Below are 977,383 nucleotides of genomic sequence, written 5' to 3'. Positions count from 1 at the left end.
TACCACTGCTCAGGTGCTACCTCCCAGGATTGGACTGAACCAGACCGCTGGAGATATGTGCTGTCTGGCAGTGGATATGGCCTATTTGGGTTTTTTTAGCTGAAACCATGACCATTCCAAGATAGAATAACTTGTGAGCCGCCAGAACTAGAAACTGAACCTATAAACCAGGGGTGGCCAACCTGAGCCTGAGAAGGAGCCAGAATTTACCAATGTACATTGTCAAAGAGCCACAGTAATACGTCAGCAGCCCCCCATCAGCTCCGCCCGCACCACTCCCAGCGCCTCCCACCCACCGGCAGCCCCGCCAATCAGCACCTCCCCCTCCCTCCCCGCACCTCCCGAGCAGCTGTTTTGTGGCGTGCAGGAGGGAGCGGAAGGAGCGAGGGCGTGGCAGGCTCAGGGTAAGGGGTGGGAAGGGGCGGAGTGGGGGCAGGGCCTGTGGCGGAGCCAGGGGTTGAGCAGTGAGCCCCCCCCGGCACATTGGAAAGTTGGCGCCTGTAGCTCCAGCCCCGGAGTCGGTGCCTAGACAAGGAGCCGCATGTTAACCTCTGAAGAGCCGCATGTGGCTCCGGAGCTGCAGGTTGGCCACCCCTGCCATATGCCATTGGAAAGCCGGGCTTACATACTGCCCAATGGGGCACAGCATCAGTCTCTAGGTGTGGTGCCTTGTGGGATGTCAGACCCTAAAATCACCTGTATTTGTAGCCTACGCAGGCATGCCTACCCGTGCAGGATGGGATCCTGGCCTGTGACCCAGACCTCTGCTGCCTTGTGCAATCTCAGCACATTGACTGTAGCAGCTCTGTAAGCAAAGCTGGGTGAAACACTTGAAACTAAACCAGAAACCACACCAACACCTTTTGGTTTTGTTACCAACTCAAAGCCACTGAACAGTTTGTTGGGTGGGGACTGTATTGCACAAAACAAAGTCTTATTTACATATAGCCTCTGACCATATATTATAACCCTTTAACCAGCTACATCTAGCTAGGAAATAAGATTTTCCTCCCCAACACGGTCCTTTTAGCTGGCAGGGGAGATATTTTTTACTCCACCTATCACTTGTTTTAACTGACAGTGAGGTGCAATGCTTGCAGCTAGAAGCAGAATTCTTATTACCCACCGGAGGGCACTTTTTCAACCCAAGCAATAGTAGTTTTCCTTATAAATGAAAAGATATGCTATGCATCCGATGAAGTGAGCTGTAGCTCACGAAAGCTCATGCTCAAATAAACTGGTTAGTCTCTAAGGTGCCACAAGTACTCCTTTTCTTTTTACGAATACAGACTAACACGGCTGTTACTCTGAAACCTGTCTACATAGAATACATTTCATTGCAGCCTTTAAAAATGTCTTTTTTGTGCCCCAAGGTGCTGGACCTGTAGCATCTTTCGGCCTGCAGTCATTCCCATGACTCTGCTGTATTGCCAACCCCAGTGCTCATAAATCAGAAGTCGGGGGTCCCCATAATCATGAGATTGGTGTAAAAATCGTGAGATTTAAAGGGGGAAAACCCCACAATTCATTTTGGGGTTTTCTTTCTTTCCCTTCTGGTCTTTGAGCTTTTAGAGTTCACTTGGATCGCATTTTCAAGGTTTTATCTGCAACCATGAGGGCGAGAAACTTACAGAGCTTCTCATGTATTCACCTGAATTCAGGAGCTGGGGCTTTTAGAAAAATACCAATATTGCAATACTCAGGATCAAATTGTGGGAGTTAGCACCACTAGTGTCAGGTCTGGCACACCATGCCAATGGGTGGACAGGAGAGTGGGGTTAGGAAATGTATCTCTCCTGTCCTGGAGCTGGTTTGGTTCTGGGCACATTTAGAGCAGCCTTCAGGATATAAGTTGTACAATGACCTTCTGCACAGGGAATCAGTTTCACTCACTAAGAACAATCTGCTAATCCAGGCTAACGCAAATCATTAATGGATCATTTGTGAATAATTTGAACTAATGAAAAAAAAATCACCCATTTTGCTATCTGTTTGTGGGGAACTCAAAACAAACAAGGTATGTCAAATTATTTCCTAAAAATGGCTCACCCATTTCTATGGACAGTCCTGGAGTTCTCAGTTTATTCACAGGGCGTGGCAGCCAGGCAAGCTCCCCCAGATGCTGTCCCATCAGTTTGCCAGATACTAGCCTTGGAGGGATCACCTCCAGGAATGAGAGAGCAGTTGAGTTTCTATAGGCCATTCAGTCATTGGCTTTTTGTTGAGATTGCTAAAGTACTGATTGTGATGGTGGCTTTTGTGATGTTGACACCTGTCCATTAAGAACTGGACTGAAAACCACCAGTGCATTTCACTTTGGTCACTGAAAAGACATCAGATGCTAACAACTTTCAGGCACTACCTGCATGGTTTGGATTTTAACCAGTGACCTGGAGACTAACAGACTTAGATCCCTTTACCAATCCCACGAGCCATTCTTCCCCCTTCGCTCTATTTGCACTTATTTCTCCCCATGCTTGTCTGGCTGCTATAATGCAGCCCAAGTGCTAGGAAACCATTGCACTAAATGTAGAATATGTTTAGTCCCTCTGCTGAGAGGTGGCAGATGTTTGGGCCTTGCAAGTCAGCTTTCCACTGGAGGAGAACTCACTGACATGGAATCTGGGTATATTCTTGGTGCAACTTGTTTATTTTGCAGTAGAGACACCAGCCCTGGAACAGAGGTGGTCACAAACAGCACACGAGCAATCCCCTCATTCAGGAATCTTAGCCAAAATACCAATGCTTGGCTCCCAGGAAGCAATTCTGCCTCAACATTGACTCTAGTTACAGAGATTAAGGGAGACAGCAAATACTGTTGCTGTTTGCCACAGTTATCCCTCCAAAAACGAAACATCTTCACAACACTAACAACCATATAAGAATTTCTTGAAAGACTGAATATTGCTACCATGCTAAGAAACAGCCGTGGAAGAGTATGTGTAACGGTGTCATCTGGTGACCCCTGCCATAACATTACATTGACATGTTGAAAGCTTAGGGTCTTTTTGCCCAGTTGTGCTGCTCAAACATTCACCTTGAGCTGGAGCTTCGTGTTTTAAAGCCAATTGCTTGTATGATGCCATTTCTGTTACCAAGGAGTCTGCCACTAATTTTTGGCACAGACACGCTACAAACCATTGAGCAGGTAGGAGGGCAAAACTATGCCAGGACTCATTACTCTTTAAACTAATTCAACTGTGTTTAGCAAGCCAGAGGTGCAATAAATATTATGATCTAGATCTAAATCCACACATAGCACAGAAAATACACACAGAAGTAATGTAATGGATGGAATCAGAACGGCTCAAACAGTGTGTCATAGGCCCTATATTGCTAGCAGCTAATGGAGATTCTTCTTTAGTTCGAGTAGCAGGAGCCGGAGTTTTTGGAGAAGGACAATCTGAATTCTGTCCTTGCTATTGCTGAAATGTCCCAAGCTGCCGTGCTGTGCAGCATAGTTACCGCCATGAAGACTTAGGTAGCCCATGGAACTGGTACAATACTTACCCCGTGTGTGTGTTCCATAGAAGGCCAAAGCACCTGGTATGTGGAGTACACAGTTACAGCCTATTCAAAACACAGTCGTGACATCAGATTTTTCCTGAACTTGGTCACGCTGCAATTTTTTCAGCCCTCTGCTTTTGCTGCACTGAGGCTAACCAGAAAAATTCTCTGCCTCCCTCCTCAGCTGTCCTGGCTGTCACATAGCGACCACATCATCCTCATCAGATCAGCTTCACCATCCAGTTAACATGGAGCGGAAGGAAGCACAGAAGCCATGTTTCACCTGTAGTAGATTTGCTGGGCAGACGGCAAGTTCTCCGAGAGGCAAAGGCCACCAGTAATCAAATTAATGGCTAGATAGGTAGATTGTCCTTGTAAGACAGGTCTGAGGACCTGGTGGGACTATATGACAAAGGAAGGGCAGGCCCAAAAAGAGTCTACATGAGCTGCCACTGTGTTTGGCGCGTAGCCAACCTGGGCTAATGAGTTCTTGCATTGAAGTCTCCCAGAGTTTATTTGCCACCATCTGGAAAACGCTCGCCCTTCCATTGGGAATTGTGATGATTCAGACAGGAGGGCGGATTATTAAAACTTCAGGAACACAAAACCCCCATCTGTTCAGCTTGGCAGGGTGGGGAGCGCTGCCTATTCACTCAGCCCAAGTAGCAAAACTCCTTTAAAGCACCTCTCCGTGACGGCTGGCAATTTGAATGCAAATAGCCGTATGTATTTCAGACCCGAGACAGACGGCTCCCGCATGGAGCCGTGAAAATCCTGGAAAATGGGCAGGCAGCAGCTGAGGCCTTGACAGAGCCAGAAATCAGGCCGTATGAAAGCTGGTGACAGTCCCCTGCTAAAATGCAATGCTCAGCTATAGCCTCTGAAACGGCATGGGAAATCTTCATCCTTCAGAGCCCCAAAGACAGAGATCTATCTCCTCACACAGGACCTGATTCCGCAGTCCATCCATATTCCGCAAACCATATTCACCATGTGCTTCACTTCAACGGGATTTAAGCACATGCTTCAAGTTAAGCCCACGTAACCCAGCATGGCTTTCTGTCTCCCTCTAGTGGCTAGCCCACCTGTAGAGGGCTCAGAGAACGTTACAAACACGCATGGATTTCTCCTCAAAACACCTCTGTGAGGTAGGCATTAACCCCGTCTGATCAGAGGGAGACCCAAGGCACAGATGGGTTAAATCACTTGCCCAGGGAGTCAGGGCAGAGCTAGGAATTGAGCTCCTGGTCTGTGCTTTGTCTGCAAAACTTTAATCTCTGAATGCTCTGCAAGACACTACTTGGCCTCAGTGCCTCATACTTCCCTCTTCCCCCGCAAAGCATTGCAATCCCCCTGAGCCATGACCCCTGCCAAAGAAAGGGTAGGTGGCATTGCCTCCTCAAATGCAGTTCCAACCCTTCCCCAACAACCGTGTATGAAACTGACTAAACTTACACCTGTGGTCTTTACACAGGTAGAACAGCACTTGTTCCATTTCTGTAGCCTTTTTCATCTTGCGGAACCACACAGCATTTTGCAAACCGGTATGTGGTTGTCGATAAGCAAAAAGAGGGAACACCCGGAAATGCAGCCACCCTGAGGTGGGGCAATCGCAGTTCAACTGCATATAGCAGTTTAGGTCCAGGTGTGAGGAATACAGGTTGGAATTGAAATTGCAGGGGGAATTTAGGTATGTAGAATGCAATGACCAGGTTAGAATCTTGGGTTACAGGCCAGTCTTCGCTTACAGACATTCCCCCAACCTGAAGCAAATACTCTCCAGCAACCAAACACCACACAACAAAAACACTAACCCAGGAGCCTTGCAACAAAGCCCGATGCCAACTCTGTTCACATATTTATTCAAGTGACACCCTCATAGGACCTAATCACATTAGCCATGCCTTCAGGGGCTCGTTCACCTGCACATCTACCGATGTGATATATGCCATCATGTGCCAGCAATGCCCCTCTGCCATGTACATTGGCCAAACCGGACAGTCTCTGCGCAAAAGAATAAATGGACACAAATCTGACATCAGGAATCATAACATTCAAAAACCGGTAGGAGAACACTTCAACCTCTCTGGCCACTCAGTAAAAGATTTAAGGGTGGCAATTTTGCAACAGAAAAGCTTCAAAAACAGACTCCAACGAGAAACTGCTGAGCTTGAATTAATATGCAAACTAGATACCATCAACTTGGGTTTGAATAGAGACTGGGAGTGGCTGGGTCATTACACATATTGAATCTATTTCCTTAAGTATCCTCTCACCTTCTTGTCAACTGTCTAAATGGGCCATCTTGATTATCACTACAAAAGCTTTTTTCTCCTGTTGATAATAGCTCATCTTAATTAATTAGCCTCTTACAGTTTGTATGGCAACTTCCACCTTCTGTTTGTATATACCTATCTTCTTACTGTATGTTCTGTTCTATGCATCTGATGACGTGGGCTGTAGCCCACGAAAGCTTATGCGCTAATAAATTTCTTAGTCTCTAAGGTGCCACAAGTCCTCCTGTTCTTTTTGTTAGAATCTGAGCAGAGCCCTGGAGTTGACACCCCTACACTTATGAAAAATGGGGGATTGGTGAGAGAGATGGGGGAGGGGCACTGGTACATATTTCTGGGTTCTCTGCCACATAGGATACAGGCCCTTGCTTATTTAAATTAGGACTCTGCCTAGAGATGGCTTTGACAGATGATTCTGGAGGGTAGTTATCCCCACACATCACCTGGTGGGGGCTGGTTACTTTATCTGCTTTGGAAGGTAAACTATTTAAAACTTGCATGCAATACTTCTCCCTCAACTGCTCCAGATTCCTACCCAACTGTGCACTTTTATGGTCCCAGCCCAGCAGCTAACCTTCCTGACACTAATACCTTTGTGAGATCGAAAAGTATCCCCCCTTTTTTAGGCCTGAGACAATGGGCCCTTCTTTGACTTGGCCCAAGTCAAATGGGGGGGCCATGGCAGGACCAGGAATCGAACCCAGAACCCCTGCAGGCTAGCTCAGTGCCTTAATCACAAGCCCATTGTTTCACCCCACCTCCATCTTCCCCTCAGCGATTGCCAAACATGTCAGATCCAGCATCTCCTGTGCTCCAGACAAGACCTTTTCTGACCCAGCGAGACTCAAGTGTCCCCAGAGCCCATGATATTCACCCCCAGCCTCCCGCTTCTCATTCATTGCGCTAATCTGGCTACTCAATATGCAGCACTTGATTCCCTCCCCCCACCAACCTTTCAAGTGCTTTGATTGGGAGCCCTGTGCTGCATGTTGAAGAGAAAAGCTGGCTGATAGCAGCTGATAACATTATCACTGACGGCTGCTCGATCCACTGGAGGAGAGATGAATAATCAGAACAGTGCTGTTTACTGCATTAAGCTGTGGAGTTTAAACTTCTGCAGACGCCTTTGATGGCGTGGGGCACAGGATTAAGCAGTAATTATGCATCTCTAAATAATCTTCAAACATCTCACACTCGCTGCGCTTTATTAACATCTCAGCATGTTTCAGTTTCACTATAAGACTGATTGCCACTCACTCGGCCCCCACAGCCAGAGGCTCAGGAAGGGGGTAGCGGGATTCCACGCTTTGCGTTTTTGCACATGCGTGGCATTAAGTGAGAGCTTTTGCTGAATGGAGCTCCAGCGTCTGTGTTTGGGCCCTGCCACCTTGCTACTCAGCCCATTCAAATTCACCGTAGTCCTCGTTTGCCAGAGCTGGTTGAGCCAGGTGGGACAAAGTGGGTCGGTCGTTCCACGTACCTGCATTCGTTTCCCCAAGGCGTAGCAGCGCCCCTAGTCCAGTGCGCTTGCTTGGTCAAGATTTCTGCAACCGTCTCTGTGTCAAAGCAACAAGTCTGCTATTTGGACATGCCCGCTGAGAGGGCCGTATGGCTGATAACGGGATATGAAGCCTGCTCCCCTCTAGGACATTGCTTCAAATCTGGCCCAGGTTGTTACCACCACATAGCTGAAAAGAACGGTCTCTCTCTCCAGCTCCTAATGGACAGGTGTCCAGGCGCCCGTGGTGGAGAGGAAGGGCCCAATTCTGCAAGGCTTACCTGAGTAATCCCATTGGTTGCAATGGGATCGTGTGTTGCGTGCCCATCGTACCCATTGGATTCACAGCTGGATAGCACCATTCACTGAAGGAAACGGAGCGTAGCTGCCTTCATGGAAGTACTGGAGTCTGCAGAGGTCTTGGGTCTGTGCTGGGATGGAGGCTGGTGGGGATGACCACTGTCCCACCTCCTGCCTTACAGGTATCAGGATATAAAGATCATCCAGTCCCCAATTTTGTGCAGAGCGTGCTGGGGGCTGAGGGTGGGGAGAGACTTCTAGTGGCTGCCACACCCTGCTTGCCCATTCGAGGGCAGGGGTAATATGTCCCTATGCAGAGATGGAGATGACCCCTAGTGATGGGCCTTCCGGATGGTCGGGGCAGCGTGGAGGAAGTTTGCACTGGGGCTGCTGTTGCCACCAGCTGATTGAATCTCGTATTTCTAATGCACCCAGGGTCATGCATTGACTCATGTTCTCACAACCCTACCTCCCTTGCATCGTGGCTAATGATCCTTTGCACTTCTGTGCAGTTTGTAGTTGATGATAACCAAAGATACACGGCTTGTGAAGGACAGAGGTATTGCTCTGGTGAGTAACTTAAACAGGGCCAGCAGCGTGCGTGAGATTTCAAATTGGTAAGGTCAGGCCTGTGCCAAGGAACAGCAAACAAAGTGTAACTGAATCCCAGCGAGGGAGAGAGGGGTTGGTGTTTGTATAGCGAGCCCTTTACTGTCTCCTAATTCAAATTCTGTCCTTTCCAATGTATTTCTCTTTCACAAACCAGAGAAGAGGGGGAGGAAGAGGAGTTACCTTGGATTTCCCTTTGCTTTCCGGATAATCTAGTCGCATTTAAAGAGAGCTCAATGAGTGTCTTTCTTTTGAAATCAGCTGGGTAAGAAGTAATCATGCAAATGAGGGACTTTTATAGTTTATGGCTTCTCTTCTAAATGATTAATCAGCTGCATCTCAGTGACATAGGCATGGTTATTAATAACTCATTCAGGGGAGGTCTTGTTCTCTGTGCACTAAGGGAGAAAACTGGGTGCAATGTATTGCGGGTGCAATATATTATCAGGGCTGAAGCCCAGCCGGGTGATAGGGTTACATGCGGCCGAAGGGGTGTCACTCAATAGCCAAGCAGGGAGAGTTAAAGCGTGACCCATGATGCAGCCCTTGCGTGGGATAAAGAGGTGCAGCCTGAGGACACAAGGGGCCCTATCGCGTATGCCCCATCTCGACAGGAAGCACAGGCTGGAACGACAGCAGTCAAGTTAGCGTAACAACTGGCAGGAGTTGGCCAACACAGGATTCGCACTGGGGACCTCCACTGTCACAAGCACAAGCTGCTACAGTCTGAGCTAAAGAACAATCTTCTCTGCCGCTTTGTGGCAGGTTCACAGCCTTTGTGGCTTATGCACAGAGGGTGACACAGAACACACTGACCAGTGGGTTACACTAGTAAACACTTTTGCACGAGCATTTCCCATGAAATCCCTGGCTGAGACAAAAATGTAAGTGGGAGGAGCTTCAGCCAGAGGAGCTTTCAGGTGCACAGTACTCAGGGAAAAGAGATGCTGTGACGGGGCATGCCTATCCCACGCTAGGTAGGAAAGGGTTAATCCCACATTAGGGGCGGCAGAAGTCCCGTCCCTTAGCCCAGACTGGGCATGCTCCAAATGCTGCACGAGTATAAAGGAGAGCCGCCCAGCTCATTCTGGGCTGATCCCCAGGGGAAAAGGACGCTGGGTGGAGGCTCCGGCTGCCTGCAGGAATCAGAGAGCCAAACCGGGGACCGGTCGCCCACAGCCAGTCGACAGGAGTCGGAGTCCCAATAATCTACCTGCGCCCAGGAGCTTGGAGACCCTGACGACAAATAGACCCCCCGGCTTCAGGACTCACAGTCGGACGTTGCCCGGGGGGTGGAGTGAGGGGCTCCTCGCACCCAAGGAGGGTCAGTGTGTTGCGGAAGGATCCCTGCTGACTGGGTGGGGACCACGCTCCTTGCTAACAGGGGCCGGGACCTGGTGGAGAGAGAGGGGGTGGGCCCCCTACTCCTCCCCCCGCCGCTGCCACCCACTCCTAGGTGGTGGCCCACTTCTGTGACTCTGGCCCCTGGGCCGCACAGCCCTGACCCCGGGGGCCGCCCTTTTGAATCTGACCATTGTGCCTTAGCGTGGTGAGGCCCAAACCAGTCGGGTAGACTGTAACCACAGCGTCAGCACACCCATCATCCACTTCAGCCGGAGACGGGGCATACAAACACTGCCACAGGGGCACATACCCTCGCTTTTCCTCGCACCGTCCTATTCAGCCTGGACAAAGAGAGGTGCGAGCGAGCACAGTGACAAGAAAGGGTGTGAATGGGCAAGGGAGCTCATTTTTCCAGCACTTCTGCATCCCAGTGAAACCAGAGGAGTGAGGCTCATTCATTCATTCATGGGAAGGTTCCATTTATAAATGGTTTATAAAGGGTTAACAAATGATGATGAGCTGTTATAAGGCTCAAGAGGGGTAGCTGTGTTAGTCGGGATCTGTAAAAGCGGCAAAGAGTCCTGTGGCACCTTATAGACTGACAGACGTATTGGAGCATAGGCTTTCGTGGGCGAATACCCACTTCGTCGGATGTTATAAGGCTGTTGTAGGCATGATAGCACGTGTTACATGCATAGCACTGGAATGGGTTATGTGCATGGTTATAAGCTACAGTAATAAGCATCTATTTGTCATTTTAACCCTTTATAAACTATCTATACATGGAACCTTAATATAAAACGTGACCTGATTTTCCATAGGAATTGCCATCCTGGATCAGAGCAATGGGCCAGCAAGTCCAGTCTCTGACACTGTCCAGTACGAATGAAAAGTGGTTCCCATCGGTGGGCCTATGTAACCTTAAACCCAGTACAATCAGGAATGATGGGTGACCGTTCTCCTTTTAAATTCAGTACACTCCCGTTTATCTGAACCTCCGCACTATCCAAACCCCTTCCTTGGCCCGCGTGTATCTTATGCTAGGGGACAGACAAAGAAGGGATTCGGAGAACACAGAGGTTCAGATAATAGAACAGAGACCCGCCACTCCAGCCTGGATTGAGAAGAGGATGAGGGGACAAGCCCCCAGCCATGGGGGGAGGCCACCCTGCTGCTGAATGGCACCTGTGTCCCAGTCCAGCTGCCACTGGGGTGACAGAGCAGGGCCAGAAAGCAGAGCTGCAAAGGGCTCCATGTGCTGTCACAAGCCTGGTGACTCCTGCTCCCTGCAGGCACGAGGTGCAGGGAAGGCTGCGGTCCTGGCCGGGCAGAGCAGAATCCTGGCCGAGGGTCTCCGCTCTGCACCCAGTGCATGCAGGGATCAGTGGTCACCAGCCCTGCCGCGGTGCAGGGAGCCCTCTGCCGCCCTGCTGTCACGGGAGTGAGTGTGTGGGGCAGAGCAGAGCCTCCTGGCTAGGAATGTGAGGCAGACAATGAGCCCCAGCCACAGGGGAGGACACCCCGCTGCTGAATGGCTCCTGCCCTCTGGATGATCCGAACTCCCGTTTAGCCGACTACAATCCGTGTCCCCCCTGCTATTTGGATAACGGGGCGTACGCTGTGTTTGTTCTTCCATCTTTGGTGTAATGGGGCAGAGCCGCTCAGCAGGGCCAGGAGATGCAGGCGGAGGCCAGCTGGCGATTGTCCCCTTGAGATGCCACAGAAAGAGCGGAAGGCAAGCTGCGCTCTCACAGTGATAGCCAAGCTGGGCAGCAGTTTGAGCCAATGCTTGATCCCTGGGACTCGCGGCGTGGGGCCTGTGGTCGCCAACTCCGGGGGTGCTCCGGGGTTGGAGCAACCACGGGGGGAAAATGGTGGGTGCTCAGCACCCATTGGCAGCCCCCTATTAGCTCCCCCCAGCGCCTCCCACCCGCCGGTGGGCCCCATGGATCAGCACCTCCTGCCCGATGCGATCAGCTGTTTCATGGCGTGCAGGAGGCTGGGGGGGAAAGGAGGGAGGAGCGAGGATGCAGCGCGCTGGGGGAGGGCGGGAAGAGGTGGGGCGGGTGGGACCTTGGGGGAAGGGTGGAGTGGGAGCAGGGCCTGGGGCAGAGCAGGGGGTCGAGCACCCCCCTGGCCCTTTGGAAAGTCCGTGCCTGTGCTGGGCTTTGCCTGTAATTTTAGGAAAGCAGGCAGAGGCAATCCTGCACTGATGGAAGGTGCTGGAAGCCCTGTGGTTAGGCGCTGAATGGGTACAGCCGGTGAAACTCAGCTCTGACCACTACAGCCCTAAAAACCCAGTTAAGTGGAACTTGAGTTGCGCAGAGGCCACGCATAGCAGCAGGCTGCTCCACAAACACACAGCCTCATTGCGGGCACCGCTGGGGCTGGTCGGTCTCCATGGCCCAATCCGTTCCTGGCTGGTGATTCTCGAGTCTCCCTGACTCTGGCACAGAACACAAGACCGGGCATAAAAAGCTGGCTTTGAAGGTTTAAATCAATCGTTATTGTCCTACGAAAACCTTCCAAAATAGCAATGGACGGAGCACTTCGGACTCCGAGCATTGAGGCAAACACCTTCTCAAAGACATTGATTTACAAAGCGATTACAAACGTAGCCAGCTCTCAAAGAGACACTGTAAGCAGAGCAGATTTATAGGAGGCCTTGACACATCGATGGCCCTTTGCAACTGCACAGCCCTGCCTCCTTGCTGTGGCAGGGTGCAGCGAGTGACCGCTACAAACAAGGTAAAGAAGTGCTGAGCAGGCCGGGGCGCGCAGGAGAACCCCAGACCCTGCCCAGTTATTCCTGCCCAGTAGCAGGAGTGAGGTCAATGAGGGGAGCCTGGAGCTGAGCCCTTCCTTAGCATGAGCAGAAAACTGCTTATCCAGGTCCTGCCCATTCTGTGCCCATACCCCGCCCCTTTCTACCCTGAGTCCTTGCAAGTTAGGCATGGGTGTGCAGGGGGCTTGAGACCTGCTGCTGCTCTGTCTAATACCGTCTATGCCGAATACCTAGCCTGCACTGGCCCACCTGTGGCTTCCACTATTATTTGTGCGAGAGCACAACCACCTTGCTGTACAGCTTAGGGCCAGCAGCACAACGGCCAGCAAGCAGCTGTGTCGTCTGACTGCCGTTCCCCGGGATGGCGCTCTCCCTGCTTGCCGGGCTAGGGCTAGGGCTCATCTCCTTATCTTACAGCTTTTTCTCTCTTTAAACCCCTACCCGAGAGCCCTTTGCTCATAAGCTGAAGGTACATCTACTGCAATAAAACACCTGTGGCTGTCCCATGTCAACTCGTGGGGCTCAGGCTGTGGGACTATAAAATTGTAGTGTAGACATCTGGGCTCAGGCTGGAGCCCAGGCTCTGGGATTCTCCCTCTTTGCAGGTTTCCACTTTTTTTTGTAGGATTTTTGATTTTCAGGTCATTAAAGAGCTCCTGAAGGAGCCACACTGGCCTCTTAGGGCTTGTCTACACTACCCGCCGGATCAGCGGGTAACAATCGATCCAGTGGGGGTCGATTTATTGCGTCTAGTCTAGACACGATAAATTGACCGCTGAGCGCTCTCCTGTCGACTCTGATACTCCCAGAACGAGAAGCGCCAGCAGAGTCGACGGCGGAGCGTCAGCTGTTGTCTTACTGCAGTGAAGACACCGCGGTGAGTAGATCTAAGTATGTCGACTTCAGCTTCGCTATTCACGTAGCTGAAGTTGCGTATCTTAGATCGACCCCACGTTGTGGCGGTTCAATGATGAGACAGAACACAGATTTATTCAAGCAAGCAAGCTGGTCAGCTGAAAATGGGCTGCTGCCTGTCAGCTTTCCACCTTCTCCTTTATTATATTTCTCCCCCCTGCAAATTACCTACTTTCACCGCAAAGGAATGCATGACATTGATTAATATTCTTGTTTTTCAGCCTCTATCTACTTCATTCCTAATTCTCAGGCCTTAAGGCCAAGCCAAGGAAGCTTCCCACGATTACTGTCCTTTAATCAAGTTCCCAGCTTTAATCAAGTTCCCAGGGTTCATATCTGGTCCTCGTCCTTGGACGGAGCAATGTGTTGCTCCTCACAACGGTCAGGGTGTGCCCTGACTGTTTGCAGGTGGATGGACCAAACATGAGCCTTCATCTCCCCCTTTTTGTTTAATTATACTCGGCCCTCTCATGGGAGCCGTCAATTTGCTTTTGCGAGCAATTTAACTCCCAAATAGGCAAGGACATAACTCGGGGAGCTTGCCAGGGCGAATCTCTACAAAGCCTTAGCAAAGAGGGAATACATTGTACACAGCAGCAGCAAAAAATAAGCCCAATGATTATAAACACAGCATAACCAAAAAATTGTCGCAGCCAGCCTAGAGATGGCTTGTACTAGTACAGTTAACCACACGCGCACAGGTGACATCGTTGGCCCCGGCCGGGTACGGTGTGTGGAGGGATATAGCCGTGTGAGGCAAGGTATAGTAGGCCGGGCCCCAATTAGCCATGCCAGAGTACTGGGAAGAGAGATTCGCGTAAGCAGCGAGCATCGTCTCATTCCCTATCTCCTCAGGGTGATGACATACTGGAATAAGGCATGTACCTAACAATTCTCCGGCTTCTACAGAATTAGACAAACAAAAGTGGGTAACATTTGCTATTGAAGCCAATCTTTCCCATATGTTATATGTCATTCGGGCCCGTAACGGGGGATGCGCTTCCGAGCCAACCCCTACAGGAATTAGCAGGCACAAAAAGCATACAATCAGTACAGAGTTAGCAGTGATTTGGGCGAGAATCGCCACGAACAAAGTCTCAGGAGTCTCTGGCTGTTGGTTTGCTGCCAGTCTTCGTTGAGCCGCCGCGACCAATGCTTTTACTGCTCCCCATGTCACGGGCTGGCTTGGGGCGCTACACCTCTTCCGTTTCCGTCCCGCCGTTGTTGACCCGGGAGGCACCGCATTCTCCTCCAAGGTCAGCTGAAACTCCGGTATGGGGTTCGGCAGCCCCTGGCGCCATGCCATGCTGTTTCAGTGCCGGTCGCACACACCGGGCTGGAACCCACAACGGTCCTGCAGGGAGAGACACCGCAGCATATCCCCGACCCCAAGTGATTAGAGGTACTGGGCCCAGCCATTGCGGATCAGGCAGCTGACGGTAAAAGACACGCGGTCTTTCCAGTACCTCAGATTTGTGAAAATGCCGATCCGCGGGGGTCTGCTGATCTGCATTCAGCGTTAAATTGTTTAAAGTAAACAAAAGGATATGCATTTGTTGTTGAATGTCTCCTAAAGTTCGGAGACGCAGCTCCCCTTGTTTTAATTGTTTATCAAGCAAGGTTTTGAGCGTGCGATTGGCACGTTCAACAATGGCTTGGCCCGTGGAATTATAAGGGATCCCGTGTTTAAGACGGACGTCCCATCGGGCACAAAAGGTGGAGAGGGCTGTGGAGCAGTAGGCTGAGGCATTATCTGTTTTAATCTGGCTTGGGCGACCCATAACAGAAAAACAGGCTAGCAAATGGTGAATCACTTTGGCAGTGGCTTCCCCACGCTGCGGGGTTGCCCAGAGAAATCCCGAATAAGTATCAACAGAAACATGTAAAAAGGAATAGGGGCGGAATTGTGGCACGTGAGTGACATCCATTTGCCACAGCTGATTCGCTGCGGTACCTCTGGGGTTAACGGCATAAGAGAAGGTAGGGGCAGCAGCGGCACAGTGGGGGCAGGAACGAACAATGGAACGTGCATGATCAGCAGGAATGTGAAACTGCCGGGCCAAAACTGAGGCAGACTGATGAAAAAAGGCATGGCTTTCAATGGGGTCAGAAAAAAGGGAATTTACCTGACCACGTAGCGCGCGATCGGCGCGCGCATTGCCCTCAGTGAGTGACCCAGGCAAAGGGGTATGACTGCGAATGTGAGCAACAAAATAAGGAAAATTACGAGTGGAGATAAGATATTGCAAAGACAAAAATAGGCGAAGGAGGTCCGCATCGACCTGAGGGGTAATGAGGGCAAGGGGTAAATGATCAATCACTTGATAAACATAATGGGTATCCACAATTAAATTAAAGGGACAATCAGCAAAAAGTTGAAAGGCCAAAATAACAGCAGCCAGTTCCGAGCGCTGCGCGGAACGCTGAGGCAGTGTAAAACGAGAATGCCAGCGAGGGGGGTCACCGGATTGATAGGTGACAACACCTCGATGTGAAGAGCCATCAGTAAAAAGAGTAACAGCAGAAACAATGGGTTGAGAGTGGCTAAGACGATGAACAATTAGAGGCACCTTTTGGGTAATTACCAACCGAGGATCTTTTGGGGGATTATAAGAAATTTCTCCCACATAATCACAAAGAGCAACCTGCCAAGCCAAAGAGGTGTGGCACAAGGAATCAAATTCACTACGGGACAAGGGGAACACAATATCAACTAAATCAGTGCCAGTGAGTTGCACTGCACGGTGGCGGGCTTTACGAACAAGATCAGACAGGGCATCTAGATAGGGGTAAATATTCCGAGGAGGAGTGGAGGAGAGGTACAGCCACTCTATGATAGAGACGGCTGTATTCGTACGGGGTACAAACAGAGCCGCAGTGGGCGTATGAGGGGTGGCAAGAAGAATCAACCGTAGGGGACGGACCTCAGGGGGTCTGTCCACAAACTGCTGACTCAATGCTGCATTAATTTGTCGAATGCAGGCAATGTGCTCTTCAGTGATGGCAATAACTGCACCCGGTGCCCGGGCTCCACGTAGGAGCTCGAACAACGGCTGCAGCATTGAGGTGGGGAGACGAAAATAGGGCCGAATCCAATTTAAATGACCCAAAATCTGTTGTAATTTAACAAGGGTTAGGGGTTGAGGTAGAGTTAGTGCCGGACGAACCGGAGCAGCATAGGTTTGTAAAACCTTATGGCCGAGGTAGTGGTAGGGATAAGAGCGTTGGATTTTTTCTGGTGCCACCAACAGGCCATTTTGGCCGAGAATTTGAGACAAAGATTCAATCTGTTGTTCCGTGACCTGGGGACCACTAAGCAAAATGTCATCCATATAATGGTAGACCTTTAGCGTAGGGTACCGGGCACGAAAAGGGGTGAGGGCCCGATCCACAAAAAGCTGACATAAGGTTGGACTATTTTGCATTCCCTGGGGTAAGACCTTCCACTGATATCTTTGAGAGGGTTGCTGATTATTATATTGTGGCACCGTAAACGCGAATTTTTCGCGATCTTGCGGGCAAAGGGGGATGGTGAAAAAACAATCTTTTAAATCTAACACACAGAGCTGATCGGTTTGAGGAATTAAATTTGGATTTGGCAAGCCAAACTGCAAGGGGCCCATAGGTTGGATGCGTTTATTTATTTCCCTTAAATCATGTAACAGCCGCCAAGCACCAGATTTTTTCTTAATAACGAACACCGGGGTGTTCCAGGGACTAGTAGAGCACTCCAAGCGCTGTGCCTGCAAATGCTGCTGCACAAGCGAATGAAGCGCTTTCAGTTTTTCTAGAGGGAGGGGCCACTGGTCAATCCAGACGGGCTCTAAGGATTGCCATACCAAGGGTAATGCGGAGGGCAATGTGGGTGAGGGAGGGTTTTGAGCCATCAGATATTAATATCGAGGGTGGTGTCCAGCTTTGTAAGTAAATCACGGCCCCAAATATTGAGGTGGACAGGGAGCACAAAAGGGCGGATAGTAGCAAGGGCACGGCCTCCCGGTTTAGAGACCGTGACCCAAGACAAACTCTGTCGCCCGGGTTTACTACCCCCGATCCCCCACAACTCTTTAGAAGGAACCGTAGGCCAACTAACCGGCCACTCCGGATCACGAATCACCGTAACGTCAGCTCCAGTGTCCACCAGCCCTGTGAAGGGAACATCATTTAAGAGAAGTGTTAACTGAGGTTTCGAGGGGCGGACTGACATTGTCAGAGCAACAAGTGGAGAGGACGTGCTGTGAGACGGCGAGTGAGACAACGTTGATCCAAAGCCGCCTCCGCCCCGAGTTCGATCCTCGGCAGCTGGCACCTGATAGGGGACTAAAATCAATTGTGCAATTGACCGTCCACGCGGGAGCGACTGTGGAAGATGAGTCCACACCTGAACCTTAATAATGCCGGTGTAGTCGGCATCAATGACTCCGGGGATGACAAAAAAGCCCTGTTTCCCAGCATGAGAGCGAGGGAGAACGAGACCCACAAAGCCGGCAGGGAGAGGTCCCGTCACCTGAGTAGGTATGGCGCAGACCTCCCCTGGCAGCCGAAAATCAGTGTCCTCCTGCATGATCAAATCAAGCCCTGCACTTCCAGCAGTCGCCGCCCTCATAGAGTCAATGGATTTTAAGGCAGAGGAACGGTTGTCTGAGTGGGAAACACCCCCGTTTGGCCCTGGGTTCGGGGGGAACCCGTCGCGCGGTTTCCCGACCCGCTACGACACTGATTAGCCCAGTGATAGCCCTTCTGACACTTGGGGCACTTCTTCGAGGGCCGAGCGGGTGCCTTTGATGAGCGGCACTCCCGCTGAAAGTGACCCTCCTTACCACAGCGGTAACAACGCTTCCCTGCCCTCCCGGTTTTTCTCAGGGCGGCAGCCAGAACTCCAGCCGTATGGGCTTGTGTGCCGATGTTCTGGCACGCCCGTAGCATGTCTGAGAGCTCTAAAATGCCAGAGACTTGCGCCGTCTGGAGAGCACGGCGGCAATCCTCGTTCGCATTCTCAACCGCCAATTTTAACAGGATCTCCTGAGCGGCCACAGCATTATCCACCTGTCGGAGGATAGCCTCCTGCAATCTGTTGGTAAAATCCAGAAAGGACTCTGATGCACCCTGACGGATACTGACAAAGCTTTTTGTAGGCTTGCCTGAATCCGGGACCTTCCGGAAAGCATGCTGGGCGCAGGTGGAAATGATAGGGAAGAAGACCTGAGGGAGTTGGGTCTGCTGCTCAACGGTAGCAAACTGTCCCTCCCCTGCCAATTGCTCATAAATAACATTAACACCTGCTGCTCTATGAATCTGGGCCTGACGGTCCGCCTCCTGCCGATACTCACTGACCCAAATAACATACTGACTGGGTGACAACATCATGCGCAACAGCGCCTTCCAATCTTCAGGGATCAAGGAGTACCCACTACCTAGCCCTTCAATGAGACCACGCACAAACGTGCTAGTCAGACCGAACTCGCGAATCGCCTTCTTTACCTCTCTAACCACCGAGTAAGGCAATGAAACCCAGGTTCCCACCGGGTTGCCCTGGTCGTCATTCTGCCAGGTCACCGGACAAACTGAGACCAGCTCAGCCAGCTCCTCTGCTGTAAGATCTGAGCGAGTCTTCGCTGCGTGAACCATTTGTTGCACCAGCGAAAGCCTCTGAGCAGATGCAGACGACCCCGTGGGGGGCCCCGAAGCATGGGGTCCTAGGGGGGGAGGGTAATCACACACCGGCTCCGGCGGGGAAGGTAAGGGAGGCGGTGGTAAAAAAGGCACTGGGGGCGAAGCAGGGAGAGGGATGGCTGCAGGAGCCGACGGCGGTGGCGGAATTGGCAGCCCCTCTATTGGCGCGAGAGAAGGTTCTTCCGAGGCGACACACTGTGTTGCATCGGTAGGAGGGGGGGTGACTGCAGGAGCCGACGGGCGTGGCGAGATCACCAGCCTCGCGACGGAGGGCCTGTCCGAGGCGACACGCTGTATCGCATCGCGGCAGAGGTGCCAGGCATGTAAAGCCTGCACGGGCGCCCGAGGTTCTTCATGCAATGTCTGGCCCAAACGCTCCCAGTCCGCTAGCTTAAGGGTTCCGGCTTCAGGGTACCACGGGCACTGGGCACTCACCTCCTGTAACAGGAGAGTGAGTTCTCGAGTGGGGCAGACATGCTGAGCCTTACGCAGCAAATACTGTAGCTCAGTGCGATGTTGCACTTGCAAAGCAGAGAGGGAACTTCCCATACTTACCACAACGAAAAATACTCACCGGGATCCACGAAGCGGATGAGTGACGCGTCTGAAACCCTTGCCGGGCGAGGTGAGTGCTGAGGGCCCCACGTTTGGGCGCCAGTTGTGGCGGTTCAATGATGAGACAGAACACAGATTTATTCAAGCAAGCAAGCTGGTCAGCTGAAAATGGGCTGCTGCCTGTCAGCTTTCCACCTTCTCCTTTATTATATTTCTCCCCCCTGCACATTACCTACTTTCACCGCAAAGGAATGCATGACATTGATTAATATTCTTGTTTTTCAGCCTCTATCTACTTCATTCCTAATTCTCAGGCCTTAAGGCCAAGCCAAGGAAGCTTCCCACGATTACTGTCCTTTAATCAAGTTCCCAGCTTTAATCAAGTTCCCAGGGTTCATATCTGGTCCTCGTCCTTGGACGGAGCAATGTGTTGCTCCTCACAACGGTCAGGGTGTGCCCTGACTGTTTGCAGGTGGATGGACCAAACATGAGCCTTCACCACGTGGTAGTGTAGACAAGCTCTTACTATTCTTATCTTTCCTTTGCATCGGAATAGTTTGCAGTTGTGCCTTTAATATTGTCTTCTTGAGGGACTGCCAGCTCTCCTGAACTCTTTTCCCCCTAGATTTTCTTCCTGTGGGTCCTTACCTACCAGTGCTCTGAGTTTGTTCTCTGCTTGGTTGAAGTCCATTGTCCGTATTCTACTGCTCTCTCTCCTTCGTTTCCTTTGAATCATGATACATGATTCATGATCACTGTCACTCAAATTGCCTTTCACCTTCAGATTCGCCACGAATTCCTCCCTGTTCATGATATGATACCTGATTAAGTTTTTGAATGTTACAGATTACTATAAATGGAAGGGGTGCGTCAAGTTGTTTTGCTGTCATTGGCAAAAAAAGAAGGGCGTAGGGGTCTTGGTTATCAGCTTTTTTTATTAGGCCAAAAGAGTTGCAATGAGACACTGGTTAAGCTGTCAGCATCCAGCCAGAAATTACTGGCATCTATCTGCAAACGGTACGCACACAGTTACATAACATACGTTCCATAACATAATTAATTACAAACCCAAAGTAATTTATTGCAAAATCCTTGTTTTTACTTTGGTCTTGATCCTTTTTTTGCACCAATGAAGCTGCTGCCTTCTACTGCTTTCTGTGAGACGCTACTCAAGACTCTGTTTTTTGTACCTGCTGCTGGGGAATAGAATCGCAGTATTTCCCTCAGAGATGTGTTCCTATCACTTGTTAAAAGCCGCCATGTTACTGGGACATGACACCACTGGAAGGTTGGCTGACAAGACCAAATTATTTTACTGGAAGTCATTCAATTCAGCCTCCAAAGATGCTCTGCCTTGCTCACTCTGAAGGTGCTCGTAATGGCTGAGACTGTCACTGCTGAGGCCATAAATGCACTGGAGGCATTCATATGCTGAGTTTACCATTTGAAGACCAATGTTACAACACAGAGCTACATTGGTGGGTGTTTTCCGAGAAGCAGACACATGGAGAAAAATTGCCACCAGCAAAGGGTGCATTTACACCAGCTCCCAAGAAGGCAAATGATCAAGCAATGGGATGGCTTTGGGATGATGGCGCACATCCCAAAGTATCCTCCCCTACTGGGCGTGGAAGGGTGTTGGAGGCTTGTGTGTGAAATATCATGCGTTCCCAAGTCAATCCTTCAGCTAATCAAATGCTCGTGCAAAGACCAGATGCTCACCACCCTGCAGACGTTTGGCCAGCAGCCCATGTTTTATGGAGATGTGTGAGTGCAGCATGGATGAAGATCAGTGTGACAATGTATCTAACGATGGTGCCCTACGAAGGTGACACTGATGATGACTTTAATGAATACATTTTTTTGGTCCTACACATATGGCTAACTTCCCTAGGATTAGCAAATATCAAGCAATGTATACGTGTATTAAATCAAAAAACCCATAATTTTTAAACATTTTCTCAAATATATTTCTGTTGTCAGTAGACATGTATGTATGTTCGCTCTGTGGGATGTCCCAGCTCTGTGCAGATAGCCAGCTCAACAGACCTCGATAATATTATCCAGGAAGACCACAGACTCAGTCCAGTGGTGAAGGCGCTCAGCCAGGTTTATTGTCAACAAAACACGGTCCTAGTGCCCCATATGTGCTACAGATACACTACCGCATGTATGCCCGCCATCAGTGGACCATCTCAGTCAGCAGCGAGGTTTTCTGCTGCCCCCTAGGCTGGACAGAGGTAGCCCTCCTATGATTTCTGTTTTATACATTGATAGAAACAAGTTACGTATCACACTCCTGATGTGGTTAGTTACCAACCCACACCTGCTGGTTCAGACACAACCATTCATTAGTCTGTCCTCCCATCATTGTCTTACTCGGGGTCCATGTGTTCCTGTACCATCTCCCAGGAATGTGTTTATATGAATACCCAGGACCTAGCAGTGCCTCTGTTTTAGCAACGCTTGCCATACCTTTGTCGAGTTCATATACCAGACAGTGAACTTGTAAGCAAGCATCTGCTTTATAACAGGGCCTGACTTTGGGTCACAGCACAGCTTGGTTTTGCTGACTGTGGTTTTGGCCTAGGGTTGCTAACCCTCCCAGTTTCGCTGGGAGTCTCCCGGAATCAGGCTTTATCTCCCAGAGGCTACTGAAGCCAAACTGGGAGATTTTTAGGCTGCTAAAAGTCAGGCGGCGCAGTGGGGCTAAGGCAGGCTCCCTACCTGCCCTGGCCCCGCGCCACTCCCGGAAGCAGCCGGCATGTCCCTGTGGCCCCTGCGGAGGGCAAGGGATCTCTGCACACCATGGCCAATGGGAGCTGCCGGGGCAGTGCTTGCGGCGCGGGCAGTGTGCGGAGCCCCCATACTCCCTACCCAGGGGCCGCAGGGACGTACCGGCTGCTTCCAGGAGTGGCGCGGGGCCAGGGCGGGCAGGGAGCCTGCCTTAGCCCTGCTATGCCGCCAGTTGGGAGCCACCCAAGGTAAGCACCTCCCAGCCGGAGCCTGCACCCCAACCCCCTGCCCCAGCCCTGAGCCCCCTCCCAGAGCCCACATCCCTCACTCCCTCCTGCACCCAAACTCCTTCCCACAGCCCACACCTCTCACCCCCTCCTGCACTCTAACCCCCTGCCCCAGCCCTGACCCCCTCCCCACACCCAAACTCCCTCCCAGAACTTGCACCCCCTCCTGCACCCCAAGCCCCTGCCCCAGGCTCAGCCCAGAGCGCCTTCCACACTCTGAACCCCTCGGCCCCAGCCCAGAGCCCGCACCCTGACACCAGCCAGGTGAAAGTGAATGAGGGCACGGGAGAGCGAACGACAGAGGTAGTGGGGATGGAGTGAGTGGGGCGGGGCCTCAGAGACGGGTCGGGGCAGGGAAGGGGCGGGGCAAGGGTGTTTGGGTGTGTGTGATTAGACAGTTGGCAACCCTATTCCGGACTCAAGTCTTGCACCAGGCCCAGTGCTCGGCTCTCTCTCTACTACAATAGCTACATACCTTTTCTAGGTTTGTCTTAGAATATCAGGGTTGGAAGGGACCTCAGGAGGTCATCTAGACCAACCCACTGCTTAAACCAGGACCAAGCCCCAACTAAATCATCCCAGCCAGGGCTTTGTCAAACCTGACCTTAAAAACTTCAAAGGAAGGAGGTTCCACCACCTTCCCAGGTAACACATTCCAGTGGTTCACCACCCTCCTAGTGAAAAAGTTTTTCCTAATATCCAACCTAAATCTCCCCCACTGCAACTTGAGACCATTGCTCCTTTTTCTGTCATCTGCTACCACTGAGAACAGTCTAGATCCATCCTCTTTGGAACCCCCTTTCAGGTAGTTGAAAGCAGCTATCAAATCCTCCCTCAGTCTTCTCTTCCGCAGACTAAACAATCCCAGTTCCCTCAGCCTCTCCTCATAAGTCATGTGCTCCAGTCCCCTAATCATTTTGGTTGCCCTCCCCTGGATGCTTTCCAATTTTTCCACATCCTTCTTGTAGTGTGGGGCCCAAAACTGGACACAGTACTCCAGATGAGGCCTCACCAATGTCAAATAGAGGGGAACAATCACGTCCCTCAATCTGCTGGCAATGCCCCTACGTACACATCCCAAAATGCCGTTAGTCTTCTTGGCAACAAGGGCACACTGTTGACTCATTTTCAGCTTCTCGTCCACTGTAACCAGCATGTTTGGTACCATTGTGTTTGTGGGAGAAAGGGCTTTGAAATAACACCCAGCTCGACCCATTTCTGACAACACTGTATTATCAACTTTTCCACCAACCAGAGAACCAGGAGCTGGGAGCCCCTGCCACGCTGCAGAGGATAGCACCACTGAAATTATGATTCTGTAGATTTTTATGAATCCCCTACCTTTTTACTGCTTTGGGGGAAGGATAGCTCAGTGGTTTGAGCATTGGCCTGCTAAACCCAGGGTTCTGAGTTCAATTCTTTGGGGGGCCGTTTAGGGATCTGGGGCAAAAATTGGGGACTGGTCCTGCTTTGAGCAGAGGGTTGGACTAGATGATCTCCTGAGGTCCCTTCCAACCCTGATATTCTATGATAATTGCCCACAGCATGAGATTATGCTCCCAGACTACATGGATCAACTGGGGCCAATGGCTTTTGCTTCCTCCTCTCTGCCCATACTTTCTTTGCCTTGTCTTCCTGTGTGCTTCAGAATCCACTCCAGGATCACAGCTGGGCTAGCCTTCTGTTGGGCTAGCAGCTGTTTTTGGACCTCCTGTGTTCCAGGATTTCCCTAGGCCAGAGCTACCCCATAATGCATTGTGCTTTCCTGACATCAGGCAAGGCCCGGAGTGCCTGAGATTAGATGATGTCAGTTGTTTGGACAATGGGAGGGGGTGCAAACTGGGAGATCTAGCAAGTGTTGGGGCAGCAGCTGGTCCACGTAAATAACCTTGCATCAGCGTGGGCAGAAGATGGGGGAGAAAGCGACAGAGATGTAACCAAGCCTCAAGCTGTTCAGCACTGGGGGTGGAGATTCAAGCCACTTTTAATTTTTTCAGGACAACTTTTCCCCATCTCTAGTTATCAGACACACAGCGATGTCCCGGGCATGAAAGACCAGCTAAGCTGCGCTTGTACGGAGCCGTAATGGAGGGAGTAATTTGTCTGTGCCAAATGTATTTCACGCTGCAACTCAGTAGAGGAAATTACCAACCCTGACATCCAAGGCCCTAACAGTCCTGTCTTGCCCCCTGACTGCCGTTGTGCCGGAGTCTAGTAGAGTAGATAATGAACACTGCTGCAGCGAACAGCCCAATAAATTGCTGCTGCTGAATTTCACATCGGTCATCCCAAAGCAAATTTAATGACTATACGCTGGCAAGAGCCACCCGATCACTTTTTCTTTCTTTCTTTCTGTCCGATCCAATCAGCAGAGGTGGGAACGGAAAATCAAACAAGACACCAGACTACCAAGCCCATTCTCGAGTCCGTGGTGGGAAGGTAAAAACTGAGCTGTAGGACACCTGGGGAAAGGTTTTCAAGCGTGGATGCAGAATGCTGGAAAGGCCCCTGGGTGAGCTGGTAGAGCCTGGCGCGGGGTTTATTCCCAGCTCTGCCACTGACCAGCTGCATGACCTGGGATAAGTCACTGCATCTCTCGTTCCTCTCTTGCCCCTCCCATCCTTTGTCTGTCATGTCTGCTGGGACGGTCTCTCACTATGTGTATATGTAACCCACACACCTCCTGGGTGCGGTGCTCTGTTCCCTCTAGTGGGACTGAGTCAGAGATTAACGAGTCTGCTACAGCCTTAGCTAGGGGCCAGGTGGCTTTTAGCTCATGCAGTAGAGGCTCATGCACTTAGCTCCAGAGGTCCCAGGTTCGATCCCGCCCACTGACGACGGGAGTCTCTCCGTGTTACATGTACACAGAGAACCTGATCTTGCTGGGGGCCTCTAGGAGCTACTGTAATATAAATTACACTCCAGAAAACTGTGAAAAGAACATTAAGATTGTTAAGTCACGCACTCAAGAGTAATGACGTGCCAGAATTACAGATTCCTGTGCAACTCTATGTAATTTTCTAGGTTTAAAAACAAAACAAATGAAGTGAAAAAACAGACATGCTATTATACAGAACCACGCTGATCCCTCACATGGGTCACCAGCTGGACTGGAGGGGTTAGACCCATGGCACAGGGCTGACATGTGAGCAGATGGAATAACTGGTAGCAAGTTGTCATCTTCTCTGTGGACAAGCCACTCTGCCATTGGTTTCACAGCTACCTGGCAGCAGAGGAATGAGGAGGCATTTGCTTTCTGGAGCTTTTCTCTGCCTGCCCCTTGCATTCTAGTCAGGCAGCTTTCTCCTTCTCCTGAGTGCTGGCAGCGAGAGCATTGAGAATATAGGAAAGACGGTCTCCTTGATCTCAGTTCCTGTGCCTACTGCCCCGGGCCCGCCCCCGGCAGCTGAGAAGAGCAATTGCAGGGAAATTAGCTCTTACCACTCAAGAAAGAGACCTTGGAATTACCGTGGATGTTTCTCTGAAAACTTCAGCTCAGTGCGCAAGCGGCAATCAAAAACGCTCACAGAATGTTAGGAACCATGAGGAAAACGATAGAAAATAAGACAGAAAATATCATAATGCCACTATATAAATCCATGGTGCACCCGCACCTTGAGTACTGTGTCCAGTTCTGGTCTCCCCATCTCGAAACTGATACAGTGGAACTGTAAGGTTCAGCAAAAGGTAACAAAATTGATCAAGGGTATGGAACGGCTTCCAAATGAGGAGAGTCTAAAATGATTAGGGCTGTTCAGCTTAGCAAAGAGATGGTTAAAGGGGGAACATGACAGAGGTCTATAAATCATGAAGGGTGTGGAGAAAGTGAATAGAGAAGTGTTATTTACCCTTTCCCACAATACAAAAACCCAGGATCATCGAATGAAATTAACAGGCAGCCAGTTTAATACAAAAAAAGTAATTTTTCACACAATGCACAATTCATCTGTGGAACTCATTGCCATTGGATGTTGGGATGACCAAAAGTATAACTAGGTTCAAAGATGAACTAAATAAATTAATGGAGGACAGGTCCATCAATGGCTATTAGCCAAGATGGTCAGGGATGCATCCCCAGGCGGGAGTGACCCTAAATCTCTGACTGCAGAAGCCAGGGGAGACAGGGGTGGATCCCTTCAACTGTCCTGTTCTGCACACTACCCCTGAAATTCTAGTACTGGCCACTGTTGGAGATATGCTACTGGGCCAGATGGACCACTGGGTTGACTCTCAGCCCCTAAATATCCCGTGCTGAGAGAATTTTCAGAGAAAACTCTAATGAGTCACTACTGAGCATGTGCAAACTGCATTTTTTTTCCAGAAGCATCTAACATGACCAAATGTAGATGGATGTTCATGGGCACATCTCTGACACCAAGGCAACACGTTTCAAGGCCCTGCTGCAAAGCAAGGAGGAGATAGAGCTTCTCAGTGAAATGGCTGCAAGCTGTTTTTAACGTGGGCGAAACTTATTTTCCCCTAACCTCTTCTGATAAACAGCTGAACAGTTTTTTGCTGAAGTGTTCCCCAAATATTCAGCCTACGGCAGACACCCAGCATGGGGAATTTCAGCCTGAATGGTTGGAGCTTGGCAAAGTTATAAGCAACTGAAAATGGTTTTATAATGGAAAGTGTTAGACAACCTTAATGATAGGTGGCACTATCAACCCTGCTCAAAATAAAACAATCGAGTTAGACGCCGAACTCAGCCTTTGGGTCTGCCAGGGGGAGCGATGGGTGCGCAGCGCATCTGACAAATCAGGCATCTTTTTGTTCAGGTGTCTAACTTGATGCATCCGGACCGGAAAATTTGGCTCAGGTGGGTCTGGCAACTCATTAAACGGAGACAATAGAGCATTAATGTAACCTGATGTCTGTAGAGTCAGAGTGCAGTAACTACTACTCCTTTGCCCTTCTACAGCACCTTTCACCTGAGGCTCTCTCAGTGCATTGAACACAATGTTTAAGCCTCTCCATATCCTTGGGAAGAAGAGGAGTACAGTGAACATTTTACAGATTGGGAAACTGAGGCACAGAGGCGGAAAGTGATTTCCCCTAAATCGTCCAGTGGTAGAGACAGAAAAAGAACTCAGGAGTCCTGGAATCCCATTCCCCTTATTTCCTAGGCATCCCTTCCTCTGAGGAGGAGATAGAACCCGCAGCAAACTCAGGCCCCAATTCTGAAAAGCACTTAGGCCTGGTCTACACTGGCAAATTAGATTGATTTTAACTATGTTGGTCAGGGGCGTGAAAAATCCACGCTCCTGAGCGGCGTTGTTAAGCCAACATATGTGCCCATGTAGACAGTGCTAGGCCGATGGATGAGTTCTTCCACTGACCCAGCTATGACCTCTCGGGGAGGTGGATTATCTATGCAGATGGGAGAATCCCTCCCATTGGAGTAGGTAGCGTCTACACTTCGCCTTCTCAGAGTTTGCGCCATGTGCCTCAGGTGGCACGTAACCAGGATTCATCACTGAATTTGGTCCGCTGGTTGGATCGTTAGCTTCCCCGGCTTAGGACAGGAACTGCCAGGGAGCACGATGTAAATGCTGATCCATGCCCTCCAGCATCTACACTGAAGCACTGCAGCGGTGCAGCTGTAGTGTTAAGTGTCGACACACCCGTAAGCATGTGCTTAAGTCCCACTGAAGACCGTGAATGTGGTTAGTGCTTTCCAGCACCGAGGCCGGAATGAAGATTAACACAGAAAAGACCTTGTGGTACTCATAAGAACGTCCATACTGGGTCAGACCAAAGTCCATCTAGCCCAGTATCCGGTCTTCTGACAGTGGCCAATACCAGGTGCCCCAGAAGGAATGAACAGAACAGGGAGTCATCAAGTGATCCATCCCCTGTCGCTCATTCCCAGCTTCTGGGAAACTCTTTGGTCTCTTGCATAGTTTGTCACTGAAACAAAAGCAAGCTCATCTGTGGGGAGGAGGGTTAAGTCCGCTGAAATGAGTGGGAGGTGATATGTAGAATTCCCATTTCACCTTCCCAATCTGGCCTCAGATCTGAGGGTGACTAGCCGTGCGACTGTGGCTAACGCTTGTAACTTACCTGTGCTTTTGTTTTTTGGTACAGAAAATGGTAAATGACCAAGAAGAGTCCAACTGTACCAAAGCTGTTTAGAATCAGATTAAAAATAATAATCTTGCATGCTAATTTCCTCTTGGCTAGCCTTGTCCTGTTCGTGGCTACATACCACATTGGACGGAAATGTGCAAGTATGACCTGTGAGAATAAAATAGCAACCGATAAAACCATATGGGAGGATTTCAGTGGAGCAGTGCCTTCCCGAAGAGTGTTTTCCCTGAGCGCCTGTGTCACCATCATGTGTCTGGCAACATATGAGATTGGGACATCACATGGGGGTTATTTTTTGATCGTTGCTATGACACAGGCTGGCTTATTTCAAACTCAATCAAGGGAGAGTCTAGGGGGAGGGCTGCCAATTAAGACATGAGGCTGGAAGGCATGTGAGTTATTTCCCTTCACCCGCCTCTTATGGTATTGTGTCTGGCACTGGCTTTGAAATAATGTGATAATGAAGACCCATTCAAAATTACGAGGCTGTAAAAAGGAAATCATGAAACCCCCCATGAACTTTTATAGCCGCAGTGAAAATATTTCTCTCTGCAAGCTGGAGGTGTATTTTCTTGCCCCTTTAAGCACCAAAGGCTCATGTCTATATATGATTACTCTTTGCATACTGGCTGTCCTGGCAGCATTTCATGTTGCCTGATGAAATAGAAACTCCAGGTCTTGTCCATAAATTGATATTTCTTTGCGGTAGCGTGGCAGGGAATGCAGGTTTCTGAATGCAAAATTCATCGGAGTCACATAACCTGGAGATGGCTGTTATTTGTGGTCTCATAAAAAGAGAATGAGAGCATTAAAATCCTCCCTTCATCAGGAGAACAGATCTGGCACAACAAACTTACCCCCTGCGTATCTGACTCAGACCTAATCTGAAAGGCTCATTTCTAAGAGGCTTCTGACTCAATGGCTTTTTCAATCGTTGGCACCTTTGTGCAAACTCCAGCAAGGGCATGCATTGGAAGGGTGGGTTTAGTGACACGGGAACCAGCCACTGAGATTTCTAACATATGCCACATCAGCCAGAAAACTGCTGTCAGAATAACTCAGTTGACGCCAACTGCCCAGGTCAGTGCCACTGACCTTTTGTGCATTTGGAAGAGCATGTTCCGTAGGTGTTGTCAGGGAAGCACCCAAGAGGCTGGGTTGAACATTGCTGTCTTTGAAGTGGAAATGTTATTGCTAGGGCCCTACCAAATCCACAGCCATGAAAAACGCCTCATGGACCGTGAAATCTGGTCTCCCCGCCATGAAATCTGCTCTTTTGTGTGCTTTTACCCTCTACTATACTGATTTCACAGGGCAGCCCAGCATTTCTCAAATTGGGGATCCTGACCAAAAGGGAGTTGCAGGGGAGGTGCAAGGTTATTTTAGGGGGTGGGTCACAGTATTGCCACCCTTACTTCTGCTCTGCCTTCAGAGCTAGGTGGCCGGAGAGCGGCGGCTGTTGGCCAGGTGTCCAGCTCTGAAGGCAGCATCCCTGCCAGCAGCAGGGCAGAAGTAAGGGTGGCAATACCAGACCAGGTATTGGTCTTCAGAGCTGGGCTCCCGGCCAGCAGCCGCCCCTCTCCAGCTGCCCAGCTCTGAAGGCAGAGCCATCACCAGCAGCAGTACAGAAGTAAGGGTAGCAGAACCGCAACCTGCCCTCCCCCCATAACCTTGCAAACCCCCCCCCACCCCCAAACTCCTTTTTGGGGCGGGACCCCTACCACAACACCACTGAAATTTCAGATTTAAATAGCTGAAATCATGAAATTTAGGATTTTTTAATCCCATGATCGTGAAATTGACCGAAATGGACCATGAATTTGGTAGGGCCCTGGTTAGCGCATGTGAACTGCGGGGCTTGGTTGCAAGGAGCAGAACATGCAGCCCGCCTGTGAAAGCCAATGAGAGCGCTAGGTGCTTAGCGCTCCTGAAGATCAGGGAGGGGGCCGTGTGATGGGGGTTGCTCCCCACACTGGCCCTTCAAGAGCTGAATGGGGCCAGGTGGGCCCAGTCCGCCAATTAGGCTGCAAATGGAGGAGAGTGAGGCTGGAGGCAGCTGATCAGAGAGCAGCTCACCCGTGAGGGACACGTGTGGCTTCGAGAAAAAGACAGAAAATTGGAAGGGGGGGGGGGGGCTCCAGGGAAGGAGTCTCCAGTCACTCCCTGGGAAGAGGGAGGTCTGTCTGGGGGGCTGCAGAGATGAGCTGCCTAAAGTTACTCCCTGGGAGGAGGGAGTGAAGAGACTTGCAAACCCAGGGCAGTGGGGAAGGCCACAGGGTGATGAGACGTCTAGATATTATCAGGTGCCTATTACCTCCCACCCCCATCCCACTTTTACACCCTTGTTATCCAGTCAGCATAGAAGGCCAGGAGGTATGGAAGTGGCTCAGGGAAAGGCAGCAAGGTGCAGGGGACGGACCTTGGCTGCTGTGTAGAGGTGGAACCCGGAGGAGAGGGTGGGTGCGGGTTCCCCGCCAGCCACTGCGGGAGTGGCTGGCGGGGCAGTGAAGCTGAAGACTGAAACTGCTGGAGAGCAGGAACCTGGATACACTCTCCACCCCCCTCGGAAGGGGAACCACACTAGTGACCTGGCCGGAGGGCTGAGTCATGAAGACGACGCTGCGAGAGAAGGGGCTGCAAAGGACTGAAGGGATGTAACCGCTGGAAGGGGCATCAGCCTAACCGAGCTAGTCCCCACAACCACCAGGAAATGGTGCTGCCCAGTGTAGGGTGACCACCTTTCCAAAAAGGAAAACCCGGCCACATGCAGGAGCTTCGCCCGCCCCTGCATGGGCCCCCCCCCCCCCGCTCCTGCTCCCCCGAGGACCAGCCCCTTGACCAGGCCAGAAGCTGGAGACAGGCCTCGATAAGAGCTGCCCAGAGAGCCCGGGACGCTATATGGAGCCCTGGACCTTTCACCTGCCCTGGGCAGGGGTCAGGGGGCCTGAGAGCAGCCCCCTGGCCCATGTCCCTCGGGGCACATCGCTCAGGGCAGTTGGAGGGTCTGGGACTCCCATCAGAGGCCCAGGCTAGCTGGGCAGCTCTTACAATGGCCCGGTACTGGCGGAGCCTTGGGGAAACAGCAGCAGGGGCAGGGCCTTGTGGCGAGTGGGGGGGCTAAGGCCCACCTCAGCCCCCCTCACCGGGAAGAGGCTGGCACTGCCCCTGAGCCTCGGGCAGACACTGTTGGGAATCGGAACAAATCCTGTCCTGGCGGCATTCAGCCCGGGACCAGGACTTGAACTCTGCATTTCAGGACTGTCCTGCTCAGTTCAGAACAAGCGGTCAGCCTAGTCCAGCGGTGAGTAGAGCCACCGGTAACAAGCCTAAACATGGATTTAGGAGCCTAACTTCATGCTCCTGCTTTTTAAAATCTTGGCCCCAACGCTGAACTTTCATAGTCCTTGTCTGCAAGAAACACTGATGCATTCGAAGGCTGCTGCTCAATGTAGAATATTAATTAAAGATTATATTAGTGACAGTGAGTGGTTATTTCCGATGGCATCTTCTTATGATGCAGAAAGAAAGCCTGTACTGTGGAGTGCCAACTAGTGGCTAGAGCAGGATATTTGCAGTCAGAATTCCTAGGTTCCCATCTCTGCCACTGATCTTCTCTGTGGCCTGGGGCGAGACTGTTAGCCTCACTGTCCCTCCGTTTGACCACGGCGTCTGACCATAGGAAGATTTTATGGGAGGATTAACACCACCACCACCTAGCTGTGAGATCCTTGGGTGAAAGAGGCTAGCAAAGTACACAGCATTATCAGATTGTCCATGGCACATACCCTGCTCCAGCGCAGGGGGTGGGAATAGGTGACCTCTCATGGTCCCTTCTAATCCTACTTTTCTATGCTGCTGGAAAACGTCCCATTACATTTTCTCTCTTTGAGTTCTTGAAGTTGTGCTCTTCTACCATATGAGTCAGCAATTTCATTGTATTTCTGCACAGGGAGAGGAGCTGGAGCTATAATTGTATTTTACAGCTCGTGGTGACATGAGCAACGATGCAAGTTGCAGTTCAGAAGAGATTCTTTTAAGTGATTTATTTAGAAAGAAAAAGGTAGTCCCAATTTTAGAATTTCCGTGATTTCATGCAATCTGTCAAGGCACCAGCCAGCACAGCTACTCGGTGGATGGAAAATGTGGACTCAAGTCTGAGATCAACCTGGAATCGTAACAACAAGGCAGAGTTTCAGATTACTAAGCAATTTTTTAAGGATGAAAATAATCCTTAAAAATCCCTGTACCGGGTTTGAATCAAGCCTGCCCTGTCCTCCCCCAATGGACTGACGAATGCTTACAACAGCCCATAACTTCAAGTTCAAAGCTTCCCACACATCACCTCGGTGCATCAAAGGGTCTGAGAACCCAGCAGTACATGACTGAAGGAGTCCTTTTCCATCCCTCTCCTGCTTTGAATGATGAATAGTCTCTTCTTGGGCCCGTCACATGGGTAACGCTATCAATGCTCTCAAGTTCTGTTACGTTGTCAAAGCAAGGACGAGCTAAAGAGCTCTCCTTCAGGGAGAAGGAACTACATGCAGTCATGATTGGAAATTAAAGACGCTTTAGGCTACACAAATGGAAGGAAGGGAGTTGGCCTCTCTGAGGGTTACTAGAATATGGCAGAGGTTCCAATAGAAGAAATGTGTCTACAAAGAATGTACCTAGTTAGGGGTAGATCTGTTGGGCACTGGACTATGACTCAGGACAATTGGCTTCAATTCCCATCTCAGCCACATCCTTCTTGTGTGACCTTGGGCAAGTAACCGTCTCCCCTGGCCTTTAGTCACCCATCTGTAAAATGGGATAATACCGGCCTGACAGGGGTGTTGTGGGATAAAATCCATTGATAATTGCGAGGTGCTCAGGTAGTACAGTGGTGAGGGCTATGTAAGCACCTACACTGACTGATAGGACCTCATATTTTATCTGGCTATACTGGTTGAAAGGACCCCAGATGTAGCTCACTGGACACCGTTTAGACTGTAAGCTCCTCAAGGGCAGGGGACCGTCTCTGCTTATTTGTCCAGCGCACTTTGGCTGCTGTGGGGGATATTGATCCTTGCGCTGAGCCCTCTGCACAGGGATAAATGTCACCCTACATAAATAATCACATTCAGAAAAATGACTTTAAAGAATGTTAAGGTTGCTTAATTTGTAATGAAAGAGGTACCGGGGCTCAAGCAATTTTTTTACTTTCATAACTGACGCGGCAAGCCCAGAGGTGCCGGAGCTCAGCCCTGGCAAAGCCCGGCACAAATTAAGCACTGGTTTGCAGTTGTGAGTGCTGCCAAAAATGAGGCACATAGAATTAGTGGCCATCTGTGAAAAATTTGGTTTAAGTGACTTGCCCAGTTCTGTGGCAGAGACAGGGATAGAATCTAATTCTGCAGAGTGGCATTTGATTGTGTTAATCTTGAAACATCCTTTTTCTTCCCGTAATTCCCTGTCTCATTTACTACACATCTTCCAATTTCTGCAACAAATGAGGCAGGAGCCCTACGGACAAGCCTGATTCATTCCCAGAACCTCACCCATCCTGTGCACTGAATATCTAGTCTCTTAAATTGCTACTGAGCATGTGAAATTGCAGGTTTTGGAGGCTTATAACTTGGGCACATTTGGGTGAATTTTCATGGAGTGAAGTTCACATAGGAACTTCGTGGCGGAGGAAGGGACAGAATCCAATTCTCCAGTGTGGCACTTGATTGCGCGAACCTTGCGACCACCCTTTCTTTTCATGGGGACACAAAAAGGCACATCCCTAACACCAGGGTGGATTTGAAAGGTCAAGCATCTACTCTATGGCCGGGAGGCACTAGATCATCTCAATTCAACAGCTGTAAGAATTCTTCTAACGTGGTCAAACCATGTATTTTTCCCTAATCTTTTTCTGAGAAACAGCTGAACCCTTTTTCTTTTCTTTTTGCTGAACTTTCAAATATACGGGAGCCTGAGGCAGCCACCCGGGATAAAACTTGAACCATTCAGACTAAAATTTTCTACCACGTTGTAAACAACTGAAAACGGGGTCTTATAATTTAAAGTTCCAGGCAATCTTAACTAGAGGCAGCAGTACTGGCTCCACCTAGAACAATAATCATAAAATGAAACCAAGTAACAGTTATTCCAGTGACATGCTTATGAGGGCTTATGCAAGTGAACACATATAAGAGGCTCCTGTTATTTGTGGACCATTGACACTGAACTTGTATCACATACAAAATTGCTTCTCTAGCGGGTGTGTTAAAGATCATTCAAATAAACTAACAAGGGACAGATGGAAAATTAGAGGCTGTCGACACCATCCCTCTCACAGTCTGAAAGTATCTGCTGGGGAACATCCCAGGCTCATTGTCTGAAGTAGTTGACATTGAATTTCTTTGGCAGACTACTAGGGCTATTAAGAAATCAGAAAGACACTGTTATCTAGTGGTTAGAGCAAGGGTCATGGTGTCTACGTCTGGTTCTATTTTACTGAGTGATCTTGGGCATTCCCCGTCACCCTTCTGTGTCCCCATTTTCCCCATCTGTACAAAGCTGGGAATACCTCCCACGCAAGGGTGATATAAGCGTCATTTAACCTAATTGTAAAGTGCTGGACAATCCCTAGGTGCCAGGTGCTGAGCAAGTACAAAATAAACACTAAGATTTATAACAATAATTTAAAAAACCTCCACAACAATCTTTAAGGATTCTTAAAACATCCTTTAATTTTCCAGTTGTTTCAAGACAGCTGCTGCAAAAGCAGGTTGCAGGACAAAGAGAACACAGCCCGGGACATGACACCAAACCTTGGGTAGCAATTTCACTCTCAAAAATATGAATACAATGCACACTTTGTATTAAAGATTGGAAGAAATCCATCAGGCATGATGAATAAGGATCCTCTTCCAGTGTGGGTGACAGTAGTGAATGGTGGAAGGAAAGACAGAAGTGATGCTGCAACAGATTAGCATGGTATTCCAGAAACTCATCTCAGACAGGTGGGCCCTCGTAACCTACCTCCTCCTTCCTTCCCTGCCCATTACTGTTGAGTACATGTCTGCTACAGTACCTGTGATGTGAATCCGGGTGTATCTTTCAAGCAGGTGACTGACACAAGTGATATTTACGAAAAGGAGAGTTAAATGTCTGAAGAAGTTTCCCTGCCTGTTAAAAAGTTGAGTTGGCAATTTCCGCCTACTTCCACCATTATCTGGAACAGGATGATCTCTGGAAACTGATGATTCATGGCTCTGAGGCAGAGGAACTGTGGAAATTGAAATTGATGACCCAATGTGTTGCCTCTAATGATATATGAATTGGCTCAACACCATCCAAAATAAAAGCCAAGTTCCATCAGTCGGGAAACTAGCAACCAGTTCTCTTTGCAGTGGAAACAGCGAAGAAAAAAGAAAAATCAATGCACCTACACAGCATTGTACAGAAGAGCAATAGTGTCAACAGAGCTCAAATCAACAAAACCTTGGGACAACAAGACCATCAAGATTTCACAAATTAGATCGAGATCTGCCCTTGACGGTCATGGTGCTGTTTCCATTAGTGATAGCTGAACTTCCATTTATGGTATCAGACAAACAAAGAGAGAATCCTTCCCCTCACTGTCCCCCCGCCCCCCACAGCTGGCTGCCCCCTTTAGAACTCAAGGCAAAGCAGCAACAGCTCAACAGAGACAGCCCGATATTTATTTGCACCTCTATCCCCCCCCCACCCTACCCCTATCCAAATTTCATCTAGGTTAAACTTTGTAAGTTCCTCTTGGTGAAGGGAGATCAGTGCAAATGCTCTCAGGATAATACATTAGGGGAGCTTGGCATGATTAAGTGTAAAAAAACCCAAACCTCAGACTGTATGTCCCCTTGCTATTAGTACAGTACAATACCACCCGTAACCTACGTGTTTTATCAATAGTTACTGTAGATTGCACAGCAGGGGAAGTGGCCCATGCTGCTCTGATTCTGCGACATGATGGCATGGATTACACTGTAGTGATTTTCTTGTCCTTGGTGGCCTGTTTGATGGCAGCCTGCTCACAGATGATCTCTTTCAGACGCTGCAGTCTCATGTTCTGGGTTGTCTGGTCCCCGACGCCAGTCTGGCTACGGTGCAGCAAGCTCAAGGCGTAGATGTACTCCAGCTCCGTGTACTTCACTCCCTGATCCACCACTACGTTTAAGAGCTCATCCGCCGTGTTGTACAGCATCTCATAATACTGCCTGTAAAGCAAGCAAGGAAACCAACCATGAGCATGATCCCAGGTGCTTTTGAATCAATACATCCATTTACAGTATACTGTAATTTATGTATTATTGGTATTACGGTAGCGCCTATGAGTCCCAGTCATAGACCTGGGCCTCCTTGTGCTAGGTGCTGTACAAACACAGAAAAGACAGTTCCTGCCCCCAAGACTTACAATCTAAGTATAAGACGAGAGACAAAAGGTAATACAGACAGATCATAGAATATTAGGGTTGGAAGAGACCTCAGGAGGTCATCTAATCCAACCCCCTGCTCAAAGCAGGACCAACCCCAACTAAATCATCCCAGCCAGGGAGTTGTCAAGCCAGGCCTTAAAAACCCCTAAGGATGGAGATTCCACCACCTCCCTAGGGAACCCATTCCAGTGCTTCACCACCCTCCTAGTGAAATAGTGTTTCCTAATATCCAACCTAGACCTCCCCCACAGCAACTTGAGACCATTGCTCCTTGTTCTGTCATCTGCCACCACTGAGAACAGCTGAGCTCCATCCTCTTTGGAACCCCCCTTCAGGCAGTTGAAGGCTGCTATCAAATCCCCCCTCACTCTTCTCTTCTGCAGACTAAATAACCCCAGTTCCCTCAGCATCTCCCCATAATTCCTGTGCCCCAGCCCCCTAATCATTTTCATTGCCCTCTGCTGGACTCTCTCCAATTTGTCCACATCCCTTCTGTAGTGGGGGGAACAAGACTGGACTCAGTACTCCAGATGTGGCCTCACCAGTGCTGAACAGATAGACAGATGAGGAGGACATCCCTTGCGCCCCTCCACATCTCACACCATTCATCCACAACTAAATCACACCTCTGTGCCATGGGAACCTACAGGGAAAATCTTCTTTAGAAGTTAGTAACAGCAGGAATGTTATCTTCAGACATCTGGTCTCTAGAGGGCAGTGGGACAAGTACAAGCCAGCCAGCACATTGCAGTTCATTTAGACTTTCTCAGTCCAACCTGGTCAAAGGGCAGAAACCTTCAGGACTGGAGGGGTTCAATTAACATGATAAGAGCTTATGCCCTTGCCCCAACTAATGGATGCTAATAGGAAGTAGGGTTGTCAACCCTCCAGGATTGGCCTGGACTCGTCAGTAACTTCTGTGATGAAATATCCAGGAATACATCCAGCCAAAATTGGCAACCCTAATAGGAAGCAGAGTGGATCTACAGGCAGGGCCCTAAACTCAGAGTCAGTCAGTGTCATTGTAATTGCCCAACATTTGAAAAAGAAATTCAAATAATTAAAATGTCTTTCAGATGGGTCTGGGTGGCTCTTGGAATCAGTTAAAGCCGAGACGAGGGTCGTACAGAAGCTGCAGATCTGGTTAGTTTCAATTAGTGTTAAATGTACCGAATTAAAGAATGAATTTTAAAGCTGTGAATTTAAGCAAGGAGTCACTTCAGTGATGAAGGTGTCACTTTCCAAGGGGGTTGATGGTGAACAGTCTGACAGTTAAGCACCGGACCATTATGGAAAGGTTGTGCTTTGATTGGCCTACGGATTGGATTTTATTCCTGTGTTCCAGCCAATCAGAAAGAAGCGATTACACTTGCCTGTACTTTTATTGGATTTGTGGTAGGAGACTGGTTGAGAGGTTTTACTTTTTCCGCCCCCTTTTCTCCTAAGAATAAACCTATTTAATGACAAGCTCATTTTAATTATTTGTAAAATCAGGGAACGTCAGTGATCTCTCTAGAAAGAGGGAGTGTTGTCTAGTGGTTGGAGCAGGGGACTAGGAGTCAGGACACTGGGTTTCTTTGCATGGCACTGTGTGGCCTTGCACAAAACACACAGCTTCTTGGTGCCTCATCTGTACAATGGGTAGAATAATGCTTACCAAGAAGCTGCCAGGAGTCTGAGGTCCAGACTGTGCCATGAAGGGAGAGGCCAGTGTGGGGGTGGGCTGGAGCGCCCCAGGCCGGGGGCGCTTTGGAAGCATTATGCCTTAGGGTGCTGTTGGGTTATTCCCTTTAGGAAGCAGCATTTTCTTCCCTCCATGGCTATCCTACCCTTCCGGCCAGTGTTGAGGCATCGGGGCTCTGGCTCCATCAACCCCCAGTCCCTTTAGCGGTGGCAGGTGCTGCAATTCTGGGCAGACCCTGCTAGGAGAAAGTTCCTTGTACACTGCTTTACTTGTGGAACTGCAAGGCTGGTTCTCCCAGGTAGGTGTTGAGACCTGGCTGCTGGGTCTGCCTTTCTCTGGGGGTGTCACAGGCACAGGGAGTATAGGATGGATGGATGGATAGATAGATGGAAAATCTCTCTTTGCCAGTTAGGAACCAACTACCCTTTTTCCTTTGTACGGATCCTAAAGAAACAAGGGTCTTAGAAGCTCAGGACAAAGATCCATTTCTCTTTGCATGCAGCATATTGCAACAAGAACTCATTTCAAATGAGCACCATGACCCCTGTACGTCTCCCAGCTGCAGAGCAAGGGAAGGCAGGAACGCTGCAGTGTGTCTGAAGGTGAAGTCGGTGTTGTTTGTGTGAGCTCTGGCAATGGGACGTGGTGGAGTAAATAATTTAAGCGCTTCCAGGGGTGACCCAGGAAAGCTATCACCTTCGGCTCCTCTCCGCTGTCTGAATGCATTAAAATGGCAATCTGAGGAGCCACTGGAAAGCGGTGCACTAAATATTACATTCCTCCGGTCCTTTGGTGTGCAGGCCTCAGGGATGGCCTAATTGAGAGACCACACTGCCTGCACACAGTATCCAGCATACAAACTGGAGCACTAATCAGTTTTACAGATGGCCTTGTCCAGGTGCCGCAAAGCTCACATTGTGACTGGCTAGATTCTCACACTGTGCTGGTCTCGCTACAGTCCAGCAGAGATGTTATCTGTCTCTGTGTCCTTCAAGACTTAATCCACTGCTGCGGCTTGAAGGATTTGTTCCCGTAGCTCGAGTCTGTTCCCAAGTTATCCTCATCCTGAGCCGGCTGGGAGGGGGGGTGGTTCTGACGGCTAAATGATGGTGACACAAAACTCATCCCCAATTTGGAGCACAACACAGGATGGGTGATGGACAGGAGTTCGGGTGAGCTGCCCGAGTGTGTGTGTCAGAGGCGGGGTGTGCAGGGAAGGGCAGAGGAAATAGAAATAGAAAGAAGCTCCTTAAGAGCGTTCCACTGGGTTAAACTGAAAAACAAAGAGAGCTGGTTAGTTTCCAGGTTAACGTTACAGTCAAGAAAGTTCCGGGAGCTAGAGAGAGTCAAAGGGCCAGTTCACTGGTGAAGTTTCCGAGCCATCACAAGACATCCCCTGAGAGTTTGTGATGTTGCTGGTACTGCAAGGCACTATCCCCACCAGAAACATAGGACAAACGGGTCAGGGAATCTGTGATGATATTGAACAGTGGCTCCCAAACTTTCTTGTGTCAAGGACGCCTTTGGCATCTGCCTAACTGTCCCCGATCACTTTTATTTCCGGGGCTACCGTAACTCCCCCGCCAGCAGGGGAACGGTGCGTGAGAGGTCACACAGTGTGGAGGACACCATTTTGAGAACAACCTGGTGTTCTCCACGCAGAAAAAGTGCCGGAATGCTGTTTGGGTGAGTTCCAGCCCTGGGTCAGGGGATGGATCCCCGCATAACCCTCAGTGGATGAAATCCACCCATTTCACCCAGAACAGGCTTAATAACTATGCCTTTTATAGGGCCTCTCACCTCAAGGAATCCCAGTGTTTTACTGGCTATGTTATCTAGAGCACTCACCTGTTCAAGAGTGTGTGTGGAGGGGTGTGAGACAGACAGACAGACAGACAGACAGACAGGAGAGATCTTCTACTGCCCTCTAGTTGCTGCGGTCTGGAGACGTTATAACCCCTAATACTATTTCAGCCACACACTCCTGGGCAGGTCTGCTACTCCATCGAACATCCAAGTCATCCATGTTTTCCTCACTGATTTCAATACAGAATGATTTTGTTCCTGTCCTGAACTTCGTTACGTCAAGCCTATATTAGCAGCCCTATGGCAGCTTCCATGGAGTGAGCCCCCCGAAAAGCTAAAATGTCCAGGGGCAACATTGGATGTTCTAAGATTTTATTGCTGTATTCTTTTTAGCAGCTCTTTCTCTGTCTCACTCACTCTGACTGGGATGTGCTGAATGAAACCAACGCTATTTCAGACGGTGGTCAAAAACATCTATTTTTCCCAGGTGAGAAGCATTTTGTAAGGCTGAGACTGCCCCTCTAAGAGCACGGCCCTGAAATCTTTTATGGAACATTTGTAGAGCATCACTGGGGAAAGCTAAGAAACTTTGGGACCAAATTTGCTTAATACTGCACTAAAATAGCGAGAGACCAAGCCTAACTTTGTCTCCTACGTGTCCTGAAATAGACCTGTCTAACGCTGGTACTATAATCCCAGCAGAATGACAAAGCCTCAGCACTCTGCTGATAGCAAAATGGATAACAAAGTCCTGAGAAGCCCTTACTGTGGGGCAAAACTGTTTAACTCAGGAACCCATCATGAAGAAGCCAACACGTCTAGCCAACCATACTAATGGATCCACTATTCTTTTAGAGTCAGATCCTGCTTCCAGTAGCGTAGCTGCGGGGGGAGCAGCTGCTCCCCCACTGAGCACAAGTGGTGCCTTTTTAATTTTTTGGCACCTTTTAAAATTTTTACTCACCCGGCGGCGCTCTGGGTTTTCGCCGGCCGGTCCGGCACTTTGGTGGCGGGGCCCTTCACGCGCTCCAGGTCCTTGGCGGCATTTCGGCGGCGAGGGCCTTCAGTACTGCTGGGGACCCGGAGCGCCGCCCGGTGAGTACAAGCGGGTGACACCTTTCTTTATGTCCGCTCCCCCTGTTCGCTCCACCTAGCTACGCCACTGCCTGCCTCCCCTCCCATGTTGGTGCACAGGAGCCAAAAACCTCCGCAGACCTTGGGCAGGTCCAGGTTTGTGGATGTAATGGCAGATCACAGAACGGGGCATGTTCCCCTTTATAGCCCCAGGGCTGCCACAAGCTGTCTCCCAGCCAGCTGCTTGCAGCTCAGCCAGGTCTTCAGCTAAGCAGTCAATGGGAACTCTGGTCACAAGCAGGGGTAGCTGAATAGCACGAATAGCTTCGCGGTCAAGTGGGCTAAGCATGGGACTAAGGAGCACTGGACTATTGATTTTTATTCCAGCTTCCTCTTTTGACCTTAGTTAAGTCTCTTAACCTTTCTTGCCTGAGATTCCCCATTTGCAAAATCCTGTGGCAAACGGGATGCTGTGATGATAAAGGCGTAAAATCTGAAAGATGGCTCTCTAAAGTGAGGCTCCTAAATCCATATCGAGGCACCTAAATAAACGGTCTGATTTTTCTGAAGTGCTGAGCAACCAGCAGCTCCCATTAACCTCCCTGGGAGCTGCTGGCTGCTCAAAACACGTTGGAAAATCAGACCACATATTTAAGTGCCTAAATATGAATGTAGGAATCTAATTTTAGAGTAAGTTTGAAAATCTTGTTCAATGTGGTATTACCTATACCCCTCTTCCCCATTCACCCTCTACATTAAAAAAACAGTAAGGTTGTAAAATCAAGCACTCAAAAGTCAAAAAATGCCTGCCCCCTTTGGAGAACTTAGCTGCAAAGCTCAAACAAATTTCTACTGAGCACGTGCACACTGAGATTTTTCAGAAGTTTATAAATTTAGCCAGATTGAGGTGGATTTTCACAGGGATGGCAAAAGGCATATCCCTAACATAACAGTCACTCCCCTGCCAAATTTCAAGTCCCTGCACCAAAGCATGGGGGCAGTAGAGCCTCTCAAGGAAAAGGTCACCAGAATTTTTGTCTAACATGGGCAAAACAACCTATTTCCCCTTAATCTCTTTCTCAGAAACGGCCGAACCATTCCAGCTGAAACTTTCCAAAACAAGCCAGCCTGAGACAGACACACAGCCTGAGAAATTTCAGCCCAAAGTTTGGTGAAGTTGTAAGCAACCAAATTATAAGCAACCGAAAGCGGGGTCTTACCCAGGGAAATGTCAGGCAGCCATAATGCTAGGCTGCACTATAATGTGCTAAAAGCACACACAAAACCTTCTGGTGCTCTCCCTGGCCCCAGCTCATCTGGACACCTGTTCTTTTCAAAACTTTCTGAAATGTTTCAAACTATGCACAGGCAGCTGGGTCACACATCTCTTTCAGCAGGAGGCTGGACAAAGATGTCCACATCCCTTTTATTTAGGGTGACCAGACAGCAAGTGTGAAAAATCGGGACAGGAGGTGGGGGGTAATAGGAGCCTATATAAGAAAAAGACCCAAAAATCAGGACTGTCCCTATAAAATCGGGACATCTGGTCACCCTACTTTTATTTGTCTGTCTGTGGAAGCATTTATGTTACACTGACCGCCCTGGGATATGAGCTCCTGGTTTTGGGGTGCATCCTAACAAATCATCTTGCTGACCCTCCCTAAATCTCCATGTGATCAATAGGTTTGAGTTGGCACCGGGGAGACAGAAAAGGTTCACAACCTTGTCCAAAAATGCTAACACTGGCCCTGCCTTCACCATTCTTTTACCATGACGATGCAGATTGCCTCCTCCCCCCTTCCCCTCTGTAACGTGTCCTAAACCCTCAGTTTCTTTTGCAGTAGAAATCGGCAGCTAATCAATTCAGGAGTCACCTGTCACTCTTTTCAGAATCAGATTATTTTTTTAATTAAAAATTTCCTGCAAAGAAAAAGAAAGGTATGCATTTTTAATTGGGTAAAATGAAAACTCAGCCTCTCTGGCATTGCATCGCCTTTGGCCAAGCCCGATTTGTAGGAATAATTATTCACTGCGTTACTGAGTCTGCTCAACTTTTCCTCCCTTGTCTTTGAAAGTATTAATAAATATTGATCAGACACGCTCCTGTTTGCCTTTGCCAAAGCAATTCTAATGGACTCATCTCCTGATGTTATCAAATAATGAAATATGAAAGAGTGAGTGGAATTAATCTCTTGTTCTGTGATTTTTTATTTAGGCTCTTCATTTTACTTTCAGAAATGCGTTTGTGCTTGCCACTACAAATGTTCTTTTGATTGTCAGAAGGGGAGGACAGGTTATGGAGAGTTGTTCTGCACTCAGTGGAACTTCACAAAATACTTTGCTTTTTAATCTTGCCATTTAAAACGTAAAAAAACCCAATTAACATTTATCAGAAGTCTCTTCCACCATCTGATGAGACAAGTTAATAAATACTAATATGTATTAACACACCTAACAAAAAACCCCTAATGCCCTTGGCCTCCAATCAGCTTCATTGTGACTGTGTTTGGGTGCAAGCGTCCACCCCTGCATGGAAAATCAGATCTGCCGGGCGGTCAGATACACAAAGACAGGCGCAGTATCAGAACCTGTATAGAATGGAACAGATTGGAGCCTGATCCCACAAATCTTTCGCACCTGAGGAGACCCACTGAAGTCACGGAGCTGCTTGAGAGAGTAAGGACTATTTGTGTGATTGTAAGCTTGTTGGGAGCAAGGACTGTCTCTTTGTTCTGTGTTTGTACAGCACCTTGCACAATGCAGTCCCGATCCATTACTGGGGCCCTTATTATTACAAATAAATAACAACAACTGTGTGAACACAGGTTAGACTATGATACTCAGACCTCAGTGGTTCAGGAGCCAAATTAGTGATCAACATTAGCCAGAAGAGCCACAGTAGTGTGAATTCACTGTTTCATTTCCTCTCTCTCTCAATATATATAAAATGTCGCAGCAAAATGATTGACCAAGTATTCTACAAGTGGTTAATAATGTAGTAAAAGCATCCTGATTGGTTAATAATTAATTCACACAGTGTTTTACTATCAAGTGCTATAAAGAGCCGCAGGAGACACATTAAAGAGCCACTTGCAGCTCCCAAGCCTCAGTCTGAGTATCACTGGGATCGATTCGCTCTCAGCTGGGTCTTCTCTGCCAAGAGCCCATGACTTTGCAAAGGATCTTGTGATCACCCTGAGTAAAGTTGCAGCATCTTCCCTGTATCGAGAGCCTTTGGGAAATGCCAGTCGGGCTAATCTCAGCATTTAAAGGACACCATAGGGCGCCAGGCTGTCCTCCAGGCCCTCTGGCACTGCCACCCAAGGCATTAAATCCTGTATATGGGTGTTGGTGCCCAAACAAATCAGGAAGGTTTTTGTGACTCTGAGGGGTAAAAATACTAATCAGGCCTCTGCTTTGTGCACCCTCCCCGGTAAGAGAAGAAGGGGCCATGCAAAGCAAAAGATAGGTCACGTTTAAAACAAATAAGGAATTGGTTCTTCACACATGGTCTGACATTGCTCTCCCTTACACACTCCTGTAAATCAAGAGGAACTCCATTGTTACACCAGAGTAAAAGTGGTGATCAGAGCCAGGCTCACACTGTGTGATCAGCTACTGTCACATACCATCTCCAGATCTGGAAAGGACTGGATGATGTTACAGCCAATACGAAGAGTCTGTGGCAGTTACGCATGCTGAGATACAGGTAATCAAAGTTCATGCTTCAGGTGGTAAGCCAAGCGTGCAACCACTATGGAGAGGAGCATATCCCCACTCCAGCTTTCTCCCATTCTGCTCATGTCCCCCTCAGTGCAGGAGCAGGACAGATGCACTCTCAGAGCGGGTCCCTCCAAGCCACTGGCAACGTGGCTTTAGCACTGGTGGGAGCTGATCACTGCAGGGTCAGGAAGAAATTCAACCTTCCTGTTTGCACAACTGATCAGCTGGGGACGTGGACCTGGTTTGATGGCTCATTGGCTTGACCTGGTATGGCAGACCTTATATCTGTACATCTTTTACAAGTTCTTAGAATGGATTACTCCTGATGTCAGGTGACAGTAAAAGCAATTACCTCCTTAGGAGAGGAAGGAAACAACTAATTCACTCCCTTCCTTTTGCTCTTTAGAATGGGAGAAGCCGGAGAGGGTGACAGATGCCTCAGGACCAGCCCTCTCTGTCTATATTCACCCAATACAGAGGCTTATGGGGGGACGTGGGAAGGGAAGTGATGGAATATCTCAGAACTTCAATGATGGTTCAAAGGACGACCCGGGGGAAGCGCTTCAACAGCTGGTAATACAGGCAGCGGAACCAGCCTTGTCTTTATGACATGAAACCTATTTGGAAAACACAAGGCTCAGTCCTGCCACCCTTGCTCGTGTGAGTGGTCCCTAACTCATCCCATGGAAAGCCCTGGGCCATTTATTTAAGGCCTGTTCACCTGTCAGGGCTGGGGCATTGGGCCCAAAGTGTCTGAATTCTCTGGTGTGTCCTAAAATTCTTATGGTAGGATTTAGGGTAAGAGGATAAACACCATGTCTTGGTCTTTAGAGCACGTGGAGCTGGATCCAATGCCCAGTGAAGTCAATGGGACTCTTTCTGTTGATTTCAGTAGGCTTTGGATCTGGCCCATGAAGAACGACTGCTGTAAGTGACTCCCTTCTGTACTAACAACAAATGGGAGATATTGATATCCGTGTCGGACACGATGCTGGGATCAAATGAAGACACGCTGAGAACAAATCTGAAGAGACGGAACAAAAGAAGCCAAAGACCAGAAAAGAGGGTTGTGTTTTCAAAATGATGGTTTCAAAACAAAACGTCCAGATCCCCAGTACTGAACCCATTTAACAACGCTGCAGTTCTGAGCACGTTTATTAGACATAAAAACCTCTTTGTAAAAATGATCGTCTCTTGAACTCTCTTTTTTGGAGGAAAGAAAAAAAAGAGGGTTTCTCACTTAAAAATTTTTTTTTTCTGAAAAGGCAATCATGATGAGACAAGCTCCTTTGAGAGCTATTAATACGACTCTCCATTTAAATGCTAATGTTAACCTATAACCCGGGACCTGCACACAGAAAAGTTTTTCAGAGGATGGTCAGGTGAATTCAAAATTCAATCACGATTTTCTTAAGAATGATTTGCTCTCATCTTAAGAGAAAGACCTTCTGATTTCTGCTGTGTTATTTTAGAATAAGGAACATCACTTTTATTATTCATGTTTTTACATAGATGCCAATTCTGTAACAACGCAAGGCAGTGAGGTATGGATTCCGCAGCTACAAATTCAGCTCTGAATGCTGGCTTAGCAAATATAGGAAGTGTTCTTCCCATTATATCCTCCCCTTTTTTTGTGCATACCCACAAACATGCTGGGTGCTGTACAAAGCAAGTAAAATGACCTCTCTTGAGGAGTTAACCACAAGTGAGAATAACAAACAATAGGCGGTCAAGATGAAGAAAGTGAAAGGTTGCAGTAATCAGTCACTTAGTGTAAGTACGTGCAAGATCTTGGTGGTGCCAGTAAGTTATATATTCAGAGAGCGTGTGAGTGAACGAGTAAGAGCATATGTATATATGTGTCCTTTAACTCCTGAAACTAAAGGACAGTATTGGCACAAGAACAAATGAATATATATTGGCCATGAATAAATTTAGGCTGGAAATTAGAAGAAGGGTTCTATCTATCTAAGGAGTAATGTGCTGGAACAGCCTCGCAATAGGAGTAGTAGGGGGCAAACAACCAACTGTTGGTTTTAAGTTGATGAATAGGATGTGACGTGGCTGCCTGTGATAACGGGACTGGACTAGATGAACCAGGAGGTCCTTTCCAGTCTTTTGTTTCTAGATCATTTCTTGTTGGCCATATGGAAGAAGGTGGTTTGGGGAGTGATTTGAATGGGGAGACAAGAGGGTGATGGACTGGCGAACAGGGATCGTGGGGACATTATCTGTAGGGAGCACAAGAGATAGGGGTGGGAGAGGAAATCTAACAGGTTAAAGGTGGGTGTCATTAGTGGAGCAGTGGGGGCAGGAGAGAGATGAGGTCTAAAATGTTGGCTGCTGCAGCATTGTGCAGGGCCCTGAATGCAAAGGCAAGACTTTTAAACTTGATACACTGGCCAAAGGGGAGCCCATGGAATCCAGTATTTCTCAGACATTCCCATTCTTTACAAAGACAACTGTGATTTTTGCATGCTTTCCAATTATGTTTGTTTTAAAGCAAGTAGGAGCCTACAAAGGTGAGTTCCTGGTCCTTCTTTCCCACTGGGAGCTCATGAGAGCATAAAAGCAATTAGAAATGGAACACTTACTACTGTACATCACAGAGTCCATTCTACCAGATGTGCAGGATCACTTCCTACACTGTATTCTCTACGTGCTATGTCCAGTCATGGTCCCACTATTCCTCAGAATCCTTTTAAAATGTTCTTTGTTTAACTTAATCCGGATTTACATTCTTTTGGGCCTGTTCAGACAATGATAGCGATCCTCATAATGATCCTTCATTTCAAAAGAACTTTGCAACCGTACAATTGATCACTTCACATGCTACTGACATGCAGCCTCTTGTCAGAGGAAAGAAAGACAGCAGCTCTGTAACAGGGCAGTGCAAGACTATGTAGCAATTCAGGACAGGAAATGAAGAACACTATCACCAATGCCTTCCTGAAGTAAAACAAGAATAAAGTATATAAACAATTTCACTTAGGGGAATAATGATGGAAATTTTCAAGAAGTGAAATGGTGTGTTAAAGGAAATATAACTTGAAAGGAAGAAATAACAGAGAATTTATAAAATAATGCTACTTTGCACTCCTCTGAAAATCAAAACATGTTATAGGCTCTTTAGACTTTATGGCCAGAAAGGAGCATCATGATCATCTAGTCTGACCTCTGCAAATCACAGGCCACAGAACCTCACTCCTGTAATAGACCCCTAACCTTTGGCTGAGTTACCGACCTCCTGAAATCTTGAGTTAAAGACTTCAAGTTACAGAGAATCCAGCATCAGCAAGTGACCTGTGCCCCACTCTGAAGAGGAGGGTGGAAAAAACCCCGAGGGTCTCTGCCAGTCTGACCTGGGGGCAAATTCCTTCCTGGCCCCAAAGATGGCAAACAGTTACACCCTGAGCACGTGGGCAAGATCCACCAGCCAGACATCTGGGAAAGAATTCTTTATAGTAACTCAGAGCCCTCCCCATCTAGTGGCCCATCACCGACCGCTGGAGATATTTGCTAATAGCAGTCGCGGATGGGCCATATGCCATTGTAGGCAATCTCATCATACCATCCCCTCCATAAACTTATGCCAAGCTCACCAAACTTTTATGAATTAAGGTTTACAACCCCCTCCGGTGAAGTGGGGGTAGTGTGAGCTCCTTTTACAAATGGGGGAACTAAGACACAGAGAGTTTAAGTGACTTGTCCAAAGAAAAAGAAACAGTGGCAGAGATGAGAATAGAGCACTGATGTCCCATCACCCAGATCTGTACTTGAGCCTCCCTTTGGGGACAGACTCCAGAGTCCAGGACTCTAACCTGGGGGCCAAGCAATTTTGCCTAAGAGTTTTTTTTAAAGAAGCCTAAAACTAAACTTCTGAATCCATATTAAGGCATCAAAAAAGACCATTCAAACCTGTTAAATGATTGCTCATAAACAATGTCTATGACACTCCTGGTGGCTTCACATTGACTAGCAAAATGAAGCGAAGAACAGAAATTCTCACTCTCCAAATGGAACTTTATAGGGTATTAAATAAGCACCCTCAGCACTTATCTAAATCTTTAATTAGTTCTATAATACACTGATGATATCAAGGCTAATTAAATTTATACAGATAAAGAGCAATGAAATTCTAGCCAAGTGAGCTGGAAAGTACATATTAAATAGTAAATTTAATGGTTCAAGCAGATAAGTGCAACTTTATTTAAAAAAAATTCAATTCAATTTACATGTTGTACTCAAATTGATTCTGAGTGTGCAAATGATTGGGAAAAAATCTTTTTGAATATATCAGTAAAAGTCCTCATCCGACTTGTTTAAATATCAGTTATTAATGCCTGCATTTGCAAATAAACCACGCACATTTGCATTTTTACTGCATATGGTAAAATATTACCTAAACCGTATGCCAGTTTATAAAGAATATGAAGCAATTTTTCCCCCTGCCTCATGTGTAAACGAGGGGAGACTTGGAAATGAATGCAGCCCCGAAGAGGAGAGTCAGCAGTTCGAAGGAAAGTACTGCAAAAACTGCTCCAGTCAGCAAAAAAACTAATACAATTCTAGCTACCCCTTGGGAACGACAATTACTGTGGCTAAAATCCTGCCATATTTACAATCAACTGATTCAGAACTGCACAGAAAAGCCTGATGCTGTAATCAAGGGGAGGCGTAGTGGTGCGCATTTGCAAGTGTTTAATGGAAATAGACATTAATATTATTGGTGTGTGAAGGGCACATCTTATGGGATCACGTCATTCATTTATAATCAAAGCAAAATACGTGGCAACGTGGGAAAGGCTGTATCAGATATTGGATCCTTCTAATCCAACATCCTGCTCTGGCAGCAGTCAGGAGCTGATGCTTCCAAAAACCTTTTAAACTCAATATAACTGACCAATTGCCTAAATTCCTGGTTCTTGAAAAGGACCAGCTTATGCTCTGATTTCACTCATGAATTCTCTTGGCTTGCCTACTTTAGTGGCTGCCAATGCTGGTAACTGGACTTTTATGGGCAGTGACACACCAAAATCAGAATGTGGTCTTTTGCCAACTGGACATGTGGCAACTTCCACTGGGTCACCACTTTTTAGATTCTTTGCTTCAAGGGCAAAGCTATTGCCTCACATAAGACGATGTAATGTCTTTTTGGTGACATCAAGGTTCAACATCATCACGTTGTGTGAGCCCTGAAGATTCTGGGGGCTTTTGGAATGGTCTGCAAGTTCTTGCTTGCTGGACATGGGACAGAGGACTATCAAAGTCAAGACTACAATGAAGTATCCTAAGTATCATTGACTGGCCCATCAGTGAAGCACAATTAACACCAGCAGAGAAGGGGATTGAGTGCTCTGGCCCTCTCTCTGGGGATAGACGAATGGTGGGATGGAACTGGGGGCACCTAAAAGGCTACTAGCAAGGGAGAGAGCAGTGAAACACTAGAGGGTTCTTGGATGAAGAAAACAAGAACACTGTCCAGCCCTGGTTGTTCATGGATCCAACCATGAGAAAAACCATGGATGTTTGCATCTATCTGGTAAGTTTTGTGTATAGTATGATGCTGCCTCAGAAGAACATAAGAAGACGTGGGTATATATTCAGGATGGAGAGCTCGAGAAGCAGGTTACTTATTTCATAACACAATCCCCAGTCAGATTTCCAGCTGAAGCAACAGCAGAAGATGCAGAGTGGCTTCACATTCCAAGCTTCCAGAAAGAAAAAGGTACTCCTGATTCTAGAAAAGGACATGTTATCAGCACCTGAAACTGCCCCTTCTGAACCTTCCTCTTCATTCACCTCGGGGGTCACTCTCCATAGTGGACTTGATCCTTTGCCTCTTTGCTGAGATGCAATGCCAATTTTGCTGGTGGCTTTTGTGATGTGGCCACTTGGTCACTAGGAAGTGGATTCTGACTTGCCAACCAAATTCACATAAGCCACTGAACAATGAACAGATCGTAAAAATGTAGTTATTTACCAACCTGCGCTGGATTTGAACAAGCAACCGAAGAATCACATGGTACCATATTGCATTACCAAGGGTATCTTTTACAACTACCTTTCCTTCAATAAGTAGTGAGCTATTTTCCATGATAGCACACAGCTTCATCACTATTTGTACCTCTTTTCCTCTTCTCTCTCTTTTTGTGTGTGTGGGGGGCATAATTTTGTATAGAATTATAGAATATCAGGGTTGGAAGGGACCTCAGGAGGTCATCTAATCGAACCCCCTGCTCAAAGCAGGACCAATCCCCAACTAAATCATCCCAACCAGGGATTTGTCAAGCCTGACCTTGTATCTGATACATATCTTAAATACACTCACAAGGAACTTACTTTAGCTTCAGATGTAATGCCTTTATGTGCTATGATATCTCATTTGAATTTTATATCCATGATATATTTGATCTCAGATCTGGAATAAAAATTTTTCAATTCTAGGCAAGGTTTGTAGCCTACAATAATGTCTGAGTAAGAAATTACATGCTGGAGACTGTTTCCTGAAAAGAATATATCATTCTTATAAATCAACATCATACATGTATGTTCAAACACAGCAATTTCGATATAATTATTTTAAAACTGCTCTTAAAAACCAAGACTTAAGGTTTTAAATATCTGAATTCACACTTTTTTCTTGGCTAAAGAGCACAGGATCATAATGGGACGAATTTAATTGCCACATCAGAGTTTGTGTGTTGAAATTCTACATCTGATGTGTGAAAGTTCAGGAATGACAATCAGGCATGTTGCAGATGCCACTCTGCAAAATTTTCTCAGACAGTCTCCATCTGCCAGATATGTTAATACTTGCGTTGAATCAATAATTCACCTCCTAACTCCATGTTTCCTGCATCTTAGTCAGAATTGTCAATGTCTGCTTCACCGGAGGATCCATACTGGACACATAGGAGTCGCCTGGCCTGCATCTCCCATTAGGTTGGTGCTGTACTGTACCCAGGAGCCAGTCACTTTCAGTATTGCAGGGATCATCAAATCCACTCAGCTGTTTCCTAGTTTACACGTGAGCTAACAAAACCAAGATGTGCCACTTTTTATTAAAACACATACTTAGCGACTCTAATTCATCAGAATCACACTTCACCATCCAAAAGCGGGCTGAACCTTTTCTGAGAATTAAAACTCTTAGCATTTGAAATACTAAATAAAAATCTTTGATCTTTCGCCAAAGAACTCAGATTTGGTTTTGGATACAGGAAAGATATAATCGACTATAGTACTTTGGATTTACAGCCTACAGATCACACCTATCAAGTAGGAAAATACTATAATGAACTCACTGTACATGCACATGCTGCTACTCTCTGCTAGATGGAATCAGAATTGTTTATGGTGTGTCCCTTGCACTATACAGCTAACTGCTAATGGAAAATGTCCTTTAACTCAGATGGTAGAGTCCTGTCGTTATGGAGCAAGAGGACCTGGGTTCCATCCCTGAGATTACCATAAAGCTCCAAATAGCCTCATTGGGCAACACAGTGACAAAACTGAAGCCCTTGGTGGCCACATATTAATTTATTGCAGTTCTATTATCCTTGTTTTACAGCATGAAAAAGAGACACAGTGCCTTAGAAAGACCCTGCTCAAGATCGCTCCGTGAGTCCACAGCAGATCTGGGACTAGAACCTGTGACTCTCAGCCCTTTGCTCTAACTGAGATTACAGTACGCCACATAAAATGACTTCCCTCTCATTAGTGGCAGCTATTCTCTCTGCTCTGAAATTTCTGGCCTTGGCTTAGCTTCCCTCTCTCTCCCCCTGCTGCCAGAACTTGCCCTTCTGCCGCTGCCACACCAGACATGTTCTCTGGAGCAGTCTGCTCCTCTCGCCTAACCTGTCTAGAACCAGCCACCGCTCCACCTATCCCCCACGCTGGGGCTAACACCAGTACTTCACACCTTTCCACATTGGCTGCTCCCGCCTGCTTTTGTGCCTTCCTATTTCTGCCGCCATAATGCTGCCGCATTGGCCCGTAAAGAGCTCATCTCCTCGCCTTAATTTAATTAAAGGAGAGACATCTGCGAAATATGTGCTTTAATGGCATAGAAAAGTGATGAGTGGTGACCCTCAAACATATTACACAGCACAAATATCTGCCACATTCTAGCAGATTACTGGGCATGAAGCATTGCAGTTTCTAATGAGATCTGACGGACGGGGTAAACCAATCCACTACTAAAGCACTTGAGTGCATTCCCTCCTATCTGTGGGGGTTTGTGGTAGAAAGAAACAGCCGACACTGAAAGGAGCAGGACATTTTTTCTAATTGCTTCCATTTGCAGCCTGAAACAAAGCAATGGAGTTACACTTCAGGCTGACAATCTAATATTTACTTTTTGAAACAATTTGTAGACAAATGTCCAGATAGTTGTTCTTCACACACTGAGGTTTTTTCCCCTCCGTGATTCTTTTTGTCTTGTGTCAATTTTTCTTTTCAAAAACCTGTCCCTCCTCTAACACCTGTGTTTGCAGATCGCTGACACCTGCGTGCGTAAGTGGAATTTCCTTGCAGGCGAGAGTTAGCACAGGGAGGGCATCATTTTCAATCATTGGCGCATAAAGAAGTTTCCTAAATGCTATGTTTGGAGTCGCGGCTCAGGAGGTAAAACAGATAATTGATGAGTCTACGTAGATCAGTTGAGTGCCCAGATATGGACCCCACATTTGAAAAGAAAGCTTCCAGGGGAGTCTGTCTCTTGACCCATTCAAAGTGGGATGACCCTGAAAGTTCATTCCCTTGCTGGAGTCCTGGGGCCTGCTTCTGATCCCAGTTACACCAATGTAAACCAGGGGCAGCTCCATTTAAGTCAATGGCGCTATCTCAGTGTGAAATCAGCATCTGGCATCAAGGCTGCCTCTGTTACATTACTTGGGTGCTACAGGAAATGTAACAGGCAATCTGGAGAGTTCCTTATTTGTTTCCCATCCCTGTATTTCTCCAGGCTCTCTTCCTAATCAGACATTTCTCAAGGGGATGTAACGTTTATGCTTCCCCCATCACCGTGCAAGCCTCCCTAGCTGAGCTTAAATGGTCCTCCTCTTTCCAGCCACTTCCCCTCCCTTCACTCCTAGGCAGACCCCTCCCCAGGACAGCAGGCATCTCCGAGTGCTAGAAGGTAAAGAGTGAGTAAAATCAATCCAGACAAAGAGTCAATTCTACAGATTCTGCTTGATTGCTATTTGCTGGCCCTCTGGAGTTCCTATTGTTAACGAAGAACTTGGTTTTTACAAAATACATTCCCCCTCCCCCACATTCTCCCTGGATAGCAATCACCTTGAAAACTTAAAAAAATACACTGTACTGCCCTGTGTATGCTTCTGTCTGGAGGTGCTGCTGTCACATCCAAGGTTACAAAAACACATCACTGTCCTCCCACAGGGCTACCGAAACCTCAGAGACAATCTCTCTATAGCCAACATGAATATGTAGGTCCCATGCTAACAGGGTTCCTGTCAGTTTCTCCCTCACACTTCTCTATAATGTGCTAACCTTTGCTACCAGCTCTCTGATTCTTCCCCTGCCCTACTGGTCCCCAGAGGGATGTTTTCAGGCATAAGTATTACATGCCCTTTTTTGGCCACACTGTTTGCTTCTTGAACTGAGAACATCCAGCTTCCCATTTGCAGGAAAAGAAACAGTCCCCAGTCACTGTGGAAACAGAGTGGCAGTCCCTTGTAGTAGCTGCAGAAGCCAAGCAACAAGAAGCAACTGCCCTTCCCAGGTAACCCTCAGAAGAGCTGCCTGTATGGTGGGAGGAAAGGAGAAATACTACATTGCCTTTAACTCGGAAAATGGATGGTACCTTTGCTTTGCTAATGGACACTACTCCGTGTGTGAAATTTACTCGTAAACCCTTGGAAACGGGAAGCTCGGAATATTCCTCCTTTCTTCCCTACCTGGTGTTTCTGTGTCCTTCCACGAGCCCTGTGATCATCTGCTTTCTCTCCGCTCACAGCATAAGGGTCCATTTTATGGGCTCAGCTTCCTTGTGGCAGGAGGATTGGACAGAGCTGGATTAATACTACTGTCCATTCATCTTCCATGCTTGTATTGTCTGCCTACTGCTTCAGCTGTTGCCATGGCTGCTATGATCTCTATGCTTTGTATCATCGAGATCGTTCATATCTGAACCTGTTGTTATTATGGGAGCCTGTTATGCTCTGGGTCTCCAAGAACCATAAATAAAAGGCCTTCTAGAGGAGGGGAGGTGAAAGCTGTCTTTTCCTCAAATGGATCACCCTGTGTGACTGGCACCTAAGGATGGGACAAAAGGGTGCAAGTTTATACTTCCTTGGTTTGGAATGATATATGGATCATCCTTTCACCTGATGCATCTTTATTACTCCAAAGAGGATGACTGGGCCCTATGACCAATCACCCGGGGCCTGTACTGTATGGTCACCCACAGGGGTTGAGTAGCACTCTTAGACTGATTCAGGACACCTTAGGTCAATGTTAATTATTTGTCCTGCATTATGACGTAAATGTCATGATGTTGCACAAGCCCCAAGATTATTTCAGTATCCTTTAGCCGCATGGAAGAGAGATTTGCGGAAGACAGGTGGTCTTGCTGGGTCAGGGTTGAGGCATGTTGTACCCGTTCTCTTTATAAACACACTCAGGTCTCCAGCGTTTCAATCAGCACATTTCCCCAGCATTAAATTCACTTAAAATAATAAAACCATTATGTGTATTTTAAAGTGTCACTGACTAGCAGGTACTGGCAAGATGGCATATGGCAGGGCCTGGGAAAACTCACTCACATTCCAGGTGGGTGGCATCCTGGACTCGTTTCTCAGAGGATAAAGCCTCCCACTGAGCCAACACATTTCAGTGTCCTGCTGAGCACAGAAGAACACCACTGGCTGGGAAAAACCACTGTGCTGGCACCAGTCACCTGGAAGAGGGCGATCCAAGGAAGGATATGTAAGAGGGCTGTTAGGTTCCCGCTTGCATTTTCCTCCCAGCTCATCTTGCCATGATCCGAGCAGTATTTAACTGGGCTGTGCATCTGATTTGCTTCTGATGCCACAACAAAAACGGGGGCTTATTCTTGAGTGTCTGCCTGAAAATCTGCCATTCTGTCTTGGGCTAAGAAAAACGGTGAGATCCAGACCTGGCAGGCCTGGGCCTGGGCCCAGGCCCCCTCCCGCATCTTTCTGGACCTTACCCAGGGTTAGAAACAAATAAACAAAAATCTTTCCTGGGTACCTCATGCTCCCAGATGTCATTTCACTGCCATCAACTATGACAGTTCCTCCCTGTGATCACCCAGGATCTGGACTGGCAGTGCCTCAGAGATGTGAGACGGGCTACAGCATCAACCAGCTTCCCACAGGTTTGAAAATAGCTTCTGACCTGGCCATTTAGCCACCAGGGAACTGTGGAAGCTCAGAGGCTTGGCAGTAGGGTGGTAGAGAGAGCTCTGCAGGATCTGGGATGGAGGCAGACAAGACTCTCTGATGGAAGAGTTAAAGAAAAGAACCTTAAAACCATCTTTATGGCTGAGAGCAGAAAGTTCACTGGTTCACAGGGTCACTGAGATTTCCTATTTTATAGGAATCTGCAAGCTAACCCTCTGAATCTAGCCTACTGGCCTCCATGAAGAGTTATTACATCTATGTTATTGGTCCTGGAGGTCTAGATGAGACATGCACTGCTTAACTACAGCCTGACACACAACATCAGGGACACCCCAACTGTTCCGTTCCTTTGGGGGGTGCGCTGCGTGGTGCCCCAAGAGGCATGCCTCACCCACCAACACTGGAGACGTCAACCTGAGTCTGCTGACAGAAGCTGACGATACCGTTAGTGCTTTGGAACGTGAAGCACTTTTATTCCGACAGCTTTCTAAGCAGCCATGGTTCAGGAGCTAGTCCTGGGGAAGAACAATTCCCAGCTCAGTACTGCATGAGTGTTTTCACATTCTACAAGCATGGGCTGGAGACTCTCAGTAAATGTGCTGGGGAAAGCGTTGCTGGTGGGGAATGTCAGCCAACAGCCTTTCTGCCTTTGTTTCAGGGGAGTGATTCCCAGGTTTGGGGGAACAAGTAAGGAATATGGAGAGGGTTTGTGGCAGACAGTGAGAGAACCTGTTGTAGAGAAGGGGTACAAAAATGAGTAGGTTGGCAAAGAGGTGACCCTTCAATTCCATAACAGCATCAAAGCCCCAGGCCTAACTGAGGCGAAGGACTGACAGTGGAAGCTGCAGACTGGCACTGAATCCAGTGCAGTAAAACAAGCAACACCACCACTGCAGGGTTTTCAGAGAGAGTCAGTGAGCTCCCGTTAAAGAGAAGACTTTCTGCCTGATCAGACAATAGCCTGATGTTTCTGCTATGAAAACCTCGACCATTTGGGACTCTATTATCAAATGGTTTGCATATGTCAATACTACTTTGCAGGTGCAAATCAGGACCTGTGTGCACTCATTTTAGAGTGCATGCTCTCAAAACCTGGTCTGTGTGATCAATCGATATTCCACACCCCTACACACTACAGACTTTGCCAAATACTGTAGAATGATCTCTCGGACTCCAGTGGTACTGTCAACAATCTCAAACTGAGACCCTAGTCTCAAAGTAACCTCAGTCATACAAGTAAATAAACACCAGCTGTGTATTCTTACATGGCCCCTGGAAAGTCATTGAACATAGCAATTCCAAAACAAAAGTTTTAAAAAGAAAGTAATGCTTGCCTTTTAATTAACATTCAAAGTGCAGCAGGATAGAAAAAGGGACTGAAATAGACAGACAAGTACCCACACTTCCAGATACAAATGAAGGACTCAGGAACATAAAGTAATTAGTTGGTATTTTTCACCCACATTGAAAAATATTGTTAAAAACGGGTATCAAGAAAAGACGGTCGCTTAAGAGAGAAATGAGGAACTTGCTTGTAATTTGATTTCTAGGAGGACATATCATGAAGCTGTCAATGCAGTCGATAAAAGTGCTTCAGCACCGAGTCTAAAACCAAACCCAAAAAACCAAACCAAATCAATAAATATTCATTCAGCACCTTCCTTGGCCTTATTTTCTCTGGGAGAGTGAAAGCAGTTTTTTTGCCTGTTGAAAAGTTCATCCCATTGATTCCCCTCCCCCCCAGCCACAATGCTGAGTGCCAGGTAAGGAAAGTCAATGAAGCCCCCCTTCGTTTTTCTTTAGTCCATTTCCAGCTTAGGAAAATGGAATTCAACTGTTTACTTGGAGGAAACCAAACATCCATATTCAGGCAATAAAAATCATTACTGAGGCCACGAAAACCTATATCTTTAAAGGTCATAGCGCAAAGATTAAAAGTGCCTCCAGGAAAAACTGAAATGGCTAATCTAAATACAACCTTTGAGTCAATAGGAAAACTTCAGCATGGCTAGAGAGAGAGAAGGTGCAGCAGCAGTGAGATGCTAGATTGATATTTTAAGACGATTGTCTTGCTTTTCGAATAGTTATATGTGAACGTTATAATACTGTATGATTACATATGGTGCAGTATGTTCAGGCATTACCAGACCAGATCAATCCACAAGTCTAGCTGATACAGCATCCTGTCTCTATCAGTGGCCAGTACTGGCTGCTTCAGAAGAAGGTATAAGACCCCACGAAGGACAATTATGGATTAAATTGCCCATAGGGGAAGTACTTCCTAAAGTCCGGACAGCTAGTGTTAAGTTCTAGCTATTGTTTGCAATGTTGTAGCTGGGTCACTCCCAGGATATGAGATAGATAAGGTGGGTGGGGTAATATCTTTTATTGGACCAACCCCCTTGTCTTGGTCTATCTGTTTTAACTTTGGATGTTTTTGCTCCTTATATAATGTCTCATTTTGTTTTTCAACTCTGCTAAACTTGTAGTCTCATTAATATCTGGTGGCAGTCAGATCCCACAGGTTAATTATGAACTGTGTAAGAGAAGTACAGCCTTTTCCTCAGTTGGAAATTTGTCATCTTTCCATTTCGCTGGGTGTCACTGGTCATGTGTGATCCAGGGAGCTCCTGTTGCCAACTGGCAGAGGGCACAGGAGGTGCATAGGGTTTTATGGGGATCCCCTGGGTAAGAAATATACATAACAGTTCACCGAAGGGTGGCACGTGAGGTCTCTACCAAGAGCCCATAACCCATTGGTCATCATTATCACTGAGAAATGTATGTACACATAACATTTAAGGAGTTATGGATCTATAATAAAAATTGTGTTCTTAAGATCTTGGAATTAAGACAGGTGGCCAGGAGGTGACATACCTAAGCCATGTATCTCCCTGGCTGGCCGCTTGTGTATTGCATGCCTCACAATGCCTGCATCGTTTGCATACTGAGCCAGGTGAGGGCTGAGATATAGTGAAATGTACAAGAGAGGAAATCTACAGGAACAAACACCCAGTGGGAGGGGGTGTCCTGTTTATGTATAAGGATTGTTCTGGTATAACGTGGAGTGCAAAGCGACACACTGATCCCTTGACTTAGGAGGCAAACTGATATTGTGCTTGTCTCACAAAAGAAGGCTCACTGCCAGCCTGGCTGTAAAGTACAAGGCTTTTGGGTGAGCAATACTCTACGAGACATGAGAAGAAAAGGAGGACTTGTGGCACCTTAGAGACTAACAAATTTATTTGAGCATAAGCTTTTGTGAGCTACAGCTTACTTCATCGGATGCATTTAGTGGAAAATACAGTGGGGAGATTTATATACACAGAGAACATGAAACAATGGGTGTTACCACACACACTGTAAGGAGAGTGATCAGGTAAGGTGAGCTATTACCAGCAGGAGACCGGGGCGGGGGAACCTTTTGTAGTGATAATCAAGGTGGGCCATTTCCAGCAGTTAAGAACGTCTGAGGAACAGCGGGGGGTGGGGGGGAAATAAACATGGGGAAATAGTTTTACTTTGTGTAATGACACATCCACTCCCAGTCTTTATTCAAGCCTAAGTTAACTGTATCTAGTTTGCAAATTAATTCCAATTCAGCCGTCTCTCGTTGGAGTCTGTTTTTGAAGTTTTTTTGTTGAAGTATTGCCACTTTTAGGTCTGTAATCGAGTGACCAAAGAGATTGAAGTGTTCTCCGACTGGTTTTTGAATGTTATAATTCTTGACATCTGATTTCTGTCCATTTATTCTTTTATGTAGAGCCTTGGCCAATGTACATGGCAGAGGGGCATTGCTGGCACATGATGGCATATATCACATTGGCTCTGAAACACTGGCAGACGATAGAAACGATACCATCCGTGTTTCTCCCAAGACATCCACTGTCGCGGTGACAGAAGGAGAATGCGAGACTAGGATGCAGGGAAAGGTTCTGGTGAGATTACCCAACGATAATCCAGCATGTCCCCTTTGCGGGGATCATGTAGGGAAACCAACTGCTCTGCATGTACATCTTAAACGTCACCACGGAGGGAAGGATGTTGAATTCCAATGTTCTTTGTGTGATAAGATCGATCCTAAAGCACACAGCATCCTATGTTACATCCCTAAATGCAAGGGGCTGACATCACAGGAATCAGCTGGTGACTGGGCTTGTGAGGTTTGTGCCAAACAATTTGGCACCAAATCAGGCCTCTCCCACCATAAGAGACGGGCCCACCCCGTGGTACGAAATGCAGAAAGAATCCAAGCCAGTCAACCTAAACAAAACTCGCAGCGTGGAAAACACAAGAGTTGTTGGTAGGCCGAGGAATTACAGGAGAGCTCTACGGCTGAAGAGTTTAGCAGCTCTTCCTTGTGCGTACTCTGACATACCAAGGGCTGAGAGGACTTGCTCGTTGATTTTGGACCATTTTCCTCTCGTGCCGAGAGGGAAGCCAAAGTACTTGACCTTAGTGGCTCCAGTTAGTTTTCTGACTTCATCTGTCAGAGATGCATAGTGTTGGACTTTCTCAGCCGCCGCATCAGAGAAAGTTTGGTCTTTGTATTCAAAGCGTACGGTGACATCGACCACCAGGGCTGTTCCATCTTTGACAAAAACAAGGTCTGGTTTTCGTAGTTCCTTATTGGCAGTGTGCAGATGTGGTTCTTGATAAATTGTCCACTTAAGTTTACGGGCTTCTTGTGTGAGTATTACGCATAACTTGTTATGTCTGTGGATACGTGCACCTTGAACTGCCGGACATTGTCCCAGAACATGAGAAAGTGATTCATATGAGGCATTACAATGCCTGCACTGTATGTTGTGATTGTTTTTGCCACGCCCTAGGTATTCCCTGGTGGGATACACGTTCGCTCTCAGTTTACATGATTACATGAGATTACATGAGAGTATCTTGTTAATTAAGTCTAAGCTCTAGAATGCATGTTATGATTTTTTTTATATGTGACCATTTGTCTTTGAGGTTTCTACTTGTTACCACTTGCATCTTTATGCTTTGTTAAATACATGGATACCTGATTTTGCTATCACCATATCGACGTGCTGTGTGTTAAGTGGAGCAGTGATCTGAGGTGGACTGGTGAGCTTGGATGTGCTGTTTCTTTGGAAGCAGTGAATCTGTGAATATTGCAAGTGTCCAGTGGACCAGGCGCTGGATGCTCCAGGGAGATGCTTGGAGGCTGGAGTGTGCCATTCACTAACCTGCAGAGAGAGAGCAGGGCCTCCACAGGACTAGTGGGGAGGGCTTATGGCCACTGGAGTTGGGAAGCTGACCCATGCCAGGCACAAACAAGGCTTCCTCATGCTCAAGGCAGGTGGTAGCGAGATGCTTCACAGCCCTGCTGCTCCCGGGAAGCATCGCAGCATGCTTTTAGCTATTTCGTACCTCTGCATGCAACTCCCTTCTCAAGGCATCCTTAAGCACCAGCTCTGCAGAATGTACATTATTATACTGCCTACTATCTCAGTCATATGCAGATATGTTAGCAAGTGCCCCAGAAAACACCGCTGGCCTCCCCACTTCACTCAGAATCAATTCAGAATGAATCTGTTTGGTTTTTAAAATGCTTGATGGATTTGCTCCAGCCTAACTCAGCTCACCCACTTTATTCTCAAGTCCCTTCAGAGCTCTTAGATCTTACCTGTGTCCCAGTGACTTATTGCTCTTTATCAGTTTGTTCCAGCATCTCCCCCTCTTTCGACACATTACTCTCCTTGCCTTATTTCTATCTGTCTAGTTCTTATCTTCTCCACTCTTTACTGCCTTTGCTTTCTGTGTCATGGGTACAGTTAGGCCCCAACCCAGCTCAAGTATAGTCCCGTTGATTTCAATGATTCACTGGCACTACTCATGTGTTTAAAGTGAAGCACCTGCTTATGTGCTTTGTTGGACGCGGGCCTTAAACTGTAAGTTCTTTGGGGCGCCAGGAACCACATATGTTCTGTTTGTCAGTGAAGTGCCTTATGCCCTCCAGACACCTACAGTAAAACAATAACAGCAGCATAAAAACCCCTTTCTCCAGGGGCTTGTAATCAGGAGAGACAACAAAGAAGAGAGGAAAGGGAGCTACACGTTATTGTTAACCTGTGACTAAGTCCCTTTCATCCAGCCCTTATATTCAAGTGCTCACATTTCAGAAAAATTACTTAAGGACAAACATCAGAAATATCCTCCCCCAAGAGTCAGATTCTTTGCTTTAGAACTTCTGGTGTTTTTGAATTTCTAAACATGGAAAATCAGCACCAGGTGAGATATTTTTCTGATGCATCTGATGCAAACTCAGAAACAAAACTTCCCAGGACTGAGGCTATGGCTACACTACAGAGTTTACAGCTGCGCCACTATCATGCTGCGAGTGTACACTCTAAGCCGACAGGAGAGAGCTCTCCTGTCGGATTAATTACTCCATGCCCCGCGAGCGGAGGAGCTATGTCTGCAGGAGAAGCTCTCCTGCTGACATAGCTCTGTTCACATCGGTGGGTAGGTCGGTGTAACTTACATCGCTCGGGGGGTGGCTTATTTACACCCCTGAGCGACATAACTTGTACCGACCGAAGCTGTAGTGTGTACAAAGCCTCAGTCCTGAGGGAGAGCAAACATGTTTGAAATGAACCAACAGTGGGCACGCAGGTGGTGAGCTGAGAGTACTACATTTACTGTGCAATGACTTGCTTGCTTTCTCATCTTGTCTTCCCACATCTTGATGGTTGTCTTATCCACCTGTTACATCTTGTCATAACCTAGATTGTGAGCTTTCTGGAGCAGGGACTGGATTTTTATTATGTATCGGTATAGCATGTATCACAATGTGCCTTGATCTTTGATTGGTGCCCTCTAAGTGTTACTGGCATGCAAATACATAGTAAGAGTTTCTGATGCAGTTTTCTGAATACAGCAAGTAATGAGTGCCTTTCACCAGATACTAACATTTCAGCTGTTCACCAGTAGGTGTTACTTGACAACTAAAGGAACCCGAGAAAATTATGTATTTTTAAACCTCTCCATCGTGTGAATAAGAATATAAATTGCAGTCACATTAACTGAGTGAAAATATCACTCCTCAACTTTCATATTTCATAGGGCATAAGATGATCAGCAGCTGGGGCAGGGTACAAATTTGCCCTGTGCTATAGTTCTGCACAGTTAGCTATGTGCACTGAGGGATGTGTGTTGGTTTGTAGCCTTTCCTCTGAAGCACTGAGAACCTCTGGACATAATAAATTGGACCATATGACCCAATGGGGTATGCATTCCAGTGTGTTCCTACACACGCACAGATCCATCAATGGCTATTTTTGCCAGAAGTTGGGAATGGGTGACAGGGAATGGATCACTTGATGATTACCTGTTCTGTTCATTCCCTCTGGGGCACCTGGCACTGGCCACTGAAGGAAGACAGGATACTGGGCTAGATGGACCTTTGGTCTGACCCAGTATGGCCATTCTTATGAAAGCAACTGTCCCTAGTTCCCCCACTGCACCTGTGTCATGTGAGATGGCCAGTAAAGAAACACGAGGGGGAAAGCCCATTCTCTGATTACCCAACACAAATGGGAAAAGCAATCAAGTGGAGGAGTGGTTTTTAATCCTCTGCAGTTAGGATATTTGGTTAATGCAGTGAAACCACTAATTACAGCTAATTTAAAGCTGTGCTGAGATCAGAGCTCAATGAAAACTACAGAGGGAAAAAACAAGAGACAAAGAAAGGAAAAGGAAATATTTTTGAAGCCAAATTCTTAATTGAAAAATAAAACAACTTTTTAATTAAAACGAGCAAAAGCAAATCTGGGGCAATGTTCCATAAGCACACAATGTTGGTCTGACTTCACAAGCATGGAGATAACACATCTTTCCCAGGCTCCAGATAGGGGACTTTCAGCCTGGGAGAGCTTTCCTTACAGTCGATTCTGCTTCTGGTTCCTTTGCAGAATAACTCCAGTAGGGCTCAGTTCTGCAAGGTGCTGTACATCTTTAACTCCTATAGATAGCTGAGGGCAGAATGAAGCCTTTATGGCCAAGTCCACTGCTTGGGTATGAGAACAGGTCATCCACAAATGGGAGTCTTGTGAATGCACCTTGCGGAGTGCACTTAACCCTTGAACTGCCACTCGGTTTCATTGTCAGCCGCTGAAAGCTACTTTCCTACACATCAAAACATATATGGCCGCCCCATTTTTAATGACTTTAGCCAAGGCAGAGTGATTGAACATTTGGGGATCTGTGACGGTTCTTGGGGAGGTGGAGGGCAGAGAGCACTGCCAGAACAGGGACCCCTAGAATCCCGACCTGGAGGAGCAGGCATGTCTCCCGTCAACTGAGGAAATGCACTGCAGCTGTATCTGATCCAGAGGCAAGGCTTCAGCTATTCTGCTTATTCAGGTTCTTACACTGTGCCCATCAGCATGGTAAATGCTCTTCCACGTTGCATATTACAACCAGTAATATGACAAAGCCCTGGCTGGGATGATTTAATTGGGGATTGGTCCTGCTTTGAGCAGGGGGTTGGACTAGATGACCTCCTGAGGTCCCTTCCAACCCTGATATTCTATGATTCTATGATTCAGTGCCTGATGGGGGATTGGTCATGGACATACCCTGCTCCATTACTCCCCCGCCACTGTGTCCAATGCAGACTGTCTAGCGTCACCCACCCAGCTCTCCCCTGCCTAAGTATGGCAGAAGAGGCTCCCATGTAGGGAGGCCCTGGAAAAAACAGGACTTGAGTGTGCATTGTACATTGTGTTAGGATCACAGAAATCAGAAACGGAAAAAAGATTATTAGTTCAACCAGTCCTTGCCCTGCTCACATCCAGCTACCTATAATATACTTTCGCGGAGTTTGCCCACTCTGGTTTTACATCTCTCCTGTGGTCAGGCTTGGTGGCACACCGTCTGATATAGCACTGGGTGCCCAGGCATGCCCATTCAGGCAGCATCCTCTTGTTAGACTGAAGTCCCCAAACACACATCCCCACTGAATCAGGAGCCACGATAATATTTCCCTTTTGACCTGCACGTTTTTATCCCGTTCCAGTTACAAGTGAAGTGGGAGTCTGGGGGAGCTCTAGCGAGTATCACAAAACCACCACAGGAGAGAGCTAGGTCTGGAATAAGCCCCGCCAAAGTTGCGTAAGGCTCCAGGCTAGGGCTTATTGCTGCAGGTTGACATTAAGGTACACCGGGTGCAGGTCGGAATTGAAGCGCATCCTCAGAATTGTGTTCAGTTAGAACTTGCAGAGTAGCTTCCCGAACAATGCCTGTCTCTAGCTATTTCCACAGCCTCTTAGATTCACAGGCATCAAATGTGCTTGATTATATATTTATTAAGAGAAAAAGAACAAAAACAGAAAGATAAATAATATATTTACCCCAGTGTAGCAGTAGCAATCAAACCCAGACTCAGTAGCTTTGGGAGGATCACATTTCAGCAGCACAAAGATTTCTGAGGAACCTCAGTCTAAAGCACTCTTGCTGTCCAATTCCCACTGGATAACTCCAGTAGATGGCAGCATGTTACTGCTAATTCCTAGTGGTCTGATGGCCACATGCAGATCAGACTCTGGCTTCCTACACAGCCAAACAAAATATCTCCAACCAAATAATCCCAGAATAAAAGGGGCTCTTGGAACCCAGCAACCTAAATGGCATTGCAGTGAGGAATTAAAGCCTCTCAGAAATCCCATTACTGAGTCTGATCCTGCTCCCACTGACAATTATTTCAACACAAGCAGGCCTGCATCCTGTGTGACTATCCTACCACCTCTGTCTATATGTCACTGAGGACGCTATTTATCCACGACAATTTTTAGAAACAATATCAGTTTAAAAGAAAATGCATGCTCTGGAATGATTAACCAGGACCTGCCCAGAGCAACTTTAAAAATGTTAAGGGCCAATTTTTGCCCGATTTAACAACAGATCAAACAAATGACAAAGGGAGCCTTTTTGAAAGGTGAATGGTGGTCAGCTTCCCTTGGTCCGAGGGCAATGCTCTGTGGGAGTCAAAGGCAGCTAATGCTCAGCGTGAGTGGCTTGAAAACAGCAGTGTAGCCTCTTAGGAAAATACAGCCTAGCCTGGTGATGTCTGGGAAAAGAGATTTGTAGGTTTGATTCTGGGAGTATGCATTTAATTTTCTTGGGACATTAGTGATTTCCTACAAACCATCGGGGTGTCCTCACTACTTCTAAGCCAACATGTCTGCAGTCGTTATCTCGTCTCTGAATCCACTGCAGACAGGACATTCTCTGGCTGAGTGGGTGGTGGGACAGGAATTACCCCTTAGAATATACATATACCAGCAACTACATGTATGTTGGAACATCATTATGAGTAAACAGCAAGTAGCTGGATGGCCACCTGCGGAGACGTACAATGACAGGAGCAGCAACAGCAGCTGCATTTCACTGCGAAGCAGAAGTAAAGGTCTTTATCCTTCCTGAAGGATAAAAATTCAAGATGGTCCTTGCGTACATACAGACGGTGCTGATTATATGCACGTGAACTACACTGCAAGGGCCTATTCATGGCCAATCTGTGAACAATGTCTGGAATGCTGATAGCTTGTTCTGATACCCTTTTCATTGGGCTTTCTCTAGGACAGTCTGGGTTTGACTGCAATGGAAACATACACTCCACATCTCTTAGAAAGATGCCTTTAAATCCAAGAGCCCAGTTTCTAAAGTAGCAGGAACAGGATCTCCAAGAGTCTGCAGGACCCGTTGCCTTTCATCTCTTGTAAATTAGGCCCCACATTAGAAAAGGTTCCCCCGCTTCACCACAAAAGATTTGCTATGCATGTGTTTGTCTCCTGGCCAATTAGTCATTATTACTCTCCTTTAACATGGAGTTTTATTTTTAGATGCCAACTTAATATCTTCTCCCACCCCACAGAGTCCTCTAAATACTTAGAGTAATCCCTACGCTCCCACTGTAAGCCATGTGTGTTGTGCCTCTCTCCTTTCCAGAGGAGGAAAAGATTACCTCCTGTCAAATCCCTATTATACTGGAAATGAACTGGCCAGAGTGATCAATGCTGGGCAAAAAACAGATGGACCTGATTAACTAGTGCTCCCAGCACCAGCTAAACTGTGTGAAGGTGGAAGGGGCAGAGAGAGACCAATCTGAAGCCAAACGTGTGCCCTAGGCATGGCTGTGTAGCGCATTAACCATTCAGCTGGCCTCCTGGCTCAGGTTGGAGAAACAAGATTACATCTGATTCAAAGACAGTTTGCTCATTTCATAGGAGTTCTACTGATGTAAGGAAGTCTGATAATATCCTTATTCCCTCTAGTTAATCTGCAATTATCTTCCAGCGCAAACTAGCCTTTCAGACCTAATAGCGAACAGTAGCAACTCTCAATCCACCTGATGCCAGAGAGGTCAAAATTACATGCTGTTTTAAGAAATTTAACATTTTCCATCACTCTCTCACGCCCAAGTCAATTAACTTCCTGGAAGAAGGCAGTATTACCATCACCCTCTGCATCGGAATGAGAGAACAGCAGGATGGCAGAAGAATAAGGCTTCCATTGATTAAACCCTCTAACAGTGGAAGAACATTTTATTTAAAGACATGTCTGAACCAGAAATGGAGATCTGGACACCTTGGAAGATGTGCGTGTGCGCATGGGCACATGCGTTTCAGACCTGAATTCACATACACATTTCACAGCTAGTCTTTCATTTCTACAATGGCACAAACCAAAACCCCGGATCTGAAAGTTTCAGAACTTTGGATCCTTTGAAATACAGTCCCAGATCTAAATTTTGCAGCACATGTCCTTTTTAAATAAAGAATTACTGTAGGAGGAAAACCCTTATTATTCATTTGTATTTTGGTAGCACCCAGAGGCTCCAATCAGCGATCAGGGCCCTAATGTGCCAGACACTAGACATATGTAATAAAAAGGCAATCTCTGCCCAAATCCCTGAAAATATTAATATGAACTTTAGAAAACCGATCTTTATAGCTTTTGTAAAACAGAGAAATGCACAAATACTGCAGTCAGTTATCTGCATCATTTACACCTCCTCTTATGTGACTGGATACAATTATTTCTAAAGCAGTATGAAAGTTGGCAGTTTCACTTTTTGCAGGGAAACAGAATCACAGAATCTAAGAAATGTAGGACAGGAAGGGATCTCCAGAGGTCACCCAGTCCTTCCCCAGGTGCTGAGGCAAGACCAGTATACCTAAGACCATCGCTGATAGAGCTCTCTATGACATGCCAACATTCCCCTTGGTGTGCTTTTCCTCAGAGTTCCTCTCCCCCTCCCTGACGTAACTTGGAGCAGAGGGCGAACCCAAAACCTCCAAGTAAAACTCATTTGAAATGAAATCTCCTGCATCATATTAAAACCTCACAAAGCAGTGAATTTCACAGGATTCTGATGTGAACTGCAGGTTCACAAACGTTTTAATAAATGTGGTTGAAATTGCAAAGTCTCACCAGAACCAGGTGAGTATTATGTGGATTCAGGTTTCAGTGAGAATATCCTGCATGGCTTTAACTTCATAGAAGAAAGGGCTTCCCACTCACACTTCCTTATGGAGGTTTATTCTGCTTTAGGTTGCTAATAAACTTCCAAAGGGAGCCACTCCAGACTAGGCAGGGTAAGCAATGCTCTTCAGTGCTCTGTACAAACCCTTGAGGAATGTAAAGAAGAAAAAAGGACCAACACTCAGAGAACACAAATATGCTAGGTTCCCCAGCCCTTTCTCAGGTGGCACCAGCCTCCACTGTAAAACACAACACACCAGAGCTCGGATGTGTTAATTTATAGAATAAATTTACAGCCTAACCAGCTGTCTTGTTCCAAATTTAAAACATAATGTGAAGAGAGCTGCATATTAACTTTTAATAGTATTTGTCTGTATATTGAACTCTAGACTTCAAGCTCTAATGGGCAGACAAGCAACGACAGGGCGAGCGAGGGAGCTAATATCAGTACTGAATGCCTAGCCGGGGAAACATCAGCCGTCCAAATCTGAATGTGAATTACAAAGACCTTGTACAATAAATAGTCTCATGAAAACTGGAATACACCTGAGTTTTTTTTCTGTTGGAAACAATTCAGCTCTTCCTCCATCTCTATTGATTCACGAAATACAGAACTATTTGAAATATGTAACATATGCACTAGTCACAATTTCCTCCCCCCTACCCCCCGCCCATCTCATAGGAATGAACTATGGATTATTTTTCTTCAAGGCTGGTTCTTCAGAAATACAGGGGTTGCAATGTTTCACAAACTGGATTAAATGTGGTTTAGGAATACTCAGTCACATCCTACAGTCACAGGTCATTTTCCCCAGTAGCAGCGTTACTAGTTAGCAGATGGGACTGGGAATCAGGGACTTCTAGGGTGGCTCTACTACTAACAAGGTGGGTGACAAAAACCTCTCAGTGACTCAGTTTCCCCATTTATAAAATGGAGGAATTGATATTTGCCTACCTTTGCAGAGTGCTTTGAAATCCTAGTATGAGAGGTGCTATAGGATCACTGTCAGTGTTACTGTTTGCTCTTTTGGTATTGTTATGTATATTTTATATTTACAGGAGGATTTGATTGCTGGACCACTAATTGGGCCAACACTAAATGTGTTTGGATAATTGCAAATTCAGATCAGTACGTGTCAATGGAACAGGGATGTCATTAGCAAGGGAGGTTCAAACAGTGGAGATCCAGGTACCTGGATTCCATAGTAATTTGAAACTCAAAGGGATGTAGCATATCACAGAAATCTGCTCCAAAAGAAAGAAAGAAACAATACAGCCATCAGAGTTGTCAAAAATGCTCTTGAACTTGTACTAAGGGAGGAACTAACATTTTCGATTCTAGCCCTTCCCAAGTGACACACAGTGCGGCATTGAAAGGCACAACTCCATCGCTATTCAACTAGTGCCTCAAATGCCTCTGCAAACAGCTGATGGCCCAAGGATGCCAACCTCCACTGGGGCTTGGTCAACGTTTCATTATTTGGATTCCAGTTACCATTAACACATCTTCAAGCCTTGCTCTGCCTGCCAAAAACCTGGACTAATTTACTTAACATTTCAACTAAAAAAAATCATTTAAAACGGATGATTGAATTTGGGAATTGTATTCCTCAGAGAATTAGTGATGGATCTCTCTCCCTCCTCAGGCCTCAGCACTCAGAACTACCCCATGTCAGTGTTATTAGGAATAGACTAATACAGTAATGACACCATACCCCAAATGAGTGCCCAAATAAATGAAGCACTCAGTCATACCTTAATCTGAGTGAGTCAGATTTTCAACCTAATTCAGGTTTCAGAGTAACAGCCGTGTTAGTCTGTATTCGCAGAAGTGTTAGTCTCTGAGAGAGATGGCCAAATCATGACAAAATCCACTTGCCATTATTTGTGGATTGTTCTAGTCTTGGACAATTTTTTTTGCCTTGCACCCACCCGTGCTTTTAGATTTCTAGCCCCCCAAACTCTTCCCTATGAATATTTCATGTGTACTCAGCTGCCTATTATTGAAATGGTCACTACCGGCCTCAGTGAGCCAACAGATCTGAAACACCAGTTCTCTTCTTATATCCATTTGCAAAGCCAATGCACTTCTTCGTGTGCGTTTTAACATTTGCTTTTGTTAACATGCTCCATCTGCTTTTTGTGAAATGTCTATTTGAATTCTCAGCACCTGGGAGCTGGAGGTACAATTGTAAAAGGACTGAAAAGCCAAACTTTCTCTCTTTAGAGAGGCATGGTCTATAAGTCTAAGCACAGGACTGGGAGCCAGGAAATCTTAGGATCCAACTCCAGCTCTGACACCATCTCCATTCTGTGGCCCTGGGCAAGTCATTTAATCTCTCAGCCTCACTTTTCACATCTATAAAATAGGGATATGACTTTGTTGTACCTTTTGTATGCCTTATGGAGCTTTAATGAATACCTGTCAAATCCTGTTGCCTCTTGACTTCTGCAGAGGCAAAGTCTTCAACTTTTTATTTTATGCTAAACACAGATTTTTATCACTGGGTTATTAAACAGCTCAAGCTATTTGAACAGGAGTAGGGCATTAACCTCAGTTTAATGGTCAAATTCCAGTTTGGGCAACTATAGTCTGCCTACCTAAAATTCCCTCTTAGGTTTCAAATGAATACAAGATTCTTCTTCGCCTCAGGGACAAGTGTCCCATTAAATCCCAATGTGTGACCTTTTCTGGGCGAGTGGGAATATTTTTGTCAAGACAATGAGCTGTCTCTTTCACAACTGCTTGCTAGGGCAGGTACGACTGGCAGAACGCACTTGCAGAGCTGCCAGAAGCATTAGCAGCAGCGTGATGTTCTTTTGATTTTAATGGAATGTCTTCTGAGCAGTAGCACAGAGACTAGCATGGAGGACAATAAGTGAAGCAGTTAAATAAGGACAAACAACATGTACAGTGGATGTTGCCTTTCTCCTGCATCCCCCGACCCCCACCCCACCAAGAGCTGTAAAGGGAGAGAGCATTCTGGGACTCTGATCTTGCCACCTAGCCATACATTTTCAAGGGGGCACTACAGGTATCAACCTTCAGCAAACTCATAGCATGTAGCAACTGTAATGTAACTAATTTGGTGGAAGATAAGCTCAAAGGGACTTTCATTCCATTGAATGATTCTCTGCTGAGTCTGCTGAATAGCGGAGGGAGAAGTGGATGGCATTTCAAACAGTTCTAGGGTTTTACTCCATTGATCAGCTTATTCAGTCACCTACACAATTGATGGTTTAACCTTTTAAGGCTACTTCTGTTGTCACAGCATTAACAAACAAGGGGCATGGTTTCCAACACACCTTGCAAAGTCCAGGTCGGCCTCGCGCGACATGGTGATGTTGGTCAGGTTCTGCTGGAGGATGAAGATGTTTCTACACATTTTCTTGATACCAGATTCGCTGATGCGCTTGAAGTACTGGGCGCCATTGATGAGAATACAGGAAATCAAGTGGCCCAAGCCTGGGAGGGGAGATAAGCCAAAGAATTGCAAAGAGGAAGAAAATGTTTAGCAAGAGACTGCTTTCTAGTCACCGGCCACACAAACCATTTAAACAGGTGCCTACTCTTAAAACATATCTGTAATAGATGCTGCTGCTCACGTTCCTAAGGTGTTTCTGAAGTTGGCCTTTACCACCACCCTCAGTGTGTTTTGAGGTGACTTCCCGCCAAAGGTTCTTGATTCATAAAAAAATTGGACACACCAAAAAAATGGCATGAGGAGCAGAAGTATCCACTATCTGTGAAATTTTCACAGCCACGGATATTTCAGGACCTTCAAATGGGCACTGGTGGATTATAAACAGACCTAGGCTAATTTCTGTTCAGCTCCTCTCGAACAGAACATCAGAAGTGTTTATAGCATCTTGTCACTGACCATTTCTACTACTCCACATATCTACTGCGTCACAGCAGCTTAATCTACTAATAAAATCAAGTTGGTTTTTTTTTAATGCGCTGTCAGCCCAGCAAAGCAAATTTCGCCGGAGAAGAGTGAGCTGCCCTGCCCTGAATTCTGCCTCATGCGCCATCAGCCTCAGGTCAGGTCTAATTGCAGAATCATCAGGGTGGGTCAGGATGCATGGAGTAGAAAAAGCACGCTGTGATCTCCAAATAGAGATCCTCCAAGGCAGGTGGCTAGGAAACAAATCTGGTTTTGCTTGTAAACATGGATATATATGCCACTTCCAGAGACTAAGCACAGGAAACAACAAGATGCTATCTTTACAGAATCATATTCTGAGCATAATTGCACTGAGGCCTCTCTCCTTGCCTTAAGCAGACTGCCAGAGTCATTCCAACACCAGAACAGTCTCATGGCAAACAAATTTAAGGTCAAATTCACCCCAGCAAAAAAGGCTTGTGCAAACCGCGAACTGAGAGAATTCACACCTGAGAGAGAGCAACCGCAAGGCCTATGTATTGCTTACATTCAATGTAAATAGTCAAAATATGGATAAAGAAGTGACCGGGCTGTGAGTTGGCTCTCTGCAGAGACAGAAATTTCACCCTATGCGCCGAAGTAGCTCACAAATGGTTCACCAGGCTTTGTGTAGGGTCCATTGCTATGAGGTGAATTTCCCTCTTTTTGAACACAAACGGTCGGACTTACGCAGCGAGACAGTTCTTTTCCATGGGATGGTGTTATCACAGCCTGCCACAGTATCAGAAAGGTTAGAGATACCAAAGACCTGTTCCAGCCTGTAGTCCATCCTTCTGCCAGTGAAGGTCTGTGCCTGGCAGAGTCCTTCATTATATATATATAGTTTATTTGATATTCTAGTGCTTTGACTGGTGTGGTTTCAAACGTCTCTGTCCAGCCCAGGGGATTTGTGTACTAAACAAATAGCTATCAATGGTGGGAAGAAATGGGGGTTGGGGAACTTTACGGATCTTCAAAACTTCTACTAGGGGATTCAAATGGCATGGAATCTAGGGAGAACCAGCACTGTAAAACCCTGTTTTTGCGCCCCCTTTTTCTGTCCAGCACATCACATCAGACACTTGATGTGATTCACAGTACTTTTCCTGACCTTGTACAATCTGTTGAATAAAACGATGCACCTTATGGCTACCCAGGCCTTTAGAATGGTGTGTTAAAGCCACAGAATATAGATGAGATTAACTGAAACATGATTTAGATTCTTAAAGATCTTTAAATCATTAGAGCAGCTGAAATTCTCCCAATTTAATGTTAGAAACAGAACAGTATTAGGTTCTAACAGTGACCACTCCATAACATATTGTAACACCAACAGACAGCGGCTGTCAGCACGCAGGATCAAACCTGGGACCTCTGGAGCTAAATGCATGAGCCTCTACTGCATGAGCTAAAGCCACATGGCCCTTAGCTAATGATGTAGAGCAGACTGATTAATCTCTCAGTGGTCTTGGTGCTACTAGAGGGGACAGAACACCACATCCAGGAGGTATGCGGGCCACAGTAGCTATGTTTGTAATATATAAACACTCCTACATGGCTTTCCTGATGAAGATCCTTGCTGCATGTACTTAATCTTATATTTCCCCCATTCAGTCTGAGCCCATTCCTCCCAGTTTATGGATATACACGAAGGAGTGGCATGGAGGCAGCAGGGCTGCCATCTGCCTGCACAGGTCTCCTCATCAATCCGGAGCAGATGGCAACCATTCTGCAGTCAGTCTTAACCAAACAAGAAGGTTTTCATCTTCAGGCTGAGAAAGACCAATGATTGCCAGGCTGATCCATACCGCAGATAGTTTTAACGCTGATGAGCATATCCCCAGCCCCCACCTTCCTCCCAGCACATCAACTGAGCACACTGGCAAATGCCTGACCTTCAAAGATATACTGGAACTTGTGCTGCTGGAGGCTGGCACTCATAGCTTCCTCAACGGCACTGATGTCTTTATTTAGCCGCACCACAAGGGGGTCATAATCCATACTTTCCACGTTGGCCACTATGGCATAATTCCCTTGTTTAGCCAGTGGGATCAGATAATGGAAGCAATGAACTCTAGAAGACAGAAGGCAGAGAGTCACTACGGAGAGAAACACAGTAAGATGTTAACGTTTGCCCAAATAAGATACTGACCTTACTGAACATGGCTTTGGCTGGGAAAAATAACGACAACGGGTTTTATTTTCTCATGTACCCAGACCCAGTGGGAAGAAAAATAAGTTTTCCCTCCTTTAAAAAATGTGCTCGGGATGAATTTGCTGCTGGTCTAAACATGCTGGATGGACAGCTGCATACCCGGAAGTCCTCTCAGGGTGGTCCAATTGCCACTGAGGCCAATGGGAGACTCTCTCCTTTAACGGGAGCTGCATCAAGTCCTCTGTGACGCACACAGCAGACGCAGCAACAGGGAGCAGAACCACCACCGTGATTTGGAGGGGCCACATTCAGCCGCCACTGAAACTGCTAACAAGGGTGACAATTCCGGTGGCATTTCTCTGTGGTAAAAACCCTTCTCTGGAGCTAGACTGCGACCCAAAAATTCAGTCCATGTAAATCACTGCGTAATCCCCAGATAGTCGTCACTTTTGACCCTTGCTGACCTAAGCTGGCTTTGAACCGGTGGCCTAGCAGAGAAAGGCTCTTTATTTCATTACTGCTTCCCTGAAACTGTCCAGGGTCCCCAGTTCTTCAGTAATTTACACTGTTTTTAGTGTACTGGCTGATCCCAAATAGAACTGATTGGCAATATTTTGTTCGCAATGTGAAAAGGGACTGAGACTGCTACAAAAGTGAAATAGAAAGAGAGAAACAGGCTTTTTTCCCCCTTCAAAGCACTGGCATGTTTGTTCTGACCTCAATATGACTTTGGCATTAAGATTTTCTGAAAACATTGCTGATTGCACAGCAGGAAGGTTGATTTTTATAAAGTGCATATTTAGGATGTTGCAGTGCTAGGAGATCGCTGCTGAACACACTGGAAGGCCTCCTGAAGGTAGATCTTTTATTTAAGGAAACTGCCTGATAGAGGTGACATTATGAGTGTGCCCTGTATAAAGTGACAGTTGAATATTTTCCTTTTAAAGTTCAAATAGGTGAATAATAATAATCATCATCATAAAAACTGGGCTGGTGACTTTTACTTCCAATATATCTACCGCTCAGCATGTCATTTTGCTGCATTCACAGACAAGCACAAAGGTAGTCAAGCACAGAAGAATCCCTGGCACAGAGCTGGCCCAGCTGACTCCATTCTATCACTCCCTGGCCCAACCAATGAAAGGGTTGTGTTGCGTGGGGATGGGAGGGAATGTGACTGAAGTGCCCTGCCCTCTGGTGATCCCCACTAGCAAAACATCCCCAAAGGGGCCCTTACAAACTAGTACAATTCAGACCAGCCCTGAGGTGTCTCTAACTTGCACAGGGTTCCAGTTGCCCATAGGTGGGGTGGAGCAGAAAGGTTGTGGCTAAGCCTTCTTTGTGCCCACCTCTATACACCAAGCACTGCTCCGAGCATTCAGCCAATAATCTTCTGTTACTTTCTATAGGAGGGTACAAATAACCTACAGAAAAAAATATATATATATTTTCTGTTACATTCTGTCCTGAACAGGAAGGATGGAGCTGTAGTTAAGGCAGAAGACAGGGAGTCAGATGACTTGGATTTTAATCCCAGCTCTGCCCCAGACTTTGAGGGTGAAGGAGGGCAAGTCATACGGTCCCTCTGTGCCTCCATGGCCTCCTCTGTAAAACTGGGTTAATAATGTTTCCTGGCCTCTGAGAACTGGTATGAGGCTAAATAAATGTTTTAAAAGCACTTTATGATCCTCAAGCAGAACCAAAGAAGTGCAAAGCACCATTATTATTTTTAAATGGGATAACGGTTAATGACCTGTGAATCTCAACGGGTTTGGTTTAGATAAGCAGCTACAAATTTGAGGGCCAAATTCTGATCCTACCTATGCTGCTGTAAACCCAGAGTAAATTCACTGACTTAAGTAGAATTACATTGGCTTTACAGTGGTCCCTGGATCATTTTCCCACACGGTTCCAGAGAGCTGTGAGGCCCAACTAGTCAAACTCCGTAGTGTGACTGCATCTGGCAAAATCTGGAAGCGAACAGAGAGCCTGAGGAGGGAGAAAGCAGAGAGGAACTGATGCTTTGGCATAAAACCCTGCCTGGTTGTTCGCTTGCACCCTCTTTGAAATGGAGCCGGTGCTGATAAATTCTCAGTGCAACTCCATGAAGATGTGCCATGAAGGCTCATTTAAAGAACAGGTTTTTGTGAATGAAAACACACTGCATTATACAGCTGGACAATTACATGAATTCTGGGAGCTCACATAGTAATTTCAGAGAATCCCGCTATTCACAGCCACCAAAGTGACGGCTATTTTTTCTGGTGTTACTGCAGGTGGTTGCACAACAGAGTGTGATTAATAGGGGGGAACTCTCACAGAGACTGGGTGTTTACTGGTCATTAGCACACCTTCCCTTCTCTCCCTTCCACTCATCCATGCAGAGCAGTGGCGCTGGAAGAGTTTCTGAAGTGGGGGTGCTGAGCTGCACTCCCCCCACCCCCCTTACCCCGTCCATGCCCTTTGGAGCTGGGGTTGGCAGCCGGGACCCTGAGTGGGACCCACGGCTGAGCGGGACCTGGGACTGGTGGTCAAGTGGGACCCAGGAAGCAGCGGGCCTGGTGGCCAAGACCCTGGGCAGCAGGGGCGCGGGGCTGGGTGCAAAACCTAGGGGTGCTGCAGCACCCCTACTTCCCATGCCTATGATGCAGAGCATTACACAACTGGCTTGGTGTATCTGCAGCATCAGACTGCGGCCATCAGTAGAGACAGGATGCCAGACTAGATGGGGAATGGTCTGCTTCAGACATACGAACATAAGAACGGCCATACTGGGTCAGACCAAAGGTCCATCTAGCCCAGTATCCTGTCTGCCGACAGTGCCCAATGCCAGGTGCCCCAGAGGGAATGAACAAAACAGGTAATCATAAAGTGATCTATCCCTGTCGCCCATTCCCAGCTTCTGGCAAACAGAGGCTAGGGATACCATCCCAGGCCATCCTGGCTAATAGTCATTGATGGATCTATCCTCCATGAACTTATCTAGTTCTTTTTTGAACCCCGTTATAGGCTTGGCAAAGAGTTCCACAAGTTGTGAGTTGTGTGAAGAAATACTTCCTTTTGTTTGTTTTAAACCTGGCGCCTATTAAGACAAACCCTGAACTCCTGAATTGCACGTCACACTTGCCACTACTCAAAACTCAGCTGCCTGGTGCAACAGAAAACTACAGAGGGTTTTTGTAGAGAAGCCCATTCGCTCTGGTCCATTTACAACAGCAGTTGTAGGGTTAGTTTTGGTGTCACCCAGTACTATACCTAAACTGGAAAAATGTTCTATTTCAATAACTTAACTATCTGTACCTTAAATTCCCTCAAGTGCCAGTTCTTCTGAGATGCCTACAATACAGTGTCCAACTGAGAATGGAGAGTAGGTTGAGGGGCTACTGACAGTACATGATGTGAATTTATTTATTTTTAAAAACTATGTAATGTAAATATAAATAATGGGACACATCCTTCGCTGGTATAAATTGGCATAGCTTAAATGGAGTTACACCAGTTTACACTGGTACAGGATACAGCTCAGAATCTGTCACAACAGAACAAACTGCTGGTCCATCAAATCTCATACCCTGACACTGGCATGAGCTTAAACCTGATGCCTTAGAGAAAGGCAAATACCAGCTATAATACACCTGGCTCATATTGTGCGTAAGAGAACAGTTCCTTCCCAACCCCCATACCAATCAGCTGATGGCCTGAAGCCAGAGATTTGATTATCTTGATCTTTGCATTTGTAACCACATGTCATAAAATTATCCAGCCCTTTAAAAAAAATCAAGGCAGTGCCCTCATCCTTCTCCAATTGTATTATCCTTTCAACAGTTAGCAACAATAGGTTCCCATTTGGAATCCAGAGCACAGCAGATGATAAACATAAAAAAGCCTTCAAACAAAGTAGCGCAAAAGAGCATTCTTTTGGAGGTTCATATGGAAAAATAATTCTTCCTGGTGATGTTTCCAACACACAAGGAGACACTGGAAAATAATTCTTTTCTGTTTAAACAAAAAATTCTTCCCTAATTTTTCCATTTCTCTTCTAGAACCCCATTGAAATCAGGAGATTTAAGCTTGTGAAATTTGAGAGGATTCACTAAACGCTGTCAGGTTCACTTATAGGATAGGGGACCCTATCCTGCAAAGGAGTGACTCTGAGAAGGACTTTCAGGTCATGGTACATAATCAACTAAACATGAGATCCCACTAGGACACTGTGGTCAAATGGGCAAATGTGATCTTTGAATATATAACCAGCAGAATATTGAATAGGAGATTACATTATCTCTCTACTTAGCATTGGTGTGTTCACTACTGGAATACTATGTCCAGTTCTGGTTTCACAATTCAGGAAGGATGTTGATAAATTAGAGAGGGTTCAACTTCAGAGAAGAGCCATGAGAACGATTAAAGGATTGGAAAAAATGCCTTATAGTGATAGATTCAAGGAGCTCAATCTACGTAGTTTAACAAAGAGAAGGTTAACGGGTGACTTGATCACAGTCTATAAATACCTACACGGGGAACAAATATTTGATAACTGGCTCTTCAGTCTGGCAGACAAAGGTATAACAAGAGCCAGTGGCTGGAAGTTGAAGCTAGACAAATTCAGACTGGAAATAAGGCACACATTTTCAATACTGAGGGTTATTAACCATTGGAAAAAATTCCCAAGGGTTGTGGTAGATTTTCTATCACTACAATTTTAAAATCAAGATCGGATGTGTTTCTAAAATATATACCGTAGTTGAAACAGGAATTAATTCAGAGAAGTTCTATGGCTTGGGAAATCAGACTAGATGATTACAATGGTCCCTTCTGGTTTTATGATCTATGATCACATCTCTCTCATTGAGAGTAGGGCACCTACTAGAAGAAGCTAATCTAATTACTAAAGCTTTAATAGTAGCCTTAACCTCAAAAAGTTCACATTCTAGATTCAGATGTTCTATGCCATACCTGACTTCCAAATGCAGAACCAGCAAGCAGCGGTCAGCCATCTCTTGGAAGGACTTGGCCAATTCACTCAGCGTTTGCATGATCTGTTCTGACACCGGTGGGAGGTCCATATTTGCATGGCTGTCCTGACCAGGTGATGGCGCTGATATAGATATGTGTGAGAGAGACAGTGTCTACGTATTAACAGTTGGTAATATATTTAATCAAACAGCTGTGTTTTAGCAACCATGTCATGTCATTTATTTCCACCATATGCACATGCATTCTCACAGGTTTAGCTAAGCAATAATGTCTAAGATCCTGGAGTATATGAAGCAACAAACTGTTTCTGCAATTGATTAAACTCCAAAGTAAAGCTGAGGCATTTAATCAACCACCAAAATCATTTGCTTGCAAGTATATTGCAACACAATGGAGGTTTCTGCTCCTGGAAGACAAGGGAACATTTACAGCCAGTCCATCTCTCAGGGTACCTCTACACAGCGGCTGGGAGGGTGATTCCCAGCTTGGGTAGACATACATGCACTAGCTCTGCTTGAGCTAGTGCATGTAAGTTTATCCAAGCTAGTGATTAAAAATAGCAGCGTGGCTGCAGAGGCATGTGCAGTAACTCAGGCCAAAGGATGCACTAAGGGGACAGGTGGGATTGTGCACATGGTGCTGGTCCAAGCTGCCCCGTGGCGCTGTGGCCACACTGCTATATTTAATGCACTAGCTCGAGCACCCACATTAGGTTTTGGGCCTTTTGTCCTTACCTGTCTTGGGGGTGGAATCTTGCAGTTCTTCCACTCTGATACTTGGGGTCACTATCCCATGTACACCAATCATTTACCACTAGGGTAACCAGATGTCCCGATTTTATAGGGACAGTCGATATTTGGGGCTTTTTTTTTAATATGGGCTCCTATTACCCCCCACCCCGTCCCGATTTTGCACACTTGCTGTCTGGTCACCCTGTTTACCACCTGCAGGTCTGACTGGGTTTCGGGCACTGCATTGCTTCCCTTTGAGAACCTGTGACCAGTCTATAGTGACCAACAGCCTTCTTAAAACAAAGTATGTTTAGGTAATAGTAGGAATGAAGCATTAGTGAGAAAAACCGGATTTTAAAACAAATCACTTGTGCACATATCTTATCTTACCTACTGTCCCATAATGGCCACCCAGCCAGGACTAGCTTCTCCAGACACCCCTCAAGGCTCCTGGGTCTGAGTTTCTCTCAGTCTGGCTCCCTCCAGCATCCCTGCGAGAATGTCCTTATAAATCCTGCAAGGCTTCTTTGTCCCCAGCCCCTTTTACAAGTGTTGGTGGGCTTTGGCCCTCCCTGGTAAAACCAACTCTGTAGGCTGCTGGGGGACCAAGCCAGAGTCATCAGAGCCAAGAGTGCCGGCACTGTCCCTTAAGCACTCATAGGCAGAAGCTGATTAAGCGACCACCTTGAGCCGTCTCTTTCCTGACTAACCCATTCCAGATGGCCACCTATTGGGAAGTCCTTAATCAAAGATATTCGTATAGAAACCACCATGACAGAGCCAGGCCGGCATACAGTCTTAAAGTATTTCTATTTGTCACACCCCTCGTTCCCGGAACACGAAACCATGCTACCTTTCAGAGGAGTGTGTCAATTAGTATTTTAGGCTTTGTCTGCACCAAGACCTAGGGGTGCAATTCCCTTGCTTGCATACATATACTCATGGTAACTCGATGTGCATATAAATAGCAGTGCAGCCACAGTAACACGGGCAGTGGCAGCGAGTACAAACCCGCCTGAACACAGTGGGTATGTACTTGGCATGGCTCAGCTGCCCGGCCCGCGCTACCTTGGCTACAGTATTATTTATACCCCTGCTAGCTCTCATTGGGCTACCATGAGTATACGCCCACGAGCAGGGAAATCACACCCCTAGGTAGCAGCAATAAAAGGCTCTTCTTTGTCCTTCAGTAGACCAACCACTAGTGAAAGAAATCACACACACACACTGCTTGGGAAAGAAGGCGTGAGTGCTAGAGTCACCAAGAGCTTAGTGAAAAGACGGGGGGGACTGATTCATTTAAAGTCTTCTATTGCCATGTAACAAAAAAAAAAAAAAAAACCTTCACAAAATGAATCTACTCTAGTTCTTAAGCTTCTTCATAAAATTAAAAGAGCCCCTGAAAATGTATTCTGTAAAGACAGCAAGTACATGAAAAATCGCTAAAAACGTCAAATGACCATTTGTAAGTAAAAGAGATCAAGATAAACACAGAAGACAGCAGCAAAATTAAAAAGAAATTAGCAACAACATAACGAAAAGGACTGCACAAAGCACGCAACCGAACTGTGCAGCTACTTTTAGTGTAAGCGACAGCAAAAGAAAAATGTGCACATAGTGAAACAGCATCAAAATGGGGTGTCTCTGGGAAGACTGCTTTATGAACTCTCCTCTCAGCTCAATGAAATTTATGAAGTCTTTTTACCAAGGAGACAGTCGTGAGTAAAGAAAGTCAGAGCCCAGGAAGCAAAGTGACAGTAATTAACTAGCTCCTAAATGTCAAAGGGAAAAACACAAGGAAGTAACCCTGATGGAATCTGCTCACGGTGATGCAGACAAGGCTGGGAAGTGTGCGCATAACACACCCACCCACTAATCTTTACAAGCAAAATACAGCATATTTATATATGCAGCTCAATATACTCTTTGAGATTTTAATCAGCTGGCCTGCTAAGTCCCTATCTCAGTATAAGCACGTTAATAGGTGATTCCAGGAAGGGTTTGGAAAGACAAGTTAATGCTTTTCCATTTAGGACCCGACCCAGTAACCTGCTGAGTACTCTCAATTGTCATTCATTTCAATGGGGGAGGGGGCCCCCTGGATCTTGCAGGATCAGGTCTGAGGTTATTTATTTCATCACAGTTTTAGTCAGAAAGTCTCTCTCCCTCCCTCCCGTCACCATGCACAACTCTCTTCAAAAAACCCACAATTTTCCATTCAGTTTATAATAAAATATTCCTTAAATCCTATGGAAAAAGCTCTTGGATTCAGCTGCTCCCTGAGTCGCGGAGCTGCGCCCGGGGTATTATAAGTGGAAGAATCATTTTCCTTTAATCAGCTGAAGGTGATGGTGGGGCAGCAAGCTACCTAAGAAACCAGAATGGCCTGTTGCAGCTCGCTCTGCTAGTGCCTCGTTAGAGGGCAGGGAGATGGATGGCCGTGTCATCTGAAATACAAGACTCAGCTAATTTCCCTTGCAGTGGGTTTTTTTGTGTGCACAGCTCTTCAATTAATTTGCAGCAGTTTAAGTAAAGATAGAATTACATTTGGTGCTGGTGGGGAGATGGGAATGGGACAATCTGCTCTTTATTTAAATCAAATGTGGAAAAGTCAATTTGGGCGGCTCATTACACCAGGCCGGGGTGGGGTGGGGTGGTGGGTTGGAAGGCCGGGAGGGGGGGAAGGGGGGGGAAACGACTCCCAAAATGGTAGTTGCTGCTCTCAGAGGCTGTAGATCGATTCCTCCCATTTTAAGTCAAGTACTGCACTGCAGTGAGAGGCGGGTTTGGATTTCTACAGCTGGACAGTCCTTCCTGAAGACGTCTCTTTTTTCCTTGCCACAAGGGGGGGAAGACATTAATACAAGACGAACAATCAAATTAGATTAAATCTGCAAAAAAAGCTATGTAAAATTATGAGATTTTTATCACAAAAATATCCAGACCCTGGATCACAGAGAGATTAAGTGACGTGCCCAAGGTTGCACAATAAGCTTATGATAGAGCGAGACACGGAATGAAGATTTCTTAAGCCCCAGCCTAGTGCCTTAACCACAAGAACATCCCCTTCCTTCCAGAATCCAGGTCTCTATAGCAGAATCTATTCCAGCTTGGCCTCCTTCCATTACAACAGGGTCTTAAGATACACTGTTTTGCATTTTCTCCAGCATGGTGTGCAACCAACTTGTCAATGCAAGTACCTTCCTTCCTCTTCCTCGTCTTGTGACTGGTGGAATAGTTAGTTCAGCAGCTGAGAGCCAGCCACTGAGCAGATCCCCTGCTCCCCCAGCTCTTGCTCTAGGTACCAGTAATTCCATCATCCCGTACGTCCTCAGCAAATGTGTTCATGGAGAGCGGGTGGGGTAAGAGATACCCAGGGCACTGAGGGCCTTAAAGGTCCTGATCAGAGTGTTTAAATAGGATCTGGTATAGGAGAAGGAGCCAGTGCAGCTTACAGAGCACAGGCTGATGAGCTTGTGGGCCTGTGGTAAATGTCACCCAATGGCAGGTGAACCCCACGCTGCCTTTTGGGGACAGTGCACAGGAGTGCTCTTCCAGAAATGCAATAGGAGACGCATTAGCAGGCTGGGCAGGCATCCATTTCTTCTGCTACTTGGTGGCACCTACAAGGAATCTTGGCCAGATGGTCAGTTTTCTCATTCAGCCAAAAGTCAGACCTGCTGCTCAACTAAATCACCCAGGATTTTTAAATACTGTCCAGCAATGTGACTGCTAAGCAGTAAGTAACCAAATTTCATTTGTCTGAACTGGGTTGGGTTGTCCTGCTGGCCGAGAGGATTTTCCCTAGCCTGCTCCGGGTGCTGCCAAAACAGAGAGAAAAACAAAGAGAAGAAATGTTTCATTCCACCAAACTTAAGAAAAATAAATCCAGTATGCTGGTTGTCACCAATGATTTCAATCATTTTGTAATTCAAAGCGATGCTGGTGCCTCTTGAAACACTGTGCCTTGTAAATCGATGGATGTAAATTACAAGTCCTCGGGAACATTAAACGTAACCTGCAATGTTCCTCACATACAAACCTATGTAACCAATCAACACCTACATTGCAAGCGCTCTGCCCGCTTCCTGCTTGATCAGAATGACTACTAGCGGATTTGAATGATTTAATAGCATTGGGGAGCAAATCAGTTTGGGATTATAGGTTCTGATTTAGCTGCTGCACAATCTAACCCTGTGAAGTAAATCTGGCGGGTGCATGCATGCGTGTTTTCATCTATTAGATAAAATGTATTTATATAAATAAATGGCTTCTGTTTGCATTTCAAAGGGGAGCTTGGCTGCCAGTGGGTACAGAGCACCCACTAATTTTTCCCCGGGGGTACTCCAGCCCTGGAGCAACGTGTCTAACGTCTGTCACATATTGTTCTTTTACCCTCTCCCCAGGGGTGAAGCATATGTAGTGCAGTATTTTGTTTGGAGCTTTTTCATATGTTACATTAGAGGAGGCAAGGACAAAAAATATGCACTTAGAGGTCTACGATGGTCCTTAGCTGCTACGGGAGTTCACTCCACAATCCTGGGGCCAGCAAGACTTACTCATTGTCAGATGAAAACAGCAAATCACTACAAAGTGCTAACTACAAATAAACGCACGAGGAAGGATACTCTTGTGGTTACTGCTTTGGACTAGACCTCTGGAGGCCCTGGTTCAGTTTGTGGCTCTGCAACAGACTTCCTGTGTGACCTTGGGCAAGTCACTGAATCTCTTTGTGCTCCAAGTCACCATCTGTGAAAAGGTGCTAATATTTCCTTTGCGTGCCATGGCTATTTAGAGTGTGAGCTTTCTGAGTCAAGGAATGTCTCTCACTGTGTTTGTAGCTTCTAGCACAGTGGGACCGGCGTTGATCTCACTTGGGGCCTCTGGGCACTCGTGTAATAAAAATAAATAAGAATAAACGGTATTTGACAGAAAACGCCTTGTAAGGAGTGGGAAGAAACCAGACAGACTAGCAAATGTTTGCTTTCTAAAGAAGCAAACAGGTGGAGCACACACAAGTATGTACAATGGGTATGTGTCAGATCCGACATCAAGGATTTATTTCAAGTAGATTTCTTAGGGAGAGGCAAACATCAGGAGACCTCTACGTTTTGAAGCCAGTGACAGGACAGTCAGGAGATGTCTTTTTACAATATCACAATTAGCAACGCCATCCTTCTTTCAGTTAAGCCTCAGATCTTCACGCCCTTTGTCAGTCTGGGTACAGACTTGGGTACAGGAAAGAAACGGCCCTGGGTGATGTTGGTACATGATTGCTTCCTGGGGATGGATGAAGAACAGGCATCCATGCTGATGCTCTCCTTGCGCTGCATTCCTAGAGTGGGGTGTAGGGCAACAGCTCATCATCCAAAGGTGCTGTTATATGGAGTTCCACAAAGTTAGGTTGTCTCCCCTTCTATTCAACCTGTACGTGGCCTTTGGGAGGGACTATTAAGTGGCACATTCTGTGGAGTTTTCAGTATGCTGATGTCCCTCAGATCTAATTCTCTATCTCACCCGAACAAGTCAGGAATCAACCCCAAACATACAAAATTAAAAAGCCTACATAACCAATAAGAAATGCAAAGTTTATCAACTTAAATGATTTTCTCTCTGTGGGAATAACAGCTGGGACACTGCTCTCAAACAATTCTTTTCTTCTTGTGCTTACGCATTTTTCCTTCCACTTTGGTCTCTTGCAGTTGTTGCAATGCAGTCTGGATCTAATTTAGAGTGTAAACTCCAAGAAGCAGGGACTTTGTCTTTTTATCTTCTTGCAAAGGACTATGTACACTTGTGGCACTTATGCTTATGCTCAAATAGATAAACTAATAAATAAGCTTATGCTCAAATAAATTGGTTAGTCTCTAAGGTGCCACAAGTCCTCCTTTTCTTTTTGTGGCACTAAAGAAATAATAAACAACAACTGTATGCAAGCCATATGTCCACCTAGAATCATAGGACTGGAAGGGACCTCGAGGGGTCATCTAGTCCAGTCCCCTGCACTCCTGGCAGGACTAAGTATTATCTAGACCATCCCTGACAGGTGTTTGTCTAACCTGCTCTTAAAAATCTCCAATGATGGAGATTCCACAACCTCCCTGGGCAATTTATTCCAGTGCTTAACCACCCTGACAGTTAGGAAGTTTTTCCTAACATCCAACCTAAACCTCCCTTGTTGCAATTTAAGCCCATTGCTTCTTGTCCTATCCTCAGAGGTTAAGAAGAACAATTCTTCTCCCTCCTCCTTGTAACAACCTCTTATGTGCTTGAAAACTATTATCATGTCCCCTCTCAGTCTTCTCTTTTCCAGACTAAACAAACTCAATTTTTTCAATCTTCCCTCATAGGTCATGTTTTCTAGACCTTTAATCATTTTTGTGCTCTTCTCTGGACTCTCTCCAATTTGTCCACATCCTTCCTGAAATGTGGCGCCTAGAACTGGATGCAATACTCCAGTTAAGGCCTAATCAGTGCGGAGTAGAGCGGAAGAATTACTTCTCGTGTCTTGCTTACAACACTCCTGCATCCCAGAATGATGTTCGCTTTTTTTGCAACAGTGTTACACTGTTGACTCATATGTAGCTTGTGGTCCACTGTGACCCTTAGATCCATTTCCGCAGTACTCCTTCCTAGACAGTCATTTCCAATTTTGTATGTGATCCACTGATGATTACTCTCTGGGAACAGTTTTCCAACCAGTTTTGCACCCACCTTATAGTAGCTCAATCTAGGTTGCATTTCCCTAGTTTGTTTATGAGAAGGTCATGCGAGACAGTATCAAAAGCTTTACTGAAGTCAAGATATATCACATCTACCACTTCCCCCCATCCACAAGGCTTGTTGCCCTGTCAAAGAAAGCTATCAGGTTGGTTTGACACGATTTGTTTTTGACAAATTCATGCTGACAGTTACTTATCACCTTATTATCTTCTAGATGTTTGCAAATTAATTGCTTAATTATTTGATCCATTATCTTTCCAGGTACAGAAGTTAAGCTGACTGGTCTGTAATTCTCTGGGTTGTCCTTATTTCCCTTTTTATAGATTGGCACTATATTTGCCCTTCTCCAGGCTTCTGGAATCTCTCCTGTCTTCCATGACTTTTAAAAAATAATCGCTTGGACTGCTTTCTGCTGCAGCACAATCATTTGAGGCTCTAAGGTGTAGATCACTCACGGTCTCAATCTAAATTGTCCTGTTTGGCATCTTAGGGCTACATCTCTAAATAAAATATTTTGACTCTCCGAATGCCGAGGAGATATTTGGATATTGATTAGAGCTAGATGAATTTTTTTCGATAAAACTTTTTTTCACCAAAAAAATGCAGATTTAGGTCAACTGAACTATTTAACAAATTCCTGTTGCATTTTTTCAAATTAAAAAACTCCAAAAAAGTCTGAAAAAAATCAAAACGTTTTGTTTTGACATCTTCTAAATGAAACACTTCAATTTTTCAATTTGAAACGTCAATTTCATTAGAATTTTCTTTTAAAGGGTAAAAAAAGTTAAAAGTCAAATGAAACACGTCATTTCAGTTCCAACAAAACGTTTTATTTTACTCAAAACAATTGGTTTCCTACTTCTCCATTTTGCCAAAACTTTTCATTTCAGGTTGACCTGAAACAATTTTCCCCCTTGGTTTTTCAGGTTGGTCAGCTATTTGCACCGCTCTAATAGTGGGTTTTCTGTTCAGCCTGTTGTAGAGATATGGGAAATTGTGAGCTAAATCCAGATTTGGATTACGACACCCTTCCCATTCATAGTTAGGGATGTTTAGACTAAGGGTTTGAGACTACTTTACACAGGCACGACTACTCTACAACTACTTGTCTAAAAAACTTGTCTTCCTACTGACCACTGTTTCCATCTTGTCCTGAAAAAGCAATAACCCCCCCCCCCCCCAATTGACAAAAGTTAAGCACTGCAGGTCAGTGCTCTGGCTTTCACTTCCGGGGACCTGGGTGAGGACATCTGTAGAAAGATTATTTAGTTCATCTTCTTAGTCCCTGACTCTGCAAACACTCATACGTGTATGTAGCTTTACTCAGTTGAGTTGCCCCATTGACTTAATTGAGACAACTCATGTGAGTAAAGTTCCATATGTGTACGTTTGCCTGATCTTTAATGTGCAGTTGCTCAAAGGAACACGGGGAGAGGGAACATACTTTTGAACATTTCAGCCACCATTCTTGCTGTGGGTCAGGCTTGAGTTTCATTGGCCAAAGCAATTTGGGGCCCAAGTGTGGAACAGCAGGGATGCTGCAGGTCAGGTCTTAGGTTCATTGGTGCAGCAATTGTTGTAGGTATGGAGCTTGCACAGAACCTTGAGTACCTGGTTTAAGCACCCTGCACAGTAGGCCAAGCCTTGTTCAAGTTGGCACTACGACTCTCTATGCTATCGTGAGCATCAAATACAGACATCATCTCTGAACAAAGAGTTGCTCTGCTTCTCCAGTCTGTGCAAGGCTCCAGGAATATTTAACACACACGTGCAAAAAGAACAAGGGACTGAAAATGACTAACCCAGATTTATCAAGAGAAAAATGAAGTGAAGAGCATGGAGTCCGGCAAAAATAAAAAGGCACTTCTTTCCTGCATGAGAGGAGGAATTTTAAGGGCCAGTCCTGGACCTCACAAATAAAAGATCAGTGTAGGATGAGATTTTCTAAATGCTCTGCATTGGTCAAACTCAGCCCTTACTGAAATCAATGGCAAAACTCCCCTTGACTTCAATGGCAGCAAAGTTAGCCCAACATTGAGTGCCTTGAAAATCTCACAATTTGTGAGTGAATTAAATACTCAGACAAAGTCCATACAGGGCAAAGGAGACAGCATGTTCAGCCTTTGAATGGGGAACGTGTAATTGGCCTACTCCGAAACCTGTCATTAACAACAGCGTCCATCTAGCTAATTAAGGAACAGCATCCGGTCCTCAGCCAGAGGGGACCATGACCATAATGAAAGGTCTTCCAGATAACTAGGGGACTCTGGGGTGAAGATCCTCGGAGCCCCTAATGGCATGTGCAAGGAAAGAGAAGTGAAGTACAGAAAGTGCTAAGAGCAATGGAAGCTATGAGCTTCCTCCCATAAATCTGTGTTTCTAACTACAGGTTAAAACTAAAGCAAGGGAGGAGAGAGGAAGGCCAGCCAAGCTGAAAAAGCATCGCAAACTCATTTGAGATGAGTAGTGATAAGCTGGCCGGGCTGCAGCCCCCATCAGTTCAGTAAACACTAATGATGAGAAGAGTGCAGACTGTCACTGGTGATAAAGAGCCAGCTAAACACTCTATTAGTTTTCCATTTTGCGAATTAATGTTCTTTATGGCGTGTGTACACTCGCCGGCTAATGAATTGTCTCGTTAGAACGGCCTGTGGTGCTCCTCGGCTGCCTCTGCTGGCAGGCATAAATTTCACATGGAAATTAGCACTTTTAAAAAGGCAATAATTCCTTTAAAAGTGGTTTGTTTTCCATTAGTTTCTGCAAACACGCTGCCTTGAGAAAGGGATTATCAGGGAAAAACACACCTCGGAGTTTGAAGGGGAGGGAAGAAATAAGAGAGAAGCAGAACATCCTAGCCCTGGGGTAATGCAATCCATTGAAGGAGAAGATACCCTCAGACTCACTGGACATTTTTTGAATCAGAGCTCCTGGTAGAGGATGGAAAGAAACAAATTCCTGTTCTAAACAGAAATGAACCTAATGGCATACAGAGTAGTTTTCTTCACTGGAAAAAGCCCCCCATACCTTATCTGCTCCTGCAGTACATGGATTTTATAGTTCTAGGGTTTGGACATGCAAGACTCCCATTGCGCAAGTCCGTTTGCTCTTCTAGTGCATCACTAGGCTAAGATGCACTCTGCATTCTAACTCCCCTGTTTTCAGTCACTTATACTGTCATTTCCTGCCACTCCCCCCAAAAAGTTTCCTCTTGGCCTGAATTCTCTCATGTTTGGCTCAGAGATGAATTGGTTTGGAAAGCTTAACAAAAAATCCATTCAGCCGCTACTGAGTTATCGGAGGTATTTTTCACCTGTTAAATGTTCAACACCCTCCTTCGTGTATGCTTGGCTAGCTCAAAAACAGATGCAGGCTTCACCTGGCTAATTCACACCAAAGACTAGGGTTGAAATCCTGGCTTCATTTAAATCAATGGCAAAACTCCCATTGACTTTACTAGAGCCAGGATTTCCCGGAAGAGCTCATTCCTTCCCTCACTGAACTCAATAGGAGTTTTGTCATTGATTTCTATGTGAAGCAGAGATGAGGCTCCATTGAGGGTTGTCAAAATTTGTGAACAAATGCACAAAAGTGATTTAGAAAAACAAAGCCCAAGGCTACTGCTTTATAAAATGCACCTTGCTCATTTAGTTTATGAAGGGTACTTTAGTTTTAGTTGTTTATAGCAGTACTTCATAGCATTCAGAGTAAACGTACTATATGTTTCATAAAATTAATGAAATTTCAGTAGTACCTGACCAACTGACAGCACTATCATCTCTGCCATGAAATCTTCGTTAAGAAGTGGAGTAAGAATATTGGGTATTTTGAGAGAGCTAAAGGATTTGTGAATATGTGAATTTTAGCAAGATTCAGTTGTATGCTGTCTTGGTGAATTGCACTAGATACATAAAGAGACAGGTACCGGACCCACATGCCACTTCAATTCCAGTCCTGATCTTCTAAATGCTTACTACAGAGCATAGCACTCACTACTGGGAGCAGTCTCCACTGCCATCAATGAGAGCACACTTTGTAGTGAGCACTGTTTGCAAGATCTGGCCCCAAGCAGGATACAAGACAGTAACAGATGACAAACAAGGGGGTTGGGACCAGAAGAATGAGGACTACAACAGCAAGAGATAATGAAGATAAAAAGAGATGCTTTAGTTACATACACATCTTATTGATTTATTGCTTCCTCTTTAGAGTGTATGCGATTTTGGACATAGTAGTTTGACTTATTTATTTAAAAGTTACTAAATTAGTTTGAGAGAGCTATGTCCACGAAGGTGGTAGGAATGGTGGAAAGGAGATCAGTGTTGGACGACAAACTGAAAGTAATGAGTCTTTCCAGGAATGATCTGGAGAAGGAGGGAGATTGAGGTGTATGTAGGGCTTCTGTTTTGGGGGGTTTATTAATTTCATTTTTTGAGGGGGTTATTTTCAGCAATTTTCAAGTTTTATATAGATGTCCAAAAATCCGGGTGTTTTGGGGCTTTGTCTTTGTATATACTGTAATGAGCAATGCACATTACATTATATCGTTATATATTATAGACATTACTCATTAAGAAGAATATATTGCAATGTGTAATCTTTTTGTAAAGTTTCTTAGTGAGCTTTAATGTGGTACTCTTTCAGACAGCACTGTGTTAAAGCACACTAAGGAATCTTTAGTGCACCCCAGCAGGGTCTACACAGACGAATTAATGAGCAACGTTAGTGTGCTTTAGAAATCACACTCCTGTACTCAGCATTACTGCTCTGTGTAGACAAGCCCTTGGATACAAGTAACCATTTCTGGTATTGTTGTTCTTTTTTCTTTAATTGTGGTGTTTCATCAGTGTTCATCAATTAAAATCCAAAACCAGAAGCCCTATATGAATGCTACAGAGAAGCAGGGAGGATATTCCAGGCCTAGGCGGCAAAATGGGACGAGGCAAAGTACCACCCATTGGAAAGGAAACAAGGGAGTTACAAGGTCTACACTAGGTCAGAAAAGATTATGCCCCAGATTTATAAGGAGCAGTGCAGGCCCAAAGTCACAGGCTGACTTTGCCACCAGCACGAACTGGAATTAAAGCAGAGTTTACAGTTTTTTGTTTTTCCAATTCTCACGAATATAAAGCGTGTGCACCCAGTTTTACTGCATCAACACTATGAAATGACCCTTTGCTGACAATGGCTATTATCAACGGGTCCTCCTGGATCCCCACAACTGGGTTTGAAAACTGTTTTGACCCATCTACACCAGCAGTTAAATTGTTTCCAACACCAAATGAAGGAGGGTCAGGTGGACTAGCTGCTGCTGATCTTTGACACGAATGAGCCATTTTACTAGTAACCGACGGACAGCTGAGCCTTATGCATGGATTGAACTGGATGTAGTGCATCAGTGGGGAAGAGGCTCCCATATGGTGCAGTCCTTGAAGCTGGTGCCATGAAGATTGGCCTTGCATTCCTGGGGTCACTGACGAGGAATCTTTATGGGAAGACTGTTTGATTGCGCTGCTAATTAGGTCACTTCTTTATGTGACAATCCCCTGTGCTTCAGGGGGTGAGGGGGAGGAAAGAAACTGGAACAAGAGTAATTAATATCATCATAACTTTAAGCTAAAAAGCTGACCCCCAAGATACCAGATCAATGCCCAGGACTGTGTGGCACAGCAGTATACATGTTGTCTAAGAAGAAAAGCCATGAGCTCTGTGGATCTGGGTCAGAAAAACAACTTTCTAATCCTCTAGCCATTAAATATTTGATGCAAATGGTCAAGGGGGTGATGGCACTATCTGCTAATCGACAAGGGCAGTTTCTGCACAGAAGTATCAAGAAAGAGCGTTAGGGCACTGAATGAGGAGGGAAGATTGCTCTCAAAAAAAGAATATCAGGACCTGGCTAACACAGCTGGCTGGAGATTGGGTGCCCGATTCCCAGTGGTCCAGAAAAGCAATGAGTCGCTTGGATTACGAATGCCATAGAACGACATGTGCCAAACATTTATGCAGTCAGATGCCAATGGCCAAAAGTTCTTCCGCAAAGAGCAGCCACAGCCAGAATAAGTGACTGTGTTAAAATGCCCCTCTTCTCCTGATAATAGCTCATCTTAATTAATTAGCCTCTTACAGTTTGTATGGCAACTTCCACCTTCTCTGTGTGTGTATATATATATATAGATAGATAGATAGAGATAGATATAGATATCTTCTTACTATATGTTCCATTCTATGCATCCAACGAAGTGAGCTGTAGCCCACGAAACCTTATGCTCTAATAAATTTGTTAGTCTCTAAGGTGCCACACATACTCCTGTTCTCCTTCCCACTCAGTGTATCTGCTCCCTTCATGCATGTCAAATATTGCCTGCTGACTTTACTGTCACAGACAAGTTTTCACTGCTTTTAGTCCTGCAGCGCTAAATCAGTTATGGGAGAACCAGCTGGATTCTAGCCCATCAACCAAACGGTCAGTTCAGATCTGCTGTTGGAGGTTCACATCCATAGCTTGGTTTTCGGATTCCCCAGGTAATTTTGTAGTGCTGGCAGTTAGAAAAAAATCCCAGTTTGATCCTTTAAATCCCTCAGTTTGGTCCAAAGCCCAGTGAGACAGAATGCATCCAGAGCCCTGTAGGGCTGTTTCACAGTTATGGTTCTGATTCCACAGCACTTTGATGAAGCCTTTTGTACTGTTTAATGTTATAGGCAATACTATCTGTAACCAGTATCCAACATTTGAGCCCTCCTCCTTGAGATATGGCCTGACAGGAGTCTGCACTCTGACACCATCCTCCTTTTAGGGCTCCTACCATTGACTGTGTGAATGGCTCAAGGCAACCAAGTTGTGGCCATTGAGCACACCTCATGCTCTGTGAGTCCGAATCCTGCCCAACAGCTTTCTGAGACATGTGAATTCTGCAGGGGCTCCTTTAGGAAATTTTGGGTGAGTTTTTGGCCTGGTTTATGCAGGAGGTCAGTATAGATGATCATAATGGTCCTTTCTGGCCTTCTAATCTATGAATCTTTGTGTTTTAGGGCTCCTAGCAATTATGCTTTTGCTTTGGGGGAACCTTACATGATAGAACACACTTCCCCATGACACCTATATCATGCCCCGTTTAAAACAACTGACCTGAGTGATGGTCTGGAGGGTAGTGGTATCAACAGTGATGGAGGGAAAAGGGCATGGAGAGGCTTTCAGAGAGTGTTTGGACATGATGAGTTTAACTTATTTGTGTAATAACCAAAAAGGGATGTCAGAGTGACAGGCTGAGATGTGAGATTGTCTGGAGGAAGACAAGTAGATCCCTGAGTCATCAGTGCAGATAAGGTAGCTGAAAATCTGTGAGTGAACGTGATCAATCAAAGAAAGACTGGCTCAGCAAGAAGGGAGCCAAAGTGAGGACACCTGGCCCCCCTATGGGTAGGTTCCTATCAAATTCACGGTCCATTTTGGTCAATTTCACGATCATAGGATTTTAAAAATAATAAATGTCATGATTTCAGCAATTTAGATTTGAAATTTCACAGTGTTGTAACTGTAGGGGTCCTGACCCAAAAGGGGGCTACCTGGTGTGTGTGTCGCAAGGTTATTGTAGGGGGGTTGCAGTATTGTCGCCCTTACTTTTATGCTGCTGCAGGTGGCACTGCCTTCGGGGCTGGGCAGCAGGCTCGGAGGGGCTGCTGCTGGCTCGGAGCCCAGCTCTGAAGGCAGCGCCTTTGGCGGCAGCAGTGCAGAAGTAAAGATGGCATGGGATGGTACTGCCACCCTTACTTCTGTGCTGCTGCCTTCAGAGCTGGGCCCTTGGCCAGCAGCTTCCACTCTCCGGCCACCCAGCTCCCAAGGCATCAGAGCAGAAGGAAGGGTGGCATGGTCTGGTATTGCCACCCTTACTTCTGTGCTGCTGCTGGCAGGGCGCTGCTGTCAGAGCTGGGTGCCTGGCCAGCAGGCGCCACTCTCCGGTCACCCAGCTCCAAAGGCAGCGCAGAAATAAGGGTGGCAATGCCACAACCCCTCCTACAATAACTTTGCAATCCCTCCCCTCCCCTGCAACTTCCTTTTGGGTCAGGACCCCCAGTTTGAGCAATGTAAGTCTCCCTCATGAAATCTGTATAGTATTGGGTAAAAGTAGAGAAAAGATCATTTCACTGTCCGAAATGCGTTTTTCACGGCCGCGAGTTTAGTAGGGCCCCACCTATGGGCAGTGGAAGAGGAGGAGTATGTGAGGCCATAAAAGTTATGAAGAGAAGAAACAGAGGAAAGCCGAGAATGGATAAAAAGTTGAGAAGGAGGGGTTTTGACCCAGCTTTTAGTATATATAGTAAGTGTACCATTAACTTTTTAAGTATCCTGACTTGAGCTGAGGAGCGGAATGGATACTGGAAGACGGCGAGACTGCTTATGTTGCTAAAAAGGAAAACTCTCATTTAGTCTAAGTTATGTCTAAGCAACAGGAATTCATCAGAGAATACAAGCACTCAAAATTCAGCACTTTAAGCTAATGGTAGATGTTTCGCATTAAGAGGAGATTTACAGCATTTTCTGTTAAAAAATCCACATTTATTGCACTAATGGAGCAGACACATTCGTTAAGTCCTCCTGTTGCTGTTGGAGGTCAGACAGACATTTTGTAGTCTTTCATTATTCTGGCTTTTAAATAAAGTTATCTATTAATAAAAAGTCTCTAAGGAAAAAAAAAGGTCCCAGTGAATAATCGATTCAGTGAGATGTGTTACAAGTTCAGCAATGGACAAAATAAGCTCCATCTTGGGGGAAATATACCCACATTTAAGAGCTTAATTCAGTTAATTTGAAACGTTTGGGTTAAACATAAAGACCCATCTCAGCAGAGCAGCGCAGGCTGACGATAAAGAGAAAGGCATCAATTCTAACACCTCATCGGGCTTCATTTTCATTCATACTAAGGTTCCTTTACACCACCCTGCCAGCATCAAGGTGCCCTAAAGTGGGTGTAAAGCATGTGCCCATTTACACTGGAAGAGTGGTATAAAGGAGCTTTATAGTGTCATTTTTTAAGGACATCCCTTTGTCAGTGATGAAGGGTGCTTTCCTTTAACAGTCACAGCTCTCTGCTTAGGCAATAGTAGGTATATAGCAATTTGCAAAAAGAAGGCTAACACCCTGCGCTGTAAGTGGTCCAGCTTAGTCGAGACACTGTAGTAGCCTTACTCCGCAAGCTTTGCATAGTGCTTTGAGATCTATGGATGGAAACTGCTAAGTAGTATTAATAAGACTGTGCCCCATTGACAGACCCCTGCAATACCTAAGTACAGTATCTGGGACACCTCCGTTACATTAACATTTTATTTCTACTTTGGAGTAAATTTTGAATTCATAAGAGGTGCTGTCTGAAGCCTGCACACATCTACATAACAAGTGGAGACAGCATCTTCCTCATACTGCCCTACCAATATGCCTCCAGTTCTGGAGCGATCGCCTGTGGTAGGAGGAAGATCACCTGACCTGGAGAGCCCTCACATAGGGGAAAGGGACAGGTCGATCTAAATGGCCTAATCACTCCTGGGTTGCTCTGTAAAGACGCTGACACCCTTGCTGGCAAACCTAATCAGATGGTCACCTTTGTTATGTGGATTCCTGTTCGCTGCAAACTGTCCTGGGAACCACCAACTCCTCACACGGGGGTTTCCAAGGGATGTGCTGAGTGGCTCTTACATTTTAATAAGGGTCAAGTTCTGCCCTGATTCACATCCCAGTTTAAGCCCGACATAATTTGGACCTAAAAAATAAATAGACTCCCGGCTTTATATCACCGGAAAACCAAAAACTTTGATTAAATGACTCGGATACAACTGATAAAAAGAGCAAAACATGACAGTGGTGAGTATTATAGTGCTATGAGAAAATCTGCTGGATTCCAAAGTAAAATGGATGAGAGCAATGAACTATGAGGCTGTGTAGACAGAAGCCAGGGTGGTGCGCTGGTTCCATGACATTAGGAGTAACTTCAGACTGTCCAGATGGGTGACAGAGGAATCAGGAACAAAAAGGGAAATACTTTCTCAAGAGGAATAAGAGGCTGTGCTCACCTGCAGGCAATTATCATAATCAAGTCCTAATTACATGTGCATTGGCAGAAAGATATAGTCAGTGGAAGGATTCAGCATCCTTTGGTGGAGATGCTCGTCCATCTCCAGCTGACTAGGGCTAAGGAATCTCCTCTTTTCCAAGAGGGAGAAAAAGCTGCAAGGCGAAGCCCTTCTTGGAAAGAAGCTGATACTGCAGCAAATGCAAAGCCCCTTCTGTGTATGTGTGTGTGGGGGGGGGCGAGGGGGGATGTTTCCACAGCATGATGCTATACCTTCCATTAAAATCTCACGTGTGGTTGGCTTGGCCAAACACAGTAATTAGCTTCACGTCTAATACAAAACACTGTACTGCAAGGTTCACCTATTCCAATAAGCAATTACAAACCACATCTCTGAAATGGCAAGCGTGTAGATGAGGGAGTGTGCTTTCTGAAATGGGTTTGTTCTTGACAGCTGGGAGTTTGGAAATGTTTTTGTGGTTAGTGGTGTAGCTAGTGCAACCTCTGGGCAGGGAGAGGTGCAGCCTTCGGGTGGGGCAAAGCCTCCAGGCAGTGTAGCCTGGCCTTGGCAGCAGTCTTCCGTAATCCAATCTACAGCAATACCAGGCTGCCCATGCTGAGCTGGAAAGTTTGATCCCAGATTTGGATCAGAACTTTTCCAGAGCTCAAAGCTGTTTTGGGCCAGACTTTTGGCGCGTTCCACTCCAGACACTGGATCAGCTGTGAAGCTGATTAACACCGGGCTGTGGGGAAAACGTTAGGAATTTCCATTTGAATGTCTGGCTCCCTGGTTATCAAATCTCTCTCTCTGCCAATCTCCCCTGGAAAACCTGCTCCTTCCCAACACCCTCCTGCCCCAGCTCCTGGGCTCTCCCAAGCTCCTTGGACAGAAAAAGAGAGGATCTCCACTTCTGCACTCCTTAGCAGGTTTGCAGCTTGGGTAGACACCTGCCAAAGGAGCTTGGAGCACTGCTGGAAGTACCTGCCCCAACAAGTCCACTGCCCCTTCCCCCCAACTCCTCTCCCCACAGCTTCTTCCCCCCCAACTCCTCTCCCCACAGCTCCCACTGATCAAACTACTGCCATCTCTAAGGCTACGTCTGCCCTACAAGGTAGGGGGAGTGATTCCCAGCTTGATCAGACATACTCGTGCTAGCTCTCCTCAAATCTGCCACTCACAACTGCCCATGCGACCTTGGAATACAGTACTATTTTTAGTGTGCTAGCTCAGACGAGAGCTACCACCAGTATGTGTACATGAGCTGGGCATCACACCCCAGCTCCTAGTGTAGACATAGCCTAAATCTCCAATAGAGCAGCAGGGGCTTCCCTTTTTCCCATGCAAAGGCAGCACGGTTAACTCCACCCACAAGGAAATGAGATCCCCCAACTCCTTCTCTTTGTCTTCACTGAGTCCCAACTCTCCAGGCTCCACCATGTGCACACAGCTGCTCCCTTCCTTATTACACATAAGAAAAAGCCCAACCCCCGTCTTAAGAAGCTCTCAGAGGTACACTAGCTCCTCACATCATTCGGGTCAGAATATGCATTCTTGTTAACCAAACACTCCATGGGCTTGCTTCAGGCTCCTTGACTGTGTCTCTCTCTTCTGCAAACACTGGCCTCCTCTCTGTCCCTCTGTGTGCTCTTGCTACCGTTGCTTTCCCCTCTCTCCTCCTCACTGACTCTCCATCCCATTTCAAGCCTTTGTTGAAAGCATTGTACAGTCTCTGGGCTCTCTTCTAGTATCACTCTTTTTCTTATTATTTCTCTTTGCGTTCGTGTTATTTAACTCCATAAAGTATTTTCAAATGCATTTTTATGAGGTTTCTTGCCCTGTTTAACTGTTGTCACATTTCACTTTCTCTCTCGTATCTCAGCATTGTCAACCCCAAACATTCAAAAAGAATGAGCCCTCACAGATGAGACTGGCTTAAAGATCATGAGATTTAAAATAAAGCCAACAACTGTGGGGGTTTTTCATTTGTTTTCTGGTGTTTTAGACTTTAGAGCTCATATTTTCAAGCTTTTCTCCAGACCCATAAGAACTAGACTGTTTATAAAAATGAAAGCAAAGATTCTCATCTCATCATGTGACTCCAAGAGCCAGGGCTTCAAGAAGAGCACCAGCTATTGCAAGATGCATGATCAAATCATGAGCTCTGGCTACACTGGAATATTATTAGACTGTTTTGAGTTTCTCCCTTGTTTTCAATGTTTTTCCAAACTGTTACTTCCTCTCCTGTCATACCTCTGATCCACATAACCTCTGCTTTGAAGGAACATGGGGGAACCTGGAGTATTCATTTCAAAAGGGAATCTCCCTTACAGGGAGTTATTCAAGTATTGGAAGCAATTCTTTGTTTAGAAAATGCTTTGTTAACATCTCACTGCAGAGTTGTTTTATGCTGCTTTTTCTCTTTTCTACAGCAGCTAGTGCAACGTGAACATTCATGGGTTAATCTGCTCTTTGGGCATCTGATGAACTTGTGTAGGATCCTGGGAGCTGTTACTGTTTCATCATTCCAGGGAGACTGTGGGGGTTTCCTTTAAAGCTCCTTCTGAAGGTTTTTCTTCTGAATGTTCTGCTGTTTCCCCTTCGGTACCCACTGGGAAGCAGCATACAACAGTGATGGACGGGAAGCATCCCAATATATGAGCCAAGTCTCAAAAAGTCCAGCCCTTGAGTGTACATATCCTATCCGTGGAAACATCATTCCTACTCCTGGTTCATTGGGTCAAAACTATTCCAAGTCAGACAGACAGAATATTTTATGGATCTTCAATCTCTTCAGCAGTACGATCTCTGGATGGGGAAATGTGATTGAGATCTCAATGTGTGGCCTTTCCTGAGAATATCACTAGGATGCTGTTCTTCCAGCTGAGGAATAGTCAAGGTATTACTCTAATAGAGTCTGAAAAATCTTCCTCTACAGAGACAAGAAACAGAAACCACACATAGAATGATAGATGATAATGGACCAAGTATATCCTTGGTTTTACACAGGATTATATATCTATATATTTTTACATACACACAGGTACATTGTACAAATGTACAAACTTAACTGTACCTGAAGTAATCTCTCTAGTGAAGAAAGGCAATTCTGTCTTTATGTTATCTCAGTCCCCAGAGTCTCTTTAAACTCAACATAAGTAACTGCTGACTGTAACAGTCCAAAGTCACTATATGCAAAACAACCAGTTGAATGTAAATTGGTGTCTCCAAGGTGTTAGGCTAATGTCATTATCTTCCATCTTCACACACGCACACAGTACACAACCCGTCTTCTAATGCATCTAGGTAAGACTACAACATCTTGTCTTCCAACTTCATCACTGTGCATTATAATTCATTTCTGCATAATATTCAGAGGGCTTCCGAAGGATAGTGTTCTAAAGAGGGAATGGAGGATTGTATATGTTATATCTACATACAATGAGACGGAGAAATAGAGGGGGGAAGAGAGGAAAGTTCCACTTCCATTTAACATATAATCTATTTAAAATTTGCTTGACTACCTTGGCTAATTCAGTCATTTCCTCCAACTTTAATCCTTAAATGGTGATTGTTAAAAAGAAGTTTGTGTTCCCTTAAAAGACAAGAGAAAAAGCAAATGGCTTTGTCATATCTGACTGGTTTGAAAAATATAAAATCCAATTCTGAAGAAGTGCAGATAAGGGGAGAGCTATGGAAGTGCCATCAGCTTAGCAAACACTAAATAATGAACAATGCAGAGACTGCCCGGCATGATAAAACACTCTATTAGCAGAACTGTTTTTAAATGAGTGATAATTGTGACACATTCTCAGGGAAAGGTTATTGAATTTTTATCTGTAGTAAGGGGCCTTTTGACAGTCTAACCAAAAAGTCACCTACATATAGTTCTTTCTTTAGTGGAATTCATAAAAGGCTTCCTTAACCTCCTCCACCCCCGGTTCCCTACCACATTTTCTTACTCAACCAACTGTAAATGTATGTATGCCATTTTCTGTATATTCATATTCACGTAACATCTGCTATTTCATTACACGAAAAAGCTATGGGCTGTCTATAGGGGAAGGCACCCTAAGGAGGGACATGTGTCTGTGTGGTGGGGAGTTGAGGGAGCGGGCTAAAAGAAACAAATTATGGACATTTTCCAGTAAATGTACTTCTGATAATACAACCAAGGGTGAAATCCTGGCCCCACTGAATTCAGTGGGAGTTTTGCCATTGACTCGAATAGGTCCAAAACTTCACCCAAAAGCATTAGCACAGGTCAGGACCCGTGGAAAAGAACAAAAACCTGGGCTTCATCATGCACACGCACACACACGAATGACAATCCTTTCTTGTAAGAATGGGTGGACACAGAGTGTTGGGAGGACACGCTCCAAGAAACAGCTACGAAGGGAGACACAGATAATAGCAGGTAAGAAGACAAGTACCAAAATAAAACAGTGATATCATCAAGATGCACAGAGTCTCATCTTATTATTGTGGCCCTTTGTTCCGTACTCTTCTCTTCTCCCTTGTTGTCCGTTGCTCTCAGTTGTTGAATCACATCTGAAAGGAGATTGTATGTTCGTGGGGACAGGGCCGGCTCTCATTTGTTCTGTAAAGCATGCAGCCCATACTTGGTACTGTATAAATAATACCAGTCACTGAATTTGATAGCTGAAGTTTCTGGACTATCAGAAACTCACGTTCCCATTTCTGCTTCAAAAGAAGAACCTGGGTAAGTGCTTTTATTGACTCGCAGTGGTTTCTCCTCTCTTTTTCTTGAGTAACCAGTCTGAATTTTAAATGCAATGGGATTTGTCTGTTGATTCAGGGGGATTACAACTGTGGCCTACAGAGAGTCCGAAAACTGAAGGCCAAATCACTAGTCTGACTCCCTCTACATCAGAGGTTGCCACCACCACTGAGCACCCGCACACCAAACCCAACAACTAAAATTAGACCAAGTATTATAGCCCACATGAGACTAGACTATAATGTGACACAGGCAGGAAATAGGAGGGACTGAGACGCACCAACGCCTGAAGCCCCGACAATGGCAGGGAAATATTTAAGTAAGCTATACCCAGAGAATCCTGGAAAGTGACCCGCACCCACATGCTGGAGAGGAATGTGAAACCCCCCCAAGCTCACTGCTAATCTGATTGAGGAAAAAATCCTTCCCAACCACACACATTGTTAGACCCTGAGCATGCAAGCAAGAGCCAGCCAGCCAAGCATCTGAGAGAGAGAATGCTCGCTGCCTCCTCCGATTCCTGGCCCTCCCTGTGCAATATCCCATGTCTAGCCGTGATCATCTCTGATGCTTTAGCTGAAGGAGATTAAAAACCCCAAACCCCGGAATACAAATGGGGTGGGGGGAGAGGGAGGGGAATCCCATCCTACCGCGGCAGGTGGCTGGCTGAAACCCTGCAACATGAGCTTTGAGAAACATGTGACATAAACCAGAAATGAGCCCCAGGGCTGCTGAGCCCTGCCCCTGCGCAAACCTGTGAATGGAGGATTTTCTATCCTTAAGAGAGGAAGAGGAACCAGCTGGGATTGAACAGCCTATAGCCGCCAAGGTCAGCCAAAAAGGACTTCGGAAAGGCAGCAGACTCTGTCCGTATCTGTGTCGCAGACAGGAGCATAAACAGGCTCCTCTCACCTTTTAGGTCCTGTGTAGAGCGACCCCCTGCAACAGCAGTATTCTCCACATAGGAAACGTACAAACATTAAGCATATAATCCGCACAGCAGTGCTAAGAGGGGGCTACATGCTGGTGACCCCGTTATACATAGGAGGAAAATGCTCGCAAGGGTGGGATTTTCAAAAGCACCCATGTGACTGAGAACATGTCCCATTGACTTTCAACAGGATTTGTGCTCCTAAGTCACTTTGGCCCTTTTGGAAAATTCCTCCCCAAGTGGGAATTTCCTGGTCCGAAGCTGGAGAGTCAGAAGAAAAGCCCAGAGTTCCTAGTTCCCCGTCCCATGTCACACCGCAGCAAAGCTTTCATTTTCTCATCATGCTTTTTTACAGGTAACACTCAGGCCAAGCATGTTTGGCCCCAATCTGATGGCTAGTCCATAAAGGATAAGAGCCTACAACTGTTACCGCCTACTGGAATTACTGCTGTAGTTCAACTGACAGAGGCTCTTAATATAGCACCTATTCCAAAGTACAAAATAAGGCTGAAGATGGACCTGTTCAGAAACAGAAGATGACAATGACTATCATGCTGCCCTATAGCTCAAAGTCAGCCTGCTAAGACAGAGGGGTAGCCAGCACTCTATAAACTTGGCACAGAAATGATGAAGAGGTCTCTACACACAGATTACAAAGAATCAAGGAGCAGTCAGTCAGTTGCATTTGCACAGAATCCGCAGGTTTCAAATCCGCAAATATCTCAAAATCGAAGTGACAAAAGCTGAAATTGAGAATGACTCTAGGGGCTTGGGTCAGTTTTCCTAATGACTGCAGAGCTCATGACCTCTGTCTTTAGCATCTACTCTGTCCGGCAATCAGCCAGAGCTTGAATTTGGACAGTTTATGATGGGAGACACCTTTATTTAGCTTATTTATTGCCCCATTCTCCTTTGTGCATGGTGGACAGCAGTATTTAGGTGCTAAGGAGATGAGTGATGTATAAGTATCTATCTAGAATCGAATAAATTGTGGCACAGGTAAGTTTTATGGCACTGGTGTTGTGTGAATCGCTAAACCAGCCAGATCTGGGTAGTTATAATCCCGCAGGAGTTCAGTATCCAGTTGTTTCAAGCACTTTCCAAGTCAGCCTAGGATTTATTTATTTATTTGTTTTTGTTTGTTTGTTCTCCTGTGCTGATGGAATGTAGGCAGATGCCTTGTCTCATTTCTCCTTTGTTCTTTATTCTTTGTATCCTTCCCCAAAAGAATTTCACCACCACACTCTTCATTGTAGCTTGGCAGATTTGTAAATACTTTTGACACATGCCATCACCTCTGCCCCTTCTCTTCACTTTTTATTTCTCCTGTATAGATTGCACTTGGCTGTGTTGACATTCCATTTATGAGTCTCATCCCACCAGGCTTCACTTCTGACCATTAGGTCAATAGACTCCATCGTTTAGTAACACCGCTAAGACTAAAGCTGAGATTTTTTTCAATTACAGTTAAGTATTTGGATACCTAAAGGCCATTAAAGTTAATGAGAACTGGTTACCCATCACCCTTCAGTGTTTTGAAAATCTCAACCCAGACAACTGCTTCACTGCTACTTGCACTGGTGTGACTGAACTGAAAAAGTGCAGTGTGTCCACACTAGGCAACCTGTTTCAGGTGTCCTGGTTACATTTCACTTGTGTAATTCCATTGTCTACTTACAATTTCCTTCTCCTCCTTTCCTGAACTGTGGTGTAGCGTTACAGTTGACAGCTGCTTCACTCCACCCTAGAGGCAGCCGATTTAATACTGCCATTGTCTTCTTTGCAACGGTGTTGATGCATAATGACTGTAAAGCACGTTCGGCTCCTCAGATGAGAGGCAGTTAAAGAAATGCAAAGTCCCGTAACAAATAAATGGCCACTTTGTAGTGGTCACTGCCTTGCACCCTACAGCCATTTGGAACGTCAGAGCAAAAGTAAGGATTGAACTCATCCCCTACTGCTCCAAAAGAACACAAACCCCTGCCATTTGAGTTAAAGGAGAATCTTCATTAGCCATTAGTAGCATAGACTCTATGTCACACACAGGAGCAGTTTTAATACTGGTAAACATACACACTAGCTAATTCATTATAGTGTTACCTATTAAGAAATAAACCCTCCTTCCATAAGCAACCACAGTAAAAAGGACTGCTGCTATAAAGTCTTTCTGCTATTCAAAGGCTTGTTTACAATGAGATGGTTAGGAAGGGTGCCAGTTGAGTTAACTGATGTGCTGAATGTCCCTCAGTCATGTAAGGAAAAAGACCTGAGAGTCAGTACTTTTCTAGGCAATTATAGCATGCTTTGGAGAGTGTTATACTATGAGGCTGATAGCTCAATGGTTTTAAACTTCCAGAAGTGTAATAATCACCCTGAGATGTACCAGGCAGAGCATGTTATTGCTACAATGAAATGACATAGGGGACACTATTCGGTCAACGATGTCATCCTCTGCATAATGGTGAACATTACAGGCACAGGTCTGTCAGCATCAGTCGTGTCAGGGGACTCAGTGATGTACAAACAACAGAAATATGACTAAGTTGCAAGTGTAGTATTATTCCTACAGCATTTTTTAAATAGCAACTGTATTTTTACTATAGCTGATTCATTCATTCAGAAAGAAGGAAATCATGGCTGAGATCAATTTGTATTTCCGCTGCATAATTGCTTTGGCCAAGAATCTCTGTGGGCAATAACAATAATAATGCTAATAATCAGAGCTACCACAATCATTTGCCTAGCATTCTTCATTCATAGATCTCCAAGTACTCCACAGATGAGGGTACTATCATTATCCCCAGAGAACAGTGTTGCAGGGAAGTAGAATGATTTGCCAGAGGTTATGCAGCCAGAAATAGAAGCTAGATTCCCAGTCCTCTACGCTATCTGTTGGACCACAATGCATCTCAGTATGAGGGGGGCCACTGCCAGCTCAGTAGATTTATCATCTGCCAATGTAACAATGCCACAGTAATAAGCTGTTTCAATATATAAACCAGGATGTCTCTAGTTAAAAGAGAATCTCTCAATCATTTTTCCTCCTAAGCAGGCTTTTCAGCCTCAGCTCAATACAGAGCAATTTCCCGGCCTCCTGTACTGTAACCTGGGGAACCTGAAATGGTTTGAACTGCTTTCCAATGTGGATCTTTCATAAAAATATGTTCTTTCCCCCATCTTTCATGCTTTGGAATAACCAGAAGAAACAAGAGGTAATGAAGGCATTTGGGAAAGTGAAAAGACAGCATTCTCTTCCTGTTATATTGTATGTCATGCATCTTATAGAAAAGAGGTAAGTTTTCCTATTTCTCTACTGGATCCATATAAAACTGTTCTAAAATATCTAATGATCTAGCTATGCTTTATTTTATTCAAACATAAAAAGTGTCCCGATGGCCCACTACTAATATCTGACCCTATGGAACCTCATTAGCAGGAGTTGTTTAAAATTTTGTGGCCAGGATTGTGTCTGGCCCTGTGTGCATATACAAGAGAAGGATGGGGGCAAGATACCATCTTCACCTGTTGGTTCTGCATGCAGAGATTGCCCATGGCTTGTGTTCCCAGTGGTGCTGGTGCCCCACTATTGTGAGGAGTGGGGTTGTAGGACTACTCCCACACAAGCGAGCAGAGCTGGCACCGTGCAGAGGGAAGCACATACTGTGCTCTGTAGAAATATGGAGATGCTTTGCCTTGTGCTTCTTCTTGAGCCTTTTGAGGAACTGCGCCTGCCTAAGGCAACTTGCTCCAGTTCTACCACTCTGAAGATGCGTCTCCACATGCCCTATGCTCCAGGGCTGCTCCTTAAAAACAGCCTAGTGCTGTATGAGTTGTAACCCAGCAGAACCTATGTCTGCAGGTGGATTTTAAAACCCCTTGGATCTAGCCTGTAAGAGGTTCTCCTCTCCAGTTTCATGACACAGTTATTCGTAGGTTTTACCATCAAGACCAGTGTTTCCATACAATCAAGAGACCCATGACAGCTACTTACTCTGGGCTGTTGGAAGGTTGGAGAAGGCTGCCTTTGTCCGACCAGCTAACCACTCCAGGCTTTCATGCATATTGGCCAAGGCCTTCAGATCACTGACATCACGCAGGATCTCCTGCTGCGGGATTAGTTTATCTCCCAGGTTCCCAATGAGAACTTCTGACTCTTTGCTGAAGGCAGCCCTGAAATGCAAACACAAACAGGAATGTTAATATATCACAGAGTCAACAAGAGTGGAGATGGGCAAGGACCAGTTCGGTCATTTAGAACAGGGTTTCCCAATCCATGGTTCGGCACCCAAAATTGGGTCACCAGAATGTTTCAGAGGGTTACATGGCAGCTCCTGCGGGCCTTGTCCCACAGGGCTGGCTGGGCTCCTCTCCCTGCTCCAGGCACTGCAACCTCTGGGGTCCCAGAGCTACTCAGGTTTGGCTCAGCTGTCATGATGACAGGAGTCCGGGTAGGTCAAATTTGAGTAAGCGGCACTTCAACCCCATGAGCCAGGTCACAACTCCACTCGTACAAATTTGGACCAGTCAGGATGGTGGGACCAAACCTGAGAGGTGCTGCAATCCTGGAGGTTTCAACACCCAAGACAGAGAGCCAAGCCCAGCCAGCCCCACAGCACAGGAGCTGCAGGAGCCCCCTCTGTGGGGTGAGTGCCAGGCAGGACCCAAACTCCCTCCCCAGGGGCCATGACCCAACCGAAACAAAGCCTCCACCCACAGACTTTTTACTGGGTCGTGATAGGCCATAAAGATTTACAAATAGGTTCTGAGCCCAAAAAGGTCGAGAACCACTGATTTTGAACATCCACCCTTGGCCAATGTAAGATTGCTCCTTACACTCAGCTCTTAAGAGCTATGTCCACTCTAGTTTTAAATATCTCATTTGTTGGAGCTTCTATCAGCTTTGTGGACACTATCCATTTTGGGAAAAACAATTCCACTGCCCAATTCATCTCATTCTCATGGAGTTTTCTTTGATATTCTGCCTGATTGCACTCTTTCTACTTCATCCCATTACTCTCAGTTACTTCTCCTGGCATCACTCCAAACAACTCCAGACCCTCCTTGGCAAATACACCTTTCAGATGCATGTATAGCTGTTTTCATGTCTCCCTGTAGTTGGCATTTAGACAAGTTACACATATTTAGTTCATTTAATCTTCCCTTGTAAGTCAGTCCCTTCAACTTCTGAATCATTTTTCATACATACATACATCAAATGAAACGTACCCTGGAGCTTGATGGCTCAAAAGAACAAGGAGGCAAATAAACAGCTTTGAAAATTAGGCTCTGCATTATTTTACTAGCACAGATGTAGTATTTGGTGAAAAGTGACAATCAAGACAAATGTGTTTACGTAGCACATTGATTTGTACATAAGCTCCAAAGAACTTCTTCCAGGGGTCATAAGAACATAGAGGATATGAACATAAGAATGGTCATACTTGTCAGACCAATGGTCTCTCTAGCCCAGTAACCTGTCTTCAGACAGTGGCAAGTGCCAGATGCTTCAGAAGGAATGAACAGAGCAAGGTAATTATTGAGTAATCCACCCCTGTCATCCGTCCCAGCTTCTGGCAGTTGGAGTTTTAGGGCCACTCAGAGCCCAGGGCTGCATACCTGACCATCTTGTCTAATAGCCATTGATGGATCTATCCTCCATGAACTTAGCTAATTCTTTTTTGAACCCAGTTATGCTTTTGGCCTTTGAGAGCCACAGGTTGTAGCCTGTCAATGAATTCCACAGGCTGACTGTGCCTTGTGTGAAGAAGTGCTTCCTTATGTTTGTTTTAAACCTGCCACCTATTACTTTCATTGTTCTTCAGGTTTCATTGTCTTTCAGGTTTGCGTCACAATCATCTCCTGCACTCTATTTTAGCCCTCTGCCATGCTCTTCTCCGTAGGGCTTGAGAGGACTAGCGCAGCAAAGTCCTAAATGCCAGATTCTAAAAGAATCTTGCCAAGTTTACCTGCACGTAAAACCACCACTAAGCACTTACACAGGTTGAGACACACAGACCAGAAGGGACCATTATGTTCACCTAGTCTGACCTCCTGGATAAAACATAAACCAGAGATTTTCACCCATTATTTCCTACATCTAAACTCAATAACTTGTGGATGAACTAAACCGTATCTTATTGAGACATCCAGTTTTGAGTTGAAGACTCCAGGTGATTGTGAATTTACTACAGCCCTTTGTAAGTTGTTCCGATCATTAGTTACCATCACTGTTAAAATCTTTTTCCCAGCTTGAATGTTGCCAACTTCAACTTTCAGCCACTAGATCTTACAATGAGAACTCATGCCACTGAGAATGATAGATGAATAGCTGCGGGAAAATAATTCCATCAGTAAAAAGAACAGGAATACTTGTGGCACCTTAGAGACTAACAAATTGATTCTAGCATAAGCTTTCGTGAGCTACAGCCCACTTCATGCATAGAATGGAACATATAGTAAGAAGATATATATATATACATACAGAGGAGGTGGAAGTTGCCATACAAACTGAAAGAGGCTAATTAATTAAGATGAGCTATTATCAGCAGAAGGAAAAAAACTTTTGTAGTGATAATCAAGATGGCCCATTTAGACAGTTGACAAGAAGGTGTGAGGATACTTAACTTAGGGAAATAGATTCAATATGTGTAATGACCCAGCCACTCCCAGTCTCTATTCAAACCCAAGTTAATGGTATCCAGTTTGCATATTAATTCAAGCTCAGCAGTTTCTTGTTTGAGTCTGTTTTTGAAGCTTTTCTGTTGCAAAATTGCCACCCTTAAATCTTTTACTGAGTGGCCAGAGAGGCTGAAGTGTTCTCCTACCGGTTTTTGAATGTTATGATTCTTGATGTCAGATTTGTGTCCATTGATTCTTTTGCGTAGAGACTGTACATGCACATTGGCCAAACCGGATAGTCTCTACGCAAAAGAATAAATGGACATGAAAGCTTATGCTCTAATAAATTGGTTAGCCTCTAAGGTGCCACAAGTCCTCCTGTTCTTTTTGCGGATACAGACTAACACAGCTGCTGCTCTGAATTCCATCAGCGGTCTTTTAAACCATGCAAGCAGTCACACCGCCAGAACCTCAAACCAGATGTGCTTAAGTAGCTTCACTGCACTTATTTTTGATTTATTAAACGACATATAAATCTGAATAGGGTTTAAAATTTTAAACATTTAATTAAAATATTTTAAAAAACCCCCAAACCCTTCACTTTCAGGGATTTTGGTTGAGAATGTAAAAAAAATAAAGCTACATCCCTCAAGGTGGTGCTGTAGAGCTGTTGTCTCTGACAGTTTGGTCTGAGAGGAGGTAGCATCTGTTGGCTAATGCTGAGGATTGGGAGGTAAGGGGATGCCTTTGACTTCAGTGGAAATACACCAGGGTTGAATTTGGCTCCTTTTTTCTCTACAGCATGTGACTGATTTTAATCAGTCTCATGGCTGTTTGGAATTGATTAAATCCCCCCAGGCTCCTCCTATGGACAGGCTGGGCATTGCTAATAGATTCCTGGAAGTTGTCATAATGGTACTTACATTTACCACACCAGCTGTGCTCCCCATCCAACACACTTTCATGGCTGACAGAGAAAGCGATCCAACAAGATTGATCATAAGGGCAGACAGTTACAAATTATATTATATCTTTGTCTCCATCTTAGGTACTTCTATGCCCCCCGTTACCCTAGCATCTAAGTACCTCCCAATCGTTAATATGTTTATGCTCACAACACCCCTGTGAGGTAGAGAACAGCTGTTTTACAGATTGACAACCAAGGCAGAGAGAGACTAAATGATTTGCACAAAGTCACACAGGGTGTCTTGAAGCACAGCCGGGAATAGAACCCATGTCTCCTGAGTCCCAGGCTAGCGCCCTAACTGTCCTCTGTATTGTATGCTCCTATACTTAAGTAACTTGTCAAACAGCAAGGGAATATCTCATTTCAGCTCTGCCATGGTAGGTAGTACAGATGTTCTTACAATGTCTTCTGGAGTGTACCACATCTTAATAGCGGGTACGTCTCATCGACACCTTCTCCTCTCCCAGGTGGACCATCATTTGCCCCACTTGCAATGGCAGGAAGTTGAAGCTAGACGAATATTTAATGGTGAGAGAGATTAACTAACAGTTTGCCAATGGTCGCAGTGGATTCTTCGTCCCTGACAAATTTTAAATCGAGATGGGATGTTTTTCTAAAAGATCTGCTCTAGGAATCATTTTGGGGGAGTTCTATGGCCTGCACTGTATAGGAGGTCAGAGGAGATGACCACACTGGTCCCTTTCAGCTTTAGGGTCTATGAATCGAACAACACTCCTATGGCAACTACAGCAACTTTTTTACCTGGCAAAGTAATAAGAGGAAATACTTAATCTATTTTTAGCTTCTTTTAACTTGGTTTAGCTGCTGGAAATAAGGAGCGGAGTTAGTACAACGAAAATGTGCAGTTCTTCACAGACCACAGTTTGCGAAATGTTGGATTACGAAACACTAGTTTGCCATTACCCAAAACAGTGATTACAATGTAATTTGTTCCCAAAGGACTCCAACTCTTTCCCAAAACAGTTTCTACAACACAAAAAGCAAAGAACAAAGTTTTATTGGCACTTGTTTGGGGTGACCTGCATAGCCATTACATGAATCATTCGATCATCCCAAACTCAGGTTAATAAAATCTACATCTCGCACTATTGCATATTTATTATTTTTAACACGGGGTGGGAACAAATGTATCCCTATCAATGAAATTATGCTCCTAATTATGATTGGCATGTATGGGAAACAGTCTTTTATTCTAAGAGAACAATGGTTTAGTAAAAAGAAAAGGAGTACTTGTGGCACCTTAGAGACTAACCAATTTATTTGAGCATGAGCTTTCGTGAGCTACAGCTCACTTCATCGGATGCATACTGTCATCGGATGCAGTATGCATCCGATGAAGTGAGCTGTAGCTCACGAAAGCTTATGCTCAAATAAATTGGTTAGTCTCTAAGGTGCCACAAGTACTCCTTTTCTTTTTGCGAATACAGACTAACACGGCTGTTACTCTGAAACCAATGGTTTAGTAGGAATTTATAGCAAAAGTACAGCAAATATGTTCACTTGTTTTCTCAAATGTATCTATTTGGCCGCAGAAATCCAAGCTCACAATTCCATCCTTACACACACACTGAAATCTGCAATGAAGATAACCTTCAACAAGCAACTCTGTCTTAAAAGATCACTTTAAAGTATCCCCAAGGATCCCCAGAGTGGGTTTTTTTTTTTCTTTTTTTACCTTCAGTTAACACCCAGCTATATGAGGCAACTTACTTTTGCTGGTCTTTTGGGTGGCTGCTTAGGGCAGGTTTCACAATACATATTAAATGCAATCCCCTATAATTCCTCCCCCTCTACATTAATGGACTATTATGTTTGCCCAGCTAAGCATTTAATAGTAAGGAAATACTAAAGTTAAGAGTGAACATGCAACCTTCTTGTTTCCCATAAAGATTTGCGTGTGGGTCAATAGGGTCTACTCTTAATCTCCTTTTTGCCAAAGAATGCAGGTCTGGTCTGATCAAGTCATCTGACTAACAAAATATCGCTTGTCTAAGTATCATTCTGTTTCCCTCTGCTGTGTCATCGCTATTTCTATAATATTCTTTCTCTAATACCAGGATTGGCTTTAGATCTGTTCTGTTTTATTGGATACTCTGTAACATGCATAGCCTGTTCTTAGCATTGCACATATAGGGATACACAGTGGAAGACAGTGCCCTCCACCTGAAATGAATATCCAGCAGAAAGAATGGGTTCTCTCTCCTCTTCCGGAGAAGCAATATCTATGTTTTTCAGGGGCTGAGATGTTAATAAAATTAAATCACACATTGACTTAGACTGGAAATACGTGATCTGATGGTGACACGAGGCTTCCCTCTCTCTTACTTTAATACTTACATAGTGAAAGGAAAACAAGGGCCAACGAAGGGCAGACATGACAAATCAAGATCACCTTTACTATGTTAAGGCATTCTGGCCGTGTCAGAGCAGGGCTGAGAACCAGCCAAGTATCCACATCAATACAAAACAGTGACGGAATGAGGCCTCCTGTGTGCCCTTGGCAACAGCTTTACATTCGTTTACTGCTTCTCTCCCTTTTCATGGCCAAGGAATTAACTTCAATTATTCCTTCAGCAAATGATGAATATGAATCAGTTCACTGGGAGAATGTGTCCAGGGAGCTGTGCAAACAAGAGGGACCATTTGAGTGTCACACTCCCCTTTTCCCCTCTCTAGCCCCCCAAGGGCAAAATTACAGAGGGGAAGAGGAAAAATTCCCTCAGGAGTGAATTTACCATTCTGACAAGGTCCCTTTTGTCATTTTCCACACTGTGCTTTGAAGCAGCTCTTGAAGGGCTAGTTTTTCAGAGTGAGAGTCAGATGCTCTTAGCTGATAGGCATCACAGTGAATTCAAACTTCAGTTAATAGCACTGTGCGGAGCTTGTAGCCAGTGGTCCAGAATATCAGGGGCCAGACAAGAGGTGAACGTATGTGTGGTGCCCCGTGGAAAGCATAATACAGAATAATAATATTTATCACTTAGGCGGTAGTTCTGCAAACACTAATTATTCTTCACAACCCCTGTGGTAGATATTTCCCCACCTGACAGATGGTGAAACTGTGGCAGAGAGCGGTTAAGTGACTTGCCCAAGACCACATGTAAGAGCACAAGAGTTTCTGGATCCCAGCTCTGAGTTAAACCCACGAGACTGAGCTGCCTCAGAGTAAATATACATTTGTAATTGCTATGCTTGGCGGCATCCCCGATACCCCTCAATTCTTGCAGAGTATACGGTACACCAGTGAGAAAGAAGGATTTCCTTTGTGTGTTGAAAAAGATGCCCCACCGTTCCCTCAGCATGCTAGTTAGAAGGAAGGCCAGGCTTCCCCCGCTGACCAACTGTATAGAAAATTGCCTAAAATCACACAGCAAGTGCAGAATAGAACTTTGACTTCCTGATGTAGAGCTCTATGCTTTAGCCACAAAATCAACCTTCTAGCTTAGCTCTGGCTGAGACTTGGAGACTACATTTAAAAGCTTTATACAAAAGTTACCAAGGCAGAAGCCTTTCACTTGAATTGAAAGAAACAAACCAATAATCCTACAAAAATATTGTTCTTGTTTATCAAAAAGAATTTAGAAAAAAGGCCCTTGCTTCACTTTAGTTGCCTTCCCTGTTCCAAAAGTTGTCTGAGGATCATCAAGATATTGTCCAAACACCAAAACAGAGACCAACAAGAGTGGGTGTTTTCTGCCAAAGGAATCACTCTAACATGACTCTCTGCAACAAGACCAATAAAAGCAAATTCAATAACTTTTTACAGAATTTGTGGTCTTGTTTGTTGCAAAGTAGTTGCAAAGATTCAACTTGTGAGGACATTTCTCTGAACTTCTGCACAGCAATACAGTCGAGAAAAATCAACAAAGCTACGCCGCTTTACACTACTGCGGATTCAGCCCTCTCTAATGCTGACCTAAATTGGAGGGTCACTGAGATTTGAAACAAATATCTCACTTGATCCCAGGGATCTGTAAGAGAGAAGAGCAAGATTAGCACTGGACAGCTGCACATCTAAGGGGTCACAAGACCATAAGACAGTGGATCACTAATTTATTCTTAAAATAATAAAATAAGAAGAATAATGCATCACATGATGTTCTTTGTTCATTTCCTGGACCAGTCTAATTCAGTTTCAATTATGTTGCCTAATGTACCATTGTGTATTAGCAAATGTCTTGTCGTATGCTGTGAAACAGTAACAAGGCTTAGCAGAGCCAGGACTGTTTCTAAGTTCATTTCAATGGAGGATGCATCTTGCAGGAGTAACAAATCTGAAAGTGGGTGTTCAATTTCCTCATGCCACAGCCATTTCTCTGAGGGTTGAATCATGAGTCTATGTAATCCACAGAAAGAGGGAACAAAAGACACTTCTCTGCAATCACAGATCAAGTGCAGCACAAACAAATTGTCGCACCTCCGTGCTTCAAACGGAGGGACTGTTCCCTGAAGTTGAAGAGGAACTCAATCTTCCAGTGCCCATTTAGTTCTAGGCCTCAATGCTGAGATTCCCAACAAGGGGATTTTTCTGATGCAGATGTTTTCCACGGGGATTGGACAGAAATCCGCAAACTAATTTCACATAGGCCACTCAACAGCCATCAGATGGTAACAACTTGCAGCCATGATAGACCTAGGCTGCACACTGCCTAGCAAGCAGGAGTGCCTCAGCCTGAGCTCAGACAAGGTGGGTGAGGTAATATCGTTTATTGGACGAACTTCTGTTAGTCAGAGAGACAAGCCTTCGAGCTTACACAGCTCTTCATGTCTGGGATCAGTCAGAGAGTCTAAATGGTGTGAGGAAAGAACCCTAACCCACCCCGAAGTCAGATCCCTAGATTTGTCCTGAATCCACACTGCGTAATCACAAAGGTCACTTTTCAGCACCACCAAAAGGGCCCTTACATGCCAATTTTAGTACAGCTGTCGCTTTAGGCACATAGGAATTGTCATTGGGCCATTTAGTCTGCCATCCTGCCTCCCGCTGCACCACAACAGATGGTTGTGTCAGAAAGTCACTTGATTCCTGACATTCTGGTTCAGGACTGGTCCAACTAAATCTGGCATCCTGCCCCTAGCACGGGCCTGATACTTCAGAAGAAGGAAACATCAATAACTAAACATCACCAAGTGTGCATGTTGCACATGGATGAGAGGAGGAAAAAAGGAGGAGAGATTTATTCCTTGACCTTTTGCTGGCAATCAGCTGGCATGAGGTTTGAGTATCTTCATCATTAACTCAGCTTGCACTGGTAAAGATATTAACGACCACTACTCTGAGATCCACCTCCGCCACAATTCTTAAGAAATCAGTCAGTTTAAGATGGCTACATTCAGGACTGTTAGCATTTTAAACATCTATAGTAATAACAAATTGCAGATGTATATTTGTATATAATCATTATAGTGGAGCAGGAGCTCTGTTATAATTAAGATTGAGAGTTTAAAAGTCTACTATTCTAAGTGCTCTAAAATCCACGCAATAGCTCAGATTGTTTTTCTCTGCTTCATGGTGGTGCGGGGTAGGGTTAGTGGTCCAAATTTGGGGTCTCTTGAGCAAGACCTTTTCAAGACACTGCCCCTTCAATATGTGTTTACAAAAATTACCTCTGTTCAAATTTTTTTGTTTTGCACACACCTGGGCTCAAACTATGGCTCTAATCATCCCCAAACTGATCTCATCCACTTGGGATTTATTTCAGCTACTGCATGACACCTCTTGCCCCTTTGGGGTATGTGTTTGTGTTATAGCGAATAAGTTACTCAGGGTTAATTAGGAACTCCAGAGCATCAGTAGTTCAAGCCAAAAAGAATGAAATGCTCATATAAAGCAAGACTAGGGCTCTGCTTAGAGTGAAAGGATGAACAGACTGTCACGGTAACTGGGTGCCTCAAGGTGATAGGCTGTGACCATGTGAGCCCTACCATTGGCAGTTTTCAGAAGATGTGTGTGGTAAATGTTCTTTGCTCTCTGCCTGCATTCTGCAGGGACTCCTGTTGAAAGTTTTGCCTGGAGACAGAAATGTCCAGTTTAAAAGTGATATTTCAAAGTGCTCTAGAAAACCACAGGCAGACTCAGATTTTACTTTAGAAGTAGAGTCCAGGAAATTAGCATTAATTAAATAGAGGGAAGATGAAATACTCCAGTAAGCAGTTACGGCCACATAATCAATCCAAACAATGGAACTGAGTGTGATCAGAGGAAAGCAAGTCGCAGGGTCATTCGGTCAAGCGGTTCCTGAAACACAGGCGCCCTAATATGTGCTGGTCATAACATTTCCATATGCTTATAACATTCTGGGTGCAGAGCTAGGGAATGTGGGGGAGGGGTATTAGAGCAGTGCAGGAGGTGTGAAAGTTGGCAGAGTGCAGGGAGAGGTTTGAGGGGGCTTAGGGGGTAGAGACCCCCACCTTGCCTATGCTGCCTCCAGCAGTAGGGAAGGGATTCCAGGCTCATACGTCCCCTGATGCTATTTTTTCTAGAGGAAAAAGGGAAGTCAAAGAAGTGCTGGGGAGTAAGAGGAGAAATGGTACAAGTCAGAGCTGTATAATAGGGGATGCAGCGGGTGCTTCAGCTTTACCCCACAAAAACCAGCTCGCTTTCATAACTTTTCTGTCCCCCATTCAAACCATGCCCAACAGTACCGAGACTGGGACGGAGAGCTGAGAACAGCCATGCGTAGTGCATGGTACTGGCCCATAAGCTTGGCAGCTCAGGGAGGGAAGATGAGAACACCCAATGAGATGAGTGGAGCAGTTCACACATCGCAGACCTACTGTTTCATGCCATATTCATCTCTGTGGGGTGGCCTCATTCAGCAGAGAACATCATCTCATTGAGATGAATGGATGACTTCACACCTCTCTGAGCCTGCTATGCTGCAGATGGGTGTGTAGAGCCCTTCCCCATACACTAGATATAGATTAGGGGACTCTGGATCTCCACTCTCCTGCCCCCTCATGCCTCCTGCTTGTATTTGCACTCTTCACTGTCCCACCACCTCCCATTGCCTGTCCAAGCTTACCAGGGGCATGGAGGCAAGGAGGAGGATGGAGCTGGTGTGCGAGTAGGGGGCTCAGAGCAGCGGAAGCATGTGGGCGGTCAGAGCAATGGGTGTGATGGGGGGAATGCTGGATCAGTGTCAGAGCAATGGTGGTGTAACACCTTTGGGACCAATAAAACCACACTTGGCACAGTGGGAAATGTGTGTGGGGTGTTGAAGCAGTGCAATGAAGAGTGGTGTAGAAAGGAGAGGGTCAGATATGGAGTGAGGGTTGTTGTGTCCCCAAATTCCCCCCACCCCCAGGTCTGTCACCCCATCTGAAAAATGCCCCTACTTACTCCATGCTAGTCTCTAGACTGTTCCTGCATCCTTTCCCCAGCTCCTCAACCTGCAGGTCCCATTCTAACACCCATATCTCTACAAGGAGGGTGTTAAGGAGGGAGAACTGGGCTGTGGTGGACAAGCAGAGAGACAGGAGATGATACAGAGGCAGTGAAGCAACTGACATGCAGCCAGTGCATTCTGTGGGCTGGATAATCATTGCCAAGGAGTCAGACCCAGTGGAGGGGGAGAGTTGGGCTGTGGTACATGGGGATGCAGAGAAATACTTTAAAGAACAAACCAAATGCCCAAAATCCTTGTTAACACACAGTTAGCTTGATGGTACCTTGTGCCCTTCGGGAACATTGTGTTCAGCTAACCTCAAACCTCTGAAAACCATAATATACAGAGTTATGGTTCATGCCATACCCACAATCCATCCTCAGCTCTGCCCTCTATGAATGATGCGTCAGTACACCAGTAACACCTCCCGCCCCCCAGCATTCTGTTTTTACAGATGGTGGGAGTTGAGCGCATGGACAGATTTCCCCAAAGTAACTATGCAGTATATTCAGATAGAAACTATACATAGAGCGATCAGATGGGCTCATAAAGGATCAGATTCTCCCTTACTCACATTGAGTAGTACCTTATTCAGTGAGTAGTTGTAGTGAAATGAAAAGGGCTGCTTGGGAAGTAAGGCACTACTTGGCCAGAGTAAGAATGGCAGAATCTGGCACTTTTCATTTAGTGCAAAGCTATAAATCAGATCCTAGTACAATTAACTGTCACAGTAAGAAGGGCCAGATTCTCAGCTGGTGGAAATCGGCATAGCACCGCTGACTTCAGTCTGAGAATCTGGTCCAAAGTTAGGAGTTCTGACTCCAAAACAAGACCATATTGGGAGGAGTTCAAGTCACCCAATTATCCTTATTGTACCAGCAGATTTGTTACTTGAGATCTGCAGCCAAATACATTCTGCTCTATCACCATCTCCATCCTGGAGAGCTCCTCAAACAAGCTCAGCTTGAGGTTTGCAGCAAAATGATTTTCACCCTGTGAACTCCCAGGATGCTGGGATGAGCAACGCGGGTGCTGCTTTCTTTTTCACAGCTCTCCTAATACGCGTTGCCTCTTTAATGTAGTACCCTTGCCACCCCTTGTGCTACAGAGCAGCTGCAACACAGAAGACTGGGGGGTTTGCTGTGATTTGCCAGTGGTCAGATCTAACATTCTTTTCTATTCTTTCCACTCAAAGTTAAGCCTGGAAATAATACATTTTTGGTTTTTATCTCTAACGTGCCTGATTCAGTAATGAACCGAATGCTAACCTTTATACAGCAAGAAGGACATTTTATTTCACATCCAGCCAAGTGCCAAATAGCCTTCCCAGCTTCAAAAACTAATTATATCAGGAGAGGCATGACTTTTCTTTCCTTCCTGTCCTTGCCAAGTTCCAAGCTACTATAATATGCTCAATCAGGTCTCTTTTGTCTATCCAACCACACAAGAATATTAACGGTGAGATTCACCCACTCCCTACCCTGACTTTTGACATCTAATCACAACAGAGATAGTGGCAGGTTAAAGACAACAGAATCAATCAGTGTTAACAGAGATATGCATGAGGTTTTTGTAAGGACACTATTTTGACTCTTCACTCTAATTAAGCTAATGAGACACCGGAAACCTAAGGAAAAGAAAAAAAACTAACAGTACTTCCCCCACCCCACCCCACAATCCTCCACAGACTAGTGTTAAAACTACAGGACATAATTGAATTAATATACTTAAAGGGATATTGTCAAATAGTTTAAGTACAACTGTGGCAGGGTGTTGCTCCCTCCCCAGACTGGGTGCCTGGCACGGCCATGCCTCAGTTTCTTTCCTTTCAGTCAAAATGCTACACAGCAGGGATTGGGTGGAGGGTGTTTCAAATCAGACCTCTACCTCTGGGATCTGATTTATTAGCAAAACATTCACCTCCACACAACTCTTTCTCCAGGTTCCAATAGTCCACCCAACGCTCTCCCCGGTGCTTGCTCCCTCACTGCGCTAACATAGTCCTAACATCCCATGGAGAGTTTCATAGGAGAGGGCTCTTCTTACCACACACCACGCTGCCCTCCTAGGCAGAGAGAGACAGACATCCCCTTCCTCCCAGCTGACTCTGCCCCCCCTTAGTGCACCCCAGCTGTGGCCTTTCCCAGACTTAACTCTTTCCCTGCTAGCTCAGGAAGGTCTGTGTACCTTGTAACAATATATGAAGACGGTTAAATAGCAAGGTAATATGCATCTTTAAAATATCTTGGATGATTAGATAATGGACAATTGGACCTAGCAGGCTCATGAGTCAGAGAGAAATTAACCTCCACCTCAATTTCTGTGGGACCCATAAAACCAATGTTTTGTTTCCCCCGGCTCTGCAGAAACAGTTAGATAGTGAATGTTATTCCCAGAGTTGCTCTCATATATCGACAATACCAAGGTGCAAACAACGACAGAAACAAAAATCACATGAATTTGAGCTCTCACAGTAATGGTTAAGAAATTAGCTAAGTGGGAAATTAGGACAAAAACCGGAGAAAGAATTAAATGTTATTTTCCAGCTTTCAGGAGAAATTAGACATCAAATAGCTTCCTAAGGAAAATTTATAAGTCACATTGCTTATGAAGAAATCTCAATCAATGGATAATAAAATTAAAAAATAAGAAAAAAGAACTGACATTAAGGTTGAAATCTTGGGGGCACCACTGAAGCTGATGAGAATTTTGCTACTGATTTCAATGTGGCCAGGATTTTATGGTAAGACTTCAACTTTGATCAGTATGATCCAGCGCCCCCCCCGCCCGTCCCCCCGCTCCTCCCTTGCCTAGGGTTACCATATTTCAACAATCAAAAAAGAGGACCGGGGGGGGGGGGGGGGGGAGGGGGAGGGGCAGAGAGCGCCGCCCCATCCACTCCCTCCCACTTCCCACCCCCTGACTACCCCCCTCAGAACTCCCAACCCCCCTCCCTGCTCCTTGTTCCCTAACTGCCCCCTCTTGGGACTCCTGCCCCTAACTGCCCCCCAGAACTCCACCCCCTACCTAAGCCTCCCTGTTCCTTGTCCCCTGACTGCCCCCTCCTGAGACCCGCCCCTACCCTAACTACCCCCTTAGGACCCTACCCCCTACCTGTCCCCTGACTGCCCCAACCCTTATCCACACCAAGATCAACCAAATAGTGGAAGTAAAGGAAAGATGTTAAGACCAGCTTTAACCCTAGCTGTAGGAAAGGAGGGATAATTCATGAAGGTTAAAACCACAAGAATTGCATGTTTACTTCACAAGCAATACGTGTTTTTCTCTCCCAGACTCCCAAATATCAAATAGGATTTTTAAAGTGCACTGATGCCAGTGCAGCGTGAGCAAACAGTTCCGCAACTACCCACGATTTATGTTGTTAATCATTCCTTTCTCTAAACTGCATCATCTTTATCGTTCTTGCATTCACTGAATAAGTAAAAAGATAATTTGGGTGAATTAGATTAATTTTAAACAGCCTCACTTGCTCTTACAATATTATAGCTAAATGCCAATCAAAGGAACGATGAATAGTGATGGGAAAGCACAGGCTTGCGGCTAACCAGAAATGTAAAGATGACTGGCTTCTTCAACATAAGCAGGGTCGGTGCAAGGATATTTTGCGCCCTAGACGAAACTTCCACCTTGTGCCCCACCCCTCCCTGCACATTGGTTCATTGAAGGGCAAATCCCAATGAGCCTTTATAGACCCCAGCGGCCAGCTGTGCCCAGGGGCTGCTCCCCAGATCAGGTTCCCCCCTTCCCACCCCCTGAACTCCCCTGGAGGGTGCACAGCCCCCGCGCGCAAGCCCTTCCCTTCCCACCCTACCCCGAGTCCACTCACTGGCTTTGCTGGGCTTGGGCAGCTGCAGCGGCTCGGCAGGGAGGAGCCGCCTTCCGGAGGCATCGGAGAGCCAGAGCGCCCCGACTGTGGCGGCTGCGAGCCCCAGCCGTGGAGGAGCCGGCGCGGCGCAGGGGGGCACCAGCCCTGCAAAGGCGGCGGCGGCACTAGCAGGGAGCAGCCGCGCCCCCCCCTCCTGCCCAGGCTGCGGCCCGGCACCCTTCCCCCCCTCCCCCCCCCCCGGGGCTCCTGCAGGCTGCAGCGGATGCACGCGGGCGCCAGCCCCCGTGCGCCCCCCGGCTCCTCCCTTGCCTAGGGTTACCATATTTCAACAATCAAAAAAGAGGACGGGGAGAGCCCTGCCCTAGCCCCGCCTCATCTCCTCCCTCCCACTTCCCACCCCCTGACTGCCCCCCTCAGAATCCCCAACCCCCCTCCCTGCTCCTTGTCCCCTGACTGCCCCCTCCTGGGACTCCTGCCGCTACCTGCCCCCCAGAACTCCACCCCCTACCTAAGCCTCCCTGTTCCTTGTCCCTGACTGCCCCCTTCTGAGACCCCCCCAACCCTAACTGCCCCCTTAGGAACCTACCCCCTACCTGTCCCCGACTGCCCCGACCCCTCTCCACACCCCCGCCCCCTGACAGCCCCCCCAGAACTCCTGACCCATCCAACCCCCCCGTCCCCTGACTGCTCCAACCCCTCTTCCCACCCCGACCCCTGACAGCGCCCCCCAGACCTCCCGACCCATCCAACCCTCCCCCGCTCCCTACTGCCCCCCAGCTGGGACTCCCCTGACCATGCCCATGGCGGTCAGACGCTGGCTCCACGTGGAGGCAAACACGCTGCCGGGCTGCCGCGCGCACAGCCCCTCCCCTGCAGAGTGCTGAGGCAGCAGGAGGGGCAGAGGCGGCTCATATGCCCGGGAGCCGCAGAGTCCGAGCACGGTGAGGGGCGAGCCGGTTTGCTAGAAGCTAGGAGGAGTCTCAGGATATGTTTCCATTGAAATTGGAGGTGTGATTGCAACCCAGGTAGTGTGGCTAAAAATAGTGGAGAAGACACTGTGGCATGGAACCGGGAGCGGGCTAGCAACGTGAGTGAGTACGCAGGGTTCTGGGCAGGCATGCAAGCCTGTGCTGATCTTCCACTCCCGAGAGCCAGGCGGGAGGAAAAGAAAAGGAGTGAAATTCTACCTCTGCCGGGAGCCCTTTGAACCACGACCGGAACCAGCACAAAGGGAGCGTTGGGTTCATGGGAAACAAAAGGGGCGATGGTCACAGGACATTGGGGGTCACTGAAAGGGAAAGCTGAGAACAAGTGATGATGGGGCTGCAATGAGGGCCAATACGTTACAGAATGGAATGGAATATGGAGGAATGTGTCTACCTGCAACCAAAGGTGTGGTTGCAGCTTCAGTAGGCATAGCTTCAATCTAGCTAAAATAGCTACATAGATCTCCACTTCCTCCTCTCTCCATCCTGGCTGTTAGGAAAGGGATAACTAAGGGCAGGTTTCTCTGCCCACCCAAAGCAAGCAGAGCACATGTCGATGGAGCTCAGCAACATACCAAGAAGTATGAGATTCCTGCTGGTGACCTGCTTCAAGACTGCAATCCACAGAATAGGAATCATTACCAAGTATTAGGCAGTTGCATAGGGATTCTTTGTACTGTTACACCCCAGTTCGGCAAACCACTTCGGCATGTGCTTAACTTTAAACTCATGCTTAAGTCTCATGGAATTAAATGGCACTTAAGTCCATGCTTAAATGCTTTGCTGAATAAGGATTGACTTAAGCACGTGGGTAAGTGGTTTATGTTCTATGGTCATAAACACTAGCCAAACTTTAAAAAGAAAGAGGTAATTTGTATAACTATAATCCATTGTTCTTACTGTAGCTTCAAAGTGTATTGGAACATCAGCTAAAAAATATGTTACCTTATAAAGTCTTCCTCTTCTTCTCTCTTTGGTCTGAGTTGCTTGGGCTGAGCCATGTTGATCCAGTTGGGCAGAGACTTCAAGAGCCTGGTGATGTCATCATCTTTTGCCCAGGATGCACTGATAACCAGCTTTTCATCTGACTGAGCAATGCTCCTAAGTGAAACCAACAATGGTCACGTTAGGAAAAGGGCATGTCTTACTTCTCGTGTGGGTAATGGCTTCACAGATATTTGACACTTTCTCCTTTATATTATAAAAATGTACAATACTAACGAATAGTTCCACGAGGAGGTCAACAAAGAGTGTAACTCTCCATTTGTCCACAGGACGGAAGCAGTACGGGCAGCCGCAGTGCAAGACTCTCCACACTGCCCCCTCTATTATGTTCTTTTAAGGGACAATAGAGGTCAGATCCTCGGATTCCTTGAAGTTAATGGCGCTATACTGATTTACACCACATAAAGAGCTCATCCAGAGCTGAGAGAAGAGCTCAATTGTTTTGGTGGCTGAAATGGAAAATCCCGCCAAATTCAGTTAGTTTTGAACCTAAACAGATGTTTTTTTTCTTACCAAAACCCTCCCCCAAACAAATACAAAAACAAAATGTTTCAGTCAACCCAAAATGAATTTTTTTCACTTTTTTGTTTTGATATGGGTTTTCCCACTCTTTTCTGGTTTCCTTAAAATAAACATAGTTACATTTCAAAACACAGTTTCAAAATGAAAAGCTGAAAGGGATCTTTTGAAAATGCTGAAACAAACCATTCTGACTTTTAAAAAAATCCTTATTTTTTTATACGACTGAAACAATTCACTGAATTTGACCCCAACTGCATTTTCAGCAAATGTACTACTCAACCAATTTTTTTTGCTCATCTCTAATCTTGTCTAATATGGGCAGAGGGTGGTGTAGTCCCCCTGGCTCATTTGCTTCCTGGAATTTCTGCTGCGATCGCTAACTAGTGCCAACTCTGCCATGACCTCATGCCATATGGGTATCTGTCCAGCAAGCTCATACCAATTGTCAGGCAGCTAGCCAATGGTAGCAACTTTGGGAGTACATATGAAGCAGCGGCTAGGAGACTAATGGTTCTGTATCCTACTCCCAGTTGTTTGAGTCATCTAATATGAGATATATCAGCTAAACAGTTTGTGTAAACCTGAATCAAAGATTACACTGCATTCTAATTACAAAGGCTTTCCTGTTTAACATTTTTGGCAGTATAACGAATATCTATGCTCTTGAAAATCATGCTGGAAATTCCAGGTGACAGAAGGGACATTTCATATAAAGGTGCTGATTAGTGCCTCTTTTCCCAGATGAAATTACTCAGGGATGAATAGCAGCATATGACCTAGCACATGTAACCTTCCTAACTGTTCTCCACTGACCACCAGTGCCCCAGTGGAGGAAATTAAGAACCATGCATCGGTGGGCCTCACTTCCTGTGAAGTGGTCAGTAGTTTGAAAGGAGCTGAGAAACCCTGCTCTAGTGGTTAAAAGAGGGGAGTGCGAGTCAGAGTTCACAGGCTCACGGGCTGTGTTCCGGCTCCATCACTGACTTTCTGTGTGACCTTAAGCATGTCCCCCAACCTTTCTGTGCTTCTGTTTGTCCATCTATGAAGTCTGTGCACGGTGAACAGCAGGGTTGTGGACGTGGCGGCTATGTGCAGGGCCCAGTAAGATTAACAGCAAGGTAGTGTGTGTGGCAGTCAAGCCCCCTGTGTACTCACTCTTACTCTGAAGAGCATGGGGTAGGTAGAAAATGGGCAGGGTATGAGGGGAAAGGAAACATATTAAGAGACGTGGGTTTAACCATGATCCTCCTCCTGCTGAGATGCTGAGCTCCAGATTAAAGCTGAATCAAGTTCCCCTCAGCTCCCTCCATAACTCATCACTTTTTCCTTTGTGATAACACAAGATTCCACACCTGCACTGTGCCTAAATGAGAATACCACCACCTACCCAAGGGGTAGTAAGAATCTAATTAATGTTTGTAAAATGTTTTGAGACCCTTATGACGGAAGGTGCTAAAGAAGTATACCTGTTATGTTCCTTATTTCCAGTTAGTGCAATGGGAACCCTAAGGATATTTGCCTCAGACCTGCCAATGGCTGGTATGGCCTTGACACAAAACCCACCTTGTCTAACACCAACTTAAAATACTTCAGTCATTAACCAGGAGTTAGTGACTAACTGGTGATTTTTGAGACGCTTTATGGTGTGTGGAAAAGCCACCCTTATTTTAAATATATTGAAGGTATGTTATGGTAAAGGAATGGGGATAAAAGAAATTAAATTCACCAGTGTCTATGAGCTGCTAAAAGGAATATAGTGAAAATGGCAGTGAGGTATCATGAGACAACACAGATTTACCTCTAAATGGGACAGATTATCTTCTCTCGCCACTAACACCCATCAACTGATTGTACCTTTCAAGCAACACCAAGAAGGCAACCTGAAATTCTCAAATACACACCATTTACGAAAGCGAATCGCTTTCTGCTTGTCACATATACTTGCAGATGAGCTTCACTTTTCTACCTAGATATTTCGTGTTTAATTTGCCACAGACAAAATGAAGCACTTTTGTTTTTTCAGCAGCACAAGATCTCAATGTCTGACTATCAATTTTACCTCCTACTGCTATTTGGAACTTTGCATTTTTTCACTGGTAAAAATGGAATCTAACTAAAACCTTATTTAAAAACACTCCACAAACAACCTGACAACAAAGCAAAAATGCAGGTAAAAGTTGTCTTGAACAAAAATGCCGCACCATTGTATACAGAGTCAGAAATCAATGTTTCATATTAATTTATTATTACTTTATTATTATTAGACATTTGAGATAGAAAAGGCAAATGAGGTCATTTCTGCCCATCTCCCTGCTAATGCAGGATGACTGTTCCCTATCCTACATTAGCCAGTGCTTTGTCCAGTCAAAATTTAAATGACTGACGCAATGGAACTACTACTACTTCCTTGAAAGTCTATTTCACAGTCGAACAAACCTAACGCTGGGGGAAAAAACCCCTGGTACAATGTCTAAGTTTTTCTCAGCTTAATTTTATCTCATTACTCCCAGTTACATCCATTGTAACAGCCTCAATTCCTCACTGCCCTTACGGTTCACACTCTTCAATTATTTATAGACCGTTATCATACCCTTTCAGATGCCTAGGATTGAATGCAATCTTCGGGAGCATTCTCACCAGCATTGTAGAGAGAAAGACACAGTTACCTGTCTGCTTTACAAGGTGAGACATCAGCTGCTCAAAATTGCATTGGCTTTTTTGTTTTGTCACTGCTATACTGAACTGCAAGCTCAGCTCCAACGTATTGTCTGTTTATTCTTTTCCAGCATCATGGCCTTTCAAGAGTCTTTCTCCTATTGTTCTTGATTATCTGGATTCAAAAGCATTAGTATGTATCCTTCACTTTTGCATTATATCCTGTTCATGGGGCCACATACAACTGGCGCTTTAAACAGAACTCTCATGTGTGCGCCTTCTGGTTTTGTTGACATTCTGTTTTTACTCCATTTACCCGCTCATTAGTGGAGACGTTAAATAGGATCGGAACTAGCACTGATCCCTGTGGTAACCCACCAGACATCCAGCCTCTACCATCAACTGCATGGCCCTTTACCAGTACCCTTTCTTCGGTCTTTCATCTGGATTTCAGTCTACATGGTAACTTCGTATACATGTTGGTCTAACTTAGATCTTTAATAACACATCATAAGACACTATGAAAAGCTTTACTAGAGTCCAGAATAGTTATTTACAAATACCCTCCCACACCATGAAAAACCCTGTGCAATGACTCTGCTATGGTAATGGGGTTAATCATTACCACCAGTGCCATAATCTGCTAATTAATTCCCAGCTCAATGGGCCACAGGCAGTGCCATCTGTGTGGCCGTTTGTACCTAGCTCCCAGGAGGGGGCAGGAAAATAGGTGTAACACTTGAACAGGTGATGATGCACCGCTGAGAAGGGCCCACCCCTCCATAGCTCAGCGAGTTTTAGTCATAAAACATCTGCCAGTGGTAGTAGCCACAGACTCGCACCGTTTCCCCTTTGGAGCAGTTGTGCAGAGTGATTACTAACGGTCCCTGGACACAGCTGGGGTGCCAAGCCGTTTCATTAGGAAAACAACTGGGGGCCAGAGGGGCTAATTGGATTCAGCTATTTCATGACAAACGCAGCCAGGAACGATGTTTTCTTTTGCAGGACCAAGGTAGAAGCTACTCCGAACTCTAGGAATTGGCGATTCATAACCGTTTCCACGCTGTGATTTGTTCACGCTGGTGCGAGTTTAGAATCTATTATTAATGTGAGCCAAGGACAGGCCCCTTCCCTGAAAAGCTTACATATCTAAACAGACAACATACCAGCTAAAAACATACATAAAAAACAGTGGGAGAAAGAAGCAAATAACAGCCACTGGTTAGGGCACCAGTCTGAGACTCTGGAGACCTGGGATAAATTCCTTGCTCAGCTTCAGACTTCCGGCATGACCATGAACGAGTCACATACGGTACGTCCACATTGCAACTGGGAGGTGTGACTGCAGCACGTGCAGAAATACACAAGCTGTTCTCCTGGTCCTAGCTAGATCAAAGCTAGTTTGAATAACAACAGTAGTGAATCTGCGGCGGTATAGCTGACTGCATGGGCTAGACCTGCCCACCTAGAACCTTGGGTATGCAGCTGAGCGGCCCCCATGGCTTTACTGCTGTTGTTACTTGAGCTAGCTTGATCACAGCTATCTTGGCTATGTGTCCACATGTGTTGCAGTTACATCTCCCGATTGCAGGGTAGACATACCCTAAGTCTCTTTGTGCCTTGGTTCCCCATCTGAGAAATGGGCTCAGCTACAAGGTGTTTTTGGTGGTACAGCAGGAATCAGTCTTTGAAAAAAAAGGTTGTAGGAAATTAGTGGACTCTCTGAGGGACTGAGGGTGAGTTGCCTGAAAGAGTTAGAAAAGGAACTCTGGCAGTTCTAACAGGATAAATCACCAAGAAAAGCTAAGGTCAGCTATCTGGTTCAAAACAGAGCAAGGTTCGTTTGTGGTGGAAGAGGAACATGGTGAGAAACTAAAAGAGGAAGGATTGATTGGAATCAACAAAAATGGGCAGCCATGTTGATGTTGTTAGGTCTTTTCTAGTTCCTAAAACATCGTATTGTTCTTTACTGCTATCCCCCAGCCCAGCGATAATCCTTTGGCAACGACTGATTCGAATCAGCAAGAGACCATATTATTGATCTGGCTATGTCACCTATACCAGGGTAGGGGAAGCTGGCAAATGTTTTTTTAGTAACATTTCACCCCAACATTAAAAAAAAAATTTCACAAATTTCACTCTGGATCATTTTTTGGTCCCCAATTTTGCTTTCCATGAAACACTCGTGAATGGCAGTTTTTGCATCCAAACATATGAATTTTCAAAATGCTGTTTTTCAGGATGAAAACTGACCTTTGTTAACATGAACATTTTAAATTTAAGAAACGTTCAAGGAACATAGGATTTGCCAGATTGGATCAGAACCAAGGTCCAGCTAGTTTAATGCCCCTTCTCTGACAGTGGCCAGTATCTGATACTTTAGAAGGAGAGGTCAGTGCCCCACAATAGGCAGATATGTGATAATGTGTTTGCCACATTAGGGCTCTTGCTGATTTCCAATTGCCAGAGACTGACTTAAACCCTGAAGCACAAGGCTTAATAACCCTGCCAAAATTTGTTCTCTTTAATTATGACAACATGGGGTCTTCTTGATAGCTACATACATATCTAGGCTGTTTTTGAATCTTGTTAGGTTCTTGTACTCACTGGAAAATTAAAATAAAACTGAAATGGAACTGGAAAAGCCTCAGATTTCAAGTTTCTGGCATGATGTGAACATTTCACATGGTCTATATCAGTCCCCTCTACCAAAGAATGAGTTTCACTTTCAGGATTCATGCAACCTTTGTCATACGGCCACTAAAAACCTGGGTCCATTCCTAATCAGAAGTCTCTGGTTAGGAATGGCCATGAATAAGTCCAGTGCTCCATACAGTTCAATTTTGGTCTATACCCGCTTCGTCAGATGAAGGGTTAAGAAATGCTGCAGTGTACAGTTAGGATTCTATACATCCAGGGAAAGTTTCTTCTGAAGCTCCAGTTGTTGGAGGTTGGGGCCTATTTCTGAAACCACCAAAACATCACTATTAAACAATAGCTATTACATGGCTGAAGCTGAAAGGATTCAGGATATTGGTCATCTGGAGCACAGCAGATTCACCACGTGAATAGAGAGGACCATATGGGCTATTTGAATTATTTTTCCCTATTAGAAACACACATACACAAAGCCAAGCTAACGAACCAACTGGCCACTGCACAAGTCTTCTATTATTTACCTTTCTAGCTTATAAAGAGCCTGTCAACATGGCATCTCACTTTGTATACTAGTTAGTAAGACTTGCAATGTTCATATTTGTGGTTTCCCTGAACTCCAAAGAAGACGGTAGCTATCTTATACTGTCATTTGCTGCCCACCATCTCTATCATGCACACACAAAAACTTCCTTCCCAGAAAGCCCTTTGACTAAACCTTAGTGTACTACCACTTACAATTTACGCTGTAAATTTGTAGGGCCAGATCCTTAGGTGGAATTCCACCGATGAAGTGAGCTGTAGCTGAGCTTATGCTCAAATAAATTGGTTAGTCTCTAAGGTGCTACAAGTACTCCTTTTCTTTTTACTGACTTTAAAGGAGCTGATTTTCATCAGTTGAAGATTAAGCCTTAATATTTCCAAAGTTGGAGGGGGAAGGGGGCCAATAAGACTAATTGTTGGTTCACCTCTGCCCTTCTCAAAAACCTTGGGGGAAACCATGGTTCACAGGGCGAGACTGCACAGAGCTTTGGCAACATGAGAGCTCCCAGCAGAGGGCATTGCTACCTTATGGATTTTATCATCTCTTTGGAATATCTCAAGCTACTCACACACACACGAAAACAGGGGCAGCAGAATTTCTCCTGTCCCTGTTATGCTCTTCTGAATCATCTGAACTGTATATAGATTTCTATTTCCGTCAGTCATTTGCTAGCAGCAAAACTAGCACACTTCCTGTTTTTCCTCCTGCTGTAATCAGGATATGGTAGTCCAAATTAGTGCTGCCCTAATTACTCCTCAGCAGGTGTCGAAAGAAAGAAAGAAAGAAAGAAAGAAAGAAAGAAAGACAGAAAGAAAGAAAGAAAGAAAGATCCTTTATTAAATTCGACCAACAGCTGTAAAGATATTACTTTCTACTGCCTGATTTCGCTCCATAAGGTTTATTGAAACAGGCATAATAAAGGAACATTAACTGTAATAATAATAATACATAATATAGATGTATATAGACACACCCACCACATGTGTACGTATATGGTGTTAATAATATTCCCATAGGTAGCCCATTACCAGATGAAACTTTTCTGAATGAAATCAGGCAATAAGAAATAATTTCTTAGCACTACTGGTTGGAACACACAAAGGGATTTTACTACTTTCCCTGCTACCACCAGCTTCAATTAGCTCTTAAAAGGTACTTTTTATGGTACTAATATGGCCCACATTACCACAGTACCTGAGCACCTCACAGTCTTTAGTGTTTTTATCCTCACAACACCCCTGTGAAGCTGTTATCCCCGTTTTACAGATGAGGGAACTGAGATACGGGGAGACTAAGTCACTTGCCCAAGGTCACAGAGGAAGTTGGTGGCAGAGCAGGGAATTAAACCAGAGTCTCCTCAGGCCCAGGCTAGCACCCTAACCACTAGCACATCCTTTATTTCCGAGCCTAGGTTCCCATGTGGTGGTGCTGTTAGCTGTTAGACTTCAGCCCCAGATCTTTAAGGATGCATGAATGCAGTCCTGTATGTAAAGCATTTTAGGATCCTTTGGAGAAAATGGTGCTATAGGAATGTTAAATGTTTTAAATATTAAATAAAATCCTGTGTATACTGTGCATATATTATAGCCACAAATTTCAAAGCAGTTTAGGGGACTTAAATGCCCAGATTCATTAAAATGAATAGGAATTGGGCACTGAAATCAGCTGGCTTTAGAAATCTCATCCTATATATCTTGAGAACTTGTAATATGAAAGGATTCAACTTGTTTTCTCACTGCATGTAACCAAGTATAACAGAGCTGATGCGATCACACGGTTATGGAGATCACACTTTTCCACCCTACTTTCCCTGATTAATCCATCTCTCTGTTTAAGAACAAGGACGTGTCTCTTTTGATTCTACCAACCACCTGCATCAGTGTTTTTGGAAAGTATGCATATGGGTGTGAGAAGTCACCGGGTCTCCCCAGCCTCTTGGATGGCTATTACCTCAGATTTCTCTCCTGCCCACTAACCAAGCAGACAAGCTTTCCAAGAGGAAGTAACTCCATCCTGCACATACTGAAATAAAACAACACTTCAGACCTACACATCTTTCATCTTAATCCTCCCCAACAATTTTGTGAGGTCAGGCTCATTCTCCTTATTGTATAGGAGGGTCTGGCTCCCTGGGCTAGGCTATACCTGTAGGCAGTAGTGCAGGTTTCCTTGTAGTCCTGGAGCTTCACACACACCATGTTGAGGAACTGATCTGAATAAGCACTCAGGTCATGCATCAGGTTCATGAGGTCCTGGACTGTCTTCTCCACAATTACTGTACTCTGGAAAAGAAAGGGCATGATGACACAACATTTTTCATGTAACCAATGGAAGAGGATGTGGGGAACAGGCAAGAGAACCACAGATCCTGGAAGGGATGGGTGTGACAATCTGCTGGGGAACCATTGTGTTACTCTTCTCAGCCCCAGCAAGTGGGAGGTTTCCTGTTGCTAAACTATGTGTCAGCTCCTTGACACACCAACCTATGTGGCTTGTCAGCAAACTCTTAAGGACTCTCCTAGTCCAAACCTTGTCTCGCATTAAACAATCAGTGCCCCCCAATTCTTGAATTCCACAGAGACATCCATCTGCAATGCTCAGCCCCTCTGACTGTAGCACCTATAAAATCTTACCAACTTTGCTGCTCCTTTAAAGAGACAGTACACAAGAGCTTATGACCTTAACTGGGGTTAACACACCCTCTATTTCAATCAAAGCACGCATTTGGTTCATGGTAAAAGTAAAACAAGTTTATGAACAAAATGACACTGATTTAAGCGATATACAGTACAAGCATTGAAATAGTTACAAACAAACAAAAGTAAAAATACTTCAGTAAGACTTCAGTCTAGCTTAACAGACTAGAGCCCTTTGTTCAAAGATGCTTTTTTCACCAGTCTTTCCTCCAATATGGCTGACTAGGCCTTTAGCTCTTCGGGTGAAGGATGATTTCAGGGTTCGCTCCCCCCCTCTTTACAGTCCAGTAAGCCTTTGAAATGTAGCCTTCTAAAATGTATTCCTCGATAAATTTCCTTTCCCCTGCTGGTTGTAGACGCCATGCTGGTCCCTCCCCTCCTGGTGATTTTTACAATGCAAATTATCTCTTCCTGCAATCTCCAATACAAATGAATAGCCCACTGAATTTGGCCCTGCCTGGTCTGAGGTGTTCACCTCTTTCCTTTGTCTGAAGAAAACCCATTTATCAACTCCCCTGGGCCTGCCTGGTTTAAACACATTTTAGTCATATATTTCGAGCACATCTGTAAAGTTCTTTGTGGGTTATCCATACATACATCATGCAAGAAAATTAAGATAAATGAGTTATTAGTTTTCCAGTGATGTGTTACAATGCCACCTTTTGGGTAAATATCACGGCAACAGTGTGCCATCTGGCATTGGGGTAGTCTTAAGGTCACAATGATATTGACTGGCAATGGGTTAAAGAACATTTCAGTTCCAGGATACTGGTTTATATCGGATTGGGTTGATACTGGCCCAAATTAATCATCATACAAAGACCTTTCAATGAGCTGTATCAAATGAGATGAGGGTGCTAATTCCAGTTGTTAGCAGGCAACTGACCACACCGTAAAAACTGCCATAAAAATTAGTGCTCATTGGCAGCATTCAGAATTCACATGGACTTTTATTACTTGGGTTTTGAAGTTGTTAAAAAAAGGAAGTAAAAGTAAAGGGTTAAGCACAACCTTAACTTTGAATTTCCTGGACGTCGTTAATCTGTATTGTGGATCCAACCTTACAGCAGAAACCCACCAACTCCCATCACTGACTTGAATTACTGAACACTGTGGACTACTGAGTGATGTAAAATGGACTGATAAAAGGAAAAGCAGAAACTGTATAAAACGGTAGCATATTGGTCTAATTATCAGGTTTGAAATCCCTAGATTTTTTAGAGCCAGAGGCCTGAATCCTGGCAGGGATGACTCAGCCATTAATCTTTCCAAAGTTGATAAACTGTATGATAAACTGACTATCATACATTTTAATGGACAAGACTGAACCCGTAGGGCCTAATTTTCAGAAGTGCCAAGCACTTGCAAGTTCCCACTGACTTCAGCTGGAGTGTGGATACTCAGCAAGCCTGGTCACTACATCTTGACATGGGTGGATCTCATGTAACTTTTAAGATTAGATTTGGCCTGTTGTTTTTGTCTCCAAATTCGTCTCCCTACCATTGTACAAATTGCTGTGTGTTGGGGGACAGCCACCTTCCACCCCAGGCACGTTCTGCTGGCAGGTATGGTTTGAGAAGTACTTGGGATCCTTTTGATATGATAGGCACTATATTTAAGTAATATGAATGAGGCTGTGAGTCTGTCATGGAAGTCACGGATTCCGTGACTTTCTCTGACCTCCGTGACTTCTGCAGCGGCTGGTGCTGGCTCAGGGGCTGCCCAGCTCAGGCAGCATCAGCTGTTTGGGTGTGTGGGAGGGGACTCAGGGCTAGGGGCAGGGGTGGAGGGGTATGGGGGGCACTTACCTTGGGGTGGGGGGCTCCCCAGCTCCCACTGGCATGGCCCTGCAGCTCCTAGGTGGCGGAGGGACCGGGGGAGCTCTGCGCCGCACGCTGCCCGTGCCTGCAGGCCCTGGCCCCGCAATTCCCATTGGCTGCAGTTCCTGGCCAATGGGAGCTGCGGCAGCGGGCGCTGGTGGCAGGAGCTTAGGCAGCCCTGGCTCTTCCGCTGCCTAAGAGCTGCAGGGATGCGGAGCTGGGTAGGAAGCCCCTGCCAGCCCCACCAACCGAACCCAACCCTGCCCACCCCCAGCACCAGCGGGGTTCCTGGGCCATCTCCCGCGGCGCCCCACCCAAGTTTTAGGCACGGCGGGTATTTTTAGTAAAAGTCATGGACAGGTCACGGGCCTGTGAATTTGTGTTTACAGCCCATGACCTGTCCATGACTTTTACTAAAATACCTGTGACTAAAACATAGCCTTAAATATGAACCACAAATGGGCAAGCTTACTGCTTTAAAATTCTGTGTCATATCCCAAAGAACAGTCTGCAGGAGCAGGGGGCACTGCATATCTAACAACACATCTGAAGTCTGTAGAGTCGCTGCAAATTTTGGGATTGGGGAGTTATCTCAAGGTGACTCAATGAGATTTCCTGCATTTGTAACATAGCCCTGGGTATTTCATTTCCTTGTTTACAAACCATGGGGATGGAGTGTTACAAAAATCCTGCAATATATAAAATGAGTTAATAATAGGCTAGGAGGGAGCTTGAAGGATTATTTCTGAGCTATGCACACAGGCAGAAAAAGAGAAAGAGAGGCTGAAGCATTTGCCAATCCTTGTTTGGTATTATGGCTATTGGGGTAAATTCATCTCTGGGGTAACTCCACTAACTTCAACAGAATTACATCAGGGATTAATTTAGAACTCAGTCCTTTGTTTGCAGAGCAAAAATCTCATCGAAGCCCACAACACAGTCTCTGCAATATCCCCACAAGCCCAACTTCGGTCTCTCCATCGATTTTCAGATTAAAGAACTGCAACGGCACCCAGCTCCATAATCCTGTTCCTCCATATTTACCTATGAGTGACAAGAATTGATTCTGTTTTGCTACTTGTCTGTGAGCTGATAAAAAGATTCAGAAAACCTCACCCTCATTCAGTACCTGGGTTATTCCTTAACCTGTACAACGGGATCTTTAAACGGAGCTTTGCACTAAGCGTGCTTTGTGGAGTGTGCTTGGCTAGCAATGTACTAGAGTGACAAACATCATTTCATCTCCTCTTACACCCAAAGTTGAGTTTTTTAAACAAACCACACGAACAAGGTAATTTCTAATATAACTAGCTATATTTCAGCAATAGATGTGTCCAAACAAAAATATACCATTTTCCAGGCATTCTTTTTATATCGCCTCTGATATCTTTTATTACAATTATTTATACTATACAGTAGACACATGTCAGTAGCAACCTATCAGTGCCCTTTTGTTATGTTGCCCCTAAGAGGCGGTTGCTGTTATGGGGAGTGTCGATAATTCACATTAGGGAAAGCATTCCCAAGGGAAATGTTGCTCGTAAGCAGCAGTTTTTCTTACAAGATCTTGCTGCAAACAAGCACCTACTGTAAAAGCTATTAGAGACTCAACTACAGAGAGGTCCCATTGTGCTAGGTGTTATACATACAGACAGTAAAAAACAGACCCTGCCCCAAAGAGTTTACAATATAAATGACAAGTTGTAGTACGTGGTGTGGGGGTGAATTAAACAAATGGCTGAAGATAGGGAGGATGGGATAATAACAATAAGCAGACATTTTAAGCACAGACTAGCTGTTTGCACAATTGATAGCCAATCAGTAGCAGCAGTAATCACAGTAACACCAACTGGCTCTTTGCTTAGTCATCACTTATCTTAGTTCCAGAGTGCCACTCGCTGCAGCTTCTAGGTGTTGAACATGGTAAGAGGGGATGCAAAGAGGTTAATTTAAATAAACCAGCCAAATCTCACTAAAACAGGATTGTTGATATGAGACCTTTCACATTTGCAAAAAATCAATGTAGATGCCGATATCATGATGAGTGAAGTATAAAAACTATATAGAGTAGATTATATAGATTAAATCAATTAGATTAGATATATTGAATATAGAATTTGACATGTGCAAATCCAGCATCTTGCTTTTGGCTTTGGTCTAGGTCTGATACTTCAGTGACAGGGGAAAAAAATAAATGCATATGAGTAATTATCCAACGCTTTACATAAAGGGAAAAATTTCTTCCTGTCCATGCGGCAATCAGCTAATGCCCTGGAGGATGAGTATGATTACCCTCATTTTATAATGTATAACTACAAATTTTATTATAGTGAATGACATAAAATTACCCAGTCCCCTTAGAAAAAACAGCTACAACATTAGATTCTTAGCTGGTGTGAACTGACGCAGCACCACTGACATCAATGGAGCGATGCTAATTTACACCACCCGTAGGATCTAGCCTTCTGCATGCCCTCCATAGACTGATCACACATCATGTGTGGAAGTATTTTCTTTGTATTTGATTTACATTGACTTGTTTCGTGAAATGACCCCTTGTTCTCTTACTTTTAGACAACATAAAGCAATTTAACGATTTTAAAACAAAGCGTATACATTGAGAAGAGAGAGCAAACAATGGTTCTCAAAGGTTTCTGACAGCTGACAGCTCCTCTCCACCAACATTAAAAACACAGTAAAGTTTTAAAATACAAATTTGGCAGCAACTGAGTCTTGTGTCTCTCTAGATGCCCTCTGCTACTCATCCTGATTTTAATAAAATGGAGAAATACTATATGAAAAAAGACTGCACTGGATATGTAATGGCTATTTTTTGTGTAACATTTTAACCTTTTGTGGATGAATCCTAACAAATATGCATTTGTCACTAGGATTACTGTAAATGCATTAGTCCACGTTAATACAGCTGGATTTGTTAACTGGCACTGCAAAACATCCATCTTCCATAACTCTATGGAAGAAAATGAAAGGCAACGCACGTACTATTGGAGAGTTACAGCTTGGATGCTGCTAACCCATCTGGTTCTGTTAACATTAAATGCCTATGATCACAGTGTAATTTTATGGCAAGACACTTCAATGAAGCCTTTTAAAAACACACTAACAAGGAAATTCATGCACGGACCAATATTAATCTCCTCCCACTTGAAACCCGTGTATGGTGCTGAATTTTAACATTGTGCCACAGGTCTAATGCATTGCTTTTATGGCACAGTAAGGAGGCTTTGAAAGAAACTTAAGACTAACAAAGAGAGGAAAAAGCTCCTGTTAAGAATCACTCACCAATAGCTACTACTGACGTAGCATGATAAGAAATAACAACACTCACCACTAACGTTGTGTTTTTCCTTCTAAGGTAGGTCTACACTTACAGCTGTGCGCAGAGTTCTGACCCTGCACACCCAGCTAGCACGGGCATAAATCGCTGTGCAGCTGGTGAGCCACTGCTTAGGCAAGTAGAACACAGACACGCCAGAACCCTAGATAGCTCTCCACATGCCCACGCTGTGCCTCCCATGTCTACCCCACTATTTTTAGCAGCATAGTGTCCCTCTGCCTCCCAGCTGTTGGAGCTTTTCCCTGCCACAGTGAAAGGCTCTGGCAACTGGGAAAGGCTCCCTCCCTCGTGCCACGTATAGCTCCCTCCTTTCATTGCCACTTATAGCTACACCTCGCAGTGTGGATACATCCTGCCTTTTACTGTGGTGTGTAGCTGCACATACCCTACAGGCCGCTGCAAATGTAGCCAAGTCCTTCGAGTATTTTACAAACTAATCTAACAAACAAGCTAATTAATCCTCAAGGGGGGGTCTGATTCCCGCTTACCTTAAAGCCTCTTTATACCCCTCCAGTAGTGTAAAGGAGCCTTAAGGGGAGTATAACCTACCCCAATTTATGGCACCTTTACACTGCCAGAATGGTATATAAATAAGAAAGAGGCCCAATAGTATTAACATCCTCATTTTACGGATAGGGAAATTGAAGTAGAGAGGTTAAGAGAATTGCCCAAGGTCAGACTGCAAGTTATTGTCAGAACCAGGATTAGAACTCCTGTACTTCCGGTCATGCCACTGCACAGGGCCTCTCCTTTGGAAGCCAGAAATTGAAATTTGTTTGCTTACCTATTTCCCCTCTTCAAAGATAAATATATTCAGTGATTTGTTATCTATATTACTTGTAAGGGCTTGGCTGCATTCACTGGTTTATTGCTATAGAACCATTCAAGAGAACTGATCTGGCACTGTGGGGTCAACTGTGAGCATTGTTTGCACTGGTTTGTCACTGCAGATTTAACCATGAATGCCAGGCCTGACACATTAGCTTGCTGCTGTAGCTTCACTCACAAGGACAAGAATGCATATAGCGTGCTTGTCTGATTCTCCAGGGTTACTTAACTCCCAACATTATATACCCTTCTAAAAATACTACAGTATTCTACAGTGCTGATCCAGCCACACTATGTCACATTACTGAAAGATGAAGTGTTTTCAATTATTACTGCAGAATATTGTAATATTTTAACAGGTCTATAGAAAAAATTGCATAGACATTGCAGACAGACCAAAAATAGGTCAAAACATTGGGTCCCCAACCCTCCTATCATCTTTAGATTTTAGATCTGTAATTATAAGTTATGTAAACTCTGAGCTAGGGAATATCAGAAGAATAATCTCTGCCCTGAATGTATTTCACAGGAACTGGGGCCTCTTTATAGTTTATGGCTGGTAACATACCCTCAGACACCCATGCATTTACAAATTCTTGGTTTTTCTTTTCTTAGAGCTGGTAGATAGAAGAAAAAACAAAACAAAAACAAACCAGGGACACAGAAGTCTTGTCACCACATGCAATATCTTCTCCAAAATGCAGCAGAGAGGGGGAAAGTGACTTTGGCATTCTGAGGGTTGCAGATTATTAGTAAATTATTGCCCATCATTTATAAAGAACCTCAAGATGTCTTGGCAATAGAAGGTGCCAGATGAGTGAAGGCTGTTGCGGCTACAAGGAAAATAAATATAAAGGTTTTTAAGCAAGGTTAGAGCTGAAAGGCAGAGGTTTTTAAGGTGTTATGCAGAGTGAGGCTGCAATTAAAGGCACAGTAGGACAGGTTAAAAGGTTTTCAACTCACATTTCTCCCACTATTGATCTACAGTTGTGGGTTTCTAGTGTATTTCAAAGCCCCAGCAGACTAAAGGTTAAATTCCATAGAAATTGGCATCTGGACATATAGTGTTTCCTTATTGATGTATTTTTTTTGTTTTTTAATTACATCTTCTCAGCTGCCCCCCTTGATGCCCAAGAGCTGTTAAATTCACAACATCAGGCTTTAAAAAACATTATTCATTCTTCTTCACAGCACTGACAGGGTCTTTTCAGCAGGGGGCTCCAGTGACCCATGATGGGGCACTATTCATTAGGGAGGAGCTGCAAACATATAAATCAACATGTCAGAGGAAGAAGCCCCGGCCTGACCCAGCAGGAATGCATGATACAAACAGATTTGTTCCGCTCTATGCAGCCTCACCTGTCTTCAGTAGCATACACCATGTAATAATCAATTATGCTGACAAGCTTCCCTACAAATCCATGCAGCTTCAGTTACTCATGTGCGTCGGAGGTGAAATGCAGAGAAGGGGGCCTGGTCAAAGGACAGTAGGAAGGAGGAATAAGCTCCCTTATGAGGTGGCAACAATTCAGAATCTTGGTAGTTAAAACCTATCAGATCACTGATTCCATTCACTCCTGCCAGGGCAGGCTAGATAGTCTCCCAACAGAGGACACGGATATTAGTCTGATTCTACATTCAGGTCAAGAGGGGTATGAAGAGTCACAAATCTGGACTTCCTTAATGTTCACAGGTGTTTTGATCTAGGGTTTTGATTCACTGCAATACAACAATAAGGGCTATTGTTGAAATTTGGTTCTGAGTCTATATCCGTCTGAACTCTAGCAAAGTTGGGGCTATTTAAATCACAGGATTTTGGTTTGGGCCCAGCTCTAAACTAGGTCTTAGCCAAATGTGCAAGACGAAGTTGCAGCTAGACAAATCTAAAATCACATGCAAAGTTTCCTCTCTTTAGCAAGGCTGTAGGATGTGAACAGTTGCCAAAGATCTTTTTCGGCTCTCTATCCTATAACCAAACATATCCATCCTTCATTCCCCTCTGGACCCGTTCTCCATATTACAGCGCTGGCTCTTCCCATATTGTCTCAAAATCTCTTCTAGGGTAACTGCCAAATCGCTACACCCGCGTGCCAACTGCAAGCATTTTAAGTGGCAGAGCAGGCTTACATGAAAAGCTTTTACACAGTCCCAGGGCATATGGGACATTGTTTGTTTTTTCTGTTGTCTTTTAAACAGAAAATCTCTGCTCACAGGTCCAAAGCTCGTCTGCTTCCAGGCTGCAAGCTGCTTACTCTGCCTGAAAACAGGAGGTTTATGGGTTGCTCAACATTTTCGTCATTCAGAGTAGCAGCCGTGTTAGTCTGTATCCACAAAAAGAAAAGGAGTACTTGTGGCACCTTAGAGATGAACAAATTTATTTAAGCATAAGCTTTCGTGAGCTACAGCTCACTTCATCGGCATGCATCTGATGAAGTGAGCTGTAGCTCACGAAAGTTTATGCTCAAATAAATTTGTTCGTCTCTAAGGTGCCACAAGTACTCCTTTTCATTTTCATCATTGTAGCAAAAGTACGAAGAGGGTATGGAGCGTGTTATAGACTGTCAGAGCTTGATTCACTACTGCATTACTGCCACACTAGACTGGTATAACTCCACTGATTTCAACGGCATTACACCAGTGCAAAACTGGAGTAATGCAGGGAGGAATCAAGTCCTTGGTACTATTATTAGATATCTGCCTCAGCTGAACATTTCAAATCGGAAACAGGACATGCACTTCCCGAAAGTTCAAGGGTGTTCTGACCTGGGATTTTTGGTTCAATCTATTTTTGAATATAATAATAATACCTGGTTCTTATATAGGGCTTTCCATCAGCAGATCTCAAAGTGCCTCACAATCTTTAATATATTAACCCTCACAACACCCATATGAGGTAGGGAAATATTGTTTTTATCATTCCCATTTTACAGATGGCAACAGAGGGAAACTGAGGCACAGAGAGGCTAATTCCAAAGTCTCACAGGAAGTCTATGGGGAAGCAGAAAACTGAACTCTGGTCTCCCAAGTCTTAGGCTGGTGCCCTAACCACTGGACCATCCTTCCACAGTGACAAAGATCCATTCTGGATCTGAACTTCCTCAGAATTTCAGGGTGTTTAGATTTTGGTTCAAATCCATTTTTTTAAAGTAACCTTTATTGTTACTCCTAGGAATAAAGCACTGCATGGTAATTAAGAAGGGAGGCTATTTGAATCCTTATAGTCTTCCTTTTAAGTTGATACCTACAGATAAATTTACAGGAAGAGTGAAGTTTTGGAAAATGAATTTCTCCATCCGGTAGGAGCGTACTGAGGGCAGAAGATACAAATACAGGTCTCTCCTATGCTACTCTTTTTAAAATGATCACAGATGTCTTCACAAGATAGAGAATTTCTGTTCTTCCTCTCTCTCAGATACTCGGCCCCCCTCCCATTTTCCCTGAGTCCCTTGAATGTATTATGACTTTATACAAACTGACAGGGTTTCAACAGCAGTGTGAGCTTTGCCAAAAATGTACCTTAGGCAAACAGCTTTGCATCCAATCTGAAACATTAAGCTGCGTCTGTCCAACCTCCTCCCCATCGCAACCCAGACTCCGCCACCTGGGATCTAGAAACCCGCTGTTTTCTGACATGTGATGCTCTGCAATGTTAGGCTGCCAGTTGCCATTTGGATACTCTGTTGTCAATTAATAACAGTTTGTTATTCGGCAGGTGGGTGAAGCATAGTGCTGTGTGGTGCTCTCCCAGCACATGATGAGGTTTTCTGGTGTTGGGGCAAGGGAGGCAGTCGCAGAAAACAGTCAAGCTGCTAAAAATCTGGACAGGCTTTTGTGATCCAGTAAATATCAAGTGCTCCTAGAGCCTTGAACAGCGAACAGTTCTCAAAACCTGCTAGAGATGTACATGTAAGCACCTCCGCTCGCTTTGCCATAGTTCCAACAGTCTTACCAATGCCATGTAACTCTATCCAATTATAATATTCACTTGGCACGATGGTACATTTCTGGGATGCAAGGCTAGGACTAGGAATATGCGGGTGTCACCCTATACGTTATTCAAGGGAGGCTGGGCCTAGCAGTTTGGTACATGTCTGGGGGTGACTTGCATGCTGGAGGCTAGGCTGAGTGCCAGTTCACACAGCAAAGCAGGGCACAGTACACACCAGACTGGAAAATTAAGGGGGCACAGTTGTCCTACTGTCTGAATTGCACCCTGGGAGATGTCACACCCCCATCTCTCTTTAATTATATGTGAATGGAAAATAACTTCTTTTTCTACCAGGGAAAGTGTAAAACTTTGCTGACCCATAACTCAAAAATAGATGAACTCCAATCAAAAATACAAGAATAGATATAAGAACTTTCTAGCCACGAGTACATGTGATGTCTGTGTATGTGGTATTTTGTTCTCATTGGCTTTATCCTGTGAGGGGCTGAGCACTTGGCTCCTCACTGAAGTAAGTGGGAGATAAGGATGCTCTATACGTCTCAGCTCCTCTAAAACGGAGCCTCATTGGTTCAGACCAATGGTCCATTTAACCCAGCATCCTGTCTTGCAGCAGGGGCCAGTACCAGATGCCCCAGAAGGAATGAACAGAACAGGGTAACCATTGAGGTAGCCATCCCCCGTCATCCATTCTCAGCCTCTGGCAGTTGGAGGTTTAGGGACACACAGAGCATGAGGTTGTGTCCCTGACCCTCGTGGCTAATAGCCATTGATAGACCAATCCTCCATGAACTTACCCAATTCTTTTTGGAACCCAGTTATACTTCTGGCCTTCACAACATTTCCTGGCAACAGGTTCCACAGCTTGGCTATGTGTTGTGTGAAGAAGTACTTCCTTCTGTTTGTTTTAAACCTGCTGCCTATTAATTTCACTTGGTGACCCCTGATTCATGTGTTATGTGAAGGGGTAAATAACTCTTCCCTATTCATTTTCTCCATGCTATTCATGATTTTATAGACTGCTAACATAGCCCCTCTTAGTCGTCTCTTTTCTAAATTGAATAGTTCCAGTTGTTTTACTCTCTCCTCACATGGAAACTGCTCCATACCCCTAATAATTTTTGTTGCCCTTCTTTGAAATTTTTCCAATTCTAATCTATCTTTTGTGAGACGGGGTAACCAGAACTGTACACAGTCTTCAAGATGTGGGCGTACCATGGATTTATATAGTGGCATTATATTTTCTGTCTTATTATCTACCCCTTCCCTTTCCTAATGGTGCCCAATATTCTATTAGCTTTTTTGTCTGCCACTGCACATTGAGTAGATGTCTTCAGAGAACTATCCAGAAAGACTCCAAGATCTCTTTCTTGAGTGGTAACAGCTAATAAACAGAATCATAGAATATCAGGGTTGGAAGGGACCTCAGAAGGTCATCTAGTCCAACCCCCTGCTCAAAGCAGGACCAATCCCCAATTTTTGGCCCAGATCCCTAAATGGCCCCCTCAAGGATTGAACTCACTACCCTGGGTATAGCAGGCCAATGCTCAAACCACTGAGCTATCCCTCCCCGCTACAGACCCAATCATTTTGTATGTATAGCTGGGATTATGTTTTCCAATGTGCATTACTTTGCATTTACAACATCGAATTTAATGTGCCATTTTCTTGCCCAGTCACTCAGTTTTGTGAGATCTCTTTGTAACTCTTCACAGTCAGCTTTGCACTTTAGTATCTTGAGTAATTTTGTATCATCTACAAATTTTGCACCTCACTGTTTACCCCTTTTTCCAGAACATTTATGAATATGTTGAACATCACTGGTCCCAGTACAGATCCTCGAGGCACACCGCTATTAACTTCTCTCCATTGTGATAACTGACTATTTATTCCTACCTTTGGTTTCCTGTCTTTTAATCAGTAACTGATCCATGACCCACCTTCCCTCTCATCCCATGACTGCTTAACTTTGGTTAAGAGCCTTTGGTGAGAGTCCTTGTCAAAGGCTTTCTGAAAGTCCAAGTACATGATATCCAATTGATCATGCTTGTTGACCCTCCCTCAAAGAATTCTAATAGATTGGTGAGGCATGATTTCTCTTCACAAAAGCTGTGTTGACTCTTCCCCAACATAATGTGTCTCATAATTCTGTTCTTTACTACAGTTTCAACCAGCTTGCCTGGTACTGAAGTTAGGTTTATTGGCCTGTAATTGCCAGGATCGCCTCTGGAGCTCTTTCTAAAAATGAGCATAACATTAGCTGTCCTCCAGTCATCTGAAATAGAGGCTGATTTAAATGATAGGTTATATACCACAGTTAGTATTCTGCAATTTCACATTTGAGTTCTTTCAGAAGTCTTGGGTGAATACCATCTGGTCCTGGTGACTTATTACTGTTTAATTTATAAATTTGTTCCAAAACCTCCTCTAATGACCCCTCAATCTGGGACACTTCCTCAGATTTGTCACCTAAAAAGAATGGCTCAGGTGTGGGAATCTCCCTCCCATCCTCTGCAGTGAAGACGGATGTAAGGAATTCATTTAATTTCTCTGCAATGGCCTTATCATCCTTGAGTGCTCCTTTAGCATCTCAATTATCTGGTGGCCCCACTGGTTGTTTAGCAGGCTTCCTGCTTCTGACGTACTTAGGTTTTTTGTGGTTAGTTTTTGAGTCTTTGGCTAGTTGCTGTTCAAATTCTTTTTAGCTTGCCTAATTATACTTTCACACTTGACTTGCCAGAGTTTATGCTCCTTTCTATTTTCCTCATACAATCATAGGAGATGAGGGTTGAAAAAGACGTCAGGAGGTCATCTAGTCCAACCTCCTGCTCAAAACAGGACCAACCCCAGCGCAATCATCCTGGCCAGGGCTTTGTCAAGCCGCGCCTTAAAAGCCTCTAAGGATGGAGATTCCACCACCTCCCTAGATAACCCATTCCATCTATCAATCCTCAGTGGGATTTGACTTCCAATTTTAAAAGGATGCCTTTTTGCCTCTAACCACCTCTTTTCCTCTGCTGTTTAGCCACAGTGGCATTTTTTTGGTTCTCTTACTGTTTTTTGAAATTTGAGGTAAACATTTAATTTGAGCCTCTATTACAGCATTATTACAAAATTTCCACACAGCTTGCAGGCATTTCATTCTTGTGACTGTTCCTATTAACTTCTGTTTAACTAGTTTCCTCATTTTTGTGTAGTTCCCCTTTTTGAAGTTAAATGTTACAGTGGTGGGTTTCTTAGCTATTTCCTCCTCTACAAGGAAGTTAAATTTAATTGCTTTATGAACACTATTACCAACTGGTTCAGATACATTCACCTCTTCCACCAGATCCTTTGTGCCACTTAGGACTAAATCAAGAACTGCCTCTTCCTTTTTAATTCCAGGACTAGCTGCTCCAAGAGGCAGTCATTAGTGGTGTCTAGAAATTTTATCTCTGCATCCTTTTCTGAGGTGACATGTACCCAGTCAAGATGGGGATAGTTGAAATCCCCCATTATTACTGAGTTTTCTACCTTTGCACCCTCTATTATCTCACTGAGCATTTCACAGTCATCACCACCATCCTGGTCAAGTGGTCAGTATTATATTTCTGTTGCTATATTCTTATTATTAGAGCATGGAATTTCTATCCACAGAGATTCTATGGTACAGTTTGATTCATTTAAGACTTTTACTATATTTGATTCTGTGCTTTCTTTCACATATAGTGCCACTCCCCACCAGTGTGACCTACTCTGTCATTCCTATATATTTTATATCCTGGTATTAAGTGAATGCATATGTAAGTTATTATTTAGCTGTCATGTTTGCCTTGTATCAAGTGATCCAACATGCTTTTGCTCCAACAAGCTGCAATACTGATGAAGAGTAAATTGTACAGCTCTTTAAGATAGAACATGTACTGTGAAGATATGCATATTACTCTATTACCTCTGATCATGAAGCAGAATTGCTTTCTTCTTGTCAAACTACATGCACACATATTTATTTATTTAGCTTTCATAGATACGTCCACCCTATGTTCTAGGCACAGTACATGATTTGAAACACATGGCTTTTTATTACACAACCAACCTAAAATGAGAAGGACTGAAAAAAAATCAACTCTCCCCTCTTCTGCTACGATCCAATAAATGGATAAACACTACTTCAGAGTCAACGGTATCAAAGGATGCTGACAGATAACATACTCAGCATGGATATATGATCTTCATCCACTGATGCACGGTTGACCACCAATACCAAGCAAGCCATTTCTGTACTGCAAGTAGGCGAAACATCAGGATTGAGGCAGGCTGAAGAGGCATGAATACCTCCAGGTATTTCTGAATGACATTCTTCTTGATATTCTTCCCCCAAAAGAAGAGATTTGAGATGGACAGTCTCTCCAGGTACCAGCTTATGTTAAATAATCATTTTCCTCAATAAGGGTGTGACAACTGTTGCTTTTTAAAAACCTGGCACCTAGCCCTTTCTCAGCACATCACTGGCACTCATCTCTGGCAACAGCTTCACAGCCTCCCCATTGACTTTCACCAGCCATGTGGGTCAAGAATCTAATGCACAGCTTGTTACTCGTACGTTCTCCAGCAGCCTTAGTGAACATCACAAGCTGACACATAGCGAAGACTCTTTATGTGCGCCCCTGGGAACCAATTCCGCCACCACAGAATAATAAAGGTGTGTCCTGATATGAGCAATCTTCTCTACAGATTTCTAATCCTTCACAGTGAGAAACAGCCCACTCTCACATCAGCTCCAAGCAGCCCTGATTACCCAGAGTTGTCAGCTTCCCAGAACAGTTCCACTGTTCAGGCCTTTGCCGATGTAACCGTATATATGGAGAAACTCCACTTGGCCTCCTGAGTTGCTACAGCATAAGTTTAAAGGTCTTTATTTTATTTAAACGCTTCAGTCTAGCAGAAAATGAAATCCAATGGCTGGAAGCTGAAGCTAAACAAGTTCAGACTAGAAATAAGGTGCAAATTGTTAACACTGACAATTAACCACTGGAACAATTTACCTAGAGATGTGGTGTATTCTCCAGCACTTGACATCTTTAAATCAAGACTCAATGTCTTTTTCAAAGATATGCTGTATGGGCTTGAGGCAGAAAGTTCTGGGTGAGGTTCTCTTGACCAGCGTTTCTCAAACTGAGGTCTAGGGGGTCTGCAGGCCCACTGATCAACTCCTCCCCCTCCCCCCCAGCACCTCCTGCACACCAGGGAACAGCTGTTCCCTGGCATGCAGGAGGTGCTGGGATGGAGAGGTGAAGAGGAGGGATGGGGCAATTGGGGGAGGGGGCAGAAAGAGGCAGGGAAGAGTAGAGGCAGGTGTGGAGTGGGGGGCGGGAAGAGGTGGGGCCTTGGGGGAAGGAGTGGAGTGGGGTGGGGCCTGGGACTGAGCGGTGGGGTTTCGAGCACAGCAAAATTTTAAATCAAAACGGGGCTCCTCAGATTACTAAAGTTTGAGAACCGCTGCTCTACACTGTGTTATACAGGAGGTCAGAATAGATGACCATAATGGTCCCTTCTGGCCTAAAGATCTACGAATTTACTTTGATTTTAATCTAACAAACTCCATGCCAAAGGATGCCCCGATAGACATTTAAAGACACAATGCCACAGGAATTACGAAACATGAATCATCTAAAAGCAGCAGAAACACTTCTTCCTCCAGCCCTACCACAGCTGAACAAATCAGGATTCACTAGACCAAAATGGTTTAATCCCTCCAAACCTCCATTGCATTTTCCCATTAGACAGAAATCCCACTTTCAACAGCCTCAGCCGTCCACCACCACCCGCTCAAAGAGATGGACTTGCCAGCATGCCTGGAAGGCACAGGGGCTACTTTAAACCCAGGGGAACATAGAGGATCACATTCCAAAGGAAAGGGGCCTTCCTGGAGAGCATCCTGCCCTTTGTGTACCAAGGTGGACTGAGCTCAATCACCCGTATTTACCTCAACTATGGCAGAATTGCACCTGATCCAGTTCAGAACAAGACTATGGCCATTAGCACTATAGCCATGGGTCACCTGAACACCATGGAACTGAGACATGAGCGTTCTGGAGACACTGTTTGAAAGGCTAAGGACAAAAGAAGTAAGTGTCCCACCATATCATTGGGAGAGCGGACAGTATTCTCCCTCTGAAACCCACTGGGCTCCACTGCTCTCTAAGATGGATCATCAGAAAAGACCACTCACTGCTACAGAAACTAGTGACCCTGAGAACAGACTGCTATAAATCACATAGAAAAGAGGTCTAAAATGGTTTAGATGCAAATGGATGACATAGAGCCAAACAGAGCCTGCCCATAATATCTGCATAGCCCATACTTGGGTCCACTAACTAAGAGCTGCATAACTCCCTAATATTCTGGCTATGCAACTATGGACATACTCAGGGAAATCAGTAGACACTGGTGATTTCATCTTTTTCCTTTAAAAAACACACACACACAGCAATTAAATGCCAAAGTTAAGGTTCTCATAGTAATTTTCCTGCATTCTCTCCCACAATGCAAACATGAAATATGCACATAAGACATTTAGAAAAGGGAAAATTTAGGCTGAATGCCAGGGGAAACTTTCTGACAGAGCAGTGTGTTCTTAGGTTGTGGAATACTCTCCCAGGGGAAGTGGTGGACAGGCCATCATTTGGGACATTTAAATCATATTCATGCAGCCACAGTATTCTGAAAGGGTAATTTTCCTAGCCATCATTATGAGCATGTCACCCTTCTCTTTGCATCCTTCCATTAGGTCCCTCTTTTCTGTCATATCAAACATAAACTACTTTTCTTCAGTTCCTAGGCCCTTCATGGCCTAAAACCCACTTTACTTATCGTCTCTCACGGAGTAGCACAAGGTTGACTTCTACTTCCAATCAGCCCATGAGGCCAGCCTCCATCACCCACTTGGTAAGTTTTCAAACAAAACCCTTCATGCTTTCTCCCATTCTGCCCCTCACACTTGGGAGAAGCTCCCTGTAAACACCAGCAAAACTAATTCATCATCTCCCTTCAAATCCTTCCTTAAAACTCTCCTTTGCTGTGATGCCTACAAAAAACTCGGTAATGGTTAGGCTGCTGGTGTGCTGAGACCACTGTTGATCATGCTGACCAATACTGTCGCATTGTTTCCTTGTACTCCCTTGTCAATCTACCTATTTCCACCAGTTGTCTTTTGTCTTATACTTCGATTGTAAGCTCTTTGGGGCATGAACCGTCTTTTTGTTCTGTGTTTGTACAGCACCTAGCACAATGGGGGTCCCAGTCTATGGCTATGGCTCCTAAGCACTACAGTAGTACAAATAAATAATAATAGTCTGAATGATACTTTAGTAACTGTATAAGGAACACTGCTGCTCCTGCAGGGAAATGGACTGGACAATCTAATAGGTTTTCTCTATTTCTCACTTTTATGATATTGCTGAGTTCTGCTGACTATTATTAAAGACATTTTTTAAGGTATTTTAATTTACTCCTCTAAATGGATTTCCATTCATTCACTCCTACCCAGTGAATATTGTCAGGGACATTAGCAACATGATGAAATAGCTTTAGGCTCATGCTGGTTTTACTGTGTTACATACACAAGAAAAGTCATTAGCTTTTACCCTTAATGTACCCTCTTTACTGTTGCATAACTGTATATCACTCAAAAGTGCAAGCACAAGCCATGCTCTTCCTTTATTAATCGATACTTATTTGTGCAGGGTCGTATTGAAAGGCCTCACGTCTCAGTTGTATCACACAGAGTTCACGTCTCCGGGAGCTCAGGGGCTACTACCGTGCCTTTTTAACCTAGCTGAACATTCTCATCAGCAGAAGTGGCTCTTTTTAGGATTTTACACCACTGTTTCCCAATTTAGAGACAAACTCAAGGCAATTAAACTATTTTCCATCTAGTGAGTGGCACGCTTCTTTCTCTTTTGTAATATCTGCTTTACAACATCATTACCACACGGCAGCATGGCACAAATTGAATATGGCCCATGAAATTAATGATGTTAAGAGGCAGGACATAAATTCTGGGAGTGGAGTGAGACTTTTTGAAACATGTTTTCATACTGGTATCTCAGTAATGGAGAATGAGGGAGATGGCCTGTACTATTTTTTAAAACTATACATGTACCTCAGTTTACTGGCTCGATGATATTCTTCCCTTTGTCTACCGGGAGCTGAATTTAAAAGGCTGTTATGAAGAACAAAGAGGAAGCAAAACAATGACTAGAGATGACATATATCCCTGGGCAAAATACTTCAAGTATCCTCAAAAAGAAGATTGGGTGGGCTATTAATTGCGAAGCGTCTACCTACCTCCCTACCTCCAGCCAGGTAGCCAGTCTGTTTTTTCAGGGTTGGGAGCATAAGACCAAAAGGACACTAAACCAATAACAAATCCCTAGCTAGAAAGGAAGGGGTGTGACAATCAGAGTCCAGATGCTCCAAAGGGAGAACAGAAGGTTTAAACCCCCAAAATGAGCTGTTAAATCAACTGATTTAATGCCAATGTGATGTTTTGGGGACCACCGAGACCAGTAAAGAGTTCTTTCACTACCTGCCTTGTAACGTTGGGGGCCTTTGTGCTGTGCAGCTCTGGCTCAGATCCCAGACACCAGTAGCCAGACTGTAAGCATAAAAGTCTCCCCATGGCTCCCACCAGCCTAATTAGTCTTTGCAGGGTGATGCCAACAGCCCTTCCAGTCCTGAGTCTCCCCAAATCCGTCCTCCCTGAGTACTTATCTACCGAACACTCTGACCTCTCCCCTCTGGTTCGTCACCCCGAAGGCATGAAACCAGCCTCCCCTCCCAGATACCAGCTTGCTTTGATGTGCACACGTCACACAGTTTGCAGACCAGAGACCTGCTGCGTGGAATAAAAGTAAAGAAAACATTTTTTTTTAATAGAAAAATCAGAGATTCAAAGATGAAACAGCAAGGGAAAACAAACATATACAAGTTACATAGAAAACAGACGTAAAGACACAACCTTGGGGGTTACACTTTCAAATTAGATAATATCCTGTAACCCAAAACAAAGAAAAGAAAATAATAAACCATAGCTTGCACTTTTATCCCTCACTTTTCAATCCATTAGGGCCTATTTTGCAAGTGTTTGGAGTGCAAACCTCAGTTCACTGAGTCCCCAGAAGCTGCTCAGGAGGAGAAACGCTGATGGAGAGACACAAAGAGGCAGAGAAGGCAGAAGGGTCGGTCAGTCGGTCTGAGACAGGCCCTGCAGGATATGTCTGAGGCAGCTAGACTCGCCTAAACTTTGAGAGAAGCACTGACCTTTAGGCAAGACCTAGGCATGCAGTCCTTCTGGGGTTTTAACCCTTGATGTGCTTGCAGTGCACCTTTGGGTGAACACTCAATAGACCTGTTTGGAAGGAGCTCTATTCTGAGTCACTTTAATCAGCTGCTGGCAGGGGTGTGCACAGGAATTTCAATTTTACTGCTTTTGCGGGGGCACCAGTGAGGGACGCAGAACTCCTCTGGTGGGGTGGGGGACAGCAAACTTGACACATGCACTTGACACAAGCTGGCTGATGGCCCTGTCAGTTCATTGTACCCTTTACAGCCAGAACACCTGATGGAGCCAGGGTAGGGTTTATCTTTGTACTCAGGGAGTGCAAAAGTCTCCGTCGATTCAGATTTTTATATGGCTCCACGAATGCAGTGTCTGAGCTCCTTTCATGTATTTACAGTTTATCCTCAGAACACTTCTTTGAGATAGGGCAGTGCTGTTATCCCCTATGTATGGATGGGGAACCAAGACACAGAGAGACTAAATGCCTTGCCCCAGGTCACAAAGAGAATCTGTGGCAGAGCCAGGGATTGAACCCAAGTGCCCCTGAGTCCCAGTCCAGTGCCTTAATCACAAGGCCATCCTTCCTCTTGGCTCTTGTGCATGGATGTACACAAGGAGAAGGCTCATTGCATCCCCTCTCCCTCTAAGCACAGGACCAGCCACGACCAGGCCCAATGAACAAAATGGAAGACCCTCAACCTAATGTTTAACAGCAAGAAAAACGAGAGCACACTGAACAATTAATCATACATACAACACACACACAAGAGTCACAAGGACACTACTACTTAGCACATGCACAGTGCTTCGTTTTTTAAGAGTGGAAAACTGGAAAAACAGAATGAGAATGTGTCACGACAGGGCCTGGGGCAAAAAAGAAATGGCTGCTACCTTGTGAGATGCATGCACCCAGACAGGCACCAATACAAAGGCCTAGAGAATGACTATGATCCAGCTTCAACCTGAAGCTAATTGAAATTCAGAGGGTGAAAGATCATCTGAAACAAAATGGCAAAAAGAGAATCTATCAGTTCCACCCAGCTCTAGAAATTAGCCCAGCTGAGTTTTGAGGTCAGTAAGAAGCCACCTCCCCTAAATTAACAGAGATCATTTGTCAGGTTTTGGAGAGATTGTCAGTTATCTTATTTCAAAGAGTCTCATTTGTAAATGCATACTCTTGGGTGGACAAGTGAGGATAAAGTCACTGGTGAGGAAGGCTGGATGGACCCTAGAGGCACAGGTCACTCAGACTTCACCTTACAGCTGGGTGTTTCAATTTTCTGTCTATCAAGCCTCTTAATCTTCATTAACCCAAACATGCCTCAAATACTGTTCAGTGTTTTGAAGTTTCCATGTGGGAAGGACTCCCTCTGAGGGAATGGGGATAGAGCAGAGCCATACAAGAGGGTCCTGGGATGGTAAAAATGGATTCAAATTACAGTGGGAGACCCTACAAAATATCAGCATTGGCATCTGCAATGTAGTTATAGCCATGTCGGTCCCAGGATATTAGAGAAACAAGGTGGGTGAGGTCATATCTTTTATTGAGACATTTCTGTGATGTTTTCTGTATTTTGATTAAAAAATAACAAAGACCACAGTACATTTAATCACCACAGGATGTATATGTTGATATTTTTTAAATGGCAACCACTCGAAAAATGGCTTTGCGCAAGAAGTCTTAATTCGTTTATAAAAAAAGCAATAAACAAAAGAGCGATTACAATAGCTCAGGGCAAATCTGCAGTAGTCTTTCTTTAAAATGAGGATGTCTGAGAGGAGAGAAAGGAAAACAAGTATAAAGATACCCCAATACACTTTTCAAAAGCCAAACATCAGCTGTATTCTCTGGATACAGATCTATAACTCAGCAGACAGTTACACTTTTGCCAATCTCTTATTACAATTATTCCAGTTATAACATGTTGCCACACACAGTCTGGTCCTGTCAGAGTAGGGCCTGGAGATTATCATTGACAGCTATGACTAATGGGCCATCAACAACTAACATTTCCTGGAGCGTCACCCTCAGGTAGGAGCAGTTGGGTTCTACATGTTTATGTTGATCTTCATTTACACCCCAGTGCCCGCAAACAAAGACAATCCTAGAGCTGACTGGAGGATGACAATTCCATTTTGCTGAAACTTTTGAGGTTTCAAAATTAACTTCTCGTTCTGCACTGGATCAAAACCAAAACCTTGCAAACGTTTTCACAAAAACTGAATTGTGTCAAAATGTCTGTTTTCGGACCGAAGCATGGTGGGTGGGTGTCTGCTTGATTTAGAGCAGTTTGTGAATCTGAGTCTCCCATACCCCAGACCAGTGACCTATTTGTGAGGCTATATAGTGTGAGAGTCGGTTTCCCCACCCCACTCCCTTCCTTATGAAAATGTCAAAACCAACAGGTCTGTGAAATGTTTCAGTTTCAACAAAACATGGTCTGACCAGCACTGGACAGAGCTCTTCCGAATGTAATCAGCAATACTTCCTCTGTCCTTTCCATGCACGATTTAGTTTGTAAGTAAACAGAGAGGTTACTAAGTAGTGAGCAGGGCTGTACAGTTCTTAGCGTAAAAAGAAAAAACATATTACAAAAATACCAACCCAAATTCCCTTAGCCTTGTGACATATTCGGGTGTTAAAGCTGTCTGCATTTAATTCATAGATTTTAAGTCCAGAAAGGATCACTTTGATTCTAGTGTCACCTCCTACATAAACAGGCCACAGAACACAAAATTCGTATAGACTTTTTATCATTTATACCCTTTGTTGACTTTTTGCATTTCCCGCAGCTAGGACAACGGCAAGTTGGTGGTGACTGTTTCTAATCAGAAAAGGAGGACTTGTGGCACCTTAGAGACTAACCAGTTTATTTGAGCATGAGCTTTCGTGAGCTACAGCTCACTTCATCGGATGCATAGCACGATGAAGTGAGCTGTAGCTCACGAAAGCTCATGCTCAAATAAACTGGTTAGTCTCTAAGGTGCCACAAGTACTCCTTTTCTTTTTACGAATACAGACTAACACGGCTGTTACTCTGAAACCTGTTTCTAATCAGCTGCACTTGCTGATGGTTCAGGGAAAAATACTAGCACAACTTGGCCATCCCTGGGTTAACAACATACCAGATGGATTTTTAACATCCTAACACTCTGCCAAAAAGTCATGGAAGGGGAGAAAAACTTGTGTGCTGGTTTTAGGGATGAACAGATATGAAGGGGAATTTACTCCATACATGTAGTCTGGTGTTCTACACATTGAACAACCGAGCAGATCATGATTTTCTTTGCATTTAATTACTGGATTATTTTGTGAAAAAGGTTGACAACAGTTTGCTCGGACTATCTCATAGCCTGTATTCAAGCTGCATCAGTCAGTGATGCTTGGTTACATAACCCACATGGTGCTCCTGTTCTGATTCAACGAACATAACTCTTATGATCGAGAAATGGTACAGAAGAAGCCACCAGATCTTATAGTAATTACTACTGCTCCCTAGGAGACTGTAAGATTTATGGGGTATGTGCAGAGTTTAAATGGTATTTTCTCTTGCCACATATATACAAATGGTCAGATTCAGCAAACCTTACTCACATTGAATAGCATATCACTCCATAAGTGATCCCATTGTGGGACCATTTGCAAAATAAGGTGCTTCTCAGTGTGAGTAATGGTATCAGAATCTGGATCAAGATAAATGCACGTGCATAAGCCATCCTAGCTGCGAAAAGGTGTGGATATAGAGCCTTCTCTGGTTTACTCGCGAACTATGCCGGATCTCTGGCAAGGTGTTTGTGTTAAGAAACAAGAGCCATCCCATATAAAATATGTGATGCATTTATGGTCTGTAATTTTCTGTCATCAACATCAGCCACTGACACAAAGCAACTATGTGTATGATCAGTCCTAGATCCCTGACTAGTGCATTCAGGTCATTGTCTGGCTCATTTAATCACCTCTGGGCCAGAGCTCAGGTGACGAGTTCTGGGAATGCTGTGCCATTGCTGTGTTAATTAGCAGGGTGCCATCCCATACAAGACATACTCCTGCCTTAGAGGTGAATACTTGAATGCACAAGCTTAAAACTGTTGGTAAAACTCAAATCTCTCAAAAGTTTGCTGAAAAATTACTACAAATGGGGCATGAACCCTGCTGAAACAGATTTATTGTCAAATCGGCATTCAAATTGGAGATGAGGGGAGGAGAACTCCTTCAGAAAGAAAACAAATCTGGTTTGGAGGAAAACCTGTTGATAAATGTTTATATTAAAAGTCAGGTCATTTTTCTCAGTTTTGCATGCTAAAAGTATACACACTGAGAAACATTTCTTACTATAGATAAACTCTGAACTAGACATGTAATGGGAACTTTTTTGTTTCATTCATGTCTGCCCCCTCCTCCACCCGCTCGTGACAGGATGGATAGGATGTTCCAGAATGCTTGGTGGCATCCATCCTGATGTCAAGACAGACATTATATATGATCCCAGCAGTAGCGGAACTGCCATAAAAGACCAGACAGGAACTCTTAGCCCAGGGGGGTAGACAGACTGGGTCACAGGCCAGGATATGAAGCCACAAGCACAGAACACAGCAGACAAGCCTCCTTCTTAGTGGAATCAAACAATTTACTCTCCTCCTCTTCCTCCCCTGCATTGCAGGCAGAGAGACGTCCACCTCACGCCTACCCTCCACAGAGCAAAAGCCTCTAGTCCTCTCTTCTAACCACACTCTCTCCTCTCATAGCATAATGGATACCGGGTTATACTCTTGGACACAGCACCCCAATTACAAACTATGCCACTCTGTCAACAGGATCTGTCCACAGGCTCAGAAAATGCCCAAATCAACCAAAAAAAGAAACCAAACCATTGTTCAATTGCAGTTCACAGTGTCTACCATCTAGTGATGAATGTTCCTGTGTGAACTAGCTGCAGTGAATAAGAATGATTGGAAGTCAGCTCTTACGCTACAGTTTAGTTACTATCCACCGTATAACCCAGAGTGAAGAAACTCCAAGGGTTGCATGCTTGTAAACCCATGTTTTAGAAATATTCATAAGCTCTGCTTGAACGTGTGTAAGAGGTCGGTCTTTTCCCCTCACCCTCTTCAAAGAAAAAATTTCATAGAAATCAGAGATGGAAGAGACCTATTGGGTCAATTCATTACAAGCCATGTCTAATAATGATGGAAATTCCATTGCTCAGGATACTTAAGACTTGACTGACCAAAGCACTGGAACACATGCAGTCAGGGGCAATCCTGCTTTTATAGGAGGATGGGCTGAATAGATCTTTTTCCATCTCTAACTTCTATGATTCCCTAACAGTCGCCACTTCCAGAACAGATGGCTCTCTCCAGTATCTTTTAGAGTTCTCCCAGGCAGTTATGGATTGCACAAAATAAGCATTTTGTTTTGTCTTTTGCTCATCCATTATTTCCCCCATGCTAATGACAAGTCAAGTTATTGTCCTGTGAATAAATCCATTTAGGTCTAAGCAATGCCGGCTGCAAGGGAGAAATCGAGAGAGCAGGGGAAGCCAAACTTGGCGCCAGCAGAGCACGGGTACACTCATCCACAAAACATTCATCCATTAACCAAACAGCAGCATTTCCAAACCCAGCAGGGTCACACCAGAGCCCTGCTGGGAAACAGAAATTAACTCAGAAAGGAGACAATTTGTCTTTAGCCTGCTGTCATATTTGCAAGGACTCTCTGGCAATGCAATGCTGATAAGGGCAGTGATTGCTCCAACAACCGAGTCACATAAAACAAAAGCTTATCAGGGAGCCAGGTGGCACTCAAGATTGGTGCAACATCTTCCGACCTCTGGGACATGTACTTCAAAATGAAACAAGAGCAGAGGAGAAATTTGCCTCTCTCAGCAATGTGCAGGTGAAAACAATGGTAACAGATTTAACTCAGTTCAACTGATGAGTATCAATTATGCTAACTCAATGAATTGTTTGGCTTTTTTAAAAAGGGTATTGGAGAGTGCAGCACTCTGGCTATCCAGAGAAAGACAAGGCCTGGATGGAATGCAGCATTGATGATGAAGAGGCGATGAGCTTGGTCAGTGCTTTTTGGGAGTGGGACACTTGGGATGAGGGAAGAGAGTTGACAAAATGAAGCAGGCCAGTTGACTCAATTTCTGAAGTTGAAGCAAAGCTTAAAGCAGTCCGGTGCTGTTGTTGGGTCAGAACAGAAGGTAACGTGTTTGTACCAACATTAGGGAGGAAATAGTTTGTTTAAAAATGCTTATAAGAGCTTAAAAGGATCAGGAGTTGCCAAGGATGTGTCATACAAAGCACCATCACTTTGCACTTGTGTCACCTTCCATCTAAGGATCTCAAAGTGCTTCACAAATTGACGAATTAAGCCTCCCAATGTGCCCGTAAGGCAGATAAAACTCTATTTGACAGATGGGGGAATGGAGGCACAGAAAGGGTAAGTGACTTGCTCAAAGACATGCAAGTCAGTGACAGAGCTGTGGGAAAACCAACCCATCTACCAAAACATGGGAATCCTGACACCTAGTCCTGTGCTGCAACCACAACACCCTCCTTTTAATACTTCGCATCAGATGCGGAGTCGATCCCATTGTGAAATGGCGTTTGTCAGTCAGCGCATGCAGACCCTGAAAGTCTGCTCAGGAACGGGTTTGGAACAGCGATCCATCAGAGTCTGACAAGATGCTCCTCAAACGGCAGTACTGCCAAACCCAAGACTTCAAAAATAAACAGATGACAAACAAAATGTGTGTGTGAAATTTATTTTCAGCCTGAAACGTACCCATTGTATTACAGAAGCAGCAAGGGGAATTTCACACCAAGGACACGGCCTAGTAGGCTAAGCAGAACGGTTGCAGCATGTTGTGCTGACATTTGAAGGGCAGAGATCAAGATGAAGCGTGCTCCCTTGCTAATAGGAGAAGCTCCTAGGGGTGCAAGCTCTGCACTGAGGAGAGTGGAGGAAGTGCCTGGTATCCCAAAGGAGTGAATCCCTTTCCTCACTGTGCCATTGAGGAGCTGCATCCAGCCATCTTTCAACATACTATAAAGAGCGTCAGCTCAAAGTGAGGTGTAAACTGTGGGAGGAGGGGTCTGAATAAAAGGAAAATATTATTGTTCTCCTTCCAGAAAAGCCACCTCCTTCACTTCTTGCGGAGTGAGACCAATATGGGGGAGGGGGAAAGCCAGTGAAGAGAAATATGGTGACAGTAAGATGGCCTTACATTTTCAAGTGTCCACTGGGATCAGAGATTCGCTTGCAGGCCCAGAGAGCAGAGCAGTGTTTCCTAACTAAAACAGTGGACAACTACATGGAAGGAGTGAACTGAATTCTGCCAGCTCCAATTGCCTTTCCCTTGCAGTTTTATCAGGTGTGACCAGAGTGGGTCAGATCTAAACTGAACCTCCTCTCTTATACTCCTTTCTTTGCTCCCAGGCTATAACAGAGCACGGGGAAGGCAGATTCACTTGAGACAGCCTCACCTACCAGGCGCTGAATGACAGCATCTGGAAACAAAGCCTGGTGGAGGAAGAGATTGGGGAGAACACATCCATACCCCAGTGTCAAATAATTCCCGCCTTCACCCTGGAGTTTCCCTTTTCCCAGCTGTCATCTCGCTCCCCATTCACATTCAGACTGAGAACTTCAAAGCCAGGAGGGTGCAGCCTGAACAGGTTGGTGCAGAATGGATGCAGCGGAGGTTGAGGTCTTGAAGGAATCAATCACGAAAACAAACCAGACCCTGTGATGAAACTGTGGATGTTTGCCATTTATAGTTGCTGAGAGCACCACTTTTGTGGCACAGAAGCTGCATAGTGGCTGCCAGTTAGTCTGAGTCCTTTGTAAACAAGTTCTTCTTATTGCTAAATAAATATATTTAGCTCCCAAAGGCCTAGGACAAGGTCTTGCACAGGAGGCTACTAGTGGTCATGGAACAAGAGGCGAAGTATTGTTATGGACCAAAAAAGTGGGTAGGAGCCAGAAAGCAAAGTGTAGGATTAAATGGGCAGTTTTCATCATGGTCAAAAGTTAATAACAAGCGCAGTAAGGTTTGTACTAGGTCCCATGTTGTTTACTACATTTATTAATGATCTGGAAAAGGGGTGAGGTAGCAAAATCTGCAGATGATACAACATTATTTAGGTTAGTCAGGATTAGAGGGGACTATGAGGAGCTTCAGACAAACCTAACCAAGCCAGGTGAATGGATAACATAATGGCAAATGAAATTCAATGTCGATAAATGTGAAGTAATGTACAGTGGAGGGAAAAAATAAACTACTTATACACCTTACAGGGTTCTGAATCAACTGTATCAGCTCAAGGGACTTGTGTCATTGTAGATAGCTCAATGAAGATCTCTATTCAATGTGCAGCTGCGGTCAAAAAAAGCTAACGATGTTAGAACGCATAAGGAATGGGATAATGAATGATATGACAATACTATTCTGCTTTTATACGTGGTGTGGCCTCACCTGGATACTGTGTGCAGTACTTTTCATGCCATATCAAAAGGATATTGCTGAACTAGAAGGAGTTCAGAGAATGGTGATAAGAATGATCAAGGACCCAAGAAAAATCTCATATGAAGAGACTGAAAAGACTGGAATTGTTCACCTCAGAAAGCAGTCAAATAAGAGGGAACATGATAAAAGTGCTTAAAAATGAACGGAACAGAGAAGACAGATGAGGAAAGTGAATCTGATCCTCCCTGTCTCAAGAAATAAGGGGATATTCAATACAATTAAACAGTGGGAAATTCAAAACTGATAAAAAGAAATACTTTTCAACCCAGCATGCAGTTAGATTGTGGAATTTACTGTCACAGGAAGTCACTGAAGCCAAGAATTTAGCAAGATTCAAAAAGGGTTTGGACATGTATATGGATATCAAGAATATCCAGAGTTGTTATAATTAATAACAAACATTTCAGCAGTGATATTAAATTAAATCTTCTGCTTCATGGATTAAGCCAATCTCTAACCATTAGAGACCAGGATGAGACCTAATGTGGAGTCGAGGAAACATCTTATCCCACGTGTGCTACTGTGAGGTTCATCTGAAGTATCTGTTACTGGCCACGGTCAGAGACAGGATACCATATTAGATTGCGGATCTGATACAGTATGAGAATTGCTGTGTTTCTAAATGCTCTACTTCCAGTGAGCTTAGATGTCACCAGGAGGGATGATAATTATCAGGGGTCTTTTCAGGAGCATTTTTGTCACATGGATGCACCTGTCACAGACTGGGTGCTGCTGCTGTCGTTCAAAACCATTGTTTGAAAGTTTAAAGACTGAATAGGAGCAAGCAGCAGGACACTTACCTGAAAGGTTTCTAAATGTAATGTACTGATTTTCAGAGGTGCCAAGTGCTTGCATCTCCTGTTAATTCCAATGGCAGTGGTGGGTGCTGATCTCTTCAGAAAGTTATCCCCCCAGATTCTCAGTAGACAACGGCCCAGTAGACAATGGTGCGCTAGGCTGCACCATTATAAGTGACACTGAACTTTAAGTGGCATCATTTAGAAATGAGCAAAACTTATATTTTTCTCTTTATCTTCTATTTTGATTGTAAATGAACACATATAAAGTAGTAGATCTTTCTTTTTAAAAGAACAGGTAAATTTAGAATGGCAGTTGTATTTCCTTCTGTTTGTTCTAACTATAACTTCAGGCAGTGTAGTTGGCCTGAGGAAATCATTACACTGGAGATCAATCCGTTACTGCGTGGAGTTTTCAGGTAGGGGAAAATAGAGGAATCAAATTTCAGGCATCAGCATAAAGTGTCCTTCGAATGCACAGAACTTTCACTGTTAGCCAGGAACATTGTAGATTTTATCATCTTCCTCACTGGCCACTCTTGGAGGAAGGATACCAAACGAGATGGATCTGTTGGACAATTTAGTGTGGCACAATACTGCACTAACCGGACCAATGGTCAGACCTTGCTGGTAGACAGTCTGTTCCTAGACATTGAAGACAGAGTAATAGGCCAAGTGTATTGAAGCCCTGAACTGTATGTCTCCACTTCCCCAGGAATCCTTCTGAATATCCTTCACTGAGCCCTGAAGATTCCTTGGGTAAAACCCCGGTGCCACTGAAGACAATGGCAAAACTTCTGGTAATAAAGGATCCTGCTATTTGAGACAAGGATCCTTGGCTGCCCTCGTGTCCTATTCTTGTTCAAAGAATGCAACAAAGTAAAACCTGCTTTTGGCAAAGATGCACAGAAGAACGTAGGTTCTATTTACCAGATGGAGGGCTCTATCCTGGGAAGCAGTGACTCCGAAAAAAGATTTTGGGGTCATGGTGGGTAACCAGCTGAACATGAACTGCCAGTGTGCCGCTGTGGCCAAAAAAGCTAATGTGAACCTGGGGTGCATAAACAGGAATTTTGAGTAGGGATAGAGAGGTTACTTCTGCACTCGTGTGACTGCTGCTGGAATACTGTGCCCATTTCTGGTGCCAATAGTTCAAGAAGGTTTTTGATAAATTGGAAAGGATTCAAAGAAGAACCATGAGAATGATCAAAGTGATGGACTCAAAGAGCTTAACAAAGGGAGTTGTGGGGTGGGGGCGGGGTGAGAACTCGATTACTGTCAATAAGTATCTGCATGGGGAACAAATATTAAACAATGGGCTCTTAAATCCAGCAGTGAAAGGTTAAATACAATCCAATGGCTGGAAGTTGAAGCTAGACAAATTCAGATGGGAAATAAGGCATACATTTTGAACAGTGAGAATAATTACCCGTTGAAAATCTACTGAGGGTCATGGTGGATTCTCCATCATGGACAATTTTTAAATCAAGACTGGATGGTTTTCTAAAAAAATCTGCTTTAGCAATTATTTTGGGGAAGTTCTATGGCCTGTGTTATAAAGGAAGTCAGAGTAGCTGATCACAATGGTCCCTTTTGGCCTTGGAATCTATGAATCCAAGAAGAAGCACTTTTTTGTTTGTTTTTTTTTGAAACAGGTTAGTTATAAAATTAAAAGAAACAAATAAAATAGTGCTTATTAGTACTGAACCAAACTGGAATTAAGCCTATTATTATGTACTACGATAAAAGCAGAGGGATTTCCCTAATGCCAATATCTAAGTCTTATCCACATGTTGGTAAAATACATTAAATAATAATCAGTCAGAATACTGCAATTCTTCAACCCATCACTATAATTTTATGGTTGCCTAAAACAGAGACCCATAAAACAGAATACATTTAATCTTCTATCGCTGGCACACATTTGACTTACGCATAAAAGATGTACGGGAGATCTGGAAATCTCATTATTCCTACGTTAAGAGAGAGTGAGCGTGTGTGCTCAGGAAAATATTATTTATAGCCATGGTAAAAGCCTAGCATAGCACAGCAGGCATTCTGCCAAATTCCTTCACACATCTGCCAATGCATCTCAATCTTGGGCTAGAACATCTCCTCCTGTTCCAGTTCTGAGCCTCTCACAGAGCTCTACCAAAGTACCTCAATCCTAACTTCCAGTGCTGGGCCCTTCACACAATTCTGCAAAAGCGCCACAGTCTTGATCTGGAACATCCCACGCCAATGGCTCAAGCATTGGTTTTTAAATTTAAAAAAGGTATAATTTAAAAGTTCTACACTCAAAGCAGCTGCTGTCATTTTCGAAGTTTTACAAGATTTGCTTTTTATTTGAAACGGTTTCTTTGGGTACGTCTTCACTACCCGCCGGATCGGGGGGAAGTGATTGATCTATTGGGGATCGACGCCTGTACTCCACCTCGGCAGGAGGAGTAAGCGGAGTCAATGGGGGAGCTGCTGTGGTTGACTCGCCGCCGTGAGGATGGCCAGGTAAGTCGAACTCAGATACTTCAACTTCAGCTACGTGAATAGCGTAGCTGAAGTTGTGTATCTTAGTTCGAACCCCACCCCCCCCCAACAAGTGTAGCCCAGGCCTTTGAGTATGTATATGCAATGCAAAGCCTTTACAACTTCTAAAGCAGCCGCTGCGATTCCGTGCTTTCAGGGGGGAGAGCCAAGACAGTGGCACATGAGCAGTGGGCCAGAGACTTCATCAATCCCCAATACTTTTCAAGTGACAGCACCTACATCACAGAGTCTGTATTTCTCTTTCCTGGTTCTTTATTAAGAAATATATTTGCAGGAACCCAAGATCTTGTCCTTAAAGAATTCATGTGCTCTTGGTGGTGGTAATTCTGTTCTTTGTGTTACTTTTACTTATACACACTTTTCCTGATTTCCTAACTTTGTCATGCACAAAACTGTCTGTACACACTTAAAATAGAGGTCAAATCTTGAAGTTGTTTCCTCTTCTCAGTCTGTACCCTTGCAAACCTCCATTGAATTCAATAAGTGAGAGCTGATTAAAGACTGAATAAGGACTTGAGGATTTCACTCTATATTAGCAGCCGCTACATATTTTACACAGAACACATTTATAAAAGCCAATCAAGGAAAATCACTGCAATCCATTTAGGTGAAGGTCTAAGAAAAGGGCAGCAAAAGGGTCAAACAAAAACATGCTTTTATTGACCAAACCTTCCTATATCATCTTATGCTAGCTTCTTAGTCATTCACTAAGCACAGGAAAGATACATAAACATTTTGCTGCAATAAACTGAAAAAATAAATATCATCTATATTTAAAGGCTCTGATATTTTTCTTCCTACAGCAGCTCTCTAAAGTTGATTGAAAAAGCAATTACTGTACTCAGTTTTCTATGCCACTTCCATTTTCATTTTCCTTTCATAAAAGCCTGGTTCGTGAAAACAAACCAAGAAGGAGTTGGAGGCTACATTTTATCAAGCATTTATGAGACAGCCAGGAGAAAGGAGCTCTTGGTATTGATCAAAGTGAGGAACAGTGTCAATCACAAAGATCCAAAATGGCTGAGATTGTGTGATGACTGCTGTTATTTATTATTATAATAACAGTGGGAATTTACAAAAAAATGCAAAATTACAGGAACATAAGCAAAAAAAAAAAAATCACGGGGCATGCATTGACACTTATAACCACCTTTATATTCCCATTGTTAATGATACTAGGCGAAGACTGGGTTATAAGCAACACAGGAGTTGCCTCTCCAATGCCTAATTTCTGTACAATCAACTTGGGGCATGAAGGCAAGAGGGCTTTAGAGAGGTAGAACTACTTTATGGGGTTAGAGTTCTCACTGGAGGCAAACCTGCCATTTGTTGCAAATCTGGTTGTGAGTTGCTGCTAAGTGCCCTCAAGTCTCATGGGGTTGAGCACCCCCCCATGAAAGTGCTCATCACATTACAGGGCCGAATCCACTGTTCTGATCTCTGGAGTCACCGATCTTTACCAGCCTGTCATACAGCCCAGGATTTCTCTTTGCAGCTCGAGTCTCTCTGTGAGGTTTGCTCATCTGTTCTTTACTGTCATATCTATTTGCCTACTTACACAATTCTTCAGCAGCCAAGTGTTATGGATAATTCCACAAAACCCTCAGAATCCAACAAATGTCCAGACCTACCATGCATTATATGGGCAAAACAAGTGCTTTCCTATCCTCCTTTTATTGCTTTTGTGCATTAAACTGTATGAAGACGCCAATATATGAAACCAGGTTAAATTAACTAATTTCTGTTAGCTATGCAGGCATTACAGTCAGCACCTTTACTCCAGTGCCAAAAAAACGACAGGATTGTCCTGACGTGGTCTGACATGAGAAACTGAGCTGTTAATCCATTCAAGCAGACACCTGATTCCAGCTCCTTGACTACACTGAGCTGAATATTTTGACTGGCTATCTGCTGATTTTGCAAGGGCTCATCCGCGTCTCTAGAGTTCAGTGCTCTGGCACCAAGTGCCCTGCATAAAAGATGTGGGGAGAAGAAAGAGAGCAAGACTCCTCATCTCTGCCATATTATTGACAAGGATGCTTGACACTTCCTGAGCACATTTCACCTGAGGATCTCAAAGTGCTTTGCAAAAAGGAGGGACTACCTCATGATGATGATAGCGAGATCACGACTACCATATCATTTTGCAAATAAGTGAAGAGACAAAGCGAGTCAATGGCAAACACAGAAATAGAACACAGCTTTCTGGGCCCTGCATAATTCAACTCCCTCCCCTACTTAACCACCCGGGTCTGTCTGCATGTCACTTCTGCTCTGATAACAATGCTAGTCTTGCAGACACCATCTGTCCATTTCCAACACAACACCTCAGTATGTTCTTCTACCCCCCACTCCTTATGTATAGACCATCCTCCCTGACCTGGTCTGCTAGGTCACTACCCTCCCTTCATTCTTTGAGGGGGTCAGCAAACATGGACAAGGGTGGTCCCGTGGATATAGTGTACATGGACCTTCAGAAAGCCTTAACCAAGTCCCTCACCAACTGCTCTTATGCAAACTAAGCAGTCATGGGAGAAGCAGAAAGGTCCTTTAATTGATCAGTAACTAGTTAAAAGACAGGAAACAAAGGACAGAAATCGTCAGTTTTCACAATGGGAGAGGTAAATAGTGATGTCCCCCAAGGATCTGTACTGGGACCAGTGCTGTTCAACCTATTCATGAATGATCTGGAAAAAAGGGGTAAACAGCGAGGTGGCAAAATTTGCAGATGATACAAAATTACTCAGAATAGTCAAGTCCAAGGCAGACTTTGAATAGTTCCAGAGAGATCTCATAAAACTGGCTGACTGAGCAGCAAAATGGCAGATAAAATTCAACGTTGATAAATGAAAAGTACCGCACACTGGAAAACATAACATCAACTATACATACAAAATTATGGGAACTAAATTAGCTGCTACCATTCTGGAAAGAGATTTTGGAGTCCTTGTGGATAGTTATCTGAAAACATCTGCTCAATGTGAAGTGGAAGTCAAAAAAAGCTAACAGAATATTAGGAACCATGAAGAAAGGGTAGATAATATAAATCCATGGTATTCCATGGTACTCCCATATCTTGAATACTACATGCAATTCTGGTCACCCCATCTCAAAAACGATATATTAGAATTGGAAAAGGTACAGAGAAGGGCAACAAAAATTATTAAGGGCATGGAACAGCTTCACTATGAGGAGAGATTAAAAAGACTGGGACTGTTCATCTTACAAAAGAGATTACTAAGAAGGGATATGATAGAGGTCTATAAAATTGTCAATGGTGTGGAGAAAGTGAAGAAGGAAGTGTTATTTACTACTTCACATAACACAGAAATCAGGCGTCACCCAATGAAATTAAAAGGCAGCAGGAACAAAAGGAATTACTTCTTCACACAATGCAGTCAATCTGTGGAACTCATTGCCAGGTGATGTTGTGAAGGCCAAAATGATAACAGGGTTAAAAAAAGAATGAGATAAGATCGTAGAGAATAGGTCCATCAATGGCTATTAGCCAAGATAGTCAGGGATGCAACCCCATGTTCTGAGTGTCCCTAGCCCCTGATTGCAAGAAGCTGAGAGTGGATGACAGTTGACGAATCACTCGATGACTGCCTATTCTATTCACTCCCTCTAACACAACTGGCATTGGCCATTGTAGGAAGACAGGATACTGGAAAAGGTGGACAATTGGTCTGACCCAGTAAGGCTGTTCTTAGGTTCTGATGTTATGTTCAAATCCCTCTTGAAGATCTACTCCTACCATGATGTTTACAAGAAATTAGCCAATTCAGTAACGGCAAGTATGGGCGTACATGGGGATAGTCTACATATCTAATTTAAAAAAAAAACCTTGATTTATCAATATTGTATCATCAAATCATGACCAGTCATCATTGGTAACTTGTATCCCTTTTCCCCTACACTTTCTACATTTCATCTTGTTAGACTATAAAGTTTTCCAGGCAGAGACTGCATCCTGCTTTAGATGTAAATCACAATATAAGATAACCACCACACTATACTTCCCTGGGCTCAGCGGCTGTCTCTCATCCTGAAGCCAAGCTGCACCTTCAAGCTCCATTTGATTATTAACAGCAAAGCAGACGAAGAGGCATGACAGAATAACCCAGAGAGTGGAAATTAGAAGCAAAAATGAAATCAACGAACCCCACGTTTTCCACTGCCACAGTATGTTCAGGACGAGAGGCTCCCCTGTCATTATTTCATTACAGCAATTTCAACACTTGCTCCTGCTAAGTTATTAAAAAAACATTTAAATCATTTTCCTCATCACAGGCACAACAAACTCTCTCATTACCCAAACGTGGAGCAGCGCCAAATTATATGGTGAGAAAATTTGCTTTAAACCCCCCCCCCTCCCCCAACATAACACACACATGTACATCCATAAATGAAAGAGCAAATAGTTCAGAAAAAAAGGCAGGTGATTTGCTGGAATTGTGGCTCTTTGAGTGTACTGCCGCTGCAAATCCCACCTCACTGTGAAAGTGAGCATTTGGGTGAGAGTCTATACAAGGACCTTGTGGCGGCAGGCTCAGCTCCACTAATGGGGTGCCAGAGGCTACCACACAATTTTACTCCTCACCCTGTAATAAACCCCAGGGACTGGTGAATCTGTTCATTTGTTTTCCCATTTAAATAAAACCGATTTCTTATAACCAAGGGACCAAAACTCTTTATCTGAGTCATTCAGTTGGATCTCTACTGTCCCTGGGCGTCAAGGCTCAAGATTCTGTGCAACACCCTTTGTCTACCACCAGATTTCCATGCCATGCCCAGTAAAGCATGTAAAGAGTACTGGTGATGGGGGATTTAGCAAACTAGTGGACGGAGGCTTTCTTTTACATGCGAAGAGGCAGGAATCTGACACACACAACTCTGCCAAGGCCATGACAAAAAGGGAGAAATTCTGATTCCCCAGGGGCCTCAAGTTACCATCACAATGCTCTGCTCCACATCACCTGGTGTTGGAGTTTGAGTGGTAAATAGCATACATGCTTTGGAAGTGTCTCCCTGCCAGTGCAGATCTGGCAGCACTGACAGCCCTGATGCTCCTCCCCTTTGATACTGTATCATCAATTCCATCTTCAGATATAGAATGTAGGCATTACTCTAGCCTCAGATTGATCGAGGGGTTTGTACCTTTTTAGTTCCATTAGTCCGATTCCTTTTCATCACCTATGAAATGTTGTCAGACTGAGACTGGTGATCGGCAAAACAAATGCGAAGCTACTGATAAATGTTTTTCGTCTTTCCGAGGCTCGATTATTTATGTTCAGGAGCAATTCCTCCTGCTGCATCTAGAATGGAGCTTATTCAGGATGCAGCAGCTCACTTCATTCCAGACACACATACCCCTGTCTGAGCATATTACTGCTGTTTTAAACTCTTGGCTTTGGCTCCCCGTCAAATCACATTTTGCTCTGAAAGTTCTTTTCCTCTCCTTCAAGGTCCTAAATGTCTGTGGTTCATTCACCTGCCAGTTCTCTGTTTGTCTTTTGTTCTGTTTCTGGCCAATTATTAAGGTCAGAATTAGCAGGATATTTTGTTTTCTCTGGTTGTAAACTTTGATTCACTGGGAGCCAGGATACTTGGCAACTATGCACCCCAGCTATGGAATGTTGTGCCTAATGAAATAAAAAGATGGGCTGTCCGTGTCATAGGTTCAAGACCAGGACAAGGAAATACACACATAGGTACACATAATCAGTTCACTTCAATTAAATGAGACTTTATTGCCATGATAAGCTGTACAAACGTTGCCAGAGGTGTGGTGTTGTTGTTGGTGTGTGTGTGTCTTTCTGTGTGTGTGTTTTTTTTAAAAACCCTCAGGTATCTGCTAGATAATTAAGATCCACCCACAGCTGGACTATGTAATATGGGGGGTTTGATTCCATGTGGCCATTTATCAGCAGGACCCCTTCCTGATCTAACAGCAGATTGCTACGTTGGATGCTGTCATCTCTTTCTCTTTCTCTCATGCTAATTATAGGTTATAACTGTCCCAAAATGCTGATTATTTTATTACTGGAGGCCCTGGCATTATTGTGAAGGATTTGACATAAATGTAAGGTATAGTGATTGCTGTAGTCCAGGAAGCTGCGAGAGCTTCACCATGCCCATAAATGTTCAACACTGCGTTGTGCAGGGACATTTCTTAGAGGCAATGTGGTCGAGTGGTTTAAATGGGGAATGATAATTAGGAAGCCTGGGATTTATCCCCAGCTCTGCCACTGCCCTCCTCTGGGTCCTTGGGTAATCTCAAATTCTGTCTCTTAAATCCCCCCCATCTGTAAAATGAGAATAACAACACTTATCTACCTTTCTAAAGTAATTTAAGATCCTCAGATGGAAAGCACTATATGTATGTTTGAAGTATTATCACTCACTCTTTTATGCCTCTTGCTCGTACTGAGTTTATGCACTGGAGCCTGAATTTGGGGCATGTGCCATCTTATTCTATGCAAACTCCTACATTTCGTTTCATCACACAGAGCATGTCCCTAGGCCCATGAACACAAATTCTTTAAGAAAAAACTACAAAGATCAGTCCAAATATAGCAAGGATATACTAAAAGAAACCACACCAAAGCTCAAAATATAATCTATCAAGCAAAAGCCTGACTGTACAGATTTTACACCATGAAAACATTTCACCAGATTTTACGGATGGACTTTAGACCATTCCCTAAGGTCATCAGACTAATGCCCAGAGCCAAAGTCCCTCCACTGAACACCCTGCTAAAAGCCCCAGATGTTCAGCTCTAGGGAATGACAAGAGTGCCAGCTCATTTCAGATATTTTGGCAATGTGCCCAAGTAAACTGGTAGCTTCTCAAGTAGTGACAATAGGACTCAAAACATTTAGAGATCAACCCCTTGAAATGCACCCAGAAAAGAACATGGAGACAGTTCGGTGCATTGACTTAAAATGCTCCCTTAATACACACAATTCTCTACAATTCTGATGCTTCCAAGTGATTAGCACATGTAGAGTGCATTGCAATATTCCAGGCTGAAGGTCACACAACCACAAATAATTGCAGCACTGTCCACATCTGAGAGATATGATCGCAAACTTCAAGACAAATGAAGATGAAAGAGAGAAATTTCTGTCTATCACAGTCACCTAGAACTCTGCGAGCAGTCAAGATTCCAGAAACAAACCCAAGGAAGTGATCTCTGCTGACAAAGTGGGCAAGCCAGCTCAGTCATGGGCAAAGATATGATCCCTGGTTAGAGTGATTCGTTAGACTTTTGGGGGCCCAGAAGCTGCTGGAGAAATTTGATGCAGATCACTTTGCTTCCCTTAAGTATGACATGAAATGAGAGAGCAGGAGCAAACATGAAATACAGCTGTTTAAACCAAAGACATGCTTTTTGGCTTGTCATGCTCATTTCCTTTTTCACACAGTTCCCCACATCACATATTCGGGGAGAGATTTTCAAAGGCATAAACAGGGCAATTAGACAGCTAACTCCCGCTGATTATCACTAGAAAATGGCTTGTCCGGTGAGCTCAAAGTGTTATGATTCACTCCTTCATAGGATCATAGAATATCACGGTTGGAAGGGACCTCAGGAGGTCATCTAGTCCAACCCCCGGCTCAAAGCAGGACCAATCCCCAATTTTTGGCCCAGATCCCTAAATGGCCCCCTCAAGGATTGAACTCACGACCCCTGGGTTTAGCAGGCCAACGCTCAAACCACCGAGCTATCCCTCCCCCCAAAAAGGTACATAGCAGAGGATGGTTGCAACAACAGATACATTAAAATCTATGCCAAATTGTTTTTTCTTTTAATTACATGGGACACAAGCAGTTATTCAGGCTGAAGTTATTCATACAAACAGGAATCTGATGCAACTGTGCATACAATCCTTTTTCGCCCTTTAAGCTTAAAAGGACTATCTTTACTCATTATTTAGAGTTAATAGGATAGATCTCATCTCATTTGCACTGGTGTAAATCCAGTGTACCTCCATTGACTTCAAGGTCAACTGAGATCAGAATCTAAGATATTGTCTTTAAGACTCGGATACGCTTTAATTCTCTCTACCTTTTACAGGAACTACAATCCACGGTAAGTTAACAGAACATTGCACTGGGCAGGATTCTGATCTTTTTATATCAGTTTTACATGGCTTTAACTCCCTTGACTCCAGTGAGATTTTTTCAGGTTTATAGAAGCATGAGATTCACAGATTTTAAAGCTAGAAGGGACCATTCTGATTCATACCTTCTGTATAATGTTGGTTTCAGAGTAGCAGCCATGTTAGTCTGTATCTGCAAAAAGAACAGGAGTACTTGTGGCACCTTAGAGACTAACAAATTTATTAGAGCATAAGCTTTCGTGGGCTACAGCCCACTTCATCGGCTGCATAGAATGGAACATATAGTAAGAAGACAGATATATATATACACATACACACACACACACATATATATACACACACACACAGACATACAGAGAAGGTGGAAGTTTCCATACAAACTGTAAGAGGCTAATTAATGATGTATGGCAACTTCCACTTTCTCTGTAAGTCTGTATATATATATCTTCTTACTATATGTTCCATTCGATGAAGTGGGCTGTAGCCCACGAAAGCTTATGATCTAATAAATTTGTTAGTCTCTAAGGTGCCACAAGTACTCCTGTTCTTTTTGTATAATGTTGGACAGAGCATTTCACCCAGTGATTCCTACATCAAGCCCGTAATGATCAGAATCAAGCCCATCATGCATGGTAATACATGACAATTTCACAATGTCAACTTGGGGCAACACTGGAAAATATCTTTTATCACAAAAGCAGATCGTTTTGCAAAAATTACCATTCTGACAGGCTCTTCTGTGCGTGAGAGAGAATCAGTAATTTTTAAGTGAAAAGGTCTATTTACAGACTAGTAACGAAAGGGGAAACTTTAAATTTATTGCCTTCTCTGAATTGTTTCGGATGTAATTTAGAACATTATTAACCTTTAAACTGCTAGCAAAGTTTATACACTTTCGTAAGAACCTTTATATTCCCCAAAGGGGAAAAAAATCCATAATGCAGAAATGAATACTCTGATCACAGCACTTGAGGGTCTATTTTCCTGCTTTCTATTCTGCAATTGACAAATCCACTTCTTCAAAACGGTGGCAGCCTTTCTGCCCTCGCTCCAATGAATGCACCTTTTCAGGAAGGGGCGGGTCCTGACGTAAAGTAGCTTCTTTACCTTTTCCATTTAACAATAGATTAATCTCTCTTTTGTTCTCTGCAAGAGGTAGATGTCACATTTTGAAATATGCTTTTACAACAGGTATAATTAAATGTCTAATAGGAGGGATGGCGCAGGAATTAGCGGTGGGTCCTTTACAACTCGAAAAGGCTAGCACATGGTTTCTTTTCCCCCCCACTACACATCTGCAATTACATTCCACTGTGAATAATGTAATTATAAAAATGGAATTAAAAATGAGTGTGTTGTAAAAGGATTAGTTCCTTTGAGCATTTGAACATTTCAAAAGGAGAATGGATTAATGCTGACAATTCAATAAATTAGCCATCAATTATTTAAAACACAGTGGCTTTTCTGATTGGAAAAACATTTCAAAAACTAGAAATTATAGTGTGATTCTTTCTGAGCGAAATGGTCCCAGACTTCAAAACACAGAAAAAAGAATGCACGCTAATGTAAATGTGACTTTCCAATCAGCCTAACAGGAATGTAGGAAAATTTATTCTCTGCATCGTATCTTGGGGTCCTTTATAAAAAGTGTATCACAACTATATGTTTGTAGTGTTGTTGTAGTCAGGTTGCTCCCAGGATACGAGAGAGAAAAGGTAGGTGAGGTAATATCTTTTACTGGACCAACTTCTGGTGGTTGAAGGGACAAGCTTTTGAGCTTCACAAAGCTCTTCTTCAGGTCTGGGGAAGGTAACCAGAGTGTCTGAGCAAAATATAAATTGGGACAGATTCTTACAACAGAAGGGGGTGTAGCGAGGCGATGACTCACCAGTGCGGCGCCTACTGCTGGTTGTCTCAGGAATTAGCTCTTCCAGCCTGGAGCGCCCTCTGCAGGCTGGTGTCTGGCCTGCTGCTGGCCCCCGTGTTCCTCCCAGACCCTGGTGCCCCTTTACCTTGGGGTGCTGATCCCTGGCAGTGCCCCCACACTCTGGGTCTCCCCACCCAGAGGAACCTCTAACCCTCTATCCCCACCTTGCCTGAGTGGCTACTGCCAGTCATCCTCTAGCCCCCACTCACTGGGGCAGACTGCAGTCTGTCATGGCCACTCATCATTGGCAAAGGGGGTTTGGACCAGCTGCCTCTGCCTAACCCCAGGCTACACCTCTGTAGCCTCAGTACCTGCTTTGGGCCTTATCCGAAGTCTCAACCTGGGGAGTTGCCAGGTTGGAGCTCCCCAGCTCCTCTTGCCTGTCCACAGCACTACTCTACTCAGGTACCCTGCTCAGCTCCCAGGCAGCCAGATCCTTCTCTCTCCACAGCTAGAGAGAGACTGACTGCTCCTGGCTCACAGCCCTTTCACAGGGCCAGCTGTGGCTGCTTCCCCAATCAGCCAAGGCTTTTCTCTCAGCCCCAGCCCTCTCCAAGGGCTGGCTTTAACCCTTTCCGTGCCAGAGCGGGGTGACCGCCCCGCTACAAGGGGGTTCACACAGGCTGCAGGAGACCACTTAAAATGAAGAGGGCAATTAAGGCTTAGCAGGTAGTAGGTGTGCTACAAATTGTTGGAATGAGCTATAAAATCAGTGTCTTTATTGACACCACGGTTTTTAGTGACTAGCAGAGTTATGAATATAAGTTCTCCAGCTCATCTTTTGAAGGCACAGTGCAGATTTCCTTTGAGGGCAAAGTCTGAGAGGTCAGATATGGAGTGATGGCTTTGGGAAAAATGTTTGCCCATGGGTGATACAGTGTTTTTGCCTTTTATTATTTTTCTCTGTGAGTTCATTCAAGATAGTAGTGATTGTCTGGCTTCACCCACATAGTTGTTGGAGTATTTGATACCCTGGAGGAGGTACACCATATGTTGTGATCGACATGTGGAGGATCTATGGGTAGGGCTCTGTGTGTGTCATGGAAGTCGCGGAAGTTATGGATTCCGTGACTTTCCATGACCTCCGTGACTTCTGCAGCGGCCAGTGTGGTTAACCCTTGGGCTTCCCAAGCAGCTGGCCCTGAGGCCAGCTGCTCAGGTGGCCCCAGAGACAGCCACACTGGCAGCTGCCGGAGTGGCTCTGCAGCCAGCTGCTGCTTGGGCAGCACCTGACAGCTGGCCCCGGGGATCGCCAGAACAGCAGTCAATGCGGCTGGCCCTGGGGACCGCCAGAGCAAAAGTCCTGGGGACAGCTGGAGCAGCTGCTGCTCGGCGGCCCCCAGCAGCAAGCAGCGGGGCCATGGCCCATGGGATGGATGCTGCTCACCTCCCCCTAGCAGCGGCTCCCCCACAGGACTGCCCCTCAGCAACACTTCCCCCCCCCAAGATTTAGTCAGGGGGTATTTACGGTATAAATCATGGACAGGTCACAGGCCGTGAATTTTTGTTTATTGCCCGTGACCTGTCTTTGACTTTTACTAAAAATACCCATGACTAGACTGTAGCCTTACCTATGGGTCTTGCTCATTGTAGCAGTGGAGATATGTCTTGCAGGTTTTGCATCTGTTGTTCTGGCAGGGACTGGTGCCGTTTTGAGTAGGTGTGTCCTGGACTATGGGGAGTTTACTCTTGACTATGAACTTAATAAGGCTGGGGGGTGGTTTGAAGGCCAGAAGAGAGGGTTCGGGAAAGATTTATTTCAGGATGCGGTCCCCCATCAAGTATAGGTCGTAACTGTTTGACGATACCCTGTATGTATTCCTGTGTGGGGTGGTGGGTGACAACTAGGAGTGTGCTGAGAGAGGTTTTTTTTTTTCTTTATTGAAGTAGGTTCTCCCAGGGTATTTGGGTGGCTTGTTCCACGAAGTGACCTACTTCTCTGGGGGAGTGTCCTTGTTTAGTAAAGGCAGTTTTAAGTGTGTTTTGGTGTGTATCCCAGACTTTCTCTTTGGAGAAAATTCTGTGGTATCTGAGTGCCTGGCAGTAGATAACAGATTTCTTGGTGTGTCTGGAGTGGTTGGTGGATCTGTGAAGGCACGTATGGTGATTGGTCAGGTTTTTAGATATAGTCGTTCGTAAGGTTCCATTGTTGAAGCTGTTCATGGTGTCCAGGAAATTGATGCTCGGGTGGAGTTTTCTAGAGCGAGTTTGATAGATAGGGGTATGGTTGTTGAATTTGTGCTGCAAATCTTTGTTCAGGTTGTCTGTCATGACGATGAAAATATCATCCATGCATCTCAAGTATATTGTTGGTTTTGTGGCGCATTTTTCCAGAAATTCTTCCTTGAGATGGCCCATAAAGAGGCTGACATATTGGGGAGCCATCCTAGCACGCACGGATGTTCTCAAGGTTTGGACAAAGTGTTTGTTGTTAAATGTGAAGATGTGGTGGATGAGGATGAAATGGATGAGTTTGGTGATGTGTTTAGGGTGGATTTCCAAACCCTGTACGTTATCTTGTAAGTATTTGAGGTGGACAGCAATGCTATCATGGTGAGGGATGTTGGTGAATAGGGAGGTGACATCCATGGTGGCAAGGATAGTGTTTTGGAGGAAGTTTTGATGTTGCGGCACTTCTGGAGGAAGTTGCTAGGATCTTGGCGGAAGCTGGCCTTTTGTGTGGTGAGTGATTTGAGGATGGTTTCTATGAGTCTCAATATTCCTTCCATAAGAGTGCCATGGCCAGATATGATTGGTCTGCCTTGGTTCCCTTGTTTGTGTATCTTGGGAAGCCAGGAGAAGGTCCTGTGGGGGGTTTGTGGGGGATGAGATTGTAGGGTTTTTCTTGCAATAGTTTGAGAAAGGATTTCATGCATGACCTGTCTATTGGGGTCTTCCTTGAATTCTCTAATAGGGATTCAGAGAGTTGTCTATTGGCTTTGTTGACGTAGTCATTATGATTAAGGACTACAATGGCACCCCCTTTGTCTGCTGGTTTGATCGCTATTTGGTGGTTGGATTTCAGGGACTATTTAGCTGTCCTCTTGGTGGTAGAGATTGTGGTGGATCTAATGTTCGTTGAGGATCTCACAGTCAATATTTTTCCTGAAGCAATCGATGTAACGATTCAGTGTGAGGGTTTGTCCTATTGGGGTGTCCAGTCACATGATTCCTTTTGCTTATGACTGTTGATAGGGATTTGGTAGTTGTGTGTGGTATCGTCTTTGTTGTGAAAAAATTCCTTGCGGCAGAGTTGGTGGAAGAATTCTTCTAGTTCTCCACATGTTAGCATGGTATCAGATTCTATGGTGGGGCAGCAGTTTAGTACTTTGGAGACTACAAATACTTCTGAGTTAGCCTTGATAGGTTAATGATATTGGGGAGTCATGTAGTGTCCATGTGGTGGGTCCTAGTGTTGTTGCTTCTCCTAGAAGTGGCGTTCTATGGAGTTCTTGCAGTTATAAACACACTTAAAATATGGACTCTCCACCAGAGAAGTCAACTGCATCATGGAAAGGGCCACCCAAATACTCCAGAAAAACCTGTTTCAATGCAGACAAAAAAAACTTCGCTGACTGCACACCCCTAGTTTTCACCTACCACCCCCCACAGAACATTTACAGGGTATGATCAAACAATTACTTGATGGGAACCACATCCTGAAAAAAATCTTTCCCAAACCCCCTCTTCTGGCCTTCAAACAACCCCCCAACCTCACCAACTTAATCATCAGAAGCAAGTTCCCCACAGACCAGGATGCAACAACTGAAAACAGTGACGAACGCTGCCCAGAACAACAGATGCAAAACCTTCAGACATACCACCACTGCCATGAAGATCTATACCTTCCATGACACACTTTTTAAGATTTACATATCCTACTCATGCCTATCACAATGTATGACGCATCTCATCAAGTGCATCAAATACCTCACCAACAACGGTGTGGGTGAAACTATGTTCTCTAATGAATTCACACAGAAAAATGATAAAAGACAAAAATATCGTATAACCTGTGAGAAAATACTTTTCTCAGTGTGATCACTCCATATCTGACCTCTTAGTCCTTGTCCTCAAAGGAAACCAGCACAATGCCTTCAAAAGATGAGCATGGGAATTTCATAACTCTGATAGACATTAAAAGCTTGTCGCTAAAAGTCAGTGTGCGTGAACGCTCTCTATCGGTATTTTGTTGGCACTTTACTTCAAGCGCTCCTGCTGACAAAGCCACGTTCACACTGCCACTTGCGTTAGCAAAACTTGTGTCTTTCGCGGGGGTGGGGGGGCTTTTTTAAGTACCCGTGAAAGACAAAAGTTTTGTCGACAACATCGCAGTGTAGACTTACCCTCAGACACTGTGGCTACTTTCCTCAGACCTGAAGAAGAGCTCTGTGGAGCTCGAAAACTTGTCCCTTCCACCAACAGAAATTGGACCAATAAAATATATTACTTCACCCACCTTGTCTCTCTTACGTCACACTATATAGCATTATAAATTGGACTTGGGATTCACATTCTAAATTAGACTTGGGAGTCACAAAGCATACTAATTCTGCAAACAGAAGAGGCCAGGGCAACAGAACGTTTCCGCGTTGCCATGATACAGAGTATTAACTTTGGGTTAATCAGTGCACAGAAAGTCCAAAAAATGCTACAGATCCGCAAGTATGAGTGCCAATTAAGCTTTCCTAGCAAAAATGGGGGTAAGCAAGAAAACTCTAGAGTCTTTCTGCTCACAGAATGATGTGTTTCGTTTGAGTGCAGTTTATTAGCATTTGCCTTTGTAGTTATTTGTAAGTGAATGCTAAGGGCATTCTGGACACTGCAGATATGGACATCCATCAAAGAAAAAGCCACAGCTAAACCGAAACATCAGATTAAAAATGAAAAAGTATATAAGAAAAAAAGGGAGCTGGAAGGATGGATATGTGTGGTGGGGATTATTGATGCAGTTCTAACTAAAATCCCACATGCACTTTTCAAAAGATCAGTGCCAGCACTGATGATCAGTTAACGAGAAGGCCCAATCTTCCTCTGCATCCCAAACGGCAAGGCTTTAATGGCAAGGCCCTTGTGTATTTAACGAGGTAACAAATAAAATGCACAATCTTCAAATAAATATGAGCACGGCCAAGCCAAATGGCTTCTACGATGGACATAAGACGACGGCAGCCATTGCTGACACCAACCATGTGGGCTCAGCGGAGGAGGCAAAATGAAGATTTATGAGTGCAATATTTATCCTGTGAAGACAGCCTGTCTGTGCTGTTTTACTAATTAAAATAATCAATCAATGCCTATATCCAAGGCTGGGGCAGATGAAAAGTTGGGGATAAACCAAATGTCAAAAGCAACTCCTAGAAAAGCCAGAATGTGAGAAAAAATAAATAAAACGACTTATGAGGACATTTTAGTGCTTTTACTGGTCTAGTGATTGCTCAATGCATTGCCACTAAAAACAGCCGCTCAATCTGTGGTGAGAATGTATATTGTAACTGCTGCTGCAGCAAAGTCCTCATTAAGGGCTTAATCCTGCAATATACTGAGTCCTCGTCAAGGCCCAATCAAGTCAGCGGGAGCTGGTGGTGCTCAGCATCTCAGGAATGTTTCATACCTTACTGATTAAGCTCCACAGTCTCCATCCTTAAGCTGTTGTGCATATTAAACTCCCACCAATTTCCAGTGAAGCCAAAGATAATGGTGTACACGCAATCGCTACAGGATCACAAAGGTACAACCATATAAATAGACCTGGGAAGGATCCAGAGGAAAATGCATGTCGAGTTTCTCTAGCTGTTCTAGAAGGGAATATCAACAGGCTAGAGAAAGGCTGGAGTAACCCTCCCCCAGTCCAGTGACCCGCCCCCCCCCCCCCCCACACACACACCTCAGTGACTGCACCTAAGAAGCAGAGACCTTAAAAAAGCAGAAATGGGGTTGGGGGAGAGGATGATAGTGACAGTTGATAGACTTGCTCTGCTATAACTGACAGTGAGGTGCTAAATTTGTAGGCCAAAGAAGAGGGTGATGGCTTTTTTTTTTTTTTTTTTGCAAAGCCATCTCTGATGCGTGACAAGTGGAGTGACAGACACTCCCTCTGCTTTGGTTACTGTCTCCAGTTATGAGATGAATTATCAGAGAAACAAGAGAGTCTCAAAATTCACCCAGACGCAGTCCTCCCTTCATGCTCATACTAGCTCCTGGGGTAACCTCACAGGTTTAGCACTTTTGCTACTCCCTAACCACAGCCGTTCCTGCTGGTTTCAGGTCTGGAATCCAGTCATTTCCCCTTTCTTGACTGACTGCTGAACATCCTAAGCAGCACTGAAAACTGAAGATGCCTTTGATAGTGAGTAAAGTCAAATATGTTTCAAAAAAGTCAGCTCTTGAAAGATCAGATTGACAGAGTGCTAATGAAGTTCAGTCCCTGTCAGCAGATGTGTCATAAACCATTACCTCTCTCCTGCTTATTCACCAAGCAGTCCTGCAGCAGAAAGATCAAAACAGACAGCAACCAATCAACACCCTAAAACATCCCCTGAAAATGCAAAGGTTGACCCTGTTCCAATCAAGGTTTGCAGAACACCGAAAGCCAAGGAAACTGTTCTTTTCCAACTCGAGGAAGTCAGATCCGAACTATGTTTAAATTAATGATAAAGACCCGACTCAAACCCACAAAGTTAAGGTCGAGAATCTGGGCTGATACCGTAAATTGTGCCATCATAAAAAAATTGCAAACATACTTAATGCCATCAATTCATTTTAAAGTACTAGTATGAGGCACCTAGAAACCAAACTGGTTAGTGCACTATAAAATACACAGCTTTAGAGAGACAGAGAAATCATGTCTGTGGGGTTAGAAAAAGAACCTAGAGATAGCAAATTTAATAAATGCTAAGTTGCATTTTCACGTTGTCACCTGTAAAGTGGGGATAATGATACTGATTTCTTTTGTACAGTGCTTTGAGATCTATCGATGAAAAGCCCTATAAAAGACCTAGGTATGATTATATTACTATTATCATTAATAGTGCTGGAATAATTTAAATCAGAAATCCAGACACCACAACATCCTCTACATGGGGCAACATATTAATACCATTTGGAAACTTACGCTAGTGCAGAATGTGGTTACCTGCTTATTAAGTGCTGCTTCAAACACATCGCACAGGTGCTACAAGTGCTACACTGGTGGTAAGTTTTACGGTTCCATACAAGCGCCTTGGGTTTAATTATGCACTTCATGAAAATTAAAATAAATATGTGAAATAAATTAAGAAGCTTCTTAAATGATAGGATATCAGTTAGATTGGGTAAGGAAATATTTAGAGAATTCATAGAATCGTAGGCCTGGACGGGACGTCGAGAGGTTATCTAGTCCAGTCCCCTGCACTCAAGGCAGGACTAAGTAGTATCGAGACCAGTGGTGGGCAACCTGTGGCCTGTTGGGGTAATCTGCTGGCGGGCTGCAAAACAGTTTGTTTACACTGACCGTCTGCAGGCACAACTGCCCGCAGATTCCAGTGGCCATGGTTGTTGTTCCTGGCCAATGGGAGCTGCGGGAACTGGTGGCAAGCACATCCCTGTGGCGCACTGACGGTTACTTATCATCTTATTATCTTCTAGGTGTTTGCAAATTGATTGCCTGGTTATTTGCTCGATTATCTTTCCAGGTACTGAAGTTAAGCTGACTGGTCTGTAATTCCCCGGGTTGTCTTTATTTCCCTTTTTACAGGTAGGCACTATATTTGCCCTTTTCCAGTCCTCTGGAATCTCTCCTGTCTTTCACGACTTTTCGAAGATAATCAAAAATGGCTCAGACATCATCTCAGTCAGTTCCTTGAGTATTCTAGGATGTATTTCATCAGGTCCTGGTGCCTTGAAGACACCTAACTTGTCTCAGTAATTTTTAACTTGTTCTTTCCCTATTTTAGCCTCTGAACTACCTCAGTTTCACTGCCTTTCACTATGTTTGACGTACAAGTGCTACTAAACTTTTTGGTGAAAAAAAAAACAAAAAAAGTCATTCAGCACTTCTGCCATTTCTACATTTTCTGTCCCTGGTTGCCTACCCTGTCCTTGGTCTTCCTCTTGCTTCTAATAAATTTGTAGAATGTCTTCTTGTTACCCTTAATGTCTCTAGCTAGTTTAATCCCGTTTTGTGCCTTGGTCTTTTTATTGTTGTCCCTAAATACTTGTGTTATTTGGTTATATTCATCCTTTGTAATTTGACCTAGTTTCCACTCTTTGTAGGATGCTTTTTTGAGTTTCAGATCACTGAAGATTTCCCGGGTAAGCCAGAGTGGTCTCTTGCCATACTTCCTATCATAGAATCATAGAATATCAGGGTTGGAAGGGACCTCAGGAGGTCATCTAGTCCAACCCCCTGCTCAAAGCAGGACCAAGCTCCAACTAAATCATCCCAGCCAGGGCTTTGTCAAGCCTGACCATAAAAACTTCTAAGGAAGGAGATTCCACCACCTCCCTAGGTAACGCATTCCAGTGTTTCACCACCCTCCTTTTGAAAAAGTTTTTCCTAATATCCAACCTAAACCTCCCCCACTGCAACTTGAGACCATTATTGCTTGTTCTGTCATCTGCTACCACTGAGAACAGTCTAGATCCATCCTCTTTGGAACCCCCTTTCAGGTAGTTGAAAGCAGCTATCAAATCCCCCCTCATTCTTCTCTTGCGCAGACTAAACAATCCCAGTTCCCTCAGCCTCTCCTCATAAGTCATGTGTTCCAGTCCCCTAATCATTTTTGTTGCCCTCCGCTGGACGTTTTCCAATTTTTCCACATCCTTCTTGTAGTGTGAGGCCCAAAACTGGACACAGTACTCCAGATGAGGTCTCACCAATGTCGAATAGAGGGGAACAATCACGTCCCTCGATCTGCTGGCAATGCCCCTACTTATACATCCCAAAATGTCATTGGGCTTCATGGCAACAAGGGCACACTGTTGACTCATATCCAGCTTCTCGTCCACTGTAACCCCTAGGTCCTTTTCTGCAGAACTGCTGCCGAGCCATTTGGTCCCTAGTCTGTAGCGGTGCATGGGATTCTTCCGTCCTCAGTGCAGGACTCTGCACTTGTCCTTGTTGAACCTCATCAGATTTCTTTTGGCCCAATCCTCCAATTTGTCTAGGGCCCTCTGTATCCTATCCCTGCCCTCCAGCGTATCTACCTCTCCTCCCAGTTTAGTGTCATCTGCAAATTTGCTGAGGGTGCAATCCACACCATCCTCCAGATCATTTATGAAGATATTGAACAAAACCGGCCCAAGGACCGACCCTTGGGGCGCTCCACTTGATACCGGCTGCCCACTAGACATAGAGCCATTGATCACTACCCGTTGAGCCCGACAATCTAGCCAGCTTTCTATCCACCTTATAGTCCATTCATCCAGCCCATACTTCTTTAACTTGCTGGCAAGAATACTGTGGGAGACCGTGTCAAAAGCTTTGCTAAAGTCAAGGAACAACACGTCCACTGCTTTCCCTTCATTCACAGAGCCAGTTATCTCGTCATAGAAGGCAATTAGATTAGTCAGGCATGACTTGCCCTTGGTGAATCCATGCTGACTGTTCCTGATCACTTTCCCCTCGTGTAAGTGCTTCGGAATTGATTCCTTGAGGACCTGCTCCATGATTTTTCCAGGGACTGAGGTGAGGCTGACTGGCCTCTAGTTCCCAGGATCCTCCTTCTTCCCTTTTTTAAAGATGGGCACTACATTAGCCTTTTTCCAGTCGTCCGGGACTTCCCCCGATCGCCATGAGTTTTCAAAGATAATGGCCAAGGGCTCTTCAATCACATCTGCCAACTCCTTTAGCACTCTCAGATGCTGCGCATCCGGCCTCATGGACTTGTGCATGTCCAGCTTTTCTAAATAGTCCTGAACCACTTCAGAGGGCTGGTCACCTCCTCCCCATGATGTGCTGCCCAGTGCAGTAGTCTGGGAGCTGACCTTGTTTGTGAAGACAGAGGCAAAAAAAGCATTGAGTACATTAGCTTTTTCCACATCCTCTGTCACTAGGTTGCCTCCCTCATTCAGTAAGGGGCCCACACTTTCCTTGACTTTATTCTTATTGCTAACATACCTGAAGAAACCCTTCTTGTTACTCTTAACATCTCTCGCTAGCTGCAACTCCAGGTGTGATTTAGCCTTCCTGATTTCATTCCTACATGCCCGAGCAATATTTATATACTCATCCCTGGTCATTTGTCCAATCTTCCACTTCTTGTAAGCCTCTTTTTTGTGTTTAAGATCAGCAAGGATTTCACTGTTAAGCCAAGCTGGTCGCCTGCCATATTTACTATTCTTTCTACACATCGGGATGGTTTGTCCCTGTAACCTCAATAAGGATTCTTTAAAATACAGCCAGCTCTCCTGGACTCCTTTCCCCCTCATGTCATTCTGCCCATCAGTTCCCTGAGGGAGTCAAAGTCTGCTTTTCTGAAGTCCAGGGTCCGTATTCTGCTGCTCTCCTTTCTTCCCTGTGTCAGGATCCTGAACTCGACCCTCTCATGCTCACTGCCTTCCAGGTTCCCATCCACTTTTGCTTCCCTTACTAATTCTTCCCGGTTTGTGAGCAGCAGGACAAGAAGAGCTCTGCCCCTAGTTGGTTCCTCCAGCACTTGCACCAGGAAATTGTCCCCTACACTTTCCAAAAATGTCCTGGATTGTCTGTGCACTGCTGTATTGCACTCCCAGCAGATATCAGGGTGATTGAAGTCCCCCATGAGAACCAGGGCCTGTGATCTAGTAACTTCTGTGAGTTGCTGGAAGAAAGCCTCGTCCACCTCATCCCCCTGGTCCGGTGGTCTATTGCAGACTCCCACCACGACATCACCCTTGTTGCTCACACTTCTAAACTTAATCCAGAGACTCTCAGGTTTTTCTGCAGCTTCATACCAGAGCTCTGAGCAGTCCTACTGCTCCCTTACATACAGTGCTACTCCACCACCTTTTCTGCCCTGCCTGTCCTTCCTGAACAGTTTATATCCATCCATGACAGTACTCCAGCCATGTGAGTTATCCCACCAAGTCTCTGTTATTCCAATCACATCATAATTCCTTGACTGTGCCAGGACTTCCAGTTCTCCCTGGTTGTTTCCCAGGCTTCTTGCATTTGTGTATAGGCACTTGAGATAACTCGCTGATCCTCCCTCTTTCTCAGTATGAGGAAGGAGCCCTCCCCTCTCACGCGCTCCTGCTCGTGCTTCCTCCCGGTATTCCACTTCCCAACTTACCTCAGGGCTTTGGTCTCCTTCCCCCGGTGAATCTAGTTTAAAGCCCTCCTCACTAGGTTAGCCAGCCTGCTTGCGAAGATGCTATTCCCTCTCTTCGTTAGGTGGAGCCTGTCTCTGCCTAGCACTCCTCCTTCTTGGAACACCATCCCATGGTCAAAGAATCCAAAGCCTTCTCTCCGACACCACCTGCGTAGCCATTTGTTGACTTCCACGATTCGACGGTCTCTACCCAGGCCTTTTCCTTCCACGGGGAGGATGGACGAGAACACCACTTGCGCCTCAAACTCCTTTATCCTTCTTCCCAGAGCCACGTAGTCTGCAGTGATCTGCTCAAGGTCGTTCTTGGCAGTATCATTGGTGCCCACGTGGAGAAGCAGGAAGGGGTAGTGATCCGAGGGCTTGATGAGTCTCGGCAGTCTCTCCATCACATCGTGAATCTTAGCTCCTGGCAAGCAGCAGACTTCTCGGTTTTCCCGTTCGGGGCGGCAGATAGATGACTCCGTCTCCCTGAGGAGAGAGTCCCCGACCACCACCACCCGCCTCCTTCTCTTGGGAGTGGTGGTCGTGGAACCCCCAACCCTAGGACAGTGCATCTCATGCCTTCCAATCGGCGGAGTCTCCCTCTGTTCCCTTCCCTCAGATGTATCATCTAGTCCACTCTCCGCATTAGTACCTATCTTTCTTACGCAGTGGGATAATTTGCTCTTGTGCCCTTAATAATGTCTCTTTGAAAAACTGCCAACTCTCTTGAACTGTTTTTCCCTGTAGACTTGCTTCCCACGGGATCTTACCTGCCAGCTTTGTGAGTTTGTTAAAGTCTGCATTCTTGAAATCCATTATCTTTATTGTGCTGTTTTCCCTCCCACCATTCTTTAGAACCATGAACTCTACTATTTCCTGATCACTTTCACGTAAGCTGCCGTCCACTTTCAAATTCTCAACCAGTTCCTCCCTATCTGTCAAAATCAAATCTAGAATAGCTATCTCCTAGCAACTTTCACCACCTTCTGAAATAAAAAAATTGTTTCCAATACATTCCAAGAACTTGTTGGCTAATCTATGCCCTACTATATTATTTTCCCAACAGATATCTGGGTAGGTGAAGTCCCCTATCACCACCAAGTCCTGTGCTTTGGATGATTTTGTTATTAGAAATTATTAGAAATGAGATGGACACATTGGTAATCTCTTTGAGTCATAAATTCAAATCTTTCTGGGGCTGGAATTGGCCAAAAGTTATTACCATGTGACACACATTTGGTGGCCTAAATAAAATGAGATGGTGGTGGAACCTAGGTAGCTAATCAAGTATCTCTAGACATTTCATTAACTGGCAATCTCATGATGAGAGTCAGGACTGAACGGACAATAGAGACGGACCTCTAGATTAATTCCTACTTCTGTCCGCTTTTGGTCAAGTTTGAAGCACATTAGTGGGATGGTTTGAAGAAGCTAGAAGCTAAGAGTACTGTTATGGAGGCGTGGGTGGGAGGCAAGAGGGGGAGGGGAATGTTCCTATACTGGGGATAAAGAAAATAATTCAGCATGATGGCATGCCATGCCAGTATGTCCACATAAATCCTTATGAACTTGTCAACTCAATCCGTTCTCCCATCTATGCTTTACTGAATATGCGTGTGAACTTGTTTTTTTAAAATAAAACAAATCAATTGTAACATTTTGCCTTAAACTAGCAATAGCATTTAGACCATGCTGTGGTCACATGATCTGTCTCAATGCAGAGCATAAATGCTTCCAGAAGAGATAGCAGTATGTTGAGGGAGCAAGAATCAGTGTAAAGAAATACTCAAGTGAATAGGAAGATTCTCCATTGAGAGGGAATTTTGTCTAGTGGTTCAAACAGGAGACTGGGAACCGGACTCCTGGATTCTATTTACAGCTCTGCCACTGTTCAAAATGTGACCTTGAACATATTTCAACCGCTTGGTGTCTTAGTTCTCCCATCTGCAAAAATGGATGCCACCTGCCACACAGGGTGTAACTATTTGTAAAGCACTTTGATATTCTTGAGGCACTGTGTCATTGTAAAATATTATTAGAATTTATTGATTAGAATCACAGGTGCTTCCTCAAGGGTTATGTTCACCCTCGAAACCAAGAAATTCAATTGACCAGCCACAGTTGTAGCCTAATAGATTTTGATTACTGCTGCAAGTGGACCTTAAAGAAGACTAATTTGTTTACACTAATAATAAAGAAATCCACTTTGAACCAATGTGTGCAACAACCACCACAGCTGAATGCCACTCACTGCGATCATTCTTCTTACTAACATGCCGTAATTTGACAGGATGAAAACAATGTGCCATTGCTGTTGGTAATGTTTCCTCAGGAAAGTCACAAGTGATCCTGGCAGTGACTCAGCTTAGCGTGCGAGATAATCAGTCCAGGCAACGGGTAATTATCTCAAGCAAGTCATTATCCAGCAAGCAGCTGTGCACTCAGATTTCTGAATGAGACTTTAACTAGATTTTCAGCAATCAGCCCTTTGTCAGAAACTTTTATGCCCTGCCATATATGACAAATTATGCTGCTATGATACATGGTAGTAAATGCATATGCCTTAAAGGCCAATTTCAGTCTGGCTTGTACTGTATAGCCCAGGAGTTGTAAAGATCAAACAGCAAGAAACACTTTTCACTGGGCATAAACTGTGAAACACGTTTGAAACTGCATTTCCAAAGTCATTGTTGGTAGTGGCCACCTTGCTGAAAAGATCTATAATTTTTGATGTTGACAGCATGGGAACAGGATGTAAGAAGTTGTCAAGCTGTTTTCAGCCTGATTTAATACTAATTTAAACAACTGTAGCATGAACGTTAATGCAGAATATTTGACAACAATTTAGTTTTTTGTTCATGACTGTTCTGGCAGTATTAAAAAGGGAGTCATTAACAAAATCTTCCATTTGACTATAGAATAATGGCTAAAAAGTACTTATGAGGCCCTATTCATAGTTAAGTGCAATATTTTTAATGGGCTACTACAATGTTTTTAGCTTAATCATTGTAGAATTACATCACTAATTTGAGAGGGACATGATGGGTTAGGATGGCAGAAAACCCTTCCCCTACGATGGAGGTCTTTGCTTCAAACATCTCAAGGTGAACTATGCAAAGGGAGTGGATGGTTCTTAATAGTTCTTAAACCAGTTCCTAGTGAATGTGTGTCTACATCATAAAACTACCACCATGACTAGCCCCTTTGCGTACATCTTCACAGCAACTAGACACCCTTGTCTGGCCTGCGTCAGCCAACTAGGGCTCGTGGGGCTTGGGCTGTGGGGCTGTTTCACTCCTGTGCAGACTTCTGGGCTCAAGCCAGAGCTCGAGCTCTGGGCCCCTCCCACCTCGCAGGGTCCTGTGTCTAGTTACTGTGTAGACATACCCTTTGTGGCAAGCCTCAATAAAGGTACTAAGGATTGACAAATTATAGAAATTGAATGAGAAATCACAATCCAGTCCATCTCTTCAACCTCAAATGGACCTTAAGCAAATTCACACAGCTTCAGAGGAGGCAGACATATATCGTATCATCTTGCTAAGAATCCAAAACAAATTTGGAAGGTTAACAGCTTTAATGGCCCTGATCCAAAGCCTACACTCTGATATGATCAAATAGAATTATCAGCTCTTGATAAGGTCATCTGCTTGGGCAGACTGATTTGGGTTTCTTATCCATTCTAGAGACTAACCAATTTATTCCGAAAGCTTATGCTCAAATAAATTGATTAGTCTCTAAGGTGCCACAAGTACTCCTTTTCTTTTTGCGAATACAGACTAACACGGCCATTACTCTGAAACTTATCCATTCTAATTCTCACAAGCAAGTTACTGATGTGAAAGAGAAAGAGAAAAAGCAAGATACTCAAGGAATGCCCACAACAATAATCTGCATTTTTTCCTATACAACTCAAATGGACTTGACTGGTGATGCTGTTTCAAGCCATCTAGTCTTGAACTTAAATCACTCTGCCTTGTATTACATCTTTTTATTTCAGTTTTAATACAGTTTTTCTGCCCCTGAAGCAAGCAGACCAGGCTTGAAATGTGATTTTCCACTACCGACTGAAAGTCAAGTCTCAAAGGATTTCACTGCTCACAACCAACCATGTCTATTTCCTCTTTCATTTGGAACCTGTGAAAGTGAGGAACTATTAGTACCGGAGACAGCCATGGGATGAGAAAGTATCATGCAAAACTTCCACCAGTGCAGATACACCTCACTGTTGAACTATACCACACTCTGGCCAACCCAGATCTGCTAATGCTTTTCATGGATTCCAAGTTTCCAAGGCCAGAAGGGACCCTTGGGATCATCTAGTCTGACCTGCATAATACAAGCTATAGAACTTCTCCAGAATCATTCCTAGAGCAGATCTTTGGGAACAAAATCCAATCCTGATTTTAAAATTGTCTGTGTTGGAGAACCCACCACAACACTTGGTAAATTGTTCCAATGGTTCATTACTCTTAATTTTAAAAAATTACTTATTTCCAGTCTGAATTTGTCTAGCTTCAATTTTCAGCCATTGGATCATATGATACCTTTCTCTCCTAGATTGAAGAGCCCGTTACTAAATATATGATCCCCATGTAGGTACTTACAGACTATAATAAAGTCACCCCTTAGCCTTCTCTATGTTAAACTGAATAGATTCAGCTCCTTGAGTGTAACACTATCAGGCAGACATCCAAGGATCACATTAGCCCTTTTGGCCACAGCATTGAAGTAGGAGCTCATGTTCAAATGATTATCCACCATGACTCCCAAATCTTTTTCTGAGTAGCTGCTTCCCTGGATAAAGTCTCATATCCTGTAAGTCTGGTCGATGTTCTTTGTTCTTCTATGTATACATTTACATTTAGCCATATTAAAACCCATATTGTTTGCTTGTACCCAGCTTCCCAAGCGAGCCAGATCGCTCTGCATCTGCTTCCTAGTTCTGATCTATAAAAACTCCTACTAGTCTAATGGAAGGTTCTTCACACAACTCTGTTTATGTTTCATGATCCTGCCTTGCAGCTTGCCAGCTATTGCAGTCCTGATCTGTAACATTTCTGCTATTCCAAAGCTAGGATGAGATTCACCAAAGTTATCTTCAGCTCACGTAAGGATCTGAACTCAGAAGTCCAGAGGTAAAAAGCTACTCCAAAGGTGCCCCTGCTCCCCGTCATTTTCCATATGCTCATTTAACAATCACGGCTGCTCTTTGGCTGGAACAATGGTATTTTGTGACATTATATATGAGGGACATGTTATTGATAATACATTAGGTCCCCTGGTCTTGCAAATGGAGGCTGGCAGGTGACTGTAAAAGATTCACATTGCAGGGAAGAGAAATCCATGTTAAAAACCTAGGAGTTTGGAGATGTTGTGCTGCCCCAAAATATTCTACTGTGAGGAGGAGAGTTTCCAAAGCAGCTAAGGCAATGTTTCTGAATCTTTTTGAACCAGGGACCGGCTTGCTGCCTTCCTAAACTGTGTCAGGGAGATCTCAGGGACCCACCAGGAGGCTGCCTGCTCCCTTTCTAAACTGTGTCAGGGAAATCTAGGGGACTGGCAAGGAGGCTGCCGTGGACTAGCGCTGGTCCACAGACCGGTGGTTGAGAAACACTGATCTAAGGGACTTGCACGCCTAAATCCCTCTAGGCACTTTTGAAAATCGTTCCCCTGACTCTAGCTTTCATTTGTTTGTGATAGTTTAAATATATTCTAAACTTGTTGGAGATGCAGCAACTCAAATCCATTGTACTTGGATCAATTGACTGGTGGTATTTGTCTTGAAGATCATTAGTATGAATAACAAAACATGAAATATAGACTGCTAGAGACTGTTTTCACAATTAATCTTTTCTAAACTAAAATATAAATTGCAAATACATGACAGTGACACAGATTATGTAAGCACTTGGACAGCACTTTTGATCTTCAAAGAACATTTCAAATGTTAGTCAATCCTCAAAATACCCCTGCCATGTGCAGGGGTGCTGGAACAATTTGTATAGTGGGGGTGCTGAGAGCCATCAAACCAAACTGTATACCTTGTATATAATGGAAACCGCTTCAGGTCAGGGGGTGCGGCAGCGTCCGCTGCATCCGTAGTTCCAGCACCTATGGTCATGTGGACAAGTAATAATATGTCCATTTTATAGATGGGATAAGTGAGGCGGAGAAGTTAAATTACTTGAAAACGGCCATGAGAGGAGTCAATATCAGAGCCAGGGTTAGAACTCAGTTCTGGCCTCCCAGTCCTGTGTACTAGACATCACACCAGACCTCTCAAAGGGCCTCCGTAGTATTTCATTATCACCCAACGAAGGAGAAGAAATAGGTTTACTACAGTCCCTACTAGTCCTTATGAGACTGATAAAGAACTGTTCCAGTGAAGCATTTGTCCCATTTAAATATTGTAACCTTTAAGGCAAATTTCTTAACAACAAAATATTGTTTAGTCAGCTTGAAATGTTCTAAGATTTGCAAGCATCCCCAGTTTCCAAATGTCAGACACAAGATAATACTGTATTAAAAAAAAAACCAAAACCCCTTGTAGCAAATGTTTTAAGAAAATACTTCATGATGGATTTACTGTTGTTTATTGGATGATTACATCATCTGGACTCCTTGTGAAAGTGCCACGCTATGGCCCAGGAAGAAGAATAAGCCCTACCACCAGATTAGTGCACTATAATGGGTGAGATGCAATTAACTGCAGGGTTGCTGGTGTGATTTACCCTCCTGTACAGGCAAAACATAGGTGTAACTTGATGGGTGGGTGTTGGAGACAGTAGGAAAAATGCAAGGGGAGCAACACAGGAGTGAAAGCTGGTTTCAGAACAAAGGGGAGGTAAGGAAGTCATTCAAATCAGAGCCAGGTGTGTCAAGTAACAGTCCCTGCGAAGGAGAGAGCTAAGGACGAGGAGGGAGAGATTGTGTCATGTTTGGTTGCCTCCTCCCTCCACGCACCAATGCAAAAGTTAGGGAGTACAAAACAGTAAATAGGTAAAAGCCACCAAATTAAGGGGACTTAATATCGGAGGGCATGAGTAGTTTGCAAAACATCTCTCTAAAAAACAAACTGCACACTGCTTCTGCTGCCAATACAGCCACAGGCATGGGACAACAGAAAAACGCTGGCGAATCGCTCAGCTTGGTTACCTGCAGAAGAGGCCGTTGCACTCCTAGCATCTTCATGGTGTCCGCATTGGCCAATATCTTCAGGGGGTCAGATGCCTTGGTGACACCTTCTATCTCTTTGTTGATCTCTGCTAGGACTTGATTAAGGAAGATGTTCTTGATGTACATGGTGAGGAACTCCCGGAGCGGACATTGTTTGGTTGGGACAAGGCCCAGCGCATGCTCAATCTCCTGAATAAATCTAAAATATAAAAAGGGAAATCATACTTAGTCACACAATACAATTACCATGAGCTACACACTGTAACGTCCCAAGCATACAGCTAGTGGGAGAACATAGGGTCAACCATGGGAGCTGGCGGGGAAGAGCTGTAAGATTCAGAGGCAATGGAGTTCTAACAGAGTGCACTGGACACAGGCAGGTCTCCTGAGTTTATCCCCCTGCTATGCCCTTGACTGTACCCAATTTGAAATACCTTAAAGGATCCTGATCCTCAGAAAGGGCTGAGAATCCACTTAAAATGGAGGCACCCAAAATCATTAGTCACTTTTGAAAATTCTGACCTGCATGTGAACTTGGGCAAATAATTTATTTTACCTACCCATGACTCAGTTTCCCTTTCTGTAAAATGGGGATAATGATGTTCCACTTTATTTCTAACAATAACAATCCCTCACTCTTAAATGGTGCTTTTCATCAGCAGATCTCAAAGCACTTTACAAAGGAGTTTAGTATCATTGTTCCCATTTTATAGACAGGGAAAGTGAGAAACAGAGAGGTGACATGACATGCCATGCCCAAAGTCACCCAGCCAGGCTGAGAACCAGGTATAGAACCCAGATCTCCTATGTTCCAGTTCAGAGCTCTATCCACTTGGGCACAGTGCCCCACCTAATGCACTGATTGATCCCTGGAAGCAAAATGCTGTATATGTGCTATGTATTATTATTTTATTCCAGGAGAAGTGATTGGATCACATTCACTTATATGCATGCAGAAGGCATGCTACCTTTTTCCAAATATCCCCGCCGCCCTTAATGTCCCACCCTCCTAAAAAATTTCAGCATCTCCTTCATCAACACATCTGTATTTCACTGAAATAATTTGCTTGGCCACGTCAGCCGCTTCTTCCAGGAACCACCTCCTCTCACATCAATAAAGTGACACCCTCAAGGCAAAGATGGTTTATTGGATTTACATCCAAAATGACTGAAGTGAAAGTCATTTTTTTCTTTATTTCTTGAAGTGATGAGGACAATAACAACAGAAGTCACAATTAACTGATTTATCAATCTCTAGTACTTGTATGGCTCCCACTACGGCAGTATCTGAGCACCTTGCAGGCTTTAATGTATTTACGCTCACCACCCCCTGGTGATGCAGGGCAGTGCTACTAACTCTGTTTTGCGGGGGGGGACGGACGAAATGATTGGCCAAAGGTCACACAGGAAACCTTTGGTGGAGCCGGGATTTGAACCTAAGTCTCCCAAGTCAGTCCCTTAACCACTGGGCCATCCCTCCTCTGCATGGGAAGGATTTTTTGAACAGAGGCATTTCTGACATTTCCAGCATTTATCAGTGACTTCTTAGCAGTTACTATGCCCCCAAACAGATCAATATGATTTTCTTAATTGTCCATATTTTCTACTTCCACATGTAGTTCTCTAGGTGAGGTAACTTCTCTTAGCAGGATTGATGGAGTGTCCCCTGTCAATTTCAGCAGCATGATTTCTATCAGATTTAAACCATTTGTTCCCTAATGCTTACACTCTGCTGATTTCATCAGTCTAAAACGACACATACGGGGTGAGGCACCATCTGCATGGGGACCCATTCACTCTGATAACTTCGAAAATTCACTCAACTGTCAGAGCTGCAGTGCGACTTCCTCCAACAAAAAGCACAAGGAAAGAAACACAAAGGAAGGCAACTCCCTTGTTTGCACAGATTGATAAAGCGAATAAAGTTATCCACCAGAGAAACTGCAGAGTCATGCAGCGAGAGAGAGGCAGAAGAGGCCTATCTCTGAAATAACACACCCAATGTCACCAACTTCTGTGGACCGACATTTACGGATGTCTTCAAGCGGATGCTTGTCAAGATTAAACTGTGACCTACTGTGTCTTTATATTTGTTCCCATATCTATTTGCAATGTTCATATCACTCTTTATATGGATACCCTTCTTTATACAGGGCTTCTTACAGAGCATTTCTGATCTGGAAAGTAATTTTAGAAATAAGAATTAACCTTCCCAATGCCCCTAGTTGTATCCCTGTTTTACAGATAAGGAAAGCAAGGCAGAGTGCCTTGTTCCACAAATGCATATGCGCATGCTAAGCTTTAAGCAGATGAATACTGCCATGGAGGTCAAAGGGACTACTCACATGTTTACAATTTGAGCATGTGCGTAACTGTCTGTAGGATTGGGGTGTAAATGACTTGCTGAAGGCCACAGGAAGAGTTGGTATCAGACCCGGGATTAGATGCAGAATTCTTGGCTCTCAGCCTTGTGCATTAATTTCTATCCCAAAACTCTCCTAAGGACTCCCACTTCAACCACCATAGACCTTGTCTACACGAGGAAACTACACCAGGTTAGGTAACCATGTGTTCTAATATTATGTGATTTCTTGGCACAGATAGGGCGAGAGTGGCTCATTATCATTCACTAAGGACCAGAAGCATGTCCACGGTGCTTTAAGGGATTTGTATTTTACTTGACAGGAACTGTAAAGTAATCACAGTGCATGTGAATGCTGACAGGCAGAGATGATTTAGGGAGTGTGAAACTTAACGACTGCTCAGCAAAGCTTCCAAGAACAATGGTCTAAAACTAAGGAAAGAAAGTTCAAGCTAAATATTAGAGAAAAGTTATTAAGTGCCAAAGCAAATACTCAGTGGAATGGATGACTGAGGGATATGGTCGAGGAACCATCACTGCAAATATTCAAGGACAGTAGGATTAAATGATATTAAACTGAAATTTTCACTGGTTCAAAAGACTCCATTAAAGTAAGTGGGGATTTTGCATGAGAAAAGACTGAGTAAAAACTTAATAAGGATGTCTGAATACATCTCAAAGGGAACAGCTAAGCAGTGTGGGTGGATGCTATAAGTGATTTTCCCCTGCCCTCACTATTTATGATCTCACTAAAAAACTGATCTCATGGAAAATATATGACACACAAAACCCCCTATATTAAAAGAACATTATTAAGGTTGCTAAGTCAGGCACTCAAAAGGGAGGAAATGTCAGAATTAAGGTTATTTGTACAACCTTAGTTTGGCCCCTCCTTCAGTGAACGGGATGGCCCCCCTCTGGGAATGAATCAAGGTCGTGTACTCAACAGCAGGGTTGGAACCTCAAGCTCTGCCACTGGAGTTAATGGAATAACAGATAGCAGTAGTTGGTTGTCATCCTCTATGTGGATCAGCACTAGCGAGGGATGGGGCACTTTTCCAGTGCATTTCACAGATAGTTGCTAACAGCAGAAGAATGATGAGACTCAGGATCCTTGGGTTCCCTTCCAGGCTCTAGAGGGGCATGTGATCTAATGGGTACAGCCTTGTCTGCCCACTGCCCCCCAAATGTGATCCCTGCTACCCCATTACCACCAATCTGTCCTTGTGACCCAGTCTGGTCACTTTCACACCATGGCTTGTCCCAGGCCCATTCTCCTTACCTAATCCAGCCCCAATCTCAGACTCCTTGCCCAACAAATCCTCGGTCTCATTCTTCTGGACTCCCTGACCCAGTCCCAGTCTCCACCCATATCTAGTCCCAATCTCCTTGCCCCACCTACTCTCTGTTCCTGCCAGCTCCCCAGCCGCTTCTCCTCAGTCTCCATGCCCAGCCAATCCCTTTTCCTCCTCACCCACGTCCTTAATTGATCTGTCTATCTCACAGCAATAGGGTGGCCAGGTGACCAGTTTCTGACAGAAAAGTCTGGTAGAAAAGGGCACCTGACCAGACATCCAAAGTCTGGTTACTGCGGGCGGGGAGGTGCCGGGTCACCACCCCCACCAGCTCCTACTCAGCCGGGGCTGCCTCCTACCTGCATTGGGCGGCTGCAGCTCCCAGCCCTGGCTCTGCAGGCTAGTCCCTCCTGCCCTAGGTAGAGGGGAGGGGGGAAGAGTGGAAACACAGCGAGAGAGGGGAGGAGGGAAGAAGAGCGACGGGGCCAGGGCCTTGGGGGAAAGAGGAGGGGCAGGGGTTGGCAACCCTACCCAGCAACCTGGCCACCAGTCACCCCTCCGCCCACTTTCCCTGTCCCCCCGTGCCATTCTTCCTTCTGACCCTTCTCCATTTGACTTAGGCAGCTTCTTCCCCCACAGACCTTGGCCCAGCAGGGGTATGTCCCATTGAGAGCTCAGGAAAGAGAGTCTTCCCGCTCTCAGTTCAGATGGCTGGACCTGAACAGCTTGAAACAGCCAAGAGCTGCAATTTCAGGGAAAGTCCTATTCAGCTCCCAGCCTGACCGATAATATTTTATAGACAGACAGGCATGTATATACACTATTATTTATTTCAGTTTAAGACAATACCTATCTGAACTCTAGGCACTTTCTGATCTTTACAACAGACATGAGACATTTGACTGAGTGACCATCATAATTAAATAAATATCTTCACAAGAATGCCTTCCAAAAATCCTCGTCACTCAACTTACCCCCTCAGTCATCCCACCCAGAGAAGAGGACAAGAAATGTCATTTTGAGTGAAAAACTCACCAAATATAAAATGGTTTAAAAATTAAATCACTGAAAACTTCTGACTCTGGATTAAAACCCTCAAATGAGGCACAGTCGAGTGTGTGATGCACACATGACTGTGTGCCAATGGGCCTCTGGAATCAGATGCATAAATCCAAATAAAAAAACCCATAAGAAATCATCTTGATGGTGAAAATGGCTCAATGATAGATCATTTCAACAGTCACTATTTTCGTTTTATTCTCCGAAGAGTGAGATTTTAGATACACTTTGCTGCCAAACAGGACCATAAAGAAGGGATGAAGCCTCAGAGGAAGAGGTTTGATTCAAATGGTCTGCTTAGATTGTTTTACTAGAAAAAGAACCCTTCAGATGCAATTTACAAGGGATTCAAGAAACACTATCAACAGCCTCATTTAAAACCATCTCTCACTGGCACATGAAAATTGAAGAAAAACCCATAAAGGTTAACGCACTGTGGGGTGCATTCTCTTGATGGGTGAGAATAAGTCATATGGCGCATCAAGAACATTCCCCTAACACTTGGTAATTACACTTACTTAACATAACTGCATTCCTCCTTCTGTAAAATGCTCCAAAGCTTTCTCCAAATAAAAATGCAAACCAAGCCCACCATCAGATGCTGGACCATGGTCACTGCATATACTCCAGGTTAATTGTCCAAAATCCTAATGAAGCTAAGTGGGATTCAACTGATCAGATATACATTTTTGTGAAATGTCTGCATGGGATGGAGATCCTGAAAAGATGAGGAAAAAATGGAAATCTGCATCTCATATCCAATTCACAACCTGCACTTGCAGAGTAATATACAAATTTAACTTGTTTTATCTCTCTATGAAAGCATTTGAGGTGATTTGTGACTACAATTAAGTGTTCCCTGTAGACAGAAAAGCACTTTAGGTAAAATGAAGTGCCTTTTTACAAATGACAGTCGTTTGTATTTTTTAAAAAAGCACATCATTTCAGAATATTTAAGTCATTCTAACTCCCAACTTTGATGGCTGCCTTACCTATGCTGTATGTGTTTTAAAAAAAAGATTGATTCAGAAACTTATATCATTCTTCTCATTCTTAGGTGTTTATTCCTTTTGTTATTAAACCTCTAATAAAAAGAAATGTAATTAAAAATATAGAAAATGCCTCACTGAATTCCAGTAACACCAGCAACTTCAGTTAAGCCTACCCTGATTGAACTAATGAAGCTATTATCCGAAAGTGTCCCCAAAACGAACAACTGGGTTGGATTTTCAAAAGCACCTAAACCACTTAGGAGCATAAGTCCCATTGAAAGTCAATGGGATTTGTACTCCTAAGTTACCTAGGTGCTTTTGAAAAACCTGCCTATTATATACTAGCTAATCCCCACTCAACTACTCCAGAATCATTTCATGTTTATTTCACTGTAGACTATTTTGTATTATTATAATTAATAATGATGTACGGTAGTTCCCATGATGTGGTAGATGCTTTTCATACATTCAAGAAGGGACAGCATCAGCTAGGAGAAGATCACAATCTAAGGGTAGACAAATAGAACAATTGACAGTACATACACAAATCTGTTCAATTCACTGTATGCAACACAGCAGAAGAGGGGTGTTTAAAAAGCTTTTCATTGTGAATGGCTTTCCCAAAATCATTTTCCAGCCTTTAAGGTAATTTTAGATTGATTAGGAGGAGGAATTAATAAACTGTGAAGTGTATGAGGCTGTGAAATAGGCACCCCCAGGAAGTGGTGAAAGCTTCATACTATTCAGAACAAGACTGTACAATGCACTGGAAAACATTCCCTAGGGACCAATCTTACAACAGCATAGTGGATAGACTAGGTGAGCTGGTAGAATTTTTGCATCCCTGATTTTCTGTACTTTCATTTCTACTTCACAGGTTGACACTTAAACTGCTTCCCTGTCACCCTGTGTACGTATTTATCTAATAACAAAATAAAGTTTTGAAGTTTAACCCTAAAAACTGAAATAAGAGATGATTAAAACAAACTCGGTTATTCAGTCAATCCCCTTGCTGGTGCAGAATTGTTCCCTTCGTTACACGGTTGAATACTTTGTCTTGTCTACATTTTAATATCCCAAGTGGTGGGTGTTTTCAGCACTTCCCTTGATAAAATATTCCAAAGCTTGATAGATCTCACTATTGGGAAGTTTTCTGTGATATTAAGCCTAAATTTCCTTCTCTTCATTTCATCCTGTTATGCCCCTGTGCCACCTTACACAATTTTTTCTTCCTCCTGGGTGATCACACCCTTCAGATACTTAATACATTATAGAACCTACACAGAGAACATCCTGCCAGACATCCTCTCTCCTTTATAACTAGGGAGACTCAGATCAAATGTCCCTGTTGACTGCAGCTATGACAGTATGGCATGGGGAGAGAAGTGATTAAACAACATCCCATGAAACTGGTACTACGGAGCTGCTTATAATACACTCTGCTTACAATGAAATCATTGGCTTGCTTTTTTCCATCCCCCTAAATAGCTATTTCATGTACTAAATTGGTTGACAAAACAATCTGGTTGGAATAGAACTCAATTCTCAACACAATCCTCATTCCATTTCATCCTCCCATTCCTTTCTTTGCTCTTGAAGTGAAATCCCATTAAGGCTCTTGAAATGTCAAGTGGTTCTGATCATTACATATGTACGTTGTATAATAAATACAATAAATATAAAACATCCACCATTGTGGGTACACCAGAGATCATTTGTCATTGAAGACCCATCAGTTGAGTAGATACTAAAATGATGGAATGCACAGTATTTCCACAGAAAAACTAGACCATTGGGAATTATTTTGATTACAGTATTAGCAGTTACCATTGAATTGATAGATCTCTGAGGAAGGTGCTAATGATAAATACCTTAACCATATCGAAGATAAACCAGCTGTCTACATGAAAAGACTGTGTGAAGGGAATAGTACATAGGAAATGGAAGTCCAAGCTCCCATCTAGATGACAGAGCACAAGCCAACAGAAGGTGTAGGCACAACTCCTTACTGGAGATCCGTCCATGGCGGTCGTATTTAAAGCTTGTCAGCTTCCTCTGAGATAAATACTTAAGTTGACGTCAGTATCTGAAGGATTCCCTGGACTAACTATAGGATGTACCCAGGCAACGTGGCAAAATGTTGAGGTAACAGTTATTTAAGAAAACTGGCAAGCTTTAAGGGGAGACCACTAAATCTTAGGCATCTGCCATCCAAGTAACTAGGTGTCAATGTAATGTAAGTTAACTCTTCTGTGTTCTAAAGTAGTAGAGAGTGCAGAGACTTATCTTCAAATCCTGGCTGAGGTCACCAGCTTCTGCCCATATCCCAAAAGCAGTGCACATTTTGGCTGGGTGGCTAATCTCTGCTCAGTGCTGGGAAAACAGAGTTTGCCAGTCAAGACTAAAATACACCTGATAGAGAAGTAAGGGAGAGGCTTATATACAGCATTTGCCCCTGTAATACATTGCAGTACCAGTTGGAATTGAACTTATGTTCAGTGAAACATGATGGGGCCGAATTCTGTAGGGTATTTTAGGCAACAGATTACCGTAATGGTCCCTTCCAGCCTGAAAATCTATCAAATCAGAAGTCCCTACTCAGGAAAAACAGTCACTGACTTCAACAAGCTTTTTGGATGAGTAAAGACTTCAGGATTTGTCCCTATAGCAGTATAAGGGAGGAAGGATGATGGTCTTGTGACTAAGGCACTAGGATCCAGGCAGTTTGGATTCCATTACTTGTTCTATCGCAGACTCCCTGTGTGACTCTTGGGAAAGTTTTCTCTCTCTCTGCCCCCATTTCCCATCTATAAAATGGGGGTAATAAGACTTCCTATCTGCACAGGGGTACTGTGAGGATACATTTGTTAATGTTTGTGAGGTACTGAGATATTATGGTGATGGAGGCCACGTGAGTACAGAGAATAAAAGGTGTATTTTACAATTAATTTGTGCTGAATCAGCTATTGTTTAGTAACTAGCTAATTCCTGCAGATCACAAGTTTCTAGATTAGTTGAAATGCCTCTACGATAGAATACTGTTTCTTATATTGAATCAAAGTGGGGAGTATTGTTAGTGGTTAGAGCATAGGATGATTAGCCAGGGCTCCTTGGACCCAGGAACTCTGGATGTAAAAAGAATGAGCATTTACTGCCTAAGCTAAAGACCCCATGTTCCATAATTCAAAGGCTGTAGCCGATTCATAAGTGTCTATATGTGGACTAGTCACTAGAGGGGTACAGAAGTCACACTATGTAAGCATGGGTTATACTCTCAAAACCATAACATACCTATAAACCGTAACGCTACGCAGGTTTTGCTGGCTTCTCCCAGTTATTTCTACAGAGCCACAGGCATGAGCTTCACTTTACTGACACAAAAAAAGGTCTCCGCTCATAAGGACGTCATCCAACTCCCACTGAAGTCAATGAGAGTCTTTCCCATTGAGCCCTGAATTAGACATTGTAGATACATAGGAGAGGGGGAAATGATGTAGCAAAAGCATCTATTCCCCTCATTACCTGGCTAGCTCATTTTAACAGCAGTACTGCATTACAACAAAGTCCATTTCCAGTTTTAAGCCAGAGGGCCTAATTCTCATCTCTATGCAATCAAGCCAGTCCCATTTACTTTAATAGGAAGTAGGCATGTGCATCCAAGAGACGAAAGACCCTACTAAAAAGGAGGGCTATGCTATTGTAGACATTAGTTTTTGGTCCACCTGGTCTGGATCTCAGCAGTCTCCTAACACAGGAAATCTTCATTAACAAGCTTAGGCATCAGTGAAAATATCTTTTTGCTCTGATTCAGTTGAGTTCAGATTCATTGCTCCAAAGCCTCTCTCCCTCTCTTTTTATTTTAATCATGTTGGAGGTGGATCTCATTACAGAAGTAATGATTTCCACAACAAAGCCTGCACAGTGTAATTAACGTATTGCAAACATTAGCAAGATCCAGCCTGATAAAAAGTTTTGGGAAAGGTTATTTGACTACCACTCAGATCACATATTATCTATCCTCTAATATCTTGTGAGGGCACCAGCCAGCTTCAGGAAGCTGCTGCATATCTCCGAGTTGTTTGGCAGCTGCCAGAACTTAACTGATATTCAGAGGTGATTCTTCCTAAGGTGGTAAACTGAAGCAGTTTTCTGACCCTCCATAAGGAAGTCAGCTTTGTTTCAAAAGCAGCAAGACAGAAGAACTGAAAACCATTATTGTGTAAGGAAAGCTGTGAAAAGGATATAAATGTCACAGTCGGGGCAAAGCACTGGAAAATATATCATGGAGAATGTTGGCAGAGGAATGGATTTAAATGACCTAACAGACACTTCTTTTCTGTCTCTGATTTCTATTATTCAGATACTAGCAATGGAAATTTGGGAGAAACTCCAGGGTCATCTGTGCCAGATTCTGATCCCAGTTACAACCATGTAAAGCTACTGGTTTCACAGGAGTTCTTCCCTATTTCCACTGGTGTACCTGAGAGTGGAATATGGTCCTGTGAAGTTTATAGCATCCAAAGTCTAACTTTATTCCATTTCTATCGCTAGATACTATTACCATGTTACTTCTCCCTACACCTGGTGGAAGAATCAAAGCAATAATTGCCTGGTAAACATCCACCACCACAGAACTAACAGTTGACTTGCCAACACCAAACTGTTTCGCCATAAATCTGTAATAAACCAGGATAGCCAGCTTCTACTGGGTATAGCAATTCATTCTGGACTGGTACAATGTCTCTCATCCCTGTGTCCTTGCAGGACGAGGTGAGCTCCTCACACAGCTCCAGGAACAAAGCCATCCTCCTATGTAAATTCTGGGCCCATTCCTGGTCAGCAAAGGTCTACATGATAATGTAGTCCCACCATGTTGTGCTTGGGGACCTAGACCTCTGCCACCACTCAGTATAAGGGAATGTATCTGCTATCAGAACCTGCACCCACTGTCTCCACTCCTTAAGGAGAGCTTGCACAGACCCTTTAAGGAAGTATGCTGTATCTTTCTCATGGCACCAAGCCATCGCCAAATCATACACAGCTGCGTCTTGTGCCCCACTTCTTCCTCCTTTCCCCAAAATGAGACTTGCCCTTGTGTCACCATTCTGAGCTGGATCCATGCCTTTCCACGCTGGCAAAGAGTACAGTTACCCAGAACTGGTTAAATGTTGTGATTCGCCTGGTTCGTATCATTTCTGCCCCTGACCCCAGAAGGGCAGACAAATTCTCTCACACGATGCAAGAGCATTCACAGAGTGGCACAGTTAACTGTGGCAACTATAACCCATGGGATGTGTCTGCAGAAGTCTTAGTGCCAAATGAGTACAGGGCCAGTGTGATTGCAGGACATTGCAACCACCTCCGCATAACTCAGCTGCTATTTTGCAGTGTTGCCACTCTCCCTTCATGACCGGCTAACATGAGGGAAGTAACTCAGGGTTGGATCACTTCAGTTAATTCAGTAGTGCAGATGCACCCATCATGAGAAATGACTGTATTTCCAAGCTCTACAAAAGCAATTCACGATGACTTCACCACTAGTGCTGGGTTGTGTAGCCTGCTTTACATTTACTCTCCACCACGTAGGATTCACTGCCAGCTGGGCAACTTAACAACTTGCTGATGCTGGCACTCCTTTTTCCTCTCTTTCTGTGTCACACTGCCACTGTGATGCCTCTCTGGGTGACTATTCAGAAATGACTGATGATATTGCTCTAATTCACCGGTACTAGGCTTTTTGATTATTCATGATGACCAACATACAACGTACTTCTTTACTGGCAAAAACAAGCCAGGGACACCAGTGAATTGTGACACGGCTCCCAGCATCAAGTTTAAAATCATCCCAGCGGAGCATATTTTAAGAAATTTGCATTGGAAGGCAAAGCGTTAGTAACAGAACTGGGAAAGGAGGGGACTTCTCAATACTTCACAAACAAAGTTAACCCAGCATTCAGCATCTTCATTCTTTTCTGAACTCCTGCTAGGGTTTTTGATTTCAAAAGAGCTAACTTTAAAAGATTAAGGTAATTAGTTAGGGAAGTGGATTGGACTGAAGAATTTGTGGATCTAAAGGTGGAGGAGGCCTGGAATTACTTCAAGTCAAAGTTTCAGAAACTATCGGAAGCCTGTATCCCAAGAAAGGGGAAAAAATTCATAGGCAGGAGTTGTAGACCAAGCTGGATGATCAAGCATCTCAGAGAGGTGATTAAGAAAAAGCAGAAAGCCTACAAGGAGTGGAATATGGGAGGGATCAGCAAGGAAAGCTACCTTATTGTTAAAGGTCAGAATATGTAGGCATAAAGTGAGAAAGGCTAAAAGTCAAGTAGAGTTGGACCTTGCAAAAGGAATTAAAACCAATAGTAAAAGGTTCTATAGCCATATAAATAAGAAAAAAACAAAGAAAGAAGAAGTGGGACCACTAAACACTGAGGATGGAGTGGAGGTTAAGGATAATCTAGGCACGGCCCAATATCTAAACAAATACTTTGCCTCAGTGTTTAATAAGGCTAATGAGGGGCTTAGGGATAATGGTAGGATGACAAATGGGAATGAGGATATGGAGGTAGATATTACCACATCCAAGGTAGAAGCCAAACTTGAACAGCTTAATGGGACTAAATCGGGTGGCCCAGATAATCTTCATCCAAGAATATTAAAGGAACTGGTATACGAAATTGCAAGCCCATTAGCAAAAAATTTTAATGAATCTGTAAACTCAGGGGTTGTACCATATGTCTGGAGAATTGCTAACACAGTTCCTATTTTTAAGAAAGGAAAAAAAAAGTGATCCGGGTAACTACAGGCCTGTTAGTTTGACATCTGTAGTATGCAAGGTCTGGGAAAAAATTTTGAAGGAGAAAGTAGTTAAGGACATTGAGGTCAATGGTAATTGGGACAAAATACAACATGGTTTTACAAAAGGTAGATTGTGTCAAACCAACCTGATCTCCTTCTTTGAGAAGGTAACAGATTTTTTAGACAAAGGAAATGCAGTGGATCTAATTTACCTCGATTTCAGTAAGGCATTTGATACGGTCCACATGGGGAATTATTAGCTAAATTGGAAAAGACGGGGATCAATATGAAAATTGAAAGGTGGATAAGGAACTGGTTAAAGGGGAGACTACATGGGTCACAATGAAAGGTGAACTTTCAGGCTGGAAGGAGGTTACCAGTGGAGTTCCTCAGGGATTGGTTTTGGGACCAATCTTATTTAATCTTTTTATTACTGACCTTGGCACAAAAAGTGGGAGTGTGCTAATAAAGTTTGTGGATGACACAAAGCTGGGAGGTATTGTCAATACAGAGAAGGACAGGGATATCCTACAGGAGGATCTGGATGACCTTGTAAACTGGAGTAATAGTAATAGGATGAAATTTAATAGTGAGAAGTGCAAGATAATGCATTTAGGGATTAATAACAAGAATTTTAGTTATAAACTGGGGACGCATCACTTGGAAGTAACAGAGGAGGAGAAGGACCTCGGAGTATTGGATGACCACAGGATGACTATGCGCCACCAATGTGATATGGCTGTGAAAAAAAACGAATGTGGTCTTGGGATGCATCAGGTGAGGTATTTCCAGTAGAGATAAGGAGGTGTTAGTACCGTTATACAAGGCACTGGTGAGACCTCATCTGGAATACTGTGTGCAGTTCTGGTCTCCCATGTTTAAGAAGGATGAATTCAAACTGGAACAGGTACAGAGAAGGGCTACTAGGATGATCTGAGGAATGGAAAACCTGTCTTATGAAAGGAGACTCAAAGAGCTTGGCTTGTTTAGCCTAACCAAAAGAAGGCTGAGGGGAGATAGGATTGCTCTCTATAAATATATCAGAGGGATAAATACCAAGGAGGGAGAAGAATTATTTAAGCTCAGTACCAATGTGGACACAAGAACAAATGGATATAAACTGGCCATCAGGAAGTTTAGACTTGAAATTAGACAAAAGTTTCTAACCATCAGAGGAGTGAAGTTCTGGATCAGCCTTCCAAGGGAAGCAGTGGGGGCAAAAAACCTATCTGGCTTCAAGACTAAGCTTGATAAGTTTATGGAAGGTATGATATCATGGGATAGCATAATTTTGGCAATTAAATGATCTTTAACTATTAGCGGTAGATACGAACAATGGCCTGTGATGAGACGTTAGATGGGGTGGGATCTGAGTTACTACAGAGAATTCTTTCCTGGGTGTCTGGCTGGTGAGTCTTGCCCACATGCTCAGGGTTCAGCTGGTCACCATATTTGGGGTCGGGAAGGAATTTTCCTCCAGGGCAGATTGGCAGAGGCCCTGGGGATTTTTCGCCTTTCTCTGCAGCGTGGGGCACAGGTCACTTGCTGGAGGATTCTCTGCACCTCCAAGTCTTTAAACCACGATTTGAGGACTTCAATAGCTCAGACATAGATTAGAGGTTTGTTACAGGAGTGGGGGGGGGGGGGTGAGATTCTGTGGCCTGCGTTGTGTAGGAGGTCAGACTAGACTATCATAATGGTCCCTTCTGACCTTAAAGTCTATGAGTCATAAAAATAGTGAAGGGAGCTGGGCCTTTTGAGGCACTTATTTATTCATCACGTAGTACATCTCATCAGATAAATCTACACACACACACAGAGGCCTTTTCCCTTATAGCACTTCAGTGTGAAGAGAAAATTCTGGCTCTGCTACATTTAGCGCAGTATGAGACATGAAGCCAATGTACCACGCCGCTCCCCCCACATAAATGTTCCCTTCGATTCATCCTTCTAAGCACGTCATCCTTCCAAGTTACATAAATTGAGTTCCATGCAGTTTACTGGCCGGGAGAAAGGGGGTGGTTTGGCATCTTTCAGATCAGGCCTTAAAAGCCTTAATAGCTCAGGTCCTTTCTGAGCCTTGTGGACTTTGACTACACTGTGCCACGTTCTATAAGAATGGGGTCTTGCTCTTGGACATTTCTTCTTTTCCCACCACTGCGTAGTATGCTGTCTATTTATTAATCTCCACCCGGTGCTGGCTACATTGTGGTACACAGTATACACTTCATATTTAATATGCAGTGCAGTCTGGGAGCTTTTGGAATGAAAGTGCTGCATCAGTGTAAAAGATTTTTATATGGCGGCTTCTGTAACTGGTGCCATTTATATTATAAACCCCCCCCATACAACAAATTGTGCTGGATTCTGGGCACATAACATTTACTCCCAGAAATGTACCCTGATTCCCTGTATGCATTGTTCCTCCTTCTGGTCTCTTTAATAAGCAGGTGAAAGGTTCCCTGGAATATTAGCTAGCACATACAGCTGGGTACCAGGAGACTTGCTAATCAAACCCTACAGCTACCAACAACTCCCTGGGAGATCTGGAAGGAGTCACTTCTTCTAGCTGAGCTTCAGTTTCCCCTTCAGTAAAATGGCATTCATATTTACTTCCTTTGCAGTGCTGTTGTGAGCCTTAAGTGATGTTTGTAAAGTGCTGAGAGCCCCTGAGAGGGAAGGCACTGTAGAAAAGCAGAGTATAATTAGTATTATTACTCGTGTCAAGGTAAAAAGAGTTTTCTGAAAAATGCCCAGCACTCTGCTTCTCTGGTTTTGTTTCAGCAAGCACAATGCTTGGCTAATGGGGAGAGCAGAGAGCTATAATGCAGGGCAAGATAATATGAACACTCAGAGAAATACATTCAGCCTTTAACCCGATGCCTCACTTTGATTATCTGTATGTTTTTTATGATCATGGAGTTGCTATTGAAAGACATTTTGTTTTTATGCACTTTGAGGATCCAGAGAACTGAAGCAAGGTGCAGAGCAAGCACACCCAGGGCAAGCTTCTCCCTGCACTAGATATCAATGCTGCACCGCATCACACCCCACTGCAACTCGTATTCCAATCTAAGCCTCCACCTCTCTCTGCCAAGGCACCACGAACCCTGACCTGCAGCACTCCGAACTAGTCCAATCCTAGCCTGCACTTCAACATAATAAGAACATAAGAATGGCCAGACTGGGTCAGACCAAAGGTCCATCCAGCCCAGTATCCTGTCTGCCGACAGTGGCCAATGCCAGGTGCCCCGGAGGGAGGAAACCTAACAGGTAATGATCAAGTGACTTCTCTCCTGCCATCCATCTCCACCCTCTGACAAACAGAGGACACCATTCCTTACCCATCCTGGCTAATAGCCATTAATGGACTTAACCTCCATGAATTTATCTAGTTCTCTTTTAAAACCTGTTATAGTTCTAGCCTTCACAACCTCCTCAGGCAAGGAGTTCCACAGGTTGACTGTGAACTGTGTGAAGAAGAACTTCCTTTTATTTGTTTTAAACCTGCTGCTCATTAATTTCATTTGCTGGCCCCTAGTTCTTGAGCAAAGCCTGCCTGTTGTGCCAAACAGCCCTCTGTTTCACCGTGGTTTTGTGATGTTAGTGATTATCCAAAGAGACGGCTGAACTAAATTACCTACTGCTGCTCCAGGTACAATTTAAACCCAAGACTGCAGAAGCAAAAAATTAATGTACTAACTATGTCTGAAAGAGGCTCTGCAGTAAGTTTATTTACAAGAACTTAAGGTAGATGCAATGGGTGTGAGCACAGTCTAACGGTCAGAGCAGGGAACTGTGGGTCAGGTCTCTTGAGTCCTATTGCCAGTTCTGCTGCTGAGTTGCTATGTGACTAGGGACAATGCCTCAGTTTTCCTGCCTATAAAATGGGTAGAATATTTTTCAACTAATCAACAGTATATTTGGCACTGTAAAAGAAAGAAAATACACAAAAAATGCAGGTAGTCTCTACTTCAAAGAGCTTACAATTTAAGCAAGCTTGCAAATCTATCTATAGTAATCCCTGGCTGATCTACAGAGGTGTTGTGATGCTTAATTAAATGGTGTGTGTAAAACACTTTGGGCCAGATTTGTAAAGGTGCCTAAAGATGATAATTGGCAGCTAGTGGGGTATCCAAAACGGCCAGTGTGAGTATGTGCATAATGAGGCATTGCTCAAAGAGGGCAGAGGAAAGGTGGTGTGGGCAACCTTGTTTCCCCGCTTTTTCTCCTTGAATAGAGTTAGATGGAATGGAATCCCATGGGCAAGAGTGATGGGTTGTAAAAGGAGATGAAGAGCTTGTAAATTTCAGTGACAGTGGAGTTGGCAGAGTAAAACCATGTGTGTGTGTTAACAAAGCATATTGGGGTACTGCTGCAAGTGCAAGTGTACGACATACCACCAAGCAACCTTCATTCTACGTTAATGTAATTGTTTCCCATTGAATGGGAAATCCTCCTTTCCCCCCTTGAATGCCTTATTAAATGAGATTTGTTGATGACCGTATCTAAAATGCATAAAAGATCAAATACTTCATGCTACTTTCTGAACAGAGTAGCTTTTAAAAATTAATTATTTTTAGTATTATTTTTAAATCTAATCTGGTGGCACATTCTTGCATGTTGAAATCCTACAACTCCTCAGTATGGACTCCTGTAAAAGATAGCACATGCTGACTATAAATCTTTAAAATGGCTCTATTAATAGAGTGGCTGTGGTGACAGCTTTATAAATGGGCACCATCTTTATGCAAACTGTGTTTTATTAGATTGCATTATAATGATTTGTAATAAGAATGCAAAGATGAATTTAAAGACGATGGAAATGCAGAAAGAACTCCATTTGGCTGGGGGTTTCAAAGCCTATGAATCTGGCGTGGCAGACTTCACGCCTGCAACAACAGACATTATCAGATTAGCTTTGCTACAGTTCTGTGCTCCGCCGAATGCTTTTTCCAATCAGATAACAACAGACTAATAACTGGCTTTATGTCTGTCAATCCAATTACTTCCTATTTGGTATGTTGCTGACACTCCATTAAATAAGCAGACAGATGGCACGATCTTTCATTATCATCCAACTGATTTATTAGCCTCTAGTGCGCATAACCAGGGTGCAGCCAATCAATTATATCAAGCGTTTTTAGTCCGAAAACTCACCAGGGTAAATAAAAGGGCTGATACAAATGAAAATAACCTAAGACTCCATCAGTGGATGCCTCAGAGACCAATCTATGCATCCATCCATCCAATGGCACCTAGATAATTACATTTTAAGGTAGTTATCCTCCCAACAAACCTGAGGTATTATTATCCCCATTTTACAGATGTGGAACTAAGGCACAGATAGATTAAGGGCCTGCCTCTGGTCACACAAGTCTGTGGCAGATCAGTGTCTCCCAATTTCCCAGCTAGTGCCCTAATCAATGGGCCATCTTTCTGCCTTTGCTATAATCCCACCTCCCATACCTGCAAAAGTGTAGTTTCCTCAAGTGTATGGGGGGGGAGGGAGAGGGAAGGAGAATGGCCATATTTGACTTGCGTGACTGAGATTAACTATTGCACCGTGTCTCCATGCAGGGGACACAAGCTTCATAAAGCGTACGATGGGTGACTCAGGGAATGTTCCACTAATAAGCAAGGAAATGCACAGAACAGGCAGGGAAAAAGAGGAATTATAAACCTAACAGAACCCTTTTACAAGGAACTCCGATTAAAAAAGCAACTCTAAGTGATGTGGAAGGAATACCCAGATTGTTTCAATGTACACAATGCAAATCTGGATCTGATTAATCTTGGTTTATTGGAAAGCTGTTTGTGTGAGTGGGGGGGGGGGGGGGGGGGGGGGGTCAAGTTTGTGACTGATGAAATTCTGTGGCTGGGGGATCAAGCCTATTAGTTTGGGAAGGAAACATGACGACACTCCTTTTAAAGATAGGGAAACCAAGGTGCACAGAAGTCATTGGATCTGATTTTCAGAAGTGCTGAACATCCAGCTGCTCAGTAAAGTCAATGGGATACACAGGTGCAACAGCATGTCTAAAAATGCGGTCCTCAGTGCCTTGTCCATGGTCACAGCGAGACAGTGACAAAGTCAGGAACGGAACTCAGAAGTGCCTGGCTGTGCAGACCAGCAGCCAGGACCTTTTGCTCAGCGATGAAAGAGTCAGAGCAACGGAGACAATGCTGGAGTGACTTGGGTGCCTCTTAGGCTCTCCTCATCACCAAGGATAACAACTGGTAGCTTGAAAGGGATCTAGAAACTCTGTCCTCTCATTATGAATAATAATGCCCAGAGGCAGCAAATCTCAGCCTCATAGTTGCAGAAAACAGAGGGGTCATTGCACTAAAATGCACTAAAAGGAAGTAAGCATTAGTGTGCTAAGCCACTCTAAGCAGGCAACTTACAGCTCTTTAATGAGGATTATGCTTTTACAGTCTTGGTTTGAGGAAAAAACATGGTCATTAACTGCAGTACCATCTTTCCTAAATTATTCCATTCCTTCCTGATTAAGAAGCATCTATATTCTGCAGCATGCCTATCTCTGCCTATTCTATCCATCTACAGAGAACAGAAGAGATAAGCTTAGAGCCATGCCAAAATTAGGGAAGTTAAATAAGCTTTTATGAAGCCAGTATACTTTCCTTTGGAGGTTTATTGTCATTTATCAGCCAATCGTAATGACTGTCTGTTACTCCGCAAAGTGAATTCAGAAGAAAGGTGTCGTTTTGACGGCTCTGGAGAATGGAGTTTCTTTATTGCCACAAAAAAGTATAGTATGTATCAGACACGTGAGCCTCGCCTGTGCGAATATGCCTCCGTCTTGACCCAGAGAGACTTCATCCAAGGGGTAAAGGGCAGTTCAGTGCGCATTGCAAATTAAGTTCTTGGTGTCTGCTGCTAAAGGGATCACAACTAGTGTCAAGAATAGGGGTGATTTTTCTGCGACGTGGACAACTGACCACAAGGAACCAGACTGGAGATCACCAACTAATTTTGCAAAGGATGTGGGAAGTGACGAATTTCAGTCACTACCAACCTGGGTTTTAATGGGCAATCTAACCAGATAAAATCTTGCCCAAGTGAGTGGTGGCCAAAATTCTTTACTGCCTGAAGTAACCTTTCTTTTCCTATGAGAAGCACAGGGCACATGAAGAGGAGAGGGGTGCAAAAAAACCCCCCCAAAACCATTCATCAAAACAAATGATCATTATTAATAAAATACCTCCACCACCACCAAAGATATCATGGCAACGGAAGAGCAGGAAGCACAAATGGAAAGAACTTGGCTCCTCTTACACTTTCCTCATCTGATCCTGCCAATGGCTGAGCACCCACAACTCCCACTCACACTGAGTTCATGTACCCAACACTGCACAGGAGGTGCTCAGCACCTCACAGGATCTGGCTGTAAATGTAGCCATGTGTGCTCTCTTGCTGGGCACTACTGAGTCACGGCTGTTGTGTGTTGTTAGGAACACAATGAAGGGGTGCTAGAGACAAATGCCAGGCAAGGTAAACACAACGTATGTGTGTGAACCATAGTACAAACCAAGCCAGCCTATGTTCAGCCATGTACCATTTCAGCCTAATCAGATTCATTATTAGGCTGGCAGAGAAACTCAGCTCAATGGGACCAAGCGATATTGCTCTTTAAGGTGAAAACAAAGTGATTGAAGGCAATCAGCTGTGCTCCAGACTGCAGCTATTCACAAGCATGTGCCTCATCTAAGGAACCGAAGACAACGGAAAAATGGTGTAAAGCTTACCATATGCCCTAGGAGGTATGTGCAAAACCAATAGGTTTTAGAATTATTTCTATAGTCACTCCTTTAAGTGTTGAGACAAGGTCCAGTGAGCTCATTTTATTATAAGAAGGAAGATTAATCAAGGTAATTTTCTTTTAACAGATTCTGAAAAACACAGGCAGAAAAACAGATCCATTACAGTATCAGAGCTGCCCCAGATCAAAACATTGTTCATCACGTTCAGCCTCCAGCAGAAGATAATACTGTAACTGATGCTTGAGAGAAAAGAGGACTCCCATGATAATGACCCATGAACCAATCATGCAGTGCTCCAGGAGGCATGGAGTTTCAGATGAGTTAATACAACTGAGGGTTAGGTCATTAAGGAAGTCTCTTCTCACAAGGATGTTTGCCCTCATGTCTTAGCCAGTTCCAAACTTCAAGAACTACAATCTGCCTACTTCAATTCCCCCTTGCAGTTTCAATCACATTCACTATCTTTCTCTACCTCCTGCTCTCAAACTATTGCGTGGGTGTGTTGCTAAACAAGTGCTGAGTTCCACCCCAGAGGCAGCTGCTTTCCAGCTGTGGGTAGATTCATCCGTACAGGGTCTATAATTTCTTAGACTGGGAAAGCTCATGAGGAGACCTCAGGATGCAAGGCACAGTATAAACGTAAGATGATTTTATCACCTTGGGGAAAATTCTTTCTTACCCCTGGCACACGTTCAGCTCATGTCCTGAAGTATGAGGTTTCATTACCCATATAATTACCTTAGTTTGCACAGATACACACAATGCACTCAGGTATCTCTTGGCTTTATAAACATCACATCTCATAAGACGCCACTGCCAGCGCCGTCTCAGAGGCTGATATCTGAACACTGCTGACTTTGGAATAGTCTACGTCATTCACCAAGATTTTAGGGACCCAGAGAATCGCCTCCACGCACACCTGCAATGCAGGAGAATGTAATGCAACCAAATCCATTGGGGATGCTTTATTCTGAACTCATTAGTTCATGGGATGAATTCATTCCTGACAGTGCAGGGAAGTACGCTCTGCCCCTCTCTTTGCCCGTGAGGCCCCTTGTGACACAGTGAGTTGAGGGGGATTCTCCTCCAGGGGTTGGCAGGCACAGTCTCCATCATTATTCACCTTTTGGGGTTTCCCTAGGGAGGGGCACCTTTTGTGGATGCTTGTGGTTCTACAGGAACCACACTAGCTGAGGATATACAGGGGATGTGCTGAAGCAATGCATTCCCAGCTACTCCCCTCCCCCAGCCAGCGCCACCCTCTTTTTGGGGTATACTGGCTGCTGTAAGATTGTCGCAGCTTTCTGAAAACCCATCCTCCCCAGTTAGACTGTCCACTGCCAAGGGCCATGTGCTGTGGCTTACAGCTGTAAAGGCTGGAGCACACCAGGGGTGAATTCAGCTTACTGCCAGGCTGTGCTTTGGAAATGTGAATCACTCCCCAAGTCCTATGCATATTATTGTGGTCTTTAAAGTACCATGCACATATTTTGCATTTCTATATGGCACAATACATCTCAGCCCAAATTCAAACTGTGCTTGGTGAAGCAGAGTTCAAAGAAGGGAATGAGTGGAGGTGGATTCTCAGTGACTAGTAGAGCTGTCAGTCTTTATTAGGGATATATTAATGTATTTTCATGGTATAAAATACTGTCATCATAACCACCTCTATTTTAAATTTGTGCTCAGCTTGTTCACATTCTATTTCAAAAATTCCCTACATTTTTTCCCAATTACTTTGGGTAGGTTTCTCTCCATTCTAGTCCCATTTCTATCTAAGAATGTATATTCTATAATAGGCTCATTTACGGGATTACAGCAGTTTCAGTGCATGCTCTTTGCCAACAATTCTCTCTTCCTGTAAATGAGTTTTTGGTTTTAGGGTTTTTTTAACACTGCTGTAAGAACCCAGCTATTCAGACAAAGGAAGCAACTTGCCTAATGCTTCCAGCACAAGAGTTGGAGTTAGACAATGTGGGGTCTAACGCCAGCTCTGACTTCCTTTGTTTCCTTGAGCAAAATCATTTCACCTCTCTGTATTTCAGTTTCCTCATCTATAAAATGGGGATACTATTGCTTATCAACCTCATAGGGGAGCTGATAAGCTCCATTCATATACGTTTACAAAGGCCCAGATTTTCAAAAGTGCATGCTGATTTCGAGTGCTTCACTTTTTGGGGTGCCCAGCTTGACACCCCTTAGAGGAGCCCTATCTTCAGAAAGTGCTGAGCACCTGCCCTCTATAATCAGAACCCTTCGTAGGATACCCATCATGAGAAACCATAAATTGAGGAATCCCACATTATTAGTCACTTTTGAAATTCTAGCCCAAGGCGTCCTGAGAGCCTTCGATAAAAGGACAGACTGATTGTTATTCTCTTGGCAGTTAAAAGTCTCATCTCTGTATAAAGATGTCAAGGTATTTGCCCATTATGGCTTTGTCTACACTACCAAAGGGGTATGTGAAAAAACAGCCCCCAACCGACATAAGTGCTGGCGTGGACAGCGCTATGTCAGCAGGAGAGGCTCTCCTGCCTACATAGCTAATGCCGCTCATTGGGGGTGGTTTAATTATGCTGGCAGGAGAGCTCTCTTCTGCCGGCAAAGAGCGGCTACACGGGAGACCTTAACTGTGCCGCTATAAGGTCCGTAGAGCAGATGTAGCCTGGGGAAAACAGCCAGATGAACAGCACTGATAACTGAAGTCTCCTATTATCCCAGTACAGCCAGAAGCAGTGCGAGTTCCCCTACACTGCTGTGCCAATGTGCCTCAATTGTGAGCTGATAAACTGACGAGAACACTTCTAGTGCTCAGTGGGCAATTCAGTCTCCAGACCTATACAGCTCTTGGCCTCGCTCCTAAATGGTGATTTTGGGGGCATTTTCAATCTCAGGGATGCCTTATCTGAGACTTTCCTTTGTGCCTCTCAAACACTGTGTTGATTGGATTCCTCTCCATTTATACAAATGATGAATATCTTATTCCTAGAAGTCTTCATTTCCGCTCCAGTAGTGATAAGTCAGCACAAGCAGCTGCCACGGCTTGACTTAGCACAAGAAAGAGCCTGAGGTGGGACTGCTCTTATTGCAGCAGAGCAATATCAGATTTCAGAGCTGTGTTAGCAAAACGCTCATAATTTACCCACGAGGCAGACAGCCTCTGAACCAGTGTCTTCCAGGATGTACACCACCAGCTCTGACACATGACAGCCCTGCAGACAGCAGGTGCTGCTGCTGGCTCTGTGGTTCAATCGTGAGCAGTGGGCTCTCCTGTAAGAGGCAGTCCTTTGGGCATATTCCGACATGGTGCTCGCGGGAGACACATTTTGGAGGAACCGGGGGATAGGGGTGACAAGAGTAGTGGAACCTGCGTTAATAGCTGTATGCTACACTATGGAGAGCTTGAACATTTTTTACAGTGTGCACTAGGCACAAGATTCATGTAAACATTTGAAAACAAATGCCTTTGAGTGCTGCCCCTGCAAGGCTGCTGAGCAACTGGTTGCCTCAAAGCGAGGTCTTGTTATATAGGAAAGCCTTCTAAGCTAATTCAATTCTGGAGCGGCATTGCCATGAAATATTGATTGCACGGAGCTTTGAGTTTTTCACTATTATGCTTCCTTATGAATACAGACTACTTCACCTGAAGAAAAACCTCAACATGCCCTTTTGCTCCCACATGAGTTAATCAGACCAGCGAATGATCGACAGAGAAGGTGAAAGAACCATGGCGTGTGGCTTCACACAGTTATGTTTTAGCCTACTGCATTCCTTGAGAAGCTGCCGGAGGTGAATTCAGCTGTGGTGAGAGGACTTGATGATGAGGTCCTCTAGCTCTTCATTTCTGGAGACCTGGATGATGGTCTTGAGTGAAAAAGTTGGATGATCTTATCTTGAAGTCCTTGTGGGTCACTCTGACCAGATCACAACCACCACTCGGCAGCTGAGCTGCCTCTGCTCAGAAGACATACAGAATCAGAACAGTGAGGGGATGTTGCGAGTCAGGAATGAAGCCCACTAGCAGGGAAGAACTGTGATGCCCATAATATTCATAACGTGACTTAGTGTTACCAGTCACCTTATTTTCACAGGGAAAGAATGTGGGGAATACACTTATCCAAGCGTCCACATCTTCCATGGTCTCTTGGATTTTATACTTCTCAAGATCGTGTCCCTCTGACAATTTAAAAACAACAACAACGGATACGCAGTATTGCCAACCACAAATGTTCAAGAATTATAAGCCGGGTCTCAAAAACTCCTGAGACTGGCTTATAAAAAATAGGTGTTTGTTAAAAAAACAAAATCAAAAACATTTGGATTATTTTTATTTGCCTTCTGGTGTCTTAACCTTTAGGGTTCATTTGGGACATATATTCAAGCTTTTCCCCATAACCACAAGGAAGAAAAACTTACTTTTTATTTTTTTAAATGAAAGATGAGGTTCTCACAATCACTTTTCTCCAGGAACTTGCACTTTAAGTTCAACATCAAGTACTATAAGACTCTCAGTTCAGAGAGATATACTGGCTGGTACCCTCAGACCCAGTCTGACCCTTCAGCACTGAGAGAACGGAGTTCCAGCCCACACTATTCAAAAACAGGCCCTAAACTAAAGCCAACAGTTTGGAATTTCCCCACAGTTCCTGAGACCATTTCTTCTTCCTCAACGGCCATGCCCCCTGTCCCAGAGTTTTATTTTAGAAAGAAAACTGGAATGGGGGGCGGGGGTAGTGATGGAGGATTCCCTCAACAGCCTTAAAAAGCTGGTATGCCCAATTACAGTGACAATATAAGATCAACTGATTTGTTTTCCTACCGTCTTGTTAGATACTATTTTTTTCATTTGTAAGGGACCAAAATTTCACCAACACATCTGCACAGAACATACTGTTCTATTTCTGGGGATAAAGCAAATGCAGCACCTGGTAAATCTTTACTAAGCACAATTTAACAAGACATAAAGTCCATTAAAATATCCTTTGATTTTGCAGCCTCTCTTTCTCATCATTGTTGATTACAGCTACAGTATTTGTGTATAAACAGAAGAAGTCTCCATTAGATTTACTCTGCCTCCAGCCCACTTCCTACAGTGATCAATTTAATGTCTGCAACATCACAAAAATTGGATCGTGGCTTCATTTAATAAATCAGGCAGGAGGAGGAAGGCTGGTTATAGAAGAGAAACAAATTGGGAATTGGCAATGATGAGGAAGGAAAAGTATATGATTAAGTGTTGTGGAATACACTAGCTATATGTCAGCAGAATGTGTATCCTGTACTGCTGAACCTGTAGGTGCTGTCCTGATGCTCCATTGACTTCAATGGCATGTCTTAAGGGCCTTTGATATAAGAGACATTAGAGCAGAGGATAGGCAGTAAAGAGCTGAACTGGGGATGAGATAAAATATTGAATGTTTCAGGGTTTGCAATTTTGTTTTAATGAGGTTATGGCAAGAAAACTGCCTGCATATAAAAAATGGCACCTTCTTGCTCCATAGATCTGTTCCCTATTTGTTTTACAATTACATATACTTTCTTCACTTATGAAAACAAGCTTTTATCCCATTAGTCCAGCAGATCAGATCCAACATATCTATGGGAGAATGAGTTGGATTCTATTCTGTCTCATGCCTGCTCAACCAACTTACTAAGTAAGGTCCCACTATAGAATCTTTTACTGGTGATAACAGAAGAGGCAGAAAGAACCAAACTTGATTTTCAGATCTCAGGGGGAGACTGAGGCATGGGGAGTTAGAAAATTCATCTTCTGACATGTAAATTGAGTTGATTTGACTGGGAAGCCATGGAGAGGGCTAATTTAATCTGGCACTCCATGATTTCATTTTTACCGAATATATGTTTCATGTATTTCTCCACTTTAAGGAGACACTGTCAGGTTTAAAACACTACACACTTTGAAAACACAAGTTTCTTTAGTTACATTTCTGACACCAATATAGATGATTAAGGATGAAAGAGCTACACAAATCTAGTTTTCTTATCACTACTTATGCTGTTTACTTTTTACAAATCTCTCAGCCTATGTAAGGAAAATAGACTAGCCAGTTTCAACTTTATTTATATGCAGTTTCACCACTTGCCTCTCAAACACTTGTAATGATTTCTTTGGGGCCACTTCAGGGTAATAGATAATGCTTAAAAATTAACAAGCACATTGCTTAAAATGAACACATAGAGGGGTGTGTGTGTGATCTTATGGAAACATTCCTATTAAGGTTTATAAAAGGCTTTTTAAAAACTAAATACTGGGGCAAATTTGACCTGACAGCTTCACCTTAAGAGCTTATTTTAAACCATAACATGCTTACCAGCCTACTAATCTTCCTACAATGTAACATGTTCAGGTGGGTTTAAAACAGCTTTCCTGGAGGACTAGCTCTTTTACTACTGAGTAACACTTTCTTCCCTTTAATGGGATGTTTTAGCCTTCTGACTTTTACACCAGATGCATTTAAGACTCAGTGATGTCATTTAATTACAGACTTAGAAGAAATCTGAAAGCATTATTATAGCCAGCCTGTGCTGTCAGCTCTCCAGATGGAGTGCACAAACTATGCCACATTGCTCTGGCATAACCCTACCGAGGGAAGGGGGTAAATGGAAAGAGGAACCAAACAGCTCGTTTTCCCCAAACATTTACATTCAGTACTAAAACCTTCTGATGAAAGGATGGCTAAGGCCTTCCTCTTCTCAATCCTTCCACTATCTTTACATAGGTAATCATAAATATAGATATACAGAGAGAGAGCTAGCTACACACAGACGCTGTATGTTTCAGTTAAAATAAATAGAAGATTCTGCTAATTCTATATGCACTCACTGAACTTTTGTCTATATAAAAACCCACACACTGATTAAGATACATAAACTGTAATTAAATAGCTACTGACTGGCCTGTGTTAAGAGCAAAGTGCACAATCCCAGACACTTGTAACTGTCACCAAGGGTAGTAAGAAAAGGCAAATGTGGAAGAGGGACATGTGAGAAAGGAAGAGAACAGGAAGCAATTAGAAAGGAGGAGCAATGGAATGGTACTCTTAGCCCTGGTCTACATTAGGACTTTAGGTCGAATTTAGCGGCGTTAAATCGATATAAACCTGCACCCGTACACACGATGAAGCCCTTTATTTCGACTTAAAGGGCTCTTAAAATCTATTTCCTTACTCCACCCCTGACAAGTGGATTAGCGCTTAAATCGGCCTTGCCGGGTCGAATTTGGGGTACTGTGGACACAATTCGACGGTATTGGCCTCCGGGAGCTATGCCAGAGTGCTCCATTGTGATCACTCTGGACAGCACTCTCAACTCAGATGCACTGGCCAGGTAGACAGGAAAAGAAACGCGAACTTTTGAATCTCATTTCCTGTTTGGCCAGCGTGGCAAGCTGCAGGTGACCATGCAGAGCTCATCAGCAGAAGTGACCATGATGGAGTCCCAGAATCGCAAAAGAGCTCAAGCATGGACTGAATGGGAGGTACGGGATCCGATCGCTGTATGGGGAGAGGAATCCGTGCTATCAGAACTCCGTTCCAGATTTCGAAATGCCAAAACCTTTGTCAAAATCTCCCAGGGCATGAAGGACAGAGGTCATAACAGGGACCCGAAGCAGTGCCGCATGAAACTTAAGGAGCTGAGGCAAGCCTACCAGAAAACCAGAGAGGCGAATGGCCGCTCCGGGTCAGAGCCCCAAACATGCCACTTCTATGATGAGCTGCATGCCATTTTAGGGGGTTCAGCCACCACTACCCCAGCCGTGTTGTTTGACTCCTTCAATGGAGATGGAAGCAACACGGAAGCAGGTTTTGGGGATGAAGAAGATGATGATGATGATGAGGTTGTAGATAGCTCATAGCAAGCAAGCGGAGAACCGGTTTTCCCGACAGCCAGGAACTGTTTCTCACCCTGGACCTGGAGCCAGTACCCCCCGAACCCACCCAAGGCTGCCTCCTGGACCCGGCAGGCGGAGAAGGGACCTCCGGTGAGTGTACCTTTTAAAATACTATACATGGTTTAAAAGCAAGCATGTGAAAGGATTAATTTGCCCTGGCATTTGCGGCTCTCCTGGGTGTACTCCCAAAGCCTTTGCAAAAGGTTTCTGGGGAGGGCAGACTTATTGCGTCCTCCATGGTAGGACACTTTACCACTCCAGGCCAGTAACACGTACTCGGGAATCATTGTACAACAAAGCATTGCAGTGTATGTTTGCTGGCGTTCAAACAACATCCGTTCTTTATCTCTCTGTGTTATCCTCAGGAGAGTGAGATATCATTCATGGTCACCTGGTTGAAATAGGGTACTTTTCTTCAGGGGACACTCAGAGGAGCCCGTTCCTGCTGGGCTGTTTGCCTATGGCTGAACAGAAATGTTCCCTGCTGTTAGCCACGGGGAGGGGGTAGGGTTGAGGGGGTAGCCACGCGGTGGGGGGAGGCAAAATGCGACCTTGTAACGAAAGCACATGTGCTATGTATGTAATGTTAACAGCAAGGTTTACCCTGAAAGACTGTAGCCACTGTTTTATAAAATGTGTCTTTTTAAATACCGCTGTCCCTTTTTTTTCTCCACCAGCTGCATGTGTTTCAATGATCACAGGATCTTCTCCTTCCCAGAGGCTAGTGAAGATTAGAAAGAAAAAAAACGCACTCGTGATGAAATGTTCTCTGAGCTCATGCTGTCCTCCCACACTGACAGAGCCCAGACGAATGCGTGGAGGCAAATAATGTCAGAGTGCAGGAAAGCACAAAATGACCGGGAGGAGAGGTGGCGGGCTGAAGAGAGTAAGTGGCGGGCAGAAGACAGGGCTGAAGCTCAAATGTGGCGGCAGCGTGATGAGAGGAGGCAGGATTCAATGCTGAGGCTGCTGGAGGATCAAACCAGTATGCTCCAGTGTATGATTGAGCTGCAGCAAAGGCAGCTGGAGCACAGACTGCCACTACAGCCCCTGTGTAACCAACCACCCTCCTCCCCAAGTTCCATAGCCTCCACACCCAGACGCCCAAGAACGCGGTGGGGGGACCTCCAGCCAACTAGCCACTCCACCACAGAGGATTGCCCAAAAAACAGAAGGCTGGCATTCAATAAATTTTAAAGTTGTAAACTTTTCAAGTGCTGTGTGGCATTTTCCTTCCCTCCTCCACGACCCCTCCTGGGCTACCTTGGTAGTCATCCCCCTATTTGTGTGATGAATGAATAAAGAATGCATGAATGTGAAGCAACAATGACTTTATTGCCTCTGCAAGCAGTGATCGAAGGGAGGAGGGGAGGGTGGTTAGCTTACAGTGAAGTAGAGTGAACCAAGGGGCGGGGGGTTTCATCAAGGAGAAACAAAGAGAACTTTCACACCGTAGCCTGGCCAGTCATGAAACTGGTTTTCAAAGCTTCTCTGATGCGTACCGCGCCCTCCTGTGCTCTTCTAACCGCCCTGGTGTCTGGCTGCGCGTAACCAGCAGCCAGGCGATTTGCCTCAACCTCCCACCCCGCCATAAACGTCTCCCCCTTACTCTCACAGATATTGTGGAGCACACAGCAAGCAGTAATAACAGTGGGAATATTGGTTTCGCTGAGGTCTAAGCGAGTCAGTAAACTGCGCCAGCGCGCCTTTAAACGTCCAAATGCACATTCTACCACCATTCTGCACTTGCTCAGCCTGTAGTTGAACAGCTCCTGACTACTGTCCAGGCTGCCTGTGTATGGCTTCATGAGCCATGTCATTAAGGGGTAGGCTGGGTCCCCAAGGATAACTATAGGCATTTCAACATTCCCAACAGTTATTTTCTGGTCTGGGAATAAAGTCCCTTCCTACAGCTTTTGAAACAGACCAGAGTTCCTGAAGATGCGAGCGTCATGTACCTTTCCCGGCCATCCCACGTTGATGTTGGTGAAACGTCCCTTGTGATCCACCAGAGCTTGCAGCACTATTGAAAAGTACCCCTTGCGGTTTATGTACTCGCCGGATTGGTGCTCCGGTGCCAAGATAGGGATATGGGTTCCGTCTATGGCCCCACCGCAGTTAGGGAATCCTATTGCAGCAAAGCCATCCACTATGACCTGCACATTTCCCAGGGTCACTACCCTTGATATCAGCAGATCTTTGATTGCGTGGGCTACTTGCATCACAGCAGCCCCCACAGTAGATTTGCCCACTCCAAATTGATTCCCGACTGACCAGTAGCTGTCTGGCGTTGCAAGCTTCCACAGGGCTATTGCCACTCGCTTCTCAACTGTGAGGGCTGCTCTCATCTTGGTATTCATGCGCTACAGGGCAGGGGAAAGCAAGTCACAAAGTTCCATGAAAGTGCACTTACGCATGCAAAAGTTTCGCAGCCACTGGGAATCGTCCCAGACCTGCAACACTATGCGGTACCACCAGTCTGTGCTTGTTTCCCGAGCCCAGAATTGGCGTTCCACAGCATGAACCTGCCCCATTAGCACCATGATGCATGCATTGGCAGGGCCCATGCTTTCAGAGAAATCTGTGTCCATGTCCTGATCACTCACATGACCGCGCTGACGTCGCCTCCTCGCCCGGTAACGCTCTGCCAGGTTTCGGTGCCGCATATACTGCTGGATAATGCGTGTGGTGTTTAATGTGCTCCTAATTGCCAAAGTGAGCTGAGCGGCCTCCATGCTTGCCTTGGTATGGCGTCCGCACAGAAAAAAGGCGCAGAACGATTGTCTGCCATTGCTCTGACAGAGGGAGGGGCGACTGACGACACGGCTTACAGGGTTGGCTTCAGGGAGCTAGAAATCAACAAAGGGGGTGGCTTTACATCAAGGAGTATTTCAGGCAGGACTTCACGGAGGGTTCCAATAAGAAATGGTGCACCTAAGTTATTGTTCTTATTGGAACAAGGAGGTTAGCCTGGCCTCTGATTGATACATGGCTAGATTTACCTCGCTGCACCTTCTCTGTGAGTGACTGCAGTGTGACCTAGAGGAATGAGTCCCCTAGACAGGGGAGAGGGGGAAGCAAATGAGTACAAAACAAATCTGGTCTATTTCTTGTTTTGATCCACTCCATCTATCTTTTACATCTTTGGCTGGCAGCAGACGGTGCAGAAGGACTGCAAGCCATCCACATCTCATGGTTGCTCGGCAGAAGACGGTGCAGTAGGACTGCTAGCCATCCTCATCTCTTGCCTGCCCGGCAGAAGATGATGCAATAAGACTGCTAGCAATCCGTATTGCCTGCCTGCTCACCATAAGATGGTTCAATAGGACTGACTGCAGGACTAAAGAGAATGACCTGGTCAAGTCACTCCAAATTTAGACCCTGCGCCCATGTCTGCCCAGGCGCTCTTGGCCGACGTGGCCAGGAGCACCTCGGACATGACGATGACAGCTACCAGTCGTATTGTACCGTCTGCTGCCACAAGGCAATGGGTTGCTGCTACTGTGTAGCAATGCAGTACCGCGTCTGCCAGCACCCAGGAGACATACGGTGACAGTGAGCTGAGCAGGCTCCATGCTTGCCGTGGTATGGCGTCTGCACAGGTAACTCAGGAAAAAAGGCGCGAAACGATTGTCTGCCCTTGCTTTCACGGAGGGAGGGAGGGAACGGGGGCCTGACGATATGTACCCAGAACCACCCGCAACAATGTTTTAGCCCCATCAGAGTGCTCCATTGTGACTGCTCTGGACAGCACTCTCAACTCAGATGCACGATTGTTTGCCGTTGCTCTGACGCAGGGAGGGGCGACTGACGACACGGCTTACAGGGTTGGCTTCAGGGAGCTAAAATCAACAAAGGGGGTGGCTTTACATCAAGGAGTATTTCAAGCAGGACTTCACGGAGGGTTCCAATAAGAAATGGTGCACCTAAGTTATTGTTCTTATTGGAACAAGGAGGTTAGCCTGGCCTCTGATTGGTACATGGCTAGATTTACCTCGCTGCACCTTCTCTGTGAGTGACTGCAGTGTGACTTAGAGGAATGAGTCCCCTAGACGGGGGAGGAGGAGGAAGCAAATGAGTACAAAACAAATCTGGTCTATTTCTTGTTTTGATCCACTCCATCTATCGTTTACATCTTTGGCTGGCAGCAGACGGTGCAGAAGGACTGCATGCCATCCACATCTCAGGGCTGCTCGGCAGAAGATGGTACAATACGACTGCTAGCCATCCTCATCTCTTGCCTGCCTGGCAGAAGATGATGCAATAGGACTGCTAGCAATCCGTATCGCCTGCCTGCTCACCATAAGATGGTTCAATAGACTGACTGCAGGACTAAAGAGAATGACCTGATCAAGTCACTCCAAATTTAGTCCCTGCACCCATGTCTGCCCAGGCGCTCTTGGCCGACGTGGCCAGGAGCACCTCGGACATGACGATGACAGCTACCAGTCGTATTGTACCGTCTGCTGCCACAAGGCAATGGGTTGCTGCTACTGTGTAGCAATGCAGTACCGTGTTTGCCAGCACCCAGGAGACATACGGTGACAGTGAGCTGAGCGGGCTCCATGCTTGCCGTGGTATGGCGTCTGCACAGGTAACTCAGGAAAAAAGGTGCGAAACAATTGTCTGCCCTTGCTTTCACGGAGGGAGGGAGGGAACGGGGGCCTGACGATATGTACCCAGAACCACCCGCGACAATGTTTTAGCCCCATCAGGCATTGGGATCTCAACCCAGAATTCCAATGGGCAGCGGAGACTGCGGGAACTGTGGGATAGCTACCCACAGTGCAACACTCCAGAAGTCGATTCTAGCCTCGGTACTGTGGAAGCACTCCGCCGAGTTAATGCACTTAATGCACTTAGAGCATTTTCTGTGGGGACACACACACTCGAATATATAAAACCGATTTCTAAAAAAACGACTTCTATAAATTCGACCTAATTTCATAGTGTAGACATACCCTTCGATTCAATGTGCCAGTCACCTAACCGCAGAGGAGGAACTTGGGGAAGGGGAATTAGAACCTTGAGAATTATCCATCGAACACAAACAGAACACTTCAAACTTCTTCCAAACACCCACAGACTTTCCTGATAGATGCTGCTTAGACAACTTCTCCCATGTGTTCCCTCTATTCATCAGTGAGAAAAGGAAAAGACCTATCAGATCATCAAGCATATCCACCCTACAGCAAGAACAGGTTATAGTCTCCCAAGACAGCAGATGTCAATATATTAGTGGTGATATTAAACTGGTATGACACTAGACCTTAGGGAAACAGGTCAAGGTAATGGAATGTGGTACACATGCCATCACCTTAAAGCAAGAGAACAATACTGTGTGAAGCTGATTCTTTCCTCAACCTCCTTCTGGAAAATACATAACATTAATATTATATTTATAAAATTAACTAAAAGATTGTAAATTGGAGTCACGTGTATTCATGGATGGTTTGGGAATTGGTCCCACGTGCAAATGTTTGAGAACCACTACATGGAGGCTGGTCTGTAATCATGAATCCTGGACCTGCTCAGGCATCGTTAGATTCGGCCTTCTTACCTAGTCTACAACGAGTTTCTGGAAAGGAACAGAGGATGAATTTGAGCCCTTCTACCTACAGTATTTATATGACTCCATTACCATAGAATCTGGGCGCTGTAGGGCAGAATCCGGGTGCTGGAGGGCAGAATCCACAAGGGTTGGCATATTATTATATCCAAAGTTTAAGAGAGAGCAGCATGTAACATATGTTTAACACTTTCTGTAAGGATAGCTAGGCTTTCTTGTATGATTTGTAGAGCTTCCTGTTTTACGGTCCTAAGAATTTAAAAATGGCCATACTGTGTCAGATCTTTGGTCATCTAGCCCAGTATCCTTTCTCCGGCAGTAGCCAATGCAGAATAGGGCAATTATTGAGTGATCCATCCCCTGCCGTCCACATCATCTGGCAGTCAGAGGCTTAGGGACACCCAAAGCATAGGGTTGTACCCTGACCATCTTGGCTTATAGCCATGGATGGACCTATCCTCCATGAACTTACCTAATTATTTTTTGAACCCTGTTATAGCTTTGGCCTTCACACCACGCCCCAACAACAATTTCCACAGATTGTGTGTGTATTGTGTGAAGAAGTACTTCCTTTTGTTTGCTTGTTCTAAACCTGCTGCCTATACATTTCATTGGGTGACCCCTGGTTCGTGTGTGATATCGGGCCACTGTAAAACATGTGCATTTTGGTATTTTCACAGCATCTTGGCACCTCCAATTCTTTGCTGAAAGCAGAGAAACAAGTGCAGATGCAGGCACAAAATTATATATAAACAAAAAAATTTCCCAGTGTTTTTAAACACTTGCTCCTAAAAAAAAAAATCAGATTTGGTGTGATTTGAGTTTGGAGTATAGATGAGCAGCAGGGGAAAATTTTGCTGTATTTTATCCAGTTGGCTCACCCTTAATCTCAGGATCGTAGTACAGTGGGTAGATATGTAGAAGACCAAACAGATGATACGTCAGACATTAAATGGATGCTGACACTTGACCTTAGCGAAAAAGTCTTCTTCATCTCTTATTCTATTAAACTCCATGTTAAAAGGTAGAGAGGTGTCTGGACGAAGCCTAAAAAAGTTAATTTAAATTGTAACAACCCCCACTTCCTATGTTAGCTCCTGAGCTGCTCTACTCTTTCATCTTATTCTCCTTCTGTGACCTTAATGATTTGATTGTAGGAGAAATTAAGTTAATGAGAAAAAGGTGATTAAAGACATACAAGAAAAGCGCTCTCACAAAATGCTCTTCACTCCATTATTCTACCCCTTTGAGAACAAAAATAATTATGCGCTTTATTCTCCCCAGCTGACGAGTGTTATGGCATTAGAACCACCACCATTTTCTTCTCATCACTTGGCCAAACTTTAAATAATGTTTCTGAGTCTTATTCAAATGATGGAGTCAAAATCTCTGCAGCACACGCCTGCTCATAGAGTATTCTGCCTGGCTGTGCTGGCGACCTGAGTTCCATTCCTAATTCCTAGCTCTCATTCCCAGGCTAGCGATGGCACAGACATGGCAGGATCCACCCCCTGGCTTGCAAAGCAGGCAGTTGCGTGGTTACAGCTGCCATCCAGGGGCCAGAGACTTTCAAAGGTCAAACTCTTGGGTAAGTGACCACACTCTTAACCTTTCCTCAACAGCAGGAACCAAAGAGGAGCAGCCGCCCACCACCACTGGAACTGTCATTCACGAAGTAGGAGCCTGTGTGGCCTCATTGCAAGACATACAGTCTACCACCACAGCATGACAGCACTGTTCATTTAAAGACACAGGACCAATAAAAGAATAAATAAATAATGCTACCAGCTTGCCATACTTCCTTCTAGAACTCGTCTTCACCAGCTCTGACCTTTCCCACAACACAAGCCAAACACAACATCCAAGACGGCTGCCAGATCTTCTAACATCTGGCACATCCTGCTAACCTTTACCCCCATTGCTGGATAATCAACATAACCCCAGTTCTGACAGGAAGAAACAGACACCAGAAACATCCACCAACAAGGGGAAACAACAATGAAGTACCTAGTAACTACATTCCATACACTTCCACCTTCATGGCCTGTCACAGTAAGCTCATGGATCCAACTAAATTTGAGAACATCCTCAAAAACATCATAACTACACACTGAGCATAAGCAGAGATGTCCTGGCATCTAAACACCACCTTCTCCTTTACCATCTCACATATCACCATAGTTCTCTGATGACTTGCAATGAATGAACCTAAAAAGGAAGCAAACTCAAATGCTGATGGCAAAGATCCAAGGCAAAGGCAAACTTCAACACAAGAGTTTCCTAGATTCTTGCTCCATGATCATGATAAAAGTGAAGAGATGATTCTTCCCTTTGGTTATTGCAGCTGCTAAATCATGAACTTTCCAGGATGGTTAATCACATGTCATCTAAAACTCAGCATTGTGAAAACTGCCAACCGTGTTTACAGAGATGAACTGAATCTGGGATGAAGTTATGCCACAGGAACCACATACCAACCCCACGACTTCCGCCTTTCTCAGCCTTGGTCCCAGGCACATGAGAGAACCTCAAACAAGCAATCTGAGCCATCATGTGCAATTCACAGCCCTGCCCCTCATGCTTAGTAAAAGACCCAGACTCACCTGAGGCTAGTTCAGTCTCCGTGGTTCATTAGATACTCAGTGTTTTCTACTGGAGCTGTCCCAAAAATGGCCAAACAACATCAAGTGCCATGTCCAATGAAGTGAGCTGTAGCCCACGAACGCTTATGCTCAAATAAATTTGTTAGTCTCTAAGGTGCCACAAGTACTCCTTTTCTTTTTGCGAATACAGACTAACATGGCTGCTACTCTGAAACATGTCAGGGATAGTGGTTTTTGTGATGTGAAACATTATTCACTGGGAGGAAGACTGAGAAATACAAGAACCATTTCAAATAGTTCTCTAAATCACTAAGCCGCCATGAAATGCAAATAGTTTTTGGTTAAGCACATAAGAACAGCCATACTGGGTCAGACCAAAGATATATCTAGCCCAATATCCTGTCTTCCGACAGTGGCCAGTGCAAGGTACCCCAGAGGGAATGAACAGAACAGGTAATCACCAAGTGATCCATCCCCTGTCACCCATCACCCAAGGCTAGATCTGAGCAAGCTAAATCCCTCAGCCATCCAAGTTCCTTAATCTCGCCACTCTTGACCGTGTGTGGGATTTTCAACAGCACTTAGCATTGGTCTAACTCTGCTCTCCCTGAAGTCAATGGGAACACTCCAATGACAAGCCAAATACTGAATAGTTTTGAAGATTGCCCTCCTGAGTTTAAACAATTTATGCATTTATAATTTGCCCCATTATATATCATCTAGACTAAATTTCCCATGCACTTTTGTAAAAAGAGAATTTTTCCTTCTAAGGAGCTGATACCCCGCCTCCCACTAAAAAAATCAAATACAAAAGGGTACATGTAGTATCAGAAAATGGCACGAATAATCTGTAAAGAAGCAATTTAAAAACAGAGAAGACATCCTGAGAATGTTTCCTTCTCATTACAGCCCAGTGATAAGAGACCCAGCTACATGTGATGTGCTACTTTGGCACAGTTCAAAGGGTGTCAGATCCACTTGTTCGAGATAAGTGGAGCTTCAGTCAAATTAAGTCTATACCTGTTCAAAGGCAGTTGCAGCGTTCATGCTGGGGTGATGCTGCCTTCCCTCAAAAGTTACATGAAAGTCACTGTGCTGGTCACAGCAACCCTCCCAAAACCGAGAGGGAGAAAAAAAAAACTACCATTGTTTCCTGCTTAAACAGTTAACAGTTCTATGATTCTGCTCCAGGACTTCCAGGAGTTGTAGTGTTCCAAAGGAGGACCATTTGGGGTATTGTAATGCTACCCAATCCTAGCAACCAGATCTCCAGTGCTTCTCCTAACTAAGGCACAGAAAAAATTATTTCATGCATATCGTGATCAGGTTTAAGCCATTTAATTATGACTGAAGAAACTGAGATCCTATGTGCTTTGTTTTTTTAAAAAGATGTGTAAGGTGCCCAGATAGTACGTAGATTCTTTCGACAGGTTTGACAGGAACCTCAGATACCTAGATTAAACCTAAATCCTTATTGGCTTTTGTCTGATTCAGTATGCAATGTAGTTGTAGCCATGTCAGTCCCAGGATATTGGGGAAACAAGGTGGATGAGGTAATATCTTCTATTGGACCAACTTATTTTGGTGAGGACTGATAGGTCAGAGTGAGACACCCTCATATGAGACATCCTATGACCTGTGCATGAATGCTTTTCACAAAACCATCACTCTATGTCTGACCGATCAGTCTTCAAACTCAAAGAAAACCTACACAACACTTTCAAAAGATGAGCCTGGGAGCTTAAATTCATAATTCTGCTAGACACTAAAAATCATGGACGGAAAAGACACAGTGGATTTATGGCTTATTACAACAGGCTGTAACACACTAATGCCCTCTCTTTGTCCTATAACTGCAGAGGTGTTAATTTCCCACTCTGAATGGTCCCTCACAATATGTGCTAACAACTTATGCTAAACAATCTGCTCCACCTTGCATTTAGCTGTGACACTCAGGCTATGTCTACACTAGGCACCTTTTAGCGACAGAGCTGTGCACGACAGCCATGCTGCTAAGAGGTGCACAGTGTAGCCGCTCTTTGTCAGCGGGAGGGAGCTCTCCCACCAACAAAATAAATCCACCCCCAACGAGAGGCGGTAGGGCGGTCCACACTGGCGCTTTTCGTCGGTAAAACTTCTGTCATTCGGGGTGCAGGGGGTTTCACATCCCTGAACGACAAAAGTTTCACCGACGAAAGTGCAGTGTAGACAAAGCCTCAGACAAAACCTTTTCAAGACCTGAAGAAGAGCTCTGTACGGCTCGAAAGCTTGTCTCTTCCACTAGCAGAAGTTGGTCCAATAAAAGATATTAGCTCACCCACCTTGCCTGATCCAGTCTGAATTCCGACCAAAATCCCCCAAGTCTACATGGAGCAGCATTTGCATGGACAGAGAGGGATACAGTTCCCCTAACTGGCATTCCTTTGGCAGATTGGGTTCATTCTCCATAGAAGAAGCACTGTATAGAACATGTTTTAAGTGACAGAGGAACAGACTGTCAGCTAGTGGGTTAGAGCAATGGGAACTGGGATCCAAGATTCCTGTGTTTTACTCCTGGCTCTGTCACTGACCCATAGTGTAACCCTGAGCAAATCATTTACCCACTCTGTGCCCAGTTTCCTATTTGTAAAATAGCCAACATTTACCTACCGAAGCGTATTGTGTGGATTAATATTTGTGAGCTTGCTGTATGAAACTCAAAAGGGCCTGATCCTGCACAATCCAGGCACTGAATGTTGTGCAAATTGAGAATTGAGTAGCAGAGATGGTGCAGGGGAACCAGATCCTGCATTCATGAAACATGGCTGTGTGTTTGCCAAGTAACTCCTGCCTACCAGCAGGAGAGAGACCTAAGAGGGAAGCAGACAGCTGAGTGCCTCACTAACATGAGGAGGATTACACTCGTGGCCGTGTCTCTTCAGACACATACATTCTCCACCCATGCCCCACTCCTCCATCACCTGCATTGCATGTAGTCTGCCCTGGTGATGGAGTGCAAATACCACAAGTGACTTGCAAAGCACACTGCAAGAACTTTCAGAATCAAGATCTATACAAGTACAGTACTATGTTTCTAAGAAAACAACACTGACATGATATGTAGTGGACTCACCACCAGTTCCTATTCCCATCAGTGAGAACTGTGGCTAGTAACAGTGGATGGACATCACTGATATCTTAATTCTATTTATAAAATGTTGAATCACAAACTTCCCCCTTTTATTTTTAAAATGAAATCCAGGCACAGCTGCATCCCAGAGAGTATGAAAAGCTATTCCTTGTGTACAGTATACAGCACTGATTTCTGCAGCAATTCTGTGCTGTAAATTGTGCTGATGAGATTTCTCACATAAATCTTACCATTTGCTAAAATAAAACCCCAAATGGGTGGTAAGAAGACACACAGAGTTTGCTGATCGGTCTCTAAAATCAAATCTGTTTTGGGCTGCTTTTTCAGTTATGTATTTAGTTGGTTTCTTTCTTTTTTCTCAAAAAAGTCTGTACATTTGAGCCACTGGGAAACTAAAGAAAAAAGGTGAAAGTCAGTGCTATTGAGTAAGCCATTAAAAATCTAGTTTTTATAGACGGGGACATTAAAAACTTTGTATTTAAGCTTTTCGCTTGTACAATGAAAATAGCAACTAGATATAAATTTCATGGTCTCTAAAAAGCAAAACCCTGTGGCCTATGAAAACAAAATTATCTTTGTAATGCAACTTTGGAATGGAAATTTAAACTCCAAAGGTAATTTTCCATTGAGAGTGCTCACTGATGCATGAATTATACTCGCAGGGATGTGTAAATAGGATTTGTTTGATGGCTTCATCATCCCTCCATTATATCAAATCTTCTAAAGCGGTAGGAGACATCATAGGGATGTTTGTAGATTCCTTGTCTGAAGACGCAGTGGGGGCAAAATCATATCATCCCTATTGAGGAACAGGGCCTGACCATGAAATCGAAATTAATGCCGTAACAATCTACTTATAAGTCTCTGAAGCAGCCTGGATGAGGATGAATGAGAAGCAAAATATTGTTAGCATTTTATTGAAATTAAATAAAAAAGTCTGACATGACAGAAACCACATTACAGGCTAATACGGGATTAGATGAAGCAATTATAGCACCATTGTTTTGGGGCCACATGATGCAATAAGAGATGCAAGCTTTTGTCAGGATTGCTTGCCTTGAGACAGCGACTCCCAAACTCTTCAAGTAACTGCCTACCTACTTGGTTTGGCTGAGATAGTCTTAGGTTTTGAAAGTCAACCCACTGATCTATCCTGGCCCAATGTCCCGTTGCTGGCAGACTCCCCTCCCAGCTGCTCAGTGGTCTCACCTCTCAAAGGTACTGATCTCAGGCAGCTCCTGAACAGGTCGACAGGCAGCAGCAGATGTGTGGAGCCAGAGGATGGTTGCCTGCAGGTGAGACAAATAACCAGGGGAGGAAGCCACTGAGCAGCTGCCTGTATGCTACTGTAGGAAGAGAGATTCAGTGTTCATGGTAATAAGGATGAATCACAGAGAGAGAGGGGCAAGGGAAGCCCTGGAAGAGAACAACTGAAGGCAGAAAAGGGGTAACATTCTCTGACTTTTCAAACAAGGCAAGGATCTGGCAGGCCCTAGAGGATTTTATGTGCCTATTAGTAAATTTTAGATTATTCTTCTAAATAGAACATACTCTCAAAGTCACCAGAATGAGCACAGAATTGTCTGGCAGCCACCAGACTCCCAGACTATTTGGCGAAATGTCCTGCAGGTTGGTTCACTAGACTAAGTTCCTAGCTGTATGTGCTTCCTGCACTGCTGGTGTCTGAGCTCCTTTTCTCCATAGGGTTTCTGCTATTTATCAGTCAGGAATCAAAAGGCTGATGCTTCATATGGAGGTGCAATTAGTTGTCTCACCGTCCAGTCCACCCACTGGGCCACTGTGCTGAGCTGCACTTATATAAATGGATGCTCAAGGATTCCACCTGTTACACCCATCAGCACAGAAGGTGTGTCGTGCTACAATCGCCTCGTACAGTAGGCAGCAGTCAACAGGCTCTAAGTTTCTTGAGTCTGATTTTGAATTGGATTGTGAGTGCTAAAGACACACTTGCCACACCGGGCAATACTCCCAGACAGGGCTGGACTGGAAGATTTTGAAGCTGATTACTCAACGGTAAGAAAAAACAATGAGACAAAGTTACAATCACAATATTCGCAAAAAGACAAGGAGTACTTGTGGCACCTTAGAGACTAACAAATTTATTTGAGCATAAGCTATTGGATGCATTTAGCTGTAGCTCACGAAAGCTTATGCTCAAATAAATTTGTTAGTCTCTAAGGTGCCACAAGTCCTCCTTGTCTTTTTGCGAATACAGACTAACACGGCTGCTACTCTGAAACCAATCACAATATTAATAGCCTGCACTGTATATACTGATTTAAACAACATACGTGGAGGATAGGTTTGAAACTCCTATTTTCATGTACTTAACAACCAGGAAAGATGAACTGAGACATAAAGCAGTAGTGGTATGCAGTATTTCCCAATCTACTAACGGGTTATTGTAAGGCATTACATGCCACATTATCTCACAGTAAAAGACAAAGAGTTTAATAATGCTGTCAAAGGCACCAGAACCAGATCAAAATCTTGAACTAATTTTGTAAAATGATATATATATATATATATATATATATATATATATATATATATATATATATAGGTTATGCTATTATAAACAAAGTGCAAAGCTACATGATAGGGAGAGTGTGGTCTAGTGGTGAAAGCAAGGAACTAGGAGTTGGGACTCCTGGGTTCTATTCCCACTATCTATGCCCTATAAGAAACAAGGCAAGTAACTTCATATCTCTGTGCCTTATTTTCCCCAAGCTGTCAAATGGGAATAATAGAACTTGCTTCACAGTATGAAGCTTAATTTGTTAATGTCTGCAAAATGCTTTGAGATTCCTTTGATGAAAAGTGCAATAGAGATGCAAAGCATTATAGCCTGGCTTAAAACTGAAACCAATGAATGAGTGACAAGAATGAATCAGAGTTATTCTACTGATACACAAGAAGAAACCACCTCCAGCTCACTCTCTCTTAGCTCTGCAAACCTAATGAGGACAATGAAACATCTAAACTGCCACTGAAGGTATCATTTGAAGTTAATGGGATCTCACAGATGTAACTGAATGAGAACATAATTAGGTCTGAAAATCCTTCATTTCTGGTGATGATGTGTAAGGAGGAAAGAACCCAGTTTGACTCGTAGTCCTTAGCTGGAATGGGAGATAATCCAACATTGTTATTGATACCCAAACATGGAAACCCACAATGATACTTTAACAATCGCTTTTCAGAGCAGAACTGCCTTTTAAGGTCAGCATTTCTAAAGGAAATGGGTAGCTAAGCAAAAGCTTGGTTGGCAAATATAACAATAATTAGTTGAACTATATGATAAACCATGAACAGGAAGATCTTGAGGGTCTAGCATAAGTCTTCCTGGCAGAAGGTCTCTCTGTGACTGAGCCTATTTGGTAGGACATTGGTCTTGTTTGTAGAAACAGCTGAGAGGAAGAATGAGGTGCCCAGCAACTTGGCTTCCAGAATCATGTGGCTGCAAATAGTTCCTCCTGTTTTACTGGCATAAGCCACTGAATCACGATGGTCACAGAGGACTGGCATATGCTGTTTTATTAAGACGCCATATGGATGGCTCATAATTCCAATGTGTTGATGCCTATTGTCCTTGTGCTTCAGCCAGAACAGAAGAACTTTGGCTGAAGTTATGCTAAATGAGCACTCCAGCCCTTAAGAATGACATCAGCAGCAACAAATCTCCAGCATGAGGTACAGTCTAAGCATAGGGCCAGCAACCCACGAAAACAGAGTTCTAATCCAGACCTTGACCAGGTCTTGCTTTGTGGTCGTGGCAAGTCACAACTTCTCTGTGTCGACTTCCCCATCAGTAAAATGTGAGCAATACATCTAACAACCACACACAAGGGCTGTGAGGATTGATTAACACATATAAAGAGCTATCTGTTCTAAATCTATTTTAGGTATGTCTGTAGGCCCCATTACCTTAGTATTTGAGCACCTCATAATCTTTAATGTATTTATCCTCACAACACCCTCTGGGCTAGGGAAGTGCTATTATTTTACAGACAGGGAACGGAGGGACACAGACACTACGTGATTTGCTCAAGGTCATACAGGAAGCCTGAGGCACAGAAGGGAATTGAACCTGGGGTCCGAAATCTCAACCTGCCCTAACCTATCCTCTATTTATAAATATCATTACTAAACCTGGGGCAGTGAAGAGCACCCAGTTCTTAGGTCCCAAAGGACAAATATCCAATGAAGGCAAATCAGACATGTTCTTGGTTATGGTGATCATAGCAGTTGCCCTTATTCTTCATGACATACAGGAACCATTACTGCAGTCATGATCCACAATGTGTAAAAGAGAACCCAGAAGCTGCTGGAAGATCCTAGCACTTACAGCTCTTAATGGGTTGCTTTCTTGATTGCCTCAGAGTTGGGTTTTAAGTTACCAAGGGTCTAGACTCAGGCTGGATTTATTCTGAAGAGAGAGAATTTAATGCTGTGGTGGAGGGAGGTAACAGGGCAATAAGTGTAGCAGGGTAAAATGTAAAGTATTGTTATAAATTTAATATAGACCTATGACTTGCACATGCAACAACACTCTGAGGACCTGCACTTGGGATATCATTGGTTGTGACATCCTAACATGGTGTCTCAATGGAAACTGTTTAAATCCCAACTTATGGGGCTCTGGAAAGCCTTGTCCATAGCTCTTGAATTGATGCTCCAGGCCTGTTCATGTGATGGAGATATTTCTTGACCTGCCCCTAAAAGCTGAGGGTTCAGCCCTCTCAGGATCAGGCCCTTTATTTCTAGTAGGAAGAAGGTGGTCTACTTTCATTGGGCAGTCTTTTGAGGGGGGAAAGGTGAAAAGAGAGATGGGATCAGGCAAGAACCTCAGGGCATTTGGATCTACTAAGCAAGTAACAGAAGAATTACAGCCATTCTTCTTGAAGTATGGTAGGAAGTACAAGAAATTGTTGGGACTTAGGAATTTCTGAGGTATATTTATATATACACATGCACACCTGCATGAATGACAACAAAATTGCCTTCCCATTCTAATGGCTTGAGCCAAATCCCCTAAGGTAATAACGTCCTTGTCCTGCATTGCTGGAACAGTGGAATGTGACTGGAAGTGATTTGTGGAACTAGACAGTTCTTAATGTTATAATATGTAAGACTCCATGACAGGTAACACATACCCTGAGAAAGAATGAGGTTGGGAGGAGCGGTGTGATGTTCCTAAATACTACTAGGAAATAATATCCCTCTCTGCCTGCCATGGAGTATACACAAAACAGCCTGAAATGTCAAGCACATAGAGAAAAAGGAGTTAAAAGGGGCCCACTTGCTGGCATGCAGGGAAAGGCTACATTAATTGCCAAATTAACACTTCATATATTCATAGTTAATTTTGGCAACTGATTTCAGTTGGGGGAGGAGGGAAATTCTCCTGTCCTTCAAGTTACTAGACATGTATTAGGAATGACAGCCTATGATTGCTGCAGACAGCATCTAATTAACTGTCATTATAAAACACATGTCAAAGCCTGGGGCCTATGCTGGATCTGCTGCCTAATTTAGCTCCAGAATATTAAAGGCCCCTTTCAAACAAGCTGGTGAATGAATTTTGTTGTCTTATTAAACAACCTGGTTTCCTCACAAGCCCCCTCTCCCTTTTGGTGTTCACGTTTCAAACAAGTGATGGATTTAAAACCACTTCCTTGCTGGCTTCTTACTACTCAGCCTTAGAGAAGGACTGGAACACAAGTATGACATGAAAGTAGAAGCTGTCTGCAAAACTATTAGCCATCTAATGAAACAATTATATCTAAATAACAATGACACTTACAGGGCTTATTTTCTTACTACTACATCACACAGTTAGATCTTAGCTCTCTTTTTTATTAATTAGAGCGAGGCATAAATTAATCTCTCTGTGTCTCAGTTAGATTTGTTAGGAGGAAGCAGTGCAACACATAGGATAGGAATTGATTAGCATTCAATGATAGAGGTACCTTGTACCTCTTCAAGCTGTGAAGTCACCAAACGTGACTGCTAGGGTCAGAATATTAGTAAAAGGACTAGAAAAGAATCTTCTCTCAAGAGGAGGGTTGAGGATGTCCACATTTGGGATGGGAAACTGGGACTCTTTCAATATGAATAATCTGACTATGGATTTCTCTCAATCGCTCCCTCTTCTCAGATGAGAAGTCTACCAGAAGAATAGTATAACTCCAGTATGTTGTAGTAATGTGACAAAAGCTGCACAGAAATCAGATCCTGGTAAGAAGATTTTAATACCAGAATCCAAAGGTTCTCTATTATGGTTGCCTCAAACATCTAGATTTTGCCTAATTCTTCATAAGTGGCTACATCATATGTCAACATGTACAGAATAGGAAAAGTGTGATTCTCCTAATCTGGAAATTAACCATCTTAACATAGCATGTTTGCGTTGTGGAAGAATGAAGTCTCTGACCTATGGATATGTACAAAAAGTCTCTCCAAATGAGTTCTTTTTACACAAGTGTTCAATACTCTCCTAGATCCACAGGATGGTATAATGTGTCCTTATCTGAGCTGCGCATTTTAGGGTCTGCAGACTGATTTCAGAAATGGAATGAAAATCAGATACAGCATCAGAATAGAAAGGAAGAGCTGATCTCTCAAAAACTACTGGTTCAGGGAATCTTTGAGAGGGTTCATTAATCATTAGGACTTGAAGTTCCCTTGGTCTATTCTTTGATTGGTATTTGTAAATAGAGTATCTTACTTCACTTAACTTTAAGGGTTCAAAAGAGGGGTTAGAGCTTTGAGACTATTACTGAAGTCCAAGTCCCTGAATTTGCATTTTCTAGTTAGTCGTATGTCACCAGTTTCTCCCCTAGACACCCGGGGCTATTCTTTGTCACATGTTCACCCTTGTGACACAGATCCCTTTCACAGGTGTCCAGGGTTACACCATCACAACAGTTCAAATGCCTTGGCTGATCATGAACTTAAGACAAGGAGACATTTTAGTTACTGGGGCTGTGATCTTGGAAAATGGTTCAGTGATTAGGGCACTAGCCTAAGAGCTGGGGGACCTTGGTTCAATTCCCTGATCTGCCACAGACTTCCTGTGTGGGAGTCAAGGGGCAAGTCGCTTGGCCTCTTAATGTCTCAGTTTCCCATCTGTAAAATGGGGATAATAGAACTATCCTACCTCAGAGGGGTGTTGTGAAGATAAATGCATTCAAATGATTGTAAGGCTCTCCAGCAGCATGGTAGTGGGGACCTTATAAGTACCTCGGATAAACAGGTCTGTCTAAAGTGTTCATACTTAAGTACCCTGAGTTGTGCTGAATGAACCCCCTTAAATGTTGCAGTCAGAGTTATATGAAGCTTATTTCCACTATCTACAAAACTAAAAACTAAATAGAAAGCATGTCCGGTAAAGTGAAATTTACAGAAATCCCATTACTGAAAACAAGCTGGTAGGTTCTGACAATACCCCAGTAAGCTTAGCTACAAAAAACAGGTAAAGAACTTAACATTTATAAGTAATTCTGCTGGAAAGTGAAAGAGGAGACAGTATAGATTTTACATAGGTTTTTACCTGCCTCCTTGGCCCCCGATCTCCTCTGGAAAAGTAAATTTTTATCACAACTCTACTTCCATTAAAACAAAGGCTGATATACAATCACCTTGCTAATTTAATGAAGCGAATTACTCCCCATTACCTGCCATGTTCAGAGAGACTTTTGGCACTAAACTGGTGAAACTCTCCTTGAGTTTTAAGCATTTTCACACCTTTGTTAACTACAAATATTCCGCCAAACTCTTCTTAGTACAAATCTCAACATAGTGGAGTGTTTAAATTCAAATGTAGAGACTGGGCATGAAATCCGGCCTTATTGAAGTCAATGGGAGTTGTGCCATAGACTTTGATGGGATCAGAAATTTACCCTGTGGGTCTAATTCTTCTTTACCCACCAATGTCACAGCACTAATTTCATTACTCCTGATTTATCCTGGTGCAAGAAGAGAATCAAGCTCACCATTTTCTTGAGTGCACCACTGAATGTCACAGGAAGCAGGGAGCATATGCCTTAGTGCTTCAACCAGCGTAGAGACTGATGATGGTTGTGGAAGAATTTTTGAACTTCCACCATGTTAGGTGTTATGACATCTTCAATGAGTTTTAAAAGGCGTGCCAGACACCTTTATGCCAGACATGTAGGAGGACTGCCCCAGAAAAGTTCTCTTGTCATCTTCATTTTGTTTTTGTTGTACAATGAAATGCCAAAAACCACCCCTACCGACCTTGTTATACTGTTCTCTGCATTCTGAAATGACATCTTTGGTAACTTGGGACACAATATCCAATGTATTTCTTTTCAGGTGTAAAATCAACAGCAGTAAATCAGAATGGATTTTCAACGTAGACATTACCAGATTATTTTTTATGACCTGACCAACCATCTTGCATTAATGTCAGAATTGATTCTCGTAGCTCTTTTATATCCCCCCCTTCCCCTAATTCTTCTCTTGCAATACATAGTAGTAGACCCGTGAGCTTAACTCTACCTGCACAAGTATATCAATCATTTCCTTACACTGTTAATTTTCTGATACACTGAAGGTGACTGTTGCTAACATAAAAGTTTTATCAAAGTTTTGCCCTGATTCAGAAAATTAATCCTATTCTGCAAAGCACTTCAGCAGATGCCATTGAAGTGCTTTGTGGAATACAGCTGGAATTATTATTATTATTTGTATTAACGTCTGGGAGTCCCAATCATGGACCAGAACCCCAGTGAATGAATAGGGATGCTAAATATGGATGGACTTAAGCATCTACTTAAGTGCTTTCCTGAACTGGACCCTTTAAGCCTTTGCCTTTCAGTTGGTTTTGTGGCACACTCACTAATTGTTCTTTCCCATTTTTAGGTGATGGAAAACAGATACTGATGCTGAAGAACTACTGAAAGGTCTTGGAAACACACTTAAATTATCAGTGTTGCTACATTTCAATGACTACAATGGCATCAAAATGTCTCACTTGTGGGGTCAAACTCATTAATAATCTGCTTTTCCACTGCAACAGACCAAAGTTTCATTCAATGGCACATTTGATCTTGAAAAATCCAAGAAACCAATTACTTGCACTCGTTGGATAAGAAAGAATCCTTTCTATCTTGCTATTTAATCTCTTGACAATGTTTATGTTTTGCTTTAGAAGAATTATCTGTTACAGATGTTTCTATTACATCAGTCCACTCACTTGCTTGCTTCTGACTGCCTTCTTCAATGTGAGGCACACTGAGTTAAATTCATATGCTTCTCTTTGATAATCACTGAACACTAAACACTAGTTAGCAGTACTGATCAGAAGCTCACACACTTACTACAATTAAAATGAAAAAAATTATCTAGAAAACTCATTGCTGTGAAGACTGAGCTTGCCAGATTTACACAGAACCGTATCATCAGCACTTGTAACGTCATTCAGAAGTTACTGATTCTAGCGAATCAAGCATCCCTTAATGGTTTACCTCTTCATCTCCTCTCCTCTCTTCAACCTCCAAAGTTTGTTTATTCCACTCTATAGCTGTTCCACGCCCTCCAGTTACCAATGACTCCTCCCTTCCTCATACCATCTATGATTAAAACAATCCTAAAGCCTTCGTATAATCTCCTTATAGGCATAATAAGAATCTTGATATTTCCTCTCACTTCCCTTTCACTTTTTAAATTAGCTATCAATTTTCATTCACAGATTGAAATCAGAGCCTAATGGGTGTGGTAGGAAAAAGTTTTGAAATATTTACAATATTCTATAGTACTGCATTTTCAAAAAAGATAGGAAAACACTGAAAACCTGATAAAACCCTCAAATCCCACTGAGTTTTTTGTGTGTGTCTGTTTGTTTGTGTGGAACTGTTGCTCTGAAGCAACAATTAAAACCAAAATATTTTCCCTTCTGCATCTGGAAATAGATCCAATGGGGTGAGGAATAGGAGTCTGATCTAATTTTTTAACGGACAAAGAGAAAAACATCTTTGTGCTGAGGTAGCAAATGGAATGTGGAATTCTTCTTGCTTAAAGACCAATTAAAAAATATTATGTTAAATTCCAGTTAGTCCAAACTGAATTTAGTCATACTAAAAAACCCAACATACCATTTGACAAAAATGGCATATCTATTCTTTCAGAAAGCACATGAAATCAGTAATTTAATTTAACTAGGAAGCATGCCGCTTAACTGAAAAGAATTACACTGTTGATTATGTTAAGCAAATAATAATTAACGCAAGTACATACAGTTCTAATTAGCAAGGAATTTAATTAAACAAATATGGCAACATAACAAGATGCATGACAAAGTAATTGTACTAGATCTTGCCAATGTATTCTTTACTACTTCAAAGTTTTACACGGTGATTATAAAGCAATTTCAAGAGTCTCGAGAACACAAGATCTAAAAAGTAGGCCCCATGTAACCCAACTGAAATGAACAGAATCCAAACAAAGCCCAGCCAGGATGAGGCTTGTTTGTTTTTTTGAATGGCTTGATTTAATTTGGAGCTTTTGGTTCAGCAACCAATACACTTACCAAGGAAGTAAACGTATTGGTTGCTGAACTCCTTCATATCTCTGCTTCTACAAACAACTAGAACAGAACTTGGTACTGATTACCTCGGGGCAGGAGGGGCCACATGAATTTATTAGCAGACCTGGCCTTCAGGAACTGCAAAGGAGAAAAAGTTTTCTTTCTTTTTTTTTTTTTTAAGTAGCAAATGTCTAGCCCTTTTTCTTGCTGATACAGCCTTTAAAATAAGTGATTGCTAAGATTGAAAGGAATATGCAGCTGGGCTCCACTCCTGCAGCAGGAAGCTGGGGAGACCCTACAGGACATCCCAATGCATGCACTATTACTGGAAAACACGTCTAAGTTTGAGCTTTCTTCTAAAAAAAAAAAATAATAATACTAATCTCACTGAGCATCCCCAACATCTTTGTGCTGGTCCTGTGCGCAGCAGAGTACTCATAACAGATTGAAAGTGGTTTTGTTTGCTGGGCAGGGGCCATAAAACTGTTTCACAACCCATCTCCAAAATACGAAGTCTCACTCTGCTTATTCAAATCTTCAGTACTCTCTGGGGCCCCGATCCAAAGCTCATCGAGATCAAACTGACTTCAGCGTGCTTTGGAGCAAGCCCTGAGTGAATCTACGGTCACTGCAAGGCTGCTCTGCTCCTAAACGGTCTGAACAGTTTCACAAAGATCAGGATTTCTGACATAATAGCTGTTGCTTTTGTGAAGGACAGGATCTCTGAGTGGAGCTCTTGCACCAGTTTCATGAAGACCAGCATCCTCCACAGAGTAAAGAGTCGAAGATCCTGTACTTTGCAAAACTGTTACACTTCTGAACAATTTCAAGGGATACTGATTTTGGACGCAAACGCTACTCCCTAATTGAAGATCAAATTATTGGACACACCGTAAATGCCTCTGGACCAGCAAAATCTATTTCCTGTGCACCATGTTTAGCCCCCACTTTCAGACGTAGGGAAAAGAGCTGCGGGCATATGACAAAAAGCAACGTTATATTTCTCTCCTACGCTGCTCACAAAGGGTTCCAAAAACCATGTCAGGGACAGGAAGTAGCTGACATAAATCATGTTCCCCATCAGCTAACTGCAGTGAATAAAAGATTCAGCTATGACAAACAACACTAATAATTTTTTCTTTGAAACTAACCAGATCACTACCTAACCAGCAAACGCTCTACGTACATACACAGTTTTGTCTTCCTACAAGTTTGTATTTTTTAAGCCAAGAGGACTCAAAAAAATCATGAGACTCAGAACGTGAACGTTTTTTAAGGCCAATTTTCAACTGGACACTAATTAACAAACTTGCTTGAAAATCCTCAGGAAATTCAAGCTTAATTCAGAAATTATGTGCTGAAAAATTGAAGCAGATACATTATATTTTTCATACAAAACAAAGAGGTTGAACTCTCACTCTAAGTGCAAAATATAACCGAGTCATAATATTAAATATATTTATAGTAGGGCTGTCGATTAACTGCAGTTAACTCACACGATTAACTCAAAAAAATTAACTGTGATTAAAAAAATTAATCACGATTAATTGCACTGTTAAACAATAGAATACCATTTGAAATTTATTAAATATTTTGGATGTTTTGCTACATTTTTAAATATATTGATTTTTATTACAAGACAGAATACAAAGTGTACAGCGCTCACTTTATTTTATTATTCTTTATTACAAATATTTGCACTGTAAAAATGATAAAAGAAATACTATTTTTCAGTTCACCTCATACAAGTACTATAGTGCAATCTCTTTATCATGAAACAGTAACTTACAAATGTAGATTTTTTTTGTTACATAACTGCACTCAAAAAACAAAACAATGCAAAACTTTAGAGCTTACAAGTCCACTCAGTCCTACTTCTTGTTCAGCCAATTGCTAAGACAAACAAGTTTGTTTACATTTATGGGAGATACTGCTGACTGCTTCTTATTTACAATGTCACCTGAAAGTGAGAACAGGTGTTCGCATGGCACTTTTGTAGCCAGCACTGCAAGGTATTTATGTGCCAGGTATGCTAAATATTCATATGCCCCTTCATGCTTCGGCCACCATTCCAGAGGACATGCTTCCATGCTGATGATGCGTGTTAAAAAAATAATGCATTAATTAAATTTGGGAATGAACTGCTTGGGGGAGAACTGTATGTCTCCTGTTCTGTCTTACCCACATTCTGCCATGTATTTCATGGTATAGCAGTCTCGGATGATGACCCAGTACATGTTCGTTTTAAGAACAATTTCACAACAGATTTGAAAAACACAAAGAAGGTACCAATGTGAGATTTCTAAGGATAGATACAGCACTGGACCCAAGGTTTAAGACTCTGAAGTGTCTTCCAAAATCTGAGAGGGATGAGGTGTGGAGCATGCTTTCAGATGTCTTAAAGGAGCAACACTCCGATGCGGAAACTACAGAACCCGAACCACCAAAAAAGAAAATCAATCTTCCGCTGGTGGCATCTGACTCAGATGATGAAAATGAACATGTGTCGGTCCAGTCTACTTTGGATCTTTATCGAGCAGAACCCGTCATCAGCATGGACGCATGTCTTCTGGAATGGTGGTTGAAGCATGAAGGGACATACGAATCTTTAGTGCATCTGGCACATAAATATCTTGCAACGCCGACTACAACAATGCCACGTGAATGCCTGCTCTCAATTTCAGGTGCCATTATAAACAAGACGTGTGCAGCATTATCTCCTGCAAATTGTAACCAAACTTGCTTGTCTGAGCAATTGGCTGAAGTAGGACTAAGCGGACTTGTTGGTTCTAAAGTTTTACATTGTTTTATTTTTGAATGCAGTTATTTTTTGTACATAATTCTACCTTTGTAAGTTCAACTTTCATGATAAAGAGATTGCACTACAGTATTTGTATTAGGTGAATTGAAATATACTATTTCTTTTGTTTTTTACAGAGCAAATATTTGTAATAAAAATAAATGTAAAGTGAGCACTGCACACTTTGTATTCTGTGTTGTAATTTAAATCAATATATTTGAAAATGTAGAAAACATCCAAAAATATTTAAATAAATGGTATTCTATTATGGTTTAACAGTGCGATTAATCACGATTAATTTTTTTAATCACTTGACAGCCCTAATTTATAGATATAATCACATGCATATGGACACCCAACACACGTCCCTCTACAAAAAAAAATCAGAAAAATTAAAGAAACAGAGAATGCATATAAACTATTAAACTACGACTTTGGGAGGGACTTCCATGGCATATACTGTGTAGAAGACTCATAGGCACCCTTGAAACAGGTAAACAATACAGAAACTGCATCACATAATATCATCTCTTATGAGTGTCTCAGATGCTGTAGCAGAAATGATGTTACACAGGCTAATTAAATCAATTCATCTGTGTAACTTTGCAATGGTTGTACTTCTTTCAGAAATGCGCCTTGGGGCATCTTTTGTTCACTCGTGGTCCCTTCCTAAATTACAGAGGTAAACAACAACAACAAAATGCTAATTTCTTGCACGACACTCTGTAATCAGGGAAGGTCTGTATCCGAATGGATTTATTATTAATACTAAATTCTCTCTTCATCAGTTTATTTTTAGCCTAAGGCTGAAAGCCAATATTTTGCAGTATGTTCCCTATTATTATTTTATTATTTGTATTACTGTGTTGCCTAAAGGCCTTTGAGCGCAGCGTTTAATTTTTTGCTCTTGCCGCTAAAAGGAAGGATTGAGCTTGACTGCTTTACATATTGACATAGAACTGCATGAATCAGGGCTCTAGAAAGTCTACTCATAATTTGGCATCAGTGGCACTGTGCTTTGCTAGAGATGCTATCGGTGTGTTCCCCCCCCCCGAGGATATTTTCTATAACTGTGTCAAAATGTAAGCATTTGCTTGTCAACATCTGCAGCACTAGAATCATAGAATCATAGATTCTAGACACTAAAACGGCTGCTACTCATTTTGTAAACTGTTGTCTGAGTTTTGATTGTCACATTTATGTCAGTCAGTTTCTCCTTTTGTTATTAAAATAATCAGCGAGTCTGTAAGTAATTTAAACAAACAAATGTAAAGGGAGAAGGATGGTCCAGTGGTTAGGCTGCTAGCCTAGGATTTGGCCTTGCTTTGTCAGAGAGTCCATGTGACCTTGGGCAAGTCACTTACAGTACATCTGCATGGCAGTGGGGAGGTGTAGTTCCCAGCTTGGGCAGACATACACATGCTAGCTTTGCTTGTGCTGATGTGCTAAAATTAGCAGCATGGCTATGGCCACATGGGCGACAGCACGTTAGCTGCCTGAACTCAATTCTGCCTGACCCTTTGGGTACATACTTGGGTGACTAGCACATGCTGTCATGGCCACACCACAATTTTTGGATACTAGATCAAGTGTGTGACTACCCAAGCTAGAAATTACAGCTGCCATGTAGACCTGCCCTAAGTCTCTCCATGCCTCAGTTTCCCATTTGTAAAATGGGATTACTGACCTCATGGGAATGTTCGAGGAAAAACACATTGTACTATCTGAGTGCCTCACAGCCTTTAGAGATGAGGGCCATATAAGTACCTAAAAAAGAAATAGAAAACCCTCATGACTTGAAGAGGGACTGTACACGCACAAGTCTTCCCAAAAGGATACTGAATTACAATATACTCAAGCAACAAAACTCACAACAGAAGCATCATCTCATCAGAACACTATCTTGACTCAACATTTCCAGGAGCACCTGGGAATAGTTATTGTCATTCATTTGTATGAAGGTAGTGCATGCAGAATCCAATCATTACTGTGGCCCCATTGTGTTAGGCATTGCAATACATGCACATCATAATAGACAGTCCCTGCCCCAAGGAACTCCCAGTGTTTCTGTTTTAGACTGTAAGAATGGATGTATTATTATCCCCAGTAACAGGTGGGGAATATGATGAAACAGACAGGTTAAGTCATTTGCCCACACACACAGGGAGTCTGTGTCAGAGCTGAGAAATTAAGCTAGATCTCTTGAATCCCAATCCAGCACCTTAACAACAAGACCGTCCTTCTGTATAGCTCCTATTGTTACAAATGGACCTTTCCACGGGTGTGTCATACACCACATATACTCGTTGATGTATACTTTTTTAAACATTAGGTTAGACTCAGTGAATTTCATCACAGGGCAGGTACTCTCACAATTTGACAAGGATGAACATTTCCAACTGGAAAGGCAAGCTATGGTGGGAAGCAACTGGTATGGAAAGCCTAGGAACCCGGTCTAGGGAGCAAGAAGGGGCAATGGGAACCCAAGTAATCGAAGGACACCAGATTCTACAGAATCAAAGCTTTCACTCTTTTTTTTAAAAAAAGCATGCATTCTTTTCAATGACACAAATAGACATGAAAACGTAAATGCAAGCGCTGCTACCCCATTAACCCAGCCTTGCAGAAACATGTCACCAATTAAACCACAGCACCAGCAAAGATAACAGTATGAGCACATTCACCCTATTTATCTCAACGAGCTGTGAACTTAAAAGCCTAAATGAGAGCATGTTAGAGTTAATATTTCTGAGCACAGGCAATCTAAGAAAAACTCTCTGATGGAATTGCTCCACTTGGAAAACATTGACTTTGTGCTCTCCCTCCCAAACCTTCCAGCCCAAGCAACTCTGAAAAGAAGACTCATCGGACTCAAGGTAGCGCACAGGACAAGAACTATTTGGGGAATCCCATGGTACCAACATTCAAAGCTGAGGAGCCAGGCCTGAGCACAGATTCAGCTGGCGCCTACAACTCTTCGGCTGGGGGAAGAAAGGTGGTGAGTAAAAGAGCAAACGGGACTCAGCAGTTCGCACGCCAGTGTCCCAGGACCCCGCTGTGAGCACTCTCCAGGGCTCCTTATTATGGATGTTTCCTTGGAGGCCCTTGCAGTTAGTGGCACTGGCACCAGCAAGGTACCAGAAGTGAGTGCCAGACTGGCCTATCCCCATCATCATTACCCACTGTACCGGCAGAAGCATGGAGCCCTAGTGACTCCAGATCCAGTAGGATCATTCTTTATGGTGTGCTATCAAAGCATTTTGGCTTCAAGAGACCCCTCCCAGCCCTCAGGGAGCCAGGGGCAAGTCACCACATGACCTACCAACAGCAGTCAAGTAAATCTGAACTTCTTTGGAATTCTAACCTCTGCTTCCATCAGTTTTCTTTACTCTTGCCTGCTGTGCTACGTCACTACCCTCCAACCTATAGTCAATCACTCCATGCTTCTCCTCCTTTTTTGCCTCTATCCTTCCCCTGGATCTTCTCTTTCTCCTCCCATCTCCTCTGCTCCCAACCCTTTCTCCTCCCCCATTTCACCCCGACCTCCTACATGCATTACAAGAAATATGATGTCCGTGACATGTGAATAACTAACCAAAGCTACCACTTAATCTCACTGAGGTGAATCTCGTCCTCCAATCCCCAGGCCCCGCTCTCCACTCTCATCTCCCCTTACGTTTTGTGTATTTTTAGATTACATGCTCCTCAAAGAAGAAACTGTGGTCAAAAGGTTCAAAACTGGATGGTTAGGCACTACTATTGCACTGGCCAGCACAGCATGGGGAGGAGGTGACCAGCCCTCTGTGGAGAAAGAAGTGGTTCGGGACTATTTAGAAAAGCTGGACGAGCACAGGTCCATGGTGCCGGATGTGCTGCATCTGAGAGTGCTAAAGGAGTTGGCAGATGTGATTGCAGAGCCACTGGCCGTTATCTTTGAAAACTCATGGCGATCGCGGGAGGTCCTGGATGATTGGAAAAAGGCTAAAGTAGTGCCCATCTTTTAAAAAGGGAAGAAGGAGGATCCTGGGAACTCAGGCCAGTCAGCCGCACCTCAGTCTCTGGAAAAATCATGGAGCAGGTCCTCAAGGAATCAATTCTGAAGCACTTAGAGGAGAGGAAAGTGATCAGGAACACTCAGCATGGATTCACCAAGGGCAAGTCATGCCTGACTAATCTAATTGCCTTCTATGACGAGATGACTGGCTCTGTGAATGAGGAGAAAGCAGTGGATGTCTTGTTCCTTGACTTTAGCAAAGCTTTTGACACGGTCTCCCACAGTATTCTTGTCAGCAAGTTAAAGAAGTATGGGCTGGATGAATGGACTATAAGGTGGATAGAAAGCTGGCTAGATTGTCAGGCTCAACGGGTAGTGATCAATGGCTCCATGTCTAGTTGGCAGCCGGTATCAAGTGAAGTGCCCCAAGGGTAGGTCCTCGGGCTGGTTTTGTTCAATATCTTCATTAATGATCTGGAAAATGGTGTGGATTGCACCCTCAGCAAGTTTGCAGATGACACTAAACTGGGAGGAGAGGTAGATATGCTGGAGGGCAGGGATAGGATACAGAGGGACCTAGACAAATTGGAGGATTGGGCCAAAAGAAATCTGATGAGGTTCAACAAGGACAAGTACAGAGTCTTGCACTTAGGACGGAAGAATCCCATGCATCGCTACAGACTAGGGACCGAATGGCTCGGCAGCAGTTCTGCAGAAAAGGACCTAGGGGTTACAGTGGACGAGAAGCTGGAGATGAGTCAAAAGTGTGCCCTTGTTGCCAAGAAGGCCAATGGCATTTTGGGATGTATAAGTGGGGGCAAAGCCAGCAGATCAAGGGATGTGATCGTTCCCCTCTATTCGACACTGGTGAGGCCTTATCTGGAGTACTGTGTCCAGTTTTGGGCACTACACCACAAGGAGGATGTGGAAAAATTGGAAAACGTCTAGCGGAGGGCAACAAAAATGATTAGGGGACTGGAACACATGACTTATGAGGAGAGGCTGAGGGAACTGGGATTGTTTAGTCTACGGAAGAGAAGAATGAGGGGGGATTTGATAATTGCTTTCAACTACCTGAAAGGGGGTTCCAAAGAGGATGGATCTAGACTGTTCTCAGTGGTAGCAGATGACAGAACCAGGAGTAATGGTCTCAAGCTGCAGTGGGGGAGGTTTAGGTTGGATATTAGGAAAAACTTTTTCACTAGGAGGGTGGTGAAACACTGGAATGCGTTACCTAGGGAGGTGGTGGAATCTCCTTCCTTAGAAGTTTTTAAGGTCAGGCTTGACAAATCCCTGGCTGGGATGATTTAGCTGGGGCTTGGTCCTGCTTTGAGCAGGGGGTTGGACTAGATGACCTCCTGAGGTCCCTTCCAACCCTGATATTCTATGATTCTAACTCCATATTTAGGCACCTACAATCAGTGGGTTTGATTTTCTGAGGTGCTGAGGAGACTTAAGTGTTTAACCCAAATTTGAACACTCGGGCATGTCTCTTTTGTTCTGTAAAGTACTGGGCATGCTTTGGACGCTATATAAACAGTGATGACCCACTGAGTGAGGGGGCCCCCCGTCTACCCAATGGCTCGCTTTGCCTTCTCCAGTTTCAAAAGGCTGGGGAGCTGGAGCCATTTCACAAAAGCCTTTTTGGATAGAAATCTGAAAAAAGAATACACTGAACTGTGATTAAGAAAGGAAGACATGACCATCTATCTTTATTTGCATCCCTGCCAATTTCAGGCAGTTGCCTACACTGAAGAATCTTTATGGCACCCCTGTGAACTTCTAAATCACAAAGCAAACACAGCCTAGGTCACAGTGAAATGAGAAGCCTCATCTTTCTAAAACCGTTTTCTTCTCCCTTTTTCTTTCCCCATCGAAGAAAAATTCTGAGCTGCTTAACCACAGCTATAAAATGATATTATGTTCAATGACTTACATTCAGTGTCAAATCCTTTCTCAACCATAATCTAAATCTAAAGCCAGGATTCCACTATCCTTCCATGAAAGCAGCACACATGGGAAGAAAGACAAGCCTCAGCCATACTAAGTCAGGATGTTAACACTTGCTTATCCTCTCACACACACAAAAAGAAATCTCTAACAGGCAATTTAACACAGATATGTTTTAAGAAAATGCAAAGATGGCTGCTTGGGAATACCTTTACTGCTTTATTTTATCTTTTATAAGTAAGCAGGCACATGCTTTAAGCACATAGTTAAAGAGGCCTTTTCAAGGCACAGTTTAGATTCTTCCTAAAAAGACAGCGGACATGATCACGTGACATCTAGCCACAGGGATGGTTTAAGCTTTTAAATAATACATTAGTAACAATACTTACTGCATGTGCACACACCAGCTTAGCTCTTCAAAGTGCACCATTGACATTAAGTTATGGACAGAGACAGTATCAAGTAGCTAAATCCAATACTAGGGTCATGGATATTCGACAAGTACCTAGATATTGTTAGACTTTGTACTCTTACTTTATCAGTGATCAAGCTACGCGAAGTCTGGCTAGGCTGTTGTTAGGGCCACTGGAAATCTTCAGGAAATTTTGCCTAACATTCATAGCAAGATCCAAAATCTGTGCTAATATGTGGGGTTTCTGCAGCATGTAATTTCAGTGACACTGGTCATTACATGGACGAGAGACCACGAAGGAGACCTGGATCTTATTGGAAATGGTGCGGTGGTGCTTTTCCCTCTGAGAAAGTACTAATCCAATGCCCCCACATGATGTAACCGGGTGCTACACCGCACTGCAGCAGAGGCATAACCATGTTCAGATTCAGTTTTAGAATTATGGAACCCGAAGCTTAGAAGGGACCGCAGGAGTCATCTAGTCCAACCTCCTACCAAGATGCAGGATTTGTTCTGTCTAACCTATCCAAGACAGATGGCCATCCAGCCTCCCTAGGCGGGAAGGAGCTTCCATAACCTCGTTAGGCAGTCTGTTCCATTGTCCTACTGTCCTACTTACCATTAGGAAGCTTTTCCTGAGATATAATCTAAATCTGTTATGTTGTAGTTTGAACCCACTACCTTTTGTCCGGCCCTCTGTGGCAAGAGAGAACAACTTTTCTCCATCTTTTTCGGCAGCCTTTCAAGCAATTGAAGACTGCGATCATGTCCCCCCTTAATCTCCTCTTTTCCCGACTAAACATGCCCAGTTCCTTCAGCCTTTGGTCGTATGGCTTGCATTCGATCATCTTTGTCGCTTGCCTCTGGATCCTTTGCAGTTTCTCCACATCCTTTCTGTACATTGGTGACCAAAATCGGACACAGTTCTCCAGCTGAGGCCTAACCAGCACTGAGTAGAGCGGTACTATCACCTTCTGTGACTTGCATGCTATGCCTCTACTGTAATTTTTAAAATTACAAGCCCTAAGACAGGGCCTAAACACTCCCCTTTTTATGACCTTTGAGGACAAGCATGAAGCCACTTTGCAAGTTCCACATGACCCACCTATACTGCAAAACTAAAACGTGTTTCAGCTGTGCTGGGGAGTAGCATACTGTGACGGGGCACCCTGACAAAGATATATGTGTAGTGGAGATGGCCCCACGCTGAGTGACCACAATGTGGAAAAAAAAGCAAGCCTATGAGATCACACCTAGGTGATATTATTCCCTGACAGCATTGATGTATTAAAATACCCAGCACGGTGTCTACACTATAGCTTAAAGCATTAGTGATACCATTCCAGCATTACCCCAGATATCCATGCAGGGAAGAATAAACCAAGTTATATAACAGAGTTTGTTCTCACGCATGGTTATTTGTGAAGTGTGTAGAGGGCCCAACAGTGAAGAAGGGGATGTAAACAGCACACACAACTGTTTGGAATGGAATCTCCGCACTTACCTCTCCAATCCTACATACACAGACTTGTCTACATCAAACTTTTCTTCTCAAAATTTCCCGCCTTTACTATTCATGCAGAAAGAGGCATCTATTGAAGATACTTAAATGGTCCCCATTACTGTAGTACCAGAGCACCTTGCAATCCTTAATGCATTTATCCTCACAACCTCCACTTGAGGCAGGGTGGTGCTACTATCCCTATATTACAGATAGAGGAATGAGGCACAGATGGCTAAGTGACTCGCCCAAGGTCAAATAGGAAGTCGGTGGCAGAGTAAGGAATAGAACCCAAGGTTCCAGAGTCCCAGGCTAACACACAAACCATTGGACCATCCTTCTTCTTCCTATCTCTCTGGTACAGATGATGGGAGCAAACAAGCCACCAGTGTTCATTTTAACCACCAGGTCATGCAGACTTGCTCTTATCAGGGTTGACTCTGTGGTACTACACTGCTGCTCCCTCCAACAGTAGCAATGGTGGAAAATTGGGAGTAAAAGATAAACAAAACCATAGACTTCTGTGTTACGGAATCCAATCTAAGAAATCTGGGGAGATCATTCTGGAAGGAAAGCAGGACACCAGGACGCTTCCCTCATCACCCAGCTAGGTGAAGACTTTTGCAGATGGCATCCAGGCAAAGCATGGAAGAAAGGAAGCTGCAACCTATTCTGGGCCTCTTGGGTTTTTTCACCCCCACTGCACCCCAGATACTTAGCTAATTGGAACTGCATATTTTCAGCTTACATCTTCAGCTGTAATTTGGTGCAGCTGTTTCGCACTGTAACTAGGATCTGAAATGATTTAATTATAACATGCAGGCATCAGGAACAGCAATGCAATTACAAATAACCACCATAGAAATGTTAATAAATGTCACTTTATTGGTAAGGAGAAAGACAAGAGACTACTTCATGGGAGCAATTAAAGGCTCCTTTGTGAGCAGGAAAACGAACTGGCCTTCAAAACATTTTGATGGTTTTATTTGCAGATGAAACGAAGGTCTCTAAAGAGGTCTGCCAAACAATTTGAAAAAAATATGCCATGTGACCAACTTACAAGAGTCATGTTTGGGAAAGTGTAGGAAAATAAACTCCAAAGAGCTTCACTGTATGGCAGTCTTATGTTCAGTACAACTTTCACCGGTTTCAAAACCACACAGGGCTCTTTGAAATCCAAACAGCTCAAGAAACTCAAGATCTTCTATCCACTTTCAAGTGAAAGCTTTACAGATTACTGCCTAATCTGTTGGGTTCTCAAGGCCTCACTCTGTTCTCATTGTAGTCCAATGTCTTTGATGGACTTACTCCTGGTTTACACCACAGAAAATTAGACCAGAAACAGGCCCTGAAAGCTGAATAATGGATCCTACTTAAGTTAGAATTGGGGAAGGGGACAAGGTGCCTATCTTGAAATTTGTACAGACCAGACTGAAAAAATTGAGGCCTTGATCACTTGTAAGCATTATTATTATTTATATCACAGTGCCCAGGACCCCTATGAAATCCTATGACACTTTTAAAAGTATAGTAGAATTAATCCGCATCCTGCCCCAATTCTAGGTAAGGTAATTTATACTCCACCTAATTAAATTCCCCCTGCAATTTCAACTGTATAAAGTGTTCTTCATATATGCTCCAAACTGACAGTGAACCTACGCATTACTGAACAGGTGCAAGATTCCACCTTAGAGGAAGGTGCATTCTAGCAAACATATCCCTGTGGTTTCACACTCAATCTAGTTTGTATATGCATTTATGGAGCACTTGCTGATGCTTCAGCATGAAAGGCAGTAAATAAATTTAAGATGTTACAGTATTTACTTTGATAAACCATGATCATCTAGATATGTGATGGGTTTGGATTGTATTTATCATTATATTCTATGTGACTTTAATAAGTGTGACACTGATATCCCCTTTCTTGTGCTTATTTGGTAACCTTACACACCACTTTAGAAAGACAAGAGCGTGTCTCTCTCTCTCCCTGGACCACAGACCGTAGTATGTTCTGTGTTTCTAGTGCATGATCCTTTTATTAATGGCAGAGTAAATACAGAATTATCTGATCTGAACTGTTTTGTTAGAAACCACCATTGGCTAGTCTGCTACATCAAAAATAATTGCACCCCGCCTATTATGAACCCAAGCCTTTCAAATGTTCAGACACCATGGCTGCCAGCAGGGATAGGGCTAAGAAACTTCCCCTGCTAATTCAATAATTTATAATCAATTTCCATTATCTGATAGCAATAGGACTTTTATCTTTCCCTCTGGTTCAGCCACTAGGAGAGGATGTGATCACACATCCTTGAGCCACTGTACTACACTAAATGTTATGGTCAATCCCAAAGCTAACAATCTCTGATATAAAGAGAGGAACTGGGATCTGTTTTCAGCATTAGGAGAAGGTGAACAATTTGATTTAAGACAAATATTGCCACCCACACACATGACTTTTAAAAAAACCGGCACAACTATTGTGTTGTGTCCAGCTTTCTGCATGCCGTTCAAATGCTGTCCCCCCAGGACCGAAACACTTTTTTCATTTCTGCCGCTAGTGCTTTGGTGTCATTGTATTGAACGGACCAGTGGACACACACAAAGGCCATTTCAGAGCAGCAGTGGACTGTCAGCAGAAACGTGGAAAAGTGCTGTAGGACAAGCCTACAATGGAGCTTGTTAAATAATTTGCTGCCAGTTGGCTGCTGAGGATCCAGAATACTACCCTGTACACTCAGAAAGATGTCTGGGGAATGAAGGGGTTGAGAATCTAGAAAGCTGGTTTCCTCTGTTCCTCTGTTTGTGTATGCAACAGTCTGCCAGATGACAGCTGGAATGAATGTACTGAAATCACGAAGGAAAATTTTTCAAGTGATTCAGAATATGAAGAGCAAATTGAAGTATCATCAGTTCCAAAAAGGTATATTGTAGTGTCTGCTTAAGTGCCTCCATGGTCTACTTCCTCACTCTCTCTCCAGTATTGTAAGACATTATTTAGGGAACAAGCCTACACTGGCAGAGGAGTGGCCAAGATGACCTACGATAGGACACCTCTCTGCCCTCCATCTCTAATTGGTATGATTCTATGAAATCTACCACAGAAGCAACCACTTTCAATGCTGTCAGGGAAGAACATCTGTAACAGTTTCCAACTATCAGAACATTTCCTAAATTCGGCCCTCAAACTACACAGGTAACATAAGCTGGATGTACTTTTTCTCCCCAGTAAGAACCCTCACGCTGCCTTTTTCAGTTCTATAACAGATGGTGGGAGGTGGCCTCAAGAAAAACAGGTGCTGGGACAATATCAGTGTCACCCCATCTAAGACATGAAGACAGTCCTTTGTTGCAATGGGACTGCCACAACTTGAACAACAGACAATAAGAAACCCAAAAGAAGTAAATATTTATTCTTGAGTAAAAACCCGAGGCTACTTCTACCCTGAACCAGATTTCCTAGATGAACCAAGCCTTAAGATTTCAGGGCTTGGTGAGGGCAAGCATAAAGACAGGACTCTTGTTGCCCCGGTGATGCTAAGACTAAACATACCTCGTATAGAAAGTACAAGCTTCTGTCACTGCTACATTTGTTTAAAACTCAAAGACAATTCTTCTGCCAACACAAAAGAATCATCCAGGAAGTACAACAGTCCCACAATCAAGCAGCCATAGAAAACGAAAAGGATATTTTTATGTGAAGGGGATATAGAGACCTGAGAACAGAAATCCTGTGTCACTGGAGATAACAAGGAGGTGAATTTGACCCATTTAGATGGGAGGTCCTAAATGTTCAAAACCAGCACTAGTGATTTAGAATATAATGGGTTTAGTGATTATTTCCACAATGATTTCTGGGAGATCTGGTTTCTCTCACGTTTGACCACCCAGAATGATGGAATTGATGTTATGAGCCCTGAAGCCAGGAGAGAACATGCTGCATAGTTCCCCTGCACCTCTTAGCAGACAGCACATGACAGTATTTCCATCTTATAAAGGAGACTGATGTTTCAGCACATCTCTTATGTCAAGTTGCAAATAGGGCGTGGGAGGGCAGAGGAGATGACATCCCAGAAACCAAGGGATATAGGTATGTGAAAGCCATACAAATCATACTGGAACAACTCCAACATCTTGAATCACCACCATTGCAATGTTCAGTCTGTTATGATCTATGCTGGTGCACTAGTGGGGTGAAGGAGGACTAATACTTGGATGCATTATTATTATAATTCAGTGATTTACTCCCCATTCCCAACCCAAGCACCGCTAATGAATACACAGAGTAACAAGACTAACTATCATCTGGAAAGTCTAGGTCACCACCATACAGCAACTCAGCAAGAATGGAGCACCAGAAAGCACTGAGCCAATTTTAAAAGCTGCCTTGAATCTTGAAAAATGACAAGTAGCTTCTATATATTAAAAAAAATAAAAAACCCCTCCACAAATAGCTAAACTCTGACTGTTCTTTGTGGGCCTTTGCAGGGCCTGGTGCTTTTACAGCTGTATCTACCAGCATCCTTCACTAACGCTTAAATTAATTCCAACACTTCCTACACAAAAGCAGAACTTCTGGAGAGAGGGTAAAAGAAAGTGTGATAAATTCAGATATTACAATCTCTTTCTTTTCCTTTCTCTCTTTTTGTAAAAGCTAGGGTAAAGATCTTTTACGGAGAAGAGCACATTCTGTTCAGGGCCAAAACGGAATAGTGTGGGATCCATTGCTGTCACACCACCAGCATGAATAATACAGAGGAGAGACAGGCTGCATTTCCATGGCTTTGAAACGTCATAGAGAAAAGATGAAAAGGGCTCTGCATTCCTTTTGAATTAGTTCAAGTATTGGTCTGTCCATCAATAGCTTTGCATTGCTTTTAGAGCCCAACCTACTTAGAAAATGAGATTCAGGGATACGAGAGCCTTGCGTGAACCCCAGAGTGACTTGCAATTTCTGTGGGGAAGCGAAGACAGTGCAAGATAATGAAACACGTCTTTGCTGTGTTTGAATATATATGTGTATGCATTTAAGGTAGACTTTCTTTACCAGTCTTACCAGGTAAGGACTGATGGGTCCCTTCCTAGTATCGAGGCCAGGACGTGATAATGTGTGGTCTCGTTATTGGCTGGAACAAATGACTGACAGGAGAATCCCAGGTTTCATGTTAAGACATAACCTCTTTTTGTTCAGTAAATCCAGTCTGGATACAAGGCAGAATACCTTATAGAGTGAGCTGATGCTCAAAATTCCCCTCTGCAAATACAGAGGAACCTTACACTGAAGTGCCAGGGAGAAAGAATTTACTTGTGAGAAAGAGTTTACACATGTACGTACACACACACACACACACACACATAGAGTGAGAGAGAGCTGGGTGAGCATTACCATGTGGGATCTGCCAGTCTTGCACCATTTTTATCACAAGTGATCATCAGATTTGAATACAGCAGCAGTAGTTAAAAACAATTAGCCAGGTCAGGGGTATGAACTATGACTGCTTCTTTCAATACCATTAATGGGTTAATACATGAGTGTTAACAATAAGGTTCTAGTCAAATTGCAACTATAGTTTCAAATCGGCCCCTTATTCTTCTTCCTCTTACTAGCTGTGGCGTAGTGTGTTGCTGTGAGCTGTTAACTGGTTGCTGCACTGTAGCACAGTGGCAGCCCTGTCAAGTGACCTCTGGAACAGAAGCCCGTCTGTGGGTGGTGGAGGCTGTCAACCTCACCTCCAGCCCAGAGGGCTGGGGGTAGGAGTTTCTCTTACCACCCCAGGAGAGGGCTGTGCAGGAGCGGGGGTCTCCGTACTGTCAGCCCTCTGTTGCAGTAGCAGGAAGGCCCGCACACCGAGAACCCTCTGCAGTGTGGTTGGACGTCAGTGGAGGCCCTCAATGTCGGTTTTCAGGCTGGCCAGGGCCTGCCTCCTTCTCAGCTCACTGCTCCCTGTCTTTGGGCCCGCCAGGATCTAGCTAGAGGAAAGGAAGTCTTCAGTGCCCCACACAGGACTCTGTGGCTGCAAGTCTCCCCCGCATCTACCACTCTGCAATCTCAGCAGAGACCTTTGCTGGGATGGCAGGAAACCGAGGCCTCCCTTGGTTTTGATGGATTTAGCCTGCCTGAAAAGGAGGAGTGATGGGCCAGGGAGAAGGGAAGCGATCAGCACACAGGAGCGGAAAGGTGGCAGGCTGACTTCCAGACTAGCAGTTGGTCCTTGTGTGTGTGGTTCTTGTCACCAACTGTCCAAAAGAATGGGTGGGACACCAGGTGTCCTATGTGGAGTTGTGGCTACGGCCCCACATTGCTTTAATCAGCCTTGGCCGTTATTGGGCATTACTGTAATATAAATATAAAATAATAACATAAATCCATGGGTGCAGCATCAGTCATTAGTCTATGGGATTCAGCAAAACTCCCCCGAACTTCCACAAATGCTCAAGCCAGTACCTCTCCCCAAAGCACTAATGAGAGTTTTGAGTCCCTGGGTTAATGTCAGGGAAACTAATACTACAGGGTATGGAAACAGAGGACATCAAACAGGTAAAAAACAATGGCACAGCTGTTAGCTGGCACCATCCAAATCAAGCCTATTCTTTCCCTGCCATCCTGTAAAGCCCCCTTTATGTGCTAAAACAAAGAGCACTAATTTTACTTCCTGCTCGGCTTTGTAGAATTCTGACATGTCCTCAGTCAAACAAGATCCACTCTTTCAATCATGCACCATTTTTCTTGAGACGTAAGAAAAGAAGGCAGCTAAAGTAATTATTGAAAACTCGTAAGCAGCAGCTTTAGCCTAATTACCCTGACTCTCTTTTTTAATTTTTGTATTGATTGCCTCCTGTGAATATACAAGTATTGACTGAACTTGCAGAGTTTTGTGTGGCTCTGATAAGAAGAGCAGCCAGTGAAAAACAAAATGCAATTAGATGACCAGATAATCAGCTGCACCTTTGCAAAAATCACACTTTTCTGTATTTCACAATCTGCCATGGACTCTTGCTCTGTGCTTTTGAGCAGCATCATTGCCAAAGAGAATGCCACTTTAGCACAGGTGCTTGCCTCAGTTTTGGCCGTCGGGCCTCCCCACAAGGGGGCAGATAGAACAGAGGTGCAATACATTTATGTCTAAGTCTCAGGTGTGCAGCCCATATTTAACACCATTTACTGTACACAACAAGGGCCTGATCCAAACTCATGGAAGAAAATGGGAAGATTCCCACTGCAGTAACTACAATGTAGACTGTAGTAACACTGTTGTCAGATGCACAACTAAATCATTTGTCCATGCCCTTATCTTTTGCCTTGATTTCTGAAATCTCCTCTCTTCCCTGGTCTTCTCAGCATTGAGAAGTCCCATAGCTATCCCATCCAATTCATCCAGAATGTGTTACAGCCAAAATTTTCTTCGTTGCTGGATCTTACCATGTCACTCCCCTCTTTTAAACTGCTTCACTTGCTTCCCTTGGACCCCATATCACATTAAAAATTTGTTGTCTTTAAGGGTTGATCTGAAAATCCAACTGAATTTTGAAAAAGAAAAGGAGTACTTGTGGCACCTTAGAGACTAACCAATTTATTTGAGCATAAGCTTTCGTGAGCTACAGCTCACGTCATCGGATGCGTACTGTGGAAAGTGTAGAAGATCTTTTTATACACACAAAGCATGAAAAAATACCTCCTCCCACCCCACTCTCCTGCTGGTAATAGCTTATCTAAAATGATCACTCTCCTTACAACTGGATTCTGCCTCTCACACCATTACCAGAAAATTTAAAAAAAAAAGAAAGTCTGAAATCAGATGTAGTGGATCGTAAGACAAAAGAGAATCCAACTCACTTTCCCTTAGCTACATCTGCACATCAAGCAGGAGTATCATAGAATCACAGAAGATTAGGGTGGGAAGAGACCTCAGGAGGTCATCTAGTCCAACCCCAACTAAATCATCCCAACCAGGGCACTCTCAAGCCAGGCCTTAAAAACCTCTGAGGATGGAGATTTCACCACCTCCCTAAGTAACCCATTCCAGTGCTTCACCACCCTCCTAATGAAATAGTTTTTCCTAATATGCAACCTAGATCTCCCACACTGTAACTTGAGATGATTCCTCCTTGTTCTGTCATCTGCTACCACTGAGAACAGCCAAGCTCCATCCTCTTTGGACCCCCCCTTCAGATAGTTGAAGGTTGCTATCAAATCCCCCCTCAGTCTTCTCTTCTGCAGACTAAATAAGCCCAGTTCCCTCAGCCTCTCCTCATACGTCATGTGCCCCAGCCCCCTAATCATTTGCGTTGCCATCTGCTGGACTCTCTCCAATTTGTCCACATCCTTTCTGTAGTGCAGGCCCCAAAACTGGATGCAATACTCCAGATGTGGCCTCACCAGTGCGAAACAGAGGGGAATAATCACTTCCCTCGATCTTCTGGCAATGCTCCTACTAATGCAGCCCAATATGCCATTAGCCTTCTTGGCAACAAGGGCACACTGCTGACTCATATCCAGCTTCTCATCCGCTGTAATCCCCAGGTCCTTTTCTGCAGAACTGCCGCTTAGCCAGTCGGTCCGCAGCCTGTAGCAGTGCATGAGATTCTTCAGTCCTAAGTGCAGGACTCTGCACTTGTCCTTGTTGAACTTTATCAGATTTCTTTTGGCCCAATCCTCCAATTTGTCTAGGGCACTCTGGACCCTATCCCTACCCTCCAGCATATCTACCTCTCCCCACATCTTAATGTCACCCGCAAACTTGCTGAGTGTACAATCCATCCCATCATCCAGATCATTAACGAAGATGTTGAACAAAACCGGCCCCAGGACCGGCCCCTGGGGCACTCAGCTTGATACTGGCTGCCAACTAGACATCGAGCCATTGATCACTACCCATTGAGCCCGACAATCTAGCCAGCTTTCTATCCACCTTATAGTCCATTCATCCAATCCAGACTTTTTTAACTTGCTAGCAAGAATACTGTGGGAGACCATATCAAAAGCTTTGCTAAAGTCAAGGTAAATTACTTCCACTGCTTTCTCCATATTCCCAGAGCCAATTATGTCATCATAGAAGGCAATCGGTTTGGTCAGGCATAACTTGCCCTTGGTGAATCCATGTTGACTGTTCCTAATCACCTTCCTCTCCTCCAAGTGCTCCAAAAATTGATTCCTTGAGGACCTGCTCCATGATTTTTCCAGGGACTGAGGTAAGACTGATTGGTCTGTAGTTCCCCGGATTCTCCTTCTTCCCTTTTTTAAAGAACTTGGGTCCTTATCTCATAGCCCATACGCAAGCAAACAGTCACCCTGATTTCAGTTACACTCACATGGGTAAGGACTATTTGCATGAGTAATGTTTGCAGGATCAGACCCTTGCTTTTGTCAGGGAAGTCAGAAGGTATGATTTGAAGACATACAGGGATATAAGAGGCAGATTTATTGAGTTAAAAAGCACCAATGCACAATCAACTTCTTTCACCATAACTCCCCTTCAACAAAGAGCTGGTAATTAGTTTAAAACATTTAAATATTCTTTTTAAAAACATGTATTCTTCTCATTTAGAAGTAAATATGGTTTCCAGGCAAAGAAAAATCATCAGTAACAACATGGTGCTTCTGGACCCATATGGACTTTGACTGGTAATCACTTAAAGATCACTATGACAGAAAGCCAGAGAAAAAAATCAAATTGTTGTTAATCTATTATAAAAATCCTCAAGTATTAAACTAATGCCGCAAAAAGAATTCTAGGTTGTGAAGTGTTGCACAAAGCAATGTACTGCCAATCCTAAAGTCCTAACAAGAGAAGTAATGATCCTCTACATTTAATTTTTCCTGTGTTCAAGTACACTTGCATTAAAAATGAGTCATTAACATCTCTAAACATATTGATTTCCTATTTGCTGGTACTGTGAAATTTCATTTCTTTCTTGGCAGTCTACGGACAGCTTGTTCTCAGTGACTTAAGAAATGGAGAGGGAACCAGACAACATACTCCAGGTCAGACGAAGTCCAGGGACATTGAAGAGCCAGCAATCCCATTTCCACAGCATGGGATCTACACTTTGCACTCACTACTCAGTTGGCTGATGAATCCAAAAAGGACTAAGACAAAGGCAGATGCAGGCGAAAGGACAGGTGCTAGTGAAGCTCAATTAGTGAGTGACAGGTAAGGATTCCATCAGAGAGAGTCTATGGGCTTCAAAGACTACTTGTGTCCTGTCACCCCAGGCCAGAAGGAAGTGAGTGAAAGGTCATTACTCAGGGCTGGGGCATGGAGAAAATAAGATCATACCTCAGTGTTTTGACAGGGACTCAAAGACCCTCTTCAACCTCACCATGCCCTGCAGTCAAACCAAGACGAACAAATTTCTGTACCTCGGGGCCCATGCCAAAGGTTACTCCCACAGCTGTGTGTGAAGAGCTTCAATGTTTCAGTTTCACACGTAGACTTAAATTCTACCAGTGCTTGTTTAAATATAAAGGAGAGAAAAAATGCTTACTTACCTACAGTAACGGTTGGTCTTTGCGATGTGTTGTGCACACTTGCATTCCATTGCAGGTGTGCCTAAACACCCAATGCGCTCAATTTGGAGACTTTTTCCAGCCACTAGGTAGCACATGCACCCCTGCTCTCCTCATGTGTTGAACCGAGGCCATGAAAGGTGTGTGTCCATCATCACCCTCTCCATTCCTTCTCACTGCTTGTGAAATTATTGTCCAAAGTAGCAGGGAAGGTGGGAGGGTCGTGGAAGGTATACGTGCACAACACATCTCGAAGAACAACCATCACTGTAAGTGAGTGTATTTCTCCTTCGAGCGATTGTGCATCTATACATTCCAAAGCAGATGACTCTGCAGTGGTTCCCTTACAGGTGGAGGGACTTCAGATTATCTCAACAGAGATGGCAATATTGACTTGCCAAAGTTGGCATTGCCCTGAGAGGCCTAAGTGATGGCATAATGTCTGGAAAAGATATGTACAGGTGACCATGTTGCTGCTTTGCAGCTATCTGTTATGGGAACATTGCTCAAAAATGCTGAGGAAGTGGACTGAGACGTGGTGGAGTGAGCCATTATTTTCAGCAGAGGACACATTTTCACAAGATTGTAACTAACTTTGATACAGTTAGAAATCCAGCATGAAATACGTTGAGCTGTCCCTGGTTGGTCATTGAGTCTCTCAGCATAGGCTACAAAGAGCCTCAGAGAGGCTCTGAACAACTTAGTTCAGTCAAGGTAGAACACCAAAGTTCCGCGGACATCCACAGTGTGAAGTCTTCCTTCAGCTTTGGAAGAACGAGGTTTCAGAAAAAGCACCTGAAGCTGCATAGATTGCAGAAAACGTAAGGATGGTCAGTTAGTACAGTAGTAGTTGTAGCTCCGAAACTCTTCTTGCAGAAATAATTGCCATAAGAAACACAACTTTCATAAGAAACACAACCTACTACAGGACAGGCCGAACAAAGAAAATAACAGAACGCCACTAGCCATCACCTTCAGCCCCCAACTAAAACCTCTCCAACACATCATCAAGGATCTTCAACCTATCCTGAAGGATGACCCATCACTCTCACAGATCTTGGGAAACAGGCCAGTCCTTGCTTACAGACAGCCCCCCAACCTGAAGCAAATACTCACCAGCAACCACACACCACACAACAGAACCACTAACCAAGGAACATATCCTTGCAACAAAGCCCGTTGCCAACTGTGTCCACATATCTATTCGGGGACACCATCACAGGGCGTAATCACAGCAGCCACACTATCAGAGGCTCGTTCACCTGCGCATCTACCAGTGTGATATATGCCATCATGTGCCAGCAATGCACCTGTGCCATGTACATTGGCCAAACTGGACAGTCTCTATGTAAAAGAATAAATGGACACAAATCAGATGTCAAGAATTATAACGTTCAAAAACCAGTCGGAGAACACGTCAATCTCTTTGGTCACTCGATTACAGACCTAAAAGTGGCAATTCTTCAACAAAAAACCTTCAGAAACAGACTCCAACGAGAGACTGCTGAATTGGAATTAATTTGCAAACTGGATATAATTAACTTAGGCTCGAATAAAGATTGGGAGTGGATGTGTCATTACACAAAGTAAAATGATTTCCCCATGTTTATTCCCGCCCCCCCTCCATTGTTCCTCAGACGTTCTTGTCAACTGCTGGAAATGGCCCACCTTGATTATCACTACAAAAGGTTTTTTTTCTCTCCTGCTGGTAATAGCTCACCTTACCTGATCACTCTCGTTACAGTGTGTATGGTAACACCCATTGTTTCATGTTCTCTGTGAATATAAAATCTCCCCACTGTATTTCCCACTGCATGCATCTGATGAAGTGAGCTGTAGCTCACAAAAGCCTATGCTCAAATAAATTGGTTAGTCTCTAAGGTGCCACAAGTCCTCCTTTTCTTTTTGCAGATACAGACTAACATGGTTGCTACTCTTAAACAACTTTCACAGAGTTTGTTGTTAGAGGTTCAAAAGGTGGGAGGGAGCATCAACCTTGAAAGAACTAGGTCAGGGTCCTGTGACAGCAGTGAGTCAGACGCTGGTGGATAGACATTGACTAGACCTTTCAGAAATCTGGATACCAGAGAATGAGAGAAAACAGAAAACCCCTCTATTGATGGACGAACTGTAGATCTGAAAGCCAGGTGAACTCTCGGAGAGCTAACCGAAAGGCCAGAATGACTTCAAATGCAGTAAGTAATCCAGTATATGGCTAATGTCTGATCAATGGGGTGATAAAGGCTGAGATCATGCCTGCATGGAAAATCTCTTCCGCTTTGCTATGTATGTGGCTCTAGTGGAATCCTTCCTGCTGCTCACTAAGATACCGGGGATGTCTCTGGAGCACAATTTTTTTGCAAGCATTTAACTTGTGAGGTGGAGGTGAGATGGAGAGTTTGGAGGATGGAATGCAGAGACCTGCCCTGGTTCTGAGATAGGAGATCCCTGAATAAAAACAAAGTTATAAGTGGCCTGATTGAAAGTTGGTGTAGATCCCTGAACCAGTACTGTCTTAACCAGGCTGGTGCCACTAAAATTAATGTTGCTTTGTTTGTTTTCAGCTTCTGAGTATCCTTGGGATGAGATGGACTGGAGGAAAAACACACAGGAGAGGATTGGTCCACAGGAGGAGAAATGCACCTGTTAAGGAACCAGGACTGCAGCCTGCCCTGGTGCAAAACCTCTTGCTGTTCAGGTTGGTAGCCAACAAGTCTATTTCTGGGTATCCCCACTGATGGAAGATCTGGAGGAGGATGTCCTTTCTGAGTGACCATTCTATGTGGTCTACAAAATTGCTGCGGAGGGAATCTGCAATGGTGTTCCTCACTCCTGAAAGATGAAAAGCTCTCAAGGTAACTTTGTTTCTCATAGCCCTGGCTGGGATGATTTAGTTGGGGATTGGTCCTGTTTTGAGCAGAGGGTTGGACGAGATGACCTCCTGAGGTCCCTTCCAACCCTGATATTCTATGATTCTATCTATAGCTGAGTTGCACCATGACACTGCACCCCCTGAGTGTTGAGAGAAAACATGGTAGAGGTATTGTCTGTAAAGACTTGCACCACTTGGCTCTTCCTAGTAGACATAAATGTCTCCTGGCCCAACACAGAATTCCTGCACATTTATGTGCAGAGGGGCCTCCTGAGATGACCACAGAGTTTGCACAGGAAGTTGACCAAGGTGGGACTCCTGTGCTTTGGAAAATAGGCCACCATGGTTATGGTGTCGAAATCTGCTCCTATGAATGTTACATGCTACCTTGGCAGTAACTTTGATTTCTCTAAATTCAGTTTGAGGCCCAGCTGTGTAATAATGAGGAAGCTGCTATGGATGCTTGCAGCTCGGTACACTAGCCAACCATCCAGGTAAGGGAAAGTTTGGACACCCAAGTGGCATAGGTGGGCTGCTACGACTGCCATGCATTTTGTGAAGACCTCTGGGGCCAACAACAGTCCATACGGGAGCACCGTGTACTGGTAGTGCATCTCCCCTGATATAAAGCAAAGGTATTTCCTCTGGTCAGGAAGTATTGTCATGTGGAAGTATGCGTCCTACAAGATGAAGACAATAGATCAATCTCCAGTGTCCTGGGATAATGGAAACAAGGGAAACCATCTTGAACTTGATTTTCTTGATAAAGTGGTTCAACATGCTGAGGTCTTAAATGGGATATAGGACACCAGTCTTTTTATGAATTAGGAAGTAACAGGAACAGACTCCTTTACTTCTGCGATAAGAAGGAACCACGTCTATAGCTCGCTATTGCAGAAGAGACCATACTTCTTAAAGCAACACATTTTCATGAGATGGGTTACTGAAAAGGAATGGGGAAGGTGGGTTGGAGAAAGGGAGAGGGGGAACTGGATAACATCTCTCTCCTTTACAGTGCTGAGCACCCACTTGTCTGCTGTTATTTTGTTCCAAGTGCTGTAAAACAACAATAGACATCTTCCAAAAGGTGGGATAAATGGTGAGATTGGTATGCTGTCCTCAAGGAGGCAGTCAAAACGATTGCTTACAGGGTGTCAATGTACAGTGAGAAGGAACTAACTGAGACAAAGCCATCCACTCCCAGTCTTTATTCAAGCCTAATTTAATGGTGTCCAGTTTGCAAATTAAATCCAATTCAGCAGTTTCTCGTTGGAGTCTGTTTTTGAAGTTTTTTTGTTGTAATATTGCGACTTTTAGGTCTGCAATCGAGTGACCAGGGAGATTGAAGTGTTCTCTGACAGGACACCATTAAATTAGGCTTGAATAAAGACTGGGAGTGGATGGGTCATTACACAAAGTAAAAGTATTTCCCCATGCTTATTTTTCCCCCTACTGTTACTCACACCTTCTTGTTAACTGTTGGAAACGAAAGAAAGAAAGAAAGAAAGAAAGAAAGAAAGAAAGAAAAAGAAAGAAAGAAAGAAAGAAAGAAAGAAAGAAAGAAAGAAAGAAAGAAAGAAAGAAAGAAAGAAAGAAAGAAAGAAAGAAAGAAAGAAAGAAAGAAAGAAAGAAAGAAAGAAAGAAAGAAAGAAAGAAAGAAAGAAAGAAAGAAAGAAAGAAAGAAAGAAAGAAAGAAAGAAAGAAAGAAAGAAAGAAAGAAAGAAAGAAAGAAAGAAAGATTCTCACACTTGAATATTTAAAGTCTTCAGATTTTTCATTTGTTAAAACTGAGATTGTTCCAAAAACCACGTATAGCGTCTGGAGAGTGCATATTATTGCGCAGATACATTGGCACAGTTTGAAATAGCTGCATTAAATCACAGTAATTTCACTAGAAATATTGGCAACTTGGCTTGACAAGCTGCTCTCAGTCAGTGGTGAAGAACTGATAAACAAAAATATTGAGTAATAACTAAATTCTGGCTCTTCTGGGTGAGAAGGAAACCAAATGTGAACTCATGCAGTGCTGTGTTCCTGACTCTGCAAAGAGAGTGCCTGAAATAACAGAGAATTCTGAACTGCCTCCATTCATCTCGCTGTGGTGTACCTCTATCAATTCAGTTCATCATCCTCACAATCTCTTCAGCAGGCCATATCTACACTTGTTTCTTAGCCACTAATGAAAACCACCAGCATAGATACAATTTACATTATTGTATGGTGATTTGAACCCAGTACATCTTGAAACCAGCCAAAATTGACCAAGGACAATTAAGGACAAGGCCTGAATTTTGCCTCCTACTATAGTGGCTAGGAGGTTTTGTCATTCCTTGTTCACCCCAAACCTTCTGTGCATTTAACAAGTAGCAGCTGCATCAGTCTGCTGGCTAGTGACCTACGGAGATGATCTGTCAAGAGTTGATTACAACTGTATAAAAACCTTGAGAATACACGATAAGTAACTTGTATTGTCATATCATATTTTCTGTCCATCTGAGCAGAATGTCTACCCTAGGAAAATGGGTGTTTACACAACTAGGTCTATCAGGCCAAACATTTGCTTATAAAAAGGGGGCTGGAGGTTAGATTCAGATTTGCATAATAACCTTCAGCAAAACCTAGGAAATGATTAGCGTCAAAGGCATAAACAGCAACATATTAACAACTGCATGACACATCAGATCAATTACTGTCTCTCACACAAACTCAATCAGTTTCAAAAATGGTCCAAGACTGTTTTCACTTAAGAAGCTGTCACCAAAGCAGCTGTCAGTCTGTCACATCAATTTCTGTAAACCTTCAAAAAAGAGACTGTCTTTGTTTTTTTGAAAACTAGCACTGGAAATAAATCCACACACAAATACTTTAAAAAATAACATTAGGGGTCAGGATAACCGGCAATAGTTAGAAATTTCAGAGTATGAATTCTACTTGTACCCTCTAGGGAGTGCACTGATTGTCAGTGGCTGTGGCCAAAGTGTGATGCACAAGATCTTTGGGGTGGTTTGGGGACTTTTAATATTATTAGTCTTGTGGTACTGCTGAGGAGCCCCCCTTATGGATCAGGATCCCATGGCTAGGCGCTGTACAAACAGAGAACAACAGAACTGTCCCCTTTACCCCAAAGAACTTACATCCTAAATATAGAAGGAGACGGAACAAGTGGATGCAGACAGGCACGGGAGCACAAGGAATCAATGATACCATATCGGTTGGCATGATAGGCAGCAGTCTCACAACATCAGCTGACTAGCAGACTTTCAGCTCCAGATTTTCAAACACAGGCCTACAGTTTTATCCTTGTAGCTATCAGGAAGTACAATTTAGACCGCTTATGTAGCTATGAACATGTTTTGCCAGTGCAATTAGGTATGGAGGTGCCTAAATGTACTAACCTGAAATTATTGTGGGGACGAAAACAGGGGCTCAGTTAAAAGATGGGGTCAGTATTTCCCCGGGGGTGAGGTTCCAATATTCAGAGAATACACAATACATTTTCCCCTTTATTGGATTTGTTGTGCTTAGAACTCATCTGGAATAGAAGTATCTATTAAATACTGACCATTCAATAAACTATGTGGCTTATAGGATGGGAATCACCCAGTAAGAAATAAAAGGGCATAGACCTACCCCAGGTGCACCTGTTAAGAAAACTTTCAAAAACATTTTCAGTAACTTTCCAAAATGAAGACATTTACAGTGAGGGAGGCACTTCTTCCCTGTTTACATTAGGGGAGCCCCAAATTCCTTTCCAGATGAACTTAGTAGTGTAGGAGAATACACCAGTGTAGGAGAGAACATCAACCATGGTGAATATTATAGCCTTTTTTTTCCTCATCATATACTATTCTTTCCAATCTGATTTAAAATACTGAATTCAACAACTCTCTGTAAATTACTCAAACAGGAGAATCTCAGGAATATCTGGAATTAAATCCACAAAATGGGATCTACAGTTCCCTGGGACCCGTCCACTCCTTTGCACCCTACAACCTTTCATTTGGCACAGACATTGAATACATTTTTTCAAATGCTTAAGGAACCTAAGTCCTCTTTTTCAAAAGGGATTAAGTCACTTTAGAGCTTATGTCACTTACGTGCTTTTGAAAATTTTACCCACCAACCCTCATAATGCATTTTATATATGATCTGAGTAATGAATTCATTAACCAAGGTCCTGCATGTTACTTATACACACACACACACCCCTTCTACACACAAACCTCAGGAAAGTTACTGATTTGGTGGAAGTATCACTTGTACCTGCAGAAAGATTGGGAAGTTGTTAACCAAAGATTTTCAGAACCTCCCCTTCCCTACATTCTCCCCCACCAACTGTGCAGCAATAAATGTTTAATGTCACGTTTTAAGGCCTAATGAAAAAGTTGTAAGTGTTGACTTTAGCTCTGGCTCCTTCTCACTCGGGGCTGCTCCGCTGATCCACAAGGAAAGTGGCACTTCAGAGGAGATTCAGAATGGGATACAGCAGAGCTAGACAACCTCAAAAACCATTGAAAGGAGAGGCACTAACAGAACCTTAATGCACGGTGTAAAACGGGAAGGGGGCAAGGATGGCACAGCCTTTATTTGCCGCTGTGCACAAGTTTGCTGTTCGCTCCAGTTGTACGTGGGTACTGCGCTCTGTCGTTCTGTGACAGGATGGTAATACAATGCAAGGTGTTCCATCCACACAGTGTTTTATCCACACAGAATAGAAATCAAAAATAGAAAGGAGTCACTGCGTTAAGTCAAACTTGTCCCTCCACCAACGCCTAATGGTTGCATCTACCGTTAGGAACTCCAGCAGGACAATGATGCACTTCTGCAGACTCTGTGAGGTGCCGAGTGTCTCATGAGACGGGTTCTGCTCTTTACTACTCCCATTACCCAGCACCTCACAGGATCCGACTCTGAACTGGCAAGAAATCTAAAAAGATACTGCTCTTCTACCCCCTTTTATATCAATTTGGAGGGGAGCAATATACTATCAATGCAGTCACAGCAGTGGCATTTGGGCTGCTGCCTTAATAACTGAACCACTGGGTGAATTTAATGCTGGGGAAAGGTGCCAGCCTGTTCAATAGCTGGGATTGGTGGCCAGCACCCATCAAAGCAATGAAAGGTTGATCTGCTCAGGTGAGGAAGGGGCCACAAAACCTAGAAATCAACAAACCACAGGGGACAAAAAATAAAAAAAACAGGGCCAAGTGCACGGCTCCACACCGACGGCTCCACGCTGACAGCTCCAGAAACGAAAGACCTCTGATTACTCACGGGCCAGGTACAGCACTCCTACAAGCTACTGACCATGCTCTGGGAATAGGTCTCAACTCTGATCCAGAAAGGCCCTTTCCTAGGCAATGTGATTCCTGTGGTCCATTCTGTCCTTGGCTCCTCTGCTGAGATTGGCAACAAGGGGGAAGATGAAACACAAGGATAGTGGTAATTTTTGAGATGCAAATATCCATCTGTTAGAGAATGGAATGAGAAGCAACAACTTATTCCACATAGGTCACCAAAGTATGCTGCCTTCAACTTGCAATAAATCTCTCAATGAGGATCCAACAGCTTTCATATGGTAAAGTGGTAACATATGAATTCCTAAACATCTTAATAATTCATTAGCATTAATGTAAATGCTAAAGTAACATTTGGCTTATAAATAATACTCATAAAGAAAGGAATCACATGCTCTAAGGAATAAGAATAAAAGCAATCTGCAAGTAGATGATCATTGACCTAGGGAGAGGTTAAGAGTGCTCTTAAATAATATATGTAAAGCTGCAACTCAGACCGACACAAAATTCATTTTTCTTGCTAAGACACTCACATAGTAATAACCCAATCAAGGAAACAGAGTTTGTGTGTGGAGCCATTACTTAAACTAAGCTGGCTTGGTTTAAAATGCAACAATTTGGGGCAATTTGGAGAAGTGATATTATGTGCTATTTTACATCGTGATTGGTGGCAAAATTCTACATTGATTTTTAAATAACACGCTTGGTAAAATGTTGATAGGTCATGGATTTTTTCCCCCTTTTCCCCTTGACCTCTAAAAGCTCCAAAATGTTGTGTTAAATAGTCCAACAGTTATCATCTCCGTTTACTGCAGCAGTTTTATTATCAATAAAGGCAACATTAGCAAGCCCTATCAAAATGCTGGCTGGTGATAGGAACACTTAATTACCAAAATCATAGCTTAACAATACTGCTATTCCCTTTTAAAATAAGCATCTTTTTTCTGAATACATTCAATTGCTGGTTCCTGACATAAAACTAGGCTGGACAAACATTAAAGAAATATAAGGTAGGGAACAATTCACTGAGAGCAAGGATGAGCTTCTAGTTAAGGCACAGAACTGGGACTCAGAAGATCGGGGTTCAGTTCCTGAGTTCAATCCTAAATCACATGATTAAAGGGGAACAGATGTGGAAGCAGTTTGCTGAAGCAGGGCCAGAGTGCTCAGCACCGTACAGGATCAATCCCTTTCTCTCTCTCTGCCTTAGTTCCCAATCTGTGAAATGGAGATAATATTACTGTCTTTCTCTCACCCCTCGTCCCTCTTGCCTATTCAGACTATAAGCTCTTGGGGGCAGGGACTCCCTCTTACTATGTATATGCACAATGCCTAGCAAACAGTGGGGCCTCAGTGGTGGTGGAGACCTCTTTGTGTTACCATAATAAGTATAACAAATAACAACAATCCTGCACTGGCAGAGAGGTGGTATGGATGATCTAATAAGCCTTTTTCCACCTCTAGCTTCCATGGTTCCCTGTAATGAGAAAAGGGTTTAAACTATCTCCATTTAGCAGGTTTTGCCGTGCCAATTGGCACCGGGTAAAGGCCCTAAACACCACTGTGACTGGACAATAAATACGACGGCAGAGATTCTGTATAACAGCATGAATCTAAGAACACAGCAAATTCATGTGAAATCCACTCTTGTAAGGCAAATAGGTTTTCACTGTTTAATGATTTCCATTTGAGTTTCAGAAATGCTGTTTCACCTGGAGAAAAATGGCTGGTCTCTAGAGGTCTCTAATGTGTCCTTCAGAAGGCTGCAGGATTCAGTGCACACACCGGCACCATGATTCTCAAGGGCAAGTCGTGCCAACGTGAAGTTGATTCATTAGAGGATACCTGTTTTTCAGAGATTAAGATCAATTCCTGGGTTGTACTGTTCCGTAAAGGAGCTACTGGAAATACAATTTGGTGTCAAAGGATGCAAAACGAAGTCACCTAAGCTGTCTCCGGAAAAGAATCTAATCCAGATGCCATCTGGGTATCATTGTAAGGCAGTAGAAGAGACAATCAAAGTGAAGTGAAATCTCTGGGGATTTGTCTAGAAACCCATTTGGTTTTGAAGCAGCAGTGCTTCTTATCAAATTTTGCTAGGTACAGTGTTATTTATTAATATTCAGATCATGTTTGTGGCTGAAGGCCCCACTTACTGTACTTGCACCAGACTTTACAGTGAATCAACAGCCAGAATATCCTTGGCTATACCAGCATCAATCTCATGATGCCTTAGGCTGTGCTCATGGAAGATGCACTGAACTGATAAAGACCATTTAGACAAGTCAGGAAATCATTCCCTTAAAAACACAAGCTTTGTGCCTCACTGAAACAGAGAATCTACTGCTACAGTCCAAGGGGCAAGAATTCCTCTGATCCCTCAATTTCCTCCTCTGCTCAACTATGTCTGAATGAATGGTACTCCCCTTACAGTACAGCCATGGAGACTTTTGGTTACAACCTTTCTATGGAAAGGTAACATTATGGAATATTAAAAAGACATTTTAATTGTATGCTCAATTCTGCAGGCAGGAAGGCAAGTGAGTCGGCAGTAATGATCCGTTGTGGTATATTTGAGCCAGAACCCCAGGTGGTGTAAATCAACATAGGTTCATTAAAGTCACTGGACCAGATCCTCAGATGATGCACACCAGGCCGGAGTGGGAAATGAGAAACCAGGTGAAATTGCCTTGTGCAACAGCAATACAAACTTGTTTCAATTCTGGCGGGTGGGAGATGATACCTTGTTTGTTCTAAATAGGGATAATAAATTCTCCCAAATAGGGAGACTTCTCAAAACCAGTCCTAGTGAGAGAAATAGGTTATATAACTGCTATAGGCCATATCTTGACTCCTTGCAGCTGCTACGTTGCCTCACCATTCCAAGACACAGCCTAAAATAGCAAAAACAAAATACTTTGCTTTAAGAGTTGATTGCACAAAAACCTAAGGAACCTAAGGCTAAGAAGCCAGGGATCTCTTGCTTGTGTTAAGGAAACCTTGCCCTGCAGAGTCCAAGCAGCATAGAGATCCAGTTCCTTCTTGTCAGGGATTTTTATTCCCTTCCTCACAACCCCCATGTGCTCTGAGCTGCAAACTCAGATGATGGGAGGAATTCACTTGCATGTCTCCTCTTTGTGAGGGGTAGGACAGGAGAGCAGAACAAGTCTTTTGTTCTCTTTAATGTTCCACAATAGCACATCTGGTGTCCACCAGGATGTAACACCTTCTGCTAGAGATCAACACTTTATTTAATCTCTCTCCTGTCTGGTGAGTGTCACAGTCACAGATGCATACAATACAAATGCTTAAATATTACCTTACCACTTGGGATATGGAATTGGGCTTGGTTTTTTAAAAAAAGTTGCTTAAAATGTTATAGAGTTGCGGGTTTTGTACTTTTTGGCTTCTTCCACTTCCCTTAAAAAAAAAAAAAATTCATGCCCGCACTGCTGATTTGTTGTCCTGACTCACTCTGTGCATCTGCAGTGAGGAGATGCCGCATGCTGGGTGCACACTCCCTGGCCCGCCTACGGACACGCAGCAGGAGGGGCGGGTGGCTGGAGAAGAGCTTACTATATGATGGTGCGCAAACTTTTCCAGTCAAACCCTGCAGTACTATTAACTGAATCTGTCCAAGCCCCCCTCCATTACTGCACAGACAAGGCTTCCTCAGCAGCAAAGCTTGGGCTGAAAGTGTAGCTGGGAGTGGAACTGAGGATGGGGGAGGTGCTGGTCTGGGGGTGGAGAGGGAATGGGGGTAGAGCTGGGGGCAGAGTGGGGTTGGGGGTGGTGTGGGCCTGGGTGCAGATCTAGTCTGGAGACAGAACTGTGCCTGGAAGTGAAGCAAGACTGGGGATGGCAGGGTGGGTCTGGAAGCATGGCACTCCCTCCCTGCCCCCCATGGGGGCTAGCCCGGGCTGCAGCGCGTGCCCAGTGAACGTTCTTCCACGCCACCCTCGCAGGGCATGCCCCACAGTTTGAGGACCGCTGCTATATGGGATACAGATGTTATAAGTGCATACAGCAACTCACAAGCATTCAATAAAGTCTAAACACTAAATAGATTCTTATATAATCTCAATACCTATTTTAGCAATACTAACATAAAGGGAACCAGACTGCTTCCAACCATGTATTTTATCACTGTTCAGTTGGGACCTGGGGACCTTGGCATGAGCTGGCACCTGATCTGCTGGCATCACAGAGACCAAAACCATGCAAATGTTATTAATGAACTAAGGGGAAGGGGTCCGAATGGAAGGACACAAGGTTTGGGAAGATAAGGATTCCTTGTAGGATAAGCTGAATAAATTGATAACACGCTACTGTTGAGACAACAAGTGCAATAACTAGAGACAGAGTTCTTCCCCAAATGCGGGGTCAGGAGATTGAAGGCTCGAGTTGTTGTTGGGGCTATTTCACAGAGGTTGCTAGAACACTGGCACTTTGAACGACTCTCTTGGATTAACTGATTGAAAATATGCCCAAAACACAACCCTGGGAGCAGAAATCTGCAGTGCTGGGGATCTTTAGAGATGCTGGATTTTAACAGCATTGTATCCCTCTCTTTAGAGAGTCAGATAGCATTTTCAGGATGGCAAACAGAGCTAAGAGAAAAACACAAACACTAAATTGAATTTTGGAGCCGTCATCCTTGATGACGGCCCTTTAAACTGCCATTTTGAGAATCCCAGTGGGTAAAAATAAAATAAAAAGCCTCGTACTTGGTTACATTGTAAAGTCTGTCTGCATATAATAGACTCCTGCGAGCACAGAGAACACCATAAATTGCAAGGTGATGGAGCAGCAGATAAATGTACAAAGTAAGGCTGCCTCTCTTAATCATCATGCAGAAAGCAAGCCAGGCTGCTGGTTTCTTGCCTGCATCCAAACCTAAGGCTGCACCATTAATACTGAGACAGGAAAAATGTCCTTAATGCATTATCAGTTCCATGTATCCATCCCTCCATTTGCCTTTTAATTGGATCCCGCTGCAGGACAGACTCACAGAAGTGTAAGAGGAAGGGCAGGAAGGCATTTCTTATTTTGATCTAGTTTCTCCTTTTGCTGGTTATTTACCTTTAAAATACGGATGTTCTCTATTTTGTTCTCTGCTGAATTCAATTCCAGCACTAAGTGTTTCTGTCCTCAATTACCAGCTTCATGGGAACCCTTTAACTTAGACATACTTTTGTCAGAGTTTAAAAAGTTCTGCATGCGAAGCAGGTAAGATGCCTAAAATGACAGCAGAGCAGCAGGGAGTCCTCAAACAGGGACTGCTTTAGTTTCCTACAGTTTTCTCTAAAACGATAGCCTTTGTACCTCTATTCTCTACATTTATAGCACATGTTTTGAATGTCTGAGGGTACATCTACACTGCAATAAAAGACCCGTGGCATGGCCGTGGCTGGCCCAGGTCCACTAACTTGGGCTCGCAGGGCTCAGGCTGTGGGGCTATAAAATAGCAGTGTAGATCCCCCAGTGTAGATGCTCAGGCTCTGACATCCCACAATGGGGGAGGCTCCAGCCTGAATGCCTACACTGCTATTTTTAGCCCTGAAAGCCCAAGTCAAGTGACCCAAGCTCTGAGGTTGGTGCCATGGGTTTTTTAACCACAGTGTAGACATACCCTGTGCTAACAGAATGCAAGGGGACTCATGTCATTTAGTAAAAATGGACCCAAACAACGTGGACTGTTGAGGCGAAGACTGTGTGTATACGGGCAGAGTCCTGCATTGACTCTCAATCCCTTGTATACACACTCTAGGTCGCGGCCCAAAACCTCAGCTGCCTCGTCATGTTTTTGCCTTTATTCTTCACTGAACTATCAAAGCCCTGAGACAAAGTGGTAGGAGCGTTGCCAGCACATCGAGGGAACTGATTATTCCCCTTTATTCGGCACTGGTGAGGCCACACCTGGAGCATAGCGTCCAGTTTTGGTCCCCCCACTACAGAAAGGATGTGGACAAATTGGAGAGAGTCCAGTGGAGGACAACGAAAATGACCAGGGGGCTGGGGCACATGACTTATGAGGAGAGGCTGAGGGAGCTGGGCTTATTTAGTCCGCAGAAGAGAAGCGTGGGGGAGGGGGGCGAGGGAATTTGATAGCAGCCTTCAAGTACCTGAAGGGGGGTTCCAAAGAGGATGGAGCTCGGCTGCTCTCAGTGGTGGCAGATGACAGAACAAGGAGTAATGGTCTCAAGTTGCAGTGGGCGAGGTCTAGGTTGGATATTAGGAAACACTATTTCACTAGGAGGGTGGTGAAGCACTGGAATGGGTTACTTCAGAAGGTAGTGGAATCTCCATCCTTAGAGGTTTTTAAGGCCCGACTTGACAAAGCCCTGGCCGGGATGATTTAGTTGGGGTTGGTCTTGCGTTGAGCAGAGGGTTGGACTAGATGACCTCCTGAGGTCTCTTCCAACCCTGATATTCTATGAATGTATACCAACAAAACTTAAAGCTTAGTACAAGCTCCTTCACAATACTCCTGGTCCCAGCCATACATCCTTTTCCCCTCCACTCCCCACTTACCGGGTTTCAGAGCCTGGGCTGCAGCCCAAGTGGGAATGTCTATCCTGCTATTTTTAGTCCCGTGTGCAAGCCCATGCATGCATGGGAGTTGACCCTGGGCTCTGAAATTCGTTGCCACAGGTCTTTTTTGGTGTTTTTCTTTTTTTAGCGTGGCCGTACTCTGTATTTCCAAGCTGAAGCTAAAGAGACCCACCTAGTCTGTTTGTCAGGGTGAATTAGCAGAACAGCTTTGTACTTTCCCATAAAACCCTGAAGTCGGACACCTGACCAATGGGGGTTTCGGACTCAAGTCTGGACCTGAATTCTGCAAATGACCCCTATCTTTATTATGGGTCTAAACAAAATCTCTGATCTTCGGGGTATTCTAAATCTGGATACTGATCTAAATTATGAAGTATCTGTATAACATCTGCTGGTTTACCAACAAACAAAATACAGTTAGGACTTAGTGGTTACTGCTGCTGAGCTCAAGAGAGGCACTAAAGGGGGGCGGGGGGGGGGGAGCAGGATGGATGTGTTTTTTATTGGCCTGAAAAACCAGTTATATGGAATGTTGTAGCCATGTCGATCCTGGGATATTAGAGCCACAAGGTGGGTGAGGAAATGTCTTTTATTGGACCAGCTTCGGTTGGTGTATTTAGTTGTGACACTCACTACGTTTCACAGACCTGAAGAAGAGCTCTGTGTAGCTTGAAAGTGTCTCTCTCACCAACGGAAATTGGTCCAATAAAAGATATTACCTCACCCACCTTATCTCTGACAAACTACAGGGTATTCAACAAAAGGAATGTTGTGAATCCAGTCCTAGGACTGAATATTTACTGGGATGAAAGTTAGGAAATTCAGAGTTGAGGATTGAATTAAAAGATTTTGCAATCTGAATAGTGCTTTCTCACTGAAATGATGTGTGGGCATCATATCCATGATCCACACTGATTCAGTTTTCAGAGTAACAGCCGTGTTAGTCTGTATTCACAAAAAGAAAAGGAGTACTTGTGGCACCTTAGAGACTAACCAATTTATTTGAATATAAGCTTTCGTGAGCTACAGCTTTCATCTGATGAAATGAGCTGCAGCTCACGAAAGCTTAAACTCAAATAAATTGGTTAGTCTCTAAGTGCCACAAGTACTCCTTGTCTTTTTCCTGATTCAGTGTGATACTGAGGTGAAATTCATGCTAACGGGAATGATCCTAGAGTCAGGTATAGTGCAAAATGGTCCTATGGGCAGGATTCTTTCACACAGTGCTGCCACAACACTTGAGTTTTCATCTGCATCATTTCCAGCCCAGGGTCTCACCTGGACCAGTACTTTCAATCATGACAACCTATGTAGTGGCTTTGTGATGTGAGAATTGATCATGTCTCAATGAGAATCAGAACCAAGGCTGCTAGGGGTCTCGAATTAGTGTACTAACCCAATGGATCATCTAGATTCAGAGCAAATTTCTTTTTTTCCCATTGCCTAATTTTCACACTGAAACTACTTGGGGAAAAAAATTGACTTCTGTCATCTAAAAATGACAAATATTCTTCAATGATCAAAGTAATCATCAGTTAATAATTTGAAATTACACATAAAACTGTCATTTTGGTTACACTGCACAGACCTAACTGTACAGTACAGCTACAAGAAAGCGTTGCTAACTTGGAGTACTGGATGGTCAATTCTGATTTTCAAACAATTAATCATTGTCTCGGGTATTAATTTCTCCCCTCAACTGTAAAATCTGGGATTGCACAACATGCCAAATGGAGCTACTTGCTTAACAAGACAAATGGATTTTACTGACTTAATCAAGAATAATAATAACTCGATATCTCATTTCTTCATAGCTGGCGAGTACTAGCCCTGGGGGATATGAGGAAGGGGAAAAGGATGTAAAATACAGTCCATAAATTACGAGAGTTTATTAAAGAAACTCAAAGAGAAACAGGTTCCAGAATTAAAGGCCTAATTTCTGCATGGTTCCTAGCAAGTAGGAAAATATTGATCTATAACAAATGAGCCAAGCATTCTATAGATAATATTTCAGAGGGAAGTCCATAATTCTCTTTAGACTGATGACATTATTCTGCTACAGTATATTTTAAGGAATAGGAATCAAAAGGTGACCGCTTTTATTTTATTTATTTGTCCAAGTGACAGTCTGCTATGTTTTGTCATGATGCCATAATGTACATCTTCTATAGTCCACTGCTCCCCGGGGCCAGCTGGAAATGCTCTGGAAGGAATAACCCAGCTCCTAGGGGGTGGGGTGGGGTGGGGTGTCTCCCTAGGTATCATCTTGCCCTCAGCATAGACAACATGAGTGTTTTCAGGCAAAGGGTAAACAGGAGGAACCCGGCAGTCCAATCTGCCGCAAATAATTTACAATCTCAACTACAATGCAACTTCCCTTGTACAGTGGTTTACACACAAACTAGTCCCAAAATGCTTCACAGAGCTACAAAGACAGAGGGAGCAACAAAGAGAAAACTGTTTTCTGATGAGATATGAAATGAGATGCAGAATGACACAGGGAGCCTGCCTATTTCCTACTACGAGGAGCTTATACCCTCCTCTGATGCATCTGGTGTTGGGTACTGGTTTAGACAGACCATCGATCTCATCCAGGGTGGCAATTTCTCCGAGACTAACAAATGGAGAGAGTTAACATGGAGAAGGCTCTTGCATCAACACCTGTCAGGTTGTGAGAAGGTAAACAAAGGAGGCCAGGGCTGACAAGTGGTATGGAAGGCTGAGAGATACAATGTTAGTGAGCTAGGTATGCTGGAGCGAGTGGAAGATTTTAAAAACCAAAGGGGGGAAATTTTGAACTACAAATTACATTAATTAAAGATCAGCAACAAAGCTATAACTTACAAAGGCTGAAGAAGCTTCTGAGAGACTGCATTCAAAGCCACCTATTCAGATCTGATTTTATTTTATTGATCTTCATACAGTTATTAAAAACCCATATACTGTGGGCATGACAAAATAGAAGTATGTGGCTAAGACAGACTAAAGAATTGCCTCTGATGGGTCTACAATAATGCATGTAAGAGAACATCAATTCAAAGAGAAACAAATTTACCTTCCCTTCATAGGGCCAGCACTTCAGTCATTTCAGGTGCTGATAAATAAAAGCAAACCCAATATTTTAATTGGAAGTGCAAGAATCACCAAATAGAAATAAAAACAGAGCAGGATGATCCATGTCAGAGGTAGCATGGATATTATTACCATGCTAATGGGCCAAATTCTTATGATCAACTTCTATCAGGAGACGGATTAAGATTTTTAAAAGTCCTGGGAGGGCTGATGTCTCATGGGATAGATGACAAGATACAGAGATTTTAACCTCTGGGGCACTGGTTTGCATCCACCCCAGCTTGGTACTGAGTGAAAGCAGTTACCCCAATGGATGTTTTATGGCTTGAACACATTATACAAGGCAGCATCCTATTCACTATTAAGTGGCACCCCTTGTGTTGGGACTGCCAGCAAGGCCAAAGGCTGTACGGGCCCCACCCCACCACTGCCCAGGGACAGAAATTTTGGTGACACATTGGGAAACCCATACTGCTACTTCCTGTGCTGTTGTATGGACACGGAGAGGACTTCAGTTTCCTCTTCACGAGGACCACTATGCACTTAAGAGGAAAGTTGTTCTGAGACAAGCCATGCTCCTTCAAGTGTGGCCCAGGTGAAGCAGCTATGATCAAATATCTGCTGTCATTACCAGGAAATGGATGACCTCCAGCATAGCTTCCACTCACCCCTCCTTGTTCCTGTCTTCTGACTGCTCCCCGCTGCAGCCCCATGAGTAGGGTTCTACCAAATTCATGGGCCATTTTGGTCAATTTCATGGTCATGGGATTTTTAAAATAGTCAATTTCACAGTTTCAGATGTTTACCTCTGAAATTTCATGGTGTTGTAACCATGGGGGTCCCGACCGAAAAAGAGGATGTGGGAGGAAGGGGCCACAAGGTTAGTATAGGGGGCTCGTGGGATGGCCCCCCTTACTTCTGCGCTGGTGCTGGCGGGGGCACAGCCTTCAGAGCTGGGCAGCAGAGCAGCAGCGGTTGCTGGCCAGGCACCAAGCTCTAAAGCCAGTACCACCAGCAGCAGCAGCAGCGCAGAAGTGAGGGTTACTTGGTATGGGGAGGAAAGTTACCAAACGTTTGGGTTTCCCGGGCAGCCTCCCGCCCGGGTCGGGGGCTGACAGCTGGGGCCGCAGCCTCCCGCCCGGGTCGGGGGCTGACAGCTGGGGCCGCAGCCTCCCGCCCGGGTCGGGGGCTGACAGCTGGGGCCGCAGCCTCCCGCCCGGGTCGGGGGCTGACAGCTGGGGCCGCAGCCTCCCGCCCGGGTCGGGGGCTGACAGCTTGGGCCGCAGCCTCCCGCCCGGGTCAGGAGTTGACAGCTTGGGCCGTAGCCTCCCGCCCGGGTCAGGAGTTGACAGCTGCCTTTAAATCTGGGCTCCCAGTCAGCAGCCACAGAGCTTCCTGCAGCGGAAGGAGGTTGCCAGAGGTGGGTCTGACCCTGCTCGGGGAGTGGCCCCTGCAGGGGAAGAGAAAGTTTTGTCCCTCCCTAGCTGGGCCAGGACTATCAGCTGGAGCCCAATGCATAATAGGAGCCCCTGGAGTGGGGCACCACCAGTCATGCCCCTCCCTTACAATAGCCAGATTTCATGGTCCGTGACACATTTTTCACAACCGTAAGTTTGGTAGGGGCCTACCCATGCAGGGCAGCCTGTCTGGTGGCAGGATTACAGCATCAGAGGTAACTCTGCCCCTCTTATTCGTTCCATTCTCCACATTCAATTTCCAGGTTTCTCATGAAGACCACAAGGAAATCCCATTTCCTTGCTGCTTTAAGAATCTGGGAAGTGGATTCTTTGACCGGCAGGAGAGGGAAAATGATCCCGTGATTAAAAGGTACCACATCCAGAAATAATCGCAAAACTCATCTCTTAGACACAGATTCAAACACACAACACACCCTCCTCTCTCTCATGCCCTCTATAATTAATCAACTTACTTCTCTTATAGGCTAGGAGAGATGAAAGAGAGATTGTCATTGCGAAAATGCTTAGGTAGCACTCAGGCGATGGTGGCCACAGAATTGGTGGTGTTCACCAATATATGCTGGGCTAATATATATACACATCATATTATCAATATGTATTATTCACATCACATATATTAATGTGTAAAGCACACAATATCAGGATAAAATTATATTTCATATATATTTCCAGCAGTTACCTGGCCTGAATGAAATATATTAAAAAAACCATTAGTGGTACCGTACTATTTTATGATTAGGTTATAAACATCATCTCATAATACCAATTAAATTTATTTTGAAAAGCTCAGAAAGGCCTGTATGTTATAAATAAATATTGCTGTCACGATAAATAATTCAACAGCAAACAGAAAACTTTTTTGTTTTTATTGATTTATTAAAGGCTTTTTGTTTGAAGAAAAAACTGCAGGCAAAAAACCTCAATATTAATGCAATGGTAATATTAATAAAATCAACTGTTTTAGGGGTTTTTTTAAACTTGTTTGCACCTTTCTTAAATATGAAAATATAGTAATAGGTATGTTATAACCAAAATGTTTAAAAATATAATATATATATATATATATATATATATGATGTTTAGTAATATTGCAAAATGTTAAAGCTAACCAAACAAATTTCAACAGATCGCTACCTTTGTCTCCCATGCACAAGCAAATGTCATAAATTTATCACCCTCAAAATGTTTGCATAAGTCTGCATTTAAACTTCATTTTACTTCAATTTCATACTATTTTTACTGTGCTATGTTTAAAAAAAGTTTGGTTATTAAAGTTTATGATTAAAATTTTGTTAAATATTTGGAATCGCTACCACAAGCAAAACTGTAAAAAGCTTGAGTAAAAATTCTGTTGCCATCCATCTTGGTAAATGATATTGCTCAGGAGGGGAGAACAATACATCTTCTGACAGAAGATTGTGAGCATTTCTCTTAGCAGTCAAGTACTATATTTATTATGGAAACTAGTCATGTACAGGTTAAGGAAGTAAAAATGAATGTCTTTATGCAAAAACTACAAATGCATCTAAACACATTTGGGGTCGGGGGCGGGGGGAGGGTTTCCCTAAAGAATGGAAAAATCAGAGCAAAGAACAAAAATGTATTTTAACAAAGAAAAAAATAAAGAGTAAAAAAAACCAGGCCATTCTTCCAACTTATGCTGTACCAAAGCACAGCTTGTATAATAAATGTCTTGGTCCCTAAAACATGTAAATAAACTAAGTTCATCTGTGTATAAATTCGGGTTACTGAAAAAACAAGAGAAACGGAAAATAAAAAAATGCAGCATGTTAACCAATATGAGCAGATTAAGAATGCATCCCACGGACTAGAGACACCAGAATAATCAGTGCACACAGTCAAGAAACCTCCTGGTTCCGGAAGAAGAAAAGACACAGTGTGTTATAAACAACAGACTGGTCAGCCACACTTCAACCTACTATATCTGGACAATTGAATATGCAATTGACCATAGACACATTATAAAAACCACTAGCGTGGCCAGGAATAACTGTTATTTAAACTGTACATTATTAAGCAAAGTGAGTTCATGCATATACGTGTAGTTTTAAATCTCTCTCATTGGAATGTGTCTAAATTCGTTTTTTGTGTAAAAGTCTATGTATCCTTGTATGCTTCTTTGTTAACTAATATAATAGCATCTTATCAGGAAGGATATGATTCAGTCCCGGAGGTCAGTGCCGCTCTGCTCCCAGACCAGCTCCGCCCCCCAACTCCATTCAGCCTCCAGTCCTGCTCCACCCTCAGTCCAACTCCACCACCAACCCTGCTCCGCCCCACCCCGACCCCCATCCCTGCCCTCATTCCCTCTCCGTCCCCTGACCAGCTCCGTCTCTAGCCCCAGCTCCTACCCCTTCCGCCCCCAGCTCCACCTTCAGCCCAAGCTCCACTGCTGAGGAAGCCTTGATTGTGCAGTAATGGGGTGGGGGTGGGGAGGCGGAAGGGTAGGGCAAGCAGATTTCATTAATGGCAAGGGAGGCATGACTGGAAAAGTTTTTGCACCATTGCTCTAAACCCACGAATCATGGTATCGAGGGCCTGGTTAGTGAAGAATGATACATGGTGTACAATATGCATGACATTGCTAAGCTGTTTAATCAAACAAGTAAAAATGAATGAACTAAATGCAGTAAGCAATTTGATGGCAAGGGAAAACCATGTTGGTAAGGAAATGATCTGTACCGCTTTTGAGAATTATGTTTTAACTGCCATAACCATTTCATTATGAAATACTGAAAAAGGGAAATTACCAGACCTTATAAATGAAGAGCATTTACTAGGTAGAATTGTCCTCTGTTGATAACAACACTATGGTGAATTGGCAATGCATTAAATTATGCAAACAAATCCCCTTTAGCACAACTTGTAATTAGGGTCAGTGACACCGCATCCTAACTGAAGCTCATGTTATTCAAAACAATCTTACACAATGTCTGGTTCTTTAAGGTATCTTGACCCATACAAATCTTAACAGCAATATTTAATAAAGTAGCTACTGTCCATTCAGTAGATTACCTGGAAGAGAGCATCTACAAGGAATCTCTGAATCTACCTTAGCTACTGGTGCACCACTCAATAATGTGAACCTAAAGGATACTACATACAGCTTGCCATTCCATTAAGGGATATGGATACGTATGCTGATGCGATGTTTTTGACATCATGTGTGTGTGGCCATGACGGCTTGAACCAGTACAACGAGACAGAGAAGCTAGCCGCTCCTGTCTCCTACCCAGTTAATCTTACCAGATGGTGACAATCAACAATAAGAGTGACCTATAATATGGATGGACAGTACTGTGTGGTAACTGATTACAAGAAATGTATATATAGAAACCTCGTTTGTAATGTCACTACTCCAAATTTTTGTTTTACTCATGTACGTAGCAATGTAGGACACACCATAACAATGCCTACCCTAGTTTTCCCAGAGTAAATCCATAACACAAAGTGAGCCCCAGTACAGCATAAAAATAAAAAGTATCTATCAGTTTTTAATGTGCATATTGACCCACTTACCTTAAATTTTAAAATATTATTAAATCGAAAAGACATACTTATTCAAAATTAGCAACAACATGCACAAGGCAAAAACAAGCTTTGATTCACCTTATCCATGATGGGGATTTTAAAATATTGATTTCCCACACCTGGACAGAAGATGCATTTAAAGCTTTGCATGAAAATGTATTAGTTTTATTTGTGTTGATTATATATTACCGCTTGCGCAGCGTGTTGAGACATAAATCACATATTAATTGTATAAATATGTTTCTAGCAGCTATGCAACCTCAATTGGTGTATGTCTTTCTATAATTCTGTTCATTTGTGCTAAGTATCCCATAATACTTTGCAAGCCTGAAGTCAGCTTTTGCATTAGAAAACAGAAAACTTGTCAAAGGCAAAATACATTAATGTTCTGCTCTGGTACAAGCTGGGGAGGTACCTTCATGGACCAACACCTGGAATGCTAGTATCCAAAACAAACATAAGGAAGGTAATCTCCTTCTTTGAGAAGGAAACAGATTTTTTAGACAAAGGAAACGCAGTGGATCTAATTTACCTAGATTTTAGTAAGGCGTTTGATACCGTGCCACATGGGAAATTATTAATTAAATTGGAAAAGATGGGGATCAATAGGAAAATTGAAAGGTGGATAAGGAATTGGTTAAAGGGGAGACTACAGTGGGTCCTGCTGAAAGGTGAACTGTCAGGCTGGAGGGAGGTTACCAGTGGAGTTCCTCAGGGATCGGTTTTGGGACCAATCTTATTTAATCTTTTTATTACTGACCTGGGCACAAAAAGTGGGAGTGTGCTAATAAAGTTTGTGGATGACACAAAGCTGGGAGGTATTGTCAATACAGAGAAGGACAGGGATATCCTACAGGAGGATCTGGATGACCTTGTAAACTGGAGTAATAGTAATAGGATGAAATTTAATAGTGAGAAGTGCAAGATAATGCATTTAGGGATTAATAACAAGAATTTTAGTTATAAACTGGGGACGCATCACTTGGAAGTAACAGAGGAGGAGAAGGACCTCGGAGTATTGGATGACCACAGGATGACTATGCGCCACCAATGTGATATGGCTGTGAAAAAAACGAATGTGGTCTTGGGATGCATCAGGTGAGGTATTTCCAGTAGAGATAAGGAGGTGTTAGTACCGTTATACAAGGCACTGGTGAGACCTCATCTGGAATACTGTGTGCAGTTCTGGTCTCCCATGTTTAAGAAGGATGAATTCAAACTGGAACAGGTACAGAGAAGGGCTACTAGGATGATCCGAGGAATGGAAAACTTGTCTTATGAAAGGAGACTCAGGGAGCTTGGCTTGTTTAGCCTAACTAAAAGAAGGTTGAGGGGAGATATGATTGCTCTCTATAAATATATCGAGGGATAAACACCGGCGAGGGAGAGGAATTATTTAAGCTCAGTACCAATGTGGACACAAGAACAAATGGATATAAACTGGCCACTAGGAAATTTAGACTAGAAATTAGACGAAGGTTTTTAACCATCAGAGGAGTGAAGTTTTGGAATAGCCTTCCAAGGGAAGCAGTGGGGGCAAAAGATCTATCTGGCTTTAAGATTAAACTCGATAAGTTTATGGAGGAGATGGTATGATGGGATAACATGGTTTTGGTAATTAAATATTCATGGTAAATAGGCCCGATGGCCTGTGATGGGCTATTAGATGGGGTGAGATCCAAGTTACCCAGGAAAGAATTTTCTGTAGTATCTGGCTGATGAATCTTGCCCATATGCTCAGGGTTTAGCTGATCGCCATATTTGGGGTCGGGAAGGAATTTTCCTCCAGGGCAGATTGGAAGAGGCCCTGGAGGTTTTTCCCCTTCCTCTGTAGCATGGGGCACGGGTCACTTGCTGGAGGATTCTCTGCTCCTTGAAGTCTTTAAACTACGATTTGAGGACTTCAATAGCACAGATATAGGTGTGAGGGTTTTTTTTGTAGGAGTGATGGGTGAAATTCTGTGGCCTGCGTTGTGCAGGAGGTCAGACTAGATGATCATAATGGTCCCTTCTGACCTAAATATCTATGAAAAAAAAAAAAAAGGTACAGAACAACAAGTTAGTGAACTAGTACGAAGTGATGGGTTAGATTTTAGAGATACGTAATGAATTTTGTAACTTGTAAAATCATCCTATAAATACTTCTAGCTGAAATGTGTCACTTTGGAAGCAAGCCTTCTGTGTAAGCTGAATTCAACCACACTGCATGAGATGACTTCCCAGAAACTGGCTTCGTAATGAATCTTTTTTTCCTGCACTAACCTATTATTGACTTTTAGCAATAAACCTGACTGATATTAGTTATTTGGTTTCTTGTATATACTTCATAATGAAACAAAGTGTGATCAAGTAATTGCTACACACTTTACCACCAGTAGGTAGATTAGATAACAAGAGTAGGAGTTGAGAGATATGACTTACATTCCCACTTATGCCACCGACCTACAGCAAATTTAACCCTTGCGCTTCAGTTTCTCCATCCATAAAGCAGGAATAACTAATCCTTAAAAAAACTCATGGGGGTGTAGTGAAGCAAAATTAATTAACATTTGTCAAGTGCTTTGGGATCCTCAGATGGAAGGAACAATGGAAGCAGACTACTCCCTTGAAAGATTAGATGCAAAATGTTATTAATTACTATCAACTGATTATTAGCCTATCCATTGCGTTTCCATCCTTAACACACCCCTGGTGATTCTGCATAACAGACATTAGTTAGTGTATGCAAAGTTCTTTCAAGAGCACTAAGTACAACCTAGGTTTAGACAAACCCCATGGCCATGAAAACAGTACCATGTAACAGAAAGTGCATGTCAGGTTAATATGAATTCAGAGTTCCACACAACGCAGAGGGTGCTTATCAATATTCAACTGAGAACATTTTTACTTATAAGCACCCTTGAATTGCCTAGCACCACAAACAGCTATGAGATATTCACAAGTCAACCTGTGTCTTATCAGAGGATTTCAATGTGTGCAATGCCTTATAGATAAAGCCATGAAGTTCTCAGCCTTCTTTCTCACCCCAAATCATTTCCCTCTCATTTTAGGCCAAGCATTTCAATCCAACTCTATAGGTAGCAAATTGAAATGTTTAGTGGTCCATCAAAGACAGATTGAATCTGAAAAGAATACAGCAATAAGAATGAAGCAAAGCATCAATATCATAGACTAAAGCTCTCGCCAATGACAGCAATGATGTAGAAAGAATGAACGAGCATTTGTTAAACTTCTACTGTTGTGAAAGCAACCTATTATTTTCCTGGCTGTTCTCTGAAATGCCTCAACCACCGACAGAACCAGTGAGTGAGAAATAATAAAGTTCATTTTCTACTGCTTTTGTTCAATAGACACATTGCTGCATATTGTATCCTCCATTCTGTTTCATCAACAACATGGCTAATATTTTCCCCTCACTTTTTTTTTTTGATAGACTGATGGATGCTCCATTTAAAAATCGTATGTGTCTTTAAACAGACACAATAATGTCCTGTAACATGACCAGGTTTTCAATGTAGTCTTGTGTACAAAAAAAACAATGTTACAATCTGGAAAGGCTATAAAATCAGCTGACAAAAGAAAGGAACTTCAGAGCTATGACACACTGATGTGTCTAAAGATCTCAGCACAGCAGTTTAAGAGCACTAGCCACTCCCTTTGGAACCCTGGATTCAATGCCTGGCTGATGCCACAAGTTGTTATTTTGATGGTCTAACACACACTCCCTAAGCAGATGCAGGGTTGGTCTACACTGCAGCTTGGAGAGAGCCTCCCAGGCTGGACAGACAGATTTGCACACGTGGGGGTCATGTTAGCACACTAAAAATAGCAGTGTGGACATTGTACCTGAGCTTAGACCATCCAACACCCTAGATCGGAGCTTGGGTGGCTAGGACGAGCCTCCGCCAGTGCCAAAAAGTCCACGCAGGTATTTTTAGTGTGCTAGCTCAAGTCCTGCTAATGTGAGTCTGTCTACCTGGGCTGGGAGGCTCATTCCCACTGTAGACATACCCATATCTACATCACAAAGGCCCCACGCTAACTGACCCAAGTTAATACATACTGCTGCTCTTTCTGCGCAATATGAACTCAGGACTAGAATAGCAGGGTGTGCTACAGGTCAGGATTCAGATTTAAATGCATGTAAGAAAAGAACCAAACATGGAGGAGCAACAGGTCGAAAGTGAGGTGTGCTGACACACAGCTATTGTGATATAAGTCACCACGCACCTGCCAGGACTTTGCCTGACTCCAGCCAACACTATTCGGCCCCTTAGGATATGAAAACTAAAACTAATGCCCAGCCACATGCTCCTCCCCATCATGAAAGCAATGATTCAAAGTTACCCAGTAACCCAGTATCTCCTTATAGTTATTCATCTTTTAATTCTTTTGCATTTTATTGTATTAATGCTTACAGGAAAAAAAAACATTACCCTCCTAGAGTGTCACATGCAAAACAAGATACTTTAATCATGCAGTGGTTCTCAAACTCTTGTACTGGTGACCCCTTTCACATAGGAAGCCCCTGAGTGTAACCCCCCTTATAAATTAAAAACACTTTTTAATATATTTAACGCCATTATAAATGCTGGAAGCAAAATGGGGTTTGGGGTGGAGGCTGAAAACTCATGACCCTCTGTAATAACCTCACGACCCCCTGAGGGGTCCCAACCCCCAGTTGAGAATGCCTGCTTTAATGTATATGGATCCTGGAGTAAGCAGGCCATTTTTACTTTAAAAAGGAATGCTCAAAAGCTCAAGAGATTACACTGAGGAAGGTGCTCAGATACCACATTTATGAGCATGTTATGGATGCTTAGAATATTTATAAAACAATATAAAACAAACCCTCTCTTTATGTCCAATCGCCACTCTCCCATGTTCTGAGTATCCTCACATCATTTAATGTGCACAACAAATACCTTGATGGACAGCTCAGCCCACTACCCCATGCCAGCAATATACGTACACATGACCCAGCAGACATAATAATCAAATAAAGAAAGATGAGGTTGGATGGAGAGATTGGACGGACAGACCAGCTGGCAAGAAATCCTCATTATTGGTACAGCATTTGAATCCAGAAATCCTATTTCCATTCTCACCCTTCTCATACCCTTCCCCTACAGACTTCAGCCACAGCTCATTTTAAGAAGCTACAATGGGAAGAATAATGTGTGGTCCAGGGTCCCCCCTCTCATTGTAACTGCAGGAGGACAAAATTCAACCACTCAATTTTTTGAAACTGGTGAGTCAAGTCATCTCTCAAAGACTGTCAGAGTACAAGGGAACAATACAAGTGTATTCATTTTGTTTTAAAAATATCTATACAGAAAGGCATGTCTATATTACTGGACGCCCCACTTCGATTCCTGGCCAATTGCCTTTGCTGCCCCTCAGTGTCACAAAACATTGGGTGCCCTGGAACCAGGAGCGTTGTGCCTCCTCTCTACACACTGTCTCAATGTGTTACGCTACAAAGACAATGTGAATGTTCTCTCTCCCTTTACATCCAATACCCTTACCCAGGACTCTTGTGATTCTCCCTGTAAAGCCAATATTTTATTGCTTTGCTGCTGCTGCATTCACTAGCTCAGCTTTTGTTTACTCCTCCATCTGAGCACAAGTCTGACAGCAGAAGGTTTATGAAGCCCCTTTGGGGGCCCAGTAGTACAATAACCAGCTAATGTGCACGCCAATCATTGTTTCTCTTTTGTATGAAGATAAGAGAGCAGAACTGGGTTTTATCTAGTGCCTTTCCCAGTCAAAAGTATCCCAAAGCGTGTGACAAATTAGTTGGATAGAGTTTAGAAAAACAGGGCAGACACTGGGCGGATCCTCCATGGTGCTAAGCGCCCTCAGCCTTCAGGACTTTTTGGTTTGCTTGTGTGCATCACAGAAGAAGGGAGTCTTTAAGAGGTACCTTAATATGGAGCATGGCGACTTGTGAACAAGGATGGATTAGCATGGAAAAAGACACAGCGACAGGAGTGGGAAACAGAGACCGTGCAATAAGGCTACTGGAGCTGAGGATGTGACATGATGTAAAATGGAATAAGTGAGGTCAGCCAGAGCCAGGTTGTGTAAGACCTTGAAAGAGAGGACAAGTTTCTTATATATCACCATCGGTATTCATGCTTCTATAGATAGCGGTTAACATCTCTGGAGGGCAATGAGTCATCACAAAGCGTGTTTGTTATCTGATCCAAAACAGCGGTTCGGGGATCTCAAGAAGGCTGTGAATGCATTGTGTTTTGGTGTGATCATCAAAATGGTAATGATTTGCTGGCAACGGAGCGAGCAGAAAGTCATTTCGTATGTCAAGGGCATTTACCTATGGAGAGATACCTGCACTGGATTTAATCCAGGTGATCAGCCACCATTACAAGGAGCAAATTCAGCATTATTTATTTTTCAGTCTTTTATTTTGTTGACATGAAAATAAGCTCCTGCTGTTTCATCATGAAGATTCACAGGTTTTCATGATCTGTCTCTGGAGTCCTGCCTGGATTCAGAATTCCTCTGGCCTTATTATGTGCTAAATACGGAATTTTTACTAGTCCAATCTGCTTCCAGTTAAACACAAGCCTTTGATCCAGCTTTAATATAATGACCCATATGCTCCATTGCAGCTGTCTTTTATGTGTAACTCACACAGCAGCATCCAGAGTTTCTCTCAACACAGAAATATGGTTTCCCTGAAATGGGAAAGGGTTCTTACAGCCAGAAAAGGCTCCAGTGGTGGAAATCAAAGTAATTCCACTGCATTCAGCAAAATTGATCTGGGTTTACACTGGTGCATCTGATAGCAGACTGTGGCCCTTCGCAGTAGTTTTATTTTGGGGGGGGGAAAAGTTGGGCACTGCAGTTCGATATCATTGCAAACAGAGAAAATGAATGATAGGAAATGGAACAGTTCTGTGGTTCTGTAGATTAAAATCTAGAGGATGTTCAGAAAATAAATTGCTGCACGGTCAATGGTTGTATCTTTTCTTTGTTTCTGTTTGATAGAACGATGTTTGTCGTTGTATTAGCTAAGTAGCATTCTAAATTCACTCATCCTACCTTTCAGACAGGAGTCTGGGTACAAAGCCTATCAAATTACATGTTAAGTGAGTCCTAAAGCTTAATTTCTTACTTCAAATTAAAAAAAGAACAAGCACAGAAAAGGCCCTTGGTACAATGAACACTTAATATGGCCTGGATTGTCAAAGAGATGAGAGGTTTCAGAGTAGCAGCCGTGTTAGTCTGTATTCGCAAAAAGAAAAGGAGGACTTGTGGCACCTTAGAGACTAACCAATTTATTTGAGCATAAGCTTTCGTGAAGCGAGCTGTAGCTCACGAAAGCTTATGCTCAAATAAATGTGTTAGTCTCTAAGGTGCCACAAGTCCTCCTTTTCTTTTTAAAGAGATGAGAGTTACTGTATGACAAAACCGTTAATCTCAGCTGCAGCTTGGGATTGCTTTTGCCTTAAATTTGAAGCGTTAGATAAGGAATTCAAGGTCTAAGAATAGAATTTTTAACCAGAAAATCCAGGTGGGTGAGGCAGACATGCCAGTGCTCTCAAACTGATCACAGGAGTTGTGATTTATGCATGAAATTAAGCCTCACTCATGATCTCAGGATAGAACTCTCAAATGTCAGGATTTGGTTTTTTTTAGCAGCAGCACAAATGTGTTTCCAGTCCCACAGGAGTCACCCCATCCTAAACAAAGGAATGTGGTTTCTCCACTGGGCAATCTCCACAGCCAATAAACAAAGCAATCAAGCTAACAAGTGGGGAAGAGACAGCCTGGCTACCCCCCAGCAGTGAAGAGAAACTTCATCTGACATATAAAAGAAATGGAGGGCCAACCCTCAAATAAACAATTGAATCGACTGAAAAAAAAAATCCTGACATTTGAGAGTTCAGGCTAAGGCTATGTCCACACGACAGACTTTACAGAGGTACAGCTATACCCATACAGCTGCGCTGCTGTAAGATCTCTCGAGTAGTCGATCTATGCCGCCAGGAGAGAGCTTTCCTGTCGACATAATTAAACCACCCCCAACATGTTGGCAGGAGAAGCTCTCCTGCCGACATAGCAATGTATACACTACTGCTTATGCCAGCAAAACTTATGTTGCTCAGGGGCCCGTTAACACCTCTGCAGTCACAGGACAAAAAGAGGGGGTTAGCAGGTTTTTGTAATAAGCCATAACATATCTTATAACATGTGCTAAGTACTTATGCTAAACAATCTGTTCCACTTTGCATTTAGCTGTGATGCTGGGAGCACCTTTCCAGACTTGAAGAAGAGCTCTGTGTGGTTTCAAAGCTTGTCTCTCTCGTCAATCAAATTTGGTCCAATAAAAGATATTACCTCAAACACCTGGTCTCTCTAATATCCTGGGACCCACATGGCTACACCTACACTGCATAACCAGAAAGCATCCATTTAGTAACTAACAGTGGCCTCATCACCTTGGAATTTGGGCACCACACCCAGAAATTATCTTCAGTTTGACAGACCCTTAACAATAGTTCGTTGCTACAGTGTTTAGCAATGGTTGTCAGTTGCAAGTCAAACGTATTACAGCACAGGTCAGCCTACCCTTTGTGGATGAGGCCAAGTCATATTATAATTGAGCTTAAAAAATTCCCTAACTCCAGGCATAGATCTAGAGCAGAGCAGTTTTTGAAAATGATCATCATCTAGTCCTGCACAGAACAGGCTGAATCATGCTAGAACACAAGAAAGCTGCAAGAGACTTTAACAAATTGGCAAATTCTGTTTTTTGCCATGTAGACAGTGCCATAGTTAAGGGTCTGTCAAACGGATGCAAGTTAGAAATAAAATCTTAGACCTCAAACATTTTACAATGCTAATACTGCTCTTACCATTTGTGCACTTTAATTACTTCCTGCCATGCTCTCAAATTGGACAATGAAAAATAAATCAGTCACTTCTATTTTCAGTCATGGTCTAGTAAATTTCACTTTCCCATTCTCAGGCATTAACATGATGCAAAATTTGGGTTGCAAATGGTGCAGGAGAATATTTTTAAAAACAAAGTCATGGAAACTTTTCTATTTGTATTTGGTTTATATACAAAGAGGCAGACTAAAATGCTCAAATTTGGTTAGTTAAAGATAGGCATATAACCTCTACATTTAAACATGTAAATAGAGGTGGCCTGATTTTCGGCACCCTGATGAATTTTCTGGAAGCCAAATGTCCTCAGCACTTCGGAAAAATCAGGCTAATTTTAGGCACTCAAGTTTATAGAGAAAATCTAAAAATACGGGGCCAAATGTGACTGATCTCTAAAACAACAACAACATTCATTTCCAAGAATTTATAAATGGGTCCTAAATATTTGGTGAGGGCTCTCACGCTACATTAAGATCCCTACAAAGACTGCTACTTATGTACTCGCTTGCTTTTGGAGCTGTGATACCGCTTGGATCTCAACCCAAGCACTCAAGAACACTCTGGATGAGGCTACACTCATGCTTGTCATGTTGTTGCAGGGTTGGCAGGCCAGAAGCTTCCTTACAATGCTTGGCAACTTTATCACGCCAATCGTGGGTCCCGGGAATTGGCACAGCCTCTATAAGCTACTCACAGCTTTTTAGGTGAAGGATAAGAAGATCAACCCAAAGAGATTTAAAAACCAATCAAATTCAGATCATTCTTCAAGTTTTAAGGATGGGATTGGGAGTGTGGCCATAGATTTAGCAATTGATGGCAGTGCACATGGGGTAGGAGAGAGAAGGTTCAAAGCTTTGGCAGATAAGCAACAGAGCGCTCTTGCTCCAAATCCTCCTTGGTTATTGGAGTGAATGATCAGTAATTTTTGAGCTTAGAGGCTGGGCAATTTCTTGCCAGTACAAAGGACCAAGCTAGACTGCTGGCAGCCCAAAACCACATGTGAAGCGCTTTATGCAAATGGAACAAAATACAGTTGATTAAAAATTAAAAAAAAAAAAAAAAAAAAAAAAACCCGACAGGCAGAACAGATCCTTTCAGCTGTGGGAAAACCATGCACCTGATACCAATAAGAAAAGCTCACTTTTCCTCTGCTTTGTAGTAAGATATAGGTACAGGCCCACGCTTAGGGCCCCAGCTCCTGGAGTCATGTGGTTACATCACAATCTTTGCTTTCATTAAAAAGAGATAAAAAGATTCCAGCTCTTCAAACCGCAAAGAAAAAGCTTGAAAATGGGACCCAAGTATGACCCTGCTCCAATGCCTGCCTCAGTCTGCAAGGAGCCTGAGATGTAAACTGCCCCATGCTTCTCAATGGAGGGTTAACACAAAGACCTGTGGGGCCCCCCACCAACACCACCCCAAGCAGAGGACTGCGTGTGTGGCAGGAGACGAGCACAGTCGGCTTGGCCCCCCCACGCACAAACTGCAGCTGCTGGGGGAAGTACTGGAGGTCCCCGCTGCCACCCTTACCTCTGCAGAAGTGGAAAAAAGGGCTCCTGCCGGCACCACTGCTTTACCTGAGGAGAGGGGTGTAACGAGGCTAGTTCTGGCAGGACCCAACGGAGAGAGCCAATTCAGGACACACTGCTTCAAGCAGGGCAGTTACAACCCAAGGCTGGGGTTTCTATGCACACCAAGGCAACCCAAACCAGCCAAACAGAGAAGACTTTGGTTTTACCCCACTGGCTCACCACAAGTCACACCAGCAATTCCCTTAGACACTCCAGTTTCCCAGCATCACCACCAGGGCCACTCATTATGGGGCCGAATGGTTATGAAAACCAAGACCCCATTAAAAGAAAAAAGGTTCTCTCGATCCCAAAGGACCAAGCCCCAGACCCAGGTCAATATACAAATCAGATCTTGCCCACAAATCACGCTGTTGCCAATCCTTTAGAATCTAAAATCTAAGGGTTTATTCATAAAAGGAAAAAGATATAGATGAGAGCTAGAACTGTGGAAATGGAATCAATGACATACAGTGATGGCGAAGTTCTTGGTTCAGGCTTGCAGCAGTGATCAAATAAACTGCAGGTTCAAATCAAGTCTCTGGAGTACATCCACAGCTGGGATGGGTCTTTCAGTCCTTGATTCAAAGCTTCAGTGTAGCAAAGTCCCTCAAGAGGTAAGAAGCAGGATTGAAGACCAGATGGAGGAGCTGCAGCAGCTTTTTATATTCTCTTGCCGTGTGGTCTTTTTTATTTTGTCCCAAAGACAAGCTGTCCATCACATGGCATGGGAAAACCTCAGAGTTCTGTCCATAGGCATGTCCCTGCATACCTTGCTGAGTCATAAGGCGAGTCTGCCTTCTCTCAATGGGTCAGTTGTGTAGCTGAGGGTCCTTAATGGGCCATCAAGCAGGCTAGGCAGAGCAGACACCAACTTGTCTGGAGTGTTCCCCAGAAGCATAACACAGGTTTGAAATACAGACCATTATAGAGCCAATATTCATAACTTTAACTATAAAAATGATACACACATATAGACAGCATAATCATAACCAGCAAACCATAACTTTGTCTTAGACACCTCATTTGACCCCCTTTATACAAGATTTGGTGCCACTACAGGACTTTGGTTGCAACAATGATCTATACGGTCCCAGCTTATGTCAATAACATCACAAGGGGGACCTCTGCTGCCATTTCCAGACAGGGAGAAAGGGGCTCCATGCTGCTAACCCTGAATCTCTGGGAGGATGGGGAGGACCCCTGCCTTTGCCACTCCAAGTAAGGAGCGGGAGCATGGCGTGGGGGCAGTGCCATGAAGACCCTATATTGTGCTATGCCTAGGGCCCTGGACTGCCTTAATCCAGTGCTCAGTATGCACCTCCCATACCAATAAATGTATGGGTTGCAGGATACATTTTGATTGGAATGCTGGGGTCCCCACACCAAACCAATCATGGGCAGGTTTCAGAGTGGTAGGTACAGTGTCAGTCTGTATCAGCAAAAACCACGAGGAGTCCTTGTGGCCCTTTAGAGACTAACACATGTATTTGGGCATAAGCTTTCATGGGCTAGAACCCACTTCATCAGATGCATGGAGTGGAAAATACAGGAGCAGGTATAAATACACGAAAAGCTGTGACAATAATGTGAAAATCATGGACAGTTGCCTTTCATATACATATACCATTGGCCTACCCCATGAACCAACCGTAGAGACACATTGAAAAGCTACAGTCTGTCTGTGAGGGCATTCTCCGTCCCCTCGCGCAGAGAAAATAATATAATAATTTTCAAAAATTCTTGGCATACCATATCTCAATAAAAACAGAATGTGTTTCAATAACTGACCTTGCATGAATAAAGAGACTTTGATCCGGACACATCCCAGAGCTTCGTATGAACTTTATTAACTGACTGTACAAACTACATGCATAGGAAAGACTCCAGTCAACAGTGAATGCACCTCTCTCCGGGCTGGAATGCTGAACCTATTTAGACGTCACACAGCAATGCGACAGAACAGTTTGTAATAAGCAGTGAGGAACCTCATCTCATCTCATTCAAACTGCAGTGGCAATTTAGGGATGTAATTATCCAAAGTAGAATCTGACCAGGAGATCAAGGTTAACACCTCTCATTCTTGCAAAAATAAAAAAAATGCCTTTTTTATGACAAAGCCATTAGGATATTACTTTTACAGACAAAAGACATCTCCAGCAATAAGTCTGCGATACTGGGATTTTGGTTCAGTACTGCATTCATGCTTTCCCTATAAATCTTCCATCCAAGTACTGACCCAGTTTACCCTAGTCTATGAAGTCAGATGAGATCACAGATTGAGCTAGTAATGTTGCATAAATTGATTGTCTGCTGAAAAAGAGGATGTTAGGCTGATAAAGGTCAATAATATTTCTCAAATCTATGTTCTTATCTCACCAGAAGAAATGTTATAATTTAATTTTAAGTATTTTTACTCCTTTCTTGTGCAATGATTGAGAAAAAAGAAATGGTGCCAGCAACTATCATTGCCTTTACCAAAAGACATGCAATTAGAAGTTGTTGGGTGAACACAGTGTGTGTGGTAAGGCAGATTAAAGGATTTACAGCGCTGAAAAATGTAGCACTTCATCTCTCCACAGGCCAAACCCAGTGTACAGGACAGGCAGCTATTACTTTTATTTATTTGTTAACTAAGATAGAGCTTGAAGTCATGACCTGGATTTAAGAAGCACATACAAATTAACATGAGCAACAACATTAAAAAGCTCACAGCACACCCTGTACAGTCCTGTCTCGGAAGAAAATGCAGCTTTGGCCCTCTGACACCATATCACCTGTGGGTGAACACTTTTCACAAAACCATCACTCTATGTCTGACCTATCAGGGCATGGCTATACTTGCAGATGGAGAGTGCTGTGAGTTAAACTCGCCTTCGGAGAGCGCAGTAGGGAAAGCGCTGCAGTCTGTCCACACTGACAGCTGACAGCGCACTGGCGTGGCCACATTTGTGGCACTTGCAGCGGCATTGGGATTGGTGCCTTATGGGCAGCTATCCCAGCATGCAAGTGACTGCAATGTGCTTTTCAAATGGGGGTGTGTGTGTGTGTGTGTGACAGGGAGTGTGTTGTGTGTATGTGGGGGGAGAGAGAGTGGGTTTTTGGGGTGCTGAGAGTGTGTCAGCACGCTGTCTTGTAAGTTCAGATACCCACCGCCTCTCTCTCTCACTCACTCAAAGCAAACAGTAAATGTTTGCTCTTTCTCGGAGCTGATAAGCAGCCAGCTTCTCCGAAACAGAGCTTTGAAAGGGCATTTCCACATTCCTGCAGCCGATTTCACAACAATGACAAGAGTGGGGCATTTCTGTAGGCTGATCAGAACGCAGTAAAGCAACACCTCGTTCACACTGGTGCCGCGGCGCTCCAGTGGGAGCGCAGCAAACATTATTCCACTCGCCGAGGAGGAGTACCAGCAGCACTGTAGCCGCGGAGTCAGAGCGCTCTGAGTGCCTTGCCAGTGTGGACAGGGAGTGAGCTAGTGCGCCTGGGTCTCCTTTATTGCGCTGTAACTTGCAAGTCCTCAGTCCTCAAATTAGATCTGCACAACACTTTCAAAAGATGTGCCTGGGGGCTTAAATTCATAACTTTACTAGCCACTAAAAATCATGGTCTAAATAAAGATACTGGATTTATAGCTCATTACAACTATCAGTAACACACTAGCCCCCTTTTTTGTCCTATGACTACAGGGGTGTTAACAGGTCACTTCACCTTGAACGGTCCCGAAAATATGCTAGCTACTTATGCTGAACTACCTCTTCAGTCTTGTACTTAACTGTAAAAAGAACAGGAGTACTTTTTGCACCTTAGAGACTAACAAATTTATTAGAGCATAAGCTTTCGTGAGCTACAGCTCACTTCATCGAATGCACAGAATGGTACATATAGTAAGAAGATATATATACACATACATACAGAGAACCTGAACATGTGGAGTAAGAGGCTAATTAATTAAGATGAGCTATTATGACACTCTCAGTACCTTCCTCAGACCTGAAGAAGAGCTTTGTGTGGCTTGAAAGCTTGTCTCTCTCACAAGTATTGGTCCAATAAAAGATATTACCTCACCCAGCTTGTCTCTCTCTAATATTCTGGGGCTGACATGGCTACAACACTGCATACTTTGACTTTCAGTCATTTTAGAACATGATGGTTCATATAACTGATTAATGATAGTGTATAAATACAGCCCTTCTGAATATCATTTTACTGAACAGGTTTACAGACACATACTTAATTCACATCAGATTATAATAGCCACACTGAGGTCTGTATTCTGGAGGAAAAAATGCTGAGTAGACCCAACCGTGATGGTATTTTAGCAAAATTACTGAAGGTCTCCTGTTCTTTGCAGCCTTTGCCAGAGCTTCCTTTAGCACCACCACTATTTCCCTGAGTTGAGAGAGGTCAGTGGGTAACCATCCTTCGCCTGCTGTTGTCTCCCACTTTACAAGGCCCAGGTCCCTTCCACTAAGGTCAACCAGGCAGCAGGCAATCAATCATAGGTGCCCTGGACCCTGTTTCCTCTTAAAGGAGCCAGTCACCCTATGAGACCTGTATTCACTCAAAACCTTTCAAAACCTCTCCAAGTTTATAATGTACATAAGAAGTCTCTGCCACTAACTTACTGTGAAATTTCAGGTAAATCACTTTCTCTCTCTCTCTCTCTCTGCCTCAGTTTACACAAGTGTGAAATGGGTATAATATTGGTCTAGCTCACCAAGATGGCTGAGACTTCATTCATCAGTAGTTGTAAATTTCTTTGACGTCAGAAGTTGAAATAAAAAAAATTACTATTTTTCAAGTTTGAAAAAAAAAAAAAAACCAACACACAACCACTTTGGGAAAATTCTCCTTGGTCTCGATTCCAATATTCGGCTTCCCAAGTAGTCTGCTTTCCAACACAGGGAACAGAATGAGAGCACCTCATAGAAAGAGAAACACGCAGTAACTGTTTGCAAGGAGAAAAGGAGTACGTGTGGCACCTTAGAGACTAACAAATTTATCTGAGCATAAGCTTTCGTGAGCTACAGTTCACTTCATCGGAGTTACTGTGGTATGCTTCAGGGGCAGAGGATTGTCAGTTTACCTAGGGCAGCAAAATCTTCAGAACTGGTCCATACCCTGAGCTCTGTGCATGTAAAAGGAACAGAAGATCAGTCAAGACCAGAAACTCAGATCTGAGAGAAAAATGTTTTCCTTTAACCATGTGTGCTCAGACGCTACTGCACAAACTTCACCAAAGACTATAAAAGGGGAAGTCAATAATTTTTCGATCAAATTGACTAAGACCAGCATAGAGAAATATAAATCCCGTGTTTAATAAAAAATAACAAGATGTATTCAATCACTCTCAAACAAAAAGAAAAAGAAACAAAATCTTAATTTTAACAGTTTCATCTTTCTCCAAAGGTAACTTCATTAATTTAAAAACACCGCTCAACTCTGCCCTTTGGGCTCTGCAACCTGCCGCGCTACTTAGAGCAACCATCTCTGCACTGTCATTGCTAAGGCCAACTACTATTGCTAATCCACTGGGACGCAAATTAAAATGCTGAGAGAGCTTGTTTTGCTGTTGCTCCCTCTCTCTTTCTTCACTTTCCCTTTAGAAGATACATTTCTCCCTTGCAGAAGTTTCTGAAATTTTATTAAACACAGACACAGAAACATGAAATAGATTAGGCAGACCGACACACACACACAGACACACCACTTTCTCTGAATAGCCTCTGTTACAGGTTAACCCTGGCAGAGACCTAATGCAACTCTGCTTTGTTGAGGTCCATTAATAAATTGCATGGTTCCCTGAAGATACTACTATGTGTATTATTTGGATCCACGTTAGAGGGAAAGCAAATGGTTCTACTTGGATACATTGTTCTCAAACATTCGCTATTATAACACAATGTATTTCACATGCACCCATTGCATTTTTGGTAAAGCTAAAGTAAGGAGTGAAATAAAGGACCTCAGTTAGTGTAAACCAACAGAGCTACACAGACTTCAATGGTGACAGGTTTCAGAGTGGTAGCCATGTTAAGTCTGTATCAGCAAAAACAACGAGGAGTCCTTGTGGCACCTTAGAGACTAACAAATTTATTTGGGCATAAGCTTTCGTGGGCTAAAACCCATATCAGATGCATGGGGTGAAAAATACAATAAGCAATATAAATATTACAACGCGAGGAGATGGCAATATTTATACTGGTTACTGTATTTTTCACTCCATGAATCTGATGAAGTGGGTTTTAGCCCACGAAAGCTTATGCCCAAATAAATTTGTTAGTCTCTAAGGTGCCACAAGGACTCCTCGTTGTTTTTACAGACTTCAATGCAGCTATATCAATTTACATCCACTGTGGATCTTGCTCTCAACAGTCAAAAGTGAGACTATAATAATATTTTAAATTTAAACCTTGGACCCTTTGCACATTTTAAAGTTGGTTTAGGATGGTTATTCCATTATGAAAGTAGGATGGAAACTGGTTTCTGATTTATGTCATAGGGGTTCACACATTGTCCCAGTGTTGCAAACAACATTTTTAGCAACAAATGCAATAGGTTCAGGAATGCCATTTGAAATAGGTGCCAATTGTAAACCAGGTCCGCTGGCAGAACACTATATGGTGTCAGGAATGGAAAAGCAGGGGGTAGTACACATTTAGATGAAAATGTACAGAAAGAGCCTGGTGGGGTCTCCTTACCGGGAGAGGATCAGACACTGCAGGACAGGTCTGTGGTGGATTGGCAGCACCCAGTGGAGCGTTAAGATTAGTAGTGAAGCAATGAGTGTCCTGACAAAGGTTCCACAGACAGCGCTGCACAAGGCTGACACTTCACTATGCTTGGCTCAAGCCAGTGTTAGGACTCCCTCACCTTGATGAGCACTAAATTAGTTAATGTTAAACAAAAAGAAAAGGAGGACTAGTGGCACCTTAGAGACTAACCAATTTATCTGAGCATAAGCTTTCGTGAGCTACAGCTCACTTCATCAGATGCATTCAGTGGAAAATACAGTGGGGAGATTTATATACACACAGAACATGAAAAAATGGGTGTTATCATACACATTGTAAGAAGAGTGATCACTTAAGACGAGCTATTACCAGCAGGAGAGTGGGGGGAGGGGGGGAGAAAACCTCCCCCCCCCACCGCTCCTCAGACATTCCTGTTAACTGCTGGCAATGGCCCACCTTGATTATCACTACAAAAGGTTTTCTCCCCCCACCCCTCCTGCTGGTAATAGCTCATCTTAAGTGATCACTCTCCTTACAATGTGTATGATAACACCCATTTTTTCATGTTCTGTGTATATATAAATCTCCCCACTGTATTTTCCACTGAATGCATCCGATGAAGTGAGCTGTAGCTCACGAAAGCTTATGCTCAAATAAATTGGTTAGTCTCTAAGGTGCCACTAGTCCTTTTCTTTTTGCGAATACAGACTAGCACGGCTGCTACTCTGAAATCTAATTTTAAACAGTGGATGTTGTTACTCAAAGTCAGCTAGTGTAGGAAGGAACTAAGAAGTTTTGCCCAATCAGACAGACAATCTTCTTGATATCTGAGATAACCAAACTTTGAGTCAACCAGAGAAGCAAACACAGTCTCTGCAAATCAGTGCTCAGCTAGTTAAATTCACAAGAATTCAGACTTGGGATAAACTGCAAATTTGGTATTGATCAATCACCACTCTAGCTAAGCAATCAAAGAGAGCTATCATAGGAAACAAACCTGTTGACCTGGAAGAATTTGCACCAGCACCCACACAGATTTTAGTCACTCTAATCTGTCTGATAACACTAACAAAAGGTGTCAGCTAGAATGAGCCAGATAATGCAACTCCTTTGGCAGCAGCAGGAGGAGAAGGAGGAGGGAAGCATCACAAAGGAAGAAAGGACAGAGGACAGAATAGAGATCCACAAGAGAAGGGAGCGAGAGAGGAGAGAGAAAGGCTTTAGAATTGGAATAGAGCAGATGACATTCAAGAGGGTCACAGTGCTCAGAAAATGAACCAGGAGATTGAAGGGTTTTGGTGGAAAGGCTGACTTTGAAAACATTCCTTGATCTGTTTTCCCCCCATACAACCGTTTTCTTCACAAGGCCAAACCACCAACTATTTAAAGAATGGGAAGTATCTTCCAGTGAAAAGGAAAGAACACACATTTGAAACACACACAAATGATCCCCTCCTGCAAGCCCTCAATTTTCTGGCATATTAAGGTGTTTCCTATGACTATAATCTATAAAATGTTTAGAAAATGTGGTGCATGGTGAAGAGATGGCCATGGCACAAATTTCTTTTTAAACTTGCTCAGATTATAAATTTCTTACACAAAGTTTGTTCTCTTTTCTAATATAATATGGAATCTGGCTCAACATGTTCTTGTACTCTCCAGACCACATCCTCAGCTGGTGTAAACTGGTGTAATACCAATGGCTTCCGTGGAGCTACACTGATTTACACCACCTCAGGATCTGGTCGTAGGTTCCCTTGACAACGATTAAGATATTAAGCCAACAGGGCAGCCCTAATGTACCCAGCCAATAGCTCAAAGGCAACTTTGCACATCAAAATCCATTTTAATGAAGGGAAAGTTGGTCAGGGATTATCTCCAGCATTAGAACCCCAGAACCTTTAAATGCCACTTGGACAGCAACCACCAGAGCAGGGTAGAAGAGACCCTTATTTAATACCTTTTACCATGCAGCATCCTCACCATGGTAATAAAACATCCACACTTAAGCCTAAATTTCAGTGTGAAATCTGAAGTCATAACATGTTGGCCTACATGGCAATAATGATACAAATTGAGCCAGGCTGTATTCCAGTGGGAAAATGGGATAGAAAATTCTTTTGAATGACTGTTCATGGTACATAAGCTTTTGATTCAGGACCCCAATTCTCTCCTAACCACTCCGTTCATTCGCTTAATTGACTTATGACTTTATTGAAGAGGTGTGGTTAAATCCCCTGAAAATCTCAAGCTATACGTTCTTTCATGATGCCTTTCACCAACGGCATATCTACATGGGGATATGGATAAGAATAGCTATTGTGGAATAAACTATTCTACAATAGTTATTCTGGAATAGCTCTTCATGTGGACACTCTTATACTAGAATAAGAGCGTTCAGACCGGGAGCTATTCTGGAATTCAGATCATACCTCACCTTATTCTGAAATAACGTGAAGAAGCTCTAGCTGTATGCTAAACTCTATACTTATTCCCCTTTCCAAGAAGTCTAGCTATAACATGTCCTCTTACCATACTGTGTTTGTTTGGGTTTTCACTGTACTGCATGATATCTGCTTGGCTATTAGTCAGTCAGATATTTTGTGCCAAGGATAAAATAGCCTCATGGTTCAAATCAATGAGTCTGATGTACCATTGTGTTATTCCAGTTTTATGATGGTGTAATTTCACTGAAATTAAAGCGGTGTTATACCAGAGCAGTAGTAAAACAGGCTCGATATCTCCAGCTCTGAGCAGTTAAAAACAGATCCGCCTAATGTATATTAGACGCCGTATTACAACACTATGCTTATGAACTAAACACACGAACTACTTATACATAACAAATAGGCACCAAAGCATCTGATTCAGCTCCCAGAGACACCCATTAACTTCAACAAGATTTGGATCAGGCCCAGAAAGGTTCTTTTTATAATTACCATTTCTCAAAGAATTATTTTGGAAAATAAAGTTAAATAAAATCAATAGTATGAACATTATTTTTCTAGGCTTGGCAGCATATTCAGTTAACATCAATCATCAATAGGGGAGGGGCGGGAAGTATGAGGAAGACTCATGTCCATACTCAGAGATTGATTTCAAACCTAAAATGCCTGGCGCTCCACCAACGGCATGTTGTAACTAACAAACAAGAATAATAATAGAACCAAGAGGACACCTGGCAAAACCAATTAAACTTTAAAGATATCGGGATGTCAAATTTTTCCTGTAAATCTTGGAAATCTTAGAACAGACTATTAACAAAATGATGGCCTCTATACCTAAAAATAAGGGTAAAAAATGCATGAAGGCATTAAATGTATGAAGACATGGGTAATGGATGGGTTAGTGAACACATGAATAACTAAAAATGGAGCAGCTGTCTTCATTTAAACTGAGGTCGATCAATACAGCTGTTTATTACAGTTTATTACAGTGGTTTTTATAAAAGCCTCTAATACTTTTCTTCTTTATAGCACGCAGGTACTACAGAGGTGGGTGTCATATATTAAGAAGAAATGATGCCACTCATCTTGTTTATCTGTGAAATGCTTTAACATGTGCAAGTGTGAAAAGTTCATCCAATGCTTCCATGGTTAGGAAATAAAATATATTTAGGCAAACAGTCAGTAGGATTTAGAGGTCATTTGTGGGTCCATGACACAAATATGCTTTGAAATCCATCCAAGGCTTGGTAGGAAGTTTACTCAATTATATTGAGCTTACAAGGTGGAGGTGAGGGAAGAATCTTTCCATGAAAATGAAGTCAGAGTCAGGATTCCTGTAGATTGCTCTAAAGTTCCTAAAAGTAATTGTTGTAGGTCCATTTTTCAAATTGTATGTCCAAGGAATGTACTTTCCGTGGTTTTCTGGGAGATTTATGTAAGGTAATAGACGTTCTAACCCAAGAACACGTGAACTAGTGACCACTCAACTTCTGCAGGCTGGTTTATATTCTTGTCTTTTCATGCTTTGTTTCATATATACACCTCTACCCCGATATAATGCGGTCCTCGGGAGCCAAAAAATGGTACCGCATTATACGTGAAACTGCGTTATATCGAACTTTCTTTGGCCTCAAGCATTTCTGTTATTAATAGTCACTTCCCGCCCCCTGACTGACCCCTCAGAACCCCCGACCCATCCAACCCCCCCCGCTCCTTGTCCCCTGACTACCCCCTCCAGAGACCCCCCCGCCCCTAACCACCCCTCCCAAGACCCCACCCCCTATCCAAGCCTCCCTGCTCCTTGTCCCCTGACCGCCCCGACCCCTATCCACACCCCCACCTCTGACAGGCCCCCGGGGACTCCCAAGCCCTATCCAACGCCCCAGTTCCCTGTCCCCTGACCGCCCCACCCCCAGAACCTCCGAACCATCCAACCCCCCCTGCTCCCTGTCCCCTGAGAGCCTCTGCCCCTTATCCAACTCCTCGACCCCCGCCCGGCACCCTTAACACACCACTCAGAGCAGCGTGTTGGAGCCAGACACACTGACCCGCCGCAGAGCGCAGCCCCGCCCCCCAGAGCGCTGCTTTACCGCGTTACATTCGAATTCGTGTTATATCGGGTCACATTATATCGGGCTAGAGGTGTTTATAATAAATAGTACATTACTTCACACACACACACACACACACACACAGCCAAATATCTGTATAGATAGATAAATAAATGACAGTCAAATGCTCTTACTTTCTTCTCAGTGGTGAGGTGTAAAGACGGTCTTTATTAAGCCCCCTGTGAACTCCCACATTCCACCTGTTCTCCACAGTGAAAGTTTTGTATCAAAGCCATCATCTACCTGACTGCATCCTGTATGCAGTGTAGTTGTAGCCATATTGGTCCCAGGATATTAAGGAGACAAGGTGGGTGAGTTAATATCCTTTATTGGACCAACTTCTGTTTGTCAGAGAGTTTGTCTCTCACCAACAGAAGTTGGTCCAATAAAAGATATTACCACACCTATCTTGACTGCATACTGGACAGATAGAGTGGACACCAATGAAATATTAACTAACAACACTTTTCATACCGTATTATGTAAGACTCTATGGAGATATTTTATTCCAAATGTAGGAAATCATCAAAGCCAACTGAGATTCAGAGAAAGACACGCACTGAGTTTACAATATCTCAGACACCATCTCACAAAAATTGTCAGTAGATGTTGATGGCAACCAATTCGTTGCCATTCAGACCCCATTAACTCCATTCCTCCACCAGCTATAGAGAAACTACAAAACATATGAAGTTACTCCTGGTGATATTTTGGAAACAAAGTGCCATAGCCTCAGCTTTTCATCCATTGTTACTTGGCATAACCAAACATTCCAAAATATTTTTCTTACCAGAGACATTGTAATTGAAGTGCAACTTGACTGAGTTTTAAAAAGGAAAGGTTTCATTTATTCCTTCATCTCCTTCATTTCATTTCCAAAAATCTATTACGAACTGTGACAGTCTGTACCCTTTAACAAAACTATAATGGATTTTGTACAACGTTGCCTTCTGAGGTATCACCTGAAAACTCATAACATGCTGAATACTATTGTCCTGGTAAAACGTGTGTGGCAACATTGTATGTAAAGTTACAAAATTCTGATGTCTAAGACATGTTCCAACTCTGGGGAAACAACTTCAAACCAGTTCCCCACAGACAAAAGGCTATCCAACACCTTAGCCAGGTGCCAGCACAATCAAATGGACTATCACCACATTACTTCTCCTTTATCTCATGCCACCCTTTAACCTTGATTGTATTACCAGATTCTACACCTTTGAGCAGGAAGGCCTGGGAATTAAACCAATTTCTCCCACCTGGCAGTGGGGCAGCTCTTGCTGCTGCATATTACATTTTTTAAGCTCACAGAACGTACTCTGTGATTTTACAGTTTGCTGCCCCCAATGAGGCAGTTCCTTGCAGAAGCTCAACAAAAAGGTAGTCCTAAGGTAGTGCAAACAGCATGGTCAAAAATGATACATCCCTGAGTGGCCAAAATGCTGCAATTGAGAATGGCCAGAATAAAGTGCCTTTTTGTTTTTTAAACAGGAAGAAGACCAAAGGGGTGAGAATGACATGACTGTAGGATGAAAGTTGTATGAGCTTCCTAATGAGGGGAAAGGAGGAGAGGGATTGAAGAAACTGGTTCCTCCCCCATCAAGTCTATTCTTATTCTTCCTCTAAAAACAGACATGGCTGGCAATGGCGCAGCATAAGACGCCCTTTTCATCTCCTCTGTTTCAGCGCAGCCAGTAAGATCCTGCTACCCAACTCCTCCCTCGCACACATTCTAGGACACCAAGAGAAGGCACCAAGTATGCTCTTTGTGTCCCAACAGCATGCCTAGAAGACAATCAGATTGGATAGAGTCTGTGATCCCATTAATGAGACCGAGGCAGGTGCAGGCAGCCATGAATGCTGGAATCAGCATATTATAGCTCGTTCCAAGGAGGCTATTCAAACCCCACCCCACACCTCCCAGAAGAGTATACAACCTCAACAAACTGAGGCCTACCATGCCTCCGAGGTAATATGGGTGATCCTGTGATTCCACCAGTTGGACACCCCCCAAATACCACCCATCATAGAGGCTTTCTACAGAGATAAAAGAGAAATTATTGCCCAGTAAGAAGCAAAACTGATCTTAGCAGACGCATCTGTCTGGTCATAATCCTCCAGCAGCAAGAGACTTCTTTTACTCAACGATGTGTAGCAAGGGCCGAAGAGACCTCTGCAGTGGTTTTGCTGATTCTGCCTAAAAATAGCCAACCCAAATTATTTCTGCAAGATGCCTTTCATGTGCTGTATGAATAGCGTGTGTGAAACGGCTCCTATATACAGAAGGACAGAGACAGCTCTATTCTCACATGCAGGAAATGATTTATTTAGCCAAAATGAAAAGAAATTTAACAGACTATAGACAACTGGGAATTCCAACTGTCTGAGTGAGATGTAAATTACATTTCTTTTTATAGTGTGGGCCCTACTTGGAAAAGGGTCTATACAAAAATGGCACCTTCTTACTCAACAGATCTGCTCCCTGGGTGTATTCTATCTGATGCTTAGGCTGGTGCAAAATTTTCCATCAAAACAGTTTTTGATGGAAAATAGGATTTTTGACTAAATGATTTTTTTCCCCTAAAAAGTGGCTGCTTTCCACAGAAAAATTCTTTGGAAAATTTTTTTTTGGAAAAGCCAAATGCCCAAACGTTGAAATGTTCAATCTGGAAATGCTGCTGTGATGTTTTGTGGGAGTTGTAGTTTGGGTGCTTTGTTCCCCCAATTCTTCTCTATGGGCCAGATTTCCCAGATGGATTACATTTCCCATCATGCACCCTGGTGACTCAGCAAAAGGAAGAGACCATTGGGCATCAATGAAAATGTAGTCTAGCCAGGAAGCTTGGCCCATAAGGAAAATGGGAGCCTGAGGGCATATAAACTACAATTTCCACGAGGCACCACAGCACCAAAATTATCTGTTGATGGACAACATTTTTGATTTTTTACCGAAAAGTCAACATTTTCCGGGGAGGGGGAGAGGCGAGGGGAGCGGAACGACATCATCATCTTTGTGGCTAGCTCTATTGCTGACACTTCTCTGAAATATCAGTCTTAATTTTCAGGTTTCATAGCAGCCATGTTAATCTGTATCCGCAAAAAGAAAAGGAGGACTTGTGGCACCTTAGAGACTAACAAATTTATTTGAGCATAAGCTTTCATGAGCTACAGCTCACTTCATCTTAATTGTGTTTCACTACTGCACAGTCAATACAGCTCTGGGAGACTGAGGTGGATTCTATTCCTTCTTGTGCATCAGTTACTGAATTATTTACTAATCAGCTATACCTGAGGAAACCCACTGAACGAGGTTGAAAGACATTACTGAGGGAATATTTTAAGACAATATTGCTGGCATGGTTGTAATTAAGGACATACGATGGCCTACAGAATCTTTTTCTTTCTTTCTTTTTTTTAACTGATGACGGAGAGAAGAAGTAAAGATTCCAGGTGCAGTTTGCAGGGCTGGCAATTAGAAGGAAAAAAGGTACTTTTTTCCCCCACGAAAAATGCTACCAGCAATACAGACAGGTTAAAAAGAACATTATTATAAACAAATTCCCTTACATGGGTTACTGAATTAGATACCTTTGATTATTATAAATATTAAATTTTCACTTTTTTCACTATTTATGTATTTATTTCTGCACTTCTCTCAAGCTTGGAGAATGAAAACAGAGAACGGTTTCTAGCCAGTTTCACTTACTATCTCTCAGTCATTAAAACAATGCAACAACGTGTGCGCTGTATCCAAATATAATGGGGGCCTGCAATTCTTAATGATCTGCCTTGCAAGTGCAGATCTACTATGAAAACTGTCTGTAAAAGGAGGATGTCCCAGTTGCAGGGCTTGCTGCCTTTCTGTCCCCTTTCTGGTCTCTCTGACTGCACCCAGCTCAGGTCTTGGGCCTCTTGCCCTTAGCTGTGTCAGTGAGGACTTTCGCAATTCTCCCAATCTTAGACTGGGACATGGATCAGGCTATCCCAAGCATACCAACCGCTTACTACCCAGCAGATCTGATTCGGTTTGGGGCACCTGTGATCAGAGAAATAGTGACCAACACAGTGTTCGTAAAACAAACACGTGCAAGCCCGAACAGGCAACCTTAACTCTGGCATTTGCTAACTTCTTGATTTTCAACCTTAATAAAATTTTAACATAGATTTGTATATATAATATATATGGGATATATATAAACACACACACCACACCTCCCCTTTCTCTCTCAGTCTTCATTTATGTGAGTTATGGGTACAGTTCTATTAGCTAAATCTTGAAAACCCCAAATTAGCCTTCAACAGCAGGTTTTGGACAGTAAGATATACAGGAAATATATAGCCCTGAACCTCCATTTGCCATCAAGGAAGGAAGACGTGCAGGCTAGCGTTAGATCTCTCAGTTCTAGCTGCCCAGACCTCTGATTTGAGGTTGATTTGATGTTTTCAGATTTAGGTAATGTGGCTGTGCATTCCCCACACCCAGTCTCATTACATTCAGATCTCAGCACTAAGCACACTGTTAAGCATTGTAATTCCTTCTTTATTAGATTCATGTATATAAATAAGATCCCAGGGAGCACTGTGAATTTTGATCATTATTTCTGTACTCGAGCTGTGTTCATCTGCCTACTGAGAAGATGATCACTGACTTACCCCACACCCCTGTGGGACCCATTATTTATTACATTACATTTTATAGTGCGGAGTAAATAAATAGCATTAAAGTGCTAAATTTATTCATCGAAATGAGTTGTGTTCATATACTGGAGCCATTCCTTAAATCAAGTAAATGCTATTAACAGGTACTCCATAAAGATGCGGAAAACATTCATTCTAATAAGGATGTAATAAAGCAAGATGGCTACATAACGATGAAGACAACGCACATGTGTGCAGAGGGGCAGTGCCACTTTGATAACTCAGCTGGCTGATATAGTTCTCGCTAACGGACGGTATCATTTCTAGGATAGTTATTTCAATCATTATTATTGTGTATGTTTTAAAATTGTTATTATTTGAATGGCTAGACAGATGGGAGAGGCAGATCCTATGAGTTGGGAAATATAAATATGATACAACAGTCTTCACCTTCACCAAAGTCTTTTACAGCCATTACCTAATTATTTGTTATGACAAACATGGGACGGAAGAAGGTATGTGGTAGAATCTTCATTTAGTAAAAGGATGAAATGGAGGCAGAGAGGATACAGATGGTGTCAGTGGCAGAGCTGGGATTTGAGCTCTGGCGTTTCTGGCTCCCAGTCCTTTGCTCCGAGGAACCAACAAAAAAATGACACTGAGGAAGTATCTTGCTCAAGATACTCAGTGATTTATGAACTAAAACATTTAGGTTTCTCAAAATTAAATTGGTTCCAAAACCACAGGGCATACCCACCAATGCCTTGATCCTGCTCTCACACTGGTCTTACACTGGTGCAACTTCCCCCACCTTATTAGCTATACGTGATTTACACCAGCATAAAAGAGTCAAATCAAGCCAGTCCTCCTCCGAGTCACTGCTTTCCAAGACAGAGCCACCACTCCTCTAGGTGTAACCTGCACTCTTGATTCCCAGTTATATTACTTTGCCTTTGGTTGTATTGCACACATTTTTTGGGGGATTGTGATCACTTACAACCAGGTCATTCAGATCACTGTACAGAAGTGTGTCTAAGTGGTCAAGTCAGCATGGCAAATTGCTGGTTACTATGGTTCAGAGACCCACGCTATTGAAGATTCCCTGTTCAACCAGCTGGGGACAAAGAGGCTTCTGGGAAAGGGCAGGAAAACTGGTGAGACAGCTGGCAAAACAAGCCAAAATTCTGTCCACTACCATGAGGGAATGTGGCATGTTCAGTGTGTCTGATGGCCTTCCCATTAAAGCAGTTGACAGGGAGGAGTGGCATAGCAGCATAGGAAACCCTGCTATCCTTACCTACTTGATAAATCTTTGATTGCATTAGGTTCTTTATGTGGGGACTTTATGGAGAGCATTCTGAGGCTTGACTTGTAGTTTCCCTCTCCAGTTTTGCCTGTTTGATTTTTTTTCCTTTCTTGAACTGTATTAATGAAAGTAAAATTAAAATTCCAGTCACTCTTGAGCCTCATCAGGGATTACCAGACCCCTACAGTGTGGTCCAGTACAGTGTGGAGCATGAGTCCATCTTACAAATGCTGCCACTCAGTTCCTGAAATAACTTCCCTAACCCATAGGGCTGACAAAATATTCATTCCTCCCCCCCCCGAACACACACAAACACCCCTGTTGCAACAGGTGGCAGCCTAAGGAGTCTCTGGGGTAAGAGAAGGTCAAGACTTTTTTACTTGCTTCATATACTTTCTTCCCAAACCCAAAATTTCATCATTCGAGACCAAAATCCACTGAATTGAAAGGAAGCCTTTCCACTTATTTCAACAGGCTATGAATCAAGCCCTTAGTGTATAGATAACATTGTGACAGGCACATTATAACTACTTACATATCACAAAGACAGATAAACAGACAGCTAGATTAGATAAGGATACTTCAGATAGAAGCGGCTTTAAATATGCAACTACAAAAATGAAAAAGCCAGAGATATCAATCCAGGCCCTAGGAAGTCCTCTGTCTCTTTGAGTGAAAAATAATTTTTCTCTCAACATCACACACTAAAATAAACGCATAAATGTTAATAAAATTTTTAAAAGGTCAGGTCACTACTTCCTGTAACATACGTCAGGGGGAACACAATACATCTCAGTATCAGGTTACCACAGGACAGCAGTGACATTAAAGAAAGGAGGACCTGGAACTCTCTTCAACTAGAATTAGTTAGCTGGAATCATTTTGTTTTTGTCTTGGTTGCTCTGGTGTGGCGGCAAGTAAAGTTAATGGGAAATTTATCATTGCAAACCATCAGTATGGCACAGCCGTCTACTTTGTACCAGAGAAGTCAGGCATGTGGGAAAGCACAAAGATATAAACTGCTATTAAAAATAAGACCAAGCATGCAGCAAAGGTGTTTAGAAATTCCAGTAACTGAAGTCTGATGCTGGGTGGTGAGGAAGTCCTATTAGGGGAGAGAGACTTGCATTACATACATATGTAGGCTTAGGCTTGAATAGAGACTGGGAGTAGCTAAGTCATTATGCAAGGTAACCTATTTCCCCTTGTTTTTTCCTACACCGCCCCTCCCCCTCAGACGTTCTTGTTAAACCCTGGATTTGTGCTGGAAATGGCCCACCTTGATTATCATACACATTGTAAGGAGAGGTTTCAGAGTAACAGCCGTGTTAGTCTGTATTCGTAAAAAGAAAAGGAGTACTTGTGGCACCTTAGAGACTAACCAGTTTATTTGAGCATGAGCTTTCGTGAGCTACAGCTCACTTCATCGGATGCATAGCATATCGTGGAAACTGCAGAAGACATTATATACACACAGAGACCATGAAACAAAACTTCCTCCCACCTCACTCCCCCGCTGGCAACAGCTTATCTAAAGTGATCCTCAAGTAGAGCCATTTCCATTTCCAGTCGGAGAACACTTCAATCTCTCTGGTCACGCAATCACAGACATGAGGGTCGCTATCTTAAAGCAAAAAAACTTCAAATCCAGACTCCAGCGAGAAACTGCTGAATTGGAATTCATTTGCAAATTGGATACTATTAATTTGGGCTTGAATAGAGACTGGGAGTGGCTAAGTCATTATGCAAGGTAGCCTGTCTCCCCTTGTTTTTTTTCCTGCAAAACCCCCCCCAAGACGCTCTGTTTAAACTTGGATTATTGCTGTGCACATTGTAAGATGAGCTGTTGCCAGCAGGAGAATGAGTTTGTGTGTGTGGTTTTTGGAAAAGGGGGGGCTGTGGGGGGGGGGTGAGGAAACCTGGATTAGTGCTGGAGGTGACCCACCTTGATTATCATGCGCATTATAAAGAGGGGTTTCAAAGGGGGATGGGCTGTTGCCAGCAGGAGAGTGAATTTGTATGTGTGTGTGTGTGGGGGGGGGGGGGGGGGGAAGGGTGAGAAAACCTGGATTTGTGCTGGAAATGGCTCTACTTGAGGATCACTTTAGATAAGCTGTTGCCAGCGGGGGAGTGAGGTGGGAGGAAGTTTTGTTTCATGGTCTCTGTGTGTATATAATGTCTTCTGCAGTTTCCACGATATGCTATGCATCCGATGAAGTGAGCTGTAGCTCACGAAAGCTCATGCTCAAATAAACTGGTTAGTCTCTAAGGTGCCACAAGTACTCCTATTGTAAGGAGAGTGGTCACTTTAGATAAGCTATTACCAACAGGAGAGTGGGTTTGTGTGTGTGGGGTGGTGGTGGGGAACCTTGATTTGTGCTGGAAATGGCCCAACTTGATTATCATACACATTGTAAGGAGAGTGATCACTTTAGATGGGCAATTGCCAGCGGGAGAGTGGGGTGGGGGGAGATATTTTTTCATGCTTTGTGTGTATAAAAAGATCTTCTACACTTTCCACAGTAGACATCCGATGAAGTGAGCTGTAGCTCACAAAAGCTTATGCTCAAATAAGTTGGTTAGTCTCTAAGGTGCCACAAGTACTCCTTTTCTTTATACACATGTTTAAAGCCTAGAATCCGAGATCACCCGGTTCGAGATGTCAGCTTTAAAAGGACAAGCAGCAGTGCTTTCAGGGTTCATGGTCACGCACACACTGCAGTCAGAGTAATGGGCTGTGATCGTTATGTTCACCCTTCTCATCTCAAATCTGCATCTCAGGGAATTGTCTCATCTCAAATGGAGTTATTTTTTGTTGTTCAGAGGCCTTCAACGGGTGAAGATGATATGTACTGTCAACAGAGGATGTCCAATGAGTTAAATATCTTCTCAGTATTTGAGATTGTAAAGCTGAATATATAATACATGCAGGTCACATTGGCACTCCATGAATTTAAAATGTTACTTTGGACATTTATTTGGAGTTTGGATTATTTTGGTCATTTTAGAAATTTCTGACAGAAGGTTAGTCCACTCAGAATGCATGCTTAATTAACCCTTTAACAACTGCACTCGTGTTTCATCATCAGAGACCTCTTAAAAACATCCCATCTGTATCCTTTTTCACCTCCCAACATATTACAATCAGATTTCTAATAACCTAAATTGAGGTGAATATTAATAGGATCTGAGTATAGAAATGCAACGATTCACATCTGGATGAAGCAGATTAATAAAAAAGAGCTGATGATTTTTTTTGGCTGTGAGGGATTTGCCAATGCCATCTTTGCAAAGCCAATTTTTTTGTTGCTGTTGTGATATACAACCAGCAGTTGTCAAAAGTGTCAATCCCCACTTGAATAAGTCATACTTAAAATGTGTTCACTGAACCTTGTAAGAATAGATTATTAAAGCTTGAAGCTACTTAATTTTTTGACACTTAACACATTGCCTGTAGAACCCTGACAGACAGCTGGGAAAGTGTGCAAGCAAAACTTAATGGCTAAACATCTCAAGCAGTCACAGAAGTTAGAGATGGAAAAGACTTTCTGGCTCATCTACTCTATTTCTCTGCCAAAGCAAGACTGTTTCCTGTCGTGTATTTTAAGAGTGTTTTGTACTGTCTGGTTTTAAATGACTCACACTATGGGGCTTCCACAACTACCCCTGGAAAACCATTCCAGAGTCATTTGTAAAATCATTGATATACAGTAGTAATTTTCTTAATCTTTGCTAGCTTTGAGCAATATCAATAATATTAGTAATTGCACTTGTTTTCTAAGATCCATGAATATTCCAGTGTCAACACTTGGCTTTGAAGAAAAGGCAAAGAGCTTTTTGGAGGTTTCTGTCTATCTAGGTTCTTATATGTCCCCCACATTCACTTTACTATCATAATCAAGTGCCTCATTAGAAATGACAGCTGGCAACTGAGTAAGAAGCGTTTTCATGGCTGTCTGCATAGATTAAAGTAAGCATCATTAAAAAAATGAACATACACCATATTCAGTGGTGAAATTTAATAGAGTGTTCCCATTTCTTAGTATAGCACTGCCAATGCTCCAAAGAGGGTAAAACAGATGATCAATGCCCATTTCTTTAAAGATGTACATTGCAGTGATCTTTTGCAGTTCTTACAATCATACAATTCCTGTTGCCCAAAAGATCACATTTAGATAAAACCATAAACTAGTTTATCACCACATGATGCATACAATAAAAAGTTTTTTAAAAAGTCAGTGTAAGTTTTGTTTTGTTAAGCTCATTTTTTTTCAACAATCTTTAAACTTTTTCCACAAATTCTTAAACTCATTTCAAGGCTCCTTTGCATATCATTAACATTTCAGTCTATTATTTCTAGCTCTACATAGACTGACTCATCAAACATGCTTTACTTTTTGCCCTTGAATTACAGGCAACAAAAGAAGTGAAGGAGTAAGAAATGGGATTAATAAATTTGAAGTAAAAGCTAAATATCCATTCATGTTTCAGAAGTTATGATAAATTATCCTGGGACTGACACAGTATAAGGTTAACCAAAGTTTTCTTAAGGTTTATCAATATCAGTAGAACCTTCTGAATGAATCTTTGACTATACCTAGGAGATATTATTTTGCATATCATATAATTATGAGACAGACATTCTACCTTGTCTTCTGTGACTGCCAGTATTAGGAAATTCTGAGCTGAATGACAAAATTAGTGATTAAAAAAAACAACCCTGAAAGACTCCATGCAGAGGGGAAAAAGAAAAAAAACTAAGATAATTTGGCATGTCCTTTCTAACATTTGTTTTAATAAGGAGAGAGTTAGATGATGCTCTCTACTTTATATGAGTACTTGTGGCACCTTAGAGACTAACCAATTTATTTGAGCATGAGCTTTCGTGAGCTACAGCTCACTTCATCGGATGCATACTGTGGAAACTGCAGAAGACACATCTTCTGCAGTTTCCACAGTATGCATCCGATGAAGTGAGCTGTAGCTCACGAAAGCTCATGCTCAAATAAATTGTTTAGTCTCTAAGGTGCCACAAGTACTCCTTTTCTTTTTGCGAATACAGACTAACACGGCTGTTACTCTGAAATCTACTTTATATGCAATTCAGAAGGTGGAATATATATTCTTGCTAATATCTACCAGCATATCGGCAAGATATTTCTGATTTGTCACTATATTTGATATGCAATGCAAGGGAAAATTTCTCAAAATTGAAAAATACACAGTTCCATAGTTATAAACATAGTAAGGGGAATGTGCAGCTTCTGTTGTCAGCTAAGCTTTGCCTTAGACAGAACACAAATGAAGATGACAGACAATTAATAACAAGATATCCCCTTGTTCACACTGACTCCTGTAGAAACATTTGTTTCTGGTCCCATCTACTGGTTCAGTTGAGTCCGGACACCCACCTGAAGCCCATCAACAGGGTAGAGAAAGGGGGAGAAAGAAAGGAATATAGACATAATTGTAAATGTTCTCTAAGCATGAGAGTTTGGGCTTGAAAACCTGCATTACCTATACTTGCTTAGGGCAATTAATTGTTTTTTGTGTAATCAAATTAAATTGCTCATTCGGTGTCCCAAAATTTTCACTATGTTCATCCTTGTGTAAAAGCATAGACAAGCAGATTCTGTGTCCGGCAAATTTTCATGACGATTTGGCAAGTCTCCACTGCTGGAAGTCATTAGACTAATACTCGGAGCACATCACTGAAAACGCTGGCTAGTATGAGAAAGAAAGGTGAGTCAATGCCTTACCTTGCAAGCCGTGGTATCCCTAATAATACTAAAACTACTGGGATTGAGGCGAGTGGACAGCACCTGTCCATGATACACTCTGAAATAAAGGGTATGAAAGGCCCTGTCTCCTAGCTGTCCCTCTGTTCTACTCTTTCCATGTAGTCATGGACTGGAGCAGATCCTCGGTGTAAATTATCACAGCTCCCTTGATAACACTGAAGACAATGGAGGTATGACAGTTTAAGCCAACTGAGAGGATCTTTCCCAGTCTCTGTCTCCAATCTTGCATTGATTTAGGCCTACTTATGGTAGTTTCTTTTGTCATTTGTGTTCTTTTTCTAATCGGGAACTGCAAAGGCAATTTAACGAGGCAAAACAACACGTAACAAAGATCTGCAGAAGGAAAGTCATTTCTGTGACACTCTTCCTGGAAAAGAAATCACTGCCTTCTCAATGCCCTAGAAGATGTTGTCTCTGAAATACTTTGAGGACGGATGACACTGAGGACTGATTTTGTAGCAACGCAACAAGTAGCATTGTAACATGATGATTTTAGGTGACAGTAGCCCTGCACTTCCTGGTCCCTGGCTGTACTTCCTGGTCACTGGATGACGAATTGTGGGATAGGAATCCAGAACAAGTTAACAGCGAGATTCAAAGCCCAAATAGTGTAGTGTGCCACCTTGTTCCCTCCAACACAATCCCTATAGGACTCCTTACACCCAACAGCTGTAGCACTGGATTGCTGCCACTTTTCCACCCTTTGGGGTATACAACAGGACTTGGTGCATGTATTTTGGAGACATTCTGCTGTGTGCTTTATAAGTGAAACCGAGAGATTATATCAGCATTTGGATATCGCAGTTACTGGTGCTATATATAAATCAGAGATCAGATACTTTTTGCGTTCTCTCTTTTATCTTGTACTTCCTTTAAAGATTTCATGGCTTCCTCAACATAAGTGACAGGTTTCAGAGTAGCAGCCGTGTTAGTCTGTATTCGCAAAAAGAAAAGGAGTACTTGTGGCACCTTAGAGACTAACCAATTTATTTGAGCATGAGCTTTCGTGAGCTACAGCTCACTTCATCAGATGTGATGTTAGTCTGAAGCTAAGACAATCTCGCTGGCACCTGACCAAAAGGACCAATGAGGAGACAAGATACTTTCAAAGCTGGGGGGTGGGGTGGGGGGGGGGGAGGAACAAAGGGTTCTCTCTGTGTGTGTTTTGCTTTTGCCCGGACCAGAGCAGGAATGCAGGTCAGGTGCCAGCGAGATTGTCTTAGCTTCTTAACCCTTTACAGGTGAAAGGGTTTTTCCTCTGGCCAGGAGGGATTTAAAGGTGTTTACCCTTCCCTTTATATTTATGACAGCACTGTATATAGAATTTTGTACAGAAATAGCAAAAAATAACAGCAGCAGCGCTTGAAAAGTGGCAATGCTTTCTTGCCCTGGATATCGGTATACTACTTACCACGTGACAAGTACTCAAACAGAGAATAGGCGTAACTTTAATTAAAGCCCAATAAATCCGGAAAGACAGCAGTTTTCCAACTGAAGTATGTCGACCATCGTTGCTAGCTCCATAATGCAGCTTTGCAAAGCAACTGCCTTAGGACAGCATGTGAACCTTTTCCTCCCACTGCGTAGTGTGCTCCAGCATGAGCTAACCATAATTCCTGCCCCAGGGAGTTCACTTGAAGCACCCCAGGCTTCAGCCATCTCTAAAGAACAAGCATTTCCTATTAAAACCAAAGTGACACTGAAGCCATGTGTTACTCACCAACAACTCAATACAAGCCCCCTCTGGGCGACTGGCTTTTTCAACACGCTACACAAGAGAGGAAGCCTCCAAGCACAGAGCTTCACAACATTTCTTCCCTCCCGGCCCCATCGATGCCCTCCAAGATAAATCTCTGTAGAGTTCAGTGAAGAGAAGAGGCAGCCACGTTAAGCTATGTAATGACGAACATTAATGGCCTGTGACAAAATGGGTGGCTTGTCATGCGAGGTGGGAATTTTCCCCCCTTTTTGTAATGACATGGTTATCAAAAATGTCAAAAGATGTACAGTAGAAGAAAGAATCTTCAGGCAAAGGTCAAGGTGATTTTCATGATCTCATGGTTATTTCCTTCCTTCTTTTTCCTCAACAAATCTTGCCTCTCACTGATCACAGTAGAGTCACAATTTTAAAACTAAGCTGCATTATATTTATACATATTTTTAAACCTTTTCTCTAACAATGCTGTGACTATGCTACACATCCACACAACCAGCCAGTTCTCATATCATCGGCAGACATAACTAGAGCCCTGCAAATCAGTGGGTATCCGCTTTATATCTGTGGACCATTTTTGCGGATAGCAGCGCGGATGCGGATAAAAATTTTGTATCTGTTTATGGCTCTGACTGTAAGAGCTGGGAGGGCAGCTGTAAGGAACCGTGGCACAGACCCTCCACCTGCCCTGGGCAGGAAGTCTGTGGGGCAGGGACAGGGGCTGCTCAGGCCCCCCACCCAGGGCAGGTGGACGGTCCGCCGTGGCTCCCCACAGCTGCCCACCCAGCTCTTACTGTAGCCAGGCTGTGGCACCAAGCCATCGCCAGCCCCCCCACTTCGGAGCCGGGTCGGGGAGAGCCGCACTGGCAGCTGTGGGTAGCCTGGGTCCCTCCACCTGCCCTAGGCAGGGGGCCTGGGAGCCAGGGCCACTGGGCAGGTGGCCTGGGGGAGAACAGACACGGGGCGGGGGGGGCTGCAAAGGCCCGTGCCCAGGGCAGGTGGAGGGTCTGCGGCGGCTCCCCACAGCTGCCTGCCCGGCTTTTACCTGAGCAGCCCCTGGCCCTTGTCCCTGTCCCCCAGACCTCCTCCCGCCCAGGGCGGTTGGAGGGACCCAGGCTCCCCACAGTTGCCAGTACAGCTCTCCCAACCTGGCTCCAGCCAGGGGAGCTTGGAGCCGCAGCCCGACCACAGTAAGAACCAGGCAAGCAGCTATGGGGAGCTGCGGCGGACCCTCCACCTGCCCTGGGCAGCTCTACAGATTACACCCCCCCGCCCCCCAGTCCGGCCAGTGCGGAGCCCGGCCAGGGAGCCACGGCAGACCCTCCACCTGCTCACAGTGCGGGGGTGCTGAGAGCAGCCCCCAGCTGTGTCCTTGCCCCCTGGACTCCTCGCCTGGCCAAGGGCAGGTGGAGGGTCTGCGATTCTGTGCGGGCTCCTCACAGCTGCCCATGTGGCTCAGCTCTCCCCAGCCGGGCTGCAGCGGGGTGGGAGTGGGGGTGTGCACATGCGCACCAGAGCCTAAGTGGGGCCCTGGTGTAGAGCCCTGCAAATCCGCGGATATCCGCAGATAATTTTTGTGGATGCGTATTGGATGTGGATACTCATTTTTGTATCTGCCAAGGGCTCTATCTGTAATATCAGCAGTTTTTAGAGTAACAGCCGTGTTAGTCTGTATTCGCAAAAAGAAAAGGAGTACTTGTGGCACCTTAGAGACTAACCAATTTATTTGAGCATGAGCTTTCGTGAGCTACAGCTCACTTCATTGGATGAAGTGAGCTGTAGCTCACGAAAGCTCATGCTCAAATAAATTAGTTAGTCTCTAAGGTGCCATTAGTACTCCTTTTCTATCAGCAGTTTTTGTTTGCTGCCTTTTCTGCTTCAACAACTATTTCCCACTCCTGTACCTTTCTAAAACTGACATGGTACCTCTGATTGTTCTTAGAAATTGAAATACAACCTACACTCTACAAATCATCTCCCAGAAAGCTACAAAACACAGGAAATGGGAGAATGCAAATATCTGCTCTGCATGTCTTAAGCAAAGAGAGCTATGAGTGACTGTGTGTGTGTGTGTGAGTGAGAAAGAGAGAGAAGATATATATACAGAGAGTGAAGTACAGTAATAACAATCAGAAAACAGCAATTAGCAAAAACCGAAGGAGTACTAAAATGTTGTGCTTAAGAAGTAATTCTGAAGTAACTAACATGCCATTTGAATAGCCAGAGGTACTGAGAATTACAGCAGCGGTAAAACCCTCATTTTTCGACTGATTACAATAAAAAACACTAGGGGAAAAAAGAAATGTCTTCCACTTTGTCCAGTAAAACCTATCATGCCTTATGAACCAAAGGTAAAACAGGGTGTGTCTACTGAACAATTAATAATACTAAATAGGCAATTCTACAACACCCTGCATCTGAGGAACCTGACATTTTACAAACATATAAGACTCTCAACACTCCTTCAGACAGATAGAAAAGGAAGGAAGGATGAAAGAGAGAACATCTTAAGTCTTTCTGAGCTTGAAAGGATTTGGCAGTGTAGTTCTACCATAGGTATAGGTATACCAGCAAACGTCTCTAGCAGAGGCACGGTTTATGCTGGTAAAAGCGTTTTTAGTTTTAACCATTCCCCGAACAGAGTTATCATCGGGGCGTCCCGTCCATACAGGCGAACTAGGCGGTCGCCTACAGTGCCAAGTTAAATGGGGTGCCAAATTCGAGGAAAAAATCAAATTGGAAAAAAAAAATGAAAAAGATGAAAAAAATACAAATAAAATAACAAAGATGTCATTATTTCAATTCCCATGCGCGTATGGAGGGAATATGAATTATAATTAATTTCTTTACATTTCTGAGAATTTATTACCAAGTCAAATCTTTTATTTACTGCAAAAATAAATAATATTTTAGTGATTTTTTTTTTCAATTTGTGACGTCACAGCATCAGACTGATATGGAAGTGGAGAAAATTTATTCACCTTCAGAGAGACATACAGAAATTTAAGTAAATGAAGTTGAAGGAAGAAAGGATGAGGAAGTTACAAACAAGTTACAGTATGGGGACCCAGCTTTATGGCCGAGATGTGATGACAATGTGCGGCAAATACTCGCGGAACATGGACCAGAACAAGTTCATGAATTTCCCTTCTCTAAGGATGGGAATAAACGAAAATTCTCTGCTCAGCATTACAAGAGGAAACTCATTAATGGGGAAGAAATTCATCGAAACTGGTTACAATATTCAGTGTCGAAGGACTCTGTGTTTTGCTTTTGCTGCAAGTTGTTAGAAATCAAGGAATTGGTACATCACTTACTGAAAATGGTTCGAAGGACTGGAAAAACATATCTTCAATTCTCTCTTCACATGAAAGTAGTACAGAACATTTGGAGTGTTTTCAAAATTGGAAAGAACCTGAATTACAATTGAAAAAAAGGAAAAATTATCGATGAAGAAAATTTACGTGTGATCAAGGAAAAGGAAGAATATTGGCAACAAATATTAGAGCATCTGATTGCTTTAGTGAGAGTTCTTGGTGGGGAAAATTTTGCATTCCGCGGACGTGGTAGAAATGAAAAATTATACACTCCAGGTAATGGAAACTTTTAAAAATTTGTTGAATACCTACCTTTGTTTGATCCAGTCATGAAGGAGCATCTATGTAAAATAACTGATCATGCAACACAGGTTCATTACTTAGGAAAAAATATGCAGAATGAAGTGACTCAAATCCTAGCAAATGCCATTAAAATGAAAATTGTAGAAGCTGCCCATTCTGCAAAATACTTTTCAATAATACTGGACTGTACACCAGATGTGAGTCACGTTGAACAAATGACGATGATCATTTGTTTTGTGGCTATGGAAAAGTCTTCAAATGAAGATAATGTTGAAGTGCTCATAAAGTAACATTTTTTGGGTTTCGTACCATTGAAGGAGACAACTGGAGCATTTATGACTGAAACTATTCTACAAGAGCTTGAAACAACATCATTATCTGTTGAAAACTTACGTGGCCGAGGCTATGATAATGGGAGTAATATGAAGGGTAAAGACAATGGTGTGCAAAGGAGAATGATGGAAATCAATCCTAGGGCCTTTTTTGTTCCTTGCAGTGTGCATTCTCTGAATTTGGTTGTCAATGATGCTGCTAGATGCTGTTTGGAGGCAAGCAGTTTCTTTGACCTGCTGCAACGTGTTTATGTGTTTTTCTCAGGCTCAACACGCCGTTGGGAGATTCTGACTCGCCATGTGAATTCTCTAACTGCGAAATCACTTAGTCAGACAAGATGGGAGAGTTGCGTTGATGCTTTGAAGCCTTTTCGCAATGAACCTGGAAACATTTATGGTGCCCTAATTGAAATTTCTGATACTACCTTTACTGGCTCATCTGGCAATATGGCACATTCAGATGCAGAAGCTCTTGCAAATGGCCCTTCCGAGTTCAAATTTGTGACTTCACTCATTTTGTGCTAGAATATGCTTTTCGAGATTAACCTCACTAGTAAGCAGCTGCAGGAAAAGAACCTGAACATACATTCTGCTATTTAAAAACTGCAACAAACTAAAAATATTCTGGAGTAATTCAGAAGCGATGAAGGGTTCAAAAGAACACTGGTAGATTTTCTCGAGCCTGCTGAAGAAATAGACTTTCCGACAGAATTTGAACCAGAGCCAGTTTGCACTCAGCAAAAGAAACAGCAGTTTTTGTATGAAGGACGAGACACACCCATTCAGAACCCAAAACAAAAGTTCAAAGTGAATTTCTACTTTGCAGTCTTTGATACTGTTGTTATTCACTCGGTTGACTGCAGCAGCTAGAGTCAGTATTTGGCTTTCTATACGATATCCACAGCTTGCAAAAGAAAACAGCAAAACAGATAAGAGAATTTTGTATAAAATGGAGTTGGCATTGACTCATGAAAATTCAAAAGACATTGACGCTACACATTTGTGTAGTGAACTTCAGCCTTTTTCAAGACGATTTAAGAAACAGTCCACTCCTGAAGACGTCCTGAAGTTTGTTTGTGAAAATAAACTCAGAGTTTCCCAAACATTGTTATAGCTCTACGCATTCTTTTAACTTTGCCAGTTTCCGTAGCTAGTGGGGAACGTAGCTTCTCAAAGTTAAAATTGATAAAAACATGTCTGCGTTCAACAATGGTGCAAGAGAGACTTGTTGGACTTGCCACAATGTCAATAGAGCATGAAATAGCTGGAAAACTGGATCTAAAAGAACTAGTGATTGAATTTTCAAAACTTAAAGCAAGAAAAGTCATGTTTTAAGAACACAGTGTTTTTTATTCAGTGTTTTGTAAATACAGGTTAAAGTTAATTGAAGAGTTTTCTTATTTCTTTCTATATTGGATGTGGTGGTAATGGCAGTTAAAGCAAGATAGTGTAATGGATGATTTTGGATTTGTAATAATACGAATTATAATTAACATTTTTATTTGAAATCAGACTGAAATATCATCTAGCTGTCATGTATAAATCCATTCTGAAAATTGCATGTCTCTATTTTATCTGATCTCGGAAACATTGGTTGGACAGACGGACAGACAAACCAAATAATTAAGCCTCTGTTTAAAAAAAAAAAGCACTTAAAAAAACATTAAAAGGAAAAAAGGGGCAAAATATTTCTGTTCACCAAAAACCTCAGCCTAGATCTGCCCTTGGGTTTGGGGGCACCGATTGCATGGTTCACCTAGGGCGCCAGTTGCTGGCAGCTAGTCTATGGTGCCCCTGGTTATCATGTGCTGCCACAAGGACTTTTACGATGAGACAACTACATCTACACTAGGTGCTTCGCCAGCATAGCTATGTCAGTCAGGCATGGGGATGGAGGGCGGAAGTCACATCCCTGATTGACTGAGTTAAGCCAGCAAAACTTAAGCGTAAACTAGGCTTTACAATACTGTATGATAATGTCTGATAAAGAAAATGGCTCCTATATAACCGACACCAGTAGCAACCCAATTACTGAATGATCTCATCACAAGTGATGACAATGTCCCACAAGAAGCCTCCCTATTTACATCCCAGTAATCCCTCTTGTACTCTGAACACCTCTCTCTTTCCTACATTAAATTGTCTGTCTCAATTAATAATCAAAATGAAACTAATAAGAAAATAGGGGAATAGATCTGTGGAAAAGATATCCACTTACGAACAGCCACAGACAAATGCCATAACTTCACGTTTGTTGCAGTAAGGTATAAACAGCAATAACAAGAATACTCAGCTGTTACACAGCATTTTTCATTAGCAGATCTTAAAGCAAGTTACGAAAGAGGTAATAATATTCCCATTTTACAGGTCGCATGACTTGCCCAATGTCACCCAAGAGTGACTACTGTTTGTTTGTGGGATTTATTCAGGCAGGTGACAGACCCCAAGATACCAGTGACTGTTAAGGCAGCCAGAGAGAGAGAGAGGATGAAGAGATTAAAGTTATCTGTATACGTTCTACCTATTAGCATTTCTAATTGTCCTATTACCGTAGCATCTTGGTACCATATTAGTAACCTGTTACAGTGTGTCAGAGCCAGGCAGCTGAACTCCAATGACTGCTGTGGGGGAAAGCACATGCCTAAAGCACCATGCAGAGTTACATAGACACTCCTTAGACTGTACATCTGTTGATTGATCAAAAGTTCACCCTGTTCCCAAGACAGAGTGAAGCAATACATTGGGAAACAGATCACTCACTGCCCAGTCTGTTGATTATGGCACACAATCAGGATCACATAGTGTGTTCTTCTGGGGAGGGAAGCAACTAATTCAAGACTAATCTGCATTAGCTAAAGAAAATATCTGTGCAGTTTTAGCTCCTTTGTACAGTGGTAACGACTATCGGATTGTGCATCTTGCACATCCCAGAGGAGAAAAGATAAACGTGTGGTGAAAGCAGAGAAAGATAAATCCAGCAATCTGGATTCTATCCCCAGTTCTGTCACTGACTTTATATGGGACCTTGGGCAAGTCACTTAGATTCTGTGTTCCTCAGTTTCCACTTCTGTATGCTGCAGATAAAGCAAAATGTTGTCCTTTATCTGCCAATATCTGTTCTCAAAGAAGGCACATTTTCTCTGATTTGCTGCTTGGGAGTTGGGTCCACTCTGCTATTTGGATGGCAGGCAGCTAGTTAGGTTTGTAGAGAGCTCCTCCCACCAATTTACTGCCAGATGGGTAGGATGCCAAGCAGGCAGCTGGGAGCTCTTTTTGCACAGGAACAGTCCAATTAGCTGAGGAAGGACCCAGCCCACAAGGAGTGAATCAGATGACACGACCTTCTTGAAGAAGAAGAATACTTACATCTCGGCCCTTCTCTCCTTTTGTTGGTTTTGACCTATCATGCTTTACGGCCAAGTCTACACTGGGGAAAGAGGTTGTATTTTTAATGTGTGTGAACTAACATGCTAAAATCCCAGGGTAGATAAGACACTGTATCCCTAGGGACTTGAGGAAATCTGGAGTTGAAGGCAGGGAGTGGCAAACGAATTTTTTTTTAATTTAAGATACCTGTGCCCCCACCTGAGCATCCCAAATCTTTCATGTATTTAGTCTCACCACCCCATGAAGTAGGGAAGTGCTATTATTCCCATTTCACAGTTGTGGGATTCACAAAGTAATCTCTCTCTCTCTTCTCTCTTGTACATAGATGTCAGAGCTATTTAGTCTCACCACCCCATGAAGTAGGGAAGTGCTATTATTCCCATTTCACAGTTGTGGGATTCACAAAGTAATCTCTCTCTCTCTCTTCTCTCTTGTACATAGATGTCAGAGCTCAATATCCAGGGTCCTGGACCAGAAAAGTAATGATTTTCCACCTCCCATTAATCCAAAATCCAAAAAGCTCCACAAGGGTTAAATTGTATCTGTCCACACACAATGTTAGATTGCCCTAGTTACTTAAGGAAGAGGGAAGGGGAAAAAAACATTCCGCTGAGATTCCAAGGGGGTGCAACAGTGATGGTCTGTGAAGTGACAATCACTAATGACTTTTGACAATTTGACTTGTTTCTGTGTTAAGCTGCTGGGACCAGCCACAAAACACAGGGAAGTCTTAGCTCATGCCCATGAGTGACAATGACATCCTCTTCTCCCCAAGCCAGGTTTTCTGTGCCTGATGCTAATTCCAACAAGAGAGGGATTTACACCTATTAAGTTCTATACAAATGTACTGTCAGTCCCAGTTATCTCAGTTTGATTTTGTATGGAAGGGGAAAAAATAATTACATTTAAAATTTTGTTTAAAATAAAATTCACAAGGCCAGCTGAAATATACACATCATGTCTTTCAAAAGATCTACTTAAATATTAGAAGTTTAAAACAGTCATTTAAAAACACACACACACACACACATAGTGTCATCTTTAGAGGCTTTACTAAGGAAGAGAACAAAATCTGCCACTTTTGATTAGTTCACAGGCGATCTTTATCTCTTTTCTCAATATGTGTTAAATTAGATGAACAAGCATTTTTTTAAAATGCCATTTGTTAGCTAAATTTCATTTAGTTTGTGACAGTACAAATCCCATCATCAGAGCCTACACGCATGCCACCCTTCTGGAAAAAATGCTCATTTTTTGCATATATTTAAATACTTTAATTGAAGACCGACATTTAAAATAAAATAGACACCAAACATCCTGTCCTTCACTCATCTTACACTTGGTGTTCCACTAATATGAATACGTCTCATAGCCAAATGGGCCTGGAGACCAATTAATTCAGATAACGATGCTTTTATTTTATATCAAGGTTTGCAACACTGACAGTGGAAAGAACGTAAACAGGATAGCTCACTGTTGTTAATGCCATCAGTTGCGATCGATTTCTGTGGTGCTCGTGCAACTGCATCATGTCCCTCCATCACATTCAATTTAACTAATACCACATTTTTAAAGAATTTGGGGTATTCAACATTTCACGACAAAGTTACAGAAACGTGAAAGGGCACTGGTATGCATGCTGTCAAAAACAGAGGTCAATGGTCCGATGGGCAAAAACGTACACGAGAAATTGCACCAGGCCTGGAATTGAGCCAACTGACTTTTCTGTTCAATTGCAAAACTGAAAAAATAGTTTTAAAAAATGGTTCGCTTTGAATCAAATTCTTGGTTTTTTTAGAGTACCAAAAATGTGTGCGGCTGGTTTGTTTTGTTTAGTATTTTTTTTTAGAGTTCCAAACCAAAATAAAAACACCCCAAAACACATAGTTTGGGTCAATTTAAACTGACATTTTGTTTCACAAATGTCATTTCAAAGCAAAATGTCTAGACAGTTCATCGTGAAAATGTCAGAATGAACTGTTTTGACGTTCCCTCTTTTTTTCAGCCAAAACAATTCACTCAATCTGACCCAAACACTGAACAAAATTCACCAGCTCTATCCAAGATTATGCACACCATGGAAATGATGGTGCATGCACATCTAGTAATTCTACATCAACATGGCTAGGTAGGAATCAATTTAGTCATTTGTAGACACAGTTGAGGTGGATACAAATTGGAATATCTGTCCCATCTATGACTCTCTACCATCAATTTTGGTAGACATTTTGGGACCACTCTACCTGAAAAATCAGCTCTCTCCTGTCTGAGACCACCACAGCTGAGATCAGCGGAAGCAATGGAGGTGGAGGTCCCTTACGTGTAAATGGAACGAAGCTCCCTGTAGACTGTTTTCTGCAGATGCCCTCAATTCTGAAACTCAAAAAGTACAAGCATAGCAGCCTGAAATAACTCACATTCGCAAACCTTGAGGGCATGCTTCATGGCCTTTCTATTTCTCCTGAGCTTTTGGGAAGATTTGAAGTCATAGGGAGAAAAGATGGGGTATTTTTTTTCACATTCTCTTGCTAGTTGGTTTGATTTTAATTTTTGAAGGAGGTCACATTTTACTTGCTGTGCAAGTGTCTAGGATTACTGGGAGGCCAATTTTTGTAACAAATATATATTATAAATATAAACAGAGAGATTGAGACTGAGTACACATACACAGTAAAATACATCCCAGTGTATATTTTAACTACACACTACCTGTGATACCTAACACATGGTAAGTGCCTTTTCATGGTGACTCTGTCATACTGAATCCTGCCCTTAAGTGAAGTCTTACATTCACCAATAAATCAACATAGCTCTATCTGCCACTATAAGCCTTAGCCATTCTTCTCAACAGCTACCATTTTCAGTTCAAAGTTCTTACTAACATCATTTTAAAAACCATACTCAAACATCTTAAGAGAAACTTGGACATACTGATAGTACTTTATGAGAATGAACCATACAATGCATTGTTCTACCCTTAAGAATGACAATCACCAACTAAACCTGCTGCTGTCCTCCATCGAACTGAGTGTAGAAGGACGACGAGCCATTGCTCTGTCCATACCCCAAACTGGCAACCACTATCCATTTTTTGCAAGTAGCCTCCACAGATTTGAGCCCCAAGGACAACAGTCTTTTTTCTTTTTTAAACAGAGTACCGTAAGTGTACATGGTACTGTTAAAAACAGTGCATTAAAAGTTCTGTCCTGAAGAGCATGTAAACACAAGGATGAAGCACATGGAAACAATGGCTAGTGGTGTCTAGACATGAACACAATGAATGTATATTAGAAATATGCCAGGATTAATTGTGATAATCAGTGATAATCAGACCGTCACTGAAATCAATACTGAAAAGGTTTTGTAAAGTAGTGGATTTTAAGAGAGGACTTAAAGAGAAAAGTGGGAGTGCTCAGTGAGTCGGAAACTGCTCCAGGTCTAAGGGGTGGTATGAAAGAAGCTGTGAAGGAGGAGACAAAGGGAAGATTTAGGAGAGAGGATAACAGAGTAGTATGAGGCATGGAAAGAGGGTATAGCAAAGAAAGCAGAGTACAGCAACTCCAACAATCTATAGATTCCTTGTAATTAACTAATTTCTATCAGAATGCTACTTCTGAATAGCAATTTGATTTTCACCTTGGAGTAATGATTTATGTGAGGCAAGGGCTCAATCTGATCCTCATGGTGAATTCCAAGGCCAATTTTCATGAAACTCAACCGTCTGGTGTATTACTAGGGATGATTTATCCATGATGAACTAATTGCAATGATTAACTGGCGGTGCCTCATAAATACAGATGAACAGTGCTTCTGGACTGCAGAGTGGTGAAGGAACCCCATCTCCATTTTTTGTGAAGGTGAAACAAGGATGGCTTATTTCCTCCCCCCTCAGCTTTATACAGGTTCAGAAAATGTAAACTTTCCTACTCTGTGCAGCAGAGTTTTGATCTTCTCTGCTGTGATCTATCCATTGCCTGGACCCCAACTAAACCAGGGCTCTCTGAGAATGCTGTCAGTCATTTTCATTTAAAAAAAACCAAACTGACAAAAGGATGATTTTTCACCTGAAGCTCTTGGGACCTATTTAAAGAAAACCAAGTCTGATGGTTCTTTGGATCTTTGTTCCTTCTTGTTGTTATTTGTAGAATCTCTGAGTTACCTTTATAATCACAATAACTATATCAATGTAACCTATCTCTTGTCCACTGAACTAGTTACCTGCCTTATCCAGAACTAAAAGGCACCAATCCAAGTATCCCAAGCACGATGCCTCAGATATTTGCTAGGAAGCTTGGATCGGAGCCCTTATCTTAGAAGGGCTATAACATTTTATGGAGTGCTAGCATATGGAATCATTTTTTTTTTCTTTTAAAATACTCACTTTCCCCGGGATTACTGCAGAGATAATGGGATTCCTAAAAATCTCCAAAATGATGAACACGACAAAGCAGCAGAGACAGTGTTTGATGGTGAGTATCTTTTACAGGACATACAGCACCAATAAAACACGTTTGTTGTAGCCTTTTCATCCTGTGAGAAGCCAACCAGACCAGCCTGCGCAACACCTTAATAAAAGACGCACTTCTCTGTTCAGAGGCATTACCACATCATTCAGTGCCCCGGAACAACCACTCCATTAGTTTTAAGAACTATTACAGGATTGGTGCTTTAGCCTCCATAAAAAAAAAAAAAAATGGTAAAGCTTTTAGGTTCTTCTATCTTGCAACATTTATTTCACAGTCACTGCCGAAAAAACAAAACACCAGTATGAAGATACAAATAGGTCTAAGTCCCTGACATTAAAAGGCACTATTTAGCTTTCAAGACCTCAAGTTGCCACTATCAAGAGGAAAAATTGAATTTAAAGGGTCCATTTCACAAATTAAACTCTGGATGTATTTTATTGTCCAGATTTTTCACAGAAGCAAAATTATTTATTGGTGCCCATACCCTAAAATAAATGTCTACGGTACTCAAACCATCTGTGATTCACTGGGAATGCTTCAACAGAAAAACTACATAAAACTCCTCTAATTACACACTGTCTATGAAAGGAAATATACTTTCAACTGACTATAAAACAAAAGTAAAAAAGGCAAAATTAAAATAAATTAGCACTTAGATAGGGTTATCCCTCTACAGATCACAAAGTGATTAACAGGAGAGTAAGTATCAGTATCCCCATTTAGAGATAGGAAAACAAAGGCAAAAGAGATTAAATGTGTCAAGATCACACAACAAGTCCAGGATTAGTACTAATCCTGTGCTCTCTCCACTTGACCATTCTATCTCCAGGAGGGGGAAAGGTTAACCATCAAACTGATAGGAGGCCTTCAGAGTTTGCTCCATGCCCAGAGGCCTGTGTGACATTTTAACATAGGTTACAACTGAAGAAGAGAATATTGGAACAAGCCAGTATAAGACTCATACCACTGGATTGAAAAGAATGCCTGAAAATACGGACAGAACCAGTACAATAGAGCTAAATTATATTTACTGCCTTGGAAGAGGCATTATGGTGCCACCCAAATAAGCACACATTTGCGCTCTAGTAGTATTAATATGCATCACTACTTTGGCTGAGACCAGATACAAACACACAATCCTCTTACATAATCCATTCCTACTACAAGAAAAAAAAATCATCTCCGCAAGAGACAATGCAGAGAGACCACTGTTGGATATCAGAATTAAGTAATGTCATAAGGATACCTGAAACCAGAGAGACAAACAAAAGAGAGTTCCTGCCCCAAAGGGGTTCACTATCTTACTTCAGATATAAGGTAAACAATAACCACTGTAAAGGGGTGGTGTAAGGAAATAGGACAAGAAGGCTTACAACAACGAGATTATGTGGTTGGCTTTCGCGCATTAGGGTACACGTTGATATGGGAGAACGTGTGCATGACCATGAGGACTACACCCCCTTGATCTCTAGTTCATACCTAATTGAACTCCTGTCATGAGTTCTCTGTGACACTTCCAAGTGGCTAGAATCTGTCTACGGGTATTGTAGGATGTGCTTATGAGCACTAGCCACAGTGAGTGAGTATGCAACAAAACATGGCTACGTAACTAAACACGCCATGGCTGTTCATAGGGATTCAAGCAGTGACCTTCAGAATCAAACACACAGATTTCTATCACTCGCTCAGTGATGACCAAGGTGCGTAGATAGATGCAGTAATGGTTCATTATACATGCACATGAGGCAAAAGTTACTTCACTACTAGAATACTAAATTAACAGGTGTCATTGTATCCCATTTTATAGATGGCAAACTGAGGTACAGCGCAATTAAGTGACCTGCCCAGAGTCACACAGGGAATCCGTTTTAGAGCGGGGAACACAACCCAGATGAATGATCCCTTGTACTAGCCTTCTTTGACCATCAAACCACACACCATGATCTACCTTTCCAAACAGAAAACACTTGACACATTGGGGAAGAAAATCCATGGTAAAAACGCTCATGTAATTTGCACAAACAAACAACTACTCAAAGAACTGCCTGGTAAGGCTTTAATACAGATGTGGGACAAAACAGAGAATTCATCTGCATTTTATTTCATTCACACAAATGTTGATCAGAAGTATAGCGAGAAAATCACAGACAAATGACTGTTGCTACCAAAATACCAAATATAAATTATAAACATTCAGGTAACAGTGAGTTCAGAACTACTGGAGCATTTTCCATTGGACATACCAACACAAAAACCTCCCAGCCATCTGCTGCTAAAAGCCCTATAACTTTCCTCTTTGACTTCTTCTCTCCCAATATTCTGTCCCATCTAAAGTTTAGTTTTAAAAGTCAAGATGGAAGAATTCAGTTGCATTAAAGAAAAGAATAGATATTGACTTCAAAAGATAGTTAATTAAGGGGCAAAAAGAATCACATTTGCCTGCTGCTTTTTCCCCTCTAATACTTGACACTATTTTGATTTTGCTGCAATCGTATCAAGGATATCGGCTCCAACAACTCCTTAACCAACATATCAATTTCATTCAACTACCTTTCCAGACAAACCAACAAACAAAAAAAGTACATAAGAGCTCCGGCTTCTCGGCACTGGATTAAAAAAAAAAAAAGGAATGGCAGAAAATGCTCTTCAACTTGTTATTTTGTGAGCACTATTAAGTTCAAAGGAATCAAAATCCAGAACAAGGATGTCCCTTTTCCTTTCATATCCCCACCAGGCCACCTTGCTTTAAAATTCATTTAAATCAGGCAAAGAGGTGGGAAGAAGAGCAGAGGTGCATTTAGAGGCAAGAAAATTGCATTATTTAAAGGAACCCAGGCACAGATCAAAAGCTGAAGTGCATTTAGCTTGAGTTTGATCAAATGGCACTTTCGATCATACGGCCAGTTGTCATTTCAAAAACATTTACAAGATGGGAAAAAACAGAGGATTGCATAATTTTAATGTAAAATCCAGCATCTATGTGCAAGTTACCATGGGGTTATACCTTATTTTATGCAGTACTAAATTCTCTGTGAATAGCTTTATAAACAGAAAGAAAAAATACAGGTCCCTGTCCTGAAGAGTTTACAACATGGACAAATGCTATCAGACTTATATGGCCACCCATTACCATCATTTTTGAGCACCTCACAGACTTTAACGTACTGAGTCTTACCACACCCCTATGAAGCAGGGAATTTCTATTATCCCCATTATTCTCCCAAGGCAGATTAAGTGACTTCCATGAGGTGGCACAGGAAACCTTGGACAGAGGACTGACATCTCCCAGGCTAGCACCCTAAACATGGGACCATCCTTCTCTCTTCTGACAAAAAGAAAAGGAGTACTTGTGGCACCTTAGAGACTAACAAATTTAATGCTCAAATAAATTTGTTAGTCTCTAAGGTGCCACAAGTACTCCTTTTCTTTTTGCGAATACAGACTAACACGGCTGCTACTCTGAAACCTGTCTTCTGACAAAGATGCAGGAAAAAGGATGTGACTTTTTAAATAATCTGTAGGGAATGAAAGGATTGACTGAGGGATTGTGGGTAAAAATGAGACTTTAGGAGTGATTTGAAGAAGGGGAGAAAAGCTTCCTGGAGGTCATGAAGTATATTCACAAAACTTCCCGTGTGAAAGAGCTCCTGTATGCTAAATATAAAATTAAAGGAAGCTATGTTGTCTAAGAGAGAGAACTCTAAAAGCTATGCAGTACTGTGGTCTAGTGGTTAGATCAGGGGACTGAATATCTGGATTCTGAGCACTGGCCTGACTCTGACGTATGTGTCCTGGGGCAAGTCAGTTGGTCTCCTGAAGTGTAATATTCAACAAATTACCTGAATCCAGATTATCCAAATTAAGATTATCTGATTTTTAAATAAATCCCAGGAATCCAAAATCCATACAGAAACAATTCCACCTGATTATCTGAATGTTTCAGATGCCCCACCAACATGTCAGATAATCAGGGTTTACATGTAGTGAGGTGTTGTGAGGTTTAATTAATTGATGCCTGTAAAGGGCTTGAAAACATCAGGTGAAAGGAGTCATGGAAATACTTAGTAATAGTATGCAATTACGACTAGGGTTGTCGATTAATCGCACTTAACTCATGCGATTAACTCAAAAAAATTAATCATGATTAAAAAAAAATTAATTACGATTAATCGCACTGTTAAACAATAGAATACCAATTGAAATTTATTAAATATTTTTGGATGCTTTTCTACATTTTCAAATATCGATTTCGATTACAACACAGAATACAAAGTGTACAGTGCTCACTTTATATTATTTTTATTACAAATATTTGCACTGTAAAAAACAAAAGAAACAGCATTTTACAATTGACCTCATACAAGTACTGTAGTGCAATTTCTTTATCATGAAAGAGCAACTTACAAATGTAGGTTTGTTACATAACTGCACTCAAAAACAAAACAATGAAAAACTTTAGAGTCTACAAGTCCACTCAGTCCTACTTCTTGTTCAGCCAAACGCGAAGAGAAACAAGTTTGTTTACATTTATGGGAGATAATGCTGCCCACGTCTTAATTAAAATGTCACCTGAAAATGAGAACAGGCATTCACATGACACTGTTGTAGCTGGCGTTGCAAGATATTTACGTGCTAGATATGCTAAACATTCATGTGCCCCTTCATGCTTCGGCCACCATTCCGGAGGACATGCTTCCATGCTGATGATGCTCATTTAAAAAAAAAAAGTGTTAATTAAATTTGTGAATTAACTGCTTGGGGGAGAACTGTATGTCTCCTGTTCTGTTTTACCCACATTCTGCCATGTATTTCATGTCATGTCATAGCAGTCTCGGATGATGACCCAGCACATATTCGTTTTAAGAACACTTTCACAGCAGATTTGACAAAACAAAGTACCAAATGTGAGATTTCTAAGGATAGAAACAGCACTCAACCCGAGGTTTAAGAATCTGAAGTGCCTTCCAAAATCTTAGAGGGACAAGGTGTGGAGAATACTTTCAGAAGTCTTAAAAGAGAAACACTCTGATGTGGAAACTACAGAATCCAAGCCACCAAAAAAGAAAATCAACTTTCTGCTTGTGGCATCTGACTCAGATGATGCAAATGAACATGCATCGGTCCACACTGCTTTGGATCATTATTGAGCAGAACCAGTCATCAGCATGGATGTATGTCCTCTGGAATGGTGGCTGAAGCATGAAGGGACATATGACTCTTTAGCACATATGGCATGTAAATATCTTACAACACCAGCTAAAACAGTGCCATGGAAACCCCTGTTCTCACTTTCAGGTGACATTGCAAACAAGAAATGGGCAGCATTATCTTCTGCAAATGTAAACAAACTTGTTTGTCTGAGCGATTGGCTGAACAAAAAGTAGGACTGATTGGACTTGTAGGCTCTAAAGTGTTACATTGTTTTATTGCTGAATGCAGGTTTTTTCTGTAAATAATTCTACCTTTGTAAGATCAACTTTCATGATAAAGAGATTGCACTACAGTACTTGTATTAGGTGAATTGAAAAATACTATTTCTTTTGTTTTTTACAGTGCAAATATTTGTAATCAAAAATAAAAATAAAGTGAGCACTGTAGTCTTTGTATTCTATATTGTAATTGAAATCAATATATTTGAAAATGTAGAAAACATCAAAAAATATTTAAATAAATGGTATTCTATTATTGTTTAACAGCACAATTAATTGCGCGATTAATTCTTTTAATCACTTTACAGCCCTAATTACTACTAATATATGTGGTATGCCATTACTTTGGGACCCAACTAATCAAAATATAGGACCATTCCTTTTCTGCAGAATTCAATTATAGCTACTTGGGGCTTTCCATAGCATAGCTAAAATTTCTTAACAGAACTGAGACAACAGCTGGTTGGAAATTTTCTGTCAGAAAATATTTCAGACAGAAAATGTACCTTCCAGAAAGTTGGAATGTTCTATGGGCAAATCTTGATTTTCCAGAAAGTTTTCAATTTTCCATCAGAAAAATCAAAATGAAAGATTTTGTTTTGCATCAGATTGACCCAATTCAGATTATTCTGTTGTGTTGAAATGACCTGGAATGTTTCATTTCAAATCAGCTCAATAAAACACTGCACAGCATTACTCTATCAGCACATTGCCTAGTCTAGTTCAGGCCCCCTTTCTTTATATATAATATAAATATAAATATATATGTACGTACACACATACACAGAGTATAAGTGTTAAACAAACAATTTAATACTGTACACAGCAATGATGATTATGAAGCTTGGCTGAGGTGGTGGAGTCAGAGGGTGGAATATTTCCCAGGGAATGCCTTGCTGCTAAACGATGAACTTAGCACTCGGCTAAGCCCTCAAGGGTTAACACATTGTTAATGTAGCCTCACACTCTACAAGGCAGCACAAATGGAGGGAGGAGACACAATCGACGCATGGCAGTGGCTGCAAACACTCCCTGCAGAAACTGAATGTGATGATGAACCCACGCTATCTCACTGGAGCGCACCACTCCCTCCACTTTCCGAAGTGCCGGGTGGTGTGTGTGTGTGTGTGTGTGTGTGTGTGTGTGTGTGTGTGTGTGTGTGTGTGTGTGTGTGTGTGTGTGTGTGTGTGTGTGTGTGTGTGTGTGTGTGTGTGTGAGAGAAACACACACGCATTGCCCCTTTAAATATGCTGACCCCACTGTAAGTACATTGCCTTTTTAAGTAGATTAGCAAGTTGAGACAGCAACTGCTGCCAGCAAGCTCCCTCCGTCCTGAGCCCTGTCATGCCCACCTCCCCAGCTCTGTGGAGATGGGCTAGAGAAGCAGGGGGAAGGAGTGGGGGGAGGGAGACACCCTGACATTAGCACCCCTCTTTCCCACCCCCCACCCCTGCACAGCAAGCAGGAAGCTCCTGGGAGCAGCTCCAAGGCAGAGGGCAGGAGCAGCACAAGGCAGTGGGGGGAAAGACACCTGAACTTCCTGGCAATTGATAGCCTGCTGGGCAGCCGCCCCACAGGGAACTTGGGGGAGCTGATAGGGAGGCTGCCGGCCCACTCTGGTTCCAAGCCCCCACCAGCTCGCTCCAACGGACTGCTCTTTCTGCAAGCAGCGGGCAAAGCAGGCAGCTGCCAAACATTGTAAGGGAGCATTGCACACCTTTAAATGAGCATGTTCCCTAATTGATCAGCGACGTGTCAATGAAACAACATTAACCGGGACGACGTTAAGTGAGGAGTTACTGTATATCATGGGAATATAACAGTCTGGCCAGGGAGCCTGGCCCAAAAGAGCGACTGGGAGTATCAGGCTTCCAAAACATAACTCCCATCAGGCAATGCACCACAATGGGAAAATGCAGTTTACTGTTGAAGTGACTGGAAAAGAAGCATTTAGGGTCAATTCAACAAACAATGAAATAATGTTTCATTTTGATCATTTCAACATTTCTGAATCTTTTTTTTAATTTCCATTCAGTAAAAAATTTCAACTTTTTGTTCCAATTTGGGATGAAATCAAATGTTGAAATGTCAGAATTTTCCCCACCATGGACATTCCGAATTTCGTTCTGTTCTATTCAAGACCCTCCTAATTATGTGCAAATAATTCAGAACAATGCAGCTAAAACGAGCACAGAGGTTTCAGAGCCCCTGACATAAATTACTTGAAACTCAGAATTGACATAGTCATTACCTAAACTTTTCTTAGGGTAAAAATGCCTGTAAACTATGCAATTCCAAATACATGAAAATCTGTGTTCTGGTTTTTTCGGATCCATGATCTCTATATGTTTACAGTAAGAAGAAAATACAAGTGGTATCCCTATTCAGTGTTTACACCTTGTCAAATTTGGACAAAAAGCAGAAGATATTTTGCCTTTACTTTCATTAAGAATCTGGTTGTGCCCCTCTCTGTCCCTGAATCAACAACTGAAAGAATTTTATGGAAGACATCATGTGTTCCCTAGCAAGGTGCTTCAGGATATTCTAATATTTAATACATTTACCGCACTGTAGATTTTCTTTCTTGGATCTACTCTATTCTATTCAGGCTCTTATAACACCCTCTTCATCATATTTTTTGAGCAGGTTCCAGAAGTGCACGCAGGAACATGACTACAATTTGTCACATTTGGTTCTCTCCTTCTCTCTTTTCTCCCCAAGTGAAAAATTATGTGAGGTTCCATTTTTTAAATTTTATTTTCTGTTGTGCTCTGTATATTTATTACTGAAGTCAAGGACAAAGTAAAGGCCTTCCACTTGGAATGAAAGTTGAGGAGGATTGAGGCAGTTCATAGAATCATAGAATATCAGGGTTGGAAGGGACCCCAGAAGGTCATCTAGTCCAACCCCCTGCTCGAAGCAGGACCAATTCCCAGTTAAATCATCCCAGCCAGGGCTTTGTCAAGCCTGACCTTAAAAACCTCTAAGGAAGGAGATTCTACCACCTCCCTAGGTAACGCATTCCAGTGTTTCACCACCCTCTTGGTGAAAAAGTTTTTCCTAATATCCAATCTAAACCTCCCCCATTGCAACTTGAGACCATTACTCCTCCTTCTGTCATCTGCTACCATTGAGAACAGTCTAGAGCCATCCTCTTTGGAACCCCCTTTCAGGTAGTTGAAAGCAGCTATCAAATCCCCCCTCATTCTTCTCTTCTGCAGACTAAACAATCCCAGCTCCCTCAGCCTCTCCTCATAAGTCATGTGCTCTAGACCCCTAATCATTTTTGTTGCCCTTCGCTGGACTCTCTCCAATTTATCCACATCCTTCTTGTAGTGTGGGGCCCAAAACTGGACACAGTACTCCAGATCTTAGTACTCATGGGAGCTCACTCCAGGGTCTTGGACTGGCTTCTGAGAAAGCTGTCTCCTGCACAGGTAGTTTGTGGTGGACAATTCTGTTGTGCCTGAAGAGCAAAGCTGATGACCATGGTCCTCATCCTGGTGCTTCAGACAATTTTTAGGTACCCTGGGTCCAGACCATTGAGTGACTTGAAGATACGGACAAAACTCTTGAATTGGACTCAGTGAATCTCTGATTTCCCTCCATAACCTCTTTCCACCATCTTATATGGTGTGTCAACAAAACTTTATCCACTGTCCGATCTGCAGATTAATGGTCATGTACATGCTTTAAGATAAAAATAATCAGTATTCAGAAGGCACATGAACACCCATTTCACTAGTGTTTGGACTACTAAGAGGGAAAAACAGCTTGAATTTCCTGGTCAGTAGCATACAGACTACTGCAAAAAATATTCCAAACGTCACGTTTACATGCAATGAATAAGAAAGCAATATTCTGTTACAATTCTGGAGGCATATTTCTACTACACCAACCTGCATGAATTTGTCTCAGCCCTGACTTGGAGACATGATCCTCTGGAGATAGACGAGGGAAGTTTAGTCTCCAAACACCTCAAACATCTCTAACCTAACTTACTGAGACTGCCAATAAGGGTGACAATAGGTGATTACAACTTACAGCTGATCCAAGTTGGTATGGGAAGGTTCAGGTTCCTTTTGAAACAGTGTTGGGCATCTTGCGAATCATGCCTACCACCTGTATCCTGTTCTGTTATGAAAGCTGGAACTAACTCATTTATCCAGCTAGGTTAGGCGTTTTTTACACACCAGTCGCCACTGTAACCAGCTCCAAGCATGGAGTGGTGTAGTTAATAGTAAGAGCATTTCCTTGCCACAGATGTCTGTTTTATGTAAAGTCACACGAATCTGTTGACAATATGCTCACATTGGCAGAACCCATTTTAGTGGGTTTGCCCTTGTGAAAAGAGGAAGAAAATGTGTGAGGCTTTGCATAGAAAGAATGTTGAAAAACCAAGGAGTCACAGACACATTAAAACCTCTTCAGGAAAGAGGCACTGGGACAACTCCTTAGGGATGGAAAGTGTGCAGAGATTTCTTCCAAAGACTATAGCTGCTGGGTGACAGCATGCTCACATGGGGCAAGAGAGTAAGGTCCGGTGTCTGATCACAGAACTGGAAGCCAGGAACTGCAGAGTTCTAGTTACGTTTTTCCCACTGATGTCTTCTGTGGCCTTGGGCCAGCCTCAAATACTATGCCTCAGTTTCCTCATGTGCACATTTCAGTTACCTTCGTCACAAGGCTGCTGTGAAGATTTGCTGGTGCCTGTAGAGAGCTTGGAAGATGAAAATAACTACTAATTGCTAAGTATTAATTAACAAAAAATCTGTAGGAGTAACATGTAAAAATGGTTTCATACACTTCTAACAGGTATTCGCAACAGGCAGGGTTGAAAATTGTGAACAGGACTCTCAGCCATTCTGCACAAGTAACCATGTGTGTCAAAATGTGTACGCTGTTGAGGATCCCACTGATTGTGTTCTGGGGGGTAGGAGGAGCTGGAGAGATGTGAAATTTATGACAGGCTGTCTGATTTACAGTATGGACGAAGCATGTTTGCAAACTCAAAACTCGACAGATCTGATGTAGCACCTTCTCTGACAGACAATATAAGATGAATGTATCACATATTAGGAGCTTTTTGGTGTGCAAGTGTGTTTGTGTGGGAGGTGGGGGCACTTTATTTGCTGTCAGAGGAAATGAACAGCCTTACCTTAAGGTTTTTATAAACTGTCATCTTTAATCAGACGCACAAAGCAAGATTGTCAGCTCTCATAAAGCATTAAAAAATGGCAGAAGTTAATAATCTCGCCCCCACTCACACACACCATTTTTGCAGTGACCTGAATCAGAACTAACCCTCTTCTTAGCAATGTCACAACAACAAGCTTTTTGAAATGTGTCTTTGTAATTCAGCTACACAGACTTTATGAGAGCCTGTCAAAAGAAAGAGAGTTAGGATGTGCCTGCAAGAAGCATTCATTCCTGCTGTCAACAGAATAAAGAACTAAATGTCAATAGCAAGGGACACCTCAACTAAATGTCTTCTAAATACTCATTAAACCACAGGGAGAAAGATTCACTAGGTGGGTATCAACTTGCTCACTTAAGATTTTGTTGCCTGAAATCCAGAGGTCAATTGAAGTAAACACCTAGTCTAAGAAAAGTTGCATAAAACATTCACCATATTCTAGAACAAACATTAATGATTCCAAAATAAAGACGTGGGCATTAAACATCATTGTTATTATCGGAATCAGGAGTCAAGATCTCCCAAGTTCTAAATCCTATCCATCACTGATTAACCATGCAGCTTGAGTAATTTCCAGTCTCCTGATGTGTGAAGTTTGGACAGTACCTGCCTTGTACTATTGGTGTTAAGAATAACTAGCTAAATATTTGTACAGTGCTCTGAAGATATAGAATGGCTATAAGCAATATGTCTTGATACAAATTAAAAATTCTTATTCATGAAAGATAAATAGTTACATTTTAAACAGGGTCTCTGATGGTTTGATGTGTTTTTTTGGGCAAATGTTTAACAATTCCTTATATGTATAACTAACATCATCTTAAATTATTACATTTGAGTTTTTAAAATCTACTTTCTCTTCTCTGTATAAGCTACTTGGTTGTTTTCTGAACATTGTTCAGCTTGATCCCTGAAGTAAGAATGGTCAGTTTCATTTTGAGTTAGAGTAATTTTCATTATCTGATTCCCCTGCACTAGCACAATACCACTTTGATTCACCAAATATACAGAGGATTTTTTAAAATTTATTAATTTTAAAAAGATAAAAACATTTTTATTCATATATATTTAGTAAAACCATAGTTTTAGGCCTAAAACTATATGCCATTGTGCATTTAATTTAATAATCACATTAACATTTAAATTATTAATGTAAATATATTTTCCTTGCAACTTATTTCAAGATTATTTTAATATGGTGCAAAGACAATTATATATATTTAATATAAATTAATTATACATATATATTAACACACACTATATACACCAACCTGTTCGTTTTCCCATTTGCATGTTTCATATAATAGGAATGTAAGTAATATGAAATACGGAAGTAATTTTGTAGTACTTCTCTACAGAATTTTATAGCACAATTTATGATTTATTGAAAAACGCTTTTTATAAAACATTAACTAGTAAAACTTCATAAATATTACTTTTATATAAAGTGTTACCAGTAAAGTACCTATAGGTTGTGTAAGTGGATTCTTTCATTTGAATTATTTACAGACATACATTTAGAATCACACCCAGACTGTATTTGCAGCTGACATTTTCAAAGCTGCTTAGGAAATATAGCATCCAAAACCCTTAGGCTGCTATTTTCAGTCGCCAAAGCATTTAGTAATTGCTACATTTTAACGGAAGTCAACAATGACCTTCATTTTATAAAACACCTATCAAAAATTAAAGTTTGCAATGGTTATTTCAAATGCTGCCAGGCAATAGTTACTAAGCAAATATACATATGTATATTTACATATATATCATGCATAGTATTTACGTATATGTAACAAACTCCCTCATGGATTATCAATGGGATTTGAATCCCAAACTTCAGCACCTTAGCACAGACTGATAACACTTGGCTGACAAAGTAATTCCAACAGGCAGTAGAGTAAACCATTATCCCCTAGAACCAGCCCCTAGAGGGGGACAAAGCACATGCTGTCAGTATGTTATATGTGTTCCCTCTCTCTCTCACGCTCACACACACTCTCACACACACAGACACACAGACACGCAAACGGCTTTTCTCACTGTTTCAGCAATAGAATGGATGAAAGAGACAGGAACTTTCTAAGCTGCTGTAAGACAAACACTGCTATTTTAGAATTATGGGAGTTAGTTTAATGTGGACCTAATAATTTAATTTGTTAAATTAACCTCGCCCCCACCAAATTCAAAACAATACAAAAACTTACCTTTCAGCAACTGACAGGTGTCTCATCATTCATGTATTTAACTGTTGCGCTGTGTTTCCTGTGTCTCAAACTATATGACCAGATTATCAAGATGGCAGCTTCCTGTTTTTAGTCCCTTTTACTTTATGTAAGACAAACTCTCTAACTACTCACCCTCTGCAACTGGATGCAGTGATTAGAAGATCAGCGATATTACATTGCAATTTTTCCTTTCAAGCAGCTGCCTACTTATCTGACAGAGACTACCCATCAGACAGACAGGTAAACTGGGGTGCCAAGACAGTTTAGTTTTCCCATTCCATTTCCTGACATGGATACAAACTTGATAAGAAGCAACTGCTTCTTTCAGGCTGATGAGCAGCATTTTTCTGTCTGTGCCATCCTACAACTCTTAATTGCGGTCTGATCCTAATAAAGTGTGGCTGATATTAATAAAGAGATACCCCCTTGAGGCCCTGATACCTAATATCCAAACAGTGTTCAACTGCATTAGGATCAACAGGGTTTTCACAATTTGAAATGTTATCCCCATGTCTCCAGCTCCTTCTCGTCCATCTCCCCCTTCCACACACACAGCCTCAAGACTGCAGACATCTGTTCTTCAATTGTCTGGTAATAAACATACTCCATAAAGCATATGTAAAATGATTATTACCCTGAAGAGCCATGTGCCTTTCAAATGCCAGCTGAAACAAACAAAGAAAGAAGAACACCAAACAAATGTTAGACCAGACTTGTCACTCAGGCTGTTAAGATTCCACAATGCACAGGAGTTTGGATTTGGTCCTCCACATTGTCTTCCGCCAATGGGAGTCCACACACCAATAACACCTTCTGCCTGTTACATTAACAATGCAAGCAGATGCTGGTTATCAGTGGAGGATGAAGAAAGAAACTGGACTCTCATTGTGCTAACTTTTATACTTCAACACCTCCCACAATATGTAATTAAGGAAAATCAGATGTGTATTCCTTTTCAATTTGTAAGTGCAATTAGTTTTCATATGCTCAAAACCTGCTAGTAAAAATCTATTCCCAGGAATCATCTCTTTTTGAATACCCACTTGCCTTCTGAAAATCCATTGTTCATTTATTACTTGTGGGGTGGTATATCATTAAGGGCTGGTAATTAATCGGGGGCGGGGGGTGCATCTTATTTGTCCTAGTGGAAATTAGGACCATATCCCAGAGCTGCATAGCATTTCCCTTCCCATTTCTGGCTTGCTACACCACATGAATTCTAAGGCAGGCACACTTTGAAAACAGTTCACATATTTGTCCTCTTTGACATTTTGAAATCATAAGTGTTGTGTCTGGAGTAACAGTATGTAAGAGTTCAGAAGCAAAATAAAAAACAAGTGCATTTTTAAAGGGTGGTTTTATTCTGACAAATGGCTACATAAAAAAAGCACCTCACTCAACAGATCTGCTCTCTGTGCACATTCACAAGCATTTTGCTGACTTCAGTGATTAAAGCAAGTGTTTACTGCTTTTAACTCTTTATAGTTTCGCAGAGCCAGTACAGTTACGGAAAAGTAAACTTCATTTTATTGCTTCTTGTGAATCCTCAACAGAACTGATTATTAAGTTCCAATGTTGTTGTAGCAATGTTGGTCCCAGGATATGAGAGACACAAGGCGGATAAGGTAATATCTTTTAATAATATTTTAGGTAATATTTTTTTAATCTTTTATTGGACCAATTTGTGTGGGTGAAAGAGACACCCCAGACCTGAAAAAGAGCTCTCTGTAGCTCAAAGCTTGTCTCCTTCACTAACACTAGTTGGCCCAACTAAAGATTTTACCTCACCCACCTTGCCTCTTTATTAAGTTCCAGTCACTTCCACCCGGGCAAACCCAATCAAGACAATAGTGCACAGGTAGAACCTATATTACTGGGGATAATGGGGATAATCCAAAGCCCAGTGAAGTCTACGGAAACACTTCCACAATCTTCAGTGGGCTTTGGATCAAGGTTTGATCCGTGTGTGCGAAAAGGACAGATCCCTACTTGATTTTCAGAGCCCAAGATGTAAGTCAGAAAAAAAATCTGAGCATATTTTATTGGGAAATCACAGACACACAGAAAACATGGAGCCCCAGGCTATCATTTAAACAGCTGCTTTTCAGAATAGAAACACAAAATGAGAGAAAAGGAGTACTTGTGGCACCTTAGAAACTAACAAATTTATTTGAGCATAAGCTTTCATGAGCTACAGCTCACTTCATCGGATGCATGCAGTGGAAAATACAGTGGGGAGATTTTATATACACAGAGAACATGCGCACTGTAAGGAGAGTGATCAGATAAGGTGAGCTATTACCAGCAGGAGAGAAAAAAAACCTTTTGTAGTGATAATCAAGGTGGGCCATTCCCAGCAGTTGACAAGAACGTCTGAGGAACAGTGTGTGTGTGTGTGTGGGTGGAATAAACATGGGGAAATAGTTTTACTTTGTGTAATGACACATCCACTCCCAGTCTTTATTCAAGCCTAATGTAATGGTGTCCAGTTTGCAAATTAACTCTAATTCAGCAGTCTCTCGTTGGAGTCTGGTTTTGAAGTTTGTTTTTTTTTTTTTTTTTTTTTTTTTTTTAAGAATTGCGACTTTTAGATCTGTAATCGAGTGACCAGAGAGACTGAAGTGTTCTCCGACTGGTTTTTGAATGTTATAATTCTTGACGTCTGATTTGTGTCCATTTATTCTTTTACGTAAAAACACTACAAAAGGTTTTCTCTCTCTCCTGCTGGTAATAGCTCACCTCACCTGATCACTCTCCTTACAGTGTGTATGGTAACACCCATTGTTTCATGTTCTCTGTGTATATAAAATCTCCCCACTGTATGTTCCACTGCATGCATCCGATGAAGTGAGCTGTAGCTCACGAAAGCTTATGCTCTAATAAATGTGTTAGTCTCTAAGGTGCCACAAGTCCTCCTTTTCTTTTTGCGGATACAGACTAACACGGCTGCTACTCTGAAACCTGACAAAATGAGAGATTAATTCAAACTCAGGACCAGGAAAGCTGGAAGGTTCTGGTTTAGACCACTCCACACAAGATTCAACGCAGCAGGACATTAAGTGACAGCACACTCGGCTAGCAAAACGTAAGACAGGAGTGTTATATCATTAGAACATTCATTGGAATTTCAGTGATCCTGAGGCAGCTCAGTGTTTCCAGTCATTAAGAGTCTGAATAAGCAACAGCTAGTATCTGAGGTATTTTTAAAACTTTCCTGTTAGTGCAAAAATTTAACCAGATGAAGAACAGAAAATATTAGTTTGCAGCAAGCTAAGGTGTGAATCCACCCCAAATTACCCTGCTGCACACTAACTGTCCATGTGGATCCCACTGACGTACATTAATAGTTCATTAATGTACTTTTATCTAGTGTTTTGGAAACCGGACTAGACAAAAGGGTATTAATGAACTGTTAATGTGTGTCAGAAAGGGCCATGCAGACAGGCAGCCCAGCGTGGGGCAGATTTGCATATCAGCTTTCAACAAACTAGAAGTTCATGTAGACAAGCCCTAACAAATAAAAAAAAGTAAAAAATACGCTGGTCTAAAGGAATTCTCTCCATAATAGCTATGCCCTTAATACAAGAGTGTATAAGATACAGTGTTGTCAAAGGTCTGGCAAACACGCACTAATTGCAAGATTTTGCGCTGTGAGTTCTCCCAAATGTCAACATTATTTACAAAAGTCCATCAAATTCTGCTCTTTTCATCCAAAAATGACATAGTAAGGCCAGTTAGTTTTAAGGTCAGTGGCTAAATTACTGCCTGGGTTATATCTGGTAAACCAGTACATTGTCAGGAATGTGTTCAGCTCCTGCTATTTTGCCTTATTTCTAGTGGGTTATTATTGTTATTTATTTAAAAAAAATCAGTGCTACCCTCATCCCACAAACAGTAGCGTTGGGAACCAGTTCTGTCCATGTCATGGCAGTTCTCAGTTGCAGTTACGGCAAGAAGGCTTTCATTGTAGCAGAAGATATTCTTGTTAATTACAAACAAACAGCCAGGTCTTCTAATCTACACACCTATTTATTCTCTTGATGGGTATGGTTAGTGGCATTATGCTAAACAAATCACATTACTAACAACTCTCCACTCCCGAGGCTCACCTCACTGTAGAGTGGGGTAAGTAAAATGATGATTTGTGCCACAATGCCATTTTTTCTCTTCACAGTTATTGATGTGCTACTCCACAAAAGTAAGTTAAAATGTTGCAAATGCCATCTTTCTCACTGTGTGACAAGCATATTGCATGCCGAGATCTTTCAATCTTAAATCTTGTTGTAACGGCTTTTATGACACAAATTATTTCCACTGCCTACCCATCAAGCTGGTAATGAAACCAGAGGGTGTCATGAAAATTGCTATTCAAAATGCATCATCTGTGTTGACTGGGGCGGGGGATGGGAAGGTGGGAGTGAGAGAAGAGAGAAAAGGGGTAAAGAAGTTTTCATTTACCTCACACACTTGTAAAGTCTGTCAGCAATAAAGCAATATCTGATTGCTGTGACAAGCCAACAGAGTCACTAAAGATGAACAGCCAGAACTACATGCCATGGTAAAGTGGTCACTTTGTATAGCACATTATAATAATAGTTGTCTTTCTCTGTCATAATAAAGTGATTGATGACTTTATGCAACATGCTTTCTGGAGCTATTTACACAGTAGTTATTAATTGCCAGTAAATTCATTAAACAAAGATTTTAATTGAAGAGCAAAAGCTCCTTGTCAAATGAAGAAGAAAAAAGTACAGCATATAAATTAGCAATCAGTGTTTCTTCCGATGTAAAGGAGACAGGGGAAATAAAATGTTGTTAACAAAAATAATCTAATTCATTTATTGATATTGGCTCATACAGTATCATACAGTAGTAATTTGAATATATGTAGCCCCTTTCATCCAAGGATTTCAAAGCACACAACAAATCTTAATTAATATATTCTTGCCACATATAGGGATTTATTTTTTAAGACTTGTAAAGATAGGCTATTATAGAATCATAGAAATGTAGGGTTCGAAAGGACCATGAGAGCTCATCAAGCCCAGTCCCCTACATTGAAGCAGGACCAAGTATACGGAGACCTTCCCAGTCAGGTGTTTGTCTAACCTGTTTTTAAAAGCCTCCAATGATGGGGAATTCCACAATCTCCCTTGGAAGCCTATTCCAGAGCTTAACTATCCTTATGGTTAGAAAGTTTTCCCCAGTATCTAATCTAAATCACCCTTGCTGCAGATTAAGCCCATTACTTCTTGCCCTACCTTTAATGGACATGGAGAATATTTGATCACTGTCCTCTATAACAGCTCTTAACATATCTGAAGACTAACCAGGTCCCCACCTCACTCTTTTCTCAAGACTAAACATGCCCCATGTTTTTAATCTTTGCTCATAGGTCAAGTTTTCTAAAAACCTTTTATAATTTTCGTAGCTCTCCTCTGGACTCTCTAACATGTCCACATTTCTTTTTTAAACTGGTCCACCCAGAACTGGACACAGTACTCTAGCCTAGACCTCACCAGGGCAGAGCAGAGCAGGACAATTACCTCCTTTGTCTTCTTACATACAACACAGAATGATATCAGGCTCTTTTGCAACTGTATTACACAGTTGACTCATATTCAATTTGTGGTCCACTATAACCCTAGATCCCTTTTAGCAGTACTACCACCTAGCCAGTTAGTCCCCATTTTGTAGTTATACACTTGATTTTTTCTTCTTAAGTGTTGAACTTTGCACTTGTCTTTATTGAATTTTATTTTGTTGATTTCAGAACAATTCTCCAATTTGTCACGGTCATTTTGAATTCTAATCCTGTCCTCCAAAGTGTCTGCAAATCCTCCCAGCTTGGTGACACCTACAAATTTTATAGGCATACTCTCCACTCCATTATCCAAGTCATTAATGAAAATACTGACTAGTACCAGACCCAGGACTGACCCCTGAAGATATGTCCTCCCAGTTTGACAGCAAACCATTGATAACTACTCTTTGACTATGGTCTTTCAACCAGCTACACACCCACCTTATCGTAATTTCATCTACACCACAATTCTAGTTTGTTTATGAGACTGTCATGTACGATTATGCCAAATGCCTTACTAAAATCAAGATATATCACATCTACAGCTTCCCTGTTATTCACTAGGCCAGTGACCCTGTCAAAGATATATTACTTTATCTCCGTTTTATGGTTGAAGAAATCGAGGCACAGAAACATTATGTAATTTGCTTAAAAGCAGTTAGCAAGCCATCTGCAGGGAGGAGAACAGAACTCTGGAGTTTACTCCCAGCTCTGATCACTAAACATGGCCACCTCTCTAGCGGTAGGAACACAAATTGAAAACAAATATCGGCGTGTTAGCCCTCCAGGGCAAGGAACATGCTTTACTTCATAACTCTGACACTGAGAAATAATAAATGCCCACAGCACTCAAACTTTTATGGCAATTGGGGGGTTTCAGTTCCTCTTATGATGAGGCCCAATGTTTATAAAGTGCTGCAAAAATTCACATTAACATCAGTGATTTTTAATAGTAATATAAATAATGTTAAGAGATGGTGCTATTCTGAGGTCTGGTCTGCGACTGACTAGGGGAAAATCAGGCATGAGAAGGGGGAATCATGTGAAAAACTAGAGGTGGAAGACAAGTTTGTAGGCTATAGCACGGTAAAAGAAACCTCATATTATTCTGCACTGACGATAAAAAGAAAATTAATCACAAGGTGGAAAGGGTGAGATTAAAATTGAACAGCGCTGCAATAAGCCTCCTATTTCTAACTAAGTCAGCTCAGATATTTTAAAACTTCCAACAGCCCTTGATGAGCTTTCAGCTGAGAATTTCTAATGTATTTTAATAATTGATGCTGCATCCTAGACCAGGGACTTAATTTGCAGCCCGTAAGTTGTACCTGTTTATTGAGAAATTAACTTACCATGCAGCACAGAAAATATTCCTCTGACTTTTATTAAACATAACGGACAATGAGTGATCAACAATTTGCCACAAGCTGTGATTAAACTTTTCCCAGCCCTGATCAATAAAAATTACATTGTTTGATGCAAAAGGGGTCAAAACAAGCAAGTAAGCCCAGCAGGAGAGCTATCCAGCTTTAAGAGGTGAAGTGCACATCTGCTTTAAAGCCACCTAGAGATTTTTTACAGAAGAACATAAGAACAGCCATACTGGATCAGACTAGAGGTCCATCTAACTCAGTATCTTATCTTCCGACAGTGACCAATGTCAGGTGCCCCAGAGGGAATGAACAGAACAGGTAATCATCAAGTGACCCATCCCCTGTTGCCCATTCCCAGCTTCTGGCAAACAGAGGCTAAGGACACCATCCCTGCCCATCTTGGCTAATAGCCATTGATGGACCTATCCTCCATGAACTTATCTAGGAGAATAACTTTACTGCAAGAGCATCAATACATCATCACTGCTATGGTATTTCATCTCAGAAACAGAAACACCATTCCTCTCTACAAAACAAAACAACCCGCAAGACAAACACAATTCAGGAAAGCACATTATTTTAACTTGCTCCATTTATTTGTATTTATAGATAAATATATATATGAAATCTTACCTGAGTAATGGATGGAAGATGACAGTAATATTTCTTGCGCCTGGTTTGCAGACAAACTTTGATCCACCACCTTCGATTAAATTATCATCAGGACCTCCTTGAAAACAAAAACACACAAGAAGAGTTTTCTTACAAGATCTGAATGTACCCTTTCTAAAATTCATTAGCATCTTAAAATGATTTCAGGCTCCTCCCCTCCCTCAGCATGCATCATGAAAGGTCTGTAATTAAATGAACATATTTCAATTCTTCTGTTCTATTAGGATAAACTGGGCTTCTAATGTGTTACTTCTGACCAAAAGACGAAATAAAGACATGAATCACATCACCATTAGTAAACATAAGAGACTGTATTCCTTCCTGGTTGTTAGCAACAGTATGGGTTGAGAGTTGGCCTAGAGGACTGAGCACAGAATTAAGCATCAGTTAGACCCAGTTTCAATTCCCATTGTTGCATCTGAATTGCTGTGTGTCCTTGAACAAACCATCAACTGCCCTGTGCCTCACTTTACCCACCTATCTTTCTTAGATACTTATATGGCCCCCATTACCATAGTTCTGAAATGATCAGATATTATAAATGGATTCTATCCTCACAACACTCCTAGAAGTATTACTCCCATTTACTGATGAGGAACCGAGTTAAAGTCACTAGCCCAAGGTCACACAGGAAGTCTGTGGAAAAACAGCAAATAGAACCCGGGTCTCCCAAGTCCCAGGTTAGTGCCCCAACCACTGAACCATCCTTTCTCAAAAGAATGAGTGTCTCTGTTGCTTGAGCTAACAACCAGGCTCTGGTCAACAGGGATAACACCACCTACCTTTAAGAGATATTTGGAAACTTAACTATAATGTCTGGAAAGTGCTTTTGATCCTAGCATGAAAGGCTCTATAAAAGTGCAAAATATTATTGCAGGTAGGGACCTTCCACCCTGCTGCTGTTTGTTTCCTTAGGAGCTAGCTTGGTTTTTATATTGTGTAGCTTATGATAGCATAACTATTGTTCCTTTTTATTTCGTTTTGTTTTGTGTAGCTCCATTGATTTTTTTAGATCTCTTATAAAGTCTTTTAAGAGTCAAACAGTTTCCCACATTGTTTGACTCTTGTGACTTCTCTGCCGAAATTCCAGGTACAGTACATGCAAAATCAGTGTTTTGCAGATATAGCAGAAATAAACAGATCTGATCTGGCACATTCACTTGCATCAGTTAATCAATCCAAGGCCATCTCTTGGAAGGTACAGTATACACATACTTAGTGTGATTTACAGAGCTGAAATCTGGACTAAAGATCTTAAAATCAGAAATGAAACACCAGTCTTGTGTCATTACATCTGTACCAAAGTTACTGCCACAGATAAATCCCACTATTATCAATTGGCTTTAAGCACAGATATAGAAAGAAAATAATGGTAAACTGGCATTTTCTTACTTGACAGAGCCATTCATTCTGTGTGTCATATCTCTTGACAGTAACAAGACTGTACTCCTGTTGACCCTAAACAAAACGATGGGAGAGCAAGCTGGAGTCTATTCTGCCTCAAACGTGAATGACAAAAATTTCTGACTGTGGAATCTTTGATCATTCAATATATTATATTACCCTATCATCTTGACCATTTTCCCCGTCACTCAGCACTGGTCACTTTGTGGTTGATAATGGAGTCTTAAACACAACCTTTTCCCCTTTTTTACTTCTAAGTGTTAGGCTCTAAGAACCTGGGCTGAATCTAGCCCTAAGCAATCTAAGTCAGTTGGGTTATGTTTGTACGGATATTTTGGTGGTATTCTTGTAATGGCACATAATACACATGAATCATTCATTAATTAAAAATAAATAATAAAAAGCCTAGTCACATTATTTTGATAGCCTCTTTCTCATCTACAATACTACAATGCTCTTTGACCTTCATATCTATCTCCCATGAGATGGAAGGAAGACTGAATCTTGAAATGAGGGGGGAAAGGTGAGAACCAATGAATAAATGACTCCCATCTTCTTTTCAGAGTGAAGTTTACATGCCTCAGTCCTTTGCCTAGTATTCAAGTCATGCAAAAGCTCTACCACAGCTTGATCTATTTGGTCACTGTGTTAACAATCTTAGTACAGAGATAAGGGACTAATCAGGTGAGAGATGCCAACTCCCTTTCCACCCTAGCAATGGTCCCTCCAGTTCAGTACTGTTATACAGAACAGTGTTTCTCAACCTTTTTGATACCAGAGATCGGCTTGTCACGGCTTCCTAAACTGCATGAGGGAGATCTCGGGGACTGGCGTTGGTCCACGGATAGGTTGTCAGGAAACACTGATATAGAACAATTTGCAGTCCTGATATTGATTCAAAGAGATCCTCACAATACCCCTATTAGGTAGGTAAACGTTAAAATTCCAATTAAATACATAAGGAAACAGAGGGCTTGTCTACACTTCCAGCGCTGCAGCTGACCTGCTGCAGTGCTTCATGAAGACACCACCTATGCCAACTGGAGAGCTTCTCCCATCAGAATAAGTACTCCACCTCCCCGAGAGGCAGTAGCTATGTCGACAGGAGAAGCTCTCCCATCAACATAGCACTGTCTACACCAAGAGTTAAGTTGCTATAACTGCGTCACTCAGGGGTATGGATTTTCCAATAGTTATACCGACTAAAAGTTTGTAATTTAGACCGGGGCTGAGATACACAGAAGTTAAGTGATTCTGAGTCAAGGGCAGAACCCAGAGCAGACTTCAGGACTTCAAGTCTTGACCTCTAGGTTCCACTACACAGTATTTCTATGATGAAAATCTTTGTCAAAGATATTTCTGTATGCTGTATTGCATGTTTTTTTATGAGATCATTAAAATGGCTGGGTGGGTAAATGGAGGAGTGAATTAACCACATAAACCAGGGGTATTTAGAGTTACTTAGAGTACTTTGACAAGTAAACTCAGCTCCCCAGATGTGTATATAAGTATTAACAGAAGAGTTAGGGCACATTAAGACATATGAAAATTTCTGTGCTAACAAGAGGATTCAATGAACACACACAACTAGCTAAGGATACACAGTTCACAAATATATTCTATTTCCAATTAAAGAAAGGACAATTCTCAAAACATGAAATTGAAATGTTTATGCTCAAGCTAACTTAAAAAAACCCTCACAAATATGACAGAATTTAAATGTAGAAAGGAGAAAAAAAGTGCCAATTATTCATCTCTCCCATTAACGTCTGACTCTGCATTTTCCAGTGGCGTCTGTCACTAACTGACTTATTGAAGAACTCATCCAAGCATGAACTATTGAGGCATGAATTAGGAAATACAGGCTCAAATTAAGAAAAGGGTGTTATTCTTGTTACGTCAAGTCACCCTACACTAATCAATATTATTGACTGGGACGAACTTCATAGCAAGGAATAAAACAATCTGTCTTATCTGCTTGAGCACATTATGCAACCAGAACTCAGGCAGAAGGCTACGCTTTTTAATCTTCTCTGCTCCTAAACTTTCAATTAATAATAATAGATGCTCTGTGCGTAGGTGGGAACTACAAAGAAAAGTAATTTTATTTATATTAAAATATTTTACCGGAAAGATACAATGATGTCTTAAATATACAAAAACAGGCACACCATTGCAACAAACCTTCCTATTACAATATAACCTACAACTGTCCTCATTCCCTTGGCCTCTCCTTGTGCTGTGACCTCCCACCTCTACTCTCTGTCTGAACTTAGCTGGAGGCCAGCTATCAGTATAGATACAACTACACTGTGAAAAACCGTGATTTGCACAGAAGAGTTTATTCCTGATTCCAAGCAGGAATAAACTACATGGGTGCATACTGTGGCTTTCGGCTTTTTTGCCTGCATACAAAATGGGTACTCTTAATGCAGACTTTTTGTCTGCCTATACAAATGGTGCAGATGTGCAGTGCCTGGCCAATGATGGCTGAAATCCCCTGTTAGACAAGGCCTTAGACTAAGCTCTTCAGAGCAGGGACGGTCTTTGTTTTGTAATACACTATACGCATCGCTGTGCCAACACAGTGTCCCATGCTCCTGGCTGCTCCACACCAGCAGAAGGTATCCGGTCATCCATCCTACAAAGGGTATGTCTACACAGAAAAATAAACCCAGGCAGCGAGTCGCAGAGCCCGAGTCCACAGATTCAGGCATGCACCACAGCACTAAAAATAATAGAGCAGATGTTCTTGCTTGGGCTGGAGCCTGGGCTCTGATACCCATCCCCACCCTGGGTCTCAGAGCTGAAGCTCCTGCCCGATCGGGAACATCTACCCTGTTATTTTTAGTGCCATGGCACAAGCCTCACAAGCCGAGTTGGTAGACTTGGGCTCTGAGACTTGCTGCGGGGAGCGGGGGCGTGTTTGCACACATACCCAAAGAAACCAGTGGCCTCCCAGTGGAATCCCTGACTGATACCAAGTTTAGGAAGTAGACAACAGAGAGAGACAAAACACCCACTCCCCGCCCCCCAACATGTTAGCATGATCTTTGGTTGCTTTTTTTAAACTTTAAAATAGTTTGACAGGCAACTGCAATTGCCACATTTTACAGCAACCAGGAACGCCTTAAACGTGTTGCAGCTGTTAAAAGAAATGCAACTGTTGCACTCATTTCTTCTCATGAGCACCAGCTTGCTGATTTAATCTGCTGAGTAATAAGCTACAAGGGAAAAACACTTGAGGTGAAGTGAAATTTTTTCAAAGTTAATGATATCCTCATGCTGTGCCACCAGTGAAGTGAATATCTTTGTGGGTGGGAATCAGAGATGGGTCTGTTACTAATGTACCACATGGTTCCGTAGTGGAGCCTGAAATGTCATGCTACACAATGAGCAAACACAAGGCAAGAGCAGATGACTAAGAGAGCGAGAATCTCAGAGTGCTCTGATTCTTCCTTTCTGCACTTCTCTTTTAAGTAGCAGCTCCCATCAGGCATGTCCACTTCCAACCCCCGGATCCCATGCTGCTTGGGTCTCAAGAGGATTTATCTGGCTGATCACTGGGAAAGTCTCTATGTGCCACAGTAACTCAGGGACCTCTTTTACTAGCCAGAGTGATACAGACAGAAAACTTCTTCCTCACCCATTCAGCAGACATGAGGAGAGAGGAAGAAAGGCAGAGGAGAAATTTTATTAAATAAAAGGAGTAGCCAAGATCCACTAAATCATATACCAAATTCCTGACATGGCCTGGAAATATTCTCATAATCAGGTTACATCAGTACACGAGGAGCTCATGCTGTGAAGACCCATAATCTCAAGGCAACGTTGTGACACTGTACCATGATTTCAGGGCTCTCTGCAACTCAGTTCTTTAAGAAGCAGTTCTCCAGCTCATCAAGATGGAGTGCCACTCCCCTCAAAGACTTACAAGTGTATGCACCCACTTAATGTACAGTACATGAGCAACACATATTATATTAATAAACATTATGATAATGCCTATGCTTAGCTCTTCTATAGCACCCTTCATCCAATAAACTCAAATGTTTTGCAAATTAATTAAGCTTCACAACAATCCCACACCTCTTGTCATCTGCACTTTGTGTATGAGAACACTGAGGCAGAGAGAGATTACTCATTTCTCCCAGGTCACAAAGGAATGAGAAGTGGGAACAGAACACAGATCTAGAGTTTAAGTTATGTTCCTTAACTACAAGACCGTCTTCCCTTAACAGTTAAGAAAAATTATTTCTATACTTTGTACCTTTAGAAAACAATTGCTATTGTCTGTATCATGATGAGAAAATTGCAACACCTGATTGTCACTTAATATTAACATTATTTCTCCCTATTCCAGGCTTTAATAGCCACAAAAACTAATCATGAATAGCCCTGGTAAGAGCAAAACAATCATTGTCAGGAGGGAAAGTTTCCCAATTACAGCCTACTGACACTCCTAATTGCTGACCTGTAACACTGCAGCTATTCTAATACCAGTCATCTCCTGAGCATGGATTGCCGGTTGTATGGTAGATGTGAGATCTGAACACATAACAAGACAAGAGCAGGTTGAAACCCTTGATCTTATTTCAGTGGTGTAATGCTCTACATTTGAATTCAAGCTATCAAAGCTGAAATGTTGGGGGCAAAACTAAAACTAGACGTTCCTAATTCTGGGAGCTGCTAGTTCACTTATCAGTACCAGTATTTTTAGCGATTCTCTGCAGGTCTTCCTTTGGAGGGAAGATTAGCATTACAAGGCTTAAGTAATGACAGGCAGGAAAGTGTGTTTTTTTTTCTCTTCCAATCAGCAGAAACTGGACATCCACCAAAAATTATCCTTTGTGTTGTACTGGATTTGCTGTTCTTCAAATTCATGTTGCTTTATCATTTATATTTATTCCTTCCCTAGGCAGCATGGTCCAGGGGATAAATCCATTAGTCTGAGATTCAGGAGATCTGGTTTCTATTCCCAGCTCCACTAATTATATGCTGTGTAAACTCGGGCATGCCTTCCCCTCTCTGTAACCCTGTCTCCTCCCACCCTTTGTCTGTTTTGTCTATTTAGATTGTAAACTCTTCAAGCTCAAACACAGGAAGGTATAACATGATTCAATGGCTGGAAGATGAAGCTAGACAAATTCAGAGTGGAAATAGGATGTAAATTTTTAATGGTGAGAGTAATTAACCATTGGAACAATTTACCAAAGGTCTTGGTGGATTCTCCATCACTGACCATTTTTTAATCAAGACTGCTTGTCTTTCTAAAAGATATGCACCAGGAATTATTTTGGGGAAATTCTACGGATTGTGCTACACAGGAGGTCAGGCTAGATGATCACTGTGGTCCCTTCTGGCCTTAGAATTTGTGAATCTAAGGCAGGGACTTGTCTCTTACCATGCATTCGTACACCAGCTAACAAAATAGGGCCCTGATACTGGCTGGAGTCACTAAGCACTACTTTAAAATACAATAAATATTAAAATTAATACTAGTCCTAACATTACTAGAAATAAACCAGTTCTTGAACCCTCCCTCAAATGCCCCCATATAAAGTATATTTTCATTCTAGGATCTTTCAACATACTAATAACAAAGCTCTAGATTTTCAAAGTCTGTGTGACTTACTAGCATTTTTGCTCCTAAATCACCTAGGCTCTTTAGAAAACCCTACCCTTTTTTCTCTGCTAAAGGCAAGAAATGTTTCCCAGCACTGTGAAAAATCAAGGATGGACAAGACCCCTTTGACTAGAATGTTCATTCACACTGTTTCCTTTGATCACCTAGCTGACTATTTCCTGCAATACAATTCCTAGTGCTTTGTCCACTTGTTTATTTCGATACTTTCAAAGTAAAGTTTAGAGGCTCCTTTAATTAACTATTTATGAGTGTTAAAAATAGTAAATACTTTCATGCCAAAATACTCATTTTGATTTGTTAATCCCACAATTCAATGTTCCAATTGCTTCCTGACTTCTCTCCTGACACTGTCGCTCCATCTCTCCAGCTTTATTTGCATGAATTACTGCATCCATCTCTCTCTGATATATTGCCTGCCTTAGGATATCATTATTTTTGAGCACACTAGCTAGTTTTTGCTTGCAGACCTATGGCCTGATTCTGAGTACCTGACAATGGTTTTAAACCACTTCAAATCCAGTGACTGAGTTAGCACTGATTTTTACTGGTATAAGTGATATCAGAAACAAGTTCCTGCTATCAGCTTAATAACCTCTTGGTTATATGCCTACTAACAGGGAACACTGTCTCATACTTTACCATTGTTCTTATTACCCTACATTTTAAGCACTCCCTATGGAAATTGTCTCGCCAGGTATATCTTAACACTGGGCTGATTGTGTATGGGTCACACGTGTATATTTCCTTCTACATTTATTTACTTATTTCAGCATATATAACTCCTGCTACGAGAGAGCTCCAGGCATCCTTGATAATCCTTGAAAATATATAAATAAGCAAACAGGCCTCCTACAAAACATAATGCCCCAATGCAGCAAAATTTACACAAAATTCAATCTCCCAAAAGAACCTTCCACCCCTACCCAACCTCACCCATCTCCCCTCTCCCTAAAAGCCAGGGAGCAAGGATGAACCTTGCAGCATGCCCTGAAGTTCAACAAACTTGGTCTGTTTCAGACCCAAAGCTGGGGAGGGGGCATGATTTCAAAGGCAAGGAAATCAAAGAGACAGTGCCCTACCAGCTGTGGCTTTTCTATTATTCCAAGGAAGCCCCAGCTCAAGCAACTCCACTGACCACAATTACAGCAGCAGGGCATCTTCTGTACTTCGGTCCCAGCCATTTAAGGTTCAGAGTCACACCAATACCTTAGAATCAATCCAGAGTACAATAGGCAGTCAATGCAGCTCAGGCAACCCACGTTTAATATATAATGTTGTTCAGCTATACACCCAGATTCTAGTCCCAGGTCTGCCACCAGCCTGCTGCATGACTTCAGCAAGTAAGTTCAGGTCTCTGCTGTTTAGTTTGCCAATCTGTAGAATGGGAATGATGATTCTTATCTTCCTTTGTAAAGCTATTTCAGATCTATGGAAGAAAAGCACTGTAAAAGAACAAAGTGTTATCATACTGGCGGGGGGGGGGGTCGGGGGGGAGGTTATTACTTAAGCCTTGCAACTTTCTGCTCTATAAACAATATGTATGAGCCAAATTTAGCAGAATGAGAGCTGATAGCTTGTTTGAATACATCTTATTCTGATCGCCTGCCTGCAACTCCGTGGGGTTCCTACGCATATTTTGACAAAATGTTATCCTCCATTACTAAATTTCTGGACATTATTGCAAGTAATGGATTCAGATATGGTCATGCAGTTGATGCCCAGACATATTGTTTTGCTCATGTCTCCATGCCCAAACCTACTTAGACTCCCCAGTACTGCCTTGTCTGAGATCCAGCACCATATGCATTCAAATAAGTTGCTCTTTAATGTTTCAAAACCTGATTTATTAGTTTCTCACACTCCATCTGCCTTGAAAAACTGCAGTGTGCCTTCATTTTCACAGGCTGTACAAAAGGTTGAGGTTCAGTTTGACTCCACTTTATCATTTGATCAGAGTGTCAGACGCATATGCAAAGTCTCCTTTCAGCTCCATAATAAGTTTAAAATTCATGGGGGTTTTTTTGTTTTTGTTTTTTAAGTTCAGGACTCAGAAGCAGGAACTTTGATTAATGTATTTGTCAGCTCACATATTTACTACTTTTGTTGGTCTCCCTAAAATTAATGTCTACAGACATAATCCGTTCCAAGGATTGGGTGCAGTACAAATCCTTATCTGAAACCAGAGAACGTGCCAGTGCTAATGAAGTGTGATTACTTACCCACATGCCACACTGCCTTCAGTTTAAGATTTTTTTCCTTTCACAGCATCCTTTCACTATCTTATCTCTCTAAGTGGCAAACAGCTCCTATCTAGAAATTTTGTATTCCTGACATGTTTCACATTCAAAGTGAATGTCTGAAAAATAACTGGAGAGAAAGAAAGAGAGAAAAAAAGGACAAAGATATTTCTAGCCATATAGTTATCTGTTATTTTATATTCTTGGAAATTGCTCACATATCTTCCCTAAAAGAAGGTCACAGAATCAGAGAAGATTAGGGTTGGAAGAGACCTTGGGAGGTCATCTAGTCCAACTCCCTGTTCAAAGCAGGACCAAAGCAGGTCCATATTTCATCTACCATAACTTAACTTAGCTTAATTCTTACAGAATTTTTAAATGAAGGAAGCATGTGTAGTGGTTGGAGCACAAGCATGAGTCAACAAGGCTTTGATTACTCTTTGATTACACAGACTTGCTGTGTGACTGTGAGAAAACGGCTCAATTATTCTGTGCCTCACTTTGCCCATCTGTAAAATGGGGTTATTTTACTTGCCTCTCTCATGCAGCTGTTGCGAGGATTAATCAATCGATCAATGCTTGTAAAGTGCTTTGAGGTCATATGCGGGAAGGTACTATAGAAATACAAGTTACACACATACACTCTGTATATTCACGTGTATGTATGTATGTGAGCACCTTCCTTCTTCATGTAAAACAAAGAAAGCAGAAGATTTAGGAACCTTATACAACTGGATTTCTGGTGCCTAAGATACCATCCAGGGGACTGTGGTATATTTGCTTCCCACGTTTTCATGAATGAATCATTTCTAATGCAGATAAACATGTCAGCTCTTTGACAAGTTATGAAAATATTACTACTCAGGAGCATGATCTATATGTCAGGCAGTGCTAAAAAAATCATCCTACATGGCGAGTCTGCGTTGTGATGTCTCTATAAATTTGCAACCATAAAAGTGTGCCATTTCTTCTCATATGTACAGAAACTAGTTTGAATTAATTCATTTTCCAGCAATATGCAAAAAGATCTGTGCTAATAACATGGATTTTCCCACGGGGAGCCCTAAATGGATTGTCCATGCCAGCGAACAAAATGCACAAAAACAATTCCTGGCTCGAGCAGAAATTATGAGATTGCTCAGAATATGACCTGTCAGACAGCATTTCTCAACCTGTTCATCCATAATCTTTTTTAGATGGGTTTCCCCACCTCCGCATCCTCCTTGCTTTGTCTTGTCTGAAATTCAATCAAAGATGAATTAGACATTAGAAAACATCCAACACTCTGGCTCTCTAGTCACATCAGAAACTCTAGACCCCTCTGTTAATTTTGTTACAGTTTTTAGTTCTCCCATTTCAATGCAAAACTGCTTCCCTCCAGAGACTGCCACTGATATTGGCAAGAAAGCGCAAGGGGCAATAACAGAAATCAAGCACCAATAACAAGCATGGTAATTCAACCCTCAGCAGACATTAGCAACTGCGGGAAAACAGCCAGAACTTTAATCACAATTCTTTCGAACACAGCCAGGGATTTGGAAATGCTGTTATTCCAGGATATGACCCTACCACAGTGCTTAATCAAAGCCAATGGTAGCATAAGAACAACCTGCAGACTTTAATAAAAACCAATTTAATAAAAGTCAGTGTGTCAGAATCATGCTGGACCTAATTTAGCAAATCCCAGGGAAAAAAATGAATAGACCTTTCCATATGTTTCTGTATGTTATAGATGCAGTGAAACACGAGATTTCTCCTATGTGAAGAATAGAACAGTTATTACCTACATCTTCCAGAATACTGTTAGGATTTTTTCTTTCTACTTTTACACAGATATTTCAAGGCTGAAAAGCACAGAACTCAATGTCAGAAAAATCAAGAAGGTAGACAGAAGCAATAATTGTCAAATTGTAATAAAAAACAGCTACTTGCAATAAAATGGGGAAATGAAGGTTTGAATTTCACTGTAAAAATTAAACCCAGGTTTCTTGCTGACTCGTCAGCCTCCACCCCCCATAACCGAGCCTCTGAACAGCATTCATCCTGTGTTTTAGAACAACTTTTATTCACACTTTTATGAGCACTAATGACAGGTGCTTTTGATTCTCAAAATGCAGTAAGGAAAAGGATATACATTATTATTATTTGCAAAAAGAAAAGGAGGACTTGTGGCACCTTAGAGACTAACAAATTTATTTGAGCATAAGCTTTCGTGAGCTACAGCTCACTTCATCGGATGCATTCAGTGGAAAATACACTGAGGAGATTTATATACTTATGCTTATGCTCAAATAAATTTGTTAGTCTCTAAGGTGCCACAAGTCCTCCTTTTCTTTTTGCGAATACAGACTAACACGGCTGCTACTCTGAAACCTATTATTATTATTAAGTGTATTGCAGCAATACCTAAGATGCCCAGCCATGCCTAAAAGACCCAACCATTGTGCTAGGTGCTGTACAAACACAGAACACAAGTTATGAAGATTTACTCCACAACACCCAAGACTACTGTTCTCCCCCAATGCCCTGACTAGTGATGTGATAAATCTCAAGGAGGTCTACATTTAAAAAGCTGCAGCTGCACCGCTGCAGTGCTTTAAGGAAAACACTCTAAGATGACGGGGGAGAGCTTCTCCCATCAGCTTAGTTAATCCACTTCTGTGAGAGACGGTAGCTATGTTGGCAGAAGAAGCACTCCCATCGACATAGTGCTGTCTACATCAGGGGTTAGAGGTTGGTAGAACTACATTGCTCAGGGGGTGAGGATTTTTCACACACCCCGAGCGATGTAGTTATGCCAGTGTAAATTGTAGTGTAGATCTGGCCTCATTCATCTACATCACTGGTGTGAATCTGATCCCGCACATCTAAAGCTGGTGGTGGCCAGTCGCTAATGTGAACAGACTTGGATGTCCTTAGCTCGGTTCTGATGTCTACATCCCAAAGGCCATGATTACACTTGGTGCCAAGTGCAAACAAATCACAAGGTATAGAGAGAGCTAAAGAAGTGAATGGGCATACAACTAAGCTATCCTTATATCCATAGGAGGTAAACGTTCTAAATGTGAAGGCTCATTTGTGTAATAATATTGAGAAGCTTGAACTATTAGCTAGCTCTACGTTCCGAAGAGCTGTGTGCCATCTCTAAATGAGGGCTGGAGAATCCATCCCTTTCTTTCTAAGGGTGGATTTAAGCCCATCTGCATCTGCAAACAGCAAAGGCATATTCAGTTCAGGGTCCCCCCATCTACTGTGGTCCTAACCTTTTGGTTTCAAGTATTTACAAAAAAAGAAAAGGAGTACTTGTGGCACCTTAGAGACTAACCAGTTTATTTGAGCATCAGCTTTCGTGAGCTACAGCTCACTTCATCGGATGCATAGCATAATAAACTGGTTAGTCTCTAAGGTGCCACAAGTACTCCTTTTCTTTTTACGAATACAGACTAACACGGCTGTTACTCTGAAACCAGTATTTACAAAAGCTACCTTGAAAAACCCTGTTCATCACGAAAAATCAGAAGACACATCTCTTCTATCCCCCCCAAAATAGGAGAACCCTTATCTGATAGAGAATTTATTTATAATATCTTGCTTAAATCTATACTCCGCTCAGGCTAATTACAGATTGGGGAAAGCAGTCAGATCAAATCATGGCAAAGGAGTTCCGTTATTTGGGAAGAGCAGCTCAGTAATGCAAAGGCTTGCTGCAACACAGTTATCAGGAAAAACTGGAGCTCTGAACAGTTTCCTGCATCACAGAGAACCAATACATGGGCTAAAACAGAGATGCTGGAAGTTACTGGTAGACAGCTTCTCTCAGGCACAATGGAAGCTGGTCTGCCTGAGAGAGCAGTTACCTGATAAAGAGGAGTAAAGAGTTTTTGAATTTTTTTATTCCTATCCTTTTAATTTCTGTATGAAGGGGATTCAGTTTTTCAATTCTCACACACAGAGGAGAAAATTAAAGGACCTAAGTAAGCACGGAAAGCAATTAAGATCATCTAGCAGCGAGTCAGTTGCTGAGTGGAACGAGTACTTTCTTCACCTTACGAGCAAAACGCCCTCCAGCACTTTGGCAGATGAACTACGAAGAGGAATCAAACTGGAAAAGGTTGGGAACCATGCATCGTCACTGTTGGATTAGCCAATATGCTACTGAGTTAGGGGTGAAATAAGCATTTCGTCCTGTAAGCACGACTAGAAGAAAGATGTCTCCCCCCTGCTATAACCCAGTGTGACACGACTTGCACAGAATCATAATGGTTGGAAAAGACCTAGCAGATCATAAATTCCACTCCCCCGCATGTATATGATACTCCAATGTATTAGATACCAAATGACATGCAACACCATGTGTTAGCCCAAAGGCTGACTGCTGGCAAAGAAATCGAGCAGAGGACAGAGAGAACCTAAGTCCCAGACACCCTATCAAAAATGTTATTTGAGCTGCAAGCAAACAAGTGACATCTTTAAAACAATGGGCTGCAGAAGTCAAGCTAATCATTATTTTGTTCTATTTCTGATGCATTTAAAATGCACCCACCCAGAGCTTTTAAGGTACAGTAGGGTATATAAATCTCCTCACTGTATTTTCCACTGAATGCATCCGATGAAGTGAGCTGTAGCTCACGAAAGCTTATGCTCAAATAAATTGGTTAGTCTCTAAGGTGCCACTAGTCCTCCTTTTCTTTTTGCAATGTACAGTAGGTAGCACATTATCATTTTTCATCCTAAGCCCCATCGTTGTTTTCTTTTTCAAAACTTTTTGCTAACGGCAATTTTAATGTATCCATTTTCACTGACTGCCACTTAATTCCTTTTCTATAATTCATTGTATCTTCAGGTACCCTATATTTAAATACGTCAATATATCCTTGCTGTCTAATGATCTGCCTATTATGCTGCCAGGTAAGCTAATTCAAACTATTAGCAGTTTTATCTACAGGAGAAGACATCCCTGGCTTTGAGGAGACAAAGTTACAATTTCACCAGAAAAAATAAGCACGAAGAAGCTAGTCTAACAACGGGAGAAATGTCAAGAAACAGAAATGTCAATTCCCTAAGGGAAGAAAAAAATCCTACTTCAGTTCAAGTCCAAGCACTATATTTTGTAATGAAATTACATTCCACAGTCTTCCCTCAGGGGGAAAACCTGCTCCGGCTAATCAAACTGTTGGTTTTTAAAGTTCAAAATAAATGCAATAATGTCTATGTAGCCTTCACGTCATAGCTGTCAAGAATTTCATTTAACCCTTCAGAGGCAAACATTTCTTCTAGTTCCTGTCACCAGAAATGGTAATTTGTATTATGGCACTTCCATATGCTCTTCTATACTCATACTTAAAGTGTCTCTCTCTCCCCCTCCCTTCCTAACATCTGTGCAAAATTCTGTGACAACTGCCCTAGCCGAGCAATAAAGTCTCCTGTCACCCTTGGATCCTCCTGAACAGTTTCCATTTCTGTCAGGCAGGATGGTTCCATGGTATTCTCCTGGGCACTGCCTACCTCTGTCTGTCTCTTGTAACCACCTATCGTCTTTTACCTTATATTGAGATTTGGGGCAAGCGCCATATTTTTAGTAGGGCTGTCAAGCAATTAAAAAAAATTATCATGATTAATTGTGCAATTTAAAAAATTAATCGATAATAGAATACCATTTATTTAAATATTTTTGGGTGTTTTCTACATTTTCAAATATATTGATTTCAATTACTACACAGAATACAAAGTGTACAGTGCTCATTTTATATTTATTTTTTATTACAACCTAATAAAAGTACCATAGTGCAATCTCTTTATAATGAAAGTTGAACTTACAAATGTAGAATTATGTACAAAATATGACTGCATTCAAAAATAAAACAATGTAAAACTTTAGAACCTACAAGTCCACTCAGTTCTACTTCTGCCAATTGCTCAGACAAACAAGTTTGGTTACAATTTGCAGGAGATAATGCTGCACACGTCTTGTTTACAATGTCACCTGAAAGTGAGAACAGGCTTCTGCATGGCACTGTTGTAGCCTGCATCGCAAGATATTTACGTGCCGGATGCACTAAAGATTCATGTGTCCCTTTATGCTTCAACCACCCTTCCAGAAGACATGTGTCAGTGCTGATGACGGGTTCTGCTTGATAACGATCCAAAGCAGAGCGGACCGATGCATGTTCATTTTCATCATCTGAGTCAGATGCCACAAGCAGAAAGTTGATTTTCTTTTTTGGTGGCTTGGGTTCTGTAGTTTGAGCATCAGACTGTTGCTCTTTTAAGACTTCTGAAAGCATGCTCCACACCTTGTCCCTCTCAGATTTTGGAAGGCACTTGAGATTCTTAAACCTTGGGTCGAGTGCTGTAGCTATCCTTAGAAATCTCACACTGGTACCTTGTTTTGTCAAATCTGCTATAAAAGTGTTCTTAAAACAAACATGTGCTGGGTCATCATCCAAGACTGCTATTGCATGAAATACTTGGCAGAATGTGGATAAAATAGAACAGGAGACATACAATTCTCCCCCAAGGAGTTCAGTCCCAAATTTAATTAACGCTTTTTTTTTTTTTTAAATGAGCATCATCAGCATGGAAGCATGTCCTCTGGAATGCTGGCCAAAGCATGAAGGGGCATATGAACGTTTAGCAATTCCAGCATGTATATATCTTGCAACGCCGGCTACAAAAGTGCCATGCGAACGCCTGTTCTCACTTTCAGGTGACATTGTAAATAAGAAGCAGGCAGCATTATCTCCCGTAAATGTAAACAAACTTGTTTGTCTTAGCAATTGGCTGAACAACAAGTAGGACTGAGTGGAATTGTAGGCTCTAAAGTTTTGCATTATTTTCTTTTTGAGTGCAGTTATGTAACAAAAAAAAGAATCTACATTTCTAAGTTACACTTTCATCATAAAGAGATTGCACTATAGTACTTGTATGAGGTGAATTAAAACTAGTATTTCTTTTATCATTTTTACAGTGCAAATATTTGTAATCAAAAATAATAATATAAAGTGAGCACTGTACATTTTGTATTCTGTGTTGTAATAGAAATCAATATATTTGAAAATGTAGAAAAACATCCAAAATATTTAATACATTTCAATTTGTATTCTATTGTTTAACAGTGTGATTAATCACAATTAATTTTTTTAATCACAGTAATTTTTTTTTAGTTAATCGCATGAGTTAACTGAGATTAATTGACAGCCCTACTTTTTAGACCATGTTTATACAGTGCCTAACACAATGGGGTCCCGGTTTATCCTTGGGGTCTCCACGTGTACTGAAAAACAAGTAATAATCATAGAATCATAGAATATCAGGGTTGGAAGGGACCTCAGGAGGTCATCTAGTCCAACCCCCTGCTCAAAGCAGGACCAATCCCCAATTAAATCATCCTCGCCAGGGCTTTGTCAAGCCTGACCTTAAAAACTTCTAAGGAAGGAGATTCTACCACCTCCCTAGGTAACGCATTCCAGTGTTTCACCACCCTCCTAGTGAAAAAGTTTTTCCTAATATCCAACCTAAACCTCCCTCACTGCAACTTGAGACCATTACTCCTTGTCCTGTCATCTGCTACCACTGAGAACTGTTTAGATGCATCCTCTTTGGAACCCCCTTTCAGGTAGTTGAAAGCAATTATCAAATCCCCCCTCATTCTTCTCGTCCGCAGACTAAACAATCCCAGTTCCCTCAGCTTCTCCTCATAAGTCATGTGTTCCAGACCCCTAATCATTTTTGTTGCCCTTCGCTGGACTCTCTCCAATTTTTCCACATCCTTCTTGTAGTGTGGGGCCCAAAACTGGACACAGTACTCCAGATGAGGCCTCACCAATGTCGAATAGAGGGGAACAATCACGTCCCTCGATCTGCTGGCTATGCCCCTACTTATACATCCCAAAATGCCATTGGCCTTCTTGGCAACAAGGGCACACTGTTGACTCATATCCAGCTTCTCATCCACTGTAACACCTAGGTCCTTTTCTGCAGAACTGCTGCCTAGCCATTTGGTCCCTAGTCTGTAGCGGTGCATTGGATTCTTCCGTCCTAAGTGCAGGACCCTGCACTTATCCTTGTTGAAACTCATCAGATTTCTTTTGGCCCAATCCTCCAATTTGTCTAGGTCCCTCTGTATCCTATCCCTACCTGCCACCATATCTACCGCTCCTCCTAGTTTAGTATCATCCGCAAATTTGCTGAGAGTGCAGTCCACACCATCCTCCAGATCATTTATGAAGATATTGAACAAAACCGGCCCCAGGACCGACCCTTGGGGCACTCCACTTGATACCGGCTGCCAACTAGACATGGAGCCATTGATCACTACCCGTTGAGCCCGACAATCTAGCCAGCTTTCTATCCACCTTATAGTCCATTCATCCAGCCCATACTTCTTTAACTTGCTGACAAGAATACTGTGGGAGACCGTGTCAAAAGCTTTGCTAAAGTCAAGAAACAATACATCCACTGCTTTCCCTTCATCCACAGAGCCAGTAATCTCATCATAGAAGGCAATTAGATTAGTCAGGCATGACCTTCCCTTGGTGAATCCATGCTGACTATTCCTGATCACTTTCCTCTCCTCTAAGTGCTTCAGGATTGATTCCTTGAGGACCTGCTCCATGATTTTTCCGGGGACTGAGGTGAGGCTGATTGGCCTGTAGTTCCCAGGATCCTCCTCCTTCCCTTTTTTAAAGATGGGCACTACATTAGCCTTTTTCCAGTCGTCCGGGACTTCCCCCGATCGCCATGAGTTTTCAAAGATAATGGCCAATGGCTCTGCAATCACATCCGCCAACTCCTTTAGCTCTCTCGGATGCAATGCATCCGGCCCCATGGACTTGTGCACGTCCAGCTTTTCTAAATAGTCCCGAACCACTTCTTTCTCCACAGAGGGCTGGCCACCTCCTCCCCATGCTGTGTTGCCCAGCGCAGCAGTCTGGGAGCTGACCTAGACTTTTCCCCTTTTCATTCTCCCCACCACTGCAGTCCCTGGTGCAGTTCCACCAGCAATAGCAACACTCGGAGTCCTGTGATAGAGAGGCTGCCAACATTTCAACCACGGTGTCATCTAGATTTGCTCTAAACATAGTTAGATGACTATGTGGTTAAAACCCTGCCCAGTGGCACTCCCACCAGCACTGGCAACAGTGATCATTTTTATGAACAACAGACCTGTTTTTATGAACAAGGCAGCCCCCATGCAACAAGCTGAATGTGTAGACCTGATGAAAGTACTGGAACTGCAACTGCAGGTGATGTGACTGATCATGGAGGATCAGCTGTTTCTTAATGAGGATGGCACTGCCCTGATTTCACAAGGCAGAGCCCAGATGATGTGCTGCGGTTGCAAAGTTTTGTGGTGAGACTTATCAATATTATAAGTCATATATGTAAGTACAGACAATATATAATTCAAATTTATATCAGCTAATTACAGGTATCAGTGAAAAGGGACCACAACGATGTTTTAATTAGTCATGTTCATCAGCCAATATGCCCATATAGGATATTAACTGACTCTTCTTTAGTCCACCCTTACAGTCAGATCCCTATATAGTGTAAGAGATGTAGCGAAAGGTTTTGTTCACTTAATTGACTCATCTTTTTTCTATTTTCCCCACATGTGTTCTTAAAAATAGTTTCAAAGTTCTCCCTGAAATGAAAGTAATACTTGAAGAAAGGAGCATTTTAAGTCTAGAATTTGTGTAATAAAGCAGTGTTATATTGTATTCTTAAAAGTGACTGAACAAATAGCATCTTGGAGTTCCATATTTCTTCTTGTTCAATAACTTCCTGATCAAGCTGGCTTCTTTTACAAGCCAAAGGACCATTTTTCTGACTGCCAGTGCTGCAAACTCACCCTGGAACCCAAAAATCAAGATGCGTATCTTCATCTTCGTGCAGCATTGCCAATATTAAAGGGCCTGCAACTAGAGCATCGCTGACAATATAGTGGATGATGCAGAAGGCAGGACAGAATTCAACTCATTCTCACGTAGCTATATTTCCTCTGCAGGTGAAACCGAAATAAGAATTTGCTTCCTTCATTAAAGCAAGCGGCTATGACAGCCCCCCAACCTGAAGCAAATACTCACCAGCAACCACATACCACACAACAGAACCACTAACCCAGGAACCTATCCTTCCAACAAAGCCCGTTGCCAACTGTGCCCACATATCTATTCAGGGGACACCATCACAAGGCCTAATAACATCAGCCACACTATCAGAGGCTCGTTCACCTGCACATCCACCAATGTGATATATGCCATCATGTGCCAGCAATGCCCCTCTGCCATGTACATTGGTCAAACTGGACAGTCTCTACGTAAAAGAATAAATGGTCACAAATCAGATGTCAAGAATTATAACATTCATAAACCAGTCGGAGAACACTTCAATCTCTCTGGTCACGCGATTACAGACATGAAAGTTGCGATATTACAACAAAAAAACTTCAAAACCAGACTCCAGCGAGAGACTGTTGAATTGGAATTCATTTGCAAATTGGATACAATTAACTTAGGCTTGAATAGAGACTGGGAGTGGCTAAGTCATTATGCAAGTTAACCTATTTCCCCTTGTTTCCCCGCCCCCCCCCCACCCAAGACTTTCTTGTTAAACTCTGGATTTGTGCTGGAAATGGCCCACCTTCATTATCATGCACATTGTAAGGAGAGTGATCATTTTAGATAAGCTATTACCAGCAGGAGAGTGGGGTGGGGGGAGAGAAAACCTTTTGTAGTGGTAAACACCCATTTTTTCATGCTTTGTGTGTATAAAAAGATCTTCTATACTTTCCACAGTATGCATCCGATGAAGTGAGCTGTAGCTCACGAAAGCTTATGCTCAAATAAATTGGTTAGTCTCTAAGGTGCCACAAGTACTCCTTTTCTTTTTGCGAATACAGACTAACACGGCTGTTACTCTGAAACCTATGACTGACTATGTACATACTCATATTGTGCTATTCACCACAGCATCTAGGCCCCAGACACAAGTAGTAGGATCTAGACAACATACAGGGAGCAGATATGTTGATCAAGAAGGTCCCTTTTTTACATACTGCTGCATGTCCAATCTTTTAGACTGTGAATGGCTTTCATATTGTAACCTCTTTGGGGCAAGGACTGTCTTTATGCCACATCTAGTGCCAAAAACATTGTCAGTACTTAAGTATCATGCAGTAAAGGAGGCGAGAAGCCATCTGACTGATCTCTAGTGGTAGGATGTTCCACTGGTGAGAAGAAAACATCCAGTAGGGGAGTTGCATTGTGCTGAGAAACCCTGCTTCAGCCACTGAGATTTTCATCATGAGTGCCCTCAGCTGTAGCTGTGAATTCTATTATTGTAAGAAAGGTGGCCTCCTGAGGGAATTTTGCCCTGGCCCATTAAGAAGTTTGAAGGTTAGGAGGACAACCTGGCAACAAGCCCAGGGCTGCAGGGGAAATCAATGTAGAGTACAGAGTATCAAGTAATAGGCTCTGCGTCCCAAACAGGAAACGAGCTGTGGTGTATGGGGCCTAGTGAAACTTTTGCATGAGCTTCACAGTAGGTCCTAGGGAGAAGACACTGAAGTATCCTAGCATAGAAGTAAAATTAGGCTATGTCAGCATCTGAAAGAATGGGCCACTGCCCACCTGCTCAGACAAGATATAAAACACATTTCTACCCACTACTCCACCATGCCTACTCCCAAACAACTTATCAACATAAAGGTTATTTTCACATTCACCTCACAGTTTAGTCTGGGGGCTTTGTATTTGTTTTTCTATATGTGAATGAAACATACTTACTCCAAATTTGTAAGGAAAGATGCAAAATAACTGGTATATATATGACCCTGTAAAGGTGCAGGCAGCCTCTGCACGCCCCTTTGTAGTCCAGTATGGCGATGTGGGTATGGCAATAGGTTTCTTTAACATCCTGGGGAATGGAGAAGCCAACACCCACTAACAAAACATCATGTCCTATTTAATAAGGCTTCCGGACAGAAGAAATTACAAGGCACAGTCCACAAGGTCCTCACCTGAGGAACTTGGTTAGGCCCCCAACTCCAAGTCCACAAAACAAAGTCTCTGATTAGGCTGGTCTCTCAGAGTCTGAGAGAAAAACACCATCACCCACTGCAGCCCGCATGGCTTCTACTCCCCTCTCTTTCACAGCTTCTTTTCCTCATTTTCACAGGGCAGCCCTTAGGCAGAACCTCCTTGATTACACCCTAGGCTGCCCCAGATGTAGGTTCCAGCATGTCCCTTAAAGGGGCAGTACATTCCTTCATAGTACCTTCTTGAATGCTGCATGCCTATTTTCCATTCTTCTAGGGAGATGTCTTTATTAAAAATTCAAATCTGAGGCTTCATTGAACTTTTCTGAACCATCTGTTGTTCGGGTTTCTATTTTGCCTTTTTATTCCTTTAGTTAAATCTGCTCAATCATGTGAAATATTTACTGGCTGTCTTCAAGAGAGAGATCCAATAGGGTGAACTTCCAGGTACATTTTGTTACCACTTAAATTCGGAGATTTTTAACTGCAAAGAGATGGCTTTAAATTAACCTATTTTAAAGTGCCCAGGGTCAATTATATGTGCTGTGATCACATAGGATCATCAGTAAAACATGAGACAGCTGGAGCCATTGGATACTACAAATGCTAGAAACAAATGACACAGAGCACACTGCTGAAAAAGCCGTCTTGCACCAGGTGCAGTAAGCATGTGTGTGAATTCCTCCAGTGTCACATCAATAACCCACATCTGAAAGGGGTCACGGAACTGAAGAAGCAATTCACACATCATTGGGATCTATTCCCTCTCATAACAAGTGGATGTGGCTCCTCACTGCCATTGATGGGGCTTTTAGGCACATAAGGAGGACAAGTCTGGGAGCATAATGTAGGATAATCTCATTCCATGGGCAACTTAGTCATAGAAGGGTAAGGGAGCTGTCCTTTGATTTGTAAAAATCTACAGAATTTCAATGGTGTCACCTGCTGTAGCATGGCAGAGGGGACTTGCTGCCCCCTGGCTCCGAGCTCAAGGCCCTCTGGTTGGTGGAAATTTTGATAATACGATGTCATCAGAAATGGGTCGAGTTGGGTAGATTACTGGAATCCATCCAAAATGATATGCACATATTACATACTCAGTTGTCAACTTTCATACGTTAAATAAGCACCCAGACTTTCACAATAAACCAAAAATCAAGCTAATCCCACTTCAAAACAAGGCCAAAAGAAGCCAATCTCTAAGAATCCCCACTCTATGTGAGGTTTCAGAGTAACAGCCGTGTTAGTCTGTATTTGCAAAAAGAAAAGGAGTACTTGTGGCACCTTAGAGACTAACCAATTTATTTGAGCATAAGCTTTCGTGAGCTACAGCTCACTTCATCGGATGCATACTGTATGCATCCGATGAAGTGAACTGTAGCTCACGAAAGCTTATGCTCAAATAAATTGGTTAGTCTCTAAGCTGCCACAAGTACTCCTTTTCTTTTTGCACTCTACGTGACTAGATCCCCCCGGCATGCAGTCTGCGACTGTGGTGGGCCTGCTGTGCACCCCTAACTCTCTCTCCCCCCTTGCCCCTGCTTGCCCCTTGCCTCTGCTTGCCCCCCATCCCCCCACCTTGCTGGGAGCCAATCAAAAAACAAGAAGCAACAAGCTACAACAAGCAACAAGCCAAACAAACAACAAGCCAAAAACTAGCCAACAAGCAACTCACAAGGCAATTAAGGCAAAAACAAGCCCAATTTCTGTTTTTTAACATGGGTTTGTCATGTCTGATTACATACCATACATTACATAACATAATTAATTACAATCTCAAAGTAATTTATTACAAAATCTTTGTTTTTACTTTGATCTGGATCATTTTTAGGCACCAATGGGGATAGAAAGAGTCCTGATTAGTTGATACCACAGTGGAAAACCTGGTTAAACACAATGCTTGTTGGCACCTTACATGCTATAAGAAACGTATCCACAAACAGATTTTGGCAAGGTTGAAGACGAAGTACATTGAGCATCAGGAAAAAGTTGGAGATGGTGGGACAAGTGCCAGCTGTGGGGGAGACATGCCTTATACTAAGTCCTATGGCATGCGTTTTGAGAAGAACACCTGCTTCTTCTGCAGTAAGCCGGAAGCCCAAAGGCATCAACTAAGGCCAGTTCCAACACATGAAACTGTACGAAGCAGTCTCTCTTAGTGAGAACATTGCACGGAAAGTAATGCTAAGTGGGTGCAATGACCAAAAAGATGCTCACGCATATGACATTGCATATCACATTGAGTGTTACACCAAGAATGTGTGTAATATGTTGGGTCAAAAGGTAAAAGCAACAGAAACAAATACTGATTTTACTACTGCAAACTGCAACTCAACTGGAGCTCATAAACTGCCTCACAGAACTCTGATGGATGGGAAAATGGTGTTGAAAATGACGATGCAGAGGCAAAGTACAGAGAAATGTGTGCTTTGACTAGGATTGAAGGGGGAATGAATGTTTATCAGAAAGACTCTTAAAGCACTTACTGAAGATGAACTGTGGAATATGGGCACAGGATTACTAAAAACTATCTGCAGAAATTAATCAAAAGCATATCCTTAAAAGCTACAAACCACATGCTGCTGTATCAACAGTAATAGGAAGATCTGTTTGCAGCTGCTAAATTCTTATGGAAAAGCATTTCATCCTGTAGTACGTGGGCACTTCAGGGATCTATAGCTGCTGACTAACCGGAAAAAACAATATCATGTGACCTGCACTCACAGTGACATCAGCACCAGCAAGTATGACAGTGAGCAAATGGAACACAAGGCTGCCATTTTATCACAAAGCACCATGTACGAGTGCTTGAGTGAAAGCAAGGTTTCCAACATGCACATACACACACACACCCCCCAACTGTGCGACATAGGTATAAATCAAATTCTACACGTGGCTGTTGGTTTAACAATTCATTCCAAAACCCATAGCAAATTCCTTGTGCAGCTTATGCATGGCATTGCCTCCTCCATTGACTATAATGAAGTACTCCACCTGGAGACTGAAATTGCAAATGAGGTTCTTTGCCACATGGAAATGTTGTATGTTACCCCAGACCTTATCAAGAGTAGGTTTATATGTTGTGCTGCTGATAACTTAGACTTCCTTGAAGATACAGCAGATAGCAAAGGTACCCTTCATGCTACTGTCATGGTCTGCTATCAGAAGCATATTAATGGGGACAACTCAGCCCAGTCTCAAGGGCTGTCTAGACCAGCAAAGAACCATTCTTTGAACAAACTTCCTGATTTCATGACTCACTTGCCTACTAAGGTGCAAAAATTCTGGAACCATTAAGTCCGGTTTTCATTTATGCATCAGTTAAACAGACTATAGTAAAGCATTCTGTGTTCACTAACCTTGACCATACATAGTTATTATGCAAAAGTGAGATGTACTCCACAGGCGAAAAATCATTGAATATGGCTTCAGCTGAAGAGATAAAGATGGACCATCAAATGATTTGGACACCCAGGACTTACCATACCACACCATTTCAGGAGTCAGGTACATTACAACATGGTCAGTCTTTAACTCAGCACTACTTGAGGTGCCACAGAAAATGACCCTTGTATGCATCCTGCCAATCATATCTGCTAGCCCCGCTGATAGCTCAGTTTGCTTGGAAAAATTGCCACCAACAAGGGATGCATTTACACCAGCTGTCAAGAAGGCAAATTATCAAGCAATGGTATGGCTCCAGGATGATCAAGCACATCCAAAACTAGCCTCCTCTGTCGGGCATGGATGGGATCTGGAGGAGGGACGGATCACACCGGTTGTGTGTGAAATACCATGTGCTCCCAAATCAAGCTGTCAGATAATCAAATCCCCATGTGCTTTAAAGACCAGATGCTCACCAACCTGCAAATGTTTGGCCAGCAGCCTGCCTTGTACAGAGATGTGCAAATGCAGTGTGGATGAGGATCAGTGGAACAACATGTCTAGCAGTAGTGTCCTAGATGGAGACAAAACTGATGATAACTTTAATGAATAAATGTTTTCAGTCCTGCACGTCAAGGCTAATTTCCACAGGATTACCAAAGATGAATGTCTTTTTATGCAAGCAATGCACCCCTGTGTTAAAGTATAATTAAAAAGAGCTTGATTTGTAAATATTTTCTTGAATATATATCTACACACCGGTAATTGTTCTAGGTTTGCCATACTTGGTACCATAGTGTTCATGGGAGAAAGGGCTTTCAAATGATACCTAACTCAACCCACGTCCGACAATACTTTATTCACAATTTCCACCAATCAGAGGACCTTGAACTTGACATGCGGCGGGGCGGGGAGGAGGAGAGTGATTCCCCTGTGCCATGCCACAGAGTATGACACCACCGAAATTATGATTTGGTAGATTTTTACAAATCAAATGACATCTCCCTTACCTTCCTATCATAAACTTGTCCATGGAATTACACATGTTCCCAGACTAGATAGTAGACCTCAATAATTCGTTGATTAGGGACCTGATCCTGCAGTTCTTAAACTACCCGAATACCCATGACTGTCAGTGGGAGTTACATGTGTACATGTAGTATTGTATCAAACTATTGTAACAAAGGTTTTTTTTTTTTTAAACTACTGCATTCTGCTCGGTAAACACAGAGTAAATAACTTATTTACTTGTAACTTCAGGATAAGCGTGAATCCCCATGCAAAAGGACAATTCTTGCTCCTTACACGCTATCCCCTACACTCTTCATCATATTTAAATGAGACTGTTTACGGGTGTTTGGAGACCTAAAACAAAAGTATCAGTGTGCCATTAATATTTTAATTGAGCCTATGAATATTTATAATCATTTCACTTCTTTCGAGGGCAAGACAGGATAACTAAATAATTCTAGTATGTAAATGTGGTCCTGACATGACACCTTGCCTTCATCTACATTACAAAACCAAGGCATTTTTAGCTCTTTCATTATTTATGTAATCCTGGAGGTTTTTCGGATTAACAAGCACTCTTGAACGCAGAGTTTGGGGCACAATAATTACAGACAGTTTCAAAGTCATCCCTTTTCCATGACTTTGAGGGGGGTTATTTTTATTTTACATATTTTATTTTATTTTTCTTTCTGTGCTACATTTTTATGTTTCCAAATTAATTTCAACCGTATCTTGGTGCTTGGTATTTACCACGAGCCCAGGAGACCCCACGCAGTCACACATTTATTAAAGATTTCATCACTTTCAGGCTGGAGGAAAGCTACAGCAACAACAAAAAGGTATTGGTTTGTATGATGGACAACAGTGCCAGTAGCGTCCTCAATTAAATTCAATATTACATTCATTTGCAGCTGTAACTAACTACAGGGAACTCTGGCCTTATATTCTCAAATTAATGTAATTCTTCTGGCAACTTTTCTAGCAATGGCTTTTGAAATGAGCTGTTTAATTAAAAGCTGGACTCAAAAGTGAAAGCATGTCAAGTGAGTTACTTTAATATTATTATTGTAACCACTGCTACAATTTCAAGAAACACAGTGGCTAAAAGATAGTCATTAAAATATATCCCGAGAACAACATTATGAGACAGACTAGTGAGGGTCAGTGAAGGACATCAGGTAACACAGCTACCCAATTAACTACTGGCAAAATTTGAAATCCATGGCCAATGCTGAAAGATCTTGCAGTATCTCTCTCAGATCAGCTGATAGTCTATTATAGAATCACAGGCCACAAATGGAAGAGAGATGGGAAAGAAGATCTGGCATGCAAGATAGCAATGTGTAGTTGCTTACATAAGAAACCACTTAGAAAAATACCCAGACTCTGAAAATTAAACTGCACTTTTCAATCATTGGTACTGTGGAAAGTCAAAAGGACTACTTCCTCATTTAAAAACAAGCTTTTGAACACACCACTATGCTCACATTCAGAGCTGATCTGAAAAGGGGTATAAGTTACACATTGTAAATGGGTTTAAGGGAACCTAAACTGATACAACTTACAAACTGAAGGACTGGCAGAAGTTTCATGTCATACTGCCTTAGATTTTCTCCTAGCCACTTTACATATGACCCCTGAGTATGGTACATTTTTACTATGCACCCACTCAACCTGCCAGGACTGTGTGTGATGGGGGGACAGATAGCTCAGTGGTTTGAGCATTGGCCTGCTAAACCCAGGGTTGTGAGTTCAATCCTTGAGGGGGCCATTTAGGGATCGGGGCAAAAATTGGGGATTAGTCCTGCTTTGAGCAGAAGGGGTTGGACTAGATGACCTCCTGAGGTCCCTTCCAGCCCTGATATTCTATGATTCTATGAACCACAAGTTTAAAAGACTGAGATGTTTTAATTTTGCTTTTTGGTTTAGTTTTACTGGATTCTTCTCTGTTGTGTTGAGCTGGAAGGTCTCCTATGGGGGCTATGATGCTCTGCCAGGTAGACCAGATGGGTGTGTTTTGCTCTTTTTCTTATTTTTATTCAGATTGTTGTGTGCAGAAAGGGGAAAACTTTAAAATAAATATGTAGAGAAGTTGGTTCCTCTCACCTCAGTTACCATATGGAACAAATATCCAGAACATACTGGACCAAAAGGCAAAGTGTCCTTTGTTCTGAGGGCTGCTTTAGGGCAATGCCCAACAGCCCCACCACTGGCAGATCCAAGAACCTGGAGAAGCTGCTTTTGGGAAAGAGAGAAACTACCAGTAAAACCTGTGGCAATCAAACCACAGAGGTACCGCACAATGGTATTTGTAGAATTTGCAAATCTTCTGCAATGCAAAGATCATTAAAAAGGATAGCATGGAAATGGGCCAATACTCCTTGAATATTTGTGCCAGCTTGCCAATGTCTATATCTAAAGCTGATGCTGGCAAATGCAGCTATTTCCTAGTGAGCATTATCACAACTGGCTTAGCTTTCCTGATCGGCTCTTTAATAGCAGCTTTAGATAGAACACACCGAGCAGGTGCTGGCTTCAACACCTGAAACAATTATTCATTCAGAAGTTACTCAAAAGTATTTTTAAATGTCAGTTCACTTTCCCTGAGGGTTCGTATTATCCTTGGCTCTGCTATTAGAACGTACAGTGCAACTCTGGCTTAAGACTGAGCACAAAGTGATGGGAATACAACCTTCCCATATATTCAAAAAGAAAAGGAGTACTTGTGGCACCTTAGAGACGAACCAATTTATTTGAGCATAAGCTTTCGTGAGCTACAGCTCACGGCTGATACTCTGAAACCCATATATTCAGTATGTTAAAGAGGAGCTCCAATAAAAATGTTTAATTTTTAACTGTGCAATAAAGGAGACAGGACTGAAAACCTTCTCTAACATAAACACATAGCAACAGGTATATTTTAAAGAACAAACCCCCACTCCCACCCACTTCTCTTCTATTCCAGACATGTAGCTAGCACAAGAATACAGCTATCCCATAGAATGGTGTGCTTAGGAGATCGCTATGGCTTGCAACAGCAAGTAACCGTCATTTTAAATCAATTTACCACACACTGGTGGCACAGGTAGGTCTGACACATGGTATGGTTGACCTAACGTCATCAAGTAGCTGGAAATTAACATATGGCACTATGCAAAGAAACCTGAGGTGGGTGCAGGAGGCCTGGCTTGTTACACGGATTGATTGGCATTTCCACCTATGCAGCAAAGGAACTATGCTAGAACCTGGTATCACCTTGACAATCTGGTCACAGTGTACGGAACTAACCATATTATAATGTGGTTAGAAATAGATGGGGGAAGAAAATCTTAGAAGGCCTATTAAAATTCAAGAAAATTTGTATCTTTCTTCCTAATTTGTGTCATCAAGTTACCTGACAGAAGAAAGAGGATCCTAAATAGCTTTAGCCCATTTCTGTTCCCTAGGCAGTGGTCAAGTTTAAGAATAACTTAAATGACTGAAAGCACCTATAAACAAAAATTTAAAAAAGAAGAGTAATAAATAAGTATATCCAAATGAGTATTTCAACCTGAGAGGAAGACATACATTATATGAACTATTATATGCTACTGTATACAACTATATTCCCAAGCCATATGTTGTAGGATAGCAGTTCTCAGTCCATGATTGTAGACAACTGGTGCTCCATAGAAGAATAGCAGGTCAGAGGGTGCTGGCTCCCCTTGTTTGCAACTGTTAATTGCATTGTATTTAAAACAGCTACAAATGAATTAGCTACTTTCCTAACATTATTTCTCCATGTATGCAATTGCTCCCATTGCCACATGGATGTTATGTGATTATGAATTGGAGGGGAGCTGATCCATGACACAATCTCCCCATTAAGATATGGTCAATGCTGTGAAAAAGTTAAGAAACCCCTGACATAGATTAAAAATATATTTATTTCTTCTAAAATGAAATCTGCCAGCCCTCGCAACAACTACAGACCCCAATATTTCCACTCTGGGCCATATGTGCAGTTCTCAGGCAAAAATAAATTCATTAACGAGTCTGGAAGAGCAGCTGGCACTTACTTATGCCAGTCTGCAGTAACATCTTGAGACTTTCTCTACTAAAAAAAAAGGAGAATGTATCAGGAAAACACAGATCCACATGGAACATGCCTGAAGACTGGGGGGGAAAACAGCAATGCACGGGAATATTTTAATTTTTTTGCTAATAGATAGCAGAAATGTAGGTAAAGCTTGCTGCTCATAAGCTTAAGGAGCATCCAGAAGTCCTGAACATTTTAAACATTCAGTGCGACCATCTGTCATTGACATAGTCGCTGAACAGATCGAGCAATTACCAAAGCTCTTTTCAGACATAATCTGTCAACCACATCCAGTTTGGCTGCCAAGAGAAATCAGGCTAAGAAACATGAAAGCAGATTGCCGTTATGAAAGATAGGACTGGTCCACCAAAGCAGGTGAATAGCAGTTAACGAGTGTCAGTCATCCAAAATCTTTTGAATTCCCCATGATGCATGCCATTTTGTGCTGAGGGCAAGAAAAGGAATTATTTTCATTTATATACAATCAAGCATGTGCCTAAGGAACTCCTCTGCTCTCTGCAACATAAGAATGTAGTCAAACTCCACTGAATTAAATTGTAGAGCTAAATAGCCATTTCAGGGATCGGGGACAAGAACTTGGCCTGAGTTTACAAAGACTCTGTCTGGCATTATCAGAAGTACCAAAAGGGAGTTAGGTACTTAATTCCTATTAACTTTCAGTAAAAACTGGGTACTTAACTGCCTTATGCACTTTTGAAGTCTAACCCTCAGTGTGTGGCTGAACAGTCATTTCCCTCTCTCCCACCTATCACTGTGTTATGTTGACAAACTCAAGCAAATGTTGGGACCGTAGAGGACCTGGAAGTCTTCTAGTGGGAAAAATGAAAAGGGAGGAGGAAGAGGGAATTCACTCCTTAATTTTGTCCCACTGCTCTGAGTTGCAATGCAACAGAAGTGATATGCCAATCAATTACAAGACCGTTATTTTCAACTGGCTGACATAGAATAATAAAAAAAAATCATTAACAGGACATGGAGATGCCATGTTGACAATATGTGAAGCAGATTATGACTGAAAAATGAATCTCCTTATGGAAATATATTATGTTTAAGACCAGAAAACATAGCAGATCATCTAGTCTAACCTTCTGTATACCAGAGGCCATTACATTTCACCCAGTTACCCTTGGATTGAGCCCAATAATTTGTGTTTGACTAAAGCATATATTCCAAAATGTCATCCAATCTTGATTTTAAGACATCAAGATATGGAGAATCTACTATTTCCCTTGGTAGTTTGTTCCAATAGTTAATCACGGTCACCGTTAGAAGTCTGTGCCTAATTTCTAATTTGAATTTGTCTGGTTTCAACTTCCAGCCATTGGTTCTTGTTATGCTTTTCTCCACTAGATGAAATAGTCCTTTACCATCCAGTATTTTCTCGTCTGAAGGCTCTTATACCTCAGTGAAAGACATTTTCTCCAGTCCTACAATCATATTGTGGCTCTTCTCTGCACCTCTTCAATTTTTTCAATATTCTCTTTAAAATGCAGACCCTGAATTTCCGTTTCAGAGTCACTTCTTTCTCAGATACAATTCTTCATTCTGTCGGTGAGACCTAAATTCCTTGTTCCTAGATGCATGGCTTTGTGGTTGGCTGTATTAAAACCCACTTTTGTTTGAATGGGCCCTGCTTACCAAGTGATCCAGATCGCCCTGTGTGACTGACTATCCTAACATCATTTCACCACTCTGACAGTCTTTGTATCATCTGCAGCAATTCTATATTTACTTCCAGATCATTGATGAAACAATGAATAGCATCAGGGCTAGTATCAATCCTTGTGGAACCCTCAACAACTATCCTTATGTCATCAAATGGGGATGTTAAGCACAGGAATAGACTTCCAAGGGAGGTTGTGGAATCCCCCATCATTGGAGGTTGTTTAAAACAGGTTAGACAAACACCTGACAGCAAAGGTCTTGGTATACTTAGTCCTACTTCAGTGCAGGGGGTTTCTATGATTCTATAATTCCCCTGGACAACTACTTTTTAAGACTGTTAGTTGGCCAGTCCTTGATCCATTTAACGTGTGCTCTCTTGATGGAGTATAGTGCAATTTTTTAAAAAGAAGAATGTAGTGCAGTACTAAATCAAATGCCAAATGCAAATTTTAAAGTTATTTTAAAATAAACTACATATAAAAATGACTTGGTTACTTTAAGAGGAAGTAGGACACCTCACAAATCAGCCAACTTAAAAATATATATATTTACAGAATCAACTTAAAACAACTTTCAAATTCTTACTTGCAACGGGACATGGGTTTTCTCAGCCCTAATATGCTCCTGAAACTGGGTTTAAAACAGCAAAATACATCATTAAATTGGCATCCCCCACCGAGAGAGATAAGAGCCCCAATCAATGAACAAAGACACTGGACCAGTGACAGGTATTTCTAAAAAACTCTTGACAATTCCTTTATAAACAGTATTCATTTGGCTAAAATACTTGATCACTGCAGTGCTTCTGTAAAATGAGTGTTTGCAAAGTGCTTTAGTTCTTTAGATGAAAGGAGCTATACAACTATTAGTATCATTTTGAGTACTAGGTTTTGTGAACACGTCAAAGATATGTTCCCTCTTTGAGGGCTACAATCCATGGAAAGTTGGTCTTATTTTTAAATCTTTTTTCCTGAATTATCCAAAAACATGAGGCACATCTGAAAAATTTATTCGATCAGAAGAGAGCCGCCGAAGTGGAGCTTTGCAAAAGAAATGTTGATGCGCAGCTGTACATGCAGGAAACTATACTAATAATTTATCAAGAGTACACAATGGATAGTTATACAAATAATTACTTTTCATTAGTGTGCCATCCCTTCATTGGTCTTTGTTGCTATGATATTTACAGCAGCGCTCATTCTACACAGCAGCTGTCAACAGATTTTTTTTGTCCTCCACTGAAGGCTCAGCATACCATTCCAACTGTGAAAGAGTTAACAAATCTTTGCCAAATAATATCTCTGCAGGTGTCAACTTCTTGGAAGCAGCTAGGTCCAAAGGGCAGACACATAGTTATAATGAGAGAAAGATTAAGAGGTGGAAAGAAAAGAAGCCAGCATGATGCATAAGAAGAGCTTTGATGAATGATAGAGCCCTGCATTAATGAGATCTGGTAATTTTACAATTCCTGAAAGCGATGGTCGTTAAGACTAAGAGGATCATCTTTTCATCCAATTGGAACAGAGGAAAGTTTAGGACAAAGCCAGGCCAAAAAGCTCATCTAAAATCTGTCTCCTCCTTTGAGTTAACACACTTCTGCCCTGCAATATTTTTCCCCTGTACACATAGCATTTATTCAGCTAGTCTTTTAAAAGTATACCAGTTGCTGCTTCTGCTGCTTTCAACAGTTTAAATACATGTATTAACTGTTCTCTGGTTAAAGAAATTGTGTTTTAAATCTCTTTAAAGAAGATCATACCCCACTGGTCTTGCATTTAATGTTAGATTACATAGTCATGTATTATCTACCCTCTGTTCCCTGCAGAATTTTGTATACTGTGGTGAGCTCTCCTCTTTTCCAAAAATATAGCCCTACTTCTACACCCACTTTGAGTAACAGGGGAACAGATTCTGACTGGAGTTGCCGTTTTTATAAATGTGGAGTAAATAAAGGATTTAAATTGAATTACACTAGTTTTACGCCACTGAGCTAGCAATCAGAATTTAGCCCATCAATGCAACTTATAGGGTCACAGCAAAAATACAGGAACAAATAATGTGACTCATTAGCTCACGAAAGCTTATGCTCAAATAAATTTGTTAGTCTCTAAGGTGCCACAAGTCCTCCTTTTCCTTTTGCGGATACAGACTAACACAGCTGCTACTCTGAAACCTGATTTTAATGAGGCTGTTAGCAATTGAAAAACCATTTCTGCACATGTTCAGCAGGCATCCGACAAGCGCTCAACAGTCTAAAGAAACCCTGCCCCCTTTGTCCAACCTGATAATCAGAAGGGCTGCATCTGGACAAATACGCATGAGAGAAATTGACTTGAACCGAGTCACGAACTTAAACCAGCTTGAGGATCAAAATCTAGCTTTTCGGCTCCATAGGCTGTACCCTTCATATAACACGCCACAAACTACGGGCAACAATCATGACCTGAATTTCACCTTCAGGCTGTATTTTAGGTGTTCCTGTCCTACCTCATCCAAGCCATTATGAGGTTCTTGTACTCATGGCCTTGAATTCTCCCTTATATGGGTTCACCCAGTTTTGGATTATCAGTAGGGCCCTACCAAATTCGAGGCCATGAAAAACATGTCATGGACTGTGAAGTCTGGTCTCCCACTGTGAAATCTGGTCTTTTGTGTGCTTTTAACCTATACTATAGAGATTTCATGGGGGAGACTACCAGCATTTCTCACATTGGGGGTCCTGTCCCAAAAGGGACTTGCAGGGGGGACTGCATGGTTTTTAGTGGGGTCACGGTTTTGCCACCCTTACTTCTACACTGCCTTCGGAGCTGGGTGGCTGGAGAGCAGCAGCTGGTGGCCGGAGAGCGGCGGCTGTTGGCCAGGCGCCCAGCTCTGAAGGCAGCACCCCGCCAGCAGCAGTAAGGGTGGCAATACCGTACCATGCCACCCTTACTGCTGTCCTGCTGCCTTCAGAGCTGGTCGGCCAGAGAGTGGACTGAGGGCCCAGCTCTTCAGGCAGCAGCACAGACATAAGGGTGGCAACACCCAGACCAGACCATCCTTACTTCTGCGCTGCTGCCGGTGGCAGCTCTGGCTTCAGAGCTGGACTCCAAGCCAGCAACTGCCGCTCTCCAGCTGCCCAGCTCTGTAGGCAGCACCACCGCCAGCAGCAGCGCAGAAGTAAGGGTAGCAGTACCGCAACCCCCCGACAATAACCTCGCGACCTCCCCACAACTCCTTTTTTGGGTCAGGACCCCCTACAATTACAACACTGTGAAATTTCACATTTAAATAGCTGGAATCATGAAATTTACAATTTTTTAAATCTTATGACTGTGAAATTGACCAAAAGGGGCTGTGAATTTGGTAGGGCCCTAATTATCAGCAAATTTGATCATATTACTGTATATCACTTTTCCAGGTCATTGCAATATGAAAGGAACAAATCGGGCACATTAATTTTAATATCCAAGCTAGTTTTTTAACTGCTCAAGTAGCTCATCCCATATACCATACTCATATGATCTTACAAAAGAGTCTTTTTTGTAGGATACTACCTTCAGAAGCCATAATAAACTTCTAGCAAATCATGGACACCATTTACCACCCCTCACACACTTTGGTGATAAATGCTGCTTATGTTCAGTTCAGCCTTTACTTTCCACAGGCCTGATCCAAAGCCCACTGAAGTCAATGGGAGTTTTCACCAGTATTGTTCCCCATGCTAAAGTAAAACCATCTCCCAGTTTTCAGTTTCTGGTTCTCATTAATTTTAGGTGTTTATTTGTAAGTAGTTTGTTGCTTTTTCACGTCTTTGAAAATTTGTTCCTACAAGTTTATTTTAATTGTGGTTATACAATTGTGAGCTTAAATCGACTGTTTTGCCACAACACAGTGGCAACGACGTTCACCATTGAACCACGATGTACGGTATTAGTCCATTGCCTTCTGGCAATCTAGCGTCTTCATGCACACAGACCACTTCTTCTAGCACAGCAGTTCTCCAACTGTGGGTTGAGACTCCTAAGTGGGTCAAGACCCTGTTTTAATGGGGTCACCAGGGCTGGGATTAGACTTGCTGAGGCCTGAGCCCCGCCTTTTGGGGCCAAAGACTGAGTCCCACTGCCCGGGGCCAAAGCTGAACCTCGAGGGCTTCAGCCCTGGGTGGCGGGGTTCAGGTTACAGACCCCCCGCTGCGGGCTGAAGCCCTCAGGCTTGGGGTTGGCCCCTCCACCCAGGGCAGTGGGGCTCGGCCTTCAGCCCTCCTACCGGGTCAGCGGGGCTTGGGCAGGCTCAGGCTTCGGTCCCCCCTTATGGGGTTATGTAGTAATTTTTGTTGTAAGAAGGGGGATCGTGGTGCAATGAAGTTTGAGAACCCCTGCTCTAGCAATTCCCACACTCCTGCCCTGCATGACCAAAGAATGAACAGCAGCAAATATGAACATAAAAAGAGTAGCAGTGGATAGTATGAACAGAAAGCAAAGGAAAGGTAAAACATGCTTTAAAGGAACATTGCCATTGCCATTTTTTATTTCTATCAGTGTTTACTTGCTTAAAAAATAGGATTGCTGTTTTATCAACTGCTTTTGATTTGAAACAAAACCAAAAATCCTTATTTACTACACACAAGTGTTAGGTTAGCTTCTCTGTCATCTCCAGGCACTGCTCTCCTTCCCCGGCTCTCTTTCCCCGCTTCAGAATTCTGGACAGGATCCAGTTTGAGCTTTGTCAGACTCCAGTCATTTATGGGTTTTGATCACCTGTTCTGGCATGGCCCTGAGTTCGTATAGTTTCTTCTTCCACCGTTAGGAAACGTCTCTCTCTGTTTCTGGCAACTGTTCCATCATCTTCCTTTGTGAACCCTGAGCCAAATCATTCATATGATGATTTTTTGAATCTATGTCTAGCTCTATTAGCCTAGTCTCTGAAAGCCTGTATTTACTCCTTCACTGACATTGTCTCCTCCTGGTTTGTTACGAAAAATGTTTGTATATGTTCAAACGTATTGTACAATCTTTTTTTTCCTTTCTCCACCATTCCTTTTTTCTGCATCATTTTTATTCTGTCTTGACTTCATTCCACAGTCTTCCCACTCTTTCATTTTAACCTTAAACTTTATAGGTTTTTTCTTTACTAGTGAGTGCATTTGCATCAGCTGTTTCATCCACTTTGGCATTTTATATTTTATTTTTCTGTTAAAAGGATACACAGACCATAAGAAGGGCAAACACTAATTTAATCTTAACATTTCTCATTTTCTCCACAGCTGCTTTTCAGCTCCATTTGTTTCCATATAATGTCTCTTATACTTGTAAAATATGAAAATCTGAAATTCAGCTCACTTTATCTTCCTAATTACAAATTAAACTAGCATAACAAGGTCGGCTTCTTCAGCAGGGTCGGCTGCAAGGAATGAACCCAGAACCTCTGGAGCTAAAAATTCAAGCCTCTACTGCATACACTAAATGATTAGGCCCATTAACTAAGAGGCAGTAGAAAACTCCAAACTCTCTAAGGGTTATAGTCACTAGCAATGGACAAATAGCCATACCAACCATGGATTATACTAGGATTATGGTAATCATTTCTTAAATTCTCCCTCCTATGTACTACATCCAGAGGCATCCACAGTGTGTTCTGGACATCATCTCAACTATGACCCTTCCATCCCACCTGAATGTTGGGTAGTACCATGGCCAGCTCTTTAAGCCAGCAATCTTGCAGCACACTGGACAGACCCACTTTTACTACACCAAATGCATTTATCCATTAAGATACCTACAGCTTCTTTCCAGCCTGCATCTACCTGTCTGAGACCACATCCAGAGGAGGAGAAACAACTGAAAAATCTTGGTCCCTGGCAGAGCCAGCAATTAGTAGACACCTGTACACAAACCCCTGGAACGCTTAGGGACTTTTTATAATTGTATGGAGTTTGGCAAATAGTAACACGTCATGCACTTTCCCAAAAGCTCAGGTACACATTTGTAAAGATATCTTGTGTTCTTGGGTTCCGCTGTATGCTATGATTTTCTATACACCTCTCTTATAGTTTTAGGGGCCTGATTCCATAGGGTCACAAACCAGGATCTGTACAATTTGTGCAACACATCTGATAAGGGGTACGTGACTTAAAAAAAAAAATAACAAAAGAAAAGTGCTAGTTGGGTTAAAGTACGTTGTTAAAGTGCTTTTCTACCCTGAAAAGTAACTCTATAAAAATAGCTTTGGGGATTCCATGTTTGTTGTACTCCAATTTCACCATCTAATGTAAATAAAGATGGCTAGTTAACAGTAACCATGCAATCCTCACTCTGGCTTCTGAAAACCAAGTTACATTATTACTTTCTTGTGCATCCATTCGAGTAGTACATCTTCTGAAGGCCAAACTAGGCTCTTTACCTGTACAACCACAATGCCTTCCAATTCTGCCTGCAATCGCACAGGTGAAATTTTAATGTATAGGTGAGAAGCTGACTGGAACAATTCTGCTGCAGAAGCACTAGAAGGAGCGGAATTCAAGTCACCTCTCAGCTTTGTTGGCTCTGCGGGACTAACGGGAGTAAAAAGCAATTGTCATTGCATTCAGCTGTTCTGACTCCAAATGCACAAAAGAAACAAAACAGGCTGAATAGGAATTTGCCCTTTTCACTAGTTATTGTTCAGAACAGACCCTGCATTAAGAAGCCTCAAACACTGTTTGCTAACCTGTTTCTAAAAGACATCAAAGCATCTGAAAGAGAGAATGTCACGACGTAAAACCCAATAAGTCAGTCCATAAACACCATCTACTCTTCCCATACATACTCAGCATCAGGTGTCGCCCAATTACACTCAACTGTAAACAGGTGTTTAAAGGGAAAAAAGGCTTAACAGATAAAACCACTTCTATTTAGGGCTCTTTAATTTTTTTTAAAACACACCAGAAAAAACAAACTGTACCAGGAAACAGTAGGAAAGAGGAAATGAGATATAAAGTAAATGAAGAAAAAAAAATCCCAAGAAACCTACAATCAACACCAGCTGCAATCCAATTAAACTCAACAGTTTACAGATGTTCACAGGAGAATACTCATTCACAATTTAACCAGATTGACCCACTTTCTTAAAAACTCTTGAGCCTTGGTACACAAAGCCTACTTTTCTTTAGGGCTCTCTAAAACATAAAAAAAGGTTAATAGAGCTCCTTCAGTTATGTATGCCACTAAGAGTCCCTCCAACCCTCACTCCCAGTCTCTACCCACTCAATCTAAAACCAAGCAGATCAAACTTCACATTTAACCTATTCACTGCTGACCACTGACTGTACTCCACTTCCCCTCTTCAGCTCCTGTCTTACAGAGAAATTCCACTGAAATGCCAAAATTGATTTCATTGTCTTCCCTGGTATCACTCTCAATCATGGTCTCTCCCAGTAGACCAACACACATCACTAATAAGTCTTCCTATTATTAAAACTAATTAGGAACGTATTTGGTTATGTCACCAGGGCTTTCAAAGCAAAAAGTTGATGGCTCAGAAAATGAAAGTTAAAAGCTCTTATTAAGAGGCATGAAGATTAATAATGGCATGTTAGGCTCCTTTTTGTTTTGGAGTCCCTGAGTAGTCAGGCCAGTGTGACATCAGAGACTCATGATACATTAGCCATTCCATCCAAAACAACAAACCATCGCTATAGCTGTACTTTCTACAGATTTTCCACTGCATGCATCCGATGAAGTGAGCTGTAGCTCACAAAAGCTTATGCTCAAATAAATTGGTTAGTCTCTAAGGTGCCACAAGTCCTCCTTGTCTTTTTGCGGATACAGACTAACACAGCTGCTACTCTGAAACCTTTCTACAGATCCTTTTCTGTCTTCCTTGCCTAGCTCAGAATGTGCCTATCAGTTCAGAATCAGAGTCTGAGCTCAATTCTCATTACTGCCTTTTAGAAAGAACATCTAGAAGTGCTCTAAGTAATCCCAATACCTTTCTTGGGTTATAAAGCGCTCCATTAGTAACAAATAAGTGAAACTTCAGTAGAGAGCACTTCACGTTTTCACAGCACTGTACACCCATTAACTAATCATTCGTCACAATGATCCAGTGAGGTATTGCTGGTCATCGTTAATGTTCACACTCCTTCACAAATCAATGAATGATGGGACAAAAAAGTTAAGTGGCTTGTCTAATGGCAAACAGAGAGCCAGTTGTAGAGCAAAATTAACATTCAGGCATTCATGACTACCAGCCCCATGCCTACCCCACTAAACAACATTACCACTCTAGATGGGGCTAGTCAGTGCTATGCAGAAACCACAAGCAATCCAAAAACAGAAGTAGGTGAAACACTGAGTTTTAAGGAGGATAAATTTTCCTTTAACTTTTTACATTACTGAGCCTTCATGTACATTAGAAGTCATAGCATGTTAAAATGGGCTTTTCTAAAAACATAAATATATAAAAGTAAGTACATTTAATGCTTGTGAACGCAACCGATGAACAACTCTGGTCTGAACAAAACATAGTAGCAGTGCCAACTTCACTCACAGCTGTGCTAACACACCTCAATCCCAAATTATAAAAATACACCATTTCCATCCTGGGCCTTTCCTACACAGAAACCGCTGCACATGACGAATTGTGTAGCAGTGTGCTAGATTATTTTAATTAGAGATCTTGAAGACTAAGATGCTATTATGAGGTTTCAAAAATAATACATTTTGCTGTTAAAAATCGTTCATAAATTCCATCAATACTATTGTTCCTTCAAAGGATGCATGTGTGCTGTAGATACTGAGGAATTTAAAGGATGTTAATTATGTTACATTCTTGAAGCCTGAAAGGGTTTGCTTCATCAGAATCGAGACTCTAAAAGTAATTTTAAAGAGTGGTGCGAGATCTTAGTATCAACATCATAAGAACATAAGAACGGCAATACTGGGTCAGACCAAAGGTCCATCTAGCCCAGTATCCTGTCTTCTGACAATGGCCAATGCCAAATGGTTCAGAGGAATGAACAGAACAGGTAATCATCATGTGATCCATCCCATGTCACCCTTTCCCAGCTTCTGGCAAACAGAGGCTAGGGACACCATCCCTGCCCACCTTGGCTAATAGCTATTGATGGACCTATCCACCATGAATTCGTCTAGTTCCTTTCTGAACCCTGTTACAGTCTTCACAACATCCTCTGGCAAACAGTTCCACAGAAATATGAAGAAATACTTCCTCTTGTTTGTTTTAAACCTGCTGCCTATTAATTTCGTTTGGTGACCCTTAGTTCTTGTGTTATGAGGAGTTAATAACACTTCCTTATTTACTTTCTCCAAACCCGTCATGATTTTATAGACCTCTATCATATCCCCCCTTACGTCAGGGGTGGAAGACAAAAAGTATTCAAAAGGCCACAGATTTTGTAACAAGTTTTTACACCAAATTCCCCATTGCATTAACCCATCTCCACCACACAAACAGGATTTATAAACTAGTCCATAACTAGTTTTTGTTTGATTTGTGGACAACTCATGAGGGAAAATGACCGGAGAAAGTTAATGCTATGACACCGGTGATGGATTTTCCCAGGAAAACGAATAAGGGACAGCAATTCAGATTTCAGAATACTAAAGTGCAGAAAATTAAAGTGCTTGAAACATGTGGGTATCTGAATACTGCAGTGATACCTGGTATCATCAAGACATTAAAACAAAGGAAGCTTGAGTTTATGAGACATGTTGGTTGGATGAGCGAGGGAGATTGCCAAAGCAAGGTTTTCAGGAACTAGCGCCATATGGCACCTGCAGCTACTGTTGGTTCAACGATGTTATGTACGATGTTACTTAAATTAAATTGTCATGGGATAAGAGGGAAGATCCTTTCATGGATTGAGAACTGGTTAAAAGACAGGGAACAAAGGGTAGGAATAAATGGTAAATTTTCAGAATGGAGAGGGGTAACTAATGGTGTTCCCCAAGGGTCAGTCCTAGGACCAATCCTATTCAACTTATTCATAAATGATCTGGAGGAAGGGTAAACAGTGAGGTGGCAAAGTTTGCAGATGATACTAAACTGCTCAAGTTAGTTAAGACCAAAGCAGACTGTGAAAAACTTCAAAAAGATCTCACAAAACTAAGTGACTGGGCAACAAAATGGCAATTGAAATTTAATGTGGATAAATGTAAAGTAATGCACACTGGAAAAAATAACCCCAACTATAAATAAAATATGATGGGGGCTAATTTAGCTACAACTAATCAGGAGAAAGATCTTGGAGTCATCGTGGATAGTTCTCTGAAGATGTCCACGCAGCGTGCAGCAGCAGTCAAAAAAGCAAACGGGATGTTAGGAATCATTAAAAAAGGGATAGAGAGTAAGACAGAGAATATCTTATTGTCCTTATATAAATCCATGGTACACCCACATCTTGAATATTGCGTACAGATGTGGTCCCCTCATCTCAGAAAAGATATACTGGCATTAGCAAAGGTTCAGAAAAGGGCAACTAAAATGATTAGGGGTTTGGAATGGGTCCCATATGAGGAGAGATTAAAGAGGCTAGGACTTTTCAGCTTGGAAAAGAGGAGACTAAGCGGGGATATGACAGAGGTCTATAATATCATGAGTGGTGTGGAGAAAGTGAATAAGGAAAAGTTATTTACTTGTTCCTATAATGTAAGAACTAGGGGCCACCAAATGAAATTAATGGGTAGCAGGTTTAAAACAAATAAAAGGAAATTCTTCTTCACTCAGCGCACAGTCAACCTATGGAACTCTTTGCCTGAGGAGATTGTGAAGGCTAGGACTATAACAGGGTTTAAAAGAAAACTGGATAAATTCATGGAAGTTAAGTCCTTGAATGGCTATTAGCCAGGATGGGTAAGGAATGGTGTCCCTAGCCTCTGTTTGTCAGAGGGTAGAGATGGATGGCAGAAGAGAGATCACTTGATCATTACCTGTTAGGTTCACTCCCTCTGGGACACTTGGCATTGGCCACTGTCGGTAGACAGGATACTGGGCTGGATGGACCTTTAGTCTGACCCAGTATGGCTATTCTTATGATGTGGCTGATTGGACGGAATGCAGTATGGCGTGCTTCTCAAGGCTGTGTGAAGACTACAAACTTTTGGGGAAGATTGCTGACCAACAGCTCCTGTGTGCTCTGTTTACTGTTCATTGTGATGAGATGGTGGTGCTGAGCACGGTGAGAGATGCTGCAGCTCCTGCTGCTTGATTGTCAGATGTGCTGAGCACATGTAGCCACTGTTAACTTCAGCTGGGTTTGTGGGTGTCCAACACCTCGGAAAATGGGGCCAAAAGTCTATAATAAAGGTGCATTATTCCAATTTAGAGCTTCTTCTATCTCCATCCCTACAGTCTCCATTAAAAATATCTCTCGAAGCAAAAACTGAATATGGACACTATTGATTTGTTTTTACATATCTGTTTGTCACCTGGTAAGACAAGAGCTTTCATTCCTGTGCAAGGGTAAGAATCATTTTTCTAGAGCAGCAGGGTAATGAGAACAGAATACTAATCTGAATAGCTGTAAACAACAAAAGCAACAGTGATCAATGAACTGGAGCAATCATCATATGGAATCTCCATTTTCCACCAGTCTGAGAACAACTGGCATTTTTACGCAGCAGTAGGAAGGGTCAGTTTAGCAATACATTGAAAGAGAGCACACTAACAGCATTCTTATGAAACGGGAGTGCCCGACACTGCTGAATGAGAATGTAAAACTTCCCTTTACATTCCTTCAAACCCCTTTTTAAAGAGACGCTAGAAATCACTCAGATGCATCCGATGAAGTGAGCTGTAGCTCACGAAAGCTTATGCTCAAATAAATTGGTTAGTCTCTAAGGTGCCACAAGTACTCCTTTTCTTTTTTCAGAAATGGAGGGAGGGGTCCTTCAGGAAAACTTGGTCTCTCTCCTTCCTCTAATGACTGCTTCACTTTGCAGGTGTTTAACAGAACACGTTCCTCTCCTTCAGGGGAAAAGAGGGGGGGAAATGAGCAGCATGGGCAGTGCGTATAAGGGGTTTGGGGAGGTTTGCCTGAAACAGCAGGGGGGGAAAAGGCTGGCCATGCAGAGGGAAAACGTTGGATGCAGGTCACCTCCCTTTGGAGGCTAATCATTTGCATTGCTTTTCACTTCTCAGCGACCCTCCCAGCTGCTGGGTGGGGGTTGGCGGGGTGATCTCTCTTCCCCTTCCTCCCCCAAGCCTGCTGTCTGCCCCCGGCCTTGTCGCCCCTCTGCTCATGGGCTCAGGCTGCCTTCTTGCTCCAGAGGGAGGCTTTGGCGCTACCCAGGCAGCTGCCCACCCCAGCCACCACCACTGCCTTCGAAATCTGGCGTAAATCAGTACCGGTGATTGATGAAGCAGAAACGTTCCTTGTACCCAATCACCCTGTCCTCCTACCCCACAAACGCAGGTCATTTTCAGCTAAGACAACTTTTGCGGTGCTGCTGCTCAGCTCAAGAATTCCCAAGGAGTCAGAGGATGACTACGTTGCTTCCCAAGAGTTCATCCATTCCCCTGAATCGTTAGACCTGTGCACAGAGTGGGAGGCAGTGCTGAGAACAAATGAGCATCGGACCTCTCCTATGCTCCCCCTTGACACACACAAGAGGAAATTCAGTTTGATACAGTTTGCTTACCTTTACAAGTCTTGCTCCTCCTGGGGAGATCTGTAAAAGCTTCCTGCTCGCAGGTGTTGGTTTAAGGAAACCGGGAATGTCCTTCCTGCTTTCTGGCCTCCCTCCCCCGAACAACAGCCAGGATCCCAGCAGTGACCAAAGGAGGAAAGTTAAACCACCAAGAGAGAGCAGGAGGGCTCGTGGGCGGACAAAGTTTGCAGAAGTGGACCCAAAAATCACATTGTGGCCGTCTTGTGTGATCCTGCCTGGGACACTTCTGAACCAGGGAGACAGTGCTCCAGCTCCAGAGAAAGGCTCATCAGGGATGTTAGAGAGGAGGGTCCCACATTAGCAGGGGAAAGGTCGTATATAGTGGGGTGAGTCATGTAGTAGGTATCCTGCACTGCAGGCGTATGGAAAGAGGGGGACATGGTCTGCCTGATATTTGGGCCGTGCTGCGCCTGTGCTGGCTGGTGTCCAGCGAGCTGCTGCCAGCTCTTCCAGGGCTTCCACATGCCCGCCCGCTGGCCTTCGCCACCACCAGTACAACCCCGCGCGTGCCCAGGAGCCCTGCAGCCTGCCCAGGCAATTTGAAAGGGCCTGGAGCTCCCAGCCGCGGCTACTACAGCAGCGGCAGCAGCCGGGGCCCCCAGGCCCTTCTAAATTGCCCAGGCCCCTGGGCAATTGCTTCCCCCACCCCGCTCCTGGTCAGCAGGCCTGGGTGTGTATGTAGGGAGAGTAGCTCCTGCTACCACTACCACTGTGCATGCTACTGTAACTACACTATTATTTTTAGCATGCTAGCTCAGATGTGAGCTAGCGCAAGTATGCCTGTGTGAACCGGGAACCACTTCCATAGCTCATAGTGTAGAGATACCCTTAAAAGCACTTTTGCAAGATGCTCAGATACTATGGTGAGGAGAATGATATAAAGGAGAAGAGTAGAATAAAATGTGGAACAGATTACACACTACAAAACTATCCCAATCCCTCAACTGCTCTGAGATCAACTTCCCTTTACGAGAGTATATACTCCTTAATCCCATTGACACCGCGACAGTATTTTCATGTTGCCAAACGTCAGCTACAATAAAACAAGATAGTGAAAAAATGTACTGTTGTCCACATGATTTAAAACTCCATGTAGCTTTGAGAGCTTCACAGTATTCAATACAGAAAGAAAGCTTCTCTCTCCTCCCCACACCTCTCCCTAATAGTCCACCCACCATTCTCCTGGTACGGGAAATTTACAGCGTACCTTTTATTTTCACATGATTACTTTTATTCGCCACAAAAACATGCTTGAGATTTGAAAATCATTAAACTGGAAAAAATTATTTGTACGGTCCTAACAGGATTTTCCTCTTTATTTGTGGGACAACTATGAAACTGACGTTTGGGCCAAAGACCAACCATATGAAAAAGCAACTTTGTTCCTGATTTGCACAATAATCTACTCAAGACCTTAAACTGACAGAATAGCTACTCCTGACTGCTGTTAGGCTGAGCAAATTACTTTACTTTCTTTCTTTGTTTTCATTATTTGTATTCAATTAGCATCTAAATGCTGCAATCTAGGATTAAGGCCCTATTGTGCTAGGCTCTGTAAAAATATGAAATTAACAACAGCCCCCTATCCTACATAGTTTACAATCAAGATGCAACAAACAAATGGGGCTAGGTAGTATGAGGTAACAGTGAAATATGCAGGTTTCGCACAGTAAATAGTAGGCATATCTGACCAACCGCCTACCCATTATCAACAGATGAGTTTTGTAGGCATCACAACAGAGATGACTATTAACACGGAATTTTTGTTTTGTTTCCCAACTGATCTGAAATGAAGCCTGCTTGACTCTTCCCAAAGGAGCAAACCAATTCTATTCTAATCAAGTTCTTATACCATGTCCATCACCATGATATTTAAGTTCCTAGCAGCAGAATGTAGAGAGGCCATTTAAGGAGGACAGCTTTCTACAAAGGCTTGGGATGGATTCCATAGGAGGCCAGGAAATCACACACACAGCTGAACTTTGAGAATCAAGAGACGGCTTCACAGTCTATCTGAAAGCCTTAGATCACAGTTTGAGGAGCCCTGATTTAAAAGGATGTGTGTTACGTTCTTTACGCCCCAAACATAGATTAAAAAAAACCAACCACTTGTACAAAACCTTGATAGAATTGCTGTAATTACACCTATAAAAATTTCAAATGACAACAGTTTCATTTGGATTTAAAGTTTCCCTTAGAATCGGGAACCCCAGTGCCCCTAGAGTATGCAAACCAGAAACTGAAACAGAACAGAAACAAGAGTGAAATTGACAAGACTATTTTTACCATGCAAAGGGTCTGAAATACTCATTGATTCCAAGCCCAGAAGGAATTATTGTAATAATCTAGTCTGACCTCCTGTATAACACAGGCCATAGGACTTACCCCAAAAATATAAACAAAGAGCCTGAATGGCAAAAACGAAATTTCTAAATTCATTCCATTTTAAATAATCTTATGCCCGTATCCTGCAAACAAGTAAGCATGTACTTAAACGTTGGGCATGTAGCTAGTCCTAATTACTTCAACTAGCTTATTGATATGCATCAGTTTTTGCAGAACTGGGGCATAAGATATTATTAGGAAAAATATATTTTATATGAGATGTAATATTGTTGCTTTAAAGTCAAGAGGAAATCTTTATAAATCATTTTGGGGGCGGGGGTAAAGTTTTTATGGCCTCTCCCACTTGCAACAAGGAAAAATAAAGATGTTAATAACCTTATGATATCCAACACACTTTTATTCAATTCTCTTACATCACATTTGTCTGTTAAGTACACTGCTAAGACTTAGAATGGGTGGATTTACATTTTTTAATTATGTCAGAAAGACTTCAGCTAACAACTTTTTATCCAAAACCAAGACAGATCAAATTATTAAAATAATTTTTCTTTTTCTTTTCTTTTTTTTTTTTTAAACACAGGCCACCTTCCCCTCTTTTCTTTATATAACTTCAGTGCTAAAACAGAAAGATCACTTTCCATAGAACGGCCGCTTTCTATTCTTGCTAAGAATACCTGGCCACTTAAAAAAAAAAAAAAAAAAAGACTTGAAATGTAGGCTCACTGTATACAAAGACAGGACCTATTGGATTATTGTTTCAGAGGAATATGAGGTTGCAGCTACTACTGCATGAAAAAAATACATAACACCTCCTAATCTTTAAAAACAGGGTGCAAAAAGCAGGAAGAAAAAGCATCTGTGAAAGTAAGAAGAATTAAGTCTAGATATGTATGGAAATTCCATTTAGGATAAGAATCAACGACAGGAAACAGCCAGGAGGGACTATTTGTACTGAAATACAAGCCATTAACTTGAGCCAAGCTAACAGCAAATGACTGCACTGGCAACTGCTGGCTGCAGATAATTAGTTTAGAACCTATTTTAACATGAATATTTTATCATGCAGCACAAAACTCGTTATGAAGAAGAATTAGAGAGCCAGGACGTCTGGAAGCACTGGAGAAGTGATCTGTCAGGTCCCAATAAAGAGCCTTCCAAGAGAAAGCAAGTTTAGTGATTCAGCGAGGCTGGATTTCATTAAAGCTACAACAATCTATTAAGAACATATCTGGTGGCAAGTTAAAGAGTACAGGTAGCTGGTTGTATTTTAATGACTTAACTCTGGGCAGCTGCAGACAAGAATAGAGTTTGTGCAAAATCACTTCAGTCAGTATTTTTTTTTTTTCAGAGATGCCGTGTTCACTTTCATCACGAGCATTTGGAATTTTCAGTAAATTCTCTCTTTGAAATGCAACAATTTGCTCCGTATTTCAATTGAATCTAGTGCTTATTAAAATATGTCCCTCAACAAAGTGAGGGAATCTAACTAGCCCAGAGCTTACCCTGGCGGGCTGCGTGCCAAAGGTTGCCATTCCCTGCTCTAATGCTTACAAGGAATAAAGACATTGGGAAGGAAGTGGTGGGAAGGAATAGGATACAGTTCTAATAGCAATGGCTTTCACCTACTCACTGTGGCCCAGATAAGCCCTAACACCAGGAAACCACAAACAGACACCCAGGGGACAAGGAAAGTTCCACAAGGTTTCCCTCTGTGGAGTGGCCTCTGAATATTCTTATCAGCAGGTTTGTTTCCCCTCCCTTTCCCTACAACACACACACCAAAGCAGCAGCAAATCCAACTCCAGATCCCCACAGATCTAGCCTCTGGCTCTGTAGTTCCTTGCGATGCTGCTCTACTGACTTCCCATCAGCACAATCCTTACGAAGAGGTCATGACAATTTACCACCCCAGATGCAAAACCTACCCACATTTTTAGCAATAATGAAAAGCGAACGACATTCCACCTGCCCAAGTAAGATTGGAGAGACAAGGTGGGTGCGGAAATATATGTTATTGGACCAACTTCTGTTGGTGAAAGAGAGAAGCTTCTGATCTACAAAGAGCTCTTCTGCAGGGTGAGATTGGGCAGGTGGAATTTAGTGAGTGTGCCCCGCAACAGCCCCTCCCCCCCTTAAGAGTGTACTGACAGCAAGTTGTGTTCCTAAAGGCTGTATGGAACTACTACCAACTTCTGAGCCGGGGCTACAACCAAGTCAATGGAGCTGTGCCCAGTCTGCCAGTGATTAATTTAGAACAGAGCTTCCACACTGCAAGACAACATCATCATCAACATCCATCAGGCAAGCTGTCGAATGGGAGCCACAAGGAGTGCTTCAAAAGGCACTCTGAAGAAAATACATGGGTATGCTATCCCCATACCATCATGCTGTTAGCTCAGGGAGGAGATCTTTGGACACACCATGACTAACGGACTTGATTCACACCCCCTGCCACTAACAGCTCCCCGCACACCAATGGGGAAGGCTGCACACCTGAGGGATTCACCCTTAGGGCACAGCAGATGGCAGCTTTACTTGATTATTATTTTTATTACCATAGCGCCTCTGAGCGCCAGTCATGGACCAGGATCCCATTGCACTAGGCACGGTACAAAAACACAGAACAAAATGATGACCCTTGCCCTAAAGAATTTACAATATAAGACAAATATAAGACAAGAGACTACTGATGGAGACAGACAGATGGGGGAGATGATATCAGTCAGCATGATAGGAAGTGGTGTCCACTGTAGGAGCCCTGCTGGCAGAGACTGCTTGAGGGATGCATTGAACCAGCAAATCCTCCAGGTGCTCTGGCTACCGCGTCCTCACCAGCCATTTCTTACTGATATTTGGAAAGCCTCTGGCTAGCAGTTAGAGTTGGCATTGTAGGAGTTTTTCTGTTACCCCCCCCCCCCCGCCCCCGCTTTTGGGTGGCTTTTCTGCTAGCGGGAGCTACAGCATCACTTGGGCAAATGGAACGCAGCAGAGCGCACTGTGTGTGTGCATCGCCACACTACCCAGCTACTCAGAACATCCTCTCTGCCTTGGCACTTACTTTTCAAAACCCTCTCCCACAAATAACATGTGATGTAGCGAAATGACTGCGTGCCACACAAAGCAACAACACAGCCCATGCATCTGGGAGGAAAAAAAGGGAATGAAAAATTACATTTAAAAAAACTGCATTTTCTCCTCATTTTTTAAATCAAGGCTCCCTTAATGGTATAAAGCTACTGCAAATAGCATGGAGCTAGAATGTGAGCAGCTTTATTGCTTTTCTTTTTATTCAATCAAAATGCAGGATGTCATTCACAATATCATTATTCCTGAATCACGAAGACATTTAAATGGATTATCACTGATATTACTTCTAAAGATACCTGAAATGAGTTAACTCCATCTTCTCATGGAAACTCAGTCAAAACAAAAATGAGTTTCCCTCTCTTCAGAGACAAAGAAGTGCACAGAACCCACCCCACCACTGCTAACAAGGTGTTAGAAACACTCATTTGTATATTACTAATGTGCTCATTAAATAAACTTGTTTTTTCTTCTTCTAGTAATTATTGTAATAACAACACATAAAACTTCAGCACTTTAACACTGCCATCTTATTTTCATTACCATATTTATTTTGCTTTACCTCTCAAGCGAATTCAGTGATTGAAAATCAGCTTGACTACAGGTGGTATAAAACTAGAAAGAGTCACCATATGGAGATCCATATGCTTTGGCTCGATATCAGCATATGACAAAATACTTGGATGTCATTTCAGAACAACTGGCTGTCTCACTGTATTAATTCCCTCTCTCTGACCTCAGCCACTTAAATTTTAGTCCTAGCACTCACGTGCTATAAGACATTTAAAATACTGTACAGTGTAGGTCACCAAATGCTCAGGAGCCACCTTCCACTCTCCTCCTGCAGTGTGAAAGTTTCAGAGCTGGACAGATAACAAAAGACCCAAAGCATACCAGTTTAGTAATCACTGATACAGCACCCTGAAGAACAATACATGGCCCAGTGGACACAGGGCTTCCTGCAGCCTGCTGTCCCACTGAAGTCAATGGAACTACATACGTCAAGAAGAACCACTTCCACTAACAAGTGCTTGCCAGATTGGACCCATTCTTCATTTCAGCACACTTGAGAAACAGTTATTAAACTTCAGAACTCCGCTATGAAGTAGTATGTATCGTTATCCCCTTTTTGTGAGGGATGAAAAGAAGACGGAGACAGATTAAGTTCTTGCTCAAGCGAGTTCTTGCATGGTACACAGCAGGGTGTGTAAAACAGTAGCACAACAACATAAATAAAGGGCACACGTAGGCTCAGAAAGCTACAGGAAGCAATAGGCATAGCCCTACACACTGCACGTACGAAGTCTCAACACCACACCTCCACCTCCAGTGCACCAGCTTTATGGACAAGTGTAAAGGTATAAAAAAGGGGTGAGGGATAATGGAGAGTAAGCGTGTGAGGAGACATGGGCTTCAGCTCACCTTTATCATGCTAATAAAATGCATAACTCAAAGCTCTCCGCTTAGGCCTCAATCTTGGGCAGAAATAACATTACAGCCATGCAGCAGTGCTTTCATTATTATGCATTCAGGCTGGGGCCTCTGCTGACATTGACAATAACTGTACGAAGATGGTGCCAATTGTGACATTGGATTCTGCGATGTGAATATTTGCTTACTGAAAACTGGGACCATCATTTCATTTCACATATGCCACAGAGCCATCAGATGGTAACTTTGGTCACTAAGGACAAGTACCAAATCTGAATCACTGATGTGGAGCTCTGTAACCCATTTCCAGTTCTGGGAATCAACGCAATGCCTGATTAGATCATTTTAAAATATGTATTTCAAAGCTCATTGTTGGACACACCACAGCAAGCTATCAGTTATACTGCTGGGAAAAAGCAGTAATCAAAAATAAGCCAGTCTTGGGTATCCATATACATTCTACAGAGGAAATGATTAGACAATAGAGGGCTATATTACAGGAGCATGATTCCATTTGTGCATAGCAGATAGTTCAAATGCTATTTAAAATCAAATGTTTTTATGTTACGTATTATAAATAAATAGATACGACACACACAACACCCCAACATCATCCCAAATACACACACACAGCATATCTGATCTATAATTATTAAGAGGCATAGCCAAAGGAGAAAGATCTGGAAAAAGGAGAGAGAGTGAGGAGGAGAGATGAAAACTATTCCAGACATCATTTATTATTTGTTTTTCCATAGCTCCTAGGAGCCCAAGTCATGGACCAGGACCCCCTTGTGCTAGGCGCTGTACAAACAAACAAAAAGGTGGTCCGTACTGTAAGGAGCATATAATCTAAATGTATGAGATGAGAGAACATAAAGGCCTGGTCTACACTTCAGGGGCGGGGGGGAGGGGAGGGGGGGGGGGTCGATCTAAGTTACGCAACTTTAGCTACATGAATAACATAGCTGAAGTCGACATACTTAGACGTACTCATCGCGGTGTCTTCACTACGGTGAGTCGACTGCTGCCTCTCCCCCGTCGACTGTCTATGCCTCTCGCGGCGCTGGAGTACAGGAGTCGACGGGAGAGTGCTTGGGGAGTCGATTTATCGCTTCTAGACTAGACGCGATGAATCGACCCCCACTGGATCAATTGCTGCCCGCCGATCTGGTGGGTAGTATAGATATACCCATAGATGGCCCATCTTGGGGGAGTATAAGGAAACAATGAGCCAGTACTGGTCAGCAGAAGCCGCAGAAGAGTGGATGCCCATATCAAAAGGCAAGACTGTATAAAGGGACAGAAAGGAGGCTGGAACTAGAAGGCTAGAAGTGCAATGGGCAGCAGTTGTTTCTCTTATTCATCTGTTGTGTCTTGTTGTTAACCTTGATACCAATTCTCAGGGGTATTTTTACGAAATGTTTGGTCAGTGTCTAGCACAATTTGGCCCTGACGTCTGACTGGGGTCTCTAGGCAATACTGTAGTACAAATAATAATAATAGCTCTCTCCCCTGAGGCTCTCAATTTCCAATTTACTGTAGTATTTAACTATGTATGGGGTTTCAGATATTACTTGTATGAAAGACTCTGTCCAAACAGAGTTTTATTGCCCCATAATACAGCACATGGAAAACCAAAAGAGGAACTAAATTCACTTATTAAGATTTAACACATCAACGCTTTTTTGTGCATCTTGCTTTAATCTTAAATAGATATTTAACAAGAACCTTTTTCACAGCTCAAAAACTTTCAGACTAAGCTCAGCCTCAGATCCCCTGACTTTTATCAGTCATATAAGTCAGAATAAGAAAGTACAGAAAGAAGGGGAAGACTTAGCTTCATAATAACTTAAACCTGATCTCCATATTCTTTCATCATGTTAAATGTAAAGGTAACTAAAGCATGCTCCTCCAGAAAAACAAACTAGGAAGATAACAGAACAGCCCACTGGATCAATATCCTGTTGTTTAAGAAAGGGAATGTTAAAAAAAAGATGATGCTCTAATTTCCATTTCAAGAACTTGGTTCAACCTGACCTACCATTCGGTGATGTCTCAAGTGCTTATTAATTTTGTCCTGGTGCTAACACACTGAGAGAACAACAACAACAAAAGACAGTGCCAAGGTTCAAACATTTAAGTTAAAAAGCAAAGCCAAAGAATTTATATGGATGGGACGCTGAGTTGTGACCTAATTTAATTTGTCTCAAGGAGATGTATTCAGAAATTCCCGCTAATGGTAAAAAAGAAAAAATGAAAGGACATATGCTCAAAAATCAAGGCATTAAAATCAAGGAGAGTTTAGCAAAATCACCTTCACAGAAAGGGGTAATGAGCATATGGAGGAAATCACTAAGAAAGGTCATTGGGCCAAGAAGTATTTTACAGAAAATCAATTTAACTGTGTGTTAAAAGGATTACAGTAGCTGGGGTAAAAGAAGACAAAATGAAGAGACAGAGATAATACACACAGGCTTTCCAGAACTGTAGAAAGAATAGTAAAGAAAGAATAGTGTAGAAATAATAGTAAATGTGTAGAAAGAATAGTAAATATGGCAGGCGACCAGCTTGGCTTAACAGTGAAATCCTTGCTGATCTTAAATACAAAAAAGAAGCTTACAAGAAGTGGAAGATTGGACAAATGACCAGGGAGGACTATAAAAATATTGCTCGGGCATGCAGGAGTGAAATCAGGAAGGCCAAATCACACCTGGAGTTGCAGCTAGCAAGAGATGTTAAGAGTAACAAGAAGGGTTTCTTCAGGTATGTTAGCAACAAGAAGAAAGTCAAGGAAAGTGTGGGCCCCTTACTGAATGAGGGAGGCAACCTAGTGACAGAAGATGTGGAAAAAGCTAATGTACTCAATGCTTTTTTTGCCTCTGTCTTCACAAACAAGGTCATCTCCCAGACTACTGCACTGGGCAGCACAGCATGGGGAGGAGGTGACCAGCCCTCTGTGGAGAAAGAAGTGGTTCGGGACTATTTAGAAAAGCTGGACGTGCACAAGTCCATGGGGCCAGATGCGTCGCATCCGAGAGTGCTAAAGGAGTTGGCGGATGTGATTGCAGAGCCATTGGCCATTATCTTTGAAAACTCATGGCGATCGGGGGAAGTCCCGGACGACTGGAAAAAGGCTAATGTAGTGCCCATCTTTAAAAAAGGGAAGGAGGAGGATCCTGGGAACTAGAGGCCAGTCAGCCTCACCTCAGTCCCTGGAAAAATCATGGAGCAGGTCCTCAAGGAATCAATTCTGAAGCACTTAGAGGAGAGGAAAGTGATCAGGAACAGTCAGCATGGATTCACCAAGGGCAAGTCATGCCTGACTAATCTAATTGCCTTCTATGACGAGATAACTGGCTCTGTGGATGAAGGGAAAGCAGTGGATGCCTTGTTCCTTGACCTTAGCAAAGCTTTTGACACGGTCTCCCACAGTATTCTTGCCAGCAAGTTAAAGAAGTATGGGCTGGATGAATGGACTATAAGGTGGACAGAAAGCTGGCTAGATTGTCGGGCTCAACGGGTAGTGATCAATGGCTCCATGTCTAGTTGGCAGCCGGTATCAAGTGGAGTGCCCCAAGGGTCGGTCCTGGGGCCGGTTTTGTTCAATATCTTCATAAATGATCTGGAGGATGGTGTGGACTGCACCCTCGGCAAGTTTGCAGATGACACTAAACTGGGAGGAGAGGCAGATACGCTGGAGGGTAGGGATAGGATAAAGAGGGACCTAGACAAATTGGAGGATTGGGCCAAAAGAAATCTGATGAGGTTCAACAAGGACAAGTGCAAAGTCCTGCACTTAGGACGGAAGAATCCAATGCACCGTTACAGACTAGGGACCAAATGGCTTGGCAACAGTTCTGCAGAAAAGGACCTAGGGGTTACAGTGGACGAGAAGCTGGAGATGAGTCAACAGTGTGCCCTTGTTGCCAAGAAGGCCAATGGCATTTGGGGATGTATAAGTAGGGGCATTGCCAGCAGATCAAGGGACATGATCGTTCCCCTCTACTCGACACTGGTGAGGCCTCATCTGGAGTACTGTGTCCAGTTTTGGGCCCCACACTACAAGAAGGATGTGGAAAAATTGGAAAGCGTCCAGTGGAGGGCAATAAAAATGATTAGGGGACTGGAACACATGACTTATGAGGAGAGGCTGAGGGAACTGGGATTGTTTAGTCTGCGGAAGAGAAGAATGAGGGGGGATTTGATAGCTGCTTTCAACTACCTGAAAGGGGGTTCCAAAGAGGATGGATCTAAACAGTTCTCAGTGGTAGCAGATGACAGAACTAGGAGTAGTGGTCTCAAGTTGCAGTAGGGGAAGCTTAGTTTGAATATTAGGGAAAACTTTTTCACTAGGAGGGTGGTGAAACACTGGAATGCGTTACCTAGGGAGGTGGTGGAATCTCCTTCCTTAGAAGTTTTTAAGGTCAGGCTTGACAAAGCCCTGGCTGGGATGATATAGTTGGGGATCGGTCCTGCTTTGAGCAGGGGGTTGGACTAGATGACCTCCTGAGGTCCCTTCCAACCCTGATATTCTATGATTCTAACTCCCAAGATTTAAGAAATCACTTCACATCCTAAAATGAATTGAAGGGTCAGTACCGTCACACATTCCCATCTGAACACAGACACACTAGAGGATCCTGGAACAAGTTATTTTGGACCCAGTAACTTTTCCAGTCACCACCACTTATAACAGGAAGGCAGGGGTGAGGAAGAAACTGAAACCACAGCTTCTGACTTTTGCTATGCAACTATTGTATTACTGAATAGCACCTAGATGCCCCAACAATACCAGGGCCACATTGTGTTAGGTACTCATAGGAAGGGCCTTGAAGAGCTTAAAATCTAAACACAAGAGAGAAACAAAGAATGAGTTAGGAAACTGACAAAGATGAAATGACTTGCACTAGGTTACATAGTTAAGTCCTTGGCAAAGCTGGGAACAGAACCCAGGCATCCGGAGTCCAAGTCTAATGCCCTGATAACTGGACCATGATGTCTCTTTTGTAGGTAAGTTATCATTCAAAATGATTTACAGTCCACTTATTCCATAATAAAATAATGATAATGTTGTTCTTATATAGAAACTTTCATCCTGAAGAATTACTTAACATTTGTAGATGTGAGACACTTTGTAAGGCTAAGTATTATTAGCCCAAAGAGCTTTACAAATTTAACTGACATACACTCTGAAGGATTCATGTTAACTACCAGTGAAATGCAGTCTCGCTTCTGCCATGTGTTTTGGACAAGATACTCAGCATAACTCCAAAATCAATGGAATTATACCAATATACACCAGAGGAGGATTTGGTATAGTGTGAACTTAGGAAAGTCACTTAACCATTCTTTGCTTCAGTTACCCATCTTTAAAATGGACATAACACTTACTTCTGTCACAGTAGTGCTGCAATGACTAATTAGTTAAATGTTTGTAGAGTGCTTCAAGATCCTCTAAAAGGAGCCACTATTTATTGATAAATTATTATTACTACTAACATGCAAAGCTAGCACCGGTTCAAAGCTGAACAAAAATAATTAGTACAATGTGACCCGGGGAATTGTTGATGCCATCTGGCAGAGGGCATAAGGGAAGCACAAAGGTTACAGGGATCCCCTGGGTCTGGTATTTACATTGTAGTTCACCAAAGAGTGTCCTGTAAGGTCTCTAATGAAAGCCTGTGTCATAGTGGTCCCCTTAATCATTGCAAGATGTATGCACAGGTGATATTTAAAGAGTTATGAATCTGTACAAAAATTATGTTCTTAAAGCATGTAAGGTGACATGCCTTAGAATGGTTCCACCAGACAGGAAGTAAGAAATGTCTCTCTTTCTGGCTACATGTAAACAAAGTACTACCAACTTTACAATGGAGGCATATTTACATACTGAGTCTAATGCTAATGGAAGGCAGTGCTTGTGTTGCCAAAGGCTGGTGGTTTCAGTAAGCTGATCCACAGCAGGCACAGACAAGACTCCTTCATGCTAAAGGCAGCTGGTGGAGATCCTGGGTACTCCCGGGAAGTATCATATACAACACAACAGATCTTCTCAGAGAGTGAACTAGTTGAATACAGGAGAAATGACAAAAATGAGTGTACGGAGAATATGGAAAAGAATAGCTAACTTTTATATGCTTTTATAGGCTGAACTGCATTAAAAAAGGCTTGAGGATTTTGGGCAATGAATAAAACTTCAACATAGCAATTAAATAAATAGATTATGAAAGTGAAGCTGTTCTCAGAAACGTAATGTTCTTTTAATAGTTTTCAGAGGGAGCAGAGATGTGATGGTGTGTAATCAGTTGAATAGTGCAATCGTTTTTAATGGTGTCATCATTTCCATGCTCCCTATACTGTGGTGTTGGGAAATTTCCAGTAATGACTCATTGATAAATAGGATGAAAACAACATTCCATCACCATGTGCGCATTTAATATGCAAAATCCCACATTTCAATCACTTTCCATCAATTTTTTTAAATCTGTGTTACAGCTGGCAAACAGGGGGAGTAAAGTACAGACACTCCACTCCTCAAGTAAGCCAAATGCAACATAAATGAGAACTATGGCTTCAAAGACAGGTTTAGACAGAAGAGAGAACAAGGTAGCTATTTTATGCATAAAGAAGCAGCCTGTACTTCAGCATGATTTAAAAAAATAAATGTTGGTAGTAATTTACATTCACACACAATTCCTCGCAGCACCATAGAAGGGCTAAATATATGCCAAAAAAAGCAAGAAAAGACAAAGTTAGAGGTGTGTGGTGCCTCTGTTCTTAAATAGCCCATTTGTGCTTTGGTATGATAGTAACACTTCTTCTATACCTCTGTTTAAATTAATCACACGCTTACCACAACTGGTCAACAACTGGTGGACTCATGGTTCTGTTTAGAAACTGGCCTAACCAAACCCTGAGTTAGCTCCAGATCTAAATTTTGCAGCTCAGGGCTGTCTTTACATCTGTTGAGCACCATTAATTTCTTTATAACTTTGAGACAAAGATAAGCCTCTCACCTCAGATCACGGTGAGACAGTTTGGGGATACATCTGTGTCAAATTATTAATTCCATTTAGTTTTGTGAATATCATTTATGATTCCAACTTTCATGGTGGGTTCTGAACCCAAATCCCTCCTTCACCATCAGAGGTCACTTAGGGCACAAACAAGGCATTGGCATCCTTCTGAGTCCTGGACCGCTCTTTGCATGTCCTCTGTGTTGTTAAGTTCTATACGTTAAGTTCTTTGACTAGTGGTTGAGAGATTCTTTTGGTCTGCCCCTTTTCTTTTTCCAGCTACCCAATGGCACATCTGCCTGGGCAATATGCTAGCATGGTCTTTAACACTTCCCAAATATTTCCATCTCTTTTTCTGAATAACTTTACATAAGGCGTGGATGAACTTTCTGCATTAATCTCAGCATTTGTTACACATCCATTCCATTCAGTACCTAGTATTCTTCTAAAGCACTGTGGATTAGAGCAGTCATTTTGTAGCAGACACCTGACACCTAATGGACAGACTATGAGACACTCCAACAGAGCAATCAAGAGCCATCAATGGTGAACAACTCTTCCATAGTAGAATAATGGGTTTTTCTCCAACAGGGCCATTGACTTTGAATGTCTCTACACAGAAGCTGACAGGGAGGAGAGTGTCACGGATGGGGGACTGAAACCTAGGCCTCCCCCCAGCTTGCAGCACATGGGGAAACAGGGGATAAAGCCAATTTTAAAAGGGGTGCTGCTCTAAGCAAGTGATAATGGCCAGATCCAGAAGTGCTACCTAGCCTATTGTTTAACAGTGCAATTAAAACCATGATTAATCGCGATTAATTTTTTTAATCGTGATTAATTTTTTTAAGTTAATCATGTCAGTTAACTGCGACTAATTGACAGCCCTACTTTGGATCCTTTTAAAACGGGCCAGTCACATGAGGGCAAACAACAAAACCTACAGACATGGTCTATCCTAATGTTAAACCAGACAATGCCTCATAAATGTTTGTAGAACACTTTGTATCCACAAACAAAAACCCCTAAATGGTACACAAACGGTTTACTCTAATAACTGGTTATAAGCACCTTTCAGCATCCTTAATAACTAACTGGTTACAGGTTAAATGGCTCATCAGAATGGGTTTAGCATAACCCTACCTTGCGAGAGTCATACATACCACTGACAGACATCTTAGGGCTTTTTCTTTTTCTCTACTTTGGCAACATTTGTATAGCTTGTCATGCCAATGAAGTCTATCTCTAAGTCTAGGAACAGTCTGGATCAAGACAAGCCAAAATGGTTAAACTAGTGCTCCTCTTCCTGTCCCACAATGTACTGCAGACCTTGCAAAATCTTCCAGAACGCACTGCTTCTGGGAGCTGAGGCAGGAATTGTGGAAAAGATACCCAGAACTTTTAGCCATTAAAACGGTTTAGGGCAGTGCTAGTGTGGACAGAGACCAAAACTGAAATCAATTCAACATGGCTAGTGTGGGGTACTCTGAACCCTAAGTTTTAAAGCTATTCAATAAAAAAGAAAGAAAAAAGGTTCCATTGTCTGGCACAGAAGCAGAGGCACTTGAGCTGACGCCCCCATGTTAGAGCAGAAAGGGGAGCTCTCCTTGCGGAATTCCTATGAGGGCCCCCTCACCCCGGAAAACGTTCACTCACTTGGCCCAAATCAGACAAATCCCGATTTCCTTTCTGCTACAAAAACCATCTACTATTGCTAGGGAGAAAGCTTCTGAATCAGGGAAGGTCAATTTTTTTTGCTTTAAACAAACTACTGCTTGACCAGGTTACATTTTCTTTTGTCATTCACCTCTGTGGAATGTCTTTATCCAGGGCCATCCTTAGGCATATGCAGCATACTGGGCTGCGTGGGGCAGCCCTGGGTCTTCGTGTCCACCCTTCACCCTCTTCCTATTTCTGTTCTGACCCTTCCTGCAGGCTCCCAACACAGCTGGCTTTGCAGCCTGGTGAGTCTTCCTCCAGAGGGGATCTAGTACTGAAAAGTGAAAAAGCCTCCAGCCTGCCAGACCTATTAGCACTGCACTGAAACTGGTAAAGAGCCGTTCAAGGGTAAGGAAGCCATTTAACAGGCATTTGCCAAGCCCCAAGTATACACCCTCAGTTTCTGAATTTACTGACAAAAACAGTTGTGCATTACTGTAATATTTACTCAGCACATGCTGGTCTACAGGACCTTCATTTAAAATATGCTTTAAAAATATTTCATTAGTGTGTTGCTGAAGTTTATAAAATCACATCTCTAAAAAATCCTTGCATCGATTTTTAGATGCACAGTCTGATTATTCATCTTTAGCCTTAAATGCTTAGATCTTCAGACATATAGTTTTTTAAATGAAACCTTCAAAAGACCACCCTTATCTAAAATACACATGCGAGCCGGGACTGCCGTCGGGCATGGCACACCAGTTTAATAATACTGCATAGGGCCCCATAAATCCTAAGGACGGCCCTGTCTTTATCGCAGGGTTAACTCAGGTTGGAACCCAAATCTAAGGGCTGGTCTACACTACGGGGCGGAATCAATCTCAGTTATGCAACTTCAGTTATGTGAATAACGTAGCTGAAGTCAACGTCCTTAGCTCTACTTACCGCGGTGTCTTCACCTTGTGCTTCTCCTTGAGATGGAGTACCCGAGTCGACGCTAGAGCGATCAGCTGTCAATTTATCGCATCTATACTAGACACAATAAATCGACCCCCGCTGGATCGATCGCTGCCTGTCAATCTGGCTGGTAGTGTAGACAAGCCATAAGTAACCACCCTAGCCTTGCCTACCTGTCAACAGCAACACTGCAAAGTTATACCTGAGTTAGTATCCTCACTGGTGCTGTATTCACCTTAGCCACTAGGATTTCTGGGGCCACATCCCACGTTTTTTTGTGCTGAGTAAGCTGAGCCACTCTGTGGGAATGTCTCCACTTGGAGCTGGAGTGCAAATTCCAGGTCAAGAAGACATTCACTCTAACTCTGATTGAGCTAGTGTGCTAAGAACAGAGAACAGGCATGCTGGTGCAAACAGCAGGAGGGACTAGCCACCCTGAGTATATACAAAAAAGAAATGAGTACTTGTGGCACCTTAGAGACTAACCAGTTTATTTGAGCATAAGCTTTCATGAGCTGTAGCTCACGAAAGCTTATGCTCAAATAAACTGGTTAGTCTCTAAGGTGCCACAAGTACTCCTTTTCTTTTTGCGAATACAGACTTACACGGCTGTTACTCTGAAACCTGAGTATATACCTATCCAAGTCACGAGGTATGTCCTCAGGGCAGCTAGTTCCTGCCATCCCATCTACTGTTCTTTTAGCATGCTAACCCATCAGAGCTAGCGGGGGTATGTATCCTCCTCCAGCTCCAAGTGGAGACATGCCCTATGATTCTTTCCCAGTGAAACATGGGAAAACTTGTCTGTCCTTCTCGGCACACAAGTAGAATTCTGAGAAGGCACTGGATGACTACCAGCCCTTAAGTGGTTTAGCCTGCATGCTCAGTGAGAAGTGCATGAGTTACCAGCCGAAGTGTAAGCAGCCCCTGAATTCTAACGCACACTCCCACTGGACCAGCAAGCCTGCGTTTAAAGCATCACAATACTTAGGTGAGAGGGATTTGTATGTGGGCAGGATGGGAATTAACGGCAACACCCGAGTAAGAGCCAGAGTTTAGTCTGCAGTGGATAGAACAGGTAGCGTCTGGGCTCAGGGGCCCCTGCTCCAAACACAAGAGCTCACACTCCCCACAGGATGATTCTCCCCCTTCCTTAATCTCTCCGTTCTTCTTAGGCGCCAGTGATACTTTGTCTCCTTAGCACAGCCTAACAAAAAGGAAGCAACCAACTGGTTTTAGAATGTCACTGCTCAGATATGTTTAAAGCAGGTGCTTAATGTTAAAATAACATAGGCAGGGTGTCTGTGTATGTGTTAATGTAATTCAATACTGTGAAGTTTAAAACCAGCAAAGAAAATACTTGGAAGCCCTTGATTAAGGCCTGCATTAAACTATCAGCCGCCGTCAAAAACCCAACTGATGAGTAGCTATTTGGCCACACACAGAGCTGTGATTTCCATCCACTTTAATAATCAGCAATTTCAGATTTGCTGCTAAGACATGGATGAACGGGAATGATGCTAATGTGACACTGATGAACCAGAATGACAGTTCAGGCTTGATTAAAATTAACCAAGGTTCCTCAGCACAGGACAAAACAGGAGCTTGGAACACAACTCGCAGCACAACAAACATTTCTGAAGCAAAAAGGAGACAAGAGCAACGTGTTTATCAGCAAAGTGCAAAGGAAACCAATTGTATTCTTTTCTCCCTCTCTTCCTCCTCCTCTTTTATTATAATCACACAGAACACTGTAAACTTCTACACAACTTTCCCAGAAATCCTGGACCCCCACAATATATCAGTGCAGTAATCAAAGACTAGTTTAAAGGTTAAGGCTTATTCATTTTTATTTATTATGTTGTGGCAGATTGCAGGGGCTCCAACTAGAATCAGGGTCCCCCTGTATGACGCACTGAACACACGAGACACAATTTAAAAGACAGAGTGGGGCGAAACCAGTGATGTCCTGTCAAAATGCTAACAACAAGGGGCTCCCTGAAGAATGGTCAACTCCAGTCAATAATACAGGGCATTCCCAGAGAAAAATCCTAGTCCCTCCAAAAGTCTCATCATCCCCATACTTCCCTTCCCAACACCAAATCCACCAGTTTCATACTTCCCATTCCTCTTCTCTCCACCAAAACTCAATGCCTTCCATACGCCTTCTGCCCTTCAAATCCATCAATCCTCCTTCTTCCACCTTCTCAAGCCAGCATGCTTCCAACCTCCCAACACTTCCCAGAGGTGCCCCTAGGTTGGTCCTTACAGCAGCGCCAGGTGCTGTAACATTCTTGTTTCTACTGTGCCTGGTACGAGCCAGCAGCCATTAATTCTACTCTAAAATTCACCCACCCAAAGGAAAAAAGATATAGCTCCCAGACTCAAAAGCTCTGCGATCCTACCGTGGCCATCATTAAGATAACAGGATCTTTCATTTGAGGGTCTCAAAAATTAATTAAGTCTCACAACACATGCTGCTATTTTGCAAGTGTGTATATTAAAGCACAAAAAAGTTTAAGTTAAAGTTGAAACTTGGATGTCTAAATTTGGGCACCTAATAAGTTATTTGCTTTTCAGAGGTACTGAGGCTTGATAGCGCCCAGTGACTTCACTGGATGTAGGTGTCCAAGTTGGGGAATGTTAACCTAAGTGACTTGCAAAAAGTCGTAAGGCAAGCCAGTGACAGAACGAGGAACAGAGCCCAGAAATTCTGGCTCCTTGTCCCCCCTCTAAATAATGGATATCATTTAGTGTTCAGAGTGACAGTTTCTGAAATTAACAAAGTCAAGAAACTTCTGGATTCACCAATCATCTGTTTAAACACTAGAGGGAGGACACAGTGGTGCATTTTTGAAAGCATCTGAAAGATGTCACAAGCAAGAGAAAGTTACTTACCTTATAGTAACTGGAGGTTCTTTGAGATACGTGGACCCTATCTGAATTCCACTGCCCATTAGTCTACACGTGCACCCGTGCTCACTTGTGCCTCTGACTGAGGAGATAAAGGGCAGAGCAGACCAACCACCTATTCAGTTCCTTGTCCATCACAAACAAAAAGATGATCCAAAGCAGAGAGGAAGGAGGGTGGTTAGTGGAATACATATCGGTACCACACACACAGGCAGCAATTTTCCAAAGTGCCGGGGTGGGGGAGTGCTCAACCCCCAACGCTGCCCTAAGCCCCGCCCCACTCCCACTCCACCCTTGCCCCTGCCTCTTCTCAGCCTATTCCGCCCCCTCCCCCCAGAATGGGAGGGAGGGTAGCGAGGGCACGGCAAAGCCTCCTGCACGCCATGAAACAGCTGATTGTGGTAGGTGGGAGGTGCAGGGAGGGAGGGGGAAGCACTTATCTGCGGGGCCCGCCAGCAGGCAGGAGGTACTAGGGTGGGGAGAGCTGATGGGGGCTGCCAGTAGGTGCTCAGCACCCACCATTTTTTCTCAGTGGGTGCTCCAGCCCCGGAGCACCCATGGAGTCGGCGCCTCTGACCACAACCTAAAACAACCTCCAGTTACTGTAAGTAATTTTCTCTTCTTCGAATGCTGGTCCCGATGTGCATTCCATTGTGGGTGACTGACAAGCAGTACTCAAGTAGGAGGTGGGTGTGAGGGTGCAGATGGCAAAGCAGAACAAAGGACCACAGTTCCAAAGGGCCTCTGAAAGAGGGTGAGGAAGGGGGTTTAGAGGGGGTACAGATGTAAACTCTATCATATAGCCAGAACAGATGATGTTCAGACTCATTTGTCTGTTATTGCACACCAGGTGCTGAAAAAGAGCGCCAGACAATCCCCAAAAGGTGCATGGGTATTGGCAGATGCTGGACTTGGTGGTTTGCAGCTCCTGAGCTCCCATCAAAAATAATGCTTAGCCGAGGTTCAGGATTGGGACAAAGAACATGCTGTGGAAGGGGCAGGGAAGTAGGGCTTTTGAACCCTCTTCCTCTTATGGAGTGGCTTATAAGGTTTCTTGTGGTAGAACTGTTGAGCCACTGGTTTAGGCTTGTATGGCTGCTTATGAAATTTTCTTTTGGGGGCAGGAGTATACATACCCAAGGAAAAAAGGGTGGCCCTGGAATCCTTCAGGGTATGCAAAGACTCATCCATCTTCTGGTTACCAGATTATTCTCATCAAAGGGCAGGTCTTCTTCAATAGTGTTCTGAACCTCCTTGGGAAACTCTGAAGCATGAAGCAACAATTCCCTGCACATTACAACGCGAGTAGCCATATTCCTCAAAGGTGTATCCACTGCATCTACTGTTGACTGAAAAGCTGTCCTGGCAACCATCTTGTCGTCTTCTATGAGAGCCTAGAATGAGCTCTGTCCTGCTGAGAATCCTGTCAGCAAAGTCCACACATTTTGAATAATTCAGGAAATCATACTCATCCATTAGTGCTTGGTAGTTGGCTATCCCGAACAAAAGGCTAAAAGAAGAAAAGACCTTACTTCCCACTAAGTCTAGATGCTTGCCCACCTTAACAGTCAGGATAACTGTGTTGTTGCCTAGATCTCTCCATGGAGTCCTTGAGCACTAAAGAGTTAGGGGCAGGATGAGAGAACAGAAATTCCACCCCTTTGGCTGGGACATAGTAGCATCCCTCTGCCCTCTTAGGAGTAGGGGTTCAGGTCACTGGGGTATACCAGACCGCTCTACCTGGTCCAGGACAGCTTTGTTAACAGGGAGCACTATTCAAATGGAACTGGAGGACGTCCAGAAGCTTATGTTGAGGATTCCGAATTTCCTCAAGAGGAATTTACAGCTCACCAGCAATTCTGAGAAGGAGTTCTTGGAACTCCTTCTAGTCATCGGGGAGGGTTGGGGTGGAAGGGAGAGGGAAGGAAGACACTGGAGTTACTAACTCCTCTGTGGACAAATGTGGCAATCTCATTGGTTTTCACAGAACCACTGGATCCAGCATGTATTCCTCCTCCTCAACAGGATCAGGAAGCATCTCGAGTTGCCCTCTTGGAGAGAGGGGATGGGAGGACTCCCTAGCAGACCAGACCCACTCTGCGGGATGGTGTGTGTCCCCCATGGCCTCCAGTATGGCCAACAGGATGGATTGAATGGAGGTTGCAGAGGTCCTAATGGCTTGGTGTACCAATGGCTCTGAGGCAGGTGGTGAGGTGGAGGCTGGTCCCAAGTGGGTCCAGACCACCTCTCCGAGAAGGCATGTCTTGGAGGAGGAAATAACAATTCATCAGGCAGTTCAAAATCTTCCAAGAAAAAGAAAGCTGATTCCAGACCCAGTGGCGGTACTGATGGTGCCGCTGGAGGGAAGTTAAAACCCAATGATGGAATGGGAGGCAGACTCTTCCCAAAAGTTGGCTCTCCCGGTGGAGTTGGGACCACTCTCGAGAGGGAGGGACCCAATGGAGCAGGAGACACTGGATCTGGGAGAGTAAAGAAGGAGCATAGATCTTGGCTCTTCCCAGGGTGTGTGGGGTCCTGTTTGCATGAATTGATGGAGCTGCAGTAGAGACAATCTGTGCCACAGCCATGGAAGACAAAGCTGGTACCACGGATAGCCAGTGTTGATTGCTCTTTGTAGGTGCCAACAGACCCGGAACTTGTGCTTGGGTGGTTCTAGAGGCATCATGCCCTCCAAATCACAATCCGGTGGCAATGGAGTCCTAAACTTGTGGGCTTTCTCATCATTCTCCTGAGATTTAGGACTACTAAATTCTCTTGGGCTGAGCTTAGAGACTTGCTCGGTTTGAAGTGAATTTGGAGAAGGATTTAATCTCATGCTTATGAGAATGCTCCCAGCTCTCTCAGCAAGACCTAAATGAGGGATCTGTGAGGGTAAGCTCTCTTGCTCCAGAGTCAGACCTCGTGGTAAGAGATGAACTCCTTGCTGAGTAAGGTCAGTGTAAAAGGTGGAGTCTCCCAGCCTGGGTTCAGTTGTGGCATCATGGCCTTTTCCATTAGGTGATTCCTAAGACAAAGTTCCTGCCCTTCTCAGGCACAACTAGAGAATGAACATCAGATATTGCACCTTGCCACAATGGGGCTTCCTCAAGGCAGCACAAGGAATATTGGTGGTCATCGCTGACCAAGAAGGAGTGCAGGCAGGAAGCACAAATTTTGTAGCCTGGAGTCCTGGGCATAGTCCAGTACCCAAAACGGGATATGGGGGGGAGGCATGGGGTTCCCCAGGTCAGGTAGTCTAACTAACCATAAAATAGTAAAACCATCAGATAAAGAACTTTAACCTCTAAAAATTTCTAAAACTATTTACAGATGTATAATATATGTTCACAGATAAAAGAATAAAGCTGAAACTTTGGACACGAGAGGTTCCATGCAGTGGTGAGAAGGAACAGGTCAACCAACCTGCCCTTTATCCCCTCAGTTGGAGGCATGAGCTCATCAAGGGTGTACATCCAGACCAATGGACACTGCTTTTAAAATTCTCCAGCTCTGGGTGCACAGAGCACATGGCATACACATAAGGACCAGCACTTAAAGAAGAACATTAAATATTACTTACTCAGAATTCACATATCAGTCAACAACTGGACTCTGTTTACAGGTGGGCCTGAGTAGGACCCCAAATTTAGCAAATCGATTAAGTTATGCTTGCATAACCCATGTTTCTGTCGCTGCTTCTTTAAACAGTAGTAGTCAGGTTTTTTCATCATAAGAGCGAAGGAGCTGTCTACTGACTTCAGCTAGTCTGGGACTAGTAGGGAAAAACAAAAAAATCACAGACACTTGGAGCATTCTGAGCATGGCATCTCCAAGGGTGAAGTCCAATTCCATGCCCAAGTGGGGGAAAAAAAAGTGGGGGAGGGAACCAAACTCTTCAGTTAGCCAGACCGAGAGGGAAACAACCGTACTGGAAGGGAGGTGAAGATCTCTGCCCTGAGCTGATGCTAACAGGCCTGTTTTTACTTATTACAGGTATGTGTTAGAAGCAAACTTCCCTGTAAGGATTCCCTGTAAGGAACTGTTGTTGTTAGATGTTTAAGAATATGGTACTGTATTGTGTGTTTGTGATGTATATTTTATGTGGGCGAGGCAGGGAGCTACTGCTCAAAACTCTTCAGTCAATTAATTCAACCAGACCCAGAGGGAGATAGCCATATTGGAGAGGAGGTGAAGACCTCTGCTCCGAGGACCGACAATTACAGGCCTGCTTTTACTTCTTGCAGGAAGAAGATAACCACAAGGAGAAGGATATCAGCCTATGCAAAGAACTGGGCACTTGGTGTTTGTTCAGCTCAGGACGATGTGGTGACGACAGTGCCAAAACAGTGATGCATGTTTTAAATGCATAAAATTTGTGGCTTGTGTATCTTGGTACTGAAGAAAACTGTATGTTTGATACTATTATTTTTGTTTGCATAGTATTTACTGTATTGCTGTAATGATAAAATTGTGTTTAGATTGATAAAGAATCTTAATTAGCCCTCAAATTGTTTTCCTATAAACAAAGATTTTTTTCTTAGTCTGAGCGGCTTTATTACATTTTGGTGTCTTTATTCCAGACTGGAGCAACTCAGGGTATGGGCATCTGCATATTTATCTTCTGTGTTATCCACAGCGGGGGGAATTCCATTGTCATAAAATACAGCAGTAAAATGGGTTACCCTTGCATCAAAACCTAAAACTTTACATGCCCAAAGACTATCACCTGTAGTCTCAGGATATGGTGACACTGCAAAAATAAATCAATTAATCCCAGCAGCTAGTCTCAGAGCCTAGATCAAGTGACCCGGGATTGCGCTAAAGGGCTAAAAATAGCATCAGAGACATTCCCGCTCAGGCTGGAGACCAGGTTCTGAGACCTCCCGCAGCTCCGGCCCAAGTGGCAACGTCTACACTACTATTTTTAGCCCTGCAGTGTGAGCCCAAGTAGTTGACCTAGGCTCTGAGATTCGCTGCTGTAGGAGTTTCTTTTGCAGTGTAGAAGTACCCTTAGTGCAGTTTCAGGGACATGTACGATCTGTATTCATATGATAATTCCCTCGTTAAAACCTCACACTAACATCCCAGAATGCATACTATTTATGCATCAGTCAAACACAGTCTCCCAGAATTATTTTCCAGCTGTGAATTAGCTGAAATGGCCTTAACCTTCTGTAGTCACATTACTGGTTCCTTTTATAAACAAAATATTATTTCATTTATAAACACAATTTCCTACACTATCCATTATTAAAATTCCCTCTCAAAAACGAATTTACATCTGAATGATCTCATTACTTCTGAACAAGTCAATTATTGCCTCTAGTGAACAAAATAATTGGACTTGTGCTTGCTCTTCTCAGATTCTTCCTTAGGAGCCCTGATGCAATGATGGCCTCAAAATATAAGACTAGAAAGACTCAAAGATATAAACACACATATGCTTACACAACATGGAAGCAAGCAAGCAAAGGCATCTTTGTTCAGGGTGGGTTTTTTGTTTTGTTTTTTAACAAATGAAATAATTTTCAGGTTCTATAATGAATTGTTTGAACAGTATGGGACAGTCAACACCTCAGATTTTAAACTTGGGTACTCAGCCTCCCTGGGGATGAGTACCATATAAGAATCTACACAGATAAACTTGTTCCTCCAAAAATGGAGCCAGCCAGCCTTCCATTTGCTCTGAGGACCTTGCCTACTCCATGCGGCATTGTCACAAATACCGCTGAACACGGCTTGAAGAAGGAAGATTGTCTTTAGAAGGCTGGCTAAAGGATGGAATGCTTCAGTACATTATAAAGGTTTGGAAAAATATTTCAGCTGTTGTAACAAAAAGATAAAATATTGAAATAATTTGTAACTCACTTTCCCTCCTATAGGCTCTGTACCTTCTCTTCATCATTTGCTCTCATTCATACAAAGATTTTTATCTTCGCTACAATCTTACCAAAAAGTGCTCCAATTAAACTCTGACATCAATTTCCATGCATTGCACTTCAGTGGGATTCCACAGCAGCTGCCCGTTACAGAGAAGTCCTATAGAAGTCAGGAACAATCTTTCTCCACAATTTTTAATACAACCCACAGAATATAATGTCTGTCTACCTATGAGCTTGTCTAAACAGTGCTGCAGTCCGGACTACGAGGGTGTGATTTGTAGAGCACTCTAAAGTGTTGCACTCTTGCTGCCTCATGTAGACCCTACAGGTGCGAACTAAAAGGTACCACGTTCATATTAGCATAATACTGTTTGAAACATGACTACATCAGTGTGAACTAGGCACCTTTCAGTTCATGCCAGCAGGGTCTAAATGGAACAGCAAGAGTGCAACACTTTAGAGTGCTCTACAAATCACACCCTCATAGTCCGGACTGCAGCACTGTTTAACAAGCTCATAGATAGACAGACATCATATTCTGTGGGTTGTATTAAAAATTGTGGAGAAAGATCGTTCCTGAATTCTATAGGACTTCTCTGTAAGGGGCAGCTGCTGTGGAATCCCACTGAAGTGCAATGCATGGAAATTGATGTCAGAGTTTAATTGGGGCACTTTTTGTAGAAAATGCTCTACAAATCATACCCCTGCAGTCTGGACTGTAGCGCTATGTAGACCAGCCCCTTCTAGGTACTTACATGGCCCTCGGCGCTCTACCATATTAATATCTCGCAATTGTTAATTAATTTTGATGTGTGGTATGGAAGTACTATCCCCATTTCACAAAAGGGGAACAGAAGCACAGGGTACATGAAGTGACTTGCCTGAGGTCCCACAGGAAGACTGTGGCTGAGCTGGGAACTAAACCCAGGTCTCTTGATTCCCAGACCTGGGCCCTACCTACTAGACCAGCCTTTCCACCCCAATAGAGATTTGCATTCTTCTACAACATTCTACTTTAAAAATTCTGTAGAAAAGAGTTCATTCTCTCAAATTCCATAGATTTTTAGAGTAATTTTCACTAAACCTTATTATATAGAACTGTCTTGGTTTCATCCCAAGTAAATTCTACAGATCTCTTCTATATGAAAGGGCATGCAGAAGCATCACAAGAGCATGCACATCACAACAGCATTGAAGCCAGTGGGCTGCAACTTTGGGTTCTTATGGGGAACTTACTGAAATAATTTTTTCAGTAGTTGTTTTTATTGACTATTAGCTTTGTAAAACCTCACAGAACTTTGCCCTTTGAAAACCAGTTGACACCTAAATTGTAAAATACAATCACTCTAATTACCATCCTACTTCCCTTTCTTCCTCCTACATTCTTCATTTCTAGCATGATCGTAACAGCTAATATATCACAAACCTCTAGTGTCAGAGGTTAATGCTTTATAATATTTGAAAACTGGAATCCCCAGCTGCTTTCAGATGGTATAAATCACTGATTTCCAAGCTCTAGTAGTTCTTGAAATGGCAGCTACTAAAACAAGCTAAAATGGATGTGGGGTGAAAAGAGTCAATATGGTAAATTAGAGAGATGTGAATTTATGGGCCAATTTTATGTGACTCACTAGGGTTATAAATGAATTTTTTTAGTATTTGTAGTGCACCCATCATTGTAGCATTTAGGCATCGAATACTGGATGCCAATGAAAAGCAGTTACCAGGTATCCATTGGCATACAGCACTTATTTCTAACACTCCTGGTTTGAGATGTAACAGACTATGAAAGTGGTATAACTTTTGATACCCGAGTGGGCTCCAATACTTGACTCTGCTGCACAAATCCTACCTGACAGGAGAACTGATGCAGAACAGACCATGAGTGATAGCTCTATACCTGTTATTCCAAATGACAAGAAAATCAAATGGAAGCCTGGCTGTAAGAAACAAAAGTATACAACTAGAGATTCAGTGTTGAACCACCAAACCCTTGGAGAAGGTAAAAAAAAGTGAGACTCCTTTGACAAAACACTGGAGATATACTCCGCGACCCGCATCCACGTTCTTTACAAAGCATGCAGTGAGGACAGAATCCCTAAATATTCAAAGGTGGATGGAATTAGTGCCTACTTCTGGAAATCTTGATTTTTTTTTTAAGTCTGTATAGAAGAATACTCAAAGCTGAGCCAGAAGGAAACATACCAGACATGGTGCATTTCCACACACACCCCTTCCCCCACCCCTGAAAAAAGATGACTGCGTATATAGCAATTAGAAGTGGAGCACTGGAAGTGAGGTCATCAGGGTACTTTTCCCAGGTCTGCCATAATGGGCTTATTCCTCTTTTATAGATAGGAAAGTGGGGCTAACACAACTCATCTTTGTGAAACACTTTGTTACTCTTGGGTGAAAGCCTTTATATAAGTGCAAAGACCATCACAATGCAAAGTAGATATCTGAGTGCATCCTATATCAAGAACAAAAAAGAGAAGGATGTATGAAAGGAACCCGTTTGTATGAAATGCGGGGTCCACAGTATTCAAAGGAGAGGCAGGGCTGCAAGCCAGCAAGTGATTTTCAGTTAAGGTGTGAGAACACTAGGGGGCAAGGAAATGCATTATTTAGGATTTGCTAAGCAAAACATGTGCCCACTGATCATTTAAATGCTGGGGAAGGAGTGCATAACCTCTTACCTCTGAAAGAGTTCCCTGGTGTTCAGAATAGCAATTCTATACAACCTATACATTAAGTTGCTGTAAATCTGTGGGTTTCAACCTGTGGTCCGCGGACCCCTGGCGGTCCACAGACTATGTATAGGATTTTCAAAGGGATCCGCACCTCCATATGAAATTTTTTACAGGTCCGCAAATGAAAAAAGGTTGAAAACCAGTGCTGTAAATGATCCTGAAGCTATGGGCTTAGAATGAGAGACATCTAAAGAGACTGTCTTGTGATTACATTAAAGAATTGCACTGCTTCTGGGTCAGCTAACAGATGGGAGTACAGGCCTTTCACATCAAGAATTTACAAAGGAAAATGAGATACATATATAAATGGTCACTAAAAAAAGCCAAATGTCCCATTTTCTGATGTTTAGACTTCCTACATAATGTTCTGCAGCCCACCTCAATGACTGCCTACAATAAAGATGGCAAATAAAGTTCCAGTCATTGCACTGTATGTACTTGAGCATTCGTGATGTGCTAAGACAACATATTAGAGAAAACAATGTGATTTTCATTGATCATCCAGCTGAGAATTTGTCAAGATCATCAACTGGGTAAGACGACCCATCAGGTTAGGTAGAGAAGCAGGAGACGAAGGCTCTTCCTTTAAAAGGACACGGTCAAATTGAAATCACAGTACTGTTCAAGTAACAGTGAGGATGATTATAAATGAAAGATCAGAAGAAAAGCATTATTTCTCTCTTCCCCTCCCACCAGTTTCTTTACTTTGCGCATGTTAAAGGACTTTCTCTAGAGTCAGCTTCACTCTCTCGTTGATGGTGAGTTGCACTTCCTGTCTCTCGCAGTAGTGTAAATGGCAGATCCAGGGTATCCTAAGTATGCATAGTGAAATATTGTTTTCCTCCTCTGTTAATTTTTTAATTAATGAACTCATCTCAGAAAGGAAGACAAGGAGCAAAGTCACTTTAGCCCTGTGGACAGGTGATATATAGCAATGCTGAAAATACCAGATGGCAATCCCCTCAGAAAACCTGCCAATACAAACGGACCAGAAGTGTCCAGAAAACCACATGTAAACATTAAGAAAAGTCCAAGCAAACACATATGGTCATAGTTCTGTTAGAATCTAGAAATATTTGCTAGCCCGGTCCAAAACCAAAAATCCCTATTATTCATACTCTGATTTTTCATAAAGACCTGGAAAACAGCTGAGGTGGCTTTGTCTCACCAGGGAAATAATTTTCCATAGCTGATTTAATCTGTGACAACACTAACCTAATCACAGCAGCTGTGCTAAGAAAGCAGAGGACATCTCTGAAATAACATGGCACAGATCATCCTTTGAGCCACGTTCTATTAGTGCCCATTTTCTGCTGAATGTACAGTTGGTCCTGTATTTACAAAGAAGCTGAAAGACAGAGGCCAACATTATTTAAAGTAACTAGTGAATTTCAGCATGTTAGGTTTTGGGGTGTCCACTTGAGACGCCTATTAGTGGAGGGCCTGATTTTCAGAAAATGCTGATCTTCAATCCTTAACGTGTTTCAAAAACTGAATCAACGAATTACTAGCCACATTTGAAAATCTTAGGCAGAGCATGTCAATGGTCAAACAAATAAAAAAAATAGGTGGAGGAATGACAGACCTCTTTTTGGAGAAAAGATTTAATAGGTGAGAACCTCTATCTATGCCTTCCAATTTCCACATGAGGGTCCATACTTAGAGCCCTGCTAGATAAGAAGCTTTAAAACGCAATGTTGCTAGCACTTCCAAAGGAACACCCCAAATCAGGGCAAGTCCCAAGATAGATGATTTGATTAATTCTTGTTTTTGACTACTTAAAGCAAAGATGAAAGATGTTTTCTAAGATAAGAGAAAGAAAAAATATTCTGAGAGCTTAGATAAAGTCAAGGAAAGCTGGAAGAATTCCACTTTCAGACGGCAGCAGTCCAAAAAGAGATATGGCTCCAAAAAGGAATCTCTAGAGATATGGAAGAATTTTTATTTTTTTAATGCCTGTAACTGAAAACTCCTGCTATAATCATGCTAAGAGTAAAAATAAATAAACAAAGTGCTCACAATTTCGAGAGACAACCTCTCTATTTATGCTCTTATCCAGTACTAGAGATAGACTGAGATGTCTCAGCTCATTCGTGTTCTGTGAAGGTGAGACAGCAGAGGGTCATCCAGAGCTGGGATTTGTTGAACATCAAGATATGTTGCAAGGTTTAGGTATTTATTCAGATTCTGCTGAGGGTGTGGCTGAAAGGATGGAGGGGGTCGTGGAAATATTTTTCATCATTGTTAAGTCATGCTTATTTAGTTGATTAATATATTTGAAGTCTTTTTTTCTCCTAGAAATCATGACAAGTGATCAGAAAGAAAAACTTGGACATACTAAACTGAATAAACATGTGTATAAACTAGAAAACAAATCATGGAAATGCTGAGGATTTCTTAAATATAACATTCAAAGAGGTATCACTATAAACAACTTCTGGGTGTACCCGTATTCTGTCACAGTTCATTATTTCCTGCAAAGCATCATCTACTGTACTGCTTATGCCCAGTTTGTAAAGCCGTACTTTACTGGATATTCCCTAATGCCCTCATTAACATTTGTTAGTTCTAGCAAAGAAATTTTGAATCAATCTGTTCAAGGTCCTTTTCACGTCCTGGGCCACTTCCTTCAGAAATTTAGGATGGATACGAGCGGACCTTGATGTCTCCAGCTGTCTCCATTTCCTGACCCCCTAATTTCTGATTCTGGGCAAGCCTGATTTCTACCTTTTTTTTCCCCCTCCTTTCTCAATTTGAAAACCTAATCTCTGTGTTCCTGCATCTTTCTACCCTACTCCTTGGTGAACATTGTGACAGAAACTTAGAAGTAAAAACACATTCTCTGTGCATCATCTATAAACTTATATTAATTTGACATTATTGTTGAGACTTTAAAAGGCAACTGAGAGACCACCTTGCCATTGGGAAGCAACGTGTCAGTCTTGGTTTATTTTTAAAAAAAGTAAAATATAAATATATGCCACTTTGGGGCTCCAAAGGGCCCCATTTGTCTAAAGAGAAGCCCTAACCCTACTGGGCACTGCTAGCTATGAGCCATGTTATGCCATCGTTTTTTTTCAGAAGAACCCCCATCTGATTTCAATGGGGCATTCTGCTTAACAATCCCAGTAGGCTAAGGCCCTAGGTGGTCAGCAGGGGGGCAAGCCACAACAGTAACTGCCTGGCTGCCTGTTAGCATAAATTCTGGTGGTGCCCACCGCCTTAATTGGTGACAGGAAGGGAAGAGCACATCCAATGAAAAGGGGTATCTGAAAAGCAACCTCACTTCCAAAACAGATAGGCAGCTGCCAGGAGAATTCTGCTGGGGCTACCAGGCAGAACCGGTGGTACAGCAAGCAGTATATTGCAGATAGAAAGGGTTCGCTGAGAGGCACTGTATACTGGAGAGAGGGAGGCCAGAGGGAGCTCTGATAATAGCATTCTTGGGGGGCTGGGTTGGCAACTAATGGAGCTCTTGCTCACTTCTCCTGCACTCCCTTTGCTGAAGTCCCCTCTTGGCACCCCAGAGGTATCCCATCTTACACTTGGAAGATAAGCATCTGATCCTCCACCCCTGAAGCTTTGTCACTGACTTCGGTGGGTGCAGGATCAGATCATAACGTATAATGACGGAAACAAATCCAGCTGTGAAGAGCTCCAGACAGAGTCATGCCCAGACATAAATATGGAGTTCCACAGCTCGCTATGTTACGTGTTTGCTAGTACCTCACATCCAGCACTTGTGCTGTCAATGACTTTCAGAAACACGACTCAGACTTTCAAGACCAAATGTGTCTCCATAAGTCAAAGGCATCTCACGAAGGGGCAAAGTCCATGTCTGGTTAGTAAAGAAATGTCTAAAATAGGGATTAAAGTAACCTAAAATATCCACCCAGTTCCCAACCCCATCCACAAAAATCCTGACACATTTCCTATACTGTGAAAAGAACCATTGTCCAACCCCACTCAGCTAGCTCAAAAGCAGCTGACAGGAATTCAAGCAAACTTTTAACAACCAAATTTATCTACGAGCTAAGAAGCATGAACAGTTTCATTCCACGAGGACAATTTTTGAAAGTTATAAACTCTTGAAAATAGGAGCTTGTAATGACAGTGCCTCTTCAACCAGAACTACAGCAAAGCCAGCAAAATGCTGCAAATTATACCTCTCCTGCAAATTAAACATCCCTCAGTACCTCATACAGCTCCGTCCTGTCTCCCTGAGTAAACCCTGTATCCTCATCTATTTGAATAAAGTGGCATTCATCAGAAACTCAGCTGAAAGACTATTCACTCTCCGCTTTTATTTTTACCCCTCTTTAACTCTCAGCTCCATTCTGCAGTCTCCACTGCCATCCTTTGCACATGGCAGTGTAAGCATCTAGGGGGAGATGTTCCAAAGGGACAAAGGACAGTTCAGTGCCCAACTCCCACTGAAATGAGTGGGAGGTGAGCACACCTTACTGCCGTTTGTGTCTTTGAACAACAAACCCCTTATCACAGAGAGATGGGTTAAAACCAAAAACTCAATTCCAGACCCCTCTGAATTTCAGAGGCAGAATATGAATCTCCGAACTGAACCTCCCCCGGCCATTTTGGTTCCACATCAGATCTTCCCTCTTTTCCATTCAGTTCATACACCTAGGCTTTTGTACTGCATACAGAACTGAGGTACCCAAGCATCTGTGCCCCCTTTGTAACCTTTATCGATAACACAAATGTCACAAAAAAATCTGGTCTAGTGAGATTTCTGCCATTTGGGGCTGAAGGGTAAAGTTTTCTACAGCACCGAAGTGACACAGGGTACACATTTTGGACTACAGAGTTGTGAATAGCAGCGTGCACCTAAGTGCTACTCTGTAACTCCCAGGTGTGTACACTGCAGGCTCATAGTAAAGGGTTCCGAGTTCACATTAATGTAGTGTTGTTTGAAGAGGGCTACATTAATGTAAATCAGGAACTTTTTAGATTGTGCCTGCAACGGGGGAGTTGCAGTGGAGCACTTTGGTTCGCACGGCTATTCACATCCCCATAGTGTGAACAGTGGGGCAGCGCAGATAAACTCTTAGCAGCCTACATCCCATTTTAAAAAGTAATAGACACTTAGGAGACTAAGCGTTGGCCTACATGGGGGCATCCAGGAAAATTAATCCAAATTAACTAAAGTGTGAATTTGAAGTGGATTAGCTAAAACAAATTAAATCCCTGTATGGACGTGTTATTCAGAATTAAAGTGACCTTAATTCAGTTTAGTTTAATATACTTTGGAAGTGAATTAAGATAAACAAAATTAAGGTCACTTTAATTCTGATTAAGGGTGTTCACACAGGGGTTTAATACAGTTTAACTAATCCACATCAAATTCGTTAATAACCTTTCATTAATTCAGATTAATTTCCCTGGATGTTCCCATGTAGACAAGCCCTTAGTGTCACAGCTCTGTGTAAGCTCAAAAGTTTGTCCAATAAAAGATATTACCTCACCCACCTTGTGTCTCTAATGAGCTCCTAAATCACTTTTGAAAATTTAACCTGAAGTCTTGAAAAATTTTGGCACCAACTGATAAACTATTAGATGCTTGAAAATCAATTTTATTTCTTAATGGCGTTTGCTCTTTTTTCTTTTGGAAAAAATATATTCCCCCTGACACCATGGTTTCAAATGCAGCTGATACCAATAGCTCCATTTCGTTTGTTTCTTTTTCAGGCACCAAGAGCAAGAACACGCAAAATCTACAGGGAAAACTGCATGCTAATTAGCTGATGTGGAGCTAGCATAGGCAGCATAAGAGCTAAGTGCTGTTTTTCTGTAGGCCTCACAAAAATCTCTCCGCCAGGGAGTACATGATAAAAAAAAATTAATCCACAAAACATCCTCTATGAGATTACAAATATTTTTTTAAAAAAATCAAATTTTGTCCTATGTTATCATGTCCTTTTAAAATTCATTTATTTTCTTTAGCTCTGGTATTTGTTTTATCTGTTTTTATGCTTAATATTTTTCCTCTGTTTGTCCATCTGCTCCGACCGACTGAGCTCAAGAGACCAACTCTCCTGGCTGGTATCCCAAAGTCGCCAAGGAGTTAACAAAGGTTAAGCAGTGATAATGGCAGCGTGCAGCTTCAGCACAGTTACTTGTTGGCATTAGGTGAATCTAAACATTAGGGAGTAAATTAAACACCAGAGAGAGGTCTTATTTTTTCAAAAGCAATTTTACATAACGGCCTTCATCTAAGAGGCATTTTCTGCTCTTGGCATCAGCAAAGAGAAAGTAAAACTCTAGATTTAGTCAAATGAGAAACTTCTAGGATGGGATTTTAAATCCTTGATACCAAAAAGCCTTTCTTGGTGTTAGTAGAGGTAGCTTTTCTCTTTCCTAGCAGCAGTCTTAACAATCAACCATTATTTTTAAAAAAAAACTCATTATGTATGGCACTGTGATTGTGTTGTAAGAGATTCTTCCCAGCTGCTTATTTCATATATTCAATTGTGTTAGGAAAAACATGTCTTTATGTGGCCTAGAATTAATGTTTTCTTTCTCCATTCAGTGTTATCCACTTTTTTTATTTGTTCAAAGCATTATTATTTTTCATGTATACAAAGATTATATCCTGTCCAAATGAGGCCCAACTATGCTCAGGTGGTAAGCTATCAGTTATTAGTAAGGGAATGGTCTCCACCCAATAAAAATAGTAAGATTGGATTCATTATAATACCCTTAATTTTTATTCATGGTAACAGGAGTTGCACAGCAAAAGGAATAGCCTTGACATATTTATGAACATAACATGCCTGTACCAATCTTCGGAAAATAAAGAAATTAATATAGTATTTGAATACCATGCCATTAAATTATCTGTCTAGGACCACAAGAGAAGCTGCAGTCAAGAACATTCAGAAATCAAGATACGCCAGACCCATAGCTAAGGGGGAAAACTCAACCCAGATCCCAATGAAAAACACAAACACACATACACACACAGCTTACAGCATAAATATCCGTAAATACAATGTAGTTAGGTTTTCTGTTACCTAAGGTTAAAACAGCTATACCACACTAATGAGAAGTATCAATTATGGATTCGCTTTTCTCAATAGTCAACAATGCACAGATTCAAGCTGATAAGAATATGACTTCCTATTTGCCAAGGTCTCCAAAGAAAAAGGTGACTTTCTAATCCAATGCTGTTCCCCTGCACGTGACTGGCTGATGCAAACCAAATGGAAAAAAAATTTTAAAGTGGGATCCCATCTCTGAAATGTGACTATGTAAAAATACACCATTTACCCAACAGGTCCCCTCCTTGTGGGGATTCTTATTCTTGTCATGCAAGCATACAGAAAAGTGTTTACCATTTTTGACTCCTGTTTGCCATTCAGAGCCAATACAAGTAAGAGACAATGAGCTGGATTCTATTCCCTTTTGGCATCAAAAGAATTCTTTGCTAATTTCCAATCAGTTACACGTGTGCAAATCTGAGAATAGATTTTTTTCCTCCAGGGTTGTGCCAGTGTCACTGAGGGCATAATTGCAAAATAACGGTGTTAGAAAAATGTAACTGAGAGCACTTCCAGCTTCCTCTCTGGGTATCACTGGCATAAAAAATGCAGATAGTTCTACCAATATGATGTCACATTACATACTAGATCAGTGGTCCCCAAACTGTGGGATTCCCTCACAAGGGGGGCGTGAAGGAACATTCAGGGGAGCGTGGCGGGGCCTTGGCCAGTTCCGACAGGAACGTGGAGGGAGCATCAACCAGGCCTGCTCTGCCCGGAGCTCTGCCTCGGCCCTGCACCCAGCTGCTCGCCCCGACCATGACCTGGCAGTGGCCCTATTCCCAGCTCAGACCCGCTCCCAATCTCCGGCCATGGCCTCGGCCACAGTGTCAGCTCCCGGCTCCCAGCCATGGAGTTGGCCCCCGACCACGGCTCCTGGAGGGCTAGGCGCAGACAGGGGTAAGGGGAGGGTGCGACATAAAAAGCATGCCCCGCTGAAGCCCCAAGCCACCTACCATGGGGCTGAAGCCTCTAGACCCACCTCTCCAAGAGGCTGAAGCGCTGAACCCTGGCAGGTGCGCCCCAGCTCTCAAACTTCTGAAGATTGTCGTATATGGCTCGGAAGGTCAGTAAGTTTGGCCACTCCTGGTCTAGAGGTTCAAATTATGCCAGCAATTAAATGTACGTGCAAATCCTTTCAGTTGACGTAGAGATACCTGATTTGTTCAGAATACGGTACCTAGCTGTCTAAGGGTCCAAAGCCAAAGAGAGAAAATGGGATTCTTTCCATTGACTTCCTTGGGGTTTCAGAATGCGCCAATATTTTTGCCTCCAATTAATTGGTAGCACTTGCATGTGTGCACACACACTCATGCACAGACATAAAAAGCAGATACAAAACTGGACCTGCCGAAACTAGACCATACTGAGGGGCAGCTTAAAATCAAACAGAGTAAACTGTATGGAAACTTTTTATGTAAATATTTCAGATGAAATATACAAATTATATCTATTTTATGGGACCATTAGAGATCCCAAAGCACTTTCATAAGACGTGAGACTTGCCATCTGCATTACACTGAACTCACTGGACATGGCTACTTTCTGATGAAGAATTTTTATATTCATGGGAATGAAGGAAAAAAACAATAAAGCTAAAGTTTTTCCTTCCTTTGGTTGGTGTCTTTAGGCACAATCAGAAAGCATCTAGAGGGTTAAACCCATTATCTAACCGTGTAATAATCTGCACTCATAGCTCAAAATAATGCAGTCTTGCATCAAGGACGGAAATTAGCCTGTTTAATTTCACCATATTATATCCACTGTCTTCATCCCTCCATACTGCTTCACCACAACTGCATCATTAACTTCCAATATAGACAATCAAACCCTATCATTCTAACTCCACACATTTTCATCAAAACGTATTACAATTTGCTTATCTTCTGCCATTTGCATCAGCTTCATATTCAAATGGAAAAAGGTTTCAATCTTCTTTCCCCACCTTTAATTCAATCACACGGCACTACTCAGTTATAATGATTCTCTATAGTACATCAGACACAGCTGATACTTGGTTAGACTAATTCAGGAGATACCATACCCAGCAAAGAGAAGTGCTAGAAATAACAAATAGGAATAACAGAATAATGAATAGTGTTTCTGCAGTTTTGCTCCATCAGTATAAACTGAATGGCTTTCTATTATCAGAGGAATGACTAGCAGACAGATGGTCCAATACACAAAGTCACAAACTCCCTGGTCTCATGACACTAACATGACATACCAGAACAATCCAGAAAAAATAATCCTAAGGATTTTCATTTACTGCATTGAGGAAAAAATTATTTAGTCAATAAGTTTCAGGCCAGAAGGGACAACCAGATCATCTAGTCTGACCTCCTATACGTCACAGGACACTGTCTGCAATATGATTTGGGAGTTACTACCTTTTTGGATTTAATTCCTAACTTTTCAGCGGATATCCTTGCTCACAAGTAATGCCTAGAGGCCAATTTTTTTTTAGCCCGTTTGGGAAATGGGACCTTATGATATTAAATAGGCTGTCACCGGAAGATGAAGCAAGGCAACCTTTGCCAGTAACTGAAAACCCATAAAGTGCACCTTAGCCAAATTAGAGGCACTAAAATTGAGATCTCTTTCCTTACACACTTTTCTTGAGATTCAGAAGTCAGGCCACTAGAGAATGGCCTCCTTTGGCCCTATGAACCGAGAATGCCTCTCAAAATGAAGTTTGGAGCTAGAGTTTCCAAACATTTCCTTGTTTTCTGAAGAATTTTCCTTTTAAGCCATTCACACATATCTAGTTAAAACAACGAGGCATCCTTGTGGCACCTTAGAGACTAAGAAATTTATTTGGGCATAAGCTTTCGTAGGCTAGAACACTAAAGCTAATGCCCAAATAAATTTGTTATTCTCTAAGGTGTCACAAAGACTCCTCGTTGTTTTTGCTGATACAGACTAACATGGCTACCACTATGAAACATATCGAGTTGTTTCACACAAACTAAGATGAGCTCTGGCTAAAAGTATTTGACAAATCAGTACCTAAACCCAGGGGGCAGAATTCAAATTTCTTTCTAAGCCTAGGCTTCAATTTCTCTGTCTTCAGGATTAGGCACAGAAACATCCCTGCCAAAGCGATACAATGGTTCTGAGATCATATCCAGATTGTAAGTTCTCCAGGGCAGGGACCATGTCTCCTATTTGTTGCAAACTCACATACTTGCATGCGGTGCTATATTAATCATAAATTATTTTACCTTGTTAAATGCTTGCAAGAAATAAAATTAAATAATTAGAGCCTGCCATAGTGGCAGTAGATCCATGAAAGTACTGTGCCCCGTAAATCCCATTAATCTCTCAGTATGGCATACAGTGTAAGCCATGAGGATGAGGGCCCAATTAACCATGTGCAGTCATTTCCACCAATGCAATGTGAGCATGGAATGCTACCAAATCTGTAAAAAGAAAAGTAGTACTTGTGGCACCTTAGAGACTAACCAATTTATTTGAGCATAAGCTTTCATGAGCTACAGCTCACTTCGAACACCCATTGTTTCATGTTCTCTGTGTATATAAATCTCCCCACTGTATCTTCCACTGAATACATTCGATGAAGTGAACTGTAGCTGACGAAAGCTTATGCTCAAATAAATTTGTTAGTCTCTAAGGTGCCACAAGTCCTCCTTTTCTTTTAGCGGATACAGACTAACACAGCTGCTACTCTGAAACCTACCAAATCTGTGAGATTCGATTCTATATTCACTTTGCACGGGTGGAAAGGACTACAAAAGGTCCTGGGTATACCAGATATTCTGCATAAGTGGTGAAGCTCAGATGGCATTTCTGTCTTTTTTTCAAGGCTTTTTAGGACAGGAAATGGGTAGTCTCTCTACACTATATGAGTAAATCCTTTCTATACTCTGCATAGTAACTGAAGCCCAGATTCTAACATAATTTTTAGTGTTGAACCCATATCCTCAGCAGTAAGGTTTGTGAGGGAGGACTCCTCTGAGATTTCCACAAAGGAAAAGCAGCAGCAAGGAAGAAACAAGAAGCGGTGATCATGTCCTTGCTAAGTAGGGCGTTTGTCCTTTGACAGCTTGAGGAGGAAAGCCTATATTTTCCTCCTTCCTTAAATTCACCACTTCTGCACATATCAGTCCTGTGGCCTCTATTCAGCAAAGTGGAGGTACAGAGTGTTTATTCTCCTCTTTCTTCCATTGTCGGCTGATTGCATCTGAAACTGTGTAAGTGTAACGGTCACATGAAGGTGCATTCCAGCTTACAGAAGTGCATAAAAATCATAGCATACTCAGTTCAGAACATGGTAGGCAGCACCCACCCCACCTACTAAGAGCCCCCACGTGGCTTTATTTCATTGTTCTCAGACACTTGACTTCCAAACCTGTTTTCCTCTGACAAATTAAGGGAGATGACTAGCTCCTCTTGTATTCTGCAGGCAAAACAGAAGTGAAATTATTCTGGAATGTAACCATTAGAGAGACATTTAGGGACAGATACTTTCAGCTTCTCTAATGGTCCTTCTGCCTGTCAATTACCACTGTAGGACAAAAAGGCTATCTGTCATGAGGGATGTAGGAGGAGCAAAGAATGGTGGAATGGTTCATTAAGCCAGAACATTTGATACATAACATATGTATATTACTTAGATCAGCTTCCAAGTGTTTTTATGGAAACTCTATGTATTCCCAAGTCGCTTCTTTAACAGCAAGGTAGCTGGGGAAACAAACCAAACAAAATAGCTTAGCAGACAAAAAATTCTTCCCATCTGGTGGGAGACAAGATAGAACTAGGATGCTCAGCTGGCACAGCATTATTTATAGTGTGTCTGATGTCGCAAGGTTTTTTCCACCTCCCACCCCACCCCCATTTCCATCTGCTGATAGGAGGATAGAATATCTGTTGACTGAACTAGTCAGGACACTGTAACTTGTTATAATAATTCCACTTTGAAAAATTCAGGCACTGAAAGAGGATTGAGTGAGTGATGATTACTAGTAAGAGAGAATATACGGCACTTAACAAAACCACAAAGTCAGACAAGATCCCTGCCCCAAAGACAGTTGCTGAAAAAAGGATGCTATAAATAATGTCAATAAAAACTGTCCTTTCCTTTTATCCTTACCCCAATATTCTATATTCCAAACAGCCGCTAAGAGAAAAAAATAGTAATAAGACTATATAATCCGAGATGTAGCATAATGCCAATGACAAGTGCTTTATCTAGTTTGTTTAGTATAATGTTAAACTGATTGCTCCACTGAAACTAATGATTACAGCCAGACATCTCTGTGAGACCAATGCCACTGGGTATTCCATCACAGTGTCTCCACTTATCACAACTGTAAGTAAACATTTGACTTTCTTCAGCTCACCTCAGGACCTTACAAAGTCAAGAAAGGCCTGCAGGTTTTTGACATGTGGAATACTCAACACACCATTACAGTCATCAATTAGTACTAACAGATGTATGTTAACACAACCAGAATTGTCAGATGTTTGTTTGGAAATGTCCCCTCTGTGTGTGCACACATAATAGATGTATTAACACTAATAGACCCTCCTGTTCCAAGGAACAGAATTAGAAAGTCAAAGGTGGCAAGAAACATGATAGAACCTAGATACTCAGTTAAAGGGCACATTTAGAAATACCGGAGTGTTAATAAGAGGGGGACAATCCAGCAAGTCACTGCTGATTTCTTTTTAAACTTATATAGCACAGTTCTCTAGCTACAAGTTCATCACTGAAAGTCAGAGATAGAAAAGATCTGATTTAGTCTATTCCTCTGCCAACATAAGATTGTTCCTTATAGTATATTTGATAATGCTTAGTGCAACAAGCTTAGTTTTAAATGTCTAAGAAAAGGGTTTTTCCCAGCATACTAACAGATCTCACCATTAGAAACTTTTCTTATTGCATGTAAATCCTGAATCTCTGAATAGACTGGGACACATATTTGAAATTGGGAACATTGGAATTTTATTTTTAAAAGTCTAAATTTCAGAAAAATTCAGAAACACAGAGTTCACTAGTATTACAAAGCCATTGAAATGTCTACCAGTTAGGCTTTCAAGACACTTCCCATTATAAACTCAATTTTAATCACCTATGATTAAGTTTCTGAAATCCCACTGTATGTAACTAATGTCTGGAAGATAGCAAGTGCTAGGTATGATCAAAAATAGGATAGAGTAACAGGTGACCAACAAGAGAGCACCAAGCTGGGAAATCATCGGATCTGAGTTCTGTTCTTGGCTCTGGCAATTACTTTGCTGCATGGCTGCCAGTAAGTCACTTTTGTGCCTCCGTTTTCCTACATGTAACATGGACATAATAACGCTCACTCAACTTTATAAAGTTGATTTGAGATCTATGGATGAAAACAACACTATGTTCATTCAAAGCATTATTATTTATTTTGTGACTCAACCAGATAACAGCCAGATAATGAGAAATGCATTAGCCATATATGGCCCAAATAAATTAAACATCAAATATCACTGGGTGTACAAAGGAACGTCCATTTTTCAGTGTATTAGACTGTAATAGCTAATTAAATTAAAATACAATTGTAATAGCTTCCTTCCTTCTCCACAAGTCATACAAACTATGTGATACAATTTGCTCTGTACCATGTTATTTTAAAGCTTGCTTAACCTTGGTGTAGTTACTGGCTTTACATAATTAAACATATATTGTTAAAAAAAGTATGTAACAACTCACTTTAAAAATTAAGATAATGAAAAAATTCTCCCATCTCACTATTGGGTAAAAAAGCAATAGTTCTTATTCCACATGACTCACCCCAGGCATAGAGATATCCCATAAGCACACACCTGGTCATGCGTTACTTATTACTTACTTAACCTGGGGTTATTTAAAATGGGCATCTCTCATCCAGCTGCAGGAAAGGCGGCAAGTACACTATAAACCAATTATTATCTAAATTACAGCTTTTCCATGTATTATCAGCACATCTGCCATTAAAAGAGAAATATATAGTTATAGTCTCGGGAAGAGGCCATTTGAAAGCATTTATATATTCATTAAACACACAAAGAAAGTGACATTTGTTAAATTTATTCACACATCTCTAGATGCCACTGAGGTGCAATGAATACACAGCACTTACACAGGGGACTTTATCCAGTAGCTGCTGATGACAATTAAGTCAAACACAACTACACAATCACTGCAATTAAAAATCCCAGAGAGGAACACGGGAAGAAATCCAAGCTCGTAATCACTTACAATATTTTTTATATTATTTAAGAGAATCCAGTTACAGCACATCAAGTCTTTGTTATTATACTGTCAAGTAATTAGACTGAAATTTGAAAACACTAATGAGATCTTCAAAAAGTACTTAAACTGTACCCATTACTTAGAGGAAACAAATGTAGTGTGGTTTTTCCAACTAACTTGGAGTAAATTGCCACAAGCTGAGTTATAAAAGGGGTTTATGATGGAGAAAACTCACAGAAACATCTGGTGCCATGACAGATTTCACAGCGGTGACGGGATGGCTCAGGGGATTGGTAATGGGACGTAGAGCTTTCCAACATTAGACTGTCTGTTGAGCTTTCTCTCAGTTGATAGTGATTGCAAGTCATTTACCATTTGATGGCTTGAGTGAAATGACTTTGGGGGTCTCAGTGCAGTTCCCAGTTTGTAAATGTCTAAATTACACACAAAAATAAACCAATCCTATCAGTACTATCTGGTGACCATGTTAGCAGTCTCACTAGTGAAGCCAAGGCCTGAACATCCCTGTCAGCCCTAGAGATGGCCTCTTAAGTCCAACAGTAAGGAAAAATGGTTATGTACCTTTTTGTAACTATTCATCAAAGTGTACTGCATATGTCCATTACACTGTAGGTGTGCATGCATGCGACTTGTGCACCGGTGCCAGAGAGTTTTCCCTAGCGGGACCTGTCAGGGCAATGAGCTCCTGGTGCTCCCTCTCATCGATGAGCTCCTGGTGCTCCGTGAAGATGGCACAGAAGGTGGAGTTGCCCCACCCCAGACTCAAATTCTTTTGCACTGGAAACCTATGATAAACACCGATACACTGCAGAAGGACGGTGGGTCATGTAATGACACATGCAACACAACTCAAAGAACAACATTTACAAAAAGTAAGTAACCATTTTTCTTTCTTCACGTGTTTATATATGCCCATTACACTGTAATGTCCCAATTAATTACTGCTGGGACTCAGAGTCTGATCGGAAGAGGGACTGTAGGACCGCCTTGTCTATATTTGCATCTTCCTTTGACTGCACAGACAGCTCATAGTGTCTGGTAAGAGTATGAACGGACGACCATGTATCCGTTCTGCAGATGTCCATAATTGGGACACATGCAACAAACACTGTTCAGATCGAACGTGCTCTGGGCAAGCATGCCGTGAGTTTAGGAGGTGGTGTCACTCCTTTGGCAGCATAACATACTGTAATGCAGCTTGTGATCCATTTCGAGAGCCCCTGAGTAGCGACTGGCTGAGACCTCAGACATTACGCATACAAGACAAAGAGCTGGGAAGAAACCCTCAAGGGCTTTGTCCTATTGAGGTAAAAAGCCAATGCTTGATGAATGTCTAGGGTGTGGAGTCATTGCTCATCACTATGCATATGGGTTTGCAGGAAGAAAAATAGCAGGTAGATAGAATGATTCAGATGGAAATCAGAAACCCCTTTTGAAAGAAACTTGGGGTGAGGTCGCAGCTGCACCTTGTGCTTGTAGAAAACAGTGTACAGGGATCCATGACCAATGCACTCAGTTCACCTACACTCCTGCTGGAGGTGGTGGCCACCAAGAAGGCTACCTCTGCTGACAAGTGTAAAAATGAGCACAATGCTAACATTTCAAAAAAAGGGTCCATAAGTGCAGACAACATGAGATTCAAATCCCAGGAAGGCACTGGGTCTCTGACTGGTGGAAATAATCTGTCCAGACCTATTAGGAACCTGAATGTGATAGTCTGTGTAAAAACAGACTTACTCTCAATTGGAGGGTGAAACACTGAGATGGCCACCAGATGCACCCTGATACAGCCAATGGCAAGACCTGACTCTTGAAGTAAAACAGATAATCCAGGATCATCTGAATATTAGCCCACGCTGGGAACACATTAGGGGAGACTGACCAGACGGAGAAATATTTCCACTTACTCATGTAAGTAGCTCCTGTGAAAGGTGTCTCCTGCTATTACGGAGCACATTATGGACTGCCGCTGAACAACATGCCTCTTGTGTAGCAGCCACAAAGGAACCATGCCGTGAAGTGCAGCACTTGTGGGTTCGGGTCCAGCACCTGGCTTTGGCTTTATGTCAGGAGGTCTCTGGTTACTGGTAACAGCAGAGATTCTCCAGTGGACAGTTTGCAGAGGTCTGAATACCACATCTGTCTCAGCCAGGCTGAAGCAATAAGGATCATTCTGCCATGTTCTTGCTCGAGCATGATCATGATCCTGGGAATCAGGGGTACCGGAAGATACACGCAGAGGAGCTCTCTATACTACCAAAACAGAAAAGTGTCTGATATCAATCCTGCGCTCTGACCCACTCAGCAGCAGAACAGTGGACACTTACTGTTCTGTCGAGCCATAAACAGGCCCAGGGACAGAACATCCCCTACATGAAACACCCAGACTAGAACTATTGTGGGACTATTCATGGTCCAAACTGAAGCATCTGTTCAGAGCAGTGGCTCTTAACCTTTCCAGACTACTGTACCCCTTTTATGAGTCTATTTGTCTTGCATACCCACAAGTTTCACCTCACTTAAAAACTTGCTTACAAAATCAGACATAAAAATACGAAAGTGTCACAGCACACTATTACTGAAAAAGGGCTTACTTTCTCATTTTTACCATATAATTATAAAATAAATCGATTGGAATATAAATATTGTACTTATACTTCAGTGTATAATATATAGAGCAGTATGAACAAGTCATTGTTTGTATGAAATTTTACTTTGTACCAACTTTGCTAGTGCTTTTTATGTAGCCTGTTGTAAAATTAGGCAAATATCTAGATGAACTGATGTACCCCCTGGAAGACCTCTGCATACTCTCGGGGGTATGTGTACCCCTGCTTGAGAACCACGGGTTCAGAGGATCCAGCAGGCCACTCGGAACCCCCCACAGGTGTGACATTCTGAGAGTGACTGATCTCCGAATATGCAAGTTCTACAGCTTGACTTTGTCCTGGCAGAGGCTCTGTTCTGGCTGTTCTCTGCTCGTTCACATAGAAAACCACTGCAGCGCTACTGGTAAGCACCAAGACGGTCTTGCCCTGAATGTGTGGTACAAAGTACTGATATGCCTGGAACGTTGTGTGCAGTTCAAAAATATTTATCTTTAATCTGGCCTCGTAGGCAATCCACAAACATTAAGACTGAAGGTCATCCAGATGTGTTCCCCACCCACCTCCCATGGTTGACATGTCCATTACCGAAGTCATTGTTGGGAAAGACGCTGCCACCCCTGCACAGGTTGTCTTGGCTCTTCAGCCAAGTCAAAGACAACAGCACTCTGTCTGGGAGGCACACTAGCTTGTCTAGATGATGAATCTGGGGCTCATAGACTGGCATTAGACATACCTGCAAAGCTCTGAGGTCCAGCCCTAAGAGCATGAGACAAGTCCTCACAGGAGTGCATGGATGGTCCTTGAGGGATGCAGAAAGGTCCCATATAGTGTGAAATCTGTCAAGAGGCAGAGAAGCCCTGGCTGAGGTCAAATCCAGGACTGCACCGATGAACTCTGCCCTCTGCACAGGCACTAATGTCAACTTTTCTTTGTTTAATTTCAGGCCTAGGGCACTGAACAAACACAGGATTTGCCGCACAGCAACCTACATGTGATGACGAGAATGACCTTGGACTAACCAGGCATCCAGGTAAGGATACCTGAGGACGTCTCTTTTGCAAAGGTATGCGGCCACTACTGCCAAGCACTTGGTAAATTTCTCAGAGCTAATGATAGGTCGGGGGGGGGGGGGTAAGGGGGGGACGACAACACTGAACTGGTAATTATCAATTATCATCTCGTACAACAAACGTCAAGCATCTACTGTGGCCAGGATGGATCAGCACAGAGGAGCAGGCAACCTGTAAGGAGGCGGGAGCAGGGGAGGGAAATGAACTGGAGGGTATATACCAGTGGGATAGCCAGGCATGTAGGAAATGGGATAACCTGTCCTGGAAAGGCGAATGGACAATGAGATCCAGGTTGGGCAGTACACTGTCCTCAACCTGAGAGTCAAAATGATTGCTCCAAGGCCTTTGCTGCTGGGAAGAGGAGAGTGAGGAAAGAGAGGGTGTAGTCTTCTTCCTGCTATGTAACTTTTGCCTCTTCTTGGACTGGTCCAGCTTGCCAGAAGGGGTAAGATTGCTCCCTAAGCTTGTTCTGAGCACGATATTTTGCCAATGATTTTGACACCACTTGAGTCCTTTACATGTGCAAAGCCTCATCTGTCCTGGATGAGAACAAGGCACACCCTTCAAAAAGGAGGTCCTCAATTGTTTGTTTCATCTCCACCAGGATCTCAAAGGACTGCAAGTAGATCTGGGTGCTGGAAGTATCCGATAGTATACCAGTCCCCGCAATGCCCCTATCAGGCCCCACGCAAGTCTGCCCCAAGCATGCAGTTCTCTCAAAACCCTGCCAGTGAGTATGGAACCAGGCGCAGGAAGAAACTCTGGACTCTCAGTACCAAGGAATCAGAATATCCTGAGAGCCAGGGTGGTGCAATACCAGAAGGGGACCTTGATGACTGTGATCTAGACCCAGCATAGGGGGCATGGTTCTGGAGGATGCATGAACAGCTTCCTAGCCACTTGCAACATGCGTTGAGGACGAACAGGTCCCATCCCAGAAGATGATGCAGGAGTCAGTACTGGGGCTGAAGGAGATGGTTGTGACCTAAGAACTCCTTCATGTCAGCTGGCAAGGGAGATACAGGAACATCCTGATTCTGGTATGTACATTCCAGTTCATCAAAGAATGTCATGTGAGGTCTTAAATGAAAGTCAGGGACACTCTGGTCATTAATATTGATGTAAAATGTATGTACAGATAGTGTGTAAGGAGTTATTAATTATAGGCTAACACAATGGATACCATTTATATACGAAAACGATGAGGAAGTGTGAAGTCAATAGGGAAGCAACACACAGGTGGTTATACTGTCTCTGAGTTTGGATAATGAACTTTGGGGAGTACAAGCAGAAGGCAAAGCAGACAACCCCTTATCTCGCACCTAGGAAGTAAATGGGCAGTGTGTTTACGTTCATGAAAAATGGGACCTCAGCCAACCTTTTTGAAAAGCTGCAGAAGACATTGGGTGAGATAAAACTTCTTTAGATAGGCAGTTACCTTGTTAAGTTTAAGTTCTAGAAAGCGTGTTACGGTTTTATTTTATATGTAACCATTTGTTTCCAATATTCTTACTCACTGTCACTTGAATCTTTGATAATAAATGTATTGTTTCCACTATAAATATGTGCTGTGATATTAAGCAAAGTTCTGATCCTGAGCTGAATCATACACACTAGTGTGTGCACTGCTCCTTTGGGGACAACCGACCTAGCGTTTCTGTGAGTGTTCAGTGGATAAGGGAGCTAGACACGACAGGGAAGCCCTTCAAAGGGACTCAGGGACTGAGGTGCTGCTATTGTTAACCTCCAAGGCAAAGGCATGGCTGGCATTGCCCACTGGAGGGTGCTTCTCCCCTTAAGTTCCTGTAGCCAGAACAGACTTTTTGCATCTATCGGCCTTATCCATTCCCTTTTCATTTAAGATCTCATTTGAGAGACTATTTCAATAATATTGTATTTGGAATATTTTCTTAAGAGCCTAAATCAGTTTGATTTTCAATTATACTGAAGCACTTAAGTCACCTAGGTCCATATTTTTAAAGGGATTTAGGGATTTTGGCTCCTAAGTGCCTAAATCGTTTTTGAAGACAAGACCTGGACTCCTAAATCAGTTAGGCATTGCAATGCTGAGCACAGCAACGCCTAAACACCTTTAAAAATGGGGGCCTTACACACTTTTGACAATTTTATCCTCTGCATCTTCATAGCACCACATAAAAAACTTTTCCTGCTCATCATCACCTCTTAATACCAGAGGAGGAAATAAATTAACTTTTCAGTGTAACATTTAACTCCGTAAATTGTTTTGGGGATTAAGTGTATATGAAAGATGTTACATAAAATAAAGCTGTAATGTAAATTCCCAAATATCATATGCATACAGCTATACAGTACATTACACCTCAAATTCACACACTGGCTGGAATGAACAACAACTAACAAAGCCAAATAGGAATGTTTTTTAAAATCCTGTAATGAAGTAAGAATTCTGTTCCCCCACCTGTTTTTCCTTATCAAGATCAACCCTGGACACCTACAAATCCTCCAAGTCTGAGTTAGTAATTCAAACAACAAGCCATGCAAGTCTTTCAAGCATCTATCTTGTTTTATGCTCTGTAGCAGTCACCTTAGCTTTGAATTCAATGATTTATTATTATATAACCTAAGCTTCTGATGAGATTATGCTGCCTATTTGTGCCCTCTTTGTGAACAGAGGTCTCCTAGAACCTAGGTTTTGGACTAAATGCATTGAATCTCAATTAAAGGGTGACCTTTTACAAGACAAGGGAAATGTTAATTCACACTCACCTAGATGGCTTTAACCCTAACTGAAAGCAGGGCTCCATCCAGCTTCCCACCACTCTGTCACTGTAACTTTTCATTCTGACATTATCAGATAAAACTCTTCAGTTAAAAAAAAAAAAAAAAAAAGGTCAGACAGTCAAAGCAAGAAGAGAAAAAAAATGCAAATACTAATACAGCTGCTACTGGTGCATTTTTTTAAAAATTCACCTTAAAGATCATGACAATGGTTTCATGTCCTTTATTTCTTTTTTTAATGTGAATTCAGCAGTGGTGAAAGGCATTGGAATGATAGGGCTTAACACTAAACACCTCTCTTTATCCACTGAGCAGGTACAACCCAGGACAGTACCAAAGAGAGCTTACTCTGTGTCTATACTTCTGGTTTTCTAAGTATTTCTGGTGAACCCCACACACAGTACTATCTGGGTTCTGTTATGGCGTGCCCCAAGTTGGCCACAGAAGTACTATCTGAAGGAGCAAGAGGGCAGTTCAGTCTCCACGGCCAGTTCAATCCTTGACCTTTTTGCTGAGATTGCCAATTAGAAAGCCAACAGTGCTGCTGCTTTTTGTGATAAAAGTGACTCACTGCTAGAAACTGGGCTAAGACCAACAACTTATTTCTTGTGGGATACACAAAAACCATTAGGTGGAAATGATTTCTTGCTTGTAACTAGTGGGTTAAATTAGAATCATTAACCCAGAGATTAAAGGATTTTAGTATTCTACTAGTAGCTGAAAGCCTGTGATCTCACACAGGTATAATTTATAAAGTCATGTGTGTAAAAAAAAGCCAATAATGACCAAGAACTTAAAAACTTTCCGGTAATACACCACGAATCCCAATAATGACTGGTCCAGGTGATATTCCAAAAAAAAAAAGAGTTCTCAACCATGCCTGCAGCTGTTTCCGTCGCTTCACGCAGGCTCAACAGATTTTTGAGGCTTCAGAGTGACGTTTGGGGTTATTGTGTGTGCTGGTTGTTTTGGGAGATTTGTGTTGATTTGTGTAGATGGCAGCAGGGCACACTGATGTGGTGGCTGGGCCAAGTGATCCACCATCTATCTGTACAGTCTCTCTCTCACAACCTATGAAACTGTTGCATGCAAATTGGCTGTAGAATAAGGGGATTACTGGGTTAGTCACCTCTGATATCACAACGGTTTAAGGACTCTTGGCAGGCCATAGATATGTGCCTTACCGTAGCTGTACACTGCACGGATGTAATTTGTAAGTCAAAATGGTTGAGAATTTAAAAATTGGACAGTTACACAAACCACAAAGCCCAGTGATATTCTGAACAAAAAGAGCTTCCAACTATGTTCGTAACTGCTTCCATTGCTTCACAAAGACTAAAAAGACATTCCAGGCTTCAGCGTGACACACTGAGTGACATTCCTGGAAACTTCTTATATAGATTAACAGTTCCAGAGGTGTCTGCTCCATTCATTCATGTAGAGAGTGCTCCTTTTCTGAGAAAACCAGAAAGACTGGTCATCGTCAAACATAGAACTTTCTGTGGCTCCAAAGCTACAATTAACAATACATCTTGTCCCTTCTAAGAAAAGTCCCACAAGGGGGGTTCAGGGTGGTTGCCGTTTAAATGAGGACTGCAAAGCAGTGGTAAAGCTGTGGCTGGAGGAAGTTCATACAGTACCTGTTCACACTCTCCATTGCTCTTGTTAGTTCAAATAGTCCATTTGTGGAAATTAGAGTAGTCCAGAGGACAAATTATTTTTAAAAGGAAGGATTGTTTTTGAATTTCAGAATAGTACCTAGAAATATGTGGCAATATAAATCTATTTTCCTTTAAAATCAAACACTGTCACTTTAGCTACAAACTCACCTTCATCCAAGTGGGGCCATTTGTCCACTGGTAGCAAAATATTTTTGTTTTCTGAGTAGATTATAACAAATCAAATTTTATGCAATGCTTTTGGGGTTCAATTCCAAAACGAAGAAAGGAAACATAAACCTTAACTCTCTTAGTGACATCTGCTCAACCTGTACAACTAGAACCAAACAACGTAGAAAATGATAAACACAATCTAGAAGCGAAATAAACGCTATACCAAACAATAATGTCTTTAGTGTTTTGTTATATAACTGGGGTAGCGAGAAAGACAGAAAGTTCCTGATCTTACAAGTGAGAACTTGTGACAGAAACTTCTTGACTGCATCCATTACTTGTGATGCAAGACAGAGTTCAACAAGATATCCAAAACCACTGAAAAGCAAAGTGTGGGCAGCAGCACCATATATAATAACTCAAGCAAATAAGATGCCCCAGAGCTCTGAACTAATTCACAATCCAGATTTAAAGACTATGCAAGCAGATATTTCATGCTAACATAGTGACTTGAGAATGAATTGAACTTTTAAAGTAAAGCAATAATTCAAGATGCAGCTTTTAGAATGAGTTGAATCCTTTTGCTGGAAGTCTTTTAGATGAGACATAAATCAGAAGACTTGACCCTATGTGGTCATTAAAGATCCCACTGTGCTTTCTGAAAGAGGAAGGTTATTAGCCCCAATGTCCTGGGCAAATTCCAACTCAGGTAATTACATTCAGTCTACCTACGTTCCCATTGCCATTTCAGTTTACTATAGTGAAGTAATACTATATTCTTCACTTCACTTCCTGAACTGACGTACGGCATTGCTGTGCACTATTTAACAGCTGCTGCACTCCACTTGACATGGATGCTTTTCTGTGATGGATGAAGTAATCCCTTATGCATCCTTCACTTTAACCTACCTCATAGGGGTGTTGTGAGACTTAATTAAAGCACTTAGAAATCTCCAGATGAAGGTACTATAGAAGTACAAACTATTTTTGTCACGAAGGCCAACAAGGAGACATTTGCAGTGAGAGAAGACAGAGGTACCCAAAGGCGTGCAATGATAATTTGTATCAAATGATAATGAGGGCACAATATAGTAACGTTCCTCAAATGGTACAGAGAAGGCTTTGCAGTGAATGGTTCTCTAATGACAACTGAGACTCAGGAATAGGGTCCAGATTGCATAGTATGGGGGATGACTATAACACAGTACTGAATAAACCAAGGTTGGAAGACAAATTTTGTACCATCAACTTAGCAAGCTACAAGAAGCAGTTCTTTTTCTTAACTCAAGATTGGACTGCAGTCCATGCTGATTCATGTAGCAATGGATATTCCTTCACAGATGGAGGGGGTATTAGAGGAGACTGACACACAATACTGCATGTCAGCCTAGGGCATGAAGGGCCAGGTTGGGTCAATGAATCATGTTCTTAAACACCCAGCTGTTGCAAGCCACGGTACATGAAACGTTTCTCTATCACACACCATACAAAAAGAACACACACATACTTCAGAGGAGAGAGTGGAAGTCCAAAAGGTTAATGAAGAAAAAGGAAACTTTATGAAGCTAAAAAGACCAAGATGCTTTTTCAAATTGCAGTAAGAGGAATCCCATGATTGACTGTCAGAAATATTGCCACGCTTGCAGGCTGCCCTGAGGAAAGGTCATCATTTTTCTTCAATAAAGAAAAACAACATTTACATGTTCCATTCTGGTTCAGCAGCGGGAGGGTGGGGGGAGAAAGACACATGCCAAACAACTATCTGAGAGCTGCAAAACCAATGGCTGAACACTATTTGACAGGTCCCCCTCATGACACACTCTAGCCAACCAGGCCTCTGCATTGGTTGCTGCATATGGGATGCATGTATATATGGAGGAAAAATCTTCACAGATTTCGGGGGAGACCTATTACTGACATGTATTTACTTTCACCCCACGCCTTTTACAGCTATTCTAAGTCAGAGGTACCAAGATGCACAACTAATGTTGACTTAGACTCCTCAATGTCCAGTTAGACCCAAAAGAGGATGAAGACCCAAGTGACCTGATGGCAAAGGTGTCCAGGACTTGCACATCTCATGAACTTCAATGAAAGCTGAAGCTACTCAGCACCTCCGAAAAGTAGGCCATAAATAACTAAAAGCCCTACAACAGAGGCAGAGCAGGGCATTATCAGCAGCAGATGTATTTTCTATCTGCCAACTACCCTCCTATTTCTCTTACTAATCTGCACTGCAGAGTAACAGATCATCTCTCAACATATTTTCTATTTCACCACACGACATCACCGTTCTTCACTAGACCCGCCTGATAACAGTTAGAAGGAATGCAACTGTGAAAAAAACTGCTTCAGACAGCTATACCATGCCAACACAAACCCTGCAAAGGCACAAACTCACAATTGTAGAGGCCTACCACCCAGTAGTACTAGTGTCACCTAGAGCTTCAGAAGTGATTCTTTATAAACGTTCATCCATTGAAGGTTTTGTCATTTGAACATTCCTTCAACATTCTCCTCCATACAGGGAAAAGAATGAAGCAGCATGTAACTAGCTGACTCGGGGGGGGCTCATGAACCTCTTTTTCGGAACCTTTGGGTTTCGATCTTAATTCAGCAAGCTGCTCTACTGACAGGACTTTTCTCAGTGCGCAGCACTCCTGGTATTTTAGTCTGTCCCCATCAAATGGCTGACATCCTTTGACTTGACCTGGAATAGCAGAGGCAATGCAGTTCAGAAATGAGGTATACCTGCAGAGCTGTATGGTGGGCCAAGGACTCGAACAGCAGGAGAAGCTGAAATTCAAAACCGAGGAACCTTATTTAGCAAGAGCGTTATGGAAATCCAGAAACAGAATAGCAGAGGATGTTGCAGGTCAGAATTAGAATGCATTAGCAAAGCAGCGGTGGGGAGGAGAGGTGAACTAGCAGGTCAAAACGAAGGAGAATTGTATGGGGACCAACACTGGAAGACAAATGGTTGCTGCAGGCTAATGGGCATTGCAAGTCAAGATGGGGATGCCCAGGCAGAGGTGATATGTGGGGGCAGCTTATACTGGGCCTTTTCGCATTCTGACGGTCACTGTTAGCTAATTACTTTCATGAGCAACAATTTCATCCAAATATAAATTTTAAAAAATATCAAAAGATTAAACTGGAGTTAAATGGCCATTTTAAAATATAACTAGACTGGCAGGACAGGTGCCCCCTAATTCTTTCCCCCGAGGTAAGACATTAAATCACAGCTTTGGAGCACTTAATAACAAGCAGCGATTGATAAGCCTTCAAACGAGATCCGTTTCTTTTTAGCCTTTCGTAAGATGGAGACACAAACTGAGGAATGAAAAGATTCCACAGCCCGAAGTCTGACTTTCATTACCTTGTGTCTCCCTGAACAGGGAGAACAATTAAACTAGAGATGGAAACGCTCAGCATTTTACAACAGTGACGAAGATGCTTTGCTTCTTATCACAGACATATACTCCTGGCAAAGGTCAGCCTTTAATAAGCTGCAATCTATGTCCTTAGATACCAACAGCAGATCAGAAAATGGTTTAGGAAATAAACCAGCACACATCTACTTAAAGCAACACAGACAAAGCTGTGTGTCTACTGAAAGGATCTTTTTCTCCTCCCCAAGGATATAAATATTTTGAATATTTAACAACTGCGGAAGAATCCCAGAAATCTATTAGAAAAGGCTGTATAATAACAACAGTGCAATAAAAACCTGTTGCTGTGTTTCAAATGTAAAATGTGCTGTAACTAAAATAGACGAAGAAGGCACTTTGCATAGCAAGCGGGACACTAATGAAGCACAGGGACCTCTCCTGCGTCCATTTCTTTTCTCCCACCCCTCCCCCCTTTCTTAACTCCCTCTGATTTCACTGCTTCCTTAATGGCAATCTCAGAAGCAAAATCAAGAAACAAATTATTTTCTTACACATAATCCCCCTTTTGCTGTCAAGTGTCTAACCCTGGTTTGATAATCTCATTTCCTGAGAATCAAAATGCTGGAAATGTAAGCTTCCTAAAGTGTTAATTGCGGCCCTGCTCCATTGCTAATCAAAAAATTGGATGTTTTGCATGAAAATGCTGCTCTAATTAATTCTCAGTCATAAAGCACCCTGGTTTTAATAACCCCTTTTTGATTGGATAGCCTTTGAAGAGACAGTGCAGCTAATCCACTAAACTAGAAAAAACACACGCAGAGGAAATAATAAGTGGGTTTACAAGGTCTGAACTGGATGATTGCATTAATACTGTCAAATCACAAAAAAGTGATTCTCTGCCCCCCACCTCCCTACACCCTCAGATAAAACCGTGATACTTTGCATCCTGGGGAGACAAAGGCAGCCGCCAGAAAGAGGGTTCACCGCGTCAAATAATTTTCCCCTTCTTAACACAACTGAGTTTCTACACCTCAGACTCCCTCCCACCGTCTCTCCTTTGTGGGGGTATATTTTTAACTGGGACTGTCCACTTGTCACACTCTCTCTTGTAATAAGATAAGAATTCCGCCTCCCCCGCAAGCATCTGACTGACAACATATTATCATATGCATCTCTAAGAGGTGCTGAACTGAATTTTCATTATCCAAAATGTCAAGATTCGTTTTTGTCATCAGAGAACACAGCTGGCCTCCTCAGACAGCCCTTTGGTTAATTCAAATGGAACAAGGCACCTACACATAACTGCATTTTTCCGGGCCTGGCCTAATGTACAAGTTTTAATTTACCACTTGTCAGTCTGAGATACCATTTGCTGCTGCTACCGCCATCACTGTTTCTTCAGCTCTCAACAAGGAAAGAAAAATCTTAATTAGTAGCAGTTTGCTTTGATTTCATTAATTGCAACAACAACAAAACCAAAAAAAAAAAAAAAAAAAAGGTAAGGAATTTCCAACTGCAGAACAAGCCTAACCAATGGCACACAATGGCTGAGGTTTAACAGGAATAATACCAGTTTTCCAGTGCAAACCAGAATCATGTTTATGCTTGGCATATTCCACTTGTATTTATTCCACTAGGACCATGCACCGCTACAGACTAGGGACCGAATGGCTAGACAGCAGTCCTGCAGAAAAGGACCTAAGGGTTAGTGGACGAGAAGCTGGAGATGAGTCAAAAGTGTGCCCTTGTTGCCAAGAAGGCTAACGGCATTTTGGGATGAATAAGTAGGGGCATTGCCAGCAGATCGAGAGACGTGATCATTCCCTTCTATTCGACACTGGTGAGGCCTCATCTGGAGTACTGCGACCAGTTTTCGGCCCCACACTACAAGAAAGATGTGGAAAAATTGGAAAGCGTCCAGCGGAGGGCAACAAAAATGATTAGGGGACTGGAACACATGACTTATGAGGAGAGGCTGAGGGAACTGGGATTGTTTAGTCTATGGAAGAGAAGAATGAGGGGGGATTTGATAGCTGCTTTCAACTACCTGAAAGGGGGTTCCAAAGAGGATGGATCTAGACTGTTCTCAGTGGTAGCAGATGACAGAACCAGGAGTAATGGTCTCAAGTTGCAGTAGGGGAAGCTTAGCTTGAATCTTAGGGAAAACTTTTTCACTAGGAGGGTGGTGAAGCACTGGAATGGGTTACCTAGGGAGGTGGTGGAATCTCCTTCCTTAGAAGTTTTTAAGGTCAGGCTTAACAAAGCCCTGGCTGGGATGATTTAGTTGGGGATTGGTCCTGCTTTTAGCAGGGGGTTGGACTAGATGACCTCCTGAGGTCCCTTCCAACCCTGATATTCTATGATTTACCACTTGACCAATAGTGAACATTCCACCCAGGTCCAAACCATAATAAGCGTACTGATTTATTGACACTGAAATTTTAAAACTCCACCAAAGAGCATCCATCCAAGGCTCTGGGAACCCTCGAGACTCATTTATAAACATATTTATAATATGACATCTCAATTTCCAGGCGCTGCTCCCTGATGGTAAAACTTATCCATACACTCCTTATATGAGCTCACATTCTTGCAGCTCTACTTCTGATCCACATATGGGGTACAAAGTATGCTATGGTTGAGATCTTAAATGCACAAGAGTCAGAAAATTCTAAAAGTTCATGACCCTGCCACAGCAATAAGTAACTCAACCAGACCACAGACCTACATGAAGACAACCTTCAGATCCTCCGTACTTCAAGGGATGGATACATCCCTATTGTAAAAGATTATTTAGCTATTAAAACAGACGCTACACTTGATCTTTGGCAAAAGGTTGAGACAAAGTAATATACAAATATAGTTTGAACATACTACCTCACAATCTGGCCAGCTACTATCTTGTAGCAACTTCAACATTGAATCATTTGACTTCCGTAAATTGAATTAAAAAATGGGCTTTATTAGCCCCACCAAAAATCATTTGCATGTGTATCTCAATGGGTGGTGATCAACGGCTCAATGTCTAGTTGGCAGCCAGTATCAAATGGAGTGCCCCAGGGGCCGGTCTTGTTCAACATCTTCATTAATGATCTGGATGATGAGATGGATTGCATCCTCAGCAAGTTCGTGGATGACACTAAACTGGGGGGACAGGTAGATACAGGGTAGGGATAGGGTCCAGAGTAACCTAGACCAGTGCTTCTCAAGCTATCTGATGTCGGGGACCGGCAATTTTTTTTTCCAATGTGCGCACGGGCTGGCAGCCGATGGCTCGCGGACCGGCACCAGTCCGCGGACCACCACTTTGAGTAGCACTGACCTAGACAAATTGGAGGATTGGGCTAAAAAAAAAAAATCTGATGAGGTTCAACAAGGACAAATGCAGAGTCCTGCACTCAGGACAGAAGAATCCCATGCACCTGTTACAGGCTGGGGACCATCTGGCTAAGCCGCAGTCCTGCAGAAAAGGACCTGGGGATTACAGTAGACGAGAAGCTGGATATGAGTCAACAGTGTGCCCTTGTTGCCAAGAGGCTAATGGCATATTGGGCTGCATTAGTAGGAGCATTGCCAGCAGATCAAGGGAAGTGATTATTTCCCTCTATTCAGCACTGGTGAGGCCACATCTGGAGTATTGCATCCAGTTTTGGGTCCTCCACTACAGAAAGGACATGGACAAATTGGAGAGAGTCCAGCGGAGGGCAGCGAAAATGATTAGGGGGCTGGGGCAAACAACTTTCGAGGAGAGGCTGAGGGAACTGGGATTATTTAGTCTGCAGAAGAGAAAGGGGGGTGGGGGAGGGGAATTGATAGCAGCCTTCAACTACCTGAAGGGGAGTTGCAAAGAGGATGGAGCTTGACTGTCAGATGACAGAACAAGGAGAAATGGTCTCAAGTTGCAGTGGGAGAGGTCTAGGTTGGATATTAGGAAACACTATTTCAGAAGGAGGGTGGTGAAGCACTGGAATGGGTTACGGAGGGAGGTGGTGGAATCTCCTTCCTTAGAGGTTTTTAAGGCTCAGCTTGACAAAGCTTGACAAAGCCCTGGCTGTGACGGTTTAACTGGGGTTGGTCCTACTTTGAGCAGGGGGTTAGACTAGATGACCTCCTGAGGTCTCTTCCAACCCTAATCTTCTATGATTCTATGACCTGCAAATATTACAAGGGATTGGGCAAACATGCTGAGGTTTGTCCAGATCATTTTTAATTTCAATCCTATCCTCCAAAGCACTTACAACCCCTCCAAGCTTGGTATTGTGCACAAACTTTATAAGTGTACTGTCTATGCCATTATCTAAATAATTGATGAAGATATTGAACAGAACTGGACCCAGAACTGATCCGTGGAAGTCTTCAGTTCTAATTCTGCCTCTGACTCAAACTAAGACCTTAGTTTCCTTATGTTCATAAGGTTACTGATAATTAAGGCTAAGGTTTAGTCATGGGTATTTTTAGTAAAAGTCATGGACAGGTCATGGGCAATAAACAAAAATTAACACCATTCATTTGGGCTTGAATAGGGACTGGGAGTGACTAGCTCATTACAAAAGCAGCTTTGCCTCTCCTGGAATTGACACCTCCTCATCTATTATTGGGAGTGGACTACATCCACTCTGATCGAATTGGCCCTGTCATCACTGGTTCTCCACTTGTGAGGTAACTCCCTTCTCTTCATGTGTCATTATATAATGCCTGCATCTGTAATTTTCACTCCATGCATCTGAAGAAGTGTTTTTCTACCCACGAAAGCTTGTGAGGAGTTCAGATACTATGGTGATGGAGACCATATAATTACCGTAGACAGATAGATCTAGGCCAATGGTTTTCAAATTGTAGGTTGGGATCCATTTTAATGGGGTCGCCAGGACTGGCGTTAGACTTGCTGGCACCTGGGGCTGAAGCCACAGCCCAAGCCCCACCGCCCAGGCCAAAGCCTGAGGGCTTCAGCACTGGGTTGCGGGGCTCAGGTGACAGCCCCCCCCACCCCCACCTGGGGGCTGAAGCCCTTGGGCTTTGCCACCCCCCCACCACCAACAACAACAGCCTCAGGTGTGGGGGCTCAGGCAGGCTCAGACTTTGGTCCCCCTTCCTGGGGTCATGTAGTAATTTTTGTTGTTAGAATGGGGTCACAGTGCAATGAAGTTTGAAAACCCCTGCTCTAGGCTTCCCAAACACTGAAGGAGGACAGCCATTCTCCAAGGAACTTACACTCTAGGGAATAATAGAGAAACTAGAACATTTTGATCATTATACACTGCACATTATTACAGGCTGAAATTTCAGAGAGACACCATCTGGCGAGAATATCAGTCCAGCAAGTATATCAACGGTGGGCTAATGCATACTGACACCTAGTCAGCATGCACTATTGTTCTGAACAACAAGGAACTCAAAAGTGAGGACTCCATAGTTCTGACCCTAATTTTGCTACTCAGTCTGTACACTCCTTGGACTACTCACTCTGTGCTTCAGCTTGCCCAACTATAAAATAAGAATAAAATACTGATCTTTAAATGCTTTGAGATCCTCAGATGAAAGAAATGAGGGTCCAAACTTCTAAGAGGTGCTGAGCCGCTGCAGATGCCATTAACTGTTCAGCAGCTCTTAACAGTTCATTCTTAAAAATCAAAACCCCAGATGCACAACACCAGCAAAGTTGACCTTGATATGAACTGCTAGGGCCTGCACTAGCACAGATAACTGAGAGGGACTGGATGCTATTTTCCATGCTGATCAGTCCCCTTAAGGCTCTTCAGGATTTTCACAGCACATAAAAATTCCCTTACCAGTTCTGCTGATAAACTGAACTGAGGCCACAGCTTCTACAAACACTCCAAACAACTACACAACTACCTGCAGCGACAGGGACCTGATATAACACTTGATGTATTTAAGAGTCCATGACCAATGGCACCTTCAACAAAATGATAACTGTGCTAGAAATTATTAGCAAAACAAACATCATTATGGTATTTGCCTGCTGATAAGATGCTCTATGGCCTTTCTACCTCAGGTGTTCTGAACCCAGCAAACACAGGAATAGCTATTGGTAAGAAAGATCAACAGCTTAGGTTAGATTCCTTCCTCAGACGCATACGACAAGAAGGATATAACCCACTGAGTTTTAATTTTTGGCTGCCACTGTTTTTCCCGTGTATTTTGTACTTGTGTGCTTTGAACCAGTTAGCAAGGTAGCTCCAAAATTCCCCCTGCTGCCTCTCTTCCATTCCAGCTACATACACACAGAGTTTAATCATGTCAATCATCATTTGTCTTTTGCCATGCAGAGCCCAATACACTCCGCACTGTACAGCTGTCGCTGATGACAGCTAGAGAAACATGAAAAACAACAGACTGTAAACTCTTCGGGGCAGGGACTGTCTCCACATGTACATATCATGCCTAGCACAACGAAGGCATGCTCTAGGCTGGCGGCGTAAGGCATTACCATAATACAAATAAAAAACAGACAGGCAATGGTACTGTCCAGAATTGTTTCAACTAAAAAACAAAAGAATGGAATGCGAAGATGATGACCCACCTTTAAGGTTCTATATTCTCTTTTAAGTCCCATCTAGACTGCAAATACCACCATTTTTGTCGCAGTTACAGCTTGGTAATCCAGATCCCCCAATACAGTTCAAACTTGCAGTTATGATGGAACTGAACTGTTTTAACCATCTTCTTAAATTATGCCAACCTTTAAACTTCAGATAGCTCTGAGCTGAACTATAGCCTGTCTATCCAGCAAGACCAAATGATGTGTAAGAACTTCCCCAAAATGGTGATCTGACTACCACAAATGGTATAACAATGTATGTATTTCACAATAACTTTCTCCTCTGAATGGAAAAGTTATGTCCTCTATGTCCAAATCTCACCCAGTACAATGAGAACAAAAAGCACATGGCAGTTGACAAACATGCTGGCCTAGCAACAGTTGCCCCAACGCCACCAACACTTTGCATCCCAAGGGATTCCATTTCCAAAGCACTCTAAAAGCAAAATGAAATATAGGTTATACATAGAAATCACTTCATTGACCACTGACATGCAGTCACCTCTGAGGTGAAATGCAGCAGCTTTTTGACAATGCACAGCAAAATACTACCTACCTAAGGCTATCAGTAAAGAGGAATAACCAATCCAACTGAAACTGCAGGAGAAATGTAAGAAGGAAAGTGTAACATTAGAATCTGACCAAGATACATTAGTTAACAACCCTGCATTTGCAGCTGCAGCAGCAGCAGATACATAGGAATTCAAATGCCCATAAGTGGTCAGGACCCATGTTTTATGTTTCATACAAAAGATAGAACCCTCCAGAAACATTACACCCCATCACCACCACGCTGGGACATGGGTTCTGTACTAACTCAGAGGAAGGAATACTATGTTTTCCATTTTTTTAAATGACTGTGAAGTGATGTAACTTCTCTTGCAAACAATGTGAGGTGTCCAGCTTAAACAAAAGCAAAGAAAACTAGGGCCTGATTCTTCTTCCATTGACTTCACTGGGATTAGACCCTCAAGAATTAATGCTTCCATCCCTAACCTTCTTGCAGCAGGGTCTCTTCCAATAGTGGGTGATAATGCATGCCATATGCACTGCAATATTTCAGACCAAATGGCGCCACTTAACGACCAAGCGTCAGCCTGATCGTTGTGGATTTTAAGACAACTGAAATTAAAATCCTATTTCAAAAAGTTGGCATGAAATGAACTTCAAGTTTTTCTTTTATGTGTTACTTTGAACATCTTTTCAGCAGATTTTTTCCCTAGTATTCCACCCTCTCCCTGCTGCTGCTGAAAAAGTCATCCCCATGGATAAGGCTGTTGAGAAGAGCAACTCGCGGTGTTCAGAGGAGCATGGTGTTGCAAGTCAGCCTTCCACTAACCTGACTGAACAATTCAATTATATTTTAAGGGATAAATGGAAATGCAGATCTGGCTGTGATCCAGGGATCAGGCAGATAAATGGGCTAGCTGAAAGGGAACAACTGCACTTTATAATGGAAAGAGAGGCGGGGAGATTTTTAACACAGAAAAAAAATTAACAGGGAACTTTCCCCTCTGGCTCAATAGTGATGATTTCTTACTAAATTCACCTAATCTATCCTCCCTGTCGACTCCCTGCACTGATTGCTCATCTCCTATTGCATCATAGTCAAGCTTTTCATACTCATACACAAAGGGATGCATAATCTTGTCTCCACCTACATCTATGACTTCTTTCTTGCTTGTTAAGTCCTGTGATTCCCCCTTCCTTTCTTCCCACTCCTAACATCCCACCCCTATGCCTGGAACAGTCTCCCTCATCATCTCACTTAAGCTCTCTTTCTTTTCTACTTCTAATGCTTCCTTAAAACCTAGTTCTTCTCTTCAGAAGTCTTCATACTCTCCCTTCTCTTGAACTGTTGTCCCATGACTTGTCTTATCTCAGGCTTGTCTACACTTAAAACAGCACACTTGTAGCATGTCAGTGTAGAAACTACTCATGCTGACAGGAGAACCCCTCCCATTGACATAGATAATCCACCTCCCCAACAGGCGGTAGCTAGGTCAACGGAAGAATTCTTCTGTTTTTCACATGCCAGAGCAACGTAGTTATTCCGACCTAATTTTCTAAAGTAGGCCAGGCCTCATTTAGGCTCCAATCCCTTGGAGGATGAGGGCCATGGGTAGAGAACTCTTCAGGGCAGGGAACATGCCTCATCAATGTTTGTATAGCACTATCACATCAATAAACAGAGCTATATAAAATAAACCATCAAAGTAACAGCATAATTATATATGAAAAACCACTATCACCACAACCTCTCAGCCATAGCAGATCTGGAAGAGGGAATGTATGTGGGATGGGTTAATATTGTTTTCTCACCCCCTCTTTTCTAAAGGCTAAATAGGAAACTAGCCAGGTCCTGAGATGACATGGTGGTTATATTGGAGGGTTGCAATTAGGACAATCCCAGTAGGCCTGAAAGCACCGAGGAAGATACCTAAACTGAAAGGAAGCAGTGGCAGCTCCTCTCACAGCTTTAAGCATGTAACTCCTGTCAGGAATTCCCACTCTCGGATTTCGATCGTTCTGCTCCATCTGATTTCTGGGATGTAATGGGTGGCGTTGGTGCAGTCAATAATTAAATCCCACAGCCATTTGGTATGGAAAAATCTGATAATTTATGACGAGAAAGGTGAGGGTTGTACGTACTGTAGTTTAGATGCAGCACGGTAGAGCTTGTTAGAATTATTACTATTACAAAATTTTAAAAACAGGATTTTTTAGATTTGATATTAGAACTGTGTGGGTGTAATAACAAAATGAAACCCCACCCTTTGAGCTTCCCCAATTCCCTACAATAGGACAGTGCTTTACTTGCCTTATCTTTCTAAACTTCTTTGCACAGCCACTAACCACATGTCCATAAACTTGTTTCTCACAGCATATAAATACATGTGGCAGGTTTCTACAGCTGACAATTTTAGCCTCTAAGATGAAGAGAAGTAAACTGAATACCCTGTAATGTGCTTAGACCATGATATCACACCTCAAAGATAGACATTTTCACCTCTATCTTATTTTTACAAACTGTCAGACCATAGTGAAGGTCAAGTGTCAGTTTAGGTGTCTGTCTACCTAATTTAGGGTTTTCCAGAGAGCCATCAACAGAGCATCCAAGCCTTGCTATATGGATATATTCTGTAACATCAGCTAAGCTAGATATAGCATAACCATCCAAAAGAACACTCTACATAAGAGTTTACTCTCAAGTTGTTGTAGGGTTAACTTCTGGCTGGAGGAGGGATGTAAGTCACTGGGGAGGGAACTGGAACTACAAATCACCTGATACCTCAGCTGTAAATATCTAGAGTCTGTTAAAATCACCCCAATATTCTTGTGAATAGGATTTCAGGGTACAATTCTGCCTCTGCCCATCGCTGCTATCTGGACAACAATGACTTCAACGGAGATCCCATAATCAACTTTCATTAGGGCAATATGCATGCTGTAAGAGACTGGATCAGATTATATAGAACCAATCTGGTCTTTCTTATACGTATTACTATGAAGATTTTTCAGAAGATTTTACCTAATGTCCCACTCTCCCCTGCTGCTGAAAAAGAGTCATCCCTTATGGATAAAGCTGTCAGGAAGAGAAATTTACAGTTGTTCAATGTTCAGAGGAAAGATGCTACATATATATATATACACACACATTTTTTATATGTGTGTGTGTGTGTATATATATATTGTTGCATACACACCCCATCTCTCATGAACAACAAACTAATGGCAACAGCTCAGCGTTCCAAATCTACCTTTTAAAACAACATGTAACCCACATTAACACATTGTGGTTCTTTGTCCCCCCTCTAGTGGTTGGATCAGGTGAAGAGACTTGTGTGCCTGTAACTGCCTCATCGGCAAAAGAACAGTCCTTTAGTTCAAGCAGTAGAGGCTCATGCTTTCAGATGCAGAGTTCAGTCCCTGCAGATGACCCAGCCAGGGCACATGTGCATGTGCCAGTGTGAAAATAAATTTCAGGTAAGGAAACAAACATCAGTTTCAATCTTCCAAAAGCATCATTTAGAGTGAGATCTTTTTTCTTTTAAGTCATTGTTTTATGTGTGTCCTTTTAAACTCACAACTGTAGTATGTGCGGTTAGAAAGGGAAAAAAGAAAATATAGAAGTGTTTGCCTTCCTACCTAGAGCAAATAAATAGAGAATATGAGCTGGCCAAGTTTACAGAGTCTTAGGCCACGTCTACACTTACAAGTACCGATACAGCCGTGCTGCTGTAAGAGCGCTCATGTAGCCGCATCATGCCGATGGGAAAGAGCTCTCCAGTCGACATCATAAAACCACCTTCACGAGCAGCAGTAGCTATGTCAGTAGGAGAGCATCAACATAGCGCTGTGCACATAGGGGCTTATGCCGCCTAAATTTATGCCGCTTGGGGGGGGTGTTTTCACACTCCTGAGCGACAAGTTTTGCCGACGTAAGCGCTAGTGTAGACATGGCCTTAGACTATGGCCTACATATGGTTTGTTAGAGAGGAGCTAACAACAGTTCTGAGCCATCCAGGCAGGGTCTGCAGATACTTGGCAAAGCAATCAACCAAACTAATGAGCTATCAAACTTCCCACCTTGAAGTTCTCCACTCCTGCTGTAGAGCTCCCTTCTCTGCTCACGCAAATAGGCACTCATGCTTATAGCATGGGAGGACGACTCAAACCTGCAATAAAAAGCATGCAGTCAGTCACACAACTCATGGTGCCTTTTCTGTAGCCATAAAGATTGAGATACTGTGTTAGATTAAATGAGAAATTATTTGTTACTTAATTCCATTAGCTCTGACAGCTAGGCGCTTTCCAAACAGAGAAGACCCAGCAAACAGGTGGATTCCACAAAACCAAACCCACACACTAAGCACACACCTCAGCTCTTAACAGGGAAGCGCTGCAGCCAGTGATTAAAACTCAATACTCCCTGGAAAACTAGGAGTAACAAACTATTCAATTATTTATTATTGTGTTGCTTCAGCAGCAGCCAAGAGGTGCCCAGGAGCTAACTATGGAAATCTCCATTTCAAGTCTTTCCTCAAAGCAGCCCTCACTAGATAGAGCTTGGGGGACAGGAAGTGAAAGAGCCTTCCAGCCTCCCACCAGACGCAGAGACACCCACCCAGGCTCCAGGCCCGGAAGACGTCTCTGATGGGGCACGACAGTAGCAAGCTTTATCAGCCTCCTAGCATTATCATTCACTCAGCTCTGAGACCTGGAGACTGGATTTTTCCTCTCAGTTGCTGAATTGTCATTTGTTGTTGGGCCCCCTACAGCACATCCCTCTCCTACCGCTATCCAAATTTATGCTCCCCCTGCCTTACTTGACTTCGCACCACCCCTCCTCTCTATCCTTTCCCCTCTGCTCCCTGCCTCCAGTTTCCACTTCGCACTCTTACTCATGCAATTCTTTCCTTTCCTCCACTTCAATCGCAAGTGATTCCAAGATAAAAGTCTCTAAAACTATGCTTTTATAATATAAATAAAACAATTATATAGCCAAATGTGTTAAAAACCCCAAAACATGAGCTTAACATGTTGTGGACCCATTGCCACCTTGCTTGTACACCCATCCCTTTCCCACACACCATGGGTATCATTTTTGATTGTTCAGATTGCCAGCTCTTCACAGTATGGACACTGTGTATGGAGCCATGACTGACTGGGGCCTATTACAGTATACATTATAATTTGAATTAATGTAGGGCCTTTCATCTGAAGATCTCAAAGTTCTTTACAAGCATTCATCAGGTAAGCTACGCAACAGCCCTGTTATATGGGCATTACACTCACTTCAGAGATGGGGAAATTTTGAGGCACAGAACAATTAAATGACTTGTCCAAATGACACCAAGTCAGTCTCAGAATCTCAGGAACAGAACCCAGAAGTTCTGATTTCTACTGGTGTAGCTAGATCACATTCCCTCTACCCAGTTATCTACAAAATTAGCTTCCAAGGAGCTATACGAACTGCTCACACATCATACAGCTCTATCCATCTATGAGAGCAAGGCTCCATCGCCTGTTCAAGTGATTTCCAAAGTGGGGACTCTAAACGCGGAGATTTTTATGACAAGTGGATGGCTTCTCTAAATTGGAAGCAGGGGATGGAAATACAAGGAAGAGAGCCTCTCTGTCTGGAGAGAAAAAAACTGAAGATGGAATAGACGACAAGAATATGACTTTATCAAACAGGTGCATCCCTCGGCGGAAAGAAAAATTCCATTTCAACAGAGAGATTTCCATAGACACGTAGTGACAGCTGACAGAAGACAGATAACAGAATGAGAGATCCTGATAAGCGTCACTGTCACTAAGGTGCTAGCAGTGACTTAGTGACAGGAGCCTGAGTGGTAAAAGATGGCTATTCTTATGAAGTTAGGCACCATCACGTTAACCAATTACCCTTAACTTCATTTTCAACTGATAGAAAGGAGTACACAGGCTTAGAGTACTGTGGGTGAAACAGAGCAGATTAATTCATCCTCCTCTCTCCTCAGACTGAGAGGGGCTGAGAATGCTGCAGAATTTGCGTGCTAAGTAATGGAGAAAGGAGAGCAGTCCTGTGGCGCTCTGAAGCACATCTGCAAGTCATCTTAGAAATGGAATTAAATCCAAAGGGGAGTTCTGGCAGAGTAGACAGGAGTAGACAGAGAATCTGGGGAGAGAAATGTTGGGGATGTGGATCTAAAGCCACCTATTGGATCAGTCGTGGCTGGGCCAGATGTTCGTCCAACTCTTTGGAAAAAGTCAAAGCCTTTAATACCAGGGGATTATGTTTAGTGATCTGTAGGCTCTCTGGGGCTGGGATCATCTTTTCAGTGTGTGTGTGTGTGACTGTGCCTTGCACACGGAGCCCTGATTTCTCACTGGCCCTTTAGGCCCTACCAGAACACAGACAATAAAAACTGGGTCTGCTATAGTTAAGGTTTGGAGAAAAGAAAAAAAAAAGAATAAGGAGGCCACTGACTGGTTCTTAATGATTAAAGAAAGCAGGAGAAGCTTTAGGGAGGGCTGGAAAGAGGCCCAGCACCCAATACCTCCCTTCCCCCCAGACAGCTGCTTCAGCAGTGCAGGAGAGTGTTAATGCAGGACCTATCTTCTCCTAGCCCATCCCACTGACGAAGTTAGGGCAAGCCATCCAGGGATGCCAAGTTCCTGCATTCTTCCCATTTCCACATGCTGAGCCAACCTAGCCAGGAGGACCCCACCTCCAACTCCAAAGGGACAGGCCTATGCTCACATTAATTTCCTTCCAGTTTCCTCAGAGCAACAGATTGACTGGATTTGTTAAATTTGGACTTCACATTTTCCTTCTCTGCTCCCTGCTGTTCCTCCTCTCTCCCTGAAGTTCCTCCTCATTATTATTATGTATCTGTACTACAACAGAGCCCAAAGGCCTGAGCTGAGATTGGGTCCCCTTTATGTTAAGCCCCATACATAATGAAAGACAATCCGGGCTTAGTCTAAATAGACAAGGCAGACGAAGTGGGGGGAGGGGAGAGAGAAAGGAAGTATTAAGATCCCCATTTTACAGCTGGGGAAATGAGGCCCAGAGAAGTTAGAGACTAGTGCAGGAAACCGGTGGCAGAGAAGGGAATCAAACACAAGTCCCCTCCTGACTCAGTGCCTTAACGACAAGGCCTTAACTTCTCCTATCTGCATTACTCCCCAGAGCCTACCAACCTCCCTCTCCCTGGCAGTCAAATTGCTTCCCCATATTTTCTTCCTCTCTCATGTCCAACTCCCACTCCCGCTCACTCTTATTCCTACATTCCCCTCCCATCTGCTTCATTCTACTCCACACTTTCAACTCTAATTTCACTCCAAATTTTTCCTTTAAAATGTGATATGATTAAACGCCTAGTCTTTACACAACGATCTTGTTTGTCCTGTTCTCCTTTTCCCTATGCAGCCCTTCAATTCCTGCTCTCGCTTGTGTGCTTTTCGTCTTTACTTCGACCGTAAGCACATCAGGGCAGGCATGATGTCTTACAGTGAAGAAGAAACAGTGTACGGCTCTCGGATGACAGAGAAACTCCAGCTTTGGTAGTTCATTTCCATCCGAAGTGTCTGAAAACGTTATTAGTGCACAATACTTGATGCTCCAGAGACAACCTCAATGCCAGGTACTATTCTGGCATCATAACAACACTTACTTGAACAGAGGGTTTTTAGGCCTTTGAGGTTTCTTCTTTGCAAAGAAAGCAGCAAATTCTCTGCCAGAGCTGGCATAGCTAAGCTGGGCTGATGGTTCTGAAGCAGTCCGAGTGTTCTTCATATCCAGGTATTCTGTCAGCAGCATCTGAGAGCAGGGAGAAGAGGAATGCAATATTTGAAATAGAACAGCGATGCAAGTTTATTCACAAATCCTAAGTGTCTTAACAGGACACTCCTAAACTAAAAAATGACAATTGGTAAAATTTTCAAAAGTGCCTAAGTGACTTGCGAGCCTAAGTCCAATTGATTTTCAATGAAGCTTAGCTCCTAAATCACTCGCCTAATTTAAGACCACCATAAAAGTACTGTCTACATTCCAGAAATTTTGCAAAATTTTGCAGATGCGATCAGCACTGGTACAACTCCACTGATGTTAACAACATTGAGAACTTTATTGTAGCTTGGCAGCTGGTGTTTAAAGACCTATCAATACCTACCATTAAGGTTCCATATCACGGTGCTTAAAACACTAGCTGCAGCCTGTCTAGACAAGGCCTCCCAATATTGCTGACACCTCTGAAGCTGAACTTGTTCAGCAATGATGGAGGAGGGGTTACAAAATGTCACAGTGTAGACAAGTCTTTAAGATAATTAAAAATGAAGGAATTAGACACTTTATTCCCCTTCTGTTTATTATTTCCAATGTTTGGTTCTACTGGACCAGCTCAGTGCCGCTGTGTTTGAATTTTCTGTACCACATAGATATCCACACTACTTCCCCCCAAAACACAAAATACCAGTTCTACTGAAATACGGTGCATGATTAAATTATTTATTTTCAGATTGGTTTTTGTAAGACATGTTTCTTCTTTCTTTTTTTTTTTTTAACTGAAATTTAGGGCATAAACTACATCATCGTATCCCTTTAAATATATGTACCACACATCTGGAATATTTAAATGGATATATTTAACAGGAGAGATTAAAAAGTGCTGTTAATTCAAACAGTTGAATCACCACCTGAATTCTAGCTGATTACAGGGAGGGAGGCCTTATGGTCTAGTGGACTGAGCACAAGTGTACATACTTAGATACTACAGTGATGGACACAAATACAAGAGGAGAGTGTAGACACAAGCCTGTCTAGTAGCAAAGAACCTCTGAATTTTCAACCTGACTATGCCACTTATTTGCTGTGAAGCCTCAGGCTTTCCCAGCAGAGCCTGTAAAGTACTTGAATTAGAGAAAAAGGAAGGATGGTCCAGCGGTTGGTACGTTTCTCTGGGAGTTGGGAACCATGGATTGTTGCATACAGCTTAAAATGAGGGTCTTATTTTTGAAAAAATATGGCATGGCTGTCTCTCAGTGATTACCAGACCAAATGTACTTTCTATTTAAATAAGAATATGGATTTCTCTTCCCTTGCTACCAGCCCTCCATGCTCAATTTAGGATCTCTCAATCGAGCCAAGTTTTCTTCTAGCCCATCATCAATGACGGAAGTTCTAAAGGGCAAATAACACCATCGGTAAAATCTGTGCAACCCCAACACCTTCAGTGGAGCAGCAAAGAACTAATTGATTGGCCCAGGAACTACTAATTCTGTTCATTATGCAGAAACAGGATTACAATCCAGCTCATTCACTTCTAGCTGTGTTGGCTCTGGAGAGATAAAGGAAGCTAATGCAGTTTAAGAAAAACAAAACAAACTTACTTTTGTCAAGAAATTAAACGCCCTGAATATACTTGAGAAGCTTTAAGCATCTTGGAGCTATTGATAACACATTCCATTCTATTATGAGCCAGCCAAACCCAATCAAAGTGTTGAGCGTAATGAGAGGAATACATCAGGACTGTGCTGTCTATTTTTAAACAAATTACTAAGAAATAGTATCTAGGAAATAATATCTAGGCAAACGATATCATGCCACTAATTAGGAACAATTGAGAATTGCTCTAAAAAGATACAACACAATTAAATAAAGGTAACTTGATTTCAATTCCTAAAATATCTCAATTAAAACTTCATCTGAGAGAAGGTTTTAAAATAGAAGCATGATTCTTGCCATATAAAAACTAATTACTACACTAAGGTTATTGTGGGGGTTTTTTCCCCAGTAATGTACCAGTGCTGCTCTGTATTCTCTGGTTAGGTGTTTGCTTTGTTTACTTGAATCCATAACCTTAAAAATAACAAAATGTCATTTAAAATCTTTTCCAGGAAAAAAGCTTAGCAATTTTCCTCATTTCATGGACAGAACGTACTCATAATGGGCCCCATGATTTTGAAACTATCCTAAATCTAGAGCTAACATGAGTAGGATATCTGAAGTGAATAATGCAGTATTTTACTCAAGGATTACAAGATGTCAGTAAAGAGTTAAACTAGAACCACAAAGAACTGGTCTTGCTACAAGATCATCATCAAACAAACACCAAAATGTATGGTAATATGGTTATACAGTCATAAGAGGGGTTTGAAGACAACCACAAACCAAAAGGGGAAATAACATGGGTGGTTGTGATGTCACCAGAACCTAGAGATAGATAAGATAAGATGAAGGGCTGGCTCTCACTGTGTATGGATATTGAAAAACAGATAAATTATACCAATATGCACATAGGAGAAACCACACTGGATCAGACCACTGCTCCATGTGATCCAGTGTCCTGACTCCAGCAGTGAGACCAAGTTCTTAAGAGAAAAAACACTATCTTTCAATACAACCGACCAACTGTAAAACACAGCACAATGAGGGAAAGTACTTCCTGCCCCCTGCAGGGGATCAGCTGAAGCCCTTTTAATTTTTAACAAAACAGATCTTATTTACATGTATGAAAACATCTTTAAAAAAAAAAAAAAAAAAACTTACTCAGTTATTTGCCTCAATAACATCCTGCTGTATTAGTTCCATAGGCCAATTGTACCCTACATACTTCTCAGCTTGTCTTCATCCACCTCAACATTTTCTGCATCTCTTCCACCCCAACATCTCCAACAGTTCTGCACCCTCTGCAATCCTCACAATGCAAGACCTTAATAAACTCCATATTTCAGTGTCAAAAATTATTAGCCTGGCATGTACTTATAAAAACCACAGTCAGTTTAAACTTTAAAATCAATAAAACCACATTGTTCTGCCTACCAAAGTGAACAGGAGTTTCACCACAGGACAAAGTAAGGATTTCAGGATTTGTTCCTATAACATTTGATTCACAGTTGCTAAACCATCAATCAAAAAACTCAATATAATACAAGAATGTTTATATGGTGTCTGGGAGCGTCCAGACAAGAGAACCACAGCAGCAGAACCCTTTGAAGCACTTTGGGCTACAAGGCAGGCAAGCGACACAAACCCTCACTGGTCTGGTTAGACCAGAATATGACAGGAAAGTTCCACTGCACTGGATGCAGCTATACTGATTTACATTACCTGATGATCTGGCCCATTACCTGATGATCTGGTTTTTAAGGAAATGGTTAATGGTGGTAAAATGGAAGCACAAGTGGTGGAATTCTCCTCTTCACACCCCTGTGAAGATCTCCAGCACCACACTACTTGGAGTTGGCATTAGGAACAAGATTTACTCTCAACTTATTATTGCCTTTCAACATGATGGATGGCACCAGTCCATTTAGGTTATTTATTATTGCCGCCAGTACTTACATGTTGCTAACTTTACTTTGGGCAGAATCTTTCCTACTAGATATCTGAAAATGTTTTGGAGAGTTAAATTTTAATTCCAGAATTAATGAGAGAGAACAAGAAGCTGAGGCTACAAGCAAAGAGAAAGCAAGTTTTATGTTGACATTTGCAATCAGCAAAGGTCAGTCGAGAGCACTTTCTAGATGCCAGTTTACAGATGGAGCCCTGGCACCCACAGCTGCAAAACTGCATCAAAGTGCAGAGAGTTGGCTGGTGAAAGCAAAGCAAAGGGAGCAGATTAGAGAGGACACACTGTCTGTGAAGACTGCTGAAGCAAGTCCATGGAAGGTTTTAACAAGGAAGGCAATGGCAAAACAGATCCTCAAGTGAATGGGGTATTTTAGTATAATATGTGGGCCCGTCTCTGTAAATGCAGGAAGATGGGCAGCAGCATTATTCACAAACTGAAAAGCTGGGACTTTGTGAGGCCCTCAAAAGAAGGGGTAGCCAAGTTAAGGTGAGGTGATATGAAAGCCTGTATGATAATTTTGGTGAGAGATGTTTTGAGCCAATAGTACATACAGCCATGGGCTAATTAACTGTATCAAACCTATACTATCTGCATTTCAGTAATCAAAAACCACTGTCACCCACAAATCCTGTAAAGTGTCAAAAGACAACTCTTTGACTGTGTTTTAAAACCCGGCTTTCTACACAAACCATACTGGATGAAAAATTCAACAGAACAGAGGCTAAATACACAAAGGACTGAGACTTAAACAGAAATAGATAGGACAAGGCAAACACAGTAAGTCCAAGAGAGAATAAACACAGTCTATACGGTTTCAGAGTAACAGCCATGTTAGTCTGTATTCACAAAAAGAAAAGAAGTACTTGTGGCACCTTAGAGACTAACCAATTTATTTGAGCATAAGCTTTTGTGAGCTACAGCTCACTTCATCGGATGCATACTGTGGAAAATACAGAAGATATTTTTATACACACAGACCATGAAAAAATGGGTGTTTATCACTACAAAAGGTTTTCTCTCCCCCCACCCCACTCTCCTGCTGGTAATAGCTTATCTAAAGTGATCGCTCTCCTTACAATGTGTATGATAATCAAGGTGAGCCATTTCCAGCACAAATCCAGGTTTTCTTCTCCCCCCCCCCGACCCCAAACCCAAAGCTATTACCAACAGGAGAGTGGGTTGGCGGGGGGGGGGGGGGGGGGAGAAAACCTGGATTTGTGCTGGAAATGGCCCACCTTGATTATCATACACATTGTAAGGAGAGTGATCACTTTAGATAAGCTATTACCAGCAGGAGAGTGGGGTGGGGGGAGAGAAAACCTTTTGTAGTGATAAACACCCATTTTTTCATGGTCTGTGTGTATAAAAACATCTTCTGTATTTTCCACAGTATGCATCCGATGAAGTGAGCTGTAGCTCACAAAAGCTTATGCTCAAATAAATTGGTCAGTCTCTAAGGTGCCACAAGTACTCCTTTTCTTTTTACAGTCTATAAGGTGCAGTGAAGACTGTTTAGTGCGATACAACCTGTTCCATATAATCCTGATGCGCCGCATGAAATTAACTACAACAAGACAGTAAAAAAACCTCAATTTTCTCAGTGCACTATCCAGGTCTATTATCATACAAGGACTAAAGTTTTTTAAATAAAAAACAAAACCATTTAAGTAACAGAACGCCTGCCAACTCTACTGCATTCATTATCAATTCCAGTTGTTCAATTAGCACAGCCATTAGCATAGACCTGTGAAAGTTTCCATATCTCAGTGGGGGGGGGAGGAAGGAATTAACCCCAAAAGCATTTTAAACTCAACTCTTTAAAGGCAGTTTTATTAGGCACTGAATCATACACCTTCTTAGCCAGCTCTGGAAGGTTTAAAACTGGAATTCTTTTATTTCAAAAGTCTGATGTGGTTGTGAGTTCTTTCTGCAGCTGCCAAGAACAATTGCATGGACCTTTTCGTACACACAACACACAGAACCATATTTGGTTTTACTGTACTTTGTGAAGGGATGTACTATGTATCTGAGAATATTTTACAAAGTAACGAGGTCCCATATTTATTAGCAGAGCAAAAGGAGAAGTCTTTAGACCAGTGATACTAAGACCACAGTGGTTCGAGAGCCAAATTAGAGATCAACATTACCCAAAATAACCACACCAGTGTGAATTCATTGTTTCATACATATGGTGGCCAAAGCATGAAGGGGCATACAAATGTTTAGCATATCTGGCACGTAAATACATTGCAATGCCGGCTACAAAAGTGTCATGCAAATGTCTGTTCCCACTTTCTGGTAACACTGTAAATAAGAAGAGGGCAGCATTATCTCCTGTAAATGTGAACAAACTTGTTTGTCTTAGCGACTGGCTGACCAAGAAGAAGGACTGAGTGGACTTGCAGGCTCTAAAATTTTATATTGTTTTATTTTTGAGTCCAGTTATGTAACAAAAAAAAAAAATCTACATTTTTAAGTTGCACTTTCACTACCAAGAGATTGCACTACAGTACCTGAATGAGGTGAATTGTAAAATACTATCTCTTTTGTTTATGACTTTACAGTGCAAATATTTGTAATAAAAAACACTTTGATTTCAGTTACAACACAAAATACAACATATATGAAAACGTAGAAAAACATCCACAATATTTAATTAATTTCAATTGGTATGCTATTGTTTAACAGTGCGATTAATCGCGATTAATTTTTTTAATCGTAATTAATTTTTTTGAGTTAATTGCGTGAGTTAACTGCAATTATTCAACAGCCTTATATATATATATACATATATATATATATATATATAAATAATTCTCACGGCAAAATAACTGACCATGTATTCCACAAGTGGAGCTTGCAGCTCCCAAGTCTGTGTATCACCACCTTAAGACACTTAATAGGCGACATGTTAAGCTCCGAATTTCAAGAAGGACCAAGGGAGCTCAACCTTCAACCAAGAAAGGAACTCTGGCTGAAATAATAAATAAACATACATGACACTATATAGCAATTTACATATTGAATGTTCTGTACAAACTTTAGCTAATTAATCAACACCTTGTTGAGGGTCTGTCTATTTTTACAGATTCTAGGTATCCTTCTGTTCCCTGTGAAAGCAGTGGCAAAACTTTCATTTGCCACAGAGCCAGGATTTCCCTCTCTGATTCTCCCTCTCATTGAGGGCTGCAAGGGGACAGAGACAGTCTGTGTTCTATTGCTGGCAGAAAGGCATAAGACAAGAGGCTCCGTATGCCCTCTCTCCCCACCTTTATGCACCTGTGAAATGCCAGCTATTAGAGTTTTCATCTTAACCTACATCTGCAACACACAAGATAAGCAGAGCCAAAGGGTGAGGTGCTGAGAGCTGCCACACCAGGTAAGCCTGGTGAATCAGCTTCTGGAAGCTGTTAGCCAAAAGGAGTAACAGCAGGGGCTGCACAGTGAATTGAACAGGGTGACCCCTTTCCCAAGTCATGGGTGAGTAGTTCTGCAACCGGGAAGTTACATTTTTAATATGCACTTGATTTACAAGAGTACACAGTAGACCACTTCAGGTATTACCATTCCCTTCACAGTACAGCGGTGATGTAGCAGGTTATTTAGATGTCCCCCCCAAAATGTGAAGACTGGTTCTTCTCTTAGCAGGGCCACATGTGCGTGCATGTGTAGGCGTCTCTCTCCCCTCTGCCCCTACTCTCTCCCTCTTCTTTCCCAGCAGTTCTGCTGCTTTCATGCAAAATAAAAAACAGATTGCTGGCAAATTTCTTTCAACTGCCAAGAGTGAATTTGAAAATTAGGACAGAAAACAAACAGTGAGTTTGAATTTGCCCCTTACACATCAGTTGTTCTTTAAATAAAGATTATTTTAATAGAAATTATCCAGTATGACGGGCAGCTTTTTGCCACCAGGGTCAGAAGCTTAACACAAAACAAAACAAAGAGAAAAAAAAATCCATCAGGGATATCCATTTTCTTGACAGGTTTCAGAGTAGCAGCCGTGCTAGTCTGTATCCGCAAAAAGAAAAGGAGTACTTGTGGCACCTTAGAGACTAAAATTTATTTGAGCATAAGCTTTCGTGAGCTACAGCTCACTTCATCGGATGCATTCAGTGGAAAATATAGTGGGGAGATTTATATACACAGAGAACATGAAACAATGGGTGTTACCATACACACTGTAACCAGAGTGATCAGGTAATGTAAGCTATTATCAGCAGGAGAGTGGGGGGGGGGAGGGGGGAACTTTTCCGATGAAGTGAGCTGTAGCTCACGAAAGCTTATGCTCAAAGAAATTTGTACTACAAAAGGTTCCCCCCCCACCCATGCTCTCCTGCTGGTAATAGCTCACCTTACCTGATCACTCTCGTTACAGTGTGTATGGCATTGTTTCATGTTCTCTGTGTATAAAAATCTCCCCGCTGTATTTTCCACTGAATGCATCCGATGAAGTGAGCTGTAGCTCACGAAAGCTTATGCTCAGATAAATTTGTTAGTCTCTAAGGTGCCACAAGTACTCCTTTTCTTTTTCCATTTTCTTGAGAGATAAGCAAAACTTAATGGGGTACATTTTCTTAGCAATGCATCAGGTTTCAGCTGTGCAACTCCCATTAAAATCAATGGAAATCATACAAATAAAAAACTGATCACTGCTTTGAAAATTTATCCCTCATTGTTAGTACCAAGGGCAGGGGAAGAACTCATCCATCTCCTTTGGCACGTAAATTGGCATATGCCTAGTAACAACTGTAATTCTTCTGTTTGCTTACTGGCTACATTCAATTTAGCCTTTCAATCCTTAGGCCTGGTCTACACTGGGAGCAGGGGATCGATCTAAGTTACACAACTTCAGCTATGTAAATAACGTAGCTGAAGTCGATGTACTTAGATCTACTCACCGCGGTGTCCTCACTGCAGGTGAGTCAACAGCTGACACTCTCCCGTCAATTCCGCCTGCACCTCTCGCTCCAGTGGAGTACCGGAGTTGATGGGACAGCACTCGGCGGTCAATTTATAGTGTCAAGACTAGACTAGACATGATAAATCGACCCCTCCGCTCGATCAATCGCTGCCCAATCGATCGTTGCCCATCGATCCTCAGTCTCTCTGTTGCAACTAGTAAGTATTTGTACAATATATACAGCCCACTAACATATGTAAGAGTGCAGGTGACCAGCTGAGTATGTCCACAAAAGGTGCAAGAAGCAACAGGCTTCACAAGAGAGGCACAAAAGCAGGAGGTCATTAAGTGTTGTGTAAGCAAGTATATTTGTAATGAGTTTAAACATGTTGCCTTTCGAGTTGAACGAACTCCCCCTTATTCAAGTAGTATAAAAAAAAGTGAACAGGTGTACAATGGGGCTGGACGGGCAGCTGAGTGTACAATTTGGCCCTGTCATCATCATTAGTTAACATTTCTTTCAATGATATGTGAGCCAAAAATAGGGTGACCAGATAGCAAGTGTGAAAAATTGGGACACTTTTTTTCAAGGCGGGGGGTATAGTTGCATATACAAGACAAAGCCCCTAATATCAGGATGTCAGGTCACCCTAGCCAAAAAAAGAATCCAGACAAGTCTCCCAAAGATGCACTGGTTCCACAGTGTTTACAGGAGTAAAAACTAGTCAGCAATGCATATTTGGTCAACTCAAGTCAGCTCACACATCAATGAATACACTATAAAAGCTCATCTGTTGATTCGGGTTGAGATATTTTCCATACAGCCACTTTTCAGAGTGAGACTAAGTTAATGAAGAAATGCACAGCTTTAGTATGTACAACAAGATGACCAGTGCGACAGCTCAACCAAAATACTATGAGAACTGCTTTACTATCCAGAAACCGGCACATTCAATACAGCAGCAGCAAAGGGAAGAAGTTAGCATGCTGTTTAAATACCAACCGTGTTAACTCACAGGTAATGTAGTACACTTCATGTATTTCATGTTTCCAACTAATTGCTTAAGACATCCTGCTACGGTGGAGACAGTAACAGTAGTATGCCCTCAGTTTTCATTAAATGCCAGCTCTTAATAACAGACTCCAAAACGGGTTTAATTGCATTTACTCCCAGCTCCTGAACTTTAAAAGTTGTTAATCAGATTTCTATGTAAATGGAATGACGATTAAAGGTTAAGTACAGGTTTCTGTAATTTCAGAAGTTGAAGACATATTGCCCTTAACAGGAAAAAGAAACTATCAGACTTGACAGGAACTAAACATCTTAATTAAATGCTGAGAAGTACAGTACTTATTTCTGCATGAAGTTCTATTTTCAAATGTCAAATTTAATCAGGCACTTGACTAAAAAATGTGCAATATTCCTACAGCAAGAAGGGGGAGGAAGCCTTGAGATTCTTTTCTGTTACCACCTGCATATCCCAGAAACTTCTTTGTTTTTTTCTAAGGATTTAATCCCTGCCAAGCCACTGCCCCCAAGTGTCACAGAAGAGAGTGTCTTAGAGGCACACTGATATTCCAGTTCAGAAATAATATGACAAGATGTTTTCCAACATACCAGTGCTTCCCCTGTAATTCACTATCCCTGTTAACAACAGTGCTGTTCTGACAAAGAAACCTGAAGGCCCTCATAAATCTGACTCACAAGGATTTTATGCTCCCTGAGCATATAGCTCATCAATTACCATCTGAGTCACAAGTATAAAAACTTCTTTTGGGGGTGAATTTAGTACTTCTGAATGGTGCTAAAATGGCAGGTGGGATGAAGCCCTGTGTTTAGCCACAGGACAGGCTCACTGGGAGCAACAAGGCAAATTTCACACACTGCTCCTGAATTTTAACCTTGAACTACCTCAGAGGGCAGTACAGTCTCCATGACCCTTCACTCTTCTGGTATTGCCAATGATCGATACAATGCACGTACATACATTACAAACTCATTATTAAACATATATACAACCTGCTAGCTAACGCAGAGAGCAGAAGTTTATAGGTGAAATCCTGGCCTCACTGAAGTTGGTCGGATTTTTACCATTGATTTCACCTTGTGTATTGAATTTATCCTGATGCTTGTATTAATTGTGTTATTGGTCCACGCACTTTACAGTTAAATAGCAGGCTGTGTAGTTGCTGGCTTACGATCACAAGGACTTTGTCAGTGTATTACATAGTAAGAAGTATCTGAGCTCTGCAAGAGTTCAAGTCCGATCTGCAGTGCCACTTCGCAATGAATTTTGGCTGCAGACAATACAATCACCAGGCGGAGACTGAACAGAGGACCTTCAGCATGAAAAACTAAAGTGCCAATAAACTGTGTTACATCTTTAGCAGCTGTCAACACACCCTGGCAACGTTGTATATGACAGAAAAGTAGACTCAAGTAAGAAAACAACTGTAAAGCACATGCAGCATCAGAAACTGATCGTATTTACTATATTTACAGTAACCAACAGTGTGCTGCATACTTTACAGTGCAAACAGAAGATACTGAGGACGCTGCTCTGAAGAATTTGCCATCATATTTTAGGTGTAACATCAAGTGGGATTAAACGGTAAGGGAGTGGACGAAGTACGGAAGGACAAAGGTCAGTGGTGCTGGGCACCAATCCTATTCAGATTCAGACCGCTCCATCTCTGTTTAGGCCAATTACAGCACTTCTTCCCAGTGATCTCAAAATGGCAGGAATGGGAAAAAACTGTTCCACCCCCCAGCCAGTCACAAAAGGGGGCACTACCAAAGGAAGCGCTCACTAAACAGGGACTGGAATTTGGAGGATGAAAAGTGGTTGAAAAAATAGGAAAGTTGATTTGTTATTGATAAAGATTATCACTGTTGCTTTATGTTAAAAGTCTGCTAGACAGACCTAACAAGAGAATGATTATGAAGGCCCAATAAAAAAAAAAAAACAACAAAAAAAAACAACCCTAGACAGAGTAAGTTTGTATACAATACCTAGCTATGTTTGTCAGAATTAGCTGGAGAAAAATAAGGTCTTAAGATTTTCAGAGGCTGCCTCTTTGTAATGTGATGGAGTGCCAAAACAACTCTATTTAAACAAATGCCACACACATGAACACCATATTTTATCTTGATTCACCAGCTAAGGGTTGTTATTTGTAGCTGTATTAACTTAAACTTAAAGATCTGAACACATCTGGATATTAAATTGTGGTCCAAAGGCAAAACCCTTAGCAAACAAAACACACCTCTCAGAAAACAGCCATGCAAGATCAAAAGTGAGAGGTTTCATCTATAACCTTACTAATACCAAGGATGGCAGACCTGGACTTCTGTAGGAGCAAGTCTAGTCACCCCAAGAGGCTGATGCGATGGCACTTGCACCTTTGACACAATACAACAGCCACTCTTTCAGGCACTGCCTATAAGGTCATCAATATCTTTGAACGCTGCTGAGCTCAAGAGAAATTCTCACTCAAATTCACAACGAATGTGGTTTTCTAATCTTCCTGTTGTTACATGAACAGAGGTTTAGAATCACTGCAGAGATTGTAAGCAGCATTCTGATTTCCCTAGCTTTTGAGACAAAACTAGGAACCCCCACCGTTTACCAAAATGCACCTCTGAACTAATGCTAGTAAGAAACCTGTTTTTGAGAAGCTTGCTCATCTTACAAGATATTAATAAGACACTGATGCCAGAGGGGGGAGCTCACAGCAAAGAGAAGATTCACATTTTCAGGTGTGGGGGAAAAATAATCAAAGTTTGAAATTGTTCAAAGCTCTAGTGTACTAGCCATTTCTTCCTTTTAAAGTACCCTTTAGGCTCTCTATCTCTTCTCTCTTTTATGCTGTACTATGAAAGGTCCAGTAGTGGGCTACCAAAATGCCAACGTTAAGCGGATTATTATGTTTCCAAACATGCTCCATTACAGTAGTTGCTTGAATGTCTTTCTGCATCAGGGAGTCTTTTTCTCCCCCTTTCATCAGCTTATCAAATGAAAGCTAAACAGTAACACTTGCATCTGATGATACTGGGGACCTTGTAATGGGATTAAGAAAAACACAGTGTTGGTTTCAAGGAGGTGTGTGACCTTGAAGAGATTTCTCACTCTGTTCTTTGAACAGATGCACCAGGAAGACTGAATAGAATTCTTAATTGGGGAGAGGAAAGCATCCATTCCTGGGGCAGATTTTCTCTTATCTTGTGAACAGCAGCTAGAAATACTAATTATGTACTAGAATGCAACTAAGAACGCAACTGAAGGGGCAAGGGGAAGCCTTCTAAAATCATTTAGTTTGTTTTGCAGCTCTTTGGTCAGAGAAAAAGTCAATAGCAGTCTCTGCTAAGCATAAAATTTCAGATTTAACCATTTGCAAAGGCTGAGGATTGTCATATCTGTACCTCCACCAGTTCGGGAGACAGGCAGTTTCCTTTATGAGACCCCCCAGTTCTGCTTCTCTAAATCCCTGACTGGATTCATCTAGCGACACAAGACACAAAACAGCATCAAAACCACATGCAGAGATCTAGCAAGGAGTTTGCAAGACGAACAGCAAGGCCAGCCATGTCCAGCCTTTGCCTAGATCCAGAGAGGCAGTGCCAGTCATCCGTTCCTACCTACCAACCATTTCTTGTTAACCACCACTGCTCTGTGGGATGCTAACAAATGCCAAATGCGGACTCAAAACACCAACCTCAATTTCCAAATGACTTCACTGGCAGGAAGGTGACTCTCTGCACACTGCAGTAATGCACTTCACCATGGGTACAGACTGAACCACTGTGTAACTCAGTCAGAGTTCTGAGATCATACGGTGAGCAGACAACTCAATGATGGATACTCTGCCGAGCTCAGCTGAGACTCAAATTATTTTTGAGAAATTTTCTTCAGTTAGACCCATAACCACCACTCTTGTTTTCTCAAATGAGTTTTGGAATCATTATACAATAAGATCCCAGTCTAGCATGCATAGCACTCAAGCAGGCTACATTTTCCCAACAGTAGCATGGAGTTTCTAAAAAGACTGCCAACAAAGTTTAGAAATAAAAGCATCATTAGCTTATTTTTAAGCATGAATATTGCTTTGACAGATGAATGAAATCTACAGTAGTACACAGTTCTGCAACCCAACAACTAAAAGGCCATAAAAACGTGTCTGGGTATTTGTAGTGTCATTAAATCTCACGGTATACTGGAACCAGATGCAAGAATAAAAAATTGCAGTGTCATCCTGATACCATATTTTGCATACTACCCTGTAGGGGATTGTATTCCAGGGATCTCTCTTTCCGCTGTGTTTCTGAACTTCAGAGACAAAGGGTGAGTTCATTTATCCAAAGTGCTACATAATTCTTCCAATTACTAGGGTATTAAGTGAAACAACTGTGTTTTGCTTCCCGTAACACCACTTAAAAATACAGGGCTGTCAAAGAGAAGCAGCCTCATCCTCAGTCTCCAGAAGGCTACCTACCATTTAAAGCTTCTATATACACTTCTTCTAAACATTCTCATGGTCCAATCTGTAAGCCCATCTTTCATGGCACAACTGCACCTGACAAACAACATGGTTCAACAATGCTATTGAAGATACACAGTACTCTGTGTTTAGTTATGTGATGGTACATTTAATTTATACATATATTACTTAAAAAATAAAATATGGACTGGATTACAACCATAGACAAGGGTGATGAGAACTGATGGGAAAATGAAGAGATAGCAAATCTGCATTAACTTGTCTGTTTCAGATAATTACTTGTGAGTTTTTTAAGACATTTGTGACTCACGAGGGAGTCTGTAAATTTATTGTCTTCTGCAATCTAATACTGTTGGCAGCCATGAGAGTTACCTATTTATTGATGTGTGACAGCGATTTATCTTCAGTGGATCAAATGCAGCTATTTAAATGGTTTTCTCTCTTTTGACGAGCACAGACTTCAAGCAGCAAAACGTGTAAATTACTTTAAAGGAACATCACATTCTATATATGTCAACAGAATCCATGGTACTGAGAAAAATGAGAAGGGTTTGCTGGGTGATTTGGCAGCTTTGCCATGCAACATGGCACGAGAACAAATGACTCAAGTTGGTCACTTGTACATGCAGTGGACAGAAAAGGCACAGAGAGTGTGGGCTAATAGACAGGGCAAGAGACCTACTCAGTTGGTGATCTGCTGTGTGACCTCCACCTGCTTCTGCATCTGTTTCCCAAACCACCCTTTGTTTCATCTGTGTAGACTGATGAGGCAGGGACTGTTTCTCACTGTGTTAGTATAACATGTAGCACAAAAGGCCCCTGATCTTGATTGGGGCCTTTTGGTGTTACTGTAATATAAATTAGAACAGGTGCATCCCATGGAAGGGAAGAGAGCAGGACCACGACAGCTGCTCACTGCAAGCTGGCTAGTCCAAGGCACTCTGTTGCTATTGTTACTCTCAAAGGTGACTATCTGCAGACTAGATAAACACTATCCTGACCTCTAACGTGTAGGCAGACAGAGTTCAGAGGTGGAAAAGAGGAATGTGAACCCCTCAAATAAAAGTGAGGAGGGCATCTGTATAACTGTATGGGGAGGACCTTTGGTCAAACCAAGCACAGTGATAGAAAACTGGTTTGTTTTGGGTTTTTTAAATAATGCTCATAATGCTTGGAGAGTGGGGGTTACCACAAAGCCAAAGAAAAGCCAACAGGCACATTTAAAATACAACCAAGCAGCATGTGTACTTTAATAATCTAATCTATAGACAGACAAATCACTGTCAAGAAGGAACCAGCAGTTCCCAAGTGCTTCTTTTTTCACTTCCATTAGTCTGCAGCTTTTATCCCCCTGATCCTATCAGTCATAAGTGGAGGAATAATATACTTTTATTTTCAAAAGTTCTAAATGCATCAGTCAGAGAGTAAATAACTCACAATCAAGAGGCAGGTAAGACTCTTGTAGCCTGCTAGAATGATCAGGGTGAAAGCTTCTAGGAGTAAATAGCTGTGTCTGTCTATCTTCTTTTCACCATTGTCAACAAAGACCAATAGAGAAGGCTTCCAAGAGCACTCACTGCTTTTCCCCAGCTTCAGACAAACTTGATTTCAGCTCTGAAATCCCTCCAACCAGCAGTTCAGGTTGCCACCTGTCAAGGTTTTCCCAGCAACTTCCCTGTTTTGGAAGTAGCTGTCCTGGGAAATCTATTGGGGTGCTCAGTACGCACTGCCAGCTGTCCAGGTTTATGGCTCAGAAGCATCCCAAATGTCCTGTTTTTTGTACCTTAGAGGTGGAAACCCTACCAGTAGTCCCTTCTGAGCTCAACCCAAATGCCACTTCAAAATCTCAAAAGCACCCAAAACCCTCTTTATGAAACCTCACACCTGTTGCTTTCCAAGAAGTATCTGGTTCCACCTTTTCACACTTGAAATTTCATGTTTAATTTTGTTGGTTTTAACTCTCCAAAGTCCCAACATACAAGATTTAGATTTTAGAGTCAAGTGGCAAGACTTCAATGTCCAGACAGCCCTGCAGATTGATGGATGTGAATCTGGAGACCCAGTTCCAGGTGGCAGAATTGTAGTCCCCAGTGATTTACATTACCTGCTGCTGTGGAAGTATAAGTCACCCAAAATCAATAATTTTTCATTAAGTTCTCCCTGGTCGGAAGGTCCTGAGTAAGGCCCTTTGCACCATCAGTGGCACGGTGTATGGAGGATAAGGGGGAGAAAAAGGGAGCGGGCTGGGGGCAGAATGCACCCTATGCGTATCACAGCAGATCTCCAGAAAGGCTCTGAATGGAATGGTGTAGAGGGGTCCAGAGGAAGTCAGGGATAGGGCAACAAGATCTTTTATTCATTCAGTGCATGGTTAGCATATGGCACGCATGGTCCAAGGACATAACTGAAGCCAAAAGTTTAGTGGGATTCCCAGCAGAAATAGACTTTTTTATAGATAACAAGAATATCCAAAGTTTAAAGAATATTTAAAATTACAACTTTCAGAAGAAACAACAAGGAGTCCTTGTGGCACCTTAGAGACTAACAAATTTATTTGGACATAGGCTTTCATGGGCTAAAACCCACTTCATCAGATGCATGGAGTGAAAAATACAGTAAGCAGTATATATATACAGTAAGCTCCCATATATATACACACAGCACATGAAAAGATGGGAGTTGCCTTACCAAGTGGGGGGGGTCAGTGCTAATGAAGCTAATTCAATTAAGGTGGCAGTGTATGACAACATTTTTTATGGCTAACTGAGAACAACGCTTCCTCCGCTCTTGTCCCCGAGAGACCCAACTCTATTTGTGCTACATTGAGGACATCATCATCATCTGGACCCATGGGAAGGAGGCGGTTGAGGAATTCCACCAGGATTTCAACAATTTCCACCCCAACATCAACCTCAGCCTGAACCAGTCCACACAAGAGATCCACTTCCTGGACACTACAGTGCAAATAAGTGATGGTCACATAAACACCACCCTATATCAGAAACCTACTGACTGCTGTACTTACCTACATGCCTCCAGCTTTCATCCAGACCACATCACATGATCCATTGTCTACAGCCAAGCTCTAAGATACAACCGCATTTGCTCCAATCCCTCAGACAGAGACAAACACCTACAAGATCTCTATCAAGCGTTCTTACAACTACAATATCCATCTGCTGAAGTGAAGAAACAGATTGACAAAGCCAGAAGGGTACCCAGAAGTCACCTACTACAGGACAGGCCCAACAAAGAAAGTAACAGAACGCCACTGGCCATAACGTACAGCCCCCAACTAAAACCTCTCCAGCGCATCATCAAGGATCTACAACCTATCCTGAAGGATGATCCCTCACTCTCACAGACCTTGGGAGACAGGCCAGTCGTCACTTACAGACAGCCCCCAACCTGAAGCAAATGCTCACCAACAACTACGCACCACACAACAAAATCACTAACCCAGGAACCAATCCCTGCAACAAACCCCGTTGCCAACTCTGTCCACATATCTATTCAAGGGACACCATCATAGGACCCAACCACATCAGCCACACCATGAGAGGCTCATTCACCTGCACATCTACTAATGTGATATATGCCCTCATGTGCCAAAAATGCCCCTCTGCCATGTACATTGGCCAAACCGGACAGTCTCTACGCAAAAGAATAAATGGACACTAATCAGACATCAAGAATTGTAACATTCAAAAACCAGTCGGAGAATACTTCAATCTCCCTGGACACTCAACAACAGACTTAAAAGTGGCCATTCTTCAACAAAAATTAAACGAGAAACTGCAGAACTGGAATTAATTTGCAAACTGGACACCATCAAATTAGGCCTGAATAAGGACTGGGAGTGGATGGGTCACTACAAAAAGTAATTTTCCCTCTACTGATATTCACACCTTCTTGTCAACTGTTGGAAATGGCCAACGTTCACTTTGATTGCATTGGCCTCGTTAGCACTACAAAAGTAATTTCCCCCCTTCTTCTCAATTGTTGAGAATAGGCCACATCCACCTTGACTGAATTGGTCTCGTGAGCACTGACCCCCGACTTGGTAAGGCAACTCCCATCTTTTCATGTGCTGTATATATACACTTCTTACTGTATTTTTCACTCCATGCATCTGATGAAGTGGGTTTTAGCCCAAGAAAGCTTATGCCCAAATAAATGTATTAGTCTCTAAGATGCCACAAGGACTCCTCGTTGTTTTTGCTGATCCAGACTAACACGGCTACCACTCAAAAACTTTCGGAAGGGCTATATAATCCTACACTTCCTGGCATAAACCAAACTCTAAATACTGAAGGTTAGAAAGAAATTTACCCTGAAGAAAGTTATTGCATAACTCCCTGGGTTTCTTGCACTTTCAACTGAAGTTTGATACTGGCAATTTGCTGATGACTAGAAACTGGACTGGTCTGATCCAGTACGGCAATTTTTATGTTCCTATGACTACAGTATGTAGAGTCTGCTTCTTGGTTGTCTGCTATTTACCAAAAAGTTACAAGAAATCCAACATGCCTGCTTGCCTTGTATTCCACAACTTCCTAAAACTAAAATCTGGAATATATTTTTGATAGTCTAAGTCTATTATGTCCCTTTCAATGTTCTTCTCCTGATTAAAATACAGTAGAACCTCAGAGTTTCAAACACCAGAGTTACGAACTGACCACTCAACCACACACCTCTTTTGGAACCAGAAGTATGCAATCAGGCAGATGAGAAACAACAATAATAACAAAAGCAAATACAGTACAGTACTGTGTTAAACACAAACTACTGAAAAATAGAGGGAACTTTTAAAAAAAATTTGACAAGGTAACAAAATTGTTTCTGTGCTTATTTCATTTAAATTAAGACGGTTAAAAGCAGGTTTTGTCTTCTGCATAGTAAAGTTTATTAAGTCAATGTTCAGATGTAAACTTTTGAAAGAACCATAATGTTTTGTTCAGAGTTACGAACATTTCAGATTTACGAACAACCTCTATTCCCAAGGTGTTCATAACTTTGAGATTCTACTGTATAGTTTAACATCAATGATCTAGAAATAAGAAAATCAAGATGATCTTTCTTTCCCGGAAACAATTTATCCTTACTTAAGACGGATTTTTAACAGTGTTTGCATTAAACCTTGTATAAGGACTTAATATCTTAAACTGAACAGCTGAAAATGTTTTAAATCAACAAGAGTGCAGGTCTTCCATTATTGCTTTTCACTGTAGCTTTCTTCAACAAATTCTGTGTGGTTCTTCAACTCCAAAAGTGTTCACTCTTCAATCTTCATTTGTGGTATGGAGAGGAGGAAGGCAGTGACGAAATAGCTAATGCATATTTTCCAATGAAAATCTTTCCAAGTAGAAGCAAAAGCAGATAAAGGAGCATTTAAACAAATATTATCCCATTTGTCTTATTTTCTTATTTTAAATAAGAATTACTGCTGTTTCAGGCAGAGCAGATCATGGGTTTTTCTCACATTAGCAGATCTGCACACAGTACTAGAGTTGGGAAAACATACTGAACAATATATTTAAAGACCCAAGATCCAGGTGTCCACATTCTCCAGGATATTTCTAGTTATGAATTCTAAAGCTTTCTTTCATTTTGCAATAAAATCACTTCTTTAATCCACCCTTTGGTCACTGGTGGTGTAAGGGGATAAGAAGGTGTTAGTGGGTTACAGATTTTCATAATAAGCCATAAATCCAGTTTCTACATTGAATGGTCCCTCACAATATGTGCTAACGACTTACGCTAAACCATCTGTTCCACCTTGCATTTAGCTGTGACACTCAGGCTACATCAACACTACAGCACTTACTGCGGCACAGCAGTACCACTGTAGCACTTGTGGAGGAGATGCTCTAAGCCAACAGGAGAGAGCTCTGGCACTTAGGTCGGTATAATTTACTTCGCTAAAGGGTGTGGATTATTCACACCCGTGAGCGATGTAAATTATATCGAAGTAACCTGTAGTGTAGACAATCTCTCAGAGTACCTTTCCCAGAGTTGAAGAAGAATTCTGTGTGGCTTCAAAGCTTGTCTCTCTCACCAGCAGAAGTTGGCCAAATAAAAAGAGATTAATTTACCAACTTTGTATCTCAAACAGTGACACTTAGCCAAGCTGGTGTTCTTCCTGGTTTCCGTTTTGTTCAGAGGTAAAAATGCCTTTGACGCCTTTTTTTTTTTTTTTTTTTTTTTTTAAACTAAGGATTTTACTTCCTTTACTTTTAACTTCGGGGACTTCTTGACTAACCTTCTCGACTAACCTTCTCATTTTACTGAAGTCTCTTTTTCTGACGTTAACCACCAATGTCTCTTTTTGGTACTCTTCCTGCCCTTTGAATGGTAAGCCTAATTACGCTGTGGTCACCATTACTTAGGGCAAGTCGACATTTAAGCACTACATCAGCACAGATGTACCAGTGCAGCTGTACCACTGTAGTGCGTCTGGTGAAGACGCACTGTCGACAGGAGTGCACTCTCCCATTAGCATAATTACTCCACCCTGTCGAGAAGCCAAATCTATGTCGGCGGGAGAACGTCTCCTGCCGACATAGCGCCGGTGTGAACGATGCAAAACTTGTGTCGCTCGGGGGGAGGCTTTTTCACACTACTGAACGATATAAATTGTATCAACTTAGGCTGTAGTGTAGACTTGCCCTTAGTGGCTCAGCTACTGTCACTTCGTGAACTAGCACCTATGTGTTATCTAAGACTAAGGATATGTCTTCACTACCCGCCGGATCGGCGGGCAGCGATGGATCCAGCGGGGATCGATTTATCTTGTCTAGACACGATAAATCGATCCCCGAGCGCTCTCCTGGTGAAGACACCACAGTAAGTCGATCTAAATAAGTCGACTTCAGCTACGTTATTCACATATGTGAAGTTGCGTAACTTAGATCGATTCCCCCTCCCCGCCCCAGTGTAGACCAGGGCTCTGTCAAGAACAGCCACTCCTCTTGTGAGCTCTAGATCTAGCTGTTCCAAGAAGCAATCACTTACAGAAATTGTTTTTCTCAACCTCTTCCTGCTGTTCCATTTGACCAGTTTCTACACTAGTAGTTGAAGTCACCCATTGTCATCATTTTGTTAGATTTTGCTGCTGCTCTGAATTTCTCTCAGCACTGTGAGTACTCAATTTCCTCTTCTTGATCCAGGGGCTGATAGTTCATTCCTACTTATATGTTACACTCTCAGGAGTTTGTGATTTGCATCCATATAAATTCAACTGTGTGGTCCTTTCCACTCATAGTTTTTATTTCACTAGAATCTATAGAATACTTTTGATACAGCATTACTTCTCCACCTCTTCAACCTAGACTGTCTTTCCTGTATAGCTTGAGTAGCTATCCCATTAGCATTTCTCATTCCACTATGTTTCCATAATGTCTATCATAACAAGGTTGTCATCCTCTGCAATGCCTTCTAGTTCACCTATTTTGCTTTCAAACTTCTTGTGTTTGTATTCAGCTGTGTAGTTTTTATTCTTGATTGGAGGCTTATTTTTATTTAACTTTTTAATTTTTTACAGTTCCATGCACTCACTCTCTCCGGAAATCTTTTTTGTTTATAATTGATTTATTCATTCTTGTTTGCTCTCAGAAGCAAAATGTTTCTTTTTAATAATAAATGATATCCATTTCCAACTCCATGTCACTTTCATATTGAAAAGAAATTATTCCTTGTTATACACACTATCATTGTGATACCCACACAATATGCAGCTCTATGAACAGACTTTTATTCTCTATTTTAGGCATACCTTCATTTGTAAAGACATATAAGAAAATATTTTGTACATCATTTTCTCTGGTAATGCACCACTATCTTTCTTAAGATGTATATTTCAACTATATTGGCAGGAAAGGGCTCATTATTGTTAGGATATAGATATTCAGGCCTGCCTGTAAAGGCCTATACTTTAAGAATTTAGGTATATGTTTATCATTTAGCTACTAATAGAGATATACAAGAAAGAATCTGTGTAAGGGCCTTCTCTCACTGTGACAGTCTGAGGCCCTGTTCTTAGGCCAATGCCTTTGGCTAAACAGCAGAGGCAGCCATAAGCTGGGAAGCGTATGGTCACATCCTCACATTCCAAACTAGTCAATAGGGGGCTGTTAGCAAGGTGATCCGATCTATCACCTACAGAGAAAGGGAAGAGCCTAGAAGATGTAAAAGGAAATTTAGTTTGATAGTTTTCTGCCTGGTAAGAACTCACTTATCAATAGACACAGCTGGAAAACCCTTATGTCTTTATAGATGTACTTGTGAAATCCTCACTTCTGTTTTCAGAGTAACAGCCGTGTTAGTCTGTATTCGCAAAAAGAAAAGGAGTACTTGTGGCACCTTAGAGACTAACCAATTTATTTGAGCATGAGCTTTCGTGAGCTACAGATCACTTCATCGGATGCATACTGTGGAAACTGCAGGAAACATTATATACACAGAGACCATGAAAAAATACCTCCTCCCACCCCACTCTCCTGCTGGTAATAGCTTATCTAAAGTGATCATCAAGTTGGGCCATTTCCAGCACAAATCCAGGTTTTCTCACCCTCCGCCCCCCCACACACAAACTCACTCTCCTGCTGGTAATAGCCCATCCAAAGTGACCACTCTCTTCACAATGTGTATGATAATCAAGGTGGGCCATTTCCTGCACAAATTCAGGTTCTCTCACCCCCTCACTCCCCTCCAAAAACCACACACACAAACTCACTCTCCTGCTGGTAATAGCCTATCCAAAGTGACCACTTTCCTTACAACGTGCATGATAATCAAGGTGGGCCATTTCCAGCACAAATCCAGGTTTTCTTACCCCCCCACCCCCATACACACACAAACTCACTCTCCTGCTGGTAATAGCCTATCCAAAGTGACCACTTTCCTTACAACGTGCATGAAAATCAAGGTGGGCCATTTCCAGCATAAATCCAAGTTTAACTCACTTCTGTATTGTTTTGTCATTATAGTTCCCATGTTGCTATTGTTTATTTGCATGGTCTCTGTCTGGTTCTGTGATTGTTTCTGTCTGCTGTATAATTAGTTTTGCTGAGTGTAAACTAATTAAGGTGGTGGGATATAACTGGTTAGCGAATCATGTTACAATATGACAGGTTTCAGAGTAGCAGCCATGTTAGTCTGTATCTGTAAAAAGAAAAGGAGTACTTGTGGCACCTTAGAGACTAACAAATTTATTAGAACATAAGCTTTTGTGAGCTACAGCTCACTTCATCGAATGCAATATGTTACAATATGTTAGGATTGGTTAGGTAAATTTCAGTAGAATGATTGGTTAAGGTATAGCTAAGAATATTACTATATAAATTAGGGGCAAACAGGAAGTAAATTGGGATTCGAAAATAAGGAAAAAGGAACTTGGATTTAAGCTTGCTGGAAGTTCACCCCAATAAACATCAAATTGTTTGCACCTTCGGACTTTGGGCATTGTTGCTCTCTGTTAATGCAAGAAGGACTAGGGAAGTGGGAGAGTGAAGGAATAAGCTCTAACAATTATTCTTTTTGCTCTTTTCTTAAACCCTTATGTTCTCCCCAGCCTTTTTAAAAAATAAACAGAAAAGGTATCCTGCACATTGTTCCCTGATCTCTTAGGTTGTGCTGTCTTCTTGTCTTAGCTTTCTTAGAAAGACCATGTCTTGTGTCTTCTTTAATTGTTACTTACATTCTGGAGCAAATTTGCTCCATACATATTTGTACAGTGCCTAGTACAGTGGGGCTAAGTCTTGGTTGGAGCCTCTAGGTGCTACTCTATTAATAAATAACAATAGTTGTACAAAAAACGTACTTTGGACAAATATAATACTGGAAAATGGTTGTTTAAATGGTTCCACTACATTAGAATAGGCATAAATGCTTTTTAAAAATTAAAAACTGATGGTATTAAAATCATTATCCCATCTTAATTATGTGCTAAAGAATTCAGGTGAAACTGAGAGCCCTCCAGAATTAAGACAGCTATCCACACAAACAGTACAGCATTGACATTACACGTATAATATCACAAATGTGCCTGAACCTTCACATCTAGAGGGATCATCCGTTTAATCACAGTTGAGAATGCCAACAAGTCTGTCATTCAAGACTGTGGTATTGAGATGAAGACTAGGGACTAAACTGAAATCCAAAAATTATTCCATATAAGCCCCCAAACGGCAATGCAAATATACAACTTTGTTCACAAGCAGCATAGTCCAGACATTGAGAACTCTGGTAAAGATAAGCCTCTGAGCCATCCTGAACCTTACATATTCTGTTTGGTTTACTTCCCAGGAGAGCACATGGAAAGAAGTCTGAATCACATTCTAAAAACTCTACTTTTCTAGTTTATTGAAGAATTATGGCCTTCGTGCTATAAGGTGCTAAGCATTCTGGCCTCCAGACAGCAAAGCATGCCCATAATTTTAAGTAAGTGAGCAGTCCCACTGAACTTGTGCTTAAAAGCTTTTCTGGATCAGGGCCAAAGTGCTCAGCACACTGCAGGATCAAGACCTATCTGAACACCGAAATACATGTATGAATAGAAATGGTTATAGATATGCCCCCAGTCCCTTGAAGTCGACTTTTGGCTGCTGCCCTACATGTCAATACTTTAGTTTTTAAATCATTCTCTTGCATCATTGCTATCTATCATTATTCAAATTCTAGCTAAACTTATCACTGAAGTTGGGTTTCAGAGTAATAGCCGTGTTAGTCTGTATTCGCAAAAAGAAAAGGAGTACTTGTGGCACCTTAGAGACTAACCAATTTATTTGAGCATAAGCTTTCGTGAGCTACAGCTCACTTCATCGGATGCATACTGTGGAAATTGCAGAAGACATTATTATATACACAGACACCATGAAACAATACCTCCTTCCACCCCACTCTCCTGCTGGTAATAGCTTATCTAAAGTGATCATCAAGATGGGCCATTTCCAGCACAAATCCAGGTTTTCTCACCCTCCGCCCCCCCACAGACAAACTCACTCTCTTGCTGGTAATAGCCCATCTAAAGTGACCACTCTCTTCACAATGTGTATGATAATCAAGGTGGGCCATTTCCTGCACAAATCCAGGTTCTCTCACCGCCTCACCCCCCTCCAAAAAACACACACACAAACTCAGTCTCCTGCTGGTAATAGCCTATCCAAAGTGAGTTTGTGTGTGTGGTTTTTGGAGGGGGGTGAGGGGGTGAGAGAACCTGGATTTCTGCAGGAAATGGCCCACCTTGATTATCATACACATTGTGAAGAGAGTGGTCACTTTAGATGGGCTATTACCAGCAAGAGAGTGAGTTTGTCTGTGGGGGGGCGGAGGGTGAGAAAACCTGGATTTGTGCTGGAAATGGCCCATCTTGATGATCACTTTAGATAAGCTATTACCAGCAGGAGAGTGGGGTGGAAGGAGGTATTGTTTCATGGTGTCTGTGTATATAATAATGTCTTCTGCAATTTCCACAGTATGCATCCGATGAAGTGATCTGTAGCTCACGAAAGCTCATGCTCAAATAAATTGGTTAGTCTTGAAAGTGCCACAAGCACTCCTTTTCTTTTCACTGAAGTTGGCTACACCTCATCTACAAAAGTGTATTATAAATTTAAACTATACAATTTTCCTCCTATTTTCAGAAGTTCATATCTTCCTCTCCTAGGTTCCTGAGGTTCATACATCCAACCTCAACCAACATCCGCCGTGCTTTTATAATTAGTCCATTTACCTTGTCCTTCATCTTCACCTCACTCTTTCTCTTACTTTGTTCAGCAATAATCCTCCATACTTCATGACTTAGTCTCTCATCTCTCAGTCACAAATTTATAGCTCAATACTCCATATAAATATCAAGTATACATCAAAATACCTGCCTTTCTCTCAAACCTTCGAACACGGAGAGGCTGGTTTTACTGGGTGGACGCTCACTGGCCACAGCTCCCCATTCCCGGCCAATGGGAGCTGCGGGGAGTGAAGGGGGGAGGTGCTTGCAGGCAGGAGCAGCGTGTGGAAGGAAACCCCTGCCCCCGACCCCAGGGCCGCGGGGCCATGCTGGCCACTTCCAGGAGCAGCATGGGCAGGCAGGGTGCCCACCTTAGTGGCAGCCCCGCTGCACCACCGGAGATTGCGATCGACTGGGAGATCCTCTAGGATCGACCAGTCAATCGCGATTGACCGGTCAGTGACCACAGGTCTAGATAATATTTAGTCCTGCCACAAGTGCAGGGGACTGGACTAGATGACCTCTGGAGGTCCTTTCCAGTTCTATGATTCTGTGATCTACTGTTTCCCTTCTATCCATTAGGCCAGCAATCCTGTCAAAGAAGGAAATTAGGTTGGTTTGGCATGATTTGTTCTTGACAAATCCATGCTGGCTATTGCTTATAATTCTATTATCCTCTAGGTGCTTACAAATTGAGTGCTTAATAATTTGTTCCAGGCATCTTTCCAGGTATCGAAGTTAGGAGGATAGGTCTGTCATTCCCCAGGTCCTCTTCGTTCCCCTTTTTAAAGATAAGGATGGTTGTCCTTCTCCAGTCCTCTGGAGTTCTTAAAGATAACTGCTAACTCTTCCAAGATTGCTTCAACTAGTTCCTTAAGCACCCTATAATGAATGTCATCAGACCCTGCCAACTTGAACACATTGAACTTATCAGTATTGTGATGTCTCAACAAACAAAAACATACCAGTTTTGTAATGGTTTGATAACACAAAAGGTTGTGTTGCTTAGCAGCTACAACTAAAGCTAAGGAAGCAAAAGACCTTGGCTGATCAAACTGCTTTTGGATTCTTAACGCCACTGTTCAGATGAGGAAAGAATCAACACAGGAATCAATAGCAATTTTTCTAGACCGTAATGGAGCAGACAAAGAAGGAATGGAGTTCGAAATCCTTAGGAGATTACCATTTTGGGTTGCAGGGGGAGAGAGCGAATAAGTTAATCAATAAGACAAGAAAGAAATAATTACACAGAGCCTGCATCAAGGAGGTGCCTTATGGTATTGGACTTCAGAATAAAATAGTTGTTTGTTTCATCCACCAGTGTGTCTCAGTAAATAAAGGAAGCGGAAAGGGCATTTACCAGACAGGAACCCCAAAAACAGAGACGAGGAAGCTAAATTAATAATAAATTAATAATATATAAACAGAAAGCAGTTATTAATATGTAAATAATTTAACAATAAATAATAACAATACCTAGCTCTTATATAGCACTTTTCATCCACAGATCTCAAAGCACTTTATAAAGGAGATCAGTATAATTATCTTCATTTTACAGGTGGGGAAACTGAGGTAAATGGATGTGAAGTACCTTGCCCAAGTTCACTAAACAAACCAATGGCAGAGACGGGAAATGTACGCAGGACTCCAGAGTCCCAGTCTGTTGCTTTATCCAGCAGGCAACACTGCCTCCTCATAGAATATCAGGGTTGGAAGGGACTTCAGGAGGTCATCTAGTCCAACCCCCTGCTCAACGCCGGACCGATCCCCAATTTTTGCCCCAGATCCCTAACTGGCCCCCTCAAGGACTGGACTCACAACCCTGAGTTTAGCAGGCCAATGCTCAGACCACTGAGCTATCCCTCCCATTCTCATCCTCAGATGAGAAAAGAACAAAAATAGTAAACACTGCCTTGGAATAATGGGCAATTCACAAAATTTCCATATAAAGGGAGACAAGTTTTAAAGCCAACTAACAAGCAAGTTGTTTGTCACTAAACAAATTGACAAAAAATAAAAGAAATAAGAGGATTTATTAAGTGCCCCCTCGCATCTTTGGGGGCTATAAAACAAAGTTCTACAAAACCATTCAATTAAAAGGCCACCCACTTAAAGTCAAATAAATGAAATAAACCAAGCTGGTGAAAATTCAAGGCTGGAGGGGCAAAGTGAGCTGGGAAGGTCATGAATAGGAGGCTAAGTATAGGGAAGATTTGCAATGCTTTTAAAAAGTGGGTAGAGGCGGGCTAAGATAAATGTGAAGGGGGAGTACTTCTCGCACCAAAGGCTCAACAATGCACAGGCACAATCACCTGGGCGCAACAGGATCCCTTAAAAGAAAATTAATCACAAAAATAAATTCTGTTCAAGAGGACTAAAATCTTTAATTTATAAAATACACATTCGGTCCAAACGGATTGACTTTGTCCTGTTAATTACTGCACCACTAATAGTTCACTGTTAAAAGTAAGCAGGGGTTTACTTAACCATTATTTTATGGCAATCTGTTCTGAATTATTAAGGACACGAAACAAGGAAAGTCAGGCCTCCCTCTACACACGTTTGCGGCACATGCTTAATTATACTCTGATAAACAGTCCTATTGGCTGTAACGGGCTTGCTCATGTGAATCAAATTAGGTGTGTGCATAAATGTTGGCAGAATCAAGATCTGACCATGGTACTGCTACTCAGAATGACATTGTTTTAACTTTATAGCCCTCAGTCGGTTGGATGAAGGCAATTACAAATCGGATTATGGCCCAGTGCATCCTGGGAGGGAGAGATGGCATTCACTCTAAGCTGATCCGTCCTTCAGTACTTCTCCATCACTAAGACACTTTCTCCACACCAGGCTTTGCACTTCAGAGATTGAATATGGCATCAAAGTATAAAAGAAGCAACCCCACAAAATGTGTTGATGTAAATATCTTCATTGTACCACTCAGGGCCGGATTTATACCTTGGGCACACCTAGGCGCAGGAGGGTTTGGAACCCTCTCCTCTCCCCACTCCGGCACCTGTGGCAGCAGGGAGCTGCAAGGTACCCCCGCCAACCGCGGCAGCTCAGAGCCCCTGCCCCCACTGCCTGGGAGTTGCGGGGTACTCCCACCTCCTGCAGCAGCTCAGAGCTCCTAACCACCATGGACGGTAGGGGTACTCCGCCACTTTTAGGCACCCCTCCGCCCAGCGCCCCTCTGCCCACAGACCCCCCTCACTACCCAGAGCCCCCCCAACACACACAGACCTCGTCCACTCCCCAGAGCCCCCCACAAAGCCCCAACTACCCAGCACCCTCCCACTCCCCCCCTGCAAGCTGCCCCTCCCAGAGACCCATTCTCCCAAGCCCTGCCCCCAGCCACACTCACCAGTCCCAGTGGGAGGTGACACTGTCTGCTGGGCTGAGCGAGGAGCATTACACTCCAGCAGGACTCCGTGGGGCCATCTCTCCCTCAGTGGTGCCACCCCCCTTCTGGACCCAGGAGCAGCAAAATTTGAATTTTTAGGGACCCTGAGAATGTCAGCACCCCTAAGCACGTGCCTACTGTGCCGAATGGGAAATCCGGCCCTGGTACCACTGCAGCTCAAATGGCAAAAGACAGTGTCCCATCAAAAAAGTTATTAAATCTACGAAGCACAGCTCCCTACAAGTTTCATGAAAGGGAAATCACCAAATCATCTCATTTCTGTGCTCGCACAGCTTGGGAAATTTTTAAAAGCAGATTCAAAGCAGGTTATCTTCCCTATATCTTATCCAAAAATGTCATGAAGAGATTGAGAATTTCAGCAAAGGAATGCATGGATGCAGGAGGATAATGAGTATGGTGGGATTAACAGACTTGAGGCTTTGGGGGGGAAGCCCTCAAATAAAATGGTGAGAAAGATGCATTACAGTGCTATACCACATGTAAAAAGATCCTTCAGATGCAGGAGAGTGAATATTATGCATTGTAAAAAGAAAAGGAGTACTTGTGGCACCTTAGAGACTAACCAGTTTATTTGAGCATGAGCTTTCGTGAGCTACAGCTCACTTCATCGGATGCATAGCATATCGTGGAAACTGCAGAAGACATTATATACACACAGAGACCATGAAACAAAACTTCCTCCCACCCCACTCTCCTGCTGGTAACAGCTTATCTAAAGTGATCATCAAGTAGGGCCATTTCCAGCACAAATCCAGGTTTTCTCACCCTTCCCCCCCCCACCCCCCACACACATACAAACTCACTCTCCTGCTGGTAATAGCCCATCCCTCTTTGAAACCTCTCTTTATAATGCGCATGATAATCAAGGTGGGTCATTTCCAGCACTAATCCAGGTTTTCTCACCCCCCGCCACACCCCCCTCCAAAAACCACACACACAAACTCACTCTCCTGCTGGCAATAGCTCATCTTACAATGTGCACAGCAATAATCCAAGTTTAACCAGAATGTCTTGGGGGGGGTTTGTAGGAAAAAAACAAGGGGAGATAGGCTACCTTGCATAATGACTTAGCCACTCCCAGTCTCTATTCAAGCCCAAATTAATAGTATCCAATTTGCAAATGAATTCCAATTCAGCAGTTTCTCGCTGGAGTCTGGATTTGAAGTTTTTTTGCTTTAAGATAGCGACCCTCATGTCTGTGATTGCGTGACCAGAGAGATTGAAGTGTTCTCCGACTGGTTTATGAATGTTATAATTCTTAACATCTGATTTGTGTCCATTTATTCTTTTACGTAGAGACTGTCCAGTTTGACCAATGTACATGGCAGAGGGGCATTGCTGGCACATGATGGCATATATCACATTGGTGGATGTGCAGGTGAACGAGCCTCTGATAGTGTGGCTGATGTTGTTAGGCCCTGTGATGGTGTCCCCTGAATAGATATGTGGGCACAGTTGGCAACGGGCTTTGTTGGAAGGATAGGTTCCTGGGTTAGTGGTTCTGTTGTGTGGTATGTGGTTGTTGGTGAGTATTCGCTTCAGGTTGGGGGGCTGTCTGTAGGCAAGGACTGGCCTTTCTCCCAAGATTTGTGAGAGTGTTGGGTCATCCTTCAGGATAGGTTGTAGATCCTTAATAATGCGTTGGAGGGGTTTTAGTTGGGGGCTGAAGGTGACGGCTAGTGGTGTTCTGTTATTTTCTTTGTTAGGCCTGTCGGGTAGTAGGTGACTTCTGGGAACTCTTCTGGCTCTATCAATCTGTTTCTTCACTTCCGCAGGTGGGTATTGTAGTTGTAAGAATGCTTGATAGAGATCTTGTAGGTGTTTGTCTCTGTCTGAGGGGTTGGAGCAAATGCGGTTGTATCGCAGAGCTTGGCTGTAGACGATGGATCGTGTGGTGTGGTCAGGGTGAAAGCTGGAGGCATGTAGGTAGGAATAGCGGGGGTGAGAAAACCTGGATTAGTGCTGGAAATGACCCACCTTGATTATCATGCGCATTATAAAGAGAGGTTTCAAAGAGGGATGGGCTATTACCAGCAGGAGAGTGAGTTTGTATGTGTGTGGGGGTGGCGGGGGGGGAAGGGTGAGAAAACCTGGATTTGTGCTGGAAATGGCCCTACTTGATGATCACTTTAGATAAGCTGTTACCAGCAGGAGAGTGGGGTGGGAGGAAGTTTTGTTTCATGGTCTCTGTGTGTATATAATGTCTTCTGCAGTTTCCACGATATGCTATGCATCCGATGAAGTGAGCTGTAGCTCACGAAAGCTCATGCTCAAATAAACTGGTTAGTCTCTAAGGTGCCACAAGTACTCCTTTTCTTTTTACGAATACAGACTAACACGGCTGTTACTCTGAAACCTGTCATTATGCATTGTGTTCTTTAAAAACATTCCAGCTCTCATCTCCCCTTGATTGGAAGGCTTTGTATTCCATTCAGAACCAGAATTAAACCTACATTTATATAAAATTACCTCTCTGCCTTGACCTGGTAGGGTAATTATGTACAGCACCAAAAATACATCATGAAAATAATCAGCCAGCAGTGGATGGAACATGCCACAGGTTGTTCTAAGCTTTAAAAAACATTACACAGTTTTTGTTGCAATTGAGTCTGTGCTGTAAAGTTAACCCTCCACACTAGCAAACATGACTCTAGCAAGTGGACGTTTGTCAGATTTTAAACAACACCTTTCTGTTTCCATCTGCAATAATTTTATAATCAGTAAGCAATGTCCAGAAGAGCGTGTTGAGACATCTACTCGCATAGCCATAACAAGAAGAAAGAAGGGCACTAAATTACACTAGCCACTATAAAAATCAATAAAGAGTGGAAACCTTTGATTATCTAAACTGAGCTAATGAAATACGTACTTTAAGAAAACACACAAAGCGAACTGAAGTTCCCATTAAAAAACTGAAGTTGGTAAATTTTAAGAAACAATTTATGGTGCATAAATAAATTTGCAATAGGAATCACTGACTCTGTCACTTCTTAGGACCATCCACCCCATCACCTCACCTTCCCTGACAAACACGCATATGAATGCACAAGAACAATCCAGGGGCAATTTGATCCACTGCATAAGTGTCCTTAGGATCAGATGAAAAACTGAGGTTCTGTCTACTTGTACTCATTAAAGATGTCTGGGTGCTTTTAAAAAAGAAAAAGAAAAAGAAAAAGAATAGAAGAGTGTATACCAGTGTCCCACCCAAACCCCAATCTGAGTTATAATCTTTCTCCCTAAATTAACTCTGTATTAAAAAACATGGACTTCTGCATTCTTCACTTCCATTGCTAAACTACTGCACAATGCTACTCTGCTCTATTAAACAGGTACCGAACTACACTCCTGAGACAGTTGCAATTCAGAGATGGTTAATGTGATCCACATATGTTAATTTTATACATCACTTTGGGATGAAAGAAATAGAAATTCAGAGGATCATTAATGCCGCTTGTATCTGAAGTTATGAATATTGTCTATGTATCTATTTCAAATCTAGTTACATCTGGGTAATGCCCACTAGATAGTGAGCAGGGAAGGGCCTATTCAAGGAAATGGGCCATTAGGAAAAAACAATAGGCCTCTGGAGAAGCTTATCTCCCACCTGATGATGAGCCTTCCTTAGAACACGCCAAACAGCCTTGAGCAATGGCTGCTATGACTCTACAAGGACATGTGATCAGACCACATGATGCTAGACTCCTTCCTGGGATGTCAGTATTTTTCCACAGACTAGTATGGGAACCAAGCTTTGAAACAAAGGGTTCCCGTCATATGCAAAAGCTATATAAGGCAGGGTGTGACATCATCTGGTGACCTCTCTCCCCCTAAAATAACACACCTGGTAATATCTGAGGAACAAAGACTGAACTGGGAGAAGTGATGGTCCCGAGCTAAAGGGATTTCTAACCTGTATATGAAAACCTGGGAAACCCAAGCTGCAAAGCAAAGGCAGCTTGCGCCTTAAGAATCTGTCAGCCTGTTTATCGCTCAGGGTGAGAATTTGCTAATTCATATCCTACATATCTAGTATGTTAAACTCAGTTTGTAGTTTTGTTTATTTACTAGATAATCTGCTTTGATCTGTTTGCTATCACTTATAATCACTTAAAATCGTTTTTGTAGTTAATAAACTTATTTTGTTTTAATCCACAACAGTGTACGTTTGACTAAGGTGTCTGGGGAAAATCTCCGCTTGGTTACCGCTAGTGTGCATGGTCCTCTTCACATTGAGGGAGAGGCGGACCAGGTATTAAACCCATATACTGACCAGATTTGACCAGGGCAGGACGGTACTGCTCTGGGGTCCTGGACTGGTAGATGGGTGGTTGGAAAGCCTGCATGTAACTGCAGCTGGCTGTGTCCCTTCCTGTGTGAATGCTGGTGAAAGTGCAAGATTGGAGGGCTTTGCAGCTTGTCACAGCAGCCCAGGCTGGTAGGTCAGAGGGCTCAGTGGTACCCCAGTTCCAGCTGGCACCCCGGGGGGAGCCCGTCACAGGAGGTTTTAAAGAACAGGTTGGACAAAGCCAGGGCTGATCAAGTTTACTTGGTTCTGCCTTAGCACAGGGAGCTGCATCTGATGACCTTTGGAGGTCCTTACCAGCCCTACATTTCTACAGTTCTATGAATACACGTTTAGATGGATTGTAAGAACTAAGAAATCATTTTGCGTTTGTTGCTGTTTGAGAACAGAATACATTTATCCTGGCATTGCAAAGACTCGGATAATATTGGTTTAGTTTTTAGGAAATACTGTATTATATAACAAGTGTGGGAACATATGTACAGAGTAACAAATTTGAAGCACGTGTAGCAAAGAGGATTTCTTCTTTCCTCAACAAAAATCTCTGAGAAAACTCTTAAGAGTAAAGCACAGAACATCATATTATAAGAATCACTGTGGTCTAATTGTTTGGAAAGGGAACTGAAGAGCCAAACTGTAACCTGTCTTGTACCCTTTGAAATCCCACTGAATTCAAAGTGATCACACAGGCTGCAAAACAGGCAGAATTTGACTTCTAAGCCACTGTGTGACCTTCTGAAAAACAACACTTCTTTAAACCTCAGTTTACCCAATGATATCATCGGTACTATAATACTTGAGTCACAGGGGCATGGAGGCTTTATTTATATTTCCCAAATGCTTTTAGAGCTTTCAATGAATGACAAATACAAATTATCATTAGCACAAGCGAACCGTGATTCTTGTTCTAGCAAGGTGCTCAGCCTAACTACTTATCTGATATACAGCCATTTCAACTCACGCTGGGCACCACGTCCTCCAAAACCACTTCCTCAACTCCAAAACTGTATCAGAATTACTGTCAATGTCCAGGTAATAAGGTCTGCTGACTGCCAGTGCTTTGGCCTAACCATCTGTAAGGATAACTAAAAACCACAGCCAAAGGAAGGAATGTATTTGCAGAACTTAATGTGCTGATCGAAAATGGTTTTTAGTGTGCTTATTCCTTTGCGAAATTCAAAGAATGAGAAGACAGGGAGATGAAAAGCTACTGCCAGGTTGCTTGAATAACTATACTTAGGTGCCAGCTCTCCAATTGTCTGTATAATGTTAATCACAAAGGAATTCTACTGAAACGTGTCCTGGAAATGGATTGATCACTGCTTCAATTTTGAAAAGTTAGTAGCTGGGGTTTTTTTTTAATACACTAAAAGATGGTAATTTCTGTAGCAATCTTGTGGATAAAAAAAAAAGAGGATTTGTCTTCAGAACTCTCAGTGTGTCTCAGCCCATTCAACAGTATCTATCTAAGGCACTTATATGGACCATCACCATTATATCTGAGCACTTACAATCTTTAATATACTTACCCTCACAAAACCCTTGTGTACGCAGATGGTGTTGTAATGAACAGGCTTGTGTGTGCGCAAGCATGTACTACTGCTCCCTGCTGGATGGAATCATAACTTCTCAAAAGTGTGTCATTAATTCTTATTCTACTAACAGCCAGCAGAGGTTCTCCCTTAGCTTAAATGTATTTTGGAGTAGGAGTTCTACCATCATCGTTGGTGTTGATGTGAGGTGTTGTTACCTTCCAGGTGGCCATGGTGCGCATAACAGTGTCAACTACACAAAGGTAGCCACAGATTGTTAGGGTATGTTCTGCTGTTTCCACTAGTAGACAACCTGGATTTTGAAGGACAGGCATCACTCAAATTAAGGTAAATTATCCAGAGAGGTTCGCAAGGAGGAACAATTCAAAGCGCACCATTATTTATCATGTTGGCAGCTAATGTGGTTGGGATATGCAATTTTTCTAAGAGTATCAGACATGTGACATTCTGATTAAACTGCAAAGAAATACAGCAACAAATCATTGTAATAAAGTGAGATCATCATTTTATTGTGTCCTAGGTAATCATCTGTAAATCTGCTAGGTTTTGTCACAGTCATATGTGAGCAACAGGGAAAGACTTTGAATAATATGCTTAAGAGAGAACAATGATTTATCTATTTACTGACCTACCGGGAGGTTTATCTGATTTGGATTATTCTACTTTTCATATACAGCAACTCCTGATAGTTTAAGGCTAGAAAGGGAAATTAGAGTCAAGACTAGCCCTCATGCAGGTGGAATGACCCTGCCGAGTAGTACATTCAATACTGTTCTTGCTGCCTCCTGGCCCCAGAGTTGCGCTCAAGGTCTTAGGTCAGCTGTGGGAAAGCAAAGAAACCAGAACCCCTACTTACACCTGCTCAATAGGGCCAGGTAGGCGAAAAATCCTTTCCAAAGGGGGTCTCTCAGAAGGAGAGAGGTTCCTTGCAACCAGGCCAGACAAGTAACACCCCATTTATGAAAAGGCCCTACAGATTTCTGTACAATGCTATTTTTCTATAGTCTTCTCTGATCTTTTAAGACATGTTATCAAGTTTAACAGAGAATTAAGGTTGGGATTTTCAAAGACATCAAAGGGAGGATTGACTAACCATGGGATTTGGGCACCAAACTCCCTTAGGCTGGACTTTCCAAAAAAGTTCATCTCCCTGCGATAGAACTCTATAGGATGGTTCACAATAACCTACACCAAACAAATCAAAAAGACATTGGAAATAAAGAACTGTTCCATAGTGATTATGGTGAGAGGTGACCAGTAAAACTAAGTCCAAATGTATGTTAAAAAGAAGCAAACATGGGGTACAGAATTCAACTGGAGAAAAAGGGAACCCCAAAGCAAATACAATTATCAGAACCACATAGTCATGGTATTCTGAAACGAAAAGTAAATGTCATCCATTTCTCATTTTATTCTTTTATTTTTCAAGTTCTTCCAGCCGAGCTATACTAGAGGCTAAAGAGCCCAGGTTAGTTTCTATTACCACTGGAAAGAATACTACATTGTTGATTCATACTCCTTTTTTTTGTTCAACTCTGTCTCACTGACGGTTGCTCAATACATCAACAATAACTCACGTTCCTGCAGTCCTTTTCCAGTAACCAAGGATCCCAAGGAGCTTTACAAGGCATTTAATTACATTGCATACCAAGAGTAAAATGACTGTATACAGGCCACATTTAATTAACTAATTCCCTCATCACCCCTTTCCTCGGATGCAAATGTGTTTCCATAGTTCCTAGTGTGGACACAGTTAATGTCTTTTCCAGTCATTTACCAAAAGAGGGTAAGTAACGTGCTGATTCTAAGCTACATACAGCTGCTATTAACACATACATCCAGTCAAATACTGCAATGTTCAAGGAGCTATATTTGATATTCCAAGAACAAGACAGGGAACAAAGGCCATTTATACAGACCACCAGCTGCCTTCCATTCTACAGATGGCTGCCATTACTGTTACCTATATCTGAATTTTAAGAAATAGGAAACTCAGAGTAAGTTTATTCACTGAGATATACAACAGAGATTCTCTGTCAAATATGGCAGCATAAACTAGTAATAATGCCACACTGAAGTGTGATCTTGTCATATCTCACAAGCTAATCAAGTTCAAAACAGGTGAGCAGCATGTTCCTCTTTTATGCAGTGGCACAAAGCAGATGATGCTACATAAACCAGAGAGAGTGCCATCTGCTGCTCTGAAAAGATTACACTCCAACACAAACAATGCTAAGGCATCCGGGACAATAGTAAACATTAAGGGAAGGTGTGGAAAGATTGCTGGTAAGAAACTAAACCTGATTTTAAGGACTGATTTTAAGGCAGTAAGAGTTCTGAGGGGAGTAGCAAAAGAGCAGAGAGACGAGAGAGACAGTATTGTCATTTCTTGCCATGTTGGGCATTTTTCTTAAAGCGCCAGCCCAGAACTGGGTGATTATTTTGAGAATCACATCTTTCATTTTCTCTAAATGGTAAGTTTCTAGTGCTCCTGGTTGTGGCGGAAAGCTTGAAAATGTAAAACCTACAGACTCAGAAACCAGAAGGCAAATAAAAAAAAACCCCACAGTATTTATTTTTAAAATCTCATGATTTCAAAAGCCTGACAAATGATTTTTCAATACTTGGGGTTGCCAATACTCCAGCAGCCAGAGCAGAAGAGCAAGAGGACAGAGTGCACATTTCAGTACAATAACTGTAACTCAGTGACAATTGTCCCCTAGGCATGTGGCATTGAATTTACCAGACCTAATTCTCAGCTGCCACCCACCCTTGTGTTGTCACTTATACATCTGCAAAGAACGGTATAATTTCACACCCACTTTTCACAGGAGTAGCCCACAAGGTACAAGGCAGCAGGGAATCAGGCCCATCAATTAAATAGTTTACACTGTAGCTAAGCAGTTCTGATTTCATTTCTTCTCTTTTCCTGCTCGCACAAATTCAGTGCTCTAACCCTCTTGCGAATGTACTGTGCAGTCTGGTTTACCTGATCGCTACTTGTAAAATCATGTTAGAGAGACAAAGTGGATGAGGTAATATATTTTACTGGACCAAATTCCACTGGTGGGAGAGACAAGCTTTCAAGCTTGTCTAGAGCTCTTCTTCAGGTGTGAAGAAGAGCTCTTTGTAAGCACAAAAGCCTGTATCTCTCACCAACAGAAGTTGATCCAATAAAAGACATTATCTCAGCCACTATGTTTGTTGTTTGCATACGGGTTGGAAGTTCTGAACACTGCCGTCAATCAGGGCAGAGGGGCTCAAATAATCACTGTATAGTTATTCAGGATTTATATAAATCCCAACCTGCACTTTGATTAGCTAATGGCCATTGGCCAATCAGAATACAGGAATTTGCATACTATATGGTTACTGAGAAATAACTGTTCAATCACCATACAAATCAGAGTGCCAGAAAATGCATAATTAAGAACTAAATGCCTGATGTTCAGAGATGCAAAATATCTTCATCAATAGGTGTGCTATGGGTGCTCTACACCTCTGGAAATTAAGCCCTAAGCATACAGTATCATAGAATCATAGACATGTAGGACTGGAAGAGACCTCAATAGGTCATCTAATCCAGTCTGCTGCAGTCAAGGCACGACTGCATAACAACTAAACCATTCCTGACAGGTGTTTGTCTAACCTGTTCTTAAAAACCTCCTATTACATACATTCCACAACCTCCCAAGGCAATTTGTTCCAGTGCTGAACTACACTGATAGTAAGGAAGTTTTTCCTAATGTCCAACCTAAACCTCCCTTGCTGAAATTTAAGCCCATTGCGTCTTGTCCTATCCTCAGAGGTTAATGAAAACAATTTTTCATCCTCCTCCTTGTAACAACCTTTTATATACTTGAAAACCATTATGTCCCCCCTCAGTCTTCTCTTCTCTAGACTAAACAAACGCAGTTTTTTCAATCTTTCCTCATAGGTCATGTTTTGTAGACCTTTAATAATTTTCCTTGCTCTCCTCTGGACTTTCTCCAATTTGTTCAAATCTTTCCTGCAATGTGGCACCCAGAACTGGACACAATACTGCAGTTGAGACCTTATCAGTGCAGAGTAGAGAGGAATAATTACTTCTGTGTCTTGCTTACAACACTCCGGCTAATATATCCCAGAATGATGATTGCTCTTTTTGCAATAGTGTTACACTGTTGACTCATATTTAGCTTGCGATCCACTATAACCCTGAGACCTATTTTTTGCAGTACTCCTTCCTAGGCAGTCATTTCTTATTCCATGTGTGTGCAATTGTTTGTTCCTTCCTAAGTGGAGTACTTTGCCTTTGTCCTTATTGAATCTCATCCTATTTACTTCAGACAATTTCTGCAGTTTGTTCAGATTATTTTGAATTTTAATCCTATCCTCCAAAGAACTTGCAACCCCTCCCAGCTTGGTATCATCCACAAACTTTATACGTGTACTCTCTATGCCATTATCTATATCATTTATGAAGATACTGAACACAACCAGACCCAGGACCGATCCCTGTGGGATGCCACTAGATATACCCTTCCAGCTTGACTGTGAACCACTGATAACAAAGGCTGTGATTCTTCCATGGAGATCACGGAAGTCATGGATTTCCACTGTTGGAGCAACCTGGGGCCAGCTGCTCCGGCGGTCCCCAGGGCCAGCTGCACCAGCCGCTGTTCAGGCGGCCCCAGGGAGCACATGAGCAGTGGTCCTGGTGGCTGCACAGGTGGCCCCGAGCAGCTGGCACTGGGACAGTGGCTGGTGTGGCTCGCTCCAGGGAGCGCCCGAGCAGCGGCAGTCAAAGGACAGCTGGAGCAGCAGCCCCAGGGGTGCCTGGAGGACATCCAGAGCGCAGCCCCCAGGAGCAGCGGCTAGGGGGAAGTCAACTTCCAGCACTGGAGCAAGGCTCTCCCCAGCAGGGGCCCGGAGCAGCGGGATCCCAGAAGTAGAGATTTAGTCACGAGTATTTTTAGTAAAAGTCATGGACAGGTCACAGGCCGTCAATTTTTTATTTATCGCCCGTTACCTGTCCATGACTTTTACAAAAAATACCAGTGACTAAATCTTAGCCTTACTGATAACTACTCTCTGGGAAAAGTTTTCCAAAACCAGTTATGCACCCACCCTATAATAGCTCCATCTAGGCTGTATTTCTCTAGTTCATTTATGAGAAGGTCATGCAAGGCAGTATCAAAAGCCTTATTAAATTCAACATACACCACAACTACCGCTTCCCCACTATCCACAAGGCTTGTTACACTATCTAAGAAATATATTAGGTTGGTTTGACACGATGTGTTCTTGACAAATCCATGTTGACTGTTACTTATCACCTTATTATCTTCTTTTTTTGTTTCCAAATTCATTGCTTGATTATTTGCTCCTTCATTTTTCTAGGTACCAAATTAAGCTGACCGGGCTGTTGCCCTTATTCCTCTTTTTATAGATTGGCACTATATTGGCCCTCTGCCAGTCCTCTGAAACTTCTCCAGTCTTCCACGAGTTTTTGAAGATAATAGCTAACAGATATTTCCTCAGTCAGTAATTGTTCAATAAGTCCACGCAGCTACTGACAGAGACAAGTCCATTTCAGTATAATATTTTCTTAAACATATAAAATGCTGTTGTGGACTAACCTCTCTATTTTTCAAATCTCTTGCTGTATAACCAGGTTTAATGTCTTTTGCCTCCCTATATTTATATTGATTTTATAAAATGAAAAGAGAGCAATTTTAATTGGTTATATATCAATTTCTCCCATGCTGAGGTCTTATTTGTCAAACTTGAGCCCAAAGCATGGGATTTTTTAGTTTTTTTACGAATGAGTTATAAACTAATAAAAACAGGTTTACAAGGCAAGTGTCAAAATATTCTCAACCACTGCATGGAGAGCAGCACTGCTTCCATCTAAAGACTAGGGTTTGGGCAGCTAGAATAAGGGTGTGTAAGCCAAAGGTTCTTCAACTGGAGTATGTGGATCACCAGTGGTATACTGGGTATTTGGTCGTGGTCAACAAACAGCTGGCTAGTCAGATGGTTCTGGTTTTCCTCATTTCCACATTGAAACAGCTAGAAATATATTAAATATTCTCGATATACTACTACTACTTGCTGTAGCTGACACAGGAATGTTGTGTGATTCTGAATGGGAGGGGAGGTGGCCTGCATAATTACATATGAGGTGTATTCCTGGGGGAATTGTGTGCCACAGCAAAGGAGCAGAATTCATGTTCCCTGCAGATTTCTTTGCTTCCCTGCAGAAAAATGACTTTCTGAGAGGGAAGCTGCAAGAGGAGTCACATGCCCCTTCCCAGCAGTGCAGGCATGGCCTTTCAGGCACCCAGAATAGCCAGCAGAAAAGTAAATTGCTGCGTGGGGGTAGGAGGCTAGGGACACCCAGGCCAAGGCCGGGTCAGACCCACCCCCCTGTCCGCGCAACCTCTGTACATCCGGAACCCACCCCATACCCACAGACCGCCACGAGCCTGAGCCTCCTTGTACCCACAGCCCCCCCACTTAGCCCCTTGCACCTGAACCCCACTCCACCAAGCCCCACCCTGTCGCACCAGGCTGCTCCCACCAAGCCCCCCCCCCGTATCTGCCCACCCCCCCCATCAGTGGCTCCTACCCTCCTAGTCCCGGCTGAGCTGGGGATGAGGTAGGAGCACACTTCCCCTGCATAGAGACGCCAGGAACCCCCAGGATCCCTTCCCCCAGCTGCAGGAAGCTCCAAATCTCCCTGCCATGCACTTCTTGCCCCCATCACTCCTCAGCCAGGGTGGGGGTGGGGGAGGGGTCACTGTGAGGGGAGCTGCTCTTCAGTCCACCCAATCCCTGTGCATCTGGACCCCCTCATAGCTGGACCCCCTCATACCCAGACCCCACCTACCGGGCCTCACCCCTCACACCCAGAACCCTCCACTGAGCCCCCCACACCTAAATCCCCACCCCACCGAGACCCATCCCCCTGCATCTGGGCCCCAACAGACACCCACCCCTGCACCCAGACTACCCTCCTGCCAAGCCCCACCCCCTGCAACCAGACCACCACTCCTGCACCTAGACCCACCCCACTGAGCCCCAGCCACCTTCCCCTGGACCTCCCAGCAGAGTCCCATTGCCCTTGCACCCAGAACCCACCAATGAGCCCGTATGCATCCAAATCCCCTTCACAACCAGACCCCGCAACTGAGCCACCCGCACCCAGATTGCCCCACACAGAACTCTCTCACACTACACCTAGATCCCCCCACACTTAGCCCCTCCACACTTGGATCCTGCTGGGCTGAGCCTGCCTGCCCAACACCTGGTGCCCATGGCGCAGAGGGGCAGAGCCCCAGGATGTTTCTGGGGAAGGCCTGGCCCTTGCACTGTGTCAGGGTCAGGTGCAACCTCACCCCCGAGTCCATGTCGTGGGGGTGCAGGGAGGGGGAAGGCTTCAGGGCCATCTCCCACCTCCATGCAGCCACTGGCCTGTGCTCCCCACTGCCACGCTGTGGCCTCCACATTTATTGATAAATGAAATTTGCAGAAATTTAAAATATTGTGCGCAGAAATTTTATTTTTTTTGGTGCAGAATTCCCTCAGGATTAGTGGGGGGAAGGTGCCCATTACGCTTTCTCTCAGTTAAGATATGGTCTACATTATATAAAAGTCTGAGAACTTCTAGCATAGGTGAAACCACTTGGAACAAAGAATAAAATACGTGGATGAGGTTACTAAGAAGCACCAAATAGGCCAATTCCATGTTTTAAACACTTCTAAGTCAATGGAAGCTGAAGATACTCCTCATCCCAGACAATTAGCTCTGGGTATCTCAAAATGAGCACCGAAAAAATCAGACACGTAAAAGGAGTGGACGTGTCTGAAAATTTTGGTCTTAAGCTCACTAAGTTTCCCCATCTGTAAAATGAAGATAAGATCCAACTCCTTGGAGAGTTGTTAGAATTACATGGTGACTATAAATAATTTTGAAAATGAACAGCATGATACAAATATTATAATGAGAAGGCAAGATAATGTGGACACAGATTGGGTTATCAATGCGAAGGGGCTTGGCATGGCTAATTCCCATGATACATATAGCTAATAATCTGCTCATGAAAACTTCCATTAAACATCTTGGTTGGGATGTTTAGCTTCTCTTCCCTACTGTCTACATATTTCTTCTCTCTTGTTCTTTATTAGTGAAGGCGATTTGCATAAAAACAGTATCTTCAAGTTGTTTGCTGGCTTGTGCGAAGTGAATTGGTGAGCTCCGGTCCAGTTTCAGGTGTCCACGTACCAAAATCTTCCTCCACAAATGGCAGGCTCGCAAAAGCAGTCAATAAGCGACTAAGCCGTGTAGACTGGACTCCCCCTTCTCCTGGTAGAGGCGATCCCTTCTAGGCCACGGTTGAAGCACACCAATGGAATGAAGAAGAAAAAGCCTTGAATTTCTGCTACACAACCTATACAAAGATGTCTTCAATCTCTACGGCTGTCAGGCCAGCACCTTTCACCAACACTAAATTCAAACATGTATCATTTTATTGAAAAGAAAAAAGGTACAAAGTTCAATTCATGGGTATACTACAGCTGCTTTGTGCTGTTCTGGCAATACAAAGCAATCCTACCAGAGAACCTAGTCCAGGATCTACGGTTCCTAATAATTCTCCTGCAAATATGATCAGGTCAGGACAGGGTACAAGTAAGGAGAACAAGAATTCTTAGTAGAAGGGAATTTTTAAAAGGCTTTTAAGCAATGTAGCCCTGTAGTTTCCAACTTCACACATGGTTACTGAAGAAACATGCAGTGTCAAAGAAATACAGAGGATTAGGATTTTGGGTCAGGAATAAACACCAGGAGCAGGTGAACACAGAAAAGAAAGTCCCTATCCTATTGTCATGTAAATGTCAGGCATACTAAATAACAACGGAAAAATACAAAAAAAATGTACAACATGGCAGCAGAAAGGTTTTGAAATACAATAGTTTTCAAACTTTTCCCTGGGGTATCAGCAGCTCTCTAACATTAGTAGGAGTTTACTGCATGAATCACACATGCACTGCTGAAAGATTAGATCTCTTGCAGTGTGGACATGATGAGCATCTGGCCTTTTCTCATCCATAGTACTTTTTATGATGCTGGTAAGTGTATGTCTCACTGCCTCTAAAGCTGCTCACACAAAGGCAGTGTGAATAAGCTCAGCGCATCAAAAAAAAAAAAGTGTGGTTTTATGCCAGTATAAACCTTGTCCACATTGCTGATGAACTACTCACAGTCTCGCCTAATTATAGTTGGCTGATCTGGTTGCAAGAGTGAAGAGCAGAGGATGCTGATAAGAATCAGAATAGCAAACAATGGACCTAACTGATGGGGACTTTCAAGAGTCTGGGGAACCAGTTTAAGGCAGGGGTTTTTTCCACTTAATTGCAGATACTATTTAATCTCTTCTATAGTCTCCCACTGAGTAATCGTTCCAGAAGACAAGAGCTCGGAAGTGATTTTTAGGCTTACCACCCTTTCTTTTTATACATTTGTATACACCACTTATTCAGAACAAAAATAGTAGTGTTGGCAGTTTGAAATGCAAACTTGATTTAAAGTGCACCAACCACTTCACAATCTCACTGGGAAAAACACTTCAGTCTGCTCCTCAAAAGCACTAATGGGAAACAGATGCTTCATAATCTTAAAATTGTTGGGAGAAACTTCAAGATGATGCATTCTGAACAACAGCTACAAAAGAAAATTTGGTCCACCTGCTCTTAGAAGCCATCTGTTACTACAAAATGTTGTGGTCCACTGAGCAGGGAGCTGGATTGGGATTCAGGAAACAGGGCAGTCCCTAGCTATTCTGGGGCCCTATTCACGGGGGGAGTGGGCCAGGCCTCCACAGAGCGGGGGAGGGGAGCTGGCTTGGGGGGAGAGGGGAACCACCCCCCCAGCACTCACTGGCAGCGCAGCTAGGGCCAGGCCGCTGTACTTCGCGGCGCCGGTGAGTGCAGGGCCAGCCCTCCTGCAGTCCTCACGGGAGTGGGGGTGGGGCTGGGGTGGAGCAGGGGTGGGGGGCCTTGGGACAGGGGCTCTGAGGAAGAGGCAGGGCAGGGGCTGGAGCAGCTACATTGGGCACCTGGAAATTTCGTGCCCCACGCAGCTGCATACTTTGTGTATGGGTAGAGACGGCCCTGTCAGGAAACACTGATTTTAGTCCCTGCTAAACCCAGGGTTGTGAGTTCAATCCTTGAGGGGGCCATTTAGGGATTTGGGGCAAAAACTGGGGATTGGTCCTGCTTTGAGCAGGGGGTTGGACTAGATGACCTCCTGAGCTCCCTTCCAATCCTGATATTCTATGATCCCTGGCAGGTGTTTCTAAGCTGCTCCACAGTTTAGGACAGAAAGTGAAGAACAACATATAACTAAAACTGCAAGGAGAATTCTATCTGGCAGAGTGTTATAACACACTGAAATTTTCCCAGGGCCCAAGGATTAGCACCCGTACCCTTATAAAAAGTGCCAGGCAATATTTAATGATCAAACATGGCCAGGATTTTTGTATTATAATTCTGAAAAACAGGGCACCAGTAGAAGCAAAATGCACCCCAAACACCATACTGTGGAATTTTTAGTACTATTGAGCAGAAGAGAATCCAAATAAATACCACCACCACCTGTTGATCTGCTAGTACTTCTTACTGTATCTTCTAGATTTTCCCTGGAAGTCTCCCATCCAAATACTAATCAGGCCCAATTTCCTCAGCTTGCGAGGTATTATTATATCATAGTCAAGGTACTACAGTTGCAGTCCAACAGGTTATATGCATCTAGATAACTGGTCCATCTAGTTCAGTTACCATCTGATCAATCATTACTTGATTATTTGAGAGAGAAGAAAACTCGAAGGTACGGTAGTCTTAGGATGCCAATCACTGAAGTGTGTAGACATGAACCTAGAAAATCTTCAATGATACATCTTGTTAATTGATCAAGATTATAAAATAGAAGAAAAATCCATCTGAACCCCATAAGCATTAGCCTTCACTGAATCTTAAAGCTTTACATTGCAGGAGGGGTGTATATATTTTTGTTCCTGCTCACATAGCAGCAAATGTTGTTCATGCCCCTAAAATGACCTAATCCTCTTTTTAAATCAGCTGAACAGTAAGCCTCAGTGAGCCCCTGTGACAGTGAACTCAAGTGGCTGATTGCACACTACATAGAAACCAATTAATTTTTTCAGACTCTTTTATCTCTTTGAACTTTAAGTAAATGTTAGAGCTTGTGAAACAGTAGATTGACATCCTGGGGCTAAAATAACTCTATCCACAGAAAAGCTATAACATGAGAACAGCCATGCAAACTTCTGCCATACCACCCTGCCAACATGGCTCAGTCCAACTCGGAGAGAGCACCTCTTGGAGTGAGAATAATCTTGTCTACAAAAAGAAAAGGAGTACTCGTGGGCACCTTAGAGACTAACAAATTTATTTGAGCATAAGCTTTCGTGAGCTACAGCTCACTTCATCGGATATTTTTCCATTGTATGCATCCGATGAAGTGAGCTGTAGCTCACGAAAGCTTATGCTCAAATAAATTGGTTAGTCTCTAAGGTGCCACAAGTACTCCTTTTCTTTTTGCGAATACAGACTAACACGGCTGCTACTCTGAAACCAATCTTGTCTACGTTATCCACTCAGCTCTTGAGCTGTCTTCCAAGTATACATCTTAAAGTCATAAGCTAACTAATATCTTATGTTCTAGATCCTACATACTTCCAAAGAAAAACCCAACACACCCAAACTAGGGTAATCATTACGTTTTCCACACCAGGCTGTTTTTTAAGAAATTATGTAAAATGCAAATAAGTTTCTTTTTGGATAAGAAACAGGAAACAAAAATAAAATGGGAAGTCTATAGATCTAGTCTGACTTTCAAAGTTGTTAATCTTTTAGAGTATATTCCTTCCTTGTACAGCTAGTCTGGCTGAAGTTGCATTTTTCAAAAGCAGCAGACAATCCACTTTCACAAACACCATCCTCCAGGTTTCAGAGTAGTAGCCGTGTTAGTCTGTATCTGTAAAAAGAAAAGGAGTACTTGTAGCACCTTAGAGACTAACACATTTATTAGAGCATAAGCTTTTGTGAGCTACAGCTCACTTCATCGGATGCATACAGTGGAAAAATATAGTGGGGAGATTTTATATACACAGAGAACATGAAACTATGGGTGTTACCATACGCATTGTAACAAGAGTGATCAGGAAAGGTGAACTATTACCAGCAGGAGAGCGGGGGGAACCTTTTATAGTGATCATCAAGGTTGGCCATTTCCAGCACTTTACAAGAACAATAGGAGGAGAAACAAACAAGGAGAAATAGTTTTACTTTGTGTAATGATACATCCACTCCCAGTCTTTATTCAAGCCTAAGTTAATTGTATCCAGTTTGCAAATTTATTCCAATTCAGCAGTCTCTCGTTGGAGTCTGGATATGAAGTTTTTTTGTTGAAGAATTGCCACTTTTAGCTCTGTAATCGAGTGACCAAAGAGATTGAAGTGTTCTCCGACTGGTTTTTGAAAGTTATAATTCTTGACATCTGATTTGTGTCCATTTATTCTTTTACGTAGAGACTGTCCAGTTTGACCAATGTACGTGGCAGAGGGGCATTGCTGGCACATGCTGGCATATATCACATTGGTAGATGTGCAGGTGAACGAGCCTCTGATAGTGTGGCTGATGTGATTAGGCCCTTTGATGGTGTCCCCTGAATAGATATGTGGACACAGTTGGCAACGGGCTTTGTTGCAAGGATAGGTTCCTGGGTTAGTGGTTCTGTTGTGTGGTGTGGGGTTGCTGGTGAGTATTTGCTTCAGGTTGGGGAGCTGTCTGTAAGCGAGGACTGGCCTGTCTCCCAAGATCTGGGAGAGTGATGGGTCGTCCTTCAGGATAGGTTGTAGATCCTTGATGATGCATTGGAGAGGTTTTAGTTGGAGGCTGAAGGTGATAGCTAGTGGCGTTCTGTTATTTTCCTTGTTGGGCCTGTCCTGTAGCAGGTAACTTCTGGGTACTCTTCCGGCTCTGTCAATCTGTTTCTTCACTTCAGCAGGTGGGTATTGTAGTTGTAGGAACGCTTGATAGAGATCTTGTAGGTGTTTGTCTCTGTCTGAGGGGTTGGAGCAAATGCGGTTGTATCGTAGAGCTTGGCTGCAGTCAGTGGATCGTGTGGTGTGGTCTGGATGAAAGCTGGAGGCATGTAAGTAGGAATAGCGGTCAGTAGGTTTCCGGTATAGGTGGTGTTTATGTGACCTCGCTTATTAACACCATAGTGTCCAGGAAGTGGATCTCTTGTGTGGACTGGTCCTGGTCCTCGATGGTGGGATGGACATTGTTGAAATCATGGTGGAATTCCTCAAGGGCTTCTTTTCCATGGGTCCAGATGATGATGTCGTCATCAATGTAGCGCAAGTAGAGTAGGGGCACTAGGGGATGAGAGCTGAGGAAGCGTTGTTCTAAGTCAGCCATAAAAATGTTGGCATACTGTAGGGCTATGCAGGTACCCATAACAGTGCTGCTGATTTGAAGGTATACATTGTCCCCAAATGTGAAATAGTTATGGGTGAGGACAAAGTCACAAAGTTCAGCCACCAGGTTTGCCGTGACATTATCGGGGATCCTCTCCATTAAATGAAAGAATACTGTTAATGAGACTAACCATTCAGAATTTCAAAAGCATCAGTTCAGTGCACTTAAGGCCATATGAAAGGAAACAGAAAGAGCCAAGTCATGGACATTCTTTCAGATTTGGAGGAAACGACAATGTCATTAGTTTCTGTAAAGAGAACCTGTATATATGGATTGCATATACGCCATCTACATTTCATATGGAGTTTATGGAAATAGATATTAAATACACTATACTTCTCTACTGCTTTTCATCCAAAGATCTTAATGTACTTAACAAATAATTATGTCACACAATACCCTTTTGAAGGAGATGGATCACTTGATGATTACCTGTTCTGTTCATTCCTTCTGAAGCACCTGGTATTGGCCACTGTCGGAAGACAGGCTACTGGGCTAGATGGACCTTTGGTCTGACCCAGTATGGCCATTCTTATGAAATATTATCCTCATTTTACAGATCGGGAAACATAGGCAGAGGCTGGTTAGGCAACATGTCCAAGGACACACAGTTAATGGAAGAGTCAGAAATAGAACCAGGAGTTAAGTATCAGAGTATTCTTCCACTGCACAGTTAACTTGGGCTCTTACTTCAGTATTAACTCAAACTCCACTCCTGTCCACACACAAAATCCTCATGAAAGTTTAGTGGTGCTTTCCATCTGGACTAATTAGCCCAGATTGTTGGAACATATTAAAGAAGTTCTGTATTAAAATCACAAATGAGTTTGATTCCCCATAGTTTAAATTCCCGGCTATTACTAATTAAGAGGGAGGTCTCTTGGTTTTTGGCTGCTAATTGTGTTAGTACATCCTAAGACAGAGTCTGTTCTCAAAGCAATACTTTGTAACAACAGAAACAGCACACAGAGACTCCCCATCCTTTTGTTGTATTTATCTGGCTTTGTTAACAATTGTGATTAAAATAGAGATAGAGGATGTATGTGGATGGATGCTTGGTGTAGATAATAAATGAATGATCAGGGAGGTGCCAGCTTAAGAATCCAGTTTCCATCGGCCGAAGAAGGCGTCAAGTGGAAACAACCAGAGGACCCCCGGAGGGCAGACTGGAATCCACCCAACAGCCTCAAGGATGGGAGAACCGAAGAACAAGATAACATCTGGCAGCACGGAGCCGTCAGGAACGTGCCATCTGCTGATTGATTCAGCAACAGCATGATGAAGCAATTCCCATAGACTGGCATAGGAATAAATTCCTATAAAAACGGACTCTAGAAACTGAGAACTTTGGGGTCTGATTCTGCAAACCAACTTCCAGGAGCATCAGACAAGGCCCTGCTCCCTCCTCGCGTCCAGGCCACGTGGCCAGTGGCTTGGCATGAGCAACTCTAAGGCTGGTAATTATGATAACAACCTTGCAGAACCTGTGTATGTGTTATAGCTATAACTAACTGTTTACTATGACTCTTTCTGTATTCACAATAAATGTGGCATTCTGCCTTTTCCCCTTTAATAAGATCCTGCTGGTTTTTATTTAATTGGTAGAACAAGATGGGGGCATAGGTTAAAGCTCAGGTGCCATTTTTAATTCATGCTGGTAACCCATCCACCTCACAGAGAGGAGGATGCAGGCTAAGTCATCTGAGTGCTGATTGTCCTCCAATACATTCCCACAATTCCCTCTGTGTGCCCAGAAAGACAGAAAGGTTCTCCCAGAATTCACTGGGAAAGAATCAGTGGCTCTCAGCTTACTGAAGCACAGAGCGCCATTAACGGACATGTGAGGAAACAGTAACTCGGGTATGATTTTGCAGTGTGGCTCCTCACACACAGGCGCTCAGACTTGGGTGCCAATCACTGGTCTAACTCTGGAGTAACTCAGCAGTGAAGATGTCTTCCCCTACCCCCAATCTCCTGCACTAATCACTAACCCATACTTCCCTCCTATGTATAACAGGATGACTACAGGCAAGTATCGGAAAAAGATATGTACATACTGGAGGGAGCACACTTTTTACAATTTAACTTTTCTGCTATCCCCAGCTATGAAATAATACAACAGATTAAAGTGCAGAAGGATTGTCTTTTTCTTAAAGACACAGAACTGGCAGACAGTAGGTATGGATTCTGTTTTGAAAGACTTCTTTTGTGCGTTTGGCAAATCACTTCATCTCTCTGCATCTCAGTTTCCCCATCTATAAAATATTTCATGCAGGTTTTGCCAACTAAACTACTTGATGTTTGTATCAGACTAGCAGCCATGTTAGTCTGTATCCGCAAAAAGAACAAGAGTACATGTGGCACCTTAGAGACTAACACATTTATTAAAGCATAAGCTTTCGTGGGCTACAGCCCACTTCATCGGATGCATATGTTCCATTCTATGCATCCGATGAAGTAGGCTGTAGCTCACGAAAGCTTATGCTCTAATAAATTTGTTAGTCTCCAAGGTGCCACAAGTACTCCTGTTCTTTTTGATGTTTGTAATGCATCTTGAGAACCTTGGATCCTATTGGGATCCGGGAAGCAGGCGGGCAAAGCCCATCCACTGCTAAAGGATGCCCCCCCAGCCTAAGAGGGGGATCCACAGGTCCTGGACATTGAGAACCTTGGATGGAAGGCAATGCAAATGGAGAGTTATTAATATCACAAAAAGAAGAAATCTGGTAAAGACTTTACCTGGAGGCAGGATACCTGGAGGCAGAATACCTGACCCAACAGGCACTCTCCAATTCAAAAGATGTAGAGTCGTGATGTTTCTTGGTTTTCTAGTGCAGCATGGCATTGCACACCCTGATAGCACACAGCTGACAAGATGACTGGCATATCAGACAGGTGACATTTCAGCAGGATCTAACTAAATGCTGGTGTTACTCTGAAGGGCCAGAGGGTGTGGGTATCTGGGCCGGGGGGGGGCCCTGCAGCTTGGCTGTCGGGGTGAGGGGTATCTGGGCTCTGGGGGAGGGAGGGGTTGTGGGTGTCTGGCCCCCCGGCTGGGCTCTGGAGGGGAATGGGGCAGAGAAACAGGAACTGGGTTGTCATAGAGGTTTCTTTAAATCTCTACTCCTGGGAGAATTTGTGTGTGTGTCTGTTACAGACATACTTGCTGACAGGTATTTTGAAATAAATTACCAAAATAATTGGAACTAGAGTGATAACTTAGTGTTATTTTGACAAATAAAAATTGCAGAATCTTGTTGAATTTTAAAATATAGTGCTCAGGATTTTTATTTTATTCCGCACAGAATGCCCCCAGGAGTAACATAATAGTGTAACCTTTGGGTGGGCTAGACTAGAGTACACTTCGTTGCCCTTCTCCAGTGCCTAAAAAAAACCCCAACTCCCATAGAAAAGTAGCTGGAGACCCAGAGTTCAGTCTCTATTAAGGATTTTCAGCAAGGATTGCACAGGCTCAACCTCCCCACACTCAAGTCCCAAAAGGAACTAAAAAATGAATTTAATTAAACAACTTTATAAAATTTTATGATAAATAATAATCTAATTTTTACAGCATAATATGGTATTTTATAATCCACAGGCATTATCTTCACAGTCATATATAAACATAAATAAAGAAAAATTAAAATCTGAACAGTTTGGTCCCCACAGAACCACAGTGAGAAGTAACAGAGAATTCCCAAAAGCTTAGGTTCAGTTCACCTAAGTCTCAGTCTTTGATCACCAAATCTATACAGTCTGCCGAGTCTAAAACAACATCTTCCCTCCACTGGCTTGTAGAAATCTTCAGTTGGAATCCATGCAGACTCTTCCTCTGCTGAAATCACTGTTAGCCAGCCAGCTAACTGATTAACCCATCACTCCATTAAGTATATAGATATAAAAAAAACTGCTGCAAAATGCTTCAGAGTTAGGGACGACAGCCTGCTTTCTGCTCCTGGGCTCAGCTTCTCCCAACTCACCCAGGGCACATGGCCCCCTGCAAAGCAGCTACCCTGACCACTTGCCCTCATGGAGTGTGACGCCAGCAACAGGGAACCTATCGGAGCATACCCAAAACTACCACACCCAATTCCAGAAGCTTCTGGATGTGGCGTGCTAAATCTGCCTAGCAACAATGACTCAGACACAACTCACTCCTACCTCCCACCAATGGGTCTCTTAAAGAGATATCTCCCTATTAGGCATGTGGGTTACAACAGAATCAAGCACTAACAGTGAATATTACTGGGAAGCATTCAGATATCTACAGGAAAAATAAGTCAGGTCATTTGAGCTGATAGAAAAAAATTAATACCGTCTTACATTTTTCACAAGGGTGCCTCTCCACCCCCAACATATACACACAAATGTATGTATGTATGCATGCTGCTAGAAAAACAGCTATTTCATAATATATTACACATGCACACACACTATTAGAGGACGTGTTATCCATGTGAAAAATTGTAGAGGCATGGGACACACTGCATAGGCATTAATATATTTCATTCATCTTTGACTGCATCACCTGACTTCACTTCTGCCACTAATCCATCTTCTCACAATTTCTTCCATCCTTCCTAACCCCTGAACACATTGAAACAAACACTGATTTTTTTTAAAAACAATCTGCCAGAGAAATGTTTCCTCTTCTTCCTCACAAAAATGTGGAATTTCAGTCCTTAAATTATTGCTATTCAAGAACCAGAATGGACACAATTTAGTTATAGGCCAGTAAAGGTTTTCTATACCTAAAAGTGTCAATTTAAAGTCCACTATCTTATGAACATAAACAGCAGGTGGCCTGGGGGAGGGGGCCTAACTCCCCCTTCTCCCATGTCTATCTTTGCCGCTGGGGCATAGAGCTTCGGGAGCAGTCTAGAGTGTTGCTCCAGCAGATGAAATACAGGACATCGCTACGCTCCAGCATGTCAGAAATAACCACTGCACTTTCTCAGCCTGCCAATTCTGCTCCGCTCCAGGCCACCCCGTGTGCACAACCCAGTCAATACTGCCTGCAATTCGTAGTCCCCTCAGGGGACTAGGCTCCCTGCCTCTGACCAGCTGTCTTCAGGCTCTGCACACAAACTACCACAAGGCCAACTGGGAGGCTAGATCACGGAGTTATTTATCCTTCCCACCCCCATCTTCCCCACCACCACCAAACAAACCATCTTATCTCCTACTCTTTTTATATGCCACATTTTACCTGGTTTCGTTTGGCATTAAATTAAAAACAGTGACAACTAAAATGAATGTCAAGGACACCACTGCCAAGCAGCTCTGACTAATGTTTGACCTGAGCTCCAAGAAGTTGTTCAGAATGGCCTCGTGTATGACGTGCCCAGAGGTAAGAAACTTTTCAGTTTTTTTAGCAGGGATGAAAGAAAGTTTTCCAGATCTCACCGTGTTGTTCAAAACTTTACAAATGAGAACTGATACGCCAGATACTTAAAATAAACTAAATGATATGTATCTTAAAAGGGGTTTTAAACCATCATCTCTCATCCTACTCTAATAGCAGAAGAGTCCCTTTGAAGACAACATGAGTCTTGCCTGCTTGAAAAGTGCAGAGTCAAGCCCTTCAGCTGCGAGCAGCAAAAGCCAATGGGCCAGGGAGGGGATCCGGGCCCGGGCCCGGCCCTGTGGGGCAGGAACTGCTGCTGAGTGTGGGGAGGGCTCACTTTCTAACCCCACCTTAGGGGCCTCCCCTCCCTAGAAGTCTGGGATAAAGACAGTGACCTCCCCCACCCCACACACACACACTGGAGAGTGGGGCCTCATAAAAGAGGCTCCTCCCACACACCCACCGTAGTGGGGGCCTCCCCCCATCCCATGCCCCTAGCCACCAATGCTTGTGACCCTGCAGTGCAATAAATAGGCGCTCTCTACAAACAGAAATAGGTAAGACTCTCAGCTTCCCATGGCGATCCAGCACTTATTTCCAGCCCCAGATGGGCACAAGATTATGGAGTTTGAATTGCTGTCATTTTTATGTGCAGAAAAGCTATTTTAGGTCATTTCTGGAGGGTGTTATGGCTCCCTCTGACCTCTGAACAGTCAGGCTTATAGCAACTAAGCATCACAGGTGGTAGATGACAAGAAACAGTCCCAATAACAAAGTTTAAAGCTCTTTCACTTGATTCTTCTGTCACGGAGGAGACACACTTGGTTGGGGGGAGGTGGGGGTTGCGTGTGTGTTGTCCAGTATAAAGGTTTTCTCAATTTTATAGTTCACCATTTATGAGGGATGCAACCATCACCAACTCTTGCCAATAAGGGAAAATTACTTGCCTTGTAATTCTGCTTCTCTGGCGATAACATTGTGCAAGATTCTCACTCCTGGGCCTCTGCTCCCTAGAGTGAGACTGGCAGAACTGCCAAAGCTCTTAAACGTTTTTTGGCCCTCAAGGGCCACGATAGCATGGTCAGAGCATGAACTAGGCACTCTATTGCCACCCACAAGCTTAACCATTGCCACTAACCTGTTCCAGTCAGCTCTAATTGCACAAGGTTTTTAAAATTTGTGACGGTCACTAGCCTGGGGCTGAATATTATCTATCCTGAGGTTTGGGCAGGTATAATAACAAAGGGAAGGAGGGTTAAAATTCACATCGGAAGAGAAAGAAACGTGTGTGTGTCAAACTGATTCTTTATAAAGAGCCTGTTTGAAGATGCCTAGAAGGCTAGAAAGAGGCCCGGGGAAAAGAGATTAATTGGCAAAGAGCTGGTAAGCCAGTCAAAACTACTTAATAAGTCACACGTGGTGTATGCAGTTATCCATACCTATATATGTAGAGACAGTTATCACACACCACTGTGCAGTTAAACTGAACAACAAAGAAAATGCTTTGAGTAGGGGGTTGGACTAGATGACCTCCTGAGGTCCCTTCCAACCCTGATAGTCTATGAAATAAAACATGGAACTTTCTATAATCCTTTACAGCAGAGTATACCGCAATTTAGAACAAAAGTTGAAGAGTCTTCAGAGAAAATATGCAGGCAGCAGCTCCAGCCTGAGTGTCTCAGCTGACTGCAATGAAGGCATGCTGACATAAGGAGACAGGTGGTTTCAGTTGTGACACTCTATGTGACAGGAAAATGTGATAAGGTAACAACACTGAGTTAAATGTTACTGTTTGAAAGCTTTTGATAACATCATTTGGTAACTTGGCAGGTAACTTGTATCACCTCCTCACGTACCATAAAGATGAAGCCAAAACAGACGTTGATTGCTGGGGTTTATGTGCTTTGGGACCCAGCAGTCCATTATAACAACACAGACACTTACCCAACAATAAAGACAAATTCCAGCATGTATGCTTCTTGAACCTCTATATGAATGAATTTTCTGGCACGGAAATTGTCAGCAAAAATTGCTGGTCTAAACTGAGTGCATGACTGTTTGAGAGATCCTTACCTGCAAGACATCCTGGATCTTCACCCACACATCTGCCATGTCATACAATTTGACATCAGCATCATACAGGCTGGATGGAAAGGCCACCGTCTGCTGAAGATGTCCCAGCACCACAGAGTGAGCAGCCGCTACAGCATTGAATTTGTCAAAGAGAAGTTCAAGCAGTTCCAGAAGTAACCTAGAAGGAAGGACAAATGCATTGAAGACCATAAAGCATTCTGATAACATAGTAATGAAGGCCATACAAGTACCTTAGATAGACATAGTGGGGGGCAGGAGGTAGGGGCTTATCTGTTTTCTTCCCCTCTCTTAAATTGAGAGAGAAGGTAAGTCTCATTTACTTACACAGACAGACTCAAAATAATATGGTATTCAATGGTTTCGTGCCATTTTGGATTATGGGATGAACAGTATGAAAGAATTTAAAAACCTACATGAAAGATCAGAAACCAGAGGTATCAGGGCTTATCAGCTGAGTCAATCATCAAAATTTTATTATTACACATAAGGTGTTATAGCTAGAACCTCATCTAGGTGAACGGCGCATTACCTGTTCCTATGGCTTCTTTACTGCCCAATTATTGTAATTAATGTGCCGTTGCAAAAGCCTGTAACTATTGTGTGACAAGACAATGACTTACCACAACTGATATTATTTAGAAGAAAATGTCAATTAAGTTTGTTGCTGTTATCGAGTTATACCAACACCCCCAGGCCCAAAGATAGTGTTCCCCTCACATATGTCACTTAGCCATCTTGGACAAAAACCTTCTCTTGACCTTACTGCACAGACACAAAAGGTAAAAGCAGAACATTACCAACAGAAATGTCTATTCCAGATAGGTTTCAGAGTAACAGCCGTGTTAGTCTGTATTCGCAAAAAGAAAAGGAGTACTTGTGGCACCTTAGAGACTAACCAATTTATTTGAGCATAAGCTTTCGTGAGCTACTGCTCACTTCATCGATGCATCCGATGAAGTGAGCTGTAGCTCACGAAAGCTTATGCTCAAATAAATTGATTAGTCTCTAAGGTGCCACAAGTACTCCTTTTCTTTATTTCAGATAGCTCACTATAGAACGTAATCCTTCAAATGTATCCCTCTGATTTAAGTACCACATGGGCAACTGCCAGAGTTCTCAGATGGGGTATGCAGCTAATACACATTACATTACCAGTGTCAATCATAGAGCTCATGGTTAAGGAGAAAAGCTTTTTGATTACACTGAAAGGACAATCACACTGATGTGATTGGAATAACAGAGACTTGGTGGGATAACTCACATGACTGGAGTACTGTCATGGATGGATATAAACTGTTCAGGAAGGACAGGCAGGGCAGAAAAGGTGGGGGAGTTGCACTGTATGTAAGGGAGCAGTATGACTGCTCAGAGCTCAAGTATGAAGCTGCAGAAAAACCTGAGTGTCTCTGGATTAAGTTTAGAAGTGCGAGCAACAAGGGTGATGTCGTGGTGGGAGTCTGCTATAGACCACCGGACCAGGGGGATGAGGTGGACGAGGCTTTCTTCTGGCAACTCACAGAAGTTACTAGATCACAGGCCCTGGTTCTCATGGGAGACTTCAATCACCCTGATATCTGCTGGGAGAGCAATACAGCGGTGCACAGACAATCCAGGAAGTTTTTGGAAAGTGTAGGGGACAATTTCCTGGTGCAAGTGCTGGAGGAACCAACTAGGGGCAGAGCTCTTCTTGACCTGCTGCTCACAAACAGGGAAGAATTAGTAAGGGAAGCAAAAGTGGATGGGAACCTGGGAGGCAGTGACCATGAGATGGCCGAGTTCAGGATCCTGACACAGGGAAGAAAGGAGAGCAGCAGAATACGGACCCTGGACTTCAGAAAAGCAGACTTTGACTCCCTCAGGGAACTGATGGGCAAGATCCCCTGGGAGAATAACATGAGGGGAAAAGGAGTCCAGGAGAGCTGGCTGTATTTTAAAGAATCCTTATTGAGGTTACAGGGACAAACCATCCCGATGTGTAGAAAGAATAGTAAATATGGCAGGCGACCAGCTTGGCTTAATAGTGAAATCCTTGCTGATCTTAAACACAAAAAAGAGGCTTACAAGAAGTGGAAGATTGGACAAATGACCAGGGAAGAGTATAAAAATATTGCTCGGGCATGCAGGAGTGAAATCAGGAAGGCCAAATCACACCTGGAGTTGCAGCTAGCAAGAGATGTTAAGAGTAACAAGAAGGGTTTCTTCAGGTATGTTAGCAACAAGAAGAAAGTCAAGGAAAGTGTGGGCCCCTTACTGAATGAGGGAGGCAACCTAGTGACAGAGGATGTGGAAAAAGCTAATGTACTCAATGCTTTTTTTGCCTCTGTCTTCACAAACAAGGTCAGCTCCCAGACTGCTGCACTGGGCAGCACAGCACGGGGAGGAGGTGACCAGCCCTCTGTGGAGAAAGAAGTGGTTCGGGACTATTTAGAAAAGCTGGACGTGCACAAGTCCATGGGGCCGGATGCGCTGCATCCGAGAGTCCTAAAGGAGTTGGCGGATGTGATTGCAGAGCCATTGGCCATTATCTTTGAAAACTCATGGCGATCGGGGGAAGTCCCAGACGACTGGAAAAAGGCTAATGTAGTGCCCATCTTTAAAAAAGGGAAGAAGGACGACCCTGGGAACAACAGGCCAGTCAGCCTCACCTCAGTCCCTGGAAAAATCATGGAGCAGGTCCTCAAGAAATCAATTCCGAAGCAGTTAGAGGAGAGGAAAGTGATCAGGAACAGTCAGCATGGATTCACCAAGGGTAGGTCATGCCTGACTAATCTAATTGCCTTCTCTGACGAGATAACTGGCTCTGTGGATGAGGGGAAAGCGGTGGACATGTTGTTCCTTGACTTTAGCAAAGCTTTCGACACGGTCTCCCACAGTATTCTTGCCAGCAAGTTAAAGTAGTATGGGCTGGATGAATGGACTATAAGGTGGATAGAAAGTTGGCTAGATTGTCGGGCTCAACGGGTAGTGATCAATGGCTCCATGTCTAGTTGGCAGCCGGTATCAAGTGGAGTGCCCCAAGGGTCGGTCCTCGGGCCGCTTTTGTTCAACATCTTCATAAATGACCTGGAGGATGGTGTGGATTGCACCTTCAGCAAGTTTGCAGATGACACTAAATTTGGAGGAGAGGTAGATACGCTGGAAGGTAGGGATAGGATACAGAGGGACCTAGACAAATTGGAGGATTGGGCCAAAAGAAATCTGATGAGGTTCAACAAGGACAAGTGCAGAGTCCTGCACTTAGGACAGAAGAATCCATGCACCGCTACAGACTAGGGACCGAATGGCTAGGCAGCAGTTCTGCAGAAAAGGACCTAGGGGTTACAGTGGACCAGAAGCTGGATATGAGTCAACAGTGCGCCCTTGTTGCCAAGAAGGCCAATGGCATTTTGGGATGTATATGTAGGGGCATTGCCAGCAGATCGAGGGACGTGATCGTTCCCCTCTATTCCACACTGGTGAGGCCTCATCTGGAGTACTGTGTCCAGTTTTGGGCCCCACACTACAAGAAGGATGTGGAAAAATTGGAAAGAGTCCAGCAGAGGGCAACAAAAATGATTAGGGGACTGGAACACTTGACTTATGAGGAGAGGCTGAGGGAACTGGGATTGTTTAGTCTGCGCAAGAGAAGAATTAGAGGGGATTTCACAGCTGCTTTCAACTACCTGAAAGGGGGTTCCAAAGAGGATGGCTCTAGACTGTTCTCAGTGGTAGCAGATGACAGAACAAGGAGTAATGGTCTCAAGTTGCAGTGGGGGAGGTTTAGATTGGATATTCGGAAAAACTTTTTCACTAGGAGGGTGGTGAAGCACTGGAATGCGTTACCTAGGGAGGTGGTGGAATCTCCTTCCTTAGATATTTTTAAGGTCAGGCTTGACAAAGCCCTGGCTGGGATGATTTAGTTGGGGATTGGTCCTGCTTTGAGCAGGGGGTTGGACTAGATGACCTCCTGAGATCTCCTCCAACCCTGATATTCTATGATTCTATGACAAGTCTAGGAAGGTAGAGAAGCACAGTACAACAGGTCTATGGCTTGTCTGTACATTATACTAAAAATAGAAATGGGCTGAAACAAAGTGCCTAATTAAAAACTCTGACCTTTAGAAAGTTTGGATCCTGAATTGAACTTCATTGCTGCCCCCCTCTCTTTGAACAATGATCTGTACCACATCCCGGACCCAAACACCTTTATAAATACCAGAAAAGTTCAAATCTGGACCCAGATCTGAAATGTGCAGCTCTAGTCTCTCTCAGATGAAACAAAATATAAAATCCTGTACTGCAAGGCAATTCCATTTTGTGGTACCAGGAGCTTTTCCCTTCACCTTTAATGTTAGGAAATGCCTACAAATTAGTAGCAGGTAAAAGAGACAGCCTGGGGACGATGTAGAACAGAAATACTGCTTTTGAGGATGGGTGTATACTGAACAAGGTGTTTGTTATAGAAGTCAGGAGTCTGTATGCCCATTTGGGAACGAGGATATTTGGGTGGTAAGGCATGTGTAGTTGCATATGTTGCCTTACGTTAACTGACTGCATGTATTTGAGCAATCTTAACTTTCAATAAACTTGTTTGTATGGGAACTTCCACTGTTTTTCAAGTTAGCAACAGTACCTTAAATAGCTTTGGAATACAAGCTGTGGAGGAGAGTAGCCCTGTTCTGCTACAATAGGTCTTTGCAAGTGTGTGTTGTATGTGTTTACCGGGGAAAGCATCAACGTTCAACGCCTGGGATATGGATGAGGAGGAGAAGGCAGTGGAAAGAAGGCTTTAGTCTATGGTGATAGTATTACATTTTAAACTGTAACATGGAGGAAAGACTATTCTCTTCTGTTTAGGCTTTCACAGCCAGTTCTTAAAATGTCAAAGATGCTGCTCCCATACGCAGAGCTGTATATCTTGCCCTCTCCTTGACTGCTATTTGATCCCGATAGCTATTAAGTAAGACTCCACGTCTGTCACAGAGGTCATAGATTCCAGCCCCGCCAACCCTCCCACCAGCACCAGCGAGTGTCCGAGACAACCCCTGCACGGCACCCGCAGCGCCCCCAGCCTGTCCTCCCCCCCCCCCGCCAGAGCACCCAGGGGCCCCAGCCAAAGTTTTAGTTAGGGGTATACAGTACAAGTCATAGACAGGTCACGGGCAGTGAATTTTTGTTTACTGCCCATGACCTGTCCATGACTTTTACTAAAAACATCCATGACTAAAACGTACCCTTACTATTAAGTTACCAACATCAATGGTCAGGAAGATGGAGTAACATGGAAACTAAGTTGCCTGAGAAATGGACAGGATGGATTGATTTTAAAACAGTGATTTTAATCATCAATTTTAACCATGATCTAAATAATCGATTTTAAACTTGTTTTACGTCTGCACGTTATTTATTTATTTGTTAGTTAGTTATAGTTTATTTATGCATAAAGCAACCAATAAGAACCTTTTTTGGGGGGGAAATCATAGAATCAGATTCTTACTGGTTGCTAACCACTAAAACATCTTGATTTGCAATTAAATATAGTTTTTACACTATTTGGTTCTTTTTTCTGCAAACCAGGAAGACACACTCTCTCTATACACATTTATTTAATCAATTAGATTGCTTAACATATATTTTAGGCACACGCACATATATATATAGCTTAAGATTTTGATTCCTAATTTGTACAGTTTATGTTAGACAATGGAGAATGATGCATTTCTCATTTACTAGATGATTAATTTTTTACTTGTAATTTGTGTCAAGCTACATTTGAATGGAAATTGGGATTTAATTAAAAATGCACAAAAACAGCATTTTAAGATGGTTTTATTTTACTAATAAAAATAACCTTAATTATTCTGGATACATAAGAAAACAGTAAGTTTATCAAACACAAAATGTTGGGTTGCAAGAGACCGCAAGAAGTCATCAAGTCCAACCCCCTATACAGTGGCAGGACCAAGTAAACCTAGACCATCCCTGACAGGTGTTTGTTCAACCTGTTTTTAAAAACCTCCAATGATGGTGATTCCACAACCTCTCTTGGAAACCTATTCCAGAGCTTATGTACCCTTATAGTTCGAAAGTTTTTCCTAATATCTAACCTAAATTAAAATGTTTTACATTTAAAATTAACTGCTTTATTAACCAAAGGACGTAGTAACAGCAATTAGTGAATTGAACTGGTTGTTTCTGGTCACCCTGTCCTTCAAAATTTTAGAACTAATAGGTGTCATCCCCTCCCACCTGTTATTTACTCAGAGGTAGGAAGAGGAAAACAAGCTTGCCAGCTTTTTTTTCAACTCCCAGTCAGTTTCTCAATTTCGAATGAACTAGTCAAGAACTGAATAAACTGAAGAAAATATTCTCTCTGCATATGCAGAAGAGGCTAGTGCTGTCAAAAGCTGGTTTAGCACTTCAACCAACTTTGGTTCCTGGTGCTTGGTCAGCGACTTCCAATCACTTTGGTGGCCTGACTTTCTTTGAAACTTCGGCAGGAAATAAGTACATCTTGAATATATTTCTATTTAATTTAAACGATTTTAAGAGATTTTAGTAATTTTAGACCTTAATATAGGTTGTCATAATTTCAAATTTAAATAGGTTTATGTTTCAAAAGTGAGCTTTATTTAATTTTAATTTTAAAATCCAATTTTTAAAATCCAATTTTTTAAAAAAGCATCTACTTTATCCATCCTGGAAACAGAGCTTCTATTTCTGATAAAAACAACAAGGAGTACGGTGCCACCGGACTCCTCGTTGTTTTTGTGCATACAGATTAACACGGCTCCCCTCCGATATTTCTGATAGGCAGCGTCTCCATCAGATAGACAACCTAAGGCTTGGGAGAGCTGAGCCTCAGTTTGATAGACCTTATTAGGTACAAAAGATAGGGGCTCACTATAGCAGGCGCAAGTGAGGAGGCAAAAAGGCAGCAAGGGTGAGGAACTGGTAAGGGTGGAAGCCAGAGAACCAGGGTGCCAAATATGACATGGAGGCAGAATTTGCGAGGGCTTGGCATTTTCATATTGAAAGGACTTATACCCTGCTTTGCGCGGAAAACTGAAGGCAACCTTAATTTGAAGCCGATGGGCACCTTCATAATTAAACATACATAATTGTGAAAATTTATCAGCCCAGGCACAAAATCGATTCACCTGCCATTACCATGGCAACAATGAAGCCAAATAATAATTTAGTCACCCATAGAAAAAAGAAAAAAGTTGTTTGCCCCAAGCAAGCAAACTTTTGCAAGTCTGGATTAAATAGGTTAGACAGATGTCAGATATAAGAAAATATAAATGAGAGATGTGTTTGTAATAAAAAGGGATTAAGTAAACTTGTTTGCAGAATTTAAAACTGTTCACCCTGTTGGCACTCAATGATATTATGCATTGAACAAAAAGGTATTTATATTTTTTCTTAATTACAAGTGCCTTCATATTCTCACATTATGGCATGGGTTGATTGGAAGCTCCCAACTGGCACTCTCTGTGACAGTCATCATTTTAGCTAATGAACTACCATACGTCCTTCTCCCATTTAAACAGTTCCCATCCTTTCCAGTTCTCCTTGTAGTCAAGTCCCCTGAAGCTTCTAATCATGTTTAACTGCCCTTTTTCTGGACCTTTTCTAAATCTCTTAGGCCATTTTGAGACAAGGTGACTGAAAATTAATGCAGTGCGGGTTAAAGAGACAACATAAAGCATCACAAAAATAGTTCACTCCAAAGGCATAAGCTGTGGGGGAGGGTCTTTTTGGACCAAGTGACCTGAGCAGAACAAATATCTGCAATGACAAAGGGCTGCTCGGGCAGTTTGTCAATTCAAGTTCTCAGCATCCACTCACCAAGAAATACATAAACATGTCGACAGAAAGTGACACATGCCCTGAGGCAACTCCTATTGTCTGGGCAATAAAAGAGAATGAGTCCATAGGAAGTGACTGCTGACACTTGCATGAGGTCACCAATGATAATGCATGCACTTTACCAATGATAACGTCCTTTGCTTAGTTCAGGGTAATTTGGAGTTTGATGTTTTGTTTTGTTTTTGCTGTTCAAGCCTCAGCAACAAGAGTTGGTAAAGACAAGTAAGGAAATTTCCTAAGAGCTCTGAAGGGAAAAGCTGCATGGGTTTGGTAATGAGATAGTTATTATGCCTGCTCAGTGAGTCGGATCTTCAATTGATGTAAAACCTCATAGCTCAGTTGAAGACACTGGAGCGATGACAATTTACACAGTCAGAGGATCTGGCCCAATATCTTTGTCCATCAGTAGTAATGTTACCAGACTTCTCAAACTAAAACTAATACAATAGTTTTACTCTTTCACTGTACCTTGTCCTTCATAGCCAGGTCAGAGATTTCTGTAGATACTATTTACAATCTAATGAACTGTTCATGAATGAGATAAAATCAGAACCTTTTCTCCTCAAAATAATTGTTCAAGGGAATGCACAAACTGCTAGAAATATTAAAGAACCCAGGTACTGTTCTAAACATCAGTGGTAGTGATAAAGTTGGAAGAAAGAGACTAGCTACAGAAAAGCCAAGACCAGTTCCAACTATGTGGAGATTCCACAGTAGTTCTACACAACTACATTGCAGTCTACAGTTTTGATAATTTCTACAACCGCTTAAGCAGAGTAAACCTTCTACTTCCCTCTAGTGGTTAATGGTGCCCTCAAACTGCTTACCTCCAGCGGAGGTGAATGCAGGGTAGGGTGAGATTGAGATATATCATGGTCAATTACAGAGAAAATGCATTCCCCCCCAAAAAAATTTGTTATCTGTATGCAGTACTATATAAACGGCTTTTAAAAATTGTGTATTCTGTAAACGCATTGTGAATTAATATTTCAGAACAGTATGGAAGTTATAGAGTTTACTAGGCTAGGCTAATGATAGGCAGAAAAATAAAATATTCAACGGTGAGATTAAAGTACCACACCTTTTCATAATCCAAACTGGGGCACTGTCAAATTAGGAAACTCTAGGGCTGTGCTCCAGAAGTGTAACTTTTTCTCATGGAATGACAGAATTTAAATCATTCTGATGAGAAGTTCCTAAAGGAATTACTCTAGAATTTCCAAACACAGACTTCCTGGCCTCCAGCCCAAGCAGAAAGGGACATGACACTTTTCAAAGGGAAAGAATACCAGTCAGTCTTTCAACAGTCAGCACCCAGTCTTGGAAAAACAGACAATACAAATTATGTGCACATCTGGTTACTGCAAGCTGCCCATAAGAAGTTTCATTATAGATTCAGATCCTTTGGGCTTTTCATCTTTTTTAGTCATCTTTATTAGTCATTTTGTTTGTTAGTAGTAATCATTTTTATGGATATCTTCTAAGTACAGTAGCTGAAGACAGACAATGAGCTCAGTGACATGAAAGACACCAAAAGGCATTCATATCCGATTCTGGCTTTAAGATGAACTAAAACATATTATACCCGCCAAGTCCTGAGATCAAGAACCTACCATCATTAAAAACCTTAACATTTTAACAGTGTTGCGAGGCATACTCTACACATCTTTAACTTTTTACAGAATTTGGCTCTTGTGGGGGAAAAAAGAACCTTTGGCTTTTAAGACAGGAGTTGTCACTTACTCAATTAAAAACGTAGCTAATTTGTCTAGGTTGGCTGCGTTTCCCAACTCTCTACATGTGATTTCTGTTAATTGGGGACCCTTACATTTTATTTCATTTGTTTTTCTAAAGATTTTAAATTCACTTTTTAAAAGCAGGAGATGCCTTATGGAAAACATTGCATATCATTCTGTTTATTAACAATTCTCCCTCTGCCCTTATCGGAGGATGATTCCTCCATCATTTTTTATATTCTTTGGAGGTCTGCATGGAAACAAAACCCATGTGTCTTAGGAGCTCATCAGCTCCTGCTGATCATTCATATCAACTTTTATAAAACCATGTGTCCAGTGCCCAGACCTCTGGGTACATTAACACAATTAAAAAAATATTACCTGATCCTGCAAAAAGCTAAATGGGACCTAGTTTCCCAAGTCACTGGGGCACATGTTTAAAATTTTGAGACTACTGCTGTAGCCAAAGAGCTGCTGGTGCTCCTGAGGGTGATGGCCTCAGCCCACAGCTTACTTTTGCAGCAAATGCCAATACTCCATACCTCAGCATTTGAAATGTGCCTACCTGGGCTGGTTTTCCTGGGAAAGGCTCTCTCCTTTCTGGTAGCCACTGTCCGCCACTTGCGTTGTGGACCTCTTGACAATCTGTTTGAGCTCCTGTTCCAGACGATCCTTGATAGCCTTCACGGTCTCAGGGATTTTTTTCAGTTTGGCCAGCCCTTTGATGAGGATCCCCATGAAGACAGTACTGTTCTCCTCCGGATCCAGCTCCATATCTTCTTTAATCTCCAGCACACTCACTTCTCGCACTGAAATCACACCACCACCACAAACAATTGTTTAGACCACTCAAAGTAAGATCAACACCAAGCAAATGCAATGTTCCAATTGGCTTGTCGCAGCAGAACTCTGCCTATCATGGACTACTGCAGGAATAAACACTTGAAACACAAAACAACTCAATTTCTTCACTATACACAAAACATAGCAGCCTGCAAAGTAGACTGATTCAAAGTCAGAGGTTATACACAAGGAGGCATAAGTTACCTGCAAGTTCTGGGGTATATTGAACTTTAGTGTGATTAAGACATTCATAAAATATGAGTTTTATTAATAATCATTTTAGGGCTATACATATCAATGCAATTATAGGCTTGAACCCCCAACCTAGCTATCTTCCATGTTTCACAAAAGAGACTTTTTTACTGTGAGAACCAATTATTTTAGCAAGAACAAACTCCTGATGAATTTGTAGGAAAGGACTTTTTCTTTTCCTCTTTGCATTCTAGTTTACAATAAAGTATGGAATGATGGTTTGATGTTATCCTATTCTATTTTATTACTGCTGTCAAGAGACTGAAGATATTAATCACACTCTTTAATAAGAACCTTTTAGTAAGTTGTCTAAAAGAGAAAAAGGATTAGGTTTGAAAAACTAGATGGAGAATTAAGGGTACTCTGGATACAGTCCCCTTGAAATAACATGGAGTATCTTGACAGGAAGTTCTGTTGCTAGGAGACCATAGCCACAAAATCTCAGGGTAATGTGTTTTTGTTTTAAGTATGCTCATTAATCAACATTTCTTAATTTACTGATAATGAACAGTAACAAAAGGGAGCCTATGCTAAAGACTGGGTGAAACACTTAACTGATACACTGAAAAGCCAACGTGAAGTGAAAGTCTTCAAGGCAAGTCCAACCAAAATGTGTTGTAAAGAACTGTATGGCCACATGGATTGTTAACAGAAGTACACAGACACACAGCTCAGAAGTATACAGATAAAGAGATTCCAACCTCATAATGGTTACTGATACAGAGATTAGAGACAAATAACTGTTTCATCCTGATGGTGTTGAACCAAGCTCAGACTGCTGGAGAACAAATTACTCCAGTAACTTATACTGCTCTATAATGGAGTGATTTAAAAATATGCTTCTAGAATCATCCAAGAATGTAAAGAAAGTTTATATAAACCACCAGAAAACTTCAAAATGGACTTCACAAACAAGAGAAACAGCGTGTCACAAGGAACACAGAGCTCTAGACCTAGCTATGGAGGTGACACCACCTGAAACAGAAGGTCCATCAACAGGCTTGCTTAAATGTCAGAACAAAGATGTCAGAACAAGAGTTCTCAGAAAAGCATGTTCCAAACAGGTGCCTCCTCATTGACATCTCAGCTCTGGCCCTTCCCGTGCTTCTTCTGCCTCAGTAACTATTGCAATAGGAAAAGCAAAATTTTGGACATCTTTTTCCTGAATTTAAGAAGTGAAAAAAGTTGCTTACTGCTTTACAACCTGAGTCACAAAGATTGAAAAGCCAATGTGAAAGTAAAAGGCAATGTAACTATAAATATTTTCTATAGTGTACATTGTCACATCATATAAAGTCCTAGGCAAAGCCACTTGTTACATTTACACTTTGTTTAACCACCACCCAGATACAAGCTCCATAATTCATCAAAATGTTAGAGGGGTACTTCTGAGTTTATGTTATCTCCTCCAGGGGAGGGGAATGTATTAATCTAATCCCTTTAACAAAGTCTCTGACCAACGCTCCCATATTCCTGTTGCTGTGGACCATGATATGACTTCTGGCCACCGAAGTAGGGCAAGACTAACAAATCTTGCTTAAAACCTGTTCAAATCTACTTCAGTCAGGTCATTTAGAAAGGCACACTTGGAGCAGGTGCAAGTTACAAACCTCAAGCACCTTCTGGAGACAGCTCATCACCAGGCCCACAAAAGTTCAAAATTGCCCTGCACACCATCTCCTCCCAGAAAGTGCATATGTAATTGTTACATTTTCCTATGCGCTTCATTGTCGTGTTACTATTTATGTTGCATCATTTTTAATAGGTTAGTTAAAATTTATTTCAGTGCCAGCTGACTTGCACACATATTACCCTGATGGTATCCTTTTAATTATAGATCTGACTGACCTGCTCAGCAGAGATTACACTCTTCCACTGGCATAACCTCAGACTCTGTCCCCTCAGCTCAGCCCAGCCCCGTTGTGCTACAGGAGTTTGCTCACCTATTCATTTCCACTCTGAGCATTGCACACACACTGAGAGTAGACCCTATTAGATGACAGAATGTCAAGACAGAAGAATAACTTGAGTTTTTATAAAAAGAAAAGGAGTACTTGTGGCACCTTAGAGACTAACCAATTTATTTGAGCATAAGCTTTCACGAGCTACAGCTCACTTCATCGGATGCATACTGTGGAAAGTGTAGAAGATCTTATTATATACACACAAAGCATGAAAAAATACTTCCTCCCACCCCACTCTCCTGCTGGTAATAGCTTATCTAAAGCGACCACTCTCCTTACAATGTGTATGATAATCAAGGTGGGCCATTTCCAGCAGAAATCCAGGGTTTAACAAGAACGTCGGGGGGGGGGAGGGGGTTAGGAAAAAACAAGGGGAAATAGGCTACCTTGCATAATGACTAAGCCACTCCCAGTCTCTATTCAAGCCTAAGTTAATTGTATCAAATTTGCAAATGAATTCCAATTCAACAGTTTCTCGCTGGAGTCTGGATTTGAAGTTTTTTTGTTGTAAAATAGCGACTTTCATGTCTGTAATCGTGTGACCAGAGAGATTGAAGTGTTCTCCGACTGGTTTATGAATGTTATAATTCTTGACATCTGATTTGTGTCCATTTATTCTTTTACGTAGAGACTGTCCAGTTTGACCAATGTACATGGCAGAGGGGCATTGCTGGCACACGATGGCATATATCACATTGGTGGATGTGCAGGTAAACGAGCCTCTGATAGTGTGGCTGATGTTATTAGGCCCTGTGATGGCGTCCCCTGAATAGATATGTGGGCACAGTTGGCAACGGGAACCAATCAGAACCAACCATGCCAATTTAAATTCTCTTTAAAAAAACCTCCCACAGCTAAAGTGTGTTATTTGTGCAAGTTTTGGGGGTAACTTTAGCCAAGCACCATGGATATTTTTAGCAAGCAGGTAGTGAGAACAGAGGAGATATTTACAATGCACTTAAATCACAAAGCTATTAGGATATTACAATTGGTGCACACATTTCAGTTCAGAGCTCACATTTTCATTGCACTTTTCATCCCAAGAGCCAAGCATTTTGTGTACCACACACTGTACATATAGACAGGTTTCAGAGCAGCAGCCGTGTTACTCTGTATTCGCAAAAAGAAAAGGAGGACTTGTGGCACCTTAGAGACTAACAAATTTATTTAAGCATAAGCTTTCGTGAGCTACAGATGCTCACAAAAGCTTATGCTCAAATAAATTTGTTAGTCTCTAAGGTGCCACACGTACACCTTTTCACTGTACATATAGTTCACCTATTTCATTAGTTATACTCATTATTTGTTAAGCACCAGAGGTGTACAAGACCCAGACATGAGACTGTATGCTCCTTGGGGCACAAGCTATGTAAAAAGACAGGACACAAAGAATTGCAGAAAGAGGCAAGGTTTTAAATAATAAGTTAAAAAAATAAAATTGAAAGGAGTTTTTTTGTTATGATTAAGTCAACTTGTGGGCATCACAGCAAAAATGAGTTCTTCGGAGAGAATTATCCATTAGTGTAATACAGCCACCTCAGGGATGGGGAATTGCATCAGTCTTTTTCACGGTCGCATCAAGTTGGCAGCTCATAGTCACCTGTGATCAACCAATACCCCCAGCTCTTTCTCCTCCCTCTGTCTCTTTCAACTGATAAGCCCCCAGTTTATAGCAAAAATTCTTGCTGCTAGTCCCTAAGTGCATGACCTTGCATTTTGCACTATTAACTTTCATCCTATTTGTATTACTCCAGTTTTCTAGGTCATCCACATCTTCTTGTATGATATTCTGGTCCTCCTCCATATTGGCACTACCTCCCAACATTGTGTCATCTGCAAACTTTTTTAGCACACTACCACTTTTTGTGCCAAGGTTATTAATGAAAATGTTAAACAACATTGGTCCCAAGACCCATCCCTGAGGAACTCCACTAGCTCCCTCTAGCAATTCAGTATGACGTGTTACAGTCTCCTCTTCAACCAGTTCCTTATCTACCTTTCAAATCTCATATTAATCCCCATCTTCTCCAATTTAATTAATAATTTCTCATGTGGAACTGTATCAAATGCCTTACTGAAATCTAGGTAGATTAGATCTACTCCATTTCCTTTGTCTAAAAAAATCAGTTATCTTCTCAAAGAAAGATTAGGTTGGTCCCGTGGGACCTGACTAGATCACAGCCCAAGATACAGCTGAAGATGTTACTTCTCTCTCTATTATGACCACTCCTCTTTCTCCCTTATCATACCCTCTTCTGTCATTCAACATCAGCAATGGGTCATTTGAACACAAAGCTCTGGCACAGAAATCAGACAACCTTAAAAGTGTCAAATTGGGCAAGAGACACACATGAAAATGTAGGCCAAAGGCTCCAATCTTGCAAGCTACTCGGCACAGGCAGAAGGGCTCCATGCAGGTGCAGATATATATCCCAGTTCAGACTGTCTTGCAGAATGGAGTGTCTTGACCAGTATTTTCTCTTGCCCTAACGATGCACACTAACAATGCCACTCATTAATATCAAGTCAGAATCTCAACACAGTTAGAATACATTTTATACCTACCTAGATCTGTAGGTTTATAACTAGAGTATATCTGTAAGGAATTTTTGAAGACAAGTAAGATCATTTTCCTTATTTCATTAGCACTTAGAGAAGGAAGAGAAGACATGAAAAAAACATACAAAATAATAAAAGCACTGTAATACACTGAAGTGATTATTTACTTGCTAAGTCATTTTTGTGTCTGCTAGTTAGATTTCAGTCTCCTTTTGTGGGTCAGCGAAGGAAATAGAAAAAAAAATCCAGTTTTATCAAAGTCATTTTGTTGTATTCCCAAAATAAAATGACTGTGAAGCGGCACAAATGAAACTCACACTGCTCATTAAGAGACGCTAGCGATAATTAGGTTTTTTCAGAAACTGTTTGCCAAGTGAAAAGGACATGTTGTGTGGACCAAGGTTTTGAACAAACCAATTTCTATTAGAATTAGCATCCTTCCCTCCCTATTTCAGCAGTTGAGCAGCTCAGTAGATTGGCAGTTTATTTAATTAGGCCTTTCTATACTGGCCTCATAGTTATATCGGAACTGTTTAAACATAACTGCAGATAAGGCGGTTAATAACTTAGGGCCTGATCCTGCAAATACTTACTCACATGAGTAGCCCCATACAAACCAAAGCAACTATTAGCATGCGCAAGGACTCCTCAGGTAAGTAAAGATTTGCTGGATGAACCTCACTTACCCCTCATGGGGTTTCAGCTAAACTCGTTTCTTTGGCCAAGCAGTTTCTAACATGGTTTGGCAATCACTTGAATTGCCTAGGCTGGAACTGTTTTCCCGATGGTTTGGCTCCATCCAGACTGGACAACCAAACTTTCTTAGAAACCACTTTAACGGGAGTTATGTTTAAAATATGTTATCAACACAGCCAGAGAGCCTCACGATGGACGGAACCTTGTTGCAGAAACTCAGTATTAATAACTACTAACTTTACTGGACACGTATACAGTGCAAGGACATCTACACAGCACTGACTGAAAATTCTAGAGGCCTGTCCCAAAGCTTTGAGCCCAGTGTGTAACTTGGTATGGGCTTGGGGGGGATGGTCTTCTTCAGATGTCCAAAACACTATCCAGGAATCTAGAGTGAATTACCAAGCTATTATCATATGACAATACAATTCATTCCAAGAATTACATGAGGTCAGAAGCTCTCGGAAGAAGAACAGTGTCTTTGCCTTACCTCTACAAAAGCATATATACAAATGCTGTAAGTCTAAGATGGGTGAACTGGAATGCCTGCATTAAATGAGAATAGTGATATACAGGTATTACAGAAACGTGGTGGAATGAGGATAATCAATGAGACATGATAGTACCAGAGTACAAAACATACAGGAATGAGAACGGGTTGTGATGGCATGGGAGTGGCACAATATGTAAAAGAAAGCAAAGAGTCAAATAAAATAAACTTTACCATAGAATCTCTATAGATAGAAATTCCATGATTGAAAATAAGAGTGTAGCAATCAGAGTGTATTACCGACCCTCTGACAGGATGGGGACAGTGACTGAAAATGCCCAGAGAGATTAGAGAGACTATAGTGCTAGAAAACACAACAATAACGGGGGATTTCAACTCTCGTGATACTGACTGGGTATATGTCACGTCACAAAGAGATGCAGAGATAAAATTTTTAGGCATCACAAATGACTGCTTCTTGAAGCACCTTGTTCTGGAATCCACCAGGGGAGAGGCAATTCTTGATCTAGTCCTAAATGGAGCATAGGGTCAGATCCAAGAGGCGAACATAGCTAAACCTCTCAGTAGTCGTGACCATAATATACTTAAATTTAACATTCTTGAAGGGGGGAAATGCCAAAGAAATTCACCACAATAGCATTTAACTTCAAAAAGAGGAGCTACACAAATATGGGGAAGCTAGTTAAATGGAAATTAAAAGGAACAGTAGTCACAAGGGTGAAACACTTGCAAACTGCATGGAGACTACTTAAAAGCACCAAAACAGAGGCTCAATTTAAATAATACCCCCATATAAAAAATAATAATAGGACACACACAAAAATGCCACCGTGGCTAAACAGCAGAGTAAAAGAGGTGGTTAGATGCAAAAAGGCATCTTTTAAAAACTGGAAGTAAAATCCTACTGAGGAAAATAAAAAGGAGCATAAACTCTGGCAAGTCAAGTGTAAAAGTATAATAAGGCAGTCCAGTAAAGAATCTGAAGAGCAATTAGCTAAGGACACAAAAACGAACATCAAAAAACTGTATACATATCAGAAGCAAGAAGCTTTCCAAGCAGACAGTGGGGCCACTAGACGAACGAGGTGTTAAAGGAGCACTCAAGAAAGGTTAGGCCATTACAAAGAAGCTCAATGAATTCTGTACATCTGTCCTCACTGCAGAGGATGTGAGAGAGACTCCCACCACTTGAGCCATTCTTTTTAGGTGACATATCTGAGGAATTGTTCCATAATGAGGTGTCAACAGAGGAGGTTTTGGAATACATTGATAAATTAGACAGTAATAAGTCACCAGGACCAAATGGTATTCACCCAAGAGGTCTGAAGGAACTCATATACGAAACTACAGAACTATTAGCTGTGGTATGTAACCTACCACTTAAGTGAGCCTCTGTACTAGAGAATAGATGGTAGCTAATTGTGGCAGAGCTCCGACTTTGTCTCAGTGGGTCCTGCGCTTCCTGGCGGATTACGCTAGACTCAGAGGCTCACTGTGACTCTCTACGTAGCCCTTCTCCCTCTAGAGGCAAGGGTCACAGCCTACTGAGCCATTTTCATCATAAGCCAGGAAGGAGGACTCCCACAGTCTCTGTTGTCCCTAAGGGCTTATTCCAGAACGGTTAGGACCCTGTCAGGACAGGAGACTAGTTTTCCCCTCCCAGGAGGTGTTTCTGTAGTGGTGGGTTGGGGGAAACCCAGGCCCACCCTCTACTCTGAGTTCCAGCCCAGGGACCCTAATGGCAGCAGCTGTTGGCAGCCGACCTTTCATCGCCAGAGTTGCTACATTTCCCTGGGCCACTTCCCCACAGCTCTCCCGCTTCTCTCTCAACACCTTCTTCATCCTTACCTTAGGGCTCCCTTCCAGTGGCTTGAGAGTGTCTTCATTACCCAGCCCTTCAGCCACACTTCATCTCCTCTGGCTCTCCTAGGCCTGACTGGAGTGAGCCTTTTTATAGTATCCGAGGGGCCTTAATTAGAGTCAGGTGTTCACATTAGCTTAACGGCCTCACCTGACTCTTGGCAGGATAATTGGAGTCATGTGTCCACCCTAGCCTGGAGCAGCCCCTGCTCTGGTCAGTCAGGGAACAGAAAACTGCTTATCCAATGGCCAGTACATCCGCCTTCTACTACTCTGCTATACCCAACTGGCCTGGGTCTATCGCATAATGTAATGCCAATTTTTTTAAAAGGCTACAGAGGCGATCCTGGCAATTACAGGCCAGTAAACCTAACTTCAGTACCAGGCAAAATAATTGAAACTACAGTAAAGAACAGAATTATCAGACACATAGATGAATATGACATGTTGGAGAAGAGTCAACACAGCTTTTATAAGTGTATTTGGACTTTCAAAAAGCCAGTGACAAGGTCCCTCATCAAAAGCTCTTAAGCAAACTAAGCAGTCATGGGATAAGAGGGAAAATCCTCTCATGGTTAAAAGATAGGAAATGAAGAGCAGGAATAAACTGTCAGTTTTCACAATGGAGAAAGGTAAATAGCGGGGTCCCCCAAGGATCTGTACTGGGACCAGTAAATGATCTAGAAAAGGGGGTTTACTGTGACTTGGCAAAATTTGCAGATGACACAAAATTACTCAAGACAATTAAGTCCAAAGCTGAATGCAAAGAGTTACAAAGGGATCTCACAAAACTAGGTGACTGGGCAACAAAATGGCAATGAAGTGTAATGTTAAGTGCAAAATTATACACATTGGAAAACATCATTGCAACTATACATACAAAATGATGCAATCTAAATTTGCTGTTACCACTCAAGAAAGATCTTGGAGTCATTGTGCATAGTTCTCTGAAAATATTCACTCAATATGCAGTGGCAGTCAAAAACGCAAACAGAATGTCAGGAACTATTAGGAAAGGGATAAATAACAAAAACAAAAATATAATGCCACTATATAAATTTATGGTAGGCTCATAACTTGAATACTACGTGTAGTTCTAGTCACCCCATCTCAAAAAAGATAGATTAGAACTGCAAAAAGTGCAGAGAAGGCCAACACAAATTATTAAGGGCATGGAACAGCTTCCATATGAGGAGAGATTAAAAAGACTGGGTCTGTTCAGCTTGGAAAACAGATGACTGAAGGGGATATGATAGAGATCTATAAAATCATAATGGTGTGGATAAAGTGAAAAGCATTATTTACAGCTTCACATAACACAAGAATTAGGGGGTCACCCTAAGAAATTAACAGGTAACAAGTTCAAAAACAAACATAAGGACGTACTTCTTCACGCAATGCACAGTCAACATGTGGAACTCAATGCCAGGGTTGTAAGGTTGTAAAGCCCAAAAATATAATTGAGTTCAAAAAGGAACTGGATAAGTTCATGGAGAATAGGTCCATCAATGGCTATTAGCCAAGATGATCAGTAGCAAAATACCATGTCCCAGACGTCCCTATATCTCCAGCTGTCAGAAAGCTTGGACAAGACAACAGGGGATAGATCACTCAAAATTGCCCTGTTCTGTCCATGGCCTCTGAAGCATCTGGCACTGGACACTTTCAGAGGCAGGATACTGGGCCAGTATGGCTGTTCTTATGTTCTTCAGTAAAACGGGAAGTCATTTTCATAAATCTACATCATAGGAAACAAACATGAAAATGCACAATTATCCGCTTATCAAAAAAGATGTTTGATTTAAAGCAACAGAAAGTTGAATCATTTATACCATAATTAAATACCTCCCATACTTATTCAGGTAGCAATTTCCCTGGTGCATCTCCAGTCTGATGATCTTCTATAAAAATATCTGTCCTAATAGATGGCACCTAATTTGTATGATTCCACCACCTCTCAAGAAGAAAAATTGCTACAAGAGGCACTTTACTCACCCAAATCCAGTCCAATCCCCAGCAAAACCACTGCTGATAACTCATCCACATAGAGTAGCTAAGGAACAGACTCTTGAGTTTTGTTTTTCATTCCTATGACTAGTCAAATTTTGCTGCTATTTATTATGGTATATTTTCTTAGATGCATGCTTTTATGGGCAGTTAGTAAAATTTTATGTACTACTTTCCATACATTATGTCTTTCCAGATTATACCCCTCTTCCTTTAACCCTTTTTGACAAAAAGAATGCAAGTTCATAGGGTCCCAAAGGCCTAATTTGAGATTACTTGGAAAGCCTTCACCTGCATAATTTCCATTGTTCAATTTCTATTTTGGCCCATGTGGTAGTCATAAAGAAATGATTTTATACAAGCTTCAGTCATTTTCTAACCTGCCTCCCTTCTCACTCCAATATCAAAACATATGAGGGATCAAAACCGTGGAAAAAATGCCAGGAGGACATCAGCCTTTCTAAAGCAATGTTTTTCACACAGTTCTACCCACAATTCCATGACTTTTCTAGCTTTGGGAAACAAGCATTTTGATCTGAGAAGGTTGCCCTCCTCAACATGGCATTATAAGCACTGATTCTGAGATAACTTATGCCAATTTAACTCCATTCATTTCAGTGAAGTTACTCCTCATTTGCACTGGTGTGAGAACTTGAAGTCTTCAAATCAAGACTGAATGCCTTTCTGGAAGATAAGCTTTAGTCAAACAAGTTTTTGGGCTCAATAAAGGAGAAACTGGATGAAATTATATCGCTTATATTACAGAAGCAGGCCCACTGGTTTCAGGTATTTGGATCTTTTGACTTCTCTCACACAAAAAATACTAAGTATACACAAAAAAGTGTGAAAACATTACATGCTTCAAAACTCAAGCTGCCAGCCTGATATGAACAATCAGCTGGTGCTGTCAGTTTAAAGTACGGTTCGGTACTAACAAGGACTATAAAACTGGCAACATGGGCTTCCATGTTTCTTGTATCACGATTACCTGTAAACTGAGAAAATATAAAGTAAAATGAAGGGTTTCTTTTTATACGTCCCAGCTCTGCAAACTCATCCTTGGATCTGAAAATCAGAGTGGATTTTTTTTCCCCGTTTATGCATCATGGAAATAAAGGAGTACATTTAACAGTGAGAGTAATTAACCATTGGAACTATTTACTAGGGGTCATGGTGGATTCTTGGTCAGTGACAATTTTTAAATAAAGACTGGATGTTTTTCTAAAAGATCTACTCTAGGAATTATTTTGAGGAAGTTCTACAAACCTGTACTATACAGGAGGTCAAACTAGACAATCACAATGGTTCCTTCTGGCCTTGTAATCTATAAATTACCTTCATGAAGGGGGAAAAAAGTTCTGCAAGCCACACTGTCTTCCCAGTTGCACCTGTGGAGTGTGGAACCCCACTACCTTCAAAGTAAGCCCTCCCTTGCATTTGTGTAGCTGTAACAAAGGCATTTGGGGCAATCCAAATGTAATTGTGAGGATCATTTAGTCTGTTGAATCTTTAGTACCAATGATAATGCATTAGGAAAGAAACATGCTTGACTTAGATCTCATGGTGAGACTGCAATGCTGGCAAGTAAAACACACACCATTTAACTTAACTGAGCAGCTTTAAATTAGAAGTAATTGATAGCCAATAAACAGGAAAACCGACTATGACATTTTTCAGTCACTTTTCAAGGCAAAATTGCATTTTTAAGGCCCTTATTCAGCAAGATATTTTAAACACATGCCTAACTTTAAGCACACAAGTACCACTACTAAGCTCAACAGGACTACTCGTCCTTAAAGTACCTTGCTCAATCAGGGTATACAGCCAGTGACTGACTTAATTTTAGAAATTACTGTATTATTCCTATTGAGGAATTTATTTATTCTTACATTTGGGGTGAGTGTGTCATTTGATTACATTATTCACCCCATCTGCCGTAAGATTTACATATCTCTAATCATATATCATTCCACAGTACAGCAGAAAGACAAAGGCTTCCAGCTTGTTTCTTACTGGCATTCTATAAAGTGCCCTCATGAAGACAGACTGCTGCTGCCACATGCCCTCAGAGAGACTCTGTAAGAGACTCACCTTCAGCCGCTGCCCACTTAACCCCCTTCATTTTTAAAGGGGTCTTCTTTACCTTTCTAGCAACCTTGGCGAACGAGCTGTGTAACTCCCTACTTGCTGCCTGAAAAATAGCATCTTCCCAGTCTCTCTCTCTCTGATTTCTTTTCATGGACATCTCACCATCAGCTCAAGCTCAACATCGCGATAACGGAGCTCAATCTTCCTCCCCAAACCCTCCCCACTACCACTTTTCTCAATCACTGTGGACAACACTGGCATCCTGTCATGCAAGCCATAACCTGGGTGTCGACTAAGACCTCTCTCTAGACCTTTATATCCAGGCTATGTCTAAGTCTTGCAGAGCCTTTCTACATAACTTCTCTAAGATACAGCCTTTCCTACCCGTCCACACAGCTAAAACTCGCACCCAGGCTCTCATCGTCTCATATTTCAATTACTGTGACATCCCTTTTCCTTGGCCTTGACAAATCCTGTCCCACTCATAACCTTTCACAATGCTGCTGCAAAGATCATTTTCCTAGCCTGTCACTTTGACCATATCACCCCTCTCTTTGTATCTCTTTACCGGTTCCCTCTTCTCTATCACATCAAACATAAGCTGCTGACTTCACATTCAAGACCCATCATGGCCTATCCCCACCTCACCTATCATCTCTCACTCAGGATCAGTTGACACCTGTCTCTGATTAGCCCATGAGGCCAGTCTCCAGTGCCCACTTGTTACATTTTCAAACAAACACCTTTGTGCTTTCTCCCCCTTTCCGCTTAGCAGGAGCTACCTGTAAATATTATCCTCCTTCAAATCTGCCCCCGAAAACTCTCCTTTGCCATAAGGCCTACAAAACCTTAACAACGGTTAGGCTGCTGGTGTGCCAAGACCACTGCCTAACATGCTGACCAACACGATCTCATTATTTCCTTGTACTCTCCCGTCTGTCTGTATCCATCTGTTGTGTCTCGTTTCATACTTCGAGTGTAATCTCTTTGGGGCAAGGAATATTTTTTGGTTCTGTTGTACAGTACCTAGCACAATGAGGTCGTGATCAATGAATGGAGCTCCTAGGTGCTAGGATAATACAAATAAATAATAATAATAATAATATTTGGGAAAGCCTGAGCAAAGAGGAGGGTTTTACTCTTGGCTCCAAGTGTGGGAAAAGTATCGGTCATTCTTATTTCTTCCCGCAGAGAATTCCATACTCTTGATCTGGTCCCTGAGAAAGTTCTGTCTCTCACAGCCATGAACCTGCCCTTGTTGGTTGACACAGTCATTGCTCCCATGCAATGCAGCTGTTGTGGGCGTCAATTCTAGTGGGAAGCATGGTGTCGCAGGGACACATGGCCAATTCCACACAGGAATTGAATATTAGAAAGTCAGGACAGTGACCTTGAACTGGACACTCTCCGGTTAATGTGGAGCCAATAAAGAAAGTGGCATACTGAGGTCAAGTGGTCTTAGGGGCTGTTGGTGAGCAGCCAGATATTCTGAACAAGCTGGCACCTCATCAGGAAATGGACTTCCTTCCTAAACAAAAAGAATTACGGTAGTCAGCCTCAGACATTAAAATGCATTCATCACTGTGGCCAGGTCTGCATTTGATAGGATTTGGCATGATCTGCTGGCCAATCTTATACAGTAATGAGTGCTTATCTCCTGCACAAGATGCGATGGGCATCACTTAGTTTACGCAATGCTCTGAAAGTGAGAAGAATTAGAAGGGCTTGGTATTATTTAGAAGCTGTTTTGCTGATATACCTGATATTTTTCTCACTTGATCTTATTCTTCCTGAGCATATTCACACAGAGATGGTTTTAATGTTTATTAAATAGATCCATCTTCTCCTTCTGCTTATTCCCCGTTGAAGTCAGAATCCTCTGGGACATCACCATCAGCTCCACAACAACTACAGTCATTGTTATTGCACAGACAGAAGATTAGGATTTCAGGTGGGGAATACGCAGCAGAAGCAGATGAATATACAAATAGGTACTGAAGAGAGTACAGGCTAGTGTTTACATAAGGGGACATTTTCCCACGTCTTCCACTTACTTGTCATGTGACCTTGGGCAAGTCACTGAACCAGTCCTTTCAACAATGACAGAAAATTCAGGAATGACCAGATTTTCCATTACTTTTGGGTGGCTCCTATATTCCAGCATTGAAGCCACCAAGTCATAGATTCTGTGGAGAGACCTCAGCAAGAGATCGTGGGGGAGAAAAATCCATCAACTGGTGCTCAGATGCCACTAATGAAAGCTCTTCCCACATCCCCCTCCTAAACAGCAATACAGACACATTCATTCTCTCTATGAAGAGCCGGTCTCTATAGCAAACAACCAGCGCTGAAGAAATGTGCTATGTAGGAGAAATGAAAGCCCATCAAGTTAAACAAAGGGACCATGAGACAAATGTGAGGAGAAAGAGGGACAGAAAATAAAGGAGAGATAAGAAACAAGAAAAAAGGAATCAAAGGAAAAAAACTAATGGCAATGAGAGAAGGACAAAATTCGACAAAAAAGAAAAAGGAAGGTTCTTAACCTGGTTATTAACTTTTAATTCCCTTTGTAGTTTGTGTAAAGTGGAGCTGTTTTATGCACCATGAAGAAAGGGTGCTCCATATTGCATTGCTCATTTAGCTGGGCAGCACACTGAGAGGCGTGCACTTCACCTCTTTCTAAGCTCAGCATACTCCTCTGCAAAATAAGGACAACCCTGCCGACTCAACTCACTGAGCTGTTGGGCGGCTTAATTCCCCCTTCGTGCAGTACTTTCACTGCTAAGGAAGTGCAAAATATATTATGAAAATTTCCCTAGCAACAATAAAAATAGAGAAATAAATGCTGAAAAGCTATGATGCATATAGGCAGAGGTTTCTCTGCAGATAACAGTTTCCACAAGGGCTTTTAGAAGAAACGTTCTGGTTTTTTAGCTCTAACCCCAGAAAAATAAATTTGCACTGTCTTGTGTACCTGCCATCCTCTATTAAATAAGGTAAGGAGATGTCTGGACCCAAAGGGAATTAACTACAAGTCTCCCTCCTGGCCAGAAGTATGTATATCAAAAAGACAATCAAACCAGGAGCAGCAAATAGAATGAAATATAATTAATTTGAGCAGAGAATGAAAAAAAATAGGTAAATGGATGACTAGTCAGGAAGAAACCTGCTAAACCATGTTAGTACTGGATATCTGAATGGGAGTTAGCAGACTGCACTCTATTCCTGCTTCCGCCACCAACTCTCTCTATGACCTTGGGCAAGTCACTTGACATCTCTGCGCTTCAGTGTCCCTCATCTGTGAAATGGTGTCACAGGGTGCAGCCCTCATTGCCAAACTGGCGCCTCCTCCTGGTTGTACTGGGGATTAGCTCAAGGCCAACACCCACATTTGCGGTCTGCCCACCGTCACTCTGTCTCTGCTCCACCCTACGGCTCCTCTCTCAGCTCCTAGAACCGCAGAGTCCTCTTTGCGACTCTCATCTGTATTTCCTCCTTCCGGGAGGCGGGGGAGAAGTGTACCTGTCTAACAGTTCAGCCACCTCCCCCGGCCTGCCCCACTACTCTGGACCCCAACCCAGGGACCCTGTAAATACCAGCTTCCTGCTGCTCCTCTGTAACCTCAGTCAGTGCCGCTCTACTACCCTGGGCCACTTCCCAGGCCCCCTTCTCCATGGCCCCAGCACCTTCTTCACCCTCACCTCAGGGCACTCAGAGTTGCTCAGGACCAGGAGCCAGCCACAGCTCTGTCCAAGGTGCTTACAGTTCTCTCAGCCTTCCAGGGATGCAGTTCTTACTCCCTGGGCTCGCAGCAGCAACAGCCCTACCCTGCCCTGCAGCTCCCTTTTATTTGAGCCTACCGGGTCCTGATTGGTTGTTCCCTGCAACTCCTCCCTGATTGACTGTGCTTCCTGCAGCCTCTCTGCACTGCTCACAGGACTCACCTCCATTGCTCCTTTTGGGGCAGGGCCTGGTTAACTCCTTTTATGACTGTGTGGGGTAAGCACCCCATCACACATGGAGATAATGATATTTACAATTGCACTTAGAGATCTATAAATGAAACATGCAGGTATTCATACTCACCACTAGAGCTCCCGGGAGTGCTGAACTGGGAGGCATCAAGGAACTTCCAATGTGTAGGCAAGTTGGTCACGTCAATAAGAGGTATGGGAGAGGCATCCTTCACAAGTGAACTGGGCAGGGGGAAAAAAGCAAACCAACAGCTTCAAATACATTAACATACTATTGTAGCACCGAGGGACCCCAATCATAGACCACGATCCTATTGTGCTAGGTACCATAAAAACATTAACGTGGACAATCCCAGCCCTGAGAAGCTTACAATCTAAGTATAAGACAGGAGAGAACAGCTGGATACAAACAGAAAGGGAGAGCACAAGGAAACAATGAGACAGAAGAGACACTACTATTGCAAGCTCATTTAAAAAGATAAGCATAAGAGGAAACCAGGGCCCCGATCCCATAACTAGATCCACAAAGACAGCCCCCCCGACCCCCGCAAAGTCTCACTGATTTAATGTGTATCCGTACCTGCCTATGTGGCTGTAGCTGCACTATCAGGACCTAAACAAATTGGATTTTGCTTCAAAAAATTCCCCCTGCTCTCATGTGCATTCTTCAGACACCTCAAGACTTTTGATGTATTGTTTTACCAAGGGAGTTTCTTGGTTATTGTAAAGGATCTTCTTCCAGCACTGACAAAATGAATTCATGCCAAAATTATGGTCAATAGGCATTAAATAGTTGATTACGATCTGGAAGCCTAACCATCCAATGAGGCAACTAGCGCCGCTACTAGAAGGGATAAAGTCCACTTCCATGCCTTCTTTTAAGCAGCATGGAAATCTCCTCCCAGCCCACTCCACAACATCCTACCCCCTTCTCCCCTCTTCAAAATCGCAGCCCAACACACACACATTCACCTCTTCCACGAGGCCTATTACGTAAAAAGAAAGGTACTTTATTACTTTCTGCAATAAATTAACATTTATCTGTCAAGAGTGTGTCAAACTGCCCAACCACATAAGGAAAGGCAAGAGGCTGAATGAGGCAGGGGAAACATGAGCAAGAAATCACGTTAAGAAAAGCAAAGAATGCTCCTATAATGAGGTTGCTACATTACCTTAGGGGTTGAAACACTTTCTTGACACGCACTAACTCAAGGCCTAGCTGCCTGTGTGAAAACCTCCTCCAAAATCCACACCACCCCCAGTTCAAAGGAATTAAAAAGTTGTGCAAGTCATTGTAGTGAAATTAACAACAACATTCAATTATTTATATTGCAGTAGTATCCTGAGCCCTCAATCAGGATCAGACCCGACTTTGCTAGGTGATTTTCTATCATCAGATGACAGACTGTCCCTGCCCCAAACAGCTTACAGTATAAACAGTGATGAGGTACAACAGGAAGGTGTGTGTTAAATGTAAGAAAAGAGAGCAGGAAAGAGATAAGTGTCCCTGCAGCAGGAACACAGGATTGTCGTTTATCAGCAAATGTGTATATGGGGGCAGCAAGCTTTGTGTTTGTTTTTAATTAATGGGGTGAGTGAGCAAGAGACTATGATGACTCATTAACAAGCCTTCTGCTTAGAAATTTCAACTTCAATCAACTTTCTGTTTAATAATTTGTTTAATGTAACTGACTACGCCCCCTCTATTTTGATTACCCCTTCCTACCCTTCCTGGCTTCGCTACACTATTCTTTTTTCTTTCCAACATAAATCATAATGCATCTTTTCTCTCTGTTGTTTTCATTGTATTCCCTCTTACCTCCCTATTTGCTTCCCTACACTCTATTTTCTCACTCTCTCATTCAGAAGAATACCCTCTCCCACTTTACTTCTCTTTTCTAGCTTTTCTCATCCATCTCTTCCCACCCACCCTCCTCATACACAGGGATTGAAATAGAAACACTGATCAGACAAATAAGAGCCAGAGGACTAAAGTCAATGAGGTATCCCAATGATCAGAAGCAACACCCAGGTGCGAAGCACCAACCTGTTACCTCACTCAAGTTGCTGTCTGTAGACTTGCTAAAAACCTCAAATTTCAAGACCTCCGGCTAGAAGCTGTATGATTAGTTTGAAGCTTTCAATCCCCCTCAGACTGCTGGAAATGAGGAGGAAAGCATGCTCTCTCTCTCTCACTGTTCTTACCCTTACCACCCCACCAGAGCCTCCTGAACACTGCATAGGGATGGGGAATATCTACTAATCTACCCCTCCACAATCTCTATTTTTGTGTTCTCCTCCCTACTGAACGACTCTAGCTGCCTGCCTCTGTTGCTACTTATAGCATTCCTAAACACGTAGCAGAGTGAAACTACCCTGACTGCCAATGTCATTACTACCCACAGGGTTACAAACAGGAGCAGTGAAAACTGACAACACTCTGGCCTGTCCTCACTGGGCTGCAGCTTGGGAATGTCTGAGGATCGGCAGTGGAGCAGTCTGTCTGCAGGCTCAAGAAGGTAGAAGAGACTCATAGACTTTAAGTCAGAAGGGACCATCATCGGAAGGTTTTATTCAACCAGTGGAGCTAGAAATATTCACCCCAATGAGAGGTTAGATTTTGCAGAAGATGATAGCACTCTCTCTGGAAAGTCTTCTGCTCACCAAGGGAGAAAGTGGTTCCTCCACCCTCCCACGCCCAAGTGCTGAGTTAACACTACCTGAAACCAACCTTATTTTCCCTTTCTCCTTGTTCCGTTGTCCCACACGGTTAGTAGATTTGATGTACAGATGACGGTGCAATTCATCTATTAGGACTAAGTGCATGTTCATCTTCTTACTGTGAAGCTCTAGCCTCAGATCACTCAGTCCCTCCACCTGAAGAAGAGGACCCTCTAAAGAGTCCACTGCTGATACCTGGAAACAAAATTCAATAAATATAACAATTTATCATGTTACTAAATTTTATTAAATATTAAATGTGGGCTCCACTCTCCTAATCCTAAATCTTCCTCACTATCCTCAATGCCCATATTTCCTTTGGTCAAAGAGAAACGATCTCTGTTCTTTCTGGTACACATCAACACTGCAGTGAGTGCTGTCCGGAAGGTTGTTTAAAGCAGACACAAATTCAAAATAAGAGAAATATATTTTTAATTTAGTTCTTAAAAAACAAGTAGACTTGTAAAACTGACATAGATACAAACAAATCACTGTCACGAGCACCTTCAAACGTCTCATCAGATGTTTGCGTGAAAGAGAATCTATTCTGAACATTGTTAAACAAAACCAGAGCACAGTGCTTCTTGAAATAGGATTAGCAAGTAATAAGGCTTTGAAAGTTCTGTGCTGGAATAGTTGGTCTTAAGTCTGCTTCCTTCTCTCTTAATAGTGACTCCAACCAAACTGATAGTCTCACATCCTTACACAATTAAGCCTCCCAAAACTTCAAAGAGCAGTCACACCGTTCCCATTTTGCAGATAGAGGGAACAGACATGAAGATTTTAGTTCACTTACGCAAGGTAATGACTCAGTAGCACAGCAGAAAATGGAACCCAGAAGTCCTAGAACTCAGAGTCTCCTATTCGAACTGTTAAACCAACCAAGTCTGATTTACATGGAAATCACAGGCAGTGTCTGGTGAGAACTGGGGACAGTACTCTGAGCTATCAAGATCTTCTAGGAGGTTAATCTTTTTGGTTTAATACATACACAATTTTAGCATGAAAAAATGTTTTCCCTCATTTTGAGACTTTAATACAGTGACAGGCAGTGGCTTGAGCTGGCATAACATAGGTAGGCACCGGGCAAGCCTCTCCCACAAAACTCTGCCAATGCATTTCAAGAGTGACCAGCTAACACCTGCTGTGCACTAGAATGAGATCCCTAGCTACTTTTCAGTTGTGCCCTAAAAATGAATTTGACCACAAACCTCTCAGAATGACAAACTAGTAGATTAAAGGGACACTGTCAATTTACATTTGGCCCAGCACTGACATTTTGTAAAGCCAAGCTTTTATAAAATCTATGACCAATAGAAATGGTTCTGCAGTTGTTTTGAATTCAGAGATATACCATCACCTTTGTAATGTTTGAAATCAAAACATCACAGAACTAAAAACCTGAAAGTGACTATCAACAAAAGTGAAACTTATTCCATAGATTTTCATCATCCAAGCTGAAAGACATGCAAATATAAAACAGCATAAATGGAAGGGGACTGAAATTTTAAAATTTCTCTTTTCATAATGTAAGATGCTGTTAGTAAAATAAGTGAAGACATTTGCTTACAACATAGAATTTAAATTAACAGTGCACCTGTCAGTTAGATATTAAAAATGAAAAGCAAGGAGATTTAGTTGCCAAGCTAAGCTCTGATCCCTTAATAAATATTAACAGATACACACAGTTCACGGGCCAACTATGTCTTGCTTTACTTACCCCAAAATCCAGAATTGCCCTGAAGCAGCTTCAGCCATTGCAGTCTTTTACATTAATAGAGAAATTTATAAGAAGAAACTGGACTTCTCTGCAAGAAGTCCATACCTGTGAAATTTGCTCCCTCTCGTGGATGAGAGCGGAGGTCTGATGCCCATTGGAGCACAGCGTAAGGCATAATCTCCTTAGCCAGGTAGTTTCCCAATTCTTGGTTTCTGCAGCCAGAGGTTAGGGGACTTTATCAGTGCATGATTGTAGTCTGTAATATTCTATTCTGCCTGGCCTGTTTAGTAGAACTTATGTCTGTATTACTGTCGCCCTCTATATAGTGCCCAGGTACTATGACAATGCATGCAACATCAAAAAAATTAAATACTAAATTTCTATTCTTAAGGGAAAGAATCAGCTAAGAATCCTCCACTTTTATCAACTGACATCACCCCTTGGCCAGGAGGGACTGGATGGGACTCCCTCTTCTCCTGATCTGTGCTAGGGAAGTGGCTGCAGCCCTGCAGGTAAAAGGCATTGAGGACAAGAGGTAGACATATTTTGATAGAAGGGAGGGTGGGTAATGGTGTGCGTTGACTGTGTCTGCCCAAAGAGCTTGATCCTTTGAGGTGCTGAGTCCTTAACATCCCAGGACTTCAATGAAAGCTGGGGGTATTAGGTGCCGCCCAGCAAACACTCAGCATTTCACCACATCAGGAACAAATTCAGGAGGACCTAAATCAACAAACAGAGCTGGGGAAAGGATTGTGAAATGGGAAGGGAGTGGGATGCAGTGAGGAAAGAAGAAGTAGGCATTTTGAAAGCTGACATTCTACTTCTCACTCACATCGCTGGGCTCTTTTCTTCTTTTTCTTCTCGAGCTTTAAAAAAAGGCCATGCACAAAACTAAACTATTATATCAACATAAAAGTCTCAAGCAAAGCTTTAGGAAAACAAATAGAATAGTCAATCATTTATTGTATGAATAAAAAAAACTTCCATATACATTTACGTTTCTTCTTTGGCAAAAACTACAGCAATTTTTTTTCGGAAATGGCGTTTGTGACACTTCATATTTGCAGTTAGACATGCAGGAGAGTTATGCCCCTGATAACGCCACTTTCACAGTGATTGAATTCTAGAGGTAAACAACACAGCCAACGATCAATGTTATGCAGGCTTTGAGCCTTTTACCTAGCCACTGCCACACTTCAGTAAACCCCTATTTACTGTTGATTGCCAAGACACAAGAGGCTAAAGGGGAAAGCTTTTATTTAAAGAACAGTTTTGGTGAGAAAAAGGAAATATGGGTCTGATTCAGCTCCACTGATGCCAATGTAAAGATTCATATTGACTTCACTGGGAATTGGAAAAAACCCTATGTAAAAAACAGCATCTTCTAAAGCCTATCTTCCTGTGTGGCTGCAAAGTCAAATCCCTTTTCTTTACTCACATAAAGCAGCATTTACCCCTGTTAGTACTTCAAAGCCAATGAAGTTACAGAAGAGCAAGCTGGATTCTGTTCTGGCATGCCCATCAAACATGGTTAGAACACTGGACTGGGAGTGAGTAAGAAACTAGACCAATGCAAAATCAATACAGAACACATTCAACAGATTAAAAAGTGGCTGGCTAACAGTTCTCAAAATATAATTATAAATGGGGAATCATCAAGCAGATGGGTTTTTTCCTGGTGGGGAACCTCCAGTATTGGTTCTTGGCCCTATGCTATTTAATAATCTTACCAATGACCTGGAAGAAAACAAAATAATTATTAATAAAGTTTGCAGAGGATCCAAAGATTGGGGGGAGTAGTAAATAAAGAAGAGGCCAGGTTGCTGATACCAGGCAATCCAGACATTCTGGTGAGCTGGGTACACACAATAGCGTTTTAATATGGCCAAATGTGAAGTCATACATGTAGGAACAAAGAATGTAGGCCATACTTACAGGATGGGGGACTATCATGGGAAGCAGTGACTCTGAAAGAGACAAGGGGGATGTGATGGATAATAAGCTGAACATGAGCTCCCAGGGCAATGCTGTGGTAATGCAATCCTTGGATGTGTAAACAGGAAACGTTGAGTAGTAGAGAGGTTCTATTACCTCTGTATTTGACATTGGTCCAACTGCTACTGAACTACTGTGTCCAGTTCTTGTGTCCATAACTCAAGAAGGACATTGATATGTTGGAGAGATTCAGAGAAGGGCCACGAGAATAATTAAAGAATTGGAAAAAGTGTCTTTATAGTGAGAGACTCAAGGGTCTCGATCTATATAGCGTAATAAAGAGAAGGTTATGGGATGACTTGCTCAACCTACACATACCTGAGTGGGGAACAAATATGTGATAATAAAGGGCTCTCCACTCTAGCAGACAAAGGTATAACAAAATCCAATGTCTGAAAGTTGAAGCTAGACAAATCCAGACTAGAAATAAGGTGCAGGTTTTTTTTTTAAAACAGTGAAGGTAAATACCCACTGGAACAAGTTACCAAGGGTCGTGCGGGATACTCTATCACTGGACATTTTTAAATCAACATTGGATGTTTTCCTAAAAGATATGTGCTACTTCAACCAGAAGTTAATACAGAGAAGTCCTATGGCCTGTGTTATGCAGGAGGTCAGATTAGATCATCACAATGGTCCCTTCTGGCATTATAACCTGTGAATCTATGAGGATACTACAATTTTATTCCCTGCAGTATCACTGACTCATTGAGTGACCTTGGGCATGACACTTATACTACTTTTATTTTATATTATCCACTCTTAGAATGGTTACAATACTTACCTAGCTCACAAGGGTTAAACGGACAGCACGGGACTCAACTTTCTATGTTTCGGCTAAAAAAAAAATTTTGTCTAAAAAAATTATTTTTAATATATAAGCACAACTTTCCTAATAAAAATGTATTGCAAGTTCTTTTGATCCCTTGCAGATTAGGGCCAATTATCTTTAATGTCAGAATCATGACTAGATGTGAATATAGTCTTCCTCTTTTCCATGTAAGTTAGAAATATTTTGTTGTTGTTGGGTGCCCCCTTTCCCCCTCACCCCCCATCCCCTTAAAGCTAATACACATATCTCCACTGGTTGATGATTGGTGCGATCTTCCAGCAAGGGAGCATAGTGGATCTTGCCACAGAAATCAATGGAGCCCAACACATCTATCCAGGTGCCAACCCAGTTGAACTTTCTGGATCTTCAAGTTATATTTTTTAATATAAACTCCTGATGCTGCCGCTCTCTGTTGACAGCAAAGAGAACAAATGGAGGCCAAAGAGTTGCCTGGGCTTCTGGTTTCATTCTTTATAAGAAGACTAACCATTTTGCAAGGCATCCTCCTATCCAGGAATAATCTGTGACCTATATTTCATTCACCCACAAAAGCTTATGCTCCAATACGTCTGTCAGTCTATAAGGTGCCACAGGACTCTGCCGCTTTTTCAGAATAAACTGTGACCTATATTGCAAAATCAGGGATTTAAAAAAATCTACCTATTTTAGAAACCGGGGGGGGGAGGAGGAACCATTTTGCTAACGGATATTAGCAATACACTCCCATGTATCCGAAACACTATTATCCAAACTTCCACATTATCTGAATCCCTTTCTTGTCCCCCACGTATCTCACACTGGGAAACAAGGAAGGGATTCCGATAACACAGAGGTTCAGATAATAAAGCAAAGACCTCTGGCCAGGACTGCAAGGAGGAGGAGAAGTCTCTGGCCTTGGGGGAGGCCACCCTGCTGCTGAATGGTGCCTACAGCAGTGCAGGGAGCCTGCTCCAGCTCTGCTGTCACTGGCATGAGTGAGCAGGAGCGGAAAGCAGAGCTGCAAAGGTTTCCAGGCACTGCCACAGGGTCGATGACACCAGATCCCTGTAAGCACAAGATGCAAGGGAAGGCTGCAGTCCTGGTCTGGAAGATCAGAGTCCTGGCCAGGGGGTCTCTGCTCTGCACTCAGCACCTGCCTGGATTGGGTGTCACCAGCACTATGGCAATACAAGGAGCCCTCTGTAGCCCCGCTGTCATGGGAGTGAGTGTACAGGGCAGAGCACAGGGACAGCGAGGAGCCGCCGCCGCCCCCTGCCACAGGGGAGGCCACCTTGCTGCTGAATGGCTCCTGCCCTTTCAATAATTTTATTTGACTAATTGGGAGTTTTGATAAATGTCCCTCAGTCTATTCAGATAATCAGTAGTATACTTTAATTTGTGATGCTGGCATTATGTTAGCCTGAAACAAGTATTATTTATTTGCATTGCAGTAGCACCTAGGAGTCCTAGACACGAACCAGGACCCCACCCTGTGCTATGTGCTGTATAAACAGAGAACAAAGAGACTATCTTTCAGAATTATCAGACACACAGATGAACACACTTTGTTGGAAAAGAGTCAACACAGCTTTTGTAAAGGGAAATTAGGGCTCACCAATCTTTTAGAATTCCTTGGGTGGGGGGGTCAAACAAACATGTGGACAAGCACGATCCAGTGGATGTAGTGTATTTGGACTATCAGAAAGCCTTTGACAAGATCCCTCACCAAAGGCTCTTAAGCAAACCAAGAAGTCATGGGATAAGAATGATGGTTCTCTCATGGATCAGTAGCTGGTTAAAAGATGGGAAACAAAGAGTAGGAATAAATTATCAGTTTTCAGAATGGAGAGAGGCAAATAGTGGGGTTCCCCAAGGATCTGTACTAGGACCAGATGATTCATAAATGATCTGGAAAAAGGGGTAAACAGTGAGGGGGCAAAATTTGAAGATGATACAAAATTACTCAAGATAGTGAAGTCCAAAGTCCAGACTGAGAAGAGTTACAGAGGGGTCTCTCAAAACTGGGTGACTGGGCAACAAAATGGCAGATTTTGACAAATGTAAAGTAATGCACATTAGAAAACATAATCCCAACTATACATACAAAATGATGCAATCTGAATTAGCTATTACCACTGCAGAAAGAGATCTTGGAGTCATTGTGGATAGTTCTCTCAAAACATCTGCTAAATGTACAGGAAAGGGATAGATAATAAGACAGAAAATACCCTAATGCCACTATATAAATCCATGGTATGCCCACACTTTGAATACTGTGTGCAGTTCTAGTCATGCCTTCTCAAAAAAGATAGATTAGAATTGGAAAAGGTACAGAGAAGAGCAACAAAAATGGTTAATGGTATGGAACAGCTTCCATATAAGGAGAGATTAAAAAGAATGGGACTTTCAGCTTGAAAAAGAGAAGACTAAGGGGGGATATGATAGAGACCTATAAAATCACAAAAGGTGTGGAGAAAGTGAATAAGGAAGTATTATTTACCTCTTCACATAACACAAGAACTAGGAGTCACCCAATGTAATTAATAGGCAGCAGGTTTAAAACAAACAAAAGGAAGTATTTCTTCACACAATGCACAATCAACCTGTAGAACTTTTTGCCATGCAAGGGTGTGAAAGCCAAAAGTATAACTGGGTTCGAAAAAGAATTAGATCGTTGATGGACATGTCCTCCATGAAATTGCGCTATTAGCCAAGATGGTCAGGGATGCAACCCCATGCTCTAGGTGTTCCTAAACCTTTGACTACCAGAAGCTGGGACCGGACAACAGAAGCTGGATCACTCGATGATTGCCTGTTCTGTTTGTTCCCTCTGAAGCATTTGGAATTAGCCACTTGTCAGAAGACAAGATACTGGGCTAGACGAACCATTGGTCTGAGCCAGTATGGCCACTGTTATGTTCTTATCTCCACCCCCAACGTATTTACAATCTAAATGGCACTTCAATTTTTGTTCTAAAGTTTCAAGTGTTAAATGTGTGAGAGTTTTGGATTTTTTTAAATTCAGGAACAGTAATGTCTTACAGTCTTCTTTCAGAGGAAACATAAAACTGACGTCTTGGCCAGAAACATCCTTTAAGGAAAATGGGGGCAGAGGGGAGGCGTTATTCCTAGCGAGTTCAGTGATCAAGTTCAACCTCAGAGTGTACAGATCTAAATTGCCTCTGCAGTTTCAGAATTGGTTGTTATTCTTCACTTCCTCTCTTAAAATGTTGGTGTAGCTTTTCTGTGTGTTGCCATGTCCCACCTCTTAGGTATCTGGTTTTCAGAGGAGGGTGAAGGAATGTGTCTGTATTATGTAGATGAAGGACTTTGGTATCCTTTCAGACAGGTGCTTTATGAAATAGCAATAAAAACCAATAGCCATCAATAGTTACAAAAAATAGTCTCTGAGACACCACCACCACCACCACTGTATACCAGTACACTTAGAAGAGGATACAATTGAGGTTACTGAGTAAATGTTGGCATTACAAAAGCAACCAGAATATTATAAAAGCATTTTGAAAGACTTATCAAATCTTCTGTCCGAGTACACTGTAAAATACTTTATTCAAAATTCTGCATTCCTGTTGCCAATGGCGAAAAAAGTGTGCTTTTGTGGAGTACTAAATTTATCCCATGAATGAGCCAAGGAATTCAGCGCTCTATTCAGGAGAGGGGAAGCCATGAGCGCGGGATATCATGGGATTGTTTCCATTTAGGAGCAGCACAGCTGGTCTGTAAGATGACAGGACTTACTTTCTTCCAGCTCTAGAGTCAATAAAGAACAGACATTAGATTCCCCTCCCCTCAAGCTTTGTTTTTTCTAACCTCCTCCCTATCACCACAGTGACTCAAATCCCGCATTAAGGATACTATTAATACTTAGTCCCTACATACTGCTCTTCATCAAAGGAAAAGGGAGCGCTAGCAATATGGCTGGAAAACATGTCATGTGACCAATTTTTTTTTCCTCCAAAATTTCATTTCAAACTAAGTTTTCTAACCAGCTCTAAATCTACCTTTAATGCTCTCTTAAGAAAACATATTTCTCAGAAAATTTCACACTTGGGAACAGAGTTAAGAGATGAGAGTTGGGGAGGAGAAATGTTATAAAGCAGTGGTTTTCAAACTGGGGTATGAGAGAAAAACCCTGTAATGGCAGAAAAATTCAAACTTTGAGCCGAGCTTCCCATTTGAGTTAAAATTTTTGGTTGCACCCCCTCCACCCAGACAAGCTCCATGGCCCGCTGAGGTGAGTCAGGGGGTGAAGGTGGCACTCCCTCCCCAAGCTCCGCCATACGGAGCTGGCCCAAGCTGCCTGGCATCACCACTTCGCCCCCACAAATGTTCCTCCACGTCCCCCACTCTAGAAGCTGTTGCTAAATGGAAGGCAGAAATCTGGGAGAGGCGGGGGGGGGGGGGAGCACATGACTCTGCGTGCTAACCTCTCCCCCCCTCCCCTCCGCAACGCATCACCTCTGCCTATCTCAGATGGGAGTACGCAGTAGAACATAAGAACAACCATACTAGGTCAGACCAAAGGTCCATCTAGCCAAGTATCCTGTCTTTCAACAGTGGCCAATGCCAGATGTCCCAGAAGGAATGAACAGAACAGGTAATCACCAAGTGAGCCATCCCCTTTCGGCCATTCCCAGCTTCTGGCAAACAGTAGACTATATTATTTGGAAAAGGGTACATAGCCTAAAAAGTTTGAAAACCACTGTTATAAGGAACAAAATATTAGTTTTCCATCTTACATGATGGATGAACAGAGAGGTCACAGTTCCTAGAGGTTTATAAGAATTCGGGCTTGGGGACTGTTCCTTAGATGCTTCTCTGGGCAAGAAGAAATACAAATAATGGATGGTAAGAATGGGAGTAGGGAATGAACACTGAGTTTACATTTGGGACACAAGTCTATTCACAGTTCAGAGTCCCCTTGGTACATGAACACAAAAAGCAATTGCTGGATGAAAAAATATGGAGGAAAGGGGTATTGGAAAGATAATGGAAAGCATAAAAATGTGATAGCTCACAAGAGGAAAAAAAACAAGCCACACACAATACATGACAAAGGAAAAAGACAGCTGAACTTTCTGGACAACATGGTAAATAAATATCAGCAACCTAGAAGGTTTTAACTGCCCAGTTGTATGAATAAAGACAATGCTGACATTTAAAAGGGAGAGAATTGATTTAAAAAACAAACAAACAAGAAATTCAATTTTGTGGGAGACAGGAAAGTAAAATGACTAAGAGATGGTTTAAACGTGTGTGGCCAGATTCAAATTGGCACAGCTCCACTGAAATCAATTTAGACCTGACTTACAACAGTGGGGGGTCTGACCTATAATGTTTGCCACTGTCAGCAAGAAAAGGTGGATGAGCACAGATAGTCTCTTACTACTGAGAATTTTGCGATCAGACAAAGAAGGGAAAATGTGGAGAACGGCTTAATGATTAGGACCCTGATTCAGCAAAGCACATAAGCATATGCAATAACTTTAAGTGTGTGAGTAGCCCCATATCAGATAAGTGATTCTCAAGCTTTTCCTATCTGGCGGGGGGACCCAAAAATGACACGTTGCGAGTAAAATTCACGGAAACAGAATTGCGGGATTAGAGACATGGCATGATGCTGAGTGGAGGATGGGCTGAGGAGAGGGAGGTTGAGGTTAGTAAAATTCACTGATGTGTGCCTGGCTGCTGCTTCATCTATCCCCACAGTGTCAGCTCTGAAATGGAATAGATTTTACCTCAGAAAGGAACACTGTGGGAGGTTGCGAAGCAAGAGAGAGGAGAAATTTGGTGCTGCTCAGGGTTGGGACAGACACAGAACAGGGTAACAGTAAAAGCAAGAGGAAACAAGCATCTTTCTCCCTCACTCACTCCTGTTGGGTTTTGTAGCCTATTTCTTATCCTATGAGGTGAAAATCAGCAGACACCCCGCACACAGCCCATCGGTGGGTCAATTCTGGTGGGGTGAGAAAAACCAGAAATGTATTGCATGCTGGTCTCAAAAGAAATTTTTCCAACGGTTCAGAACTGACCCTGTAACATTAACAAGTTAAGAGCAGAAATGAAGTTATAAAAGATTCAGTGCTAATGAAGATCTTACCTAAGAGAATATTTCAGAAATGGCTAAAATCATCCTGAGAGAAAAACTAATAGGAATTGCCACACACAAACAAAAAGGATAAGGAACGAATCAAGACTAAAGACTGAAGTAACTGTAACATTAACCTATGACAGGAGGCAATGCTCAGGCATGGAGGAGAATGGAGAATGAAATACCTTCATCCTGATTCAAGCAGACAACGTTAGAACAGAAGTTTGATGGAAAAGGGAAACAAGGCACATAGATTACGAACATGCTGCGCAAATCAATGAGTAAATAATGCTTTGAATTTATACAGCGCCTTTTATCAAAGGCTTCCATATATTTATGTTCAGACAGCAGCACTGAAATGCAGCCACCCCTGCAGAAACAGGCAATGACCAATCACACCACACAAAAGTGGGAAGGAAGGTGCACAGTGGTTAAGAAAAATGAGGACGGTGGGCATCTCAGTTTTTAAGGAGTCATCTAAAAAGGCCATTACACTCCATTGTTCTACCTCCTGAGAATTAAGGGGTGAGTCAACTCTTTGGTTAACGGGCCAACCAGTTTCATAGCATCAGAGAAGTTAGAGATCAAAGAGAACTAGCAGATCACACAGTCAATCTCCCTACTAATGCAGGACTGTGTTTGTTGTTATAATACTTCTAGTTTTAAAATGTCCCAGATGATGGTGCTAATGCCACTTCCCTTGGGAGACTATTAAGATCTCGCCAGCAGGTTATTTTGCTTAATATTCAACTTAAATTTTCCCTTTTGCATTTGCCTGTTAGTACTAGTATGGGCACCTCCCATGTCCTGCACTAACTGCTTTTCCACCTTAATTTTACAAACATGTTAAGGTCTGCGTCCCTCAGAAGCTGTCTCTTTCCCCAGCTAGACAAATTTAGCTCGTTCAAATCTTTCTGCAATCCTACCAGCCGCCCCAGATCATTTTAGTTCCTACTGAACTTCTTCCTATTCAACAATGACTTTCTGTCATGAAGTGACTGGGACTGAAAGAACCAAGAGGCCGATTCCCAGAGACAGAGAGAGAAACCACTGCGTTCCTGCTCTGTGGAACTATTACCTCCCTTTTCACTTGTACTCTAGCACAAAATCTTAATGGCAACCTCCACAACATTAATGAAGAATAACTTCCCAAACGTAGGGAGTGTGTGGCAGTCAGATGTACCAATCTACTGATACAAGTGTGTCTCAATGTAATGTTAATGTTTTGCACTGGAGTACCAGTTTCAGGAAGGGGGGATCCATAAGGCTTTTCAGAGACTGTTGGAGGTGGACACGAAAGCCTTATGGAGTGTGCTGCCAACACTGTTGTAGGCACTGTGAAAGTAGCAAGGACTGTAAGACTTTTCCCTTAATTTGTTATTCCCGTGCTTTTCTGGTTTACATTTGATGGGCTGCGTCCTGATTAGCATTCCCTCTAATTTTCGCACGCGTATGCGGAATGAATTTTGTTGTTTGACACATCACCTCCATATTGGCGCACATCACAAAATTCATGTGCGGGGGTGGGGCCGAGGGGTTTGGAGTGTAGGAGGGAGCTCAGGACTGGGGCAGAGGGTGCGGTGCAGCGGGGTGAGGGCTCCAGCTGGGGGTGAGGGCTCCAGCTGGGGGTGAGGCTGGGGATGAGGGATTTGGAGTGCAGGCTGCCCCAGGGCTACAGTGGGGAGAGAGGACTCCCCACAACAGCACCTGGGCTGTGGTGGAAAGGCGCCTCGTCCCGCTGCGGCAACTTTATGGCTGGGGACGCGGGACAGGCACCTCTCCGTGGCCAGGGCTGGGTTGGGGTGCCTCTCCCCCGGGCCAGGGCAGGTCGTCTCTCCCCCAGCCGCAGTCTGGGCCACCAGTGACAGTCCGCAGCTTCAGGCTCTCTGGGGGAACCCAAAGCGGCAGACCATCTCTCACTGTCAGCCCAGAGGAGAGGCAGTGGCTGTGGGCTCCCTTCCATACCCCCGCCCCCACCATCACTGGCAGGCAGCCAGCAGCTGCTGCCTGCCGGTGATGGAGGCGAGAAAGGAACTCTTAGCCGGCCGGCTGAGAGGAGCGATTGGGCGGAGGTGGGAGAAGCCCTGGGCCGGTGGACCTAGAAGCGGGGGAGGGGCCGGAGAGGAGAGGAGCCAGCGCTGCGGCTACTTGGCCACAGCACAAGTGAAGTGGAGTGTCGTGCCAGGCTGGCAGGGCCCCTGCTGGGCATGGGCTCGGTGTCACTATAAACACGGTACAGTGCAGGATGGGAGAGGCTGGGGAGGGAAGCCTCCCTCTGCCACGGCAGGTCCAGGGATGGTGGGGAGGCATCTGTCCCCGCCGCAGCCACAGTGATCTGCGCGGCGCTTAATAGGCTGCTGCACGGCCATGCAGCTTAGCGGGAACTTAGGTCTTGATTCAACCTTAACTGTCACTAAACAGAGTTAGAGTGTGCTTTGTAGATTGTAAGATCTTCGGAGCAGAGATGGTCTCCTACCTGTCTGTACAGTAACTACACAATGGGGCACCGATCACACGTGGGACCTCGTGTTATTATTGCATTACAAAGAATAATTTTCTCCCATGTCTATCAGCTTGCAGTGTTTCAAGTTGATTCCCTGATATTTTCAGCCTGCGTTTCTAATCTCTGTAGCTCCTTCTTTGTCCTGTTTCTCTGCTGTCAATGGCATTTTCAACTTCTTTCAATATAGCATTGCTTCCAAATTTCACTAACCTGCCATTTATAGTAAATGAAGACGTTCTGTAAGACAAGAATTAACACCAATCTCTAGAGGTAACCACAGCTTCCTCCCCAAATGGGAACATTTTACATAAGCCTTTGTTTATGGGCAGTTTGGCATAACCATTGCATTCTATGTGACAGTGTTTCTATCCAAGCCTTTTTGAGAACAAGATTACATGCAACATTGTGCCAAGTTTATCCACTGGTAACTGGATTGATTTCAGTGGAGTCACACTAGGCCAAATTCATCCCAGTTGTACTAAATGTTTTACTAAAATCCAAATATATTATACTTGGGTCCCTCTTCTCTACTGCATCAAACACAAGCTGCTTGTCTTCACTTCCAAGGCTCTTCATGGCCTATCCTACCTATCATCTCTCATTCAGTATTGAAGTGCTGACTCTCACCTCCAATGGTCCAATAACACCAGCCTCTATCACCCACTTTCCACGTTTTCAAACAAGCACCGTGGTGCTTTTTTCCATACTGCCCCTCATGCTTGGGAGGAGCGCCCTGTAAACATACACAAAACTAACACTTTATCCTCCTTCAAACCCCTCCCTAAAACCCTCAAGTGCCATGATGCCTCCAAAAGACTTGACAACAGTTAGGCTGCTGGTTTGCTGGGACCATGGCTTATCACATTGACTAATATTGTTTCCTTGTATTCCCCCATCTACCTGTCTGTTACTTAGACAGTTAGCTCTTTGGGGCAGGGACTGTCTTTTTGTTCTGTGTTTGTACAGTGCATAGCACAATGGGGTCCTGGCCCATGACTGCGGCTCCTATGTATTATGGTAAACCAGATAACAGTTTATCTCCTTTCCCTTCATCCACTAACTTTGCAGTTCTATTTTTAACATGCAATCAAGTTTGTCTGGCAAGACGTATGCTTTATGTTTTTCCACTATCCTCGAGATCTTGAGTGATTTCTCTCTCTTAATAGTGTTCCATTATTTACTAGGGAAAAAATTATGATTGTGAGATTCAGAATTCAAGAGAAATAACTGAAGAAGCAGTGATTACTGCAAAAACATTACTACAGCTGCATTATAAGAGAAATTAAAGTGGTTAATAATGTTACAAAACAGCCTTGATAAGTCAGCTTAATAAAAAACTACCAAAGATTCCACTGGCAAAATAAAGGATTTTCATTCAATTATATAATGGATGGTGCTGGCTAGAAGTTTAACTTTTTTTTTTTTTTTTAAATCAATTGAAAGGCAAGCCATCACTACATTTTTCCTTATTCAGCTGAAGTTTCTAGCTCAAAGGATCTCTAAGCTACGGTACAAATCCCATGTGTGAAAGCATGGAAATGTAAACCACAACACTATTTGCTGTTTGGATGGCACATCCAAGAGGTGATGTATCATTAAACAGACAAGGCTGGTTATTATTTTTATTACTGTGTCTACACTGTAATCAGTGGAGATCAAATTAAATGTCCAGAAATGCTCATTTCTAAACCAAACAATTGATCACAACTGTACTGGTGCCCCCACTTCAATAGAAAATCCATTAACTATTGTATAGACTCAGCAGACTCTCACCAGTAAAAACAGGATGCTAGCTACCTCCATTGCACCTTCATTACTGCATGTTTTTTATTTAATAAACCTTCATCAGCTTAAACGAATGGTTGTTATTAGTTGAGCTAACAGCCAAATGATAATACTCCAGAGAGATATCAGTGCTTGTTGGTGCATTAACTAAGAGAGTGGAGGGGCTGAGGTCAAGCATGTGTCAATGCAAATGAGGCAATATTAGGCACTAACAGTTTAATGCAACAGACTCCCTCAGATAATGGATTTCACAGGATAAAAGGAATGCGAGGAAGTTATCGATAGTACATTAAGGGAAGAAATGATAAGATGTTACAAAGGGAAAGAAACACTCCACTTATAAATTTCTCCTTTCAAATATCTTTAAATCTATCATAGCAAATTAAAAAAAAACTGAAACAAGATCAGAAAATTGAATTCGAGAAATAATACAAAAACAGAACTTCTTTCCAGCTCAGTTCTAACATTTACTACTTAGCACAAATGCCTTTTATAAGGAACTTAAAGCACCCTCCCAAACGTAGTAAGTGAAGTCTTATCATGCCCCTTTGAGGTAAACAAATAATACAAATAATATCTTAGAATAATATACCCATTTAACATATAGGGTAACTGAGGCACAGCATTTTAAGTGGCTTGCCTGGTAAACCAGCAGCAGAGCCAGGGCTAGAAGTATACTTCAACGATAAGCTCCTTGGGGTGGGGACTGTCTTTTTGTTCTCTGTTTTTACAGCACCTAGCCCAGTAAGGTTCTAATTCCATCACTAGAGCTCCTAGAAACTATGGTAATACAACATAATAAATAAGAATAAGAACTCATTACTCTCATACTCATATGCTAATCACTAGAACATGCTCTCACCAAACATTACCTATAATAAAAATAAATAAAGGACCTGTTTCCTTTCTCTCCCCAGTCAAATCCTACAGCTATCACCAATGACAAAAATTATCAGCTATGCCAATGAGTAAAATGATCATGAATGAGTTGTTTTAACAGAGTCAGAAGGTATTTTGTTTGCTTGTTTGTCTTAATGCTTACATCAATGCGTCCACCAAAAGGAGATAAAATCCACTGGAATGTAAATTTCACATTTTCCTTTTTTGAATAGAATTCTGGCTATTTAATCAAGGCAACTTCCCAATGGTGAGATGTGTTAGACCATGGAACAGCCTCCGGAGAAAAATGTTGGAAGTACTATTGTTTGAGTTATTTAAAGGAGACAACGTTTAAATATAGCCCAAGGTCTAAATTTTGTAAAAATATGCCTCTATAAGAGCTAGGACCAGACTATTTTTTTAAACTCCATTGAAAACATTTGTTTTAAACAAACAAATTCTGCTGAAGTGTTTGAAAGCAAAACACCGCAGCAGGAAAATGCAGAAAGCAAAACTGATGAAACCAATGAAAAACTGCCCTTACCGATTTTCATTGCCCGAGATGAGAGAAATGCAGATAGTGAACAAAGCATATAAATAGTAACAAATAGTTGAATTTTTTTCAAATTTTAATTTGAGTGTCTATACATCTGGGTATAGTGCTTAGATTATCCACAAATACAAAGTTAGTTTTTTAAAAGTCATATGATATATAGAATACATTATCAGCAATAACCCAAATTTAGGTGAATAGATTTAACAATTCAGTTTAGATATTAGAATCTGAATACTTGGGTACATCACTCATGAAAAGTTGTACAGAGATTTGGCTGTGAAAAGCAAAAGAGACTGTCCCTCAGTAATTAAGAATTAAGTTGGATGTCCACTTAGAAAATGCAATCCATGAGGAAAGTATATGTTACTTTCCTGACTGCACTTCTCATCAGTACTCCAGCTCATCCTTCCCGATAAGACTTCTACTTCCCACCATAACTGCCAGTATATGCTACTAATGTGAGATGCAGGGAAAGGTAGGAGATGGCTAAATGGCAACCAAGTAGTGCACCTCCACCCTGGGAGTGGAAAAATAGCAGAACAATTTTCTCCTCTTCTCCCCAGAAAAAATCTCAATTATTTAAAACCCTTGACTTTACACTCATCTCTTCACTTTTTTTCATGTGTCTATAAACAAGTCTCCCACTTCCAAGGAACTGACCACGTTCTCATCACACAAGTCCCACTTTAAAAATTTACTTTGGCCTCAAAGCCTCAGTGCTGGAATGCAATCTATAACAACAAAACAAAGAATCTGCATTGTGCAGTTTTCTGGGTATCGGAGCTGCTTTGTCTAGTTTAGCTTGTAAGCTCCTCAGGGCAGCAGTTGTGTTGCAGAGCACTAAGCAAAGTGACATGCTCAATAAATAAATAATAAATTACGCAAAAAGATCAGACAGATTCTAGAGAGCTAGGATTCAGAGATCACACAATACAGAGGCAGACAGTGAACGCGACATGCATCGGCACAATCGAAAATGACCTAAGTTTACTGCAAACTAGGCTCCTATTCTGAATGAATGATCTTAGGCTGAATGCTTTTAATCGAATGCAATAAACGAGCAGTAATCTTCACAAGCTCAATTCTAGAAACTAAACTGAAGTTGGCAATAACGCGATCTGGCTTCAAGAAATAGGTCTAGCTCTCAAGGGAAATCTTGGATGCTATTATTCACCTTAGAATGCAGAAACGGAGAGCTACATACTTCTCTCGCTGGCACAAGGAAAGCTAAACAGGAGCACTTAATATCTGAAGGATAAAACATAGCAAAAAGCTATGAAGGTTGGCAAACTCCCTGACCCAATGCGATGGGGAGATAATCTAATTTCTACCCCACCCACAACTTTATCTCCTCGGGTAAAACTTCCACAGAACAGATAGAATAAAAGAGGGTCTCATGGTTTAAGTACTCAACAGAGACCTAGAAGATCTGAGTTCAGTTCCCCACTCTGCTGCAGACTCTCTTTGTGACCTGGAGCAAGTCACTTAGCCTCTCTCTGTCTCATCTGAAAAGCAGAGATAAATAGTTTTCCCACTTTCCCTAAGGTGCTATAAAGATCAATTAATTTATGATCGTGAGGCATTGAGACACTAGTGATAGAAGCCATACAAGGAGATAGAATAATAAAACAAACTCCCAGAGAGCACGCTGGTGTGGTTTACAGTATTCACAGTAAAGCAAGATGTGAAAAGAAATCCATCCTCGCTACTAGCCTAATTATGTAACATTAATGTGCTTTGTTAAACAGCTGGTACCTTCCACCATAGCGGTAGCTGTGTTCTAGTGCTGGGGGAAGTGAGTGTGTGTAAGTATACAGTTCATCACATGTTTTGGGATCCCTGTGGATTAAATGAGTTGCCTCAATATAAAAGTTACCTATATAAATATTTAACACAAAAAAAATCCGTTAAAAGGATAGTAAGGCTGCAAAATCAGGCACTAAGAACTTGCGAAATGCCAGACTCAAGGTTGCCCGTGCATCCTTAATTTGGTCCCCTTGTGGCTTTAACATTGATACAGTCTTTAGTGACATGAACACATACTGTTTCTTCTTCTTTAGCATGTAATTTCTTAGGTTTAAAAAAAACTGAAAAAACGAATTCCATCATGTGGCATCACGTTGACATCCACATCAGCAGGGCTGGAACCTTTAGAGCCACCGCACAGACCTCGGCCACTTGCGCTAACAGAATAACTGATACCAATAGTAGGCTGTCATCCTCTATATGGACCAGCATTAGAAGAGGATGGGCTGCACACTTTGCCACTCTGTTTCACAGATATTTGCTGGCAGCAAAGGAATGGTCAATTCAGGAATCTTGGGTTCTCTTCCAAGCTCTAAAGGGGAATGTGCTCTATTAGTCAGACACTTCTGCACCTCCTTCCCCCAAACAAACATAAGAATGGCATTACTGGATCAAATCAATGGTCCATGTAGCCTAGTATCTATCCTGTTTTCTGTAAGTGGTCAATGCCAGGTGCTTCAGAGGGAATGAACAGAACAGGGCAACTGCTGAGTGATCCAGCCCCTGCCACCCAGTCCTATCTTCTGGCAGTCAGAGGTTTAGGGACACCCAGAGCATGGGGTTGCATCCCTGAGAATCTTGGCTAGTAGCCATTGATGGACCTGTCCTCAATGAACTTTTCTCAATCTTTTCTGAACCTTGTTATAGTTTTGGCCTTCACAGCATCCCCTGGCAATGAGTTCCATAGGCTGACTTGAGTTTTACTCTTGATTTGCCATAATTTATGCTCCTATTTTCCTCAGTAAGATTTGAATTACAATTTTTAAGCAAAGCCTTTTTGTCTCTAACTGCCTCTTTTACTGTGTTGTTCTCTCCAGACTGTTCCTGTCCCAGTCCTGTCTCTCTCACGTTCACACCCTGTCACCCTCGCTCCTTGTTGCAGTCACCTTGTCAGCTAGTATCACAGCCTTTCCCTCCAGGCTCACTGTTCAAGTCCCAGTGCCTTTCTACTCCTCCTAATACCTGGCTCGTCCCCGTGTTTTCTCCCACCCTCCTGGGTATCCGTCTACAATATACTATGTGACGCACTGCCCTCTACTGGAGGCAGTATCAGACCACCTCAAGTGCATATTATGTCAATCCTAGTGGACATAAGCCCAATTACTATCCAAGAGTAAATGGTGCTGCTAGTAATGGTTATTTATACTTAATATATGTATCCTTTCTCCAATTATACAGCTATTAATTCCTACAAATGTGCACAAAAACAGGAGACCAAAATAATTAAGGCCCTCAAATGGCACTTCAGTGGGAGCTGTGCACATTCAGCACTTTAAAAAAAAAAAAAACAAACAAACAAACTTATTCAAATCTTCACACTCAGAAGGAAGTTTGAAACAAGTTATTTTACTTGTGGAATATGTGACTAGCAATTAGTACAGAGCCCCCAAATCTCTTCTCTGGCTCAGCTTGCAGTACTTAACTGCAATTCTACAATGAATTTTTGGGGGATGCTATATCATAGAAGTTGCATCAGTGATGTTCAAAGCTCATCTGTGCAATTTTAGACCGATGTAAACAGTTGGATAAAAAAATCCACTTAAAAAAAAAAAAAATCTAACTTCATACAAACATGAGCTTGCTCATACTATTGGGAAAAAGCTGCCATTTTTATATTAATAATTCTTTCCAGATTTAATCAGTCGTTGTACATTAGAACCCAGCAGCTGGAGTGTTCTGAGTGATAATGAAACCTGTAACAAGCCATCTTCAGCCATCTTTTCCAAACAATAAGGGAATTAAAATTTCAATTTAAATGCAGGGTTTGAAATACGCTTCAGTGGCAAAATTACTTCAATTAATGTGAGTGGAATACAAAGAACAGACTGAAGAAATATGATGCAGCAACCAGAAATTATGCCATTAATGTGCTTGCATCAACCCAACACAAAGGCTGCAAAGGTCTAATTTAGACTGTACATATCACAAAGCTACAGGCAACAATATTAATCAGCTCTCCAATTTCAATGCAAGGGATACAAGCGCCTTGTCAGATCACTTTAGGCTTTTTATAAACCAACAGCAGCTGTTTACCTTGAGGAGGGAAACAAAAGGACAAGCACATCTATAAACATTCTGCATTCCTGACAGTTTAATAATTATTTTATACACTATTCAGATCATATAACGAGAGAAAGGTATTATCCTGCAGCCAGCACATGATTATAACATCACATTGACAAACAGGAAGAATTAAAAGAAGATAGCAAAAGCCAATGAGCCCTCACCAATTTTTGTCTATTAAAACAGTCAGGATGCAGATAAGTTATTGTGTTTACATGCTATAGCTGCACTTGTATTGAAATGGGAATTGAAAGTACTGATGGAAGGATTAATACATGAATACAGTTTTAATTGCAGCTTTCCCTGCGTTGCTTGGTTTAAAAGCTAAATGGTAACCCCTTACAGCAATGCACCTTGATGAGTCACAACAGATAACCCTACCGAAGAACCAACATGGTACTATCTAGCAGCCTGAGCACAAAGAGCAGGCACTAACACTCACTTCCCTTACGACCTTGTGCAAGTCTCAGCTATATGTACCTTTGTTTTCTCATCTATGAAACTGGGGTGATACTAACTGAGGAGTCAAAGGATTACTCAAAATTTGCAAAGCCCTTTGCAGACAAACATTTTTCTTTCATTTCCTAGAGCAATAAAATCAGAACTCAGCACAGGCTGGAAATGGGACTATTCTTCTCTGGAAGAACACCACTATCACAAAGTCAGGGTATGGCCCTCCATGCAACCATTCTTTAAAGACCAACAAGCTAGCTCTTTAACAGGTTTAACTAGGTCAAGTGTAACAGAAATGGGAAAAACCAACAGGCTAACAGTAATGAATTTAAACTGTCCTAATACTAATCCACAAGATATCAATCATTAACTCTTTCTTCACTGAACATTGCCTGTTTATTCCACTTCTTAACCTGTTTATTCTCTTGTATTAAAAAAAAACACCTCTCACTCCAGATAACATATTTCCTCCATCAAGGACTTTGACTAAAAATACCTCAAAATCTAAGTAAATCCTAGCCATCCCTGCTCTTCTTGTCATGGCTCTATTAATGCCTTCCAAGAATTAGAACAGGCTTGACTTAATATTTTATATAGTACCAGAAATTTCCATAGTGCTTTATAAAACAGATTCATGACCTGCCCCAAACAACTTACAATAAGGTAGACAAGAGACAGGACAATCGTTCAAATAAGGCAGTGGTTCCCAAACTGGGGTTTGCAGAACGTTGCAGGGGATTCGCCAGAAAAATTTCACTCATGGCAGCCAGAGGACCCCGGGCATTGGAGGCAGCAGGTGGGACCCGGATGCAGGGCAGACAGGCCGAGCCCCAGGGAGATTGGGGCAGGGCAGTTGGGGCTGGCAGCCTGAGCCCTGCCCCCGTCAGCGAGGGAGCCGGCAGCCCGAGCCCCAGGGAGAGCAGGGGTGGGCAGTTGGGGCTGGCAACCCGAGCCCTGGCCGTCAGCGGAGCCCGCAGCCCGAGCTCAGTGGACCGGGGCAGTCAACAGGGTCCAGCAGCAGAAGCCCCACGGAGTGCAGAGAGCAGAGGAAATCTAACCTTAAATCCCTAGAAATATTAATTATTAGGAGGAGGTTCACGAGATTTCACCATTTAGTGAAAGGGGTTCGCGGGCTGTTAAAGTTTGGGAACCACTGAAATAAGGGGAAGAAGGATGAAGAGAACAAGGCTGAAAAAGGTTCCAGGAAGAAAACCTTTTTTAAGGAGGGAGGACAGAGAAGACCACTGGCAGACAAGATGTAGACGGTGGCATGAAAGGAGGCACGAAGGCAAGAAAGGCAAGAGTACGAGCTGAAGAAGAACAGCCAGGAAAGGATTGGAAGGAGTGTAATGAGTCAGAAAGGAAGGAAGGGGACAACAAAATGGAGTTGTACACAGAAGCAGGATTATGTATGTCATTAAAGGCCAACATGAGGAGTTTAAGTTTGAGGCCAAGAGTAACAGGAAGCCTGAAAAGAGATTTTACGAGACGTGAGAAAGGAAGACAACTTTAGAGAGACGTGTTTTGGACAGTATAGAGAAGAGGGACCCGAAAAAATGAAATCAAGAGTGAGTTTTGGCAGTGGGGAAAAGTGAAGAAAGGAGAGGCAATACTGAAGAGGAAGAAGCAACAGGAATTTGAGAAGTGATGGATTACAAGGCGGGAAAGAGAAGAGTCAAAGGTAACACTAAGGTTGTAATCCTGAGAGACAGGAAGGATAAGAGAGTTGATGAGGGAGGTGAAGGAGATTTCAAGAAACATAATTCTGTGGCGGAATCAAGAAGAACATAAACAGAGAAAACTCCCACCCCGTGCAGAAGGTTACTAGCGTCACTGGTAAAGAAAGGGTAGTTTTGGCAGGGGGTGGAATCTAGATTTGGTCATGAAGTCTAGGCACCACGCCTGAGGTTTCTGGAAACAGGAAGGGAGAGAAAGAGGGTGTGGGTGAGAAGAGGCTTCCTCATGACTGAGGATGAAAGGTGTGCTTGTAAAGCAGATGGAAATGAGCCCAAGGAGAAAGAGCACTTCAATAAGAGGCATAGAGAAAGAGCAGAGAATGAGAGCAGGTGGAAGGAAATGGGAGCAAGGGCACAGATCAAGGAATTAGAGGGAAACAGTAAAAGAGAGACTTGAGTTGTGAAGCAAGAAGCCTCTCCTCCTCCGTGGTGAATGAGAAAGCAGGGGTCTGCCAGTTGGAGAAAGGGAAATGAGAGAGAGAGAGAGAATGGGAGAGGGAGAAGGAAAATTCTTGCTGGCAAGAGTCAATTTTCTTTTTTTCTAAAAAAAACTGGCGAGTTCTCAGCAGAGAAGGAGGTGGAGGCAGATGACTGGGAAGGTAGTTAGAAGAAGAGGATTAGTGGACAGGAGAACAGTTTTCAAGTACATAAAAGGTTGTTATGAGGAGGAGGGAGAAAAATTGTTTTTCTTAACCTCTGAAGATAAAACAAAAAGCAATGGGGCTTAAATTGCAGCAAGGGAGGTTTAGGCTGGACATTCGGAAAAACTTCCTAGCTGTCAGGGTGGTTAAGCACTGGAATAAATTGCCTCGGGAGGTTGTAGAACCTCCGTCATTGGAGATTTTTAAGAGCAGGTTAGACAAACGCCTGTCAGGGATGGTCTAGATAATACTTAGTCCTGCTAGGAGTGCAGGGGACTGGACTAGATGACCTCTTGAGGTCCCTTCCAGTCCTATGATTCTATAAGAGTGAAAGGTAGAGGAGAAATGATAAGGGTGATAGCACAAGAGCCAGTCAGGGAAGAGATGGAAGGGAAAGGAAATAGGTGGAGCTACGAGAAGGATCTTACAGTGGAGGAAGTCATCAGTGAGAATAAGAACCAAGGCCATGAATGCAGTAGGAAACCCAGCACGGCAAGAGGCAAGGAGCACAGTGACAGAAGAAAGGAAAGGAGTCAATGAAGTGCAAAGAAGGAGAAGGCTTCAAAAAACCATGGACAAGAGACAAGGGGAGGAAGAGCTATTGGAGACCCAGAGTCCACGTCAGAAAAGGCTGAGGGCAGCAAAGAAGCCAAAGAGGTTGGCAAGCTGAAGATCAAGCACAGACTGAGTGACATAACAGGGTAAAAGAGAACAACAATGCAGGGGAAGAGCAAGCAGTGGACAACACAGAGAAAGATCTATTTACCTAGAGAGCTGCATTAGCTGACTCTAATATACAGATGACCATCAATGTTAGGTATCCCATCTTACCAGCATGTCAGTTGCATTGAGGTAGTGCTTGCTGGCCATGCACTGTTCCAGCTTCTGGGGCACTTGCTTGATGTTCTCAATCTCATCCAGCAAATTCAAGACGTGTTTGTGCTCAATTCCTTCTATCCACAACTTGCGCAGCTCATCCCGTTTGCAGTGCAGCAGCATCTTGCATGACAGGAGATTTTCCTTCACCTACAAGGCAACAGGTTGAAGATGAGGTCAGTCTAATGCCCTTTCTCTTGGAGCCTGCCATATGGTCAGCACTTCCCCTAACTCACTCATTTTAACATGAGTTTCAACTTGCAATAATCAAATACACATTTTTTTAAAAACCAGCCTTATTATTCCTCTCTAGCACAGAGGAATCATATAATCACCCTAAATTATGAGAGCAACCACAGGGGAAATGAAGTGAAGCTAGGTGCTGGGGCTTAATTCAAGTTTTGTGCTATTAGTGTATTCTTTACTGGAGTAGCCTTAATGGGATTCCACACATGTTTATCTTAACACCAGGACTAAAGAGTTACTTGCAGCTGTTTCCAACATTTATTCAGCATTTAGGCATGAAACAGGAAGCCAATTGTTTAGTGTAAGTAAATAAATAGCTACTATTTTGTTCCTCTGTAAACATTTTCTGTCTGCCTATTACATTCTTGTGGCATCTCTCCCTCCTCCTCTTTTCCAGTTATTGTTTCTCCATTTTATGAAAGCGGACTATACAGGAGGATCCCTGTTAACCAGTAGCTCAGGTGTGACATTAAACCCGAAAGAGTGAAGCAACTAGCAGGCTAAATGACCCAAATTCAATTTTTAAAGACATATTATAAAAGTATATATATGGTACTTAGGACTATTCCTTATAAACAGCTAACATAGCCATAGACTAGAGGTTTGAAATGTGAACCTGTACTGTTAGAGAATTAGAGGTAATTCAGATTGTATGTGTTTACTTATATCTTGTTAGATGTTAACCATGTAAACAGATGGTTCCTGTCAGTTACTATATCCTTGATTCAGAGATCAAAGGGGAATATTAACATTTGAGACTAGAGTGTAATAATTTCATTGTCTATATTTCTCTTTGAAGTTTGTAGTAAACTGTCTATGAACTGCTTAACGGATAACTACCTTATGCTGATGAATGCAACTAGTTACCCATGTATACATAGGAAATAGGTGTTTCTACTTCAAAGCCACAATGCTGTACCCAAGGAATGCCTGCTGGCAAGAGGCTGCTGGGGATCTATGAAAAGAACTCTTGGGCCCTGTCCTGTTATCTCAGATCTGCTTAAGCTTCATCAGGGGAAGTTTGAGTCGCAAGACTAAGTCCCCAGCTCCAGCCTGGGTCTCCCTGATATTGGACATTGAACTATGACCGAAGGAACTAATTCTGAAAGAACTTTTTGCAACTCTGAAGCTCACCATCTCTACCATGAACTGACCTAAGAACTTTATTCATATCTGTAGGTATAATGATCTTTTAACCCATACGCACGCACTCTTTTCTTTTTTAATAAATTTTAGTTTCATTAATAAGAATTGGCTGTACGCCAATTGGGTAAGATCTGAAGTACTCATTAAGTTGATGGGTAACGTGTCCAATCCTTTGGGATTGGTAGAACTTTTTATATGATAAACAAGATTTTCAGTAATCCTCTAAGTATTTGACGTGGCTGTCTGGGTGGGAGCCCAAGGCTGTGTTGCTTTAAGGGAACTGTATTTCTGGCTTCTGAGTAATCAGTAAGGTATTGTAAAAGCTGTTTTGTTGCTGGATTGGTAAATCTAAATATTAGAAATAACCTCCAGTTTTGGGGATTGCCTGCCCCATTCTTTGCAGTTTGCCCTGATTGAGCAATCTCAGCGTGGCCCCCCTGGGACCCTGGTCACATCAGGTGACACCAAATTTGTTAGCAAGAGATGGAGTTTATCTAACAAAATGTCTGAAAGAATGTCAAAATGGACTGTAAGTAGGATAAACTTCAGCTCAGCATCTACATTACACATCATGACACTATGACACTAAGAAAAAACAGTGTACTGCCTGCCATTCACTTTGTTTTAAAATCTCAAGCCACCTCTTGCAGATTGTCAAAGAACTTCTTGCTTTTCTATAGCATTCCTAAACTCCTGGGATAAGGTCAGTACAACCCAATTTTTCTTGCATGCCATAAATGGATGATCATTTAAGTGCCTTAAAATCAGTAAGCAATTAACACCACTTCACACGCAGCATTTACACCAGTTATCTGGTTTCAATGATAAACCATGAATATTTAGGGCCCAACCCCTTCTTAGCCAGAACTCTCACTAACATCACTGAATTACAAATGCAGAGAGGCCCTTGGATTTATTTTCAAGTTATAGAGTCTTTAAGAACCTACAACAATGCTTCAACTGCACCTCTTTCCCTTCTATCCTCCTTTGGATGAAGTGAAGAGACCTCCTGAAACATACAGATGGACCAAAAGAAAGACAACTCCTAATAGAGTTAGTTAATACACAACAGCACCATGCTCTGAAGTATACACATTAAAGCGCGGCTTCAAAGATAAGGTTCTAGATGGCTCAGGACCCAACAGACTCTCCTTGAAATATCTTCAGACACTGGGAAAACCTCAACAATTCCGTGCTCCATAACTTGTCACAACAGCAGAGAAAAACTGAATGCCATACACAGCAATTGTTGGGCACAGGCCCTGTTGCATATCTTAGATCTTGTCTACACCACCATGTGGGGTCGATCTAAGATACACAACTTCAGCTACATGAATAGCATAGCTGAAGTCAACGTACTTAGATCTACTGACCTCGGTGTCTTCACCGTGGTAAGCAGACAGCTGATGTTCTCCTGTCGACTCTGTTTGCGCTCCTCGTTCTGGTGGAGTACCGAAGCCGACAGAAGAGCGCTCAGCAGTCTATTTATCGCATCTATATGAGACGCGATAAATCAATCCCCCGCTGTATCGATCGCTGCCTGCCAATCCAGCGGGTAGTGGAGACAAGCCCTTAAACTAGACAGTATCATCTTAGCCTCAGTGGCCTTGTTGGTGCCTTGTACAAAATGGTGGGTCACTTTAAGAAAGACCAAAAGGTCCACGGAAATGAATGAAATGTTTGAAACTTGATGTTCTTGTCAGAGCACAAAATAGACTAGTGATCCAAAGAGCGGCTCTGAATTGAGAAGTTGTTCATTTTTCCCTGTTAAACTAAGAGGCAGATACCAATGCTAATCTCAAAAATCCTGCTAGGCCGGAGGAGAGATATGAAAGAAGACAGAGTGAACACCTGAAGATGTATTTTGCTCTGTCATGACCCCATAATGCCTTTTAAGTCACTGGCGTTATATGGGCGTAAAATGAGATCAGAATCAGGCCCTGACACATCCCCACAAGATTCAGTGCCTGGACAAATATGAGCTGAGGAAAATAGCTGTTTCACAAACAGATATCCGGACTACTAAACACAGACAAAGCATTTTGCTTTTGCACAAATGTTTCTGTCCAAGTTTGTTGCAATATGAACATCCACCTATAACAAAGGAGAGGAACATCAAAATGGAAAGCTTGACAGCATAATTTAGACTGATGGCACAGAGTCTAGCATCATATATGGTGCCTCGCATGAGATTAGGGCAAAGTTACTTTAATACTTGTTGACTAAAGCTAATCAGAAAACATAAATATCCAAAGGTCCTTCACCCCCCTCCCCCCCATAGTGATTAGTTTAGATGGGAATGTCATTGTCCCCATAGAACTGTTTTTGACCTCTGTAAAGCTTAGCATATTGGGTGAAAACGGGCTATAGTTTATTTCAAGTTTAAGATTATTGATCTGGGCCTTCACAGAGTCAGGCTTTGTACATAAATCCTTCGAATGAACTCTTACCCCTGGAAGGGATCAGAGAGGTCTCATTTGCTTTGAAAATGCTAAATGAATTTGAAAAACCAGAAGGGTCAGTGTGCTGCCTCAGAAGGGTCATAGCTTACTGCTTCTGGAGCATTGCTCTGAAAGGTTTCAAGTCATGATCTCCACAGCACTAGTCAGACAATGGAACAATTTATGTACCTGGTTTGCAAGGCTTAAGTACAGCAATCCACAGAGAAAGTAAAACAAGGGCTGGGAGAGTGGTGAATTCATCAACTGGGATAATAATCAGAACTGGAGGTAGAGAACAGCAAAGAGTAAGCCCTAACCAGTGCTAGGAGTGCCACTGTTATTTACAAGACCGGTAATAAATGTTAGGAAACATATGGTTAATAAACGTTAGGAAACTATATCAAAATATAGGACCACCAGGAGGCACAGCTCAAGAGCTGATTATGCAAATAACCTTAAATTTCATATTTAATGGGTCACTGGACATCTGATGAGTCACTAGGTGGCAGGTGATCAGAGACCATCCTGATGGGCACAATATAAGAATCTGAATAGACTAGATGGAGAGATTTTAGCTGTGTAGATTGGGGTGATCTACTACTGGTCAAGTAACAAATCAGACCAGGTCCTCACTGGCTTACACTAGCTGAGAATCTGACCTATTTAAATAACTCTGATGGTGGTTTCAAAGCTGGCAGGTAATGGCATCTTCTCCATTCAATATTTGGTTCAGCACAAGGTATCATCAAGTAGAAGGGAGACAGGACAAGAGAAGAGGAGGTTACTCACCCTGTGCAGTAACTGACGTTCTCCGAGATGAGTGTCCCTGTGGGTGCTCCACTCTAGGTGTTGGTGCGTCCCTGCGCCTTCGCTCGGAGATTTTTACAGCAGTACTCGTACCGGTCGCGCATGCACAGCGCTTGCCCCCCCGCTCTGAGTGTACCTTAATAGTACGCGTGCGCGACCGGTCCCCTCAGTTCCTTCTCTACAACGGAGGCCACCCCAACTACAAAGTAGAGGGGAGGACGGTGAGTAGTGGAGCACCCACAGGGACACTCATCTCGAAGAACGTCCGTTACTGCACAGGGTGAGTATCCTCCTCTTCTTCTTGGAGAGCTGTCCCTGTGGGTGCTCCACTCCAGGTGACTTAAAAGCAGTGTATCTCAAGGAGGTAGGGACTTCAGATTGGGTAGAAATGCAGTAGCTAAAACAGCTCAGCCTAGTCGTGTAACTGAGAAGGGGCTCTGAGTAAGGGCATAGTGCTTAACAAAAGTGTGTTCAGAAGACCAAGTGGCTGCTTTACAGATGTCAGTCAGGGGAACTTTGCGTAGAAAAGCCACGGAGGTAGCCATCGATCTAGTGGAGTGGGTTCTGATGTCTGCTGGAGGCATAACTTTCCATATCTGATAACGGAATCGGATACAGTCAGAAATCCATTTTGAAAGTCTCTGGGTGGAAACAGGTGTCCCTCTGGATCGCTCCGTGATGAAGACAAAGAGTCTAGAAGAATTTCTAAAGGGCTTGGTTCTATCCAAATAGAAAGAAAAAGCCCTGTATACATCTAGAGTATGCATTGTGGATTCAAACGAGTTCGCATGTGGTTTAGGAAAGAAGGTCGGCAGGTGTATCAGTTCATTGATGTGGAACGACGAATGGACCTTTGTAATAAATTTGGGGTGTAATCGAAGGGTAACTATCCTTAAAAAATAGGGTATACGGTGGGTCTGCCATGAGAGCTGCTATTTCTCCTGCCTATCTGGCAGAAGTGATTGCCACTAGGAATGCTGTTTTCATAAAAACGTGTAAGAGGGAGCAAGTGGCTAGGGGTTCAAATGGCTGTTGAGTTAAGCAAGATAACACTAAGTGAAGGTCCCACGGGGTATAGGGATTGAAGTCCTTTGAGAAAACATTTAGTGATCAGATGAGCAAACACAAAGGTACTGTCAATTTTATCATGGAAGGTTCTAATAGAAGCTAGGTGGACTCTGATGGAGCTAAAAGAAAGGCCAGATTGTTTGAGGTCCAACAGGTAGTCGAGTATAAGAGGAAGAGACATTGTTGCAGACATAGGAGGCAGTTGTTTAGTTGAGCACCACTGTGTAAATCACATCCACTTCTGGAGACAGGTGGTGCGAGTAGATTGTGTTCTGCTATGTAGGAGCACTCTTTGGACTTCGTCAGAGCATGCTAGTTCATTTTGGGAGAACCATGTAGGAACCAAGCTTTGAGGTGAAGCATGGACAGGTGGGAGTGGAGAAATCGGCTGTGTTGCTGCGATAAGAGGTTCGGAATGAGAGGCAACGAGATTGGTGGTCAAGTTGACATCCTGGTGAGGAATGGGAACCACGGTTGTCTGGGCCATGCTGGGGCAATCAGGATCCCTTTGGCATGATCTGATCGTATTTTTGTCAGAACTCTGTGGAGAATCGGGATTGGGGGAAAAGCACAGAGTAAGTTCCGGTGCCACGGAATCATAAATGCATCTCCCAGGGAGTGCTTGCCCAGTCCTGCTCTGGAGCAAAATTCGGGGCATTTCGTGTTTTTCGCAGTTGCAAAGCGGTCTATGGCTGGGTAGCCCCAAATGCGGAATATGTTGGTGATGATCATTTCGTTTATCTCCCATTCATGGTCCCAAGGAAGGTGTCTGCTTAATTCGTCCACTGTGGTATTCATAGCCCCGGGAAGGAAGGCGGCTGATATCCGGATATTGTTCACAAGGCACCAGTTCCAGAGTTTCATAGCTTCTGTGCAAAGCGAATGAGAGCAAGCTCCTCCCTGCCTATTTACATAGAACATGCAGGCGATGTGGTCTGTCATTATCCGTACATGTTGGTTACGGATTATCGGGAGGAAGTGACGGCTGGCATTGCTTATAGCTCAAAGTTCCAGGATGTTTATGTGCAGGGAGGTTTCCGATGGAGATCACAGCCCCTGAGTTGTATGATGTAACACGTGAGCACCCTACCCTGTGAGGGATGCATCGGTAGTCATTATGATGGATGGAGCTTCCTGGAGAAAGGGGACTCCAGAGCAGAGGTTGGAGGGAACTGTCCAACATAGGAGACTGTCTTTGACTCAGAAAGGTATGGATAGGGGTTTGTTTAGGGCATGCACATTGGGTCTGTACACCGTGGCCAACCAAGCTTGGAAGCACCTCACGTAGAGTCGTGCATTTTGGACCACGAAAGTGAAAGAGGCCACGTGACCTAGTAGTTGTAAACGTCTCGAGCGGTAACTTGAGGACTGTTGCGAAGTTTTGTTGCCAGCTGCTTTATGGTGTTGAAGCGATCGGATGGGAGAGATGCTATTCCCGTCTGGGAATCGAGGTGTGCTCCGATGAACTCCAGGTGCTGGGTAGGAATTAATGTGGATTTGTCATTGTCTATTGGTAGGCCAAGGGATAGGAAACAATCAACGGTGAGTTGCGTGAATCGAAGTGTTAAGGGTTTGAGGAGGCAGTCATCTAGGGTAAGGAAATATTATGACTCCTTGCTTCCTGAGGTGGGCAGTAACTATGGCCAGGAGCTTGGAAAAAACACAGGGGGCAGTGGATAGGCGAAAGGGTAGTACCCTGTATTGAAAATGTGTCGAGCCGAGGGTGAAACGAAGTAAGCATCTGTGAGCTGGATGTATTGTCACATGAAAATAGGCGTCCTGTAGGTCGAGGGATGAAAAGCAATCGCCCTGCTCCAACACTGGGATTATGGTGGCGAGGGTTACCACTTTGAACTCTTGCTTCTTGATAAAATTGTTGAGCCGCCTGAGGTCAAGGATCGGTTGCCATCCCCGGTTTTCTTTTCTGTTAAGAAATAATGGGAGTAAAACTCCTTCCCTCTGTGTCTTTTGAGCACAAGCTCCACTGCTCCCAATAGAAGGAGACGTTGTACTTCTTGTAAGAGCAGTTGCTCGTGAGAGGGGTCCCTGAAGAGGGACGGGGAGGGTGGGTGGGCAGGAGGCACGGATAGGAAGGGGATGGAATAGCCAAGTGTGATAACCTCTAAAACCCACTTGTCAGTGGTAATGTTGTGCCATTGATGGAAGAAAGGTCATAGGGGGTGTCCAAAAGTAGGGAAGGGGGTGTAAAGCACTGAAGTGGGAACATTGTTTTCTAAACCCTCGACCGAGGCTTCAAATCTGCTTGTTAGTCGGAGGGGGTTGAGACACTGATGTGGAATTGGGGCGCCAACGCTGGTATCTGGGTCTCTGGCGTTGTTGCTGTTGTTGGTCGTGTGATCTCTGGAAGTGCTGGGTACATGTGGGATAGCGTGGACGGTGGTAGGGTTGGTATCTATATTGTCGCCTTCTGATCATAGGGGTTTGTATTCCTAAGGACTGGAGTCGCCCTTGAATCCTTCATAGAGCGAAGGACGTAGTTCGTTGTAGAGGCAAAGAGTTTGTCACCGTCGAATGGAAGGTCTTCAATAGTAGTCTGGACCTCTCGAGGAAAAGAAGGAGAGCCACGACCCTCAGCGCATGACTACTGCTGTAGTGGTGGATCTTGCTGCAGTATTGGCTGCATCGAGGGCCGCTTGAAGAGTGGTACATGATATGATTTGTCCCTCAGAGACTACAGCAGTGAATTGTTGTTTCTTTGCTTCTGGAATGTCCTCAATAAAGTCCACCAATTGGTTGTAATTTTTGTGATCATATTTTGCCAGAACGGCCGTATAATTAGCAATTCAAAATGGTAGGGTGGAAGATGCGTATACTTTACGTCCAAGCAGATCTAAACATTTTCTGTCTTTATCAGCTGGGGTGGAGCGGGGATACTGGTGCTTGTTCTTTTGGCTGACTGCATCAACTACCAGCGAATTAGGTGCTGGATGGGTGAAAAGAAATTCAGAGCCCTTGGAAGGGATGAAGGACTTGCAGTCCGCTCATTTGCAGGTAGATAAGCTTGCAGCAGGAGTCTGCCAGATGGCTTTGGCAGGTTCCAGAAGGGCTGAATTGATTGGCAATGCAATCCTGGAAGAAGAAGGAGGTTGCAGGATGTCCATTAACTCATGCTGCTGTTCAGGAACCTCCTCCAGATTAATTCTTAAGTCACTGGCCACTCTTTTCAAAAGGTCTTGAAATTTTGAAAAGTCATCTTAAGACGACGGGGGAATAGGAAGCAGGGCTTTGTCAGGCATAACAACCGGGTCTACTGGGATAGAGACAGGTCATGCCTGATTCTGCACTTGTGATGGTGCCGTCTGGTGACTGGCATCAGTGGCAGGTTCGTAAGCTTGTGGAGCTGGGCTGGTGTTGGGCCTGGTTGAGGTGGCATAGCGAGTGTGGTCTCGAGGATAGGATGCCCATGGGGCCCAATACTGCCACTGTGGTGGGAAAGGCATAGGTGGTGCCATCCACGGGTTTACACACCACGGGACAGGATCCTGAGAGCAGGACAAGGTGATGTTTCTATGACTTCTATTAATTGGGGTCTGAGGATGAGAGATTTCATATGGTGAAAAATCCTCCTGGAGACCAGCTTCCTCCTCACTGGAGGAAGGCTGTTCGGACCCTGGCTGAGCATTTGGTGAAAAGTAGGCATTCAGTAAGGATGACTGCAGAATGGGTGACACAAGCAGGTCACTTGACTGCGTAAATTGGAGTGCTGAAGCTCCTCTGTGTGGTGAGGGCGGTGTGAGAGGAATCTGCTGCGACGAAAAGTTACTCTGCACCGGTGTCTTTGAAGTTGTTTAGCTGCTGGCCAGCTCAGCAGGTGCCGGTGCCAGGAGAGTGGTGATAGCCTGCGGGGGGTCAGGCATGTCCGCATGTGTCGGCACCGCTTCCACCATGGTGCCAAAAGGTGCCATCTGAGAGGCAGGCAACTGGAAGCCTAAGCCTCGGCACCGGAGCTTTGTGCTACTGCCGCAGCCGGGTTTTGCGCGGCGCCGGAGGAGCCCAGCGCGTCAAAACTGCTCAGCCGAGGGAGCACTGGGAGGGAGGCGGAAGACCAGCCGGGAGAAGCCTTCTCCCACGAAGTTCGCTTTGCGGGTGACAGAAAGTGATGTTTTTTTTGAAGTTTTCTTCATCTTGTTAGAGGTGGGGGGGGGGGGGGGGCTGTGGTGAGGAGCAGAGCCGGATCCAGAGCCTGGGTCTGAAGCTGACCCTAAGGATTTTTGCAGCAGGAGGAGCTTTAGCCTCAACTCCCTGTCCTTTCGTGCCCTAGACTTAAGTTGGCTGCAGTGGGCACATTTTTGGGGGATGTGGGACTCCCCAAACATTTTATGCATTTTGAATGGCCATCAGACAGAGGGATGACATCCTTACAATTATAGCAGCGCTTAAAGCCTGGGGAGCCAGGCACGTCGGAAGCGGCTGCGCTCACAGAAACTATGGATTTATTTTTTTTTTTTTTAAGCAAAACTAACACACTACTGGTAACACTAATAACTAACACTATTGGTAACAAACTAACTAACTATCTAAAAGGGTAAGAGTAACAAGGGAGAAAAAGTTTTCTAACGAGTCTGCTGAGCTCCGTCTCAGCCCGGGGACGGTAGAGAAGGAACGGAGGGGACCGGTCGCGCACGCGTACTATTAAGGTGCACTCAGAGCCGGGGGGCAAGCTCTGCACGTGTGCAACTGGTACGAGTACTGCTGTAAAAATCTCCGAGCGAAGGCGCAGGGACGCACCAACACCTAGAGTGGAGCGCCCACAGGGACACCTCTCGAAGAAGGAAGGGTTGAATGAAAACCTTGATACTTCAATTTTATATCATCAAAAAAGGGACAGAAACCAAGGCAAAGGTAGATATGTAATGCAGAAACAAATTTGAACACATGCAGACTTTTATGGTGGGTGCAGAGGTGGGGGGGTAAGGGGGGGGAGGGGAGAGAGAGAGAGAGAGAGATGCCAAACATAGTGCTGCCTGCCCTTTCACCTGCTTGATCTTGTTGCGTGAGTTGGTGATTCGCTCCGTGATGCTCTGGTAGGTGCGGATAGCTGTGGTGAGTTCCGTGTAGTGCTGAACAATAAGCTCATCCAAGTCCCGGTCACACTTCTCATAAGCTTCTCCCAGACGGCCCTTCTCAGTCTCTCTGTCCTCGACATCATCACTGGTGGAGAGAGTCCTAACAACAAGGTCAAAACAATGGCAATGTTTAGAAGCGATTTACCAGCACAGGAACTCTTAAATCTAAAGTACACCATTGGCTGGAAAGCAGCCACTATGTTATTCTTCAAATGCCATTGACTGGAGAGTACCTCTGGTAAACATGTCTATATAAAGTTCAGTTGAGACCCAGCAACAACAGTTGTTTGCATGAGACAGAGATCTTTTAGTTTCCTTTCTTATCTTCCTTGCTTCTAAGTGTTTTATTTTCAAGTATGTTTTTCTCTCTCATCCGCTAGTTATTATAATTTACTGAGCTTTATTAATTTTTTCAGGTAGATCAGTAAATACATACAGTATTGCAATTATTTATTACAAATTGTTATTACTACTGAGCCCAGAAGTGCACCAGGTGCACCACAGAACATGCATAAACACACAGTCCTGGCCCGAAAGAGCTTACAGATGTCACACAAGTAAGTACGAGTAACAAACTATAGGCAGGAAATGGGATGAGAAAGGACAAATGTATACAGCTGGGCACTCACACAGTTTAGCGATATTCTCATCTGGATAGTTTAATTATTTTTTTTTTAAATATAACAATAATTTTGACTCATTGCCACTAATCAATCATTAATCCATTACCTGGTCACCAGTCAGGTTGGTGAAACGGAATGGAACTGGGGTGGGAGAGAAAAGTCTCCCCTCTCCCCAGCCCCCAATTCTTTGTTCTATGTTCTCCCACCCATTTTACATAGAAGTCATAGGGATTTTCTTTTGACAAGAAGAATTGGGGAATTGGTGCACAGATGTGACATTACCAAAAAGGCCCAGCAAGATAATCAGGACACGGCTTTGTATAATCACTATCAATAGCCAGATTTTAACAGATCATAACTAACATTTGTTTGTAAAAATTTTGGCATTTAGGGTAACATTTGTTATACACTGGAGAGGGATGAATATTGAACAGACCCCTGAGGGAAGGCTGTGACCCAGAAAGAGAAGGGTTTGAATTTTCATTTAGATTCCTGTGTCACTTTTTGTTACCCTAGAAGAGCTAGAATTTTTGGTTTCGCTGGAGAGAGTTAAACTACCCTATTAGTGAGATATCAACTGACAGACTGGGTGTATCTTCACAACCAGGAGGAACTGCAGGCACACTTCATATAGCTTCCACTAAACCCATAGAATTTATTTATCTAGATTCTCATACTGTGGCATGTGAGGACTATAAACACGACTAAGAATTTTGAATGATTTTAATTGCAGAGGATATGACAAGGAAGTAGGCCTGAAATTCTAAACACACTAGTGAGTTTGAGTGTCCAACTTGAGACTCCTGAAAGAGACCTGACTTTCAGAAAGTGCTGTGTGCCCACCCTGTGAAAATGACTCTCTTTAAAAGGTGTCTGAGATTGTGCATACAAAAATTGAGGTATCCAAAATCACTAACTGCTTTTGAAAATTTAAGCCCGAGACTCTACAGAATTGAAAATCTGGAAGTATATTACACAGGGAGCTTTGTACACATGTGATGAGAGAGGCTTACACCTTTTAAGACACAGCACACAACTCCAGAATGGCCTTCACTCTCATCTCTAAAAGTAGAATGCACATAACCAAGTTCTAGGAGTGAAAGTGCTCATCAATTCCTTGCCAGGGCTACTCAGATATTTCAGAGCAGCAGGTCAAGTGGTTTGAAGGGAAAAAATCACTGCTCTCTACTACTGTACAATTTGGCTTTCACTTTGGACTTGTTAAAACAATGAAGTCTAGAGAAAAACTAAAACCAGTATTGGATTGTGAAATAGTCTCTTAAGGAAAGTGGTAGAAACCACATCGTTTGAGTTATCTAAAACAAGCCTGGACAAAGCACTAAAAATATATACAGGCAACGCTCTCCCTACCCCTAAGAGAAAGTTATTGCCAGCAAAAATGGGGCCAAAGCTTCCATCCCCCTTACCCCGTCCCTTCAGAGAAAGCAAACAGCAGTTGCACCCTCACTCCTTTTTGAAAAAACACCTCAAGTGATGTAACTGTCCCAAGACTACAGCAAGGGTATCTATAAACCAAGAGATAGTATTCTAGACTACCAAGGACTTGGCAAGAAAAAAAAAAGAGGTTGCAATTATACAGCTTTTATCCTGCTGCCTTTCTCTGAGGAGAGCAGCAGAAACAAATCCTACATACATGGTATATTCTAGGAAAACCACATAGCAGAGCAGTAAGCTGAAGCACTAACCCCTGCAAAATAGCCACTGCCAGGATATACGCGCTTTCAAAAACTGCTACTCATTCCATACCTCTTTCAATAGTAACAACAAAGGGTCTAACAGAATTATTTATACCCCACAAACCCAGTTTATTTTGTAGTGTTCTCACTCCTATCAGCAGACTTTGTTTCAAAATAGTGCCTAGCTGCAGATGGTGAAAGGGACCCTCTCCTTGACTGAAGAATGCAAATGGATCAGCTGAGATCCCATGAATGGAAAGGCTGTAAACGAGCACCTTCTCCCGCTTCGGAGACAATGGGCCCCCACCTCAGCTAAGCGCTATTTGCTTCATTCTACTTTCTTTTTTAAAAACAGGATGTTTTGCGGAACTCAGTGGGCAAGGTTTTGTGTAGATATAAATGAATGATTGAGAGTGCCTATAAACCCCACCACCACCACCTTTACATTATTTTACTACTCCCAGAAAGGCTCACTTCTCAAACTGGCCACAGCAAGGTTTTTTACAGAATAGGGAAGCCACTGGAAATAAGGTTGTCGTTCACTATGCAGAAGACTATAAAGATTTGGTGAATAACACTGCTGAAAAAACAGTACAGCAGTGCTTCCTAGATGCTATATAACACAAAAAGTCAAGGAGAAGTTGAGAGGGATGACGGCCCAGTGGGTAGGGCACCAGCCTAGGACATGGGAGACCTGGGCTGGAGTCTCTGTTTTGCCACAGACATCCAGCGTGACCTTGGGCGAGTCACTTAGGGTGACCAGACAGCAAATGTGAAAAATCGGGGGGGGGGGGGGGGGGGGGGGGGGGGGGGGGGATAGGAGCCTATATAAGAAAAAGACCCAAAAATCGGGACTGTCCCAATAAAATCTGGACATCTAGTCACCCTAAAGTCTCTTAACTTCTTTGTGTCTCAGCTACCCATCTATAAAGTGAAGATAATAGCACTTCCCTACCTCACAGGGGTACTGTGATAATAAATATATTAAAGACTGTGAGGTTCTGAGATACTATGGTAACAGGGGGCATATAAGTACCTTAGATAAAGGTTAATGATGTGTGATAAGCATTCAAGTTATAGGAGACACACTTTATTTGCCCATAAGATTAAAGGGTAAAATTTTCATCCATTCTATGCAAAATAAATAGAGGCAGTAAGGCACAAGGCTTGGTTTGTTTGGTTTTTTAAATGTACTCTATTGATAGTTTATGGGGAAGAATACAAGTTATATTTATGGAGAACTGCTGAGTGATGATGAAGGGAGTACTTTCCTTCATATCATGAGACAGGTCCTTATATCCCACCCTTTTTGGGAATCATTGTACTGTGCTTCAGTGTGAGATTGAAAGACATTGCTCGTCAATTCTCTCTAACCTATGTTATAGATGAGAGGAGCACTCAAACAGGAGATGGGGTCTCTGATACTGAGCCAAGTTGGCCACACCTCTCAACACCCTTGACTATAAAGGGTTGTAATTTAAATCTTGTGTGATATGACAACTTTTGCTTTATAGTCTACTTACCTTTGATTTTTTTTCTTATTTCATGGTTGTTCTTTTAGCTTCCCTTCACACAATAAAAATCATTCAAAAAATATTACGTTCACAGGGAGATGGAGTAGGTGACCTCACAGCTCCTCTTCCATCTTTAGCTCATATAATTCTTTGATTTTTACCTCTCTGTCTACAATGCTAATAATGTATAACAGCAGTGCCACAGACTCTTCCATAAGATTAAGACAACATCACTGTGGTGCTAGAGGACACACTTACATCCCATTTTACATGCTACAGCAAGCTCCCAGTTTAACAGATTTTTTAAAAAAATAATAATAATTCCCTTCACATTCATCCTTCTTTTAAAAAAAATATTGACCTGAAATACAGACCAGGTGTTTTTGACCTCATAACAGAGTTTAACTGCCTACCATGAGAAAAGTAAGTAGCTTGCTAAAACCACTAGACATTTGCACAGCAAAATACAAATTGCCTGTATCCTACAGGAGAGGTACAGATCAAAACTGGACCAATGCTGCTCTCAGAAGCTATGCAGTACGTTAAAAGAGTTAATCACTAATGATTAGACTACAGAAGTCTTAGTGAGGTCTGAGATACCACAGGCTTCTATGCCATCAGAATGCAGTACGGCGATGCCCATCTAAATTTATCCTTTTCAACAGGTACTGTTGTCACCATTCGCACAAATAATTTATTCAACTCATTTTGACATTTTTCTGTTTATAAATAGACCGCAAACAGTTCACAATGCTCTCAACTTAATTTGTTCTTATTTGTATCATAATTTGTAGCACCTAGAAGCTCTGAGAACAGGGCCCCATTGTGCGAGGCGCTGTACAAACACATAGTAAGATAGTTCAAAGCCCCAAAGAGTTTACAGTCTAAATAAACAAAATAATAAATGGCAGGAGAAAGGATGTGTTACAATCCCCATATTACAGGTGAGGAAACAGAGGTACACAGAGATTAAGTACTTGACCAAGGTCACGGTCAGGAAGTGAATGCAGAGTCTAACCTAGTTCAGTGCCTTAGCTAAGATCACAAAATATAAGTCTCTGCCCTTGAATTGTCGAAGTAATACATCTCAGAGTCTTAGGATTTTATTGGATTCATCACTGCTCCACACAGACAGCAAATGACAATATTTCCAACTAGCCAGGAAACTGCACCCATTCCTCTGAGATGAGCAAGGCAGTGATCCATGCTCTCATACCTCCAGGTTAGACCACTGCACCACGCTCAGCCTGGGGTGAAGGAACAGGCCTCATTGAAACTCCAGCTCATCCAACACAGAGAAGCCAACCACTGAGCCCAAGAACACATTAACAATACTTACTGCACACTGATAGGAAGGTTCTGATGTGTTCAGACTATGATATTTCATGTAAATTTCAAGGTCGTGATCCTAATTGTTAAAGTGTTCTAGAGGAGAATTTCCAATTATAGGAAGTTACCAGAAGAAATCAGAGCCAACCCTAATTTGATCGTTTTCAGAGTTAGGCACAAAGCCTACATTTTCTCAAAAGTTCTCTCTCACCAATGAATGCTGAAGATGACACTCGGTCAAAAATTTTCTACCACAAATGTTTCCTGAAAAAAATATGGAGATGTATCAAAATCAAAACTTTTCGGAGGAAAATGTTGATTTTGATGACATGTTCTGATTTTTATAGGACAATTAAAAACAAACATTTCATTTTGAATGAACAATGGTATTCCATAATTTTTAAAATGTCAACATTTTCATTTCAATTATTCTGAATTGAAATTTTTCAAAACTTTATTCTAAGAAAATATTTGATATTTTAACTTTTTATCCTGTTTCAAAATGAAAACAAATCTACAAGTATTAGAATACTCTGTCAGACAGAAATTTCATTTTCCAAACAGCTCCACTGAAGAACAACTGGCACCATTTCCCTTCGCCACATAGTGGAAACGAAAAAATTCCTTTAGCCAAGTTATGGAGCTTAGTCGAGTCCTTTCCAAACAACTTCATTTAAATTCTTAAATTTTCCTTTAAAAAAAAAAAAAACACAACTCATGAGGCTGAATAAGCTAATAGTCCTGGGGTCAGAATCAAACTCCTTACAACATATACGGCATTGCCCAAGAGCATTATAGCATTAGACAGGTGCGTTGTGAGAGTTTTTTGCTTTCTGCAGAAATAACAGATATTGGTCTCTGATAGGCAAAATACAAGACTTGATGTAACATTGTCTCCTTCATTATGGCAAATTTTATATTGCTAGAAGCTTTCATTGCATGTGCTGTATTCTAGTTTAACCCAATTATCTGTCTTTGCAGAGGAACCAAAGTGAAAACAACGATTTTGTTCTGAATTCTCAGCTAAGCTTGGACCCCAATACCCTGCTCTAGTCTAACATTTTAAGGTCACTTTACAATGTCAGAGTAGCTTGGCATGATTAGATTCAGAGTGTATTTCTCTCTATCTGCACCTACCTACTTTAGTGAAGTCAAGCTTTCCTGAGACACTCACAGTGTATTTAACAACTAAACAACGGTTCAAACCACTGGGAGATGAGGGTGTAGGCACCTCCAAGAAGTTATTAGCTCATACAGGAGGAGGCATTTTATCTCATATCCATTTTTCCAACCTAGGACACTTCTAGGCATTTTTAGAAGGCTCATTACTGTAACATCCCTCCAAACTGGTTAGTTTTTACCCCAAAATGGCCAAAGCGACATTTAGGACCTGGTCCAAAACACCACTTGAGTCAAGGAGATTTTTCCCACTGACTTCAAGGCCACTGCAACAGGCCTTAAGAGCGAAGGGATGAAAGACATCTGCACTTTAAACCAGTCTCTGCCATTGACTCACTAAGTGGCCTTGGGCAAATCACATAACTTCTGTACCTCATTCTTCCCAGCTTTAATATAGAGAATACTATTACCTACAACTGGTTGAAAGACTGTATTCAAAGAGTAATTTATCAATGATTCGTTGACAAACTGGGAAGGTGTAGCTAGTGGGTCACACAGTGTCAGTCAGACTAGGTCCAATACTAGTCAATATTTTCATTCATGACTTGGATAATGGAGTATAATACTTATAAAATTTGCAGATGACACCAAGCTGGGAGGGGTTGCAAGCATTTTAGAGGACAGGTTTAGTATTCAAAACAACCTTGACAAACTGGAGAATTGGTCAGAATTCAACAAGATGCAATTCAAAAAAGACAAGTGCAAAGTACTTCATTTTGGAAGGAAAAATCAAATGCACAATTACAAAATGGGAAATAAGTGGCTAGACAGCAGTACTGCAGAAAAGGATCGGGGGTTACAGTGGATCACAATTTGAATACAAGTCAACAATGTGATGCAATTGGGAAAAGGATAATATCACGCTGCGGTATACTAACAGGAGTGTCTTACATAGGACAGAGGAGGGAATTGTCCCACTCTACTCAGCACTGGTGGCCTCAGCTGTAGTGCTATGTCCAGTTCTGGGTGCCACACTTTGGGAAAGATGGACAAACTGGATAGAGTCCACAGGACAGCAACAAAAATGATGAAGGGTTTAGAAAACCTGACTTATCAGGAAAGCTTAAAAAAACTGGGGAAGTTTAGTCCTGAGAAAAGACAACTAAGGGGGGACCTGATAACAGTCTTCAAATACATTAAGGGCTCTTTATAAAGAGGACTGTGATCAACTGTCGTCCATATCTACTGAACGTAGGACAAGAAGAAATGGGCTTAATCTGCAGCAAGGGAGATTTAGATTAGACATTAGGAAAAACTTTCTAACTATAAGGGTAATCAAGCTCTGGAATAGGCTTCCAAGTCGGGTTGTGGAATCCCCATCATTGGAGGTTTTTAAATACAAGGTTGGACAAAGATGTCAGGGATGATCTAGGTTTACTTGGTCCTGCCACAGCGCAGGGGCTTGTACTTGATGACCTCTCAAAAAGCCTGCCAGCCCTATATTTCTATGGTACTATGATGGTTGATATTTAGAATCATAGAATATCAGGGTTGGAAGGGACCTCAGGAGGTCATCTAGTCCAACCCCCTGCAAAGCAGGGCCAATCCCCAATTTTTGCCCCCAGATCCCTAAACGGCCCCCTCAACGATTGAACTCACAACGCTGGGTTTAGCAGGCCAATGTTCAAACCATGGAGCTATCCCTCCTCCATACAGTGCTTTGAAAATGGAACACACCAGATAAGAGCTATGGGGAGGTTCTCTCTTTCATTTAATATAATTTATTAATGGATTTACCTTAGTGACAGCTAAAGAGTAAACTGTACAATCAGACTGCACTAATTATATTCACATTATTGTCCAACTGCAAAGTTATAGCTTTTTCCATTTGCCTCTGTTATTGAATAATCATTACCTGCAATGGAAGAAGGCACATGACTATATTGAGTAACTGCAAGATGAAACCCTTGTCCTGCCCTGCCCCAACCCTTCCTTAACATTTGCATCTGCTGCATGTAGCTCTATATCTAAAACCAGGTTGTAAATTCTTCAGAGCTGGGACCATCTCTTTCTATTTGTGCTGTGAAGGACCAAAACATACTGTTAGCAGATGTTAAAAACAAGGACACCACACAACCCATAATTCCTTCAGAAGCCAATAAATACCTATTCACAGCCATGATAGAAATGACACTGAATGCTTCTCCTATTATTCAACAGCAAGAGAAAACAGACTCATTTGTCATGTGGTGCAGCAGCATAATAGATAACTACTGCAGTAGAAAAAGATATTAAGAGATGATCAGCTAGAAAAAGTACTTGGAAATACACTGGCCCTGGTAAATTGCTACTCTCAGCTTCAACTGAGATCCTGTCTTCGGGTAAAAAGAAAAGGAGTACTTGTGGCACCTTAGAGACTAACCAATTTATCTGAGCATAAGCTTTCGTGAGCTACAGCTCACTTCATCGGATGCATACTGTGGAAACTGCAGAAGACATTATATACACAGAGACCATGAAATAATACCTCCTTCCACCCCACTCTCCTGCTGGTAATAGCTTATCTAAAGTGATCACTCTCCTTACAATTTTCAGAGTAACAGCCGTGTTAGTCTGTATTCGCAAAAAGAAAAGGAGTACTTGTGGCACCTTAGAGACTAATCAATTTATTTGAGCATAAGCTTTCGTGAGCTACAGCTCACTTCATCGGATGTATGCTCAAATAAATTGGTTAGTCTCTAAGGTGCCACAAGTACTCCTTTTCTCCTTACAATGTATATGATAATCAAGTTGGATGATTGTGCTCACACAAACTGCTCAGAAAGTTTACAACATCCACATTGCTGGCTTTCATAATGCTGCTGTGCTACAAAAGCACCTGCTGGCTATAGGGGCTGCTGAGCCTTAAAACCAAGAATCAAGAGGATGGAGGGAAAGAGAGAGAGACTGCATCCATAAAACTGAATATATTATACACATATAATTTCCAAGACACCCATCCTGCAGTATCTGAGAACTTCCAAAAGCTTCCTCCCATTCCTTTTTCATGGGCACATCGATATGCCAAAAAATTGCATGAAAAAGATATACTAAGTGTTTTTGCTCAGTATTCATTAGGGCTAGATCTTCACCCGCACCCCACACAAAGCCTGGGTAAGTGAGTTTGACACAAAAGGAGAGTGAATCCTCTCCCCGTCCCAAAGCATGTTTCAGGTGGATCCATCAACTCCATCTCCATGGCACATTGCACAAATCCCATTGGGCTGGAACATGCAGAACGTCCCTGTAGTTCACAGAGGAGGCGGACTCCCTTAATGGGCTCCCTAAATCCTCCTCCACACTTGGTGGAGCCCTATTGATCCTAGTGCAACTTGGGCTCCTCTCTCTGTGGCTGCAAGAGTAGATATAGGATATTCAATGGGAGAAAATGTTAATGTAACATTTAAGATTGAGAATTTAAGTGCACAGTTAGAAAGCTGGAAGTTACAGCTCCAACTAAAACCGCCCGTGCTACCTTGGGCAAGTTACTTATCTGTATCTCAGTTTATACATTTGTAAAAGAGAGAGAGAGAATATATTCCTAAATACTTGGGAGGCTTAATTCATTCAATATTTGTAAGTGGCTTTGAGTTTCCCAGATGGATGATGCTGTAAATATTGAGGAAGTAAAACAGTATTACTACAACTTTTCTGAGCAACTTTTCTGTGTTGGCAGTTTATGGAAGTGAAAAATTGCCACTCTAATTGACTAATTTTGTATACTAAGCAGTCCCCCATATTGCTGTAAACTCCTGGAATTAAAGAACAGGAACATTACTTAGCAGTAATTAAAACTGTAAAGAAATTATGTAATTAGACACCTGAATTTAGTAATCCTCAAAAGTTTGCAAACATACATAGGAAAATAAAAATAGAAAAAGTAAAACATTCATATGGTTTTCAGCTGATCAGGGAGACAAAGATCTATGAAATGATTCGGGGTATATTACCCCCTGAATTAGTTGGAAACAAAGGGAACGGAGCATTGGATCACTAAGGAGCATGAAGAAAACAGAGCTCTGATCGCAACAGTACTCCACTCCACATCGTTCTTTAGGCTTCTCTGCCATCCGTTTCCATATTGCTCTTTGCTGTACTACTGTATACCTTGCTAAGTCTCACAATTCCTAATTTTGACACTACATTGTAGAGTCAAGTCCTCATTCTACTTCAGTACTCAAAATGGTTTGGCTTAGCTTTCTCCAAGACATGGCTATAAAACAGTCAGGAGACCCAGCTACAATGTGACTGTCCCAGTTAAAACACCATAGAAGCTGCAGTGTAGCTGGACTTATATAACTACACTCTAGCCTTGGGCAAGCCAGGGCTTTAAAAGGATACAGGCAGATACCATCCACTTCCATCAAAGTTAGTTTAGGCCTTAAACATGTAAGTGCCCAAGTTCTCCTAGCTGTAAAGTTGGGATAATAATGCTTACTGCCCACCTTCAAAATGTACAGATAAAAAGCACTCAGTGCTAAGTGTCAATATTATTTAGGATGGAGACCTTTTCTTTTTTATGTTTCACAAAGTGTCGTGTACACTTTCAGCACACTGAGAACAATAAAATGAACAGTGAAGCATCAAAATAACCTATCTGGAAGGAAACTTACAAGATAGTTTTATTTTGCACCAGAACAACAACCCAAAGTGCATATGAAAATGTATACAGTCCTCTAGAAGATAAACAAAATCAATGTGTTGCACTGGACAACACGGGCACCTGATTTGAGGCCAACAGAAAACATCTGGAGTGAAATGAAGGAAGCGGTTGCTACCAGCAACAAAATCTCTGAACTGGTGCACTGTGGATACTTGGAACAGTCTGTCTCCTCTGTCCAAGAAATGTCTGCAAAGCGCCAACGAGACTTCAGTATATAATAAAAGCAGACTGAAAAGAAACCCTATTATTAATTATTAGTATTATTATTTTACCTCTAACTATGCATCTCTTTTTGATGTCTAAAGTCACAGACCAGTCACAGGAGTTATCATTTCAATTTAAACCATTATCATCACTATTAAACATTTATATGGCAGAAACCCTCTAAAAGCCAACCAAGCAGGGGGCCTCACTGTGCTAGGCACTGTACAGATCTATAGAAAATGGCAGTTCCTACCACAAAGATCTTACAAGAATGGATGGATGAGACATAACAGACAGACAAGGGGGTTAGGTGGAGAACAGGGGAGACAGAGTAACCAAACAACAGGATGTGCACAATTCTTAGCCACTTAGGGCAGTAATCACAACAGGCCACATGCTCAACCTTGTAAGGTTGCAGACTGCTGTTTGCATTACCAAAGGAGCAAAGTTTTAAGGAGGATCCTGAAGAAAATAAGGCACTGGCTTTACAGATTTTGACTGGGATTTATTCCCATGCACGAGGGACACCATGGGAGACAGCAAAGAGGTGCTTCAGGGATAAGTGGACAATCGTCATAAAAGCCATGAATTAATGACGATGTCCTTTAATAACACTGTAAGTAAATACCCTGGAAGGGACAACATAATACCTCCCAGGATTAGGTTCTTGTGTCTAGAACCCACAATGGTATGCAATTCCCAGGATCAGGCCCAGACAGAGCAAAGCAAAGACCATGCAAGTTAACTGCGGATTCTTTATCCATGTTGAGTAGCACCATACTCCACAAGGAATACCACTGGAGGGGACTACTCTCACAGTAAAGTCCAACTCATTGTGAGAACAGACATCAGAATGTGGTCCTGAGGGGTCTTTCAGATAAAGCCTTAAAAACAAAATCAGGCCTCTTTGCGTGGACATTAAAGATCCAATAAGGAAAGAAGTTTGCCGGGTACATCTAGCTAGCAATTCCCTCCCCACCACTCCGGTGCAGTGTTTTGTGTGCCAGTAGGCTACACTCTACAGGCAACTGAATTTCAACAGGGCACAATTTTGTGAGGCACCCTGGGATCAACACTGCTGTATTTTCTGCCTGCTATCTACACTGTAGCATACATTTCCGAAGCTTCATGAAACTAAGTGACTTATTTGAATTTTATAATTGAAAATTTTTGCCTTAAAGATAAATCCCAGATGGACTGATCTACAGCTTCCAGCAGTACTTAACCTCAAAACACAAACTGATAATATATGTTCTGAAATTACCACAGAATCCCATTGAAACAATTACATAAAAACTTCTTCTTTAAAGAAAGAATAGATAACCTAGGATACAAAAGGAACAAAAAAATCCAAAAGATGTTTAACAGAGCAGCAACAAGCTAAATGTTTTCTCATTATTTCCACAGGTTAACTGATTGCTCCCATTAAATTGTGGATTCAGTGACATGAATGTTTAAGATGAAAAGCAAGAGAAAATTACAAGTTAAAATGTTTAAGAGATAAAACATACACCTTTGGGAGACAATGAGATGCTGGCAGGAAGGTAACTAAAATCAGCACTGTACAAGTTAATAGGCGTGAGGAGCAGGGGGTATCAATATCAGGAAACAGTAAATTGACTATGGAACTATAAAACATCTTCTCCCAGCACAATATCCTTCCATTATACCAGCGGTTCTCAAACTATGGGGCGGGCCTCCCAAGGTAGGCACAGGAATGTGTCAAGGGAGGTGAGAGCTGTGTGGTTTTGGGTTTTTTTAAGAGTGCTGGCTGTCAGCCCCGGATGGCTGGGGCTCATGCAGAAGGGTCATGCGCACCCAAGAAGCAGGGATAAAGATGACAGCCAGAGCGCCTCCACCCAGGCTCTCCTTCCTCCTCCCACCCACAATCCTTCACCAAGAGGCAGCCTGGGCTCAGGCTCTCCTTCCCCTCCCCACCCAATCCCTCACCTGGAGGAGGCGGGGCTCCCACTGTCAGCCCCAGGGTGGCAGCAGCCGTAAGGGTGGCAATGGTGCAATAAGTCTGCTGTGAAAAGTGATATGTCATCACTGTTCACATTGCCTCCCTTACTTCTGCACTGCTGCTGTCACTGTTCTGCCTTCAGAGCTGGACGCCCAGCCAGCAGCTGCTGCTCTCCACTCTGCCTTCAGAGCTGGGTGGCAGTATATGTACTTGTGGGGGAAGGGGCCTGAGAACGGCTACAGACACAAAGAAGGAGGGCCCAGTCAAGTAAGTTTGAGAACCATTGCATAATACCATGAGCACCAACACCCCTATCAATGGGAACTGAGGGTGCTTAGAACCTTGAAGAATCAGGGGAACTAACTCACTGACTATAAAAGAGAAACAGAGAAAGTGACTCTAATCACAGCGCTGTTAACTATACAAAATAAACTAGAATTTAGAAAAAAGTTTCTCTCCCATCTCTTTGGATTCTATTAATCTCGGTTGTTTCTTGTACACAGGTTTAAACATTTCCAACAGGAAACGACGGTGAACCTTTGATCATTGAGAGCCAAATCAGCTTAGCAGATCTGTGCAATTTGGCTTCAGTTGAGTGCTTAAGAGCCAAATAGTCTCCAGACCCTTAAATGAGCATCTCCAAAGCTTTGTGTCTCCAGTATTCGTGACAGCAGAGGTCAGCTTGACCAATGGCTGGTTGATTTAGCAAAAAGCAGAAGATATCTGTATACTACATTCTGAAGCAGACAGACTTGACGCCAGTTAACGGAGCTTACATTAGCAGCAAGAATTCAACATCGTGAGATGTCTCAAGCAGTGTGTACATTTAAACAAAAACAAAACCCTACCAAAAACAAAACACTGCACTGCACACCCATGGGGAGAGGATAAGAGCGAGAATGAACTACATATGACAGATGTTAGTCACACTGCTTAATACATGACTGAAAGGCACACAGATACTCTGGTGATGAAGCTAGCATAAGAACCTATATAGAACAGAACAATCTCAGTCTCTTCAGAGGGAGCTGGTTACTAATTTTAAACAAACCAGGGATCCCAAAACAAGCACAAATAGACCTCATATGGATTCAAACACAAGAAAAAGTTAAGCTCATTAAGCAACCGCATTTTCCATCAGTGGCAGAATCTTTTCACCAGTATTTTTCACAGCCATTAAAATAAAGCTGTACAATCCTACTCAGATCAGACATCTGAAAGATGAAAACAGAAGCAGCATTTATAAGCTTGTTATACCACCTACTGCTTCATTTCCATCAGATCACACAGCTAACCAGAGTTGGTCAAAGTCAGTATTTGGGTGGGAGCTCTCCAAGGTCTAACTATGTGCTGCAGGAAGTAGTGCTGGTGATTCAGTAGTTAACTTGCTTCTTTTTGTGCCAGGATTGAACCAAAGCTTCAGCACTGCAGAGGGGGCACAGTGCTGCTGGGAGATAGTCTCTTCTGAAGATGCAAAACCATTGCCCTCCTGACCACGACCATGACCATGTCATGAAAAAAATCCACTGTGTTTTTTGCTTGATTGTTTTGCAAGAGTAAGGCTGTTAATCGCAGTATTGTGGCCAGATGCCCAAATCTGAATACTGCATTCTGCCAAAGTATTACAAACAAAATTCCTTGGAGGTTCAGCTGGACAAGGTATCATTTCACGCTCACTGTCCTAAGCTTCTGTGTAGTGTGATTGCTTCATGAGGAGTAAGTGCCGCATTTTAGTTCAGATTCGTATAGGGTCAATCTATGTATACAGTCTATAAAATTGCTTTGGCATCCCTTCAGCAGGGAGGGCAATACAGAAAGTCTAAATTATTATTTACAATTCAGTTCACAGATTATATACAGAGATAAATATTTTTATCCTGTGAACTTTCAGGCTGCTGGTCTTAACACTTGGAGAAAGGGTCTTTTTAAAAATGTTTTAGAACACTGCTTGTGATAGAAATAGATTTACAAAATGTTGCAGCATATACAGATCAGAATTATTGGGCTATACTTCTTGTGACAGTTATATCCTAACTGTGATACAAGAAATGAGGACAACAGCTATTGTGATGGGGTCCCTAGGGTGCAACTTGGACTGTGGGACCATTGAGTTCTCTGTCCCACGCCAACCTGGGTTGCCTCTCACACTGTGATGGTGATGTCAAGGTGAAAACCTCTGACAAGTACTGCACTTACACAGACTTCCACAGGCAGGGACACATCCAACTGCGTTACACAAATGATTTCCCAGCCACTCATGAACCCACTACAGAAAGACTCCAGCCAATTCCCTCCAGCTCCCCAGCCTTGGACCCCAGGACTATATTGTCTTATACTGCTCAAGGGTCCCTTGGGCAGTGCAAGTTCATTAAGTAGTTCGCCACTCTGACAAAATGGTAGTGGACATGCAAAAGCCCTTGTTAACCTGAGCTGAGATTTCCCAAGCACTTCAACCAAAATCCACTGTTTTAGGAAAAATATATAAAAGATTTATTAACTACAGAAAGACAAATTTTAAGTGATTCTAAGTAGCAGGCACAGAGATCAGAGTTGGTTACTTAAGAAACAAAAATAAATTTGCAGTTTAAGTCTACAAACTAAGCAGGATTTGAATCAAGCAGTGTCTCACCCTAAGAGATGGTACAAACAGGTTACAGTTCCTCAATACACAGGCTGGGATTACCTTCCAGCCTGGGACCACCCTTCCCCAGTTCAAAGTCTTTGTCTTCCAGATGTTCCTCCAGGTGTTGAGCTGACAGTGGTGAATATGGGAGTTCCAGCATGCTACTCTGAGTGCAACAGCTATATATTGGACTTTCTTGCTATAAATCATGAATTGGGACATCAGCTCTATGCTCTTAAACAGAAAGAGAAGATCAAATGCCAGGTCATTAGTAAGAATGAATTCAGCAAAGTTCACTTTGAAAAGAATAAAAGAACAGACCAATGAGTATTTATTTTATATACAGAGAGAGAAAAGGAATTACATGTGTGAGAATACTATGCTTTCAGATTTACATCTATAGAAGCACACATTTTAGAAACAAAGTTGGTAACATGCTATATCTCCACTTGCGCCCTCAGTTCTCCTTTACATCCAGATGTGTGTTTGTACGTACGTATGCCGCTGTGAAAGCTTTGCACCTAGACTACAATAAAGTCTTATCAAGTCACAACCAAAGATTGTTTTTCCAATTAAACCAGCTATTAAAGGCCACTTCTTAAAAATAGCAGCCTTTAATTGGAAAGAAAAACGTCTTACAATAAATAAAAGGCAGACATTCACCCACTAAAAATCTGACAAGATCTCTCAAAAAATAGCATTTGCTAAATGCCAGCTTGCTTGTTTCATAGTACAAAAGCTGCCTCAATGAACTACAGACAAAACAAAAGGTTAGGAAAAATCAATATAAATACACGTGTTTGTCCTCTGCAAGATAAGAAAATATTCCCCAAATTGTCTTGCATCAGTTGATCAGAATTTTCTCAATCCAATTCATTACATTTTAAAGAAACAGTATGAAGGCAGATGGGACTAACATTAGACCTCTGTAACAGCTGGCTCTTGGCCTCCAACAATAATATTTTGCACTTTCACAGTATCTTTCATTGGAAGATCTCAAAGCACTTCACAACATGTTTAAAAGATACAAAAGCAGTGTAAAATAGGAAGAATCTAGTTGAGAATCTGAAAGTGGAAGGTAGCTTCGGTGAAAGTGATCATGAAATGAGAGTTCATGATTCTAAGGAATGGTATGGGGGAAAACAGCAGAATAAAGACAATGGACTTAAAGAAGATCCCATGGGAAGCAAGTCTAAGGGGAAAAAAGAGTTCTAGAGAGTTGGTGGGTTTTTAGAAAGGCATTAAAGGCTCAAGAGCAAACTTTACCGATGTGTAGGAAAGATAGAAAGTATGGTAAGAGGATACTCTGGCTCAGCCAGATCTTCAATTACCTGAAACTCAAAAAAGAGTCGTACAAAAAGTGGAAATTAAGTTAAATTACAAAGGATAAATATAAAAAACAACACAAGCATGTAGCAATAAAATTAGAAAGGTCAAGGCACAAAACAAGATTAAACTAGCTAGGGATATAAAATGCTTTCTTGTTATCCTTTATAAATATGTAAGAAACAAAAGGAAAACCAAGGACAGGGTAGGCCCATTACTCAATGAGAAGGGAAAGACAACAACAGAAAACACAGCAATGGCCAAAGTAGTAAATGCCTTTTTTGTTTCAGTTTTCACCATAACAAATTAACAATGATTGGACAACTACCAGACTAAATGGGGTAGGATCTGAGGCTAAAATAGGAAAACAACAAGTTAAGAATTACTTAGACAAGTTTGATCTCTTCAAGTCGGCAGGGCCTGATGAAATACATCCTAGAATACTTAAGGAGGTGGCTGAAGAGATCTCTGAGCCATTAGCAATTATCTTTGAGAACTCATGGAGGACAGGATACCAGAGAATGGGAAAAGGGCAAATATAGTACCTTTCTATAAAAAGGGGAATAAGGAAAACCCATGGAATTATAGACCAGTCAGCTTAACTTCAGTACCCAGAAAGATAATGGAGCAAATAATCAATTCGTAAGCACCTAGAAGAAAATAATGTAATAAGTAACAGGCAACATGGATTTGTCAGGAACAAATCATGTCAAACCAACCTAATATTCTTCTCTGACAGGATAATAAGCCTTATGGATGGGGGGGCAGCAGTGAACATGATATATCTTGACTTTAGTAAGGTTTCTGATACTGTCTCACATGATCTTCTCATAAACAAACTAGAGAAAAATAGCCTAGATGAACCTACTATAAAGTGGGTGCACAACTAGCTGGAAAACTGTACTCAAGAGAGTAGTTATCAATGGTTCACAATTAGACTGGAAGGGTATATTGAGTGGGGTACCACAGGGATTTGTCCTGGATCCAGTTCTAGTCAATCTCTTTATAACAGATTTAAATAATGGCATAAAGAGTACTTTTATAAAGTTTGCAGATGATACCAAACTGGAAGGAGTTGCAAGCACTTTGGAGGACAGGATTAGAATTCAAAATGATTTTGACAAACTTGAGAAATTAAGTTTAATTAAGTAAATTTACTTGAATTAAACAGGATGAAACGCAATGAGGACAAATGCAAAGTACTACTCTTAAGAAGGAACGATTTCCTAGGAAGGAGTACTGCAGAAAAGGATCTGGGGATTATAGTAGATCACAAACCAAATATGAGTCAACAATGTAATACTGTTGCAAAATATATGACCATCAATCTGGGATGTGTTAGCAAAAGTGTGATAAGCAAGACACAAGTAGTAATTCTTCCACTCTACTCAGCACTAATAAGGCCTCAGTTGGAGTACTGTGCCCAGTTCTGGGTGCCACAGTATGGGAAAGATGTGCACAAATTGGAGAAAGTCCAGAGGAGAGCAACAAAATGATTAAAAGTCTAAAACAGTGGTTCTCAACCAGCGGTATGCATACCCCTAGGGGTACACAGAGTTCTTCCAGAGGACACATCAGCTCATCTAGCTATTTGCCTAGTTTTACAATAAGCTACATAAAAAGCACTAGCAAAGCCAGTACAAACTAAAATTTCATACAGACAATTACTTGTTTATACTGATCTATATACTATACACTGAAAAGTACAATATTTATATTCCAATTGATTTATTTTATAACTATATGGTAAAAATGAGAAAGTAAGCAATTTTCAGTAATAGTGTACTGTGACACTTTTGTATTTTTATGTCTGATTTTGTAAGCAAGTAGATTTTAAGTAAGGTGAAACTTGGGGGTATGCAAGACAAATCAGATTCCTAAAAGGGGTATAGTCGTCTGGAAAGGTTGAGAGCCACTGGTCTAGAAAACATGACCTAAGAGGAAAGACTGAACAAAAAAATGGGTTTGTTTAGTCTGGAGAAGACTGAGTGGGGACATGACAACAGTCTTCAAGTACAAAAAAGGTTGTTACAAAGAGGAGTGCGATAAATTATTCTCCTTAACACTGAGGACAGGACAAGAAGTACTGGGCTTAAATTGCAGCAAGGGAGATTTAGGCTGGATGTTAGGAAAAACTACCTAAGTGTAAGGGTAGTTAAACATTGGAACAAATTACCTCCATTACAGGAGGTTTAAGAACAGATTAGACAAACACCTGTCAGGGATGGTCTAGATAATACCTGGTCCTTCCTCAGTGCAGGGGACTGGACTAGATGACCTGTTGAGGTCCCTTACAGTCCTACATTTCTATGATTATTATGCACAATTTACCAATGGGTAAACCACGCACAGAGAGGATAAGCATTTTGCTTCAGAATACACAGAAAATCAATAGTGGTGCCGAGAACAGAATCTCAGGGCTTGCCTATACTTACCGTGGATGGACGCTGCAGCGATCAATCCACCAGGGGTCGATTTAGCAGGTCTAGTGAAGACCCACTAAATCAACCGCCGATCTCTCTCCCGTCAACTCCGGTACTCCACCGGAATGAGACGCGTAAGGTAAGTCGACAGGAGAGTTTCTACCGTCAACCCAGAGCGGTGTAGATACCGCAATAAGTCAACCTAAGGTACGTTGACTCCAGCTAAGTTATTCATGTAGCTGGAGCTGTGTAACTTAGGTCGACTTAACCCTGTTGCGTGGACCTGCCCTAAGAGACCTGACTCCCAGTGCCCTACTCTAAACATCACAATGCAAGGCCCAATATTAAAAACACAGTCCCTGCCCTGCCATCATTTCAGTTTTATTCTGCTGTTCTGACAAGGCAGGAGGGAAATGGGATGAGAATAAGAAAGACTGCTAATGGTGCTGCTTCCAGCATCCACGAGGGCAAGGGGGAAAGACAGAATGGAGATCCCCCTGTAAGCAGCCAGAGGGGAAGAGAGCAGCAGCAGCAGCGAGGGGGAACATCCAGATGCAATAATGCACCTGTCTCTAGCACCTATCATCCGTGTACTTGACAAATATTTATTAAGTACAACACTCTGTCTAGTTATTTATACCACATGTTATGGGTGTACTGTGTCGTCTGTGATGCAATATCCCGGTTTTTCATATAGGAAAATGGAGGCACAGTGAGGTGATGGAACCCACCCAAGACCACACAGCAAGTCAGTGGCAGAGCCACTAATAATAGAACCTTGCTCAGCTCTCACAATATGAGCCTAAGTAGCAGTCAGCTGCTCTAACCACTCAATGACTCTTCCTCCTGAATTTAATAGCTACCTAGCAGACAAGGCCAACATAAAAAATGGGTGCTTCACAGCAGGTCACAGAAACAGTGCTTTAGTACAATACCACTTTATCTCCCAGCTCCTCGTAGGTGTACAGCAAAGTTTTCAAGCCCTGCATTAGATAATCTCCTCCACTCTGCCTACTTTGTATGTTATTGTGAGCAAACGTGGTACTGTACGATGATCTGGATCAGGACCTAGATAAATGAAAAATCTTCTTAAAAAGAAAGTGTCCAGAAAACCAGTCTATTCCCAATGCAATGGGAAGGATTGCCACTAACTGGGGACAGTAACACAGTACTACTTTATTGAGACACAAACTAATCCTTTCTATGGACTATCCCTCAATTTCCTGATTATCTGCATCCCAAGATACTGTGGTGTTTCTAAATGACCCAGAGACTGAGGTCATTCTAGAGTTTCTAAACCCTGCAGGGACAGAGCTTTTGACCCTGGCACAGTCTAAGTGGATCTTAGGACCCTTACAAGACCACCTTTAGAAAACTCAGAGGGCCAATGACAGGCAATCCCCCAAGATATCCTGATGAAGCAGATGCTACTACACTAAATTATCCTCTCAACTTGTGTAAATTGTCATAGATCAACTCAAGTCAATAGAGGTCTGACAATTTACACTAGCTGAGAATCTGGCTCTGATGCTCTTATTCACATTGAGTAAGAAATCATCAAATTAGAAATAAAATCCAAAAGTTCCAATTCCTAGGCTCCTGGCACTAATATCACATTAGATGGCACAATATTCAATATCAATCATACTCAATAAGTAATGGGCTACTCAACAAGAGTAAGGGTATCCAAATCTCAAAGCATTTTGCAAACAAAAATGTAATGGACACTGTCAACTTGAAAAAGATATATTTTTTTCTGAAAGCATACCTACTATTGTTACAAATAACACCTAAGAGTACTGTAAATGAAAGACTGGGTTCTCAAATGTTCTCTGTTTCCCTGTTCATTTACAGTTCTTTGTGTTTGACAGCATTTTATGTATAGTCAGTTTCACTTTTTCTGATACATAGCCCATTGCATTGGAAATAGACTGGTTTTCTGGAAACGTTCTTTTAAGAAGATTTCTCTTTTATCTAGATCCTGATCCAGTTCACTGTTTCAAAGAAATTCATCAAGTTATCCCTGCTTTTTGTGTGGGTCTTTCACATTTAAACAAACAGGAAACCATGATTATAAAATCAGAAAAACTGGCATGAGAACTTGGACGCAGGCTTAGTAGAGATTAAATTATTTTAAGTTTTTTATTTTAAACAAACTAAATTTCAAGTTGATGATGTCCCTTTAAGCTTTACAACAGCCTTACGAGATTAGCAAATAAAAGACTGGACATGAATGGAGTTACACCAAAAATAACTAAGAGTTTTGCTTATTATAGTTGGCAATATCTTACTGCAAGCTCAAAATTATATGGCTTTCCCTAACAGCCATGTATCTTTCCCATGTAGCAAACATTCCTTGACATCATCTCAGTTGGCTCTCATCTGAGCTCAAATGCGGTTCCTTCAGTTTTACTTCAAATATAACAATAATCATATATAAAAATTACTTGTATTTTTCTAGATATGCCAAACAACCGGCATGGAAATGTCATTAGATGTCCAGCACATTCATCTTTATCTTAATTACTAATAAAAGATCATAGAGAATGAATTTGAATAATATAACTTCCTTTCCACCATTTATGCCATTTACATTTTGCACTCAACTAGAAAATGAAGTTATTAATGGATCAGATTTCCTTTCACTGCTAATCAGTTTTACGTTCAGATTCCCATGAACTAGTTCATTATGATGTCTGGATTGCAAACACTGCAGGGAATGTTTAGATTCAAAACAAGAACAGCTTCCATTGATTTTTTATTTCTTAAATGTCATGACTCACTAGAACGTTTTAATATTTTCACGCAGTATTTTATCTAAATGTTAAATTGAAAGTTTGGGCCTAAACTATCTACAGAGGCACTTTTCAGGGTAGCAGCCGTGTCAGTCTGTATTCGCAAAAAGAAAAAGAAGTACTTGTGGCACCTTAGAGACTAACCAATTTATTTGAGCATAAGCTTTCGTGAGCTACAGCTCACTTCATCGGATGCAAGTGAGCTGTAGCTCACGAAAGCTTATGCTCAAATAAACTGGTTAGTCTCTAAGGTGCCACAAGTACTCCTTTTCTTTTTATAGAGGCACTGTTACCATAATGAAAGTTCCTAGACAGGTAAAACATAAACATATAACAATATTAGATATTTCACTATAAACCTAAAGGATTCCAAATTTAAGTATGGTTAAAAAGGGGGATAGGAGATGTGACAACATCTAAAATAAACAGACATGGTTTTCAGTTTTTAAAAACTGTGGAAATTTTAAGATTTAAATCTTCCCTGCTATGCTGGAATCTCAACCCAAGAGCATTGGGTTTGAGAACCATAAAGTGAAACTTAACAGGAACAGAAAATAAACATGATTCATCCAATTTCACTATCCACACTCAGTGACACTAAAAACAACTTAAGTAGTAAAAGGTGGTCACATTTACATTATTAAAATTTTTGAAGCTGTCATTAATAAACTATGGTAAAGAATTACTTCACAATATGAATTTTATGTTAGGGCCACTTTTGGTTTTCCCACTATAAACATGTCACACACACATACACAGTTAGTTTTTGCTTAGACATTTCATGTTCCCTCAAATGAATTCTTGCAGTTATCTTGTAACGGGACTCTACAACTTGGTCATCTACTGCAACAAAATGCACTTAGGTTATTAATTTCTTTGGCTTTCAATAATTTAATGTATTTTTGGGTGGTAAATTTAAATCAAGGACACAGAAAACTTCAGGTGTGTTGAAGAAATCCACCTCATTTCATCTCACTGTATTTATTATTATTTGTGCCTCTTATTTTGTTACCATCACACACTCTAAAAAACTAGCGTTACACATCTGGGATGCTTGAAAGATTATACAACATGCCTTAGATGTGATCTAAACAACTGTCCACTAAGGGTTGCTATCTTTCTGGAATTCTGTGTGGTCTCATACACACTTTTTGTATGGTTATACTGCAATTAAAAACCCATTCGTGGCCTGTGCCAACTGACTCAGGCTCACAGGGCTCAGGCTAAGAGGCTGTTTAATTGCAGTGTAAATATTCAGGCTAGGACTGGAGCACAAGCTCTAGGACCCTGCAAGATGGAAAGATCCCAGAGGTCAGGCTACAGCTCAAAACTGAACATCTATACTACAATTAAACAGCCCCTTAGCCCGAGTCAGCTGAAACAGGCCAACCACAGGCGTCTAACTGCAGTGTAGACATACCCATAGAGTTTTAGGCCAGAAGGAACCATCATGATCATCTAGTCTTGACCTGCACACTGCAGACCACACAACCTCACCCACCTACTCCTGCCCATAAGGCTAAGATTTTGGGATGTGTATTTTTATTTCATGGCCAGTACGCAAGCAAAAAAAATAAAATCAAAATGTACACAGCAAGCAGGGCAATTGCCCAGGACCCCACACCCCAAGGGGCCCCGTGAACCTAAGTTACAGGTGGCAAGGCTCTGACTTTAACCGAAGCCTGAGCCTCGCCACCCAGAGCTGAAGACCAAGTCCTATCACCCGGGACTGAATTATTGGAATTTTGAGGCAGTCGCAGAGCTCTCATAAAATCACAGAATCCATGACATTCGTGACAGACTTACCCATAGCCTCTCATTGACTTACTGAAATCCTCAAATCTTAAATTAAAGACTTGAAGATACAGAGAATACACCATTTAATCTAGTTCAAACTAGCAAGTGACCTATCCATACTGCAGAGGAAGATGAAAACTTCCCAGGATCTCTGTCAATCTGATCCAGAGGAAAATTACTCCCCGATCCCAAATAGGGTGATCAGTTAGACCTTGAGCACGTGGGCAAGATCCACCAACCAGACATCTGGGAAAAAATTTCTGTAGTAACTCAGAGTCCTCTGCATCTAGTGTCCAATCACTGACCTACGCCTGCGGGACACTAAAGAAAACCAGATTGTTTTCCAGTCATTACCATTTGTATAGGGCACAAGATCCTTAAGAAATGCTGTGTAAATGCAAATTATTTTTATAGTTTATTCCAGGTATATGATACAAAGCCACTGAATTTTATAATGCATTATTAATGCAACCATCCCATAATGCACAGTAGTTACAATATGATGTGTGTGTGTGGGGACAGCAAATAATGATATTAGTAAGCATCAGTATGTGAGAGGTTGGCATTAGTAAACACCAGTGAGGGAAAGTGGCTGCCAACTCACTGGTTATAAGCAGCATAAAAAGGATGTGATTTTAAAAGTATTTTTTAAAGAGATAGAGGGAAACTAGTGGAGTGGAGTGAGGAGGATCAGACAGCTCCAGGCATAGTAGCTGGATCATCCTCTGACATAGAGAGGAGGGGTTGTAGGAGTGAGTGCAGCCAAAAAACAGCAGAGTCACAATATGATTTGACATGCTTGCAGTTTCTCCTTTTCATCCCCTGCAAGGCAATACAATACAATCCCTGGAAAGCAGCAACTTTTCAATTACTGTGGTTTATAACAGGATATGAGACTGCATGTACACTTCCCGGTGCTTTAGACCAGCCTTCGTCTAATCAGCTCAAAGGCCGCTCCAGCAAACACTGATACAGAGGTTCCCAGTCCTTCCAGGACATCACGAGAATGGTCCTGACTAAGTCCTGTTGCCCAGAATAGGGTACGGGGGGCATGTGAGAAAGAGTCTGCTGTGGTCACAAGATCCTTAGGTCCTTTTTTTTCAATCAAGTCAACCAAGGAAATGGATAGGGAAAGGAGGTAGGACCTATTACACATTACAGCCTCCACAGAGCATGTGGATGCCCTTACTCCCAATGATGGGCTTCCTAAAAACTTAGGGGGGATGCCCTGCTTGGTTTGCCCGGCCTCTAGCCCTGTTTCTGTCAGAGCCGTTGGGACTTAACAGGGCTGTTGTGATTATGTGGGCAACACACGCCACCCCCCCCCAATGCCCACGAGGGCCGCTGTGTCAGACAAGCACCTCTGATAACTAGGGGGGTACCCCCCGGCCGCAGGGCACGCTGGCGCCCAGTGGTGTGAGCGGCTTCTGAGAGCCTGGGGTCCCCGGCAGCTACAGCCTGAGATCCCCCCTGAGGCTAAGCCGTCTACCCCCACACACACACACCCACCCCCGAGAAATGGGGGCCTCCTGCAGCTGCTGTGCAGGGGTCCCTGAAATCCGGGGGGGGGGTCACTGGAGTCACGGCACCACAGGCGCCCTCAGCTCTGACAAGCGGCGCCTCTCGTGGCCGTGGGCACCCCGCTGCTGGAGAGGGTCCCTGCTGCAACGGCGGGGGCCGGGCCTCGGGGGCCACCCCAACGGCAGCTCCCCCGGGGGCCTGCGGGGAAGCGTGGCCCAGCGAGCCCTGCTGAGAGGGGCCTGGAAGGGACGTGCCGCCCCCATCCCCGGCGGCGGCGGGGGGGGGGCCTGCGAGCCCCCGTACCTGATCACAGAGATGAGCAGGCCCGAGGGGTCCTTGCTCTTGCTCATGGTGCTCCTGTATCTCCCAGGCGCCTCTCCCGCCATCTTGAGCCCACCCCCATACACAGGGTCGCGCCCCCTGGCTGGCTGCAGGTCGACCAATCGGAATCGAGGGAGTGGAGCGACTGGGACTGAACACTCCAATAAGAGCCGAGAGGAGGCGGGATATGGGCTACCGAGCGTCTCTGCACCGTGTGGGGCGGGCCCTGGGCACGCTGGGAGTTGTAGTTTCCACAGCGTTCTGTTTCCTGCCGCCCAGGCTCAGGTAGCTGGTCGGTGAAACGGAGTTGATCTGGGCGAACTTGGCATAAAATGTTCTAGCCTTGGAAGAGGTTAGTGGGAGGGGCTTGGAGCCAGTCTGACGTGCCCGATTCAAGAGCCTCAGTATTCCCAGCGTCACCCAATTGTTATTATTATGTATTGTTTTAGAATCATAGAATAACAGAGTTGGAAGGTTTCAGAGTAGCAGCCGTGTTAGTCTGTATTCGCAAAAAGAACAGGAGGACTTGTGGCACCTTAGAGACTAACCGATTTATTTGAGCATAAGCATAAGAGTTGGAAGGGACCTCTGGAGGCCATCTAATCCAACCCCCTGCCCAGAGCAGGACCAATCCCAACTAAATCATCCCAGCCAGGGCTTTGTCAAGCCTGACCTTAAAAACTTCTAAGGAAGGAGATTCCACCACCTCCCTAGGTAATGCATTCCAGTGTTTCACCACCCTCCTAGTGAACAAATTTTTCCTAATATCCAACCTAAACCTCCCCCACTGCAACTTGAGACCATTACTCCTTGTCCTGTCATCTGCTACCACTGAGAACAGTCTAGAGCCATCCTCTTTGGATCCACCTTTCAGGTAGTTAAAAGCAGCTATCAAATCCCCCCTCATTCTTCTCTTCCGTAGACTAAACAATCCCAGTTCCCTCAGCCTCTCCTCATCAGTCATGTGTTCCAGTCCCCTAATCATTTTTGTTGCCCTTCGCTGGACTCTCTCCAATTTCTCCACATCCTTCTTGTAGTGTGGGGCCCAAAACTGGTCGCAGTACTCCAGATGAGGCCTCACCAATGTTGAATAAAGGAGAATGATCACGTCCCTCGATCTGCTGGCAATGCCCCTACTTATACACCCCAAAATACACCCCATTGGCCTTATAAACCCCATTGGCCTTCTTGGCAACAAGGGCACACTGTTGACTCATATCCAGCTTCTCGTCCACTGTCACCCCTAGGTCCTTCTCTGGAGAACTGCTTCCGAGCCATTCGGTCCCTAGTCTGTAGCAGTGCATGGGATTCTTCCGTCCTAAGTGCAGGACTCTGCACTTGTCCTTGTTGAACCTCATCAGATTTCTTTTGCCCCAATCCTCCAATTTGTCTAGGTCCCTCTGTATCCTATCCCTACCCTCCAGCATATCTACCACTCCTCCCAGTTTAGTGTCATCTGTAAACTTGCTGAGGGTGCAATCCACACCATCCTCCAGATCATTAATGAAGATATTGAACAAAACCGGCCCCAGGACCGAGCCTTGGGGCACTCCGCTAGATACCAGCTGCCAACTAGACATGGAGCCATTGATCACTACCCGTTGAGCCCGACAATCTAGCCAGCTTTCTACCACCTTGTAGTGCATCCATCCAGCCCATACTTCTTTTTATGTAAATTTAAATGGCAGCAAGGGGCAGTTTAGGTTGGACATTAGGAAAAACTTCCTAACTGTCAGGGGGGTTAAGCACTGGGATAAACTGCCTAGGGAGGTTGTGGAATCTCCATCCTTGGGGATTTTTAAGAGCAGGTTAGACAAACTCCCTGTCAGGGATGGTCTAGATAAGACTTAGTCCTTCCTTGAGGGCAGGGGACTGGACTAGAAGACCTCTGGAGGTCCCTTCCAGTCCAATGACTCTATGATTCTACATGGTAGGTAGGCACTTTCCCAAACACTGAAGAAAGATAGTCCCTGCTCCAGGCAGCTCACAATCAAATGTATTATTATTGCTATTCATTTTTAGTTTGGTCTTGGACTCTACCAAGATTTTAAAAAAATAGAGGATTGAAGGGAGAGAGGAGCAAAAAGGCCTCACCAGGCAACACAGCACCATGATTTCATGGTTCTGATGCAATGCTGTTACATCTGCATTCCACAGTATCACCTGGTGCTAAATTTGTATCTGCCTGATACAAGCAGATCATCACAACTAATGGGTCTCAAACCTGAGCCTGTAAGGCTCCTGGGAGAAGCCATGCTCTAATCTTCCACCTGGCAAAATGCTAACAATAGCTTACCTGGGACCCACAAAGTGAGTGAGAGGTTCATGCCCCCCAAGGTCTGATTGTCAGAGTCCAGAGCAGCTGATTGGCCTGCTGGCCCTACTTAAGCCAGCAGCAAGAATAGGAAACTGCCGGAATATCTGTTCTCCATCCTGCTGCTACCCTAGCTTGATTTTGTGGCATCCTGATCTGGCTTGATTTCCTAGCATCTGGCTTGTGGTTCCCGATCTCCAGTTTGTCTCCTGCCTCTGACCCCCTCGTATCCTGACCCAGCCTGACACTGGTTCCCACCTTGTGGTTCTGATCTCCAGCTTATCTTCTGTTTCTGACTTCCCAGTATCCTCATGCAGCTGACATTTGCCTCCTGTCTCATGATTCTGGATTCTGATTAGTAGGTTCGCCACCTATGAGCCAGCTCTGATGCAGAGTGGGGCTGTGCTGCTCAAAATGATCCAGAGCCAGATGGAGATGCTGAATCCTGACCACATGGACAAAGAGGAAAAACAACTAACTCTGCCCCCCACATTAACAATGCAGATGATAAAAACGGTCCACAGAGCTGCCAGTCACAGGGTGGAAACAGATATCCCACACACACTTAGCATTGACATGGAGGCCTCTTCTGTGCCTCCAGGGTGACAGAACCTTCCTTGTCCCAGAAACCTACAAACATTATATATATCTTACTCTGCAATAGCTATTCTGGTCAATTTTTCCTTGGAAATAAGCCCTCAGCTCTAGAACTTGCTTCCTATCTGATCTGGGAAAACTCAGCTTTATTGACTTTCTGGGCAGATTTACTCATGCCTTTGCTTGAAGATGGTGTTTTGAATCAGAGTTTTTATATGCTGGCTGGAGGGAGTTTTTTCAAATTGACTTTTTGCCAATGTTGGGTTTTGTTAATTGGTGATTCATATTGACTATGCTGCACACACACATTGCAGAGATTACAGTGGGGCTGAAATCAATAGGTCCTGCCTCTTGATTCCTGATGTCTACAACAATCACCTTATTCAGGAGGAACTTCATCAATACAACAGTGAACTTTTCCAAGAGTTGTAACTTTCTTGGCTTTCAGTCCTTTACGGTAATTGCTAGATCACAGCCTTACTGCATTTGCAATCCACTTTGTCCCCCACATAACCGCTCAGTTCCCCCAACCTCCTTGCTCTCACTCTCCCAGCCCTGCCCCTCTCTCCGTGCAGGTGGGCCATGATCACTACCAGACTGGTGATTGTGTGCTCACTGACTCCGGTCGCTTCCTTCACGCTGCTGCTGTCCAGATCCTACTCCCCAAGTTGCTACCTGCTGCCGAGGGGAACTGGGAGTGGGATCCAAGCAGCAACAGCAGTGTGGAGGAAGCGGCTGGAGCCAGTGAGCAGACAGTCAGCAGCCTGTCCCTACACCATGTGTGCCCCTGTGGTGCTTCTTCAGGACTGCTGCTGTCCAGATCCTGCTCCCCACGCCTCTGCCTGCTGACCAAGAGAAATGAGAATGTGAGGGTAGGAGTGAGCACCTCCAGGGCACAAGTGACCCCTTTAGACCCTTCACATGACCCTTAATTGGGTTGCGACCTACCATTTGAGAAACACTGATATAGAGGGAACCTGAGTTCAGGACCTGTTTCATTAGTAATACGTAAGGCAATTTTGTCTTGGAGGTCGCAGAAATCAGGGAATCTGTGACTTCCATTGACCTCCGTGACTTCAGCCTGCGGTGGTTGGGAGCTGCAGGATCTCCCCCTACCCACGGGGCAGGGAGCTTCAGGGTACCCCTGCCGCCTCTTGCGGCCCCCGAAGCTCCCAGCCATTGCAGGCAGCAGGGAACCCCTGAGCTCCTGGCCGCTGCGGGTGGCAGGGACCCCTGGAGCTACAGGCGGCAGAGAAACCCCCGAGCTCCCGGCTGCCGTGGGTGAACCCCTGAGCTCCTGGCTGCCATAGGCCCCCAGAGCTGCGGGCGACAGGGATACCCCACAGCTCTTGGCCCCCGCAGCCAGGAGGGGACCCCTGGAGCTGCAGGCAGCAAGGGTACCCCGCAGCCCCCAGCTGCTGAAAGTGGCTCCTAGCCTCTGCACAGCTGCCCCGCTTCAGGCAATGTGAGGACCCGCAGATCCCCATTTTGTCACAGATATTTTTAGTAAAAGTCACAGACAGGTCATGGCCTCTGTGAATTTTTCGTTTTTGCCCATGACCTCTCTGTGACTTTTACTAAAAATATCCATGACAAAATCTTAGCCTTAGTAATACATGATGCAATGAGGAGGAAGAGTTGTAAGAACCAGTTCTTGCTATATGTGTTGTATTTGAATATATTGAGCAGAGTGCTGAATCTGTTTATGTGAATTTGCAGTTGTAGTTTCTTAAGCAATTGATCATGTTGAATCTCCTGTAATATAGTGTGGTTACTTTGTTGTTTTTCTTCTTCCTATATGCTATACAGAGTCAGTCAGCCATCATGGCTCCAACTGTCTGCACATGGCTGTGTTTGTAATCCGGGATTTGTGCTATGTTCACTATACACAACAGTTGGCAACCAGGCTGGGATGTCAAGAACCATCTAGGCCAGTGGTCTCCAAACTTTTTGGCTCGCGCACCCCCAGGGTGAAGACCAGAAGACCAGCTGCAGGCGGCCTGCTGACGGAAGAAGACCGGAAGATTTACCGCAGGCGGGCCGCCGGAGGGGAACACCAGCAGTGGATGTGTAGAGCTGCCGCCGAAGAAAAAAAATGGCGGAACGCCGTCTGGCGGTGCTCCTGTTGCCGCGCCCCCCCGGGATCATCTTGCTCACCCCCTGAGGTGCGCGCACCCCAGTTTGGAGACCATTGATCTAGGCATCAGACTAGCAAAACAATCTGTAAGCTTGCTTGCAGTCCCGGTGGGAAGAGAAGACTGCTACAACTATGAATACTCTGAACAACTAAACTAACAGCGGCGAGGTAAAGTAGCAGGCTATATTGGAAAAATTGAGGACTTCAGCATTGGCCCACATTTATAGAGACTGGAGCTGTATTTTGAAGTAAATGAGATTCCTCCGGAAAAACATGTAGCAGCATTACTGTGTCTGATGGGAGGGAAAACATACAGTTCGCACATGATCTGATCGTCCCAGAGAAGCCAGTCAGCAAAACCTTTAAAGAGATGGTGCAAATTGTTCAAGCGTACTTGTCATCCAAACCCCTGATCATAGCAGAAAGGTTCAGGTTTCATAAGTGGAATCAGGTTGAAGGTGAATCTATTTCCTCCTTTGCCACACAATTTTAAGATTATCAGAATTCTGTGCTTTTAAGGATGGGTTTAACGAGGTCCTAAGAGACATTTGTATGTGGATTGCTTACTGAAAGCATATAGAAGAGGCTCTTAACTGAGGAAAATCTTGCCTTTAAATGTGCAGTAGAAACTGGAGTAGCAATGGAAACTGCAGCTAGAGATGCAATAAAATTGCATAATGGCACGAAAACAGAAGTCGGACTGCATAAATTATCTGTAACCCAATGCAAGAGTCAATCCACTCAGCAGGCAAACAGACACGTTTTTGGTGTGGAAAAGGGTTCCATGCTGTTTCTGATTGCTGATTTAAAGATGCATATTGCAGAATCTGTAATAAAAAGGTTATATCCAAGCAGTTTGTCACAGTTTGTCACAGATAAATAAGGAGGAGACCAAATCAGAGTACAGAAAAAGGAATATCAGTTGTCCACTTTGAAAGTGGAGTAGCCAGGCTGGATATATATAGTGTGAGCAAAAATGACAAGTCAGCAATCTGGATAACACCCTGGGTGGTGGCAGTAATGCTTAAAATGGAATTGGACACAGGCTCTGCAGTGTCTCTTATCTCATGTTCAGAATATGATAAAACTGTTAAAAATACCAAAATGAGGGAGACACCAATGTTACTAAAAACTTATATGGGAGAAAAAATAGTGCCAATTGGAGTGATGTAAGTGAACGTGGAGGATATCAATAAGCAGTGTTTATTAGACTTACATGTCATTGAGAAAGTGGGAACCGGGCCAGTGGGGTCGTGAATGGTTACATAAAGTTCCTCTGGGTTGGAAATCTATGGAGATGCTGCAGTCAATTTCAGCAGACTCCACTAAAACAGTCAAAAGGAGACTCCACTAAAGGGGAGGGATACTAAGTCAGACATTGGGAGTATTCAAGGAGGGCACAGGATAACATGGTTTTGGTAATTAAATATTCATGGTAAATAGGCCCAATTGGCTGTGATGGGATATTAGATGGGGTGGGATCTGAGTTGCCCAGGAAAGAATTTTCTGTAGTATCTGGCTGATGAATCTTGCCCATTATGCTCAGGGTTTAGCTGATCGCCATATTTGGGGTCGGGAAGGAATTTTCCTCCAGGGCAGATTGGAAGAGGCCCTGGAGGTTTTTCGCCTTCCTCTGTAGCATGGGTCACAGGTCACTTGCTGGAGGATTCTCTGCTCCTTGAAGTCTTTAAACCACGATTTGAGGACTTCAATAGCACAGACATAGGTGAGAGGTTTTTTGCAGGAGTGGTGGGTGAAATTCTGTGGCCTGCATTGTGTAGAAGGTCAGACTAGATGATCATAATGGTCCCTTCTGACCTAAAAAATATCTAATATCTATAACTCTATAACTCTGGTCAAAAGTGGGTTTGGTCACATGAGTGTAAAAACCTTTCCTGGAAGCTAAATAATTGGTCACACCAGACAGTGTATTTACACACACTTGAACCCACCCTTTAGGATATGATGCCTTCTCACATGGAACTGGGGCAGTTATATTGCACACAACACCAGATGGCAGTGAGACACCTACAGCATTTACCTCAAGATCTCTCACAGTGGCAGATCATAATTATGCACAAATAGACAAGGAAGCTTTAAGTCTGGTATGAGGTGTGAAGAAATTCAACTAGTATCTATATGGGAGAAAATTCACCATTGTCACAGACCAGCAACCCCTAGTAGCAATCCTTCATCTGAGGAAGCGAGTTTCTGTGACAAGGGCAACACGTATGCAATACTAGACTCTCTTCTTACCTGGTTACGTCTATGACACTGAGTTCAAAATAACAAAAGCACATACAAATGCAGATGGGTTCTCCTACCTGCTCATGCCAGTTGAAGGACCACCTGTAATAGAGACAGAATCTATCAAATTTGTCAATTTGTTTCAAATTGAGTGTGCCCCAGTGGCTTGTAGTTTGAGCAAGAAACCAAGAGGGATCCCACACTAGTTCAGGATTATGCAGCCACTTTGAAGGGCTGGGAATATACTGACAGCCCTAGTCTGGCACCCTTTTACACATGCAGAGGTGCTTGCCATACATCAAAGGAGTATCATGTGAAGAATTTGTGTTATTATACCTGGTAAACTGCACACAAAAATATTAGAAGAGCTCCACATAGGTCACCTAGGGGCAGTAAAAATGAAGGCACTTGCCAGAAGTTTTGTATGATTGCTAGACATTGACCAACAAATAGAGCAGCTTGCTAAGGAATGTTCGGGATGCCAACAGGTACTGTGCATGCCTAAGCCAGCACCATTACACCTCTGGAAATGGCCATCAGCTCCCTGGCAACATCTGCATGTTGATTTTTGCCGGACCATTTTTAGGAATGATGTGGATGCACACTCCAGATGGCCAGAATTTTTTTGCACAAGAACCACCATAGCTGCACAGAGAGTAGAAAAACTTTGAAGTTTGTTTGCAAAAACTGCACTGCCAGAGCAAATTGTGAGTGACAAGGGTCTTCAGAAGAGTTTCAGTGATTCATGAGGAAAAATGTATTCTACATATTACTGTGACAAAGTGGGGTTTTTCCCCTTGTTATGTTGCACGTGAGCCTGTAAGAGTCTTACCGTTTTGCATGAATACTGTGTGTACTTCAATTTCCCTGTGTATTATGCCAATGCTTAATAATAAGGGGAATCAGGGTGTGTGACTTTTGCTGAGAACCTCAGGGGCAGGTGAGACTGCTCCAGCTGCCTGCACATAAGCAATGGCTCATGCCCTTTAAAACCTGAGAACCAGGAGGGGGGTGTGACCAGGTGACACTTTGTCCAGGAAGCAAGACAAAGGCCGGGAGGAGGGGCACCGAGGTGTCAGAGGTCATGATGTTGGAAGTGAGTCAGTCTCCTGTTGTGGGTCGGAGGGAGCGCCCAGGGGGCACCGGGCCCTGGGTCCCCCCAAGATGGGCTTTGCTGATTGGTCCTCTTTTCTGTTCTAACAAGCTCTGTTCTACGCTGTGTTCCTGTCGACTAATAAACCTTCTGTTTTACACGCTGGTTGAGAGTCACTGCTGACTATGGAGTTAGGGTGCAGGACCCCTCTGGCTTCCCCAGGGGTCCCGTCCAGGTGGACCCACTGAGGGAGGTGCACAGTGAGAACAGGGGTGCTGAATGCTCTGAGGTCAGACCCAGGAAGGCCATAGCCAAAGAGGCTTATTGCCCTGGGCAGCGTGCCCTGAGGGGAGTGACTCTGCCCCAGAGTCCTGTCTGGCTTCATACAGAGTAGTTCCGGAGCATTGGACCTGTCACTCCGTGACAATTACCTCAGCACCATATCATCCATCCACAACTGGCTTGGTTGAAAGGTTTGTACAAACTTTTAAACAAGCCCTACAATCCATGACAGAGGAGAGAAGTCGTTACAGCAGAAGCTATCACACTTGTGGCTAGCATATCAAAATGCAATACATGCCATGACGAACCAAACACCTGCAATGCTGTCTATGGGCCGAAATCTCAGGTCACACTTGGATTTGTTAAAGCCAGATCTACATCTACAAGTCAGAAATTGTCAAATTAGTCAAGCTATGGTGAGAGAGATCAGTGCATCTCATCAGCTACAAGTGGGTCAAACCGTGCTGGTACGTGATTATTGGGGACCCAGTACATGGCTTCCAGCCATTGTTAGTGCATTCAGCTTGTGCATTCATGCCCCAGCTTGATGCAACAGCCAATAACATCAGACCAGAAAGCAGCTGTGCTGAACAACCAGCATCTTCTGAGGGAACATCTAAATCAGACAATGCTGCAGACACACCCCTTGCTCAGGGAAGTGTTCAAAATCTTGGCAGACACTATCCAGAAAGAAAACGCAAGCCACCGGAAGGACTTGACTTGTAACTGGACCACAAACACTTCTGAAGTTGTGTATCCATTTCATTGGGGGGCAAGTGGGATAGATGTGATGTATTTGAATGTATTGAGCAGAGTGCTGAATCTGTTAATGTGAATTTGCCCTTATAGTTGCTTAAGCAGTTGTGTATGTTGAATCTGATTTTTATAAAGTGTGGTTACTATTTTTTTCTCCTTTGTCTATGCAATGCAGAGTTAGTCCGCTGTCATGGCTCCAAGGGTCTGCACATGTCCGTGTTTATAATCCAGGACTTGTGCTATGTCCGCAATACACAACACTACACACACTGAGCACCTGCACCACATGGTTCTCTCCCCTCCAGGAGCAGCCTTACACCCTAAGGGCCCGATTCTCCAGTCCACTTTAGACTGTGAGCTCTTTGGGGAGGGAACTGTCTTTTTGTGCTGTGTTTGTACAGGCCTAGCACAACAGGGTCCTGATCCCTGATAGGGCACCCAGGTGTTACCACAATAATAAATAATAAGTGGCACAAAGTGGCCTTAAACAGTCACTGAAGAATTCCCCCTGGACAGGGGAACAATCTGCTGGCATAGGAACCCTTGCTACCTCCTGTCCCATCCCCCCATCATGAAAGAGAAGGAGAGGGAGTTCCAGAGATCGGCCTGGGCAGGACAAGGAGAGGGAGCAAGATGAAGCACCACTCTGCTCTGTTTGATCCTCCAGCCAGCCACAAGGGACCCACAATTGCGTATGGCAGAGCTACATCAATGCAGCCCTAAGTTGTTCTGGAATCAGGCAGCCCTGTATCAGGGAGCTGCAAGTGGCTCCCTGCAGCCCCGCCCCATCTGAACATAGCCCAGAATCAGGCCCTGCGCCTCCAGTCACACAACAATATATGTCCCTCCTGAAGCTTGATCTTTTTCCATCATGCCACAGGAGGACCCAAACTTCCTTGCTCCCTGAGTGAACAGGCACTGGGACCAGTATAGGAACAGTATGTCCTGCCCTCCCCACATTCCTCCCCCCCCACCCCAGGAATGAGAAGCAGCACCCTAGCTGCTCTCATGCAGCCATTCCAGGTGATTCAATCACTATGAGGCATGTTTTCCAATCAAGAGCAACTCCACCGACATCAGTTGCGTTACACTGCATACAATGGGTGAGAGACCAGAAAATCCAGTCCCATGCTTTCTGCTCCTCCGAATGGGTAAAATCCTGATGTCTTCACTCAGTTTTCACACAGTCCTTACAAGTCTGCCTGAGTAAGAACTAAATTAAGACTTATAAGGAAATCAGGATTTGGCCCTGTGATAAGTTGTGTTTGAATAACTTTGTCTTTCACAGAATTATTTATGTCTGTGTGAAAGATCTTTTGTTTTTAATCTGATTTCCTGTATGACAACAACCAGTATAGTTTCCCAGCTCATAGCTGCCTTCAAGCCATTGTGTTTCTGTTTGTGAATAAGAACTAAGCAATCTATGGGGCAGATGAAAAAGTCACCTCTTTTTACACTGGGAATCAAGACCGAGATATGATTCAAACGTATTTTCTTATTGTTCTTTTCCTTCCAACATTTCCCCAGGCACATTGTGTGTCGCTTCCCCAGAAAAAATAGTAATGGAGATTAAGTTAAGTGGAAAAGTATGGCTGCATTTCAACTATCAAAGCAACCAAGCCTGGATACTGCAATCCCTGCAGAAAATCAGATCAGAAGTGTGAGGTATTTTCCCTTAGAAGCAACTGGAAATCTCTGAAGAAAGATGGGCTGTTTTCCTGGTGGAAACTGTGAAAGAAGATTCTTTGGAGTTTTTTTCTCCTTCACTTTATTTATTTTTAACAGGAAAATTTCTTTTAAATGATGTGTTTGATAGGAACACACTGTTGCCATATTAGCAAAATGCAGGCTGAGAGGGGGTAGGATTGCTCTCTAAATACATCCAAGGGGTAAACACCAGGGAGGGAGAAGAGCTCTTTAAGCTAAAGAACAATGTCTGCACAAGGACAAGAGGTGTAAACCAGCCACGAGTAAATTTTGCCTGAAAATTAGAAGGAGGTTTCTAAGCATCTAAGGAGTCAGGCTGTGGAACAGCCTCCCAAAAGAAGGAGTGGGAGCAAGAAACCTAACTGGCTTAAAATAGCACTTAATCAGTTTATGAAGAGGATTCTATTGAGGTGCCTGCAATAGCAGAGGATTGAATTCGATGACCCAGAGCTCCGTTCCTGTCCTTTGTGCTTATGGATCTGACCAACTGGTTTTATGTCCCTTCTCATTTTTTCATCCTATTGAATATAACCATGGATATCTTTTCTTTATTCTTTTTATGTAACCAGCACCTTTTAGCAGCAGCAAAAACACAAAACTTGCCCCAATATAACTAAAAATCCCAGTGTCTCAAATCTGCTCATGTATTTCCAGGGAAAGAAGTGGTGCAGTCGTACCATGGCGGCTGGGGCGGGGGCAGTGGTGGAGGGGAGAGAGGGAGAGGGAAGGAAAAGAACTGAGACGAATTTGGATGCAATTTGAAATTCAATACATTTGAAGAATGACTATTTTGTAGGTTTTTAAAAAGACATCTCAGAAACTCAGCAATGACTCTTAGAAGGTTTTCCACAATCTGCTGCATGCCAGAAATATTGTCATCCACGACATGTGATTGATACTTTTATTGTACTGCATTTTTGCATTGAGACACACACAAACCATTTATGCAATAGGGAAGAACTTATTTTCTTTTGTTTATAAATAGTCACACAAGAACCACAGCTTGAAAGATTTCACAGTTACTCCTGAGAGGTACTTAAAAAAACCTAGCTTATTTTTAGGAGTTAAATTCTGTGTTGGGATAAGTTATTAAAAAAAAAAAATGCACCAGATTGATGGGCCTTGATTCTCAGTTAATTCATTCCTGAACTTGGGACAGGGACGTATGATGTAGGAGCTAAAGTGACTTTAATCCACTTTTGTACTGCCTGTATTCTGGAGTTGTGGAGGAGCCCTCCATAGCTCCTGCCCCGATAAATTAGAATATCCAGAAGACTGCTCTGACTTCCACTCCAATTCCTGTACAAGTCTATGAGTCATGGGAAGCAGAGAATAGCCGTAATGCAGAGCAGCAGTTCTCAGCCAGGGGTCCAGGGCCCCCTGGGGAGCCATGAGCAGGTTTCAGGGGGTCCACCAAGCAGGGCCAGCGTTAGATTCACTGGAGCCCAGGGCAGAAAGCCAAAGGCCCGCGGTGCAGAGCTGAAGCCCTGGGCCCTGAGCTCTGCCACCTGGGGCTGAAGCTGAAGCCTGAGCAACTTAGTTTTGTGGGGCCCACTGTGGCAATTGCCCTGCTTTCTACCCCCTAACGCTGGCCCTGGCTTTTATATGCAGAACCCCAGTTGTGGCAGCACAGGTGGGCCATGGAGTTTTTACAGCATATTGGGGGGACGTCAGAAACAAAAAGGTTGAGACCCCCTGACGCAGAGTACCCTGGCCATATGCACAACATACCCCTGCTGCATCCCCTGCACTCACGGCTGGAAGTAGGGACAGTTTAGAGCCCTTACACCTGTTCTCCACCAGGCACGGAGGCCCCCTGAGCAGGAGTTATTTTCGGGAGGCCAATTCTATGCCAGATGTTCTCCATGCCCCCATTTCCTTTATGGTCCCTGTATGCTGCCAGTGGCATGGAAGGAGCAAGGGGCTGATTATTTAATTATGTGGAAGCAAAGGAATCATGGGGTATCCTGGCCCCCAGCCCACTCATCCTCAGGATATTTGAGGACCTGCCCCTCTGTGGTCCTTTCAGACTCCCTCTGGAGACAGCACCAGCAGGGTGGCCTTATTGCCTTTGGCACCATCCTTGCAGCTGCTCACTCCTTCCTTGTCCATGTAAGTCAAAAGCCACACAGAAGGAGTTAATGCAGCAAGGAGTGGCATTAACCTACATAGCAATCTGCACATTCATTGCAAATGCCAATGGTCACGATGGGGAGTGCCCATTCCCCAACACTGGAATCTGTGCCTAGGCTCTGACTCTTAAATCTTAATAAGTTAATATGCATGTTACAGGGTCAGTTCAGCTGCATCTTCAGTGCCCTCTCAGGGCCAGGGGTAGCTCTGCAGCATTATGCCTGAGTTTTCCGCCTTCGGGGCTCCTCAATAAATGCCACACACTGGCGTCTTTCTGTCTAAACACCCCTCATTAGGGTCTCATGAAGTTCAAAAGAAAATTCAAAGTCCCACAATAAAGTCTACAAAGTTCAGCTCAATTCCCGGCTTTGAGCAGGCCACTCCCAACCTTGCCTAGTTGGGGTGCTCTTTTCTTCTTCCCAAAGTCTGCTCACAGCAGCTCTTCCTTGCCTTGGCGGATCTCTCTCAGCCCTACCAAGCTGAAGTCTTTTTTCTACTTCCCTAGTATCTGTGCACTTTGGCTTCCAGGCCCAAACCCTTCCCCCTGGATCAGGGACATTCTCTCTCTCTCTCTCTAGCCCAGTAACTATTTAAAGTATTAAACTCCAGTGGAATTTTCATTGGGCCAGAGAGAGAGAGAATGCATGAAAGTCAAAATGACACTGTAGTCCAGTAGTTTGGACATCTACCTAGGAGGTAGGAGACCCAATGTCATGATCAGGGTCATCAGACCTAGCAGTCGGAACAGGATCAGGAGTCAAGCCAAGGGCCAGAGTTGGACGCCAAGGGTGGGGATCAGGATCTAGGCAGGAAAGTAGGAACCTGGAACAGGTCAGGACAACAGGGCTCAGGAATCAGGCAAGAAGGTAGGGTCCAGTGTAGCAGGCAACCTGGAATTCACCCAATTGTACAAATAACTTCCTTCCTCTTGCTCCTTCTGGCTTAAATGGTATACACCACTCTGATGGGGTTGACTAGGCCCTGAGGCCCCCTGCTGGAGGCCTTGTGGCCCTGCCCCACCCCACCCTAGAAAGGGCAGTAGAGAAGTCCTCCAAGCTGCCTAGAGTGGCTCTGTGGGAAGCAGCCAATCAGGGCCTAGTAGGTCCGTATAAGAAGAGCTGAAGGGCCAGACTGAGTTTAATTCCTTGCTTGAACTAGAGGAGAGTGGATGGTACTCTGGGTTGGCTGCTAGGACTCCACCAGGACAAGGCCCTGAGATAATGGTGAAGAATGTGCTGGAGCCATGGGGAAGTGGCCCAGGGAATTAGAGCAGCAATGCAGTTTATTTAAAGGGAGATGGATAGCTGCTATCTATAGGGTCCCTGGGTTGGGACCTGGAGTATAGGGTGGGCCTAGGTACCCACCAGCTGCTGTGAAAGTGGCCTGGTCTTTGAGGCACTCCAGAAGGGGAACTGAACTGTAGTCGCCTAGCTGAAGAATTGGGGCCAGAAAGGCCCTGAGAGGATGAAGACATTACCTCCAGGGAAGGAGCCCTGGGGCACTGCTCTAGTCTGGAGGAGGGATGAACTGAGAGACCTCTCAGAGGGCACTGAGAGAGGCCCACATCCCCTATAAGTGCTCTAACCACTGAGCTAAAAGTTATAAGGTGGGCTCCTCCTCCAGCCCTTCTGTGTAAATTGAGCGGTCCCTAACTCATTCCTTCAAAACAGCTCAGGTTCCTAAGCCACCTGACTCAGGAGATGGGTTCCCTTTCATGAATGACTAAACTGACACAGGCCCCTCCCTGCAGCATGGGTTTAGGTGCCTATCTTGGAGAGAGGGGTGGGGCTTAGCACATCTTGTCAGTATCTTTTACTGGCCATGTTAGGCAGCTCTAGCATGCTAGCATTTGTGGCTCACATTCTTAGGTGTCTGTCTCTCCCTGTTCATTGCCTAGGCACCTAACTGAGCTTTGTGGAGTGCAGTCTTGTTCCTGTGATTTTTTTTTTCTAGGCACATTAACGCTCAGTGTTGCAACACCCAAGTCCCTTGGTGGATCCCAAGGTTTGTCCAAGACCACTAAGCAAACAGTGCCAAAATTGGAACTTGAGAAGCAGCATTATCTCTGACCATCCTGTGGCCATACAATACCCAGCATATGTCATAGGATGGCTGGCCCTTAAGGGGAGTTGGGTCCAGCTCCAACTGTGAGTAATCGGCTGCCTCCTAGCTAATGCTGTGAGGTCAGTTAGCAGGTGGTGCTTGAAGATCACCTGGGGCTAGTTTCACAACAGTACTGAGATGCCTAATACTCCCCACATAATGCAAAAGGAGCCTGGGTGCCTAGCTCAGGGCTGATAACTCCATTAGGGGGAAGGGTGCTAGGAGTTTGGTGTTGCAATGCCTAAATTCCTTTGTGACTCTAGCCCTGTGGTCCTCATAAAAGCCAGCAAATAGTTCAGTTGAAGGAGAGCTGTAGGGAGCAGGTAGGCTCCTATAGGAGTACCTAGGTTGGGTGAAAACCTTTTGTTTACCTGTGGTTTCTAGGCCTGGGGAGTGTAATCCTGTAGGGAGCAGGCTAGGAAGGAGAAGGAGCAGAGAAACTTGCCTTGAGTCCCAGGCAGATAGACATCTATGGAATGCGGTCTTGGGATGCATTAGGCAAGGTATTTCCAGTAGAGATAAGGAGGTGTTAGTACCGTTATACAAGGCACTGGTGAGACCTCATCTGGAATACTGTGTGCAGTTCTGGTCTCCCATGTTTAAGAAGGATGAATTCAAACTGGAACAGGTACAGAGAAGGGCTACTAGGATGATCCGAGGAATGGAAAACCTGTCTTATGAAAGGAGACTCAAGGAGCTTGGCTTGTTTAGCCTAACCAAAAGAAGGCTGAGGGGAGGTATGATTGCTCTCTATAAATATATCAGAGGGATAAATACCAGGGAGGGAGAGGAATTTATTTAAGCTCAGTACCAATGTGGACACAAGAACAAATGGATATAAATTGGCCATCAGGACGTTTAGACTTGAAATTAGATGAAGATTTCTAACCGTCAGAGGAGTGAAGTTCTGGAACAGCCTTCCAAGGGAAGCAGTGGGGGCAAAAGACTTATCTGGTTAAGATTAAGCTTGATAAGCTTATGGAGGAAGTGTTATGATGGGATAACATGATTTTGGCAATTAGTTGATCGTTGACTATTCATGGTAAATAGGCCCAATGGCCTGTGATGAGATGTTAGATGGGGTGGGATCTGAGTTACTACAGAGAATTCTTTCCTGGGTATCTGGCTGGTGAATCTTGCCCACATGCTCAGGGTTCAGCTGATCGCCATATTTGGGGTCGGGAAGGAATTTTCCTCCAGGGCAGATTGGCAGAGGCCCTGGTGGTTTTTCACCTTCCTCTGCAGCATGAGTCACTTGCTGGAGGATTCTCTGCACCTTGAAGTCTTGAAACCATGATTTGAGGACTTCAATAGCTCAGACATAGGTGAGAGGTTTACTGCAGGAGTGGGTAGGTGAGATTCTGTGGCCTGCATTGTGCAGGAGGTCAGACTAGATCATAACGGTCCCTTCTGACCTTAAAGTCTGATTAATCCTGCAGGGGTTAGGTAGTGGGCAGGAAACTTGTTTACTTTTGATAGTACTCAAAAGTTTTGTGCTTACTCAGTAAGTTGTACCCTGATGCAAAGGCTTGAAATGGACTTGAGGCTAGTGTTGATTCGTTCCAGGGGTGGAGAGAGAGCATAACCACTGGTGGTGCTGCTGTGGGTCTACCACCCAAGCAAGAAGACACAAACAGTCCTCCCCACATACTTCCTGCAGGGTAGCATCCTTCTCAGCCTGATGTGAAAGTTCCTATGCCCTACTGATAGTTTTATAACTTCTACAAGTGGAGGTGAAACTTCATGATCTGCAAATGATGTGGCAAAGTGTTTGCAAATACCAATTCAAGGCTGGTAAAGCAACATTAAACACAGAGCAAAACCCGAAATGTAACCTGTACATCCATAAAATGATATTGAGTGATAAAAATCAAGCAAAAGCTCTTCCCATCTCTGGTTTAAAAAAAAAAATTAGACGGTTTGTTGGCAGTGAAGGTTCACAGTCAGTGACCCCCACAACTTCCCACCAGAGAGCATTGCAACCTATGCAGCATCTTCCCTCCCCAAACCCATCTGGGCTTGGGGAAGAAAAGTTCCAGGGAGCAGCCAGCTGCTGGGCCAGGGAAACTTAACCCAGTATAGCAGGCACAGAAGCTGGAGAAGGGACTGTCAGATGCTGATGATGTCGTCAGACAGGTTCCATGGTGGCCATTCTCTCCCTGGTGCTGATTGGTGGTTTGCTCCAGCCACCTCTCATCCCCCTCTCTCTCTCCACTTGAGCCTCGCTACCACTGCACTTTGTGCTCCCCTCCCCTCCCCATACCCTCCCCTTTCTGTTTAACTAATTCCTCTAACTAAACCCCAAAGATTCTTTTAAATGGCACTAACATGATGCTTGCAAACCATCACTCTGTTCCCTGTCTGTGCTATCCCTTTCTCCCCCCACTTATTTATCTCGTCTATTTAGACTGTAAGCACTTCTGCCTCTTATTCTATCTCTTCAGTGCCTAGCACAATGGGGTCCTGTTCTCAATTGGCCCCTGCATGTTGCAGTATCTTATTGACAAGCAAGACCAGTCTTAAACACTTTATTAAGAATGGAGACCATCTATACCAATGAAGTAACACAACTTCCAGCTATTCTCTAGCTGTAGCCTGTAACTAAACCTGTCCTGTTTGCATTTGTTGTTCTATATGGCTCAGAGGAAAAAGCAAATGACTGCAGTGAGAATGTACAGAGATGCCACACTTCCTGGAGGACTTATAACACTGGTGTTTCTGTAGTGCAAATAAACAATGAAATAATTAAGGTACACAGTAGTGAAGGGTGAACCTCCAAGTCTGGAGTTCAGGTTGAGTTCATAGATTCCAAGGCCAGAAAGGACCATTATGATTATCAAGCCTGACCTCCTGTATAACTTAGGCCAGAGAATCTCCCCCAGTAATTCCTGCTTCAAGACCAATTGTGGATATCTAGAAGGCTTTTTTTAGAAAGCCGTCCATTCTTGATTTAAAGACTGCAGATGGAGAATCTACCACATCCCTTGGTTAATTGTTCCTATAATTAATTACCCTCACTGATAAATGTATTTCCTCTCAAGTATGAATTTGCCTTGCTTCAACCTCCAGCCATTAGCTCTTGCTGTGCTACAAGTTCTGATGCTTTCCCAGATTTTATCCAAACCTCTTAAATCTGCACATCTGGATTCTAACTATTGTGATGATCTTCCTTGTGAGATTCCTACTCTTTCTAGTCCCAACTAGCAATATCTGAGGACAACCACTCTCAGAAAGCTCTGTGGTGCTAATTAGAATGAAGTCTTCCCGTTGTCTTCAGGGAGCACTGGATCAGGCCCAGTATTGCAGCACTTGCTATTCTGATCTTGTACAAAATAGCAAGGGTGTGTACAAAAGGCCATTAGCTCCTCAGGAGCTACCAGTGTGACAGTCCATCTATCCACTCATGGGTGCTCCTGAAGGTCAGCAGTCCAGCGACAGATACCAGACAGATAGAAAAAGAAGAGAGCAGCTTGCTGCAGAAACTACTTCTGATTCCTACAAACATGGCTACATAGCAAGGTTTAGCTGGCACACTTTTCCAGCAACCAGGCTGGCACAGGCCGCAACAGTGCATGCAGGCAAGCAGTGGATTAGACAAGCCGGTAATATGCCATAAATTCAAGCACACAAACCAAAAAGAATCAATAGCTGCAGAACAGTGAGCAGCATGTTGGCACTGTAGCTTTCTTGGGGAGGGAAAGGGGAATTGGAATGGGTATAATAAAACCGATTTTTATTTGCCAACAGAAAAAGCAATAAGTATGTAGCCTTAGGTAACAAACATTTCCTTGAGATCACTAAATCACATCCTCAGCAGCTGACTGCAGGCAATACAAGCTCAGTAAATTTCGGGACCTTTGGAAAATTGCTGCTTCCTTTGCGGTTTAAAAAAAAAATCCTTTTTCATCTGAAGTGTAATCCCTTTCTGGGTAGTTGGCTGGGCTGACCTAAAAGCCAGTGGGACATGATGGGTGAACAAGCCTATTATAGCCTCTGAGTTTCTTATCAGATGCTTCCTCTAATCCTTACTCAGGCAACATTCACACTGTGGTCATGTATGTGAAATATGGCTAGGATGTCCAGGAGCATTTTGTACCTGTGCACAAGCACTTCTGGTCTCATTCCTCAGCTGTAAGAACTTGTAGAATCTTAATCTACCATTCACACCTCTTAAATCTGGTGAAATTGAAATGATTGCTGTCAACATTTGGGCCAGTAAGTCATACTGGTCTAGGGTTCCCTGTCAGACATGTTTATGATGGTTCTGCCCACATCTGACAAGAAGGCTGGTTCAGTGTTTAGGGGACTAGCTTGAGACTTGGGAGACCTGGATTCAATTCTGTGCTCTGTCACAAGCTTCCTATGTGATGCTGGGCAAGTCCATGGGAATTAGACACCTAAATAACCCTGAGAAACTGGACCTCAGTTCCCCATCTGTAAGATGGGGTTATAGTACTTCCCAGCCTTACACTGGAGATTGTGAGACCCCATGGTTATGGGGGGCCAATTAAATATTTGAGATAGATGTAAAGCCAGCAGATCTCCTTCCTGGGGAATGCATCTGATATAAGAGGCTGGACCAGCAGAATGACCATACATGGCATCCTTCATAGCCCCCAGAGTACAGCATGTCAGACAGATGGACAGGGAGGTGCAGTCAAAGCACACTACACTCCAACTTTTCTGGGTGCTGCAACAGAGTGGGAGCAGTCCTTGGTATGGCTCTGACTCGCCACCCAGCATCCAGGTGGTGTAATGTCACCATGCAGAGTGCAATGCAAGGAACAGGGACCAATCGTTCTAGTAAACAGAAAAAGAAGGTGCATATCCCCAGATATTCACTCACTTGTTCTTCACAACTTCTTCTCTATTTAACTGGTTTGTATTTTTTACAGAGGGTTTTTCCCCTGGTAGAAAGTGTTAGCCTTGGTAGCCACCATAAGTAAATATGAAACAAACCGATCAGGATGCTACATCTAAACTTCCAGTGTTTCAAGCACAAGTAAGTATCAGAGGAGAACTGGTGTAATTCAGGTGAAGAAAGTGGGTTGTGGAAATCCTTGACAAGGAAAGCCTCACTGGAGCCCAGAAAAAGACAGCATTTCAAATGCATGAAAGGAACTGCTCTGGAGTTGAATATCAAGAAACATCTATCCAAATACAAACAATGACCTATTACTTATAGACAGAAAGCTGAGCACTGAATAATCTATGGCAGATTATTTTTTAATATATTTATAGCCAAGATGAGTCTATTTCAGACTTGGTCTGCTTGGAAAACAATCATACAAAGGAGGTTTCTGAAACCAATGCCTGGACAGGACACTACACAGCACCTTTAATTCTGAAGGATCTCAAAGCAATTTATGGGTTAACATTCCCTTCCCTGGGAAAATCCTACAAGAGGAAGAGAAAGGCGCTTGACAAATCTCTCCTAGGTTCATCTTCTGGTGTTAATTACCACAACATTCCCCCTTCAGTAGGGACGGTGTTGTAGAGTGGAGGATGTGTCCTAGGAACTCCATAAAGCTAGAGAAGATATGGGGAAAATCCACTTCCAGCTCAGCTGGATCTGAACCCCCACCTTCCTCTGTCACACTTCCTTCCTCCTCCTTGTCCATGCTCCTGATCCACATAGATCTGCATGGAGAACCCACCCCTTTGTGCTTTGTCTCAGCCATGCCCCCTCAGCATGCTCGCTCAGTTGCTGTTCTGCTGGCAGTTGCCTCCATTATCATGCATGTTCCTCTTGGAGATGGCAGAAGTTACAGAAGGGGAGATAATGCTGCTAGCACAATTATTCTTGACTGGATTTCCATGGGGAGTCTGCCAGGTTTTTAAGGGAGCATGCCACAGACTGGTTGCTTCTTGCTCATGCCCCCAGCATGGCAAATATCCCATCTTGTTGGCATAGGGATGAGTCATCTGAAGGCTCAGGACAGAGGGGAGCATTCCAGAGAGCTGCAACACCTCATTTGGTTTTTGGGGTAGGGCGGAGGGGGCTTATGCACTTTGCTCCCCTCCATGCTGTACAACATTTAGACACAAAGCGTCAGTGAATTGCATCTACCTCGGAGGTGGTGGGAAACAGTCAATGTACAACATGCTTTGCCTGTGGAGACTGGGATATTATTAACCAGGTACCCCTTCTCTTAAAGGAAGTGCTAGGGGTCTAATGTCCACACAGAGCAGACAGGATTTTGAAGTCTTATGCATGTCTACCAGCTTCAAGCAGATTTCACCAAACCCCTGGCATAACTCTGAGCAGAATTTAGCCAACAGCCACTATTGAAATCTTAGCTCGTTTCATCTTAGGGATCTCTCCTTTATTTTCATTTCCTCTTTCTTTTATTTCATTCCAATTCTATTGGAAAATTTGAACCCTTTTATTTGAAACACCATCACAAAGACAAACAAATGGATAGCTACATTCTAAATAGACATTGCTGCATGGATGGCACAATCCATTGTCAGATGTACTAGAAAACAAATGCACATGGAGGTCAGAATCCTTTGAAGGACTAATCTGGCAATTAAATTAGTCTTTTTTTAGGGGGTGATCTGGGGTACTTTTGAGATCAAATAAAAGAATGATCATACGAATATGTTGACATCAGCAATAAACAATCCAGGCACTGTCCTGCCTTGAGGAGTGCACCGTGTAAAGCCAGAAGAACAGACAGGAGTTATGGGGTGCAACATCTGAATGCTTAAAGTGACATACATGTGATCAGGGGACAGATTTTCAGAAGATGTAAACCAGCCTAGTTCCACTGAACTCACATACATTCTCTCAGGAGCTAGTAAATATTAAGGCAGTGAAACTTCGTATTTCTTTCCTGGTTTTTAGTAGCAATAAGTTGATGTCAAGCAACCCCCTTTGGAACTGCCTCTTACTATCGCTGTCTCTGTGACCTAGTGGGTGAATTGTGCAGTGCTGTACAGGAGACATCAGTTCATTTGTTAGCTCAGGGCCTGAGCTGGCTTCTATTCAAGTTACTGGCCAAATACCAATGGAAGCAGGATTAGGGTCTGTCAATCCCCAGGGAAGGAGGGTAGGCTGTAGAGTCAGGGTTTCTCAAGAAAATGATAGGTTTCAAAGTAGCAGCCGTGTTAATCTGTATTTGCAAAAAGAAAAGGAGTACTTGTGGCACCTTAGAGACTAACCAATTTATTTGAGCATAAGCTTTCGTGAGCTACAGCTCACTTGGGGTTTACACTCTTGGCTTTGGAGACCAGGTTTCACCTGGGAAGTGACTGGTAATCTTCATCCATAGTCCTGGTGCTCTATGGTTGCCAGTAAGCAGAAGCAGAGTGGATGAGTTTTGAAGGGAATCCTATCAAGCTCTCCTCAAATGGCTGTCCCCAAGGTATTCCTAGGGCGTGGAAGAAGCTTAAGTTGTCCAGCACCAGCTGGTTTGCATCACTGAAACATCTGCAGACCAGCCATTTTGGATGCTGAAGCAAGAGGCTAATGGATAATAAATAGGATTGTCAAGCAGTGTAAAAAATAAATCGTGCTGTTAAACAAATACCCTTTAAATATTTTTGCATGTTTTCTACATTTTCGAATTGATTTCAATTACAACACGATACAAAAGTGTACAGTGCTCACTTTATCATTTATTTTTTATTACAAATATTTGCACTGTAAATAGTATTTTTCAATTCACCTAATACAAATGCTGCAATGCAATCTCTTCAACATAAGTTGAACTTACAAATGTAGAATTATGTACAAAACCCCCCTGCCTTCAAAAATAAAGCAAGGTAAAAACTTTAGAGCCTACAGGTACACTCAGTCCTACTTGTTCAGCCAATTGCTAAGAGAAACAAGTTTGCTTACACTTGCAGAAGATAATGCTGCCTGCTTGTTTACAATGTCACCTGGAAGTGAGAACGGGTGTTTGCATACCACTGTTGTAGCCGGCATCGCAAGATATTTATATGTCAGAGGCACTAAAGATTCATATGTCTCTTCATGCTTCAGCCACCATTCCAGGGGACAAGCTTCTATGCTGATGATGGCTTCTGCTTGATAACGATCCAAAGCAGAGCAGACGGATGCATGTTCATTTTCATCATCTGAGTCACATGCCACCAGCAGAAGGTTGATTTTCTTTTTTGGTGGTTTGGATTCTGCAGTTTCCACATCAGCGTGTTGCTCTTTTAAGACTTCTGAAAGCACGCTCCACACCTTGTCCCTCTCACATTTTGGAAGGCACTTCAGATTCTTAAATCTTGGGTCAAGTGCTGTCGCTATCTTCTTTGCATTTTGTCAAATTTGCAGTTAAAGTGTTCTTAATGAACAACATGTGCCGGATCATCATCAAGACTTATATAACATTAAATATATGGCAGAAAGCAGGAGAGACAGTTTTCCCCCAAAGAGTTCAGTCACAAATTTAATTAATGCATTGTGGTTTTTTTAACGAGCATCAGCATGGAAGCATGTTCTCTGGAACGATGGCCAAAGCATGAAGAGGCATATGAATGTTTAGCGTATCTGGCTTGTAAATATCATGTGACAACGGCTACAACCATGCCTTGTGAAGGCCTGTTCTCACTTTCAGGTGGCATTAAGAAGTGGGCAACATTATCTCCTGTAAATGTAAACAAACTTGTTTCTCTTAGCAATTGGCTGAACAAGAAGTAGGACTGAGTGTACTTGTAGGCTCTAAAGTTTTACATTGTTTTGTTTGAGTGCAGTTATATAACAAAAAAGCTACTATATTTGTAAGTTGCACTTTCATGATAAAGAGATTGTACTACAATACTTGTATGAGATGAATTGAAAAATACTATTTTTACAGTGCAAATATTTGCAATAAAATATAAAGTGAGCACTGTACGCTTTGTATTCTGTTATAATTGTAATAGATATTTGAAAATGTAGAAATATTTAATTTCAGTTGGTATTCTATTGTTTAACAGAACAATTAATCGCGATTATCTTTTTAAATTGTGATTTATTTGAGTTACTCACCTGAGTTAATTGCCAATAATTGACAGCCCTAATAACAAAGTTTCCCTAGAGCATCTTGTCTGGCCAGACCCAGTGTGAAGGGCCAAACATGAAGGGAACCCAGAAGATAAAGTTTCACGTTAGAAGGAAATACTAGATCCTGGTCACTATCATGTAGTGAAGGTGGTCTCTAATATCAGATCCTTCATGCCTCCTGCCCTGGCTGCCCATTCAAGAGGGATGCTGGCATACGTCTGGCCCTGTTGACAGTAATGAATCACAAGAGCCCAGTGCTGGCCAGATGGTTGCAGTCAGCTGTTTGTTTACACCAAGAATCCAGAGAGCAGGTCAATCAATCCCCTTGACTCTAATATAGTCTGTTGAAAAATTAATCAATTTACAAGGCTGGGATGGTTGACCTGTTAGCCTTGTTTGTTGATCCAAAACATATTGGCTCAATAGCTTTAAAGTCAGTGTAGACAGTCATTGACCCAACCACTTAGCCCCATATCACTGACGCTGGTACCTGGGGCTTAAAAGCTAGGACGTTTGCTGGGAAGGTAAGAGAAAGAGCAAGCAACCTGGAAAGGGTGATCCAAAACATCAGCTCAAATTTAGATCCTGGTAATTTAAAACTTTTGGTGTAAAGAGGTGGTGAAAGAAGAGGATACCAGAGCAACTAACTGTCCAGGATGTGGGCAGTCAGACCTAGCAGAGCAGGAGTTAATAACCTGGAGTCAGAGCTGAGTTACATGGCTTGAGGCAAGACTGGGACCAAGGCAGGAATAGGGCTGGGAAAAAGCAGGCACAGGAGTGATCACCTCCATGGGCAAATGCTTTGAGCAGCCACCAAATTGCTGCTGGGCTTAAGAGTTGGTCTGCTGACTCTTCCCACCAATCAGATAGTGTAGCCAGTCAGCTTACTATTAGCCAGCTGCACTTGTTAGGTCGCTTGGAGACTGGCTCTAATGCACACCCTGCTTCAGGACACGGACCCAGGAGTACAACAGAAAGGACTCTTTGAAAGGCCTGATCCTGCACCACTGAAGTGAGTGGAAGCTTTGCCGTTGACCAAGCCTGAAGTCAGGCATAGAGTCCTCCCATCTGCTTCATTGGACTCACCCCAAAAACCAAATGATGATGCTTCCCAGAAAATACTAGCCCCTAGACACAAGCCTATTCATAGAGGTGACCCAGATCGTCTTTTCTCTCAAACAGTTCAAAAAGCAATCTGCATAAAGGCCATTAATAGAGTTGGTGCCAAGAGGTAATTGAAGACCATAATTGTTCAGTTTTTACAGAGCTGGAAAAGAAATAAAAATAAAATCAAGTAATAACGAAGGATTTCAGCAGAAAGATTCCCCTGGTGCACACAGTTTAGCTAAGGACCTGTCTTTTTCAGAAATGTTTCTTGTACTTATTACATCGCTGCCTTGCTGGGACGTCTTTCCTGAGCCTTCAGAGTTGTGATGGGCTTTACTAAATGTGAATATTCTTTCTCCACATACTGAGGTACTGTCAGAGTGACACATCCAGTGTATCAGCCTCAGCAGCAACAACAACGGCGTCCACAAAGTGCACAAGCAAATCTCCATCTATGTTACTGTCTCCCCACTCCCGGTTCTCTCAGCCCGGCCTGATGGTTTATACCAAAATAGTTGCCCTATTTTTTTTTTCCTTCACCTTCAAAGGACTGAAAACCCTGATTTGATTTAATCTCTCTAAGATGCACTCACCTCCTGGGCTGCATGGTGACTGCTGGGTTTTCCTGTCTTCACCTTAACACCAAACTGGTGAAACTGTGCAAGCTTTGTTAAAACCAGTAGAACCTACATGCAAAGTGCCCTGGGCTTTTCCTAGCTGCCTTCTGAGGGGCTAGAGCAGTGGTTCTCAACTAGGGTGACTAGATGTCCCTATTTTATAGGGACAGTCCTGATATTTGGGGCTTTTTCTTCTATAGGCGCCTATTGCCCCCCTCGCCCCGTCCTGATTTTTCACACTTGCTGTCTGGTCACCCTATTCTCAACCAATTTACCATTGTGGGCTGTATATGCAGCTCTGTGTAGTATGTGGGCTGCATCCACACAATATATACTACATGTATGGCCCTGAGGATGTCACATGGGCTGCAGCTGGGTGCTGATTGGGCCACAGGCCACACGCTGAGAACTGGTGGGCTAGAGGCATGCTGTGTCTCAACATCAGCAGAAGTCAGCCTACATGCGTAGCATGGTCCCATGGATGAGGGCTAGACAAAGACTTGAGATAGTTGGGTTCTATCCTCGCTCTGCTACTGACTGCCTGTGTGACTCTGGGCAAGAAACTTCACCTCTGTTTCCCCTCCCACCCTTTTGTCCCGCTTGTCTATTTAGGTCTTTAGGGCAGGAATTGTCCTTACTGTGTCTGTGCAGCACCTAGCACAATCAGGTGCTGATCTCCACTGAGGACTCTAGGGGTCTTCAGAGCTCAAGCCTATTTTTGTAGGAGTAGTAGAGAAGGTAATCTATATCGCCACCCCACAGATCTCTCTGCCAGCATTCGTTATGTGTGAGACAGGCACTCATACTACCCCGAGGGAGGCCAGACAGGTTGATAGACTAACCTATTCAGGGTCTGCATGGTCACAAGATTGCACTTTAAAGGCCAAAATGGTCAGTTGCTCCATGTACCTTGATGACATGCCACATCTCCATGACATTCTCTACCATCCACCCCAAGCTCATCCTAGCCATTAAAGGAGTGGTGGGCAACCTGCAGCCCACGGGCTGGCTGCTGCTTCCCACAGCTCCCCTTGACTGGGAACAGAGAACCACGACCAAGCTGCTCCCCAAATACTGCAGGGTTTATACCTTTCTTATTTAGATTATGAGCAGTTTAGGGCAAGGTCCACTTTTTATTCTGTCACCTGGACTTAGCACAGATCAGTCCTGGTCCAGGACTGGGACTCTTACGCGCTACAACATAATAATAATGCAGGATTTAGACTTTTCTGCCTGGTCTCCCCCTCTCTCTCAAAAAAAAGTCCCTGCTTCTGAATTCAAATACTATACCTTATTGGGGACTTATCTTGACGAGGTCAGTAGGGGAGGAGGCGCTAATGTGGCAAACACTGATACTATTTTCCTATAATATCCAGCAAGCCCCAAAAGGATCCAAATCTGGCTTATCATGACTGACTTTTAGTAACCTCAGAGAGCTTACACTGTGTCAACCAGAGGTCTGAATTCCTCCTTCCCTAGCACATAGCATGATGTGAACTCCCATAGCCTTTGTACAGCTGTTCTTGGGTGTGGCAGGTCCAGTTGATTCTCATGCACAAACAACCTTAGCAAGTCCAGGTGGATCCCTTAATTTAAGGATGCAGAATGTAAACCCTTCAGGGCAGAAATTGTCTTTTTTGTTCTGTGTTTGTACCATGCCTAGCCCAACAGGGTCAGGGCTGGTAGGTGCTACAGTCTGTAATGAATTCCAGCTACCCAGCTCATCCAGTGTCAAAACAGTCCCAGTCCTATCCCAATGGGACTAAGTAGGTTGCTTCTCCACATCTGCTATTAGGATGTCACTGCATTCTTCTGCTCTTCCAACTGTTTTAATGCAGGGACATAGTTTAAATATGCCTAGGGAATTACTGACTAGGTGGTAGTACTGATGAAAAGGATCTGGGGTTATAGTGGGTCACAAATTGCATATGAGTCCGTGATGCAGTTGCAAAGAAGACTAATATTCTGGGCTGTATTAACAGGACTGTCATATGTAAGACCCAGGAGATAATCGTCACACTCTATTCAACACTAGCGAGGCCTCAGCTGGAGTACTGTCCAGTTCTGGGTGCCACCTTTTAGGAGAGATGGACAAATTGGAATCCAGAGGGAAGCAACAAAAATGATACAAGGTTTAGAAGACCTGACCTACAAGGAAAGGTTAAAAAAACGGGGCATGGTTGAGAAATGAAGACTGAGGTGGGACCGGACAACAGTCTTCAAATATGTTAAGGGCTGTTATAAAGAGGACAGTGATCAATCGTTCTGGAGGTAGGACAAGTAGAATAGGCTTAATCTGCACCAAGGGAGAGTTAGGTTAAATATTAGAAAAACTTTCTAACTCTAAGGGTAGTTAAGTTCTGGAACAGGCTTCCAAGGGAGGTTGTGGAATCCCCATCTTGGGAAGTTTTTAAGGACAGGTTGGACAAGTACCTATCCAGGATGGTCTAAATTTACTTGGGCCTGCCGCAACACAGGACTTGATGACTTCTCGCAGTCCCTTCCAGCCCTGCCTTTCTATGACTCTATGCGCTCCAGCCATAGCACCATTCCAGCTAGCTCCTGGCTGGCGCAATTAATCACCTCATACAGGGATCTGGTTGTACCTCGAGCCCAGAGTCCAACAAAACCTTTGGGATACAACTTGCTCCATCTGTCTCGCAAATATGTACAGCCTATTACCAGGAGGTGACTCCACTCCTGCAGAGAGTCTTTCTGAATCAGCCTTTGTTGACTCCTTCATTGCATTGCAAGGCTAAGCTCTGCTGCATAGTAAATAGTCTTTTTCCCTGATAGGAGCCACTTCCTCCTGAGAGAGAAATCATTTAATACCCTGACCAGGTCCAGCTGGACTATTTCCTATTTCTCTGTGGCTCCCTCTTAACCCCTTTCCTGCTGTGTTGTATGGAGAGATCTATTGTCTCCATCACAGAAAGAGAAAAGGTGCATTTGGGTTTGTCACCTCTGGTGCTAGCCTTCAGCATTTCACAGCGTTTTTTGCATCAGCTACCTAATCATAGATTTTTACTCATTGCTCTCATTAAATTAGATTGTAGTGTAGGGGGGCTTAAAACCTCCTAAAGGATCCTTTGTTAGACCATTCGGGCATACTGTGACAGGGGGCACTCACCTCCTAAGTGCCTCTTAGTAGCTGAATGTGATGCTGAAATCTTTTTTCCCCACTCCTGGCATCCCCTGTAGGTCGTTGACCTTGCTAGGCAGGCTCCACCCTCAAGCCAAGGCACATAGTAAAAAATGGATGAACCCCTTCCCCAGTAGCAAAGAGTTCAACAAACTGTCAGCCTTCACAAAGGTCTTCAGCCCCATCTTTGTAACAAGCAGGCTTCTAAACAAGACTTGTCTTCTTCCCGGGGCTTAGGCCACTTTCCCAGTGGGGAAACCAGGGCCCACCCACTACTGCAGGTCCCAACCCATGGATCCTATAAACAGCAGCTACATGCCAATTTTGCTGCTGCTACTCCCTGGGCCTTTTCCACTGTAGCCCCTTTCTCTTCACTCTTTCCTCAGGGCTGAAGTTCTCACATCCTCTTCCTGCTCACTGAATGCCAGTACCACCAGAACCCATCTTCTGGTTCTCTCTCGAGCTCCTGTGACCAGCAAGGAGCCCCCTCTCTTGCTCCTCTAATATAGCCAGGAACTGACCTGCTCAGCTCCTGCAACTCCTTTTATCTATGCAGCCTCTCTAGGCAGGCCTGGAGGACCCACCTTTGCAGCTCCTTTCCTGGGGTGGGGTGTGGTATGACCTTGGGACCTCCAGCAGGGGGCCACAAAGGTCTGGTACACCTTGTCACACATACTCGGAAGCTTATTCAGATCTGTTAGACATCTGCCAGTTCCATATTCAAAGGTCATGACATATATGTTTGCTCAACAGGGTGCTTCAGCAGGGGAATACTAGACTCAGATCCAGGGCAAGGTAGCACAATGCAGGATCAATATTGGCTTTTAATGAGATCTGATGGCTTTAACAGACCAGTGAATGTGTACAGTTATGCTAAAATGTCAACAAAAGCCTGTTAGACAAAGTTCTGCATCATGCTTGAATGTGAGGCACAGAAAGATATGATGGGTTAAATTCAACTTTGGCGTAACCAGGAATTACCTTTGGGTAAATCTGCCCCTATGTGCATCAGCCATAAGCACTGCTCTGCGTTATACTCAGCACTGTCTGCCTGTTGTCTCACACGTCAAGGCATAAAGAGATAAGGCATCAGGCTCAGGAAAGACCTTTCCTCCAGGTACTTAATTTTCAGATGATCCACATTTATCCATACTTTTCAAACTTGGGACACTAAAGTTAAATATGTATGATTTCAGTGGGGACTGTAAATGCTTAATTTATTTTTATTTGTACTAGAGTAGCGCCAATTAGCTCCACCACTGGATGGGGTGGGGGGGCAACTGCACCCTCTTGTGGCCTTTAGATGTATGTGTGGCGCCTTTCACACTGGGCTGGAGAGTGACCCCACCTAGGCTCACTCAGCAGTGACAGCTCCTGTACCCCAGAGCTGGGCCTGGCTCCCCACTCCAGGCGTTGCCACATGGCGCACGGACTCGTGTGGCGCTGCGACCCGTGTGCCAGGTTGCAACACTCAGAATGGGGAGCTGGGCCCAGCCTCACAGGACAGGAGCTGCCACTGCTGGGTGAGTGTGGGATGGACTCGCTCACCACCAATGACCCTTCATCCCCCCCGGCTGCAAAACCTGCTTCTGCCACTTGCAGTATCTAGAGACCCTAACTGAGATGGGGAAACCCATTGTGCTAGGCACGGTACAAACATAGTGAGGTATGGAGGGTTGGACTAGATGACCTCCTGAGGTCCCTTCCAACCCTGATATTCTATTATTCTATGAGAGACAGTGTCTGCCCGAAAGAGCTAACAATTTAAATAGAACACACAGCTAAAGGGGAAACAGAAGCACAGAGTTGAAGTGACTAGTCCATTGTTACATGGTAGCTCTCTGGCAGAGGCAGGTATAGAAACCAGGTCTCCCAAGTGCCCACTCCATTGGACCATGTTAACTTGGTCGCAGTAGGTCATTTTCCTAGATGTCTAAACATAGTTTGAAAATTTCAGCCAATTTATTTTATAATCCATCTTCCTTCAAAGCATCGGGGACCAGCCACTTCAGTAGGCAGAATACTGGATTTAGGCCAATATCCAAGTGAGATAAGCATTTCCAACATTCTTAATTCATTTGGCCTGGGATGTGATTTCTTGACCACTATAGCTGAGTAGCCCTTCTCTGCCAAATCTCCCTATTACATATGGAGTGTTCTGTTCATATTTTACATAATTAGCTAATTTAACCACCTAATTTAACATTAATAGTGAATTTGAGCATTTGTACATCAGCAAATGAACTCATTAAAGAGAAAATGGCTGGCTTCCCCCCCCCCCCCCTCTTTTTTCTTTTTTGCACTCTGAGCAAGATTCTCTGGGGAAATCAGGATCTGATCGGATTCAGACGATCAGATAACTAGGGTTTTATTGATGGACCAAAAAGGATACTATCAGAGCATTGAAAGGCTGCTTCATGAGGGGCAGGCCTGGTCAGAAAAGACCTGAATCTAGCAGTTCCCTGGCTCAGGTACAGCCCTTCCTTTATTCTTACTCCTTTTCTGTTACTCTCAGACACTGTTAAGCTGCCCACATGCCCAACAGTGGCCTCAGGAGGCCAGAGGGAGCTGTGAACACTGATTCTTTGCCAGATAGAATGCCAGCGTGAAAGACAAGTGTGGCAACCATTTTACCTCAGAGGTTGGGACTGTTTTCTCCTTCAGTGAATGATCTTCACAACTTATGCCATTCTGATAGACAGTAGGAAGTTTGTCAGGGGGAAATCCACCCTACTTCTATCTCCACCAATGAATCCCCTCTCAACTCCTCCCCACACATGCATATTTTCCCGCTTGCTCCCTGTTGTATGCAGCCCTGCTCGCCCCACGCCCCACCCCATATTTTCCCTGCCTAAACAGCCATATCCTCCTATGCCCCCACACAAATCCCCTCTTCAACATGCTTCCCCCACATAATTCAGCTCCGCACTCAGCTACCACATTCAGCTTTTACATGTACCAATGTTGATAAAGCTGACACCTATCAACGATATGGATCAACATTTAAAAGCTGAGCAAGGTAGGAGAGTATGGGGCATATAGGGAGCTGTGTTACGCAGGGAGCATACAGGGGAGTGGGATATACCAAGGCAGTGAGGTACCAAAGGCCTGGTACACCCAATCAACAGGGGCGTAAGTGGGGAACAAAGCAAACGTGGAGTCAGTTTTCCCAGAGAAGTATGGAAGGGAAGTGGGCTTAACTCTGACCTACTTTTCCATGTATAAGAGGGGGAACGGTCCTGCTGTTTTGGGGAACTTTTCTGGCTTCTATACTATCCCTGTGGAAGCAGATAGCAAAAGGTTGTGAGTTCCCACCCCAACTCCCTTTACCTGAATCCCTGCCTGACCTCGACGACGACTCTTCCACTTTCCCATGTGGCAGAGTCCTTGTAATCCCGATAAGGCTGGGCCCAGGATTCCTGGGGGGCTTAATCTCCAGTCTTGTTGTGGGTCACTTAGGATAGGTGCTAGGGGGTACTCTCTCCACCCCGGCCACTTCCCTGGCCCAGTGACCACTACACTGAGTTTAAACCAAATACAATTTATAAAATAGCAACTGTAAAAATATAAGGGAGAAAAGGTTAAAGGAACAAGGAACCCCACGCTATTGACACAGGGACACCATAAACAGCAGTCTCTGGGACGTAAGGAAAGGTCACTGTGTGTTCCTCACATGTCCCAGGCCTCCCAGAGCCTGGCTGCGCTGCAGTGGTACAGTGGGTCAGACACTGCTCTGGTGGCAGCTACACACTCTCAGGCTCTCGGTGGCAGGACCCTTCTCCCCAGTATCAGCCTTCCTGTTGGGGTTGCACGCCCCCCATGAGTCCAGCTTTCAAGGTCTCTTCTCTGGCGATCTCTCCCTCTGCTGCACCCTTGTTGCCGAGGTTCCCCCTAGCCACTCACAGTGCTTGGCTTCAGGGTTACTTGTGGCACGGCAGGCGTCTGCTTTCCCGGCTCTTGCCCTGTGGCTCCCCCTGAAAATTGGCCCTGGCTCCCTGTCAGCATGGCTGGTCTGCGCTGCTCCAGCTCAGCTCTGCCTCTGCCTGCTGCTCTGGCGTACTGCTCTCTCCCCAGCTGCTGCACCCTGTTTGGATCTGTTCTACTCTGCCCCTGGCAGCCCCAGCTCACACAGAGGATGGGCCCACTGGGTTCTTGACTCCCTTGTTGGCCTGCCTGCCCTGTCAATCTGGCTGACTCCAAACGCTGGCCTCACTCCTTTGGCTCCGGGGACTGTCAGCCTTAGGATCCTGACTCTTCTTCAGTCCTTTCCCTTTCTCCTGGGATTGGGAGATGGCCCACCAAAAACCCACTAAGTCTCAGTAAGGAATCAACAGCCCCCTCACACATGGACAAATCACCCATAAGGTGATAAGTAACAATCAGCATGGGTTTGTCAGGAACAAATCTTGTCAAACCAACCTAATATCCTTCTTTGACAGGGTAACAACCCCTGTGGGTAGGAGGAAACAGCTGATGTGATGTATCTCGACTTAAATCAGGCTTTACTCACATGATCTTCTCATAAACAAACTAGAGAAAAATAGCCTAGATGAACCTACTATAAGGTGGGTGCACAAGTGGCTGGAAAACCATACTTAGAGAGTAGTTATCAATGGTTCACAATCAAGCTGGTAGGGTATATCAAGCAGGGTCCCACAGGGATCTGTCCTGGGGGTGGTTCTATTCAATATCTTCATAAATGATTTGGATAATGATATAGAAAGTACACTTATAAAGTCTGCAGGTGATGCCAAGTTGGGAGGGGTTGCAAGTGCTTGGGAGGACAGGATTAGAATTCAAAGTGATCTTGACAAACTTGAGAAATGGTCTGAAATAAACAGGATGAAATTCAAAAAGGACAAATGCAAAGTACTACACTTAAGAAGGAACAATCAATTAAGAAAGACCTAGGGGTGACAGTGGACGAGAAGCTGGATATGAATCGACAGTGTGCCCTTGTTGCCAAGAAGGCCAATGGCATTTTGGCGTGTATAAGTAGGGGCATTGCCAGCAGATCAAGGGATGTGATCGTTCCCCTCTATTCGACATTGGTGAGGCCTCATCTGGAGTGCTGTGTCCAGTTTTGGGCCCCACACTACAAGAAGGATGTGGAAAAATTGGAGAGAGTCCAGCGAAGGGCAACAAAAATGATTAGGGGACTGGAACACATGACTTATGAGGAGAGCCTGAGGGAACTGGGATTGTTTAGTCTATGGAAGAGAAGAATGAGGCGGGATTTGATAGCTGCTTTTAACTACCTGAAAAGTGGATCCAAAGAGGATGGATCTAGACTATTCTCAGTGATAGCAGATGACAGGACAAGGAGTAATGGTCTCAAGTTGCAGTGGGGGAGGTTTAGGTTGGATATTAGGAAAAACTTGTTCACTAGGAGGGTGGTGAAACACTGGAATGCGTTACCTAGGGAGGTGGTGGAATCTCCTTCCTTAGAAGTTTTTAAGGTCAGGCTTGACAAAGCCCTGGCTGGGATGATTTAGTTGGGATTGGTCTTGCTCTGGGCAGGGGGTTGGACTAGATAGCCTCCAGAGGTCCCTTCCAACTCTGTTATTCTATGATTCTATGAATAGTACAAATACAAATTGGGAAATGACTGCGTAGGAAGGAGTACAGCAGAACAGGATTTAGGGGCAATAGGGGATCACTAACTAAATATGAGTCAACAATGTAACACTATTGCAGAGAAAGCAAACATCATTCTGGGATTCATTAGCAGGAGTGTTGTAAGCAAGACATGAGAAGTAATTCTTCCACTCTACTCAGCACTAATAAGGCCTCAACTAGAGTATTGTGTCCAGTTCTGAGCACCACACTTTGGAAAAGATGTGGACATATTGGAGAAATTCCAGACGAGAGCAACAAAAATGATTAAAGGTCTAGAAAACATGACCTACAAGGAAAGATTGAAAGAGTTTGTTTAGTCTGGAGAAGAGAAGACTGAGAGGGGACATGATAACAATCTTCAAGTACATAAAAGGTTGTTACAAGGAGGAGGCTGATAAATTTTTCTTCTTAACCACTGAGGACAGGACAAGAAATAATGGGCTTAAATTTCAGCAAGGGATGTTTAGGTTGAACATTAGGAAAAACTTCCTAACTGTAAGGGTAAATAAGCACTGGAATAAATTACCTAGGGAGGTTGTGGAATCACCATCATTGGAGGTTTTTAAGAACAGGTTAGACAAACACCTGTCAGGGATTGTCTAGATAATACTTGGTCCTGCCTCAGTGCAGGAAACTGGACTAGAAGATCTATCAAGGTCCCTTACAGTCCTACATTTCTATGATTCTATATCTAAATTCTACCCAACCTAAAGAATGCCAATATTGTGACCATTTTTAAGGAATGGGACAAGTCAATGTGTGGGAATTACCGAGCTGTTGCACTCCTCTCCATTTCTGAGAAGATCCTTGCTCACACCCTTTTGAACCGTCTCCTCCCTTTTCTGAAGCCGTCCCTCCAGAACTCAGTGGTTTCAGACTGTCTCGGGGCACCACTGACATGATTTTTGTTGCACAACAGATCCAAGAGAGGTGTAGAGAACAACACCAACCTTTGTTTGTTGCATTTATTGACCTAAGGCCTTTGATTCCCTCAATTGGGAAGCATTATAGAAGGTGCTGTCTAGGTTTGGTTGTCCATTGAAGTACATTCATGTTCTCAGGCTATTTCATGATTGAATGACTGCCACCGTCCTCTGTAATGGGTTGGAGATGGACCCGTTCACCATCCATACTGGTGGTAAGCAGGGCTGTGTTATTGCCCCAACCCTTTTTTCTATCTATCTTGATTGATTCTTACTCATGATTGCCTTTCTTGTGGAGCTGGGATTGAGTATCTCATGGACAGCCAGCTCTTCAATCTGCGCCGTCTTTATTCTAAACATAAAGTCACCAGGACTGTTATTATTGACCTTCGGTATGCTGTCAACTGTGCTATCCTCACACACACCAAGGCTGACTTGATCACCCACCCTAGATCTATTCTCAGGCACCTATTGCAGCCTCAACATTGGGAAGACTAAGATGCTCCACCAGCCTGCCCCAGCGACAAGTTGCTGCCAAGGTAAGGGAAAAGCTCAACACTTTCCAGGGGTTCTTCTACAAATTGTCACCAGTGGTGAGCCCCTGGAAAGTGTTGAGCTTTTCCCTTATGTTGGCAGCTGCCTCTCCCATACAGCCAATCCTGATGTGGAGATTGCACTTACGGTCTGTTGTGCCAGCGCATCCTTTGGAAAGTTGCTCTGTCATGTCTTTATTGACAGAGATCTGCAGATGGAAACTAAGATCCTGGTCTACAATGCAGTGGTCAGCCCCACTCTTCTTTATGGGTGCAAGACATGGGTGACGTATCTAAGCCATCTTAAGCATCTGGAGTGGTACCAACAGTGCTGCCTTAGGAAGATTCTCTGTATCAGATGGGAAGATTGTCGTATCAAGGGCAGCATTCTCTCTGCAGCTAACATCAGCAGCACTGAGGCAAAGATTATGAAACATCAACTTGGCTGGGCTGACCATTGTGTGGAATGGCTGATACTTGTCTTCCGTAGCAAGTCACGGTAAGAGGACCTGCAGGAGACAGAGGAAATACTACCAGGACACCCTGAAAGTATATCTTAAGTAGGGAGGCATTGATCCTCCGAACTGAGAAGAGCTGGCTGGGAATAGACTGCAATGGTGTTGCATCACACATCAAGCCTGGGTTCGTTCTGAAGAGAATCGCCATGCTCGAGAGGCTGAGACACGGCAGAGGAGGAAGGAAAGGGTACAGCATCCTCCTCAGCAGTTGTGGTCTCTCCAAGCAGCCACCTGTCACGCACAGAGAGAAACACCTGTAAAGCACAAATTGGACTCCTCAGCCATCTTAAGTCTCATCAATGACTTTTCCCCCAGCAGACATCATCCTCGCATTGAGGGATAGCTGATGACGATCTAGCAATTGTCTCCACTGGCTCCTCAGTCAAGTCAAATTTCTTAAAGTGGCAGCTCCATGGAGTGGAAGAGCTGCCTTTGGGAATAACCTTGGATTTGTGATTTCAGTGCGCTAAGGACAAAGCGACTGCAGCAGTCAGCACAGAAGACCTCTGAGCATTAACTCCTTCCAACAGCCCTTCCTGGTTAAGCTGCTCTGTGGCACTGACTTTGGGACTGTCTTAGGAAGGATCAGTTTTCCTGATACCCTAGTTGAAGGGTATGATGGCAAGGTCTGCAGAAACTAGGCTGACGTAAAGGGGCCACAACAGACCTCGATATCAGGGCCCCCGTCTTTAAGTTTAGCAATCCAAATTATAATGGTGATCCCTTTGTGGAGAAACAAAGGGGAAGCAGAAAGGAGCATCTATCTGAATGGAGATGGATGGCTATATTTTGCTCTAATTTACATTGGGGCAACTCTATTGTACTCAGTGGGAACAGAATTTTACTCTAGAAGTGGTCTGTCTGGGTCTGGGTCAAAACCCATAACTGGGGTGGAGATAAGTGTGTTCTGCACCTGTTCTTTGCCTATGGCTTTGGGCTCACGGACTGTTAATCCTTTAATCTCAGCACTAAATTCAATCCCAAATTTTTGAAAATGGCTGTATTATATATTTCCCTGCCAGGAGGAGAGCAGAAGAATATTTACTTCTGCAACTCACATAATGCCATTAGTTGAATGACTTGTGAAGGTGCCTATTTATATTCATAGGCTACTTCCTCTACTATTAAAAGCATCAGTGCTCTGTGAGTGAATGTGAGAGACCTCTTCCTCCAGACGATAGCTCCACTTCAAACTTGTCTGACCTTTAGATCTGCAGTTTGATGAGTTAAATCAGTGGCGCAGCCCACAGAGTTGTGAGGTTACTTTGACAGGAGCATAGAGACACTGTCAGTTCTGTTTTTCATGCTTGAAGATCTCACTGCTACCGTACAATGCAATTTTCACTCCCCTCACTCACAATTTCTCACTGCAGCGGGAACAGCAAGGGGCAGGGAGCTTTGCTCTCAAATGTGCACGGGTGATTGTGCTGTACGAGCTACAATCTTGCACTGGCAAAGACACGAACCAAAAGACTTAGAGTAGCAGGTTCCTTCCCACCTCTACCACCTGTGCTTTATAAATCCACTTCAGGGGATAGCTATCAGTAGAAGAGAAAAGAAAAAAACTTCCTAACGAAAGGCTAATTTAATTTACAATTGATTTATGCCCTCTGCACAAGACACTCAATTTTGTAACATTCAGCAGTAGCATAAAAAAATAAAATGAGCATCTAACATTGATTAATACCAGAGTCATGAATCGCTGGGTTACATTACACCAACTAAATGTAGCTGTTACACTGGCAATGGTATCTCCTCTGCAATGTTATGCTTTCCTGGCATAATTTAATAATCCTCCCTTCATTTGTGTATTTGTTTGGCCCACGGTCCCCAGAGCTGATATGATGACTTTACCTTATATAAAAGAGACACTGCCATTTCATCAATAAGATTTTTATTGTTATGTAACAGAACAATGCACTCAAAAAACAGGCTCACGATAGCTTCTATCCATCAGGCACTCTGTGGAAAATCAAAAATGACAATGTAACCTACAGCATTAAATAACCCATGGTGCTGGAAATTAATCAGAAATCTGGTGCTCTTGAAAACAAATGTGTTTTTAATAAATCAGGTTTGAGAGTCACTTACAAGCTGTGGATTTGAATGGAGGCTGTTTCTGAGTTATATTGACAAATCCCAATGGAGCTAACACCATATACATATTCAGGCAGATAATGTTATCACTCAGAAGGAAAGTAGCAAATCTGCTTGGGCATATTGACATCTTTGTGATTTGGAAGGAAAGTTAGATTTTTTTTTTACATATGTACATCGCATGTACATACAAATAAATGAGAGCGACCCCTGTGACGGAATGCTCTACTCACCGCTGGAGGGCGCCTCCTCCTGCCAGTTCTGGGGATTAGCTCTGCCAGGTCGACACCCCTTCCTGAGGTTGCACTCCATCTCTCTCTGTCTGCAGCCCGTCTTTCACTCCAGGAGCTGCTGCTTCTTCTTTGGGACTCGCCCTCTGGCCAGGTCACCCAGTGGTTTCCTCTTCTGGTGTGGTTTTTTGAGGTCTTTCTCCTCAAGCAGTATCAGGCAGTCCTCACACCCGGTGCCCTGTCTATGGCACTCCAGCAGCAACTCCTGCAGTCCTCGTATCCGCTGCCCTTAGCCATACCACTCTGCAGTGGCTGGTAGGGGAACCCAGGCCCACCAGCTACTCTGGGTTCCAGTCCAGGGCCCTGTAGTGAACTGTTAAGGTCGGCATCTACACCAACCTTACTGCTCTTACCCCTGGACTCCTTCCTACTGTACTTCTTCTAGGGACTGCAGGCTTCCTCCCAGCTGCTTCCCTACACTATTTTCAGACTCCTGGCTCTATAGAAGCCCTGCCTGTTCCCTCACAGGTGAGCTTCCTTCCAATTAGCTCTCTCCATACAGTCAAAATCTCCCCCATTTGCAGCTTAGTTGGCTGATTGGGCCCACTTGGCCTAATTCAGCTCTTGTGATTTACACCTCATCACAAACCCCCTCAAAAAAAAAAAACCCCACCTAATAAAACCCTCCAAAACCAAAACACTCTACTGTGCACACAATTAACCATTGAGGAGGGGATGAGAGAGAACAAACCACATGTGCCAGATGTAGCTCACATCACTTAATGCACAACTGGAAGGCACTCAGCTACTGCAGTGGTGAGTTCAAGATAAGTACCACTATAGAACAGAATTAAATAAGCTTACATTTACACTACTGTGGTGTTTAGATGTTGCTTTTAATTATTAGAATTGGGAGCACGGGCTGTTGGGAGTCTGAAAGGACAGGAAACAGGAAGGAGGGGTAAGGAGTTGAAGAGGCTGAGGGAGAGCTACTGAGGATGCAGCAGCAGCTTGGAAAAGAGGTTTCCACTTTAAAAAATAAAGTCCTGTTGAAGTTTGTTAGTACCTTGCCTGGCTACTATAACATTTTGGCGATGAGGATGGATCTTCTGCCTCTGAACCCACCTGCACCCTTTCTACAAAGCCCAGGTGAGCCTCCAGTTGCTTTTACTGCCTGGATCCATATGTTTGTGACTTATCTGCTTGCAATCAGTGCTACAGAGATTTCTGAAGTAAGAAAGCGTGCTCTGCTAATCCACTGCCTTGGAGCAGAAGGGCAGCGTATATTTTACACTTTTCCCCTTGCCAATGATAAATATGAGACTGCACTCACTGCATTAAAGAACTTTTTTGTACCAAAAGTGAACATAGTCGCTAATCGCTACAGATTTCGCCAGTGTGAGCAGAAAACAGGGGAGACTATAATGCAGTATATTGCTTCCCTGAGGAGTCTGATTGTAACTTGTAACTTTGTGAATATGGCAAATGAGATGATTAGAGACCAGCTCATTGAGAAAACAACCATGCTTCGTGTAAGAGAACGTTTACTTCTAGAACCACAACTTACACTAGAAAAAGCAATAACCATTGCTACCCAGATTGAGTCAGCTACAGCTGAAGCCAAAATAATGAGTATGGATACAGGAGGCATAGTCCAGGCTGTGACTCCTTTGCAGAAAATTTCACTATCTTTGCAGACAAACAATTACAAGAGGAAAACTAATGAAAAACCACCAAATCAGCAAATTCAAAATACAGTAAAAGCATGCTTTCGCTGTGGATCCCCACAACACCTTGCAAGCTACACAGGATGTCTGGCAAAAGTAGCTCAGTGCAATCATTGCAAAAAGATTGGGCATTTTGCTAAAGTATGTTGCAGCAGCCAGTTCAATCAACAGGTGCATGCAGTTACAATACCAGACGTTACTGTGCTGAGCGTGGACAAAATCACTACTGCACATATTCCAGAACAAATAAAGTGCACGGTAAACATTTCCGCCATACTCTCAGGCAAATCACACTCTATTCAGCTAATGTTGGACACTGGCTCAGCCGTATCTATACTACCTGACTCCATCTATTTGCATTACTTTAAAGATGTGCCTCTTACTGAACCCAAGCTTCACTTGGTGTGCTATTTGAAAAACCGTATTTCAGTATGTGGCTGCCTGCCAGCAATATTTACTTTTGGTGATTGCAGAGTTCTACATTGTCCACAAAGGCACTCCTATCTTTGGCAGAGATTTATTGGCTGCTTTTAATCTCAGGGTAGTTAATGGACGAATTGATCTTCCTCAGCAAAGCACTCTTGTGGTACACACACCAGTTTCAGCTGGGACCCAACACCAGGTTGAGGAGAAACTCAGCTGTGCTTATGGGTTTCTGCATAAAGTTAAAATGCGGAATAATGTGATGCCTGTAGGACAGAAATTACGGCGCTTTCCATTTTCAGTCAGGGAAGCTGTTTCAGAGGAACTTAGAAAACTTGTTCAAGAGGACATTATTGAAGAGATTAACTCCTCAGAATGGGTTTCACCTATAGTAGTGATGCAGAAGAAGGGTGGAGGCATTCGCCTTTGTGTGGACTTAAGGGAGCCAAATAAAGCTATTGTGATTGACAGAGCGCATAGCACCAGGTTATGTTGCATGAAGATAGCAGAGACCTCACAGTATTTATTACGCATGAGGGACTATTCTGTTTTAAACGTGTTCCATATCGTCTCGCATGAGCCCCAAGTGCTATTTGGATGATATCGTGTTTGGAAATACTTCGGAGGAGCATGACAGTAACCTGCAGTATGTACTAAACTGCATCAGCAAAGCAGGCCTCAAGCTCAATAGGTCCAAATGCAAATTTAGACAAACTGAACTCTCCTTTCTGGGGCATACAATTTCACAGGCTGGACTAAAACCTGATCCGGCTCATATCCTGGCAATTCCAAATGCTCCTCCTCCAACAGATTTGCCAACCTTACGTTCCTTCTTGGGTCTTACCTCCTGGTATGCAAAATTCATTCCCAACTATGCTTTTGTCATTGAACCATTATGAGAATTACTACAGGGAAGTTCAACCTTAGTGTGGACAACGGATGCACAAGCTAGTTTCGAAACGGCGAAAGACTTGATTGTACATAGTCCAGTACTTGCACTATTCAGTCCTGCATTGCCCACAATTGTAACTACTGATGCTTCTGATTATGGACTTGGGAATACACACAACTTCATGAGGACAACACAGAGAGAACTGTTGCATTTGCCTCAAGGACACTAAGTAATGCTGAGAGTAAAAACAGATACACTTGCTTGTGTCTGGGCTACTGAAAAATGGAGAACTTACCTGTGGGCCTGCACGTTCAAGTTGCACACAGACCACAACCCTTTGACAACGTTGCTCACCACGAAAGGACTGGGAAGAGCAGGATATTGTATTGCTAGATGGTCTGCAAGACTACTCTCTTTCAATTTTGAACTGGAATATAAGCTTGGAAACCAAAAAGGGGTAGCTGATTGCCTTTCTCGCCTGCCTTTGCCTTCACCAGATGGTCCACCGGAGGATGAGGATGTAGTAGCTGTGCTTATTACAAGCACTCTTACTGCAGTTACAAGAGAACAATTTCAAGCTGCTTGTTCAGCGTGTCCAATTCAACAAAAACTTTGGGAATTTCTGACAAAGAGATGGCCCAGTAACCCTAAAAACCTTGACCCAGTTTTGCTGCCTTATTTTAGAGTTCGGGATGAACTTTCTTTGCTCGATGGCTGTGTGCTATGAGATACACACCGGCTACTTGTGCCAGAAGAATTACAGTCAAAACTCATGCACCTGGCACACAATACTCATCAAGGAATTGTCAGAACCAACCAATGACTATGGGATCTGTACTGGTGGCCAGGGATGGACTCTCAAACTGAAGCACTGACATGTACCCCTCCATTACAGCCTCTTCCTCTTCCTGAATCTGCATGGGAAAAAGTGGTGACTGACACTGTAGGACCCTTTGATAGTGCTCCAATTGACTGTCGTTATGCCATCACCTTAATAGACTATTTCAGTAAATGGCCTGAGGTAGCGTTTACTTCGCAAGTCTCTTCTGCTACAGTAATTAAGTTCCTCTCTTCAGGTTTTTAGCAGGGAAGGTGTCAAGGTTCCCTCCCCACTCTGAACTCTAGGGTACAGATGTAGGGACCTGCATGAAAGACCCCCTAAGCTTATTCTTACCAGCTTAGGTTAAACGCTGCCACCACCAAAGTGTTACACAAAGAACAGGAGAAGTGCCCACTTGGAAACGTCTCCCCCCAAAAATATTCCCCCAAGCACTACACCCCCTTTCCTGGGGAAGGCTTGATAAAAATCCTCACCAATTTGCATAGGGGAACACAGACCCAAACCCTTGGATCTTAAGAACAATGAAAAAGCAATCAGGTTCTTAAAAGAAGAATTTTAATTAAAGAAAAAGTAAAAGAATCACCTCTGTAAAATCAGGATGGCAAATACCTTACAGGGTAATCAGATTCAAAATATAGAGAATCCCTCTAGGCAAAATCTTAAGTTACAAAAAGACACAAAAACAGGAATATACATCCCATTCAGCACAACTTATTTTATCAGCCATTTAAACAAATCAGAATCTAACGCACATCTAACTAGATTGCTTATTAACTCTTTACAGGAGTTCTGACCTGCATTCCTGCTCTGGTCCCGGCAAAAGCATCACACAGACAGACAGGACCCTTTGTTCCCCCCTCCCACTCCAGCTCTGAAAGTATCTTGTCTCCTCATTGGTCATTTTGGTCAGGTGCCAGCGAGGTTATTTTAGCTTCTTAATTCTTTACAGGTGAAAGGGTTTTTCCTCTGGCCAGGAGGGATTTAAAGGTGTTTACCCTTCCCTTTATATTTATGACAGAAGGTAACTCCAAAGAACTGGTTTCAGATAGTGGTAGTCAATTTACTTTCCTGAAGTTTGAAACTTTTCTAGCAGAGAGGAACATTTTACACAGAAGGTCATCCCTATACTACCCTCAAGCCAATGGGGAAATGGAACGGTTTAACTGAAGTTTAAAATAGAGTTTGCAAACGGCTAAACTGGAAGGGCGATTGTGGATAACCTTCACTACTGATTTCTTGCAAGCATACCGGGATACATGACATGTCACAATGCAAAGATCACCCACAGAGTTACTGCATGGGAAACAGATGAATACTAAACTGAACATTGCTGGATTGTTAAAGGCACAACCTGAGTCCCCAACCGAGGATGATGTGAGAAAAACAGTTGAACAGAACCAAGCAAAGTATAAGGCTTTCACAGGCAAGTGGCGCGGTGCTAAGGAACCAAAGTTTCAGTGTGGTTCCTTCATTAGACTATGAAAACCTGGAATTTTACGCAAAGGGGACTGTAAATTCACAGCCCCTCTTAAACTCATAGAGAAGAAGGAGCCTTACACCTATCGACTTTCTGATGAGCAGGTATGGAATGCTTCTTATCTTGCACCTGCCTATGCACCAAGAGGAGATTATGCCAACACCCAATCTGCATTGGATAACTTCACTGTAGTATCAACACTACAAGACATTGCACTGGAACCGGGGCTTGAGAGATGGTCTGTCAGATCCAGACAACCACCTATCTGGACTAGAGACTATGTTATGTTGTATCTATAGTGTTTTTAGTGTAATAATTCTGTCAACAGTATAGTGCCTTGTTTCCTATTTGTTCCTGTGGTTAGAACAACAATGTTTATTGTAATTGGGAGAGTTTCTTAAGAGAGGAGGGAATGTGGTGTTTAGATGTTGCGTAATTATTAGAATTGGGAGCACTGGCTGTTGGGAGTTTGAAAGGACAGGAAAGAGGAAGGAGGGGTGAGGAGTTGAAGAGGCTGAGGGAAAGCTACTGAAGGTGCAGCAGCAGCTTGGAAAAATAAAGTCCTGTTGAAGTTTGTTAGTACCTTGGCTGGCTACTACAACAACTACATTTGGAGTTCAGATTCAAGAGATGCTTAGTATTAATTCACTAGTCATAGCGAGTGGGGAAAGATTAGCCATTGTTTTAGTGATGCCACTCTTGCTTCAGAGTTAGGCACGTGGGAGAGATTTTTTTCAACTGCACAAATGGGAGATAGGTAATAAGTTCCTACTGAAGTTCAGAGGGGATTGGGTGCCTAATAGCCCTTTGTGCCTTTGCATATCTCCCCCACATTATATACTCACTGATTACAAGGGGCCTCCCTCATTTGCTAAATCCCAAAGCCTTTACCCAGTTCTTACTTGGTCATTACTCAAGCAAAATTTCCATTGAAGTCAACAAAAACTGAATATTGACTCCAGGATTTGGCTGTAGGAATTTAACTTTGAAGCTTTCCAAAGAGTTGGGACTGTTCAGATTGTCCAAAATGTGGGAACTTGTCTTTGGAGTTGGCAAAGTCCTGAACTTTGCAACTCCCCAAGGGAGTCAAAGTTCCTCCTAAGCCATGGACAATGTCAGGAAGAAGACAGTTGCTAAGAAATGTAAAGGAAGTCATGGGCTTGCAAACCATACTGCTGGACAGGGAAGGATTCTTAAGGCACTGGTGTAGCTCCATGGAAGTCAATTTACACCAACTGAGACTCTGGCCCTGGATGCTCGTAATGATGTTTGCTGAAGCACAGCTAGACATACGATCTCTGGAACTTTATAGCCATCCCCCCTAGACTGCCATTTGTAACTTTTCACTTTGGTAACAGACACACCTACTTGCCCAGGCAAGTGGGTATGAATAGACAATTGAAGGAGTGACAGCAGTGTTATCACTGTACTCATTCAGTTTGATGGAGATTGTCTGTGTGTTTTGAATAAAGCCAGGGGAAAGAAATTCTAGACTGGTACGATTCCTGTTGTTTTATTGCTCTTTGTCACTTAACGAATCACACTGTGACTTATCTTACTCTGCTGTTGTCCGTATCTTTCTTCCCTGGGATCTGAGGAAATCGTAGAGAAGGGAAAAGGTCAAACACAAAACTGAAACCTGAATCTCAGAAACATCTTAACTACATGAAGTTCTAAAGCCTCAGTCTGGAGGACATTCATAGTTGGATGAATCAGGTCCTCAAGATTTACCTGGCTTCCAACTGGTAACTATTAATCATAGAATCATAGAAGATTAGGGTTGGAAGAGACCTCAGGAGGTCATCTAGTCCAACCCCCTGCTCAAAGCAGGACCAACACCAAGGGTTGGTATTAAGGGTTTCTGGCTCCTGAGCTGGCATATAACACATGTCCAGGGTGGCCATTACTCTACCACCTATATCTTGTACCACAGTGCACTGGGAACCCAGCAACAACATCTTGTACCACAATCCCTTTGAGACTGGGATTGGGAGGAAGAAAAGGGTTCTTCATACGAGATGGGAAGAGAGAACTTGATAAAAATATAATGAATAACAAATAGTTATAGAGAAGGCAGACTGGAATCTCCTGTTCATCCTCTCATAATATGGCAACAAGGGATATTCAATGAAACTGAAAGGTAGCAAATTCACAACTGAGAAATGAAAGTACTTTTTCACACAATGCACAGCTAGCTGGTGGACCTCATTGCCAGAAGATATCATTGGGGCCAAGACCTTTACAGGATTGGACACATATATGGAAAATGAAAATATCCATAGGTATAATAATAATTTTTTTTAAAAAATGAACTTAAAAGGAACATACACCCTCATGCTCCTGGGCCTGAAACAACATCTGATTCTTGGGGGTCAGGAGCAAACTTATCCTGGAGGACAGGTTATCCTATAACTGCTCACTGCCGGGTTTCTGTCTCAGAAGCGGCTGGTACTGGCCACTGTCAAACAGGATACTGAACAAGATGGTCTGCTGATCTGACCCAGTATGGCAACTCCTATGTTTCGATCAGAAGAGCCTGTCTGGTTTGGGGACAAGTCATTGTTCATGATGACTGTTTCCAACACCATTACACTTAATACTGGGTAATTTATGGAAGTAATTTCTCATCTGTAACAATTTGATGGTTGGCATGAACTGATCATATTCCCATTGACTTCAATGGAGGAAAGATTGGTTTCTTTATTCCACATAAGGTTAAGCTGTGGTGAATAGCAAACTTCACCTTTGCGTACATATGAAGTCCCATTTGTCTCAATGAGAGCTGCATGTGTTGAACAGGGAAAGAGACAGAGTCCTAGCTGCTGTAGTTTGTTGTCCAGCCCAGCTCATCTCATGCTCTGCTCTTCCCACAATTAGACCGATAATTAAGAAATAACAGCATATTTTCCCAATATAAATTGATGGATGCTGGCTAGCACTGTTTGCCTCATGGATAAATTGAGCAGCAATTTGCAAAGGATGTTATTGCTATTATAAAAATAAAGATCTGTCTCCCCAACCAATCAATTCAGCAGATAGATACCAACAATCAAATTGTTAAAAATGACTTCTATAAATTACTCAGTCTTCCATCTAATGGAGCTAGAAACAGCTGTGAGACAATTTAGAACGGATATAACCGTACGTCAGGGGTGCTTTTTCATCCTGATGCCTTGCCATTCCCTTCAAATCTGTTGTACTGTAGCCCGCATCTTTGTTTAATGCACCCGTGTGAAAACAGACTGTATTTCACACCATGGGTTAGCAAAGTTATAATGGCAGAAATGTTCAAGAATATATGCATTTAATATGAGAGGAATAATTCAATTTCCTTCCTGTTATTTCAGCTATGCTGTTACAATCGCGTTAATTCTTCATTAAACCCTCTGGGCTTAAGGGATGTTGCTGTGCTTTATGAGCTGCCATACCTCTTTCAAATGAGCATGGAAAGACACACAAAGGAGCAGTTATAATCATGTATTTTTTAGTCAGATATACTGGTGAACTTCAGTTAAATCAGAGCAATTTAGCCCTTTGCAGTGATAGCAGCAGCGCGGGATGCTTGCACCACTGGTTGCTGCCGTCGGTGCCTAATCGCAATCTGCTTAATGCCATTTTGTGGGTGGGAGACTTTCCCTTTTGTGTCTCCATTCCAGCCACACTAGCTGCTAAATGCAGCATGTGCCAGCAGTAATCTTTCCAGCTGGAAGCCAACATGCAGCAAGGCTTTCTCTTTACATTTATGCCAGATAGCTAGCTTTTTGGACAGGGTGTGGGACCAATGCTGTCCCCGTTGCCCAACCAGAGTATATAGAGAGCTTGCTGGGATGATCTTTCAATCTAGGCCATTGAGAGGTTATAGAGCCACCGTTAGCCCCAGATGTGGTGCACCCCTCTGGAATGTGGGGGGGAAACAGCCAGAGGATCTGCAGAGTGGCAGCTCTTCCAGCTGTTCCCTTTTCCCACAAAGCACAATGAGTGCTGGCTCACAGGCAGCCATCACTGGGCTCTGCAGGGAGCCAGTTGTACCTACATTCTTAGGGCCCCTGGAATTCTCTTACCTATAAAGCAGAACAGATCAGTTCCTCCTGCTGCCAGGAACCTCCACACTGGCAGAAGAGGGAACAGCAATTATTAAGAACATTAGAACGGCCATACTGCATCAGACCAATTGTCCGTCTGCCCCAGTATCCTGTCTTCTGACAGTGTCTGGTGCCAGATGTTTCAGAGGGAATGAACAGAACCAGGCAGTTACTGAGTGATTCATCTCCTGATGTCCAGTCCCGGCATCTGGCACCCAGAGCATGTGGTTGCATCCCTGACCATCTTAGCTAATAACCACTGATGAACCTATCCTCCGTGAAGTTCTTATTCTTTTTTGAACCCAGTTATAGTTTTGGCCTTCACAACGTCACCTGCCTACGAGTTCCACAGGTTAACTGTGATCATGCCCTTTACCCTTTTAAAATCTTGGTGCAACTTTAACTTTTTTTCTAATCTTCTGGAATTTCTCCAGTGTTCCAAAATTTGTTAAAAATCAACATTAATGGTTCACATTGCTTCTTGACCAATTCTTCTAATACTTTTGGATGCAAGTTATCCAGTCCTGCCGACTTAAAAATAGTTAACTTAAATAGTTGCTATTTAACATCTTACATAGTTACAGCACTGTTGGAATAGAAAGTATTGCTTTATCAGTATAAAATATGAACATATCATCCTGCTTCTTTCCAAATTTAGACCAGAAATATTTATTAAATACTTCTGACTTTTCTGAATAATGACTGACAATTTTACTATCCTTATCTAGTGTCAATTCTATACCATTGTAAAGATTTTGTTTGTTCTTGCTATATTTAAAGAATTCCATGTTATTGTTCTCAACCGTACTGGTGATCAATTTAAAAAAAGTATTTATATTTATTTTTTTGATACCTTTAGCTTCCTTTTTCAATTGTCTGCATTTCCTAACTGCAATGTACTAATTGCTATAAACACTACTGCTTCAACAACACTACTGGCTGAAATCCCAGAGCAGACAAGGCCTTCCCACAGCTTAGCATGCAGAACTGAGCCTAGCTCTCAACTTGTCCCCCTGCACAGTTTCACTCACACTGTGCTGGTGTGCAGCAGCCTTACTCCCCATTCTATGCACTTCCAGAAACAAGGCCCTTGAATCAGTATAAAATGGAACTCAACAGCTTGGTATGAAACAAAAGTGTTTCCCCCAGTCTTTCATGTCTTCCCTGTGACAAGAGACTTGCAAATGAAATACATTTCATACTGTAAGTCAGAGATGCGATTCACATTGTAAACTGGAGAAACAGGGGCCACAGACAAATCTGCCTGTAGTGAGCACGTCATGGTGCATTCAGTGCAAACCTCAACTTCTAGATACAATGTGAAGCTTCAGCTATGGAACTCTCCATTTGTCTTTTCCTCTCAAAAGTGATTATGTGTTTGTAGCCTGGGTTTTGAAAACAAATGCAAGTATCATGACATGATATTTAGCAGCTGAGCATCAGTTCTGGAAATGCCCACCTAATTCTGCTTAAATGAATTATCCTTCCGCTGCAGCTAGAAATAGACGAATGCATCAGCCTAGAGAAGGGTTTTATTTTATTTTATTTTATCTTATTTTATTTTCTTGATGTGGCTCAGTGCATTCATATATTGCTTTGCATTCCTGGCATGTAGCACTGAGGTGACACAGACTGTTATGTTGTATCACATCAGCCTAGGTCATAATGGGGTCTAACATTCAAAGTTATGACTCAGAGCACTTTGTAATAACCCTGGATCATTTAAATCTCACAGGGAACACACACACACACTGCTTTTTAGACAGAACACCCATTTTAGTGGTTATTTATCTACTGAGTATACTAAATATACTATCTAATACTGGTGTACATAGCAGAATACTAGTGAGTTTGCTAGCAGTATAATAGTACTAGGCAGGCTAGTCAAAAAGAAGAGGCTTGCAGTAGAAATGAAGTTTGTTGACCGCCATGAATTATTTCACCTAGTTTATCACATCACTGTTTTTTTCTATGTCCCTTAACTGCTTGTTTGCTACTGAATGTTTCAGTTATGTCCGTGTAGGAGGCACCTGCTGTTCTGCAGAATGTTTCAGGCCCGTCCATGTAGGATACACCTGCTGTGCTGGCTTAATGGCAGCAGAAGAGTGCTGACACTTCAAATGCACTCCAGCTGCTCATGGTATACCACTGAGAGCAACTTCTCTAATCGTATTAGAAAAGTACGATAACCAAAACAACCCATGCTGGGTACATCTACGCTAGCAACTGTTCACATGCCCACACATGTGGTTGTGCCATAATACCCTTACTGTCCACACCTAAACCCCAGAAGTACGGATTTAAAAATGAGGAGAGGGCGAGTAAGCTAGCATGCTAAGGGATGTAGGTAAGTAACTTACTTGATAAATTAAACAGTAAAAGTCACCAGGACCAGATGGGGTTCACCCAAGAGTTCTGAAGGAACTCCAGTATGAAACTACTAACTATCACATGTAACCTACCACTTAAATCAGGCTCTGTTCCAGATGGCTGGAGGGCAGCTAATGTAATGCTGATTTTTAACAAAGGCTCCAGAGGTGGACCTGGCAATTACACGCTATTAAGTTTAACTTCAGTACCAGGCAAACTGGTTGAAACTATAGAAAAGAACAAAATTATCAGACACATGGATAACACAATATGTTGGGGAAGAGTCAACATGGCTTTTGTAAAGGGAAATCATGCCTCACTTTCTATTTTGAAAGTCCAAGTACACTGTATCCACTGGATCACTGGAGATGATAGATTTACAGGTTTCTAGCCCCGTGTTCTAACCAATAGATCACACTCATTCCTAGAGCTGGGAATAGTTGCTGTGTACAGTCTAGACCAGTGGGGGGTTGTGTCACCCCTGCCCTGCAGCCTTGGCTGCCTTACAATGCCTTGCTGAAGCCGCTTCCACCTGGGCTCCTCACAAACAGCCGACCAGCATGCAAGTTATCCCCTGAATGTCTGTGTGGAACCGCAGCCTGCCAGCCACACTTGGGCTACACTCTGGCTCTCACCAGCCTTGGTTATGCTGCAGGGTGACCCAAACACACCCCCAGTCTCAGATTTCCCTGAAAATGTATGTCCTGTACTGCCCAGTTCTCTCCTAGACAGTTCAAATATTTTAAATCTGTTATTCCCTAAAGAGAATAATATGCTATCTTATTATATCAAATAGTTATTCAGACACTTCCATTTAAACACACTGGATTAGATAAAACTGTAAAACAAGTTTATTAACTACAACAAGATAGATTTTATGAGAGTACAAGTAATGAGGCATAAAAGTCAGAAATGGTTACAAGGAAAATAAAGATAAGATGTACTAATGCCTAACTTAAACTATATTAGATTCAAGCAAAGTTTCTCATCACATGTTTTCAGCAGTCTTAATGACCAAACACTGTAAGTCAGGACTCTTCTCCCAGAGTCCAATGACTGCTTCCTTTTTCTCTTCAGGTGGAGTGAATGCAATGGGCAGGGAGAGAGAGAGAGAGGTGTCCCTTGGGGTATTTGTCCCTCCTTTTTATAGTTTCAGTCCCCCTCTTGAAAAACTTTTCCAGCTGGGCACTTGGAGACAAAGAGTCTATGTGGAAAGATGTTTCCTGCTGGCTTTTTCTCATCTGCTTCAGCTTTCTTTGTTTCCATTCCTGCTTGATGACTCTGTTTACTGATTAAATGCAAATTAAGCAGAGCACACATTCCTGTTTGCCAACTTTGGTTTGGGATGTTCGGGTTGGTCTACACTACCAATTTAAGTCAGTATAACTACGTCACTCAGGGATATGGAAAATTTTGTGTTATGTGAAAGGGTAAATAACACTTCCCTGTTCACTTTCTCCACACCAGTCTTTATTTTATAGACTCTGTCGTATCTTCCCTTAGTTGCTGAAACATTTGTTTTCTCTGAATAAAGTCTTTTCAATCAAATAAAGAACTTTAGCAGAACAAAATAGATTCATAGATATTTAGGTCAGAAGGGACCATTATGATCATCTAGTCTGACCTCCTGCACAACGCAGGCCACAGAATTTCACCCACCACTCCTACAAAAAAACCTCACACCTATATCTGTGCTATTGAAGTCCTCAAATCGTAGTTCAAAGACTTCAAGGAGCAGAGAATCTTCCAGCAAGTGACCCGTGCCCCATGCTACAGAGGAAGGCGAAAAACCTCCAGGGCCTTCCAATCTGCCCTGGAGGAAAATTCCTTCCCGACCCCAAATATGGCGATCAGCTAAACCCTGAGCATATGGGCAAGATTCATCAGCCAGATACTACAGAAAATTCTTTCCCGGGTAACTTGGATCTTACCCCATCTAATAACCCATCACAGGCCATTGGGCCTATTTACCAGGAATATTTAATTACCAAAACCATGTTATCCCATCATACCATCTCCTCCATAAACTTATCGAGTTTAATCTTAAAGCAAGATAGATCTTTTGCCCCCACTACTTCCCTCGGAAGGCTATTCCAAAACTTCACTCCTCTGATGGTTAGAAACCTTCGTCTAATTTCTAATCTAAATTTCCTAGTGGCCAGTTTATATCCATTTGTTCTTGTGTCCACATTGGTACTGAGCTTAAATAATTCCTCTCCCTCTCCAGTATTTATCCCTCTGATATATTTATAGAGAGCAATCATATCTCCCCTCAACCTTCTTTTAGTTAGGCTAAACAAGCCAAGCTCCCTGAGTCTCCTTTCATAAGACAAGTTTTCCATTCCTCGGATCATCCTAGTAGCCCTTCTCTGTACCTGTTCCAGTTTGAATTCATCTTCTTAAACATGGGAGACCAGAACTGCACACAGTATTCCAGGTGAGGTCTCACCAGTGCCTTGTATAACGGTACTAAAACCTCCTTATCCCTACTGGAAATACCTCTCCTGATGCATCCCAAGACCACATTAGCTTTTTTCACAGCCATATCACATTGGCAGCTCATAGTCATCCTATGATCAACCAATACTCCAAGGTCCTTTTCCTCCTCCGTTACTTCTAGTTGATGCGTCCCTAGCTTATAACTAAAATTCTTGTTATTAATCCCTAAATGCATGACCTTACACTTCTCACTATTAAATTTCATCCTATTCCTATTACTCCAGTTTACAAGGTCATCCAGATCCTCCTGTAGGATATCCCTGTCCTTCTCTAAATTAGCAATACCTCCCAGCTTTGTATCATCCGCAAACTTTATTAGCACACTCCCACTTTTTGTGCCCAGGTCAGTAATAAAAAGATTAAATAAGATTGGTCCCAAAACTGATCCTTGAGGAACTCCACTGGTAACCTTCCTCCAGCTTGACAGTTCACCTTTCAGTAGGACCCGTTGTAGTCTCCCCTTTAACCAATTCCCTATCCACCTTTCAATTTTCCTATTGATGCCCATCTTATCCAATTTAACTAATAATTCCCCATGTGGCACGGTATCAAATGCCTTACTAAAATCTAAGTAAATTAGATCCACTGCGTTTCCTTTGTCTAAAAAATCTGTTACTTTCTCAAAGAAGGAGATCAGGTTGGTTTGGCACGATCTACCTTTTGTAAAACCATGTTGTATTTTGTCCCATTTACCATTGACTTCAATGTCCTTAACTACCTTCTCCTTCAAAATTTTTTCCAGGACCTTGCATACTACAGATGTCAAACTAACAGGCCTATAATTACTCGGATCACTTTTTTTCCCTTTCTTAAAAATAGGAACTATGTTAGCAATTCTCCAATCATATGGTACAACCCCTGAGTTTACAGATTCATTAAAAATTCTTGCTAATGGGCTTGCAATTTCTTGTGCCAATTCTTTTAATATTCTTGGATGAAGATTATCTGGGCCCCCCGATTTAGTCCCATTAAGCTGTTTGAGTTTCGCTTCTACCTCAGATATGGTGATGTCTACCTCCATATCCTCATTCCCATTTATCATGCTACCATTATCCCTGAGATCCTCTTTAGTCTTATTAAAGACTGAGGCAAAGTATTTGTTTAGATATTGGGCCATGCCTAGATTATCCTTGACCTCCACTCCATCCTCAGTTTTTAGCGGTCCCACTTCTTCTTTCTTTGTTTTCTTCCTATTTATATGACTATAGAACCTTTTACTATTGGTTTTAATTCCCTTTGCAAGGTCCAACTCTACTTGACTTTTAGCCTCTCTCACTTTATCCCTACATATTCTGACCTCAATAAGGTAGCTTTCCTTACTGATCCCTCCCTTCTTCCACTCCCTATATGCTTTCTGCTTTCTCTTAATTACCTCTCTAAGATGCTTGCTCATCCAGCTTGGTCTACAACTCCTGCCTATGAATTTTTTCCCCTTTCTTGGGATGCAGGCTTCCGATAGCTTCTGCAGCTTTAATTTAAAATAATCCCAGGCCTCCTCTACCTTTAGACCCATAAATTCTTCAGTCCAATCCACTTCCCTAACTAATTTTCTTAATTTTTGAAAGTCAGCCCTTTTGAAATCAAAAACCCTAGTTGCAGATTTATTTTTGTTAATCCTTCCGTTCAGTTTGAACTGAATTAGCTCATGATCACTTGAGCCAAGATTATCCCCTACAATCATTTCCTCTATGAGGTTCTCATTACTCACCAAGACCAAATCTAAAATGGCATCCCCTCTAGTCGGTTCAGCAACTACTTGATGAAGGAATCCATCAGCTATCGCATCTAGGAAAATCTGAGCCCTATTATTATTACTAGCACTCGTCCTCCAGTCTATATCTGGGAAGTTAAAGTCTCCCATGATCACACAGTTTCCATTAGTATTTACTTTATTAAAAACATTAAAAAGGGCTCTATCCATATCCAAATTAGATCCCGGCGGTCTATAGCACACCCCAAGCACTATCCCAGGGGAGGCTCTAATAGTTTTCTTCCCCAATTTAATTTTTGCCCAGACAGACTCAGTCATATCCATTTCATCGCTTCTTATTTCTTTACATTCTATCTCATCATCGATATACAGTGCTACTCCACCACCTTTACCTTTATTTCGGTCTTTCCTAAACAGCACATACCCTTCAATACCTGTAGCCCAGTCATGACTACTATTCCACCAGGTCTCTGTTATACCTATAATATCTGGTTTCACTTCCTGCACCAGTAACTCTAGTTCCTCCATTTTGTTACCTAGGCTCCTTGCATTAGTGTACAAACATCTTAATTTTTACTGTTTGGCCTCACTCACATTCTGTACCCTATTAGGCACGGTTATTTTACTACCAGTATAACCTATTAGACTTGTATCTACACTGCCCTTCCTCCTACCTACGGCTGTATCCACTCTTACTTCATTTTCTTTCCACTCAATGCTAAATTCTGGCGTGTAGATTACCTGGACATCTCCCAACCATCTCCCCCAAATTCCTAGTTTAAAGCTCTCTTAATCAGTTGTGCCAGCCTCCATCCTAGAAGTCTATTTCCTTCCCTACTCAGATGAAGTCCATCCCGAGAGAACTGTCCTCTATCCATGAACGCCTCCCAGTGGCCATACATCCCCAAGCCCTCCTTATAGCACCACTGCCTAAGCCATCTATTGATAGTCATAATCTTGTCACACCTTTGTTGCCCTTCTCTAGGAACAGGCAGAATCCCACTAAAGATCACCTGAGCCTCAATTTCCTTAAGCATCCTCCCCAGCCTAGCATAGTCTCCCTTAATACTTTCCAGCGAGAATCTAGCCGTATCATTTGTTCCCACATGAAGGATAATTAGGGGATTCTTTCCCGCTCCCTTTAGAATCCTTTTCAACCTCAGGTCTACATCCCGTATCTTAGCACCTGGAAGACAGCACACCCTCCTATTTTCTGGATCAGCTCTGGTTACAGGCCTATCTATTCTTCTCAGTAAAGAGTCCCCAGTCACATAGACCTGCCTTTTCCTAGTGACGGTGCTATTCTCCAGTCTATCCCCTGTTCCCTCTGGCTGCAAGTTCTTTCCATTCCCATTCTCCCTTGTAATCCTTTTTAACCCATCCTGTATCCTCCTGGGGCTCATATTTGGTGTAATCTCCATTAACTCTTCCCCTTTTCCTATAGGACTAACCGCTCTTCTCTTCTTCCTTGCCCTGTCACCTTCAGTGACTACCTGCTGAGCCCCTTCTTCATTTTCCAACTCTGCAAACCTATTCTTAAGCTCTATTTCTCCTTCACTAGCCCATCTTTTCCTCTGCCTAGTTCTTTTAGTCACATGCTTCCACTGACCACTTTCCTCACCCAGTCTCCCCTCAGAATTCCCTAGTCCTGCTTCTATCTGCAAGTCTGAGCTTTTCCCTTCAGATACCTCATGTCTTTGCTCCATAATCTGCTCAAACCCCTTCCTAAACTCTATCAGACTTTCCACCTGCATCTCCAAACCTCAGATCTTTTCCTCCATCAGCTCTATCAGACGGCACTTCATGTAGACAAAACTCTTACCAGGTGCCCCCTCCAGGATCATGTACATACCACAGCTTCCACATCCAGTCATCTTCATTGTGTCTTCTGCTACATGGGTCACTCCCACTGCCACCTCTGTATCTGTCATAGCCTTCCCACCTAAATCCTGTTAATCTGGGAAACACAAACCACACCAAAACACCACCATCCACAGCAAAACCAAACCCCACACAAGCACCACAAGACAAACTTCCCTTTCAAACTACCACTCAAACTCCCCTGTTTACAGCTCTGTTTGCTGGCTCCTGTGCCGCTGCAGCTGTCTGTGTTTGATTTTGTAAAGATTTTTCAGTTTTTTGACAAAAGAAATATGTTCAGGTATGGATTTCCCCCCCTTTTCCAGAGAGGAAAAAAAGGGAGGTTGGGAGAATCCAAAACCACTAACATTTTTCAGTTGTTTGAAAGCCAAAATGTTTGTTTCATTTTAGTTAATCAAAAACCCACTGAAAATCAGTGAAATTTCAGACAAAAGGAACATTTTTAAATATTTTGTATAGAAAACATATGTCATTTTCTAACCAGCACTAGACACAGCATTGGGATGGGAAGATGTTACGTTAGCAGAAAGTGGTGTAGGTACCCATAAATCATTCTACGAGACTGTCACATCACACTCCATCTTGTAGCACCGCCCCCCCGGCAGCAAGACCCAACACTGGGGTGCTCTAGCTCAGTTTCCCCTTCCTCAGCCTCTTGAAAAGGGACTTCACAAACTCCTCATTTCAATAACACCTCTTCGGGCTCACTTATTAAGACAAGCATAACCCTTTCAAGCATAAAGATAAATTCCTCAGATAAACCTGCCAGTATCCAACAGCCTAGAAATCATAAAGGGGATCTTCTGCCACTACCAAGGCCCCTGTTCTGTGCAGGCCTTCAAGAATGGTCCCACCATGTCCTTATTAAACATAACAATCCATAAGTTCAGCCTCCTTCCAGGGTACCCCTTCTGCAAGCTTTATGCCCCTACTCTTGGGTTCTGCAGAATTCTTCTTTGCTTTTTTGGCTGCGTGCTGCCACCCAGGGCTTTTCCCCCACCCAGAGCTTTTCCCCACTGTCTCCCTTTCCCGAGGACTCTACCAGCCTCTCCAGGGAACTCCCTGTTGCTCCTGCCTTTTCTTCCTTATTGACAGCCCAACTCCTGCCCCTCCCCCACTGCATCTGATTAATGATCAGGGCTAACTGATCCCAAGCCTTGGGCCCTTAAAGGAGCAGAGACCAGCCTATTACAGCTACATTAAAAATTGTCCTGTGAGTTGGGTCTGCAGAACAGGTGAGACCCTTGGAAATCAGGACCATCTCCAGGAACTTCAGTATAGCCTCAGCATTAAATGAGCCCCTATTCATCTCTAGCCATTGTTACGAGGCCACCTTATACAACCACTTATCATCTCATCCCTCAAAACCCAGTGGGTTCCTTAAAACCCCACTAACCTCCCACAGAAAAGCATGTGCCTCTCTTTGGACATATTCCTGTATATGAACAACAAAGGCTAACATAGAGCAGTTGTAGATAATCCTTCATCTGTCACCACATCAGCTTTTCCCCTCTTACATTCGCTTTCACTACCAGTTCCTTAGTGGAATCATAATATCCTTGGCTTTGTAGTTTGTTACACATAGACACATACCCACGCACGCACCTCATTAAATTTAATACAGCAAATATTTGTTGCAATTAATTAGCAGTGCCTCTATTTTATGGCAAAACCACATTGTTCTGTGGTAACCATGTGGTAGCGTTTGCCCTAGGGCTGTGCAAAGTGTTGCATTGTTCCTTAATTATCCTTGTAATTACTCTGTCGGAGTAACCATTCTGTCTCAAAAATCTGTTTCCAGAATTCTGAGATCACTATCCCACTGAGCTCCCGCACTGAGCTCTAAAGTGCAGTTCACAATGGGACCAGTTTCTGCTGTAGGTGACCGTAGGGTAACTTTGGATCAAGTCCATTTATTTCACTCTGTGTACACTGGTGTAAGTGTGATCAGAATCTGTCCCCCATATCCTTACAAATCTCCCATTTTTATATTTAAAAGGCGAGTTAGAGGCAAAGGACCCACATTCTGCTTTCACATATCTCCTAGGCAGGGCCACTATAGTCGATGAGCCAGATTCTGCTCTCAGTTACACTGGTCTAAATCCACTGAAGTCAAAGGAGTTACTCCAGATTTACACCAGTGTAGCTGATTACAGAACTCAGTCCATCAGAATGACAGAATGTAAATGGAGGCAAAATCTGCACACAATATTAGAGTGCTACATAATAGCTCCATCCGGTTGCATCCGATGAAGTGAGCTGTAGCTCACGAAAGCTTATGCTCAAATAAATTGGTTAGTCTCTAAGGTGCCACAAGTACTCCTTTTCTTATAACAGCTCCTGTATATCTGTATATCTGTCTAAACACTACCACTGAGTCTATCACTGTAGTAACTAGGTGTCCTATTTGTGAATTAGGAAACATCAGTTCAGTCACTAAGGGATCAATAGTCTGCATCCGTCCCTCTTCTTTTTTGAGCAGGAATTACTGGTTCCTAGCCCCGTGTTCTAACCAATAGATCACACTCATTCCCAGAGCTGGGAATAGAACCCAGAGGTCCTCACTCCGAGCCCCTGTTCTAATCACTAGACCATTTTAATAGGAACATATTATTTCACATATATGCTACATTATATTTTAGTTTCAAAATTACCCAGAAAGGACAGTCCATGGTTTATTTCTAAAAGCCGGATATCTAGAGGAAACAAAAAGCAGATGAAAATTTTCCAGTATGTTTTTCAATCCATTTTTAGACTTCAATAAATATTAGCTAGGTCAGTTTTGTTTTTTTTTCAGACGTTTATTTACTTCACACTGCAATTTCTCCATGTAATAGAAAGGGAAAAGTACCCTTTGGATTCTCAAAAACTCTGGCATTGCTGTGATTGCTTCAAAAGAAATTTGTACATTGTTAGGTTGGCAGTGAGGCTTCTAATGTTGCAGGACATTCAGCTAATAGCTCATGAGAGCTGAGAAAAGCTGCAGCTATGTGGATGTTTCTATACTGCATATCTTTAATTAATCTACTACAGCTGGCTCTTTTTAATGGCAATCACTGTAAATTCGCTGCTCATACAATCTTATTGACCTGACCTCTGGGGAAAATCAATTCATGGAATCTATCTTATTACACTTAAATATTTGTACAGAATTTGATACACTACAACAGCAGTGGGGCTCAGAAGGTGGAAGAAAACTAGGTGTGGCAGAGGGGAGGAGTAGGAAAATTGTGTAATGCTGTACAGCCGGGGCCTGATTCTGCTCTCAGTCACACCAGAGTAGAATCATAAATATCTCCATTGACAGAGTTACTCCAGATTCCCACTATTATAACTAAGGTCAGAATCTGACACACACACACCCAGTCAGAAACAGGGAGTAACACATACTGGACATGTCTAACTAACTGCCAACGTAACGCCCTGGTATGTTACAGGTCCCTCTCAGTGCCTGATCTGCAGAGGTTATGGAGTCTGTTACAGATGCAGCTAAGGAGCCTTGATTCTTTAGTACAAGCTGTAGCAACTCATGCTTTTAACTTTGGATATCCATAGTTCAGTCCCTGGTGTGTTGGCCAAGATACAAGCAGCCTTAAAGAAAACCCTGTACCAGTACTACGGGAGGGACATAGGTGTTACTGAAGGCATAGGCCCCATCTCAGCAGCAGTACCACACAAGATATATATTTGTGAGTGAAAGCATACAGAAATCCCGTATTAGCCCTAGAAAGGCAGAGAACTAACTCCCTCGTTAACGCTGTTGCATTGCAGAAGGTGAGTGGTAATGAAGCGATCTGGGAGGTGAAGGCTCTATCATGAGATCAGAAGGCAACCAGGGAAGAGTCTGACAGGCCCGTTTGGTACCCATGAAGAATGGATGGGTTTGTCTATAGCCAGACAAAAGCCTATCCTGTTTGTTTAAAGCCAGTTAGCTTTAGGCAGCGGGGTCACATCATACCTGGGATAGGCAGGTGTAGCTCCACTGAGAGCTACAGCATTGCACCAGGATCTCCGGTAAGAGCTAGGCCATTACTCAGAACAATACAGAGTGCAGAGTAAATGGAACCTAAATGCTGTGTATTTGGTTAATGTCACTGCAAATGATCTGAAAATGTTACTGTAGAAGGTGAATCTCAAAAAGCAAATGAGGAAGTGGAGCATCATTATTAGGACTCATTGCTGAGTACATCAAACCCCAAGGATGCCCGTTGCGTGCCAGGAGTACCATGACTCAGAGGCAAGCACTGCAAGTGCTTCAACAGCTACGCCTTGGAGGCACTAGCCCTGGTGAGTCCGAATAACCACTCAGCCACATGGCTAAGGGAAAGTGTGTTTCACTAGAGGTGGCAGGAAAGGGAAAGGTTGCAGATACCTTAGGTACAGATCGCAAACAGTTACAGTTCAAGGTGAGCCATAGTGGTTCTTGTTTCGGCCCTTGGGGCAGTCTAGTCGAGCATTCAGACTCTTTGGACCTAGTGCCTGGGGTGGCCTCGCCAGTCCAGTCTCTATTCTAGCAAATAGGAGCTTGCAGGTTTCCAGGCCAGGATCGGTTAGTGGTGTGTCTCTCACTGAGGCCCCTCTGTACTAGCTCTTTGCTTAGCTCCTGCTGCTCCCCCATAAGCTGCACACCGACCTGCACCCAGCTGTAGCATTCCTCAAGAGGCTCTGTGCACGGTTCCTGCAGGTTTTTCCCTCATGCAGCTCCTGGCTCACCATGCAGCTGATTATCCTGGCCACTTCCTAGTTCATAGAATCATCATAGAATATCAGGGTTGGAAGGGACCTCAGGAGGTCATCTAGTCCAACCCCCCACTCAAAGCAGGACCAATCCCCAACTAAATCATCCCAGTCAGGCTTTGTCAAGCCTGACCTTAAAAACCTCTAAGGAAGCAGATTCCACCAACTCTCTAGGTAACCCATTCCAGTGCTTCCCCACCCTCCTAGTGAAAAAGTTTTTCCTAATATCCAACCTAAACCTCCCCCACTGCAACTTGAGATCATTACTCCTTGTTCTGTCATCTGCTACCACTGAGAAAAATCTAGATCCATCCTCTTTGGAACCCCCCTTCAGGTAACTGAAGGCTGCTATCAAATCCCTCCTCATTCTTCTCTTCTGCAGACTAAATAATTCCAGTTCCCTCAGCCTCTCCTCATAAATCATGTGCTCCAGCCCCCTAATAATTTTTGTTGTCCTTCGCTGGACTCTTTCCAAATTTTCCACATTCTTCTTGTAGTGTGGGGCCCAAAACTGGACACAGTACTCCAGATGAGGCCCCACCAATGCCGAATAGAAGGGAATGATCACATCCCTCGATCTGCTGGCAATGCCCCTACTTATACATCCCAAAATGCAGTTAGCCTTCTTGGCAACAAGGGCACACTGTTGACTCATATCCAGCTTCTTGTCCACTGTAACCCCTAGGTCCTTTTCTGCAGAACTGCTGCCTAGCCATTCGGTCCCTAGTCTGTAGCAGTGAATGGGAGTCTTCCATCCTAAGTGCAGGACTCTGCACTTGTCCTTGCTGAACCTCGTCAGATTTCTTTTGGCCCAATCCTCTAATTTGTCTAGGTCCCTCTGTATCCTATCCCTACTCTCCAGCATATCTACCACTCCTCCCAGTTTAGTGTCATCACGCCATCCTCCAGATCGTTAATGAAGATATTGAACAAAACCGGCCCCATGACTGACCCTTGGGGCACTCCGCTTGATACCGGCTGCCAACTAGACATGGAGCCATTGATCACTACCCGTTGAACTCGATCTAGCCAGCTTTCTATCCACCTTATAGTCCATTCATCCAGCCCATAATTTAACTTGCTGGCAAGAATACTGTGGGAGACCGTATCAAAAGCTTTGCTAAAGTCAAGGAATAACATGTCCACTGCTTTCCCCTCATCCACAGAGCCAGTTATCTCGTCATAGAAGGCAATTAGGTTATCAGGCATGACTTGCCCTTGGTGAATCCATGCTAACTGTTCCTGATCACTTTCCTCTCCTCTAAGTACTTCAGAATTGATTCCTTGAGGACCTGCTCCATGATTTTTTCAGAACCCTTCCACTTACCTGGCCAGGTAAGGGGAAATGCAGTGGGGAGGAGACTGATGGGAGTTGTAGTCCTCTGCTTAGCAGTTCCATCACAGGAGGATGAGCAAGTGTTTGTTTGCCCTTTGGTCCTTTCCTTCCCAGGAGTCTCCTCCCCTCCCCCTTCTCTGTCTCCATTTCTTCCCCATAAGTCAACCATAGTGGGGAAAGGAAGTCCTTGAGCCTCACTTTGGCTCCTCTTCCCCTATCAGCAGTGTCAATGGCAACTCCTGGAAGCTCACAGCCCTCCAAGCACTGTGTAGGGGCTTTAGAGGCTGGATTTATATACCTGCATCATGGTTAGCCCCAGCTGATGCAAAAGGACACTACGCCTTGTCTTTCCATTATGCTCATTTTGCACAGGGCAGCATGCTGAGGGTTCCCAGTGGAGAGGCCCTTTTCACTCTTATAATCTCTGAATTGTATTTGAAAATAAAGCTTTTAATTAAAACTGGCATTTCTCAGCTTCCTGCGAGCAGTCAGCATCTGGCTGAAAAGAAATATCCTTTGTGACTTTGGCAGTACTGGAGCCCAGTGTTAGAGAGAGTAAACTAATTCCCCACTCTCCTTCTATCAGATGAGATGTGAAAGACAAGCTCCTTGCCACTTATAGCCATTAAAGATCCCACGGCATTTTCACAGCAGTAAGGATGTTAACATTGGTGACCTGGCCAAATTCCAACTCATATAATCTCTGTCTAAAATTCCCCCTGCAGTTAGTTAGCTGCCCTATTCATCTCCACTTCCTGCCCTCCGCTGTTATTCAGTGGTGCTGATATGCGTAGTTAACCAGCTGCTGTATTTGATCTCAGAGCTGGCTGCATTTCAGTGGTGGTTCCATCTAGATCATCTACCTCCATCTAGATACAATAGGAATCTTTTTTTCCCCAAACCCCAAAATCTCAAATATTGTTCCTGGGCTGAAAATGAACTTTAGGGACAATTTCACTCCAAAAAGTAAAAATGTTGAGTTATAAGCCGCTGATAGTAACCGTTTAAAGTAGCAATACTGGTGTCATCTTAACCATAGGCCCCGATCTACCTATATTACAATGAGCAGAAACTAGAGCAATACAAAAGAATGTGGCACTTATTAAATGGATTAAAAATTTGTTAACTGACTGGTCTCAAAATGTAATTGCAAATAGAGAATAACCCTCCAGTGGGTATGTTTCTAGGATTGGGTCTTGGCCTGATGCTATTTAACATTTTTATCAACAATCAGAAAAGAACATAAAATCATCACTAATAAAATTTGCAGGTGACACAAAAATTGGGGGAGTGGAACATAATGAAGAGGACAGGTCACTGATACAGAGTGATCTGGATTGCTTGGTAAACTGGTAGCAAGTGTAACCCGCACACCTCTTGGGTGTGGTGCTCTGTCCCCTCTAGTGGCACTGAGACCACTTAGAGATAAATGAGTCTGTTACAGCTTTAGCTAAGGGCCATGTGGCTTTTAGCTCATGCAGTAGAGGCTCATGCACCAAGCTTCAGGGGTCCCAGATTCGATCCTGCCCCCCCGATGACCGGTGTCTCTTGGTGTTACACAAGCAGACAGTATGTGCTTTAATATGGCCAAATGTAAAGTCATGCATCTAGGAATATAGACTGTAGGTCATACTTATGGGATGGGGGACTCCATCTTGGGAAGGAGTGACTGACAAAAATTTGTGGGGCTCAACTGAACCTGAGCTCTCAGTGTGATACTTTGACTGAAAGGGCTAAAGCCATGCTTGGACGTATAAACAGGAAAATATTAAGTATCATAGAATCATAGAAGATTAGGGTTGGAAGAGACCTCAGGAGGTCATCTAGTCCAACCCCCTTGCTCAAAGCAGGACCAACCTCAACTAAATCAGTAGGAGCAGGGAGATCGTATTACCTCTGTTTTTGGCACTGGTGTGACTGCTACTGGAATGCTATGTCCTCTTCTAATGTCCACAACTCAAGAAGGATGTTGATACCTTGGAGAGGGTTCAGAGAAGAGCCACGAGAATTATTAAAAGATTAGAAAATAGGCCTTATAGGTTAAAAACTTAAGGAGCTCTATATGTTTAGCTTAACAAAGAAAAGGTTAAGGGGTGACTTGATCAAACTATATAAGTACCTACATGGGGAACAAAAATTTGATAACGGAAAGGTCTTCAAACTAGCAGACAAAAGTATAACAAGATCCAGTGGCTGGAAGTTGAAGCTAGACAAATTCAGAGTAAATTTTTAATCATGAGGGTAATTAACCACTGGAATAATTTACCCAGGGTTCTGGTGGATTCTCCATTGCTGGACATTTTAAAATCAAGGCTGGATGTTTTTCCGAAAGGAGCTGCTCTAGTTCAAACAGGAATTCATTCAAAGAAGTTCAATGGCTTGTGTTATACAGGAAGTTAGACTAGATGATCACAATGAGCCCTTCTGGCTTCATAATCTATGAATTCTCCTCCATAATATTTCTTCTTTTAAAGTTCTTTTCGCGTTTTAATTTATGTGAGCCTCGTACGATGCCTACTGAAGTTGATGGGAGTCATTCCACTGTCTTAAATGGGATTCTGATGAAAGCCCCAAAAGTATAAATTATTATCAATTAATATTATTATGATCATTTCCATAAGGAAGTTACTGAGAGCAAAGTTTCTGCACAATCTGCACACTGGCAAGTATTCTTTTATGTGCTAACTGGCTCTCATCCTCTGCTCCAGAGCTGGCTGCATTTCAGACGTTGTATATATAAGTTTGCAAAGCATCTTGTAATCCTTTGGAGGTGACAGGCACTAGATAATTTTAAGTTAATTATTAATAACTGTGGCCATGATGTTAGTCGGACTCACCATCAGTTTTGCAGCTGTGTCTGTTGCATACATTTCATGACATTCTAAAATTCTGTGGGCCAAAAATAAAACACGAAGAGATGAGCGCTGAATGGAAAAAGGTGGTAGAATTCCACAGCTAGAAGATTAAAAATCACTTATCTCTAGCAATGACACACCCAAGGTGCCATAAAAGTCAAAGAAAACAATAGAGAGCAAACAAATGTGGTCATGGGAATGTGTTCATAAATTGATGTGGCAATTGTGCTGCATGTTCTCCAAAGGGGAAATAGCCTAAAATAAGATATTAAAGCACCGGATCATCTCTGTTAATGTAACATTGCCATTCTCTACAATTTAGATTTACACAGTAGATATTTTATGTTTTTAAACAGCTTTTTTCCCCTACAGTTAAATATTTGATAGTGCTAATTTATCTTGTTAATATTGAATTGTTTCAGCAGATAGGGATGTGCCACGAGCTGAATTTCACAGACAAGAGAGAAAGCTCTGGGTATGCTCAGCATAGCTGTGTGCTGGCTCGAAAGACTTGGGGCTTGAATCTTCACTGCCTGGCCCCTTCGTTTTCACTTAGGCAAAATGAGCGCAGAAGAGGTACAAAAGTGGCCTTGAGAGTCAAAAATCCTGATGATTACAAGTGAGTATAATAAATGGATCTTATTCTCCTCCCCATTTGTGTTTACAAAATCTCCACAAAAAAATCTCACTTCAGCAAGCAGTGGCCTTACAAGTGAGGCCTGGTGTCAGGGTTCACTCCCCACTCTGAACTCTAGGGTACAGATGTGGGGACGTGCATGAAAAACCCCCTAAGCTTATTTCTACCAGCTTAGGTTAAAACTTCCCCAAAGCACAAATTCTTTGCCACCACCAAGTAATTTAACAAAGAATCAGGGAAAGGACCACTTGGAGTTCCTATTCCCCCAAAATATCCCCCCAAACCCTTACACCCCCTTTCCCGGAGAGGCTTGAGAATAATATCCTAACCAACTGGTTACAAAGTGATCACAGACCCAAACCCCTGGGTCTTAGGACAATAGAGAAATCAGCCAGGTTCTTAAAAGAAGGATTTTATTTAAAAAAAAAAAGGTTAAAATCAGGATGGAAAATAACTTTACAGGATAACAAAAGATTCAAAAACACAGAGGATTTCCCTCTGGGCCAAACTTTAATGTTACAAAAAGAAAACCAGGAATACACCTTCCTCTCAGCACAGAGAAAATCACAAGCCAAAACAAAAATAAGCTTACGCATTCCCTTGCTAGTACTTACTGATTCTAATGGAGTTGGAGTGCTTGCTTCCTTCATCTGTGTCCAGCAATCACACAGAATAGACAGACTAAAACCTTCCTCCTCCCCTCCCCGCCCCCAGATTTGAAAGTATCTTGTCCCCTTATTGGTCCTTTTGGTCAGGTGCCAGCCAGGTTACCTGAGCTTCTTAACCCTTTACAGGTAAAAGGATTTTGTGCCTCTGGCCAGGAGGGATTTTATAGCACTGTATACAGGATGGTTGTTACCCTTCCCTTTATATTTATGACACCTGGGGATTGGATTGAAGCCTGAAATTAACCTCAGATTTATCTTCTTCCCCACCCTCTAAATTTTAAGGGGACTCAGATTCAAATCTCTAGGACCAAATCCACCAGTGTCCTTGGCTCTGGATTGAATCCAAAACCAGAGGGGGATTATTTTTCTCGACTCAGTTCAGATGCCCCCCCTAGATGATGGAATCTCCTAAGAACAGCAGCTCTCCTGAGATTTCCACCATCTTAGGCCTGAAATCTCATGAGACTGGCTCTATGTCAACTCTGAGCCTAATTCCTAGCTCTAGTTTGGGTTGAGGTGCCCTGGGAGAGCTGTACGTATTTTGTGCTCAGGAAAATAAGGGGTTAATGGCACTGGCTCAAGCCAAGTCAAGTTCCTCCACATATATATTATTAAGAAAAAGAAAATGGGACTCTCATCACCTGACTATACGTGTGGAATTAAACACATCTCTGTCACATATTTTAGAAGCACACAGTACTGAATAGATGTAGAAATGTGTTTGCCCCGAATACAATCATGCACTGCGACAAAACTCTACAAACTATAATTTGGCTGCCAAAGTCATATCCAGCATAATCAGGCATGGACTTAATTAAAATCCTTTGAAGTGATGCATAGAGAGAAAAAACATCGTTTTTTAAAAAAGATACTTTGTGATTATTATTTCACCTGTGAGTCTTCCAGAAGCCATTGAAAATGCCATATGGAATACAAATCAGTTTGCCACAATGACTAATGTTTACTGCCTCGTCTGCTATGAAATATCGAGCCAAGTTCTGATGTCCTCAGTCCTTACTCAGGCAAAACTCCCACTGAAGTCAGCAGAAGCTTTGCCTGGTTAAGGACTGGGTATAAAGTATATCTATTACTACAGGAATTGGACCCATGAGAAGACATTCACCTGGTCATTAGGAATAATACAGAAGTTACTACTGGGTGACGATGCTTCAAACATATTAATTTTATTAGGGAGGGAATGGGGCCTAGTAGCTGCAGCATGGGGCTGACAGCCAACTATGGCTGTGTTCTGTTAGAATCATAGAACCCCAGGGTTAGAAGGGACCACAAGGGACATCTAGTCTAACCCCCTTCCAAGATGCAGGATTTGTTGTGTCTAAACCATCCATGACATGGCCATCCAGCCTCCTTTTGAAAATCTCCAGTGAAGAAGCTTCCACAACCTCTCGAGGCAGTCTGTTCCATTGCCCGACTGTTTTTACAGTTAGGAAGTTTTTCCTGAGATTTAATCTTATGTGGCCTCAAGCAAGTCATGTATGCATATCAGTGCCTCAGTTTACACACATGCAAAATGAGAAAAATAATACTTAACAACCTCAAATAGGAGTTTTATAATTATGGTCCAATCCTGCAGTGATTACTCCATCCACATTCAGGCAACTTTCCCCTTAATTTAATTCTTCCATTATCCTCTAGAGTCTAGAGAATATATATGTTGAACATATATTTTTCTTGTAGTATATGTTTCATTATTTCATTGGGTGTGGAAGTTAATGACCATCCTGTAAGTCTGACAGGATCACCTTCCTTTCCTTTTTTTTTGAAGATTGGGATTAGATTTGATTTTCTTCTATCTTCTGCTACCTCCCTGTTTTACTATGACTTTTCCAAACTAACTGTCAGTGGGACAATAAACTTGTTTAATACATTTATGAATATGCGAGGGATGTCAAACTCATTTGGTTAAGAGGGCTGAGTTCCACTTTTAATTACAATCCGTGGACGGGGGCTACACATTTGCGATGACATACACTCTTCTACCCACAGCAGACCTTCCGAAGGGAGGTTTGCATAAGATAGCTGCCTTTTTGTAGTAAGTGAATTATTAATTATTTGCTCTTCCTTCCCCATTTTCCTGTGATGGATCTGCTAAGCAGGGTTATGACTTCCATCAGCCCCTCCCTACTGTATTTCCCTTTTCCCTGGCCAGGCAAGGGGAAAGATCCCGAACCAGGAAGTGGCCGGGCTCTATCTGCCAAGTGGCATCCACATGGGTAGCAGGAGCTGGAGAGAAGCTGTATACAGAGGGGATTCCCCAGGAGCCGTATGCAGAGACATGTTATGGAACAAGCTGTGAGTGCAGGATGTCAAAGCTGAGTGCAGGTCTGTGTGGGACTTATGAGGAGTAGCAGTGCTGGGCAGGAAACCAGTGCAGAGGGGACCCAGTGAGAGACACTAACTGAGCCTGGCCCGGAAACCTACAAGTCCTTATTTGCCTGAACAGAGTCTGAGCTGGAGAGGGCACCCCAGGCACTAGCCTTGAAGAGCCCTGACTATCGATTGGATGGCTCAGAGACCCAAACAAAAAACATTGTTCATTTTGAACTGTAGCTGTTTAAGCCTCTGCACCTAGGGTATCTGCACCTTTCCAGTTCCCACCAGCCCTAATAAAAGACGCTTTCCCCCATCCATGTATCAGAGTGGTTACTGGGACCCACCAGGGCGAGCACCTACAAGGCTGGTGGGGCACCCATAGTGCTAGTCTCTGAGTTGTGGTACACCTGGCATGCTCCTGTCACCACAGGAGTTTGGTGTACTCCAGCACTGCAGTAATGACACTGGTGGGAGTGGTGGGATTCCAAATGGCCAATTTGGCTGGCAGGGTTTAAGGGGCAGGTACCATAGGTACGAAGGCTCTTTGGTGGGCAGAAATGAATAATTTTGGTGACCTAAGTGTTTCCCTGAGCAACGAGAGCAGAAATAGAGAGGGCAAGGCAGGTGGAGAGATGCAGCAGCAACCCATCTTCATGCCCAGAGCTTATACTGGGGATAGCCAAGCCTGGATTGGCTGGATCAACCATTTTGAATGATCTGCCTGAATAAAAGCCTAGGATAAGGCCTCCAAGCTAGGCTTTCTTTGCCTGCTGTTCGAAGGCAAAGCCTAGAAGGTCTGACACATGATACCCTGGGAATAGGCCTCTGTCAGGACTACCCTCCAGCAGTTTATGGATCAGACTTCAGATTAGAAACAAGCAGGCTTGAACAGCAAGGACCTGTGGACTAGAACCCAGGTCTCGTTGAGCCTAAAATAGCTGGTGGTCCCACAGTGCTATCAGGAGGCCAGATAGATGCGCACCCAGGGAGCACTATGGAGACTAGGTGCCATAGGAAGTGCTGCCCAAAAAATCCAGAGTGATGGTACTCTACAGCCCTCTGATTGGCCAACCCTCCTATTTAACCCCAGGGGTTGGGCCGGTGGAGCGGAAGGAAGGAAGTGAGGAGGAAGGGGAGACAGATCTGAGGAGGAGCCAGGGTGCGGGGGCAGAACCGGCACTATCTGCTCACCGAGACTGGAACCAGGAGCTGAACTGGGGGACACTGACATTGGATAAGGAGGTTAGGACTGGGAGCCAGTGGGAATGGGGAATGCTGATGGGATGAGGGCATTGGAGGCCAAGATGCAGGGGGAGAGATAGAACACATAAGGAATCAGGAGGGGGAATGGGGTCTGGCTGGGCAAGGAGACTGGGACTAGGAGTTGGGAGGAGACTATGACTGGAAGTCCAGAGAGGTGAGACTAGGACTTTCTGGGCAAGGACACTGGGACTGGAATGAGAAACCTGGAGACGAGGACTAGCTAGGTGATAATGGGACTGGAACAGGAAGCTGGGGAGGAGAAGTCAGAGGACTGGGAAAGGGACACGTTGGAGGAGATGGGGCAGAAGTAGTTGGGCTTGGGGGACAATGGGCAGAAGAGTCTGTGTCCACTAGAACACACTCCCCGTGAGAGCATGGAATGGAACCCAGTATTCCCAAGTCTCACCACTCCTCTGCTATCCGCAAATATGTGTGAAATCCACTGGCAAAATGTTTGGTTCTCATCCCACTCTGGTACTGGTTCATGTATAGGTTGACAACCTACTACTGCTATCAGTTACTCCTTTAGCTTAAGTGGAAAAGACCTGTGTGGTGGATCTAAAAGTTTCAGCCCTGATGATGACCCATGTAGGTGTCAAAAGGATATCATGGGATGAAATTTGTTTCTTTCATTTTCCTTTTTAAAAAGCCCAGGAAACTACACACAAAGAACTCTGTTAAAAGAATATTATTAAGGTTGCAAAGTAAAGCAGTTGAAAATTAGGTAGCCTGTGAGGAAATTAATAATTCTGTCTTCAGAGCAGGGTTTGAATATTGTGCCGTCAATAAGGCATTGGGCCACACATTAAATAGCTGCTCATTAAGCACCCACCGTCCTGTGCACTGAATGAGTCAGCAGTCTTGTGAAAAAAGTATGTGATCGTGTAGTTAAAGACACTATTATAATGCACATGCACAAGGGGGCCGAATTAAGCTTGTATGGGTAACTTTAATTCTGGCATTTCCTAGCTTTAGCATGCTTGACTTTACAACCTTAATCATGTTCTTTTAATATTGTTTTGTGTGTAATTAACATGTAAGTTACCTACTTCTAGAAAAATATTGAGGATCCGGTCGACTGACTTTATCACAGTATAATTCTTATTACTTAGTCTCAGTCTTGTGTATACTAAAGTGCAGGGAAGAAGGTAGCATGGGAAAAGCAGTGGTTTAGAGCAGTGTTTCTCAAAGACCGGTTCGTGGACCGGCACCAGTCACTGAGATCTCCCTGACACAGTTTAGGAAGGCAGCAAACCGGTCCCTGGTCTCAAAAAGGTTGAAAAACACTGGTCTAGAGTACAGAACACAGACTTGGAAGTCAGGAGTCCTGGGTTCTTTTTCCCAGTTTGGTCACTGATACACTGTGTGACATCAGACAAGTCACTTCCACAGTGTGTGCCTCAGTTTTTCCATCTATAAAATGGGGATAATTATACTTACCTTGGTCAACTGCTTTGAGAGCCATGGATGAAAACACTATACAGATTACAAGAACCAGGACTTTACAGGGTGTAACCTGAAGCTTTCATGGGGAGCAGGCCAGGTTAGCTTCTCCCTCCCACACTTGGTTTCCTTTTTTATATTCCCCATCTAAACTGAATAGATAAAGAAAACCCTGCTCAGCTATTGCCTTGTTATTTGTGTGAGCACTTGCTGCCCTTTATATTCCATCAGGTGCCATCATGGCGCAGGTTTAATATTTCAAAATTGTATTAGCCTGCTATTTACAAACTGGCAAATCAAACAGATTAACGACTGGGACTCTAAATAAGATAAAAGTCCTTGTGCTAGTCTTTTACTGAGTAAATAATCTGTTCTAGTCACATGCAGTTAATCAATTTGCTATTTCACAGGGGACTCCACAATCCTTGAACTTCCCATAGGCGAGTAATACAGTACTTTTTCTTTTTTCTTTTTTGCACATGCAAGCAGTCTCTTTTTTAGAATGGAAACAGACAAATCTGAAGGAATTATACCGAGAGGAGCTAATGCACAATCAGCACAAACTTGAGACCCTGCAGTGTGCCGGAATGGTGCGTTAGAGACGAACGTGCTCCCAAAATGGGGCTAAACATCTGCCAAAACAAAAGACATGATCAAGAGTTCCCCACTGCATGGCCACAGCTTCCGCACAGTGCAGAATTACTCATTCGTAGTATGGTTTACTGTATATTACCAGGGTCCTGATTTAGCAAGGTACTTAAATATGTGCCTAACTTTAAGCATGTGAGTAGATCCATTGGCCCAGGAAAGCAACATGAGTAGCTGGTGTAAAATGGACCTCTCTGAACCTAAAATAAACTAAGTCAAAGCAAAGGAACTGTCCCAAGCCTGTTTAATTCCTAAATTCTTCTGTACTCGGTTACCAGAAAAGGATGGTAGTGAACTGGCCAATGTGTGAGCATCACAGCCCTCTGCTGGGTGGAATAGAAACGGTTCAGCTGTGTGTCACTGCACCTATACTGCTGACAGCTAGCGGTAATTGTCCTTGGCTCTGATACTGTAATACTTAAATATTTGTGAAGCGGGCTGGTTGCAGTGAAAGCACCTTTGCCAGCTGCATGAGCAAGCAGCTCAGTCTGAGCCTGTGTAGATTTCTGGAAACAGCTATTTCAGATTGTGCCTGCTGCGAGGTTTAACACAGACAGTAGCTTAGAGCTAAAATTATATCATTGTATTCGCATAGCCACTCCCATAATAGCTGTCCTGGCTTTTGGAGCAGTAGGACATAAATTCAATCTCCTTGCCCACAGCAAAATTCCAGGTGGCCACAGTGTACAGTGCAGTTGACAACTATGATGGCCGAGATGGTCACAGATTCATAGATATTTTTTTTAAGTTCAGAAGTGACCATTAGATCATCTATCCTGACCTCCTGTATATAACAGGCCATAGCATTTCACTCAGTTACCCCCACATTGAGCCCAATAACTTGTGTTTGACTGGGCTGGCCTTAGGGTTGGGCGACTGCTCAGGGTGCCATGGTCAGGGAGGCGCCAGGCACACCGCAGCGGTGTGCGCAGCCGGCGGGCAGGAGGGCACCTAGAGCAGTGAGGGACAGTGTGGAGTGCCGTGCCCCCTCCGTTCCTCAGAGGCGCCGAGAGGAGCGAGCCAGGAGTGGCCAGAGGGCTGCAGGATGGCCGTGGGTTCTGGCAAGATGCAGCGCCCGTGCAACAACGCAGAGCCCACCTTGAGTTGCAGGCTGCGCTCCAGGCCCCACTAGCCGCTGTGGGTGCGGCAGCGAGTTCAGCTGTGGCAGAAGCTGAAGGAGCGTCTCACGCTGAGCCCCCAGGTACTGAGTGTCAGGGCAAGTCACTGATGCCGCTGGAGGGGGACTGGGCAGGGGGAGCTCAGACACTCCGTGCTCCAGCACCAAGTCAGTGACAGGAGTGACCAGAAGGGGGGCAGGAAAAGGGGACAGAGAAGGAGTGGGGGAACCTGGCTCAGTGTCGCCCGGGCAGCACACCAGCTTCACAGCCAATGATTCCCAAAGGGCTCCCCGGGCCTGCAGCAGGGAGAAGAGGAATGTGAAAGGAGAAGCTGGGGGAGTGGAGCAGTCTAGGCCAATGCAGCCAATCTCAGGATGCCCTGCTGGGCTCCCAGTCACCTTCTTTGGGAGGGGCGGATCTGATACTGCACCATGACTCCCAGCTTTATAACAACAGCATCTGCAGTAATCTCCATGAAAATCACTGGATAGAAGAGACTCAAATTCCAAATTTGTCGCACAGCCCCTGCCTGAGCAGATATTGAGCATATTTTACCTCCCAGAGACCTGGTCTTTCCCTCTTTTATGTTGGCAACCCCTGGGGTGCGTGGTGTGTCAAGCAATTTTGACAGCAGTTAGGATAAAACTACAGTGGGCTCCAGATTCTCATTTCCGGGGTTGTCAATTGGTCAGGAAGGAATTCCTGTCCTGGGTATTAAATAGCACAAACAGTTGTCTTATTCCTTTGAAGCACCCAGCGCTGACCTCTGTTGGTGACAAAATAACAGGTTCTAGAGGCTTTGTTTGGTCTGTCCTGGTACAGCAATTTTTATGATCCAATGACACTGCCTTTTGCTGGCCATCTAGTAGCACTGAGGTGGGCTTTCAGAGAGAAAACATACACATGGAATTATTAACGAAACCTGCCCTAGCAGGCACCAGGAACCCTACACGCCTGTCCTGTGATACACTATAGACCCCAGTACACCCATCCCTGCAGGTGACACTCTATCCCCCTTGTGCTCATCCCAGAAGATGGACTCCCACTTATCTGTTCTTGCAGAGACCAGCCTCCCACCCCGTACATAGCCACCCATTCTGGCAAGTGGCTGGGCCCCCACATACCCATTGTGTCAGGTGTTTAGGGACACCCATGTATCTGCCTCAGCAGAGGTTATGCACAGGGCTGGCCTCATGGGTGGGTGATGTGGTCAAGAGGGTGTTAAATGCACCCCCTCTCTGAGAACAGCCCGCAGTGAGCCCAAGCCCCCAGTGAGCCCAGGATCCAGGCAAGCTGCCCCTTCTCCCTCCCATGGCAGCAAGGCATGTCTCTGGAGGGCCTCCGTAACTTTAACACATGCTCCGTGCATGGGGAGGGAGCCATGGCAGCACATCCAGGCAGGAGCTGCGGGCTGCTACAGAAAGGGGCAGTCCTGGCTGAGGAGCCCTGCACCAGGCCCCAATGCTCCCAGCAAGGGCAGCCCCACTCCCTCTGCCTCTGCCTCCGCCTGGCTGCTGCTGCTCCTGCCCCTGCAGAGGGGCTGGAATCCCACCTGCCCACTCTGCTCTGCTGCCCCTGCCGCTGCTTCAGGCCAGCACGCATTGCTGAGCTCTTGTGTGATCCCAAATTAAATATCCCCCTTGCCAGGAGCCAGGGGTCAGCTGGAATTGCCCACCACTGTCACACTCTCCATGCTCACTGATTGATAGTCCCTGGCTCTCCTCAAGGGAGGAATCTGCTGGGTCCAGTGAGCCACTTCAGGTGCATGTTGAACGATCTGTCAGTCTTTAGGCAGTGATATCTCTTGCAGTACAGTTTGGGTTTCTTTCAAAGAAAGGGTGACCAAATACAAGTTCTCCCAGGGCACCATTTTCCCTAAGGCCGGCCCTGACTAAAGTGTATCTTTCAGAAAGGCATCCGGACTTCATCTGAAGACATTAAGAGATGGGGAATCCATGGTTTCCCTCAGTAGTTTGTTCCATTGTTAATCACCCTGTTAAAAATGTGTGCCTTATTTCCAACTTGAATTCGTCTGGCTTCAGCTTCCGCCATTGATTCTTGTTCTGCCATTCTCTGCTAGATTCTAGTAACCGGTATGGGCTCTCTGTGAAGGTACTTATACATCATAATCAAGTCATCTCTCAGTCTTCTTTTCGATAAACTAACCAGATCGAGCAGCCTTTTTTCCAGCCCTCAAATCATTTTTGTAACTCTTCTCTGCATCTCTCCAGTTTTTCAACATTCTTTCCATAATGTAGACACCAGAATTGGACACAGTATTCCATTATTGGTGTCACCGGTGCTGTATATGGACGTAAAATCACCTCTCTCCTCCTACTCGCTACGCCTATCTTTATTTATTACAGTCTATTTGTATCCCAGATAGCTGAAGAGACGGTTTTTCAAAGTCTACCTGCTGCATTCTAAACGACTGGTAAAATAAACATCAGTGCATGTAAAATACCCTAGATGGCAAACAGGAGTATTTCTCCAACTGTTTTCTGATGAGCCTTGTTTAAAGCTACTGCAATGAGATGGAAGAAATGCAGGTTCATTGGTCTCTCAGGGGAAAAGTTTGGGAAATATTCTCTTTAGAAACAATTCTGCTGCTAAATCCATTTTTGTTATGGGTGCATGAAATTAAGGACTCTTGAAGAATGAAATCTCTCCTGCCTCAGGCAGTTTCAGAACACAGAACTATTGATTTTATTTTTCCCCAGTAGAGTTGGGGACCAAGTTTTCTAATTAATATTCTAGCTAGTTCACTTGGTGTGGGCTTCCCAGCAGAAGTGAGTTGAGAGAGAGGTTTGACTGAGGGGAGAGTGGTGGCTTAATAAATACAGTTTAGGAAGGCTGTCCCACAGTTGGGGGGAGAATTGAATACCAAGGTCCTAAAACTCAATAAGGCCCCTCAAAACACAATAAGGCCCCTCAAAACACAACAGGAAAAACTAGACAATTAATGATTTATAAGCATGATGCCAGACTTTGAGCAAAAAGTCCCCAGAACCCCCCTGGCACATTCTGTAGCAAAGCTCTGTCTTCTCCTCAAGCTGCACTGTAGAAACTATTGCATGGTAGGCTCTGACCAGGGAGGCAGAGGGTAAGACTTGGGGGGGGGATGGGGGGGTCCTGGAGGTGCTGCAAATTCATTAGCATAATCTTGCCCCGTCTTTCAGGACTGTGCAGGTGCTGACAGTGGAGCAGCTGGGGGGTGGGGGGGATACTGGGTGGCCTTTTCTGCGCTGAGCAACCCCAGGTTGGGACAGGGCTCTTTGGTGCTGCAGTCAGGCACTTGCAGGCTCCTTGGTGTGAGCCCCCCCGCCCCCGTAGCCCTCTAAACAAGTGGCTCCCAGTCCTGATGAGCAGCCACAGCTACCCTGTGTTTATACAGAGCCAGAGGAGGGGTTTCCAGAGAGGAATGACACGTGTCAGCCAAAGGAAGGTTCTTGTTTTATTTCGGGTGGCTGGGGTCGAGTGATCCAGGGGGAAGATGGGTCAGAATATGAACTGAAACTGTTTCAAGTGGATCTGTCTTCGGACAGCACAGAACGTGTTCCTGATCAAAAGCAGCTTCTGAGAGCGCAGCTTCCAGCCCTTCTGACTCAGGCATGGGCGGTGTGAGGCTCATCACTGTTAAGTCCCCAAGCCCTTGATGCTCTCCGCAGGAGGCGTTTGAGTGTGTCTGAAATGATTCCCCAGCCCAGCCAAGTTTTGCTGATGAATAACACAGTAGGGGGCCAGGTCCTGTTGAAGGTCATGAAACAGTTCTGCTGATATTGATGTTAAATACTCAATTCCTCTGCTTTTGTGCTGAAGCAACTGGAACTCTGCTGTGTGCTGCAGCCTTAGCCAGTGTTGTATTTACTAATGCAAGTGCAGTGAAGCCACTCAGAGGATGACCTCCAGTAGCCAACCCTCTATTTTAAATGACCACGAGAATCCCCCCTTGTATCTCTGTGTGGCCTACAGTACAATCTCTTTGACTCTTAGTTATAAACAGCCTTCAACAGGCAACTCATTTTTGCTGGTCCCTTAAGACATAAGAACGACTATACTGGGTCAGACCAATGGTCAATATAGCCCAGTATCCTGTCTTCTGATAATGGTCAGTGACAGATGCTTCAGATGGAATGAACAGAACAGGGTAATTATCCAGTCATCTATCCCCAGCCGTCAACTCCCAGTTCTGGCAGTCAAATGCTTAGGAACACCAGAGTGTGGGGTTGCGTTCATCACCATCTTGGTTAATAGCCATTGATGGACCTATCCTCCATGAATTTATCTAGTTCTTTTTAACCCCAGTTATCGTTTTGGCCTTCGCAACATTCCCTGGCAATGAGTTCCACAGGTTGACTGTGCGTTGTGTGACGAAGTACTTCTTCATGTTTGTTTTAAACTTGCTGCCTATTAATTTCATTTGGCTGACCTCTGCTTCTTATGTTGTGTGAAGGGGTAAATAACACTTCCCTATTCACTTTCTCCACACTACTGACGATTGTATAGACCTCTATCATACCACCCCTTAGTTATCTCTTTTCTAATATGAGCAGTTCCAGTCTTTTTAATTTCTCCTCATATGGAAGATGTTCCATACCGCTAATAATTTTTGTTACCCTCCCCTGTATTTTTCCAGTTCTAATATATCTTTTTTGAGATGGGGCGACCAGAACACCATGCAGTTTTCAAGCCATGGGCATATCATGGATTTACATAGTGGAATTATGTTATTTTCTGTTATCTATCCCTTTCCTAATGATTCCTAACATTCTGTTAGCTTTTTTTACTGCTGCTGTACATTGAGTGGATGTTTTCTGTAAACTATTCACGATGACTCCAAGATCTCTTTCTTGAATGGTAATCTTGTCAAAAGCTTTCTGAAAGTTCAAGTACACTATATCCACTGGATCCCCATTGTCCACATGTTTGTTGACTCGCTCAAAGAATTCTAATAGATTGGTGAGGCCTGATTTCCCTTTACAAGAGCCATGTTGACTCTTCTCCACCATAGTGTGTTCATCTATGTGTCCGATAATTCTGTTCTTCACAATAGTTTCAACCAATTTGTCTGGTACTGAAGTTAGGTTTACTGGCCTATAATTGCCAGGGTACTTTAATGCAGACCTTTATCTGCATTAAAGGGACAGTGTCAGACTCTAAAAAAGCACGGAAATAAAAAAGGTTTACTGCCCCATGTTAGTAATAGCACTTTAGATTATTAAAACTGAATAATAAAATAAAATTGAATTTACTTTTCACTCTTTATAAACTGTAGGCTCCCCTCCCCCAATCTAGCCATCTATGTCTATAGCTGTCTAACTCCTCACCTATTGGAGGGTGGTTGTCAATACAGAAAGAAATGTGTTCAGATATTACAATTAAATCTGCAGACTCACTTCATTGCTATCCACATCTCTTTTCATTTGCTTGTTCACCCACAGCTGGCAGAGTGACATTTTGCTCATGGGACTTTTCATGGAAAGCATCATGAATCCATACTAATCAGAGCATTCACTGTAGAAGTATTCTTGTAATGGCTCCTCTCACCGTGTAGGTTTTCAGTAGGGACTGAACCTAACTACTTCAGCACAGTCCTCTGTGTAAGCCAACGGAGTAATTCCATTAGCTTGTAGCAGAAGTAAGCTATTAGCCGCTAGTGGACCAGCTATTAAAGGGGGATGTGACATTCACTCTTCCCCTGTGAAACTTATCCCAAGCATCTGCGACTCATGGGAGTTCAAGACCTGGCTCAGTTGCCACTTTTGTAACCACCTCACATGGAGGTTGTCAGCACGGTTTGAATCCTGGTCTGCAGCGCTGCCTGTCACAGGGCTGGCCCTTTAGGGGAGTTAGATACCCAGGTTACACTAAAGGGAATGAGCCAAGCCACGTCCACCTGGGAATAATTAACTCGCTAAGTAAATGGAGGGCAGGGAGGCCTGAGAGAGACCCTGAACAAGCAGGGGAATGATGGTAGAGCGCTCCAGGTATCAGAGAAGCCTGAGGCCGTAGAGCAGAAGGAGCTAGTTGGAACCTAGAGACTTTTTCTTGCGACTTTTAAGCTTTACCTGGGCTCTTAGAAGGAGACCAGTGCTGTGACTGCTGCATGACCCAGGGCAGGGTATGCTCCCTGAAGAGCGCACCTCCAAGTCTGACTAAGAAGACTCTGAGTCCCCTGACAACGGAGGAGCAGAGCCATTCAGAACTGGGGTTAGGTAGTCAGAGCCCAGTGATGGAGGTAGCGGGGATATCATTGCTGGTTTGCCTCTTGACTGCACCAGCTTGTGAAAAAGCATGGGAGGTAACGGTACTGTATGTTCCTGATGTGATGTAGTAGGAGCTGTAGGAGCTTTGGTACTGACTGGAAGCTTTGCTGTACCACCAGCGATACTGGTACTGAGAGGCTAAGCAGATCTTTTGCAGATGCAGATGCCCCGGCAATGGTTGGTAGAGGTAATGATTCCTGCCCATGATGCGAGGATTTTTCAGGGGTTGGCCTCAACAGACCTGGCACAACTTCCGACAGCAATGATCTTCTTTTTGGTTGATAAATGTTCTAGGGAGTGCCTCTCCTCAGACCCTCTTCTAGAGACTTTGCCTGTAGCTGACTTTGGTACCATTGAACTCGACCAAGGTACTGAGCCTCATCTTCAGCAGCAGTGAAAAAGATCGAGAAGCCGTAGCCATGTCTGGTGGGTTGCTCCGTTCTGAAGCTATAGTACTTGGAGTGTGTACCGGAAGCGATGGCGCTGATGCGGGGGGTGGGAGGGCAAAGTGCTGTCTCCATAAGCAAACACTTGAGCCAGGCCACTCAATCTTTCTTTGAGCGAGGCCTGAATCCTTTACAAAGGTGACACTAATGTGGGATTCTCCCAAGCATTTCAGGCAGGTGGGGTGCGTTTCACTGACCAGCATCAGCTTATTGCACGACAGGCAGGACTTTAATGCTGGAGAGTGAGGCATTGTTCCAGTCCCGGTCCTGAATCTTGAATTTGATCAGAAAGACGAAAACCTAATTTTAAAATTTAACTAAATTACCCTTTACCTTACTAAATAACATCCAAGAAGAACAGGGTATATACAAGGAGTGAGGGAAGTACTTGCCACAAGAAGTCTGGAAGCGCTCCAACAACCATCGCTGGCGGTAAAAAGGAACTGAGGGATATTGGACGTGGCTCCACTCTCTTATATCTCCACGCAGTGGTGGGTGACAACAGAGGGTGCCTGAGCCACCCTGGTGGGTACTGCTGAGGGAAAATAGTTCTCTGACAACTGTGCATGGGCGGTGCGCACACCTACTGTGGAATGGACATACGCAAGCACTCAGAGAAGCAAGTATAGTGTTTGGCTTCTCCTTGACTGGTTTGTGTAAGTGACCTCATTATTACCTCATTCAGGAGGGAAAACTGAGGCAGGCCACAGCAGAGCCACACTCAGCCACAAGGGGGTGCTCAGAAGGCAATGGTGCTCCTTCTACACTGCCGTAAGGACCTCCGCCACTTGAGTTAGAGGAGTAATTCCATTAGTGGTAGCAGTAGTAGGCTCTTATCACCTAGAGCACCTGCCACTACAGTCAACAAGACACATGCTTTGCTAATGTGTCAAACCAGTGGTTCGCCATCTATTTACCATTGTGAGCTGCATATGCAGTTCTCTGTGTTATGTGGGTTGCATCCACACAATATATATACTACCTGTATTGCCCTGAGGATGTCACATGGACCATGGCTGTGTGCTGATTGGGCCGCAAGCAGCCCGTGGGTTGAGAACCACTGTGTTAAACACTTGTGGCCCTTTTCAAACACTTTTTATTCTATTCACAGGGTAGATTTGTTGAATAGTCACAAATGTTTAGATACCTTGCAAACAAGAAAGGAAATTATCCTGCTTATAAATCATAGATCATTGAATCAGGGAAAAGAAACAATACCATGTGACTGAGGTGACCAACCAATAGGGTGACCAGATGTCCCGATTTTATTTTGTCTTACGGAGGTGCCAGTTGCCCCCCACCCCCGTCCTGATTTTTATACTTACTATCTGGTCACCCAATCAACCACACAGTGCAAAGAATGAATCCTTAGAGCCAGTAGTATGGAAGCAACCCATAGTCTAAAAAGTGTGTTATCACAGTCCTTGCTGAGCTCCCTCTCCTGGGTGCTCACCAGACAACTGTGTCTGCATGCCTGTGCTGGATCTGTGTGCTCTGAGCTGGCCTGGGGAGGCTCCAGACACAGTCTCTGGCTCTATTATCACTTCCAGGAAATGAGACCCTGTGGTCCAGCTATCTTGGACTCCCGTGACCAGTGCTTACCCTCCAAGATACCCCAGTCATACTAGCATATCCTCCCAAGAGCTCCTTACTCCTGGGTACCTTTGTCTGTAGTTTTGCCTTTCAGGGACACCTGACAGTTGAAGCAAGTAAGATACAGACTGCAGTGTAAACCAATCACACTTTACTCAGCACTAGGGATATGCAGGGCTATTGAAAAATCATAAATGTGCATGCAGTTCTCTCCCTCAGAGTCCACCCCACTTTTGAGCATTCCTTGGATTTTGGTCGGTGCCTTGAGGCATCCCGGGTTGCCTTTCCTGGATCTCGCTCCTCTAGCTCAGTTTTCCATTCCTGGTTGTGGAGTCTCTGCTGCAAACTTCTCTTTGCTTTTTCAGGCCCAGCGGTCAAAAGATTCCACCTTAGCTCAGTGAGCATGCCTCATTTTAACAGACACTTCTAACACCTTGTTTCCTTGTTCATTCTTTTCTGCTGGCGATTTTCCATTGCTCCATACCCACTCTTTGCAGACAACCTGGGGAGAGCCCTTTTCCCGTATGCTATCGCTGTCTCTTTGTCCTAGGGCAGGGGCAGTCAATTATTTATTGTCAAGGTCCAAATTTCTTGGGTAAGGTATAGTCAAGGTCCAGACTCCAAAGAAAATAATAAGAATAAAAAATAATAAGAAGAAAATAAAATGATTTCAGGGTCCATTCAAAAGCAGATGGCGGTCTGGATTTGGCCCTCTGTCTGCCTATTGACTGCCCTGTCCTAGGGTGTGTCTATCTGAATGGAAGACTATTCAGGTTAATGATTCTTAGTTGTTCCTGTCATACCTCCCTAGCCCAGAGCTGCCGGGTATGTGCCACAAACTCCACTAGCATGTGGCTGAATCAATACACATTGAGGCATTCAATTATACATGTTTCTCTGAAAACATCCACTCGATGTGCAGCAGCAGTCAAAAAAGCGAACAGAATGTTGGGAATCATTAAGAAAGGGATAGAGAATAAGACAGAAAATATCATACTGACTCTATATAAATCCAGGGTGCACCCACATCTTGAATACTGCGTGCAGATGTGGTCACCCCATCTCAAAGAAGATATGCTGGAATTGGAAAAGGTTCAGAAAAGGGCAACAGAACAGGGCATGGAACGGCTTCCATATGAGGAGAGATGAATAAGACTGGGACTTTTCAGCTTGGAAAAGAGGCGACTAAAGGGGAAGTGATAGAGGTCTGTAAAATCATGACTGGTGAGGAGAAAGTAAATAAGGAAGTGTTATTTACTCCTTCTCATAACACAAGAACTAGGGGTCAACAAATGAAATTAATAGGCAGCAGATTTAAAACAAACAAAAGGAAGTATTTTTTCATACAACACACAGTCAACCTGTGGAACTCCTTGCCAGAGGATGTTGTGAAGGCCAAGACTATAACAGGATTAAAAAAACTAGATAAGTTTATGGAGGATAGGTCCATCAATGGCTATGAGCCAGGATGGGTAGGGACGGTGTCCCTGCCCCAGGGATAGACAACCTTTGGCACGTGGCCCATTAGAGAAATCTGCTGACAGGCCAGGACGGTTTGTTTTTCCTGCAGCATCCGCAGGTTCGGCTGATCGCAGCTTCCACTGGTCATGGTTCGCCGTTCCAGGCCAATAGGGGCTCTGGGAAGCGGCGGCCAGCACATCCCTCGGCCCACGTCGCTTCCTGCAGCTCCCATTGGCCTGGAACGGCAAACCACGGCCAGTGGGAGCTGCGATCGGCCGAACCTGTGGACGCTGCAGGTAAACAAACTGTCCTGGCCTGCCAGCGGATTTCCTGGATGGACTGCGTGCCAAAGGTTGCCGATCCCTGCCCTGGCCTCTGTTTGCCAGAAGCTGGGAATGGGTGACAGAGGATGGATCACTTGATGATTACCGGTTCTATTCATTCCCTCTGGGGCACCTGGCATTGGCCACTGTCGGAAGACAGGATACCGGGCTAGATGAACCTTTGGTCTAACCCAGTATTGCCATTCTTATGTTCTTAAATTTCATAAAATCAACCAGGATTCATCAGTTTTATACGGACGAAATTTCCCAAGTCATCACGTATGCACAGAATTGCCCATGGAACAACTGCAAACAACAAACAAATCTGCTACTATCATGATCTGGCTGTAGGTAATTCATTCAGATGGCATTCTGCACAGTGGTGAAGATCACCCCAAAAGGAAAAATAGGGCTAAATATATTGAATAAACTCTCTGCTAAGAATAGTTTGCCCAGCTCTTTTAGCTGCCTGTCTTTTTTAATACATACTGAAAAAGTTTTTGTTAACAAAATGTAGCATTCAAAATAGTCAAAGCATTTAGAAAAACACAACATGCTCTCTACCCTTCTCCCCAGCGCATCAAAGACTGGGTCCCTGGATAGTTAGAATGCCAAGCAGCGCTTCTATATTGTGTCACAAGTCTTATGGAAATCTCAGCACTCAGATACCACGGTGATGGGCTTGGTGTAAGGACCTTCATATAGAGAATTACTCTATAAACAGCTTTTTCCTATGGTAAACAGGCATTAACATAGTCTATGGATGGAATAGAATCCTTCCCCCAGAAATGTATAATGCAGTATTTAGCTACTGACAAGACAACTCCCTCGGACTAATTATGATCTCGCCCTATACCAGGGCAATTCAGGAGTAACTCTGCTGAAGTCAAACGAATTGCAAGGGTAAGAGATAAGAATCTGGGCCCCCATATGTTTTACTAGTACACTTATCACACCGTATCTGGAGATGTTGGACAATGAAAATCACTTGGTCAATGTCACTTTTATTTATAATTGGTCTTCAGTCATTTTCACTCTCTAGTTCTCATGCACTAGCATAATGCTGCAATGTATAGTTGGAAGCACCACAGGGAATTCCTTGTTTAGTTAAAAATGTATGACATAAATATAATAGAAATGTTATTGGGTTTAGGTTTGTAAATGCTTCTCCTGCAGAAAACTTGCCTTTTGACTGTATTTGGCCTGACTGTTGCTTTAGCATCCATTTGCTGAAGGTGAGCTGTGTACAAAAGTCTACAAGAAACATGGGCCTCCCCCACAATTTTAGTTCAGCTGTTTTGGAGCTATGTCTTTGTTTTTGGCCACTGCCTTTGTTTTTGCTTCACAAAATGATGCATGAATGGCACCTCTGAAAAACAAGGTTGAATTCTCGCTTAAATACAATGATTTTTTATACATGTTGATATTTTCAAATTAGAATCCCAAAGTGACACTTAGCAGAGGAAACAGACTCAAATTAAATCAGTATCTAGTTTCTGCTGGCACTGACTAAGGAAGGGACCTTCCCATAATCCACAGCTAATAGCTTTCCCCCTCTCTTTTGAACCTTATCTGTTCCACCTGCTGTATCCGTGCTTAACACCACGACACTCCAGGTTTTCAGCTTCATACATCAGTACTTATGGGATGCCAAGAAGGCATTTTTTCCTGTGCTTTTGGGTTTGTGGTCTTTTAGCAATGCTGAGGCATTTCAGAATTATTCACATAGTTATTGCTTGGAGTTGGACAATTTTTTTTTTACTCAGTCAATAAATAAAGCTGAGTTAATCAGTTCAACAGGCAACGCGGATAAGATGGAAGTTGGGAAGAATTTTTACTCTTCTGAAGATTTAGTAGTCAGATATTACAGACTTGAGTAAATTCTAATTGTGTTTCCAACTCTACATTTAATAAATGGACCACGGAGAGGAAAGAAAAGGTCTGTGAGCAGTGGGAGGAAAAACAGGAAATGAGACCATAAATCAAGTCTGGTCTTGGAAATGACAGGCTGGCTGGCTGCAAATTCTGCAGCCGTACTTAGTGCTGATGTGCACCATGCCAAACTGATAAAAATGTATCAACATAAATAATCATATAATAATATGACATAATATTAATATATTGAAATCCATAACACCTCCCCTCTGAGGATCCCAAAGCACGTTACATGCATTAACTAATTAAGCCTTGCAACTACTTTCTGTATATAGCTAAGTGATATATTGGAATTACACTAGCCATCACTGAAAAGCTTCGGGGTAAAATGCTGCATCTGTATAATATCTAGTACAGGAAACAGAGAACAAGGCTGTATCCCCAGGGTTCTGAAACTATGGGCCAATGAGCAGTGGTGTTCTGTAGAGAGCTGGTAGATCGCAGGATGCTTTCGCCTCCTCCAGATAGTAAATGGCCAACCAGCCAACAGTGAAGTTTGGTCTTCAGAATTTCACAGCATGCTTTGGATGGGTGGCCAGGCCTCCATGCTCACTGCATGATATCCTGTTGCAGCAATGGGATGAGACGAATTTGCCCTTTACTGCTCAGCAAAGATGAGAATTATTCGTCTTTACTCACAGAATCAGGTCATTAACCATGAAGATTCATGAAAGCAAACCAAGCAGATGTGACTTACACAGCTTTCTATACGTGGCTATCTCAGTGATACTAGCTGCTAACTGCTACTGGCAGGACGGCTGTAGGCCATGCTGAAAAATCCCAGCTGGTGCTGGCCTTAAAGTAACAGGAACAAAACATGAAGAGCATGAAGAGCAAAGGGTAGTGATTTTAGGCACTGATCCCAAGATGTCTACAGCTGCCAGGAAAGGCAATGGGAGTGGAGGCTGCTCAGCACCTTGCAAAATCAGGCCTTTATTTTAGGTTTGCAAAGCTCACACAACCCAAAGGAGGTTGATCACTAGGTGGAAGGCAGTCAGGCCTTATCAGATGCTTTGCAAAGCCTTTTTCTTTTCTTTTTCCTCACTAAGGGCAAAATTCTGCTTTCGCCTCCGCAAGGTGGCACCTGACGCTGATATTCTGCTCCCTTTGTGTGTGGGACTCCTGCTGATGTCTATGAGAAGCATATGCCTATTGGGAGGGCAGAATATGAGTTGGCCTCCGGTGCGTAACAGAGAGCAGAATTTTGCCTTTCAAGGATCAAGGGCGTACCCCTGCTCTTATTAAAGTCTCTAAGACTTGTGTCCCTGATTTCAATGGGAGCAGGATTTGGCCATGTATACTGGAGGCGCAGTACTCAGCTCTTAGCTTCACTGCATGGCAAACGAGCATTGTCCATGTCTAGATCTATTTGCAGCAGTGAAAGAGGGCGCCCAAGTGCAGTGGGCCAGCTTTCAACCTGGACTTGATCATCATCTCTTCATGTCTCTTGCCCCTGGGTCCACATCCCTGGGCAAGCTCATTGCTCCCTGCAGGAGATGCACTCACTCCTTTCTGAGTCTAATTATCTCCAATCCCTGGCGCTGCTCCTCAGGTCCAGCTACAGAGCCCTGACGGAGAGCAGACATCCAGAACCCCTCTCAAGGCTGCAGTGTCTGTCTGCCGTAAACAAAGGGTGGAGGGAAGGGAAGACTAGTCACTACTTTGGGCTGGGATCCACTGGCTACAAGGCTACCTAGAAGTCTCTAGCACACTCTCTTCTTGAGCAAACTTTCCCCCCTGCTTCTGTGGCCAGCTTCACCTTTTTAAGTGCCCATTTTCCAGGAAGTGTGTGCTCTGCAGGTGCACCTGACACTGCCTGAGTGCAGGGACGCTTATTAGGCTTGCTGTCAGTGGGATGGGGGTGTGTCCTATCACGTACTTCCCCCGTCCCCTAAGACAGAAAGGTTTCTTGTTCAGGCATCTATCCAGTCCCAATCTCTCAGGGAAAAAAAATCTGCATTTGCATGCTCCTTTCCAGTTCAGTGCTGCATCCAGAAGCCATAGGCCTGGAGTGCCAGACACCAGCACATAATCCTGGGGTTTGAGTCTTTCACAGTGTGTAGCCACTGTGACTGGTGCCAAGATTGGACTGAGGATATCGCACTCAGGGCAGACCACAAGAAACAGGGCAGGCATACCCCAAACACTGGTGAAAGGAAAAGGAGTACTTGTGGCACCTTAGAGACTAACCAATTTATTTGAGCATAAGCTTTCGTGAGCTACAGCTCACTTCATCGGATGAATAACACTGGTGAGTTATTCTATCATTAGAGTTACCAAAACAGTAACAAAAGAGCTTCTGTAGCAGCACCACACTGGATAACAAGAAGTCAAACCCAGTCCCCTTGAGGCATTCCAGTCTTTGGTTCCTATCCAGACAAACTGGTCTTATATGATGAGAGGTTATTGAAAAACCAATTCACCATACATGAGGTTCTGCCAATCCCAAAGGATCAGACACTTATCCCCAGGTCAATATATATTTCAGATCTTATTCAACTATCATGCTGTCGGCCAATCCTTAGTAAACTAACTAAAGATTTATTAATAAAAGAGAGTTATTGAATGGTTAAAAGATCATATACATTACAAATGATTGCAAGTCCTTAGATCATATCTGTAGTATTTATGGGGCATTTGCTGGGTTTGCACAAAGTCTCTCTGGAATCATTCCAAAGGGTATATTCCAAATGGCATCTTAGGTGTATAATCTGTTAGCATCTTTCCATGCACTTTCCAGGGTACTCCAAGTAACTGTTTAAAGTTCAGCAGACCAGAGATGGCAGGATCAGGCCTGAGGTTTCTCTTTTATAGCTGAGACAGACTATCAAGTGTTCTAAGTGCAGCATGTGACTATACACTGACCCGTCACTCTGAAGTTAACATTCTTTTCCTGTGTGCACACGAGTAACCTAGTTACACCGATTTACATTAGGGAACTGCCGGGCATTCATTATAACAGGGATAGATAAGCTGAAGACAACATAGGTACTATTACCAGTTTCCTGCAGCGTCTCACATCTTTGATCAGGTTAACTGAACACATCTGTATACATAAAGTAAAGGCAATTAAGGCATGAAAGGGACTTAGCATCTACAAACTAATTTAGGCTATGTCTACACTGTGCACCTTACAACGGCACAGCTGTGCCGTTGCAGCTGCACCGTTGTAAAGTACGTAGTGTAGCTGCTCTTATAAAACCAGCCCCCGATGACGGGCGGTAGCTTCATCGACGGCTCCCACCAATGAAGCGCTGTCCATACTGGTGCTTTTCATCATTAAAACTTTTCTCATTCAGGGAGGTGTTTTCTTCACACCCCTGAGTGAGAAAAGTTGGCGAGGACAGAGGCCCATCTCAGCTGCGCCTTCAGGTTGTTAAAATTTTCATCACACTGGTCGTCCCACCTGACCCTTTTGGTTTCTTTGCCCTTTAGCAGGTCAATTGATGCAAAGTTGGGGATGAACCGGCGATAATATCCTGCCAGGTCCCAGAAGGGGCATATCTGTCTTCTGCTCTGTGGTGTAGGGCAGCAGTTTAATGCATGGACTTTATGTATCAGTAGTTTCACCAGACCTCCTCCTATCTGCTATCCTAAATAAGTCACTTCTGTCATGGCCAACTTACACTTGGCAGGGTTACCAGTGAGGCTGGTCTCTTGTAGGAAAATCAATATTGCTCTTTGGTGACAAACATGGGGTATGCCTATAAATTACAATGTTGCCAAGGTAAGCCGTGGCATATTGCCGGTGGGGTGGAGATATTTGATTAATTGAGTGCTGGGAAGTGACTGTGGCCCCTTGCAGGCCAGATGACATGGTTTTAAAGTGGAAATACCAAAGGAAGTTTTCTCCTGAGAGGATGGAGACAGGAGGATCTCTTAATAGCCTTTTGTAAGATCCACCGTGCTGAGATATTGTGCTGGGCCCAACCATTCTAACAGTTCATCCACTTGCAGCACTGGGTAACTGTCAAACTTTGTGAGGGAACTGACCTTACAAAAGTCAATATAGACTCGGACTGTGCCATCTGCTTTGGGGACCAGGGCAATAGGGTTCCTCCAGTCACTCTTCGATTCCTCAATGACCCCCATACTCAGCATTGTCTGCTCCTCTGCTAAGAATGTGTCCCATATCCTCTTGGGCAAGGGTCAAGGATTCTCTCTAAACACTTGTCCCAGTGTGGTCTCCAAATGATGGTGTATGATGTGTGTTCTCACTAGGCTTGTAGAAAACATCTTATCAAAGTCTTGGATCATTTTGTACCAACTGGGTTTTCTGTTCTGGTGCAAGGCCTCATTTAATGGTATGAGTTCAGACTCTGGGCTAGCAGCTACCTCGGGTCCTAGTTCAGGACTCCCTGGCCAAGGTTCTATCAGGACTTCCTGTGTCTTTCATGGCTTGAGAAAATTGACAAGATAGACATTTGTCTCTGTCCCCTTGCTGGGGAGCTTGATCTCATAAACGACTGGGCCTGTTTGTCTCAGCACTTTGAATGGGCCCTGCCAACGGGCCATTCATTTTGGCTCAGAGGATGGTAACAGGAGCAACACCCTTTTTTCTGGGGTGGAAGATTTGTAAGTATGCCCCTTGGTTATATCCCTATTCTTGCCTCTGTTAAGCCTGGACGAGGTCCTCCTTTGTGAAAGTGCTCATCTTCTTGAGAAAAAAGAAAAGGAGTACTTGTGGCACCTTAGAGACTAACCAATTTATTTGAGCATAAGCTGTCGTGAGCTACAGCATCCGATGAAGTGAGCTGTAGCTCACGAAAGTTTATGCTCAAATAAATTGGTTAGTCTCTCAGGTGCCACAAGTACTCCTTTTCTTTTTGCGAATACAGACTAACACGGCTGTTACTCTGAAACCTGTCATCTTCTTGAGATGTTCCTGTAGTCGAATGATGTATTGGGTCATCCTGAGCATGTTTGCATCTTGATCCTCTCAGCCCTTTTGCAACGCATTCAAGAATCCCCAGGGCTGGCACCTGTAGAGCAGTTCAAAGGGTGAGAAACCTGTGGAGGCTTAGGGTACCTTTCACATGGCAAATAGAAGCAGTGGGAGGAACTGGTCCCAGCACCAAGATTCAATCCTGACAAATCGTTTCAACATCTTTTGACATCTTGTTATATTTTTCCACCAGGCCATCTATTTGTGGAGGGTACACTGATGTCCTCGAGGCCTTGATTTGAAGGAGGGAACATCGCTCACGCATCACCTGCGAGGTGAAGCTGGAGCCCTGGTCAGTCAATATATCCTGTGGGAAACCTTCCCGGGCAAAGACTCTCACAAGCTTGGGAGCGATCACTGTTGCCTTAACTGAGCGCTTCAGAGTACTGAGTGGCATCGTCCACCACTACAAGTATTTACTGGTTTCCTGATGATCTCTTCTCTAAAGCCAACCGCATGTCCATTCCTAGTCTCTCAAATGTGGTTTCCACTAAGGGCATTGAGACCAAAGGAGTCTTTGGGACATTCTTAGCTGCCACTTACGCTCAGGACAGGAAGATCAATACTCCCCTACCTCACTGCTGTCAAAGCTCTTTTAAATGATGTCCCACCACCTCGGTGCATGACTCTTTGGGTCAGGTTTCTGCCCTCAAGCGCTGCTCATGTGTCTCTTTGCTAATATCCAGGTAATCTAAATTAGTGGTCTTCATCAGATGGGAGTCCCTAACCTGCTCTGGGTCAAGATTCTGACAGGCCAGTTGTGTCTGTCCTGTCAGGTAGGGGCTAGAACTAGTGCCCAATGCTTCAGAGGCCATTGAACAAGCCAATGCTACCCTCTCAAAGGTGATGAGGAATGCCTCCAGATCCTCATTGGGCTGTAGAGTAAGTTAACTGCACCCAGGGACCATGTGCAGAGACCATAGCTAGTGAGACACTGCAGCCCTGCCAGGCACAGAGTTCATACACAAGGGTTATGATTAGTAGTTGGTCGCTATTGTTTATTGGTGGGAAAATGAGAAAAGTCTGCCTAGAGACAGGTTTATTTTTAAATTTGTACATGTGCAGTGGGGTTCTTCACCTCAGAGTGTAAGGGCGGGGCAGAGAGGCTAGTTTATTCTTCTCAGTTCCTCTCACACATTGAATGGATGACAGCAAACTAGGAACCCCTAGCTTTGTGATCTAGAGGACCCCCAGCAGCAAGAATAGAGCTAGGATTAAGGTGCGTATTTTTACTATTGTGTATATATGCTAAAATATGCTATAGTATTATTCAATATACTACATGTGTTTTACGCAACAGATTTCCTAGTCTTTTAAACTAAAGGCCTGGGTCCAGAACCATACCCTAACCAGCACAGTAACAGGGCCGCATCTCAGTTAACTTCCCCTGCATGGATGGCAGGTGTATTGGGCTCTGCCAGGCCTCCCTGTGCAGGGGCTGTGGAGGCATCATGCCTGCATTCCCCACCACTTGTAGTCGGCCAGCTCTCTGCCTGGGCTCAGTCATTGTCTCTTTGTCTCTTGCCCCTGAGTCGCCTCTGGAACCCTGGGCAAACTCACTGTTCCCCACGGGAGATGAGCTCACTCCCAAGGCCCTTCTGAGTTTATCTCAAGTCCCTGGCGCTGCTCCTCAGATCTAGTTACAGGGCAATGACAGAGAGCAGATGTCCCCAGAAACCCTCTCAGGGCTGCTGTGTCTATGTGCCTTAAGCAAAGACGGGGAGGGAAAAGGGAGGTCTGATCACTGCCTTAGGCTGGTCTCCTTTGGCTACAGGAGTCTGTAGCAGCCTCTCTTCTTGGGCAAACTTTCCCTCCTTGCTTTGGTGCCAGCTCCACCTTTTTAAGCTCCCAATTCTCCAGGCAGAGCCAACTCTGCAGGTACACCTAATTGGCACAGCCTGAGTGCAGGGATGCTCCTTAGGTTTGCTATCAGTGGGATGGGGGCATGTCATATCTCACCTAGATCTGGAGAACTTGCAGCGATTACCTTGCCATTGTTGGTTATTGCTACTGTAACCCCGTTGGGGTTTAGAGAGCATGGCCCCTTTAAAACCTTGTCCTGAGGCAGAGGAAGTGCTGATGGTTCCAGGAAGAGGAAGGCTTGCTTGTTCCAGGGGTGTGGAGAGAGGGGAAGCGACAGGGCGTGTGCATCTGTTGTTCCAGACAAAAGGACTACAGTGAGCAGGCCCTCACAAAGTGAAGCAACCGAGAACCTCCCTGAAACTTGGGGGGGCAGAGTGGCTGACCGGGGATGCCTCAGGACAGAAGCCAGGAGGAGCACTATACGCGAGAGGAATCACCTGAGAAGAACAAACCAGAGCTGGACCAATATCACTGTTGCCCAGAGCTGTATAGGCTGTGAGTATTCGGGGCTTGTGACGTTTCATGGGGAATAAGGAGGGAGGCTGTAGCTAGCTAAGTGGGGAGGTTTTCGCTCTGTGTGGGTTTGCAGAGAGCAGCAAGAAGGCAGCACTGGAGGGGTTTGTTGTCGAAAGTTTACTGGTGCCAAAGATGACCAGGAATACCCAAGACTCACTGCCAGATTGGAACTTTGCCCAGAACTCCTGAACTCTGAGTGTAGACACATTGCTTGGTGTCTGCCCTTTCATATTGTAGTGCCACTGGACCTGTGGGGCCTTGTGTTGGATGTAACCCTGTTTTACAGCTCACCCTATCTCCCCCTCTGTTTTTCTCCATTCATTCCTCTGCTAATAAATATTTCATTTCCTATATTCATTGTAGTGTGTGTGTGTGTGTATTTACTCCAGGGAGTGTGGAATAAGTGTCCCTGGGATAGAAGGGAGTTTCCCTGCTGCATTCTGCATGTGCCTTTTCTTGGCCGGAGCTGCCTGCAGAGCAGACTCCATCTTGGCCACAAGGGTGCTAAAGTTACAGGTGGTGGCCCATACAGGGATTTTAGGCAATTCAAAGTCTCTGAAGCGAGGGAATTCATTTGCTTACCCAGGGCGAGTATGTAACCCCCTGCTTGCTTGGAGTGGCACTCTGTCCCCCTCTAGTGGTGGCAAGGCCGTCTAGAGATTGATGAGCCTGCTACAACATTGGCTAAGAGAAATGTATCATTTAGCTTATGCAGTAGAGGTGCCTGCATTTAGCTCAAGAGGTCCCAGGTTTGAATCTTACTGCCAACATCCCTGCGTGGGTCAGCATTACACTTACTAGCAAGAAACACTGAGGCTGCAGTAATCTTTTCATGCTGAACATGTCCTGCAGGAGTACATCTGTACAAAGGGTTAACTGCAGAACTTTATAGCGCTAAAATGCAACATGCTCACTGCAGCAACAAAGACCAGACAGGATGATCCTTAGTAGAAGAATGAAACTTGACACTCAGTGGAAGTGTAATGAGCCTTTATATGTCACCTCACCTATCACGTATTTTCATGGCTTTTCTTAAAATCATGCTCAAATAAATTGGTTAGTCTCTAGGGTGCCACAAGTACTCCTTTTCTTTTTTCTTAAAATCTTGAAACTGTAGTTTGATATTTAATGAAAACTTGTTTCTGGGCTCATTAGGATTTATTTGTTTGTAAATGGCTGGTAATGCTGGCCTTCACCATTCTCTGGATTCAGGTTATAACCTATCATAGAATCATAGAATATCAGGGTTGGAAGGGACCTCAGGAGGTCATCTAGTCCAACCCCCTGCTCAAAGCAGGACCAATCTCCAACTAAATCATCCCAGCCAAGGCTTTGTCAAACCTGACCTTAAAAATATCTAAGGAAGGAGATTCCACCACCTCCCTAGATAACACATTCCAGTGTTTCACCACCCTCCTAGTGAAAAAGTTTTTCCTAATATCCAACCTAAACCTCCCACACTGCAACTTGAGACCATTACTCCTTGTTCTGTCATCTGCTACCACTGAGAACAGTCTAGATCCATCCTCTTTGGAACCCCCTTTCAGGTAGTTGAAAGCAACTATCAAATCCCCCCTCATTCTTCTCTTCCGCAGACTAAACAATCCCAGTTCCCTCAGGCCCTCCTCATAAGTCATGTGTTCCAGTCCCCTAATCATTTTTGTTGCCCTCCGCTGGACATTTTCCAATTTTTCCACATCCTTCTTGTAGTGTGGGGCCCAAAACTGGACACAGTACTCCAGATGAGGCCTCACCAATGTTGAATAGAGGGGAATGATCACATCCCTCGATCTGCTGGTAATGTCCCTACGTATACATCCCAAAATGCCATTGGCCTTCTTGGCACACTGTTGACTCATATCCAGCTTCTGGTCCACTGTAACCCCCTAGGTCCTTTTCTGCAGAACTGCTGCCGAGCCATTCGGTCCCTAGCCTGTAGTGGTGCATGGGGTTCTTCCGTCCTAAGTGCAGGATTCTGCACTTGTCCTTGTTGAACCTCATCAGATTTCTTTTGGCCCAATCCTCTAATTTGTCCAGGTCCCTCTGTATCCTATCCCTACCCTCCAGCGTATCTACCTCTCCTACCAGTTTAGTGTCATCTGCAAACTTGCTGAGGGTGCAATCCACACCATTCTCCAGATCATTTATGAAGATATTGAACAAAACCGGCCTGAGGACCGACCCTTGCAGCACTCCACTTGATACCGGCTGCCAACTAGACATGGAGACATTGATCACTACCCGTTGAGCCCGACAATCTAGCCAACTTTCTATCCACCTTATAGTCCATTCATCCAGCCCATACTTCTTTAACTTGCTGGCAAGAATACTGTGGGAGACCGTGTCAAAAGCTTTGCTAAAGTCAAGGAACAACACATCCACTGCTTTCCCCTCATCCACAGAGCCAGTTATCTCCTCATAGAAGGCAATTGGGTTAGTCAGGCATGACTTGCTCTTGGTGAATCCATGCTGACTGTTCCTGATCACTTTCCTCTCCTCTAAGTGCTTCAGTATTGATTCCTTGAGGACCCGCTCCATGATTTTTCCAGGGACTGAGGTGAGGCTGACTGACCTGTAGTTCCCAGGATCCTCCTTCTTCCCTTTTTTAAAGATGGGCACTACATTAGCCTTTTTCCAGTCGTCTCGGACTTCCCCGGATCGCCACGAGTTTTCAAGGATAATGGCCAATGGCTCTGCAATCACATCCACCAACTCCTTTAGGACTCTCGGATGCAGCGCATCCGGCCCCATGGACTTGTGCTCGTCCAGCTTTTCTAAATAGTCCCAAACCACTTCTTTCTCCACAGAGGGCTGGTCACTTCCTCCCCATGCTGTGCTGCCCAGTGCAGTAGTCTGGGAGCTGACCTTGTTCGTGAAGACCGAGGCAAAAAAAGCATTGAGTACATTAGCTTTTTCCACATCCTCTGTCACTAGGTTGCCTCCCTCATTCAGTAAGGGTCCCATACTTTCCTTGACTTTCTTCTTGTTGCTAACAAACCTGAAGAAACCCTTCTTGTTACTCTTAACATCTCTTGCTAGCTGCAACTCCAGGTGTGATTTGGCCTTCCTGATTTCACTCCTGCATGCCTGAGCAATATTTTTATACTCTTCCCTGGTCATTTGTCCAATCTTCCACTTCTTGTAAGCTTCTTTTTTGTGTTTAAGATCAGCAAGGATTTCACTATTAAGCCAAGCTGGTCGCCTGCCATATTTACTATTCTTTCTACACATCGGGATGGTTTGTCCCTGTAACCTCAATAAAGATTCTTTAAAATACAGCCAGCTCTCCTGGACTCCTTTCCCCCTCATGTTATTCTCCCAGAGGATCCTGCCCATCAGTTCCCTGAGGGAGTCAAAGTCTGCTTTTCTGAAGTCCAGGGTCCATATTCTGCTGCTCTCCTTTCTTCCTTGTGTCAGGATCCTGAACTCAACCATCTCATGGTCACTGGCTCCCAGGTTCCCATCCACTTTAGCTTCCCCTACTAATTCTTCCTGGTTTGTGAGCAGCAGGTCAAGAAGAGCTCTGCCCCTAGTTGGTTCCTCCAGCACTTGCACCAGGAAATTGTTCCCTACAGTTTTCAAAAACTTCTTGGATTGTCTGTGCACCACTGTATTGCTCTCCCAGCAGATATCAGGGTGATTGAAGTCTCCCATGAGAACTAGGGCCTGCAATCTAGTAACTTCCGTGAGTTACTGGAAGAAAGCCTCATCCACTTCATCCCCCTGGTCCGGTGGTCTATAGCAGACTCCCACCATGACATCACCCTTGTTGCTCACACTTCTAAACTTAATCCAGAGACTCTCAGGTTTTTCTGCAGTTTCACACTTGAGCTCTGAGCAGTCATACTGCTCCCTTACATACAGTGCAACTCCCCCACCTTTTCTGCCCTGCCTGTCCTTCCTGAACAGTTTATATCCATCCATGACAGTACTCCAGTCATGTGAGTTATCCCACCAAGTCTCTGTTATTCCAATCACATCATAATTCCTTGACTGTGCCAGGACTTCCAATTCTCCCTGCTTGTTTCCCAGGCTTCTTGCATTTGTGTATAGGCACTTGAGATAACTCGCTGATCGTTCCTCTTTCTCAGTATGAGGCAGGAGCCCTGCCTTCTTGTGCGCTCCTGCTTCCTCCCGGTATCCCACTTCCCCACTTACCTCAGGGCTTTGGTCTCCATCCCCCGGTGAACCTAGTTTAAAGCCCTCCTCACTAGGTTAGCCAGCCTGCTTGTGAAGATGCTCTTCCCTCTCTTCGTTAGGTGGAGCCCGTCTCTGCCTAGCACTCCTTCTTGGAACACCATCCCGTGGTCAAAGAATCCAAAGCCTTCTCTCCGACACCACCTGCGTAGCCATTCGTTGACTTCCACGATTCGACGGTCTCTACCCAGGCCTTTTCCTTCCATGGGGAAGGAAAATATATATACAAATATATCATTTGTATATTATGTGGTTTGAGAACTAATCCTAACTCAAAGGAATACATCCAGTGAAGAATGATTCCCAAACTAAGGCAGAAGAGTGGCAGCATTTCTTAATCTGGCTATAAAAGCATGCTGCATGGGAACTTAACATACAGCATCACAAAAAGGGAATGCGATAATTAAGCTAATAAAACTACCACACAGCTATTTAAGATACACTTGATATATTGGAAGTTTATAAGTTTGAGACTGACTTTCTGCTAATGCACCTCAAAAATGGGTACAGTTCAACCAGAAATTGGTAGGAGCCTATGGGTTTCTGCTCATTGTTAAGACTGTATTTGTTACAATGCTCTGTGTTAGTCGTCTTTTTTGGGACTGGGGGAAGGTACTATCTAATAGCTGGAGAAGAGACCTGGGAGTCAGGAGACTTGGGGTCTATTCCTGGATCTACCACTGACTTGATGAGTGACCTTGGACAAGTATCGCAGGGTGGTCCCCTGAAAATACTTTCCAGACTCAGTAACTGACCACAGCCACCACAATGCCTTATTAGATATTATATTTATAATCAATAGCCGACTTCCCTACTTACTTCTGGGGAAGGGTGCAGCAAATGCCAGTTCTGCATACCTCTACCTTCCTGTTTGCCTATATAGTCCTATACTGGGGATACTTTCATCCAATGAGCACCTCAGTTGTATTCTCCACTCAGTTAATTGGCCTCTGCCAACTCTCTTTCAATCAGAGCGCAGTTAATATAAACTGGTGGGGAGTTACTCAGTTCCTGAGCCAGCAAGTGACTTCAACTTATTGTGCATCAATTCCCCATCTTTAAAAGGGGTATACTACATATTAGGACTAAGGAAATCATTCTAGTAGATAATTTATTCAATAACTCTAGCCTTTTATGTGTTTGCAGATTGTCTGTGGACATGGTACAGTTTCTGAGTTCATTTGCCTCACATTTTTTATGGATAATTCATGGTCTGTAAATGCTGCAGCCTTTTTCACAGAGCTTCCTTCACCCATCATTGGCCCTGGAAGCCCCACAAAATGTGTTGTATAGCCCAGAGGGGAATCCTTCCTCCATGCAGATAGCTCTGTCTTGCACCTATCTTGGGGGATCCCTGGATTCTGGGGGACCATACTCCTGCCCATTCCACAAGTGGTGAACCTTGTCCTCTCATCAGAATGATCGGAAGAAATTCTGAGAGGTAAGTTTCCTCCATCTTCCCTGTCTCCCTGGATTTTTCCATAGAAAAATTCTGGACCTTAATTACTCAAAATTTGCTTTTCTGAAATCTGTGACTATGTACCACTGCATTCAGTGGTCCCAAATAGTAAAGAAAAAGATTGAGGGCATACAAATTCTTGGTAAGGAATAGCTCTTGTTGAAACACAATGAACTTTTCAACCTAGAACCTTCAATACACCAAATCATGAATGTTTTCTAAGATATGTCACATAAAGAACTCTTCAAACAGAGGACAAAACATATTTCAGGAGATTATCCTGGTTTGGAAGAGGAAATTGCCGTCATTGTTACACAGGTGACTGAATAAATACAATTTGACTCTGAAAAGACATTTCTGGTGAGGTAAAGAAATTGTCAAACAAACGTCTGGTTAGCAGGTGCTCAAATACCATATAGACACATAGATGATATAGTCCATCCACTCCTTCCAAAATGTATACAATTACCCAGGGTGCTGAATGTATAATATGCTAAATGCCCCTTCAGAGAAACTGGTTTAACATCCATAAAAGCAGGCATAAACATCATGTTGCATACCTCAAGAAAACTGCTCATATGTCCTTGATATATTTTCAAGCAATATTTATTTGATAGTAAAGTGGCTATCAGCCAATGCTTCAGCAATATCTTAAACCCCAAGGAAGGCGGATATTGCTGAAATGTTGGCTGACAGACACTTTACATCCAAATCAAAATTGCTTGAAAATATATCAAGGACACATGAGCAGTTCTGTTGAGGCAAGCAACATGATGTTTACATCTCTTCAAAGAAATGAAATGACCCAGTTGACATAAGTTTAAATAATCCATTTTGATAAAAAGAAAACACTTTGGGGCAGATTTCCTGCAGGGGGGGGGTGGGGTTCAGTGCTGCTTCAGTATAAATATGAGGTCCTTTCATGAACCTGGCTGTGAAGGGCAGAATTTGACTTAAGAAGATGTCCAAAGGGTCAAAAAATATGTAAGATACCCCCAAATCACTGTTGTTGTTATTATTATTATATGTATTACAGTAGTGTCAAGAGGAGCCAGTAAAAAGATTGGGGTCTCATTGTTCTGGATGGTGTACAAACATCCAGTAAAAAGACAGTCTCTGCTCCAAATCTTGCCTCTGGGTGGATGAAACAAACAAATAGGGATAGTGGGAGAATGAGGTAAAATGAGCATATTTTCCTGGAGACAAGCTGTGTGTACAATATAGCTTGCCTCCTGCCTCATGACTGTCCTTATATCCCTGGCATCTATAATACAATACAGTGGAACCTGAGGTCATTCTCAATACCACATACTATGTAATCTCCATCTTTTCTTTCAACTCCCTCTTCAAAATACACTTCTCTCCTGTTTAAAATCAAGGAAAGCCACCCGTTTTACACTGGTATAGCAAATTACACCAGTATGAATATGCCTAATATCGCTGGGCCAAAGGAAGGTTATGCTGCAGACTGGAAAGGAAAGTTATTGTACACTATTGGCTACTGATTCTATTCTTGAAATGAGTCTCTTACAAAGAAGATCACATACCTAAAGTGTATGTCAATAAAGGTACTGGACCATCAGGACAGTGAAAATAGAACATGGGTTCTCCACCTGGAGGTTGTGAACTCCAGCAAATCCAGAAGAGTAATGTCCAAAAGAAGTCCAGGGAGTAATGATCACCCTCTTTCTTTATGGCTAGATGGCAGGAGTGATCCTGAAGCTATAAGAGGCATGATCCTGAAATGTTTTAAGGGGGGGGTGCTGTATGGGAAAGGTAGAGAACCACTGAACTAAATTAAGGTAAACAATATTACAAGACAACACACCATGTGTAGATGATACCACTGTCTAGCAAGTTAACCAACATTGCCACCAATGTTCCCTCTAATTTTTGACAGGCTGTGTGCGCAAAAAATGTCTTCTGTGCAAATTTTTGACAGGCCATGTGTGCAAAAAATGTCTGTTCAAATTGTTGTCCTTCTGTTCAAATTTTTGTGCGCGCGGTGTTTCGCCGTGTGCGCAGGGTTTAGGATCTGTGTGCGTGCTCACACGTGCACAGCTTAGAGGGAACAGTGCCACATTGTTTCCTTGTACACCCCCATCTGTTTGTATCCACCTATTTCTTGTCTTTTATAGACTTAAGCTCTTTAGTGCTGGGATGGTCTTTTTGTTCTGCATTTGGGCAGTGCCTAGCCCATGATTAGAGCTCCTAGGTGCTGTGGTAATACAAATAATAAATAATATAATGTGCATCTAGGGCTGTCATAAGAATGGCAGAATCTTATGTTGTACTATGCGAGAACCCGTGCACCTGTATGGCTGTAATCTGTAAAATGTAAAAAAGCCGAAAATGACTGGAAACTTAAAAAACTGGACTGTAACAAACCACAAATCCCAGTGGTGATTGAACCTGGTGATATTCTGAACAAAAAGAGCTCTCAGCCATGTTTGTAGCTGTTTTCATTGATGCACAGAGCGACACACAGACAGTGACAATCCTGGAATCTTACTGTATAGACAAGGCCCTTTGATTTTGGTTTTTATTTTGTTTAAAATTTCTCAGGAATTTATCTGTGTATATTACAAAAACGTATAGTTTACTGGATAAACATTGGGGTTAATATTGGGGAACGGGAGGACAGGAAAAAAGCAACAAATAGAAAAAAGTAAAGAGGTGAGAGCACCATCTCCTCCCTTCTTCTATTTCTGGGCCCACTCTAGGAGAGATGGCGGCTTGGTTACCAAGCTCCCATCTCTCCTTCAGCAGCAGGGAGCTGGGTCTGTGCGATCCCCCTGAGGTCTGGCCAGGTTACCAAGCTGTGTCCAAAATTCAGGTTAAAATTGGTAAAAACTGAGTAATAGCTTTTGTAAAACCTGGGAAATTTTCAGTAAAAAACAAAAACGAAGGGCCTTATATATAGACTATTTGAGAAATAGTGTGGGGTGATGTAATTAAACATGGTATCAAAGTGGATGCACACAGGGAAATAGAGTTAGGAGGAGAGGACAGTTTCAGGACACCCTGTGCTAGGGTTGCCAACTTTCTAATCGCAGAAACCCAAACATCCTTGCCCTGCCCCTGCACCCCCTTTCTCTGAGACCCCGCCTCTGCTCACTCCATCCCCCCTCCCTCCGTCGCTTGCCCTCCCCCACCCTCGCTCATTTTCACCGGGCTGGGGCAGGGGGTTGGGGTGCGGGAGGGGGGTGAGGGCTCAGGCTGGGGGTGTGGGCTCCAGGGTGGGGCCAGAAATGAGGGGCTCAGGGCACAGGAGGGGGCTTGGGCTGCAGACTTTGGGAAGGAGTTTGGGTGCAGGAGGGGGTTGCGAGCTGGGACAGGGGGTTGGGGTGCAGGAAGGGATGAGGGGTGCAGGCTCTGGGCAGCGTTTCCCTCAGATGGCTGCCGGGAAGCAGCCGGCATGCCCCTCCGGTTCTGTGCACTGCCTCTGCCTGCGGGCACCGCCTCCGCAACTCCCATTGGCTGCAGTTCCCGGCCAATGGGAGCTGCGGAGCCGGCGCTCGGGCCGGGGGGCAGCGCACGGAGCCCCCGTGGCCGCCTCTGAGCCGGAGGGACATGCTAGCCCCGCTGCGTCCGTGCTGCCAACCGGACTTTTAAGAGCCCAGCCACCGGGCCCATTTCGACCGAGTGTTCCCATCGAAAACCAGGCACCTGGCAACCTGACCTCTGTGCCCCTCCATCGACTCAGGAGAACTACATTTCCCAGACGCCAAGAAAGGGATAGCTCCCAGCATGCAACGGGAGACTGGCTCGCTCAATGGAGACGCTGGCGGACTACTCTACCCAGCCTGCACTGCGTCCCTCTCGGCCTTTTCGCCGGGCACTCGTGGCGCTGTGCATTCCGGGACTTGTAGGGTCCGCCCGCTGGAAGTTTTCCGTAAAAAAAGTTTCCGGACCCTTTGCCTTTCCCGGGCGATTTCCATGGTTACCGCGTAGTAGCCAATGGGAAGGGGGCTTCTATCGGTGAGAGGCGGGGCTTGTCCGGCGGCCGGCCAATGGTGGGTGGTGTTGTGGCGGGGTGAGCTGGCGGAGGGGAGCGCGAGTCTCCTTGGTGCTGTCCCCGGCTGTGGCCTAGCAGCCTGGAGCCGCGATGGGCGGCGGCGGGAGCAGCGCCCGGCGCGTCACCTTCGAGGCGGATGAGAACGAGAATATCACGGTGGTGAAGGGCGTGCGGGTGAGAGCGGGGCCGGGGACCCGGGGGACGCTCCCCCAGCCACTGCAGGGGCCCCGACCATCGGCCCCCACCCCCGGCAGCTGTCTCCTCCCTCCACCGTTCCCCTTCGGCGTCAGGCCGGGGACCCGCTCAGCTTCCTCCCACCCCCACGGCCCCTGAGACCCTCCCTTTGCCGCCTCCTGTCCCGCTCTTCCTGCGCCTGTCTCTCTGCCCCCCCCCCGCCCATCTCCCCAGGACCCCTGTCCTCTCTGCGGCCCCACTCCCCGTCTTCTCCTCCCCTCCTGCAGCCGCTTCTCGCCTGGCCCTGTCGCACTCCTGCCGCCCCCCCCCCCGTTTCTGAGCCCCTGGCCCAGCCACCGAGACCCCTCCTGTCCTCCCGACCCTCCACCTCGGAATTTGCGGGGGGCCCCTCATCGTGGAGGCCGGGTGCGTTGTCGGAGGCTTAGGAAGAGCGCGGCAGTGAAGCGTTCCCGTGAATAGGCCGCTGTGATCTCGTCGTCGTCAGGATTCATTAGGAAAACTCACAGGAGGACGCGAAGAGGAGGGAGGCTGAGCTGGAAGAGCCTGCGCCCACTCCTTGACTTCCTCTTGTTTTCCTCTCACCCTTTCCCCATGTCCTATCTATTTCTCTCGCTCTCTTTTCATTCTGTCACTAGTCAACACACACGCACAGGTTTTTCTGTGACACTGTTATGGTTTGAAATGCCTTGTTCCCTGCATGAGACGATTAAAGTTTTACCAGACAAGGCACTGTAGGGTTCTTGTTGTGTGGTTGCCCTTTTCTGACATTCACTTGGGAGAATGCTCCAGAACAGACAGGGATACCTGGTGGTGTACATGGGCATTGCCCCTCCCCTGGTTATCTGGTAGTCTCAGACGCTGCAGTTCAATGTACAGAAAAGCCTTGTATTTCTTCTTCACCCAAAACTCATGGTATTTTAAATACCTCAGTGTGGTTTAAAGTTGTTACTGTCAGTGTGACTGCACTGATGTAGGGGAATGGATAGAACATTTGGCAGAGTAAACTTGGTTTTAAAGTATTAGGAATTAACCAGTGTGGGTTCAGATGTGGTAATAGGGAGGACATGGACAAATGCAGTTCATATTGTATTTATCTATCAATCAAGCAGTTTTAGAATCTTCTTGTTACTTGCTATGTCTGTTATGCCCCAATATTGCAAATGCTTAGCATTACTCTAATGAATATGTTATGCGTATAAGAATCACACGGGATCTTTTTCAGGGAAAAATGCAATATGCTGCATTTATTGAGAATACAGCAGTTAGCACAGGGGTGGGAAAATTTTTGGCCCGAGGGCCACATCGGGTTTTGGAAATTGTGTGGAGGGCTGGTTAGGGGAGGCTGTGCCAGGCTGTGCCCCTGCCCCCTATTTGCCTCCCCGGTTGCTTCTCGTCCCCTGATGGCCCTCCCCCCCCACCCGCCAGACCCCTGCCCCATCCACCCCTGCTCCCTGTCCCCTGACTGCCCCCGGAACCCCTGCCCCTGACTTCCCTCTACCGCCCCATCCAACTCCTCCTCCTTCCTGACTAGCCCCCTGGGACTTCTGCCCTTATTCAAGCCCCCCCGCCCCCCTTCACCGCCCTCTGGCTGCCCCATCCCCCTCCACACTCCTAACCACCACCAGAACTCCCCTGCCCTCTATCTAACCCGCCCTACTCCCTGACCCTTTACCGCACAGCACAGAGCACCGGTGGCTGGCAGCGCTACAGCTGCACCGCCCAGAGCGTCGCGCCAGTGTAGTAAAGTAAATTGTTCTCCATAACGGCTACCAGTAGCACATTCCTACGCGGAGCAGTTTAATACACTACACCGGCAGTATGGCGTGCTGAGGCTGTCGGGGGAGGGTCTAGGGGCGAGCCTCCCAGGGAAGGAGGGTCCCGCGATCCGTAGTTTGCCCACCTCTGAGTTAGCCAGTTGATGTTTATAGTTACCAGTCCAGAGTCTGGACCAGTCTAGTTGCCAGCCAGATCGGTCGCACAGGGGAGCTGGGCTCTGTCGGTCGCGATCCGATGTTCCTGGAGTTGTGGCAAGATGAACCCAAAGTGCCATGGCCAGCTACCCTGTTCTTATAGTTTTTTTTTCTCTGTTGAAGTCTATGGATCTTGCTGTGTCAGTTTGTGACTGGTTTCAGAGTAACAGCCGTGTTAGTCTGTATTCGCAAAAAGAAAAGGAGGACTTGTGGCACCTTAGAGACTAACCAATTTATTTGAGCATGAGCTCACGAAAGCTCATGCTCAAATAAATTGGTTAGTCTCTAAGGTGCCACAAGTACTCCTTTCCTTCAGTTTGTGACTGGTTACTCCTTAATTGGTGTTATCTTTTGATGTTAACATTCCAGAACACCTCTGAGAGGGTCATCCTGTCCTGGTTTCGATTTAATCAATTGTCTTGTCTCTAGAGGGGCCAGCCTCCACCTCAGGGTCCTCAATTTGCCCTTCCTTCATTATGGATGCACGTTGATGGTTCTCTGGTATAGTTAAGTTTCTTCACTCCTCCTCTCTTGACCATCTGACTTTAACAATGGCCTTCATACCTTATCTTTTCCTGATGCATGTACTCCTCATTCACAGAAACAGTCTTTTACAGAGACCTTCAAAGGTATACAGCGGTTTTTATGTTGAGCAAGAAAGGCATTGTAAATTAAACCTTACTAAATCTTGTAATCAAAACAGTTCACATTTTGGCCCCGACCTTCAGCATTCCTCTAATCTCCTTGAAATAGACGCAATACAAGGTCCTGTTTCTTACTTACTAAACCTTAAAACAAATAAATGTATATTTAACTAGAGTGCCTAATTACTATGGTTTCCTATATGTATTATAAGACATTATAACTTATCCTAAAACAAAAGGGTGACCATAATCAGTCATAAGGATTGTTATGGTCTGTCCCTGCCTTAACATTGGTACAGACAGTGGCAGTCTGTCAGACGCATTTTTAACAGTGCCCCAGAGGGTCATTCCTTTCTGGTATTCAAAAAGGGTAGCTGGCAGGATGATCAAATCATACATTAATTCTTATAGTACAAATATAAAATCCTGCTCCTACAAATATCCCCAGCTTCAGTGGTAATACTCACATGAATAAAATTTAAGCATATGATAGAAGGTCAGAACCATACCTGGGTTGAGGTTGACTAAGCCTTGCAAATAAGGAGGATGGAATAATTTTAAACCTTCAAGTGTATATTTGATCAAAGACTTAGCAGGGAGATTCAATTAAGAATTTATACCAATAAAATATTTTTAGACAAGGTTTTATTAGTTATGTAATTGGTTTTGTATTTTGATAAAGTTAAAACTAGATTTTAATTAGCCGGAACCTGTTTTTCACAGGAGAATCTGACCAAGAAGTAAATAATAAAGTTTTACTACTTTTTCCTAAAAAGGTGCATTGGGGGAACAAGATACAGCTGTAAATTGGAACATTATAAATATTTCATATTACCACCCATTTTACTAATATTACTGTCAAGTATTTCCCTGGGCTCAACTCATTACAGGCTTATTACAGACTATGCTTGAATCTGTGCATTCATTTCTTGTTCTCACGTCAATTCATATTAATTGGAACTATTAACAAATGTGGGAATTCTGTGCTTATGCTGATGTTAGAGTGGATTTAGCTGAAGATTACACTTGCTGTTGTTAATATTGGTATTGTGGTAGTGTCTAGAGACCCCAGTCAGGTCAAGGCTCCTTTTGGCCATGTCTTATGTATACACAAAATATGATCCTTGATTAGGATCCAAATAATTAAGAAAAGAGAAACTGATGGACAAAATTTAAACAATATGTCAACAGTACAGAACTTGTTACATTTCGTATGCTGCTTCCATTTTTTATTTTATTTCCCCAGACCAATTTACTCCCCACCCTGCTGCTTTCTGTTCATATTCTATAGCAAGCCCAAAATGCCCTCATTCCCCCTGCCCATTTTGAAAAGTACCTCCAGGCTTTGTCTGGAGAGGAAGAAAGAAAGGAGTAGGGGTGGAAGACCTATTGCTTTGCAAAGCTAATTCAAAATCTTTGATAAAATTTTAGATGTTTGGTTTTTATTCTGTTGTTTTGTTTGGGTTTTTTTTTTGGCGACCTGTTTTATCTTGCTGGGTTTTATGTTTTTTCCAGCTGTCTGAGAGTGTCATTGATCGTATGAAGGAGCCTTCTTCGTCCACTGCAAGGCCGCAGTTTCAGCGACGATCAGCATCTGGTGATCATGGCTTGCTTGGAAGTACTGCAGGTATGGCCATGCTTTCTGAGAATTTGGGGAGAAGTAGAGTATGATGAAGTTTTCAGATTACTGTGATAAACTTGTTACCATTTTGTAGAGATGACTCTGTAGGTTAATGTGCCTGCTGATCACTTTGTAAAAATGAGAGTTTTTAGAATATTGTAATTTTTAAGTTATCCTATTTGATACTCTTTCTTTGCCTGACATTGACAATAACCCCCTCTCTCCAAGCTAAGTGATAATGATGGACTTAGTTTTGCTTATTGTTCACTAAATGTTTTAAAATGCTTTATTAAACACTCACAAAACAGATAAGGAAAACAATCTAGTCAGAACACTTAAATTTGTCTTATTTTTTAAATAAGACTTAAATATATAAATAAATAAATAAATAAATAACACTTTAATTTGTCTCAAATTTGTCTTATTTTTTCTTTTCTGTGATTGGAGTGTTATGTATGTTCTTGCTATTGATGAATGTGTCTTCTCTAAAAATTCATTAAAAGGAAGCCAGGTATCTAATTGTATGGAATTTCCTAAAAGGAAAAACATCCCTGGTTAATTTTTTTCTAAATTATATTGAATATCTGTTCAGGGGAAGAAAATAAAATGTTAGTTTAGGAAGTAGCTCTCAGGTTCTGATGATGATTTTTTTTCCTACTTGTTTTGGGTTTTTTTGTTATCAAAATCAAGTATTAGCATTGTTTTATTAGAGATATACAGAATATGCCTTAAGATGGATACTTTATCTGTTGTCTTTGTCTTGATGAAAATAAGGATAATTGTAGCTCGTACTAAAGATTACCTGGATTGTTATTTATTTGTATTTTGCTAGTGCCCAGAAGCCCCAGTTAGGATCAAGGCACCGTTGTGCCAAACCCCATACAAATACATACTGAAAATGGCCTCTGTGCCAAAGACCTTGCAATCTGAATTAAGACAAGATGCAACAAATATGTGGAGGGGAGAGGACAAGAATAACAGTGATAGGAGCATACGATTATGTGACAATGAGCCCGTTTCAAGTAAAACTATTTTTTAAAAATATACCAGAAATATTAATATCAGTATTCCCTAATAGCCATTTGCTTAGTTGCTATCAGTTACCAGTTTATCACAGACATTGTGGTAGAAATGGGTCTTGAGGCAAACTTTCAATGAGGTGAATGTATCATCTTTCATCTACTGTATTTGAGTGTGTTACAAATATTAAGCATCACAACACACCTGGTAAGGAGCTATCCCCAGTTTACAGAATGGGAAACTTTGACATGGAGAGGCAAGGTGACATGCCTCGTATCGCACACCAATCAGCAGTAGAGAAAGGAGTGGAAACCAAATCTCCTCACTCCAGGGTGTAGTCCAGTTGACTTTTCCGTGGACTTCAGTGGGATTTGGAGTAGGGCTCTGGTGCTGTGCCTCAGCCCCACTACTGTCCAGTTTAGTTAAACGAATGTAGTTCTTGTGACGTTGTGTGCTATGTTACTGTTATAAAAAGGGCCACTCCAGAGGCTGCACTTTGTATCTTTTGACTGAAATCATACCCTTACCTTTGAGATAATCTCATTGTGATATATCCCACCACAGTGCTAAAATGCCCTGTAAAACAGTAATAATGTTCATTGCTGTTGCTCACTATTATCACTGTGGGCAGTTTTAGAAAATAAAATGAAAAAAGTGTTGAGAATGGGAGTTTCATGTTTAGGCAACTGTGAAAAAAGGGAAATTTGGAATGGGTAATCTGCACAGGACTGGCAGCCAGGGATTCCGGAGGTCTAATCTTAGTGTGCATAAACTGTACGCTTTATTTGTCTCCTCTCTGTATGGTAGGCTGGGGGAATCAATACAGTTCTTTTTATTGAACTCCAAAGGCTTCAAATTCAGTTTGACCCTTTGCAAGCTTAGGGAAACTCATACTATCTTTCTTATATATACTTTCAACTTTAAAAACAGCCACCATACATTTAGATGAAGTGACTATTTCTGCTAGAATGTACAGCAGGGGTTATAGCTTACTTTTGTTGTTAAAAAATGACTTGTATTTAAGAGGATTAAATAATGCTAGAGAGGTATGAGAGATGTGGTAATGTATACTTTTCCTTGAGTGTTTTCAGGAAAGAACTACAGACTTGAGTTCTTTTGATGCATTAATGCTGGTGGACCTGTTTATACTATAGCCAGACCTAATTTGTCCTCATCCGTGTTTGTCTGATAAGATGATAAGATAAAGCAGTGACTTGCAAGATTTTTCTTACATCCCTTGTTTGAAAGTCAATCTCTGTGTTGATTTAAGAACTTCACATCATATGGACTGCACCCTTTATCTTGGGATATCTTGTTTTAATTCTTTTCACAGTGGTCAAAAACTTTAAGTAGGAAAAATTGAGTAGAGTTTTCTGAAGCTGCAGGCTGAGGAGTAACAGGTTACATCACTTGCAAGAATATGTCTTGCTTGCCAATGATTGTTGACCTCAATTGGGAATTTTTTTTTTCCGTACAACTATAATGAAATCTGAAGTTCGAATACTATATCTTAAACCATAATAGGTTGCTTGAGTCATTTTCAGTCTTCTGAGCAACATTAAATGTATTGAAAATATTTAACAAGTGTGAAATCTTTTTACAGTATATTTATAATTCCTAGGGCAATATTGATGAAAAGTAATTTGATATCCCTATTTAAGTGCTTTTTCTGTGTGTGTATTATATCTGAAACTCAGTCATAATAGACAAAGAGAATGATTTAATTCATTTTAGCTTTACTGGATTACTCTAAAGTTAATACTCTATTTTGAAAAAACAACCCCAAAGCAACAATCCAGATTACAAGGGGGGGAAGAAAAGCTCTCATGCCTGACCAACGTTCCTTCCCTTGTGGGAACAGATTCTTCCTGAGTTTTGAAGGCTTTTTTTTCTCTTCTGTTTTTGTTCCTAATAATACTGGTTATTCATTATTCGTATTAAAGTAGCACCTAGAAGAATCAGTTAAGCATCAAGGCCCCTCTGTACAAACGAGTAATAAAACAGCCTCTATCCCCCCAGCTAACAAACTACCGTATATTCTCGATCATAAGCCGGTTCATTTATAATTCGACCCCCGCCCCTCCAAGATGGATAAGTAAAAATAGTAAAAACTGTATGACCCTTCCGTAAGCTGACCCTGTATTTCAGGGGTTGGCAAATGTTGACTCCTGGCCCGTCAGGGTAAGCCGCTAGCGGGTCGGGGCATTTTGCTTACCTGGAGCATTCGCAGGCACGGAGCCCCTCAGCTTCCCGTGGCCGCGGTTTGTCATTCCTAGCCAATGGGAGCTGTGGGGAACTGGTGCCACTTCTCGCAGCTCCCATTGGCTGGGAACGGCAAACTGCGGCCACAGGGAACTGAGGGGCTCCATGCCTGCAGATGCTCCAGGTAAACAAAATGACAATATATTAGATATTCAATTCAATGATTTCGTAGAGTTTAAAATAATCAAATTTTGGTGTAGACCCATTTATAAGCCGACCCTCGCTCTTTGATGCGTCATTTTTTTACCAAAAATATTCGGCTTATGACCGAGTATATACGGTAAGTCAGACTTAGAATGTTCAGCAAAAGGAGAAAAACATGACCAGGTCCTTTCATTTGGAAATGGTACCCTAAATTATGTGTTTTGCTGTGTGAGCAGGTGTACAGCTCTTTTGTTGTCCCTGTAGGAGCCCTCAAACACCTGAAACACCCCACCCCAGAGGTGTCTCTATAAATAAGCCCTGTCAAGATAGACAATGGTCTAGGGTTTCAAGGGTTAACTTACATTCAGAATTTGGAGGCAACTCATGGAGACACTCCTCATTCAGTTGCATCTAGTTAGCTCCCAAACTGTGGAATAGTTTTTGAGTACAGAAGTGACCATCATAATCATCTAGTCTGATATTCTGCATAATGCTAGCCAAAGAATCTTACTCTGGAATTTGTGCATCAAACCTATAACTTCTGTTTAAACTACAGCATGTCTTTAGGAAGACATCTAGTCTTCATTTAAACACTTCAGCACCTTCAAAGGAAGCGTCCTGTTACTGAGGATAGAAAGACTACTGGGTGGTGCTCGTCAGCAATTGGATCGGGGAGCTTCAGGGAAAATATAGGAGCTATTCTGTGTGGCTTGTACTTTGTTTAGTTTTGAGTTTACGATTTGTAAAACAGCATGGAAGAATGCAACTAGAATTTGCCAAGTTAGTGCCCATTTGGGTTAATCAAGAGCTCCTCTGCAAGTAAAGTCTCTCACCCTTTGCTAGTCTTGCACTCTGAAAATAATTGTTCCTTTTCATTTACCATGTGATGACCATTTTAAAGTAACAGAAAAGTTTGGTCTGTACATGAAAATAGAGTCTAACATGGCCACGCTTGGACGGTGTCACTTTTTATAAAAAGGATCCAGGCAAGGCCACTCTTAATCTTGGAAAAGGTACACTTTTAATAAAAGTTTTTGGTGGTTTGGTGACAGCAAACTTAATTTACACTCTCTTGAAAAGATTTGCTAAAGTGCATTGAATGGCTGGCTGATCAGATAGGGATTAGAAGTCATTACAGTCATCACATGCTAAAGATCACAAGGCAGTTTAGTTGAGTAGGGATTTGTCCTAGCATCCTTGACTAAAATAGTCACACCCCTGCTGTCTTGCAGCATGTTTATGGCAGTTGGTGCCACGTTCTTTCTCAGATTTGGCTCTGTTTTCAGTGGTGTGTAGTTTGAACCTTTCACCCAAAGCATTTCAGTATCAGCGTAAAATTTTATAATTAGATGGTGAAATGTCTTCTAACCCAATAGCCTGCTAAAGTTGTCAAATTCTTCATTTTGTCACTATAATTTTTAATCTGGCACTCATGTCCCTAGGTGCCAAAAGTATATGGAGGACAGTGGTATGCATAGGAAATGAGAGAGACCTCTTAATTTATGTGCTGCATATCTTAATTGAGTGGACTGTCACAAACCACCTTGGTGGGGTGTATATTTCAGTGCAAAACAGAATAAAAATTAGAAGCAAAAAGTCAAATTGTTTTTTGTTTTTGTTTTGTTTATGGTAATCAGAGATTGAATTTATTAGGTTTTTTCACCCAATCCCCTGAAAGTGTAATATAATGCCCTATTCTCCACAATAGAGGATATAGACCTATTAATTTGTGTTATTAAAACTGTTTTAGTGTGTATTTTAGTATAACCTGATAAATCTACTTGCAGATCAGTAAATAATTATTGGCTGTTCTTAAACTTTCTGCCATCTTGTTGATGCATTCTTTGGGGCAGATGGAAATGCACTGTTTAGTTTGGCTATTAGTAGGTGAACTATTGGGTTGCCTACACAGTTAGTGAACAGCAGGGCAGGATGTGAATCTACAGCGCACTAGCTCGCCACACAATAACTCGTTGTGTGGACACTCCTACTGTACACCAAAAGTTCAGTTGTGTGCTTTGACACGTTCTCAGCTATGGAACCGTTAGTGGATTTACAGTTAAATCCAAAGTTCTGTAGCTGGGAGGACAGATTGCTAAGGGACATAGCGAAAAACAATTCATGGCGGCATTCACAGAGTAGCTGCAGACGGTGGAGCACTGCTTTTGAGCCTAAGAAACAAGCACTGATTGGTGAGATAGCATTGTAATGTTGGGTTGGGATGATGAATGTTGTCTTTTTGCATCTGAAAATTCTATATCTGGATCTGTGTGCCAAGCTCACTCCAGCCTTTCCAGCTCAAGGACACTAGAATGAGAACTACATTGACAGTTAAGAAGCAAGTGGCAAATGCACTCTGGTAGCTTGCAGCATGGGATTGCTACTGGTCAGTGGGAAATAATTTTGGGGTTGGAAAATCTATAGTGGGAGCTGTTGTCATGCACCTTCCTTTCCTTTTCCTGTTGGGATGCCTGGTGTCTCTTATTTTTTTCCTGTCTTCTCTGTTCCTCTGCGTGCCATCTGCCGTGTTGGCCCACTAAGCCCTGAGTTTCTGATCTGATGCAACACTGCTTGCAGGATCTCGCTAAACATATCCTTCTTAGCCATCTCCTTTGTCCTCCTCCTCAAGGTCAGGCATTCTGCTGGTATGGAAAGGGCCCTCCTCAAGGCTGCAATGGCAGTAGCTACAGATAAAACAGACAGATGTATTGTTGGATTTACAGCTGTAATGGGCAGTGAAAGATGAATTTAAAAACTCCCTTCCCTTATTCCAATTTTTTTAAAGATATGTTTATTGACACTTCAGCTTTGGAGTACCTCTGCACAGCACTTCTCTTAAGTCCCGGCCATGATGGATATGGGCCAGAAGGGCATGGGGGAGGGAAGGAGGAGGTCATTAAGATTTTAGATTGCATGAAATAATAACACTTCGGGCCCTATTTCCATGGGTTCAAGTACAGGGCAATGGCACTGAATACTGGTACTGTTTTCCACAGGTGGTGGTGATTTTAGCTGATATCTCACTGAGGGTAACAAAGGCACAGCTGCCACAGGCGTCCCAAAACTGCCTGGACCCATGTGCCGCTAGCCTGTTAACTGTAATGGTTCCAGCCAAACTCAGTGCAGAGTGGCATGGGAAGGTGTCCTACCACGGAGGAAAAATAAGGCATACATCCTTTGGAAGAGTATTGCAAAGTATCTACATAAAAATTTTATTGAGATCTCTCAGGATTCCAGGGCCCTTACTATAATACAAGGGACATTACTGTGTACATAAACAAACTGCTCCACATGCGTTCCTTCCCTACCTTACAGGAGAATGCTTGTTGTACTGCTATATCTTCTTTTATGAGTAAAACAGTGAAAAGTTGATACCTGTGTCTTAACTTAGGGATGGGCTGGGTGTTATCTTTACAGTTAAACTTTGTAAGGGAAAATACATGCACACACTTACCGAGGTTCCTTTCCCTTCATGAGGCTCGTCTGTGCTTGGCTGGTGGGACTGGCAAGAGTTTGGCAGAGTTTCAAGCTGGTCCTGGCTCGCAGCATAGCTGGATCTCTTCCCCACCCAGGGTAGAAAAAACTGTTTTGAAATTCACAGCGATTCTGCTGTTCGGAGAGCTGGGTTTCTTGTTAACTGGCATAGTCTTGAAATTATCAAGATCAGAGCAGGTAGGCATAGTGGAAGAGTGCAACGTGAACATTCTCAAGCAGTGAGTTGGAAAGTTTGTGTCTAATTATCATTTTACCGGTTTTATGGCTCACATCTTGGAAAACCAATGGATATTTTTGAGACTCAAGACAAAACTAAAAGGAGGAAAAAATAGATAGGAGAAACTTGGTTTGTTCCTGTTTACCACAGCAGTGTGTTTAACATTTATTTGATTAAAGTAGGTCTAGTAGTTCTGCTTTTAGTGGTCAGTTCTGTCTGTCTCTCTGGTAACTTTTTGTGCACAGGCAGTGTTTTCTCCTTTAATAGGCATTCATTTAGAAGTACCATTTTTGTTTCTATATGTACTGTAAAACAGGCCATTCCAAATGTACAGCATATTATGTGCTTCCCTGGTCTCAGGTGGATTTGCCAAAATTAAATTTCATGCTAACCTACCCCAAGCTCTAAGCGCTCTATTAGGTTTTACTGAATGCAGATATTTGCTGTAAGTCTTTTTTTCCCCAGTAATTTAGCAATGCAGATATAGCAAAAATGTTTTTACAGCAATTATGAAGAAACTATATGCAACACGTTATCTGGTTGCTTAGAAACTGTACAGGTTAGGAAGAGCAGATCTGTTTTTTGTTACACAGTATGATGGGCTATACAAACACAGCACTGGTAAAGAAGGGGTTAAGCAGCTGCTTTGGGCCCAGGCAGCCCCACTCTGCCACACCTGCAAAGCAAGCATGGCTTGGAGGAGGATCTCAAAGGGGGACCAGCCCAGCTTAGGAGGGCAGAATACAGTGGAGGTGAACTGACTTGCACTCTGAACTCCTGAGAACGAGCTCTTGAGATGTGCTGGACTCCAAGGGAAGGGAGATGTGAGTATCAGAAGGTCTGAGACTTTATCTTTGATTCCAGCTGCCTTGCCCATTGGGAAACAGAGATCTGGTATGAAGTGATCCGTGGAGGCAGCAGTAGAGCATTTGGTGGTACAGGACTTAGCTGCTTACCGTGCTCCCTGGATCAGAATCCAGTGGAGAGGGTGGGCTTGGATTCCCTTACCAACATCTAGGGAGTGCCAAAAACAGAAGCAGACCCCTGATACGGGGAGAAAAACCCTAAGGACAGAAGAGTCAAGATCCCAAGACCTCAAACTAGAGGGGCAGAACCAAAGCCCCCTTGCATAACCCAGAGGACTCCCCAATTGCTGGACTCTATGTACCTTGAAAACAGCATACAGAAAACGTGATCTGGCCAGAGTGCTGAGTTACAGAAAGGACAGACCACTTCAGGTCCAGAGTTGCTGCCAACAGGGAAGTGCCAGGAAAAAGATAACCTGCCATGGCCTTGCTGACTATTGGGTGGCACCTGCAGTTAGTGATCCTCTTCATAAACTATATGGATTTTGTGCTCAAAAAACATCCTCCCCCTGGCAATAACTAACTAATGGGAAACCAAAAATAAAAAGCTGCTGGCACCTGGCTTATGTTTCGGCTGTTTAGGTTCTCAGAGCTGTGGTGTTTTAGGTGTTCTCAACTAAAAGTGTGGAATGATATTTTTAAGCTAGAGAAGAAGAGGTATTTCCAGTCATGCATGATTTAGATCATAGAACATTCTGCCAGACAAAATAGTAGTATGTAGCGATGGGTTTAAGAACAGAATGGTATGTGTTATGGGCATGGCTTATTGTACTGTTGTGACGAGGTGCACTCGTCTCTCTTGAACGCTTCCTGTTGGCTGGGTGCAATCCTGCACTTTTTCTTCTTCCTGGCGCCTCCTGTCGGCTTTTGCCCTTGTTAGGTGGGTCTTCAGTGGCTAAGCCCTCTGGCTAAGTCTCTCAGTTAATATGCATGAACAAACCCCTTCTGGGGTAACAAAATCCAAAAAGTGGTTGGCCCTCTCTGGGGTCTTCAGCCCCATCTCTGGGCCTGTTTAAATTCTAGCCCCTTTCTTGGGCTTTTAGTACCGAGTCTTATCACCTTCTTGGGCCTTAGGCCATTTCCTCAGCAGCCAGCGGGGGAACCCAAGACTGCCCACTGCTCTGGGTCCCACCCCAGGGACCCTATAAACAGCAGCCATGTGCTGCTTCCCTTTAATAGTTGCTGCTGTGTTCCTTGGGCTGCTTCTCACTCAGTCCCATCACCTTCTTGGGCTCTCTGTTTGAGCAGGGTCTCTCTCAGGTCACCTTGCTTGGAGAGTTTCTCAGCCTCTGTCTTGATTCCTCAGGATCTTCTCTCAGGCCTCTTTGCTTGGAGAGCTTGTAACAGTCTCTGCCCCCTTTTAGTTAGGGTTCTCTCTCCTAGGCCTTTCTGCCTGGAGAGCTTCACAGTCTGGTCCCTACTTGACCAGGGTCTCTCTCAAGCCTCTTTACCTGTGCAGTTTCACAGCTTTCTGATCCCAGCCATCCACTGACCTGTTCAGGCCCTCCAGCTCCTTTTGACTGAGCCTGCTACACTCTCATTGGCTACTTCCCTGCAGCCTTTCTAGGCAGGCCTGGATGACCCACTTTCAATGCTTCTTTCCTGGGGCAGGGTGTGGTAGGACTGCGAGGCGTCTCAAAGGGACTGGTACACCCCGTCACAGATGCCTATTATTAAGGTTGTCCACCACTTCCCACTACAATTCTCCATGCTGGGTATGTGTGTTAAGTGGTGTGTTTTTTATACAAAATGGTTCAGCTGTTTCAGAGCACGAGGCTAGGGGAAAATATGTTTTGTCCATGTAAAAAAAAAATTTTGGTGGGACTTGTATTTAAAAAATCTTGAGCACCCTTGTTCTTTAGAGCAGGGACTCGAAATGTGGTGGTGGGGGCAGGGAAGGTGGCTTTTATGTTGAGGATGTGCCTTTTGCTGTCCTCGTGAATATCTGTCCAAATTTGACCAAGTTGTAACCCTTGTAACCCTTTGAAATATCCCTTAGTAGAGATCTGCTAAACCTTCACAGTTAGAATCTTTAGGAAATGTATACTGGGCATGCTCAACCCTGGGGGTGAGCACGTGTTTCTGTGCAGTCTCAACTCTGAGTGACTGGGGCCCATGCTGGATCTGAGTACCAGAACTGAAAGCAGGTAGCCTGCCTCTGTGTTCTTAGTGATCCTTTTACTATGGCAGGGCAGCATAGGGGAGTAAGCTTCCTGATTTGAATGCAGAGGGGAGAGGACCTGGGCTGGGAGATAGATGGGAGCAAGGAACCCGGGGGTGAGAACTGAGACTGGAAGCTGGTGGGGAGAGATAGACTGGAACATGGTGCGTGTAGGGGTGCTTGGGAGCCTGAGACAGGATTTGGAGCAGACTGGGACTGTCTGGGAATGCAACTGGGAACCAGTGTGGTGTGGGGAGATCTGATGAGGAGCCTGGCTGTGAGGGGGAAACTTGGAACTGGTTGGGCAGTGAGAGAGACCTGGACAAGGAGCTGGGGAGGGCGTAGGGGAGACAGAGATTGGATGGGGAGCCTTTTTTAACAGTTTGAGGTGGTAAGGTGGCAGGCAGCCATTGCACGGGGCTCAACAAATGAAATCTGGGTGGGCTAAGAATGTGATGTTATGTGTAATGCTAGTATTACAGGCGAGGCTTCTCCTTTTTGGTAATTAGTCTTAGGAGGGTAAAGGAATATGCCATTTAGAATAAAAGTCCTGGGAGTTGTCTGGTGTGTGGGGGTGTGTGTGTGTGAGATCACGTGCTGTCTCTCTTTAAAAAAAAAACAAAAAAAAAAACAAAAAAAAAAAAACACAATAACTGCCTTTTTAAAGTGGGTTTCATTAGCTTTGACTTAAGCAGCATCAAAAATTCTTAGCATGTCAAAACTACTGAATCCTTTGTTTAATTAGAGATTGTACTATATGGTATCAAGAACATGCTTATCTGAGTTACATGTAATTGACATGGCCTGTCACCGAAATTAAAATGAACTGGAGTGTGCTAGGAGAGTTTAGTACGTGTAACTCAATTCACTTTTGATTTTAAACCAAGTCTTTATTCTTCAGTCAGGTGAAGCGGGAAAACCTTTTGAATTTTGCAGGTTCTCATTTTTTTCACAATATTAGAGGAAAAAGTACATTTTATATGGCAGATTCTTAAGGACATACCTATACAGAGCCCCATTCATCCTGCTAAAGTATTGATGCCTCCTGGCTGTAACAGGAGGTGCTTGTTTTCTATCAGTGATGACTTATGTGCAGCTTAAAAGATCTTTAATGTAATATTAAAGAACATTTTAGAGCTATGGATCTGCTGTTTGTCATATCAGCATGAAAAGAAAGGGTTTGTTTTATTATCTTCCACCTGCAGGTGCAGGCTGGAGCCAAGTGTTCCTAAAGCTCTTCATCAGCTGTCAGATTAGACAGGTTAAGTGTACTGTATAGTCTTCTTCCACAAAAGCTCTCTAAGAGCTGTTTATTAGTTAAACAGGAGGCAACCACTTACTGCTTATTGTCCCCTTGGAGCTAGGAAAAAATATATCTACTAATACTGTAAATTGATCTTATTTCCTGAAAGTGGCTTGCATGTATTTAAGATCTTTGACTTTTTGTTCAGAAATGTCACTAAAACTTGGAAACACCTTCAGAAGTTAAAAATTGCATACCTCTCAGAATAACTTAATCTATTGTTACAGCACTTTTAAGTGTTACTTGTAATGGAAAGATTAGAGGGGGGAAATAATTCTCCTTTTTTTCCAGTTTAGCCTTATGGAATTGACAGTATTTTGTGTAGAGTCACTTCTACCGCTTCTCCTTTTTCAGTCACTGAATCACTTTCCACTGTTCAGTAGAAATGTCATTCAGCAATAGGGGGAGAGGGAGAGACTGTGTGTGTGGGATTCCAAAAAGTTGGAAAATTATAATAAAACTGCAAATATTGGCAAGGGAGTGAGCCCAAGGGATAGGGATGTCTCAACTTTGAAGACATTTTAAAAAATTCTACGTTGCATTTGACAGTGTCCCTTTAAAAAGCCAAGTTAAAAATGACTATTGGGAGAGGAGGAGGATGTTCTGTGTCCTTGCTGGAGTTTTGAGTCTCCTCTTCTTTGCAACCTCCTGCTTCAGTTAAGTGTTTTGTTGTTGCCAACTAACACTCTGGTTGAAGAGCTTCCTTTCAGTGCTGTGTCAGACTTCTGGAGTGGTCCCTGAATGTGGAGCCAGTGACTTCTGATCTGTATTCTCCTAATTTAGGAGTGGAGTATGCTCTTTTCACTACATTCCAGGGCAGTGGTTTGGAGAACAACAGATTGGAATTGAACTCATATTTAGTATGGCAGTGTAGATCACTACATTGTTATTTCTGCCTGTTCTTTGTCCTTGGGATTATCATTTGACCATTTGTCCCTTCTGGTTTTATAATCCATGAAATTTGCTGGACCTTGTATTGTAGCCCTGTGTCCCCCTGCTAGGATTGAGAAATACTGCCTTTGTGAGGCTCTTTCATGCAGGGTAAATGTGCTACTTTCTGGCAGTACTAGATCTAGCTTGTTACTAAAACGAGACTAGCTCTGCTCTCTGCAGCAGTAAGATTACCTGCTGCATCCCTTTATAGTGGCATGTTTTTCTTATTTTGTAATGTTATAAGCATGCAGGTCGCTTATCAGCAGTAGAGTTCTTGCGAATACTATTTCCCTTTAAAGGGCATCATAGTCATTTTAAAGTTTATTTTTAAAATCTTATTACCTGTTACTATAGATATATGTAAAATTTTTACAGATTTAATAATCTATTTAACATCTAATTTATTTTTCACCATTAAAATAATTTTTATTTCATTTGGCTGAATTCTGAAAATACAGGTAAAGTTAATGTTGTTTGTAGTCAGGTTCAGTTTCTGATTAGCAGGCACAAACACAATGCTATGATTTGTGTTTCAAACACTTTAGGTGGTACTTAAATACAAAAGTGTTTTCACTGAAATTAAGACAACATTTGTATTCATATTGTTTTTGTGATTTCCTTCCACTTCTCTCCCTTTCCTCTAAAAAACCTATTATTTGTGCCTAACCTACAGGCACATGTGTCCATGGCATCTAGAATACTTAAGTGATAAGCACATTCGAAATATCTAATGCCGACATTTCAACCAGACTTAGTCTTCCGTTACTGGTATTACATAAAGTAAACATTTGGTCACTTTTTTTGTGTAAACTTTTTTTTTTTTTAGATTATCTTCTGTATAATAAGTGTAGGCTGTTTCAGTATATGTTGCTGCTGCTATACTTAAGACACAGAATAGAAAGACAAGGTTTTGAGGTAATATCTTTTATTGGACCAAATTCTGTTGAGACAAGCTTTTGAGCCACACGGACCTACACAGACCTGAAGAAAGACCTCTGTGTACTTCAAAAGGTGTCTCTTTCCTCAACAGAAGTTGTCCCAATAACAAATATTTTATCTCACCCACCTTGTCTGTGTAATATCCTGGGACCAACATGGCTACAACCCCTTTGCAAGATACAAAATACAGTCCCTGCTATTTAAATAGAACATCAAAAAATCCATGTTTGTATGCCAAGAATTTTCATCCCTGAACTGGACTGTAAAGCTTGGACACACAAGTGACCTGTCAGTTACATATATATTTTAATGGTTCACATCTCTCAATTTCTATTTGGGTTTCAATTATTTCTGTTAATCGAATGGAGTTACAAATGAAGGGAAGATGGCGTGTTGCAATTTGCATCCAAGGTGAGTAAACTACATGTGAGAGTATGCTTCATACTGCTGTAAAGAAAACAATTCTGTACAAATCTTTTCCTATAAAGCTGAATAAATAAAATAGGGATTAGACTTGAGAGAACCAGAATATCTGTTAGAAAGATCTCTGCCATTTGTCATCACAAGTCTTTATTAAAAGTTATGTATAAAGTGACTGTTTTGATGACTGCTGCTGAGTTTCAATTCCCACGTATAGGTATTCAAAATTTTATATTGTTTGATACAGAGACTGCTGCACTAGATCAGTTTTTCCATTGAAGCAGACCCCTGATACTCTCACACCTTTTTATACAAAATGAAATAGAATAGACACAATAACCATTTATTGTTGGCGACATGTTAGTCCATGAAAACCTGGAGGTAAGGTTGTCAGACTACTTTAAATGGAGAAAGCAGAATTTTTCATATCTTTATTACTATTGTATATAATTCCAATCATCAAGCAAAGATCTTTTTGTATAAATTATGCTTACAGCTTTGAAAGATGTAGTGATGAAAGTAATACACTAATCTGTTTGTGAAACACTTCCAACAGCCTTTACTGATGAGGAATAAAAACTAGGTCTTTATGTCCTGTTTACTGCTTAAAAAAAGCATTTTTTTTAATAGTGTGATTTCCGAGAATAGAGAGATTCTTTCAGCATTTGGAGCTGTGAATAAATATCATGCTGGAAAAAATTGTAAGCAGTAGTAGAAAAGGCTAAATGTCACCATGTTGTTAAAGATTGATATTTGCTATATGATGCAGCAAATGTTATCTCTATCTTTCCATTCTGTTTATTTACCTTGCCCTCACCCTGATAAAACATTCAAATTGATGCCATTTGGGATCTTTCAATGTCTGCTCTTGGTAGAATGCATGGTAAGTGACTTTAAGATCCCTTGTGTTATCAATATAAAATTTTCAATGGAAGAGAGAAATCAGATTTGTTTTGAAAACTTAAATTGAGATTCCTATTGTTTTTCCATTAAGTGGGTGATTATAATTGTTTTAATAGAATCATAGAATATCAGAGTTGTAAGGGACCTCAGGAGGTAATCCAGTCCCCGTGCTCAAAGCAGGACCAATCCCCAAATAAATCATCCCAGACAGGGCTTTGACAAGCCTGACTTTAAAAACCTCAAAGGAAAGAGATTCCACCACCTCCCTAGGTAACCCATTCCAGTGGTGAAAAAGTTTTTCCTAATATCCAACCTAGACCTCCCCCACTGCAACTTGAGACCATTACTCCTTGTTCTGTCATCTGCTACCACTGAGAACAGTCTAGATCCATCCTCTTTGGAACCCCCTTTCAGGTAGTTGAAAGCAGCTATCAAATCCCCCGTCATTCTTCTCTTCTGCAGACTAAACAATCCCAGTTCCCTCAGCTTCTCCTCATAAGTTATGTGTTCCAGTCCCCTAATCATTTTTGTTGCCCTCTGTTGGACGCTTTCCAATTTTTCCACATCCTTCTTGTAGGGGCCCAAAACTGGACACAGTACTCCAGATGAGGCCTCACCAATGTCGAATAGAGGGGAACGATCACGTCCCTCGATCTGCTGGCAGTGCCCCTACTTATACATCCCAAAATGCCATTGGCCTTCTTGACAACAAGGGCACACTGTTGACTCATATCCAGCTTCTCGTCCACTGTAACCCCTATGTCCTTTTCTGCAGAACTGCTGCCTAGCCATTTGGTCCCTAGTCTGTAGCGGTGCATGGGATTCTTCCGTCCTAAGTGCAGGATTCTGCACTTGTCCTTGTTGAACCTCATCAGATTTCTTTTGGCCCAATCCTCCAATTTGTCTAGGTCCCTCTGTATCCTATCCCTACCCTCCAGCGTATCTACCTCTCCTACCAGTTTAGTGTCATCTGCAAATTTGCTGAGGGTTCAGTCCACGCCATCGTCCAGACCATTAATGAAGATATTGAACAAAACCGGCCCCAGGACCGACCCGTGGGGCACTCCACTTGATACCGGCTGCCAACTAGACATGGAGACATTGATTACTACCTGTTGAGCCCGACGATCTAGCCAGCTTTCTATCCACTTTATAGTCCATTCATCTAGCCCATACTACTTTAACTTGCTGGCGAGAATACTGTGGGAGACCATGTCAAAAGCTTTGCTAAAGTCAAGGAACAACACATCCACTGCTTTCCCCTCGTCCACAGAACCAGTTATCTCGTCATAGAAGGCAATTGGGTTAGTCGAGCATGACTTGCCCTTGGTGAATCCATGCTGACTGTTCCTGATCACTTTCCTCTCCTCTAAGTGCTTCAGAATTGATTCCTTGAGGACTTACTCCATGATTTTTCCAGGGACTGAGGTGAGGCTGAGTGGCTGGTCTGTAGTTCCCCGAATCCTCCTCCTTCCCTTTTTTAAAGATGGGCACTACATTAGCCTTTTTCCAGTCGTCTGGGACCTCCCCTGATCGCCATGAGTTTTCAAAGATAATGGCCAAAGGCTCTGCAATCACATCCGCCAACTCCTTTAGGACTCTCGGATGCAGTGCATCCAGCCCCATGGACTTGTGCTCGTCCAACTTTTCTAAATAGTCCTGAACCACTTCTTTCTCCACAGAGAGCTGGTCGTCACCTCCCCATGCTGTGCTGCCCAGTGCAGTAGTCTGGGAACTGACCTTGTTCGTGAAGACAGAGGCAAAAAAAGCATTGAGTACATTAGCTTTTTCCACGTCCTCTGTCACTAGGTTGCCTCCCTCATTCAGTAAGGGGCCCACACTTTCCTTGACTTTCTTCTTGTTGCTAACATACCTGAAGAAACCCTTCTGATTACTCTTAACATCTCTTGCTAGCTGCAACTCCAGGTGTGATTTGGCCTTCCTGATTTCACTCCTGCATCCGCGAGCAATATTTTTATACTCTTCCCCGGTCATTTGTCCAATCTTCCACTTCTTTTTTGTGTTTAAGATCAGCAAGGATTTCACTGTGAAGCCAAGCTGGTCGCCTGCCATATTTACTATTTTTTCTACGCATCGGGATGATTTGTCCCTGTAACCTCAATAAGGATTCTTTAAAATACAGCCATTATATGTGAACATCGATTATATATGAACGTTTCCATCAAACCTGGGTGCATATACAGTGCAAATAATAATAAAAAACAAACAAACCAGTAGGCTTAAAATGTTACAAGATGACTTACAAATGTTAAACTTAGCCCTACAACAGCCCTGAGAGATAACTGAGTATTACTGTCATTTGATGGATGGGGGAACTGAGGCATAGTATTGAAGTGACTTGCCTAAGGTCACAGGAAAAAATATGTAACCGATGCAGGAATAAAACCTACATCTCCTGATTCCCCATCATATTCCTTAACCACAAGACCATCCTTTCTTTTTATGCAGTATTGTGGTCTTATTCAATCTAAAATGTTAGAGACAGATACCCTCAATAGAACAAAGCCATGTCTCTTGTCAGTTATTCAGAATGCTTCTTCACTTCTACCAGTGTCCCTTCACTTTACCTGAATTATGCTTCAGTCAGTTGCTTTTCATTCAGTTATGAATTTGTCCGATTCTAGGACAGTAGGGTTATGGGAAATATCCATTTCTAAAAGATTTGATTTCACCTTCATATAATCAAATTTTATCAAATTCTGGTCACTTTTATAATACGCTAAAGATCATTCCGAAGGAGTCTTAAGTTTTCAGTTTCTTTCCTGTATGTTTTACAAAGCTGTGCTTCATTTACTTTGCTTTATTTGCAACTGTGATCGCTTCTGGTTTAAAAGACTTAAATTCTTTCAGAATAAATAGAGAAAAATCCAGATTCTTGTTCCCCTTTTCACATGTACTCAGAACTAACCGAAGTGGTTTAGAAGCACAGAAACAGCTACTTGGACTGTGTCTGTGTTGAGAATTTTAGGGAATTTTTCCAACTTTGGTCTGGCAGAAGTGCAGACCCATTGGTCTTAGTAATGGTAGGAACACTAGTCCAAATTTGCTGCAGGCATCTTTACCATGGGGTCATCTAATTCTGCTGAGAGCTGGGTGAGCCAGCAAAGTGACAAAAGTGCCTGTGATTGGCTTTTGGTATTACTTCTAGTGTCGCTAATGCAGGTGGACTGGTGTGAGATCAACACTGAGAGAGTTCTTTAAAATCTTCAGTGTAGACATGACCTTTGTCACAGTGGCCAGGGTAAAATGGCTTTTCAGAAAAGCCTCAAACTTAACCAGTGAAATGTATTCCTTGTGATCAAAGACAGAATGAAACCTAAACCTGAAAACCCTATGGTTTTACCATGACTGAAAAAAAGAAAACACTTAGGCCTGGTTTACACTAGAAAATTACGTTGGCTTAACTATATCACTTAGGAGAAATCCACACCCTTGAGCAACGTAGTTAAATTGACCTAAGTCCCTGCGTGGACAACGCTAGGTCGACAGAAGAATTCTTCCGTTGACCTAGCTATTGTCTCTCTGGGAGGTGGATTAACTGTGTTGATGGGAGGGGTTTTCTGGTCAGCGTAGGTAGTGTGTATGTACGCTGAAGTGCTACCGCAGTGCAGCTGTGCCGCTGTAACGTTTCAAGGGTAGAAAAGCCCTCAGTCTGATGGGAAGCAGCCTGTGAAAGGGATGATGATGATAAGGTGAAATCTAGTATGTAAACTACATTTTTGCAGATGGAACTTGAAAGCTATAAAGGAAATTATCACACCAAAATTAAGTTCAGCTAATGGACTGTCAGAATAATTCTGCAACTCTCTAAAACAGTGGGAGATATGTTGTTACAGAGAGTTAAGTTATCAATAGTGGTGTACTTAATTTGAAGTTTTCTTGTTCTGGTGAGTTTGCATGTTTCTAAAAAATCTACGGAAGCACATAAAATACCCTTTTATGAACATAAAATATATATAAACATAACATATCAGAGCTGCGTACTTTCAGCATTATTTTATAGTGCAGAATGCTGGGAAATGAGAAAATATGACATGTCCAAACTATCTTCATTCCATACAACCTGCCTCCGAAAAATCCTCTGTACCTTTTGGCCCAGAACAATCTCAAACCAAGATCTATTGACACAGTGCAGCCAAGAGGATATGAGCACCATCATTACCAGGAGGCGTTGGAGATGGATTGGCCATGTGCTTCGGATGGAAACTAATTCCATCACCAGAGTAGCAGTAAGATAGACACCTGAAGGCAAGCGAAAACGAGGCTGCCCGAAAACAACATGGCGAAGAGCTGTGGAAGCCAAGCTGAAAAACGTGGGGCACAGCTGGGGAACGAAAGACTTGCCAGAAACAGACAGGAGTGGAGGAGCTTTGTTGCTGCCCTAAACGCCAGAGGCGTAATGGGAACATGATGATGAATATAAAATTTGTGGTTTTGATTGAAGAAGAAAAATTGGTCATAGCTTTTGTTTGCACTATATAAACTACTTCTGAGTTCTTAGCCACCCTTCTCCAAAGCTTTAAATTGTTACACCTCGCAGCTGAAGACAAATGATTAAGATTTTTTTTGTTCCTTTTTTTAATGCTATGATTTTTGTTGATCTTACTTAGCACTAAGATCAATTAATAAACAGAACTGGCAACGATCTTTTCTGCAGCTTCAGTGATGAAGTCTTTCCTTTCAACTAAATACTGTAAGCTAACCACTTTCTATTTCTAATGCTATTTTCCTGTCTTTCTTTGAACTTTGCTCAATTCTCAGGTACCATGGAATAAAAATACATAATGCGCAGTCTGGCTGATCCATGGTGCGTCGCTCAGTGCATTCACTTTGTGCTTTGATTGTTCCATCTTGTCAGTTCTCTATAATTCATCCTGCTTTGAAACACTTCTAGTTATTCAACTGTATTGGTACCAATTTTTTTCTGTAAAACTTCACCTGACGCTAACTTATAGCACTTCAGGGCTGTTTGATATTTTGAGAGCATACCTTAGGAGGATCTGTTTATACAAAAAATAACCTGAAGTTCTCAATGCCCTTTCCTGCATTAGAGATTTACTTAAATTCACCATAGCATCTTCCACATAATGTAACTGATTTAATCCAGTGTTTTTTCTGAGGCATGTCCCATGTTTGTAAACCCCTCTTGTTTTTTTCTTTGAGCTTTGCAACTTTTCAATGTTTATCATCTACCTTATTATTTGCTCTCTGTTAACAAAATATATGTTCCTGGTTAGGAGTCCTACAGCATCAAAATATATTCGGACAGTATATCTACACATGCTGAATTCTTGAAATGAAGACAATAGGTATTAGGAGTTCTTTTAAATGCCATATTTTCCCCTCCATTCATTATTAGTCATGACTTCAGCAAGGTTCAGAGAAATTAAAATGGATCCCAGTCAGTTCACCATACCATGAGATCAAATGACTTTACAATACATTTATGAATCTCTGAGATCAGAAGCAGAAAAAATTTAGATGGTCTTGACACAACACTGTACACTTTATCCTATTGAAAGCAGCACTGTAAATCTTTCACATCATGATTTACAATGTGATTATTTCTTTAATATTAAATTAAGATCCCAACACTCCTACCCCCTGTTTTTTAAACAAAAAAAAACCGTACAAAATATTCTAAAATATACTTTCAGCACAACAAGTCACTGTGCTGTTGATTTAAATCTAAAGAGAAATACTCTCCAGGATGGCCTAGCACTGTGAAAGTGAGTATTTCTTCCCATTCATAGACAAGTGTGTTTTGCTTTTTTCCTGACAACAAATTGACATATAGTTAAATAGGTGCCGAAATAAAGTATTCTGTGTCTCCTTGACAAAGACGAATGAGGAGGATAGATTAAGAGGGTTCAGTTTAAAGGGTTTACAACTTTATAATGACACTGAAAGCAATTTTAACCGGTCTAATAAAACTTCAGACAGGCAGTGATATTTCTGGAAGGAAATGAAGCGCCTAAATATATTTGAAAAAACAAAAATTAGATCCATATTTACATAAATTGGCCACTTCTTCACTGAAGCCATTAATTGCAAGGAAATTACAGGTTGCTTTAAACATACACGTGTTTTGAAAAACAGTTATTTTGTGCTTTTTTTATTACAATTAGAGTGGTGAAATTGATTATTTTTTTGAGGTTGTATGCAGTTTGAAAAAAAAAAAGGGTAGAAAATATCATTTTGGGTCAAACAATCTAAAAATTGAGAAAAATTTTGGTGAATTGGGAAACAGGTATCATTCAACATGAAACTGATTTTTTGATTCACTAAATGTCCGGAGAAGGAGGTAGTGTTGACGGTAGAACTTTAACCCAGTGGTCAGGGCCTTCTGCTGGATGTGGAGAAAGGATTTGAACACAGGTCTGCCACTTCTCAGAAAAAAGCTCAAACACCGGGCTATGGGATATTCTTGTGTGGGTCCCTCTCTCTTTCCAGTTCAAACTATTTCACTTTGTATAAATAATTGGAGCATGGACTTGGACTTGGACCTCCCGCAGCCTACGTGAGTATCCTAAGTACTCGGTTATAGAGTCCTTTTCTCTCTCTAGCCCAATAACTATTCATTGTCATTCATAGAGGCACTTCATTCATAATGACAATTCACTATTTTCTTTCATGAAGTGCGTTTTTGGACACATTTTTCATTTGCCAGAAATATTTTGACCAGCTCTAGTAATCTGTTCCTTGCAACCCTTATCTGTGTTTTGTTTAGCTTATATTATAAGCTTCATGGAACAGGGACCTTGTCTTATGAGTGCATTTGGCATAGTCTGTTATAGAAATAATGCTTTCTTTTTTTGAAGAAAATCCCAACAGAAGATTGGCACTGAGAGCACCTTTCCATTTTGGGCTAGCATCAGCATTCCATATCTAACTAAATTTCTTACAACTTACAAAAGCTTCCTGTTCTGAGAAACATTCCAGCAATAAAGATCCCGTGCGACTTGTGGTCTGAATTGTATCCATTTGTGCTTTTATGCTAAGCTCTTTGTGGACAGGTACTTTATAAAGTATCATGAAGGCACTCTAGGCTGTGTTGAGATTTGTAATTAAAGCAGTGCTGAATCCTGCTGATCCACATTTTAACTATTAATCTTGGAATTCAACATGCTTACAGTTTTGGGGCAGGTGAATTTTCTATAATTTGTGATTAAGTGGTCACTAATTTTAATAGAGGGAGCATTTAAAAGTTTCATTGAAGTTTTCCTTTGAGATGAACTTCTTCAGGTTCCACATCCACAGGCACTTGGGGATGACAATGAGCAGAAAGAGGGAGTTTGAACTATGGAGGGGTCAGCTGGGTTTTGGGCAGACACGAGGGTGTGAATAGAAGTTTGCATTAGTGGAGAGATTAAAGCTGTGCAAGGGAAGAATTGTTTGAAGGGGTTGGGGACTGTGGCTGGTAGGAAAGCCCAAGACAGTGTGTCCTGAGCCATCAGCAGTTTTTTGCAGGGCTACCCAGGGGCTGGCGCTTTGGCTCTCCAGAACACTAAAATAGCAGCACCACAGGAAAACTGACCTCATCCTACACACAACTTCCCCACCTATGCGTAACACTGCTTAATCCCCTGTCTCACCAAAGCCCATTTCATTTTCAGAGGGTATGAGGAGGGTAGGAGTTTTATGGAGGAGTGAAAAAGTACGGCTTGAGTTAGGAGTGGACTTGGGGTGGGAGTAGCAGAGTGGAGAGTTATACATGATTGTGTGGTTCTGGCAACAAACACTGCAGCACAGACATACTCCTGGGGGAATTCTTTTTTTTGCACAATATTTTAAAATTCTGCAAATTTTATTTGACAAAATAACACTACATAATCACGCCAGTTTCAATTATTTTGGTAATTTATTTCAAAATACCTATCAGCAAGTATATCTGTACCAATACAGACACACCAAAATTCCCCCAGGAGTAGAAAGTTAAAGAAATCCCTATGACAACCCAGTTTCTGTTTCTCTGCTCCCCTCTCCCCCTGCCGGGGGACCAGATACCCACAACCCCTCCCCCCTCTAGAGCCCAGCTGTGCCCCCCCCCAATACATCTGAACCCGGTACCTCACAGAGTCCAGCTGCGGGCCCCCTCCCCCCCCCCCCCCAGATACCCACACTCTCCCGCCTCCCCCAGGAGTCCAGCTGCAGGGCCTTCCTAGCCCAGACACCCAACCCCCTCCCCCGCGAGCACAGCTGTGGCCCCCCCCCCCAGCCCAGGCATCCATGCGCGCCCCCCGCAAGCACCCAGAGGGAGAAACAGCCTGATGCTCGGTTCCAGGTTGTATGGAGATTCCTGCGTTTCACTGTCTCCTTCCCTCAGGGTATGCTGGGAACTGCAGCTGGAGGGAACCCTCTAGCTGCCTCCCCCCCTCCCCCCCCCCATGCCCTGGCTGTGTCTTCTATGTGTGATCTGGGCTCTGCTGGCTCCAGCGCCCCCTAGTGGCAGCCAGCAGCACTGCAGCCCATTTTTGTGGGGCAAAGGAAATGCTGCATGCACATTAATTTCTGCAAAATTCTGCACTGCACAGTGGTGCAGAATTCCCCCAGGAGTAATTACTGCTTTTTCAAATCACAGTTGAGCACTGCTTAGTGCAGGGCAGGATAACTCTACTTGGTCATTATCACTCTGCCGTCTTACTCTCCCATTCTCCACCTGTGGATTGAAGGATCCAGAGCAAAATTTTTGCCTTAAGGTTTCATTTAAAAAAAAAATTCTGTGTTTTTTCCATTTTATATGTACATCTGTGTAAATCGATATGTGACTCTTTTAGCCTAGCCTTGCAGGAAGCAATCACAGGTGAGCTGGTAGTAACAGCAAGAGCTTACTGAGGTCTGAATGTCAGAAACTAATGAAGCCCATTAAATGCAAATGTTAAGTACAGGCAAGTAAAAACAAAACCAAGGAAAATAAATGCAAAAAAAAAATCAATATTTATTCAATATTAGGGTTTCACAACTAAAGTCATAAAAGTCATAAAATTTGAAAAATCTAAGTTTCCAACCATAATGTTGACTTGGCTACATTCCATCTGGTGCAGGTAGTATCTTTTGTTGTTTTTTTTTCTAGTTTAATATTTTTATATTGTAAAATATGTACCATAAAATACGCAAGATGTGCAGCATGATGTAGTTAATACTGCATTCAGAACCTTAACTCTTGTATTTTTGGAACTGTGCGTGCTTAAAATTGTATTAGGTTTTTGTGTTAATTACCCTAGCTAATCTCTTAATGTTTTGTTCCAATACTAAACACTTAAGACCAAATTCTGTCCTCGGAGGCATGCCCAGCTTCTGTACCAGAAATACTACTGGTGTAAGTGGCTGTAACTCCAGTGAAGTCCATGGGAATTGCCACTGCTATGCTAGCGGTGAATTTAGCTCCCTGACTAAATATGAGCTGTTTGCGGCATGTATCTGAGGGTAGCATTTGCCCTTAAAAAAAATAAATCCACTTAGGAATAGCATTCTTCAGGGCTGTACTCTGGTGATTTGATCTGTTGCTCTTAAATACAGAAATTCAGAAAGTATATAATAAGGTCAGTCAAAGTGATTCTCGTATGCCTTCCCTGCGGATGATTATCTTTCTGCTTTTTCTCCTAGTACACACATCATTAAACTTCCTGAGGGCCGCTCAGGGATTCCTGTCTCTTTCAAAAGAGAAAAGCATATTTTGGTTTTTAAGGTGGATGCCTATTCCCGGTGCTTCATTTAGTGTTGATGGAGTGGAAGGATGGTTCATGACTGTTCCATGGAGTGAGAGACTGGTTTTGACAATTTGTTGTTTTGTAGACTATATACAACATTGTTTGGCTACTACTAGACTATTTAGAAATCATTTTGTAGAAAGAAAAGACAAGTTGTACTTCATAACAGATACATTGCACCTCCATTTCCCAACCTGCATAACAGCTCTTGTGTTCTCTTGTTCACATTGTTGGGCAGTAAGTCCTGAAGCCAAAAAATCCATTGGAAGAGTGTAAGATTATTTTTATGGCACCACCAGAATGATTGGCACTTCATATATGTTAGGCAAGGCCCCTCCCCTGCTAATTTACAATCTAGGGTAACAGATCAAGAACGAGGGAGTAGTTGACAGCCACCAAAGACCAGCATAACAAGTAATTTTGGTTGGTTGGGGTTTTTTTGTTCTGCTCTTCCAGCCAGTGTCTGACAGTGTCTTGGGTCACCGAGGTCTCCTGGCTTGTAATGCTTTTGTTTTTAATCAGCAGTCTAATTATTTTTGATAAATGTGCAGTGGCACACTTTACTTTAGCTATACTTTCAGGAGACTGGTGTAAAACTTACTTGATGACATTAGTGACTTTTAATCTCTTAAAAACATGCTCTCCCTGTGTATCCATAGAACATGTGCAGTGTGTGGGCAACAGTAGTGTGAGCTTTCCCTGAGTTACCAGTGTGCTTCAGTCTGACCTGGAGGAACCTATTTCAAGGGTGAGAGGAATTCAGTCTCCAAGACTAGTCATTTATAGACAACTCTTGAGACTGTGAAGAAAGGTGCCATTTTGGTGGTGGCTTTTATGTTGTGGACATTAGTCAGCTGAGAGCAGCCTTTAGACCTCCCACCTATTTTTAATAGGCCACTATTAAAATCAGGTTATAAAAAGTCATCAGGTGGTAATGATTCTGTTTCTGCTCTCCTGCTTGGGATTTAAACCTGGACATGAAAAATTCTGTCTTTCCCACCTGTTTCTAATACCATTCCCCAAACTGTTGTTGTTGGGGATTTTTTTTATTAAAAAATACGGATGGGTTCATTCCTTTTAAATACAATATTCATTATTCAAAAGATTGCCGTAACACTTTTTTTTGTAAAGCACTAATATTTTGGACCTTCCCATAATTTCTGACTAGCATACGTGGTGGTTTTTATTATTTGTATTATCATAGTGTCTAGGAATTCATGGACCCCATTGTGGTATGCACTGCGCAACACAAAGATAGTCCCTGAAGCAAAGAGTTTACAATCTAAGTAAGGAGTATGAATGCCCAACTATGTATTCTATATAGGTACTTTTATGCACTCTTACTGTAGTGTCTGAGCACCTCACAATCATTTCATGAATTTATCCTTGCAACTCCTCAGTATTTTACAGGTGGTGGATTGTAGCACAGAGCGATTAGGTAGCTTGCCCAAGATAGCACAAGAAGTCTCTGGTAGAGCCAGGAACTGAATCCAGATCTCCTGAATCCCAGTTTAGTGCCTTAAACACAAGATTTTCATTAGTTATAAAATCAAGCTAATGTTTATTTAACTTATTAGGTATTCCAGTGTATCAGACATAGAGAAGACATATTAGGCTTCTCGTCAGTCCCCTTTGGAAAAGCAATTTCGTTTGAGATTTTTTTGTTTTAACTATATCCTATAGTCTTCTTTGTGTCTGCATGTTGACTTTTTATCCCATGGGCAAACTGCCTATTGTCTTGCTTCAAAACCTAATAGCTCAGAGTACTTTGTGTTTCAGTCCATGTATCATGTAATTTTTTCTGGTCAGGTGGAAACTAATAATCTACTTGCACTGCATACAATTTATACAATTGGCTAGATTAAAAAAAGAAGAATGAAAGTTGCAAGGTTCTTGTTTTCATTGGTTTTCAACTTGTATACCTGTCATATAATGTGTGGAACTTAGCTGTGGTCCAAATTGGAGTGCTTATAAAGTGGCAAACAATAAAAATGAAGTTATTTGCATATTGTATCTCAGATTGGAAGGTGAGGGAAAAGTCAGTTTAATTCTGAAGGCACAATAAAATACACAATAAACCCTTAGGTTGATGTTGTTAATGTTCCAAGTCACCAAGTTGTTTGTAACACTGTGCTTTCTGATTCAATATTTATGATTATTAGCATGCAGTTAAGAATTTTCTTTCTGACATCTTCATTAACTTGAATGTCTATAGGGCTGTAGTTGCCTTGCCAGATAGTGAGACAGATGATAGTTTTGGAGATCGCCTTAAGGAGCATGGTCCCATACTTGATGGTAATGTAAGTGTTTAGTGTATATAGGAACATAGGAAATTTCCATACAGGATCATACCAGTGACCTGTATATCCCAGTATCCTGTTTCTAATAGTACTAGATGCTTCAGAAATAAGTGCAGGGTACTTGCAGTAGACAATTCTGGAACAGGTTTCAGAGTATCAGCCGTGTTAGTCTGTATTCGCAAAAAGAACAGGAGGACTTGTGGCACCTTAGAGACTAACAAATTTATTTGAGCATAAGCTTTCGTGAGCTACAGCTCACTTCATTGGATGCATTCAGTGGAAAATACAGTGGGGAGATTTATATACATAGAGAACATGAAACCATGGGTGTTACCATACACACTGTAACCAGAGTGATCACTTAAGGTGATCACTTTGGGGGGAGGGATAGCTCAGTGGTTTGAGCATTGGCCTGCTAAACCCAGGGTTGTGAGTTCAATCCTTGAGGGGGCCATTTAGGGATCTGGGGCAAAAATTGGGGATTGGCCCTGCTTTGAGCAGGGGGTTGGACTAGATGACCTCCTGAGGTCCCTTCCAACCCTGATATTCTATGATTCTATGCTTCTATGATTCTATGAGCTATTACGGGGGGTGGAGGGAACCTTTTGTAGTGATAATCAAGGTGGGCCATTTCCAGCAGTTGGCAAGAACGTCTGAGGAACAGTGGGGGTGGAGGGGGGGAATAAATATGGGGAAATAGTTTTACTTTGTGTAATGACCCATCCATTCCCAGTCTCTATTCAAGCCTAAGTTAATTGTATCCAGTTTGCAAATTAGACGTCAAGAATTATAACATTCAAAAACCAGTTGGAGAACACTTCACTTCAATCTCTTTGGTCACTCGATTAGAGACCTAAAAGTTTCAATTCTTCAACAAAAAAACTTCAAAAATGGACTCCAACGAGAGACTGCTGAATTGGAATTAATTTGCAAACTGGATACAATTAACTTAGGCTGGTAATAGCTCACCTTAAGTGATCACTCTCGTTAGTGTTTATGGTACGCCCACTGTTTCATGTTCTCTGTGTATATAAATCTCCCCACTGTATTTTCCACTGAATGCATCCGATGAAGTGAGCTGTAGCTCACAAAAGCTTACGCTCAAATAAATGTGTTAGTCTCTAAGGTGCCGCAAGTACTCCTTTTCTTTTTGTGAATTCTGGAACAGTATGCCCAGAGGGAGAATTTCTTTCTAACATTTGGCAGTGGTTTTCTTATGCCCTAAGTTATACTCCTGACTATTACTTTTTTTTATACCATAAAGCATAACTGAGGCGGTTCTATTTCTTTGCCCATTTTGTATTAAAACCCCCACAAAGAACACTCTCTTTTTCAATTTTAAATGTGTTGCCCTCCAGCTTCTTTTCATTGTCCCCTTATCTCTGAATTATGGGAGGGTAAGTAAAAGTTGTTGATTTTCCTTCTCCATATTACTCATTATCTTATATACCTTTCTTTTCTGTCAATTAACCATTTTCACTTTTTTCACTCGTCTCATTTTTAGACCCCTTGTGTCACGTATTAATTGGTTTTTTTAAGGTCAGAAGCAACTATTATGATGATCTAATCTGACCTAATGCATAATGTGGGCCATAGAACTCTAAGTGATTCCTTTATCAAATCTATCACCTCATCCAGAATTTACAGATCTTTTAGAAAGACCCATTCTTTGCTGTATCTATTTTGAGATAGAATGGACGTGGTATTCAAGTTGGGCTGGGGAGTATTACTAATTTTTGTTGTTCTGGCATTATTTTCTATTCCCTTTCTTCCTAACATTTTGTTGTTTCCTTTTTGACCATCTCAGAACATCAAACAGACGTTTTCTTTGAACTGCCCAGGACACCCAAATATTTCCTGCATGGCTGTAGTTGATGTAGAAACCAACAACATGCATGAATAATTCAAATTATTCCTTCAACTGTGCACTACCTTTTCATCCAAATTGCATTTCTTCTACCAGTGTGTCCACCTGCTAAGTTCCCTTTTAAGTTCCTCCCAGTCTTCTGTAGTCTCCATGTGTGATTTAGGGTAGTCATCTGCAGATGTTGCCACCTCACTGATTGCTTTCTTTTCTATGCTACTTTCTTTTGCTTTGTTTTCTGTCTTAACTAGTTCTTAATCTATGATAGTACTTTAGCTGTCACATCATGACTGTTTAGTTTTCTTAACAGCCTCTTGTGAATAACTTTGTCAAAGGTTATCTTTCTTTCACTATTTTGTTGATATATCATCAAAGAATAATATTAGATTTTAATAGTTTTCATTTACAGTTGTTTAATAGTTCTATTTGTAACTATCTTTTCAGCTAACTTACTCGATACCAAAGTAAAGTTGTTTGGCTATAATAACTCAGGGTTTCTCCTGCTGCTTTTTTTAAGTAAAACATTTGGTACCCTCTAAGCCGCCAATATAGTAATTGATTTTAATTAGTGTATAATTTTGTTTGCAACTTTGGCGCTTCATTCTTAAATTCCTTCAGAGATGTATGACTTTTTGCTTTTTAATTGATTCAAATGTCTCCTCTCTTTGACATCTTCATCTCTGACTGACTATGCTTCCGCTTTTTACCTGAAAGTAATAGATCTGGGTTAGGTAACTCTCCATCTTCTGAAGCAAAGATTGATGCAAAGGCATTGGTTTGTGTGTCTGTAGTGTCTTTACCCTGTGTAACTGCTTCCATTACTCGCAGGTAATTCAGCAGACCCTCCAATTATCTCACAGCTGCATTTGCGCTGAACTTTTTCTGATTAAAACTTCCACAGTTGCTGCTGCAGCTGCATCCTTTATTTATTTACTTGTTTGTATTATGGTGGGACTAGAGGCTCCTGCCACAATTGAGCCTCATTTTACTAGGCATTGTACAAATGTTTAGTATGATGCAGCTCCTGTCCTGAAGAACTGATACTTTCAATATAGAAAACAAAGGATGGGAAAGAGGATGTAACCTACAATCCTTGTGAACAGAGTGATGGCTTAGAAACCTCATGTTAGTACGACGATTTTATCCTCGGAGCAATGTAGTTACACCAACCTAATTCTCTGCCGATGCAACCGCACTGAAGCAGCATTTCAGATGTAGACCTGCCCTTATGCTTGGTCTACACTACAAATTTATGTCTGTATAACTGTGTCGCTCAGGGCTGTGGAAAATCCACCCCCCAGAGCGATATAGTTATACGGACCTAACCCCCCGTGTAGACATTACTACTGTGTTGACGGGAGGGCTTCTCCTGTCAACATATCTACCGCTCCTCGGTTGCTGACAGGAGTCTCCTGTCGGCATAGGTTGCATCTTTGCTAAGTGCAGCTGCACCACTGCAGTGTGCCAAGTGTAGGCAAGCCCTCGGAGGCTGGAGAAATGAAAATCTGTAGGCCTGGTCTACACTTAAAGCTTGGGTTGACATAGCTATAGTGCTACACGCCTAAGCACTGCAGCTACACCCTGTTGTAGACCCAGTTAGATTGACCTAGCTATCTTCACTCAGGGGTGTGAGGTTACTAAAACAATGGAAAAACTCCTTCTGTTGCTGTAAGGTGTGCCTAAGCTATGGTGCTACAGTGGCATAGCTGCAGTGCTGTAGTGCCTGTAACGTAGACACGGCCCCAGCAGCAGAAGAAAGAAATCTAGGGCTGTTGGTGGGATGCGCACACAAACTTGAGGGTCTCTCACAGATGCACAGGAAGCTTGGGCAGGAGAGAGCGCCATGCTTTCAGGGGGCAGGGTCCTGATTTACTGCAGGACCATAAGGTGAAAGGAAGGAAGCTTACTTAGAACAGAGGAAGACAGACAATATGATTATGGTGAGAAGTCAGATGCAGGATGATGAGCCTGGAGTCAGAGAATATCAGGGTTGTAAGGGACCTCAGGAGATCATCTAGTCCAACCCCCTGCTCAAAGCAGGACCAATCCCCAGTTTTTGCCGCAGATCCCTAAATGGCCCCCTCAAGGATTGAACTCACAACCCTGGGTTTAGCAGGCCAATGCTCAAATCACTTAGCTATCCCTCCCCCAAGAGTCCTCACAATACTCTTCCCTAAAACCAAAAAATTGTCCAGAATGGTGAGGAAACTGAGATGGGAAACTGCATATAAAGGTGCATGTTGTTCTGTCTTGATCTGTGTATTTTTCATGCTATCTAAAGAGTAATGGTGTTTAAAATCCTAGGCAAAGTCTATCTATATGTCTGTTGCTTCACCTGTCACTTGCCCTGTAAGAGTTAAATTGTGAACCCAGAACATCCACAGAACTGGAGTTTTGGGAGAGGATGTGCTGACGCTATTGGGAGTCTGGGTGATGTTTCTCTCTGTCTTCTGGGCTGGTCAGTCCATGAGTATTTTAAATTCACTGCACATTCTGAAGACTGGTGTGGTTGGGGACATAGATGGGTTCTGGAGTTGTATATTTTTTTGAGCTATGGTGCAAAACCACTTTGCTTTAGTTTTGACGGTGTATACACTGAAGTACCATTCACGAGTTCTTTATGGAACTGTATAATATCTGTGAGATGCAAACATTTCAAGATTTGTTAAAGGAATAAAATGTGGGGTCTGTCTTTAATTTTCTCTTTTGTTATTGTGCCATTTTGTTAAACCTTATTTATTTAATTTTTGGCAGTGGCTCTGTTTTTACTTTCCTTAGATGACACTTGTTTGACCAGACTTATCTACCAGTTCTCTGGTAGTTTTTTTTTTTTTAACCAGTTGTCTGTTTTGAATATCGTATGGTCTGAGCAGAAATTACCATTAGATGTGAAAAGTCTTTTTGCTCTAACGCAGAACCTGTTCTAACAGATGCAGTTTCTTTCAGATTCTTTGTTTTCCTGACAAATGAAATTTTGAGGCTGTTTTTCCTCATACCAAGTCCTCCTCCTCTTGAAATTATAATCTTCACTGAGATATGAAGCATTCCACCTATATAACAGAATCTTATTCAGTGATCTGCCACTTTTTTTTTATTCCCTATTAATATTTGGCTGATCAATATGTAATCAGGTTAAATGTGTCATGTCTGTATTAGCTGATATCTAAATCTTATTTATTATACTTTAAAAGACAGTTCCATGCTTCATTAGACTTCTTTTTATTTTTTTCTTACACAAGAACAATAAACTTCAGGAAACTGATTCTGGTGAGCAGTTTAATTGTTATTCTGTATACGTGTGTACGTTGCCAAGAGCTGAATTAGAGATGTGAAATATTGAAATATCTTTTCAAAGTTAAGTTTAATATATTCAGATTGATTCACATAAAATGTTTTTTGCAGTCCTTGTATTATGGCTGTGTAGTACCTTATAACTGTGGGCATTTACGCTGTTTACAATCTCTGAGGAGCAAACAAAGCAGCGTAGGCAGGGAACCATGCAGCCTGGAAAAACAGTGATCAGGAGGGAAACTCACAGCTCTCCTCCCAAAAGAGTTGATGGCTGGGAGCTGGAAGCCTAGAAGTGGGTGCCCTTGCTGGACTATGGAGAGGGAATACAGGTGCTGTTGTCCTGAACTGTGACAAGAAGTACCAGACAGACTGTGCACAGGAAGCGTGCCAGAGATGTTGGAGCTAGAGACTGTGCTTTGTGTGGGAAGGTTTCAGTCACTGGCTCTGGCTTCTCTAGTCCAGCAAGGGCACCCACTTCTCGGCTTCCAGTTCCCAGGTGTCACCTCTCTTGGGCAGAGACCTACATGTTTGTCACTCCTGTCTGAGGTTTTTCCAGGTTGCACTGCTCCCTGCATATGCTGCTTTTGCCTCAGAACTTACAAACAGTGTAATTGCCCACAGCTATAATGTACAACACAGGTCTTTCTAAGGTGACAGCATTACAGAGAAAACATAGTAGAACAACTAAAGAACCTATACACATGCTAATAAGCTTATCAAAGATCACCCCAGCTCCAAAAAGAGCTCCGGTAGTGCTCAGTCCTTCAAATCTCTCACAAGGGTTTTTCTGTGGTTACAAGTTCATCATGCCTTTTGCTCAGAAAAAGAACCCCTATGCAGAGGTTAGTCTTTCCTTTATACTATTTGGGTCTTTGATCTGTGAATAGGTAGTTAGTTAAACAGTGGTTCTCTCCTTAGTGTGTAGCTTTAAAAGGCTGGGTCCAGAGGTGGGAATTTGCATTTACCTCCTCCCCCACTTAACTTGTTTGTCCCAAAAGTTCCTTCATGTGTAGAATATCATTTAAAATAGTCCTTTGAAGCTCATAACATTTCTCAGGGTTTACATTGGCCATGTCTCCTCCCTAGAGAAGTTACATGCAATCCCACCATTATACATAAACTTTGCATTTATAATAAAGTTGATTCCAAAGATATTTAAACTTAAGGCAGTTTTCTACAATATCTTTGGTAGATCTTATTGAATTATCTGTTACACTCCTCTCCTGGAAATCGCACCTTGTGATCTAAATGTCCTAGGCTCCCAAGTTGAGTGTTGATCCCCAGAAGCTTAAGCACTTCCTTCCTCAAAGCTCCACCTTTGTAGGCACTCAGGTTTATAGTTTACCCTTCCAGGGACATGTGATAGTTGAAGTAAACAGACACAGGCCTCGCAGAAGGATTTCTAGAACAATAATTCTCTACTGTAGACAGCATGAGATACACAGATCCAGGTAAAACAGTGAGCATCTGTATACCATTACTTGTGAATCATAGAATCATAGAATATCAGGGCTCGAAGGGACAATTTTTTTTTGCCCCAGATCCCTAAATGGCTCAGGTTCACATGAGTTCTGAGCATTCTTTGGGGTTCATGACCTTTCAGGGTTCCAAGACCCGTCTGTTGGTCTGCAGTCATCCGGTTCATGACGTCTCCTCTGAATTCATAGTTCCTCTTTCTGGCATGCCCTGACAGAATGAAGGGAGAGCTGCAAAATAAGTTGATGGTCCTTAATGATGGTCAGACACCCCACCCTGTCTCCTTAGCACTAGGGGAGTATCTGGAAAGAAGTAACTATCTCAGTCCAAGTAGGTAGCAATAAAACAGTGAGTGGGTAAACTGAGTCTCCATAAAAATACAGAAATTTCCTACATTCTTAACAGAATCTAAATTGCTTTTGTTTTTATCTGTGATGCTCACTGAGGTGCTGGGGGAGATTAGTGTGTGCTGCAACATGTGAACTAGATCCATGTTCCTTAAAGTTAATTGATACCTTTTGTATTTTTAGCTTTTTGGGATGCTATAAAATACATATTTGGTACACATTTGGAAATAGAGTAATCCCATATAATAATAATCAGTGTCTTTATGAAATTGGAGAGAATTTGAGACTCTGCTGGGTTAGGCCATATGCAGATGAAACCAAAGCAGTGACAATGATTTGTTGAAAGCAACCGGAGTAGCTGGCATGGGTGAGCTTTCTAGCCCTGGTTAAGAGATGGGGGGGGATGAGTCTGCTATTTTTGACTCAGACTGTGCAGTCTTGGACTTTTAGTAGGTTCATGACTGATTTTTGGAAGATCAAATAGTAGCCAGTGGCGAAGAAGATTTTTTTTTTCCAGTTTGGGCCTATCTAGAAGTGTGCAAATCTTTCTCTGATGTGAACCTGCTTCCCTTATCCATTTGGGACCATTTAGTCTCAGGGTAATGCAAAATGCAGCAGGCCATTTGAGTGATGTGTGAGGCAGCACTCTGGAAACTGTACTGATTTCTGTTAAGTTCCTGGGTGGAGGTCAGGGTGTTGGCTTTAACCTTAATGTCTTAAGTGCTTTGGGATCCGAATATATGATTCTTTCTCCTTGCCACAGTAGAGATTAGAGGAGGCACTTGAGATAGTTCCCTTAAACAAAAGGGAGCTACCAGAGGAGCATCCTTCTTACTGGAACTTGTTTCCCTCCTAACCCAGTTTACTTGTTGATGCTAAGGTGTTAGAGGTTCAAAGTTACAGGAAGATTTATGTGGGGTGTGTGTGTGTCTCTTATGACATGACATAACTTTTTTTTGGTGGGAGTGTGTTAATTGAAAATTTGTAATGAAGACAATTTGAGGAAAATGCATACATTGCTGAATAGAGAAATGAAGAAAATAAAAAACTGTTTGCAAAATTTTGCTTGCTTCTGTAATTGGACATAATACTGTGTTCCTCCAACATATTTTTAAATTGTCAAGTTTAAAGTTAATTTTTTTTTTTTTTTGCTAATTGTAGTTAATGAAGAAGAACTAAAGAAAAGAGTAGCTGAAGAATTGACATTGGAACAAGCCAGGAGGGAGACTGAATCTCAAAAAAGGTTTGTTTGTAATCAGCTGTAACTATATTTTTTAAATTTATGTAATGCTTTTGATAGGTTACAGTAACTGAGGAGGTATAAGATCTGTTTAATGTAAATATTGAACTACAGTGCCATCAGTAGAAACTCTTAGCAGTCCTTTTGCTTATATTATTCGTTTTGGTGTTAAGCATTGTTAAAACAAATTAACTGCTCATATTAAATTTTGATCTAAATTGCTTCGACATCACAAGCCTGACTTGCCTTGTCAGGCCAGTTTCTTCACTTTTTAAACTAAATCTGTAGTCCTAGAAAACACTTTGCTGCATGGAAATACTTCTGCATTTTTCTTAGAGTTATGCTATTTAGGTTTGGCCTACACTTAAATTAGGTTGACATAGGTACGTCTGTTTGGGGCGTGGAAAAAACACACTCCTGACCAACACAGTTATGCCGACCTAACCCCCAGTATAGATGCAGCTAAGCCGACGGAAGAATACTTCTATGAACATAAAAAGAAAAGGAGTACTTGTGGCACCTTAGAGACTAACCAATTTATTTGAGCATGAGCTTTCGTGAGCTACAGCTCACTTCATCGGATGCATACTGTGGAAACTGCAGAAGACATTATATACACAGAGACCATGAAACAATACCTCCTCCCACCCCACTCTCCTGCTGGTAATAGCTTATCTAAAGTGATCATCAAGTTGGGCCATTTCCAGCACAAATCCAGGTTTTCTCACCCCCCCCCCCCCCCCCCAAACTCACTCTCCTGCTGGTAATAGCCCATCCAAAGTGACCACTCTCTTCACAATGTGTATGATAATCAAGGTGGGCCATTTCCTGCACAAATCCAGGTTCTCTCACCCCCTCACCCCCCTCCAAAAACCACACACACAAACTCACTCTCCTGCTGGTAATAGCCTATCCAAAGGAGAGTGAGTTTGTGTGTGTGGTTTTTGGAGGGGGGTGAGGGGGTGAGAGAACCTGGATTTGTGCAGGAAATGGCCCACCTTGATTATCATACACATTGTGAAGAGAGTGGTCACTTTGGATGGGCTATTACCAGCAGGAGAGTGAGTTTGTGTGTGGGGGGGCGGAGGGTGAGAAAACCTGGATTTGTGCTGGAAATGGCCCAACTTGATGATCACTTTAGATAAGCTATTACCAGCAGGAGAGTGGGGTGGGAGGAGGTATTGTTTCATGGTCTCTGTGTATAATGTCTTCTGCAGTTTCCACAGTATGCATCCGATGAAGTGAGCTGTAGCTCACGAAAGCTCATGCTCAAATAAATTGGTTAGTCTCTAAGGTGCCACAAGTCCTCCTTTTCTTTTTGCGAATACAGACTAACACGGCTGTTACTCTGAAATCTATCAACATAGTTACCATGGGTCAGGGAGGTGGTATTCCTACACTGAGGGAAAACCCCTTCCATTGGTGTAGGCTGCATCTGCGCTATGGGGTTATGCTTGCGTAGCTGTGCTGGTATAGCCTCTGGGCATGTCTACATTACAGCTGCTACAGTGGCAGAGCAACAGTGATATAGCTGTGCCACTGTAGTGCCATAGTGCAGAAGCTTCCTACGCTGATGGAAGGGGTTTTTCCATCGATGCAGTTAATTCATGTCTCCTGCAGTAGTCAGGTCAATGGAAGAATTCTTCTATCAGCCTAGCCACATCTACACCAGGGGTTAGGTCGATCTAATTATGGAGCTTAGGGTGTGAATTTTTTCACAGGTCTCAGTGACATAGCTAGGTCTACCTACATTTTTTTAAATGTAGACCAGGCCTTTTTAGTGTAGACACAGCTTTAGAACTCTTCTGCTTGAACAAGAGTAAATTTTGACATCAGGAAAAGTGTTAGTTTCTTGTCCAATGTTTCTGTGTTTTGTTCAGTTCTGGAACTGCTTTAATACTTAGTGCTCGCATAGTGCTTTAAAGATGCAAAGTGCTGTACTAACAGCTCAGTGGAAAGAAGCTACTTCGTGATTTCTTTGTGTCCTTTTAATTTTTATTATCTATTCCTCACAAATGTTATTTATTATGAGTGGCTGTTTAATGGTTCACAGGGAAAAGAGGCTATGAGGCCTTGGATCCTGAAATTGTTAGGACATATTTTAAATAGTGTACAATAATCCATTAGCAATTATTTTAAAAATATTTGAATTACTAACCAGGTTTTGGAGAATGTCTTTTCTGTCATTAGTTACACATACTCAAGTTAACTAATTCTTTCTTGTTCTGGGTGCATCGTATATATTTTTAAACATATGGAACAAAAATCATAAACCAGGTACTGTCCTTTCCCTTTTGAGTGGGAGAAAGGCTCATTATGGTAGATTTCTTAAATCATAATTTCATGAGTACTACTAAAATTGTCTGCATATATTTCAATTGTTTCCTGTACAGCACTACATTATTTAATTGGATTAGGTTGACGGAGTATATAATTGGATACTAGAATACAAACGCTCTAAAACATAATCAGTCCCCTTTGATTAAGCAGTAAAGCCAATCAATATGTTAGGGTAAAATCTCTTCTCTTTGAAATATTACAGCTATTTTTAATTTAATTTAGAAATTTTGATCAGTACTTCCATTTAGGATTAACTTATTGCAATTTGTAAACATTTTTACCATGTGGCAATTTTATTTTGTGGTTCTATTATTTTATGACTTGAGACTTTTTCATTGGTGGATATCAGTGATTCAATTTTCATTTGCCCTGCCTTGGTAAGAAGCAGATTGGCTTTGTCAGACCTTCTTTTCAACATCTGATTTCATGTTTTGCAAAGATCATAGCTGACAGTCATGCCTGAATTTAGCTAGTGATAAAGAATTTTGTTGTCAATGTAAGAAAAATACTATAGGTGATGAGATCTCTCTTAGAATCATAGAATAACAGAGTTGGAAGGGACCTCTGGAGGCCATCTAGTCCAACCCCCTGCCCAGAGCAGGACCAATCCCAACTAAATCATCCCAGCCAGGGCTTTGTCAAGCCTGACCTTAAAAACTTCCAAGGAAGGGGATTCCACCAGCTCCCTAGGTAACACATTCCAGTGTTTCACCACCCTCCTAGTGAACAAGTTTTTCCTAATATCCAACCTAAGTCTCCCCCACTGCAATTTGAGACCATTACTCCTTGACCTGTCATCTCCTGTCACTGAGAATAGTCTAGATCCATCCTCTTTGGATCCACCTTTCAGGTAGTTAAAAGCAGCTATCAAATCCCCCCTCATTCTTCTCTTCCATAGACTAAACAATCCCAGTTCCCTCAGCTTCTCCTCATAAGTCATGTGTTCCAGACCCCTAATCATTTTTGTTGCCCTTCACTGGACTCTCTCCAATTTCTCCACATCCTTCTTGTAGTGTGGGGCCCAAAACTGGACACAGTACTCCAGATGAGGCCTCACCAGTGTCGAATAGAGGGTAACGATCACGTCCCTCGATCTGCTGGCAATGCCCCTACTTATACACTTCTCTTGTCTTAAAATGAGATGAGGTTTGAAGAGTCTATGATAAGAAAACTCAGCCTTGGCAGTAATCTTTGAATCTTGTACATAATAATCTTAAGTAAGAAAGAAGCATCAGGTTTTTTTTTCTTCCTTTTTTCTTTCTATGCAGTGTGCCAAAGTTATTTAAAATTTTTTCAACAGTGTTCATTTCTTTTTTTTAAAGTTGTCTTGCAGTCTTAAGAGGTGCAAATTTTTTCACACTGATCTTGATGTGAGGTCTTGATCAGATACTATGAGTTACATTCTAGTTGATATTTGCATTTTATGAATGTGCTAGAATTACTCTGGCTAATGTAAAGCTATGGGGTTGCAAGTGTTCCACTCTAGATCAGGCTCTGCTGAACCCTACAGAAGCTGCTCTGTAGGTCCCTCTGTGAATGGCTTTATGTTGTTTAGGTTCCATATGCAACCAATGTTTAGCCCACGTAGTTTATTCATGCTGGGAAGAGTATAGTAATCTATATAGGGAGCAGGGGTGCGAAGGATGTCTCAGCAATAGGGTTGCCAACTTTCTACTCTCACAAAATTGAAAACCCTTGCCCTGCCCCTTCTCTGAGGCCCCGCTCCCACTCACTCAGTCCCCTCTCCCTCTGTTGCTTGCTCAATTTCACCAGGGATGAGGGCTCTGGCTGGGGGTGCGGGCTCTGGGGTGGGGCTAGAGTTGAGGGGTTTGGGGTATGGGAGGTGGCTCTGGGCTCGGCGGCAGAGCTGAGGGGTTGGAGTATGGGAGGGGGCTCCGGGCTGAGGAAGGGAGTTGGGGTGTGGGAGGAGGTATGGGCTCTGGGTTGGGGGTGTGGGTTCCGGGGTGGTCTCAGAAATGAGAGGTTCAGGGTGTGGGAGCGGGCTGAGGGCTCTGGGCTGGGGCAGGGGTTTGGGATGTGTGGGGAGGGTGAGGGCTCTGGCTGGGGATGTGGGCTCTGATGTGAGGCTGGGGATGAAGGTTTGGGGTGCAGGAGGGTTCTCCAGGTTGGGAGTGAGGGGTTTGGAGGGTGGTAGGGGGATCAGGGCTGGGGCAGGGGGGTTGGGGCACGGGGGAGGGAGTGAGGGCTCCGGCTGGGGGAGTGGGCTCGGGTGGGGAACCTTTTTTCTGTCACGGGCCATTGACCCACAGAAAAAAATCAATCGCGGGCCACTTACCCGCTGGGGGGCGCGGAAGCTCAGGGCTTCCCCCCACAATGGGGTGAGCCTGAGCTCGCAGCTCCAGCCCTGTGCGGGGGGCACCGTGGGCTGGATGAAATGAACCATGGGGCTGAATCCTGCCCGTGGGTTCTAGGTTCCACACCCCTGCCCTAGGTAGGTGTAGGAGCCGGAGGGGGGACAAACATACCAGCTGCTTCCGGGGAGCCGCGCGGTGCAGAGGCTAACAGGGAGCCTGCCAGCCCTGCTGCACGGCACCCCCAACCGGACAGTCAGTGGCCCAGTCAGCGGTGCTGGCTGGAGCCGCCAGGATTCCTTTTTGATTCGACTCAGCAATGTTCTGAGTCATGATCCATACTTTTTAGTAGAAGCAAAATGTTGACCCCTCTCTTCCTTCTCTGGAACTTCCCACACCAGTCTGCTAAGGCCCCTCCCCAGCCCACCACTACCTTTTTGCAGAGTCCATGTAATTCTTCATTAAAATTGAGTTAGAGTGCTGAAGCAAACAATTCACTTTTAAACACTGGTAGCCCAACATGTCCAGAACATATCATAGCAAACCCACTTACCATGTAATGCTTAAAATGGTTTTTAGCCTTCCAGATGGTTATAAACATCGATGGGGAAGGAATACTTTTGATGGTATCCTTTTTTTTTTAATTCAAATGCAAAAATGTAGATAAGATCTTGAAGCTTAGGTTAATTCTGTTTCCCTACACATGCATTAGCACCTATTAGAAGAAAAATGCAACAAAAGTGTTGTTGAAATTTCATGGGGAGTGATTTACATTGTGCATATGTCAAGGCTTGTACATCTGGAGCTGTGCATTAGAAAGTAAGTTGGTAGTCTTCCCTGAATAACAAAATGCTATGGGGGTATCTACCATGACTGTTCTAGGCCAATTTGGCAGGAACCTAATGGTATACATGTGAGTAGTAAAAAAAAAAAAATACAGTTGTGATTAACGTCTCACCTGCTCCCTCAATCCGTTTGTCAGAGACTTTGACAGAGAGAAAAATGTCACCAGTTCTGACCCCTAGCCTTTGACATCTTTTTCACAGCTTTTATCTAGAAAAGCCAGTCAGCACATCGAATATCTTTTTTGATGAAATTTGTAGAGAGGTGTGTGCCTGTCAGGATGCTCATGCATCAAAAAATAGCTTTTACATCTTTCACCCCAGTTCTTTACATTAGTGAAGTTAAATGACACCACATTCTATTATAAAAACTTAGCTGTGCTTGGGTTTTTATTTCTTTTGTAAGCAATTTAATTTGAAAACATATTACTTTTTCATTGCTAGCTTTTCTTTATAAAAGCACTTAAAGCTGGACTGTATCAGAATGTACATCGAGTTTATGCTTTCATGTCTCTAAATTAGCTTTATAGCTTTTTACACACAATAGCATGTGAAACATAGCTGTGTTTTTATTCCTCTTTCAAAAAAAGTCTGCTTTCTTCAACCTTATTCTCATAGTAAAAATGCTATTAAACATAAAGATGCTTTGAAGCATCTGAAAGGTGTAATTGTTTGAGCTGAGATATCTAATAAAAAAGGAATGTGCTGATTATCTAAGTGCATGTGTTCACTGTATATGGCTACTTCCTGATCTCATTATAGGATGTCTTCTGCTGTCTTCAAAGATCAAAGTGCAAAGGAAAGAAATGACTTGATTACACAGAAGGACTAGTGGCTTCTGGACTCTGTTCTTCGTTATACAAATGCAACTTTTTAAATATTCTCTTCTAGTTTTGATTATTGAGGGGTACTTCACATTCATTATTGGTTAAAAGTGAAAAACAACATCTAATAAGTTTTACATCACTTTCAATTAAAAATAAAATTGAATTTGAAATGAATTATGTCCATGTTTAACTTTACACATTGAGTTCAAATGGACTCCTCACATATGTGAGCATGTGTTTAAGGATTTGCAGAATTGGGCTTCTCATGACCTCAGGTTTCCTGTGACCTTGGCGTTGGTTACCTGCTGCCACCACTAAACTTCTCACTTCGAAATTTTACTTTGGAACTCCCCCTCTTTCTGCTTCTTTGTTATGAGGACCCTGTCCTCAAGTGCAGGGATCCCCTGATAGGGACAGTGGGTGTTCTTTGAAGCCTGCTGCAGAAATCACTTTTCACCATACCTTCACTTGAGGAAGAATTAACAAAATTTGTAATTTATTATGTAAAATTAAAACCTAGGAATCCACTTCAGGGCTAATCATCTGGCAATGCCCACTGTCCTTTTCAAGCCCCAGAAAAGCTTATTTCAGACCCCATTTCAGGCTTCTTTTTCATAAACCACGGAGTCCAATGTACTCCTAATTTGGTGTCCCCGCTACTCTGTCGGCAGCCAGGACCTCTGTCATTCCTGATGGGCCAGTCTCTGGATTCTGGAGAGATGTTTCTTGTCAACTTCAGCAAGCCCAGACCAGACTACCTCCTGCTGGTAATTCTCCATGCTCACTCCTCCAAAGGTCCTCCTCCAACTGCTGACTTTTGAACAAACATTTCCTAACATTTTCCACAGAGCTGAAAGCTGTATTTTTGTCGGTGCTCTCATAGCATACATTTCCAAGACTTTAATTTAAAAAGTGTGTTTGTATATTTGTAAAATACAGATCTGTGGCTTTGATACCTTTGCGCATGTGTGTTTGGGTGACTGGATATGATGCTGAATCCCATCATCTGTTTCTCTGAGAACATGTCAAGTTAAATCCTGAGCAATATGAGAGGCTAATAGAAATCAGAGATTTTCCATGAGATCACAATTCCCCCAGAGTTGATTTGGATTCTCTCTCCCCTAGGTTTTTTGTTATTTTCCAAAAGGTGCAAGTTGTTGGGATTTTGAAGATGAACTATGTCACACAATTATCAGTCTTCAGAGCAACCCACGATTATCTCAAGAACACATGTAGTTATTAAACTAAAAGAATTAACACTATGAGGTGATATTCTGAACCTATTGAACTCAGTGGGAGTTCTGCCACTAACTTCAGTGGACCCAGAATTTCATCCTATGTTTCCATTACCTCTACACTTTTCACCAGACTGTCCTCTGACTTTTCTTAACAATGTTGTAATGAAGCATCTGTACAGATGTTATACTAGGAATTCAGCCACCCATGCTAACAAATTGGATTAATGTGCTAGCTCTACATAGACTATTCCTCAGTACACTTTTTTAAATGAAGACAACACTCAGAATGATTTGGGGAAACGGTACACGTTAGCCATGTCTTGTTCAATCAAGGAACCTTAAGATACTGCAAAGTATGGCCTTAGATACTCCAGTGAGGGACTGAGTTAGCATTAATTATGGGCACTTGTTTTAAATAGCTGAATTATTTGTTTTTACTGTTTGTTTTTCCACATTAGAAATGCTTTTCATATAAGGTTTTTTTTATTTGTTTTTTAAGAGAAGTGATACTGTGACTGTAGTTCAGCTTCAGCGGAGTTTGTATTTACTATCTTTGAAATATTGTGCAGGCACATCTACTGAGCTACACAGACTTTGGTTACAGTCATGGGAATTTATAGGTGTTAAATTTGTCACAGCAGGGCTCCTGTATTTTTCATTAAATATAACAGAAGCGCATTGAGAAAAGGATAAAGACAGAAAATAATAAAACAGAGCGTTCACATAGTCTCTTCACCATTTCATATCAGTAACTACATTCCTGATATAGATATTAGAAACAAATTAGACTTGATGTACTGAAAACTAAGAATAAAAATTAGTGTAAAGAGCTGTACATCTCTTTAAAAAACAAAAATTAAGCATCTGTTAGAACCTTTGCATGTTAATTATTTAGATTGAGTGCATGAAACTTCACAAACCATGAAAAAGCATAGGTCTTTGCCCAGAGTAGCTTACAGCCTCAAATATACATAATTCTGTAAAAGATGACTGAAAAGGGTTGGGTAAGAGGCTTGGGAAGATGCAGTTTTACAACAGTAAAAATCAGGAAATGATTGTTTACAAACACTGTTTTTCCAAGTTGGTTAAAATGTGTGAACATTATCTGGTACAGAAGCAAGTGTGGAGGTGATGTTAGTGATTTAATTCTTTGTCAAGATACAAAATTGTATAAAATACGTGAATACAATTTTCAGTGCTTGTGATGGTGAAGGCAGTCCTCCAGATTCCCCCTCAATGGGGGTGGGAGGATGATAGATAGACCTTGCATTTCTAATTTGGCTTGTGTCACTATTCTGATGTTCAGTTGTTAGCTATATCTATATGTTCATATCGGTAATGATGGTAGTTTGAACTTGCTGTTGATGTGCCAGTAAAAGATTTTCATATAATTGGAAATATTTGTCTTGATGGCACAGAGATGGCGTGCATTGTGCCAGATGGTGCCATGGCTCATGAACTTCAGAGATGAGAATCTGCTTCTGGTCAGCAAGAGGCACCTGCTCCATTGAGTTCTGCTGAGAAATCTGCACAACTCAGTGGAGCAGTGTGCATGCCTTTGGGAGAGAGTGACAGCATTAAGCTAGCACTAGAGATCACGAAGTAACAAAATTCATATCCGCAATAGAGAGAAATGATATTAAGCTAGATGGGTTTGTTGCCAAGAAACAAACTTTATGTATTATGAAGTCTCAGATTTTCCAACCCTCCAGTGTTCTTCTACTTTCACAGTTTTCTGGCTTATGCTATTACTCAGGCTTGCTATCTACTGCCAGTAGGTGGTACTTGGAACTATCCTTGTTAACAATGGTGGGTGACTAACTACATAACTGTGATAGTTGCTCAGATTGTGCCTTTCATCTGGGTATTTTGGAGCATATGCAAATATTTAATATGCTTCAAGGCACACCTGAGAGGTAGAAGAGTAAGCATTCTGAACTTTAGAGATGGGAAAATTGAGGCACAGAAGAGTTAACTGACTTGCTCCAGGGCATACAGAAAGTTCGTGTCAGAACCCTAGAATTTGATTTACAGGTCCGTGGCCTAAATACTGTTGCAAACTCCTCTCCTCCCCCAAGTTGGTGAACATTGAAGGAGGTGCAGGTTTAATATGCAAACTGCACAGCAATTCCAATTCCAATATGGTAGATATCTTGACATTCTGCCCTTGGAAGTAGAATTATTTGTTCATCAGTGTGCTTGGTGCTGTGTAAGACACAGATCCAGTTGCCTCCAAGAGCTTGCAATCTAAAAGGCAGATACAGAAGAAAGTGTATAAAAGGAAATCAAAAGGGGAGAATAAGTTAAAATTTTTATTATGATATTGATGAACTTGTAGCTGAGGTTTGCTTGTTGTCAGTCTCAATGGACTGTCAGATTTATTTAACTGAAAAAAGGAGGATGAGTGAAAGAAGAGACTTATTGTAAAAGACAAACATTAATAACTATTGCTTCCAAGTATTTGAAATTTCTTTGCCTTTCAAACAACCTTATTGATCTTGGAAGTAGTTCAGTTTAACTAAATTTTATTTGTGCATTTTGTTTGATTATTTCTGTTCTACATGTGTGTATGTCCATGTATTTCATATGTGATTTGGCAAAACATTCATGACGAATGTTAACATTTTAATTGTGTGTGTCTCTGGTATACTTATGAATGGGACACACCACTGTATCCTGAGACACCTTTCTCTCATTCAGTTTCCTACTGAAAGAGCACTGCTTCTGCTGTGCCTGTAAGAAGTGGTGGTTTTTATAATGAAAAAATAAATTGCTAACTTATCCATCCTCTCTGGATTTCTCAGTGACTCTTGGGTTCTCGGTTTCACTGGTAAGGAACTTTTTTTTTTGTTAGTTAAATATTTTCCCTTTTTCTGCTGTCGCTTTCTCTCTTCTCCCAAAACAAATTCAGTACTAATTGTCTGAAGCTAGGATTTTACTAAAAGGCTAATGTTTTGTCTGTTTTCTGAGTTGGTGAATGGGAAAATGGAGGAAACAATATATCCATGAAATAGTAGTCACTATGTAAATTTACACTATGTAAAGACCACTATGTAAACTGTTCCATGAGAGCTTTTATTGATCTGAATTTTGGCATCTTGTTGGCTGGGACTGTGGGCTGTCTTCGTGCATGGATCCGCCCTCTGCTAGCAGCTATGTGTACTAATCGTAGCCATAGTGATCAGAGTGAGGATCATGGACAGTGTTCTCAGCTGATGTAAATTAGCATAGCGCCAATGAAGTCAAGTATGTTCTCTGCTAGTCTGTTGTGAGAACTGGCTAGTAGGGCTTGTTCCTCCCAACCGCTTGAGAGGAACAGAAGAGGAACATGAGAACATCCATACTTGGTTAGATCAGTGGTCCATGTACCTCAGTATCCTGTCTTCCATTAGTGACGAACACCAGACGCTTCAAAGGGAATGAACAGAACAGAGCAATTCTCAAGTGATCCATGCCCAGTCAGAGGCTTATGGACATCCAGAGTATGGGGTTGCATCCCTGACCATCTTGACTAATAGCCATTGATGGATCTAGCTTCCATTAACTTATCTAATTCTTTTTTTAATCTGGTTATAGTTTTGGCCTTTACAACATCCCCTGTCAATGAGTTCCACAGGTGTGGGAATCTCCTTCAAATCTTCTCCCATGAAGACCGATGCAAATAATTCATTTAGCTTCTCTGCAACAGTTTTGTCTTCATTGCGTGGCCCCGCTGGTTGGTTGATTGGCAGGCTTCCTGCTTCTGATGTACTTAACATTTTTTTTGCTGTTAGTTTTTGTGTCTTTTGCTAATTGTTCAGATTCTTTTTTGGCCTGCCTACTTATACTTTCTATGCTCCTTTCTGTTTTCCTCACTAGAATTTGACTTCCCATTTTTAAAGATTGCCTTTTTGCCTCTAATCTCCTCCTTTACTCTGTTTAGCCATGGTGGCATTTTTTTGTTACTCTTACTTCTTTTTTTTTTTCTTTTCTTCCATTTAGGGTATGCATTTAATTTGAGCCTCTCTTACTGTGTGTGTGTGTGTGTTTAAAGTTTCTATGCGGCTTGCAGACATTTCACTCTTGTGACTGTTCCTTTGCTGTTTCTTTTAATTTGTTTTACTAGCTTCCTCATATTTCTGTAGTCCCCCTTTCTGAAGTTAAATGCGGCTATGGTGGGCTTCTTTGGTATTCTCTCCACTGCACCCCCCAACCCCCCCGATGTTAAATTTATTTATATTATGGTTGCTATTACCCAGAAGTCCATCTATATTCACCTCTTGGACCAGACGCTGTGCTTCATTTAGGATTAAATCCAGAGTTGCCTCTCACTTTGTGAGTTCCAGGACTAGCTGCTTCAAGAAGTAGTCATTAATTGTGTGTAGAAACTTTACTTCTGCATCCTGTCCTGAGGTGACATGTACCCAGTCTGTATGGGGATAATTGAAATCCTACGTTATTATTGAGTTCTGTTTTTGTAGCCTCTAATCTCACTGAGCATTTCATAATCACCATCATCCTCCTGGTCAGGTGGCTCGTAGTATATTCCTACTGCTATACGCTTATTATTTAACATGGAATTTCCATCCATTGAGAATCTATGGTACAGTTCGATTCATTTAGGATTTTTATTATGTTTGACTCCATGCTTTCTTTCACGTATAGAGCCACTCCCCCATCAGCATGACCTACTCTGTCATTCCTATATGTTCCTTTATATTTTGTATCCTGGGAGAGATGGGATTTTTATGAGAAAAGGACAAATTGAGGGGAAGAGGATTCTACAAATCCTAATGCCAGCTCAGGACTTGTACTCCCTAATTAGGTAAAATGTACACTGTTGTAACTTTTTATTTCCTTGTCAACGATGACATATGTGTGCGTTTACGTGGATAGCTTTGTAAAAGCTTCAGATGATGTATATCTGTGTAGTTTGCTGATGTGTAACTGTCTTGGAGGGATGCTGGCAATGACCTTTTTCTGCACGCCTGATTTCTCTTCCGCGCCCCCCCCCCCCCTTTTTTTTTTTTAATGGAGCTTATAAAGTAATGACAGAAAGCACAGAGAAAGGCCTTGTACAACTAAAGCCTATTTTATTGTGTCCTTTTTTTAAAGGAGACCCTTTAAAGCAAGTTAATCAGTCAAAAGACACTGTCATGCACTTGGAAGCTTGAAAATTAGAGCTGCTGTAGATTTGCTCTAATCAAGTTTGTATTGTCCTGGGTGTTAAAAATATCATCCACAAGTCAAGCACTCAGTTCTTGAGACATACAAAAATCACTGTCTTTAAATCTTTTCCGCCCTCTAAAAAATCCCAAAACATATAAGAAATATACTCCTATGTTGTTCAGTCGCTCAGCAGTAGTAACTCTGCTCTGAGATTCGCTGGGCTCTCTATTCCAAGACCTGAAATGGCTGATGTTTATACGCAAACAAGAAAATAAAAAGTATTAATTATATGGAAAGCTGTTGCTTAATATTTTCTGTTATAAAAATTCAGCAATATGCAGAAGTTAACTTAAACTGGTTTTTAAACCCCTTTGTAGAAACTCTTATTTCTGTTCGAGTGGCTTATTTCTCTTCAATTTAAGCCTTTTCTTAATTGAGATAAATTAAGCCAAAATAAGTGGTCTCAAAGCCTCTTGCACTGACGTAACAAAGTCAGTTTTAAATTGCACCTTTAGTCAAACCAATGCAACTCCTTTTATGTATACAAGCCTCTAGTTTGTTTTGCAATCTCATTCAGTCATTCTTGCTCAGCCATGCACCAAAGTTGCTTGAGTCTGTTGGGACTGCCAATGGGGTTGCTAATTGTGACTTTTTTTAGTGATGATGATATCTGTTCATTTTATCATAGGTCACCAAACAACCATCAGGTGGTAATAACTTTCAGTAACTACTAACCTCTGTCACATTTGAACCATCTAGTCTTATAAACTTTGTTATACGAGGTTCACCTGACAAATGTTTTTAGTGAATACAGTCAATTTCTCTTCAGACATTCCTTGTTAATGAATTGCTAAAGTTTGTTTTATAGGGCCCCAAATAGCGTGGCATTTTGTGTGTCATTAGTTGGATAACTTACAGGGTTCCCAGGCGTTGGGTTTTTGACCAGAATGCCCAGTCAAAAAGGGACCCTGGTGGCTCTGGTCGGCACTGCCGACCGGGCCATTAAAAATCAGCACAGTAGGGGCCCAAGGCTAAGGCAGGCTTCCTACCTGCCCAGTTCCACGCAGCTCCCTAGGCGCATGGGTGGGCAGGGAGGCTCCGCGCGCTGCCTGCCCCCTGAGTGCTGGCTCCACAGCTCCCATTGACCGGGAACTGTGACCAGTGGGAGCTGCGGGGGCAGCACCTGCAGGCATTAGGGCAGCACATGGAGCCTCCCTCACTGCTCAGGTGCCTAGGGGCCGCAGGGACATAGCGACTGCTTCCTGGGAGCCACGTTAAGTGCCATCGGGACCCCGCATTCTCTCCCGCATCCCAACCCCCTGCCCCAGTCCGGAGTCCCTTCCCACACCCAAACTCCCTCCCAGAGCCTGTACCCTGCAACCCCCTCACATTCCAACTCCCTGCCTCCCAAACCCCGCACCGCCTCCCGCACTCCAAACCCCTCGGCCCCAGCCTGGAGCCCCCTCCTACACCCCAAACCTCTCATCCCCAGCCCCAACCCAGAGCCCACACCCCCAGCTGGAGCTCTCCCCCCGTCCCACACCCCAACCCCCTGCTCCAGCCCTGTGAAAGTGAGTGAGGGTGGGGGAGAGTGAGTGACCAAGGGATGGGGGATGGAGCGAGCGGGGGCAGGGCCTCGGAGAAGGGGTGGGGGCAGGGGCGGGGAAGGGGTGTTCAGTTTTATGCGATTAGAAAGTCGGCAACCCTAATTAGAAGGTTGGCAATGACCATAACAAGGTTCAAAAAAGAACTAGATAAATTCATGGAGGATAGGTCCATCTATGGCTATTAGCCAGGATGGGCAGGAATGTTGTCGCTAGCCTCTGTTTGCCAGAAGCTGGGAATGAGCGACAAGGGATGACTCACTTGACGATTACCTGTTCTGTTCATTCCCTCTGGGTCACCTGGCACTGGCAACTGTCGGAAGACAGGATATTGGGGTAGATGGGCCTTTGGTCTGACCCAGGAGGTCCATTCTTATGTTCTTAATAACTTACTGCAGCCTCTGTCTGACATATTTCTAAACCTCCTCATCCATTTGTTAAGGAAAATCCTTGAAAACTCTAAATTAATTTTGAAAAAATGTACACAGTAGTTACCTGAAGGTGGGTCTCAGTGGTACATGATGAGAATGGAGCCATTAGCTTCTTATTCTTTTGTTAAAAGAAAAGGAGTACTTGTGGCACCTTAGCGACTAACCAATTTATTTGAGCATAAGCTTCCGTGAGCTACAGCTCACTTCATCGGATGCATACTGTGGAAAGTGTAGAAGATCTTTTTATACACACAAAGCATGAAAAAATACCTCCCCCCACCCCACTCTCCTGCTGGTAATGGCGTATCTAAAGTGACCACTCTCCTTACAATGTGTATGATAATCAAGGTGGGCCATTTCCAGCACAAATCCAGGGTTTAACAAGAACGTCTGAGGAGGGGGAGAGGGTAGGAAAAAACAAGGGGATATAGGTTACCTTGCATAATGACTTAGCCACTCCCAGTCTCTATTCAAGCCTAAGTTAATTGTATCCAATTTGCAAATGAAGTCCAATTCAACAGTCTCTCGCTGGAGTCTGGATATGAAGTTTTTTTGTTGTAATATCGCAACTTGCATGTCTGTAATCGCGTGACCAGAGAGATTGAAGTGTTCTCCGACTGGTTTATGAATGTTATAATTCTTGACATCTGATTTGTGTCCATTTATTCTTTTACGTAGAGACTGTCCAGTTTGACCAATGTACATGGCAGAGGGGCATTGCTGGCACATGATGGCATATATCACATTGGTGGATGTGCAGGTGAACGAGCCTCTGATAGTGTGGCTGATGTTATTAGGCCCTGTGATGGTGTCCCCTGAATAGATATGTGGGCACAGTTGGCAACGGGCTTTGTTGCAAGGATAGGTTCCTGGGTTAATGGTTCTGTTGTGTGGTATGTGGTTGCTGGTGAGTATTTGCTTCAGGTTGGGGGGCTGTCTGTAGGCAAGGACTGGCCTGTCTCCCAAGATTTGTGAGAGCGTTAGGTCATCCTTCAGGATAGGTTGTAGATCCTTAATAATGCGTTGGAGGGGTTTTAGTTGGGGGCTGAAGGTGACGGCTAGTGGCGTTCTGTTATTTTCTTTGTTAGGCCTGTCATTTAGTAGGTGACTTCTGGGAACTCTTCTGACTCTATCAATCTGTTTCTTCACTTCAGCAGGTGGGTATTGTAGTTGTAAGAATGCTTGATAGAGCTCTTGTAGGTGTTTGTCTCTGTCTGAGGGGTTGGAGCAAATGCGGTTGTATCGCAGAGCTTGGCTGTAAACAATGGATCGTGTGGTGTGGTCAGGGTGAAAGCTGGAGGCATGTAGGTAGGAATAGCGGTCAGTAGGTTTCCGGTATAGGGTGGTGTTTATGTGACCATCGTTTATTAGCACCATAGTGATGAAGTGAATCTCTTGTGTGGACTGGACCAGGCTGAGGTTGATGGTGGGATGGAAATTGTTGAAATCATGGTGGAATTCCTCAAGGGCTTCTTTTCCATGGGTCCAGATGATGAAGATGTCATCAATATAGCGCAAGTAGAGTAGGGGCGTTAGGGGACGAGAGCTAAGGAAGCGTTGTTCTAAGTCAGCCATAAAAATGTTGGCATACTGTGGGGCCATGTGGGTACCCATAGCAGTGCCGCTGATTTGAAGGTATACATTGTCCCCAAATGTAAAATAGTTATGGGTAAGGACAAAGTCACAAAGTTCAGCCACCAGGTTAGCCGTGACATTATCAGGGATAGTTTTCTTGACGGCTTGTAGTCCATCTTTGTGTGGAATGTTGGTATAGAGGGCTTCTACATCCATAGTGGCCAGGATGGTGTTATCAGGAAGATCACCGATGGATTGTAGTTTCCTCAGGAAGTCAGTGGTGTCTCGAAGGTAGCTGGGAGTCCTTGTAGCATAGGGCCTGAGGAGGGAGTCTACGTAGCCAGACAATCCTGCTGTCAGGGTGCCAATGCCTGAGACGATGGGGGGGGGGGGGCGCCCAGGATTTCCAGGTTTATGGATCTTGGGTAGTAGATAGAATATCCCAGGTCAGGGTTCCAGGGGTGTGTCTGTGCGGATTTGATCTTGTGCTTTTTCAGGGAGTTTCTTGAGCAAATGCTGTAGTTTCTTTTGGTAACTCTCAGTGGAATCAGAGGGTAATGGCTTGTAGAAAGTGGTGTTGGAGAGCTGCCGAGCAGCTTGATTGATAGAGCCAGAAGAGTTCCCAGAAGTCACCTACTACGGGACAGGCCTAACAAAGAAAATAACAGAACGCCACTAGCCGTCACCTTCAGCCCCCAACTAAAACCCCTCCAACGCATTATTAAGGATCTACAACCTATCCTGAAGGATGACCCAACGCTCTCACAAATCTTGGGAGACAGGCCAGTCCTTGCCTACAGACAGCCCCCCAGCCTGAAGCAAATACTCACGAGCAACCACATACCACACAACAGAACCACTAACCCAGGAACCTATCCTTGCAACAAAGCCTGTTGTCCCCTGAATAGATATGTGGGCACAGTTGGCACCATCACAGGGCCTAATAACATCAGCCACACTATCAGAGGCTCGTTCACCTGCACATCCACCAATGTGATATATGCCATCATGTGCCAGCAATGCCCCTCTGCCATGTACATTGGTCAAACTGGACAGTCTCTACGTAAAAGAATAAATGGACACAAATCAGATGTCAAGAATTATAACATTCATAAACCAGTCGGAGAACACTTCAATCTCTCTGGTCACGCGATTACAGACATGCAAGTTGCGATATTACAACAAAAAAACTTCATATCCAGACTCCAGCGAGAGACTGTTGAATTGGACTTCATTTGCAAATTGGATACAATTAACTTAGGCTTGAATAGAGACTGGGAGTGGCTAAGTCATTATGCAAGGTAACCTATATCCCCTTGTTTTTTCCTACCCTCTCCCCCTCCTCAGACGTTCTTGTTAAACCCTGGATTTGTGCTGGAAATGGCCCACCTTGATTATCATACACATTGTAAGGAGAGTGGTCACTTTAGATAAGCTATTACCAGCAGGAGAGTGGGGTGGGGGGAGGTATTTTTTCATGCTTTGTGTGTATAAAAAGATCTTCTACACTTTCCACAGTATGCATCCGATGAAGTGAGCTGTAGCTCACGGAAGCTTATGCTCAAATAAATTGGTTAGTTTCTAAGGTGCCACAAGTCCTCCTTTTCTTTTTGCCAATACAGACTAACATGACTGTTACTCTGAAACTTATTCTTTTGTTGTGGTCGAGTTTGGAGTGGGGGGTTCAGTATATATTTGCAATACATTTTGCCATTTAATTGATACTCTGTGTTTGAGTGCTTCCCCCTTCTCCATCTTGGTTTGTCAGATCTTAGCAGTATGTCATATATACGACAAGCTTCTTGCAGTAGACAGCTTTTTGCAGAGGAAAACAACAAATTCACCAATCAGGGTACAAAGTGAAAGAAAAATGAAAAACAATATTAGAAAAGAACCCTTTGGGAAGCTGCACAAAAATGTTATATTAAAATCAATACTGAGGCGTGACCTTTTGTGGTACTGTATATTTTAAAGCTTTCTATTGACTTCTCTGTTAATAGCATGTTTATTCTAGTTTAATGGCATAGATCTGGAAAATAAAAAATAAAAATAAAATTCTTTATTGATACTAGTCATTTAAAGTTTGAGCAATGTATTTTAATTTCTAAATCATCCATACATTTTCTCTTATTCATTGTACATGGGTAGTATGTTAGGTATTGTATGAATTGTGAACTAGACTTAATTTATTTTTGAAGTAAACTCTGCTTTTGCTGTGACATGTAACTAACTTTGATATACTAATAAATTTATTTGAGCATAAGCTTTCGTGAGCTACAGCTCACTTCATCGGATGCATTCAGTGGAAAATACAGTGAGGAGATTTATATAGACAGAGAACATGAAACAATGGGTGTTACCATACACGTTGTAACGAGAGTGATCACTTAAGGTGAGCTATTACCAGCAGGAGAGAGAAAAAACCTTTTGTAGTGATAATCAAGGTGGGTCATTTCCAGCAGTTGACAAGAACGTCTGAGGAAGAGTGGGGTGGGGGTGGGGGGGGAGAATAAACATGGGGAAATAGTTTTATTTTGTGTAATGACCTGTCCACTCCCAGTCTTTATTCAAGCCTAGGTTAATTGTATCCAGTTTGCAAATTAATTCCAATTCAGCAGTCTCTCGTTGGAGTCTGTTTTGAAATTTTTTTGTTGAAGAATTGCTGTTTTTAGGTCTGTAATCGAGTGACCAAAGAGATTGAAGTGTTCTCCGACTGGTTTTTGAATGTTATAATTCTTGACGTCTGATTTGTGTCCATTTATTCTTTTACGTAGAGACTGTCCAGTTTGACCAATGTAAATGGCAGAGGGGCATTGCTGGCACATGATGGCATATATCACATTGGTAGATGTGCAGGTGAATGAGCCTCTGATAGTGTGGCTGCTGTGATTAGGTCCTATGATGGTGTCCCCTGAATAGATATGTGGACACAGTTGGCAAAGCGCTTTGTTGCAAGGATAGGTTCCTGGGTTAGTGGTTCTGTTGTGTGGTATGTGGTTGCTGGTGAGTATTTGCTTCAGGCTGGGGGGCTGTGTGTAAGCAAGGACTGGCCTGTCTCCCAAGATCTGGGAGAGTGATGGGTCGTCCTTCAGGATAGGTTGTAAATCCTTGATGATGCGTTGGAGAGGTTTTATTTGGGGGCTGAAGGTGATGGCTAGTGGCGTTCTGTTATTTTCTTTGTTGGGCCTGTCCTGTAGTAGGTAACTTCTGGGTACTCTTCTGGCTCTGTCAATCTGTTTCTTCACTTCAGCAGGTGGTTATTGTAGTTGTAAGAACGTTTGATAGAGATCTTGTAGGTGTTTATCTCTGTCTGAGGGGTTGGAGCAAATGGAGGAAACTACAATCCATTGGTGATCTTCCTGAAAACACTATCCTAGCCACTATGGATGTAGAAGCCCTCTGCACCAACATTCCACACAAAGATGGACTACAAGCCGTCAGGAACAGTATCCCTGATAATGTCACGCAAACCTGGTGGCTGAACTTTGTGACTTTGTCCTTACCTATAACTATTTTACATTTGGGGACAATGTATACCTTCAAATCAGCGGCACTGCTATGGGTACCCGCATGGCCCCACAGTATGCCAACATTTTTATGGCTGACTTAGAACAACGCTTCCTCAGCTCTCGTCCCCTAACGCCCCTACTCTACTTGCGCTATATTGATGACGTCGTCATCATCTGGACCCATGGAAAAGAAGCCCTTGAGGAATTCCACCATGATTTCAACAATTTCCATCCCACCATCAACCTCAGCCTGGTCCAGTCCACACAAGAGATCCACTTCCTGGACACTACTGTGCTAATAAACGATGGTCACATAAACACTACCCTATACCGGAAACCTACTGACCGCTATTCCTACCTACATGCCTCCAGCTTTCACCCTGACCACACCACACGATCCATTGTCTACAGCCAAGCTCTGCGATACAACCGCATTTGCTCCAACCCCTCAGACAGAGACAAACACTCTTTGGTCACTCGATTACAGACCTAAAAGTGGCAATTCTTCAACAAAAAAACTTCAAAAACAGACTCCAACGAGAGACTGCTGAATTGGAATTAATTTGCAAACTGGATACAATTAACCTAGGCTTGAATAAAGATTGGGAGTGGATGGGTCATTACACAAAGTAAAACTATTTCCCCATGTTTATTTCCCCCCTCCCCGCCCCCCACTGTTCCTCAGATGTTCTTGTCAACTGCTGGAAATGGCCCACCTTGATTATCACTACAAAAGGTTTTTTTTCTCTCCTGCTGGTAATAGCTCACCTTAAGTGATCACTCTCATTAGTGTTTATGGTAACACCCATTGTTTCATGTTCTCTCTGTATATAAATCTCCCCACTGTATTTTCCACTGAATGCATCCGATGAAGTGAGCTATAGCTCACGAAAGCTTATGCTCAAATAAATTTGTTAGTCTCTAAGGTGCCACAAGTACTCCTTTTCTTTTTGCTGATACAGACTAACACAGCTGCTACTCTGAAACCTAACTTTGATATATTACCTTTCAAATTAGAATAGTTGCTTCTTCCCACATACGGGGGACAAAAATCTGGTTTCATCAGAATAATGTTTATAGTTTAATATGCTGTGGCTGAGAGTTCTTGATGATCTCTTGTTGCGTTGTGTAAGCAGACAGCGGTAATATATTTACAGTACTGCTGGCTATATGACCGAGGATTGACAGCCCTCACATCTTACAGTGGAGCGTGCCTGAGAGTACAATTTTCATTTTGGGAGTTTTGGAGCAAGGATTTAATAACTTTTGGAATGAATGACCTTTGTCTTAAAAAGCAGTTGGGGACATTATCTAACTGGTAATTATATTTAGGAATATAGGAAATGTCATATTGGATCGTACCAGTAGTCCAGTGTCCTCTCTCTGATGGGCTAGTATCAAGTGCTTCAGAGACATTCAAGAAACCCTGTAAAGTGCAATTTTGGAATAACCTGCTAGTCGGGGAAGTTTCTTCCTAATCCCTGGCAACCTTGAAGAACAAGTGTTTACAATTTTTTATCCTATGCAGTGTAACTATTCTATTTAAAAGTATAACTGTTAAAAGAACATCATTAAGATTGCAAAGTAAAACACTCAAACCTTAGCAAATGGCACAAGTAAGGTAGCCTGTGCAACCTTAATTCTTCCCCCTTATATGTATGCCTTGATATAATATTTATGCTATCACATATTATTTTTTCTACAGGTCTTGTTGAACTTAGTTGCTATTTAATTAAACATACAGTACCAAAAAACCTCAACCCTGTTCATTTCAGAGGATATTTGTAGTGACAGACAAGCTTGAGAAAGTAGACATAAAAAATTGGTTACCAGCTGGCAAGAAAAGCAAATGTGACTTCTGATCAGGGCATCATACCATTGAGTAGGAAAGGTATAATCCACACTGTGCAATACTGCTTTCATTTCCAGGTTCAGAGGTATAGTGGGATATGAAATTCTGCAAAAAAGAACGTAGAATGGAAATATTCTGATTTCCAAACAGATCTTGTGGAGCAGAGAATCGAATTCCCAGGGGATGTGGTGGAAGGCCATTGGCTGTATATTAAAACAAAATGTTAAAATGGGCAAAATACTCTGATATTGTCGACAACATTCCTGTATTGACCTGATTTACAAGATCAATTTACTTTTCTTTCTTCATAACATCTGTAATAAGCAAACACAATCACAATCTGTTGTACACGTTAAAGTTCAGTATAGCAACTTCATAATATTATGTAAGTCTCAGGATGTTTCCAATTCATGTTTCTTATGAGGCTGAGGCGGCTTGGGAATATCAGACTCATGGAAGCCCATTTTATTTTCCTTTATTGCGTTTTGTAATGAAAAGTATTTGGCATTCTCCAACAATGTCTTATTGGAATGACTGTCCATTAATACCATTATACCCAGTCCTAAATACGTACAGAGATGCATCTCGCAGACTGGAAGTGGGAAGTACAGAGGACACTGCTTTAATTCACTATTACCTTTATAAATTCCAATTTTCAGGGGATAATTTTTCACTTCAGTTTCAAAACTCAGCATCTGAACTGACAGTTTGTATATGAAGATTCATCTTGATAAGTTTATTTTCCTTTGCGAGATCAGAAAATGATTTGGAGCCAGTGAGTTATGTTTTAAAGAGAGACCATCACAGAAACAATACTACTTCACAGTTATGGATTAAAAAGGGCAGGGGAGAGGAACAGTCTCTTCTCCTCACCCCTTTGCATTTTAAAACAAATCTTTGCTTTCAACCGGCTGAGGTCTTTCATTTTGAAAAGTAGCAAATGAGTAGGCATAGCAGAGAAACGTTAATTAATTTTTCACGCTAATGCCCCATTCATTTTAATGGATAATTAATATTGTTGCCACAATAACGTGATTGTCTTTGCAGATTCCACGAGGAGACTTATATAGTATTAAATCGGGAAGCAATTTCATTGCAAGTTATACAAAGATGGGGGGAAAAAAAAAATCTCAAAACTAAACACATAATAAACTATCTAAAGCAGCTTTACTGTCCTGAGTTAGATCCTTCATGCCTGTGGCATAAAATCATAAATTAAACTGGTTAAACTCTCCTGTATTTTTTGCTATGCTGTTTCATGTGTGCATGATTTCGGTTTGCATCTCTTAGAAACAAGGCATCCTGTTGCACCATAGTTGCCTAAAAAAGACAAACTCTGTACAGAATAGGTAGTAGTCAAATTGTCAGGAGCCTGTGTCCAGATTGCAGCATGAATTAGCAAGCACAGTCTGTGATATTTTTATTGATAATTTTGAGAGCTGCAGACAGTTAACATAGTAGATGGATTATTGGCTTTGAGCTCTTTGGGTCAAAGCCGTTTTGTTTTTTGTATTTGTACTGTCTATCTTAGTGTTTTATACAGCTGCCTATCACCAAACCATCTCAGTGGATATTTATACAGTGTGTAGCATAATGTAGATACTAGTGGAAACAAATAATGATTAAGTCAACAAGGCTTTCTCTTGGTTTTCAGCAACTTTCTCTTGGTTTTCAGTCAACAGTGCGCCCTTGTTGCCAAGAAGGCCAATGGCATTTTGGGGTGTATAAGTAGGGGCATTGCCAGCAGATCGAGGGACGTGATCTTTCCCCTCTATTCGACATTGGTGAGGCCTCATCTGGAGTACTGTGTCCAGTTTTGGGCCCTACACTACAAGAAGGATGTGGAAAAATTGGAGAGAGTCCAGCGAAGGGCAACAAAAATTATTAGGGGTCTGGAACACATGACTTATGAGGAGAGGCTGAGGGAACTGGGATTGTTTAGCCTACGGAAGAGGAGACTGAGGGGGGATTTGATAGCTGCTTTTAACTACCTGAAAGGTGGATCCAAAGAGGATGGATCTAGACTATTTTCAGTGATAGCAGATGACAGGACAAGGAGTAATGGTCTCAAGTTGCAGTGGGGGAGATTTAGGTTGGATATTAGGAAAAACTTTTTCACTAAGAGGGTGGTGAAACACTGGAATGCGTTACCTAGGGAGCTGGTGGAATCTCCTTCCTTAGAAGTTTTTAAGGTCAGGCTTGACAAAGCCCTGGCTGGGATGATTTTGTTGGGGATTGGTCCAGCTCTGGGCAGGGGGTTGGACTAGATGACCTCCAGAGGTCCCTTCCAATTCTGATATTCTATGATTCTATGAACTATTGACAGTTGAGCCAAAAAAGGAATTTTTTTTATAAATCTGTGTATAATTTTAATAACATTTATAACTGGCACTCTCTTTACACATATCCTATTCCTTGCTCTTCAGAGCAGGGAAAATAAATAAGTCAAGGCAGCAGGAGATGCACAACTGTGTTTTAGGTGATGGAAGATGTTGGCTGTTTCAGAGACTGAAGTCAAGGAGGGAGAATTACAGTAATTTAGTTTGACCTACTGTGTAACAGACTTTTCCCAAGAATACCTGCATCAAGTCCCATAATTTATGGTTGAACTGGATCATATCCACACATACACAAATTTATATTTATACTTTAACAGTGTAAGATGTAATGGATAAATATAGTGATGACAGGATTTCCCTGTTGATCTAAATCCCCTTTACCTGGCTGGAGGGTATAGAAGAGATGCTCCTCTGCTGTGCCTTTGATGTTTGTAGGAGTGGAGGTCCACGTGAGTGGAGCTCTGCTGCTAAGACTCTCAGACGACAAGCAGCTATGGGGTTGAGTTCTGCAAGACAGGAGAATGTCAGTTTCACTCCTGTGAAGATTTTGGAGGTCAAAAGTTATATAGTCTAAAAATATCCTTTGCCATCTATTGACAAATAATTCACTATCTGCAGGACTCTATGGCATAAATTGAAGCCTTTATGAATAATGATGGTTATTTTCAAATTATGTAACTTAAAGTTGCCTGGGCCTTAGATCCAGGTGAAATTGTCCACTAAATCAGTTTTTCAAGTCTCCAAAATTCAGCCACTTATTTGGTAGGCTACCAAAGTGGATCACTTTAAAACATTTTAAACTGGTGAACTAATATTTAATTTTTCCTTGACTTTAGAAATAAATTCCTTGTTCCTCAAAGAGGTGGTAATGCAAGTTTTGGGATGATAATCTTATGAAAAACAAAATGAAACCTTGCTTTAAATGCAAATAAAGGAACTTCAAGTACAGAGCCAGTATCGTGCCTCCAGAATGTGTGTGTGTGTGTGTGTGTGCATATAGCTAAGGTTACAATATAACTTTTGAGAAAAATCTACTTTCTTTGTAAAATATTCCAAGGGCTTGGCGCACTGCTTTTGTTTTCTGAACTTTTTCCAGAAGTGATAAGGATATGAGGTGGAGGGAAATGGAAATGTTTTGGAGTCTCCTCTCCATGTATATAACTGCCTAATTCTTACTTGATATATGTAATACGTTTAGGGCCCTACCAAATTCATGGTCCATTTTGGTAAATTTCACAGTCATAGGATTTAAAAAATCTTAAATTTCATGGTTTCAGATATTTAAATCTGAAAAATCACAGTTTTGTAGCCGTGGGGGTCCTGACCCAAAAGGGGATCATGTGGGGGTCGAAGGCTATTGTAGGGGGATCATAATATAGCCACCTTTACTTCTGTGTTGCTGCTGGTGACGACGCTGCCTTCAGAGATGGACGGCAGGAGAATGACAGCCGCTGGCCGAGTGCCAAGCTCTGAAGGCAGTGCTGCCGCCAGCAGCAGCATAGAGGTTAGGGTGGCATGGTATGGTATTGCCACCCTTACTTCTGTGCCACCGCTGGAGGTGGGTCTGACCCAGCTCTGGGGCACCCCCAACCCTGCCCCTCCCCAGTGCTTGGGGGTTAAAGAGGCCTTGGGTTGGCTTTTGTGTGTGTGGAGTGACCACAGCACCCCCTCACTGCATTGCCCTGGGCAGTCGCCCACCCATAAGGCTGGCCCTACCCCCCTCTCAAAAGTGACCACCCCGCCTCCCCAACATGCCACCTTTACTTCTGCGCTGATGGTGGCAGTGGTGCTGCCTTCAGTGTAGCAATACTGCGACACCCCAACCCAACCAGATTTCACAGAGATACCAGATTTCATGGTCCGTGATGCTTTTTTCACATCCATGAATTTGGTAGGGCACTAAATATGCTGTATATGTATAATGACAGGTGAATAGACATCTTTGGGGGTAAATGTTTGAAGCATTGCATAGACGTGTGGCCATGCAAATCCCAGTGACTTCAGTGAAAGTCACATGGCTGAAATGACACACAAGCCTTTGAAATGTATTCCATATAGTTACTGAAGTGATACTTAATATAACCACTAATCTGAAGAAATTTTATGAAAATGTACAATCAGAAGATGCAGGATATTTTAAAGGGACATTGTCAGTTGGATTTTTTTTAATGGACTTGATTTAAAAAAATTTTTTTTAGTAAAACATCTTTTAAATAGTTTTGTCCTATTTCTTTTTTTTAAATTATGCCTATTTAAAGAAAAGTGTAAAAAGGTTTTCTGTTCTGTTGATTATAAAAAAATTTCAGCAAGGGAGTAAGGGGATTACTACTCAATAGGGAGAAGAGAGAAGCTGACTGTGAAACAAAGAAAATTGGAAGAAAAAAAAGATTTTTTTGCAGTTTGTCACATATCAACAAGTATTACTTGTAACTATAGTAGCTACAAAAATTTCAGGCGAATATGATTTTCAAGTTTATCACTTTAAAATGCAGTGAAGGCTGACATTTTCTGTGAACACTTGCGTACTTTCTAATACTGGGTTTAGAAATGAAATCAGGCAGAGATTTTTGAAGAAAGCAATTACTGTTAGCATTGTCAACAGAAAAGCAGCAAAAATAGACTGGTGTTTTTACCCGTAGCGTACAAAGCCGTGTGAGAATCCAATAATTTACATAGAAGTACAGTTAGGGGGCTTTCTGTTTTTTTGTTTTTTTTTTTAAAGGCACAAACATGATAAGAAATCATTTTAAAGTAATAGAATTACTTGAGATTAATTCATTGTTGGGTTCTAGTATAGTCTTCCATGTGCCATGTTAAGTGCATTGTCACATTCTATGTGACTTTCAGTAAGCAACCATCCTTGCAATCCCTTTCAGATTGATTCAATTGTAAATCCTGAGATGCTGTGTCTCTTCCCTCACCCTGCATATTTTTTGTCTGTGCAGACAGGAGAACTTAGATGATTTAAGTTTTAATGAAGGGCACTGGATAAACTTTTCAGTCAGATGAATAATGATCAGTTACTAGAAATGTAGTTGAAGAAACATCAATTTCACACTTCTCAGACCCTAGCTTAAGTTTAGGTTAAAGGTTTGTCTTGGAGTCTGTAGCCTCTTTTCTGGTCCTTGACAGCTGCAGTGATTTCCAACCACATCTTTCTGCAGCACATCCAGTCTGCACTCAGACTTATTAAATATTAAACCCAGTATTCAGGAACATTATTCACTCATTAATATTGCATCATGGTCTAAACTGCATTGTTCAAAACATTTTAGGATGTTATGCAAGTCTGTCAAAATACATTAACAAACTTGCTCATGTCAAACTAAGCAAAAAATGACAGTTTGCCCAATAAACATGTTCCACTAGAGTTTTTGGAGGGTGTAAGCGGTCTGGATTGAGGAAATACCACAGAAACCTGCTGGTAAAATACAGTGAAAGATGAAGAAATCCGGATGGAATGAATATTAATTTTCAACAAAATGCCTCCTGCACATCATAACAAAATGAAAAGGTGTCCTGTAATATCCCTAAATATTCTTTGTTACATGGAGGTTGTGCTGTGGTATCATTCCTCTACCCTGAGGAATACTTTTAGATTACTAGGATCAACTTGCATCTTCAGATTTCTGCCCTCCACGGAGGGAGGAAGACAATGGCTTTCCTACTACTGGCCTATAAACCAGGAAATATGTAAGCTTTGGTAGATAATGTGACGAAAAGGGATAGAGTTCAAACTTTTGATGTATTGGCAAGGGTTTATTCTGGATCACTGTGAACTCACCAACTTGCTCTCTCCCTTCATAGCAGTCTACTGCAGTCTTGGATTTATACAATTATTTCCCTCAAAAGTGACTTAAAAGAAAATGTTTAATCTGTCACTCGATGTAATACCTGTTTCAAATTCTAGAAAAATTTCCCATTTGTTTTTTAATATTACATTGTTTCCAATTATAAATTTTGAGTTCTAAATTAGATTATAATACAGGATTTCAGTGTGGTAATTGCGGCTCGTAGGGGTACAAACTCTTGATATTATAACGATCTTTGAACCTTTTAGTAATTTTGCTGCTGTCCCTGGATTATATTTTTCTAGAGTCGTGAATAGTGCTAATCTTCATCACCTACAACTGTAATTTCAGGAGTGTCAGAAATTGATATTCTGAGATAAACAGTGAAGGTAGTAGAGTGAATCCTTTCTGACTAAGTTAAATTATTCATTTTGTTAGTTTAGCTAACATGGTTCATGCTGTGCAGGATTTCAGTGCTATGTCAGAGGCTAATATTGTATAATTAACAGCGTTTCTCTCTCCAGCTCATGACAGAAACAGATCTGGTAATGGTTGTAATGTGCTTAGAAAGCACAGTCAGTGAATCCTGTTCACTAATACCCTTCGTCTTTACATTTTAAAGTAAAAATTTAGAATACCATCCACATGATTTAGTTGGGGATTGGTCCTGCTTTGAGAAGGGGGTTGGACTAAATGACCTCCTGAGGTCCCTTCCAACCCTAATATTCTATGATTCTATGTTCAATTTTTTTTTAAACCTTTGATTATCCTTCACAGTTGCTTATGGGTAGTGTGTGGGAACAAATAGTTTACCATTTAAACTCTTCAGGGCAAGGGACTGCGAAAAGCACCTTGCACACCAATCATTCTGTATTCATATCTTAAGACAGATCTATTTGATGGGGAGGGTCTCTCTGGTAGGGGTGATAATTCTTTGCTTCCCCTATCCGTTTTGTTTGGCTGAGCTGTCCAAAAGACCTGGATGTTGATCTCTCACAACAGATCAGTGCAGTTCTTGAATCTGCTGAAAGGATGCTCAAGAGCTTATGGAGGCCGAACTGTACCAGGATAGAGTGCATTGCTTCAACAGTCCTTTTAGTCCCTGCCTGCTTGGGAAATCCAAGACAACGAGAACACTTTCGAATGAGAACTGAACAGACATTTTCCAGTGTACCAAACTGAACACACTGACCTGATAAAAGATTTCTTGAATTTTTTTAGATCCAAACAAAATGTTTCATAAAGGGGAAGAGATGGCTTACTGGTCTAAGCCTCAGACATGAAATATCAAATGGAATCCTATGTTCAAATCCTGTCATGGTTAACTTTTTCTTGCTGCTACTACTGAGCTTTTCTGAGGAAAATGCCAAACTTTTTTACTTGCAGCGTGGTGGTAGCTGTATCTATCCCAGGATATTAGAGACACAAGGTATCTAACCCACCTTGTGTCTCTAAACTTCATTTCATATTTTTAGACTGACAGTTCAGTTCAACACACTCTGTGTAGTTTCCAGCTAGTGTCCCAGGGCTGCGTTTGGTTTTTGAGGAAATTGTCACCCTCCACTCTTCTTCTCCTTCTGAGGGGTTTGCAGTGACTGGTGCCTCTGCAGGCTTCTTGAAGTGAGTTAGGTTGAGAAAAGGCAAAATTAAAGGTCTGAATCTCTTCCAGTTCCACTTTCCTCGCTCTCCCCCCACCAATTAAATGTATCTTGGGAAGCTTGACTGGCCAGCTCTGTGGGCAGACTACAGTTTACCCCTCATAGCCCAGGCAGAGGTGGGGTTGCCTTGACCCTTGTTGGTAAATTGCATACTCAATTGATTGACCACACTTTGGTTTATTAAGAAATATATGCAAGAGAGCAAATAAGAGATTTATACAAATATAATACAGGAAATAAAATTCAATACAGTACCAATTTCCATGAAGCCACCTTTGCAGCATTGTTGAATTCACCTTACCAGAAGATTTGCTTCCAAAGTGACACATTTCAGCTATTAGTATTTATAGGAGGCTTTACGAATAATAAAACTCTTTATATTTCACTAAAGTCCGACCCACTGGTTCGTACCAGTTCCTTAACTTGTTTTTCTGTACCTTTCTTGTCTGTTTTGTATGCTAGCATTCCAGGTAATGGTCCTTGAAGGTACCTCTCCAGCTTGTACCAGGGCAAAACATTAATGTATTTTGCCTTTCACAAGTTTTCTATTTTCTAATGCCAAAGCTTCCTCAGCTTTGCAAAGTATTAGCATAAGTGAATAAGATTGTAGAAAGACATAGGCCAATTCAGGCCACATAACTGCTAGAAATACATATGCAATATAATGTTATATAGATATTGTATGCTTAATGCAAATTACTATAGGTAGTGTGAATAATGCATATTGATAATGTGATATACACACATTTTAGCCCAGATATATTGGTCAACAGGTCTCCCACTTGTTGCTTTTATAATTGTTATTATTAAGGCAACACATCTGCCAAATTAATACATGAAGGAGTGGTGAAGGCATTAATATGTGATTTATACTGTCTCAACTAACTGCGTAACAATACATAATTAACGCAATTCAAACCAATACACCTTGTAATATAAACAAAGCTTTAAATGAAATTTTTATTCAAGTGTGGAAATCCAATATTTCAAGAGCTGCGTCATGGATCAGGTCATTCAAGGCTTATTCTACCTTGTGCATGTCATAGCTAATTTGAATAATATGTGTCTTTTTGATCTAATAATGTTTTTAAATTTAAGATAAGTGGGTTAATATGCATGCTAAAAACTTGTAGCTTCTTTTCAACTTTATCCTGCTGCTGAGGCTCACTCTGGATCATAGATTCATTTTGAAAAACTGGGATAGACGTTCGTATAGTGTCCTACGTGAAGAGTAAACCACAAATTTGGAGCAGTGACATTAAAAATGAAGTCTAATTACAAGAAATATATGTATGGAATTACTACATAGTGCTGTCCATCAGTGTTGTAGGTCACAGGTTGGAAATGGAGGGCACTGGATGCAGTATAATGCTGCAGTGCCACGGTGTGCAGTAAGGGGCCTTCAGGGCTGGCTCCCTCTTCCTGCTACCACCTCTGTAATGGCCCTTCCTTACCACTCAGTGATCCAGCATCTTAGATTCAGGACAGACACATGGTGCCAGGGAAGTCAACCAGAGGCCTGAGCTATGGTTGAATAGTATTCGGCAAAGGTGTCCTCTTGGAAGAATGGTAGCAGAATATGAAGGTGATGGTAATGGTTAACAACAACAGGAGTGTCAGACACAAAAAACGGTTTCTTATTGCAGCCTGTTGAGACAACTGATATCATATATGCACATGCTTAAAAGGTCCAGCGTTCATATGATAGCTATCCACTAATTCTGGGCATCCCATCTGCATCTCATTCTGTCTTATCCATTGGCAGAGATCTAGCTTCACTTGTGTATTCTCTGCTCCCACAACTGGTGAATGCAGATAAATCAGATTTTTTTTTTTTAAATGAAGCTTCCTGATTTAGTCCAGGAAATGGATACCAGAAAAGGAGAGCACAGCGTCTACCGACTTGGAACACAATGATTCACTGAGATCTTGAAGCCGTGCTCCTTCCAGAAAGAGCAGATTAGGTCTGATTACAACAGTCAATGTGTCTGATAGGGTTTTCATAACAATATCAATCTTACCCCAAAGAGATTTTCTTAAGTGTAGGAGATTTTCCTAGCTATGTGAACTGCCCACCAATTATTATTATTTATTAGTTTTTATTACGTACTCTCATGCCTGGTGACACATGAGGCAACCCAATGCTCTCCTTGGAGTGATGTTCCTATGGGTGCTCCATGACTCCATCAGAGTCATGACAGACAATCTCGCCTGCATGTATTACATCAACAGGCAGGGTGGAGCAAGGTCCCACTCCTTATGCTCAGAGGCACTCAAACTGTGGAACTTGTGTATCCAACACACTATTACCATTTCAGCAGCATACTTACCTGGATGCCAGAACACCATCGCGGATGCATTGAGCATGAGATTCTCCCTTGATCACATGTGGGAACTGGATATGTGAGCACTTCAGCCCATCTTCAACAATGGGGATGCCCCACCATAGATTTTTTTGCTACACTGCACAATGCCAGCTGTTCTCAATTCTGTTTCAGAGTGGGACTGGAACACAGATCTCTGGGAGACGCATTCCTGATAACATGGGATGCACCGCTCCTTTATACCTTCCCTTTCTTTCCCTTCTATTCTGAATACTTTGCAAGATAAAGGAGGACAGTATTCTTGCCAGCAAGTTAAAGAAGTATGGGCTGGATGAATGGACTATAAGGTGGATAGAAAGTTGGCTAGATTGTCAGGCTCAATGGGTAATGATCAATGGCTCCATGTCTAGTTGACAGCTGGTATCAAGTGGAGTGCCCCAAGGGTCGGTCCCGGGCCAGTTTTGTTCAATATCTTCATAAATGATCTGGAGGATGGTGTGGATTGCACCCTCAGCAAGTTTGCAGATGACACTAAACTGGGAGGAGAGGTAGATACGCCTGAGCCTGTATAGGGATAGGATACAGAGGGACCTAGATACAAAGCATTGTCTGTGACCAAGCTGCGTACTAAACATTTGAATTTTTTTCAGTTTGTTATAGCTTTTACTGCTACTTCTTGTAAGTATTCTGCTGTGTGTGTGTTTCCTGATGTATCAATTGTTTCCATAAGGAAGATGTTTCCTTCCTCTGTTGTCACACAAGCACATACAACAGGATCATTCTGGACATTGCTCCACCCATCAAGACTCAGGTTACCAATTTTACCCTCTAGATCTTTTGCACATTGCTCAATTTCTCTTTCATACACTTTATCCAGCAGTTTGCCTGCAACATCTGCTCTATTGGGTGGACTGTATTCTAATCTTAATGACTGAACCATGTTAATGAAGTGTGGGTTCTCAATCATACGGAAAGGAGAGTTTGTTGCATAAACAAACCGGGCAATTTTTTCATCAATTGCCTCTTTTTGTAATCTGCTGGTTCTTATCACAAATTTATCTATGGTTGTTTCTGGATGATGGAGATGTTTTTTTTTTCTTTTTGCTACAGGTGCTATACTGTGGCTATGTGACATACATAATTGGCAGATAACTCTGAAACTATAGAAAATGATGGTGATCTTGAAGGTGGATAGTCTTCAGAATCCTGTATGTTGTGGATGGCTTCTCCGAAACAAAATAAGTCAATGCAGTTATTTAGTTATTATTACCATACTGCTCATTTAGTATTGCTCATTGCATTCACTGACACTCAGTACTACTTTAAAGGTGAAATTGTAAAAGGAAGATCCGCCTATTTCAGCTGTGTATTTTTTTTAATCACAACTGCATCTAAAATGATAGTACCATAGAGTAACAACTATATTTTTTGCTCAAACATGAGAATTCAAGAATAGTCCAGAAGGAAAACAGGCAGTCCTAAAGAGAGAAGTATGAAACAAAAACGTTTACCAGCCTGAAGATCCTGCATGTTCAGACATGTTCCTTTCATCATCTTTAATGCAGCTTCCTCCAGAGAAGAAACACTCCTCATTATGTTGTTTCATCCTGGCAACCAGGCCTGCCTTTCTTTGTTGCACTGTTTGCATTTTGCACGCATGCCTGTCTTACCCAGAGGTAGAGGAACTTCATTAAAATATTCCCAAACTGGGTCTCTTTTACAGCCTGCTGCCATTATAGGTTTTCCCTTCTAATGAGAGAATAGTATGGGAGATCTCAAATCAATGAAGGCTACGTTCAGAAAGACCTTAAGACTTCTGGAATATGCTGCTCAAACAGAAACTTTTGTTTCTACTGCCTGTCCCTCCCTTCTCACATTTATCTCCAGACTTCTTCTCCTTGTCCAGATCTATTCCGCCCCCAACTATCTTCTATTCATTGAACTTTTTGAAACTTTGCACTTTTTGAGAGAGGTAAGGGATTGACTCTGTGTACACAAATTTGCAGAGGCACAACAGGGTTGAGGTCTGTTATTTCTCACCTCTATATATTTATTTATTTATTTAAAACATTTTTGCTCTTAACAAGCATGTTACCACTGGAGAGACAAATCCACAGTTTGAGAACTGCAAAACTAAGCATCTCTGATGGTATCTTCTAGACTGAGCACTGAGTCCCATTGGGTAGGTAGAAAGATTAACCTAAATAATCTATACCGAAGCCCCTGGAACCCCATAAGATTGGGTCCCTAATGCATGAACTATTGGAACTCATTTACAAAACTTTTCTTAAACATTACATGAATATATTGTCTCATACTATAGAATTAGAATTTATAATCCCTATTCCATGATGAGAGATCTTTGAGCTATAATGTATCTTAATTAAAACTATCTTTAGATAGATGTTTTCCTCAAAAAGGATTTTTATCAAAAAATCCAATTTAAATTCAAAATAATTGGATTTTTTTTTATTTAAAAAAAAACCCATTGATTTTTATCCACCCTGTCAGGCACCCATAGGGACATCACTCAGAAGAAGAGAAGATTACTCACTCTGTGCAGTAACTGAGGTTCTTTGAGATGTGTTTCCCTGTGGGGGCTCTACTACCCGCTCTTCTCCTTTCTGCTTTGAGCCCTAAACATATGCTCTGCAGCAGAGAAGGAACTGGGGGTGGTCAGAACCCGCAGCGCTATATATACATCCCGCTCACAACTTGAGAGGGGGGAGGTGCGAATGTGTGGTCCGACGGGCACTGCTGATGAAGATCTCCAATCTGAGGTGCAGGGGGTGCTGCCACACCTATAGTGGAGCACCCATAGGGGAACACATCTTGAAGAACCTCAGTTATTGTATAGTGTGAGTAACCTTCTCTTTCCACCTCTGGCTAATGCCACATTTCTTGCTCCATTGTAGGTACCTCATGACAACATTTTTCTCAACTGATTTCTTTCATCATTCGTTGTCCTCTTTTCTATCTTCCACCAAGTGGTATCCAGTTAAGGGCTTGTCTAGGAATGTGGGTTTTTTTTGACATCTGTACAAAATGCCCAGACCACTTCAGCCGTCTTTATCCAATCATTATCTCTGTAGTCTGTTGGTCAGTCCTTTGTAACACATCGGTATTAATTTACTTTATCCCATCAGTGGACTGCAAGTATTCTCCATGAGTATCTCTGATGGAGTGTATTAAGCTTCCAGTTGTGAATTTCTAGCGTTGGCCACGTTTCAGAAGCAAATAACAATGTGGGTATCACGTTGTCCATCAAGGAAGTGGGAGATGTACAACAAGTTTTACCTGGCAGAAGTCAGACTAGCAGACTGGCTCCTATACTCAGAAATATCTCACTTACTCTAAGTCAATTTGGTGGGCTGGGAATCAAACTCTTTGCATCTGGAAAGGGTAAATTAAGTGTCCTGCAGCCCCTTGTCAGGACCCAGGAAATCAAGTGGTGAATGACCTCTCCCAAATTGGGAAAAGTCCTTGCTATGTTTTCCAACATTTTTCGTTGCTCCTCAGGACAATACAAAAGATAAGAACAAGATTGTGGTAGTGAAACTTTTTATATCTTTCTGGCTGTGCTTTCAGGCCTGATTTAACCTAACATTGGATCTTTGGATGTCTCTATCTCAGAGAGGAGGTCTGTGTGTTACAGAACCAGTCCTCCATTGGGAACCAGTCAGGTTTAATATAAATATTTGGAAGAAGTGATTATGGCTGTCATGGATCCCAAAAGAGAGAAGGCAACAAATAAAATAAATGTACTGGCTAGTGTGAAGCCCATAATTTAACTGCCATTGGAAACCCATGAAACATAGCCTTGTGTTCCTCCAGGTTTTTTTTATTGTGAGTGTATAAATGTGTCCTAGTAAAAGGGTCAATAGGATAATGTTCTTAGCATGTTCAAGAAAAGGAAATGTACAAATCCTGACGTTAGATGCTTCTTTAGGGCATCGACCTTTATTCCAACCCTGCAAGGTAATAGAGCCCAACCATGGAACCCTTTTCTGTTCCTGTCAGCACTACTGAGACTGAATTCCTTCAGTGGGTATCATATTTCCTGTCCATTAGGACTGGCCTCCCATAGGCTCTGATTTTCAATCAGATGATTTTTTTTTTATTTTAAGTTAGGAGCTTTTTCTAACAAGACCCAATATTATATTTTGAATTCAGATAGGTAGTCCTCACAACTGTCATAGCATTTATTCCCTACGTAAATTAAAGAAATATTCCTTCTTTGGTTAAGCACCAAAATCGGGTCCTTAGGAGCACTGACTGTTTCAGGGCACAAGTAATCTTGTCTCCTATATTGAGTTCTGTAATGCCTAAGTTCACCACATTCGGCATATTGGTCATCCAGTCTTAGCCAACGCTATTTCCTTTCTTTTGACAGAAGTCTTCTATATGCCTTAGTGCCCAGGGGAAGACGGAAGAGATTTTATGTATCTTACCATGTTTTGGATGAGCCTGCTTCCCACTCTGGAGGCACGCTGCTAGGCACATCTATTGTAATGTGTCTGTGGAACTTAGCATGAAGAAGAAGAATAAAACTTGTCTGTGCTTACCTGAAAACTTCCTTTCTTCAAGTTATAAGGTCCACAGATCTGGCCTACCCTGGAGACAAATAGATCCTTCAGAATAGAAATGGAATTAACATCCAACAATTTGGATCTGTTGTCATTAGGTGAAATTTACCATGCTCTGCAGTAGGAGCAATTTTGCCTTTTTCCTGTAAGTTTTCTCAACTGGAAGGAACTTAAGAAGGTGCAACATTTTGCTGCAGCCAATGATTGATGGATCTTGTTCGGTCACCAAACAGCAAGTAGGTTAGAGTATCGTTGTAGTGAATTTCAGACAAAGTGAACTTTCGGTAAGCATGCATAACTTTTCCTGTTCTTAATGTTCAGCTTTTTGCTAGCAAAAGCAAGGAAGTTGCAAGCATTGTGCGATCTGGCTTGACTTCAGTGGGAATTACATGGCTAAAACCTCACTGCCTTCTTAGAAAATTTATCCCTTCACTTTACTTCCACATTGTGTGGTGTTTTTTTTCCGCTGGTCATTTTACTAAAATAGGCTTGACAATGCTTTGGGGCGGGTTAGGAGGGGCGAAATGGCTGTTGTTGCTGCATGTTTGATTTAATGGAGTGGAGACAGACAGATATCTGACAGTTGACACATGGATGACATGACATCTGATGTAGACTTCTAGCGGTGCCAGAGACTTGCTAGGTGACCTTGGTAGGTCTCGGTATGTCTCAGTCTCCTAATCAGTAAAATGTGGACAATAGTGTAATACTGCCATAATTGCTGTGAGGAGCTTTGAGATCTTCAGGTGGGAAGGTGCTGTAGAAACACAGGAGGAGGAGTTCTTTTTATTGGAGTACAAACCTTGTACGTGTAATTTTATGCCATACAATAACAAGTACATAAAATGTTAAAGCGGTTGGTTCTAAATCTAAATCCACAAGAATTCCCTTAGTACTTAACATTTACTTTCAGCCACTTACAGGGGTGATGTCACAGGATCACTTATGTGCTTTGTTTTACTTAATGAGATAATGTGACTGGAAAGCAGTACACGTTGAGTTGGTCAATATTGTATAATCTAATTACTTTGCTGAGTTACCAACTATCAACTTTTCTTTTTAAAAATGTGTAGCAAGCAGTCTTGACTGCCGATTCAGCATTCCCTCAGACTTCTAAATTATTTCTTCCAGAGTATAAATGAGCAGTGCGAGATTTTAGTTGCTTGTTTTTTCCCCCCCTTTTCTGTTGCAACGTCTAATATAAGCTATTAGACTGAGCCCTCCATTTTAGTGTAATTAAAATTTTCATTGTGCAATGTCTGTTTATATAGAGTTCTTCGATTATTAGCCTGAACTGACAAAGTGTGATCCGTAACTGTGTATCTGAATATAAATCACAAGTCTGGATTTTTTGCTTTAGAATAGTTAGTAATATAAGTAATCATTGAAGATTTAGTGATTGTTTGCTCTCATTCAGGTAAAGTTTGTACTGTATGCCAATAAAATGAGTTCATGATGTCAAGGAAGTAAACTACTGTAAGTTGATGCAAGCAAGTGTTTGAAATCTTAGGACAGAGCTGACTTGTATTTGTTTCATTAAGCTCCTACAAGCCACCCAATTACATAATGCAAATAAGTGAAGTTTACATTAAAAGCATACTACTTTGCTTAAAACTCTGGTGAATTTAAATAAGTTGAGAGAGATTTAATTTTTTTGGTAAATAAAACTTGATGTTGCCATTGCCCCCAAATCATGGTCAACTCCAACAAGTATTTCAAAAAGAACATTTTCAAGTAACTTCAAGTACGCATGGTGAGAAGTATTTTAAATCATATGAACTAGGGTTGGGGCAGTTACTGTTTTCTTACCAGCTCTTGTTAGTTTCTTTTAGCCAATATCAGTTATTAGAAATTTCAGTATATCATAATTTAAATAGAGCTGGAGTTGATATAAAACAGCAAATTAGATAACTATTTGCACTACAATATGGGAGCAAATAGAGCTATTGTGGTTTAGGATTGCTTATGCAATGGCTTCTAATCATGGAGCAGGTGTATGGTATAGACTTAGCTGTGGAGTTACTGTTCCTGAAATATTGTGTTCAGTTCTGGGCTGCTCAGTGTCGGAAAGATATGGACACATTGGACAACAAAAAGATTAGGGGAGCTTGAAGGCGTTCACTTTTACAGTGAAAGGATAGGAGGTAAACAGTCATTGTTAAGCCAGGCTGTACCTCAGAGGGGACATAACACCAAAGATGGACAAAGAATTTTGCAGAATGAGGCATGTTAATACAAATTAAGACAAAAAGAGAGAGATAATGTAGAATGAATATCAAGCATATCTTCCTGACAGATATGTAACACATTCAATTATGAAATAGTTCAAACTGTTTTCTTACAAAAGCTGCAGCACAAATAAATCAGTACAAATATTTCCCAAGCAGCCCTTATTTTGAATTTTAAGTCCTGAATAATTTTTTCAATAAGAACAGTGAAACTAACTAATTCTAGTCACATGGGCATGGCTAGATATACTGATGTTGCTACTAGGTCAAAGGCAGAGAGAGTGACTCAGTCACAAAATTACATACGAACAGAGCCAAGAGTAGAATCAAAGTCTCTTGACTCCCAAGCCTGTGCTCTTATCAGCTATATGAATCTGATGCTTCCGAGTACCTCTATGCTTCTGTCTGTCAGTAGGAGAGAGAGGCATTATGATACTACTAGCCATCTGGAGAACAGACGATGGCACAGAAGTCTTTCCTTGGATTTCATCACTGAGCCCATGACGTGTCCATAAAGATGAGCTTCTAAATTCCACCAGTTCTTTATATATACACTTGTTCTGAGTCAAAAAGGACATGAGAAGTAGACCAGTTGAAAGTCTCTGGATAAAGATAAAAGGGAAAAAAAACAGGGGCAGTTCATGGTAGGTCGTCTAATATAGACCACTGAATCATGGAGAAGATGTTGATGAGGCACTTCTAGAACAAATAACAGAAATATCCCCCTCCACCCTGCCAAAAACAACAACAAGAACAAGCGCTGCAGGGACTTTGACAACCTTTTGTTTCAGAAAGTGGAGGAAGTAACCAAGAACTAGGCATTTTAGGCTTGATTCTGACTCACATGAAGGAATTGGTTGTGAATCTGAAGGTTGAAGGCAGTTTGGATGAAAGTGATCATGACTTGATAAATTTCATGATACTAAGGAAAGGAAGGAGCTAGAGCAGCAGAAAAAGGCTAATAGACTTCAAACAAGCAGACTTTAACAAACTCGGAGATCTGATAGGTAAGGTGCTGTAGGAAGAAAATCTAAGGGATAAATAAGTTCAGGAGAGCTGCCGGTTTCTCAAGGGCAAAACTGCAAATTATACTGATGTGAAGAAAAGAGAGGAAGAAGAGTAAGAAGGCAATATGTCCACATTACAGCTCTTTAATGACCTGAAAATAAGAGAGAAATACTTCAGAAAATGGAAATATGGACAGATTGCTAAGAAGAAATGCAAAAGAATAGTGTAAGCCTGTAAGGACAAAATCAGAAAGGCTAAAGCACAAAATGAGTTATACCTAGGAAGCTACAAAAAAGGAAAGAAGAGTTTTTTTAAATATACTAGGAGCAAGGGAAAGACCAAAGTAAATGTAGACTCTCATGCAGCACTTCATTCACTGGAAGTCTATACTCCTGCTACAAAAAGGAAACATTTTAAACCTAAACTATAGTCACGATCCTCATTCCACCAGAGGCCTCAGTATGCCCCTAGGAGGAGATCAAGATCTTTTCAAGGCCAAGAGCTGTCTTCCATGGCAGCAAGCATTTCTCACCAAATAACTGCTACATTGAAACAGTTGTTTTGACTTTGACTGGGGACAGCATGCCACCAATATCTCTTCACTTAGGATCATACCTATTCCACTTTTACTGCACTTGGGAAGACATCACTTCAGACAAGGTGGTACTCAGCATGGTAAAGGAGGAATAGGTTATCCAATTCATTTTCTTTTCCTTTCTCTACCCACCCTTCCCATCCCTTTTTAGGACCCTTTTCACGAGACCATGTTACTTCATGAGCTATGGTCTCCTCTAAAATGGAGAGCGACAGAGGAAATTCCTTACCAACAGAGGGAAAAAGGTTTTTATACCTGATACTTTCTGGTCCTGAAGAAATCTGGGGGCCTCTTCTTCATTGTATTTCTAAGGGCATGGCTACACTTGCAGATGTAGAGCGGTGTGGGTTAAACCAGCCCTCGGAGAGCACAGCAGGGAAAGCGTTGCAGTGTGTTCACACGGTCAGCTGCAAGCGCACTGGCGTGGCCACATCTGCAGCACTTGCAGCGGCATTGGGAGTGGTGCATTATGGACAACTATCCCACAGAGCACCTCTTCCCATTTTGGCTCTGTGGCTTGTGGGAAGGGGGCTGGGGGGACGTGGGGCATTCTGAGTCCCGTGCCAATGCCCCGTGATGCATCGGTTCGCATCCCCGCCATCCCTGTGCTTCCGTCCACATTTGGCGCCATCTTTCAATGGTTTTTGTAGTGCGCGCTCTGTCTTCCCTTTCGGTCTGCGGGAATGGATCCCGAACTGCTGAGGAGTATGCTGACGCGTCTCGCCAGCATGTCACGTTTGGCAGTCGAGTTATTCCTTATGATCCAAATTGACAGTGAGGGCTCCGACTATGCTATTGACTCGAGTAATGTGGGAGTTCTGTTGGAGGAGAAGGTATTTGTATTTGGTTTTGTGTTTGTATTATTTGTATGTGGAGAGGCTTGCAGGGGCTTTGTGCTGGGAGAGAAGCTGAGCCCTGATTAGGGGGCGGGGCTTCTCTGACTAGGGGTCCTATAGAGGTGGCCAGCCAGTCAGGCCCTGGCACAGACAGCTGTAGCACAGGAGCCAGCAAACAGAGCTGTAAACAGTGGGAGTTTGTAAGGGGAGTTTGTCTTGTGGTGCTCGTTTGGGGTTTGTTTTTGCTGTGGGTGGTGGTGTTTGGTGTGGTTTGTGTTTCCCAGACTAACAGGATTTAGGTGGGAAGGCTATGACAGATACAGAGGCAGTGGTGGGAGTGACCCATGTAGTGGAAGACACAATGAGGATGACTGGATATGGAAGCTGCTGTATGTATGTACGTGATCCTGGAGGGGGTACCCGGTAAGAGTTTCGTCTGCATGAAATGCCCGCTGATAGAGGAAAAGATCTGAGGTTTGGAGATGCAGGTGGAAAGTCTGGTTGAGTTTACAAAGGGGTTCGAGCAGATTGTGGAGCAAAGACATGAGGCAGCTGAAGGGAAAAGCTCAGACTTGCAGATGGAAGCAGGACTGAGGAATTCTGAGGGGAGACTGCTGGGTGAGGCAAGTGGTCAGTGAAAGCATGTGACTAAGAGAACCAGGCAGAGGAAAAGACGGGCTAGTGAAGGAGAAATAGAGCTCAAGAATAGGTTTGTAGAGTTGGAAAATGAAGAAGGGACTCAGCAGGTAGTCACTGAAGGTGGAAGGGCAAGGAAGAAGAGAAGAGCGGCTAGACCTATAGGAGAAGGGGTAGAGTCAATGGAGACTACACCAAATATGAGCCCCAGGAGGATACAGGATGGGTTGAAAGGATTACAAGAGAGAATAGGAATGGAAAGAACTTGCAGCCAGAGGGGACAGGGGATAGACCGGAGAATCGCACCATCACCAGGAAAAGGCAGGTCTACGTGATCGGGGACTCCTTACTGAGAAGAATAGACAGGCCTGTAACCAGAGCTGATCCAGAGAATAGAAGGGTGTGCTGTCTTCCAGGTGCTAAGATACATGATGTAGACATGAGGTTGAAAAGGATCCTAAAGGGAGCAGGAAAGAATCCCCTAATTATCCTTCATGTGGGAACAAATGATACGGCTAGATTCTCACTGGAAAGTATTAAGGGAGACTATGCTAGGCTGGGGAAGATGCTTAAGGAAATCGAGGCTCAGGTGATCTTCCGTGGGATTCTGCCTGTTCCTAGAGAAGGGCAACAAAGGTGTGACAAGATTATGACTATAAACAGATGGCTCAGGCAGTGGTGCTGTAAGGAGGGCTTTGGGATGTATGGCCACTGGGAGGCATTCATGGAGAGAGGACAGTTCTCTCGGGATGGACTTCATCTGAGTAGGGAAGGAAATAGACTTCTAGGATGGAGGCTGGCAAAACTGATTAAGAGAGCTTTCAACTAGGAATTTGGGGGAGATGTCCAGGTAATCTCCATGCCGGATTTTAGCACTGAGAGGGAAGAAAACAAAGTAAGAAAGGATACAGCCGTGGGTAGGAGAATGGATATAAGGAGGAAGGGCAGTGTGGATACCAGCCTAATAGGTTATACTGGCTGAAGAATACCGTGCCTAATCGGGTACAGAATGTGAGCGAGCCCAAACAGCAAAAATTAAGATGTTTGTACACCAATGCGAGGAACCTAGGTAACAAAATGGAGGAACTAGAGCTACTGGTGCAGGAAGTGAAACCAGATATTATTGGGATAACAGAAACATGGTGGAATAGTAGATTTCAGAGTAACAGCAGTGTTAGCCTGTATTCACAAAAAGAAAAGGAGTACCTGTGGCACCTTAGAGACTAACAAATTTATTTGAGCATAAGCTTTCGTGAGCTACAGCTCACTTCATCGGATGCAATGGATGGTGGAATAGTAGTCTTGACTGGACTAAGGGAATTGAAGGGTATGTGTTGTTTAGGAAAGACAGAAATAAAGGTAAAGGTGGTGGAGTATCATTGTATATCAATGATGAGGTAGAATGTAAAGAAATAAGAAGCGATGAAATGGATAAGATAGTCTGTCTGTGCAAAAATTACATTGGGGAAGAAAACTACTAGAGCCTCTCCTGGGATAGTGCCTGGGGTGTGCTATAGACCACCGGGATCTAATTTGGATATGGATAGAGCCCTCTTTAATGTTTTTAATGAAGTAAATACTAATGGAAACTGCGTGATCATGGGAGACTTTAACTTCCCAGATGTAGACTGGAGGACGAGTGCTAGTAATAATAATAGGGCTCAGATTTTCCTAGATGCGATAGCTGATGGATTCCTTCATCAAGTAGTTGCTGAACTGACTAGAGGGGATGCCATTTTAGATTTGGTTTTGGTGAGTAGTGAGGACCTCATAGAAGAAATGGTTGTAGGGGACAGTCTTGGTTCAAGTGATCATGAGCTAATTCAGTTCAAACTGAACGGAAGGATTAACAAAAATAAATCTGCAACTAGGGTTTTTGATTTCCAAAGGGCTGACTTTCAGAAATTAAGGAAATTAGTTAGGGAAGTGGATTGGACTGAAGAACTTATGGATCTAAAGTCAGAGGAGGCCTGGGATTACTTTAAATCAAAGCTGCAGAAGCTATTGGAAGCCTGCATTCCAAGAAAGGGGAAAAAATTCATCGGCAGGAGTTGTAGACCCAGCTGGATGAGCAAGCATCTCCGAGAGGTGATTAAGAAAAAGCAGAAAGCAAGAGGGAGTGGAAGATGGGAGGGATCAGCAAGGAAAGCTACCTTATTGAGATCAGAACATGTAGGGATAAAGTGAGAGAGGCTAAAAGTCAAGTAGAGTTGGACCTTGCAAAGGGAATTAAAACCAATAGTAAAAGGTTCTATAGCCATATAAATAAGAAGAAAACAAAGAAAGAAGAAGTGGGACTGCTAAACACTGAGGATGGAGTGGAGGTCAAGGATATAATGAGGATCTTAGGGATAATGGTAGCATGACAAATGGGAATGAGGATATGGAGGTAGATATTACCATATCTGAGGTAGAAGCGAAACTTGAACAGCTTAATGGGACTAAATCGGGTGGCCCAGATAATCTTCATCCAAGAATATTAAAGGAACTGGCACAAGAAATTGCAAGCCCATTAGCAAGAATTTTTAATGACTCTGTAAACTCAGGGGTTGTACCATATAATTGGAGAATTGCTAACATAGTTTCTTTTTTTAAGAAAGGGGAATAAAGTGATCCGGGTAACTACAGGCCTGTTAGTTTGACATCTGTAGTATGCAAGGTCTTGGAAAAAATTTTGAAGGAGAAAGTAGTTAAGGACATTGAGGTCAATGGTAAATGGGGAAAAATACAACATGGTTTTACAAAAGGTAGATCGTGCCAAACCAACCTGATCTCCTTCTTTGAGAAAGTGACACATTTTTTTAGACAAAGGAAATGCAGTGGATCTAATTTACCTAGTTTTCAGTAAGGCATTTGATACCGTGCCACATGGGGAATTATTAGTTAGATTGGAAAAGATGGGAATCAATATGAAAACTGAAAGGTGGATAAGGAAATGGTTAATAGGGAGACTACAGCGGGTCCTACTGAAAGGTGAACTGTCAGGCTGGAGAGAGGTTACCAGTGGAGTTCCTCAGGGATCAGTTTTGGGACCAATCTTATTTAATCTTTTTATTACTAACCTCGGCACAAAAAGTGGGAGTGTGCTAATAAAGTTTGCGGCTGATACAAAGCTGGGAGGTATTGCCAATTTAGAGAGAGACCGGGATATCATAGAGGAAGATTTGGATGCCCTTGTAAACTGGAGTAATAGTAATAGGATGAAATTTAATAGTGAGAAGTGTAAGGTCATGCATTTAGGGATTAATAACAAGAATTTTAGTCATAAGCTGGGCACGCATCAATTAGAAGTAATGGAGGAGGAGAAGGACCTTGGAGTATTGGTTGATCATAGGATGACTATGAGCCGCCAATGTGATATGGCTGTGAAATGTGGTCTTGGGATGCATCAGGCGAGGTATTTCCAGTAGAGATAGGGAGGTTTTAGTACCGTTATACAAGGCACTGGTGAGACCTCACCTGGAATACTGTGTGCAGTTCTGGTCTCCCATGTTTAAGAAGGGTGAATTCAAACTGGAACAGGTTCAGAGAAGGGCTACTCGGATGATCCGAGAAATTGAAAACCTGTCTTACGAAAGGAGACTCATGGAGCTTGGCTTGGTTAGCCTAAGTAAAAGAAGGTTGAGGGGAGATATGATTGCGCTCTATACTATATCAGAGGGATAAATACCAGGGAGGGAGAGGAATTATTTAGGCTCAGTACCAATGTGGGGACACAAACAAATGGATATAAACTGGTCATTGGGAAGTTTAGACTTGAAATTAAACAAAGGTTTCTAACCATCAGAGGAGTGAAGTTTTGGAATAGCCTTCCAAGGGAAGCAGTGGGGGCAAAAGACCTATCTGGCTTTAAGATTAAACTCGATACGTTTATGGAGGAGATGGTATGGTGCTATAATATGATTTTGGCAATTAATTGATCTTTAAATATTCATGGTAAATAGGCCCAATGGCCTGTGATGGGATGTTAGATGGGGTGGGATCTGAATTACTGCAGAGAATTCTTTCCTGGGTATCTGGCTGGTGAATCTTGCCCATATGCTCAGGGTTCAGCTGATTGCCATATTTGGGGTCGGGAAGGAATTTTCCTCCAGGGCAGATTGGAAGAGGCCCTGGAGGTTTTTCGCCTTCCTCTGTAGCATAGGGCACGGGTCACTTGCTGGGGGATTCTCTGCTCCTTGAAGTCTTTAAACCATGATTTGAGGACTCCAATAGCTCAGACATAGGTGAGAGGTTTGTCGCAGGAGTGGGTGGGTGAGATTCAGTGGCTTGCATTGTGCAGGAGGTCAGACTAGATGATCATAATGGTCCCTTCTGACCTTAATATTGATGAATCTATATGACAGGAGTTTGCTTGTGGCATTTACGGACATGCTCGCCACCATGGAATGCCGCTTTTGGGCTCGGGAAGCAAGCACTGAGTGGTGGGATCACATCATCGTGCAAGTCTGGGATGACAAGCGGTGGCTGCAGAAATTTCGGATGAGAAAAGCCACTTTCATGGGACTGTGTGAGGAGCTCGCCTCCACCCTGCAGCTCAAGGACATGCCCTGGCGGTGGAGAAGCAGGTGGCTATTGCAATCTGGAAGCTGGCAACTCCAGACAGCTGCCAATTGGTCGCTAACCAGTTTGGAGTGGAAAAGTCGACTGTTGGAATTGTGTTGATGCAAGTTTGCAGAGCTCTGAATCGTATCCGGCTCAGAAGAACCGTGACTCTGGGTAATGTGCATGACATTGTGGATGGCTTTGCACAAATGGGTTTCCCTAACTGCGGAGGGGCGATAGATGGGAAGCATATTCCAATTCTGGCACCAGCCCACCTAGCCTCTGAGTGTGTTAATCAGAAGGGGTATTTCTCTGTGGTTCTCCATGCACTTGTGGATCACCATGGGCATTTCATTGACATCAACGCGTGCTGGTCCAGAAAGGTGCACGACGCACTCATCTTTCGGAACACAGTCCTGTTCAGGAAGCTGCAAGTCTGGACTTTCTTCACAGACCAGAAGATCACCCTAGGGGAAGTCGAAATGCCCATTGTGATCCCTGGAGACCCCATTTACCCTTTAATGCTGTGGCTCATGAAACCCTACACAGGGAGCGTTGACAGCAGCAAGGAGCAGTTCAACAACAGGCTGAGTTGGTGCAGAATGATTGTGGAGTGTGTTTTTGGCCGTTTAAAGGGCCGCTGGCCGCTGGTATGGGAAGCTGGACCTGGCCGATGACAACATCCCCACGGTTATATCCACGTGCTGTATCCTCCATAACATTTGTGAAGGGAAGGGTGAAAGATTCACTCAGGCATGGACCTTGGAGGTTCAACACCTGGAGGCTGAATGTGAACAGCCAGAGAGCAGGGCTATTAGAGGGGCCCAACGCGGGGCTGCAAGGGTTCGGGATGCCTTGAGGGAACAATTTGTGACTGAAAGCCACCAGTAATGTCTGGTGCCCTGCATGGGAGTGAAGTGCAAGGATTCCAATGTTAGTAGGTGTCTGTGTTTGCTATGCTGACTTGCAGTGCCTGTTGCTTTCCTGGGCTAAGGTATCTTTTACTTTATGCAATAATAAAAATGTTTTAAAGCTAAAAAATTCACTTATTGAAAAGAAACACAACTGCTTGGGAAACAGGAAGGGCATGACACGTCTGTGCTATGTGGGATGAGCGAAGTGGGTGGGGTGGGGAACAGGACAATCACAGATATGCGTATGTCATGGTGTTATATCATCCTTCCCGTCTGGAGTGCCGTGCAATGAGTACTGCAATTTAGGCTGGCTAAAATGCATGGTGATGGGGGTTGAATGCAGTGTGTAAGGGTCGTAGTTTGCAGGGCTGGGTGGTGAAGCCATAGGTGTTGGAGGCAGCTGGTGGTGATAAGAACCCGGATGTTGGGGAAAGTGGGTTGGCGCTGACATGGGGGCACAAGGGAAAGAGTTTTGGGACAAGGGCTGTGGGGCGGGGGCAGGCGCAGAAGTGCTCCGCCTGCATTGCTACGAGTGCCGTATTGAGTCTGCTTGGTGCTCCATGATGCTTAGCAGCTGCTCCGTGGTTTGGTGCTGGCTATCCGTACTCTGCTGGCGGACCCTCCTTTCACTCTCCCGCCATTCCCGCACTTCTTGATTTTCATTAATGGACTGCTGCATCACTTCATGCAGCATGTCCTCTTTGCTTTTTTGAGTATGCTTCCTGATTCTTTGGAGTCTTTCGGCCGTTGATAACAAGGATGGCTGGGATCTCAAGGTTGCATCTGTAAAGACAAAATGCAACACTTAACAGAGGCAGCATTGTTCACACCAGACAGAGCAATGATTCACAAATCAGACGTCGAGAATTATAACATTCAAAAACCAGTCGGAGAACACTTCAATCTCTCTGGTCACTCGATTACAGACCTAAAAGTCGCAATTCTTCAACAAAAAATCTTCAAAAGCAGACTCCAACGAGAGACTGCTGAATTGGAATTAATTTGCAAACTGGACACCATTACATTAGGCTTGAATAAAGACTGGGAGTGGATGCGTCATTACACAAGGTAAAACTATTTCCTCATGTTTATTCCCCCCACCCCCCCCACTGTTCCTCAGACGTTCTTGTCAACTGCTGGAAATGGCCCACCTTGATTATCACTACAAAAGGGTGTGTTTGTTTCCCCCTTCCCCTTCAGCTGGTAATAGCTCACCCCACCTGATCACTCTCGTTACAGTGTGTATGGTAACACCCATTGTTTCATGTTCTCTGTGTATATAAAATCTCCCCACTGTATTTTCCACTGCATGCATCCGATGAAGTGGGCTGTAGGCAACGAAAGCTTATGCTCAAATATATTTGTTAGTCTCTAAGGTGCCACAAGTCCTCCTTTTCTTTTTGCGGATAGAGACTAACACGGCTGCTACTCTGAAACCTGTCTTAATAGACTAGGGCATCCACACTGGTTCTGCAGCGCTCCAGCCGGTGCGCAGTAAGTGTTATGCTTCTCGTGGAGGTAGATTACCAGGAGCACTCCAACTGCAGAGTCTGGGCGCTCTACGTGTCTTGCGATTGGGAACGCGTCATGAGTTAGGGTGCCCGGGGCTCCTTTAATGCACTCTAACTCGCAAGCGTAGCCAAGCCCTGAGAAAGGTGAATTCATCCGAAGAATGAAGTTCAGATGGTGCCCTCGCTTCTCTTACTCCTTTCCTGGAGAATATAAGAACGACCATACTGGGTCAGACCACAGGTCCATCTAGCCCTGTTATCCTGTCTTCCGACAGTGGACAATGCCAGGTGCCCCATAGGGAATGAACAGAAGAGCTAATTATCAAGTGATCCATCCCCTGTCACTCATTCCCAGCTTCTGGCAGACAGAGGCTAGGGACACCATTCCTACCCATCCTGGCTAATAGCCATTGATGGACTTATCCTCCATGAATTTATCTAGTTCTTTTTTGAACCCTGTTATGGTCTTGGCCTTCACAACATCCTCTGGCAAGGAGTTCCACAAGTTGACTGTGCATTTTGTGAAGAAATACTTCCTTTTATTTGTTTTAAACCCGCTGCCTATTAATTTCATTTGGTGACCCCCTAGTTCTTGGGTTATGAGGAGTAAATAACACTTCTTTATTTACTTTCTCCACACCAGCCATGATTTTATAGACCTCTATCATATCCCCCCTCAGTCATCATGTTTCCAAGCTGAAAAGTCCCAGTCTTATTCATCTCTTCTCATATGGCAGCTGTTCCCTACCCCTAATCATTTTTGTTGCCCTTTTCTGAACCTTTTCCAATTCCAATACATCTTTTTCGAGATGAGGTGACCACATCTGCACACAGTATTCAAGATGTGGGTGTACCATGGATTTATACAGAGGCAATATGATATATTCTGTTTTATTATCTGTCCCTTTCTTAATGATTCCCAGCATTCTGTTTGCTTTTTTGACTGCCGCCGCACATTGAATGGATGTTTTCAGAGAACTATCCACAATATCTCCAAGATCTTTCTTGAGTGGTAACAGCTAATTTAGACCCAATCATTTTATATGTATAGTTGGGATTATGCTTTCCAATGTGCATTACTTTGCATTTATCAACATTGAATTGCATCTGCCATTTTGTTGCCCAGTAATCCAGTTTTTTAAGATCCTTTTGCAGCTCTTCGCGGTCTGCTTGGGACTTAAGTATCTTGAGTAGTTTTGTATCTATAGTAGGAAGAGAGCCTGAGAAGTCCTTGTATAAGAGGCCTTGGTATGAAGCCTGAGCTTTGCTGATATAAAGCAAAGTTATCAAATGTCAGACTGTGAGCAAACCTCTGGCTCTGCCTACTTGCAAGTTCAGAGAATGTGGCAAGAACAGGGCTGATGTTGCAGAAACACACATTTCTAAGAAGTGCTAGGCACGGAGTACTCACACAAACACATTCCTGAAGAGTGATAGCAGAACATCCCAATATCAAGGATGGTTCAAAAACATTCCTCAAGGATAACAGGAACACACTGACCCCTCCTAAAAGGTAAGGAACTTTTCCATTCTCATTGTAGTATAGCTAGCAGGGAAGTTGAATGTAACAGCAATTCAGTTAAGCCATCAAACAACTTATCTAGGAGTTAGGAATTTATTATTTATAAGGTTTAGGGAAACTGACTCTTTGGAAAAGAGATTGTGGAGACAACATCAAGGTGCATAATTCTGCCTAATGCCAAATACAAAAATGAAGAGACATGAATATGAGCTAAAAAGCCCAAGCTTTTTCAAAAAAAAAGTCAAGCAAATAGCAGCTTTTCTAAATACAATAATTAAATATGTGAAATATACTACCAGTAGTGTAATGTATAAAAAGAGGAATCAAGTCTTTAACTGCAGAGAGTAGAATACAAAATAGGTGATTGGGTTGTGTGTGTGGGGGGGTGGGGAGGGAATCTTTAATCTCTGAAAAGTCTAAATGCTGCTTTTACTTCAGAAAAAAGGAATTATTGAGACTTCTATTTTGACACTTCTTCTCTTTGTGTGAAACAATAGTTTTGTAATCTAAAGGAAAACTGGCGTGTGTTTTGTCTGCATCATTGATTGTGCGATAGATTAAATACATTGATGCTGCTGGATTAATTTGGGGGACCTTGGGAAATCACTTAATGGAATTTGGTCCATGTCTGCATAATCTTTTTGCTGGAGTAATTGAAGATGCTGCTTAGTAAACTTTATAAAAACTCCCAGTTGGTTGATGTCTTTCAGAGGTTTGTGTCTGAGCACAAAAATGACACACGTTCTGTCTTCTTCCCCACCATCCCCCACCCCTCTTAAAGTTTTCCCCAAGGAAAATGTTTAATGTACTGTAATGCTGGTGCCTTTCAGAAAGTGACCCCAGTGACTTTCTGACACTTTTCAGAAAGTGGCGGTATGATTTGTTCTCTGCAGCTCCCTTGGTAACACATACATTCAGTGGAAATTCTGAAGCCTCATCTCCTTCACTGTTTTTCAGATGCCTATTTAAAAAACAGTATTTGATATTCCATTACCGGTGATGAACTTGTAGATATTTACTTTTGTGTTTGGTATGAGAATATATATGTAAAGCAGGTGTTTTTATTGACTAAACTATTTTAAAATGTGTTTGCATATACGTGTAACGTATACATGCATTTTCATAAAAATATTGTTGTAAAGATTTCCATTAATTTTATGGCTTGTGACATTACATTCTATTCATGTTGAGAATTCCGTGGGACTAATATAATGCATGATTAAGTTCTGAAAACACAAATTCAGGAAATAATAATACTTTGCACTTAAATAGCGCCTTTCATCTGATGCTCTTAAGTCTTTTTCCAGATGTTAAGCATGTCAACATAGCTGTTACACCCTTTTTGCAGATGAATAAACAGATGCACTGAGTAGATGTGACCTGCCCAAAAGTAACAGTGTATCAGTGCCAGAGAAAGGAATAGAGCTGAGTATTCTTTAACAAGAATTCGTTTAAAAAAATCTGTATACTGTGTATTGTTTAAGCATGAGATTTTAATTAGTTTTATTCCTTATTTTGCTTAATTTCAGAGGTAACGCTGTTAAGATTTGGGTACAGTGTTGGGATGCTGAATTTATATATCTCAAAATATATTGAGAGATGTTGATACTGATAGATGTCGGGGGTTATTGATATTGATAGGGGTGTGTGTGTTTATATATATATATGTATGCGTGTGTTTTTTATATATATTTATTATGTGTGTATGTATCTTTATTTTATTGTGTGTGTGTGTGTATATATGTGTGTGTATGTATATAAATGTATATAAAATAAATCAGTGCATATCCAATATGAATGCCAGAAGGTTTATATTTTTGATTAAGTCTCAAAATTGGAATATACAGATTTCTGGCATTGATATTGGATATTCAGTGAGCTCTAAAAGCCAGTAATCATTTAACATTGTCATAAGTACTGTACTCTTTTGATGATGATAATGTGTTTGTCCATTCAAGCTATTTGACAATATATTTCCATTCTAAATTCTTTTACCCTTTTTTCAATGTAGATTGAAACAAGATCAAAAGTATGTACGTGATGAAATTGGCAAAGTTCTGGAGCGGGAGCGGTCTGCTTCAAATGAGCATTTGACTAGAGCCATTCTTAGAGAGAGAGCTGCGGCAGAAGAGGAACGCCTGAAGACACAGCATTTTGTAAGTGCAATAAGTTTTTTTTATGTAAATGTGAAGGTTTAAAAACAAATGTCAGTGTCCTAAAATTTTTATGCTTTTGGCAAACTCTTTTGTAAAATGTAGGAAGTAGAATGTTTCTATCCTCCCATAGTGCTTTTCCTCTTTAGCAAATATGATTATTATCAGAAGATTTCTTCTCTTTGCCCTGTTAATATCACAGTCCTTAAAAGAGCAGCTGCTTTAAAACTGACAGGTCCTTTTTAGTGTCACAAGTATGTCGCTTTTTGGGAGAAAACTTTTATGTGAGGAGAGCATTTAAATAACTAAGATGCTAGCCTGGTTCATTTTCAGTATTTAAGTGTTCGGAGATCTGGTTAGATAATGTGATATTAAATTACTGAATACTTTATCACAAACATTTATATATAAATGTGTATTAATAAAGGTACATTAACAGTGTGGTTGGTTAAACATTGACTGATTTTAAGAATTTTCCAAAGACATAGGCGCCGACTCCGTGGGTGCTCCGGGGCTGAAGCACCCATCGGAAAAAAATAGTGGGTGCTCAGTGCCCACTGGCTGCTCCCCAGTGCTCCCTGCCCGCTGGTGGCCCTGCCAGTGAGCTCCTCCCTCTCCCTCCCAGTGCCTCCCCCCTGCCACAATGAGCTGTTATGTGGCGTGCAGGAGGGGCGCGCTGGGGGAGGGGTTGGAGCAGGAAGAGGAGGGGTGGGGGGAAGGGGTGGAGTGGGGGAAGTGCCTGTGGCGGAGTGGGGGCCAAGCAACCCCAGGAAACTCAGAGAGACGGCACCTCTGTCCTAAGATACAATTTTTTCTTTTTTTTTCTCCTCCAACTTATTTATACTGGAGACCAAAATAGCATGTTTATATACGTGTGTGTGATTTTTTTTTATGGTTATGCCCCAAACTTCAATACCAGCTTATTGAAAAAGTATGTACTGAAGAACTGTATTTCATGAGAGCTGATATATAAAACCTCTCTGACAACCAAGTTGTGAAATATAGCAGGCTGTTTTTCTCTGAAAATTGACACCTTAGATTGCTGTCCATTTCAAATGTATGGCGGATTTGTAGCTTCCCACATCAATCGCTGCGGTTGCCTTTGTAGTTCTCAGGGAGAAGTCCCCATGACCATTCTTTGAGGCTTGAAAGCACCATTTTGCTTTAAAAAAAAAAAAATTTTTTTTTTTTGAGTATAAGCAATGAACAAATTTTTTTTTTGTGTTTGCAAGCTGAAAAAAATCTAAGGCTCTGTCTTACAAACCATTATGCATTTGGTTAACTTCACTCATATGAGCATTCTCATTGAAATCAATGGGACTGCTCATGTGAGTAGAAATAGGTACATGCATAACCCTGGAGACTTTCCCTTTCTGAGAACTATAAAAAGATGGTCAGCACGTTTTTGAGAACCTTAAAGTGCAGCTAAAATACACACATTCTTGTTCAACCCATGTAACACGGATTGCCAGTTGGAGTAGATTGTCTGTGCAACCTTGCCTAGACCAAGAGATTTTTGTTATCCTAGCTGAACAAAGCTTTGGAGGGTGTTTTGCATGGGCTTAACAGGCTTTTCTTAACTTATTTGGTTCTGTAATTAATTTATTCATCCTGTTGAGAGAGAGAGAGACATCACCCTTCCGACCTGCCAAAAATAAAACAAAACCTGATACCTGCATGTGGAAAAAGACCTATTTTCTCTGAAAATTCTGAACACTGAGGCTTTTCTTATCACAAATTTAAAAAACAGCTTATTTTGCAGAAATGTCACTTTTCATTGTTAGGTTTCACTTAGCCTAGAATGCATCAGCCACATCTGCCTGGTGAAACAATCAAGAACTCATTGTTGATTAATTTTGTATTTACTGGCTGGAGGGCGAGGATTTGTTTCAAGCGGAGATGTAGCTGCAGGGGAAGATGCATGTGTCATTTGTTAGGGAGGGAGGGAATGGAATGATGTAATGTTTAAAAATCCTATGCAATCTTTTTTCATGTGGACCTTCATTCAGAGAATCTCACTGCCTTATGGTGGTGAGGGCACCTATTGCCTGAAATTTGGGATGGTCCTATGGTGTGTACAACAGCATGCCTTGCATGTAGAGGCAGCCTATCCAATTGGGTGTGGCACAGATTTTGTGCTTGGGAACAGAAGTCAGCTTTCTGAATTCTCTGCCAGTGGCTTGCTATGTGATTTGGGCAAGTCAGGTAACTTTTCTGCACCTTAATTTTTCAATCTGTAAATTTCTGAAACATGTTGAGAGACCTTTGCGTGAAAAGTGCTTCGTTAGTGCTAAATTGTTGTTGTTACTGTTGTAATTCATTCATTTACCTAAATACTGTCAGGTGTCAACTTTGCCATTTTTCAAACTTTATTAAGAAACAAAGCGGCTATTGATCTGTTTTAGTTCCCGATAATCTAATTAATCTATATAACATAACATAACATAACAGTTAATCTAAATAAATGTAAACTGTCTAAATGTGTGGCTATGGGCAACCTGCTGTGTTCTCAGGTACCAAGTAAAACTCACTGTCCTTTAAATTTTTTTTAAAAGCCACTACTCTCTTTGTCTGCTGCTGGTCAGTTTACTCTCTTGGCTCTGTCTCTCACACCTCATATTTAAATGTTGGTATTATTGTTCATCCAAATTAAATTCTAATCTCTTTAAGGCAGGGGCCATATTTATGTGTCTGCTGCAAAGTCACATGAAAACCGCTGGCGCTATACAAGTAGTTTAACTCTAACTCTAACCTTTTTATCTTTTCTTTAACTTGATCTGGTGTGTAAGATCCGTGGTTCAACTCTTTTCATGTTATTATTTGTAAAGCATTGCACATGCCTACAGTGCTATAAAAATGAATGTCCATTGCTGATCCTTAATTGTTTTAATAGTGTAAAGAAAACATAAATGTTATGGTTATGATAGAGGAAATCAAGTTCTTTCCCCAGTATTTTCAACCATTTTGGTTGAGACCCCTTCTCATAAGATTAAGCCCACTGACATCTTTTCCTCACAGATTGAAGGAGTACTTAGGGGGTTCATCTGTACTCCAAATATAGTTTCAAAAGTTCATTGTCTTACTCCTAACAGGATAATTCCTGCAATTTTTGTTTTTCCCTCCAGCTCTCGCCCCATCTATTAGCATTTTACTCAGATTGTAAATGGACATTCATTCTGAATGATACAATACTCAATTTGCATATGACCAACCAGTGTGAGATAAGCATTTGTCTCCCCACCCCCGCCCAAGCCAGGAGTATGTGGATTACCATTTGGTGACCTGTCTTAACTCACAGAGCAAGAGACGATAATTTTGTGTGTGTGTGTGCACACAAAATTATCGTCTCTTGCTCTGTGACTTGAGAGAGTTTTCAGAGTAGCAGCCATGTTAGTCTGTATCCGCAAAAAGAAAAGGAGTACTTGTGGCACCTTAGAGACTGCATCCGATGAAGTGAGCTGTAGCTCACGAAAGCTTATGCTCAAATAAATTTGCAGATTGGATACAATTAACTTAGGCTTGAATAGAGACTGGGAGTGGCTAAGTCATTATGCAAGGTAACCTATTTCCCCTTGTTTTTTTCCTACCCCCCCCCCCCCCCCCCACCACGTTCTTGTTAAACCCTGGATTTGTGCTGGAAATGGCCCACCTTGATTATCATACACATTGTAAGGAGAGTGATCACTTTACATAAGCTGTTACCAGCAGGAGAGTGGGGTGGGGGGAGAGAAAACCTTTTGTAGTGATAAACACCCATTTTTTTCATGGTTTGTGTGTATAAAAACGTCTTCTGTATTTTCCACAGTATGCATCCGATGAAGTGAGCTGTAGCTCACGAAAGCTTATGCTCAAATAAATTGGTTAGTCTCTAAGGTGCCACAAGTACTCCTTTTCTTTTTGCGAATACAGACTAACACGGCTGTTACTCTGAAGCCTGTCAAATAAATTTGTTAGTCTTTAAGGTGCCACAAGTACTCCTTTTCTTTTTGAGTTAAGAGAGGTCACCAAAAGGTAATCTACATACTGGGTGTGGGGGACAAATGCTTATCTCACTCTGGTTAGTCATATGCAAATTGAGTATTGTATCGTTCACAATGAACGTCCATTTACAATCTGAGTAAAATGCGCGCTCTCTCTCTCTCTCTCTCTATGTATATAATTCGTCACATATTTTCTATACAAACATCTCACAATGATTACGCTGATCAGTGTGACATAGGCTTTCATTAGTGACCTTATGTGACATTGTTTTGGTGAACCCAATTAATCCTTGTATCTCTATATACTCCTTGCCATCTGATGCTTGGCATTGAAGAAGTCCTCGTGTCACAATGTTAAATGTATCCATTTTTAAATGATAATACTTATACAAAAAGAAAAGGAGTACTTGTGGCACCTTAGAGACTAACCAATTTATTTGAGCATAAGCTTTCGTGAGCTACAGCTCACTTCATCGGATGCATTCAGTGGACTTATACAGTTTATACTTCCACAGAAAAGGGATTTCTAAGTGCTAAATCTGTTATTTTTGGTCAGTTAACCTCTCTTCCTCAGCTGTTTTAATATTCTGGATTGTGGTAGCACCTAAAGTCCCCTCCGCTGATAGGGGTCAGTTGTGCTAGGTACTATACAAGCACATGGGAAAACATTAAACCCTGCCTTGAAGAGCTTACAGTCTAATTAATACAAGATGCAACCGATGACTACAACAAACAATTGGAGAGAAGGGAGGAAGAGGAAGATGGTAATAAATTCATGGCAACGTAGGCTCATGTGGTTACTCAGACTTGATTTGTGGGCAGTTAAAAAAAACTTTTTTGAAAGTCCCCTATTTAAACCTGTGCTCTATCATTAACATTAGTGCCACCCTCCAGCATTGCTGACTTTGTTCTTAACATGTCTTCCTCCAACATCCAGGACCTTACCTCTCCTCTTCTCCAAATTCCCCTCCGCTTTGGGATTTTTTCCCCATTGGTGGGGGCAGAAAGGTGTGAGGGGGCGGGGCAGGGAAGAGAAGTCTCCTCTTGTTTCCTCGGGTGTTCTTGGGGCTAGAAGAGTGTTTTGACCCCAGTGGCTCTATTCGACATTGGTGAGGCCTCATCTGGAGTACTGTGTCCAGTGTTGGACCCCACGCTATAAGAAGGATGTGGAAAAATTGGAAAACGTCCAGCGGAGGGCAACAGAAATCATGAGGGGACTGGAACACATGACTTATGAGGAGAGGCTGAGGGAACTGGGATTGTTTAGTCTGCGGAAGAGAAGAATGAGGGGGGATTTGATAGCTGCTTTCAACTACCTGAAAGGGGGTTCCAAAGAACATGGATCTAGACTGTTCTCAGTGGTAGCAGATGACAGAATGAGATGTAATGGTCTCAAGTTGCAGTGGGGGAGTTTTAGGCTGGATATTAGAAAAACTTTTTCACTAGGAGGGTGGTGAAACACTGGAATGCGTTACCTAGGGAGGTGGTGGAATCTCCTTCCTAGAAGTTTTTAAGGCCAGGCTTGACAAAGCCCTGGCTGGGATGATTTAATTGGGGATTGGTCCTGCTTTGAGCAGGGGGTTGGACTAGATGACCTCCTGAGGTCCCTTCCAACCCTGATATTCTATGATTCTATGGCTGGTTCTAGGTGCAAATATGAAGCGAACTTATAACATCACTGAAATCCTGAGTCTTTAGAAGTTCCTGGTGCTCCTTTGGTTCTGATTTGTTACTAATGAAGTATTTCTTCCTTAGTACCTTCCCAGTCCATATGACCAGAGTCCTACCAAATGAATGGCTGTGAAAAACAGGGACTGTGAAATCAGATCTCCCCTGTGAAATCTACCTATTGGAGGGGCAGAGCAGGGGGCACCCAGCTGGGGGCTCCTACCATTCACTGGGCTCCAGCTGCTAGTCCACCAGGCTGGGGAGGAACAGGACTTCCTCTTCCCTTGCACAGCTGCTCTCGGGGGGAGCTGAGACCCATCTCTGGGTACCTCCCATAGCTGCAGGAAGCTCCGTGGCTACTGCCAGCTCTGAAGGCTCCCAGCAGCATGGGGGAGATCAGACCCACCTCCACCTCCTGGAATCTGCCCTGGCTACGGGAAGCTCTGTGGCTGTTGCCTTCAGAGCCCAGCTCTGAAGGCAGCGCAGAAGTGAGGGTGGCAATCCTGGGACACCCCTACATCAGCTTTGCAGTCCCTCCTGCCCATGACCCCTTTTTGGGTCGGGACCCCAGCTGTTACAACAGTGTGAAATTTTAGATGTAAGCATCTGAAAATGTTAAATTGACCAATTTTAAAACTCTCTGACTGTGAAATTGATCAAAATGGACTGTGAATTTGGTAGGGCTCTACATGTGATTGGACGAGACCTTAAATATGTAACCCTTGCTTCCTGGGAGTGGCGCTTTGTTTCCCTCACATGGTGGCTAGGCCAGCTGGAGATTGATGAGCCTGGTACAGCCTTGGCTAACAGATGTGTCATTTAGCTTATATGGTAGAAGCTCATGCATTTAGTTTCAGAGGTCCCAAGTTTGATCCCTGCTGCTGACACCCCTGTGTGGGTCGGCGTTACAAATGCACGAGGTAAAGATACTTCTTCTGTGTAGAAGGGCGGGATCTTCTGTTTAGACCTGGGTTCAAACTGTGTCAATTGGGGGCGGGGAGGTCCTGGCTGGGTTGCTCCATGCTGCTCCTCACTAACTGCTTGGCAGCTGCTGCTTTAGTGAAAGCTTTTTTTGCCCCTCCTCCAACCCATGTGGTGGCTGGGTGGGCCATCTGTAAAACAAGGACAGTACTTACCTACCTCACAGGATTTGATTAATCTTGCTCACATTTGAAAAGTGCTGTGCAAGTGCTAAATCTAGTTGCTGTCGATTTCTTTGGCAGTCTCTTCCAAACTCCAGTGGTCTGCATTAAAAGCCATTCATATATTGCCTAAACCTATCTTTCCTTAGTGCCGTATTGCTAATTATTGCAAATGTTCAAAAGTCATGAATCAGGCTCACTAAAATCATGAGATTATGTAAAAATAATAGATTTGGTATTCTTTTTAATTGCCTTCTGCTTTTTGAGCCTTTAGGATGCATTAGGGTCACATTTTGAAGCTTTCTTCACAGCCACAAGGGCTAGAAACTTACTTTTTCTTTAAGAATGAAGGCTTAAGTCATCAAATATCCACTTGACTCCAGGAGCTTGTGCTTTAAGTCAAACACGAATTATCATGAGGTGCATGACAAAATCGTGAGAGTTGGCAACACTGCTTAGTGTGCAGCTGTGATCCTTAGTAATCCTTAGTCATACCCCCATCTGTACCAATTCATGCTGCTGTAAGGTCTCCTGTGTAGCCACTCTATGCTGATAGTAGAAAGCTCTCCCGTTGGCATAATTAAACCACCTCCAATGAGAAGCGGTAACTGTTGGCAGGAGACGCTCTCCCGCTGACATAGCGCTGTCCACAGACACTTCTGTCAGTGTAATTTATGTCGGCCGGGGGCGGGGGGTGGTGGTTTTCATACCCCTGAGTGACAAAAGTTTTACTGCCGAAAGTGCTAATGTAGCCTCACTGTGTGAAAACTGTGTTGTGATTGTTTTCACCAATGTGCAAAATAGATTGCCTATATCAGAATCATACTAAGAAAGTGCATGCATTAGTCTGTAGGGTCCACTTACTGTTGTGATAGGGTTGTAAGGATATACAATTATATAATTAATTCTGTACTAAGTGTCTTATGGTCTTCCTCTCTGGAGATCTAAATACCGAACAAAATGAAGGATAAATATCCAAAAAAATAGTTTTCTGTCATACCCTCCTGTTTTGTTTTTATCTTGTCATTCCCTTGTCCGTTCCCCATGGGTGGTGTTCCTGAGGAAAGACTTAATTGTCTATCTTCGATTTTAATCTCAACAGACTTAATTTTGGCACTGGTGGTGTTTTTCCTGGCAAGTGCTTCTGTAGCTGAGGTCCCGGTGCAGTGGTTTGGGATGCTCTTAGAATTCTAAAGTAGCGTTCTTGGTGGCAGACTTCTCATCCTATGAAAACTTTTATTTTTGGAAGCCTGTGTTTTAAAAACTTTTTCTTCATCTCAAAATTGTGTACAGACCAAATGGGCTTCCTCTTGTTGTGTGGTTTTACATGTGGGAACTTTGCCATAAATAGCTTATTGACATTCCATCACTTGAATCATGAGTGTCAGGGTGAGATAGGGAGAGCATGGAGGAAAAAAAATCTATAGATAACCAAAGTGCATATTTCCATTTCCTTATAATGACCTGGCATTTACCGTAAACATATTTGCTTCACTACCTGGGCTGAAATGAGCTGTCATTAAGACCTTACATGTTGGAAAACAGTATTACTGAGCTGCCAGTGACATTATAGTCTCATTTCCTGTTGAAGAGTAGAGAAATATTGTTCTGTCCATTTGCTTTAACCATAACATTAAAAGTTGATTATCATTATGGCTCTTCATCCACACTTTTATATATTTTAAAAGTTGCCCTTATGCATTGTCTCAATGTTAAAATGGGATCAAGAGTTACTTAATTAAATCTTTGTTTACATTTTATAAATGTTTTTACGCTAAAAGACTCTAATAATTTTTCTCTTTATTTAAAAAAAAATCTATATGGTAGAAAACATTCTTCTGTTAAAAATATTTTTTGCCGTTTAAGTGAGTGCACTAATCAGTTTATTGGATATTTTTGCCGAGTAAAATCACATGTGAGATATAAAATACTTCCCTTTTTATTCTGAACACTGAAATCAATAGACCAAACACTTCCCTTGATTTATCATCACTGAGATTGGTGGAGTTACATTAGGAATGAATTTGACCCATTTGTCACAAATGAATACATGTTATTTACGTCTTCCTCTCGTGTGGCTTGACTATTCAGATGTTCTCCCCTTCATCCTTGTGTGATTTCTCCAAGTCACTGTATATACTTTCTATGCAATGACCTTTTGCTTTAGTGGCCTGTTGTACCTGTCCTCAATTTTTAGCTTTACTAAAAGGAGGTTCCCTGTTTTCCATGAAGAGATTATATTCTGACCATCCTTGCTCTTTCCTAACAGTCCTATACTAACCATATTTTAGAGGGACGATGTCACTAGAAAATACCCGAGGGCAGATATACCCGGTGAGGTAAGGTGTTTGTCCTCAAGAGAACAGAAGTCTTTTTACAAATGAGTATTTATTACATACTTCATTTATCCCATTCATCATTTTAATAGAAAAATGTGTCTTTTTGGATGATTCTGAAATAATTTGAAGTAAGCTACATAGCCCGAAGCAGAATGTGATTACTTACGGTAGACAGGGCGAAGCTATTTTTTTTTTTTTTTTAGAATATGATCAGTGACAATAATTTATGATTACTTACAACTTACAAGCAAAGGTTCTTACCAGTGTTCAGAGTGGAAAATTAGATAAAGTTTGGAAACAATACAGGGCAATATTAGTTACAGTGGTTTTGTGTTGTCACCCCACATCCTTGTGATAGCTGTTCTGTTTAGGGTCTCTGTGCAGTGGCTTGGTGGGGAACATTCACCATAACTCTGTCACTGTTACATTCACTCAAGTGTCCCATTCCCATTTGTGACCACAGTTTCATTGGTTGTCAGCATATACCATGAAGAGATACTCAGAGCACCTCCAAAAGGAGAGAGGATTTGTCAAAAAAGACACATTCATTCCTTTTATGGAAGACATGGTATTCATATGTGCACTATTACCAGTATTCTCATAACCTAGAATATCTCCTAGTAAGACTATCACAACATGCTGTGTATGGGGTAGAGTGCACATTTTGTTTGTTTATTATTCAGAAGAGACTGACAGATTGCCTGGGAAAAGTGGGAAGTCTGGAATGAATGCTGAGGATGTGGTAAATTCCTCTGGCTAGCCACAGGAGAGGATATGAAGTGTTGAGGGTTCCAGAGGAGAAAGTGCTATTATGGATAGTTATCATAGACTGGCTTTCAAATGAGAGAGGGCTGTCATGAACCTGGAACCATATTGCTTGCTGCTTCTAAAAGGAAGCATCTCAAATGTTTTACTATGGAGTACCATTGGGCGGTGGTACTCGTGACTCATTCCCAAACATACTGTACCCTACTCTATATAGTAATAATATTCTCCCTTCTAAAATTGCCAAGGAAAATAATCAGCTCTCTTAGAGTTTAAGGGCCTTTCACTTAGCAGTGCTCTCAACACACCGATAACTAGAAGATGAGCCTCTATCTCATGCCATATCGATCTGAAAAACCAAAATACACTAGAAAACTTAGTGGTATCACTTCTCTAACGATACCTTTTCCAACAGGATTTTCACCCCTAGCTTTTTGCTTATTCAGCATGAAAGCAACAGTTGGAGTACACTGTGGAGTCAGGAACGAGAATCCTGTTTACCTGAGGATCTCTTTTCATCAGAACTACTGGTGAATATTTTCCCCTTTTATATCATTAACTCCTTCCTCACGTTCAGTCTGTAACCTCATGTTATCCCTTCTTCCTTGACAACATTTTAAAGATCAAAACTCTTCTGTCACTCAGTTGCTACTACTCATGCTATTACTACTTGTCTAGAGCCTCAGCTTCCATTTTGATTACTGTAACCACTTCCTCACTGGCTTCGATGACACCCATCTAACCCCTCTGCAGTGCGTACAAAAATGCAGATACTATGGTCATAAGTTCTTTGTTTGTCTATCTGACCATGTGATCCTTCTCCCTTTGAATCCCTCTTCTGTCTCCCCCTTCTCTACACCATCAAGTTCAAGCTTCAGTCTGTCATTGCTAGGGCCCTGCCGCTTTCGCGGTTATAGGAGTTTAAAAATCATAAATTTCATGATTTCAACTATTTAAATCTGAAATTTCACAGTGTTATAATTGTAGGGGTCCTGACCCAAAAAGGAGTTGGGGGTCACAAGATTATTGTAGGGGGTTGCAGAACTGCTACCCTTTCTTCTGCGGTGCTGCTGGCGGCGGCTCTGCCTTCAGAGTTAGGCTCCCAGCCAGCAGCTGTTGCTCTTTGGCCGCCCAGCTCTGAAGGCACCACCACCACCAGCAGCAGCGCAGAGGTAAGGATGGCATGGAATGGTATTGCCACCCTTACTTTTGTGCTGCTTCCTGCAGAGCTGGGCCCTCGGTCAGCAGCTGCCACTTTCTGGCTGCCCAGCTCTGAAGGCCGCAGGGCAGAAGAAAGAGTGGCATGGTATAGTATTGCCACCCTTACTTCTGAGCTGCTGCTCGAGGGGTGCTGCCATCAGAGCTGGGTGCCTCCTCAACAGCTGCCGTTCTCTGGCCAGCCAGCTCTGCAGGCAGTGCAGAAGTAAGGGTGGCAACACTGCGATGACGACCCCCCTTCCCCCCACAAATAATCTTGCAACCCCCCCCCCCCCCCACACACACACACCCCCTCTCCGCAACTCCCTGTTGGGTCAGGGCCCCCAGTTTGAAAAACACTGGTCTCCCCCGTGAAATCTGTATAGTATACGGTAAAAGCATAGAAAAGACTAGATTTCACAGGTGGAGACCGGATTTCACAGTCTGTGACACGTTTTTCATGGTTGTGAATTTGGCAGTGTCCTAGTCATTGCCTTCCAATCTTTAGAGAATTCCTCCTCTTCCTCCCCACTTACCCAGACGTGTCTTAATATGTTCCCCTGCACTCCATTTGTCTGTTTCTCCCACAGGTGTTTCTGTGCTGCTCCTGTATATAGAACGTCCTTCTTTGAACTGGTCCACAATGTCCCTCCTCATCCCATGTAAATACCTCCTGAGGCCCCCTTTGCAACCCCAGTACCTGTATGGCCTTCTATTAGGCTGCAGCCTGGGATTTTCCAGGCCAGAGCTAGCCAGGCCTTTCCCCAGCCCTGCTCCAACTTAGGTACTCTCTGCTCCCTACAGCCAGGTCCCTCCCTCTCCAAAGGCTAGAGAGAGTGTGTCAGCTCCTGGCTCACTGCCTACTTATAAGGCCAGCTGAGCCCTAATTGGGGCGTGGCCCCCGCTGAGCCTACTTTCCTTCTCAGCCTGGGCTGCTTGCCTCAGCCCCAGCCCTCTCCCGGGCTGTTCTGAGCCCCTCAGGGCAGGAGCGGATGTCTATCCCGCTGCACTACCCATATATTAGATAACAAATGATTTTCTCACCTGGGCATGGTATGTGTCAGTGCCTTGAAGAAATGTTTAAAACACATGTATGTGTAAAATTACATTATTAACAGTGGTAGGCAATTTTTTTTTGCTGAGAAAGTTAAATAGTAAAGATAATTTAAAATGGCCTGTAGATGAGGCTACATTTCCTGCTCCAGGTTGTAATCCCACTATGATTTGTCATTTGAGCTATTTACTAGTTAAATGGTTGTTTTATTTCAACTCTGAAACCCTCCCTTAGGGTGCTTTGAACTAAGATGAGTGAGCTGCTTCCCTTTCTTATCTCCAGTTTGTCAACTACAACATTCATTCAGGCAATGGAACATTCTTCTGTATGAAGCAATAAAAATAATTTTTGTTTTTCCCGTTTATGTATTTTGTGCATTTAACAGCACTTTGTGTATAGTTGGTTTAATTGTTTCCCCTGCATAGTATTTTCCTGTGTTTGTTGCTATTCAAAAAATCCATGGTTAGGAAAAGAAAATAAATGGAGTTGTAAAATCACTATAATTGTCAGGTGTCTTCGGGGGCAGGTGTAGGACCTAAAAATATATTCATTATCATTATTTAAAAATTGTTTGGCTCTTGAGTTGACTCTGATTTTACTCCAAGCAACGTTTAAGGAGAGTTTTGTCTTCTGTTCTTAATTTTTCAATAGTAGTTAGGCCCAAGATACTATGAGATAAAATTAAGCAAGGTTTTATCCCAGCGTTCAGCTCATGTAGCACTTAACAAACCTTGCTATTCCATCCATTTGTTCTTTCTGTTGAATTCAAATTGAGTTAATTTTTAATTCGACGCTTAATACTCTCCTTTTGCTTCCCTCATACATGAACTGATTTGTTCTTGCTGCTACTCTTTTTTATGGAATCGCTAATAGATGTACTGTGCCGTCTCTTCAAATGAGTGCCATCACTTTTCTTGAGGGACTCAATATATTAGAAAGAGTCTAGACCCTTTTCTGCCCCCAGACATCATAAAGGAACAAGTTTTAAATAACATTCTCCCTTAGTTTTCAGCACAGTTCATGTGTATACATATTCTCTCCCATCTCCCCCTCTTGATTACTTCTGGGCCTTTGGAGTGTGTATACCCTGCCAGTTGTGTGACACAACAAAAGTCAAATAAAAAAGTTGTCAGGTTTTGTCCTTGTAAATGACATGGTACAAATGCGCGTAGTGGATTAAAACACGTTCCCCTGACAGAAATCTTTAAATGTAACAAATAAAGTCCCCTCAATTTTGACAAAATAACTTGCCAAGTCTTAGGACTTGCATTCTGATTTTGTAATATATTTGTTTATTAGAATAGGTTACTGTCTTGGCTTGACACATTTTTCTCCCAGAATACATCAGTTATATTTTTTCTTGGGTTGAAATACAAGATATGAGAAGAGAGATTAATTTGCTCTGCAAGAAGTTAAAACAGTTTTGAGTTACCTAACAAATAATTGAGCAAGAAATGAAATCATTAATTCTAAACAGTCCTAAAATAATTTTTCATGGTCCAGGGTGGAGATTTGGATTGGTACACTAGCTGGGAGTATGTGCCTACATTATAAACTGAACAAAATTGGAATGAAGATTTCCAGCTGGTTGTGTAACATAAAGGGCATGGCTACACTTGCAGATGTAGAGCGCTTTGAGTTAAATCCGCCTTCAGAGAGCGCAGTAGGAAAAGCGCTGTAGTCTGTCCACACTGACAGCTGCAAGTGCACTGGCGTGGCCACATTTGCGGCACTTGCAGCAGCATTGGGAGCGGTGCATTGTGGGCAGCTATCCCACAGAGCATCTCTTCCTATTCTGGCTCTGTGGCTTGTGGAAAGGGGTCGGGGGGGGGGGGGGGGGCGGGGCATTCTGGGTCATGTCCCAATGCCCCGTGATGCATTGATTCGTATCCCAGCAATCCCTGTGCTTCCATCCGCATTTGGCGCCATCTTTCAACGTTTTTTGTACTGCGTGCTCTGTCTTCCCTTTCGGTCTGCGGGAATGGAGCCTGAACTGCTGAGGAGTATGCTGACAAATCTCGCCAGCATGTCACGTTTGGCTGTCGAGTTATTCCTTATGATCCAAAGTGACAGTGAGGGCTCCGACTATGATATCGACTCGAGTAACGCATATGACACGAGTTTGCTTGTGGCATTCACGAACATGCTCACCACCGTGGAATGCCGCTTTTGGGCTCGGGAAACAAGCACTGAGTGGTGGGATCACATCATCATGCAAGATTGGGATGATGAGCAGTGGCTACAGAACTTTCGGATGAGAAAAGCCACTTTCATGGGACTGTGTGAGGAGCTCGCCTCCACCCTGCGGCGCAAGGACACTCCCTGCTGGTGGAGAAGCGGGTGGCTATTGCAATCTGGAAGCTGGCAACTCCAGACAGCTACCGATCGGTCGCTAACCAGTTTGGAGTGGGAAAGTCGACCGTTGGAATTGTGTTGATGCAAGTTTGCAGGGCTGTTAATCGCATCCAGCTCAGAAGAACCGTAACTCTGGGTAACGCGCATGACATTGTGGATGGCTTTGCACAAATGGGTTTCCCTAACTGCGGAGGGGCGATAGATGGGACACACATTCCAATTCTGGCACCAGCCCGCCTAGCCTCTGAGTGTGTTAATCAGAAGGGGTATTTCTCTGTGGTTGTCCATACACTTGTGGATCACCATGGGCATTTCATTGACATCAACGCATGCTGGTCCAGAAAGGTGCATGACGCACTCATCTTTCGGAACACAGGCCTGTTCAGGAAGCTGCAAGTTGGGACTTTCTTCCCAGACCAGAAGATCACCCTAGGGGAAGTCAAAATGCCCATTGTGATCCCTGGAGACCCCATTTACCCTTTAATGCTGTGGCTCATGAAACCCTACACAGGGAGCGTTGACAGCAGCAAGGAGCAGTTCAACAACAGGCTGAGTTGGTGCAGAATGATTGTGGAGTGTGTTTTTGGCCGTTTAAAGGGCCGCTGGCCGCTGGTATGGGAAGCTGGACCTGGCCGATGACAACATCCCCACGGTTATATCCACGTGCTGTATCCTCCATAACATTTGTGAAAGGAAGGGTGAAAGATTCACTCAGGCATGGACCTTGGAGGTTCAACACCTGGAGGCTGAATGTGAACAGCCAGAGAGCAGGGCTATTAGAGGGGCCCAACGCGGAGCTGCAAGGGTTCGGGATGCCTTGAGGGAGCAATTTGAGGCTGAAAGCCACCAGTAACGTCTGGTGCCCTGCATGGGAGTGAAGTGCAGTGGTTCCAATGTTAGTAGGTGTCTGTGTTTGCTATGCTGACTTGCAGTGCCTGTTGCTTTCCTGGGCTAAGTTATCTTTTACTTTATGCAATAATAAAAATGTTTTTAAAGCTAAAAAATTCACTTATTGAAAAGAAACACAACTGCTTGGGAAACAGGAAGGGCATGACACGTCTGTGCTTTGTGGGACGAGCGAAGTGGGTGGGGTGGGGAACAGGACAATCACAGATATGCGTATGTCATGGTGTTATACTCATCCTTCCTGTCTGGAGTGCCATTCAATGAGTACTGCAATTTAGGCTGGCTAAAATGCATGGTGATGGGGGTTGAGTGCAGTGTGTAAGGGTCGTAGTTTTCAGGGTTGGGTGGTGAAGGCTATAAGTGTTGGAGGCAGCTGGTGGCGGTAAGAACTTGGATGTTGGGGAAAGTGGGTTGGAGGTGACATGGGGGCATAAGGGAAAGAATTTTGGGACAAGGGCTGCAGGGAGGGGCGGGCGCTGTAGTGCTCCACCTGCATGGCTACAAGCGCCTGGATAGAGACTATTATGCTTATGAGCCAGTCCATACTTTGCTGCCGGAGCACCACGCTTTTGTGCCGGCGCTCCTCATTCTGCTGGCGGATCCTCCTTTCACTGTCCTGCCACTCCTGCACTTTGTGATTTTCATTACTTGAATGCTGCATTACTTCATGCAACATGTCTTCCTTGCTTCTATGTGGCCTTTTTCTGATTCTTTGGAGTCTTTCTGCCGGTGATAACACGGGCAGCTGAGATCTCAAGGTTGCATCTGTAAAAGCAAAATGCAAGACTTAACAGAGGCAGCATTGTTCACACCAGACAGAGCAATGATTCCCCTGTACTTAAGGGCAAGCACAGTCTACACAATAGCATAAGTTGCCCATTCCAAAGCGAGCATACATAACCTATGGGAGCCCCAAAATAGTGAGTAAGCTCAGGGTCAAGTGTGACTGATTGTTTCATGGCTGTACTGTCCTCTGGGTTTCTGTGCCTTGATAGACAACAGCGGCAGGGGGCCCCTATACTGAACACTGTCCCCCCATTTTCCACAGGAGTTTGTCCTGGAAGATATCTCGCTGCTGAGGGTGACCTGTGAAGCAAGGGGGGAGGGTCTTCTACTGCAATGCGGCTTCCGCCCTGGCCCATATGCAGCTTTCCTGTGTGCAGCAATGGTCGTCCTGCCGCTCATGGCACAGTGGCGCAGACAAGTTAGCCTTACTGGGACAAGGACCACAGTGGCTCTCCTGAGAAACCTGCACAAGCGCATTGCCCAAGTTCTGCATGAGACCTTTGAAGAGATCACTAAGGCCGATTACCACGATGTGAGAGAGCACATCAACACCCTATTCCGCATCTATGCATGCATGCAGCCCTAACCCTCTTCGCCCCAAGAGCCTGCACCGAATAACTTCCTTCCCAAAATAAAAGCCGCTTATCGGGAACCTCCTCATGTTTATCCTTCCCCAAGCACCCGCCACCGTGACTGGCTGCCTTCCTCCTGGCTTGAGAACAGCTCCTGGCTGCATGCATCTAGGGATTCCGGGGTGTCTTCCTCTGCCTCAGCACCCTCGGTCCTGCTTTGCTCCTCCTCCTGCCTTGTTGCACTGGGCTCTGAAGTGTCCATGGTGGTCCTCAGAATGGAGGTGGGGTCACCCCCAAGTATCGCGTCCAGCTCTTTGTAGAAATGGCAGGTCGCAGGGGCAGCACAGGAGTGGCTGTTTGCCTGACGGGCTTTGCGGTAGGCATTCTGCAGCTCTTTCACTTTAATCCTGCATACAGCGTGTCCCGGTCATGGTCCCTTTCCATCATGTCCCTTGATATCTGCCCGAAAGTATCGTAATTCCTATGGCTGGAGCGCAGCTGGGACTGGACAGCTTCTTCCTCACAAACACTGATGAGGTCCAGCACCTCGCCATTGCTCCATACTGGGGATTGCCTGCCACGTGGAGGCATGGTCACCTGGAAAGATTTGCTGAGAGCACTCCACGCCTGGCTGAGCAAACAGGAAGGGGATTTTCAAAATTCCCAGAGAATTTAAAGGGCAGGTCTGACGGTTGGTCGCCTGAGGGCAGGGCAGTAGAGTTCAAAGTGATGACCAGAGTGGCTAGAACAGGCATTGTGGGACACTTCTGGAGGCCGATCAGAGCGCACTAACAGACCATGGCGTCCACACTGGCACCACAGTGCTCCAGCGAGGGCGCACCAAACATTATTCCACTCGCCGAGGTGGAGTACCAGGAGCGCTCTAGCTGCGGAGTCAGAGCGCTCTGTGTGCCTTGCCAGTGTGGACGGGTAGTGAGCTAGTGCGCCCGGGGCTCCTTTAATGCGCTCTAACTCGCAAGTGTAGCCAGGCCCAAAAGTTATGGGCAGCCATATAAGTGACCATGATATCAGCAGATTTATGACATTCATTCAACGTACCTTTGGAATATTAGTTATAGTCAGGACTCTTCCTACTCTGCAGCAAGGTAGACCTACATTCTGCAGTAAGCGCCCTTTTTATTGTAATATCCCACGTCTGAATTCTGCTGCAGCTTCAAGTAAACTAAAAAATGGAGGATCTTATTGAATACAAAAATGCCATAAATACATCATTCCTTGTAGTTTATTTTGGTATGTTCAGTTTATTTTACTCTACCCATATTTTCCATGTGCTGCAGATTTTATATTGACTGTGTGTAGTTGCACAGTAGAAGTTATTAGGAGTGGTAGGGAAACTGGAATGGACACTTGCGCCTTTTTGCACTCAGGAAGGTGTGGATGGGAAATGACTGGGATTTTTGCACCCAGAAGGTGGTGGAAGTTTTGGGCCTTTCAAAACGGCATGAGTTGCCGCTTAGTTCTTGGTTGGCAGTTAAGGGGTGACCGCATTTTTGGGGAGAGGTTTGAAATCCTAGTTCCCCTACCTCAGTAATTCATGACATCAACCATCAAGACTCTAGATCCACCTATGATAGATAAGCACATCACTGGGATGTTTTTAAAATAGTTAGTAGTTAAGTAGTTTACATTTACATTTCAGGTTTCAGAGTAACAGCCGTGTTAGTCTGTATTCGCAAAAAGAAAAGGAGTACTTGTGGCACCTTAGAGACTAACCAATTTATTTGAGCATAAGCTTTCGTGAGCTACAGCTCACTTCATCGGATGCATACTGTGGAAACTGCAGAAGACATTATATACACAGAGACCATGAAACAATACCTCCTCCCACCCCACTCTCCTGCTGGTAATAGTTTATCTAAAGTGATCACTCTTCTTACAATGTGTATGATAATCAAGTTGGGCCATTTCCAGCACAAATCCAGGTTTTCTCACCCTCCGCATTTACATTGTCATTGTGATGGGTTCAGTCACAGAGACCCGCTTGAGGCTGTCACCTGATGTGCTGGAATTACCTCTGAGCCCGTTTTCCACTGCCAGCTTGGGACTCCAGAAGCCTGACTTGTTGAGCCAGACACGCTAGCCTACTGCAACACAGACCCAGGTCTGGTCTGCACCCACTAAAGCTGCAGACTTCAACTAAAAACTGCTCGGCAGGTCACCTATCTCCAGCACCCAGACACCCAGTTCCTAATGGGATCCAAACCCCCAATAAATCCATTTTACTCTTTATAAAGCTTATACAGGGTAAACTCATAAAGCTTGTCTGCCCTCTATAACACTAATAGAGAGATATGCACAGCTGTTTGCTCCCGCAGGTATTAATCACTTACTCTGAGTTAATTAATAAACAAAAGTGATTTTATTAAGTATAAAAAGTAGGATTTAAGAGGTTTCAAGTGATAACAGACAGAACAAAGTAAGTTACCAAGCAAAATAAAACAAAACACGCAAGTCTAAGCCTCATACATTTAAGAAACTGAATACAGGTAAATCTCACCCTCAGAATTGTTCCAATAAGCTTCTTTCACAGACGAGACTCCTCCTTAGTCTGGGCCCAATCCTTTCCCTGGTATAGTTCTTGTTAGTTACAGCTCAGATGGTAACTAGGGATTTTCTCATGAGTGCAGCCCCCTTTGTTCTGTTCCGCCCCCTTTGTTCTGTTCCACCCCCTTTTATAGCTTTGGCACAAGGCGGGAATCCTTTGTCTCTCTGGGTCCCCACCCCTCCTCCTCCTAAATGGAAAAGCACCAGGTTTAAGATGGATTCCAGTACCAGGTGACATGGTCACATGTCCTATGAGACCCCAAGCCTCCATTCTTTCTGGCCTGACTCACAGGAACACAGGAAGGAACATTTAGTTGGGGATTGGTCCTGCTTTGAGCAGGGGGTTGGACTAGATGACCTCCTGAGGTCCTTTCCAACCCTGGTATTTTATGATTCTATGAAGGTTTATAAGTAAACAGAGCCATTTACAACCAATTGTTCTAGTTAATGGGAGCCATCAAGATCCTAAGTCACCATTAATGGCCCACGCTTTGCATAATTAAAATACGACCTCAGAGTAATGCTTCATATTTCTAGTTTTAGATACAAGAGTGATACATTCATACAAATAGGATGAACACACTCAGATCAGAAGCTTTGTAATGATACCTTACAAGAGACCTTTTGCATAAAGCATATTCCAGTTACATTATATTTACACTCATAAGCATATTTCCATAAACATGTCATAGTCATCATCAGGGAACAGTAACTCTTGGAAGACAAATGGTGAATAGGGCAGTTCACACCTCTGAACTATTTGCTGTTGCACTGAGGAACACCAGCGCTCCCTGATTTCATATCTATAGTATTTTTGGAAAATTAGTTAATCCACAAAACAATTTTTGATGAACAATGAAGAAATTTTTTGGATTTTTTTCTTCTTCAATGAATGCTTATTCTGCAGTACATCATAAGTCTGGATTGGAGGTGGACTGTGTCACAGATGCTGCTGCCCTGAATGCAGTATGATATTGAACTAACTTGGCTGACCTTCAGCGTGAACACACTAATGAAGAACTTTCCATCCAGCCTTCCTATTCATAAAATGATGTTGACTAAAGAGATTTCTTTATATACTTTTGAAGGCTGATATTTGGTGCTACGGCAATTAAATGTAAAGTTGGAGGTTTGTGTGTATGAAAGAGAGAAACTGTATTAAATTAAATGTGAAATCTTTTTTTAGTATTTAATATTTATAATAAGGTAAAAATGAGATGGAAAAATGTTCTGTATTCCCACAGTGATGCTGTTTTCTGTATTAACTACAGTTTAAGCATCAGTATTGTCTATCTCTTGGGTTGAGTTGTTTTTTTTTTTTTAATGTGGCTTGTCTTTGCTTTTTTACACAGGATAGCTTATTTAATATTTAGTTATAAAATTGCTCATGGTTCTAGCTGAGACAGAGAGGTTTCAGACAATGTGTGGGGGAACTTAATGGTGACCTACAAAGAAAACCATTGTTGCAATTTTTAAATTTATATGTAACAAATGTTTGGGGATTTTAAAATGTATTCCCTTTTTCCACTATAAATATAAGGTCTTGGCTGTCTTATTTTTGCTGGAAGACTATTTAGAGGACAGGAATGGGCAGTTTAACAGCTCTGAGTTTGAAAAGTAGGTGGCGTTGTATCTTTCACAAATACAGGATTTCCCCCAAGTGTATGTCAGAAGTTTGAGTTAAACAGATGTTAACAGAAAGTTAGCAACAGTCTGATTATACCTAATTAAATAATAATATGATTACTATAATCATGTGTTTGCTTATATGGTGTCCCGAAATGTGCTTTAGGTGCCTCTGGCAAATAGAATGACCTAACCACTGCCCTGAAAAGCTTTCAGTCTAAAATTTTAGAAAAGAGATAGTGAATGCTAGTAACAGAAGAATGGGAATAGAGGGAAAAGAGGACCAGGCTTCTTACTAAAAATTAACTAACTGCCAAAAATAAGATAATTCTTCAAATTTCAGTCTCTCATCATGCCATAATTATTTCAACACTACTGCATTGATGCTGTCCTTAAAGGCCACTGGAAAGCTGCAGCTACTACTGCAGGAAGTGGCAGTCTGTCTTCTAGGAAAGGCAGTCTGACGAATCCCATTTCCAGCAGCCTCCAATGCACCAGCTGGAGTACAAGAATTTGTATTCAACCAACAAGAAATTAATCTATCAGGCTAGGAATAAATCCTGCTGAAGGTGAATACATGGGCTTTCCCTTTAGCACTCTTCCCTCTGTTTTTCCATAAGGTCAAATGAGCTAAAGAAAATACTAAAAGTAGACTTTTAGTGCACACCAAACTAGCATGAAAATCTTACCTACCTTTTCTTTAATTCTACAGGTCACTTGTGGCTAATGTATTCAGAGAAAGTGATATGAGTGAACCTATCTTGTTCTAGCTCCCACCTTTACAAACTTCTGTAAGAAATAGCTGTGATTTTTTTTGTGTATGTGTTCTTGTTCCAAGTGGGTGGATGATAGGGGAGGAAGAGAAATTCAAAATATCAATTTATTTACAGTATAGGAAAGCAAAAACCACGCCAGGCTTTACTGATCTATTTATCTAGGTATTGTATGATCCCCATCACCATACTATGAGTACCTCCCCAGTATTTAAATGTAGAAATAACACTTTCCTCCTTCCTACCATCAATCTCCTCTTTCCCAGCCTTGAAAAGCATTAAAAGAAAGTCTGATTTATAACCTAGGGAAGTCTTTCCTCACTTACACCAAAACACCAGACACTCTCAGCTATCATCATGAGGTCTACCATCGTGACTTAATTTTTAAAACTCTGTTGGCAGCCCTTCAGTTCAGCCTTTCACAGTACAAATAACTTGACCACTCTCTGTGTTGTATACATTTCTGTTTTCTTTGTTAAGATGTTAGACTAGTATCTGTGCTCTAAATACAAAAAGGGCAATACAATAACACTGGAAAAAGGCTCATCACTGGGATATCGGAAGCATAAAAAAAACTTGCTGGAGGCCAAAAATTGGCTTCAAAAATCAACTTTAAAGTGGGGAAAATAATAGCCCACAGTGTATTCATATATCCTCTATGTATACTGAAAAGATGTATTTTACTCCTAAGTTTTACATGGGCAAGAACATTTGCCTCTGTTTGGAATTCCCTTTTCAATGTCAGATATTTCCCCCCTTGATGTATTCTATATGCTCTAGTAGAAATTACTTTGAAAAGAAACCATTAAAGGTATGCTAATGACTCTGAATTGTAACAGATGCTGTGGAAAGAGGCCTGTTGGCTCAGGCACAGGACCATTAACTATCTATCATAAAGTACTCTGGACTTTCTCATTTATTACTATTGCGTAACCCTAAGGGAGGGGGTGGCGTGAAAAACAGCAAGAGTTTCTCTCTCCAAGCAAAATCGTAAGGTACTTACTTATCCTAATGTCATGATCCCCACTGTTTATCTGCATGATGATTAGGAAAATGAGAAGTTGTGAAATATTGTTTTACAAACGTGATTTGAATTAACCATCTTAAAAAAAAAAAAAGAAAGAAAAAAAAAAAAGGACAATGCGTTTCTCACCATGCTAACGGATTAGTCGATCTTCAAAACAAGAAACTAATTACAGGCATTGCTTTTGGGATAATATGGCCAAACTGACTGGCCACAATTAGAATCATAGAAGCATAGAATCATAGAATATCAGGGTTGGAAGGGACCTCAGGAGGTCAATTACCAGACTTTGTATCCCTCTGCTTCTGTCCAGTCCTTCCAGCATTATTCTGCTTCTGTTTCTGAGCCCTCTGTTCCTATTCATCCCACATTTCTGTCAGGTTCTGTCTCCACAGTTTCTCTCTCTGCATTCAAGTCAAGTTGCCTCTTTTTCCTTCTGTGCTTCCTGGGTGCTAGCCCTGGGGGTATGTAAGCATAGGCAAGACCCTCTCCCTGCTTGCACTTCTGGTGCTTGGCACCACCCTGCCCCCTGCTGCTGAGAAGAGCTGTTAGAGGAAAAAATCCTGCTTCTTGCAGTACTGAGATGGTGCTTGCCCAGTCATTCAGTGGGCATACTTAGGAGCTGTGAGGGTGTGGAGATGCTTCTTTGGAGGATTTAGCTACCAAATGCTAAAAACCTCTGAGTGTATGAACTGTAATTTTTTGCAAAAAGAAAAGGAGTACTTGTGGCACTTGAGAAACTAACAAATTTATTTGAGCATAAGCTTTCGTGAGCTACAGCTCACTTCATCGGATGCATCTAAGGTGCCACAAGTACTCCTTTCCTTTTTGCGAATACAGACTAACATGGCTGCTATTCTGAAACCTGTAATTTTTTGGAGGCGTATAATGTGGCTAATTTTAGGCTGTTTTTAATGAGGACAGCAAAAGACACATCTTTGATACCGGGGTGACACACATCCCTGTCTTGCCAAATCTCAAGTCCCTGCTCCAAAGCATGTGAATGCTAGAGCTTTTAGTGAAATAGTAATATTTTTTTAAGATGGTCAAAACCAACATACCTTTTCCTAACCGTTTTTCTTGGAAATGGTTAAACTGTTTTTAGCTGAAACATTTCAGAGGAGAGGGGTTGAGGCTGAAACAAACACCTAGTGTGTGACATTTCAGTCTGAACGATAAATGTTTGTTAAAGTTGTTATAAGTAACTGAAAACAAGTGGTTAGGCAACCTTAACTATAGGCATAGCTACCAGCTCCACTTGTAATTTTATCCCTGAAAATCTGAGCTGTACTGACAAATGTATGATAACCTATCTGTTTCGGGCACATAACATTTGTATTACATCAGGCTCCTGACATGTTCAGGATGAGAGCTTTTCTCTTGTTTCTATCCTGAGCTCTGCAAGGACACTGACAAAATTATTAAAATACATACCTAGGAAGAGAATTTACTGTAAAAGTCAGTCAAATAAAGACATACTAGGTCATTATGAAAATAAAAATTAGGTTAAATATAAAGGAATGAAAAACACTGTTAAATACTTTCCAGGGTTATAGACAATTTTTTATATATTTGAGAAATAGTAGATTATGATTGCATCTGTGGAGGCAGGGCAATATCTGGAATATTTTCACTGGGCTGATGAAGCTAGGCTGTGGAGTGCACTAGAGGTGGTAGTATTGATCTTGAGGGTGTGCTGCAAGAATTCACTTTCTTAAGCAGACGTTTGGGGAGGCCTGAAGGATCTGAGGATGGGGTTTCCTTTGCAGATTTGAAGCAGGAGAAATTTTGGTTATATTTGGTTTTATTTTACTGCCTGGTGGTTTTAAGTGCACAGAAGGATGGGTTTGTTGGTCTTTAGGCTTGTAATGGTTGTGTAATGTGTTCTTAACTGATGACAAGGGTGCTTAGAACTTGGGATGGAAAAAAACCTGTGGTTATTCATTGCTGACATCTAAATAAAATAATGTTTTTGTAACAAACAAAACGGCAGAGCTGAGGCTGTGCACGCATCCTTAACATTGGCATTTTCTGAGTCTTGAGTCCTAAACTCCTAACAGTGCAATGTTAAGGTTAATACGACATTTATAGGCTTCTGTATATATTTATGTTGAAGATATAATTTAAATAGCCAGAATTTTTAATATTCATATTTTGTTCCATCTTGTGCAGAATATTCTTATTTGTGTGTGAGATAATTTAAAATTCTCCTTTTAAGAAAATGAAAATTGTTGTCTGGAGTCAGTACTAGTATAAACAAGCATGATTCTGGTTAATTTAAAGCAGTTCTGCTTGTGTAAACCAGTAGTGGATTTAGGTCTGTTTGAATATCAGTTTTGCCTTCCATGTATTTCATGTCTGTTTGCAAGCTCCATTTTAATTTTCTATGTTCTTGACTTTTTTAGCGAGGTGTAATTTATTTCAAGATTTTAAAAAAGCAGTTATGTTGTTTCTGGTTTTGGTAGGTGTTCTTTGCAACCAAAGTAACTTGTTTCATTTGCAGTGTGTCAATCCAGTTTTATAACAGTTCTAAATATGGGCATGGGCTGTTAAGTAATGTTGGTTCTTCATTCAGCTAGGTCTGCATTTGTTAAAAATGGAAAGAAATATTAAGTTATCAGCTGTGTCTGTAATGAAACTACATGTAATTTTTTCTATTTAAATTTTGTACAGCAGATCAAAAATTTTTCCCCTGACAATAGTCTGGTAGTGCGTCAACTCATACTTTAGTATCATATGTTGTAACAATGGTGTCTGTTCTCTATACATTTCTATCAAAATAAAGAACCTTCTCTTCACCTCTTTGTGTTTGAGGATAATCTTTTGAAGAGGGAATATTTTTTTCCCATTTTATCCCTTTATACTCCTTGCTCATGGGTGTAATGTATATGATGCCTGTGACAGTGTTAATATGGAAAAGGCCACTTTCAGTAGCTGTGCCTTCAAGACCTGATCAGCCAGTGAGATTGTTTTGATCATACAACACTATTGATTTAGAGTTCATTGATTTTGTTATCTCTTGAAAACCTGCTGGAAAATTCTGGGAGTAAAGTTTCATTGAAACGCAGAACTTGCTATTTGCTCAACATGCTTTTCAGTACTGCTCTTTCTTAACTCATTGTATGCAGTGTTGTAGCCGTGTGAGACCCAGGATATTAGCGAGACAAGGTGGGAGAGGTAATTTTTTTTATTGGACCAACTTTTTCTCTTTCTTATGAACTGAAGTTGGTCTGATAAAAGATATTACCTCACCCGCCTTGTCTTACTGAACTCAGGATTTTTAAAAAACATACTAACGCTCCTCTAGAATTATTGGCAGAATGAAGGCTGTGCCCCCTCATGTGATATCTTTTGTTCCTGTGTACAAAGTTCAGTTTATGCTTCTCAGGATTTTCACTGGAAGTTGAAATTAGCCAGAAATGCTTTGTGGCCTTCGAAAGGAGTTTTAATATATTTTGCTCCTTCTGGTCAAGGTGTGTGAAACATTGAGAAGCCTTGGAATGTCATTGTATTATCTTGTGTTTTGATTCTGAGGTGGTCTGTATTACATTATCACTCTTTTATTATGTTCTCCTCAACCAATTTTTCAGACTATATTTAAGGCACAAGTCTTATTTAGGTGTTTGAGGAATTTGATGTGAAGTGCAACATCTTTAACTCTTCTACCTCGTGCTTACGTTGGTCTGTGTATCCCATTTCGAGGAAGAACTGAAAAGAAGACTTTCAGAAACAGGAAATATATTGAAAAGCTTTGAGGGAGATCCTAGATTCCTACTACTTTTCTGAGGTCAATGAAATCAAGAGGATTTCTTCTTTGGGTCTGTTTTCCCCCAGGGTGGATTGATTTAAATCAGCAAGCTGGAAACCTGGAGTTAAATAATTAATTTTAATTGTGTTTTGCATTTGCACTTTTTATTTTCATAAAGAAAGGTTGATTCTCACTGGTTGGTAACCACTTAAAAAAAGTTCCTTTGCAACTAAATATAGCAGTGTATTAAACTTGGTACTTCTTTTTTTGCTAACTGGAAGGATACATAAGAATGGCCATACTGGGTCAGACCAATGGTCCATCTAGCCCAGTGTCCTGTCTTCTGACAGTAGCCAATGCCAGATGCTTCAGAAGGAATGAACAGAACAGACAATCATTGAATGATCCATCCCCTGTTGTCCGCTCTCAGCTTCTGGCAGTCAGGGGCGAAGGACACACACAGCATAACGTAGCATCCCTGACCATTTTGGCTAATAGCGATTGATGGACATAGCCTAATGGACAAGCCTCCAGGAACTTGTCTCATTCTTGTTTTGAATCCACTGATAGTTTTGGCCTTCACAACATCCCCTGGCAACAAGGTCGAGGTTGATGGTGCATTGTGTGAAGAAGTACTTCCTTTTGTTTGTTTTTAAACCTGCTGCCTATACCATATACATTTATTTGAACAATTATATAGCTTAACATACAGTTATTCAGATTCTTAATTTTGACTTTTTTTATGTTATGTTAGAAAATGGTGAAGGATGCATTTATTTATTAGATGATTAAATTTTTACTTGTGATTTGTTGCAAATTCTATTTGGATGGAAATTCACATTCAAAAATTAAACATGCACAAAACCACCTTTTTGATTTTTTTTTTAATTAGTTAAATAAAGCTACCTGCAGTCTGCTTGATACACCAGGAAAGGAGTTATCAAAAAGTTTAACAAAACATGTTTTGCATTTAAAACATTTATTAAACAAAGGAAGTATTATCTTTAATTAGTGACCTAAACTCATTGTTTTTGACTGACCTATCTTTCAAGATTTTAGAAGTAGTACATCTCATCTTCTTAGTTTTATTCAGAAATTGGAAGATGAAAACAAACTTTTCTGCTTTTTTCAACTCCCAAGTGGTTTCGTAACTTTGAATGAACTAGTTGTTGAACTAAATCATTTGAATAAACTGAACTGAAGAAAATATTCTCTTTATACTTGCTGAAAAGCCTACTGCTGTCAAAAGATGGCTTAGAATTTCAACCAAACTCTCTGGTTCCAGGTGCTTAGCCAGTGAGTTCCACCGGTTCAGTGGTTTTGACTTTCTTTAAAACTTGGAAGTAAATATATACTATTCAAATGCTATTTGTGTTTAATTTTAATGATTTTAATATATTGTAAAATGTTTAGGCCTTAACATAAGTTGTCAATTAAAAATTTAATTTAAATACATTTATTTAAAAAATAAACCTTAATTTAGTTTAAATAAAAAATCAAATTTTTACTTTTAAAAAATCATTGATCCACCCTGTTTCCCCTGACCCCCCCCCATTTTATTGACAAAACATTTAACGTTAAGTGATACTGGGGGCCAGAGTAGTCTAATTGGTACAGATTTTGGTGGTTTCACTAATCAGCAGACGTTGGCATGGGAGGTGTCCTAACCGTCAAATCTCCCCAGCAATGAAGAAGGTGGACAAAAAGATACTTGATCCAATTTTTGCTATTGTTTCAACTCTTCCGTGAGTATTGAATGCAGTGAGGACCAAATCTGGATGGCTGCTGAATTAGGTGTAGTGTCTGCAGGAATATTGTTCCTGAGAAACTTAAAATATTGGTTTTCCAGTATGTGAGGCTCCCCACTTGCACTGCCAGCTGTGATCTGTGCTGCTTAGCTTTGGGGAGAAAGATTTGGGAGAGAAAGGAGTGTGTCTAGCAATTAGGTGAATACTTCCTTCAATTCTTGTGGAATTCTATGCTTCCTTTCACATATAATAGCACTCCCCAACCAACATGATCTACTCTATCAATCCTGTATATTTTGTGTCCTGGTATTACTGTGTCCCATTGATTATCGTTGTTCTACCAAATTTCTGTGATGCCTGTTATATCAATATTGTCATTTAATACCAGGCATTCAAGTTCACCCATCTTATTTCTGGACTTCAAGATCATATTTAAACATCTCCTTCACAGAATAGATCTTTTTATGTTCAGATAGTTTTTCTGTTGTAGCAAACTTGAAATGATGTTTAGATTTACCTGTAAATTATTGGTTGATGGAAGGCAGATCTTTGGACAGGGTAGCAATATCAGTGTGTTTCACATAGGTACTGAAAAAAGTGTACTACAGAATACATTATTGCAAATGACTGTAACCCTAGATCAGCAGCTAAAATGCAGAGCCACAAGACAATGTAATGTCCAAATGACTCAGTGGTGTGTGTTTGCATCCACGCCACCCACTATAAGTTAGATAGTATATTAGGAAAAGAATCAAAACTATCCAGACTATTCCTAGAATGTGCGTGTTCTGATATGAGATGTCTGTTTCGTCCCTCTCAATCATATTTGTTCAGTGGACTATTCGTTCTCGTCTGTTATTTTTCTTCTTTCTTTTTTATAGAATGCTTGATTTTTATATAAATAATATATAAAATGCAGACTTATCCTTTGAAGGGTTTCTTAGTTTTTCCTTATCATTTGTGGGGTATTGAGGGAAATTATCAATTTAACATTGGTTTCTTGTTTCTTCATGGAACATAATATTTTCTGTAGTTTTGTGCTCTAGAAGAGCTACTGGTTCTATGCAGCGATATCTAAAGTAGGGGCAGGTCTTGCCTGGGGGCAAGCATTCTGCATAAATTTCTACCCACTCAGCTATTCCTTGTGATTGTAGTGTGTTCCATAGGGTATGGGGTTCTCATAAGAAATTTTTTGGTGGCCTCAGAGTATGCCCACCAACTGTTGCTGGTGGCCGCTCTGACAATTTTTCTAAGCCGGAGTCCCACTGTCCTGGGGCTGAAGTCCAGAGCTGGAGCCCAGAGGCTGGAGCTGAGGAGGGCTGAAGGCCAGAGCCTGCTGCCAGAACCCCACGACTGGGGGGTGAGGATGGGGAGCCAGGGAGGTAGGGTCGCTGAAGCCTGAAGCCTGCCCCCAGAGCCTCAGTGAACTGAAGCCTGAAGCCCACTCCTGAAGCCCCTCTGTCCCTGGGAACGTAGGTCGGGAACTCATCGGCTGCCTGCGGAGTTGAAGGTTCCTCCCCTGCCGAGCACACACCCCAGCCCCATGTATCTGCCGATGTGCTTCCTGGACCCTCCAAGAGGTTGTGTGGTGCATGGCACTGATTCCCTGCTGGTGGCGCCAGCAAACACCAATGTAGTGCATTCAGGAGCAACGGTTGGATGCTGTAGGGAGGGGCTGCTGCTTTGCCCCCCATCTCTGCCCTGGAGGCTGTTCTGGCTGCAGAAAAATCCCCTGGTGGCCACATGAGGCTATGGTGGCTGCATTTGAGAAACACTGGGTTAGGCAGTTAGTGATCCTGATCCCAGGGGAAATTGAAGTGGATTATCTTGATGTGATCTTTATCCCCAAAATCATGACTAACTGCTGCTGTCCAAGTTGTGTTGGAGAGTTCCTCAAATTTCAGAAGGGTTTGCCATCATCCTGCAGTTTGTTTGAAGGCCACACAATTCCACAGAGTAGTTCACTGCAGGATACTACTATGTCAACTTAAGAGAATAACATTTACAGGTACCGTAACTAATTTTCTCAAGATCGTAGTTGATAGAATGATATAGAAAATTGTTGCATCTGTCATAATTCTAAATGGATAGAATATACTGCTGAGTGTAGAACGGACCATACAAAAAAAATCACAACTTGTACTAATAGTGAGAGAAGAAATCCATTTTATACTCCATTAAACTGTACCACATCATAAATAATTTATGCTCAACCTTGCTCTGTTCTATATCAAAGTGGATAAACTAGTTATTTTAGGCACATTTTAATGAATGTAATGGTTTTCCTGACTCTTTGTTTCTTTAAAGTGGAGATCTGTGGTTCTTGAAGTCCCAAGTTCATTGTATAAATCTAAGTGGATGAAATTATAAGAGATTTTTCAAAAAAAATATTGGTTTACTGGCTCCTTGAAGCTAGTTATTCCATTGTAAATAGTTAAATACATGGGCGACTTAGAATGTGTCAGAATCGTTACATTTATTTGTGCAATGGTTGTATTCTAAAATTCAATTTCTCAATGTTATTGCTATTAGCTACAGTAAACCTATTTTACTTATTAACACAATCTCTAAAAGTATGAGAAGGTCTTTACCGAATAAAAAGTAAAGATATGGTCCTTACCACCAAAGAGTTTAACTGCATTACTCAGCCTTTCATTTTTCTTCAATGGCTACACTGAATAACATCAACTTTCTCCCCACTGTTGTGCAGTGTGCTGTGCCATCAGACCTCCCTCCATCCCTCAGATAGTTGTATTTCAGTGCTGCTGGGGTGTGTGGGTGTGCATAATATAGCCTATTAAATCCTTCAGGTTGCTCAGGAAGAATATAAGAATGGCCATACTTGGTCAGACTAAGGGTCCATCTAGCCCAGTATACTGTCTTCTGACAGTGGCCAATGCCAGGTGCCCCAGAGGGAATGAATAGAATAGGTAATCATCAAGCGATCCATCCCCTGTCGCTCATTTCCCCGCTTCTGGCAAACAGAGGATAGGGACACCTAGAGATTATTCATAAATATATAGTATTTATTATATTTAAACAGCATTGATACTTTCTTACTGTTCTGAATGTTGTTGTTTCAAAACCTTCCCTTTTGGTATGTTAACCGCTGGATTTGAAAAATCCTAGCACAACCTTCCCCACTCGGTCCCCATAAAACTCATCATATTTCGAATATGCATAATGGGTGTTGATAGTAAAGCATTACAGATACCAGTTAATTTAACACCCAAACAATAATCAAAATGTTCTGGATTTAAATGGAAAGACTGGATATTTAATTTTCTTCTAAAGTATTACACATCCATTGGATTTATTTTTCACTGTCATTGCCCTTTCACTAAAGCATCTCCACATTTTCCATATTTATATTTAATTCTGGATTTTAGGAATACAGACTTTATAAAAAATTAAGTTCAAACTGTATGGTGCAAGTATAGTCCTCTGATTAGGAACTGTCCTCTGACAAATTAGTGATCATTCCTTTTATATAGTACACTGCAGAAACAGCAACCACCATATTAAATCTTAATCAATAACAATGTTTTGCTAATTACAGGAGCGAGTTTATATATTGGATAAATTGCTGTTTGTAAATGCTGAATTATATTAACTAAAACAGCTAATTACCAGCAGCAGAATAAACATAAGGTTTGCTAAAAGCTACCATCCGTAGCTTGAAGCAGTCTCTGCTGCCTAATATTTTAGTCAATATGGAAAATAAGGTAATGACATTATAACTACATTTATCGTGCAGGCCAATTTCTTCAAAAATGCATGCAAGTATTATTATTTTACTCGGAGTCTGTGAAATATGATTTATTTAATGCATTTCAGCCCCCATAATATTAAGACATAATTGAGATGAGGAAAAGAATTGCATGAAGTCAAAGTATGGTATGTGAATCATGGTTTAAATTGTGTGTAATTTTAAGGCACTTAGGGGAATTGTGAAATATATATAATGCATTCTTAGGTTTGAAAAAGGTTTTGAGAACAATAGTCCAGTTTTTTGGAACTTCTTAACCTTTTAAACTAGGATTGTTTTTATTATTATGTAAATGAAAGTCATGGCCAGTGTGAATGAGCATAAATCCACAAATCACATGTCCATTTCATGTGATTAAAAGCTTGTGATCCAGATCTGTTAAAACATGGACATTTATAGTGCATGTTCAGTAAAATTGGAGAGAAAATGTATAATTTGGATAAAGCCACTAATGTAAGCATATAAACTATGTAGCTGGATGAGTGACAACAGCAGAAATGTAGCCAGCATACTTAGATGGGAATCATTTAAATGATTCTTGGAATTTTGATGATTATTGCTTTCAAAAGACTGAAAATCACAGGTCTCGGCTTTATAGTTTAATTACTTGCTAAACAATTGCTAGTGATTTCACTAAATCACAAGGCTTCCAAACAAATAACATCAGTAACTGCAGCTATGCCTGAACAACTCCAATTTTCTTGACAATGGCTACCAAACTGTGTTTAGTCTGACATAAACTGTTAGCTGAAGAGAAAGCAGTAGTACAGTAGCTTCCAGTATGTGTTTTGGTCTAGGGCTAAAAAGTGGAGTTTTCTACTAATACATAAGTCTACAGCAAAATTAGTTTCAGCATATTTCAACATACAATAAGAAATTTTATTTGTGCTTTGCTTTTTTAAAATGTCTCTGCTTAATACAGATAAGAAACTTTTTGTCCATTTTTGCATAATGTGTAATACTTAAACATCTGCTGGCAGAACTGAGTTGATGCCTTTAGGGCATCTCTAGTTTTTTCTTTCTTAACCAACAGGTTTATGATGCAAATAGATTAATAAACCCCCAGGAGCCTAAATCACAAAAACCACAAAAACACTGCACAAAATTTGACACAGTTGGGTACAGCTGGGGGTCTGTTCTTAGTAAAGACCCAGAGCTGAGTAGGAATGGAATCTGAACTACTTTTCATCACTGTTGTTCAGGGCATTGGATGGATGAAAGGAGAAAACTGCATTTGCCCTGGCTGAACCTGGTCCCATTGTGGCAGTTCACTTTATTACTTGGTTTGTCGTTGTTGGTTTTTTGCCAGTATTCAGATACAGACTACATAATTCCATAAGACTCTTTTGATATCCTTAACCTCAGAATACTGGGGTCTTGTCTACAAGGTTGGGTAGTGCTCACTACGGGGGTATGATTTCTAAAACGAACTAATGTGTTCTTCATTAATTGGTCCATGTAGACCAAGCTGGTGCGCATTAAAGGTTCCCTACTGCATTTAAATGTAGTGCTTGAACAGTACTCTGTTAACATGTACTAGGGAAACTTTAGTGTGCACCAGCCAGGTCCATAATATGCAACACATTTAGCGTGCTTTAGAAATCACACCCCTGTAGTGTGCGCTACTTCACCATATAGACAAACCCTGGGTTTAATGTGTCATCTTTCAAACAACTGAAAACAATAAGACCAGCAAATCACATTTGTTTTCACATTGTTTGGTTAATTAGAAAACAAGGTCAGGATGAATAAATATATGAAAGGAGTTGCTACAGTCTGTCTCTTCCTCCCTTCTTTCCTTTCTGTACAATGGGATTGATACTTCCCGAACACCATTGCCAAGGGGATTTGTGAGGATTGATTAAAGCAGTTTGAAAATAAGGTCTATATATATATATATACGTTCAAATTGATAGTTATAAATACCTTTTTTTAAGCTTTCATATAATGACTCTTATCTAAAGGGCTTTCAAAGAGCTTTTGTAAGATAAATATAAAATTACCTGTATTTCTCATTGCTGTCACCAACGAAATCATCTCCAGAGGTGGAACGTGGTAGCAATTTACACGCTTAGTAATGTTACAGAAGAGTTAAATACTGGATGTGAATAAAGTAGTAGTTTTTCTATTGATTTAATAAGTACTGACAGTGTGTTTTGTGCTGTACAAGACAGAAAGCTAAAGACGAAAGTATTCAGTATGAAAGTTCAGGAGGAAATTAAGTAAGGAGAGTGTAAGCTACTTGCAATAGGAACATGGTCAGGATTTTGAATTTAACAACTATAATCTACAGTTTTATGTGGAACTTTAATGACTCCAAAGAATCATTCTGGAAAAGCAAGGCAATGCACAGTGCCATCTAACACCATGCTGAACAGTATTTCAGCCCCGATGCAGAGTGAAGACAGCTACCTGCTGAGTCACCATGACTGTTTCTGGCAGCAATTCTGAGTTTTCCTGGAGGTCTCCCACAAGCTAAACAGAATCAGGGGTTGAACTTCATGAGGTCACAGGCTGAAGTAGTATGTTCTCTGCTGATATGTTAGAACTAATACATTGCTGAAACCATTGAGAGGAAGCTTCTTTCTTGGAGGGTAAAATTCACACACTCTTTTTATTGTCCTTACGGAAAAATGTCTCATTTTGTTAAAGGTAACAGTACTATACATTTTGATTTAGACTGTTTTTGACTCTATTCTGCTTCCTTCAGTCCTCTGTTTCCTCTTTATTTCCACAGATGTCAGGGGCTTTTCCCTTCTTGCTTGACCTGGAGATCTAAGATTCATTGGCACAGAGCACCCAGGAAGTTTTCTAATTGGCAAAAATATAACCTGGTAGCAGTAGGTTGCTTTTTCAGTTTCCTAATTGGCCTCAAGGGCTGCCAGTAAAACCTGGTTGGGTTTGATTGATGGAAAGATTGTGTTGGTTGCAAAGTCTGCATCTCATCTACAAGGTTAGATAATTTTAAAAAACAAAATTAACCCCCCCACTATACCGTGCCACATACACAAAGGTTCTTTAGGAAAATCAGTTTCTTAAGCATTAAGGAGTACTTGTAGTGTTATATGAAGATACCTTGAGTTACAAGGAAAAACTTAAAGATATTGTGCTATTTCTAACTTTCAGCTGTATGCAGTGTTGTTGTAGCTGTGTCAGTCCCAGGATATTAGAGAGACTTTATTCTTGTGTCGGCCTCTGGTGGTGGGGGGACCCCTCTGGACAAGGGTATGTCCGACTCTATGGGCTTTAAGAAGTGTCACACTTGCAGCGAGGCAATCCTGATCACGGACAAGCATTCCCAGTGCATTCGTTGCCTCGGTGAGGGCCAGTCCAACAGAAGTGTTCTATCTGCCAGCAGCTCTGACTGAGATCCTGCAGGGACAGAGCGCTCTGCCTGAAAAACATAATGGAGGCGGCCCTCCGGCCCCAGTCCTCTGGCGGGCATGAGTCTTTCCCTCAACCTTTGATTTCAAAGGATAGCAGGACGGTCCAGAGACTCTTCTCACAAGTCGAAAATGAGAGCGGGAAGTCCCCTCAGCAAGCCCAGCAATAGCCGAAAGCGATCTCACTCAGTATCTTTGGCACCACTGGCACTGAGGTTGTTTGGCACCCATGCCTCACGGCCTTTGGGCATGGGCACTGAATCTTCGGTACAGAGATGTGAGGGCATATGCCCTAAGACTGTCCCAGTACGTGAGCTGACATCAGTACCACCAGCGACATTGACCCATCTGGCACCAGAGAGATGAGTACGGGAAAGGTCTCAATCTCCCCCAGCACTGCCACTGACGCTGGGATGCTCGGTATGGGCAGAATTCCATGAAGCTGGTCACCTGGCTATGTTGGAAGCTCCTGATTCTCTGCCCATTGGTACCGAGATTACAGCACTGAGCCATGGTCAACCAGGGAGTATTTCCCCACAATCATGCTGTGCCTCAACAAAAATGATTAGGGTTATAGAACAGCTGCCATATAAGGAGAGATTAATAAGACACGGACTTTTGAGTTAGGAGAAGAGATGACTGAGGGGCGATATGATAGAGGTCTATAAAATCATGACTGGTGTGGAGAAAGTAAATAAGGAAGTGTTATTTACTCCTCATGACATACGAACTAGTGGTCACCAAATGAAATTAATAGGCAGCAGGTTTAAAACAAACAAAAGGAAGTATTTTTTCACACAACGTACAGTTAACCTGTGGAACTGCTTGCCAGAGGATGTTGTGAAGGCCAAGACTATAACAGCGTTCAAAAAAGAACTAGATAAATTCATGGAGGATAGGTCCATCAATGGCTATTAGCTAGGATGGGCGGGAATGGTGTCCCTAGCCTCTGTTTGCCAGAAGCTGGGAATGAGCGACAGGGGATGGATCACTTGATCATTACCTGTTCTGTTCATTCCCTCTGGGGCACCTGCCACTGGCAACTGTCAGAAGACAGGATACTGGGCTAGATGGACCTTTGGTCTGATTCAGTATGGCCGTTCTTATGTTCTTATGGCCCTCCGACGTTAAGTACATTGGCCAAACCGGACAGTCTCTACGCAAAAGAATAAATCTGACGTCAGGAATCATAACATTAAAAAACCGGTAGGAGAACACTTCAGCCTCTCTGGCCACTCAGTAAAAGATTTAAGGGTGGCAATTTTGCAACCAAAAAGCTTCAAAAACAGACTCCAATGAGAAACTGCTGAGCTTGAATTAATATGCAAACTAGATACCATTAACTTGGGTTTGAATAGAGACTGGGAGTGGCTGGGTCATTACACATATTGAATCTATTTCCCTATGTTAAGTATCCTCACACCTTCTTGTCAACTGTCCAAATGGGCCATGTTGATTATCACTACAAAAGTTTTTTTCTCCTGCTGATAATAACTCATCTTAATTAATTATCCTCTCACAGTTTGTATGGCAACCTCCACCTTCTCTGTATATGTGTGTGTGTGTGTGTGTGTGTATCTCTCTCTCTCTCTCTCTCTTCTTACTATGTTCCATTCTATGCATCCAATGAAGTGGGCTGTAGCCCACGAAAGCTTATGCTCTAATAAATTTGTTAGTCTCTAAGGTGCCACAAGTACTCCTGTTTTTTTTTTTTACCTTATCGATGGTCATTCTGTCACTGGAACAGGAAGACTGGTTTTCGGGCCTTGACCTACAAGATGCCTACTTTCACCTTTCAATACTACTGCCTCACAGACGTTTCCTCCGGTTCACTCTGGGTCACAACCACTACCAGTACAGGGTCCTCTCATCTGGACTCTCGGCCCCGAGAGTATCTTCCAAAGTTCTCTCAGTGGTAGCCGCCCATCTGCAATCACAAGGGAAATGATCTATCATTACCTGGACGATTGTCTTCTCAGAGCCTGGTCGCTTCAAGAGGCTTGTCGAGCCACCGAGGACACAATACGCTTGTTCACAGAACTGGGCTTACAGATCAGTTCCCAGAAGTTGATCCTCACAGCAGTGCAATGCCTAGAATTCATAGTGGCCGACTTAGACGTGCTATAGGCCAAAGCCTTCCTCCCTCAAGACTGGTTTCTGTCCCTGGTATCACCTAGACACAGCTCAATGCAGCCCTCAAGTGCCAGCCAGAATCTGCCTCCGGCTCCTGGGTCATATGGCAGCTGGAACGGTGATGATTCTGCACGCCAGACTTCACATGCGATGCCTACAGCTGTGGTTGAGCTTGGTTTACAGACCAAAGAGGGACAGTCTGAACAAATCTCTGTCACTACCCACCAGGATCAAGAACTCATTGGACTAGTGAAAGAACCTGGCCAGTGCATGCAATTGGATCCCCTTTTCCCCAGGCACCATCTTCGTTGCTTCTTACCACCGAAGTATCCCTCATAGGATGGGGTGTGCATTTAAATGGTCTCACAATGCAAGGCAAATGGTCACCTGCAGAGATATCCTGGCATATCAGTCTTCTCAAGTTGAGAGTGGTTAGGAACCCCCTGCGCCCATTTCCTCTCACTGATAACAGGATTGATCCTAATGGAAAAGATCCTAATGGACAGCATAGCCTGCATTTATTATTTCAACCATCAGAGAGAGCCAGATCACTCTCCCTATGCATGGAGGCAATGAAACTATGGAACTGGTCTATTTCTCACAACGTCACCTTGTCCACAGCTTACCTCCCAGGCACGCAAAATGCAATTGTGGACAAGCTCAGTTGCACATTCTCACACGACCACGAATGGGAGATGCACCCATCAGTACTTCACAACTTGTTCACATGGGGAACACCATCCACAGATCTGTTTGCCATTCTACCAGAACAAGAAGTGTCCATGATATTGTTCCAGGGTGGGGATTGGACAGCATTCTCTAGGTGATGCTCTCCTCTTCCCATGGGACATGGACCATCTTTACTCCTCCCTCTGTTTCCCCTTCTGCTGAAGGTCCTGCTAAAAATAAAGAGGGACGGAGCTCACATAATTCTGATTGCTCCCACGTGTCTGAGACAGACCTTGTACCCTTACCTGGTGCAGCTCGCAGTGTATCCACCAATCTTCCTTCCAGTCACTCCATACCTTCTCATTCAGGACAAGGGGCATACTATACATCCCAGCTTGGGGATCCTCTGCCTCAAGGCATGGCTTCTACATGGCTCTAGCACCAAGAGAGATAGTGCTCAAAGGAACTACAAGGGGTTCTACTGCACAGTAGAAAGTCCTCCACATGGCGCAGTTACTTGCAGAAATGGTCCAGGTTTCAGATCTGGTGCACGTCCCATCAACTCTCTCCAGTGTCAGCAGCTCTTCCACATATTCTGGAATATGCCTTACCCTTAAAAAAATCAAGGTTATCCCTGAGCTCTCTCAGGGTCCACCTAGCAGCTGTTACAGCATTTCATCAACCCATAGAAAGGTACTCCGTACTATTGCGTGCGACTACTACAGGTTCCTAAGGGAATAACAAACCTCTTCCCTCAACCTTGACTTCCTACCCCATTGTGGGACCTAAACCTAGTGCTGAAAGGTTTGACAGGGCCCCCCTTCAAACCTACGGCCACCTGTTCGCTTGCATACCTAAAGGTGGAAATGGTTTTTCTGTTTGTAATTACCTTGGCTCGAAGAATAGGGGAAATAACCGCTCTGATGGCGCATCCTCCACGACAGTGTTCTCCCCTGATAAGCTTACACTTAGGCTGCATCCAAGGTTCATCCCTGAAGTGACCTCATTTCACAAGAATCAGTGTATTTACCTTCCTGCCCTCTACCACAGGCCTCACCGAGACAATAGGGAGGCCATACTGCATGCCCTCAACGTCAGGAGAGTCCTTGCATTCTACCTCGGTAGGACAAAGGCCTTCAGGAAGTCCTTTCGACAATTCCACTCTACGGCTGAAAGATCTAAGGACTCAGCGATATCAGCCAAAAGATTCTCCAAGTGGGTCTCGAATTGCATCAGACAGTGTTACCAAATTCGTAACATGACCCTCTGGATTCGATCTGTATGCATTCCACGAGGTCGATCTCCTCATCTGGCACCTTCTTTAAGAATGTCTCCATCTCAGAGATCTTCAGAGCAGCGACGTGGGCATCAGTCCACACCTTTGCAGAACATTATTCAATCACTGGAGACTCTATCTCTGATGCCATCTTTGGCTCCACAGTACTTAGATCTGTGGCTAACCCAACTCTAATGTTCCAGCCCTCCAAAGGGGGTACTGCTTAGGAGTCACCAACAGTGGAGAAGAAGTTACTCACCTTGTGCAGTAATGATGGTTCTTTGAGATGTGTGTCCCTATGGGTGCTCCACTACCTGCCCTCCCTCTACGTTGGCATTCTTGCTATGAGACTGCGGTAGAGAAGGAACTGAGGGCGGTTAGCCTGTGCACGATGGCTAGCCTTGTGGCACTGCATTAGGAGAGACAACATGTGTCCAGGCCCTATGGACACTGCAACCGAAATTCTCTAATCAGCAGCGTAGGGACACAGACACACCTACATTGGAGCACCCAGAAAGACACACTTCTCGAAGAACCGTCGTTACTGTACAAGGTGAAAAGAAAAGGAGTACTTGTGGCACCTTAGAGACAAACAAATTTATTTGAGCATAAGCTTTTGTGAGCTACAGCTCACTTCATCAGATGCATTCAGTAACTTCTTGGCAGTTTTCTTGATTCCATAATGCGATGGAAAACAGTTCTGTTTTTTACAATGCCTTCTGCACAGTGGGAGCCTTATTTTTAGAAATAAGGAAAGTGGTTTAAAATGTTTAGTGAGTGTAATTGTGTGGGTTTCTCATTTTACAATATCTTTAATATATATAGTCTATTTATACTTACTAGGAAAAACTACAAATTGTTCTTTACCATAAGAACGGCCCTATGGGGTCAGACCAAAGGTCCATCTAGCCTAGTATCCTGTCTTCTGACAGTGGCCAGTGCCAGGTGCCCCAGAGGGAATGAACAGAACAGGTAATCATCAAGTGATCCATCCCCTGTCGCTCATTCCCAGCTTCTGGCAAACAGAGCTTAGGGCACCATTCCTACCCATCCTAGCTAATAGCCATTGATGGACCTATCCTCCATGAATTTATCTAGTTCTTTTTTTAACCCTGTTATGGTCTTGGCCTTCACAACATCCTCCGGCAAGGAGTTCCACAAGTTGACCTTGCATTGTGTGAAGAAATACTTCCTTTTATTTGTTTTAAACCTGCTACCTATTAATTTCATTTGGTGACCCCTCGTTCTTGTGTTATGAGAAGTAGTAAACAACACTTCCTTATCTACTTTCTCCACACCAGTCATGATCTTTTAGACCTCAATCATATCTCCCCTTAGCCATCTCTTTTCCAAGCTGAAAAGTCCCAGTCTTATTAATCTTACCTCATATGGAAGCCGTTCCATACCCCTAATAATTTTTGTTGCCCTTTTCTGAACCTTTTCCAATTCCAATATATCTTTTTGAGATGGGGCGACCACATCTGCACACAGTATTCAAGATGTGGGCGTACCATGGATTTATATAGGGGCAACGTGATATTTTCTGTCCTATTATCTATCCTTTTTTTAATTATTCCCAGCATTCTGTTCGCTTTTTTGACTGCCGCTGCACACTGAGTGGATTTTTTTCAGAGAACTATCCACATTGATTCCCAAGATCTCTTTCTTGAATGGTAACAGCTAATTTAGACTCCCTTGTTTTATATGTATGGTTGGGATTATGCTTTCAAATGTGCATTACTTTGCATTTATCAACATTAAGTTTCACCTGCCATTTTGTTGCCCAGTCACCCAGTTTTGTGAGATCCCTTTGTAACTCTTCTCAGTCAGCTTTGGTCTTAACTATCTTGAGTAGTTTTGGACCATCTGCACATTTTGCCACCTGTTTATCCCTATTTCCAGATCATTTATAAATATGTTGAACAGTACTGGTCCCAGAACAGACCCCTGGGAGACACCACTATTTACTTCTCTCCATTCTGAAAACTGATCATTTATACCTACCCTTTGTTAGTTACCGATCCATGAGAGGATCTTGTCTCTTATCCCATGACAGTTTACTTTGCTTAAAAGCCTTTGGTGAGGAACCTTGTGAAAGGATTTCTGAAAATCTAAGTACACTATATCCACTGGATCACCTTTGTCCAAATGCTTGTTGACCCCGTTAAAGAATTCTAGTAGATTGGTGAGGCATGATTTCCCTTTACTAAAGCCATGTTGACTCTTCCTCAACAAGGTGAATTAAAGTGTATGAGTTATGTAAAATCCATTTGTAAAGTTCTTTTTGTGCTGCATTCTTAAATGCTAAGTTACTATTACAGTGGTTTGCTCTCTGGCTAGATAAAAATGCTGAGGGCTGATTGTAACATCCCATGTAAAAATAAGCTGTAAAAGGTGGGTATTTGATAAATAGTAATATTAAAAAAAAGGCTGCCACTCAAATTATGTATGGTAAAGTATTGAAATGAATGGCCACTGTTGAAACAAATGGTGGATTTATTAATGTAATATTCATGTACAGAATATCCTTTTAAATGTTGCTATGCAGGTGGGCAGTCTGTTGTCACTGAGGGTTTGACACCAAGGTATTGAACACTATGTCCATTCCTTTCAGAGAACATTCAAGGGCTCTGCATTCTCCAGGAGATGCTTAGCACCTCAGTATCAAGCCCTAATTAGCCATTTTTAAAACCAAAAGCTCTATTCTTTTCTTAGCGTCTCTACTGGGATTGCCAGCTAAGTTGCTCGTTAATGCTAGATGTAGTAGCGGTGTGGACTCCTTTTCATGAGGAGCAGCACCGGAGCTGAAATATTGCTTTCATTTAGGCGAAGCACCTGTCAGATTCTAACTTTTTTGATCATTATTGACGTGGGCTGGATTTGAACTGTCCATTTAGAGATGGAAGGCTTCATATTCCATTACTTGTCTCATCTCATCTCCCTGTCTGGCTCCATCCCATATCCCTTAGGGGTTCTGTTTGGTGTTTGCCTTAGCAGCATTCCCAGCTCCTATCTGCTTGGAATCTCCTATGTCGCAGTTCATTGCAGTACAACTGCATCAGTACTTTAATATTAAATATTCATTGTTTCTATAATTTGTCAGAAAATGCTGGTGCTAATACCTAATTTTAGAGGATATGAGATAGGGAATCAGCAGGGGTGAAAGAGAGAAGCATTGTGGAAAACAAATCAAAACTGCGTCTACTGCTAGTTTTTTTTAAATTTCCTATTGATGTGTGTAAAGGAAAAAAAGAATTTTAAAGTAGAAGTCTTGCAGTTGTTAGCTACCCATAGCAGAAAAACCCACATGTTTAGCTATAATATACTATATACTCGCAAAATGTAGATATTTCGGCCATCATTCTCTTTAGTAGACTTTTTACTTCGGAGTTCAGGCCCTGTGTAGTCCAAGAAGAGTGAAAAGGATAAGGACTGAGAATAGCTTGAATTTGAAAAGAAAGGGGTGGTGTTTAAACAATAAAAGGCACTGCTAACTGACAGTTAGCAAATGTAGTGGGCTCAATCCTGTGCGCATAAATTACTATGTGTCTTTGGAGATTCAGCTGCTCTCCCCGCACGGGCAGCATTTATTTTGATTTTTTAAAAAAAAAAAGTGCCCATCCAGTGCTCTGGGTAATCTTTGAAGATGATCCCTCTTTCTTTATCTTTGAAGTTTATGGACAAGTGCCGAACACAAGGAAAGGGGTTGAGGGAGAGAAGAAACTTACATGGAGCAGCCATTTTGAGAGTTTACTGAGTCTGAGATACGTATGTCTAGTCGGGCAGTGCTGTGTATATAAAAATGTGTTGGTTTTATTTTTTTTTAAATTCATGTTTGTGGCTGTTAATGTGCATTTAAATTTTAAAATATATTTTTGATCTGGCCCACTGATAACATATTTTGTGTTGCAGATAAAAACTAATTTGAGGTTGAGGGCTGAATGTCCAGGAAGGGTAACTACCTTCTTCAAACTTAGGGATGAGACACAAGACAGTAGCCCTATGTCAAGGAGTGCAGGGTTGCATACACTTATAAAAGTACAGTAACTTAGGGCCAATGTTGGACAAATCGAGCGTTTCCTCTTCCTCAAAATATCTCCCTCAGTGGCTTCACACACCTTCTGTTTGATATGGGGTAAGCCACATGATAACCCTTATGGCAGGTAAACAATCATCCAGTGCTACCTGCTAGGTCCTCTGAACAAGAAAGGAATGAAGCTACTCAAGAATGAACCATTGATCTTCACTAGATCTGCAATATTGTGTTCAATGACATCAAAAGTAGCTGAGAGAAGTCATCATGGACACTTGTTTCTAGTTTATTGCTATTAGGAGATCATTCATTTAAATTAGTGGAATCTGTACTATACCAAGTGTCCAAACCAATCAGGGCCAAGGAAATCTGTCCATAGATGATTTCTTGATCATGAGCAGTTGTAGGCTTCCTTAAGAGATGCTGGCACCAGGCCTTCCTGAACGTAAACATTGCCCATCTTCTTCAATAATTGCTTCACTGTTTCTTCACTGGATTTTATCAGCTAGGATAAACATGGGACCCATTTTGCAGGGGGTGGCTAAACCTCCCTTAGTACCTCTAGAACATCAGTGAGTGAATTTAGGCTAGATTCAAGCAGAGAACATGTGTGATTGTTCCTTCCAGGACCAGTTCTGCCGTTCATGGATATCAAAATTTTGTCTACCAAGTAAAGTGAAAACTGCTTACATTGTAAAATGCCCCTGAATGAAGTCTTTGGTGAATTACTGTTTATTAGCTGGAACATGCTCACTGATCAGAGCTTGGTGACATTATGGTAGAAGCAAGAAACCACTTTTTTGTTTGTGTGCAGTTGTCATGAGATCACTTTATGCCACAATTAGAATTAAAATGTGACTTTATCTACTGGTGTTCTACTTATTTTCCCTTCCACTTCGTTTCTATCTGTCTCTCAGTATGCAAGGGTGAGCTCTGATGATGAAGCCTGGGAAAAGTGCATTTGGGAGCCACCATATCAACATCTGTGGACAAAATATGTCTTAATTTACCATCACTTGTTGTCTGTTGACTGGTGCATTCTATTGCTCTGTTGATGAAACTGATCTGGTTATTTTCACTTCCAAGTGTGGATAGTAAAATAAGTCTTTTATCTTGATTTGATTGCCCCCACATCAGAAAGTAGTGGCCTGTCCATGATGAAGGTTTAAAATAGCAGCCCCAAAACAAGATTTGAGTGTAACCAGCTCTGTAAGTTACTAGTTCCTGCCTGGAATAATCTTATGTTGTCATGGAAGCCATGAAATCTTGAGTTCTTTCTGAAACGTAGTCGGCCACATTAGATGTTGGCCACATTGAATTGGGTGACTTGAATGTAGGTAACTCCAGGGCCTCTTCAAAGAGGAGGAACTTTATCAGCTGTGTTAAGGATTTGGGAGGGCAATGAGGAGATCTGTACACCATTCCCATGACTCTCAAAGTAGTTGAACACATGCTTAAATCAAGGTTAGATATGGGAGATGATCTGAACCTAAATTTTCACTGTTGACTAGTGTTTTAAGTGCCTCAACTGTTAGTGTCCATGAGAAGTTGAAAGAGGCCTGACTTTCTGAAGATGGGTGCTCAGCACTTTCTGAAAATTAGACATCTTTAAAGTGTCTTAAGTTGGAAACCCAACATTGCTAGTCAGTTTCAAATCGTAGGCCCTGACTTTTAAGCCTAATACAACTAGGGCAGCTTAACTATCTACATAGTCCTCTCTTAACTGTTGCTGAATGAAATAACCAAGAAGATAAAATTGGGCTAACAAAGGTTCTGCATGGTCATTCAGACAAATCTGTTATATACTGAAATTTAAGAGTCTCATTTGCAATTTGAAGTTTTTGACTCTGGCCAATCTGTAGTTTTTTAAATATTCCTATGATTTATGAAGAAAAATGGTGGTATTCTTTGGCTGGTGAGCCAGGCAGCCTTACAAAGGTATCCCTGTTCCCAGAAATGTGCTGGTGTATCCAAGAGTGGTGTATAAGCAGAGTTATGTGGACTTGAGATGTAGAGGAAATGGACAAAAATATGGATGACAAGAATGAATTATTTCTAGGTTAGTAATTATTCAAAAGGAAGCTTGAAAATATTTTCTCTTGCACTTTTACAATAGTGATTATTATAACTTTAACCTTGAAGAAAACTTATTGAAAAACACTCTATTTTGAATAATACTTCCTAAATTTACGTCAGGGGTTTTAATGACAAGCCCCGCCAAGATCTTACTGCTTGGAATACAGATCATATGTTGTTCTCAGTAACAATTTACCACCATAAAAACTCTGAAAGGTAGCATGAAGTCCAAAATATATGAGGAGAGCCATAGGGATGTACAGTGGAAGGCTCTGTATTGTAGCTTTGCACTTTATAGCACCTTTCATTGCAGGATGTTAAAATACTTTTATGAATGCAGACAGGGATCATTTTCTCTATTCCTAGATGTGGAAACTAAAGCACTGAGTACTGATTTGCCCAGGTTCACACTGTAAATTGGTAGTAATAGAGTGGTGAAAAGCACCAAGTCCCCTGCTTTGAACCATTATTTGCCTCCCCAGTACTTCATATTTGCATTACCAGGGCACTGTGTACTTACAATTAGAATCAATTTATATAGCTGCTAAATTAGATAAGAAATGACCTGTTATTGCCAGCTATTTTTTTACCATGGATTCAAAATATGTAATAATTGCTTTGCATACTTTTTTTCTTTTTTGGGGGGTGAAGAGGGTTGCTGATTTGATTTATTTTTTCCCCTTTTTTGACTACTCCTAAACATATGTGGTCCAAGGAGAGTGCAGGCCTGCCTTCATCCATTATAAATGATTTTCATTTGAACATGTCATTTTGCTTTTCTGTTACAATAGAGATCAAAGTGACACAGGTTCACCACCAGTGTTCAGCAGCTCTTTTCAGTCCTGGACCTTAAAGTAATAGGATCTAGTTTAATTTGTTGCTGTCTTAGATCTCTCTCAAAGCATGTGGCACTCAGATGGCTGGATATTATTGCATGCTGAGTGCTTTGTGATGGATTTCTCTATTTATAAATAAAAAATAGAGAGGAGTTTTATATCTACAGGCTTTGTGAGTCTCCACAGCAGTGATCTATTCATACATCTGTAGCTGCAGAATGTTCACAATGAAATATTTCTGGATTAATCTCAAACCAAACAGTGCTTTTAAAAAATATTTTATGTAAAAAAAATATTCCAGAACAACTAGGGATGAAAATTATTCTTTTGTAAGTTCAGTATTGTAATATGATTTCTCTACAAGGAAAAATAATAAAACTAGGTTTGCGGGATTTAATCCAAGTTGGCTGAACCAAAAATATTTTCGTCATTATCAGTTTGCTTATTACATGGGTACAGTGGAAAACTAAACCCAATTTTGTATTCTAAAACATAAAAATTAGCTAAGAGAAAAGCTGTGATTCAAAAACATTAAAGCAAGGAAGTTCAGACTGTAATTCAGTTCTTTGTGCACCATGTTGTGCCTTATTTTTGGAGCAGTTACAGTAATCGGACCAAAAAAAGAACAGGAGTACTTGTGGCACCTTAGAGACTAACAAATTTATTAGAGCACAAGATTTCGTGGGCTACAGCCCACTTCATCAGATGCATAGAATGGAACATATAGTAAGAAGATATATATAGATATAGAGAGAGATATATGTACACACACACACACACACACACACACACACACACACACACACACACACACACACACACACACACACACAGAGAAGGTGGAAGTTACCATACAAACTGGGAGAGGCTAATTAGTTAAGATGAGCTACTATCAGCAGGAGAAAAAAACTTTTGTAGTGATAATCAAGATGGCCCATTTGGACAGTTGACAAGAAGGTGTGAGGATACTTAACTTTAGGGAAATAGATTCAATATGTGTAATGACCCAGCCACTCCCAGTCTCTATTCAAACCCAAGTTAATGGTGTCTAGTTTGCATATTAATTCAAGCTCAGCAGTTTCTCATTGGAGTCTGTTTCTGAAGCTTTTTGGTTGCAAAATTGCTACCCTTAAATCTTTTACTGAGTGGCTAGAGAGGTTGAAGTGTTCCCCTACAGGTTTTTGAACATTATGATTCCTGATGTCAGATTTGTGTCCATTTATTCTTTTGCGTAGAGACTGTTCCGTTTGGCCAATGTACATGTCAGAGGGGCATTGCTGACACATGATGGCACATATCACATTGGTAGATGCGCAGGTGAACGAGCGTGGCTAACGTGATTAGGTCCTGTGATGGTGTCACTTGAATAAATATGTGGACAGAGCTGGCATCAGGCTTTGTTGCAAGGATAGGTTCCTGAGTTAGTGTTTTTCTTGTGTGGTGTGTGGTTGCTGGTGAGTATTTGCTTCAGGTTTGGGGGCTGTCTGTAAGCGAGGACTGATCTGTCTCCCAAGATCTGTGAGAGTGAGGGATCATTTTTCAGGATAGGTTGTAAGTCTTTGATGATGACCTGGAGAGTTTTTAGTTGGGGGCTGAAGGTGACAGCTAGTGGCGTTCTGTTGTTTTCTTCGTTGGGGCCTGTCCTGTAGTAGGTGACTTCTGGGTACTCTTCTGGCTCTGTCAGTCTGTTTTTTCACTTCAGCAGGTGGGTATTGTAGTTTTAAGAATGCTTGATAGAGATTTTGTAGGTGTTTGTCTCTGTTTGAGGGATTGGAGCAAATGCGGTTGTATCTTAGAGCTTGGCTATAGACAATGGATCGTGTGGTGTGTCCTGGATGGAAGCTGGAGGCATGTACGTAAGTATAGCGGTCAGTAGGTTTCCGGTATAGGGTGGTGTTTATGTGACCATCACTTATTAGCACAGTTGTGTCCAGGAAATGGAACGCTTGTGTGGATTAGTCCAGGCTGAGGTTGATGGTGGGATGGAAATTGTTGAAATCATGGTGGAATTCCTCCAGGGCTTCTTTTCCATGGGTCCTGATGATGAAGATGTCATCAGTATAGCGCGAGTAGAGTAGGGGTGTTAGGGGACGAGAGCTAAGGAAGCGTTGTTCTAAGTCAGCCATAAAAATGTTAGCATACTGTGGGGCCATGCAGGTACCCATAGCAATGCTGCTGACTTGAAGGTATATATTGTCCCCAAATGTGAAATAGTTATGGGTGAGGACAAAGTCACAAAGTTCAGCCACCAGGTTTACCATAACATTATCGGGGATAGTGTTCTTGACGGCTTGTAGTCCATCTTTGTGTGGAATGTTGGTGTAGGGGGCTTCTACATCCATAGTGGCCAGGAGGGTGTTTTCTGGAAGATCACCGATGGATTGTAGTTTCCTCAGGAAGTCAGTGGTCTCTCGAAGATAGCTGGGAGTGCTGGTAGCGTAGGGCCTGAGGAGAGAGTCCATATAGCCAGACAATCCTGCTGTCAGGGTGCCAATGCCTGAGATGATGGGGCGTCCAGGATTTCCAGGTTTATGGCTTTTGGGAAGCAGATAGAATACCCCTGGTCGGGGTTCTAGGCATGTGTCTGCACAGATCTGTTCCTCTGCTTTTTCAGGGAGTTCCTTGAGCAGATGGTGTAGTTTCTTTTGGTAATCCTCAGTGGGATCAGAGGATAATGGCCTCTAGAATGCGGAGTTAGAGAGCTGCCTAGCAGCCTCTTGTTCATATTCCAACTTACTCATGACTTAATCTCAATTTAATCAGACCCTCTACATGGTAATTTTGGAGGTGGGGATACTCTACCTTCTGTGAAGTACACTGAAGCTTTATGACTTTGAGGCTTAATGATTTGACTTAGATAGCATTTTGGGGATCCACGAACCTCTTCTCTATGGATCTGGGAAACATTGATATGTAGGCTTTTTCTGTGTCTCTTTTTTCCCCCCTGTGTGTGAGAACGTTGCTGGGAAGGGACAGAATGAAGGTGGGATGGGGGTATGTAAATTGAATTGTGGCAAAATGGAGTTGTGGTTGGGAATGACTTATGATTATATGGATACCTGGCACTGAATTTTAGTGATTCTTTATAACTGGTGTATGTTAAATCTTGGAAGGGATGCCTGGACTGTTGAGTGGGTACTCATAGAAGGAACTCTTAAAAATAAACATAGTGTGACTATTTTATGTATCTGTTTATGTACTTTTCACTGCAATCCTGATAATATATTGGTAATAAGCAAGATCATTCCATTTGGAAGTTTCATGCAATATTTAGCCACAGTGGGAGTGGGTCCAGGACATAGTTTCAGTCTTACATGACAATAACCAAATGTCAGAATTAAGCAGAATGAGAATGGAGTACTGACATGACAGCCACTTTCGACACAGTCAACCTTGCTCCTCCTCTTCAAACTTTTTACTCCCTTGGCTTCCATGACTCTGTCCTTTCTTGGTTCTCCTTCTACCACTCCAATCACTCCTTCAGAGTATCCTGTGAAGGATCCTCCTCATTTGCCCTCCAGCCTTCTATGAGGGTCCACTTGTTTTCTCCCTCTACACCTTATCTCTGGATAATCTCATCCTCATACACAAATTCAGCTACTGTCCTTGTGCAAATGACTCACAGATCTGCCTCTCTAATCCAGAGACATCTCCTTCGGTCTAAATCTTGGCCTGTCTCTCTGTCATCACCTTGAGGATTTTTGGCTGTCAGCTCAAGCTCAACATGGCTGCTAGCAGCACAGAAGTAAGGCAATACTGCTGGCCCCCTACAATAGCCTTGCAACCCCTCCTCCCACCCACAACCCCTTTTTGGGATGGGACCCCCTTAGTTACAACACTGTGTTGAAATTTCAGATTTAAATATCTGAAACCATGAAATTTAAGATTTTAAAAATCATATGACTGTGAAATTTACCAAAGTGGACTGTGAAATTGGTAGGGCTCTACCTATGAGGAAAGTTAAAAAACTGGGCCTGTTTAGTCTTGAAAAATGATGACTGCGGAGAAACCTCATGACAGTTTTTTGATATGTTAGGGGCTATTATAAAGAGATCAACTGATCTCCATGTCCACTTGGAGGTAGGATGGGAAATAATTGTCATGATCTGTAGGAAGGAACATTTAGGTTAGATATTAGGAAAAACTTCCTTAGTGTAAGGGTAATTAAGCACTGGAATAGGCTTCCAAGGGAGGTTGTGGAATCCTTGTGATTGAAGGTTTTTAAGAACAGGTTGTACAAACACCTCTCAGGAATGGTCTAGGTTTACTTGGTCCTGCCTCAAGAAAAGAGCTTGTCACAGGTAGGTTGGTCCCTGATTTCCCTTACAGGGCCAGCCCCCATGGCACATTTATATAGGACTTTACATTTTCAAAATGCTGTACAAACATCAGTCCTCAGAACATACCTGCAAGTATTAACCCCATGCTTAATGCACCATCAGGTCATGGTGTCTCATACACAGTAAAGGCTGTGTCTTCCTGTGCACCTGGCAGAATGGAATGACAGTCATGATTGGAGCCTCTGAGCAATACAAATAATAAATGACGAATAATGGTGAAATATATTGTGGATAATTTCAACTATTATTAACATTTACACCTATGGAAGCTAAAACAGTATTACATGGGCAATGAAACCTTATGTTTGTGGTTTAAACTAATTGCCTATGAAGGTTGGAAAAGAGTTCTCAAGTCTAAAACAGCCGCCTTGAGTTTGCATGATATAAAGCACCACACTCATGTATCTCGTGTATTTTATAGGGCTTTGGGAGTGCAAAAAGACAGGTGTGGGAATATTTGGCTTACACATGGTTAGTTCAGTGTTTAGAGAGGAAATTAAGGACTCAATGTATACACCACAATATACATTTATTAGGGCTGATAAACTGTCCGTGTAGAAATGTCAGTTGCATTTATGACTGTTCTGCCCTTTTTTTTTTTTTTGGCAGGGAGAGGGTGGAGATCCATAGCATTGTTCCCACAAACTCAGAGCATAGAACTGATGTACCTTCTCTTATTTCACTCCCTGTCTCGCTGTCTGGAGTGGTTCACGATGTGAATACCAACCTCAGGTCAGGCTGTCCAAAAAGCAGGTTAGATACCCTAAGCTACTGGTACGATTTCACCAATTCAGTAACAAATGCAAACTCCCGGATCACTGTAACAGTCTTACCATGGAGTCACAGACAGTCACAGACTACCTTGGGCAGTCCATATAGAAAGTTTCTTCCTAATTCCTGGTAGTTTATGAGTTAGGTATTTTTATTAATGTTCTCTAAAGCATGAGGTGTATGTCCTTTCTACCAAACCAAACAATACAATACAAAAACCTATTTTATCTAATATAACAGTAGATATTTATATTGGTTGTGAGAACATCGTCTTTTGAATCCTACTAAACAATTGGCCGTGATACTTTGTGGCAATGAATTCTACAGGTTAATTATGCATTTAACTAGTTTCGGATTTGTTGTTTTTTAATTTCACTGTTCACTGAATATCCCCTTTCTCTCGCATTATGAGAAGGAGTAAATATAGGAGCGCCTAATTTATCTTCTCTGTACAACTAATTATTTTGTATACCTCTACCATGTCGTGTTCTCTCTAAACTAAACATTTCCAATCTTTCTTCATATGGAAGTCTTTCCATATCTCCAATTATTTTTCAGTACGTCTCTGAACCTCCTATTTCTGCTATATCTGGGGTGACCAGAACTGAATACAGTACTCTAGGTGAAGACATATAATTGATTTACAGCAATCAATGTAATATTTTCTGTATTATTCTGTTCTGTTACATAGTCATTTTAATGTTTTGCTTGTGTTTTTTGACCACTGCTACACATGCACCTGGCATTTGCCACTGTCGGAAGACCGGATACTGGGCTAGATGGACCTTTCGTCTGACCCAGTATGGCCATTCTTATGTTGTGTTGTGTTCTTATGGAGCAGGACTTCTTATTGAGCTGTCTGCAGCAATGCATAGTCATTTTTTCTTGATGGTTGGTTAGTTTATAATCAAACAATCAACATGAGTAGAGCAGTTATTCCTTCCAATATGCATCATCTTGTGTTTATCAACATTGAATTTTATCAGCGATCAGTCTGCCCATTCACTGTAACTTTATTAGGTCCCTCTGAAGTTCCTCACAGTTTAATCTGGTCTTGACTAACATACAAATTGTTATCTCCAAATGTTGCCATCTCACGGGGTCCCCTCTTTTAGATTATTGATAAACAACGCTGGTTGTAGTATGGAACTTTGTGCACCCACACTGTAAACTTTTTGTAGTACGGAAAATTGACCATGTTTCTTATAGCTTTTTGTCTTTTAGACAGATTCTGATGCAAGACAGTAATTTTCATCTCATCCCATGAGTATTTAGTTTTCAGACCTTTTGGAAGGGACTGTGTCAAAGGCTTTTTGAAAGTCTGATTGTCAGCTGTTTTACCTTTCACCACTATTTTGTTTCCACAGTCAAAGAATTGTAGTAGATTGGATTTGTCCTTTCATGTTCATCTAGCTGTTTATAAAACTCTCCGTAATTACTGTTTCAACCAACTTATTTGACACTGAACTAAAATTAAGGTAAATTACTTTATTTTAGAAATTACTATCTTAACGGTAATTTCCAGGCTCACGTCAGTTCTTCTTTTAAAAAACATTCCCTGGCCTCCCTAGAATAGCTGATTGCATAAATTTGTTATCAACTCAGCCACTTCACTCCAAAGTTTCTAAAACTCTTGGATGTTCTCTCATCTGGCATTGGCATGACTTGTTACTCTTTTAATTTGTCAATTGGTCCAGTGCTACTACTTTTGACACCTCAGTCTCTGTTAATGCCTCATCTTTATTACCTGAAAAGAGTAAGTCTGGTATATTCCAAACATCCTTCGTGGACAAGACTGATGTTAAAAAAAAAATTAGTTTGTTTGAAATGTCCTTATTCTCCCCTAACTCAAAAGCAAAGCAAAAGATGAAGAAATTACAAATACTCATCTCAGGCACGAGAGAGTAACTTGTGTAGCTGAGAAGGAAAAAAATTTTCTTACCATCATCCTTCTCTATCCAGCCTTTAAGCCTTTATTAGAAATTAGATTCCAAGGGGGAAGGTGCAACAGCCAGCTCTAATATGGCAACTCCTGTCTGAAGTAAATTATTCTGGTTTCAAATATGTTTAATTATTTTATGAAACAACCAATATATGTACAGTTGGAAAAACAGCATAATCTTTGAGGCTTACACACTTTTAATAAATACAGGGTTGAATAAGTTTTGTGAGGTTTTGAATGTGATTGACGTTGAAGTGTGTTTGATGGAGCTGTTGGGTTATTGCAGCTCACGTTAGTATAATGTCAATGAGAATTATTTTAATGCTTATTTTCACTTATAGGGGATGACACTTCTTGAGCTTCTGTTTACAAAGCAAAACAAATCAAACACTAATTCTTTTCATACAAAATAAGGTCTGGTGAAAGATGCCATCCTATTTGATTTCTGAGGTAAGAGTGAAAGCTGCTAGAGTGACAGTCTTGGCGGCGCCATCTACTGTTTATCCTGTTAACAGCTACAGAACAGACAGTAAAAAGAAAAGGAGTACTTGTGGCACCTTAGAGACTAACCAATTTATTTGAGCATAAGCTTTTGTGAGCTACAGCTCACTTCATCGGATGCATACTGTGGAAACTGCAGAAGACATTATATACACAGAGACCATGAAACTGAGAGTGGGGTCGGAGGAGGTATTGTTTCATGGTCTCTGTGTATATAATGTCTTCTGCAGTTTCCACAGTATGCATCCGATGAAGTGAGCTGTAGCTCACGAAAGCTCATGCTCAAATAAATTGGTTAGTCTCTAAGGTGTCACAAGTACTTCTTTTCTTTTTGTGAATACAGACTAACACGGCTGTTACTCTGAAACAGAACAGACAGTGGCAATAAAGTTTTCCTCATTCTGAGCTGCCATTGTGTTTCAGTGCTGACCTAGGGAGAAGTGCCCCTTCTAGGGGCAAGAGGATGCTTCATTCTCCATGGATCATTCAGTTGTTGACCGCCCATGCTGTAAAGATAACAATTTTCATGATAACTTTGCTACGTGGACAGTTACTGAAAACTGGACTGAGAACACCCAGTTTAATTCAGCATAGGCTGAATGCCCCTCAAATACCTTTATTATCATAACGAGCATCAATTTTGAACTGATTTAAGAAAAACAGAGAAGGGCACCATTTCGTATGTATGGCAGCGCAAGAGGTTGGGTAGGGAGTCCTGGGGGGCAGTCAGGGGACAGGGGTGGTTGGATGGGGCAGAGGTTTGCGGGGGGAGGGGGTGGTCGGGGAACGGGGGGGTTGGATAGGGCATGGGAGTCCGGGGGGGCCTGTCAGCAGACAGGGGTGTGGATAGGGGTTGGGGCAGTCAGGGGACAAGGAGCAGGGGGGGTTAGATGGGGGTGGGGTCCTGGGGGGACGGTTAGGGCAGAGGGTGCTGGGAGGGGGTGGTCAGGGGACAAGGAGCGGATGGGTTGGGGGTTCTGAGGGGGGCAGTCAAGGGGCAGGAAGTGGGTGGGGGCGGATAGGGGGCGGGAGCAGGCTGTTTGGGGAGGCACAGCCTTCCCTATCCGGCCCTCCATACAGTTTCGCACCCCAGTGTGGCCCTCGGCCCAAAAAGTTTGCCCACACCTGTCCTTGGCCATAATTATTAAAAGTGAGATTTGAACTTTTTTGGAAGTCAGTGCAATGAGTGAAAGATGAGTGGTGATCATGATAGCTTGTACCAGCAATTAATCTTTCTCATCCTACATGCATAAAACCCCCATTGAGTACATCATGAAAGACAAATCTATTTTTGTGGCATTTGAGATCTATTCTCTTGTAACATTAGCACATTGTGTTCAAGCCACCCCGCCAGCAATTTTTCTGCGAGGTCTTCATACTCCCGGGGCTGCAGAGGACCAGTGCTCTAGCAGCTGCTCTCTTTTGCCCTTTATTACATTAACCTTCCCTTCTAAGTAGGCTGGCCTGCCCAAAGGCCTGTGGATACTTTGTGTGACATTTCCCTTTATTCAGTGGCAAAAAAGCCCTCATCTCTATACTTAACATTTTGTCTGGCAAAGTTTCTTTAGTCCTGTCAAGTCAATCTGACAGACAGCTCTTTATTTTATTTACAAACCCTCTATATCAGTTGTCAGTCTCTCAGCCTTGGAGATCATTTAGCAAAGTCTATCCTTTGTCCACCTATTCCTTCCTTCCTCCTCCCCAGAAAGAGGGAATTACATGGAACAGGCTTAGGGTATGTCCAGTGGTGAGCTGGAGCCGCTTCGCACCGGTTTGCGCGAACCGGTTGTTAAATGTTGAAGCCGGTTTAGAACCAGTTGTTAAAGGGTTGGGCAAACTCCGGCTCGCGGGCCACATGCTGCCCGTGGGACCGTCCTGTCCGTCCTGCCTGAGCTGTCGGCTGGGGAAGCTCCCCTGTGAATTTTTATTTACCCGGCAGCACTCCGAACCTTCGGCGGCACTTCAGTGGCGGGTCCCGGAGCGACTGAAGGACGTGCCGCTGAAAACCCGGAGTGTCTGGAGGAACTGGTTCTTCAGCTTCTGGCAGCTCATTGCTGGGTATGTCTACACTGGCAAGTTTCTGCACTACAAATTATACCACTTTTATTAAAACGCTGGAATTACAGTGCTGTTGCATGTCCACACTATGCTCCTTGTGACACTGGAGCGCATCCACATTAGCAGCTCTTGCAAAGACAGCAGTGCATTGTGGTAGCTATCCCACTGTGCAACTGGCCGCAGGGTGCTTTGGGAAGGGTTTGCAATGCCTCATGGGGCAGGCACAGCATCATATGATGCAGGTTTCCCAATCCCATTGTTCCATGGGCATCCTGTTACATTGCTAGCTGTTTTTCAACTGAAGGGTGTGTGTGTGTGTGTGTGTTTATGGAGCGGGGAGAGAGACAGAGTGTTTTTGGGGACAGAGTGTGTGTCAGCATGGTGTCTTGTAAGTTCAGACAGTGGCAGGAAGCAACCAGTCCTGGGGGAGGGGGAAACCCCGACATCAGCCCCTGTCTCCCTCCCTGGGCTCTCTGCACACACACACACCTGCCTCTGTGTTCAAAAGCACCAGCATTCCACGTTAATGGTTTGCTTTGTGTCCAAGACCAGATCAGCACAGTTTGCTAGGGCTGTCAGAAACGGTGCTTTGAAAGGGGAGGGGCACACCCAGTGCAGCCGAGTTCAAAACCATCAGCAGAGCGGTCACTTGCAGCATTATGGGACAGCTCCGGAGGCCAGTTACATCGCAGAAAGTAATCAAGTGTCTGCACTGGCAATAGAGTGCTGAAGCCTCTCGTCGAGGTGGCTTTTTTGCAGCGCTGCAACTGAGCAGTTTCTGCACTCAAAGTGGCTTGGCAGTGTGTGCTCGTCTGCAGTTTGAGCGCAAAACGTTGCTTAACTGCGCAGAAACTTGCCAGTGTAGACAAGCCCTTAGAAAGCAGTAGATGAAGTATTGGAACTCTTCTAAATTGACGATGGTGCATAGTAAATTCAAAACTCTTATTTTGAAGCAGTCTATTCTTCTTCAGCAGAAGAAGACTCACTATGGAGATCTCAGACAAGTTTTCTTCTGAAAACTCTGTAGCTGTTAATGAATTTGGAGCTCAGAGCCAATGGGCAGTGGTGAACAGGGAATTTTGTCCAAAGCTTATTTTGAAATCTGCTTTTAAACATACCCTGCTAAATTAAACTAAATGATCATGTTTTTTCTGCTGCAGTGGATAGCAAAATGATAGACAATATACAGCTTAAACACTGCACACAAGTAGTCAGTTAACTAACTAAAGATTATGAATTTGTTCCTGAACCCTCTTTTGTTGTTCTTTACTTTGGCTGTTTGCGTGGCTGCCATTCTGTATCTTCGAGATGGCTGTGTTTTCAGTGGTGGTTTGTATTGTATTGTGTGTAGCTTGGAAAGAGCGCAATTGTCTCTTGGTAAGTGAGTTTCTGTCAGGACTGGCTCTGGGCACCAGCAAAGCAAGCACATGCTTGGGGGGGCACAATTCCAGGGGCAGCGTTCCAGCCGTCCTTTTTTTCTTTTTTTCTTTTTTTGCTTGGGCAGTGGTGCTCTCGGAGCTTGGGGCAACAAATTTTATGCTTGGGGTGGCAAAAAACCTAGAGCCGGCCCTGATTTCTTTATACATATAAAACTATTTTTCTTTCTTCTGCTGAAACACTTGTACTGCTATCACCTGATGTTGCATGAAGGAGACGATGTATTGTGTAGTGGTTGTTGTTTTTTTGCAGCTTCCTTGGCTGTTAGCATTCAAATCCAGACCACGTGAACCCAGCTGCTGCTTTTGAAAATGAAACCTAGCTTAACATTTGAACTTGGTCTGAGCAATGGTGATTCCCATGACTGGTAACATTTAACATAATTTAGGTTTTTAATAGGGGAGACTGTAGGCTACTTTTCGAAGGTGACCTTCTGAGGTTATTTTCTAAACAGCACCTAGGTGAACACTTTGTTTATTAGAGCTACTTTGTAAAGAAGCAATGAACCTTGTATAATTTCTCATTTACAACTAAAGTGCAACATTCAGTTAATTGAATACATGGCTACTGTTAATTATTTTGTTACGGCTAATTGATATTCACTGAGATCATGTTCTACAGCCCCATAAATACAATATTACTTTGCAAGTTTATATTTGAGCAGTGAATTCTCCTACAGTGGGCATGCTTATGCAGTTTGCTTTGTAAATGTTGCGGTGATTTTTTTTTTTTTTTTTTTTTTTACTTTTTAAATTTTGCTTGCTTTGTGTTATTCCATAAATACAAATAGCATTGGTCACTTGGTGGATACTTTTTAACTGAATTATTTACAGGGCTGGCAAAACTACCAGTTTCTTTCACAGTTCAGGAAACGAAATGTTTTTATCGAGACTGCTCATTCCCATAGAGGTGCATTGTTTTTATACTACCACTAATAGAGTAAGAGTACCAGGATTGGCTATTAATGTCATTGTGTACTCTCAGGGAATGATTACACTGCAGTGTAATCAAGCCAGGACTCAGGCACAGGACTGAGCCCAAAACACCCTTCTATCTACACACATCTCTTGGAATGGCTCAGACCTAGGGTCTTAAGACCCTGTGGGGGTGGAGGATTCAAGCCAGGACCTAGGAGTCAAGCCCTATTTCTTTGTAATGTAGATGTAGTTCCCTCACCCCTGCTGACTTGGGTCCTGGGAGTCCACCAACCGTATCGCGCAATCCCATGGGACAACTTCCTTTGTCCTCTCTATCCCAAGAATCTCCAGTCAACTCCAGGGAAATGAAGGCAACCCTCCTTGCTGTAGTGGAATAGCTTGGTGAGTCAGCATTTAACCCTTCCGTTCTCTTCAGAAAACCGAGCTGCAAACATATCATCAAAGAGCCTTCTGTGTTTGCTGTGGAGACTGAACTGAAGAAGTCTTTTTGCAGACCATGCTACTTCATGGTCATGGGAGCAAAGTCAAAATCTGGCAAATCTCTCGTGCAAGGTCAGCAAAATAGTGAACTTATTAAGAGTACCAGGAATGACCATGCATGCCAGCAAATAGCGAAGAAGCTGGCCGCGTTGCAAATTTACCAGACCGGTGACCAGTGCAGGGAGCGAATTAAGTGGTCAAGACTGAGTACGGAAAAACCAGGAACCAGAATCGTATATCAGGCAACTTGCCACAATCGTGCCCGTTTTATGAGGATTTTGACCGGGTGCTGGGCACTGTGCCAACCAGAGAGCCAGTGGTGGTGCATGATGACATGGTCAGCTGGGTTGGCACTCTGCTGGCCCCAGAATCCAGCATGGGCACTGATGGGAGCCAGCAGCAGGTGCCGACTGAGGACAGTAAAGTCATTCTTTTGCTGTAACCGGTGCCATTGGAGGCTTTGCAGCAGGAGCAGCAGCAGCATATCCTGGGGGTGTATTCATAGGAGCTGTTGATGCCCCCCCCTTCAAGGAACAGCCCATTGCAGAGCCTGGAGCAGACACAGAAGGAACAGAGGCTGCCCTGAGCCTGGTAGTTTCTGGCTCCATTCTAATGTTTATTAAAATAGGAATGGGAGAGATATTAGAAGCCCCAGCCAGTGGTGGATTGTATACCATCAGCTGCTTGGCTTTCCTCCCACCCCCATGTGGAGTTCAAAATGGTGATTGGGAAATGCAAACATTAAAATGCAGTAAAATTCACTTGGAAGGCAAAGGCACAGATTTTTGCTCGTGCATTCCTGTTTCTTAAGAATACCCTTACATTGCTGTGCCTGTAAGTACGCTGCTTTGTGACCACTCAACAGTGTAATGAGCTGCCTGGAAACAGTGAACTGTGTGTACGTATGTGGGGGAAGGGGTGCTGTAACAAAAACATTTTGTGCCAAATTCATCCAGAGCACATTCATAAAGGTACTACTTCCCCTCTTCCATTGGGCCAGAGAAGTCCATAATGTGGGAGCACAAAGCACCTCTGCCTTCTGTTGCCCAGGTGCATCCAGCTCCAGCTGTGGTAACTGCACTTCCTAGCTGAGGGTACCAATTCAGTGACCCCTCGCTGTTATAGGTCCCTTTAGCGGGAAATGGCTCGTCTCTGGCTTCGCAAAGGTTGTGAAGAGCACAGCAAACCGCAATATCTCCAACAGGATTTCGAGCTGTCAAAAGCACATTCAACAACATTTTATACCTGCTGAGTGTAATTAAACCATCTTTTACCAGGGCTTCTGAAATTAGGGGATGGTTTTACAAGCCAAGGCAAAAAGTGGTATGTGGCATCCCCCAGAATAACGGTGAGGACAGCAACTCCATTTATGATAGTGTCATTTGGTGGGAATAGTGTCCCAGCCTGTCCATGAATATAGACTCCTGATCAGTGAAAAACCCTGTCATCATGAACTTTTCCAGTGCAACCCGTTTTGACATTAATAAATTGCTCTCTCTGGTCCATGAGGGCTTGCATAACAGTAAGTACCATTTGTGGTTTATGTAATCATGTGCTCCTTGAGGAGGGCAAAATAGGCACACAGCCCCATCAGTGGCCCCAGTGCAGACTGGAAACCCCATTCTCTCAAAGTTAGCAATTACTTCAGTAATATCTTTTATGCCCGCCATCTTGGGGTAAACCACATGCCTGATTCCTCAGAAACCTCCGCCACCACTTTACCCACAGTCAACTTTCCAACACAAAAGTGACTGGCAACAGACCAATAGCAGTCTGGGGTAGCCAACTTTGAGATGGCTATAGCAACTTACTTTTTCACCCGGATAGCTGCCTTTATGCATGGGTCTTTATGCTGGAGGGTCAGAGCAAGCTGCTCACAAAGCTCCAGAAATGTAATGTTTGTCATGCAAAAGTTCTGGACCCATTGCTGCTTCATCCCAGGTCTGGAAGGACTTACAGTCTGTGCTTGATGTTCCAGAAGTGCTGGTCTATACAGGGGGCATCAGCAGTTGTAGCGAGTATCATGAGGAACATCAGCCAGTTTGTCACTGTCCTCTTTCTTCTCTCTCTGCTCCATCATAAGCTCTGTCAGGTGCCTTTGGTGGGTCAGAAAATGCCACCAGAATGCCCACCAGTGTCTGGCGGAAGCTCTGCCCGTTTCCTGATGCAGGAATGAAAGTGCAAGTAAGAAAGGTTCTCCAAAAGGTGCTACCTCCATGTTGTCAGCTCCATGTTGTCAGTGCACAGACGAAAATAACTGCTCAGCAGGATGTGTTAGTGGCTGTAATAGGAAGAGAGCCTAAGACATAAGCCCTTTTATCAGAGGCCTGGTATGAGGCCTAAACTAAAGTAATGGTCAAACTTGCTAATATAAAGCAAAGTAAAGTTATGAGCAAGAGGCAAGCCCTGCTTACAAAATTTGGCAAAAACAGGGCTAATACTGCAGAAACACACATTCCTAAATAGTGCTAGGCATAAAAATATATACACAAACATGTTCCAAAAAGGTGGTACCAAAACACCTCAATACCAGCACATTCCCCAAAGATAACAAAAACACACTGACCCATTCTAAAGATAAGGTCAGGATGACAGCATAATGAATGAAAATGTTTTAATCAAACCATTAGGTACAAGGTGGTGGTGGTGGTGGTGGGGGGGTTTAGCCACGTCAAAGAGTGGCATCTAACTACATGAAAGGGGTAATATGTAATTTGTTTGTATTGATGCATAAAAATGTATCTCAGAGAAAGCGTCTTTGTCCAGCCAAGCGGGCAGTGGAAAGTCCCGCCACTGACTAAGCTGCGTCCATTGTCACAGGCATACATGTATTAGTGTACCTGTAACCATTGAGCCGCAGCATTAGCACCGTGCTTCGTCAGCAATAAACTTGGCTGGGCGCCTTTGCTACTAAACCAAGTCTGGTGATCTTATTGGGCAGTTTAATCAGAGCTTGCTGTATGGGCTATCTGGCCAAAGCCAGTGTGGCACGCACAAAGAACACGCACGCAGCCGAACATCTGATGACAGCGGACTGTTCAAACGTCAGTGTCTTAGGTGTGGTGGAAATCCTACATTTATGGTCCTGACTCTTTCTCAATTTGGAGAAGAACTCAACTAGCAGCCAGATAAAAACATTCCCAATATATATATTTTAATGATATCTGGTCATTTCTGTTTTTTTGAGTCCTGATAAATTGGCAAATTTCAAGCAAACGAAAGTGATTTCTGCTTTAGTAGCAGCACATACGGTTTCTCTGATACGATATATACGTATGCCTGATCATGTTCTATAGCAGCGTGACTGGGACTGTCGTAAAACTAATTGCATCCAGAACAACAAGTGTAATGCTGTTTTACTACAGTTAGCATAGATTACAAGCACTAAGATAGTGGGCTGCAGTGCTGAGATCTCAGTACAAAGGGAACAGCTATTGTAGTTGTAACATGCATGTGAAATTCCTAACTAAAAACTGACATTCTCTGTGCAGGTTAGTAGGTTCTAAGCCTACCAAAGAAAAGAAGAATTTTAGTTCTACAAGTAGTTGCATCCAAGGTTGCTCTGTAAATGTGAATGTGTAATGGTTCCTTGATTTTTACATATTCCATAGTTTCTGTGACCTATTAAATATTCACTTTCTTTAATTTCTGCCATTGACTTGTGTAGTAGGATAGTGCTGCATACTCTCAGTATCTTAAATGATCCCGCAGGCAGGTGCAAAAAGCAGAACTCCTTGACAAGAGTTCCTTATGGGTGAAGCACATTACTTCCAAATACATCTTTTCCTTTTCAAAGCAAATTTTCAAAATAGTGTTGAAAGTTGCCATTTTTTCAGGTTTGAGCAGAAACCCTGTTTTAAGCACCATTTACTAGAAATATGACCATTTCCTGGCCATCGTTGACAGAACTTTTGACTCTTTATCTTGATCCATCTTTACCTTATCTACAGTCCTTTCTTCATAGATAGTTTCAAATACAGATAAAAGTCTATCTTCAAACACTCACAATCCTACACTTTTGTAATAAGTGGTCTGCTTCTAACACAATTACAAATCATGTTAAATTATGATTTTAACTATTTAAAGGTCTGTCTATAACATTGTTTTGGCTAGCGCTGTCCATGTCCTTGTGAATTATTGGATGGGAAAACCATGCTGGCAATAACATGGATGGAAAGTAAAATGGTGCTTAACATGGTTATAGCTAGCATGATACACATTTTTATGGATACGTTCTTAACTTCTCTCTATACTTTAGAGACTGCCAAGTTGAGAAAGAGGAACTAGGCTACAAAATGGTAGTCTCCCAGCGTGAATAAAACATTCTTTGCTCTTGGGTTGTACGTGATATGAAACCATGTTGCAGCCTGGCAAAGTCCAAAGCTGTTGCACAAATTAGGGACAGTTATAACATTGCTTAGTTTTGTGCACAGACAGGACATAACCATGTTAACTGTGTTAGGACTTGTCTATACAAACACTTGGTTCACAGAAAGCCGGATTGTCAATCTGCCGTGCAAAAGCCTGCCATGCATTAAATGTCTGTATGAACTCTACTGCTGTGCACTACGAGTTCCCTCGTGCCCTTTGATCTTCTCCCATTTAAAAATGGGGTAGATCAAAGCACACTTGGGAACTTTTAGTGTACGGCAGCAGGGTACGCATAGACATTTCATGCATGGCAGGCTAGTGCAAGGTAGATTCGTCTCCTCGCTTGCTGAAAACTAAGTGTTTGTATAGACAAGTCCTTGGGTGTTACCAAGTTTTAACCCACAGTTTTTAGTCCCACAGTTTTTAGTATGGAACAGGTAGGGTTTAAGTCTGCTTTTTCAAGTTTGATGGTCTTCTGTATATTTCTCATTCTACCACTTCCTGTTTTCATTCCTGGGAAGCGTCTCTTCATTTGCTACTATTGGTTTCTTTCAGTGAAGAACAGGGAATTGGTTTTAATTGAGCGGTTGAACTAGTTGAGGAGAATGAGTTTGTGATTAGGTGCTTTGTGGTCTCCCCAGTCATTACTATTCATATATGACTTTTTTGTGTTTTACTCTTAAATTTCCTAAAGTTGTGAATTTTTGGAAATGTGGAAGGTGAATTGCATTATGACATTTTTTACACTCTGTTGACTTTTCAAAGACCGTTTCATTGGGTGACTTTGTCTCATCAGTAGGATCAGGTGATGTATTTATAGTATTGAATTCTAAGACCTAAAGCTTATTAAATTACTGTGAGCATTTGGAATAGTCATAATGGAATATTCATTACATTTTCTTTATTACTCTGCTACTTAACTGTACTTGGGTATTCCTTTGTTCGTTAGTTTTCAAGTATTTCAGGGATCATGGTAGGTACTGTCACACATGGAATGAAATTGCACAGGACAGCTAAGATGATAATGCATTTGGAATCTGAGAGGTGAGATGATTTTTATAGAGAGATGAGCTGGTAAAGTTTTTGTAGCTAGTGTCTGTTATGCTGATGCTGTAATTTCTTAATTTCCCCCTCACGGAAAGGTTCTTGTGTGATGATATTCCCACATTGTAGTATTGAAATGTAAATGTATTTTGGTGATCTTGATAGGCACTTGATTTAAAAATAAAACAAACCAAATATTTCAATTTTTGATGATTCTGGCATTTTCAGAATCTTTTATTTCTTGGAAGCATATTTCAGATGTAATGAACATTGTATTTTAGTAATACAGTGGATTCCTTCACCCCATAATAGTATAATGACATGTAAGTGTTTCCAATTTACCATCTTGATTCCTAGACCATACATGCAGCCCTACAAAATTGTCATAAAAATTTACCAGCTCAGGCACAAATGTAATAGCTTGCCCTTTACTATGATGATTGTAGTGGAAAATAAAATGAGTCGTCCTGGATGAGCAGATTTTTGCGAGGCTGCATAAATGTGATTAATATGATTTTTCCTATAGCTTTCTGATGTGCCTTGGATTTCTGACACGTTACCCACACAGTGGTCTCTTTGTATTCTTTATGTCCTCCATTCATGCACTGAATTCATGACTTTATTTGTTTTTAACTTTACATGCTTCAGGAGATAGAAATAAAGGTAAGTAGAAAAATGGAACAAAACGAGGGATGCAGAGTGCATATTTTATACATTGAAAGACTATTTGCCTAAAAACATGGTACATGCTGAATACCAAAAAAGAATTCCCTGGGCTTGACGAGCAGAATAAGTCCTGTGTCCACAAAAAAAGTACAATATAGAGAGTGGAGTTTGTAAGTTTCCTAGCGTGGCTCTGGCAATGTGATTTAAAGATGCTGCCTCGAGGACAGAGAAGGTAACTCAATTTCCAGTCTCCTTGGCATTCCAGCTGATGCTACCATCATGGGTGTTAGTTGTGGTGGGTTCTGCGATGTTGGTGCTTGGCTGAAAGGCACTCAGTAGAGATCAATAACTCATTTTAGGCAAAAAGAAAAGGAGTACTTGTGGCACCTTAGAGACTAACCAATTTATTTGAGCATAAGCTTTCGTGAGCTACAGCTCACGAAAGCTTATGCTCAAATAAAATTGATTAGTCTGTAAGGTGCCACAAGTACTCCTTTTCTTTTTGCGAATACAGACTAACACGGCTGTTACTCTGAAACCTGTCATTTTAGGTAGGCCACTAAATGGCCCTCAGTGGGCAATGACTATTTGATTATCATCTGCCTGGGATGAATTTTTACCAATATCCTAGAGGTGAAATGTTCTACATCCTGTTACCAATCCCCTGACAAACATTCCCCTCTAAAAGAGTTCTTATATGTGATATTTGTGTGCACAGTATATAAATATTTTAAAACTGTCCTTAGTTAGTCACATTGATTCTACATATCCTACTATAAGCAAAAAGCAATAAAATACCACCTCACTCACCAGTGCTGAAAATCCAGCACCTTTCGTGAGCACTCAAGTCATAATATTAAAAGGACAGAAGTCCATTAACTGAAAGTAAACCAGGAAGCAGCTCACACAACAGTAAAAGCTTTGCAAATTATTCAGCAGCTGCCACTCCAGCAACGGTGGTAGTTTCCAGAGAGGTGAAAAAGGGACTGATGGGGTAAAAGTAGGGAAACTGAGTCAAAAGTCCACCCTATTTAGACTTAATCAGTTTTCTCCTTTCTGTATACAATATCAGACAGAATTATTGTCACTTACATTTATGCCAGACAAATAATAACAGACAAAGCCGAATTGGTAAATGGGTCCAAGTTACCACATTCTGTGGCACCGGGAAGTTCTTCCACTTTCTGTGATAGACATCACCTTCTCTGATCCCTTGGTCTGGTCCTTCAGTCCTGTTCTTCAGTTTCTGGTCCAATGCATCTTCAGTTTGGGACCATGTTCGCTTACGTCTTTTATACATGTCCACATTACTGATTATTTCATCTTTATCCAATAGCCTTTTAGCACATCAATGCTTTGTGTTTTAGGTAACCCATATATTCTGGATGTGTAAGCTTCAGTTACTCAACTTTTGGTTTCTGCTTGTTTTTGCAGTTTCTGGGTCATTTCATTTTATGTCACCTCTGCCCCTACCCAGGGTTTTCCCAGAAAAAGAGGGGTTTTTTTCATTACATGTTTGCGTATCTCTCACTTACATCTTCCAGCACAACATGTTACCTTTTGTTCTGTCAGCAAGAACGTGATTTTAAACAAGCCATCAATTCTACGTAAAAGAACCATGCTTATGCCAACAAGGCCTTGGCTGAAGCATTACCTTATTGGTACTCATTCACTACCCATAGTTACGAATCATTAAAATATAGCTAACAATTCATTTTATATATCAGTGTTGTAAGTCATTATATGTTGTTCAGTTCAAGCCTACCCTATTAGAAAGTGTGTGTGTGGTGGGGATGGGAATTGTACAAAACATGATTCTTTAATGGCAATATTTTACTTCTTTAAACACAGGTTTTTGTTCAAAGTCTAGTTTTGTTTGTGAATCATTAGAAGTTTTCCTATGAATGTATTTTGAGGGTGTCTCAACTTTAGGGCCTTGATCTTTAGTTGTTTTTAATGGTACCCTAACAGGACAATGGAGCAATAGGCACACTGTGCTTTAAGGTCTAATCCAATGAAGCATTTAAGCATCTGAGCGGTCTCATTGAAGTCAATGGGAATAATAAAGAGCTTAAAGTTAAGCAAATGCTTAAGTGCTATATTGGATCGGGGCCCAATGCAGAACTGATAATTTAAAGACATTTTTAAAATCACATGTAAATGTGTGTGTTGGTGTGGGGTCCATGGCCATGTACACACCAAAATCTCCATTTTATTTTTGGACTTTTAATATGCTAACATTCTGAGTACACATGGCTTTTGTCTGGAATTAATGGAAAGTTTTCTTAAATGCAATAGTTGTCCATGAAGTTAACCTTCCAGTAAAGAGTTAATTTCAGAGTGGTATGCTTTGTGCGCCTTTGTGACATTTCCAAATACAGCTGTTGAGCAAATAATAATAATGATACAGTAGACAATTACATTTACATTTTCAATGCAGCAATCCTCTTCTTATTAATACTGAATACTATTTTGGCAAAAACTATTAGGCTCCAGTCTTCAATTGCTGTATACTACTTACTGGTACAATTTATACTAGACTTTTTGCTCTGCAAGCGCTGCTTTTTCTTGATCCAGTTTTATCTTTACATTTCTTTTTTTAGGCCAAGCAGCTGGAAGAGAAAGACAGAGAACTGAAGAAGCACGATGCATACTACAAAGAGCAGCTAGCTCGACTGGAAGAGAGGGTGAGACCATTTTTCTTTTTTAATTAAGAGTTTTGTTAATTTCCGTGACCAACTTTGTGGTTTCTGTTTAAGCTTAAAGATCAACAGGAAGAATTTCATAAGCCAGAATTAAAATGATGGAATTAATTGGTTTTTGTCTTTCTGTTTGAGAAGGACAAGTGAAGACTGAAGATAGAGGTTGTTATTTTGAGAATCATTTTTTGATTCCTTGGTGACTAATATTGTCATTAATATAATTGTCATATTGGGGGGGAGGGATAACTCAGTGGTTTGAGCATTGGCCTGCTAAACCCAGGGTTGTGAGTTCAATCCTTGAGGGGGCCATTTAGAGATCTGGGGCAAAAATTGGAGATTGGTCCTGCTTTGAGCAGGGGGTTGGACTAGATGACCTCTTGAGGTCCCTTACAACCCTGATATTCTATGATTCTATGATTAAGGTGAGTTTTCATTTCTCACAATATTTACTCACACACTGTTTTTATCTTCACAAGAGGTTACTTTTCCAGCAATAAAGGGCATACAGGACGAAGAGCCAGTGTAGGTGAACTGGTTTTGTTTCACTGGACATTGCCCAACATTCTCAAGATTATGAGTGAAATTACAACTTTCAAACGTAATTATCTTCCCCTTCCCCTCCTCCTCCAAATATATAAATAAATAAAAATAAATTAAAAAAAAAACCCACAATCACATCTTTGGTTAGGCAGAGATCATTGTTCTTAGCCAAACCACCAAGATATGTGGGGAAAGATTCATCTTTATTGTTAGAGTAATTTGACATGTTTAGAAGGCACTAGCAAATTTACCTCAAAAGAATTTGAAACTACACTGCAAACTGTTGGAACAATCCAGATGGCTTAACGATAGTGGAAGTGTAATGAAATGCATTCTATTCAATGGAGTAAATATTTCAAAAAGATGTATTGCTATTAATGTTTGCATCTTACATAATGAAATTTTGTAACAAATCACGCTTCTCACCTTTTTGGCATCATTTAAGGCATGTCCCAAAATTTGGGACAACTTTCAACTTGCATAGCTTTGCATTTTTCATCCAAGAAACTACATGGATTAAAGGCCCTCTGGATAATCAGCTGAGCGTGAGCTTCTAGTGTGACACTGTGGCCAAACGGCTAGTGTAATCCTTGGATGCATAAACAGGAATATCGAATATGAGTGGAAGAGGTGGTGTTACCTCTATATTCAGCACAGCGTGACCACTGCTGGAATACTGTATCCAGTTCTGGTGTCCACAATTCAATAAAAATATTGATAAATTTGAGAGGATTCACATAAGAGCCATGAGAATGATTAAAGGACTGGAAAACATGCCTTATATAGTGATAGACTCAAGGAAGATTAAGGGATGACTAGATTACAGTCTATAGGTATGTATATAGGGAATAAATATTTGATAATGGGCTCTTCAGTCTAGCAGATACAGGGTATAACAAAATGAATTGCCTGAAGTTGAAGCAGGAGAAATTGAAACTGGAAACAAGATATAAATTTTTAACAGCGAGTATAATTAACCATTGAAACAACTTGGGGTTTTGGCATTTTTTGAGTCCAGATTGGCTCTTTTTCTAAAAGATATTCTAGGTCAAACAGGAATTATTTGGGGTAAGTCCTAGGGCCTGCATTATACGAAAGGTCAGACTTGATTACAGTGATTCCTTCTGGCTTTATAATCTAGGAATAATATGCCAGCCTTAACTTTGGATACCTTGAGTTTTCTTGGTTTTGATAAGTCTTAATGTGGTTAAGATATTACTGTAATTTATAATTATTCACATATACAGATGTGTCATTCAGGTGACTAAAAACTTTGTAATGGATTAGAGAGGACAGCATGTTGCACAAATTGTCAGTGTATATAATTGGCTACAATGAGCGTTTTAATTAGTGGATAGATGGGATGTAGTGTTTTTATGGTTTGAGCTACTTTTTGCAAACAAGACAGATGAAGTTCTTATTATTTTGGCAATGAAATATATTTTGAAATGACCAGATACCAATTTATTTTAAATTGCCACTAAGATGACACAATAGCTGGACCATTGAGACATGGAGTCTCAATGCATTCTCAGTTGAGACTCCTCAGCTGTTGAACTCCTCCTTTCTGGTGCTCTACCAAAACTAGAATCTTGGAGATTGTGGCGCATGTTGCAAGGCTTACTTTTTTGGCCAAGCATTTGTTTGACCTTACGGAGGAATACTAAGGAAGCTTTTTTGTCAGTTTGGTTTGGGCTTGTTGGTAGCAGGATGTCTGTTATGGCTCTGTGTAATAGTTGGGGGTTTCCAGGAGGCATGACAAAGGATAATCAATAAACAGTCATTTTATATTTTTAGTTACGTCATATACATACAGTAAAATGCATTTTATCCTTCAGTGACTTTTTGTTTATTCAGAGCAGATACAGAGCTAAAGTGGCAGAGGAGACTTGAGAAAAGGGGCCAGAGTAGAATAGCTCAGTGGAATTGAGATCTAGCATCCCTGTGTTGAATGTGTATTGTTGCATATATAACTGAGATAACAAACAGTACTGATTTTAGTGCCAGCTTTTTGTGCAATGCTGAACATTTGTAATGAACGACTCCTTCCCATGTGTCAAGGGACACAGGATCTCTGCTGCATCTTCCCTCTGCTGAGGGAACTGGGGTTATTTAGTCTGCAGAAGAGAAGAGTGAGGAGGGATTTGATAGCAGCCTTCAGTTACCTGAAGGGGGGGGTTCCAAAGAGGATGGAGCTAGGCCAGGGGTTGGCAACCTGCGGCACGAGTGCTGATTTTTACTGGCATGCTCCTGCCAGCTGGGGTCCTGGCCGCTGCCGGCCTGGGTGAATGGAACCCCAGGCCAGTAGCGGGCTGAGCGGGGCCGGCAGCTGGGACCCCGGCTGGCAGGAGCCGGCAGACGGAACCCCAGACCAGCGGCGGGCTGCGCAGCTCAGCCTGCTGCCAGTCTTGGGGTTCTGTCCACCGGTGTAGTGTATTAAATTTCTCCCTGTAGGAATGTGCTAATTGCGGAGCACCAGGACTGGCAGCCATAAGTAGTATACCGTAAGTAGCACATTCCTACGGGGAGAAATGTAATACTCTACACTGGGGTAGGGAAGGCTGTGCCTTGCCAAACAGCCAGCCCACTTCCCCCCTCATAACCCCCGACCCATCCAACCTCCCCCACCCCCTCACTCCTTGCCCCCCCCCCTCGGAACCCCCTGCCCCTTGACTGCCCCCCTCAGAACCCACGCACCCATCCAACCCCCCCTGTTCCTTGTCTCCTGACCATCCCCCTGCCGGGACCCCCCACCCCTAACCAGCCCCTGGGACCCCACCCCCCCATCCAAGCCCCCCTGACTGCCCTGACCCCTATCCACACCCCCAACCCCTGACAGGACCCCTGGGACTCCCACGCCTATCCAACCACCCCTGTTCCCCGTCCCTGTACCATGCCGCTCAAAGCACCAGGCCTGGCAGCCGTAAGTAGTATGCCGTAAGTAGCACATTCCTATGGGGAGCAATTTAATACACTACACCTGGCCCCGCTCAGCCCACTGACGGTCTGGAGTTCTCAAAATATGTTCTCGCACCCCTTATCAAAAATTACAATTAGCTTAAAAACTTGAAAACGTAAAAACTTTGTACATTACAGTAATCCTTAAAAATATATAATGTTAATAAATACATAGGTTTGATGAAACAAAGTAGTTGTACTTCTGTGCTTGTGCTTAATTTGCGTTTTTGATTATTTACCTTCTAAAAAAACTCGCATGTCTCGCACCCCCAGAAAGGGCATCTCGCACCCCCAGGGGGTGTGTGCACCCCAGGTTAAGAACCACTGCACTAAACTGATAAGATCTGCATTTTAATTTAATTTTAAATTAAGCTTCTTAAACATTTTTAAAAACCTTGTTTACTTTACATACAACAATAGTTTAGTTACATAATAAAGACTTAGAGAGGCCTTCTAAAAACGCTAAAATGTATTACTGGCACGCAAAACCTTAAATTAGAGTGTATAAATGAAGACTCAGCACACCACTTCTGAAAGGTTGCCGACCCCTGCGCTAGACTGTTCTCAGTGGTGGCAGATGACAGAACAAGGAGCAATGGTCTCAAGTTGCAGTGGGGGAAGTCTAGGTTGGATATTTGGAAACACTGTTTCACTAGGAGGATGGTGAAGCACTGGAATGGGTTCCCTAGGGAGGTGGTGGAATCTCCATCCTTAGAGGTTTTTAAGGTCAGGCTTGACAAAGCCCTGGCTGGGATGATTTAGTTGGGGTTGGTCCTGCTTTGAGCAGGGGATTGGACTAGATGACCCCCTGAGATCTCTTCCAACCCTAATGTTCTATGGTTGTATCTTGGTTTCTCCTCTTGAAATTGAATTCCTCAGAATGAGAGCAGGACATTCTCAGTTGAGAGTTCTCAGCCGTGGAGTGTGTGCCCTCTATCTGTCAGAGTTGGGTGCTTTTCATGGCATGTTATAAAGCTAATTTCTTCATTCTGCCTTTTGTATTGATATATTAAAGAACCACTGTTTTGGCAAGATGATTATTTTGTTTGTAAATCAAGTCTGAGGCATGTAGGTTCCAATGCAGTGAATGTTCCATAGGTGCTGAAATGAGATGAGCCCTATCCTCAAAGTCTGGTTTATCTTCTGAACAGGTTTGGGGTGTGCAGGACTGGAAGAAGAACAGGGGCTACGTGCAAAGTTCAGGTCAAGATCTGAACTGCATCCAAGTTTTGAGATATTTTTTACCTGGATGTCTCCCCCAACCTCCGGGTCATTTGTTAGACAAAACAGTGCTGATAATTTTTGAGCACCGTGATCTAAATAGAAGTGAAAATAACCAAGGAAGGAATGGAGAGGCCGTTGGAGTCTCAATGTTGTAGAGAATGGTGGAGGTGGGCTTAAAAGGGAGCTATAATGTGCAAATTAATAGAGTAGTGTAGCATGTAGTTTATTTCTAAACTCTCATTGATTTCAGTGGAAGTCTGCACACAAATAATGGTGTGTGCTGTAGAACAGAGAGAAGATAAGAGTGGAATAAAAAGATGGGAACTTGGAGAAATAAAATGTCAATATGAAGAAATTTGTATTATTAGTCTTGTCATCTGTGGTGAAGCATGCTAATTAAATTTTAAGATCACTCTTACATCAGATAAGCACATTTTAACAACACCTTGGTTACTAATAGGTGGCATTTGTGTCTATTGCATCACTAAGTGTCAGAGCTCATCTGTATGATTAATTGGCTTTTTGATTAGTTAGCTTTTTTTCAATTAGAAGCTTCACAGTTGTGTTCTTCTGTGCTGCTGAAAAAACAGTGTGGACATTGATAATAAAGGGAGATGACAACAGAACAGATTAGTGTCAGCACAATGTGCTCCTTACGGAGAGAAATTATTATACATATTCACTGCCAGATGAAGTATGTCACTTATAAAATATTTCAGTGACTGGAGTGAAGATGTGTCAACCTTTTCAGGGGATTAATACAGGACAAAGTAACTGTGCACCAGTGACAGCTGTGGTACTAAAACATAAACAATTCAATTCTCAGGGGCAATAGCTGTTCATAAATTTGGTTTATGTGCTAAAAATCCTTTGGTACTTTCCAAAAAACAGTGATTCCCCCAACAGCTGCTAGTGTTTCTAGGTCAAAGATGACACATAAACTAAGAGTTATTGCATAGTCCACAGCAGCTAAGCAAGATGGAATAGTTTAACAAAGAAGTTAAAAAATAACCTTCAGGTACAGTATATCTGGTTAGGCTATAAACTCATTATTTAAGAGTTCCCACATTAGACTTTCAGAGAGAAATTCATGCATCAGCCCTAAAGGGGCATATTCTACTTTGTATATACCCAAGAGATTTATGGACATTGCTCCTTACACACATTCTGATCAGAACAGACCACTGAGGATTGGTACATATGTAGTTGTAAGATATAGATATAAGGTTTTTGGGTCACTTTTTTTTTTATGCTGATGGAAACAGGACCTGGTACATTTATTTGTAGCAATTGGAATAGAAGCTGTAATGCAGTTGTAGATATTTTTCATTGTCTGTTTATGGTTCTTGTAAGTTAAATGAAAAATTAACAGAAAATTAGATTTAAAAAAAGGCCCATAGAACAATATCTCTTGATAGAACCACTCAACATTCTGTAGTACCCTAAACGTTCACATATACAATATGTTGACTTTTCCTTAAAATTGCAGTGTAAGAATTGATGAGATGAGGTTTTACTATTTTCTGTCTGTGAAGCTGTGCAGGCTCCCAAGACCTCTTTTTCTAACACACACCAAGAATTGTGTCCCCCTCTTGTATTTGCCGTAGTCCTGATCAGCCATATGAGTCATTCTGTCATTGGTCTAACTTTACATTGTCTCAAGATCTCATCTGTCTTTGCATTTCTTAATGTGCTCATCACTGTGTTATCTGGAGGCCAACAAAAATAATAATAATTTGTACTAATTTTGTTTATAGTGTGTCTTGTGCTCCACCATTCCTTGATCCAGTTGCTGCTGCTTTAGAGTATTTTTAAATCCATGAGAAATGCTGGTTGTCTCTCTTCACCTTAGCAGTGCCATGCAGATCTATGGTACTATATAAGTAATACAATTTATAGGAAGTGAAACAACTTACATTCAGTTGCCATTTAGTGTTCAGCTCTATCCTGATGGGAATCATGCCCCTATTTGTGGGAGTAAGAATGAATGAGTTTTTAATAAGCTAATGTATCACAAAATTATTTAACTTCTGTCGGTCTCATATGAATGAGTAAGAAATAAGCCCTAATATTGGTCAGGCTTTGGCTCAGTCAAGGCAATAAGTTCCTATGCTTCTGATTTCCTAAAAATATCTTCACTGGGCAGTGTACAGAGTACGTGTATGTATTTTAAAAGAGCTAGATATTGTTAGTATTTACTGTTTATATTATAGTAGCCCTCAGAGGCCCCCTACATCATGGTAGGTACTGTACAATCTCAGAGATAGACAAAATCCCTGTCTCAAATAGCTTAAAGTCTGAGGTCCGGATCCTGCAGTGAATTCTGTTGGCAGACCTCTATGGATTTCAGTGGAGTTCTTATGGGTGCAGAGGCTCTTTTTGTGCAAAGCTTATTGTCAGATCAGAGCCTAAGAATTTAGACATAAGTTCTGGAAAAATGATAGTCTTACCTGAATCCATTTTATTTTTTTCGCGACTTAAATTTTGAGGAAGGATTTACAAATCATCGGATCGGCACTTAATTTGGGGATTCTATTTACCGTTTAGGCTGTCAAGGAGTATTAACCTTAAGGTAAGATGAGCACAAAGCTGTGAGCTGATGGCACACACTATACCAGGTATTAAATAGTATAATCCATCCTGTTTGCTACAGTAAATAGGATTTCACTATTATGATGTGTCAGGGTTTTCAGAGAAATCAAATTTACTAGACATTAAACTGCCATCCTTTCTGCTGAGCAGCTTTATTCTGGGATCTTGCGTTCAAATTAATCCGGTTGGTAGGAAATGCTCATACCAATTGTGCAGGGAAATTATAATTTAATGATCTCTTCCTTTTCTCTATTCAGGGCTTAGAATGGACCACTGTGCTTTGCAATGATAGCCCCAGGGCTCTGAAAAGAAGATAATATACAGTTCAGCTTCAGAGCCAAGTCTTGCCTTTTTTTGAGTTTGTAATGAACATAAGTACTAAGATGCAAACAATATAGGTTTCACGTTTGTTCATATTTTCCAGTATTTTGTTTACCCTTTCTGAGACTCAACAACTCAGCTGCAGCTTGCAAGGTGTAGATAATAAGAGAATCAAAAAGTTTTATAACAAAGCAATGTAAATCAATTCAAACCTTTATGTTCTCTACAATATATTGGCAGTAGTGTAAGCATGTTTAATTTAAAAAATAAATAAGCCATCACCCTGTTCCTTTTCTTGAAGATATTGCATTAGTGTATCAGCAAGAATTTTATAACCGGGAAAGGATTCAACTCCTTTTGTCCTGTGTTTAAGAGCTGCAGTTAGTGCAGCAAACGCATTTTCTCTGTACAAGTTTGGACTTCATTCATTGATGGCTTTCAGAATCAAATGACAATGATATCAATAAAATGTGTGGAGACTTCGGGTTGGATCCATCAGAGTGGAAAATGAGTTTAGATGATGATAACATGCAGTTGTATGTAATACATTTTATGTGAGGAACTGAGAGCTTTGTAAACATTAAGTCTCTGAATGTTCTTGAGAATTAATTAATTTACCTCTGGGGTGTAACTTGGCTAACTGGCAAAGTTCTACGTGTTTGGTTGACCAGGGTGAATAACTTCCTTGCTGAACAAGTAAAATATCAGTAAGTTTTTTGATACTGTCAGTCATAATGCTAAGTGATGGGCAAATAGATTTTTGTGCCTGGGCTGGTTTTAACATATTCTAAACCACTAACTATAACAGTACACAACAACACTAATAAAACTGCTTAGCATTTGACATTTTGCAAACACTATGTGAATAATAAGTAATCAGTACATTGATCCCTACGCAACAGCTGAGGTTGGGATCTTTAGTGATTGCAAGAGGTCAAGACTTAGGTGTACATATCTCATTTGAAAGGCGACCCCTCCAGCACCAGAGTGCCCCATAACTCCATGCCATGCCATTGATTCCATCCTGATTCACAAGTCATAGTGCCTCTTGTCATAGTATCTGGCCATATCTTGGCTAAGATTTAAAAATGGGATATTTGGTTATATCAGCTGTCTCGATCTAACTAGTGCTTTCCAAAACTCTAGCAAGATACAAGGCAAGGTACATTTTAGGACCTGGTAAGCTGATTGAGCTAAAGCCTAGGAGGTGCAAGACTAGGCTTTAACTCAACCATCTTAGCATGGGCTAGGATTTTGGAAGGTGGTTAGCTGTCATGAGGTAACAACACACCTTTTGAACCCTTGTCAAGATAAAGCCTTCATATGCTGAAAATGTATGTCAGACCTGCAAAGTGTTGTCCATAATGGAATCTGTTCTCCCTCTCTCCCAGGTTCCAGACAAGGGGTTGGGGTGGGAAAAGTGCAGCAAAATTTGCCTGACATTTTGAATTTCATTTAAAATGTGTCCAAGAACGCTATTTCCTGTATAAACCAAAGTCCTAAGTGTTGCTAGTGGAGTAAGGAAAGGGAGATGTGATTATATTAATATCATCCACAGAGCAGGCTAGTTATAAAACTTAATTAAATTTCTCCAGCATCACTATATGCCAGCCTAGATACTGCGTCTGTATCCTCCTGTCTATAGACAATGACGGGCTGAAAAAAACAAAAGCCTATGTATTTGCTTGCAGAACTCCTTCACATATAACTAAGAAAACATAGTGTGATGTCCATTTGAAAATCTTAATATATTGTGTAGACAATGAATTAAAACTCATAGCATCTCTGTGAGGTTGGTGATGCTGCCCCCCCCATTTTGCAGTTGGGGAAATTGAGGCAGAGAGAAATAATGTGACTTGGCCTAGTTTACACAGCAATTCTGTGGCAAAGATGAGAATAGAAGCAGATCTAAAATTAGATCCAGATTGCCAAATTCCCACCTGTGAGCTTGGGCTTTCAAACTATTCATTCTTCTTCGAGTGTTCATGTCCATTCCAGTGAGGTGTGTGCATGTGCACAGTAGCCAGAAGAATTTTCCCCTAGCAGCAACCATAGGGTGGAGTTGCACCTTCATGGCATCCAATATCGAGCCCTGCCGACCCTACACCCCCTCAGTTCCTTCTTACCGCCAGTGACGGTAGCTGGAACTTTTCCCCTTGCTCTTTTCTTGCTTCGGCAAGTGGATTAGCAGTGCTTTATTCGCTCTACATAGTTAGTTTCCAATAGTTAGTATAATTCAGTAGTTCTTTATAAGTTTCAGCTATGGGGGTTCCTCCCCACCCCCATTTGTTATCGGGGCCTGCCGCGATCCCAGGCTTTACGACTTGCCAGATTTGCGCGATGCGCATGCCAAAAAGTGACGCCCACATCTCCTGCTTACGGTGCCTGGGTGAGGGTCACCAGAAAGACCGCTGCAAGATCTGTCGGGAATTCCAACCAAGAACCATTAGGGAGACGGAGCAGCATCTCAAAATTCTTCTTACGGAGACTGCTCTCCGACATCAGTCAGACCCAGGCACCAGGAATCCTGCTTCTGGCATGTCATCTTCGAGGCGAAGTGCTCCAGCGCCATCTTTGAAGGATCCAGTGCCGAAGAAAGATACTGGCAAGGAAGCTTGGCACCGTCATGGAGCCTCTTGGGGACATTCCATCCTTCGGCACCAGTCCCAATTGCCGGAACAGAATAAAAAGAGGTCAGAGAGAGGCCATTCTCCTTCAGCAAGACCCAGGGACCAGCCACCAGTGGCACCTCAGTCATGCCACGGCTCGGAGACTCAGAGTGGGGCCACGTTGACTCCTGCCCAAGCGAGGCAGTCGAGTATGGGCCCGTCTCGCTCACTGCACCCATCGGAGCATCTACCTCTCCCGTCCACCCCAGAGGCTTTCAAGGCGGTGCAGAACCTATTGAGGCTCATGGCGCTGTTCTTGCCGCCGAGACAAGAGAGTGTCCCGGTACCGCAGGTTCCATCCCAGCATCCCGTGCAGTCAAAGGGAAAGTCAGCGATGATGACACGCCGATCCCCATCACCTCAGCACTCTGCTTCCTGACGCTCTACCTCGAGAGGAGCAACATCACCCTGGTCCTCCTACTCGGAATCAGAGTCGGAGTCAGACTCGACCCGCTTTGACTATAGCAGAAGCAGAAGATCCTTCTCACCATAGGTGGTCCCGCCCGATGCAGTGGCCCCTCAATGGCAAAATCCACCGCAGTCGCCCTTTTGGACTCCGTGGGCTTTCCATCAAGCCCAGGGTCGGAGCCAGGGGTCCCACTCGGGTGCAGCATCAGTGGTGTCCACGACGTTCTTTCTGCCACAGTTGGCACCGGAGCCAATGCCTCAGTCATTAATACCAGCACTGACATTGACCACTTCAGCACCGGAGGCTTCAGCTGCCCCGATTGCAGCTACAGCACCCTCGGCACTGACGATGGCACCGAGACCGCCTCCATCATCGGCGCTGGCTGCAACAACACCTACAGGAACCCTGGCGCACATGCTGCACCAGCCACCGGCGCTGGTGTGGGGACCGACATTGGCATCGACACCTGCGCCTTTCACAGCACCGGGACCAGGCCATCCTACTGCAGTTTCCACAGGGTCAAGAGATAGGTTGAGTGGGGACAGTAGGGAGCCACTCTCTCTCCTGGTGGTCTCCTCCTCCTCCTCACCAAATGAGGCCCTAGCAGGCACTTCAGTAGCCCCAGCTCTGGAAGACTCCAGGGTGTTGCAGCAGCTGCTGTGACAGGTCACCCAGGTTCTGGGCATTAAGGCAGAGGAAGTTGTGGATGATGAGGACCCTATGGTGGACATCCTCGCTCCCTCCGGCCCTGCCTGTATCGCTTTACCACTGATAAAGACAATCATGGACATAACCAAGACCCTTTGGCAGACCCCGGCCTCGCTGCCACCTACGACCAAACACAATGAGCGCCAGTACTTTGTGCCCTCCAAGGGCTATGAATGCATCTATTACCACCCTCTGCCTGATTCTCTGCTGGTGGATGCTGCTAACCAGCGGGAGAGGCAAGGATTTCAAGGCCCTTCATCGAAGAATAGGAATGCCAAAAAATTAGACATTTTTGGGCGAAAAGTCTGCTTCACGGGGGGACTGCAACTCCGAGTATCCAACCAGCAGGCCATCATCAGCAGGTACTCCTACAATGCCTGCTCGGCGATGGCTAAATTTACAGAGTTGCTCTCCTCGGACTTCCACGCCAGATTTTCGGCTTTGGTTGACGAAGGGAGACTGATCTCCAGAGTGTCCCTTCAGGCGGCACTTGACAAGGCAGATGCAGCAACCAGAGTTATGGCTACTGGAGTGGCCATGAGAAGGGGCTCATGCCTGCAGGTTTCTGGCCTCCCCTGTGAGGTACAGCAAACCATCCAAGACCTGCCCTTTGAAGGTGAGACTCTCTTCGCAGAGAAGATGACAAAAGGCTAAACAGCCTTAAAGATTCCAGAGCCACCCTCAGGTCTCTGGGCCTCTATACTCCTTCAACTCAGCAGAGACAAGTCCATCCTCAGCCCCAGCAGCGGTTCGGTCAGCAGAAATGCCAAGACTGGTCCAAAAAGAGGAATCGGAACGGCAGGAGAAGGCTGCGCCAACCCTCTGGCCAGGGCTCGGGACAACCCAAGCTGTCTTCAGGACACAAACTGGCCTTTTGAAGGCATGGTTGAGGATGGTATACCACACCAAAGACTGGATCCATCCCGCCTTACCTTCTTGTCCCAACTATTCCCTTTCTACCATGCATGGTCCTGTATTACCTCGGACCGATGGCTCCTCTGCACGGTAGAGAGGGGATACTCCATCCAATTCTGTGCCCTCCCACTCTTCCACCCCCCCCTTCCCCGTCCCTCTTCAGGGACCCTTCTCACAAGCAGCTCCTTATCCAGGAGGTGCAGTCGCTCCTATCTTTAGGAGCAGTGGAGGAGGTTCATGAGGAGCACAGGTGCAAGGTCTCCTATACGCCTTTCCACCCATACCGCTCATTCACAAGGTACTCCTCAAGATCCGGAGGGAACGAGCTCAGGTCATATTGATAGCAACAGCCTGGCCACATCAGCACTAGTACACATCTCTCCTAGACATGTCCGTGGAAGCCCCAATCACCCTGCTGCTCTTCCCAGACCTTCTGACACAAGATCACGGTTGTCTTCAACACCCGAACCTCGAGTCGCTTCACCTCACAGCATGGAAGCTCAATGGTTGAACCCGATGGAGATTTCCTGTTCAGACCACATTAGACAGGTCCTCCTTGGCAGCAGAAAACCCTTTGAGAGCCACATACGTTGTTAAGTGGAAGAAATTTTCAGTCTGGTCGGCACAACACCATTCGTCCCCAACACTAGCATCAGTGCTACTTATTCTGGACTGCCTCCTCCATCTGAAGCAGCAGGGGCTTTTGTTATCTTCAGTAAGGGTGCACTTAGCCGTCATCTCGGCCTTTCACCTGGGCGAGGAGGGCCGCTCTCTGTTTACTAACCCAATGGTCAGCCAGTTCTTAAAAGGGCTCAATAGGCTATACCCTAACATCTGTCAGCCTGTCCTGATCTGGGACCTCAACCTGGTCCTTACTAACTCATGGGACCACCTTTTGAGTCTGTGGCGTCATGCTCCCTGCTCTACCTTTCTTTCAAGGTGGCGTTCCTGGTGGCGATAACCTCGGCTGGGAGGGTGTCTGAACTCAGGGCCCTAACCTTAGAACCCCCTTACGCCATGTTTTATAAGCAAAAGTTGCAGCTCAGGCTGCCTCCTGCTTTCCTCCCGAAGGTTGTGTCACCGTTTCACATTAACCAGGACATCTTTCTCCTGGTGTTCTACCCTAAGCCACATCCTAGCGGCAAGGAGCAGAGACTCCGTTCACTAGATGTCCACAGGGCACTAGCCTTTTACAATTGAGAGAACGAAGCCGTTCAGAAAATCGACCCAGCTCTTTGTGGCAGTGGCAGACAGAATGAAAGGCCTATGCCTGTCGTCACAATGCATTTAGTCATGGATCTCATCCTGCATCCGGGAATGCTACAACCTGGCGGGGGTTCCCGCACCCCTGTTTACTGCGCACCCCACCAGGGCGCAGACTTTGTCAACAGCGTTCCTTGATTTCTCAGCAGGCCAGAGACGATGCGACCTTCAGACGAGCAGTGCTCCAGTCAGTGGATGACTCCGACCCTGCCTCCTGTTCTTGGGCTTGTGAATCACCTGATTGGAATTGACATGAGCAAGCACTCGAAGAAGAAAAAACGGTTACTCACCTTCTCATAACTGTTGTTCTTTGAGATGTGTTGTTCATGTCCATTCCAATACCCACCCTGCTACCCCTCTGTTGGAGTAGCCGGCAAGAAGGAACTGAGGCAGTGTAGGGTTAGCAGGGCTCTATATTGGGTGCCATGAAGGTGCAACTCCAGGGGGCGCCCAGGCCGACCCTACGGTTGCTGCTAGGGGAAAAATCTTCTGGTTACTGTGCTCGTTTGCGAGCACACACCTGATTGGACATGAACAACACATCTCTAAGAATAACAGTTACGCGAAAGTGAGTAACCGTTTTTTCTATGCTTTAACTCAGACTCAGCACCAGAAAGATAAAACTGGGAGTTCATCATAATTTTGCAATGCTTTGTGTTTCTATACTGTTCATAGCAATACCCTATTTAGTACTGACCAGAATGTAATGTTGCCAATTTCACATAATAAAGCTGTCAACTCAACTTGAGATCCAGTATCATGTCACAAATGCCGTCGAAAATTCTTCTCTTTAGATTACATTATATTTTTGGGATTACCCTGTTGTTGAGAGAGCTCTTTGCCTGGCATATTAAGATCAGGAATCTTGCTATCAGTTAAAAAAATCTCTAACCTCAACCTGATTGACAAAAGGCAGAGACTGAACTGTAGCCTTTTGACTATAATATTGCTTTAGTGCACTAGCTCCATATCTGGCTGAGCCTCATTATAGTTCTAAACAATTGTTTTTTAAACTGATTTTTTTTTCCACTCATCTATTACGGCCTTCCACTAAATTAACTTTAAAAAAAATTGTGTATTTTCCAACAACCATCACAAGTCAGCCTTGCCTTTATATTCCATGACATTTTTCTTGTTTAAAAAAATACTTTTTGTTCCCATCTTTCATTTTCTTGCATCAAATCAATAGCAGTCCTGAAATGTCACTTAATAACAAAAAAAAAAAAAAAAAAAAAAAAAAGCAGATGCACTACACTGAATAATAGACATTAGTGTGTAGAGAAACATTTCTTTCAATAGAGAATTTTTTCCTTTTCTACATATAAACTACATGAGACAAAAATACAATAATGTTTCAGGTCATTTTTCTTTATCATAAACTGTGTTTCTATGAAAAGATATAGTAGCACCAGGAATAGCCATGTTTTATAGAGGCTGTTTGCACGATCCATTTTTCCAGATTCCCAAGATATGCAAAAGAAATTGATTTTTTTTTTTTTTGGCTGTGAAAATTATTATATCTACACTTCAAATGCAAAGCAAAATATGGAACTATCCGTCTTGTGCTTTATGTTTTCTTTAATTTGTATAAAAATCAGTAATAGCAGAATACTGTGTGTTAAGTAGCAATAACTTATACCACATTTCAGTGCTTCATTTGTCTTAAACATACTAATACCTGATGTTTGGATACTGTGTGAACCATCTGGAAATATATAAGGAAAAGTATTGGTGCTCTTAGAGGTTGTTCTTTTAATCTTCCTCCATAAATCTATTCGTCTACCGCTTTTATCACTTTTACAGAATTTTTCTTAATCCCTCTTCCTTTATATCTTTGTCTTGTGTTAGTGTCCTGAACTGAATGCATCCAATTTCCCCGTGCTGTATAGATGATTACCACATCCCTATACTGTGATGTGATTCCTCTTCAAATGCAATCCAAAGCTTTCACTCTTTTTCTGCCATAATATATTGAAGTTCATACCTAACATGCTATCTGGAATTCATCCTTAAGTCTCCTTCCAATCTTTAGACACTCACTTGCTGTTTCAAAGTGCCTTCTTCCTGTTAAACTTTTGCGTGTTAAATTATTTCCTCCCAGACATCTTGGCTTGACTTTTTCCAGGTAGAATGACAATTTTATTTCTTGTTCTAATTCTGATCTCACTTGGTGAATTTGTATTGTTTCTGAGCCCTCATTGATGTTCAACATCTCCTACTTGAGTGTAGTGTGAGTTAGTGCCATTTACATTTCCCTTTATCATTACACTTTCTTTATAGTCCTGCAGCCCGTGTTCAGTGGATGTGTCATGGTTTCTATCCAAGCCAATCTGAATGAACTTTTAAAAGTAAGTTTTTGGAGGGATTGTTTCAAAGATAGTGATTTTTGTCCAATTACGGTGAATCTAGTAAATAAGACATCTAGAAGGGAGAGGACTGAAACACTGTTATCACAATCATGAAGGAATTTATTTTATCTGATTAGATCAAAGGAGTAGGAGTCAGGACTAACAGGTTTGGCTCTGCTACTGAATTGCAGTACGATTTTGGACAAGCAACTGTAGTTTACTCATTTGTAACTACAAACTTCCAATAAGGAGACTTGAGTGTAGATTTCAGAGGTGCTAAGCATTGACTTCTATTGGAGTCCTGGGTGCTTAGAACCTCTGAAAATCAGGCCCTTGTTGACTTTGTAAGTGAATGCAAGATTTACTGACCCAAGAAGGAGGGGAATATTAACTTTCATTGGGCTCATTGCAGCCAATCAGAAAGCAGCTATTTATATATTGTCCTGAGGTTCTATGACTACTTCGCTCTACAGACAACTTTGTAAAAAAGAGATCCCTCATGAATCCATCTGTACTCCCAGCGCTCTAGTCCCTCCCTGCTTGATTTTAATGTTTCCTTCTGCAAACCTCCAGGGAAGACTCCACAGATTGTGGTTTGAGAAGCATGGATATATGCAATATGGTTAATGTTGTTCTGGACCTCAGTGTTATTAACCTCTTAGGAGGTTTAATGATAGAAACTTATTGGTTCTCCAGTAATAGTCAGTCGCCATGAGTCAGGATTTTTCTACCTCATAAGAATCTACCTCATAAGAATAACCTGACTCTTGATACTTGTAAAGCACTTTGTGATCCTCTGATGTACATCAGTGCAAATTATTACTAGGAATGAATATGTAGATTAAATGAAACTACTGGGAAAACTTGGGGTTGGACTGAGGATATGGGAACAATTCTTGCTGTGAAGAAGCTTATAGTGGACAGTTCCTCTGGATTCCACCCATTTTTCTTCTGATTCCCACCTGCAAAGTCAGGAAGAATAGGAACTAGTCCTGCCAGCTTTGCCCCTTGCTTGCTTTAAAACTGGAATTTACTGGCAAGTAGAATCTGATTCTGAAAGGTGTGAGAGAGTAAGTAATTCCATCCTGTAGGATTGATGTCCCCTCCTTTTTCTAGAGCTAAACTAAAATATGTAATTAGGGAATTTTTAAGAGGTTGTACTGACCAAAACAAGTAAACATGCTATTAACGTTAACAAACAGGTTCCTGTGTTATATGGGACATGAGAAGTTTTTTATATATGTATGTAGCTAATCTGTAACTACACCCTCCTTTCTCTGTTATCCTTGTCTGTCTCTCTCCCAATCTCTTTGTTTGCTTCTTACTTCCAAGTGTTTAATTCGGTTTTAAATTAGATTGTAAAATCTAAGGAATTGTGTCTTCCTGTGTGTTTGTACAGTGCCTAGTTCAACTGGGTGCTGATCCTCTAGGCACAAACAGTAATATAAACAATAAAAATGATTATATGAAATCTATGCCATTAAATATTTTACTTAAAAATATGTGAAATTGGGTAACTTGCTTGAATTTACCTTTGGAAAGTAACAACTGAGGAAAATCCTACCTTACTCTTTCAAGTGCATCACATTACAGGCAACATACTGAAATTTTAGGAGACTTTTTAAAATGCTTTACTGATTATATAAAGGTATAATTCAGTAACTCCTTTCATCATAAAGTCTCCAAGTGATTTACATACAGCCCATCTGACTCCTGAGAGGCTGGCAAATATAAACTTTATTTGCTAAGTGGGGAATCTGAGCCACCAAAAAATTAAATGACTTGACTGAGGTCACAGAGTCAGTGACATTATGAAACACAGCCGAGAACTCGTGACACCCAGTTCCTGTTCCTAATCACGGGAACACGCTGCTCCATCGTGCAATGGATGGTAGGCATTTACCTTAAAACAGAAAATTACATAATTTTAAGTGTATTTTCCATTTTAAACAGGTACCAATACCATTTTCTGATATGCATTAGAACATGGCATATTTCAGCACTTCTGTTCAGAGTATCTGCGTAGCCAGCTAGGAAACAGCCAGGAATTTTTTTTATTATACGAGAAGTGGTAGCTATATGAAATGTTGCAACCCTCTTTAGTAAATAGCCTTGTAAACCTAAAGCTCAGAAACAGCCTTCCTATACAAACAGACCCTCATTTTCATTGCTGTCAGCCTGAGTGATATTTTAATTTTTCTGGCCTTAGAAAACTTCAGTCTCTTATCCAATAGATAAATGAGAGAACCCCCAGGAAATGCTGCAGAATGTTTATGTTTGCCAGCACAATAAATGCAGAAGCAAATAAATGTCCTCTCCCATCAGGAGGAGGCGTATAATGAGTAAATGATAGGAAAAGGAATTCAGGAAACAAACGATCAATCCAATCTACGACGACAAACAATTTCTTAATAACTTGGCCTTCAATTGAATAGAGGGCTCTCTCCAGCAAAGGAGGACTGCTGAAGCTGAGCCCTGGGAAAGGGTCATTTACATGTGGCAGCTGATGGATTTTGTAATGCTGTTTGAGGTTCACTGAGCAATAAGCTCTGATTCAGGCACACGAGTTTTTGGTGGATCACCATTTGTGTGAATGTGTGTATGGGGAAAGCATAGCTCAAGAATTTAATTCACATTATGAGTTCCGGATTATAAGAACTGCACTTACATTTCTTTTGTGCTGTTCATTAAAGCAATTTTTCATAAAGGGATGCAGTTCACTCCCTGGATGATTACACAGCGTGGAGCATCAATTTTTATTCTTGTTTTAGGCGTATAGGTCTTCCCCATATTTTTAGGTGTAATTTTTACAGTCTATAACGGGTCCCTGCCCTGAAGAGTTAACAATCTAATGACTGCATCATCTCTTCAGTGAGTGTTTTGCCAGAGTAAGGAATGAATCAAGACCAAGACCTCAGGATTTGGTCCTACATTAGACATACTACAGCTGACAAAGGAGGCAGTGGGAAAAGAGGTACCATATGTCATATGATGTTCATTGTGAAGTGCATGTTTAGATTCTGCACAGAGGCTAACTGCTGGCTTCAGTAGGGTTGCCTCTGAGGAGGGTTCAGTAGGACTGCTGCATTACTTATGAGCAATCCCTGCTGACCAGTGCAGAGCTACTAATTGGTTTTAACAGCAAAAGAGGAATGTTATAGAGGTGCAGGAGGTAACAGGAAATAAAGGGCTAGGTGGAAAAGCCCCATAGTTGCTGGTCAGATGCTGCCTTGACAAGATCAGAGCCCCTTTGATACACATCAGCCCTGTATTTGGTTAAATTCCTGGATCCCCCACTCCTTACAAAAAAGAAGAGATTGGCAACTGGCTTTACTTTTTATATTGGACCTAACCATTTCAGAGTTTTTTGGCTTCTAAATCCGTTTATCTGTGCAGTATGAATAAGGTCCAACCCAGAAGTTGAGCGGAGCTTGGTACAGTTTTGGAAGGGCTGTACGCCACAATCAAACAAAAGTTTTCATTAACCATCAGATTGGAGGCTGGACAGAGGTGATAATGCCAGGCTGGTGGTGTACTCTGCTTTGTTGAATGTACCACAGAGAATCAAGTATTCTAGCATCTCATGCCTTGTAACTGAGAACCATTATACCTGAAAGCTTAAATTTTACAATATGCTTCTGTTCACATGCATATTTCTGTGCCAGATCTTTCAAAAGGCTTTTCCTTTGAAATATGGGAAGATAATCATGCCTTTGAAATGAGTAGATACTCTGCTGACATGTTTGAAATCTTTATTTTCCCCCCATATCTGAGAGTTTAACCCCATACATTACTGTAGATCGTATATACATGAGCTCATTTATTTATATGCACCATTACACACTCATGTTGAAGACATTAAGAAATAGACACAAACAAGAGAAATCAGACATAAGGCAGATATTCTGCCCATTACACACGCTCTCTTTCCTTGGTGTTGCAGCATTTTTAGTACCTAACATCACCTACTAAACCAGATATTCTACTCACATCCAAGTTTTTGTTGTTTGCTGTTGACTTGTTTAGTACTAACTGTACACAACACTGTTCAAAACATAAAACAGACATTCATTGCCCCAAATAGCTTACAATCTAAAAAGTCTAATGTGGTAGCATTTGGCAATAACTAACGTAAAACTCTACATGAGTCATTTAGAGCAGTGGTTCTCAAACTGTGGTCCACGAGCTCCATTCAGGGTGGCCGCACACGAAAGAATGAAGGGCCACCCACCTAATTAGTGGAGCCTTTGTTTGGAAAGAGAAAAGAAACTAGGAAGACCTTTCTGGGAAAAACGGAAGTTGAGGAAATTTCTCTTCTTTCCTTCCTTTATTGGGAACTTGAATTAGGTTTATGCATTTTTTTCACTGAGCTGTTACCATGAATCGAGAGGAAATTGTAGGTGTTGATATATAAAATTGAAGGACTCCTTAATGGACCCTTACAAGAAGTGTACTTTTATGTTAAAGATGTCAGTCTTAAACAATATATGTGTGTTTGCCGCAACCTTTGTAAAATTTTAAACTGCCATTTTGCTAATGGTAAATAGAATAACAGTTTACTGACTGATATTATTTTGCTTCTCTTTTGGTGCAGGCTTTAGGAATAGTATGAGGTGGATGGTAGAATAAAGTGGAAAGCTGCAATTTGCAAATACCACAAATGTGATACTTTCTTAGTGAATTCATCCACAGGACAGAGCATGGAGTCAGCTCACTGAGCACTGTAAGATCAAAAGTGCTGATTCTGAGAACTAGACTTGTCACTTTACACAGCACCCAGGAGAATTTAAAAATAAATATGGCAGTAGGCAGTGTTGCAAATAATTATTGTAACTTGAAGTAATTTTACAGTGAATTACATCTTGAAAGACATTTGCTAAATCTCATAACTGTGAAATTAGTGTTTTACCACTGTAGATTTGAAAGACAAGTGACCATGTCTAGGGCATGAGAATTTCAGGTGTTTAATACAGATGAGGCCAGTGTTACTGTGCAGTAAAACAAGGGGGAGAAAGCACTGAAAGTGTGAAGCACATTCTAAATACTTACGAGTATAGGGTAAAGCCAGCTGGGTACATGCAGTGAAGTGCAAGAATCAAAATTTAAAAGTCCATGTATAGATCCATCCATATACTATGGTAATGAGCATGGTATAGTAATATGGATGGGCAGATCCATTACTCATAATGGGGGAAGGAGAATTAAGTAGGGTTGTTGTGGCAGGAAACTTGATATTTAGGAAAAGTATATTCTACTGTGTATAGTTCTCCCCAGAATTACTGTTCAACATTTATATTGTGGATGCACCTACAGACCATAACTAGATAGGCCCCATTGTTGTAGGTTATTACATTACGGTATAGTACAAACATATAATAATGACAGTCCCTGTCCCAAATAGATTACAATCTAAAATGTGGTTAGTTCATATCTCCTCCTTGGTGCCACAGTAGGAGACCAATCCTGGTGGACAACTCCCAAGCAAGAACTGAGGGATCAGTAGACCTGGTTCATGCTGGAATGAGCAGCATAGAAGCAGATTCTTGGGTCCTGTGAACCAGGCCTGAAAAACTATGAAGCAGCCTTAAGAAAAGGATGTTTGAAGGTGTTTTAGTTTTCACAGAAATGCACTGGTACTATGCTTGGGACTCTGTAAATAGCAGCAGATTGCAAACTAAAGAGGTGGCTAAAAATCTGTGCAGACTGGTAAGTAGTACATTGTGGATCTCTGGAGAATATAGATTCTGCACAGATAGAATGCTCTCTCTGATCTGTAGGGGTAGCAATGATTAGTTTGTCTGGGAAAAAAGAATTTAGAGTGGTAAGGCTAAAACTATGGTTGGGAGAAGTGTATACAGAAGACGATAGAGTGTTAGGAAACACCTACAGCCAATAGTTGAATAAACAAGAAGGCTGTTTGGCAAGATATTGTAACAGTAAAGGCTTGAAGGAGAAAACAATGTTGGAAGGAGAATAATCAGGAAATACAGTGAAAACCAAAGAATTGTGAGTTGACATAAATATGACAAGGAATTTTTTTGTAAAAGGAAAAGAGGAGAGAAGTAAGATGGAGAATGAAAGGAAGAACTTTAAGTGGTTAATTGTTTTCAATATCACAAGGAGTCTTCGAAGAAGAAAGTATGGGCTCTTTGAGGTGGTGAGCATTAACAGGAAGGCATAGAAACTGACAAAAAGAAATGTTGAGTTCTTCTTGCTGTTGGTACTCCCAAAGGAAACTGGATGGAGGGCAGATACCAAAAACTGCCACAAATGTATAGAAAACTTGGTTGCAAAGAATACTGCATTTAATTAGAGCTGAGCAAGAAATATTTTCAGTTTGAGGGCTGAATTGAAAAATCGGGGGAGAAAAAAATTCAGTTAATTTTGTACCAAAACTGATTTTTTCATTTATTTTTTCCCCCCCTCACTAAGGTGTGACTGAAAAATGTCTTTTGGACAGAACAAAACATTTTGAATATCATTTCTAAATGACATTTTGAAACAAAACAGTTTTGAAATGATATTTTGAAATGACATTTCAAAATGATGCTTCAGTTGAAAAGAAGATTTGATGCAAAACTGGACATTAAAAAAAAAATCCCGCATTTTTCTTATTCAGCTGAATCTGCTTGCCAGATTTGATCGGAATTTGCCAATAATCTCAGTTGCCCCAGAACTACATATTTTTTTTAGCAAATTTACTATTCAGGTGAAAAAATTTGTCCTGCTGTACATTTAATGACATTTAGCAGATGTAGTTTGCACAGGTGCTCAAGATATATTAAAATTAATAAATATCTTATGGTTTTAATTAGAGGGTCCTCTTCCTAGTGTGTGTGCATGGGGTCTAAACTTAAATACCAGGAATAGTGTATTTCTCTGTACATAGGACTCCTGTCCCATCTTGTCAATGTTTCTTTACTCTTAACAGTTCAGGAAATTATTCCATCCTAAGTGATGTAATTTCACTGCCTTAAATACCATGAGGCAATAAGTGCTTTTAGAAATAGCTATAGTAAGACTGTTCTGTGATCCTGTCAGGTATCATAAGCTGAGAGAAGCTTGTGCACGTGGGTATCTTGAGATCTTCAAGGAGCATCTAAGTATTGCAGAAGTGCAGCATTGGTGATTCAGGAGGTAGCACTCTTCTGCTGAATAAATATTGAATCACTACCTCAGCGTAGTCCTCGGGAACTCTGTACTGCTCTTTTGTAGATAGGATATGAAACAGAAGTTCTGACCAATGATGGTCATTAAAAATCACAGGGCAGATTTGGTGTGTGAACCACCAGAGTCCTGGCCAAATCCTTACTTTGATAATGATATTCTGCTTCACTGAATTTCCACTCTAGTGAGTTATTTACTATTTGACCTAAACCATTTGGAAGTGTTGCTGGATATTAATCAGCTAACACGTTTTACTCCAGAGGTGGTTTTCTTTCAGTGGTAAAATAAATAATTCCTTTATATTCAGTTTGAGTGTAAGTTTATAAAATGCACTGGGATCCTTTAGGATGAAAGCTGGTACATAATTTAAATACAGACATCCATTTGTAAATGCCATTATAGTTACTGCATACATACAGTTGGCATTAGATTGTGAGCAATACAGATGTGAGAATGGTGCCGACTTCTCACTTGCCAGTTAAGGTTCCTCAGTGTTCTGAAGTCGTGTGCGATGACAGGGCCCTTTAGATTACTGAGAAATAACAATATGGTTCCTTAGTGAGAATGTAATTTGTAACATGTAATATTGAAAACATGGTGAGACTTGGAAGAAAAGTTGTAAACAGGATTGGTTTTGATTAGGCATACTGTCATCAATAGGATGTTTAAATATAGTTGTGCATCTGAGCGTATGTCTGTAAGACTGAGAACATTTGTATTAGAGAATATGCTACAATTACATGCAGATTCGATGGTAGGGTGAATAGCAATAAGAATGTTGAATAGTTTTGTCCTTTTAGTAAAGGTTTTCATTTTCTTTGGCAGCTCTGAGTGTTAACCAATTAGAGATCAGTGTTCTAGTAAGAAAGAAAAGTGAAGTGAAGCGTATCTTGGGAGAGGCTTTAGAGATATTAATAGTTATGTTAGCCAAGTGTGCCTAAAAGTTGAGCTTGGAAGCTCAGATGAAAAGGTCATATCTGAATTCTCTGCTTTGCTTCACTTGCTGATCTGATATGCTCTCTTTCACAAACTTAGGAGATGTATCACTATACTGAACATTTGGTGTTGGAAATCAGATCTGCTCTTTGACAGTCTTCATCTATAGGATGGAAAAAATATATGCAATCAGACCCAATGAGGGAGATCATAAATGACTGGAATCTAGTATAAAGCACTTTGACAAGGGCACTGATCTTATGGACTTGCAAACTGATAACTTCCTTCATGCAACACTTCAATAGTATTCAAGGCAGAATAAATATAATATATTAAATAACATACAAATTTGCTTGTAGTATAATTTGTACATCTGGTTTTCCAATGACACAGTTAAAATCAATTAAGAGACAGGCGTAGATTAAAAAACTAACAACTATTTTAACATGATTTGGAACATGAAGTTGTGCTCATCGTTAGGCTTTATAATAGGTAATGTTATCTATTTAGGTTCGTATTCTTTCCCCCATCCCTTCGTTTTGTTTGTTACGCTTACTTGTTGCATCTTCAGAAGTTTCAAAGATCAATCCCTTTGAGATAAATGGAGACAATTAACATCTCTTACAGATGAATCCTAGCCTCTTTCCCAGGGCAAGGACCCTCTTGCAGCAGAACCATTTTGCACAGTGGGAGGGAATTAGGGAGCCCACACAGGAGATATGCATCCTGTGTGTTCCAAGAAACCTAGCCACATGTGAGTTCCCTGTGCATCACTATGCTACAGAGATTTGGGGGCAGAAGCACCCACAGACTTTCCAACCTCTATTCCTAGCCCCATATAGTGGCGAGCAAGCAGTGTGGACACCAGCCCCGAGGCTGGATTAGTGTTCTCATCAGTTCCATTGCTGTGAAGTGACTGCCACAAGAGAGATTCCTTACTCTCTAGCCCTGGAGGAATCCTTCACTGCACAACCCAGCTATTTAGGCAGTCCAGGCCTATGTTAGAAATATTATTGGAGAGAAGCAGACCCTGATGTGTCGGAATTCAATGGATGCAAACGTGTGTTTTGGTTACATTAGGCATAGAGATGGAAATAACCTTCAGAAAGTTATTATGGAAGGAATTGTGGGTTATGGAAGGAATTGTGGAGGGTCATTGTAGTTGTAGCTATTGTTGAGTGAATTTGTTTCTGATCATGATTGCTTTAAGCCTTTCGGGTGGGAGGAGCTTTTAATTTTAAATTTCTGGCCTGATTTTCAAAAGTGCCAAGCATTCAGAGTTCCTGTATCCTTCAGTGGGCGCTGCAGGTGCTTAGCCCCTCAGAAAATTAAGCAATTTGTTTTTATCTTTCATGCCACTAACTTGTAATAAAAGTCAGATTTTAGTCTTGTATAAAAGGACCATATCCCTTTCTTTGTCAAATAAACTAAAAACAACATAACTATTAAGTAAAAATCTTTAAATAGATTATGTGGAATATACCTTCCTACTGAATTTGTTCAGGTTTTAAAAGTTAAAAGCACATAAATAAAAACTTCAACAGCAAAAAGGAGTTCTGGTATGAAATAGGTTATGTTGGTACTGCTCCTTTAGTGAAATTTAACAAGGGTTCTCACATTCTCTTGATTCTGTTGATAACCTTTGTCAGCTTGGATGACAGAATAACTTTTAGAGCTTCAAACTTGCTGAAAACCTTCTGAAGATTTTCAGGATAGGTAAAAAATACACTTGTGCTTTGAGATGAAACAACTGAACTTGTAAGCTTCTGTAGGAACTTGTTTTCTAATACAAAACTTGAAAATCATTGCTACCAGCAAAGAGAATTCTTCCCCTATTTCTGCATAACATGTGGCTTCCACTGCTTCTGTTGGAGGAAGATTATTCCAGAGTCTGACAGAATTAAAATGTGTTTCCTAGTATTCAGATTACATTTTCCTTTATTCAGTTTATCCCATTATTGTTAGTTATTATTTGTCTCTGTTCCATCCTGAATATTTTAGTTTAAAATGTTCCTAATTTTACATAGTAGATTAAGTCCCCTTCTATCCAGGACCCCCTCCACAACCAAAATCAACATTCCCCATTGGTTTCCTCTTGAAAATGCACTACTTCCATAAGATCCAATTAATTTTAGTACACCTTTTCAAAGAAACGTATAACAAAGGGTACAAAAAGGAGTACTAAATGAAATGCATTCCCAACACCACTACACAGTCATCTGGACTTGGTTACATCCTAACTTCTGTTGGTTCACTGTGTTGCATAGATTCCAACTCCAGAAGGTACAATTGTGATTGTTTTGTTTGACCTCCTGTATAACACAGGCCAAAAGAATGTCTTGGAAATAGAGCATATCCTGTAAATAAAAATTATCCAAGCTTGATGGAGAATCCAACCCTTTGCAAATTGTTCCAGTGATTAATTAGCCTCACTGGAACCAGACCAAGGACAGACGCCTGCAGGACTCCACTAGATAAGTCCTTCCAGTTTGATTGTTACCCACTGATGTCTGCTCTTTGAGTATGGTTTTTCAACTACTTGTGCATCCACTTTATAGTCATTTCATCTAGCCTACAGTTCCCTAGCTTGTGTACGAGAATATCCTCTGGAAGTGTGTCAAAAGTCTTTCTAAAATCAAGGTATATCCTCCCCATGGCCATGAAGTTCCAGTGGATATTGATTTATCTCGTTAGACTGACCTCACACTTGGTAAAGCAACCCCCATCCTTTCATGTATTTATACCTGCTCCTGTATTTTCACTCCATGCATCTGGTGAAGTGGGTTCTAACTCAGGAAAGCTTATGCCCAAATAAATTTGTTAGTCTCTAAGGTGCCACAAGGAATCCTTGTTATTTTTGCTCTGCAACTGGAGCTCACAGTGTGGGCTATTACCTCCTGCATATTTGTTAAGCAGGTATTTGGGTTAATGTATCTCTTTCAAAAATGTTTGCGCTAGCCCTTCCCCAGGGTCATACCCCTCTGCAGTGCTGTGGACAGAGCCACATCAAAGCACTACTGCAATACACAGGGAATTCGCCTGGTTGACTCACAGTGGTGAGGTCTGCCTTTAATGTGCATGATGAAGCTGTGGTGATTTCATTGTGTGCCTAATGTCTTCACACCTGCTGGGGCCAGCCTCAGTTGAATACAGTAATACTTTAGTCAATTCCTCAGTTACCTCCATTCTTCTCATGCAGTATATTAGTTTTGGTAGCCATCCCCGTTCCTCTCACACAGCATACTTGTTTCTGTAGCCTCCCCTTTATCTAACATTATACTATCTGCCACAATTCACCTCTCTGATTCAGGGAAACATTTTTAGGTGCCAAAATTAAACAGAAAATCATTGTTTCATTTATTTACCAAGGTAGTTGATAAAACAGTTTACTACCTTTGCTCATTTGCTCTTCAAACTGCAATAGAAAAAGGTATTGTGAAGTCCTTTAAATCATAGTTTCACAAGGGCCCATTGTGATTATCAGTCTGACTTCCTGTGTAACATAGACCTTCCCCCAAAGTAATTCATAGACAATATCTTTTAGAAAAACATCAATCTTGATTTTAAAATTGTCAGTTATGGGGAATCCACCGTGACCTTTGGTAAATTGTTCCAATGGTTAGTTACCCTCACTGTTAAAAATTTTGCCCTTTTTCCAGTCTGAACTTGTCTAGCTTCAACTTCTAGCCATTGGCTTGTATTATGCCTTTCTCTGCTAAATTGGAGAGTCCGTTACTAAGTATTTGTTCCCCAGGTAAATACTTAAGACTGTAATCAAGTCACCTCTTAACCTTCTATTTATTACGCTAAATAGAGTGAGCTCTTTGAATCAATCACTATAAGGAGTGTTTTCTCATCCTTTAATCAGTCTCGTGGCTCTTTTCTGAACCCTTTCCAATTTATCAACATCCTTCTTTAATTGTGGGCACCAGGACTGGTCACAGCATTTCAGTAGTGGTTGCACCAGTTCACAATGTGTAAAATGAGTATAATAATACCACCTCCCAGTTTAACTTCACATTTAAGATACTATGGTGAGGGCATCGTAGAAAAATCCATGAGGCAATTAATTATTCTGCATTCAGTGCAGAGTTTGGATGGTGTGCACTCAGTAATGCCTGGGGCCACATATTGAGCAATGAGGATAAAAAGAAATATTGACTAGCTACCCATTCAGTGAGTACAGGCGTGCACTGATTGAAGCAGGGGTTGTATGGAGAAAGTATGTGATCATGTAATTAAAGACTATATCATAATGCATATGCACAACGGGGAAGAATTAAGGTTGCACAGGTAACCTTATGTCATAAATATAAAGGGAAGGGTAACCACCTTTCTGTATACAGTGCTATAAAATCCCTCCTGGCCAGAGGCAAAATCCTTTCACCTGTAAAGGATTAAGAAGCTAAGGTAACCCCCCGCTGGCACCTGACCCAAAATGGCCTATGAGAGGACAAGATTCTTTCAAATCTGGAGCAGGGGGGAACAAAGGGTTTGGTCTGTCTGTGTGATGCTTTTGCCGGGAACAGATTAGGAATGTAAGCCTTACAACTCCTGTAAAGTTAGTAAGTAATCTAGCTAGAAAATGCGTTAGATTTTCTTTTGTTTAATGGCTTGTAAAAAAAGCTATGCTGAAGGGAATGTATTTTCCTGTGTTGATGTTTTTTTGTAACTTAAGGTTTTGCCTAGAGGGATTCTCTATGTTTTGAATCTGATTAACCTGTAAGGTATTTGCCATCCTGATTTTACAGAGGTGATTCTTTTACCTTTTCTTTAATTAAAATTCTTCTTTTAAGAACCTGATTGATTTTTCATTGTTCTTAAGATCCAAGGGTTTGGGTCTCTGTTCACCTGTACCAATTGGTGAGGATTATTATCAAGCCTTCCCCAGGAAAGGAGGTGTAGGGCTTGGGGGGGAATGTTTTGGGAGAAGATGTCTCCAAGTGGTCTCTTTCCCTGTTCTTTGTTTAAAACACTTGGTGGTGGCAGCATCCTGTTCAAGGGCAAGTTTGTACCTTGGGGAAGTTTTTAACCTAAGCTGGTAAGAATAAGCTTAGGGGGTCTTTCATGCAGGTCCCCACATCTCTACCCTAGAGTTCAGAGTGGGGAAAGAACCTTGACACCTTAATTCTGGTATTTCCTAACTTTTGAGTGCTTGACTTGTTCTTTTAACATGTTTTTTCTGGTATGTAATAAATAATTATCGTATAGCATGTGTGTGTGTGCATGTACAGTAGACGTGCAACATTGATGTGTATTTATCGGTGTATTGAGGGGCTATTCCACATGAACAGTAGAGGAAATAAAAGCTATTATTAATTCAACCGTTACTCTGCTAGTCCATTAGTAGACAATGCAGTACTGTAATTTCTAATTGACAGCATGTTATAGAAAGTATCATTTCTAGTCAGTATTCTCAGCACTAGCTACTGGTGAAATTATTCTAAGAAGTGGGGAGGATTTTTGTAAAATGACTTCATCTCTGGATTGTAAACAATTATATACATGAAATAAAATTCTGAGTGAATTCTGAAGGGAAGGTATTACACAGAAACACATGATATACTCAATCGAAGATGACAAATGTCTTCTTAGTAGCAGCTCATTTGATCACTCAAACGGCAATTAAAAAAATAGAACAAGTACACTTGGAATATTGTCTGTGTGTCAAAAATGCACCTTCATGCTTGAAAATTATAAAAAATTACAATCGATCCTTACAACTGTTGTGTTCATCTTTATTGATCAGGCACGAGAAAGATAAATTGCAGCCCAAATAAGATTATAGTAAATGTTAGCATCGTAAGGGACTATAGGTTGATAGAGGGCTATTCATCATTTCAAATAGTGACCTGTCCATGCTCACACTATAGTCAGTGTACTGTCTAATCACATACCTATTGATTTTATCTACATCCAAGAAACCTGGCTGCGACTGTCATTGGGCAGACAAGATTGCTTAAATGTAAAGAGGTCACTGGTGTGAAGACTATTCCGTTTTCATTTTCTTACTGATTTATTAAAAAATACGCTACCTCCAGTCATGTGCATGAAACCTCAATTCCCATACAAATGAATTATTAGGTCCGGATCACAGAAACGGGAGTGCAGTAGACCACCATGCCCTCTGTGATCGGTTATGTGCTTTTGGCTGTGGTATGTGTTACACAATTTGTTATAATTTGTGGTGATGTTTTGACTTGAAATTTAATTTCACCCTTCTTCTGAGCTTAGTATTCTTTTCTTTGATTTTTGAAGAGCTCAAGTTAGTTTGTAATTTATTAGGAAAACCTTTAGAAGACACAGTGGCTCAGAGTATGAAATGTCTTATCTTTTTACCTTTCCAGAAAGAGTTGCTCTTTTAGTACTAAGTGAAATAAGTTTGTGGTTTAGATCAGTCTCCAACACAGTAACCCGCTTTGTGGCTTTTTCTTTTAACGTCATTTGGCACAGATAACACTTGCTCAGGAAAGCTCTTGTGACCAACTGATCATGAAGACCAAATCCGCTTTTGCATTCACAAAAGGATGATCCCTCAAGATCAAGGCTAAGGCCTTTACAGTACATTTTCGTAAACTGTTCTTGTTACAGTCTGTCCCAATTAAATAGTAGTGTCTTTCCCAAAAAAGAAAATCTAGAATGATAGTTTCCATGGACTGTGTTGTGGCTATCTAAATAGATTAAATGTTTTATGGATGCCATAGTAATTAACCTTGAATTGTAACACTGTGTAAACAATTAAACTCGAGTTTTAAAAGTGTATATGTAAAAAACTAGAATATGTAATAGTATGGTGTGGAATAAAGATTTCATTGGCATAATGGCATGATTTTTGTGATGCCACATTACTCAAGAGTGTCAAAGCCCTAAATCAGGTCTAGCAAGTGCCAAACCCATTATACCACACCACATCAAGTGCTCTGTATATGACCCACATGTTACAGAAAAACTAGTTTAGGGAAGTTTGAACAGTTTTGTATGACTGACTTCATTTTTTATTCTTCCTACTATGAAGCCAGGTGTCTCAGCTGATCTACCCTAAGTCCAACTGTGCTGACATGGAGTTCAGATGAGCTCAGATCAAGCCATAAAAACCTCTTTAAAATTACAAAAAAGTACATTATTTCGACATAAAATGTCACAACTTGTTAGTCAATTGTCTTAGAATATTGTACATCCCACTGTGAAGCTCCAACATTTTCGGGTCTAGAAAAGTTTTTACTGCCCATGGGTTGAATCTTGCCTGTCTTGCATTTTGAAAGTGGGTGATTGGTGGAGTCAGGGGGAGAGGCATTCCAGAATTTAGGGAAGATGGAAATACATTTCTGGAGAGACAAGATGGGTGAGCTAATTGTGACACTTTGTACCCCAAAGCAACACACTGACACCCCCATATTTACCATGGTGATGTAATTATGACATGTTTTATACAAAGTATGCCTTGTAAGGTATCATTCTAAAAGCCTTGATCTGTTGATCATTGGATTACATGTGCTGTCATTGTGTATGAAGTTATGAATATTGACTATGTACCAGTATTTCAAATGTGAGTGACACCCACAAGGTAGTTTACATCCAGTCTAGCCAGCACATTGTGAATGGACCATTCAAGCTGATGGCCCATTAAGTAACACCCAAAGGAGCAGAATTTTTGTTTTCTCACCCTGCTCCCAACTCCCTCGTAGTCCAGTCTGCTCCTAAAAGTGCTGCACAGCAACAACCTCAGTCTACTCATTCTGATAAAAAGGGCAAATTCCTGGATCTGTTGGGGAGAAAGGTCTTCTTATCATCCAGCCTCCAGTTCAAGTTAGCCAGTTACCAGGCACTAACGGTTACATTCAATTTCCTGAACTACACCAAGTTTGCAGAGTTTACTGACAGTCTTCCGCAGCAGGACAGAGCTAGTTTCCAAGGTCTGATAGATGCACATCAAGGTCCAGGAGTTACGAGGAATCTGGAGAGTGTGTGGGTCCTTTCTTCCATTCATCCACACTCACCATGTCTTGACCAGTACTCGAGGTTATCTGTGATCTGAGCTATGATACTGTTCATGGTCTGGAATCTGTCCTTCAAGACGGCCCTGATGAAATCCAGAGGTTGTGTGGGAGAGAAAACAGAATTTTTGGCACTTATGCTGATTCCCAGTGAGGAGAGGTGTAGCAACACAGAAGTTGATGAGTAGGCTTCCTGGTGGAACTTGCCAACAAGGAGCCAATTGTCGAGGCAGGGAAAGACAGCGAGACCACGATGTCAGACATGAGCTGCTACTGGCAAGAATATCTTAGTAAAGACTCTAGCTGCGGTTGCTATTCCAAAAGGGAATAAACCACCCCCATGAGTGACATAAATTATACTGACATAAGTACCAGTGTGGACAGTGCTGTGTTGGCGGGAGAGCTTCTCCCGCCAACATAGCTGCCACCACCAGTTAGGGGTGGATTAATTATGTTGATGGGCGAGCTCTCTCCCATTGGCTTAGAGCAGCTACACTAGATATCTTACAGCGACTCAGCTACATTGGTGCAGCTATGCTGCTGTAAGCTCACTAGTGTAGAGACAGCCTTAGTCTTTCGCGGCTCTCAAGCTCCCGTCAAAAATAATGTTGATTCAGAGACTGAGATGTAGAGCCTGTTGCAGAGGGTGAAGGAAAGCGGGACTTTTGAACCCTCTGTCTCTTGCGTGGTAGTTCATAGGGCCTCTGATGGAAAAACTACTTAGCCATATGCTTAGGTCTGAACAATGGGCGTTAAAACTTCCTCTTATGGGCAGGCCTGTGTATCTCCAGTGAGTGGAAGGTAGCTCTGGAGTCCTTCAGGGTATGCAGGGATTTATCCATCTTCTGACTGAAGGGAAGTGTGATTCATTGAAGGGAAGGTCCTTATTGGCATTCTGGACCTCCCTAAGGAACCACGATTCCCTGCACAGGACGATGGCAATAGCCATAGAGCTAGAGGATGTATCGGCGGCATTGACTGCAGGATTGTAAAGCTGTCTTGGCCTTGGGTACCTATGTTACCCCGTTCGCAAGACTCCACCTTCGTTGCCTTCAAATGGTGCTGCATTGGTATACTCTCCAGACCACCCTTCCACGAACCGGTAACAGTTCTGGCCAAAGTATTGTCTTCCCTGTAACGGTGGACAACTCCTCGGCAGGTATGCATGGGTGTCCCCTTTCTCCCTTCTTTTCCACACAGGACCATTATTACAGGTGTATCTCTGTTAGTTTGGGGAGCCCATGTGAACAGGCACACATCATAAGGTGCCTGAACATCTCAAGAGTCCAGGATGCACATTAAGATCCTGGAGTTATGAGTAGTCCGGAAAGCATTCAGGTCTTTTCTTCCATTTATCCACATTCTCCATGTCATTATAATGTCTGACAATGTTATGACTGTCTTTTATATCAACAAGCAGGGAGGAGTGAGATCCATCTCCCTATGTGCAGAAGCAATCAGTCTCTGGAACTGGTGTATCAACAATAGAACCACCCTATCAACAGCTTACCTTCTGAGGAAGCAAAATATGCTTGCAGACTCCCTCAGCAGATATTTTGCAATCAAACATGAGTGGGAGCTCCATGACATGGCACTGTGCAATATTTTCAATCTATGTGGAACCCCAACCAGAGACCTGACTGCTTCTCAAGCAAACAGGAGCTGCACCATATATTGCTCCAGAGGAGCCCTAGGTTACCGCTCCCAGGGTGACCCTCTGCTTCTTCCTTGCTTGGACCAGTTCAACTATGTCTTCCCTTCTGTGGTGCTCCTGCCACAGGTTCTATGCAGAATCCAGCAGGACAGATCTGATCGTCCCCTTTTGGCCTAGACAGTTTTGGTTTCCCAGCCTCCTACATGTCTTCCCAACCATCAACCATCCTCCCAGTGTTTCCTGAGCCAGTGGAATGGCAAGATCAAATACCCCGCTCTGTGTACGCTCCACCTCTGGGCTTGATATTTGGATGGGCATCGTCCTTAGAATGTTCATGCTCCACAGCCATGAAAGTCATCCTTTCTAGTAGTAGAACGGACTCTACTAGAAGATGTAACCTAGCTAAGTGGAAGCGCTTCTCTTCTTGGGCATGTCAAAGGGGCATTATCCCAGAAACTGCACATACTCCTCTCTTCTTGGACTATATCCTCTCTTTGAAGACATCAGACTCATCCATCAGCTCCTTGCAAGTCAACTTGGTGGCAATCAGTGCATGATATACACCTTCTCAGGCCTACGTGGACTTTGCACATCCATTGTCCAGTAGATTCTGGAAAGACCTAATCAGAATCTTTCCATCTTTTCAGAAGCCTACTCTCCAGTGTGACTTAAACATTGTTCTCTCAGTACTCACAAGGCCCTCCATTGAATTTTTAGCCTCTTGCTCCATGTCTCTCCTTTCCATGAGGGTCACTTTCCTTGTAGCCGTCAGCTCACCTAGAAGGATTGGTGAGCTTGGAGCAATGTTGGCAGAGCTTCCTTTATACTGTGTTCCAAAAGGAAAAGTTTTATTTGCATCTGTACCCTAAATTCATTCCTAAAGTAGTTTCCGAATTTCACCTTAACCAGTCGATTTACTTATTGTGTTCTTCCCAAAACCGCACGCTTCCACAGAGGAATTAAGTTTCCACTCCCTTATGTTTGGCAGGACTTGGCCTTTTACCTGCAAAGAACAAAACCAATCAGGAAATCTCAGAGACTATTCATCACTACAGTAGAAAGAATCAGGGGGCATGCCATTTCCAACCAGAGAGCCTCCAAATGGATCTCTGGCTGCATTCTATTCTATCAGCTATTGAACCTTCCCCTGGGGTAAGAGCTTATTCTACCAGAGCACAAGCAACAACTGTGGCATCACTTCAGAAGGTACTCCTCCTTGGCATCTGTAAAGCAGCCACGTGGATCTCTTTTCACATCTTTGCGAGACATTATGCTCTGGTGCAGGACTCCTCTGCTGATGCTTCCTTTGGGATGGCAGTCCTCCACTCAACTCTACCATCTACATCTTTGCTCTCTCATCCTACATAGGTACTGCATGTCAGTCACCCACAGTGGAATACAATAGGGACCATCGCTCAAAGAAAAAGGGGAGGTTTGAGATGTGTGGTCCCTATCTGTATTCCACTATCCACCCTTGTTCCCCTCTGCTTCAGATCCTATCTGATTTGCGGTAGAGAAGAAACTGGAGAGTCAGTCGGTCCACTCTGCCCTTTATCCCCTTGATCCCAGGCAAGAGGTGAACTAGGACTCATGTGCCAACCAACAGGCCCTACTTTTAAATTCTCTGAGACTGGGCACATGGTGTGCATGCATAACCCGCAATGGAATACAGCTAAGGACCAAACATCTCAAAGAACCTGAAGTTACAGGTCAGCAACTGCCCCATATCACTTGTTGGTGAAAGGGAAAAACTATCTAACAAAGGCAGCTTGATTTTAAAAAGATAAAATAGCAGCTGTTGGAAGTTACTCAAAGTTTGGACTATTAGAATAAGTTAGAAAGAAATGAACTGGTGAGCAAAGAGCCAGTTGGACAGTCAGAGGATGAGTGGTTAATTTATAACATAACTGCAATTTATGACATGAATATCGCCTCCACATAAAGTCTGAGTGTACACAAGTGTAAATACATACACACACAACAATAAGGATTCCATTTATGGATTATCCAATCATGTAAAAATTATGAATCCCTCAATGCTGGCAACAGCCTCCTGATTTATGTTCCAGTCATCCTCCTCCTTCCAGTTCTTCCTTAAAACCAGTTTTTTATGCAGCCTTCCTACTATACAAAGAACTAGCACTGGTTCAGAATTTTTTGACTAAAAGCTTTTTCATCAGAAAATGCAGATTTGTTGAAACTGAAACTTTTTGGGGGAAAGAGTCAGTTTCTACTAATTTTTTAACATGAAAAAATTGAGGAAGTTGCTAAATTGTTAATACATTTTGTTTCAACATTTTCTAAATAAAAATTTCCAGTATTACAACTTGAAAGAGGCTTTTGTTTAGAAATTTAAACTACCGTAAAGTCAAAACTGAAATGAGACATTTTGACCCGAACTAAATTTTTTTTGGATTTTTGGTTTGTGACCATTTTTGAAATTTTGACTTGTCATCTCAAGTCGGGATGGAAACATTTTTCTATATAGAATATTTTCTCTGGATAAGAAAACTTTCCATTCTAGCTCTGCAGTGAACTGCTCACCAGTAATGCTTCTGCTTCGTCTTATGCTTTAACAGTTATCCCACCTTTTGTTTGTCAGGATTATACTGTAAGATGTTCAGTGCAGGGACCTGGGTTCTTTATACGTTCTGTAGAGTGCCAGGAATGTTTTCACCACTATAAATATTCGTTAGGTCATAACGTTTTCACTTTCTCCTCTCTTTTCAGAGTGCACAGTTCTACAAAGTAACCACGGAGCAATACCAACAAGCTGTCAAAGAAGTGGAAGCTAGGTTCAAGTAAGACTCCCCTTCCCCCCCGATACTTTTGAGTATGTGAATATGATGAAGTTGTGTTCATATTAAAATAGGCAAAAATTTCTCCACCTGACCTAGCAGCCTGTGCTTGGAAGGTGGCAAATGAAATATATTTTTGCAGGACTGGTTATTGAAATGAAAGAATTTTGGTGAAATCTGGTAGTCAGCCCATATTGTATTATGTACCTTGATTGCATAGAAATTGACGGCACAGTTAGTAGTATATTAATTTATTTACACCTGATTCTATTTAAGAATGCTTTGAAAAACTGTACTCCTTAAACATGCATCTTCGTTAATGTAATACCAGAACTTGGGTGCCAACCTTGCATTTCAGTAGTAGTCATCCCATTCTTGTTTAGCATAAAAGGTATTTAAATCAGTGATTTAACTTTGCCTGTAATAGCGAAGGTCAGGTTGAATTATTATTAGACCTGAGGATGGTTAAATGAAGATGCAGTAATTGATGGACCAAAGAGACTCTGACCCTTAGCTTTGGACTTTCAGTTTCTGCCAATTCTTCCATTAAGCAGAAAGTGCCATTCATCATTTTTGTATGAGTATGAAAATAACCTTTTACAACCCTTTACTCTCACCATCTACCAATAGATACTGTAGACAAAAATTATGGAATTGTGGTCATATTTTGGGTGGAGGTGTGGAAGCCTATGTAGAGCTCTGATACCCTGCCCCCGACTACGTCTGGTTTATAGTAGCTTAATAAAATGATAAAAGTCTTTAACAACCTTAATATAAAATTACTACATGTTTCAGTGGTTGGATCGGTTTGCCATTTCGTTGTGTATTCACCTACATATTATTTGAGAATCTCTTTTTAGTTTAGTGTTATGTTAATTTAGTGCTGGTTAAAGGTACCAGGCTTGCAGCCTTATGGACTGAACATTTCTGACCATCGAACAAGTATTGATTGAACTACACAATGACACTGTGCTTCAACCTTGATCTGGCAGGACTGCAAGTAGGAGTGAGAAAATGGTTTGGTTGCTATTGCTCATTCAGTTGTTCCTTCCCTCCCTCCTTCCCTTTCCATCTATGGGACTAATTAATTTTATCAACATCGTTGAATTTGAAACATCTAATTAGCACCCTCCTTCCTTTCTTTAATTAAAAAAAAATATATTTTTCTTAGCGTATGCGCAACATGGCACATGACCAGGATTCATTACCGAATTTGGTCCGCTGGCTGGATCATTAGCTTTTCTGGCCCAGGCCATGTACTGATGGAGAGCGCAACATGAATGCTGATCCATGTTACTAGATATGAAATAAGGGAATAGTTGGTAGGTAGTAGTAGCTATTGTGACTTATGTCCAGTGACTTCGTTTGCAGAGTTGGGAGGCCTGCCGTGTTCCAGCCCCCAACAATTTCCAAAATCAGTCAAGTACTGCCTGGCTCTTCCAGGTGTTTACAGGCCTGCCTAAACAGCAGGGTTCTAGGTGTAGTACCTAACATCACACAACATAAAATCATCTGGGAAGTTTAAAAACCAGTTGTGAAAAGCATTCCATTCAGTCCTCCTTTAACCAGAAAAATAGTTGTGCAAAGGGGATATGGGGAATGGGATTGTGAAATCCTCAGACTTGTTGAGACTTCCTCCTTCTGATTGTCAACAGAGACATGAATGACCATTGAAGGAAAGGTTTCAGAGTAACAGCCGTGTAAGTCTGTATTCGTAAAAAGAAAAGGAGTACTTGTGGCACCTTAGAGACTAACCAGTTTATTTGAGCATGAGCTTTCGTGAGCTACAGCTCACTTCATCGGATGCATAGCCGATGAAGTGAGCTGTAGCTCACGAAAGCTCATGCTCAAATAAACTGGTTAGTCATTGAAGGAAAATAATTTAAGGGAAGTTTGGCCTGCATGTGCAAGTAAGGAAGCATAACAGGTGAACTGATGTTATATCTAGGATAAAAAAAAATGGGTTTGTTTAGTCTGGAGAAGAGTAGACTGAGAGGGGACATGGTAACAGTTTTCAAGTACATAAAAGGTTGTTAAAAGGAGGAGGGAGAATTGTTGTTCTTAACCTCTGAGGATAGGACAAGAAGCAATGGGCTTAAATGGCAGCAAGGGAGGTTTAGGTTGGACATTAGGAAAAACTTCCTAACTGTCAGGGTGGTTAAGCACTGGAATAAATTGCCTAGGGAGGTTGTGGAATCTCAGTCATTGGAGATTTTTAAGAGCAGGTTAGACAAACACCTGTCAGGAATGGTCTAGATCAGGGGTTTCAAACTCAAATGACCACAAGGGCAACATGAGGACTAGTACATATGCCCGAGGGCTGCACCACTGACCACCCCCACCCCACGCTGCCCTGGCTCCGCCCCCACTCCACCCCTTCTGTGAGGCCCCACCCCTTCCGTGCCCCATTCCAACCCCTTCCCTGAAATTCCCACCCCAACTCTGCCCCCTCCTTGCCCCCAGGGGGTGCAGGGTGTGGCAGGGGGCTCAGGGCAGGGGGTTGGGGTGCAGGAGGGGACCGGGGTGCATCAGGGGGTTGGGGTGCAGGAGGGGTGTGGCAGGGGGCTCAGGGCAGGGAGTTGGGATGTGGGGTGTGGCAGGGGGCTTAGGGCAGGGGGTTGGGGTACAGGAGGGGTGCGGCAAGGGGCTCAGGGCAGGGGGTTGGGGTGCAGGAGGGGTGTGGCAGGGGGCTCAGGGCAGGGGGTTGGGGTGCAGGAGGGGTGCGGCAGGGGGCTCAGGGCAGGGGGTTGGGGTACAGGAGGGGTGCGGCAAGGGGCTCAGGGCAGGGGGTTGGGGTGCAGGAGGGGTGCGGCAGGGGACTCAGGGCAGGGGGTTGGGGTGCGGCAGGGGGTTTAGGGCAGGGGGTTGGGGTGCCGGAGAGGTTCAGGGGGCGGGTCCGGCCCGGCGCGCACTGGGGGCAGGGCAGGGCAGGCTCCCTGTCTGCCTGCCCTGCCCCCGTGCCGCTCCGGAAAGCGGGCCGGGGGGGGGAGGGCACAGGGGTCTGTGTGTTGTGCTGGCCGCTCCTCCAGGTACATCCCCTGAGGCTCCCATTGGCCGGGAATGGGGGAACACACAGACCCCTGTGGCACCCCCTGCAGGTTCCGGCCACTTCCCGGAGCTGTGCGGGGGAAGGGCAGGCAGCCAGGGAGGGAGCCTGCCCTGCCCCCGGTGCGTGCCAGGCCGGAGCCACTCTAGGTAAATGCTGGGGGGGGGGCCGCAGAAAATAACCCCACGGGCCGCATTCGGCCCGCGGGCTGCATGTTTGAGACCCCTGGTCTAGATAATACTTAGTCCTGCAATGGGTGCAGGGGATTGGACTAGATGACCTCTTGAGGTCCCTTCCAGTCCCATGATTCGTGGATTAGATCCTTAGGGTATGTCTACAATGCAGTTAAAAACCTGCAGCTGACCTGTGTCAGCTGACTCAAGCTAAGGGGCTGTTTAATTATGGTGTAGACATTCAGGCCTGGGCTGGAGCACAGTCTCGAGGACCCTGTGAGGTGGGAGGGTCCCAGAGTTTGGGATGAAGCCCAAGCCTGAAAGTCTACACCACAATTAAACAGCCCTTTAGCCTGAGCTCTGTGAGCCCTTGTCAGCTGGTGTGGGCCAATCGTGGGTGTCTAACTGCAGTGTAGATATAGCCTCAGACTATATCTTCCATTGTTGTTTGCAGTGTTGTTGTAGCCGTGTTGGTCCCAGGATATGAGGGAGACAAGATGGGTGAAGTAATTTTGACCAGTCAAAGATATTATCTCACCTTCCTTGTCTCCCGTAAACACTTTTGAAGCCAGTTGTTTCCTGTTTACGGTCATCCATGGATGACCAAGTCTCCAAGTGCACCTTGGCAAACTCGTCCGTCTTGTCAGCAGTTTCTGATAGTTGTACTCAAATACACTTTGGCAACAGACTGTAAAAATAGACCTGGGTGAGAAATGGCTTTCTTGTCATTGAACATTAAAACGTTCCCTGTTACCCACTGGGATGATACCAAGACCTCTTGAAAATTTTAGCAAAAAAACTAGAAAGATTGATTCACCCCAGAATAGCCAATAGGCTGATGGCTAGGGCACTTTATGTGGAGGAACACAAGGTCTGGGGTGAGGGGGGCAGGGTGACTCTATCTCTTGACAAAATTATATCCTTAATTTTAAGCATGAGAGTAGTCTCCTTGAAATCCATGCTAATAATAAATACAGAGGGCCAAATACAAGGGTGTTTTTTAAAAAGGGGAGGTTTGTATCCCAATCCTGTTTTATCCAAGGCTATGGCTACACTGCAGAGCTTACAGTGGTGCAGCTATGCTGCTAATGCAGACACTCTAAGCCAACAGGAGATTTTAGGAGAGAGGACCGAAGCCTGACCCCACTTGAACCCCACCCCCTGGGTCGGGGGGGCCAAGCCTGAAGCCCAAGGGCTTCAGTCCAAGGCAGGGGGCCTGTAACCTGAGCCCCGATGCCCAGGGCTGAAGCCCAGGGTGGTGGGGCCCAGGCTTTGGCTTTGGCCCCAGCAAGTCTAAGCCAGCCCTGGTGACCCCATTAAAATGACTTAGGGGTCCCGACCCACAGTTTGAGAACCACTGACTTATACCAGCCTACGCTGTAGTGTGTATGTAAGCTAAGATGCCAGCGTTTGTTGGGGTAGCCTGATTAGTGGTTCCAGGTATGGTTCATTGCTGTATAGAGGCAGAAAAGACTAGAAGAAAAGGTATTTGGAAGTACATTTATAAATTCAGATATGTTTCATAATTAGCAAAAATAGTGAGGGACACTTGGGATGCAAATGGATTTTATTACCCCATATTTCACATTTTCCTTCATGTAAAAGTCTCTTTTTAAAACTGTAAATTTCCATGCTCTTGTGGGGTTAAACTAAATGAATGCTATTTTAACACTGTCTTTGGTGTGGGGTTTGATACATAAATTATGAATGATTTAGTGAAACCTAAAGATGATGCTCTTTTGGTATCACCAGCCGCTTCTTGTGTCAGTGTAATTGAATGTAAGGATGGAGGACAGGGTTTCAAGCAATAATGTTTAAAGAGCTTGTTTAATTGGCTGTAAAAGAAGAATTAAATAAGGTTGAACTGCTAAATTTATAATTCTGTTAAATGTGTAAACCAATGTGCTGCATGTTAGTACGATTTCAAGTTGAAAGTGTGAGATTAATAGCACTAATTGTGGTATTGTTACGAAGCTGCTCCACTAATCATTTTAAACATGTCTCGAATTTTAGGAAGTTTCATCCAGATAGCTTAGAATTCTGTTTCAACGTTTAAATTAAAATGTATTTCAAGAGTTTGAAATAACTATCTACCTATCTTTCTTGCATTTTCCTTACCTTCCTCCCTTCAGTCCTTGAAATTATGTCATTTGTGGCTTCAGTGGGCTTTATGCACAATTCACTCGTTAAAGGGAGAAGACTAAATACCCTATATAGACTTGTATCAGAGAACTCATAGATCCTCTGTATTTTGTCTGCACTATTTATTGATGCCTGCTTATTATCTACTTCAGTGCTGCATGAATTAGTGTGATATTCCAAATGTGCATGATAAATGTTTTATCTCTTTAAGGCCCAGATTCACATTGATCAAATTCTAAATCATCAAATGGTTTATCTCTCTAAGACACTAATTCACATTGATCAAATTCTAAATGATCAGGTTCAGTCAGTTCCTGCAGTACACAAATTATATTAAAACAACATTACTAGAGCATGCTGCCTTTTCTAATGTAGGAGTTATGTTACCAGCAGTTACATTATAACCAGAATTATTATATTATGAAGATGTCTCCCTCATAATTAGAAGTATACACAAGAAGAAAAGAATGCAATATTACAGGATGAGCAGGGCTTTGGGTGAGGATTTGGGCTTTTACTGACTAATTAAATTTTGCATCTGTATGGGTTTTTCCTTTAATTTGGAGGGCTGGTAGCAGGAAATTTGGCAGCTGTAGTGGTGACATTTTATTCCCCCATGGTCTTCAGAGCCAAGTAACATCTTGATTATTCAGTTAAGGATAAAATAATTGTAGAGGCCAAATTCTACCTAAAATAAATGTTGTTACCTTCACCTCTGTGGGTTTTTTACTTCATTTGGTGGATTTCAGCTTTAACAGCTGTGCATTAGTGCATTTTTACAAACTGTATCATTGCCCCTCACCGGTTCCATTTCTACCCATGCCACAAAACTACCTTGCTAGTACTGCTGCTGTTTTGGAGAGAACTTTTCCATAGTCGTTGGGGGACTTTGCCAGGAAATGCAAGCTGTGAGGTACTGATGAAATCCAGGTGCCCTCTGGGAATTAGGTCACGCTGTTGTGGACTGTCCAGGTGGTGTTGCTGCAGAGCAAAACAAAGGTAAGCCTCTTTCCGGGAACGAAGAATGTCACTTCAATGCTCCAAAACTCCCAGTGCCTTTGAGGGAGCCAAATTCTGGGCCTCCTGCTTTGTAACACTGTTTTTCTGTCTCTGTTTATAGAGTGCCAAACACTCCGACATCTAGACACCAGTATAAAATTAAGGTACACAGATAGTTTTTAGCCATAGGTATGTGTACATTGCACAATTTTTTCAGTGGCATATAGAGAGCATAACCTCATAGCCCCCTAGCACAGATCTAAATAGCAGTGTCTCAGACAAGTAGAGTAAAGACATACCTGAAGGGGGTGGGTATGTCTGAGAGTCCATTCCCTACACTTACTCTCTCCCTCTATTTGCCTAAGCAGTGCCTCCCTGTCTATGCTGCTATTTTTAACAGTGTCCCTCTGCCTCCCTGCTTCTGGAGCCTTTTCCTGTCTCATGAAAAGACTCCCCAAGTGGGGAATGGCGCTTGCAGGGGGGAGGTGGCAAGGAAAGGCTTGGGCAGCTCCCCACTGTGGAGCCTCTGTTCATCTCAGGGAACGACTTCCACAATGGGGAAAGGCTCGGGCAGCTCTCCATTGCTGGAGCCCTTCCCCGCAGCACGGAAAGACTCCGGCAGCTGGGGGTGCAGCAGAGAAAGGCTCCACCAACTCTCTGCTGCTAAACCCTTCCCCTGCTTCAGGGAAAGATTCCGGCAGGGGAAAAGGGTGTGTTGCTTTCACTGCAGCATGTAGCTATACATACACTATATGCTGCCCCCAGTGGTGTGTAGGGTAGATGTGGCCATAGAGGCCTCTATGTACCACTCAGTTTGGCCTACTGATGGATGTTATTGGTGGATTTTGTTTGTTTTTCTCCTCTCACTGTGAGGTTGCCTGTATGTTGTTGAGCCCTATAATTGTGGGGATTGCCTCTGGCTCTTGTGATTGATCTAACTTTATGCTAGAGGGAATGCACAATGTTTTTAGTAAGACCTCTCAGCTTATTCTGATCTCTTTTCGCAGTGAGTTCACTGTAAGTGGCTAGTTTAGAACCTTCCTCTAAATATTCTTTCTATGTGGGACCTGATAGTTTCACCTGATCCTAGATAACTTCCACAGCTCTGATGGGAGACATGATATATATATATATATGATAGCCAGGCATCTGCCTGTTCAGGGCCTTGAAGATTAGAACTTTGGATCCAGAATTGGATGGGAGAACCAGAGGGCGTGGCAGAGGATAATAATGAGGTATTCCTCCAACTGGCAACTAGTGTGCTGTGAAATTTAATTTATTCATGTTTGTAAAACACTTTCAGGTCCCTGTCTGGAAGGTGAATTTAGGAGCACAGATTGCTTTTGATCATTTATGGTCAATTGTACATACGTCAGGAAGGAGATATGCTCAATTTATTGAATCATCTTTACTTAACTTGTTGACCTAAAGAAAGTACTACAGTAAAAGTTTAGGAAGAGGTTATTGTCAACTTGTCCTTTGTCTAAATGAACAAGGAAGAAAACAGACCTTGAAATATTATTGCCCGATCCTAAAGCAATGGTGTTAACTTTCTGTACTTTAAAAGTGCAGTGCAGAGAGAAAGGATGGTCTTGTGGTTGAAGCACTGGACAGGGTCTGAGGAGATCTGGGTTTAATTCCCTGCTCTATCACCAGTGTGATCTCGGGTGAGTCACTTAATCATCCTGTGCCTCAGCGTCCCCATCTGAAAAATGGGTTTTACAAGGGTTTTGTGAAGATGAATTCAGTAGTCTTCTTGATGAACTTATAGACTCCATAGATGGGGAGCTCGTCGAAATACCTTAGCTTGCGCTGTTGCCTGTGTTTAGACACATTTTATGGATAAACAGCTTCAATCTTCCATGCTTTCACCTTTCATGAGCATTAATTCACTTTTAAAATAATATGTAGTATTTACTGAATCCCAGCAAAAATACCACGTAGTGTCTTTGAATAACTGAAAACTGAAAAATATTTGGAAACAGTGGGCCAGATTCTGCAGCCCTTCACTGAGCTGAACTCCCACTGACTTCTTTGGAAGCCCTGCTTGGCAGAGGTCATTGGAATCTAAAAAAAAAAAATTGAGGTACCTAGCTTCTTCCTCTTATAAAGGTAGCACGGAACTTATTAGTGCTGTATTAGCACTCAGTCATTTTATTTTTACTTGCCCCTGGTAAAATATTAGACAATACTATTCTTAAAACCCCACATGTGTAAGTGCCGGGCAAATATTAAGTAATCCTCACAGTACGTCTAAGGGTAAATTGGAGCATGCACATTTTACATTACTTTTACATGACATTTAATTTTCCAACACTGAGGCACAGAGGTTGGACTCATTCCAGGTTATTCAATAAGTTAGTGGCAAAGTTTACTCCTGAGGGAATTCTGCGTCACTGCGCAAGCGGAGAATTAATGTCCCCCACAGATTTTATTCTTTCTCTGCAGAAAAACTGAGTCATGCACCCCTCCCAAGCAGTGGTCGGGGGTGGAGGGAGGAACGCATGTCTGTTTCGGGCATCGGGAGCAGCCGGGGGAGATGTAAATCACTGCATCGGGAGGCAGGGCTGGGGACACCACAGCCGGTGGCTCCTACCCTGTGCTGGGCTCCAGCTGCTAGTCCCAGCTGAGCTGGGTGGGGATAGGACTTCCTCTTCCCCTGCATGGGCTGCTCCCAGGGTGAGGTCAGACCCATCCCCTGGAACCTCCTTCAGCTGCAGGAAGGTCCGCACCCCCACCACCCCCCACTTCCTACCTCTTCTGCTCCCCAGCCATGGGAGGAGAGGTCACTGTATGAGGAGCTGTCCCCCAATCTGCCCATCCTCCATGCATCCAGACCCCCCTCCGTTCCCGCTGAGCCCCACCCACTGCACTTGGACACCCATCTCCGCACCCAGACCAACCCTGCCGAGCCTCCTGCACCTGGACCTCCACTGCACTTAGTCCCAACCAGCTGCACCCAGACCCCCACCTGACTAAGCCCCACTTCTCCAGCACCCAAACCCCTGCTGCTGAGCACCCTGCACCTAGACTCCCCTGCCGAGCCCCATCTCCCCCACACCCAGACCGCCCCTGCTGAGTCTACCACCTTCACCTGGACCACCCCGCAGAACTCCCCAATGAGCCCCCTTGCATCCAGATTCCCCCCTGCCCCCAGACCCCCTACTGAGCCACCAACACCCAGATTGCCCCACACAGAACCCTCTCACCCCACACCTGGATTTCTGTACAATAAGCCCCTGCACACTTGTATCCTGTTGGGTTGAGCCTGCCTGCCCTACACCTGGATCATGGGGGCAGGGCTGGGCGTGTATGCATGCAAGACACTGTCCCTCGCTGTGGAGCCATATGGATGTGCTAATATGCCTACTAAGGAATCTATTTGTCAAAAAACAGTTCCTGAATCTTTTTTTGTCGTCTGTATTATTACAGACATACTTGCTGACAAGTATTTTGTAATAAATTACGAAAATATTTGAAAATGGTCTGATTATATTATGTTACTTTGACAAATAAAATATGCATAATTTGTAATGTTTTGGTGCATAATTTGTAATGTTTTGGTGCAGAATTCCCTCAGGACTAAAAGTTGCAATTTAAATTCTGGATTTCAGTGTTCTGAAAATAATTCCATACTGAAATCATGTTCAACCCTAGTGGGAACCTTAGGGGGGAACATGGCACGATTTATAGCACTACCTACACATCATGAATGAGGGACTCTTGTTGTTTGGATAACAAGTTATGCTAGAGGGAATGCACAGTGTTGTTGTTGTTTGCCTTATTGTAGTGCTTAAGAGCCCTAGTAATGGACTGGATCCCATTTTGCCAGGCACTGTACAAACACAGAACAAAAAGACAGTCACTGCTGCAAAGAGCTTGCAATTTAAGTAAAAGCCAAGAGACAGCAGATGGATGCTGACAAATGGCAGGTCTGCAACAGGGCTGGCCCGACCATATAGGCAAACTAGGCGGTCACCATGGGCGCCAGGCTTTAAGGGGTGCCAAATTAGACGGAAGTTTATTTTTTTTATACAGAATAATTGTGTTAGTATTAATGAAAAGTAAAAAAAAAACAAAAAACAAAAACTATTTTTATGTTTACATTGTTCACTTCCAATGCCAAGTAAATAATTTAAAAGTTCATTCTAGACGTCTCATTTTTCTCTACGTTGAATGTGCGGGGGGGAGGCAGCGGGGATGCCAAAGTCATAGTTCGCCTATGGCATCAAAAACCCTCGGGCTGGCCCTGGTAAATAATGAAACAATGATACAATATTGGTCAGCATGGTAGACCTGAGTTTAAGTGGTATTATGTAGTCTGTGTATGATGTCTATAGGGACACAATTTGAACAGAGTTTCAACATGTCTGAGTCCGAAACATTATTTGTTGCCTCTGCTTTGCAGAAGCTCCACTCAACATTATTAAACCTATGAAACAATGATCACTTCATCTATGACAATTTTAGTTTTTTCTACAGCAGTATAGACATTCAGCTTTCTTGCTTTGATCAATACAATCCATTAGGAATGTAGAATACCCAACAAAGCTGTATGAAATATTAATTATGTACATTTTAGGTAGGAGTAGATTCATTCTGAATGAAGTGGAAGCGGAGGATTTTAGAGAAGAATCTGTGATTTCTTCATGTGCTGTAATTTAAGCACAGAATCATGTTAGTTTGCATGTAAATGTTAAGTATTTTGTTGAGATGCTCAACAAATATAACTTGAGTGTTGAGAACTATGTCTGTAGACCAACAAATAAGGTTTCAGTGGGTTTATGGTAGGTCTACTCACCTATTTATTCATTTTTTAAACCAGTACTATAATAAACCTGTTCATTAAGAGAACTAAGCCATGTCTTGTATGTCTTTTTCTCCTTCCCCTTGTATAAACCTTAGGTAAATTAAAGATGCTCCCCTCAAGTAATCACCAGTTTTTCACTTAGCTTGGCATTTGCATGTGAGATTTTAAAAAAGCTTTTCTTTAAAACTTGAACAAGTCAGTAGTTAGAAACTTCTTTTTGTTGACATTAACTTAATGATTTCATTAAAATAGGAAAAATACAGATTTTTCTGGAAGGTAATTTGATGGAATAACCCTTCAAAATGAGCATAGGAAGAAGACATCTATTTAGATAATGTACTAGTGCAGCTTGTATCTTTTCCCATCATCACACGTTAACGTGGATGGACACACACTTGTGTTAAAATGCCTCTAGCCTCCCATATCTCCTCACATGGACACGTTAAGTAATTTTATAGACTTCCTTATGAAATCAAGTGAGTGAAACACTTCCTTCACGCTTCAGTGGCCAACAGTTAAATTGGCATGGTACTTATTTTTGTGTAATGGTAATCAACCAAGTCCCCTGAAAATTGATAGATGTGCTCATTAAGGGCTGCTCTTGCTGCTGGCTGCAGTTTCATGAGTGACCCACAACCAGTATGAACTGCTGGTTCTTAGTGTAGCTGGCAGATAAACTCTGCAGTGATGCATCTGGCTTCACAATCCCTTTCAAGGACTAAAGCCTCTTGTTTAAATGTGTTAAACATGCTTTGTTGGGAATTAACATAAACACAAGTCAACTCTTTCCCAATTACAGTATTAAAACAAAGGGAGGCTAAAAAATGCAGTCTTTTTTGATGCATTTGTTCTGTTTCTTTAATCTTGTGTTGCTAAGATTTACAAATTCTTTTTTTATTGCATCTGAGCCATCTGTAGATTGAAAATCTACAAATCTCACTGCCCCCGCATTTGAGCACGTACCAGCAAACCTGTTTGCATGAGAGGGAACACATTTTGCACAGTTGATGGTATGTTTTTTTAAAGTAGCATACACCTGTTTCTGGTTACAGGGTGAAGAATGAATTGCCAATTACCTCAACATGTTAGAACATGACACTTCATATTGTAGGAGTTTATGCTATCTGTTTACCCATGGCCTCCAACTATGAATCCATCCGTTCTGAAAAGGGGTTGGAAAGAAATCAGTCCTTGATCAATTGCTAATATTATTTGTGCATGTGCAAGCTGCAGGAAGGGAGGTCAGTCCACTAACCTTTGTTTTCCCAGCAGAGCTCTTGAACAAGATGAAGTGATCAAAGCAGGATGCCAGTACATCATCACAATCTCATTACTTTGCAAGCTGCATGCACAGATGCTGCTGTTGCTGCATCAGGCGTCACTGATTTACATTCATAACACCTCCATTATAGCTCATTTGCTGCTAGTCGTAATTAACCAGTTCTTTTCTTTTTTTGCAGTAATGTTGATCTAATACTTGAGCTGCAAAATGAGTGAAGAAAATAGACTGCAGTCACTCTGTATAGAATCCAGCTAAGTGCAATCACCGTTGTCAAACAGAAGTGTGCATTAAACAGTTTGGAAACGGCTAACACCAAATACTCACTTTATTGCAAAGTGCTGTTATATTCAGAAAATGGATTTTGTAAAAAACAGTATTGTGAGGATCCATGTAGTATTTAGGTTCCCTCACTGGCTTCTAGTTCAAATTGGACTAGGTCATAAGTCAAAAGTTGTTTAGATTTTCTTGTTTTGGTAGGGGGGATTTTGTTTGGGGTTTGGGTTGTTTTTTGTTTTTTTTTAATTACCAGCATTACAAGTTCCACATGTGACCTGCAAATCAAGCTGAGTTCTTTCTGCCTGTTCCATCATCACCAGTCATAAAGATTCACTAGGTAGAATTTAGCATCTGGTAGTTATGTTGATGATGCATGAAGCAAAATAGAATCTAGCTCAAAATAGAATCTCCCTTAACTGTGTGAGTTCTGTAGGATTAATTGGAGTGAGGAATTGTTTTTTCACTGTAGGAAGCTGATGTGATTCGAAGTTACCCAGGGGGAGGGGAACAGTGTCATTTTAAGCAGCTACTTTTCTGAGCATAGGTTCATTTTTAAGTGCAGTGCACCTTTGTGTGTCCATATGGAAACACAATGGACTCTGGAATTCAAAGTGCCATAGGGAACCCACTGATGGACCTTAGTTAATAACCAAGTGCTGAATACTCTTTGGCAATCTAGCCCTAGATTCTTCAGCAAGACACTCTGGGGCAGCAGACTGAAAATTCTGTGGCAGCTTCATTTAAATTTTTAAATTAGGAAAATGTATAATACAACCAGAACAATAGTCCTGGTGTTATTAATTTTGAAACTAAATTCAAGTTAGTTTATGTTGTCCCCACATTTTCATTTTTAAGTATGTTGCAGATGTTTGTATTGACAATACAACTGCCTTGTAGGTGGCTGGGGGGTGGGGGTGATGCTGGAGGGATTAGCAACTGGCCTGGAAACTGTTGGGACTTTTAGCACCTGTGGAGGTGTGTGGAAGTAGTTTGGGATTGTCATCTTTCGATTTCAGTTTTAACAACCCATTGAAATGAACAGGAAAATTCACATCTGAGCTGTCATTTCATTCTGTCTGCAGACTCAGGAAGACAGCACTGTCAGTGAACACTCAGTTCACTTGTTCATTGGTTAAATGCAACAAAATCCTTCAACGAGCAGTTGGGAAGAGGTGAATAATGGAGCCGTAGAATCACTGGCGATAATATTTGCAAACCCATGCATGACAGTAGAGGTGCTGGAAGATTGGAGGAGGGCTAACGTAGTGCCCATTTTTAAAAAGGGGGGAAAGGAGGGGCTGGGGAACTATAGACCAGTCAGCCTGACCTTGATCCCTGGGAAGCTACCAGAGAAAAATTTAAAAATTATAAAAAAAAAGTTCAGTTTGCGAATATTCTGGAGGACAGGGTAGCTGGTTTGGTGGATGGGGGAATGAAGTGGACATTATATACCTGGACTTTAGCAAGGCTTTTGACACAGTCCCACATGACATTCTGATAAGTAAATTGGAGAAATGCAGGCTCAGCAGAACTACCATTAAGTGGATACATAATTAAACAACTGAAAACAAAGAGTAGCTATTAATGGAATGATGTCAGATTGGAAGGGGGTCTTAAGTGGAGTTCCACAGGGATCTGTTTTGGGTCCAGTGATATATTTAACATCTTTATTAATGACCTGGATGTAGGAATAGAGAGCACACTGATCAGATTTGCAAGATAGCGTAAAAAATTAGAAGGGATCATCTGGGCTATAGACTACAAAATGAAATTCAACAAAGACAAATTTAAGGTGCTATACTTAGGGAGGAAAAACCAAACGCACAAATACAGAATGGGGGCTAACTTGCTTGGCAGCAGCACTGCTCAGAAGGGTCTGGGAGTGGTGGTGGATGACAACCTTAACAACAGTTGTCAGTGCTATGCTATTGCAAAAAAAGCAAATACAATTTGAGGTTGCATTAATAGTGGCATAGCATGCAAATCATGGGAGGTGATAGTACTGCTCTACTTGGCGATGGTTAGGCCTCAGCTGGAGTACTATGTCCAGTTTTGGTCACCAATGTATAGAAAGGATGTAGAAAATCTGGAGAGGATCCAGAAGTGAGTGAGAAAGAGGCTTAAAGGGATGGAATGCAAGCCAGATGAGCAAAGGCTGAAGGAACCGGGTATGTTTAGTTTGGAAAATGAGAAGATTGGGGGCGGGGGAGAAACATGATTGCAGTCTTCAAATACTTTAAAGGCTTCCATAAAAAAAGATGGAGAAAAGTTGTTCTCTTTTGCCACATAGGGCAGGACAAGAGGCAGTGGGTTCAAATTACAGCATAGCAGATTTAAATAATATATCAGGAAAAAATTTCCTAACTGTCAGAACCATAGGACAATGGAACAGACTGCCTATGGAGGTCATGGAAGCTCCTTCACAGGAGGTTTTTAAAAGGAGTCTGGATGGCCATCTGACTTGGATGGTTTAGACACAACAAATCTGCATCTTGGCAGGGGGTTAGACTAGATAACCCTTGTGGTCCCTTCTAACCCTAGGGGGTCTATGAAATATGTGAAGCCCTGATGATAATACTTCGAATTTATATTGTACTCCTTCTGTTAAAGGTGCTTAACAAACAGTGCCCAGCACAAGGGAACACAGATGCACTAGGGGTTAAGTGACTTGCCTGAGACCACAGAGGGGGGGTCTGTATCAGACTTGCAACTAGAGTTCAGGAATTGGTGGGTCCCATTTCTTGTTCAAATCACTAGCTCACCTTCTCTCAAAAGTAAACCTAGTGTTGTGATAGTGTTACATTTCAAGGGATGTTATCAGAATAGTCCCTGAACCTTACGTTCTGCTGCTTCTTGTCGCGGCTGCGTGTGAGTTATTTTAGCCGTCTTCGTTCCTGCTTAGTATACAGAATACTAATGTTGTCAGTTAACATTTGCTGCTTTTCATCCTTTCCTATTCATCAACTGAAGAGAGATTGAGAAAACTGGGATTGTTTACCTTAGAAAGGAGACAAATAAGAGGGGACATGATAAAAGTACATAAAATAATGAATGCTCTAGAGAAAGCAGATAGTGAACTTCTGGTCTCCCTGTCTATCCAGAGTTGTCGTTATTACAAAATTTTGAAAGGGATATTAAATCTTGTGCTTCTAGGCTTAAGGCAATCTCTAACTCTTACAGATAAAATGAGACCTAACATGGGGGGAAAATTATTCCATATCTGCCTACTGCAGATTACTCCATATCTGCCTATTGTTTTCTCTGAAGCATCTGGTACTGGTTGCTGTGGCTATTGAACTAGATGAAACTAGAGTTTGATCTGGTATGGCAGTTCCTATGTTCCTAACATGCAGTGTGATACAGATCATGCAGTACTGTATTGTTTCCCTGTCCCACACATCACTTCTTCTTTTGGTTATGTCTTCTCTGTTAGAACTGAATATTGCTGGTGTGCTATGCTGCCCTCGCTGCTTTGAGCAGGGGAGCAGCATGACAGCACCGCTAATCTGATGTAAACTTAAACTTCTCTCTCTTTTTTTTTTTTAAACAAAGTCAGGCACACCATATTTATTCCCTTATGATTAGATCCAGAAACCTTGCTCAAAAACATGTAATAAATCCAAGGCAGTGTGTAACCAGTTATGAATGTTATCTCTCTTAACATGTCTTATTCTTTCCATCTTGAATTTGACGGTGAGTTTCAATTGTAGACATCCTCTTAAATTTAGTTTTACCAGTCAGTGTTCAGTTCATTCCAGGTTGCCAGATCCTGGCTACTTGCCTGAGTGCATGCCTGCATGCACACACACAGACTATTACATTTCCCTTGCCATAGCAGGTTAGGTCTAGGTCCATCAAGTCCAAAATCCTATTTCTGGCAAAGATCTATATCTAATGCTTCAAAAGAAAACCGTTTTTAATATACAAAGCCAACTGCACCATATCATATTTTTTGGAGGAAGGGGGCAACTATAGTAGATGTGGAAAAGAACTATTAGTTCTTCCAGCCCATCTCCCTGCCATTGCAGGCTTATTCCCCACAGTACTGTTACTACTGTTTTATTTTAGTTCTTCACTAGCTGGTCCCTGTTTCTATTCCACTGAGGGTACATATGCTCTCCATGTACAAGGGACTGGAAGATGCCTGCTAGTAGTGTCCATTGTTCCGCTTTCTTTCCTTGTGCTCAAAATTGAGTGTATAAGGGACAATGCAGCCTGACGGCCTCTCCAGTTCCTTCTTACCGCCACGTGGTCTGAGACAGAACACTCCAGTGTCCTCAGAACTCTTCCTTCGACTTAACTGCAAACAGTTTAAAAAATATTTCTTACTAGATTGTTTGTCCTTTTAGAACAGTTAGTCCATTTTTTCTTCTTTTGGTGTCCCTCCCCTTCCTTTTTCCTGACATGGACATAGAGCTGTACCCAAAATACCAGGATTCAAGGACTTCGTCTTCTGCCCAAGACCCTTCCCGGTCAGTAGCAACAACCAGATGTGCTTGTACTGCTTGGGAGAGGCCCACATTTCTGGCAAGTCCAGAATTTGCTGTTCCTTCACATGCTGGCCCCATCAAGCATGAGAGTTGACACTCAGATAATACCTTGTGGAGCAAGAGATGAGACCTCACTCTGACCCCTGTGCATGGGGCAGAGTTATTGAGAAGCGCACCCTCTAGTACCATCACTTCTACTCAAGAGAGGCACTGTCTGCATTCTAGAGAGAAATCCCCCTCCAAATCCTTTTCTAAAAAGATTAACTCTAAGTCAACTGAATCATAATGTGCTGGACCCAAAGACCCAAGGCATGATTCTCAGGCTTGGAAGACTAAGATCACTTTGGTGCCGGTACCAGCAGCTATCACCTCACCAGCAGTATCAAACAAACAAAAAAACACACCGCAAGCCCAGACTTCTGCTACCAGCAGAACCAGCAAAGAAATCGCTCAAAAAGTGAGCACTAATGATACTGTCACACTTGCACTCAGAAGATAAATCTTCCAATGGACTTCCTATACCAGCTCTGTTGGTATGGGGAGACAAAAGCCTTCACCCCTCCTATCTGGGGGGAGGTATATTGCAACTGAGGATATGGTCCAGTCTGATCCATACTCTCCCTTCCTTTCAGAACTGTTCCTCACCAGAGAGATTTTGATACTATTGGTGCTGGATTACTATGAAGAGAAAGACTCTTGGCCGCTCTCATCTACCAGCAAGATATTGATGGTACCAAGGGCACCACCATTAGAATTGGACCCTACGTTATCATCAGAAACTTCCAGCATTAAGGAAAGACCATCATAGCCACCACCCAGGGAGATTAGGCCAGATGCAAAATCTAGTACCTCCTGGGTTCCTCCACCACACTGTAGAGCAGTATAACCTCCCTGTGACCATCGGTACTTTGGGGACCACCACAGCCCATGATGGACCCTTCCCATTAGCCGTATTGGGGACCATGGAAACTGTATATACATTACACAGAGTTAGTATGGTCCTGTAGGGAGTCATTATTCCTCTCCTCCCAGAGACCAGCCCGAGCTCCTTCTGGAACCCATGGAAGAAGTAGTAGTACTGGATCCGGCAGTCCTGTTGGATATATCGTATTCCTTCTTCAGCATCACCATCAATGGCAACTGCTATTATGATGCAGTGGGAATCCTGGCTTCACTCCTCAGGGTTCCCCAGAGAAGAACAGGCAACTGTGGAGGTCCTGCCTTTTGAAGGGGACGACTTATTCAGCAAAAAGACTGACAAATCCTTACACTCGTTAAGACTCATGGGCAACCCTCCAGTCTCTGGTTATTTACACACAGCTGCCAGGAGAAAATACAGCAAGCAACCATATAAACCTAGACCACAAGCTCAACCATTCTTCCATCAAAGAGGGTATGAAACACCATGAAAGAGGCAGGTTGCAAAGGTCCAAGCAGAATAATCCTCTTTCCATCGTCAACCACCAGGCAAGAAGTACTTTTGATGGGACCTCCCAGAGCTGTGAACTGACCTGGAGGCCATGTTCTCCCTCCTCCAAGATTTGATTTGGTGGCTGGCTAGCCCACATTTTCCTTTGATGGTAAACAATTTTAACAAACTGATGAGTCCTTGGTGTCATTCATTTTGGATGCACCATAGAGTTCTTATCCCCTCCCCCTCCACAAACGCCCTTCCCTATCCCCTTTCAGGGACCACTTTCACAAAAGAATACTACTTTAACAAGGGGTGATAGAGCATGTATCACCTCAGCACTGCGGAAAAGGATTCCAATCCAAATGTTTCCCCAAGAAAACAGAGGATGGAGATCCATCTTAGACCACCACCACCATAATATCTTTATGCAGAAGTTCAGATTCAGAATGGTCACTCTAGCATCAAGAATCTCGTCTCAATTCAGTAGTCTTTCCATACCTGGATGACTGGCTTCTAACCGACAGGTCTCGTTGGGAAGTAATGTCATTAACTTCATCCTTACTCTCCTAACAGCACTAGAAATCTACATAAATATAGAAAAGTCCACCTTTGCTCCAACACAGACTGTGAGATAGAGCTTACCTTCCTACGGAGGAAGTTCCAGTCCATGAACATTCTGATCAATCATCTCAGACAGAGACCACAAACATCAGTTCAGACATACCTCATCCTCCTGCACACATGGCGTCTAATGCCTGCAAGCTTGGCTTTGCACAGTTTGTGCACCAAGCAAGTAGAGTGTGGACAAGTTAGTTACAAATCCTCATAGGTCATGGGACTCACCAGTTTGGTGCAAGACTCTCCAGTTTGGTGTAAGACTCTCCCCACCTCCTCAGAAGGCCTCAATCATGGATGCGTCTCTGTTAGGTTGGGGAGTGCATCTAGACAAATGCACAAGCCCAGGTACATGGCTCTCATGTATCAAGAATGCAGATAAATCTTCTGGAGTTGAGAGAAGTTCAGGAGGCCTGCAAAAGATTCCTACCATTTATGCAGTCCCATTATGTCCAGGTGACGGACAATATTACAATTTTATTCTATATCAAGGAGCGGGGGAAGCAAGATCTGCATCCCCTTGCGTATATGCAGTCCAGCTGTGAAATTGGTATGTGTGTCATCTTATTACACTATCAGCAGTACACTTCCCTGTGAGCCACAACATCTCAGCTGTCATTTCTCAACAGATCATTAATGGGAGATTCACAGCTCAATGGTAAGCAACATATTCCAACAGTGAGGACCCCCATCTCTGGACATATTTGGGATAACAAGAAGTGAACAATAAACTTCTTCAGGGAGCAAACTCCAGAAGAGATGCCCTCAATCTCATGGTCAGGAAATCTGATGTATGCCTTTCCTCCCATCCTACTCTTAGCTCGGGTTCTCAGAAAGATCCAGCAGGACACAGCAGTGATCATTCTCATCACTCCCAGGTGGCCACAACAATTTTGGTTCCGCATTCTTCTTCAACTGTCCTTACCATCTTAGACCATCTGCTTACCTTGAAATCCTTTGATCTTTCCCTTCGCTCACTTCAGGGTCTGTAAAGGTTCAGTTCACCCCGCGGCACCTCCTGCTGGTAGTCGTTGGGAATTAGTTTGTCCAGCCCTGTAGCGCCCTCTGCAGGCCGGTGATCCGCCTTACCGCCAGCCCCTGTGTCCCTCCCAGGACCCGGTGCCCCTTTCTCTGGGGTGCTGCCCCAGGGCAGTACCCCCACACTCTCGGGTTCTGGGTCTCCTGACCCAGGGGAAACCCCAGCCTCTAACCCCCCCACCTCACCTCAGTCTGGGCTACTGCCAGTCCCCACTTAGTGCCTTATATCGGGGGCAGACTGCAGTGTATACGCCACTCATCACTGGCAAGGGGGTTTTGGACCTCCTGCCTCCGCTTACCCTTGGGCTGCCCCTCTGCAACCCTGCACGTATTCAGCCTGAAGTCAGGCCTGCAGCCTGAGGCTTTCAAGGCTGGAGCTCCCAGCTCCTCTGGCCCTTTTCTAGCCTTGCTCTAATCATAGAATCATAGAATATCAGGGTTGGAAGGGACCTCAGGAGGTCATCTAGTCCAACCCCCTGCTCAAAGCAGGACCAATCCCCAACTAAATCATCCCAGCCAGGGCTTTGTCAAGCCTGACCTTAAAAACTTCTAAGGAAGGAGATTCCACCTAGGTGTCCTGCTCAGCACCTTGCAGCCAGGCCCTTCTCCCCCTCCAGGCAGAGGCAGACTGACTGGGCTCCTGGCTCACAGCCTTTTATAGGGGCCAGCTGGGCCTGATTGAGCTGGCTACAGCTGCGGCTGCTCCCTTAATCAGCCTGGGCTTTTCCCCACAGCCCCAGCCCTCTCCCCGGGCTGGCCTCAGCCCTGTCAGGGCCAGAGTGGGTAACCACCCCACTACAGGGTCATGTAGCAGCAATCAGTGTCTGCCACTCTCTGATTAACAACTGTTTTCGGTTGTTCCAGTAACGGATGTTCCAGCTTGGGACCTTAACGTGGTCCTTTTGACACTAACTAAACCACCTTTTGAAACACTAGCAACATGCTTGTTATCCCATTTAGTTATGAAAGTTACCTTCCTGGTAGCCATCATTGAATTGAGGGCCTAATGGCCAACCCACTGTATACAGTATTCCATGATGATGAGGTTTTCTTATGATTCCACCCTAAAATTGTCCCCAAAGTAGTCTCCGATTTCCACAAAAATCAGTCCATAAATGTACCTGTATTTTTTTTTTTTTTTGGAAGCCTCATACCACCCAGGAGGAACAGAGACTCCATTCCTTGGATGTGCATCGAGCGTTGGCACTCTGTCTTCAAGGAACAAAACCCTTTAGGAAGTCACGCAGACTCTTTCTTGCCCTTGCAGAATGCTTGAGAGAGCTGGTAAGCTTGTCACCAACTGTCTAGTTGGATTTCGGAGTGTATCTTCCTCTTTTGCCAGCTGTCAGACTCACACGGAGTGAGGGCCCCCTCCACCAGAGCAAAGGCTGCCTAAGTAGCTGCGCTTGGAGGAGTACCTCTTGTGGACGTATGCAAAGCAGCCCCATGGAGTCCCATTCATTCCTTCACAAGAAGTGGGGGGTGGGAGGGTGAGAAAACCTGGATTTGTGCTGGAAATGGCCCAACTTGATGATCACTTTAGATAAGCTATTACCAGCAGGAGAGTGGGGTGGGAGGAGGTATTGTTTCATGGTCTCTGTGTATATAATGTCTTCTGCAGTTTCCACAGTATGCATCCGATGAAGTGAGCTGTAGCTCACGAAAGCTCATGCTCAAATAAATTGGTTAGTCTCTAAGGTGCCACAAGTACTCCTTTTCTTTATGCCCTGGTGCACCCTTTCTCAGCTGATGCATTCTTTTGGGTCTATGATCTTTCAATCCTCAATACCGCAAGGGTCCTTGCATCTACCTCTTTCATGAGAATTGCATGTCAGTCACCTTCAGTGGAATACACATGGGGATCAGCCCTTGAAGAAGAAAGAGAGGTTACCTACTTTCCATAATCAGAGTTCTGTGAGGTGTGTGATCTCTTTCTGTATTCCACTACCCGCCCTCCTGCTCCTCTGCTTCAGATCACACTTGGTTTCACGGTAGAGAAAGAATGGGAGAGGCAATCGGTTCACACTGTCCCTTATGCCCTCCGGTTGGAGCTTGAGGAGAGAACGTGTGCAGGCATTTACCAATGGACACTATTTTAGCAAGAATCTTCCAGTCTCAAGTGTGTGGAGTGCATGCATACCCACATAGAATACAGATAGGGATCACACATCTAGAAGTACTCCATTTACCCAAAATAAGTAACCTGTCTTTTATAAAACTCCTCAGCTTTATTCATTTGTCTCAGCAGACTATTTAACAGCTTAATGCATGTTGCTGTCAAGAAGTTTTTCCTGGTGTTCAGTCTGTATTTCCCCTTTAATTTTATCCCATTATTTCTAGTTATCTCCATGTGCCATACTGAATTATTTCTGATCTTGTTGATGTTCACATCCATTCTGACTCATCTAGTGATTACTGCTGCAGCCGTGAAGTGTGTGTTTCAACAACTCTTATTTTAACATGTAATTACAAATGCTGTTGTTGGTCATAAAATGTCCTAACCCATTTTTAAATCTAGCCACAGTATTTGCCATTTTTAAAATACATGCCTAATTTCTGAACACACAAAAGCCATCTCATTAATTTTTCAGCAGAAATTTCCTCAGAAGTTTTGTTTGAGTTGTAGTAAATTGAATCTGACATTAACAGTGGTGACCATTCAAATATATGTAGTGATAGTTGACTGGAAATATTAACGACAGAACCCCAGCTTCCAGCACTGAAGAGAGATGAGTGCTGAAAATTGTTCTGTGACAGAAATTTGACCCATACCTGTTTCTAGAGCAGTATATTTGTAAGGACAAATGCTATGTTCCCCAGGAAGGATCTGTAGCTGAAACTAGAAAGCTTTCAATGTAAAAACGTGTAAGCTCCTTCACCCTCTCACATGCTTCTCTTCCTCCCCATCCCTCTTACTGCAGTACAGAGTCAAAATATGTACTAATCCAAGGCTTACAACCCAAAGAAAATTATTGAACTGAAGTGGAGTTTGTTAACATGTGCATCTTTAAGGAGACCACTTGAGTGCTGTGTCCTTGGCCATTAACCTTGAAGAGATGGACTGTTTTGTCAATGATATATCAAGATGGACAATATACTTTAGAAAGTGCTGCATTGTGTAGCATACACTATGGAAAGAAAGTCCAGGATTATGAGGTGTTGCAGGTCTGGTTTGAAGTGCATTGATGCAACTGTGTGAGGTAGATTGCCTGTTGTCCACACTGTTTTGCTATGCGTTTTTCTCCGCTCACGTTGAACAGTGAAATGTACTTCCTTTGCTTCAGTGTATGTATCCGCCTTCCTTCCCATTCGCCCCATAAGATTGTTCCTGATGCAGTATAATAGATGTATTTAGTATATTTATTACTCTTCATATAAATATGGTAATCAGCAGATACTGTGAAAACAATAAACAATTATTTACAGATTGAGTCAATTCCAGTAAGATTCCAGCTCAGTGGTTCTTCTTTCCTCAAGCAAAAAAAATGTCAGAACCCTCACATTTTCCCCCATGTAAAAAGTCTTTGCAAGTAGCCATCTGTTTGGTCCACAGATAAGGCTCTGATGGACAGTGAGGGGAAGTGAGTTCCACACCTGAGGACTCATCACTGTAAAGGTCCGTTACCATGCTCCACCATTTTAAACAGGAATTATTTCAGGAAAGTCCTGTGGCCTGTGTTGTGCAGGTGAGACTAGATGATCATAGTTTGGCCCCTTCTGGCCTTAGAATCTATGAATAGTTTTTAGGCTCTTAACATGACTGTCTTAGCTGATATCAACAGCCACTGTATAGCACAAAGAGAGAGGCAGTCTTTAATGTGTCCAGGACCATACAAACCATAGAGCATTTGGGCAAGTAAGCTTATTCTTATCCTTAGACCCTGTGGAATTTAAAATACAGATGCTGTCAAGACCATACAAGGGCCCCCCCACCTCCCCATGCACATGGGTTTTTTGCTCAATAACCTCAAGTAACAGCTTGCCCTATTAGTGTTTCCAACTACTTCCCAAATATTACTTACATATAAATGAGGTTCTTGCCCCACATAGCCATTGAGAGTTATTTAATAGGCTGTACACTTTCAAAAGTGAGTTAGTCATCTCTGTCAAAGTTTGTTTCTTGTACTTGGAGACAAAACATCCTCAGTCATGTAGATATCTGCCAAAAGGAGCGAATTAGAGCCTCATAACAAGTTTCTCTTATTAGAAATGCCTGAATGCTACATGCAGTTTCCCTGGGGTCTCTATTGTATGTTTGCGAATTAGTATTAAAGTAGGTTATAACCATTTCTCAAACAAGACAGGGATAGACCAAAGGTAAAGTGAAATCTTTTTGTCATATATACTTAAGGAAAGGGAAAACAAATTTTGTTTGAAACTTCCTTCCCCAGTAAAATTGGTCCCTTTTTCAAGCCATTTAGAAGACCCATTAAGCCGTTGGGTCATTCCTGTGCATGCATTAGTGGCAGGCTCATTGTAATGTGGAACAGGCTTGCCATATCATGGACACATTTATGAAGATTGATAACAGCCAGGGTTCAGTGTTAACATTTATTATCAAACAGGCTGCAGGAGAAACTGCCTAGTGTTGGCTTTTGCTTTGATATATAAAAAAGTTGATGCATGAAAAAGACATCACATAAAATAGCTCTGATGGCTGAGGCATTATAAAATGGGGCTGTAAGTAGACCAAACAATAACTAACTACAGTAATGTTCATTATTGTCTCTTTGAGCTCTCGGTATCACTGATGGGTGCTTTCAGTCAGTGCAGAGTGCAGTTTACAATAGAACCATCTTACTATGTGAGTGGATAACAGGCTGTAGCTTTGCTTGGTGTTCTCCGACTGTTTTACACAACCAGTGGTGAAAAAGGTACATTACTTCACCCCTTTAAAAGGGGTAGCTCTCCTGCTGGTGGCTCGATCAATAATAATAAGACATAAAAGGAATAGTTTAGAAATTGCCTATTGGTACTTGATGGAAGTGATACTGGAGAAGGGAAAAGTGCTTTGAAATCTCACCTCCTCTGTTACAATCCTCACCATCAAAGTAATTGCCCTCAGATTGTTAGATTGGTCACTCCTTTGGGGGGGTCATCTCAGACCCTGTGCTTCACTTAGACATCTAAGTAACCACAGCGCCCAAGAGCACCAAAAAACTTCCATCTGCAGCTGACCACAGGAATCATCTTGTTTCTCTTGGATCAACAGTTGCTTCCATAATGAATCATAGATTGTACAAGATTGATTTAAATCTTGTTTTGCATTGGTACTTTGCAGTTACTTTCCAAAAGAAAAGTGGATTCTCAAGAGTTGGTAACCATTAAAACATGTTGATTTGCAACTAACAACAGTCTTTACACTAAATTTGTTACTACTTTTGCTAATCCAGGCAGTGCACTGTATCTCTACGCAAGTATCTTTAAGATATATAATTCCTTTAATAAATTTATTCAGATTAATAGAAAATGGTGACTGATGTGTTTCTAATGTACTAGATTATTATGTTTTACTTATGTTTTGTATTAAGCTCTATTTGGATGGAAATTGGAATTCTGTGAAAAACATGCAAAATCAGCATTTAAAAAAAATTTAGTTAAATAAAACTATCTTAAATGTGCTGGATGCATTAAAAAAAGTTTATCAAAACATGTTTTGTATTTAAAACTAACTGATTTATTAAATACAGTAGAATCAGTATTTAGTGAATTGAAGCGATTGTGGCGGGTCACCATGTCCTTCAAGATTTTAGAACTAATAAATACTTCTCACATCTAATTCTTAGTCATAGATTGTAAGAGGAAGAGACGCTTTCCTGCTTTATCAACTCCCAGTTAGTTGAACTTTGAATGAACTAGTCATTAAATTGAACTAGTTGAATAAAGTGAAATGAAGAAAATATTCTCTGCAGCCACAGAAGAAGCTACCGCTGTCAAAAGCTGGTTTAACATTTCAACAATCTCTGGTTCCAGCTGGTTAGCCAGTAACTTCCGCCAGTTCAGTTCTTTGACTTTTATTTAAAATGTCAGCAGTAACATGTACTGTTTAATATTATTTTGTATTTAATTTAAATGATAATAGATCATGATAAGTTTAGGCCTTACCACAGGTTGTCATAATTACAATTAAATTTGAAGATACTTTTGTAAATAGCCATTGATGGACCTCAGTGAACTTATCTAGTTCTTTTTGAACCCTCTTATAGTCTTGGCCTTCACAACATCCTCTGGAGCTGCTGCTATGGTACACCTGATGTGCTTATTTAGTACTTACTTATTATGCTAATGTGTATATTACATTTAATGAGTAAAAAAATATTTAGTAAGCCAGATGTTTTTTGCACTGGGTTGTGACAGACCATCAAGGTTTACAAGTAGGTCCTGAGTCCAAAAAGATTGAAGAACACTGCTGTATATATTGTTAGTGTCAGACATCATGTCTGTATTTCAGGAAGGTGTTTACCACTAGGCGGTGAAGGGAATACTAAGTTAACATGAAAATCTTATATTATTCTGAATACTTAATTTACTCTAAATACAATTCAAAATGTATTCATGGTGAGAAGCACATTTCCCCATATAACTATGTTAGGCAGGTCTAACAGATGTTCAGGAAGTTTCTTTTAAATTTCTCCAATATACAGTAAGAGAGGGTTAAAAGATAAGCAATATTCCAACCAGATCTAGCATCCCCTTATCAAAAGTACTTGCAGGGGTGATTTATGCCTCTTGATTTTTTTGGTTTTGTTTGCCAACACAATGCTATTTAATTTAGCTCATCACAAGTTAACTTGAACACTGTGGTCAGTTCCTAAAGACAGGATGACTTGTTAACACAGCCTAATGAGAGATCTCAAGAGGTGCATATAACAAATGCAGCTCGTCACTGTGAATCCAAAACATGCTTTCTTGTCCATAATCCATACATCTGGATATACAGTAATCTTACTGTCACATCATCTTTTAAGAAGAATGGAAATTTCAGTTCCCTTAAATAATTGTAACCTGTTTCAGCAGCAGTTAAATCTTTTGTTGCTTTCTCTATACTGTACCTCTTGCCCGTAACATTTCTTTCTTTTGTGATCAGTAACAGACTTTCAGACTGTGCACTAATTCCTGGCTCTCCCCATGAAAAAACTAGTTAAACTTATATTACACAAGAGAATAATATTTAGGGCGTAATGTGCCAGAACATAGTGCTGTATGCCTCAGGGTATTTTATAGAGAGTGATGTAGATTTTATAGAGACCTTTGATGTTCAGGAAGAGTGTGTCTATACATCGGAATATTGCATATATTTAGGCTTGGAAGGATTAAATTTATCAATAAATATCTGTAAATAGTGTCACTGTATACACACACAAACAGATGAAAAAATATTTCCATCGAAATAATCAAAATTTACAGATAGGCAAAGAAAGAAAGTTGATGTCTGAGCACTTATTACAGTCCCACCTTAATGTGTATAAAATGCATTGAAGGTAAAGAATGCTGCATAAAGCACATATTTACAGCGCCGCTAAAATAGCCAATTCCGGCATTAGCGGAGCTGGAGCTGCAGATAATTATACAGCATTCATAAAGCTTTAACTTTTTGAATCTCAACATCTACAGTCATTAAATAATTGACTGTTCCCAATAACTACCCGCAACTGTAAAAAATTAAATAGATAAAAGTCTAAAAAGCTTAAAAAGAAACATTGATATCTGTCAGAATTCTTTTAAAAAATGAATTATGCCAAGCACATACATATATATAAAATGAAAGCAAGATTCTGTATTCGTGTGTGCTGCTATAAAATTTTTATTGCCTTGAGTTTGGGGTGACCATGTTACTTGTGAGTTTTACAGAGCCAGAAGAGAATCATGCAGCTTTTCTGAAACAATTGGCAATAAAACCTTTCAGCATCCCTACACTATCATACCTTTGGTTTATGCTACTCGTTGGGGTTTTTTGGTCCTTGCTTTTGTCTCCCTCTATTCTTTTTCTTCTTTTGACTACTGTATGGTAGTTCAGCATTGCATAGCAGATTTCAGGGCCTTGCAGGTTGACTTTCGTCTGCAAAAGTCAATGATGCAGTGGCTGAGTATATTCTTTATGGAACTTGTTTATTTTACATTACATGTACCAGTCCTGGAAAAGAGGTGGTCATAAGAAGCATGCAGACTAGTCGCCTCTTTCAGGAATGTCAGCCAAAGTATCAGTGCCAGTTCCCAGGGAGCAACTCTGCCTCAACAATTCTCTCTAGTTAGAACGATTTAGGCAAAGAGCTAACGCCACAAGTATAGTTTAAAGTTAATTTTTATCATTTTGATTTCATGCTATGGTATTTGAAATATGTGTGTTTATATGATGATTATATAACCACATGTGTGATATAAATGTGTGTGTTTCTGTGCATACCAGAGTGACTAGATGCACCCTCATGGGAGAGTTACTCTATATTTCTCTGCCCTGTGGTACAGCAGATGTATAGCTGGCTGTTTGTCATTACCATTCTCCTGACTTGCACAGAAACTCTTCCCATCACAAGACCAGGAAATGTTTACCATTCTCAAATTGTACAGAAGGCAAGTATGCAGGTGCATGCACCCCCACACCATCTAGAGTTTCTTTGAATAAATTCTGGTTTACTGATTTATATTTTTGACACTAAGGGAGTATATTTTTCTACCTGTCTTAGAATTTCTAAAATGCCCATCACTGTTGTATCAAAACACTGTTTATCCTGAAATATATAGTAAAAATATCTTAATAGTCAAAGCAAACTGTTCCTGTAGTATCGTGGCTGAAAATGTAAACACTTGCAAGTCAGGATGCCAAAATTGTGGTTCCCACAGCAACTGTGTGACTAACTGTGACCTCTGTGCATTTATATAATGTATTGTAATGGCATACTTTGCATTTTTAAAGTGTTTTTTTTTAAAGGAATAATGTTTTGGAAGAACAGAAACTCAGCACAGATTGAAACAAATTTATTGGGTCTAAATCTGCCTATCAAAGTCAACAGGAGTCATGTACTGTGCATGTGGTGACATGCTGTACAAGTGCTTTTAACTTCTCTAAATCACATTACTTCTGTCATTGTGAAGGCTCTAGGTCAGGGTTATTTCCTGCAGCACATTTACTAATGGTTTGTCCAGGCTAGTTTTGAATGTCCCAAGTAATAGGGTTTCTACTACTTCCCTTGGGAGATGGTCCCTCAACCTAATAGGGTCCTACTGTTAAGAAATCTTTCCTGATCCTTAAGTCTAATTTTAAGCCCCCATCCAAAAAGTACTTAAGCATGTTTATAACTTTAAGCACATGAGTAATCTCATTAAAGTTAATGGCACTACTTAGTGTTTAAAGTTATGTATGTTCTTACATGCTTTGTTGCATTGGGGTCTCAATTCCTTCCCATTAATCTTAATGCTACTCCCTTATTCAGTAAATATAGTGTTGCATTGCTGGGGATGGTTTCCATTTATATACGTCTCATAGATTATACTAAAAAGTACAGGAAAAACCTGCCAGACAGTGGTATTTTACCAGCTGAGAAAGGGCAAAGAAGACATATAAAATGGTCAATAGAGCCTTCTGCTAGTCATGTTTGTTAAATGTGACTTTTTGGGCAGTGTACAAAGCTTGTGTTAACATCCTGGAAATAGCTGAAGATTTAACATTGCCTTCAAGAGACAACTGAATGTTCTCTATCCTCTTTTATAAATTTCATAGGTCAAAATGTGTGAAGTAGATTTTACTTTTCCTTGGAAGGAGGGAGAAGTTGAGACGCTTATGAAATTTTCGTATGCAGTTTGTCAATGCTGAATTTAGTCTGCTGTAATACACCATATGTGTTCGTTTTTAGATTCTTTTGGCTTACTATTATAGAAATTAACACTAGTAACTGATTGCTAGTAATATAAATGGTTGATTCATTTGACGGTGGGCAGAGTGAGTTGTTTTCAAGGTCACAGTGCAGAAGTCGTTAGTACAGCATTTCCTCATTTATTCCGTATTCTGAATCATGATGGAAGAGAAATTAATCCTGTCTACTTTCACCATTTTAATTATAGTTTTTTCTTGGAACAGTTCCACTTTCATTTTCATCTACCAAAAAAGTCTCAATAAAAAGTCTCAAAAAAGTCAAGTGTAAATCAAACAAGAATCAAACTGTAGAACACTTAGTCTTCAGGTGGTGTTTTTTTACACGTTGTAAGCAGCTGGATTGTAGATGGATGAGGGGTTGATTGTGGACCATTTAGAAATATCCATTGTAGATTTTGGTTACACTGCAGTAATGCCAAAATATTTTAAAAGAACATTATTGTTTGATTTGTGTTTTGCATATTTCATAATCCACACATGACTTGTGATGTGTTGAATGTGGGAAGGTAGTCTTGAATAATTTATCATAGGGAAAAATGAATTCTGAAACTAAAAATAACTGTGCAAAACATATCTTTAGTATCATGTGCCTTCTTGTTACTCTCCCCTTTGTTTTCTGATTATTATTTACCACTTTGAACAGAAACCCTCACATGGTTCTAGGACATGATTTGGTAGAAAGCGCTCCCTTCACATAAGTCCTTACTAAAGCAGTGAACGTTATGTTGTTTTGTGGTATTGTCCACAGTGATCTTTTTGCCTGTCACTCAGGCCCATAACATGTGTATCATCTTCAGCTCAGACCTCTGTGTAGATCCTCACATCCAGACATTGTCTATACCTTGCTGATTATTTCTGCATATCCTGTCTAAGATACAGCCTTTCCTCTCCATTCTCAGAGCTAAAACTGTCATGCTGGATTTCATCATCTTGCATCTTGATAAAGGCAACATCCTTTTTGCTGGCCTTGACAAATGCAGTCTTACCCTACTCAGGTTCATTCAGAATGCTGTGGAAAAGATCTTTTTCCTAGCCAGTCGTTTCACCATATCACCCCATTCTTTGCATCCCCCACAGGCTATCCCTATTGCATCAAATGTAGATTCACAGGTTATTAGGCCAGAAGGGACCATAGTCATCATCTAGTCTGACCTCCTGTATAACACAGGCCATAGGATTTCCCTGATTTAATTCTTGTTTGAACTAGAGAGTATCTTTTAGAAAAACATCCAGTCTTGATTGCCATTGATAGAGAATCCACCACAATCCTTGGTAAATTGTTCCAATCGCTAAGCGCTCACTGTTAAAAACACACACTCTCTTTCCAGGCTGAATTTGACTAGTTTCAACTTTTAGCCATTGGATCATGTTGTACTGTTTGTCTGCTAGATCGAAGTGCTCATTATCAAATAGCCCAATTACCCATGTAGGTACTTATAGCCTGTGATCAAGTCACCCCTTAACCTTCTCTTTGGCTGTGTCTTCACTAGAAATGGCAAAGCGGCATAGCTTCAATGCTGCAGATGTGCCACTGCAGCATTTCTAGTGAAGAAATAGTGAAAGAGAAGGTTAACATATTCTCCCCTTGCTGTAGTTAATCCATCTCCTGAGAGGCGGTGGTAGGCCCATTGACCTGGTGCTGTCTACACCCGGGGTTAACTGCGTCATTCAGGAGTGAGGATTTTTTTACACCCCTGAGTGACATAATTGGGTTCACCTAATTTTTTATTGTAGGTCTGGCCTTTGTTAAGCTTATTGGATTGAGATTCTTGTGTCTGTCATTATAAGGCATGTTTTCCAATCCTTTAATCATTCTTCTGACTCTTCTGTCAACCCTCTCCAATGTACCAACATTCTTCTTGAATTGTGGACACCAGAACTGGACAATATTCTAGTAGTAGTTGCAGCAGGGCCAAATACAGAGGTAATATAATCTCCCCACTCATACTTGATATTCCCCTCTTTATGCATCCAAGGAATTCGTTAGCCCTTTTGGCAAGAACATCACACTGGGAGCTCATGTTTAGCTGATTATCCACCATGACTCCCAAGTCATTTTCACAGTCACTGCTGCCCAGGATGGAGTCCCTAATCCTGTAAGTATGGCCTAAATTCTTTGTTGCTAGGCTTTACATTTGACCGTATTTATAACACACATTGTTTGTGCCCAGTTTATCAAGTGATCCAGATCACTGTGTCATCGTCCTGACCTCTTCATTATGTATCACGCTTACAATCTTTGTGTCATCTGCAAATTTTTTCCAGATTATTGATGAAAATGTTAAATAGCAGAAGGGCAAGAACTGATCCCTGTGGGAAGCCACTAGAAATACATCTGCTCCATGATGATTCCCCATTTACAATTAGATTTTGAGACTTGTCAGTTAGTCAGTTTTTAATCTATTTAATGTGTGCATGTAAATTTTGTATTTTATTTTTAATCAAAATTTCAGGCATACCTAGTCAAATGCCTTACAGAAGTTTGTTACATCAATGCTCTTACCTTTATCAACTAAATTTGTAATCTCATCAGAAAAAGATTTCCAATTTGACAGGAACTATTTTCCATAAATCCATATTGATTGGCATTAATTATATTAATCTCTTCTAATTCTTTAACTGAGTTCCTTATCAGCCTTTCAGTTATTCTGCCCAGTGCCAAAGTCAGGCTGATAGATCTATAATTACCCAAGTCGTCTTGTTTACCCATTTTACATATTGGCACAACATTAGCTTTCTTCCAGACTTTTGGAATTTTCCCAGTGTTCCAAGAGTTATTGAAAAATGAACATTAATTGTCCTTGTCCAACTCTTGGCTGCAAGTCATCTGGATCTCCTGATTTAAAAATGTCTACCTTCAGTATCTGCTGTTTAACTTCATCCTGAGTTACTATTGGAATGGAAGATGGCATGATCATCATATGATCTGACTACATGTTTTTTTTCCCAAATACAGAACAGAAATGTTATTGAACGCTTCTTCCTTTTCTGCATTATTATGGCTAGTTCTACCATTTCCATCTAGTATTGTATCAATGCCATTCTGAGGAACTTTTTGTCCCTAATATAGTTCAGGATAATAAGAACTCTTGATAGATTTTGCCAGGGTCATCCCTAGCTATTCTGGTGTCCTACGCAGCCCCCCCAGGCCTCCGCAGGGGAGGGGGCCTGTCTCCAGGCCTCCATGGGGGACAGGAGCTGGCCACTTCCTGTGGGAAGTGAAGTGACCCAGCCCCAGCCTGCTCCGCTCCCCTGGCTCCCAGCCGCACTGCTGGCGAGTGTTGGGGGGTGGGTCTCCCCTTCCCCCCAAGCGTAGGAGCCAGGGGAGTGGAACAGGCTGGGGCTGGATCACTCCACTTCCCGCAGGAAGTGGCCAGCCCCCACCTCCCCACCCGTGGAGGCCTGGGTCCCCACACAGCCCCCCACCCCCGCCCTTGGAGGCCTGGGGCCCCAGGCTGCTCTGCTTACCATGCCGTGAGTGCAGGGTCAGGCCTGGCTGCAATCTTCAGGGGAGGCTGGGGCAGGGAAGAGGCGGGGCTGGGGCAGAGCAGGGTCGGGGGCCTGGGGAAGAGCCGGAGCAGGGGCTGGAGCAGCATGCAGCTGCACAGGGCACTGCCCTACGCAGCTGCGTGCTTTGTGTATGGGTAAGGACGGCCCTGGATTTCCTTTTGTCCTTGTGTCCTTTTACTTCCTTTATCAATTTTCTACAAATTCTTAGCTTCTGGTTTATAGTCATTACTGTCAACTTCCCCTTTCTTCCATTTGTTATGTTTTTTTTTTTTTTATAACTTCCTTCACTTCCCCTTTAAGCCAGTTTTTTAATCATTGTGGCCTTCTTTATTGTGGCTTTTGGGGCATCTAGTAAAATTTGCTTAAACAGTTCCCAACTGTCATTCAGATGTTTCTGTTGAAATTCTCTCTCTCACCTGGTTTGGCTTATAATTGTTGTCCACTTTGTGAAACTGGCCTTTTAAATTACCACGTATGTGCATTCCCAGTTTGGGCTTCAGGTTCTGCTTGCACATAACAAATGTGATCAAGTTATGATGACTTGTACCTAGTACCACCACTAATTTTTTGTTCTGTGATCAGTCCTCCTTTATCTGTCAAGATAAGGTTATAACTAAGGCCCTATGAAAATCACGATTTCAAGGGTTGCACAGAAATTATTAAATTAAGCCCAATACTGTTATTTTTCCAACAGCGGGGAGGCAAAAGCAGAGACATCTGCTTCTACCTCCCTGCTGTTGGAAAAATCATGGTATTGGGCCACTTCAGCAGCTCATGGTGGTGCTAGTTTCCTGCCCTGCTAGCAGGGAGATGGAGGTAGGGCTAACGGTGCACGGTGATTTGGAACCCCAGCCTGGCCCACGGTGATCTGGAACCAAAGTGCTGGCTGGTGAGGTACTGAAACCAGGATCTACCACTTGGAGCATGAGCAGGTGCTTGAGGGGGCCCTACCCAGCTGGCCAGGAAGCAGAAGCAGCAGGGACCGAGGCTGGAGCTGAATAAGAAGTAAGCCGAGCTCCAATCTCTGTCCGTGGCCAGGGTGGAGTAGATGGGTGGCGCCATGTAGTGAGACCTCCTGCAGCCTTCCCTATCCTCACCGAGGTGGGACTGGCCCGCTAACTCCCCACAAGCAGGCACTGCCTCAGCATTTAGGTGAAAGCTAGGATGCCTGCTTCGTCCTCCTTGATAGTGGAAAAATCAGTTCGGGGTGGGGGGGATGACTCAGCACCATGCGTATCCCATTAAATTCAAACACCTGTGATGCTGCTGTGAATTTTAAAAGCACTATAATAATAATAATAATAAAAATGCAATTTACACAGGGCCATAGGTATACTATAGAATTCCTCCTCCTTGTCTTCACTTTCAAGGCCCTTCATGGCCTATCCCCACCGTATCCCTATCATCTCTCATTCGCTATCGAGATGTCATTTCCCGCCTTCTTTTGGCCCATGATGCCAGCCACCATCAGCCCTACCCTCATCTTAAATTTTCTAACAAGCAACATCGTGCTTTCCTCTGAGTTTCCCCTCACGCTTTCTGTCAACATCTGAAAAGTCACCTCATTATCCATCTTCAAATATCTTTTACATGATGCCTGCAGAAAAACTTGATAACAGTTAAGCTATTGGTGTGTGGAGACCGCTCCCGCTCCCTGTCATGCTGACCAGTATTGTCTCATTGTGTCCGTGTACTTCCTCATCTGTCAGTATCCATCTCTTGTCTCTTGCCTTATACTTAGATTATAAACTCTTTGGGGCAGGGAGCATCTTTTTGTTCTGTTTGTACCACACTTAGCACAATGGGGTCCTGGGCCTTGACAAGGATTCCTAGGCACTAGAGTAATACAAATAATAATAATGATAATAAGTGTTGTTGGAAGGTGCCAGCATTTGAATGAGGAATAAAACTGAGGCTCTGGCCACCTCTGTCCATTAAGATCCAGTGGCACTTCTTTTATGAGAGATGGTGATAAATCAAGTCTTCTGGGCAAAAATCCAGTTTTGTTAACTGGATTCATGTCCCTCTAAATTCCCTGCAGTTTCAACTGGAAACTACATGTTTCACTTCCTGATAAGTGTGCGTGTATGTGTGTCTGTCTGTGTGTATATATATATATACACACATAAATATGTGCCTTGTTGTTGAGAGGCCTAAAGCTAAAGAGCAACTCCATGACCTGAGAAATCTGGGTATCCTGTATGTTTCAAAGTGTGTTAGTGCTTTTATATGTGTGCTCTTACATTCTTCTGACAATTGTCTGATTCCTCATCCTATAGGATCATACCAGTTACCTGCACAGTTGGAAACTCATCAGCCATTCAAATTCTTCCATTCAGGATGCCCGTTTTATTACAACACTGTGTAGCTTACCATGCTGGCTTCAGATTTCCTCTTTGGTTGACATTTTGTTTGAACATTCTAAAGGGTTCCTTTCTTGGAGCCCCTGGGACTATAATGAGCAAAGTTCTTTGAGAAAGACTAGATAGGTAGATATATAGATAGATAGAAAGAAAAGTCCCTTTCATTAAATATGTTCTTCATCCCATAGCATAGAATGTGAATTTAAAAAACAACAACCTCTTATTCTCTTTTTTGTTTTCATTTTATTATCTTTACCAACTTCCATTACATCAGCTTTATTGAAAGGGTGGGTGAATGGCATCCTTTAAGGCGTACTCTCATACACAGAAGCATTCTCTTAGCATGTCAGGTGCTTAAGGGGCAGCTAGGAAAGCAAAAGCAGATCAAGAAGTAATACAGTAATAAGTTCAAAAACAAATTGTTGCAGTTGTTCCATATAATGGACTGCCTAGATCAGCCTGTTTCTCATTCTGATTTTTGCCATGAAAACCAGCAACTTTCTATTTTAAATCTCTTGGATGTGTTATTTTCTTAAAATGATAATAGAATCGCATCTGTTAGAGGTGGGAAAGACTTATCAAGCTATCCAGCTCATCCCCTTACCAGGCAAGAGACTGTTCTTTACATTATATTTTTTCTGTTGTTTTGTCTGGTCTCATTGTGACTGTCCCAAGTGATGAAGATTCCAGCACTTCCTGTGGATAATTGTTCTACAGTATAATAGATCTCACTGTCAGGATGTGTTTCTCCTGATGGTCATCTTAAATTTACCTTTTCTTAATTTAACACCTTTGTTTCTCATTATATCTCCTTGGACTACCCTAAACACTTCCTCTACTTCCTTAGTGCCTTCACACCCCATAGATACAGTAAATCATGAGTGGCTAAGAATCATAAAACTCTGTTTCTGAACAGGGTGATCTAACACAGGCAGGACATATTTATCAACAGTAGATTAGGGTGGATATTACGTGGTGGTCTCTTAAGCCACAGTGGTGATGACCGCTGTAAAAAAACAATAACAAAAAACAACCCTGAAATACATACATTAATTGCTTAATGAAGATACATTACAGGTATCACTTCATTAGCATTTTCATCATTTAACTCTTTTAACCTTTCCTCCTCAGTCAAACCCACCAGGCCCTTAACCACTTTTATAAAACCTTATAAAATCTTCCCTTATAGGTAGATACTTAGTTTCCCTTCCAAGGAGTTGTCTTGCCATTTGCTTTCTGTGATGCCCACCTAACAGCAGTTCTGTACATCATAAGGAGAGAGTGCATTCCTCTTCAGAAATCAGTTGGTAACTGTATGGCAGACTTACCAGTATGCACATTGGAAGCATCTTGGAATCTCCTTCCAAATGGAAGGTACCACAGTTTGTGTTTTATGGCCACCTAATGTTAGATAGTATCTCATTTAGACGTTTCTCAAAAGTGAAAACAGTGTATTAGGGTAGCATAACAGGCATAGCAGAGCAGTACAGGGCCAGTGTTCTTCCTGAGCAGACTAATCCAAGCAAATGGCCATGGTCTACTCAAGGAACTGCACCTGTTCGCACTGAGCTCCCATAAATACCAGGTTCGAATGTCTGAGGAGCTTGGCAGTGGATGCAGATGCTTTTTTAAAAATATTATGAAAACAAGTGATTAACAGACAGAAAATCAAAGGCCCTGAAGTGCTGTAGTACTGACAGCAGCATAAAAGTATACCTGGACACATTTCAAATAAAAAATAATTTATGGGCTTTGAACTGTGTTGCTAATAGCATGACTCAAAAAAACAAACAAAAGCTTGTCTGTGGCCTAAAACTATTGAAATAGTATTTAGACAAATTTACATAATGAAAATATAAAGAACCATTTCCTTCCTTCCTTCCCCCAACCTCCCAATTTATATGGGACACAATACATGGCAGACTTTTAAAGTCACTTGTGAATTAAGGCAGGGTTAGGTCAATGCATGTGTATGCATGTCTTTATTTTCTGTTAACTGATTCGATTATCAGTCCAGAGTAGGCTTTCAGTCAGGTAAAATGAGCATTGGTTTTAGCCTTGGAATCTATGAATCTTGGTAGAAACAGAATCATCAGAGTGGTGAGTCATAAGTCTGCAAAGAGCATATGCTGTGCTTCCCCTCACATTTTATTTGATATTGATACAGCCAAAGACCTCACTCTAATCAGTCAGTGTACAACATTCTGTGGTCATACGTTCTGATGTACAACAGCCTCTAAAACGCTTGCTAGTATCAGCAGAGACGGGATTAAGGGAAAATCGTCATCCATAAGAATCCACAGAAGTCTGAATTTTCAGATCATAAAGAATGTAATGGGACTGGATTTAAATTCTGTTTTAGGTGTTTCATGGAGATGTAAGGTACTGGATGAAGAGAGTAAGAGAGAGATGTTTTATATGGGCATATACTGTAAAATCAAGGAGATTTAACCTTTTTTTTTTTTTTTTGGTACTACATCTTGAGAGGCTGCCAAGAAGCAAATGTCCCTAAGGAACAGTATTGTGCATTGCAGTTTACTTTCGTACTCTAGTACAATATAGAGCTGCCTAGGCCAAACAGCAAATAAGGAGCAAAATATTCATCTGAGGATACTCTGGCTTGATGAGTCTTTTTTTTTTTTTAACCTTATTGAGCTGAAAATAATGTATTGTGGAATGTATATTTGAGCAGCCATTTTCAGGTTCCTTGAAGGACTAACTGGAAGACGAGTTAAGTATGCTATATATGCACATAAAATGAATATTAGCCTTCAAAGTAGAAGAATCATATAATGTTTAAAGCTGTGTTTATTTATAGTCAATAAAAAAGCATTTTACTACTGGGTTTAAAAAAACATCATTTGGCCTTATGCTGTAGTGATGAATGCCATAGAAATGCCTTTTTTTACAATTAACACGCCCAGGTCGCCAGTCAGTCTAATAATACTTGGCACTTTTCATCTTGAAAGCACCTTGCAAACATTCTTAGCTTTGAGGTAGGCATGCATTGTACCCCCATTTTACAGATGCGAAAATAGTGACAGTTTGACCTGCACAAGTTTACAGAGGGTATCTGTGTCTGAGCCGTGCTTAGAGCTCAGGAATTATTTATTGATTCTGCAGCGCTATAGGCATGGATAGCACTTCATGGATAAGGGCAAGATGACAAGATACTTGCCCAAAACAGCTTACATTTTAAAAGACTGGTCCTGAGATGTGTTCAATTCCCACAGCTCCCATTGAAGATAATGGCTACATTGCGTTAACAAGAGAGGTTGATGCAAGTGTCACGAATCCCATACAGTGAAGAAGACAGACACAATTCTTATTTAAATCACATACATACCAGGGAATTGGGCTTAGAACTTGGAGCCTTGAGCTCTAAAAATAACAGGATATCATTTGAGCAAAAGGTCATCTCCCTCATCTGGTGGCAATAGTGGGTCCTTTATGTGCTCTGTGGGCCAGGTCCAAGAAGATAGCATTCCTTGCCTGTCCTATGCACACAGGCACAACATGACCAGCAGAAGTATTAAGATGTCACAGAGATATGCATTGGTGAGGCTTGACTTACTTTGTGGTTCTTTCTGTAACTTTTTCTTATTGTAGGTGAAACCAGGCCTGTTTAGTAGCTTTGGGGCCTTTTAATTAGAGACCTATGCGCAGGTGAAGTAAATTGGGTGTTAGTGTCTCTAAAAACTAGAACTGAATGTTGGATCTAGAAGATGTAGCTGGTCTCTGGTCCTAATAGTTTATAGCTCCCTTTTGCACTTGTATTTTATGTTGTTCAGGTAAAAGCACAGTATAGTCTGGAAGCAGCTTTCCTTCCTAACTCTACAAAATTTTCCTTCACTTTTACTATTTGGTTTACTTTTCTTCCTAACTCTACAAAATTTTCCTTCACTTTTACTATTTGGTTTACTTTTAACAAAACGGCTGGATAAAGCCCTCATGAAATCTTTCTCAGTCGGAAACTGTAAAATGTTGTTCTGTTTTTCTTTCCCCAGGCGATATGAGTCTCATCCAATCTGTGCTGATCTGCAGAGTAAGATTCTCCAATGTTATCAGCAAAACTCACATGAGACCCTCAGCTGCTCTGCACTAGCCAGCCAATACCTTCATTGTGTCAATCATGCCAAACAGGTGGGTAGAAGAATGCAGCTACTGAATGGCCTATGGAAATAAAATGGAAAAAACTGTTGGATCATCTTGTTAATCCTTTTCACCTGCCAGTGCAGGATTGTTCCTAATAGTATGTTTTCATGTGCTTTGTAGAGTCTAATTTTAAATTACTCAAGCAAAAGTGTTTCCATAACTTCCCTTGGGAGACTGTTCCACAGTGTAATAGACATTACAGTTAGCAAATGTTTCCTCGTACCTACGATTTTAGCTGCAAGATAAACGGATTCATCTGAGTGGTATTTTTGTCATAAAATTCCAACCCATAACATCACCCATTTCAGTAACAAGTTAACGCATGTCTTAAACTGGCCAGCGAACCAGTCAGATTGTAGGAAGTTTTGATTTTTGACGTACAACCAACTCCCAGAATGTGGCATTGTAACCTGCCTATCCTATCCTTTTGCAGCCTAATTTGCTAGCATTATAATTTTACCATATAGTGTAAACTTCCGATGTTCTATAAAAGTTTGATTAGCCACTTACGTCTGAAGGATTTTTTAAATGAATAGTTGCAAAATATAATAGATTTGTTTAAAAGTCTGTGACTCCTTTCAAAAGCCAGTGATTTAACATTCCTTTTTGTATCTGGCTTGTAACTGCACAGTGTAGTTTTTAGGGGTCTTTGATGTATACACATCATAATATTGTGGCAGTTGGGTATTTTATTTTGTGAAAGTGCAGCTCTTTATGTACACTAACAAGCAACCAAACCTGCAGCTATACTAGTAACTGAAGCACTTGGGTGCTACTAGCTGACTCACCACACTTAGTTGTATTGACATATTAGCGCAGCATAGGAGAAAGAGGCTAGAAATGAGCAAAGTATATGTTTAAATTAGAGATAGACTCAAGCCTCTAAGCTTGGGTTCGGTTCTTTGAACATAACAATATTTCATGATGGTTCAGTTCTGGGGTCTTGGTTTGGGGCCTTCTCCAATGTAAGTACCAAGGGACGTATTCCATGCTCAGAGGACAGCTCACTGATACAGAATGATGAAGATCTCTTGGTAAGCTGGGCACAAGCAAACAATATGCATTTTAAATACGGCTAATATAAAGTTGTACATTTAGGAACAAAGAACTTAGGTCTTACTTCCAGGGGACTGTATCCTGGGAAGCAGTGACTGAAAAAGACCTGGGGGTCGTGGTGGGTAATCAGCTGAACTTGAGCTCTCAGTCTCTCTCTGTGGCCAAAGGGCTAATGCAGTCCTTGGATGCATGAATGAGACTATTGAGTAGGAATAGGAAGGTTCTATTACCTCTGTATTTGGCCTTGGAGCGACAGCTATTGGAGTACGGTCCAGTTCTGGTATCCACAATTGAAGAAGAATGTTGCGGGGGGGAGGTGTTAAAAGAAGAGCCCCAAGAATGATTACAGGATTAGAAAACGTGCCTTGCAGTGATAGACTCCAGGAGCTCAATCTGTGTAGCTTAACAAAGAGAAAGTTAAGGAGTGACTTGATTGCGTCTGTAAGGACCTACTCAGGGAACAAATATTTGACGATGGGCTCTTCAGTTTAGCAAACAATGGTATAACAAAGGTCAGTGGCTAGAAGTTGAAGCTCAACAAATTCAGACTAGAAGGAAGGTGTACATTTTTAACTGTGAGGGTAATTAACCTTTAGAACAATTTACCAACAGTTGTGGTGGATTTTCCATCATTGGCAATTTTTAAATCAAGGGTGGATATTATTCTAATCTAAAAGCTATATGTGTGGTTCAGACAGGAGTTATCTATGGCCTGTGTTATACAGAAGGTCAGACTGAATGTTCACAGTGGTCCCTTCTGGCCTTAGAATCTGTGAATTTCTCTGTCTTTGAAGAAATCAGTGGGAGCAATGCACACACCCCACAGCTTTATATGTATAAAAGCAAGTGCTTAAATAAGACCATTGATCTCAATTTTTAATGTTGGTGAACTCCAGTAGTTGAAAGGAAAACATCAGCGCTCCTGCACCAGTGTTTTAGCAAACTCTTCTGATACTGATAATGTAGCCTTGTTTCCTTTATTGTAGTTAGTTACACCTGTAGTGAATACTAGCAAGAGTTTCACCATATCCATTCACTTCAGCCTTTTGACAGTAACTCTGGGTCAGTGCAGCTTTTTTTGTACTGCGCTGTCTTTATTGGTATTAATATGCTAATGGTCTGCTGCTGTGGAATCTCAATCCAGCCAAATAGTCACCGTTGTGTTGCGGTGCTAAAACAACCCGTACCATCTGAGGTTGGCAACGCTTAATAAACTTCTCTTTCCATCCTTATAATCCTTTGTCCATGTAGTTAGTGTATTCCTTCTGAAATAGGAATCCCTGGTGGATTAGCAATGCTGGAAGAAAGGCCTCCACCCGAACAGCTGCAGTATGTTTGCACTGTGTGGGGAGGGATCCAAGCTATGGATTTTTTTACGTTTTTAGCGAAGCTCCCCACTTCACTTGGTGGTTAATTTCTTATTGTGAATGAGTAGTCCCAACCAAACATGATTCACTGTAGTATACAGTTAGTATAAAGATCTGAAATGGAAAGGACCAATTAGGTCACCTTTTCTATTTCCTTTAGGAATGCAGGGCTGTTCCCTCCAGTGTGTTCTCTTGAGCGTCTTCCTATCCAGTTATAAATGCACTAAGCAATTGTGCTCCCACACATCCCTTGATGTTCCACAGTCTAACAGATCTCACTGCTAATGAAATTTTTCATGATACCCAGTCTTTTTCCTTTGCCAAACCTAATGCCATTTTATTTATTATTTTGGGGCAGATTATGACTGAGCCCTGCTCAGGCACATAAGGTGTCAGGAAATGCAAGAAGCTTTGGACCGCCATGCAGGCATTGACCACAGCAACATTCCTTGCACTCCCTTGAGCACGAAAAGTGTGACTGCATTTTTTCCAGTGGGGCATTCACCAGCTGGAAAGGGTTTGCTTTTTCTCCAGCCTTCTGGAACCTCCTTAATTCTCTGGGTCTCTTCAGAGATAACTGCCTGTAGTTCACTAAATGCTTTAGCTAAATTCCCTTTACCCTTTAGGGTGCATACCAGCCAGACCCTGCTAATCTGCATATATTTAATTTTTCCACATTTTCACTTACTGGCATGCAGTGCCTTTCTGCTTTGAAATCTGAACTAAGCATCTTCCTCTCCGGCATGTTGTTGTGGATGTTTATAGATACGGGTGTTAGTAGTTCTTTTAGTCAATGGTTAATCAATAGTTCTAGATTGCTTATAACCATATATAATACCTTCTACTGATGTGCTTATAATCATCTATAATACCTACTGTTAACATTTTTAACATCTCTAAATCATGTATAAACCTGTTGTAAACTAATATAAACAATGAACAATGCTTCCCTTCCTCACAGGGGTGTTCACAGGGATGAATTCGTTCATGTTTGGGAGATGCTCATATCCTCTTGTGATGCAGGGTGAGGAGAAGGGGATGGGGGGCAATAAGTGTCCATTTTTTGCCAAACCTCTTGAGTGGTTGCAAATGTTTCCTGCACAAGAATGGGGGTTTTTTTAAAGCCCATTTCTCAGTCTCATTCATACATGCTCCAAGAATGGTGATTCATTCAAGTTACTACCTTAATATACCTGACTCAGGGAAGCGTTCTATGACGGAAATATTTGCAGCCAGAAACAACAATTGCATTGTCGTCATGATCAGCAGTTCTCATCCTTCATGTGTTACAGCTGTAAATAGAATGATTTTTTACCTACTTATTACCAAAATTGTACAATTACTATGAAATCCATATTAAATATTATAGTAATATACAGCAAATATTAACAAATGAAAATGTGTGCTAAGGGGGATAAATAGAAAGAGGATTCAGGAAGCAAAATGTTAACTGATGTTGGCTACCAGAAGCAAAACAAAAGGGGGAAAAAACTTGTTAGGGGGACGAGACCAAGATATTAAAAACCAATTAACTAATCCAGTGTCTAGGTGGGGAAACTGGGCACTTATGCTCAGGCAGAGAATTCTCTGCGCTTTTCATAAATTGCATTTATTGACTCCTCTTTCTTGCCTATCATGCTTGTTATCACTTCACCCTTTCTTCAATATGCTCTTCATTTCTCTCCCTCTCTGTAATCTTATGTCTCAATCTCGTCTTTTCTCCCCTTCTGAGAAAAGCCCGGAGAGCTGCTAATACTAAGGAGTTTGACATCTTGACTTCAAATGTGTAAATCTTTACCTGAAGTCCTAGGAAGCTGGTCTAATAAATAGAAGTGTATTATTCATACTGTTGTAATAGTGGGGGAGAAGGATACTTATTACTATCATTAAGGGTAGACGCTATGGCAGAGTCCTCATCGGCATTTTTTTTAAATTTCTTTCACTGTTGCAGTACTACCAGTGATAGTAACAATGGGAGCATTAATCTAGACTGTCTACCAGCATTTCTATCACCCTGTTATTAGTCCACGCAGAGCAGATATAGATGAGACATTGGGAAAGCCCCCTGAACCCTGCCTACGCTACAGACTCCCCCATTGCTACCAGTCGGTCCTCATTTTCAAGTTGTAGTCTCATCCATACTACACCCCAACACCGTCTGTACAGCACAGGTTCAGAGTACAGGTGTACAATTGTAGCTGTGCTAGGCGCGGATGCCAATTTCTACAGCCACGTTAGGCTGTGTTTGAAAATACTTTGAAACATGGTATCAAGCCTTAGCCTAGCGTACACTACAAATACATCACTGCCAGAAAGCCTGGTTACAAAACATTATCCCCCAGCCTAGTTACAATCATGATTCCAATTTGTAGCAGAGAGTGGACCTTAATAGTGCTTCGTAGCCAGAATAAAGCCATATTTGACCAAGCCCTGCAATAAATGTGATATATTTGGATTTTAGTGAAGCGCTTGATACTGTCTACAAAACCTGAATTGAAAAATTCTTTAAATTTGGCATGGCTGGGAAAACAGAAGTGGAGTGAAAACTGGCTAAAAGACTTTAACGAAAGGTAGCAATAAAAGGCAGTTTATTAAGTGGGGAAGAGGTACGTGCCTCAGGGAGTACTGTTTGGACCATTCTCCTTTGACACCTTCATTAATGACTCGGAAGAGTGAGAAGAAACGGCAAACTGGTGAAATTAGCACATGGTATTAAAATGAGACTAACTGTTACAACCAATAGAGAATTTACAGAAATTAGAAACATAGGCAGTAGTTAACAAAAGTGCTGCTGCTTTTGGGGAGAATAATTTGATTGCAGATGCTCTGGCTGGAGGGAGAGAAACTAGGTAAGCAGTAATACTGAAATAGAATCATAGACTTTAAGGTCAGAAGGGACCATTATGATCTTCTAGTCTGACCTCCTGCACAACGCAGACCACAGAATCTCACCCACCCACTCCTGTAACAAACCCCTCACCTATGTCTGAAATATTGAAGTCCTCAAATCGTGGTTTAAAGACTGTGAGGTGCAGAGAATCCTCCAACAAGTGACCTGTGCCCCATGCTGCAGAGGAAGGCAAAAAACCCCCAGGGCCTCTGCCAGTCTGGCTTGGAGGAAAATTCCTTCCCGATCCCAAATATGGCGATCAGCTTGACTCTGAGCATGTGGGCAAGACTTACCAGCCAGACACCCAGGAAAGAATTCTCTGTAGTAACTCAGATCCCACCCCATATAACATCCCATCACAGGCCATTGGGCATATCTACCGTTAATAGTTGAAGATCTGTCCCATCATATCATCTCTTCCATAAACTTATCAAGCTTAGTCTTAAAGCCAGATATGACTTTTGCCCCCACTGCTTCCATTGGAAGGCTGTTCCAGAACTTCACTCCTCTGATGGTAAGAAACCTTCGTCTAATTTCAAGTCTAAGCTTCCTGATGGCCAGTTTATATCCATTTGTTCTTATGTCCACATTGGTACTGAAATAGGGGTGATAGTGGGCACCATATGAGACATGAGAATCACATCACCGAGCAGGCTGGTGATAGTTCCTCCACTCACAATGGTGCCACAAACCTGGAGCATTCCATTGAGCTCTAGGTACATTGCCAGAAGGATATTGGCTAAGAGGAGAGAGTTAAGAGCAACAAAAATGACCAGTGGGCGATTTGAAGAGAGCAGCCTTCCAAAGGAAATAGTGGAAGCCCCACTGCTTTGTTATACTCGGAACAAGGTTGGCCACATATAAAATAAATGGGAATGGCCCTGCACTGACTGGAAGTGGACAAAAGGATCTAACAACTCTCTCATTCTCTGACGTCAGTGATACTAGTTACAGAATTTAAGTTGATACTGTAAAGACTTGGCAAAGCACGGTGCTGCCATTCGCAACCAACCAGAAGAGAGAACGGGGCAGCATACATGACAATGACTGAGCTGTAATTCAGAAATCAGGCTGAAACCTCGTTCACGGCGATAACGGATCCACTATATTTGCACAATCTGTTAAGATCATTTTAACAAAAGGAGACGGCCCACAGTTTTCAGCCTCTGAGGTTTTGTTCCTAGTTTATGCGGGCCCCTACTGTTTATTGCTGAGCAGGAGAAAGTACCCCCCACTCAACCAATCCCACCTTCTCGGTACCGTAGAGCACATCCTTCTGGGTGGAGATGAAATGCTGCAGGCAAAAATCTGTGGATGGGCCAATACCTGCAATTTCTTTCCTCACTGTCAGGATTTCAGTGTTAGCAGGATCCTAAGCAAAAGAAATAATTTTAAGATTGTGACTTGCAGAGCTTTTCCCCAGATCCTTTAAGATTTTCCTATGTTAATTTATGCAGTGTTAAATTTATGCAATGTTAATATTCAGACCAACAGCAGTTACATGCAAGTTTTCATACAACCACTGCAGTGGAGCCTTCCCGCTAAAATAGCCTTTGTCAGTTCTGCAGAAAACTCTTAGGTGATGCTGTAAAGATTTAGATTATATATTTTGTTAACTAATAGAAACAAAGCAAAGTAAAACTTTTAATAGCAACTAAGGAATATAAAACTCACCTGTCTGACTTTGTCCTCATTTATTTAATCTGGGTTTTGATCAATATTTGTGATCATTGGGGCAGTTCTCTTTGTTTCATACGCTTGTGGTGCAATGATCCGCCCAGGAACTGCTCCTCAGTGCAATCTTTTCCTTACACCCAAACTGCTCTTTGTAGGTTATCTTCTGAGCTATAATAAATGTATCATGTGAGTGTGGTTAAAGTTATAAATGACAACCTACAACTTTTCCCTTTATTTTGCTACACACATGCACACTTTGAGAACAGCCCCCATTCGTTAACCACCTCTCTCCTGATCTCTAAATTCCTGGGCTCTCGACTCCCGAATCACCACTGGTGAGCTGGAAACTCTGCCTTGTCCCACCATAAACTACTAAAGTAATTGCCAACTGATGGTAGCCTGGCTTTTCCCCTGTCATACCAGACCATGTAACTTTTCAAGGCCTGCATTTGGGGCTCAGACCTCAATTAGGCCTAAAGATTCACAGTCCCGCACCTACCACTACCTTTTTTGGACACCAAGGTCTAGGAGCAACAGATTCCTTCTGGCTAACCTCCAAGCCCTCCAGCTTCCACCATGCTTTTACCATGCCGCTGGCCAGTCTAGTACCAACTCCCACTTAGTGGTATGCTCTTTACTGAGCCAGGTACCTATCCTCCCTTACCTCTTGGAACCTCTACATGTTTTTGTTTCCACCAGCCTCCTCTCCCACAGGCCATAGCAATAGGAAATCCTCAGCGAGCCCAGGAACATAGCCATCCAGGTCTCTATATCCATGATGGATCCCGTTGCCTGGTACAGTACAGTACAGTAACTCCTCGCTTAACGCTGTAGTTATGTTCCTGAAAAATGCTACTTTAAGCGAAACGATGTTAAATGAATCCAATTTCCCCATAAGAATTAATGTAAATGGAGGTGGGGGGGGGTTAGGTTTTGGGGAAATTTTTTTCACCAGACAAAAGATTATATATATATATATATACACACACACACACACACATACACAATGATGATTGTGAAGCTTGGTTGAGGTGGTGGAATAAGAGGGTGGCATATTTCCCAGGGAATGGCTTACTGCTAAATGATGAATTAGAACTCGGCTGAGCCCTCAAGGATTAACACGTTGTTAATGCAGACTGACACTCTACAAGGCATCGTGAATGGAGGGAGGGGAGACAGCATGGGAGACAGAGACACACACCCTGTGAGTGAGAGAAATGCACATTGCCCCTTTAAGTACGCTGACCGCACTCTAAGTACATTGCCTTTTTAAGCAGATCAGCAAGCTGAGACAGCAGCTGCTGCCAGCAAGCTCCCTCTGTCCTGAGCCCTGTCATGTCCCATTCCCCCCCCACCGTGCTCTGTGGAGATGGGGTGCAGGGGGAGGGGGACACCCTCTTTCCCCTACCCCTAACACCCCCTCGCCCCAGAAAGCAGGAGGCCCCCGGGAGCAGCACCAAGGCGGAGGGCAGGAGCAGCACAGGGTAGTGGTGGGAGGGACACCTGAACTGCCCAGTAATCGATAGCCTGCTGGGCAGCTGCCACACAGGGATCTTAGGGGAGCAGGGGGCTGATGGGGGGCTGCCGGCCCACCCTGGCGCCAAGCCCCTCCCCAGCTCGCTCCAACGGGCTGCTCTTCCTGCAAGCAGTGGGCAAAGCAGGCGGCTGCCAAACAACATTATAAGGAAGCATTGCACAACTTTAAACAAGCATGTTCCCTAATTGATCAGCAATGTAACAAAGTTAACGGGGACGAGTTTAAGGGAGGAGTTACTGTACTCTCCCTTCCAGATGCAGGGTATGCTGGTGGAGTTTGACAGGTCTCTGATGTGGGGCTAGAAGGAACATCAGTGCAGCTTGTGAACTCTTGATAATGGAGTACTTGGGGTAGCCACACAATATGAAACTTCAATGCTGTTACATCTGCGTGGCCTGATGGTGCCTGGAAAACTATCAGTGGAGCAAGTGGTCAGTGTGACATGTTCAAAGCTAGCCAGGCTAGTTTGACCCTGGCTCACAGACACCAGGAAATTGCAGGGGGTAGGGGGGGATATTTTTAAAATGTGATGGAAAGTGGTATCCTAAAGACCCTAGGAATAGGATTAACCTACTGACCTTGGGGATGAGTTTTTCCTTATTGTAAGGGCAGATTTTTTTTAAAGGGGCCTAAAATGGCTAGCAGCCATAGGCAATACTGTTAGGAACGATAAAAGGAATTTTTCCTCCAGCTTTTCGGTGTGCTTTTGGTGTCCTGCTCATTGAGTCTACAGCACTGATGCATTCTGTTTCCTGGTCCCCTAACTTTTTACTGTGGTTACATATATGCTGACACTTTTGCTTTACAACATCTTCCCTTGAATACGGGTAACCTGCAAACAGTGTGTAGTTGTTGCTGACATTTAAGAGAGCATCCAGTGTAGCTTTAAATGTTGAAATCTGTGCTTTTCCCTCCCCTTTTCTTAGCAGAGCATGCTTGGTAGAGGAGGGTAAGGCGATGTCCAAATCAAGCAAAAAGCCATCAACTCTAATTCCAGCAGCAGGGCATTTTCTCCAAGAAGATGACAGCCCATTTACAGAGCAGACCAATAAAGAGAAGAACGGGAAGAGCCATTTCAAGAGCAGCAGCCATCACAGTTCAATCAGCGTGGCCATTTGAAAAGCTAAGACCTGTATCTTATTACATCAGAAATGAGACATCCGAGGGTGCTGTTCAGTCGTCATAAAACTCGCTTATTGGTGATTGAAAAAACGTAAAGAAAAAATATCTCCCATTGAGCTTAGAGGAGGGGAAATTGTCTCCAAACGCTGCTATTTCATTGTAGAATCTGCTCAGTAACTCCATGCAGTCAAATCCAGGGGCACGTAACGCTTAGTGTCCCAGGGGAGGGTGACACTATGTGAACTGGCCAACTGCTACTACATACTATAGGGCCTGTGTTGAATGCTGGTTGTTAAGATCTTTTCCTTTCTATATGCAATTGAAGGAATGTTTGCCTAACTTATTACTAAGATTATGTAACCAAAAAGTCCCCCTTTCCCTCGCCATGCCCTCTGCTGGAATCATGTTAACACTCCAATACTTAAGGAGTGCAAGGTGTAAAATGGCCTTTAATTACATTCTGTCAGGAACCTATGATCACGTTATGCTACCAACTGTCATCAAGTATTGAAAATTATGTCTCACTCTGTATCAACAATAAATATATTTTGTGAACAGAATTGATGTTTCAATCTGGTCTGCTTCTTTCCTCTGTTCATAGTCAGCTAATGCCCCAACTGTGGTTTGTGTCAGTTGCAGCTGGTGTTGCTCATACTCCTAACACATAGAATTGTGCGTTCCATGCCCACACCAGAACTGGGGTCAATAATGATACCCATAGGTAATAACTTTCACCCAGGCATTACAGAGCACTTTGCACAGGTGTTAGATTTCCCCATTTTACAGGTAAGAATACTATGGAACATGGATTTGTCTCATAACCCAGCAAGCCAATGTCAGGATTAGGTTTCTTCAAATACTAGACTACACTGTCTTCTACTGCTAATGCTGTAGTTCTGGGCTAGGAAGACGCTGCCCTGCTAGAGAGAGACCCTCCTCCAGACAAAACTTTAAACCTGCCTCGGAGGCAGGTAGAAGGTTCCTTGCTCATTTTTGAAGAGTAGGGGATTACCTTGGTGTCCCAGCCACTGCTGTGCACATGACAGCTGATCTGTTTGACAGCACACTGCTGATTGATTTGCCCCTGCACCATCTGCATCTAACTCCTTATTTTGAAAAATACGTTGAGATTATCTTGAATATGAAAGACCCTCTATCAAACCAATTCCTGCTCTCTGAGTAACATGAACAGGGCCAAACCTGGGAGGACTTTCACTGATTTCAAATTGTATTTTTATGTGAATGGCTACTACAGCCTGTAGAGCAATTTTTAAAAAAATTTTTTGCGTGATGATAAAAGTTTCAAATGAGCAACATATCTGGAACCCTCTGTTATTTATGGACTTGTTCTCATTCCCTAATTGGCTGCAATAGAACGGTATCCTGCCATGCAAGTGCACCTGCAGATCTGATTTGTATTCACAACGTTTTCAGTGACTCTCCTACCCTAATTATCAAGATGCTTTGTGATTAGATTAATTAAAGGGTTGGGTGGTGGTTGTTTTTTAAATAGTATAAAAAGAAGCTGGGCTTTTTTAAGTGTGAAGGAACCATGGTAACTTAAGGAGAGGAAAATCCTGGCATGCAGTGTGGGATGCCAGGTAAACTGCTTGAGAGAAATAATAGGAACACAAGCGACGTGTTTACACAGTGACTTGCTGTAGTGTTTACAAATGAACTAACTCACAAATTCTCCTTCATAATGTTCTCATTTATAACCGAGACCCAAGAAGTTGGCAGGTTTTTCCTTGCCAGTCTTTGAATTGGCAGCAAAATGCAACACTGAGGAAGGACTGACATTTTTGAGGCCAAATGATTCTGTAAAATCAGAGAAAGAGAGATGCTGGGGGAAAAGGTCTCTCTTATTAGAATACATAGAATCGGAAGGGACCTCAGGAGGTCATCTAGTCCAACCCCCTGCTCAAAGCAGGACCAATCCCCAATTTTTGCCCCAGATCCCAAATGGCCCCCTCCAGGATTGAGCTCACAACCCTGGGTTTAGCAGGCCAATGCTCAAACCACTGAGCTATCCCTCCCCTGAAAAAACTTCTCTATTAACAAACTTCCTCCCAACTTCCCAAGTGATCTCCTGAACACCACAGAACACAGTTAGCTAGGCAGCGATGGGCCACCTCTAAACGATCTAATTTCTATTGCCAGCTGTTTATTAATTTCCCATTCTGACAGCCATGACCAGTGGCACCCGAACTTGCTTGCTTTTTCCAGCTGCGTTCAGGGGTTTGAGGTGTTCTGCTCTTTGAAACATCTTCTATAGTGTCAGCAGCAGGGTCGCTAACATTTGGTACTTGGGTTTTCGGGCAACTGATTTTCTAGAACATGACTTGAACTTTTAAAGGGTGTTTGGTCCAGTCTGTGGGCCAGAGTTTGCAGGAACCCCAGAATAAAGCCATAGATATCACTGGAATTACCCAGGATTTATGGGAGTGTAACAGGATAGAGTTAAGTTCTATGTCTCTTCCTCCCTATACCCAGTCATTCAAATTAACCTTAGACTGTGGGAACTTTGAGTTATTCTGCCAAGAAGGCAGGCAGTGCTAGCCCCTCCTTCTAAATTTTTTCAGGAGGCTATAGATCATCTGCCATTACTCAAGCGGATTTTGGAAGTCCCCTTTCCATGTCTCTTTAGATTGACACTTTCTAGACAAAAGTTGTACCTATTCTTTGAGTGATTGCACATGGCCATTCCCCGTAGGTGTATGTGCTCCCAGTGCACTGTTGTTGGAGATATTTTCCCTCAGCAGTACCCCTTGGGGTAGTACAAGTGCTCTTGCTACCTAGCTCTGCTGCAAAATGGTCTAGAGGGTGGAGACATCCCCAGCCCCCATTAGTTCCTTCTTACTGAATAAGACTTTGATAGGGATCATGGGGAGGGGATAGGGAAAGCGTGGGAGCCCCGGGCTGGGGGCAGGTGAGGAGGAGTCACGTGGGGAAGTCACGTGCCCTCCTTTAGCTGGTGCCCCCCCTTGGTGTCCCTCCCATGAGTGCAGCGTACCGGTAAGAAATGAATTCTACTTGCACCACTGGGGTGTCTCTGGCGTATGTTTGCCAGAAGCTGGAATGAGCAAGGGGGGATGGATCACTTGATGATTCCCTGTTCTGTTCATTCCCTCTGGGGCACCTGGCATTGGTTACTGTTGGAAGACAGGATACTGGGTTGGATGGACCTTTGGTCTGACCCAGCACGGCTGTTCTTAACAAGGATTTTAGGACCGCATGACCAAATGTGGCATCATCTCTGGACTGTTGAGAGTGGGCATAGTGGGAACCAAATGTATGAACTGATGAGCAAATTGCTGCCTTACTAAATGTCTCAGATAAGCACCTGAGCCAGAAAGGCTGCAGAAGCTGCATGCAACCTGGTTGCGTGGGCTAATACCCTACTTAGGGTTGTCACACTGGGCACACACACCTACAGTGGGATGGGCATGTGCAATTCTTTCCCCGATGTCTGGCTGGAGGGTCTTGCCTACATGCTCGAGGTCTGGTTGCCATATTTGGTGTCAGGAAGGAATTTTGTCCTGGGTTAGATTAGCAAAGATTCTGAGAGTTTTTCGCCTTCCTCTGCAGCATGGGGCACGGGTCACTTGCAGGGTTAAACTAGAGTAAAGGGTGGATTCTCTGTAACTTGAAGTCTTTAAACCATGATTTGAGGACTTCAGTAACTCAGCTAGAGGTTAAGGGTCTGATACCGGAGTGGTGGGTGAGGTTCTGTGGCCTGCCACGTACAGGAGGTCAGACTAGACAACCATGATGGTCCCTTCGGACTTTCAAATCTAGGAGTCTAAGGTCCCATTTTGCTCAGGCAGCCTTAACTACATCACTTCCTTTCTATTCAATCCAGATGCTTATCTGGCCCCCATCACCCCTGGATCTGAGCGTCTCACAATCTTCAGTGTTGCTATCCCCGTCACACCCATGTGAGGTAAGGCAGCACTACTGTCCCCACTGTACACATCGGGGAATTTGCGGCACAGGGTAGGTGACTTCCACATAGTTACCCAGGAAATCTGTGGTAAAGCTGGGAGTTGAACCCAGCTAGCCCCCAGTTAACAGGACCGCCCTTCCTCAAGTGCTCCATTGCTGTTGTACTGATATTTGAATGTATGCTTTTCCATGAATTTCCTAGGTGTTTTGAATCATAAAAACCACCATATTCGGCTATCCGCTAGTCAGTAGTCCAGCACTCTCTGCAGTTCAGCATGCGCAATGATTGGCAGGAGCCGTGTCCTCATTCTAGGTACATCTCTGTAGGGCTTGCAAGCCCTACCAGTTTCCATATGCTTATCATAGGACTCATCTGGAGTCCAGTTCACTCTGTGCCTCCACCCCAGGACATCCTCACTAATCAAAGAGGAGGACTATGAATTTGCGAAGCTGTGCGTATGTGTGCAGTAATAGCCAAACCATTGGCAGGCAATTAAGCAATCACATTATAATTGCCAATGTTTGTAATTTTCCAACCACTTTAATACGAACCAATTTTCATCAGGCCACCAAAAAAGACCACACATCTAAAGACTTCCTCTCTGCCACCCTTCAATATTCTACCATCTACCGCTGCCCAAGCTTTTAAAAATTAAAATTGTTTTTGGAACAGGAAAAGCGTGTGTGAGAGAGAGGGGGAAGTTCTTCTTTCTTGAAAAAACCTGGACCATTTTAGCTTAAACTTCCCACAATTATTCTCTCCCAGACAGAAAAAATCTGCCAAAGGTAAAAAGTGGAAACTGTGTAAGTAAAAGAAAATGGCTCCTTAGAATGCAACCATACAGGAGTTGCTCGGCTTATAATAAAAGGTTGATCTTGTAGTTAAGACTCTGGACCTGGACTAAGGAGACTGGATTTAATTTTTAGTTCTGTCACAGACTCCCTGTGTGGCCTTGAACAAGTCACTTCGTGAAAATTTAAGCCTAAGTGACTTGGGCTCCTAAGTCCTGTTCACTTTAACTTGGACTCAGGCTCCTAAATCACTTATATGCTTGTGAAAATGTTTACCCTTAGTCTCTCTGTGCCTCAGTTCCCCAGCGGCAAAATGGGTGCTAGTACTTTTCTTTGGCTCTTTTGTCTACTTCTATTGTCAGGTCTTTGGGGCAGGGGCTTATAACTGACTCTCCCTGACTCTCTTTGTGCACAGTTCCCAGCACAATGGAGCCCTGATCTCAGTTGGGGCCTTTTAATAATACTAAAAAATCTATATCCTCACTGGCCTTCTAGCTAGCTTTCCTCAGTGGTCTAAGAGGACAGTTTTGCCCAAGGTTTTAGCCAGGTATGGTGAGACTGGAAGTAGAAAGAGCAGTGGTGATGGGCTAATCACATCATTATGATCTTTCTTTTTCCTTTGTTTCTGCTTAACAAACCAGTAACTCTTCCAACTGAACAGTGGTAGAGTAACCAGTCCTGCCCCGGGACTCAAACGCTTTCCCAGTACAGAACTCCTTAAAACACTAGGCTTTCTTTCCTCAGCCCCTACCTCTTGGTACTTTTCCTCTGGAGAGTCTTGAGTGTGTGTGTGTGATTACATAACCTTGCAGAGATGCCACTTTCACCTTTGAAGGTAGCCCTGCATTCAGTTGAAATAAGAAAGACACTTGCATATTAGCTTTTATATGCAGTTAGAGGAGTGATGGGGTCAGCTCCAGGGCTCAGAAGGCCATTGCTTTGCTGTATTTAGATCTGCCCTTTTTGGGAGGTCTTGGGGAGTGGGGAGATCCAGGTGGGACTCCATCTGGTGCAGCTAAATGTCATCTCTGGAACTGAAGTCTTCTACCTGAGGAGAGGCCTCCTAGTAACAAGGTCTTGGTTTTAGTACTTCCTTCTTATTTCTGTCTTGCTATGCTGCTCCCATTAGTGCCTGCATGTCAAGTTTGAAAGGCTGCCCCATTTGCCTTACACCTTTGCTGTGAAATCTATAAATGAGGGAAAAGCCAGGGGCATGGCAGACAGGTGCCTGGTGCTGACAGCGAAGGATGAAACCCATTTCTCTGTAGTACTGTCAAGCTGCGAAGCTCAAGGAAACTATCTGCCATTGTGAAATCTGCTAGCTGGCAAAGTACAGCCTTACTGGAATTTTGTGACACTTCCTAGCTATGCTGCTCAGGCAGGCTGCAGGATTATTGCTCCTTTCTCTGACCTAATTAGCATTTATTAGCATGATATGAAAATACTGACTCAGACTCTCTCGACAGGAAGGGGAAAGGGTTTGACAGTCCCCCACCCGCATTTGAAATAACAGGAATATTGGTCCATGTCCTCCTCTGCTGAAGGACCAGGGCAAGGTCTTTGGAGGTGTTGGACAGGAATATCCCTCAAGGCAGTAGCCTGAAGCGTATATCCCTTTCTCCAGCTGAGGCGTGGTGTGGTTGCGGATTAGGATACATACTTTGTAGAACACAGAACAGAACCAATTTTTTTAATATGATTTACTATGTATAGCTTTCTTTATAGTCCATTAGCACCTAAAGGCCCTAGTCAAGATCAGGGTCTTGTTGCATTAGGCATTGTACGGGCACGTGGTAAGAGTTAATTTGAGCCCCAAAAACTTTGCTAAGTAGACAAGGCAGATCGTGGATGGGATGAAAAACAGAGAAGTAAAGCCACTCACCCGTGGTCATGCAGAACATCAATTGCAGAGCCAGGAAAAGAACCCAGGTATCCTAACCACTGGACCACCCTGCCTCTCATGCTGCAGTTCACCTGTAAGACAACTGGAAATCTGTGGATCAGTCCCGTTCTCTTACCCTTTCCAACATAAATGCTAATTGGCCAAGAGATGGGTGTGATAGCCCTGAATCTGCATGCGATGTAAAGTTAGATGCCTTCTTTATCAGTCGGTAAATGACAGTGGAATTCTGAATTTTGGCCAGTGAATTTGCAATTAGCAAATGTTTTCCTTGAACTTGGCTTGCTGATTGGAGTCAACGTCACCTTTCCCCTCTCAGCTGGTCAGGGAGAGAGTGACCATTCAGATTACAGCCTCAAGCGTCATCCCTATTTTCAGGCCCTCCAAATATATTGCTCATGTCCTCCTGAGGGAAAGCCTAACGATTATATAAAGTAGTGCCCCAAGATCTTGTGACCATCTGGGGACTCAGTGTCTAGCGTATGAATTTTGTTTGAGATTCTGAACTCTGCATGTTTAAGCCCCTTATGGTTATACTTGTTCTTGTCTCATATGCCTTGTGCGAGGGAGATAGGGGAGTGGCGCCTGCAATTCTGTCTATAAATAGGCCAGTCATTAAGGACAATCAACACCTGAATAGATGAGGCCTGAGCGAAACAAAGGGGTAACAGTACCTAGAAAAACCAGTTTTCTCCAACTTCTCTCCAGAGGCGGTTGCCTGTTGTAAGCTTTCTGGGGGCAGGGACTGGCTATGTTCTGTGTTTGTACAGTGCCTAATACAAAGGTCCTGGTCCATGAATGGGACGATTAGGAATACGATAGTACAAATCAATAAAAATAATAGTAATGAAGAGAGGAGTTGTTGGCACAGCCCTTTAAAAACACAGAGACTGGGTCAGTCAGTTGCACAAAGGCAGCTTGGGGCAGGAGAGAAGGCCAGAAGGCCATGCTTTCATTGCAGAGAGGTGCTTTTTGACTTCAGGACCAGCCAAGGCTGGAGGAAACTGACTGCAGACATCACGGAGAGACGCTGTGTGTCAGAGAAGAAGCCAGGAGATGTAAAAGTGCGGCCCATCAGAGGGCACCTTGAACCCTGAAAAGAGTCTAGCCCAAAGAGCCACTTGAGTGATGCGAAACTGAGGCAAGGACTGGCGCGCAGGTGTTTTGCCTAGGTCTGTATAGCTTTTGTGCTACCTAAGATAAAGAGTAACTGGAATAGAAACCTTTTGCGAAGCCTGCATCTGTTTGCTTCAACTATCCCGTGTCCCTGAAGAGGTGAACTGTAAACCAGAATGCCCCCAAGGATGAAGCTCTGGGGAACGGCATGCTTAACCAACTGGGGAGTCTGGGGGAGCCAGCATTAGCCTCAGGGCGTAGGTAACTGGACTGTGGAAGCTAAACTTTCAGAATGGGGGGGCTAGAAATCTGATCCCGAGAGTGCACCTCGAGCCAGGGGCAGAGCCTGCAGAAAGCTTTAACACGCACAGGTGCAGCATGTCGGGATCCAGACACCACAACCTGGTGAGTGTCCAGCAGGGGGAACTGGATCAGGGCTGTGACTGGTGCCAGCCAGGACCCCACTGTGCTAGGTGCAGTACGCATACATAGTAAGAAACAACAGTCCTTGCCTAGGAGAACATACAGGCTAGGTTAAGACAGGAGGCAAGCTTTGGGCACAGCAAACAAATGGGGTTGCAGTAGGGCGGGTGACAGCGATAGAAGCGTGCGGGTGCATAGATCTGCCAGTTTCTTTATTCTAAGAGTGCGTGTCCTCTCCAGCCATTGTCAGCCAGCAGTGTGGCTGCAGATGGCCCCGTGGAAGGGTGCCGTGAGTGAACAGGGTCTCTGGTGGTGGCTTGAACATGGATGTCGCTCTGTGGCATCGTTGGGGATGGAGGTTCCTGTCTTGAAAAGTGCATACAGCAAAAGGCACCCGGCCTTTCTTGGCACCTGGCCTTCGTGCCTCACAGTGAAGCCATAAAGGGCAAAGAGCCCGTTTTGGTGCTTGCTGTGAGGAGCCTAGTTGTGTTCGGAACCCGCCGGGGAGCTCAGGCACCGGCCTGCACTGGGAGGGAGGAGACCAGCTTGGGGAGCATGGACAGCCGGCGGTGGCAGGGATCGTGGTCACTGTCAAGTGGGGCTTCCTCTTCCCCCCAGCCAGGCAGCGCCCCAGTGAGCATGGAGCCCTGGCCCGGAACTGTCTGCTTTACACCAACAGAGATGCCAGGTAATTAAGGAGGTAATTAGTTTGGGTAATGAAAGGTAATTAGTTGGATTCTCTCTCCGGCCAGGGACTGTTGGGGAAGGCAAGAACACGCAGCCGTTGTGCTGAAGGGAGCAAAGGGCTTTGAAAAGCAGCCTCTGGCCGGTTTAACCCTTTCCCTTCCACTCGTGGCTGTGGCATGCAAGATTCCCAAGGAAGGCAGAATTCATAGGAGAAATGACTGTTACTGAAACGTTGCTTCTTGGGGGCTCCTCATGCCCAGAAACCCCTGGGCATCTAACAGTAAAACCAACACATACTAGAGCCAGAGCCCCACAGCCTGGCCTCCCAGCCACACCGCCGTACATGCCACCCTGACCCTAATCGCTGGGACGGGCGCCAGGGCAGCACGCGGTCCCTGGGGTGGCTTGATCCTGAATTATGAAGGCTTTACAGACTAATAGTCCCGGGGTGCCTGGGGTAACTCCTGGTTTTAGAGTTCAGTCCCAGTCGTGTTGTTGATCAGGAATGGTTGGGAATTCAGCACGAACACGGCTGAATTCCCAACGGGCGGATTCGGGGGGGGTCCAAGGTATGGGGTTTATTACTGCCCTTATTTTAGTATTATAGGGCTGCACTGAGATTTAAGCTGAGCAGAGAGGAAATCCCTTAATTCACATGGCACTGGGCAAGGATCCGAGCTGAATGTCGAGCATTCACAGCCTGGATACTGTGACTCCTTATGCACATGCTTGGCTTTATGCACGTGAGTAATCCCGTTGACTTCCGTGGGGCTACTCAGATGCAGGCATTTCTGTGGGATCAGGGCCTAAGACAGCAGCACAGACGCAGCGTTGTCAACTTTCATGATTTTGTCAGGAGGCTCATGGTAATTACGGTTTTCCGTAGAGCCCCAGCTCCTGGAGTCACGTGGCTCTGTAATGATTTCAGCCTTCCTTCTTAAAGAAAAAGTAAGTTTCTAGCCCTTGTGGCTGTAGAGAAAGCTTCAAAATGTGACCCCAGTGCACCCTAAAGGCTCAAAAAACAGAAGGCAAATACAAAGAACCCCACATCTATTATGTTTACATAATCTCATGACTTTTGGTGAGCCTGACTCATGATTGTTGAGCGTTTGGGGTTGGCAATCCTGCAGCCATACGTTTTCTGCACAGCTCCAGTGCAAAGCCACACTTGTTTGCCAGTCACCCAGCAGATGGGAATTGCTCCCTGTTGAATGGTGGTGTGTGGAACAACAGCGTAAGTGCCTGCCCTGCTCCTCTCCCAGCGTGGTCTGTGCTGTAGAGCTGATCTCCCCAGTCCTTTCTTCCCCAGAGCTCACAGCCAGCCCAACCTACACCCCCTCCCCCACCCCAGCGGGTAAAGACCACTTCAATTCCCTGCTTTCCCACTGCTCTGCTGGGTGACCTTGGGCAAGTCACATCCCCCGCTCGCTGCCTCAGTTTCCCTGGGTGTAAAATGCAGCTAATGCAGAGCCCTTTGAGATCTACTGAGGGAAAAGCGCTATGTTAGAGCTAGGTGGTATTGTCACAGTCCCTGGCTCCCCATCTACCAGCCTCCTGCTGACCAGAAAGTTACACCAGGGAGTCCCAGTCTTCTAGGCCTGCTGGCCCATAAGAAAGACATGGCCAGGGGGCTGGATGAAGGGGAGGCATAGACAGCTCCGTTGAGGGGCTGGTTGGAGGTGTATTTCAGGATGGAAGCTGGGGAGACCAGATGCATGGCGGGTCCTTACTGCCCTACCTCCTTCTCTAGCCAGGCTGCCAATACTAATTCGCCCCTTCTCTGCCCCATTCCTCACTTCAAGTGGTTTTCTTTACTTGTATTTTTTCGATGGTGGGTTATTTTGAAAGGGGCCGTTGTCAGCTTGAATGCCTTCTAAAGTTATTTCTTTTTAAAAAAAAACGATATTCTGCCACGGCCCTCTTTAAACAGTATGGCTTGCAACTTGCAAGGAAGCTAGTTGTGGGGGTGAGGAGCCTGGGCGTTGATAACAGTTGCAGAGTTCCCAACTCTCGCTCTTTTATTGTGAGGTCTCATTATATTTGTTGTTTCACTTCAAGCCCTGGCTCTTGGTGTCAGATGATTGCAGGAGAATCTCAGCTTTCATTACAGAGAAACAAGTACATTTCTAGCCCGCATGACTGCAGAGAAAAAACTTGGAAATGTGACCTGAGTTTAAATCCGAATGCTCAAAGTCCAGAAGGCAAAGAAAAAGAGCCCCCCGTTTACTTGTAATCTCAGATTTTGAAGCAGTCTCGCGTTTTGGAATGTTTGGGCTTGGCCACCCCGGGACAGGGGCATGTGACCTGAGGTGCAGAGAGTGGCACGTTCATTGGTTTAGCTGGCAATCACTGTTGCACATTGGGTGGGTAGGAAAGCTCCCGGTCTCTGCACACCTCCCGTTCTCGGGTCACGGTTTGGGGCCTCATAGGAACGATAAGGAGGCATCTAGGGAACACTGCAGCAAACGTGCCTGTGTGGGTTTGTTTTTACAGGCTGGGAGGGAAGCTGCAAAGGAGGGCCGGGGAGAAAGAGCCAGGATGACACCAGCATGTTAAGTAGCTTCCAGTAACACAGCAGACAGTTGTGAATCCACTTTGAGCTTTTAGGATGCAGGCTGTGTGGCTGCTGCTAATGTTACTGTAAGCTCTGGGTGTGCTGGGATCTGCATATCATCCTAAGTGCGCTGGGTTTAGGGCACAGAGTCTAGCGACATCATTCACTAACTGCTCAGTGTATTTTCCTTGAATGGGAAGCACATCCATCAGGGAGCCTGTAATCCAGCGAGTGGCTGCATCGTTACTAATCACTATTAAGTCTCCTCTGGTTTTTTGAAATGGAAGCTCTTTAATCTGATGTCACTGTAATATTGCTCGGTTTTAGAACAACTCTGGTTGCTGCCGCTGCCAGGAAACCAGAGACCGCAATAAATCTGTGACGCTGAGCCTTGGTTAACCAAGGGGGGTGAGAGTCTCTGAGCTGTGCGATGATATCCTCCCCTGTTCCATGAAATCTCTTTGAGCCATCTTATTTCTGTGCAGCACCTGTTATAGCGTGATCCAGGGACCAGCCCTGGAGGAGTCAATTCCTGCTGCTCAGGCCCCCTTAGCTGTAGCTGACATGTCAGATAGCGAGCCGTGGGCTTTGGAAGGGAGCATGGTCTAATGGGCAGAGGAGCAGACTAAGAATTGGGGCACGTGGGTTCTGTTTCCTGTGCTACCACTGATTTACTGCGTGAGCTTGAGTAAATCACTTAACTGCTCCGTGCCTCAGTTTCCCCACCATATGTTGAGGATAATTGGGGTGTTGCAGAAATCATTATGTTTTAAAGTGCTTTGCGATCCCGGCATGAAGGGCGCTAGAGGTGTGAAGAGTGGGATCATTGCTAGATGGAGCAATTAGGGATGGTGTTAACTCTCTTCCCTGTCTATCGAATCCATCCATCTAGGATCACATCAGGCCCTCATCACTGTAGTACCTGAACACCTCCCTAGGATAGAGCTAACACGACACAGGGTCTGTCACACAGTGACTGGCCCCTTGAAGAGGGAGTGAGGTCCAGTGCATCTGTGACTAAATATGTGCTCCCAATTGGGAAGGCAGCACCCACTGGAGCCTGTATGGTTTCCACTCCCCTCTCTCCTTAGCTTCCGGTTCCCGTTTAAATAGCCCAGCACTAGGGTGAGGGCAGGGCCTCCTTGATTACACCCCAGGCTCTCCAGGGCATAGGCACCAGCCTACCCTTAAAGGGGTAGTACACGCCTGGAAAAGGTCTGACAAGGGGGCTAGATATCTCCCTTCTTCCCATATGACACTGTTCTCTGCTGTGTGGGTGGGTATGGGTGTGGGGAGGAGAGGGGAGGGAAGGCTGAACAAGTGAGTCTTGTATTTTGTTCTGGAGGCATGAGGTCTGGTCATTCTCGTTTCCTCTAGAAGGGAGTTCCATAGTCTTTGCGTTGACTTCTCTGGGCTTCCGATCAGGCCCTTAACATCCAGTGTCGTCCAAACTGCGGATGGAGTTACGGATCTCTCCAGCTCCCCTCCTGCAGAGTTTAGCAGCGTTACAGCAGCAGACCGGAGGAGCTCTGCAGATCCTGATTATCAAACTCCCCCTGATTTATACCCAGTGTAACTTTTCACTTAATAACAATATCTGGCTGGGGGATCTGTGCCTCTCTGCAAACTCCATACATACAGGAAACACTTCCCTCCTGGAGAAATTGCATTGCTTCTGGGTTGGAAAACAGCAGTCACTGGAACACAAGGAAGGGGTAATTCTGGCCAAGCATCTCAGAACAAACTCTTCCTCAAGGGAATCTTTAATCTCCATGCGGAGCAGTCCCTGGTTTCAGGGTCTTACCTGCAAGACCCACAACCTCCTACATGTAATTCCATGCAGTTTTCAATGTGGGTACCTGGCTTGAAAGGAGGAAGGATGTCTCAGAGATTAGGGTGCTCGCCTAGGATTCAATTCCCAGCTGTACCACTGACTTCCTGTGTGGCCTTGGGCAAGTCACTTGGTTTCCATATGCCTTCGTCTGTGAAATAGGGACGAACGCACTTCGCTACCTTACAGGGTGTTGTGTTGCATTAAAGGCAGTGAGGTGCTCAGATACAATGGAATTGGGGGCCAGTTACATATGTGAGAGAGACAGAAAGACCGAGTCAATCTTTATGGAAAATTAATGTGTCAGGCAAACCCAGGCCAACCTTTTCCAAAAGGGGGAAAAGGGGGCTCAATTTCTGGATGCCCAACTTGACACCTTAAAAGGACCTGATGCAGAAAGTGGTGAGCGCTGACCCTATGAAATTCAGGTCCTTTTAAAGTGTGTGAAGTTCAGCCCCCAAAATCGCTGATCACCTTTGGCCCTGGTCCTTAAGACATCCCCACCCCTGAACAAAAGCTGCTGACAGGGCAATTTAAGTGGCTAGATACACCTTCTTTTTCATGGGTGGGATCAAAACCCACTTTCCCTGAAGGGAATCATTTCTTTTCGATCCCGAGATTCCCACAGGAGGTGGATTCCCATGACAAGGGCCTTTTCTGTTTCCTCATTTTCCTAGCGGGGGTTGTAATGAGAAACCGGTGCTGGGATTTTGCTCAAGTCGTTAATAGTTTCAGAACAGATCCTTCTCACAACACAGTGAAATTAATTCCCTGCCCATAACATGCTTGCACAAAAACCAACACATCACCAGGCATTTCACCCCCAGTAATGAGTTGTCCAGAGCCCCGATTCGTTTAAGATTCCACTTGCTGTGCAGAAGAACAATTCAAATGTATTTTGTTCCTTAGATCCTGGTGAGACAAAAGTCTTGAGAGAAAGATAATTGTTGGCTCAAAACTTCAGCCTGCATTCAGCAGCAATTCATCACCTCCATGTGTGGTTTGAAGCTGGGCTTGCTCAATATTCAAGCTGGGAACACTCAGTAGGAAAGAATAGACTTGGGGCAGCATGAAATATCACCAGCAAAATTCTCCCTAAACTGCTTTCATTTCATGCCCTTTGCTTTGCCGCTAGACGCCATGCAGGAAAGGGAAGGAAATCAGGCTTCTCTTTATATTCCTTCCAGCTCTTTAAAAAGCACTGGGAATGTGGTGGGGCTATTGGAATTCATGGTCCTGCCATCTCTCATAGTCTGTTCCTAGAATCTTTGCTCATCTGAGATGGTACTTCCAGGGTTTTATGCTAGATCATGGAGATAGAATGCTAGTGCCAGTGGCATAAGTAACTGTGACGATGGCATCTCTATACCGCACCAGTGGATGTGCCTAGTACACACACTAGCTTCCCTACTAGGCTGGGGATGGGTCCTTTGCAGAGGGAAGGGGATTCTAGAGGGAAGATTTTATAGAGTAAGACATAAGCGCTCTGCTTTCTCTCTTGTGGAGACTTTACTTTTGTTCTTTCTTTCCTTCTTGTTCAGTTTGAAATAGGCCACCTTGTCTGTACCGTGCATGCCTTGCTCTTTGTATTTGGAAGACCCAGCACAATCTCTCTGGGAGCATCTGAGATCCTTCATTTCTGGTGCTATAAACCCACGTCACCCGGGTCATCGTGGACATGTGTGACACGACAGTGAGGGGAATGTTCCAAATTCATGGACAGATACTAAGAGATGCTCTCCGTGGTCACTGAGATTCAACGGCTCTCATTTCCATGGCAGTGTAAAGAGATGAGTGTGTAT

The 977,383-nt window shown here is 42.8% G+C and overlaps 2 protein-coding genes and 2 long non-coding RNA genes across 13 annotated transcripts; 2 read left to right on the top strand and 2 right to left on the bottom strand.

Annotated features, from left to right (window-relative positions):
* Positions 1-35,283: 35,283 nt before the first annotated feature.
* On the bottom strand, positions 35,284-613,699 carry EXOC4 (exocyst complex component 4). 5 transcript variants are annotated; one of them, XM_007055935.4, is made up of 18 exons: positions 613,528-613,699; positions 587,499-587,688; positions 576,749-576,943; positions 552,648-552,832; positions 550,029-550,138; positions 533,728-533,971; positions 523,555-523,732; positions 467,499-467,644; positions 463,924-464,012; positions 354,582-354,678; positions 193,006-193,225; positions 132,815-132,951; positions 124,234-124,389; positions 107,453-107,631; positions 80,256-80,397; positions 75,040-75,218; positions 72,525-72,684; positions 35,284-36,815 (listed from the first exon to the last, which is right to left on the bottom strand). In XM_007055935.4, exons 1-18 carry the CDS (start codon positions 613,608-613,610, stop codon positions 36,578-36,580), a joined length of 2,928 nt encoding a protein of 975 aa, XP_007055997.1. In that variant the 5' UTR covers positions 613,611-613,699; the 3' UTR covers positions 35,284-36,577. The 5 variants fall into 5 exon arrangements, with proteins under 5 accessions (XP_007055997.1, XP_043376820.1, XP_043376822.1 ...); XM_043520885.1 differs by lacking the exon at positions 35,284-36,815 and adding an exon at positions 61,341-62,172 and having other exon boundaries at positions 613,528-613,678; XM_043520887.1 differs by lacking the exons at positions 35,284-36,815; positions 72,525-72,684; positions 75,040-75,218; ... (2 more) ...; positions 124,234-124,389; positions 132,815-132,951 and adding an exon at positions 191,899-191,961 and having other exon boundaries at positions 613,528-613,678.
* Positions 613,700-716,480: 102,781 nt separating this feature from the next.
* CHCHD3 (coiled-coil-helix-coiled-coil-helix domain containing 3) lies at positions 716,481-962,893 on the top strand. 6 transcript variants are annotated; one of them, XM_043520864.1, is made up of 9 exons: positions 716,593-716,628; positions 720,990-721,101; positions 755,929-756,010; positions 808,190-808,334; positions 873,285-873,299; positions 875,906-875,989; positions 912,433-912,503; positions 952,537-952,672; positions 962,138-962,893. In XM_043520864.1, exons 1-9 carry the CDS (start codon positions 716,608-716,610, stop codon positions 962,162-962,164), a joined length of 693 nt encoding a protein of 230 aa, XP_043376799.1. In that variant the 5' UTR covers positions 716,593-716,607; the 3' UTR covers positions 962,165-962,893. The 6 variants fall into 6 exon arrangements, with proteins under 6 accessions (XP_037745302.1, XP_037745301.1, XP_043376803.1 ...); XM_037889372.2 differs by lacking the exon at positions 716,593-716,628 and adding an exon at positions 716,665-716,839 and having other exon boundaries at positions 962,141-962,893; XM_037889371.2 differs by lacking the exon at positions 716,593-716,628 and adding an exon at positions 716,665-716,839.
* Positions 823,959-842,768, bottom strand: LOC122461405. Its single transcript, XR_006283271.1, has 3 exons — positions 842,352-842,768; positions 826,155-826,278; positions 823,959-824,502 (listed from the first exon to the last, which is right to left on the bottom strand). It is a non-coding gene; the product is annotated as an uncharacterized LOC122461405 (long non-coding RNA).
* Positions 952,679-957,034, top strand: LOC122461406. The gene is made up of 2 exons (XR_006283272.1): positions 952,679-953,718; positions 954,640-957,034. It is a non-coding gene; the product is annotated as an uncharacterized LOC122461406 (long non-coding RNA).
* Positions 962,894-977,383: the final 14,490 nt, after the last annotated feature.

This window comes from Chelonia mydas, chromosome 1 (genome assembly GCF_015237465.2).
Source record: "Chelonia mydas isolate rCheMyd1 chromosome 1, rCheMyd1.pri.v2, whole genome shotgun sequence".
Lineage (NCBI taxonomy): Eukaryota > Metazoa > Chordata > Testudines > Cheloniidae > Chelonia > Chelonia mydas.
The sequence above is the reverse complement of the archived record's forward strand: the minus strand, read 5'-3'. Positions and strand labels throughout refer to the sequence as shown.

Coding starts and splice junctions, on each gene's coding strand:
- EXOC4 (XM_007055935.4), bottom strand. CDS start 613,610: ATGGCGGGAGAGGCGCCTGGGAGATACAGGAGCACCATGAGCAAGAGC. Junction 467,645..523,554: donor AGATCCAGGATGTCTTGCAG/GTAAGGATCTCT, acceptor CCCTGCTCTCAG/ATGCTGCTGACAGAATACCT. Junction 464,013..467,498: donor CCTAAAAACCCTCTGTTCAA/GTAAGTGTTGTT, acceptor TTTTTATTGCAG/GTTTGAGTCGTCCTCCCATG.
- CHCHD3 (XM_037889371.2), top strand. CDS start 716,756: ATGGGCGGCGGCGGGAGCAGCGCCCGGCGCGTCACCTTCGAGGCGGAT. Junction 716,840..720,989: donor CGGTGGTGAAGGGCGTGCGG/GTGAGAGCGGGG, acceptor TGTTTTTTCCAG/CTGTCTGAGAGTGTCATTGA. Junction 875,990..912,432: donor TAGCTCGACTGGAAGAGAGG/GTGAGACCATTT, acceptor CTCTCTTTTCAG/AGTGCACAGTTCTACAAAGT.